At 40.6% G+C, this 949,032-nt stretch overlaps 36 protein-coding genes, 2 long non-coding RNA genes and 5 pseudogenes across 85 annotated transcripts; 20 read left to right on the top strand and 23 right to left on the bottom strand.

The window, feature by feature from the left end:
• Nucleotides 1–7,075: 7,075 nt before the first annotated feature.
• On the bottom strand, nt 7,076–20,958 carry LOC129376199 (basic helix-loop-helix ARNT-like protein 2). 2 transcript variants are annotated; one of them, XM_055055727.1, is made up of 17 exons: nt 20,749–20,958; nt 14,520–14,634; nt 14,341–14,379; nt 14,225–14,266; nt 13,903–14,060; nt 13,744–13,826; nt 12,443–12,535; nt 11,884–12,001; nt 11,649–11,798; nt 10,437–10,674; nt 9,869–9,975; nt 9,599–9,749; nt 9,462–9,517; nt 9,159–9,270; nt 8,419–8,497; nt 8,230–8,332; nt 7,076–7,833 (listed from the first exon to the last, which is right to left on the bottom strand). In XM_055055727.1, exons 1-17 carry the CDS (start codon nt 20,876–20,878, stop codon nt 7,685–7,687), a joined length of 1,923 nt encoding a protein of 640 aa, XP_054911702.1. In that variant the 5' UTR covers nt 20,879–20,958; the 3' UTR covers nt 7,076–7,684. The 2 variants fall into 2 exon arrangements, with proteins under 2 accessions (XP_054911702.1, XP_054911703.1); XM_055055728.1 differs by having other exon boundaries at nt 14,538–14,634.
• Nucleotides 20,959–25,584: 4,626 nt separating this feature from the next.
• LOC129376200 (serine/threonine-protein kinase 38-like) lies at nt 25,585–40,997 on the bottom strand. Its single transcript, XM_055055729.1, has 14 exons — nt 40,625–40,997; nt 33,557–33,696; nt 33,119–33,170; nt 32,644–32,766; nt 32,279–32,362; nt 32,082–32,205; nt 31,855–32,009; nt 31,663–31,765; nt 31,478–31,539; nt 30,741–30,858; nt 30,466–30,589; nt 30,243–30,338; nt 30,063–30,154; nt 25,585–29,780 (listed from the first exon to the last, which is right to left on the bottom strand). The coding sequence occupies exons 2-14, from the start codon at nt 33,688–33,690 to the stop codon at nt 29,656–29,658; spliced, it is 1,392 nt and encodes a 463-aa protein (XP_054911704.1). The 5' UTR covers nt 33,691–33,696; nt 40,625–40,997; the 3' UTR covers nt 25,585–29,655.
• Nucleotides 40,998–44,867: 3,870 nt separating this feature from the next.
• On the bottom strand, nt 44,868–48,592 carry med21 (mediator complex subunit 21). Its single transcript, XM_055055779.1, has 4 exons — nt 48,519–48,592; nt 48,023–48,137; nt 47,137–47,237; nt 44,868–45,617 (listed from the first exon to the last, which is right to left on the bottom strand). Exons 1-4 carry the CDS (start codon nt 48,558–48,560, stop codon nt 45,438–45,440), a joined length of 438 nt encoding a protein of 145 aa, XP_054911754.1. The 5' UTR covers nt 48,561–48,592; the 3' UTR covers nt 44,868–45,437.
• Nucleotides 48,593–48,627: 35 nt separating this feature from the next.
• On the top strand, nt 48,628–52,044 carry fgfr1op2 (FGFR1 oncogene partner 2). The gene is made up of 6 exons (XM_055055778.1): nt 48,628–48,882; nt 49,678–49,814; nt 50,619–50,736; nt 50,839–50,981; nt 51,084–51,197; nt 51,329–52,044. The coding sequence occupies exons 2-6, from the start codon at nt 49,680–49,682 to the stop codon at nt 51,464–51,466; spliced, it is 648 nt and encodes a 215-aa protein (XP_054911753.1). The 5' UTR covers nt 48,628–48,882; nt 49,678–49,679; the 3' UTR covers nt 51,467–52,044.
• Nucleotides 52,045–52,452: 408 nt separating this feature from the next.
• On the top strand, nt 52,453–62,198 carry tm7sf3 (transmembrane 7 superfamily member 3). Its single transcript, XM_055055775.1, has 12 exons — nt 52,453–52,727; nt 54,263–54,417; nt 56,136–56,286; nt 56,392–56,512; nt 57,876–58,047; nt 58,123–58,300; nt 58,380–58,466; nt 59,611–59,691; nt 59,784–59,936; nt 60,051–60,151; nt 60,711–60,873; nt 60,946–62,198. Exons 1-12 carry the CDS (start codon nt 52,661–52,663, stop codon nt 61,197–61,199), a joined length of 1,683 nt encoding a protein of 560 aa, XP_054911750.1. The 5' UTR covers nt 52,453–52,660; the 3' UTR covers nt 61,200–62,198.
• Nucleotides 62,199–63,020: 822 nt separating this feature from the next.
• Nucleotides 63,021–84,165, bottom strand: gas2l3 (growth arrest-specific 2 like 3). 3 transcript variants are annotated; one of them, XM_055055439.1, is made up of 9 exons: nt 84,067–84,165; nt 73,680–73,735; nt 69,600–69,786; nt 68,704–68,822; nt 68,484–68,625; nt 67,345–67,408; nt 67,118–67,259; nt 65,755–65,859; nt 63,021–65,420 (listed from the first exon to the last, which is right to left on the bottom strand). In XM_055055439.1, exons 2-9 carry the CDS (start codon nt 73,701–73,703, stop codon nt 64,188–64,190), a joined length of 2,016 nt encoding a protein of 671 aa, XP_054911414.1. In that variant the 5' UTR covers nt 73,704–73,735; nt 84,067–84,165; the 3' UTR covers nt 63,021–64,187. The 3 variants fall into 3 exon arrangements, with proteins under 3 accessions (XP_054911414.1, XP_054911415.1, XP_054911416.1); XM_055055440.1 differs by lacking the exon at nt 84,067–84,165 and adding an exon at nt 75,464–75,686; XM_055055441.1 differs by lacking the exons at nt 73,680–73,735; nt 84,067–84,165 and having other exon boundaries at nt 68,704–69,440; nt 69,600–69,686.
• A 5,820-nt stretch (nt 84,166–89,985) lies between these two features.
• arid2 (AT rich interactive domain 2 (ARID, RFX-like)) lies at nt 89,986–122,366 on the top strand. 2 transcript variants are annotated; one of them, XM_055055433.1, is made up of 21 exons: nt 89,986–90,501; nt 90,625–90,718; nt 91,718–91,815; nt 103,574–103,707; nt 108,069–108,287; nt 108,571–108,638; nt 109,297–109,366; nt 110,402–110,652; nt 110,861–110,957; nt 111,035–111,244; nt 111,436–111,600; nt 112,249–112,327; nt 112,435–112,569; nt 112,685–112,902; nt 113,211–115,549; nt 116,390–116,544; nt 116,642–116,780; nt 116,899–116,984; nt 117,095–117,218; nt 117,983–118,074; nt 120,662–122,366. In XM_055055433.1, exons 1-21 carry the CDS (start codon nt 90,410–90,412, stop codon nt 120,771–120,773), a joined length of 4,977 nt encoding a protein of 1,658 aa, XP_054911408.1. In that variant the 5' UTR covers nt 89,986–90,409; the 3' UTR covers nt 120,774–122,366. The 2 variants fall into 2 exon arrangements, with proteins under 2 accessions (XP_054911408.1, XP_054911409.1); XM_055055434.1 differs by lacking the exons at nt 89,986–90,501; nt 90,625–90,718 and adding an exon at nt 91,114–91,612.
• A 7,765-nt stretch (nt 122,367–130,131) lies between these two features.
• LOC129376038 (uncharacterized) lies at nt 130,132–130,939 on the top strand. Its single transcript, XR_008607704.1, has 3 exons — nt 130,132–130,221; nt 130,297–130,435; nt 130,846–130,939. It is a non-coding gene; the product is annotated as an uncharacterized LOC129376038 (long non-coding RNA).
• Nucleotides 130,940–131,093: 154 nt separating this feature from the next.
• scaf11 (SR-related CTD-associated factor 11) lies at nt 131,094–144,832 on the top strand. Of its 2 annotated transcripts, none has more exons than XM_055055435.1 (15): nt 131,094–131,154; nt 134,027–134,063; nt 134,270–134,415; nt 134,506–134,583; nt 135,211–135,290; nt 135,380–135,459; nt 135,543–135,580; nt 136,298–136,368; nt 136,452–136,577; nt 137,681–137,772; nt 138,105–140,615; nt 142,631–142,971; nt 143,060–143,233; nt 143,317–143,436; nt 143,847–144,832. In XM_055055435.1, exons 1-15 carry the CDS (start codon nt 131,152–131,154, stop codon nt 143,940–143,942), a joined length of 3,993 nt encoding a protein of 1,330 aa, XP_054911410.1. In that variant the 5' UTR covers nt 131,094–131,151; the 3' UTR covers nt 143,943–144,832. The 2 variants fall into 2 exon arrangements, with proteins under 2 accessions (XP_054911410.1, XP_054911412.1); XM_055055437.1 differs by lacking the exon at nt 131,094–131,154 and adding an exon at nt 131,482–131,671.
• A 625-nt stretch (nt 144,833–145,457) lies between these two features.
• On the bottom strand, nt 145,458–151,578 carry LOC129376037 (sodium-coupled neutral amino acid symporter 2-like). Its single transcript, XM_055055446.1, has 16 exons — nt 151,557–151,578; nt 150,829–150,954; nt 150,655–150,736; nt 150,454–150,572; nt 149,817–149,890; nt 149,636–149,728; nt 149,242–149,317; nt 147,941–148,023; nt 147,799–147,857; nt 147,503–147,655; nt 147,331–147,410; nt 147,126–147,226; nt 146,531–146,655; nt 146,298–146,442; nt 146,110–146,204; nt 145,458–145,953 (listed from the first exon to the last, which is right to left on the bottom strand). The coding sequence occupies exons 1-16, from the start codon at nt 151,568–151,570 to the stop codon at nt 145,861–145,863; spliced, it is 1,518 nt and encodes a 505-aa protein (XP_054911421.1). The 5' UTR covers nt 151,571–151,578; the 3' UTR covers nt 145,458–145,860.
• A 9,677-nt stretch (nt 151,579–161,255) lies between these two features.
• Nucleotides 161,256–204,068, bottom strand: LOC129376033 (sodium-coupled neutral amino acid symporter 2-like). Its single transcript, XM_055055438.1, is given in 23 exon segments — nt 161,256–163,167; nt 163,287–163,383; nt 163,478–163,622; nt 163,708–163,829; nt 164,298–164,398; nt 164,503–164,582; nt 164,676–164,698; nt 164,701–164,827; nt 165,571–165,629; nt 165,713–165,795; nt 166,524–166,599; nt 166,895–166,987; nt 167,087–167,160; nt 167,734–167,849; nt 167,931–168,012; nt 168,105–168,239; nt 199,946–200,021; nt 200,255–200,347; nt 200,449–200,522; nt 202,027–202,142; nt 202,221–202,302; nt 202,395–202,529; nt 203,726–204,068. Coding segments are annotated over 22 exon segments (2,085 nt in total). The 5' UTR covers nt 202,523–202,529; nt 203,726–204,068; the 3' UTR covers nt 161,256–163,064.
• LOC129376210 (uncharacterized) lies at nt 183,023–199,708 on the bottom strand. The gene is made up of 36 exons (XM_055055746.1): nt 199,698–199,708; nt 198,728–198,810; nt 198,568–198,626; nt 198,280–198,432; nt 198,108–198,187; nt 197,903–198,003; nt 196,162–196,286; nt 195,930–196,074; nt 195,783–195,839; nt 189,836–189,985; nt 189,717–189,741; nt 189,580–189,590; nt 189,314–189,401; nt 189,146–189,224; nt 188,993–189,077; nt 188,752–188,878; nt 188,634–188,658; nt 188,492–188,507; nt 188,226–188,313; nt 188,057–188,135; nt 187,926–187,983; nt 187,679–187,811; nt 187,507–187,588; nt 187,303–187,418; nt 186,667–186,740; nt 186,479–186,571; nt 186,105–186,180; nt 185,034–185,116; nt 184,893–184,951; nt 184,614–184,748; nt 184,442–184,521; nt 184,237–184,337; nt 183,650–183,774; nt 183,417–183,561; nt 183,225–183,322; nt 183,023–183,106 (listed from the first exon to the last, which is right to left on the bottom strand). The coding sequence occupies exons 1-36, from the start codon at nt 199,706–199,708 to the stop codon at nt 183,023–183,025; spliced, it is 3,129 nt and encodes a 1,042-aa protein (XP_054911721.1).
• Nucleotides 204,069–223,191: 19,123 nt separating the features above from the next.
• Nucleotides 223,192–252,947, bottom strand: slc38a4 (solute carrier family 38 member 4). 4 transcript variants are annotated; one of them, XM_055055442.1, is made up of 17 exons: nt 252,740–252,947; nt 249,964–250,050; nt 240,433–240,704; nt 239,803–239,893; nt 239,601–239,716; nt 238,625–238,698; nt 238,392–238,484; nt 237,424–237,505; nt 237,248–237,330; nt 237,054–237,112; nt 235,744–235,998; nt 234,734–234,813; nt 234,523–234,623; nt 234,158–234,282; nt 228,490–228,634; nt 227,871–227,968; nt 223,192–227,205 (listed from the first exon to the last, which is right to left on the bottom strand). In XM_055055442.1, the coding sequence occupies exons 3-17, from the start codon at nt 240,555–240,557 to the stop codon at nt 227,101–227,103; spliced, it is 1,632 nt and encodes a 543-aa protein (XP_054911417.1). In that variant the 5' UTR covers nt 240,558–240,704; nt 249,964–250,050; nt 252,740–252,947; the 3' UTR covers nt 223,192–227,100. The 4 variants fall into 4 exon arrangements, with proteins under 4 accessions (XP_054911417.1, XP_054911420.1, XP_054911418.1 ...); XM_055055445.1 differs by having other exon boundaries at nt 240,433–240,678; XM_055055443.1 differs by lacking the exon at nt 252,740–252,947 and having other exon boundaries at nt 249,964–250,142.
• Nucleotides 252,948–268,917: 15,970 nt separating this feature from the next.
• On the top strand, nt 268,918–283,137 carry LOC129376213 (amphoterin-induced protein 2-like). Of its 4 annotated transcripts, none has more exons than XR_008607723.1 (3): nt 268,918–269,310; nt 282,713–282,789; nt 282,901–283,137. XR_008607723.1 is itself a non-coding variant. In XM_055055749.1 (2 exons), exon 2 carries the CDS (start codon nt 271,006–271,008, stop codon nt 272,521–272,523), a length of 1,518 nt encoding a protein of 505 aa, XP_054911724.1. In that variant the 5' UTR covers nt 268,918–269,310; nt 270,917–271,005; the 3' UTR covers nt 272,524–275,287. The 4 variants fall into 4 exon arrangements, 1 of the variants encoding a protein (XP_054911724.1); XR_008607724.1 differs by lacking the exon at nt 268,918–269,310 and adding an exon at nt 277,035–277,101; XR_008607725.1 differs by lacking the exon at nt 282,713–282,789.
• Nucleotides 283,138–289,352: 6,215 nt separating this feature from the next.
• Nucleotides 289,353–328,430, bottom strand: LOC129376247 (anoctamin-4-like). Of its 5 annotated transcripts, XM_055055795.1 has the most exons (29): nt 328,118–328,430; nt 324,856–324,930; nt 315,273–315,497; nt 307,635–307,835; nt 307,370–307,518; nt 306,928–307,077; nt 305,640–305,740; nt 304,922–304,966; nt 304,719–304,850; nt 304,538–304,644; nt 304,293–304,348; nt 304,066–304,187; nt 303,525–303,659; nt 303,155–303,251; nt 302,170–302,230; nt 297,161–297,243; nt 296,888–297,028; nt 296,274–296,438; nt 296,110–296,146; nt 295,846–295,957; nt 295,215–295,272; nt 294,564–294,661; nt 294,113–294,255; nt 292,116–292,268; nt 291,897–292,044; nt 291,663–291,782; nt 290,940–291,045; nt 290,536–290,769; nt 289,353–289,883 (listed from the first exon to the last, which is right to left on the bottom strand). In XM_055055795.1, exons 1-28 carry the CDS (start codon nt 328,353–328,355, stop codon nt 290,578–290,580), a joined length of 3,450 nt encoding a protein of 1,149 aa, XP_054911770.1. In that variant the 5' UTR covers nt 328,356–328,430; the 3' UTR covers nt 289,353–289,883; nt 290,536–290,577. The 5 variants fall into 5 exon arrangements, with proteins under 5 accessions (XP_054911770.1, XP_054911769.1, XP_054911772.1 ...); XM_055055794.1 differs by having other exon boundaries at nt 304,066–304,348; XM_055055797.1 differs by lacking the exons at nt 315,273–315,497; nt 324,856–324,930; nt 328,118–328,430 and adding an exon at nt 312,996–313,509 and having other exon boundaries at nt 304,066–304,348.
• LOC129376248 (NXPE family member 3-like) lies at nt 323,761–335,747 on the top strand. Its single transcript, XM_055055800.1, has 8 exons — nt 323,761–323,944; nt 331,072–331,243; nt 331,846–332,247; nt 333,118–333,410; nt 334,477–334,529; nt 334,706–334,738; nt 334,863–335,087; nt 335,167–335,747. Exons 1-8 carry the CDS (start codon nt 323,910–323,912, stop codon nt 335,721–335,723), a joined length of 1,770 nt encoding a protein of 589 aa, XP_054911775.1. The 5' UTR covers nt 323,761–323,909; the 3' UTR covers nt 335,724–335,747.
• Nucleotides 335,748–340,242: 4,495 nt separating this feature from the next.
• On the top strand, nt 340,243–346,738 carry LOC129376246 (NXPE family member 3-like; annotated as a pseudogene).
• A 1,098-nt stretch (nt 346,739–347,836) lies between these two features.
• On the bottom strand, nt 347,837–367,367 carry LOC129376244 (NXPE family member 3-like; annotated as a pseudogene).
• A 2,632-nt stretch (nt 367,368–369,999) lies between these two features.
• On the top strand, nt 370,000–370,486 carry LOC129376245 (uncharacterized). The gene is made up of 3 exons (XR_008607728.1): nt 370,000–370,048; nt 370,225–370,257; nt 370,354–370,486. It is a non-coding gene; the product is annotated as an uncharacterized LOC129376245 (long non-coding RNA).
• Nucleotides 370,487–379,423: 8,937 nt separating this feature from the next.
• LOC129376235 (NXPE family member 3-like) lies at nt 379,424–386,169 on the top strand. Its single transcript, XM_055055781.1, has 8 exons — nt 379,424–379,503; nt 381,949–382,101; nt 382,447–382,902; nt 383,346–383,641; nt 383,792–383,862; nt 384,306–384,338; nt 384,454–384,642; nt 384,724–386,169. Exons 2-8 carry the CDS (start codon nt 381,967–381,969, stop codon nt 385,296–385,298), a joined length of 1,755 nt encoding a protein of 584 aa, XP_054911756.1. The 5' UTR covers nt 379,424–379,503; nt 381,949–381,966; the 3' UTR covers nt 385,299–386,169.
• An 8,651-nt stretch (nt 386,170–394,820) lies between these two features.
• LOC129376012 (NXPE family member 3-like) lies at nt 394,821–401,876 on the top strand (annotated as a pseudogene).
• A 2,329-nt stretch (nt 401,877–404,205) lies between these two features.
• On the bottom strand, nt 404,206–409,481 carry LOC129376054 (fibrinogen-like protein 1). The gene is made up of 8 exons (XM_055055484.1): nt 409,387–409,481; nt 406,252–406,388; nt 406,094–406,162; nt 405,989–406,007; nt 405,777–405,856; nt 405,124–405,241; nt 404,744–404,929; nt 404,206–404,630 (listed from the first exon to the last, which is right to left on the bottom strand). Exons 3-8 carry the CDS (start codon nt 406,154–406,156, stop codon nt 404,311–404,313), a joined length of 786 nt encoding a protein of 261 aa, XP_054911459.1. The 5' UTR covers nt 406,157–406,162; nt 406,252–406,388; nt 409,387–409,481; the 3' UTR covers nt 404,206–404,310.
• On the top strand, nt 408,230–412,235 carry LOC129376064 (NXPE family member 3-like; annotated as a pseudogene).
• A 585-nt stretch (nt 412,236–412,820) lies between these two features.
• LOC129376055 (fibrinogen-like protein 1) lies at nt 412,821–418,085 on the bottom strand. The gene is made up of 8 exons (XM_055055485.1): nt 417,991–418,085; nt 414,866–415,002; nt 414,708–414,776; nt 414,603–414,621; nt 414,392–414,471; nt 413,739–413,856; nt 413,359–413,544; nt 412,821–413,245 (listed from the first exon to the last, which is right to left on the bottom strand). The coding sequence occupies exons 3-8, from the start codon at nt 414,768–414,770 to the stop codon at nt 412,926–412,928; spliced, it is 786 nt and encodes a 261-aa protein (XP_054911460.1). The 5' UTR covers nt 414,771–414,776; nt 414,866–415,002; nt 417,991–418,085; the 3' UTR covers nt 412,821–412,925.
• On the top strand, nt 417,755–420,003 carry LOC129376052 (NXPE family member 3-like). Its single transcript, XM_055055481.1, has 3 exons — nt 417,755–417,820; nt 418,051–418,245; nt 418,321–420,003. The coding sequence occupies exons 1-3, from the start codon at nt 417,760–417,762 to the stop codon at nt 418,860–418,862; spliced, it is 798 nt and encodes a 265-aa protein (XP_054911456.1). The 5' UTR covers nt 417,755–417,759; the 3' UTR covers nt 418,863–420,003.
• Nucleotides 420,004–421,440: 1,437 nt separating this feature from the next.
• LOC129376063 (angiopoietin-related protein 7-like) lies at nt 421,441–427,658 on the bottom strand (annotated as a pseudogene).
• A 594-nt stretch (nt 427,659–428,252) lies between these two features.
• LOC129376062 (fibrinogen-like protein 1) lies at nt 428,253–431,486 on the bottom strand. Its single transcript, XM_055055491.1, has 8 exons — nt 431,411–431,486; nt 430,142–430,296; nt 429,995–430,054; nt 429,889–429,907; nt 429,660–429,745; nt 429,162–429,279; nt 428,772–428,957; nt 428,253–428,658 (listed from the first exon to the last, which is right to left on the bottom strand). Exons 1-8 carry the CDS (start codon nt 431,484–431,486, stop codon nt 428,360–428,362), a joined length of 999 nt encoding a protein of 332 aa, XP_054911466.1. The 3' UTR covers nt 428,253–428,359.
• Nucleotides 431,382–436,786, bottom strand: LOC129376050 (angiopoietin-related protein 5-like). Of its 2 annotated transcripts, XM_055055479.1 has the most exons (8): nt 436,674–436,786; nt 436,424–436,495; nt 436,323–436,350; nt 436,133–436,224; nt 434,843–434,960; nt 434,426–434,611; nt 433,908–434,196; nt 431,382–431,559 (listed from the first exon to the last, which is right to left on the bottom strand). In XM_055055479.1, exons 1-8 carry the CDS (start codon nt 436,677–436,679, stop codon nt 431,514–431,516), a joined length of 837 nt encoding a protein of 278 aa, XP_054911454.1. In that variant the 5' UTR covers nt 436,680–436,786; the 3' UTR covers nt 431,382–431,513. The 2 variants fall into 2 exon arrangements, with proteins under 2 accessions (XP_054911454.1, XP_054911455.1); XM_055055480.1 differs by lacking the exon at nt 431,382–431,559 and having other exon boundaries at nt 433,029–434,196; nt 436,674–436,785.
• Nucleotides 436,787–439,017: 2,231 nt separating this feature from the next.
• LOC129376061 (NACHT, LRR and PYD domains-containing protein 12-like) lies at nt 439,018–446,716 on the bottom strand. The gene is made up of 12 exons (XM_055055490.1): nt 446,648–446,716; nt 445,265–445,658; nt 445,163–445,186; nt 443,328–445,068; nt 442,991–443,164; nt 442,493–442,666; nt 441,795–441,968; nt 441,376–441,549; nt 441,054–441,224; nt 440,741–440,914; nt 440,345–440,391; nt 439,018–439,664 (listed from the first exon to the last, which is right to left on the bottom strand). Exons 1-12 carry the CDS (start codon nt 446,714–446,716, stop codon nt 439,129–439,131), a joined length of 3,852 nt encoding a protein of 1,283 aa, XP_054911465.1. The 3' UTR covers nt 439,018–439,128.
• On the bottom strand, nt 446,522–452,807 carry selenoo2 (selenoprotein O2). 3 transcript variants are annotated; one of them, XM_055055469.1, is made up of 10 exons: nt 452,331–452,807; nt 451,538–451,741; nt 451,261–451,438; nt 451,060–451,190; nt 450,388–450,665; nt 450,152–450,285; nt 449,922–449,953; nt 448,918–449,103; nt 448,186–448,342; nt 446,522–447,915 (listed from the first exon to the last, which is right to left on the bottom strand). In XM_055055469.1, exons 1-10 carry the CDS (start codon nt 452,762–452,764, stop codon nt 447,763–447,765), a joined length of 1,887 nt encoding a protein of 628 aa, XP_054911444.1. In that variant the 5' UTR covers nt 452,765–452,807; the 3' UTR covers nt 446,522–447,762. The 3 variants fall into 3 exon arrangements, with proteins under 3 accessions (XP_054911444.1, XP_054911445.1, XP_054911446.1); XM_055055470.1 differs by lacking the exon at nt 449,922–449,953 and having other exon boundaries at nt 450,123–450,285; XM_055055471.1 differs by lacking the exons at nt 446,522–447,915; nt 448,186–448,342; nt 448,918–449,103 and having other exon boundaries at nt 449,110–449,953; nt 450,123–450,285.
• An 889-nt stretch (nt 452,808–453,696) lies between these two features.
• Nucleotides 453,697–460,433, top strand: LOC129376041 (zinc finger protein 420-like). The gene is made up of 9 exons (XM_055055467.1): nt 453,697–453,958; nt 454,529–454,731; nt 454,841–454,927; nt 455,027–455,122; nt 456,123–456,233; nt 456,945–457,068; nt 457,196–458,126; nt 458,254–458,303; nt 458,869–460,433. The coding sequence occupies exons 1-9, from the start codon at nt 453,943–453,945 to the stop codon at nt 460,092–460,094; spliced, it is 2,844 nt and encodes a 947-aa protein (XP_054911442.1). The 5' UTR covers nt 453,697–453,942; the 3' UTR covers nt 460,095–460,433.
• Nucleotides 460,434–461,075: 642 nt separating this feature from the next.
• apex1 (APEX nuclease (multifunctional DNA repair enzyme) 1) lies at nt 461,076–463,911 on the bottom strand. 2 transcript variants are annotated; one of them, XM_055055476.1, is made up of 5 exons: nt 463,818–463,911; nt 462,618–462,749; nt 462,341–462,504; nt 462,065–462,257; nt 461,076–461,989 (listed from the first exon to the last, which is right to left on the bottom strand). In XM_055055476.1, the coding sequence occupies exons 2-5, from the start codon at nt 462,676–462,678 to the stop codon at nt 461,475–461,477; spliced, it is 933 nt and encodes a 310-aa protein (XP_054911451.1). In that variant the 5' UTR covers nt 462,679–462,749; nt 463,818–463,911; the 3' UTR covers nt 461,076–461,474. The 2 variants fall into 2 exon arrangements, with proteins under 2 accessions (XP_054911451.1, XP_054911452.1); XM_055055477.1 differs by having other exon boundaries at nt 462,618–462,741; nt 463,818–463,898.
• Nucleotides 463,912–464,139: 228 nt separating this feature from the next.
• osgep (O-sialoglycoprotein endopeptidase) lies at nt 464,140–468,087 on the top strand. Its single transcript, XM_055055475.1, has 12 exons — nt 464,140–464,242; nt 465,060–465,179; nt 465,265–465,384; nt 465,501–465,676; nt 466,041–466,136; nt 466,235–466,284; nt 466,363–466,441; nt 466,800–466,865; nt 466,991–467,081; nt 467,493–467,568; nt 467,829–467,927; nt 467,999–468,087. The coding sequence occupies exons 2-12, from the start codon at nt 465,065–465,067 to the stop codon at nt 468,036–468,038; spliced, it is 1,008 nt and encodes a 335-aa protein (XP_054911450.1). The 5' UTR covers nt 464,140–464,242; nt 465,060–465,064; the 3' UTR covers nt 468,039–468,087.
• A 100-nt stretch (nt 468,088–468,187) lies between these two features.
• On the bottom strand, nt 468,188–473,103 carry si:ch211-214j24.10 (uncharacterized protein LOC558894 homolog). The gene is made up of 4 exons (XM_055055478.1): nt 472,976–473,103; nt 469,382–470,182; nt 469,270–469,302; nt 468,188–469,037 (listed from the first exon to the last, which is right to left on the bottom strand). The coding sequence occupies exons 1-4, from the start codon at nt 472,989–472,991 to the stop codon at nt 468,988–468,990; spliced, it is 900 nt and encodes a 299-aa protein (XP_054911453.1). The 5' UTR covers nt 472,992–473,103; the 3' UTR covers nt 468,188–468,987.
• Nucleotides 473,104–479,633: 6,530 nt separating this feature from the next.
• On the bottom strand, nt 479,634–800,895 carry nav3 (neuron navigator 3). 18 transcript variants are annotated; one of them, XM_055055458.1, is made up of 42 exons: nt 800,333–800,895; nt 721,771–722,155; nt 588,333–588,450; nt 585,634–585,686; nt 569,679–569,751; nt 564,717–564,891; nt 559,611–559,679; nt 554,303–554,445; nt 549,624–550,734; nt 545,944–546,059; nt 536,738–536,849; nt 529,923–530,156; nt 528,469–528,588; nt 512,830–512,953; nt 511,207–511,516; nt 509,440–510,175; nt 507,885–508,310; nt 507,256–507,297; nt 504,181–504,338; nt 503,225–503,422; nt 503,042–503,094; nt 502,450–502,473; nt 500,913–500,936; nt 500,663–500,740; nt 497,785–497,868; nt 496,861–496,972; nt 495,661–495,785; nt 493,009–493,032; nt 492,488–492,654; nt 492,212–492,298; nt 490,848–491,001; nt 489,677–489,863; nt 488,337–488,434; nt 488,150–488,245; nt 487,312–487,480; nt 486,950–487,185; nt 486,104–486,258; nt 485,883–485,954; nt 485,296–485,492; nt 485,074–485,192; nt 483,822–484,025; nt 479,634–483,017 (listed from the first exon to the last, which is right to left on the bottom strand). In XM_055055458.1, the coding sequence occupies exons 2-42, from the start codon at nt 721,837–721,839 to the stop codon at nt 482,898–482,900; spliced, it is 6,972 nt and encodes a 2,323-aa protein (XP_054911433.1). In that variant the 5' UTR covers nt 721,840–722,155; nt 800,333–800,895; the 3' UTR covers nt 479,634–482,897. The 18 variants fall into 18 exon arrangements, with proteins under 18 accessions (XP_054911433.1, XP_054911432.1, XP_054911422.1 ...); XM_055055457.1 differs by lacking the exon at nt 800,333–800,895 and adding an exon at nt 737,440–737,767; XM_055055447.1 differs by lacking the exons at nt 721,771–722,155; nt 800,333–800,895 and adding an exon at nt 634,234–634,740.
• Nucleotides 800,896–804,969: 4,074 nt separating this feature from the next.
• LOC129376044 (fish-egg lectin-like) lies at nt 804,970–815,738 on the bottom strand. 2 transcript variants are annotated; one of them, XM_055055472.1, is made up of 9 exons: nt 811,579–811,872; nt 810,612–810,747; nt 808,401–808,536; nt 808,195–808,296; nt 807,804–807,920; nt 806,511–806,747; nt 806,211–806,419; nt 806,000–806,124; nt 804,970–805,905 (listed from the first exon to the last, which is right to left on the bottom strand). In XM_055055472.1, the coding sequence occupies exons 1-9, from the start codon at nt 811,734–811,736 to the stop codon at nt 805,764–805,766; spliced, it is 1,362 nt and encodes a 453-aa protein (XP_054911447.1). In that variant the 5' UTR covers nt 811,737–811,872; the 3' UTR covers nt 804,970–805,763. The 2 variants fall into 2 exon arrangements, with proteins under 2 accessions (XP_054911447.1, XP_054911448.1); XM_055055473.1 differs by lacking the exons at nt 810,612–810,747; nt 811,579–811,872 and adding an exon at nt 815,634–815,738.
• On the top strand, nt 814,507–821,887 carry e2f7 (E2F transcription factor 7). The gene is made up of 13 exons (XM_055055468.1): nt 814,507–814,667; nt 815,474–815,572; nt 815,651–815,956; nt 816,067–816,226; nt 816,311–816,550; nt 816,672–816,827; nt 816,914–817,057; nt 818,040–818,198; nt 818,301–818,385; nt 818,614–818,926; nt 819,276–819,441; nt 819,538–819,932; nt 820,581–821,887. Exons 2-13 carry the CDS (start codon nt 815,483–815,485, stop codon nt 820,734–820,736), a joined length of 2,370 nt encoding a protein of 789 aa, XP_054911443.1. The 5' UTR covers nt 814,507–814,667; nt 815,474–815,482; the 3' UTR covers nt 820,737–821,887.
• Nucleotides 821,888–822,097: 210 nt separating this feature from the next.
• Nucleotides 822,098–828,422, top strand: csrp2 (cysteine and glycine-rich protein 2). Of its 2 annotated transcripts, none has more exons than XM_055055483.1 (6): nt 822,098–822,230; nt 823,658–823,780; nt 825,179–825,347; nt 826,369–826,498; nt 827,531–827,624; nt 828,239–828,422. In XM_055055483.1, exons 2-6 carry the CDS (start codon nt 823,669–823,671, stop codon nt 828,313–828,315), a joined length of 582 nt encoding a protein of 193 aa, XP_054911458.1. In that variant the 5' UTR covers nt 822,098–822,230; nt 823,658–823,668; the 3' UTR covers nt 828,316–828,422. The 2 variants fall into 2 exon arrangements, with proteins under 2 accessions (XP_054911458.1, XP_054911457.1); XM_055055482.1 differs by having other exon boundaries at nt 822,144–822,278.
• Nucleotides 828,423–828,424: 2 nt separating this feature from the next.
• zdhhc17 (zinc finger DHHC-type palmitoyltransferase 17) lies at nt 828,425–846,900 on the bottom strand. Its single transcript, XM_055055474.1, has 17 exons — nt 846,811–846,900; nt 842,644–842,747; nt 841,830–841,952; nt 841,585–841,662; nt 839,456–839,600; nt 838,563–838,627; nt 838,184–838,346; nt 837,363–837,488; nt 835,705–835,847; nt 835,393–835,493; nt 833,463–833,587; nt 832,814–832,876; nt 832,636–832,729; nt 831,685–831,768; nt 831,428–831,585; nt 831,249–831,343; nt 828,425–831,067 (listed from the first exon to the last, which is right to left on the bottom strand). Exons 1-17 carry the CDS (start codon nt 846,871–846,873, stop codon nt 830,929–830,931), a joined length of 1,869 nt encoding a protein of 622 aa, XP_054911449.1. The 5' UTR covers nt 846,874–846,900; the 3' UTR covers nt 828,425–830,928.
• Nucleotides 846,901–849,710: 2,810 nt separating this feature from the next.
• osbpl8 (oxysterol binding protein-like 8) lies at nt 849,711–910,559 on the top strand. Of its 7 annotated transcripts, none has more exons than XM_055055509.1 (24): nt 849,711–850,062; nt 865,841–865,938; nt 880,253–880,289; nt 882,868–883,050; nt 894,918–894,991; nt 896,136–896,216; nt 896,442–896,543; nt 896,641–896,844; nt 897,815–897,899; nt 899,468–899,633; nt 899,847–900,072; nt 900,257–900,441; nt 900,547–900,628; nt 900,725–900,823; nt 901,147–901,243; nt 901,323–901,421; nt 901,503–901,600; nt 902,204–902,293; nt 902,860–902,996; nt 903,186–903,371; nt 904,285–904,372; nt 906,111–906,213; nt 907,027–907,132; nt 907,215–910,559. In XM_055055509.1, the coding sequence occupies exons 2-24, from the start codon at nt 865,894–865,896 to the stop codon at nt 907,342–907,344; spliced, it is 2,703 nt and encodes a 900-aa protein (XP_054911484.1). In that variant the 5' UTR covers nt 849,711–850,062; nt 865,841–865,893; the 3' UTR covers nt 907,345–910,559. The 7 variants fall into 7 exon arrangements, with proteins under 7 accessions (XP_054911484.1, XP_054911483.1, XP_054911488.1 ...); XM_055055508.1 differs by having other exon boundaries at nt 904,285–904,438; XM_055055513.1 differs by lacking the exon at nt 849,711–850,062 and having other exon boundaries at nt 865,836–865,938; nt 880,263–880,289; nt 904,285–904,438.
• A 74-nt stretch (nt 910,560–910,633) lies between these two features.
• On the bottom strand, nt 910,634–913,390 carry LOC129376077 (E3 ubiquitin-protein ligase TRIM21-like). Of its 2 annotated transcripts, none has more exons than XM_055055516.1 (2): nt 913,356–913,390; nt 910,634–913,194 (listed from the first exon to the last, which is right to left on the bottom strand). In XM_055055516.1, the coding sequence occupies exon 2, from the start codon at nt 913,183–913,185 to the stop codon at nt 911,572–911,574; it is 1,614 nt and encodes a 537-aa protein (XP_054911491.1). In that variant the 5' UTR covers nt 913,186–913,194; nt 913,356–913,390; the 3' UTR covers nt 910,634–911,571. The 2 variants fall into 2 exon arrangements, with proteins under 2 accessions (XP_054911491.1, XP_054911492.1); XM_055055517.1 differs by having other exon boundaries at nt 913,360–913,369.
• A 14,457-nt stretch (nt 913,391–927,847) lies between these two features.
• Nucleotides 927,848–942,241, top strand: nap1l1 (nucleosome assembly protein 1-like 1). 3 transcript variants are annotated; one of them, XM_055055706.1, is made up of 16 exons: nt 927,848–927,955; nt 930,905–930,931; nt 932,149–932,237; nt 932,836–932,938; nt 933,876–934,017; nt 934,656–934,748; nt 934,870–934,998; nt 935,104–935,175; nt 935,271–935,410; nt 935,494–935,639; nt 935,724–935,743; nt 935,824–935,946; nt 936,648–936,680; nt 936,761–936,811; nt 937,963–937,999; nt 940,468–942,241. In XM_055055706.1, the coding sequence occupies exons 2-15, from the start codon at nt 930,915–930,917 to the stop codon at nt 937,966–937,968; spliced, it is 1,164 nt and encodes a 387-aa protein (XP_054911681.1). In that variant the 5' UTR covers nt 927,848–927,955; nt 930,905–930,914; the 3' UTR covers nt 937,969–937,999; nt 940,468–942,241. The 3 variants fall into 3 exon arrangements, with proteins under 3 accessions (XP_054911681.1, XP_054911680.1, XP_054911679.1); XM_055055705.1 differs by lacking the exon at nt 937,963–937,999 and having other exon boundaries at nt 934,656–934,736; XM_055055704.1 differs by lacking the exon at nt 937,963–937,999.
• A 1,703-nt stretch (nt 942,242–943,944) lies between these two features.
• phlda1 (pleckstrin homology-like domain, family A, member 1) lies at nt 943,945–948,786 on the top strand. The gene is made up of 2 exons (XM_055055783.1): nt 943,945–944,716; nt 946,299–948,786. Exon 1 carries the CDS (start codon nt 943,982–943,984, stop codon nt 944,675–944,677), a length of 696 nt encoding a protein of 231 aa, XP_054911758.1. The 5' UTR covers nt 943,945–943,981; the 3' UTR covers nt 944,678–944,716; nt 946,299–948,786.
• Nucleotides 948,787–949,032: the final 246 nt, after the last annotated feature.

Below are 949,032 nucleotides of genomic sequence, written 5' to 3'. Positions count from 1 at the left end.
GTTGGCAGTGTGTTTCTCACTATATGGGCAGGAATGTGGGAATGTGAGTGGGCATTAGCTCTGCTCAATATATCGATAATATCATTTTGTTTGTCTTTACATTTGTTTGTTACGGGTTGCCCTGAACCATTGACTCAGAAAGCTCTTTTCTGCAAGTACCTCCTATGTCTATCCAGTGACATAGACCAAACGGCCAATCAACGAATGCAGTCTGCTGCCAAACGAGTCGCTTGCATTCAATACCTGGCATGACCCGGCTCATCCTGGACGGATCCCGGCTCATCCTGGACGGATCCGACCCTGACATGGATCCGTGTCTGGGGAAGAACCAGTTAAAGCCACGCCCACGGAGTAGAGACTTTGTCAATCTGACCAGAGTAACTTTGTCCATGTCTCCTGCGTCCCCCAGAAGAGCTGTGGCAATTATTTAATTCTTGTCATTCCTCCATAACAGCCTGTCTGTGCCATTTTGACTTATAATCATTCTGCTGACAGATTCTCACAGCTGACCTGTGGATGCCTGCAACTCTTCCAGATTTACCACAGGCATTTCAATAATCATGCTTCACTGCTTAATATTTTCTATGACAAAAACTCTTGAGGAGCGAATAAATTAATGAGTAATTATTGTTTTACCACTTGGTGTGCTGCATTCATAGGTCTGTGAAAAAGTGGAAATGTCCCTGGTCAGAGGATGCTCTGTTGTGTTTCCTTAATGCACTCCGCAGGGTTTTTGGCAGGAATGTGATGCCATATTCTTCTTACCCAGCCAGTCATTTTATTTGCAGTGACTAAAGAGTCAAATTTGGCACAGGTGGACTTAATTAGATAACTTCTTAAGGCGATTTTAAATTTCATAAGTGGTGTCAGAGTAAAGAGGCTCGATGCAAAAGAGAACATTTTCTCTGTAAAAATTTGGCAAAGTCTTGTATTCCTTTTCTTTCACTTTACGGTTATGCCCTACGTTGTTTTTGGTTTTCACATGAATCCTCAATGAGACATTTTAAGGTTTGCGTTTATACCGTGATGAATGTGGAAAAGCTCAAGTGGTTTAAATACGTTTCCAAAGCAATGTAGATAAACTCCATAACCTTAAGCTTTGTTTCGTCCTAGTACATGCATTTAAGTTATATTTGCATCTTTTTTCTCTTCTTTCTATTATGTTGGTAAATCTTAAAACACAAACAAACCTGCTGCTTTCAGTTCCTGACCGCTTGAGCTGGATTTCATTACGTCTTAAAAGTGAAATGCTGTGTGAGATAAACAGAGATAAATGAAACCATGTTTTGTTTAATTTCAGATGATCATGTTCACCTTATTTTTATTTTTATTTTGGACAGAAGCAAACATTGCGGTTGGTCAGGCAGTGACTGTAGCATCAAATATAAGTTGCTCTTCAAAGACAGTACCAAGTTCTGCAACGTGGCTTTATGAGAGAAAGTATTCGCCCTGTAAACCGGAGCTTCTAACGGCGTCTCCTTGCAGACATTTTTTCACAGCCATTCGCTAAAGACAAAAATCCAGTAAAGCACCACTCCTATGCTGCAATCTTTCAGAGCTCATCCACATTTACACCGACGTGACCTCCAGACTCAGCTCCCCTTCAGTACACACAACCTGCTATGTGCCATGCACCAGAAAATACAAGGTTATGATTCTATCACAATGGCTGCCCATTCATTCATCTGCTTTTAGACATCCTGTGACTTTGCTTTGGTCTCCTAGAGCGCCGCTTCAAAGTCGAAAGTTATCACCCAAAATGAAGAGCTTAGAAATATAATTCATAATCATTCATGTTTTTTCAGTTTCCCTTTTGGGATCCATAAAGCACTTTTGAATGTTCAGACATCTAAAGACAGATTCCGACCCCAATCTGCTCTCCCTCCAGCTCATATGGCAGCGCTTTGTTCCGGGAGTCATAAATCCACTTTCAAAATGCAAAAAAGTTTTGCTTATAAAACTGTGAATTCGACCCATGTGATTAAGTAACACAAGAACTGCTCAGTTTGATTGCAACAAGGCAAAAAATAAATACAAAAATCAACAGCTTTGTGACTATTGCTTTATTGATCTTTTATTGAAATAAGTCACATTTAAGCACCATTATCTGAACGTGTGTGGATGTGTCATCTTCAGACAGACAAAACAAGAAGATGATTTTTGCATTTGTGGTGGAACAAAAAATAAATAAAATCAACAGTGAACACCTGCTCATTTGTTTTGTGTCTGCTCGGATCTATTGTGTTTGTATGACAGTTTTTCAGGAGTGAGAACCGGCTGGTTAAAGATTGAGGAACATTCAAGAGGTAAGAGATCCTCTATCGGTTTGTTAAATTTTTTTACTTCATTCACTTGCAAACAAAATTAAAATTAAACATAAACTTTGTGCTAAATTAGTGTTCAATTTCACGACGGAATGTTTTCAGGTAATTTGGGTTTCAACACTGTTTTGTCAAAACGTTGCATGATCTTTATCCTGGCAATGCAAGTTGTCCCAAAGAATGAAGCACAGCCGACAGTCTGGAAATATCCTGGAAACTCAGCAGGGATGCTCAGCGTGAGCGCCGACCCGTTTCTCCTACCGCAAATACTTCTGCTAAATATTCTGTTGGTTCCCAACCTGTCAGCACCTCACATTTCTGATGCTGCAGCCAAAGATTTATGGACTTTCAGTACAAAGAGGCAATCGAGTCCAGACTCGAACATCCGCTACAATGCATGTAGCGGATGATAACATTTTTAAGGAATATTACCCTAATCCTAACCCTAACCTTATGAAAATCAATGTTGCGTGGGAAAGTAATCACTGTCAACTACTAGCAAAAGAGCAAGAAGTGACTGTTTATGGGAAAATACTAATACAGGACACCGATGGGGCAGAGGAGTGAACTATGGCAACTTCCCTTCCAAAACCGGAGACTCGACAGTCTGAATTGCAAAAGTACAAAATAAGGTTCAAGATATGGAGCAAAACCAACCCTTTGTTCGTGAACTGCCTGTAGTTCGTAGCAGCTCTTAGCAGTTTACAACTCCTAACGAGCAATGGCTTCAACAAAATGGCTTCAACAAAATGGCTTCAACAGCCTCAACAGCTGCACAACACACTGCGATGAAACGGTACATAAAATGGCAGCAGCATCTCTAAAAGAGGACAAACAGAAAGAGACGACAGAAAGCTGAAGTATCGTTGTTACTTTAGCTTCATACATGAAAAATAATACATTTCAGACATTAATTACCAAAAATCTTGACTTTTTAGCCATGCAGCCATCACTGCATGGCTGAAAAATGTCCTTCTCTTCTGTGTTTTCCCAGTCAGAGCACCACAGCATGCAGAGTACATAAGCAAGCGGTTTTGTTCAATTTCCATATTTTGCAGGTACCGCTTAAACCTGTTGTGTCCACTTTGAGGGGAGTGCTAAGTTACATCAGGCAGAATGGGAAACTGTACGTTTCTGTTGCTAGTATCTCTAATATCTAATATCTCTTTTTGATCTAACAGAGCTGCGGTTGAAGTGACTCTGCTCAATAGACTGCGACCAGATGCGTCTTCCTGACACCTTCAGCGATGACAACTCCCAACAGATTGACTATTTACACGCCATGATGGTGGACTGCAGTCGGCTGGGACTGAGTGATGTCTGGTTCGCCACTGACATCTTCATCCTGGTCGCCGGGTTGGTGGCCAACGTTGCTCTCCTTTGGCTGTTTGTTAAAGAAAGAAGAACACTCTCCACCTCGCAGATAAAAGAGATTCAACCAGTTTGCAGAGAAGTAGTTATGTGTGTTGAATTAAACCCATGTTTCAGGGAAGAAAAGGTACTGTCTGTTGACAATTTTCTGCCAGAAGATCTGAACTGAACAACTTTGCTTTCAAGGTTTTTGGCATGAATCTTGTTCATATGGATCTGCTCTTCTTCGTAATTATGCCTGTTGAGTTGCTTTTCATCCGATGGAATGATGGAACCGGCCAGCACAACTAATCGTTCAGGTGAGGGTGAGGCTAACAGGCGAGGAAATGAAGACAATGAACAAGGAAAACTTCTCTTCTCATCCACTTTTTCAGTGTCCAGCATTTCACCGTATGGAATTAAGATAACAAAAGACATCTTCAGTATGTTCAACCTGATTGGCTGTCCACTGCTGTTAGCCTGTATGTGCATTGAGCGCTACGTGGCAGTGGTCCGACCAGTGCTGTACCTGAGGCTGAGGAGATGGGAGTATCGCGTGGCCGTTTCTGGCGTGGCCTGGACGCTCACCTTGTCTTTTGGTTCGGCGATTGGTAAGTGCTGGGGTAGAGCAGAAAAACTCCAGCTGTCACATCCACCAGAGCAGGCAAAATGCCTTGTTCACGAGTCTCTCAAAGCAGGAATGAAGGAGCTGGATGCATTTGGGGATCTCAAATTTTGTCTAAAAATCTTTTCCCCCAGAAGTCTTGATCATATTGTTTTAACTTTGCATTCTTGCATTGCTCAGGTTTGATGCAAGACATGGTCAGAATGATGGTGCCTGTGTCTATCAGCATATCCTGTCTCTTCCTGGTAATGCTCGCCTGCCTCTGGGGTGTGGTCCGGTCACTATGGCTGAAAAGTCCTGCCGGAAACCAAACCCGCGGTGTGTCCTCCCTGAAGAGACGGGCAGCAGGTAACGTGCTGGCTGTGATGGTGCCTTCAGTGATGTCTTTCCTCCCAGTCCTTGTGATGTTTCCTGTTGTCCTTTATGAGTATTACCGGCAATCAACAATGAACAATGTGATGTGTATTCTCTTTGAATTGTCAAGGCTGTTCCCTAAGTTTGGCGTCATCATTGGTCCTCTGTTCTATCTGTCCAAGGCAAGACGAGCAAAAATTCCTTTTCCTACAAAGCAAAGCTTCCTACAAAGGACAATGAGATGAATAAAGGCAACTGCGCCTCAATCAATAAAATTTTCTTGATTTCTCTCTAATGTCTTAAAATAACGTTTGGTGTGAAAATAAAACTGGAGTGAATTAAATATTCTGAAACGTTCTCTTGTACTGTCAAAGTTTTCATTGCTAGACATCTGAATACAACATACCAACATCCAAACAAATGTCTTTTCATCGTCCAGCGTCCATCAGTGCCGACATACAACATGAATAGATTTTGTTTTTGAATTGATGGAGAATTTCATTTCCGTTGACTGGCAACACGAGCGAGCGACGCATCTTCAAGGCAATCGCGTCGCATTTTCAACATTTCAGGATCCAGTGTGTCGCAACTGCCGCTTGGAAAATGAAACAGATTCCATCTTGATCCCAAACGTTTGGCTTACTTGCCAACCCAGGAATCATATTTGCAAACGTGAATTCAAACGCCGCCTTATGACAGATAATAATCCGCAACACAAGGCACATGGGGGAAAAAAACTGATTTTTTTTGCACGGCAAACCAAAGGTACAAATTCTGCCTGAAAGCCAACTGGGAAGTACGAGTGAGAATAGTTCAGTGTTTTCCAAAGTATTATCTTCATGACTACGTTTCATACACACAGTTACAGCTATGTGTTTGGCTGCAGCTGGTTTCTACTTACCCTGAAGTAAGTAGAAACTGACAGAACTGTATGAATGTTTTATAGGAAGCTGGTACAACTTGGCTTTGTTACATAAATAAATGACAGGACTTTCTGTGCTGTGTTATTGTTCATAGCGTCACCAAGACTTATTGGTGAAGATGCATAAAAAAGTCAGCAAGTAAATTATTTAACAAAGTTGCATAACCTCACGAATAAAAATGTAGAATATCCCAACCTTTAATTTAGATACGTTTATTTAGTGGGGGCGGGAGGAATCCATGTCAAAAAATATAACTGTTTACATCTACTTTCCAGGCAAAGTTATTGAAATTCCTCATAATCCTCTGAAATAAATGCCACTGAAGTATTTTACATTTGATTATAACTTCTAATCAGTAAAATGTGACACTTTTTTCACCCTGTGGGTTTGAACATGATGCGACACAACAAGCTAGTTGTTGGGATGCGACTTGCACCTCAACTGGTTGTTTTGGGAGTGACGAAAGCATTCTCTGCACAACCGTCACAAATGCAAACATGTGGAGTTCGCTGAGCTTTTCTCGGCCTTGAACTGAAAGCGTGTGAAAGACAACGGCAAAGCCTTTGTTCCAAAACGAAGAGTGAATATGTGGAAGAGCGCCTGTGGCAAGGATCTGTGGGTCAGATTCTCTTCCAAAGGTCCAGGGAGCTCTGTGAAGATGCTGTCAATTATCCATTATCCAGGTATGTGTGCTGCTTCTGATGCGCTTTCATTGTGGAATAGTCCATGTTTATTGGGAGCAAGTGTGTGGCATTCAGTGGCTGCATCAAGATTGGGATGTTATTTTTTTGCCCTTATGTTATCGTCTCATTTTCAGTTCTCTTTATGTGCCCCTAAATGTTTAGACAATCATAACAAGTAAATGAATGATTAGCTGAGTCGATCAGGAAGTTGGGCATGCCGTCAGTTTCACTTTCAGTTTTAAGTATTGAGAAATCTGCATAACACAGGATGCAGTATGTAGTGGCATAAAAAGGGTTAAATCTATGGCTCACAAATCTGTTAATGTAACAGATTTGTTACATTAACCATCATTTTTGTAGCGATGGTGGACATGTAGATATATGTATATATAGGGTTTTGTGAGATGTGTCAGTAATGTGGCAAAATCTTCGGACCTGCCCAAAAAAATCCACAGTAGCCGATTTGTGTGTGTCCTAGCTGATCAGTGAGAGAGAAAAAAGTATGGAAAAGTCAATTGATAAAAAGCGGCAGAATATTTTTCTACAAGAAAAATAATCTTCACCCTAATTAATTGGGTTTGCACCCACAATTGACTGTCCTGTGTTAATAACGTCGGGTGTATAGTGATGGTTTATTGTTACTCACTTTAGAGTAACAAAGTTAGTTTCAGAATTGTTATGCATCGCTAAACACAAACCACATTCGGGCGATTGAGTTGGGCAGTTCTGGATTTTCAAGCACCAAAACCTAGAGGAGCTGGAAGGATCAATGTTCTTATTTTGACAATATCTCAACACAAGTTTGGACAAAACACCTCCTTTTAGAGAATGACCTCACTTTTACTTGACAGTTTTTGGGGTTTTTTTGCAAATAGGGCTTTAAAAATGCAAATGAAAACAACAACAAAAGAAAGACAATCATCCATGTTATGGAAAACATGAAAACATTTCACCGTGTACCGGTGGATACACGACTGTTCAAAGTTTGAGGAGTTTCTATAGCAGCACTGAATTCGTCAGGAGTCTCGTTCTTCTTCTTCCACCTTTGTAACTGATGGCAGCAGAGCAAATACTTTGTTCCTTTAGTTTTCTGCAAAAAGTGTTGGTCTCGGCCCACCTTAAGGTCCAACGGCCTCGCTGAGGAAGACTCTGACTCACCACTGGCTCCAGGGGCACTTTAACCTCAACATGCTTGAAGCAAGAGTCAAGAAACCAAAAAGACGATCAGTCACGATATTCTGACCTCAAGTAAGACATGTTGCAACCTTTAGGACAAGTCCAGTGCCTTCACTTGGTTGAGGACAGGTAAACCTTCAGAAAACAGTTTGTGTGAATGGTTCACAGGTTCGTGGCATTTGGCAAAAAAAAAACAAAAAAAAAACGAGGGCACAAGTACTTTAGAGGGGGCGCTGAGAGTCCGAACTCCCTCTAGAAAGGCCAGTGTAAATCGTCAAAGTCCCCCGATTGGCTCATATTCACGTCCGTCTCCAGCAGGCTCATGATGACCGCCATTGCTGCCTCGTCGCTGCTGAAGCTGCTGAGCCCTGGGACATCCAGGTCCAGCTGGGATGACTCATCTGGGGGACAGCGAACAGGAGAGAACTTCAGGAACTCTCATCTGAAACTTTCAGCAACGCTGAGGGATTTGTTTTCATGGCAAGTTATTGTCCCTGAATCCTGTCTTGTTTACTTGTATTGGGTTTATTTGGGTGCTGATGGTCTGAATTCTCTTTAAATCAGTACTGAACAACATCTATTGATAAAAACTTAGCAGTTGTGTCTAAATGCAAACAATGTTGAGAAATAAAATATTAGCTTGTACTACTAATTGTTGCTAGCCTGCTTACCAGACTACTTAAAATAGGTTGTTGAAACTCTTAAATACTATTTTCCTTCCAACGAAGAACCAAACATTGATTTTCACACAATTGTACTGAAGTTGTGTTTGAAAGTTGCCAACAAACTAGAATCACCTCGACTCTCAGGAGCTCCGCCGCTTTCAGCAGCTTCCTTACTGGAATCAGCCTGGGACTGGGAGGCTGAGGAGCTGCCCGCTTCCTCTTCTCTGCTGGGAGTCTGCAAGAGTCAGAGGCATCTTAAAGCTCCAAGGTCAAGCAGACCAACTGTTCATGCCAGTCTGCAGTAGCAGTGAGGCAACTTACGCTCCTGCTGGTGAGTGGACATTTCTCCTGGACAGAACCAAATGGACTCGAAGCTCCGCTCGACGGGGTCGAGTTTGCCCTGTCAAAAATAGACATGAAACTCTGGTGACATGCGCTTCGGGCATTCAAACCTTGAAGGTTGCAGCATTGAGAACGCTAGGTCTGTTTGATTGGGGACCAGAATTGTAACATTTGTTGCATTTTCAGTGCGGTTCACTTTCACACTGCAAACCAACCGAAACAGTTGAGAAACCTGTTCCCCTCCTCACCTGTGGTGGCGCTGCGCTAAAAGGGAATGACACAAATATATTTGGAACACTTTTTAGAAGTATATTTTCTCAAAATATACTTTAAGTTCTAATTAAAAATATTAGTAAAATTATACTTTGGATAATCCCTTTAAAAATACACTTTGTATGTAATTGTAAAAATGTATATATTTTTTAAATGTACATTCAAAGTGTACAAAGGATACCTTTACTTGTTCCAAAAAAAAGCATGTGATAGTTTCTCGGCAATCAGACTGAAGTTTGATTAAAGCAGACTAAACACGGCTGGTGTGAATGCACCCTACATCTGCCTTTTTCTGTCACAACAGTCTTCATGTCTTTTTACATGTCTTTTCAACACTTTGCTTGCATGACTTGTTTGGACTTTTTTAATCTTACTGTCCAATTATTCTCATGGCGGTTTTAAAAATATTTCATTAATTCTCACATGTCATACCAGATGCGTTTTACCTGTATGTGTCGCTCAGTTCGTTTGCGATCTGGGTCCCTATGCTGCCTGCGTAGATCATGGTGCCCACACCAGTGGAGAGGCCAGGAATCTCTGGGATTTGCTGTGCTTCTTCTGTTAAAGCAGAGCCTCAAAAATGAAGTATTCATTTCCCTGGATTGTTTTCACTTAATGTTATGAGGTATATCTACTCAAAGCTTCCTGCTTTTGGGAAAGGACGGAAAAACCATACATGGCTTTTTACAAGTGTGAAAGGCAATATGAAGAAAACATCGTGAGTTTACAGATTTGAATGAAAACCTCACCCTGAGTCGATTTCGAGCTTCCAGCCTCGCTTTCGTCTTTTGTGTGACCAGGCCCCCTGTTGGTGCAGAGCAGCATTGCAGCTTGCAGATATAATGCATGAAATATGAACCGAATCTGAACAGGGAAACATACTTACGAGATAACCCTGTTCGAAGAGACGATGAACTCGACTTCTTTGGTCCACGGATTGGTGAAGCTGAACCACTGGCTCTGGAGCGTAACATAGGAGCCGTGTTTCGTTTTGAACTTGTAGCACTGGGTCTCGATTTTCTCTTTGCTTCGAAGAACTGTACAAGACATTGGACTTAATCAAAGAGAACTTCTAAGGACTTCTAAATGATGTGTGAAAACCTTCTTCCAGGTGTTGAAACTTGGGGTTTTCTACGACTATAATTTGCTCCATCACCTTGCCGGTGCTTTCCAGCCATATGCTGCAGGTCGTCCTGGTGGAAGTACTCGTAACAGGAGGTGCCAAGAACTTCCTGCGGCAAATAACCAATGACTGTCGTGGCTCTGGGTAGAAAACAGAAGGGGTGGAGTTTAACTATTCATTCATTCTCCGTCTTTCCTTCCACCTCCCAACATTGTGTCCAACATGACGCATTCTAACAAAAGCTGAACAGCAGCCTCAACATTTCACACCAGAAATTGGATAAATTTGAATCACTTTACGTTATTGGTGTTGTGTAATTACTTCCCAAAAAGTGAGAAGAGATTGTCATGTGATGCCATCAAGACGCACAGCTTCTTCTGAGAAACAACGGCAAAGACAGAAAGGATTATCTCCACTGACAGAGGAATCGACGCCACAACAAGCCTCTGCCATTCCTTTCTCAGCTGAACCGTGGCTTCACAGCAAATCCGTAACTGACGGCGAGGGTGGTGGTGGTGGTGGTGAAGGGGTTTGTGGGGGTTCAGGGGGTGAGGACAAGATCAATTGTGCGGATGGATGTAGTTAGAAAGTGGAAACTCACTGTTGATCTACAAAAGTGAACTTGCCGTCGATTGCACAGCGAGTTACAAACTCGGTGGCCTTGACGTTGACGTCGTTAGGGGGCTGGTGGGAGACGTTGGGGTGGAGGCGGCACACCGTCACCAGGCAGTTCAGGCTGGGCGTCTCCCTGTCGGCGGCGTCGCCCTCCGGGTCCAGCTGGCCGCTCGGCCAGGTCCGCATGTATCCGGTGCAGTGGAGGGTGCAGTACCTGTAGGTCTCTGTGGGCAGAAACAATGCGTGAGGCGATGACGCTCGACCTGTTGTAGTGGGAGGTTATGTTTGTTTGTTGGAGACTGTTGGTGTTTAAGCACCAATAGTGAGACTGGACTGTGAGAGGAAGCTGGAGTACCTGGAGAGAACCCACGCATGCACAGAGAGAACACGTAAAACCCCTGCAGAAAGACCCCAGGCTCGGAATCGAACCCAGGACCTTGTTGCTGCAAGACAACAGTGCTACCAACTGCGCCACTTATATTTAATTTTTGTAGATCAATACCTCTGTTTGCAAGTGTGCAATGCTTGTTTTGCTTGAACTAATTGGTGAATTAAAAACAAAAATAATCCACATGTGCAAATAAGCAGCTGGAAAGGAAATAAAACGTTGTTGCATGAATATAGATGCACGCAACATTTTAAGCTGCGGTTCAAACAAAAAGTACGAAGCATCTGGAAGGTTACTAATTCCCCAATGTAGTGATCAGGTTGTACCACAAGATGGCGTCAGACTTCGGGCCATGTCCTTTCAGCAGATCCTGGACCATTTCACTTGTTTAAGTGTCCAGATCACCCAGACCTACTTTTTGTCTTTAAAATTGTCTCCTTATATTTTTAGTGAAAAGAGGCACACACAAAAAAAAATGTTTTGACTGAAGAACATTGGTTGTTTTTTTTCCCCCTCGTTTATGAACTGATGGAGCCTTTACTTTTATTTCTTTCCTCAAACTTTACTAATTCTTTCTTCTGGCAGTTTTTGAACATTTACTGCAAATAATAAATTAGTTAATAGTAGGATTGTGAAGAGCTACTACCTCTAACCTCTAACTCTGACAGAATCCAACCACATCCTTTTTTTCAGCTGTATAAACCAAGGTCTTCTGTTCCTTTTTAGACACTGACTCATCACCCAAAAGAGCAAAACGGTGCTGGCGTGCAGCCGAACGGCCATTTCAGAATCTGACAAACTGGAATTCACCTTTCTTATTAGACGCGGCGGGCAGCGAGTGCTTGCCTTCACGCTTCCCTGTGACCCGACTGTGCTTCATGCGGCAGAAGAAGGATCGCCTGGCGCCGGTGGCCAAGTGGGACGGCCTGGCGGGGGCGTCGGCCTGGACCTGAACACCCGCTGCACAGAGAAGACCACAAGTTCTGACGCAAAGCACCTGATACCTGTCTGGCTTGCTCGAGTTCGGTTTCGCCGGCAGTCTTACTGGAGGCGTCGACGAGGCGCTGCTGGGGGAGCATCTCTGAGGACGAGAGCTGCTCCTTCACCTTGTGGATGTCTTTGGGGTGGATGAAATCGAACAAACTCTGGCCGGTCAGCTCCAACTGGAAGAGAAACGCATGTACTGATGATATTTCTGACTTTAATTAATAAAACTTATGGCGCGAGTAATACGTTTAATCAGAACATATTTAAAGAAAGGCAAAGACTTTAGGCTGAGGGAGTCCAAATCCAAATCAAAGATAAATCGGGGTTCAAAACAGATCATAAAGGTTTGCTTACTCTTTGAATTTTCACACTTTTCACATTATAACTACAAACGTCAACATATTTTATTGGGAATTTGTGGGACAGAACAACATAAATTAATGTTCTAACATGGCAAAAGAAGAAAAAGTTCCTATGCTGTAAATATTTTTGCATGGTACAGCTCATCACTGCATTTTTAGGGGCTCAGTGTACATTTTAATTTCATCAAAATACTTGTTTTTATTTGATTTTTGTTTTTAGGTCAAGCATAAATGTGCAGTGTGGCCTGAACAAACCTTGCTGAAGTTAAGGATCTTGGAGACAGACTCTGAGATGAACAGGATCTTCGCCCGATCGCACCTTACGACTAACAGGAAGCCATCTGCTGCCTTGACATGAAGACACCAAATAAAATAAAAAAAAGAAAAATAAATAGCCGGTAAACGAAAAAAAAAAAAAAAAGAAAGAGGAAGTGGACATGTTGTGGGAAAGTTGAGGCTACAGTTCAGGCACGTGACCGAAGCCATAATCCCAGACTGGGAAAGACTGGCTTTAGTAAATCCAAGCTATAACATATGGGCTTCCTGTTCTGAGGAGTGTGAGAACAGATGTGTCAAGCTTTTAAAGCTCAAAGGGAATATCTGCAGACAATGGAAGGGCTATGATGCAAGTCGGGAGAACTTATGTCGTGCGGTACACGCTGCTGCACCGCCATTGGAAATATTCTGGTTATGACGAGGATTTAGGAATATGCAATACATGACTGAAAAACCAACAACTCACGTCTTGTATTAATTTAAAACAAATGCTAATTTAAAAAAATTAATTAATTAAAATCACAAGCATAAGTTTGATGAAGAATACATAACGTACTCTAATGTCAAGACACAAAAGCGTAAGCAAAGACCGCAGAGAAGCATTTGATTCATTACGTTAATGGCTTCATTTCAGCTCACGCAGATTCATGTAAGGAAATGTTACATTTTTAGCCGCTGCAGTTCACGTTCAAACTGCACCGTGTCAACCAAATTAAACCTTTTGAAAAACATGTTTACCACCTGACCTGCGGTGGCGCTGCACCAATAACCCCAGAAAAAAAGGAACACAGAAACTTCTGAAGAAGACACTAAGAGTAACTTCCTTCATCCCAAAATGCATACAAAAATGAAGTGGCGTCAGATTTTAGCTGTTGTACGATTTGTCTTTGGCATTTCTCCATCTAGTGCTGGACTCAAGAGTTTGTTTTGGTTGTGTATACCCAGAATGCCCTGCTCTTTAGGTTGTTCTCTGGCTTTGGATCGCTCTCTGGTCCGCTTGGGATTCACATATGCTCTCGAACCACACCAGACTTCACTTTCACTGAATCCAGACCTGGGTTTGCAGGCAGACAAGAGTTTGCTTGAGGTGATGTGGGTTTGTTTAAACTTAGGTACTTTACAGGCTCTAAGTCAAAAATGGACTAAGAAGTTTTCAAAAATATTCTGAAATTAAGTGTAAGGCCATCTGTCCCATTGCTTGTCATACGAGAGGCAGCTGGCACCAAGACTTTCCAGTGATGAAATCAAACTATTTATGACTTTATCTTTTAGAACCTTACTTTGAGCAGAAGGTGCCGAAGGTCATCGTGAGGCAGGATGGAAGGCTTGTGCTTGGCATCAGCAAAGGCACCGCTCGCCCCAGCTGAAAACAAACAGAATCCACTTTTTGACCATCTTCATCTACCTTTTTAACAGCAGTGCAAACGGTTATGAAGTACCTTTGAGGGCTTTCAGGTGTTGTACAGCTTTCCGTAGAACAGTGAGCTTGTCAAGTTTTCTTGCCATGGGCTGGCACGCAGGAATCATGGCGGAAAGCTCGTCAATGAGGTTGTTCATCTTGTCCCTCCGTCGTTTTTCAATCTGTCGGTGAGGCTCCCTGTAGGTACATATTTCCATCTTTAATATTTAAATTATGATGACTGTAAAATAAAGTGATAAATTTAGTGAAGAACCAATTAAGCGCAAAGAACTCATTGAAGAGCCATTGACGTCAAAAGTTTCTTAATTACTCAGATGATCCGGACATGAATGAAGATTCACCTGAAGCATTTCATCTTGACTTGCTGATCCTCTCCCTCAGATCTACAAATAAAATGATCAAAATCAAACTTGATGTGTCATCCATAATCAACATGCAAAGCCTGAAGGCTGAGTACCTGCTGAGGTCATCCTCTAAGTTGAACTTGAGGCTTTGCCTGTGAGATCAGAGACAATGTGAGTCATTTTATACTCCGCAGGGACAATTTGTCCATTGGACAGTGTCACATTTATGATACTACATAGGAGTAAAAAGATACCAAGGTTGTTTATTCCCACAGACAACACCCGCTCTTACTGTACACGGGTGTCTGACCTCTCCTCCACCTCCCCTTTCCGTTTCCTTGGCAGCTCAACAGATGGCATCGTGGATCCTGCTTGGTTTGGCCCCTCCTCCTCTTCTGCAGCTCGATCTAATACGTGAGGACAAGCAGGACAGGAATGTAGCAGACTAAGTGAACACTGCAGTCTGGAGCTCAAAAAGGGCCCAAACTGTCACATGGTATCAAGGTAACAGCAGGATGCAAAACACAAATAGAGACAGTTGGGAACTTTGGGCAGTGATCTAAAGGAAGACCTTGTGTGTTGACATTCATTGGGAAAAAAACTTTTCCGGTATCACCTATTTAAACATTGTTGTGTCCTACTAACTATAGCGGTCTCTCGTGCCAGTCGACTCGTGGATGTCAAGAAAAAATAAAGCAGAAAAATAAAGTACAGATTTTTGCCTGCTGTGACTCCTATTGACGTTTATTCCAGGGTGCTGGACAGGAAGTTAAAACTAACTGTTGAATATAAGATTCAATAGGGGGAGTCTAGTTCTCATACTGGTTATACTTACAAAGAAGGTTACAGAAGTTTGATTTTACAGCACATCCCTGCAGCCATGCTGTGGGCATTGTTAAGTAAATTGAGATGAGATGCCCATATCACTTCCAAGAGGATGCCTGGTCTCCAGTTTCCGAAACCAAAAACTGTGTGATTGTTCTGGGTACAGAGTCAAATATGTTCCTTCAACATGTTGTTCTCCACTCCACCAGGGCTGACCCTGAAACTGGCTCTATTATGGTTGATAGTAAGTGTGGAGAGGAGGTGATCTGGTTTGAGAATTTCTGAGTCTTGTCATTCAGAGGATGCAGTAGAGTTACTGTCTTCATGCAAGGGCGCCTTGCAGTGACTAATCACTTCAATTAAATAAACAACTTAACACATTGTTGTCAGGCCATTCTCCTGGCAACTGGCAAATCCAGACTTGCCCAATGAACTGCCAAACAGAGAAACATGATAAACCACTCCAGAGAACTGCTCTAGAATCCACCAGTGGTGTGCTTTGGATTACTAAATCCAATACTTTGATTTTGGAAACAACTTTTTTGGCCATAGAAACCTATACAACCAAGCTGTCCAAGGTTTACAAATCTACTCACTGCACAGTCCAGTTGTGAAATTGCGATGCTTGAGAGCGTCCCGTTCTGTCATAAACTTGTGTACAAGCAGATCGTGCCTGAGGGCTGTGAACAATACATCTGTAGCCATGGAAGTGATTGGGTGACTCATTATGTTTGCCAATTCAGGGTAAATTGTCTTCAAAAATGCTCTTATGTTTATTACCCATATCCTTCCAGCTGTATTCCACTTAAAAAAAAAAAAAAACGTAAAAAAAAAATCTAACTTCACAAGAATCCTGCCATTTTCCATCACTCTTTTACCCTTTGGCTTCCAGCCACATTCCTTTCTCAAACACTCAAACTTAACTGCTTTGTCTCAGTCTTGCTCTGGAGTCATCTGTTTCCAAGCGAACTGCGACACGCCGACTGAACGCTGCCATTCAAAACCTCGAGCTCTGCAGGTTTGGGCCGTTAAATGGCATGTGTGGGTAAATAAGGTTTGTTCTGTGTCTTGCCTAATCCTTATATAACTGCTGGAATACTGACCTACTTACAACTCTTGGGTGGACTCTTTAAATTGTGACATCCATTCAGGGGCACTGCCAGGAATCTTGGGTCCCCTAACAAAAAATAAATGGGGCCCCTCCACGCAGCTGCTGTTACAATTTTTTGAGTCTATCTGACCCATCAAAAGCAATTTTAAAGGCTTGCAACTGCCTGGCTCTCTTTGGTTCAATACTGACAACTGGCACAATATTTACTGCTCCTGAATTTTACACGTAACAGTATGCAAGTAGGTTGCTGAAATTTTTTCTATTAGTTTTAGCTTACTGAAATGTCTCTCCCCACAAGCAACATGCAAAATACACATGAAGCAATCCAGACTTCTCAAAAAATGCTATGTAGTCGCATTTTATTCAAGCTGCAGTGTGTAACTTTAATAAAAAATATGTTTTCTCCATATTTGTTGAAGCTGTCACTATGTTGTACAAGTTAAATATATGAATATGTTGGGAATTTCTTTCCTTAATTCATTAAATGCTATTACAATATGATTCATTTTGCAATTGAAAGGCACCAATTTTTTTTATTTATTTCTATGAACAAAAAATATATATATAAAATAAATTGTGGAGGGCCCCTGTTGATCAGGCCACCATAGTGTCTCTGTTGAATCACTGACTGGATTTTTTTATGGCTAATCGTTATACATTGGGTGATTTAAGTAGATTGCCGTGTTTTTGAATTTAATCCTCCAGCGAGGAAGCAAGGTGTCCTGTCAGACCGTCAGTTCCCCAAACAAACTATTCCAGAAGCAAGATCGTACGATCGACTCATTTGCGCTCTTAAGAGCACTTAAGAAATAATTTCAGATCATTCTAAAAATGTACATCAACAAAGTATCACATTAGATATATATATATATATATATATATATATATATATATATATATATATATATATATATATATATATATATATATATATATATATAAATTAAAATACTATTTGTTATAAGAAAACTTTTTTTCCTAAACAATGTTGATATTCTCTTAATTAATAATAATTGTCATAATTTGGTTCAAAGATTATAAGCAAAAGACTGGACCCACTGGACTGTAAGCCAGTAGCCACCATCAGACCGGCCTCTGGTGTTAAAAACAAACAACTTTAATTTTACAATAATCACGTTTTATGAAAATAACTAAAAGTGTTATCGGACTGAACAATACTATATACCATGTGCTCATGAAAAAACTACTTCATTAACCTACCTTTCCTCACATTTGATTGTTGTACGTAAACTTACTTGTTTTTCTTTTTTTGTTTGTTTTTTTCAGCAGCAGTCTTGCAAAATACGATCAAGCCGACTTTCTTTATTTCTTGTTATTCCCCTTAAATCACATTTTATTTTTACGACGACAATGTCACACAAAAAGGAAAAAGCAATAAAAACATACCCTCCCTGGAAATATTTCTTTTCGCACAAGTGCAAATTAGCTCATGGTACAGACCGTGCTTTCTGAACAGATTTTGCGCACACACCCACAAAACCTCGTAAAAGCGAACATGAGGTCAGTGCAACCCGATAGACATCACACAGGGTAAACAGCTTGCAGAGTCCAACTGACCCTGACTCTTAAGACCACAGGAGGGCTAAGTAATTGGTTCAGAGCATCAATCTGAATGAAAATTGCTTAATTATGAACTAAACATAAAATAAATTGCTTTGAGATGTCACAATGACGCCTCTCTGGCTCAAATGGCACCTGGGACTACTCAAGAAGATTTAAACCAGCAGTGGGGAAAAAGCTGAATTTCACTGACATATTTTTTTTAATCTTTCCGGTGCCGTTTAGTGGGTCACTGAGTGGGTCAAAAGACCTTGAAAATTTGTCCAAGCTGCTTGACACCTGGCTGCATGTGTCTTATTTATACCAATTCCCCAGCAAACTTGCATACGGTCCCCGCAGATACAGAGACCCAGCCACGGGTAGAAATAGCCTCCAGTTTAGGTCAGGGTATTCTTCAGAAAAACTCATAAAAATGAGTTTACTGCCACCGCCAGTCAAAGCTTTTCACCGCCGTCTTTCACTGCAATAACAGCTGCAAAGTCTTTGGCGATACGTCTAGCAGTTTTTCTCATCAAGACAATGAAATTTCAGCCCATTCCTCCATGTTTCTCCACTTCGCAATTTGAATTGTTTATCGTTAAAAAAACAACAAATACACCTAACTGCACGTGACCTTGGAAAGTTTCCCCTGGTTGAAGAATTTTGCTAATCATGAAACAATAAGCAGCGTTCTATCCTGGGGTGGAGGTGAATGTTGAATGTTTTCTTTCATTTATGCGTTGCTGACGTATTTACCTTTATGTTTGATTATTGGTAATTTAAGATAACCAGTACACTGATAGTCTCTCTGCGTTTAGATAACCTTTAGATAGTTGGCAGGTCAAACCAGTTTGATCAGACAGTAGCTGAGTCTGCTTTGTTTCTTAGTAATGAAGTTTTTTCTGTTTAACGATTTGTTTGAGGTCTTGTTAAGTCGTTGTTAAGGCTTAAGAAATTGCTGGGTATTTTTGGCCCTTTGCAATAAGTAAAACACATGTTCTAATTTGAAATGATCACCATTTCCTAATGCCAGACCTGTTTAATCTTTGTTATTATTCATGAATAATAAATTACCAAATGTTTGATGATATTAAGGGGTAAGGATTCCATGTAAAAAGAGTGACAAAAGAAGCCAAAGTTTCTTCTTCCAGTGCAAAAGACGTTTATTTGCTCTGTTCAGACAGAAAATGGGTGAAAAGGGAGAAAAATACACTAAATATCCCATGGTTAGGAATCAAACCCTGGACAGCTGCATTCAAGATTAGCATCTTTTACAAATTTTACAAGTTTCAAGTAATTCTTTTTTAAAACATCAAAAAATATGCCTCAAGACTGAGACTTAGCTGACTTCTACGGTCACTTCTGTTAAGAAAAACCAAGGTCTCGTGAGACGTCAGGAAGAGTTTGAGTTATTTTTAGAGCTGCTATCAATGCATGCAGGAACCGAGACAGCAATTCCAGAGCCAGGTCTGTTTTAAGGTCACTGCAGACATGCTGCGAGACTCGGATGACTCATTATTCTCCGGCCCGGTTTGAGGTCATGATTTGATAGCTGTGATGCCTGGGGCTGCTTTTGGACGACTATTACTGAAACTAACACCAGTTAACCTCATTTATGCGCAGGATACAATCAAATTATAAGTTCAGTGGGAAAAGTGCAGGGGGTGTTGAGACATTTCAATGCGTTTCGTATGTTCACAGTTTAATTTGCAGGTGAAGTTTCAACGCTTGAACAAGGACATGTAGGGGGAATGCAACTGAAAATGTTAGGTTAATTAAAATATTAAAAAACAAGTGAGTTTTAGGCATTAGATGCCTTTAGTTCACAGCAATTGGACAAGACATAAGGAGGAGAGAGAAATGGAAATTATGGAGCAAAGAGTCCATATGTATAAGAACACATGCTTGTTTTGTGCAGGACAAACAAGGGATTCGGCTTATCTCGTTATTTTTGTCTATTTAAATCTTGATTTGCAGACATTTTAAGCTGCTCTGTCATAAATACAGGGTAGGCGAAATGCTTTCAACTTACAACTGTCTATTTCTAATGTGCCTGACGTAAACAAAACTCAACTGAACTGAATTTTTGGAACTGTTCATTTGCAGGCATATTTCATTTATTGAGGAAAGGTCACCAGTGTATTTTAATGACAGGCTTCCTTTAAACGCTGAGTTTTGATGCGACTCAGGCCGAATTGAGTTGTCAGAGCGTCACGTATTAATTGATCAAAACCCATTTTAGAGGGACATTCCCACGCTTGTGAGTAGCTATTGTGGCACTTTTCCCGAGTCTTTTCGTGCTCGACATTCCTGCGCTCTTCCCCGGGCTGATTCAGCGGCTCTCGGCCGCCGCAGGAACCAGCCTGCTTGCCTCCCCCTGCTGCACGGCGAAGGCAGCGCTGCTCTACTGATCTACTGACCCACTTTCGGGGAGGAAGCCTGAAAGAGAAACAGTATCTCGTGGAAACACGTGACGCAGACGAGCTAAGCCCTCGACGGGGGGCAGTTCTTGGTGACGGTACCGAAAGGCTCACCGCTCGCTTCGAGGATAAAACTGGAAATATAACAATGATTTAAAATTGTAAGATTTGTGGGGGAGGGGGAGGACTATGTCTATGTCGTCATAGCAAAGCGGCGTTGCCTGGTGAAGAGCCAACAACTGCGCTTCGTGCGCGTGCTCGCCCGTTGCTCGGACTTAGGTTGAACTACCTACAGCGAACTACGTGGAGCGCGCGACTAGATAACTCAACGATATAGTTCAGCGGCGGCGTTAATTTCACACGGAAAACTGTCGTGGCTGAAACCTAAGACTCACTGACAAGGCAGCTTGAATTACTCTGAACGATAAAGGAGTCGAAACAGACTTTTTAAATAGTAAGAATCTAGATTTAAACATGTTTGTTGTTAGAAATGGGAAAGAAGGTAAAGCAAAAAAAAAAAACTACAACAAATAAATAAATAAATACATGAAACCGCAGCGTCAACCCAAAGTAAAGTACTGACAACCGGAGCACGAGGGGCTTACCTGCCGGTTTGTCCGCCGTGCTGTCGGAGCCCCCGGTTGACATGCCTGCGGACTGGAGCCGGTGCTTCCGGTGAAGGCTACCGAGAGCCGCCGCGCATGTTGAGACACCAGCTGTTGTGGTGTAATGCATAAAAGAGACGGTGGGAAGGAGGGAGCTTCAAATAGCCGGGGTGTTGTATAATTGACTTCATTTTTTCAGCCCCCCCACCCCTCCCCTCCATAACCCTCCTTCCTCTCCTCCTCCTCCTCTTCGCGTCGTTCTTTTTTTCTTCTTTACACAGAACGATGTCAGAGGAGTGGAGAGGGGAGGGGTGGGAGCAGAAACGTGAGGGATGTGTGAGAGAGGAACACCCTCAATAGTGGACGGGGAAAGGAGGAGAGAGAGTTCACGCCAGTCTGATCCTCCATTAGCTACCTATAGGGTTCATTCAGGTCCACAGTGGAAAAAGCTGCAACGTTCTGAGGGTATTTAAATATTTTTTTCCAAATGCAGTTTAATAGAGCCCGTCACTGACTGCCAGTAGTTATTACTGGCAGTCAGCTTACCCATACAGTAGTTATTACTGTATGGGTAAGCTGAACAAAATACAACTCTTGTCTGCAGTTTGGTGAGACAGGTAACAATCCGTTTGAAGGGCAGTTAAATGGCCGGACAGGAAGCGTGCAGCGAGCGCGCGGCGGTGCTGATAAATTCATTTTTGATTCATGCCGAACAGAGCCCAGTCATTCACTCTTCTGCTTCCCGTACACGTCGCACACGTTTCTGTGACCTCAATAAGAGCCCCGAGCGCGTCACCCATCTGACGCCGCTGCCAGCTTTCGCATTGCTCCCATCGGAGGTCTCACTCTGTTTCTTTTTCCAAATCAATTTTCATGCCCAAAAAATTATATACTATAAATCATGTTTTGTTTAGTTGTTGTTGATTGTTTAATCAAATTTAACCGTTCATATCTCGGGCCATTTAAGATTGTGAAAATATTTTTATTTTTACTGAATGGCGGTGTAATGACAGAAAGAATTTTTACATAAAAATCTGAATTCTGAAATCTGATTTTCCGTGGGCCTAATCCTCTTCCTTGATGAGGCGATGACGTGCCAGGGTATCTTCTTCTTCTTCTTCTTTTTTTTTTTTGGTTAGAAATGTGCAACACACCCTGCATAATAAAAGAAAAAAAATGCAAAGACTCTCGCCGAAGGTCTTTCATATGCTTAAAGGCCACTTGTAGAGGAAGACCTAGTTTTTTCAGAACCAACATATGAAGCTGGAGTGCACTACATTTTATTCAAGTTAAACTGTTGTGCAGATTATCCACCCAAATGTTAGGGTCCATTTGATGATCCATTGCAACAGTTTTAATTATTTAATGATGGATTATTGCACATTTTATCTAAATAGATTCTGCAATAACTTTAACATAATTGATTCAACTTTTAATTCACCATCTATATTTGCAATACTGCACTTAAGTATGTTTTCACTGCTTTTCAAACACTGACACATTATGTATTTATTTATTTATTTCACATATTTATATAAATATGTGAAATAAATGAATATTCAAATGAATGAATAAATTCATTTTTTGGATTATAATAACTTTCGCTTTCAATAGTTTCAACCTAAGACTTATTTTGAACAGATTCTAAAACAAATGCTAAACTGACTTTATGTTGACAATTCTAACAATACGAAGGAAAACGAGCAGACTGTCGTCGTGTGTTGCAGTGAAAACATTTACCTTAAGGAGTTTTGTAGGACAAAGGCTCGGGAATATATGTGAGAAGTGATAGGTCACGCTCGCATCGACGATCTTCGGCGCTCACCTACATAGCGTTATTTGAGACCTTTGCACGAGACTTTACGTAAGAAAGAAGGCTGCACGTGCCAGCGAGAAACGTGCTGACCTATATATTATATAACTCGAGGGTCACGTGGCGGCGGGAGGCTCGTTAACCCATTTAGAAAGAGTCCGTGGAGAAAGCGCGGCGATTCCACGCGCGTTTCAGAACACCGGCGTGGTCAGGTGATGCCGAAACAGACACATTACAAACATAATCTGGTGGTTCAGAGCAGCAACGCAAGGAGTCAGTGCCAGAATTTCTAATAATTTGACATATATAATAAATATTTGACTTATAATTACTATAAATCTGCCTGCCTACCTATTGAAATCATCAACATGATTTATGACTAAAGAGGGAAATGTTCTTGTATCTTTCCTCATGTCAGAGGAATGTTGCCCAGCAAATATTTCGGTGTGGTCATTTAATAACTGTTGATGATGTTTGCAACAGCAGCCAACAACTGGAAGGAAAATATAACTTCCAAGATCTGCAAAGTTCTTCACGTTTAATATTTAATGTTGCCCGGGAACAGTCAGCTGCTGTTTTGGAAAAGTTCCTTGCATGTAGAACCTTCATGGAATGTTCTCTGTGATTTACTGTGTTCCAAACTGAAAGTTACATTTAGCGACTACAATGTGACCTTTGAGGAACCTTTCAGGAATCTTCTCTCTGAAGTAACTTGAATGGAAGTTAAGCGACATTCGTGATGTTTCCCTCCAGGGAATGTTCAAAAGTTTCAGAAATAACCCTCAGGGATTAATTCCTAAATCAGAAAGGAAGTTAAGTGCAATATTCATTGTTTGATTTCCTTGTAGTCTTCAGGTAAAGTTCTTTGACAATTAGATTCAACATTTACAGGGACCTTTAGAGAACATTCCCTAGATGCCCCAAGAAGATTAGCTTCAACACGATATGACTTTCTGAGAACCTTCAGGGAACATTCCTCAAGGTTTCCAGAAGGCATTGGTAGAGTGACGCTCCCTAAAGGTTCTGTGATACCTTCAACTTTGACAGTGCAAAATCCCAAATGTGATATTTCAGGAACTTCTGAGAAACATTCCATGAAACGTTACTGAAGGTTAGTTTCAGCATTTACAATTTGACCTTTTCTAAATCTTCACAGAATATTCCCCAAAAGGTCCTTGAAACCTTGTTGCAACATTGCAGCTTGGGGATCTTTAGGCGACATTCTCCAAAGATAAATTGAGGGTAAATGTGAACTTTCACACCACACATAACCTCCATAAAGGATCTCTAAGACTCTTTAAAGATTAAGTTCCACTTTTACAACTGTATCCTTTGGGTAAATGACCTAAAGTTTCACAGAAGATTAGCTTTAAAATTCAGAGAGTTACCTTTTTACTGACTTCAAGGAATTTTAATTGGAGGCTATTGGTGATGTTCACAATGTGACACTTTGAGAACCTTCACAAAATGCTCCCTTATTGCCTCTTGAGTTCTGTGAGAACCAATGTCAAATATCATACTTTTTATGACCTTCAAAGAACCTTTACTAAAAGTTCCCTGAAGATTAACTATTCCACGATGTGGCTCTTTGGGAAACCTTGAAAAAAGTTCCTCAAAGCTTTCCTTGAATATTAAGAAAATGTTCTCTGAAGGTTCCTTGAAGTCCTGCTTTAAATATTTAGTGTTACTCTTTAGGAATTTTGCGGGGATATTTGGCTGAAGGTTCCAGAAGGCAACAATCATAGTATTGAAACCTGGAAACCTTCAGGGAAAGCTGAAAAGGCTCTATGAAGTCTGTTGTGACCTTTCATAAACTTTCATTCAAATGACCCTCAAGGAACTTTTGTTGCTTCCTGGAGATTACCTTTGATGTCCACAGTGACTCTTGGAAACCTCCAGGGATTGTTCTATAAAGGTTCTGTGAGGTCTAATGTCAACTTTTACTTCCACAAAATGACCTTCAGAAGACCTTTTATCAGTGTTCCTTAAAGGTTACTTCCATCTTTATGCATCTGATTTTCTCCACAGCTAAAATGAAAATTGGGTTCTACAGAATAAGACCATGACAACAGGGTCACGGCATGACGGCACTATCACTTCTTCCGTGAGGTAAGTTTTCGAGTGCGTAAGTAACCCGCTTGCTGTTGGCTTTCTGTTGTAACCTGATTTCTTGGTCCAAACCAGAAACCCAGTTTCCTTAATGGGGGTAAGGGATTAAGAGAAACCCGGTTAACTAGATTTGCAGGGTGGGATGGGACAGCGTGAATTCTTGGCTAATTCTTGACGTAACATATTGATGACTCACATGAAGGGGTTTTCTGAGTTTTCTTATAGCTGCCAGTTCACTACATATGGTAACCTGGGACACGGTGTCTTTTAAAGAACAAGAATTCTGTCTAGGAAAATATTTTTTATTACAACTGACTTCAAAATTCCACTATTTGTAAGATAAGTCACTTTGATTAATGATTATTCATGCTTGACTGGCATACTTTGATTTTGTAACTGAATCTCTACCATGCCTAGATTAAACTGTTTTTATCCATTCGTTAATTCAGAAGATCTTGACAAACAGAAAATGAAATAAAAGCTCGCCAAGAGCTCCCCCTAGTGGATCAACAAGGGGAAAGTAAAGAGTTTTGATTCTACATTGCCAAAACTTCATCTGCTACAGATTTAGTCTCATTTCATTTGATCTGCGCCTGTTTTCTGTTTATTATCATTGCTTAGGAGGTAGAAAAAGGTTCAAATTAAGTCTCAAGTAATTCATTTAGGACTTGAGTGTAAGAGAGGTATTTAAAGTTCGGAGAGATGACTGTAGACAAGACCAAGTTAAACCACATCACATCGTTGATCCCTGTCAACTAGAGTGAGTTTCTTTTAAGAGTTGAGAGGAAGTAGGAAAAGACTAACAACTGTATCAATTTGGACAGTGGTGTTTGTTACATGGTCTGTGGCAAACAAAAAAACAAAAACAAAAAAGGAATTTCCCAGAACAGTAAATACATCAAAAACTTCAAAAGTTTAATTATTTTAAATTTTATTATTTCTGAACAGTGTATCAACATAAAAAAAAAACAAACAAAAAAACTCAGCAACATGAGTGAATATATTAATGAGCATCTCCTTCTCTCATCTACAGACAGTATCCTTCCAAGTGCCTACTGGAGTATATACACATCATGACGCAGTTCTGAGCCGTGGAACCGGGGAATCTTCCTTCAACAGGGAGGGAAATACAAATCATTCACCTTTTCGGCCTTTATGTTGATTTTATCATATGATGTAGTTGCGTTCATTGTCTCTTGGCAAAACGAAACATACAGCATTACCCTTAATAATCTGCCAAAGACTCTTTGTTACTCGGCAGTAAACTGGTTTGGTCCATTGCAAATGAATTGTCTTGCTTGATAAATAAGAAACTTTTTCCTGAACCTTTTACTACCTCGTTGAAAAATCCCTTTAGTTAAAGTGACACCATAGTGGATTTCAAGTCAAGTGTGGCTGTATAAAGTGAAATATAGCACGTATCGCAACTATTCATCTACCTTTTATCTTCTTCATGATAAATAAAAACAAACACCGTCAACCCTAGCACAAAACAGACATTTAACACTAAACAGTGAGACACATCACCTCACAACACAAAAGGAGATCATCCACTTCATGAACAATTGTCCCTTTCCTAGTCAGTCTTCAAGTCATGTCACTATTTTTCCGGAGTTTTATGAAAGCAGTTTTTGTTTCTGAATTAGACACATCTGTCTAAAAAACTGACCAAGAGGTTTGAATTTTCTAATTTGAGATTGTTTCAGTAACGCTTAAAACCTTTTCTGTTGTTGATCAAAGGCAGTCTTGGAATTCATCACCCATTCTACTGAACAGCAACAACCCAATGTTGCTCTGGAGTCTGTAACTATGAACCAGTGACATCACTAAGCTCTGCACTGACACTTAAGTTTGAATAGAAATTCCCACAAATAGATTTTGTGGCATTTGAAAGACATGACCAGATGGAGAACACATTGGATGCCATGTCTAAGTTAATCAATTTCAACAAATAATTAGACCCCCCTGTCAGCGTACCTTCCTAGAAAACCAAAATAGTTTAAATATGTTGAGCCAATCCGTTTACGGTACTCTTGTTTCTTCACTCGTGCAGTAGTAAGAATTTGAATGGCAGGACTATTTCTTTAAACATGAAACAGAGTGGCAATGGAAGAAAAAGTCATGTTTCGAAAGGTTATGCAATGATTTTGATATCAGATCAAAGAGTTGGTTCCGTGGCACCATTGGGTGTAGGTACAAGCAGTCATCAAGTCCAAAACATGGCCAATGTCTTCACTGGCAAGTCAACCCAAGATTCAAGAGGTAAGCACTGGGTTGGACTTGATGTCCAAGGTGATCCAACACATGTCCATTTTATGGAGGCCTAGCTAGGACCTCATCATGACAGGTTTGTCAAACTCTAACCCTCTATGGCCTGATGTCCTGCAACATCTAGATGTGTCCCAGGTCCAACACAACTGAATCAAATAGCTTAATTACGTCCTCAGCATATCGTCAAGTTCTAGTGTAGAGGGTGACATCTTAGGAAAGACAAGCAGGAGAATGTTGTTCCTGTCTGGTTCCATCAAAACATTACCAGAGAAAACCTTAAGTTATGCCCTTTTGACCTCCAAACCCCACATTTATGGTGTTGTGGTCCATCTTGAATGTTTGGAACCTTAACAAAGAGTGTGGTGGCCCTTGAGTGTCCAACACTCTCAATTTAGGACTACTGTGTGGTATTGCTGGGAACATGCACATCAAAACCACCTGCTTCGAAGCAAACACCCAACGCAACCTCCAATCAATTGCCTGCACGAAGCACTCATTGTGTCTGGTGACCTTCCTCCACTGTTCTAGATTGTTGGATGCGCCAGCAACTGCCTGGTAAATAGATTCAGCTCTGTCCTGCTGAATCCACCACTCCTTACCAATCACATCATCTACATACCAATTTACGTTTTTTGTCGCTGACTAGAAAAAAAAGGGCTTGCAAACCTTATTACCCATAAGAGACGTCCATAGACGTGCATAGGATTCTGAACTTTTTTTCTGTTTGTTGTTTACATCAGTGGGAGCGATTTCACATAAAACACAGCCAATTAAAATACAGTGAATGTCTGCAAAAAGAAAAAGCCAATTTATACATAAAAAAAAACGAGCAGCATAAATAGCACAAAAATATACAGATATCTGCCTCTAAAACCCTCATCAGTCCAACGTTTTGTAGCATTTTCGAGAGAAGTCGGCCAAGGCAATTGTAGCTCAACAAATAAATTACTTACATGGAAAATATAAGAAGAGAACTACTTTTATAGCAGAGGCCTTCAGAAATAGCTAACATAGGGATTCCTGGAAATCTTCTGTACACCTCCTGATTATACATTTACTCTTAGAACTCTTAGCGGACATCTCAGAAATATCACTGTCCACACACACATTTTGCTTTAGAAGCTTAGATCTAGTAAATGGAAATGACTTCCTTTTCAAAAGTAGTTTTCTGTTAAGTGCAGAATAAGCGATGGCTACATTCGAACCACGGCATGTGATGATTAGAGTTCTTTGGTAACTCCGTAGTCTCCCCTTCTGAGACTTCATGGTTAAAGACTGACTTTACGAGGAGCGCTTTGTTCGTTTGGGTGCTTGTTAGAGGGAGCAAAAAACAAAAAGTGTTAAAACGCATCCTGCGATGGGCATAAAATTAAAAACTCCAAACCTAGAGGGATCACTCTTATGCAACTTAACCTTAACCAACTTTATTGGTTAAAGACTCTCCTGTTTTATTATTTTGTCCATAAAAACCTGCCTTTGTATTATCACAACCCTCATAAATCACCTAAAAGACACCAGCTTATATATTTTCTTTTTGTTATGCATGTAATTCAAGCTGCCCCTTTACTGTTCTCTCAAAATCAATCAGCTTTACTCTAGTCTAAGCTTAACAAATGCCTTCTAATTAATGTTTCCTAAACTACAGTGATACATCTAGCTACTTAAAAAGGCACTTTTGCATGTTTTTGTTGACTTAAGAAGCAAGAGGCTGGGCCTGCGACTCATTAAATTGACCGTTTTACATCTTGAAAGGACACAGAGCGATTTGGCAATGCCTCACACCGACAGATGCTAAGCAGAAGAATTACGAGTTCTGTCTTGTTGCTTTGCAGCGAGTTACACCTGCACTATGCCAGTGTCCCACCTTTATCAAGGAGGATTCCAGCAGGATTTTGGTGTTTGCTCATTCCTAAAATATTATACCCCGAGTGTGATGCTTGTACTTTTTTGATATCCATTCGCAGTTATTACACAACTTAAACAGTGGACGCTCAATTAAAGATAAAAAGGTGAAACTCACAATATATAGAGAACTCTAGATGTCTTCATTCTAAACCGATTGTGAGATTCTCATTAAAAACACTTTGATACCTACCGCTGCAAGAGCAGGCAGCGACAAACCGAACATCAATATCAAAATTGAAAAATGGAACTTGCTTCAGGTCGGAGCTATGAAACTCATCGGAAATCGTGCTGGAATTCTCCGTACAGCACAGCAGCATGTGTGCTTCAGTAGTTCTGATTCTCTCCGGTCAACCAGATTTTGAATACAGTGTTGAGAGCTTTTAAGCAGACATCAGTTTGCAGCTGTGTTAATGTAACCGCCAGTGTATCAACTATCAACGTGAGGATGCAGAAAGCAGGGATTCGTATTCAAGCCCCATTCCTGCTGTCAACCTTTAAGCTGAACATGCAGATATGCTTAATTAGTGCCCTAGTTAAAGAGCTGGCCCGAGAGCTATGGCTAGAGACTGCGCACGTGAAATATAAACAACCGAGGTAATGCGGCGATGCTCTGTCGTTTCCCAGCTCCTTCCAGTGGGGCGTTTTCTTGGCAGCAGAGCGGACCTAAATAACTTGTGATGATGGTTACGTTTAGGCCGAGGGGCCAACGGTGCGTCGCGGCACCGGCGTGGCCCGTCAGAACCGGCGGGGGCTCGGCGGCCCGACCCTGTGTCCGTTAAACGTCTCTGTGTTTGCTTTCCTGGAGCGTGTCAGGCCTTTCCTGCCTTCATGTACGTGGGGATGGTGCCTCGCTGAGTCAGGCCTTCGAATCGTTTGTAAGTGTAGTTCAGGAACACCCAGTCCTTTGATTTGAAGTCAGGCTCTGTTGCATTGGCTGTTCAAAACACAGAAAATTGATTCAATTGACTTAGCTAGCCTCGAGATAAAGATCTGATGTTGGAAAGAAGGAGTGATGTCTGGGTTGTATTCTGCAACTTCACCCGTAGATGTCACCAGATTTCCCACACTGTGCTTTTAAATTCACTTTGTTTTCAGTTAAATACTAGTTATATTTACAACAGAGGTGACCTCATGCATGTGTAAAGAGAGTTTTACTACAAAATAAAAAAAATAGGCTCTCATAACTGAAAAACATGAGACATTTGATATGACAAACCTGGCTGAAGGATGTCTGATTCAGGGAAGTCGTCAAAGTTTGAAGTGTCATCAATACTTTTGATTTCGATAGAAATGGCTGCCGGTCGCTCCCTGTGGACAGAGACAAAAGGTGTTATATATTCTGATGAAAGTTTAGTGTAAAGTGAGTCCGCGTTTAGAAAAGCCTGTTTGCTTGTACCTGATGTGTTCCCAGTCCACTGACTCAAAGAATGGATGACTCTTGATCTCCTCTACACTCACAGCTCCGATTCTGTTCTCCGCATCAGTGCAATACCTTCAGTAACACCCAACAGAAAGTTAAAAGTGAAAACAGAACTGAGAACTTGTAAAAAGACAGCACATCCAGTCTCGCGGTCTGATCTTCCCGTGAGATCGGAAGGTAGACAAGTCAATTTTTGAACCTTAAAATCAAGTCTTTGGCCTTCTCTGAGATGGGGACTTCAGGTGGGAAGACGAGCGTTTCCTTCCAGTTCATGACCTTCCTGTAGGTCTCCTGTGGCGTCTCCGAGCAGAAAGGCGGGTAACCTGCCAACGACCCCAATACGCAACAGACGGAAGAAACAATGGTGATGCCTCTGTACCATCTCCAGGGGTTTGAACTCCTACTTCAAGTCTTAGAGTGAGCTTAAACGTTAAACGTATCTATCCAACAACACCGAGAATGATCTGTTCTTACCGATGAGCATTTCATACATGATGACACCCAGAGACCACCAATCACAGAGCTTGTTGTACCCTGTCTGCATGAACACTTCAGGAGCGATATAGTCCGGCGTCCCCACAGTGGAATAAGCCTATAAGAGAGCAGCAACATTCAAATCTCAGCTTTCTAAATGGAAGATATGAAAATCACGTCTAAAGCAGGGAATAGATCGATCTGGTTCACTCCCTTTAAGTTTGTTGTATTGATTAAACAGACCAAACCTTTCTTGTTTAAACTTAGTCAGAATTACAAAGATTATTTTTATATGCTAAATGCCAGAAACCTCGGTGAGAATAGATTTTAGAAATGTTTTTGTAACTTTCCTCGAATTCAAAAGTTTTTTTATCATCAGTATCATTGGTATCCGTTGCTTAAAAATTTATGACTTGGGACGTTACAAAGACAAATTCTAAAAAACAGTTCTCGCCATATTTTCAGGGATCTAGGAATTAGAAAAAAATTGGTAATAAAACAAGAAAAGTTTGGTCTAACTCCAGACAATGAGAAAAAAAATGTGTCTTTTTATTCGGTGTATGTAAATATCTGGTTTGAAATGCACAGATAACATAGAAAAGTGTAGGCCATGCTCAGATGACGGCGATTTTAAATTAACTCCATCTGGAAAAGAACTGATCAAATTTGACATTTGCACATGAGTGCATGAAAAGGCCAAAACTACACCTGAGCTACAGTCTAAACAGGATCCGTACCAGCTGTCTCCTGTTCTTCTTCCAGGTTTCTGCTTTCCTCTTTGAGTTCATGTTCTGGAAAGCTGAAAAAAACACAGAACAAAGAAGAGAAGCATTGTATGAAACAAAATAGAACAATCTCAATTCCATTCTGCTGCTTTTATTGCTATTTGGTTCAATCTACTTATGACGGATATGCGGCTCACAGAAATCACTGGGTGGGTTGTGCGTCAGGTTCCTGTAAAACTCCGTGCGATGAGCCTTCTTCAGTCCGGTGCACAGCCCAAAGTCAGACAACTTCACGTGACCCTGGACGCAAATGGACATTGAGTGACACTACGAGCCTCAAACCGTACGACTCTGGAGTCATTTGAGGGTCATATGGGCTTGGTTCTGACCCTGGAGTCCAGTAGCAGGTTGTCAGGTTTGATGTCTCTGTGGATGAAGCCCAGCTGGTGGATGGAGTCGATGGCCAGGACCGTCTCAGCGATGTAGAACTGCGTGGCCTCCTCCGACAGGGTGTCCTTCTTCATGAGCAGCGTCATCATGTCGCCTGGCAACAGAAGGGCAAGAGATGTTTCTCGCTTGTCGAACATCATCGGATGCTGTGTAGGGGGGTAAGCACCTCCAGGCAGGAACTCCATGATGAGGTAGAGGTTCCTCTTGTCCTGGAAGCTGTAGAACATCTTGACCACCCAGGCGCTGTCCGCCTCCACCAGGATGTCCCTCTCCGCGCGGATATGAGCCACCTGCAGCCGACCATGAACTTGAGAACACAGCAGAGTGTAATTTTGCATTTAGAATGGCAGAACAAGGAGTCACCTGCTCTTTCTCCAGCATGTCTGCTTTCCTCAGGATCTTCATGGCATAAATGTGTCCTGTGTCCTTCTTCTGCACCAAACGGACCTAGACGAAGAGAAAGTTTTCGTTTATTTAAATGTATCAATAAGTCATTCAAGTTTATTTGTTCAAAGGGAAAAAAAAAAAAACATCAACTAGTCAATAGTTGTGACAACCAGTAGACATTATTTTTTATGTCAAGTCACTTGATCAAGTGCCATCTGGTTTCTCAATTGGTGACTGTATGATGTTTTTATGACCATTTTTGTGCTTTTATGATGGAAGGCACTTGTTGCTGAAATGTGCTATACAAATGAACTTTATGTCATTGATAGATATTGACCTACCTCTCCGAAAGCTCCCCTTCCAATAACCTTGAGAGACTCGAAGTCGTCCAAGCCGAGCCGCGTCCTCTTCAGACGCAGAAACTCTGTCTCCTTACGGGCGTGTTGCGAGCGCCGCATCACTTTCTGCAATGGAACAGAGACGCCGAGTTGCCCGACTGACTTCAAATATTACAATTATGAATTTCTTCGGTGGTTTCATGTTTGTATAGTGCCTAACTAAAGTATTCCAGCCCCTTGGTCATCTTTCCCATCTATTCAGTTAATCTACAGCTGAATTTATATAAAATGTAGGGAAGCAGTTGATTGTGCTGGATTTCATTTAGGGACATTAGATTATTAGAAGGCTGAATGTAACAGATTTGCATTTGTGGAAAATTCTGAGCTATTATAAGTTGGAATGTCACATAAAATCTCAATAAATCTATTGAAATTTGTGAATCTAATGTAAAAGAACATGAAAAAATTGGATTTGTACCTCCTCATCAGGCAAACCCTCCTCCTCCATGGCCTTCTCTAGCTTCTTCTGCCTAAAATGAGGAAGACGCCACATAAAACAGGTCATTCAAAGCATAAAGCTCACAGTAAACACGCATGATAAAACATCTCCAGTTTCTAGTTTCCTCCAAATAAGCTTGTGAGTGTAACTGTTGGAGTGGAAGCTTCCAGAGAGCGATTTATTCGACAAAGGAGGTGTAGGGTGTTGGTGTAAACAGAGACTCGTGTGTCTCCTACAGGAGTTCCCTGAGCAACAGGTCAACCCTCAGGTAACAGGAGAGTGACAGGCGTTTGTTTTGTTCACACCGTCTCGGGGACTGTTGCCTTATCTACGAGCCCAAGCGGTGAAACTCAACGCTGTAAACAACAGCTCCATCTAGGCTTGGAGACTCTCCCGTCGGCCGGTAACGGGGCTTACCTCATCTCCCGCTCCTCGTGCTGCGTGAGCAGGGTGCTGTAGAAGTTCTCCAGTGTCAGCTTGGCCACGGTCACCCTCTCCCGGGTGTGGTTGCTCATGGGAAGGGCAGCTGCCGTCCCTCCCGTCATGGCCATGCTATCCTGGTGGACAACAAAACCACAAACAGATGAGTTGAGGAGGAAGCAGGTCACCATTTGAATGGAACGGTTTTAAGTTTTGGCAGGTTATCACGAGAACAGGTTAGGGCACTTGCTTGCACGGGATTATAGCATAGAGGTGTTTAAGCTACTTTCACACAGCACGTCTTGATGCTGACTGTTCATACTGCTAGTTAAATATGCAGAAGAAGAACGGTGATGTCACACAACATTGCATTGTATACGGAAGCGATAATATATAGAACCGTTCATGGAACGATTTTAAATTTTATTCAGCAGTGGGAGCCGACAAGATTGTCCCACGATCATAACAAGATGAAGGAAGCTGACGAAAAGAAAGTAAGACTAATATCGATGCCGTTTGTGGAGAATTTACAGCAATTTCTGGAGGCTAGTCTATTGGGACGTGTATTCAGAGCCAAGAGTGGTGGGACTGTGATGTGATGCGCTTCACTGACACAGACTTCTGTCAGAATTTCATAACCATAACCTTCTGAATTATGACGTACTGTACGTCACACATTGATGACATAAAAGCCAGATAAAATGCGACATGTCCGTTCAGGCAGCACTGTTCTCCCTCCACAATAAACAGATAGGCTCCTGTCCACCCAAAATGATGTCTGCACATAAACGCCTATCTGGAGGTTTCATCATCTGCTAAAGATGTATTATTAATATTCTAATAAGAGAGTTATTTGTCAGCTACCAAAGAGGCCACCACATTAAAGCGCTAATAAGCCTATTTTGGCTGATACATGGCAGCTATGAAAGAAATTTATGATCTTGGTTCTAGGAGAAATGGACCCAGCAGAAAGAAACCATAAGCATCATAGCTCTATAGTGGCAGTATTATTATTATCATACTTCTATGTATCTATATTATGTGTATCCAACTGGTAAACTATATAAATGCTATGGGAATCGTTTTTGTTTTGTTTTTTTCAGATTCTATTTCGTATCTCGCTAAAATGTCCCAGTGAGCCACGAAATGGAAAGTCACATGCTGGACGGCTCACGGCCCGTAGGGTTTCATTTCAGGAGCGCGCATTTGAAGGTTTGAATAGAGTGGAGTCTTTCAACTTTAATGGTCTTCGTTTAAACTGGGCATGTCTAAAAATAAATATATAAATAAATGAAAAAAACGGCAACACATCTGACAGCCAAATGATTCCCATTCCCCTTCAAGTTCAGGGAAAAAGTTTTGATGATAATATCACCTGAGTATTGAGGAAAAAATGGTGAACAAACCACAAACAGACATGCTAATCAAACAGATCTTGATAAATCTATTGGGAAAACATTCAGTTGAGAGGATGGTAATATCATGATGTGGCCATCCGATACATCAGTACGGACAATATTTACACGAGAAACTGATCGTATCTTTCTTACATCAGCATCAGCAGGTGAGGCTTTTTCAAATGTCAGTGAAAAAGAAAAGTGGAATCGGTGCATCCCTGCTCTGAAAGGGTCGCGATGATGAATGGCCACAGAAATTATTGCGATAATGATATCGTTGGCTTGAGACCATTTTCAACTAATGTGTTGATAATAGCATAACGGTGCAAGTCCACCCTCTCAAAGATGAATACAGAACAGGACGACATTTGAAATACATATAAAAAAAATTGCCATAAAGAATAATTAAATAAAAATTAGCCTTAAAAATGAATAATCAGAATTTAAAATTAGCTCCTTTTTTTTGCTACAGTAAAAAAATAAACATATATATAATCATTAATAATCAGTTTTTTGCATTATTTTTGCAGCAGCATAAATAATTGCTGCGTTTCTATTTTGCATAAATTAAAAAGAAAGTCTTACCCCAACTCGAAGACTGCTTAAAAGACAAATAAGGAAATAAGTTGAATTTTCCCCCTCTTTAAGGAGCTGAATATTGATGAGAGCAGATTATGCAAACGTTACGTAAGAGAAGGAAAAAGGGACAAGGGTGGACGTGTATATCACTAAAACATTTGGCAGCCCGCCATCCGAAAGGCATGAATGGGTTAGATTAGCTCACAAAGACATTAAACAAGCCCTGCGGGACAGAGATAGGAGCCGTGTTTCGTCTATTCCCCCGGCCCTTTTCCCGTTTTGGCCCCGACGGTCCCACAACAACAGGACGCTTCCTGACTTCTGAGGGAAAAACCTCTGAATCATTGCTGTAAAGTCCCTGATTTGGAAGGGGAGGAAAAATGGGCTGAGGGTTTATTTAGGTTCGTCAACCTGGGTTACTGTAAGAAAGGAGCACAGCCCAACACTACTTCTTCCTTGTGTTAGGTTGTCAGCATACAAGAAGAATAACTAAAATCTTGCTGCTTTGATTGGATGCTGGTGACTGAGGGAGGTGAGTGGTAGAGCGCAGGCCTCAGAGGGGAGTGGAGCGATGAGGCCCACATCTAATGCACAGCAGAGGGGACAAAGCTGGCAGGAAAGGTGCAAAATGCAACCATTTAGGGTCCGACAGGGAAGCTGTGGCGTAACCGCCGATGCTTGGCTTTTCTCTGCTGTCTGGCTCAGTCAGCATCCAATTCCTTCATCCAATTCTGACACCCTTTACATTTTCTAAATATAACAAAAATGAAATATTACAAACTGCTTACTGTGCAACAAATATTGGTGTTTTTGGAACTGAATCATTTTCAGTTTGGTCAGCCGTCGCTCGAGACCGGCCGGTAAGAAACTGAAAAATCTGATACTTTGCAAATCATAACAGAGGTTTTGGTCCGAGACAATGCCTGTTTCCATCTGTCGATTGGGAATGAAGAAGGTATCTTCAACACATCAACGGGGGGTGATACGAAATACCAACAGAGAGAAGAAGCAAGATGGCGGCTGTCCTGCTTGCCTCTGCGGCCCCTGTTTGCCATCGTGATCATTTTTAATACACAACACGGGTTCAAAGTCACGTTTGGGAAGTTGGACGGGTTCTGGAGGGGTGGAAGAGTGACAATTTTTTAAGTGGTAAGATGAAGGACAGAGATGGAAGGAGCCATTTGTAAACAAATTATTTTTTCTCGGACTTGTCAAGAGAGAGCAAGACTTTAAGCAAATAACAGGAAGGCTCAACATGCTACTCTTTTTATCAGTTTGGGAGTTTTACGCAAATCTAAGTTATAGTTAGGATATTTTTTTGTGAAAACAGAAAAAAGGCTTGTAGGGAATTACATAGTTGGACTTTTGATGAACTGTACAAAATGTATTCACTGCCAAGTTGGCAGGAACCTTAGTCATTGATATTGTTTATTAAATATCAGATATTATTTTTAGCATTACATGTTATAATTACAAATATGAATATGAATAACTAGTCTTAAACAAATCAGCTTTCTTTCTGGACACAATCCAGAACTGCAGGCTGAGACTTAAAAGCCTTCAGACCAGTTAAATATTACTTTACTACTCTGCTAATATTATACTTAGAAATCAATGTGCTGAAAAAGATACTTAAAATCATCCTTGTGTGACTACAAATGTAAAGGTGGTTTGTGTACCTGGTACTGTGTATCAACTTTTGCCAAAGTTATAAAATCCCTTAAACTGGAACAAATACTGAAAGCAACTGGATCCGCCACATAAATAAATAATGTAGATATATATATATAAAAATACAGTCTGCTAAAGACTGTATTTTAGCTGGATTTCTTGGGGTATTTTTCCAAAACAAATCAGGCAGCTAGTGTTTCAATACCTCAAATTGTGAGCCCCTCTGCATCGGAAGCCATGGCAGTGGGAACATTTCACCCCAGAGCTACCCTGTTTTTCCACGAGTCCGCCTACGACACTGTGAGCTGCTCACAGTTTTTCCTCATTAAGTGCATCTTGGCCGCACGCGCCAAATAAAGGCAGCTAGCGCGAGCGCATGAAGTGACATTTGGGAAAACCTTATGGCTTCTTTCCATTGAGGAGAAGCGGGCCGAGTACGTACCTCTCCCTCATTCAGGTTAGCAGCTTGTGTTTCAGACTGACATAATGAGGAAAGTGTAACAGACTGGCTGCAGCATGACAAATTTTCCAGGCTGGGTTATGTTTTTTTTTGTTTTTGTTTTTGGAAGTAATGCACTGCGTAATGTATGCTAATTTCCTATGCAGACAGTGTGTCTCTAGAAGGAGGGCTACCGGTTTTTGCAGCCCTATGAATTCTGGTAACTCATTGCAAGAGGAAAATTCATTATTGGGATCAATATCATTCTGCTTATTAAAGAAATATAATGCTCATAGCTGCTGCTTGTTTAATTTCCTCTGTTTACTCCTGGCCTGAGCGTTGTTTGTTCGGTGAAAACACCCGTGGCTCTTACCTGCCAGCTGCAAGTACGGGTAAAACTTGATTTTTACATGAACTGTATGAGTGGAATTGCATTTAAAATAAGATGGTTATTATGGAATTTAGACCAATTGCTCCTGAAAGAATTGGTGTAACTGAGTCAAGTCCACTAGCTCAGACACATGCTTTATGGTCAGTTTGGATTTGTTTTTTAATAATAGTTTAGTTGTATTTTATTGTGACTATTTGTCTTATCTAGAAAGTTTTAATTAGTCCTTAAAGTCTGTTTGATAGTTTTTGTCAGTAAAACATTGTTTCGTTTCAGTTTAGCTTTTATTATTTATTCTTGTAGTTTGAGTTTCTTTTTATACTTCGGTTCATTTTCAGGTGCAGAATTCAAAAAGGTCGAAGCATCGTTTTGTGATCGTGTTTTGTAGTGTTCAGCTGTCGTCTTGATTTTTCCAGAAAATCTCATTTGTGAAGTGCACCAGTTCCTCCTGCACCAAAGCACAAGGTGGAAACTGGTCAGAAGGTGCTGTACGGACGACCCGGGTCCAGCAGAATGTAGAAAATGAACAGGCTGTAAGCTAGCCGCGCAGCAGCTCAGCTGCACAGCCCTTTAAGTCCATCTGAAGGGACTGAATTTGGCTTGAAGTTAACCAGATCCACCCTGTAGCTAAACAAACAAGGCTGCACCACTCAGGCAATAACAAGGAAGGCATTATGAAGGCAAGCAGCCTGTTTAGAAGCTCAAGCATGCAAGCTTGAAGCAGCCCATTAAAACTAAAAACGACAAGAGCGTCCAGTGAAGCAGGGAGGGTACGGCATTAATGCCCTGACCATTTGTTCAAGACGGCAACAAGACGTTTGTTCTGGTTACTCTGCAGAACCGCGGCAGTCCCTCAAAGATCTGCTTCAGAGGAGATTAGAAAGTATTCCCCCTTTAACGAGTGCTGACACTTGGGGAATTATCTAGAGAGCACCAGAGTTTTGACAAGGTTTTAAAAAGCTTCCTCAAAACACAGAGTTCCACCGGCTCACAGGTAGCCAGCTGAATCTAATTCACAGCAGTCGCCCTCAAGAAAACAAACAGAACAATCCTTTTCCTTCTAAACCCCGGGTTTCTCAGAATGTGTAAAATTCTCCAGTCGGACGCGCTCCACCCGTACAGCACTGTTTTCCGTCTTGAATGAGACGACTCATCTGTGACGCCACCGAGGACACACATGAGTTCACGCGTGCAAAAACTCCCAAAACACCCAAACAGGAAAATGATCATCAATCAGACCTGCTTCACGCAACCCAAGCTACTGTCGTCGTAAAAAGGAGTCCTTAATATTTTCATAAAACTTTGAAATGACCAACAGGCTCAGGAACGCCAGCTTTGTAATTCATCCAGAACGAAAGCAACAGGAAACAGGCATATTTCAGATTCTAAGCAAATTGAACAACAAACATCTCTAGTGTGTTTTGAATGCGTTGCACAGTCGCTTTAACTCAAATGATGCGCGTTTAAGTTTGCATGTTTAGATTCTGACCTGCAGAGAGAATTAAATTGGCCCACCTGATGAGGATTTGGTTTAGCAACTCTCCCAGACGATGCTCTGCTGCCATCTGTGTTCTTTACGCATTGCAGACAAAAATGCATTTGCATTACGTTTTTTTATTTTTATTTTTATTATTAGTCTTGATCTACAAGTATAAAAATATTTGTATGTGGAGTTCCTCAAGGCTTTGTTGTCGGGTCACTTTTATTTAGGCATGGGGCGGCTGCCAAAATTAAGATTTGCACAAGTAAACAAATAAAATAAAATAAAATACATTTAAAAAAAAACTGAGTCGGAAATTGGCAAAAATGTTCTGATAAATTGTTTCTGTCAGCCACAGTATATTGGCTGAAAGAAGGCAGAGTCTTTTCCCTTAAAAACAGCCATCGTTGTTATCAATAACTGTAATGATCAACATGCTGCATTATTTTAGCTGAAGTAGAACCGATTTGCTTTTCTGTTTTAAATAAAATACATCTTTTAGCTTTTACTTTGTTGTACTTCACGTTGTGTTTGCAAAGTTGTGGTGTTTTACCTGAGAGAGTGACTCAGGCCATTTTGCAACACCTTATTAAAACCATCCTGTCTGGGATACAAAGTGCATCTGGCCATTTACATCCATAAATACACATATTGATCAAAGGTCCTCAAGACTCTCGGGTCACTTTCTATTTCATATCCACAAGGTTCCTCAAACTCCATCAGATTACAGCATCTTATCCCATATGCTGATGACACAACTTTCTACTTGCCAGTGTGTCACAGTGTCTGACTTAGTGCATCTGTGATATCAGCGGGTCCATCAGGCGTAATGTTATACAGAAGTCATTGTTATTGCTTCACTAACCTAAGAGCATCTTAAAACTAGAATAAAAGGTATTCTTTTTTTTTGGGATTTTGCTAATCCCCCCCCCCTGCATTTTGAATTTTATTTTATTTTCGGGTGCATTAGAAATTGCTTTGTGCATAATTGACGTCAGAACAAACTTGCCCATATCATATACTATAGCCTCTATTACAAATAAGCACTGTTCAGACAGTATTGAAATGTTATATTTTACATTCCACATGCATTTCATTGTATTTTACCTACCTCCGTGTCTTGCTCCAGAGTCAATTATTGGCGTGCCGCCAGCACACAGCGATATAAAGGGGGAAATATGTTAAATAATCCGCTCTGTGCCTAATATTTAGGCAGTTTCAGGCTGGAGGAACCAGTTAATATTGGCTATCCGTCAGAAATAGACAGTAAACATCACCGGTATCAACGCCAAAAAACATAACAAAGCTCTTCTGTCGCTGGCAGCAACCTAGCCTAAAAATATTAGAAAATATTTAACCGTCTTTAGCTGTCTGCCCGACCCCCCCGAACCTCCCAAAAATATACCGCCCGTCTTCCCTTTTTAGTAGCTACAAAATATAAAATAAGAACCGCTGCTTCCTGAGCTCGTCTGGGCTCATCGGACGCTCTGGGCTGACATCGCAAACGCGTCGACATGGAGAAAAAAAAAACGCGAGTGACGTCCAATCAGCGGCGAGTTCTTTCCCTCGAGCCAATCACGACGCGGGCGCAACGAGGAGGAGCAGGTGCTTCCACCAATGAGAGGTGCCTCTGGCGTCACACAACGGACGCAGGTTGACTCGGCTAGCAGGCTCTCCTCTCGGCAGCTATGAAGAATATACTGTACTACCTCCGGTTGTGAGCGTTGTTACATCATTTTGGGAGCCGTGGTTTGTGCGGACCCCGGCTAAAAATAGCGAATGTGGCGTCACTGTGTTAAAGTTAAATTCGTAATGAAAAAAAAGGCTCCTTTTCCCCTCTTGCACTGCTGAAAATAAGTATTGTCCACCTAAAATATCATGTCACTGTTTGCTCTGAGGATTTCTCACATCCTCAAACTATTTGATAAACTGCCAGATAAAAATAATTCATGTAAATATATTTTTTTAAAGTTTTGAAATAATAATTTTTCAGCTATGAAGCAAAAATAATCCAATCTAATCCTATGTAAAAAAAAAAAAAAAGTAACTGTCTGCTTTGTTAAATCAGGTATTGACATTTGATTGACCTACATGTGTTTTTCGTTGACCTTTTATCAGCCATAACCTGGCCTAATTAATGCCGGATCTGCAGAATGAAGAAATTACTTAAATAGAAAATATCTGACAACTTGTGAAGCAGGCTAAGAAGGCAACACGTTTTATCTGAAGCTAAAGATCTAGACGTCTGGAAAAAGTTTCAAAGACGTTTTCTGAGGTTTGGGACTCGAGTCAACAACAGTGAGAGTCATCAACCACAAATGGGGGAAATGTGGCACGGTTGTGAACCTTCCCACCACAGACCAGCCTACCTAAATTAAAGCAAGATTGCGTCGACTACTCACCCAGTTAGTCAAAAAGACAAACAAACAAAAAAACACCTAAAGTCCCGCGGGCCTCGTTTGCTTCAGGTCACATCTGTGTTTTTTTGATTTCAACACTAAATACAAAAAGTGATTTGGAAAAAAAAATGACAGGCATGTGAGGAAAAGCAACACGCAGGCCAAGAAAATATCTGATAATTTCTTGACAAAACATCCTGTGGACTTGGTTTGGGGCTTAATAGAAAAACAAATAACAGTTTGGGTAGCTTTTTTTTCCACAAAATCAATTAAATTGCAGTTGGAAAGCTTGCTTTCTGATTCTAGAATCCGTTTGATATATGAATAAAATATGAGTATTTTTTTTTCACGGCACTGCAAATGACACAGCAAATTAAGATTAGGAATTGATTATACATGTATGACTACTACCGCCGACTGTGATGCAAAGAGTAAGGCCGTTAACACCCGATGGAGGTTTTGTGTACATTAACCTGAGCAGTAAAACCATAAACCATGATAAGAACCCAAGACTTTCATGATGAGAAAACTTTCTGAGAACTCCAACACTTCTGACTACAAACGCGTTCATTGTTTTAAACGAGGTAATAAAAATTAGGCCTTCAGTTTAAATCAAAGTGCAAAGCAGAAATCCAGAAGGAAACCAGCCTATTTCCTCTACAGGTCCAATGGGAGCGCAGCCACTGTATCAGGACTGTTTTCAATGTTTCCTTGTAACAAAAAAACCAAACAAACAAAAAAAACATGCCAAAAGTCCTTAGGACAGACGTGTACGGAGCAAAAAAAAAAAAGATGGACCTGATTACTCCTGGGAATCACAAATAAACACAGACGTATCACCGACAACCCAGTTCTGTTGACCCAAACAAAGCACACAGCAGTTAAGAGTGGACGTTAACATTTTCCTGTCATAAAGCTCCTTATTTGGACGGCTCCTCTCTGCCTTTTACCGTCAGGGCTGTGAGGTCGCCGGGCAGAGGGAAAGTGGGTGTTTCCCTGCCAGCATGTCTGGGTGTGGTGAGCGACAGACAAGGCTGTTTTTATGTTTCTCATATCAATGGGGCCCACTGAGCTGTGGCACTACACCTATATTTAGATTCGGCACTTTCTGGCCTGCAGCCCATGCTGCGTAAAGTTCAGGTTCAAACGGATTCAAGACACTGAATTAAATTAGGGTCAGACTAAAAGGTGGTCATTAAATTTGTTAGTAATTACCAATTCCCTTTGCATTTATTGATCATCTATATATATATTTATATATATATTTTTTTCTTACACATTTATTTTACCTGGAATGTCCTGCTGAGATCCACAATACCAAAGATTTGGAGGGAAAAGTTATTTTAATTCTTTAACGCTACATGCTTGAGGATGAGATGGATGGCTAATAGCATCATTCTAGCAAAGTCTTTGGCATAAACAGTCCCACTTATCTGTCTTTTTGCAAATTATAAAATACTCACCCGAAGGATTTATGCAAGGACAGATAAGGATAATCTCAGCTAATTTAAAATAACATTAAAAAAAGAGAAGTAGGAGATGGGACCAAAGACAGTTCCTTGAGGAACACCTGAAGATATTTAAAGCTTTTTGGATTCAAATAAATTGAAGCCCTGAAAAATGAAATAGTTTTGGATATAATCTCATCTGTCTACTTCTCCTTTTCTACCCTCTCAGCAGTTTGTTATTTTAACTCTGCTTTGTCCCTTAAGAATTATGAAATCTACTAAAGTAAGGGCTCACTTCCTGAAAATGATCACGCTTTCATGATGTCAGTTTTTTGTTCTACTTTTGTCTGTATGTTAAGAAACGACTTGGAAAAATGATATAAATTCAGAGGATATAAAACAAAATGTGAACCTGTTATCACTGCAGAGTTTTTGTGATATAAAAAACTACAATTTTAGGTCATTTTCCAATGTTTCCACCTCAGTAGTCTGGTTACAAGCATTTTTAAACTGAAACTTTGTTGAAGTGAATTTTGATTCAAACACAGCAGTTAGTTATTGGATGGACAATTTGTTGAATGTGACTCCTGGATTTAGGTAAATGTACCATCTCAGCAGATATAAATCTTTATTTTTTTTTTGTACATCCATCCTCTGGTGACCAAATACTTTAATTCCATTGTTTTTCATGGATTTGAATGTACAGCCCTAACCAGATATTTACTTACACTTGATAAAAAAAGATATTCAACCTTTTTATTCTTACAGTTTGTCATGAACATTTTCCTAACTTAGGTCAAAACCAAAATTCTTGTAAATGCAGTGATACTTATTTTTTTTAAAAAAAGGGCTTAAAAATGTAAAAATTAACTTTCACTCCATATTGTGATCTGGCTTTTCCGTCTCTGAGCGGCACATCTTAGTGTAGAACTAATTTCACAGTGGATTAATGACACTTCCACGAGCTTCGGCCAGGTTATTTAAACGTTTGGTTTAATTCTGGCCGCCCATCCCAAATGCAGCTTACGCTTGAACACAACGGAACAGATGAACGGAGCACCTCCAGACATTTGAAAATCAAACAAGAATGAGCCACAATAGTGGAGCTCAACAGTTCTCTTCCTGATGTCTTGATTTTTTTAAGGGAAGAAGGCGTTCCCTTAAAATATATTTACAGAAGTGCCTCCTGGTGTTCAAATGGTGCAAATTTCCCTAAACTGCTATGACTACTACAATGCATAATCTTAACTGTATTTATTTTGTGACCTCAGGCACCACAGATGATTTAAACTTAAAGGTATCACAGTAAGGTGTTGCTCACTTTCTTAAAGAAAAGCTGCATCACTAAATCCTGACATTTTCACATAGGTGTGTACGTTTATTTTGTCTTTTTTGGCCATTTCTTTATAATGAAAGATGTTAGATCTGATACTAAAGGCAAGCCGTCTCTTAAATTCAAGGTGTGTCCACGCATTGCATGCAGATTTCAACATATGAAGCCATTAAACATGCTTTCAAGCAGTGACGTTTATCGTTGCACAGAAGTGAATCCATCATTCATTTGGAAAAGACGAAAGAAAAATGTGACGCTATACAGATCTGATCCATGAAATATTCATGAGATTAAATAAAGTATTGACTTTAACGGAAATGCTGCTCTGCATTTTTAATCACATATTTACATTGTAACTTTTTTCAAAGCAGACTGAAGTATTTACATTTGTCAAAAAGCAGAATATTGTCAAACAAAACAACAAATTAGATGTACAACATAGAATCTACATGTATAACACAGCGGACGTGTTGCTGGGGTCCGAATAAACAGCTTTTTTTTTTTTATTTATGCCAGCCAAAAAAATAAATAAAAAAATGCAATTCAGAAATGACTTCAATTATTTGATTTCAAAATAATGCTTTTAACTTTAAACTATATTGGAGAATCTAGTGTTGTTCATCCCAGACACACGGTTCGGCAGTGGAGAGTTCTTTACATTTTTGAAAAAATAAACATCCGCCATGTGGGATAAAACAAAACAAAAAAAACCCCGAAAGTGTCCGTTGGTGACAGGAAGTGATGTCAGGACTCGGCCGGTGAAGGCTGGCTGAGCGCGCCGTTGCGGGTGCGCAGCTGCGACTGGGCGATGTCGGCCAGAGCATTCTGGATCTTCTCCAGCAGCATGTCGCCGCGGTACACCACCTCCTCCAGACGGGCCGCCGCGTCGTGGTTCTCCTCCTCCAGCTGACGGAGGCTGGCCGCCTGGCAACAGGTGACAGAGCTGCACAGTCAATCGCTGCATCAGATTTTAAGAGTTAAGGATCTAAACTTGTGTTTTTATGGGAGTTATGTCATAATGATGAAGTGGAAGTAGAAATGATGCATTGTTTTTTTCTTTTTTGTTTGTTTGTACTGTTATCTAATTTGTTGTTTGTAATTTTGGAGATCAATACCTCTGTTTAATAGTCTGTAATGTTTGTTTTGTATGCATTAATTGGTGAATTAATTTTTTAAAAATCTGGGAAACTTACTCCAAATTTTTGGATATGTCTGTCTTAGCTGGATTTTGACCTGGACTTTGACTGGGCCATTTCAGCACATGATGATCCAGCTCAGTCTGTCGCAGCCTTGGTTGCTCTTACAATGACAAACAGCGCTTCTTAGAGTTGGTTTTATTAAGAGCTATCTGATTAAAGGTTTTGAATAAAGATGCATGCCACACTTTTCAGATTTCTACTGGTAATAATTTTGAAATTTAAAAAATAAATAAATAAATTTACATCGTTTTCCTTCCATTTCACAATTATGCTCTTACTTTTTGTCAATTTGTGACATAAAATCGAATTATTATTTTTCGAATTATTATTCAAGGAGGCGGTTTAAAGCATTTTGGGAAACAGTCATAACATAAATCTCTATTTTACATATTAAAGCCCTTTGCTGGTGAAGGCTTCCATCAGGACACATAAGCAGAGCTCCAGCATACTTACAGCATGATCCCAACTTGATTCTTTTAGCCATCTTAGTAGTCATTCCATAAATATATCAAGCACACGCTCACATGACTTGCATTATTTTTACCCAGTGACCCCAGAAGGCTCAGGCATGAGGTTGGGTCTCATGTATCCTTGGGCTTCCAGACAAGGGAGCTACGTGCTAGCAGCAAGGCTAATTCCATCCACAAACAGCCAAAACAGAGGCTGACAAAGAGCAGCCGTACAACCAGGAAGTGGCATAGTCATATACAAATTATGCAGAGAGTGATTGTTGCACAGAGTGACCTCGTATCAAAAAGTTTACTCTGCGAGAGAAAAAAAACTAACATTTCACTGGATCCAATTCCACACGAATTCTTTTTCTCAACTGTCTGGCAACAACTTAGTGATGAAAATGTTTAGATTTCAAAAGGGAGGTAGAAAAACTCAAAGTAGCGATCAGATAAGAACAGCATAGCATCAGCGATACTCTGACGAACAACAGTCAACATGCTGAACATTGACTGCATGAATACTTCTGATGCATTTTCAAATTGAAAACATTTAGAAGAAAAACTGGTTTGTAGATGAGAACAAACTATTTCCCTCCCAGATTCTGGAAACCAAACCAGATGTCTCCCTCTGCTGGATGAAAGCTGGAAATCCCCACAAGATTTAATGGGATCCACGATTAGTTATAACTAGTTAGTTAATCCATTTCCTGGAGATACAGAGACTCGCGCTGGACAGAATGAGTAGCATGCGAAGGCCTACTTAAAGCGTTATTGTGAGCGAACTCTTCTGACCTGCAGGGCCGCCGTAGACTCCTCGCTGGGAAGAGAGTCGATCAGAACGTCCACGTCTTTGGCTGTCCTCGCTATCAGAGCTGCAAACAGTTGAGCGTATTCTGGAACAAAGAGACAGAGAGGAAAACGAGGACGTCAACTCCATTATTTTATGCTCCATTGTCAAAATAAACTATCAAAGATTTACTTTTGAACAAAACAAAAAAAGAAGTTGTGGAATGAAGAGTCTCAGTGTCTTCCAATCCAAACCAAAAAATAGAATGTGGGTGTCTTCTCACCTCACCTTCTCCCCTTCACAATAAGAGTATTTTATGAAGGGTGTGAAATTTATGCATTGTATTCGCCACAAAGTCATTTTTAAGAGATGCACCGACTGCAGTTTTCCGGACAATAGCCGATTTTTAACATTTCTGATAAGCTGTTTACAATTTTTTTTTCCATCTGAAAATTCGCCAAACATAGCGAAAAAGGGACCAAGCTAGTGGCAGCACATATACGTTAAAGATATCTGTGGGACAGAAGTATTATCCTGCGCTCAGCAGAGCCAAGCCAGCACCTTGTCATTCACAAATCCAGTCTGCAGTGAAGCAAAAAGCTGGAGAGGAAGGTTTTGGATCAAAGCGAATGGATGTGTCAGAACGGCCTAGTCAAAGTCCAAGTCAGACCTGAAAACTTGTGTTCACAGATGTCCTCAAATCAAACTGGTTGAATTTGAGCTACCAAATATGTGAATGTGGAAGAAACATGCCGCACCTTTTAGATTTGTTTATGTTGGCTTTCGTGAAGTAAAAAGTAGGAAACCTCACTTCCTTTAGCTTCATATTTAAAGCACTATTCTATGTTAGTTTATGCTTGTGGGGCTGTAATGAACATGTACTGAGCCAACCTTCAGTGGGGTTTGCAGGCTGATCCTTGTTGATGGCCGTCTGGATGTTACTGAAAGAGGCAGGTGGAGCACATTGCTGCAGAACGCCGATGGCGTTACAGAACTGATCAGCGAGCTGCAGCACAAACACAATCAATACAGAAATTGATTAGATTGTCATTCAATACGGACGCTGCAGTCCACCAACAACTCAGCGCAACCTGGCTTCAAAGGAGTCTAAGTAGAGCTTCTAACACGATATGCTATTCAAATGTGCCAAGCATGTAAAGAAGAATATATTTTTCTTAGTAAATTACGTATAAACCATAGACTCGTGCATCTAGTGGTTAGCTGTGGTAGCTAGATAGCTTGAAAAGTCATGTATACTGTAGTTTTGGAGGAATTACTATTTGCTGTTACTGCTTATTTAATCAGAGCTATTAAGTTCTCGTCACATACGCACAAAACATAATGTCCGCTTTCTATACTTTCTGTAAAAAGAGAGAGTTTTGCGAACCGAATTGACTGCGTCTTGAAGTTGCGTTAGCCGATCCGCCATCTTTTCCGTCTCTACAGGAAATCGGGTCCTCTCTCGCGAGAGCGTGAGCGCGAACTCTCGCGGAAGTCGACGGGGCTGTTTCGGAAGAGTTCAGTGTGTACCTGAAAGCGGCTTCTTGACGCGTCGCAGGACTGACAACGGAGCTAACGTGTGAATGTTTCTGTCTGCTTCCATTGTTGTACGTGTTCGACGGAAACGGACCCACAGCAGAACTTCAGCCGGCGACCAATTTTAGCGTGTAGCTAATGACAACCACCAAACGTCAACAGGAAGTAAAGAGGCTAGCTAACACTAGCGTCTACTTGCACTTTGAGCTCTTTAGGTGTGACTTTCATATTTTACATATTTCCTCTTGTTTAAAATTAGCACTGAACAGTAAAAAACAGGGGCCGCTGTCAAATATTTATTATTAATTGTTCAGTGTATCATAATCCACTGCTAGATGGTATTAGTTTAGTTAGCATACCTAGCAACTGTCAGCTAAAGTCAGAAAATGAGGAGGTAGTTAAAATAAGCTAAGAACAGCAGTTTGTGTCTTTGTGAAAATATGCTGACTTGTCTTGTGTGTTAATATAAAACAACAGGTTGATCTTTATAAATTGAAATACTACAAATAGATTCAAATTTGATCATAGAAATATTGATTTCAGTACTTCAATTCAAAAAAGTGAAACTCGTATAAACCCATTAGACACTGTAAAATTATTTCAGATTAGTTTCATGATTGTGGCTTACAGCTAGTGACAACGCAAAGTTGAGCTTGTTACAAAGTTGAAATGATCTTATGAGCTGCAACTGTTATCTCTGAGATAGATACATGAGTATATATCTGTAATATTTTCACAACATTAATTATATTTTTATGTGCTGTACCTGCACTTTTTATTGTGTTTCTAGAATCTGATGCCATCTTTCTTTATTGGATCTTATAGTTCATCAATTAGAGACAGTTTTAGTAAACAACCTATAATGTTTCTTTTCCAAGGACAGTGTGAGTTTTGAACATGTCAATTATTGTTATTTTTATCTATTGTTAATTATCCTTACTAATTAACTTTAGAGTGATCGCTTCGGATTTTCTCTGAATTTGCCCTGACTGTGACTCGTCTCTCCTCAGGTATGAACTGTTCTTTAGAGAAGGTTCTGGCAGATGCCAAGTCCTTAGTAGAAAGACTCCGTAACCACGACAACGCCGCAGAGATGCTCATCGAACAAACAACCTCCCTCAACAAGCGGGTGGAGGCCATGAAGCAGGTAAGGGATGAGTGTGTTGCTGGCTGATTGTGAACAGAGGTTATTCACGCGGTTAGCGACCGAAAGCACTTCATTCATGACAGGGTCCTGTCAGAAAGGCGGCCTAACTCCGTGACTTTTATCTAATATTCTCATAAAACAAGCTGGTCTTAAACTAGCTGCCACCGGAGGGGCAGTGTTCTCCCAGAAAGCTGGAGCATTTTTTTATGTAAACGCATTCTCCAGCACAAAATGGGTCTGTGAACATTGTTTTACATAGGAAATGCTGAAAGAGAAAGTCATGATTAAAAAAAAGACTGGAAAAGTACGGCTTAAAAGATTAATCTTCACTAATCAGTTAGGAAAATAATTGTCAACTGATTTACTAATCTAATTAAATAATTGTTAAGGTAGCTATACAAACAACAAAAAAGACTATTAGCTGAAAAAACAACATATTAAGAACTGCAATTAAGCCAAAACTGTATATGAACAGTTTTGACTTAATTTTGCAAATAAGATAAAAACCTTCATCTGTAAATATGTGTCACCCGAAACTCCTCAGTGGCATAGTTTCAGCTTCACTGTGGTGAAGTTCACTAAAGCAATGCGAAAGTATTGAATATTCTTACTTAAAAAGGAATTGAATTATCTGTTTTTTATATATATTTTAATGTATTTCCAGTATTGTGTAAAAAAATAAATAAATACTTGAGTGGTTAACTGGAAATTCTGGTGAATGTGCCATTCCCCTCCCTGCACCCACATAATGGTTAGCTGCTGCGCTGTATGAAAAGTTGATGATGTGTGATCTCCTGTTGCCAGTACCAGGAGGAGATCGATTCTCTTAATCAGGTTGCACGACATCGACCTCGCTCCAGTCTGGTCCTTGGAATCCAGCAGGAAAACCGTCAGATCAGGGAACTCCAACAGGAAAACAAAGGTAAAAACACTTCTGGATGCACGCTCCTTCGGTCCTACAGTGGCGGCTTGTTGACTCATTCCATAAGAGAAGGGACCGAGCTTGTGTCCTCTCCTCCTGCAGAGCTTCGAACGTCGTTGGAGGAGCACCAGTCTGCACTGGAGCTCATCATGACCAAATACAGGGAGCAGGTGTTCAGGCTTCTCATGGCCAGCAAGAGGGAGGACCCTGCCATCGTCACCCAGCTGAAAGAGCAGCACACCACGGTCCGCACACCCGCTTAGAGCTGAGCTGCTGATGAGAAACAGCAGCTCAGCGCAGCCATACGTAAAACGTATGGAACTTAAATGTCCTTCTGCTCTTTCCAGGAAATGCAAGCGCACATAGACAAAATAAATGAGATGGCCTCTGTGATGAGGAAGGCGATAGAGGTGGATGAGAACCGGGTTTGTGAAGATGAAGAGAGGATCAAACAGCTTGAGGTAACGCTGGACACTTTCAGAAATTCGTAGTTTTACAAAAGTTTTATTCTAGAGTTACATACGAGTATCTAAAATTAAAGCCTTAAAATGTCTTAAGTTCTGCTAATCGCAGGTCTTAAATGTTGTTGCAGCTAGAGAACAGCGGACTCCGAGAGCTGCTGGGAATCAGTCGCGAGGCTTTCCTCGTCCTAAAGAGAGACGAGGCCTCAGAGAACACGTCGCTGTCTCCGCTGTTGACCAGCACCGACGTCAGCCTTCGGAAGAGCTAGAGCCCCGTCCCTTTACGGGCTGCCGCCGATTCACCCACAGACTCCCCAAGGCGAAGACTCCTGCCGCATGTCGCCACCGGAGCCCCGTCTCTGTCTGCTGTCGCTGTAATGTTTTGCTTTCTTGTGTCAGTGTGGAGCCTGCGTCGTTTTAGAGTATGAATGATTGACAGAGTGATATAAATAAATGCACAGTGGTCAAACCTTGTGAGGCCATGTTGATTTAATGTAACATCTAAACTATCATACTACGTATTCCCATGTTTTTACTTCTGTTTTGGTTTCGGTGGTTGTGTATGTATACGCAACTTCTTACTTTCACAACTCTCCTGTTATTGTTGTCAACGGGTTTAAGTTCAGAAGTAAAACTTTATCTGCTCAAAACACTGCCGGGAGTAGGAGCAGAAGTTCTCAGGTTCTTTTATTTAAGAGGGGGAAAAAAGAACAAAAAAACTACAATGTAAATATTAGCCTTTTATAGCTACAAAATAAATTAGCCTAAAAATAAGGTGAGTTACTTGAAATATGTTTATTCACAGTACTTTACATTGTTTGTTTTACAAATAAAAATCTGAGAAGAATGGTGTGAATTTACTCTGATAACTCCGAGTGAAATTTGGTCCCTCTAGCTGGTTCCAAAATGTTGAAAGGTGTAGAGAGAATATCGGACTTGAAGTGGCACGGTTTGATCCCGTTAATTATTTTGAGTTTTTCATTTAAATTTTCGTTTTTTTACTCATTGTTTAATTATGTTTGTTTTGTTTTGTTTTTGTTTTTTATAAAAAAAAAATTTATATATATATATATATATATATATATATATATATATATATATATATATATATATATATATATATATATATATATATATATATATATATATAAAAAGAGCGTAAAAAATAGTCCTTTAATATTGAAGTTCACGTCAACTCGAAGTATCGCGGGATTAGAGACGAGATTTCCAAGTCAGAAGGAGCCCGTTGTTGAACCAGCAGAGCCGCAGGGAGCGGAGAGAGGGAAACAAATCGGGGTTTGTTGCAGGGCGCACACCTCAGCTGTCCACCATGTCACTATCGCGGTTGGTGGGACGAAAACACGGACGAGTTCGCGTTTTCCGGTGAGTTTTCAACCACCGGCAGGTCGAAGAGGTTTTTTTTTTTTTACATTATTTTTGTCGGGTTGGTAAACCGGAGGGAAATGTCTCACTGGATGTGGAGTCCGCTGCTGCTCTTCTTCGCGTGTGAAGTACAAGCTCAAGTAGAAAGTGAGTACAGTCACAGCTACGGCGTATTAGTGTGTACTTTGCTTTAAAAAAAATCTGATTGTCTGTATAAAACTGCTGAATTCATTGCGGTTTTTCCTGTTAAGCTAGCAGGACAAGTAATTCAGCTCGTGCAGAAAAGCAGCTGCACCTTAGCTAGCTAAAAAAACGACATATTTAGTCCACTAACCTCACTTATAAGAAAGAGGTCGATTCAAAGTTAATTATTAAAGTGGCACGCGCCTGATGTCAGTGGAGTAAAAATGAAGGAAAGTCAATAAAATGCACCAAACCACCGTCCTGGTAAAGTAGTTTTAAGTTCATATAATTGCACTTAAAAGGAAATTGGAGGCCACAGCAGGTGAAAACTTTACGTTTAACTTTGTTAAACTAGATGTTTTACGTAATAATGCATTTTTTAAAAGTCAAGTTACTCGATCATATAAATAAATATTGGCATTGAGATTGGCTTCCTTCAGCTCATTCCTTCCAACCAGGCTGAGGAATGAAAACATCCATAGTTAACCGATTATTCTTCCTGATTTGTGGGGGAAAAACATCTTGGGAGGTAATGGAAGTTGATGATCAGATGATGCACTTGATTAATCCTGGTGTATCTGAGGCTTGGCCTGATAAAAATATATTTGTACTCATTATTAAAGAAAATCTTTCATCAAATCTTGCCCATTAGAGAGCATTCAGGCTTGCACAGACTGAAAGGATTTTTGATTTTCTTGGAAATTGTCAAAGAGAAGAAATGTGAGCATCTTGTTGCACATGACAGCTTGAATTTCTTTGAGATAAGAAGTAATTTTGAATTAAAAACAGTTGTCTAATCCCAATCTGTGGGGATTTGTAGTTAAAAAACAAAACATTAATTGCTCTTATATAAGTTTGAGATCAGGCTGTGAATTTATGGCACATAAATGATATGGAAATATTTCATCTAAGCATTCCTGTAGTGCAGTGTTTCACATGCTGACATTGCAGTGAATAATATTAATACCTTATTGATGCGAGTATACCCAATCAAATATAAAAAAAAACTGATTCATTTCTAATTAATTTCAAAAGAACTTTTTAACATTGGAACTGGAAAACATTTCAAGCATAAAAAAGCTAACAAAACTACAATAATTAAAATGGATTATAAAGTCTTTGTAATCAAAATTGCAATAAAAACAATAATCATCTTTGACGGGGAAAACAGGCCAAAGTGGCAGGCAGGAAGTGCAAGCTAACAGTTTGAGCCATGTGTCGAAGTTTTGCAGAACTTTCAACAATATTGTGATCATTTTAATTTATCATCCCATTAATTGATTTATTGATGACTGTGACAGGCTTACTGTTTCAAAAACACTTCCTTAATCCAAGAGGGAAATGAATTGTTAACTCACACTGTTCACGTTGTTGATGTTAATGGGCCAAGAGCCATCTCCTCTAGCAGCCTGCGTCGTAGCGCAGCAGTGGAAGGCTCTGACTGAAGGCAGTGATTCCTGGACGTCCATGTGACCGTCTGTGTCGTGTTGCGTCCTCAGACCGCGTGACGTTCCTGCCGGGGGCGTTCCAGAACGTGAACGTCTCTCTGAACGAGACGGTGGAGGCCGTGGTGACCCGGATCCCTCCGGACGTGGCCTTCATCACGCTGCAGTTCCACACGTTGCACCGCAACGCCACGCTCTCCTACACCAGGGTGAGAGGAGCAGGGACTACTTTCATGCATCCACTCACTGCAGTGAAACGCGAGGAAATGTGATTTGCTTACCAGATAAATGATGGACTGTTTGTGGCAGGGGCTTTATTTCCTTTCATGTTCCTGTGATTTCAGGTGTAGATTCAGTGAAACGGCAAACAGATCAGCAAAACAAGTGCGTTGTTAATTTCTCCCGCTAATGTTCGGGGTCACGGAGTGCGCTGAAACCATTCTGCCACCACGGAATGAATGAATGAGGCTTTGTGAGGCGGGTCGGCTGACCCCCTGAGAGAAGTCCCAGTCAGCTGATGTACAGTCCTCGGGTCATGAGCAGCAGACGCAGCGTCTTGCAGGAGATGGAGGGGGGTAATCAATCTTCTGGCCGGGGTCCCAGGAGTCTCAGAGGGAGAAAATAAATAAATTCCCCGCCAGGTCAGGGTGGCACTCACAGGTCGGGGAATGTTCTCTGATTATTCTGGAAGAAAACTAATCTCTGATTAATTCTCTGCTTCAGACAGATGAAAGGCAAACAACTCCAAGTCTGCTAAACTAGTCCAAATAAAAGGGGAAGTAGAGTTTTTCAGCAACAATGCAAAGTCATTCTAAAGACTTTAACTTCCTGTTTATGAGATCTTAAATCCGTTCCCCTTTTTTTTTCTTGCTTTGATTAATTACTTCTATGATTTTTTTGGTTGTGTCTACATCTTTCATGATAACATATATTACTGGACAACTTATAATTTTAAAGTAATGTAATAATAATGGTATAATAATGCAAGAACACATTCTCAAAGGCCAACTAACTTAATATTCTAATGAATACATAACATTGAAAGTGGGACACAGTTAAAATATCCAAAATAAGTAAAGAAAACAGAAACAACAAATGAAATGAATCATGATGTCTCTGTAAACAAAATTGTTCTTCAAAGAAAGCTATAATTGAGTCCTAAGCACCAGACTGAAGACTTTAGTCATCCAGTTTTAGGCTGGTAGAGAGAAAATGGAGAAGGACAATAAATCATGCAAATAGAAATGATGAATCTCTAAAATCGTCTCCGAGTTGAATTGTGACCCTGAAAATTGGAATCTAATCCGTTGACGATGAGAGCAATCTGAAGGCGACACATAAAAACCTGATCGGTTATGGATTATTGAGTATTTCCTACAGACGGAGCCTCTGCACTGGATCCGCAGTAGACTGTTGTTGTTGCTGGAGTTACAATGAAGCTGTGATGGAGAAGAACAACAACAAGCTGGTTTTTGTTGAGTCGTAGTTCAATGTTGACTGGTTTCTTTATGGTCCGATAACACGAAGCCAGACTTGTCCCCAGTTACTGCTCTGGTGAAAATTGCAGTTTAGACATTTTCTGATTGGGGTACAGTTGTGATTGGAAAAAAAAATTCTGCAAGCTAAATAACTACCCTTTAATTAAAGTTATACTTTGATTAATGAAGAAATGACCAACACTCTTCTGTGTGGAAGTTTAAAGAAGACTCAAACTCATTTGTTTTCAGTGCCAACAAGATGGAGCTTTTTGTGTTTTTTAATGTTTTTTTTTAATACAGTGTTTTGTCTGTTTAAAACAAACTCTTGTCCATAACTTTACATTTATCTTCAGTCTAACTGCTGCTAACTCTACTTTTTTTTTTAACAAGACTGATTAGTGCGTCCAAACAAAATGGATAAACGCCTGAGCTTAACGTCTGTGTTCCAGATCCCAGATGAAGGTCTTTCCCTGACGGCCGTGGACTCTGGGCTCCTCTCGGCTCTGCAACCAGCCCAAGCCCTGCTGTTCTTGTTCCTGTCTTCTCCTGATGAGGAACCCGTCTCTGGGACCGGCGTCATCCTCTCTTACTCAAGCACTGGTGAGGAGAGCAGAAAGTTGCACACTCTCAGCCACGAAGCACGGTTTCACCAGAAACTGAGAAGCAAGCTATCTATTTAGTTTTTGCACTGGTTGTACTTTCCAGCGCCGGTCCCTGGAGGCTGCAGCATGGAGTCCAGCTTGGACGTGGATCCCAACGTCTACATCAGCTACAACCTGTATGAGACCACCGTCCACTTCGGTCCCGCTAATTTAGGATACGAGCGGTGAGCCGGAGAGAGTTTGCTTCACTTCCTGTTTAGCCACTCTGGTTGCAGGCTTCAACAACTCTGCAAACACACAAAGCAGATCTAGTTTTTTTTTTTTTTTTTTTTTTTTTTCATGAGTATTTCTGAGTATTAAACCTCGAAGACGAATTACTAGGAAACATTTCCAGTAGTTTGTGGACTGGAACGCTACATTAGACTGAAACACTGTTTTGTTTTGCTATTTCTGTCGACTTGCACTGAGGTTTACCAAGCAGCCATATTAGAAACTACTTATCTGATTAGTTTTTAGAGAAGTCAGGAAGTCAGTTGGAATCTAGATCACCATCTACACTGCAAAAAACAAAATCTTGGTCGAGTTTCTACTTCAAAAGTACAATTGAAATAAGAAAAAACTAACTCAAAAATAACTTTTCTGCAAGAAATAAAAGCTTATTTTAAATGAATAATTCCTTAGTTCCACTAGAACTATTTTACTAATAAGATGAGGAAAATTTTTTGCGATGTATTAAATAATCTATCAGTGGAACTAGTGGTCTTTTTATTTATTAATACGAAGAAAATATTTATTTAAAACAAGCTCCAATATATTGTTGAGAAGTTACTTGTAAGTTACTTTTCTCTAATTTCAAGTGCACTGAGATATTTGCACCACAAACTAGAACAAAAGCTCTTGGTAAGATTTAATGTTTCTGCGTCACAAAGATTTAAAAAGCCGCAGTTTTTTGAAACATCTGAAATGTTGTAAAACCTCCACACGTTGGTGGCAGGAGCTCGTTTTCCTGTCGGTTTGTGACTTTCAGACGTCCTACTGGTGCAGGAACCAAAGTAGAGCAGACTGATGCATACCAGCTGTTTATCAGCGCTCACATCGCGTTTGTGTCCCGCCCTGACGAGTGAAGCAAAAACGCACCAGACAGTGTCTGTTCTCTCTGCACATGATGCACCAACAATTAAACTGCACTATTTACTGTGGGTAATGAGATCCACAATCATTTTCATGTGACAGAGATGTATGTAATGTTTACTGTTTGCACATGAGGCGGCAGTCAAATCAAAATCAGTCAGTGATGTTGTTTAGAGTTTACATTTCTGGACCAAACCTGATCCAAAATGTGGTCGGTCTCAGGCTTCTCTAATACGTTTAATTAGATCAGAGAAAGCCAAGATTAACAATTAAAACACTAAAAAGTTGCACTGCTGACTCAAGTTATTCTCTAAAAAGTAAGAGTAAAATTTCACTAAATAATATGTCTATAGTTTACATTTGACTTAAACTTAGTCGGGTCAAGTTGGGTATTTTTTTTTTAAATTTTAGGTAGATATTAACTCTCTTTCTTTCTTTATTTTTTCCTTTTGTCAGAGGCCAAACCCCGGCAGCCTGTGACACGTCGACAGCAAGCGACACGCGCTGGCGCCTGGAGTACGACGTCTACCAGTACTTCCTGCCCGAGAACGACCTATCAGAGAGCAGCCTGTTCAGCGGCCTGCAGGCTGTCGCCGACGCCAGAGGCATGGCGGCGAGCGGCAGACTGGTGAGAACCAAAACATGACGAGTAAACTGCACATTTAGCGACGCATCGACGAACGACCAGCTTGTCTCCTGTAAGGTGGTGACGCTGAAGTCGACGGACAAGACAGCCATGGCGTTCAGCTCCATCCCCGGTCAGGGCGTCATCTACTCCGTCATCGTCAGAGACCCCGTGTTGAACACCTCCGCCTCCTACGTTCCTGCCCACACCTACGCCTGCAGCTTCACCTCCACTCTGGACGGCTGTCAGACGCTCGGTTAGCATTTGTCGTAGCTGCTGGTTTAAAATCAATGTTTTGAAGAATTTATTTTAAGTTAGGTGTGAATGTGTTGCAGGAAAAATATCGACAAAAGTCTTCTTCACCATCGCTGGCTTGGCAGGCTTGTTCGTCTGCTTCCTCGGCCATCGATTCTTCAAATGTGGTGAGTCGACACACAAACAGATGTTTTCTAATCTTTTGGTGATGTAGAACCTGCTTTATGATACTTAAAATGGGAATCCCTCAATAAAACTAAATTTTGAGATCTAACAAACAGGCACCTTAACCAGGGACTTATGAGCGTTCTGCTGAGTATACCTGATTACATCTCAAATTCCAACTGTATTTTTGCGGTCTTTGCAAACTTCTGGTTTGCAAAGTCTTATTCAGGGTTTGTATGGATACTTGACATCCTTCAAAATGCTTGCATTTCAATTCGGCCTCTTTAAGGTTTGGAAAGTTCTTCATTTCTGCAGAAAGTCCTTGAAAGTGCTTGATACTCAAACTGAGCAGTTTTGTAATAAATTGCAATCAGACGTTTGATTAAAACCCTACATTTGGAAAACATGTACAGCTGAAACCAAATCTATACGTTCACCAGATTAAAGACATGCAAATTTTTTTTCTCACATTTAAGTTAGATTGCAGTAAGTTTATTTTAAGGTTAGTTAGAATTACCAAAGTGATTTTATGTGACATAAAATTATATTTTAGTTTACTGTAGAATGTCGAATTCTGCCACAACACATTGTTAATAACAATAATAAATGATTTAATGTGGAAGTGATTGTAAGTGCTTGAAAAGTACTTGAATGTGTACGAACCCTGCTTATCTTAGCAAGCACTGAAGGAGTTGTGCAAAACACAATAGTGAATGGAAACAGCTAGAAGTCTTACTTCTCAGTCCATATTTTGTTTTTTGGTTTAGCAGTTAATTCTCAAGACACTTCAAACCTTTCCATCACATCCACTTCATGTTACACAGCGACTGGAAAGGAAGTGTAATTATTATGAGGGAACACAAATGTTGATTTTGTATCAACAGAGGGCTCATGCTTATAAAAAATTGCTATAAAATGAGCCATTTTTTAAAACTGAGAAACATTATGCTCACAAACAACACCTGTGGTTTCACATACTCCATCGGCATTCGTGTATGCTTCGGGAAAATAACTTCCAAGCTATGAAAAACAATAGAAAGACATGGAATATGATGAAGGTAACACGTTAGGAAGCTAATGGAGCTAATGTGAGCCAATCTACTTCCTGTATGGGTTAATTTGTCCTTCTCTCTTCCTGTGGTTCAGAGCTGTTCTGCATGGGATTCAGCTTCGCTGCGTTTTTCTTCTTCGTTCTCATCACAAGGACCACGCAGCTGGACTATGACAGTAAGACCCACCTCCCAACCTCCCAACCATCCACACAGTGTCAACAAGTGGGGATTTATTTCTCTATTTGTTGACTTTTTCTCCACTCCCAGTCCGGCTGACCGTGTCCGCTGTGGTAGGCGTGGTGGGCGGCGTCGTCCTGGTGATGAGCTGGTGGCGCTTCGGCTCCGTCATGGCCTGCGTGGTCGTGGTCGGCCTGATGCTGGGCTTCCTCGTCGCTGCCGTCGTCCTCTTCACCCCGCTGGGTACAAGCCGCCTCTCTCTCTGTCACAGCGCAGCAGTTCCTTGTTGTCCGTTTGTTTTTTTTCTCTCTCGTCTTGTTTTGATTTTTAAATCTGTGCGTTGCCGTTTGAACACAGGAGACCTCGAAGTGTTCCGGAACTCGGACGTGGTTTTCTGGGTGACGTTCTGCTGCATCATGGTCACACTTCCGCTTTTCTTCGTGCGGTGGCCCAGAGAGGTAACACATTTCACACACTGGTTCTGTGACAGGACGTTTGTCTGGTAAACTTACCACAGACACTGCGGCAAAACACCAACCTTTCATTCAGTTTTCCTGTGGCTGATGGCTGAATGTGCAAATTATGCTAGATTTTGTTTAGGAGTATCAGAGTGAAGGGGTCTTTGTCCCTTTACTAATAACTTCATTGATTAGTTTAGGAGATCAAAGTGTTTGGTTTGTTTTTAAGCCGTAAACTGCTAAACAAATTGGTACCATGCTGCCACCTGTTGGCAGCATCGGAAAAAGAGATCAGATCATGAGTATGTACCACTAGTGCCCCCTGGTGGGCAAACAATCCATCTTCATTTGGAAAAACTGTTTATGAAGTCTATTTTTGAATCTAAGTTAGATTATTTTAGTTTCTATTTATCAGTGAAGGCAACATGAGTGCAAATAGTAGCTCGTTCTTCTTCCACCCAGATAAAGACGCATAGAGGAACAGAGTGGTTCACTAACCTGATTAGATGTAAAAACGGCCGCCATGTTTGAGATTCTCTTGGCTTCCCGTTTGCTCTAGGGAAACATTGTGACGTGCAGCATCGTCGGGGCGTACGCCGTGGTGCTGGCCGTCAACGCCTACGTCTACACCAGCCTCTCCTACATCACACTCAACGTCCTGAAGCGCTTCCTCAACAACAACTTCAGCGCCGCCTTCACGGACGCGCCGTTCCAAACCATCGGTGAGTTTTCATGAACTTGTTTCAGCGCGAGCCGTGAGCAGGTTTTAATCGCCTCGCCGTGTTGTCCTGCAGACTACGCCATGATCACGGTGTGGGTGATGCTGGGCGTGTGCGGCGTGGTGCTGCAGCTGTACCGTGAGCGCTCGCGGCCCTTCTTCCCGCCCAGCCCGTACCTCATGTGGCTGCAGGAGCGCGAGCGCCGCAAGACCAACGTGCTGGACCCGAGCCACCACGTGCCCTCGCTGCCCGGGCGCCTGGTGGAGAGGGCGCGGCAGCTCATCGGACGGAGGGAGCCGGCGGGCGAGCACACGCCGCTGCTGCTGTGACGGCCGTCACTGCCATGCTGCCACCTGCTGGTACTTTTGCAGAGTCGCGGCGCAGACGGACAGGAAACCATTCGGTTACTTTTAACACTGATGACTCGCGACTGAAGATCTGCAGAAAGACCAAAAGTCCTTCAACCACTACCTTTTTTACTCGGCTCTTTTTTAAAGCGACATGGGCTTTTACCTGCACAATGAAACGTGGCAGCCGCCATCTTTCTTTCCTTCACTTCCTGTTCGATCAGGATCCAGAACTTTGGAGGCTTTCAAATGCTTCCTCCACTGAAGACTAAACATATAAACAAGTCCTCCCTCTGCAGACCTCTTCATATTTTGCACACTGGATTATATTAAATTATATGATGTTATATTGTTTATTGCTGTGATGCAGTGTTTGAAACTATCAGACAAAGATAACCTTAATCAACAAGAAGCGCTTCTCAAATCATGACTTCAATTATTTGTGGAAAAAAATGATCCGAGCCCAGCTGGCCCACAGCATCTCATTCATCAAGACTTTGACTAGGCCCTATCAAAACATTGAATTAAATAAAAAAAAATTTTACCCTTTTGGAGTAACTTTGATTGGTCAGTCACTCTCAGGAATGCTTTCCTCCTCTCTCTCCAGACTGAAGGATGCTGTCTGGTCCTGGTCGTTTCTGTCCTACTTCATGTTGCTAAGCAGGTTCTAATTAAGTTCTTATTCAACAAATCTGACGGGAAAATGTTTTTCATTAGGTCATTATGTTTGTCTGATAATAGATTAATTTGATCTGAGATGTGCGAACGTGACAACAGTTCATCACAGCACCTGGTTGCCATGGCGTTTCTCAGGGGTTTTGACGCAGCTTTTAGACTGATGACACATGGTTAGATATCTGAAGCAATTCAATATGTTTTGGGGTTTTTTGTTCAGACAAGCCAACAAGTTTATAAGATTAATCTATTTGAATTTTAATGTATTGATATTTAATAAAATGCCTTTAATGTTTTTTGGACAGATTCTGCCGTAATGATTTCACTGCCTAATAAAACTGCGGGTCGACACCAGTTGACTGTTTAGAGTAGCTCACTTTGTGTTCTGCTCCCTCACTCATGAATGTGCCTTCAACTTTTAATAAATGGGTATTTTCCCTTCAATTTTTTTTTTCATAAAATGTTTCATACTGACATGCATAGATTAACATAAATCAAATTCCCACCCATCCCTCACCCTCCCTAATCAGCACCTCATAAAGCACTTAGAAAGTCAAAACATACAATACAAGATCTTAACCGTGTTGCCAAAAGTGTCATGTGAAATCAGGATTTTAGGCTTTTTCTTTTAAGGCTGCGTTCACACTGCAGACTGAAATGACCCAATTCCGGTATTTATTTTGTCAAATTTATTTTTGCCAGGGCCATTTTACACTGCCACGCATGTTCGACCTGTATGTGTTCTGCAGTCTGAAAGGGCAAAAGACTTGAAAGTGTCCTGCATGCATGTATCAGGGTGAGATTTGTTGAGTATCAGTGACATTCAGTTCGGATGAATGTGTCTGGGATGTTTGGACGCATTTGAAAAGAATCCGACCTGTGTTGTTCAGACTGTCTGTCATGACGCAGGTCGCATTACTTAAAAGAAAAATCGGAATTTGATGTTTTTTAGTTTTACTTGCAGTTTTCTGTTATGACCACAAGAGGTCAGAAAAATGATCACCTGTAAAGGTCAAACTCCAGCTTTCTATGACCAACCTGCAGAAAGCTGAGTTTATCGTTATTCTAAATCTCGTAATGTCAAAGTTCTCAGTTTAAGAAGCGCAGAAAAAAAAAAGAAAAAGTAAATGATTTTAAACCAACATCCATTTATTAATCAGACAAAAACAAACATAAGGTTTCTATAAAGTGCCAAGAAATAAATTTTGATAAAACACCATAAAAAACTAGAATTTTAGACCACAAAAAAAATTTTGACAAAAAAATAAAATAAAAAAAAAAGTTCTACAAAGTAGATTCTGCTCTAAATGCTGTTTGCTCAGTGTTTTTGATTCAGGAGAAAAAAGGAAAGGCATCAGATCAGTAGTTTCTATCAAAAAGCAAGTCAACACAGTGTGTCCACAGTGTGTCGATGCACCACCTTGTGGCCTCATACATTCTGCAGCCACTCAGAGTCACGGGAAAGAGAAGAAATGAACGATTTCTATTTAAAGGCACAAAACAGGAAGGAATCTGGAATAACAGCCTCCATTAACAGGATCTGGTGTTCAGAACAACCAAAGTATTTACAGCCAACTTTCCACTTTATGTTGCAGCCTTGATCCAGAGTGAAGGGGGAAAAAATAAATAAGTAAAATTTTAAAAAAAGGCACCATCTGGCTAATACCTTCCCACATTGTGAAGCACGGTGGTGGCAGCTTCACTCTGTGGGAAGGTTTTTCTGTAACAGCAACTGTGCAAACAGACGAGTTAAAGTTGAAGCCGAATATGAAAAATGGTTAATTTTGCAATTAGGTTGAGACAAAATGTGGAGAAACTGAAGCGTTGATTATTTTTTAGGTGAAATTCAGTCGTTTTCACAAGCTGAAACTGGAATCTCAGAAAAATAAAAATAAAACTCAAGCATGATTTCTAGTCATTTTTTTTTCAACTTTGGTAACAGAAGTTTATGTAAAACTTATCTTAAACCAACGATATTCATCAGTTGGGTCTAAAAAGTTTCATGTTGTACGTTGACCATAATTTCCCTCTGAAACCCATTTATGATTTAAATATCAGAATTAAATGTAAACATTGTGCAAGTTTGAGTTTAATAAATTTAAATCTGATCTCTAGAAAGAGACCACAGTTAGATAAAAAAAAATTAAAGTCTATTAAATAAACATTAAAAAAAATAATCAAAAACAAAATTACAGACATGATCAGAAACAAGGATTAGAGATGAGATCAATAAAGTATAAAGTCTGAGCACCAACAAGTGCTGCTGGTTTCATGAAGCCTTAAGAGGGCGCTGTTTCAGGCTCTCTGCTTCCTCCTAGTGGTCATTTCAAAGTACGGCTTGTCACTCCTGGCCTTACTCTGTGGGATCTTCTCTGCAGCCTTCACTGGGTTTCTCTGAGAGGTTGTGGTTTGAGTTGTCGCTGCTTCAGGTTTCAGCGTCGTCTTTGTGCTGAGGTTCCCTACAGCTGCTGGTTTTCTCACAGTCCTCTGTGCTATGGGGGGGGCCTTCTGATTACCTTTAGAGGAAGAAGAGGCAATACTTGGGACCGGCCCAGGGATGGCAGAGGCCACCTTGATTTTAACCTTTGACGTGGAGCAGATAGAAGTTACTGTTACTGGGGACATAGCCTGGGAGCAGGGGGTCTGGGCACGGGAGGAGCCAGCCTGGGAGCAGGGGGTCGGGGATTGCCGGGGTTCTGCTTTTTGTACCGGCACAGTCCTTGTGGCCACCCTCGTCTTCCTGATTGTTTCCAGACGGAGGCGTGACGCCGGCGAGCCGGGGCGCCTCTGTGCAAGGCGGGAGCGCTGGCTGGCGCCCGAGGAAGGCTTAACGTCTTTGGGGGCAGATACGGTGGTGGGACGGGACATGTGCCCAGCAGTGGGGGAGGTACATGGGCTGGAAGGCTTGGGGCATTTGGAGGAAGGCTCAGGGCAGACCGGGCTCCTGGGCTGGGTGGTAGGACCATGTGGACAGGGCTTCAGCTTTGAGGTGGAGCTTGGCTCCACCGGGGTAGCTGATGGAGTCAGGGCTCTGCGCTGACTGCCCGGGCTGGGGGTCCACCTGCAGGAGCTACTCACAGGTGAGGAGGGCAGAGAAGAGAAGCCTTTGGTGGGGACGGGTAGGGGGAGTTGGGTGGGCTTCCTGGGGGAGGACGGCATCGTCTGGAGGTCCTTCTTCGGTACAGCAGCAGAACCTTTCCTCGCCAAGATGGGGGTGCAGGCAGGGGAGGGGATGTATGAGCGGCAGCTCTGTCCTGCAGGGGTTGCAGATGCTGATGAAGAGCAGGAGGAAGAGGAGGAGGCAGAGGAGGAGATGAGGCCATTAACTGCAGCAAGAGGGTCCATATGAGGTGGAGCGTTGTTGGCACGGTGACCGCCCAAACCAGGTGGGCCCTTCTGGAAGGCCAGGATCTTCTGCTCCAGTGTGGTGAACTGCAGCACCCGCAGAGGGTCGTATTTTGTCAGGAAGCCCCTCAGGGTGTCCCAGCCCCCGCCGACTCGCACCATCACGTGTTTGCCATGCAGCATCTGAGGGAACAAACATTCTCACATCATCCCAAAGTCCACACCACGAGCTGTCAGGCAAGCAGCCACTGCTTCACTTCAGCTCCCGAAATAGCGGATGCAGATTAACCCGTCTGCACTGAGGCATTGTGCCCTGAATAGCAGCAGAGTTGTGATGTAATCACCATCCGCTGCTATTGGCTAATGAGCTTCCATGCGTCCAGCCACGGCCTGCGGCGATGCGCTTGGCACCGCCGCAGCTGCCAGGACGCAACAGCTAGCGGCTAATCTCTGACACAACAACAAACATTCAGAGCCGAGTTCAAACTGACCAGGACGGACAGACGGAGGTACTCACTCTGATGAAGATGGTCTTATCGCCCAGTCTGTATCGTCCCTCTGACAGGTACTCTATGGACACCTTGTTGGAGCAGTTACAGGGTGGGTCATCCATGCCGAGCTCCTACAGGAGCAAACCAGAAGATACATTTATTATCTGTGATGTTCACAGAAACAGTTTGTCTGTATTTGAACCACTGATCCTTGAACCCTTGAGTCGACATGGATGGATGCTCAATGGTCAGTGTTGGAACAAATCTTAGGACGATAGCTGTGCTTCCGCTAACCAGAGGATTGTCCTATATGATACTTGGGTGCGTTAAAAAACCCCAACAAAAACACCTCAAACTGGTTTATTTCATAAAAATGCCATGGAAACACTTTTTTCACAAGTCACATGTTGCTGCTGGAGACAGGAAGTGGTGGGAGGATCACAGTGCAGCACACTTTTTAACTGAAGCATCATGAACAAACTTATTTTTGTGTGATTTTTATCTGTGATTTTAATTTCATGGAAACACCTCAATTGTGAAATTATTGGTTTTCCAATATTAGCAGAACATGAAAACAGTTAATGTGTATAATGTCCACTATTCTCCTCATTATGTCCCATAATGCCACCATCTTGTCAAATGTCACTGTTAGCTTAAAAAAAAATAAAAATAAAAAATTGCATTTGACTGCATCTTTTTTCACAGGTTTGCTGAATCTCTCGCTTCTAGATAACTGCCAACAAAAATGACTTGGATATAATTCTTTTTTAAACATTTCTGTATAGATGTTTTGCAGGGGCATAATGTGAATCTCTGCAGCTCCTCCAGATCCATCAGGCCACTCAGCTCCTATGAATAATCCTCTCCTTCATTGACCAATCAGCTTGGGGCATTTCTTGGGTCTTTAGCCCAGAAAATCCATTAAACTTTGAGATTGAAACCTGACAAAATGTGCAAAAGTTAATAGGAAATAAATACCTTTGGGAGAAAAAAAAAACAAAGTATGAACAGCTCAGTTAAAACCAGATGCATTTGGGAATATGACTAATCCAACTGTGCCCATTTTTAATCCAAGCCATTTCTCGCTTCACTGACTGGTTATTTTTAGAGCGGCTGTCTCCTCTGGGAAGGAAAAAAAAACCAACAACCAAAAAAAAAAACAAAAAACTATCAACCCGACTGTTGCTGCTGCGCTCTGATCCGCTGAACCAGACTAAATACGTAAACCCATCCAACCGGCTCCGCAGCCCCCCCTTCAAAAGCGTTTCAATGTCTTCGCCCGCATGTGTGTGACGACGTGGCTCTGCACGTGTGACTGAGTCAGCGCGCCGGCGGGGCGTCACGTGGGTCAGCTGCCGTCGTCCGCGGGGAAATGGGCCCTGATCTCACCTCTGGCTGGTAGAGCGCCCCGTGCTGGCAGCACACGCTGAAGGTTTTCACCGCGGCGGGAGGTTCTTCCGTCATCAGCAACGTCTCCTCCATCTCGATCTCCTTCTCCAGCTTCACCAACACGGGCGGCTCCACCCCGTATCTGGGACAGGCGGAAACGAATCAGGACTAGGTGGCGCCAAAGAGAAATAGACTCAAAGGCTCTACGTTCACAGGGGCCAACACACCTGGAGACGATCCGGCCGACCTCCAGCAGACACAGACACACCTGGCGAGGCTCCTTGTGCAGCACTGGAGCAGAGAAAACGACCGTTAGCAAGAGGCAACATTCAAAAAACATGTTAAAAATCTTTTTTTTTTTAAATGAGAAAGCCCTGATCTGATTTACAAAGTGTTTTATAAGCCTGGCCATCAGGCTTTACTCCCCCACCTGCCAGGCTAAGAATCTTTTTTTTTATTTTTAGATACACGCCAGTGACTGCATTTCCATTGACCATATAAATACATAATTTGTTTATTTTGCAAAACTGCAGTGGAAATACTTTTCCCCACATCGTACAAGTCACATGCCAGATGTCACCAGAGGCACCAACCACAAAGAAGAAGAAGACAGGAAGTAGTTGGAGGATGATTGTGTGGCGTGTTCAACAACTTATTGTGTGAACAAACTTATTCACGTGCGATTTTAATTGCTGTAATTACTGGAAACACAGAAACTGCAAAGTTGTGGGTTTTTTTCAACATTCGTAGAGTATTGACAAAGTTTGTGCACATTTGCAATGGAAACTATACACACACTTTACTTGGGGTGAAACTACTGAAGTACAAAAAGTTTATTTCAATTATATTTCTTTATGTTTGCCATTTTTAAGATTTTAAAGCTGACAGGAAATTTGAAAATATGACTGGGTGTTATTGGAACACATTGATAAAACATTGAACTCAAAACCACGGCAGGTTGTTGGCTGGCTGTCCGAATGACTCAAGCAATGGCTTTAGCAGGTTCTCTGGTGGGAAACTCCGATCAGAAAAAAATAATTACAGCAGCAGTTGTTTGGGTTTCCTACCAGACTGGCAGTCGACTGTAACCCATGTGGGATCACTTCATTAGAGTTGATCAAACTCTAGAGCGATTGCTCCCTCCATCACATCCCCTTAAGCCACTAGGAGGTCCAGCTAACCAGACACTGCAGCTCAGATCTGCTCCGTTTGATCCCATTTTTCTCCATCCGACAATAACGAGCCGCAACTTAAACGTAGCAGCCAATAAATACCGCCTTGGTCGTTTTGTTCACCAATGTTCTCTAAAAAACCTTTTGACCTGAATGCAGAAATATTTTCTGGTTGGACGTGTCCTGGTGTTTACCGAGGCCCTCCGACTCAAACAGGTAGGTGTCGTCCATGCCGACGTGCCGGCACCAGGCCAGGAAGTTGGCCGTGTTGTCCCGGGCAAAGAAGGAACCCGGGGAGGCGTCGCGCTTACAGGCCACCTTTCTGGTGGGGAAGAGCTGGACGGGAAGCGGAACGTCAAACTAATGTGGACGGGGAACGTTCCAGTAAACATTCACCGTGTTTCCACTTTGTACCTTGGGTAGCGCCGTGGGGCAGGTCTGGGCGACCTTGGTCTGCAGGGCGCCGATCAGCTGGCAGAGCTTCACGCCGTTATCCAGCTCCGCCATAAACAGTTCGGCTTTCACCTCCTCCCCTGGAAAAACCACAGAAAGGTTAAAAGGTACAAACCAGAGGAATATCTTCCTTTCTCTGCATGTTCCTGAACAGGAGGCCACATTAAACGCCGCCGTTTCCTCCTCCAAGGGGCTCAAGCGCTCCCACGCTACCTCAGCTGTAAATCAAAGCCAAGGGAATAATACGGCCGCACCAAGTGACAAAGATTGCTCTGCAAAAGTCGACTTCCACCTGACAAAGGGCTCAGCCTCAGGGCTAGAAACTTTATCCCATTGATCCCACCTGTCGTTCGCCATTTAAAACATCCAAAACCTGAAATGCAGGCCATCCTGTCCACAGGAGCACCAACTCACGTTGAGCGCCAAGTACTTGCCCACATTCCTCGTGTTAGCAGCCAAACATTGGGCTGTGAAACCCTGATTCAGCAACAATAGAGTCAGTTTCGGGTTCCTCACTGCTCCATTGTGCCACATGGACAATGGGAATCCGTATAATGGCAGCAGCGGAGAAACTGAAGGATTCTGTTCCGCTCTGCGGTTTCCCCAAGAGACGCTTGGAAATGACAGCATCGAAAACTGGTTACACACGAGAGCCACGTCAATAGTTTATCGGTACGTTCCTGGCCTCTGGGGGGGAACTGTTGGCAGACAACACACACACCGACACACACACACAGCTACTGTTGAAGGCAGATGGAAAACTGATTGGATCAACCTTGTTGTGTAAAAACAACTAAAAAAAACTAAAATTAACCGTTAGGAGTGGGAGGAGAAGCTGGTGTGGAAGTTAAACTCACCCAACATGCCGCTGAGCCAGATGGCCAGGTCCTCCTGCATGGGGACCAGCGTGGCCTCGTGGCGGACTGCCAGCCACTGGTCATACTGGAAAACGTTGGCGAGGCCGGGGCCGTGCCGCTGAGCCAACGGGCTGCGGGGGCACCTGGGACTCAGCAGGGGGGCGTTGAACTTCTCGCTGAACCAAACCTGGAGAACAGAAACAAAAATCTACTGAGCTGGGAGAAAAAAAAGAAGAAAAAAAAGGAAAAACACCTTAAATCTAAAAGAGGTCATTTTACAGACAAAACTGATTTTGGTAGAAATTCAGTTTGCATTTGTTAGTCTTACAGTGAAGCTGGCAAATACAGGAACTTGGCTTTTGTCATTTAATAAAATGACAAAAATTAAATAATTTCAGGTATGTTTTTTAATTACTTTTCTTTTCAGATGGTAACTTTTCTAACTGGTTTTGTTGGCCAATAACTTCCTACTGGAGGTCGTTAGCCTTGTTGCACAACCAGCAAATACAAGAACTTAAAACGTTGGTCTCCAAGAGATATAATAAAGTTAAAGTCAACCTTTTCTTGTGGTCCAAATTTGTCTGTGGGAACACAAATGTGACAGACAGTAGATAAAAGCAGCCAAATGTTACTTAAATGCCTCTTTCTTCCCATTAGTAATTAGCCATTTTTAACCCAACATTCTTAGAGTTATAATTTTCAGTTATTTTATGGTATTCAGGTTCCTATTGCAGCATTACAAGTAAGCATTTCTTGCACTGATCCTCATGATACTACATTTTATTTTATAAGAATTTTGATGGGATGACAAATTCACCACGGTTGGCTCAAGAATATCAAATTTGAAAATATGATTAAAAGCAGTTACTGTGTGCAGTTTTGTGATACAAGTCCCTTTACTATGCGACTTAAACGTCTCTCTTGAATAACCTTTCATTATTATCTGTGGGGTGATGATTGCTGTGTCAAGTCACAGCCATACAGTTACCTGAAAATGGAACAATTATTGGAACAGTACCACAGAATATTGCAATAAAATGTTACTTTCTGTAAGACGAAAGCACAAATGATATTCAGTTTTCTCCTCCTTGTGTGAGGAAACGCTAATGGATCATATTTAGTGAACCGTCCATGCAGAGTGAAGCCTTCGCAGTGCTGCATGTAAGTGCTACTGAAGAATCTGTGCACAAACCTGACCTAGTAACTGTGATTACGCCATCTTAAAACCACAAATTCATCTCTATCCATCTATAATCAATAAGTTTTCTGCACAGCCTCATGTTATTTTGGGTCTCATCTGAAAAAACAACAATATGTATCCAATACTGCTGTACTTTCTTAACATGTGCTTCTTTGTGCCTGAAGCCAACGTCTGATCATATCCATCCCTGCTGTCACACACTGGCTCACCCAGTCAGCATCCTCATCTGGTCACTCAAAGTCTGTCACACAGGGAAACCAAGTGTATGTGGAAGCAGTCAGGAGTTCAGTTTTATGGCTTTGAATGAAATGTAAAATAAAAATAAAAAAAGTACACTCTTAAAACTTACTCTTTCCCCCTTCCCCAGAAAATGTCTGAGCTGAATCTCAGAATTTCTAAAGTCAAATTTTTCAACTTTTGGAAATTTTCTGAGTTTCAGATTTCCATGGTTTCTCTAGAAATTGAGATTCATCTTAAAATTTTCTAGAAGAAAACAAATTCAGAATCTTAAAACTCAAGTCTTTTTCTAATGATTTTTTTGACCTCTGGAGATCAATTTTTCTTGTTTTTTTTCCCTAAAAGAAAAATATGACTTTTTCATGGAAATGTACTCTCTTCCCTTCATCTACAATGGCCCCAATACACAGTTGTAAAACTCAGACTGAGAAGCAGGGGACCTCCACATTCCCAAGCGCTGGCTGATTTTCCAGTTTCCAGGGAATCCGAAGGGGTAAACCCAAGAATCAGCTGCAGATGTCCACTCCGACATCTCCACACGTTACGTAACCAGCTGCTGATGGACCCCCCCTTAACCCTCCTCCCTCCTCTTCCTGCCATGCAGCTTGTTGACATCTGCATCGGATACGGCCTTTAATCTTGGTGTCGTTCGCATGTGATCGGGCGTTGCTGAGACACGCAGCTCAATGGTTTGTTGTGCTGCTGAACAAGGCGGTGAATTCATGGCGTCGCCCAGGCCGAAAAACAGGAAACCTTCTGGGCAGAGGAAAAGACGGGCCGTTCTACACCGACGCAGCAGATTGTTCTGTTCCAGATTGCTGGGCTGGGAGCGACTCAGGCCTCAGTGGAGCAGAACCTTGAGGTCGATATGATGATTTAACCTCAGTCTGTTCTCCACAATGACGCTAAAAAGAACTTGTTGCAACGCAAGATTACAGAGAATGCTTTCACCCTAGAAAGTAAACTTCTTTTGCTACTTTTTCAAAGCTCAAGTAGAAGCCAGTTTTTGGTATTTAGATCAGTAATCTGCAAACTTTCTGCTTTCCCTGTGGTATAAATTACAGGACAGACAGCAAAATCTTTAAGTCACTTTTAAAAATTAGAAAGATTGAATGACCCGTTTGTTTTATGCACCCTCAAAATTTCAACACACCCATTCTGGATCTAGAAAATAAGTATTAAAATCTTATCTCAAAGACCAAAATTATGGTTTGAGTGTGTCGTCACATCATTTCTAAGAAGAAAATAAAATGGAAATCCAACTTGTGACAACTGCAGATATTCACAGTGAAAGTGAAAACAGCTTAATATTGGAATCTAAATGTCAGTGGAACAGAGCCAGTCTGAGTTAATCTCACCAGGTTCAGGAATGTGGACTCATAATCCAGAACACAAACGCCCCAGATCCTGAAACATTCCCCACCTTTAATCACTAATTAAAGGTGGTTTAATCTTAAGTGGCTCAAGCTAAGTACAACAAAACTTTCTAAAAAAGATCATCATAAGCTCCTCCCCCTCCTGCATGTCTATGAATTATCTGAACAGCAGCGTCGACAACAATCAGTTACACAGTATTATTCAACGTGACAAATATTCCATCTTCTAATAATTTGCTTCAAAAGAAGAAAATTCACAGCTTTCAAGCTGGTTTCCTCCCACTTCCCATGACCTGCTAACTGACCTTTAAACTAAGCCTGATCTGTTTACTTTAGTGCTTTTCACATCACGTACTAAAATGCTCATTACAACATTTATTGTAAAGCTTTGGATTTCTTTGGGACAAATCCCTTTTCGTAGTATAATTATAAAGGTCTTAATGTTTGGAAATACCAAACGGAGCCCAAACTAAAACTTCCAGTGGATTCTGCAGCAGTTCTTCCCATTACAGATTGTAGTTTTACTTCCATGAATGCATACATGTTCAGCATGACTGAGCAGATATCTGATCTGACTGTGCTCTATATGCGCAGTGAGGCTGCAGCATCACTGCATCCTCACAGCTCACCTTCCAGACCCAGAATAACATTCAAAAAAAAAAAACATCGATTAGTAAAATCAAAGCTGCCATTTCGTCCACAGACTGTAACATGAGCTTTAGGATCCATGTGCTGCCTTTAAAGCTGCAGAACATCAGTGTTGTGCTGCAGCCCTTCCCGCCACATGTTATGCCATCAGCACTTGGGAAGCATATTTTACATTCCCACAATCCAACTGTGGTGGGAATGTGAGAGTCCTGGTTTTTCCAGAGCAGATGAGAGGAGCGCGCCGGTCGAGGAGGTGTCGAACTGGGACAAGGCTGTAACTTGATCCGCTTGTTGTTCTGGGTTTGGGAACGACTTGCGATTCATCGCTGGGAGGGGAAAGGGAAAAAGTGAGGAGCATTCCGCCCACTCCCTACAAGATGTAGAGGGGGGAAACAACTAACGGCTGGGAGCTTAGGAACGCCAGACATGCATAACAGCAGCAGCAGCATGGCATGTTGGGACACAGGTGGGTTCAAAGCAGCTGCTTAATTTGTCTGGATAACTGCAAAGATCTGAACTGAAACACCAAGATAGTTTTTGAATAAATGTATATTTTTCCCCTTACTAATGTGACAGTTTGTGGTCCTCCAGCTTAACTTTTGACGGAAACAAACTTACCTGGATGCCAGTCTGGACAGCCATGATTATGTTCACCAGAAGTTCACTTCTTCATCCTGTCGAGATGAAAACAAATCTTTAGGCCAGAGTTTTTCCCCAGAGAACCTGCTAAGCCTGGTGGTCTAAGGGCAGTTTGATGTTCACAGCAAATTTGAAGATATCGCTAGGCAATTATGCATTATTGGAAGACATTGTCAACAATACCCAACACCTCCTAAAAATGTCTCAAAGGCAAATATAAATACTAAGCCTGGTGGGCACAAGTAAAGTCTTGTGGCCCGCCAGGCTTATAATTCATTGGAAAAGCTTGTTTTCCACCAGCAGCTACAAAACATGAAGAATCAAACATTGTTTAGATCAACTGTGTCCAAACTTTTCAGCTGAAACAGTCAAGTTGAAGTTGATTGAAATTCACAAAATGTAAATAAAAAAAGGTTGTTTTTTTTTTTACAAAATGTTTCTCTTCTTGCCAGTACACAAAATATTCCAATAAAATAATTAAGTCTGATTTCTATGGAACAGGGACCTACAAATCATTGTACAACTGAAACATCTGCAAACAATATGTCCCAATTGGCCATCGTTTTCTGACAGATCTGTCTGGATTTTCTTTTTTGTGTGTATTCTCAAAGGCTAATGTTCAAACATCTTGCATTATTTAGTTCAGTCTTCCATAATGGGTGTGGCAAAATGTGCTCGAGTGAAAGTCACTGGGTGTTTGTTCTGTTTACCAAGAAAATGAATTAAAAGAAGAAAAAAATTTTTTTTGTTTTGTACCTTCCACTTTCAAAAGATTTTAAATTGTAACTTCTTTGAAAGGCAGTGAAAATTCCTCAGCAAGATAATTTGTTGTATAAAAATAAGCTTGACTTGGAAAACTGAGTTTGTGTATGTATCAATTTGCTTTTCCAATGAGGTCAAATGATATTATTGAGCCCACTTTGTTTAAATCAATGAATGACCAGGAAGGAAGTTACTTATTAAAATGAGATCCGATACATCCTGCTGTGTGTTGAAACAACAAAATATATATATCAATAAAAAAACAAAAAATAAATCAACATTTTAATTGTGAGCAGTAAGTATTCAGTAGGATGCCCATGCCAAACTCTGAAACTGCCATGTTAGTCATTCAGGAGGTTATGACCAAGCAGAGTGATCATCCCAATTTTACAGCCTTGTTGTTCTATGTAAATGTACCGATCAGACAACCGGTTTGCTCTGACACTCCTCAGGCTAGATGGTGTTGCAGAGTGTAAAACTCAGTTGCCTTCTTCTAGAATCACAAATGTTTAAAATGCTCAAAATCATCTAATTAACTCTGAATAATTAGTAACTACAATGATTAAATTAGTTTAAAACTCATGACATCAAATGGTGAAAGGAGCATCTGTTTTTACTGAACCTTCAAACTTTTCTCAAAGGAAGTGACACAGCTGGTTTCTCCAGTTTTCCCACACCAGTCTTACCCCCGACACTCCAGAGTCCCAGTGGGGAGTGTGTTTGAGTGGGTGTGGGGAAGCAATCGCGAGCACACAGATCCTAATGACAGAGCTGATTTGGTCAACACAGCTGAGACAATAGTCCCGGAATACCAACCCCCTCCCCACAATCTGCTTTCACCCCAGATTTAGGAATATCAGGAGCAAAAACTCTTGTGCTACATTCAGATATGTTTTTGACTAAAGCACAGAGCAACAGGACTGATGAAGTAAAAACCTAAACAGAGAATTATACAAGAGGAGATGCAAGAAGGTGGGAGAGTCTGACATCATCTCACTTACCGCAGAACAGAAACAACTCTTACTAAAAAAAACCTGTCCAGCGTCCAACTCCTGTCAGCCTATTGGACACATCGTGGACTAACCGAGTCGGGTCCCTGCACAGTGTTCAGATATGTTCAGCCGGAGCAGCTCCTGCCTCTGCTTCCACAACTGAGTGGAGGGAATGCCAGCGAGGGAATGACAGGACGGAGGGAGGGAGAGCAAGAGAGAGAGAGAAAAGGATGAGAGGAGGAGGTGCATGAAGGGGAACCCTAACTAATGAAGTGGCTACGCTTCACTAAATCCTGACCATCTATGTGCCCCCCACCAATCCCATCACAGCGGGACCCTTTCACAAAGCAGCCATTGTTTTCTTAACCAGTCTCATCTCCGACCCAGGAACTCCCCGATCGGGATGCAATGAAACGGAAAGAGATGGAGTAGAGGAGGTGATTTACTGCTGCTTCCTCCTAGATCCCCCCCAAACCACACATCCCGGTTTGAACTCTGTCTGGACCGAGGAGTCAAACAAAGCTGCTGCAGAACAAGCAAACTTGAGGCGCAAAGGGCAAGCGCACGTGACTTCCTACGAGTGAGTCAGGTGTTTGCTTTGCCACAGATGTTTAAATCTGCTCTAGTGACTGCAGGCTTGTTTGAGATTCACCGCTCAAATACGGTAAGCTGACTTCCAGCAGCCTTCCGTTTTCAGCCACATTAGTGGCTGAAAAACCAAAAAACCCTTTCCTTTCTAGGTCTACACCTCAGTGTTCAAACGTAGAATTTTCCTAAAATCATGAATATGTAAACTTCCACATACAAGAGGTTTGTCACTCCAATGTCTGAATGCTAGCACCATGGCTGGATGATTACAAACTCCCGTAAATGCCTACATCTCTCCCTGTCATGATTTTGAATGACATTTTGTGAACACTCATTCGGGTTTGATTTTCATTTAATTTCTCATTAAACAGAAACGCAGCAATTGCACAATTCTGTTTTCTCGACATTTGCAGAAAACGGACAAAGACTTGCACACATTTGTAATGGAAACATGGTATGATGATAATCATACCAGATAAGTCTCTGGAAACCACCTCAGGGTTTGCAGTGGTAGAAAGATCTTTAGAGTTCCAACAGAGAAGCATCCAGAAAGCTGTGTAGGCTTTCATGAGTGGTGACCGCTCAACAACGACGGAAAAGAGGACGAATCTTTGGCAAGAACTCCAGTTGTGTGCATCTGGAGCATGAAAGGGACCCACACACACGGTCAAATGTCAAGTGCAGAGGAGGGTGGGAGAACTGAAGCAAAGAGAGAAGAGGAGGAGACAAAAACAAAAGAAATGGTTTTATTATGCTGCCGAAGCTGAGAATGGTACCCCAGAAAGGGCATGGATCGACATGGAGACCTACCACGCACATTCTTCAAAGGTCATTTGACAAACATGTCCACACAGTGATAGCTTTATTCTAAGGTTCATTTCCCTTTTGACACTCAAGTGATTTCCCATGACACCCCCACCCTTTCTATTCAGCAGTTACGGCTTAAGTCGAGCACAAAAGATAACCAGTGGGGTAAGACTAAGGCTGGACTCAGATAAACGCTCAATTACCAAAAGGGTTTAAAGAGAAAGTTCTTTTTAGTTTTATACAACTCAATTTGTAACAAGTCATTTAAAATCCAGTTAATAATTTCACTTCAGAAGACAGCTCACCCTGCTTTGCTTCCCCCATGCCAGCAACAATGTTTCACAATGTGGCTGAAATGGATGATTATCCCAAACCCCGTCAATCTGGTTTCATCTGTCATCCAACAGAAAGAAACGTGAAACCAACACTCTCCCTGGCATCTCATTAAAAGGACTACATACCCAGATATCATTATGTACCTTGAGACCAGTGCTTTGTCCAGAGAATAAATTGGGAAGGAATGAAAGCAACGCTTGGGTAAGAAAGGGTCAAACTGGTAAAGAAGAAAAGTGATCAAGGACTGGCTGGAACATTCAAACCAGATCACACCACATTCCTAAAGAAGAAGGGTTTGTGGAGTGAAATAAGCAGACTAAACTGCCAGAGAACGACCAGAGTCAGGTTTTGGGGAAGGAAGCTGTAGTGAAATTACAGACATTTTCAGACTGAACAGTTCTAAGTTTACGGTAGAGTAAGCGGCACGAGCCCCGGCTTCCCCTGCAGCCTGAACTAAACTTAGATCCTGTCTGTGCTCTTTAGTATTCAGTGGGGGTGAAGACATCCGTGTGTTCCCACTTAACACGCGCATACATCTCACTGCTCTCTCGTCGTAGCCAATAATCGTTTAAGAGGATTGGGGCTATTCCAGACAGTGAAGCACATCCACGATGCTCCGTCACCAAAACACACTGCACGTGGCACAATCAGGGAGCCCGCAGCGATCTGCTGAAGCATGCAGGCGCTCGTGCAGAAACGCAGAAGAGGGGCATTACGTAATAAATGAAGGTCCAGGCGGTGATGGACTTTTGATTTGCACCTGAGGCTTTCCATCCCTCCAGGTTTCATCGGTAAACATTTGAATTATTAGTGTGTTATGTATGACATCATGCAAGTGTGAGCCTAAGGTAGGAAGCAAAAATTAGAGCAAATTTTCTTAAATTGCTTATTGTTTTAATGACAGAGTATTAGGGCCATACTAAGAATAAATAAAATTACAAGAATAAAGCCGATATGTGTAAAGTCAAATCTCGATTTATGTCCAATATCTCAAGAAAAAAGTTGAAAGAATAAGTTGCAATAATCTGAGAACTGAATACATTTTGAGAAGTCAAGGGCATGATACAAGATGTCGTAGTACAAGAAATCAATATATTGCAAATAAAGTCTTAATATAATTACGAGAAATCATAAGAGAATAAAATAGAAATAATTCAAGTGTAAAGTCATAGTACCATATGATTTTATAATATTGTGAGAAGGTAAGTCAAAAAAGTAAGAACAAAATTATAATACAATGAAGGCAATATTTCATAAATTCATGTTATGAGAAGTTGTAATACAAGCAAAAATAGTCGCAATATGCCTTTATTATCGTATTACTTTGATTTTGTTAAAATTATTTTTTTTTAAACTTCTTAGCGTGGCCCTAATAGTCCGTTGTAATTTTCCCATTAGCTTTATAGCCATACTTCCAATGTTGGATTTGATCAGGTCATTGTGATTTTCTTCTCGATTAATAACCTGTCGCTCAGTATATAAATAACTGAGCGACATCCTTGTTGAGTGGGAGTGGGCCAGTAAACCCCCTTTGTTGGAGTCCAGAGGGGTCCTGCTGGACCAAACTGGTCCCTAGAGAACAGCAGCTCCTTCTCTATTAGACTCCTTCCTGCTGAGCCCTTTGTGTCTGGACTTAATTACTCGATCAGAGCAGCAGCCGTTTAGAGCCAGGCCTGCTCCTTTTTGTTGCAGATGGGGCCTGGCTGAACTATGTCTATGAGGAAACTCATTCATTCATTCAGGAAGGAAATCATGTCCCTGAACTTAACAGCTCAGCTTCAATTACTCTAAAGTTATTAAGCCCCCAGGTGTTTCCATCTCTACTTGAAGTTTCAGAGGATTAAATCTACTGGATTCAACCTTCCTGTCCTTACTGGAGTAGCCTCTCCTTAGAGGTGGGACGTTATGAGTAAAGCCCATCTTAAAGGCTTGAATGAGTGGGCCCCACCTGCCGATCCAATTTTGATTTGACGACACTAATCCATGGCTTGCTTTACATCAGAGTCAGCTTCTGGATATTAAAATCTCTCAGTGCCAACTCAGGAACAACGAGGCCGACTCCAGACATGCTGGTGTGGAGTAAACCCACCAGAGAGCCTTGTAAACGGCATCCTGCACAAACAAGTCTGAGAATGAGTCAACGCACAAACAGATGATTGAGTCGGTAAGTGCTGCAGACATAAAAGTTGTTGGGTTTCAGACAAGGAAAAAAACAAAAAAGCACAACCCCCTCACCCCCACATTTTCTAATCGAACGACCAAACACATCTGGTAAGAACAGTTAGCTTTGTTTCAAGTAAATATCTTCCCTTTGAAACTGTTTCCAGATTGGTAGAGAATGTTCATAGAATTCAAGATCCGCTTAGACAAAACATCTCCAATCTACATTTTAAAAGACAATTTTTTTTAATAATCAAGAGCAGACGTTCTTTTTGCCCTCACAAGGTGTTACAATCCTCACTTTGAGGCCTGTAAACTGGTGAGCTCTCAACAGAACCTGGCTTTGCACATTGGGTTGTCATGGACAGCTGATTGCAAAACCTGACTTTTACGCCAAACGTTTTCCAATTCTGAAGTCCTGTCCATCCACCTTAGAGTTATGGGATGTTTCAGAGTGCGACAGGCCTCGGAAGATTTCTGCCATGAACCGTCTCTGGTCTGAAACTCCACAGAACTCCACCAGCAGGTCGGCCATTTGTAGCGTTGCAACAAATGGCTCAACAACTGCTACCGTTTACCTTTCCACTGGCATTACTTCAGCTGGTCAGTTCCGTTTGTCCAAATATATATATAGACAGAGAAACAGAGAGAGAGAGAGAGAGAGAGAGAGAAAAGTGCATCACCTTGTGTGTTATAAGAAAAACAGGAACACAAAACCAGGAACTCAAACATATCCTGGAAGGAAGCGGAAAGTTTGCAAGTCAACGCAACATTTGCCTTTCATGAACTAAAACAGTAAAAAAAAAAAAAAAAGGAAGCAATTTTATTCCTTCATGGCAGCTTCAGGTGAAGAGACGCCATGTAAATGCTGTTCAACTGGGCCAGACCTCTGCTAGTAATCAAATGTTCAAACAAATAGTCACGGTGTTGCCAAGTTACCAGCTTTATTAAGGTGAACTCAAACTACATCTAATCAAATCCCCACAGAAGTCATAGGCACTTCTTATGTAGGGAGGATTTAATCTTTACCGTAATTTGTTTTGGAAAACTGTAGGTCAGTGAGCAGAAACTGGAGTATATAAAGAAAAGCACTGTCACAGAAGAGACTGGTGGTTAAACCCAATTCTCAGTAACAGAGGAGCTCCTGAAAATAGCAGCAATATTTGAATTAAATGTTTGCATGCAGCTATCAGGAATTGGCTCAAAGTTCCAGAGTCAAACATTCAAATGACTCATTCACTGGAGAAACTGCACGCATTGTATGTCATTTAGGCGACCTGCGCAGTGCCTTCAAAAAAAAAAAAAATCCATTTTATTTATGTTTTCATTTCCCCATTTACAAGTTTTGTGTTTTATTTTGGATATTTAAAATGTCCAAGTGCAATTCTCTGTACAAAATTAAAGTTTATTAGGTTTTTCAAATGGACAACTTGCCATCATCAATACATTGAAAAATTGTTTCAAAACAATATTAACGTTTATCGCGATTATTTCTGGGGCAATTTACTGTGACAAGCCTACCGACTATGCTAGCAGAAACTGACAGCATGTGACAATAGTTGCGTTTTCGTGACAAAACGACAATTTAATCTTTACCAATATTCTGCTAATGTCAGAAGAAAAAACAATTTTACTTTTTCTTTTAAATATTAAACACAACTAAAATAAGAGAATAAGTTTGTTCACATAATAAGACAACATGCCGCTAAATGGTCCATGTCGTCTTCACCATTAACAAAATCCAGTTGTTGATTGTGTGATGCAGTATTGCAAAACAAACCAATTTTAATACAGGGAAAAAAAAAAAAAAAAAAAAAAAAAACCTCACCTCATTGTAGCCCCAAAACTTGAAATGAAAAGCAAGTTTTCAGATTTGGTGCGATTAAGCCAATTTATTTCCAAAATGCCAAATTGTACAATTAAAAGGAAAAAAATGAAAACAGAGCTGGTGAGATGGATTTGACAAGCATAAATAGTGTTCAATGGCATGATTCCAGTTTAACAAGACTGGAATATGAACCCAATTTTGCCAAATCAAATCAGATTAAAGAAAAAGCCATAGATGAATATTGGAAGTGTCGCCGAACAAATAGTTATAGATTTTCTGTCTGAAGAATCTGCGAGTCTTTGGATGATATGATTTGTACTCGAAGCTGAAAATGTTCACAGAAGCAGCACCAGATGAGACAAAGACAACTTAATGAGTTAAACATGAATACAGGGACATATGGACTGCAACAGTCAGCCAACACAATGGGATGATGATGAAATCTGGGATTACCCCTCATTAATTTGGGATTTCAGCCTCAGGAGGAGAGCGGTGGTGGGGACGTATTTAGCGATAGTGTGTGTACGTGTGTATTTTAGCTTTAGGAGGTCCTACATGTGAAGCCTGATGCCAAAGATCAAGCAGATGGCGATTATGAAGATTGATGGAAATGAGGTTCCTACTCATTTATTATGAAGAGGCAACCAGAGGCAGCTTTGTCTCAAACAGTGACTTACTGTACAGAATCTAATCTGGAGGAGGACCTCACTTGGAAATACTTAGCAAATTCTGATAAAAAATTTAATTCCAAGTCCTTTAACCAACTAAGAATGTGTTGTTCTGCCAAACACTTATCAGTTTCTACATTGCTGCTACAATAAAAACCCAGGAATAACCCAGGCCTCTCAAGGCCGTTTCCTTCAAAACTCGTCATTTCAGTTTTGATCTCCAACCAACAAGTTTCTGTCCATGTTTTATCAAAGCAATGCGTTAAAGAGAAGACAAGATGTCTGTAGTTATGCACGTAAAGTTGGCAGCGAGTACGACTGTGTTTGTGAACAGAAAATGCATCCAAATGCCTAAAATCTGTGCTTTTTGTGATCATTTGAACATCTTGGTAGCCTCATTTCAACCAGCTGACCAACAGTGTGCAGAAACAGGTGGGTACGGGGTAGTGCTGCATTACTCTATTGACATGTTTATCACATTTAAATGTACAAATTGTGTGACACATTTTGAGGTTCAAGTTGCAACTTTAAAACTGACCCATCTGAAATTGGGCTGCAATTAATCATTTTAATAAATTTAATATTCTGAACATTTATCAGATGAATAAAAATTGACATTCTGCTGATTGTCATTTAACTGCGAAAAGCATCTTTTTTGAATATCAGAAATCTATTCAGATGCAAATGTTTTATTTAATTCTTAAAGAGAAACTTCTTTTTTTTGCCTAAAATGCATTCTTGTATTGAAATAAAAAAATGTATTTCTTTATTTTGTTGTTTCATACTGCATAAGAAAATTAAAAGTATGCAGAATGTGCCTTTTTTTTTAAAATCCCACTGATCGTCAGAATAGTCTATAGAATAAGTGATAATTAATTGGTTGTGAGCTTTTTGACAAGTTCAGAAGAATGAACAAACCTGTTCCATGTGGACCCATAGAAGATTTCTATACATTTCCAGTCTCAAACTTCCATATATTTCTGTAGCTTAGAATTTAATGCTGAATCAAAGAAATACAGGAATAAGGTTTTGATTTGTGGCAGATCGTTTCCCAGTGATCAGACTTTAAATATGCAGTCTGCAAAAAGAAGGAAAAAAAACTAAAAGGAGAAAGGCTGATGGATGGACTGACAGACGAAGCACAAATGGGAGGACAGACAGGACAAGGAATAATAATCTGTTTGGATGGACGAATGAGGGACAGACGTCTGGGTGGTTCAATGACAGACAGATTAGCAAGTGAACATCAGAACAAACTTTCAGACACGTCTCGTAGGCTTAGCGTCCTGCAACTTCTAGATGTGCCCCATGTCCCTGGCCCAGCACAGCAGAATGATCAAATTCACATTCAATAAGTTACAGACATGCAGGCTGAGGCTCTGGATTATAATGCATGTCTAGCATTTCCCTGAAGACAACCTCTTTGCAGGAAGCACCTGTCGATCCTTATACTCCATCCTCTTTCCTCCAACAGGAAACCAGGATTGTCACACAACAGCATTTCATCCACTTAAAAACAGCCCATCTTCATTGTTCTGGCTCCATAAGTTCACCCAGAGGAAGAAACATACCAGCCACTGTGGACTTTGATTAAAAATAAATAAAAAATCTTACATGATTACAATTCCAGACAGGATATCATAGAACAGCTCAGCAGAGATTGGCAACAGATTAAACATGTATTAGTAAACAACTGATCCTCTTACCCATTTAGTTTTTGCTAGCTGCCATTATTGTAAATACTACAGGCTTCAGTCAGCGGCTCAGACGCAACAGATGCAAGTAAAGACGTGTCAGAACCAAACGGCGAGGCTGACGATGGATAACGGAGACGGCGGGGAAATATGGATGGAAATTAGGTTTAAGCAGAACATTCTTCATTTAAACGTCAGTCGTTTTCAGTGTTTAGTCAGTTATTTAGGAAGCTAACCCCCAGATTTATTGGAATAAAACCAGAAAGACCCCTTTCAAACGTTCCAGAACTGTACCGAACTCCTCGAATGCTCCATTTTGTGTGGACACAAAGTAACACGTAGAGACAAACGTGTTTCAATATCATGGCAAACCCAACACACACTTTAGCTTAGCTTTCAACTCTTCCTCGGTGTTCCAGATGCTAGAAGTCTCCACGAGGCTTCCTCGCGAGGAAACTTTCACACAGGCGAAAATTCCAGCATCTTCCCAACCGTGTCCTTTTCAGTCGAAAAAAGAGCAAATAAACTCACCAGCAGCGCCGTGAGTTAGCTTCGAACCTCCGCGACACAGCTGGCAGTGGATGCTTGTTTGCCTCACTGGAAGTTTTCGGTTGGAGCTTCAATTATCGAGTTACTCACATTCTCTCCTCTGTTGCTCCAGCTGTGTATTTAATGGAGAGCGCTGTTCGAAACAGCCAATCGGAGCGCAGAGGCTGGCTGTGGGCGGGACCTCTGGCCTACCTGAGCGTCGTTTTAATTGGATGATAGAAACCCATTCACGTCAATAAAATTCATTCAGCTCTTGTGCTATGCCGCAAGATCAATGTGCGACAGTTGAAGAAATAATGTAGGCCTAATTATCCAAACAAAAATATACAAAACAAGCCAGTTTTAGTTTCTTTTACACGTGACACAATCTTTTCCGGACACTTACCACGAGGTTTGTAAAGAAATAATAATAATAATAATAATAATAATAATAATAATAATAATAAAAAAAATAAATTTAGAGAAACATCTTTTTATTTGCCCTTAATTAAAAAAAAGAGGTTTCCAAAGGTATCAGAAATGGCTGTCACTCATATGAAAGCTCATGATAGTTAAACTGTTGTTATTATGTCAGTCTCTCTCTCTCACACACACACACACACACACACACACACACACACACACACACACACACACACACACCACACACACACACACACACACACACACACACACACACCCCAGACACACACTATTGTTCATTCTCTACTTGTGAGCGTTGCTTTTAGTCAAACTCTCTTTCCACACTGACAGCCTTGACTTCCAGCAGGACTCTTTGTGGCTACAGAGACACAAACTGTTCCGTGTAAAATGAACCGCCGTCCTACTTGAAGTAAACAGGCTGGTTCTATTCACATCAAACTCTTGTGTTCATGACCGTTTTGTCCTGAAGGGAAGAAGTAGGTCAGACTTGGGTTTCAGTCGCACCCTTGCTATTGTGGAGGCAGTCTATGGCAACCTGAAGCACGGTGGTGGTAGTGGGATGGTCTGGTTGTTGCTTCGCTACTTGAAGGTTTGAAAGGAACTTTTACCTATGTTTGTCCAACATGTACCTGTTCAAAAAAGGCATGATTATGTCTCAGAAAAATTTGCATTCAGAAATGACAAAGAAATTGTGATTTCGGTCTGAAAAACAGCAAGGAAGTATTAAATTAAGTAAATCTGAGTAAATCTTCCAAAAAAGTATTTTTTTTCCTCTAAAATGTTCACTAAGATGACACTTTTCAACAAAAAAATTATTTGTCCACGTTTACCAGTGTTGCCTATACATATGGAACACACTGCATGTTCAGTTCACAGGAACGTTCTTTCATAATATAGAACAGCCATGAAATGATTTATGCTGTTGTATAAAAAAACGATAATAATGTTGGAAGGTGTATTATTTTCTAACAGTTAACAGTGTGTAAATGGGAAATTAAATGTTCTCGATAAATGTGAAAAATTCAACAAAAGTGCCATCTACTGGACTAAATGGATAACTAAATAAAGTTTGTGTTCCATTTGCTGTAGGTCACAATATCAAGTTTAAGTTAGTTAAAGAAAATATCTCCAAGACAGATGTTTTTTTTCTGACTTTATTACATTAAAAAATCAACACAAAAAAGTTATGCCATTTGTTTATTTATAACACATCTATTAAAGTTGACATAAAGTCTTGATCTAAGTTCAGCGACAGAAGGCCAAACAACGAGGTCCCATCAAAACACAGAACAAAATGGAACACAATAACTTCCGTACTGCGCGCGAGAGGATCCGTCGCGGCCACCTGCTGCCTCCTCCAACCGGATTCCCAGCATGCACTTCGCTCCAGCCGTGACAGTATCAAGTTTTAAAAAATCTCCCCAACTGATCTGTCCAAGTACAGCGTGTTCCTGAGGAAATAGTCCACGACATGACGTGGAATTTGTTGGCCAGAAGATGGCGCTGTTTACCAGCAGGTAGGTGAGTGTTGACGCTCAGGAGTGAGGCTCCGGAGGTAGAAGGGGGTTGAAGGATGCAGTTAGGACCATTTGTGTCTGGGTGTTTGGGGGGCTACTAGGGCTTTCTGCCCCTTCTGTCCTGCCCCATTTGCCACCATATGACTGTCACTTCAGGTGAGAACCTCTACAGTGATGGCACAACCGTCTGAGATGCATTAAATGCTCACTGACAGAAATTGGACAGCATTTGTTGCCTCTGGAACGAAGTTCTTCTTCACACTCATTTTCTAATACCTACTATACAAATGAAGTTTAATTGTGAATATTATACTTAAATGAAAACAAATGATGATTTGTACTGCCCTTGATTAGAACTTGTTCAGTTCAAATATGTGGAAATAGATTCTAAGTTTAGCTTCACAAACAAAACTTAGAAACTATTGCTACTACTAGAGATAGTAGCATTTAGAAGCTATCTCAAAATGCTACTATCTCTAGCATTTAGAGATTATAAAGTGTCTTAAAGAATTGTTATTGGGCACAAAATCCACCACGTGAAAACTAATATTTTCCATTTTACACTTTAAAGTCCTTTAATAGAGACGGCAAAAGTGTTTATCTGTTCAGACATTTGTAATCGCATTAAAATACTTTATTATTTTTTTTGTAGTTTAAGAAACAAAACTGCAATTCAGATTAAACATGCCAAAAAGCTGCACTTTATGAGCCGGATCACATCTGAGGTGCTGTGAATGCCAAAACAAGCACTGAACTCACATTTTTGTGTTTTGGTAAGAATACTAAAGGCTTAACAAATCATGAACTGGCTTTTGAAGAATTTGGCAGCTGTTGGAAACATCTAGCTCAGAGCTGACTTCTCTGAAAGTGGCAGTTTTCTAGCAAGACCCCACCTTAGACAGTCTAAATAAAATTACACTAAAAACCATTAGTTTTACTTTAGACGCCTGCAGAGATATAATAAGCGTAGAATAATTCATTGCATGATTTATTTTTTCTAATAATTAACGACTAAGTGGTCAGGGGTCAATAATACTGGTGCACCCTTTGCAGCTTTTCGCCGATCTTTAAGTGCTGACCTGTCGATTGCGACTGTGGCTGAATTTTTTGTCTGAAAAGTCACCACCGTGGCAACAGTGGGGTGATTTACTGAAGACAAGAGCTAGGAGGTGATTGTTGAACTTTTTTTGTGTGTGTTTTTAAATATAATAAAGCCTTTGCTGATGATAAACGGTGTGTCACTAAGCAGTATAAAACTATTTTGTCAAGGTTTGACTTGCCTAAGATGGTGTAAATGCCAAATAAAGCTAAATTTCCTTGTCATGTATTTTTCACAAACAGGGAACACAATTGAAATCATAAATTGTGCTTTAAAAAAAATAGTTAGTGTAACATATTCCCAGGTTTAACCTGTCAACATATTCTAGATTTTAAACAGCTGCTGTTTTAATGTTTACTATAATTCCGTGTCAGATGCTAACATGACATATTACATACATTGCATATTGATTACTACCTATAATAATTAGCGAAACATCCAATAAGACTGTTTCCAACACAACAGTGTTATCGCTCCACAGCTGTAAACAAACCCGCAGCTAACTCGCCTGGTAGTACACACGCATACCTTGGGGGATTTCGAAATACATTTCAAACAGTTTCGCTTTTACCTTACGTATATCACATTTTAATACTAAAGCAGCTAATAAATAAAAATGTACTTCTTAGTCGCAAACCGACTTGCTCGTCAAAATCTATCAGCTAATGTTATTAGCAACCTGAGCGATGATGTTAAGGGATTGGAATTTAACACACTCGAGAGCGACGCCACTACAGCTAGCTTCCAAACGATTAACTATCGAGAACGGTTATTTCCTCAGTGTAGTGGCTGCCATTCGCTAACAATAGAAGAGAACAGAAGATATCCTTCTCCTTAGTGTGAGGTTTCAACGAGTAATTGGATTAACACGGATATATGAGGGCACTGCGGTTGTTATTTTGCTAGCTATTCGCCAGGGCTAGCTAGCTAGCGCGAGAGCGTGTCCGTTAGCCCAGAAATGGAATTGCAGAGTGGGGAGCCCAAAGAGGCGCGAGGTGAACTCCGGCGCGCCGCGGCTTAACGGCGAAAACAGCGCACTTTTAAAAACCGCACGAGGACGACAAGCACTTTTTTTTGAGTCGTACGGTGTCAATTCCTCAAAATGGGGTCTGCTAACGTGCGTCTCCGCCATTTTGTGACAGGTTTTTCATTGAGCAAAGGGGTACGTGTAATGGTTGAATGTAACCCCATCAAGAAGATATCCGCTCGCTTGGCAGTTGCTGCGAGAAAGGGACCGGGAGCAATTTCCAACCGTCCCCCCTCGTGAGATAAAGTCGTTTTGAGGTGGTCACTAAGGGATAGTGGCAGTTTACCACAACCGCTGACAAGTATGCAGCAACAGCTTTCAGAATAGAAAATAATATATTTGAGCTTGATGAACATGTATATATATATATATATATAATATATATATATATATATATATATATATATATATATATATATATATATATATATATATATATATATATATATATATATATATGCTAATAAAGCTGATAAATAATAAGAAAGCAAACATATTTGTATTGGAGACAGGGCTGTATATAAACAGGGGCAGCAGGTTGGGGCAGGCAAAGTTTTGGGGCCCCAAAAATAGCATAAACACTTCAGCTGCCCCCATCTGAATTTTTGTTAAATATTCCTAATATTCTCAACAGAAAAATAGATAAACATTCCACAAATACTTAGGCCTACAAATATACACGAGGACATTTTTAAAGAAAGGAAATCAATGCAAAAATTGTTTTTTTTTTTTAAAAAAAGAAACTTTTATGTGGGCAAGGCTTGAAGACCGTCATGTTACACAGTGTACCTCATTGGATTGTAACAAGATCTTGTGATACCGAAGCATCACAGTGTCTCGTTAAGAATCCCCAAATATGTGTTTTCTGATTGACAACCTGTTGTGCCTACGTTTGAATCTCTTGTTTTGAAGGAAGGTGGGAACTAGTTGACAACCTCGGCCACGATAGACTTCTCAGCGAGACAGCAGTTTGTCGCATGAGCGCTGAAATAGCCTTTTAAATAGTTCACACTCTGTAGAAAAGAAGAAAAAAAAATGAAACAGTGACAGACAATATGGGCATGAGTTGTAAACACTGTGTAAATACCATGACTAGCTAACCACTAGGTCAACATTCATAGCTTCTGATTTAATGAGTTTGTGTCTGTGTTTAATCTATAAAATTTGTCTATAGTTCCAAATATGAAATCTACTGCTTAAACCAGAGTTGGAATCTTTGAAAACAGCAATGTTTTTTTGTGTGTGATTTGTAAAACCTCCAATTCTAAAAACAACAACAAAAAGTAATTCTTAATATTACCCAGAATATAAAATCATATATTTATTATAAACATAATTTATTGTCTTTAAGCCAGGTGAAATGGTGCAGTCCGAGTTCCAATGTAATTATTAATCAAGTATAATTTATCTGCATAAAATAAACTTGTGTTGGTAGGGGCATCAAAACTAACAACCCCCATATTCACCTAAATTTGGCCCTGACTGGAGATAAATAGTGTCTAATAACTAGGCTGAAGATTTCAAATGAATTGTGTATCAGAATACTTTTTAAACTTGGCTTTAGTTCAACATGGAAGTTATTTTACCCCTAAAACACTAAATACCCACCATGCAGCGTCTAATTCAAATGATTACGAAGTTGTAGTAATTAAATTATTACCATCCCCAACCCCCAAACCCCCACGGGACACTTCCAAGAACCTTCTGACCCGTTTTCTAGTCGGCAGAGAGAGGAATTGTCAGACTGTCCCTAAAAAAGAAAACAGTCTCTATTGTTTCAGCAGTCACTGTGCCCGTGCATTGCAATAGTACCGCCACGGGCCACAGAGGGCGCTACGTGGCAGGCCGGGCTCCGCGGCCTTCACATCTTTTTGTCTGAGAACTGGGTCCTCTGCCGCTCTACAGTGTGTGCGATAGCCTCGGAGCTGCGTCCGTAGCACACTGTCAAACCACTCCAAACGAACACAGCCGCGACCAAAAGCACTAATTGAGCACCTTCGGCCATGGCGCTTCTAATCTACCGGTAAATCGGCCGTGTTTTGGACTGCTCGAGGGAACTTAGTCCGAGCTTGTATCGGGGTTTGCTCTCTGTGTGCATCAGTCTTTATTAGCGAGCTGCCGCTCTCCTTGCTACCAGCTATTTCTTTAACTTTTTAAACACTCGGCTCGGCGAATGACTGAGCGCCGGCGGAGTATGGGATCCTTGGTGTCTTAGGAAGCGACTGAAGTGGGGTTCGAGCGTTTTTGCGTGCAAAAACAATGGCAAATTCGACGGGGAAAAATCTCCTAGATCAGCGAAGGAAAGGACAGGCTTTCCTGGACGAGCTGCGGCAATTTCACCAAAGCAGAGGGTGAGATTGGGGCGCCTTTATTCGCCAGAAATACAACTTTCAATCCAAATTGCACAAACGTGCGAGTTGCCCAGAAGTGTTATTTGAGCATGTGTCAATTTATTTCATGTGTTATCCCAACAGATCGCCGTTCAAGAAGATTCCTATCGTGGGTGGGAAAGAGCTGGATCTGAACGCTCTCTATATCAGAGTCGTCTCTTTAGGTGGATTCGCTAAGGTGAGTGGGAACCTAAAGTGTTATTTCTCCACACTGGGCTGCTGGCTGGACCGCTTCAGAACTCCGCGCGGATAACCCGGGACAAGTGTAACCCCCCCTGCGCCCCCCCACGTACCTCCCAGAAAGACGTTAGTGGGTCGATGTTGGCCTTGTGCTAGTTTGCCCGTGTATCTCTATGCAATGTGGTGGCTTATGTTGTTGTGTGGTTTGAATCGAGGAGTCCCACTGCCCGCGGAGTCGGAGTGCAGTTGGAGCGACTCGAAATTAGCGGGCACGTTCACCATCGATTATCGGCACGGAGCCCGGCCTGGGGGTGGCGGGGAGGGTGGGGGGGAGCACCGTGCGGGGACACGGCGCGTCGCTCCGGGCTTTTACACACAGTTTACACCGGGAGGAGGAGGAGGAGGGGGGAAGCCTGAATTCTGCTTCTCGCCATAGCCATCTTTCTTCGGTTTCACGGCTGGGCTCAGACTGTAGGCCTCAGTCAGAGGGCCCCATGTCGGTGGATACAGTAAACGCTCCCGACACTTTACTCCAAAGACCAAACGACTCGCGGCGAGCGAATGCGTTAGGAACCGCACCGAGACAGCTTATTGGACAGTTTGGCCTCGAACGGTTTTAACGCAAAAATAAAATGGGGAAAGTCAAAGTTAGCTTGTTAGCAACATGGCTAACTAGCTTCAAATGTAACATTTATGTCCCAAATGGATTCAGGCGGTTTAAATGACCTATAATCCCCGAAATGTACATTTTTAGCATCACAAAACGAAAGACACTTTAGACTAAGCAACCCTCAGCTTGTTATTGGGTTTATTTACTTTTAGTTTGCTCGACGAAGTTTGAGAAAGTTATTGATAAACGATGCTGATATTGGCCGGAGCCGCTGCTCTCAGTGTAACCGCTCTTTCTTTAAGTTCTTCCTTGTTTTTTTTTCTTTTCTTCTCTAACCAGCTCCTCTTCTTTTTTTTTGTTTGTTTGTCTCCCTTCTTCAATTTTTAGGTGTCTGACAAAAACCAATGGGCAGAACTCGGAGAAGAGTTTAACTTTCCGAGGAGTTGCTCCAACGCAGCATTCGCTTTAAGACAGTACTACCTACGGTAAGCAGGACCGCCGAGCTGCTCTCTCTCCTCCCCGGGTTCAGGTTAGCATGTGCGGAATGTTTACAAATGTAAAGATGCGAGCGGCATGATGCAGCCTGCCAGCGAGCAGCACCCCAGACTCAAGAAGTTGCATTCTGACTCCTACTTTTTTGAGCATGTTTGCAGTGCATTTGTCAGATGTCACTTTGCAGTCTTCAGGCAGCTGTTAGGAGTGGAAGTGGAGCAGCTGGCATTTGTGGTTCTGTTGCAACGACTGTTCCCACCCCTGCCACCTGCCCACCAGAGATTGCACCTGTGTGGCCATTCATAATTATTGCACAGCCAAGTGGTCGTGAAAGAAAGGAGGCCCTCTCTGTTTGTGTGCTGTCAACAAGTGGCACTTAGTTGGAAGTAATTGGATTAAAGTCTGAGGTGTTTGCATAGAAGTATTCTAACTTTGTTTTTGTTTTTTTGCTGTTAGAAGATAAAACTTTTTGTTTTATTTGGAAGCTCTCCAGCATCAGTTTGCTTGTCTGCCTCTAGATCAGACCACAGTGTAAAGATTTGATGGTATTATGATACATTAGTAGTGCATTCCTCATCTGTTATTGACACTCTGTGACCTTTGGCATTTTGGGCAGAATCTCCAGTAGTGAGAAGCCATCAAACAGCATGCAAATTGTGAATTTATTACACTTAAGGCATTCTAAGCAGTCCTCATCTGTATCAAAGCTGTGATGATGATATATTTTTACAGCCCTGTGTTCAGTTTTGAAAAGAATTCACACTTTTGGCTCAGGGAAACCACAAGATGTGCATCTCATTCAGGTTTCATGTGACAGATCAACACAAAGTTTAAAGGGAAGAAAAGTAATGCATGTTGTCATGTTATGGGTGTTGACCAGGTCAGTCTAATGTGAAGTCTCACCCATGTTGCTGACAGAAGATGTAATTACCTGTTTAAAAAAAAAAAGAAAAAAAAGAAGAAGAACATGCTCATGCTGCTCGTCCATTGCAAGTGTAGTTATTCTGCCGTCTGTCTTGCGTCAGAATGGAAGTTGAGGAAGCGTTCCCACCGCTGACACAGACGGAGCGCGTTTGTTCCTGCAGAAACCTGATGTCTGCTAACATCAGGTTTAACCCCCGTCCGGTTGTGCTCAGGCAGATGACGATGAACGAAAACTGCAGTTTTTGGTTTGCCGACCGAGTAGAGGAACGACCATCTGTTGGCCAAAGATCTTCCCGTCGTGAATGAATCGGACCGTCTCCGGTCAACACTTCCCACTCAGCGGTCCGGCGTGCCAAAGCTCCCACTGCTGGTTTATTCGACATCCGAATGCAGCTCTGGAATAAGCGAGCGTTCATCACCGGGAACACTTCTTTCTTCTTTTTTTTTCCCCTCTCCGCTCACACTCGCTTTGAGTTGTTTCGACTGAGTCAAAGCCCTTGGCATCGTCCGGCCCCTTTGTAGGACTCGGTGGGGAAGGTGTGCATGAAATGCACAAAATGAGAGACGTTTCAGATGAGAGATTGAGAATGTCATTAATCTGTCAATCATGAAATTCACTGCTTTGGAAAACAACTTACCAGTTGTTGCATTTTTCCTCCCTCCTTTTATTACCCCTTCAAAGCATCAGCATCTGACCTATATTTCCTGTGTATTCCGCATTATTTAATTCTCTACGCAAGCTGTTGTTTCCTATCATTTGCACACACACACACACAAAAATGCGTCCGTTGCAGTGAGTTGTGAGAAAAGAAAGGCTCCTGGTGTTCTTGGCGTTTCCTCTGAGCTGCAGTGTTGTACCCAAGTCAGGTGACTAGAACCGCCGGTTTAACCTCCGTTTGCCCTCATGGTCTCTGAGTCAGAGACATCTAGGAAGTTTCAGTTGAGCTGCAGCTTGTTGAAGGTTCAGTCGGTGTGTTTGGTTCTATTCTGGTGCGAGTTGTGCACTTAGTCAGCCGGAGAGTGCGTTTCTTAGGATTTGAATGCTTTTGTTATTTGTGGCAAAGTTTCAGGCATCTGCCGGTGCCGGGGATTTTCAACCAACTGTGCTTTGTGGCAGTGCGTGTTCTGGCAGTTAAACTCTGCAGGATGCACCTTTTGAGATTCACATGATAGTGATAACTTTACTATTTACCCAAATAAATTGAATCAAAGATGATTTAATTCCTGTTGTTGCTGCCATCTGTAAAATAATTAAACATGCACTCAGCTGAGATGTTCTGGCTAATACTGATTTTTGGTTTTCTTTAATGCTTGGGGCTATGTTTAAGTCGAACAATGTGTTCCTTGACAAAGTAGTTTTTAAGTCCACTGCACAGGGAGGAAATTAAAGATTATTTCTATTTATGTATCAAAACACGTTTAGCATTTTTAACTTAAAAAACAAAACAAAAAATCAATCTCAGATAAGTAGATGATCCTTTCTGATGATAATAGAATAAAATCAACAAGAGTTTTAAATGTTTATATGACTAGTGGAACATATTTGACAAAATATGTTTTATTTTTTCTTAATAATTTCAAAGTAGTAGTTTGTGACGTGTACAAACTCAGAAGTATTTCAAAAACTGTATTGTTTTTTTTGAAGGTCGCCCCTTTTTTCCATTTTCTATGTCTGCGCAATGCATGCTGGGGCCGTAGATCATAGTCTACCCCAGCCTACTGAGAACGCACGAGAAGTCAAGGTCATGGAGTCTGGCGAGAGTCTGGTTGAGGGAAACTACCTCAAAGTTTTCTTCTGGCCTTATACACAATAAACCTGAAGTAAACAATCATGACGCTTGTGAGCTACTGCTAACTAGAGCAAACGATAATTAGCAGGGAGCTAGCCATCGTTAGCAGAGAGCTTCCGCCATTAGCAGGGAGTTCCCACCGTTAGCACGGAGCTGCCACAGTTGGCGGGAGGCTACCAGCTGGTAGCAGGGAGCTTCTGCTGTTAGCGGGGAGCTAATGTAAAATCAAAACAACTTGGAAGACAATGAATGAATGCTTAAAGTGACACCGAAGCATATTTAAGTCTTTGTAGTGCACTGTTCTAATAATTTGGGCAAATGTTTTGAGCTTTAAAGCTTGTTTGTTACCTTTTTTCACATCTAATCTTTTTTTTTTTTTTTTTTTTTTTTTTTTTTTTTTTTTTTGATTTGCCTATTATTGGAAAATTGGCCAATTGGTCTACATCTTAAAAATAGTGTCCAATAAAATAAAATACCATAACATTATTCATTTTTGGTGTTTAAATCTACGTCAAAATAATGACTACCAGAAGCATTTTATTTTTTTTAAGGGCCTATTGTGCAGAATATTGTTCCTTTTTCCTATTTTGTTTATAGAATAACTCACATATGAGGAGTCCATGTTGGCCTGTTAATTAGCAGGGCTCTGATATTTATCTTGCAGTTGGCTGCTTATCAAAAATTCTAAGCTTTTAGTTGTAATTCAGTTTAATAAAAAAAAAAAACAGTATTTTTCCGAAAAGAAACAAAATATCACAATGTTAATATCTCTATCTGCCCAAATATTGAAAAAACAATTCTAGTTCTGGTACTGATGACAGTACTCCCGTCCTATGAGGATGGATCAAAGTGATCTAGTTCTATGCTTTATTATTTATTGTATATTATAATTACTAATGGCACTTTGTTGCAGTTTTTTTTTATAAAGTGTCTAATCAAAATAGTTAAGTTATTGTTTTTGTGAGTTTCATTATTTTCTATTGGCTTTTGTACTCCTAACTGGACTGACTGGACAAATTGAAGTTATGTTGTTTTTCCCATGTTTGACTGAGCCTGTGATGCTACTGGTGTATTTAAGTGAGCGCTACTGGGGCAGAGTTAGCAAATAAATTTGTAGTTGAGTCCAGTTATGTCTGCATTTAAAAACCCAAAAAAAAGATGTTTCAAGTACATTCAGCTCCGTTTTTCTCCATTTGTTTGGTATCGACCAATACTAAACCTCACATTTATGTCAGAAGTGAAAAAAGTGGATCGGCGCGTCCCTAATTGAGTGGAGGAGTGTGTGAGGACCCAGAAAAGCCGGCGCTGAACTTCAACATCCTGGATGAGTTCAGTGTGTGTGGATTTTCACACGGCCTGCTGCGGTTTCCCCGCTTCTTGTTTCTGCTGCTGGACTCTCCTGCACCTCTGGAAACATCTGGAGCAGCCTTTCAACCTGCCTTCCTTCAGCTGTGGTTTTGAACTCCTAGCTAAGGCTCCAGAGGTGGCCAGTTGGTGACTAATTTTTATTGTTGTTTTTTTGTTTTGTGACAGATATGCTTCCCTTTTCCTCCTCCTCACTGACTGTAAAGCAAACTTGTTATCAGCGATAAGATCTGAAGGCTCTGGAGACTTGGTGTTTTTGGTCCGTCTGTAATTCGACCTGCCCTCTAGCAGTGTGGGGCACCACTGATAGCCTAATCTTCTTCTCTCAGCTTCCTTGCTAACAAGCAGATGGGCAGATCTACCTAATGCCTGACAGCACAGCTACAATCTGGCTCCAGCACTTTATGATATTAAGGATGTGTTCCATGTCAGTTCTAGGTGTGGATTTTGGTCGCGCGTTGCCCTTTCCCACCCTGTCTGCTCAGTATTTACACAGTAACATTATGTTGTTAAGCCTGTACGTGGTAAATATGTCCAAATGTACACCTGAGTTCACTGATCCCATCGAGGTCAGATGCTTGTTGTACCGCATAACTGTTTGTTTAGAACCAGATGGAGTAGAAATGTCAGGCCTGAAAACGAATCCCTGATGCTGGTAGTCAGCACTGATATGACTGATAATAGCAATAATAATAATAATAGGCACAATTCATGTTTCTTCCACTGCGTAGAATCGTCTTTCTCCAATGGGACAGCAGCAGAATATGACTTTTACGATTTAATTCAGAATTAATTTTTGTGTCAAAACAATTCAGATTTTCTGCTCTAATCTGCCGGTGTGCAGGGATCGCGATAATTTTTGTAATCTGTTATTCTGACCATTAAATCGGATACAAAATGTTCACATTCTGCAGATATTTCATTTGACCACTTCAGCCTCTTTTTCTACAATGTCAGAAATACTTACCAAGATGAAAATAAGCAGTTCAATTCCTTTTTAAATATGAAAATAAACCCTTTATTGGAACGCTGTAGCATTATATGGAACAGTGTAGCATTTCTGTAGCGAACATATGATCATTTTGGTGCAGAGGAGGGATCTGCAGCTACAATGAAAAGTTCCAGCATCAACATGTGAAATGCTTCTGCCTGACTTTTATTTTTTTCATCATTTGAACCTGGTGAAGCCAAAACTTAACCACTTGAGATGTTTTTGGGTAAAACATAATTACAGACATTTTTTTATCTTAAGTGTAATATATTTTATAGTTTAGGCTTAACTACTGCCGAGTGTCCTTTTTTGTAAATTGCCATTTTTGAACGCATTCTCCAGTTGACAATCGATTATTAAATTAGTTGACAATTTATTTAAAAAAACAAAACGGCAAAAGATTAATAATTTCCACAATATTTCTCTTGATCTACTCCAGCCATTAGTTAAAATGTTATCCTATGCTTTGATAGAATCACTCCCTCCATGTGCCCCGTGTGGTTTTTGTTTTTATGGAACAACCTTCCTGCAGACAGCCTCCTCCGTCGATGATGACGTTCCATTTCCATCCAGAAGTTTGTAGCCATTTGACTGTCACTATTTAGTGAAGAATCATAAAAAATGTTCTTTTCTCCTAGATATGTCAGATAAGCGCTCTTGTGTGAAAAATCGGTTAGTCTTTCACCTTGCATTCTTATGCCACTATCAATAAATTTCTTGAAAATAGTCTCAAAACGACAATGTTATCATTCATCGCAATAAATTCTGGGGCAGTTTATGATCCGGTTGAACTTACTGTCACAGGCCTACATGCCACAATAAGTTTGTCTTAAAAGAATTTTGAATCCAACAGAAATGTAAGATTATAACTGATGTACTAATTCAATAAATTAGGATATGATTGAAAAGTCCATTTATTTCAGGAACTTTGTCACAAAATTGAACACGTTTTGTAGCTGAATTATGCACAGAAGGATGTTTGAAATTCCATTTCTGTTAATTATGATGATTTCTCCACTTACAGGTAATGAAAGCAGGACATTTAAAATTAGAGCATTACCTCAGACAATTTAAAAACAACACACTTGATTCAGAGATGAGGGCTTCATGAAAAGTAGGCTTAGAACTTGCTGAAATAATACATATAATCTGGGAAACAATATGAGTGCGTCACTGGATGTCCTTTCCTTTATTTGGTCTTTACTCAGTTCTATCAATGTTGAATTCTTAAACCATGATCACCAGGTCGCATATTTCAAACTCATTTTTCCTCCCTTTATTTATTCATTTCAGTACACCATTTAAATAAATTCCACTTTATTTTCCATTCATAGATACATCAACGACCTGGATGTTCTTTAATGTACTTTTTTGTTTTGGACTGATATTAATATTGCTGTTAGGGTTGAGAGCTGATATCTAACTCTATTCATATTTATATCTATATCTCTCTGTATCTTTTTCTATTTCCATCTGTTTTTGTCTGACTCTGTGTGTCCATATCACTTTATTAGGCTAATGCTGAACTATTGTGCATTCCTTGAAAAATTGCATAATTATGGTTAATTTTGTTAGGTGTGGCTGTTTGATTTAAGCTGCAAGGTTTCGCCCCAGAAAATTTGCTCTGCCTGGTGGTCAGGCTCTAAGGCAGTCATTCTTCCACCGGTCCATTGTGTTTTTCAGTTAAAATTTTTTTAAAGTTGACAGGAAATTTGAAAATATCACTTGATAATTATGTGTTATTAAAAGATTGGATACCAACTATAAAGTACTACATTTTTAAAGAGACTTAAAAACAATAAGCAATGCTTAGCCTGGTGGAGGCACAAGTAAAGCCTGGTGGCCCACCAGGCTTATAACACACTGGGGGAAACCCTGAGCACTTCTCGTCTGCAGAAGAGAAATTATAATGTGGAAAAATGAGATTCAGCATTGGATGAATTATGCACAGAAGGATGCTCCCAGCATCAAAAATCAGCCTGCATTGTGTTTGGTGTTAAAAAGAGTGGAGGAAATGTTTAATTGTCACTCGATTTGAACCTTTTTCTACCTGAAAACATTTGTTCCTCCACAACTTCCGGCGGCGAGCAGCTCGTTTTCAGAAAATCGGTACACGTTCTGCTCTCTCCATGCTCCTTTCACTCCTCTCATCTCCTCCACGTTTCACAGCGTGCGCTGCAGATTGTCTGGAATTCTCATGGCAAGACATGAGAAAAGCACCATTGGGACGATTTGTCCGACTTTTCCTGGGAGACGAGGAAAAGTTTTGCTCTGGAAACTGTTCCCAGGTGAACGCAGAGTTCCTGTTTCATCACTTGATAAGCAACATAGTTACTCACAGCAGGACAGTTCAAATTTTCAGAGGTTTAACTTTCTTTTTGTTTTTGTTTTGGAGAATATGGATTTTTTTGAGGACTTTCTCTCCATGTTGCACTCGATTTACTCCACTCTGATTTGGAAAAGCAAATATTACGTCACAAGTACGCCTGAAAAAAAAAAGTAACAGAAAATGAAACTCCCGCATGGGATCAGTAACTTTGTTCCACTTTTTCATGTTCATTGCAGAAGTCCAAAAACATGGATGTTGTGTTGGGTGCTCATTCTAAAATCCTTTCAGGTTATTAATCCATCTCTTATTTGTGCTGTCCATAATCTGACCTTTATGGAAGCGTGGCAGCATCATAATGGCATGATAAATTGATTTGCTCACTTCAAGTTTTTTGAGTTTTTTGGAATGTTCTTCTCTTCCATGTTGTTTGACAAGTGTGTTTTCCAGCCTCTATTTGTCTGGACTTTTTGGACATATTTGTTTTTTATTGACTTACTGCCTGAGCAAACTCCGTCATGTACTTTTAATTCCTTCTTTAATGGAAACACCGCAGTTGAAATGTTTTTTTTTTTTTTTTTACGACATTAGCAGAATATTGACGTCTTTTGCACATTTGTCATGAAAATGCATCTACTGCCAAAAACAGGTGGACTACTTTGGTCAAACATCTAAAAAGTAAACTGCAGCAAACATTTCAAATGGTTCAGAAAGTGCAACGAGAAATTATGAGTACAATGTAAAATAAATTCTAAAAGCATAGAATTTACTGAATAGATCTGCTCTTATGGATCAGGCACTTTGTCACTCATAAATGATCTACAATTCTTTTCAATATCTGTACAGATATTGATAATGGATCGCTGCATCTCTGATCCAGTCTCACTCTGCGTTGTAGAGACATTAAGATGGTTCTATGAACACTTTTTCGAGCCTGCTTAAAAAAACATACACCAAGGTGTGCGTCCATGTCCAGCAGGGGGCAAACCGCTCTTTTTCTACTTCTCCATATTTCACAGTGAGGGCATCTGGGCTGTTGGCAGGAATGAAAGCCAGAGGATTCCTCTTCCTCTGCGGTCCAGATGTGTGTAAGTAACGGCCCTGACAGGCGCAGTATCGCGCTCTGCATCGGCTGGAGGGAGAGGGCAGAGAACGTCGGTACAGCTCCATCTCTGGTTCACTCTCTCCTGAACGGTTGTAGTGAAATTCATGCAAACGCTGGCGGTTTGTGCTCTCTGTCGGTTGGTAGACGTCTCTCCCGCAGGAAGAGGCTGCTGCATGTAGGGGGAGAGGAGAAAGGAGGAGAAGGGGAAGTGCCGTCACGTGCAGCTGCACTCAACAAGCCTCCCACCCCCCATCCCGTCCCCCACCCTGCTTTTATCTCAGACAGCGGTTGATGACGATGCAGTCAGCCCTAGCTCTCTCCCTCCCTCCTCTCTCTCTCTCACTCTCTTTCCAAATGATGGCAGAGTGTATTTATAGTCCAGCGTGCCGAGCGGGGGATTACCTCGGTGAACAAGCGGGGGCCTAATTCAGAGGCAGGCACCCGTTCGGTGACTCTCTGCCACACTGCCCAGGGTTTTTTTTAAATATTTTTTTTGTGTGTGTGTGTGTGTGTGTGTGTTCATCGCTACCAGGTATTTATCAAATCGCACAATGTTCTTGGAGAAACATTTTCCTTTCGCCGAGAGGGAACTCGTATTTATCTCGGGCTTTTTCAGCGTTGCGGTAACTGTGATTGTGACCGAAATGTCACAAAGATCTGCGACTTCGGTGGTTCTGTTGAAGAGAATCCCAGCTTGGCTTTAGGAGCAGCAGCTGCCTGTTAAACCAGCAGAGTGAGACCAGACTCTGCATTAAAAGCAGAGATGTGATCAGTTTGGCAGCAGCAGGGATGTGGGAATAGAACCAGATGGAGCATAAGAACACCTGGGGAAAATGAGGAGGAAACTTGTTTAGGTGGTGTTGGACAGTATGGACGACTGTTATCTTGCTTGATGTTCAGCCCGACTCTGGTCGGTGATGAAGTCACACATTAGGTTATTTGGAATCCAACTCTGGTTGTTTATTACCTGAACTAGAAAAAGTTGGTTCGGCCTCTGCTGGTTGGAGTTTGAAATGATGTCCCGGTTCTTTACATGTCGCCATGAACCGGTTTCATACATTTTAATTCCGAACCATTTCTGGAAGCTAGGGCTGAAGTTGACATGTTTTTCGGGGCACCAATTGCAGTTTCATGGCTGATCACAGATTGTTCAAAAGAACAAGTTGGCAGCAGTGACCTGGCAGGTGGGTCTGTTAATCAGCCGTCTTTCACAGCAGAGCAAAAGGAGACATTGGCTGATTTTCAAATCTTTGTAGAATAGATGAGATTGGTTTCATATTTATGTTTCAACCAAAATTAAAGAAATCGGCGCCGATTTTTGGGAGCTCTTAATCAGATCTTGAACATTGGTTCGAGATCGAAGTTAATCTAAAGTTAACTAGCTATGAAATGAAGTTAACCATTTCATCAATGGCTGTTTGTTTGGTTTTAATGCCTAGAATCTGTTTTGTCCTTCTTCTGACTGTTGTACTATTGAATTGTACTGTGAAGTCCTTACTGGCAAACATCTGAATGGACCGTCGTTTTTTTTTTTTTTTTTTTTAAACAACCTTTTTGTATTATTAAGCGTAATATTGTGTGTGACCTTAGAAAGTTAACATTTGCATTCCTTTAAAGGTGGCTTTAATTTACTCTCAATTAACTGTTAATTGAGACAGTCTTTAAGCATGTTTAGCGGCAATGTGCTTAAAGAATTTTTCTCTTCTGTCAAAACAGTCATAACATAGATGGCTACAATGTACTATATTAAAAAGATAAAAAAAATTTAACATTGTTTTGTGTCAGTTGTATTGAATCCTTACTTGAAAGTGGTGGTTTTCTGACAGTATTAAGATTAAACATGCTCATAAAACATAACAAATCACTTGTTGAATTAGAAAAAAAAAGATGTCCTCTGCTTTTCTGACATAATATCATTGCTTTTGTAGCAAATCTGTAATATTTGGTTGAGAAGCTGACACTGCTCTGCCATGCAGCACTGTTAAAGTGATAACTGAAAAGTTAATCAAGTGTTTGTTTCGAAACAGAAATGCATCAGTTGTGTTTTGCACCGGATTCTGTTTGGGCAGGTTTCTCTTTCAGGTTCCATTGTGATCTCTGGCTCTGCTTAAAGATGACCAGCGGCTGCATTACAATACCAAAAGAGGGTTTAGGCAAATGTTACTAATCAATCGGAACTCATTTTAATCTAATTAGAATTAGATTCTTGAGAAGGTAGATCAAAAACCCTCGACTGACTGCAGAAGTCCTGTCGTTTCAGAAGAAGTCCTGGAAAGTGTTTTTTTCAACAAAAAACACTTTCAGTTAAGCATTTTAAGTTGTTCTTCTTTGAATGCGAGTTGAATTGAATCTTGACAAGCTGCTTTCAGTTGCTGTCAGAACTAAAAGAGAAACGTCTTTGGGGTCCAGCAGCTACTCAGGGTTGAAACGAGAAGCATGTGAATCTGGTTCAGACGGCGCAGTGTGAAGGGAGGGACCTGCTGCTAACAATTCTTGAAGTAAGAGCTGAGCTAATGTTTCAGCAAACATTGTTAAAGGGGCAGAATCATGTAAGATTAACTTTGTTTTTTTTTTTTTACACATATGTTGTTTCCTTATAAAAATCATATCTGGAGTGTTGCCTTCACAATTTTATGCATGTTTGAGAAATCCTTTTATCTCCTATAGCAACCATTCAGCTGTGCACAACACCTGGATGCACCAAGCTCCGCCTTCGAGGTGCAGTTTCAAAGTTTCCCCTCCCCTACGACTTAACCACTCCACTCCTTCAGACTAGCCAGCAGCAATTAGCAAACACCTGTTGGAACTGTGCATCTGCTGAAGGCAATATATGAGTGCGACACTGGTGAACCCTTTGTCAAAGGGATATTAGAGGAGTCATGTTGACTTCCTGAAGGTGGAGCTTCAGAAAGAGCAGACGCTTCTTAAAGAGACAGTCACTGTTTCAAGGCGTTAAATTCCAAGTCATAATTTTCAAGTCATATTTAAGATCTCTACAATATTTTTATAGTAACTTCTGACAGTTACTTGATTGTGCTATAAAAAGGCACTATTTGGAGAGAAAACACATACTGCACCTTTAAACCAAAGCAGAGACGACCATAAAGAAACTAGGATTGACCACACATTCCTATTCTGCATATTATTACTTTTGATTCAACAGGAAGTGTTTCAATTGAAGCTGAACACTGGGAGGTTGACCGTGCTCCACTTAGCTCTCCTCTGACGGGTCTCTCTTCCTCTGGCACAGTTACCTGGAGAAGTACGAGAAGGTCCACCACTTCGGCGAGGACGATGAAGAGGCGCAGCCGGGGAATCCCAAAGCCTTCCTTCCAGTCGGTGCAATCCCCAGCTCCTACAACTACCAGCAGCACGTTGTATCAGGTAAGCAGAGCGCCCCCTGTCTGTCATTTCCTCACCGTCCTCCTGAGCCCCAGCAGCCCCAGTTTTATATCTGGGAGATTCCCATTTGCTGTAACTCTATAACTACGGCTCAGGCGCTCTCATTTCATGTCGGATTTTTAAAATTATTATCATTCATTTAATTTAGAAAACATCAAAGCTCTCTTCTCAAATCACGTGTTTCGAAATATTGTCCCCTCAGCATAAACGGTCTAAGCTTCAGTATTTTTAATCTGCTCTGAACTGATTTTTCATACACTTGCAGATCCCAAAGGAGCTTTCTTTAATTGCAGGGTGCTAATTTTTACTGTAGGAAAAGACGCATAAATGTCATTTTTGAGCTTTGAAGTGGATTTGGAAATTTGTCCAGCCCAGATTTGATTTATGGCCCCCTAGTTTTTTGTAAGTAGAATACAGAAAGACACAGATGTAAATCTGTCATTATAAAGCAAATGACCCAAATCGGTCAGCAATGACACAAAAAACTATTCCAGATTTTCAATAAATTAATTGAAAATAAAGTAAAAATAATGACAATCTTTTGTAAACTGTCCCATAGTGGCTGTGAAGTAAAGACTCATTTAATAAGACCTGATTTATTTGGAGTTTTCAAAGTGTTTGGTTCATTTGATACAGTGCAGTGAAAATGTAACGGATGTTGCAGTTTTGGTCCCAAAACAATCTTAAAATAATTTAGATTAACTTAACTCCTTGATCTTTGCCAGCATTTCCAACAACCACATCCTCCACTACCGGTGACGCAACTGAAGTCAACTCTGACTCAATCCATAAGTTGATATCTTGTGGCAAACGGCTCATTTTTAGACCTGAGAAAGTGATGAAATCGCACCGGACAGTATTGCCTGGTAACACTTTGGAGTGGCGCGTTCATGAATCTGAAATGGATCGGGTTTTTTGAATTTCTGACACGTATTAGGTTAGTTCTGCAGTCCAATGGAAGACAATAGACCGCAGAAGCTTAAGAGAGAGAAACGTGACATTGTTGAGGATTTTGATGAATTCACGCAGCTTAAAAGTTGGAGAATCCAATCATTTTAGGGGAAGATTGTCTGATTTCGGCTGCTGGTTGTTTGATTGACCAGTCGATGCCACTCAACACGTCATAACCTCGTATAAATGCACTGTAATTAGCTCTGAATCTGTTGGCTGGAACAAAAACACGCTGCTACGTCAGTACTGTTAGAATTGTCATTTAGAATAAATAAAATACTGCATTTTTGCATTAGTAGTCTGAATAACACATACAAATGTCTCTGTGGTGTCATTTTAGCAGAACACACAAACCATTTTAATTTGCCTTAGGAATGCTCTCATCATTCCAATATTGAAATTCGTTATTGTTCAGATATTTAGTCAGTACTGACATGAAGCTCAATTTCTAAGTGTGGAATCGCATTGCATTTACAGCAGAAAATAAAAGTACTTCACCATCTGTTTTAAAAACATTCTATTCTCCTGTTTGTCATTCACTTTTCCAGCACCGATTCGTTCACTTCTCTTCGCCGTACCGCTGTGTTTTCACCAAGGTTATCAGGACACCCTCTCTAACGCTCTCCCCTCACCACATGAATGCATCAAGTGTCCGTTTTCTCCAGCAAGAGTGCAGCTGTTTTTCATGAGGAAAAACCAGCTCAGAGGATTTAAAGCTGGACGTCGGTGTAGAGTCCGCTGAAGCCGGCGGTTCTGTGTTCCTTATCTGGGCTCCGGTTCTGTGAATGCGAGCTGTCCCATCGCCACACAGGGTTGTAGTGTCGGCCGGTGGGGCTGCGCTCTCAGATAATTGACTTTCCTGACAGCGGTTATTGATGAAGGGAAGAAGGACGCACTTGTTGGTTTTCTTTCCACCTCGGTTCAGATTAGTCTTCAGCCTTTTTAGTCTGAGCCTTGCTTCTTTCTTTCCTTCTTCCTTCCTGTCTTTCTTTCTGTCTTTATCTCTTTCCTTCTCTCTTTCTCTCTTTCTTTTTATTTCTCTCTCTCTTTCTCTCTTTTCTGCTTAGCTAATCGACTCCAAAACACGACCGCTGTGCGAAACGCAGTTTATTGAAAATGTAGAAACACATTCTAGTCATAGTTTTCACTATAGCACATTGTTCTAATTATTAGACCAGCAGCTTTAGTCTTTAAATCTTTAAACCAGTCAGCAGCCACACAAAGATTAATAACTGACTGATGAAAATGAAGCAAAACTTTATTCAAACTTCGTCATTGATTCATAAACGCATTCTCTTTCAACATTTACTATGCACCAGTTATAAAATATATTTTCACGGCCATATGCATTAAATTCACAATATAAGTTGCAAACAACATATTGTTTTGAATTGATTTATTTTAGACCGTTTTTTTCCCCCACTCACTCATTCAATACTGTTCCAGTTTTACTACATGCACTGAAATGCACATGTTTTTGTGCTTTTTGTTTCAATCATTTAATCAGAGAAAGAAAGAGACAAAGGAAGAAAGAAGCTGTACATGAATTCAGCGTCAGATATGTAGCAATGAATAAATAATATAGTGCGTGGGGTTTTGATAGTTCTAAAACATTTTATGTATTTTGAGCTTTCCAGTTCTTTGTGATCAGCAGCAAGCCCTAAAAATGTAACTTCATCTATTTTTTTCCATTAGATGATTATTGTTCTATACGTTTTCATCCCAGCTTATTGAAGATTCGTTGTATTTAAACTGCTCATCCAGTTTGACATGACAAACCATAGTTTCTATGATGCCTTTAAAATTGTTTCAAGAACAAATTTTTTTAGCATCTTTGGATTAATTATAACATTATATGGACTTCACAAATCTCTTTAATGTACAAGACAAAAAGTTGTGGTCCTAGCGCTGAACCTTGGAGAACTCCAGATCAGATTTTTCCTTTCCGAGCTGAACAAGTTGTTTTTGGTTTTTTTTAGAAGAAAAGTTATGATCAAACGAGGGTTGATTGCAGTCGGTACTGTCATTTAAAATAGTCAACGATTAGACTGCAAAGTTGTGTTTCACAAAATCGTCTTTATTTTTGCAGTTTGCCGATTTCATTTTGGCCATCTCTATAGCAACTGCCTCTTAATCTTGTTAGGTGCACAGTCAACAAAGTGCTGAGTCGGCGACAACATCATCATTGTCATGTGTGCATCCATTTGTAAAAAAAACAAACAAGTGATTAGTAGTAGTCTACTACCATCATCCAGTGCAGCTGGTTACCATGGAGACTGAACGCAGCCTCGTGGGTATTTTCATTCCCTTCAGATGACAACAAGTTCCCATGCTCTGCAAAGTTTGTTAGGTATTCATTTAACTGCTACAATTTGTGTAAAGACCTATTTGTAGTTTTATGTCTCCCAGGAGTTTACAGATCTTTCTGCAAACCTTGTAAATTGTGTTTGGTTCATGATGCTTGGTTCTGCAAATGCGGTCTATAAAACCTGATTGCTGTTGGAAGGTTTTCTGAGCTGAGCTGACAAAAAAAAAGCAGATTTCTTTTTTTGAAGATAAAACCCCGGAGGAAGGTTGTGTTTAGAGATAAGGCAGGAAGAGGTGTGGAAGTGATGAAATGAAGCGGTTTCTCCCAGACTGAAGTTGTGTCATATCTCTTGCTAATGTAGGAGAAACTGACCTGAACAATATCTGTGAGCACAAAACATTTTAGGGCTGGAAATACAGCAGTTAAGACCCCGCACCAAACCAAAGGAGCCGTTATCTGGGAAAACTGACAGACACACACAGAAGGGTTGAGGAAAATCGAGCAAGAATAGAGGGAAGAATCTCACATTCCTTGACAGATTGTGCTTTGTAACACTGGATCATTTCTATTTGAGATTTCTTAAATAATAACATGTGGAGGACGTCTCGCACTGTAAGAATGTCGGTTTATATTATGAGCAGCTCAGTAGATAGAACACTTTTATAACAGAGTTCCTATTGTAGATGGAAAAAGTACGGAAAAGCAAAATGGAGTGAGGACAATATGGATTTTCAGATTTTTTTCCCATTTGTATTGTCCTGACCACTGGTCAGTCTGCTGTTAATCCATCAATCCATCTATTCATCCACATTTTGTCCATCATTGCCATCAGTCCATCCATCCATTCATTCGTACAGCCATTCGTACTTCCTTCTGTCCATCCATACATCTGTCTGTTCCTTCCTCCATTCCTCCATCCCTATGTCTCTCAGTCAGTTGGTCCACCAGTCCATCCCTGTCCCCATTTATCATTTTGTGACATTTCTTGCTGTTGTGTACTTGTAGAAAACCTTGGGTGTGATCATCAGGTCTTCATAGCTCTTCCATGTAGCCTGATGCATTTCCTCCGTTCTTTTTCTTCCAGACTATCTCCGCCAAAGTTATGGGCTGTCTACGGACTTCACCCAGCCGTGCGACTACAACAAACTGGTGCTCTCGCTGCTCTCGGGCCTACCCAACGAAGTGGACTTTGCCGTCAACGTTTGCACGCTGCTCTCCAACGAGAGCAAGCACGCCATGCAGCTGGACAAGGACCCCAAGCTGGTCACGTTGCTGCTGGCCCACGCCGGCGTCTTCGACGACTGTAAGCCCCCCCACACGCAAGACTTCAACTTTCCTCCTATCATAGTAGTTTGCTTTACCGTTTGGGATTATATCAGGAAAGAAAATGACTAAATTCAATGTGTGTGTCCTGAAGGAAGACCACCCAGCTGTCTTCTTCTCCCTCGTCTTTGTTTTCCCATCACTGTTGGTCTCTTTTGAGCACCTCCCAAGTCAAGGGGGAGTTGTAGAGCCATTGAAGGGAGATAACAGCAACTAAGCTAAGCTTTGGCTCTCCCTCTAACCCTTTTTATCTCCTTTTCCAGCTCTAGGCAGCTTCTCTGCGGTGTTTGGGACAGACTGGAAGGAGAAAACCTCGAGGGACTTTGTTAGGGTAAAGTTTCCTCTCGCCTCTTTTGAGCTGGTCTTTAAGTTGGAACGTCTAATAAATAAAAATGAAATGACTCAAATTTCCATCAATAACTAAGCTAACACACTACACTAATGTTCAAAGAGTCTTCTTTTTTTATTTGAGCAGCTAACAAACATCTGGCATAAGGTGCTCTTATTGTTTAACTGAGGCATTTATCTAATATTAGGTCCTCTAAGTGAAAAGATTTATTAGGCCATTACTAAACGATGATGTGCAGGTTTTTATTGCTCCAAAAATAATTAAGTATTGATGCTGTAAAATCAGCTTATACGAGCATTCTTCTGGTTTTGATTCAGTAATCTCACCTTATTCCCACGATCTGACAAATAGTAAAAGCAAGATTCGGATGAAGTGGGAAAAATTACCTCCTACTGTGTTGTGGTGAATCTATTCCTGTCGGTTTTGATGAAGGCCTTCAGTCTGCTGCTGGTTTTAATTATGTGCCACTTTTTTAAATTATTTATTTTTTATACATATGTTGGTCAGACAGTGAGTAATGCCGACTCACTTCCCAGATCATCGTTTTGTTTGTAGTCCCACTTCGGGAGCTGATCTCACTGTGGAGTGGATCGTCGGTCCTGTTCGCTTGGTGTTTTGACTGCATGTTGTTCCTTCACAGTTCTGGAAGGAGGTGGTGGAGGACGCCGAGGTCCGAGAGCTGATCTGGGACAAGAGCAGCTCAGCACAAGGTCAAATATTTTGGAGCAGAGTTGTGTGACCAATTTCCAGTCGACTACTAAATCATAATTTATCTTTAAAAATAATGTAAATATATAATATTCTTTTAATATATGGTATAGACTACTATTTTTTGTCTCGAATGATGTTTCATAAGACGCCTCCATATAGAATATTTGTACACATCTGTGACTAGTAATAAGTGTTTTATTTTGAAAGTTAGGTACTTAAATTAGGATTTTACTAGGATTTTAAAGCAAACAGAAATTAGCAATTTACATTAGCATCATATATTAGCAATTTGCTTAGTTTGAACAGCTGGCATTGCTAAAACCACTGCCAGCTTTTATTTTCTGGAGTTCGCTGACTTTTTGTCATCAGTATCATCTCAATAAGGTTAAAACAAGACCACAACAGCAGTTGGATATATTTTTAATGAATAATTGTAAAAACATCCTTTCAAAGGATGAAAAATACCCAGGAAGTCCTCATTCAGTGAGTGAATGAATGAATAAAAATAAAGTCAGAATATCATGAGAATGAACCTGCAGGGACGAGTCGTAGTATTACGAGATGAAAGTGATACTTTCGTACAGATGAAAGTGAAATGACGATAAGTCATAGTATGAGGATGAAGTCATAGTCTTGTTTTATGACTGCTCTTTTAATTTTGATTTGATATTCTTGGCATGACCCTAATACTGTCATAAAAATGTTATAGAAAGTGAGGTGTTTTTTTTCTTGAATCTCTTTCTCTGAATTCATTTTCAATGGTGATTGGTGATGGCGAAAAATACTGAGACTTAATTCAGCAGCAACTTCCACACTGAAGAGTTTTCATTTTAGTGTGACTTAATAATTTACGAATGGTACATTCACTGAGTGTAAAAAGACTGGATTTTTTAGATTCAAACTGGTTAGGACCAGTCAAACTGAAAATCTACAACTTCTGCCAAATTTTCATAAAGTCTTGTCCTAAAACTAGAGTTTTAGTCCATCTTCTCGGCTTAGTCTGACCGACCCTTCCCTTTCTGCTCCGACCACAGATGGTACGTCCCGGGAGGACCACTGGCAGAGTCTCTTCCACCCACCGCGGAACCCAGGCACCAGTGACATAGAGGCCCAGCGGGTGCTGCAGGTCGCCGTCATCCTCCGAAACCTTTCCTTCGAGGAGGCCAACGTCAAGCTGCTGGCGGCCAACCGAACGTGCCTGCGCTTCCTTTTGCTCTGCTCCCACTGTAACCTCATCTCACTCCGACAGCTCGGACTCGACACGCTGGGCAACGTGGCTGCTGAGGTGGGTCATCAGTTTGTGTATCGACTACAGATCAACCAGATGAAATCCTCAGTTCGTGTGCTCAACGTCCATGTTTCTTTGGGACAGTTACTGGTTTTGTTCCTGCTTCACCCAGCTGGTGTATGCAATACTAATGTGGTTAGCTTAGCGCCATCAGGTTTTAATAAAATGGCTCTAAAGAATCATCTTTTTGTTTTTTATCTCTTAGCTCCAGCTGGATCCCGTCGATTTTCGGACGACGCACCTGATCTTTCACACCATCACCAAATGCTTGATGTCCAGGGACAGGTTCCTCAAAATGAGAGGTGGGTCTAGTCAAAGTGTAGGCAGGAAACGCATGTGGTTTTGAGAGTTTTTAGAAAGTTTCTGCGTTTCTGCGTAGCTATGGAGATCCTGGGTAACCTAAGCAAAGCAGATGACAACGGTGTGTTGATCTGCGAGTATGTGGACCAGGAATCGTACAGGGAGGTGATCATGCTCCTCACTCTGCCGGACCTCATGCTCCTCATGGCCTCCTTGGAGGTTCTGTACCTGCTGGCCCAACTGGGAGAGATTCCCTGCAGCAAGATCGCCTCGGTTGACCACAGCATAGGTACAAATTAACAGAACGTCTCAATTAAAGAGATTTTCCCCTAATAAAATGCTTGAAAAACAGAAGTTTTGCTTTGACTAATCTAAATATTAGTCTGAAAGATTCAATTTCTTCACATTGCTATGCTGTAGTTGTACGTTTTGGTTTAAGTTCACCGTCGAGTCTGCTTTGTCTTCCTTGTCTCGACTCAGACCTGTTGGTGCGGTTGGTGTCAGTGGACCTCCACACGTTCGGGCCCGACGCCCTGACGGCAGTGCGGTTGATCGAGCATCAGGCCAACGCCGAGCAGGCCGCCGAGGTCCGACCGCAGCTGGTGGAGCAGGTACCTGCAGCGGTGCAGGGGGCGACGGCACCGGGTAAGGGCCCCTGAGAGACGCTTCAAGCTTTTTAACTTCCTTTTACTCTGTTAGACGGTAGATGTTAGGGGGAAAAAAATCTCTGAAAGTTGGAAAAGAACGATTCCTCACCTTCCAGAAAGACAACGCCCAAAACCATAAAATCAAAGTGAAAACCAGAGCATATTCATGTGTTAGAAAGGACTCAGCCAAATGTCTGGACCTGAATCGAATTTAAATCTGTTGCAAGACTTTAAATAGAAATGCAAGCCACATTTCTTGGATTTTAAGTGTGCAAGAAATTTGAAAACTTCCACCTCAAAATTTTGCTTCACCTTGTATCAAACTATCAGGAAAATACATTGAAGTGACAGGAAAAAGTTAAAGGCATTGAAGTACTTCCTGCTCTGTACATATGTGCAAGTCACTCTTCCAAAGTTTCTTAGAACTGTCATGGTTGCATAAAAATGCTGTTGCAGTTGCTTTCCTTCAGATCAGTCAAAACCAGCCAGGTTTGAACAAAAAGGGAAGAACAATAATTAAGAGATTCCTGGCTGCTTCACATGGTTCTTTATTAGTTTGCTGACATCTAGTGGGTATCTATGTAGCACTACAGCTGAATGAAATTTGTGGCAAACAGTTTCTAATGCTTTCATAATGTCTCCTTAGTAACAAGAGTCCCTGTTCAGTCCAACGTTCCACCGCCTGGTATCGTCGAACTAGATGGGGAGAAGTTTACGCTGCAGTGGTAAGTTTTTGGCTTTTTACATCTATGTTGATCTCTGTAGGTAAAAAGACTTTTTTTTCTTAATTTCTAGTAACTTTAAAACCTGTTCATTGGTTTCTTTCTAACAGGCTGAACGCACACTTTGAAACGAACCCCGAGGGCTCGGTTTCACGATCAGAAATGTACTCTGAGTACCTGGCAACATGCAGCAAAATGGGACGCGGCAACATCTTGAACTCCACCGGCTTCCTAAAATGCCTGCGGTAGGTACAGAGCGCACACGACTCGATCGAGTTAGTTCAGCTGCTGGGCAAGATCAATAGATAAATCCAAGAAGTGGGCTTATATTTAGAATCACAATGTCTCTCTTCTGCACAGGACGGTGTTCCCCAACCACACTATGAGGCGCCAAGAAGAGGCAAAAGCCAGCAACCCGCTTCAGATCCTCCTGGTGGGAATAAGGCGAAGAGCAATCCCTCTCCCCATCCAGCTGTACTACCAGCAAACCCAGCAGCAGCACCAGAACCCGGCCGCAGCTCCTCCACCTCCAGTAGCTCGACACGAAGCACCTGGAGATCCTCAAGCTCCACCACCAGGTGCCTCTGGTTTTTGTTTTCTTAGGAGCAGGCGTCCGGTGAGATGAACAAAATGCTTTGTGTTCTTGGGAAACTGCGACTAGGAGTGCACCGATATAAAATTTGGGCTGATATCAATATTTGATATTAATATTGTTGTTGGGGCCAAAAACCGATATTTAATAATATTATACATGTTTCACTACTGGGAGAAGGAATTTTAATGGGTAGACCTCCTTTTGTAGAAGATGTGACTACTCTACACAGAGGTTTCTGAAACATTGAATCAATCTGTGTATTAATAAATATTCATGTTGATGTGTTACCAGGGTTACCGCCGGGACATCCTAATCCTGGACCACAGTTTGTGCGACCCCCGGGTGCCTCTAACAGCGCCCCAACCATGGCCTCGCCCGCACAGGAAAGTTCTTGTGTAAACCACCCAGCTGTTCCCCGTCACCCACAGGCGTCGCCACAGTTACCCCCAGCCCTGGTCCGAACAGCTCCAGGGGTTCAGATCACAACCGCCCAGAATCACAGCCCACAGAACCCGGCGCCCCCTCCTGTGCCTCAGCAGCAGCACTCCCCAATGCTGCCCACAGGGGCTCCCGTCACACTGTTTCAGCCAGTACCACAAGGCCATATCCTCACCGCCCGGGTACAAGGTGTGTGCTCCCAGGTCACCCAGCAACCACCTCTGCCTCAAACCCTCCCTGTCTCTGGGCCTCAGGGTGGAACCCCCCAGGTTGACACCCAGTGTCCTGCTACAGTTTCACTACCCCCTTCCATCCAGGTGGGAGGCAGCCAGGCCATAGGGATAACGGGTGTGGCCAACTCCCAAGGTTCTCGCGTAACATTTCAAAATATTGCTCCCAAACCAGCACCAAGCCAGTCAGGTGGGCCAACAGCCACGTTAGCCCCTCCCAACCAGCAGCCTCAGCCTCAACAGAGCGTAGTAATAGTCAGTCCTAATCCCCAGCAGAATGCAGCCTACACCCCGGCCATACACCAGATCGTTCTTGCCAACCCCTCCTCCATTCCTGGTGCTCAGACTGTCCAGATAGCGGGGCAGCCCGGAGCTGCTTCCAGTCCCTGCTCACCTGCTGCCTCTCACTCAAACACCCAGGTCCAGTCCAATCAAGCTGTCAGCCACGCACTGTCCACGTTACGGCAACAGCAGCAGCCGCCCCCACCCCCTCCTCTCCAAATTATATCCCAAGCTCCTCCCACTCAACCTACCTCCACTGAATCCAGCTTGATCAAACAGCTACTGCTTCCAAAGCGAGGGCCTTCTACCCCGGGAGGGAAGTTGATCCTGCCTGCCCCACAGGTCCCCCCTCCGAATAACACGATAGCCCCCAACCCACAGGTAATCTACCAGAACCCCTCTCCTCAGCCGGTCAGTGTCCAGCTGGTCCCTGGCCAGCTTCCTGCTGCAGGTGCCCCGCCCCTCCAGGCGGTCCAGCTGCTGCCAGGACAGCTCATCTCTACCAGTACACCGGGGGGAGCGGCCATCATCCAGGCCCCGACAGCAGCCGGACAAGTCACATTCACCGTGGTCCCTAACACTGGCTTCACCACCTCTACTGCTGCCGTCAGCCAGGGCGCTGTGGCTCCGGGTGTCCCGCCACCACCGTTTTCTACTGGAACAGTCCCCCATCACGTCTCGACAGGCGCACCGCTCCCACCGCCACTGCCGGCTCCCCTCAGAGGAGACAAGATCATTTGTCAGAAGGAGGAAGAGGCCAAGGACGCCACCGGGCTGCATATCCACGAAAGGAAGATCGAGGTGATGGAGAACTCTTCATTGGCAGAAGGAGACTCTTCGAACGGTAAAACGAGGAACGGGGACGTCGCAGCAGGTGCCAAGCTACTAAACGGTGGGAAGTGCGTGGAGCCGAATCTACCTCCATATCACTCAGGGAACAGCCAGGGAGTACTCAACGGCCCGGTAACAGAGAGCCTTTCCTCCAACGGGAAGCAGGCTCTCTCTCCAGGCCCAAACGCCCCCCTTGAGGGCAACGCCGACCCCAAAAAGACCCTGGTCAACGGGGTTTGTGACTTTGAGCGGGGCGAAGGCGGTGGCAACTTTAACAAAAACATTCCAAATCACATTGCTTCCAAACAGTACTTGGGGAACGGGGAGGTGGGCGCCTCTGAAAAGACTTCTGATCAGAGTCTGCCCAGTCCGCCCCCGCCCCAGCAGGACACTGCCAAAGCCCAGCAGGCCGAGCGCCTGGCCAATGGACCCCAGGTTGCAGCTCACCGGCCGCCCTCGGAACTAACCAACGGACCTCTGGGGCCGGCGCAGGGGCACGGCACGCCTGTGCTCAGACAGCAACTGCTCCCCAACTCCTCGCTGCCCTGCGCCATCACTTCACAGAATCCCGCCGCCTCTCCGGCGAACGGTGTGGCCTCAGAGCCCCGGGGCCTGAAGAGGCCCGCCGAGAACGAAGAGCGTGGCCCCGCGTCAATGGCGACTTCCTCTGGGATCCCCAGCAAGGTGGGAGTTCGGATCATCACCATCAGTGACCCCAACAACGCCGGCAGCAGCGCCACCATGGTGGCGGTGCCGGCAGGAACGGATCCAAGCACTGTAGCCAAAGTAGCAATAGAGAACGCCACTCAGCAGAGGAACTGCTCGCCTACACAAGCAGCTGGCGCCACGGTGAGTCACTCCAGGGTTTCCTCCACGTAAACCACATTTCTGCACATGTTCTCCTCCTAATGGGACTTGATGTTTGGTCTACCACATGATTTAGACTTTTGATGACAGTAAGTTCTGGAAAAGGAGAATCACTGACATAGATCCTGTCCGCAACATGAGTATTTAGCAGAACATGTTTTTTTTTTTTCTGAACTTAATCGTTTCAGTAAAATTCTAACTTTCTTTTGGTGGGGATTTTTTTGTTGTTGTTATATTTAGTGAAGTTTTGAGATTAATCAAAAGGTTATGTCTGCCCACTTTGCAGATGTCAAGTGTAGATGTTTTAGAAACCTGAACTATGGAGTCGTTTTTCTACTTTTTGTTGTTTTTGTTAAGAAATAAGCTCAAAGTTCCACCTGTTTTGTCACCTCCTACTGGTGTGGAAAAGGTTTTTGATTGAAATCCTATTTGAAATGTTCAAAATGTAGAAACTGTCACTTTGCAACCGTAATTAAGGTTCCAATGCCATCTATGACAATTACTATATTTAAAATTTGACTTGCTAAATTACTGGTATCTTTGGTGTAAATGTACTTTGAGTTTAGAGTATTCTCAGCGGGGCTGTTGTTGGGTAAATTCTCGAATATCTAAAAGTTTGGAGGTTAAGAAGGTGAGTCCAGTCAAGACCATGTGGTTCTCACTGATACCCACCTCCTACAGAAAAGCAGCTGAGTGAACAACTTTGGCCACGAGAAAGACCCGGGTTACATCTCAGCCAACATATTAAACCTAGTCCTGATTTCACACGTGAGTCCGATGAATCCATTCGTCCTTGTTTCTAAAACCGTGTCTCCTCTCCAGCCAACTGCCACCCCGCCCCCAGCTCCCTCCTCGCAGCCGGCAGCGGCAGGCAACCACAGTCCGCACCTCCCAGCGCAGCAGACCCCCACGTCGCCGACGGAACCGGGCAGGAAAGCAGGGCAGAACTTCAAGTGTCTGTGGCAGTCGTGTAAACGGTACAGCGCCCCCTTCTGCTTCACTATTCACCTCCTGTGTGATCATTTCAGCCACGTCTTTGTAAAAAAAAAAAATTTTTTTTGCGGTGTCTTCCAGGTGGTTCGAAACGCCGTCTCAAGTGTTTTACCACGCAGCAACGCAACACGGAGGAAAAGAAGTGTATGGAGGCCATTGTCTGTGGGAGGGATGTGAACCTTTCCCCCGACAGAGACTGTCCTTCATCACACATCTGCAGGTAAAGTCCTGTCATCGGCCAGATGAAAAGCCATTTTTATCTTCCTTGCTGTATCACTGCCTTGATATAGAAACAGTTTTTGACGTTGTTGTGTGAACCGTGTCTTCTCTGCTTCCAGGATAAACACTGTTCCAGAGAGGCTTTGCTGGCTGGACTCAAACTAGAGGAGCAGCAAGCACAAAGTCCCAATCAGACATCTTCCCAGTGCGTGCAACTTCCCGTCTGACGGACGCGACTCGTAACTTGAATCAAAACCGTCCACGTTTATTAAATATCAGCGTCGCTAACAACGGTTTTGTGTTTGCTCTGTGAAGGACTCCGCCAGCGGCAGGCAGCACTCCGGCACAACGAGCACCGAAAGCAATCGTCAATCATCCGAGCGCAGCTCTCATGGCCCTACGTAGAGGTTCTCGAAACTTGGTCTTCAGGGACTTCACAGTGAGTACAGCCAGGCTCACACACGGTTTAAAGACTATTATTATTATTATTAATATTTTTACTCATGATGGGATTTACAATGCTTTATTTTACTTTTTTTTTTTAAAGTGTCCATTTTCATGGAAATCCTTGTAAATGCTTTAAATTCAACAGGTGTTTTTAAGGTTTGGAAAGCGTTTCATATTCAAACTGCAGTTGTGTAATAAAGTCTAAATCTGGATTAAAAGAATACATTGAATTTTTTTCACTTTCTGAAGTTAAATCAGACCAAATTCCTCTTGTTTTTTTTTTGTCAGTTAGAATTACCAGAAATTCAAAATAAAAAACAAAATGAATTTTACTTTTTGGTTTACCATGTCTCTGTTGTAGAATGTAGCATACCACCACAATATATTATTAATAACAGTAATAAAAGATGTCATAAAATTGTTAATTAGATCATTTGTATTGTTTTTGATTGTTTTGTTTTTTATCTCCTACGCGTGGTGCTGGAAACGTTTCACCATTTCCCTTGAAAGTGCTTGAATTTTACTGTGGGAAAACTCAACAGACCTTTTGATAGATTATGTCCGACTTGTTGACTTTGTGGGTGTCACTTCTGCTTGTCGAAGGCAATCAGAAAACCAAAAACAAATACAATTTCAGTTGGCAGAGACATTATGGAAGATGGGAAACAAAGCACTGAATGGTGTAGTAGGCGAATGAGCTTCTCATCAAGATAACCTGCTGAGTAAAGTGATGTTTGTATTTCGTGTTTCCTGTAGGACGAGAAGGAGGGACCGGTGACCAAACACATACGACTAACTGCTGCCTTAACGTTAAAGAACATCGCCAAGCACTCTGACTGTGGTCGCATGTAAGTTTCCTGGTTAAAGAAAGTTTGAATCCACAGTGTGGCGACGTAATTAAATTAAATTAATTAAATCAAATTAAGATGATCAAATCTGCAAAATACAGTTGTGGCCACATTGTTTGGTAAAAATGAATATACAGCCTTAAAATAGCATCTATTGTTTTGTTGTTTTTCACAAGGATTAGTTATTGGTGCCTCTATCGGCCTCTGAAGAGAATGTAACTAAGCATCTTTTATTTATTACTTTTTGGAAGCTTTTTGTCAGTAATCCATGTCTTCTGAGTCCCATTGGTGTGAACATGATGTAATATCTTGATGTAATAGCTTTTGAAGGCGGGAACCCTTAATTAAGTTTCCACTACACACAGTGATCAGGGTGGTGAGGGAGAACTACCACGAATCGAGGCGTCTTGGGCTTTTACCAAGTCTCCACAACAACAAGGCTCCACCTACTTTATGTAAACAGGTGGAATTTACTAAACTACAGGGACTTTACTGGAACTCAGTATGTTGGTCTAAATCACATATGTCAAAGTCAATCCGGCCCACAAATGAATTATCTATGGATGATATTTAATTACTATTAGAACCTGCTGCTGATGTTTTGCACGCACCAACACTACATTCCCCATAATGCATCGGTAGCCCGCAAAGTCACTGAAGCGCAAGCGGCTTCATTGTTCATCAGCAATCAGAGCAGAGATCAACTTTCAGGTTCCCCCTCCTCAAAATTGGCTAAATGGTTAGTGGACGCTGAGAACAGAGGGTTCCAGGCAGAGTTCATGTTCATGGAGGTAAAAGGCAAACCTGTGTGCAGTGACGTCAGTAACGCGTTACTGACGTCGGACCACTGTTTCTCAGCAACGAGTAATGTAACCTTTCTACTTCAAATCAGGTAGTCAGACTACGGTTACTTATGGAAATCACTTTGCGTTACTATTTTCTTTTGTAATTATATTTGACTTCCTCTCTGCGGCTTGGCGAGAGTCTATGAGACAGTATCAGCAGCGACAGAAACATAAACAATGGAGGAAGAAGCGCATTTTGTTGCTGCAAAAACTGGAACTATTTTGAGTTTCGCTCACCAAGTAAGATTATTATAAGTGGCTTTGGGCTTGTTTTTTTTTTTAAGTCGCTTGTAGATTTAATGAGTCGTGGTTTTTGGACTTAATATGCAGACATAAACCCCAGAATTTGTCTGACATTTTAATTAGACTCTCTCTGTCCATCATTTCCTGGATGATCCGTCCCGCTGTGTCTTTGTTAATGTCAAGTTAATATGTCACCTCTGAATGACGTCAAGCTTCGCTTTGCGCTCCAGAAAATAGCAAACATCAAAACTAATCTGAACAGCGCAATAAACGCGAAAACAGCCACGACTGAACGAGTCCGTAAAGTTGTGCAACTGAACGCCATCATAATCACTAATATTTATTAATATTATAAGTGTCACAAGGCTGAAATGTCTGCAGCGGTTCATCTGAGTTGTGGAGTGGCAGGAGGAAATCTGTGAGCTGTGCTGTGACACCAAACGCAGGGCCGTAACCCACTACCTCGACACCGGGGCGCAGAAGGGGGCAGGAGATTTAAAATCCTATTTATCATTTTCCAGACAATAGAAACACAAAAATAAGCACAAATTACTAAAGTTTTTTTGTACTGTTGTAACCATTAAACAATCTCCCCTTCAGTTCAACCATATAAGTGGAGACACATTGTTATTGTAAAATAACTTGCTATTAAGTATTGGCAAAGATCAATAGGATGTTCACAAGTGGTGGAGCGTTGTTGTTAGCTGCTGCTGAAAGTAACTAAAATAGTTACTTTTAATATAACTTAGTTGCTTTCCTAACCAAGTTACTTTTTCTTGGAGTAATCAGTAATCTGATTAAAGTTACTTTTTTCAAAGTACTTATGCCATCACTGCCTGTGTGTCTTCTGTGTGGAGAAAGTTTGGCTGTAATGAAAGAATATATCTGAGATTGTACTGCTGTAACAGTACAATCTAATGCTGCTCTAGGAGCTTTCAGTTTATAATGCATGCACTTTTTAATTTATTTATTTTTCATTTATTTCCCTTGAGGTCAGTCATAACAAAATATTGCTTTGTTCTTTTAATGTACAGAACATGTTATTTTCTTTGAAGGAAGTTTGTTTTTGTCTGTTTGCCTGTTGAAAAATGGTTTCACTTGAAATTACTGACAGATCTATAAGAAAATATTGCTTTATTCATTTAATTATTAAATAATATACACTGTGTTAGGTCTTGGTTCAACAGGTGTTGTGCAGTCATTTCAATATATTTTAATAAACGTAGACCCAAGCCGGCCCTCGGCTTGTGGTAAATTAGTTTTTTTGGCCCTCGGTGTATTTGACTTTGGCATCCCTGGTCTAAATAGACTAAGATTGAGATTTTTGAATAGAAATACTTTAGTTGAAAAAGCCCCTCATGCCTAGTGTTCTGTATGATGGAGGAATTCTCAAGTTCTGGAACCTTTTGTTTTTTATTATTTTTTTTAGATTTTAATTATGCTGGTTTCATGTGATGTTTTTGCTGATGTTTACGGATTTTTTCTGTTTCGTCCCTCAGGTTGGTAAAAAGGCACGAGACGCACCTCTCTGTGCTTGCTTTAAGTAATATGGAGGTTTCCACCACGCTCGCCAAATGCCTTTATGAACTCACACGCTCGCTTCAGGCTTAACGCCAAAAGGACCACCACCTACCATCCTCCAGCCCTCGCTCCTCTGAAGGCGCCGGCGAGCCGTAGCCGGTCCACCACGGGGACAGGGACTCACGGGGAGCGGAGGAGAAGGGAACCAGGACGAAATTCTGCCGCTTCCACCTCCACCTCTAAAACTCCGTTTGATCCCTCACCCACTTCCTCGCTCGCCAGCCTTGGTCCAACCGTCTGCCCTCTACATCACACGCAGGAGGAAAATGAAAAGAGGGAAAAAGAAAACAAAAAAAGAAACTGCCTTTGGGGATCTTCCACCAGCTGCCCACCAGGGGGAGCTCCTTGAGACTGCTTCCCCAAGGGACTCCACTGACGCACTCCCCCCCAAACATGAGCACATCTTTGTTTCAGTGTAGTCGGGTTTTTTTTTTTCCTCCTCCTTTCTTTTTTTTGTTTTGGTGATCCCGTAAACAGGAGTGTGCTTGAGTTCTAGGGTAAAGAGTGTGAGTGGGTGGGGCCGCGGAGGGGGCGGGGCTACTGAAGGTTTCTCACAGGGTTGGAAGGACGACTCGCCCGGCGACTGGAGCAGAGAAAATGTTTCTTTAGAAACTCGGTAGCTTGGTTTTCTTACTTGAGTCAATATATTTTCACTTATTTATTATTGAAATGAATACCATTACAATTAATAAAAAGAAAAAAAAAGAATCTTGTAAATATGTTGTGAATATATATAAAGAAGATCCTTTGATGCCGATGCAGCCACTGGAGAACACGCTCTGTGGGGTAATAGAAGCATTACTTTGACAGGATTTAATAAAGTAGTACGTTTTTGTTGTTTTGGTTTTTTTTTTTATGATCCTTGGTCACTTGTATCTAATGTGATTCTATACTCAGCAGTGGATGAATGTACTTAAAAACTTGTAAATAATTCTGCAAAGGTACTGATGCTGTAAAGCTTAGGGGTGGGGTTAAAAGCAGTTTTTTGTGGAACTGTGACATTTTTTGTATTATAATACCTTGTAGAACTCATTTTGCTGGCTGAAAGAGTATGGAATAATATATCTCATGTCATTTTGTAGAAGAAAAAAAAATATTGAAGGTATTCTCTTCCCCTAATCCCCCTTCCCCCACACGTTCCTCCCCTCAACACGTGCACACATACACACACACAAGGAACATATAATCCACTGTAAGCGTTTTTTGTCATCGTACGGGCACGGTGCGCGTACCAAAAATTATTTTGTATTTGTAAATTGGTTTAAATACATGGAGTTTTTATACAGGTTTTCTCCTGTGTTCTTTGCTTTACGTGCAGGTATGATATTTTCTTCACTACTTTTTTCTATCTTAATATAGTGTGGAGTTTTATTGTACTATTTTTTCATTCTTACTACCATGCCACATTCCGGCTCACGTCCTCAGACTGTCCTCTCTACCGTGTGTTGTGTAACATTTGACTGCCTGTCGTATTAGCATCTGACCTGGGCGACCCCAACCATCTTCATTTCTGCGGTGTCAGTAGGATGTGTGACTATACATAGACCTAACAGTCTGTTAGAGATTGGCTTTATTTACTTTGGTGACTGTTTATAGTTTTTAAATAAAACACTGAACATTTTGCCTGGGGCTTTGCTCGTTTTTTTTCCTGCTTTATTTGATCTGTTTAGCAAAGGAGAGATTCTTGCACAAGAGGGTATTTTTACATACATTCAGGTTTAGCATAACTTATTTCCTTTTAATAAATGGAATAGTCTAAAAGCAGCTTTTTACATTAGGTGCCTGCCTTAAATTGTTTTATTTTTAAATAACACCACTGATAACATGTGTTCCCTTCAAGGTGTTATTCTTTTTGTGCACCTACACTTGTTACAGATTCTCACTCTACATTTGGCGCAAGCACTGATAAAGCTGCCTAAAAAGCTTTAAAGAAACGATTCCAGTTGATATTAACTCTACAAATGTACATTTAAGTGAAGGAGAAAAAGGTTTTTAATAAAATCAGACAGCACTAACTTGGTCTTATGTGACATTTCTCATTTGAGCAAGGGCTGCACGATACACCGATTTACCAATACCGATACTACTTACCAATACCTACTTACTATAAACTATATGGCTATCTCTACTGTGGAATTAAAATACTGCATTATCGTTGTCCATTGACCCAGCTACCAAATGCAAACGCTACAAAGGAGGCTGAAAATGATGTAACACTTTCGACTTGCATTATGTTTTTTTTATTTTTTATTTTTATTTAGTCAACCATCAACAACAGGACATTGAACACAGGGACAAAGCAAACATGGCATTGTTTTTCTTTTTTCTTCTTCCCTGCAGGCATTATTGTTGCTAGTTTGTCATATAAAAAATACCTTTTATGTCGGTGGGTTATTCTGACAGAATGGCCGATATCTAATATTAAATTTTCCAGCTAATATCGGCCCGTGTGGATAACATTGTGCATCCTTCATTTGAACATTAAGGGTGCTAAGAAGACTCTTGCTATCAATTAACAAAGAATAAAAATGGCACTTTTCCCAGCCATCTAGTAAACCTTGACTCATGCCTCTGAAGTCTCTTCCCTGTAGCTAAATTTCTCAACACGGAGTTGTTGCTGATCTGGAAGTTTGCTCCCTTAGGCCTGATAATCTTGGCAGAGAATTTTAGCTATGACTACATAAAGAAAGCAGTGATTTCAAGCAGTTAATGGTCATGCTGCTTATTACTCTGATGTGATAGCTTTGTCTGGTCGATCAATGGAGATTCAAGTTTGATTGCACCTCCATTCATCAACTGCTGTTCACCAGTTTCTATTGTTTTCCTTTGAAATTCCTGCAGAAATGTCTCCTTTTTTTCCAGTCATTATTTTCATTGGGATATTTTGGTCCCAACTCAAATACTCCCAGTTGCAAAGCAAATGGCTAAGAAATTTGGGGGTTGGAAATGAAAACTAATTTATCATCAGCATAACAGGAAACTGTAGGGGTGTCTTTGCTTGTTTGTTTGTTTGTTAGTATTTAGCAACTTTTGTGGTCCAGCTTCTTTCACGCACAAGCGCGTGCGTTTCGTCACTGAGCCTTCGTCAGTGAAAGTCATGGAAACTGACGTCAACGTCGGCAACCCTATAAACGACGTCCACCTTCTGAGTTCTTTCCCTTTGCTACGGGACTTTTCAAGGAGACGCCTGAAGGAGCACTGAACGCCTCGGAAGGTTTGAACTTGTTGAGAGTCTGCTTTGCAAAACTCGCCGAAGAAGCATTTGCTGAACACGCGCTCGCCGAAGAAGCCCGCCGTGGAAGAAGAACTGCCAAAGATGGATCCTGACCGGGAGCAGCACCGGCCGGAAGGTTAATATTATTCTTCTGCTATTTTAAATAAACAAAAGCAAGGTATTCCTAAGATGACAGTGAAGCGTTTGGTTTATTTTGTGTCTGCGTGTGTGTGTTTTTGGAGAAAGTCTTGACTGCTGTACAGAAAAAAAAGACAATTAGCATTCTTGCTAGCATGGATCTTTCTGAACTAATGAGCCTTTCTTGGCTGAATTTCGCTGGAAAAATGTTGAACTGTGGTGGTGATTTAAGAAACATGTGTATTTTAGTTAATTATAGTCAAATTAGTTGAATTAATGTCGAATTATGGAAAATTATCTTGTTTCGTGACCCTTATTTTTTGAAAAATGCTATGATAAACACTCAGTTTCCATGGAAACGCTACATAAAATACATTATTTAATTTTACTTTTTTTTAAATTAAAAATCAGGTATTTCCCCGTATGATAGCCAATAATTTAGTAGCTTAGTTTAACATGGCTGACCTGATCTGAAAAAACAAAAACGAGGCTTTTTGATTTAATTTGTCAAGTTTTACGACTTGATTCTCCCGTGTCCAAAATGATTAGAAATGATTTTCACGACTCATTCGAAATGTACAGCTTTAATTGGTCTAATTTGCATTTGTTTGAGTGTATGAGTTCATTGAAATTGTTCTATGATACCTTATTGTGTGTTAATGTATGTGTTACATTATTGACATTTGTGAATACATGTCTGGAATGTTAAAAATAAATGTTATGCTGGTTAAATAAATAAATAAAACAATTCAATTTTGATCCAGTTCTTGGAAAATTTGCTTTTTTGACCGTTATTTTTTGAAAAATGCCATGATAAACACTCAGTATCCATGGATACGCCGAATGAAAATAATTATTTAATATCACTTAAACATTTTTGTACATGTCATGTATTTTTTCTGACAGCGGATTTAATTGTTTAGTTGTTTTTTTTTTGTTTTTTTTTTAGCTAGAGACATGTTGACCTGTTTTTTGTTTTGTTTTTTGCATAGACTGGTACTTTAACATGTTGAAGTGATTTGAAAAAGCAAAAATGATGCTTTCTAGTCTGAGATGACTTTTGATAACTTTGGTGTCCAATACTTTGAAATTTTGATGACTTCTTTGAAATCTTGACTGTTTTTTTGTTTTGTTTCTTTTAAGTGCTGTGATAAACATTTTGTTTCCATGGCAATTACATCAGACTTAAATAGAGGTTTATTAGGACACATCACGATGATTATAAGATAATGGATTGTAGCTCTTATATGTTATAAAAGGTATATATATATATATATATATATATATATATATATATATATATATATATATATATATATATATATATATATAAATAGATTGTTATGAACCTAATTTTTGATATACGTCATGATAAATGTGTGTTTTGTATGGATGTACTGAACTGAATACAATAAATAAGCCTAAAATATAAAATATTAATTTCTCTTGAATTATGCGTGTTTGATCATTTTTCTATATGGGTGAACTGATTTGACAAGAAAAAAAAAAACATTATTTGAGCTGGTTAAATGAGCTTCAATGACTTTGGTATTCAGATTTTGGAAATTCTGAGCCTTTGAAAATATTTGCATTTTGGGATGTAACATATTTGTGAGTCGAATGAATTTGCTTTGTGATTTATATGAAAACTTGGAAAATGTCAGCAAAGCTGACTAGTTGTTTGGAACCATGAGCTTTGGAACCATGAGCTTTTTGATATAGTCTCCATGGATATGTTGACTAAATAACAACACACAACTTTATACTTATAAAAAATCTTTAAAGAACAATCAATGTGTGCCTATTAATTTTCACACAGTCACAAAATTATTTAGTGTTTTTGTAGTTACTCAAGACCAGAAACAGATTTGCTCCATTGCATTTTAGATGTATAATTTTCAGAAGGAATTTGAATGTTATCAGTGAATGTTTAAATTCATTGGAAAAACAATTATCTCAATTTGTTGTTTTTAATGATTGAAATGACTGATTGGTACCAAAGGTGAAGTTTCAAGTTTGTTTCTCTGAGTGATAATTGTCCATACGGAAGGTTATAGGTTCGATTCCAGCTTCCTCCTGCGACATGTCGATGTGCACAAATTGCATACAGGTCTGCGTATTGGTCTATGAATGTGTGTGCGTTTGTGAGTGCGAATGGGTGAATGTGACTAGTGAAAGCGCTTTGAGTGCTCAAAATGACCATATAAGTTCATTTTTCAAGCACTATATAAGTTCAGTCCATTTACATGTTTGATCATTGAGTTTTAGAGTGTGTTGTTCTTAGTTTATGTAAAAATATATTAGTTTTTTTTTTGCTGTTTGCAGTGACTTAAGGATGAGCTTCATTTATTCTATTTTCTAATTTATGTTCTTATTGTGTAATCACATCTAGTATAGCAATAACACAGTTAATTCAATCTGATAAAGAAAACTAAAGACATTCTCAAACCTGGGTTAATGTATTTTTGGTACATTAAATGTTTAGTGTTCTCTCAAGATATGTCCTTAGATTTTCGTGAAGGTCTTGATTCTGAACTATAGTTTTTTGTTTTCCTTTCCATACTGTAGCGCTCCCAGCAGATGGATCCCCAAAGTTAGGGGGACATCCAGACAATGGTAAGGATCTCAGTAAGGTGGTCAAATGTTTTTTTTTTTGCCGATGTCAGACGACATTTCACTCACTTTATATTTCACTCCCCCTCAGTCTCTGAAGACCAGGTAAACTCAAGTTGTCGTTCACCTCCAGACTGTGGACTGTATTACCAGCTCCAGTGAAGTTCAGGTTGGTAATGATTGTACTAGTAGCTCCAGAGGTAGCTGTACTACCAGCTCCAGTCTGACAGTGGACCCTGCTTGTGCTGCATCACAGCTGCTTGAGGTTCTTCCTCCAAACCTTAAATACATATGTGAAATAGGAATGCTTCAGAAGCCTCAAGAGGGCATTTCTCCCTTGAGTTCACTTGAATCCACACATGGACTTGACAAGAGGGAAGATCCCATTTCGAGTCCAAAGGATCCCAGACTGATTGGAAGAGGATCCCATCACCAGGTAGGTTTGGAAGGGGACACAGCTTCCTTGACTTCTGGCCACCGTATCGTAAGGAAAGCTGCACGGAAGGTGAATGTTGCGAAGGAGGATGACCTATCACCAAAGATTAATTTTGGTACTGTAATTCCTTCAAGCTTTAAATTTACATGTGGACTAGAAAAACAAGAAGAGCCCATTTTGCATCCAGAAGATTTCAGATCTATGGTGACCTCCCAACATTACCAGGTAGGTTTGGAAGAGGATGCGGCTCATGTGAGATGTGTGACTGGCAAAAACAGAAAGAGAGCAAAGGGCAGTGGTGCTGAAGAGGAGCCCCCCACCAAGAAGTGTAGGGACAGTGCTTCTGAAGAGGAGCCCTCTGCCAAAAGGACCAGTGAGAATCAAGCTGAAGATGACCTCCCCTCGAAGAGGACAAGGGACAGTGGTGATGAAGAGGAACTCCCTGCCAAGAAGCCTAGGGACAGCTTTGCTGAAGAGGAGTTCCCTGCCAAGAGGACCATGGACAATGGTGATGGTGAAAAGGAGCCCTCTGCTAAAAGAACCAGGGAGAATCAAGCTGAAGATGACCTCCCCTCCAAGAAGACCAGGGACAGTGGTGATGTTGAAGCAGAGATCTCTGCCAAGAGATCCAGGGACAGCAATGACGAAGATGAGCCCCCTGCCAAGAAACCCAGTTGGGAGGAGGGCCTTCAAGGGATTGGCAAATATGACAAAGAATTGGAGAACAAGCCCATTCAGTCAGCCCCTGTGTTCATTGCCTACCAAAAGACAGACCACGAAGGTCCCGTTCTGTCATCCGGTGTACTCAGTCCCTCAGGAGGGATGGTGCATGGTGATTCTTGTTGGTCATACCCTGTCTTGAGTCAGTCATCATTGGCATACTTGAAGGTTCCCATTTTGTCACCACCCTTTGGTTCTTCACCAACAACATCATGGGAGGATACCATTATGTTTTCCCCTGTCCTTAGTCCTCCTCTCTCACCATCTACATACACCAGAGATCCACTTTGGTCATCCTCTGAGGGGAGTATCTCAGGGGGTACTGAATTCTGGATGGGGTCTGACGAGGACATAGAAGAGGATCCAACACCTTCAACGACTGACGGAATTACAGGAAGAGAGCGTTCCAGACCGTTGTGGTTTAGACCTCACTACTACTTGTCTAGTGACTCTGATTAGATCGGGATCTTGAAGTCACCTGAGGACATCATCACTTCTCTATTGTTATCCATCCATTCATTTTCCGGTCACCCTTCTCTCTAACGGGGTCGGGAGGTGCTGGTGCCTATCTCCAGCTGCGTTCCAGGCGAGAGGCGGGGAACACCCTGGAGAGGTCGCCAGTCTGTCACAGGGCAACACAGAGACAAACAAGACAAACCATACACACACTCACACCTAAGGAGAATTTGGAAAGACCAATTAACCTGACAGCCGGAGAACTCGGAGAGAACCCACGCATGCACAGGAAGAACATGCAAACTCCGTGCAGAAAGACCCCGGGTCGGGAATCGAACCCAGGACCTTCTTGCTGCAAGGCAACAGTGCTACCAACTGCGCCACTGTGCAGCCCCTCTATTGTTCTATTAAAGCCAATGGCTTTCTACCAGCGCAGAGAAAGCCTCAGGTAGCGTCTTGCACTTGGACTTTCCTTTTATCCTGCTGTTAGATTTTTAATTTCAGATGTTAAGAATTCTGGCAGGAGTGGGGTGCCTTAGGTAACGTATTACACCGGGGCTTTTCTTTATCCCGCTGCTGGATTTTGTAATTTAGATGGTAAGGATTTTTGCTGTATAGGCAATTCAGATTTTTTTGTTGTTTAATCAAAGAATGACTAAGTGCTGGAGGAGACAAATTAAAATTTCTGAAGAATGAGACCACATTTCTAAACAAAAAACACTAAAAGGAGCCAGACATCGCTGGTGCGTAAATGATAAATGCTGAAAGTATCGAGACAACGCTTCAGGATTAAAACTACATCTAAAACAATCTTGTTGAGTAAAAATTAAACATCAAAAGAATTGCGACAACACTGCTGCAAATTAAACTATTTAAAACTGGATCAACGTTTCTGTCACCTAATTTTTAAGACATGAAAAAATGGATGGGGACACCATATAACTGGTTGTGCTGTGGTATTAGTGGATCGAAACATCGGTTTTAAAGTTTTAACATACCGGGCAAAAGTAAGTATCAGTCCTAGACAGAGCAGCTCGCAGGGAGACTGCTTCTTCCACGATTCTCTTTGTGGTTCTGTCTCTGTTTTGAGGACTTTGAGATCTATCTGTCACTTGAGCTTTCTGTTTCGCTTGGTGCGTTCTAATATTGTAAATTGTTCTCACCTGTTCTTCCACTAATCCAGTCTCTCAGTTTTAATCGTTCAAGTTTCAGCCATTCATCGCTGGATTCTTTCGTCACTGTCCATGTGGTTCCTGTCCTCCTGCTTCCCTTCTTGTTTTTTATACTGCTGGTAAGTTTTTACTTTCTACATACACATGACTCTTGCTTGCCTCCTGCTGGCTTTGGGGACATCAGCTTTACTAAATGAAAATAGAAATAGGAATTTACAATTCATAATTTAGAAAGCATTCCTCCATATAGAGGAATATTACTTACTTATATTAAGTAAGGAACTTTTGCCTGATTATATTTTGTATTGAGACCAAATTACAGCAATGGACCAATAAGAAAGGAGAAGACAGAGGAGAGCATAGACAGAATTTATGATTGAGCGATTTAATTAAGAGCTTTTATTCAGAGAACACGATTGGAGGTTATCTCTGATGGTTCTGATCTTCCCAGGTTGGATCTCTTCAGTCTGTAAACCTCCATCTTCAGCGCCACCAATCAAGTGGAGGAAGATAAGAGAACCCACTTGAAAAAAAAAGTAAGAGCATTTAGTTTTACACAACAAAACATTGTCAACAGGCAGGAGTTGATTTCTTTCTTTCTGCTTTACTTTCTCCTCACTGACCCTTTTGTTTTGTCTGATTTGTACCATTGAGTCTTTTCATAACAACCGGGGCCTGATGACGGAAGGAGGATCAGGAATAGAACTTGGACCTGCTGCACCTGCTGATGTAAAAGTTATATTCAGTTTTATAAGTGTTATCTGTTGTTTAGAATTATTTAGAAATTTGCATGATTCAAAAAAGACAACAGCGCTGGACCAATCAGGGGACAGAAGACACAGAGGACAGTAGAGACAAAGAAAATCCTGCTGGAAATCCAGAGAAGTTGTTTCCTGGTGGAACAGGAGGACAGGACACAGAATAAAGAGACAGATTGTGTGAAGTAGGTCCTTTGATAAAAAATCAATCATTGCCATAGAAGATTATGTTGAAAATTCACCTGTTTAAGGGTCAGACATTGAATTTTAAGGAATTTTAGAAAAAGTAAATGAACTGAAGTTATATAACACTATTCCAATCAATACTTCAAAATGATTTACACTAGAGTCACATTCACCTGTTTACGCTCACAAACGCTCACACATTTGTACACTGATGGGTAGGCAGTTTGGTAAGTTAAGTGCCTTGCCTTGGGGCACATTAACATGTGGCAGGAGGAAGCTGGAATCAAACTTACAACCTTTTGATCCCAACACAACTACACTACCCACAGAACCCTCAAAGAAAACCCGGAGCTGATTTCTGATCCCAGATTTAGACTTTGAAGATCAATAATGTCTCTGATCATCCCAGGTTGGATCTCCTGAGCCAGTAATCCTCCACCTTCAACACTAGCAGTCATGTGAAGGAAGATAAGAGAACCTAGTTGACAAAAAAAGTAAGAACATTTTTATCATTCAACATAACTAAACATTTCAGATATAGCTGCAGAGAGTTGAGCTGTAGAAACTGTTTCTTTCTGTCTATGAATATTTTACTTTTTAAAGATTGTTGTCTTTTCTCTTTATTTCATTTTGTCAACTCGCATCACATGACTTGAGTTGGCCAGCAATTAAAGCAGAAGACCGGCTAATTTACCGGATGTAACAGATTGTGGAAATGGTGAGGAGATGACGATGACTTCATCAGAAAGTTTCCTTCAGGCATCTGTTATTTAGACAGAAATGAAAGAATGTGTGTCTGTTTTGTGTGATGATTCTCCAGCAATACTGAGATAAGACAACAGGATTGGACTGAGGAGACACAGAAAATTCCGGTGCAAATCCCGAGATCCCAGGTTGTGTCTCCTCAGCCTGTAAATATTCAGATTTACAAATTATGAGACAGTTTTAGCTCCAAATGGAACTGTCCGTTGCCTCTTGTCTGTCGGCTGTTTGCGTAAACGAAACCAAATGGATAAATCCACACTGTGCTGTAATGCTCACCGCTTTCAATAGGGGGTGCCAGAAGCGCAGCTTTTGCAGCTAGACTGCAAGACATGTGGCTGAGACTTTCTGAAATCTATGCCTCATTTTTCGCTAAAAATACTTCCCGGATACCTTCATTTCCGCCGAACAACACAGCAAGGACTTAGACGCTAAAACCACAGCGTAGAATTTAGCCTCAGCTCTGTTCAAAGGTGAGTGACGATAATTTACATTAGCTAACCGAAGCTAGCTGCTTGGGAGCTACAGGCGACGTAAGCAGGTGCTGTTGTTCAAAGCCGCTAGCTAGCTGTCTTCTAGCTAGCTAGCTTGCTCCTGACCTTCATTGCAGCCGTTGTGGCTAATAATAAACAGTATTCAGGCGCTCTGGTCGCTGCACTAATAACACGGAGACAGCTTTCAGAAGACTTTGGTTGGAGCTAGCTGTAGTTGTCCTGCTATCCAATAACAACCATGTTGTTACCGTCGTGTTGGCACAAGTTGGTGCTAATTTAGTATCTCCAGACAGGAGGCCGTGCTCACCAAAACAGCTTTTAAAAGTATAAACTGCAGACCTATATCACACGCTGAGTCCCGCTGAACACATTTAGGTTTAGTTAAACATTTGAAGTGTGGTCAGAGATTCAGTAGTTAGTCGATTGTTATAAATGGCCTCTGATTAACTAAGTTGGGTTGACAGTTGAAAAACAAAGCTCAGCAGTGGTGTTGACATGATATCAGCGGAGTGGAGGAGAATGTCTTTAGGCCAGAGCATCAGACTGAGTCAGTGTGACCTTAAATGGCTCACTGGGATAGATTTTTATATGAAAATATTATACAAAAAACTAATCTGATTCAATCCCCTGAATCACACTGTGCAAGATGAGAGCGTTGACTTGCTCGGTGGCTCATTAATATTGGCTACTGATGGGCTTGTTTACGATGATTCAGACATAGTTAAGTCTGAACTCTCCAAAGGGAACTTTGAGTCGATTAGATCTTAAATCTAAGCAGTTGTTGTCCGTGTTTCAACACAAGGTGAGTGACAGAATCAAACCCTAAAATTATTTCACTTTCATTTTTATTCAACAGCCAGCCTCCAGTCTTCAAACGGAACAACCTATCTTGATACGGGAACAGTTGCAGCAACAGGATTAAAACTTGTACTAAACTGCAAATGGTTAAAAAGCTAGTGCTAGCTTATCCTGTCATATTTATTTACTGACATCTTTGGCCTTTTACTGTTTGTTTGTTGTTGGGGGATTTTTTTTTTTTTGCCTCCTTGGCAAAATACTTTGGAATAATGCTTTTGTCTTTTAGTCCAAAGAGGGTTGATCGGCTCTTCTCCGGGTCTACTTGTAATGTGGCTTTTGTTTGAGCCGTAATTGTTCCAATGAGCCTCTGCAGGAAGATGAAAATACATATTTGTATTGATCTTTGACACAAATGAGAATCTTTGACACAAATCAGAATCTTTGACAACCCTGGTTTGTAACACTTCACAGACTGACAATATTACTGGCTTTGATTCTGTTCTCATCTTACTAAATTTCTTTAGCTACAGGCAGGATGTGTTGCGTTTTGAGATATGTTGTTGTACTTCATGTTGTCAGACATTCTTTTTCAGTAATTTCTTGACTCTGCAGGTCTGGGAGTCAGTGCGCCTGGATGTTGCTGGTAAAACGACTCAGTTGCAGAAAAATGGACAGTTAGTTTATAATTGAACAAGTGGTCCATTTATTTTCTCAATTCATGAAATCATTATTTGAAAACTGTTTACTAAAATTGAAGTCTGGCAGAAAAATCAAAACAGGTCTTTATAGGGGCAAATACTTGTTTTCAATACTGTATAAATACAACATGTTCTAAATAGGTTAAGGTCATGAATTTACATAATTAAAGAAACTTGATAAATAGTTGTAAAATGCTGGTTAGCATGTTAAATGTTAAAAAGCAAAGATTATCTGGCTTTTGTTGCATGTGTTCAAGTGCAAATATGTCTATTATAATATTTCACTCAGGATGTGCAGTGTTGACAGGCAACAGTTGTTTTCATTTTCATTAATATTATAGCATTTTGATATCCTGGTTTTTAGAGATCAACAAAAATATAACAAGGTGGAATTCTTAAACAGTCAGGCTAGTTTCTCGGGTGGCTAGCCTGCAGCCACTACTATACGCATGGAAGTTTCTGCAGTTTTGAAATATTATCCGTTGTGTGTTTCAAGCCATGTGTTGTCGCCTTTTTTAGCCAGCTAACTGGCAGTGCTATGCTAAACGTTTAGTCTATTTCAAGCAGTTCAAGTAATCCCGTCTCAGCAGGATTATTGATCTGCTTCAGTGAGTTATTAAATAGACACGAAACACACTTTACGTCAGCTAGGCCTGACATTAAAAGCTTTGAGTTGTTGTTTTACTGATAAAGACAAATTGCACAACTAACTCCTTTTAAACTGAGCTGGAACCATGCAGTGGAAGTTCTCAATATTCTTTAAACCCACCTGGAAAATTAGCAGCAATTTGATGGATTTCCTGCTGAAAATGTATGTTTCTGTTGTCGTCATGTTCAGGACCACCCAGGGCCGGACATGACTGGAGCTGGAAGTGGTGAGATGTTTGGCTCTTATTTAAAAAAAAGAAAAATCAATCTATAAGTCCTTGAAGTGGATTGTTGTTATTTTTTCAAATATTTATGTAATGTGCTTTTATGTCAATTGAATAATTATATATAAATGTGTTTTTTGTGTATGTGTATTTATTTTTTTTGTGCTGAGTGATGCTTTGTTTAGCGATCTGTTGTGCTGTGTGTTCAGGGGGCCAGTCCCCGTCGGAAGGGGCTGACGGCGAGGAGCCAGAGAAGTGTCCAGTCTGCCTGGGCACGCTGGCCGGAGGAGAGCTCGCCATGCCGGACAGCTGCTGCCATGTTTTCTGCCTCAGATGCCTCCTCACATGGGCACAGGTGACGTGTGTGTAAACTAAAACACATTTTGTAATTTTTCTGTTTGAATCAGTTAGAAAAAATTCAAGTGTCTTTGCTCTACCATGGCAGATGTCTTCCTCGTGCCCGGTGGACAGAAGACCATTCACTAATGTTTACAAATGGGACGGCCACCTCGGCCTCGTGCAGGTCAGTAACCTTTTAACTGGTAACTTCATAAAACTGTAGTGAAACTGAGAGCTAGTTTCTGTTTGACCTGAGCAGATCAAGTGTCTGTGATTCAGAAAATATTTGTGGAACAAAAAGCCAGATGCTTTTAATACGATGTTGACCTTCTTTGTATCTGAACAGAATGTGTTGCTTTTTGATTTCTTCATGACTCTCTGAACAGCCCAATTGCAATCTTTTCATGCTCCCAAAAATTCTGATTTATGCCACTTCCACATGTGAAACTAAATCGAATATGTATTTGATAGTTTTCAAGGCACATGCATTATTATCCTGCCAAGCCTTTAATGTAGTAGTTTTAAATTTGTAGGTCTTTCTGTCCCAAGTTTAGTCCAACAGGTGAAATGTTCATTTTGGTTCAAATCAGCTGACTTGGCTATTAAAGGATATACCATTTTTATGTGTTAATGAACACCATATGTTTTGGGCCATTATCCATCTGTATTCCTTCCTTTGAATAAATATAAACATGATTTGAAAATGTTTTGTTTTTACTCTGCTTATCTTTGATATAAAAAGAAAAAATAATAACTCATTGTTAAGGGAGCAAATATGTTTTTTGATGCATGGAAATGTTTTTTTTCTTAGATTCCTATAAGGAGGCAAACAACTCAAATAGAATCTGACATTTGCTGCTGTCAAAAACCTGAACAGAAAGTCTGTCACAAGTGAGTTCTCCTGACACATTCTGGTATTTGACTAAAGAATGATCAGTTTCTCTTTAAACCTAAATGGTATTTATATTTTGTTCATACAGAAACAAGCCTGTTAGGAGATTACGGCAGCAGAAAATGGAGAGGAAATCTGACATCAAAACAAGAGGGCTCGTGCGGAAGTGTATGTTGTTTATGTTTTTGTTTTTTCAGAAATGTGCCCTTGACCGTCCTTACAACAACTGATTTATCAATATCTCATTTTAGGTAACAACGAGGAGCCATCTTCTCTAAACAGAAAAAAGGTGCACTTCTTCATCCATTTCAACTGGAAACAGATTTCTGCTGTAGTGGTTTGAAACTTAAAATGACTAATTTCAATCTAAATAATTTGAACTTTTGATTATCATTAATGGGTGAAATGCTTACTCCAGCAGAGTTGAATAACTGGGAAGGTTAGAAATTCTCCAACTGACGCACAAAACTATCTGACGAACCGTAATATTATTTTCGATCACACTATGGTTTTGAGGCACAAACAAAGGAGGAGTTTTGTGGGTAGCAAGAGCTTAGTGTGAGTTACAGCAAACTGAATCACACTGTTACTTGTCAATAATAAGAGACACAGATGGTTTGAGATTAAGACTCACACAGAGTCTACACACGGATCTTACCCTGAAAATACTTCAAATTATTAAACTACTAACAAGTAACTGCTTCACGAATATGTCACACAGAAATATTACTTAAAAACAGTTTTAGGTCTGCTTGTTATTTTGAACACAATTGTGTCTGAGTCTCAACCTTGTCAGTGACCTACCCCAGCAATCACAGTCCTGGATCATCCAATCAATATTAGCGACTGGCGTTGTGTGGAACATCTGTTGTTGCTTTCAGGGGTTATCCCACTGCTGGGTAAAACAAAATCCAATTTCCAGTTGGTCTTCCGGAACTTCCTTTACTCTTGTTCCAGTTTTAGCGTGTTTGTTTGATGTTGTCGGTGTTCCACATGTCTTATCCAGGTGAGGGGAACAGAGTGCTGCATGTGGTCTCCGCCCCCTTGCGACTCTATAACGACACCAACACAGGACGTGTAAGTCTCACCGCTGGCTGCCAGTTTGTAGCTTTAGCATTGTATACGTATTAGCGTTTTTTTTTGTTTTTCTTGTTCTGCAGCGCAGATCCTGTGTGGCTAGCACAGCACCTAGCATACGACACTGGAAGCACACAGTGCAAGATCGAGGCACAACGATGCCCTTGGCTCTCCTCTGCTGCTCCCATTCCTGCTGACGGGCCCCCAAGGTAATGAAACTCCAGGCTACCCCTGCTGTGAGGAAGGTTGACCTATAGTAATTCAGTTGTTCCTTAAACACCCACTGGTTCCTTAACTGCATTTGAACGCTTCAGTGAAAGTTGTATTTTTGTAGCTTAATAAATAAAACCAGCTGATGGTATTATGATGTTTGACATCTGTTTGACAAAGCACATCTCTCTAAAAACACTAACAGTAGTCCAGAGTTTCCGCACGGTAGTAAAAGGTAAAAAATTAAATGAGCTAAAAAAAAAAAGGCCAGTATAAGGCAGTAAAATTTTTATCACCCTTTAAAAATATTTTTAATTTTCCATTGATTCTCACTTATTGTTTTAAGTTTGTTTTACCAAAATTTGCATTAAAAAATTATAACTACCATACCGGCACAGATGGACTCCAAGCTGCTGTACGCATGCGTTGTGTTGGAACTGCCTAATGTGTTGAGACCAGCTAGTCATTTTGCGCTTCACCATGGGAAAATGTACGTTTTCACAACTTTGGCTTGGTAATCCGAGATTGTGAGCGAAAGGCATTTTGTAAAGTATGTAGGAAACGTACTTTCTGATGGCCTGTAGGTCAGCCCATCAGTCAAACCTCTCACTGCAGAGCAAAAGAGGAAAGTGTCAGAATTTTAGACCTTTGCTGGAGTAGAAAAGATCAAAGGATGAGATTGACTTTACGTAAATATCGACTTATCACAATCTCCCAAAATGGAGGAAATTGGCGCAGAATTGGGTCTATTTTGTGTTGGTAGTAAAAATATTGTAGAGGTAGTAAAAAGTAGTAAATTCAACTCTACAATTCCTGTATAAACCATGTAGTCTTGGAAAACGTAACCATTATGAAATATGTTTCTTAATTCAGTGACATGAATTGTGAATCTTTGTATCATTTCATATTTTCAAATCTATGGATATGTATCGAAACAGTGGAGAAAATTGTGAAAAAATAAAGCAGTACCCCACAGTCTGTTTTCAGATAACTTAATTGGAATGTATTATGATTAATCAAAATTTTTATCATATGATTGGATATTTTTCACAGTATGATGAATGCCCATTTTTAGGACTTACAGTTTTGTTGCATTGTGCAGGCGGCGTTTTCCAGGTTGGAACTCCTCATCTCCATTTGGTCTCATCTCATCTCCCTTCACCCCCAGTGCATTGTTTAACTCTAGTAATTTTGGTGAGTAACATGTGATGCTTTGGAGATAATTAAGAGCTATTTACAGTTAATTAATTATTAATTTGTTAATTACAGTTATTTACAGAAATCACAGAAATACTGATTCTTTTTTTTTTTTTTTCAAACTATCCCTAAGACATTTTTAAAGTCTTAGTTGTTGCTACTATTCCAGTTAGACTATTTCAAAGAGGGGCATGCAATCCTGCTCCTTGTGTGCAAAATGTAGTGTGCCACAGATGTAATATTCTACTAATTCCAAAAAATTGCCCATTATTTATTGTGTATGTTATGTACTGACCAATAAGGATCAACTGTTTTGTTCTGTCCTATAGGATTTCAGGGTGTTGTCTGCGCTGTCACGTGTCCTAAAGGAGGAGAGAAGCGGGGCAGCAGATCATCAACATCTAAAGCACCCACCAAAGAGCCAGAATCTCTCCCCTCCAGAAGATCCAGACGCAACACTAAAAGTCAGGAAGAGACTCCGTCAGACTCCAAATCCCCAGCACAAGCCAGTTTGTCAGACTCAGATTCATCTGCTGGCCAGTCCTCCAAGCTGACCAAACCTTCTCCAGCGCCAACAAAGAGGAAAGGGAAACGGGTGACGAACAGAAAGGCCAGTGGCAAACGGAAAGCCACAAGAAAAAACAGCAGTAGTACAGCCGTAAGTGAGGAAGAGGACGTTGGAGATGAAAACATTGAGAAGGAAGAACAAGAGAATACAACTATAGATATGAACAACTCTGACCAGCTGCAGACTGCTGAAAAAAGCATTGAAGAAGAGTCAAATGGCTGCAACTCTGCTGATGAGCAAGTAGACATAAGCTCTGCGAATGGTGTTCAGCAAAACAAAGAGGTGATGCAAGAAGAATCTTGTGAAAAACAACAAGAAGCGACAGCTGGTGAAGAAAAAAACGACTTATCCTGTTTTTCGGACTCAACTCAGAACAGTCCTGTTTCGACCTATGAGGAAAGCCACAGCCAAAAAGATGAGCCTGTCAGCCCCGTTTCCAGTGCAGACGGAGAGTTTGATGAAAGGACTTTGCAATCTCCCTCTGACTCTCAAATGACCCCGGTGGAAGACCAGGTGTCTCTTCAGAGTGACGAGAACACAGACCTGGATGATAAGATGGAAGTGTGTGAATCATTAGAGGCATCCATACCAGAAGAATCTTCTAATGAAGTAAAGGAGGAAATGTGCAGGGATTTGAAAGAGTCTGATTGCACTGCTGACAGAGAATCTGACATAAACATAGCCGATGAAGATGCAATCACATCTGAGGACAGTGTTGGAATGCCTGAATCACAGGAGTATTCAGAAGTCCAGACTTCTGTAGAACAGACAAAGGAAGATCCTACACCCAATGAAGACATTGTGGCCAAAGAGGAAATATCTACCATCCCAGAGGAGGGCATCATAAAGAAGGACTCTGGCACCTTTGAGGAGGCCATAACCAAGGAAAACTCTACGGTCATAGAGAAAACCATAGAGGAGAAAGACTCTATAACTCAAGAGGGGGCTTTAACTAAGGAGGACTTTGTGGCCCAAGTGGAGGGCACAACCAAGGAGAAATCTCCGTTCAAAGAGGAAGCCATAACAAAAGAGAATGATTCACCAAAGAATGATGTCAAGTCCAACAGTGACTCCACACAGAGTTACGATTGCACACATAAGGATGACACAAACGTTGTCCCTATGGATTGCAGCTCACCCACAAGTGAGCCTGGGAGCAGTTCCCTTCAGGAACTTGTCAGTGACAAGGATTACGATGCTGACATAGTAACTCCTGCTACTGCTCCCGAAACCCAAGTGAACAAAAATACCAGTTCCAAGGCACAAAGGGAGAGAGAAAGGAGCCAAGAGAGGAAGAATGGCAAGCAGCGGCGCTCTCGCTTCCACTCGCCATCCTCCAAATGGTCACCTCGGAGAGAGTCAAGGAGGGAATCATCAAGACGCTCACGTTCAAGAGAACGTGATGACATGTCCTCGAGTCGATCGTCCCGTGCTCGCAGCAGAGACAGAGACAGGGAACGGGATGGAGAGCGAGACTATTTCAGGAGGGATCGCAGCCGTGAAAGGAGGCGAAGACGATCCAGGAGTCGTTCTCGATCAAGGTCTAGGTCTTGGTCCAGATCTCGGTCAAGATCTCGATCAAGAACAAGGTCTTACAGGCGAGGGACTAGCCCTGAACGGGCAACATCTAGAGAGCAGTCTCCCCAGAGGAAGGAGCGTAGAGGAGGTTGGAAGTCTGGCCATAGTGGTAGCTCTGGATATGAGGGTCGAAGATATCAAGGAGGATCTGGCCGCTTTGAAAATGGTGTGTCTTTAGAAAGCTCTCATGACAGACAGACTTGGTCAGAGAATCCTGACTGGGTCACTGAAAAGACTCGGGGCGAGGCTGAAGACAAGAGCCGCAACTCAGGGTTCAGCAGTGGTTCAAAGTGGGAAGATCAGCGAAGGGGCGGCGGAAACGAGGGAGAATCACGTGGTCGTGGAGGTTTTGATCGTAGTCGAGGCACAGGACGTGGCAACCGCAGCTTCTACAGCCAACAGGATGAAACACCCGACACGCGCTGGCAGCCCAGAAACAATTTCTCAGGTACAGGCAACAATTCAGGGAATGACTCCTACAGCCGCTTCAATGAAAACCGGGGTGGCAGTCGAAAGAAGGAGCCGGAGCCAGGAGATTCCATGATCGACAGGTCGGGATGGTCCTCAGCATCCAGCTGGGCTGTGAGGAGGACGCTGCCTGCAGATGTGCAGGATTATTACTCCAAGAGGGAGAGAGGAGGAGCCGGCACATGGAACCGACAAGAGGAGGAGCAGCAGGCACCAGCACCATCAGGTTATTTATATACTTTTTGCTCTATTCTTAGAAAAGCATTCTTCTACACTGTGTGCACAATTATTTGGTTTATTTTTTATAAATGACCCCCTACATTGCTGTCAGTTACTCCAACATTTTAATAAACCCTGAAGATGAATGTTTAAGAAAGTAAAGTTAAGGTTTACTTTCTGGCTTTCTCAGGAAAATATTTAGATATGTACAGTTATTGGGCAGCTAAATGAAAAACACAATTTCCCATGTAACTTTTTTTCCTCCAACAAATTTCTTGCAACCCAGTCGACAATTATCAACAAATCATTTAATTAACTCAGCAATTTATAAGGTTCTGCATCTCTGAGACGTTTAGTCATTTTTGACTCTTCAAGTGTCAGCTAAATCTATCTTTTTGTTCATTTTGGCTAAAGGAAATTTAGTTGCCTGGTAATTATGCACACCTTGATATTAACTGTTGACCTCCTTAGGCCACACCCTCCATCATTACAAAGATACACACCACCTGCTACACATAAAGCATTCAAGTCTATCCAGCTTGGATTTGGAAAATATGCCCAAAAAATATTCACTTTCCTAATAATTGCACACACTGCATATTATATGATATATTTGAAACTTTAGTTACATAAATTCCGAGCTGAGACAATGTTCTACCATGACAAGGAGTGAAGGTAGGAACCATAAAACAGGGATTTACTTTGGAGACTGCGAGCAGAAAATGGCTGCAGATACAGAGCGTAAAAATTTTTAACCAATCAGATTTGTTTCATAATTCATGAAATGAAACTTGTATAGATTTGTTGTACATTGAAATATTTCAAGCCTTCATTTTAGTGATATTTCAGTTTATTTCTAACAGACTTGAAATTTGAAATTTAGTATCAGACAATTTGAACATGCTGGTATACAGAACGCTGAACAAGCAGCTTTTTCACCTTTAGTGTCTTCCCCTCCCTGTTTATGTTGTCCATGATTGTCCAATCAGCAGTTAGTTTTTCCATAACTGTGGGTCCCTATCTGACCCACAGAGAAATCATTTTGATGCACAGCAAACCTTAGCAGGTGTTTTGAGTAAATTAGCTGATTAGCTTGTTCAACAACAAGTTTCTGTTGTTGAACGTTGGTTATCAAAATGAAAAGAAATAAAATCTTGAAATATTTCATTGTTTGTAATAAAATCTGTAGATGTAGATGTTGACTTTCTGACATTGGTGACAAAAATGTTGAACTTTTTCCACAATACTCAAATGTTTTCGGATGTCCTTTCCATGTTACCCTAGTCTTAAACTTCCAGCAGCAGCTCAGTGTTATGATTCCCAGTGCTGAGATTGGCAACTCGGGGAGGTGAAAAAATAAGTCAGCTTAGAGATTTTGATGCAAACAAGTATGTTTGAAGAATTAATTTCTTTTAATATTAATTGTAGCTGAATATAGAATTATATTGACTAACTTATGACAGAAAGCTAGTTGGGTTCCTCTGCAGTCTGGAAAAGCTTTTTTCTTTTTTCCTCAATTACTCTTTCATTTATTTATTTCCTTCTTTTCTTTATTTTTCTTTCTCATTCTTTCTTTCATTTGTTCTCTTTTCTCCTTTTCTTGTTTTCTTTGTCGTATTTATTCTTTGCTTTTTTCTTATTCTTTTCCTTCAAATTTCTTTTCTTTCTAATTTGTTTCCTTCCATTTGTTTTTTTTCTCGTTTATGTCCTTTCTATCTGCCTTCCTTTCTATCCTCCTTTCTTCCTTTTAATTTGTTCTTTTGCTTCCTCCCTTGTTCCAGTAAATAATTCATAGAAGGAATTCGTAGTGAACTCTGGTTTACCTGTTTTAAAACGGACATAAGGAAATGTCTGTTTTAGTTCTAAAACGGGACATTTGTTGGACAGCTAAATGAAAAACAAGGAACATGTAACTTTTTTTCCTCCAATAGTAGTTCTAGTAATGTATATAAAATGTGTGGAAACTGCTAAATATTTTGATTTGCTCATATTGAAATATGTTTTTCCGTTTTGTGCTTTTAGATCCACCAAAGAGCGACCCTAATCCTCCTAACCCCCAGGTTGTCCCTGGTAACGCACCAGTGGCCGTTTTGAGCGTCCTCCCTCCCCCACCTCCTCCTCAGCTCGGCGTCCTCCACCAACCATACCCACTGCAGCGCCCCCTTCCGGTCAGCCTGCAGCCTGCTGCTCCCTACCCCATACCCCCTCAGGTGCCCATACACCTCCACCCCGCAGTGCCGCTGCTCCAGGTGCCCACCGTCGCCGCCCAGGGCCTCCCTCCTCCCCCACCGCCTCCACCGCCCATGCAGGCTGCCGGCCAGACCGTAGCAGTCACAGCTCAGCCTGACGGGCACACAGCTCAGGTACGATAACCATGGAGATGGCAGCTAACTTAAAAATACAGTAGCAAGTTGTGTCTATCTGAATGATAAAAATTTTGTACGACTCCAGATGGTGAGCACAGTCGTCGGCTACAGCAAACCAGCCCTCCTCCCCACGCCGACCAAAGTGGGCGTGGCCACAGCGTCCCAGGTCCAGTCGGCTTCCAGCCAGGCACTGCCGTCCTCCACCACCCAGACCGGCCAGCACAGCAAGGCCCAGGCTGACAGCTCTAAAAAAGAGAAGGTACCCAACAAGGTACTCTGAGCCAGTACGGACGAGTTCAGTTTCCTGTTTGCTGACCGTGTCACTTCCTGCTTGTCCTGTAGAAACAACAGATTCAAGAGAAGGCTATAAACGAAGTGAAGACGGCGATCAAACCCTTTTATCAGAGGAAGGAAATCACAAAGGAGGAGTACAAGGAGATCGTCCGCAAAGCAGTAGAGAAGGTACACACACACACACACACACACACACACACGTTTGTATTTCTAACTTTTAGGAACTTAACTAGGAATGCTCAACTACTGAAACAATTACTGGGACATATTATGGGGACATGTTGAGGGTCAAACAGTCGGCTCCAAAATGGAATCTAACTTTATTCAAGCATATTTATACAGTGTTTATTCAAACAATTCAAGTTCAACTTCAGCTTTTTTATGGGGATTTTTGTGAGTGCCAGTTGTTCCAATGGCTTCCCTGTTCCCTAAAACACTGAAGAACATATATCAACATCAATGAATACACTGTAAACCCCCTGCAACCTCCAAATAACGGCCTAAATATAGAAATTTTTATTAGCTAGAATGGGATAATTGAAAGAAATCAGATTGGATTTCTTTATTTTTCTGCTCAGGTCTGCCATAGCAAGAGTGGTGAGGTGAACTCCAGCAAAGTGGCCAACCTGGTGAAGGCCTATGTGGACAAATACAAACATGCCCGCAAGAAATGAACCTGCAGGGAGCGCCAGTTTCCCCTCCCAGACCTGTTCTGCTGATCCGATCAAGTGCAATTTCCTCCTGCTGGAATCTGGCCTTCCAAGCCGAGTGACGGTGGAGAGCCAACATTTTCCTCCTTTTTGATATATCTATCTACCTTTTATTGAATGAAGATTTGTTTTCTATAGATTTTCATATTTTGTTAGAAAATAATGACCTGATCATAAATTGTAATTGCAAGAGCCCTTTATTTTGCTTAGATCATGGGACTTTGGGGGAGCTGCTGTAGAGTGCAGAGAGATTACTAAAGATGTGGAGGAGAGCATCCTAATTTCATAGCTTGAGTAAATATCATCGTTTCTTTAAAAAAGTTCTGTAATATTTCAACTGAAAGACAAATAAGAAAAACATTGCTTTTTTTCTTTAATAGTCTCTGTAGCCCAATGAAAGGCCTGCAATCTGAGGACTTATTGTAATCAGGGAACTGATTGGATCCAAAATCAGATGCCCAATCAGTAGCGAGTGTGTCTGGAGGTGAATGTGTAATATCAGTGTGTGTGTGTGTACATGAGCTGTGCAAATTGTCTGGAAAGTAGTGACATAAACTAGATGCTTCCTGCTGTGCTATGTTGATCAGAGGGTACATATTGTAATTGCAGCTCAGAGCCAGAAGGTGGGGGTAGTGCTTCTGGATTTGTGGAAACTCTTAATGCTCATAAGAAATATTCTGTTTTGTTTTGTAGGAAAACAATTTATTAAATTTTCTGAATGGAAACCAGATTGTTGGGCAGCGACAATAAAATGAGGGGATTCCATATAACATGTTTAATTAGATCCTCATCGTTTAAACTTAGATCTTTTCTCCTTGAAGGCTAAAGATATAAATAAAGTTGATTTCACTTTATTTCTCTGCCTTGTACATTGGGTTGGTTTTAATAAAAACATTGTTTAATAAATTAGCATAAGTAGAGTAAACGATCAAAATGGTAATCAATAAGGAAGTTGTGTCAAGTCACTTGTGACCAAGTCAAGATTGTTCCAATAGGAAAATGTTATCTAAGCTTAAAAATCCAATACATGTTAAAGGTTTTGTGACATGAACATTATATGCCCGAATATTTGTCACCTTAGTTAAAAAAAACATCAAACTGAGCATAGCTTGCTCTGTTCAGGTTGAAAGTCTGTTTAACTGACGTACTTTGAACTGTCCAATGACTTCCACAGATCTTGAAACTTTAATTTCTAGATGTTTGCATAAATTGACTTGGACCAATTTGTATGACTGTTGTTTGATTCCTCTGTAGGTAATTTAAATGAATTTGAGCCACTTGAGTCCAAAATCAACTGAAAGTCTTGTAAAATTCCTTGGCATGATGATCCCTCATGAAGAAATCAATTTGGAAAGATTGAGATTGGAACTCCAACTAAATTATTAAAACTTAGGTTATGACTTGGTATTAAAGCATGTCTCTCTCATCTTTCGATCACCAAGCTACACTAACATATGTGATGAACATAGAGAATGGAGGTTACAAAGGTAGTACATCACTTTATTTACAAAAATGTTAACAGCATTTTGTAAAAAAGAAAAAAGACTATGGCATAAGACAAGTCTCAATGACAGAAAATCTAGTTTGGCCAGTTTTTCTGCAGTGGCACTACAACGATTTATGAAAAATAAAATTTGATTTACAGTTGCAATAATTTGTTATTTATAGCCTTAAAAAATGTAAATAAAATATATCCAGATGATATGGCGCACAAAGAGTGACACCTTAGAACCTATGTAAACTCACATGGGCTGAGGGTAAATATTAAATTTACCTGAAAGCTGCCTTTTAGGACATAATCAATATCTTTGTACAGTAAGGCAAAATAAACGGAAAGAAAATAAATTTCAGTTCCAGCAGAAGAGCTGGCGCTTCAGTGACCTTAGTCTTTCACAGAGTTCATGATCCAGTCGTAGATGATAAGAGTCATGCAGCCAAACATGACAACAATTCCTAATGCCAGGAACATCGCAGCCTGGTGGAAGAAATCATTTCACAGTTAATACTGTATAGTTTCAGTTTGTGAATAACCTCAAAGATGCATTCATAAAGCTTTCCTTTTAATACAACTTAAATGTTTTTGGCATCAAATGTGTAGAATAAGAGACATAAATGTTTAATAATGTCTTACCCCAATTTTCTGCCTGGATTTCATTGACTCCTTCTTAACCAGTCTGAGATAGAAAGTTGAGGGCAGGATAAAGATCAGCATTGTAGCAGAGGCACCTGGAATGAGGAAACTCGAGCTGTTAATCATAAAGGGTCAATAATACATGATTAAAAAGTTGACGATACGTATTAACATGTGCAATTACTTACCAATGAAGCCAAAAATATATTTGATGCTGGGGACAAAGATGACCAGGATGTTGGTTCCTGCTAGCAGGCTCAGGGCGATGATAATGTGACGGATCCAGCTGAAGTTCTTTCCTGGGAACAGCAGGTGGCTGACTGAGGTACGAATCTGTTCAGAACCAGACAAAGATTAGCTCAATAAACTTCATAGTCTTCGTGACTGACTGGTTAATTAACAGTAGACCTTCAATACTTACAGGGAAGAGCACCACAGGAACTGTGAGTGTGACAGCGGCCAGCACAGCCAGACGAACAACCAGCAGGAGAATATCGTACTTGTAGAACTTTGAGTAGGTGTGGAGCAGCTCAGGTTCCACATGGACTGAATAGAAATATGACAGATCACTTCAGTTACTTACTTCTAATGACTAAGAACAGTTTGACTTTATGCCAACTCAGCTGCAATTATATGTAATTAATAAACATCAACATTCTAACACATAAGACAAGGGTGTGTTGTATACCTAAACAATACCCTCAATGTTTTCTACATAGAACATTTAACTTCTGTTTAATCCAGAAAAGGAAACAGTAATAGTGAACACAACTCTCTGCAGGTTTTGTACTGCAGAGACAAAAGCTATCTGCTTGTCACTCTCCTTGCAGGAGCCTCTTATTAAATCCTGTTATTTTCCTTCTGTTTGTGGTTCTTGTAATTTTGTTTGTTCAGCTTTTTTTCATTAAAACTTCTAAATCTAATCAACGTCTCAACCTGCTGCATCTGGGTCCAACCCATCTTGACAACATCTCAATACTGCTAACACTGTAGTTTTTAAATCTTGCCCAACTCACTGTTGAAGGTGAGGTATCCAAAGAGGGCGGCCAGCAGGTACATGATGAACACGGCCAGGAAGGACACGTTGGCCACGTTCTGCATCTTTCGGCGTGATCGGCTGTTCAGGGACGGAGAGTTTTATTTAGACACCAGACCAAACTTTAAAGAAATATAGCATTGGTGTAGTTTCACTTTGAGTTAAATCCATGCAGCAGGACTTACTCTTTGAGCTCTTTATACATAGGGAGGATAGTAGGGTGGCCTACAAAGGCAAAAAAGAGGATGGGTATAGCATAGACAGTCTGGAGAGATGGAAAAATGCAAAGATTAGATGTTATTCTTTGAGTATTATTAAAATATTCAAACCTGTTTAATCTGTGAGAGATTTATTTACCTGTGAGTTGTAGACAAAGTATTTAGGCTTGCAAGTGTCATCATCTGTAGTGGGGTTGTCACTGTGGTGGGTGCTGTTCAACAAATGCATGGTTTCATTTCCATCGTCAGGAATAGGCAGAGGACAAGATATCTGGAACTTCTTTATGATCACCTGCATCAAGGTAAATATGTTTGGATTACAGTATATTTTTACAATATTAAAAAACTACATAACTAGTGATTTGAAAACATTAATGAAACAATTTACAAAATCTAACTTGCAGGAGAAATAAAAGAGGGAGGCGTCATACTGACCACAATCAGAAAGAACACGAGGCAGAGCAGAGAGAGACCACTGGTGTAACCAAGGTAACCTAGTGAGGTAGGATGAAAAAATATTTGCCGTCTTAAAGTTGGTGCTTCAACTATTATTATTACGTAGGAAATACATCCTTACCCAAGTTCCTGAGCAGTGAGAGAGGCAGGATAACAATTATTGTGACCAAAATCACCAGGTAATCTCCATTGATGTACCATTCACTGAAACACACAAATACATTTTAAATTGATAGAATAATATCTGTTACACAACCTGTTGAGAAAATGCAATTAATTAGCTTGAACACTCAGAATGGGAACTTTTTCACTTGTCTTGAGTTTTCAGCTTCAGAGGAAATCGGGTCATTCTCCAGATTGACAGAGACGTCTCCAACACAAGGAATGCTTAGGAAATGAGCCTGATCAATTTGTCAATAAAAATGAATTCCAACAGTGATCAAATGTCCTTGTTACACTGGACATGTTCACTTCTCACTTTTCACGTTCTGTCCGGAGAATCAGGGAAACTTTCTACACACAAAAAAGATGTGCATTTTTTATTATTATAATGTTTGGAATTTTACCAAATGATTAATACTGAAGAATCCTAGTTTTTTGTTATATTTTAAGAATTTTATTATTTTTTGATAAGCACTAGTACCTGTACTGTCACTTTAAGAGAGCGTCTTATAACATCAGTTGTGTTCTATCCTCAGTTGGTGCTAGGCTGCCTGAGAAGAGGTAGGAACTTTTCTTTGTTTTTGGTTAAGCTCGCGTTCTATGAAATATATAAAATAATAGTAAATACATGCAGCTGTGAATGTTTATTTGTTTTAATACATAGAGAGGAGTTTTCTTTCCAAAAAGTAAAGAACTTCTTTCTTAAATGTTAGAGCAGATATTATTAGTTTTTCACAGAGTTTCTCCATGTGTTTATCTGCTAGGGGAATTGCAGGTCTCTGCCTGAAACCTGCATTAAAGAACAACCAGGAACTCCTGTGGTCTGAGTCCCTTCTTCAAAAGAACACAACACAGAAGTAAGGAAGGTTAACCAACTGTAAAAGACTAGGTTATCAGTAAAGAACACTAATAGTATACACCGGTTACATCTGCATCCACAACATTTCCTTTTCAACAGTTTCAACTGTTTGGACATAAATAATTAAATTTCTGCCAGAAATAAAGGAATTAAAGTTTTTAAGAAGGTAAAATCTGAATATAATTAACAGAGTAATTCCAACATGCTGCCACATTGAGCAGCAGAATTATAGAATGTCACATAATTTGATTTTGTACTAGAAATTTCAGCTCTAAAATAAAAAACCTACAAAGATATTAAGTGTCAAATGGTGAAATGAACAGCAGCCATGCAATTAATAAGAACAAATTCTGCTATTTCTGTGCTTAGTTGTTAAAACAACCAAATATTTAACTACTTACCCATCATTTGCTCCAGTAAAGGACTGAATAACATTGGGGAGTTCATATTTAATGACGAAGAGGTAACTTGACATGGCTGCATAGAAGATGAAAAAGAAGAAAGAAAACAAAAGAAAATAAATAAACACAGACATTAGTGACATATAAACACAGAAGTTAGCAATATCTAGCATAAATTTTTGCTCATTAAAAAAAAGAATCATTTCTGATATTTTGAAAGATACTAAGTCATATGACACCCATAGAAATAATAATAATAATGTAAAAACTATCTAATTCTGCACTGCCAATTTGGACACAGAGAAGCAATGTTTCAGTTTAAAAGAGATGGTAGATCAATGTAAGCATCATAGTTACAATACATAGCTGTAAAGGTTAAAGGTCAGTCCCTCACCTCCAAAGTTCAGCGTGGTGATAGTGCAGGAAGCAGCCAGTTTGCCTGACATTCCAAAGGCCTTGTAACCCAGTGACTCGTAAACAAGATCCCCTGGAAAAAGAGGGAAGAAAAAGGCAAAGCTTTAAATCTTGACATTTAAATATGATCAAACAAAAAATAAGTTGGAGCTGGTGCTCACCTGCTTCATTGGCTGTCTTTAGCAACAAGTGGATAGAATACAAGGAGAAAATGGCAACGGAAAACAGGAGAATCCTGTAAACACAAAAGAAAGAAAATGTCTTCAGTTGTAGATGACCTGTGTTTATCGGCAATAAATAAATAAAATCTATTTATTTATTGGTGCCAAACGATACAAGTTGTGCAATAGGCACAGTAATGATGAAAAGGAATTCTGATTTTTTTATATTTTAAATCCAGGCTTCTGCTGAGAGAAACTTTTATAGTAACTAACAAAACATTTTCCCCAAAAACATGATATATTATACATTCATGTATTTGCAAAACAACATCCAATAACTGTATTCTAGTGAAAAATGAACTTATGCAGGAGTTGCATGTGTTCTTGGACCACATGCACACACTTTATTATTGATATTTTCCCAGTTGGTCTTTTACAGAAGCTCAGACAAGCAGGTCCAGGTTGCTGATAACATCACATCACTTCAGATGTGAGGATTTTCTTCTTAGTTTGCAAGTCAATACAAACAGAATAGTTCAAAATTTCTAGCTGATCTTAGGAATATCAAGACTTGAGACCTGAAAACCTTCGTCTGAATGCCACTCAGACAAATTAAGATGAAAAGACAAGTTCTTACACAAACTGGGCGATACCGGTGTTGGCCATAGCATAGGACAGACCCAGGATGCCGCTGCCCATGATGGCATTACCCAGGTTGAAGACGGACATGCCGAAGGAGGCAGTGCGCTGGTGCTGCTGAGGAGAAAACTGAGTTTAAAAAAACAAAAAACAACAGGAAAAAAAAAATACATTGTGGAATAAATAAACCTGAACTTACATATTCAGTTTCATACTTCTTCTTGCTTGGTTTATGATCAGAGAGGAAGTTTTGACTCTCTGGATCTTCATCTGGGTATTGCCTTAAATCGAAGAAAGAGATGTGTTCAATGAGCTGACATATCAAACTTTTTATTCGGTTTGTTTGTGAAGACATGTTAAAACCGAGCCTCACCCAGGAACCTTCCTGGGAAAGTCAGAGTTGTTGCCATTGGAGCTGCAGTTGTCGTCGTCTTGAGGAGCGTTCAGGCATTTCATCTCAGTTCTACAACCAGCCTGCTTCTCATTGGGCATTTTAGAGCTGAAAACATAGAAAGCAGAACAAAACAGGTTTTAAGTTGTTGTGTTTCAGTAAATGTTTATTTTCCCTGATGCCATATCTACCACACCTCTGCCTCTAATTGTTCGTTAATGTGTGTTACTGGTAGTGAGCCTGACAACAATAAATTATTATTGATACTTTGTGTTTTTGATGCTAAAATAGATGTAGGCTTATGCCATCCCATTGCTAAGGACGTTAATGTGTTGACATGATGTACAATTTCTGACACGTAAAATAACATTTCTGCTCTTTACTGTCATCAGAAGTAGCACTTTTGTTGTCCTCATCTTTTTGAGTCGTCTCTGAAAATTTCATCCCAGTTTTAACATCAGACTGCTTTTCACTGGACAGTGAGACTTAATGTCCTTAAATATTTTAAAATAATATTTAAATAATAATATTTAAAAATAACAAACAGTGCCATGCCGCTTCTGTAACAATAAGATGGCCCTCCAAGTATCTTTGCTAGAAAACTACTTCTCACTTAACAAAACATACTGTTGCTGAGTAAAAAAAATACAGAATGATCCGAGAGAAACAAAAACCAAAAAGTAACTGAAGTTTACCATGTTGCAACTCACATGTTCTGCGCCATGTTTCTTCTCGCTTGGTAGAGAAGAGAGTTAGTGTTTAAATGCTGCTATTATTATCTCAATCAGTGTCTGGATATCACAATTTTAGTATCAGGCTTTTAGTTGATGGATATTTTATGGATAAAAAGCACAAAAAAAAGGCAGTGGATCAATATTTTTTATACTTCCAGTTTTGTTATTGTCTATTTATTCGCTAAATGTGTATGTATAAACTCAGAATGGTTGATATAGTCTATTCTGGATTACACTTCCAAATGGATGCTTGTACCTACAGTCAAAAAGTCTAGTGTGACATCTGATTAAAAAAACAGGACTATCTTCATTGTCACAGTCTTTGTTACGGACCACTGACTTGTCTGACCTGTTTTCAAAACCTGTTTCAAGCAACAAAAAAAAAACACAGTTGAAAGTAAAACCTTGAGAACCGACAGACAGACATCGTTTTTATTTTTAAACTATACAGAACTACACATATATTCAGTTTGTATATTGCAGCACTATGATGTATTCGTTGAAAAAGGCGTCATAGCTTATATAAGATCTGAAAACGAAGAGAAACAGCATACAGTATTGTAGGCTGTCATTATGTAGAAATGCGTCTTTATGATTTGAGCCTTGTATTTTCATCTTATTCCAGAAAGTGACCAGAGTTCAGTTGGTTTTCTAAAAATGAACACTGTCAGATGTTCAGTATGAACTTTAATTACCAACAAAGTAACATGGTGATGATGCTCCACCAACAGATTGTCTGATGCAGATTAGAAATGGATTATAATGTGGAACTGTAAAAAGTTCTCAATTTATTCATTATCACCATAAAAACTAAAATCAATATAGAACAAGTTGCATAAAGTCTTATTATTTGTGGTAATATTTGACTTCTCACATATCATTGGCATATCTGTTTGTTTGACAAAACCAGATTTAGAATGAACTTGTAAAAGCTAATCCACTGAGCAGAATGGCAAAAACTTATATTCAGGTAAGAGCATCTTACTATAAACAATAATATTTACTTATTATTATTATATCTAATAATTTTTACTTAATGCTTAGGTAAAAATTAAAAGTATGGTACAGTAAATCTGCTCTAAGACTCTAAGAAGTAAATATTATCAAAAAGTTACTAAAGTACCAGAGTAAATGTTGGCTACTCACCTTCAGAGCCATGAACAAAGTGAAACTATTTAAAAGGAAGGAGACTGAACCCTTATTGCATCAGCTCTGATACTTATAGGTCAGAGTTACAGGTGAGAGGTGGAGACTGGCACACAGCGATGTGCTATTGGATCAAAAACAATCAAAGGAGGAAAAAACAACCTAATAACAACAACAACAAAAAAAAAACACTCCCTGGTGAGGTGTTACATGTCCCACCGGGAGGACATATTTCAAGACATATTTTACTTTACTTTATTTGATTTGATTTTATTCAGGTCAGACTGATCCATTATCTTCTGGCAAAGCTGTGTTTATTAGAGGGAGCCCAGCAGTCGCTGCGACTGAACATGCTTTGAGTCCTGTCATACATTAAAAACGTAACGCCTAGAAAACTTGGTGCATAATTCACCCCTTTGGCGGTTTCAGGTAAAATGGCTACAAGACCCAAATTTTGTCAGACTAATAGGGGAGAAGATAGATACTTACTTTGAATTAAATACGGATCAGACTTGTGCTTCAGTCAGATGGGAAGGATTCAAAGCATATATTCGAGGTGAAATCCTTAGCTATACAAGTACAAAAACAAACAACAGAAGGAATGGCTGGAAATCTTGGATAAACAAATAAAATCTCTCTGATGACCAAACAAAGCAGAATGAATTATGTTTGAGAACTGAATATAATAAATTATCTTATGAGGCAGCAGCAAAAAGTTTAATGTGGTTAAAATAATCCTATTATGACCAAGGAGAGAAAGCTGGAAAATTATTGGCGTGGATAATTAAGAAGATGCAAAGTGAAAGAGCAATTAATAGTATAAAGACCCCCTCTGGCAGGGTAACAGTAGATCCAGCTGAAATTAACGATAGCTTTAGGCAATTCTATGTAAAACTATATAAATCAGAGTACTACCACGCTTCAGACGAACAAGATATATTCTTAGATCAACTTCGGTTCCAGACTCTTACAGAAGAGACAAAAAAGGAATTGGATACAAATTTAACGATTGAAGAAATCTCACAGGCCATACAAAGTATCAACAGTGGTAAAGCTCCTGGGCCTGACGGTTTCACTATTGAATTTTACAAAACTTTTAAAGAAAAACTTATAATTCCGCTCTTCAATATGTATGAAGAAGCATTTAGAAGGGAAATTCTCCCACCTACTTTGAGACATGCAATGATCACACTGATGTTAAAGCCTGGTTAACATCCTGAGGAGTGTTCTTCATTTAGACCAATCAGTCTGATGGGGGTGGACACTAAAATACCTTGCAAAGCCCTAGCAAACAGATTGGACCCCTTTATCTCATATTTAGTTCATAACGATCAAAATGGTTTTATACCAAAACGTCAAGGGTTTCACAACATAAGAAGAGTCCTAAATATAATTCATGAGAAATCTGACGCTAAAGATACTGCTTTATTATGACTTGATGCTCGTCAGGCCTTTGATAGAATTGAATGGTCATATCTATTTAACGTTCTCCCGAGGTATGGATTTGGCTGCAGTTTCCTCAAATGGGTTAAACTTTTGTATGCAACTCCCGAAGCCAGTGTTTGGACAAATAATTTAGCCTCTAAACCTTTCATGTTAGAACGTTCCACTCGCCAGGGTTGCCCCTTATCTCCAATGTTATTTGTCTTAGCTATAGAATCCTTGGCAATGATGATAAGAACGCCAACGGATCTATTTGGCATTCAGCTGGGAGACCAGGAGCATAGACTGGCATTGTATGCTGATGATCTGATAATTTTTTTTGACAAATTTATCTGTTAGCATCCCAAATTTAATGCAACAAATAGAGATATTTGTTCAGTTCTCTGGCTACAAAATAAATGATTCAAAGTCCTCTATTCTATTTCTGAACAGGGATGAAAGACTGAACCCGGTTGTACAGACCCCTTTTATCAATGCAAGGGAGGGATTTGTGTACCCAGATGTTAAAATCACCTCAGACGTTGAAGCAATTGTATCAACAAACTATGATCCTCTGGTCAGTAAAATAAAGGAGTTTCTGAATAATTGGATGACATTGCCCATATCGATGATTGGCTGAATAAATATAATCAAAATGAATATATTACCAAGATTTTTGTATCTTTTTCAGACAATTTCTTTGCCTCTTCCAAAACATTTTTTTGATAGATTAAACGATATTTTCAGTAGATTTATTTGGAATAATAATAAACCTAGGTTGAGACTTCGCCTGTTGTACCTGCCATATGAGAGGGGGGGGGGGGGGGTTACAACTCCCTAATCTTAAATTGTATTATTGGTCTGCCCAGTTACACTCAGCCATGTTCTACTTTTCAACCAAAACACCCCCAGCTTGGATGAAAATTGAACAATTAACAACAAACCTTAGATTAAATCTGTATTTGTACTTCGCAAAGCCAAAGCAATTGATGAAAATGACAAGAATCCCTTTCTTAAAAACACAATTGATGTCTGGTATAGGACCCATCAATATATTGGAGATGCTCCTTCCATTTCCTCTTTCTCACCCATCTGGGGAAACAGATATTTTAAGGCAGGTTTCAAAGGCTGGGCAAATAAAGGTGTACAGAAATTGGCAGATCTTTATAAGGATGACAGGCTTCTTACATTTGAACAATTATGTCAAATGTATAACATTTCAAAGAAGCACTTTTATAAGTATTTACAAATTAAACATTTTATTATGTCTAAACATAAAAAGATTGAACCCAAACCACCCTGTCATACCTAGAGAATATTGTGCTAGAAAATCTAGAGAAGAGAGGTCATATTTCTTTATTTTATTTAGCTTTACTAAGGCATGATAAGGAATCCACTGCAGATAAACTGGATGCATGGAGAGTTGACATTCGAGAAGAGATACAAGTAGCGGACTGGAACACTGCATGCGTAAAGGCCCAAAAACAGTCAATCAATACAAGAATGAACTCCTTCAATACAAGTGGTTGATGAGAATTTACATAACTCCAGTTAAATTGAACCGCTGGGCACCTAACATCCCAGATATTTGTTGTGAATGTTTGGTTGGAAGGGGTTCTCTCTTTCACTGTGTATGGGAGTGCCCAAAGTTACAGCAATATTGGAACTTGGTTACGCAAACTTTGTCAGAGATTGTAAGAGTGAATGTACCTGATGAGGCCAAAATGTGTGTTTTGGGTATTTATCCGGAGAACTGTGTTTTTAATTCCAGACAGTTAAAATTGATTGACTTTGGAGTCCTGCAGGCCAGGAGATTAATATCTCTATACTGGACAAAAATGGACATGCCTTCAATTCACATGTGGATGAAGGAGATGATATTGTGTATGGCTCTGGAGCGACTCACTTACATTGTCAGAGGAAAAGGAGCGAAATTTGAAGAAACATGGTCACCGTTGACCAAGTTTCTGAAATACTACAAAGGACATTAAGAGAACTGTGCAGAGATTGCTGAGTTTTTTTTTTTTTTATTTTTTTATCATTGTTTATTATTGTTAATTTGTGTTTGTTTGCTTTGGGGACTAAATTACTTAATGATAATCTGTATTGAGTGTTTCACTGTCACTTGTTTTTTTTTTTTTGTCTTATTCTTTTATGTTATAAAAAAAAACGTAACGCCTCAAAAAGACCAAAGTACAGACTGAAATCATTTAACTTTAAGGTCTAAGAATGAAAAAAACATCACTTTTCAGAGAGAAAGTCAACCACTGACCACTAGAGGTCGTCATTGGAAAGAGAATAATAATAATAATAATAATAATAATAAATTGTATTTATAACAACCTTTATATCTCACATTTATTTTGCAATAGCAATGCATCTTTGCATTTAAATAATGCATGTTTTAATGAAATTGCACGTTACTCAGCCAGTCATATGAAAAGTAACTTTACCAAAATAGAAACGCATTGATAAGAACTTAAGCAGCACATCACAAAGGTCTATGCTGGCCTTTTGTTTGTATAGCCAGTTGTGTAAACCACAAATCCACCCACTTTTGGACAAATTTGATCTCAAGTGACGTTGCTGGATTTGTAATTTGACGAGACACGTATCCGGAATTACGATTTAGGATATCTTGAACGTAATTATCACTGGTCAAAATTACAATTTTAGATATCTGAATTAAGAATGACGTTGAAGCCCTTTTGTGCTGTCCAAACTGTTGCCTGTAGAATTTTATGTTTCCTGCACAAAATTGTCCGTAAATGCCACAAATTAGAAGGAATTCGGCGATGTTGGAAATGCGGAGAATGCAAAACTTCATAAACTATAAGACTGCTAATGATGTCTGCAAGAAAATAATCCTGTTTATTCATTTCCGACGAACTGAATGCACTTAAAAACAGCTTTGAAAAGCTAAAACTGCTTTGTCAATCCATTTTCAACATGACAGTTGTGCATTTTCAAACATCTTTTTTCGTTTTTTCTACTTTTTATTGTTTTATTAAACTTTCAAATTGCCATGTAAATCAATGACGTTTTGACTAGACCGAATGCTAATTCAAGATATAAAATGAACTTTTCCAAAACAACTTTAAACACTTTAAGTGATCTGAAAGAACAAGTTGCTGGTTTAAAAAGCCAATTAGCAGCAGTTATGAAACAAAAGAAACAAACATTACCTAAAAAGAACCAAACAAAACCTGACCATGCAAACCCTGAACCCAACTTACCTTCACACAGTAGTTCACGGCCCAAGCCTTGGTACTGCTTTTGCTGTGGAGAGGATGGACACATTGTTACCAACTGTGAATCTGAGCCGAACCCTGCACTTGTAGAGGCAAAACGTAAAGAACTACAACAAAAAAGACAAATATGAGATAGACAATACAGTGGTTCTGCTTCTTTAAACTAAAGTCTGCCTCTGTTGTGGGACAAACAGAGGCTACCACAGAGTCAAACCGTCCCTGTCAGGTATAAATCACAGATTAAACAAACACAGAAAAGACAAGAGAGTTAGATTCTTTCTACTCGCGAGAACAGACAGAGATGTGCTTTCAGTTACAATCTCCTACCGCTCTGAAGCACATTTGTCCGCTCCTCTCTTTTTATTGTTTTCAGGATCCCTAATAACAAGGACGCTGTAGCTCTAAAGGGAGGGGAAACCAATTCACATAACTCCAGCGCTAAATGTCATTTACTAACTAAGACACAAATTATTCTGCACTAGATAATCTCGTTCCAGGCACAAAGTTTAACAGAATATGTAGTGAATCTTCACAGTGACGGTTTTATAGCAGTCCAGCAACTCAACGAAGCAGAGCTCCTGGTCAAGAGATAAGCCTTGCAGGAAACTGCTGTCTCTACTTTCCATCAGTGAGGCCTTCTGAGAAAGGAATCAGAGTAAATCAACAATATAGAAACATTCTTAATTCTATAATGAGATTAAACAAGAAAAGCATAAAAGAAAGGTAATATTATAAGGATACATGAGAATAACGAATATTTGATTAATAATATCACAATTTCTCCAACAGTCCCTTTGAACCTCAACAAAATGTGCAGACTAAAAAACATGCCATTTTAAAGTTGCATACTAAAACCGACAGATTCAAACTGCCTCGAGGCTTAATTGGCACTAAAAGTACAGCCCAAGTAAAGATTAACGGCAATATTGTTAACATATTCTCGATTCTGGCTCTCAAGTGACCACAGTCCCACAGTTGTTTATATTATTAAATTTTACTCTTTCTTGTTGACACTTTGTGCACTTCCTTGTTGTTCACACCTAGGCTCCTGAGAATTTAGAGTCTTTTGATACGGCCCAACTTCTTTTTAAATATACTTTCATAGTATCAGTACAAGTCAGAGAAGTAAATTGAATCACCTGCCTTTTACTTTTATGAGGTGTATTTAAAGTAACTTGTGGGTTACATGTTGGTTCATTAAAAACTTAAATGAAATGACCTTTATACTGTTTGTCAATTTGTTCATTTTTTCACAAAATGACAAAAAACTGCAAGGATACAAAATGATGAAATGCCTCGCATGTTTCACAGTAGAGGACGATGCTCTGTAGCACCATCTAGAGGTCAGAAATAAAAACAGTTAACTCACAGTACTGTAAGAAAACATGACAGATAATCTTTCCAGGATTATGTTCTATGGCAAGCCGTTTTGACATAAAAGTACATAAACATAAATTCGTTTTACTGCCCTTACATTCAAGATATCTCAAATTGTTTTATGACTTGATGTTTTAAAAATGTAAGATATCTCTAATTAAATTTTGACTATCCTGTTTCAGTCCATGATATTCCTGATATTCGGTGTGGCCGTCATGTTTGTCAGCCTGAGTGATGTCATCTATGACTGGATCAGAAATCGAGTGTCGGACGAAGGCCGTCAAAGTTCCAGCTGCTGGAGGGACTAAAGCAGGGATTTTTTTTTTTCTGTGCCAAAACTGTGATTACAGCATTATTTTCTTAAAAGCACTTTTGACTATCGGTTTTTACTTAAACAGTGCCAATTAAAACTTTCTACTGTGACTTTTTCTGAGAGCCAAGAGCTCCAGAGTATCTGCCTTGAGCACTGTGTGAAACTGTTTTTACATTTTATACACTAGGGAAGCTATTGTTGTGTATAGCAGCTTGTTCTGCCTCTATGAGGATACCAAGCCTTCCAGATCAACTTCCTCCACTCCTGAAGAGGAATGAAGACTTTGGAAGGTTTTTGCTTGTTGTTTCATCTGAGAATATTTTGAACACTAACCAAGTCCAGCTTAGATCTAGTTCCAAAAGTGTTGAGAACAAGTCGTCAGATGGAGCCTTGTGATTACATTGTTGAGCTTTCAATTTCTATATATCTTAATATATTTAAGCAATATTATAATTTTATGTTGTTATTTTTTCATGTGAACTTTTTTGTTTAAAATATTGAAGACAATTTTATTGGAGCTTCATAGGAATCTTTGTTTTCTCCAAAATGCAGCTATGAATGTTACTCTTTTTAGAGATTGACTAAATCATGTTTGTTTTTTTTCCAAGTACTTTCATTTATCTTACTTTTTTAATGTTACAAATATTTACAGACTATCTCTAGAACTGAAATGGGTACTAAATCTACTGCCTGACATGTTTTCTTCATAATTCTGTCCTTGGTTGTATATTTGGGATTGTATTTGGCAAACTGTAGATTATCCAGGGAAGAAAATTTTGTGCTAAACAACACAGCAGATGTTCTCTCCATCCAAAGTTGCCCCATCAGTTCAGCTGAACAAGTGGAGATGTTGCACCAAGAAGAAATATGAACATGTACACTTGAACATCTGCATTTGATATTTATATAGAAAATGTACATATTATAATTTCCTTTGTGTAAGATTGAAAGTCCTTAATATTTGTCATGATGTCCAAATAAATTGTGCTGAAAATATTTAAAGTCTTTACTGAACTACATCAACTTCTGCTCATATGATTCTGCTTTCAGGGCTAACACAGTGCTAAATAAAATGTAACCGTGAGTATTTATAAGTCCTATAAAACTGAAATAGTTTACAAACACGCAATACTGCTGAAAGTATTATTCAAATCAACATAGCAGACAGTAACACAAGTGCATTTTTAGTTTGTATTTCTAAGCAGCTTGACAAGCTACACTAAATGTAACAAGATTAGTGTCACAAATTGGCATGTAGAATAGCAAGTGTTTGAAAAGTTTGTGGTGCTCCTCCAACTAAACCGATCCATGGTAGATCAAGCACAATGAAAAACGCAACACAAAAAAAATATGCTGCACTGTTGAAAACGGCATCAAAATGCACTGTAAGTTGAAACATATCACCGTTTGTTTTATGCTTAAGTTTTACGTGCAGCTTTAAATTCAAGTATGTGTCACTGAGTCACTCATATTTGTCAGTGAAATCAACACTTATTCATGTGCCATTTACTGCACATACTGTGACTATCTGGACCAGAACGTGATGCTGCAGTGATTTCTGGTAAATCCACATTTTGGAGGTCTAGCAAGGCTCTGGGTGGGTTGTTCTTATCTGTTGTGTGACAGACCGGTCTTCTCCCCTTTTTTCATATTTGTGTGTAATAAGGAGGGCGATTGCATATTCAGATATTTAAGAACAATAACAAATGGGTGATATAGCTCATATAATACATTACATTATTATGAGTGAGTGATCAGGATTTATTTTTGGATGTATGATTTATTATAATAATTACTACCATAGAATAAAAACATTATTGTTATCCTTTTGCAATCAGTTTCTGAAGTTACTGTGCCAATAGTGGTAGATCTGTCTGGGTTGGATCTGATGTAAGTTTGCCAAAGTTCTTTTTTCTGACAATCGGTTCAATCCACTATTTACTGACTGACAGCATCACAGTTGGGTTATTTTAGTAACATTTGAACACATTGTTACCACTAATAGCGTGATCTCAGTAAATACGTCGTGTATTAGACGGTGAGCAAACCTTTTAGTTCCATACATTGTGTTTAGTTTTAACAAAGGGTTCATTGTAAATACATGTCAACTGTGTATATTGGCACATGCTTTACATAGGATGTCAGTGTCACAAAGAACATAAGGTAGTCGTTGTTGTCCGTTTTATTGCCGAGTGCTTTTACACGGCCATGCAAATAAAATAAAAAAACAAACAAAACATTAATACTTAGTATTGCAATCTTCAATAAACAGACTTAAACATAGATTTAGGAGTTAGGCTCGACTTAACTAAACCGGTTATAAGACAAAGGTTACTCTTAGAACACTTCGTAACATAATAAACATCAGCATTCAAACATCACAGTGCAGCAAAACACAGTTAGCATTTGGCTAATTAGGTCGAACAAATACCAAGCACACGATTAAAACAGATAAGAAAAATCTAATCTCCCCACAGTTTACAGCACATGTGTCAAACTCAAGGCCCGGGGGCTAAATCTGGCCCGCCGAAGCTTTTTATGTGGCCCTATACAGTCTAGACTAAACATGTGATTAAATATTATATTATCAATCATATCAATGCCGTTTTTATCTGTTTACTGCCAATTTATATCAATCAATCCCTCCAGTTTCTTGAGAATTTAGTTGATGTATGATTATAGTCCATGATTTATACAGCTAGTAAATAAAAAGTCTCATTTATTATTAGTTCCTGAAGGGACTGAAAAGATCTTCAAAAATATTATGTAATTTTAAGAATTTATTGACATATTAACAGTTTGTGAACAGGTTTTATCAACATGTTCTGGCACAACCGGCCCTTTAAGAGCCTTCATGATCTTGATTTGGCCCAAAACGAAAATGAGTTTGACACACCTGGCTTACAGCATTAATATAATTCACCACTTTGGGAAACACTCGTGAAGGCCAGTAGAATATGATTTTGTGGTTGATACGTCTTGTTAGCTTCAGCTAACAGCAGTCTAACTTCATTGTTGGCCTGCCATAAGTTTCTTCTCCTCTTTCACTTCCCCTCCCCTACCAAAGTAAAGGAACTCCAGCGCCCCCTAGCGGAATGGGAGGAGTGAATCCAACAGTCAGTATGGATGACGCTCAAATGACATGAAGAAAAAACAAATATTATCAAAAAGTTACTAAAGTAACAGAGTAAATGTTGGCTACTCACCTTCAGAGCCTTCATACTGTGTAGCAATCCTACTGTCTTAATAATAATAATTAATTTTATTTATAACGACCTTTATATCTCAAATTGACCTCTCAGAGTGCAAGCTGATGAGGGCAAGCTACTGAATTGTTTCTACAGAGACGAAGCTGCAATTTAGTGTGACGCCGCCAGGCGAGGCGGTTGAATGGTCTATTGCCTAAACAATAAGTGCTTTTCAACATACAAAGTTGCTTCACAGACACGTTTTTGGTAAAGTTGAACAAAAACTGAAAGCAAATGTCGAAGGAAACTAAATTGTCCGTGAAGTTTCAAGTCCAGGGCCTCGTTCGAGTCTTTGGGAGATTCACGTACTTCGTTAAGCAGGATGTTCTCGCTGAGGTCAGAGTTCACAGCTACACTCTCCCACGAATAACAATGTACCTGAGAGGAAGCTGTGTTTGAAACTCTGCAAATTTTGAGTCTGTGTTGTGAGGCCTTTTTGTTTACAGCTGTACCACAATAATGAAACAGAAAGAAAGTAAAAAGCAAAAAACTATTTAAAAAGTTACGATAAAAAGAGGGAAACGCCATCTCTGTGGTCGAGAGCAGCAAAATGTACAGAGTTCAGATACGTTCTCTTGGAATGGTACGGTCCATTGCTCAGAAAGCCAGAGCCGAGAAAGTGAGTCTTTGTGGTTTGCTTTGTTCGTCACACTGTTTTTGTTGGCTGTCTGTTTGTTGCAGTCTGACTCTGAAAGCTTCCCCCTGCGCCAGCAGAAGAGCTGGAGCTTCAGTGACCTTGGTCTTTCACAGAGTTCATGATCCAGTCGTAGATGATAAGAGTCATGCAGCCAAACATGACAACAATTCCTAATGTCAGGAACATCGCAGCCAGGTGGAAGAAATCATTTCACAGTTAATTTGAAGTTGCTAGTTACACAATATTTTACAATGAATTTACTAAAAAAAATTAATGCGGTTGAAATTGTAAAATGTTTAATAATGTCTCACCCCAATTTTCTGCATGGATTTCATTGATTCCTTCTTAACCAGTCTGAGATAGAAAGCTGAGGGCAGGATAAAGATCAGCATTGCAGCAGCAGAGGCACCTGGAATGAGGAAAAAATGAGCCATTAATCATAAAGGGTCAATAATACATGGTTAAAAAGTTGATGATATGTATTAACATGTGCAATTACTTACCAATGAAGCCAAAAATATCTCTGATGCTGGGGACAAAGATGACCAGGATGTTGGTTCCTGCTAGCAGGCTCAGGGTGATGATAATGTGACGGATCCAGCTGAAGTCCTTTCCTGGGAACAGCAGGTGGCCGACTGAGGTACGAATCTGTTCAGATCAGACAAAGATTAGCTCAATAAACTTCATAGTCTTCGTGACTGACTGGTTAATTAACAGTAGATCCTCAATACTCAGGGAAGAGCACCACAGGAACTGTGAGTGTGACAGCGGCCAGCACAGCCAGAGACAACCAGCAGGGAATATCGTACTTGTAGAACTTTGAGTAGGTGTGGAGCAGCTCAGGTTCCACGTGGACTGAATAGAAATATGACAGATCACTTCAGTTACTTACTTCTAATGACTAAGAACAGTTTGACTTTATGCCAACTCAGCTGCAATTATATGTAGTTAATAAACATTAACATTCTAAAACATAAGACAAGGGTGTGTTGTATACCTAAACAATACGCTCAATGTATTCTACATAGAACATTTAACTTCTGTTTAATCCAGAAAAGGAAACAGTAATAGTGAACACAACTCTGCAGGTTTTGTACTGCAGAGACAAAAGCTATCTGCTTGTCACTCTCCTTGCAGGAGTCTCTTGTTAAATCCTGTTATTTTCCTTCTGTTTATGGATCTTGTAATTTTGTTTGTTCAGCTTTTCTTCACCAAATCTTCTAAATCTAATCAACGTCTCAACCTGCTGCATCTGGGTTCAACCCATCTTGACAACATCTCAATACTGCTAACACTGTAGTTTTTAAATCTTGCCCAACTCACTGTTGAAGGTGAGGTATCCGAAGAGGGCGGCCAGCAGGTACATGATGAACATGGCCAGGAAGGACACGTTGGCCACGTTCTGCATCTTTCGGCGTGATCGGCTGTTCAGGGACGGAGAGTTTTATTTAGACACCAGACCAAACTTTAAAGAAATATAGCATTGGTGTAGTTTCACTTTGAGTTAAATCCATGCAGCAGGACTTACTCTTTGAGCTCTTTATACATAGGGAGGATAGTAGGGTGGCACACGAAGGCAAAAGTGAGGATGGGTATAGCATAGACAGTCTGGAGAGATGGAAAAATGCAAAGATTAGATGTTATTCTTTGAGTATTATTAAAAATATTCAAACCTGTTTAATCTGTGAGAGATTTATTTACCTGTGAGTTGTAGACAAAGTATTAGGCTTGCAAGTGTCATCATCTGTAGTGGTGTTGTCGCTGTGGTGTTTGCTGTTCAACAAATGCATGGTTTCATTTCCATCGTCAGGATCAGGCAGAGGACAAGATATCTGGAACTTCTTTATGATCACCTGAAAAAGATATACACTGTAAAAAAAAACTGTCATTTTTATGGTAAAATGCTGGCAGCTGTGGTTGCCAGAATTTAACCGTAAAAATTACAGTCAGCTAATTTTTACAATTGCTGATTCTACAGTAATAAATTGTGTTTTATTTGACCTTTTACTGTAAAAATGACAGTTTTTACCATTGAAATTGAACAAGTTTTACCCTAAAATTTACATTAGAACAATATTACAAATACAGTTAAAGCCATGAAATATGAAAGTATTTTGCTGTAAAATTAAAAGTCTAAATTATTAAATATGAATATAAATTCCTGTATAATTACAGGGTTTTGTCTGTAATTTCAAAAAAAGTATACTTTTTAAATACAGAGAAAACCTGTAATTATACAGGAATTCAGTGTATTTGTAAAATTGTTTTAATGTAAATTTTAGGGTAAAACTTGATCAATTTCAATGGTAAAAACTGTCATTTTTACAGTAAAAGGTTAAATAAAACACCATTTATTACTGTAGAATCAGCAACTGTAAAAATTAGCTGACTGTAATTTTTACGGTTAAATTCTGGCAACCACAGCTGCCAGTATTTTACCATAAAAATGACAGTTTTTTTTACAGTGTATGTTTGGATTACAGTATATTTTTACAATATTAAAAAAACTAAATAACTAGTGATTTGAAAACTTTAATGAAACAATTTACAAAATCTAACTTGCAGGAGAAATAAAAGAGGGAGGCGTCATACTGACCACAATCAGAAAGATCACCATGCAGAGCAGAGAGAAACCACTGGTGTAACCAAGGTAACCTAGTGAGGTAGAATGAAAAAATATTTTCCGTCTTAAAGTTGGTGCTTCAACTATTATTATTACGTAGGAAATACATCCTTACCCAAGTTCCTGAGCAGTGAGAGAGGCAGGATAACAATTATTGTGACCAAAATCACCAGGTAATCTCCATTGATGTACCATTCACTGAAACACACAAATACATCTTTAAATTGATAGAATCATATCTGTTACACAACCTGTTGAGAAAATGTAATTAATTAGCTTGAACACTCAGAATGGGAACTTTTTCACTTGTCTTGAGTTTTCAGCTTCAGAGGAAATCGGGTCATTCTCCAGATTGGCAGAGACGTCTCCAACACAGGAAATGCTTAGGAAATGGGCCTGATCAATTTGTCAATAAAAATGAATTCCAACAATGATCAAATGTCCTTGTTATACTGGATATGTCCACTTTTCACGTTCCTGACAGTAGAATCAAGGAAAATTTCAATGACACAAAAAAAAAATTCTGGATTTTGACAGTTTTTTAGGGGATCAGTAGACACACCCTACCTAAATTGCCTCCTCTCCTCTCCTGCTCTGCATCCAACAACATTTCCTTTTCACCTGTTGTGCTTCAGTTGGGTTCAAGTTTGGTCATAAATAATTAATTTCCTTCCAGAAATAAAGGAATTAAAGTTTGTAAGAAGATCAAATCTGAATATAATTAATTTAATCATGCTGCCACATTGAGCAGCACAATTATAGAATGTCACATAATTTGATTTTGTACTAGAAATTTCAGCTCTAAAATAAAAAAAAACCTATGAAGGTATTAAGTGTCAAATGGTGAAATGAACAGCAGCCATGCAATTAATAAGAACAAATTCTGCTATTTCTGTGCTTAGTTGTTAAAATATTTAACTACTTACCCATTATTTGCTCCAGTAAAGGACTGAATAACAATGGGGAGTTCATATTTAATAATGTAGAGGTAGCTTGACATGACTGCATAAAAGATAAAAAATGAAGAAAGAAAACAAAAGAAACACAGAAGTTAGTAACATCCTGAGCATAAATTTACATATTTTTAAAAAAAGAGTAATTTCTGATATTTTGAGAGATACAAAAAAGTCAGAGGACACTCATAGAAATAATAATAATAATGTAAAAACTATTGTATTCTGCCTGTACTCTCAATTTGAAGAAGGAGAAGCAATGTTTAAGTTAAAAAAGCTGGTAGATGAATGTAGGCATCATAATTACAATACATAGCTGTAAAGGTTAAAGGTCAGTCCCTCACGTCCAAAGTTCAGCATGGTGATAGAGCAGGAAGCAGCCAGTTTGCCTGACATCCCAAAGGCCTTGTAACCCAGTGACTCGTAAACAAGAGCCCCTGGAAAAAGAGGGGGGGGAAAAACGCAAAGTTTTAAATCTTGACATTTAAATATGATCAAACATAAAAAGTTGCTGGAAAGTTGGAGCTGGTGCTCACCTGCTTCATTGGCTGTCTTTAGCAACAAGTGGACAGAATACAAGGAGAAAATGGCAACGGAAAACAGGAGAATCCTGTAAACACAAAGAAAAGGTCTTCAGTTGTAGATGACTTGTATTTATCGGCAATAAATAAATAAATAAAGACTATATGCTTGATGGGACTTTTGGTGCCAAATGATGCAAGTTGTGCAATAGGCACAGTAATGAGTAATGGGAATTCTGATATTTTCTTTAAATCCAGGCTTCTGCTGAGAGAAACCTTCATAGTAACTAACAAAACATTTTCCCAAAAAAACATGATACATTGAAGAGCCATCATGCGGTACATTTGCAAAACAACCTCCAATATCTTTCTTTTAGCAGAAAATGAATTTAAACTGGAGTTGCATGTGTTCTTGGACCACATGCACACATTTTATCATTGATATTTTTCCAGTTGGTCTTTTACAGAAGCTCAGACAAGCAGGTCCAGGTTGCTGATAACATCACATCACTTCAGATGTGAGGATTTTCTTCTTTGTTTGCAAGTCAATATGAACAGAATAGTTCAAAATTTCTTGCTGATCTTAGGAATGTTATAGCCTGAGACCTGAAAACCTTCGTCTGAATGCCACTCAGACAAATTAAGAACAGAAAGGTTCTTACACAAACAGGGCGATGCCAGTGTTGGCCATAGCATAGGACAGACCCAGGATGCCGCTGCCCATGATGGCATTACCCAGGTTGAAGACGGACATGCCGAAGGAGGCAGTGCCCTGGTGCTGCAGAGGAGAAAACGGAGTTAAAAAAAAAAAAACAACAGGAAAAAAAATACATTGTGGAATAAATAAACCTGAACTCACATATTCAGTTTCATACTTCTTCTTGCTTGGTTTATGATCAGAGAGGAAGTTTTGACTCTCTGGATCTTCATCTGGGTATTGCCTTAAATCGAAGAAAGAGATGTGTTCAATGAGCTGACATATCAAACTTTTTATTCGGTTTGTTTGTGAAGACATGTTAAAACCGAGCCTCACCCAGGAACCTTCCTGGGAAAGTCAGAGTATCCAAAGTCGTTGCTGTTGGAGCTGCAGCTGTCGTCGTCTTGAGGAGCGTTCAGGCATTTCATCTCAGTTCTACAACCAGCCTGCTTCTCATTGGGCATTTTAGAGCTGAAAACATAGAAATCAGAACAAAAAAGGTCTTTGTTATTGTGTTTCAGCATATGTTTATTTTCCCTGATGCCATATCTACCACACCTCTGCCTCTAATTGTTCGTTAATGTGTGTTACTGGTAGTGAGCCTGACAACAATAAATTATTATTGATACTTTGTGTTTTTGATGCTAAAATAAATGTAGGCTTATGCCATCCCATTGCTAAGGACGTTAATGTGTTGACAGGATGTACAATTTCTCACACGTAAAATAACGTTTCTGCTCTTTACTGTCATCAGAAGTAGCACTTTTGTTGTCCTCATCTTTTTGAGTCGTCTCTGAAAATTTTATCTCAGTTTTAACATCAGACTGCTTTTCACTGGACAGTGAGACTTAATGTCCTTAAATATTTTAAAATAATATTTAAATAATAATTTTTAAAAATGACAAACAGTGCGATGCCGCTTCTGTAACAATAAGACGGCACTCCAAGTATCTTTGCTAGAAAACTACTTCTCACTTAACAAAACATACTGTTGCTGAGTAAAAAAAATACAGAATGATTCGAGAGAAACAGAAACCAAAAGTAACTGAAGTTTACCATGTTGCAACTCACATGTTCTGCGCCATTTTTCTTCTCTCTTGGTAGAGAAGAGAGTTAGTGTTTAAATGCTGCTATTATTATCTCAATCAGTGTCTGGATATCATAATTTTAGTATCAGGCTTCTAGTTGATGGATATTTTATGGATAAAAAGCCAAAAAAAAAGGCAGTGGATCAATATTTTTTATACTTCCAGTTTTGTTACTGTCTATTTATTCTGCTAAATGTGTAAGTATAAACTCAGAATAATTGAGATAGTCTTTTCTGGATTACACTTTCAAATGGATGCTTGTACCTACAGGTCAAAAAGTCTAGTGTGACATCTGATTAAAAAAACAGGACTATCTTTATTGTCACAGTCTTTGTTACGGACCACTGACTTGTCTGACCTGTTTTCAAAACCTGTTTCAAGCGGAAAAAAAAACACAGTTGTGTCGGTTCTCCAGAGAACCGACACAAACATTGTTTCTATTTTTAAACTATACAGAACTACACATATATTCAGTTTGTATATTGCAGCAATAACATGATGTATTTGTTGAAAAAGGCGTCATAGCTTATATAAGATCTAAAAATGAAGAGAAACAGCCTGCAGTACTGTAGGCTGTTTCTCTTCAGTAGCGGCAGTTGAAAGAAATGCGTCATTCTGAGTTGAGCCTCGTATTTTCTTCTTATTCCAGAAAGTGACCAGAGTTCAGTTGGTTTTCTAAAAATGAACACTGTCAGATGTTCAGTATGAACTTTAATTACCAACAAAGTAACATGGTGATGATGCTCCACCAACAGATTGTCTGACGCAGATTAGAAATGGATTATGTGGAACTGTAAAAAGTTCTCAATTTATTCATTATCACCATAAAAACTAAAATCAATATAGAACAAGTTGCATAAAGTCTTATTATTTGTGGTAATATTTGACTTCTCATATCATTGGCATATCTGTGTTTGTTTGACAAAACCAGATTTAGAATGAACTTGTAAAAGCTAATCCACTGAGCAGAATGGCAAAAACTTATATTCAGGTAAGAGCATTTTACTATTAATAATAATATTTACTTATTATTATTATATCTAATAATTTTTACTTAATGCTTAAGTAAAATTTAAAAGTATGGTACAGTAAATCTGCTCTAAGACTCTAAGAAGTAAATAATATCAAAAAGTTACTAAAGTACCAGAGTAAATGTTGGCTACTCACCTTCAGAGCCGTGAACAAAGTGAAACTATTTAAAAGGAAGGAGACTGAACCCTTATTGCATCAGCTCTAATACTGATAGGACAGAGTCACAGGTGAGAGGTGGAGACTGGCACACAGCGATGTGCTATTGGATCAAAAACAATCAAAGGAGGAAAAATCAACCTAATAATAACAACAACAAAAAACACTCCCTGTTGAGGTGTTACATGTCCCACCGGGAGGAGGCCCCGGGGAAGACCCAGGACACGCTGGAGGGGCTACGTCTCTCGGAGGATAAAGCGGAATTAAATGGATGGATGAATGGAAACAGCAAGAGTAAGAGAAAACGACAAGGGGGAAAACATTTTTCATAATCCTGCAAGTTTACTGTAAAATCTACAATTTTATAGGTTACCTGGGTTACCACTTTATTTGGTTATTTGTGCCTGTTTATTGCCTTTAAAATCATTGTTTGATGTCATAGGACTTTTTTTAACTTTTTTTTTTTTGCTTTTGTGCAGGTCAGAACATATTTTATTTTATTCAGGTGAGACGGATCCATTGTCTTCTTGCAAAGCTGTGTTTATTAGAGGGAGCCCAGTAGTCGCTGTGACTGAACATGCTTAGAGTCCTGTCATACATTAAAAACTAACGCCTCAAAAGGACCAAAGTACAGACTGAGATTGTTAACTTTAAGGTCTAGGAATGAATAAAACATCACTTTTCAGAGAGAGAAAGTCAACCACTGACCACTAGAGGTCGTGATTGGAAAGAGAAGAGTTTACTGTGTAGCAATCCTACTGTCTTAATAATAATTAATTTTATTTATAACGACCTTTATATCTCAAATTGACCTCTCAGAGTGCAAGCTGATGAGGGCAAGCTAAAGAATTGTTGCTACAGAAGCGAAGCTGTAATTTAACGTGACGCCGCCAGGCGAGGCGGTTGAAGGGTCTATTGCCTAAACAATAAGGGCGGGTAGGCCAGGAATCGAGATGGCGATTCCCCGCAGGAAAGTAAACTCTTACCGCCATTACTACTATGACTCTTCCCGTTACTCTGCTTCTCCGTTTCAAAGTCACATAAGAAGGCTTTCACTGACGAAGCTCCTCCTAAGCTGTGTACTAAGCTAAATACTTGATACTTTAAAAATGTATATTTATTACCAAGAACAATAAAGGTAAGAGGAAATAAATTCATCTTACAACAAACAAATTTTGCTCTTACTAGCAAGAAAATCAAGGTGATGACTTCATGGGTAATTTTCTAAAAACAAACAAAAAAATTCTAATAAATAACGTTCATGACACATGGCAACATGGCAACTCTGTCATATCAAGTGCAGCTACCTTTTGGGGTAAATGAAGATCTGTATTTAGACTTTTGAAAAATATTAGGTTTACCTAAACCTTTTTCAACCTTAGACCCCATGACATTCAAACTATTACTTTAAATGTCACCGCAGTTTTACAAAGGATTATTCTTAGTGAACAGATGTAAATCAAGGCATTTAGGGGCACATTGCCACATGGCTTGAGGAAAGTGGAACTGAACCCACAACTTTTGGCTTGCAAGACAAGAACTCTCTCCACAGCAATCCATTTGCTTCTAACCCAGACAATCTGGATTATGGACAATTCTGTTTATGTTAATGACAATGAAGGCAATAGTAAATCTTCCTCAAACACCACATCTATTTATGGAGTACCACAGGGTCTGGTACTTGGGCCCATTTGGTAAATGTACTTCCACTGTAGGAAACCAATTTGTTTGGACCTGCTATTGAACAACTGAACAGTAGCTAGATTTATGAAGTTTATTCTCAAAGGATTTAGGAGCGGGTCAGATTAAGAGGCCGTCTTCTTCTTTGAGACCGAGCTTTAGCAGAGAATCACAATAGCTAATCTCCACGTAACGTATTACCTTCAAATATATTATTGTGCTCATAATGCTCAGTTATATTTATTCATACACACTTGATGAATCCAATCAGTTTGTACAGTTTTCAGTTCTGTTTAAGAGATAAAAGACTAGAATAGAACAAATGTCATGTTAAAGTGCGAACATCAAATCTAGACCAATACCAGGGCATTTGTCTCCAACTTTATCAAGATGACAACATAAAAGACAGAGAGTGAAGGTTTCAGGTCATAGTCCATTTTATTGGGACATTATTTACACCATGTACAAAGTGTTTCATTGAAACAAGAGTGTAGCACTGACAGGCAGCATCCTTTCTGTGTTTGACCAAGGAGAACGGTTTGCTGATTTGTGTCTGTCTTCAGGGGCTTAAAAAAATTTCAAAGTGGCTCCAGTTGTGACCTTTCACCACTGAATCCATCCAGCATGAATATTCAGTGTTTCTAAAGAAATGAACGGATAGCGCTCTGGTGTTCTGACCAAACGCTTCACAATATGACCTCATTTGGTTTTTGAGCTCCATGAAATTGTTCAAACAAAAATCTTTAAAAACAAAAACATATATTTATCTATATACATTCACATACATATGTACATATAACATTGTATAAATATATTAAAATAGTTTAAATTACATTTCTTTAACGGCCTTCCATAAATAGATGACGGTTCTTTTCAATGTGTTAGTGTTGGAAGCACAGTGCACTCTCTGATGAACGGTTCTTGACTCGGATGGGAATTGGATCCATGCTGGGTCTTCATTGTAAAACACTGTATTGTGCTATGACACTGAACACTGAAGAATTCAGGGTATTTTCTTGGTGTTTAGGAGTGCACCTGACTTCGTACGGCTAAAGCTGTTGCGGTTTAACAAGTGTAACAAGTATATTATTACAACCACTGTATGTGGTCAAATTCAAAGTATTCTCCCATAAAGAAAAAACATTCCAGGTTTCCCTCCGTGGCCCCCGCTCAGGAGTCGGGGGTCGGTGGATGGAAACGGAAGGCTTGGCGGCCTTCACGAAGCAGTAGTGTCGCTGCTGCACACGCCCATCAAACAAGATCTAAGACAGACCTCCCAGTGTCTGGTTCTGTTCACAGATTCGCCAGTTGACACTTTGAGCGAAATCAAGGGACCTTAGAAATACTGACCAAGGTGTCGTTTAGGTGAAAACTGACAAATGGCCTCAACTATAAGTGCTTTTCAATATACAAAGTTGCTTCACAGACACGTTTTTGGTAAAGTTGAACAAAAACTGAAAGCAAATGTCGAAGGAAACTAAATTGTCCGTGAAGTTTCAAGTCCAGTGGCCTCGTTCGAGTCTTTGGGAGATTCATGTACTTCGTTAAGCAGGATGTTCTCGTGTAACCTGGTTGAATTTGTATGTTGTTATAATTACTCAAAATGTTTTTCTTTGGTTATTTGTATGGGTTCCTACCTGACTGAAAATCTCTGTTATTGTTTTAACTGTGTTACTTTAAGAACGGAAGCCCCTCCCTTTTGTTTCTTCCTCTGTGGTATTGCCTTTAAAATGTTTGCGTCCCTTAAACCCTCCCTTTTTGTCATGTTGTCCTGTGGGAGAGGTGTGTATTATTTATTTTGTATCTAAATACATCCAGTTTATTTATAGATTTATTAAGTTAATTTCTGTTATGTACTTTTGTTTATGTAGGGCTTGCGGGCAGCCTGTAACACGGCTATTTCCTATTTGTTATTCTTGTCAGAATAAACCCTTTTAAAGGTGAACCACGGCCTGATCATTTAAAACCAGCACAACGCAAATCGGATCCGGTTACACTTGGTGCCGTTTGACCCGCTGTAACGTCGAACCTCCGCTGCTGAAGCCCTGCTACGCTGTGCCTTTTCCCGCCCTTGAGGTCTGGCTCCTGATTCGCTGCGCCGAGCGCCTTTGCCCTGCGCTTTGACTGGCAGGCGTTGGTGTGCTGTATCCTGGCAACGAAGTCACTCTTTCTGTTGGTCTGTTTTGTGTTCCACGTCTTATACGAGGAAGGAAATAAGTGAAAAACAAAATATTTTCGACTTTGTAAAAGTTTCTTATATTTGGAAAAATAAAAATACTTTTAAAACAGTACATAATAATACGAAAGAAAATAAAATTAAAGACAAGAAACCAGTCGGTTTATTATCCTTTGTCTGTAAATAAGACTGGTTGTTTATTTTGCTGACTGATTCCTGTGAGCTCTTGTGTGACAACTTTGTCTTTAGGCTGTTTGGGAATCTTCAGTCTCACTTTGTTTGCTGTCCTTTTTTTTTCATCCATTGTTCTTTTTCATGCTGTTTATCTGTTACTGTTTGATGAAATGTCTGACACTGAAGTACCTTCTAAAGGTGACGAAGTGGACCGGAAGGTCACTTTTAGTTTGGGGAGAGGCCAACATTACATGTCATTTGGAAGGGGTCGACCTATGCCTTTTAGTGCATATGAATATTCTGTTGATCAGTCTGAGATGAACCCCTCACCTGTCCCTGCCTACTTCTACACCCATCGGCAAAACACAGCCTGACCTTGGCCAACTTGTCTCTACTGAGACTCTCAGTGGGGTAATTGCTGATCTGGCTAAGCAGATTGGGGATGCCATTACGACAAACCTCAGTGGACTACACCCACCAAACCAGTCACAGTCTCAGGTTGCTGACAGCCAACCCAGCGACCAAACTGATCAGTCACAAACGAAGTTTGTTGTTCAGTCTGATATCAAAGCACCACCATATTTCAAAGGCGACCACACTGACACTTTCTCCATCCAGGAATGGGAGGGTTTGATGAAATGTTATTTGTCAAGGATAAGATGTGTGAATCCTGTAGAAATGTGTGAGATCGTCACATCCAGACTTATTGGAAAAGCCAGAGATGTGGTTCAGGTGTCACTTCGCTGCCAGCCTCAGTCATGTAGTGACAAGTTAGTTTCTACTGTTTTTGATATTTTGAGACGCAACTTTGGTGAGCTGATCTTCTCCAGTTTACCAATGAGAGACTTCTATAACATCCAGCCTGCTGATGGTGAGACTGCCATGGATTACTGGATTCGACTAAACAAGTCTATTGAAGCGGCTGATGAATGTTTGCGTAGGAGGGGAAAGAAGGTGGAGGATCCAGGAGCTGAAGTTGTTACAATGTTCATCAATCATTGTCCGGATCCTGGTCTAGCTCTTTCCTTCCAGCTGAAACCTGTTGAGGAGTGGACTGCTGCTGAGGTCCAGAGCCGCCTTGATAACCACGTTGCGAGCCTTAGGAGGCCGATGGTCACTGCAAACAGGGCTATTGCTTCATCTACAGCCCCCGTTGTTCTCTCCTGTCTTCCTCAGCTTGGTGCTCAATCACCGGGTGCTGCGTTGCCAGCTGATGTGGCACCATTTGCTGTCCATTTCCCCAAGCTGCTTCATCACGTGATCGATGTTCAGCTTCAAGGCCCTCGTATCAGCAGCCACAGGAGCAGGTTGCTTCACAACCAATACCCCTTCAGAATGCAGGTCCACTCAAGCCAATTTTTCCCTCTAGTTCAGGAGTCGAACCGACTCATCAAATGGCAGAGATGTTTGATAAAGTTCTGTCTTTGTGCACAGCCTCTCTTGCTACAAAACAACAGCATAACATCCAACGTGGTCAACATATGGGTAGTTACGCACGTGGTTCTAAACGTCCTCAGCATGGACCATGCAGGGTCTGTTGCTCGGAGGAGCATACGACACATTCACACTGCAGACTGTTCAGGCTGTGTCTCAACTGCTTTGGCTCAGGTCACATTAAGAGGGATTGTCTTCAGGCTGCTCATCACACACCGCAAACCGTCCTCCCAGTACCCTAGTTTAAACTAGAGCGCCTGTGTGATGAGAGGGGCAGCATGGGCAGTGTGGATAATACCCTCACAAATACACTGGATGCACACTCTGTTTTTACTGAGTGTTGTAATACTTCACCTGAGGACAGTGCGGTGGTTTTCTTGGGGTCACAGAAAGTTCAGAGGGCCAGTGATTTGTTTTATGCCTCAGTTTCAGTTAGTGACCGATCCACACTGAGGGGTATGTTGGACTCTGGGAGTATGTCTTGCACATTGAGCGTGGGGGCAGAGAGCAAACTAAGAGCCATGGGTGTTGATTTGATCCCTCTTGCAGTCCCAGAGAATGTGGTGCTCTCGGGTGTGGTGGTCTCCTCACGCAGCCTCGGTGCATCTATGAGTTGAACATTGAGATCTATGGCTTCAGATTTACAGTACCGACATTTTTGATACCTGGCCAACATGATGAATTCATCATTGGTAGCAATGTGCTCCGGCCCCTTATTCAGAAAATGAAAACTGATTCGAGATACTGGGAACTCATTACATCAGACACTGCAAATCCAGAGTGTGAAGAGTTTTTGCAGCTGCTGAGTTGTTTTCTCGGTGCTCAAACTCCCCTTTGCCTGACAAGATTGGAACAGTTAGGCTCAGACAGGCTGTCACCCTCCTTCCTCATCAGGAGTATGTGGTTTGGGGAAAGCTCCCGTCCACTGCACCACTGTCATTAGGGGGCACTGTGGTTGTTGAGCCGTCATCTGCTCGTTCTACTCCAAGAAACATTTTGGTGGGTCGTGTAATCACACCCATGTGGGGGGATCGATGGGTCCCAATGAAGGTTCTCAACCCGACAGATAAACCTCTGATACTGCGACGCAATGCTAAAATCGCTGATGTCTTCCCATGTATTGCTGTGGAGGACTTTGCGCTTGGCCGGGGGAAATCTGAACTGTACTGCAACCATTCTGCCGTTTCAGCAAGCTCATTGCATCGCAGTGTTGATCCAGTGCAGATGCTGAGAGACTGTGGTCTACACGACATCGACATAGAGAGCTGTGAGGTGTCAGATGAGTCGAAAAGAAGGCTGGCTGAACTTGTGGTTTCTTATCAGGATGTGTTCTCCAGGGGAAAGCTGGACTGTGGTGAGGCTAGGGATTTTGTTCATCGCATTCACTTGACTGATGACCAGCCATTTCGCTTGCCTTATCGACGCATACCACCAGCACATTATCAGCAGTTGAGGGAGGTCTTGTCTGAGATGGAGATGAAAGGCATCATACGGAAGTCCATTAGTGAATATGCCTCCCCACTCGTTATGGTGTGGAAAAAGTCTGGGGACATGAGGATATGCACTGATTTCCGCTGGCTTAATGCTAAGACCGTTAAGGATGCTCATCCATTGCCCCATCAGTCTGACTGCCTCGCTGCCCTTGGTGGGAATGCTCTTTTCAGCACCATGGACTTGACCTCTGGTTTCTACAACATCCCTCTCCATGAGTCTGACAAACATTATACAGCTTTTACCACACCGCTTGGACTTTATGAGTACAACCGCCTCCCTCAAGGTTTATGCAACAGCCCGGCTTCTTTCATGAGGATGATGCTTAACGTTTTGGTGACTTGAACTTTTCAAACCTTCTCTGCTATCTAGATGACCTGTTGGTGTTTGCACCTTCTGAGGAGGAGTCGTTAAAGAGGCTAGAGGTTGTTTTCTGTCGCCTGAGAGCTAACAACTTGAAGCTGGCCCAAAAAAGTGTCACCTCCTCAGGAGGTCTGTGAGGTTCTTGGGCCATGTTGTGGAGGCTGGTGGTGTTTCTGTTGATCAAGAGAAGGTAAGGGTCATTTCTGGTTTTGAGAGAAAGGATCTCATGAAGGAGGATGGCTGCACTCCGTGCCAGAAGAAGGTGAGGTCATTCTTGGGCATGGTGCTGTTCTATCAGCACTTTATTCCAGCATGTTCCCGCATCGCAAAGCCACTTTACGCCCTCACCGCAGGTCAGAAACGTAGGGTAAAGAGCAAAGGACACGGGAAAGCTGGAACTTTCCTTCCAGGATTGGACTCAGCCTGCCTGTTCTCAGCTGTGTAGTGCTGGTGTGCTGAGAAGCCATTTATTCTCTCAACCGATGCTTCATTGGATGGCCTCGGTGCTGTCTTGTCGCAGGTCCCAGCTGGTGAAGAGATTGCTAGACCTGTTGCTTTTGCAAGCAAGTCTCTCAGCCGAAGTCAGGCCAATTATCCTGCACATAGGCTTGAGTTCCTAGCCTTAAAGTGGGCTGTGTGCGATAAGTTCAGTCACTGGCTGAAGGGTCACAAGTTCACTGTGTGGACGGATAATAATCCCCTCACATATATCCTGAACAAGCCCAAACTGGATGCCTGTGAACAGCGCTGGGTCTCTAAGCTTGCTCCATATGCTTTTGAGATCAGGTATGTTCCAGGGAGACAGAATGTGGTGGCAGATGCTCTCAGCAGAGCCCCTTTTGTGAAACCTTTGGCCGATCGCCTTCTGTCAGAGCCTTGTCAGAAACTTTTAGAGCATGTCTGTGAGGTTCCTGATCATGCAGTGCAGGATGTTTTCCGTTTGACCTGTCAGCTTCAATCAGTGGACAGCTCTTCCCCCACTGCAGCTGACACATCCATGACCTGTGATGAGGTCTCCTCTCTTTTGTCATCTGTCTGCAAAGGAGATGCTGGTCAGGCTCAGCATGCAGCGTCGTTAGCTGATCATCTGGACATGATAATCCCACCCACCACAGGTCCATCAAAAGCTCTTCATCTAACTGACCTTGTCTCTCACCAGAGAAATGACCCTGTTGTTTCCAGAGTTGTTCTGTATGTTGAACGGGGACGCCGTCCGTCAAGGCGGGAACGCTTTGGTGAAAATCAACTGGCTTTGAAACTTCTGAAGCAATGGGATAAACTAACATTGCTGAATGGCGTTCTTTACCGTGTCATAAAAGACCCTCTGACAAAAGGTAAACGCTTCCAGTTTGTGGTCCCTGAAGCTTTGAAGTCTGTAGTTTTGACTGGTGTCCATGATAGTGCAGGTCACCAGGGCCAGCCACGAACATTCTCCTTGGCTCGTCATCGCTTCTTTTGGCATAACATGGAGAGAGATGTGCGAGATTATGTGAGGAAATGTCCCAGATGTGTCCTTAGTAAAACCCCAGAGCCTGCTGTGAGAGCCCCTCTGGAGAACATCAGGACCAGTGCTCCGATGGAGCTTGTGTGTATTGACTTCTGGTCGGCTGAGGACAGCAACAACAAGTCTGTGGATGTTCTGGTGATCACTGATCACTTCACAAAGTTAGCACATGCTTTCCCGTGTCAGGATCAAACCGCTAAACGAGTTGCAAAGAAGTTATGGGATGGGTTTTTCTGTGTTTATGGCTTCCCCCAGCGTATTCACTCGGACCAAGGCGCAAATTTTGAGAGTGAATTGCTTGCTGAGCTTTTGGAGTTGAGTGGTGTCAGCAAATCACACACCTCACCCTACCACCCAATGGGTAACGGGACTGCAGAGAGATTCAATCGCACCCTGGGCAACATGTTGAGATCTCTTCCTCCACGTTCGAAGCATAAATGGCCTCAGATGATCCAGTCTCTGACTTTTCTTTACAACTGCACAGTCCATGAGACCACTGGCTTTGCACCGTTCTATCTGATGTTTGGGAGGATTCCTAGGCTGCCTGTTGACCTCGTTTTTCGAAATGTTCTTCATGATGACACTATTTGTGACTACCACACTTATGTCAAATCACTGGTTGAAGATCTGCGCTCTGCCATGCTAATAGCTGAGAAGAGCACCAGTAAAGAGCAGAGACATCAACGTGACCAGTACAACAAGAGCCAAGGGTCACCCTCTGTCAGTTGGAGATCAGGTCTTGGTGGCAAACAAGGGAGCCAGAGGGAAGCGGAAGCTTTCTGATAAATGGGAGCCTGTGATCTACACGGTGGTTGCATCTAAACCTGCTCTCCATATCTACCATATTAGGACCGTCACGGCAATGAGCGTGTGGTGCATCGTAACCTCCTTCTTGATGTGACCTTTTTACCTGTGGGGATGACATTGGATGGAAATGTGAACCACCATACTGACAGTGTGGTTAGAGTCTCTCCAGTTCCTGATTTATACGGAACAGAATGTTCCAGTGAGGCGCCTGATGCTGGTCCTGCTGAGCCTTCCCTACCTGAATCTCTACCCTGCAGTGATGCGGATGACCGTACTGCTTCTTGGGTTCAGGATGTGTACTTGGCTCCATCAGGTGGGAATAGTGACCTGCCTCATGACCCTGAGAACTCCTCTATGGAAACTGGAGTACTGGCAACCGCTGGTTCCTTACCTCATCATCCTGATGATGTGCTGTCCTGTTCATCCTCCAGACAGTGTGGAAGGGGATTTGTTCGCCGCCTGACTTCAGCTTTGGGAGGGTTATTAAACCAGTTTGTCGACTGATAAGAGTCCTGGCTGTTATTGAGGCGCTTTATGATAAGAGTAATGTTCAAAATGTTATTGATGTGTGATTTCCAAATTTTTGCTGAATGATTCCTGGCTAGGATTGTTCTTTTCTTGGGTTGTATAAGCTTCAGTACCATCTATATGTTTACTCTGTTCGGGGGGGTGTAAAAGGCACCTCTTGTTGTCCATAGGATATTGTGAGATTTCGCTAGGCGTCAAGCGATCTCTAGTATCCTGACCCTACTGTAGGGTAGCTGTTTTGCTGATGTGTTACATTGTTGAAAAAAAGTATTTTGTCCTGGTATTGAGTTTTTTTTTTTCCACTGCTTCCATCATTTTGTGTAATTCTAGGGGGGTGAGTGTAACCTGGTTGAATTTGTATGTTGTTATAATTACTCAAAATGTTTTTCTTTGGTTATTTGTATGGGTTCCTACCTGACTGAAAATCTCTGTTATTGTTTTAACTGTGTTACTTTAAGAACGGAAGCCCCTCCCCTTTTGTTTCTTCCTCTGTGGTATTGCCTTTAAAATGTTTGCGTCCCTTAAACCCTCCCTTTTTGTCATGTTGTCCTGTGGGAGAGGTGTGTATTATTTATTTTGTATCTAAATACATCCAGTTTATTTATAGATTTATTAAGTTAATTTCTGTTATGTACTTTTGTTTTATGTAGGGCTTGGAGCGGGCAGCCTGTAACACGGCTATTTCCTATTTGTTATTCTTGTCAGAATAAACCCTTTTAAAGGTGAACCACGGCCTGATCATTTAAAACCAGCACAACGCAAATCGGATCCGGTTACACTCGCTGAGGTCAGAGTTCACAGCTACACTCTCCCACGAATAACAATGTACCTGAGGAAGCTGTGTTTGAAACTCTGCAAATTTTCAGTCTGTGTTGTGAGGCCTTTTTGTTTACAGCTGTACCACAATAATGAAACAGAAAGAAAGTAAAGCAAAAAACTATTTAAAAAGTTACGATAAAAAGAGGGAAACGCCATCTCTGTGGTCGAGAGCAGCAAAATGTACAGAGTTTCAGATACGTTCTCTTGGAATGGTACGGTCCATTGCTCAGAAAGCCAGAGCCGAGAAAGTGAGTCTTTGTGGTTTGCTTTGTTCGTCATCAATGTTCCCTCTAATTTATCATGTGTCTGGGCATACACACAAGCTTCCTGGGCACACTGAGGACCACTGTGAGCATCATCAGTGTACACGGCATGGCCACGCACAAGTATCATAAATCTGGGATCATAGAAAGTTTGCATGGCTTATTAAAAAAATCAAATTACATTACATCAGCAATTTTCATTCGTTTGCTTTTAATTTAAGTGATTTGCTCAATTAAAATAAACAAAAAGAAAACATTGCTGTTCATGAGATGCATGCTATAAGTAAGAGTCCTGCTTCAGCCAGGGTGAGAAATGAGACATTACACCTTTCAGACATAAATGTTTGTTCATATTAAAACATTCACATTTTGCACAATGAAATGTTTTCTGTAGCTTGTGATGTAGTATAAATTCTTGTAAAATATTTAATTACAGTTTTTTTCATGTCTGCCCTTCTCGCTTCTCACTTCTTCTCACTTCTTCAGAGGTTGTACACTTAGCCCAGGTTGATGGTCAGTCTGCTTCTTGCTTTATGTACTTGAATTCAGCATATTGACTGTTAATGGCCTCAATAATCTGTGGGTGGAGGAGAATGGCCTCATACTTCTTTGCCAGTGTACAAATGTCTGCATATCCATAGTAAAAAGTCTGAACTCAACATTTCAATATCAAATGCAGATCATTCCTTTCATTTGATTCCATTTGGTCTTAGAAGAAGTGCATTTCTTTTTTTTTTTACTTTGGCTTGGTGAGTGGATGTCCCACTGTCCTGGCCTCGCTAAGCACTGTGACTTTTAACAGTAACTCAGCTATACAGGTAGCTAAACACTTTCCCATCCGTCCACCAAGAAGCACTCCATTTGGTTCTTTAGCAGGGTTTAATGAGAATCGTGTAAAACTGTAACACACAAAGGTACAGAAAATGAATGCCAGTAGGCTAACGCGTCGGGCTAACACGAGTAAAAAATATATCTATCGTCACATAAAACATGTCAACGGGTTACAATTATGATTTATATGACAATCAAATTAGAACAGCACTTACAGACGATGCCGTTTCTGCACTTAGATTAAAGAAAACACAACAAGAGGGCCCCTTTCGGAGTACATGGACCAACGGCTTTCTTCCTTTCTGGTAAACAAGTCGTAATAATAAAAGTAACCACAAGAAGGCGTCAGTAAGCCAGTAATAGACAAAATTATAACATTTGCCACTAGATAGCCTCAGTAGATTAACTTAACATTGAATGACATTAAATTAAACAGGTTTCACTACACCCACGTAGACATGATAAGGCGATGGCTTTAACGTTTCTTAACTCTACCGCACTATTCTCACCTGCACGGTCATATGGCCAAGGCACGTAACCCACGTACACACAGCCAATCATGCGCTGATTGGCTGCGTAGCGAAAGTGAACCGTATCGTATCATTGGCTGGATTCCTATCACTCACTGAGTTCGATCGCAAAGTAGTACGGAAATTTTTTTTATTGGTCCATAGTCAAAACTGATGTCTGAGATCAATGTCCACTTTACGTTGGACTTTATTTTATGCGCTACATAGATTTTCTTGTGCGCTGAGAATATGTGAGCAGTGCGCGATTGCGCAGGCGCGCAGCTTAGAGGGAACATTGTTCGTCACACTGTTGTTGTTGGCTGTCTGTTTGTTGCAGTCTGACTCTGAAAGTTTCCCCTGCGCCAGCAGAAGAGCTGGAGCTTCAGTGACCTTGGTCTATCACGAGTTCCTTATCCAGTCAAAGATGATAAGAGTCATGCAGCCAAACATGACAACAATTCCTAATGTCAGGAACATCGCAGCCTGGTGGAAGAAATCATTTCACAGTTAATTTGAAGTTGCTAGTTGCATAATATTTTACATTGAATTTACTAAAAAAATTAATGCGGTTGAAATTGTAAAATGTTTAATAATGTCTTACCCCAATTTTCTGCATGGATTTCATTGATTCCTTCTTAACCAGTCTGAGATAGAAAGCTGAGGGCAGGATAAAGATCAGCATTGCAGCAGCAGAGGCACCTGGAATGAGGAAAAAATGAGCCATTAATCATAAAGGGTCAATAATACATGGTTAAAAAGTTGATGATACATATTAACATGTGCAATTACTTACCAAAGAAGCCAAAAATATATTTGATGCTGGGGACAAAGATGACCAGGATGTTGGTTCCTGCTAGCAGGCTCAGGGTGATGATAATGTGACGGATCCAGCTGAAGTCCTTTCCTGGGAACAGCAGGTGGCCGACTGAGGTACGAATCTGTTCAGAACCAGACAAAGATTAGCTCAATGGACTTCATAGTCTTCGTGACTGACTGGTTAATTAACAGTAGATCCTCAATACTCACAGGGAAGAGCACCACAGGAACTGTGAGTGTGACAGCGGCCAGCACAGCCAGACGAACAACCAGCAGGAGAATATCGTACTTGTAGAACTTTGAGTAGGTGTGGAGCAGCTCAGGTTCCACGTGGACTGAATAGAAATATGACAGATCACTTCAGTTACTTACTTCTAATGACTAAGAACAGTTTGACTTTATGCCAACTCAGCTGCAATTATATGTAATTAATAAACATTAACATTCTAACACATAAGACAAGGGTGTGTTGTATACCTAAACAATACGCTCAATGTTTTCTACATAAAACATTTAACTTCTGATTAAAGGAAACAGTAATAGTGAACACAACTCTCTGCAGGTTTTGTACTGCAGAGACAAAAGCTATCTGCTTGTCACTATCCTTGCAGGAGCCTCTTGTTAAATCCTGTTATTTTCCTTCTGTTTGTGGTTCTTGTAATTTCGTTTGTTCAGCTTTTTTTCATTAAAACTTCTAAATCTAATCAACGTCTCAACCTGCTGCATCTGGGTTCAACCCATCTTGACAACATCTCAATACTGCTAACACTGTAGTTTTTAAATCTTGCCCAACTCACTGTTGAAGGTGAGGTATCCGAAGAGGGCGGCCAGCAGGTACATGATGAACATGGCCAGGAAGGACACGTTGGCCACGTTCTGCATCTTTCGGCGTGATCGGCTGTTCAGGGACGGAGAGTTTTATTTAGACACCAGACCAAACTTTAAAGAAATGAAGCATTGGTGTAGTTTCACTTTGAGTTAAATCCATGCAGCAGGACTTACTCTTTGAGCTCTTCATACATGGGGAGGATAGTAGGGTGGCACACAAAGGCAAAAGTGAGGATGGGTATAGCATAGACAGTCTGGAGAGATGGAAAATTACAAAGATTAGATGTTATTCTTTGAGTATTATTAAAATATTCAAACCTGTTAAATCTGTTAGAGATTTATTTACCTGTGAGTTGTAGACAAAGTATTTAGGCTTGCAAGTGTCATCATCTGTAGTGGTGTCGCTGTGGTGGCTGCTGTTCAACAAATGCATGTCAAGAATAGGCAGAGGACATGGCATCTGGAACTTCTTTATGATCACCTGCATAAAGGTAAATATGTTAGGACTACAGTATATTTTTACAATATTAAAAAAACTAAATAACTAGTGATTTGAAAACTTTAATGAAACAATTTACAAAATCTAACTTGCAGGAGAAATAAAAGAGGGAGGCGTCATACTGACCACAATCAGAAAGAACACGAGGCAGAGCAGAGAGAGACCACTGGTGTAACCAAGGTAACCTAGTGAGGTAGGATGAAAAATATTTTCCGTCTTAAAGTTGGTGCTTCAACTATTATTATTACGTAGGAAATACATCCTTACCCAAGTTCCTGAGCAGTGAGAGAGGCAGGATAACAATTATTGTGACCAAAATCACCAGGTAATCTCCATTGATGTACCATTCACTGAAACACATAAATACATTTTAAATTGATAGAATCATATCTGTTACACAACCTGTTGAGAAAATGTAATTAATTAGCTTGAACACTCAGAATGGGAACTTTTTCACTTGTCTTGAGTTTCAGCTTCAGAGGAAATCGGGTCATTCTCCAGATTGACAGAGACTTCTCCAACACAAGGAATGCTTAGGAAATGAGCCTGATTAGTTTGTCAATAAAAATTAATTCCAACAGTGAGCAAATGTCCTTGTTACACTGGACATGTTCACTTCTCACTTTTCACGTTCTGACCGGAGAATCAGGGAAACTTTCTATGACACAAAATAAATTTCTGGATTTTGATAGTTTTTTAGGGGACCAGTAGACACACCCTACCTAAATTGACTGGTGCTATGCATGGAATAACAGCCTTCCTCATTCATTAGTCATTTGACGTTCTCTACAAGCTACGCTGTTTTTATTTTACTTTTATTTTATTTTATTATGAGACTGTTGCTTTTTTGTTGTTATTACATTCAATAGAATTTCAAATTTTGGTGTATTTTGTGTCCAGGTATATCTAAGCTACAGAAGAATAATTATTCTGCATCCACCAATATGAAAACTTGAGATGATGTTGATATAGAATATATTGCTGTTATGGCAGAATTTACCAATATCATAATTGAAGCAGATAACTAATATAGCCCCATAGTCCTGTACTGAATCACTTTAAGCAGATACCATTTGCTTGGTCATGTAAGAAATAAAGGCATTAAAGTTTTTAAGAAGGTAAAATCTGAATATAATTAACAGAGTAATTCCAACATGCTGCCAAGTTCAGTAGCACAATTATAGAATGTCACATAATTGATTTTGTCCTAGAAGTTTCAGCTCTAAAATAAAAAACTGAAAGGTATTAAGTGTCAAATGGTGAAATGAACAGCATGGAATCAATAAGAACAAATTCTGCTATTTGGTTGTTAAAACAACCAAATATTTAACTACTTACCCATTATTTGCTCCAGTAAAGGACTGAATAACAATGGGGAGTTCATATTTAATAATGTAGAGGGAACTTGACATGGATATGAAAAAAGAAGAAAAAAACAAAACAAAAGAAACACAGAAGTTAGTAACATCCCTAGCATAAATTTTTACTCATTAAAAAAGAAAAGAAAAAAAAAGAAGTCATTTCTGATATTTTTAGAGATATAAAAAACTCATAGGACACTCATAGAAATAATAATATTAATAATGTAAAAACTATCTAATTCTGCAATTTGGACACAAACAAGCAATGTTTCAGTTTAAAACTGATGGTAAATGAATGGAAGCATTATAGTTACAATACATAGCTGTAAAGGTTAAAGGTCAGTCCCTCACCTCCAATGTTCTGCATGGTGATAGAGCAGGAAGCAGCCAGTTTGCCTGACATCCCAAAGGCCTTGTAACCCAGTGACTCGTAAACAAGAGCCCCTGGAAAAGAGGGGGGAAAATAGCAGTTTTTAAATCTTGACATTTAAATATGATCAAACATAAAAAGTTGCTGGAAAGTTGGAGCTGTTGCTCACCTGCTTCATTGGCTGTCTTTAGCAACAAGTGGACAGAATACAAGGAGAAAATGGCAACGGAAAACAGGAGAATCCTGTAAACACAAAGAAAAGGTCTTCAGTTGTAGATGACTTGTATTCATCAATAATAAATAAATAGAATCTTTATGCTTGATGTGTCTTTTGGTGCCAAATGATACAAGTTGTGCAATAGGCACAGTAATAATGAATAGGAATTCAGATTTTTTTTTCTAATCCAGGCTTCTACTGAGAGAAACATTTTTAGGGACGAACAAAACATTTTCCCAAAAACATGATACATTGAAGAGCCACCAGGGGGAAAACTCCAATATCTTTCTTTTAGCAGAAAATGAATTTAAACTGGAGTTGCATGCATTCTTGGAACACACACACACATGCACACACTTTATTATTGATATTTTCCCAGTTGGTCTTTTACAGAAGCTCAGACAAGCAGGTTCAGGTTGCTGATAATATCACATCATTTCAGATGTGAGGATTTTCTTTGTTTCAAGTCAATATGAACAGAAAAGTTAAAAATTTCTTGCTGATCTTAGGAATATCAAGACTTGAGACCTGAAAAACCTTCGTCTGAATGCAACTCAGACAAATTAAGATGAAAAGACAAGTTCTTACACAAACAGGGCGATGCCGGTGTTGGCCATAGCGTAAGACAGACCCAGGATGCCGCTGCCCATGGTGGCATTAGCCAGGTTGAAGACGGACATGCCGAAGGAGGCAGTGCCCTGGTGCTGCAGAGGAGAAAACAGAGTTTAAAAAAAAAAAAAAAAACGGCAGGAAAAAAAAAAAACATTGTGGAATAAATAAACCTGAACTTACATATTCAGTTTCATACTTCTTCTTGCTTGGTTTATGATCAGAGAGGAAGTTTTGACTCTCTGGATCTTCATCTGGGTATTGCCTTAAATCGAAGAAAGAGATGTGTTCAATGAGCTGACATATCAAACTTTTTTCGGTTTGTTTGTGAAGACATGTTAAAACCGAGCCTCACCCAGGAACCTTCCTGGGAAAGTCAGAGTATCCAAAGTCGTTGCTGTTGGAGCTGCAGCTGTCGTCGTCTTGAGGAGCGTTCAGGCATTTAATCTCAGTTCTACAACCAGCCTGCTTGTTCCTGATCAGTGGCGCTGACAATGATAAATTATTAATGATTAAATTATCATCATTGTTTTGTGATTTCAATGCTGAAACAGAATCTGTAAGTTTCAGTCCCAATCTGATGTCCCATTGGCAAGACTAACCCAGGTTTTCACTGCCCAGGTTGATCTGATTCCTCCCACTAGATGGATCAACCTGGTACTGGAAGAGATGGGATAGTCAGGGAATTCCAGGAAAAAAGTGATAACAGGTGAAATCTAAACCACACTCTTACCTGTTCAAGTTCTTCCTCTTTTCTTGGGTTTTGGTTATGGATTGAATTTTGACTCTCTGCATCTAAATTATAGCCTTGGCTTTAATAGAAGAGAGAGTTTTATGTTAAATTGCATTATCAGGATGTTCAGTTTTGTCTCTTTGTCAGCACAGGTTAAGATGAGCCTCACCCATCCAGAGGTGGCTCTATCTTGAAATCAGGAGGGACGTCTTTGCTGTCATCAGAGCTGCAACTGCTGTTGCTGCCTTCAATCCCATCTTAAGCAGTGTGAGAATGTTTCATGTCAATTTCAGCATCAAACTGTTCATCACTGGATAGTGAGTCTAAAACTGATAAAACTCTAAATCACTTATTTTTTTGGCTATATTCAGACAGATGTGTACGAACACAAATTGGGTGATGCCATTGCTTGCCATAAACTGAAATGAAACCTACCAGTAGAAGAACTGTCCTGTTGGACAGGAAAAAAAAAAAAAAAACAACAACACCAAAAAAAAAAAAAAAAAAAAACACAAAATTGTCAGGGAACAAGAAAATAAATGACTGCAGAATTATACATAAAGATTTTGCAACTTACAGATTCGGTATTGTACTTCTCCTTGCTTGATGGGACAGAGAGCTTTGTGTTAATTGAGTTGACAATATTTAAAAGGTTTCTTTGTTGTGTTTTGAGGAGGAGTTATAATAAACCTCACCCATGAAGAAGTTTCTTAATGTAAGGGAAGTTATGACTGTTGGAGCTGCAGCTGTCGTCGTCTTGAGGAGCGTTCAGGCATTTCATCTCAGTTCTACAACCAGCCTGCTTGTTCCTGATCAGTGGTTCTGACAATGATAAATTATTAATGATTAAATTATCATCATTGTTTTGTGATTTCAATGCTGAAACAGAATCTGTAAGTTTCAGTCCCAATCTGATGTCCCATTGGCAAGACTAACCCAGGTTTTCACTGCCCATGTTTTCATTGGCCAGGTTGATCTGATTCCTCCCACTAGATGGATCAACCTGGTACTGGAAGAGAAACTATGGGATAGTCAGGGAATTCCAGGAGGAAAAGTGATAACAGGTGAAATCTAAACCACACATCTTACCTGTTCAAGTTCTTCCTCTTTTCTTGGGTTTTGGTTATGGAAGGAATTTTGACTCTCTGCATCTAAATTATAGCCTCGGCTTTAATAGAAGAGAGAGTTTTATGTAAAATTGCATTGGCAGGATGTTCAGTTTTGTCTCTTGTCAGCACAGGTTAAGATGAGCCTCACCCATCCAGAGGCGGCTCTATCTTGAAATCAGGAGGGACGTCTAAGCTGCGATCATCTCTGCAGCTGCATCTGCTTCCTTCAATCCCGTCTTAAGCAGTGTGAGAATGTTTCATGTCAATTTCAGCATCAAACTGTTCATCACTGGATAGTGAGGCTAAAACTGATGAAACTCTAAAACACTTATTTTTTTGGCTATATTCAGACAGATGTGTACGAACACAAATTGGGTGATGCCATTGCTTGCCATAAACTGAAATGAAACCTACCAGTAGAAGAACTGTCCTGTTGGTCAGGAAAAAAACAAACAACAAACAAACAACAAAAAAAAAACAACAACACAAAATCATCAGGGAACAAGAAAATAAATGACTGCAGAAATATACATAAAGATTTTGCAACTTACAGATTTGGTATTGTGCTTCTCCTTGCTTGATGGGACAGACAGCTTTGTGTTAATTGAGTTGACAATATTTAAAAAGTTTCTTTGTTGTGTTTGTGAGGAGGAGTTATAATAAACCTCACCCATGAAGACTTTCCTCAATGTAAGAGAAGTAATCACTGCCGGAGCTGCAGCTGTCATCATCTTCAGCAGTGTATGGCATTTTAGAGCTGAAAAGACAACAAGGATATGGTGGACATTAAAATAATTGTTATAAATCACTCTGGTAAATGCTCATGTATAAACTCTGTCTCTTTCCTAAAAACAAAGCCTTTCACAGTGTCCTTTCACATCCACGACTAATCTATGGTCTAGGGCAGGACTATTGCACTCTAATTTGTCTTATAATAAGAGACAATGTGGGTCATATACTAGATATATGCATGTTCTTCCGAGATACCCCGTCTGGTCCAAACCATTTCGGGCGTTGGTGTACCTTTCAGATCATCAGTTTGCATGTGTGGCGCACAAGCCATTTTCATGGAATAGTTGTAGTAAATTAATACTATTTTGGGTTTTATTGTGTGTGGTATTTACGAGTTGTGTCGCAGTTCGACGTGGTTGCGGAGGGGGCTTAATATCCTTCCGCCGTTGATAGGAGACGGCGGCCGGAACGGTTGTGGTGTGCTGTGTCTCTTGTTTTCTAACGGCTGTGTAGCGATACCGCTAACGGAGTTACTTTGTAACAAATATTAAATTAAAATGTTGCGGAATCAATCTCAAAAGCTCGTTTGATTGTTTCACCGCTACACATAACATCCTTTAAAGTTTCCTGAATCAGAAGCAGCAATCGGAAACCAACTTCAGCTTCGTGCCTAACTAAAATAGGTGTCACAGTCTGCGGATAATCAGATATAAATATATACTTCTTTGCAAGAGGAGTTAATAAACTACTCGTCGAAACAAGCTAGTTTTCTCACCTTTTAAAGATGGCCGTGAAGAGACAAAATGAAAGTGATTTGAAGTCCGACTGTAAAAAAAACTAATTAAAGCATTTCACCTCCGTTTGTGCAATAAGTAACTGTCGACCATAACTCACACCTCTCGGTATGACTCTGGTTTTGATACTAGTTAAAGATTTTTTTCTGGTAGCAAAAGGCGTTACGACAAGGAAACGGATGAAAAAATATGAAACATCCGGTGACACCCGGAGCAGAGAGGGAGAGGCCTCTCTCTGTTCTTTTCCTTTGTCTTTCTCTTTCTTTTGTGTATGTAATTTTTGAATTTCTTTCATACATTTTTTAAAATTCATTTTACTTAACAGACTTTTGCTTACATTTTTTTTCAATGCTGCATTTAATTTTTTTTCTGTCACTTTGCCGCATTTCTCAAATCATCCTCGACATTTCCAATAATTTCTTAAACATTTCTTAAAGCAATTCGGTACAAACAGCAAAAAAGTAAGTCTCTTTCTCAAAATCCGTAGTTTCATCTCTCAAATTAAATATCTAACAGCCTTGTCCCTGGTGGGGCCAGGAGGTGCTGGTGTCTATCTCAGCTAACGTTCTGGGTTAGAGGCAGGATCACCCTGGACAGGTCGCCAGTATGTCACAGGGCAACACAGAGACAGACAGGACAAACGACCATGCACACACACACTCACACCTAGGGAGACTTTAGAGAGACCAATTAACCTGACAGTCATGCTTTTGAACTGTGGGAAGAAGAAGCCGAGTTCCCAGAGAGAACCCAGCATGTACAGAGAGAACATACAAATTCCATGCAGAAATAGAACTTGGGACCTTCTTACTGCAAGGCAACAGTGCTACCAACTGCACCACTGTGCAACCCTATGTTAGTAATTTCTTTCCTTAATTCATTAAATACTAGTAAAATGGAGGAAAACAGTAATCTGTCGCCAAGCTAACTATGCTATATGGTTGATAATCTCACACAGTCTACCCATCTCTATTGGAGAAAAACTGGTTACAAATACACACTGTTGTCTTTTTCTCTCTTATCTCAATTTTTTTGTATGGAAGAGAATTAGGGCCACCGGAAAAAAATATTCTCACATTAATCTCAGAATTCTGAGATTAATGTGAGAATTACAGTAATTCTGACATTAATGTAATTCAGAATTGTGTAGTATCCAATTGTGGATATTACACTATTTTTTTAAATCCAATTGCATAGTATCCACAATTGGATACTACGACACAACACTGACCACTAGAGGTCGTTATTGAGAGAAGAATAATTTGTGTGGAAAATATTTGGCTTCTTTTTTTCTCTTCTTCTTTTCTTCACTGCTTTAAAGCCACAGAAAAGTTTGCCATTGATTAACCTCCAGTATATAGCTTTCCAAGCTATATGCCAAATAAAATGGTGTGAGAAATTTAAGAATATATCATAAGTACCAAGAACAAATGAAACAAGAGAGAATAAAATCAGATTATAACAAGCATAAGTTGTGCACATAAAATCAAGATAATTTAGGTGATTACTTCATTGGTTTCTTTATTGTAAAAGTGTAAGTATAAATAATCTTCATTGCATCCGTCAGAACATGGTAACTTGGTCTTACCAAGTGAAGTCTCTTTTAACCGGATCTGTGTTTAGATTCTGAGTTCTGACAAATATTAGCTTTATCTAAACCTTTTTCAACCTTAGACCCCATGACAGCCAATTACTTTTGTGCCACCACAGTTTTAGAAAGGATTAATTCATTCTTAGAGAACAGGCACAAATTAAGGGATTTAGGGGCACATTGCCACATGGCTTGAGGAAAGTGGAACAGAACCCACAACTTTTGGCTTGCAAGACAAGTTCTGGACAGAACTCTCTCCACAGTCGTCCATCTACGTTTAACCCAGACAATCTGGATAATGGACAAATCTGTTGATGTTAATAATGAAGGCAATAATAAATCTTCTTCAAACACCACATCTATTTATGAAGTACCATAAATAGATGGGTCTGGTACTTGGGCCCATTTGATAAATGTACTTCCACTGTAGGAAACCAATTTGTTTGGACCTACTATTGAACAACTGAACAGTAGTTAGATTTATGAAGTTTATTCTCAAAGGATTTAGGAGCGGGTCAGATTAAGAGGCCGTCTTCTTCTTTGAGACCGAGCTTTAGCAGAGAATCACAATAGCTAATCTCCACGTAACGTATTACCTTCAAATATATTATTGTGCTCATATTGCTCAGTTATTTATTCATACACACTTGATGAATCCAATCAGTTTATACAGTTTTCAGTTCTGTTTAAGACATAAAAGACTAGAATAGAACAAATGTCACATTAAAGTGCGAACATCCTCTTGTAACATAACCACTATGTTTGTTTTTCTCAGTGACTATATAAATGTTAAAAATTCCAAGCTGTCTAGTGGAACAGTTGGGGAGTTCATTATTAAAAAAAAATGTTGAAGTTTCACTGTTAAAAAAAACTGATGTTGGGTAAATCATGTTTTGGGGCCAGGTGTGGGAATTAGTGATAAAAGGGGGCGTGTGCGCCGGAAGACGCGGCGCAATCAGTAAGAAAGACGCTCATGTGTCGATCTGTGCGGGAGTTCTGGCCTTATTGTCTGTTTAAACCAAAGAAAGTAACGAAAAAGATAAAACATCGATTAAGGTTCGTCCCACCGCCGCAGATCGCGCCCGAAAGCCTGGACCGGAGTTTGCACCTAGGAAACGCCGCCCTGTGCAGAAGGAAGACGCCAGTGCATGGAGGAAGCCACCGGGGGGAAAAGGGACGCTCCCGGTGAGATCTGGACTTTATTGTCTTTTGGGGGATTTTGGGTGGTACCACTCTTCTTTTTTGTCATCTTTTTTGTTTTTTTTGACGTTTTGGATTTTTCTTTCGGGATTGAAGACGGGGATTAATACGGAGCGACGCTTATGAACAAAAATGTAAAAAAGGAACAGGACTATTGGGACTTTCTATTTTTTAAGTGTGGTCGATGAATCGGCGCGAGCAAGGCGAATCAGACCCTTGATTATTTTGGTGGGTTTTGGAGTAATGATTTAGATTTATTAAATATTCAAATTTTGGGTTTCTGAATAAATAATTTCTGGTAAAAACCTAATAATTTTGTATTGAGTGGTTGAACATTTGTTTTTATCAAATTGACCTGGTAACACTTAAACCCTGTTTACCTGAGACAAGATCCCCCTTGTGTTTTTTTGTGAGTTCCGCTTTAATCAAGCCGAATATTACAAATCTAGACCAATACCAGGGCATTTGTCTCCAACTTTATCAAGATGACAACATAAAAGACAGAGAGTGAAGGTTTCAGGTCATAGTCCATTTTATTGGGACATTATTTACACCATGTACAAAGTGTTTCATTGAAACAAGAGTGTAGCACTGACAGGCAGCATCCTTTCTGTGTTTGACCAAGGAGAACGGTTTGCTGATTTGTGTCTGTCTTCAGTGGCTTAAAATAATTTCAAAGTGGCTCCAGTTGTGACCTTCACCACTGAATCCACCCAGGATGAATATTCAGTGTTTCTAAAGAAATGAACGGATAGCGCTCTGGTGTTCTGAAAACGCTTCACAATATGACCTCATTTTGGTTTTTGAGCTCCATGAAATTGTTCAAACAAATCTTTAAAAACAAAAACATATATTTATCTATATACATTCACATACATATGTACATATAACATTGTATAAATATATTAAAATAGTTTAAATTACATTTCTTTAACGGCCTTCCATAAATAGATGACGGTTCTTTTCGATGTGTTAGTGTTGGAAGCACAGTGCACTCTCTGATGAACGGTTCTTGACTCGGATGGGAATTGGATCCATGCTGGGTCTTCATTGTAAAACACTGTATTGTGCTATGACACTGAACACTGAAGAATTCAGGGTATTTTCTTGGTGTTTAGGAGCACCTGACTTCGTACGGCTAAAGCTGTTGCGGTTTAACAAGTGTAACAAGTATATTACACCACTGTATGTGGTCAAATTCAAAGTATTCTCCCATAAAGAAAAAACATTCCAGGTTTCCCTCCGTGGCCCCCGCTCAGGAGTCGGGGGTCGGTGGATGGAAACGGAAGGCTTGGCGGCCTTCACGAAGCAGTAGTGTCGCTGCTGCACACGCCCATCAAACAAGATCTAAGACAGACCTCCCAGTGTGGTTCTGTTCACAGATTCGCCAGTGACACTTTGAGCGAAATCAAGGGACCTTAGAAATACTGACCAAGGTGTCGTTTTAGGTGAAAACTGACAAATGGCCTCAGCTATAAGTGCTTTTCAATATACAAAGTTGCTTCACAGACACGTTTTTGGTAAAGTTGAACAAAAACTGAAAGCAAATGTCGAAGGAAACTAAATTGTCCGTGAAGTTTCAAGTCCAGTGGCCTCGTTCGAGTCTTTGGGAGATTCATGTATTTTGTTAAGCAGGATGTTCTCGCTGAGGTCAGAGTTCACAGCTACACTCTCCCACGAATAACAATGTACCTGAGAGGAAGCTGTGTTTGAAACTGCAAATTTTCAGTCTGTGTTGTGAGGCCTTTTTGTTTACAGCTGTACCACAATAATGAAACAGAAAGAAAGTAAAAAGCAAAAAACTATTTAAAAAGTTACGATAAAAAGAGGGAAACGCCATCTCTGTGGTCGAGAGCAGCAAAATGTACAGAGTTCAGATACGTTCTCTTGGAATGGTACGGTCCATTTGCTCAGAAAGCCAACCGAGAAAAGTGAGTCTTTGTGGTTTGCTTTGTTCGTCACACTGTTTTTGTTGGCTGTCTGTTTTGTGCAGTCTGACTCTGAAAGCTTCCCCCTGCGCCAGCAGAAGAGCTGGAGCTTCAGTGACCTTGGTCTTTCACAGAGTTCATGATCCAGTCGTAGATGATAAGAGTCATGCAGCCAAACATGACAACAATTCCTAATGTCAGGAACATCGCAGCCTGGTGGAAGAAATCATTTCACAGTTAATTTGAAGTTGCTAATTACACAATATTTTACATTGAATTTACAAAAAAAAAATTAATGTGGTTGAAATTGTAAAATGTTTAATAATGTCTTACCCCAATTTTCTGCATGGATTTCATTGATTCCTTCTTAACCAGTCTGAGAGAAAGCTGAGGGCAGGATAAAGATCAGCATTGCAGCAGCAGAGGCACCTGGAATGAGGAAAAATGAGCCGTCAATCATAAAGGTCAATAACATGGTTAAAAAGTTGATGATATGTATTAACATGTGCAATTACTTACCAATGAAGCCAAAAATATCTCTGATGCTGGGGACAAAGATGACCAGGATGTTGGTTCCTGCTAGCAGGCTCAGGGTGATGATAATGTGACGGATCCAGCTGAAGTCCTTTCCTGGGAACAGCAGGTGGCCGACTGAGGTACGAATCTGTTCAGATCAGACAAAGATTAGCTCAATAAACTTCATAGTCTCTGTGACTGACTGGTTAATTAACAGTAGACCTTCAATACTTACAGGGAAGAGCACCACAGGAACTGTGAGTGTGACAGCGGCCAGCACAGCCAGACGAACAACCAGCAGGAGAATATCGTACTTGTAGAACTTTGAGTAGGTGTGGAGCAGCTCAGGTTCCACGTGGACTGAATAGAAATATGACAGATCACTTCAGTTAAATTCAGTTTCAACACCAATCATATCTAATTATCAAACAATAGCACGCTAACACTTATGACTTTGTCTTTTGTAGCCAGTGTTTCTAGTGTAACAGAGTTAATATTGTATATTATTCCAATTCTAGTTTGGGTTCAAGAGTTATGGTCGAAACAGCACCCCCTCCTGGTAGTTGGCAGTAATCACTAGTGAACGCAACGCCAGTTCATCAGACTCGTGCGCGAGGTAGATTCAGTTTGACACTTTTGGTAAAATGTTCCGTCAGTTTGATGTTAACACGAAATGCTATTCTTCATAAGGTGCTGCGGCTGCTGTGGTGAACCAGAGTCCTGACCAGTACAGGTAGATATTGTTTTATTTCTTTGTATTTCTGATACAAATCTATTAAAAACAGTCCATGAGAGACGTGCGCTATGATAAACCTGAGTCATGACCAGTGTATATTATGTTCCGGAGCTGAGCTAGTACCCTACTATAATTATTATTGAGATTACATTATCTATGCTAGTCTTTTAGGGCTTTTGTGTACAATTTGTTAAAAATATTTACAGGTTAATAAAATGAAGGCAAAATTGGTCGAGAATCTTTTCAGCCAAGTCGCTGTGCTCGTTAGCATGTGGAAGCTAACATTTAGGCACAGGATCAAAAATATGTTCCCTTCCCCCCCAACTTTCTAGATAGTACCAACAAAGTTTTCAAAAAATAAGATTGAATGTTATTTTGATATTTCTAAAATTCTAAAACTTAAACCATTTGTTGTTTTGCTAGCCAGCTAATAAAACATGAATGCTTGTTTTTTGTCACAACACCCATACCTTAATCCTCAAGATCAAACGTGGAAAGTTAGTAGGTTTGAAAGATGAAGACAAAGTTACAACTTATGTCAAACATAACTGCTAATTGTTAAGAGGCTTTGGGAGATCACAGATTAAGTTAGCTACCGCAAAGCTATACTACAAACTGCAAAAAATATGCTGAATTTGAATTACATCCAATGTGGTGATATATTATCAATGTGATTTGTGTTTTTCTTAATAAATACATCAAAATGTCTCCTTTTATCACCGTTGCCTGCTTTGACCGCTGTGTATAATGTCAAAGAGCGATTTTCAAGTCCTTATGTAACTGCTGCAATGTTCCAGGAACATTTTTTTTTGGTATATTTGAAGTCAAACAGGAACATGCTGGCACCAGCTGCATCAGGTGGTGTTTTCACACTGTTGTGTAACCAGCCTTGAATCAACGTATTAGGATTTTTAATTGAAGTCCTCTTCACACTACAAACCACAATTACGAAAAAAATGTCAAATTCAAGGTAAATGACCTGTGAACCCATAAAGTGAGAGTTTTACTCAAGACCAGAATGTTTTAAAGAAAACATATTGTTTTATGTATTTCTCAATGGGCAGTGTATATTAACAAACATTAATTCACAGCTCAAGTAAGCTAATTTTCAGTTGTTCGTTTGGTAGTTGTCAAAGCTTGCCTAAAAATCTATTATGTAGCTTACTTATGAAATTGATTCTTAAAAAATATATATATCTAAATCTACCACACTGTAGTTTTTAAATCTTGCCCAACTCACTGTTGAAGGTGAGGTATCCGAAGAGGGCGGCCAGCAGGTACATGATGAACATGGCCAGGAAGGACACGTTGGCCACGTTCTGCATCTTTCGGCGTGATCGGCTGTTCAGGGATGGAGAGTTTTATTTAGACACCAGACCAAACTTTAAAGAAATATAGCATTGGTGTAGTTTCACTTTGAGTTAAATCCATGCAGCAGGACTTACTCTTTGAGCTCTTCATACATGGGGAGGATAGTAGGGTGGCACACGAAGGCAAAAGTGAGGATGGGTATAGCATAGACAGTCTGGAGAGATGGAAAAATACAAAGATTAGATGTTAATCTTTGAGTATTATTAAAATATTCAAATCTGTTTAATCTGTGAGAGATTTATTTACCTGTGAGTTGTAGACAAAGTATTTAGGCTTGCAAGTGTCATCATCTGTAGTGGTGTTGTCACTGTGGTGGCTGCTGTTCAACAAATGCATGGTTTCATTTCCATCGTCAGGAATAGGCAGAGGACAAGATATCTGGAACTTCTTTATGATCACCTGCAGGAATATATAGAAAAAATATATTTTTGAATGGTGCTATATTATTACAGTGCCTCAATAAAATAAACATTACAATGGGTTGTATCTTGCTATCAAAGGAGGAGTAAGGAAACAAAGTGGGATTGTACTCACCACAATCAGAAAAAACACCATGCAGAGTAGAGACAGGCCACTGGTGTAACCAAGGTAACCTAAGGGAGACAGAAAAAATTTCATTTCTGTTTTAAAGCTGCCAATTCTACTTTCATCATTGCCTAGGAATGATATTTTATGACACACACACACTCCTTACCCAAGTTCTTGAGCAGTGAGAGAGGCAGGATCACAATAATTGAGACCAGAATCACAAGGTAATCTCCATTGATGTACCATTCACTGAAACACACATAAAAAACATCTTCAGCTTACAACTTCACTGTTGCATTGACAACATGTCAGCATCAGAAAAAGCTGACAAGAACTGGATAACAGCGTCGCTCCCAGAAATAGGCACAACAAAGCAGCACAGAGGAGCTGAAGCCACATCAATTTTTAAAAGTTGGAGCGAGGTCGCAGTGAGCTCATACTGCGCACCATCTCGATGCGGTACTAGCCCTGCCTCCTAAAAGGGGTTCTTTGAAGGGTTCGCTCTGAGTAACAGGGCGTTGGCATCCCTTCAAGATGTCCAGACGTCCCGCCTACAATGGACACAGCTGCTCACACGGACAGACAAAGACTCTGCTTCACCTACTCTGAGAGTTGGCTCTGGATAAACAACAGGCAGCCATTTTGGGTGGTGTTCCACTTTACTTTGAGTGCTTGCTGACATAACCCTGCTGCTCATTTGCAAATATGTGACCTAATCTTTTGCTGATTATTGTTTTGACAGATGTTTTTTTTTTTAAGTTAGCCTCACCTAAACAGATTGAGTTACATTTTCAAAATGAATTTCTAACATTTAAAATATTGATGAGAGTAGGGAAAGAACAAGCACATAATCCTGGAAAGATTATCCGTCATGTTTTTTTACAGAACTGTGAGTTAACTGTTTTTATTTCTGACCTCTAGACGGTGCTACAGAGCATCGTCCTTTACTGTGAAACATATGCGAGGCATTTTATCATTTTGTATCTTTGCAGTTTTTTTGGCATTTTGTGAAAAAATGAACGAATTGACAAACAGTATAAAGGTCATTTCATTTAAGTTTTTTACTTTTTCGGGTACAAAATGAAGCCATCTGATGCAGGACATTTTGTACTGACCAGGCATAAATTAATACCCACCTTGGGGACATTTTCATAATTGCTTTGACAACCAATGATTTAAAGCAATTTTCTGTATTTAGCAATAATGTGTCTCTAATAGAGAATAGCTACCAACAGGAATTTGCTTAGAGTTTTTTTTTTAAATTTTGTTAAGAAGTAACTCTAAGCACCCTTACTTTCATGTAAGGGTTCAAGTAGTCATATTTTATAAGTCAGTTGGTCCAAACAGTAATCAGAAAGAAAATAATTCAAAACAGACCACTCACCCATTATTTGCTCCGGTAAAGGACTGAATGACAATCGGGAGTTCATATTTGATGATGAAGAGGTAACTCGACATAGCTGCAAAAAAATAAAAAGAAAAGAGCAGTTAATACATTTTATTCAAACATAAACTGAGTCAAACTCCTGTAAGGCATCCAGGAACAAAGATGTTCCTAAGGAAAAAGGAGTGACTTCACCCCATTTCTACAATTTATTATTTTCCAAGATGACGGTGAGTGTAGGAAGCAGTTCAACCAAAGTTGCATGACCCAAAAAGAGCCGTTTTGCTACTGAAAGTTTCAGTCCCTCACCTCCAATGTTCTGCATGGTGATAGAGCAGGAAGCAGCCAGTTTGCCTGACATCCCAAAGGCCTTGTAACCCAGTGACTCGTAAACAAGAGCCCCTGGAAAAAGAGGGGGGGGGGGAAATAGAAAAGTTTTAAATCTTGACATTTAAATATGATCAAACATAAAAAGTTGCTGGAAAGTTGGAGCTGGTGCTCACCTGCTTCATTGGCTGTCTTTAGCAACAAGTGGACAGAATACAAGGAGAAAATGGCAACGGAAAACAGGAGAATCCTGTAAACACAAAGAAAAGGTCTTCAGTTGTCGACTCGTGACTAAGATGTAATTACAAGGAAAAAAAACGTGACTGCAATGGATAGCAGGCCCTGATCAATGCTAAAATGCTGAACATGAGACTTCAAAGGCCATCTGAAAGACAACTGTTCTTTCCTGATGGTAAACAATCACAGCCACATATAGCTAAAGTGAAGGTCAGGTGTTATTCCATGACTGCTGAGCATGTGTTACAGTCACTGACTTTCCGAAAGGCTTGCATTGTTTTTTTTTTTTTTTGCTTGTTTCGGAGACTTGACACATCACCGCTTCCCAACCTGAGCCATCAGCTTTTTAAGGAATTATCTTTGACAGCTAAGAGTCCGCACACAATCACTTAGATGTAAAAGCGATAAATTTCGATTGAAATCCGGAACGACCCCCTTCAAATGATAGACTGCAACAGCAGAGTGGGATGAGAGGTTTCCCTGCACAGGATCATCTTATTACCACCCAGTACAGTTTGTCCCAATGTATTAATAGACCAGGTAGAAATTAATCTCTCAACCATTTGAGACTCGCAATGCAAAAATTAGATCACCGTCTGCCCACTTGCTCTCATTGGACGTCCTTAGTATGTCTCTTGACAAAATTAGCTTCAACCCAGCAAATATGCCACTGTTGACGTCTGGTTGGGAGCCACTTTTTCCTACCAACATTCAGCCTCCACCACAAGAAGTAGCTACTTTGGGGTTTTTTTTAGCTCCAACTTCCTACAAATCCTGACCTAGATTAGTCGATTGCCGTCAAACTGAGATCCTCAGTGGACCATTTCATGATCCCCAGCATGTGAATGGTATCTATTTGGTTTACGTAACACCTGGCCACCAGGATTACCAGTAAGCTGCTTCTCTGGAAAGTGGCCTACAGCTTCCGACTGATGATAAGCACACTACCACAAGGCTAACTGAGAGAAAACATCTGTATTCTGCTTTATTCGGGAAATCACTCCTACTTTTTTTATAGCTTAGATGAAAAGTTAATAGAGATCTCTTCCTCCAACCAAATGCCATCCATGCATCATGCACTAGAGTAAACAAAGCCTCAGTAACATACTCTTCTTTGTTCTGTTTAAAAAAACTACAAAGAGTGATGGAACCCAGGGCGTGAATGTCACAAGAAGTCTTGAAATTGTTCACATGAACAGCCAAAAGGGGTCACCATTATCAAAACCCTACAACCACTTGCTTTTTCTTCAAGATGTCTTTTTCTCTTCAACAGCAAACATAGGTGAAGCGCGCACTAATCAGAACAACTGCAAATGTTTGACCTGGCATGTTGCCTCTCTGTTAGGGTCACACCTGTTGGTTTCAATACAATCCAAAAAGGGGTGGAGAAACCCTATCTTGCACAGTTTGGGAATACCAGGACGTAGACCTTGAACAGACACCTGCCTGAATTGGAGTTGAGAAATGTTGGAACTAAAAATGAAGTTTCAGGTTTTAGTTGATAGAAAGGTTCTTACACAAACAGGGCGATGCCAGTGTTGGCCATAGCGTAAGACAGACCCAGGATGCCGCTGCCCATGATGGCATTACCCAGGTTGAAGACGGACATGCCGAAGGAGGCAGTGCCCTGGTGCTGCAGAGGAGAAAACTGAGTTAAAAAAAAAACAGCAGGAAAAGAAATACATTGTGGAATAAATAAACCTGAACTTACATATTCAGTTTCATACTTCTTCTTGCTTGGTTTATGATCAGAGAGGAAGTTTTGACTCTCTGGATCTTCATCTGGGTATTGCCTTAAATCGAAGAAAGAGATGTGTTCAATGAGCTGACATATCAAACTTTTTATTCGGTTTGTTTGTGAAGACATGTTAAAACCGAGCCTCACCCAGGAACCTTCCTGGGAAAGTCAGAGTATCCAAAGTCGTTGCTGTTGGAGCTGCAGCTGTCGTCGTCTTGAGGAGCGTTCAGGCATTTCATCTCAGTTCTACAACCAGCCTGCTTCTCATTGGGCATTTTAGAGCTGAAAACATAGAAAGCAGAACAAAACAGGTTTTTAGTTATTGTGTTTTAGCATATGTTTATTTGAATGCCATGTCTACCAAGAGGTTCTATTTTTAATGTATGCAAAGGAAGCATGTCAGATTCCATTTTGAAATCTGGTTTCAATACAATCCAACGATTGGCATCAATGGCAATCTTTCCTTTAAGCAGTTTTTTTGGGGGGTCAAGGGATAACAGTTTTGGTAACAGTATTCGATTAGGGAGCACCGACTGACAGATAAGGCATCGATGATATCGGCATCAATATCAGACCGCGTGAGTGAGATCTTTTCAGCGACGGGAGGGGCTGAGTGATGACGCAGCGAGTGGAAAAATACCGGAGCGCGAGTCTTCACAGCATCAGCCAGACCTGACTGAAGAGGAAGGGATGCTGAAGGACAAAAAAGACCCGCAGAGGCTGATCTTTACAACGCCCCTCAAAAAAAATCTATTATTTAAATCACTTAAGAAAAAAGTCTTAAAGCAGTTTTAAAAACAACCAGCTTTTAAGAGCATAAAACAAGAGAATCGGATCAAATCGTGAGTTAAATGCGCTCCAGTCGTCATGACTTAGTAAAATCATCCCTAATATGTGTTTCTGTTATTCATTTCTCCCCACACTGAGCAACCAGATCCATTTAATGACATTATTTCCACAGCCGGCTCCAGCAGAAACAAAGACACGTGTGTTCCTTTTATGGGCAAAGCTGAACAGTTTTTTTCTTCCCCGCTGCGGCTCGCGCTCTGACTCGCCCCGAGTTATGTTTCTACATTTTTCAAAATAAATTGATTCCTCGATCTATACATTTTAATGTCAGATTTGTTTGTTTCTTTGTTTTGTTTTTTGCCTACAAATGCAACATCCAGACGTCAATATGACACGCCTTTAGACATCATTAAATTAGATTGACCATAAGGGCTTCATTTGTCCACATATGACACATGGCGCTTTTTTTTAAAGAAAAAAAAATCAAGATTTAAATATTTAAAGTGTCACATGTTTAATTCTTTGCCACAAAATAAATATGTATATTGTTTACTGAATAAATAGTCAAGTTACGGATAACAAGTCACAATAAAAGGAGTTTGATTTTCTGAGCTTCCTGCAATTTGAAAAGCTGCACTTCCTCTTGTCTGGTAATTTTCCAGTGCTTCATTCAACACCGGCATTCTTACCTTCGTATGGGGGAAAGAAACCTAGAAGAAAAATCCTTCCTGTTTTGGACAAAACAAAGAGATCTCCAGTCGATTCCTTCACAAAAAACAGCCGATCCGTAAGATTACTGACGTTATTTGTAAATGAACAGGAAATGAATGAAAAAAAAATCTAGGCAAAAAGACGATCTGATCTTTAAAATGACAACCAGAGCAATTCAAGTAATCAAAGTAAAAAATACGTGAAATGCCAAGAACCGACACGAGAAGAAGGAGAAATGTGGTTTATAAAGAAAGAGACAGAAAGCAGAGTCCCCGGTGATGCGATGCTCTCCCACAGAAGAACCAGCACTGCTGGAGGAGTGGTTGGGACTCACCCTTTATTGCATCAGCTCAGATCACCGGCAATGGAAGGGGGCGGAGCAAAGGCTGGGCTAGATTTACGCACGCTGTGACGTGCTGTTGTATACAAACAGAGCTGACCAAGAGGTCCAACCACAGGCATCCACCAATGGAGGACCTCTGAAGGAAAATCACCCTGCCTTGAATTCTACTTTATAAAATAGAAAATAACTATCAATTTCTGCAAACGGACTATTGTGGATGGGGGGGAAGAAAAATGCTTTTCAGTTCCAGCTATAGCCTATACTTGTTGAATATCCATAATGCAACATTTATGCTTATGTAATTTTAACACCAGTAATATAACTCTCTGCCTGTAAAACTCACTCATATGTCAAGTTCTTTGGGGTCTTCATTGCTGTAATGATGCCCAGTGAAAACATAAATGTCATAATGTCAAAAGGCTTGTGTGTGCGTATACAAAACAAACATAGGAGGTCAGAGGTCCTCCTACCTTTAAAAGTTGTGACCTTTTGTTTCGGGACATTATCAGCAAACGAACTGGGCCAGAATCAATGCTGATGCTGAAGCTTTCTGCTAAAATGTTAATAGAGTTCAGTTCAATTCAGTGATACTTTCTTCATCCCAAAGGAAAATTAAAAGTTGCAGTATCTGAGTGGTGATGGCTGTGGGCAGAAAGGATCTTCTGTGGCATTGTGAACTACAGTCATAGCCAAACTGGCATACTGGCTACAATGTCATGGAGTAATGAGCCGTAATTTTAGCTTTAAGCTTCAGAATTATTTATAAAACATGTAGGTTTCCCACGTTGGCAACAAACTATATTGCTGACAACCTAATATTTTAGACTAGAAAGTAATACGCTCTCAGTCAGTGTTAATCTTTAATCTTACTATTAATTTATTGCAACTGATTACAGCTGAAGAACTATCAAAAATACTAACGTAATAAGAAAGAGAAGCCAGAGAATTTTTAAAACAGTGTCACATCATCAGCATATAAGGATAATGTCTGTTCCAGCTCTGCCAGCTGTATGCTCAACAAGTCTGAATACGTTCTTATTGCCACAACATCTGAGCATCAAAAATCATTTCAAGATTATTGGTTTAGAAGCAACACGATTAGGATAGTGACAGACAGAGTTGGGTACAAAATATGAATCCCTCTGGGCAAGCTAAGAGAAGCAAGTTGACAGCTACTCAATAACAATTATATGCTAATTATTTTAGGTTCCTTTTTTAACAGCCACACTTAATAAAAAAAGGAACATATTTGGATTTTGCTGTTCATGCAGATACTGTATGTTGCTGTATCTGTATTGTTGCAGGTGGTTTATGACTTTATTGAAACGCTGATGTACAAACACACAGTCTTAACATGGATAATATAATAGGTCTGTTTTAGTGTTGATGTCTTTAGCTTGAGTTTTTATTTATGTTGTCGATTAGTCAGTATTATATGGGTTTCTTATCACTATTTTAGCAGACTAGTTAACTATTAAGATCTAGAATGCTAAATGTTTTTGGAGTTATTTGTTAATGTATTTTTAATGAATTTATTTAGGTTTACTGGATTATTTATGTTTTCAACCAACATCATTAGCTCATAGCTAGCCCGTTAATAGCTTAAGCATTCGCTTAGAGACTACTTAGCTTGTCTAGATTAGCAAGATGTATTCCATATGGCTAATTCAGTAGACATGCTAACTGTTTTTAGCATTTATTTGATACACAATGTTCTTTTATAAACCTAGTTAGTTTTACTGTATTATTTGTTTTTGAGAATTTTTACAATCAATATTCATAGCTTACAGTTAATTCGGTAGTTTGGATAATTTATTAGAGACTAGTTAGCTTGTGTTTCATTTCACATATCATATAGCTAATACATTAGACAAGATAGCTAGCAAGTATATTTGTAGCTTCAAAATTCAAATTCACTCTTCTTTGATGAATCCCACTCCCTACTCTGATCTCCACAGATCCACGGCAAAGTTTTTGAAATGACTGTGGACTGAGGTGACGGGTGTCAGTCCGGATCAGGGCATGAGCGCGGCTTCAAAGCCAGAACTCCCTGCCTGAATGAGATTACACCCAAACACCCTCATGTGAGCAGCGGTCATCCTAATCCTTACTCATCCTGCTGGCTCCTCTGGATGTGTCAGGTGTATGCACATGGAGTGTCCTATTTCCAAATGTATTAGTAATGGCAAGGATTACAAAAGGAACAGTACACTTGCTGGCAGGGACTTCATGAACCGCTTGATGCCTCTCGGTTGATGCCGCTACTATTAAAAGCGACTTCACTGTTGCACAGATGTCTATTAATAACTATGTCATTGTTTGTGTTTTTCCATCTATGACAAATTGATCAACTTCTAGCACACTTAACACCTCTCCCTGCATTGCAGGCTTCATCACATCATAGAGATAAAGATAACAATAGTTAGTCACTGTTACTACTACTGATAAAAGTTTATTTCTCCATCTGCAGCAACAGTAGTAGGGTTGGATTAATGATTAATCCAAGCCAATAATCCACCCTGCAAATCTGAGTCATACAGGAGCAGATTTCATCAGACAGGCAAGTATAGACAGGAGTTGCACACAATGCAGCGAAGTGTAAATACGACATGAAGCCACGATCATGGAACCTCTCCTTAAGGTGGACCAAATCTAAATAAAGAGATCTTTTTTGACGTGTTATGAAACATAATAATGTCTTTAAAGCCTGGACTGCTCTACGAAATGTTCACAGCCTCACATTCGTTTTTGTTGGTCATGTGAGGGGAGCTAAAAATGACACATATTCCTGATTTCCTTTATGATGTGGCAAGTTTAGGAAGGTTGGGCTGAAGGGCAGGCAAAGTGATTTATTCCATCATGTAAAAATATAAGGCAAAGGTTGAATTTGATCTGCGGGATAGTGACATAAAAGCTTATGACCATAAAAAGATGACAATGAATCATAATCTTGTATGAATAAATAGATCAATTCAAAGGAAATGTCTGATATTGAATGGGGAGCCAGTAGAACAAGTTCTACTGGACAGGTGGAAGAGGGCGGAGCCAGTCAGTTAAACCGACTGTTTTGTGTATTACTCTATTTAAGATGATTTCAGTACTTCCATTGTTGATGTGTATCAGACCGTCTCTCTCTGCTGCTACGAACCTAACAGCTGCGGTCTCCTCGAATAACGCTGACTTTGTCGCGGACTGCCTCACAAGTACCAACAAGAGCCAGTTCTGAGAAGTTTAGGGAAACAATGCTTTCACTGTTTTGGTTGCTTGGATCTAAATGACTGGGACTAAACAGCAGAAAAAGTAACTTACCTCTGCTAAGAAAGCGACTCATCAAAACCACCTGGTTGCGTATGAGCACCAGAGAAATCTTCGAGGAATTTTCGTCATGCTTACAAATAAAACTTAATTACATGTGGTGACAACAGCAGGAGCAAAGCAAGAACTTTTAGGTCCTTTGTCTCGGAGGGCCCCATTTCTCACTTGATCAGTATTTCACAATAAGAAAAGGAAAATCGACTTTCCATTATATTAAAATATTGTGTCATTTTCAGCTTTATAAAAATCAAATGTTATGATTTCACACAACGTTTTTTTTTGGGGGGGGGCTGAAAATAAATAACACCAGTGTTGTCATCTGGACATGAGGAGAGACCTGATGCTGCTGATGTCTGTTACTATTTTTTGCTTTTTGTGGTTCTGAAAGGTTAAATATGTGTTTCTCATGACATAAACAAATTTCCAAAGAGGCTTATGAGATATATTTCAAACTGTACCTCTTGTTCACTGTAAACTCTGTATAAAACAAGTGTGGGCTGGGCGCCTTTCTCATTCGGGACACTCCTTCAGAATTTATTTTTATATTTACCACATTAATTAAGTCATTAAGTAATGCTTAGAAAACCATCCTTTTTCAAGGTCGAAGGCATTAAATCTGACTCAAGCTCATTGACTTTTTGTAATATAATGTGTGTCATATAAAAAGTGGACTTAAAACGTGTTTGTCACTAATTATGGTCTTTAACTCTGTTTGTTTTGAGCAATTCTAATCCTCTGTAAATTGATGGATAATCACCTGGGATTAGCTATGAATTGTTTTTAATTTTCTTTCATTCAGTGTTTCCGGCAGCATGATTACAGTGGTATTTTATAAAACTGTGGGATTACAAAGAATTCAGTGATACTAAATTTGTCATGATTAATAATTAGTTTTTTTTTTACTACAGGATGACAGTAGTTGGCCCTGAATGAATTTATGATAGCAACTAGCCTGTCTAAGATGATCCTGCTTATTTCCAAGACTGACTATCCTATAGTGCTAATACAATACAAGCACCTTGCAGTTAAAATGTGGGTTCTTCTATTAGGAACAAGAAAACCAATATTTTTATCATCCTCTAATAAGTTTGAGACATAAGTGCAAAAGGAACTCAGCAAACACTTGTTAAGCTGATCCTTTTGTTATAGTAATTCTGAAACATATAAGTTATATTTTACCATGACAAAGAGCTAGTAAAAACCTGCCCTCCCTTTAGAGGAATGCTGCAGGCCTGCGTCAGACCAAGAACCAGGACTGGTCAGAACGCTGGTTCTTCCTTCATCAACCTGTAAAGTAAGTCTGTCATAAAAGTATTCTGTCTATTTAATGGTGAAGAGCATCTATAACAATTCCCTTAACAATACCAGCCCTTCGATTCTCGTACGTCACCACAAGCTCTGAACACGCAGAGCATTTGGTGGACTTCTCCTGCAGCCTGGAGATGTCCACCAACATTGCTCTCAGTGGACACTAGACAACCTTATTGGACATCTGCAGTACGCAAGGAAACAGGGCTGTGAGTCTGACAGGCTGGTCTGTGGTACGGCCGTCCCACAGGGACCCACTTTAATCGTCATATCAGCTGTCTACATTGTTCTGTGTTGGTTGAAGCAGACATACTCACTCCATCTTCCTCTGGTAACGCTGCCAGAGGAAGATGGCCTTGTGGGGTTTTGTAGATTAGCAAAATGAAAAAATAATTTAGATTTTTGAAATTCTTTGCTTCTCTTTTCTAAAATGAGTCAAAATCAACAATTTGGAAAGTGGTTGACCTTTTTCTGCACAGTTTGAAGCACATGTAATGCAGGATCTAATTAGCCGCGACCTTCAGCCACAGAGTGTACCCGATTACCCCGGGGCTAATCACCTCCCCGGCAGCCCTCCATGTTCTTACGCAAGTTCATCACCCACTGACCGAATGAATAGCTCCCGGCACATCACATTTAACCCTGCCAGTCTCCCGTCAAGTCCCCCCCGTCTGGGTCCAGGTTGGATCCCAAACAGCGCTCTTATCCTCTCGGGGGTTTATTTATTAACTTTTCATATTAACTCCCTTTAGTTTGGAGGATCCCTTGCTCCCTCACCCGACCACCGCTGAGTGTTCTTGGAACAATCAACCACGGAGGAGGATATTCATTACAATGTAGACAAGCATCTTTTTCTTGGCTTTTTTGTTTCGAAGAAAGAGATATCACGATGAGCCAAGTCTTATCTGGAAAACAGGTCAATGGGTTTTTGTTCTCTTGTTGGTGTGAGCCAAGGATAAAATATGAAGATCTGGCTCGGTCCATCATATGGGAGGCAACTGGGTTATTTCCATTAGAAAGAGTGCAGAAGGGGATGAGTGGAGCTTTGGATGCTGGCAAAAATATGAATTTCACATTTTGCTTGTGAAGCCAGAACCTTAGCTTTTCAGTAGCTGGGATTTTTGCTGGACATGCCTCTGCACATATGTGTACATTCCTTTTTCATGGGGCTAACGGGTGCGTCCAAATAAGTCCTTTTTGACGCTGCCAACACAAAGGGACGTTGTGGTCATCAGACTGTAAAGAAAACAATTGGCCGAAGAGGAAATGAGTTATCATTTGGGAACCTTGTAATGTCATTCAAACCCATGCACAAACGATCACACAATGGCAAAGTTTATCCTGATCGGACACGAGGACCCCGGAGGATCAGGGTCACTACGTCAACAAGAGTTAGCTAAACATGACCTGCTAACACAATGGGAAATCCTAGAGAATCCATACAGCCTTATTGTGTACAGATTGCTTTTTGTGACTTTGTCTGTCCAGGTTGGATTTCTATGTTGGAACCAGTTTTTGAACAGAATTTGACCTTTTTATTTTCAGAAACATAAAGTAATTCCAAAAAATGGGGTGGAAACACAATTAAAATGTGATTTTTAAAGTTAACCTAAATTTTTTATGTTTGGTCTTGTTCACTTCAGACTTTTATTCTTGCATTTTATGTATAAAAGCAGGACAGATTTTGAAGTACTTGGATAATTTATGTCCCAGGAAACATAAGAGTTGGAAAAACTACACAGATATTTTGGTTAGAATCCATGTTATTTTTTTTCCTTCCAGTTACTTTTTTCCTTCTGTTGGGGGAAAACAAATCTCATCATCACCTACAATACAATGATATGTGTATCACTGGTGTAATGACAATTGGATAAACAAATAGCTTAAACTGTTTTTAAGCATTGCAGTCATAGTGGATGTTGAACTCAAGAGTTTTCAGGATGACTTTTTGTTGACATTCAGACTCAGAATTCTGAAACTCCAACTGGAACCGCCAGGATGTCAAAGAGCATCATGAGTCGAGAGAATTTTGAAAAAGCTGATAGTTATCTAGATTGCCATTACCTTGATAATCACTGTTAACCATCATCTTGTAACTATCAGCCTGCTAACAAAAAGACTGTTATTAATCTTGTTTCTGAAGAACTACAATAATTACACTTCTATTTAGAAAACCAAAGACAAGAGTCAAACACGTAATTTGTACGCAGTTCCTGAGATATTTCCTTTGTCTATAGGCAAGGGTGCCATCTTTGCTGAACATCGAGGTTGAAGCAACCAGGTTGATCCACTGGACAAAGTCTCAGTGCAACTTTATTTAAGTTATTAAATTCAGCTTTGTAAAACCTAGAGGTACCAGAGCATCCCTTGATTTGGGAGCATTACCTTCGTAATCCTCTTAGTGGTGGGAAAGTGGTTTAATGCGCGCAGTCTTTATGACAGCCACACAAATGGGGGGATCACGTTAGTCTTAGGGGCCCCACAGGGGGCTGTGGGGTGGGGGCCGCCCGTCTCGCTCTCTGAAAACTTTCCACCCAGGATGGTTCTCTGGTCAGCCATGTGAACCCGTTGACTCGCTGATCAGAGACAGAGCGAGTCTATGAGGCAGAGAGTGGAAGAAGAAATGAGTCAGAGGTCGACCGTCAATTAACCTAGACACAGGTTAATTGACTGTTAGCTGACTATCACTGAATAAAAAACCCACGTTGAATGGAATGGGCTTATAAATGACGATCACTTACAATTTAGCATGTACTCTTTGGTTACTAAAGCTAAGCTGCTGTTAGCCACAGGAGTCTAATTATTTTGGTTTAGAGCTATGATTCACATCATCATTTATAGGTGCTCAATATTATAATCAACTGTAGTTGGCGAACAAATGTCAGTAAATGTCAAAAAGTTCACGTTTTAAAAATAAAAAAAATCAGTTCCAGTTTAGCCAGGAGTGTTTTTCTTACATGTAACATAATAAGACACACACATGTGCTTTCAGGTAGCAGAGACGTATAAAGTGGGAAATCACTTATCGCAGCTTTGCTGCTCACACGGCTCCTGCTGCTTGGCTTTGTGTTGCGATAAGAGTGTGTTTGTGTATCTGTCCACGATCGTGTAGTTCTTAAAACATAAAGCCAGTCTCAACATTTCACTCTTCACCAGCAGGGAAAGGACAAAGAAACAAAAAGGAGATACAAAGGTGACTTGGTTTGGTCTGCACCACGACGTCAGGGCAGTGTGTGGGCAAAGGTGACAGGTTGAGGCAATCTGCAGCGTTAAAGTCATTGGTGGCACCGTAGTTCCCCCATTCTCCCACACATGCACTAACTTTTATTTAGACAGGTTGATGAGCCTTGATACTCATGAACTACTTTTAGTGTTCATTAGTGAATCTGCTGATTGCGCGAGTGCCCTGTCTAAATTAGCAAACACCTGCAAGATCTGGAAATGACAGGGATATGCCATCTTTGATCTTATTGCACAATTCATAGTCCGAGGTTAAATTTAAGCTTTTTTTCCCCATTCTTGGCGGAGCTAGCTGATGATTTGAAAGCAATCTGGTTTCAAATCAGATTGATACAACTAGCATGGCTGCATGCTGAAACCATGTAGCAACAAGGAAGTTGTTGCGTTGAGCAGAACAGCAACAAAGTAAATTGTTTCTTGTGAAATAGTGAACAGTATCTGCTAACAAAGCATGCGATCCCTCTGACCTGAACATTTTCAGCTTGTGTTGCTAATGTCCACAGTTGCTGTATGGTTCACTAGCGTGTTAGTGATCCTGTTCTGAGGATCTACATACTGGTGATAATTAGCTATCGCCAGCTGACTTCCCTTTACTAATGTGCACAAATCTTTGTCTATGCTACGTAGACGGGGCTTTGGAGAAATTGTAGAAGAGCAACGAACTCAACACAAACTGTCATCGCCCTACAACTTCCTGCTGTCTTTTCTGTTGTTTTTGCTGGTGGTAAGAACCGTTTATTCATCAAGCTAATTTACTTTTGGAATTGCAATTTGCAATTTTATGGTAAATGGAAATACAGCTACTGATCTATCTGCTGCAGGTAAGAGAACGTAACGGATAACTTCTGGAAACAACAACCAGAAGTAGCCATTTAAGGAAACGAACCGATTGGAAGTCAGAACTTTACTCCCATGATGCTCTCCATCCATAGTCAAGTCCTGCCTCTTCCTGGCATTGTTCATGTCATTAAAATTCTTCTGCATCCTGAACCTGGATTCCATCCACATGCACAAAGACTTATGACACCTAAAATATTACATTTTCTAATATGTAGTGGCTGAATATACAAGTCTTATCAAAGCATTGCTTTGATAAATCGTCATATCTCAAATTCTCCCGTTAGCCATTCAGTTTGGACGCATGTTCTTCACACACGTCCAAATGTATGTGAACAGGGAGAAAAACAAACCCTGATCAGAGCCTTGCAGCTTCCTGTCTGTTTGCTGAGATCGACTCGGCACACGACACGCAACTCGAAATGCCTTCACCATGATGGCTTCCGGAGTTAAAAGGAAGTAAACGGTTTCCTGATGCAAGAAAGAGGTGTCTGCTGCCTGTAAATGACCCGACTGACACACACGAAGCGAGCTGTTCCAACATTTACAGGACGGCATGTTATGTTTTTAATAGGCTTTTGTAGTTTGCTCAGGAGGGCATTGCAGTACTAATTAGTTCCCACCACAAAGTAGGTCCAGAGCGGTTCTCATCACATGATTACAAATAGGATTTAGCATAATGTCCTTATTCATAATTATAAAATTGCATACCAAAGCCTCATAGAGGATTAGATGTGGACCTGGACGAATGAAAATATATTTAAGGAAGTAATTCATTTAGTGAGAATCCACCAAGCTGCAAATGGAGCGGCAGGATAAATTCAGTGTGGTGACAGAATGGGTCCAGAAGTTTTAGTGCATCAAACTTTTTATTTTCCAATTTTATTTCCGCCCCCAATAGTCCTTTCATGTTCTTCATGCGTACATGCTACTATGAATGCAGGTATTCGACAGAGCGGTGCGACAGAGCATGCGTGATGGATGGATTTTGTCGTGTGCGCGCTAACCTACGGGCCCGGCCGTGTTGGCCGAGCACACACGTGTAAAGTTTAACCAGGCTCGGAAAAATAAGTTATGCAATGCGAGAGGTTTTTCCATGTAGACACAGAAAAAGATTTTAACCCCCCCCACCAAAAAAAAAAAAAAAAAAAAAACGATACAAAAGCAAACATAAACACGGCTAAAAGAGGAAACGCTATCGCAGCTTGCATAAGCGGAGGTGGTTACTATGGCTGCAGTAACAGCGAAGGTCAGTATATTTCCTTTGATGGTCTGTCGACTGATGTGAACTGAAACCAAAATGACTGAAATGTGAGCCTACCTTACATCCCACTCCAACTCATTATATTTCCTGTTTATTTACTGAAAATATCTAACATACTATATATAGTATCACACTCTACCCAAATCCAATAGCAACCACTGCAAACTGACAGCTACAGAGAATCAGAAAAATTATTAATAACCCTTTAATCTTTTCACATTTTGTGTGAAAAGGAACCATACATGCAACCCCCATTGCCAAACATGGCGATGACAGTATCATGCTGTGGGAATGCTTTTCTTCAGTAGGCACAGTCAAATTGGATGTCATTGTTTACATACTGATGTTCTTGGTGCATGCTGCAGGGCAGAAAGACGATTCTTTCACACATCATCCACAGCTGCAGTAAAACAATTCCATTAACTAAATGAAACCTGCAGATTTAGGTTTTATTGATTTAATATGGTGAGACACTGTAAAAGGAAAACTAATGCGGAAAAAACATTGCAGAACAACTCAAAACCTTGTTTCTGTAGTGGCTGCACTGCACACAGACCAGCTGATACAGCAACTGACTAGAAATACCTTCACTATCGTATCAGGGTTCAACACCAAACAAACATGCAAACATTTCCCACATAAAAAAACAGAGCATTCTGTCCATTACAGTATTATGTTCCTTAGGCTTGATGTTTAGTTTGTGATTATTAAAAAGTGATCATCTGAATCCAGTGTGGTTGATTTACACCTGATTCACTAATGATCCGTCAGAGAGCTGGTGTGTGAGTCTGCTTTTATTTTTTAACCTGAACAGAAACGCATCAAAATTCTGCAGAACAGCTACATGTCAATGTTCTCAAAGTCAAGTTAGCCTAGCTGGAAGAAACCAGTCAGAGGCAGAGCCAAAGTCCCAAATATCCAGTTAGTTCTACAACAGATAGAGTGAGATTGTGTCAGAAGTGTTAGAATGGACTAGTCAAAGTTCAGATCAATTATAATTAAGAATATCTGGCATCCAATCTGCTTGAGTGGGGCTGTTTTTTTAAACAGAACTGAAGTGTGTTGATGCGCAAACTTTGTAGATTCATTGTCCAGACATAAGTTTGGTTTGATGGAGGCCACTTCCACTGCACTGTGTGGGAACATTCTCGTCTTTGGAAAACCATTTCCAACGCTTTCGCTCTGTTCCCCATCCTGCAGAGCTCAACAATGCCGTAACTCGGATGGACCTGCAGTAACTCCCAGAGCTCTCATGCTGTGTTTGGTTATTCTCCGTCTTGACTTGCATTATCCAATTTCTTTCAAGTCATATTTGACATATATGGCATTTTTATAACAACCAAAGTTGACACGGTCACTAGATTATGCTATAAAATGATACTTTGTGAAAACATAACATTGTGATTCACGCTATTGTTGATTGTTCCTATAAAAGTCCAACTGATGACTGGATCTCTGCTGCCATTCCTGGATGTGTGAGTCAGCGTGTTGCCAAAATAAGTCTACCCTCTCATTGTGGAACTGTTGTGAACACCGTGGCTTAGCGTAAACTTTGCACGCTTGAATCGCTGGCTTGTTCTCAGCTCAGATGTTTACCTGTAACCGAAAGCTGAACAAACGTCACGGAAACACACCTCCTGCTCTCCCATGTCACAACATACCTTTGGACCGGAGGGAAAGTTTGACCTCTACATGTTACTAAAGGACAGAAGTGCAATAAACATCCATCTAAACCTTTAGTTTGTTATTGTTGCATATAAATGTAACGGCTCCACACGCGTTGAGGAAAAACACCGAGACCAGGCGCTGCAGTTTGACCTGCTGGTGCCGAGTCACGCCAAGTTGCACACAGGTTGGATTACCTGGAGGAAGAGACGCACGCGGCTTCTGAACAGGAACTCCAGCAGAGCAAACAAGAACCCGTCCTCATGAGAACTCTTTTGGATGTGTTCCAGTCCCAGATCTTTTCTGTCCTTTCTGTTTGCTTTCATAAAGCAGACTCTCAGGCTCAGACGGTCAGAAGCCTCTGAACCACAGCAGACAATATTTCCTCCTGGCTGTTTGCGTCCCTCACAGGAAAGCAGCACATCTAAGCTCCTCAAAATGATAAATCCTGACTACATAAAAGTCTCCTTCTTGGACAGGATGGAGGCTGGCACCAGGGGCATTTAATCTAAATGCATTGTAGTCTTAGATTATAATAAACAGAGAACCAAAATTCTAATAAAAAAAACACGGATCTCCTTTTCATTTGAAAACTATGCAGTAGATTTGTTTAAGGTGGATCATTGTTTTAGACATATGATTAGCTTAGCGTAGCTTAGCTGTACACCACTCTATTTTCAGGGCCGTTATGCTAGCTCTATTCAACTTACTCATCAATTTAAAGTTGAAAATATTGAATTATTATAGACTATAAGTTGCAAAGTAACTGTTTAATTACCCCTTCATATAAAGTCTTGTATTTACATGTAAATGTTAATTCATTTGTAAAAAACTATTAAACTTGAAGCAAATAAAAAATGATTAATGGCAGTTGTAAAATAAAAGAAGCATTTCTGTCATTTACTGACAGTGTTGACAAAACGCTGATTTGAATATGACAAACTGGTTGGCAGCTCTAGTGGGCGTGGCCAGATAGGTTGGCCAATCAGATTTCAAGGGTAGCTGGAAGGTCAGACCCGCCTCAAAGTTTGTCACCCATGAACTTTATCCAAATTCTCTTTAGTTTTTAATAAAACAATAACTTAAAGGGAAACTAGAAACACCAAAATAGAAGACAAAATTTTGATAATAAATCAAACTTAGAGAAAAAGTATCAGCATCAACGATACTCGCCCTTTACTCATTTAGTGTAAGACACCAAAACATCGTCACCTTTCTAAAATAATTGGCCAACCAATTTTTTCCCAAAAGTGTTTTATTTATTTACTTTTGTTGCCTAAAAAAAATCTTTTGGCAAAAAATGACTTGGGCCGTTACATCAGAAAGGTGCAGCAATACACAACTCTAGTGACCCTCAACATACAAAACAGCTAAAAACTGATGACCAAAAAAAAGAGAACCAAGTTACAAAATGCTCTCCGGTCGCCAGCCAGCATCTGCCAGTTGTTTGTCTGAAGCAGCATTTAGAGGGAGAGTCAGAATTCGCTTTACGTTCTTGAATCTGGGTGGGATCCAACAGGTCAGAGCACTCACACACACAAATAATGACTGTGGAGGAAATAATGTCATCTTACTGAATAATTTTGTCATGTATAATTTATCACCACTGACAAAAACAACTCCACCAGTGAACTTTGACCTGAACCATGGAATCAAACAGGAATCATTTCCTGGATGAGTTGCCCAATCATTGTTTGGAGGTCAGTTCATAATGTTAACTCTCCCCATCAGCCAAACAAATGAATGATTAAAGTTTTGTTACAATAAAGATTAAACAATACAAGCCATGAGACCAGTTCCTCTGTAATCTGTATTAATAAAGGTAAAATAATAGAAATAATTCCATAATAAGTACATCATTCAAAGGAAGATGGTGTGAAGGGGACTTATGTAATTTGCAGTAAAATGTTTAAGGGAGTGTATTTTAAAGTTTGGGATCAAAAGTGAAACGTTACCTGAAACATGTTTGTCTCAAGATATTGAATGTGAAATCATAAATTCAAATTCCGTTCCTTGTGTTAGCTGCTCTAACACGAGGAGCAGCATCCTTCTTATCTCTATAAACTCAAGCAGCGCCATTTTCTCCCCGTCTCTGTTCAGTCTCCCTGGCAACCGACTCCAATCCTGGTCAATGTATGGTGCTGGTAGTCTGCAGCAGTTGTGTTACTGCATGTAGCACAGGACTGACCCGATGCTCTGTCGTCTGGATGGGAGGATGCCAGCTGCCAGGCCGCTGCGACGTCCGGCTGGATTCAGACGCAATACCACGAAGGAGAAACTCAGTAAAACTTTATTTTGGGGTGTTCATGTGGTGTGACTTCTCCCTTCCAATCATCCATCCACCCTTTGCTACTTATCGGACATCAGTTCGTGGCGGTAAGTGGTTCAGAATACCAACCCAAAACAAAAGTATCCCAAGATGTACGTTCCAGGCCTAACCAACAGACTCTATGTTGAGACTGTGGACATAGTTCTTGTTTTATTCATTTAGGGACGCAAATATAAGCCTTGTTCAGTTCCACAACACCTGGACAACTGGACAACCAAACCCCGAGGACTCATGCTGGCCATGAGTACAGAACTGACCCATGGTCAGCATGAGAAGCACACTGGCTTCCTGAGATCTGGTGTCCATAATCGGAAAACCTGGAGTGAGATACCCAGAGACTCTGAGAAGACTGATCCCTTCACATGCAGAACAGTGCTATAAATAATCTAGACACTTAGCAAATGAGCCAACATTAGCAGTCGAAAGAAGGGCTAGTTGCTTTCTGAAGTGTAGCTTGAGGCTGTGATCAGCTAAAGGTTCTGCTGCCTATCGTCAGCACGAACAACCTTTAAATATCCCATTATTTAATAATTTAACGATGGAAGATCTTTAGAACAGACTCAAAGACGGTCTTCACCACTCTATGGTAGTCCATGCAAACAAGAAATTCCCATTGGTTGGACTTGCAGTTAGTCCTGGGCAAAACAACACAAACATGCAAAGAGTTGCTAACCGCAGATAAGACGACCAATAGCCTCTAAACACAACCCTTCTTCAAAGAAAAACCAAACCCTGAATCATCCCTGAGATCACGTCTTAACCATAATGCTAACCCTGTCAATGTTTCTATTACATGTTACCATTTATGTGAAAACAGACTGAAGAGTGTGTATTCGGGACTGGATGCAGCAAACACATTTGATAACTTTCTTGGCCCGACAGTCGCTTGTGAAAGAACGTCCGCCTTGCGTCTGAACACGTCGCAAACGCCTAGAACTTTCGCTGGAAGGCTGGGATGTGTTTGGACGCAGAATGACTCAACTTTGACATAGGATTGGAATAAAATCACCTGAAAAGTTTATTGAAGAAAGACTTAAGGACCCACATCTGTTATGACGCCAAATGGAGATTATGTGAGACACACTTAAGCTGTTGAACTCTGTTGATCAAAACCGCGTGGCCCTTAAAGATCCAGGCGGGTTAGGGCTCTGATCTCGGTGTGTATGCGTCAGGATGAGTGGTTGTTCTGTTACACCTGGATGTGGTTTCTCTCACCATGTTGATTTCTGTGTGAGTCGAGTCCCGTCCAGCACCTTGCAGTTAGAGCAGATCAAAGAGCCAACTTGGACACCTGGCACTTTACAGTGTTAGAAGGAGGGCCGGTCAATCCAAAAGAACTTGGTGTCCTGCCACGTATTAAACGTTTCCCTTTCGTCATATGTGTAGATATTTAGGTCATAAAATTTGCCCGTTTTTTTTAAACATTAATTTTTATTCCTCTGGTTCCAGAGGGAATGGCTTTGGGTCACCCAATGACAAAACTGTTCCAATCTGGCTGTAAAAACAATTTGACAAGGACAAAAAAACTGATAGTTGACTGAAAATGGCAAAAGTCCTTAAGCAGAAAGCAAAACATGTTTTCTAGACAGTAGATTTTGTGTTAAAGTCATGGGAGAGTACATCATCTGTTTCCATGATGGAATATTTAAATTAAAACTGGCTTTGAAAGCAAAGTTATGTCTTTTTAACATCAAATTGACCCAGGTATCTGCGTAGGGTAGGCACGCCCAGTTTTATAGGCTGGACCTTCTGGCACTGCGTTAATTAATTTGGTCAAGATTTTACGGAGCAGACAGGGACTCATTGGCTTCATTTGGTGAATATAAATCTAGGCAAGGACAAAGCTCACATGGGATTCATCAAGGCTCCCTTCTCAGACCACTTTTGTTCAAAATCTTGCATTTTGCTGATGACACACAATTTTCCATTTTTCTATCACTACTGCATCACAGCCCCTTATGATCACTGATTTCAGGGTGTTTGTGATATTGAGTTGATAGACCAGGGTCAGCTTTAGAATAGAATAGAATTCAACTTTATTGTCATTGCACTGTCACATGTACAAGCAACGAAATGTGGTTTGCATCTTATGTTGACATCTTTGGTTTCAAAACTTACCATGGGGAAACCGTGAATAGTTCGGTCTAACATAAATGAATCTGGTCAGAAGAGCCTCAGTATGTAGACGGCTCAAACCTTGAGGAAGATTGATTGCTAGAATGAAGAACAGGTGAGTCTAATTAACAAAATGTGGTAGAGCTGTGAGGAAGAATGAGACATTAGGAGGCTAACACAGAGCTGACAGAATCTAAAACTAAACCGTCCACTGGCAACTAAAAATTATCAAGATTATTATTAAGATTGAAAGCTTCCTCTGTGACCAGTTCAGGAAAGAGTTAAAAAAGAATTGTAAGGTTCTGATCCGTCCTTTCAGCTTTTAGTGTCTCTGTTCTTGAATGGAATACAAGTCTTCTCACTTTTTAACATTATCTATCTATCTATCTATCTATCTATCTATCTATCTATCTATCTATCTATCTATCTATCTATCTATCTATCTATCTATCTATCTATCTATCTATCTATCTATCTATCTATCTATCGATAGATAAACATGTTAGTTTATATCTATCTATATTTAAACATGTTAGACCAAAAGTGGTCTAACATGTCTGCAGTTTGTAGAATTGCTGCTGCTGAGAATTTTTCCCACACAGACAGTAGGTTAGTAACGGTGACATTATTTCTGGAATTTACCCCCCGTACAGAACAGCACAGTTAATCCTAATAAAAAGAAGATTTGGGGGTTGAGGGATGAAGGGAGGAAGAGAGAAGGAGTGGTGTGTGTGTGTGTGTGTGTGGGGGGGTGTGTGTGTGTGTGTGTGTGTGTGTGTGTGTGTGTGGGTGGGGGGTGTGTGTGTGTGTGTGTGTGTGTGTGTGTGTGTGTGTGTGTGTGTATAGGTCGGAGTCAAAGAGGTCAGATGAGAAATAAAGACAGGCAACTACTGGAATCAGGAAAAGAGAACAGCGCAGATCTGCTGGTCTTTCGTCACACATACGACACCAGACAAGTCTTAGTTTGATCCAAGTGTTTTGCTAAAAACAAAGTTAAAAATCTAAACGCCACATTTTGCCTATCCATTCAATAAACAGTCATTTTCACTTCACATGGGAAACAGATTCATGGTGACAGAGCTTTGCAGTACCATTCATTCACCTTGAACTTTTCACATTTTGTCACATTCCATCCACAGACTACAATGTATTCGATTAGGATTTTGTCCGATGACCCAACAGAATGCAGGGCGTCACTGGTGTTTTTCCAAATACGTATTGTGGGTTTGTAACAGTAGTTTGGGTTCAGTTGGTTCTGATCAGGAGGAGTCAGGTTTTTTCCCTATTCATTAATGAATATTCGGGAAAAAAAGGGTGGTTAAACAATTTCCCCGATTTAACTGGGGCATTACGAGGAAGTATGAAATATCTAGAGTAGATGCAGGATGCAGACACCTGGATTTCCACTGACCATTCAACTACGCAAAATGAAATTATAAAAAAAAATAAATAAATCCACCTAATGGGAACACACCAACTCCGAAAGAAAAAAATATCTCATGTTTTTTGACTAAACGTTTTGGCCCTAGGGTTGAGGGGTTTTCTTTTTATTGGCCATGTTGAAATTAGGGAATTGCTCAAAACTGCGATGAAGTCACTTTTTCAGGTCACACCAATCACATGACCAACAACCGGATGTCACTACTGATGGGAAAGACGAAGAAGACAACAGGAAGTGGTAGGAGGATGATGACGCTGCGTTTTGAATGACTTAATGGCAAACTTACCAATGTGTGATTTCAGTTGTTTCTTATGTAACTCAAGACAATGATTAGGAATCCTCTCACAAGCAGTAAAAATAATGAGGTTCACATTCTTTCAACAAGTACAGTACTGTAAAAACTAATCCTCCTCTCAAAGATTTATTCTATTTTTTGTTGTTTCAAATAATCGAAAATCATTCACACTGGGTGAGTGAGACGCAATGCAGTCTGAGCAGGATGGTGGTAACACGTTGTGAATGCAATAATAAGATGTACCACCTTTGGTGTCTGGAATGAAGTCGATCTGTATTGAAAAAAAACAAACAAAAACAGAATAGATCTGCAAGGGAAGACACATTTCCACATTTTGCATCTACAAAACCCTTTTAAGCAAACCTACAGGCGAGCCTGGCGGTTCTCCAACTGCGGGCCGCGTTTACGCCGTTAATTTCAACAGCGGGGACAGCATCGTATCATATCTTGTCCCGTCATCTAAAGTTCAGCTGCTGGTGCAGCAGCTCCAGCTGAGACCGGATCGTCTGAGACGTTCAGCTCCATTCGCGTCGCAGAAATCTTGGCTCCAGACAAAACCCGGCGGTGACCCACTAACTGAAATAGAAATGCAGTAACTGTGTGGAGACATGAGGGTCGGGGGGGAAGAGCCGTTAAGCGGTTACCAACATGAGACAAGGCGTTTTGGCCAAAGAAAAACCCTGCACCTGTGTTTTGTTTTATGCAAAACTGAATTCAAACTCAGCTTTGCATAATTCCTTTGGGATTATCATTACCTTAAAAGACATAATTCATATTTGCAGAATTTGCTGCAAAGCTAAGCTTTGAATTAACTGCCATAAAATGAACAAACGGATCTCAGACGGACTGAAAGTGACTAGAAATCCCTGAAACTTTTACATTGGTCTCTGAAAGATAGCTGAGGTGGGATTTTTAGTTCTTTCAATCAAAGTTCCATATTTCTATAGATTTACGCAAACATAAGCTTGCATAACGTAATTGGCTTTTTGTTTACTCTGTGGAATTACAACTTCAAAGTTTTGAAAAAGGATTTCTAGAAACTTTTTAAAGAACAGCTGTTCATGTATTTGTTGACTTTGAATTGTTTTGCAAATGGAATTTATTTAGGGGTACACAGCAAGGGAGTTGAATTAAAAAAAAAAACATTACTCAGGTTTTGATACTTTTATTTGTAAAAATCTGCTGCAAACCATCTGCCAGCGTCCCTCTGATCAGGTGAAAATTTAGAAAATCTTGTAAGACCCTGTATTTATAATCTATGCTGTTATTTCTTTATATAAGCAACAACCACATAAAAAAACAAGACAATTTTATTTCTCTTTTCACATTTTATTGTTCATCGTAATGAAATAGCATCACTCATACAAAAAAAAAAACAACAATAATAATAAAACACTAAGTAAATTACAAATCTGAACGTTTAGCCTGATCCACAGGGAGTAAAGACACTGGGAACAGCAAAAACATTGAGCCAGTGCTTCTCCGTGCCTGAGGGTCCGTAGAAAACTAAGGCCGAGGCGGTTTTGTTCACCCTTCCCTCAAATCGGCTTTGCTGGTGTCTGCTTCAGAAAAAGCACAAGGAGGCCGTTTGTCTGTGCAAGTACAAAATGCGTCTGCCTGTGCAGCATAGGCTGAGGTAAAATTCTTCGACGCTGTACGCAAACGTGTGGGGGGGCAAGTGAATCCAGACCGCGACCCTGAGATACTCAGAGGGGGTCAATGTGTAGTGTGGGTAGTTATACTTCTTCGTAAGACGACCCAACCTGAGGAGGCGACGAATCTCTTACATTTAACTGAGGTCAAAACACATTTGTAAAATCAATACTGAACATTTATGGCACTTCTTCAATAAGAAAGGCATCTTAGTGCTTTATCAGGCTAAGAAATGCTTTGATTCAAGTAAAGTTATACAAAACAAAACTTCACCAAAGATGTTTCTAGGACAGCATTGATACACATTGCAAGCCTCAGTAAGATAGGCTATTCAGCTATGAACGATTGTCGCGGTACGGCGGGGAGTTGAAATATTGTTGTGCATTTTTGTCAACCTGAAGTAAGAAGAAATTATTATCTTGCTGTCATGATTTAGCGTTATTGAACCCGGAGCGAAACCGAACTGTACTGCCTAAATTTTGACGTGTTTTGAGAAAATAATGCTTTTGCGATCCAATAGATGTAAGGCGCTCTGATCCGAAAAGGTCACGCTAAAACGTGAAAATATGTATGTAAGGTCAAAACATTCGACAAATGTACAAGCACCACATAACGAGAGAAAAAAAGCGAGCAACTGTCGTACAGCAAGAGCACAAAAGAAGGCTAACACTCATCCACATTTATATATAATATATATACTAAAAACAAATGATTGTAAAAGGCTTCTCAAGTACAACCCCCCACAACCCACTCAACGGCGATGAATGTCGGTGTACCATAAAATAAGGATTATTTACACAGCATGTACAATTTTCCCAAAAAAAAAAAAAAAAAGACCACGTTTGTAATCCAAAAACATGCACATAATACACTATTTCATTTGAAATATCTATTTGCTTCACGTATCCACAAAGGATCTATAAGTGTCCACTTTGGCAGGGGTGTGTTCGCGACACGTAACGGCACAACGATTGAAGGTGGAATCAGGCGAATCGTCACCAACTACTTTACAAAAGGCACGTGTTTTAAAAATGCCAAAAATATAGAGAAATAAAAAGCATCCGAAAGGCACAATTTAGGTCTCCGTTTTAAAATGTAGGTTATAGGCATTTAAGGCGTTTGTAACAACAAATTGCTGAATGGTAACAAACTCTAGCTTAGCGACTGAACAGTGTTGTTAGCCAAATAGCGAGTGACCCAGGTACGTTTCAACACGTCACTTCTCTTGAACTATCACAGTTTACAGAACAGCCACTTTGTGTTTCAGAGAAATGCAAACTACATGTTGTTCAATTTGTAGCAAAACATTAAGGCAGAAAGACAAAAATGTCTGACATTTATGAGCTAGATATACAGCTAGCAGCCAGAGATGGTTAAGCTAGCATGGCTGAAATGGAAAAATCCTTTAGAAAAAAATGTGATATTGAGGGTTAGCAATTTGGGGGAACAGACACTGATTACTTTAGAAATGTATAACATTCATTTTAAATTTCTAACACCCTGATCCCCAAACATTTTTTGTTGTAAAAACGTACATTTGAGAGTTTGTGAAACTATGAAATAGTTTCATGTGTAAACAGCTAGTTGACTTCTGGCCAAGAATCAGTAAGTAGCTGTTAGATGAACTTCATATGTAGCATTTTCATAAAAAGCTTTTCTTAGCTACATGAATGACTTTCCAGATCTATAAAGCATAAATATAAAATCGCCTAATATTTGTTTAAGTGTATTGGCTTTAAATGTGTGCTAATAAAGAATTCAGAAACATAGCATGGATAATGTGCAGAATGCAGCTGGTGTCTATTCATGATACTATTGCTAAAATAGGAAGATGTTGTAATTTGACATTGAGACGTTGTGTTTGTCCACTTTTGTCCAAATTATTGACAAGTGGTAATTATTGGGGGTTTTAAAATTAAAAGCTTCGGGATACCTAATATTATTTGTAGCCTTTGATAATGATGAAAAAGACAATTGCAAATCAAGTTACTCCTTAAAAACCGATGTAGCACAAAACCATAACAAAGACATTTACCAAACACCTACTGATTAGCATAGCACTTACTTTGAGTATAACAGACATTATTACTGTTCAAATCCTTCACTACTTTCTCTAAAAGTTGTAGTTCATTGGCTTGACTTGGAAATAGTTCAACCTGAAATGTGAAATTTAAAAATGTAAGAAGTAATTTTTTTGGGTAACGGCTTTCATATCCATCTAATCTGCCCCCATTTGTACAGTTTTCCTCTCAGTCGAACCACAATGTTCTGTTGATGTACAGCTACCACCTCAAATCTGAGGCTAGAAAAATATGTTTCTCCAGTTCCTCCAAGTTGGAAAAAACCTTAACTGGACCACATTTTGAAACTGTAATGACATCAGTCAACACCTCATACGTATAACGGGTGTCTAGCTAAAGTAATGAGCTTCCCTCGGCTCTGACATCACTTCCGAATCCGAGCTCCAGTTTCTAGAAAAGCCAGCCGGTCTCCAGCCTCATATCAGCAGGTATCTGCAACTTGGCTACAAATGTAGCATTCACATGATAAAGGTTTGAACTGAGAGTTAAGAGCTACGATACAAATACATAACAAGAGAAGAGAGTAGATGTTACGGATATTTAGAGAAACTATTTCAGCTGTCGCTGATGAAACTCCGAGTTACCTCTGGATGTTTCAGCTGACTCTGCGTAAAAGTAACAAGTGATTCTCCATCCAGCAGTCTCGCCCTACTTTATGTGTCTGGCAGGTTGTTCCAGCAGGCCTGTTGTTTGAAATGACCATTTGTCTTCACGTTACCTGAACAACAGAGGACTCTGATAGGTCGGCTGAGATATGTACAATGCTACTTAATGCAGTAGTTGCAGCTGATTATGTGCATTTGTCTCATCCATGTTCAGAGTTCTGCATGACAATAATACTGAAAGCACCTTCTTGTGTGCAGCTGGCCAAGACAATCGTCCCTGACGAATGCAGACCTTGGCAAGGTTTCTGATTTGTCATTGTTTTTCATCAATTTAACCGTCTTTGTTTCATGGACAGTAGCTTAAAGAAATACATGTTTTGATATGTGTGCACATTTTTTTGTACGAGTGTCTACTGCATCTCCACTTAAATGAAAAGTAATCGAAGTGCTTGTTTTTCATGGGTGACGACACACTCCATTTGTAAAAGTAGCTTAATTTTAGGAAAACGGCAGGAAACGCCATCACCTTTTCCAGCCCCGCGGTCCAATCACAATGCTGTTCTTCAGGTGGAAGATTTGCTCAACATCTTCATAGCTGGAAGTACGATATCTTTATCGCGACGATGATTCCAGACTGCCTGTAAGGGCGTATTACGTCAAAGTCTGAAGTTGATACATTCTAACGTACAAAAGAAATAATAAAAAAGTCCTCCAAATGATGTTCTGAGGAAGCAGAACATCTGATACGCTGAAGATTTTCTGAATAATTCAATCGAGGGAAGTGACGAAGATTGTAGCGAGGTTGGAAAAGAATGACGGCTGCTTTCTTAAATGTAAATCCGAAAGTGAGGAGGAGGGGTCTTTAGTGGGCGTGGCTGCTGCCGGTTGGGTGATGGATCCAGTCCAGAACAATAAGCGACAAGCTGCCGATCATGAAGACCACCCCCACGGCCAGGAAGACCGCCGCCTGGAGAGACAGAGACGGGAACAGGAAGGGATTCTGGGTAAGGAGGCAATGAACTGGGGTCGCCTGGAGATGAACTCCCTGCCTTTTGGTCAACTCAAGTTTATTACTGTAGCACATTCAGCAACAAGGCAGCTGCTTCACGCCATAAAAATATCAAACAGTCATCGATCATGAAACAAGCAATAAACAATATAGTTTGTCAAATGCAACCAACAAAATCACCAAGCAAATACACATGAAACACATTGACCAAATTTCCAGTTTATTATGGATCAATAGTAACTCTAAACAGGTGGGTTATTAGTCTACATTTGGGTGATTTCAGGAGCTTTGTTCCAGATTTGTTTTGCATAGAAGCTGAAGGCTGCTTCTCCGTGTTTGGTTCTGGTTCTGGCAGCGCAGAGCAGAACCAGAACGTGAGAGGTCTTGAAGGTTGATAAAGACTTTTCTAGATCTCAGTCTTTGAAATGTTCTTCAGGTGATAGAAGGCCCAGTTTATTACTGTCTTTATGTGGCGCTGAAGGTTCAGTTTTGAATCAATCACTACTTCCAGATTTCAGGCCTGATCTCTAGTTTTTATCCGAAATAACAACTACATCAGCCTTGGTGGAGAAAGGGTTAGAGTTTGGAAGAGGAGAGTAAAACTAATGGCAGTGCACACTTACCGAAATCTTCTGCCAGGAGTTATATGGTAACGTCTTTACCAGGCGAAGGTAGAACGCAGCAGGAAGGATGAAGATGAGCATTGTAGCTGCAGAAGCACCTGCAAATAGAGGGGAAAAAGGGCTCATTAAAGCACGCAATGCCTGGTTGCCTCAACAAGTTGCAATTTACGGTAAGTGAGGACTAGAATTTTCTTCATTTTGTGTGCTGACAATAGATAGTTTACTATTTAATTGTAGGTTAGGTTGCAGTAGTTTTCCCGTTGCGTCAGCAGCTTTCTCTGGACTTCCTAACTGCTTGCCCTCCTACAGATTGTGCCCTACTGGATATTGAGTGAGCAAGCAGAAAAGCTGACGAAATGCTCTTTCTGTCAAGCTAAAAATGCACCGAGGACAGTCATGACTCGCAGAGCGAGACCCTTGACGATTTAGGTTGCGGTTCCTCCTGCTGTAAGCCAAAAAAGACAAAAAGGTAGGGCACTTCTAAACTTCTCTTTGAGTGCATGAGCTCTAAGTGACTCGGCTATTTTTAGCGTTGAGGTGTTGATCGTCTGCCATCGGTAGCTTCATGTGTCCACCCGACTGAGAAGACTAATAAAAGAAACTGTGAGTCAGGACTTACCGATGAAGCCAAAGATGTCCCTGATTGTGGGAACGAAGATGACCAGCATGTTGTTGAAGGCCAGGATGAGCGCGGCGATCACCAAGTGGCGGGTCCAGCTGAAGTCACGGCCCTTGAAGAGCAACGTGGTGATGGAGGAGCGGATCTGAGAGGGAACAAGTCGCGAGCGTTTAGGGGTTTCACTTGATTGCCACATCGAGAACTTTACAGATCCATCTGACATGAAGGAGGCTTTGCGAACACAAACGCAAATTCAACGTGTTTTAGGCTGCGTTCACACTGTAAGCCATAACGCTCGATCACAATTTATTTTTATTTTCAGAAATAAATGCCACTTGTATGAGATCTCCTGTGTGAACCTGAAACACCTTAAAGGCATCCTGCATGTGCAGCAGAGGACGCAGTAGTGTTCCACATGGCGAACGCGCTCAGTGTTTGTGAATATGGACAGTAATGGTGGACTGTATCTTGCGATTTTAACCAGTTCTCAAACCAGAAGCATCACATTAACAACTTAAATCTCATCATCTCATTATCCTCCACTGTAGCTGTTGTTTTTCTTCCTGAATGCAGAATACGCCACATTTGCGGCGTATCAGTGACATACGGGTCAGACAAATGCGACCTGTACCTACAAACACAGGGTCACATTTGAAAAGATCGGATTCGTGTCGGACTGACGACCACATATTCAAGCGAGTTGCATTTGTAAAATATTCGATATGTGTTGTTCAGGTTGTCATCAAAAGATCACATAAAGGTCACATAAGGGCAAAAGATTCCGATTTTGGTCATGTCAGGCTGCAGTGTGAACGTAGCTTGCATCCCAACTCTTCAAACTTTTTCACATTAGACCTGCAAACATTAACGTCTTTAAAGAAGGGTGTATGTGACAGACCAACAAGGTGCCTCATTGGTAGCATGCATCTATATTTAGACCCCCCCTTCTGTCAGCCTTGTGACTTTCTTCCTTCAAAATAGACATTAGAATAATGTTCCCTTTCTCAGACTTGGTGTCTCAGGGTATGTTCCTGAACTGGGTGTGTTTGTTTAAGAAAAGACGGGAGGTAAAGTAGCAGATCCCAGCTGAGACACCTTTTTGCTGGTTAAGCCTCCTCACTGGGGGAAAGGTTGTGGGGATCAGGAGAAACCCGAGGCACCGTGGATTAAAGGTAGAACGGGGTTAAAGGTAGAAAGGAAGCGCTGTTTTATCTCCCACGGCGCAATGGGACTATGAGGTTGCATCAGCCACCAGTGAGAAAAGGGCGGGCTAAGAATGCAAAGAGGGAGGGAGGGAAGGAGCTGCTGTTGGCAGCTTTCATTCTTACTCATCGTTCTGCATTACCTTTCTTACCCAACTGTGTCGCATTAAAACAACTGAGCAGTCGTGACTTGCACATCTCAAGGATGCCAGATCCTATCAAATCTTCTCCAATGTTGGCAAAGCTCAAGTTTTTTAAGTCTGGGTTAAAGTAGAAGTTTATTTATGCTTCACTGCTAGGTACAAATTCTAATTATCCTGATTTTCTGTACTGCCAGATTGAACCAAGGCGCCACTGAGATGCTTACGCCGTTGGATTCACTGCCAAGAAATCGTCTCCATTTGTTCCAAAACTCATGTCATGCCATAAATCCAAGATCTTCATCAGTCTTCTTTCCTCCCTCCTTCCCAGGGGTTTGTGCATAATTTGGTCATCCTGGAAAAGTCGAGCCTGCTTGCTGCATTTCTCTCCATGGCACCAAACCATTCAGCACAGGCCTGCTACCTGGCACGAAGCCTTTGGAGTTCACCGTGTGATATTTACACACTCTGCTCCTTAGTATTTACTTGGAGAGCCGAACTGAGCCCGATACATCTGGCTTTGGCCTGTTGGAAACAAACCAAGAACAAGGTGTCTGCTGTATGGTCCTGCCCACATGGGTCGTATTTTCACTCCACACTCAGAGTGAAACTACAAACTACACACACTGAGGTTGATGTAAGATCTGAACCATATTTCTGCTTTGTCCTTCGCTAAGGTAAACATATGGCTCGGCAAGTGAGAGCGGAAAATATCGGCAGCAATGGTAAAAAAGTCCCTCACGAGTAAAAATACTCAACAGGAAATTCACCTCAAAGGGTTTGTGGGCTAAGGAAGCACTGAAGCATCAACGGAAACTAGACACCCAAACAAGAACCTTCTGCAGAAGAGTAGTTCCCCTTTTTCAACCAAAACAAACACAGAACTCAATTGATAGAATGATGAGCCCTCTAGTGGCGACACTGGCTCACTGCAGGACCAACTGACCAAAAGAAAGGACTTCATTGTTTTCAGAATGTTTTTTTATATATAAACATTAAATTGTCAAATTGGACAGTAATGTAGTTTTTAATAAATAAATAAATAGATTTCTTAAATGTATGTTTATGTGTTATATTGCAAAGTCATTTTATTCAGTGTTATAGAAATCCAAGAACATGTTTTATTTTAATCGTCTACACAGTTTACATCTTTATTTGAGTATTAAAATTGATATTAATGTGTTTGATATCATGTTTTTCTTGCAGTTTGAGATTTATTTATAAAACTAAATGCATTTTAATGTAATTTTCTTTTATGTCATAGTTAATTTTTCAGTTTACTAGAACTGCAATCTGTAATTCTATTTTATTTGAGCTAATTGTAAATTTTTTTGGTAACTTTTACCAAGGTAGAAATTTATTTTAACCATAATTTCTTAGTTTTGACCTGATTAAATGTTTTATCTATATTGTAGATTTCTTAATAAGATGTTTTTTCTTTGTGTTATATTATATATTATGTGTTAATGTAATTTTTGTGTGTAACATTCACGTTTCGATATTTTTCTACATCTCCACCTCATGCTTCCACATTTAGATGCTACTATTTGTAGCGTAGCTGCCTCACTAAAACAACTATTTTAATGTTTATGATGGTAAGATGGCGGCGGCGCCGCCGGCCTTCACCCGTGGCCCGGTTGGCCCGAGAACTGGGACATGTCTGCCTCCACATAAAGCCCTTTCATTACGTACCAGATCCCAGGAAAAGCCCCCGTGATCCGGGAGCCATTGGCATCCACCCTTCATGTGACCGCTCACCCCCAGCACACACACGTGCTTTCAGGTTGCACTCACATCTACATGTGCTGTCTTCGCTCACGTCTACCGCGTTGCTGCGGGAGCCCGAGGACAGTCGGCAGACAAAGCTAACGTTAATCTCTCGCTGAAGGTCGTCGGCGTTTTCCTTCAAAAGCTGCCAGGTGGATTCGGGAGGCCGGACGGAAACTTGGCAGAACAACGGTGAGGCAAAGCAGCTCTTTGGGTTCGATGCTGCACATTCTTCTTTATCGGTCTCCCCGCTGTGCAGAAGCAGCGGTTAAATTCACAGAATGAATAGTTACGGTGAGCTAATGAAACATTCCTGACTCTGCACACCTGCGACTCTCCAATGAGAATGTCAAGCACCAGTGGAGTCCTGCGCTCCCTTAGCGCTAAGCTGGCTCGTTTATTCGCATGCTGACAGCGACAGGTTCTCCATTAGAGCTAATTTATGTAAAAAGCCTCTGACTCATGTCTCTTTGCAGCTGCAGTTGTATACAAGTTAAAACCAGTTTGGAAAGCAAAGAGATTTTGATGAGATTTTTCATCAAATCTGCATTTCTGCATCCCACCTGAGCCTCTTATCAAACTTTCAAATTCTTATATTTCTACACACGTACAATATAAACATAAACCTTAATGAACCTTAATGTTTAAGGTTTAATTTAACATTACATAAAACCTTCACTTGAAAGTAATTTCCAGTTTTTCTAAATAAAATAATTTAGCTGTCAAGATGAAGAAATAAGTTGTTTTCTTTCTTTTGCTAGTTTTCTACAATGAGTTTTTTAAAATGAGTATCACCTTGACCTCAATTATCCATTTTTTTGTTGAAAAGGGATAATTGATACCTTTCTTCTTTTGCATGAAAATGAAACTGATTATTTTATATATGAACGTTTTCCTTTCATCTGGGCTTCACTTTTTACAAGCACTACAAACATTTCAAAAGCCAAATATCAGCTTTAGCTGCAGGAAATTATTTTAATCAAATTTGTCCAAAAGTGGCTGGATTTGTGGTTTACACAACTGGCTATACAAACAAAAGGCCAGCATAGACCTTTGTTATTACTTATCGATGTGTTTCTGTTTTGGTAAAGTTACTTTTCATATGACTGGCTGAGTAACGTGCAAGTTCATTAAAACATGCATTATTTAAATGCAAAGATGCATTGCTATTGCAAAATATTTCCTTCTTGCCATAAAATAGAAATGTTTGTTTAAAGTAAAACACTATTAAGTTGAAAACATGTCAGATAATGGCACATTCTGTTAAACAATTTATTCGCGGCTCTCGGTTCTGTTAAAATGTGTAACATGTAGTTAAAAAGTTACATGCAGAAACCAGCTTAGCTTCAGCCAAGAGTCGCATTCCGGGGCAATTTCCTTTCACTATAAACGTGTTTCGACTAAGATGTTCTTTTAAAGCCAAAGCCCTATAAAGCATTTCGCCCAGCTCAAAGCACCCAGAGGCCCATTTCCCAACATTACTAACACATTTCGAGGAACGGACACCATAGTGCGGTGGATTGTAAGACAAGATATGTCGAGGAATGTATCGTCCTCCCCCTGCCTGCTTGTCCTCGGTTCCCTGCCTCTGATAGCTCAAAGGAGGTCAGGGTGAGGGTTTTTCCACTGCGCCGTTGTTAGGGTGGGAGACGTGGAGTTCTCCCACACCTTGCAAACAAAGCAAAAGAAAACACCCACACATCAGCCAGATTACTAGATTACCAAAGCTGATTTAGAGCTCAAATCCCACTGTTGTACTGAAATTGTGAAACTACTGCAGCTCTCTGCTGAAAAAAGTTAACTTGCTGCCCCTTTGTGGCAGCCATGTGTAAGTGCATAATGTGTCATTATCTCAAGTGTGTGTGTGTTGGTGTGTGTTCTGGACCCTAAAGGAGGCAGGAAACTTCCACTGACCAGTGGGCCCTCTTTTTTTTGTTCTCTTGGTGTCAGATAAGGGCCAGTCTAAAATTATCTTGTGACCATATATGGAGATGGAATTAAGAGGGGGGCATGTGTGAATGAATAGGAGTAAGATGATAAGGTTTGGAGGACGCACGTCACGTGACCCAATATGAGCAGATATTGAGGAAAAAAAACATTAGCCGGCGCAGAGTGCAGTGCTGAAATCTTTTATGTGACGTTAAATGTGCAATAAAGAGGTGTGGGGTTTTACAAGCACAGGCTGTGTGCTTGGGTTCCTGAATGACGACGGGAAGAGTTTCCAGCGGACAACATGTTCTACGACCCAGAGTGGCAACGGAAAAAACCCAGTCCGTCCAGAAAATGACACAAAGAAAAGAAAGAACACACACACACCGCAGCATTTAACATTTAAAAGGGCGGTGTGCGTTTACGTGTGCTTACGCACTCTGACGTAAATCAAACTGTTACCCTTTCAAATGAAAGTGGAAGTGACTGAAATCTGATGTCGTGCCTCACTGCAATAAGGGGCGGTGCTCTCATTAAAGAAGGCTCTCATTAAATATAGGCAAACAAACACAAAAACAAAGAAAGCAGAACAGCCACAGCGCCGCTGTGTTCAAAGTGTGGCTTACTCACAGGGAAAAGCACGATGGGGACGGTGAGCGTGACGGCGGTGAGAACGGCCAGGCGCACCAGCAGCAGCATGGTGTCAAACTTGTAAACTTTGGTGAAGGTGTGCAGCAACTCGGCCTCCACGAAGTCTGCAACAGACGTGTAACAAAGCAGTCGGGTCACACTTAAAGTCAGCAGTTAGCGCTAGCTGGAGGGGCTTCAATTGACCTGTTCAGAGAAAGTACTTGTAGAAAGTATTTCCTCACAGATCGTTTGTTCTCTGTCACTCACAAAAATGTCCAGTCAATTCTGAATATAATCAAACCTGCCAGTATTTATTCACCTGAAACTGTTTTTAATAGGAATATAAAACACAATGTCCATCTTACCGTAAAAGGTGAGGTAGCCAAACAGAGCCGACAGCATGTACATGATGAGCATGCCCAGGATGGACAGGTTGGAGACGCGCTGCATTTTTTTCCGACTTCGGCTGCGAAACACAGAAAACAAATGATTATCCGACACAGCTAAAATGTTTCACTTTTTCTTTTTTTCTAAAAAGCGGACGATAGCTCTCGCTGTGAAAGAAAATGCCCTCACTCTTTTAGCTCGCTGTAGATGGGCAGCACCTCTGGATGGCAGACAAATGCAAAGGCCAGGATGGGGACAGTGTATGCAGTCTGTGGGTCAAAGCAAAAACAAAAGATGAGGAAGAGATGAGCTTTACAATCACAATGCATCAGCACACGCTGACACAGAGAGTTCTCGCTTTTAAAGCACCAAAAACGTGTCCCCAAGTTCTGTACTCATGAAAAATATTAAAAATAAACGCATAGTTTGCTCCAAGAACCAAAAAAAAAAAAAAATCTATGCAGATGAATGTTTGGATTTATAACTTTGCTTCGTTAGTCCTGGCCAGCCTGCCTGAATCATAGTCCAATGGTCTAGTCTAAATCCAGACCTATTTCCAATGGAGAATCTGTAGTAAAACGTAAACAGTATTCTCTCCATCTAATCTGAGTGAGCTTGAGTCACGGTTTGTCGGGACACAAATTCAAAAGTGTATGAATTGTGATTGTTGCATTAAAATATCCAGTAAAGTGCAGCCAAATCCATTTTATTTTGCAAAACGTGGAAAATGCACCAAAACAGATAAACCCCACTCAGTGCTTCCTAAGTCATGTCGGTTCCCTGCACAAAGAGTGGAGACAGCTCTGTCTTTTTTTGGCTGGCCCAGTTCTGGTCGGATGCCATGTGAGCTATTCGTTCAGGTCAAAGGTGAAAAACGCTGCTTCTTCTAAGAAGCTTATAAAAAAAATCTAGGATTTCTACTTGTGTAGGAACCCGGAGAGTAAAAACCGCAAACCTTTGTGAATCAGAGGTGGCTCACCTTAAGTCCACATGGGAATATAAGCACATAAGGCCAAACTCTTATCATGATTTATGATTATTGAAGCCCTGGCATGAATCCATAACCACAGAATGGTTCAAGACACGCCTCAAACAAACCCACCTTTTCCAAACATGTCTCGGCAAACACCTGGAATCCAACCTTTACTTGAAGTAGACCCAGCTGAGAAGAAGACCTCTGGCAGTCCTTCGTCCCCTACCTGAGAGTTGAAGACGAGGTATTTGGGCCTGCACATCTCCTTGTCGTCGGGGTGAGGCTCGAAGCTTGCGCCCGTGGTGTGGTGGTCGCCCTGGCCGGTGGTGACCACCGGGGAGACATCGGCGCGCGAGAAGTCCATCTGCGACGTGTTGTGTTGCAGCGCGTACAGCCTGGAAATGTCGCTGGCGTTCGTGCTGAGGTTGGACGAGTACATGAAAGGGAGAGGGCAGGGCAGCTGCGTCTTCTTGTATATAATCTAGGAGACGCAAAAGAAAAGTAAAAAAGACATTATCAACCAAACAACTTTGGTAGGTCTTACTAAGCTAAAAACAGCTCAGTTTGATTCAAGTCAAGACCGTAAAAAAAAATAAAAAAAATACTGCAAATAAAAACTTTGTTTCAACTGTATAGACACATTATTTCTAATATTTATCTGTTCATATCATAAAGAAAAACGGTTAAAAACATGTATTACTGTGTAACACTAATTCACAAGCCAACCACGTTGTTCACTAAGTTAGCAATGTGTATTGGCAACTTGAGGGCACATGAAACAAATAATGAAACAATCAGGAGCAGCTGCAAGCTAACATGCCAGAAAATGTACATTTCCAACAGTTAAAATGACTTTTTTGTTCTTTCTTCATGTTATATAATAGCAAACTTTGGCTCTTTGTGGGAAATGAAGGGCTAAATGAAAACAAACTGCTTGTTAGTACGTGAAGATAGCACCTAGCTTATGTTAGCTGAACCGTTAGCTTCATTTTCAAAGCAAAATTAAACTCCATAGTCAGAGTTTTAAAAAAAATATTTTTATGAACTTCAATTATTTCTCATTGACAATATTTTTTTTTTCAATTTATTCCAGATTACGGCTATAAAGTGGGGAGTTACTGACTCTTACTGTGATGCTTTTCATTCATTTGCAGATTCCTGGGGTTTTAACAAACCCCAACATGTTCAAACAGGCTGGTAAAACTTATTTTCCATGTTGCCTAGCAACCTTTTAGGAAAGCTGTACGTCTGAGTAGAGAGAAGGAAGTTGAAGTCGATGCAGTGAAAGCGCTGTAATAAAAACGAGTTAAAGGAAAACGCTTGTAGACATGGAATGTTGCCATAACTTGGCAACAAGTAACCAACTCTAGACTGTCTTCTACTTTTAGGTTTTAATTGCGTCAAACATTGTTTGAGTCATTATTCACAGTACTTAGTTCACGCTTATGAAGCATTAAAGATACGTTAAAAGAAAGTCTCATCTTTTCCAAAAATAGAAACGAATCTAACAGCAAATTACGAACAGGCTCAACTTACCACAGCCAGGAAGAAGACCATACAAGACAATGAAAAACCACTGGTGTAGCCCAGGTAACCTAGAGAGAGAAAAAAATTATTACGTTTTAGATTATAACCCATTTATATTGTTTATGTAATTACTAAAGCCTGTTTTTCCTCTCGTTTCAGTGAGAACCTCGCTGAACGGACAGTGAAACAGGATTTGTCCTTACCCAAATTTTTCAGGAGGGACAACGGCAAAATAATTCCGATGGACACGAATACCACCAGGTAGTTGCCGTTCAGGTACCATTCCCTGCAAACGGAACTCAAGTTTGAGACCGCAAGAACAAGGAATGCTTAAAAAGATAACGTAAAAATGCTCAAAATCCCAGAGGGGAGACCTCACCCTGAATTCTCCTCTAAGCGTAAGAAGGTTCGGATGACTTCAGGGAGCTCGTACTTCACGATGAAGAGGTAGCTGGACATGGCTGCAAGAGGACAAGCATGTCGATAGGTAACGCTTTGGATCTGCATAAATTCATCCTGAGTCATTAACATATTTAGAGCACTTAGTATCTTGAATTTATCAAAGGAGCTTCCAAGAGGCTGACTGTAACTAAATAGGACTCTAAAGATCTGTTCTTTATTAATGGAATTTCAAATTTCCTTTTGAAATTCCGTTTCTCCTGTTCTCCTTTTAGTGAAGTATCAGTATCCGTTTTCTATTTCTTATCTTTCTTTTTTTTTGAGGACCAAACTCCAAATCCAGTGTACTTTACTGTGTGTCGTGCATCATTGTGGCGTATCGTGTTAAAGTTTTCGATCTATGCATTTATGCACTTCTCAAGAAGTGCCTCTTCTCAAGAATTTCTAAAGGAAATTCTCGAGAAGTGCCACACAGGTCACTACAAGCGAATGCTAGCAAGACGCTAGGTGGGGTTAAATCTGGTGGTGGCAGCATCATGGTGATGGGACACATGCATTGTGTTAACACAGAGGGGCTGAATACAAATCTAAACCAACATATTCACTTTAGAATATTAACTTCTTTTTTTTTTTTAAACAAAAAGATGCATCTTTCCCTTCAGCTTCACCGTTAAAAGCATTATTGTGTGTTGATCTTTCACCCATAATCCAGTGTTTTTATTTTAACTGTGAAATGTGCCAATCACATTATCCTCTACTCTGATTAAATTACATCTCTAAATATAAATTTCTAAACTCGATATGGATAGATTAAAGCTCTCATAGGGACGTGGCTGGAAGCAGGCCAACACATTCCTGAAAGGCTCCAATTATGACAAATTTGACCCAAGACAAACTTTAACACCAGGTCCAGACAGATTCTCACACGCGCTACGGATTCACATTTACCTCCGATGTTCTGCATGATTATCGATATGAAGGCAGCCATCTTTCCCGGCCAACCGAACGCTTTGTGCCCCAGCGTCTCGTAGATCAGAGATCCTGCCCGAGCAGACAAGCGGAAACATGAAGACATTCAAGTGTATGCTGTTTTTCTCCCCACCACTTCCCAAAAAACTGCTAAAATAAAGCAGGCGAACATGTCCGCATTCTCAAGACGCATGTCAAGTGTTAACACCAACCTCCTTCTTTTGCCGTCATGAGGAGAAGATGAACAGAGTATAAGGAGAGAGTGGCCACAGCGACCAGGAGGATTCTGCACACAAAGACAGACAGAGAGTGAAAGTGAAGCACGTTCTCATGCTTTTTCAGTTAAATACGACAGAAAAGTCTCTCTGGGATGTGTGTCATTTGGTCCCTTATGGGACACGGTGTCCTGTCAACTTTAGCCTGGTTCTTGGATGACCTTTGTAGGGTCATGTCGGAGCAACTTGGCGTTTGGCTGCTAAAAATAGGGGACAGAGCATTTACAGCTGGAGCCGCCTCCAGCAGCAGATTCTATCCAACTCGCTGGGACTTGAAGGTAGAGCTTTGTCTCATAGCTGATCCTGCTAATAATGTTTGAGGACAGATGCTGCCAGTCTCAGTGAGGACGGCCTGCCCATTGTTGGACCAATCGACAACAAGACGACACATGATCGAATGTTATTGGCCATGGACTACTCCATGACTGGCCATGACGGACATCAAAACTACCAGGTGGTAACCTAATATTGCTTTGATTTAGTTGATTGATCAATGGCCATAGGTGCTGAGCGGTTGGAAAAAAATTCTTGAATGACTTGTAATGAGGACAGCTAAAGCTTTTGTTTGCTGAATTCAGGCAAAGTTGACAATTTGATCAAATCATTAAATACACGAGAAGGAAGAAGGTTATTTCCAATTTTTGTAGATATCGTCACCCTAACTCGACTTGAACTAGTAGAAGCTAATTCTATTCAGGAAAAGACATCAACCTCAGTTGCTCTGTCCAACACTGCCATCCCTCACTTCTGATGTCCGTCACGGCACCTCATGACTGAGTGACGCAGTAGCAAAGGGTCAATGCATGAACACATTAACAATATCCCTGTGAGCAACACCACTTCCCAATGTGAGTCATGCACACATAAATGTCACAACGCTCTTTATGCAACGAGAAGGCGTCTCTGGACTTACGTAAAGAGAACGATGCCGGTGTTGGCCATGGCGTAGGACAGGCCCAGGATGCCGCTGCCCATGATGGCGTTGCTCAGGTTGAAGACCGACATGCCGAAGGAGGCGTGGCCCGGATGCTGGCCGAGAGAAAAGTTGGAGAGTTTACAGCTTCGTTATTTTAATGTTGGTCAACTTGCTTGTAGAGACGGATGAGTTCTCTTACATATTCTTCCTCATATTTCTTCTTCTTCATCAGCCCGTTTGATAAGAACCTCTCTTCTTCCTCATCGTTGTTTTCGTCCAAATATTGCCTGCTGGAAAACCAAGAAAACGAGTCTTTAGGATACACTGGAATCTTACAGGGAGTATTAGAGGCCTTTCACAGGGTTTGAAGCGACAGAACCATTAATTTTGCTCTCTACTGGAAACCTACCCTTATTTAGCAAAACACTGAACTAAAGCACACCAACAAGTGTAGCTCTGAGTGGCAGCCTCCTCCATCGGCCCCGAAACGGCAAATTAAAGGTTTTGGTGTGACACAGTCAAAGCCTGGACTTCCATTTAGTTGAATTCAAACAAATTCAGTTGAGCAAAAATCCTCCAGAAATAACAAACACTTAATGACAGCATTAGATTTAGTGAGCAATTATTATTATTTTTTTTGCATAGGATTGGGTTGGTCTGGATAGATTTCTTCCCTTCAATATTTAAATGATTTTCATTTGAATAAATGCTTTCTGTTTTTGCTCGGACAAATTGTGTGATATTTCCATTTCTTTGGTGATCTGAAACATCTAGAGTAACTAAAGGTACCTCCTGTTGCCTATTGGGATGGGTTTTTTGTTTTGCTGACCTGGCGATGGTGGACTTCTCCACATCAGTGGTGCTTGTGAAATGCTCGTCCAAGCTGGCGGTGCTGTCATCATCACCCTGCGTGGGGACCCTCCTCAGCTCCATGAGTTCCCTAACTCCAGGCATTATGACGGAGTCGGCGGGACGAGAGGCGAAGATCCTTTGTTTCGGTCGATCGTTCGGCGCGCAGTCGTCACGGAGTTTACACAAAATGTTTCTTCTTCAAGCTTGACTGAAAGTTGACACCCTAGAAATTTAAAAAAAAAAAACAACCTAAAAATAAAACAGAGAAAAGAACAAGTGTAAGTCTGAGCTATTTAGATTTCTGTTCAGACCTGCTGAGCTCTTCACCCGAATGTGTTTTTCTCCAAAAGGGCTAAAAACGAAAAGTTGACAAAAAGGAGTGGCAATATGCAGCTGATTGCAGACCTGAACTGCGGTATGTTGGCCATCTTATCAGCCTCCCCCAGAGCCTTTTGGCCTCGATGAAGAAGACAAGAGAAACAGAAAAAAAGTCCAACATCTCCAAGGTGACGTTGAAATGAAGACGTTGCCGTACCAAAGTTTAGGACACGACAGCGTTCAAAGTGCATGTTGACTTTCACTTGTTTAATTCAAATTTAACAACAGAAAACAGGAGGCGCCGAACCGAGGACTTGCTTTCTGTGTTCTGTCTGTGCTGCTGATCAATATGTTGTGTAATCAAGAGGTCAAAGCCGGGGAATTAAACAGGCATGATTCTAATGCAGCTACCGCTAAAATGATTTACAGTGTTGTTTGTCTTTCACACAAAGAACCCTTTGACTCAATCCGAGGAAAAAGATCCACGACGGGAACACGCCGACCAAAGAAGAAACAAACAACCGAGTAAGTCCGAGCTATGGGTATAACTACACCGACTGTGAAGACTTGTCAGTTTTTTCTTCCCTACAAAGAGTGACTTCACGTGTTTCATGCGTGTTGCTATTACTACATGTCTGGATATAACCAACAACTCAGAACCCATGTTCGGCGACCGGATAATTTCAATAAACAAACAACTTCAGCAGTTGCAATAAACATACGGTACGCTTGGTCCACTCTCCCTTAATGACACCAATAAGTGGCACATCTACGCACGCCACAAAAATTTTTTAAAAATAAATGGAAACAAATTTATTCCACCAGGCAAAAATTAAAAGGTTCCTTCTTGTCCTAACATTTCTTACCTCACAAGAAAACTCCAGTTCAGAACTCCTGGAAAATCCTCATAGTAGTAAATATCAGTTAAGTGGCTTTTTCCTCTCATGTTTTTCACCAATCAAATGTTTTGCTACGGTGATCAATCAAGAAGAAGCTATAAGAATATTCTATTTCATTGTAGCCGAGTATCTGGATCGTTTATTTGTTTTTTTTGCGGTCAAATTATTTTCAAAATCCTAAATTTGTCTTTATTTTAGGCGTGGAAAATATTTCCTTTGAGACAGCTGACCAGCAATGTTCAGCAACGGATGGGGGAGGGGCAAGCACTAGCTCACATTGCAAGAGAATGTATCAAGCACAAAAAACTGGCAATTCCTCTGACATCTCATTAGGACTTTGAACCACTGGAGGTCAGTGACAAAAATCTTTTGTAGAATCCAATATGACTGCCATACACGTAAAAACTTCAACAGCTTTGGTAATTTGTACTTTTGATGCGTTAAATCACAATAACTCATAAAGAAAATCATTGTACGACCAAACCTTCGATTGAAAGCTTGTTGCTGAAGAGTCTGAAAGAAACTGATAGCATTCGGAGCTATAAGCCAACATGATGGCATTACTAGCTTTTTATCAGAATTACAAGCTGATAGCATTGCTAGCTATGCAATGATGAGAGAAATTACTAACAATTAGCCAATCTGACTGCTTTTCTAACCTGAGTCGAACTGTAAACTATTCCCTTAATATAAAACATATTTAAGTCCATATTTAAGTGTTTTTATGCTCTTTTAAACTCAAATAAAAGTCAAAGATTAATACAATAAATCTTTTAACATCAAATATCCAATTGTATATACAAGTTAAATATCATTCAGCAGTACCAGCTCCTTTCCACAAGTTATTTAAGCTTAAAAAGAATTTGAAAAAAATAGCACAAGGTTTTTGAATCAACAGTTTTAAGAAGGAAGTGTTTGGGCAAGAGGCTATTTGCATCATATTGCATTACTAATATGCAATATGATGCAATAGAGTCAAGTGGATACCAGCACAAAGATTTTTATTTAGCAACAGGATCATTATCCAAACAAAAGTAGCCACATGTGAGTCCGCCTCCACCAGGTTGGCCCACAGCATGACACTTTCCTGCAGATGATGTCGGCGTCGCTGGCCGACTGTCACTCTTCCTGTTTTCATAGCTCTGTCACAATAAAACCCTTGGAATCCTTTTTATCTAAAGGAGATTTAGAGGCTCCATTACCACAACGATCACACACCCGGGTTCTCCAACAATCACCGCTTTTTGCGCCAGTTGCTGCCAGAAGGGGATCAACCTGTCTCACCGGGTTAATTTCACATGACAAGAAGAATGCTGAGGAACATACTTTAAAATAAGTCTTGTATGCAGCAAGGGAGACGGAAACTAAAACAGATTGCAGAAGTCACTTCACAAAGCGATCCGAGTTGAAAATCTGTCAAAGTCTCATTTGTGATTATGGTTCCTGTTTTACAGCTGAAACTGTGAGTTAATGCGCACTATCAACACTTCATGTATGGCACCTTCACATGATTAAACAGTTGCATTTATCTTCTTCAATTAATGCTGATGATTCAGAAAAAATAAAATAAAACTGCATTGTTTAAACGAGGCGTCACAGATTTCTCATGCAAATGAATTCATGCTTGTGTGCACATAGAAAGTAAACTCACATGCACAAATATTCTCAGTAGACAAAGACGGATCTAGTGGCTGCAATTCATTACGTCTCATTTAGGTTTACAGCATATATTGATGTGATTTCTGCATATGTTTCATCCAAACGCGTGTTTGGATAAAACTCTTGTCTGTTCTCCACCCAAAGCAAACTCCTGCATCAACCGTCTGCAAAATACTCTCAGGCATTGCATGGGTCAGACTTTTGAAAGAGCTCCATTTTTGTTGTTGACCTCCCACAAAATAAAGCAAAAACACATGCAAGCAAACGCAATCATTTTCCAGAGAAAACATGAAAATTAAACACTCAGCCATGCTGCTAGGTTTTTTTTTTGTCTGTTTTTTTTAAATCTTCACCTAAAATCCCTCTGCATAATATTTAACACAGTGAACATTTAGGCTCACTTACTGAGATGGTTCTGAAAGAGGGTCCGATCCGCCCGGCGCCGTGCTTTTCTCTTTTGAAACAGTTTATTTAAAGCCAAAAGACAGAAGACGGATGAGCGACTGAAACGAGGAGGGGCGGCTCTTTGGTGAAACTCAGGTAAGGTGTCGGCGTTTTAAAGGGGAAGAGGGAGGGCCGCGCTCAGCCTATGAGGGCGATCCCACTTTGCGTGGGCCCCTCCTTTGTGGAAGGCAGAAAAAAAACCCAGATACAAACAGATGTATGGGTTGACAAACTGACAGACAGGGTACTGACACCACATCCGCCACCATCAGACTGAAGTCATCGGGTCTACCAGTTTAAATACCCTCAATGCCCTCAAGATACGGTCATGTGACACACCACATGACCTGTTCATCGGTTTTATTCTCTAGAAAACGTAGTCCGGTCAAACACTCTGGAACCGATCTGAGACCACTTACTGATAATGGTCGACCCATTACACACACATACAGAGAAGTCATCCACACACACTCAGTATGTGTGTGTGTGGGGGTTTGGTAGGGTTTGGTAGGGTAGGCCGTGCCGCTGCCTGACCAATCGGAGGGAAGAGCTGCAGGGATGTTGCTCTCGCCAAGGTCATGTTCGCGTCAATGCGGGGGTTCTTTATCTCTGTCGTAACGCCGGAGAACACGCACGCCAAAGGATCGCACCGCCGGACCGACTCATACCTGAAAAACAGCTGGGAGGAGCTGGATGACTGCTGAGTGCTTCAATTTCTTTTCCAACTTCTAGAGAATCAAAATGAAAATTTGATCCCATGTTTCGACCTAAACCATCAACCTGTGGAATGTAGATGAAGTGGTATTTCATTAAGGCTTGGAAATGCAAGTCCGAAAAATCTGCTGGAATATTTCCTGAAGGTAGAATCGTAAAGCCTAAAGGCTTCAGGTTCACGTGTTAATCCAATATGGCAGCTGGAATGTTGCTATAGTTACAGTACAGTGGCACTGTATGATTTCAGTTAATTAGTTTGTAATTAAAAAAAAATATGGAAAATGTTAGATTTGCTACCGCATGCATAAAAATGAAGTTTCGTCCAAACATTAGAGGAGGGAGTTTATAACAATTTTCGATGAGTTAATGTTGGCGTCCGTAGGTTTATCAAAATTTGAATTCAAAACTATACAACAACAAAATAAGCACACTCCGTTTCTCTGTATCGTCTTCTAAGGTTCCTTTAAATAAGAAGCAAAACACAAATTCCTATAAATAGATAAACTCCCAACCATGACTTGCGGAGCGGCTGCAGGGTGCATTCCATAGACGGCTCTGCTGTCCTTTAAGTGTATGGGGGGTCTTCACATGGGTATTTAGCCAATCACCTGCGACCAGAATGTGTCAATGAGCTGGCGTCACCCCAACAGGAGGTGGAGGGTGGCGATGTTTGAGGACAGATATAGCAGATGTTGCACACCTAAAAATATCAATGTTTCTCTGGGCCGACAACATGGATCCATCTCTACATTCAAGCTGGAAGAAAAGAATTTCAACACTGGGAGCAATCTGTGACAAACACTTCCAATGGAGTATTATTTTGTCTCAGCTTAACAACCAACTCCCGATACATTTTTCCACTTTAGACAGCATCGGTGCTTCTGATGTAATGCTTTCCACTTCCCTCTGCATCTCTCTTGAGAAGTCTCCCTGTCCAACCTCTTCAGTCACTTCTTGAAACCAACAGTGCTGCAGTCACCTCTACTTATAAGCGAGATCTGCTTTGCATACGGGGAACTGGACAGAAAAAAAAAAAAGAAAAAAAAGCCAGTCCTGGCTTTCATTCCGCTGTTAACATCCACGAGCGCCTTTGCGTGTGTGTGTGGACATTCAAAACAAAGGTTGACACTTTCTGACGCAGATGATCAGCAACTGTTATGATCTTGCTGGCTGTATTTGTCCACTTGAGTTGGGTCAGTGCCTAAAGAAATAACAACTGCTTGGAAATTTGATTACAGACTTTGAGGAGAATTGAAATCCTTCAAGTTGTCAAGTTAGATGGCGACGGCACCGAGACATACGTAAAGGCTAGTCGGCTTTGGGACTCAAAGGTTGGATGTACCAATAACAAATGGGTCAACGACCATGTGACAACACCCATGTTGTCGTGGTGCAACACGCCTTGTACAGTCCACCGGGACGGAAGAGATCAGGGGACGTTTAGTCATCATGTGACGCGTTTTGCGATAGACGTTTCAAAACGGCTCAGAGATTTCTGACACAAAGAAACCGTCTGAATGGAAAGTTTTATGACCTCAGAGATTAGTCTGAAATAAATCAAAAACCTCTGACTTTAGTCTCTTTATGTGACGTTCAAGGCTATCTGGCTTTAAAGCAAACATCATCCTGCCCTTTTGTACATAATCCCAGTTTGCTCTGGTCCACAATGAACTCGACAGACCACCTCTGTCGATCTTATCAGTGGCTATCGATCTCTCCTTGTGTAAATGACGCCACCATCTTGTTTTCTTTTTTTTTTTTTCTTACACAGCTGATGCTAGCAACCTTGAGTTTAGTATACATATATAACTGAACACCGGAGTCATTAGAAGGAAAAAAAAACATTATTTCTTAATTAGGTATTTTCCAGCTTCACCAAAGTTAATTTTAAAGCTTTTGTACAACCTCAGGAGAAAGCGCATCTCATAGTTAGCATGAGAGAATTAGTACTTTCCAAAATGTGACCCGTTTTGGCTTCTCTACAGAAGAGAGCTCTCTATTTGGGAGTATACAAGTGACCAATTACTCCAATAGTCACAAATACATCTTGGTATGTTTGTATTTGTGTTTTAACATAAATTTCTGGATGAAAAACATGCAAAGAAAAAAATTTAGTAAAAAAAAAAAATCTGGGATTTTCAGTGGTCTACCATTATGACTGAACCACTGAGGACAAGACAGTTTAATACTCAAGAAATTAACAAAAGCAATAAACCTTAAAAGCCATCATACTTTTACATTGATCTGATCATAACCTCTGTTTCTCTCCACGTCTCAACTCACCGAAAGACTTTTTTTTTTTTTTTGTACCAGATTTTAACAGAACGTGACGACAGCTTCCTGACAAACCGCCAAACGCCGCTCGGAACCCTTTGTGCTATTGATATTCGCTCCCTTGAAACTGAATCCACATCTGGCTTGCAGCTCTTTTGGCCATTTGCAGTCCAGGTTACATCAGTTCAGCCTCGGCCGGCAGCCGCACGGCAGGCTCTGACCGACATTTCAGAGCCAAATAGAAGCACAGATCCATGGCGAGCCTCCAGCATTTATAGAACAGGTGCTCCCGTCTGTGCTGGTATTCCAGTCTCTATTGGTGATTCAGGCTGGACTGCTACTGGAATCTTTGTGGTGCGTTTTACATGCAGAATATCTGAATAAACAAAGTTAAAATCTTTTTCTAATCTGGTCTCTTGAAATTATGTCTTAAGGGACCAGATTAGAAAGGTTTATGCATTTTTACCATAGACTCCACTGAGTCTTCGAACCGTCTATGTTCTACAGCTGCAACTTTGGTGCTTTACAAGGTAGTGGAAAAACAATTGGCATTCTCTTGCCATGCTTTTGTCCTTCGGGCCTCTTTCATACAGCTCTCTTGACCTCTGTAAAAACGATTTAGGGAATGACGCTTTATAAAGAACACCCAGCAGGTGACTGGACAAAGCCTCTGTCTATCAAAGTCAGAGTGAAGCCTGCAGGTTGACCCTAAATTTGCGAGAGAGATTATGATTTGTATTCTGACCTTCGAGATCTCCTATGTTATGCTATTTGTGGTGAGGATGCAAACAGAGGAAAGGCCTTGCTGAGGAAATGGCTGCCCTACATACTCTAGGTATGTCGTGAGGCCCCTAGTTCCCATTTCTCTCAAGAAGTTGAAAGAACCTTCTGTTCCGGAAGCTCTTTCTGTCTGCTTTATGGTCTGTTTGTCGAGCATTTTGTGTCACAAATTGTGCCTCTTGCTTATTAGTCAATTGAAAATATCAATGTGAAAAAGCAAAAACAACCATCAAGCCACAACAACAAACCTCATCAGATTTGATAAATTGATAAGAGTCACCTCTGCTTAGGGAAGTACCCTTGGCTCAAGACCAGTCATCTGTTCCGTCTTGGCACACTTTGCTGCAATGCCTGACTCAGTCCACCTCGAAGGCTACAAACTGTTCTTGCCTTAAACCCATTGGCCAGCTGGTCGCATCATTCACGGCAACATCAACATAAGTTGACTTCAACCACATTGACTCCACATTGTCTCTGTCCTTTTAAAAAACACCCAGAGGCCGTGAGCGGACGTCTACTATGCAGTATTCAGTTGGTCGCAGAAGCCGGACCTTGGAAGGATGCGACACCCGAGTTGAGCGTGTTCAAGCTGAGGGAGGATGAGAGGGACTTCCTTGTGGTTGTGCTAAAAACATTAGCAATGGAAGGCTGGCATTTGTTCAAACACCAAAAGAACATGATTACAAATCGTGGTTGCGCAGTATTATGCCTGTCAGACATACAATCTGCCAGAGATGCTAAATGACTGGCACCGTTCACTGGGTTCTATGTCCGGTGGCCACACCGAAGACCATATTTTCAGTTGTTGAGCAACTGAAAATATGGTTGCTCAACACCTATACTTTGTTGAGCAACAAAATATGGTCGATTTATGACTTTAGACATAGAAAGTTTGACTTCTGAGAATTAGGAGAATGAAAAAAAAAGACTTCCTCCAAGGTAAACACTCCAATGGCTTGGGGTGTTTTGTGAAAGACGCTGAAGAAAGTTCTACCTAAAAGGAAGTCTTGTTTTGAGGGGGGGTCCTTCATTGATTTCATTTCCTAGAGCTAAACCCTTGTCAATCATTGGTGCTTCCTAAATAAAAAAAAAACAATCAGGAAAAGATCATACTGATTCTGAGTACACAAAGTTTTTGCAAAACCTCCCAGGAGGTTTTAGGCTACAGCGGTGATGTAGCTCGCCGCTGTAGCTCAACAGCGGCGAGCTACATCACCGCTGCTGCCACAAATCCCACCCACTTGGCTTCTCTTACACCTCAGACTAGAACAATCTAGAGTGTTGTGGGTGGAGCTTCGTTTAGGGAAACTTCAATGCTATTATGTAAGTAATAAAAAGAAGAGAAAAAAAAACTCAAACTGGCTTGAAACTGAGAAGAAACTGTGTGGAAACGAGGTATATTTAGCTTCCAGAATGCTACTGGCAGGACCCAAAGTCACCACAAAATACATTCATACAGCCAGACTGGTACCTTGGTTCCCAGCTCTCTGTAGTAAAATGTTCAATTTGAAGATTACAGAAAGAGCTCTTGCTTGATTAAAACTCCTGGTAAACAACCGAGAAGGAAGCATGCAAAGCATCCGAGCAATCTGCTCATGTTTCCGCTCTAGAGGGTCCTAAATCACCCGGGACAGCATCAAAACCCATCCTTGTTGTTTTATTGTGGACATCAGAGGCAGCCGGGGCCTTCAGAGGAACTTCAGCACTTCTATTGAAAATCAAATTAAAGGTATGCTCATGCAAACACGTTGCGTAACACAAAGCATGACAGTGAAGCCTGTGACTGGAGTCACAGCACAGCTATTAGTCCCTGGTTACTTTCTTTCTCTTGATTACATAAATTTGAATTCCTGTTTATCTTGATCAGATGAGTGTGTATGATTTGTTTTTGTTTTTTTTTTGTGCAGCAGACACAAAGAAGCCTCCAGCTGCTGCTCTTTTCCAGAGAAGAGAAAGCAAAACTCAGTAGAAGCGTGCAAGGATTGGTTCTGGTGCAGAAAATCACCTGGTTGCTTTAAGGAAAAAAGAAAAAAAACAAAACAAAATATCAACACAAGCACGATGTGTTGCTTTTACTAAATAATGAGCGATGCATCGTTGCTGAGCTCAACAGCGAAACCACAACGTGAAAAGGAAGCTTAGATTTAGCCGATAAAAACACTGAGGTAGGGTAAATTTTTGCAGTTCTTTTCAAACCGAAAAAACAAACAAACAAAAGAAGTTACAAAAAATACATTTCTGATCAGATCTGCAGCGTTGCGCACGGAGCGGCGGTCCTGCATCAAACGACCCGCTTCCACAGCGTCAAAATATGGTGTCCGGATAATCGCCCCCCAAAAGGGCGCTGGGGGAGGAAGAAGAGAGGCAGAAAAGAGCCCCGGACCAAAGTAAAGAAGTGGCGGTCAGTGCTCGGGGCTTACCTTATATGACGGTGGCGGCGGAGCGCAGCTGCGGCGGCCAGATGGAGAGCAGGACCTCTGAGACCAGGACTCCCAGCTCCTCAGCGTCTAGCAGAATGGAAATTTCCAACCATGTGAGTCAGTGGAGAAGCAGCAGCAGCAGTAGCTTCGTGTTACAGCAGCGCGTTCTGACGATGAGGTGGAGGGAGGGAGGAAAGGAGGGAGGGGTGAAGGCTCCTTATGTTCCCCCCTTTGGTTGTCGCTATTGGAAACATCAACTTCTCAGATGATTATTTGTTGTTGCGTTTCTTTTCCTTGCCTTTCAGCCCCCTCATCTCTAAACATGGTGCAAGAATCGTTGACGCACCTAAAGTTGCAAAGGCAGCGTCGCTTCACGTTCCTCTCACAAAAAGCGATTTTTAAAACCATGCTGCTTTGCTTTATGGATAACCCGCGACTCTTGTTACGTTTGGCGCAAAGTCTGCGCCAGAAATGAGGAGTTTTTGAAAGCGAACGACGGTCAGAGCACGGGCGTAAAAAAACACTCCGTCTCCCAGGGCGTGCGCGCGCACCGGGGCAGCATGGTGTTACAATACTTTGTTGTTTTTATTTTCATCACAATTATTATTATATTTTTTGTTTTGTTTTTTGTAACAGCCTTGTCATGAAACTTATCTTATTCAAGCAGAAGATTGATGTTGACTGTTTTCGAATGCTAAAAATAAATAAATAAAGGTGAACAAAATTTATGTGCATACTATCACATTTTACTGTCCCTTTGTTGTCAGCAATATAAGGTTCATTTACAATTTCTCTTTTATTTATTTATTTTTTTGTTTTGACATATAAAGAGCTAAGATGGAACAGTTGGATTCATTTTAAAGAAATACAAATTTAGAATTCGTTAGGATAATTAGTAAACTACATAGTTTTAATGTTTGTTTTCTTCTTTTAAAGTGCTTCGACAATTAATTATCTGTCTCATACTGTAATATTCTACCGAGTTTGATACGTTTTGCTTTGCAAAAGAAATTTGATAGAATTGTGTCAATTAGCTCTAGCTTTGATCATTCAAAATTCTTACAATTTAAAATCCTAATTTGGAACATAAATAATCTTAAACTTGTGGTTTTCTGTATATTTGAAAGTCCAACATTTGTCTCTGTGTTTTAAGTCTTTCCCATCATATTCTTTTACATCGGAATTTTATAACTAGTTGCATATTTATGTTTTGTTTTTTTTCATTTCATTCTTCAAGTATTAGTTTGACTCTGAATCTACTTATGGTGAAATTCCTAATATTTTCTAGCCTCGTCTTTTGAGAGAGGAACAGAATCTTCACCTCGCACGGTTCAGAATGGACAAACAGTTTTCTCTTGGCCGAGTTGCTGAACCAAGAAAAACCATATGTGCAAAAGAATCAGCGTTTTTGTTTATTTTGGAGCCAAAGTGGGGAGAAAATAGTGGCAAGCATGATGAGATATTTACATATTTGCACTGCACTGCTGGACGGATTCAGTTCATTTTGGTGAAAGTAAAGCTGCCAGCGGTTTTTACAATTTCCATACGCTTATACGACGACAGAGAGGGTCTGACTGAACGACTGGTTTTACAGACGTATGGCGGCGCAGACAGAATACACCTGAGGCAGATAAGGAGCAGAGTTGAATATAGAGCTTCTGCACCTGCAGGGTTTTTTAAAACTACTTTAACTTTTCAAGTTTATCCGCTTGGGATGGGAAACTGAGAAACGGTTTTGCATCCAAAACTGGTTGCAGCAAAAAAAAAAAAAAACAACCCAACCAACAAACAAACAAACAACAACAAAAAAAGTCCAAATACTGAATCCAGGGAAGCTGGTACACGTCTTAAGATTCTTATTTGAAAACCCAGTGCATGTTTTCTTCTACATACACTCACCCTCCTGCCGTATTTTACTAAATCCTGAGAAGTCTTTCTGACGTTTGTGGTTGTAACAGCTGGCTGAGGCGTTCAGCTGCGTTCGCCTTGCAGAAATCTTGGCTCCGCACGAGGCCTGGTGACCTACTAACTGAAATAGAAATGCACTTCATTTATGGAGTTTGGGATTGGGGGGGGGAGGAGCGCAGAATGGCCAACATGGTGCACCTGGTGATATGAGTTTCATGAAGAACCTGCATTCGTTACTTCTTCTACCAAAACTTTCACCAACCCTATCTAAACAGTTTAGATTTGAAATGATCAGTGAGCTGAAATGCTAATTAAAGTCTAATCAGTTATTTTTGGAGTGAATCACGTCTCACTCAGTGGCACTTGACCAGGGTGGCAACAGAAAAAGTCAGGTGCTCTAGAACTGAAAAATAAAATCTATTTTATCTGTCAGTGTGGTGCATCTCTTACTTGATGGTGAGTACCAGGGAACTGGGTTACTACGTTCTGCTCAAATAAATAAAAAAAAAAACAACTCAATCCTCATGGAAGTTTTCACACCTGATAGTCGGGCAGACTCGGTTCGATCGGGAACCAAAATTGCAACTTTTGTTAATTTTTGAGCTCCTGTGGATCGATTTCACAACAATCCAAACCTTTTGAAAAACCCTCCTCTTCCCCCCCTCGCATATGGGGGCGCCGCACCGACGTTCTCTGAAGGAAATGACATGGAAAACCTGAGAAGAAAACCTGAGTGCAGCTTCCTCTTTTGTGAAATGTAAATAACAACAGAGTAGCGTCAGAATGTTTCTTCTGTCTTTGGCAGAAGACCATAAGCCATTTCTTATGCTCATGCTCGACTCTTGCGTTTGTTTTTGGTTGTATTTACCCAGAATGCCCTGCGCTGTAGTCCGCTTCCTGCTTCCTGCTTTTGGGGCGGTGTCCCATCACAAATGTGTTCAAAACACACCAGAGTTTCCATTCTACCACAGATGTAATTGGATGCTCTTCTTCCAGACCATAACATTTTTATCTCATCTGTCTACTACAGAATACTTTCCCATGACTCATCAAGATGTTCCTCGACCATTGAGAAGATGATCTTTGTGTTCTGTTGGGCCTAGAACTCTCCACTGGAAGCCATTTAAAAAAAAATATTTTGGTTCAGAAGCTGTTTCTCCTTAAATATAATCTCAAATGATATTCTGTTTTCACTCTCTTTATCTTTGAGATTTCAGTTAGTTTTGATGATTCAAAACATGAACTTTTGACAGAGACAAAGCAAAAAGTAGAAATGTGTAAAAGGGTAAATACTAGTTCACAGCAGTGTCTGCTGCTGATGCTCCGGTGAACAAATAATACCACACGGTTCCTCACTTTCTTATTTCATCTGTTTTCACCAGAAGATGCTTTAAATGGTGCAAAACTTTCAAAAACAAATCAAATTTGAAGTTTGGAATCACAAGTAATCATGTGAGACATTGACAGCAGTTCAAAATTGGGAATGTTTTGCTAATGCAGGCGGCTTATGAGAACAAACCACAAAGTATTTAGAGGAAAATTTATCAGCAGGACAGGCTTTCTGTTGAAACAAGAGGTAGTTTTCAAAACCTCCTCTCCCTCTGGCCTTCATATCCTTCTAGAGATAAGGAAGTCAGCACCCACCCATTCTTGTAACTTTCCAAATTGACCAATACAATGTTAACAACTTGTGCAACTTGAGCCACAGATAGTGCTAATATCACCTGAAATTTCTTCCTTCACCCTTAATATTGGATCATATCATCAAAACACGTCAACAGTTTTTTTCCAGGTTCAACTCTATCCCTGTAAATAAAATAATTATGTGCTTTCTCTCTGTTATGAGAGGCTTTAAGCTACTTATTTCAGTTTTTGTCGAATCCTTAATTATACCATAAAATGGGGCTCTATAACTTCTACAGCCTAAAGAACTATTATTGTCCTCCAACTTATTAAAACTTGAGAGTTGAAAATGTTACATAACCTTTTGGAAAAAGGTTGCCAGCATAAGTAAACAGAAAGCTTCCATCCTACACTTAAAAAATTGATCACAATAAATGATAACTGCTACGATACGATACGTCACGACACGATACATGCCCAGCCCTAAACTGCTGTATTGCGGCTGTTGCTCTGTTCTGTCACGGTGACCCAAAAACCAAAGCTCTCAGGTTATCAGGCCATCTACATCCAGATCCCGCGCCTATGGTACTGAGAAACGGACAACGACCACAAGAACTTCACGGACTCAGTCCCTCTGTAAGGCAGCGGGGTTCAACCTTTCAGGCACATGGTGGCCATTTCTTGACGCATATTAAACTAAGACACATCGAATCTGAACGTTCAAGCTAAAAAAATACAAGGCAGCACATAAAAAGGGAAACTTAGAATTGGTGGTCAAGTAACGAGATGAAGCAACAGTTAGACCAGTGTGTGTCTCTATTTCACTGTAAGGTTTCTAGTAGGCGGCTCTGTGGAAGTCTGCATGTTTTCCAGATGATAGAGGGGTGGTCTCTGACCCTGTGAGGCACTGGTCACATTTCAACGGTGGACTCATCGACCAATGAGGACAGACACTGGCCCGTCTGCAATGTTGCAAGGATTAATCTGGTGGAGATAAGGAATGAATTGTTGCTACTTTACCTTCAGGGTCACGGTCAGTTCCATCATCAGATGGTGAGGGTGGATAGGACTCTTGGTTTTTTTCCATCTCTCTAAACGTTTGAAGTGAATTACTTTGAGGGTTTATGAGTTTGTAGCGAAAACCAGGGTTTCTCCCGTGTAATTCTATACTGAGCGCAAATCATAGAAGAGACAAATGTTTAGAAAAAAGAAAGAGGGAAAATGAATCATGGGAAAGAAAACGTAGCAGTAGAGATAAGGGAGATTAAGGAGATGATCTAGTTTGACTGCAAATGTTAACTTCACACAAAATAGTGAATTTGTTTATTTTTTTTTATCTCCCAGGAGAAACACTTTAGAATCAGAGACGTGCTAATTGAGGAGGCTCTGCCTCACCTGCCTCCAAATGAATAATGTCCACATGTCCAAGTTTGACTGAGTTGATGGAGTTATCCTACGCTGGCAGCGCGGCGATCTGTTACATGTAAAAGAATAGTCTTTTTGCCCTCTGGCGTTGTCCGCATGCATAAAATTTCCTTATGTAAACAATACCATGCAGGGGATCTATATTTGGAAATATGGTTATGATTAACTCAGTGCCTCACCAGCTATGAATCTCACCGCGCGCCACTCTTGAGAACGTGAAACACACGTTCCGTTCTCGTCTTTTGATTATCCGACACCAATATGGAATTCCGACATTCCGTACAAAGCCATTTTACTCCTCAGTGGAATCAGGTGACCACTGGTTTATTTGGAAGGTTTTCAAGGGAGCTGAGTCAAGAAGGACTCTGTAAGTTAGAACATTTTGATGTTTTTATTCAGAGGATGGCACAAAGTTCTATTTATGTTATTAAAACATACCGCATAGAACTTATGTAATGACTCCTTGAGGTTAAAAACCCCATTAATGAGGCAATAACAGAGAGCATACAATGAGCAGCTTTTATTGAGGTGTTGCCAGGAGGCTATAAATAGTCGCAGTTACCAGTTGTAAATATTTAAAGAAATAAATTACGTGTGGTGTGGGTAACTATTAATTAAGAAGCAATCCGTGTAACTGAAAAGCCCCACAACACTTTTACATGTCTGCTTTGCTCATTATAGGCTATATAAGAACGTGTACTTTTTTTTTTGCATTTGCATAGTTACTCGCAAATTCTGTGTATTGCTGTTTATACAAATTGTGTATAAAAAGACAAGGTTGATGGAAACATAAAAACTCAAAATAACTTCCTCAATTTCGCAGAAAGGTTTTGAGCGCCTGCTTGATGTGGTTTTGGCTTTTCCAATAAAGGGTTCATTTGCTCAAAGAGAAGATGGAGATGCCTCTGGTGCCTTACTAGAGGCGCAAAACATCGAACTGTTCTGTGATGCGCGGCCCGTTTCCACTCCCTATTTATTACAACCATCCACAGTGTCGACATCTGACGAAATTGCTATTATATAGCTTGACTGATTTGCTCCAAGCCAGGAGAAGGAAACACGACTCAGTAGCTTTTTTTGGGGGACATTTTAAAATTTTTGTCAAAATCTGTGTGATAACTGGATGGAAACATAGCTACTATGGACCACAATCTCTGAAAGATTCTTCAGTAAGAATATAGGGACATTATCCTTGGAGGCGCACACAGAAACTTGTTCTAAAGCTTCTTCTGATTAGACTGGCCTTGACTCTCTGGAGCTGGTGCTAATGTTTCAACGCCTTTGTTGAAGAAGAGCGGCATAGTTATGTTGGAAACATGAATGTAAGTATGTGTGTATGTGAAATGAAAGTTCTTTCCAGGCCAGGCTGTTTCATGCCCCACATGAACAGAAAAGCATTGGAGTTTCTGATCGGTCAAACTAAATTTGTTGGACATAATACAGCAAAAAGAACAAAAAAGCAACGCAAAAGAGCATTCCTTATGGCTTCATCTTGATTAATTTTTAACCCCTGAATTAGTAAGTAACAATTATAGTAGCAGCAAGAAAAATCCATTTTGTGGAGGTATATGTGTAATTTCGTTGTTGAGTTCAGAGTTGAAGGCTTTTCCGGCTTCAGTGAGTAAACAGAAAAACCCTGGAGTATGAACCACAGCTTCCTAGAAACCCAGTTGTTAAACGTTATCCTCGCTAATCTCACACAATAAAGATAACATAATTAAAACCCTGATGAACTCCCGACTTCAATCACGTTTGACCCACTTCATTACAGAAGCCATAAACGTAGTTGTAGCTGGAAGATAGGCTCTATTGTTTCCTGTGTCTTTATTTACATTTCTCAATATGTTTTGCTTCTAGTTAAAAATTAAAAACGTTTATTGTCCCTTTTTCTAAAATTTTTTTTTAATTACATCGATTGATCAGTTGGTTTGAAAAGTTGTCACACCTGTTTCACATTTTACTCCATTACAATCACAAACTATGAATGTGTTTTACTGGGATTTTACAATCGGGCAGCACAGAGTGGTGGATGACTGGAAGGTAGAATTTAAAGTTTTAAATTTTTCCCCCGCTGAGCTGATCTGATGTGGATCAGCAGCGCTTGCCGACAACCGATGACGTCATTTAGAATGTTACTGTAAAATATCATCTCTTCCGCCTGGCCATCAAGTTGTTAGCATGTTATGAGTCATTTAGGACATGTGTGAATTGAAAGAACAAGAGAATCTCAGTCTATACGGCTTATATTGCTGTATAGACACTTGTTATTTTCATTGTATGTATGTAATCTTCACTGTAGTTTGTTTCGATTGTAAAATTTCAAAAGATTGTGGCATTTTTAGGAATCTTTTCATTGTAGATTTATAAACTAGTGTGATCTAAATCACAGAAAACAGGCAGTTTTCTGCAACACTAGTTTGCACAAATGTCGCTCTTATTTGTCAAATTTGCATGGGAACACGCAGATAAGCCAGTCGCAGCGATTCACTGAACTCAGCTGAACAGAAGGGGTTGAAATTTGAGCTCGAAATTGACCAATAGCACCTTAAACAAATTTCAAACAGGATGGTACTTGTTTCTGGGGGTTCACTCCCAGTGTGTAAACAAGCCAAACAGAAAAGCTGTGGTTATGTAACCCTGCACAGTGATGAAACAAATGCACAAAGAAAACTTTCTGATCCATCCAGCCATCCATTTTCTAACACCCAATAGGGGCACCCCTCCCTTGCCCCTGTTGGGGTCGGAAGGGGTGCTGGTGCCTAACGTTTTGAGCGAGAGGCAGGGTTCCCCCTGGACAGGTCACTAGTCTGTCGCAGGGCAACTTTCAGAGTCAGCTGCACCTTAACGTCCAGCGGCACGGAGGAGATATATATTGTGCAATGTTCCTGCTTTGGCCACATCTGTGTTTTTCTGTGCTTAAATCTCTTGCCTTTTAAACAGCGTAGGAGGATAGGTTGTGTTATTGTCCAGTCCAACAGCTGTCTGCTGAATTTAGCACAGAAAACAAAGTACTCATGTCCAAGGGAGGGAACCCAGCCCCAAACGAAGACCTCTCACCTAATGGATGTTTGTTCAGATGGACGTTATTTTGACCAAACTGTCTGTGGATATATGTCTGTTCCACAACACATACATAAGACAGACCAACGTCGGCTGCAGTTTGGCTAAGAAGTCAATTAAAGTTCATATTTTTCATCCAGAGGTCAATTACAGTTGGAACAAGATGGAAAAATACTGATTCATCTGATTTTATTCTGGCTCAGCAAACCTCCCTCTAGCATCTATGGCTGAACATAGAATTGAAACAGATTCATTTATTGAATGTTTTAACTCCTGACATACAAGGATACATATTTGCAACCTTATTTTTATAACACAAACAAAGGGAGTACAGGGATGCTAACCCCGAACCCTAATCATCCAGAAGAGAGTGGCGAGAGTTGGTTAGCCATTCTAGCTAACAGAATGTTTTATCTGCAAAAATTGTTCCGATATAACTTTTTCACTTCCAGTATCAATACTGCAGCTTTGAGTATCGGCGGACATTGATATCGACCCAATACGATATCAGCACGAATCATACATATTTTTATTACTTAAAACTTCTTACTATTTTCAGGGTATACACTTATATAGCAGTTGCCAACATGGCCAACGTTCAGACATTATAAATTGTGCAGATTCATTCCTGACTAGACATTAAAAAAAAACATTTTTTGTTACATTTTGAAAGATTGTTTTGGTTTTATTTAATGAAATTTGAGTCATGTTCATCTGAAACATTCCCTGTCTATACGACCGGTCAGCACATTTCTGTGATGCTTTTTGTAGATTTATCCAAAAAATGGCTACCCATTCTCAAATGTGCTCCATCAGCCCAAATGTTAATCTTCAGATAGATGGATGAAAAATGCCACTGGGATTTGGTGCAACAACTACATTGACACAACGGTCTACCTTTGTTATCTGTAACACCAATCCTGCCATCGTAGAACACGAACGTCTTTTGGGCGATGAAAACCAAGAACCTGATAGGTTGATTTCACAAACACTGTAGGCAGACTTGATTTAATCTATGATCTGCTTACATAGCTACATACCATAAAGTTGGAGCTTTCTAGGAGCAGGTATTGCAATCACATCAGCTTCCACTGTTCTCTTCTGAGGGACCCCTTGTTTTAACCCCCCCAAATGGGTATGATGGCGATTTTCCCAATTTTTGACTTTGTTCATTACCGGTAAATGTTTTTGTTGAAACATTTTTGCTAGGTTTTCCCAACCACCGGGCACTGCTTTATGAATCATCCACACCCGCCGTTGTGCCCCTCATACCGGAGGTAGGACACAATGCAACAAAGCCCCGCATAATTTCCCGATTCTTCCGCTTCTCCACTCCAACTATTAATTTCTAAGCCTCGTTATGTAAGTCATTATGCAACGGGTTTTCGTTGTGTTATTTCAGGCCCCCTATTGGTTAGTGGTTCCGGGTGAAGGTTTTTGGCGGTTGAAGCTGATGTTGACATTCACATGCTCCAGGATCTGGCCCCGTTGAACCCACCCGACTGGGTCGACAGAGACCTTTGTGACCCAACACGTGTCCCAAAAAGTTTAGACCAAACAGGGAACACGTGCAGACTGTAACTGAAAGGCCATTTGGTGGGGTATATCTTTAGTCTGTTTTCTCATTGTTTGTTTAATCCGTGTTAAGCAGCTGTGGTCGGATGTCACCATGACTCCCGTGTAAAACAGATTTGGGGAAATAAAAGCCAAGTTTTCCTCGCTGATTAGGAAACTTTAAGTCTAATATCATTGGGAATACTTTCATTTTGAAACGTTTACTCTCATAAGCTTCTCAGTATCACCGAAGTTTTCCAAAAACATTGTGGCGAAAGCATTAAATCTTGTTGTTACATGTGACTTGGTCTGGTGTTTGGCCAGAGGCGTATCATAGTTCTCAAACTCTTAAGAATTGTTTATCTTGACAAAACCCCAATAAATGACTACGCCTCACCTGATACAGGCCGATGAGTTTGTTCACACCGAGTGCTTATGTCGAACTGGATTTCTTTTGTTCTTTGAAGAAGTTTCATCTCCCATCCAAAAGGCTTGTTCAGTTCAAGAACATAAGGTTTTTGACTTTTACATGAAGGCCCGTTTAAATACCAAAATATTTGAAGCCCCCTAAAAATTGGAACCCTGGGCATGAACCACGGTTTTTTGGCTGTCCATAGAGTCAAAATGGATTTCATCTTTGGAAATAAACCCTGGCCTCCTTTTCCAGCTGGTAATTAATGATGTGATGCTTTTATTTTTTCCCTCTCCTTAAGAGGCCATTTCAGCTGGCTGAAAGGCCAGTGTCATATATCAAAAATCTTGGTAGGCTGAACTTGTTTGTTTACTTCACATGCAAACTTAGCAACTGTTGTGAGGTTGTAACTTCTTACCTCACCTGCAATTCAATGCCTTCTATTTCTGGTTTTACTATTGAATTATATTTACATACACCCTATATTTCTTAAACACCCTTCCTTGCATTCTAACATCACACCTAAGACTATACTTAATGAAGGCTGCGGTCAGTATCCATAGCATGACGTCTAAATTAAACCATTCCCATAAAAACATTATTGCTACCTGGCAGGGCTAGCATGGTGCAGGGCAAGCCTCTGACTCGCAAGCTAACAGGCCGCTTTCAACACCAGGAATATCCATCAGCTATATTTGTCACCATGTGACTGACAAAAATGATCTCTTGTTACCGTCATTTATTGCGTGAACTAACCGGTCTTACAGTATGGCAGGCCATTTTTCAGACAAAACTGGTTTCATTCCAGCTACCTAAGTGAGCTTTGACTAGATACGACTGGATTCGAACTGTCCCGAATGGAAATCTAAGATGCATGAATTCAAGATGTCTTTGATTACATTTTGACGATTACAGATTGCCTTTCAAGATATCTCAAATTAAACCATGACTAGTCAGTAATTCAGTAATTTCAAGATTCAAGATATCTGAAATACAAATTCTATCTATTTTTTTATTCAAGATAACTCTGATTTATTTAGATATCTGAAAATAAATTTTGACTTGTCAAAGCTAGACTTCTAGATATCTCTAAGTTAGTTATGCGTAGCCATTATTCGTTTTCAAGATATGTAGAATTAAATTTCCGCTAGTTGAATCTTATATCTCCCATCTAAAAATATATTTAAGATATCATTGTATCATTTAAGATTTAATAGAATTATATTTAAAAAAGTTAGATTTCTTAAACGTACTTGAAGATTAGGCATAATGTAATTATGAAATATATGTTTCAGGTAGTCAGTAGTCATAAGATATATGCTTAACGTGTATTTTGTCAAGTTAAAATATAGTTAGTATGGCAGCAGTGTTGTAGTAAAGGTTACTTAACACAAGAGCCAGTTCTTAAACCGGTCATGAGCACGGAAACACCATGTAGGATTGTCCAACCAGGGCTTTATCAACTCCTTGATACATAAGGGCTTTCCCTTATGTATCCCTTAGTGGAATGCAATTGTTCAACTGAGCTAAAAATAGGAGTTTGTGCTGGTTGGCCTGCATGGACACAAAGAGGCACGATAAGCTCTTAGAAGAAAGTTCTAGATCTTAAAACATCAATCACTATAATTTTCTTCCTAAGAGAAGAGAAGTTTCGTTTGGGTGTATATATGATGGATCTATAGTTGTTTAAATGGTCATCAAATCCTGTCCTTCACCAGATGCTGAACCAAAGTAAAGGCAGACGTTTATGTAAGACAAGAACTCCCAAACTAATCTGTTGATGTTTCAGTTGGAGGCAGCATGACTCATTAAATTAAATGATATGTGATATGCCATTCTAATTAGGTAGGTACTGTGTAGGTCACAAACAATCATAGTACAAGTGTCCTTGATGTCCTAATTCAAACCTCACTCAACAGAACCTGTGTCCTGTAAAGTATTCCACATCTTGGCATGTTTTTCCCGCTGTGTCATGGCGGGAAGCTCTCCCTTGTGAAAAGTGTTTTCATAAACAGAGATTTGTCTCATGGAACGTCATGCGCCACTTGTTTTCACAAATTGAGTTGCGGTAATTGTACAAACAGAGCTGCGGCTCAGGAGAATTGGATGCCATGCTGTCATACAGGAAAGCAGCTGGGTGGCAGTCCAGAGCCCTGTACTTTTCCATCAGGCAGCTGAACAAATGGCAGGAGCTTCTGGAACTTTTCTCAACAGTCATTCCTTATCAAAGGAGGAATCAGCATCAACACCACTCAGCTACAAACACATAAACACACCTTGAATTTCATTCCAGGGGGATGGACAGATGCAACTTTCTAAAGATGTACATGCTGCTCAGCAAAGGAAAAACTGTAGGAATTTGACTGACTACTTTGACAGACAAAATGTGGGTGTTGCATGAGGAAGGACAACATAAGGGTTCAAGGATATATCTCTGGTATATATGCCTGATATACCTACTGGTATCTCTCAGTGTGACTTCTATATGTCTGAGCCTCATGCACCTTCACCCAGTCATGAAGAGGGGTAAGTATGTGTATATGTTGTGGAGGGTTGACTGCACACACAACAATGACAGTGCGATTTATGACATGTGCAGATGCCTTTACCACATCTGCACATGGAGCAGTATCATTCAGTTCACTGGCTGTCATGCTAATGCTTTGAATAAGTCAATAGGGGATTAGTTACTGACTTTCCTTAGATCATAATCACACAAATAAGAGTTCATTGTACACATATAAAACGATTGGCGGATTCAGTTGAGTTGCTTTTCACAACCAATGTTTGTTCCTTTTAATAAATCTTTAAAAATATTCTTTCTGGAACACCATGTTAAACCCTAAATAGCACTATTATCAGTTTTAACAGACATTTTCTCTGAGGAAACGTTGATGTGACGCGTTAAGATCCAACACATTCCAAACTATGGATAAAATGGCAGATCTAATGTTTTGAAACTTTGCTATATTGCTAGCTGTAGGAATGCCTGGTAATGGGAAATTGCCAAGAGTCTTCGCTCAACTGCCTTCAAATGCTTGAGTAGTGTCCCATAATCTATTGGGTGTGGCACAATATCCGCCTACCCTCAACAGTTTGCAACAACTTCAACTGTTCTGGACTCAAGAGTGTGTTTACGAGAGTTTTTGACTCACAGCTTCTCCCAAAAATTTTCTCTTGGGTCGAGGTCAAGATTCTGTGCAGGCTTCCAACCCATCTTGCTTGGTTGGTTGACCCAACCCACATGGCCATATCTTTCTTGGCCTTTCCTTGTGCACTGAAGCACGAAGCAAAGTCCTGTTGGAACAGGAAGGGATAATTCCCAAACTTCTCCCATAAAGACAGGAGCATGAATTTGTCCAAAATATCTTGAGCAGAGCCAGATGCTTGTGAAACAGCCACCACACCACAATCCCCTCTACACTGTGTTGTTTCAATGGCTTTTCTAGACAAAGAGGAGAGTTTATATTTATAATAAGAAAAAAAATGTAAAACGTCAAAGGGTGTGCATATATTTGCAAGGGACTCTAGAGCTGTCAAGGAATGCCTCTGTAGTATTTAAACTCGTGATAGCATAATGACATACATAATAATCTCTCTCCTTCTGACTCGTACACCAAAAATGCTCCTGGGTGGAACTCAGGAAATGCTTCCATCTCAGCCACCGTATCACATCTGTCACCATGTGCTGACAGGACCACCTGAGATGGACAGCTGTTTTCTGTACAGTAAGCCATCTGATAAAGATCAGAACATAAACATGTATCACAGGTTCACAGATCTTTACCGGCGGAACGTAGCCCTTTGGTTAAACTCTCCTGTTTCTGAAACTGAGCTTTGACCCAGAAGCAGAAACATACACATTTAGTGCAAAACAATATCATCTCAGTTTGTCCTAACAAGACAAAATGTGAATTTAAAAATATGTCATGAAAGATATTCAGATAATGAGCACTTAGTGAATTGTCATTTACAGGGCCGCAAGAAGTACAACTATCTCATTCGTCCACAGGAGGGCACTGTTTCCTCAATAATATCTGAAGATCAGCCCTGTGTCTTTAAATACAAGAAAGCAACAAGTATGTATGCAGACCAAAAAGAGACCATAACATTTCTCCAGAGCTGTAAGTTTGCAGTCACCCAGGACACAGACTCTCCACCCTGCTGCCCTCCGGGGGGCGCTACAGGAGCCTCCAGACTAAGACCACCAGGTACCAGTACAGTTTATTCCCCACAGCTCTCTCCCTCCTGAACTCGGCCTCCAGACATCTACGACACCAACTGCACTGCTGTATCCTCATATACACAACAACACATGGACTGAAACTTACCTGCACTTTTATCTGTCAGAGTCTGCAACTTATATATTCAGAAAGAACAACTGAAAGGTGTAGCTGCAGGAAGGAACGACAGACTATTTCATTTTTGTATAATTTTATTTTATTTTTTATGAATTACTGGACGGTATTTTACAAGGTGAGCTGCTACCGAAATAATTCTAACTCTGGCAGCAGCTGATGTTCATCTAATTATACCTCTGGGGGTTTTACAAGCACACATATTTTGTCCCACTGCCTTTTTTAAGCTGTGTCAAAACTGACCTGTGTTGAAGCTGAAACATCTGCAGTCATGAAACACAGGCCTAGCCAAAGCAGTTCATGGCCATGAACCATAAAACAAACAAACAAAAAATTGCAATGAAGTAATAAAAGAAAAGATCAAGAGAAAAGAGAAAAGGACAACCTGAAGCAAACTTTAATTGGCCCATTTTGACCACAAATGGACCTTATCTGTTAAACACAAGAAACACCCGCGGTCATCTTCACCGTGTGCTCAGAGGCAGGAATTGAAAGACGTCATTGTGAAGCCAAAGAATGCCTCGCCATGAATCGGCGTACTTCAATTGGCAGGCACAGCAGGGTGTGTGTGAAAGTGTTGACACACACACTTTGTCAACCTTTGAAAAAAAAAGAAGAAGAAAAAATAAAGGAGCAATTTCTCTTTCAGCAACAAAACAGACCCAGACACAAAAAAGCTTTCACCAGTGACACAAAGTGAAGGTTTTTTGTTGTTTTTTTTTCCCCTTTAAAACTGTCATTGGTGGGAGTGAGAAAAAAAAAAATCACCAGGATTTTACCAGCTGAAAGGGAGACAGGAGGAAAATGCCTCCCACAGCAGCAGCAGGTCTGAAGGTCAGTAAAAGCGAAAAGAAAAGCTTTCATTGTGTCAAGATTCAAAAGCAACATTTGATCATACTCAGTGTCCAATCCGCGCAGTGACAAAAATCCTGTTTCAGCTGCATTTAGATGCTTTGTCACGTTACGCAACGTTCGCCTGCCAGCAGGACAGCAAACACTCAGCCAGCACTACAACGAGATGCTTTAGACCAAACCCGTTCTTGTTTATGAATGGCATAGTCAAAGCCCAGAGAAAAAATGTCAATAAGATTCTGTGGACAGAAGCTCTCTGTCCAATTTAACTCAAAGTAAGTTACTTTGTAAGTAATTGGCGTATAGACGCTCAAAGAGTTGCAGAGGAAAAAAACAATCGTTTTCATGTCAAGAATGTTTATTGATTGAATGTGAAGCATTGATCAGATTAAAATCAGTCACTGGTGTGTATTAGAGTTGTGTTTTTTTGTCTAAATCAGAGGTGCAGAAAAACAAAAAACATTATGATCCACCCTCCACAGTTATAAACGACTTTACATCTGCTATTGTTTGCAGATGTAAAGGAATTAAATATGAAAAAAGAAATCATGGGTTGAAATTACTTAAAAGCAGTTTTTTATGTCCGAAGGATGCAGAAAGGTTCTGTGTCAATTTTAAAAGGCAGCACATTACCTCACATTACCTTAACATAACTGAGAGGAGACGGTTTGGGACCTGTGGTGGTCTCAGCACCAGTGTTTCCAGTTCAACACTGGAGCGTTTGGAGAATGAGCTCATAGACAGCAGAGATAGTCCGCAGTCACAGCAGCCGAGAGTGGAAACACGTTGAGCGTTTAGAACGGAAACGTTCTCCTGCCAAGTGGAACGTTTCTCTTTCAAGTTCTGCTAAAAAGGTCTGCGTACCTCTGCACGTCCAGCAGCACGTGGTGCGTTGATGGCTTCCATCTTCGGCTGGTGAGTTGACCCTCGGGGTGGAATCTCTGTTCGTGTCCACGCTTCCTGAGGTGGACTAGGGCTGAGAGGAGGGGGGACACTCTGTGTCTATCGATGGGATTCATGGAGTCTGTGTGGAATAAAAGCAGAGATCTGAGACAATCCAGACTACGTTTGGTGGGAATGAAAACTACTTCCATCAATATTCTAATCATAGACAATGTGGACGCCGTGTTTGATGCGAGCGACGTTTCTCGCCATTCAAAAACTCTCGAAAAGTGTTCAAGTCAAGTCAGTTGCTTCCACATTGGTTTTCTGTTGCTTTCTTGCACGTCCAACTCTCCCATACTTTGTGTTCACACACAGACACAGGTGGAGCAGCTGAAGCCTTTCCTACATCTCCCACAATGCTGAGCATGATCTTTCTGTCCTCGGAATTAGAATCCTAAGTGAAGAACCGGACAAAGGCTAGTCTTTATTCTATGTTGCATGACTTTGAGTTTTTGATGTAAAACACTTTGAAATGCCTTGTTGCTGAAATGTGCTATACAAATAAAATTTGTTTGATTGAATGCTGTGTGGTTCTGCATATATACATGTCTAATTTTCAAAACAAAAACAGACGTAGTTATGAATTTAACCACCAGCTGAGACAGAGGTGCTGCAGATGTAAGTGGATGCTGATTTGCATCTGGATGAAGAACTGGATGCAGTGTGTTCCTGTGTTGGGTTGTGCTAATGCTGTTCAGGAAACAAATAGCACAAAGCGTTAGCCCCCTCAGTACTATGCACTGAAGCCCACCTCACCGAGCGATCCTGCGGAGGAGACTGACGCTGTGGAGAATCCACGCAGACCTTTCCCTTTGATGGCTGGCGCTACGGAGACGTTCAGTTTGTCACCATGTCCCCTGTGGGCCGCTCGTAATTACCGCAGCCTCGTGATGGGCCTGGAGTCGGGGGGGCCGGCTTTTAAGCCGTCGTTCTCGTTTCGCTTCTCAGATAATGGAATTGACTCGCTTTCGGAGGTGGGAATTTTATTGATCTTGTCCTCCTTTCATTTTGTCAGCGAGTGCCTCTGCTCGGGTCTGGGAGATTAAATAAGAAATGAAACCAAAACAAAAACAGTTGATGCCTGTTAAGAGTTGATATAGAGGTGTTCTGTGTTGCGCTCAAGAAAAAAAAAAAAAAAAAGAGAGAGGAGACTTTAAAACATGCACTTAATTTGTTACATGTAATCAAATTAAGTTTAACGTGAAAACTTAATGTATGTACTTGTAAACAGTGAAGTATTATTTTGAATAAAACAAAACGAGAGGAAATACTGAGAAAAAATTTTTTATTTTGTTTTTTACAAAACTGTAGCTGGTATGTTTGATGACCCTAAAGGAAAGCTTTCATTTGGTGCAAAAAACCCCCAAACCCTCAAATACTCAGATAAGTGAAGCAGCTGCCTACAACAACATGGTTTATCCTTTACGGCGCTCCACGGATCAACATTATTTCAGGAAACACGAGGATTACATAAACTGCACCCACAGCTTAGTGCCATCTGAAATATTCTGCCCCAATGAGCAAATCCTAAAAATGCTGCTCCTAGGTTGGCGCCACAAAACAACGCCAAAGGGTGTAACTGCAGCTGACTGTTCACTTCCTTCCACGACTCGGCGCGCCTGGTGTGTTTTATAGACTTCTTCACGGTAGGGTGAAGCCAAACAGCGATTCGCACTGCACCCTGTGGCCGGGAGATGACAAAGATGCCCTCAAAGTCACAGATGCTTAATTACAGGGATGTTATCGTTAATGAACCGAATCGTCCTTGCGAAGGGCTCGATTAGAGGCGACGGGGTTATTATCTCAGGACACGCTCAGAAATCCCAGCAGACTTTATGATACTCTGGTTTCCAATTACATTTGAATGCTTCGAACACAGAGGATCAGGCTGCTTATGGCAGAGTGTGGCACTCTGAGGCCATTTCATGGGTTATAGCTCAACCATGATGAAGGTTTTTTTGGGGGGGTGTCAAAAGTGAGCGAAGAGACACAGCAGGCTGTGCAAGAGGGGCTGGCAATCTGCTGCCCAGTCCTAACCCAGGCGACCCCCCCACTCCAACACCAAACACAGAGCCACCCACATGCAAGAGTCTGCCCTGGAACAACGCCAACCCCAGTGATGAATTCGTTCAACTCTTCCCAAATCGTTTTATGCTATAACCCCACAAACAGCATTCGCTTCTGTTCAAGGCCCCAGATAGCAAACCCACAAACAAAATATGAAAGAAGCCATTGACTTTTTCAATGTTTTTGTCCCATTTTTTTCTTCACTATTTAACAATCATTCGCTTAATAAGAGGACGATTCCTTCAGTCTTTTTCCTGTCAGGCATGTGTCCACTGCTAATGCTTGACGAACTTGAGAGGCAGCCAATCAGCAAGACGAGGATCACGAGTAACGTTTCAGTTTCCACTAACATTTTCTAATATGAGCCAATCACAAACAGATTAGGTTATACGATTAAAACATTTCAATTCAGTCAATTTCTTTTTTAAATTTTGCATTGCCCTCCACCCTCATCTTCTCAGAGGAGCTCCCAGCACAAATATACAGAAATATACGCCACTCAGTCAGGAACAGCCAATCAGAGCCAGGAGGAGGGTCTTAGCGCTGCCGCAGCCAATCACTACTGTGCTCACTGAACGACAGCCTGTTTCGCCACAAGTTAGCCGGATACAAACGCTAAGGCGAGTTAGCATAACAACAATCGGAGCGCATGAGGTTTTGTTCGATATACGTGCAATTTTTTTTAAATTATTAATACAGAAACCATACACACTTTTGTAAGAGTTAATGAAATTATTGACACACCTGAATTATTTGGATACTTAATACGGACATGGCAAATATTCCCTCCACGTGCTCAGCTTTGTGACGCTGATGTTGCTCCGCCCTCACCTTCTTCCTCTCCTCCTCCTCCTCTTCTTCCTCCTCTCTCGGGTCTCCAGTTGCTGTGTGAGCTCCGTGTTTACTCTCAGGACAGGACCGCCCCTCCCCTCGGCCTCTGCTCCCCCCCTCGCCCCTCCCGCACCGACATGCCGCCCGACACGCAGGTGAGCCGCTTCCCTCTCAGACTCGTCGCGGATCATCTCGAGCGGCTGGAAGCGGCGCGCGGCGCTCCAAGTTCCCTGCACGATCGTAAGGATTCGGGAACCGCCGAGCGTCGGAGCAGGAGGGCGGGCTGGAAAAGGCGACAGTGTGGACGGGAAGGTGAAATGTTTTTTTTTTTTTTTTAATGTGACGTTTTTTGGTTTAGGAAGCTGGAAACTGGGGGAGGGAAAAAAAGCTCTTTCATGTCATTTCCCGCAGAGGAATAGAGAGAACAAGAAGGCAGAGGGTTAATTAATCCCAACATAAATTGGATAAAAAAACAAATTATATGAATCAATTACTTGTCTTTTGGGGTAGACTTCCTGCTCTGCCCAGTGCAAAATGTAAAGTTTAGAACAACACAAGGTTAATTATGCACCCATTACACTGTAAAAAGGGTTTCTTTTAAATGTTAGTCATTAAAATCTAATCCAGCTACTTAGTCTGTTGTGATTCAGGTGTGGCCATTTTCTACCAGTGTTTACAGTTTTTGTTCTACCTACACATATTCTCAGTAAAGTTAAACCTGTTGCCTTTTGGCCTCTTTCATCTGTTTGGCATGCCTAATTATAAATGGCGTTTATAGGCTACAGGTTGTATTATCAATAAATCGATCAGCTTCATAAAATACAGAGACCATCACAAGACTGGTAGCTACCAGAGTTGGGGTCTGAGTGAGACTTAAATTTGGTTCATTTAGGCGAATGCTAATGCTAATGTCAAACATGCTAACAAACCGAGCTTTGACTCATACCTCTCGAAGTAGTTATTTTTAAAATTAGGTTGGAACTGAACTGTTTACTTTGTTATGAAACTTATACAATTGCTATTCAAATAGACAGCATTTGATTGGTCTACACCAGTTTAATTAAATCAACTACTCTATTTTGGTAACAGATCTATCTGAAGATTTCCATTAAAATTCACCTGCTTAATATTCAACAAATTTGCTTTTGAAAATTGGTTTGGAATTTGAAATTATATATGTATTTTTTGCTGATAAACCATATTTGATAAACTTGCTTTTAAATGTGTAAAGCAAATGGGACAAGATTGTCCCTATTGGCAACTTAATTGCTGACTGTTTAGTTTATGGCTACTGTAATGCTGTAATATTGCACTCTAAACAAAGTGAAAATAAAACTGCATTATTATTATTATTATTATTATTATTATTATTATTATAAGGTTCTTGAGCTTCAGCGACCTAAGGTTGTGAGGCAGAATCTCAATCAGTAAACCAGTAAATTTGAACTCCGCTTTGTAAATAAGAAAATGTGTGAAACATATAAAGTTTATTATTTTACAAAGCAGTTACTTTTTCACATAGGGCCATTTGTTTTAAATAACTGTCATCTTCATGGTTTCATAATTCGTTATGAAACCATGAAGTAAGGGAATGAAGAATGCATAGGTGGAAAACTGGTGATGTGGATTATAAACATGGATCAGATTACACTTGTTCCAGCAGGTACCACCAGTTGTCAAGTGTTGGTGATGCCAGCCACCATCAGAGCTGCGGGTTAGGCTTTTGTGTATTTTTAGTATCATGTGCCTTATGGCTTACACAGTCCTATCGTGTTTTTGTTATTATGTCTTTTTTTTATTACTACGTCCTGCATTGAAACAGGACTTAAAGATAGTACTCATTAGATTAAACACAATTACATAACAGGGAGAAGACAATCCCTCTGATTCTTCTGTCTTTTTTTTCCTTGTTTCTCAGGTGTGCAGTGTGTTATCGGAGACTTGTATACTTGACATGTGTTTACCGAGTGAGACGGTAACCTGAGTCCTGTCACAGGGGTGTCCAGTATGCACGCTGTTGCATCACAGCTTTTAGGCAAGACTGATGTTAGAGGCAGCTGTTGCCACCCTGCTGTTGCAGCCATGCTGCTCCTGCTGTGTCTTGGCTTTATTCCCACAGTGGCCCCTTGCCCAAAACACTGCCTTTGTGCCAGTGATATCATTTCCTGCAGTGGGAGCAATCTGTCCGCGTTACCCTTTGGTCTTCCAAGCTATGCCACGAGGCTGGATCTGAGCCACAACGCCCTGAGAACCGTGCAGGTGGACTGGGTTTCCCAACCGTTTCAGCGGCTCACCACGCTGGTTCTCAGCTGGAATGCCATAAGTCAAATCGAGATGAAAGCCTTCACTGCGACACCACGTCTCCTCCTTTTGGACCTTTCATCAAACCAGTTGAGAGTTCTGAACTCATCTGTCTTCAGCGGGCTGACAGAACTTAAAGAGCTGCTCCTGATCGGAAACCAGATTGCCCAAATAATGCCGGGGGCCTTTAGTGATGTCAACAGTCTGCAGAGACTTTACCTCTCCGCAAACAGACTAACATCCTTCCCCCTGAGACTTTTTGAGGACCCTAGAGGACCACGTAACCTGACCTTCCTGGATCTGTCATACAACAGGCTGTCCAAGTTACCTGTCCAGAGCCTGCTGTCTCTTAGCCGCCATGCTGGAATATATTTGCAGGAAAATCCTTTGCTGTGCGACTGTGCATTGATTGCTTTGCTTGAATACTTGCTTTGGAAACAGTATCGCCCACTGGTGGATTTCCAAGTTGGATACCAATGTAGAGGCACTGCAGTTCAAGAGGTTAATTGTACACATCAGGATTTGTCAGACATACACCTGGAGGCACAAAGCTATCGCGTAGAACCTGGCGATTGGCTAAGAGTACCATGTCCTGGATTAGGTCTTCCTGTCCAGCAAGGGTTGATTGTCTTCTGGGTTACCCCAAGAACAGCACTGAATTCCTCAGCAAGTGATCTGAGTTCTCATCTATCGGTTTTTCCCAACGGCACGCTTGAAATCCAAGGAGTGCGAATGGAAGACTCTGGCATATACGAGTGTGTGGTTGCTCGGGGACGCTCCTACGATTCAGGTGAATCTCCAGAAGTCAGGATCATGGTCGGTAACTCAAGTGTCTCCTCCACCACGGGCTTAGCTCGTCGCAGCAGCAGTGAACATTTCAACACGGCGTTCACCACCCTTGCTTCCTGTGTGATCAGCATCATACTGGTCCTGCTCTACCTCTACCTCACTCCCTGCCAATGTCGGGAAAGTCGGGGTGGTGGCTCCAGGGGCTGTGGCGCACGGGCCATCATTCTCTGTTCTGACCCCAGAGAGGTAGAATCAGGACAAAGGCGTGCCAACGGAAAGAGGGTAGCGTTCTTAGAGCCTCAGGCAGAGGACTCGGATATTAGTGTCCCAAAAACACCGGTGATGACATTGGATCACATTTCCACTGAGGGAATTCTCAAAAATGGAAGTAGGACAGTGGGACACACCCTCACAGACCCTGCTCATGAGGTATAGTGAGGGAAAAGCACCTTCTTAACAACATTGTACTGTTGAAAGTCTTATTTTGTGTATTTGAAGTGGAAGAAAAAAAAAACATATGTAAAATGTGAGTTATGTGAAGTAGCTGTTCATTCTGGGTTGGGGAATTTGTCTCAAATGCAGTCCTTTAACAAAGTAGAATTTAAATTATGTCTATTCTCTGTGTGGTGTCTGTTTTATATTCAGAGTTCATATGGAAATGTCCCAGTTATCTCTGAGAATTGTTCATGCATGGATCACAGAGATCATAGAAACGTGGGAGGGCTCTTTAAATTGGGCCAGTAGGGATATTTTCACACCTGACTGATGAGTGGAGTTGGAGGACTTTATCTGTCTAGCATGTGTTCTGGATAAAATTATAGTTTGTCCTTTTTTGTTAACTTTGTTTTTGATAACTTTGTTGTCTCATAAAACTTGTCATTTTAAAATATTCCTTTTTGGTTCAGCTGTAAATGTATAAATGTTTCAAATCATCAGTCAAATTTTAATATTAAACACATCCCATAAATTAACACATACTGTAGTTTTGAAATGGCCATTATTTAAATAAAAATCTATCGGAACCAGCCAGACCACAACCCTAAAGGTGAAAAAATAAATATCCCCTTTACCTAATAACTGTTGTTATTAGGCAATCAATAATTTGCATTAATCTGAAATGAGTCTTTTACAAATAAACATTGAATTGTTTTATTCTGCCATATTGGAAGGTTCTTGAGCGACCTAAGGTTGTGATGCAGAATCTCAATCAGTAAACCAGTAAATTTGAACTCCGCTTTGTAAATAAGAAAATGTGTTAAACATATAAAGTTTATTATTTTACAAAGCATGCAGTTACTTTTTCACATAGGGCCATTTGTTTTAAATAACTGTCATCTTTTAATAAAACGAACTCATCTGTGGGAAACTGACTTTGCATGCAACAAAATGATCTTTGATATTGGAATTAGCTTGATGATCTGAAACACTCTTGGGTGGCGAAAAAAGCAAAGACTGAAATGGGCAAATATTTTTCCACAGCACTGTTTTTACATGCAGTTGTTTTAACTGGAAACCTCATCTGTTATGCTTTTTATTAGCTCTTTCCATTTAACTAAACTGGAATTCAGCATGGGCTCAGAATTACATACAAGATATGTGTATTATTTTCACATAAAAGTGGGCCCAGTGACTCTCAAATGACAAGGTCAGTGAAAATTGCTGCTTGCAAATTTTCATAGTAATGTGGGACTGTGGTGCTCGATTTGCAGAGAAACAGACACAACGCTAAAACATGTAGGAGTAATTTTTTGCACATTGGTGTGAATATGATCATGAAGAGTGCCTTTTATGAGAAGCTCAGATTTGGTTTCAGTGAAGTGTAGTTTAGTGGGAACTTGTCCGGAAAAATGATGCAGCTGTGTTTAAACAACAGATGAACGGCTTCCTCACAGACAAAGTCTGTATTTCCACCACTCAACGTTTTCATTGTTCAACTGCAGGGCTTTCCACTGGCCTAGACTGTTGATCACTCTTTGGCTAAGAGTTTTACAAGCCAAATCAATAGATCACATTTCGAACTCACTTGCAAGAAAAACAACAGAAATGCACTTTTGCCCGTACCGTAGAGAAAATGATTATTTGTGAGGAGTTTGAGGAGGCAACACTGAAGGAGCAACAGTGCCAAAGGCAGTAGCTAGGACGTCAAAAGTCACCAGACAGCGTTTGCCACCAATATTTTTGTCTTTAATATTTCTGCTAAACCCCCATTGTTTTCAAGAAACAAGAAACCAGCTTATGAATACCTTTGGAGCCCATCTGGGTATGAAATTTTGTGAAAAACGGGTGGTAAATTGTACTGAGAAGTTTTTGAATGGTACTCTGATTTTTATATAGGTTTGATGAAGGGAAAATCTATGGATGTTGCGCTCTTGTGGTTAGCTAAATTGGTGTTGAGTTATTTTCGGTGTTGAGTCCCAGACTTATGGCCTTTTGTTTTTTGTTTCTTTATCTTGTGTCTTCCTCCTCATTTCACTTCATATAGACGCTAGCATGTTGCGTGACCTCAAAAACTGTTTACATGAACATGTTACAGGAATCCTCATAGCAAAGTCCAAGGCTTTGCTTTGGTGATTTTTAGCAATTGAGCTGGAGTCATTGGGTGATTCTTTACAACACATCCTACCAACATTTAGTTTGTTGATTGGGGATTTTTTGCTTTTAACATTTCATTTATTTACCTACATTGTCTTTGGCAGTCATTGTGCAGTATACTTCCAGTTTCAACATCACCGCTGAAATGATGCATGGAGAAAAAGAAGTGAAGTTAAATTTTTTGTTTTGAAGCTGTCAAAATAACCCAATGTAATTTTAGAAGGCAGGCGTTTAAGATTAGTGATAAAAATCTAAATCTGTGTTTTGTGTCAATACATTAGAGTTTACAGACTGTTTTTATAAGTGTAGAATGTCAACAATTGTAAATGTCATTGATTAGTCCTTAACAACTAACTGACTGTGTCCTGTTTGTACATTAAATGTTGAAGACGTCTCACGCTAGAAATGACACCTTTGACATTACCACGATTTATCAGAACCATTTGACTGAATACTAACAGGACATGTTTAAATCAGTTAAGAGGTACAACAGGGTTTTCTGTTTCCACTGTCCTATGTGCACAACGTATATCTGCTTGCCATTAGTTGCGCTTTCATTGACGATATAATTGTGCAGGATGACATTTCAAAAATAAATTTTCTTAATGGAAACATGGCAATTTCTTGTTTTTTGATAATGTTTTGGTGTCAGACTGAGATGTTTTATGTGTCACACATACACACAAGTCTCATGACCAACAAGCGGATGTTGCCACTGGTGCAACCCACAAAGAAGAGGACGACAGGAAGTGCGAGGAGGACAATAGAGCAACGTGTTTTTTAATGACTTATTACATGAACAAATTTATTCGCGTGTGATTTCAATTACATTTCATATTGAATTGAAACATCATAATTGCAAAACTGCGTTTTTTTGTGGATATTTGTTAAGGAAACTCAGCTATTGACTCCAAGCTTCAGGTTCTTCCAGCAGGGCAATAATCTAGTAATAATGAGTGTTGCAACTCAGATACACGAAAAGTTTTGACAAGGATTCAGAGTAAATGGCACTAAATTATTCCAGGTTTCCTAATATTATGCAGATAGCTTTTACACCAGTTACTAGCCATACTGGGTTATCTAAAAACATGACTTATGAGGATCTCAACCAGAAGAATATAAGCCGAGTTAAGTGTGTTTAAAGAAAGAGTGTATTTAATGTACACTTTGCCAGCATCTCAAGACCTAATAAATTATTTATCCATGAAGTCTATCTTTCAAGTAAGGAGATCTTTTGCTTCCTGCCTGTGATTCAGAAGGCTTCTTCAGTTCTGAACATGTTTGTAAGTAAGAGGCTCATAAGTTCTAGTCAGAACAATTACTCTAATCGGACCATTAAGGGCACTAATGGGACAATTAGGATGTATGAGTCATTGGCCATGGCTTGGATCATTGTTTCAATGCACAATATCATATAATATCAATATGTGTTAAATGACAGTCGGTTTTTTTAAAGTCATATTTGATATTTGTAACATTGTATAACTCAAGGTAACAGTTACTTGATTATGCTACAAAATTGCACTATGTGGCTGGAAAACACATAATATTGCCCCTTTATATATAGGGGGGAATAAACGCACAAGTACGTAACATCACAGGTAAAGTACATAGCTAGCCAGTTGAACACTGTCAACTACACACACTTGATCCCAATTTACATGTACTATTCAAACCTAGCGGGAGATAATATTCCAAGATATTTCCTGTATTTCCTCACGTAGCATGCATCCTTCATTATGCAAATCTTCAGATGCAACTGCAATGCAAGGTGAAATACTTTCCATTTGCAAACGCCATGCTCAAAGGTACTTATCCACTGTGAGTTTTTGGGCAGACCTCCAACCTGCAGAAGATAGAATTTTATAGCTTTGGAGGATAAATCATGATATGAATTCTGTTTACTCTACTCTTCCTTAAAGGGCCATTGAAGTTCAGGTCCAAATATTCGGATGTGTTTTGCAGCTACAGCAGCAAGGCAAACACTTGACAATTTGATCTTTATGGATGTTGCGGAAAATGCATTTGCCTACATCCCGACCACCTTGTCACCCACACGGCTGGACAGATTCCCTTGAAGATCGATCTGTATCTGCTAGGACAGAAGGAGTGTCTGGGCTTGGCCCGGAGGCTTCAGTCAGCCCAGATCACTATCACACAAATCAAAGCGACGTTTGCTTGAATGCCCTAGAGCTCACTGTGACCCACATTTCTCCACCTTTCCTTTGTCTGATCTCCGAACGTGTGGGATCATTTGCAACATATCACCACATCTGCTAATGTGATGATATGCGTTAGTCCATGCTGGCTGACGCTCTCCTAACCAGGGTTTCTTTTTTGTCTTATGGTCAAGAAGAAAGTAGCCAAGGTGACATTTCGTCACAATGAGTGAAAGTAGAATAGAACGTCTGAGTGCTGGAGGTGAGTTGGGTAGTATATCCAAGAACGACACATTTTGTCCTGTCATGTTTGGCTTCTGTGTTTTCCCTCGTGTGTTTTTGGTATTAGTGGGATATAAATCAAAAAGAGCGATTTGGATGAACCTCCCCCACCCCACACAAAAACAAAAAGTCATGTTACATCAGAAGGATTTAATAACGACAAACAACCTTTTAGTTAACAAATCGCCTTTCCAGAAATCCTCTTACAGGCTTCTGCCGATGCTACCACAAAACACTGATCCTTTTACAGCAGCTCTCCAGAGCCTACACTCCCCTGTTGAACGGTTCGCTTTTTGTGATTGAAAAGCATAAGACCATTATAAATCACTTTGGCTCTTGACACCAACATCGCAAAGTTTAAAAACATAAAATAATCAGTTCACATAAATTTATTTATGTTTGTTTAAGCTTTAACTATTAGTCCACTATCTGGCAAAAGTCATCCAAATCTATCGGATTGTGAGGTCATTTCGTGTCCCTGGTAACTGCATAGATTTAGTTCCTCACTTTGAATAGGACATAAATGTCCTCCCCTGCAGTCATCTGTGTTGATTTGGATGCATGAAAAATCAAATCTCATTTCGTCCTCAACCGTCTTGCATGTTTTTCAGTCCAGGCTGGTGACTTTGTGGACATATTCATAACTCTGGCAAAACCTTATTTTTGTCACCGGCACAAGTATTAATTTAACAAGGTGCACCCATATGCATGCCATCTTTTCCATTTTATATTTTCTCCCAAAGATAATGTTTTTTTTTTCTTTTAGGGGACGAATGAAAGTGGAATAAAATGTCTGGAGGGAATTTGTCACAATATGTGGAAAAAGTTTTTTTTTTAAACAATTTATTATGAGCATTTGGTCTACCAATATTTGTAGATGCTAATATTAAAGACAACAAATTTAGTGTTGGAATGTCAGAAAAGAAATTTTGCGAATGCCATGAGCCTCACAGGAAGCAGGTGCTGAAGGTATTCCTTTTCACTTTGTCGTGACATGTAGCTTTTCACAGGTCTGCAGCGTGACCTTCTCAATGTGCTGCTGGTGTCAGTCCTGTATAAAAGCCTGGAACACATTTTTCACTGCTGTTCAGCAGATAAAAATCTATGTTGTTACAGAGAGAGGGGTTTATGGTCCGCTGCTATCAGTTAGGCGACTTATTTTTCATGGACGAGAATGAAAGAAAACAGCAAATCTAAGGAGTTTTGTTTTCATTTTTTTAGGCAGTAAATGGCTAACTTGTTTATATGGAAGTAGATATAAGAAAAAAATGACAACAGCACAAAAACTGATTTCAGTGATTTGTAGGCAGTGTGAAGATACCATGATTCGCTAACCATTAGCTGCTAATGGCTGTGAAGTCTGTCTCTGCTTTGAAGGGCTACTTAACAGTTTGTTGGAAAGTGAAAATACTGAGATTGAATAATTCAATAACGTCTGAAAGTCTTAAAATAAATCTTTACAATGCCTTTCCAGGTCTACTATAGACTCTTGTAGGACACGAAAAGAAAATACATGTGTAGTTTAGTGAATCCAGGATTGTTTCCTACAGATTCTGCAAAACAAGCGTAATTTTAACATTTATTTTAGAACAACAAAAAAAGGGCACTCTTTCCCCCTAGCCTGGTAAAATAAAAATAAAAACATTGCTAAAACTGCAGGGAGATTACAAATCTAAAACAGCGCAAAAAAAAAAAAAAAAAATTGACATTATTGTTCAAAACTTCTCTATTTCTCTGATTGGCTGAGAAGATTTTTTTTTGGAGGAATCCAAGTGAATGGGAGAAAGTCCAGACTATGCTCTGAAGCGAGAATTGAGTCGAGCAAAATTGTAGTAAACATGCAAAATTTGTCTTTTTCAACAGATTACTGTACAATCAGTAATAATAATCCAACAGAGTACTTTGCAACAATGTCAATAATAGCCTCCTATTATCTTTACGACAAAGAGTTTTGTGTTCAGTTAATTACTATTGTCATAATTGTGGTAAGGCCTAATATAATATGCTGTTCAAAGTTATGTATTAATCACAGATCCTATTAAATATGCAGTAATTGCATGTGGAAGCACTACCCAGCACTACAGAATCATTTACTCTATGAGTCTAATGTAAATGCAGTCGATACCTGACTATTCATAATTCACCTGCACAGAATGGAAGTGTGGGCTGGAACTAAAATAGGAACAGTAATGAAAAACAAAAAAAGACAATGGATCCATTTAGCAAATTGTTCCCATTGTTTTAATTAACCTCAAATCATTAGCCTTGGGTTCTTACTCGTGTTGTTAATGGATCTGGACAGCACACTTTAAGGCAGTCCTGTACTGAAAAGAGCTCGAGTTTCTAATGTGCAAACGACTTTTAAGACGCAAATTTCGTCCAAAATCCAAATAACCTGCATATATTGATATTGTTTGGCTCGGATCCAGTCTTTTTTACCGCACATGCTTATTTTGAAGTCGCATTGGCAAAATACAGCAACAAATCGCAACAAAGATATGAATTTAAGGATTCAGCGAAGGAAGGGCAGAAAGGGACGGACAGACGGGGAGATTGGCCATTTGAGAATTGGACGACGGCTCAGCGGAGGGCTGCGTTCTCCGATTTCAAAGGTTCAGACTTTCTTTCTGAGTTCTGTGTTCCCTCAGAAATTAGCGTCTTTCCTCAAGACACAAAATTCACAGAAAGAGAGAAAGAAAAAGGAAAGGAGGTGGAGAAAATGAAGTAAGGGGAAGCAGCTGCCTATTAGTTTCTTTGAGAAGAGAGGTGAGCAGCACCGCTGAGCCGTTTTGAGTCCGTCTCAGAGGGAAGGCGCTGGCAGCACGTTAGCTCTTTTTAATGGCTCCAGTTGAACTAATTTACTACCATCGTCTGCAAATCTGAACGCAAGATGGATAAAATGAAAATCTGGAATGTTAATATCCAGCCAGCAATACTTTTTAATAAAACAGAGGAGGCCAATATCCTAACAGTAGTGAATGATGAATAATGCAGAGACAAATTATTACATGTCCTGTTGGTCCAATGGAGTCAGATTTAATAGACTATAAGAACTACTTTCAGCTCTGATTACTACTTGGTGCTTACTAGCGCTACATTAGTTAGCTTGTATTTGCCTGGCAATATTTAAAGGGCAGTATTATGTATTTCAATAGCAAAATCAAGTAACCACATTACCTTCAACTGTTATAAACATGCTCCATATATATCAAACATGGCTTAAAAATAACTTGACATCGGGATCTAACACTTTGAAATTGGGCCTCTGTCTCTTTAAGAAGCTCCTGCTCTTTTTGAAACTCCGCCTTCAGAAGTAATTACAACATGGCTCCTCTATTAAATTTTTAACGTTTATACCAGTCTTGCTCTGAGAAATATCTTGTATTTCAAAGAACTGAGCTGCCGTGCTCAATGTTAGCTTGATGTGACGGTTTGGGCTCTGGGTTTTGCGGACACGTGGGCGTCTTCGCTTGCAGTCACTGGTCGATCCAAACGGCCCGATCCACGGCCATCCTCATAATGGGACAATCAAAACAGAAAATTGAAGGCAATGCTTGACACACTGCGCAGGCAACAAGACTCCAGCTCACCACGAGTAGAAATCAGCGTGCTTGAACTTGTTCTTGGAAGCTTAGAACGATAAAGTGCTTCAGCCGAAAACAAGAGAGGGCTTAGTGGAGAGAATGGCTGTTTCATCTGGTAAAAAGCCTCGGTTTAAGGTGCACATCAGAGGCAGCGGAGGAGGCAGACATGGGAGGGAACGTGATTCAGAGCGCAGAGACTGATGGCAGCTATTTATTGAAGGGGTGAGTGTTTAGCGCCGTAATATTATGACTGTGGATCCGAGTGAAACTTAACTTTTGTATTAAAGACATGGAGGGGAAAAATAAAAATGTGAAGGACATGCTTTTTTTTTTTTTTAAAGGGAATTTTACAGGTTCGAAAACATTGTGAAGCTTTAATTTCACGTGGGCTTTCAGCTGTAGGCAATGTGAGGTGATTCATTTGGGGTTACATTGTAAATTGTACTGTACCAAGCAGTGAACAAGTTTCTTTTTTTATTAAGTGGGAAAAAAATACTTTTAAACATTTATGCAATAGAAGTGCACAAAAAAAACAGGTTTTATATAATAAAACCTGAAAAATTTGGTTTCTGGATCAAAAATGATTTCAGAAACAGTTGAATGACTTGCAATGTATCCATATGATTAGCATTTTCAAATATGGCTCTATTCTTGGGAACCATTGTTTGAGGGGTCCAACACTAGAAAAATTCTTTATGCCTGATATATATGTCCAACTACTTCTGGTTCTGATTGGTTGTTTCGGAGAGAAAGCATAGGTTATCCATCTCACACTAAACTGTCATGACATAGTGACATTACCAACAAAAATGTAAGAAAATATATATATAATTTTAAAGTTACACACTGCAGTTTTAAAGCAGTTTTTGTTGACTCTACCAAATACAACTTGTGTCCAGTGCTGTCCCTGCTGCTGACCCAGATTCCATAGAAACAGGGTGAAAAGGAGAGAGAGCCTTATCTGTGAAGTAATTTCCTCTGTCTCTGAGGCAGGCGATGACAGCGCTGCCCTTTACGGTCACATCCAATATTTCAGCGTGGAAACAGGCTCGCAGTGCCTGGCCTTCCCCATGTCTTTGAAGGTTTTAATATCGGCGGGATGTGAAGCGTTTACAGCGAGCCGGGACGGCGAAAACACGGAACCCGTCAAGTCCAGCAGAAAACAACAACTGCTTTCAGTTACGTTCAACATGAATGTTTTTCAAAATACCACTTTTCTAGTTTGGATTTTATTTTGGAATTGACATCAAGAATAAATTACGTAAAAAAAAACTGCTACTTTACCCTGCTAATTCTGATGCTAATTTGGCTCAATAATTGTTAGATTACTTTGTATAAAATACATTTTCCTGAACGTCGATCTGTTTTCTTAAATGCAATGGAACACCTTGTAATTTGCCGAGTACCTAATAGAAGATCTTTCAGGGTTTTCTCCCACCAGTTTTGCACTTCTAAAGTCTGACCTTTTTGCTCCTTCCTCTTCACAAAAGAGGTCAAGGTCAGTGAGACTGAATGGAAATCAAATGTGATCAATTTTCAAACTTGCCACAGACACACTGTTACAGTAGCTGATTTTTCTAGCAACACGACGAGCTTAGCGTGGCATAACTGTGTACAACTTCATTTTTAGCGCTGTCATGCTAACTCTGAAGGTCAATTATTGAACCGTTATCGACTACCCGGAAAGAACTTTTCAACTTTCCCCTTTCTACTTCACAAAGAGCTTTTACTTGTGCAGTCGTCTGGGGACGATATTATCATTCAACGTAAGATACATCAACCTGCCAACCGGCTTTTATTAAGCAAATTTATTGCCGAAAAGTCAAACTGCACAATTACATGTGTAGAAGTCACAGGAGTTGAACAGATTAACCAAAGAGACGACAAAATTACTAACCTGAAGTTTTACTCCCAACAGAAAATACAGTCTAACTTTATAAACACAAAATATAAAAGTATACTCCACATAGTAATGGAGAATCTGTTTCCATTGTTTACTTCCAACAGCGACTGTGTAAAGAAGGGACGGAGGAAACGACGCTGAAAGGAAGACAGAGGAGAGAGGAAAAAGATGAATGGAAATGGTGATTGATTTGTCAGCTGCGTTGCCCCAGCAACCGAAACCCAAATCACAGCAGGAGATTTCTGATTCTTTTTTTTTTATCCCCTTCGTTCCCTTCCCCCCCCCCCCTCAGGTGTTTGCAGTGACGATGCAGGATGAGACGTGGGGAGACAAGCTGCAGTCCTAATGCGTAAGGCTGGACAGCAGAAACAACAGAGGTCAGAGACGAGACGTGCGATTCGCTACAGCGTTGATTACTCATCACTTAACATAAGCACATAAGTTTCCATGGGGTAAAAATGTGCCAGTTAAAGTTTGTTTACTCTCCATTACTTTATATTATACAGAATAAATCATAACACTATGTGAAATAAAGCAGAATGAAATAAAGACGTTTTTTTAAAGTCTGAGTCGGGCATTTGTATTCTTGATGAAAGTCCCGATGGAGACATTCTTAGCAGCATGACGTAATCTAATGAAAGCACGTCTTCTATGACTGCTGTATCCTTAGTATTGAAGACAGATCTTTTTGAACCAAGCCGGCGCTTTCAGATCAGATCAGACGAGCACACGCCCCAGTTTCCTTAGGCGGGTTTCTTTAATGAGACAGTAGCTGCGTTTCCATTACAAACATGCCCAAAAACTCGGTCAACATTCCACCAAACGTGGACAAACACGGCAGCTCTGCAGGTGCCTTTTTTACGCGAGATGGGAGTCGAAAAACCTTTACTGCAGTTTTTACTAAATTCTTTAAGTGTTAAAGTGGACTTAGCATCTGTGAAGATATATATTTCTAGAATTTTTTATTTTTTTTAACTGGATTTGGACTTTGACTGGGCCAGTCGAACACATGGCTGAGCCTACCCGGTTTCTCTAGCTTTCCATCAACTCTGACCTGCTTCTTTGTCTCTTTCCTGAAAAAAAAAAAAAAAAATCATTCACACAGCATGATGCTGCCATCACCGTGGTAGTTCTCTTAAGCGTTTCTCTGATTAATTATCTTGCTGACAGGACCTGTCGCCTTTTTTTGCCACACAGCCACTGTTTCGCCATACCTCATTAAGCTACACCAATTCCACATAGTGGGAGCTGCCAAAATGCAGGATGTGAGGAAATGTCAGATATTATCCTCTGGCAGCCTCATGTAACCCCTGAGCGTATGTCAAAGATAATCCTCTTATAGGGGAGAGGAGTTGCACCAATAGAGAAAAAAAAAAAACAGTGTGCCTCTTCTGTCCCCTGCTTTTACTAATGAAAATTGAGGATTTTTTTTTTTTTTTTTTTTTTTGCAGGAGCGCTGCTGCTTCTGCTGAGTAATCCATGTTGGGAAGACAAGCCTCTGATCTCTAATCTATGATTACTTTGACGTTCACAACGATATCCTGTCGGATAAACACGTGCTCGGGAAATAAAACGGGCCCACAGGAATGTCCTCAGGCACGTTGCAGGTCACAATGAGAGTGGTGAGAGAAAAAGCAGCCAGTCAAAATGTTCCTGCAGCACGGAGTGGGGATATGAGCTGGTTAAAATCCATGAGGAAGCTCAACACGTCTCGCGATTCCCCTCTTCTCACTTTAACACCAACATAAGCTGCCGCAATGTGCTGCTTAGGTACAGTTATTAACTTTACATACAATTAATTCACCTTAATCCATGTATATATATATATATATCTATATATATCTATCTATCTATATATATATATATATATATAGATAGATAGATATATATAGATATAGATATAGATATATCTATATCTATCTATAAAAAAAATTCCCTTCTCACCCACCGCGGGTGGTTCTTATCCTCTGAGCTCGGGTCCTCTACCAGAGGCCTGGGAGCTTGAGGGTTCTGCGCAGTATCTTGGCTGTGCCAAGGACTGCACATTTCTGGACTGAGATGTCTGATGTTGTTCCTGGGATCTGTTGTAGCCACTGCTCCAGTTTGGGGGTTACTGCCCCGAGGGCCCCGATGACCACAGGTACCACTGTGGTCTTCACCTTCCAGGCCCTCTCCAGTTCTTCCCTGAGGCCCTGGTATTTCTCTAGTTTCTCGTGCTCCTTTTTCCTGATGTTGCAATCACTTGGTATTGCTACATCTACCACAACGGCTTTCCTCTGATGTTTATCCACTACGACAATGTCTGGTTGGTTCCCATTACCATTTTGTCTGTCTGGATCTGGAAGTCCCACAGGATCTTAGCTCTGGCATTCTCCACCACCTTTGGGGGTGTTTCCCACTTTGATCTTGGGTTTCCAGTCCATATTCTGCACAGATGTTTCTGTACACTATGCCTGCCACTTGGTTATGTCGCTCCATGTACGCTTTCCCTGCCAGTATCTTGCACCCTGCTGTGATGTGCTGGACTGTCTCAGGGGCCTCCTTGCACAACCTACACCTTGGGTCTTGTCTGGTGTGGTAGATCTGGGCCTCTATTGCTCTGGTGTTTAGGGCCTGTTCCTGGGCGGCCAGGATGAGGGCCTCTGTGCTGTCCTTGAGTCCAGCTTTTTCCAGCCATTGGTAGGATTTACTGATATCAGCCACTTGGGTTATTTGCTGGTGGTACATCCCATGTAGGGGTTTGTCCTCCCATGATGGTATCTCTGGCACCTCAACCTCCGTTCCCTGTTGTCTGAGACATTCACTGAGCACATTGTCTGTTGAGGCTTTGTCCCTGATGTATTTATGGATCTTAGTTGTTTCGTCCTGGACAGTGGTTCTCACACTCACTAGTCCTCTGCCTCCTTCCTTGCGGCTCGTGTACAGTCTCAGGGTGCTGGATTTGGGATGGAACCCTCCATGCATTGTTAGTAGCTTTTCTGGTCTTAATATCTGTGGTTTTTATCTCCTCCTTTGGCCAGCTAATTATTCCAGGGTCTGATTACTGGGCAAGGCATAGCTGTTTATCGCACGGATTTTGTTCTTGCCATTGAGCTGGCTTCTCAGGACTTGCCTTATTCGTTGGAGGTATTTAGCTGTGGCTCCTTTCCTTGTGGCCTCATCGAGGTTGCCATTTGCTTGTGGTATACCTAGGTACTTGTAACTGTCCTCTATGTCTGCTATTGTTCCTTCTGGGAGTGAGACCCCTTCTGTGTGGATGACCTTCCCCCTCTTTGTGACCAGCCGACCACACTTCTCTAGTCCGAATGACATCCCAATGTCAGTGCTGTAGATCCTGGTGGTGTGGATCAGTGAGTCGATGTCTCGCTCACACTTGGCGTACAGCTTGATGTCATCCATGTAGAGTAGGTGACTGATATTGGCCCCATTTTTGAGTCTGTATCCGTAGCCAGTCTTGTTGATAACTTGGCTGAGGGGGTTCAGGCCTATGCAGAACAGTAGCGGGGACAGAGCATCTCCTTGGTATATGCCACATTTGATGGACACTTGTGCAAGTGGTTTGCAGTTGGCTTCAAGGGTGGTTTTCCACAGCCTCATCGAGTTTGCAATGAAGGCTCTCAGAGTCCTGTTGATGTTATACATCTCTAAGCATTCAATGATCCAAGTATGCGGCATTGAGTCATAGGCTTTCTTGTAATCAATCCAAGCCATGCACAGGTTGGTGTGTCGGGTTTTTGCAGTCTCGGGCAACTGTGCGGTCTACGAGGAGTTGGTGTTTGGCTCCTCTGGTATTTACACCGATACCCTTCTGTGCCGTGCTCATGTGTTTATCCATGTGTTTGCTTATCTTGGCCGCTATGATGCCTGACATGAGCTTCCAGGTTGTGGAGAGGCAGGTTATTGGTCGGTAGTTGGGTGGGACTGGACCCTTTGATGGATCCTTCTGGATTAGGATTGTCCGCCCTTCAGTTAACCATTCAGGGTGAGTCCCACTTTGTAGCAGCTGGTTCATTTGGGCTGCCATTCGCTCATGGAGAGCAGTGAGTTTCTTTAGCCAGTAGGCATGGGTCATGTCAGGCCCTGGTGCTGTCGAGTTTTTTCATACCTGAGACTCTTTCTTGGACATCTGTCACAGTGATGGTTACCGGGGCTTGCTCAGGGAGGTTGCTGTGGTCCTCTCGTAGAGAGATCAGCCACTGTGCATTGCTGTTGTGGGACGCCTCCCTTTCCCATATGCCTTTCCAGTATTGTTCCGTCTCCAGCCTTGGTGGGTCTGCTCTGTTGTTTTGTTACCCTGCCATTGAGAGTACACCTTAGCTGGTTGAGTGGAGAAGAGCCGTTAATCCTTCTGGATTCATTCTCCCTTGTGTATCTCTTTAGGCGGCTGGACAAGGCTTGGAGCCTCTGTTTGCAGTCTCGAGTGCTTCAGGTATGGGCATCTGCCTGTACTTTCTGGGTACTGGTCTTTTCATTGCACCCTTGTGGAGCTCTGACAGTTGGCTCACTTCCCTCCTTGTTACCTGATTTTAGCCTCTAACCGTTTTTCCATGGTGGGTATTGGGTCTCATGGTTGCTCTTATAGCCAAGTATCTCAAGGATCACTGATGCTGATTTGTAGATCAGCTCATTGGTTTCTGTTATGGTGTTGGTAGGGATCGTTCTCAATGCTGCATTCACATTCTCAATGAGACTTTCAGATGGTACTTCACTCAGCCGTTGTAATTGGCGCCGGGGAGGCCTGGTTGTCATTCGGGTCATGATTCTCTCTCTCAGGTCAGCAGCTGTCTCGTTCAGCTCTGTTTCGCTCATTGGGGCCGTGTATCCCCTCACTGGGTGGGGACTTGTAGTTAAGTCCCCACAGTCCTGACATCCGGGTTCCTCCCTTTTGCCGTAGCATTTGTGTTGTATCTCGTCAATCTCAAGTTGTGATAGCAGTTGCCGTTTGCGGATGTTGGAACACTGAGCTACTAGTTTGTTTAGCGCTTAGTTGACTGGGGATGTCGAAGTAACCATTCCTTCCCCAGTCTTTGCATGTAACCTCTCTCACTAGGGTTTACTTGAGTAGTAGCATTCCAACAGATCCACATTTTCATCTCTCGCCCATTTCCGTCTTGTTCCAGTAGCCCATTTGTCATCAAGGTGCTCTGGTTCCCCAACACCTGACGCAGACCTTGTTTGGCCGGGCGACTTCTGAGCCGGCATGTTATGCAACTTAGTATCTCTCATGGTATGAGGTAGGCAGTAGCTTGAAGGGTCTTGCCTAAGGACCCAGACTGGATTCGAACCCTGCCCTCTCGGGTGATATACTGATGCCTTATGTATTGAGCTATCCAGTCAGCTCTATATATATATATATATATATATATGTATATATATGTATATATATATATATATATATATATATATATATAATATATATATATATATATATATATCGGGCAGTAACCCCAAACTGGAGCAGTGGCTACAACAGATCCCAGGAACAACATCAGACATCTCAGTCCAGAAATGTGCAGTCCTTGGCACAGCAAGATACTGCGCAGAACCCTCAAGCTCCCAGGCCTCTGGTAGAGGACCTGAGCTCAGAGGATAAGAACCACCCGCGGTGGGTGAGAAGGGAATTTTTATATATATATATATATATATATATATATATATATATATATATATATATATATATATGTATATAATGTATATAAATGTATATAAAATATATGTATATATGTATATATGTATATAAAATACATAGTCTGACTTATGAACTTTTTAAAATGACTTGTTTTGCAATTGCTTTGACCCATATTGTTCTCTAATAGCAATACAATCAATTTTAACATTCAATAACAAATAAACAGAGCTGCCATAATTAAACTGGAAACGAGCTCTGGCCCCATCTGGTGGTGAAAACGAAAACAGCAGGTTTTTCAACATTTCGTGCTCTGAATTGATATACCGGTAGTTACTTTTAATTCTTTATTTTGTTTCATTCATTTAATAGTTTGTAATTTTTTTAGTTTTAAATTAAAATCTTATTCATTTTTTGTCAGTACCGCGTGCCGTGCCCGACTTAGCTAAAGTTAAGCTAAGTTTCATGGCTGGTTGTTAAAATGAACACAAAAATGGACAAATTTGATCACAAACTACACTGACAAAGCAACAATAGTGAAGGACATAAACACAATATTTCAGCAGAGGAGTAAAAGTGGTGGTTCAAAAGTTTAGAAGGGAAGTCTTACCTGGCGTAAACTCTGGCGTCTTGGTTGAGCCGGTTCCTGGGTCACAGTCGACGAAGCTACCGGCTAATCGAGGAAGGCTCAGAACCGACATGGATTTACGATGTCTAAGAACAACTCAGTCACAAAAAACACCAACAGTTTGTGCCAAAGCCATTGTATTGTTAAAACATTAAATTGTCGCCTCGTTTATTTTACAAAAAAAAAAAAAAAACCCGAAGAGAGGAGAACGTGCGCTATATAATGATTCCTCTTGGATGTTATGGAACTTCTTGAAATATTTCCTGAGGCTTCAAAATTATTTTGATAATTTTTTTGGGAAAAAATGAAAGCTGACTCATGCGAAAGCATCAAAATTAAGTGCTAGAGATAAATTATTTAAAATAATAGTTTGACTTATGAAATTGACTACTTTTTAGAATGACTTGTTTTGTAATTGTCCTGATACTACTCTAATAACATTAGCAGCAATTTTAACATTTCATGAAAAAAATAACAAAAACAAAGGGACTCAAAATAAATGACGTTTATTACTCCAGGTACTAATCTGAGCCTCTGTTTTTATAGCAAACTGTAGAAAGTACCACAGCAGCATCAATAGAAGGAACCTCAACTATGTGACTTTTATTGTGATTGAACTACACTACAGCAGAGTGCACGGCCTGACATTCATTCATTTCAACATTTTATTTACAATAAAGCAAAAATAAAAATAAACTCCTAAAACGAGGAGAAATGTAAACAAGGTTTATCATTCGTTAAACTCCGCAGAGCAGCTCCGGTCGCCTACAAAGGAATAAAGTTTTATTCTTGCTTGTAATCTACATTCAGGAGCTGAAGCCAAATGCTGCTAAAAGTCTGAACAAGAGAGAAGAAAGTTGCAAAATTGGCTGCTAAAAGTCCCGTGTGCTGAGGAGTTCTGGACACAGAGGCTCCAGGGTGGCTCTGTGTTGGATGCAGTTCTGTAATTGTCCAACAGGAGGTGCTGGTCTAACATGGCAGGAGGAAGATTTGATGATCCAGTACATGCAGAACTCCTCCACTGTAAAAAAAAAAAAAAAAAAACAACAAAAAAACAAAACAAATTGAAAGCCTGGAAATGAGAAAAAAGTTTATTTTAAAGCGTCTCCTATGGAGCTAAATTGGGGCCATAAATTTGTTGAAAAGAAAAGAAAAAAATCAAAATGAAAAAGAAATTTGAAACTGAAATGTTCAAAATTACATATCAGATTCAAGATTTTTTTTTTTCAGATTCAGTTTTTTTTTTTTGAAGAAGCTTTATAGCCCTGATTAAGATCTATATAATGGAAAGAAAATTAAATGTTGGTCTGAAATAGACTTCATATGTTTTACTTCTATTTTCCTTTAATTCAGCTGCAAATATATTTTTTTCAGTTTTAGCATTAGATTCAAATATTAATTGAATTATTTCAAAGAAAAAATACCAATCATCACTTCAGGAATGGAAAATATGTGGCGGTTGAGTGTATTTATGTCTTTCATCTGGAAAAATGCCATAAAAATGCCAAAAATTACTTTTGTATTTCATTTTTACCTTAAAAGTGTTAAAAGGAAGTATCCTGACCCCACATAAAAAAAATGGAGGGAAAAATATTGAATATATAATTGACTTAGTTTTAAAAACAAACAAAAAATCAACAGAACACTAATGATCTTACAAAGAAGATAATTACTTTCTTGTACAACCAATCCAAAAATGTAGCAGACAGTTGTATTCAAGGCCATTCCTTATGGTGGGTCCTGTCTTTCTTCTTCTTCTCATTTTTCTCCTTCTGCAATCTCTCCAACTCGGCCTCATACATCATCTCCTGGATCAGGTACTTCTCGCGGCGCATCCGGTCCCGCAGGTCCTTGGGTAGGTCCGGGATTAGGTATGCAATCAGGGTCTTTATGGCAAAGACCATGTGCTGTGGAAACCGAATCAGAAATCAGAGAGCCAGATCTCTATGATGTAAATTAAACCCCATTTTCAGTGAAATGTGTCAGTTATTCCAAAATAAAGATAAAGGTGAATTTTTTTCCGACATTTGTTTGCAACAAGAACAAAATAACACAATCAGCATCAACACAAACAGACCTCAAAAACAATGATGAACGCCAGCCGGGCTGCCAGGACGTGCCAGAACTGCAGAGTGTAAGTGTATGGCTCAGTTGAGTCCGGAGGCTCCCTGTAGTCCCGATACCTGTTGGGTAAGGTAAAACAAAAACAAAAAAATAATAATCTTTGAGGTCACACAAAAAACACTTTCATTTGTCTGCTTTCTTCTACTATTTGGAAAGACATATTCTGTATTTGTATTTGGAAATACAAAATAGTAAGAGATGCACCAAAAAATTAGCTACAGAGTTGAAAACCCAATCCTTTCCCGATCATTAAAACACACCATACCAACTAATTTGTGCCAACCGTAACACTCTTCAGTGAGAATATTGTCAATGAGGGAAGAAGATTTGATATTAGTGATTTTCAGCATCAGTGAGGGGTGAGAGGACGCTTAAATTAATTATTAATTTTAAAATGTTGGTAGCATTTTTGATATCTTAGAGTTTAGGACAAGACTGATAGAACGACAAAATGACTGATGCTTACAATCAGTCAAGCTCACTTTGTTGGTTTTGCTAGTTAAGAAAAAAATTGCTGAAGACAGGTTAAAATGTCAACTTCAATTGACAATGTGTTGTATTCAAAATGCCAAACATCAGAAGTCGCCACAGAACTCTAATGGTTGAATCTATAAAACATGTTTTTTCGGGTGTTTCTGACACACCCACACAAATTACATAGTCCTTTCAACTTCACCTGCAATACTTCACAGCTTCTTCAAAAAGTTCAGAGCCATTGGTTCTTGGCTGGGATCTCTTCTCAAAGTCAGAAACTCGGAAGACAGACAGACTGGCATTTACATAACCCATCATACACCTGGGGAAAAGAAAAGAAATAGCATTAAACACATACATTGAAACTGACATCATACACCATCCAGCATGAAAGGAAGAGAACAAACGAACTCTTATGAGGTAGCATAACTCTTACCCCTCCCCGGCTCGATCCTGACCGGCACACGGTCCGTACTTGTAGGCATAAACGAGACGAGGGATGAAGTCCGAGGTGACGGCGATGACAAAGGCGTTGGTGATGACGGACAAGATGCCGATACCCTCCAGAATGCCATACCAGATTCCTGAGTCACAGAATAGTTAGACACCAAAATAAAGCGTCTTTTCACAGAACTATTTATAGCCTTTTCCTTACCAATGTCTTTAGCTTGTGATGGAAGAGGTCGCCGCCACTGGGTGACGAACTTGTAGGCGTCTAAACGTATCTCGATGATGTTGTTGATCAGCGCTAAGAGAGGAGCCAAAGGAAACGCGGCCACGAAGATGGTGGTGAAGCCGAACTGCAAAACTGACACAAAGACAGCACGTCTTCGTTGAACGGTTGAACGGTGCAGTGGGTGTAATGTAGGCGCCGAGATCTTCCATCATCCATCATTTACTTACAGGTCGACTTCACCGTGACAACTAATCTAAATAACCATGTCAACCAAAAAAAAAAAACTTTCCAAACCGTCCCCTTCAAACAATGCTACGATTTTCCTTCATTCACGACTCTAACCAGTCTCTTCATTGTTTGATTTACAATCAAATTGTTCCATTCTAAGACTACATAACTGCTTCTAGTCCTGCTCAGTCAATTCCCCCAAGTAATCTTCCAGAGTGATTGATGTGTGCACTTGCTTACTATCTCTTCCAGGCTTTCTCTGAGAGTCAATTATAATCTCTGAACATCAATCATTTTCACATACAAACATTCAGCTTCAAAGAGGCATATTTAAATATGGTGGCATATTTTAAGAAGGAGGAACACCTTGGAATGGTGCAGATGAGTTCGGAGAGACATGGAGAAACATGGTTATAGACTGCCTTTGAAGAGAATTCAGTACGGAGTAAGAGGCCAGGAGTGGGTTCTGGAGATTTAGGTTCTTTTGGGTCTCTTCTTTTGAGAGAGCGAGACCCAAAAGAAGAGTTACAATAAGCAATGCAGAAGACCGGCATTAAGTAAATGAGTACACTGGGATGGACAGAGATGGTTTCTGTGATGTATCAGTGTGAGGTGGATGGAGTTAGTGGCCAGACCTTTAACCTCAAGTCAAAGGGAAATGGTAGCAATGATTGTGTAAAAAAAAAAAAGGTTTTAGAGAGAGCTAACCTTGTTCCAATCTGGAGAGTTTTGTCATTGTTTAATTTGAAGAGGTTTGTGTTGGGCTGATCTTTCATCTCAGATGGTGACACAGGGAGTTTAAAGAAGATATCGCAAAGGGTCGCGTAATATCGAATGTACAAAATGGGGCCAAAGACCCCGAGGAACACAATTTAGACTTTTTAATTATTGTCCGACTGTAGATATGGACAAGCCTATACATTAAGCCTCTTCTTCTTGTCTGACTCACAAAGATCAACAAACTTTTGTCTCACTTGAATGGCTTCATTTTACCTCTGAAAAAAAAACAACAGGAACAAAAAAAAAAAACTATGTCACAGCACAAATAGATTTCAGTTTTAATCTTGACTTAGGACTTGATTTTCTTAGAAACTTTAAGGAATTCAACAAACAATATTTTAGAGATAAAAATAGTTTTCATAGATGTTATTAGTATTATGATTGTTACTCAAACAGCCAGATGGACGTTTCCCATTAACTTAAAAGCTTATGTAGTATTTAATTGGAAGTATTCTTGATGCAGTTAGTCTCACAATATATAAACTGTTTATTAAAAGGAATATATTTTGATTTGCTCACAAGGCATTTCATAAAATCCTTGTGCATAAAAACAACTGGAATAGTTTTAAATACCACTTTACATACCCAAATACTCCACAGTATGGCGCTCTTCCTCTACAGAGTTTTATTATAAAATCCCATTCTATCATTTCCATAACGCTTGTTAATTAATTCGCGCTAAAACTTATTCCACGCTGACACAAACGTGAAAGAAGAGAGTTTATGCGTCCCGTGAAGAGAAAGGAAAGCGGCAGCGAAAACCGGAGCAGATGGATGTCACAATTACATAACGTGTACAGCAGATCAGCTCCATAATGACAAAATGTTTTGTTTGAATATTTTCATGATACTTAAAGAGATTAAACAGTGGAACGCCTATGAGGTCACCTCAAAGCCCAGCCCCGCCATGAAATATTTTTCTGCGGAGACTGAATGAAGAACAGAAACCGAATAGAGGGCCGACTCACTCATCTTCAGGTACTCGTCAAACAGTCCGTACGCGTTCATTGACTGCAGGTTGTAGTCCCGCTCCCACTGGGGCAGGCTGGCCTTGGGGATGTGGCCGTGCTCTCTCTTTAACCTCTGTCGAGTCCACCAGTTCTGGATGAGCCTGGAAGCACAATGCAAGGCGACCCAACAGACATGTCACTCCTAAAGTAGAGTGTTCTGTGTTGATTTAGCTTTGTGTCCATTAAAAACAGTTATAAACCAATCACGGCTTATCTAGACAATAGGATGTCTGGACCTTTTTTTTAATGGATGGGCACATTTTATTCTTTAACTGCTGCTGAACTATTTTGTTCCCCCTCAACCAATAGTCACATGCACAATGTGGAGGTGAAAATGTTTAGGACCGTCCACAGGGCAATGACAAAACTGAGCAAAAAAAAAAAAAACCCGAAAAGGAGCTGAACCTACGGGTAGCCGAACTCCATGAAGTTGTTCCAGGTCTGTTTCAGTACCATAATGATGCCCATCTGCATGCAGAGGTCGATCAGGCAGCCACTGGGATGGCACTGCAGCAGCAACAAAAACATATTAGATCAGTAATCAAAAAAAAAAAAACCCTGAACACTAATAAGAGTTATCATTAGTCTATTTGGTTTTGTTGGTAACAGTTACTTGGGAACATGAAGCAATTCCAGTATGCTGGAACCTCATGCATCTTTGCCAAACATTTGTTTGGCAAAAATGTCATCGACTGAACAAAATGTATCTTTTGATTGTCAAGGAAATGTACGGCGTGAACCAGTGAGCACAGTCATGGTTCTGCACGGCTACAAAAGGCCGACATGAACTGTCCTCATCCCATTAGAGGAGTTTTCCATTTCTGCAGCTGCAGAAGCACAACAGGGAGCACATTAGCTCAGCGGCAAAAAGTGTCCGCTCAGGTCTTCTGTCCTGGTGGACTTCCTCCGTGCTTTATTTTCCTCGCATGTTCCCAGAAGTAGCATTTACTAGAGATGAGGGTTAAATGCTTGGTGAGTGGGTTTACAGTAATAGCCCAGTTTCTAATTTCTACCTCCAGGAATCCACAATTCTTGGCTATGCCGTCATGGAAAAACTCACTTCCTCCAGCTTCCAGCGATTGATGAGGCGTAGATATGCGCCCGGCCGACCGGTGAATCTGTTAATAAAACAACATCATTGATGATCACAGTCAAACATTTGTACAGTAAGTGATCAGCAAAGGGCTGGAAAGTTGAGTCTGATACAGAGAAACTCTCTTATTTAACATCAGAGGAGCATCACTAAAGGAGAGGTTTTTTTTAATTAGCTCATTAGCAAATAGCCAACATCAAATTACTGAAAAATAAGTAACTGTTTCTTTCACAAGAACAAGCAATGTGTTGAAATCGATTGTTAAATAAAGTTGAGAGCTCCCTCAGCTACCAAAACAGGGCTGTGGCCTATTACAAACATTTATTTCAAAAACAAATGGCAATGGGTGTTTTGCTGTACAACTGAGATTACATATTGTTAGCTACCCAGATTTGTTACAAAAGTAGCATTGGTCTTTTGTAACATCAATAATACTTCCTATTTCAACTTGATTTTTTTTAGCATTTACAAACAATTTTCTCATTTTTTTGGACTCTTATCCCCGTTTATAAGTTTGCTTTGTATTCCTTTTTTTTTTTTTTTTTACATTTGCTTCCGTCACGTTGCACGTAAGGAGCGGAACGCTAAACCTCCCCACCTTCCCAAAAAGAAGGCGATGTAGAAAGTTGAGCTGTTGAGATTGACGAACTGAAAAAGGAACATCTTGAAGGTGAAGCTGTTCTCCCACTCTGACTCCGTCCTTGGCTGCTCTGTAGCCGCACGGGGGAAGAAATAAAGTGCAGTTGATTTATGTTCCTGGTTTCAGGAACGCCGACGACTCATGGACAAGTTTACAGACCCAGACACTCAACTGTGCATTCGAAAAGTACAGAAAAAGTTTTAAGACTTAAACGTGTCTTACCTAAATTTGTGAGGAAAAGGGCGACTCTTTCATAAAGCTGTGAAAAAAAAATAGGAACTCAGTACATCAGTCTGTGTACCACCTAACATATGTGACAGAAAATGTGAACAGATGACTGGCTGTGAATGCTTTTGCAGCAGGTGGGCGGTGAGCGGCCGACTCACCACGTTGAGGAGCATGATGACGCAGAAGTTGATGCAGACTGCGGTGCCCGTCGTCGCCACCTGAGAGTTGTTCCTGATGAGCGCCCAGCCGAAGGCGGCGAAGGTGCTGACGGTGATCACGCGGTAGATCACGATGCCGAACACGGCTGCGATCACCACCAGGATCTGGGAGGTCAGAGTGACAGAGGAACGTGCTGTGCGAGAGAAGAACTGCTGCGTTTCACTAAGCGACAGCAAAACAGAACGGATTTTGGATGCTAAACGTTTGGCTGCTTCAAGGGCGCCAACCTTTTCATTTGGAACTCCAGCTAAATACTAAAAATACAACCTCTGAAAGGAAAGAGAGCGAATGTTAGCGCCATTTAGCCACAGGGGACAGCGGCTGTATGAGCTGGAGGCTCCTAAACTGCAGGAGCCTCGTCTCGGAGGCGGAGCTATGTCCACCCAGGCGTTTTGCTCAGCGGAATGGCTGCCATAGCAGATGAGAGGATTTTTGTCAAACATACATGGAAGAATTAATATATACATATAAATACACAATTAGGTGATGGAGAGCCTGTGTCTGAAACATTTAAATAATAAATTAAGATTTTATTTATGTTTTATAGACCCACCATGAAGAATATTCCAGACGATGAGACGAGAAGGCGGCTGTACTTGTCGGTGAAGGCCTGGTGGGGCTCCGGCTTTCCAGATATGGGGTTCATCCGCTCCTTCTTGGAGTATTTGGCCTCAAACTGGGGCCTGATTTCATCCTGGATGACCAGAAACAGGGGAGTTTGTGCACCACTTCACGCACAAGAGAGCGCAGAAACCGCATAACGAGAGTTCTTAATCATAGCAGCAAATCCACCCGGAGGACGAAGGCGGGAGTGAAATCCTTTTACCTCTTCCTCCTCCCAGTCGATGAGGTCCCAGTCGTACGCCAAGACAGCCCTTCGTCTTTTCCAGAACTCCAGGAAGACTGTTGCTGGAGGAAGGAAAAACTGAAATTCATTATTCTCATCGCATGCTTTTCTTCCAATGAGAATGAAGGTAAATTTACTGAATTGCCTACTCTTTTTAAAGTGAGAATCGATGTATTTGTGGAGATTACTGCGATTCTGGTCGTCTCTTCTGCATTTTTTCCCCTGTCATTTCATTTTTGTCTCTTAATTATTGTTGCACCTCATCTGCTTTAAAAACAGAACCTCATGCGATTTGCACTTCTAATTCTGCTGTAGCAAAGCGACCCATCAACAAAAAGTAAGCAAATATCCTACAACCATCTTTATTTCTTTATAGGTGGCAAATGTTTGCTTAGTAAAAGTGTTCTACTTGTATGTATAGCTTTTGTTGTATGCGCTGGTAAATGTTTGGGCAACTGAAATGGAAACAAAAGCGACTAATGAAACTGTCTTGTGATTCAATATTAATACTAAATATTAATATTCAGTATTAATATTACTATTATTAATATTCAGTCAGACTGAATATTAATATTCAGTATTAATATTAATACTGAATATTAATTTAGTCTTTATTTCCTATTTCAGGAAATCTTCTGCTGCCGTTTCACATCAACTGCTTTCCCAATATGTTTCTTCAGAGTGAGGGACATGTCGGCCGTTTCAGGTCCAGACTTTGAACGGACTTGAACAGGCGTGGCGGTTTTCTGACCTCACGGACTCGGAGGTCGTCTGCGAAGCGTCTGTCGCACAGAGGAAACGTTTTCTGGACTTTTCAGCCAGGCTGTTAAATGTTTCCAGGCCAAACGTTCAAAACAGGACCTGGAATTTCCCATTCCATGTCAAGTTTTAGCTGGATCTGGGTTCACTCACTTTGCCTTAAAGCAAGCCTGAAGAACATGATTAGGTTTGCATTTAAAAAGCCTGATTGGATCATTTAAGCTATAAAGTGGAGGTTATTCCCAGAGAGAGTCCTGAGGCAGAGGTTGGCTGGTTCGTCTCTGATCAAAGTCCTGCGGATAGCTTACTCATTGCACATGTTTACTTGCCCCTCTGCTCTAATCACTGCCCTTTATTCTCACAGTCTCTACCCTCCACTTGTCTGCGCTCTGTCCCTCTGCTACGTCCAGGTCCGCCATTAGCCCTCAGAGAAGTGGGATGTTTTGAAAGCGAAAGGCTTTCAGCTGTTTGGGAAGGGCCCAGCTTTCCGCTGGGAGCCGGCAGGGAGCCCATGCCGGAGGGCCATAATGAAGGGATTTGAGCGCATTCTCCGTTGCCAGTGAACCCAAACTGTATTCGTCGGGGCAGCAGAAGAGCTGCGAGGTCGGCGCGCTTTTCCGTCTGCTGCAAAACGTCTCTCATCTCGGTTTTGAGTCTACGCAAAATATCTGTGAGTTGCAGTTTTTTTATTTTTTTTTATTTTCCTTCAATTTAACTATAGCTCATGAAGGGTCATGCAGGCTTTTATGGCTCTAGACAAATTTGATGTATCATGAATAAGAGTAAAAGTGACTGTACAGTTTTCTGACCTCTGACCTCGCAACTCATAATATTGCATAACTTAACAGGTTTGCTATTGATGAATATTTCTGGTATTTCTGGTAAACAAAATAAACTTTTAGCGATGTAAACATAATTTTTTTTGTTTTTGGCGTTAGCTTGGCCATTGCAGGCAGAAGACGGGAAGCGGCGGGATGGGAGTCATTCAGAACCAGAACCTGACGCTGGCCGTCGTACAGACAGACATCGCTGTCAGGGAAGTCGCTGCATCATCAGTCGGTACTGGAACATTTCCAAAGTCCCCTAAAAGCTGAATATCAGTTTTACTGTGGTTTGACTAGCGTAGCAATCAAACCTAGAACTCGATGGGATTAAAATACAATGTTTTGACATGTCGACTCTTCGGCTAATGTAAGTGTGTGTTATTTTGAAGGCACCAGAATTTGATGGTGACCTCCATCTATATTTGACTCTTGTTTTTCAGGCAGAGGGTCGTAGTAGTTTATGAGCTGTTCTGTTTATTTCGATGGTCACAGTTGTGGTGACCACAGAAAAAGAGGAATGTACAAGGTTATGATCGTTTCTAAGCTCTGTGAGAACTCCAGGACTGGTAAACTGTTAGCCACTAACGCTAATGCTGGACCTAGTTGGGGCTCCAGGGCTATTTTATACCTTATAATGAGATGGTCGGGTATGATGAGTGTCATATTCTGCAGACCTCAACATGTGGTGTTGCCTTCAGGTTAGCTCAAGAACAGCAGGCAGAGAGGAGCTTCATGGAATGGGTTTCCATGGCCCAGCACCCGACTCCAAACCTTTAAATCTCTGATTCTCATGCAAAGCGTCTGACGCTGTGACCCAAAGAGCAGAGACGTGTTCGACGTCTTTGTCAGGCCGTTGCCAGGAGAACAGCACTTGTCTCCCTGCATTGTCACTGAGGTGCTCGGCTGTTTTTCAGGAGTCGGGTTCACTTTGGTGATGCCAGTGTTCCAACATGGCCGTGCAGTAAAGCACAAGGTAGACAGAGACATGGATTTACGAGTTTGGTGTGGGAAAGTCCAGATTTTACCTCCACAGAACAGCTTTGGGATGAATGAGACGAGGACAATGTTAGGACACAGTTGCTGCAGCAACCTGTCACTTGTATTTTCCCGAAAACACTGAAAATGGTGCGCAGCGTAAATCCATCTGCATGTTCTCTGTTCCTCCCCCTCAACAGGCACCAGCGCCGTCATAGCGCTGGGCGTGTTGACCTTTGCCCTGCAGCTGTGCTTCGTCCTGCTCTTCATGCTGAGATGTTGGAGGCTCGAGCGAAGAGTTCAAGAGGCTCTCCAACAACCGGACTCTGTTCACAAGCTCAGCGGTGAGTGATTCTGCTGTGACTCAACATGCACACAGAAGGGCAGCAGACACGCCAGACGGCCATCCAGAATGAGTAGAAACCAACCCACCACATTTTGTTGGGATTGTTTTGTGTGACAGACTTAACTGTGATACATAATTGCTTCAAATATAGAAATCTAGCATTTATTTGTACTCAGTCACTCTTATTCTGAAGCCTACTATTTTCAAACAAAAAAAACTTCATTAAAGCATATAAAATTTTTTGTGTATAACCATATGCTGACTTATAATTGGTGTCATTTCGTGTTTTCTTTAATTATTCAGCAGTTCTTAGAGGATAGAAATCCTGTATTTGTTCGTCCGCAGCCTTCATTTTGCACTTTTCCAGGATATACAATTGACTTTTTTCTTATTTGTGTCCCTTTAGAGCTCCCATACTATTACATGAAACAGAACTCCTATTTAGTCTACAGTGATTCTTCCGATGGTGCGTCACATCCCACAACCTGCGCAACAGGAAACTACAAAGATCCAGAGGGTTTTATTCACTCGCCATCTATACCCTGGGACCTTGTACAGCATTTATGAAATAATAACTTTTTTTGTTGTTCTTTTTTTACATCTGAATCTGCTGTGATTCAGTCATTCTGTCTTCTTTTGATATGCCACTGATGCAAATATGCACTATTGAAAAATTCAAGTAACACAAAGTGGCATTTCAAGCAACAAACAAGTTTTTTTAAAGAGAGTTAAACATGATATAAGCTAAAAACGATTAAAATTAAAACACTACATTTTTCGAGTGAAATAAGTGGTAGAAATTGTTATATTCCTTTTAATTGTGAAGTGATTCATCTTAGTTTAGGGCTCTTATTTTGAAGAGCTTCTTAGTTGGAAGAATTGGCTAATAAAAATGTTTTTGGCTAATTGTGAAAAGGTGGTTTCATCGATTTTGTGCCCAGCAGAAATAAAAAAAAAAAAAAAACAGTGACGGAATTGATATAAATGACTTTCAATCACTGTGAACGTAACCGTTAGCCAAAGCTAGCTTCTAGCATCGCCAAATTTCACAAACTGAAATACAGACAAGGTCTTAGAAGTATTATTTAAATAATGAAAAGAAAAGACATGAACTGGTTACGTCAGGTATTATACATGAATCAATCTTATCCATTTGTACTTTTCTGCAATTTTGCTCATAAATATGTGTCCGTGTTCTTATTTTACATTCAACAGATGGGATTTGTTGAGGTATTTTATTTCATTGATGACCAGTGAATAACTGAGAAAAAAAAAGTATGGATGGATGAAATAGGGATTTAAACTGCATGTTTCCTGTCCTGCAATCTACAGGATTTTTTTTTCACAGGAAACACAAAAAGGAAACAGACTAAAATGAACAGTTATTGAGATCTGTTTTTCTATTTCAATTGCAATTTTTTTTTCATCAGTTTTCATAATCTTTTCCGTCTGCTGCTTAATATTCATTTTTTGCCACTGAAAACCAACATTTTGATTTAATCTCACATCATGTTGATCCCAGTCTCTGTCCAACTGTCTCCTCGGTGAGTGAATCAATATCCTCGTTCGAAACCTTGCTGTGTTTCACATTCCAGCAGTGATCAAGATTTAAAAAAAACAACAACAAAAAATCAACAACTTCTGATTGGGCAGAGGAGATACAGGACTGGACTCTCGACCAATGAGGAACCTCACGTGTGATTTGAGGTAAACAGCGTCTGGTGTGAGCTGCGGCTTAAGCATATAATCCTGACCTTAAAATGGATTTGCACTGACATCGTATCACACATCAATTTAAGACGGGACAGCCGCGACCTGTCACGTTTCGGGGGCGGCGGCGATGAAATTGTTTCCGCCTCGGTTTCACGGAAACACAAAGCTCCTGTTGCAGATTTTGCCTTCGTTTCCTAAACGAATTAAACAATGTTATTGAGAAAAACAGCTCAGTGTATTCGCTTTGTCTGAAGTTCAGTTGAAGTTCATTTTCAACTGAGCCGTCGGCGTGATGGTGACGCTGAATTCGGGTGACAAGACGGGAACACAAGACACTGGGAATGTTGGGGAGCAGGTTAGCAGGGACTCACCCCACACTGCCATGAACACGGCGAAGAAAACAGTTGCTCCATTGTCAAAGAGATGGGTGACCTAAAAATACAGACAGGCCTTTGTTTTACTGTCAAACAAATGCATGAATGATCAGTTCTTCCCGAAGCATTCGAAAGCTGAACGGATGGAATCACACTTTGCACCAATCTGACGGCTGAATAACCTGAATAATTGATTAAAAACAATAAATATCTTTGTTGTGGAGCCCATATGCCTATTTACTCATTAAACAAACTAACTTAAGCATATTCTAACTGCCTGAAGAAAAAACTAAATTGAGAGAATTTGTGATTTGCAAAATTCAACATAAATTGGCTCCAACATATATATAAGAAACGTTCTTAGAATTTGTTATTTTTATTGTTCAAATTTAATAGAAAAACAATTTGACAGGAAGAAGCGTAGAGAGAAAACAATTAGCTTCTATGCCTGCAGAAAGAGAGAAACCAAGAAACAATAGCAAGAAGCCACACATGCACATATAACAATAACAACTACAACATATCTGAAAAGTACAAACGTTTAGTTAAGATTAGGCCTGTCACAATAACAGATTTTTACAGGACGGGATAAGTTCTCAGAGAATTCGGTGTAATAAATGATGATGTTGTTCCATTTTCAAGTGACATAACGGTAATGACACAATGAGGGCAAGAACACGCGCTCAAATATCAATAATCATTTAACACTGGAGCTGGAAGACATTTTAAACATCCAAAATAAACAAAAAGAAATACAAAAAAATGAATAAATAAATAAACGAATGATGACGTCAAAGCGCCCGGCTGAAAAACTTCAGTCATCCGGTATTTGGTAGAAATTGTGCAAATGACTGAGTTCATTTCAACTTCTCATGTGATTAACTGGTTCGCTGCTTATTGCGACAGGCCTAGTCAAAGCACCACATTTATTCCTCTGGTTGTTGTGCGGGTTGCTGCAGGAAGCGCTCTGCGGCGGGCGTACCTTTGCGTAGATGCAGCTGTCTGACAGCCTCAGGTAGGGGCAGTACTGGTCGCATATGGGACACATGATGGTGTCGGTGGCCTGGCAGATTTCTTTACTGGAGAAAAGCAAACACCAAATTAACCAGCATAAAATACAACCTCGGCCTTTACAATGGAGGCTTCATGTCTTAGAACACATGGGGCTAAAAATGTACTTAAAAACTAAACGTACAGCTGGAAGAGTCCATGCTTTTGAGGTTCTATTTGCATGAAAATGTTAAAAAATAGGTTTTCCATGAAGAGTTACTTCGTCTCGGTCTACCAACAAAAATGTGAACAACTTACAAGGCATTATTTGTGGAAAGAAAGAGCAGCATTTGCGTGTTTACCTGACCGGGCAGTGCTCCAGTGTGAAAACCCCGTAGAGGAACACAAAGAGCCCGACCACGGCCGCAGGGAACAGCATCCCCGTGTACCAGCCGAGCCAAGCGAAGTACAGACCGATCTTCTCGCCAAAATACCTCCTGAAACGACAGCAGAGGAAGTCGGGGAGTACGGCGGCGCGTCAGGGCCGCAGCAGGTCAGGTAGAAAGAACAAGAGGGAAAATTTCTGCCTACAATCTCAGGAGTTGTGAAACAGCGAGACATTTTCTGAGTTTGAAAAGTTGAAAATTTGCTACAAACCCCTCTCCCCCCCCCCACCAAAAAAAAACTCTGAAATTTTCTAGAAAATACATTGATTTTTTTTCTCCTTTTTTGAGTTTTAAAAGTAAAAGAAATAAAGAAAATAAATTTATTGTAATCCAGAAAACACAAAATTTGAAAATGTTCGACTTTTGAACTTTTCAAGTTTTTTCTAAAAAATTTCCAAGAATTTCAAATTTCTGAAGTTTTTTTTTTTTTTTTTTTTTTTTTTTTTCATCTACTGACCTGATGAGGTCCAGCGGCTGGTACTTGTACCAGACCCCCCACCAGGCCCAGCACTCATAGAGGAGGTGCCGATGGTTCTCTGCTCCGTGGGTCCGGATGGAGTTTTTGCTGTGGTAGCTGCCCTGATGCGGTTCAACCACAAGAAAACCCTGAACACGCTGAACGGAGCGAGCGGCGAAGAGGAGAGAGCGACAACGTGAGCCGCAAAGGGAGGCGGATGTGATTACCTCATGAAGAGGGAACGCCGCCTCGTACGAGTTGTTGGTTAGAAGACGATTCAGTCCTGCAACGAGAGAGAAAACAGTATTTAGTATCCACGGAAATGTGTGATGAACAAATTCCCACCTAAAAAAAAAAAATAGAGAAAAAATTTCTAAGTTTCAAAAGTGGAAAATTTTCAACTTTGGAAAATTTTCCGAGTTTTAAAAGTAGTAAAGAAATTCTGACATTTGAATGTCCAGAGAAAACTCACCCATCTTGTTTTTCCCCTCCTCATATTTGACCCGCTGGAGGATGTGGTGGACGATCCGGCTTCTGGTGGCGTTGTTGAAAAACGTGTCTTTGTTGTGGATGATGAAACTGAAAGGGAAGGGGGAGTGAGGCACACATGTCAAAGATTTCAAAACCACAAGATTAAAATGAAAAAATCTCACTGATGGATCCTCGATCGGCTGAAGGGAGCCGTGAAGCTTTCGTTCTCCTCCAAGTAGGGCAGAGTGTCGTTGTCAAACTTCATGGGCTTGCGGGGGAGCCATCCCCGAAACTTGTTGATGCGCTTCTCCATCCTGGAAGAGAAGTTTCGTTTCAAACTACCAGAATTATTGAGTGGGACGTTTCTGAAAACTTCCACACTAACCTGCTCAAAAACTTGTGTCGTCTGTGCATGTAAAAGATCTTCCTCCTGGCAAAGATTGACGATCAAAGGTTTAGAAAATGTTGAGCGCAAGAATGAAATGGCGTTAAGTTCTGTAATTACGGACACATACCGCTACAATATGTGACTGATGATGTGTGTGAAAAAGCATACAACCTCTTTTTTTTCCTTACTGAGATTGAATAATACTAAAAATGCTGTCAATAAATGGAAGAAGCTAGCAAGAACAATAAGATGCTAGCAAAAAATGAGGAAGCTATCCAGCTTGAGTGCTGGAGGAGTGGCAGTATTATGTTGTCTGGGTGTTTTGCTGGACCATCCAATTCGACACTAAGTGGCTTAAGGACAGCAAGATCAAATTTTGGAGCCACCATCAGCCCAAATATAAGGCTAATAGGACGTGAAAACATGTGAAAAAGGAGGCCTAAAAACCTGACTCAGAATGTTTTGTAACCAGAGAAATCAACTTGAACAAGAAGAGTTCTAAGTTCTGTTAAACTCCCAAAAACAAGATTTTGAGCCCAAACATTTAGATTTGCAATCACTGTGAAAAAAATTACAAAAACAAACAAACAAACAAAAAATCAATATCAAAAAGCAGCTTTAGTTTACCACATCAATATGGACGCCCCAGTGAAGACGTAAGCCATGTCCAAATGCTGCTTTTTTTCACAGATGAATGAAGTCTGAAAAATCTCACCTAAACGGCATGCGGATGTTCATGAGCTCCGCATAGCGGCAGAGAACATCCCACGGCGCATGCAGCTTCAGGAAGATCACATCACTGTTTGTTAAAGAGGCCTGCGCAGAACAGCAAACACACACACACACGCACGCACACACACACACACACACACACACACACACACACACACACACACACACACACACACACACACACACACACACACACCGAAACAGTTTCAGTAACTTTCCCCCAGGCCGCTCGGTATCAGTTCCCTTACATCGTCGTACGTTCCAGCAGCGTGGGTGAATCGTTTAAAGCGTGACTATCTGCAAACGACTAGTAGGAGAGCTAAAAATAACCCAATGACTCTGTGAAAGAAACACCCACGGCCGAGAGCTGAAAGAGTTTCATTGATCGTTCTCCAGACGCTCCGATCACGACGCGGGCCCTGCTACGTCGTTAAGTTGTAGCAGGAGATGACCCTTTCGGATCATCTCTGAAAGGCCAGAGATGATCCAGAAGTTTCACAATTCCAAGAGACGATTTCAAAACAGCATCATCGAATCTCTTGATTTCGAGGTGGGAGCAGAGTCCTTATGCCACGATTTCAACGCTGGCACTAAAGCGCTGAGCGTTTTAAGTTTTACTTTGGTAAGACTGAATGTGTTCTAAAACCAAATTAAGGCAAAACACAATTTTATAGACCTTAATAAGATTCTGGGTGTGTAGGCGGAGATGATTTAGCATGATCAGCATGATAAGTAAGTCATTAATTCTGTAATATTGATGAAAAAGTGCTAGTTATAAGTAAAATATTCTCCCACCAGATATTTTAACTTCTAATATTTGAAAACATTTCTTGAATTAAAACAAACTCCTATGTCTCGGTATAGGACCTTGTGAGTCTATTAAGGTTTTTGAGGGCTGGACAATGAATCAATACCAATATATATATCGCGATGAGACACGTGATCAATATCGATAAAGTACATGTCTGATAATATTCAATATTCACAGCATTTTTACCCTCCGACAGTGAGCTAAGCTAGGTTGGTGGCGTCTGGTAACTAACTCACTCTTTGGTTACCGAACTTGCACAGCAACAGTTTCATGTTTCACGTTTTCCGGGCTATCCTTTCACCGAATTATTGTCACAGCCTACATCAGTAATGGTGAACAAAGGTTTTATAAATCTCACACTAGGACCATAACCACATCCTTAATACCTATTAGCAAGTTAAATATCTATGAAAAAGACACAACTCGTGAAGCTCTAGTCACATTTAATTTTTTTCCTTACCTCCTTTTCCATGCGTAGCCCCTCGGCGCGGATGTTCCTCTCAAACATCTCCCTCTTCTCGGACTGGGAGCTGGACTTCCTGTAAACCAGGATGTAGTCTATGAGACTTTTTCCGTCACCAAAGCAAAGACCAGTCGATTTGTTCCTCCTCTGTGGAGAGAAGATCAGAAAACAATGCGCCTCAGTTACATCAAACTATTTACCTCACACCTGGACCTCTTAGATATTCAGAATGGTCTTAATTGGTTAAAAACCTTAAAGAGGCAGTTTTATGTACGTCCCAGGCACAAAGTGTCATTTTGTAGCACAATCAAGTAAATAGTAAGTACTTTTCTTTAACAGATGGCCAGGCTGGTTTGGACAGTATTTTTCTCTTATAAAATGAAATAATCATTTGGAACTTCTTTTTGTGTTCTCTCGGTTTATCTTTCTCCTAGTCTACCTCGGGGACGGCTGACTGCGACTTGCTGCTGTCATCCAGGATGCTGCTGTGAGTCCCCGGGTTCTGGAGGGTGGAGTCGTCGTCTCTGGACGGGGTGCTGATGCCGTCCGACCTTTCTTTCTGCAGCACCACCTGGACGTCCTTCACGGCTAAACGCAAAGACGGGTGAGAAAACAAACTAAATTATCTGGAGAGAGAGAAAGAGAGAGAGGGAGAGAAAAAATGTAAATAAAAATAAAACTCTGTAGGTCTTCAGAAGCCTCACCCAGTGGAGGCACGTCGCCCTGCGTGCTGGAGTCCAGGGTTTCGGCCGACGACTCCTCCATGGCGCCGTCCCTCTCTAGGTACAGGAAAGCGAGGGGTCTGTCGGCCAGCTGGTAGCCAGAGGCCGAGGGCCGCTGCGGCTCTCGGTGTCGGTGCGGGCTCTGCTGCTTGGGCTCAAATCCATGTAGAGATAAACTCACATCTGCGGAAAGGCAGGGAAACTCACTCGTGTCTTGTGTCTTTGCACACTTTGCAGTACCAAACTGAAAAGGCCTTTTTAAAATTTTTTATTTTAGAGGGTTATGTGCCTCCTCTGTTGATGTAAAGAGTTATTTCAACAGTCCAGGTTTCAGAATCCCCTAAGATTTTCCGTGATATAATTCCACAAACACTGGCTGCACTTCCATTGACCATGAAATGTTGCAAATTGGAATTGCAAAAAAAACACAACAACAACCGGATGTTACTACAGACGAAAATGACAAAGTCAACAAGAAGTGTCAGGACAATGATGGTAGTAGATACATACCATCATTCTCCTATGAACTATCACATGGACAATGTTAGTCGTGTGATTTTAATTGTATTTCTTAGTTAATGGAAACACCACAATTACAAAATTATGATTTCTTTTTTTTTTTTTTTACGTGACTGGAATATTGTTATAGTTTTGTGCACATTAGTAATGAAAACACAGCTAGCGTTGGGATGAGGCGTCTCAGAACATTATGCATGACTGCCGGTCCTGATCTGTTTGTCACCATAATTTGCAAAAAAAAAAGCAAATAAATAAATAAAATGGAAACAGGAGGCATTGCATCATCATAAGAATTAACACAGAAAAAAAACATTCAAATCTGCACCAGTCAATAAAACCACATGATAACTGAGAATTTTTCTCAACTAGACTGACTCCCAGATTGTTAAAATATTCTCAGTTTAGCCAAAAAAGATGAATTAAACTCAATCTAGCTACCTATTTATCTTTTTTTAACCTTCAGTCCTAAATGACTGCCTTTGTTTGTGACAGTAAATGTGACTCAGCTGAATTTTTCTGCTGAGGGATAGAAAGAAAGAGAGAGAGAGACAGAAGTGGGGGGGAAGAAGCTTTTAATCAGCTGCTGATGCTGTGGAACAGCGGAGCCTCTGGATGCAGAGAGCGGTAAGCGATCCAACTCCCAACAAGCAAAATTACTGCTCCAAGGGTCCGTAAATGTTCCTCTGTACTGGGTTTAAGTTAATAAAATGGAAGCAAACTGAAGCTGCTGTCATACTAGCCGCATTTCCATTACAAATGTGTGAAAAGAAATTATTTATATTCCACTGATATAAAAAAAAAAATAAATAATTATCAACTGCTGCATTTCCATTGATGAAAAAGTCATTGATGAAAATATGTCGCATCGTCACTTCTCTCACCACTTCCTGTTGACTTCTGTGTCTTTTTCGTCGGCAGCGACATCCGGTTGTTGGTCGTGTGATGCAAAAAAAACAGCGAACATACAAAAAAACGGTGTTTCCACCGAAGTACCCTACTGTCGAATCGACTTTTTCTTCTTTTTTTGGGCTCTGTTGTCTTAATTGGTTCTTTTGTTTTGTCTTTTAGCCACAATTGTTGATTTTGTGTGCAATTCTCCAAATATGACATAGAAATATCAGGAGCGCTCCACCGTTTTAGCTTTTTGACTTCACTTTCAGTATTTGATGCATTAGCGGCCCAATTTCCTTACAGAACGTCAACCCTGCTCTCATTAGTGGAGATTAGAATTGCTTACTATAAATGTTAGCTGCCTGGGGACTAGGATGTCACAGATTAGCTTACGTCGGGGGTGCCCAAAGTCTGTCCTGGAGGGCCGGCATCCTGCACATTTTAGTTCTCTCTCACTTGGTAGTGACAACCTTTTCAGCATGTCAGTGTTCTTCTTAGTCCTTCCAACGAGACATCATTGGATCCAGGTGGGTTAAACCAGGCAGAGAACTAAGACATGCAGGATTCCGGCCCTCGAGGACCGACCCTGGCTAATGTCAGGCTGCTGCGCCGACGGGTCACGCTGTGACGGGTCAAACAATGCATCCATGCAACATTAACGGCCCGGCGGGGTGTGTGTAACGCAAGCTACATCTGAGATCGCATGGTGAACTGATGGGAGCGCACATAAAAGGAAAGAGAAGCCGACCTCATCGTCAGATCTCCGTTTCATCAGATACCCTTTCATCTGGCGATTGCTTTCACTCTTTTATATCTCCGAAGCATTCCGACCGATCAAAATGCATTCATTCACACAAGGCTGAAATATTTAAACTGCAGGTGAGAGTCTTTGACAGACAGGCACCAGAGAAGCAACAAAACGAGCGTCGGTTGCTTTCACCAATCCCACTCAATCAATTCCCAAATGATGAATGTCTTTCAGGGTGAAGACAGAAAATAACAACCATAAAGCAATGTTTTAACACTGTTGTGCCGAAATAATTGCTGGTTCTTGGATTATTTTTTTAAATATACTCTCAGAATAAATTTCAAAACGTATTGATTGTCATATGCCAGGGTTGAAACCTAATAGGGAAAAGCATAGGTAGTTCAAACACATTTTGATCGCAGGATCAACGATCAAAACTCATAAAAGAGAAGTGAAAATGAGAATGTTTTATAGATCTACAGTATATTCCTGAAACCGAACGGTTACTTTTTGGGAATGCAGGAGTTGTTTCCTTCCCAGAAAGAGGTTGTTGGGTCCTGTGAATCTGGTGAATTAATTTATTCTTCCTCCTGTTTTGGAGTTTGATGGAAAGGCGTTCTTGTGCCTTTTTCTTCTGAAACAAGGCACCCTGAATCGCCTCCCAAAGGGCAGAAGTACAAATTTACTGCCCAACACATGAGCTGAGTCCATAGAGATTCTATCTGCCAGTCCTAAAGCCTGTGCTGGGCATTAGCTAACTGTGGTAGCGTGAATCATAGCGAAAATCACTACTTTGGCCTCATCTGTCCAGAATACATTTTTCCACAAGTCTTGGGTTTCACCCAGATGCATCTCTGTAAACCTTTTTCTTGGCAACGACTCCACATGAGCAATCGTTCAGTTTTGTTTTTGCTAACATTTCTGGTATCAACATCAGCATTTCTCAGGCTAACAGAGGCTGTTAAAGTCTAAGGTGTGGCTCTTGGGATACGTCCAACTGACATACAGTACCTTGTAAGTTGAAGAATAGATTTTTATTTGACATGGCAAATGCATTCTGTCTGAAGACTAAATTCGAAGATAAATTGACACCAACAAGCCACAAGACAACCTTTAGATACTTGGGGTCCTCCTGACACATGGATGTGGGCTGCGGTATCTGTCTTCAGCATGTTAGCAGCAGACTCTGAACAGCAGAACATTGCAAAGTGGTATCTACATGGTATCTACTTCTTTGCCACAGAGGCCATATCCAGGAATTTGGGAGGCCAGCCCGCATCCAAAAACTCAAGTTCTCAGTGTTCTCAGTGAAAAAGTGAAACATATGGCTGAAAGAAGCTTTAACCCTATAGGGAACAATTTTTCCATGACAGTGGACACACGGTGTGCTAGATAGAGAGGTGTCAAAGTAGCGTCCCAAGAAATGGAGGGACCCATAGTCTCTCAACAGAAGTTTACCAGAAGCCTCTGTGGGCTTGCCTTCTTCAAACAACGCGTACACCATCAGGCCTTAACATACAAGAGACTTCATAAGAAAACTTGCTTCATCAGATCAGTCCACCATGGCTCTTGCTCAACCATGACCATGTTACCAGTTCACCGTTGCTAATTCCTTAGAATATCTCTGATCGATACTGACCAATTCAAAACCAAAACTTTAGTTTTCGAGACACTAGGATCAAGAAATAGTCAAAGTGATATTTTATGGTGCTTTTCCAGTTTTGAGGCTGTGCCAGTGTTTCTGCCCTCGCAGGCAATATCAGATATTAGTGCTCATAAACATTCCTGTGTGGGAGTTCGGCAGCTCAAGACGCCTCATTGATGCTACATCTAACACAATTTGTCTTTTGTTTCAGATTGAAAAGACATTGCAGATATTTTCTTTTATTTACAGATAAAACTTTAAGACAGTAGTTCTGCCTAAATATTAGTGAGAAAAATAGGCAAAAACGGTCCAAATATTCAATAAAGATGAAAATATCCACCCAAATAAATCAATCATTTAGTGTAATAATGAGGAATGAAATATACTATACATTTTAAAAACTTCACAAAAAAGGAGGCGAAGTACGCATAAAGCCAAGAAAAGAGCTATTAGAAATATCAGTGAGTGGTTTCAATTCCATTTCACACTGCATGTTTAGAGGAATAGTTGCACTGCACAGCACCCCAAACACAACATACCAGCAGTGTGTTTTGGAGGAAGGAACATCGTGATATGAGGACACTAGCAAATATTAGTGCAGAATTCCATAAGTTAGAAACCAAATGGACACACACACTAAAACATGATGGGAATATGGATTTTTATGAAGAGACCAGCTGACCAAACGTGTTGGAACTCTGCTTGGTGGCTAGGTGATGGGCTGGGTGAGGGGTGGTGCCTTTTGATTTGATTTGTTGAGGTTTTTGAAAGGGCACATTTTCCAGACACCAAAAAAACATTGACATATTGTCCAAAAAAATCTTTTTGAAATTTTTTAAAGCATTTTGACAGTTTTTTAGAAGTAACGGTAACCCAAATGGAAGTACATGAAAGTGCAAATTATGAACTTTGTGTTACATGTAGAACATTAAACAAAACACAAAAAAAGAAGATATGTGTGGCATTTTTATTCAAAGAACAGTATATTTTTGGAGAAAATGGTAGCATCCGTTCTACGGCCGTTTTTAGATCTTCTATGTCACAGAGGAGAAGAGAACAGAAGACGATGGCGTGCATGTGTGCGTGCATGTGTGCGTGCATGTGTGCGTGCGTGTGTGCGGTTCGCAGATCAGTGTCAGGAAAAGCGTTCCCTCCATCTGGATGCGCCCATCGTCGTCCTTGGATGTGTCTTTTATTCCCCGTCAGGGAATGATGGAGTATCCATCGCTGCACATCCAGCAGGACGCTCGCTCACACTCTCCGGCGTCAATGACACGACCTTTCTGAGTGTGTTCGGAGCAATGCATCATGCACGATGGAGAAGTGTATGGGAAAGAAAAAAAAAAGAGTTCACCGCCACAGCGACTGAAGGTCATATGCTTGCATGGTCACGGTGGGGGGGGGGGGTAGCCGAGTGTGAGGAATGAGCCGGGGGTAAAGGTGAGTGAGAGGAGGAGGACATGGCAACACATGAAGTAGAGCACTGCAGCACTCTGAAGAACAAGCTGCCTTCGCTTCAAGACAACTTGACAACACTCACCGTGTGGAGGTGGGCAGAGACAGAGGCAGCTTCACCCCTCAGAGCGGAGGAGAGAGGGGACAGAGGGACTGGGGATTGAAGGGGGGAGCTTCCCAGCTGAGCTGAAGCAAAAGTCAAAACAGCCAGAAGGACTCCTCTACATACAAACATGCAAACATGCACGCCTGCACACACACTCGGTCAGCCCGCGTTTTCCCTCCGGTGCCAGCGAACGGCCTCGCCGAGGGACACCAGCAAACAAACACGGCGTCCCACGAGGGAAAGCAGCATCTCCCCTCCCTCCTACACACTTTTTACCCCATCACCGTAGCGACCAAGTCAACATCCCAGACGCGCAGGGACGCACGCGCGCGCTCCGGACTGGAGAGGCTGGCATTCAAGAGATCCTCAAAGAAAGGAGAAGGAACACGCAAGCATGAGCAAGATGTTTACAGTGTCAGGGAGAGAGAGGAGGAGATGGAGCGAGGGTGTGTGTGTGTGTGTGTGTGTGTGTGTGTGTGTGTGTGTGTGTGTGTGTGTGGTGCTCATCGGCTTCTTCAACGCCAGCCAATCAGACGTCAGGCTTGCTCTGACAGCGGGCCAATCGGAAGAGAGTGCTGGCTGTGGCAGCGTTGCGGCAGCACAGCACAATGACAGTTGGCACCGATTACAGTGTCAGCAGGTAGCTGCCATGGAGACTCAAGGGCACACATCGCCACGGGAACTAGGGGCCGGGTCAATTTTAAAAATGTTAATAAAAATTGAAAGAGGAGACAAAGTCATTGCCGTATTACTGCTAATTTCTTCTGCTTTTCCTATCCGCCCCCATCACATTACATAAATTTACATCTTACACAAGGAGTTTTCATTATTTCCAGATCTGTAGTTATTATGAAGGGTTAAGGTTTGGACTTGTAGCTTCAGTTATTTTTTGTCTGGATCGTTTCTTTATAGTTTGTTTCTTTACATTTTTCCCATTTTTTTTTTATTTCTTGTGTGAGTCCAATGAGTCCCATTATTTGTGTTCTGGATTTGTGTCCTTACATTAGTATTTCAGTTTACTGCTTTATTAGTTTCAGGTTTCTTTCCCCCTTCTGATTCTTTTAGCTTTGATTACTTTCTACCTCACCATCAGCCTACCTGCTCCATTCCCCAGCTGCATCCACTCACCTGTAATTAGCTCCTCTGTCATTTCCACTCCCGTCTGGCCTTCTCGGTATATTTAAGCTTTCCAATTACATTGTTCTTCACTTCCATTACAACCCACCACACTACCTGCACTCCAGTTATTGCTCCAGTTTTTGTCTCCTGTTAGCTTTTGCTGTTAGTTGCTTTGATTATTATTTTCATCATACTTCCAGCTCTGCAAATTTCTCAGCACCTGGGTCTCCCTTATGCCTCTTTAGGACAGAACTATCACAAAATCCCTAATGGACGACCTGCTATAGACATGAAGTAGACCAGACGCTCTCAAAAAGCAATGACACGGTTACCTACCAAAGTGACTTTGTTGTCTTCGAAGGTAATTCTGCCCTAACCCTAACTCTAAGTAATGGAGTCTCAAAAATAAGTTGGGTCATTACTTTGAGAGTAATTCAGGATGCGTCAAGGATTGATCCATGAGGTCTCAAAGAACCCAAAGCAACATCTAAAGCCCTGTAGAGCACAGGTAAGGTAAAGTGGCTTCCATAGGAGCGTTCCAATGAGAAAACCTATTCTGACCAAATACAACTCAAAAGCCAGTATGTCATTTGCCCCCCAAAAATACCTTCATGATCCGAAATAATTTCTGGAAAAGGATTGATGAGACAAAAATTTAATATTTCTGAATATTTTTGTCTCATAACACTTGGCGCATCATGAACACAAGACAGGGTCAAAGATGGTGGTGGTAGTACGGCGGACTTAAGCTGCTTTGTTGCTTCATGATAAATTTGCTTCCAATAAGCAAATTTATTTTCAAAATGCCAAATTGCGCAATTGTATGGTCAATGGAAACGCATCTACTCTGGTTGTGTGAAGAACAATATGAATAAATGATTGATAAACAATTGCCCAGAACTTGGCTCCTTCCATTTTTCTCTAATCTGAGAAGCGTTCTTGTCTGAACTGAAAAAAATCCCCACAGTGTCATTCAACTGCGACCAAATGTTAAGATAGTGAAGGGATATTAATTTCTGGTCTTCCATAAAACCAGCTCTCTGAAATTTACAGCCTGTTGGCTAAGGTCGAGATGGCGATTTCGGACTCAACTAGACTGGATTTTAGGCGTCTCATCCACCACGCCGTCTAACCTACTTGTGCTGCTGTCGCACAGTGTCTCCTGACTGGCGCTGCAGGTGGGCAGCGGGTTGATGGAGAGCGACGCCGGACAGGACACCGGCTCAGCATGCTCGCCGATGGGTGGGGCCGCCGAAGCCTCCGAGCGAACACCATCCGGACTGTGAAGATTCCGGCTGCTTGATTGGACGGGACTCTTCCAGTGGGAAAAGCCAATCGCCACTTGACCCCCGAGGTCAAACCCTGTCAAAAAACAACAACAACAACAACAAAAAAACAGCAAACAAAAAAACAATCAGCACAGAATGAGAACATCTGTGAAGAGGGTTTTAGTTAGACAACACTGCCATCTAGTGGTGACAGAAAGTAACGTGCCCATCGGAGCTTTGTCTTTTTCTGCTTCAATGTCAAGTTACACACTCCTAAGCAAAAATGAAGAAGTAAGACCATTTTTTTCTAAGTACAGATATGTGGAAATAATTATTTTAACTGCATTCTGAATGACTAATCATTAACAGCAGATGGTCCAGTGCTGGTTCATCAGAGTGAAAGGCTGGAATCCTCTGCCAGCCAGCCTTTTTATCTGCCTCCCTCTCCGCTTTGTGAAGACATGCAGACTGCTGATCCAGCTCGGCTCGCCTCTGGCCTTCGATTTTCTCTCCGCAGGCTTTTCCTTCACTTTTACAAGGTCTCTAAGACTGGTGACCTAGAGCAGCTGGGCTTTCTGCTGCCAGCCACTTCAGATCCGTCTTTTAGAGGTGGAAGGGTCCAACATGAACCTTTCGCCCTTTTATGACACAAAAACATAAGCAGACAGCCGAAACAGAGAGGTATCTGCTGCTAAAAGTATTTTAGCATAACAGAACAATAAAGTGGACATCCAGAGTAATTGCCCATTAGAGTGATTGCAACAGTGAACTACTGCATTTGCTGTGCATTTACCCGTTTTATGCAGGAGGAGAGGAGATGGACTAAAATTCACTCTAAACAAGAAACACTGACAGGACCTTTTCTTAGCTATACACTTCCTGTTTAATTTCCAGCATTATTTATTTTTGCTATGATTTGTGACTACTTTCTTTAAATTCAAAAGTTTTCATATAAAGCAATTACTGTGTCTCTAAACATTTTCAGAACAACTACATTTTGGTTTTGAAAGCCAAATATATTAGCTAGTTACTGCTCCATTTTGAGTCATATATATATACATATATAAGAATGCATATTAAACCCTTAAAGACGCAGTACATAACTTTTACAAAAGTATGTGTTCTTCATAACTGTCACCATGTCATGACAGTCTTGGATAAGACAGTTAATCCGTGAAAAAAGATCTGACTAGTATTAGGATTTGTCACAGGCTATGTTCTGGTGAACCAGTTATAGTTTGGTTTACATCCCAACAATGTAAATGACTCCAGCAAGATAGTAACAAACAGGCTTGAGGACAACAAAGCCAATTGCTATCCTTAAGAAATTCCATGAAGGAAATGTATGCAAACCTCTGAATTTAATTCAAAATATTCTTACTGTGTCAATATGTTAACCCATTTTCTGACCATGGGTTATTCTGGTCATCCTAAGAGACCAACAACAGAATAAGTTTATCATAACTTAATTTCTGATTGTGAGAAAAATATGTTATGTGTCTTTTCATCCATCCCATGACAGATGTAATTGTTTTGAGTAATATGAGAATAATAATCTTGTTGTCTTGGTAACTTATCTCTAAGGACACAGTTCCTTCTATTACACTGAATCTGCACTATATTTTGCATCATCGATGTTCTACCGCAGCTCTGAAAGAACAAATCAAATACCAGATCTAACGGTAATGCGGAGTTAATGAGTGCAATTTCAAACTGCACACTATACATGGTGCTAAATCTTGTAAATTGCTTATATATCCCTGGAAGACTTGGATATAAAGAAAAGTTGAATCTTTTAGATGGGTTTGTAGCAGCACTTTGGAGATGAAAATATGTTCTCAGATTTTTGTCTTGCTTTGTTTCTGTAAGATTTTATGAAAGTGTTGTATTAAATATAAAATTGTTTAGAATTTTGGATTAGCACTGGATGGATGGATGGATGGATGGATGGATGGATGGATGGATGGATGGATGGATGGATGGATGGATGGATGGATGGATGGATGGATGGATGGATGGATGTGCGGACAGCCAGATACTTGTTCACACCTGTAGACACTTGAATCAGATTGCAGAATGTTCCATTGTTTAAAGCTAGCTGGTTCAATCTGAACTCAGCTACATTTTCACACATAATAACCAACATATTTTACTAAATGGTAAGCCATTCACAGAACAGCAGAACCTCAGACTCTGTATCAGTAACTGATTCAGCTGTACATCTGAGGCCAGGGTATCATTTATCCAGCATATCCTTGCTCGTTGCCTCTCCTGTCCACAGAGGGCAGTAATACGAGCTGTGGATGAAAATTGCCTTTTTATCTGTACATTTTGAACTCTAGAACTGCAGAGTAAGCAGAAAGGGGCCTCCTTGCACAACCTACACCTTGGGTCTTGTCTGGTGTGGTAGATCTGGGCCTCTATTGCTCTGGTGTTTAGGGCCTGTTCCTGGGCGGCCAGGATGAGGGCCTCTGTGCTGTCCTTGAGTCCAGCTTTTTCCAGCCATTGGTAGAATTTACTGATATCAGCCACTTTGGTTATTTGCTGGTGGTACATCCCATGTAGGGGCTTGTCCTCCCATGATGGTATCTCTGGCACCTCAACCTCCGTTCCCTGTTGTCTGAGACATTCACTGAGCATATTGTCTGTTGAGGCTTTGTCCCTGATGTATCTATGGATCTTGGATGTTTCGTCCTGGACAGTGGTTCTCACACTCACTAGTCCTCTGCCTCCTTCCTTGTGGCTCGTGTACAGTCTCAGGGTGCTGGATTTTGGGTGGAACCCTCCATGCATGGTTAGTAATTTTTGAGTCTTAATATCTGTGGCTTTTATCTCCTCCTTTGGCCAGCTAATTATTCCAGCAGGGTATCTGATTACTGGCAAGGCATAGCTGTTTATTGCACGGATTTTGTTCTTGCCATTGAGCTGGCTTCTCAGGACTTGCCTTATTCGTTGGAGGTATTTAGCTGAGGCTTCCTTCCTTGTGTCCTCATTGAGGTTGCCATTAGCTTGTGGTATACCTAGGTACTTGTAACTGTCCTCTATGTCTGCTATTGTTCCTTGTGGGAGTGAGACTCCTTCTGTGCAGATGACCTTCCCCCTCTTTGCGACCAGCCAACCACACTTCTCTAGTCCGAATGACATCCCCGTGTCCATGCTGTAGATCCTGGTGGTGTGGATCAGTGAGTCAATGTCTCGCTCACTCTTGGCATACAGCTTGATGTCATCCATGTAGAGAAGGTGACTGATGTTGGCCCCATTTTTGAGTCTGTATCCGTTACAAGTGTTGTTGATAATTTGGCTGAGGGGGTTCAGAACTATGCAGAACAGGGAGCTTGCTGTGGTCCTCTCGTAGAGAGATCAGCCACTGTGCATTGCTGTTGTGGGACACCTCCCTTTCCCATATGCCTTTCCAGTATTGCTGTTGTTATTACCCTGCCTTAGCTGGAGAGCCAGTTAATCCTTGGGCATCTGATAGTTGCCCATACCAAACCGTCTTTTCCATGGTGGGTATTGGGTCTCATGGTTGCTCTTATAGCATTCTGATTCATTCATCGGGGCCGCATATCCCCTCTCTGGGTGGGAACTTGTAGTTAAGTCCCCACAGTTCTGACATCCAGGTTCCTCCTTTTTGCCGTAGCATTTGTGTTGTACCTCATCAATCTCAAGTTGTGACAGCAATTGTCGTTTGTGGATGTTGGAACACTGAGCTACTAGTTGTTTAGCACTTAGTGTTAACCATTCCTTCCCCAGTCTTTGCATGTAATATCTCTGATTAGGGTTATTTGAGTAGTAGCATTCCAACAGATCCACGTTTTCACCTCTCGCGCATTTCCGTCTTGTTCCAGTAGCCCACTTGTCATCAAGGTGCTCTAGTTCCCCAGCACCTGACGCAGACCTTGTTTGGCCGGGCGACGTCTGACCCGGCATGTTACTCATCTTAGTATCTTAGTATACATTTTGAACTCTAGAACTGCAGAGTAAGCAGAAACAGAAGGTTTCATTGTGCTATTTTTAACTTACTGAATTTATTGGCACCTCTGGCATGATGATTTGTAAAAAGCCTTGAAATAAATCCAGCTTTTATTGCATCTACATATGACGCAAAAAATAAGTTCAAATCCATCCTAATTTGATTATCTGTATTATGCTTGGCAATATTTTATATGCCATAAAATATCTTTTTAAATGAAATCAGCCTTGATGTTAGTACTTCTCATAATCTCTGTTTGCCCCAACTGGACAGCACTAAGTGCTGTCCTGTTTCACGAGGTTGGAATATCTAGAAAGACAGATCTTTGATCTTTTTTCTTTGTTCAATACATATTAGGACTGTGGGGTTTCCTGATAAACTATCAGAATAAGAACTTCTACAATCCAAAAAGCCAAGTCAACACAGATGAAGTGATGTGATTCACTCAAAAGATGCTTCAACAATAAAAGGGTGTGCAAACAACTACTTTATTGCACATAGTGCGTTGTCATACATTCCATGGTGGCATATTATTACTATTGTAGACAGAAAAAAAAATCTGACCCCAAAAAAAAAAAACAGAGATATTGAAATTAAGCTCAGAACTTTTCAAGAAAAAGCTTTTTCTTGTGGTCTTTATAAATTTCTTTGTGTTTTCTAGAAAATTTCTGAGATTAAGCTCAAAATTTCAGAGTTTTTGCATGGAAATGTACTCCTTTTTTATATATCTGCAATCTCCATAATACACTACTGTTAAGTCCTTCTATCTGCCTGATTGTTTTTCACTTAAATTGTTCAGATTGTACTGTGTGGTTCATTAAATGTCATTTATTGTGTTCAGAGGGGCTATGAAGACCTTTGAGAGCTGCTGGGTTTGACCCACATGTCCGTCCTTGGAATAAATCCCTGTGGTAAACATAGAGCCAAGTTGTGATCTAAGAGGCTCAGGGACTACCAGGCATCCCACTCCTCTATTGATTAGGAAATGTGCAGTTGTTCCAAAATCTGCTGGGCTTTCTGTTTTGTATAAACACACATATACACTCTGTGTGTGTGCGTGGGTGTGTGTGTGTACTTGCAATCACATTTACCAACCTCCTGAAGACCGATGGACCTTATGGGGACCAAAGCCTGAACGTTATACAGTGGACCCCCTTGTTTAGGGTCAGGGGTCAGCTTTGGAGGTAAAGTGTGAATTAAGTTTAGAGTAAGGTTAGAAATATACTAGTCATGGTTAGCATTAAGGGTTACAAGTAGGTGTGGGTGATATGGACTCTATCACAATATTGCTATAACAATAATACCTCAAAGTGGTGTTAAATGTAGTTCTCATCTGTCTGTCCGTCCGTCCGTCCGTCCGTCCATCCATCCATCCATCCATCCATCCATCCGTTTAGCCATCAATTCATCCGGTTATCTGTTTATTCATGATATGACATGGATAAACAGATAACTGTCTTTTCCTATTCTATAATCACATTGCAGTCTTAAAATGTTACAAACTATCCAAAAATGATTGTGAACTCTAGAAAACTAAAATTGGAGAAGCATGTGATTCCGGCAGAGACAACCCTTTGGTTTCAGTCCAGCTTCGAAGCAACTGGTGGTGCATTCACTGCAAAACTGTAAAGAGAAAAGTCTGAAACGTAGTTATTATTTTCTATTTCACCAAACACTCTCTCCCATAGGACAGTTGCAACAATGTGGCCTGTGCATTCTGTGACGTAACTATAAAACAGCCGTTTATTCAATTAAGATCAGATTTTTCAATGTCATTAATGAGCAGTGTGAGCTGCTGATTCGAAAGAAAAAAAAAAATCTACCATAGTCACTGGACACAGCAGTGAGGGAGGAGGCATGGCTGTAACCTACACCTGGCATGTATCCCAACGACCTCCAAAACTTGCAAAGCGTGGACGTAGTGTGTCCTAAGCAATATCTGTGTTGCAGTCATCAGGAAACAAACATAAAAAAAAGTGCCCTCTTGGCTCTAAGAGGAGAGCGAGGCCCAGATACGTTCCTCACATCCTCAGAGCTAAACGCAGCAAACACACCAAACACAGGTGCAGGTATGTGGGGCGCCAGTAACAGGTCTGGGCTGGAGAGAACTGCTGAGGGGAACGTCTGTAGATCAATACTATAATAAGGTCTTGGACATAAAAAAAACAAACCCTGTGCTTTGCATAATTATTTCTATCACTTTTTTCATGGGTTGCATTTGTACTCAGAGCCCCAAAAGTGTGGAGAAACAAGTTTAGCCTTGTGCCTCAACCAACTGTAATCTTGTAAGTGACAAACTAACTCAGATTAGATAAAGTACATCTGTCAACATCTGGTTTTAAACTTTCGGTCACTAGTGTCCAAACGTTTTGCAGCAAAGACGGCTAATTTCAACTGCAAAATTTGCACCACAAAATTCCTTAAATGAAAAATGCAAAAATCTGTTTGTCTTTTTCTTTTTTAAACCTGCTCAAATTTATTTTATCTTTTTATGAAATCTGCTCATTATGACCTCTTTCAAAAAGTTGCAGTCAAAGTTTCAAAGCCTTTGATTATGCAAAAAAAGTTGAAATTGCTGCACACAACCTTTGCAATAAGGATACAGTTAATACGTAAAGTGCAAATAACATTTTCAAGTGAATTCCTGAATATCACCCTTAATAATTATAATAATAAGAGTAAATCATGTCCTAAAGTGTTTTCAAAGTCCAAAATAATTTCATATTGGTCCATCAAGCTAACATGAACTTCTTAAATAGTGGAAATAAATTCTACGGGACATCTCACAATAGTTTTTGCAAAAATAAAAAATCTAAAAATAAAAGCAAATGTTACTGTTTTACAGTTTCAAACATGCTTTCAAGATCCAGGTTTGGCTTTCAAGAGACAAACAGGAAGTTAAATTTGAGGTGGAGACAAAGGGATTGGCCAGAATTCAGCGGTGGCACACTGATTTGTCACCGAAGAAGGACTTTTTCTTTTTAATCGATATTTATTCAGACCTGTTTTGATAAAACAAAGAAAGCAAAATTCCAAACAGCAACAACTTTGACTCAAGTAAGCTAATAAAATATGAGCTCAAAAAGTGTTCAGGTCATTGGTCAGGTTTGCAGAACAGTAGCGATAACTGGTGAAAATTGTAAATTTAGGTATGATGAGTGAATTCGCATTAATGGTTGGCAACGCAACTTCCTGGAGTGAATGATTAATTTTTAACAAACCTCTGCTGCCTTTGCAGAGCGGCTCGGCTTATTACACATGGAATGATTGGAGCATATTTACCAGTAAAGTGAAAGGAAGTAGCCGTCCTGGAATTCGTTGGGGAAAAAGTGATTCATTTAAGTTTTTTCTTTTCTTTTTTTGTTTTTCCAACAAAGAAAAACATCAGTCCCCTTCTTGCACCCCGTCCAAAGATCAATCTAAACTGAAGTCCGTTTGAGTTGCTGTAAAGTACTGCCAATTTGTCAGCAACGTAATGTAAATCATTTTTATATCATCCTTCACCAAATCTTTGCCCAAAGGGGAACACTGACTGTGAGCTGCAGGACTGCAGTAAATCCCAACGACAATAAAGAACCCGGAGGATTAGAATCGATTGGAACTTTGAAGAACCTACAGTGATGCTGACTGGTTCTTTTCTTTAAGACAAAAGCAGAGGCTCTGAAATAACAGCCGCCTCTAATTAATGTCAGGGAGCAGGCCGTAGATCGTTGTCTTTGAAAAACCCAACAGAGTGTAGCTCAACACTCCACAGCTCTCAGTCGGCGCTTCATTAGACTTTAAAGAAGAAAGGAAGAACGGTTGACTGTAAGAAAATGGCAGCAGTACATACAGACAAGAAGACTCCACAGAGATTTCTCCTGCTTTGTTCTTTTACCAAATTTTGTTGTTTCAGAAGTAATTAGAAAAAAATTAAAATGCAATTTCAAAAAGCATGTGTTTAACAATTATATATATATATATATATATATATATATATATATATTATATATATATATATATATATATATGTGTGTGTGTGTGTGTGTAATTTTTTTATTATTCTTATTTCTTTTACTAAAGGGAGAGAGAAAGAACAACTATTCCAATAAATCTGGCCCCATTGTTAAACCCATGGGGACAGGAAATCGGCTTCCCTATGTTTTATTTTCTAGAAAAATTCAGAGAAATTGTTTTTCTAGCCTTTTTTTTTTAGCTTTTCAAACTCAGAAATTTCCACGTTTTCTAGCAAGTTTCTTAGGTCAACTAAACCATTTCTGACATTTTTGGCGAAAATGTTTTTTATATAATGGTCTTAATACGCCTCTTATGGTCACAAGAGGGTTAATCTTTCAGGACGCGATGACGTCACCTGCTTCCAGAACTTCCGTGTTGACGCGTCGGAGCGGCTGGAGCCAAAGAGCGGACGTGTTTTACTCTATTGGATTTTTATTTTACTATTATCTTTTTTTTTTTCCTTTTTAATCGGTCTCACAAAAGATGTAGCTACAGTAGCAGAGGTCCGCCAAGGAAGCACAAGGAGTTCCAGCTGCTATGTCTCGGAGGGAGACCGCCATCTTTACAAACAGGTGGGTGAGCCCAGGCGTAATGAGGGCAGGTATGGCAGGCCGTCTTAACATAAAATCGGTTTCACGAGGGACGTCTTGCTTTTGGTTCTGATTTGCCACAATGTATTTTAAGACAGTTAAATAGATTTGATTGGTCTGGTGCAAGTTGAATTGTCTCGACAGCAAATAATGAATCAAAATTCAACTGGACATAATTGGAGTTATAATTTTGACCAGTCAAAATGAGGGGCTTTGGGAATGGGTTGGCAGTAGAACTTTCAGAGTTTCAGAGCCATTTTTAGGTGAAAAACTTTCAGATTTCTGAAGCAGTCTTCAAGTTGATTAAATTGAGCATTTTCTTAATAGGCCACACTCTTTTGACTTTGTGAGATTTTCTGACAACTTTGTGCTGGGGAACCTAAAATTCTGTTTGGACACTCAGTGAGAGCACATGTCTTCTAGACACCGAAAAAAGTCATTTTGACATTTGAGTGGTCATAAATTGTAATTGGATGTGCCGCCCATCAACTGCAGATCTGGTGACCTCATTTGAGATGTCTTGAAGGGGATTTTGATTTGTCAAAATGTAACTGAAGATATCTTGAATTATTACTCCTACTATTAAAAATGTAAATGCAGATACCTTTCCGGATAGTCCAAAAAAGGTTTCGTCTAATCAAATGGATTTTTAGATATAACGATAGATTGTTCTTGCTCTTGTTCCATTAGGCTAAAACAACCTCAGTCCTATTGAAAATCTATCTGAAATTGACCTTTTGTGTGAGGCGATGACCACTGCTGTGGAGCCCTTTTGGTTTTGGAAGCTTGAAAAGTGTTCCCCGCAATACTTAATACCACCATGCAGCAAAACCATCCTGTGCACATGAACGCCCCCCCCCTCTCACCAATAATTGAGTTCCTGTGAGACTTACCGATGGTGATCTGACTGACGCAGCTGTAAAATGTTCCTGAAGAGACGTTGTAGCTGCTGCTGCTGGGTTCACGGTCTGTGAGACGCATAAATAAGGCAGTGTTATCCAAAGTAACTTGCAGTGGAGGGGGAAGAAAAAAAGGATATTGATTTTCTCAATGCAAAGCAAGCATTGGTTGGGTTTTTACAATCGATGCTTTTGCAATTAAAAGTTTCTGTAGTCCAAAGGTAAGGGGAAATATTTCTGTCTCGCAGGTCCAAGTATGTCAAGCAGCCCCTGGGTGTTGTGTTGCTCCGGCGGGGGAGATTGAGAAAATTCCTGAACCTGCAAGGTTACTAGAATGAAACTCTAATCCTGCAGCGTTAGCACCCCGAACAAAGTCAGGCTACACTGAGAGGAGCAATTCTTAACCTTGGAGGCGATGGAGGAACAGAGATTAGTGCTTACATAGTCCTAGGGATAACATCTGAAAACAGAAGCCGCTTGTGCTGCTGTCCTATTCAAATAATTTTTCAAACTATGTTGGCTATCAAACTATTTTTAACAGTTTCAACAATACTAAAGAGAGAGACAGGGGAATAAGAAATTAGTGTGGAAAAAAAGTATTTTTTAAAATTATTTTTATTATTTTTGATCCAATGTTGCCTTTCTAACTTCCTATGGCAGAGGGCTGTGCCACACCAGCTTTTTCACAAACATTACATGAGGATTTGGTGGATTGTTTTCATCGTCTATATATTTGTGCTGCGTTTAGCGACATGTTTCGGTAGCATCACCACAATGTGCAGTTTGTTTTTTGTGCGTCATATTTAAGGGTGAAGCTCCTATCGGGGTGTTATATCTCAAAGCCACCACAAGGAGGGTGTCAAGTTCAACTGCCACTATTTTCTAAAACTAATTATTAACCAACTTCTGAAAGCTGACAACACTGAGTAAACAGTAAATAAAAGAAATTAAAATACTTCGATATTTTTCTTAGGACATCAGGCTAATTATTTAATCTTCAGTTTCTAGTTGCTCATTAAGTTTCAAATATACTTGCTTTTTCTCTTCGTTTTTTCTCTGCAGCGTAGTTACTTTTTGAAAAATACTACTTTTTGAAAAATACTACTTTTTTGCGGTCTTTTATTTCACTTTTTTTTTTAGCCCCCGGTATAGTTTCTCTGCTACTGCTTTGAGTCATTTATAGATTCTGAAAGAAAAGTGTGGATTCAAAGCTTTCCAATCTTGTCAAACACACAGAAATAATAAAAAACAGAAGCTGTTCTTTACTACAAATGTTTTGCGCCTTAATAATATCTTTGGACTATTTGTGATTTAAAAGATTAATGAAGGAAAAAATAGACTTGGGTTGCTTTTGCAGAAACAAACGTTTTCTATCCCAATGAAAGCTCGACTCTGAACTCAATATCTTGGATCACCTTGGGAGTTTGAAATTCCCGTACACGCCTAGTTACAACGTCAGTCATTGTAATGGACAACATCTAAATGATTCCTTTTTATGTTGTGGACTTACAGGAATGAATCGAACGATTCCATAATTCATTTTTCCTACGGTCAACAAACAAAATTTCCTCCACACTGAAAAACTACAGCCCTACTGTGGAACACCGGCTCTGAAGGGAGACTGCAGTGATCATTAATCTGTCTCAGCGCAAGAAAAACCAAATCGCAAACCTACTGGATTAGTTCCCTCAACCCAGATGTCTGCTTGGACAGATGTCTTCAGCAAAGATAAGGTCAAAAATAGGAGGGGAGAAATCGAACAGGTAATTTAAATTCGATAGCAGAGATATTTTTCTTCACTGCCCTGATTCTCATCCTGATTCGTGCGTCGACCTTTATCAGCCTACCATCTCATCTCATTCGTCTTCATTATGTTTATGTCAATAAACTGTTCCCTTAAAAAGACACCGAGGCTGAATTCATTCTGGAAATTCAAGACTACTAAGTTTATAGAGATTAGTAATTGTCTAAACTGTGCCAAACTTTTCAATACAAAACAATGTGTGTTTCTGAAATGAATGCTGCTTTTTTGTTTCCCATCATTCATAGGGGCGCCTTATGTGACAACAGCGTGTTATGACCGTCGCAGATTTTAAGATTAATCTCGTGAATTTTCTAAAAAAAAAAAAAACCCAACAACAAAAAAACACACAATAGAAAATTTCTGAGATTAAGACGCTGAAAACGTGCAAGAAAAACAAACAGAAATTTTGTGATCAATCACAAAATTTTTTCAGTTTTTTCTGGAAAAATGTTAGAATTTTAGAGTTTCAAAAGCCAAAAAAAAAAAAAGACAGAAAATTTTTAAGATCAATCTAGGAAATTTTCTATTTAAAAAACTTGAGAATTTGTGTTTCAACATTTGAACATTTTCTGAAAAAAAAAAACTTTTTTGATGCATCTCAAAAATTTTCTAGAAAGAAACAAGTAATTTTCTGAGTTTTTAAGCTTTTCAAACTTAGGAAATTTCCAGAAATAAAACTGTTTTTTTTTTGTTTGTTATTTTCATCTTTTGAGAAAATTTTTAGTAAATTTCTTAAATCAATCAAGGTTTTTCTGGGTTTTTGAAGGAAACTTGCACATTATTTTCATCTACAATGGCCAATGAATTCGTGACAGCCCAAAAATAGGCTAAATATCACTCAATCAATAGTCCAATAAAAAAAAATGAGGTTACATCTACCCTTAGGCGGGTTGGTCGATTTATGTTTCCTGGAATAACCAATAAAAATAAATCAAATTAGTTTGTTCTTTACAAATATTTCAGATGCTTCCTTTACATTTCTGCTTGGGACAGAGTAACCAACAGATGTTTCTGATTATTAAAAAAATAAATAAAAAGTTCCTTTCCATATCACTTCCTGTTCCAATTCTCTAATCTTACACCAGACAGAACAGCAGCAGCACAGAGGCTGTTTATCACTGACTGGCTTTTAGCAATTACAATTGACTCCACTTTTACAGAGACCTGCAGACATTTTGTTTCAAAAGCTGTTGGAGGTCAGCAGCTCCATCATCCAAAATCCATCACATAATGCATGACCAACATTCTCATGCTCAGTGAGAACAGCCAAACTCTAGATTACTTTTTGGACATTAGAGTGAATCTGTAGCTGCGTATAAACCTGAGTTGGACTAAAGTGTCCCACTACTTTTAAACCTATGCTTTAGATTTTCAGTGAAGGTAGAAATTGTAAAACATTACATCAAAGTCTGGATGCAGCACAGGATGCTTTTTTTTAAATTTTTTTTATACCTGCGGAACCGGAGGAGAGGCGCGTGGTGAAGGCGCGGCGCGGGCTGCGCGGGCTGCCCGGGCAGACCCGCACCACCTCATCCTGGCATTGCAAGCACACGACCTGGCCGTCCTGGCCGTCTCCGACCTTGCTGCAACCGACATGCTCGCCGCCGCCCGCGCCGCCGCCCTGGATCTTCATGCTCGCGCCGATCTGCTGGACCAGCCGCATGTCGGCCGCCGCTTCATGATCCAGCATCCTGCCCCGCGGAGCCCGCACAGCATTACGCGCGGCTTCGCCGGGCGAGGCGCCGCTCCCGCACCGCCTTTCCGCTTTGAACCCCTCCCCACTGCGGACAGCTCGCGGGACACGCGCTCACCTCTCCACCTCCCATCCGAGCTCGCGCTCTTTCCACGCGGTGGACTACAGAGCAGGTCTTTGCGCGTGACCGCAGGCATGGCTGCTCCACGCAGTTCTTGGTAATGTCGCAGTGAACACACTGGGATTTGTTTCCAGTTTGTTGGGAATCACATTTGAAACTCTTAAGCAACACAGACGTTCTGAGTCACTATGTCTCTATTTTCTGAAACAATAACAAAGATTTTGGTCCTTATAATAATGATGAAATTAAAAAGGGAAGCCAGTTTGTTTGTTTGGGTAAATTAAAGTCTCTTACTCACTTTGAGAGTGATTCTCTTTGAGTTTTAAATTCGTAAATCAACAAGAGTAAATTTTCAATATTATTTTCAGAATAACTCTTTTAACGACAAAGTTTTCAGTGTGACCGGATCATTCTTGAGTTGCAGTCACAGGAGACACAAAATCATCCCACAGTGTTTGTCACCCTCAGGGCCACTTCTGAAGTTACTGAAAGGTAAAACAGAAACATCCATAAAAAGATGCCCATTGAATGGTTTGTGAGTGATCAATTCAACATATTAAAATCAGATTGGCTAAACTTGAAAGCTTTAAAGAACTGAAAACTAATGCATGACAAATCTCATCCAAAGTAATTCTTAGAATGACTAATCCATGATTTCCCTTTAGCAGTAGTCTAATCCCAATTGATGTCTTAACGTTGTGTAATTATTTTAGTTATTTACAATACATTTGTTAAAGTGTTGAGTCATAAATAATAAAAAAAAGGTGATGTGATAATTCTTTCTTTTATGTCATGATGAGGCACCTACATTCCAACCCCCTCCTCACAGTTCCAAGGTCAAACTAAAACAAGAAGACCAATCCTCGATGAAAGCAGAATATAATCTCTGCCTTGAGCTCTAGTGGAGGAAAACTCTTCACCTTGAGGAAGAACCTCCAGCTCAGGGGAAATAACCCAGATCTGCTGGATAATAAGTCAACAGCTGCAGCCATCCTTTATAATGCTCCACATTTCGAGGCACTGCATGGTCCAGCCTCATGTCAGGGTGCTGGCTGTGCTGTGTTTGGCTGTTCCATCATTTCAGGCTGCATGTTTAATGTTTTAAGAATCTCAAACTATTTTCTGATGTTTTTTGATTCAGTAATGTAGAGATTCAGTAGCGATGAACAACTGCAAGAAAAGATGATTCTCCATGTTCAGTTATATCATTCAGTTAGAATAAGTTTTTCCAAATTTTTGTTGTTTTTCTACGAACATATTTGTTCAAACATTTATCATGTTGCGACAGTATGAGATAAGATAGTCCATCCATCCATCCATCCATCCATCCATCCATCCATCCATCCATCATCCATCCATCCATCCATCCATCCATCCATCCATCCATCCATCCATCCATCCATCCATCCATCCATCCATCCATCCATCCATCCATCCATCCATCCATCCATCCATCCATCCATCCATCCTCTTCCTTTTTATCTGGGATCAGGTTGCGGGGGTAGCAGCTTCAGAAGGGAGGCCCAGACCTCCCGCTTTTCCAGCTCTTCGGGGGGAATCCCAATTCACATTAGGACAGATTAATGATGTTAAAACATAAGGTCACCTTGGGTTTCTTTTTACTATTGAGCCAATTTAAGGTGAAACAGGCTGGAATTCTTCACCAATCAGATTAATTGTAGTTAAAAAAAAACAAACTTCAGCTACGTCATTCCCCAAACCACGGTAGAGAGGGTCAATGAGGTCTTTTGTAACCTCCTTGTGGGGCCCATCCATAGCCACTGACCAAAAAAATGTGCAAATTGAAACTACGAAATAAATGTGCTTCATGGAATAAACTCGTTTTTTGATGTAAAGCTTTTGCGCTAGCATGAGATGGTGAGATGGTCTGTTGTGTGTATCAATATTCTTACACAAACCGAGGTAATAAATGCACTGCAGGCTATGCTGGAGGAAAAACAGCAAACTCTCAGTGAGGAACTTTTTGAAATCATAACTTTCAGTGATTGCAAAATTTTTCATCCACTTACCATTTGCAACCCTCCAGTTTGGAAAATGTCAGAAGCAAAAACTTTTTAAAAAAATGTTTTATTGGCTTTAGTGCCCTTCATTTGATAATTAATTGACAGGAAAGTCGGTAATGAGAGAAGGGGAAGACATGCGGCAAAGGTCACAAGGCCGGGAATCAAACCTGCTACAGCCACGTTGAGGACCAAGGCCTCCATATGTAGGTTATGCTTAACCCCTGCACCACCACAGCACATCACCAAAGACATTCTTTTTAAATTATCTACAGTGCCCCCTGCTGGTCTCAGTAAAAAATAAAGGACTCATTTCTGACTGATATCAGACTAATTTAATAGAGAACTTAAATTGTCTGGACACTAATTGGTTAGAGGTCAAACTCAACACATCTAAGGAAAATAAGAAAAATCACAAAATGTTATGCTTGAAGTCAGCACTATTATAAATAAACATTTAAGTTTTTTACACAAAATGTAAAATAATAAAATAAAACAATTTTTTTTTGTATAGCAATAACAGATAAAGAAAGAATGATTCTTAATAATACATTTGCTTTTTTCCCCCCAGCTTTTACATTTTAACCTTGGATCGAACAAAGACATCACTGATGATGAGACCACAAGCATGGAGAGCATTTTGCTGTCTGAAGTTCAGAGTCATCTACCTCCTCTTGACTTTGAATGTCATTATTCTGCTGCTTTTCGGAGACAATTATTTAAGAACATGTGAAGTGACCAAGGTGAGTTTGTGAGTCTTATGATGGATTTGATTTGTAGAGATTAGGTGTACATAACATGAAGGTGTATTAAAGGTTTTTGCCAAGATCTGTCGTGTCTCCAGACTTATAGGGGAAAATTTTTCAGACTGAGAAAATTATTTCTTGACCAAGAAAAGAGAAAATGCCTGTTGCACATCTCAATTTGTTATCAGTAACAAGTTTGTAAATCCTAAAATCTGATCCCTGTGCAGAAGAATGGAAAAAAAACCCTCAAAGTTCTCCTTTTTGTGTTTGCGCCTATGTATGTGGAGGCTTTAACGTACTTGAGTTCAAGTATGTCTGTGTTTGAGGATATATACAAAAGTAACACCAGGAGTTGTTGGGTGCAAAGTTTTTCTTGATGTGACAAAGGGGTGAGAAGCTTGAAAACCACATGGTGATTTAAGGCATGGATACAGACTCTCAGGTGTAGAAACTCATTTCTGTACATAAGTCTTAGAGAAGCTGCAGCTGAACAATTAGCCTAGAAACTGAAATCTTCACACCGCAAAACAAATTACTGATAGATTTTAGATCTGTGTGACTATGGCAGTTGATTTGTATTGGTGTTTTGTTTTTTTCAGGTAAAACTCACCAACAGTATTGCTCAAACCAGCTGCTCCTTCCATTCACTATCACCAAAGGAGGCGCAAGTGGCAAATTTTCTGAAACACTCAATTGCCTGGCCCGAAACGCTTTCTTTGCCACCTCACCTCTCTTTGAATGACACCAGTGATCCCGCTCACAGTACCTTCACCATTCTCCCAAACAAACAGGGAAGTTGGTTTATAGGGGGTCAGCTGGAGGTTCTGATAAAAATGTCTGACTTCCATGGTCGGCCCAAAACATCAGGCGGAGACTTCCTACTTGCTCGGCTGCACAACCCTACTCTTAACGCAGGTGTGGTGGGGCGAGTTTTCGATCATCGCAATGGCTCCTACACTGCCGTATTCCCTTTACTCTGGGAAGGAAGCGCACACGTTGAGGTGAGACCAGGTTGTATGGTAAACCGTCGTTTAACACAAATGTATTTTAATAATGTAGGAACACTTCTCTTTTACTGTTTTCCTACAGGGAAATGCGATTCATCTGTCTCCATGTAGTCTTATCTCACACCAACTAACTTCATGTCTTCTTTTGCTACATCCATAAATATCCCTTTGGTCTTCCTGCCCTGTGGTTCCAACGTCAGCATCTGTCTACCCGTATGATCATTGACTCTTTTCTAAGCAAGTCCAAACCATCTAAATAAATTGCACTCCTTTCATCCCCCGCCACAAAAAATGTTGATCCATCACGATGGGAGACTCAGAAGCTTCAAAGACTTGACTAGAGTTAATGTTACAAAAAATATAAATAATTTCCTCATGTTCAGATGCACACAGCATGTTTTATTTTTTATTATGGAAGTATAGAGTTATCTCCTAAATTACTCCTGCTAAAGAGCATAGCATATAATATAGAGCTTAAAAATGGTTAGAATCTAGTTTGTTTGGACACAAGATTTTTCAACATAAAAAACTTATGTTGTGCTACTGTTATAACAGGAATAGCTTAACAAACTAGGAATCGTGCTTTCATATAGTGCTTTAATCCTCCAAAGCAGCTGTTAGTGTAGACAGTATATGTGCTAAGCAGGTTTTAAAAACACTCTACAAGCTCATTTTTTATGTCAAATTTGAAAGAAGACATCGAAAACTTACTGCTTTCTTTGTATGAAACTAAGCAATTGTGTTGACCTGTACTTTAATGTGTGCAAATGTTTTAAGTATTCTGGAATTGAATCAGTATGTTTTTTTTCCTGATAAATAACCCCTAAAACTTTTGGTAATGTTTCTTCTTCTCATTTCTGCAAGGTGACTTTGGTCCACCCAAGTGAGGGAGTCGCCGTGCTGGAAAAACTGACCCGAGAGCAACCTGACAGAATTTATTTCCGCAGTTTTTTCCGCCTGGGTTCAGTGCATCAAATCACAACCTGCAACATATGCCTCAATTCAAGTCGGAGGCTGTGCAACTACACTGATCTCAGCACAGGTGAGCCCTGGTTCTGCTACAAGCCAAAGAATTTGAGCTGTGATACCAGGATCACCCACGCCAAAGGAGGATTCAGAGTATATCTAAGCCCAGTAGAGGAAAAGCTCTTTCAAAGGTAAACGAAATGTTAAATTTATACATAACGCTCCAGATATACACACATAAACATAAATGACAAAATGCAGAAATTTAGTTCTTGTTTTTTATTTTAATATTATTTTTGTTATTTTATGTATGTTGAGTCATGATCTGCATGACTACATACGTCCAGAGACAACTGATTACGACCTCTATTAAGAGCAATGCAATGAGCTCACAAATTGCCATTGTCATCTAATAATACATAATTTTACAGGTTATAGGTGCATTTCCATTATATTTGCACAATTTGACATTTCGAAGAGAAATTTGCTTAATGAAGGCACAGCTATTTTGAACTTGTTCTTTGATAAAACCCGTTGTCGCTACGATTAGATGTGTGTTTTGTTTTTTTCTGGATGCACCAAAAAGTGACGTGATATTGGCACTGGCAGAAGCCACAAAAAAGAAGCGGTACGAGACGGTGGCGTGCGCATTTCTACACCGCAATTGTAAAATTGGGAGTTTTTTTATTTTTTCCAACATTAGTGGAATATTGGGGAAGTTTAGAGTCCAGTTGTAATGGAAATGCATTTAGTCTGGCATAATTTATGCCATAAAATGTGGGTTTAAAACTGGACCGAAATGCAAACAACTTCAGTGGGCTGACAAGCTTTACCGAAAAATATAAAGAACAAAAATCCAACTTACAAAACAGGAACAGGACATGAAGCTGAGATTGAGGACTAGGTGACCAACTAGTAACTAGACGTGTCCAATGAAAACCAATCTTCTTCTTCTTCCATACCATTTTATTGGAAGCTTACAAGCTTTGTGTATACTATTTGTATTCACCAATACAAACGTATTAATGAATCTACACACATTAAGATTGATTAATAATAATATATCCAACACAAGCATAAATAACATGGAAGTGATCAAAGCTCAAAATTGTCCTGGGTCTTAATGTCCCAGGACAATTTGCCAATATGGGCAACTGCCGTCCAGTTCAGTCTGACTCATACGAACAAACTTTTAGTAAACTTTGTTTTGACTTTTCTATTTCTCTGAACGTGACAAGTGTTTCATCTTTGTGTTAGTGGTGTCAACTTGAAGGTCTCCATTCCAGCCTCAGGACCTGCACACATCCAAGGTATAACATTTTTACCGCCACCTTCGTAATGTCTGTACTGCTGAATACATGACAAGCATGGCATGAGGAAAAAAGTTAGGTGAACTTGTCTGTATGCAGATTGTCCATGATGAGTATTAATCTGCAGACAAAAGCTAATCAATCTACCTACTTCCAATTCTTTTTTCTTCTTCCAGTTCTGAGTCAATTTGAATACGTTTACAGATCCGGTAAGGTTATAAAAAGTAATGCTTGCAAACATCCAGTCTTCTAACAATTTGACAATATGTAAGATTTTTTAAGATCATGTTTAGAATTATTCTTTTTTTTATTTTTTGCCTTCTATTTATTTAGATTTCAACTTCCCTTGGGACTTTCCTAGTGGAGTAAAAAAAACTATGCAGTCTCGCCCCTCTGGTTATTACTACCAAGGTGCTTGGCGGTCACTAGATGGCACCATAGTTCACCAGTTTAACACCATCTCAGCAATCAGCCAGTGTCTGAAAAACAAAGCACTCCACCTGTATGGAGACTCCACCATTAGACAATGGTTTGAATATTTAAACCAATCGCTACCAGGTATGTGTCCATTAGAAATGTCTGAAATCAGGGTTTAAATTGGTTCACATTGCTGCCTCTTCTGTTCTCTTTGCCTTAGATCTAAAGGAGTTTGACCTGCGGAGTTCCAATCAAACCGGACCGTTCCTGGCTTTGGATTACGCAAAAAACATTTTATTGACGTTCCGCAGCCACGGCCCTCCTATCCGTTTTCGCATCATCCCTATCAGTGATCTCCATTATATTGCCAACGAACTGGATCGTGTGGTTGGGGGAACCAATACAGTTGTAATTATTGGCATCTGGTCTCACTTCAGCACTTTCCCCATTGAGGTCTACATCCGACGTCTGCTGAACATTCGGAAAGCGGTGGTGCGGCTGTTGAGGAGGTCTCCAGATACTATTGTCATTATCAGGACCGCAAACCCCAAAGCGTTGACACTGTATGAGACACTGACCAACAGCGACTGGTATTCGCTACAGCGTGATCAGGTCCTCAGGGCAATATTTAAAAGAGTAAAAGTCAAACTAGTGGACGCCTGGGAGATGTCTGTAGCCCACCATCTGCCACACAACCTCCACCCACAACCACCCATAGTTAAGAACATGATAGATGTTGTTTTATCTTACATATGCCCCAAAACAAAGAATTTATAAAGAACTAAGGGAGTTTGGACTTTCTTGAATGTGTTTTCTATTGACTTCTCTGGTGAACATTGTCTGTGAATGGATACAGTCCAATGACAAAACATTTCCCAAGTGGACTAATAAAATCTAACTTATGTCAGTACAAACGATATTGGCTTAAATTGAGGTTACACTGAAGTAATGGTGATTAAAATGTACATCACGATCAGAAATCTTTTGAATTTCTACATTTAATTTTACTTAAGTTATTGACACTGAAGCAATAAGTTAAAGGGTTGAATTTAAAATTCTAGAAAATTTCACACCTACAGTTTTGTTGATAAATTTATAGGCATTCAATATCAGTACAAAACCCACATTAATATGAGACATTTTATAATTTGAATCAAGTTTTTTGGGGGGTGTAACAATTACACAACTGTTATTATTTTTCACAAGGACTGCTTGCACAATTTTGAACAATTTGTAGATTTCTTTTCTAATCTGGCCTGCAAAGTGATAGTTTTTAGCCCTGTTGCCTCACAGCAAGAAGCACTTTAATAATTCTGGCCTGCGGTTTATTTAGAGGGTCTGCATGTTCTCACCATGCGTCGAGGGTACTCGACTTCCTCACACAGTAAGAAGTGTATAAAAATAATGCTAGGTCTTTGAGTTGTTCTGTGATTGCTTGATGACTTGTCCAGGGTGGACATTGCCTGATGGCTGCAAAAGAAAGGTACCAGCAACCGTTTTGGGATGAGGCAGTTTTGACAGGTGGAAGGAATTTGTTCGTTGTTAAAATTACATACAAATATATACATAAATGCAGACTGAAATTTGGTCAAATGCCAGCAACTTCTAAGTTGACAGTCTGTTTTTGTTACCATCAAGAGTCTGTTGGTATTATTTTGGCTGGATAGCTGACAATTCTTCAAATATGGTATTCTGCTTTATCCGTTCCAACACCAGTTTTGATGTTTGCTGGGGATTATTGTCAATGCTGGAACAATAAGGCAAGGTAATTTTATCTATATAGCATCTTTTCAGCATCAAGGCAATACAAAGTGCTTTACATGAATTAAAAGAAAATACAAACAAAATAAACCATAGGCAAGAGCAAAAGAAAGAAAATAATCTAATGTTTATCTAAAGTATGTAAGCTCGGTGCTCCTGGTGTAACTGACGTGCTTATAGATCAGCCTATGTCTCTCGCAGACTCTTTTCCCAAATTAAGTCTCTGATAAAGATGAAATAATCAAGAGCGAGTCCTTGAGAGATCAGGGTGACTTCAGGAGGGTGAGGAGATGAGAAGGAGTAGTTTGTTTACATGAACTCCAGGAGATTTGAGATGGCCAGAAGGTGTCAGGGAGACAAGATTCAGAATAATAAATTCTCTCTAGATCAGGCAGAGATCTACAGAGAAATTTCTGTCAGTCCTAGAATCTTTAACCGATATGTCTCTTATAGTTCATCCCAATCATCCAAATTGATGGGGCTGTTCCAATGACCCGAAGCCAGTGACCAAGACCCATTCCATCCCACTAGTGGGTTTTGAGTCCTCACCTTGACAAATGTCAATGTGACTGAATAAATTGGTATGAATTTATGTCGGGAAATGTATGAATTCCTAATCTTCAGCTCGAAACTTTGTACACTATGTAATTATTGGGCCAGAAAAGTTACTTGAATTTCAGTAACTACCATTTTATCAATCGGGAACACAGTCCACTTATTCACAATAAGGTCAACAGACTAGATTAACACTCTCACGGTCTTAAGAGATGGGGTTGCACTGATCCTGCATGTGCTTTTGTGTGTGGTTTAGGAAACTGACGGTCTGATGGGACATCTCCTGGACTCCTGAACTGCCCTTCCAGGCACTGGAAGGGCAGTTGTTTTACCACTAGAAAACTACACCCCTTTAAAACAAATAGCTCTTTCAGCTTCAGAAAGACTTGATATTTTAAATTATCAATACAGAAAATTAGCATCATTAACAAAAAAAGCAAACAAGCCCATGAGATGCCAGCATGTTTCCTTCCACAATAAGGAAACATGTTGATTTATCATCCATCCTTGCAGATGACAAACAGCTGTTGAGCACACAATGACACCGGGGAGAGATTATTACATAAAACACCTGGGAATAAAAGACATGGAAAGAGAGAGAAATAAGAACCTTACTACTGTGTTGATTTTGGTTGCCAGGGAGTGTAGCACATCCAACCACATATACTTGCTTAAGTCTCCGTGCTACCGATCATGAGAAAATGGTATTCTACTTATCTTGTTAGCAACCAGTGGTTGTTTGAGCTACTGCTGCCAAACCAGGCTGCAAACAAGGCCATCAACAACCATGCCAAATTGAAAGCCACCTAAATCCCCTGTCAGTGTTTATGGCAGATCTTTTTCACACAGGCACACCTCACAGTGTACTGCAAAAAAGACAGTATTTTAATATCACATTGTAATAGTCTAAGTTTGATAGAAATTCCATTATATGAGGTTTAATGATTGATTGCTGCGCCAACCAAAACAAATAGGTGGAACGATAAAGTGGAATAGTTCGACCCGATGTACTAAACAACTAAAAACAATCCTGAGGATTAACTCATAATAGCTGACCTTTGGGCAACACAAAAGCATGTGGACAATTGGAAATCAAGAATTTCTTCTGCTCCGACACAACAAATAATGAATTTCTTCATAGATTGGCATGTCTTATCAGTCACACAAAATTAGTAGCAGAATATCAAGGGGAAAAAACCCTATGTACTATTGTATTTCTGTTGCTCTTACGAGGGATACGACATGGACAGAATTGTATTTGAAACGTAATATGTAACAATGTATTGTTTATTCTATGTTGCATGACTTAATGTTTTTGTGTTTATGGTGTAAAGCACTTTGAAATGCCTTGCTGCTGAAATGTGCTATACAAATAAAGGAGACGAAACATTTCCTGCGATGGCCGCCTGTAAGTGATACAAAGTACTGCAAAAATATTGGGTGAACAAAAAAAAAAAAAACAACAAAAAAAGACATTTATCATTTTCTGGCCAGAATTAGTTTTTAAACTCACCTTAAGATGTAGAATTTGTCTTTTGTCCTGGGTGATGAAATCAACAAGGGTGTCAGTAGTCACTTTCCTTTGTGGTTGTTTTTGATTGGCAGAAGGGAAACAATTAAATCAATCAATCAAATTTTATTTGGATAGCACATTTCAGCAGCAAGGCATTTCAAAGTGCTTTACACCATAAACACAAAAACATGAAGTCATGCAACATAGAATAAACAATACATTGTTACATATTACGTTTCAAATACAATTCTAAACAGGTGCGTTTTTAGTTGAGATTTAAAGGAGTTTCTGTTGTTTCACAGTTTTCTGGAAGTTTCTTCCAAACTTACATGTTTACATGTTTGTTGCAAACATGTAAGGCATGAAATTGAGAAACATTGTTATAAACCAAGGTGTTTCTCTGCTTATGCCATAACATACACCTGGATACTTGTTATTTTCAGGTATGTTCACCAAGTACACACATGACATTCGTGCCTAATCTAGGCAGGCATGAACTTAACCCTACTTTAAATGCATGCAATAAGGTAGGCTACTGAAGCAATTTCTTTTGAAATGTGCATTTAAACAGCATAACTTTTCCAAAATCTGTTAATGGCCAAGTTACACTTTTTTATTGTTCCCTCTCCTTTTGCTTTACCCAGACCAGCCATAATCAAACACCTAACAAACTCAAATTAAATTTATCCCATAGACTATTGAACTTTGGCAGTAGGTAGTGTCCTCATATGGAGGAGACTAAGCTTTATATTAACGTGATTTGTTTTAGTACATTTTCTGCCATTTTCAGTGTGCTTTAAAATATGTTTTTATAATAACAATGTTAAGATTTCTGCGAATAGTATGGCAATTTAAAGAAAAAAACACACACACACACCTGGCAGCTTCACGTCTTCCAAAACTTTATCCAAAGTTTAAAAAAAAAAAGTCATGTTAGCATTTAAAACGATGTGCTGACGTCCAACCTCACCCGCCATCTTTCTTCTGTTCTGCTCAATCGGTTTATGTTCCTGGGTGTGTTGTCCAATCCAAATTTGACATGGATCCGGGAGGCGATTAAAGGATTTCTCAAATATGCAGTGAAGATTACGGCAACAACTCCAGGTGTGTTTTTGATTTTACAAAATACTCCCTCTATTATTGTAAAATGAAAAAAAAAGTATTTGTCTGAACTGAGATCATGCCGACTTAATCTTACAGCACAACAATCTTTTTTTTTCTTACCACCCTCTGAAAAAGACAATATCCCTCACAGTACAAGGAGTACAATACAAGGCACAAAAATGTGCCACTTAATTTGAATGATGTGTTGTTTCGACATGATTAAAGTGGTACAACATCTGTGCCAGGCGTTGATCATTTTTAGTTGTTGATCCAATTGAGTCAAAGTCCATGGTTCTATTTTTATAGCTCCAGTCCTATTCCAGTTACACCCTGTGAGAACAGAGAGGCAGAAAAACACACAAAGACACACACATCTCCACACAGCTCTCCGGATTTCACAAAGCGAGGACGACGATAGAGAAAAATACAAAGGTAAATGAAAAAAAACAGATGAGAAAAGTTATTATTCTGTGCTGGTGGTTTTCTTCTGCTCTTTGGATACACATCAACCATCTAAAATTTAAAAATTTTTTAATTTGTCTAGTTAAATTTTTCAGTTTATAGCACTTGTGGTACAAAAAGGCTGCATTTGTTTAGCACAAAATACCTCTGAAATTTATTATCTTTAAGAATTGACATATTTAAATATTGACATATTGGCTACAATGAGAATACAACAAGAAGAAATATTTTTAAACGTGGTTGTCGGTGAAACAACCACGTTGTAGGACAAGGTTATTCTAATTTATTCATTTTAGTGAATAAATATCTGCATGTTTGAAACACAGCTGTGTGAATATGTGAATGAGAGATGTGTGCAGTTTGTTTCATACTACAAGGTGTGTACTGCAAGACTTTTACAGAAGTGCGTGGCATTTATATCCCTATTATATGGCCATAACTATGTGTGTTTGTCCAACGCCCTGTTGTAGGGGAACCCTTATATTTTACTCAAGGCCTCATAAAATCTTGCAGCAGTCCTGGTCACATTCAAAGTTTTTTTTTTTTTAATGGCCTAAACCGGACAATGATAAGAACCTGCTTGCTTAATTATATATTATTTCTGGAGAAAACATGTCTCATGTGTATCTTGTACAATATTTTGGATTAAGTTTTACCACCAAGGCAATGCCAATTCATTTTTACGAAGCTACAAGCGAAGGCCAGGCACGCTGACGTCCATTTCGAAAAGCAAATTTACAGTTTTGCTTCTGAAGATAATTACAAGACCCTCAGCACGTCTAAAAACACGACTGTGAACGAAATCATTTTTTGCGCCTCGCATTGAGCTCGCAGGTGTCGAGTGAACCGTGTGGCCTCCCGGAGGATTCATACATACCAGAAGCTGCCGGAAGAGAAAGTTCCAGGTCCTCCAGTTCGAGTGGAAGGCGGCGCGCGAGATGCTAAAACTCAAGAGATGAAGGTTGGACACCGCGCGTCAGAGCTCGCGCGAGGCTCGGACGGTGGCCTTAGTGCGCGCGGCAGGTGTTATGCCGGGAAACACCGTTTTTTTTACAGCTTGCTTGAGACATGTGTCGAAGGTTTTTTTCTTTTAACACCATAACAGCTTAAAGCATCACAAAACAGAGGGCCGTTATAGAGAACATTTTATATTTTAACTGTCTAGTCTATTAATGTAGGGGGGGGGGGATGCATTTTAATTTCTGAGCTTACTAATATTTTCATCCACTGTCTATAGTCCTGTTGATATGAAACTTGCAGCAGTAACTCAGAGAAGAGGCGTCATTACGTAGAAAAGGTAAAATCCCTCTGAACTCTTCTTCAAGTTCGAGATGCACGTCGCCTAGTTAAAACCTCCCTGTTTCTACCGAAGTTATCAAATTTGGAGCAAACAGAAACTGTAACAAGAGTCTCCATTTTCTAGAACGATGCCGAAACTACTTCTGCCAAGTAATTTTATTAAAACATCTCGACCATTTTTACAGTATCCATCATTTCTGTCAAACTATCTTTTCTAGTATTTTTTTATTTTTTTTTTTTGCTAGCTAAATATATGAAAAACAACAAACAAACAGTTAACGTTGAATGTCCTTATTGGTAGAAAAATGCAAGAAAAATGCAGAAAACAATCAAAAGGAGTTTAATATTTAGGATGAGATGATCAAACTGATGGGGAAAAAAGCTTATTTTATGATGCTCATAAAATAAGATGAACTTTGTTCTCCCAAAGGAAACCTGTCTTGCGTACAAACGTTGTCTGTCATATTACATTTATATTTAAAACCATGTCTGTACAGATCCATTAGCAGAAATAAATAAATAGTTCCTAAAATGTATATAAAGTCTTAAAATTCACGAGTCAGACTGTTCAGCAGTTGACCAGCTACTTTAAAAAAAAATTTTTTTTTTTAATGGCATTAGTACAACTGCTTTGTGCAGGTCAGACACAATTCAATTACGTCATCGTTTGATTTTGCAAAGTGGATTTGTTTTCTACAGGTATTACCATAAATGAGACGATAAGGTACACTCACAGTAATCCACTTTAAACCATCAGTTACTACACTTATCACATAAAACTGCCTAAACTGAATCTTTTAGTCTTTCAGATGTATAATTGGGATTAACTGACGATTACGCAAGTTATACATTTGTAAGAGCTTGGTTAATTAGCTCATAAATAGCACAGAAGTTCACTATTGATTTTATCTGAACTTTTTGATGTACAGCAGTGTGACTAAAAACCCCATCCACCCCCCTTCCATCCTCTGAAAACGACATTCCCTACGTGGTTAAAACTGATACAACAAAAACTAAACGAAAAAAAAATTCTCAGTCGGTTGTTTTGGTCTTTAATTCAACTGAATATAATTTCATACTTGCAGTTCGAGGCAACTGGAAAGGATAACGGTAAATATCCCCAAAAAGGTTCTTTCATTTATTCTCCAATCATTTAATGAAAAAATTCAGATTTAATCAGAAACCTGAGTTGTTGTTTTCATTTTGTCTTTCAGCACAAGTCGTCATTTGTCATGGAAGGCCAGGCGTTCAGAAAACGTTTTCCTCTGAAGTACAGTTGGATCTTCCTGTTCTTGGCCTGCCTTGTTTTATGGGTCATGTTTTACAGTGAAAACATCACTGATCACATAACCTGCCGGTTGTCAGAGGTGAGTTTGTCATCTTTAAAATACTTACTCCAACTGCTTAAGGATAGTACGCCGATAAAAAATACAACTTTTCATACAATGATAAGGTCGTATGAACAAGTGAAGATGGAGCCAACAAACCATCATCTCTGATTATACACTGTTAAAAAAGTCTTTAATCTACAGTAAAATACAGGCAGCAATTTTACTATGTAAATACGGATTTTACTGTATTTTTAAAATAAAATTCTGGCAGACACAGCTGCCAGTGTTGTACTCAAAAAGTGAATCACTCTAAAATAAGTCAGGGGTTTTCTTCATTACTCTTGATAGATTTTTGATCTCTAAACTTTTCTCTATTTAAAGATGAGCGTCCCCACAACAAAGGCTCCAACACTCAGCACCACAAGGTTCAAACGTCCCACTGAGCCTCCTGAGCCAGCCAGCGTCTGCTCCTACCACTCTGTGTTACCAGAGGACGCTCTCGAGGTAGAACTGTTGAAGGAGTCCATCGCCTGGCCTGAAACACCTTCTCTACCGCCTGACTTCTCTCTGAATGACACCAGTGATCCGGCTCACAGCACCTTCACCATTCTGCCAAGAAACGGCGGTGGAAGTTGGCGAGTAGGGGATCAGCTGGAGGCTCTGATACAAATCACCGACTTCCAGGGCCGCCCCAAGTCATCAGGGGGAGATGTTCTGCTTGCTCGACTGCACAACCCGACTCTTTTTGCAGGTGTCGCAGGGCGAGTGTTGGATCATCACAATGGCTCTTACACTGCTGTGTTCTCTTTACTCTGGGAAGGAAGTGCACATGTTGAGGTACGACTAAAACATTTCTTGATGAGCGCATCAGTAATGGGTCCTAACTACCTGTGCCTCTACTGTCAACTAAATGAACCTTTTTAATGATTTGTGAAAAAAGGAAACAGGTAATCTCGTGTTTGGGTGACTTTATATCCAACCTACAACATGTTAGGATCAGAGGGAATGACATAAACATAGGAAGAGATGGCATAAACCACAGAGAAGCACCTGAGGATGAAAAACGTATCTCTCCATCATATAAAGCAGACTATACTTGGGGGGCTATGTGCTATTCTCCATTCTCCAGCGGCCATTGGGCGAGAGCTGGGGTGTCTGTCCCTGTGACAGACCACAGGGACGATTCTATGTATCTAAACCAAAAACACTAGATTGTACTTGCAACCATTGGAGATACCTCATTTTATTTCATAGGGCTTTTTTCTGGTTCTTTTCAAAAAGGTGACTCTGGTCCATCCCAGCGAGGCGGTCACTGTGCTGGAAAGAATCACCCAGCAGAACCCTGACAGAGTTTCTTTAAAAAGCATCTTCCGCTTTGGCTCTGTCACTGAAGCTACTGCTTGCAACGTGTGCCTCAAGGCGCCCCCTGAAAAGCTGTGCAACTTCACCGACATCCGCACCGGTGAGCCCTGGTTCTGCTACAAGCCAAAGAAACTCAAATGTGAACACAGGATCATTCACTCATTTGGAGGATTCGGTCTGAAACTAAAGCCGATGGAGGAAAAGCTATTTCAAGGGTAAGCTTAATACAATGCAACTGTTTTAACTTTGACATGCAAAACTAATAGGTCAGCAAATATGGTAATTGCATCATGAGAGATGTAGGAATGCTGGTACACTTTAATAAACTGATGGCTTTGAATCCTCCAGAGGTTTTCTTCCTCTCACATCATGCTTCAAACATGCTCAGATTAAAATACATCATATTCAGTTCAGGAATCCATCGGATGTGAGCCATATATTTAGCTTTGTTTGTGTCGCCTACAATACAAGCCATCAAAGGTCCAGTCCCAAAACTGGAACCAATCAAAATTCTTTTGTAAATTTGTTCACATCAGATTCACATTCTCAAACAAATCATCAAATGTACTTAGAATAAAAAAGAAACCAGAGTAAATGAAAAAATTATACTCACTTGGACTTCATTTAGTTGAATATTTCAAGAAGATGTTTAATATATTTTCTGTGCTGTCTTATAGGGGTGTAAACATGAAAGTCTTCATTAGAGCATCAGGGCCTTCCAACATTACGATTTCACCCAAACTAAAAGGTAACGTTTCTGAATTTTTCAGTCTTAATGGATATGCAAGTTTGATGAGGTAGTTTGGTGCCCAGCCTCATTCCTTCTCCACCAGTGCAGCGGCACAAAGTGGCAGTCTGGCTGCTGTGCGTCCTTTTGACAGTTTGCACCAACTTTCAACATTATCAGGCCCAATGTTTCACACAAGGCAGCTTACTGTGCGACAAAAAGTTTTACATATGTGGCTGTAAAAATGTAGCTCCAACGGACGTCCAGTTCGCTTCCAGAACTTGAGTAGAGGGAAGTACAGAACATGGGGGTACATAGACTGTACATAAACCGAGAACATCTTTTATTTACTTAGTGAGTTATGCATATTTTCTTAATTACACATAAAGATGGATTTACCATAAGTACTGTCGTATAGTTGAATGAAAATCCCTACCATCACTATAATGAAGTCACTAAACTTTCAAAGTTATTTTCTTCCAGTTCTGAATGAAACGGTTCCCACAAACACATCAGGTAAATTTGATCTTATTGTGTAAAAATACAATAACACAATCAGTCTTTAAAAATATTGTTTTTGGCCTTGATTTTCTTCTTGACTAATTTTTTTAACCTTCTTTCTGACTTTAGGGGGAAGTGTGAACATTCAACCTGCTGGTTATTATTACCAGGGAATTTGGCGAGCACTAGATGGCGCCACGGTTCACCAGCTGACTAACAACTCTGCAATTAGCCAGTGTTTGAGTGGCCAGGTGCTCCACCTGTATGGAGACTCCACCATCAGGCAGTGGTTTGAATATTTGATCTCAGCAGCACCAGGTAGATGCCCAGTAGAAATGTCTAGTAACAACTGAAATTTCTTCATGCTCTAGTCTAATCTGCTCTTTTTCACGGTTTCAGATCTCAAGAAGTTTGACCTGAAAAGTCTACAGCAGACAGGACCTTTTATGGCCTTGAACTACGCAAAGAACACCTTGGTGACGTTCCGCTGCCACGCTCCTCCCATTCGTTTCGGTCACTTGCCGATCAGTCAGACACGATACATTGCCAACGAACTGGATGGTGTGGCTGGAGGTGAAAAGACGACTATCGTCATTGGAGTTTGGTCGCACTTCAGCACTTTCCCCGTTGAGGTCTACATCCGGCGCCTGCTGAGCATACGGAGGGCAGTGGGGCGGCTGTTGACCAGAGCTCCAGGTACACTGGTCATCATCAGGACCGCGAACCCAAAGCGCTGACCCTCTACGAGACTCTGACCAACAGCGACTGGTTTTCAATTCAACGTGACAAAATACTCAGGACAATATTTAAAGGGATGAATGTCCGATTTGTGGACGCCTGGGAGATGACCTTGGCCCACCACCTGCCACACAACCTCCACCCACAGCGTCCCATAATAAGTAACATGCTAAATGTTGTTTTATCCCACATATGTTCTCCATCAGGGAACTTTAAAAAAGCAACAAAGTTGTAGAATAGGACCTGTAACTGGGTAACCACTGGTGATTGGTAAAACTTTATCTGTATCACTTTAAAGACGTGTCAACCAGCAGAAACAAAGATGGAATCAAAATTAGTAACACAGAAGCAGGTAAAGGAAATTTGGTGCTGGGATAAAATGGCTCCAAAAAGGCTTTGAAGAAAGCCTTCTTTCATGTTTGACAAGTCTATATTTATATTGAAGTTAGGTGTAAATAAAACCATATTATTTTTTAAAAAAATGTGTAAGTTTAATCTTTTCAGCCACTCTTGTCTCATTTTCTGTCAGAAATGTAGTAATAAAATAAACTTGCTAAAAGTAATTGTACTGGTTACATTAAGTGTTAGCTGGCAGACAACTTTTCCCCCTTGTGTTATGGAAAAAGCTAAAGAATAAAACATCGGTTCCCCTTCCCCTACTTCTCATTAGTCCATTGCATTATGCCTCAATCTGGAGACTCACAAAAACCTATGAATGAACATGGTGTCAAAAAGGTCAGGTGCTTGAAAGAGAGAGGAAAAAAGAGAGAGTGACATGATGAGTTTCTGTGACTTGCACTCTGTACCTTTTCTGTCCACTGCACCTCCGACTTTCTGCAGTAGATCAAGTAGAAACTGAATGGAACCGGATGAAACAACAACAAAGTTATTGTTTCAACCTTATTTTCTGATGTAAGATGAAAATGGTACCGAACTACAAAACCGACAGAGGCATAGGCCTGAGAGACCTGGTTTCCAAATATGGCGGTTTTGTCGTATTTGAAGTAGTATTTCAGATTCTCTGCCAGGTAGCGCACCATCACAACATATGGGGCATCAGCACAAGAATAAATAATAGGCCTACAAATCAAGTGTTCTGAAGATCTGTGATACCTTGGTACTTTGTCTTAATGGGCCACTTCTTTCGGTAATGAGTAATCTATTGCTTTACTATTTGAAATCTAGTAATCAGATTAAAGTTATTTATTCAAATCACTGTGCATAATTATTTTTCTTTTGTGATGTAATTTTATTTCTTCTACACGTCTCGGGGAGCGACCTCCGTTTCTATGCAACAGATGTCAGCAGCGACAGAAACCTAAACAATGGAGGGAGGAGAGAAATGCAGGTAGAAAGCTTAAGTTATTGTATTCAAACTTATAATTTTGCATATATTTAGGGAGATATTCAATAATAATAATAATAGTAATATTAATATTTTCCTGTAAGTATAAACAATAAACACAACAGGAAGACAACAATAACAAAAATAAAGAAATAAATCAACTCTGATAACACCCAGGAGTTTTTCCCCCTCTTATTCAAGTCCATTCTTTTATTTGCAGGGTGATTAATGGTCTATCAATCAATAATCTGACTGTTTTTAGCCCATGATCTAAGGCAATAGGTCCAGAAAAGCTGCGGTGACCCGGTAGACATACTGGGTTGAACCAGGAGGTGGGACAAAAAAACCTGACCTAAATAAGGTCATAAATAAAAACAAAAATTACCATTTAAAAAAGGTTAAACTGCTATCCAAAACAACTAAACATTTATTAAATATATATATATATTCCATAAAGAATTTCTCAGGAATTGTTCAAATGAATTTCAAGTTATAGATCAAAGTAAAGATGCAGATCAAAGGCCAATACAGGCAAATAAAGGCTCTTTATTTGCTTATTTGCTTTAGTCTACCAAGTGCAGCGGTTATGCACAAGCCTTTTTTTCTTTTTATTGTTATTACATGGCAAGACAAATAGTGGCATAAAGGAGCTTGTTTGTGTAGAAAACGGGTGGTGCAGGTTTATTTTAATTCACAGCCTAATAGTTTCGATTGACTTAGGAAATTTGTCTCGTGATGACACCAGACTGGCCGCCTCGGCCTCTGCAGGAATCCTTTCAGTGACAGAAGCTCCATTGTTTGTAGATCACTGTTGCGACCAGCTCCACTGCACGGCGCCGCGCGCCGCGCTAGCTAACTGCATCTGGTTGCTTTACACAAGATACAAACAGGAGGCCATGAAAAAGGAAGCAAGAAAAACATGCAAGAAGCTGAACACAGTCAAAACTCTGCAGCCTGGGTTTCACTTGAGAGAGCATCATGCCAAAGAACAACAAAAAATGTAAAAAAAAAAAAACTATTCAGTTTAGACTTGAGAAAAAGAATCGCTGACGCTCCAGTTTGAAATTAGAACATGTTGCAGATTGTCTTGGTGTGATTTTCAGTATTTTGTCGTACTTCATTCCTTAGTCTACGTTGGTTCCTGTGTTATTATCCAATATGTTCTTTTGTATTATAAAAAAGCAAGTCATTTACATAACAATTCATCGGTAAAGTTGAACTAGTTTAATAAATTTCCAGTTTGGTGTCCCGATTCAACTGAACCATATCAGTTTTATTAATAGTTTCATAACAAGTTATTAATTGGAAGTATTAATAATTACATAAGCCAAACATTGGCATTCCCTAAAGTAATTTCTAGTTAATTTTGGACATTTCTTTCTCTTATCCATATCTCGTTCAGTTCTTTTTCAGTCAAATGGGTCACTGATGGTTTAAAATGTCAGTTGTTTGTGTTGATTTGGATGTCTTTACTTGAGCAATGAACCAGCATAAACCCTTCCATCTCATGTGTTCTTGTTTTTATGTGGGTTGAAATGACACAAAGTAATTTCCAGCTTTACCACATTCCTTCTTTATCTTGCAGACATTCTGACGATCAGGATGTTCACAAAGAGATCGCAATCTGTGAATGTAAATATTACAATCGGTTTGGTTTTAGTGCTCCAGTGACAATCAAAGACAAAGACGTTTCATCATACCAGCATCGTTCATAAAAGGAAGGCAGTTCAAATACTGGAACTCTTTACCTAAAGGCATTTAGTACCAGTAAACTTCCTCACTGGACCTGAGTTTACATTCTGGTCCACGGTCGCTGTGAGTCGTCCCCCCAGATCGCCTGATTCAAATGACAGCATGACTCCCTCTGTGTGACATCAATCAGCATTGCTGCGTCTCTCCAGCTACAGTTGATAATCTTCACATTGAAGGTGTAAACCACAAAGTTATAGCTTCTGACAACATATCTAATAATCAGATTCCTTATCAGCATTTTTTTATCCTCAAAGTGAAAAAAAAGGGGAAGAAAAAGAGCAACTGGAAAGCCTTCAAGTCTACTCGTTCTCTCCTAATTGCATGTTTATGGAGCTGCTTCCAACCGATTGTCAGTGAGTCAGAGAGTTTCGTCTCTGCAACATTCAACGTGCAGGAAAACATCCGAACGCCAAGCAGCAAGACCCCATGCAGAGGCCTGAACCCAGAACTGATAAGATGGGAGGATTTAGGGCTGGAACAAAAATGCAAAGTAGAAAACTGAGTTTGAGTTTAGTTTATATTTAATGAAAAAAGGGGGTGGTTGGGGTAGAGGGAGGCTGGGGGGAAGTTGCTGTAGGAACAATTGGCAGCTGGGGAGGGAAGCAAATGGAAGGCCGAGCATAGAGGAAATCCAACAACATACAGAAATAAATAGCAAATCTTTAAAACAAATCCAATATTTCAACAAGAAATCACTGAACTTACAGACAGAATAAGGTGAAAATAAAGGAAATAATCAAACTGAGAAATCAAAACCCAGAGCAAGTGAACAGCTTGGTGCAAAGCAGCAGAGCTGCCAGCTTTCACTACATGCAGAACATTCAATTAAATCAAGGAATAAAATTGTTTCTTGTGGAACAGGAAACGTTTTAAACCTCTTCAGGTTGTCAGTGAATCTTTAGAATAAATAAATGGTGGTTTATGGAATATGAACCTTCACCTTAAAAAGAAACTAAACCTTAATTAAACTCAAGTTTTTACATCTGAATACCCCAATAATCAGAATGGGTTCTTATATAATGCTTACATAGGAAGACATAAGGTTGTACAAAACTACTTTGTAGCTGCTTAACTTCATAAAACATGTTAGTGCTCTCTACAGTTTGTTTTATCTCCCTGGTTCTCTCAATCTTGCTGCTCACACAGTTTCACGCAGAAAAGGTTAAATCAGTTAAAAACTGGTCTTACTGAGGGAGCTTTGAACAAGAAATTCAAAAGAACTGGGGACATGTAGGCAACAGCTGCCCTGTAGCACATAACTGACCAGCAGGGGGCGTATATACACAAGTGACACTGTTGGCCAACAAGTGATAAGTGCAAATTGATATTTATCCTGAGAAATGTAACTAAGTGCAGAAATGTTCTGGTCAATCCCGACTCTTTGAAGAAATCTCCAAAAAGCTCCTTGGTAACAGACTGTTACGATCATTAGTTTGCAAAACTGACTTAATCTATTTCTGTTCTACATTGATATTTTACTCACTTCTTTTGTACAAGACGTCACAAGGTGTGAGTCGAGTAGCGACCTTTGTCTTTCAGTCCCATTTGCCACTTCAATGTTTTCCTGACTGCTGTGACTTCCCACCAAGGGGACAAGTGTGGGACAGAACAACATCGATCATATTCTTTATTATGGGAGTCTGCGGGTGGAGGCTGTGTGGCAGGTGGTGGGCCAAGCACATCTCCCAGGCGTCCAGTACCTGGACGTTCACCCCTTTGAATATTTCCCTGAGGACCTTATAACACTGGAGGGCGTACCAGTCACTGCTGGTCCATATCTCATTGAGAACTGACCCTTTGGGATTGGAAGTCCTGATGATGACCAGCGTGTCTGGAGCTCTGGTCAGCAGCTGCACCCTGCCCTCTTTATGTTGAGCAGACGTCGGATGTAGACCTCCATGGGGAAAGAGGTGAAGTGTGCCCAGACGCTAATCACTACGACGGTGTCCGGGCCTCCGGCCACAGTTCTCAACTCGGTGGCAATGTGGCGCGTCTCAATGGCCAGCATGGGGGTGTAAAGGATGGGGGTGCCGTGGCATCGGTACGTCAGTAAGATGTTGTTTTTGTAATCCAAGGCCATGTATGGTCCTGCCTTCCCAGGACTTTTCAGGTCAAAGATCTTGAGATCTGAAATTATAGGAAAAGAACAGATTAGACTGCGGCGTGACGCGGCCTCAGCCGTCGGCGGACATTTCTGCCACGTGTCTACCTGGGGTTGTTGCAGTTAAAAATTCAAAAAATTGCCTGACGGTGGAGTCTCCATAGAGGTGGACTACTTTCCCTTTCAGACACTGGGTTCTCGCCGAGGCGTTGTTAAACTGACGGACTGTGGTGCCGTCTAATGCTCGCCACGCTCCCTGGTAGTAATAACCAGCAGGTTCAGCCTTCACAACTTCACTGGTCCCATCTGGAAGGTAAACGGGGAGGTTAAAACTTTCTTTCGTCTCTGATTGTAACTATTCACCTTTAACCTTCGCAAACATTGGCTTTCACCAGTAACTTCTTTACCGTGGCTTCTGTTACTGATTGATCTTCTGTTAGCATCGTAGCTTCATGCAACGGCTTAGCACCACAATGCATTAAAGATCTGCTGCTGTTGTATCAACCAGAAGACCTCTGAGGTCCTCTGGTTCTGGTTCTGCTCTGCATCCCCAGAACCAGAACCAAGGGAGGAGAAGCAGCGTTCAGCATCTATGCACCACAAATCTGGAACAAACTACCAGAAAACTGTAAAACAGCTGAAACACTGACTTCCTTTAAATCTCAACTGAAAGCCCACATGTTTAGAGTTATATTGGAATATAAGCAATTATGAATGTAATGATGGATCTTGACTTAAATGTCATTGTTGAGTCTATGTTGGATGACTTTGTGTTTCGGTGTTTATGGCGTGACGCACTTTGAAATGCCTTGCTGCTGAAATGTGCAACACAAATAAAATGGGATTGATTAATTGATGCTAAGATTCAAGAGATTGCTTCACCTGGATAAATAATGTCATTTGAAAATGACATTAGTAGTGTAGTGTTTCCAGTTATGTTTATTTCTTCGTTATTTTATCTCCCTACGTTTAGGTCCGTTTCTTTCGTGGTTCCAGTTAAGTTACTAAGTCCTTCTAGCTTGCCCCCACAGTGTTCCTAGCTTTTCCTATCTGGTTACTTTAGGTTGAGTTCTGTTACATCTGCATCCATGAGATGTAACAGAACAAGACTGAAACAAGAGAAAAAAGGATGTTTTGATGACGACAGATGGACGTAAAGTGACATTTACCTTTAAGTTTGGGTAAAATGTTGATGCCGAAAGGCCCCGATGACGGAATGGAGACTTTCATGTTGACGCCACTGCAGCAAAGATGAGCAAATGGTAAAAGTGTCATGGGATGTGATGCTGTGTCGCAATCCTAGTACCTGCCTTTTCTTTGTCCCGTTGTTGCTACAACCTGCATGTTTCTTATTCCAACTGGGCCTCCATTTTCAAATTACACTCAGCAACTGAAGTCAGTCGAAGATGAATTTACAAAACCTCAGAAAGAAACCAATATGCCTCTCTTATGATGAAGTCTATTGGCGCTAAAAGACCATTTGTATCCAGCATCATGTCTCGCGACTGACGTGCAGAGATGGTATCTTCTTTTCTTTGTCTGCTTTTGGCATTTTTTTCTCACACACCAATCTTTCAGGTTTGTCAAACATCCATTCGTGCCTGAGGTCTTTCAGACCCAAAGTCATTCTCTTTTTAGTAAGGAATGTTTTGTTGTAATACTAAACTGAAAACTTAAAACTTATCTGACGAGACATTCTCCGTTTGGCTGGGGTCATTTTGTACAAGATAAAATGAAAATGAACAGCAAAAAGTTCCACTTTGTCTTGTCAGACTTCTTGCAAAAGGATTTGAGCCCACACTTTAAGTAGGCCAAACTAAAACCGTGATTATGGAGATTTATTTTTGAGCCACTTAGGGTTGGGCTGCCTTTCCCTACTGCATTACCCACATAGGGTTGGGTATTTAGCATTCCCAATAATGATCCAGTACTCTGACAAGAAGGGCGGTGCACAAACAAACATTACGTTATAAACTCCAATCCAACTTCCCTTTGAGGCAGGCCAGACCGTTACGCAACACCTCTAAAACTCAAACTGCAACACAAATCATCATAATGGATTGTAGGACTTCATTATGATGAAGGGAAGTGGGATGTGTTTGCCAAGCTGATGAGGATTCTGCAGAGCCAGAGTGGTTGAGTCCAAATGTAACGTCGCACTCACCGCTGAAAGAGCTGACTTTCGTTGGATTCTGGTTTGAAATGGAATCCTCCTTTGGAGTGGGTGATCCTGTTGTCACAGCTCAGTTTCTGTGGCTTGTAGCAGAACCAGGGCTCGCCCGTGTGCAGGTCAGTGTAGTTGCACAGCTTCTCTTTGGGACCCTTGAGGCACACGTTGCACATAACCGTCTCTGCGACGGCGCCTGAGCGAAAGACGCTAAGAAAATGTGCTCTGTCTGGATAGTCGTGGGTCACTTTTGCCAAGACTGTGATCGCCTCACTGGGGTGAACCAAGGACACCTTTTCAGAGCAAAGACAGAACAAAAAACAGAGTTATTAAACCAAACATTATTACAAATTACATTATTGTATGTTCAGGGGTGTGAAAAAGTTTTTCGCCTCCTTATTCCCCATTTATGGATCGTTATTCGTTTATGAGAGTTGCATAAACGGAAACTGTATTTAAGGGAGAACACACAAAAACAAATGTATTTCTGACTGGAAAGCCAGCTTCAAATGTTCACATTCATTTCTATTTCTTATTCAGAGCTTTTTACTGTGCTGCCTGTGGAAAAGCGAAACCAAGGTGATCCACATCCACATCACTGCAACCCGTGTTGTAAAAGCTTTTGAGTCTCACCTCAACTTCTGCGCTTCCTTCCCAGAGCAAAGCGAACACGGCGGTGTAGGAGCCGTTGCGGTGATCCAACACTTTCCCCACCACGCCTGCCAACGCGGCACGGTTCTGCAGCCGGGCGTAGAGCAAGTCTCCTCCAGACTTCCTGGGGCGACCGCGGAAGTCGGAGACTTTTACCAGAACCTCCAGCTGATCCCCGACGTGCCAACTTCCCCCTCCTCTCCGCGGCAGAATGGTGAAGGAGCTGCGAGCCGGATCGCTGGTGTCGTCCAGGGAAAAGTCAGGCGGCACAGGCGGCGTTTCGGGCCAGGCGATGGCCTCCTTCAACATGTTGACCTCTGTGGCGTTTTCAGGTGACGCCGAGTGGAAGGAGCAGACGCTGGCTGGCTCAGTGGGATGTGACGGAGTGATGGTTTCGGGTACCGGCGGCATTGTGTCAGTCGTCTGAGGCAAAAAGACAAATTTTGTCTTAAACTAGAAGAAAATTTACAGCTTGTACACATAAAGTGCCCTGCAATGACAGTTTCACTTCAAAAATACTGATTACTTTAGGAAGTTGAAGTCTCCATGTGAGAATGAAACACGCAGCACTTTTCATGTGGCATTTCCTGTCCTATTGTTATGGTGACAAGACTGTTCAGTTTCTCTAAATGCTTTTCATAAAGATGTTCCAATCCTCTCTGTCTTAAAGTCAAGAATAAATATCTTTGTGTTAGAATAATTATGTTTTGTTATCATTCTTACATTGGTAGTTGTAATAGATTTAGTATTCACATCCCTGAGAAAAGCTCTCATACTTGTTAGCTACAGCTGTGTACAGACCTTGAAGCTGTAACCACTTGTATCTTCGGGATTCTCCTATCTGCCTCCCTCCACATTCCTTTTCTACTTTCTACTTTGTAATAAAAGAGAAAGCCCTAACAAAGGGTCTTCAGAGCGCTCAGTGAACGGCTGGAAGCAGCAGTTTGCTGGGTTCTCTCCTTTTGCAAAAACTTTCATAAAATTCACTTGCGTTGTCCGTTTGTTCTTTTATTTAGATTCACAAATACCTATCATTTTGCTTTATTGTTTTGTCTTTATACATTTTAGAAATTCTGAGTAAATTTAGAAAAATATTCTGATCCACTCTCAAACAGATTTAGACATATAAACCCTCCTGATTCTTTGTAATCTCACTGAAAGCTCTGGCTATAGCTAAATGATGCTAACATGAAAAAGCTCAGATATTCCAAATAGGACGACAGGTTCCTGAGTTTTTTTGTTTCGTCTCTTTCTTTGTTCTGCCCTGGCTCCCTGTGGTCTGTTTTTTTTTTATGTTTTTTTTTATTAGTATTATTTGTCCATTGACAAATTGCAGGTGGAGCTGATTAAAACAACTTCCTGTGGAAAATAAAAGAATAACAAAGAAAAAAAATCAAGGTGATTTTGAGCTGAGATTTTAAACAAATTTGAATCAGGAACACGGTTCTGAAAAATATTATGTTTAAGCTGATAAATTTAGCTTTACCTGTTTTTTGGAAAGTGAAAATAATTTTTTCTTTTGGTCACTGTTTGATCCTTTTTCAACTGATGATATGAGCATTTTCTTTTGAACTTAAGATAAGGTAGACATGTTGATTAAAAAAAAAAAAGAAGCAAAATGGATGGAGCATGTACATACCTTTCTGAAAATGCAGAGTTTCTGTGAAAGCAAAAGACAACGCATGAGTCCAAATACATCCCATGAACAATTTATGAATGTGAAAGCTGCAACAGGTTAGGTGAACAAAAAAATTTTACACACCCTCAATCCAAAGCCCAGTCTTGGATGTGGAAGTGCAGAAGAACAAAGTAAAGAAATCTCAGTCTTGACAGAAGGGTGGGACAGTAAAACCAGAAGATTTGCTGCCAGCGGGCAAAAGGGATCTCAAGATATTGGCACAAACAAGATGGCAGCAAGAGGGTTGGAAAATGAGAGTTAAGATTTTCACCAAATTACCAAGAGAAGTTAGTAAGAGACAGTTAGAAAGACAAGGATGAGATGATGAAAATATGGGTTTTCGAATTGGCAAACCTCAACTGACAGAACCACTTCTTTGTTCTCATCACAAAGGGCAAGTGGAGCCCAACTTCCTGACAGAATGACAATAAACAAATTTCTCTCAGGTCGTTGTGGGCGGCACCGTGACGTGGGCATAGTGATCACGTGTGTTTCTGAGGCTGTTAATATCGACGCAGTTTTACTTATCGAACGGTTAAAAATGACCGAGAACAGCGTGAAGGATTTCGTTGAAGTGTTTCAGAATCGGTGCAAACGTTTCCCTTTTTGCCTAAATCGGAACACGGTCACCCTAAGACAGCGGTTTGGAGCAGAAGCAGGAGAAAGTCAAATGGTGCTTATGAAATTAGAGCAAATGAACAAAACATGCCAAGCGCTCACCCCGTCGAGTATGCAGCTGCTCTGATCGCTGACGTCCATGTAGTACAGCATGAACGACACCACGGATAAAGCCATGAAGAGAAGGACGGAGCTGCACTTCACGAGGCAACGGTTTCTGGAAGCTTGGCCTTCGTTTAGCAGGGGTGTCTTGATTTCACTCTGCATTAAAAGACAAACGCATAAAAACACAAAAAACATTCCCTTGTACATTTCCAGTCTGTTGGCGTGAGGAATGCATGTGTTGAGGGGATTTGACAAACGGATCATAAAGAAACAAAGGTACTGTGTTCGAGCCAAGCCATGTTAGTTAGTTAAACAAATGCTGCCATTACAATGCATTTTATAAGATGCACAAAAATTTTTCTTCCATCCTTTCACTGCCCTTAAGACTCCCTTCAAAAGAAAAGCATCACAACTCAAACAGGAACACCATTTGAACACTGCAGTCAACATTTTGTCCACATACTCATACCAGTCAAAGTTTGGACTGTAGAGTATGGGAAATGTCGCCATCTGGTTAGTTGGGGGAGACTACGATAAAAGCCTGGGAATAGTACAGGAGCACAGAAGGAAAAAACGGTAAGTTCCCGGCCAAAACGGGAGACTCGACACGTCTGCGTGTGTCGAGTCTGCAAATAGGTTCTTGTATTTAATCTTAACCTGGTATCATGTTTGTTCAATATAATATGGAGACGATCTGGCTCAAACAAAGAGTCAGATTCACATGTTATAATGTCGACTTTAACTCTTCATTTAGTAGTTGTTTCTTTGAGCCATGACTGGTGTGATTAGGACATATTTTTAACTTAAGAATGTTTTAAAATGTATAGATTGTGCTAATTACACACTCAGATGGTCTGCTATAGCAGTGGTCCCCAACCTCGGGGTGCGGACCGGTACCGGTCCGAGGACCAATTGGTTCCGGGCTGGACAAGAACTAAGAACTCCGTTTTATGTATTATTTGAGCCTGGAGGAGCTTTTGTTTTGAAAATCCTTCAAGTGGATTCTCTGGGTTATGTCATGTGCGCCAACATTGAGCCACCAGCAGCGAAATGAGTCAGAAACAGATCAGATTCTTTGCAAAGTTTCTTTGCAAAGGGAAAAGAGACAGGAGGATGGATTCATCCCGGTAGGCTGCTCCCACAGTCCAAGCTGCTCTGCAGGATAAGGTGACCAATTCGCTAATGAGGCAATGAAGCGTTAAACTGCTTCGCCACAGAGAGACCATAAATACCTTGTGCATTCTTGGTCTGATCAAATGACCAATCTATAAAAATATTAATGACTGAGAGATCTTTGTTTGCTTCGGGATGCATGTTTCTTTCATTTCTGGAGGAGCAGGAAGCGCAACAAATTGACAACAAACAGAGTTTGTCTGTCCCTGGTAAAACATCAAAGGCTGAGTTTAGAGTTTATGACCCAAAGACACAGGATCTTGAGAACTACGCCTGAGGACAACAGCTGCACAGAGATAGGAGAACTACAACCCTCCAATCACACGTCATACGTCCTGAAAGCCTATTCTTCTACCTAGACTGTAAAGTTTTCAGTATGAAACTATATGTAGGTCAAGTTTATAGAATGTTTCAGAACTGCGATTGAAAGATGATAGTTTCTCAGTCACAATGCCACAGCTCGGTTGATGTCCACATCAAAGTGTTTCGACGTGAAACCGTTTCATTTAGACACACGTCGCCATGACGAGTCAGGAGGCGGAATAGCAAGTGTGGCAACCAGCACTGACCAATGACGTTTCTGAGCATCCCACACATATGCTACAAAGCGCCACCTATTTACCCAAAGCTCTGCTGTGGGGCTTTTGATGCACAGCTCTACAGAACCAGGTGACTCTGAACCCATCCAGGTCCTGAATGAACACTTAGAACAGATGAACGCGTGGATGTGCCACAGCTTTCTCCAGCTGAACTGAAACAAAACAAAAGTTATTGTCTTTGGAGCAAAAGAGGAACAATCTGGAGTCAACGAACATCTTCAGCTGCCGATCGGTCCAGAAAATTGGGTGTAGTGAACCAGATGACTCTGAACCTTCAGAGTAACATAAAGACAGTTACAAAGTTGGCCTTCTATCACCTGAACAACATGTCCAGGATTAAAGGACTAACGTCTAGGCAAGACCCATCTTCGTTGCATCCGTTAGTGGAACAGTGTCCTCAAAGGCATGCCTAATAAAACTTATCTGATCTGGAACGCTGCTGCTCGCATCCTCACTAAAACCAGGAACATAGACCGAATAACACCAGTTCAAAAGTCCTTCAACTGGCTCCTTGAAGCTCACAGAAAAGGCTTTAAAGTACTTTTGTTAGTTTATAAATCACTGAGCGGCTTAGCACCACAATACATTAAAGATCTGCTGTTGTTGCATCAACCTTCTAGACCCCTCTGGTCTTCTGGTTCTGGTTCTGCTCTGAGTCCCCAGAACCAAACCCAGAGAAGTAGCATTCAGCTTCTATGCACCACAAGTCTAGAACAAACTTCCAGGAAACTGCAAAACAGCTGAAACACGGAGTTCCTTTAAATCTAGACTAAAAACCTTGCTGCTTAGAGACGCTTTTGAAACATAATGAGCAACATATTCGATGTGCATTATTTTGACGATGCCACCCGTGTTTCAGCACAAAGATGGCACAGACAAAAAGTGACTCTTAAAGCCGTCTAGTGTGTTGTGCAGTATGTTTGCAAATCTACTTTCAGCAATCGTTGAATAAAGGAGTCTTATAACCAGTCAACATCTGTGCTGTTGCTGTAATTTGATGGTTGTACTGTAATGAGTCGAGATAAAAGTATTGTAAAAAGTATTGTAAAAGTTGTGGAAGACCATACCTTTACTGGTCAACCAGATGAACCAGATAACCTTTAAAGCCCTACCTGCAGGTTGGGCTTTAAAGGTTAAACCCCAACCTTTATAGCCCTATATACAGGTCGACAGCATAACACAGTTGTGATGTAGACTGTATAATAGATCCCTTTATTCAGTCTAAAAAAATCAGGTGATTGCATGGGATATACCGGACTATAGTCAAGTATGTGCTGTAGAGGGAGTGCGTAACTGAAGTTAGGCGGAAAAAATCTGAACAATCTCAAGAAGTTACCACCTCAAAACCCTTTAAGTTTCAGATGAAAAAAAAGAGAGAGAGAGAGAGAGACAAATGAAGCAATTTTTGGGTCTTTTTTTTAATTTACCTTTGCTTTGGTTCCCATCGCCGTCCTCACTTTGTCACGTCCACAGAGCTGTATGCGGATCGGTGCGTGCGTCTCTGTCTGCCCCTCCCTCTTTCCTATCAGGGTGTAACCAGCTCTTACAGCCTGTGGGTGTATCAGGCAGAGCTTCAGCACAAGACTTTCTGCTGCAAGAGCTGCCAGATTGGTTTTGCCTTCTCGTTTGCATTCCTGGAGTTCCTGAAACTTATCCCCCCCGCTCATTCCTTGGACTTTGGTAACCTGCTTCTGCCATCCAACCATCTTGTGGTGAGACCTTCCTCTTTGAATCTCCTCACCACTTCCCTGCTCAACTTCCTGAAACTTTTTACCCAAACACTTTCTTTACAACTCGCTGCTCAATTACGTGCAGCCCTTCAACGTCTAAGCACATTTGTTTCATCATCGTGATAATTCAACAGCACAGGCAAGTACAGAGAAATGCTTTCCATATATGGTAACTCCAACAGCTTAGCTTTACACAGGATGTTACTATTTTTGAACACAGCTGCAAAAGCGTCTGCACATTGTTACATCCACCAGGCTCGTTTTGTGGGGTAACATTAAAGGAGACCACATGAGGATTACCAAATTAAGTAAAAATGTAATTTATTAAAGTATACTAAAAAAAATAACACCTGACAAAAATACCTGAAATGAGAAACCAAAATAAGTTAGTGAAAAAAAGCTGTAACTAATCAGAAATAAGCAATTGCAAGACAAAACCCAATAAAACCTGATCATAAGATACAAAGCCAAACCAAATGGAGTTCTGAGGGGAGAGATTCAGCTTGAACAGGGTTAACTATTTAAATTTAAAAAAATTAAGAGTGCTTTTTTGACACTGGATTATACCAAGTCACAAATCACATTAGAGTGATAGTGGTACCATATTGTTTTCTTTATTTTATTTTTATTTTTTTATGCCAAGTCGAACATAACCTCTGTGCTTTTTTGCAGTGGTGTTAACATGAAGGTGTACATTACAGCTTGTGGAGCTGCCAACACTACAGTTTCAGCAAAACAAAACACCCTTTAGACACCCTTTAACGCTGATGCCATATTGAATTCTTAAATTAGTATAATTTTGTCTGCACAACATTTATTTAGAGAGAAATGCACCATCAGTTTGCCGTTTTATTTAGTAAATAAAACCAATATTTTAGATACAGCAGTTCCAAAAGCTTTGCTGCAAGAACATTTCCAAGCAGATGGATTTGTTTTTTTATTATTGTTTTTAGTTTCCTTAGTCCTCTCACTCTTTTTTTGTTGTTGTTGTTTTTTTTTAAAAAAAACTGTGCTTCAAATAATCAAGAGGAAGTTGCAAATGTTCTGATGACTGAACCCTCTGGTTACTTCTACAACGGTGTCTGGCGATCACTTGACACACAGGCTGTCAGTTTGACACCTCCGCCAAAATGAGCCGCTGCCTGAAAGGCAAGGTGCAAATATCGGAAAATCTGGAAGGTGTTTCGGCCCTTGTCAGGCTGCTGATGATGCTGAAGACAGTGGAAATTAGGTAAAATTGCTCTTTTGCTACTTTCCGAATCGGAAGCAGCAATCAGAAGCCGCTCGAGGACAGGACCGGCGTTTCCTTCTGTGCAGTCCCATTCTGTTTGGGATCCTTCTCAGAGTGTGCAGATTATGACTGGTTTCAAGCACAATGCGAAGGAGAATCATTATAATACCCTTTCACAAATATATATACAGTAAATTATAACGAACAGCATTTTATAAAACCAAAGGGTCTTTCTTGGAGCATTTATATGTCTTCGTCCATTAGGTTAGCCATTTTGAACTTCATAGAAATGTTTGTTTTTTTCATTGCTGTCAATAATGTCACATGAGATCAGTTTTTTGCAACCACTTCATTTGCATCCAGCGATGCAAAGTCCAGCTTGTCAATAGTCATTTTATCTACAGCCTGAAACGTTTACATCTCCCAGGATACAGAAATAGTTTGAGGGTTTATATCACATTCAAAGTGTATGATTTGTCAAAGTTCTTACAGTTTACCAAGGCAATTAGAATGAAAATCATTAACTCTTAAAACAGAATGATTGAATCATTTACCGATGCGGAAGTGGAAATTAAATCTTATCAGTCAAGAATGAGTGTCATGGTTAGCACGCACTATTGCTTTACAAGGAAAGAGGGTGGGCAAAATAAACAAGAGAGAGGAACAGCAGAGACGTGTGGCCGACGATGCAGAAAAACGCCAAGGTAAATTAGAAAGATTGACTAACATTTCTCTCATCTTTTGAAAGAATCAATGCCACTTATTGTAGATTTAAAGAATACTGAGCTGTTATTCATTCTGTCGGGAGAAGAGGATTTACCAGTTCTTATTTGGAATGATAGTCGCTCTTGAATTTGAAAAAAATGTAGGTTGTCAAACAAGATTGTTTCTCCATCTTCTGGCTTGCGATGTATTTAATGAAATAAATAATGTGTTTTTAGCCAACCTCAGGAAGAAAGCTTGTTGCTTTCAGAATTTCGCCAGCAGAAGTGTCCCACTTGTGGTTTCCAATATTGAAAACCACAAGTGGGACTTGTGATAAAAGTTTCATGAATCCCAAACAATGCTTTAAATAGTCTGCTGTTAGTTGGTAATAATTCAGTCCAGGTTTGACGGGTAGAGGTGCTGTACAGTTATAACTAGAGTAGATAAAAAATTATGAAGCTGGTGAAAAAATTAGGCGACATTGACCTTTAAGGAAGTTTCAAAAATCAGATGAAGGCTTCATAAATCACAAAGTTGGTTTTAAATCTTCTGCTATTAGAGCAGAATAATCCAGTCCAGGGTTGAAGAGTCTAGATGTTGTAGTTTTATTTTTTGTTTTGTTTTGTTTTTTAACTACAATAGATTAAAGATGCAGAAGGCAGGGAGAAATTAGAAATTCCTCGCCAGCTTTTTAATGATTCGGAAACCAACTTCAGCTTCGTTGCGCGAGAGCCTTCAAGCCTGGAGTGACGCAGAAGAAACTGCGTGTTAGTTCAATGTGACGAGGCTCCAAGCCACAAACGTAACCCTAACCCTCTTTTGGAGAAAGCCATAACAATGATATTTACACTAAAAAGAAAACGCAAACATTTAACATGGTGTCAATAGCTGTTTTCTAGCTGCGCAATTTGTTGTCATTTCAATTGAAATTCACAATTATTCGTCTTACTAACAAAACGTCTTCATTATTAATTCCACGGACCGTCACATCATTCCTGTGTTATCCCCACACCTGTCAAGTCTCGCGTTTTTTCCGGGAATCTAGTGTATTTCACCTCCGTCTCCCACTGTGCTCCGTATTAGGATTTTCTCGGAAGAAACGTTACTGACGTTACTGGCGTTACCTCCCCTCTTACGTCAGTAATACCCACGGTGACGTTACCGTGTGGTAATTAACATATCGGTTAGTTTGACACATTTCTTTTGAATGGGCTTACACGCTTTTTTTTTTTTTTTTTTTTTTTACCTATTTGTTGTCATAGTTTTCCTGACCTGCCTCGTCTCGTATCGCTCACTTTTCTCGGACTCCAGTTAGCTAAAATGGCGCTGTTTATACCCTCAGTGATGAGGGGCGGGCCAAGGAGGACTGAAGAATTTTATTGGATAACCCCAATGTCCTTCAAAGACATCAACCAATGGGCTTTCGCCCATCTATATATAAAAAAAAATTCCCTTCTCACCCACCGCGGGTGGTTCTTATCCTCTGAGCTCGGGTCCTCTACCAGAGGCCTGGGAGCTTGAGGGTTCTGCGCAGTATCTTGGCTGTGCCAAGGACTGCACATTTCTGGACTGAGATGTCTGATGTTGTTCCTGGGATCTGTTGTAGCCACTGCTCCAGTTTGGGGGTTACTGCCCGAGGGCCCCGATGACCACAGGCACCACTGTGGTCTTCACCTTCCAGGCCCTCTCCAGTTCTTCCCTGAGGCCCTGGTATTTCTCCAGTTTCTCGTGCTCCTTTTTCCTTGTTGCAATCACTTGGTATTGCTACATCTACCACAACGGCTTTCCTCTGTTGTTTATCCACTACGACAATGTCTGGTTGGTTCCATTACCATTTTGTCTGTCTGGATCTGGAAGTCCCACAGGATCTTAGCTCTGGCGTTCTCCACCACCTTTGGGGGTGTTTCCCACTTTGATCTCGGGGTTTCCAGTCCATATTCTGCACAGATGTTTCTGTACACTATGCCTGCCACTTGGTTATGTCGCTCCATGTACGCTTTCCCTGCCAGTATCTTGCACCCTGCTGTGATGTGCTGGACTGTCTCAGGGGCCTCCTTGCACAACCTACACCTTGGGTCTTGTCTGGTGTGGTAGATCTGGGCCTCTATTGCTCTGGTGTTTAGGGCCTGTTCCTGGCGGCCAGGATGAGGGCCTCTGTGCTGTCCTTGAGTCCAGCTTTTTCCAACCATTGGTAGGATTTACTGATATCAGCCACTTGGGTTATTTGCTGGTGGTACATCCCATGTAGGGGCTTGTCCTCCCATGATGGTATCTCTGGCACCCAACCTCCGTTCCCTGTTGTCTGAGACATTCACTGAGCACATTGTCTGTTGAGGCTTTGTCCCTGAGTATTTATGGATCTTAGTTGTTTCGTCCTGGACAGTGGTTCTCACACTAACTAGTCCTCTGCCTCCTTCCTTGCGGCTCGTGTACAGTCTCAGGGTGCTGGATTTGGGATGGAACCCTCCATGCATGGTTAGTAGCTTTCTAGTCTTAATATCTGTGGCTTTTATCTCCTCCTTTGGCCAGCTAATTATTCCAGCAGGGTATCTGATTACTGCAGGGCATAGCTGTTTATCGCACGGATTTTGTTCTTGCCATTGAGCTGGTTCTCAGGACTTGCCTTATTCGTTGGAGGTATTTAGCTGTGGCTCCTTTCCTTGTGGCTTCATCAAGGTTGCCATTTGCTTGTGGTATACCTAGGTACTTGTAACTGTCCTCTATGTCTGCTATTGTTCCTTGTGGGAGTGAGACTCCTGTGCGGATCACCTTCCCCCTCTTTGTGATCAGCCGACCACACTTCTCTATCGAATGACATCCCAATGTCAGTGCTGTAGATCCTGGGTGGTGTGGATCAGTGAGTCGATGTCTCGCTCACTCTTGGCATACAGCTTGATTCATCCATGTAGAGGAGGTGACTGATGTTGGCCCCATTTTTGAGTCGGTATCCGTAGCCAGTCTTGTTGATAATTTGGTGAGGGGGTTCAGGCCTATGCAGAACAGTAGCGGGGACAGAGCATCTCCTTGGTATATGCCACATTGATGGACACTTGTGCAAGTGGTTGCAGTTGGCTTCAAGGGTGGTTTTCCACAGCTTCATCGAGTTTGCAATGAAGGCTCTCAGAATCCTGTTGATGTATACATCTCTAGGCATTCAATGATCCAAGTATGCGGCATTGAGTCATAGGCTTTCTTGTAATCGATCCAAGCCATGCACAGGTTGGTGTGTCGGGTTTTGCAGTCTCGGGCAACTTGTGCGGTCTACGAGGAGTTGGTGTTTGGCTCCTCTGGTGTTACACCGATACCCTTCTGTGCCGTGCTCATGTGTTTATTCATGTGTTTGCTTATCTTGGCCGCTATGATGCCTGACATGAGCTTCCAGGTTGTGGAGAGGCAGGTTATTGGTCGGTAGTTGGGGGGACTGGATCTTTGATGGATCTTCTGGATTAGGATTGTCCGCCCTTCAGTTAAACCATTCAGGGTGAGTCCCACTTTGTAGCAGCTGGTTCATTTGGGCTGCCAGTTGCTCATGGAGAGCAGTGAGTTTCTTTAGCCAGTAGGCATGGATCATGTCAGGCCTGGTGCTGTCCAATTTTTCATGCCTGAAAGTCTTTCTTGAACATCTTCACAGTGATGGTTACGGGGCTTGCTCAGGGAGGTTGCTGTGGTCTTCTCGTAGAGATCAGCCACTGTGCATTGCTGTTGTGGGACGCCTCCCTTTCCCATATGCCTTTCCAGTATTGTTCAGTCTCCAGCCTTGGTGGGTCTGCTCTGTTGTTATTACCCTGCCATTGAGAGACACCTTAGCTGGTTGAGTGGAGAAGAGCCGGTTAATCCTTCTGGATTCATTCTCCCTTGTGTATCTCTTTAGGCGGCTGGCCAAGGTTGGAGCCTCTGTTGGCAGTTTCAAGTGCTTCAGGTATGGGCATCTGCCTGTACTTTCTGGGTACTGGTCTTTTCATTGTACCCTTGTGGAGCTCTGACAGTTGGCTCACTTCCCTCCTTGTTAGCTTGATTTTAGCCTCTAACCGTCTTTTCCATGGTGGGTATTGGGTCTCATGGTTGCTCTTATAGCCAAGTATCTCAAGGATCACTGATGCTGAGTTGTAGATCAGCTCATTGGTTTCTGTTATGTGTTGGTAGGGATCGTTCTCAATGCTGCATTCACATTCTCAATGAGACTTTCTGATGGTACTTCACTCAGCCGTTGTAATTGGCGCCGGGGAGGCCTGGTTGTCATGATTGTCATTCGGGTCATGATTCTCTCTCTCAGTGTGTCTTGTTCAGCTCTGTTTCGCTCATTGGGGCCGTGTATCCCCTCACTGGGTGGGGACTTAACAAGTCCCCACCCTGACATCCGGGTTCCTCCCTTTTGCCGTAGCATTTGTGTTGTATCTCGTCAATCTCAAGTTGTGATAGCAGTTGCCGTTTGCGGATGTTGGAACACTGAGCTACTAGTTGTTTAGCGCTTAGTGTTGACTGGGGATGTCGAAGTAACCATTCCTTCCCCAGTCTTTGCATGTAACCCCTCTGACTAGGGTTACTTGAGTAGTAGCATCCAACAGATCCACATTTTCATCTCTCGCCCATTTCCGTCTTGTTCCAGTAGCCCATTTGTCATCAAGGTGCTCTGGTTCCCCAACACCTGACGCAGACCTGTTTGGCCGGGCGAAGTCTGAGCCGGCATGTACGCAACTTAGTATCTCTCATGGTATGAGGTAGGCAGTAGCTTGAAGGGTCTTTGCCTAAGGACCTAGACTGGATTCAAACCCTGCCCTTCTCGGGTGATATACTGATGCCTTATGTATTGAGCTATCCAGTCATATATATATATATATATATATATATATAATATATATATATATATATATATATATATTCCTGCCCTGGACAGAAGTTCAAACTGAATGCAGCTTTTTTTTTTTTCTGTTCAAATTGTCAACCCGCTACACTGGCTCCAATTTACCATTGGAGCAGCCACTGGCCTGATTTCCATTCCTGTTTGTTGCGATATGAGCCATTGTTCAATAATTGGTCCTATTTCTCCCTTTGTGTCATACTTTCAGAAATTACACCGCAAATTTAAAATGACAGGTGAGCAAAGAAAAAATAAACTTAAAGAATCTCGAATTATAAAAAGCAAAGTCAGACGGACCAATGAACTTACTATGGTGGCGGCAGCCATTGTTGTTGTGGGTAGCAGCTGGTCTCTCACTGTAAAATTTTAAATCTCTTCTTTTGGAGGGGAGCCTTTCCTGACAACAATGAGACATCAGATCTATTTCCTCGTTCCGAAGGAGCCATCAACTCAGAGGAGGAGCTGAACCGACGAATGGTGGAGACCAGTTGACCTCAAAGCGTCCTCATCTTTTGGACAATGTTGTTCCTTCTCTTCAGCCCGGCTTCCAAGCCTGTGAGCATATTTTATAAAAAGTTGGCAAACAGATTGCAACACAGCAGACAAAAACCCAACCTTGCCTTGCCTTATCGCCTCGGGAAGGCCGGGAAAACTGTTGGGCAAAACCACCCAGTATGGAAAGCTGGAAATCACAAAAAAAAACAACCAAAAAACAACAAGAAAAATTTTTTTTTTCTTTTTTTTAAAAAACCGATTTCATGTAGTTTCAGAAGAGAAACAAAATATATATTTTGGTGTTTTTATGAAACCAAACATCAACACAAATCAACTCTTGAACTGAATTACACCTTTTGGGATGACTATAATAAAAAGTTGTTGTTTTTCTTTTTAATTTAAAAGAAATAAACAATGCTTGAGAAAAGTATCATCTTGCTCCGTTGGGTGTAGACTTAAACCTCAACATTGGGACTTCAGATAGAAATAGAAAGCGATATTATTGTTAATATGCAATAAGCATTTCGGCGTGTAAGTTAAATTTAACTTCTGAAATAATCCTCTTTTAAAGATTACGATTTATCAAGATGCTCCAGCACATTTTACATATTTATGTATTTAGTTTTTTTTCCAATTTCAGCCTCCTCTGGACACCCGCTATAGTTTGATTGAATTGTAATGTAAAAAATATTTCAACATTTCATAAAACGTGTGCTTTTTTTTGTTTTTGTTTTCTTCTTGCATTAGTGTGACATGTTGTTTCTGACACTAGAACAAAACACTTCACTATTCTTTACTTTTTCAGTTCCAAACTGGGGGAATAAAAAAAAGAAAACTTAACTCTCTTGTTGTAAGTTTTGTCTTCTCTGAGCAGCCAAAAGGAGAAGTTCTGCAGTCAAACGCCGACTGTTGGTTGATGCGGTCCGGTCTGCACCAACTGTGTATACTCCCTGCGTTTCCTTCCTCTGTGGAAGTTTGTCTTTGTTCTTTTTATGAGTGCTCTTGTTTTTCTGCTGTAGTCAGTGTTCTCACGTCACACTGCAGGATCACAGCAGGGCTTTTGGGCAAAGAGTTGCAAAGCATGAAGCGGAAAGATGAACAAAAGGAGTTGGCTCCTTGTTGGAAACTACGATGAAACGAAAAGTCAAGATTTAACGCCAAGTATCTCTGCCTTGTTTTCAGCCGTGAGCTCACACAGTTAGAACAATCACTGATGGGGAATGGACACTTTTTCTTATTCATTTACTGATGTGTCTGCTGTTTTCATACTGGTTTTCTGTTAAAGAAGTTTCCTGACAATATGCAGACGCTTTCACAGCTGTCTGCAAAGATAGGTGACGTCCCGTATAAATGTCAAACGCAGCTTTCTTGGCTAAACACTGTTGTACCTTTCTATTTTGCTAAAACGGTAATGTCGGCTGGTCCGGAAGCCGGAATGCACACCTTATGTTAACACCATTGCAGAAAAGACAATTTGAATGACGTCCTGTCGCTTTCTGTGATTTGGTTTGACACAATTTCTTTCTGTCCACTCAGTGATACAGTAAAGCACATTGCTGTTTCCAGCCTCGTCAATTACTTTCTTCTTTTGACAAGTGTAAAATATTTGCAAAAAAAAAAAAAAAAAAAAATCATAAAAGTCACTGAAATGATACCAAAGTAAAATAATACATAATTTTACAGGTTATAGGTGCATTTCCATTATAATTGCACAATTTGAAATTTGCTTAATGAAGGCACAGCTATTTTGAACTTGTTCTTTGATAAAACCCGTTGTCGCTGTGATTAGATGTGTTTGTTTTTTTCTGGATGCACCAAAAAGTGACGTGATATTGGCACTGGCAGAAGCCACAAAAAAGAAGCGGTACGAGACGGTGGCGTGCGCATTTCTACACCGCAATTGTAAAATTGGGAGTTTTTTTATTTTTTCCAACATTAGCGGAATATTGGGGAAATTTAGAGTCCAGTTGTAATGGAAATGCATTTAGTCTGGCATAATTTATGCCATAAGATGTGGGTTTAAAATTGGACCGAAATGCAAACAACCTCAGTAGGCTGACAAGCTTTACCAAAAAATATAAAGAACAAAAATCCAACTTACAGAACAGGACATGCAGCTGAGATTGAGGACTAGGTGACCAACTAGTAACTAGACGTGTCCAATGAAAACCAATCTTCTTCTTCTTCCATACCATTTTATTGGATGCTTACAAGCTTTGTGTATACTATTTGTATTCACCAATACAAACGTATTAATGAATCTACACACATTAAGATTGATTAATAATAATATATCCAACACAAGCATAAATAACATGGAAGTGATCAAAGCTCAAAATTGTCCTGGGTCTTAATGTCCCAGGACAATTTTGCCAATTTGGGCAACTGCCATCTAGTTCAGTCTGACTCATACAAACAAACTTTTAGTAAACTTTGTTTTGACTTTTCTATTTCTCTGAACGTGACAAGTGTTTCATCTTTGTGTTAGTGGTGTCAACTTGAAGGTCTCCATTCCAGCCTCAGGACCTGCACACATCCAAGGTATAACATTTTTACCGCCACCTTCGTAATGTCTGTACTGCTGAATACATGACAAGCATGGCATGAGGAAAAAAGTTAGGTTAACTTGTCTGTATGCAGATTGTCCATGATGAGTATTAATCTGCAGACAAAAGCAAATGAATCTACCTACTTCCAATTCTTTTTTCTTCTTCCAGTTCTGAGTCAATTTGAATACGTTTACAGATCCGGTAGGGTTATAAAAAGTAATTTGACAATATGTAGAATTTTTTTTAAGATCATGTTTAGAATTATTCTTTTTTTATTTTTTGCCTTCTATTTAATAGATTTCAACTTCCCTTGGGACTTTCCTAGTGGAGTAAAAAAAACTATGCAGTCTCGCCCCTCTGGTTATTACTACCAAGGTGCTTGGCGGTCACTAGATGGCACCATAGTTCACCAGTTTAACACCATCTCAGCAATCAGCCAGTGTCTGAAAACAAAGCACTCCACCTGTATGGAGACTCCACCATTAGACAATGGTTTGAATATTTAAACCAATCGCTACCAGGTATGTGTCCATTAGAAATGTCTGAAATCAGGGTTTAAACTGGTTCACATTGCTGCCTGATAGGGTTAAACACCTTTAAAACACAATTAACAAAGACAGAAAAGACAAGAGTCAGTATTCTTGCTGCTCGCGAGGAGAACAGACAGAGATGTGCTTCAGTTACAATCTCCTACCGCTCTGAAGCATATTTGTCCGCTCCTCTCTATTTATTGTTTTCAGGATCCATAATCACAAGGACGCTGTAGCTCTAAAGGGAGGGGAAACCAATTCATCACACAGCTACAGCGCTAGTTATTTACTAACTAAGAAACAAATTATCTTGCACTAGATAATCTCGTTCCAGACACAAAGTCTAACAGAATATGTAGTAAATCTTCACAGTGGCAGTTTTATAGCAGTCCAGCAACTCAACGAAGCAGAGCTCTTTCACCAAGAGATAACACTTCAGGAAAACACTGTCTCTGCTTTCCATCAGTGAGGCCTTCTGAGAAAGGAATCAGAGCAAATCAACAATATAGAAACATTTTTTATTTTTTTGAATTTTTATAACATACAAGAATAAGACAAAAAAAAAAAAAACAAGTGACAGTGAAACACTCAATACAGATTATCATTAAGTAATTTAATCCCCAAAGCAAACAAACACAAATTAACAATAATAAAAATAAATAAAAAAAATTAAAAAAACTCAGCAATCTCTGCACAGTTCTCTTAATGTCCTTTGTAGTGTTTCAGAAACTTGGTCAACGGTGACCATGTTTCTTCAAATTTCGCTCCTTTTCCTCTGACAATGTAAGTGAGTCGCTCCAGAGCCATACACAATGTCATCTCCTTCATCCACATGTGAATTGAAGGCATGTCCATTTTTTGTCCAGTATAGAGATATTAATCTCCTGGCCTGCAGGAGTCCAAAGTCAATCAATTTTAACTGTCTGGAATTAAAAACACAGTTCTCCGGATAAATACCCAAAACACACATTTTGGCCTCATCAGGTACATTCACTCTTACAATCTCTGACAAAGTTTGCGTAATCAAGTTCCAATATTGCTGTAACTTTGGGCACTCCCATACACAGTGAAAGAGAGAACCCCTTCCAACCAAACATTCACAACAAATATCTGGGATGTTAGGTGCCCAGCGGTTCAATTTAACTGGAGTTATGTAAATTCTCATCAACCACTTGTATTGAAGGAGTTTCATTCTTGTATTGATTGACTGTTTTTGGGCCTTTACGCATGCAGTGTTCCAGTCCGCTACTTGTATCTCTTCTCGAATGTCAACTCTCCATGCATCCAGTTTATCTTATCATGCCTTAGTAAAGCTAAATAAAATAAAGAAATATGACCTCTCTTCTCTAGATTTTCTAGCACAATATTCTCTAGGTATGACAGTGGTGGTTTGGGTTCAATCTTTTTATGTTTAGACATAATAAAATGTTTAATTTGTAAATACTTATAAAAGTGCTTCTTTGAAATGTTATACATTTGACATAATTGTTCAAATGTAAGAAGCCTGTCATCCTTATAAAGATCTGCCAATTTCTGTATACCTTTATTTGCCCAGCCTTTGAAACCTGCCTTAAAATATCTGTTTCCCCAGATGGGTGAGAAAGAGGAAATGGAAGGAGCATCTCCAATATATTGATGGGTCCTATACCAGACATCAATTGTGTTTTTAAGAAAGGGATTCTTGTCATTTTCATCAATTGCTTTGGCTTTGCGAAGTACAAATACAGATTTAATCTAAGGTTTGTTGTTAATTGTTCAATTTTCATCCAAGCTGGGGGTGTTTTGGTTGAAAAGTAGAACATGGCTGAGTGTAACTGGGCAGACCAATAATACAATTTAAGATTAGGGAGTTGTAACCCCCCTCCCCCCCTCTCATATGGCAGGTACAACAGGCGAAGTCTCAACCTAGGTTTATTATTATTCCAAATAAATCTACTGAAAATATCGTTTAATCTATCAAAAAAATGTTTTGGAAGAGGCAAAGAAATTGTCTGAAAAAGATACAAAAATCTTGGTAATATATTCATTTTGTTTATATTTATTCAGCCAATCATCGATATGGGCAATGTCATCCAATTATTCAGAAACTCCTTTACTTCACTGACCAGAGGATCATAGTTTGTTGATACAATTGCTTCAACGTCTGAGGTGATTTTAACACCTGGGTACACAAATCCCTCCCTTGCATTGATAAAAGGGGTCTGTACAACCGGGTTCAGTCTTTCATCCCTGTTCAGAAATAGAATAGAGGACTTTGAATCATTTATTTTGTAGCCAGAGAACTGACCAGATATCTCTATTTGTTGCATTAAATTTGGGATGCTAACAGATAAATTTGTCAAAAAAAATATCAGATCATCAGCATACAATGCCAGTCTATGCTCCTGGTCTCCCAGCTGAATGCCAAATAGATCCGTTGGCGTTCTTATCATCATTGCCAAGGATTCTATAGCTAAGACAAATAACATTGGAGATAACGGGCAACCCTGGCGAGTGGAACGTTCTAACATGAAAGGTTTAGAGGCTAAATTATTTGTCCAAACACTGGCTTCGGGAGTTGCATACAAAAAACCAATTAATCGGTTTTTATACTATTAATTGCTCTTTCACTTTGCATCTTCTTAATTCTCCACGCCAATAATTTTCCAGCTTTCTCTCCTTGGTCATAATAGGATTGTTTTAACCACATTAAACTTTTTGCTGCTGCCTCATAAGATAATTTATTATATTCAGTTCTCAAACATAACAATTCATTCTGCTTTGTTTGGTCATCATTGGTATTCAAGTCCAATTCCAGAGATTTTATTTGTTTATCCAAGATTTCCAGCCATTCCTTCTGTTGTTTGTTTTTGTACTTGTATAGCTAAGGATTTCACCTCGAATATATGCTTTGAATCCTTCCCATCTCACTGAAGCGCAAGTCTGATCCGTATTTAATTCAAAGTAAGTATCTATCTTCTCCCCTATTAGTCTGACAAAATTTGGATCTTGTAGCCATTTTACTTGAAACCGCCAACGGGGTGAATTATGCACCAAGTTTTCTATGTAAATATTCAGTGAGATAGGTGCATGATCACTGATCACTACGCTGTCATACTGACATTGTTTGATCATTGATAAAAGTTCTCTTGAAACAAGGAAATAATCTATACGTGAGCGGGATTTATGTATACTCGAGTGACAAGAGAATTCTATTTTTATCAGGATTTTGTTCTCTCCACACTTCCACCAAGTTAATATCCAATATATATTGACTTATTAATTTTAGAATCAGAATCAGAATACACATCAAAAGATTCCTCATCAGAGCTTTCTCTGTCAGACTCAGGATCTTTCGTCAGTAAAGGATACATCGGCGTCATCTGGTCCCCCACGGGCGAAATTGCTGTAGTGATGAGATGATTAAGCAAAGAACGCAGGCAAGGAATACAATAACATCCACACAAGGTTAGAATGGCAGCAAAGACAGTCATCGACACTAAAGCAGAGGACACAAGGGCTCGGTTCTTTCCAAAAACATTCATCCAGTCATCCCACCTGGAAGTATTCACTCCAGAGAACTCCCTCATCTTACCATTAAGGGTACGGAGCCCCTCAATGGCTTTCGTCAGGCTGCCATCAGCCGCTGTGTTGTTGGGTATAAAAGTGCAGCATCTTTCACCAAAGATTGCACACACTCCCCCTCGTTCAGCCAGCACCATGTCAAGTGCAATGCGGTTCTGGAAAGCCATCAGTGATGTAACGGCCAGCTGCTCGTGCACCGCCTCGAAGCCTGCCTGTGTCCCGTTGCCCAGTTTTTGTACATTGAAACGGATGTAGTTTGATTCTGTCTACGTTTTTGTTTAACGTGCATCACCAAACAAATTGTGGATTCAAACCTGCTGCACTTTGGTCGGCCAATTTATATTCGTCAGGTTGTAACGCTTGGGTTGTGTTTAAGAGTAACGAGGAGACGGCAGATTCTTCAGGACGGTTAAACACACAACCACACTGGTACTGGGAATTCCACAGTGTTGTTCTTTAATAAACTCTCTTCACCAACCTTACAAAGCCCGGTTGAACAGCTGCTATGTTATCAAACATAAAAAGGAGCAGGGTTCTCACAACCAGTAGCGTCACTAAGAGTTAGGAAGCTAACATGTCTCGCTGCTGTAGCATGTCCTTCCCTCGTTCCCTACAGAGAAACTGAGTCGCATACTTGTGACATCATCAGCAATACTACAGTATCTTAAAGAGACACTACACAATTACGGCTGTTACAAGGTACACCACGGGGAACACCAATGGCATCGATGTATGTAGGATCATTATTCCTCCAGGTCAGGTCTAGTTTCTGCAACTGATGCCACTGCTTAGGCACAACATCAGTTAAAGCTTGAATTAAATGATCAGCACTCATAGAATAAACAGAAACAGGATATAATAAAGAAATTAATGCACACATCCCTGTTACCTTCCTAGGTAATCTATTAAAAATTTTGTCACCACCGCACCACCACCAGACATCTGCATGAAAGACAGGGTTAAAATCATTGTTTACAGAGAGAACAGTCCGGAGTTAAAAACATCATTTGTCATATATCAAGTTTAATCTCTGTAGTTTGCTGACGTCATACTTGCCCAGGAGACTATACCTATCCTCATTCTGTAAGTAGTGCTACAAGAATACATTTTCATTTATGACATGAATTGTTCCCAAACGAATACACAAAATAAAAAAAGAAATGTTTGTTAGTCATTTTCATTAATGTGCAAGTCCGTTCTGCTCCTAAAGATACTACAAGGTTGTGGACGATCTTCACCAGTTTTGAGACGGAAAAACTATTTGGTTTAACCCCCTTTGTAACCTGGACTTTGCCCTGTAGGTCAGTGAGCGTCCCGAGCTTGCTTCCCAATTACTTTTTTTAAATGAAATGACCTTTTTGCAGTGTGTTAAATGTATCCAAGTTGGCTTTTCCGCTGCATCTGGGTTTTTAGTGGAAAAAGTTCAATCCATTCGAAGAAAGTATCAATTATTACTAAACAGTACTTTTTTCTTCACTTTTATTTAATTCTATGAAGTCCATGTGTATACTTGAAAAGGATGTTGCGGATTAGGAAACTTTCCTCTACGCGGTCTTGGATTGCCCTGAGAGTTATGTGTAGCACATATCAAACAGGCCCTACAGAAATTTTTTGAATAAGAAATAAATCCATAAGTAGTGTAATGTTGATGTATCCTATCATCCCCCCTGTTGAGACATGCGAAACGCCATGGTTCAATATTGCAGCCCATTTATACAGAATTTTTTGCTAAAATAGGTTTAGTTGCAGATCATTTATAGATTTCATCTTCCAGTTTTGCTCCATTTTTCATCCATAAATCCTTTTCATCTTGAGGACTTCATTGTTACATGTCTCTTAAAGTTTCTTTTTATAAGTTTGATTTTTTATCTAAATGTAATACATTCATCTCTCCCTCAGCTGCTTTTTTTTTGGTTTTGTTTTTTTTTTTTTTAATTTTCTCTGCAAAAGCATTCCCTAGGGACGCCTTATCTGTCTCTGCAGTGTACGCCGCACATTTACAAATTGCTAGTCGTTTTGGTAGATGCACAGCTTGTAGTAGTTCTTTTAATAATTCTGCATGTGTTAGTGGTTTTCCTGTCGATGTTATCATACCCCTGTTCTGCCAGTACTGTGCAAAGGCGTGAACTGTTGCAAACGCGTATTGACTGTTGGTGTAAATAGTCACTTCTCTGTCTTTCATTAATTTACAAGCAGTGGTTAGTGCTATCTACTCTGCAGCCTGTGCTGAGTAATGTAAGGGGAGTCTTTCAGCTTTTAGCACTTCTTTGTCGGTTACCACTGCACACCCAGTTTCAGTCTTTCCCTGTTCATTTTTTTTCCTTAAGAGCCATCTACATAAAGTATTTCACCTCTATCTAATGGTAGGTCTTTTAAATCATTTCTACTTTTAGCTATTTGTTCTGCTAATTTCTGACAATCATGCTTTGTACCGTCATCTAGGACAGGTAGGGGTGTTGCAGGATTTAAAACTGTGCATCTTTCAATAGTCAGATGGGGTTGCGATAAAAGAGTGGACATGCATGAAAAATATCTAGCAGGTGATAAGAATGTCATATTTGTCTGCAATAACAGTGCCGACACCGCATGCGGTACTTTTGATGTTAACGGGTGAAACAGAACTATAGGAGCTCTAACTTCTACTGCCATAGAAGCAGCAACTACAGCTCTCACACAATGTGGTAAGACACACGCCACACTATCAAGTCTGGAAGAAAAATATGCTATCGGTCTCATTTTATCACCATGCTGTTGGACTAGCACCAAAGTCATGAAATGACCTTTGCAATCCACCATCTGAACAAAAGGTCTTTTATAATCTGGTAACGCTAACGCAGCGTTTGACACGAGCGCTTGTTTTAGTTTGCAAAGTGCCTCTTCTGCGTCATCTGTCCACAACAAAGAAGACATTTTAAGATCTTTTTCATACATTAATTTTTTCAAAGGTGCCACTATTTCTGCATAATTAGGCACCCAGTTTTGACAATAGTTAGTGAACCCCAAAAAGGACATCATCTGTTTTTTGTTTGTGGCTTGTGAGCTTGGAGAATTGTTGTTTTTCTATCCTCCACTATGGTTTGTCCTCCTTCACTCAAGTTATGACCCAAATACTTAACTTGTCGTTTACACAGTTGAAGTTTATTTTTGTTAACCTTATGACCTTAAAGGTAAATGTTATAAAAGCGCTAAAGTGTCTTGCTTACAGGTTTCCCTGTCTGGAGATGCTACCAAAACATCATCTATGTACAACAAGACTTGGCTCTAAGTTTAATAGAAATTACATTATATGAGGTTTGATGATTGATTGCTGCGCACATCAAAACAAATAGGTGGAACAATAAAGTGGAATGGTTCAACCTGATAAATTAAACAACTAAAAACAATCCTGAGGATTAACTCATAATAGCTGACCTTTGGGCAACACAAAAGCGTGTGGACAATTGGAGATCAAGAATTTCTTCTGCTCCGACACAACAAATAATAAATTTCTTCATAGATCGGCATGTGTTATCAGTCACACAAAATTAGTCGCAGAATATCAAGGGGAAAAAACCCTATGTACTATTGTATTTCTGTTGCTCTTACGAGGGATACGACATGGACAGCAGCGAGGCTGTGGCATGTGTCAGGAGATCTAAAGGGCATTCTTCATTTGGACATTATACTCCAAATGAAGGATCATGGTTGTAAACTAACAATGATTCAGACGATGGTAACGAGACAAAATATGTCAGAAAAAGGTGTCGTGATTTACTTCTGGCAGAAGGACATCCATAACAAGTTTCCCCGTAACGTCTCAACTGCAACCAGCTGTGTCTGGACACCAGCTGCTCATCGTCTTCCATGAAGATGTCGACCCCTGCCCTTTGATGCTACCCTAGAGTTTATGTTCCTGGGTGTGTTGTCCAATCCAAATTTGACATGGATCAGGGAGGCGATTAAAGGTGTAACATAACCAATATGTTTGCTTTTCTCAGTGACTATATTAAATGTTAAAAATTCCAAGCTGTCTAGTGGAACAGTTGGGGAGTTCATTATTAAAAGAAAAAATGTCGAAGTTCCACTGTTAAAAAAGCTGATGTTGGGTAAATCATGTTTTGGGGCCAGGTGTGTGGGAATTAGTGATAAAAAGGGGGCGTGTGCGCCGGAAGACGCGGCGCAATCAGTAAAAAAGACGTTCATGTGTCGATCTGTGCAGCGGGAGTTCTGGCCTTATTGTCTGTTTAAACCAAAGAAAAGTAACGAAAAAGATAAAACATCGATTAAGGTTCGTCCCAGCGCCGCAGATCGCGCCCGAAAGCCTGGACCGGAGTTTGCACCTAGGAGACGCCGCCCTGTGCAGAAGGAGACGCCAGTGCATGGAGGAAGCCACCGGGGGGGAAAAGGGACGCTCCCGCTGAGATCTGGACTTTATTATCTTTTGGGGGGTTTTGGGTGGTACCACTCTTCTTTTTTCTCATCTTTTTTGGGGTTTCTGAAGTTATGGATTTTTTCTTTCGGGATTGAAGACGGGGATTAATACGGAGCGACGCTTCCAGGACGTTGTTTGATTTGGAATTTATGGGACTCTTTTATGGACAAAAAATGTAAAAAAGGAACAGGACTATTGGGACTTTCTATTTTTTTTTTTTTAAGTGTGCTTGATGAATCAGCCCGAAAAAGGCGAATCAGACCCTTCATTATTTTGGTGGGTTTTGGAGTAATGACGTAGGTTTATTAACTATTCAAATTTCGAGTTTCTGAATAAATTATTTTTTGGTAAAAACCTAATAATTTTGTATTGAGTGGTTGAACATTTGTTGTATTTCAAATTAACCCGGTAACATACCCTATTTACCTGGAACAAGAGCCCCCTTGTGTGTTTTTTTGTGAGTTCCGCTTTAATCAAGCTGAATATTACAAAGGATTTCTCAAATATGCATTTAAGAAGAACAAAAACAGGTGTGTTTTTTATTTTACAAAATACTCCCCTATTATTGTAAAATGAAACAAAAAAATATTTGTCTGAACTTACAGCACAACAATCTTTTTTTTTTCTTACCACCCTCTGAAAAAGACAATATCCCTCACAGTACAAGGAGTACAATACAAGGCACAAAAATGTGCCGCTTAATTTGAATGATGTGTTGTTTCGACATGATTAAAGTGGTACAACATCTGTGCCAGGCGTTGATCATTTTTAGTTGTTGGTCCAATTGAGTCAAAGTCCATGGTTCTATTTTTATAGCTCCAGTCCTATTCCAGTTACACCCTGTGAGAACAGAGAGGCAGAAAAACACACAAAGACACACACATCTCCACACAGCTCTCCGGATTTCACAAAGCGAGGACGACAATAGAAAAACATACAAAGGTAAAGAAAAAAACAGACGAGAAAAGTTATTATTCTTCGCTGGTGGTTTTCTTCTGCTCTTTGGATACACATCAACCATCTAAAATTTCAAGTTTTAAAAATTTGTCTAGTTAAATTTGTCAGTTTATAGCACTTGTGGTACAAAAAGGCTGCATTTGTTTAGCACAAAATATCTCTGAAATTTATTATTTTTAAGAGTTGACATATTTAAATATTGACATATTGGGTACAATGAGAATACAACAAGAAGAAATATTTTTAAACGTGGTTGTCGGTGAAACAACCACGTTGTAGGACAAAGGTCAGAATAACCTTTTGATTTATTCATTTTAGTGAATATCTGCGTGTTTGAAACATAGTTGTGTGAATATGTGAATGAGAGATGTGTGCAGTTTGTGTCATACTACAAGGTGTGTACTGCAAGACTTTTACAGAAGTGTGTGGCATTTATATCCCTATTATATGGCCATAGCTATGTGTGTCCACTGGAAGCCAGTGAGGAGTTGTGTGACACGACTGTAGCACAACAACATGGTTTTAATTAGGACAAGTTCAAACTGAGCGTTTTTTGAAAAACTTTAACTATTTTCACATTTTACAACTTATTTAACAACTCTGGCCCTGTGACAGACTGGCCACCTGTCCAGGATGTACCCCGACTCTCACCCGGAATGCAGCTGGAGATAGGCACCAGCAACTCCCAACCTGTTAGGGAGAAAGGTGATCAGAAAATGGCAATATTTTGATGGCACTAAATTTTTCTGAATTTATTGTAGAGCGATCCAACGCCCTTATATTTTACTCAAGACCTCATAAAATCTTGCAGCAGCCCTGGTCACATTTAAAGGTTTTTTTTTAATGGCCTAAACCAGACAATGACAAGAACCTTCTTGCTTAATTATATATTATTTTTGTAGAAAACATGTCTCGTGTGTATCTTGTACAATATTTTGGATTAAGTTTTACCACCAAGGCAATGCTGACTCATTATGTCAGCATTGACATAATGAGTGTTAATTTTTCTTTTATGGTGTTATGGTGTTAATTTTTCTTTTAACACCATGACAGCTTAAAGCATCACAAAACAGAGGCCCGTTATATCGAACATTTTATATTTTAACTGTCTAGTCTATTGATGGGGGATGCATTTTAATTTCTGAGCTTGCTAATATTTTCATCCACTGTCTATAGTCCTGTTGATATGAAACTTGCAGCAGTAACTCAGAGAAGAGGCGTCATTACGTATAAAAGGTAAAATCCCTCTGAACTCTTCTTCAAGTTCGAGATGCACGTCGCCTAGTTAAAACCTCCCTGTTTCTACCGAAGTTATCCATTTATCAAATTTGGAGCAAACAGGAACTGTAACAAGAGTCTCCATTTTCTAGAAGGATGTAAAAACTATTTCTGCCAAGTAATTTTATTAAAACATCTTGACCATTTTTACAGTATTCATTTCTGTCAAACTATCTTTTCTAGTATTTTTTTTTTTTTTTTGCTAGCTAAATATATGGAAAACAAACAAACGGTCAACTTTGTATGTCCTTATTGGTAGAAAAATGCAAGGAAAATGCAGAAAACAATCAAAATGAGTTTAATATTTAGGATGAGATGATCAAACTGATGGGGAAAAAAGCTTATTTTATGATGCTCATAAAATAAGATGAACTTTGTTCTCCCAAAGGAAACCTGTCTTGCGTACAAACATTGTCTGTCATTTTACATTTATCCTTAAAATCATTTCTGTACAGATCCATTAGCAGAAATAGTTAATAAAAGTTATCTTAAAAAACACGAGTCAGACTGTTGAGCAGTTGACCAGCTACTTTTTTTTTTTAATGGCATTAGTACAACTGCTTTGTGCAGGTCAGACTCAATTCAATTACGTCATTGTTTGATTTTTCAAAGTGGATTTGTTTTCTGCAGGTATTACCATAAATGAGACGATATGGTACACTCACAGTAATCCACTTTAAACCGTCAGTTACTACACTTATCACATAAAACTGCCTAAACTGAATCTTTTAGTCTTTCAGATGTATAAATAGGATTAACTGAGGATTATGCAAGTTATAGATTTGTAAGAACTTGGTTAATTAGCTCATAAATAGCACAGAAGTTCACATGAAAAACATCACTATTGATTTTATCTGAACTTTTTGATGTACAGCAGTGTGATGAAAATCTCATCCACAGAAAATGACATTTCCTACGTGGTTATTAAAACTGATACAACAAAAGCTAAATGAAATTAAAAATTTTCTCAGTCGGTTGTTTTGGTCTTTAATTCAACTGAATGTAATTTCATACTAGTTGTTTGAGGCAACTGGAAAGGATAACGGTAAATATCATCCCCAAAAAGGTTCTTTCATTTATTCTCCAATCATTTAATGAAAAAATTCAGACTTAATCAGAAACCTGAGTTGTTGTTTTCATTTTGTCTTTCAGCACAAGTCGTCATTTGTCATGGAAGGCCAGGCGTTCAGAAAACGTTTTCCTCTGAAGTACAGTTGGATCTTCTTGTTCTTGGCCTGCCTTGTTTTATGGGTCATGTTTTACAGTGAAAGCATCACTGATCACATAACCTGTAGGTTGTCAGAGGTGAGTTTGTCATCTTTAAAATACTAACTCCAAATGCTTAAGGATAGTACGCCGATAAAAAATACAACTTTTCATACCATGAAAAGGTCGTACGAACAAGTGAAGATGGAGCCAACAAACCATCATCTCTGATTATACACTGTTAAAAAAGTCTTTAATCTACAGTAAAATACAGGCAGCAATTTTACTATGTAAATATGAATTTTACTGTATTTTTAAAATAAAATTCTGGCAGACACAGCTGCCAGTGTTGTACTCAAAAAGTGAATCACCCTAAAATAAGTCAAGGGTTTTCTTCATTACTCTTGATAGATTTTTGATCTCTAAACTTTTCTCTATTTAAAGATGAGCGTCCCCACAACAAAGGCCCCAACACTCAGCACCACAAGGTTCAAACGTCCCACTGAGCCTCCTGAGCCAGCCAGCGTCTGCTCCTACCACTCTGTGTTACCAGAGGACGCTCTCGAGGTAGAACTGTTGAAGGAGTCCATCGCCTGGCCTGAAACACCTTCTCTACCGTCTGACTTCTCTCTGAATGACACCAGTGATCCGGCTCACAGCACCTTCACCATTCTGCCAAGAAACGGCGGTGGAAGTTGGCGAGTAGGGGATCAGCTGGAGGTTCTGATACAAATCACCGACTTCCAGGGCCGCCCCAAGTCATCAGGGGGAGATGTTCTGCTTGCTCGACTGCACAACTCGACTCTTTTTGCAGGTGTCGCAGGGCGAGTGTTGGATCATCACAATGGCTCTTACACTGCTGTGTTCGCTTTACTCTGGGAAGGAAGTGCGCATGTTGAGGTACGACTAAAACATTTCTTGATGAGCGCATCAGTAATGGGTCCTAACTACCTGTGCCTCTACTGTCAACTAAATGAACCTTTTTAATGATTTGTGAAAAAAGGAAACAGGTAATCTCGTGTTTGGGTGACTTTATATCCAACCTACAACATGTTAGGATCAGAGGGAATAACATAAACGTAGGAAGAGATGGCATAAACCACAGAGAAGCACCTGAGGAGGAAAAACCTATCTCTCCATCATATAAAGCAGACTATACTTGGGGGCTATGTGATATTTTTCATTCTCCAGCGGCCATTGGGCGAGAGCTGGGGTGTCTGTCCCTGTGACAGACCACAGGGACGATTCTACGTACCTAAACCAAAAACACTAGATTATACTTGCAACCATTGGAGATACCTCATTTTATTTCATAGGGCTTTTTTCCTGTTCTTTTCAAAAAGGTGACTCTGGTCCATCCCAGCGAGGCGGTCACTGTGCTGGAAAGAATCACCCAGCAGAACCCTGACAGAGTTTCTTTCAAAAGCATCTTCCGCTTTGGCTCTGTCACCGAAGCTACTGCTTGCAACATGTGCCTCAAGGCGCCCCCTGAAAAGCTGTGCAACTTCACCGACATCCGCACCGGTGAGCCCTGGTTCTGCTACAAGCCAAAGAAACTCAAATGTGAACACAGGATCATTCACTCATTTGGAGGATTCGGTCTGAAACTAAAGCCGATGGAGGAAAAGCTCTTTCAAAGGTAATGTTAGTACCGGGTTTTGACTCATCTATTTGCAAAATATTAATTTTTATTATTTTATAAATTAACTGGCGGTAATAGTAGATATTCTATAATTAAATACATGATGTATATGATGTTGCTCAACACATTTTCTGTTGTGTGCTGTAGGGATGTCAACTTGAAAGTCTTAATTCAATCATCAGGGACTTCAAACATCACTATTTTACCCAAACTAAAAGGTAAAGGTTTACAACAAGGCAGTGGATTGCTTGACAAATTACAGGACGGGAAATACAAATTAATTACATTGATGCATTATTCTGGCTTTCTCATAGCACCTTATATAATATGTTTTTTATCGTTTACATATAAAGTAGAGATTAGAGATGTAATTGTCTCCACTTGGAATCGGCTCTATGGTTGACTGTGCTTGATCAATTTAGATTGGAGTTTGACCTGTTGACCCTGTTGCAAGATGTTTTTAGATATCTTTAGTCGGGACTGAAGGCTCCCACTTGAGTCTCAACCTGCGTCTCAATGAACTTGTTCTGTCTGTAATTATTAGTGTTTTTCCTAATTTTCCATAAACATGTATTTATTATGAGCATAACAGCTAAATAGTTTTAAGCTGTAATAATAATAATAGTTTAGTCACTAAACTTTCAAAGTTATTTTCTTCCAGTTCTGAATGAAATGGTTCCCACAAACACATCAGGTAAATTTGATCTAATTGTGTAAAAATACAATAACACAATCAGTCTTTAAAAATATTGTTTTTGGCCTTGATTTTCTTCTTGACTAATTTTTTTTAACCTTCTTTCTGACTTTAGGGGGAAGTGTGAACATTCAACCTGCTGGTTATTATTACCAGGGAATTTGGCGAGCACTAGATGGCGCCACGGTTCACCAGCTGACTAACAACTCTGCAATTAGCCAGTGTTTGAGTGGCCAGGTGCTCCACCTGTATGGAGACTCCACCATCAGGCAGTGGTTTGAATATTTGATCTCAGCAGCACCAGGTAGATGCCCAATAGAAATGTCTAGTAACAACTGAAATTTCTTCATGCTCTAGTCTAATCTGCTCTTTTTCACGGTTTCAGATCTCAAGAAGTTTGACCTGAAAAGTCTACAGCAGACAGGACCTTTTATGGCCTTGAACTATGCAAAGAACACCTTGGTGACGTTCCGCTGCCACGCTCCTCCCATTCGTTTCGGTAACTTGCCGATCAGTCAGACACGATACATTGCCAACGAACTGGATGGTGTGGCTGGAGGTGAAAAGACGACTATCGTCATTGGAGTTTGGTCGCACTTCAGCACTTTCCCCGTTGAGGTCTACATCCGGCGCCTGCTGAGCATACGGAGGGCAGTGGGGCGGCTGTTGACCAGAGCTCCAGGTACACTGGTCATCATCAGGACCGCGAACCCCAAAGCGCTGACCCTCTACGAGACTCTGACCAACAGCGACTGGTTTTCAATTCAACGTGACAAAATACTCAGGACAATATTTAAAGGGATGAATGTCCGATTTGTGGACGCCTGGGAGATGACCTTGGCCCACCACCTGCCACACAACCTCCACCCACAGCATCCCATAATAAGTAACATGCTAAATGTTGTTTTATCCCACATATGTTCTCCAGCAGGGAACTTTGAAAAAGCAACAAAGTTGTAGAATAGGACCTGTAACTGCCCTGCGACAGACTGGCGGCCTGTCCAGGGTGTATCCCGCCTCTCGCCTGGAACGCAGCTGGAGATACGCACCAGCACCTCCCAACACCGTTAGGGAGAAGGGTGACCAGAAAACGGATGGATGGACCTGTAACTGGGTCACCACTGGTGATTGGTAAAACTTCATCTATATCACGTTAAAGACGTGTCAACCAGCAGAAACAGATGGAATCAAAATTAGCAACACAGAAGCAGGTAAAGGAAATTTGGTGCGGGGATGAAATGGCTCCAAAAAGGCTTTGAAGAAAAACAGATTTTTAAGAAGTCTGTCATGAGTTGTGGTTAGTGGTGGTGAAGTAGACGCAGTGGACCCAGGTATGTAGAATGAATTATGATTTTAATGAATGAACTCAGAAAACCACATGAACCAAGAGACAAGGAACTCAACACTGGTGGCACTGGTAGCACTGGTAGCACTGGCAACAAGGACAAACGACAGCACAGTCAGTCACATGTGACACGACTGCAAAGACACGACCAGGATCCAGGTGGGATTAAATAAACAAGGGATGATCAAGGAACACGAGACACAGCCGGGAACAATCAGGGGCATACCGATAAAACACAAGAACTGAACTGACACAGAAAAATCAAATCCTCACAAAGTCTGTATTCCTATTGAAATTTAAATGTTAATAAAATGTATTTTTTAAAAATGTGTTAAACTTTTTTTTAGAGACCACCCTAACCCAATAATGTAAATCTGCCCGAAGTAAGAGTTCATCATTACATTGTGTTTGTTGGTAACCAACTGGGTTTCCCCCCCTGTGGAACAGCAAAAAAGATGAAGAATAAATGTTGGTTTCCCCTCCTCACTTCCCAGCAGTCCTTTCCATTATGCCTCAGTCTGAAGGAGAACAACCGTGTGCCTGTTATAAAGTGCCTGTTCAATGCACAGTGCTAAAGAACAAACAAATAAATTATATTACATAGACAAACTGGTTACAAATTAACTCATAATTATAACTGCCGGCAGTCAGTCTGGAAAACTTGTTCCTGTTCAACAAAACAAAGGGAACATTTTGCATTCATGGCAACTGGGTCCAAACATATAAAAAAAAAACCCTGCAGTTTTAATTATAATAAAAGTGCAATATAATAATTACATTAATTAAATCATTCATTATTTAATTATTAAGGTTTCTCTTAATAATTAAACCTTAACCCTCCTGTAAAATGGAAATTATTCACACGAGCTTTTAAAACTCCCGGATGTTTTACTGCTGCACTCAAGTTCAACTAACAAACGGAAGAGTGAATTTGGTAATTTGGTAGGAAAATAACCAAATTATTGGCTGTCATCATGTAGTTAGGGCTCATTAGTGACAACGTGCAACTTCTCTGAAGTCTACTTTGTTCAGGAATTCAGGGCATGGAGACAAGACCTGTTCTCCGGCTTCATAAATAAATGAAGGCTGTCGTTATTTGTAATTTTTTGCTTTTGGTTGAAAGCCATGATGCCTCTCTTTTCCTCTTTTGGTTCTTGGTCATTATTTCCCCAGGTACACCGCAGAGGTCATTGTTTGGCCCAAAATCATTTCACTTACATATTTCAACAACACATGTATACCAAAGAGGTCCTTGTTTCCAGAAGACAGTTACATTTGTAAAGAATTACAATGAGGCTTAAAACATTGAAGTTGTGCTTTAAATTAAACAAAGTGTCTGGAAATCTGAATGAAAACAAATATACTATGTTCTTCCGGACACCTCAGCTTTCTTAAATACTTTTATTTGTTCATCATAAACATAAAAAAGTAAAGGATAACATTTCTGAGTGTAATACTTGACAAAAAAAAAAAAAGAGAGTCTGTAGAAAACAGGGAGATGTAAAGATGACCCTAGCCTAAACCTGCACCAAGGTGTGGGGCCTCACACACCACACCCACTTGAAATTGATGCATTGGTGTTTTAAAAATGGTCTTGTATATGAAAAGATCATTCTGTTTTTGTTGATTTTTTGGCCGAATTGAAAATATGTCCTCAAAGTATTAAATAAGCCCTTTGAATTTTGTAACTTTGTTCTTTAAGTACACTTTTAGTTACTTTTTATTGATTTTGTTGACGGCCCATAGAAATCTGGAATTGGTTCATTTCTTTGGAGCTGCGCAACAAAGCAAAAAAAAAAAAAAACCCAAACAATTAATTGATTATTGAAACAGTACTTAAGTCAACTTGAAAGTGCACTTCACTTTGATCTGTAACTTGAAATTCATTTGATCAATTCCTAAGAAATTCTTTATGGAATATATATTTTTTTTAAAGAAATGTTTAGTTGTTTTGGATAGCAGTTTAACCCTTTTTAAATGCTAATTTTTGTTTTTATTTATGACCTTATTGAGGTCAGGTTTTTTTGTCCCACCTCCTGGTTCAACCCAGTATGTCGACTGGATCACCGCAGCTTTGCTGCAGGACTTAATTGAACCAAATTACTTCTTTCATGTTTGAGAAGTCTATATTTATATTGAAATTTAGATGTAAATAAAACCATATAAATTTTTTTTAAATGTGTATGTTTAATCTTTTCAGCCACTCTTGTCTCATTTTCTATCAGAAATGTAGTAATAAAAATAAACCTGCTAAAAGTAATTATACTGGTTACATTAAGTGCTGGCTGGCAGACAACTTTTCCCCCTTGTGTTATGGAAAAAGCTAAAGAATAAAACATTGGTTCCCCTTCCCTTCCTTCTCATTAGTCCATTGCATTATGCCTCAATCTGGAGACTCGCAAAAACCTATGAATGAACATGGCGTCCAAAAGGTCAGGTGCTTGAAAGAGAGAGGAAAAAAGAGAGAGTGACATGATGAGTTTCTGTGACTTGCACTCTGTACCTTTTCTGTCCACTGCACCTCCGACTTTCTGCAGTAGATCAAGTAGAAACTGAATAGAACTGAATGGAACAAAAACAAAGTTATTGTTTCAACCTTATTTTCTGATGTAAGACAAAAATGGTACCGAACTACAAAACATTTAATTTGCCTAGAGGCTGCTCCATAGTTGACGTTGTACCGTCAACGATCAAGAATCCTTTTGGCAAATGGATCTCGTTGATGGATTTGCTTCCTTATAAACACAGTTTGGCCCTCCACTGTCATTTCGAAACAGTTCCTGTATCTGTCATGTGACTTGCTGAAAGCAATAAGTGCACCGACACGGAGTTTTGTCTAAGGTCTTAACGCGTGTATCGACTCATTGGTGTTGCCGCACCCATCACTAGTTATTGGCGTTTCATTCTGTTGCGAAAGGCAGTTTCTTTCTTTGCTGGGAGGATCCGTAAGTGGTTCTTGTCTGAAACAAATAATGCATGATAATTGTACAAACTGAAATGGAGCTGAGGAAACTGATTGCTCGAGTCCAAAGATTAAGTTCGACGCAAAAGGTTTCTGTCAAAGAGAGAGAACATTTACATTTCAACAAATACCGGTACCGACAGGGCCGTTTCGATGCTGAATCTGCGTGTCGCCTGTGTCAAGCCAAATCTGACACAGGCGTCTCGATGCCGGGATCGACAGACAGAGGCGTCCCGATGCCGAATCTGGCGCAGGTGTCTCAATGCCGGCACCAACAGAGGCATAGGCCTGAGAGACCTGGTTTCCAAATATGGCGCTTTTTTGTCGTATTTGAAGTAGTATTTCAGATTCTCTGCCAAGTAGCGCACCATCACAACATATGGCGCATCAGCACAAGAATAAATGCAGCTCTATAACGTAATAGGCCTACAAATCAAGTGTTCTGAAGATCTGTGATACCTTGGTACTTTGTCTTAATGGGCCACTTCTTTCGGTAATGAGTAATCCTATTGTGTTACTATTTCAAATCCAGTAATCAGATTAAAGTTATTTATCCAAATCACTGTGCATAATTATTTTTCTTTTGTGATGTCATTTTATTTCTTCTACGCGTCTCGGGGAGCGACCGCCGTTTCTATGCAACAGTTGTCAGCAGCGACAGAAACCTAAACAATGGAGGGAGGAGAGAAATGCAGGTAGAAAGCTTAAGTTATTGTATTCTAACTTAATGTGTGAACTCAGGACACGGTTCACTCACTACATGGGACTATTTTATTGGGAGGAAGCAGTCACGCATGCACTCACCAGCCAATACAACCGGGGCCTGACTAACTGACATAACCAGGGCAGAAATAATTTAAGTTCTTTCACTGCAATAGGTGGAATATAAAAGTGCCGTCACATGAAGACTTAAAGATTTTTGAGTCTGTTTAATTTCTCGGGTCCAGTCACTTCATTTGGTTGTTTTTCCTATTTCACAGTGGATAATAAATCACAGATGTTTTGCACTTTAATTTTAACTATAATGTCCTAAAACCCTTCAAATTTAGAAAATTGAGTGTGTTCAGTGTTGCGTTGACGTTGATGTTCAACAGGCCTCCAGGTGAACATATTGAATACTCATTGGGCAAATGAGTATTTTTATTCTTCCTTAAGTGAATGCTTTGTTAAACTTTTAGATTTATGGATCAATTCTTTCCTGTTTTCAGAAAAACAACCACTGGCGCAGATCATCTTAATTCAGTTTTAAGGAACTTTTTCAACCACACAATAATCACACAAGCACAAAAACAATTTGAAAAAAAAATATAAGAAGAAGAGTGAGTTTATTCACAACCCTGCAGGGAAGTTTGTGCTGTGCAGCAGGTACAGTATATTGTCCTGGGCTAGCCTCAGTTGCTTTAATGCAACTTTGCCTTAAAAGTGTCATAATTTACCGAATGATGCTTCATGACGACAGACATAAACATTCATAAAAACTCCTTCATGTTCATAACAGGCATTATGTCACATTTATGACAGTGTCATGTCAGTCTTATGAACACCACTTCAAATAAAGTGTTACCAATTATTTTTACTCAGCTGAACTTGCAGGAAGAAAATGGACAATGAAAGAGACAAAATGTCCACGGATGGTTTTCAGCAGCACAGTTGCAAATGTGCACTTGAGGACGCAGGTGGAAACGAAAATGAACATAGTTTATTTAGAGAAGCGATGTAATGACAATCTGTCACATTTCACCAAGGGAATCGTCATTAAGCTGGCCGGTTCTCCAACCAGAAACCCTAATAACGGGGAATTTATTAAAAAAAAAAGCAAAACGCAGAAGCAGAAAAGTTTTCTAATCTAATCTTCCTTAATGCCTTTGCGCAACGTCGCAAAGAGCGTGGGAGGGATAATCACACAGCAGCATCGGTTCAGTTTAAAGAGAGGAAGAGCAGAGGATGGCGATGGAGATGAACAGAAAGCTAAATTAACAAACTAAACCAACTTTCCCCTCTAATTATGAAGCAGACTGCCAGTTAGGATAAGTTTATCATTTTTTAGTAATGGCAACTGCAAATCCCAAAGCGCTGTCCTTCTATGACAGGGGTCCCCAAATCAAATGATGGCTCGTTAGAGGCCTTAGAAGAATATTGACATGCTGAAAAGCTTGTCACTACCACCAAGGAGAGAACTAAAACATGCAGGATGCCGGCCCTCGAGGAACAACTTTCGGGACCCCTGCTCTACGAGACTCTGGCCAACAGTGACTGGCATTCCTTACAGCATTGATAAGGTCCTGAGGGCAATATTCAAAAGAGTGGAGCTCTTACTGGTTGATGCCTGGGAGATGACCGTAGCCCACCATCTCCCACACAATCTTCACCAGCAAAGTGGTTTTAGTGCTTCCCAGTTTCATTCAGTGTACAAAATGACATTCTGTACATTGACGTTGGTGCGCTAACTGACGTAAGACGTTGTTTTTTATCTTTAAGGCCTTTTTTCAAGTGTCTTAAAGTGCAATGAAAATATTTCAAAATAAGATGAAGTAGCTTAGTTTTCCCATGGGTCCAATAGAAGTGGGATTCTGTATGTTGTGGATTCTTGATGACTAAAACAAAACTAAATGAAACATACTAAAGGAAAGGAAATGTGCAAAATAGTTATGGTGAAACCCAACTGTGTAAAACATGCTGAATGACCTGTGTCAAGTGCATTGACTATAGTTTTACAAAACAAAATCATAAAAGCAATGATAACAAATTCCAGATGTGGTGACTCTTTAAGAAAGCTGCGTTTGACATTTACACAGGACGTCACCTATCTTTGCAGACAGCTGTGAAAGCGTCTGCATATTGTCAGGAAACTTCTTTCACAGAAAACCAGTATGAAAACAGCAGACACATCAGTAAATGAATAAGAAAAAGTGTCCATTCCCCATCAGTGATGTTCTAACTGTGTGAGCTCACGGCTGAAAACAAGGCAGAGATACTTGGCGTTAAATCTTGACTTTTCGTTTCATCGTAGTTTCCAACAAGGAGCCAACTCCTTTTGTTCATCTTTCCGCTTCATGCTTTGCAACTCTTTGCCCAAAAGCCCTGCTGTGATCCTGCAGTGTGACGTGAACACTGACTACAGCAGAAAAACAAGGAGCACTCATAAAAAGAACAAAGACAAACTTCCACAGAGGAAACGCAGGGAGTATACACAGTTGCAGACCGGACCGCATCAACCAACAGTCGGCGTTTGACTGCAGAACTTCTCCTTTTGGCTGCTCAGAGGAGACAAAACTTACAACAAAGAGTTAAGTTTTCTTTTTTTATTCCCCCAGTTGGAACTGAAAAGTAAAGAATAGTGAAGTGTTTTGTTCTAGTGTCAGAAACAACATGTCACACTAATGCAAGAAAAACAAACAAACAAAAAAGTTTATGAAATGTTGAAATATTTTTTTACATTACAATTCAATCAAACTATAGCGGGTCTGTCCAGAGGAGGCTGAAATTGGAAAAAACTAAAATACATAAATATATAAAATGTGCTGGAGCATCTTGATAATCGTAATCTTTAAAGAGGATTATTTCAGAAGTTAAATTTAACTTACACGCCGAAATGCTTATTGCATATTAACAATAATATCGCTTTCTATTTCTATCCGAAGTCCCAATGTTGAGGTTTAAGTCTACACCCAACGGAGCAAGATGTTGATACTTTTCTCAAGCATTGTTTATTTCTTTTAAATTAAAAAGAAAAACAACAACTTTTTATTATAGTCATCCCAAAAGGTGTAATTCAGTTCAAGAGTTGATTTGTGTTGATGTTTGGTTTCATAAAAACACCAAAATATATATTTTGTTTCTCTTCTGAAACTACATGAAATCGTTTTTTTAAAAAAAAGAATAAAAAATTTTTTCTTGTTGTTTTTTGGGTTGTTTTTTTTTGTGATTTCCAGCTTTCCATACTGGGTGGTTTTGCCCGACAGTTTTCCCCGGCCTTCCCGAGGCGATAAGGCAAGGCAAAGGTTGGGTTTGTCTGCTGTGTTGCAATCTGTTTGCCAACTTTTTATAAAATATGCTCACAGGCTTGGAAGCCGGGCTGAAGAGAAAGGAACAACATTGTCCAAAAGATGAGGACGCTTTGAGGTCAACTGGTCTCCACCATTCGTCGGTTCAGCTCCTCCTCTGAGTTGATGGCTCCTTCGGAACGAAGAAATAGATCTGATGTCTCATTGTTGTCAGGAAAGGCTCCCCTCCAAAAGAAGAGATTTAAAAATTTTACAGTGAGAGACCAGCTGCTACCCACAACAACAATGGCTGCCCACCATGGTAAGTTCATTGGTCCGTCTGACTTTGCTTTTTATAATTCGAGATTCTTTAAGTTTATTTTTTCTTTGCTCACCTGTCATTTTAAATTTGTGGTGTAATTTCTGAAAGTATGACACAAAGGGAAAAATAGGACCAATTATTGAACAATGGCTCATATCGCAACAATTACAGGTATGTGAAACAGGAATGGAAATAAGGCCAATGGCTGCTCCAATGGTAAGTTGGAGCCAGTGTGGCAGGTTGACAATTTGAAAAAAAAAAAAAGAAAAGAAAAAATATATATAGCTGCATTCCGTTTGAACTTCTATCCAGGGCAGGTATATATATATATATATATATATATATATATATATATATTATATATATATATATATATATATATATATATAGATATAGATATATATATATAAATTACAATTATTTCCCATTATATATATATATATATATATATATATATATATATATATATATATATATATATATATATATATATATATATATATATATATATATATATATATATATATGGGCGACAGCCCATTGGTTGATGTCTTTGAAGGACATTGGAGTTATCCAATGAAATTCTTCAGTCCTCCTTGGCCAGCCCCTCATCACTGAGGGTATAAATAGCGCCATTTTAGCTAACTGGAGCCCGAGAAAAGTGAGCGAATACGAAACGAGGCAGGTCAGGAAAACTATGACAACAAATAGCTAAAAAGAAAAAGAAAAAGAAAAAAAGCGTGTAAGCCCATTCAAAAGAAATGTGTCAAACTAACCGATATGTTAATTACCACACGGAACGTCACCGTGGGTATTACTGACGTGAGAGGAGAGGTAACGCCAGTAACGTGGCGGGAGCAGAGTGAGAGACGGAGGTGAAATACCGCGAGACTTGACAGGTGTGGGGATAACACAGGAATGATGTGACGGTCCGTGGAATTAATAATGAAGACGTTTTGTTAGTAAGACGAATAATTGTGAATTTCAATTGAAAGAGGGTTAGGGTTACGTTTGTGGCTTGGAGCCTCGTCACATTGAATGAACACGCAGTTTCTTCTGCGTCACTCCAGGCTTGAAGGCTCTCGCGCAACGAAGCTGAAGTTGGTTTCCGATTCATTAAAAAGCTGGCGAGGAATTTCTAATTTCTCCCTGCCTTCTGCATCTTTAATCTATTGTAGTTAAAAAAAAAAAAAAAAAACTACAACACCTAGACTCTTCAAACCTGGACTGGATTATTCTGCTCTAATAGCAGAAGATTTAAAACCAACTTTGTGATTTGTGAAGCCTTCATCTGATTTGTGAAACTTCCTTAAAGGTCAATATCGCCTAATTTTTTCACCAGCTTCATAATGTTGTATCTACTCTAGTTATAACTGTACAGCACCTCTACCCGTCAAACCTGGACTGAATTATTACCAACTAACAGCAGACTATTTAAAGCATTGTTTGGGATTCATGAAACTTTTATCACAAGTCCCACTCGTGATTTTCAATATTCTGGTGTTGGTGGAGAATCACTCAACCAAGATTTGAAGCGTCTTGGTGTTGCAGCAGTGGAGGTGTTGCAAGATCTGATGTGGTCTGCGTGCAAAAACAAGATGAAATCAACCTTCATTGAAGCTTCGCCGATTGTAAATATTAAATATCCTGCTGTGAGAGCAGAATATTTAAAACCAACTTTGTGTTATTAGAGCAGAATAGTCCAGTTCAAGAGGTTAGATGGCATGGTTTTTTTTTGTTTGTTTTTTTTGTTTGTTTTTTTTTTTTAACTACAATAGATCAAAATTGTGGAAGGAAGTGACAAAATCTGTTGAAGTTCCCCTTCAGCCTCTTCCTGAATAAACCAGAAACCAACTTGAGCATCGCTCACGGACAGAGCAACACTTTTTTCTTTCTCTCATTTCTTCCCCCATGACATGAGAGAAACAGATGCTCCTGAGGACTAGAGCATGATTGTTGTTGAGATGAAACTGGATTCAAATTTCAGTGGGTGGTCTGCCAGACACCCAAAGTGACATTTCTGCCTGTGGTGCTTGCAATCTCTAACTAAAACGTGTTCCAGCATTGCTGTTGCAGCCTGAGGGTGAGTGAAATAGTTCAAGCCTTGTGATTTTGATCATCGTGACTTCCAGATGATCAAATTAACCAAGTAAACGTGTTTATTTATTTTATTTTATTTTTAATACATTTAGACTACACAGTCTTAGTTGCTGAGGAAACTGATATTCATGGAGTTTGGCATAAACTGAGCTTCATAAATGCAATTGTAAATATACTCCTCTTTAAATATTTCAGTTACGTGTTTAATTAGTTACTTAGATCTATGTTAGTAAGCTACTTAGAATGCCTAAGTAACTTTACTTTGATTTTATTGCAACCGTTAGAGCAGGGGTGTCAACATCCAGTTCTCGAGGGCCGGTGTCCTGCAACTTTTAGATGTGCCTCTGCTGCACCACACCTGAATGTAATAATTGGGTCATTAGCAAGGCTTTGGAGAACTTATTTACACAAGGAGGAGGTAATTAAGCCATTTCATTCCTGCGTTTTGTAGCTGTGGCACATCGAAAATCTGCAGGACAGTGGCCGTCGAAGGACTGGAGTTTGACCCCCCTGCGTTAGAGGAAGCTGCCTGTTCCAGAGGAAGTCCACGACCGTTTAGAAGTAGTTGAGACCAATCAGAGTCAAAAATAAGAGTTTTTTTAATAACGGCTTTGAATTGGGGACTAAATTCAGTTGAGCTTAACTCTTTCACAAAATATTCTGCTGCATGTGGTCTTTGTTCTCAAAGTCTGAATCTTTTGGTTGTTCCACGAACACGGTGATAAACTAAAGGGCCCCGGGCCTGGGAGCCTGGGGGCCACCAGGCTCCCCTTCAAAAAGATTGAAGTCAATACGGCACTGTTTATCTGTATGGAATTGGTATAGGCCAATTCTAACAATAAGGTATCGGTAGAGAAATAAGGTAGATCGGTGCGTCCTTATTATCTAGTATATACTCTGGCAATCTGAAGGAGACTGAAATATGGCTCTTGTTTATCTCAAGGCTTTGATACAGGCATTGTAAAATTACAGAAATTTTAGCACAACACTCTCGACCATGAAGGTTTTCAAATATCAGCTCTATTGAGGTCTTGGCTTTAACTATGGCATTGGAACAACGTTTTTTTGCGGTTTTATTTTGAAGTTTGCTGTTCTATGACCTCATTGTCATCCTCTTGAGATCTTTCATGTGACACTAGAATACTGCGGTATGAAGAGCATACCATTGTAGATTTGATTACTGCATGTTGCCAGGATGCTGTCGTTGTAAAACAGCCTGGGAGCCCCCAGGCTGTGGGACAGTTCGCCCTTGTGGCTCCGTTTTGCTGACTCTCTGGAGGGTTTTTAAAAAGCAACTAAAAACATCTATATTTTCCCAGGCTGTTATTTCTCATTTTTGTTGTGTTTCTAATGTTGGTTTTGTGTTTTATGGTTTTTAAGGTTGATGGGTTTTTTTTTATTGTACAGCGCTTTGTGATTTAATGTCTGTGAAAAGTACTTTATAAGTAAACTTTACTTACTTACCTACTTTTTAAATTATTATCATTTCAGCACCAGGAAATGTGGTCCCTAAGGAGAGGAGGGATTTCTGGACGTTTCAGGTCTTTGAAGTTCATCTCCGTCACCCTGTTCACGCTTTGCACCGTCTTACTGATGCTGCTGTATAAAGGGGACGTTGACTGGATGTCTTTCAAACCTATGGTGAGCACTCTTTTGATGGAAGCTAAGGTAGCACCTTTTGGGTGTTTAACTTTGGACATTATTGTTCTGTAATGACATAACTGAAGCAGCTTTTTGCATTCACAGTGCGATTAACCAGACGAGGTCGCTTTCCTCTTTCTCCTTGCTCTTATTCTGAAGCTTCATAGAATCAGACCAACCACTTGTTTTTCCTAAAATGTCAGTTTTTGTCATCATTAGTTCCCAATTGAACTGACTGAACAAATTAAAGTTTTTATGTATTACTTTTTTTTACATGTTTGACCAAGATTGAGATGCTATGGCTGTTTTTGAGTGTGCTGCACTGGTGCAGAGTTATCAAATAAATTTGTAATTACGTACAAAAAAAAAGATTGAAGTCAATTCGGCACTGTTTTTGTGTATGGAATTGGTATAGGCCAATTTTAACAATAAGGTATCGTTTTGAGAAATAAGGTAGATTGGTGCGTCCTTACTGTCTAGTACAGGTGTCAAACTCATTTTCGTTTTGGGCCAAATCAAGATCATGAAGGCTCTTAAAGGGCCGGTTGTGCCAGAACATGTTGATAAAACCTATTCACAAACTGTTAATATGTCAATAAATTCTTAAAATTACATAATATTTTTGAACATCTTTTCAGTCTCTTCAGGAACTAATAATAAATGAGACTTTTTATTTACTCGCTGTATAAATCATGGACTATAATCATACATCAACTAAATTCTCAAGAAACTGGAGGGATTGATTGATATAAATTGGCAGTAAACAAATAAAAACTGTATTGATATAATTGATAATCTAATATTTAATCACACTTAGTGTTTAGTCCAGTCTGTGGAGGACCACATAAAAAGCGACGGCGGGCCAGATTTGGCCCCCGGGCCTTGAGTTTGACACATGTGATCTAGTATATACTCTGGCAATCTGAAGGAGACTGAAATATAGCTCTTGTCTATCTCAAGGCTTTGATACAGGCATTGTAAAGTTGCACAAATTTTAGCACAACTCTCTCGACCATGAAGATTTTCAAATATCAGCTCTATTGAGGTCTTGGCTTTAACTATGGCATTGGAACAACGTTTTCTTGCGGTTTTATTTTGAAGTTTGCTGTTCTATGACCTCATTGTCATTCTGTTGAGGTCTTTCATGTGACACTAGAATACTGCGGTATGAAGAGCATACCATTGTAGATTTGATTACTGTCGTTGTAAAACCAACCCTTTACCACCATGCTGGTGGTAAACCCAGATGAGCTGGGCATGCTGATTTCCCAATTGCTTTTCTTTTTTTGTCAAGCATTAGCAAATCTAAGAACTGTTGTCATACTCTTGTACAGATGGAGTTTTTGTCCTGTGTCAGATTAGCAATTCTTGTTGATTTTTGTAATTATGCAGGTAACGTTTATGCTGCTGATTAAGGCTAGCATATTCTAGAAAGCTTCTCTTTCAGCTATTTCTTTAAGAGATGAATGAGATGGATTCAACTCAATATCCCAATATTTAAAAAAAAATGTGTGTAAGATTTCAACTGAGTCTTTTAAATGAAACATTTCAAAAAGGATAACTTTTAGAAATTTGAGAAGCCAGCTGAAGTGCTAGCAACATCCAAGAGTGATTGGTGTAACTTTAAATTAGATTGGTCAAAAATATGAAGGTCTATCTATTTGTTTTACATATAAACTGTAAAACTTTTTCCTTCCAGAATAAAATAATTTGGACTGGTACGGTGAAGCCTTCCGCCCAGCTGGTCAGCACCTGCTCCGTCGATTCTCTCGCACCTGAGGACCTTCTGGTCTTTGACTCACTAAACGACGTCATTTTTTGGCCTGAAACGCCGTCCTTAAAGTCGAACTCTTTCCTGAATGACACCAGTGATCCCAGGCACAGCAGCTTCACCATTCTCCCAAGGAGCGGAGGGGGAAGCTGGCGAGTGGGGGATCAGCTGCAGGTCTCCATAAGAGTCAGAGACTTCCACGGCCGTCCTAAGAAGTCTGGAGGAGACGTTCTACTGGCTCGGCTTCACAACCGTACTTTTCACGCTGGGGTGGCGGGCATGTGGCGGACCATCGCAACGGCTCCTACTCTGCCTTTTTTCCATTGCTCTGGGAAGGACAAGCACAAGTGGAGGTAATTCAGGCTTCAGACTGGCTTCCTAACTTTTAGGGGTAAATAAATAGATTTGGTGAAAGCTTCATAAGCTGTTTTCATTTGCCATGCATACAGAAGGGTGGAAGAAGATGGTTTATAATACTAGATCCAAGAGACTGCGACAAAGTTAGTCAATTTCCATAACCGTCCATGTTCACAAATACACATTTGATGGTATATACTGTATGTCTTCGTAATGCTGCTGGAATCTTGTTGCCAAATGGCTTTAAAAATGGAAAATTTTGAGTTTTTCCATGTAAAATGATAATTTTTTATCAACATCCAGGGTATTTGTTCAGCAAAGATTCATCCTGTATTTGTTCAGCAAATATTCATCCTGTACAGGTTTAATTAAAGGGTTTTGGACTGTAGACTAAAACAGGCTTTAGCATCATTAGCATTGATGAGACGTTCTGAAGAAGATGCTAATGTAACCGCATCCTTTCCGCGTTGTGCTGGTTTTATTGACTAATCAGGCCGTGACACGGTTTGTCTTTAACAAAAGGATGGTTTCTTGACTTATTCTGACGAGAACAATCAGAAAACAAACGCGTTACAGGACGCACGCGCCACGGCTCACACAAAACAAGATTACATAACAGAAATGAACTTTAAATTAGAGGTGCTCCAGTCAGGTAAGAAACAATACAAGTAGCCCCCCAAACAAAGACATTTTGTGTAAATATAACAAAAGAGAAATACAACCGGATTACACTAACTTCAGCTGCATTAGCAGCTGGATCAAACTGTTGTTGTACTCTCATGTAGGGCCTGTCATCTCTTTCTCATGCAGCCAGATGAACAATTTCAAAGATTCACTGAAACTGCACTGCACTGACCAAATATCGTGATTGTTAATCGGCTAACTTCATAAATCTGACCTGGTTACAACTCAGAATACTTCAAACTATATATATAATGACAATTTGTTTCGTCAAACACCAGTGAACTGTCAGCTAACTGTTATAACTTGTACCTTTTGTAGGATTGTTGGGTCATGAGATTATTTCAAAGTTCTAAAATCATTTTTGACATTTTTTATTTTTTTGTATTCCTCTGTGTGTGAAAGTTTCTGTTCCCCCACCCCAACAGGTACTCCTCGTTCATCCCAGCGAGGCAGTCACTGTGCTGCAAAAACTGACCAAGGAGCAGCCTGACAGGATCTATTTTAAAAGTCTGTTTCAGTCGGGCTCGGTCAGCGAAACCACCACTTGTAACATGTGCCTTACCAGAACCCAGCAGGACGTCTGCAACTACACTGACCTCAGGACAGGTGAGACGTGGTTCTGCTACAAGCCACACAAATTGGATTGTGATGCCAGGATCAACCACGCCAAAGGAGGATTCAGACAAACCCTGAAGCCCACAGAGGAGAAGCTCTTTCAGTGGTACGGTGTTTCAGTAATTTGCTGCAAAAATGTTCAATGTAAATGCAAAGTTGACACCTAAATTACTGTACGGTTACTCAAGTAGAGCAAGTTTTACAACACAAATAAGAAAAATATGTCAATAAAAAACCCACACAGGACAGAAAGCCTGAATAACAATAGATTTTTAAACAAAGTTGAAGTTAACAAAACATCAATAAATCAGAATGGAAATGATCAAGCTCACTTTCATTTACATGCAACTAATTGATCTCTTACTGTTGCTGCTTGCTGTTTTGTTTTTAGTGGCGTCAATATGAAAGTCTACATTCCAGCTTCAGGACCTGAAAACATCGACATTTTACCAAATCCAAAAGGTAAACCCCAGGGTTGGGCTGTTTGTCTTCTTCTTCTTTTTTAAATCTTTTGTTCCATTTTTCTCCTAGTTGAGAAGATCAACATCTCTATTTACAGACATAAGTGACTGATTTTATTAAGCTCTCCTTGTAATCAATTTAACACGGATTGGAACATTTCACAACTTACCTGTTGAGTGAATCCATGTGATTAAGATTTTAAATAGAGCATACTGTTTGAATCCTCCAGATGAAAACGGAATGAGTTTCAAGACCCGCCCCTCTGGTTATTACTACAAGAACTCATGGCAAGCACTAGGTGGCGCCAGAGTACATCAGTTTAACTCCAGTGCAATCAGCCAGTGTCTGAAAGGCAAAGCTGTTCACATCTATGGAGACTCCACTGTGAGGCAGTGGTATGAATATTTAACCGACTCGCTACCAGGTATCTCCCCGGCGAGATTTCTCAGTGGTTAAAACCGGCTCATGTTGCAGTCTAACATGTTGTGTCTTTTCTAAGATCTCAAGAAGTTTGACCTTCGCACCCCAAAGCAAAGTGGACCTTTAATGGCGCTGGATTACGTGAACAACATTTTCGTGACATTCCGCAGCCACGGCCCTCCCCTCCGTTTTAGCAGCTCGCCCGTCAGCCAGCTGCATTACGTCGCCAATGAACTGGACAGAGTGATCGGAGGCACCGACACCGTTGTGGTCATCGGTGTCTGGTCTCACTTCAGCACTTTCCCTTTCGAGGCCTACGTCAGGCGTCTGCTGAGCATTCGGAAAGCGGTGGCAAGACTTTTGAGCAGAGCTCCGGGTACCACTGTCGTCGTCCGGACCGCGAACCCAAAAGAGATGACGCTTTTTGAGAGTTTGACTAACAGCGACTGGTTTTCGCTGCAACAGGATAAGATACTGAGGGAAATATTCAGAGGAATGAATGTCCAACTGGTAGATGCTTGGGAGATGGTCCTGGCCCATCACCTTCCGCACAAACTCCATCCGGAGTCGGACATACTCAAGAATATGGTTGATGTTCTTTTATCTTTTGTATGCCCTTAAGCTGACATACCGCTAGAGGACTTTCCTTCCGTTTCTACTTCTCCTTAAGATCCTAGAGAAAAGTAGAAATGGATTTTAGGCGATTGAGATTGGAATTGGGGAAAATATTGGCGCCATATTGTTACAATTGTTTCATTCGGTTGTTCTGAAACAACCGAATGGTCTGTTACTGATATGTTAGCGTCTTACAAAAGCATCTTCAGTGATTCCTGTCGCGTTTCAAAGACTTTTTCAGGCTGAGGACCACCTGACCCTTTTGACGCAACAGTTATTCTTTTTTTGTTTGGAAATAATCCCACCAGATTTGATTCTGATGCATCTAGCATCCTCTGCTGAAGCAACATTAGCGCATTAGCATATGTTGGCTGAGAAATGACTGAACAGTGGTCTCTTACGACACCGCGGAGGTCAACGTGACTGAATTTGCACTCGTGTCGCACAGAAATGACCAGTTTCAGTTTCAATAAAGTGCTACTATCAGAAGCTGAGAGTATTTTGACTAGCCTTCAGCCCTCCACTGCTGTCATGATTTCTCGATTCTCACGTGTCTACAGGTTAACACAAGTATTACAGGTATCTGCAAAATCTTAGTCAAGAGATTTCTACCTCATGATACGATAGTACTGAAAGTGACATATTCTTAATCTCCAACGCATTTTGAATTCTCCTCCTATCAATATATATATATATTGCATTCCGACCTGCCAAGCTTAAAATGAATTATTTTCCTCTTGAAAAAACAGTTAGCAGGAATATTGTTACCACAGTTTAAGGTGGCCAAGAAGTTTTCTTTACAATTTAAAGGTCTTTTGATGTACATTTAACATGGATAACAGTTTTTTTTTTCATATAAAGGTACAGATTTTTGTGTCATGAAGTAAATATTTGAAGGCAATTTTAGAAGTCAGAGCTATACAACAAATGACATTTCAAACTGAATGAATCACAAAATGTTTCACTTTTCTGAAAAACCATTTCTTTCTTTTTTTTATTTTTATTTAAAGAATGTAAACGGTGGTTGCTTTTAAACAGTTCGGTGAACTGAAATCAATCTTTCTTGCAAAGAAAATGACATTATCACAAAAGGCCAACTGCTGTGTTCAAGTTCCCTCTTGAAAAAAAAAAAACACTTCAGTCGTTTGTTTTTTTTTTTCTTCTTAAACCTTGCTTAAATAGCCTACTGCTCTTTCTGCTGACTGAGCGGTTCGATGGCAGCGTTAATATGATGCAACAGCATGCAAACAAACTCTTCGTCACCTAAAGTGGAAGTGACAATGTGGAAGCAACCAAACAAGCACAACGTGGTAATGAAGTCCGTCAATGGTTACCACTGTCTTTAAACATCAGGCCTGCATGTTGGCTGAACGTAAATAGGTGGTCCTACGTAAGCAATCAGAATATACCAACTATAGTCTGGTTTATAAAAGAACTGCTGGATTCATGGCACACAGTTCCCCAGTATTGAATGGAAGTGACTCCCTTGATGGCTTGTCTATAATGCAGAGAGTAATAAGATAAAAACCTGCTTGGACCTGGACAAGTTGCTCAGACACATTAGATTTTTGTGCGTCTTTCTAGTTAATTTACTTCCTGTGTCGTCTTGTTTAGAGCGAATGGATGCATCCAAATGTTCTGCACAAGACACCAGCAACTTTCTTAGATGAGGTTAAAGCAATCTCATATGTTCTACTTTGGTGTGATTAGACAACACCAAAGTTGTGTAACGTTGGTGTTGTCTTTTATACTGTCACATGCTGGGATCTTAAACGTGGCAGACAAATTCAAATCACCCAGAGGTCAGATATCTGTGTGTTTCTATAGACATTAATGTCCAAGTTGAGGTCAATGTTGAACTATAAAATGTACCGTCTGCTATATTTTCATGAATGTATCTGCATCGATACTGTTGGCACAAAAGATGTCTAATAGAAAAATAAAGTAATATTTACGTCACTACTGATAACTGGTATCAAAAATTACATCCTCTTGCTTCTCACTGACCATTTCAACCCAACTTCTTGGTAACTATCCCTTTCCATTTTTATTCACATAAATATATTTTTTATCTATTAAACTTGTGTTGATTTTGATTATTAGACAGTAATTATTCAGTTTTTTTTTTACCAAACCATTTCATACAACTGGGGTATTAGGACCACTGTAGATTTGGAAAAGGTAAGAGAAATAAATCCCCCGCCCAACAAACTCATACATTTTTAGATTTCTTTCAAATTGTTTTCTTTTTTTTTTCTTTTTTTAAAGCGAAAGTTTTACAAAACGCAAATATTGAGATTAATGTCATAAGGTTTTTCATTTTATGTCAAAAAGAAAATTTTTCAGCTTTCGAAACTCAGAAATTTCCATTTTTTTTCTGGAAAATGTCTGAGATCTCCAAATTCTTGAGTTTGTTTTTTGGGAAATGTTTGACTTTTCAAACTCGAGAATTTCTTTGTTTTTTCTTGGACGTTTTTGAGAGTGTTTGGCAGAAATGTAGTTGAGTTTTCTTCTTCTACCTCCAATATCCCTAATGTACAATCGTGATTTCAGAAGTGACGCTGCAACGCAGCAAAAACGCACTTGCCGGTCTATTTATTAATTTATTTTGCATTCCACACGTTACATGTTCTTTTCATAACCTTTAAAACCAATAGACGATTGAATTCAGAACATGGACGTAAAGCAGAGATCATCAGTCAGCCCTGATCGACATCATGCTGTACCTCGCCGAATAAGGCATCGGCCTCCAGGTGAGCCAGTGGAGGCCTGTAATCGAGACCTTGGCGTCTTCTTCACGGTGCCAAAAGCCATTCAGGTTAGTGGTGAGGCAGTCGCAGCAGACGCGGTTGTGCCACCAGCCGCCGATGTTGGTACAGCATGTGGAGATACAAAAGCGCACTATCCTGCCTTCGTGATAGCACGGGGTGGAGCACTTGTCGTTGGGGCGGTCGAGGGTACTGAACTTGGCGCCGTTTTGGTCGCCGCCCGGTTTGGAAAAGCGGATGGCGTCACCTGGGTGAAGAGACGGAAGCTTTACCATCAGACGACAGGGATCGTTTTTGATTCTGTGTTTGAAAACTCCACAGAACCCATCAACTACACAAAGCGATTCATCCTCTTCTTACCTGCAGTCCCGTTGTACGCCCCAACATGCAGTCGATATGCCGTTCCCTCGTCTCCGATTCTGAAGTCTCGGTACTCGGCATACGCCGTTTTGCGATTATGATCCCACAGGTCCACCCTCAAAGTCCAGACTTTGCTTGTGTCATTGGTCAGTATGTGCACCTTCTCTAGTCCAAGCCAATGGTCGTCTGAGGAATCGGAGGAGCAAACAAAGACAAACATCCAAATTTAGCTCCAATATCTTTGCCAACGAACAAAGTACTTGATGGATGCTTGATTTCCTTTCAACATTCAACAATGCTTGTCGAGCTTTAAAAACGTTTTTTACATTTTTCAAAAGTCACATTTGGCACACAAGGTCGCGAGAAGACGAGTCACGTACAAGTCATGTATCCAAACCCGTTTTTGTACTCTTCCCATGTTCTGCCAAAGTAAGTCGCTGCTCCAGTTCGTCTCTGGATCACGAGCCAGCCGACCCCCCTACGGTTATGACAGAACACCTGAGGAAGGAAGTCCAGCAGAGAGTAAAACACAGCATCGTGTTTCAGTGTTTCTTTGAAAGGCTCAGATGGTTTCTCTTGAAAAGCAAATCGATTCGACCAGAAAAAGACCGGGACAGTTACATCTGAAAAATGCATTTTCTAGACAGACGTAAAGTAGAAAACCTTCATGTTCGTTCAGACTTACTAAAACTGAGGAGTATCAGGGGTGTCCAAACATTTTGCAATTCTTGAAACAAACAAAATAGCACAGAAGTGTTTATCTGTTTTTTTTTTATACAATGGATTATTAGGGTCTTTGTAGATAAAAGAAAAAAAGGTTTATGTTTCTACCAAAAAGCTCAGAAATTCTGAAATTAATCTCAGATATTTTCGAGAAGTACCCTGGAAACTCTAATAGTAGAATATTTGTGAGGAGGGAAAAAAAAAAAAGAAATTTTCGGAGTAGTTTTACCGGGTCCCTATCATCCCTGTTAACGTCTAAAGGATGGGGGTCAGGGGTCAAACACATTTTATGTTCAGTTCTGATAGCTACCTCGAAGCGAGTTTGGCTTCCTGTTGGCTGGATGAGGTAAATACTGGGTCTCAACGACGGAGGCCTCAACTTTGAGCAGTCTTTTTCCCCCCCAAACGTTTTCAAGAGAAAAAAAACAAAACAAGCAATTAACAGGATATGAAATCGAGTCTTTAAATAAATAAATTCTACATAAACGAAATATACATCATTAGTAAAGGAAAGCTGCTTACCTGAAGGCAAATCTGCTGCCTGTATGGCAACAAAAATGAAATGGTTATCATGCAGGACGTAAGAAATTGTTCAGGTCAGGATATTTTCAGAGGTCCAGTCGTTACCTGGTCGGAGCGGCTCAATGCAGCCGTCAACACCAACCCGAGGAAGCCGAACAGAGCCTTCATTGTGACCTGATTAAAGGGCAAACACATTAAAATGAGCTTTTAAAAGAAAGGAAAGCAAAAATAAAATAAACATGCATCTTTCCTCAGATACGTACCGTTTTGCCGGGTGAAGATTGAATCTGAGCGTCCTGAGAGGAATCGGTTTCCTTTAAATGCTGAGACGTTACACCACACCTCCAACTCTTTGTGAGATATCGGCTGAATCGCTTGTCTTCGTTCAGGACAAACAGTCCTGAAAGTAGAAACATTTGAACTCGTCATGTAATTGGGCCAAGATTTAAAAAAAGATATTGATAAGACGAGGCATATGTGGCGTTCAGATTCAGATTATCTTTACTGTCGCTCAGTGTAACGTCAAAGATACGCTGCAGAAGGAAGTTACGGTGAATGTCAGGTCACTAACAGAAACCAGTCAGATGAACTAGAATAATATAAAAAGAAGAAGAAGATAGAATGAAAACCAGATGAAAAACAGGCCAGGCCCTGCAAATATAAGTGCAGGCCTTCGCAACTTCTACTGCGCTTTGGGGCTGCATGCAAATTGAAATGCATCAAGTGAAGAGGGAATGTGCTCTTTGACCAACCTTTCAAAAGCATTTCATGATTTTGGATGTAAACGCTAATGGCTTTGTGGTTAAAATAAAGCAGAAGCTTAGAATCTACCACCTATAAGCACAGGACTTGTGGACTTTCCTGTCGGGTTGGACTCTGCAAGACAGACATCTGCAATTTGGACCTGCAGAAACGGGTTCTACCGGTATGTCCGGTGTCCAGGCTAGAAACACCCAAAAGCTACATTCCTGGCTGACCCTGTACAGAACGTCCAGGCCTTGTTCTCAACGTCCCCCTGCGTTGCTAATGAAACATTTCCTTTAGTTGGCTTCAACTGTTGCTTCTATGGTGCCTGCTTGGGATTTCCTGTTGCACAAAGAAGAAATTCCAGCAACTTTGAGATATTTTCTGCATCAGTAGATGCAGAAAATATCTACAGTGTATCTTCTTAAACTGCATCATGTCACACAGACGCGGTGCCTGGTAAACACACATAAAAAAAAAAAGAAAAAGTTTTTTTTTGTATTTTGAATGCTTCTTTTCAGCACTTTGAACACAGAAAAACTCCCTATCTATCTTTGTCAAACAATAAAACATAGAGCTCTGCTGCATACTAATAAATTCATTGATTAGTTGGGTTTTTTAAATTATTATTATTATTATTGTTGTAACCAATTTTGATTGAAAATCCAACACATCCTAAGGGGTCTTGTTAACTGTTAATACTTGTATTTGTCACACAATGCAGCTACAGAAACAATATGTTGCTTAAAGTTAGTTTTTTTTTAAGACCCACAAGTAAATAAGTGAGCATGTAATTCTGCTGTAAATATAACTGAATACTAAAAAATGTTCCCAGTACAATGGCTGCTGAAAATCCTAAATTGGCACAGAAGCCAAAAATACAAGAACGTTCACATCCTGCTGGGAAAAAAAAAAAAAAAGATTGAAATTGAATTTTAGTAATTATTTTTGATAATCCACCCTAAGAGAACAACGGCAGAAAGAAATTCAGAGACAGATTTGGGACTAAGTGAAGTATCAAGCGGGTTCCTCTGGATCATCTGGATCACAAAGTCCGAGAAGGAATGTTGCCTCAGGGCATTCATTTTTACTTATTAATTTTTTTTATGACAGTAATTTTGAAAATGAAACGCTCAACTCAAATAACAGTAATGCCAATCTGAACCCATTTGTGTGATTTCTTCAGCTCAACAGAACGACAGATAGTCGACCTTCATTCCACCCTGAGTTTAAAAATGATGGATTCACAAAAATGTTCTGAAAAATTTCGATGTAAAATATTGTTATTTAGTCAATAACTTTAAAAAGCAAAACAAAAGTCGGCATTTAGAAGACAACAACTCAGGATAGGGTGTCGTTTGTAAAGTTGCATAAAATTGAGTGTTCATTTTTCAAAGTCATATTTTCACTGTCAGCCATACAGTCATACTTTAAAAATGATGTAGCTTTATGTTATTAAAGCTAAAGTTTAATCAGTAATACTTTTACAACCACTTTATGTCAGATTATGATTTCTTGGTTAATGTTAGTGATCCCAGGCACAGCAGCTTCACCATTCTCCCAAGGAGCGGAGGGGGAAGCTGGCGAGTGGGGGATCAGCTGCAGGTCTCCATAAGAGTCAGAGACTTCCACGGCCGTCCTAAGAAGTCTGGAGGAGACGTTCTACTGGCTCGGCTTCACAACCGTACTTTCACGCTGGGGTGGCGGGGCATGTGGCGGACCATCGCAACGGCTCCTACTCTGCCTTTTTTCCATTGCTCTGGGAAGGACAAGCACAAGTTGAGGTAATTCAGGCTTCAGACTGGCTTCCTAACTTTTAGGGGTAAATAAAAAGATTTGGTGAAAGCTTCATAAGCTGTTTTCATTTGCCATGCATACAGAAGGGTGAAAGAAGATGGTTTATAATACTAGATCCAAGAGACTGCGACAAAGTTAATCAATTTCCATAACCGTCCATGTTCACAAATACACATTTGATGGTATATACTGTATGTCTTCGTAATGCTGCTGGAATCTTGTTGCCAAATGGCTTTAAAAATGGAAAATTTTGAGTTTTTCCATGTAAAATGATAATTTTTTATCAACATCCAGGGTATTTGTTCAGCAAATATTCATCCTGTACAGGTTTAATTAAAGGGTTTTGGACTGTAGACTAAAACAGGCTTTAGCATCATTAGCATTGATGAGACGTTCTGAAGAAGATGCTAATGTAACCGCATCCTTTCTGCGTTGTGCTGAAAAATATGTCAATAAAAAACCCACACAGGACAGAAAGCCTGAATAATAATAGATTTTTAAACAAAGTTGACGTTAACAAAACATCAATAAATCAGAATGGAAATGATCAAGCTCACTTTCATTTACATGCAACTAATTGATATCTTACTGTTGCTGCTTGCTGTTTTGTTTTTAGTGGCGTCAATATGAAAGTCTACATTCCAGCTTCAGGACCTGAAAACATCGACATTTTACCAAATCCAAAAGGTAAACCCCAGGGTTGGGCTGTTTGTCTTCTTCTTCTTTTTTTAAATCTTTTGTTCCATTTTTCTCCTAGTTGAGAAGATCAACATCTCTATTTACAGACATAAGTGACTGATTTTATTAAGCTCTCCTTGTAATCAATTTAACACGGATTGGAACATTTCACAACTTACCTGTTGAGTAAATCCATGTGATTAAGATTTTAAATAGAGCATTCTGTTTGAATCCTCCAGATGAAAACGGAATGAGTTTCAAGACCCGCCCCTCTGGTTATTACTACAAGAACTCATGGCAAGCACTAGGTGGCGCCAGAGTACATCAGTTTAACTCCAGTGCAATCAGCCAGTGTCTGAAAGGCAAAGCTGTTCACATCTATGGAGACTCCACTGTGAGGCAGTGGTATGAATATTTAACCGACTCGCTACCAGGTATCTCCCCGGCGAGATTTCTCAGTGGAAAACCGGCTCATGTTGCAGTCTAACATGTTGTGTCTTTTCTAAGATCTCAAGAAGTTTGACCTTCGCACCCCAAAGCAAAGTGGACCTTTAATGGCGCTGGATTACGTGAACAACATTTTCGTGACATTCCGCAGCCACGGCCCTCCCCTCCGTTTTAGCAGCTCGCCCGTCAGCCAGCTGCATTACGTCGCCAATGAACTGGACAGAGTGATCGGAGGCACCGACACCGTTGTGGTCATCGGTGTCTGGTCTCACTTCAGCACTTTCCCTTTCGAGGCCTACGTCAGGCGTCTGCTGAGCATTCGGAAAGCGGTGGCAAGACTTTTGAGCAGAGCTCCGGGTACCACTGTCGTCGTCCGGACCGCGAACCCAAAAGAGATGACGCTTTTTGAGAGTTTGACTAACAGCGACTGGTTTTCGCTGCAACAGGATAAGATACTGAGGGAAATATTCAGAGGAATGAATGTCCAATGGTAGATGCTTGGGAGATGGTCCTGGCCCATCACCTTCCGCACAAACTCCATCCGGAGTCGGACATACTCAAGAATATGGTTGATGTTCTTTTATCTTTTGTATGCCCTTAAGCTGACATACCGCTAGAGGACTTTCCTTCCGTTTCTACTTCTCCTTAAGATCCTAGAGAAAAGTAGAAATGGATTTTAGGCGATTGAGATTGGAATTGGGGAAAATATTGGCGCCATATTGTTACAATTGTTTCATTCGGTTGTTCTGAAACAACCGAATGGTCTGTTACTGATATGTTAGCGTCTTACAAAAGCATCTTCAGTGATTCCTGTCGCGTTTCAAAGACTTTTTCAGGCTGAGGACCACCTGACCCTTTTGACGCAACAGTTATTCTTTTGTTTTTGTTTGGAAATAATCCCACCAGATTTGATTCTGATGCATCTAGCATCCTCTGCTGAAGCAACATTAGCGCATTAGCATATGTTGGCTGAGAAAATGACTGAACAGTGGTCTCTTACGACACCGCGGAGGTCAACGTGACTGAATTTGCACTCGTGTCGCACAGAAATGACCAGTTTCAGTTTCAATAAAGTGCTACTATCAGAAGCTGAGAGTATTTTGACTAGCCTTCAGCCCTCCACTGCTGTCATGATTTCTCGATTTCTCACGTGTCTACAGGTTAACACAGTATTACAGGTATCTGCAAAATCTTAGTCAAGAGATTTCTACCTCATGATACGATAGTACTGAAGTGACATATTCTTAATCTCCAACGCATTTTGAATTCTCCTCCTATCAATATATATATATTGCATTCCGACCTGCCAAGCTTAAAATGAATTATTTTCCTCTTGAAAAAACAGTTAGCAGGAATATTGTTACCACAGTTTAAGGTGGCCAAAGAAGTTTTCTTTACAATTTAAAGGTCTTTTGATGTACATTTAACATGGATAACAGTTTTTTTTTTTCATATAAAGGTACAGATTTTTGTGTCATGAAGTAAATATTTGAAGGCAATTTTAGAAGTCAGAGCTATACAACAAATGACATTTCAAACTGAATGAATCACAAAATGTTTCACTTTTCTGAAAAACCATTTCTTTCTTTTTTTTATTTTTATTTAAAGAATGTAAACGGTGGTTGCTTTTAAACAGTTCGGCGAACTGAAATCAATCTTTCTTGCAAAGAAAATGACAATTATCACAAAAGGCCAACTGCTGTGTTCAAGTTCCCTCTTGAAAAGAAAAAAAACACTTCAGTCGTTTTTTTTTTTTTTTCTTCTTAAACCTTGCTTAAATAGCCTACTGCTTTCTGCTGACTGAGCGGTTCGATGGCAGCGTTAATATGATGCAACAGCATGCAAACAAACTCTTCGTCACCTAAAGTGGAAGTGACAATGTGGAAGCAACCAAACAAGCACAACGTGGTAATGAAGTCCGTCAATGGTTACCACTGTCTTTAAACATCAGGCCTGCATGTTGGCTGAACGTAAATAGGTGGTCCTACGTAAGCAATCAGAATATACCAACTATAGTCTGGTTTATAAAAGAACTGCTGGATTCATGGCACACAGTTCCCCAGTATTGAATGGAAGTGACTCCCTTGATGGCTTGTCTATAATGCAGAGAGTAATAAGATAAAAACCTGCTTGGACCTGGACAAGTTGCTCAGACACATTAGATTTTTGTGCGTCTTTCTAGTTAATTTACTTCCTGTGTCGTCTTGTTTAGAGCGAATGGATGCATCCAAATGTTCTGCACAAGACACCAGCAACTTTCTTAGATGAGGTTAAAGCAATCTCATATGTTCTACTTTGGTGTGATTAGACAACACCAAAGTTGTGTAACTTTGGTGTTGTCTTTTATACTGTCACATGCTGGGGATCTTAAACGTGGCAGACAAATTCAAATCACCCAGAGGTCAGATATCTGTGTGTTTCTATAGACATTAATGTCCAAGTTGAGGTCAATGTTGAACTATAAAATGTACCGTCTGCTATATTTTCATGAATGTATCTGCATCGATACTGTTGGCACAAAAGATGTCTAATAGAAAAATAAAGTAATATTTACGTCACTACTGATAACTGGTATCAAAAATTCCATTTCAACCCAACTTCTTGGTAACTATCCCTTTCCATTTTTATTCACATAAATATATTTTTTATCTATTAAACTTGTGTTGATTTTGATTATTAGACAGTAATTATTCAGTTTTTTTTTTTACCAAACCATTTCATACAACTGGGGTATTAGGACCACTGTAGATTTGGAAAAGGTAAGAGAAATAAATCCCCCCGCCCAACAAACTCATACATTTTTAGATTTCTTTCAAATTGTTTTCTTTTTTTCTTTTTTTAAAGCGAAAGTTTTACAAAACGCAAATATTGAGATTAATGTCATAAGGTTTTTCATTTTATGTCAAAAAGAAAATTTTTCAGCTTTCGAAACTCAGAAATTTCCATTTTTTTTCTGGAAAATGTCTGAGATCTCCAAATTCTTGAGTTTGTTTTTTGGGAAATGTTTGACTTTTCAAACTCGAGAATTTCTTTGTTTTTTCTTGGACGTTTTTGAGAGTGTTTGGCAGAAATGTAGTTGAGTTTTCTTCTTCTACCTCCAATATCCCTAATGTACAATCGTGATTTCAGAAGTGACGCTGCAACGCAGCAAAAACGCACTTGCCGGTCTATTTATTAATTTATTTTGCATTCCACACGTTACATGTTCTTTTCATAACCTTTAAAACCAATAGACGATTGAATTCAGAACATGGACGTAAAGCAGAGATCATCAGTCAGCCCTGATCGACATCATGCTGTACCTCGCCGAATAAGGCATCGGCCTCCAGGTGAGCCAGTGGAGGCCTGTAATCGAGACCTTGGCGTCTTCTTCACGGTGCCAAAAGCCATTCAGGTTAGTGGTGAGGCAGTCGCAGCAGACGCGGTTGTGCCACCAGCCGCCGATGTTGGTACAGCATGTGGAGATACAAAAGCGCACTATCCTGCCTTCGTGATAGCACGGGGTGGAGCACTTGTCGTTGGGGCGGTCGAGGGTACTGAACTTGGCGCCGTTTTGGTCGCCGCCCGGTTTGGAAAAGCGGATGGCGTCACCTGGGTGAAGAGACGGAAGCTTTACCATCAGACGACAGGGATCGTTTTTGATTCTGTGTTTGAAAACTCCACAGAACCCATCAACTACACAAAGCGATTCATCCTCTTCTTACCTGCAGTCCCGTTGTACGCCCCAACATGCAGTCGATATGCCGTTCCCTCGTCTCCGATTCTGAAGTCTCGGTACTCGGCATACGCCGTTTTGCGATTATGATCCCACAGGTCCACCCTCAAAGTCCAGACTTTGCTTGTGTCATTGGTCAGTATGTGCACCTTCTCTAGTCCAAGCCAATGGTCGTCTGAGGAATCGGAGGAGCAAACAAAGACAAACATCCAAATTTAGCTCCAATATCTTTGCCAACGAACAAAGTACTTGATGGATGCTTGATTTCCTTTCAACATTCAACAATGCTTGTCGAGCTTTAAAAACGTTTTTTACATTTTTCAAAAGTCACATTTGGCACACAAGGTCGCGAGAAGACGAGTCACGTACAAGTCATGTATCCAAACCCGTTTTTGTACTCTTCCCATGTTCTGCCAAAGTAAGTCGCTGCTCCAGTTCGTCTCTGGATCACGAGCCAGCCGACCCCCCTACGGTTATGACAGAACACCTGAGGAAGGAAGTCCAGCAGAGAGTAAAACACAGCATCATGTTTCAGTATTTCTTTGAAAGGCTCAGATGGTTTCTCTTGAAAAGCAAATCGATTCGACCAGAAAAAGACCGGGACAGTTACATCTGAAAAATGCATTTTCTAGACAGACGTAAAGTAGAAAACCTTCATGTTCGTTCAGACTTACTAAAACTGAGGAGTATCAGGGGTGTCCAAACATTTTGCAATTCTTGAAACAAACAAAATAGCACAGAAGTGTTTATCTGTTTTTTTTTTATACAATGGATTATTAGGGTCTTGTAGATAAAAGAAAAAAAGGTTTATGTTTCTACCAAAAAGCTCAGAAATTCTGAAATTAATCTCAGATATTTTCGAGAAGTACCCTGGAAACTCTAATAGTAGAATATTTGTGAGGAGGGAAAAAAAAAAAAAGAAATTTTCGGAGTAGTTTTACCGGGTCCCTATCATCCCTGTTAACGTCTAAAGGATGGGGGTCAGGGGTCAAACACATTTTATGTTCAGTTCTGATAGCTACCTCGAAGCGAGTTTGGCTTCCTGTTGGCTGGATGAGGTAAATACTGGGTCTCAACGACGGAGGCCTCAACTTTGAGCAGTCTTTTTCCCCCCAAACGTTTTCAAGAGAAAAAAAACAAAACAAGCAATTAACAGGATATGAAATCGAGTCTTTAAATAAATAAATTCTACATAAACGAAATATACATCATTAGTAAAGGAAAGCTGCTTACCTGAAGGCAAATCTGCTGCCTGTATGGCAACAAAAATGAAATGGTTATCATGCAGGACGTAAGAAATTGTTCAGGTCAGGATATTTTCAGAGGTCCAGTCGTTACCTGGTCGGAGCGGCTCAATGCAGCCGTCAACACCAACCCGAGGAAGCCGAACAGAGCCTTCATTGTGACCTGATTAAAGGGCAAACACATTAAAATGAGCTTTTAAAAGAAAGGAAAGCAAAAATAAAATAAACATGCATCTTTCCTCAGATACGTACCGTTTTGCCGGGTGAAGATTGAATCTGAGCGTCCTGAGAGGAATCGGTTTCCTTTAAATGCTGAGACGTTACACCACACCTCCAACTCTTTGTGAGATATCGGCTGAATCGCTTGTCTTCGTTCAGGACAAACAGTCCTGAAAGTAGAAACATTTGAACTCGTCATGTAATTGGGCCAAGATTTAAAAAAGATATTGATAAGACGAGGCATATGTGGCGTTCAGATTCAGATTATCTTTACTGTCGCTCAGTGTAACGTCAAAGATACGCTGCAGAAGGAAGTTACGGTGAATGTCAGGTCACTAACAGAAACCAGTCAGATGAACTAGAATAATATAAAAAGAAGAAGAAGATAGAATGAAAACCAGATGAAAAACAGGCCAGGCCCTGCAAATATAAGTGCAGGCCTTCGCAACTTCTACTGCGCTTTGGGGCTGCATGCAAATTGAAATGCATCAAGTGAAGAGGGGATGTGACCTTTGACCAACCTTTCAAAAGCATTTCATGATTTTGGATGTAAACGCTAATGGCTTTGTGGTTAAAATAAAGCAGAAGCTTAGAATCTACCACCTATAAGCACAGGACTTGTGGACTTTCCTGTCGGGTTGGACTCTGCAAGACAGACATCTGCAATTTGGACCTGCAGAAACGGGTTCTACCGGTATGTCCGGTGTCCAGGCTAGAAACACCCAAAAGCTACATTCCTGGCTGACCCTGTACAGAACGTCCAGGCCTTGTTCTCAACGTCCCCCTGCGTTGCTAATGAAACATTTCCTTTAGTTGGCTTCAACTGTTGCTTCTATGGTGCCTGCTTGGGATTTCCTGTTGCACAAAGAAGAAATTCCAGCAACTTTGAGATATTTTCTGCATCAGTAGATGCAGAAAATATCTACAGTGTATCTTCTTAAACTGCATCATGTCACACAGACGCGGTGCCTGGTAAACACACATAAAAAAAAAAAAGAAAAAGTTTTTTTTGTATTTTGAATGCTTCTTTTCAGCACTTTGAACACAGAAAAACTCCCTATCTATCTTTGTCAAACAATAAAACATAGAGCTCTGCTGCATACTAATAAATTCATTGATTAGTTGGGTTTTTTAAATTATTATTATTATTATTGTTGTAACCAATTTTGATTGAAAATCCAACACATCCTAAGGGGTCTTGTTAACTGTTAATACTTGTATTTGTCACACAATGCAGCTACAGAAACAATATGTTGCTTAAAGTTAGTTTTTTTTTAAGACCCACAAGTAAATAAGTGAGCATGTAATTCTGCTGTAAATATAACTGAATACTAAAAAATGTTCCCAGTACAATGGCTGCTGAAAATCCTAAATTGGCACAGAAGCCAAAAATACAAGAACGTTCACATCCTGCTGGGATAAAAAAAAAAAAAAAAGATTGAAATTGAATTTTAGTAATTATTTTTGATAATCCACCCTAAGAGAACAACGGCAGAAAGAAATTCAGAGACAGATTTGGGACTAAGTGAAGTATCAAGCGGGTTCCTCTGGATCATCTGGATCACAAAGTCCGAGAAGGAATGTTGCCTCAGGGCATTCATTTTTACTTATTAATTTTTTTTATGACAGTAATTTTGAAAATGAAACGCTCAACTCAAATAACAGTAATGCCAATCTGAACCCATTTGTGTGATTTCTTCAGCTCAACAGAACGACAGATAGTCGACCTTCATTCCACCCTGAGTTTAAAAATGATGGATTCACAAAAATGTTCTGAAAAATTTCGATGTAAAATAGTCAATAACTTTAAAAAGCAAAACAAAAGTCGGCATTTAGAAGACAACAACTCAGGATAGGGTGTCGTTTGTAAAGTTGCATAAAATTGAGTGTTCATTTTTCAAAGTCATATTTTCACTGTCAGCCATACAGTCATACTTTAAAAATGATGTAGCTTTATGTTATTAAAGCTAAAGTTTAATCAGTAATACTTTTACAACCACTTTATGTCAGATTATGATTTCTTGGTTAATGTTAGTGATCCCAGGCACAGCAGCTTCACCATTCTCCCAAGGAGCGGAGGGGGAAGCTGGCGAGTGGGGATCAGCTGCAGGTCTCCATAAGAGTCAGAGACTTCCACGGCCGTCCTAAGAAGTCTGGAGGAGACGTTCTACTGGCTCGGCTTCACAACCGTACTTTTCACGCTGGGGTGGCGGGGCATGTGGCGGACCATCGCAACGGCTCCTACTCTGCCTTTTTTCCATTGCTCTGGGAAGGACAAGCACAAGTTGAGGTAATTCAGGCTTCAGACTGGCTTCCTAACTTTTAGGGGTAAAAAAAGATTTGGTGAAAGCTTCATAAGCTGTTTTCATTTGCCATGCATACAGAAGGGTGAAAGAAGATGGTTTATAATACTAGATCCAAGAGACTGCGACAAAGTTAATCAATTTCCATAACCGTCCATGTTCACAAATACACATTTGATGGTATATACTGTATGTCTTCGTAATGCTGCTGGAATCTTGTTGCCAAATGGCTTTAAAAATGGAAAATTTTGAGTTTTTCCATGTAAAATGATAATTTTTTATCAACATCCAGGGTATTTGTTCAGCAAATATTCATCCTGTACAGGTTTAATTAAAGGGTTTTGGACTGTAGACTAAAACAGGCTTTAGCATCATTAGCATTGATGAGACGTTCTGAAGAAGATGCTAATGTAACCGCATCCTTTCTGCGTTGTGCTGAAAAATATGTCAATAAAAAACCCACACAGGACAGAAAGCCTGAATAATAATAGATTTTTAAACAAAGTTGACGTTAACAAAACATCAATAAATCAGAATGGAAATGATCAAGCTCACTTTCATTTACATGCAACTAATTGATATCTTACTGTTGCTGCTTGCTGTTTTGTTTTTAGTGGCGTCAATATGAAAGTCTACATTCCAGCTTCAGGACCTGAAAACATCGACATTTTACCAAATCCAAAAGGTAAATCCCAGGGTTGGGCTGTTTGTCTTCTTCTTCTTTTTTTAAATCTTTTGTTCCATTTTTCTCCTAGTTGAGAAGATCAACATCTCTATTTACAGACATAAGTGACTGATTTTATTAAGCTCTCCTTGTAATCAATTTAACACGGATTGGAACATTTCACAACTTACCTGTTGAGTAAATCCATGTGATTAAGATTTTAAATAGAGCATTCTGTTTGAATCCTCCAGATGAAAACGGAATGAGTTTCAAGACCCGCCCCTCTGGTTATTACTACAAGAACTCATGGCAAGCACTAGGTGGCGCCAGAGTACATCAGTTTAACTCCAGTGCAATCAGCCAGTGTCTGAAAGGCAAAGCTGTTCACATCTATGGAGACTCCACTGTGAGGCAGTGGTATGAATATTTAACCGACTCGCTACCAGGTATCTCCCCGGCGAGATTTCTCAGTGGTTAAAACCGGCTCATGTTGCAGTCTAACATGTTGTGTCTTTTCTAAGATCTCAAGAAGTTTGACCTTCGCACCCCAAAGCAAAGTGGACCTTTAATGGCGCTGGATTACGTGAACAACATTTTCGTGACATTCCGCAGCCACGGCCCTCCCCTCCGTTTTAGCAGCTCGCCCGTCAGCCAGCTGCATTACGTCGCCAATGAACTGGACAGAGTGATCGGAGGCACCGACACCGTTGTGGTCATCGGTGTCTGGTCTCACTTCAGCACTTTCCCTTTCGAGGCCTACGTCAGGCGTCTGCTGAGCATTCGGAAAGCGGTGGCAAGACTTTTGAGCAGAGCTCCGGGTACCACTGTCGTCGTCCGGACCGCGAACCCAAAAGAGATGACGCTTTTTGAGAGTTTGACTAACAGCGACTGGTTTTCGCTGCAACAGGATAAGATACTGAGGGAAATATTCAGAGGAATGAATGTCCAACTGGTAGATGCTTGGGAGATGGTCCTGGCCCATCACCTTCCGCACAAACTCCATCCGGAGTCGGACATACTCAAGAATATGGTTGATGTTCTTTTATCTTTTGTATGCCCTTAAGCTGACATACCGCTAGAGGACTTTCCTTCCGTTTCTACTTCTCCTTAAGATCCTAGAGAAAAGTAGAAATGGATTTTAGGCGATTGAGATTGGAATTGGGGAAAATATTGGCGCCATATTGTTACAATTGTTTCATTCGGTTGTTCTGAAACAACCGAATGGTCTGTTACTGATATGTTAGCGTCTTACAAAAGCATCTTCAGTGATTCCTGTCGCGTTTCAAAGACTTTTTCAGGCTGAGGACCACCTGACCCTTTTGACGCAACAGTTATTCTTTTGTTTTTGTTTGGAAATAATCCCACCAGATTTGATTCTGATGCATCTAGCATCCTCTGCTGAAGCAACATTAGCGCATTAGCATATGTTGGCTGAGAAAATGACTGAACAGTGGTCTCTTACGACACCGCGGAGGTCAACGTGACTGAATTTGCACTCGTGTCGCACAGAAATGACCAGTTTCAGTTTCAATAAAGTGCTACTATCAGAAGCTGAGAGTATTTTGACTAGCCTTCAGCCCTCCACTGCTGTCATGATTTCTCGATTTCTCACGTGTCTACAGGTTAACACAGTATTACAGGTATCTGCAAAATCTTAGTCAAGAGATTTCTACCTCATGATACGATAGTACTGAAGTGACATATTCTTAATCTCCAACGCATTTTGAATTCTCCTCCTATCAATATATATATATATATTGCATTCCGACATGCCAAGCTGAAAATGAATTATTTTCCTCTTGAAAAAACAGTTAGCAGGAATATTGTTACCACAGTTTAAGGTGGCCAAAGAAGTTTTCTTTACAATTTAAAGGTCTTTTGATGTACATTTAACATGGATAACAGTTTTTTTTTTCATATAAAGGTACAGATTTTTGTGTCATGAAGTAAATATTTGAAGGCAATTTTAGAAGTCAGAGCTATACAACAAATGACATTTCAAACTGAATGAATCACAAAATGTTTCACTTTTCTGAAAAACCATTTCTTTCTTTTTTTTATTTTTATTTAAAGAATGTAAACGGTGGTTGCTTTTAAACAGTTCGGTGAACTGAAATCAATCTTTCTTGCAAAGAAAAAGACAATTATCACAAAAGGCCAACTGCTGTGTTCAAGTTCCCTCTTGAAATTAAAAAAACACTTCAGTCGTTTGTTTTTTTTTTTTTCTTCTTAAACCTTGCTTAAATAGCCTACTGCTCTTTCTGCTGACTGAGCGGTTCGATGGCAGCGTTAATATGATGCAACAGCATGCAAACAAACTCTTCGTCACCTAAAGTGGAAGTGACAATGTGGAAGCAACCAAACAAGCACAACGTGGTAATGAAGTCCGTCAATGGTTACCACTGTCTTTAAACATCAGGCCTGCATGTTGGCTGAACGTAAATAGGTGGTCCTACGTAAGCAATCAGAATATACCAACTATAGTCTGGTTTATAAAAGAACTGCTGGATTCATGGCACACAGTTCCCCAGTATTGAATGGAAGTGACTCCCTTGATGGCTTGTCTATAATGCAGAGAGTAATAAGATAAAAACCTGCTTGGACCTGGACAAGTTGCTCAGACACATTAGATTTTTGTGCGTCTTTCTAGTTAATTTACTTCCTGTGTCTTCTTGTTTAGAGCGAATAAACGCATCCAAATGTTCTGCACAACTTTCTTAGATGAGGTTAAAGCAATCTCATATGTTCTACTTTGGTGTGATTAGACAACACCAAAGTTGTGTAACTTTGGTGTTGTCTTTTATACTGTCACATGCTGGGGATCTTAAACGTGGCAGACAAATTCAAATCACCCAGAGGTCAGATATCTGTGTGTTTTCTATAGACATTAATGTCCAAGTTGAGGTCAATGTTGAACTATAAAATGTACCGTCTGCTATATTTTCATGAATGTATCTGCATCGATACTGTTGGCACAAAAGATGTCTAATAGAGAAATAAAGTAATATTTACGTCACTAAATTATCCTCTTCAACCCAACTTCTTGGTAACTATCCCTTTCCATTTTTATTCACATAAATATATTTTTTATCTATTAAACTTCTGTTGATTTTGATTATTAGACAGTAATTATTCAGTTTTTTTTTTTTTACCAAACCATTTCATACAAATGGGGTATTAGGACCACTGTAGATTGGAAAAGGTAAGAGAAATAAATCCCCCCGCCCAACAAACTCATACATTTTTAGATATCTCTCAAATTGTTTTCTTTCTTTCTTTTTTTTTTTTTAAAGCGAAAGTTTTACAAAACGCAAATATTGAGATTAATGTCATAAGGTTTTTCATTTTATGTCAAAAAGAAAATCTTTCAGCTTTCGAAACTCAGAAATTTCCATTTTTTTTTCTGGAAAATTTCTGAGATCTCCAAATTTCTTGAGTTTGTTTTTTGGTAAATGTTTGACTTTTCAAACTCGAGAATTTCTTTGTTTTTTCTCGGACGTTTTTGAGAGTGTTTGGCAGAAATGTAGTTGAGTTTTCTTCTTCTACCTACAATATCCCTAATGTACAATCGTGATTTCAGAAGTGACGCAGCAAAAACGCAGCAAAAACGCAGCAAAAACGCAGCAAAAACACACTTGCCAGTCTATTTATTAATTTATTTGCATTTCACACGTTACATCTTCTTATTATAACCTTTAAAACCAATAGACGATTGAATTCAGAACATGGACGTAAAGCAGAGATCATGAGTCAGCCCTGATCGACATCATGCTGTACTTCGCCGAATTATGGATAGGCTCCAGTGAGCCAGTGGACGCCTGAAACCCAGCCAAATTCGTTTCTTGCACGGTACGAAAGGCCATTCAGGCCAGTGGACCTGCAGCTGCAGCAGACGCGGTTGTACCACCAGCCGCCGGTGTTGGTACAGCAGGTGTTGTTACAAATGTGCACTATCTTGCCTCGGTAATAGCACGGGGTGGAGCACTTGTCGTTGGGGCGGTCGAAGGTACTGAACTTGGCGCCGTTTTGGTCGCGCCTGTTGGGTACCGCGGATGGCGTCACCTGGGTGAAGAGACGGAAGCTTTACCATCAGACGACAGGGATCGTTTTTGATTCTGTGTTTGAAAACTCCACAGAACCCATCAACTACACAAAGCGATTCATCCTTTTCTTACCTGCAGTCCCGCTGTACGCCCCAACGTGCAGCGATATGCCGTTCCCTCGTCTCCGATTCTGAAGTCTCGGTACTCGGCATACGCCACTCTGTGATCATGATCCCACAGGTCCACCTCAAAGTCCAGACTTTGCTTGTGTCATTGGTCAGTATGTGCACCTTTTCTATTCAAAGCCAATGGTTGTCTGAGGAATCGGATGAGTAAACATAGATAAATATCCAAATTTACCTCCAATATCTTTGCCATCGAACAAAGTAATCGATGGATGCTTGATTTCCTTTCAACGCTCAACAATGCTTGTCGAGCTTTAAAAACGTTTTTTGCATTTTTCAAAAGTCACATTTGGCACACAAGGTCGCGAGAAGACGAGTCACGTACAAGTCAAGGATCCAAAACCCGTTTTGTACTTCCCATGTTCTGTCAAAGTGACTCACTGGCATAGTTCGTCTGGATCACGAGCCAGCCGACCCCACTACGGTATGACAGTACACCTGAGGAAGGAAGTCCAGCAGAGAGTAAAACACAGCATCATGTTTCAGTGTTTCTTTGAAAGGCTCAATGGTTTCTGTTGAAAAGCAAATCGATTCCAGCCGACCTGAAAAAGACCGGGACAGTTACATCTGAAAAATGCATTTTCTAGACAGACGTAAAGTAGAAAACCTTCATGTTCGTTCAAACTTACTAAAACTGAGAAGTATCAGGGGTGTCCAAACATTTTGCAATTCTTGAAACAAACAAAATAGCACAGAAGTGTTTATCTGTTTTTTTATATATATATATAATGGATTATTAGGGTCTTTGTAGATAAAAGAAAAAAGTTTATGTTTCTGCCAAAAAGCTCAGAAATTCTGAAATTAATCTCAGATATTTTTGAGAAGTACCTTGGAAACTCTAATAGTGGACTATTTGCAAGGAGGGGAAAAAAAATCAGAAATTTTCGGAGTAGTTTTACCGGGTCCCTATCACCCCTGTTAACATCTAAAGGATGGGGGTCAGGGGTCAAACACATTTTATGTTCAGTCTGATAGCTACCTCGAAGCGAGTTTGGTTTCCTGTTGGCTGGATGAGGTAAACACTGGGTCTCGCCGAAAAGGGCCTCAACTTTGAGCAGTCTTTATCCCCCCAAACATTTTCAAGAGAAAAAACAAAACAAGCAATTAACAGGATATGAAATCGAGTCTTTAAATAAATAAATTCTAACATAAACTAAATATACATCGTTAGTAAAGGAAAGCTGCTACCTGAAGGCAAATCTGCTGCCTGTATGGCAACAAAAATGAAATGGTTATCATGCAGGACGTAAGAAATTGTTCAGGTCAGGATATTTTCAGAGGTCCAGTCGTTACCTGGTCGGAGCGGCTCAATGCAGCCGTCAGCACCAACCCGAGGAAGCCGAACAGAGCCTTCATTGTGACCTGATTAAAGGGCAAACACATTAAAATGAGCTTTTAAAAAGAAAGGAAAGCAAAAATAAAATAAACATGCATCTTTCCTCAGATACGTACCGTTTTGCCAGGTGAAGATTGAATCTGAGCGTCCTGAGAGGAATCGGTTTCCTTTAAATGCTGAGACGTTACACCACACCTCCAACTCTTTGTGAGATATCGGCTGAATCGCTTGTCTTCGTTCAGGACAAACAGTCCTGAAAGTAGAAACATTTGAACTCGTCATGTAATTGGGCCAAGATTTAAAAAAAGATATTGATAAGACGAGGCATATGTGGCGTTCAGATTCAGATTATCTTTACTGTCGCTCAGTGTAACGTCAAAGATACGCTGCAGAAGGAAGTTACGGTGAATGTCAGGTCACTAACAGAAACCAGTCAGATGAACTAGAATAATATAAAAAGAAGAAGAAGATAGAATGAAAACCAGATGAAAAACAGGCCAGGCCCTGCAAATATAAGTGCAGGCCTTCGCAACTTCTACTGCGCTTTGGGGCTGCATGCAAATTGAAATGCATCAAGTGAAGAGGGAATGTGCTCTTTGACCAACCTTACAAAAGCATTTCATGATTTTGGATGTAAACGCTATGGCTTTGTGGTTAAAATAAAGCAGAAGCTTAGAATCTACCACCTATAAGCACAGGACTTGAGGACTTTCCTGTCGGGTTGGACTCTGCAAGACAGACATCTGCATTTGGACCTGCAGAAACGGGTTCTACCGGTGTGTCCAGTGTCCAGGCTAGAAACACCCAAAAGCTACATTCCTGGCTGACCCTGTACAGAACGTCCAGGCCTTGTTCTCAACGTCCCCCTGCGTTGCTAATGAAACATTTCCTTTAGTTGGCTTCAACTGTTGCTTCTATGGTGCCTGCTTGGGATTTCCTGTTGCACAAAGAAGAAATTCCAGCAACTTTGAGATATTTTCTGCATCAGTAGATGCAGAAAATATCTACAGTGTATCTTCTTAAACTGCATCATGTCACACAGACGCGGTGCCTGGTAAACACACATAAAAAAAAAAAAAGAAAAAGTTTTTTTTTGTATTTTGAATGCTTCTTTTCAGCACTTTGAACACAGAAAAACTCCCTATCTATCTTTGTCAAAACAATAAAACATAGAGCTCTGCTGCATACTAATAAATTCATTGATTAGTTGGGTTTTTTAAATTATTATTATTATTATTGTTGTAACCAATTTTGATTGAAAATCCAACACATCCTCAGGGGTCTTGTTAACTGTTAATACTTGTATTTGTCACACAATGCAGCTACAGAAACAATATGTGCTTAAAGTTAGTTTTTTTTTAAGACCCACAAGTAAATAAGTGAGCATGTAATTCTGCTGTAAATATACTAAAAAATACTAAAAATACTAAAATACTAAAAATACTATACTAAAAATGTTCCCAGTACAATGGCTGCTGAAAATCCTAAATTGGCACAGAAGCCAAAAATACAAGAACGTTCACATCCTGCTGGGATAAAAAAAAAAAAAAAAAGATTGAAATTGAATTTTAGTAATTATTTTTGATAATCCACCCTAAGAGAACAACGGCAGAAAGAAATTCAGAGACAGATTTGGGACTAAGTGAAGTATCAGCGGGTTCCTCTGGATCATCTGGATCACAAAGTCCGAGAAGGAATGTTGCCTCAGGGCATTCATTTTTACTTATTAATTTTTTTTTATGACAGTAATTTTGAAAATGAAACGCTCAACTCAAATAACAGTAATGCCAATCTGAACCCATTTGTGTGATTTCTTCAGCTCAACAGAACGACAGATAGTCGACCTTCATTCCACCCTGAGTTTAAAAATGATGGATTCACAAAAATGTTCTGAAAAATTTCGATGTAAAATAGTCATAACTTTTAAAAAGCAAAACAAAAGACGGCATTTAGAAGACAACAACTCAGGATAGGGTGTCGTTTGTAAAGTTGCATAAAATTGAGTGTTCATTTTTCAAAGTCATATTTTCACTGTCAGCCATACAGTCATACTTTAAAAATGATGTAGCTTTATGTTATTAAAGCTAAAGTTTAATCAGTAATACTTTTACAACCACTTATGTCAGATTATGATTTCTTGGTTAATGTTAGTGATCCCAGGCACAGCAGCTTCACCATTCTCCCAAGGAGCGGAGGGGGAAGCTGGCGAGTGGGGGATCAGCTGCAGGTCTCATAAGAGTCAGAGACTTCCACGGCCGTCCTAAGAAGTCTGGAGGAGACGTTCTACTGGCTCGGCTTCACAACCGTTCTTTTCACGCTGGGGTGGCGGGGCATGTGGCGGACCATCGCAACGGCTCCTACTCTGCCTTTTTTCCATTGCTCTGGGAAGGACAAGCACAAGTTGAGGTAATTCAGGCTTCAGACTGGCTTCCTAACTTTTAGGGGTAAATAAAAAGATTTGGTGAAAGCTTCATAAGCTGTTTTCATTTGCCATGCATACAGAAGGATGAAAGAAGATGGTTTATAATACTAGATCCAAGAGACTGCGACAAAGTTAATCAATTTCCATAACCGTCCCATGTTCACAAATACACATTTGATGGTATATACTGTATGTCTTCGTAATGCTGCTGGAATCTTGTTGCCAAATGGCTTTAAAAATGGAAAATTTTGAGTTTTTCCATGTAAAATGATAATTTTTTATCAACATCCAGGGTATTTGTTCAGCAAATATTCATCCTGTACAGGTTTAATTAAAGGGTTTTGGACTGTAGACTAAAACAGGCTTTAGCATCATTAGCATGATGAGACGTTCTGAAGAAGATGCTAATGTAACCGCATCCTTTCTGCGTTGTGCTGGTTTTATTGACTAATCAGGTGAGACGTGGTTCTGCCACAAGCTACACAAATTGGATTGTGATGCCAGGATCAACCACGCCAAAGGAGGATTCAGACAAACCCTGAAGCCCACAGAGGAGAAGCTCTTTCAGTGGTACGGTGTTTCAGTAATTCGCTGCAAAAATGTTCAATGTAAATGCAAAGTTGACACCTAAATTACTGTACGGTTACTCAAGTAGAGCAAAAGTTTTGCAACTGTTTGCCGTACTCTGCTCCACCCGCGGCTTTCACCCAATTTCAATGACTTCCTGTCACAATCACAAATGTTGCTGGGCGATAAATTCCCCCAGAAATGTTTGCAATAAACTACCACTGTTTTGAGGCAATTTTCAAGTAATATATTGATGATGTTTTCCCACTCAAAGACAAAGACTTCACTTTTGTACAGAACATTCCTCGGGGGAACTGAAAGACATTTTAAATATCCAAAAATAAACATCCAGACACAAATAAGAAAAATATTGTCAATAAAAAACCACACAGGACAGAAAGCCTGAATAATAATAGATTTTTAAACAAAGTTGAGTTAACAAAACATCAATAAATCAGAATGGAAATGATCAAGCTCACTTTCATTTACATGCAACTAATTGATCTCTTACTGTTGCTGCTTGCTGTTTTGTTTTTAGTGGCGTCAATATGAAAGTCTACATTCCAGCTTCAGGACCTGAAAACATCGACATTTTACCAAATCCAAAAGGTAAACCCCAGGGTTGGGCTGTTTGTCTTCTTCTTCTTTTTTTAAATCTTTTGTTCCATTTTTCTCCTAGTTGAGAAGATCAACATCTCTATTTACAGACATAAGTGACTGATTTATTAAGCTCTCCTTGTAATCAATTTAACACGGATTGGGACATTTCACAACTTACCTGTTGAGTAAATCCATGTGATTAAGATTTTAAATAGAGCATTCTGTTTGAATCCTCCAGATGAAAACGGAATGAGTTTCAAGACCCGCCCTCTGGTTATTACTACAAGAACTCATGGCAAGCACTAGGTGGCGCCAGAGTACATCAGTTTAACTCCAGTGCAATCAGCCAGTGTCTGAAAGGCAAAGCTGTTCAATCTATGGAGACTCCACTGTGAGGCAGTGGTATGAATATTTAACCGACTCGCTACCAGGTATCTCCCCGGCGAGATTTCTCAGTGGTTAAAACCGGCTCATGTTGCAGTCTAACATGTTGTGTCTTTTCTAAGATCTCAAGAAGTTTGACCTTTGCACCCCAAAGTTGAGGTCAGTGTTGAACAATAAAATGTACCGTCTGCTATATTTTCATGAATGTATCTGCATCGATACTGTTGGCACAAAAGATGTCTAATAGAAAAATAAAGTAATATTTACGTCACTACTGATAACTGGTATCAAAAATTACATCCTCTTGCTTCTCACTGACCATTTCAACCCAACTTCTTGGTAACTATCCCTTTCCATTTTTATTCACATAAATATATTTTTTATCTATTAAACTTGTGTTGATTTTGATTATTAGACAGTAATTATTCAGTTGTATTTTTTTATCCAAACCATTTCGTACAACTGGGGTATTAGGACCACTGTAGATTTGGAAAAGGTAAGAGAAATAAATCCCCCCGCCCAACAAACTCATACATTTTTAGATTTCTTTCAAATTGTTTTCTTTTTTTTTTTCTTTTTTTAAAGCGAAAGTTTTACAAAATGCAAATATTGAGATTAATGTCATAAAGTTTTTCATTTTATGTCAAAAAGAAACTCTTTCAGCTATCAAAACTCAGAAATTTCCATTTTTTTCTGGAAAATTTCTGAGATCTCCAAATTCTTGAGTTTGTTTTTTGGGAAATGTTTGACTTTTCAAACTTGAGAATTTCTTTGTTTTTTCTCGGACGTTTTTGAGAGTGTTTGGCAGAAATGTAGTTGAGTTTTCTTCTTCTACCTACAATATCCCTAATGTACAATCGTGATTTCAGAAGTGACGCTGCAACGCAGCAAAAAACGCAGCAAAAACGCACTTGCTAGTCTATTTATTAATTTTTTTTGCATTCCACACGTTACATGTTCTTTTCATAACTTTTAAAACCAATAGACGATGGAATTCAGAACATGGACGTAAAGCAGAGATCATCAGTCAGACTTGATCATCATCCTGGTGATCATCGCCGAATAAGGCATCGGCTTCCAGGTGAGCCAGTGGAGACCTGAACTCCAGCCAATGGGGTCGTTTCCATAGTGCCATTCGCCGTTCAGTGCAGCGGAGCCGCAGTTGCTGTACCACCAGCCGCCGCCGCTGTTGTTGACAGTACAGCTGTTGAAGGCCACATCTCCGTGAATGCACGGGGAGCACTTGTCGTTGTCGCGGTCTACGGTACTGAAGCCTGCGCCGTTTTGGTCGGCGCACGGTTTGGAAAAGCGGATGGCGTCACCTGGGTGAAAAGACGGAAGCTTTACCATCAGACGACAGGGATTGTTTTGGATTCTGTGTTTGAAAACTCCACAGAACCCATCAACTACACAAAGCGATTCATCCTCTTCTTACCTGCAGTCCCGTTGTACGTCCCAACATGCAGTCGATAAGACGTTCCCTCGTCTCCGATTCTGAAGTCTCGGTACTCGGCAAACGCGCGGCCGCCTTCATGATCCCACAGGTCCACCCTCAAAGTCCAGACTTTGTTTGTGTCCTTGGTCAGTATGTGCACCTTCTCTAGTCCAAGCCAATGGTCGTCTGAGGAATCGGAGGAGCAAACAAAGACAAACATCCAAATTTAGCTCCAATATCTTTGCCAACAAACAAAGTACTTGATGGATGCTTGATTTTCTTTCACATTCAACAATGCTTGTCGAGCTTTAAAAACGTTTTTTTTTTTTTTTTTTACATTTTCCAAAAGTCACATTGGCAGACAAGGTCACGAGAAGACGAGTCACATACAAGTCAAGGATCCAAACCCGTTTCTGTACTCAGCCCATGTTCTGTCAAAGGACACCAATGGTCCAGTTCGTCTCTGGATCACAATCCAGCCGTCCGTTTGACGCATCTCACAGAACACCTGAGGAAGGAAGTCCAGCAGAGAGTAAAACACAGCATCATGTTTCAGTATTTCTTTGAAAGGCTCAGATGGTTTCTCTTGAAAAGCAATCGATTCGACCAGAAAAAGACCGGGACAGTTACATCTGAAAAATGCATTTTCTAGACAGACGTAAAGTAGAAACCTTCATGTTCGTTCAAACTTACTAAAACTGAGGAGTATCAGGGGTGTCCAAACATTTTGCAATTCTTGAAACAAACAAAATAGCACAGAAGTGATTCTGTTTTTTTTTTTAATACAATGGAGTATTAAGGTCTTTGTAGATAGAAGAAAAAAAGGTTAACGTCTAAAGGATGGGGGTCAGGGGTCAAACACATTTTATGTTCGGTTCTGATAGCTACCCTGAAGCGAGTTTGGCTTCCTGTTGGCTGGATGAGGTAAACCCCGCTGGGTGCGCGCGGCGACTGAGGCCTGATCTTTGAGCAGTCTTTATCCCCCCCAAACGTTTTCAGCAGAAAAAAACAAACAAAAAACAAGCAATTAACAGGATATGAAATCGAGTCTTTAAATATGCAAAATAAATTCTAACATAAACTAAATATACATCATTAGTAAAGGAAAGCTGCTTACCTGAAGGAAAATCTGCTGCCTGTATGGCAACAAAAATGAAATGGTTATCATGCAGGACGTAAGAAATTGTTTCAGGTCAGGATATTTTCAGAGGTCCAGTCGTTACCTGGTCGGAGCGGCTCAATGCAGCCGTCAAACAACCCAGGAAGCCGAACAGAGCCTCATTGTGACCTGATTAAAGGGCAAACACATTAAAATGAGCTTTTAAAAGAAAGGAAAGCAAAAATAAAATAAACATGCATCTTCCTCAGATACGTACCGTTTTGCTGGGGGAAGATTGAATCTGAGCGTCCTGAGAGGAATCGGTTTCCTTTAAATGCTGAAACGTTACACCACACCTCCCACTCTTAGTGATAACTTCGATCTTGTTTATGAAAGTCACTTGATTTGCGAGGAGCAGTGACCTTCCTCAAAGTCATGTCAGACAGGACTCTGAGACTCTGATAAGTGCGGCAGGATTAAAAACATGACGTCTTACAACAAACATGGACGATAAACAGATTGCATATTGCGGAAAAATATATTATTTCTGCGTTGAATTAAGTTTAAGGTTGTGTTATGTGTTTAAGATATAAAATGGTATAAATAAAGCACTAAAGAACTACATATATATATTTTTGTGGTTTCTGTCAAACAGCTTAATAGCAAGAGCTCACAAGCTTTTTAACAATATTGGAATAACTTTGTTTGCTTTGTGATGAATGTATTTGTCTTTTCCATTGCATTTCTAATTTTCTAATGAATTGAGCTGCTCTTAGTGTAGAAGTCGAAGTCTTCTGTCGAGTTTTCAGATTTTTCTCTGAGGTACAAAAAGGAAAACGCGGAGAGTTTTGAGCCAATCGTGTTCGACTAAACAACATAAGATTCAGCAAACGTACTCAGGTTAAAAATTATATATATATATATATATATATATATATATATATATATATATATATATATATATATATATATATATATATATATATATAGATATATATATATATATATATATATATATATATATATATATATATATATAGGGCAAAACACATTAAAATGAGCTTTAAAAGAAAGGAAAGCAAAAATAAAATAAAACATGCATCTTTCCTCAGATACGTACCGTTTTGCTGGGTGAAGATTGAATCTGTTCTTCTTAGGCTTCCAAATACTGGAAAACTATACAGATAAAAAAAAAAAAAAAAAAAAAAATTTTTTGTGTGTGTTTAAGATATAAAATGGTATAAATAAAGCACTAAAGAACTAAAGAACTACATATATATATTTATATATTTTTTTTTATATATTTATATATATATATATTATTTTTATATATATTTAAAAAAAAAAAAAAAAAAATATATATATATATATATATATATATATATATATATTATATATATATATATATATATATATATATATATATATATATATATATATATATTATATATATATATATATTTTTTTTTTATCTGTATAGTTTCCAGTATTTGGAAGCCTAAGAAGAACAAAACCCAAACATGAGTAATTGTGTTTTTGCCTCTGAAACCATTCAGGTTTGTGGATGTGACGGCTTCCATGTCTTTGGTGACGCAGACGTCTCGGATGTTTTCCATCGTTTTTGCCTTCGGTTATCTTCTCTGTTAAGATATCGGCTGAGTCGCTTGTCTCCGTTCAGGACAAACAGTCCTGGAAGTAGAAACATTTGAACTCGTCATGTAATTTGGCCAAGATATAAAAAAATAAAAGTAAAAAAAGAGCATACACCCGTTGGATATTGAGAAGACGAGGCATATGTGGCGTTCAGATTCAGATTATCTTTACTGTCGCTCAGTGTAACGTCAAAGATACGCTGCAGAAGGAAGTTACGGTGAATGTCAGGTCACTAACAGAAACTAACCAGATGAACTAGAATAATATAAAAAGAAGAAGAAAATAGAATGAAAACCAGATGAAAAACAGGCCAGGCCGTGCAAATATAAGTGCAGGCCTTCGCAACTTCTACTGCACTTTGGGGCTGCATGAAAATTGAAATGCATCAAGTGAAGAGGGAATGTGCTCTTTGACCAACCTTACAAAAGCATTTCATGATTTTGGCTGAAAGCTTTACTTTGTGATTAAAATAAAGCAGATGCTTAGAATCTACCACCTATAAGCACAGGACTTGAGGACTTTCCTGTCGGGTCGGACTCTGCAGGAGAGACATCTGAACAGCAGGACAGAAATTTAGACCTGCAGAAACGGGTTTTATGTCAAACAATAAAACATAGAGCTCTGCTGCATACTAATAAGTAGAATATTATTTAGTCAAAAACTTATAAAAAAAAAAAGAAAAAAAATCATATTTTCACTATGTCAGCCAAACATTCATACTTTAAAAATGATGTATCTTTATGTAATTAAAGCTAAAGTTTAATCAGTAATACTTTTATAACAAATTTATGTCAGATCATAATTTCTTGGTTAATGTCAAGTTGTCATAACAGCGACATTTTGAATAATGTCAGCTTTGCATTAAAAGTGTCATAATTTACCGAATGACACTTTGTGACAACAGTCATAAATATTCATGAAGACTCTCTCATGTTATGTCATGTTTATGACGGTGTCATGACAGTCTTATCCACGACCCGTCAAATAAAGTGTTACCAAAAAAGCTTAAATAAAAAAAAAATGCTTGAAGATTTCAACTAAATTGTAATGGTTTTTTTAAACTGGGCTGTTGTCTGATTCACAGTAGAAATGCTGTTAAACTAGTTGACTTTTAGCACTTTTTTCTTTTCAATCAGATATAACCCAACAATGGCACAACAAGTCATTAGCTTGTAACTCATAGTTTGTTTGGATAATTTTCTATGATCATTTTCAATCTGCATTTCACATTTTGTAATTACTTGGGTGATCTTGTTCATGACATTGAGATCTGCTCGATCTGAAATATTCATATCTTATTAACCCAAAGCGAAACATCAAGGCAATTTGTAGGGGAACAAAGATGCTCATAAGACTGTAAGTTTAATCACCGCCCTGCTCTGGTTACTGTATTAAATTTGATTTGCCGAATGTGTCCAGTAAAGATAGGACATTATTTTCAAAGTTTTGTGTTTCTTGCATCATCCTTCATAGAGTGCACTCATTTTATCACAGATTTTTATTAAAAAAATTTTTTGATACCTGCTTAGTACTTTCAAGTGTGCTCACCAACACAGACACACGCATATACACACACACACACACACACACCCGAAGGAAACTCAGACGGACCATTTATGATAATAACATGCATGTATTTGGACTGTGCACAGAAAAACATACAAACTCAGGGCCTGAACCCATCAAAACATGGAAAAGGTTTTACACAAATTTGTAACTATGAAATTAGCACTGAACCATTTACACCCAGACATGTGTATGTTTTCGTACATGACATTTAGTTCCATAAAAAGACAAAATAATTATTTTTTTATTTCTTACTGCCTGATATTAAACCAGAATAAACTTTTTCCTGTTCTAGGTCAGTTGAGACTACTAAGATATTTTCTGTTTGCTGAAGTCCAGACCGCGAAACCTTTAAACCCAGATGGTGGCGCTATGACTTTGTAACCTTGGCCGTCATTGTTGAGGTGACTCCTGAAGACGCCAAGAAGCCCGGGGCCAAGAAATGTCCTAGTAGTGAAGTTGGACGTCTCATGTGGTGAGGTCACTTTGCTACAAAAGTGACTTGGACCCACAAAATATATAAAATGTTGAAACAACATATTGAGACATCAGCCAGGGAGTTAAAGCCTCCAATTGTCCGTTTGGAAGACACAAAAGGCCATCGTGCCAATTGGGGAAATAATTGAAAACTTTAAACACACTTCAAAATCTGTCTTATTTAACAAATTAAAACAACTTCAGTAATCCCAACTGACCTAAAAAAAAGTTTTGTCTGGGCAGACAGTAAGGAGCAACAAAAAGGTCATGTCTTTTTATGCAGTGCGTGTAAACAACTGGTTTGAACTAGGCTGGGAGCCGACATTCTCCCTCACACCCACTTGATCATCATTCTTGTGGCTTTGGCTGAATACGGGGTGGGCTGTTTCCAGGTGAGCCAGTGGAGACCAGAAGCCCAGCCGGTGTGTTCCCCAGAAGGGTGCCAGTGACCGTTGAGACTGGCGGAGCCGCACCGGCTGTACCACCAACCGCCTCCTTCCGAAACAGAGCACTTTTGTTCCGCGATGCCTCCGAAGAAGCACGGGGAGCAGCCGTCATTGTCGCGGTCGATGGTGCTGAAGCCGAAGCCGTTCTGGTCGATGCCCGGATAGGCTCCACGGATGGCGTCACCTTTTGGGTTGGATAGAGAAGAGTCTTTCTTAGGAAAGTATCTTTCAAAGGGCGTCTGTAGGACACACTGAACTCTTGCTTTCTCTGCAAGCTTTCAATCGGAGAAAATTGAAGAAAAGGAATTTTTAGGATCGTTGAGGTTCTTTGAATTGCTGTGTTTGTCTCAAAGGCCAAACAGAGATAAATTAAGCATAGCCGTATGCAGATGGTAGATGGAATATTCGCGTACCTGCATTTCCTTTGTATTTCCCGACGTGGAGATTGAAAGCTTTTTTCTTATTTTCCAGTTTGAAGTTCTGGTACTCGGCAAAAGCAGTGCCGCCTTCGTGGTCCCACAGGTCCACCCGCAAGATCCACTTCTTGGTTGGGCTCTTTGTCAATGCGAAAACCTTCCTCAGACCCAGCCAGTGATCCTCTGAGGGGTTAAGTGCAGCACAAATACCAAAATGCTTGAGGGTTTTTTGTTTTAGTTTCTCACAAGTTTGACCCCAGTTTTGCAAAGCTGAACCTCCTACTAAAAATCCAAAAACCTATTCAAAGCATAATGTGCCGGGTTTAACTTTTACATCTGTTTTCAAGTCGCCCCCACCCTCGCGCACCGCCCCAAATTTTAACCGAATCCCCAAATGGCATGCAGTTCACATACGTGTCAGGTTTCCAAATCCATTCTTATAAGCTGCCCATTTTCTGTCGAAAGACACAGAGCCTCCGCTGCGCCTCTGAAACACCGTCCAGCCCCCATCTGAGTTCATCTCACAGTACACCTGGATGGGAAAAGCAGCAGTCAGTACATTAGCTCCCCACAGTGTCCACAGTGTCCTCTGATAAAATGTGAGCTTTGATATGATAATATAACACCATTTTTATTCAACCTGGTTACAATCTGGTTGCACCTCTGAGGCTGCTCAACTAGTTCTGTGGTTGCGGTTTGTTTTTAGGCAACCCAAACGGGTTTCTTAGTACCAATCCAGCCTGAAAAAATCATAAAGGGCCCAAACACAACATGGAGCCACTATACTAGATACACGTACTAAAAACTGAATATTAATTAAAAAAAACCTTCCTGGCTTTATAACTGTCTTTTGATTCAGCAAAGTGTCCAGAACATTCCTCAGAAACACAGACGCCTGCTGACATGTTAGCATCACGCAGGCGGTTTGGACCGCTCAGCCGCACATTCGTGACGTGAATCCCTAATTGTATCCTTCAGAGCACAGTGACCCAACTCACTGTTACGTTCAAGAAACCAAACTGAGGTGATTGGAACTTTGTGAAATTCTAATTATCGTGCCAGTAAGTCCCCATTAGAAAATGTCATCTGAAACGGTGCCGCCACAAGACTGAACTGTTGGTACAAGTCAGGATGGATTCGTTGTTTTATGCCGTTTGTGTCAAAATTCTGACCCTGAACATCTCAATGTTAGGAAACTGAAATCGAGGCTCTGAAGAGGACTTTGCCATTTACTGAGGTATTCGATTTTCCAAATACCTCGATTGTAACTGACAGTTCTTTAAAACAACTGCCACCTTTCCTCACCAACCAATATTGGATTTTTTTTTTTTTAATCTTTTTTTCCATCAACTGCAGAAATGACTAGCAGCTCAGTGGTTTTGAAGACACAGAGACCAGCCATCTTTCTTCCCCATTCTGAAGGTTTGGTGTAACAGCATCTCGCCCGTCCCTCTTCCCTGCCCTGTCCTAGACGTTTACACGGAGGAAGTCTCCTCCCTTTTGACTGGACTCTACCTGCGTTGAACAGTTCAACTGGTGCACCTCACCGTTCTGTCGCCTGCTTTATGCCAATTGGAAGCATTCTGGGAAAACTTACTACAGACAGATTTTTTTTGTGTCTTTTCTATGTTAAAACCTTACAATTGCAAGCAATCTGTTTCAGATCATTTACAATTAAAAGCAGAAATGTCTTCAGTCAGTCACCTTGAAGCGGGTATTGATTCTCCTGGGCTGGATTACATAGACTCCACTGGGGGCATTTGGAAACAGACTCCTGATCTGTGTGCAGTCTCTACCTGAAGTTCACAGAGTGAAAGTTAAAGATGAGCAAAACAACAACAACAACAAATGTTCTGTCTTTGTATGTCATGATAAACTTGTTTGTTTGTTTTACCAGGAGATTTGCTGGCTTTCTGTTTTTTCTGCAGGGATGACAAACAGGTTCAGTCATTTGAATAGAGATAAGTGCAAGTTGTAAAGTTGAGTCATATTTACCACAGCCTGGACTGAGCAGCTCAACAGCAGAGCGAATATAAGCGCGCAACAACCAAGGCTCCTCATTCTGACCTGCGTTTAAAAGCGACATTTTATTTTCCTTTTTAAATCAGCAGTTTTAATCTGTTTTTTTTTTCTTTTTCTTCTTCTTTTTTAAGAAACAAGCATTTTCCATTGACAAACGCCTAAAAGCTCAGATGTCCAAACTACCTTAGTGCTGCGGCCTGACTGTGCCTGGTGTAATACATACCTGCATGTTGGTTGGACCTTGGACCCTCAGCTCACCCTGCACAACAGAACCAGCTCTTTTATACAACAGACTACACTGCCACACCTCCTTCCCCACTTCCCATAAGTGTAATTTTTTTTCTCTCTCTCTCTCTCTTTCTGTCTGAGGTCAGACTTAGTGGGAGGATGTGAGAGCAGCAGGTTGGCCGGAGGAAAACAACCCTCATCCTCCGCCCTCTCCAACTACGTTCCGCAAATTCTCAACAAGGACCGGTCAGTATTTCTGCCTGGCAGCATTTCCACGCTCATTTCTCTTTCCCGGCTGGCCGAGCGACGCCTCTCAAAGAAAACAACCCCGTGTATGCAGAGCTCCACCTGTTTCCCAACTGAGTGTTTTTCTTCAAAACCTAAAAGTCTCTGTGTGTGATGTCACTCCCTTGCGTCCCCTTGGACATTTTTTCCAATGTATTACATACATGTTCTGCTTTTATAATTTGATTTGATGTATTTAGTCTTTTTGTAGTTTTGACTTGATTTCTGTCCAGGGAGTGTTGGGGAAAAGCGCCACACAAATAAAACTTATTGTCATCGTTATACTGTAAATGTGGAACACAATCGAACAGAGAACTACAACACAGTAAGGGCCACTACACGTTGCGTCATGGTGACTCACGACTTTCTGTTTCTGTCATCGCATGATTATGGGCCATTACTGTATTTAAGTCAGTTTGTCCACAATTCACATCAGTGGATGACTCAGAATTTCCTCCAACTTACAGTAGCCGTGTGTACTTTTATAAAAATTTCTTCTTTTTTTTTACACAATATTTTTGTTAATACTGTCCCTATGTTGTGGCTCTACAACATGAAACAGATAAACCGTGGAAAAAATAAAAATAAATAAGTAAATCACACTCCTCTGCCTCCACCTTGTGGTCACGCAGCGATCTGCAGAAAGACGTGTTCTGTCAGACACAATCGATCTGGGCCCGGAGGACGGGCTCAGTGATGGCAATCATCCTCACGTACATGCCGCTCACACCCTCCTCCTAGCTCTCTGCTACGCTATAGCTGGTTCACCACAGTCATATTGCTGGTATATCCACCATGATGACGAATAAACAATTTTCCTCCACCGCTAGCGTATTTAACATCGCGTACACAAGGTTGATTGACAGTGCTAAGACTCTCCTCCTGGCTCTGGTTGTTTCTGACCAGTGAAGTATTTGACATGACACAGGAAGGAGGCAGAGGAGCTACTTTTTTTTTCACATTGACCTGTCTCATGACACGGTGACAATTTTAACAAATATGTTACGGAGTCATATTTTTGTAAAGGTGAAATACTGCAGGTTTGATATGGAATGGAGGCCGTTAAATTCGGCCCCAAAAACAAAGGTTTGGATAGGAACCACAGAGCATGCAATGAATCAAGGCGTCATTATGAAGTCAGATCTAAAGCCAGGATAAATGTTACTGGTCAGTTACACACTGACTGATCTTTACCCTTGGGTCATCAGTGACCTGCTTCTTTTAAATTATATCTCTAAAGGTTACATTTATTGCAGCTTCCCATTAACAGGCATGTTCATTTCATCAGTTAATTTCCATCATTTCTTAATGACACATTTCTTGTGATTCTTACATTTTACTCTTATTCTTGAAGTGTATTTCTTGTTTTCATGACATTTTCCGTTTCTCCTGTAAAGAACTCTGGGCTAGGTTTAGTATGAGTGGCGCAGTAGACTTGCTTGACCTGATAAGACAAAAAAAAAAAAAAAAAAAAAGCAACAAAAACAATCCATATCAGAGCAAAAAGCAGACAGTCGCAGGCTCTGGACATGACCAAGTTTGGTTGTAATGAACCCATATTTCTTTGTTCAATTTTTTTTTTGCCTTTAGTTTTTGCCGTTTTCTTTCCAGGTCTTTGGTTTGTGGCATAAGAAACCAAAACTGGAATAGGAACCAAAAAAAAGTTGTATTCATAGTAAAAATGGATTTTATTAATGAATTGTACCTTTCAGCCATAAACTGAGTCTCTAATACAAATGTGTGCAAAACTTTGTTGATATTCCACTAAAGTTGACGCAACACCATTTTGCAGTTGCGGTACTTCCGTTAAAAACAGCAACGCAATTTAAATCCCATGTGAATAACTTTGCTCACGTAAAGTCATTAAAATCAGACCATCATCCTTTACCAACCACTTCCTGTCGTCTTCTTCGTCATCTCTGGCAGTAGCAGCATCTTATTGTTGTTCACGTGAGTTGTGTGACGCACAAAAGTGTTTCCATTGCAATTTCAATACACCCAAAATTTAAAAAACCCACCTCATCAGCTAAACTTTTATATCGACAAAGGTTTTTCTAAATTGACAGGTTTTTATAAAGTGAAAATGTTTTTGAAATGTCAAATTGTGCAACTTTAAGGTAAATGGAAATGCATCTACAGTTTCCTCAATCACCTTCCTCCGAATCCTAATTGGAACAAATAATGACAGAGCAGTCGTCCTCTTCCATCCCAAACCCCGGGTAGAGCGGCTCGCTGAAGTTACTGTAGAACGTGTGAAGATGTCTGAGGCTCCCAGAGGACACCCTGTAGAAGGACAGGGTGCCACCGGGCCAGTCCAGATAGACCGCCACCTTGCGAGAGCGAGACGCGGGTACGGGTATCTCCTCGCGCTCGCCGTCGTGCTCGGCGCTGTAGTGATCTTCGGAGCAGAACAGACACCAGGACTGGTTGGTTTTGCCGAACGCAGACACGTGGCTGCTCCCTCTGCGAGTGATCCCCCTCATGGCGACGGCGACGTCCACCCAGCATCCTCGCCACTCCACCTCCCAGTAGTGGCGCTGGGTGAGGCCTTGATGACACAGGACCTGGTAGACGCTCTCGAACCTCTCGGGGTGTTTCGGGTACGGCTGTGACTCCCTGACCCACGTCACCTGTTTACCTCCGTCGTATAGAAAGAGAGACGTAGAGGCCGTGTTTGGGTCCAAGGTCAGGATGCAGGAGTCTGTAGAAAGGAGGCAAGTTTTACTTTTTTCATTCACTTAAAGTATTTTCCATTGCTTTGACCTCCTCAGGTAATTCATTATCTCTCTATCCTGTTGCAGCCGAGTAGGAAAAACTTACTGTCCTTTTGTACTTTTTTTAAACTTTCATTTTAGAGCCATGTCTCCTGGCACAACCTTCAGACATAGCCAATGCTTTTTGTACAATTTGGTAGACAATTTGTACAAAAATATAACAGTCAAATCTATATATATTTTTTGCCTCTAGTGGCCTTTATTTCATATTAGATTGACAGGAAAGCAAGTTGAAGTGTGGAGAAAACATTTGGGGAACTGTCCAAAACTTGTAAATGTGCCACATCAGCTCAAAACAAGAGTAAAAACTAATATTTATGAATTTATTTTGAACATGATAGTAGAAGGAAAAAGTAGGCATAGTAACATTGTAGATCTTTATACGGTTTTTCGGATGCCGACTGGACGACCTTGTACAATCTTTACAAGTTGTCGGGAGCTAATCAGGCTTTTCCAATGCTGTGAAACACAAATTGGTAATATTGAACGCGGAACATAACAAACTTCAGGAAAGTTTCCAAACTTGCTGAGGATTTTAAGTGGCCACAACAGCTAAACAAAAAAAAATCTCTGAAGAAACAAATGGAAAGAAATATTTATGACTTACAGTTTTTTAGCGTTGATTTCAGGTAGCATTCCTCATTATGATCCACACTGTAGAAAGAAGTATTTAAGATGTTAGAAGAAACTCAAATCCTTAATCAATGTCAACCATAGAGTAGAGAACCATTGGGACACTTTTTCTGTGTGGCGAACATTTTCTGCCCTTCAAAGAAAGCAGCAAAACAGAAATCGATCATTTTCTATGCATTTGGCTCCTTGATATGTTATGAAAGCACATATTGAGGAGTGAAATACAATAGGATGGAAGTAGGAAGGTAGTAGTGAAAGTCCAAACAATTACAGACAATATAACTGAGCTTTTGCATGACAGTCAAAAGCTTTTGAGGAAATGCTTTGAATTTCTTTACCTAGATTTTTGCAATCCCTACAGTTGATTTACCTCAGATGTTCGAGCTTACAAAGTGGATCGTCGCGCTGAGCCGAGATCAGATCCACCCCGGAGTCCTGGAGATAGTTGTAGCTGAGGTCCAGCCGGCTCAGGTGGGAAGGGTTGGCGCTCAGCGCCGAGGCCAGATGAGCGCAGCCTTTCACAGTGACTCCACAAAACGACAGGCTGCGAGACAGGGGTCATGGCAAGACGCTTTTTATACACCAAAGTCACAGCTTCCGACTCGCCTTCATTCTTTCGTTGATTTGTTTAAACATTTTACGGTTTATCGTGATTATTTTGGGAGCAGAAAAGGACGTCTTACCTCAAGGTCTCCAAGACACAGTTTGGGTTTGCTATTCCGTTAGAGAGCAACTCCACCTCCAGGTCCTCCAGGTCATTCTCACTCAGGTCAAGCTCCTTCATGTGGGAGTTGTTGGTGCTCAGGACTAGTGCCATGTCCGCGCAGCATTTCTGAAGACTGCACTCTTTTAATCTGCAGGCAGTTCATAGAAAGTCGCATTGAGGATCACGAGGACGGATCTACTTCAAGGTGTCTTGATCGGAAAGAAGTCAAACGAACAAAATTTACGTCGTGCCACCCCTGGCATGACTCATGCTGTTTGAGTCCAGCTGCGCAGACTTACATTAAAGTCTCCAGTCTGCAGTGCTGACTTTTGAGGCCGGAGCAGAGTGTCCCAAAACCTGGACCCTGGAGGCCGTTCCCACTCAGGTCCAGATGTTTGAGTTTGCCGGAGTCCGTGCTGAGAGCTGAGCTGAGGGAGCTACAGGATTTCTGTGTCAGGCCACAGCAGCTGAGTCTGACCAAAAGCAAATAAAAAGAAAAATGAAAACAATTCAGCAATAGCTTATATTTGAGTAATAATGGCATAAACCCAATAAACAGCACAAGCTAACATTTTAAAAAAAGAATGATTTTGCATTAAAATAGGCTTTTGTAAGTTTCAGCTGCATTTATAAGTGATTATTATTTCAAGACAAAAGCATTTTCTATCCCCGTTTAGAAAAATTATACTTTGGAACTGATTAATTGATCTCAACTGACCTCAGAACTTCTAGTTTACAACTTGGACTTGTTAGTCCAGCAGCGAGCAGGGAAACCCCGGCGTCCTTCAGGTTGTTGTTGCTCAAATCAAGAGATTTCAGCCGAGAAGAGCCCGAGTTGAAGATGGCAGCCAAACCTCCGCAGGAGCCCTCTCCCAGTTTGCACTGACTTAAACTGTAGAGAAAAGTTGGGAAAACCAAATGTTTTTATGACAAGCCAAGCAATTCACACAGATACAGAAATCATAAAGAGTAGCACAAAAAATAAGTCAGAAATGTGCACAAACATGGAAACGTTTCGGTTTTGTTTTCTGTCTCCAAAGTCGATTGCAAATTTTCCGGAGCTCAGTTGGACATGTGGGTGGGCACGCTGCCGCTAATGTCAAAACGTCATTGAAAGAATTACAATCAACACAAAACAGCAGGCGTTGATGAAAGTGCTTGTTGGTTAGTACAGCTGACGTTTTAGCTGGCTGTTGTCCAGGTTAAAATTTCAGCCTAGTTAAAGTTTTCAAACTAATCAAAAGTTTCCCAGAAAATTTCTCAATTCATTGTTGCTCTAATTATATAAAAGCAATGCCACATTATTATGTGGTAGTCTGACTGAGTTCCCCCAACTGGAGTCACGTGAATAACGTTGTTAATTTACTGAAACAACGTGGACGTGTTCGGCCCCTGACACAAAGACGCAGATCAAACCTCAATGTCTCAACTTTGCAGTGACGGCTGCTCAGTCCCAAACTCAGGGCCGTCACCCCACTGCGCTGGAGCTCATTGGCGCTCAGGTCCAGCGCTCTCAGTTGGGTTGACTCTGTGTTAAGAGCAGCAGCCAAGGCCTCACAGCAGCCACCCTCCACCTTACATTCACGCAACCTAAAAACAAGGAAGTGCAGAGTTCTGTTTCAAAAACAAACTGCTGACAGTCGCTACAGCCGGTTTATGAAGGACAAAGTGAAGGGCAATACATATTCTGCAAGAACAGAGAAATGTGCTTTATCTCCCAGGGAAACAAGAAGAAAATCGTGTCTCTCTGTTCTGGCAGCCATGTTTTTGGAGTTCATGAAGCTTTTTTCTTGAGCCACATTCAGGACAGTACGTTTTCAGACAGAAGGTCCCTACAAGGTGGTCACAATGATCATTGTTCTTGTCTGAGCTTCTCTGTTTTTGCAGAAATCCTGTGTTAAAATCTTACAGCACCTTAAACTCCTGAGCTTGCATTGTGGACTCAGTAGACCATCAGAAAGCAGTTGCACTCCCGCATCCTTCAGTCTGTTGTTACTCAAGTCTAAATCTGTCAGATGAGAGGACGTCGAGCTCAAGGCAGAGGCCAGCAATGGACAGCAGTTTTCAGTGAGGTTGCAATAATCCAGGCTTCAAAGGAACAGAAAGGCAGCAGTTAGCAGGGGTTACTTTTTGTTTGACTGTGGATAAAAAGTGCTCGACTCAAAGCATTATATCTAAGTGCTACTTGTTTTTGAATTTGAGACTTTGCAACCAAGGGACAAAAGGAAGATCATGTTATTGGTAAACTTACAGGGCATGTGTGGAGGAAGTTAGAACAACCAGCAGCTTTTCTAGCCCTTCTTCTGATCTTGAGTACTTCTTTAGGTCAAACGTTTCCTCCAGAGTATCCGATGTCATCAGCTCAAAAGTGAGAGCGGACCACTGAGCCGAAGATAACTGTGTGCTTGCAAGCCTCCCGGAACTTACAAAGCTCTGAATCTCCTGCACCAGAGATTCATCTCTGAGCTCCCCGAGACAGTGGAACAAGTTAAGCTTTGATTCGGGTTCTTCATTGATCGTTTCTTTGATGAACTGTATGGTTTTCGCCACATCTTCTTCTCCTTGTGCTTCCAAATGCAGCACACTGCGGAGAAGCTCCTGGTTTGACTTCAACGAAAGGCCCAGAAGGAAGCGAAGGAAGAGATCCCAGTGGCCGTCTGGACTTTTCAAAGCCTTTTCAATGGCAGATTTATGAAAGCCTAAAACAGACTTTCTACACAGCTTTGAGTAAAACCTTCCCAGACTTCCCAGAAGAACATTTTCATTGTTATGCATGTATGAATAATGGGCAAACACAGCTGCCAGAAATTCCTGGATACTCAAATGCACAAAGTCAAAAACTTTTTCTCCCCTTCCTGCCTCCATGTGAAACATCTCTGTGCAAACACCCGAATACGTGGTTGCCTCATTGACATCCAGGTGGCACTCTTTCAGGTCAGCCTCGTAGAAGATCTGTTTGCGCTGTTCAAGCTGACGGAACGCTAGCTCTGCAAGCTTCAAGCAAACGTTGTCACCGCTCATGGGGTAGTGCCTTTCAGCCATCCGTTCGGTTTGGCAGAGAAGAAGATACACGTACATCTCAGTCAGGGTGTTAGGCAATCTTCCGGTCACATCGTCGCGCAGCATTCTCTTAATCAAAGTGACGGTGATCCAGCAGAAAATTGGTATTTGACACATTACATAGAGGCTTTTCGATGACTTCACATGGTCTATGATGCGAAGGGAGAGGGCATTGTCACTCACGCACTTCTTAAAGTATTCTTGCCATCGGTCTTCAGTGAAGCCCTTGATTTCAGTCCACTGGTCAATGAACTTTCGAGGAATTTTGCCCGTCGCCGCAGGCCTACATGTGATCCAGACGAATGCGTTGCAGAGCAGATCCCCTGTGATGAGGTTCGTGATCAGCACATCAAGCGGGGCCGGCTCCGTCTCGTCTCTCAAAACCTTGTTGTATTTGAAATCTAATGGGAGAAGACTCTCATCAAGGCCATCGAAAATGAAGAGGACTTTCAAGTCCGATAGCTTCTCGATGGGTTTTATCTGAGGGAAAAACCAATGGAGTAGGCCCATCAATGAAGAGTTTCCCTCGCCCATGAAGGAATTCAGCTCCCTGAAAGGGAGTGGAAAGACAAAGGTGATGTCCTGATGTTCTTCTCCTTCTGCCCAGCTCAGAGCAAACTTCTGTGCACAGACTGTTTTACCCATTCCAGGTATACCCTGAGTGAGCACAGTCCTTATCCGCCTTTCTTGGTCGGGCTTGAAAAGATCTCGGACTTTAATTGTTTCTTCCGGTGCCATTTGCTTGGACGTTTGCTGTCTGAACTCACGCTCGTCACTTAAGCCTCCCCAGGCTCCTGCTATCACATGCAGCTCTGTGTAGATTTCTTTCAGGTGAATACGTTGTCCTTCACCTGCATTGCCCTCGTAAACTTTCAGACACTGTTCCTTCAATGTACATTTCAGTCTCTCTTGGATTGCGAGGAGGTCACGTTCTGTTGAAAGAATAATTTTGTACTTAAGTACAAACATAGATGAACAAAGAGTTCAATTGGGTGAAAAGAGTTCAAAGAGTTGCTAGCATCTTACCTTGGCTTGTCTCATTTCTTTTACCTGATAAAAACACATGAGAATACAGATTTCACTGACCAACACTTTTTAGCAAACACATTCACCAAGATACTTGCTTACCGTTGCTGCACAATGTTTTTAGTCTATCAGCTAAAAGTTTTTGTTTCATTTTCTCCAGTACGATCACAGTTACGGTAACAGCACCATCATAACCATATGTTTGCGCCACAAGATCCACGGTACGCAGCCTGTCCAAGCCGTCAACTTTACACTTTGGTATATGTCCAAATCCATCAAGGTCGCTGCTGTAAAGATACCACTGAAAAGTCCGAAGATCTTCATCAAGAAGTTCCAGGAAAATATCCAACAGTTGTTCTTTTACGTTGGCCATGTCTGTGTTCTGAGCCAGTCGTGGGATCAGCTTGTCTTTTGTTCTTGTCTGTTCATCCTCAGAACGACGCAGCTGCTTAAATGCAGCAGTACTTTCAGTTTTTAGATGACATGAGTCGTGTGTCTATCATCATCTTTCATTTCCTGCTGAACTGACGCAGACATGTGATCAGATAAAAAGGACTGTTTAAGGGAAACAAGCGCCTCCCCCCTGTGCTCTACCCCTATAAACGCAGTGATGTGTGACTGAGAATGACATAAAACCGTGGCTGAACATTGTTTTCGTGACTTGTTTGCTTTACAGAATTAAGAGACAAACCTATAAAACCCAGATGATGTGCATTAAAGTGAGTGTCATGTTTCATTACAACACAATGACTTGTTCAGCCTTGACAATTGAAGGCTATTCTCAAGGCCTATAGAAGCTGTTCCCGGGATCATAAAGTAAAGACCAAAAGTACTATTTATAAGTTCACTCTTTGCCCTACAGGTTTTCAGTTTATTGTAAACTGCTGTTTGAAGAATGATTAGATAAGAGTAACGAATAGTTTTAGCTGCGGTAGCCTTTGTTAAGGCACAGGCAGTTCTCAGAGGAATGGCACTCTGGACGAAACCCGTCTTTCTCTTCCCTCCTCCTCAATTAAAAATAAGACATTATGTTGATATAAAATGTATGACACAGACCCACAGAAAACAGGTGAGTTGATGTTATTCTGAGCTGCATACAGGGGAAGCCTACCCAACACGTGGAAATATCAACTTCTTATTGACTGCGCATGCATAAAGGCAGCATAAAACTTTTTTGGGTTGCAATTGAAAGATAAGTTAAGTTTCTTTTTCTGTTTTTTTTTTCTTATTTGGTGTTGGTCACTGCCGTCTTGTATTAGGAAACCATGTTGAAAACTTCCACTGTGCAAAATCTTTTTACAAGTAATGTACGCCTCACAGGAAGTCCAAGCTACACACAATATTTACAAACCAGTCAGCTCCAGTTCAGACAGACCAGCCACTACAGCTGCTTTTATTGAAGACCGCTCCAGTCATGTCATGTGACACAAGTTAGCAATTTACAGGCTAAAACTCAGTCCAGTGATGGTTTTTGTGTAGGTGTACGTTTCTGGTGTGTTCCTGTAACTTCAGGCTCAGACAGGTCACGATGTGACTGGTCATCTGAGCCGTCATTCTTCATCCGTATTAGAATCATTATGAAGTTGTGCGTTTGTCAGTATGAGCTTTGATGCAGTGCAAGTCCACCTGATTCCATTCAGTCTATAAAAAAACAGTATTTGAAGTATAATGCTAAATTGACAATGCTCCACGTACCTACTGGCATCCTTGGTGTAGAAGTTATGTATTTTTTATGATATGGTGATTGTATGGCATATGAACAATTTCTTTGTTAGTACCATTGCTGAAATACTCCTGGTATTAAAGGAGTTATCCACCCCAACAGGGTTTCCAAAATGCTTGGTGGCCAAGCAGGCCCACAGCATCATAGTTCCTCCACCATACAAGGTTTTTTTTTCCACATAAATCATTTTCTTCCAAAACCATTGTGTAATGTTTGCCTTTTCTCTGAAAGTCTATATGACATTAGGCAAGTTTCTGGTATTTTGACTAAGGACATAATTTATTAAATAATAAAGTTTTGGTATGGAAGCCTGACCTGGTTTCTATAGATCTAGTATTTGTCCACTAGACTTTTTAGCTGTAGTTTTCTATGATGAACATTTGATGAAAAACTCAATCTGGTGGATTTTATTGTCTTTTTTTCAGATTTTATGGTTTCTTTTTGAAGTATTGCCAAACTGATTAAAATAATAGTTTTTCTCAGTTTGTTGGTGTAATATCAGGCTTCTGAAATTAAATATGACTTTGTTTAAAGACTTTTTACACATGAATACAGGGGTGCCAGTAGTTTTGAAGATTTTTTTTCTGATATAAACTTTAATATAAATATGTTTTTTTTTACATATAAAACTACCTTGCAATGTGACCAAATTTAATTCTGTGCAAAAATGAATGGCGGAACACACCAGAACATAACATCCTCCCTTTACGCAACAGAAGAGAGAGTCTGAGAGAAAGTAACTGGGTGACTGATGTAAACGTTTCTCTCCTGTCTATGTCATGTTTAAGATGTAACAGAAACATATGACAAATAATCTGTTTGCTGCAGTGAAAACAGACGTCTCTCTCAGCAGCAGCATAGGGAGGCCCTACGTGGATCAAGTGATGCAGATTTTTTGAGCCCAAGCAGGAGGCATGGCATCGTAGCCATCAGCATACAGCTTCTCCTTTTCGCCACACGTTCCATCCTGCTGGCGCAAAGGCTCAGGGTCTGTGTACGGTTCCTCCAGAACTTTGAGAATTCTGTTGACCTGGCAAACAAGACGCAAGAAAGATAAACAACAGAAAAAACAGAACTTCTTTTCCGAGGCACTGGATATGTTTCTTGTCACGTGCCACCTTTGTTTCCACTATCTCCTTAAAAGTGCAGATTTCAGAAATACATATGAATATATATGTGTTGCCACTGGCTTCTGTTGTTTTATAGTAGTTAGCCTGATCACTGGGCGTCTCAGTTAGTACATCCCACTGCTCCTGGTTACCATTTGGGAGATTTGGGGGTTTTCCAGCTTTGGTCTCACCTCAGAGAAGTCTCCTTTTTCTGCTGCTTGAATAGCATCCTGTGCAATATAGTTGCGAAGAACCACACGGGGATTGCTGCTGTTCATCTCTCTCAGCCTCTCCTTTTCAACAAGGTGCAAGTCACTTGCGCCATCAAACTCCCGCGCTAAGCGCCTCCTGGTGCAGCAGCAGCGAAAGAAAAACAACTCTTTAAAGGAATTGCGTCATGGTTCTAAACTCAAAAAATAAAAGCCAATATTTTTTATACTCTACAGCACATGTGTCAAACTCAAGGCCCGGGGGCCAAATCCGGCCCGCCGTAGCTTTTTATGTGGCCCTCTACAGTCTAGACTAAACACTAAGTGTGATTAAATATTATATAATCTATCATATCAATGCAGTTTTTATCTGTTTACTGCCAATTTATATCAATCAATCCCTCCAGTTTCTTGAGAATTTAGTTGATGTATGATTATAGTTCATGATTTATACAGCCAGTAAATAAACAGTCGCATTTATTATTAGTTCCTGAAGGGACTGAAAAGATCTTCAATAATATTATGTAATTTTAAGAATTCATTGACATATTAACAGTTTGTGAACAGGTTTTATCAACATGTTCTAGCACAACCAGCCCTTAAAGAGCCTTCATGATCTTGATTCGGCCCAAAACGAAAAGGAGTTTGACACACCAGCTCTACAGTGTGTAGAGTGTAAAAATGACCCTGCTTTTCAGGGTTATTTTTCCTGACCTGTATCTGCAAACCCAGCGGATCCATTCGTCGCGCTGTTTTTCTTTCAGCTCGTCTTGATCCGTCTCCAGGAGCTCTTTCAGCCGGCCCATGAGTTCCAGCTGCCGGGCCACGTCTGGCCTGTCTGCTACCATTCCGAACATGACCGGGTTGGTCTGCGCCATGGACAGAATCATTGCTAGTTCACTGAGAAGCAACAACACAGGAAAGTCAGAAGTTGTTTAAAAAAAGGGAAGAAACTATAAATATAGTTTCTTTGCGTGAGTCACCCAAACGTCATTGCCTAAGGCTAATAAAACCTCTTGCTTTACTTGCTTTGTACAGCGGGTCAGGACTCTCAACTACTGAGAAACAATTTCTTGCTGAATGCATGGTCTCTGTCGAAGTTTCAAACGCTTGGATCTAATTTTACCCAGTCGCTAACAATTGGCAGGGGCTCAATGAAACTTACTGGAAACTGCATGCGGCATAAACAGCCCCATAGCAATGAAGTGTCAAAGACATTCTGATTGTTCCGACTTAATTTGCTCCGTTTTTGGAAGCATGGGCAACACGAACTGCACTCCAGCATTGTCAAACTACAGTCTTTTATAGGCGGACTACAATTCTAAAACAATCAATGTTGTCCTCTTTCTGTTCGCTGATTGGCCCAATTGAAATTCTATCGTAGAGATCAAGCTCAGTGGGGAAAACTCCAGACGGAGCACTGAAGGGAGATGAGAATCAAGTGGAATTGCATAGGAAAGGAAAAATCCAGGCATGAAGTTTCCTTGGAACTAAATATGCCACAGTCTTCTGCTTGAGGAAGCAATAGAGAATGAGGGAAACTGAGCAACATGACAGTAGGCTTTGTAAAAACCATAGAGCAGGTTCAGTAGAGCCGCTAACAAGTGTCATGAAGAAAAGAAAATCTCTGTGCTTCACGTCACCCATTAATGGTCTTTGTGTTCTGCCTAATTGGTGTTTTCTAGTGTGGCCAGTTTCAGATCGCGTCTTCAACTTACACGTTATCTTGGTGAGACTGTTTTCCAAAATGCTGGCATTAAAGAAAACAAAAAGAGGTCAGTTAACAAAAAGGACTTGATTTGAAAAGGTTCAGTGGTGAAACACTCAATGAGAGCATACGGTGGGGCTGGTGCACACTTTGGTATCAGTTTATTGTGTTGTACAAGTAGAAGTAAACTCATCCACCATACACCTCTCACCGGTCCTCCATCGTAGGCTTATTAGCCACCTTTAACTCCTCAATGGAGGCACACTGCTTTAGAATGAGGTCCACCACTGGCCCCACTGTGGCCTTCTCGTCCTCTTCTCCCTCAGGCCAAGGTACCCGGCTGAGAAGGCGAAAAGTGTTGGTGAAATCAGCCCCTGCATTTAAAAAAACAAACAATTAAGAGTACATTTATTTCCAAATAAACCATAATAAAATTATGTCTAGAGCAGTTATTTGTATTTATTTATTTTTTTTACCCGTGTTGTGCATGACCCGCAATAGGCCTGACACGAGGTCTCTGTCCTCTGCCTCTTCTTTTCTCACGAGTCCCAACTTTTTTCTCATGCCACGCAGGTAGAAAGCCTCGTAAGTGGGCATGAAGTCATCCAGCACCGCTCCCGCGTCCGCTGCCTTCAGCTCAGAGCCCAGCGCCTCGGCCAGACGAGCCAGGTTCCAGCGGCACACGGAGGGCTGCGCCTGGTACGAATAGCGCCCCCTTTTGTCTGAAGCATTGCAGACAAAATCTGGATCAAATCTGTCAGACAAATGTGGGTGGATGTGCAAAATCAAAATCCCAATAGAATTGAACCGTGTGGATCATTTTGCAAGTTTTCTTTATTCACATTTAACCCAATGTGTCTTTATACTCAACTTAAAAGACATATTTCTTGAAGAAACGTATCTATTGAATCATTGTCCATACCTGCTTGTCGTTACAGGGACAAGCAGGTATTTCTCTGCATGTCGCTGCGCTGGACATTGAGGGGGCTAACCCAAATGTCAAAAAAAGCATCATTGCAGGTGATCACTCCGATAATTTGCCTTTTGGTCTAACGAAGTTGGAAAAATTGCTGCAGTGAGTCATTACGTTCTCATTCCTTACATCACATACTGTAAATCTGGCATAGATAGACTCATGTAAATGGTACCTGTCCATGAAACCAAAGGGCCCGTAGTCCAGAGTCAGACCCAGGATGCTCATGTTGTCTGTGTTGAGGACACCATGGCAAAACCCAACACACTGCCACTGGGCCACCAGCTTCGCAGTCCGCATCATCACCTGCCGGATGAATCAAAAGCGGTGAGATGAAGATGAGGCAGCCTGGGGGAAGAATGCAATGAGGTCCTACCTCTCTGAAAAAAGAGAGATTTCTTTCCTTCCTGTTGCTGTGAGCCTGCTGAATGCGTGGATAGAAGCTCTCAATCACATAATCCAGCAGCCGGGCACGGATGTCGTGGCGCCCCGCACTGGGACCCTGCAGGCCGGAGAACTCATCCTGGCCCAGGAAGATCTCAAAGGAGCCAAATCTGTTGGTTTACGAAGAGAGAAACGACACAGACAGAATTCAAGTCCGCTTCTTGTGAAGGTAAGATTCTGCTTGTTATCCACACACAAAGTCGAACGACCTGATGAAAGAAGGGGCGAGACGCATGACAACTGAGCAACGCTCCGGAATCCGTTCACCGTTGTTGAGAGGATCTCTGCCGACGAGGAGGTCAGAGGTGACGAGGGAGGCTGCTCGGGTGGTGGAGATCCCCAGGGCAAACATGGCTTCGCTGCATAGGAACTCTCTGATGCTGGAGCGAAGCACCTTCCTGCCGTCACCGTCTCTGAAGGGAACACAACACAGGTTGGTTTACAGGTCAGGAGGGATTTTTGCCCCTTGAAGTATTCCGCATTTTGTCACGCTCCATCCTCAATCTTCTCACAGTTTTATGAAAGTTGACATGTCATGAAAATCCATTTCACGTTTTAGCTAAACACTTCAAAAAAATAAAATAAAAAAGTATTCTTTTATTTTCCCACTTCACAATTACACACTGCTTTGTGCTGGTCTGCCACGGAAAATCCCACTAAAATACAAGGAGGTCAGTGGATGTGGCAGAAATGCTAAAGGTTTTAACAGATGCAAATAGATTCGCAACTTGCTGTAACACTCCAAAGCAGAAAAAGGTGTGAAGTTTGTAGATAAATGAGCTAAAAAAAACAACAAAAAAACATTGTTACTTCCTGTTTGAAATTAGCTGTTAATCAATGAGGAATGAATCAGGTGAGCACCAAGCAGTTCTAAGCTCTTAATCAGCTCTCCCTCACATTCATGCAAGACTTAGAAAGGTCACAAAGGTCACATTCCACCTCACTGTTCTACCAGCTAACATAAAAGAACAAAACATACATATAATGATAATAATAAAGTACCTGGAGTAAGGTGTGACTCCAGCACCTTTCACCTGTATCTCCCAACGTCCTTGGGTTTCAGACTCCACCTCCCCCAGGTACATGACCGCTCCATCACCCAGCTGACCCGCGAACAGCCCGAACTGATGCCCGCAGTAGCAGTGCGCAGCCGGCTCGGAACCGGGCAGAGCTCTGGAGCCGCTCAGATACTCCGGGGCCAGAGGGTCGTCCTGCACGGCTTGCACAGTCAGGCCCAATAGAGAGAGAGCGGGCTGGGACAGCGCCACGAGTCTGGGCCGGAGCAGCGGGTGAAGGGAGCCGACACGGGAGAAGCACGCTGCCGGGACAGTCCTGGAGCCGGGCCCGGCGGAGACATCGACCGGGAGTCGTTTCAGCACCGTGTTGTTGAAGGCGAGTCGTTCCAGAGCGGAGGAGGCAGTTTGAGAGGACTCCATGGAGCAGAGAGGGGATTAGAATAACAGGGCAGCGATAATCTGGGCCGCGAGGACAGGCCGGCCCCCTGCAGAGCAGAGCAGACAGGCTTGAAAGAATAACATCAACAAATCATAATAGAGTCATTTTGTCATTGTGACTTTTTGATCTCATATTCGGGACAGATTTTTAAATTCGCCATTTTATATTTCAGACTTGTAAACTTTAAAATATAAAATGATTATGTTGAAATGTTCAACTTCAATTGTTTTTATTTTATATTTGTCAGTTTGAAACATATAACTTGTAAATTTTTATTTGCATAATTAAATAATATGTGTTCACAATGCTCTGCATCCCCAGAACCAGAACCAAGAGAGGAGAAGCAGCTTTCAGCATCTATGCACCAAAAATTTGGAACAAACTTTCAGAAAACTGTAAAACAGCAGAAACCCTGACTTCTTTTAAATCGCAATTAAAAACACACCTGTTTAGAATTGTATTTGAAATGTAATATGTAACAATGTATTGTTTATTCCATGATGCATGACTTTGTGTTCTTGTGTTTATGATGTAAAGGACTTTGAAATGCCTTGCTGAAATGTGCTATACAAATAAAATTTGATTGATTGATTGAATTATTTTTTTATATATATTTTTTGCTGTTCTGCATTACATTGGAATTCAAAATAATTACAAAAATAATAATTCTGACGTTCAGACTCATAACTTAAACTTAAAACCAACAAATTGAAAACAAAGTGAATCTTACACCTATTCCTGTTAATGTCATGTTTAGTGTTTTTCTTAGCTTGACATTTTTCATTCATTCTTAGAAATACATTTTTTAAACTAAAAACGCGAGGGGCCTTTATGAGTAGAGGGTTCATATGCGATTCACCGCGTTTCCAGCAGATGGCAGCAGCAACCTGGAAAATGTCAGAATGAGCCAACGACTAAAGCAAAGAAGAATTTTCCCACTACTTCTACCTGGGATTAAATTAACGTTTCTTTTATTGCACACAACTTTATTTGACTATCTTTGAGTCTAGCTCGAAACTTCGGCAGTCGGAAGTTGAACTAAAAGCTGTGTTGTCCAGAGTCTGTCAAAAATAAACCACGTATTGCACGGTAGCTGGTTAGCCGGCTAGCTGGAAGGCTAACCAAAGCTACTGAAACTTTTCAACCCCAGCAGAAGGAAATGGACGTCCCCAGAGGTTGGTCTGTTTAATGTGGATGAAAACTAATTTGTTGGAAACGGACAGTTAATGGCGGCGAGGATAAACACAACTTTCCTTGAGCCATTAGCTCATTTCCACAGCTTCTCTTTGACAATACATCGGTATGTTCGCGTTGTTTGGGTCGAGCGCGTGACGAGACACGCTGTCTCTGGATATTTAGTCTCCACCAACAGATGCAGCTGCTCGTGTCTTGGCAGTGTGCCGAGTTTGGCTTCAAAAATGCGGCGTCGGTGCTACTAACAGCATTTTTAACAACGCTGTTGTTGAACACACCTTCATGGGAGGCATTCAGAACAACCATCTGTAACGAACGTTTTCGAATACAGCTTTTAAACACAACAAACATAATTGTGTATGGGCAGAAGGGGAAGATAAGAATCCTTCATTTCAAAATCCAAATTCTGACTTTTTCTGAATTCACAGGTCACAGTGAAAATACTGTCCCTTTCTGGACACTGCAGAAAGACAGTTCGATGTAGTTTCTTGTGAGACAGACAACTTATGTTTTTAATTAACCACAGAATAAATTTGGCTGCCTGCTTTTAGATGACCCGTTGCCCTTGGCATCGCTGCGCCTGCTGGTGCCCCCTCTGCAGCTCATGGCAGCCTCTATGTGGCAGGTGTTGAGGAAACGAGACGTCATGAGCTACTGGAAGGTGTCAGACTTTGTGTCCCTGGTGGTGGACATGGTCCCAGAGCTCCTGATGGACAAACACAGGACTCAGCTGAATTTAGGGTTAAGAGCTCGGGTGAGTATGGGTAGAGTACCTATCCAAACATTTAGAAACAATTTCATGTTTTGGTCGTCTTTGACGCTACAAGTGGCAGGAAGTGACAGAGTTTTTCCCTCCACTGCAGTATATAATTGAGTTATGCCGTGATGAGCATTCCAGTGAGATGGTTCTGTCTTACCTGGAGAAGATGACGTCACCACATCTCACACTGGTGAAAGCTTCTACTTGCCCTTTACTGTTGCCATTTTTCCTTTTTAACGCGGTTTTATGAACTTGTGTTAAATTTAAGGTTATGTTCTCCGTGTTTCAGATGAGAGAATCAGACGACGAGTCGGTAAAAATGAATTTTCTTGAGCTGATTCAAATTCTTCTCAAAGATCCGGAAGAAAGAAAGCACTTTTTTATGGTAAGACTTTACACTTGTTCCTCTATGAAGTCACACAATGCGGCAACTTTGTGTGACAAATGTTTCACACAAAATTCTAGATTGTAGAATCTAGCTGTCTTCAAGCTCCTGTTTTTAGTTTTTGTAGTTATAAAGATATATAATTAACAGTTATTTATTAGACAGCCTTAAATGTTGCTTTTATGATCTTATATGTCACCTTCTTGATCTTTCTGGAAATCAAGTGGCTGCTTTCTGGAACTTACAGGTAATTTTCAGAACTTTCACGTAATTTAGTTCTGGAACATAACAGGGTATTTGGGCAAACCTTTAAGACATTTTTACTGGCTGCTTTCCCAGAACTTGTGGTTCACTGTCTTGGCCTGTGGAGTTTCCCAGAACTTGTGATTGTGTTCCCAGAACGCACCAGACACTTTCTTTGTTACTTCTCAGAATTCACTGGATGCCCTCAGGAATCTAGCTATACTATGAAGAGACTTAGTATTGACTAAGTTTAATGAAAGGTACAGAAAAACATTTATGGTTTGCTTTGTCCTTTCACATCATTGCAACAGATCAGCTGAGATCCTGGGCATTCGGAAAACATGAAGTTGGGATTATGTAACCAAAGGGTTGTGGCTTCCAGCATATAATATAAAGATATGTGTCAGGACCCGAGCAAGAAACCGTGTCGTTCACCAATCTCAACATGTTATTATCTGAATCAGCATCCGGTTGTTCTGCTCTCCGTCTTTGGACTTGTGCCGCTGTTTTACCGCATCACTGCGTCACTCCCGTTCTGTAATTCCAAATTACCCCTTACACGTTCTAGTGATTACCGGTCTGAGACTGTCCGTCCAGGGGAGTCGAGGCAGAAAATAATTCCTATGTTTCATGACAGTATAGGCTGTTGTATGCGGTGCCACCAAATATTGTAATACTTTCGAAAAAGCGGAAAAGCTCTGAAAATGTCTTTTTCTTTTTTTGTATTGTTTTTCACCATAATTTCTTTGCTTTAAAGGACACCTTTCCTATAGAGTATGGCCCTCAGTACGACAGTGACTTGCAGACACTCTTTGCAGAGTTTCTCTGCCGACTGTTTCAGCTGGTTCCGGTCCCTGACCTGGAGCAGGTGAGCCCAAGTCCGAATTGCACCGGCAATTATCAAACTGCAACAGAGAACTGTAGAACATGGAAAGCATGATTCCAATTCAAGAAATTGAATTCTGCAAGATATGTATCATGACACTGGCATAAATCTGTCAATAGAAGGTGGACGAAACTAACAGCATCACTGCAATAAATATATTTGATATGCCATGCTCAGTGCAAGAATATTATTAAAGGGGCTTTATTATTTATTTTTCAGGCACATAGTGCCCTTTTATACCACAATAAAATAACTATATACATAGATCAAAAATGACTTTAAAAACATTTACTTTATTTAATGTCTTTTTTGAAACTGAGTTTTCAGGAAGTCATCCACAACATCGCTGCTCTATTAACCCTTTAACAACCTGCACCAGTAGAAACGCAGAAGTGTCGTCTCAAAGGCAGCGCTGAGTCCGACCAGACATTTTAAAGGATTTCTCAAACATGAACGAAAGATTCAAGGCAACAATCTATGTATGTTTCTGATGAGGGAATAACATTATAATGTTATATAAAGCTCAAAGAAGTTGTTTTTGCATAATACTGCCCCTTTAATATGCCATGGAATGAGATTATTTCTTCTGCCTTCCTCTTTGACAAGGTGGCATACTGCAACATAGAGGGCTCTTGGAAAATGAGACCTTTCAAGTGAAATAGTGTGAATATTGATGTCGGACGTTTTTCTCAGACTGTGTCCTGGCTTGGAGCGGAGAGCTCTCTGTTGGAAGACTGCTTGCAGATCGTCTCTGAACCCACAAACCTGACAAATCTACTGCAGCACCACAAGAACCTTGGGCATCTGGACCAACATGGTAGGTTGCTTCTTTTGAGAGCGTCTTCGTAAACCGTATTAGCAATCGGTTTAGCAGCAGAAGAAGATTTTTGGGAGCCGCTGGTATTGGCTAAACTTATGGTTCTGCTTCACTTCTTTTCATGCAGTTCCGCCTGCTAGCATGGGCGACAACATCTCTTCCTCACTTTCTGCCCTTCCCCCGAGGAGACTGGAGGAAACCAGCGAACAACAACCTGGCCAGTCGGACCCACTTCCAGACCTCCACGTCGAACCACAACTTGCACCAGAAATTGTGGAAATAGTTACAGTTTCTGATTACTCTGAGGTCGAAATAGACGCGAGCTCCAATGTTGAAGTGGTGACCGAAGAAAACTGCTTTGAAGGAAGAGAAGACACAGCAGGGGAACGTTCTGTGGTTGTGTATTTGGAGAACACAAGCGAAGAAGAGCCAAAAAGAGAAGCGACCGAACTTCCATCGTCTTCTCAACACAAAGCTGCCTCAGGCCCCCATGACTGCCCCCACTGTGAGAAGAAATTTAAGTTTGCCTCCTCTTTGCTGGCACACAGCGTCATCCACACTGGAGAACGCCCCCATCGCTGCACTGACTGCGGCCACTGCTTCTCCTTTAGGCAGTCCCTCGACAGACACAGACGCACACACAGAAAGAGACGCGCGTATGTGCGCGTGGACACGGCCTGCATGCCGCACACGGAACACGGCGTGCACTCGTGCCGTCTCTGCAACGTGGAATTCAGCTGTAAGCTGGCCCTCGCAAGTCACTTAGAGACTCACTCTGAGGACGGCAACTCAGACGAGCTCAAAGAATCCTCAGAGGGGGGGCCAGAAACGGAGAAGGCCGCGGATGTCAACGAAGCGAATGCTGAACACACAGATCCAGACTGTCCGGCGGAATCCATACGAGACAACGGTGTCAAACCACAGAATGTCCGCACAAGTGGACGCAAACGTCGACCCACAATGAAGGCGATACATTTACAGAAGCTCATGTCCACTAATCAAAGGAGCAAGTGCAGCAGGTTGAGTCCCTCAGCACTGAGACCTTTACCTATCATCAGGTGAACTCACCTCTCCTCTGTGTTGGTCTTTGATGTCCTTCATTTTAGATTTTGTCACATAGACACTTTTTAAAGTCCAATTAACTGTAGACTTTGAAAATGAATGATCGTTATTCTCCTGTTTCAGTTCGGAGCACTCCTATGGCTCGCCTGTGGTCTCGAAGCAAGATGGTGAAAGTAAGCGATTTTAAGAAATGCTATTCTGGATTTCTTTTTTTCTTCATAACTGACATAATCATTGAAAGTGAAAGTTTACAGAAGGTTTATGAAATTTGGCTTCTGTAACTTCCAATAGTCACTTAGACAATGGGGAATACCAGATACCTGACAAGATCTAATGTTCCAACTTGCTTTTACAGTCACACTACCAGTTTTATTGCTACGCTTTGCTAATCACTGAAGTGTTTCATTAGATGGAAAGTAGAATTAAATGAAGAGTGCTGGCGAAGTGTTGTAGATGTAGAACATCCACAAGGTGTTAAACACAAGATTGGTATTTGATACCTGAAAACAACTCAGCCTGCTAAAGGAAAATCTTTTCTCCAGACAGAAACTGGAATGTAAATCAGTCCTAAATTTAAGTTCAGATTGGTTTAATCTTGCTGTGTACTTAACTTGGTGCTTGTTTAGGCTCTTGAGAACCTGTAATAGCTACCTGTGACTGCAAGTTCTTGTCTGTAGTGAATACTGGAAAGTATTTGCTTGTGTTCCTATGTAAACTCGTTGCTTTTTGTACCACCAGGTTCTCCAGCGGATGCCTCAGTAGTTGCTTTCTCCTGTCCTCAATGCTCCTTCCAGGACTCTGAGGAAGGGCAGGTCCTGCAGCACATCAATAAGGTACACCCCACTGATGCTGCAGATCAACACGGACATTTAAGCTGTGCGGACTGTGGGAAGGTCTTCAGGTTCCACTCCTTGCTCAAAGCCCACCAGCGCGTGCACACAGGCGAGCAGCCATTTTCATGCTCCCAGTGTGGACGGCAGTTCTCCTTCAAACAGTCGCTGGAGCGGCACAAGCAGACACACTCGTCTGGAAACAAGCTGTCGTGTCTGATCTGCGGGGAGCTCTTCAAGTCAGCAACGGAACAAGCGAGGCACAGCAACGGCCACTTGGAGGACGGGAACTACGAGTGTTCAGAGTGCGGTCAGGCGTTCAGCTGGAAGACTGCATATGTGAAGCACCTCAAGACCCACGGAGTGGATGCTGGCGAAGTGGGCGACTCGTTTAAGTGCTCTCACTGCAACCTGGGCTTTAGCTGTGAAAGACACCTGAACAAGCACATCCTTATCCACAAAGAGGAGAAACCTCACAGCTGCAACTGTGGAAAGAGTTTTCCGTACCGGGCGGCTCTCACCGCTCACCAACGGACACATCGAGAGCGGCCGCACATATGCACGCAGTGTGGGAAGGGCTTCCTCTATAAGGGCGGCTTGTTGAGCCACATGAAGATCCACTCTGAAGAAATGCCCTTCATGTGCTCGTTCTGCGGCAAGAGCTTCAAGAGGGAGCGCAACATGAAGAAGCATGAGCGCTGCCACACCAGGGAAAACGTCTTCCGCTGCTCGCAGTGCGACAAGAGCTTTGTGTACAAGGCCACCTTGATCAGACATGAGCTGACGCATTCGGGCGAGAGGCCGTACCTTTGCTCCGACTGCGGCAAGGGTTTCTTCTCACACGCAGAGCTCTTGAAGCACGAGCGCTTCCACACAGGCCACAAGCCATTCCTGTGTCCTCACTGTGGCAAGAAATTCACCCAGTCCTGCTACCTGACCATCCATCTGCGCTACCACACCGGGGCCCGGCCATACTCCTGCTCTGAATGCGACAAGAGCTTTCTGAGTGCCAACCGGCTAAAGAGACACCAGCGGACGCACTCTGGAGAAAAACCGTATCTGTGTTTAGAGTGTGGGAAAGGTTTCAGGCAGTCTTATCATCTTAAGACCCATCTGAGGACACACCTGTCATAAATACACCTACAGACTTATTGGTATCACTTGTAAATGGGTGAGAAAGGTGTTAAATATGTATATCAATTGCAGTACAGTAACACTACTCATGACAAATTTCACTGAGTTTGTTCAGTGAAGTTTTAAGTCATTAATGCCCCATGTTTGTACCTCAAAGCAGGACAACCATTTTTGTGAGTAGGGAGGTCGTTAGTCATTCCTTTAACATTTGACAAGGTTTAGATATATTTCTTTGCACAATTTCTCTAAAGCCTAGGTTCTCACACTGTGGTCTTCTGATTTGGTTTACAACAGAGCTAATTGTCTGTGTTGCAGAGCTAATAAAACTTAGCTAAAAACCCGAGTTGTTCTGGCACAAATGCTTTCAACAGAATCTGCTTAAAGTGTAGTTGAGTATGTTTGATGAAATCTAAGTTGTAACTTCACTACACAAAATCAATCCCTGTACAAGGATGGGTCATTTAGCTACCTCTGCATAGAAATCTTGGAAGAGTGTAAAAGCCCCACCCAACCTTACTCCTGTTTCAGATTGAATAAGTTGGTGCAAAATCTTTTCACTTTTCCATCAGGGCATCAGGCTTTGGGGGAACGGTCTGCCTTGTGTGTCAGGTCTTGAAACCTTACGAGCAAGTCCTTAGCGACTCGGGGTGCACTGATTAATCAGCCAGCTTATTAATTGGCGCCAATTTCCTTAATTTCAGGAGATTGGTGAAGCCAAACTTATCCCTTCATGTTATCTACCATAACAAAGTTCTAAAAATCACCCCTGTCCTCTTTATCCTGTGAAAGATGTTTTACTGACAGTCCAGCCACCAAAGCTGGTAACAAGTCACCCCACTGCTGTCAACTCAGCTATTTGCTATATTTAGCGGCATTTAAGACGAAAATAATCGGTAACGGCGATTGGCCGGAATACTGCAATCGCTGCACCACTATAAGTTACCAATGAAACCATCGAGCTAAGAAATGTGCAGCTCAAAATCTGGAAATAAAAAGTTTTTATTTGAGAGTAAGCAAGTTTCACATAAAAAAATATAACAAGGTACAAGGAAGGTAAACCATGTTAGGTTTCCTTTTACAGCAGTGCATCAATTTCAGTCGGTAACAGAAACATCATGAAAATTAGCTTAAATGTGTGTTTAGTGTTGCACGTGTGCAGACCTTGGCTGTATGTCACGGATTTGATGAAAGCAGTTTGGGTAATCGGACATGATCGATGTTGTGGAACATTTAAAGAAAACCACTAAGCTACAGGGCAACTCTACTAACAGTGATGCGACGCTGGGAACCACTCTAGACTTCCACACTCTAGCTGATACAGTTGAGACAAGTTGGAACAAAAAAAACAAAGACAGAGTAAAACTTGGATCATCATCAGATTCACACAGCTATGTGGAGAGTGATGGGGCAGTGGTCGCTCCCCATTGCCTTGTTACGGATCTTACTATCGCACAGGCCTGGCAGCAGGGAAGACGAGAGCAGGAAATAGTCGAGTCGCCAGCCCACGTTCTTGGAGCGGGCGTTCATCATGTAGGTCCAGAAGGTGTAGGCGTTGGCCTGCTCCGGGTAGAGCTCACGGAAGCTGTCCACGAAGCCGGCCGCCAGCAGCTGGCTGAACCCTTCGCGCTCCTCCGGGGTGAAGCCCGCGTTCTTCTTGTTGCCCTTTGGGTTCTTCAAGTCGATCTCCTGGTGCGCGACGTTGAGATCGCCGCACAGCACCAGGGGCTTCTGGATGTCGAGCTCGCTCAGGTACGCTTGGAAGTCTACGTCCCAGGTTTTGCGGTAATCTAGGCGGACGAGGCCTCTGCTGGCGTTCGGGACGTAAGCCGTCACAAGGTAGAAGTTTGGGAACTCGGCTGTGATGACGCGTCCCTCCTTATCATGCTCCTCTTTGCCTGGAGAATTACATTTTTTTTTTCCAGAGAACCACATGTCTAAACCAAGTATCAACAGAGCAACCCATTACTCACCAATTCCATAAGTGACTTTGAGAGGTTCAGTCTTGCACAGCATGGCTACACCACTGTAGCCCTCCTTTTCATTGGACACAGCCCAGTATTTGTGGGGGTACTCCGGCATGGATGTGATCTCGGCAGGAAGGGCTTTCTCTGAACACTTTGTCTCTTGGAGGCACAGAACATCTGGCGCCTCCTCACGCACCCACTGGGAACAACAAGCATGGCAATTAGCTTTTATTTAGTTCTTTTTTTTGATAAGACTGAGTGAACTTTTTACTGCAAACTCACATCCAGTCCGTTCTTTTTCACCCACGCCCTGAGCCCGTCTACGTTCCAGGAGGTGATCTTCATGTTAGCACTTCGGCCATCTTTGCTCGTCATTTTGTCAGGGGGGTCTTCGTACAGTACTGGGGCTTCTGGTTCCTTGGATTTCTTTGCTTTTTTTGCAGAAGCTGAAGGGAGATCATAAAGGGATAAATATTGGATGGTGCATTTAGTGTTCCCTCTCCCCCCTCCGTTCATGAAATCGTCATTAGGAACCGCAATTTTGTTTGTGTTTTAGTACCAGAGCCTGTATCGTTCTCCCCATCAGCAGACGTATCATCTGTCTTCTTGCCTCTCTTCATGTTGGAACTGGTCCTACAAGCAAACACACCTGGCACACACACAGCACGCACACACAGCAGCACCTGCAACGCTGGAGGGGGAAAAAAAACCCCCGGAATATTAGAAATGTTAAAAAGCAAGACAACTCTAAAATTCATCAACTTTCTTGCAGAGTGTAGAATCACTGCAGCCGGTCAACGCTTCGCAAAACTTGGATCAGAAACCAGCCACAATCTTCCAACCAGTCCATCTCCCAATTATGAATCCTATTACTAAAGCTAACATTTCTTGAGCAATTTGAGTGAATTTAAATTGTTCCAACTGGAGGTGCACCAATGAGGTTTTTCCTGGCCAGATTTTCTCTCAGGTGTTGACAGGCTGACTGATTCTTTCCCACAGAAAAAAAAAAAGATTATCAAACTGCGTGTATGCTAGGAAATGATCATCTCTGCAATTTCAATCAGTGTAACATATAGCTCACAAGGGATTGCTCCAGTGTAATATTTAGCAAGCAGTAATAACTCAGGGTCCACACTAAAATCGATTTGGGCATCTATACATTAAACACACACATTTGTAAATGGAGTGTAACTATTCACTTCCGACAAATGAAAAAAAAAAAAAACTTTTACTGATTTTATTTTTGTATAAACATCCATCATCATTGTGCTCTCCAGACCATATTTGTGCAGTTTGACCATCATAAAATCTGCGCATGCTCAGTCGGTAAAGTACCTGTGGCGTGTGTGAGGATTTGAGAAACACGAAACGTGGCTTGAAACAGATTAAGCCCAAAACTACAAAACCGGAAACTCGTGTTTGTGTGTAGTTTGACTGTGATGAAGGTTAGAGTCTGTGCAAATATCATGCCCGGTTAAAGATAAGGCAGTAAAAAATAAAAATAACAGAAAGACGAAGTGGGCTATTAGGCCATTTCTCCGTGATAATTTGGTTCAGCTATTCCCAACATGTGCTAAAGCTAGCCGCGGCTCTAACAAAGAAGCAGCAGCAGCAGCAGGCGGCCTGCGCGAGCTGTGAATGACAGAGGGATGACCCGCGAGTAATCGATCATTTCCTCAACAAATGCAAATGCGGCGACTGCAAAAGTGCGTCTTCTTTTGGCGCGTTGTAGGAAAAGGACATGCAAATGTAATCTTACTCGCACAACAGGATGCAGAGCTCAGACGAGCCGCAGTTCCCAGTCAGCCTCAGTCACTCCCCCCCACAAATACAACAGCGCTCAACGTGACCACGCTGCTTGGACTAACTGTCTTCACATGTGCCTGAAAAGACACCGGAAAGAAAATAAATGAAACACATCATTACGTATTAATGATGATGTTAACAAAGAAAATCGAATACTTTCTAGTAATTTAAAGTATTCTGCCATGTTTTGTTGTTAAAGCGGTGGTTCAGACTAAGCCTTTTTTTTTCTTTCTTTCTTTTTGATCAGGCGAGTGAACGGCTCCTTTAGTTTGGGTCCTTAGATATGTGTACGGAGTAGGGCTCGGATGCAGGGGTTCAGAACTACTACTGAGAACATTAATGTGGCCTGAGAGGAAGAAAAATACACCTATATACTCGGTAAAACATTTTTTGTTGTTGTGGATACTATAAGAATATAAAACAGTATTCGAGCGCCTCTTCAAGCTGGAGCAAGAGGAGGCGCTAACAACACAGTTGTTGCTAATATTCCGTTAAATCTGCTATTCTGGTACAAACTCACAAATGTGCTAAAAATATATTTGTCATGGAAGTATATTTTGACTGAAAGTCTAATATGTAACTATTAAGCTGTAAATGATAAAACCGAGTTGTTTTAGATTGAACTTCTTGCTTCCATCTACAGTTCAGACTGTTTTAATGTGTTTTATATGGCTGCAGGTACAGATGGAGTCATAAGATAATATGAGCTGCATAATAATATCTAAAAAATCTGTCCTGGCAATTGTTGACACTTAGATGTCTCAGATTGATATCACATCACTTGAAGTTTTTAAACAGCTTTGTAATACATTTTTTTTTTAGGTAAATGGCGCATCAACCAATGAGAAAAAAATGCTTTATAAGGACATGCATGACTAATTTAAATAGGCTAAAAGATCATCAGAGTGAAAACCTTGCAGGATTTCACTCTGCCAAAATTGATTTTCATCCAAAATTCATCCAGGAGGTTCCAAAATAACCAGGAACATCTCAAACAGTGAGGGTCAGAGGTTCTGATTCAACAATGAGAAAGAGAAGTTATGTGAGATTTCAGAGGTCAAAACAAGATGGACGCTCAGACGACCTCCAAAGAACTGCAAACCTTTAATGAGGCAATGAGCACTGACTTGTTTTGTAGACGTTAAAATATTTAATATCATCATTCTTTCCTTCTTTTATTTTATGATTTTGTTAGCTGCCATGACTGTTGTCATTGGATTCGAAGGAAGCGCCAACAAGATTGGCATCGGCATCATCAGGGACGGTGAAGTGCTGTCTAACCCCAGACGGACGTACATCACACCGCCGGGCCAAGGCGAGCTCCGTCAACGCCTCTGACAAACCACCCTGAACCGATTCTTCTTTCTGTTTTTTTTTAAACTTTTTATTCTTCACCTCAGGGTTCATGCCCAGTGACACGGCCAGGCATCATCGCGCAGTCATACTGACTGTCCTGAAGGAGGCGCTGGAGCAAGCGGGCCTGAAGCCGGCAGACATCGACTGCGTGGCGTACACTAAAGGTGGCGGACATGATTTGGTAGCCTGGTCACAGTGGGAAAAACAACAAGCTGAAGCTACATAAATGTGTATTTGTTTAACTCTCATCAGCCCCTCCCTCTCTCTCCTTGTCCCTCAGGCCCGGGGATGGGAGCCCCTCTGGTCACGGTGGCCCTCGTAGCGCGCACTGTGGCCCAGCTGTGGGGGAAGCCCCTGCTGGGGGTCAACCACTGCATCGGACACATCGAGATGGGCCGACTCATAACCCAGGCCAACAACCCCACCGTGCTGTACGTCAGCGGGGGAAACACCCAGGTGGGGTTCCAGCCTCATCGCTCCGGTGTTTCATAGCCGGTGTTCAGAATCAGCTGGTAACCAATCAGTTCAGGATGATCCTCGCTGAGAGCTGATGTCTGGAGACTGATTACAGTGTTTTCAAGGGCTGGAGAGTTTAGAAGTATTAGTATTTCCAGACTACATCCTGTTGATTAAATGTTGGATTCCTTCATCCATCCATCTTTTTTTTTGTTGTCCTTTCTCATGTTCTCCTTTTGTCTCATGTTTTTCCTTCCTTCATCTTTGTTTCACTCCCTCCCTTACTTGTTTTTGCCTTCCTTTATTCTGTCTTTTCTTCATTTTCCCTCCCTCATGTTCTTCTGCTCCTGCTTTTCCCTTGCAGGTTATCGCTTACTTGGAGCGGCGCTACAGAATATTTGGGGAGACCATCGACATTGCGGTCGGCAATTGTTTGGACAGATTCGCCAGAGTTATCAAGGTGTGTGTCGGCGACATCGACCCGTGTCCCCTCCAACCCCCCCACCCCTTACTGTGAACCATGTGAAGGTTGACGCTCCTTCATGGAACTCTTCCCAGATTTCCAACGACCCCAGTCCAGGATACAACATAGAGCAGATGGCCAAAAAGTGAGTAGAACCCTGAAGAACGTTCACCACAGAGAGCCAGAAAGGAAACACTGTGTTGTTCTCGTGCGTTTGCTACAGAGGAAGTCGATACGTGGAGCTGCCGTACACAGTGAAGGGGATGGACGTGTCTTTTTCTGGGATTCTGTCCTTCATCGAGGTGAGTGCAGCACTTACGCTTTTTCACTTTTTGTTCAATTTTACCCTCAAATTAGAGCATTTATTGGGTTTTAATGTAATAATTCTGAAGGCACTATTCAGGTCTAGTCTTCAAAGATGAATGGAAATGACTGCAGAGAATGTTCAAGTTTTCAAATGACCCAGATAGTCTTGAAATCTCTCAAAGTCCAGTTTGAACTCAGTGGAGTTAACCAGAAAGCAAGGAGAAAACTCAAAAATAACCCCAGAAGGAATTAAAAGAAAACAGTGAAGAGGAAGGGAGGGAGCATGAGTCAGAAAGAACAGAAGAAAAAATGTAAACTCATTTCTCAGTTCTAATCATTATTTTTTGCTGACAGGATGCTGCTAATAAAATGCTGAGCTCTGGTCAGTGCACAGCAGAGGACCTGTGCTTCTCTCTTCAGGTACTCTGAACCACTTGATTCAAATGAATAGATGGTAGAGTGTTTCCATTTGGGATGAAATGTCAGGAATATTTGACATAAATAGAAAATGAGTGACGTGCAGCACCTTCCCGTTACCCCTGCAGGAGACGGTGTTCGCCATGCTGGTGGAGATCACAGAGAGGGCCATGGCTCACTGCGGCTCACAGGAGGTGCTGATTGTCGGAGGAGTGGGCTGTAAGTTAATCAGTTCAGGAGCTTCGTTTCCAGAGGCTGTTGCCTCATCATATTAATGGAAAGTCGAGTGGAAGAAAAAAACCGACAAATGTACAGTAAAAGAGGCACTTTGGGAGCATGGGCTATAGACGATCACGGGTAAAAATGACTCATAGAACACCAAACAACCACAACTAAGCAAGTTAAGCTGAGAAAACTAAATGAGCAGTGATGCTACCGTCACGTTCGTCCTGTAAAGAACAGAATTCAGACGAGGTATTTCATGAAATACGTCTGTCAACGAGGGCTAAAACAAAGTTGTTTAAAACATACAACTTTCTGTTAGTGAGTAACTGCTGCCTTCAAGTATTTGTGTAAATTTGAGCTTCTTTTCCTATAAAACCTGAAGGAAGCAACATGTTTCCTCCTCAGGTAACCTGCGTCTGCAGGAGATGATGGGGGTGATGTGCAAGGAGCGAGGAGCCAAGCTGTTTGCTACAGACGAGCGGTAAACAGCCCCATCCACCATGAGACAGCCGTTTCCATTTGCAGCTGACTGTGTGGTAGTGACACAGGAACTGAAATGGTAGAAATGCTGAAAGTTGAGCATTTCCAGATAGCAAACACTAACTAAAGAATGTAGAAATGTTGATTGCTTTACATTCAGTCTTTGCAGATATGAACCAGTTGGATTAAACAGGATCTTACTTTTCATCCCCATGAAGTTGAAAAGTATCAGGTTGTTTGGGTTTGTTTGCTCTGACCCAGATTCTGCATAGACAACGGAGCGATGATCGCTCAGGCGGGTTGGGAGATGTTCCGAAGCGGCTACGTCACAGAGCTCCAAGACTCTTTCATCACACAAAGGTAACAGCAGCAACTACAGTCCCAGGATTTGTCAGTTTCTATGGATGACCGATGGTTGATCTCTGCTGCAGGTACAGGACTGATGAAGTCGAGGTGACGTGGAGAGACTGAGGAGCAGCCTGGCTCAGAAATGCAAATAAAGTATTTTTTTATACATTTACTCCTGTTTCAAAAGTTGGTTTTTGTAAGTTTAAAGCCACAAAGCGCTAAATATGAGGGGCAGTTTTACAGCAGGCAGCAAATAAAATGTAGTCAAACCCTCCAAGTTTATTCTTTTTTTTTATTAAGCAATACTTTCTTACGTCCCTCCTCCTTCTCCAGTGTAATTTTTGCTTTAATTCAAATAAATTTTCAAAAGCTACCACACAGAACATTGCGACATCCCTTATGGATTCAAACATTCACCCGATAGGAACCAAATAAAAAAAATAATCATGAGAACACAGCATTAAGATCTGTAGGGTGAACTGTACTGTGCCTTTAACTACACCCGTCTGTAAACTGAAGACATGAAACTGACAACCCTTGCATTCATAAACAATAAAACTCAAGTAGGTACAGGACATTCTTCTGGTTTCCAATTCAAAATGGGGGAGAAGAAAAACTTGTGAGGGCTTCTCACACACGCACTGGTCAGTTTTAAACAAAGTGCTTGATTGACCACTCGCTTTGCAGAGGACAGCATTGAATAAAACTGTGACTTTCAAAAAAAAGGGAGAAAATTAATTAAATTAGACTCCTTGGAGATTTAAAGAAAATAAACTGTAGGAGGGGGAGGAAAAAAAAGGCCAGCTTTACAGGAAGAAGCTAAAATGGGAATGAGGTGATCATTTAAGGCAGGCTTTTTGTAAGGCGTTAAAAAAAGTCCATTGCTGTAAGATCTCAAAAGAGTTAGTCCAAAGTGTCTCAGTGTGGCTTTATGTGAAGACATCATCCTGAGTGCAGCTTGTGAGAATGGGACTCAAATTTGTCCGTCTTCCTTGAGTATAGATGTGCGTGAAGTTGTGTGTGTGTGCGTGTGTATTCTGTAGGCGGTCAATGCTGTGTGTCGGTCACACTGCTAGGCCGGGCGCTCCTGGGTCTCCTTGTACCACACCACTCTTTTTGGACCTGGAACAATAAAAGCAGATCAGATTCAACTCGACAAAAATTGATCAATACATTTGGTTTCATTTCAATGTTTAAATACCAATAAAATGTCTCAAAGAAGAAAAAGCGGTCTGTTTTTCTTTCACATTTGTAATTCTACTGCACACAGCCTGGAAAAGGTGCCGTTTGACTCCTCAATAAATAAAGTTACATACAATACTCCATAAAATGTAAAATAGTTCAGACAACTCACCTTTCTTCTGTCTGTTACAGATTATATTCCATTCTAAAAGGGGGGAGAAAACCAAAAATTACCAACTGGTCTCTATTGTAACTTAAAGCCAGTGTGCAGCTGAAGCTCCTACCTCTATTGTGATAGTTCAAAGCCTCCACTAGATGGCGACAGCTGAGCAGGAGGTCCCCGTTGGCCTGCTGCGCTTCGGCCTCAGAAGCAGGAACAGGAGTTTCCTCCTGGAGCTGAACTGTGAGAGCTGCGTCATGCTGTAGGTCCGCTGGGTGTTTGCTCTCTGTGTCCACTAGAGGGCTAGCAGCAGGGTGAAGGAGGGGCCCCTCTGTGATTGGCTTAGCTTCACTAATAAAACTCAGACCCCACTGGTTCTGCAGCAGGTCCCCGATGGCAGGCCGCTCCTCCAGCGTTCCGCTCGTTGCTCCGGCCTTCACCTTGGAGGCGTAGCTCACGGCCGGCTGCAGCTTGGCAGGACTGTCCTGCACCGGGAAAGCGGGCGGAGGCTTGAGCAGCGACAGGCTGTCCTCCACCCACTTCTCCTTCTGATTGGCCTTTAGTGGGCGCTCTCCGGCTCGCAGCGCCCCCTTCTGGCTCTCCCTTCGGACGGAGCGGCCCTTGTGAGGCTGGTTCTTGCGCTCCTTCTCTCTGCGGAAGCTGGGGCCGTGGGCGTGGCTGGGGCCGTGGGCGTGGCTGGGGCCGTGGGCGTGGCTGGGGCCGTTAGGCTCGCTCTGGGGGGACCGTTGTCGTGGAGACTGGGCGTTTCCGGAGATGCAGCCGCCTCCTCCTCCTCCGCAGTTTCCCGAACCAGGAGACAGGCGGCGGTTACGGATCTGGGGCTCAGACTTGGTTGCCGATACGAGGACTGCTTGGTCACACAGGGTTTCGGACTCACACACAGTGTTGCTTGCTTCCCATGTACCTGGAAGGAAAACGTACACAAGTCGGTGAAAACGTCATTCTGCATTAGGGTTGAACCGATTAAACAGATTCATCGCGATTTAACAACTTTTGAAATCAACTAGTTTAGTAATGGTGGAGTACAAACTTAATAAAGGCCTTTTGCTAAAACCATCAAACGTAATTAAGCCAAAACTGTACAAAAAACATTTACAATTTGTATTTTATATGAAAAGCCTTTGTACACATGTTCAGAACTTCTGAAGTGGCAACCAGTTCAAATTCTGTAAAAATAAATACATAAATAAATAATAGTAATTCAAATAAATCTAGCAAAACGCATTTAATAGTTGTTTTTTTGAGAATTTGAACCAACTGAACCTTTAATTACAGAACTTGTTGCTGTCCAGTCATTAGTATTCAATGTTTTCAGCTCCAGATTCATTCTTTCCTTGTAAAAAGTATCAAAGTTGAATTAATTGAATCTTTTAATGCGTTTCAAATGTCTAAGACTTCAGTGGTTAAATGAAAAATCAGAACAATGACATTTGTTTTATCCGACGAACGGTCAGAATAATCAGTAGAATAACTGATAGCTGCTTTCTGCTTTAATGCTAGTTTGATCCCATGTGGCTACGACACAAACCTTCACCTCTCATCCACTAAAGCTTCGACTTTCTGTCTTTTAAAAACGGTCCAACCAAGGTCTGAGTTTGCAAATTAGATTATCATATGTCAATTCATACCCACATCAACCAACTAATTGATGGATCTTTTTTTAACTGTTTTGGCCCAAGATCAGAAGCAATTTTTATTTGTTTTGTACCCCATTTGTCTACCCCAACATCAACATTTCCACCATTCAGACGCATCAACCAACACCAGGTACTGTGCTTTCATTTATTTTACATGGAGTTTAAAGGATGATGCTGTAGCTCCTTTGTTTTCTGGTGGATCAAGAGAAAATAATTACTAAGCATCGTAGTCCCAAGGAGAAAACAAATCAAGCCCCGAAACAAGGATCAAACTGAGCTGTTAGTTGAATCAGAACAAAAATAAATGGACATAATAATATATTTTCTGAATGCCCATATTTTATTAAAATGCCTGATTAAAAGGAAAATAAAACTGATGGGTAAAGATTATTTACAAAATCAGTGATGAATGAACTGATGATGGGAAGCAAACTGATACAGCAAACTGGGTTTTAGAAACAACTTGGGTAACAGGATCAAATCACATTTTCTATAAAGTGCACAAGACCATGAAGACATAAAGGCAAATTTATCCATCAGCTTGGAATATTTTGGTATGTGTAGTTTATGTACATAAATACAATTTAAAAAATTTTTTATCTGGAAGTGGAGCTGATATTCACTAATTTGGTTGTGCAGCTTCACATTCTCTTCACATTCGGTGCACAAGTCGGCCAGTAACAATTTAAAGAAATGATCTAGAAAATTTGATAAAGAAATGAGGCAAAGCAGCTCCACCCGCAGTGTGGATGGAGGGAGAAAAGGGAATCTAATTATTCAAAAGAATCAAAGATTTTTATGCATACGATTCTCTGCAAAGACAACCGGATGCATGTCCACAGGCGTGACCTGGAAATCGGTACAAAAATAAAAGCACACGGGTATGAAATGGGGACGCTAACAGGCAAAGGGGAACATTTATTCGCTTCCATGATTGTGTAAACACAGACTGGGGTGAATAACACGTTTTCATGTGACTTTCCTGTGGAAGTGGAGCTCAAAACTCAACAGCAGCTCCCTGTTGTCTCCGCTTTCACCATGTGCAGGAGGGAACAAATTGTACCGGACTGAAGGACAGTCAATTCATAAAATCCAGATGCGAAGTTAGAATATCAGCAGGGATGAAACATCAAACATGGCTGGTTTATTATAGACTTTTTTAAAAATCAAAACTCCCATTCACATTTATTTTTATTAAACTAAAATTACTTTTAAATGAATTTAAACTTTATACAAAACAATCTTATGCTGCAAATTGGGTCACAGTCTCCATCTTGATCAGGAATGGAAAAAGATGAATCACAGGATATAACGCGTCTACTGGAAAAAGTTGGTTCTTTTTTTATTATTATTTTTATTGTCGAGCAGCCACCTTCGACCCACATGACTCAAAAAGATGCTGACGTAATTACTGGCTATTTTCGTCGGCAAATCATGCGAAACGTAAATACATATTACCTAAGCTGAGGAAGGAATAGAAATGTGGGACATGTTGGGTCCGACCACACTCAACGACCCCCCACCGTTTATAGGAGTCCATCGACGCGGTTTAACACGTCGCAGCAGAAATTTCGGGAAGCTAGCTGGTTTCCAGGAACAGCAGCCTGGACATGCCGCCTTTAGAAGACCGTTTTCCACACACACACAACGCCACGTTGTGAGCTATTAGCTACGCAGCTCACTTGTAACAGAACAGCGAGCGCTACTAGCTAGCACCGGCGTTAGCAAATTAGTTAGTAGCGCCCAAATGCTGCGAACTCAACTCGACGGACCACCTCGTGTTGTTGATTTTTTTTAATGAATTCAATTTAATGGTGATAAGTCACACAGTCGGGGTTATAACTTAGATACTGAAAACCCTTTAACAGTTAACAGCTAATAGCCGCGCAAAGCGAAGTCAAAGTTTCGTAACCCCCACCCCCTCCCTCCATTCAAAGCGGTGACCAGGCTGCCTTCGGTATCGCTAGCCCAGATGCTAATGCCGCGGCGAGACAACTTGCAAAGCTCGGAAAGTGAACAAAACACCAGCGAGTGTAAACCGAACGGCGGCTCAAACTCACCAGTTTTGATATGCATGTCTTTCCGCCTTCGCGTATCGCTGAAGTCAACCCGTTGAGCAACTTTTGTTTACAAGGTTGATTGTAACGACGGCTCAGCTCGTCTGAATGTAACCACCACCCGGAAAACGACAGGGGATATGTAAACTGCGAACGGAAGTCCCTGCAAGTAAAGCGGTCCGACTGGAAACTTGGAGGGAAATTTTGAAATTTTCAAACTGAAAAAACGCCACCCTGTGTGACGAACACATGATGCAAGGGAGAGCGCTGCTGTCTGTAGATATAGCGTAAAAGAACCCAATATATTAGATTTACTGTAATAAATAAAACCCCAATTACTCTTGATGTGTCTATTTCTTCATGAAACTATTTCTAACAAACTTGCCAGCTTTTGAGATGAACTTGGAGTGAGACATGGGTTGTGTACAGTCACTGTTTTTAAAGTGGCATGCATGAATTAATATTTGAGGAATAAGTGGAAGCTAAGTTTTGATGTTAATACTTTTGTCGTGAAAATAGTTGGTATAAAGTCTGTGTTTTGTGATGATGTGGTTGTCAGGTGATGTTTCAGGAGCAGCCTCTGCAAATGTTTGAAACACCGCAGCCTTATGCAAGGAGAGTTCTCCAACTACCTGAATGTCTACAAAACCACATGCAGCACCGAGGAAAAAAGTGTTTCACTTTCAGTGTCGACTCTTTCCTTATTTGTAGAGAGATCTATCTGGACAGGATGACAAAGAGAGGGTTGACCGCTGATCCAAACAAAATTCCAGTGAGCAAAGATTCCTTCAACCGTGAATGAAAATAACTAATGATTTCAAATCTTTTATTCCCTTGGTACCAAACCCTTTTTGAGGTTTCTCCAGATTTCGATGGAAAAGAAGTGCCAAACAGAAGTTGCTCTTTATTTCTACTGGTATCACCAAACACTGATATATTTTTAAGTAGTGCAGTTCTGAAGACCTGGGTGGAGATCTCAACTGGTACAACAATTTCAGCTTGTCATTAGATTTTGGTAAATAGTACTTTAACAAAACTAGGTTCTTGCCAATAGGAGAAGTTTTGTTTTATATCACATTTTTCCTCCAATGTGTCCAGTTTCCTATAATATTCTACAAATACTGTTTCACAAATACCAGCTTTAGCTTTGTATACTGTGTTGCTTTAAATTGTCATCAAAATGATCAAATGCAAAATAATTCATTACAAAGACATGTTTTTCCAGGCTGCACCAAGTGACATTTTATGGCCAACTGCAGATCTTTAAAAATGTCTGACTTGCCAATTCCAATAACTATTCTGGCCGATACATGTTATTTATTTTTTGTTTGAAAAGCCACTAAATATATTGACAAAATCTAAGTTGCCAACTTAGATTTTGTCAATATATTGTCCCCTTTTATTCTTTCACAGCAGAGTAAAAGAGGTATGAGGCTATGGGCCATTCTCTGATCTCCCAAAATTAAGGAAATCAAAGCCAATTTATTGGTGCACCCCTTTATTTATAATCTTAGAAAGTTCTAAGAAAAAGACATAAAATGTTTAATCTGAAAGCTCATCTTGTTTGCAAACCTGCAGCCTTGGTACCTCCTTACAGGGTCAAAAGTAAATAGGTATTCAGGAATATCAGCCTGAATAATGATATAGCCAATGTCGCTGCAAGCTCATTATCACTCAAGAAGAGCAAATACTTTACAGATCCGTGTTTTTCTGTCTGTTTTTCATTACAATACGTTTTTGTACCCTTTAAAAAAGTTTGACAAATTGCGGAAGCTTAGCATTCCATTTCAAAACAACTTTGCCTGAACCGGAAACGTTAAGTTCTTCCGTTTCAAAGTAAAACCCCGACTGTGCTTAAGCTTCTCTTACCGCCATCTACCGGACAAAGTGTGGATGTTAATGACAGCCAGATAATTTACCCATACAAATACTGTATATCCCTCCGTATGGATACACTATTTAAACAGTTAAATAGCCCCGTAATTATAAAAAATAAAATAAATTGTATTGATGTTTAATACTTTTATATGCCTTCCGATACGTTAAATTAAGAACTTTCTTCTCAGAACTGAAGTCTGTAGCAAATTTGAGGCAAGTATTTTATATACGTATTTTTTAAGCTCCCACCAATAAAGTATAAAAAACAAACCAAAAATTTTTTTTTAAAAATTATAAAAGTCCAGACTGGTAGCAGGCTAGTAAACTTAATAACCATCATTCATTTTAGGGCAAAGCTATTTAGCTTAGCATGTTTGTTAAGTGGAAGACTACAGACTTGCTCCAGGAGCAGACGACCCAACTAATTAACAAATATAAAAATACTTAAGTTATGCAATAAAGATATATTTGAAAATAGTCTGGTCACCCCTACATTAATGATATTAAAATAAGAGTAAATTATTGTTTTAAATTATAATGCATTTTGGTAATACAACAGGTGAATTATTAGAGATGTTTGCATAAACACCAACTGTGTGGGACAGAAACTCGAACTGAAACGAGTTTTAGTTCGTTGGAAGAACATTTTATTCGTTCATGAGTTGTCTGTGTGCAAATTGCCAAGACTTTGCTCAGAGTTTCCTCCGCATCGACATAGTTTTCAATAAATAAAATGTTTTTGTTCTCGTATCAACGTTGGTCCCAAGACATAGCGTCCGATGACAAAAATCACACATTTCCTGAAAGTTACCTGTTCTTTCCGGAGGGGGGAAGACACAATATTAGAGATGATATGACATTTACAGTGATACCAGAAGTATCTTAAGTCATTTGGAGACACGTTTGCACAAAAAAAATGTACTTCAAGCTATCATCTGCCAGAAACGTCAGGGAATCCATCCGATTAGTTATTGAAGAGCTTGTTGCTGAAGTCTGCGTCCGTGAAACGTGACAATCTTTGGACGGAGCTGAGGAAAGCTGCTGCGTGGTTACGTTCAGTCAGTTAGAGCTGGGTTCGCCTCCTCACGGCAGCAGGGTATGAGCAGCCGGTCACACTGGTCCTGGAACAAGAATATTCACAAATATTCACTGATTCACAAAAGAACCCCTTAAAGAAAATACATAGGTGGAGTTACTCGACTGACCTTCACAAGGTACTAAATTACACAAAACGGCACAAAAAAAACATGGCACACACTAAGTATTTATTGAACAAAGATAAAGTTAAAATACAAAAACTGCATGTGGAATCAGTATGTATAGCCTTGCAGCTTCCACAGGACTTAAGAGGGAAGACTGCTGTAAAATACATAAATTATTTTTATTGTAAATTGGCATCAAACGAGGCGTGACAACCTTTCGTTGTGGCTTTAAGGTTTTGGAACGCGTCGTATATTTTTTATATACTTCCAATAACATTTTATGCCTTTTTAACAGCATGATAAAACCTAAATCTTTACCATGTGCTGACGCGTAAAACCCTAAAACTCGTCGTGGGATGTATGATTGACGTGACGTCACCTCAGAGCCGTGATTCGCTGCTCGCGAGCAATGGCCGACTGACACGAGCACTGGACACAAGCTAAAGCATACAAATGCTTCAAAAGCAAAAAAAAAAAAAAAAAAAAAAAAACAAACTATACCACAAATTTTCACAGCAGAGAGAAATTACAAATGTGACTCTGTACTACCGCCGGTCTCCTTGCGTCACACTAGCTTCTATTCAGTGTCGTCACTTCCGCCCTGTTAGCTAGAAACTTCTTCTCCCTCCTGCCTACCTTTTTTACGGGACGACGAAATATACGACGAGAAACAAAGCGATGTCAAAAAGCAGGAACACCCACAAATCCACCCAGTAGGAGTGCTTCGGTAAGTTAACGAGGTCTCCCTTGGAGTTAAACGTTTTATCCTCTCCTGAGGAAGCCGCGGGAGTCACACCGGGTCCCATCTTTCCAACGGCTGCAGTTGGGCGTTACCCGGAAGAGGAGAAGGATATCCTTCCTTCAAAATAAAAGGCCCTTTAACAAATAGTGATTTTCATATTTCTGTCACGTTAGAAATAAATAAATAAATAAAATAAAATACATTTTATACAGCAATCTGGACAAAAGACTACTTTTGTCTTTCCCTTAAGGTGCTTTTCCATCAAAACTAGTTTAGCTTTGTAAAACTCAATTGTATTTTAGATTTTTGAACTGTGGCTACAACTCCACTTGTCCACATAGACTTGAATCTATGTACTGTTAATTTCTAATTTGAAGAATTCTACCATTTTTTTATTTTTATTTTTTTTGACAAAAAGTAACCAAACAGCCAACCAGAATGTAATAAGCTACAAAAAGTTACAGCAGGTGCAAATTCACAAGGAACATTTAACCCAGCATTAGTGGGTGGGCAAGTGTATTTGATCATGAAAGATCATTTATGTGGAAATGATTCTTGTTTTAGAAAAAGCAGATGCTGCTCTGGCAACTGTCGTTTCAACTGAACAAAAACTCAAACAAATTGCTTGAGTGACACCAAATACCATTTATTAGGGCTTTACAAAGACTACAAAATCCTCCAGATGACTTAAATCACTGCCTCTGTATATTTACATAATATGTTACATACAAATGTACAAAATATAAAACATTTAAGGACAAATGTTTCACCCGGAAAGAAACAAGAACTTTCTCTCAAACCAGAGTAAATGCTATGGTCTCCAACTGAGATGCAACTCGAAAGTGTAAGTGGAAAAATGACCAGTTAATTTTCAACACAATGGCATGCACTGTTAATGATGTCAAAGTGCTGTTATCCTGGGAACTAACGGCCTATAACAGGAGTGTACATAGGTTTTGATACATGGGTGTAGGTCTCGGTATAGAGCAGTGCTTCTCAAATAGTGGGGCGGGCCCCCTTTGGGGGCGCGGTGCGATACCTAGGGGGCGCGTGTGATCCTGGGGAACAGCCTTTTTTTGGCCGTACTAGTATAAAGTGTAATTGCGCACAGTAGGCGGCAGTGGCGCTCTCATTGTTACTTCTGTCACGTTTGCGACAGTGCAACATTTTACGACTTACAAGACAACAGGTTTGCCTTGGTTAGCAGTGTTAAGTCAACAAAAAGCTCCGACTGCGTTCTGTCTATGGCCTCCGTTATTCAACAACCCCCAACATGAAAAAGTTTTTAACAGGGATGAAAAGAAAAGCGGAGAGAGACAAAGATAATGAGACAACAGAAAGTCAACCGAAAGCTAAGAAGAGGAAATACGACGAAGCGTATTTAACGCTTGGCTTCACTGTGACTACAGTTGGAGAAGAGGAAAGACCGGTTTGTTTGCTGTGTCTAAAAATGCTCGCAGCGGACAGCATGAAGCCAAATAAATTAGCGCGTCACTTAAATACGTTACATCCCAATCACGCCGATAAGCCGCTAGAGTTTTTTCAGCGAAAAAAATGTTAATAAGGAAAAAATGTTATGCAGAGATGGATAGTCACGGTGGGGAATGGGGGGGCGCGAATAGTTTTCTTCTTGCTAGGGGGGCGTAACGGAAAATAATTGAGAAGCACTGGTATAGAGCAACCTGTAAACACTGGATTTATCACCCTTGGCATGCAACTACACCACCTGGTTAGCAACCATCAAAGGCTGGGCTGCAGAGACATGTGAAGCTGAGTACAGGTAGGATTGTAGAGGTTTGTCCTGAGGTTGTGACAACAAGACTTCTTGGTCTCTGGTGGGCCTCTTACTGACCAGTAGCACCTGTTTGATGTCGTGTACAGTACAGCGTCGACTCAACTTCAGCGCCTCAGACAGCTAGGAAGCCTAAGGTGGTGGTAAGTTAGGGTTAAAATCACCAGAGAGGAAGTGTTTTTTTTTTTAAATAGCTCAGGATTTTGTAAGTGAAGGTCTGCAGTAGATGACTATGTTTGGTATCCTCATTCAGCATAAATCCAGGTTAGTCATTTCCAAAGGCAAGCAATTAGTGCAAAACCAAAGTGGACCTCTACTATCTTAACTGAAATCTCAGAAATGTCATAATGGTTTGAACAAAAGTTGCATTTTGAGCCTTGAAGCCATTGCCATGTAGGCAGTAGGTGGTTATTTACCCAGAGGCTTCTCTCTGTTTGCAAGGGAAGTTTAGGTTGGAGGCAATGTGTCACCAATAATCTTCCAGTGTGAAACAAACACCGAGTACGGAACATAGTGTTTCCAGTGAAGGCGTTTACATTCCCTACAAGAACTTTTTCTCCATTAACCATAGTCACTTCAAGCGACTGACCAACCACGCAGTACTTGGTGAAGGGAAAGTTGATGTGTTGAGAACAAACTCAAAGAACTCCCAAGAGTTAAAATAATGGTCAAATTGTTTGGCTTTTGCGGGGTATGTGTCAAAGTAGCTGTTTCATATAAAAGTAAATCATTTTTCCCTTGGGTACTTCGAGGCAAATCACCTTCCAGAGCAAATATGAGGATGGCTTCACAAAAGGCCACGGGTCAGTCTGTACTCCCGTTCCACTTTGTTCCAACATTATTACTTCGAATGACAATCTATGGTGGTAAAATGTGGTTGTCAAATTAGGTATAAAAGATTCCCTGCAGGATATAAATTGACACACTTTTAGTATCTTGAGGTGAGAAACAAATGAACTAAAAATGTACAAACTGACCAGCAGCCTTAGAATAAACCACAATGACGTTTCTTGAGTTGCTTTGAGGCAATGAAAGTATTCGCTCCTCTCAAACTGCCTACAACATTTTTTATTTAAATTTTTTAACAAAACCTCACTTATAAAATCCTGAGCCATCCATTTGAGGAACAACAGGCATTCCTAAAGACAGGGAGGATCCAGAGTATTTTGTGGTGGAGTAAGGAGCTTTGGACAGGTGCCTACATGTTTTGTTTTTTTTCTTTCTTCAGTTTAGTTAGTTCAAATGGTATTTCTGTACAGTTAATGCCTCCTGCATAGGCAAAACATCAAATCACCACAAGACACACACACCTGTTTCTGACAGCGGGTTGAGTTTTTGCATCTTTTTCTTCTCCATTTTCCATACGTACGACGATATCTTCAGCGGGTTTTGCATTTTGTAACACCGACAGGCCAGAATGGATCTTTGATTCACTGTGCAAGAATTCTGGAAGTATTTACAGCCCACCCCGACCCTCAAACGTGTGCAAAATTGACCCACTTAAACAAAGAAAGAACAATCAAAATTCTAAATGGCTTCTTCCGTCCAGTACACACATACAAACAGGTAAAGTTCTCTTCTCAGTGCACCCTCCCACCCCACCCCCACTCCTATTTATTAATTTTTTTTAAAAAAAGCTTCAAAACATGCTCATCAGGCTTAATAAAAAGAAACAAAAAACAAAACAGTTTGGTTGTGCTCCTGGTAATTCAAGTGAGCCCAGCTCAACTGGGCGCAAAACAACAACTAAAAAAATACCCAACCCCCCTTTTTTGTGTTTCTTTATACAATATTGATTGGTCTGTTTTTTGAACTGAAATACAGCGTTACATCTTTTAACTTCTTACTGTCAGAAAGAAGCAAGGATGCCTCATAAGAAGAAGATGGGACCACAAGCAGTAATGCCTACATCTCATACTAGAAGCGGCATCTTTGACGCCGACGGTTAGCATGATCCGACAGTGAAATGCACCCCTCTTCCAATAACAGCCAGAGAAAGCGGAGGAACGTTTAAGGCAGTTAGAAAGCACCAACATTATTGTTCCCTTTTACGGCTCTTGGCTGATCCACTCAAACTGTAAAAGACGGCGGCTTGACTGGTTTTTGGATACCTCCAGGACAAAGATGGACGCAGGGTATTGAACAGGTGAAAGTTTGGGTTATGTGGGTTTGGACGATTTGGTATTTGGATCACTTCTAACCCCGGAGAACTTCTACAACCATGGTGGGCTTTTGCTTTTTGATCGCAAGTCTTTACGGCGTGAACATTTGGCAGTTGGATCAAAGGGAATCATTGGCACTTTTCCATGTCGCCTTCACAGTAACAGGACGACTGGGCGACACACAGATCTCACACTTTCATTGTGCTTGGTGTTGGCATTTGGAACAGCTTGGCAGTGGCTGACCCTGATAAGGTTCGGGCCAGGGGGCCCAGCACCACGAGGCTTAAGCAAATGTCCGCCAATTTGTTCAGAGCTGACCCAAGGCATACGTGGGAAAAGGGGCTGCTTAGGGTCCGCCACTGGCTTGGAGACCCCAGGAGCTCCCCAAAATTTAGAATGACAGGTTCAAAATGTGCTAGGTATAAATGTAGATCGTTTTAGTGGTTCAGAAAACAGATTTATCAAAAAAAACAGCTAAGAAATTTATAACATTTTAGATGGGAGAGGTTGGCTTTGCACCTGACCCAAGTCTAGATAGTTGCTTACTTCAGCCTCATCAAAACCAAACCAGTTTATCCAAAGTAAAAGCATCAAAAGTGTTTCGCGCCACACGTAAAATATTAACTGCTCATCACGAGGCGTGATGAGCAGCTGGTTACTGGTGCCACGTTTTTAAAAGGCTTTGGTCTCAAAACTGCCAGAATTTCCCAATCATGGTTGAAAGTCCGAAGTTGCGATGTCACTCCATGGAACATTAAACAATGCAATGCTGCTACTGCCCCCACCTGGACAAAAGGACGCAAATACAACTTTCCCTGGCTTTTTTTAAAAAATAATAATAATTTGGCTGTTTGGAGTTACAATGTGGAAAACTAATGGAGCGCCACATATCACTTTTATTAAAATAATGCATTTTTAGAACTACAGTTGGCAAGATATGAATGGTAAGCTGCCTAGAGGTCCCAATTAACCAACTAATCTCTACTTAGAGACTGTAGGTTTAATTGTGTACAAACAAATCTTCTGTAAGGTAACTGAACATGATCAATGGATGACAATATAGATGTGACATTAGTCCTGCTGTGGCGGCTTATGAGCTTGTTAGAAAACAAATGGGTCGGCTCTGGGTCTTTAATAAATAATTGTAATAATATATAATATCTATCGCAGATGACTTCCGGTCCTAGTTGAACTGCAAGGGCTCAAAGTTGTCCTACATCGCTAACTGCTAACAGTTTCCACCAGTTGTTGTGCAAAGCGTCAGCCTTGGCCAACGAAAAGACATTAAAAACTACACCTGCTTTGCTTTTCACGCCCCGCTGTTAAAGCTGACAGTGAAGACAGAGCGCCCTGCCCAAGGACACTCTGGCATTCTTGATGATGTTCAAAGAAGGGACTTGAACCGATAAACGGTTCCGATCCGAGGGGATTTCCTCCCTGCTGCCTCTGTGTGTACATACATGTGTGTGTCTGTAAGAAGCACCTCTGTAAACAAGGAAAGACGTAACAGAACCAGCCATACCAATGTAAACATGTGTAGATATAACTGGGTAAAAAAAATAAAAAAAAACAAAACAGTAATATAAAAAAACAATATTCAGTTTTGTTGTTTCTGGGACGCTCTGGAAACCAACGTCTGAAAGTAAACCGAAGGAAAAGTATCTCATTGTTGGGAACACTTTTGGAAAAAGCCAACCAGAGCTTATGGGTATTTCTCATCACAAACACGCGGACATTTTTATAAAAATGTCACAAAAACGAACAGGACAGTACGGTTTGTTGGACGTAATGTAGACAGTCTTCAACCTGTGGTTTGGTTCGACATTGTGACCACTAAGGACCAAGTTGGTAAAGCCTCTGACAGCATAAAACATTCGGATTTCATATTGCACCATTAAAATATAGGCATTTTCTTTCAATTTGAGAGTATATTTTGAGTATTAAAACTTTTCATATATTATATATCTGTAGTGCGGGCCCTGTGGTGGACCAGCAGCCTGACCAGGTTGCACCCCGCAGCAGCAGGACTGGATAATGATGGATAAATCCATTTTGTTGTTTCTGGGGGGGTGGGGAGAGGTGTATGTTCTTTGGGGTTCCAAGGTTTTGCCCACAACTTCAGAGGTTTAAAATGAGCTGGTTCTTGGGCTCATAGGGCCGACTCCAAGGAGGAGTCCAGCTGGTCATCGTGGTGACTGGTGCTGTCGCTGTCGCAGCTCTGGGTGCTGGAGTAGTTAGCTGCTTCCTGCAGCCGTAGCAGCATGTTCATCTGTGGAACACAAAACACGGACATGTAGAAGTGTTTGTCAAAACCGAAACATGGTTCGGATGAAGGTTGAGAGAGTTGACAAAATACAAAGAGAGAGAAGACGACTGCAGGAAGTCGTTGGAGGATCGTTCAACATTGGGGTTGGTGGGAAACCTTTGAGATTTCATATCAGAATATTAACCTCACCAGGCTTGCTCAGTTGAATCCTCTGCATTTGGTCAGTACAAATAGAAGGCACCATCACTTACATTTTGAAGAATGAAACTTCACAAGTTGTGCTTTGTGCCCTTTCTAACTGTTGCAGTCAATCAGCGCCATAAACCCGCCGAACTCTTCATCCCTGCTGCAGAGCTAATGATCTAAATAATGCAGAAGTGCTGCTGCATCTGGTGAATTGCTTCCAGTGTTCCTAAAACGGCTTTTGGCACCGCCGCATAATGACTGCACGCGCAGTGGCGCACGTACACACACATGCGCGCGTGTGCAAAATGCACAAACACTCTAGTTAAATCAAGCCAGCTGGGTTTTTTTCTTTTTGGATGGCTAGCTTTTAATTTCTCCTGGGCTGGAATAACCCGCCAAGCAGGAATGAATTGTCTCTCCACTCATTTACTTTCTACTCTCACTGTCCTGAATAGTTCATTTGCAACTTTGACAGTTTTGCTTTAAAGGGGCAGTGTTATGCGCTTTCCAGCTACATTGTATCACTTTGGAGCACAATCAGGCATAATTCAGCTGTTAAAAAATGAGGTGTATGTCCAAATGTGTCCGCATGAAACCGTATTAAGTCAGATCTGTCCTCACCAGCGGGTCTCCCTCGGTGTCGCTCTGAGACACCTGCTTGGACGACGTCCCCTCCTTGGACGAGCTGTAGCCGTCGTATCCCACGTCTTCCGGCCTCAGCTGGAGCAGCGACTGGCCCTCTTGCTGCAGCGAGGCGGCGTTCCACGGATACGTGTCATTCACCCACTTGGACGGATCCTCCCACACGGCTCGCTTACCGTACAGCTGAGGACGGGAACAAAAGATATGCAGGGAAGGAGGAGTGAAAAAAAACTTATCCTTTTCGTTTTTGATGGCTTACCTGGTAAAGCCCAAATCTCTCTTTGATGAGTTGGATTCAAGAGATGCAATGCTCCCCCAGCACTTGTATTCTAACTTTTAGACTAAAAATACAACCTTCAAGATGAAAGTTATGCTTAAATGTTTTATGCATTAAATCCCAGCAGTTTTGTTTGCATAAAACCAGAGTATATCAAGGTGCAAAGATGTTTAACATTTAATTTCAAGATGTTCAGAGACAGCTACCTGTTAATATTTTAACAGTTTGTTATTAGGTTGTTAAATAAACACATTCTGTCACAATGGGCCATTTGAGAACATTCTCTTTTGGCCCGAAATGAATGTGCAAAACCACAAGAAGTTTGCAGTGAATATTGTAGCTATAAACAAACGCAAGCCACACTCTTCAGATTTCCATCAGTGAAAACTTTGAAAAACTGCTGCGTTATTTTCCTTCTGCCTCACATTTACGCACTTTGTGTTGGTCTGTACCGTGCAATGTTACGTTTATTGTTATAATGTGAAAAACTGAGAAAGATGCTTCAAAAGTACTAAACCTCACCAGGTATCTTTGGTTTAGTTTATAGTGCAAACGTTATTGAAATAAGAAAACTGACTTACAAATAACTTTCAGCTTTGTTTTAATAAATGTGTCGGTAGAATCATCACTATATCATCAATATTGAGGAACTAATGACATAAAATAAACTGAAAAGTTACTTTTAGACAGTTTTGCCTTATTTCAAGTGCACTTGAAATAAGACAGAGACTTGCACTAAAAACCAGACCAAAAATGCTTGATAAGATTTTGTGTTTTTGCAGCGTAAGGCCATGTAAATCAATAAGATAAAAGATTTACCAACCAACAGCTTTCCAGTGTCATTTCTCTCGTGCACCATCTTGAGAGGGGCGCACTTGCTCAATTTGAAATAAATGTAGCTGCACTATATGTGTATGATCCAGGAAAATACATAGATAGATATGAATTAGGTACCTGTAGTCCTTCCCTGACAGCCTCCAGCAGGTAGGGGACCAGGGAATAGTTCCACAGGTCTGTGAACCAAACCCGGGAACCTTCTACCTCCATGGGACAGGACAAGAAGAGACGAGGCCCTACGGTGAACAGAGAGGAACACATTACACACGGAGGAACGTTCAAATGTCTGCCTGCTGCTAACTCTGCAGAGGCTAATGTGTGTGTGTGTCCTGAAGTGACCTATGGTGACGTCAGAGGAGCTGTGTGCCTCCAGGAACCCGTTGAGATGCTGCCAGGTCTTGGGGATCCAGTCGATGATCTTGATCAGGTCATTGCTGCGCGTGTTCTTATCAATCTCTGTCTCGATGAGCTTCCGGCGCAGGAAGCGACCCAGGAAGCCTTTGACCGGCTCCGTGTGGTTGGTGCACAGCACCCACCTACACCCGGGCAAGACATCGGCTCATCAGTGCAAAGATGATGACATTTCATCCATTTGTGTAAAAGGTTCGTTTAACTCTCTACCTGAGGGATTTTAAATGAATATTGCCACAAAGAGAAAGTATTCTGTGTTTTCCAGGCACATAGTGCCATTTTATGCCACAACCAAGTAACCGTTACATTCAATTGGTATAAAAATGCTGCAAATATAAACTGTGGCTTAAAAGAAGTTGGACTTTGTAATTTAACACCTTGATGTTGGGCCTCTGTCTTTTTAAGAATTTTTGCATTATTTTTGTAATTTTCCTCCTCCCGTAGAACTAGATAAATCGGGGCTCAGTGTTGGTTGCCTTTGCTGGGCTTGAATTGAGCACAATATGGCGTCAGACCTGAAGTTGTGGTGGAGCTCCAGGTTGGGAGAGGAGGAGACTCCCTGGCTCATGGTCCCGATGACGTACGGGCTGCCCAGGGAAGAGAGACAAAACATGGTTACTTCAACCATGACAAAAGTTCCTCAATTAGCTGACTGTGTGCGAAGGAAGCTGATGGGACGCGGAGTCGACTTGGCGGAAGGCGTGATGCACCGCGCGGCGTTTGGAGTCCTCCTCACCATTTGTGGTACTTGCAGTTGAGGAAGCCGTTGAATATGTCGCTGAGCGAGCCGATGTGGTGCAGGTTGTCCAGGATGACCACATGGGGGAGCTCTGCGTCTGTCCTCTCAGAGTTACAGCGCTCCGCCAGGCTGGACAGGTACTGACGCAGGTCCTGTGGGGAGGAAGCAGTCGTTGACTTTGAGCAATCAAGTCCAAACTGAAGTCAAATTATATCTGCAACAACAGAAAATACCGTATTTGTAAATGTATTCATGCTCCTTAAACGTATTTACTCCTTGTCTATAAGCTACTCTAAATACTTTGGGGGATTTTAAGTGCGCAGCATAGAAGGAAAGAAGTCCAAAAACAATGAATGGATCAAGGTATAAGAGAAAGACAGAAGAACGGACAGAAAGGAATTAAAGAAGGTTGAAAAGAAAAGTGATGTAAGGACAGAAAGGAAGGATGCAAGGCAGAAATCAAAGGATGCAATGAAGGACAACATTTAGACAATAGGAGGTAAACTACAAATATTTTCACATAAATAATTTTTCTGTAAAAAACAACTTTCCACAATGAAATCCTCCACACTGATGAATATTCCTGCATTAGAAGTTAAGGTTGATGGAAATCCCTGACAATTGATACCGAGACATTCACAGGTTAAGCTATTTTAAAGCCTGGAACTATCACTACATGGCACACTTTTGAGAATTACATCAGTAAAACACGTGGAAAATCATGACTGCGTTTCCCTTTCACTTTCCAGTTGTGCTCCTCTTTGTGCTACGTCACAGAAAATCTACTGATGTTTCTGGAAGAAGATCAAACATGAGAACAGACGAGCTGTGGGTTTCTGATACCTTGCTGGAATTGTGGTCCACATTGAAGCTGGCCACGTTGTGCTCAGTCACCTCCTGCCCCATCTGGCTGATGATGTACTCGGCCAGCTTGGCAGCCAGGAAGGACTTTCCTGTGCCGCTGGGCCCTGAGAGGATGATCCGCCGATGCTCCATCAACAGGTTGAGGTACCGCTGGATTATGGGCTTTGGAATGAGGGTGTCAAACACCAGGCTGTCTATGCTGTTCTCCTTCACACCTACGATCAGGACGGATGGAAAGGTGAACGGCCCACGAGATAACAGTCTGAGTTTAGCCATCGGGATGCTTAATGGCAGCAAGAAATCCACAGGAAATCCTGACAGAGATTCTTTCATCAGCCTACCTTTGAGGTGAACCTTGATTATGTTGTTGTCGCCCACCAGGTAGCCGCAGGGCAACAGCTCAGGCACTTCGGAGGCATGGCAGCGGATCACTTCCCCCATCCTGTAGCCCACAATGCTGTCAGAGCTAAGACCCAGGCTGGTCCCAGGATCCACCCGGAACACGTACTCCTGCAGCAGGAGGGAGGCAGGGGAAGCTTAGCGCCAGGGCTAGCGATGGCTACATTCACACTGCAGGCCTTTAGGCACAATTCTCATTTTGCTGTGAGTTGTCGTTCACATTTTCAACTTGCATGTGATCTCCTGCGTGAACCGTGAGTGACCTACAAGCATCCCATGTGCACAAGACAGGACGACGTAAACATGGACAGTGATGGTGGAGTGTATCTTGCAATTTTCCCAAATCTGAGCTTTTCACCCCTCAAAGAAAAAAAAAATTGATTTGTGCCACTTCTATATGTGGCACAAATTCTGATACATATCCAGCTGCTTTCTAAGCATCTGCAGTTTGAACGGTTGTCTTATCTGACTTTTACATCATTGATGTGAGAAATAAATCACAATTCTGCGCCAGAAGAAGCTGGATGCGAAAAATCTGGATGAAACCAATGGCTGAAAATCAAAATGATCAACTTATGAAATAAGTGCTTGTCACTGAAGCACATCACAATCTGATTACTCATCCAAGCAGATTTCCCAACAGAAATTATATTCAATACATCACAAAATCAACCACATAGCCTTAATGTCCTACCTCAGTAAACAGTTCATCATTCAAATCCTGACGTCGCCTCTGACCTCTAAGAACTCAAGACAGACAAATTCTGTCGATCTGCTTACTTTAAAGAGCCGCCGGATGACCCCGTCCAGGACGTCCCACTTGGTCTTCCCGCTAACACCTATAGACCCGATCAAGTACTCGTGGCTTTGTGGAACCTGAAGAGTCGGCAGAACAGTTCAACCGAAAATCAGGAACAATACGGACAAATTTTCGTGATCCAAGCAGGATGAACGGTCGTCTACAAACCTTGGTGCTTTTTGGCCCACTGCTGATGGTGACCACTATCCGCACACTCCGACTTTCCTTACGGAGATTTCCCTCGTAGCTGTCGTCCAGGAGAATATCTGAAAGGAAGATGTTCTGTCAACACATCGACTGCCTGCAAACAAACTGGTCACTGAAGTTTATTCTGAAAAATGTGCTGCTCAGTCGCTCAAGATGGACAAGCAGCACATTTATGCCAAACACCAGCAGACTCTATAAAAGTGACGATGAGTTCTCCTGAGTTGTGGATCCGATGGGCGAGTCTGAGTGTGATGGTCGCTAAAAGAACTGACTGCATTGTGCCAAGGAATGACCTGGTACAGTTAGTGGCTTACCTAACGTGACATAATCCAACCAGATGTTTTCATCCAACATCAGTGTCTGACCTCACCTTTCAGGAAGAAAGGTCACAGATTCCCATGAATACAATCTTAAACCTTGTGGAACACCTCAGCAGGAGAGTTGAATCTGTTAAATGCTCTTAGTCATTTCTGCTTTTGTCAAAAGTGATTTCTGCAAAGACAAATCACCACCTCTTCCTTTCCAAAAGATGTTTTAGAAAAGAAAAAAAAACACTTTTGGTAAAAAAAATTGTCCGAGGCTGTCAGTTTAAAAAGATGATGATATTAGATCCTTTTGATTAACACTGTACTGTGAGTTATTTATTTCTCAATATGTTCATATTGCCGTTCTTCTTTTCCCAGAATCAAACCTACATGTCAGCCGATGACCCTGAGGCTTTTCTGCGTTTTATTGCAAAAAAATAAAAAATAAAAAATGGCTATGGTTTTCCAACAAACAAAGAATCTTACATCACACTTAGCCGATGTCAGTTTACATAACGTCACACTTCAACACTGAATGCATTTCTCTCTGCACCATATTCTAGAGTGAGGACGGGGCCACTTGGTATTCAGCCGGCCTCCTGCTTGCTGCATGTGCTGCGTTGAGGTGATAACAGCCGCTTCTTCCCTTCGTCCACGCGCCATCGCTCTTTGCTAATTTCGCCATCAGTTAACGAGCCTTTCCTGTTAATTGCTGAACGAGCGGACGGACTTCTTCTGAAACGGACCGAGCCGGGAGATATTCTGCACTTCGTTGCCGAACGGGGTTCTGTCCTGCTGCAGGTCGTCAGAGGGGAAAGTTTTATTGCTGAATTAAGCCTTTTCAATCAGATTCCTCTGCAGTTCTCCGGTATTTACAGGTGAATGTAGAGAGACGTTTTAAACCGACAAGGTAGAAAATTAGTTTGAGCAATCTCTAGAGTTCAGAGCCGACATCATTTGTCACTGAAGACCGATTGGGATTGACACTGCACTCACCTGACATGATGGTGTCAGTGATGTTGAGGTTATTGAGCGACAGCCCCAGCGACTGCCGCGAGGAGGACGAGGACGTGCTGGAGGCCTCGGAGGGCGGGCGGGCCGTCTTGACGGGCGTCGCCGTGGGCGTGGCGTTCCCGCTCGACTTGAGCCGATCGTTCTCCGCTTTCAGCGTCTCGATCTCGTTCTGCGGGTCGGAGGAATAAAATGACGGCAGCTATTTATTTATTCTGAATGCGTAGCGCTGGAATTATGGTGCTGCCAGGGCTTGGTTTTTTTGATCTTCACGGCCTCCTTTGTGTTGAAGTTAAGTCTCAGATAAAGAGTTTAAAGCGACCACTGAGATCTGAGCGCAGACCGAAAGGCTTCTACAAACCGGATAATCCAGATGTACAAAGATCCAATTAAGTGAGGCGTTGGTGTTCATTTGGCATGTTCTCTCACCGAGCGCTTTGCTTTTTAAAGATGGAGTCGCAGTGAAACATGACTGAAAAATAAGCGAGTGATTTGTTGACACGGCTGCAATGGAGTTGAAATAAGAAAATACTAACATATTATGTATTAAGAGGGTTCTTGGAGGATTCAGTAAGTACAATCTGACACCTTCTAAAGACTTTTTAAGACTGTTAAGACCAACATCACCGGAAACTTTCAAAATAGCATTTTTAACAAAGACACCATTTTTTGTCATCAAAGAAGATTCAAGTTTCTTCATCAAAAAGACGAAATTATATCTGTTTTAAAAAAAAATCAGCAGTAATCTCAAAGCTGCAGTATAAAACAGTTTAAAAAAAATTGTGTTTTTTCCACATATTTTCTAAAACCGTGACAGTATAATTATCTCCTTCCTAAACTATTATAGACGTCTTAAGAAATGCATTTTAAGTCAATTAGTGTCAGGAGGCGGGTCTTTGCGCTGTCGATCGACCTCATGCATTCGCTGCTAAATGTGCTAATGGCGGAAAAATAACTTAAAATAAGGCTGCTTATTTACCCTCATTGGTGGCCATGCTAACTAGCCCAGTATTTTTTTTTTTACGTTTTCATACTTTTTAAAACCCTGTTATAAGCTTTTGCGTTAATACTCAGTAAAGGAAACAAAGCTACTGAAGCCAAGCTGGTGTTGTGTGTCTCTGCCGATGATTTTCCGGGTTTCCGGTTCCGGCCTCACCTGCATGCGGTTCATGGCCTCCCGGATCTGGTCCAGGTGGTGGGCCGAGCTGAGAGCCTCCAGCCGGATGTCGGTCAGCTTCAGCTCCTTCTCCCGGAGCTCGTTCTTCAGCTGCAGGATGGTCTCGGCCTCGGCCTCCGTGCATTCGCACAGCCTGAAGCGGTGATTAAGAAAACGGGGAGGGAGGAGCGGCGGGAGGGCAAAGGGAAGGGAAGGGTCACCTTCTGGGGTTACACCAAACTAACTCGCACGGCACACACGCAATCTGGAGAAGAATATGCTTGAAAGGAGACAGGGAAACGCGAGTTCTGCGGGGAGGTCGGCGGTGACGGCCGTCAGCGAGGCGAGACGGGGAAGTGGAGCGTTTGGAACAGCGAATCTATCCTATTCAAGGCGCTTTGGTTCAGGTTTTTACAAGAGAAAATTTGGTTTGTTGGAGAGGGAAAGATTTGTCTTTTTTCAGAAACACCCCCGCCCCCAAAACCCCCCCCAAAAACCATGCGTTTATGTGTGAAAATCTTCCACATGCCAGAAGAAAACTATGCCTGACATGTCAAAGTGGAACAATCTCACCAGCTGCCTCACAGCAGCAGCTGCATGCTGACTGTGTGCAACGTTTCTAAAATGTTCATACTCCTCGAACTTTTCCGGTATTTCACACGATAGACCATCAAAAATTAGAGCAGACGGTCATTAAAAAGCCGACATAAAGGTTTTAGAACTAAAAATCGGAACATTTGATTCCAACTCCAGTCCTTTGCAGCTTTCAACATGCAGATTTCCCCCCCACCCCGGTTCAAAGCAAAAAGAGAAATCTTCCTTGAAACTTGCTCGGGAGTTTAGCTCATATTTTATTATCCGTTTCTGTTCAATCAAATTTCTTAATTGCTCGTTTTGTTGCTGTGTTTGTTCCTCTTCTAAATGAGAGCTTGGGTCGCAATGAGACCAACTGCATAAAAATAAATAAATAAATAAAAAATATAGTATACAAATAGAATCAGCTCAAGTGATCCGATACAAATATCTGTATCAGTGTTGAAAAAAAATTCTAGATAGGATATCGGTGACAATGTGCCTGAACCGGAAAGGCTGATCTAGTCATTCTAATTCTATCATTTGTGCTCTGAGTGAATAAATTCAAGTTGGAAAATCATGTCTGAACTAACCCTAACCCACAGTGACGGTCAATCATGCCCTTCGTCTCTCTTAATCTTTCATTTGTAAAGTCAAAGAAATTGGGAAAATATCTCTGTGGATGACTTTTGAGTTCCTCATCAGGATTTAAAGGTGCTCAACAGGAAAAGAGAAAAAGTCACACCAACACAATCCAGTGCACACACACTCCCGGGGAGCAGGCCCGTTACCGAGATCTGTGTTTGTAGACCACATGACCGTTATGCTTTTTCTTTGGCGTCCACACTGGGGAGGACTTGCTGTCACAAATGCACTTGCTATGGCAGATTGAGAAACATTTCAGAGAAGTGTGGAGAGAGAGAGAGAAAGAGAAAGTGTTTGGAGGGGAGAGTGAGGTGACGATTTTAGTGTAAAGGAAACAAAGGAAAACGAAATTAACTCAAAGGAGAAAAAGGAACCAAAGAGGCGACTGCGTGTTTCGGTGTCGGCGGGCGTGGCGGACTCACTCCGTGGTGGAGGGGGAGGAGCGCAGCGTGGCGATGCTGCCCTGCCTGTTGTCGTGCTGCAGCTTGGGCGAGGAGGGCACCGAGTCGCTCATCTCCTCCATCTCGTCGTGGGCCGACTGCGACTTGCTTTTCTTCTTGCTGAACGCCTGCTTGAAAGAGCTGCGCAGCTGCAACGCACAAAAACAGGAGAGCGTGCGTTAGTTCCTGACGGGGTTGCCGCCGCCACGTCGCGTCGCGTCAGATGAGGGCGCCACTCGTTTCCAAGCAATGGCCGCCGTCTGTTTTAGGCAGAGAGGCAGAAAAGCGAGGCTGTAAGTAGAAATGACAACGAGGAGCTGGGTGGGAGGGGATGAATCAGGCAATCGAGATGAACAAACAAACGGGAGAAACGGAGAAGCAGGGTTGCTGTATCCATGCCGATGTTCCAAAGAAAGACACAAAGGATTAAGGATGAAGGCGGGCCGTGATTAGGACAGGACTAGTGGAAAACTGAAACGGAAGACACTCTGGAAACCACTGACCTGAGCTGGGATGGAATCAGCCACCTGAAGATGCAGAACACACCCAACGTTAATGCACGCAAGCGCACACACACACAGACACACATGCTCAATACACACCCATCTAAAGCAGACTGTATTCACTCAGAGTAACAGCGGAGAGTGGCTGTGTTCTACAAAGCACGGCAGAGAAAGTACAGTTACTACAGCTGGAAGAGGGATGAACAATGACAGCGGTTTATATGACTGGGAAAGTTGACTTTGTCTGAACGGGAACCATCTCTGCAAAATCCATCCGGAACCTGTTTGATCTGGAGTGCGGGGTTAGCAGCCCTGCAAGGATGAGGGGGTTCAGACGATGGATGGATGGAGGACACACATCCAGACTAAAGAAGCTGCAGCAACCGGACAAAACATTTCAGTTTTATCCTCCTACAATCTGAAACCGTCTCTCTGAAGAAGCGAGTCGGGCCTTCGTTCTGACAGTGTTTAAAATCCAGGCTGAAAACAATTTTTTTTTTTTTTTTTGGCTGGGCATGCGACAGCGAAAAATATTTTCATCAACTTTTTCTTACATTGAATTAGTCAGTGATTCTCTCCTTGTGTTTAGTTTGTTGTAGTTTGTTTAATTCAGGCCTATGGTTTTGAACTCTTACTCTTGAGTTTTCTGCAAACAACATGAATTGTCTTGTACAAAACTGTGCTTACAAATGCATCTAAGTTTAGTTATCGGCTGTTAAGTAGTTAAGAAGCAGCCAGACGCTCTTATTCTGAAGTGTGGGGAGAGCGTTTACCCAGCAGTTCTGTTTCCTCTTCCCAGGTTTTCCACCCAGGACTTGGTGCAGTAAGTGACGTTTACTCTCTACCCAGAATGCATCAGTGAATAGTTTAAAATCTGCTGACGTCCTGTGTGCTTTCTGATTGAAGCCCTAACGTGGTCAAATTTAGCAAAGAATTCAGCAGAATTTCCCCAAGAATCACTTCCTGAAGTGTGAACATCTAGGTATGTGTGTAATGACAAATCTGACCCTGTTGAGGGCGATATACTATGTTGTGTCATTAAAACGTAGTTTAATTTAGTGCATTAGCATTAGCTCCAGCTAAATACCACGCTGGGATAGAGTCTCAGCATTAGCACAAAGTTTATAAACGGTGCTTCAGGGTTAGCGCGATTAACTTTTTAGCTAGCTGTTCTAACTAGCAGTTAGCTGTGCTGTGTACTTTAGCACCTTTCTCTTTGAACCACAGATAATTTGAGCAATTTCTGCTGCAGTGGCAGCATCTGTTGAATCAAGGCTGTTAGCTCACATTTCCTTTTATGGGGAACCATTTATTTTCTTCAAGTTGCATTTTCTGCAACAGAGATCGAGACACAACTTCCAATATGTCGACCGACTCGGGGGGAGCTGCAGCAAATAAAGACTGCCGAGCTGCTGCAGAAGGGAAAGAAGTAAAACCAGAAAGAATGAAGGAAGGTTTGAATTCTGACCGGATTTGTTTTGAGGTCAGTTGTTTGATAATGAAAAGTCAAATGCGAGGGCAGCAGGAAGACATGTAGAACGGTAAATGTTGAAGGCACTTCAAAGACCAGAGACAATAATGAGACATTCATAAAATACTGAATCATTAAGTGGCACTGATGAAAAAGGCGATTTTTGGTGAGGAATAAATCAGGACACCCTTCCACTTAACATGGTTAAACCCACACAAATGAATATCACATCAGTTCCAAATGGCGGGGAAATCATTATTCTGGCTGTGGAAATGATAGTGAACACCAAGATGAGATCTAAAAAGAAACTAGGCTTTAGTGACTTATGAGGCCAATGAGAGACTCAAAAGACTCTGTCCAGAAAACCACCTGCAAGTGGAGGATGCTGAAAACCATCGTCATGATGCTGAGATCTGGCCGTCCGTCCACTCAAGGTTATGCTGAAAGCAGACCGCAAGGTGCTAAAAGAAATCTCCAAAAACTATCAGATGTCATCCCTACGTCTTACTGCAGGGTCTTGTTGTGTTTGATATGAAGTTGGACATCTGCAGTTCAAAGGTTTCAGGGATTTTGCAGACTTTACTTTTCAACTGCAGTCATAAAAGAAACGAGAGCTGTGTGTGTGTGTGTGTGTGTGTGTGTGTGTGTGTGTGTGTGTGTGTGTGTGTGTGTGTGTGTGGGGTGTGTGTGTGTGTGTGTGGGTGTGTGTATGTGTCGATATGGTCTTGGTCGATAAGAAATTCCCCGGCATGAGACGAACTCAAGTGTCAGATATGAGACCGACGGTCTGACAGGTGAAGTTTGAGCCAAAGTGGGACAGTGACCCCAAACCCAGCAGTAATCCTGGAGCCACAGGACTGAAATATAAATGAATCAAGGCTTTGGGATGACCATGTCAAAGTCCAGAGCTCAACCTGATCGAAACGCAAAGGCAGCAACTTCATAGAGACGCCAGCGGTAATGAACTCCATTAGCCCTATGAAAAGTGGGCAAATATGTCAGCACAATTATGTCAGACTTAAAAAAAAATCATATAGAAAATGAGTTGATTCCGCCAGCTACTGAATCCCTGGGAGCACTCAGCTCTTCCTGTGACTTCACTTACAGCGGTGGAAGCTTTCTTTATCCCCTGCCTGTGTAATTCTCATGCTAATTTCTCTCTTCTTCTTCTTTCCACTTACCCAGCTCTTCTTCTTCTTCTTTTTATCCTCGGCGTCCTTGCCCAAGCTGCCCATGCTGGCGTGACTGGCAGCGCTGTTGATGCTGGACATGCTTTCCGACGAGTGCTGCCGCCTAATCCGAAGGTCTGAAGGAGACAGACAAAGCAATCCTCAGTGCGAAAAACACTGAGCTGGAGAGCGGCTGAAAACGTGACAGTCGGTGTGGGGCTTTGTAACGCTACACTGAGGCTGTTTTATGACTGGAGAAGGTCACAGATTGCTTCCATTTTGTTTTTGTTTTTTTTTAGTTAAATGTTTCAAGTCAAATTCGTTTTACAATTAGGCAAAAATTAGGTATTGAAATTATTTCATCTTTTCCATTCCAAAGTCTTCCTTTTGTTTGCTTGTAATGTCTGGTTGCAAAAGCCATGAAAGTTGAATCTTTCGGTCGCACACTAATATCTGAGTGTTCTCCTTAAAGGGGCAGTATCAGGTTCATAGTGTAATTTTATAGCACAATGAAGTTGTGGGGTTTTCATTGTTTTGAAAACCCCAGATGCTCGGTTCTTGAAGGCGGCGCTCGGTTCCCTCAAGCGTTTTGCACAGCCCAATGGTTCCCTCTGGAGATGTAAGCATATTTCCAAAGCAACACTCCAGGGATGTTTTTTATGACGTCATAATATGACGAAAAGCTCGGAAAAGGTGATTTTACACAATACCGCCCCTTTAAGGGGTTTCTGCTAGAAAACAGAATTCATGGCGAGCCTTCCTGTTCCTAACATTGGCTTTACAGCATATTTAAAAGGACACATGCCTTCCAGAATGATCCACTTTTGACTCATCACCCAATAGAGTGTTTTTCCAAACGTCTTGAGGATCATCTAGATTTTTGGGTTTCTTTTTGGTCTTGGAACTCAATTACAGATGCCATTTTTAGCTGAGATGTTGTCCGATTGGATGCGTCTATATAATGAGTGTAATGACTCCTACTGTGGTTCTCTGGAGTCCCAAAGCTTCAGAGAGGAGCCATCATTTCAAAACTGCTTTTGTGTCAGGTCTGGCTATCTTCATCTAAAATGTACATTTATGTGATGATCTGAAACATTTCAGAAAACAAGCCAACTGCAGTAAAAGGAATCGCAGTGTGAAAAAGATCAACGGCGCACAAACACCTCAGCTGCAGGTCGCAGCTTAGGGAGCACACCCTGCTGGTTTTGCTACCTTTGTGTAGGTGGTCCGGGCCATTGAGCGCCACCTGGATTGCCGTTTGAGCGTCGGTGTTCTGGGTCTTCAGCGTCTCTATGGTTTCTCTCAACTCGGCCAACTCGGACTCCTGCAGCGGCAAAACCAGGACGAGAACAGGAAGTTCTCTTTTTAGCATCACAGAAACACGACTAAAGAGAGGATGAGATCTTTGTAGCCTGGAAGAAAACACATATAGCAACAACATGTGCCCAGACTAGAGCAGTTTTGGAAGTTTTATTTGTGTGAAATCAGCAAACAGGCTGCTTTGATGTGAACAAGTTCTACAAGTTTGGCTTAGACAATGGTTTTAATAAAGCATAAAGGGAGGAGGAAAAGTTTTCCCATTAGATGTCGGAGCCAGCGCCCCCTGCTCTGAGGAGGGGGGAAAAAAAACAGACTGCACTCTTTGTTGAGCTGACTTCATAGAGAGGGAACCTCCTTTTTTTTCCCTTTCCACCGCAGCCCACTGAGAGCTGCAGATAGGGTTGCTGCTTTAATTAAAAGTTAGAGCCGTGTTGCCTGACAAAGGCCTCCATCGAGTCTGCGCTCGTGCCTGGAGGATTAAAAAGCCACCGGGTTCCTGTCAGCCCGCTGAGCTAAAGACACTGATGCTGATGCAGCGGCCAGTGGGAAGCTCTTGTTGAGCTCTTCTGAAGGACAGACAGTTCAGGCAGTGCTGAACTTTGACTTAAGTGAGGCAAATCTTGAGATAACAGGAAACTACGACATTAGCAAGACTCAAAACTTGAGTCTTGAAGGTAACAGGAAATAACCCAGTGATTCTCCGCCGCGTTCTACCTTTCCAGAAAGGGTTCAATGAAACGGCGCGGCTTGCTTTCCCTCATTATTTCTCCTCCTTTGAACGCCGTTTCCCTTAGCCTGTTGTTGAGTGAGGCGTACCTTTTGCTCGGCGGTCATGGTGAGGCTCTGCAGGCGGCAGGTCATGTTGCTGAGGCTCTTCTCGAAGGCGGCCACCAGGTGAGCCTGCACACACGCCGAGACGTCTGCGTTAGGACGCTCTGATCTCATTTCAGAATAACTGGGTTTAACTGGATAAGACATGTTTAGCCGACTTCGCTCGTTACATACAGGCGCAAACGCCAATGTGTTTTGTTGGGAGTTGGTGTGACAAGGTAGCAGATTCGTGCCTGCTGGGGAAGCAGAAGGAAAATGGTTTCGGTTTTTGAATTTGCACAATTAAAATCTTATGAAGCCATTTGCTTTCAGGAGTTAGCTGACTGCACCGCTAAGATGACAAAGCCACAGCTACACTGGAACTGCACTGTTACAGTCTTATCACGTGTTAGAATGGCCAAGTCAAAGTCCTGATCTGAGCCCAATTGGGAATCAGTGGCAACACCAACAGAGTTTGAGATATTTTGCTCAAAAGAACAGACAAAATACTAATGTCAGAAAGCGGTTCTACAAAGCATTGACTATATTTTGCAAAATAAATATAAATGAATATCATATATATTTCCCCAATTACTCAATTTGTTGCATTTTTCTTTTGTTCATCAAATTCAATTAACACATTATTTGCGGTTCTAATCTGAGAAAATGTAAGAGAGAATATGAAAACAACAATAATTCTGGTAAGAACTGTGTCTCGAAACCAGAACCATTCAAAGACGCCAGGCGTTTCTCCATAAATTTAATACTATTCTGAAAGTTTGGCGAGAAGAAAACATAACTTGTGTGTTTAAAAGCGCCATTAATACCTATTGCTGCTGAAGGCAACAGAACTTAACTAGGCTGCATGTGGAGATGTGTTTTTTCCTGGTGCTGGGACTTAAACCGTCCTGGAGGACATGTTGCATCTCACCACATCAGATTAATACTCATGGATTTCTCCGCGCTCTGTGCCTCTCTGGACTATCGCAGAATAAAATGTGTGGCACACACATCAGAGAAGGGTTTTTTTCTCCATGACTCAATCCGTCACCTGGGGATGCAGCAGCAACACGATGAAGGATGGCAGCAGGTTCAGGAAATCGTACCATCTGTCCTGGTGAATCTGTCGGTTTAGGACTGCGCCGCTCTGGAATTGGGCTTGCCTTAGAAATCGTGGCTCTGTGTTTATGAATGACTGCTCTACCTGTCATCCTTAGCCAGACACTGTGAGACAGCTGTCAGGCCGGGCGTGTCACAGGACGCTGGGCAGCAAGCCCAGACAAGTCAAAAGAACGTCAGAATCACGCAAATTCGCACACAGTCATGCTTTTTTTTAATTATTATTATTAAGCCTTCAGTCTGGATAAAACTGTCCTCAGAAAGAAGAATTTCTTCTGTAGCTGTGAGGAACTGCGAGTCCGAAAACAAAACACAGACAGGGACACCCAACAATGCCAACTCCACTCAGTTTCCAGGGATGAATTTGTAGCGGTGTTGACCTTTAGAAATGCCAACTTCTCGTACCCCTCCCACTAACTCTGCATCTTCTTCCAGCTCCACCTGTGAGCTTTGAGCTGACTCCTCCCCCCCACAGACAAGGCAGGTGACGATCAGCCTCGCATCCCGGAGAAGAACAAGCTACCAAACTCCTTGGACATGATGCCCATTGGATCTGCACGTAATTTTTCTTTTTTTTTTTCAACAAACTTCTTGAGGTCAGTGGTAGAAGGTTAATGTCACTCAAAATAAAATAACTACATAGCGAGAAGTCTTCCCTTTCAGGGCCGCCTGACGTCTCCGACGAAGAGAAAAACGCGAGGATATCACAATGTCTCCAATAAAGAGACACTCTCCTCAAGGTTGTCCAACTGACCTAATCTAGAGTGTTATGATCCTTAAACTGAAGGACGTTACAATGTCTCCAAAAAAAGAAGCACTCTTCTCTAGTGTTCCAAAGCCAATAATGAGATAAACTCCTCCTGGACGTTGTGATGTCCACAATAAGAGACAGAGTGTTTCAATGCCTCCAATAAAGAGACACATTACTCAAAGGTGTCATAATGTCTCAAATTGGTAGACATCATTTAGAAAAGGCATTCAACTCTACTCTTAAAGCACCACGAAGGGGAAAAAGACAATCTTGTTCCTCTTTGACAATAATCTGATCTTGTCCTTTCAGATTATGCACTGTTAAGTTGTTCTGACGTGGAGCGTTCTCCTGAAAATGGCAAACATTGTTAAAAAGGTTTTCAGCTAAACCAAAAGGCAAAGCTATTGTTTACCAACGCTGAGCAAAGTTCTGTCAATCCCTCCTAAATGGATCTTCTTTTGTCCTCCAGGTTTCTCCACTGTCCAGACTCCAGCACTGATTTTGCTTTATTTTATGGTCAAAGCCTCAGGCTGCAAGAAGAGACAAACTCCGCTTCCACACTTGGAACAAGCACTTAGAAACTGCAGGAGGAGGATGACGCACGTTCCAGCGCTTGAGACTGTCAATCTAGCAGCAGGACGACTTTGTTAGGCATTTAGAGAGTTTCGCCTACAAACTGATGTTCTCTGCTCCTATTTTCACTCTTATCTCTGTGATTTCTGTTTTGGCAAAAAAAAAAAAAAAAAAAAAAAAAAAAAAAAACCTAAATAAAAAAAAAAAAAATCAATGGGTAAGACAAATGCAAAGAGACGATGTGAACAGCTTGATCACAATAAGCAAATATCCCATCTGCGAACAAAATACTGTCACAAAACACAAATCTGATGGCTGACAGCAGAAAGCAAGACCAGCTTTTTACTCCCTCCACAGCTGAAACAAACTGCTCTCCGAAAGGAGGCCATTATGGAAATGAGCCGGCTGTTTAACGGAATCCTGTGAAAGAAACAAACTCACGTTGGCAGCCAGCTGAGACGTGAGGGTCGCCACCTTCTCCTGAGAAGCGTCCAGCTCCCGCCGCAGCTTCCTGATTTGCTGGTTTCGGGCGAGAGGGCAGACGTGAATGCGCGCCATGCAGACAGACTTCAAAACGTTTTGCAATCGTGCGGATGGGCATCAATGAGGAAAGAAAAGTGCAGTTGCACAGTAACGTGTGTCAGAAACATTGGAGTGAAGTGTAAAGAAACATAAAGTGAGGGGGGATTACCGTGGAATTTTGGACTGTTTGGCCCTTGATTGAAAAGAAAAGAGGCACAATTAACACTATGTTGCATGCTTGGTTCAAAAAGAACCGGGGCGGTCTGGACGGATGCCACCTGACAGACCACACCCAGTCAGAGGTTAGCCTTGAGCGGCAAAGCAAGAGAGGCATGGACTTAAAACCTGGTTCAACAGTGGCTGCAAAAACTTGAGAATATCCCTAACAATGTAAATGTCTGAAAAAGACGATTAAAAATCAAACCAAAATCAGATTTACTGTATTTTGTCATCCACAGAAATGCCTTGCAAAAGCATTGATAACTCTTGAGTTTTGTTTTTTTGCCCACATGTTAAACACAGCCAAAATGTGGAAAATCAACGTGTTTGTCGAAGCGTCAAAAGATATGAATGCTCTTGAAAGCGGCATGCGTTTCGGCTTGTTATTAGTGGAAATAAGGATGTTTACTCATCTAAATGTAATTTAATTGAAAATTAGATTAGTTTTTAATTTCAGTGGAAATATCACACACGCGTCACTAGCACTGAGTTCCCAGTGATTTGTGAAACCTTCGTCTCAGAGAGCGTTTGCTGCTACTCTTTGAACCAAACTTGGGCTAAAACACATGAATGAAACGACGTAACTAAAAGACATACAAACTCGAGACAAAGAAGAGGAGAAGGAGCTAAATTAGATGAAGTCAGGGTGCAGCAGATGCATGTTGTGTTAGTTTTTGTAACCAAGAAAAGAAAAATGTCGACTCCATTCGAAAACTAAATCACCGAAAGACCATGAAAAGCAATGCAACATAGAGTTAAACTGTTTTGTCGTTAAACTGAACACAGCCACAGCTCAAATTTTGGTGTTGGTTCTTCCCAATGTTACCAGAGACAAACAGGAATTTTTTTTTGTCCTTGCTGGACTACGTCTGAGACGGAAACCTGCACAGCAGAACATGCAAGACGTTCAAACACAAGGAAACAGCCGGAGGAGATCCAAAAACAGGAGAGGAACATGCCGGGTTGGACAAACACTGGGCGAAAACAAAGCAGCAAACAACTTACGCTCCAATAAGAAAAGCATTCGCCCTTAACAGATTTTCATTGATTAAGACAGCTTTTTTGTTTTTCCTTGAATGAATGAAATGATTTAAAGACTACATGTCATATTAACTTGTGTTTATTCTCCTTTCAATGTCTCAAAAAACTGAAGAAATCTGTTGGTGGGCAGAGACTTTCTAGCACTTGAAACCAGAAGTTGGACTTCAGCCGACGGATTGATGTCGCACCGAATCGTACAGTTTCAGTTGCAAGTTTGAAACCCATCAGGTCTGACTGTTCTGCTCGGTGGCTAGGCTAGCTGTTGTTTAGCAATCCAAGCCAGTGCGCACTGGCTTGGATTGGACTGGTACAACCAGAAGGTTGGACGTTTGAACTTCTGATGACAAATGCAACGCAGCACGAGTAATTGCAACCACAGTTTAGCGCAACACGGCAGGAAGGCAGCATGCAGGCAGAGGCATGCTTGTCCTGTCCCTCAGTTTTACCTCAGAGTGGGCTTTTTCCTCAGTCTGTAAGAGACAAGCAAACTCCAATTAGAACCATAAATTTACTGCCTCCCAGAGATGCTGTTTCCCTTCTGATGTGACGAATCAGGAAAAGATTAAATGGCAAACATGGGAGATAATCTTACTTGACTTAAAAGATCTAAAAGACAATATCACTGACGATTAAACTGATAAAAAAAAAAATCCGCCAGAAAACAAAACGAGAATTATTTTTTGTTTATTAGGAAACGAAGTGATTCGTTCGATGGGTTCAAAAACCTTAGCGACTTGAAAGCTGCAGCAATGAGACAGAAGTGTACGGTCATCAGTTCTGCTCGCAAAAACTAATCAGCTATGTGCCTGATTGTGGCGTCTGAGTCACAGCTATTAGAAAAAGCTAACAGTATTCCTGTTACTTAAGCCTGCTTTACATATTTCCAATATAACCTCAATAAAAAAATACAGAACTGACCTACAAGGTAAAAGAGGTACAGATTTAGATGAATTTCATTTCACTTCAAAACAAGAAAACAGAACATTACATGTTGTGTTTCATTTTGATTTCTTAGGCCTGTCCCGTTGAGCGACCTACCGCAGAGTAAAGTGAGGATGTGCTGGAGACCAGAGACAAGGACGAGCCATGGACTGTGAGACAGAGACACAGTGCAGACAACTCAGATGACACTTCAAAGTAAAACATGAACTATTTTAACCTCAAACACATTTCTTTCTGTTCTCATGGTATTTTCAGGTTCGTAGCTCGGCGCCGCTTTACCTTCGTCAGTGCTGTCTCTGAAGGAACCTGAGCGACTGATGGCCCGGGGTCGGTCCTCCAGGGAGGTCGCGCTGCCCCCTAGTGGGTGGCCCTCTCCGTACAGGTCAAACGAGTCCTGAGCGGGGATGCTGTTGGAGCGGCTCATGCTGCCGCTGTTGCCTGGTGGCAGGTTGTACTGGTTGATGTTGGTCGGACTTACTGCGCAGAACAGACATGCAGACAATGTAGCGGTATTAGTCACTTTATGGATATACGTTATCACACATCTTTCAGCTAACTTTTTAAAGAAGTTTCTCAAATTTGCTACAGCTAATTTGATTAGTTTTGCTCGAGACGTTAATTCTGATTTGAATAATTCTGAAATTGAGAGTTATAGCTTCAACATTTGAGGTGATCGCATTTTGCGTAGCCTGGTTGATTTACAAACCAGTCGATTGGAAACATGTCAAATTCACATTTCCTTTTTTGCAAAATTTTTAAAGTTTGCTCAACATTTACATGACGGTTGGGTGGAAACAAAGCGATTTAAGACTTTTGAAGACTCTGATGTGAAAACATGCATTTTTATTCCCAACAAGAAGCAGATGGCATGTTTTAGTTGTTTCTGCTAAGTAGACCATATGGTTAAGGTACAATGAAAAGATGGATATGGTATTTTCTAATCTATTTTTGTCACACCATTCTGCTTTCTAACATCTGTTACAGAGATGTGTGCATAACGCACATGGTGAGTTATGCAAATTAGGTCATCATTTTCACCAAATCTTAACTGGATGATATTAGACTAAACATGGACCTTTTAAAATACAGTTTGAAATTCATGAAACCTTGTATAAACTCAAAATAGAGCACTTCTCATGTTTGCCGGAATTAAAATTAATAGTGAAAAACACAAATACAATTGGGATTTTCATAGACTGTAACATAATAAAATTTGAATATTTTTAAAGACTAACAGAGGTTGGAGTAGTGATATTTTCCAGTGTTGATGCAAGCCGCTCCGGGAGGAGAAAGCGGGGACTGGCTGCCCGTGTCCTGCAGGCCGCCGGTCGAATGCGACCTCAGCCACTCCTTTCCTTCTTCGTGGGACGTCTGCCGAGACGACGGCGGGTACCTGAAACCACAAAACCACTATGAACGTAAGACAGGAGGACATTCTCAGAAGTTTATTTCTGCAGCAGCAAAGCTACGCAGCGAATGCACAAGAGCAGCGGGCAAATAAACATGCACCACTATGCAATCAGCAACATGCAAAAACAAACAAACAAAAAAATCTGAAAATTGGAATCTTTCCTTCAGTCACCAGATGTGTATGAAACTTTAAAAAAAACATTCATATATATATGAATGTGTGACCAAAGCTGCCTGTAGCCTTCAAACAATCCTTCACTTCTATTCACACTGAGCCATAACCATAACAAATAACTTGGGAGTCTTTATAGTATCAGATAGGCTATAGGTTAGGGTAAACTTTCCCCTTCGCTCAATCATATCCCCAACTTGTCCATCCACACTGCTACCATTTGATATTAGTTGCCCACTAATACTCCTAATCCTCTATACAACATGCTAATCTGACAGAACATTTCTGGTTGAAAAAGTAATTATTCATCTTTAGCATTAGAGAATGTGAAACACTGACCAAGTTAAACTTGCCAAAGATGTAGTTTGAAAACCGACTCAAGACCAAAGTGTGACTTCAAGACCAAGGTTCAATCCATGACGGCGAACAGGAACTTCAAAACCCGGACTAGGATCAAACAGGAATTTAAAACTGAGGCGAGGATCAAACCGCGATACGGAACGGAGACTTTTAAAACTGAACAAATCGGCAGAGCAGTACTTCAAAAGTGAGGTAAGTAGCATGTCAAGACTTAGAGGCCAAGTCAAGACTTAAGGCTCACACCATGATGAGGAATAGAGGCTTCAAAACTGAGGTAAGGATGAACTGGAAACTATAAGTTCCAGTTTGGGACCAAACCATGACTAACCTTAGTTTTGAATGTTTCAGTTGGGACTTCAAAAGTGAGACAAGCACCAAACCATGGCTTCTGTACCTGAGTTAGATACTAAACCATGATTTTTATGCAATCATAATGCACAAAAATGGCTGGGGTTGGAAAATATTAATGACTACTCAAATCTGCATCAGTTGAGGTTCCTCAAAAGTCACCATGAACAATGGTGCCACAAATCCACATAGACTTTAAAATGGTCCGAAGCATTGGGTTTAGTTTTCGGCGCATTGCACTGGCTGAACAGTTGCTACGTCAGTTCATCCTTCAATCATGTAACGATTTACAGGAAAATGGACTGCAGTTGTCCAAGCTTTTGCATGTGAATGAATGAAACGCACACACACACACACTCTCTACCATTCAACTCTCCTCTCCCTATCTCCAGCTCAACACCTCCCACATGACAATCGACCATATTTAATCCTCTGGGATTTATAATTGAGTTTGCACTCCTTCCTTCTCAGCAGCATTACCAGGGTTGTCACATCTGACCCATGCTTTCATTACTGCCCTGTACATCCTTTTTATTTCACCCAGCAATGGGCGAATAACACTCAACTTGCTGGTGTGACATTGCATTTTCCATCGCTGACATTGTAACTGACTGAGGTATACAAGCCGTTTGTCTTTCCCCCAACAAAATCGTCACCAACAGGACCTCGGTGCTTATTTTCTGAATATCAGGGTAGAAAGAAATCTGAGTTTCCATCGCCAGTAACCAAAAGCTAGGGTATAGCAGGTTGTTCCTGAAATGTGAACAGCCATTTGAGCTTAGAGGGAGCTTATACAAAACATCATCACGTCTAACATTGTGACATGCTAGTGCGATTACAAACATGACACATCAATATCTGTATGTTCAATTCCAGCTTCCTCCTGTCACATGTCGATGTGCCTCTGGACAAGGCACTTAACCCCAAGTTGCCCATCGATCTTCGATTGGGTGAATGTCACTCTAGTGTAAGGTACTTTGGTCAAAATGACTGAAAACGTCCTACATAAATTCAGTCCATTTACCATTTAATGTAGTTAAAACGTGAATACTGAAAACTGTCCTCAGAGATGATCTTCCTTGAGTTACAATGGTTTTGTTTAGCCTAAATTCAGCCCAAATTTAAGCACATTCCAAGCTCAACTGAAAGAAAAACCCGAAAGAACCCGAAAGAAAAAAAATATATCCCAAAACACTATTCTGAGTGTTGGAACGGAGGCTTGAACCGATCATTGGACCTCTGAGTCTGAAGAAGCAGATGTCGATCTTCCTTGCTGAATTGCTGAGGAGTGTATGAGCGTTTGGTTTCCAGACTATATGGGTTCAGTGAATCTGGAAAAGTTTACTTTCCCAAAGTTTTTTGCAAGGGATGCTGCAGGAGTACAGTGCAGAGTACCTGCACTCTGCCTGGGTTGCACTTGATGCTGTTGTTGTCCTCGGACAGGAGCATAAGGCGGATTATGGAGAGGATGGTTTCTAGATTGGTAGGGTCTCATAGTTCCTTTTTTCAGGCCATCACCTCCAGTCGGGCAGCTAAATGTGAAGTGACTACCTCCTCTAAGTCTGACCTCAACCAGAAAAAGGTGGACTGACACCTACAGTTTGGACGGACTGTCTCTACCTTGGTGTATTGTTCAAAAGTGACAGCAGGATGTAAATGCAGATGGAAAGACGACTTAGAGTGATGTGAATGGATTAGGCGCCAAAATCTGGTGCCGATTACTTTATTTAAAAATTTGGACTGTTGTTCCTCCAGTAAATTGAAGGTTGGATTTTTTTTTTTCCAAAATCAAGTGACTACAAAACAAAATGAATCTAAAATATGAGTTTTGACACATAGTAAGGGACACAGTAAATGTTGAGGTGACTATATTTAATGTAAATATGCTAAATCATGCAGTCCTCCATCTTTTTGAAAGTTTACATCAATACCTACAGGACATATCTGCTTAACATGCGCTGGTGATCCATGCGAGTGCAAACAGACAACAGAGATAACTACGGATGCAGATGTGCTGTACCTCAGTCCCTTTTTGGGGAGCGTGTTTCTGTCAAGGGTCATGCTGTTGAAACAGAGGAACGGGCCAATCAGATGAACACTCAAATCATTTAGATTTCGTGACACATGAAAAAGAAGCCGAACGTTCACAGAGAGACGGACAGAACGGACAGAACATCTACGTAGAACCACAAAAACTGAAAGCACACACACAGACACCGTGTTTAAAGTCGATTGTTTCATTTTTGAGACATTCATCTGTAATACTGAGGGACTACAAAAGTGTGCCGTGAGACTATGTTCTGCGTTGTACTCCATGCACTGCGTATGGACCAAACAATGAACACACTGATACAGACTTCTTATGAGCATGTCTGAAATGATCTGAATTTATAGTGACCGTTTTCTGCCATGGTTTGGATTTGGATTACTCTAACTCGCAACAGTGATCAGCTGTTACTTTTGCAAAACCAGAGCAGAAAAATGTGTTGTCTACTGGATGAGTTCAAGTTTATCACTGGTGTTATTCACTGTGATACCATCTGTCTTCTTATTCCTAGATCCTAAGGTAACAAGACTACACTTTTTGTCTCAGTTGTCAAATGAAACAATGAATACGATTCGTCCCAATCGTATTCTCTTCTTACTCACCCCTCAGACAGGGTGGACTTGATACTGCCGGTTCGCGTAACCTTAGGCCCGTGATGACCCAGCGGCATGTCAATGGACTCAGAGCTGGTGTGCAGACTGGTCATACTCTGGCAGCTCAGCGTGTCCTTGCTGCCGGCTGATGAGCTACAGGCAGGCCAGGGGCGAGCGTTGGAGGGCAGGGAGAGGCCAGAGGCTGGGCTGGAGGCCAGCGAGTCGGTACACAGGTCGGGGGTTTTACCGTACAGCGGGCTGCTGCCGCCGCTCAGGCCGCCGGCGCTGCCCAGGCTCCCCGTGCCAGAAGAAGGCGAGTCCAGGCTGGCCTGCCTGGCCAGCGTGCCGTGGGGGCTGCCCAGTATTGATGGGCACTTGCCAGAGTCAGGCGTGCCTGGAGAGCTGGCCTTGCTGCTGGCTTTGGTGCCAAACAATCTAGGGTGGGGGGAGGATGGGGTAGAGAGGTGGGTGCAGTCATTTAGAAGTGGTCAAATAAGCGATTGCAAGCTCCATACTGGAAAAGTACTGGACTTATAAAACTTAATACAACTGAAAATGTACAAGTTAAACAGCCAAGTTAATTATCGCTGCAAAATTGGGAAAATGATTTAGGGGTGACTAAGTGTGCAAAATATTTTCAAAGTTAGCATAAGTGCTAAATAAAAAATTAGCTAATAGCACTTCAACCGAAATGTGCCTACCACTGAGTATTACCTTGTGTTGATCTATGACATAAAAACCCACATTTTCTACAAAACTACTACTTATTTATGCATGGCACTGTATATGTAACAACAAAGCAGCTTTATGGCAGGAAAAACCCTTCCAAACACTTTCATCACCTGGTGCAACTGTAGCCATTTCAACCATATAAAAAATTCTGGTAGCACCTTCAACCCTGCTACCTTTCAGTCACAGCAATATTTACTATAAAAAGCACAAAGACATTTCTCTGGTGAGGAAAAAGAAGCTTGCAGACATGCAGATGGAACCAGCTGGTACGGCAGGACTGTTTCCAAACACGCACTAACCTACAGCTTGAAAACAAAGACTGGGTGTGAAGAAACTTCCTGTTAACTTGATCTCTGATCTAGACGTCTGAACAGGATTTGGTGAAACTGAACAAAGCTTTAGCTGCAGTTGTTTAACACAGACACTAGAGGGCAGTGTATGAAGAAACATCCCTTGGCTTACTGGTTTATATTTATTCTGTGCACCTTGATAAAAATTGATGGAGACGTCAGAGGATGTTTAACCTCCTGGGGGAGCAGCCGTGTTTCAGCTGTCCTCTCTTTGAGTCTTGGGAACAGGGAAAAAAAAAATCTGAGCTCTACATTTATCACTCAAGAAAAACCACCCTGAAGCTCAGACTGATTTACTGAATGAACCCGATGAACTCTTCAAGAGACCTGAGCCTGTTCCTGAACACCTACCATACCATGAAAGTTTTTCAAAAACGTAACTAAAAGAAACTATGCGGTGAAATGGTTGATTCACGCAAAACCCAACAAGAAGACATGGCACCAAGACAGATGGGAGCAGAAGGAAAGTGTTCTGGTCTGACCTGCGGAAGGTAGGCGAAGCGATGTCTGGGTATTTGGACCCCGGCTGCCTGAGGCCTGTCTGGCCCGCTGAGCTGGAGGTGGGGCTGGATTTGGGAGAGGTGGACAGCCCTGCTGGGGGGTCCTGTTCCGACACCCCCACTTTCTCTTTATCCGTCTGGTTGACGGTGATGGGACTGGAGCGGTCCGAGCCCACCTTCCCCTCCCTCCGTTTGGCACCTGCTTGTGTTGCTGCCCCGACCACTGCCTTGCCGCTGACGTTTGATTCGATGCTGCTGGAGCTGGAGCGGTGTCCGCAGCGCCCGGCCACTGCTGCCGCTGCCCCACTAGAGGATTTGGCGGGTCTGGGGAGGGAGCGGTACTGCAGGGTGACCTTGGAGCCGCTGCAGCTGAGGAGAATGCCGTCGTCTTGGGGCTGCGAGCCGTCCAGACTGGTTTTACGGACGCCGCCGATGCTTGTCCCTTTGCTGAGGGCAGCCGACGATTTGGGTGCCTTGCCCAGTGTGGCTGAGCCGCTGGTGAGGGCTGCACCGCTTGAGGTAATTAGAGTGCTGGCAGGGCCAGGGATCTTCTTGTATCCAAAGGAACTGGTAGCAGGGGGGCGAGCAATTCCAGAGGGAGGCTTCTTGCCTTCATCCCCGCTACTTCTCCCAGCATCTGACGGGGAGCGCTGTATCCCAGAAGAGCTTTTGGAGGGTACTTTGCCCTTTTCTGAGGCCTTGGCATCGTCTGTTTTACCTGCCAAACACACAATAAAAGCCACAGATTTGGCATCCTGCCATCTTTTTATGCTTTTATGCTATCTGACAGCATCCTGCAGTTAAATTAATACCTAGACACATACATTTCAAGGGATTTTCATAGGAATTTTATCAGAATGATCAAGACAATAACCCTTCAAACTGCAAACTACACTTGCTTCCTCATTTTATAGCTGGTGAAAAACTACCAAAACAACACTAAGAGGCAATATTATAGTACACTGGGCCATTTTATACTACAATCAAGCAATTGTTTGACTTGCTTGACTAAGAAAATTAACTCCTAGAAATTGGACCTCTGTCTCTTTAAGAAACATCTGCTCTTTTCTGACCTTCAGGAAGTCATCACAACATACCTCCTCTATTAGCTCTTTAGCAATGTTTTTACCAGCGTTGTATAATAAGCTCAGCTGTTTGCTAATTGATGCTGGCTAGTCTTGAGGAGCAGAGTGGAGGAGCCACAGAAGACGGATGCTCTACGAAGAGGAAGCTAAGAAACTGCAGATACGAGAAGAAGCTTCGTTCTCGAAGCTTCTTCTTTGCACAGCTGAATGGTTCCCGTGGGAGATTAGATGATTTCTCAAACATGAATGAAATAATCAAGGCAACACTCAACATATGTCTCTGATAAGGAAATGACATAATATGACGTAAAGCTCTAAAATGTCAATTTTACATAATACTGCCCCTTTCAGACCAGCTTTGTAGAGTGTACAACCAACAGCCGATCAACAGGTTCTTACACCTGAGCAGTAGATCTCTGCAGTTCCTCCAGAGATACCTTGGACCTCTTAGCTGCCTCTCTGATCAATGCTTTCCTGGTCAGTTTGAAAGTTCATGCACTACTCTGTAATCAAATCAAATTTGGATATAATGCTTTGAGTTTTGGGGTTGTAATTGTGAAAATGTTTCAGGAATTGCAGCTGCCAAAGGCAGCCAAACAATAACAAGGATTTCTTTTACTATGCACCATGTTTTTTTTAATGCAGTCAAGGTCGCTTCTCTCACCTGGTGTTTTGAGCGAAGCGGATGCCCCCTTGGTTCTGGGTGGGGTAATCCCCACCTGGGCCGTCATGCCCCTCCTCCACGAGCCCGTCTGGGACATCTGGGGTAGCCCCGCTGCCTTCTGACCCGTGTCCTCATACTGACCCTGGGTTTGGGGCGAACAGGCGGACGAGGAGGGCTTCCAGCGGGAGGGGCTGCCGTTGGGGTCCATGCTCGTGTCCAGATCCTCCTCTACTTTTTTCAGATCTTCGGCTCCAGCCCAACTGCTGCTCACCTCCGGCTCGGCATGCTTGGACCTGCTTCCTTTCTGGGACTGCAGAGGGGGGATTGGAGAGGTTGTTGGGATTAAAGAAAGCACAGATTAGTCATGTTTCTACAGGACAACACAACTGGAGAAAGACCTTCTCTCTGCCGCACGGAGAAAGTTCCTATAAAATTTGTCTATTCACTGGAGGATTTATTGAAATCAGCTTACATCTTGGGAATACAAGCTAAATCATCAACCTGCTTCTTTTTTAAATAACTACTAAGCACATTCTAACGCACGTTGTGAGTCACCAGAAGGACGGTGAGCGCCCGCTCGAGCAGCGGGGTGTGTGAGTGTGTGTGAAGTCGCAGCTATCTTTGGAATCTCCGATGTACAGATCTCCAGTTTTGGGACGCTTACAGACGCTCCCACACAAACGCACAGAAAAGTGACAAGCGGCCCTACCTTAACAGATGGTCAGTCTCCCTAGCAACGCCAGAGTCTCTGAAGAGGACAGTCTGTTGAGTATTTCATGAGGAGCCAAGGATACTTGGCAGAATAAAGCAAAGGCCCCTCAGAGGAGAGCTGAATGCCGCTCTTACTGCTCCCACCGTCAGCTGTGATTTCAGAGCTGAAGCACTGGTTGGCCTTCGCTTCAGGCCAAATAAAGATGTTAGACCAGGCAGTTTTATTTTTTACATGAAAACATAAGCATATGTAAAAACCTCATGAGGTTTCTGGCTTCGAACGATTACGTCTTAAAAGTCTGGTATGCATGTACAGTACATCCAGCCCCCTTTATTCTGACCCCTATGAATAATATCTTTGTAGATCGGAGGAAGAATAAACCTACAAATTGAATTACTGTCTACCTAAACAGGGTCAGTTTATGTTGTCTCTACATCCTGTAATGACACGAGTTAGGGACCACACCCTACCGCAAACAAATACTTGAGATTTCCTCAAAAATGCTTATTTTAATAGTTCAACCACCAAATATACCTTAATATGCATGAAAATTAACAACGGAAACCATCTTAGCACAACCACAGATGCAAATCTCCACTGTCGGGGGTACAGCCAATTAACACCAAGGAAAATAAATGGCGCTTCAGGATTGGCTGCTTTGGAAAAATTCAAAAACAGGTAAATTTCTGGCAAGAATCAAAAGAAATGAATAGATGAACACGCATTTATTCATTCCATTAAATCTCATTATTAGGTCGACTGAAGTGATATGAAAAATTTCAATGGGTGGAAATGCTTCTGAAAGCCAGTGGATCTATATTTCTCTGTGCCCATCGAATGTGTGTTTGAATTTCTTCCACATGCAGAAACGTCACCCTGATGTCGGACAGAATCCACTGCACGCGGCCCACCTGTGCTCCCTTGCTTTTGCGTGACGAGCTCGTGGCGGAGTACGCCAGCGTGTTCAGGTCGTCGGTGCTGAAGTTGTCCAAGGTGTCGCTGAGGCCGCTGCTCACCGAGCTGCTGTCGTCCCAACTGCAGAGGAAGAAGAGACCAAAAGGAGAAACAGATCGGGTGAGAGTCGATATTCACAAGTATCCGAGTCGCTTCGCAGATCGGTGAGCACCGTTTTACGAGCATCCAGGATTCAAAGTCATCTGCTGCCGCCATAACTAAACTCTTCTTTGAATGCAGTGAAGATTTGTAGATGAACATCTCTCATCCACATAAAACAGCTGAGCTCTGTCTTCTTTACAGTTGATTCATTGTTTGTGACTGACTAAGCAGATTCATATTACTGTTGTCATGATTTATCCTCATTTGAAAGGCAAACAAACAAAGGCTCCTAAACAAGGAGCAGATGGATCAAACAAGCGAATCATTACTGCACTACTTCATTTGTTGCTGTTCAAACTCGCAAAATATGGTTCTTTAAACTCCAAGCAGACTTTCTGCCATCGGATTCGGTAAACAAGCCCGGAGGAAAAGTTCACCGGGTTTCCTGGGGCTTATTTTGTCCTCTGGCTCACACACGTCTACACACTCAGTGACAAACTGAGCTGCTGAGACATGAAAAAGAAAGAAAGAAAAAAAAAACTAAACAGAGTCTTTGTAGAGACGACTCGGTTTCCATGCCAACCTGTCTAGTCTCATCTGCATCTGGCTTTGCCTTTGTGCTCCTGCTTGTGATTGTGAAAGACCACCCCACTCTTATGCCTGATAAATCTGATCAAATCAATCTGATCACTTGTAGCTTCTACAGCTAAAAAAAAAAACCCAAAGTGAAAAAACCCAAAGAGGAAACACCTTCGTCACAACAGAAGAGACCCAAACTCAATATATCCGTCACCCTGGGCAAGACAACAAGACGTTTAAGGCCTCATCAAGGACGTGCGGAAGTCAAACTGTTGACACGCGGACACATAGTTGCACGACGTTCATCTTCGTACGCACAATACAAAATGTGAGGGTGCCTTAGTCTGCTTCCCTACTTTTGGAGCGGTCTCCGGTCCACTTGTTGTTCACATGTGCACTGGAACAGCACCAGATTTCACTTCGACTAAACCGAAGCCGAGGTTTTTAGGTGGAACAGAACTTCTTTTCTTTTGGTCCATGTCAGAGTTCGATTGCACGTTCACACCTCCACCAACGAGCCGCAGTTCGATTAAGGCGGACCGAGCTATAAAGACACACGGAGCCAACCGTCTGTGAAGCCCTTCCCCCTGCCAGCAAACATTGCAGAGAAACGACTACTCACAATTTGCCTTTCAGAAAACGGATGAAGAGGAGCTTAAAATAAATGACCAAGTAAAAATAATGTGCAAAAAATTCTGTTGTTTTAAAAGCATGGCACACGGTGAAAGTGGGGAAAGAAATGCTTTAACGTAAGCATCAGGGACACACAGAGGTACATTTTGATGATGTATGCACCTGCCACCTGCAGACACCAAGCAACCCAGATGTCCACTGGTGCAGTGCAAAATTGATTTCTTACCATCCAACGGGCAGCATTTATCTTCACAGCAATAATTTAACCAGGTATGAAGAAAAAAAAAATTACTCTAGAAAGCTTCATTTCCTTTTCATTACATCTGTACCACATCAAACGGTTCCAGTTGTTTTATGAGACTTAGTTATTTTTACCATCCAAACCTCTCCTCCTACATTTCTCCTTCAATTCAAAGCCTTTATTGATTAAGAATCTTGGCGACAGACTGAAGCAAAGGACAAGTTTTGTTTGCACAAAAAATGAATCATCAGTCAGTGTAAATTTGCAGCTTTTTAAGAGTTATTCGTCATGCTATAAAATGCAGGTGTTAAAGCTTTCTAAGTAGGGTTCAACTTGCTCAAATTAGAGTTCATTTTTCGCTGCCCTTTCCTGGTTGACAGGCAAAGAATAATCATTGAAATGACTTTCTATAAACCATTTCTCTCTAAAACCGCAAGTCACTGTATGCAGATGACTGATTCACTTATATTAATGTTCATCAACGGCAGCCGGTTTGCATCTGCAGAGGAGCCTGCGCGGATATTTATTTTTCTTGCAGCGGCATCACTTCTCCAATCTGACTTCAAGTTCCTTCCTCTGCTCCGAGGTGCTTACATCAGAGACCTCGGCGGCGGCAGGGGAGCGTGTGAGCGCTCTGCTGCATCCTGCGAGACACTCCCTCCTGTGCGCGGCAACAGCAGAGAGGCGGAGGCACTTTCAGCGCTCCAACCAAAAGAGACTTGGCTCTCCTCTGAAAGACAAGTGGTGTGCAGATGCACAGGATGTCGCTCTGCATACGTCGCCAAACGCAGGACGGCGGTCTAGGAACTTTAAAAGTGGCAGAATTCTTTTTCGCACGTGCAACTCAAACGTTTCGACGAACGCATTTTGCTTTAGAAGCCTAAATGCAGACAATGTCCATTGTTTCAGCCTCTCTCATGAAGGAACAAATGAGCTTTTTTAAACGTATATCCCCTCATTTCCTTTCTACTTGATGCAAATTGCTCTGGACGATTCCCATTTGCCACAGAAAAGGGGGAATGGTGAAAGAGCTTGGCAGCATGGGCAGCCAGCGTCGAGGTCTGTCGGCGAATCATGTGATGCGGAGGCAGATGGCTTGTGTAGGAGCTCCATGACTTCCAATTCCTATCTAAACATTGGAATATTTTCGCTGGCAGCTGCGAGCTAGCGCTTTTATCCAACCGCAGCCTCTCTAATGACATGCTGAAATCTTCCGTCTAATGAGTCGGTTTGAAATGCAGAGCAGATGATTAGAGCAGCTTCTGTGTGATCTCTTGCTCAATTAACGCACTAAGTTAAACTGAGTGGTAACGGCACACAGTGAAGAGCTCCCATGGCTTATTTGATCAAGTTCTTTTTTCTTTTTTTTTTTAGAAACGAGAAATGAAGCAAGTGAGTAAAGCCAAGGCCAGAGTTGTTCATGGAAGTGGAATTGGTGAACAGATGGGGGTGGGAACTCAGGTTCTTAAAAGTCAAGGTAGACTGTAGTAGTAAGCTTCCAGAAACAGTTTTAAATGTCATCTTTATGCATTATGACCCTCACAGTTTAAAATACTTCAAACTAAGGCTGGCAAGCAATAAGCGGCATGACTATAAAGAATCTGGCTGCAGGGTAGCTACATTAGTTTGTCACTTATTTTAACAAATTAAAGAGGAAATAACCTTTACAAGCAAAGGAAAAATGACCCCTGAGTGAAGGATGGTGCCTATTAAATTCTTTGTGACACATTCAACCATCTTTAAGATGCTTCCTGACTTTGCGTTGAAGTTAGAATATTCCTTCCTTATGTCCACAACTGGCGCTCTGTGGTTAAGTCACCAGAAAACCTGAACGTTTCTTAACTTGCTAATCTGGAAACAAACTGGTGGGTCTTCATTATGTGCAGGTCTTGCATTGGTTTGGTGTGGAGTGACACACCAAAGCAAGATGAATGTGAGTACTACAATGGTTTGGGATAAATACATTTACCAATAAACAGCGTCTATCTGTAGAGTTACGTAAGTAAATCTAGAAGACACTGTTTTATGATGTGAATAATGTCCTTATAAGGAACTGCTAGACTATTGTACTGTTTTCTGTCTAATAAACAGGTATTTTCCTAAACAATACTATAGACTTATATTGAAATATATATGGTGGGCACAGTGTTCTGCTGCATCATGTCCAGGTACGTCATTGTTTTTCTTTGTATTTTTATTTTAAAAGGATCAACTCACCTCATGAAGTGAGTAGACGAGGCTAAAAGAATAAGTTTTTAAATCGCACAGCGATTTTACCAGATGAGTTATTTGCAATAAACAAGGGGAAAATCTTTAACTCTTCTGCTGCTTGTGCTTCGCGTGTGTGAACTCTGACGGGAACATTTTCTCCGGATGCAGAACGAGCTCAGATTTCTCCGGCTGAAGGCTTGGTGAAACAAACAAAAGGTGTTGCTCTATAAAAAGACCACCCTAACTGTAACGGTGTGAATATTTCATCAGGCAGCCTCCCAGGACTAGCAACGATTCCTGTTGCAGAGACGGGGGCTAAGCGAGCTCCTCCTCTGAGACCAACACGCCGTTGCGTCATCCGAAACTCGAACAAACTCAGTAACCCTACAGACGAGGCAGGCAGGTCGGACATTTGTGTCATAACTTCCTAAATTAAGCATGAGTGCTGAATATTCAGGCGTGGACCATTCAGAACGGAGTCGGCTTCAGCTCTACATTTTGACGAAGGGAAATGTGCGAAAGCCGCTAAATGAGTCATTTTGTTCATGAGTCTCGTTTGTAACTGCTGGATAAAGCTGTGATGTCTTAACTGTGACCTCCTTGGTTACCTCGCTTCAAGTAGATTACAAAATAAAATGCTTCTCTCTCATGTCAAATGCTGTTTCAGTTTGCAACACATGTGCTAACGCAAATAATGTCTTAGAGCAGGTGCTTACGAGACAATAACAGCTCCCTGATGGGAGACTTTCTTTTATTTTTCTTGTTATTGCACAATCTTTTGCTATCGATTTGAACCGGCTGCATCACCGGTACGAACAGGCTGCTGTGGTTCTGTCAGCCGTGCAGGAATGAGCTCATACAATATTCAATGCACTCTTTCAACGGCTCTAAAAAAGAAATGATACCAGAGTGAAGAGGCGGTGTTTGAGACGGCCTGATTGTGAAGTGGCAAATTACTCCCTGCTGACAGGATCAATAAATAGCCGCTGGAGGGAAACGGCAAGAAACAGCCAACGTTCAAACTTTACTGTGCAAAATGAAACTAAAATCGGTGCTACTAAAAGAGAGAGATGAGTTTTTGTTAATATGAGTCAAATTTAACAAAACTGTTCCCTTTTCCTTCCAACCAACCAATAAGCAACAGCCAGCCAATGACCCAGCCAAAATATTAGCCAATAAACCAATAAAGCCCCTCAATTCCATCCATCCATCCATCCATCCATCCATCCATCCATCCATCCATCCATCCATCCATCCATCCATCCATCCATTCCATCCATCCATCCATCCATCCATCCATCCATCCATCCATTCCTTCCTTCCTTCCTTCCTTCCTTCCTTCCTTCCTTCCATCCATTCCTTCCTCCTTCCTCCTTCCATTCCATTCCTTCCTTCCTTCCTCCTTCCATTCCTTCCTTCCTTCCATTCCATTCCATTCCATTCCTTCCTTCCTTCCTTCCTTCCTTCCTTCCTTACTACAAATGTCACCCGGTGACAATGTTAGATTTTTTCACCACATCCACAATGTAGTAATGACATTTAGAGTCAAACTCATTCAAACAGTACACAGTCTCCTCATATAAGTTAAGTCAGAAGTAAATCATCAATTCTGTTCATGAAGTTCTGTGTCTTAATTAAATGCTTGTAGCTTGTAATAATAATAATGATAAAAAAAAAACTTAGATTTGAAAAAGATATATATATATATATATATATATATATATATATATATATATATATATATATATATATATCAATATATATATCAATATCCATTATATATATAATATATATATATATATATATATATATATATATATATATATAAAGTTTGAAAAAGTGAGTAGAAAGAACTATTTTTGAACCACTGTAAAAAGGTAAAGACAAAATGATCACAACATAGTTTAAGAAAACAAACCAAAAAATCCTTTCAATGTAAAACGTAGCAATAAGTTTTCTCATCCCCAAAGATGAGAAATAAACTGTCATAATTTGACTTCATTCAAACACACAAAACTGTTGTCTATTGTCTCAGATTTCTACAGAGGATAGTTCAAGTTCTGCCATCACCTTACCTCCTGTGGGACAGATGCTTCCTATTGGCTCACCATTGTAGAGTCTTGAGGTGAAGCTTCACCTGACAGAAAACATGGAAGCTGCCGCGGCTCGGCCGACTTGTCGAAAGAGGAAATGGAGACGCGAAAGAAAGACAGGAAGAAAGGACTCCTCAGCGTTCCACTTCTACCTACTGCGACTGCCAGCTCCCGCTCCCTTCTGCTCGCCTCACCCCTCCCCTCCCTCTCCTCCTGACCAGGATGGGCCCGAGAAGTCCTTGGAGAGACATGTTGTCGGCGGCGGGTTTCACTGGGTTAATTAAAGGAGGATGACAATGCAGAACGGAGCCAAATCAAAGAGGAAGTACTTACCGAATGAGAACTCTGTTTGTTTGATGACGAGCGGAGACCGGAGGAAATCTCATGCATAATATGAGATGCAAAGAAATGTCAGTCCATCTGCTGTTGCATATTCACCTATTCATCTCTCCTTATTTCCAGGAGATGGCTAATAGCAGCTTCTGCGTCTGCAGATCACAAGTCGACTAAACACAATCTTTTGCCTGAAAAGGACAGCAACGGTTGATTTGATTTCAAAGGAAGAAGAATGCAGTATAAACGCAAAAGCCACAACGCAACAGCGAAGACCACAACATGGAGCAACAGAAGACAATGGAACAATTGTAACAAAAGTGACTATAAAAAAGGCTAAAAGTTTTATTTTTTAGCATAACTTCCATTGTGGCTTTGGATGTGTTATGATTTTTGCATTTGTTTTGTTGTAATTGTGTAACTACAACATGTATTTACAGTTTTGTCAGTGATGAATGCACATTACCTTGGCGTAATAATATTGATGTTGAGTTGACATTAATATTAAGTGAATAATTTTTTTTTTTTTTTTAAACTTTGTAGCTCATGGAGCAAAACAAATTGTCACATATTCAAGATAGAAAAGTCTTGGCCTATTATTTTTCGTCTCTAATTGGACGCTTGTTACCAAGGACAAGTAGACATGTGCATTGTTACAGTGTGGCATCTAACTCAATTCGTTTCAACCCAACTCAATTAAAGGAAAGAAATAAGTGACCTTGGCGCAGACAACGGGAAACGTGTCCATTGCCAAGCAGTGACAGACAGCAAGACGTCAGCGGAGACGGACCGCGCTGGGCAAGACATCCGGGCTCCCTGCTGCAATGCAGGCAAACACGACAACAGCCGCTCGCCAGTGTGGGGGTTTATATAGAAGGCCCGATTTTCCCCAGCGGAGATCGTTCAACTCTTCGACAAAACCGCTGGCAAACGGACAAGAAAGCGGCTCACGAGCCAGAGCCCAAAAATGCACGCCAGACTGTCCATAAGGGACGGAGTCAAGCTCATTGCAAAATGTTTTTCTGCAAAAAGTTAGTCAGCAATTCTATTCTTACAGAGAAACTAAATAAGTGATTTTACCATATTAATAACCTAACATTCCGGTCTGAACCCGTCAAATGACAGTCAGTCGTACCAGGAATAGTAGATTGTCTGTTTTATAAGTTGGCAAATAGGATTTTTGGATTTGGATGTAAAAGCAAAAGACAACTGGAATGCTTATTATTATTACTATTATTATTAGCATTATTATTATTATTTTCAGACCATATTAGCTCTGTGTTTTATGAGAACTAAAGAAGCCCCACATGTCAGTCATATTAACGTAGTGATGTGTTAAACTCAATCTGGTTGGCAAGATGTTTCTACTGAAAGCAATTAAACATTAGACATTGCTGTTTTAAATGTTGGCGTCCATACTGCCGCATATTCAACTCAAGGTCATTACATCTTGAGAAACCTTTGAAACAATTTTTAAGGTAAATGATTTTAACTTGGCATTAGACGTTGAGTTTTATAGAGTTTAATTATCTCAGGTGGTTGGATAAAAATGCAGCTCAGGTCATCGTTCTATAAGCTTAAAGTGAGTCATTATGATACCATCACTGTTTCACATAAAACATGGAGTCAGGCAATTAGGATGAACTGAATGTAATAAAATACATACTGCTGTTGTGCAGGAAATGCTAATTACCCAAACTCTGCATATGTTAATGTTAGCGATGATAAAGGCTGCCTGAATAATTCCCTCCAGCCTTGAAATGGAGGAAAAGATAATTTTTAGCATTTAAAGTGAGTCGGGCGTCGGATAAATCATGTTTTTGTCCTTTTTGCTTAAATGCGAATACAGCAGGTTATCAAGGCTTAGACAAACTGCGGAGGCCAGCTGAAAACGTGGGCATATGGGGTTTGTCATCACTCAGGAAAACAGACAGGCAGCTCTGACCTCACTCAGCATTATTCCTCTGGCCTTGTCACCCAGGGATCCATCCTCCTGGGGTCAGGCGGGCAGGTCAACCACTGAACCAGTGACAAGTTGAAGAATACAAGCTGTTCCCGGAGTACGTCTCCAAGGCAAAAACGACCGACGGCCAGCCGGTCGATGCTGAAGGTATGCCATGTGTAAAACAACTTTCTGACATGTTTCACGTGTTGAAACACCTTCTAGTCAGATGGAAAACAAGTGTTTTAGATTTTGAAATTCTTGGAAAGCACTTCACATGTGGTTTCATTTGCAGAAATTATGCACATGTCCAACATGCGAGTGCTTTTTACGCAACTTGATGTTCACTAGCAAGGTGCTTAATGACTAAATTCACAACAGCTGTTTGATTTGAGCAGTAAAATTCTTGGTTCAATCAAAACTTATTATAACACTCCTCTGCATCTTGCCTTTCACGTTTTGACATTAACAGATCAAGATGATTCATAGCAGCTGATCAATAAGACCATTGTGAGACAGAATTGGCCATTGAACTTTGAGGGTTACAGAGCATTAAGAGGTGAAGAGTCACAGAGAGACATCTCGGTGTTCATCCTTTGGCCACATTCCACAGGTATGACCCCTTCATTGTGACCAGTTTCCACCTACATGACAACACTAGACAAGAGACCAGTAGGCTTCAGTGCAATACACTGACAGCGGCAAGCCAATACCACAACGCCACTAATCAAGTCTTTGTGCCCCAGAATGAGCAACACAGGCCTAATTTCATTCTCGTGAAATTCCTTAATGTCGGATCATTAAGGAGACTGGGGAACCTCGAATGGAGTGGCCTGCATTTTCTCCAGATCTGAGTCACACAGAAAACTCGGTCGCCATGTAGAGGCTCGTAACTCTTGACTCAATGACCTGAGGACTGCCTGTCGTTAAAAGTGGGACGCCACGTCTCAACAGACAATGACTCGACTGGAGTACAGCATGAGATGTCATTGTCAAGGTGGGATTGATGGTCAAGAACACATGACATGTCACTGAGACATTGGGATATTTTTGTTGAAAGGAAAAAATCAATTTTGGATGATCTCCTCATTCAAAATTACACCTTACACTTTCATTGTAAGGTGGATTCCCTACGTTTTAGTGACTATTGTAGATATTCAAGTTTGATTTCTATGTATATAGGATACTCTTTTGGGACACGTGTTCTCCTTTTCAAGAGTGACCCCATTTTACACAGACATGCAAGACAACAACATGTGAAAGCAGACTGTAGAGTTCACGCAGCGACTGCATGCATATTAGCTGAATATACCTAGACACTTGAATCAGGGATTTAACCTCACACTAGACCCGGTAAAAGACAAAAGTCTGAGGAATGTGAAAACTGAAAGAGAGAACTCCAGAAAGCGTAGACAGCGGAAATGTTGAAGTGTCGCACTTTCAGGTGCAACGCCGGAGGATATTTGCTTCCTGAGCAGCGCCAGCGGCAGAGATAAATGACACACCACAAACTTAGATAACGACTGGCTTTGTCAGAGACAGCGAGAACCTCTTTCCCTCCAAGTCTCCTCACTGCTTACTGCAGCACTTGACAAGCGGAGCAGCTTCGCCACGACTGCCACGGACTGACAGCCCGGATCCTGCTGCTTGGCAACATGTGCGCACATCTGCAGACTCAAACTCAAACGTGGACGAAGACGGGCTCTCTCTTGTGGGGAGTGGACAACAAAACTGAAGCAGGCGTTTCAACATGGTTGCCTCCAATCCCCCAACAGCTTCAAATCAAAAACGAAACAAAAAAAAAAAACAAAAAATGAAGAAGTGCAGAGCCAGATGCCACAGACCAGTCAACAGAGGCGGATAGACGGCAGTGCACACTCATGACACTGGGACACTAAAAGCAAAGGCCTGTTACTTATTCATGTCTCTGCAGAGAAATGGGAGCCTGGTGCTGTCAAAACATTCTCCATAGGCATCTGTGCTTGACAGCACAGCCATGGGCACATGCTCATCTATGTTGCATGGCACAGGGATATTTTTAGAGATGAAAAGGGATTTTAGGAAAAAAGCTGGGGTCTCCATTGTTTTCAAACTTACTAACCATCTGAGGGACCCGGCCATCTCCAGATGTGCTCTTTTCAGAGCCGACAATGAGATTCTCTGTCAGATCAATCACGGTGCTTTGCGTCTGTACTCCAGATTTCCAAATTTGGGGTGAAAGAATTTCACTGAAACCTACCAAAGAAGTTGGACATTCCTCACCAGAATGTGAAATATGGTGGCTCTACAGTACTACAGTACAGTACTAGCATGCTTTGTATTCCATATTGGGTACAAGTATTACTGTATTATGTGAATGTATAAACTCTTAAGTAATGCATACCACCATAGTTGTTCATGTTTACAGGAAAAATGTAAAACTAATACCAAAAATATAGAGGTTTCCCAATAAATTATTTGTATAGTAATTATTACTAAATCAATATCAGAGTACTTAAATCAATATTGAATTGTGTCAATAGCAAATCGAATTGTGTTTTAAAATTGCATAAGGTATCTGGTTAATGGGATTTTAAAAATATGATTGCATTTTATTATGGATTGTGGAAAATGTTTTTGTTCCTTTTTATTATTTGATGTCTTCTAGTTTTTAGTTTTAGCACGGGATGGAGAGCCTGGGAGTCATTTTGACTCTTTGTATTCTAGTACATATGTTGAACTGACAATAAGATAGACTTTGACAAAAAAATCTAAACTGAATTGAGTTTCTTAACGATACCCATAGCATTTGATAAAACATGGTAATGGAAAGGAAATTCAAAAACATTTACGACAGTACACCAGCTCACCTGGCATTGACGATAAAAAATAATTATAATAATCAAATGTATCAATTTCAGCTAGTTCGACATGTTGCACGTCCCTGTGTTTAATCATAAAGTCATCAGTTCAAACCCCGCCTCTCTGGCCTGCTCCCTGCAGCTCCCAGAGCTGTTAAACTGTGACTGAATGTGTGTTGATTTGGGCCTTGTTCTTGGTGACATGATGAGTCATTTAGATGCGTTTCTGCTGGGATTTTGTCGGTTTGGAAGAAAGCCGGTAGCGCTCAGCCTGCGAAAAGCACGAAAGCGTAACGAGCCTCCTGGGAGCTCAGTTTGTGTACACTGATCAGCTCGCACTTTCTGAAAACCCCGTCTGTAGATGCGAGTGAGCCTGGAGAACTGGGGAGGGAGCACAACGGGCTCGGTGCTCTCGTGACACCGGGGGCGATCCAATGAGGGCCGTCTTTCTGAGGCCCTTTAAAATTGATCGCTCAGAATAACGACCAGATTAAATTTTAATAAGCAGTTATTGGCTGTTTTATAGTTCTGATTGGTGGGAAAGCAATTTGTCCCAAACCACATATTCTGTCCTGCTTACGTCTACAGTTCTGCTGTAAGAACCACTAACCTGGTTTGTGCCGTAAACATGCATTTAATCGGCAGCAAGTTGAATTATTTACGGCATAAAATAAGCAACTTCCTATTAATCATAGTGGAAGGAATAAGTCAGACTGACTAACATATTTCATCCTAAGTCAGTCAAAGCAGCTAACAGTGAAATATATATGTCTGTCAGTCTGGATTTTCTCCTGAAGAATGAAGCTAAATGCTTCTCTTGTACTTTTCTGATTGGCAGCATGCACATTTCCAGTGCTGGAAATTCTCCAACGGTAAGGCAGTAAACAGATTGTCTGAACCCGCGACTTATCCAGTACTCATTTCCCTTCCAGCCCGGGGCTTTGAGGAAAAGCAGGCTTTGGGATAAAAGACGAAATAGAGTCGTGGAAGGCAGGCCTTGTCCTGCGGAGGTAAAGCCAGGCTGAGGTGTGAAATCTGGTGAGCAATTGCTTCGGATATAAATTTCCCCCTGAGCTCTGGTGTTTGTCAGCGAGAAAGTGACAGCTCAGCCGCCGACAATCACTCGTCACAGCGGCGCTGGGGGAAGCGTCGGGTATTTTTATCTCCGTTTATATAGTTTTCTGGGGGAAAATGGAAAGGAAGAAACAAAAGGAAACAAGGTTTCATAGTTCAAACTCTGATCCTGTGGGGAGACTGTTGCCTCTAGGAAACCAACGGGAAGGCAGACATCAATATTGTTTTCCCTCAGGCACGGTGTGCTAAGATAGAAAAGCTGGGTTTTTTTTGTTGTTTTTTTTTTTAAACCAAAGGAAAGTGGAAAAACTTTTGCGAAATATTCAGATATTGAGAAAGTTCAACAGATTCATTTTTATTCTCATCATATCCTGAGGTTAAAGCCAGACAGGAAGATCACTTCAAGACTGAAAAGTATTCAATCTCAGAGTGTTTTGACGAGTCATACATAACTGCCTCCAAGGAAAAATGACTCAACTAGTCATTGTGGAGAGACAAATATATTTTGTTTTCACCAAAAACCTTGGCTGGATGAACACAGATGATTAAAAATACTAAGAAATGCCAACGTTAGCATTACAGCTAAATAAATAAATACAGAGATCTAATAAAACCATAACTGCTTAAAATAATAATAATAATAAACCCACCTGTTTGGTAGTATTTCAGGCAACTAAAACAAAAACTAATGAATAATTACCGATATTGACTGATAAAAATTGCTTATATCGTGATATTCAGCGATATCATCAGCGCTTTTTCTAACTGCATGTAATTCCTCTATACTCTTTAAGGTATGCTGACTAGTTTTATCATTTTTTTTTTAGTTCTGTGTTATTTTACTTTAATAATTATTAAACTAGTCCACGTCACACATGTAGTGGTGGCATAACTTTGAGTTTAAATCCATGGCCTACATACAGCATCTGGTTTTACAGCCAAGGTCACACAGGTAATCAATACCAAAAAATAACAAATTCTAATGTACAGCCTTGCAAAAGTGACATACGAACAACTGCAAGCCGCAGCAACAGGGTTATAATGGTTTGGCAAACATGAAGACGCAGGCATCAATCACCAGTCGGTTTTAATTACATCATCACTCCGCTTCCACATCGTGTTCACCGGATAATACAGCTTGACACCCATTGTCTAGGAAATACTGCAACATGTCGCCAGGTTTGCTGAAGTGTTCAAACAGAGCTGCTCTAATTGAAAGCAAAAAGAAGAAAAGACGTCAAAATCTTGACACACGTCTGATTGTTTGCTTTCTTTTTTTTTTTTTTTTTTTGCTTTTCCACCTCACGCTGTTCTGGCTGTTGTTGAAGTCTCAGTGCAAGTAAGAGCAGGACAATGTCACCGCATCCGTCGACTTCCTCCAACCTCTCTCGATGTCGGTCCTTACAATCTTTTTTGACAGTTTTAAATCAGCATCGCAGCTGCTCAACAATCTGGAGGCAGGAGGTTTCGCAGCTCTAATAACAAAATTGCACTTTGTCATATCTGCCTTGCACTTCAATTTTATAGTCAAAGTCAGTTCCGAATGCTCCAACAATGGCTTTACACCCTGGGTTAACTAAGGTTTGACTTATTAAGCCTGAACCGAAACTGCTGCTCTTCGTTTTGTAGCACGATGGAAGAAAAACTAGAGTGGAAAAAACCCAGCAGCGTTTCCTGCGCAGCAACCATGTCTTTAGTTAAGAGACGTGGCTCAGCTGGAGAGTTTACGGCTTATTCCCCGACTCGGGCCACATAAAGCCAGAGCGCCAGTCGGCTGATTTACAGAAAAAAACAACCTCCAAATGTAGATCACTTTGTTCTGGGATGAAACAAAAACAGACGCTAATAACACTATGTAGTGCAAAACCTCGTAACACCCAAGATTACATGCAATTTTATCTCACTGTAATGTAATTGTTTGTGCAACTGGGGCCAAAATTGTCACGTTGAAAATACCAGCGGGCCACAAAGGATATTTTTGTCACTTGAAAGCACACACACAAACACAAAAAATACATTGTGACGTATTTGGTTTCTGCTCAACAATAAACTGAACTAAAAAATCGTTGGCAGGCTTTTTTTTTTAACAAAACTTAAGATCTGACACATAAAAAGGTGTTTCCTGTTCTTTTAGTCTGGAAATTAGTTTCATCTCTATTCTCACTAACAGGAGAGAATAGAGTCCTTTTTTTTTGGAAACAGCCACATTTAATTAATTCTCCTTTTGTGTAAAAGTCACTAGATGTTTATAATGGTATCAACTGTTGAATTAAAATAGAACCAAACAAACTTACTCAGCAGTAAAATAAAAATGCTTCGGCATCCACTCCTTGTGCTAGGACTCTAAACTTGTAATGTTGTGAAATAATAGTCACAGGCCTCATAAACTCAATGAGGTTAAATAGCCCATAAGTCACACTTTGAAACTTATAAAATAAAATCACAAGTTTGTCTACAGAGTTGTAAATGAAGGAAGTCCTTAAAAATGTCAAAATAAAACTCCAGAGCCTGCTACATCACAATCATGTGCCACAAGTAAAGAATTTTTTTTACACAAGGGTTGCTCATACGTCACAGCAACGAGCCAACTATATAGTTTTCCAATCTCATGCTCAACTACGCAGACACTTTTTCTGCGCTGATGAAGGTTTATTGGCATCTCTGAGTTTTAAATCACCAGTTGGTCCTCAAGTATATTAAAACAAGATACTGCAATCACAAAAAAAGCAGCAACAAAGCTGATGTTTTCACACCGTCTTCATGTTTAGAGATATGTAAAACATTTTGTGACACGGTAACGTTGACACGGCAGCACAGGAACCAGAAAGGCAGCAGCTTAAGTTTCCTCTCGTTTCCCATGTCCTTATACCATCACTAACCTCTGCCTTCAGTAAGCTCATGCTCTCTGAATCCTCAATTTTTCCAATTTACTGTGCAAAATACAGACAACATACACTTAAAAGGGTACGTTAAAACACATAGGCAACAGAAGGATGACAGTAAGTAGGCGACTCGTTCACCGAGTACGATAAAGCAAAATTTGAAGTTTTACACTCCAGTTTTAACAACATTAATAATTTAACAGTACAGTAAGTAGTCGCTTGATGTGACCAAAACACTCACAGATCTCTCTCCAAACATGAAAGGATAAAAGACTCTCATATTAGTTTGATCAGCTCACTTTTACTACCTTGTATATATATATTATATATATATATATATATATATATATATATATATATATATATATATATATATATATATATATATATATATATTTTTTTTTTTTTTTAGGCATCAGCATCATTAGAAGTATATCACAGAACACTCTGGGGTGTTTGCTCTTAAACTTGTGCTGCTGATTGAAGCTGATAGTGAAAAGCAACTAGAAAAGTTAATGAAGAAACATGAGAAGGAGACAATCTTAGTACACATTGCCATGATTGATGGGACATTTTTTTGCCTCCTGTTCTTGGTTTATTCCACCTGCAGACCATCATGACACAGAGACCAGCAGCCACAGCAACACTGATCGACTCTGTCCTTACCTGTCAATGTCGCCCTGCATCTCTTTGCTCCCTCTCTGGGCAATCTCCCGAGGAGGAGCCACGTCCGAGGATCGGCCTGCCGTCCGGCCATACAGGGGGAGGCCACTGTCGATTAGGTATCTGTGAATGGACAACTCTTTAGTCAATGAAATATTAAAACCAAAACAATGGCTCAAGTCGTTCGATATCGTGTTTTATCAAGATATAGGATGGCGTTCCAGTGCTTTTCTGTTTGAAATCAGTTTTGATGTGTGTTTGGGTTCATTGATCTGTCGGAAAACCCACATATTTGGCTCTTAAAATGGAAAACTTGACTTCTTCAAGCGTACGTTTAAATACTGAGGTCAGTCAGTCTTTCTTCAGAAGGAGGTTGGATTCTCCAAATAATGCATTTTACTTGTGGCGCTGGAGGACATCAAAGCTTGTAAGGTGTTTCTTTAAAGGTGGACTCCCTCTTTAAGAATTTACAATTTACAATACAGTGATTTCCAGTCTCACACAGAGTGAGGTTTTTCTGACTTTTGGGTTAGCAACCATCACAGAATCTCTCATCATCATAAAGACGATGACTTGGGGTCAAAAGTTAAAAACCATTTTGATCAAAGTGATCAAAACCATTTTGTAGTAGATAATCTTCTTGAATTAGTTTTCTTCATGATTATTCCACCCTGAAAAAATGTTCAAATTAATCCGACTACATGGTGATAAGGCATCATGTCCCTGATGTGTTAGATGTCAGCTTCTGACCTCAGCTTACTATTATATTTAACGGTCATTCTTTAAATGTCTGGAACATCTTCTGTCTGTGGAGTGTGTGGCTATGTGGAAGAAAGTAAATGTGGAACAGGAATAGGTTTCACACATCTCGACTTTTTTACAACATATAGTAATCAATGAAGGTCAACAAAATTTGTCTCTTTTCTAATTGAGGTAATCTGTCAGCTTATCGAGAGCCAGCATCGTCTGCAGAAATGCATCATCTGAATATTCCCGCTGAAGTCTTGAGAAACCAAAGGCAGCCTTGGTGGATGACAGCAGCCTATTTGTATCGATGCAGAGAGAGAGAAAAGCGAGGCCTTGGCTTGCCGTTTAAATAGCCAGCTAAACATGAATTCCTGAGTGCTTTTAGGACAAAGGCAATATGGAAAAAGGATGAACGAAAATGAGTCATGCCACTTGTCAAAAAGACCTTGAAAGCGGTGCTAAACGACATAGAGATTCTGCCCCGCCCGCTCCCAAATATCTGTAGCTACCAGCTTTGCGGGTTTACAGACCGAAAAGTTTCCGACTTCTCTCCACGCTTCTTTCCGTTCTTTTTCATCTCCTTGTCTGTCACATTTCAAATTGACCCAAAGCAATTTCTAATGAAGTTTTATAAGTCTCTGCAAAAGACAAAAAAAAAAAAAAAAAAAGAATATTACAAATTTATGAGTTTTTTGAGCTGAGTAGCACACCTGGAGGGGTCAGAGTGGCCGCTGTAACGGCCCGTGTTGGGGGCGGCGCCCGCCGTGCTGGACCTGGGCGCAGGATATCCGCTGGGCATGGAGGGGGCTTCCCCTGCCTGGAGCCGCGGGGTCTGAGACTGGCCTAGACGCCAGGCCATGGGGGAGGAGCGAGCGGCGAGGGCGGGGAGGCCACGCCCGTTTACCTCGGTCGTCACTGTGGTGTCGAAGGTCGTTTCTAACGTGCTGCGCAAAGAGAAGGGTGGAAAAAAAAGAACAAAATATAAACTTATTGCAGAAAACTGTAACTCATTCATCAACTAATACTTAAACATTGACATGTAAAGGGCTGATCAAATGTTCAACAGCAGAATCTCAGTTGCTTTCAGTGCTGTTAGGGTTTATATCAGGCAATTGTAATTTGTTTTTTTTCTCCTATTTTTAAAATTCACTGAGAAATGAATAATGATTAAAGCACCTTATTATAGAAAACACACAACCAACCTGACTGAGCTTGAGCTATTTCACAAAAAAAAAAAAAAAAAATTGCCAAGAAAGTTAGTCCCTGTAGAAAGACTGGCACACGTGTCTCTAAAGACTTATACTTTAAATGAAAACATTGACAGAGTTCTACAATTTCCATAAACAGGCGCCAAACAAAGACGAATTATTGCAAGTCCACAGGGAAAGCTATTCCCCCTGCAGCTGCACATGCCTCTTTTCACAGACACCAAAGGTTGCCGGTTGTGGTACCTTGTTGGAGCGCTCTCTGCTGGAAAAAAGAGGGCACTGCAGTCTTTTGATGAAAAAGAATCCACAGAGACGCACTGATTTGAATCTTCGGAAGAGAGCTGCTATTTTTCTAGTCAAATCACAAAGACTTATGCAAATCTGTTGTGTCAGATAAAAACATATTCCTACAGAAACAGAACATTATTGTGGTTTTGATTGTGATTTTCACTCGTTTTCAGCAAGAAGCCACCTCAAAAAAGACCTGAGTCCAGAAACATTCTTTCATAGTGACTTAGCATTTCCTGCAGTATTTTCATATCTTAAGATTGTTTGGACGATTCGTCTCTGTGAGTGGGAGGAAAAGCCTATTTGAAATCCTGCTTTGGTAGACTGACCGACATCATGTGGCAAAAACGAATGCCGTCTCCCCGCGTCTCAAAGGTAGCAGGGAGAGGTGTGAGAACAGCTCTGCGTGAGCGTGAGTGTGAGTGCATGTGTGTGTGTGTGTGTGTGTGTTGGCAAGAAAGGAGAGAACACTGCACCACACAGCAATGCCAAGAGCCAACATGAGAAGGGCAGCAATGCTAGCCATGTTCATGACTAATCTCTATCAACACCCTCTGAGGCTGCTGCACACACAATGACACAGGGATTCAATTCCGGGCATTTGCAGAGTTTCAGCAATCAATTAGCCAATTAGTGATTCTGATCTCAATCAGAATCACTTAGCTGTTGATAACGCAGGTTGCTAAATCAGCTCATCTGCATCCGAGACAACGGCGGCAGAGACAACGATCAGAATGATGAACGGGATGAAGGAGAGCAAAAAGAAACAATTCCTGAACTTCTGAGCAAAGTGACAGACAAAATAATTATGTTGTTTTTCTTTTTGTTTAAGTTATGCAAAACTGGCCTCTTATGTAAAACCAAAGTTAATGAATGTCTAAACGTAATTAAAACGTGTTTTATGTTGACGTAATGGGTTTAATTTAACCTGACTGGCAAATACTTCACTGTCCATGAAGTGTCTTTTTATGAATTAAAAAATGTTAATTTATACGCAACCAACCAATTATTTTAAGCATAAACGCTTCTGAATTCTGAGGAACTAAAATTCAGTAGAGGGACAAATTATTTTGTTTAATGAAAGCCAAACCGGATAGGGACGTACGGACTGCGGTGAACCTGAAGGCTGATGCCAGGCAGCAGAAAGCTCAGCAAGAAACATTTTTAGCTTGCTTTATGTTTGATGGCTGTACAGTCTACGTGAAACAGACTTTCGGAATCAGACTGACAACCTTCACAGCAACTATGCTCCTGCGTTTCATGCCCATTCTGGCCCACATTCTGCTGGACTCTAGGGGGCAGTGTAAGTGCTTTGAAAATGGCACCGACCCTTCCAGCTGCTAATGTTTAAGCTTAGGAATAAAGGGATTGATTTACAGTTACAGCATGAACACACACACACACATAGGATGTGCTGCTGTGGTTTTGTTTTTGACCGGCTTTGACGGGTTCCAGCCAACGTGCGCTGGTCCGGACGACAAGAGGGTGTGGTCTGCTGTGTAGCTCCAGCCCTCGTGCCGTAGTGTTCATACAAGTCAAAACCAAACACCGGAACGAAAGCATTTAAGAATACTTAAATCCTTTGGCTGGTGAAGCTGTTGGTTATCATGGAGACTGAATGCATTGACCGGGACAGAAATCGCTAACCAAGAGGTCACTGATTTCACAGGTAACTTCCTGTGATGGTTTGGTGTCAAGAGGTTTGATCAAGTGCTACTTCGCTCCCTAAGGCTGTTCTGACATCTGAAGGAAGTCTTACCTTCCTCAACGTCCTCTGGAGAAGAAAAACTCAGTTTTACCTCATTGCATATTTTGATGCATTTATCAAATGACGATATGCCTCTACTAAAAGGTCTATAGTAACCTTAAACCACTCTAAATCAAAATCACACTTTTCTTTCTAACTCTGCTTCACCCATACTTTGGGTGTCACACACAACAATAAGTAAAAGAGATAAACCTCAGTGGGGATTATTTTGTGTTTTGCCATGAGCTTAGTTGGAGGAGAATGCCTGTTGACAGCAGGGGGAAGTGTATTGCTGAGCAATTCTAAATATAAATACACCGTCTCCTACCGCTGCTAATGAGCGCTCGATATACCAGTCAGTTCTTGGACGGGTTCATTCAATTCACGGGCATTGCTTGGAGATTCTATCTCCAGAGGAATTTGTCACATGTATTGAGCGAATGCTATGTTCGATATTAGCCGCAGTGGCAGCTCTAAACTGCAAATATCTGTTGGTGAAACATTCAGTACAATGTGGGGAGCATAAAAACACCAGGTTTGGCCTTTTTACCTGAACTGACGGTTGTTTATCAGGTCACTTCGAAATGTTCTCAAGTCTAGCCAATCATTCTTTATGATTAGCATCCTGCTGTCTACAAAATATGAACGTTTCAAGACGAACGTTTACTAAATGCCTGACAATGTTCGTTTAACAGCTTTTTAATGAAAATGTCTAATACATAAAACGGTTCAGATCCATTTTTGGTTGTCTGTTCAAATATGAATTGTGTTAAACCCCGAGAGTCATTGACGTTTACGTGAGTTCTGCTTTTTAAGAGGTAAAGAGATTGATTGCTTTTTAATTCATTACAAGACTAACTTGTTTCTGAACTTTTGCACTTTGCTGTAGCATGATCATGCAATATATAACTGAGACAGACTTTGTTTTCTCAGATTTTAGAGGCTCCACGGTCAGTTTCCCATACATGCACACACGCAGTGTCAGAACAGTCAAGTCACTTTCCATCTACCATTACAGACTGAAAACTCATCTTCTCCAGAGGTGGCTCTGATTGCCTTCATCATATTGAATCATACCACTTTACCTCTCAGAATGGCAATTCTGACGAGAACATTGTGAAACGCTGAGAAGTGCCGATGACTCTGACCCATTATTACTGCTGGGCACATGTCATTTGGTAGTTTCAGGGCCACCGTGATCGCAGATTGCTTTGTGTGGCGGATAAGGTTCTGTAAAAATTTCATGCATGTACTCCAACTGCAACAAACAGCCGTCTCGTCAATTCCGGAGCCGTGCGTCTGCTCCCCCGGTGTAAACACGAAGCAAACCCGACCCAGTAAAGCTATTATGTTCAGAACACCCTGCAGCGTCTGCTGAACCCTCGAAGGAGTCGGGACACGGATAGCTTTGTTGTTATGCTGGGTTCACTGTCGAGGAACAGTCCGTCTTCAATCACTTCTTCCTCCCGGTGTCCACCAGCAGCAATTTATATATATATATATATATATATATATATATATATATATATATATATATATATATATATATATATATATATATATATGAAACATTTCTATTTCTATTGATTTGTCATTTTGTTTGCGTTAGCTTACCAAATGATTTTCGAAATGATGGAAAAATTAGCTATTTTTAAAAGTTAGGACATTACCTTATCCTACATTTCTTGCGAATTCAAGATGAAAAACTTATTTAAAAAAAATCCTAATAGAACCATACGGCAAATTACAGCACATATAAAACAACACTGGCAAAAAAAATAAAGTTGGATGAATAATCCTACAGCTAACTGGTTTTCACCTCCCACTCCAAATAATCTCAAGATGACTGCAGTAGTTTCAATCAACCATAAATCAAAACCGAAGCATTTCCTTTCATTCTTCTTGGAAGGAGGCGTTATCCAACAACACTTGCTGCTAACCCGGTCGCATGGCTGTGAGCAAACATTTCTGCAGCCCACATGCTGAACTGCTTAGCCGCGGGGCTGCAGGCCACCCCACACAGGAGGAGTTCACATGCCATCCTTAGCTGTTGCTCTGCTACCCAGGCAGCCGTGTGTGAGGTCATCGCCTTGTTGCTGTGATACGCCACACCGAGGCTCTGTTGTTGTGCCTGTTGTGCACTCTTGGGACTTTGAAAGTATAAGAGGGCTGTATTAATATAAGCTTGCTTTATTTTGGTGTGGCACTGAACTGGATGTAAAAATATACATGGATGGTTGATCAACGGAAAAATGACCTTTGGACGTTTTTAACTGCTGTACTTTTACTTCAGTGATTTTGTTATGAAGTATTGTTACTTTTACTTGAGTGAAATTTCTGGACACTGTAGCCACTGTGAATAAAGTCACTGAATGTAAAAAAAATAAAATAAAAATTGATGAAACTAAATATTCACCAGACGCACACCTTCAACTTCGTTAAAGTTTCATGAGTTTTGCATTGAAATAAACAGTTTGGCTTCACTCTAATTTGGCAATCATGTTATTTGTATGAATTATTTTCACTTTGGTCTTTAAAATACCAACATTTCCACCAATTCTTTTGCATTTTGGTGGTGATGTAATCTTGAAATATTAGATGATTGAGAATCTGCTTTGATCAGTTACTCAGTACTTCAGCAGCATTTCGGCCAAATAGTTTTTCACTCTTTCTTGGACGGCTACTTTTGGCTTTTTTTGATGACGGCCATTTTTAATCCTGGGCAGCGATTAACATGGCCTGACCAGCCTTTTTTCACAAACTGAGCTCTTTCCTTACTAAGGTCAGAAAGCTGGCTGAAGCAGCTAATAATCGTTGGCCAGATACTTCATGCACACTGCTCTGGTGGCACTGATGCATATAAATGAGAAGTCCCTCCTAAGGCTTTTCAAACACTTCACACCCCAAGCCTCCAGGTCCCATTAAACACAGAGGTAATACAATGGAAGTATATATATTGATCTTTCTCTGGCTGAGACTCCGCGGTGTGGAAGACCCAACACACACTCGTGTGCACGCGCAGCCACAGACGACCATCTGTCATGGCTGTCGGCAGCCCGGCCACCATCTTCCTCTCCAAATGGGGCAAAAACACACAAAATAATGGACTGAGGGAGGAGAGGAGTGAGACGGGGAGCGAACCATTGATCAGGAGGCTGACAAATACTAATGGTTATCATTTGGTCTTTTCCCAAGATGCAATCTTTGCACCTTGTGTTAGATTCTCCACGAGGCCAAAGGCTCAGTTTTTGTAGATGATATCAGGTCTTAGGTCAGAAAGAAGAGACCCGGTTTTATTCTCGTCTTTAAACTCGGAACAGAGTTTGGCACGGCGAGCTGAAGACAGGTCTGCGTCCGACGAGCAGACGACTTGCTATTTGAGGAATTTTGCTGTTTTTAACACTATTTTTGTTCCACTCAAGTACAACAAACATTTCTTGTCTGCCGGACATACATAGAGGTATGCCGGGCATATTGCCGGGCATATTGCTTTAAACATTCAGTCATTAAGGGCCCATATTTGTCCCTTCCTTGCAGATCTCACTCATGTTTAGCATTTACAAAAGATCAGATGTGTTTAAGTGGCTGGCTGCAGCTGACAGCTGCTTTCAGCGGGAAACGTCTAAAAACTCAGTGCAGGCTTTCGACTGCTAACCAAAGAAGAGGCGTGCAAAGTGAGGAGGAATTAAGATGTTTATGTCAACCCCTCTAAACGTGAGTCACTAAATCTAAAATAAGAGTATGACTCTAGAAAATGTTTGTACAACACAGGCCTAAAAGTTCAGGGATGCAGCTGCAGAACCAGTTGCTGTTGCTTTTTGTTTACAACAAACAGAGAACAAGAAAACAATTAATATGAGGAAAACAATGAATCGTGGATAATGAAATGCTCTTTAGCTTGAAATATTTATGGCATGGTATTTAATAATAAAAAATTATATTTTCATTTTATTCTGGGATTCCTTAGTGGTTCATTCACCTGTTAGAGGTTGAGGTCAGCCTAGGGTTAGGGTTGTGTTACAGTAGGGTAATTTGGCAGTAGTCAAGGTAAATACTGGTAAGTAACATGTAGAAGATAAATTAGAGATTTACTCTTCAGTTGAAAGGCAAAACAAAAAGAGACTAAAATACAGCTATTTGCAGAAAACAGAAAAAATCTGTTATTGATTTAATCTGTCATTTTGACACATCCCTGTTTCTACGTTTCTTGCACATATACCAACCAGAGCCAAGTCATCCGATACGACCTTTGAGGAATGGAAAACACCATCAGCTGGCCCACCTGTGGCTGATCTGTGTCCCCCGCAGGCTGGACATGGTCTCTTCCAGGTTCTGCCGCAGGTCAGCGATGTTCTTCACCGTCCTCATGCGCCTCGTCTCGGGGTCCTCTCCTGCTGAGACACAATGAAAGTTCGACTCACTCAGATGCTTGGACCTGCGCCCGCACACTCGACTACACACAACCGTCTTCCGTGTTCCAGCCACACAAGCGCTGAGGACGTCTGACAGAGCGTTTCATCGCTTGTCCCTGAACATCTCAGACGGGGGGAACGGAATGGTGACCAATCGCGGTGGCAGCAAGCCTTTTGCTGACAGTTGTGAGCCTATACTGTAAACAGCCTGTCAGGCTGCACTACATGCACTTCTTTCACTTTATCGTTTTATCCACCACTTCCCCTCCAGGCTGAAGCAAAAAATGTCATGGGATGACACCACAAGATCCGTCAGTCAGTTCAGGACTGCCTTGGTTGGGAAAGCAAGCTCTGTCACTTCTTTGTCAAGAACGGTGGGACACCCTGCGGCCTACAACCGCAAACTGGACTTAAAAAAAGACATCATTGTGTTTTCTAGCCTTCTTAGTGTCTGCTTTACAAATGGACCAATTGCTGAATGGAGGTAACAGAAGTGTTCTTCAGGAGAGAGGATAACATTTAACTCTGGGCGATGTTTCACAGCAAGGAGCAGAGGGGGTTCACCAAAATATCTGCTTGTCTGATCCAATTAAGGCTCCCTGTTAACTTGAGATGGCCTGTATCTCCGGGCAGCGGCAACAGAACGGGTAATTAACAAGTGGAATGAGACGCGGAGCGGATGGGCAGTCACTCTCTGCTTTCTAGGGTTGAAGGTGCTTCGAAACGAAAACTGCCTTGGTGATGAAACGGCTTCACTGATAAATTACTCAACATGGGTTTGAACCGGGCTAAGAAGCTGACTCATTCAGTGAGGATGCAAGTGGACTCTGCAGACGTCAGTGACCCTGATAGGATACAAAGGCCGCCACGCATGGCACCGGCCAACAGCGAGGCAAGAGTGACAACTCCATTTTACATTTTGTTGGAGATTGACACCATTGCAAGACTTTCACCTGACCTTTCATTTAATTTCCGTCACTTCCTCCAGCTGCTATTCTGCCTGCAGCGGAGGACAACAGTGCCTGGCTCAAGGACACAAAAGTTTGCTGCAGTGCTGATTTTCAAACCTACAAGATTTCTTGCAACGTTGCAACCACACTCGGATTAATAAAGGCTTTCATTTTCACAAGGTATTCACAGTGAAACAACAACGCAGCACACAATCAATGCAGAATGGAACTTTGTTTTCAGGCTTTCTGCTGCAACCCTGTAAAAGACCTCCCAGCTTTGAGGAATTCTTTGTGACAGCGCTCTGTTTGCTTGCCCGGATGCATTGATTTTAAAAGTTCTGGCAGCTTAAAGAAAGAAAGACTGAAAGAGAAAAGAAATCAGAGGAAAAGTGGAAAAATACTGTCACGTCACAACTTTATTTCCAATTCTTTAAACACCAATGAGAGACTTAAATATGGGAGCCTTTCCAGCAACTGTTGCGTTGGGGATTAGATTTTCAGCTACACTGCCAACAATTATGGGATTATTATGGTCTGTCATGCCTGTAGGACTTCAAGACACGCAGCAGTCTGCAGTGTAGCATCAACTATTCTCAAGTCAAACGTTGACCTCAATTATGATCCCACAAAGTGCAAAGCAGTGTTAAGTAATTGAGGTCATAGATTATCTGTCCAATGCTGACCTCTGACTCGACAGCTAATGTCTACTTTATAGCTGCCTAACGAGAATCAGAGTAAATAGAAATATAACATGAAGTGGCCCGATTCCTGTGATGGCAGTAAAAGCTTCTCTGTCCTGAATTTGGTTTTGTCCGGATGCAAGAGTTAAAGAACGCCCTTCGGCACCACACACCTAACGCAGAACTACTCTCCCTTTGTAATTCTCCCTCTTTTCCTCCCGTCTCTCCATCAACTCACTGGCCCCTTTGAGAAATATCCAATTACAATCCCATTACAAAGTGACACGGCGAAATCTGGCCCAGTATTCTCTGTCGTGAGCGGACGCTTCATGCGGCATGGAGGCGTGCCTGTGCATTTATGAGAAATTATTTGCAGACTAGTTGCAGAGATCTCACCTGTGCGGCAGGACGCCCCGGTCTTCCGAATGTCTTCCTTAGGAAAGACAGTAGAAAATGTGCAGACCGTAGAATGTGTGCAAGAGAACAACAGAAGTCCTTCTTCTGAAGTGTGGTTATGTTATGAACACAAACGGCAATGTATTAAATGAGATTTTATGTGATAGACTGGGTCTCAGCTGGGTTAGAGAAGATGCAGCATAGTAGTCTGGGGTTTATTCAACCACCCTTTGGGATGCATCCCCACCTGTTTTTCGCATCCGGACACTGAAGTTTATGTATGTTCCCTGCGCTTCATCATGATGTTGTTTGTTCACTTATGATCTATAAGAAACTCCTCATAGAATACTTGAATATTGAGGTCCAGTCATACACAGATGAATTCTTAAGCCAACTAGGTGAATTTTCCGTGTAATTCATTGAAGTAAATTTAATTTTATAGTACCAGACTATTTAAACCAACAGTCAAACTGTCCTGATTTCTATTCATAAAATATGAAAAGACAAAATGTAATTTACTAACTCAGGAATCTCTTTGGCAATTGTTTGAACTGGATTGAATTTAGGGGTATACAAGTAAAAGGGGTCTTAAATACAAATCCAGGCCCCCAACTTTCAGATTCTGTGTAAATGATATGCTTTTTCTTTCATTTTTCTCAGTTGTTTGCTAATTTGTTGGGAATTAACCATATAATTTCACAATAAAAGACAAAGTTTGTGGTTTTGAGGAAACACAATGTGAAAAATGTCAGAGTACGCATGCTTTCACAAGCTGTTAAAAATGTATAGTTTGCACAAAGACCTTTAACACTTTGTTTAAGCGGATGAAACAATATACAGTAGACCCTCAACTATCTCTTGATTATTATTCCATGGTTCACCTATTTGCAGAAGTTTTTTCTGTTTAATGTAACTCCAAAGTATATGCAGAACATTTGCTTGTGTATTTATCTCCTAAAATAAAAAAAAAAAGAAAGAAATGAAGCTTGGGAAGCTGATGGACCAGATGCTACTTCACACACTATTTTAATCCACTGGCATTTGTTGGCGTTTGCAGAGCAGCAAACGCCAACAAATGCCAGTGGATGGCATTCATTGTTCTCAGTGCTGACTGGCTGTATCCTCAAATGCGGAGATGACAAAGACGGTAGGGCCTGCAATAATTTTAACATGGTTCTCAAAAATCATATTAATGCATTTAAGCTAAAGTTTTTGGTTCAACTATTAAATGGGTATTCATAAGAGTTTTAGGAGGGCGTCCCAAGTATTTGTGGATTGTTGCCGACTCCAAATGACGCGATTACAGCGGTCCACTGTACTGGAATCATTTCATACTGGCGAGGATGGAAGGATTCTCCTGTAAGCCACACTGACGAAGCTTCCAAGAGTCAATAAGCTATTTAATCCGAATACATACTAGTGTGTACATACTGAGGTGAGCATGCATAAAAAAACGGAAAAAAACCCAAAACAATGCAAGACATTGAAAAGCCTACACGTTCAAAAACAGCAATAATGAAATATTGATCAGAGTGGCTGTGTGATTCACAGCCTGCGAGGGTGAGGCGGAGCTTTTTCTGGATAGGTGGAATCGGTTTCCCACCATCAGAGGTATTTTTGGGTTTTAATGCTGAATCATTCTTCCACTTGCCAAAAAAGTCAGCAATAATCTCCTCAAAGCTAAAGCTCCCATTGAATCTGCCTTATCAATACTTTCACAACGGCTTAAAAACACAGAAAAGTGCTTCACATAGATTTTAACAAGAGACTTCCAAAAGAATATGGTATATAGATCGACTTTCTGAGCAACAATGCAGCCTATTCAGACATTGCTGGGGTTACACCGGGGCGAAGGGTTGTGTAGCTGGTGATAAAATATGAGGTAATAAATGAGGATTTTGTTGGGGATCTGGTTGTAACATCTGTGACTGAGCATGTGTGAGCATAAACTAAGCTGGCTGATGTCTCATTCCACAGCCACGTCTCAAAAACATTTAAATACTGTCTTCAACTGCCAACAGGGTCCTGTGAGAAAGTATGGTTCATCCAACAGAGGATTAAGAAAATATCCAGCTTATAGTAGGCCTTTCAGCTCTGCTGTTAAGATGGCTTCTTTAAGAACTTTGATTTAGCGTTCACATATTTCTGACTCCGTGCATTAAGCTTCACGACAATCCTCCAACACTGGATGAATCCCAACCGCCGCAGCAGAAAAGAAGGGTTGACTTACGTGGGTGAGGTTGGGGTGAGGTGTGTAGGACCTGCTCCAGGTCCCCCAGCATGGTGAGGATCACCTCCTTATCCAACTGAGCCGTTCCCTCTCGAGGACCTCCCTCTGAAGCCTCCTCCTCTGCCCAGTACCCGTCTTTTTCCCTGCCGCCCTGCTTCCCGCCACCCCCTTCTGCTGCCGCTTCAGCGTTAGAACATCCATTCCTGCCTTCCCCGTCTGCTCCTGGCCCCTCCCTAGACCTCCGCTGTGACTCGGTTCTTGGGTGGCCGCTGTACGACGCCCGTTGTGGACGCCCACCTGCCACCGTGCGTCGCCAAGGGACGGGGATGAGGGAATGCTCTGACTGCGAGAGGACCTTAGTGAGGGAAAGTGACAGAGATCGAGCTCTGGTGCCCCGGACACCTGTGCTCCTGGTGCCGCCCTCCTTCCTGGGGCTGCCCTGCAGACTGCCCCCTGCCCTCTGCGAAGACGACGAGAAAGGTGAAGAGCTCAGAGGTTGGGAGAGACGAGACGGCGGATCGGTGAGTTCAAAGGAATAGACCCGCTGCTCGCCATCGCTGAGCAGGGTCAGGTTGGTGAGGGAGCGCTGCTTGATCCGCAGGTTGAGGTTGTCGGGGAGAGGCTGGGGGGGCCGCCGAGCCGGGCTGCCCCCCTGATACACAGAGAACTCTGCTCCTCTCTTCATCTCCTACCTCTTCTCTGCCGGCGGCTCAGGAATAGGTACAATACGTGTGAGTGGTTCCACCTGTGCGCGGCTCTCCCCTTCACATCTTGGTCGTACCTTCGCCGAGAAAGCAGATGGACGGAGGGAGGAACCGGAGAACAGAGGACGCAAACAGATAGGTCCCCACGTCCCACGCCTCCCTCACTGTGGTCCAGGATTCAGTGGGCTGGAGGGAAAGCAAGTGGCGGGTGAAGAGTGGGGAGAAAACCACTCTGGAAGGTGTGCAGGTGAAATCCCAATCCATCCCTGAGCCAGCCCATACTTGTGGTCGTCCTCCGAGCCACACCAAATCACTTCATCCTTCCACTCCATCCGCATGCTGTCTCTCTGCCTCACCACTGTCAGGGGCGTGGATGCACAAGCCGCTCCATCTCCAGCGGCTCACTCTCTGCTCCTCCTGTTCTCGCTCCCTCTGTCTTTCCCCCTATTTAATGACAGTCTCTCTTCACTCACTCTTATCTTTTCCCCATCCACCTTCTGTCCCTCCTTTAATTACCAGCTCACTGCCACACTTCTGCTGCCTCCCTCGCTGACACACTGACTGTTCCCCTCTCTCCACAGCGGAGAATAAATGGCTGGTGAAGCCCGGCTCACACACATTCCAGCATGCAGCCTGCAGCCTTCCCTCCTCCTCTCGCGCTCAGCCCCGCTCAGTGTTTATCAGCACTTCTTTCTCTTAATCCTCTTTCATTCTCTTCCTCAGTTTACTTCTCACCCGTGGCTTTCCTCCCACTCCAACACAGTGGGACAGCGAGTTGTTTGGACAGCGCACCTGTAAGCTTGCAAGCTCCCACTGCACCAATCTACCCAGCCGACTTAATTAAATGCCGTCGTCGGGAGCTAAAACACTGAGCCCTGCGGCTTATCGTGGATCAACCATGAGCCGACGTATTCATATCAGACAGTGCATACGCTGTCAGCCCCGTTTGGTTCATACCTGCTTTCAACACATGGAAGCCTCCAAAAGAAGTGGCATCAGAAGCCAAAATTCAGGTCTATTTATAGATTTGATAGAGATTCGGTACCTACTTCAGGGCTCCTTTTTTAATTTTTGTGACAAAAAAAACCAAACTAGATTTAGACAATGCGGTGGACCAGCTGTACTTGAATGCACCGTTACAAAAGAGCTGATGTCATGTATGTTGTCATCAGAGGGACAACATAGCATTATCATGTTTGATGCAAGCGCGTCCTGAAACAGGGGGGCTACGCCAAATGTTTGTGGCATGAACACAACTTCTGTATTCAGCTCAGCAGGCGCACAGAAGCTAATTCCTGCTTCCGGAGAGAGGCGTTGTGGGGGGAGGTGTGGTCTTTTGCTCAGCAAGAGAACAGAACTCCAAGGAGGAGCTTTGTGGAAACAGGCGGGGCTTTGTGAGAACTAGTATTTAAAGCATGCCTGAATGGTTGCCAAAATTGAATTTTCTGAGTTTTATATTATGTTATAATGTTATCCCCTTATGAAAAAAACATACCTGAAGTTAAATAATTATTACATGTGCTATTTATGGTCATTTGACAATCTTTAAAAAAAAAAAAAAAGTCAAAGCAACACTTCAGGTATGTTTTTTTCATAAGGGGATAACATTATAACATAATATAAAACTCAGAAAAGTCAATTTTACAAAATACTCCCCATTTAAAGTCTACAACAGGGTTATTTCCAGAATTGACTGAGGGTAACTGGTTTCCCTTGATTTTATTAAAGGGCGTACAAATAAAGGGGCGATATGAATGTATGGAAGCCTTTCAAACACTACAACCATAAAATCCCAGTGCATGTTCGTGATGTGCCAAAATGTGATAATGTTCAAGCAGTGTGAATATTTTGCAAGGCTCGGTCAGTACAAATGCAGATATTCATGAGCCCCAATCTTTCTTCTCATCTCTGCAAAATCTGAAACACCACAATAGATTTTCAACAGTTGTCCTGCTTTGATGTCTGAAAGCCGACACCCCTGACATGGGCTGTGCGTCTGTATGCAGTAGGAGCAGGCTTGTCATGTGGTATCTGTGGTGTGCCGACTCTTGGACCGCCCTGTCAGAAACTCCATCCCTCTCCTCTGCAGAGGAAGAACCAAAAGGGCGAAGGGTACGAAGCGGCTACGAAACGTGTGACTGCAAAAAAAAAAAAAAAAAGAAAAGGCGAGTGTACCTAGTGGAGTCTATACAAAGAGAACGGTCGGTGCTGTTGTCTAATTTTGTCCTGCAAATGACGGGCTTTGGAAAAGCCAGGACCGTAGCTAAATGTCTGGAATGTTGCTGCCCACTTGACATCCTTAAACCTATAATCACACGGTGTTGTTTGCGCAAGCTCCGCTTTGTGGAGTTCTTCTGGCTTTTGGCTTGACGTCCTCCTTCTCCCAACTTAAGTCTGGCTTGCTTTGATTTTCGACCCAGGCTGAGCTCTGTTTTATGTTTTATGATGAGTGAGGAATTTGTTTTCAAATGAAAGCATTTCCGACTTACTTCAAACGAACTGTTGCTTTAAGATGTGAAGCTCCAAATTTCCCCACAGAGACAAACAGTTGGTTAAAGTAAGACAAACTTTAAGAAAAAATTTAAATAAAAAGGATTCAGACCTTAGGAAGCACCTCTGATGGATATGTTTGAAGGCTGCAGCAGGAGTCATTTGAAACTGGATAATAGAAGAGTAACAGTAGTTTGCTGTAAGTCAGCTTTTTGTTTTCAGTGCTGGGATGTTGGTCAAATTTCTCTTCCAGCTCTCTGTCATATATTTTCAACTAGCAAAATGCACCTAACCTTGAGTTTAAAATGTTCCTGCAGCACCTAAGTGGAATATAATTTGAGAAGAAACTAAACTTAAACTAATGGAACCAGAAGGAAAATTGGAGAGTGTAACCAGAATCAGTCCTTTACCTATTTCAATGCCAAAATCCAAAGTTAGCAGTGGAGATTGTTTATCTCAGCCTGGTTTCCTGGGATCAACTTTGGTTTTGAGAATAGTTCACAAACTTTTACCTGAGCTTTCCAGATGTTCATGCCTTGCGTCTATCCAGAAATCGGTTTTGATGGGGTGTCGTTGGGCCCCATTCATAGAGGATACAGACAAAAACAAAAAGCTGAAGCTCTCTAGGGTCCTAAAATCCGACTGCTATATGAATTGATCTCTATAAATTCTCCTTCGGTGTGTGTGTAGATGGATGGATGTGGACTCAAACACATCCTGTCTAACTGCATGGAGAAGAGAAATACAGCTTGTTTTGTGATCTATGCAACAAAATAGCAGACAAGGAACTGAGGAAGGTTAGAATTTGCTGGACTTTTCGCAAGAGAGATAAAGAGATAACTTTATCTCTTTGTAGACATTTCCCACAAAAAAAAAAAATGCTAATTGGAAACATTTTTTGTAAGAAAACAAAACAAAAAAAATTGAATTGCGTAACATGGGCATGGGCATTCGCAGAACGTTTGGACCTCATTTGCTTTTGTTGCGTTCACTCTGAATGAAGGACTTCAGGTTATGAATGCGAGATGCTTCGTCTTAAAAAACATTCTAAGTGAATCTCATATTGTTAAAGCTGTTCCGCGGCGTTGATGAGGGCAGTGAAGTGCTTTTTATCCACTTTATGTTTCTGTTTGACTCATTTGCATCTTTACGTTGCATTTATTAATGGTCAAGTACCGCTATTAGATAACTTCCCGCTTCTAACAGCCGTGATGTTCCAGCTCGTCAGTGTGAGAGTGACAGGTAACGGTGGTGTGAATCCACACCGCCGATTCCCTCCGACAGCGCTGACCTTTTCCCTTCTATTCATTAAACAGGAACGAAACGTGGCTCCCACCGGTAAACACAGCTAGTTTCATGCTGTAGAACGGGCTCACTGACAATCTAACTGCAGCTTCTTTTTATTTTTATTTTTTAATTTCCCCTCTTCTTGCATAAGAAGAGGGGATCTTGGTGAACTGCAGCAGCTTTAATGTCAGATTTGAATAAATATAGAGGCTAACCGGCAGAGAGAGGTTAAATTCCTAATACGACCAATGTACTTTTATAAATACATATGCTTATTTACACACCCACTCAGAAGACGGCGATCCGCACAGAAGCCCACAGCGTGTGTGTGTGTCGTACCTGATATCTCCTCCAGGCACTGCTTGGCTGTTTTGCTGTAGACCAGCTCTCCCTTGGTGGGACTGAGGCAGGGGTCGGCTGGGGCCACCATGGTGCAGTCGTTTTCAGAGAACGTCCTGGAGGCAAAACGATAAAGATATATATAAATATATATAAAAATATACATAATAAGCCTGGTCACTTGCAGATATGAGCAGATTTAGCTGCATTCAGACAGCTTGCCTGAATCTGTTTTCAGGTTCAAAGTGAGAAGCTCCATGTACCGACCAGGGAAGCGGCGATCCACTTTTCTCATTTCCGATACAGATATCGGAGGTTCAGTGTCAGTCCAATAACAATCCGATGCGGAAAAATAGTACTGAATTGACTTAAAATGTTTGCTTTTTTAAAAACACCGACATAAACTTACCGAATTACAAATGAATTTGACAACTCTGCACCAGTTCAAAACGCTTAAATACACCAATCGCTTCACAAGCTTGGTCAAATATGCAAAACAACATAACTTTTATTTGCTCAGTAAACTGTAACGAGGAGTATAAAGGCCAATATAAATTAAAAAAAGAGAAATAAATAGAAAAACAACTTGCAACAAACCTCCTTTCATATGGGCCACAAAATGAAATTAGGAATGCTAAATATAATGTAAAATAAAGAATAAAACATGACTTTGAAAGAGCAAAAGTATAGATATTGATATCATTTCTAGTATCTACCAGTGTCACTGAGAATACAGCAGCATGTTTAATCTGAATGGGTCTGCTATGTTTTATTTTCCTCTATGAAACATGTCGCTGGGTTAAATCTGTCTCTGTAGCTCTGCCTCTTGTCCTCCAGTCTGACGGGCATCACGCTTCAACGTTTGCTGATCTAAGGAAACAAAGACATTCCTACACACTTCCCAAGATGCATCCCTCACACACACACACAGAGACACAGACACACAAGCTGTGCGCGAGTAATGCTGTCAAAAACAGATGACAAGGAAGAAAACTGCTTTCAGTAGCAAAACACACCCAGCAGAATGCATGTAAACATTTCACCGTCTTTATGTTGAAAACCATCCGGAAAAAAAATCCACGACAACAGTTGCAGACCTGAGCAGACAGGGCTGGAACAAGCTCACACACACGCACAGATCTAAGCAAAGGCCACATAGTGTCACATACTCACTCCTTCACATACACACACACACACACACAGACACACACACACACACACACACACCCCCACACACACGACACACACACACACACACACACACACACACACACACACACACACACCCCCACACACACACACACGCACGCACACGCACACACACACACACACACACACACACACACACACACACACACACACACACACACACCCGCACGCACACACACACACACACACACACACACACACGCACACATACGCGCACACACACCAGGGATCACCGTCTCCACCTGCAGCACTGCAGATAAGAACTGGCTTCCAGTTGCGTGAGCGACTTCAGCTCAGGCGAATTATTTCTCCTCACTGCCGCCTTCCTTTATTTCAGCTGCACAGATATTCTGTACCGAAGCTGCGTGGAACAATAGCGATGTGAAATAAAATGGAGGACTTAATATGTGAGACAGCCACACCGAAAGCACAGACAGAAGCGACATGGGGCTTTTTTTTTTTTACGTTAATTTAGTCTATTTGGAAAGACAATGATGCAAAGATAAAAATATGATAATCGTGTTTTTTACAACCAGAGGATTCCTATGCACATCAAGATTATATTCAGTTTCTTCCAGATGGATAGATGGTGAAAAAAAGGACGGACAATGAAAAAGGGAAGAATGGATGATGAAAAGGGGATTGAAAACATGGATGAGAGAATAGATGAATGATGAAAATTTATGTACGTATGGATGGATAAAAGGATGTATCGATGATAAAGAAAAATGTATGTATGCATACATTTTGTTGCTTTGTACATGTGACAGTGCAATGACAATAAAGTCGAATTCTATTCTATTCTATTCTATTATATATGTACGTATGGATGATAAACAAACGGATGGAGGAATCAGTCAGTTCTCAAAGCACCAGAATCCTTTACGTTTCAGTCCTTTCCCAGGTTCAGCACACCTGAATCAAACAGTGGTTCTGTAGCAGACTCTGCAGAACATCAGAACATTCTCAGGATGTAGTTGGACCATTTGAATCAGCAACATGGGAGCAGAAACTCCTGTAACCCTGGGGGACCGGAGCCCGACACCCAAAATAAAAATTCTCTGTTTTTTTTTTTTTTTTTTTGGCCATACTTATCCAGACCTGAAAAACACTGAAACTGATCGGAGAGCGTTTGTGTTGGAAGGAATCGGTACGAAATCTAAAAGGAACTGAAGGCGGCAGTTCGTTACACTAGAGTGATGCAACAACTACAACCCTAACAAGGTCGAGATGCCTGGAGGAGGGAGAATGATGGAGAAGCTGCACAGCCAGAACCTTCACACAGCCAGCCTGACGCCTGCTGAGAGCCTCTAGTGAACATTCATGTCATGACATCAACAGACGCCCCACAAAGAGAACATCTTAGAAAACAACAAAAAGGTACTAAAAACACGAAATGCCTAAAACATCAAAACAACGGGAAAAGCTTCAGTGATGAGCCAGGAACCCCTGTTCCTGGTAAAAGTATTTAAATAATCTAATTACACCTTTACAGATTAGTATCTGTATTTAGAGGTACTAATTATCAATTGCTGTGGCGTCTAATAAGGTAAATCTATTACATGGTATAAACAAGTTCACTTTCCTGCTGCTCCACCATCACGCTCCACATTGTGTCGGTCTGTCCGAGAGTCTCCAGGTAATACAGTGTAGGTTTGTGGCTGCAACATAAATACTCTGTCTGTAGCGATGACTTTGACCAAAGACGTCAAATCTCCAAAGTTAAAAGTAATCAATGATTTCGTTCGATGTCTGCTTTCTGGAGTGGCAGACACAAAAAAAGAACTGGAGCACTCAGAATCGTCGGTCTTGTTTTGGTGACACATTCAGAAAGCCACAGAAATATGACTGAAAACTGATATGACACAGACAGGAAAGAGTCCAAGTTTCAAGAAGCTCATTCAGTAGACAGTGGAATACTTTACGGATGGCTGACCCACTTAATATCACTAATGGACCTAGTCCAAGGGGAAATGAATTTAATTGGGTTCTTTGCTTCCGTTCTCTTGTGGTACACCACCTATAGAGAATTGGATATCCCGGGGGTCTACACAGTCTATATTCTGCACCTGATCACCGTCAGGGTGCAACATAACAGCTGTATGCATCAAACCAACATAGTCAGGGATAAAAGAGACGGTAAATTGATTCCTAAATCCCGCCAATGTCTGAAATTTCCCATTGAGGATAAAACACAAACAGCCAAATAATGGGTTTTGGCAAGCAGATAGCAGAGGATGTTAATTTGTTCTGTAATGACTGTGAAGCGACGTGGAGGCGAGAGCATGATGCACAGTGGGGAGCGCCAGCTGATCACTGGGAGAACTCCAAGACTTCCTAGGATATGGTGTGTGTGTGTGTGTGTGTGTGTGTGTGTGTGTGTGTGTGTGTGTGTGTGTGTGCGTGCATGGTTCTGTAGTTCTGTGGAACTTAAAGGGGAATTGGTGTGGAACCAAGTCCGAATGACTCACCTGTACATGAAGGGCGCCACTGTGGCAGTGTTGGGGTGGTTGTGTTGCTGCTGCTGAGGAAGCTGAACCACTCCGTTGCCTCCGAGTGCCCCACCTCCTCCTACGAGGATCCCACTGGATCCAGACAGAGCCGAGGTACTGGTGGATGAGGTCATGCTGGTCCGTTTGCCCTCTGGACCGCCGGCGGAGCGCTGGATATAAAAACTCCCGCCTTGTCCTCCTTTGGTCAGCTTGGCTCGCTCTCCTTCACCTGCCCGCATGTTGCCACTGCTGTTTAAGGCAGCTTGGTTCTGGTTCTGGTTTTGGGACTGGCTCTGAGGTTTGGCCGACGTCGTGGATGGAGCTTTGAGTCCTGGTTTCGGGATGCCACTGGAAGCTGAGGAGGAGCCGCCATCTTTCTTCCCTGATGATGACTTTCCTCCCTTGGGGATGAGGCTGGCTATCTTGGAGGTCTTCTTTGTGGAGTCGGCCACATTCTCGCGCTCCTCTTTTAGAGGAGAGCTGTCCTTTGAAGACTTCCCTGACTTGCTTTTGTCCTCTTTGCATGGGGCCAAGGACCTGCTGCCACTGGCAGACGCTTTCAACGACGATGAAGACGAGGTTTTGCTAGATGCAGAAAGGGATGATGCTGGCGTCTTTGTTGAAATTTGTTTGGCGTTAACGCTGCTACTGCCGCTGCTGCACACTGACCCCGTTGGGGTCTGCCCATCGTCTCCGTACTCTGATAGGTCGTCTTCCTCTTGTAGTGTCATTTCTGCCATGGATGGTGACGCTCTTGAGGCTGAACGAGGGTTAATAAGTCGAAATTTCTCGAGCATTGACCTCTGCGGAGGCACGGCTCCCGATCCGACTTTGGTCGCCTCGCTTCCGTGAGTCTGGAGGCCTTCCAGGGCCTGTGGTGAAGGGGTGGTGGAAGGTGAGTGTGTGGGGCTTGCCAGCATGGAGGAAGTGGCGCTGTGCTTGAGGTTCATGGACTTGCTGCGCCAGGACTTCCCAGCGGTGGGTGAGGGGATGGCAGAGGCCAGCTGCTGCCCACTGAGGCTGGTGGGAACCATCCCACCAATACCACTCCCATTCATCCCACTGGGTACTGGGATGCCCCTCACCGACTCTGAACAGAAAGAAAAAGAAGACGGTAGATTAGGTTTTTCATCCCAGATGGATGGTATCTCTGTAGATGCTCGTCTAACATCTGGAGTTAATAATTTGCTTCTAAGGAAGCAAATTACTTATTAAAAGGGCTGGAAAACAAACTTGCACCAATTTCCTTCAAGGTTTTAGCAAAAAAATTTGAAATATTTACATTCTTACAGTAGAGTGTAAAATGAAAACTACCAACGAGAAAGATTGTGTGTTTGTATAAATATTCTGTATTTTGCAACATATGTGATGTCAACACTTTTGGAATAGTCTAACACAAAAGCAGATTCAGAGGGAACAGTGTCGTGTGATTTTGGTTCCAGACAGATTTATCTTCCAATGATGTTGCACATTTTCACAAGTTAAGGCTGCAGGTTGATTTTGTTTTGGGGCATCAGAGTAAAGGAGAAATGGGTACTGGTTTTTATCCAAAGTCAGCAGAACTACCTCTAACAAGACCTATGAGATTCCTCAAATTTTCCATGTTGCATAATCGTACAAACTTCCTTTCAATCAAGCGTTGAGAAATTGTCAACTTTCTGCAGCGATAGGTAAGAAAAAAAGTAAATTACATCAAAATGATGCCTTTTACGCCTACTTAGACAGTATTTAATCAACACACATAGGCTCAATGTTAGTTTGGTCAAAGAAGAGCAACTTTTTCAAATGTAACTAACACACCATCAACACCAGAGCCCAAAGCCCAGAAGATGAAGTTGTCAAAAAGTATGGACTTACTCTCTGGGAAGGAGAAATAAATTGAGGGAAAGGAAGCATTATGAAGCAAAAGGAGAGGAGAGACGACAGAGTGACATGAAGTTATGCACCAATGGACTGAGTGTCTGTCTGGCTGTCAGTCAGCGCAGTGAGCTGGGCTCAGCTGACTCTCAGTCACCTCCAGTCGACTCCTTAATGTCACTTCAGGCAGGCAGGGCTTTGATTCAGCTGCTTGGGGCTGAGACACAACATGTTTGCTCAAACCTTAAAGAAGAACTAAAAAAGCTCCAGTGTCACATATTGCTCTGACACCTGGGGATTAAAATAATGGAGGCTTAAAAGCTGTATGTGTCTTGGGTGGGTGAACATTTTAGAGGCTTTAGTGTGCGCACAACAGAGCCTGTAGAGTTGTACTAAAAAGAAAATACACCCTTTTTCAACTTTTAATACGAATTACAACATTTAATTTCACTCTGGTTCTAACAAACCAATAGGTTCTAATACATGGGTGAAGGAAATTTGGGTCTTTCCACTTTCCGGTGTTGGTTTTGTTTCATACATTGTGCAGATATTTGCTTTTATGCAATTTTTTTAAAGGTTTTCATGCACTATTTTCACCTGACTCAGGTTGACTGCTTGGGTGATCGTAATGGCTTCAAATATACAATTTGTGCAAGAATTCTATCGTACATGTTCCTTGCAATAACTTTAATCATAATTCACTGAGAAGAAATTGAAGAGAAAGATAGCTACCTAGCTCGCTAAATAGTGTTTCTATCTAGCTAGATAGCTAGAATCAGTAATAGATGGCCTGGTGAAACCAGTTAAAATGAAGTTGTTCCTTTTAACTGTTGCCACATGCTTGCTTGAGTGGAAATATTGCTGCTTTTTAATTTTTATTTGCCTTTTTCCATCTTTTACTTATTAGCTGCAGATATTAACTGCATACCAACAGGAAATACGTGAGTGACTGACATTGGCTGTACAGTGCAATACCTTGAGTTGACGTTTGTTCTGACTTTATTCTGCATTTTAAAAGCTAAACTTCCAGGTTCCTCCTTTTTAGTATGCACCTGTAACGTCAGAGCAAATGCGCCGATTGTTTTTCCAAGTGCGTCTTTGCTATTATTATTATTCCCCAATCATTCACCATAATCCAGTGGCCCCTTCAGGTCCTTCCTGGATGTTAACGAAGGAGACTGGGAGCATTAATGTGATGAAGTGCGTGGGTCCACTCAATTAACCCCACCTTTAGAGTTCCTCCATCCCCACTCTAGAGGCCATTTCACAGGACTACCACACTTTCGCTGCTCTGTGATTTAAGAGTCGTCATGGAAACCAGCCTCTTTTCTTTTCTTTTCCTTTTTTTTTTTTGCTTCAGCTAACAGGGAATAAAATGCCACTTCCTCTACAGTGTGTCAGACTTTCTGGCAGAAATTTTTCAAAGAAGCTCGGGTTTGTAATCTAGCATCCGCCTGGTTAAATAGTGCCTGCTGGTTAACTCCCACCAGCGCCATGTTCATCTACTTCCTCCGCTAGGTTGCTCTCTACGTCACATAGACATCAGATGGTAAATTCAGTTTTTGTTGAAAGGATCCAGCAGTTAGTCACCCATTCTGACAGACCCATGTCAAACCCACTGAGACATTGTACAATCTCAGTTTAGTTACATACACGCACAATTACTAGAGCCACTTGATAAAGATGCCTAAAATCTTCATCAATCTATATCATTTATTGCTGATCAATACAGAACATTTCTCAAAAGTCTATTTTTATTTGGAGAATAATATATATATATATATATATATATATATATATATATATATATATATATATATATATATATATATATATATATATATATATATATATATGTGGGCTTGAAAGGAGGCAAAGTCTTCTGAGAAATGTGTGAAACAGCTCGTGGCAGAGACTTCCTGTATCTACCTCTCTGTGTTCTGTTTTGCCCAGAAGGTCGAAGCTGTGTTGCTGACATTTCCCAGCAATTGATTTCTGCTCTCTCCCTTTGTTAGAGCTTTTCTCTCTTTTTCCTTTCAAACAAACTTCAGTTTCATCTCCCCGGAGTGAAACGTTAGCTCTTAACGCCTTTTCTTGACACACAGAGTTAGATTTACGCAATGACAGAGATGCTCTGTGAGCAAAGAGAGTGAAATTGTTGTATCTGTTGCTCCCATTCAGAAAGAAACATTATCAAAGGGGTTGAAAATAAGAATGTGATGCCCTAAGTAGCTATACTGACTCTCGCTGGTTACAGAAGTTGTTTTTTTTTTTTTTTTTAATCTTATTTAAAAGCTGATATTATTTTTGACAGGGCAGTTCCTTTCATGTGTCATCTCATCCTAATGCCGTCGTCAGAACTCAGCTGGAGCGCCGAGGCGGGGATGATTCAGCAGACTGAGGCGGGGAACCGGGCTGCTCTGTTGTGCCAGCGCTGCCATCAAGTGGCGGGTCCGGAGAATGTAAATTGGGTGGTTCTTAAATGCAGCCATGAGGAAAACGAAAGCACACATTTCAGCAGTGGGAGTGTCTGGATGCAATGACAATGACTTTACTGGCTTCCATCGAATTCTCATGTGAATAAAAACACATGATCTGTTAAACAATGAAGCAAAAAAATACAGAAAACTATTTTCTGTCGACTCTTCTTGATCCTGCTTCAGTTTAGAGGTTTTTGTTCTGTTCACCTCTGTTAGCTCTCTTAAAGTCACAACACTGCATTTTGATGAAGTAAAGATCTAATACTTGATCTCTACTTCCTCTCTACTGATGAACTTGTTGGAGTGTTGAGTTCTGCTCACCTCTGTCGTTACCGCTTGCATACTGAAGAGGCTTGCTCTTGTCGATGCTGTTGAAGCTCTGGCTCCGGCGGTTGAGGTTGGATGAGCCTGGGCTTCTGGAGGCCCCACTGCCTGCAGCAGGGACTCTGGCCGGCCCTGGTAACCTGGGGAAACCACAGCAGAAAAGAGCATTTTAGTGTTAAAGGGGCAGTGTTGTACGTTGTCCGGCCACAGTGTCGCAGTCAAGTAACTGTTCACTTCAGTTGTTATAAAAATGCCGCGCATATCAAATATGACTTGAAAGAAATTTGGCTTTGAAACTTAACGCCTTGAAATCGGGCCTCTGTCTCCTTAAGAAGCTCTTGCTCTGTCAGGAAGTCATCACAACATGGCTCCTCTATTAACCCTTTGACAAAGATTTTACCAGAGTTGCACTGAGAAGTAGCTCCTATCAAGAGCTCAGCAGATGCACATTTCCAACAGGTGTTTGCTAATTGCTCCTGGCTAGTCTGAAGGAGCTGACTGCAGCTCTGAAGAAGAGCTTTGTCCTTGAAGGCGGTGCTTGGTCCCATCAAACATTTTGCACAGCTAAATGGTTGCCAGGGGAGTTTAGATTTCTCAAACATGCAGGAAAGAATCAAGGCAACACTCCAGTTATGGTTTTGATGAGGGAATAACATTATAAAATGATGTAAAGCTAGAGAAAAAGTCAATTTTACATTAGACGTTCAAATACATTAAAAACCACAACAACTAAGTCTCTATTGATACTAAACTCCAGAAAAACAAATTTGTTTTCATTCTGTTACGTGACAAGACAACATCAGTCAGTAAGAGGTGGGATTCTTATTACTGTTTCAGTAAGAAGACTTCAAAAAGTGTTCATGTCAAAATTTTCAGATTAATAATAAGAAAAAAAAAATGTGTCAAATTCCTGGCTCCCTCACATTAAAGGGTGATACTGACAGCAATTTTCGAGCCAATCACTGATCTCTAAAAAAACACAGACCTGCCGATTCCAATTTTGGCAGAGGGTGATCTTTCGCATGTGACAAATTGCTAAATATAGCAGCAAAGTTGCTGAGCTGGAATACAAAAGAACCCAAAAGAGATTCTAGTTTCATTGGATTCTGGAGGGAATGAGCAACTCTTCACATTCCTATAGATGCTGTAGGAGAGTCATCACAAGACGCAGGCCGAACTGCAGGCGCAGGCAAAACTGAAGCAACAAAACCAGACTGATGGATGAAAGTGACCGAATGGAGAAACGATGCCATTCAAAGTTATGGAGAAAAGTGGAGGGTGTGCTACATAAGAGAGCGGGCTCATCACACTCCGAAAGACCTCCAGCATTTTAAATTATGTCCAAAATGGCTTTGTCAGAAAGATGTAAAAGAAAAACCTGCATCGCTCTCCTTCTGTCCCAGTCACATAAAATCCCCATAAAACACAATGAGGTTTGAGGTCATTATGTGACAAGATGTTAAGAGGTTTAGGGAGAGTGAAGACCGACATGATCCGAGCTCCCAACTGTTATGTGTGGAGGCATAAACCCTTGGTTTTTGTTGCGATAGTTCAACGGAAAGCATATTTGAGAAATAAGAGAAAATGGAAAATACTTCTACTACTACTGTTGTCTCTTACCAAAACGTTTATTGAGATTTTTGCGACTGCTGCAGCAAATAGCATTGCTGATTTGCAACAGTGTCTATAGAATCTGCATCGTCCAAAATTGGAATCGTCATCAGGCTTCAAATGATGACCCCTTGGATGTTTTACACTTTTATTGGACATGCAAATCGATCATGATCAGCAGAAATTTGGCTAATTTGGGGTTTAACTGTACAAAATGTTCAAAGTGTACTGTGTTTTTGTTTCCAGTTGTGTTTCTCTTTGTCTGGTGCAAATATAGCTTAAGCATTTGCACACAAATAATGCTAATGCCAAAGATTATTTAGTGCACCTAAGTAAGGAGGAGTAAAGAAAAAAAAAATATATATATATATATATATATATATATATATATATATATATATATATAAACCGAATTTTAGTAAAAAAAACTTCTGTGCAGTCATGAAATTTCAAAGTATGATAAATTTGTAAGTTATTAATACTTTGCTAATTTATCTTTTCTTTGCTAAGCAAAGAAAAGATCAAATAGTGATTTTTTTTCCTCCCAGTTGTTCGTCATAAGTTCCATCAGTTTGTCAACTCTTGATAGAGTCAATGCTGCCAGCGTCACATGTTGTTCTCATACCTCTCCTAAAGCAGAATTACACAAATAATCAAATTAAACTGTTGGTGTTATACAACAGCTTGATGCAGCATTCTGCACTTCATTAGGTGGTTTCCTGCTTTTCTGTTTTAATGAGAACCACCAGCATTTTCTGAAATCACTAAACTTTATTTTTCAGCAAGTTGGACGACAGGACGTCAGGGTGAAGTTTGGGTGTCTAATTTTGTTGTTATTTTTTATTCACAACCTGAGTTTCCTTCAAATTCTCGGGGCGGAACTGAAAACAAGATTTTCCATTGCTGGTGATTTGCTGCTGGAAAGATACGGCGATGCCTCAGAGAGATAATCGATCCATTATGCCGCAAATGTCACCCGCGTGTGCGCCGCAGCTGGGGGACGAGATGTAGGAGGAGAAAGCTGCAAAACTCCCAAACAGAAAACAGATTCTAATTTTGTCACGTTAGGACGCAGTTAGCCAACAATCACGGCGTTCCATGTGAAGGAACAGCTGCAGTTGGTCAGAATACGCCCAACGCTTGGTTGGGTGACAGGAAAAATTCTATATGCTGTCAGATTCAGATGCACGGAGAATGTATTGGACTCAAAAATATATTGAAGACAAATTCATGTAGGCAAAACGAACAAGTCAACGTTTTTGTTGCCAACAATCCAATGTGTCCTGATCTGTGCCATCTTGGAGGCGTCATTTCTTATTTGGCTGGAAGTATTCAGGTCCCTCAAACTAAACTGATGAAGATATCGGAGTTCACCTGCACTGACAAGCTTGGCAGGAAAAACTATAGTCAGAGAAGCAAACAAAGAGGACTATGGTGACTCTGGAGGAGCTGTAGTGATCTCTGGGAGAGTGGCAGGAAGGAAGGATTATGTGATCCCATTTGGAGCTCAACACAAACCTTGCAAGAGACACAAGCAACGTGGACTTTCAATCCTGAAGGAAATCCAGACCTCAGCTAGAGATTCTTTTTATTTAGTCCAGTGAAAATCATACAAAACTAAAGGTTACTTTCACATCTCCCTCTGAAGAGCAGCATGAGAATCAAACCCCTGCACAGCAGGAAGTGGGAGCAACCACACAGATTTATCCTGCACAGATAAATTTAAACCTTGCCTGGATGCAAATACATAAGAAGAAGTCGGTCTGTGAGTTTGAGTCATATGAAGTAATACTCAAGTAAAAAAAAAAAAAAAAGGGATTCATGAATCTAATATGTCTACGTTTGGATCATTATCAGTCTGCAAGAAAAAGAACAAAAGGTAGTGGTTCATAAAATTAAAAGGATCCACACAAAGAGGAGCAGAAGAAGAAAAAACAGGAAACAAAAGCAAATGGTTGAGTTAGTGGAGGATAATGCTGCACACAGCGACAGGGGAAAATAAGAATGAGGGAAGAGGAGAGACAAAGCGAAGCAATTCAGCTGGGAATCAGAAGAAATCCCTTTCATCATTAGACGCTTTCATCTTCCAAACTACAGGGGTTGATGATGCCTCGGCGAAAGGGACCTGGAAGGAAGAAGGTAATCTAATTTCTTCGCTGTGGGTTCTGCCGACGGATGTGAGGTGAAATACTGAGGCCTGTCAGTCACCAGTTAAATGCAGATGTTTCAGAAGAGAGCCTGGGATGCAAACCAAAGCAAAACTCTCTTCTTTTTCCACCCCGATGAGGGTCTGGAACATCTGGCGGCGACACCGGCAGTCAGAGCCGAAGTTGTCAGAGTGAGAGCAGCAGAGGGCCAACAAACTGTCAAACACCCCCCCCTGCTGCTTGGATGGCAAACTTTATGGCCCTGTGCTAAACTACTAAACACTTGCATCAAAGCGAAGATTCAGATTTTACTGGGATGGAGTACAAATCCCAAAATACAGTGTGAAAACTGATGACTGTTGATTAAAACAATAATGTCAAAGCACATCAGAGTTGATGGGAAGACGGAAGGAGCTAAACAAGAAAACCTGGTAGTCCTCCAAAGCTAGAAAGCAATAGTTCAGATAAAAAGGTCTGAGTTCTATGAGGCTAACGTGAAAGAACTGCGAAGCTGATGCCACGAGGGTGAACCTATAAGTCTATTTGTCACACTCTATCAACAGCAGCAATAGGTACAGAACTTTCCTAAATCTGTCTGCTGCTTACAGCCTGCAGCTTCCTTTGTTGTGTCTGATGTCCTAATTTTAACTTCATTGCACAGATGTTGAAAACTTTCCAAGGGACAAAATGTGATTAGCAATGAAACTAAACTGTGTTTGTGGCATGGAAATTCTTTGACACCTTGAAATTGGGCCACTGTCTCTTAAAGAAGCTCCTGCTCTTTTAGGCTCTCCACCTTGAGCATGTTATCAAACATCGCTCCTCCATGAAGCCATTTAGCACCCTTCTTATGAGTGTTGCACTGAGTTCATAGAATGAGATTAGCAGATTTGCCGTTCCACCAGCTGTTTGCTAAATGCTGCTGTCGCTAGTCTGCAGGAGTTGAGGAGGCGAGGGTAGAGGCGCTCGGTGAGAACAAGCGTTTATGCACCCCCGGAGGGTTGCCACCGAAGTAAAAAGGATTCCTCAAACATGTATGTATGTATGTAAGAATCAAGACAACATTCCAGGTACGTTTTTGAAGAGGGAATAACATTATAATATCATGTAGAGCTCAAAAAAGTCAATTTTACACAGAACTGATACTTTACACATCAGCATCTAGACTTTCTAATACATGTCTAGATCTAGATCTTTTGTTAAAAAGATTTCACATAAGATCTCATGAATTCTTCATGGGAAGATGAACGATATAATAAAGGTCTAATTTAGCCTAAATAGCCAGGAAAGTGTCATTATTGATATATATATATATACTGTATATATATAGTGTAGTAAGTGGCAGTATTTCACTCAGAAACATTGATCCAAGCTGCCACTCCCAGCTCAAGAATCTCCTTGCGAAATGCTTAATCTCTGACCCTGACTGTTGACCTTTGACCTTTGGTAGAGTCACAAAAACATAAAAAGTGCAAACTAGAGAGAGAGAGAGAGAAAAAAAAGAAGGCTTCAAAACACAAAACTGCTTGCCAACAAAAGAAACGTACCTTGTGTTTTTCTTCTGAGACGACCCTATTCCACTGTGGCCTGGAGGACTTGCATATCGTGCTGTGAGACTGCAAACAAACCAGAGAAAAAGACAAATTTACCATTAAACACAGTTAGATGGAGAGCGAGAGCAGTGCCTGGTAAAAGTTCTCCCAATCCATGTCTAAATGTAATAAAATTAAAGGGAGCAGATCCTTAAGACGGAGGCAGAGAGACGGAGCCGGAGCCAGGTGAAGGAAAACACGAAGCACGTGGTGGACGCTGTTAGCATGCCAGGGAACATTTCTTTGATTTTTCACATGATGGCTCACACATGTTGGTAACCACAAGCGTATGACTAAGCCAATAACATCCCTCAGTCCATTTATAAAGCGGCCAGAGAAACTTTCCCAAACAGGTTTGCGGTGGCATCCTTTGAAGAAAACCCCAAATCACACAGCACAGAAGGCAGGGGTGAAGGAAATGCACACAGCATCAGTCACAGTTAGTCACTCGGAGAGATGGGAGTTACTGCAATTATGCATGTTTCAGGCACGCCGCCTTGTTCGTGTTTGACAGGAATTGGCTTGGCTACATGCAGAGTTGTTTTTCAGTTAAAACTAATGACATCCTGTAAACATTAAAGCGGCAAGCTGAACTAAATTCTTTTGAAAATTAGCCTCACAACGGCGTTCATTGACACATTTCCCTGCTCTCGGCAACAAGATGCAAGACTAACTCACTGACTAACTGACAGCACACGCACAAAAGCAATAGAAAACCTGCTGAGGCCAGAACTGATCCCTTGTATTTTTTACGTTTACTGCTGAATTCAAGATGAAGCCATTGGGTGCTTTGTAAGAACTGTGTCAAAGTCTTCCCAAGGGAGGTTTAAATGTCAGACAGCTCCTTGTCCTCTGTTTGTAAGACTGAATGTGTGTTTGCTATGATGAGAAGAACCTAAAAGTCCTCCTTCCACCACCTGCCTGCATATGTGAGGTCAACAAAACTCTGTCCTTTCTATTAACAGTATTGATAAAGCTCCACTCCCCTTTGATTGAGACACCTAACATTTTGTCAGAACTGCTTTGAACTGCGAACGTCTCGCTACTGAGGATTACAGAATTTTAGCTACAACAGATAGGGTTGTAGCTAAACTACTCGATATTTGCAGTATACTTAAGATTGTCAGAACAAGGACATTGGGAGAAAAATTGGCAAAAAAATCTGTGCGTGAAGTCGGCTCAAGCTTGTACAACTCCTTCAGACTGAAACAGTTTTATCTAAATTTCAGGGAGAGGTCTGGTTTTTAAGAGGGGAAAAAAAAACAGACTATAGATCACATGATATTAGTTAAAAATTGTAAATTGTTGGTTATATCAGTCTGCCAGAAGACCCAATGTTAGTCTCTCTTCTTACATTAAACCTGAAATTTAACTCTGTCAGCAGGCTCTTTTTACTGTGGAAGTAGAAACCACTTATCATATATTTAAAGAGTTGACATAAGAGTGTTGACAGCAGAAAATTCATGTCTCCACAGATCAAATAAAACATCTATCAACATTTGTCTGTGCAATGCTCCAAACACTGCACACACACACACGCAAACCCACACGTCTACACACACGCTATATTCAATACTATCACTATCCAATCAAAGCTTCAGCTTGAACACACCATGAATTCATTCTCGTGGTCTAGCACTCACACATGCAGGATATAGAATGTGCATTGGTTTTCACCTAATTAGTTCAGTCTATCACCATTGTAGGACAGCAGTAGGTAGAATGCAATACTTAAATGTATGAAAGACAATGACTAACTCTGTGTTGGTAAGTGAGTGAAGGTTGGTCACCACATTTCTCCCAAGGATAGACCCTGTTACATTGCTACAGGCTGTCCTCAATGTGTTTAATTCACCAAATTATATCTTCTAGATCAGGAGCATCCAGTTCTGAGTAGAGAACATTAGAATGGGGGCTTGTCCAGGATACATATTGGAAAGTCCATAGAGGAGAGACATTGTTTTCGGCTATAATTTAACTTTCACATGTGAGTTGAAGAGATGCAAGATTTTTTTGTTTTGTCTTTCGTATTGAACTCGAAAAGTTTCAAAAAACACAGTTAAAATATAAGCAGAAAAAAGGGTCAGTTACAATACAAGTTTTCCATGTATTCAAAGAAAATTTGGATTTTACTACAAAGAAGCAACTTCATCAAATGAGTTTTGGGCAATAGCTTATACATTTCACTAAGTTGCTCAAATTTATAAGACAACAGGTAAAAATTTGATTAAAAAAAGACTATTTACCAGTTCATGATGCCAGTCACTAATTCAGTCTCCTGAGTTTACCCCGTGATTTCCAAAAATCCACACTCTGGATGCTCCCGACACACATGCAAGCAGCTCAAGCCGTAACTACCTATGAGAAGGCTCAGTCTGGACCAGGCTATTTGCCCTCCCATAGGGCAAACTGCTCTTCCTGTCGCGAGAAACAGCGGTGGGTAGGCGTGAGGAGCGGCGTACCCGGGGGTCAACTTGTTCACCCCACGACATAATGAATTAACAAGGGTGGGTGTGCTGTGCCCTTCCAGGCCTGGTCCCCTCTGACTTCTAGAGCTCCGAAAGCCTTTTGTGGCTCAGAGCTGTCCAATGGGGAGTTCCCCTTTGACACACACATACATACACACACATATCTCATCCTCTTCCCCGGAGACACCAGTAGAGCCAGCAGGTGCCGTCTATAGAAAGCTTGCCATACCGCAACTGTCAATGAGAAGTATGCCAACTATGACTCTGTGAATCTGCTGATGAAAGTCTTCAAACAAGTTTTTATCTCAAACAAGAATTTTTCTGCTCAATCATGACTTAATGCAGCTATGAAGAAGTAAATTCAGAAGTTGATTTTAGTCTGTAGTAGGGGAGCCCAAACGTTTTGAGACCAAGATGTACTTTTTCTGAGATCTACCTCATGACACAAAGACATAAAAATAGTAAATTAAAGCCTATTGACTTATTTTATATGCAAATATACATCAGTTATATCAGAAATAATAAAGTTTTATAAAACCTAATGCTGTTTCTTCCTCAGTGAGATTCTGACACTGGGAGTAACACACTTTCTCAGCCAGAAGCTGGTTGCAAACCTGAGGCCAGCAGGTGTCAGTCAGTTCTGGTAGATCTGAAATTCACCGGCTATCAGTTCTTGATGTAGCTTGATGTAGCCCTTATGGCTATTGCTGCATGCTCTAGCCCCATCTCTCTCCCTCCCAATTCCTGCCTTATTAATGTCCACAAAAGCCACAAGCCCTATGCATTTAAAAAAAGTGAAACTATTGTACATAGGTTTTTAAAGATCACATTACTCATTAACATACTCTCTTAGAATAAAGGTCAAAGAGCCCTCTGCTCCCAAAAAATTCACAGATTATCAGCTTAGTTAACAGGAGACAGATATAATTGTTCTCCTGACCTTTGCTATGACGTCTAGAGTTAATAGTAGAGGGGTGGAGACAAAGAAAGCATCAAGCATATATGGAAATGAAGTCTGCTGCACAAAGGCTTGCTCTGAATTTATCTATGCCACTTTATTCAACATGCATCAGACCAGAATGCATCGTTTATGACACAACCCTAACCCATAGGACACACCGTATACAGCAGAGTATCTGTAACTTTTCCAACTAAGCCGATACAGTGGTAGTAGTGCATATCTCATCGTAGTGATGTGTGTGAAAACCATTTCCACCTGTTATGGGTGAGATGAGGTGTGGGCTGCTAGTACAAGGCAGCTGTGGCCCTGGTGAACTCCGACACTCAAATGCATGACACTGACCCAAGCTTTGCCTCCCTTTTTACCAAACCAAACACAGCAAAGCTAAAGATGTTGACAAGATCAACTTCCTGACCAGCTTCTCCTCGAACGCTGAGACTAACTGATCTTACGAAGTGGATTTGACACACAGGGGAGGGCAGATTACAACCAGAGGAACATGATTCGGTGAGGGGAATGCTGCTTATGTGTGGCATCTCAGACCTTCCTTCAGATCGTCCTCTAAGGCTCGCTGTGTCTATTTACATCACACTAGGCCAGGACCTCTTTCCTATTACTGCTGAAGTGATTTTCTGATGAAAGATTCGCTGTAAAGTTGAACCAACAAAGTAACAGAAGTAAGGACTTCTGATTCCAACTATCTCTGACTTAAGTCTCAAGCACTGCTGCTACATCAGTAATGGGCATAGAAATCATTTGACATCTACAACAACCCAATACAATAGTAGTTTAGCGCAATGTGCTACAGAAAGTTACAAGAACGTCTTAAAGTCAGTTAAAACTAGAGAATCATGACGCCTTGGGACCAACATTGGCATGTCTTTTTTTATACACACTGGTATTAATTAAAACTGGGCTGATGTTTGTTTCTGTCTTGTCAACATTTGTGTTTGTGTTTCAGGAAGTTGAGGGAGTTGGACATGTTGTAGTTTTCAAGTCTTGTGACAGCAATATGGATGCAGCAAAGTATTATGGGCGTTTTTCTGAAGCAGAATGTAGGCGCTGTTGTCGTCTGGCCTACGACATCAGCATCTTGGACGTTCATCGACTGAGATTGCCAGAAGTAACCTCATTATCTGCCGATGTTACTAAAGTGAGATTCTGCTTCAGAGGTTTTCAAGAAAGGAGCTTTTTGAAAATTAATCTTGTATCCAAGAAAACACAAAGTGTATTTTCAGTTCTGTTATGACTTTTTCGGTATAAGGACAATGTCAGAATTACACAAGCATTGAAACGGCAATATATCGACTAGTCAACAATGATATAGATTATTCTACAATGATGGCCAATTCTTTTTAAAAAAATCATTAAACATTGTCTTTTTGTCAAAAATGCTGCTAAAATCTCATCTCCTCTTGTTCCTGTGGATCCAGGATTATTTCACATGGTAAGCCAGACACACACTTACACTGCCAGTACATTGGAAACAGGTTGCATTGAAAACGCCTTTTCATTTTTATCATCATTAAACGGTGACTATTCTCTATAGTAAAGCCTCCACTTTAAGTCAACAAGCATTTCTAGCCCAAACCGCGTTGGCACAATTGGAAAATGAAGAGCGGAGAACCCCACCTGGACTGCATCTCTTGTGTTTTGAGGCTGCTGGTGGACGGTGCAGTGCTGCTGGTCTGCTGGCTGAGCTCCACCAGGGACTGGTAGTACTGCTGCTGCTGCTGCTGCTGCTGCTTGTAGCGTGACAGGATGAAGAAGAGGCCGAGGATGCTCTTCAGGTTGCCATTCCTGATCTCTGGAGGGACAAAGCGGACGGAGGCCGTGAGTCGCCGGGACCCTTACTTCCCGAGCGCCTCGGCTAGTGAGCGCGTCGCGGGCGTCACGCGCCGCTGCGAGGGCGAAGCGATTTACGGCCGAGCACAGTCAGAGCATGTTCAATGAATTAGACACAATCTGCAAGTGAAAGTGCTGCGGCCGTTTGTTTGTCATTCGCCTATAACTGTAGTGGTGTCTTGTGACACTTAAGATAAATATTTTCCATCCTCTGTATTGTGTCTTTCAAACACTTGGAAATGAGCATGTGGTGACTTTTGAAAAAGCCCTCTTGGGGACGGAGCTTGAGAGCAGCTGTTGCGCAGCTAGTGCAGGAATGAGCTGCAGAAGAACCGTTACCCACAAGCATTATCTGCTGGAGATCACAGCGACGATGAGAATCCAGCTCATAATTTGGTTAATTATGAAATGATAAAGCTTCTCTTTGATGAGTTTAAATGCTGGGTGAAAGTATTCCAGTTTCACATTTTTTCTGTGTTGAATTCACAAACTTGAAATTTTTTTTTGGTTTGTCTTTACAGGCAATTCATTTGTAGCAAAAAAATAAAAAATTCAAAGAGCTTAAAAGTCATAAAAACACCATACAGTCACCTTTTGCGAAAACAAGCAATAAATGTCACATTTTGTCAAATGCTATTTTCAAAAACATCAAAGCATGTCAAATATGTGGAGCAGAGAAACACCGTGTTTCTGCAGTTTTGCAGTTTTCTGGAAGTTTGGTCCAGATTTGTGGAGCATAGAAGCTGAATGCTGCTTCTGTTTGTTTGGTTCTGGGGTATGTTTGGACCAGAACCAGAAGACCTGAGAGGTCTGGAAGGTTGAGGCAATGACAAGTCTTTAATATGTTGTGATGCTTCCAGGGAACCAGTGGAATTAGATTAGAACTAACTTTCTGGTTGCGGTAAGAACTGGAAAAGCATTGCCACTACTTCCCACGAATATGGTCTGGTTGATTTTGGGAAAAGTGAACTCCAATGATGTGCAATAAGCCAAGCAATTTTGGCCATTCTTGGGTAATTGTGATCCCAAACCATCCGCTGAATGTTGAAGGTCTAATATCATAAAATCTGGAAAAAAAATCATGGATTATTTTACACTATCTTGTTTTAGTCGTGTTACTCTTGTGAGAAACAAGTTCAGAGATATTTTTCAGTCGCATCAAGGTAGACGCTGCACTTTGGTTAAATTAAGAAATCGCCTCTTGATAAGGACATGCACAATGACAAGAAGAGACATTCTGATTCAGAATTATGCATTTCTCTCCGGAGGAAAACAACCACTGGTAACTTTGGCTCTGGCACTCATTGTTAAACGCGGTGAGAGATGGCGCACTGAGGCGGGGCGTAAAGGGCAGCGAATGGCGCAGGGCCCTTTATCCTCTTGTTTAATCTGCCGAGGCACACACACACAGTACTCAGCCATGTATGGCTTGGACTGTTGAGACCGTGAAAGTAAGAGAAGATTAATCTCCCGGGGATTGTTTTTCATTTTATAACAGCCAGAGGCAATAATTCATACTGGGCCTTTGAGAGAATCTCAACAGAGGGCTTTGTTTTCCCAGAGCTTTAGAGAAAGCCAGTGTTACAGATTTGGTAATAGAAACTTTTGGAAACTGATAAATAACTCCCTTTGATAAGTGATGGAGATGGAGGGGAAAGAAAAAAAAATCACCATGCTACGAGAAGCAGCTCATGTGATAGTTGTACTGATGCTCCAATGTGCAACACACTTTGGCTGCAATAAGGCTTTATTGCACAGTCTCTCCTTCATTCCTACTTTTATATTAGGAATAATAAACAAGAGCAAATACTGGATATATAGCTGTAATAAAATCTGGATTCTGTATTATGTTCTGTTATTTCAATAGAAATGTATGGTTGTGAATAGATTGTGTGTATTTATTTCATTACTTTTAAACAAGAAAATGTTCACTGAATTATTTGTTTATTTGCATTTTTCACGTATTTCTAATATTGCGTAACAAAAGGCTTTTAAGAGGTTAAAAGAACAATCTGCAGAATGTGCCAATTTTTGTAACGTCATTGAATTAATTGTCAGAATCATCGATTACTAAAACAATCGGTCGCGGACTTAATCTACAGCCTCACAAATAAAAAAAGCTAAGATGTTTGGTCCGACGTCTGACTTCTCTTACCCGATTCAATCTTGCTTCAAAGTTAGTCTCAACTCTATCTTTTAAAGTCTTGCTCCATACAACTTTTTAAAAGCCAATTAAGGACGTTCTGTGGGCAAACGGGTGTCCTACGCAGGACTAGGTGTACCTAATAAAGTGGCCGGTGAGCTCCAGTTGACCCTTCATTCTTCCTCTTACCTCTACGTCTTTGTAATTTGGCGATCCGACACAGAGGAGGACTTAAGGTGGCAAATGAAAAGCAAACTCGCCCGCAGAGACCCAGCAGGAGGGACCTTACAGTGGCAACAACTGAAACTACTGGGAGCCTGTTCTGCTAACATCACAGCTGCTGAGACCGTGCAATATATAAATTAAAAAAAAAAAAAAAAAACATTAAAGATCTACAGTTAACATCCCAGCGTTTTCCTCATTACGAACACTTAGCCGTAAAGTTTGAGTGGGGACTTTACACCTGTGTTTAAGGCCAGAAATGGATGAATGAACTTCCTGCACATAATTATCACATTTCAGGTAGTAAAAGGTTTTATTAAGTCACTTTGATATTTTTGGTGTGCAAAGTGTCAAAGTTGGTTTTAAGGGGAGTCGTTTCGTGCGTAGGACAGGCTGTAAAGGCGGAACATTTCACGGTTAGTCATTCGATATGTGATGAAAGTGCAGAATAATAAAAGGAGAAAAACAGAAACAGTCAAAATGTCAAAACCATTCATGTCACTGAAAGCAAGAAATATTAATTTGAGGTACTTTTTTGATTTATTTATTTTTTATATAGCAGCCTCAAATAGTCGCAAGCTCAGCAGACCAAATAAACTCTGCTCTTGCATGACAAAAAGGCTTTGATTTGATTTTTATTATAGACTATAACCTCCCTGATTTTCAACGTCTGTTAGGGAACCAAAACATGCTCCGGCGAGATTACTTTTTTTTTTTTTTGCCGGAACTTTGGTTTACAGCCTCCGAGTGAAAAACGCAGCCAGGCTTTCTGAAGACATTATTGCAATAATGTCTTCAAAGTTCTGGGTTCCTGTGTGCACATCAAACGCCCCGTTCTGTTTAATTCCCGTGCCTTGTAAAAAAAAAAAAAAACATAGAGAACGCATGTGCAAGGAAGGCCCCGGCGGATTCAATTAAGACTCTAGAGGACGGGCACGGCCGCGCCCCGCAAACGGAGCGGAGCGTGTGCTGTGAGCTTGATGGAGTCGCTCGTGAAATGCGGCGGCAGCGGCAGAGAACGCCGTAACCCAATAGCCCATATATCCACAGAGCCACTTTGGAGTTCCAGGCTTAACGAGTCACTTTGCTGTTTTTAGAGCTGGAGTTGGAGGGAGGGAGGTTACAGCATTTAGAGCTGCTGGTCAGTGTGTCAGTCAGACTATTTCTGCTGCTCCTGGGGTCAAGGCCACGTTCATGCCTTCGGTGTTTATAGAAGACAGTTCGCTGGAATAGTTGAACAGTCATTTCCCAATTAAGAGACATGGAAGTTCTTTTGACCATTTTACAGTAACACAGTAATTCCAGCTATGTAGTTACATTAGAAATGCATCATTTCTAACATTTTGTTGCATAGTTGTAACAATTTTATGACAACAAATCACACATCAATAAGCTTGTTCGTAAGATAAGTCATTAATAAAGCATCATCATCATGCCGCTCTCTATCATCTTCGTTTTTTTGGCTGCTGATCACTTGTGACTTGTGTGAATCAAAAAAAAAAAAACAATAAAAAATAATTTAAAAAAGAGTAAATAATTCATAAATGCGAGGAATGATTGTGAGCCCCAAATGTGAAGAAAGGTGCTACAAACTTATTTAAAAAATATTTGAGACTTAGTAAGAAAAGAAGTGTTTTTTAGGGGTTAGCTAAAAAAAAAAAAGTGGTTACAGAAGTGTTCAAAAAAAACTCACTCCTTTAAAATAATTAAAATAAAAAAGTGACATAAGAGTGACATGTTAGCAATAGCCTCCTAAAACAGAGAGAATCTTGCGACTGGCTAAACGTTAGCATGGCCAAAACGCTTCCTGCGTGTCGCTTTTATCACTAATTCAATGAAACAATCCAGACTTCCTTTCGGCATTACACGAGCTAAAGTTTGTTCTTGACGCTTGATTCCCAGACTTCAAATCGTCTGAGTGAAATCTTGTGTTTTTCCAACTCTTAAGTGTTTGTTTTTCGAACTTCAGAGCAGCTTTTCTTACAAAACGCTCCGGAGACGGTCTTATTTTATATCCTAATCACTTTAAATCAACTCTGTGCAACAGGTGTAACGTGGCCCATGTTACATCCTGGGATGCTTGGTACCCTAAAGAGACCTTACACAGAAAGCCTGGTGACTTTTACTTGGATTGTACACGAAGCCCAAAAGGACTTAACTCCATTGGCATGTTTCCTTTCTATTATTGTTAGGTTCTGCATTGTATGGAAACTGATGGCAACCAGGTTTCTGGAAATGCAGGTACTTTGGACAATGGATCACAAATAACTGGGTTGGTCAATCTGAATGCCTAACCACAAGTACAGCACTGCACACTTTGTTTCTAATGTTTTCATTCAATTAAGACATTAGAAAGGCCTTAAATGTTGAGTCGTTCGGCTTACCTTCTGCTGAGAGCCCTTGGACATTCACTCCTCTGGCATCCAAGAAACTGAGACAGGCGTCCACATTCTCGATCTAGGCAGAAGACGGCAGACAGTCATCATGAGGGACGGGAAGCAGTGAGAATGCGATGACACTTAACATTCATTGAGCCGAAATGTCTCGAGGCACGGGGCTCGGAGGAAGGGGTAGATCAGCAATATTACCCATAAAGAACATCATTGTGTGGCTCCTACAGACCCCCGCATGACCCACTGACCCGGCTGCATGACATACTGACCGCAGTGTGCTACCACCTCCACAACCACATGCTGCCCGTGTACGCACCAAGCTAAACGCACGCAGATATCCACGCAAAAATCTATCGATATTTAAAAAGTGGTTAAAGCCTGTGGCCTATCTGAGACTTTGCACAACCTTACGCAAAACATGGCTCTGCTTTCTGAAGGCTCAGTATAGGCGCCCTGCGGTGACGGATATTAGGGGGGATTTTTGCCTCGGCCGACAGCGACTAGCAGGCGGCTTCATTAGCATTGCAACCGGCAGCCAGCGTCGACCCACAGGAGGTCTTTTATGACGAGGTTGAAGGTCACGGCGCTCTGTTTCAGCGCAGCGTGTCAGGGACACAACACAGACCGGGCTGGGCGACTCAGCGAGACGTCCAGAAGGCAATGATGATTCATGAGTCTCAACTCCCCCACTTACTCCCTCTCTGCTTTGTGTTGCCCGCTCAGCGCCCAAATCTATCTTTAATAATCAGATTGAGTCTCAGTAATGCAGAGACAACGAGTTGTATCTGACTGCAGACCGCTTGTCTCTCGCTGAAGGTTCAATTCCATCCTCTATTGGGACCGAATGGTATATTTTTCTGCTATAAACAGACCGTTCTATAAAAGAGTGTGCTTCAAATACATTCAAAAATATTTTTTCTGGTTCAATTTTACAAGATACACAAAAGCCTGATTACTGCCTGGCTTGTTGAATTGAGAAACTACTTTAATAAAACAGCATAAATACAGAATGTATATTTCTGTGTGTGAGTATGAAAAGACGGTGACATCAGAGCAGAAGTGACCATCCAGACAGTTGGACACTTTAAATTCCACACTCTTCATCCAAACATCACACCCTATTTAAATCAGGAGCACATTACAAGTGGGAAACATATTTCTTTTTTCTTTCCTCGACACACATTTTAAATACACGACAGGACTTGAACTCCTGAAATTCCGCTATGGGTTCTTATTCCAAATGGTAACTTGAGAAATTATAATAATAAACCTCTTGGTGAGCTTAATGTAGATTAAAGAACAATACTTTAAATGATTGCTTGCTGACATGGGTATAAAACAAATTTGGTTAGGATTAAGGCTAACCCTAACCTAACTGTTGTCAGGCTAACCGAAACAACAAAACTATGAAATAGCAATGAAATGACCCATTTCCCACTAAATGCTGGTCTGAGCCGGCTACATCGACGAGTCGACAACAACTCAGGCATCCACACACACAGACCTTCTCCATCTGCCCAACAAAATCAGCAGCTCGCCGCACATTTTTTTCTCCTCACCGTCAGGCACCAAACAACCTTATATGTGGGTTCCCCTAGTCGCTGCCCACACACCACACACACGGTCTGACACATGTGTACCCTGGTGTCTTCCTGTTTGATTAACCCACACGCTCGCTCTGAAGTTTTGCATGTGGAAAGACATGTGCCGAGCAGCGATTGGGACCGCTTCGTTAATGCAGGTTTAATTAGATTCAGCGAGAACGGCGAGTCTGGTGCTGGCGTTCGCAAAACCCAACAGCCACAATTTGGCGGAAAAGGTGTTTAATGAGAAACCCTTCAATCAAAGTCGGCATTATTATAAACACCTTCGACAGGGCAAAGTTACCCAAGAGCGCACAAACAAAGAGCAGAAGCGCCTCATGCCTCCTCCTCATGCCAGTGTGTGTTTGAAGCTTGATTTAATTGCTGATTAAGACGCGCATAAAGGGCTGAACTCATAAACACGCAATAAATCGCTCCAGCCAAAGCTGTCAGGCTTTTGAAGACAACCTACATCACTGAACAAACATGCACCGTCTTCCACCGCTGCAGACGCTTCAATGTGGTCTTCACATAAAACCACTGTTTGTTTTCGAGCCGCATCAATTCTATGATGATGAAATACCGTCTGAAGGCGTCAATCATGGTTAGGTCATTAATGTTCTGCAGGATTTTGGGTGGCGTTTAAACGGCGGGGCTTTGCGGCCTCCTTTTACAGAAACCATTTAGTCGTTTAGTTTTCCGACGCGGGCCGGCATCAAATGCATCCACAAATGTCATCACTGGCAAATCTGGAGAAAGGACAGATGTCAAACGCTGAGGAAAAGAAGCATCAGAGACATGTCGGATGTTTGTATAAATGTGTCAAAGAAACAAACAAAAAAGACATATTTCAGAATGCATGAATGAAGCAGCTATTGAAGAAATACAATTAGGACATTCATTTGAGAAGGGAGAAAAAAAATTGTTAAACTCTGACATCATAAAATGTAGGGTTAGTAGCATAACAAGGAAGGAAAACATATTTTCCATTGGTAAAGTTGGTGTGGGATGAAATCTATCAATATTAAAACGCTGCAATATTTCTCACCAAAGTGTCGTCTGTCCCGTCAGAATTTGGTTTTGTATGTGGAAGCCGTAATTGTGAAAGCTGAATGTGTTTTTTAAGGCTTTCATGAATTTGTGTTTGACATATGGAGCTAAATTAGTCCCTAAAATATTCAAAACTATAAGATTTGTACATGCACAATAAGATCCACGAGAGTTCAAGAACTGTAATTGTACAACATAATTCACAAATCGCTACCTTCCTGAAATAATCATAATTTTTTGCAAAAAGTGACGCCCCCCCAAACCCCAAATCAGTTTTTTTTTTTTTTTTCTCCAAAAGATACTTTGTGTGGCAGCTTGAAATGCGTACATTTGAGGAACTGTTTCCACATATGTCAAGGTTCAGGTAGGTTGTTTTCAATTCTGTAAAACTGTTAAAAGTTAAAAGTGGAGAATCTAATCCAGGCAAGGTAATGTTATGCTAGAAAAACCTGTCAGAAAAAGGTTGGATTTTGCTAACTGTAAACTGCACAGCTAAACATCGGTCTCACCAATCATTACCAGGTTAAATAACCATCTCATGTACCATTTGGGTTCAAATGGGATTTCAACCCTCTGCTCTCTCTTTCCACTTCAGTAAGAGTTGCCAAACGACAAAATGAGGCTCCAGATCCATCTGCTTAATACCATCCTTGTGTTTAAAAAAAAAAGAAAACAAGAAGAAGCGGTGCTGCGGTCGGTCGGGCCTCCCTAAAGATATCGAGTGACATGTGTAAGATGAATGGAACTGGAATGGGTTATCCCTAAGATGCAGCTGTCAGAAACAAATAGGCCAACACCTCAATTACCACTAAATATGGAGGGGAAAACAAGCCACTTGAAGACGGGGCTGGAAAAACCAAAGAATGATGCTGAATAATTGAAGGGTTGTACTCAAAACGCTGCATAGTCACTGGAAAATACGTGCCACCTTAAATCCATAATTCACTCTTCCAAAATCCCGCACGACTCAATGTTTCACGAGCGCGACTATTCAGCGAGAAAGTCTCCGGGTGTTTTTCCTCCCTCTGACTTTAGAGATTATTTTCATATTTACTGTCAGGATGATTGAATCGGTTTTCAAACATGCGAACAGAGCATAAATCTTCTCCTGACTGGAGCCTGAGTCATCAGTGAATCTGAGGTCTGTCACAAAAGAGTTTATTTTTTTTGCACGGGAGCCACACCAGCAAAGAGCTTATTGGCTTTTGCAGCAACTCTTTACAGTGAGAGTGAACTTTTATTTAGCTGGAGGTGGAAGTCAAAGTCAGGCGATGAGTCAGGCAAAATAAATCCTGCACATACAAACCAGTGAATCTTCCGAAGCATCCCTTTGCAAAGAAAAAAATCAATACAGACCAAAGATACAAAACACAAGCTGTTGCTGCAGAAATCGATGTATCAAAATGCCATTTTGTCCTGCAGTCAGTGTGAGCTGAAGAATGTTGGTACAAATGTACATTTTCAATCAAATAATTCCACAAAATCACATTTAAAACATGCATTAGTACCAAACATCAAGGGGAAAACGGGCAGCAATGACCACCAAGAACTGTCCGAACCACAAACCGTAGTGTTCTTCATTCATATTTGATCAGAAAATTAAATCAAAGCTGCAAATAATTATGAAATTATGTCCACATCTAAAAAGTGAGTGTGGTGTGAAGTTGTTTTCAGCCCAATGTACTCAGACACATCTAAATTAAGCACTGATGTCAATTGCTTTGAGGTGGAGGTTCACAACAGCCAGTAGTTTATACTTAAAGGTATTCATGTGTTAAAGTGGTGTAGTCAAAGTCTAGATATTTCACCATTTGAGATTCTAAGGCAAGAGTTAAAAACTGCTAAAAGAAGACTTTGTTTGAGGTATTTTGGAAGAAAAAATTTCAAGAGTTGTACTCCTGAATGCTTGACGATGTAACGGCATTGAAAGTGGTTCTGGACAGTATCGACTCAGAGGGGTTGAACACTGACATACACTAACCTTTTACCGATTCTGCTAGTGTAAATATGTTCAAAATGATTGTTTTGGACATATTAATAGTAAAAAAGTCGGTGTAATAAAACACAGCTGCTAGGAAACCTCCACAGTGGATCGTTTATGCAGATGTAAATAAAGAATCTGCTGTCTGAACCCGGTGAAATGACTAAAAACACAACGAGGGGAAAAACTGCCTCTGTCCACATAAATAAACGAGACCTGAAGGTTACAGCAACTTTGAGTGATTTCCACTGCGACACGATTTAAAGCCGCTTCGCCGTCCTGCTGCCTCCCAGACAGCGGCGCTCTCTCTCGTCGTCCGTGACCTCTCCATCAACCCTTCTCTTCGGATCGGGCTGCTGACGCGTGCGCCTCCCTCGGTCTTGTCCTAAGCAGTCCACTGACTCCTCTTCCCCCTCACCGCCGCCGCTGGTGCCTGCGAAACGGGCCGATCTTGATGGCTGATGAATCAAAACGGATCAAGCGGCTCAGAGGTTCAGAGCGACCAACGGGCGGAGACCTGTTCACAGATTCCGTCTCATAATCCGGGCACCGTTGCTCATCATGTCAACATTTTGCCCAAAGAGTCTTTTTCTCTCTCTTCCGTCTGACACCGTCATTTATCATTGATCCGGGTGACGGTCCAGAACGGACTGTCATGGCTGCTGGCTGCATTCATCAGACCAATTGTTTCCTTATAAAGGCTAATCTTGCGTTCATGCTGCTGTGTCACCATAAAACTTTTATTTCATGCAGGAACTCCAAACTGAAATGATTTCGTTCCAGTAGCAAACATCATATACACAAAATGAGGTCCTTGATGGTTTTATTCTTAAGTGTAAAGCATTTGGATTGCCTCCAATATGACATCTGCTACACAGACGGGGTGTGTGTATGTGTGTGTTTATGTGTGAGTAAAGTTTAGTGTGAAAAAGCGGCGCAGGCCAGGCCAAACAGAGATGTTTCATGTGCGACAGCTCAGCCGTCGCAGATTTCATCTCTTTAGCTGACTTTTCACAGTCTGAGTCAAATCTTATTAGCACTCCCGATGATGATGATGATGATGACGATGCAGTAATAAAAATGGCTGGATGATGCAATGAACTGTAAAAGCTGATACTCATTCTTTATCTCTCACTTTTTATTTCATGCTATGCGTCCTTATGCAACTAATCTTTACAATCAATAATGATAAAAATCTATCTCTTGCAGTGCGAATGCAACTATGGTTACATCATGGAACTTGTCAAGTACAACTTTAAAGAGTAAAGAACACAATTTGCCCATTTGGAGCATTATCAGAGATCACTGAAACACCAGTGGATCAAACTAGCACTTAGCTCATGTCAACAACTGAGATGGAAGTGAGATTGTTGCGCAACATGAATAATCACCCGGCCAGAACACTGTGCGTTAAATAATAAAATGCAATTTGACGAAGGCACAATTTCGAGGCAGATAATTTTTCTCGAGGTATTTTATTGATGAAGGTACTCAAATCATTCGAGGAATCGTTACAGCTCTACTTTCCAGTTCCGAAAAGCACGGATCGTCATTGCGCAGAAACTTCTAGGAGGTTAAAGTTGTTTTAAAGATGCGAGCGGAATGTGTGTTATGCAACCAGAAAATATGATCTTTCTTTACTTGCACTGTTACGTAACAAAGAAGAGAACTAAACAAAAAATCCGCTATAGATGATGATTTTATGTTACATTCAGTTGTTTGAACCCTTTTGGTGTTACAGAAGTTGGGATAATCAATGAATTATTTGAAGCAGAACAACTGGGACCTTTGAAACAGATCGTTAAAATGCACCTCAATTAAGACCCGCTGGTCTTGGAAAACTAGCACAGTGTTAGTTTTTGGAGTAGGTAACAGTAAGTAAAGCCCAGCAGGCAATGTTTAGAATGAGTCAACAGATTTTAAGTGGACACCAGCTGTCGTAGAGGTGCTTCACCAGTTTTTGTCTCCGTCGCTTTTACAGTGTAAACATTCCCAATCCTACTGATTGACCATAATACAATACGGGCATGTCTACCACTATGTCCACGCTACCAAAATCCAACAAAATTGACATAAATTAATTGTGCTATGGTTATGTGAATGTCTGTACAACAGTTGACAATGGTAGCATATTTGCTTAATTTTGTCGTGTGGCACAAACAAACAAAATGTGCAGCGCCAACATGAAACCAATTTAGTTTAATTTGAAGAAGTTTATGAATGAAGGTACTCATCTCTGTTTCTGTCTCAACTCAGTCTGAATCTTCAGAGAAGTTCTGTCATGGGAGCTTTTTATTCTGTTGACACGAAACTGATGTCCGGTTGGAAATAAACAAAACGAACCCCCACAAAAACCATTGACTCCTTGCTAGAGGGATGATGCAGAGAGCAGTTAAACACACAAAGTTGCTGGACATTTAAAATAAGAAACACCTGGATGGATTTCTAAGATGGCAGAAACTGTGAGGAATTTTCAGTATGTGACCTTACCTCAGTTGCTCCCTTCTTACCTTGCATGGCTCTCGGTGTCGGATCAAACACACACCGGCTATTCCTAGACGGTGTGTATCAGGTGCTACTTCCTCTGCAGCTCCAATATTTGAACTTAAAGCATCAATGTACTGTTCTACTAAAATATACCCTCAAGTAAAATCCAATACATCCGGTAGCTTTTACTGAGTGGTGGACAATTGTTTCACCAGTAGAATCAATATTGGATGCAATACTGCTGATGTTCTGGAAAGACCTCAGATGTTTGTTAGAGAACATTGGAGATTAAAAGAAAAAAAATGTCACATTTTCAGATTATTTGCAAAAAAAACCCTAAAAAACAAAAAAGAAAACCATCAATCACGTTCCTTCCATTATTATGGATAACTTCTTATTCTTTTATTGGATGGAATTACACTAAAATACATTGAAGTGTGCGGTTTTAAAGTGACAAAATGCGAAAAAGTGAATCGCTGCGCTTCATTTGCCTCCACAAACGCTAACGTAATCCCTGTTGGTACCTTCCTTGTTTTCTTTATCCCCCTCTGCTAGAAGCCGTTATGGCAGGAAAGGGTCATCTTCGGCCTATTTTTGGAAAGCAGTAGTAAATTTCGACTGTGAAACTCTTCCCATAAATGTTGCCTTTTCCTTCTGTTCAGCAGAGCGAGCTACAAGCCTCTCTCAGAGGAGCAACAGCGAGGTCTCGGAGATAAACCGAAGACGAGACATGTGTAATGTCATGCTGCTGGTAGCTGAATATGATGCCAGGCACGCCGAGTTCACTGAGGGCGAGGAGATGGGATAGCAACCTAAAGGAAGCTCTTCAGCTTTCCGCGTGTCCTTGTAGAAAAACTTTGCAACGTCACAAAAAAAAAAAGAACAACAACTTGGGAGACAAAGGATACATGCATCACATTGCTAATTTATGATTTATATTCTATCCTTTAATTGCCAAATTCTTGCTAAATCAGGAACGGGTCAGGAAACGGAGTCGGTGCAGCTGGATTTAGTGGCTGAAGAAGCCAGTCTGGACGAAGGGTTAACAGTCTGTCGCTCTGCCCATTTAACACGCCAGCATTCATCTCTCTTAACCGAGCATCTGTCCATGTCATTCACTTCGAATAAGTGATTAAAAGCTTCCAGTTGGGCAACAAGCGAGCCTGTAATGAGTCCCTGGGCGCTCAGTTTAGGGCCGGAAACATTTGAGAAGGGTCAACATGTGCAAGAGGTGCCCAAAGGAGTCAAAGCTGGAGAGCAGTTGGCACGGTTACAACGGAGTATCACTGTCGTACCTTTTAAAATGAACAGTAAAGTCAAAAAAACGCTTTGATTTTTGTCCAGTTACGTAAGAAAATGTACAGAAAACAAAGAAAGATTCCCAGAAGGTTACTTCTAGCACAACCAGCTCTAAAGTGATTGATCCACCAAACCAAGAGTTAGCTAGTTGCTTCATCCTGCCAGGAAGAGGAAGGTGATCAATTCAAAGCAAAGATTAACAGTGAGAGGCAAGACGGTGGTGCATCAGTGGAAGCTTGGCTCCTGCTGCTTCTTTCTCTCATCTGGATGCTGTGCAGGGAACCTACAGATGGGGCCCAGATGAAACTGGTGGCCTTTAATGCTTTCTGAAAACCCCCTAAACTCAAACAGGTCTCCACACCCGCTCCAGTCCCGGTTCTGAGGCCAAAATTCCAGAACAGTTTGCCTTAAATAACGCAGGAGGAATCACTTGTGCCGAGTGGACGAGGTCATGAGTTCACGTTCACTGTACGCAAAAGATTTATAGACGCCGGCGGCGCAGGATTTAGCCAAATCATCACTATTGCTTCTGCGAGGCATTTTAATGGTAATCTCTTAGATTAAATGCAGGTTAATTTACGTTGTGATGGTGACTAACAGTTCTTTAAGCTATCCAAGTTTGTTCTCAGGGACTTTTCTGCACCGAATTTATAGAAGGCTAACTTCACACCAACTTAAGTGAAAAGAAAATTTGGAGAGATTTGGAGGCAGGACCTTCTTCTATCAACTGTGCAACAGTGCAGTCAATTTGAAGTAATCAGATGAATATCTTAGTCAAAAGCGGTAATCATTTTCAAACAAGTGACAATATGCCTGGGTTCTTATTGCTATTTAAGAACTACAAAAATAGAAAAGATTACCCTCTAAAACACTCCACACCAAAGCAACGCAAGAATGACTGATGATGACATGCAGTTGCTTAAAGACCCGCCTCGTCGTTATCACTAAACAATATGAAGAAGCGCCAGAATCCATGTGAATAGCAGAGGGGGATAAAGAAAACAAGGCAGGTACCAAACCAGGACCCTAAAACCAACCTGTGCACGCAACCAAAACCAGAACATGAACGTTCTCTGAGGTGAACTGACTGTCATGCAATCTTTCTGCTCTCCATCACCACAAAAATCTTTACCTTTCCACATTTCCTATGCATTTGCTGCCCTGTGACTTATTTCAGTGCACTGCCACAATATGCGTTCATAACGCATTTTGAAGTAGGTCAAGCAATAAAAAAAATAAAAATACGATATCATACAAAACAATAAAAAACAGCAAAAGGATGTGATGTAACTTGTGTTAGAGGCATGTCTGACTATTATCACCAGTAAGACAGAGTTGATTCCCCTGCTGTATCGCCTTCTGCTGACAGTTGTAATATTTCTGCTCTGTACAAAATACCTAAGTGTTTTTTTTTAACCTTCCATCTTTTGCTGAGATCGCCAAAAGCTTAAAAAGACACACACATACATAAACCAAGAGAGTCAAACTGCACTGTCATCCGTACAGCGAGGAAGAGCTGTGCGGTTTGCTAATGATGTCTGTCTATAATGAGGAGGATTAGAGTTGCGAGGTTTAATATTTTCTGCTGAGTGGGTCTCTTGAGACATTTCTGTCTGCCATTTTTGTGTTCGAGTGGAACACTTGTACGAAGAAAGGCTCCTTCCTCTTGCTTGTTTAAAAGCCCAGAATGAACTGCATGCAGATCAGTCTGGATGGTTACTGATAGGATCCAAAACAGACAGAAAACAGTTAGAAATTGTTACAATATGCAAGATACTGACCCGGTTTATGATGTTGGTGCTTCCCTTCTATCATTACTTCATGGAGATATTTAGTTATTACCATATGTCAGGACAAGTAGGGAAAACATGATAGGATCAGCCTTTGCTTTGCATTTCTAAAACAAATACTTATTGGTTTTATTCTTAAGTGTAAAGAATAAAACCAACAAATTACTTCTTTTGAAATTTGGATCTAATTTATAGAAAGTTTTACATGATTTTATTCTGTATTTAATCTTTCTTTGGGTGATATTGTGAAGCAACATTGTTGTTTCAAATGTGCGACGTATGAATGAATTTGACAAGTTCCATGCATTAATACTCTGAATGTTAGCAAATTTAGTCGGTGAATTATTTATAATTTATTATCGGCTGAAATGCTAACATTCACAGAAATAATGGAGAAATTTCAAAGATGGAAAAGAAAGGAAAAGAGGAAGCACGTAATCTCTAATGTCACTGTAATATTAAGCTTCTGATGGTAATAACATTTGCTGTGGCAAGAATTAGTACAGAGGAGTCCAGTTAACAGAGTTTTGTTAATATTTTGTTTTATGTGAAAAAAAAGGAAACTACAGGAAACAAACAAAAGACTGACTGCTGCAGAAACAGGCACAACCCAACAATCAGATGTTTGACATGGAACATTTAACATTAAGGTAAATATCGGCGACGCTCGTCTTTTCAGTGCATTATAAGGCTGATTGTTTGGAAAGCGTGGAGAGACTGTTGACACAGTGCTGGTGTAAGCTCAACAGCTTCCAGCAGCTGCTGTCGTTGGCCCCGATCCATTCACTGGACCGGCAGCGACCGTTACATGCCTGTAGGTCCGGTACCATCATCAAGACCCAATCTACCGCTCAGAGGCAGCTGTTGCTACTGTGATACCTCTGCCGTTGGCTCCTAATCTCTTGGTGCTGGGTTACTAATGGCGCGTTTCCAGAACGCACTGCAGCAATGTTTCTTTCTCAGTACTGGGTAGACAAGAAATGGCGAGCATATATAATGCTTTTTGGGTTTTTTTGTTCAGTTGAAAGACTAAACATAAAAAATAAACTGGTCCGGATCACATTTGGACTGTTTTTTACAGACAGAAACAAGAAATGTCGGTGTATGGAAGGCCACTAACGACAAAATTAATGAATAAAGTCACAATGTCATGGCTGATTTCTGACCTTAGATGTCATTGTTAATTAAATAGTTAGATTTACATTTTAGACAAGTTATTAACGTTCATCTTTTTTCTCATGTACACGCATCTTTGGTACTTTTATATACTTATTTTTGATCGATTAATGTAATTATTTGAAACACTTACACACAAGTATAAATAAAGAAACTTGTTAATATTCATTTAAATACTAATCTGTTTTTTTTATTGAACTGAGGCACTTTCAGTTCTCCATACAGACATCGTCATAGTGACGATGAGAAAGAAAAACTCTGATCAAGCGTCTGCTAAATTTGTGATTAAGAGATATGTTTTCATTTTGAATTGATATGTTTGTTTCCCCCACAACCTGGCCTCTTCAGTTTACACTTGTCTCAACTACAGGACACTGTCCCCCAAAATAGGGGGACTGAATTCACCCGCCGCATCACTGCAAGTGACGTAAATGGCTGATTTGATGTTTGTGGGAGTGTGAGCCGCTGTAGGCGATGTAATGTCTGCTCTCTCATATGGTAATATTGTATTTCAAGTGTCAGCCGGAATCCAGACTATAAAGAGAAGGCTGGGAAGAGGACTGATGTGCTCTGGTGTTGCATTTTGACCAAAAAAAGTCAGAAGAAGAAAAAAAAAAAACTATTAAAATGATATGTGATGTCAGAAATTGTAAATGAAGACACATCAAAGCCAGAAAATTATTATTCTAACAAGTTATTTCAAATCCTACCATCAGTTGTCTTTAGATTTTGGTGATTGCTTCTCCTCTCAACAGAATGATTTTATTATGACAGCATGGTGAACATATTTATAGTCTGTTAAAGCAGGTTAAACCACTGCAAAAACTTCTTTTTTTTTCCATTTAGTTCTTTTGTCAGTTTCGACTGACAACTGACACATTTCTAGTGTTTGTCAGAAATGCAAAAATGGGATGAAGCTTGCAGACCAACAAGGAGAGACTTCGTTTTCCATCATGATTTCTTTCTAACCAGAACATTTTGTTGTTTTTTTGCTCCACATACAAAGACACAGGACGGTTTGTTGAGGGTGATTTTTGGTTTTAGCTTATCCTGTCATACTCTCTATTAACATGAAGGTCAAAAACATGAACTGCCATTTGCTCAAATCCTCTCCCACATGTCTGCCATGTCCCAAACATGTGAAAACTGCACAGCGACGTTTTCCTGTCAACAGATTCTCCCACCAGAGCTGTGGGTTACTGCACACTTTGCAGATTTACACGTATTCAAATTTGTCAGGACTCTGAGATTAAAGTTAGAATTTTGAGGAAAAAAAGCAAAGCAAAATTTGGAAGAAAAAAACAAAATTGGTTCTGAGGTTAAAGTCAGAATTCCAAGAATAACATCTGGATTATTGTTTTTCCAGTGGCCCTAATCCTGTCCCATATTCTGTTTTGTATCCGAATATCAAAAAATCTCAACAAAATACACCAAATGTAGTGCTGATAAAAGTACAAAGTGGGAAAAGGTACCATGACGGCTTTTTCTGCAGCTTCTCCAGCCCCTCACTCCAGAACGAACATCATTTAACATCCAGAAAACAAGCCGCAGACGGTTAAAGTTCCTGCCACAATAATGAGACACATGCTCACAGTACATCAGGTGTTTCCTTTCCTCTACTCCCACACTGCAAGCAACCATGCTTTTCCCAAAGTTGATTTTCCCATGCTGGCAGGACCCTCGGAGCTCAGAGCAGGTGGCGGATCAATAGGCTTAGCAAGAGAATGAGACAAAGACCACACTGCGCACAAATGCACACAGTCGCATGGTGAGGCCGCCCGGCGCGGCGGAGCTGCAGCGGTCAGGCGGTCTGGTTCCAGCTGTTTCCAAACAGCACCATCACTTTATGTGATGGTGGCGGAGATGGATCCACCAGCAGAACCAAACAACCGTAAGGTCTTCCTTCTCCCGGTTTTTAAATGCAGTCGTCAAGCTACGCTTCCTCTACAGCTGGAGGAAAGCAAGCAACCAGCTGGAAACTGCTCGCTGTGTGAACTCGGGTCATAAAATAGACGTAAACACTTTCCAGCGGTGGGTTTTCACCAGCCTTTTATGTCACCTTGTTTAGAGGTAAATGATATTTGAGCGGGAATCGGCCGTTGACCCCTGGAGGACGCACGCTGCCAGAGTTGAACTCCACCGCGTCCCATTGAGGACGGCAGTTAGAGTCCTTTCAGTGGGAGATGCCAGAGCAAACCGCTTAGCTATATAAACACTTAGTCAACCCTGGTTAAAGTGAGGGGCAATTATCTCGCAGTGACGACAATCAGCGGTTATAGAGCTCGTCATCCTGTTAAAAGGAGAAGGAATCTGTCACCCGGCCACTAGCGTGGAAGATTTCCTGTTTGGAAATGGTGTAAAAGCTACTAGAAGTTGTTGCTGAACTGACAGGATGTGGCTGGGTCACTCACCGCCAGCTCTCTGAGTCGCTCAGGCATTGCTCAAGTATTCGTACTCATCAAGCTTTTATCACTGCAGCTACAGCTGCAAGCCTGTCAAAGGAATGCTCTTCCAGTCTACATCAAGAGGTTTTAATAAGGTAAAAATGTGGTGGAAAATGTTTGACGTTTTTGGCCAACGTGCTAAATGCTAACTGTGGTAGCCAACGGCTAACGTGACGGTGGCTGCATCATGCTGTGGTCTTGTTGTTCTACTAGGAACGAGGACATTGGTCAGGGTTGATAGGAAAACAGGTCGAATTTAATACAGAAGAATCAAGGAAAAACAAACTGTTCGGCTAAAAGGGAATCATGCTAACGCTGCAGTGGACTGGTTTAAATCAGGCATCAGGATATAATAGCAGGCAGCGCTAACGTCTAACGTTAGCTCATTTATTAAATCGGTTTTGTTGAGCATTCGCCTCCATTCGTTTAGTCACTCACTTTTTCTCTGCAATTGGAATGAGAAAATGAAAATATTTTCAATGTAGAAGTACTTTATGTAGTGATTTCTAGCATGTTTCCTTTCAATCACAGTTTTTTTGAATGCCTTAATGTATCACCTCAACAGGGATTTTATGTTATAGATCAACAAAAATTAAAGATTCAATGTGAAGTAGAAGGAAACAAGAGTTTTCACAACTTTTTTTTCAAATATGATCCTGAAAAATATGGCGTTCATATCTATTTAGCCCAGATTGATTCCAACTGACTGACTTTAGAAACCCTGGATATCACACAGAGACAACCTCTGTGTGATCTGATCTTTGCATGAATGCAGCTGAAGGATTGGTGGAGAACATTAGAGAACAGCAGGATGTTGCGGCGATGTCTAGGTAAAAACAAAAAGGATTTCATTTTGGACATATCATGGAGAGCTGTTGAAAATGAAATGGGCATGGTGCGACTGAAAAGCTACCAAAACATGGCTGTCCATCTGAAGAGAGGAGGAGAGAATTTATCGAAGAAGCAGCCAATAGGTTCTGAGTTACCGTGGAGGAGATGAGGAGATTAATACCTCGGGTGGGATAATTTGCAGGTGGGATCATTACCAGTTTTTGACTCCAAATATGTCTTTCATAGAAAAGTAGCAGAGAGACATTTCTGAACTCTCACTGCCAGTGAATGTGGTCTGTTCACACGTGATCAAAACATATCCTTCTGGCCGACGTGCAGCAAGGTGGCAGCAACCTGCCGAGAGACGGGCTTTTCTTCCACCCAGGCAGGGAAGCTGGTCAGAGGTCAAAGGAAGATGAATGGAGGAAAGCCTGTTTCGGGCTGCAAAAGGCTTAAAGTGGGGCACAGGTTCACCTTCCTGCAGGACAGGAGCTCTTAACATCCAGCCGGCGCTTAGCAAAAATAAAAAAATAAAAACTAGGGAGAGAATTGTGGCCTGAAGAGCCTCGCAGCTGTAACTGCGGCAGAAAGTAGCTGTACTACGCTGCAAAGCAAGCATTTATTTATTTTTTTATCAAGTTACACACTTGCAATAAAACTAAACTAACATAAGTGAAAAAATCAGGCAATGGAAATATTTTTGTAAATCAAATATCAGCGATTATTGACTCAAAACAAGCTGCTTTATCTCACTGAAAAGTTACTTGAAAGTTACTTGAAACTTTCAAGTACCTTTACTTAAGGTATCTGAGCACACCTTAAGTAAAATTAAGGTGTCCTGAGATATTTGCACTAGAAACTTGACAACAATACTTGATTTTATTTATAAAAGAAAATTGGAAATATACTATTTTAAACCTAAATGTATACCACATTCTGCTTGTTTACCTAAAACAATTTCAAACAAGATTCATTAAATGTAACTCTCGTTACAAAATGAGAAAAACTTTAAATTGTTGGCATACTTTTACAAGCCATTGGAGAGAATCAACCAAAGTATAGCGGTCAAAACAAAATACAGTAATTACGGGTGGGAAAATGTACATTTCTACATAATTTTCGTTGTCAAAATGAAAAATAATAATAACAATCATATGTTTGAGACCTGATATGGACTGTCGGGCTGCTGAGCGTCACCTGTGCTACCTGCTTCTAGAGATCGGAGATCAGACACACAACCCCAGCAGTGAAGATCCCTCACATGATCTCAATTAACACAATTCTTCAACATAATAGTCGACTCACCATTTGCGACTGGCTCCTGGGGCTACCGTTGATGTCCTCCACCTTCTCATTCGCTGCGTGAGAAACAGAACGAAGACGTTAGAGTCCATCCTGAGCCGCGACGTTCTAACGGTCTAGAGCATGTGTGGAGGTGAGCGAGTGTGGAGCAACGTCTGGGAGGCAAGGAAGCCTAATTCTTCAGCTGCTGTGCAGAGTTACTGACAGGCCTGCTTGGCCTCATTGTCTGGTTGGGGTGAGCAGGGGAGGGTAAAGTTTCAATCCAAGCAGAGGGAGAGAGAGAGAGAGAGACAGAGACGGAGCGAGAGAAAGAAGTGAGAGAATGTGAGAGACAGACGGCATGAGAAAGAAAAGCTTCATGCATAATAGACAGGAAAATATGCTTGTGGGTCTGAGAAACAAAGGAGGAAGTCCAAAGAGCAAACAAACAAAAAAAATGTTTTCAAAGGTGAGGGTGATGCAGGGAAAAAAAAAAAAAAAAATTAGAGCAAAAAAGAAAAAAAAATAAATAAATGAGTGGGAGAAACCGTTGTAAACGATGCTGAGAAAGAGATTATGTAAGAGCTACGGCAGTGAGGACGCAGACTAGTTACACATCATTTATCACTGTGAGGACTTTCACAGCTCATTCAGACTAACAAACAACAGGTTTGTGCGACCGCCTGCGATGCGGCCACAGGCACACTCCATTCATGACAAAGTTGATTCATTTAACCGAAACCACCTGTAAGGCTGCGGTTTCCATTTGCCAAACAAAAAAAAACCCGTTCGTAAAATTTATACTGTTGTAAATCATCACGCCTCTTCATCCAGTCGCGATGCCTCACAACGTCGCCTCTGAAGAGCTTTTCCTTGAGGAAAACATTGGAGCGAGCAACTTGGAAGGCAAGAGCTAAACCTCAGCGTTACAATCAGGCTCTAGGGGCAATGCATGAGAAAACATCAACAGGAATGGAGCTGGAAATTTGTGTGAGACAGAACAATGTCAGTCAGATATAGAGGTGTTCGCCTTCAGCACACAGTTTGGGCTCTCGAGACTATCTTACTTTGGAGTACCCCTGGAAGAGAGAAGTCAGGCAGGTGTGGGAATCCTCAGAAGCCGTTGTTAAAAAAAGTATTGCGTCATTGCAGCTTTCAGTTGCAAGAGAGAAAGATCTGAGTGTTGTTATCCACTGAACATTAGCTCAGGTTATATGGCCTTGTTGAAGTCAAAGGATGGTGTCCTACAATGACCGCCCTCTTGGCAGGAGGAATACCAATCCGCCAGTCCCAAGCAGTCCTCCAGGAGCCACCTATTGAGCTGTATCTCAGGAAAACAGTATTTTTGATTTGGATGCAACCATTTCTCAGTGGTACTCCATGTCCATAGTGTTCATCAAGTTTGCCTATTAGGCCACTTGGTACCAGGCCAATGGTGGGTAAATCCAGGTCTTGCATGCCGGTGTCCTGCAACTTTTAGTTGTGTCTCTGCTTCGACACATTTGAATCAATTAATAAGGTCATTAGCAGGACTCTGGAGAACTTAACTATCTACTGAGGAGGTACATTAGCCATTACATTGAATTGTGTTGGATCATGGACACATCTAAACGTTGCAGGACACCAGCCCCAGAGGACTGGAGTTGCTCACCCCTGTACCAGGCAATCTGAGGCCAATGATCAGTGTTGGACTTGTTTTATGAGACCTGAAGTATTGTGTCTTTAACAGTCAGATAAACCTGAAAGTTTATCAGCACCTGGTAGACACATCTGCATGACCTAAGACTGTTTGCCAGAAAACCAGCATTTGGAGGACATTGAATTTGCAAGTTGGAAATCTCATGTTCCAGCGTAGGTCACATTCAGGGCCTGTTTTGCATCTGTGGCTTGCAAATTCTTTACTCCTGTCACGGAAGCAAGTCACCAGCAGGGACAGAAGCTGTCACACTCAAAAATAAGGTCCTTACGGCTTGGTCACCACTAGGGACTCCTGGTAGGTGTGACACTATGAAAAGGATGTACAACACAAACTCTCTGCAACGCTTTTCATGTAACGCTAATTATCTTTTGCATAGAGGTTTCTATAGCACTCATCTGTGGAAGACCTCGTCCCCTATAACGTGAGATGAAGCGATGAAAAAGCTGTGACGTGGTTTCACTGAGACAAATGACTGAAACAAGATTACAGCTCTGTAACTGTAATCTCTTTAACCAGTCTTTCCCAGAGGTAATCCTATTACAGTGAGACATTGTGGGATGAGTACTGGTAAGTTGTTCCAGAGGAAGGAATAAAAAGGGTTTCGTGATAAAGTTGGACAAAAACGTGGAGACCTAGAAAGAAACTGATATAGTAAGCAAAAAAAAAAAAAAAAGCCAGAGAAAGTAAAAGGACAGAGAGAGAAGCAGGAAGAGGAGGATGAGCAGAGGCTCTGAGCTACAATGGGGGACACATGCATTAACTGAAGGGGTGTCAGAGCCATAGATCTCTGCTGCTGCAGCTCCTCCAGCACCCAAGACAAAGGACAACTGCTGTGTTTTGGCCCCGATATCTGACTGTTACACCAGCAAACTACAACAGAGCCCGAGCTCAGTGTGTGTGAAACAGAGAGTGGGTGGTCGCTCTATTTGCCACAGAGAATTAAACTATAGTGTCTTCAAAGTATGTCCTCATTTCAATTAGTTGTATTTATCTGTTAAGTGGCACATTTTACACGGTCACTTACCTATGATCTGGATGATCTGAGCCAGCAAGACTCCATCGGTGACGTCCTGGCTCAGGTCTTTGATGAGGCGTGGACAGCCAGACCTGGCCAAGTAGTGGTTGGCCCAGTCTGTGTATATCTGCAACAACAGGACAAAACACACTGTTAGTATATTTGGAGCTGTCAAGCACTCACTGCAGGGCTGGCGAGTTCTGAGAATGGTTTGAACAGAAGTTGGACCAAGATTTACTGGGATTGGGAGCAAAAGAAAGATCTGTACAAGAAAGCTAGAGTCACCTGTCATTTCTTTCAAAGAACAACTATCAATCCTGATACAATCAGTAATGGCTCCAAAACCCCTGATTTCTCTGCACCTCACATTTCACTAACAATAGGGGCGTGTTGAACATCAAATGAATTTAAAAATGTTAATCTCTTTTCAAAAACCATGACCAATTAAATGTTGTAGTGTAGACCACCCTGCATCAAAATGGCTCAAATGCATCATTAAAAGCCCAACACTGAAATGAAATTCATGCCCCTTCATGCGTGAATGCAAACCTCTCAAAAAGTGCTTGATGCGAATAAAAGTGAAAAAACAAATGTCTGGTTTGAGCACAAATAATTTGAACGCACCACAAAGCTCAGAATAAATAAAGGAAAATGTCGAGAGAGGAGAAACACATGCTTCTGGATTTATTCCTCAAGCCTCTATTATCCTCAGAGATATCAGCAAACAACATTTTATCCGTGCCATTGGAACCAACAGCGTCCTGCTCTCTCCATCCATCCATCTCTCAGGTATTCTGGTAGATGCCATGCCAGACAGCGCTGTCCAAACAGGTCCTGCACTTCCTCACAACTCAAACACAAATATTTGACCAACCTTTGATTCTCCAGACTGCACCGAGATCTGCGCTGGTTCTGATCATTATCATAGGAATGAGCACGAGTTCATTAAGCTTTAGATGTTATATACATGCGAACAGGTCGACCTGCACGGACTGCAAATATACAGCGCTTTTCGGACGTCCACACTTGTTGGCGCAGACGTAAAAAAAAAAGGCTAAAATAAAATATTTGATTGCAGCAGAATATTCCTGCACACAAAAAATGTTTAGATATTTATGGAAGGGAGCATAGATCCACCCCTAACTTGAGATAAATACGATTTAAGCTTTTTTACTTTATATTATATACTTTCAGTTTAGAGGCTCGCATAAGCTCAGTTAATTTAGTACATTTAGTCCAGTATCAAAGGTAAATTGTGATCAAAATCATGTTAGCCTCCCAGAGTTTGATCTGCATGCAAAAGCTTAAGAAGTCTTTTTAGTGCCCAAAAACTCTTGACCGCTTTATTCACTTTTCCATAACAACCCCGATTAAAGCAAATTTTGCCAAATGTGCAATGAGACCATGAAAATCTCGACAAGCTCCATAAAAAACCCCAGAAGAATGTCTGTCCACTGAAGGCTTAAACTGCCATGTCTGGATGAACTCGTGTTATTTTCATTCGTTTAGCTACACTAAGTTTGTTTCACAACTGAAACATAAACTTCGACTATCAAGCAACCTTCTGCGCGGCTCGACTAGGTTCTCCTCAACTTCTCCGTTATAACCGAGAAGCAGCTCTGTGTTGTCGGGGTCGTCATAGCAGGTCAGTCCTACAGTCCAGGAAGTAATGTGACGTGATTTCACATTACCTGGTCGCCAGACCACATTGTCGTTTTCGCTGTCGCCAGTCAGGCCGTACCGCGGGGTTACTAATGTAAAAGGGCGAATTGTTTATTCTAGCTTTTTGAAGTCGCTATGGATGGTCAATAGGAAGCACCAATGATCAATGATCAACTCAACGATCAACTTATCCTTCTAGTTCACGTGGCTGTGCTAGTTTTTTTCCGGAGCGTGTCCTTGTATTTCCTTCTCCACATCCTTAATGACGTGTCTGAAAAATATACTTTACAAGGAATCAGAGGATAAATGTCTTTTACCCCCTGTGAGACGCGAGGGCTTTTTCCTGCTACACCAGCCCAAATGGTTGAGATTTTCAGAGAAACTGCCACATAAAACCCAACCACTTCTCATGATGAAATAATCTTTTCCCCTCCTCATAAACCACACACACTGCTCTCAATTAAAAACACTTCTGTCCCGCTCTTTTCTGCTTTCTTGGAAGCAGGAAGTCAGCTCATTTAAAGCTGCCCTTCTGCAGGATTTTCAATCTGATGTGGTTTGGTTCAGGGAATTTCTTTACGATAAGTCGTAAAGTGTAGGCGTGACAAAACAAAAAAAAAAAAAAGAAAAAAGAATTAACAGGTGGGAGTCACATTTCAACTTACAGCAAGGGAAATAAACAGCAAGTGATTTATAGAGAAATACAGATATAAGGGAGGTGCTGATTATTGGGTCAGAGGTCAGAATCTGACAATTTTCTCCTCAGCAACCTGGGATGTGATTGACTGATCAAATTATAAAATAAATCACATTTTCTGCATTTTTTTGGTCAGTAAAAATCTGACCAAAAAAATCAGTAAAAATCTAATAGAGAAACATGCTAAAGTGGTTAATGTAGAATAATTAATACTCTGTTTTTCTGTTCGATCAATAATTTCTTTGTCAAGAAAGCTGCAAAACTTTGTGACTAATGTTCATATTTTGCAACACCGTCAATTGAAATGAAGCTAAATAAGTCTGCTGAAGCTGAAAGTCCTGTAAGTAAATCTGTAATGACTGGTCGTGACCATGAATGTGCTTCTTTGGTCTTCTTATCTTACAGTTCCAACAAAAACTGGAACTGGCTAAAATCGATATCAAGAGGAAACAGACACAATCGTAATTGGGGTAAAAAAAGGTTTGGATCAGATCAAACACCTCAGTGTGAAGAACTAGAAAAACAATCCTAACAAGTTTCTTTGTAACAAACTTGTTTTTGCAGCAAATTTTCTTACATTTTGTCAGCTGTTCTCTTCTTCTGCAAAGCAGAAAAGCTTAGTAAGAGCATGTAATAGAAGCCAGTTTCTCAGTGATGCTGAGCAGTGCCTCGTAGACTCACTGACCTCATGGGAGCAGTTCATACATTACTTTATTTGCTTTTCTTAAATCTACATGACAGAACATTTCACCTGATTATAAAGAAACACAAACGTGTTTCTGTAAAAACACTGAAAAAGGGCTAAAAGAGCAGTTTGTCATACCACAAAAATCACAGATTCAGCAATTTTTCCAAATCTACAGTGTGTCTCGGCATTTACTCCCTCCGCTCCACAAGCAAAAAAGCAGAATCTAAACTTCTGTTGCATGCATTTCCACAGTCAAACATGCAGAAGCTTCCTCGTCAGCCCTGTGCTGAGACCTTTAGAACCCGCCACCTCCTACTGTCCCCCCCATACCGGCTCACTGAGTCACTCGCGTCATGGACCCTCTGCACTCATTAACCTATCCTGTCAGGATCCCGATCGCTTTGGGAAGCAGAAGCTGGCGCTGTGACTCAGGCGAAACATCAGCACCAGCAGATGCAGCTTCAGAGATGCTGACTGGGAGAACTGACATCATATACAAACACACTCCACACAAAAACACAAGCTGCAAAAGCATCCCCCACAGCTGCTCTGACACAAGTTAAAATTCTCTCTCTCCCTCCCCTTGGCCAGTCTTTCCTCCTTTCTTTCTTTCTTTCGGCAGCCAGAATCAATCAGCAGAAGTCCAGTGTCTCTCCCCGCCGGTGTTTTTCTCCCTGATGCAGCATGGAGTACCTCTCCTCTTTGACTCTACCTGCTCTGCAGACCCGTCCCCCTCAGCCAGGGATCCCAAACGCTGGCAAGCAGCCGCCTCTTGCCCCGGAGCAAATAAACTGCCTCCAACCGTCCTGATCACAATGCAGTGACTACAGCTACGCAGGTATTATTGGCAGAGATCTGTAGTGGCACTCCTTGGCCTCTGGAGGGAGCCAGGTAAAAGGAGGAACAGACCACTGGAATAAGAGGAGCAGAGACTGGAAAAAGAGATGAAGCCACTTCAGCCAGCTGGACTTATTAATGCGCGTCTTCTGAATGATTGTTAATGCATGGGCTCTTTAATCAGGGCATCCTTCCAGTGCGAGCTGATACATTAGGAGTTAAACTCTGTTTCAGGAGTTGGAGCATAAATACGATGGCTGAGATGACATTTAGCTGTTTAATACCGTTTGAACGAAGACGAGTCTTCTGCGGCCGAGCTGGCTCGAAAACGTCCGCTTGGCAACGGGGTTGCTCCCACATGGGCACTAAATGTAATTAAAGACAACATGGAGCTGCATTAACCAAATGAGCAATGAGCCAAGTGAATCAATAGGACCGCAATGTGATGGAGCTTCCTCTGCAAAGTCTTCCACTTTGCAAAAGCGTAACTAATTGAAGGATGGGAAGAGCCGGCCCGGATCCGATGGCTACGTCGCTGTCAGCTCAGTTTATGGAGGGCGGGGGCAAACAAGGTAGCCGCAGGAGTTCATCTGACAGATGGAATCCATCTGGGACAGTTTGAGTATGTGTAGATTTCAGCTGCAGATTTGGCAGGGTAACATATTTACACTATATGGCTCCGAAAGCGATGAAAAGAAATTTGCTTCTGACATGTTTCCACAAGTCAAACTCTCTGATGATCAAAGTAAAGAGATCCGAAGGGATCCTCAGAGGTTCCCAAGTCCTCCGCTTCGTTTTGGGTCTCCCCCATGATGCCAGCCCTGTGGGACATGTCAAAAAACCTTCAATAGGAAGGTATCTAGGAAACCTTTTTACCAATTCCCCGAACTGCCTGCTTAAAGATAATTTTTAGATGACAGAGTAGCAACTCTTTCATGATAGAGCTTCTCTTTCCATCTCTAAAGTTGATTTTAGTCCGCTCTTGGACGAAGTTCTTGAAAGCACCTTGTGTCCATGATTTGGGGCATAATGCATATAAGGCAAGTCTTGATTCTTGAGAATCCGATGTCATTTTTAATAGTCGTTCATTCTACCAATTAAATGTGACTGGAATAAAACTTCTGTGAACAGCTTCCAACCTCAAAGCGACTCAAAGAAGAATCACGAAGACGAGGTGGTTTTTCGGATGTTGTTTACATTGGTTTATTAAACAAAACTGCAATGGAAACACGTTTTTTCGCATCACACGAGATGCATGATCAACATAGCATAAATGGGATTTCTGTTTCTTTTTTTTTTTCCCCACATGGTCATGAGACAAGGTGGAAATTTGCAGGAAACGTTTGAGTTAATCAGAAATTATTTGGAGGGGATTCCTAAGTGACATGACCACATCGTATTTGTTTAAACACAAATATGTCTGATTCTAGTGTTAACATTCTCCAGAGCTGTCTAAGTATGCTGAAATCCAAAGGTCACATATGGCATAAGCAGGGAGAAGTTCTTTGTTTTTGGGCCAGCTGTCAATCACAGCCCAACCTGGAGAGTTTGCTAAACACATCTGGAATGAAACATTTATATTCATAAGACCAATAGAATCATTTCATGCACTTTTGAGACATTGCTAACTAAATTAAAGTGAAGACAAAAACATTTCAAGTCAGCAAAGAGTGGGAATGGTCGCTTTTATATGAACAGAATCAAAGACGCAGCTCCAGAAAACATGAAATGACTGAGCTGAGACAGATGCAACATTTCCTCAGGCCCAACTGAATGTCAGCGAACCTTTTGCAAGGAAAAGCGATTTGCCATGCATGTCTGTTTTGAGATCCTACTGCACATTTGAGCAAAAGCCTTCACTTAAGCCACTTATACATTCATTGCGCTTGCACAATGCCAGAATTTGGACAGCCGTTATGTTTGGCTACAACCACAAGAGCAGCTGATGCTGAAGCAAAGACAAATCTGTCCTTTCTGTCAGGGCTGCTGCCGACCAAACGACTACAGTCAAAAGATAATGCAGGGTGGCGGACATGCTGCTATAAGCTGATGTGTTGCTTTATCACGCCACGATCTGCCAACATGCTCTGTCAACAAAAGGACATAACTTCCTGGATGTGAGAAGTTTAAGCACACAGTCTGTGTTGGACGTGTTTTCATTGTGTCTCTCAGCTCTGATCTTCTGCGGCGCAGCAGGAACAGAAGGCCAAAGAGCGCAGAGGTGGAGAAAAGCTGGTTACAAAAAAAGAATTCAACTGAGAGGACATAAACAGCTTGAAGACAGATGAGCACAAACGCAATTTAGAAACAAACAGCAGAAAAGCAGACAGGAATATTGATAGGGAATCTGTCAGTGAGTAATATGGACAAATCCCAAGCATTTTCCCAGACAGCTAATTTATAACCATTGTACCTACTGGTTTCCATCGTCTCTTGCCAGGAAAATTGCTGTATGACGTCTCACCATTCTGTTCCACGGTGCCAGCCTGGTTAGAACGTCAGAACTACTGAAGGACAACGTAAACCAACACAAGTTACACTTCAAACTGTCTGGTTTCCACCTGGACTACAGAACTAGTTTTTCTTTATATCAATTAAAAACAGTTGTTTTTGTAACTAAAAGACAAAAACAACTTATAACTCATAGCACACTACTCTACCTGGCAGAGTAGTGTGCAAATCAAGTATTAATAGAGCAAACAACCAAAAGATCAGCTTTTATAGATGATTGTGTGATATGAAACTATTACCCGTGATGCTACCACAAAGCTTCATTTAAAAAAAATCTTCAAACTCCAGCAGCAGTTTGAGCTGCAGTAGCTCTTCTATATAATTGGACCACTTGGGGCGACTATTGCTGCCCTCCGATTCATCACGGCTCCTTCCTCTAACCCCTTCTCGATAAACACCCCACAAGATGTGGACATTGTCTGACCCAGTTGTCTTGTCATTGCATGTTAACCTTTGGTCAACCCCGTTCAAATTCTGCCCCAGTTTTCTGCTTCAAACACATCCGCACTGAGGGCAGAATGTTCATATCCCACCCACTACTAACAAGTTCCTTAAAGAAGGTGCTTTTGCAGAAAAGAAATAAATCAACCACAATGTTTATTGCAATAAACACACAATCAATATCAATAGATAATATGTCCTACAGAATTTTCAATCGCTTTCACTGAAATACAGGGGATGCAGGCAGAGGAAAGGCTTTAGACACGTGACCTTTCACCTCTCATCCACTGATATGAACAAGGTTGGTGGCATTAACAAACACACTCGCTCTTTGGTTACCTAGCAACAACCTGTTGAGTAACCTGCGCAGCAGCAGTTTCAGGTTTTGCCAGTGTGCCTCATAGGCTCTCGATGACAAAAAGAAAAGTTTGGTTTGACAGGAGAAAAGGAGACAAGTTTGAGAGGAAATTGTGATCATGCCACAAGTATTTCAGATATTTAAATGAAGAAACAAATCAATTATTTATATCCACTGATATGAAACCTTTATGACATGTTTTTCAGCCATATAGTCCAGCCCTAGATAATTGGTATTTCAGCTATCAGCAGTCATAATGCCTGATCAATGCTGAAGTTTGGGGGCGGGGTGATGATCATCTGTTACTGACACGAACAACATGCCATTTTACCCTGGTAACGCAGTGTGTCTGGCTTTGGGCCTGTCATTCAGAAACAGCAACCATAAGCTGCATGTCTGCGTCCTCTCTCTGACTGAGTGCTTCATAAACCCCTTCATCCTTAAGCAAAAAGAGCAAAAGGAAAGTGCTCATCATCCCCAATCCGATTTGGCTCTGACCAGCAGAGAAGATAGCATGCAGCCCTGGCCAGCTGTCACGACCAGGCAGCAGGTATTCCACAGACGTTACACATAAAGGGAGGCATGCAGAGAGGCCGTCGTTAATTACCTGTTCGGCTGCTCGCTCACAAGACGAGCTGCTTAGATCACCAGCCGACCTCACTCTGCCGGTTTACAGCCATAATTGATGGGTCCGTGTCGGATGTTCTTGTTCGGGGGCCCCGACGAGCACGCGGAGGCTTCCGGTTGACACCCGTCTATTCCGGGATGCCACTGGGGCCCAATTTCAGACCTCTCAGATCTCCTCCCACTCAGACGCACGCAGATAAATCACAAGAGGCAAACAAGCTACATTGTCATTTTGTATTTCAATGGCTGCGCCGTGTCAGTCTACGGGTTTAAGCACGGCCGCAGACGCCTGTAAACAGAAAACGACCTGGGCGTTACATCCGTCAAGTGGCTTCCACCTCCGGACAGATTCCGACAAAAACTAAATCATCCGGGCATGATGCTCGCCTGCATGACTCACTGCTGGTCTGCTCAGATTAGTCACACTTCCTTACAACATCTGACTGGATTACTGTCCATTAGATCAAGATGACTAAGATTAAAAGAGCTGGGTTGAAAACACCAAAAGAGATTCAGTGGGATCTAACCAAGAAGAGGTTTGATCTTTGAAAAATCTTGTATTGGTTTTGAATAAAGGCAGTAAAAAGCGATTTCTCCATGCGTGGTATCAGGACTGTACAGATGGATTGCCTGAAAGGCTGTAGGAGCAGCTCTTTGCCACCGTGCCATAGAAGAGCCAGGTATTAGTCGCCCTGAACATAAATTCTCTCCAGTATGGCGCCCATTTACTAGTCCATTTGTATGCAGCACATAACACGTGTCTATTTGGTTTCTGTCCTGACAGCCATCTGTTTGTTAAGAAACTAATGACTGTGGATCACAGGATTAATGGCTTTGTGATTGGGGGACGGTCAGGCTGCCAGGAGCAGCGGCCTGTTTTTATTAACTGGCCTTTCGGAGGACGTGGCCGAGGCACAGCCGCTCCGCCTGGACAGCTAGTATAAAACCATTCTGACTGCAAAACAAATGAGTGTTTGATGGACTGAGAATATGAGCAAACAGGAACAAAATGTGTCTGCTGACCTGTTTGACATTGGGTAAAAACCTGAAGCTGAAACATGGCAAATAGAAATTGAGGAACTAAAGTTTTTTGGGTTTTTTGACTGGGCTCTTCTAATACAAATATTCTCCAATCTAATTCTCTTAAAGCTCTTAACGGTTCATCTGGAAGGTGAAGTCCATCCATCCTCCTTTCAACTCTGACCAATTTCCCAGTTTCTCCTGAAGGAAATGACCCGACTGTTTGATTCTACCCTTAACATGGAAATTTGCCTACAGGCCACAAAGTCCAGTTCAAGTCTCATTTGGTCAGACCACCTTATTCCTCTGGCTTGCCGTTTCCCCTTCATTCGAAATGTTGAGGACTATGAATTGGTTCGTTCTTACTAACTGCTTCAGATGTCACCCCATTAAGGAAGAGTTGTCCTCCTTAATGGGGTTAAAAGGGATATTTCTGAGGACAGGTGGCTCCACTCGCTACAATGTTTCAATGTAAAGGAGACAGATGCAAACTAATTCCACATTTTGTACATTTCTATCTGCAAAACATGTTCAAAACCATTTACCATTTTTTAATTATGCATGACTTTATATTGATATATCATACATACACCAAATGCTGCAATAAAATTTGGGGCTCTGAGGCAACAAAATACAAAAAAAGCTTATGGGATTGCATTTATGTAGTGGCAAGGTTTTCTTCTCTTCAGCGAAGTAGAACAAATATTTTTTTCTGATGTTTTTTTTTGTGATCAAAATGTATAAAACTTTTAAATAGTAAAGAAAAAAGGTTTCGATAAACTATATATATTCCTCTTCAAGAGAACAGCCAAACCTATGAAAGATTCTTCCAATATCACCACTGCACACTTCACAGTTTCCTCCAGCAGAGGGCTCCAAAACACCAACCGACATCCAGAAGGCGAGTCGACACATTCCGTCTTCTGTGGTGGTGCCGGATGCTGAAAAGCAGCTGAGGGTCGCACGACTGAACTTAATGAGTCACTCAAGAATCATCTGTGAATTATGGCTTGAGAGCGAAAACCAGAACTGCCTGCCACTTTAAAAGCCTACTGGCTTTGGCTCTTTGGTTAGTAATGAGGCATATTTCCCAGAGTTCACAGCAGCCAGAGTATATAAACCAGATTTCCCATCCTGAAGTTAAAGGGAACATATCAATGAAATCCAAATGAATATCTAGGGTGTGCATTTATAGCATGTCAAATAAAGGTTTTTACAGCATCAATCCTAGAAGATGCTGCCACACTTGGATATCAGATTAGACATAATATCTATTATAAGTATTAGTGAGATGGAGTAAATAGTACGGCACAGAATCAAACAGAACTGCTGTACCTGAACTCATTTAACATCACTATTAGTTTAGCCTCTGGGGGCTATGATTCAGTTTGCGACATATAATGAACAGGTTGTGGCCAATGAGGCGAGCACGGAATTTAAATTGCCATACAGCGCAGTCAATCCATTTTTAACCGTCTTAATCACGTCTTGCAAAGTAAGTGGATCAACGGTTTCCTGGAGCTTCGTTTTCTCTTATGCCCCGGTGAGTTACAACTGGCATGCGAGCACTGACAGCGGAACACAGAGAGAGGTTTGTCGTGGCAGTACCTAACCCAACATGTGGCATTTATTTCTAGCGAGTTAGGAAATGAGGAAAAGCGTATAATTAAATTTAAGGGTGACACCACAGTAGTTGGGCTCATTCAGAGGAATGATGACTCAGTGCTAAAGGAGGAAGTCAAACAGCTAGAGGGCCTCTGCAGAGACAACAACATGGTGCGCAACAGGAAAAAAAAACGAAGGGTATCATTATTGACTTTACACCCCTCAGCATCAGAAACAATGTTGAATATTTTAGTTGCAATACAGCCACAGGAAAGTCCTGCAGAGAACAGAAATGAGAGCTGAAAAGGTAATTGAAGCGTCCCTACTCTGTTTTTGTAGCTGCTGCAGGAACAGGGGTATAAACGTTGTTAGAGATTCTTCACACCCTCTCCATGAATATCTTGACCTGCTGCCATCAAACAGCGTTTCAGCATCAAATTCAGAACCGTCAATCTTATTTCTGACACAAACACTCCAGTCTATTTTCACTTGTTACATTCATTGAGAGCTATGTAGTATACTATGAAATCTGACAAACTGATTTGGTAGATTTGGATAATTTTAAATGGTTGGCTGGTAAATTTTAGTGGTTGGTTGACTGAAAGACTGGTTTGGTTGGTTGGTTAACTGGTTTGAATGTTGTCTGATTAGCTGGTTGATTTGAAGAATTAACTGACCTAAATCATTGGTTGGTTGGTTCGTTGACTGGTTGACTTAAAGAGGTGGTTTAATTAGATGTTTTGTTTGACTAATACATGTTATGTTATCAAATGATAGAAGTCCTGTCCTTCTATAGTCCTTTATCTTGTCCAGAGGACTCCCAAGTGCTTCATCCTACTTGTATGAAAGAACACAAAGTATTTTCTTGATCAACTAAATTTTCAATTACAGTCGTATTGCAGATTAAGATAAGTAGTTCTACAATATGGTTAGGAAAGATTATTCACATCCCACTCAGGCTTCCATATGTAGAGCAGTTTGAGAAAATCTAATTCCACGTTTGTACTTAACTACGAGTTTCTGTCCAGGTGAAATCTGATAGGGTTAACAGGTGTTGGTGTGACATCAGATAAACTGGGGTGAGATTCTGATTCTGGGTTTAGAAAAAGAACAGCCTGATGGAAAAGGACCTGCAGGTGAGGGGACAAAGAAAAGATGTCGGTCATTAATTCACTTAATGTGGAAACCGAGTCATTAATCCCTCAGTGTGGTCAGCGTGGCTCCACCACTTCAAGCCGAACCCGAGCAATCCATGTTCAGCCACATCAGTTATCAACCACTGAGCATTACAGCAAGAGAATTAACACATAATGACTCACTAATGGAGACATTAGAAGAATCATTCATATGATACTTCACACTGTCCTGTGTGTGATGTTGTCCAGGAGGCAATTTTGGAGTTTATTTTCGAGATTCAACCCTCTCTACTGGGTTTCAGAGGATTCTACCTCAGCTGTCTCCTCTCTATGTGGATGATTATGGGTTGAACTTACCCCACTAACTGTAGGCTCCCATTCTTTACAGACTTACGGATATATCAGAGCTCTTGGCTTTTAGTTATTTTAGCACTTTTGACAGCTGCAGATTGCACATAGTCACAGAGTAAATATGCGGGACAAAACATAGATGTGGCCAGCTTGGCTAGTTGTATTCACTGGCTCTGAAATTTACCATAAGGGAAGTGTTGATGTGTGAAACATCTGGGGCCAGCGCTCCATGACTGTGCCCTGAATCACAGGTGACTGCTGCTGAGTCACTGAGTAGTTTTCAGTCATCCCTGCTGGAAGGAGCTTCGTCTTTCACCGAGTTCAAGGGTTGTTATTCCTGCTGAGTGTTTCATCACTGCCTTTTGTTTTGCTCCACTTTTTATGTCTTTATGCACTTAGTAGGGTTTTTTATTAGGGGTTTATATGAAACACAACCACCATCCTGTGAACCTGAAGAGACTTTCAATTAAAACACTACAGAATAATCTCTTTTCCAGCAAGTAAGTTATTCCGGTTAGACTAAAACGGACTTGTGGTTGCATTTGTAAGAATGTTTATTAGACAATAATAAACATTCAGCTAGGAAAACAGTCCAGACAAGGGAAGACTGAGTATTTTTATGTCGATTTTTGTATTTCTCACTTCATAAGAACTATTTTTCTACGAATGGCCACCTACTCTTATGAAGAAGAAATACTCTTTCTACATGTCTTTTTTGGGGGTAAACTTTATCCCTTCCTCTTCTTGGTTTTGCTTATTTCCCTTGTTAATGCAATGCAAACAGAAGAGGGTTATCAATTGGACTAGAAAACTACCCATTTCTGCAAAATTGATTGAGTGCTTGGCTTTTCCAGGTCTATTAGTTTGGAAATCAGCCATTAACTTTTAGTCACAATCCGTAGAGAAATCTATGCGTACAGAAACACTATTTCTTTAGCAATGTGTCCAATTAGTCAGTTTGTCACTGTTGAGGATTTCTTAGCTTTTCTGCTCTGGTAATGGGGACAATGACTAACTTTAATGTGATTGTCACTTTAAAGAATACAATTGGAGCTTTTTAGAATCTGGAAGGCCAACACCCATTGGACCAAAAGCAACCCATTGAGAACTTTGAGTTAAAAATTGTCTCAGACTTCCTCGTTCACCAGGTTTTTGCTCTTTGCACCTCACAAAGAGCTTTAGCGGCGGTATGATGCAGCCTTCCCCGCGGGACGTTTGGGCTCACTAGTCACGGCGAAGCCGAGGCAAGCCCGACCACTTTGTTCCCATGCAACTTCAAGTGCAACCAGCTAAGCGTGTGAGATTTGGCTTCATACCCTGGAAGAAGAAGAGCTGTCTGAACCGAGACTTGTCAAGATCAGTGAAGGGACAGAGGCGTGTTTGATCTCTCCCCCTGTCACGGCCCTTTCCTGTAGGCGAATTCATTTGAGATGATGTGTTGAAAGGTGTGAGGAAGGGATCATTTCTGAAGATCAGATTTTGCTTGAAAACTTTCATCAAAGCGCATGCAAAAAAAAGGTGCTTTTAATGCGAGCGTTAACAGCACCCGTCCCCCGTCGCTGCAGTCCTGTTTGAGCGAGGCGCCTGTTAGCATCTCTTTTCGTTCAAGATTTTCCAACAGGGAGAAGAAGAGATCTGCAGACCTAGAGGCAAGAGACTCTGTGATCAAGTTACACCAAACCAGCGCCTGACAACATTATTAATGTCCCAGTCTTAACAGATTCAGAATGACAGTGGTTGCAGTTCACTAACGGGGTTAAAGGCAGGGACAACAGGCCTCTAAAGCCCACAAGGGTGATGGACAGCTTCGCCATCGACCTTGCCATCTTTCAGGAGCAGGGAGAGATGATGGGTGGAGTGTGCCGAGAATCTAAAAAAGAAGCAGACAAGAAGGAAAACGGGTGGGGGCGGGGTGGGCGTGAGGGGGCTTTCTGCTTTCTCAGGATTGAGACTGATGGAGGGAGAAGTGTCTGGGACGAGACAGCGAGCGTTTTCCAGTCTGTTTGTCCTGTGTCTAGACCCAGAGTCACTGGGACAGGACTAATAAAATGGCTGGATATTACACCATAGCGACTGGGTCATGCTGAGTTGAAATGCTCACTGATGGTAGGTTGCACTGTGGAACAGCTGAGGACACTGAACCAAGGCCACTAATAACCAGAATGAAAACTTTTACAGCTATAGTTGTATACCATTAATAACACTGGTATCAATGGTATACCGGTGAAATGGAAAATTTATTTTTAATGGTAAGAGTTGGTGCAATTCTGTACTGCAAGGTGTTCCATATGAAGTGAAATCAGAATCAACGTCTTGCTTTTTGAGGTGAACAGCAGGAGCAAACATTTTTCTCTAGCCTCTATTAACAACTCAGACCACACAGGAAAGAAGCTACATTAGTTTCCTGAATTCTTTCTAATGGATAAACATAAATTAAACATCAAACGTGCAGCTGGTGAAAGTATACTGTAAAAAGTGTTTTGATGAAGACTGTGCATTCTGATGACTGATTAATGTATGTGAAGTATTTTTGGCCTGTTTTTTATTTTTTATAAGCCAGATCAAAAGGGAGAACCCAGCTGTAGTTTTCTGCCCCGGGTAAAGAGCGTGGCTTCGGTTTCTTTACAGAGACGGCAGAATTAAATCCCCCATTGGCTGAGTAAACAAAAACTCAAAAGATTTGGAAGGACAAACTTCTTTTTTTTTTTTTTGCTTCAGATAAAATACCTGCTTTCAGTGGTTAGACTCTGAAAAAGCACTGTCATCAAGGTTTGGAAAGGAAAACATGTGTAAGGCTGCCTCAGGACTCCCCTGGGGGAGGCCTACTCTGACATCAGCACAGCTGGATGCAGCTCCTGGACTCCACACAGATTGATTTGTTTCCCTTTATTTAGCTGGCAGAAGAGAATTGTGACCAGACATGTTCTAAAAAAATACAATAAAATAATAATAATGAAAATCTCATTTCGGGGTCTAAGCATGGAGTGTGAAGGATGAATATCTGCACTATTGGAGCCAGAGTGTTTCCATGAACGCAAATGGAAAATAAGTGCAACATTTACATTGCATGTATCAAAAAAAAAAAAAGTCTGGTTTTAACAAATGAGATGTCCTCATTTATTTAAAAAAAAAAAAAAACTTCTGTAGAGATGTTTAAGCATCAGCATGCATTGTAAATCTCCTATTAAACAAATCAACGGAGGATTAAAAAAAAAAAAAATCCATTTCCATTCCAGGAAAGTCATGAAAGCCTTTAAAGTCATGCAAATGAAGTCAGCACTTCTAACAGAGTTTTAATCTTCTGTTAACACAGCTGTAGTTCTGAAACAACACATTTCAAACAGAAACCACAAAGATGAAATGAAAAAGCAACAAGGACATGGTGGATTATAAGGGAAGTATACCAGACTTTCATTCTGTCCGTGTTATTAGTTTTGAGAGGTTAACAATGCTATTGATTATTGGCACAAACCAAGGGTGTAACTTTGTGTTGCAGGTCGGTGGGGGAGGAAGTGATGATGCACCCACAGTTACTGGAAGGCCTTTTCTTTTTCAGTACTAAGAATGATGGCAAAATATGTGAATGCCATACAGTCTTATTCAATAAATTAGGAAATAGGTCCTGATCAGGCTTGTCAGATTAATTCGAAAATAATCTTTTAACAGGTATTAAACATACTACAAAATATAAACATGTTAAAACATCTAATGAATCTATATAATGTCTTCCACTTGGTCATATTCTAATTTATGGAATCAGCCTGTATTTGCTGAATGCTTGCTTATAATTTAGTAATATCTTTGGTGAAGAATTATCACATAGTTGCCTTTTATTGTCTGATTTTATCAAGACCTAAAAACATCAACAGCATGAGATTCTGAAGCAATCAAAATGCTATTAAACATTTCAAAAACAGAATAAGTGATTTCTGCGTGAACCAAATGAATCCTTGTCAGTGCAAACTTTGTACTTTTCAATTATGCGATTCTGAAAAAAAAATACTGAATGGAAAATCTGTTCTCCAATCAGTGCATTTGCAGATTTGTGGAAACATGTCTATCACTGGTAGCTAGAATGCCATTAGTAAATTTAGCAGCAGGAGTCCATGGCAACGTCGTAACATCCATAAAATTCAGCCTAATTTCGGTAAAAGTTGGTGAGTTTTCAAGCACACACACATTACATGTGTTAAACATATGTAGTCTGCAAACACGTAAAAACGAGACGCAGCGTACGTTTTGTTTTATTCCAGATGCAAGCTCAGCAACGAAGAAACCGCCTACTTTATCAATTATAATCTCATTATGGCCCACACAAGTACAGCTGAGGAAATGAACATGCACAGTGGCTGGAGGGCAGTGTGCAGCAGAGGAAGCAATGAATCCTCTATCCTGAGCTCTTATCTCCAGCCAGAGGTGAGGAGAGAACACTAGGAGAGCTCAGCTGCCTGAAGAGAATAACAATCAGATGATGCAGCCTCATCTGCAGTGCAACGGAGAAAGAATAATGTCGAAACATCCGTTAAAAGCCTGTTCTCAAGTGATAATTTGTCTCGTAAAGTAGACCACAGCTGGAGTGTTGTATTCAGGGGTGCTTCAGTAGCAAGAAAATCAATTTTTTTCAAGTTCATTATAGAGTAAAGTGATGAATGAGAGAGAGTGTTTGACATCATTATGTCCACTATGAAGAGAAGATACTTATTGGTGCTGTGGAAGGTTACATTAAGTAGAGGACAGAACCGGAGGAAGAGATTTACCAACCAGATGGGCAGTGGAGGAACAAAATCACTCTGCTTTGATTTGAAGACCGGCCTTTTCGCAGTAACATCATGCTCTGTCAGCTGAAAGACTCCAGGAAATACCTTACAATGTCCTCTCAAGGCTGAAGAAGAGTGGGCACTGACCACTGAAAGGCTGAGCAAATATCTTCAAGCGGGACATCTCGCTCAGTAAACTCCTGGCACAGACCTTTCTGTTCTCCAGTCAAAGTTTCAGTGGTTTTGTCTGAAACTTGGATGGAAATGATGGTTCAGTTCCAAGAACTGGTCTCCGTACTTTGCAGGTAGAGGTCCGCATTTGCCAACAGGTAGCTTGTTCCACTCTTCCGCAGGAAACAGCTCAGTCGGTCTTAGACCTCTGAAGGGTGCCATTTCCACGACACAATTTGCTGGTCCTTCGCTGACGTTAAGGAAGATTACAATCTGTGCCAAAGGAGAGGATCACGTGCCATTTGAGGACAAACCAATGTTTTGCATTATATTTGTTTTAGCTGCCTCTTTTGCTTGGTTTTACGGTTGAGCTGCGATTGAGTCTCAAAGACTGAGACTGGGAGTAAGGCTGACCTTCTGCCAGGACAATGACGCCAACATTAATCCAACAACAATAGTTTATTGAAGCAGGAACAGAATAATGTGCTTCTTTTACAGCAGTTTCATTCTAGCAAATGCTGCTCTGCACAAGAGTTCATCTCCCCTCACATCGTCGACTAGTACCAGATAATAATCCCTCTCCCTCTTCTTCCACTCAGTTCTCTGTCTCCATCAGTTCTATCAGGACTTTATCATTTTCTCCGACCCCTTCAGATTTTCTCCCCCCATTCATATTTTGCTTGGACTGCGTCTGGATTTTTTTTTTCCTTTTTCTTTTCTCATTTTACGGCTCCTACTCATCTTTCCACAGGCCAGCCAACCTTTCCCAAGTGTGTCGATCCTTAAGCAACGGATATACCTTAGGATCTAACAGGAGGGAGGAGGAGAAGTCTAGCCTAGTCGATGAGACGGATGAAGATGATGAGATAATCAGGTGCTTTCTTTAGATGATATAACATTCTGTCTTTAAGTGTCTTTTTTTCCCCCTCCTGCTTTATTCATTTGAGAATTCAGATATATCTTAACTATTGCCCTTTCTCAATTTCTCCGCCTGTTCTCTCGCCAACTTTCTTCCTTCATAAATTACTTCTGGCTAATGTGAAGGAATAACAAATGACCATGGCTAGGCTTGACCCCATCCATTGAACGCCAAACAGTTGAGTGAGGAGCAACAGAGGACATCCCAGGGTGTGTTTCTGATTTACTTCTTCAGTAAAATGTGGCCACCCTGGAGGCCGGCAAAGCAACACTTGTAGAAAGAGTCTGAAAATCATTTCACTCATGGACAGATTCTCAATGAGACCCTGGGCTCCTTCTGATGCAGCTGTAGAATTGACATATAAATATATAGAATAAGCTATGCCATTTCATAGGCTTTTCAGCGTGAAGGCCGGGGAATCCGAAGGGAGTCAATCCGTTGGCTCTCTAAATCACCAAGTGGTTCAGGTTTCTTTGAGCGAAAAGCATCTTACCCACAAGACCCAGATCTCCTCAGTTTGTTTTAAAGGCCAAAACAATACAGACGAGGGGATACAAGACTGAAATAGCATCAAACACTTGATATAATGAGGTCACCCAGCGCAAGGTTGCACCTTTGCCGGTGTGGTACAGAGGTACAATTAAGTGATGGGACTGATTACGCCTGATGATGATTTGCTGATTTTTTTTTAAATTTTTTTTTTTGTTCTGGTGATTAAAGCCTATCTTGTATTCATCAGAGATGCAAGCCTTTGCAAAACTGTCCTTGTTCCTTTAACTTTTCCCATTTGGTCACAGCATCTGTGAACATAAATAATGTTCACAGATGCAACTGCAGTAGTAGTTTTTATGAGATGCATAACTAGTGCTACTCATCACCCTAAACATCCCACAGTGAAGCATGACGGCGGCATTATTATGACGTGGTTTGAGTTCTTTTTAGGAAAGATATGGAACCTGATTATTGAGATTTCTAGTAGAAATACAGTGGTGACAAATTTGACAAGTCACCTATAGCAGATATAAATGAGCAAAAATACCTTTTTTAAAAATGTCATGCATCATTTGCAATTTCAAAGAGGTTTTAGTTGGACTGCAGGTAAAATTAGATTGTGATATGTTCAAAATGTCATTCTCTAGTGAGCTGTCATCGTTTATATTAGGAGATTTTGGTAACACTTTATTTGAAGTGTTAGCAAACACTTCAAATAAAGTGACTGACATGACACACTCATAAACATGACATAACACCATAACACTCTTTATTAATGTCTGACTGTTGTCATTAATAAAGACACTTTTAGGGCAAAGTTTCCAAATGTTAGGCCACCTTATTGCATAAAGTCTCCTTCATGTTCATAATAGGTGTCATGTCATATCATGTTAGTCTTATGCACACACCTTCAATATTTTTAATGACTCTTCTTGTATTATAAAAGTTCAAAGTTTGCTAGATCTGCACAAATACAATATAAACATGACAATATGCCCAAAAGGCAAGTAAAAATTGATATTATTGCATAAATCCAAAGCAGAAAGTGAGTTGAGCAGCACCCACTGAGGTCCCGCTCTCTATTGTCACACCATGACTCACCGTGCCGCAATTTTTTTTCAGCTGCTCCGCACCGCGTTTGTCCTTCCCACAACGTAATTACGACTCACTCATGCTGAAAATGGCTATCTTTGAGTCATCAGAGCATCAAATCATTAAGCTTCAAACCAGCTGGTCGAGCAGAAAATCAGCTGATGCCAATTAGGATCTGATTTCTTTGTATGACTCTTGAAAAGTCGCCATGCCAGTCAACTCGAATTTGCCATTAAATATTTTGATGTTAAATCTTCAGTCTGGGCTTGCCATCAAACCAACCATTGAATATTTCCAATTTCCTTACGATTTATTGGCAAAAGGATTTGATTGATTCTCCTGTTTTGTTTGTTGGCGAAAGTCTCAAGCCAAATAATCCATTTGCTGTCTCTGCCTCTGGAGCAGTATTTTTATGGGTGCCGCTGTTTTGTTTACGACTCTGCAAAGGAGAGGGCATTGATTTATTCATCATGTTAAATATACTTCTATGAAGTGCAAAGTACATTTTCTTGATGCTTCTAAAATTGTTTGATCTTTGAAGTAAGCGGATCTCTTCAGCCAGGCGTATTCCCAAAGAACTGACATATTCAGCTGAGTGACAGTCAGTGTGTAGGTGGAAACTCTGAGGTCAACGATCCAGAAGTGGAAGAAACCATATGTAACACACACTGCTGACAGCATTAATATCCACACACCCTAAATAGGTCACCAAGCAGTTTAAAGTATTGTTAACTTCAATATCTTGTAATGCTACTTCTGATTTTGCCATTGCAAGGCTGATGAAATAAAGTTGCTATACTGTCGGAATAAATTAACAGGCAAATCCTTTCGAAATTACTTCAAAATTAGAGAGTGTTGGAGAAATAGAAGACAGCCTTCTACCTTTTGATTTAACGCGGGGGCTAGAGAGCAAGTGCTTCATGCGGTTTATGTCAAAACGATGACTCGTTTTCCATTAATTCAGCAATAAATTGCTAAAGGGAACCAAAATCTGTCACAAGTTTTCCAAAGTTGTGACACAAAGTTATTACAAATTAAACTTTTTCCTTTATAGACAAAGTTTTGAGTATCGTCAGCAAAAGTGTAAATTTGCGTCAGTCTTGGTTCAATCTCCATGTTAGATCAACTTTCGTCCGTCCATCCCCGATTATATTCAATCACAACATTATGTTTTGAAACTGATGTACAAAAAGTAACCCAAGTTAGAGGAAAGTTCACCTGGTAGCTTTAACCACATTACATAACTGAGAAACATTAACTTGCTTTATTCATCTTAGGTTGATGAATTTTTTTGACTCTTTTATACCTGTTACCAGCAACAGGAATCTGTTTTTCAACAAGTTATAAGCAGTGCTTCAATTTCTGGTTTCTACCACACACTTTGCCTCTGTGTTGTTTTACCTGGTGAGCCATTTTACAGAACAGATACGTTCAAATTTTAGCAACAGTGTGTGGCAATTATCACTCACACAGGTTGCAACAGCACTGTCATCATAGTGGGGAAGTACAAAAAGTATTGAAATGATGTGGGGCTGGTGGAAGCCATGAATTCTAAAATAGGGTTTGTATCTGAGTGGACAGCAGGAAGAGTGGGGACCGCAGGGTAAAACCAATATAAGCACATATCACTTCCAGGGTGAATTCAATCCTACTTCCGTCTAAGCAACTGGCCTGACTGGAAATTACAAGAGATCCCCCTTTCTCTGCTGTGACTGGATGTGTTCATGTGCACCAGGCAGCATGTGCTCTTTCTTTGTCCCCAAGATGGATCTTGGAGCAAACTCTGTCGGATTTAATATAATTCACTTCAGCCTCTATCTGCTCAGTCCCCCCCCCCACTGCCCCATCCCTGCTCTGGAAAATCCTCAGGATATTGGGGTAAGATGAGGTTGGTGGTGATGGGGGCAATTCCCCCATGGCTGCGAAATATCACTTTCTCTCTGTGGGGGGTGTGGGGAAGGGAGAGGAATTACTGACACACACCACAAAATCCAAGTGGCCAGGGGTCTAAAGTTTCAGGGGGCCTGCATATTGTAAACCCCCTATTTGAGAGGATCATATCGTTTACAAAGCTTTCCTCGGGATAGAAGTTTTTATTGGTGAAAGTGACTCACTGTTTTTTTTTTTATTATTATTATTCGGTCTCACTGCAAGGAAAGTTGTCTCAGCGTCATTGAGCCTCAAAGCCTTGTGGAACATTGTGGGTTGAGGTGATAATTAGGGGTTTGTTCACTTTTCTAGAAAAAGAGAAGAGGAAAAATCCACTCTGTTTCACTTAAACAGGTTTTCTTCCCCTTTACGTGCCCACCCGAGCAAGCCCTTTCTTTTTTCTTTTTCTTTTTCTAACAGTGCCAAGAATATTTCGTTTTAAAGGCAGAGGCAGCTTTACTGGATGATGGATGGCATGGAGAGACAGATGGGGACGAGGCATTGATGAAAAATAAGTTATTTCAGAAAGTTCACAACGTCTTTATGAAGATTTGCTTTGTGTCACTTTGCTTTATAGTTTGTTAAACTGGCTCCACCATATAATAATATGTGGTAATAAAAAAGGTGATTAAAATACTGTGAAATGATCTTGAATAGAAATAATTTAGTCAATGTCCCTGTAGCTAAACTTGGTGAATCCTGTTGGAATGAATTTCGAGTGACAGGACACACACTAAAGCTGTTAGGGTTAAGTGCTGTTAATGTGTTCACAAGATGTTCATTTCGACTCATATTTGTTAAGAAAAACACATAACAGTAACATCTGAGATTAGTAGTAAAAGAAAAAGCAATCTCTTTAGTGCAGCAGCTTATATAAGGTCTTGCTGAATTGGTCGTCCCCTTACGTTACAGCCATGATCTTTGATGTGTTTTATTTAGAGACGCCCCGATACGATATTGATATCAGCATCGGCCCTGATATTGAAATACAATTCTACATCGGATGTGCGTGACGATGTTTATTTTTTTTTTACGTTTGACCCAGGTAGTCAACCTACTGTTTTCGCCAGTTTTCAGTTTCTTTTTTTTTTTTTTTACATTAGTTGTTATACTGCTAACAGCACTGACTGAACAAATTCAAGTTACATTGATTTTACCCAACCTTGTGAAGCTTTTTGTTCTTTAGTGTGCTGTACTGGTGCAGAGTTTTCAAACAAATTTGGATACATTAGTGTCTGTTTTTAAAAAAGAAACATTTTTAGTCAATTCAGCACTGTCTTTCTTTCTACATTGGATCGATATCGCCCAATACTAAGCCTGAGGTATGAGTGTCTGAATCGGAGAGAAATGGATTGGTGCACCCGTACTTTTAGTTTGTGGTTTTCTCAACAAGATTTAGGCGTAAAATTTGCCTCGTAAGAAATATTCTCCATTTACTATGAAGCAGACTAGAATTTTGTGGTTGGTGCATCTCCTCAGCTTAACAGTAAAAATGTATCGCCTGAATGCTGACAAACAAATCAACTGTCAGTTTTCTGGGGATTAAACTCTCTGACCATCATTCTGACACGGTGAAGGTCGGGGTTCGAGGTTAACAGAAAGTCTGTCAAGGGAGGTCCGTTGAACTGCCCAGGCATGCAGCCTTCAGGGGTAACCTTTGCCTCACGCCATTTCTCAAACAAACGAGAAGGAAAGCATTTCTGGGAATGAACTGGTGCCTCACAGGGCTTTGAAGGAATGCGACAACCAGCATGCTGGAATGTTGCGCAACAGCGAAGCACATCTAAAGATTATATGGTCAATTATTCTGTAAAGTTCCAAAAACCCGAGGTGAAAGTAGGAATGTTAGTTCTTGCTATAGGGGCTCGGTAAAATGTTTAACAGCCTCTATCCCCTTGTGTTGGATACAACATCAGACAGAGGGAGAAAAAAAACTGTGAGAATGGGAGATTTTGATGGATGACTACTACTTTCAGCTGCAGCGATTCTGTTGTTGGATAGAAAGTTTAATCAAATAGCAAAAACAACCTTAAAGAAACTACGATCACATATTAATAAACCATTATTTTTCCAGAGTAGAAGGTGAAAAGGTGTGAAAATAAAAATAAAACCCAATTATTTGTCTCTCATACAATAAGGGACAAATTTTGAATCCTCAGTCTGGATGGGAAGTGTTGAGAGCAGCGTCCACCAATGTATTCTTATGACACCATAATTGAGATGAAATCAACAAAAAAAGGTAGTTCTTTTTTCACAAAGGGCCATACTGAGAGGAGAATATATGTCATATATATTTAGTTTGTCTGCTTAGCAGTTTCAATCATTTGAAATGAATTTGGATCCATTGTTTTGTGTTGCTTTGTTCTCCATCAGAGGAGAATTCAGATGTTATTTCACACTTTGACGAAATAACAAGGCCCAGACCCGTATCTCTCCCAGCAAACCATCAAAAGAACTTTGAATTATAAATCTGGCTTTGTTATACCTTATCTAGGTCATTGGAGCTGTAACCTGGACTGGAACCTGAACTTTCAGGATGGAGTTTGAAGGTTCTCCCTCTGCCCATTTGCTGGGTTCTGCCAAACTGCAAATTTCCAATTGACCCAAATTACTGGGAAATTGCCAATAAATCCAGTTTATAATGAAGCCACACAAACTCATACTTCTGGGAATAAGTATGCATACTTTTATGTATGCGTGCATGTGCGTGTGTGTGCGAGTGTGTGTGTGTGTGTGTGTGTGTGCGTGTGTGTGTGGGGTGCGTGTGTGTGTGTGTGTGTGTGTGTGTGTGTGTGCATGTGTGTTCTTCATTCTATATGTCTTTGTGTTGCCACTGACTGTTGGAGATAGGAGCAAACTTCCTGTGACCCCAAAGGATAAGCAGGTAAAAGCATTGGGATGGATTTAGGTAATCGCATCAAAACATTCTTGCTACATTACCTAATCTTGCATACACATAATTTTTTAGAAATCATGTCCTATGAAGGCCTTAAATGAGACATTTAGCAAGACAATAAACTGTCGTTTTGAAACTAAGGTTGGGTGATATGGACTTGAAATTGACTTCTTTAGTTTAGGTAACTGCATGACTGTGACTACATGGCACAGCATTGATGGTGCCTGAAACTCAAATGATGTCACATTGGAAGCAGGCTTCTTCAGGATGGTCCTTCCATAAAGAAATGAGATTCATTAATGTTCTTATGGGAAAAACAGTGTAGGAAGTAGCAAACATATTTGAAATGACACTGTCACTTTTGTTTATTTGAAATTAATTGGAATTAATCAAATATAAAGTTCTTATCATAAGACATTTTTCATGGTAGTTGACAAACGATTCAATAAATGCCAACCCCCATTTCAGACCATTTTCAAGAAATATAATAATGGCACAATAATTTCATGTTTGCCATCTGAAAGACTGGTAAACTTTACATTTTAAATTCCAAAACCAAAACCAATAAATGCAAAAAAAATAACAACCACACACAAACAAAAAACGTAAAGCCATACGTGTAGAAGTGTCTAAACAAAATATTATTCATCAGAATTGAAATTCTCGAGCTCATTTTAATCTATCATGCAATGAATTGATAGTTCATTGCGACCGATGTAGTTCTAAATTTAAAAAGACCCTGAAACATCTCAACTCACTGAAACCTGCTCTGTCCAACAAATGTCACTTGACAAAAACAGTCCCATCAAACAAAGTGTGCTTTGACAGCTCTAATCTCCTTTTCCTTTTCCTCTTTGCATATTGAACCAAACAGAAACAGGGCTAAGCCTGTTTGTTACACATCATTAACTGCTACATCATGTTACATTACCCCTAATGCGCTGAGACAAATCGCTTTCCCCCCCATGTCACTGACAAGCACCCTCTATCTTTTGGTTTTACTCTTAAGCAAAATCAAACATATGCCTTCGATCCGCTCTCATTAGGATATCAAAGCCTGTTTATCTCCTCCCAGCCAGGCCCAGCTAATTGAATCCAGAGCTTGATAGCAATCTTGTAAGTGTGTCAGTGGATTAGTCGGGCCTATCACCAAAGTAACCAGGAGGAGAGCTGAAGTTGCTTCCTGGGGTTTTTGTTGTGTCCAAATGATTCGACGGAACATCCTCACTTGATATCCGCCTGATAAGATTTCCTTCCTGAGGCGAATGAGTCTTCGCCGCGATCTCCCATCTCTATCTGTGTCCAACAGGAAATTAGACAAGATGTAAAGCATAGCAGCTCACTGACCCCCCAAGACCAGTTCACTCTAAGGCTTTTGTCTCCCTGAGGACCATTTCTGAAAATCCCAATATTTATCTTTTACCTGAACACATTATGTCTGATATGTTTTGAATTTTTTCTATTTTTCTCATTTCATTAATGTCCTAAATCACAACAAGGGATGAAATTGTAAAGCTTTTAATTTCTTTAGGGCCCAGTTGACCTGAGACCTTGACAAATTGTGATTCTACACTATGAAACAAACGGTGTGATCAGCTTTAGGGATAGGGATAATTTGTCAGAGACGCACTGACAAATTATTGAATGACGTTAGCTTGACAGCCACTGACCAGTGGACCAGCCAGGCGGAAATCCAAAATTCAGCACTTCTGACATTTATAAGTCAGATGAATAATATTTATTGCCACTTATTAGCTAATGTGGTAATAGGTGTTTGCCTTACTCTTTACCCGTTCAAGTGAAAACTACCCTACTTTTTGCGAGGCTTTTGGCGGCATCAGTTACAGTGAGGGTTTACTTTTTCTTAGGTATGCAAACAGACTGTAGTTTTAGTGAATCTACCCAAAATAACCATGTGAATAATTGATTCACAATTAGATTCTGAAGACAGATTAAAATGTCTGCTCTGCAATCATTTTGCCTCTGTCTTACAATAGCTGCTCGTGCTCTCACTCACACCGTGTGACATCACCTCTACTTCCAGTACAATTACTTTACCTTCTTATTTTAGGACTCCTCAAGAAAAAATGGAATTGGATGAGAATAGTATTGGTAAATCAAGGCTTCACCAAGAATTGGTCAATTGCAAGAAAGGTCAGTGCAAAGTTTGAACTAAGAAAACAATCAGAAGTATTTAGTCAGTGCAAATCATTCCAAAATATTTCAACATTCACACTTATTTTGATTCTGGAATATTGCTTGTTTCAATCCTTTTCTGTCTCTCAAAACCATTTCCATTCTCATAAACTTCCCCAGAGTCGACTCTTTCTTCTCCTCGAGGCCCCTCTCTCCTTTTCCTCCTCCTCCTCGTCTTTTGTTTTGTGAGAAATAAGCTTCTGCATGCTCCAAAGTTGCAACACAGGAAGTCCTGCTGGCCAAGGCAATCCCTCCTGGGTTTGATCTAAGTGCTAGCAAGAGCTTAACTGTGAAAGTGCATCCTGGGAATGTGGTTAAGCCTCGAGTTGGAGGCCCAGAAGGGTATTGTGAGATGACTGATGGCAATTTCTAGAAAACATGGTCAGAAAACTTAAGTCTGTCTTTGATTATTTCCTCACTATTTGTATTCATCAAGCTGACACTAAATATGGAACTTTTCAACTTAAAAAAAAAACAAACACCAACAATAACAAAAAAACACATAACTCTTAAACAAAAACCTATTATATGGTTAACAGGTGGGAAATTATTAAGTTAACGATGCTTTGCAAGCATACTGCCAATCAAACCCTGTTGGGTTAGATGTTTCTGCCAAGATGTGTTGTTGCTGCGGCGTTAAGTTACCATGGGAGAAAGTTTCTAGCATTAACTAGGATATAATGGAGAATAGAGTGAGCTGGATAGCAGGCTGTAAAATACATGAAAATGCTACAGCGCAAAGTGGATTTTAAATAAAGCTGAGGGAACCTGGAGGAGTTCCAAACAGGTGTTGGCGAGCCACTGTACTACCAGCAGCTACTGAAGAAGAAATGTGCGTGTGTGTGTGTGGAAAGGAGTGGAAGGTGGCTATGCTATCTTCTAGAAAAGCAGTTCTGATCTTCTGCTTCCTGAATTAAAGGAAGTGATGAAACAGTTTTAGGAGATAATAAAATCTGGACACAACTTTTCTATGAGTCTGAATCCAAACATTAGCCAAGAAGGTCTACACTGATGTGATGTCTGACATGTTGGCATGTGGAATTGAAAATAATGTCATTACGAGGTTCTTACGACATTTCGCGACTCATCGACCGAAGACCACAAACATTTTATGACTTGTCATAGGGAATTAAACAGCAATACGATGCATCGAGAATTTCCATGGCGAGTCACATAAGGAGTGGATGCGTACATATATACATGGGCTGGTTGGAGATACTAAGTCTGTTAAAATCTTGTGGGAAAAAACACCATCTTTTCAAGGTATAAACTCTAATATCAAATCAGTACTTAAAAGAGGCTGGTAATGGTGTCCTAATTTTTTTCCATGGCTCTAGATGTGGAAACTAGAGCAGGATTTTCATAATTTTCTTTACATTTTATGGTAGTTTTCTGATGTTTAAAGTACAGTTTGATTCTGGAAGAAGCTTCTTCCAAAAAAAAAAAAAAAGGACATAAAAGGTGTTAAAGCATCTGCAGCATTAGCTTCCGTATACATCTCAACATAAAATCCACTGGTCTGAAACTTCAAAGCTGAGAAGAGAAGCTGCGCGGCCAGGCTGGGCTGCAGAACCCTGACAAGTAGAGATGGGCCAGTTACTGTCAGGAGACAGCCAGGGTTCTGAGGAACCAGAGCCGACCACTGATGGGAGACTTCAGAGAAAGAAGCTCCGAGGTGAAATTTCAACATCGCCAACTTGCAGCAAGAACACACACGTCTTTACACGCGCTCCACCATCACACACGCTCACACGTGAAAACTGCAAATGTTCTGCTTGCCTTTGAGGTTTAACTGGGTTCTTTTGCTGCCAGCACACTTCACGCTAGCGCCGACTCCGAGCACTATCCGAGGTAGATCTTTCTTCTGCTTGCACACACAGACATAAGTGCAATAAATCCAAGTGACATGGTTGTCTTTGTGGAATATCTTATTTCACCTGTTAGTGCCCAAATACATTCAAGTGCTCGGTTTGCCCTTGTGGCGTATCTTTTTTCATCTCTCGCGCGCACGAGTGTGTGCAGCCCAGTTACCTGCGACCACATTCATAAGGCGTCTTAAGGCTGTCTTCTAGATTCTTATTTGGAAAAAAAAAAGAGTCTGTGCTTAGACTCTGTGCTTAAACCCAGGTGGCATCATTGTGAGACTTCAAACAAACAGCAGATGTTTCGCCGTCAGACAGAACAAAAGATGTTCACAATGAAGCTCCAAAGGAGAGGCACTGGTGACAGCACAATGCACAGGGTGTACCTCCATATATGAATCAGGAGGCATATGATGCATGCAGGAGCTTCGCCTGAGACTATACTGTTGAAAAGCAAAATGTATAGTGCCTTGAAAGAGATTACCGAGGAGTTCATTGACATCATAAAATTCTCAGAGTCTGCTAAACAGAAGAACAGACTTTAAGACTGAATCATTTCTGAAACAAGAAGGTTGGACATGACATCAGTTTTTATGGCATTGTTGCTTTTGGATTTATCATTTATTCAAAGCAGTATTTTCTTGCTTCAGTAGAGAGTCACTGCACGTAAAATTATAATTTACTATGAGTTTTTTTCAGTCTACAACAGCAAAATAATCTCCATGATTCGTCTTATGTCTTTGCCTCCCAACCAGTGCATAAGTGGTACTTACAGTTTCTCCGACAGCACAAAAAATTGTGCTGAGTAAGAAAGAGCTGAAGAGAGAGAGAAAAAAAGAGCACCAAATAGTCAAACTTGGTGGTGGAAGAATTATGTTGTGTTCAATCATTAAATGCAGGGCAATCCTGAAGCAAAACCCTTTAAAAACCTACAAAACAAGTGATACTGGGGCAACCCCTCCAGAACAAGGACACCTCACATAACCAACAAGGGCTTTATGTGAGCCAGCTGTCTTTTTTCTGTTATCCCAGGCAGATATTGACTGGCTAGACAGGGGTCGTCATAAGTTACTCCTTTTGCTTCCTGCTGGGATGGGCCTCCTCTTCCAGTCATCAAAGTAGACCCAGGCTTCTTCACCCATGTGGGAAAAGCAACTGAAGCAAACTCACCCGTTCCCAGACACACACACACACACACACACACACACACACACACACACACACACACACACACACACACACACACACACACACACACACACGCACACACACACACTCACAATAAAGTTTAGGTACAGAGTGATACTGAATTGTGCACACAACTACCTTTGTTTTGCCAGCATATTTTTGTTGTTGAGTGGAGTTGGGAGCAGATGAAGGCAGTGGGAGTCACGCTCGTTTTCACTGGATGATAAAAGCTGTACTTTCAGCAGCAGTGACCTGACAAGTTCTACTGTACAGTTAAGAGACTGTTCAGCACCATGGCTTGATTTCACAGGAGAAAGTGTTTAAGTGTGCTGCCACCATGTCTGGAGTAGGAAGGTATTACTCTCAAACTTGGATGGAATTGTCTGATAAGAGTCAATCTGGCTCTGATCTAATGCAAATTTTAGTTATTTGTTTGTCTGTTTGTGGTTTTTCTGCATTAAGAAATCACAGTTAAAGTGCATTTATGGTGACCATCCCAAAAGGCTAAACAAGTTAGCAACAACATTATAAACGCTTAGCATTTAAAATAGGGACGTCCTGATCTCAGGCCAAGTAGCGGCTTGGGGCCCAAACTAAGTATTTCAAAAGTTTCCAAGCTGGAGACTTTTTCTAAATAGTTTTTTTGGCCGGTCTCATAGCAAATCTGTTTATCCTAACAATCAAAGTGTTTTTCACCCTCGCAATGGGTGTGGTTAAAAAGTCTGTATTAGCTGGTGTGACTTTCTGTCTTTGTAGCTGCATTTTTATCACAAAACTTTGGTGGTGTTATTGCAAGTGTATAAAAAAAACACAATTTCACAATTACGGTGTTTCTGTTAGTAAGAAACACAATTAAAACCGCATGTGAATAAGCTTGTTCACGCAATAAGTTATTAAAGAACAAGCAGCGCCATGGTCCTCCTACCACTTCCTGTCATCTTCTTCATCATTTCAGCCAGTAGTAACATCCGGTTGTTGATCACATGACTGGTGTGATGCAAAAAAGTTTTTCTATTGCAGTTTGTCAAATGGGCACTATTTTTACACTTTAAAGCTGCAAGGTTTTCAAGAATATAGCATTTATAATGAATTAATAAAGTATGAACAGAGACTCAGGACTGGCAAATGCCTCAAAAGTTGACACAGTGATGAGAAATAAAATAATCAGAAGATTCTTCTGCCATCAAAATGAGGTCACAAAAACTCCACAAATGATTGATAACTCTATATTTACGACAACAAATAACTGGAACAACTGATCTAAAACGATATCAAATCAATTCATAGCAAAGAAAAACTGAACTCTGAACTTACCCTTTGCAGCCATAGCTATCCGCTTCGGAGTTTATTCCTCTCCACATTCCCACTATAAAAACTGACCACGAAAGCAATTATGACTGTGGCTGAATTAACTCCACTGCTCTGCAGAGCTGTGGTCTACATTTCTTTACTGTTTAATGATAGTTTTAAACAGCTCCAGGCGCTCCATGACAAATAAACAACTACCCGGCAAAGGTCACTTTCTTTGACCCCGTTATTTCACATTCATCATATTTAGTAGAGAACTAGTGCTTAGATCGGTCTAACTAAATGATTGCTAGGGTTTCAATCTGTAGACAACTGGCTAACAAAACCACAACCGCTCTTTCCTTAAGTTTCTGATCTGAACAAAATCCACACAAAGGTTCTAGTTATGAACTGGTAAAGCTGAAAACATTCTCCCCTTTGCCTCCCACTGTGTCTCAAAGTGGGAGGCAACAAGATCTGGGGCAGATGCTTCTCCATTAACTGCAGTCAGTGTTGTGGAAAACCAGTGAGATAAGCATTGTTTATAGGGGGCAGAGCGCCTGAGCCCCGAGGCGCTCAGCAGCTGACCGTGTAAACAGTCCCCCATCAGCTGACCCTCAGCGGCCACCTCTGAGGGTTTTTTTTTTTTTAACGATACTTGGAATATTCTGAGTCTCAAGATGTTTGCAGAAACCCACAGTTGTGTTTTTACATCTAAGACAATGGGTTTTCCTTGGACACTTTGGCTTCTTCATAATTTTCCAAAACATACAGGATGACAAGGTTACTCAGTGTTGACTCATGACAATCTTTACAAAGTAAAAAAAAAAAAAAATTAAGTTAAAAAAGAACATTTTGAATCACGATAAGAAAAATATGTAAATCGGAAGCGTGTTTTGAATGGAAGATTTTGTTGTTGGTTGTGATCAAGGCATCTTTCATGCGGAAATGTAAAATCTTTGTTGCGATCCAGCCGATCGTGTACATGATTCCACCAGCAGTGGTGGAAGTACTTCACACCCCCTGAGGAGGTGTGAAGTACTCCGCAGAGGTGAAAGTGAACATTTGCAGGATGCATGGTGACTGAGTTTGTACTATAAATGCACGGGCAGATAACTTTCAGGAATATGTATGTGTTACATTTAGAGACAGGTAATGGTTTTTGAACTGCTAGTGGGGTGCAAGCTTAGGGTCAAAAGTGTTCAAGTGTTTGGATGACGTGGTGAGATCACAGTGACACATAGTGGTTTGGCATGGCATAACAGTGTCTTTGGAGTATTGTCTAAATGTGGAACTTCTTTCCAAACAACTTTAAAAAATATCCAGCAGTTTCTAGACAATGTAGAGACATGGCCTAAAGAAGGAAGTATATTTATTTCAGTAATTCAGTTCAATGGCTTAAATAGCATTAAAACTAGAATATAACAGTTGACAATTCCCCCAGGAATTTGTGATTGATTTTGTGGTGCTACCTTGGAAATCTCAAAATTTCAGCCAAAGTCACAATTGCATTTTACTTGGAAGTGAAGTTTGGTGAAAGATTGGTTTGGAGATAAAGGAGATCCAGGCTAGATTCCACAGTCAGTCACCTGCTGGATTCAATTCACATTGTTTCATCAAGTCAAAGCCAGTCAACATTTCACTGGAATTACTGATGTAAATTAACTTTTCGGTTTAATTCTACAATACTTTTAATCAGAGTAATTTCCACGGATAACAATGTTAAAAATAGATCAGTCTTTCATATTATTTGCTTTTCTTTCTTTTCTTTTTTTAACATACAGGCGACTACGAGGAGCAGTTCTGCTGGAACAGTGAATCTTATCACAGCCTGCAATGATACCAGAAAAATTTGCAGTTGGGGCTTCCATGCATATTTTCCAGTGAGGTATTACTGGGATGCCTGTGCAGGCTTGAATGCAAGGAGTGCATAATTCCTTATGTCACCAAGCATCAATAAATATGTTCAAATATTTACACAGATCGCCCTAATTACAGCCCTCCTGACCTCTCGATGTTACGTCGCTCCAAGGCCGACCACTTCGGCCGCGTGTTGAAACAACCACAAATATAATTCCTCAAGTAAAGTCTCCCAGGTTTTTCCACCGCCTGTATTCTGCTGGTACCACTGGACGTGGATGGCAGCGCATTAGAGCTCAGCACCTACTTCCAACGTAAACATATTTGCACCCAGTGCGGCTAATTCTCCAACCCAAACCGTTAGGTGAAGTGTTTAATGCTGAAGACAGACAGAGAGCAGCCACTAAATAAGCCAGATCCCGTCTCAGCTCGGTTGCATGGGCTTGGCAGCTTTAAGGACAGTGGTGGAAAATGTACCCAAAATCGCCTTATAATATTCCCCCAACCTCTTAATACACAGAGTCTGTGCTGACAAAGTGACACCCTAGAAAGGATAAAGTGTCTCACTCTACTGTTTGGTTTATTATACTGACAAGAACTGCTGATGGACAGTAAAATTAAAAAATACTTACACAGAGAGAAGCAGCTGTTCCTTAAGGAAAATGACTGAACAGTTGCTTCTTACTGTACTATAATGAGAGTTCTTGTGAGATTCTCTATCTTAAAGCAGGGTTAAGTTATAAAACAATATTCTGAGCTACGCAATAACCCAAAAAGTCAATGTTAACTCTGGAGGAGCTGCAGAAATCGACAGAATTACCACCGGCCGTGCACACTAGGGCCAAAACAAGTCCAATTTAAACTTTGCAACAAAGCATGTGAAAAACAGCAAATGTTTTTTGGCCACAGATACAATGATATGATTTAGTTCAAAGAGTATTGATGAGATGGAATGGCCTAGTCCCAGTCCAGATCTAAAACCATTTTAGGAATCTATGTCAAGGGGAAATAAAGAAGGAAAATGGTAAATACTGACACACTCCATCTAATCTAAATGGTCTTTTGGTATTTAAAAAAATAGAGTCAACCTTACGATGTGTGACGCTGGTAGAGTCATACCCTGAGTACCTTGCAGATGTAATTTCAGTTTTGCAAGCTACTGACTCAAAAATGCAGAGAAATTTTGATTTAAAACTATGTTCATAATTATGCACTACATTGTTTTGGTCTATTATCTAAAAGGTCCAAGAAAAGACATTGATGTTTGTGATGTGACATAAAACAAGAAAGATTTTATGGGGTATAAATACTTTTGCAAGATAATGCATAAGTTAAAACTTATACAATACAGTCAAAGTCAACTTTCTGATACTTCTATCAAAAGCAGAGAGCCAAAAATAGCAAGACCCAACACCTGAACCGAGAAACACACACATGAAACGTTAAGCACAGAAGTGTCAGAAGCACATTTCACACAGACTTTAACAAAAAAATCTAAATCATATCTTATGGTATTTGCGAGTTCTGCTTTCCTCAACGTTTGATTGCATAATCTGGATTTATTAGAAAAGCACACACGTTTGAAGCGTTTGGCCATGGAATCTGTTATCAAGATGGTGTTGAGCAGAGTGAGTTGTAAAAACGTCTGCAAGCTGCCGCGCCAAGGCCCGAGGAGTCCTCCCAAAACCTCCTGAATTGCGCTGATTTAAAGAGTAAACAACTCTGCGATTAAAGAGTTACAGTCCGGGATTCTCGCGCCAAGTGCTACTCTTAGACGCAGACCTGGGAAAATTAGGCTGCTCTTGCACAATGCTGCACGCTTTGCCTTCAGGAACAGAAAAACCGCCAAAGGTATTTACCTGCGCAAATGCGGATAGAATTTTCACACAGATGCAAACACACGATACATGTTGTATATATGTAGGGTAATTGGTTAAAAATATCTGACAACCCACAGGGCTTACCATCCAAGAAGCCTTTCAAACAAATATTTATGCTTTTGCATAAAGAGGCCTTAATGATTCACATAAATATGCCAGGCAATTTTACCAGTGCAATGTAACACAGCCAGCCTCACCATATTTTTATGAAAGATCACCTCAAATCTATGAATTCAGATGTGCTTAGGTCTGACTGCAAGACTATCAAGTTTCACTTTTTCAACTAAGCATAGACAGGTCAAGAGATTTCAAGATACCTTTATTTTGAAGAGTGGAGGCAGATGTACTGTGATAAATCAAGATGAGAGTTTGATTATAGTCAGGTTAAAGTTCAACTGACAGAGTTTGTCTGTTCTTTTAATTTTCTTCTTCTAATATTCAAATTGTGTAGTGATATTGTGGTGTTGACAATGATTAAAAGTTGCGTGCCATGAATCCAACCAGTCTAAATTTAGAAAAGTGATCAACTATTCTGCAAGGTTACTGGCAACAGAAAGTGTTTGGTTTCTCAGCAACTTGATAAGAGACATTAATCCTCATGTCAGTTCTGTAAATCACAGACTAGTGATTTCAATCAAAAGGCTTCATTTCTTCCCCAACTGCATCTGAGGCTTGTATATGTAATTAGGTTCCCTCCTGCCCCACCGATCATAAAACCCCTCATCTGCATAAGACTAGGTGCTCAATCAGACTCCTGTTATGTTTTCAGACCTCCAGCCCACATCCACTTCCTCTCCTGCTTCAATTCTATTCCATAATGTGTGGCCTCGAGCCAGCTGGAAAGTACAAGGTAATATTCATTTTGTTTAAATCGCCGCTTACTGCAGGTTCTTGCCATATCAGCAACTGTTCTTTCTGTTTTCAAAGTCGCACTCGTTTCCTCTCAACCGTCGAGATTTTCTTCTGAGAGCTCAGAATCATTAAGTGTCTCCACGTTCTCGAAACCACAACGCTGAAAAACGATAGTTTCACACTTATATGAGGCATTGACATCTGTCGTCAGTCCAGGAGTTCGTATTTCTCAAGGTTTATCTCCATTCTAGGAAAAGCTCATGCTCCACACATCTCACCAAAGACCTTATTTCCAAAGTTTAGGTGATTCCCTATGTGAGTTGGACATTTTCTGTGTCTACATCTAGAATAAGATGTTCCGACATCCAGGAGCTCAAATGTACGGATCTTATGAATCTTTTTTGTATCCCATGCAGGTATCAGTAATGAGCTGCATAAAAGATTTGTGTCTGTTCTTTCCCTAATGGCGAAGTGATTTTAAGTGTCTGGTCTGCCATCAGATACGGTTTGGTGTCAGTCACAAGGAACCTATTGTCCTGTCATTTCAAAGTCAATTGCCAACTACATTCTGGTATTAAGGAGAAATGTCACATAAAATTAGCCCCTTCAGCACTTAATCATTACAGAATCTAATAGAATATTAATGTTTGCTCAATTACTGAAAGATTGTGGATAGAGAAAACTGTTCCCTAGAGACCAATTGGATCCTAACAGGTAACCTACAAATCCATCACTGATATACTATCTAAAAATGATCCAAGTATCCAGTTTACATTTTCTTCCTCTTCCCAGAAAGTAACTGGTCCTGTTATTCTTCTCATTAAAAAAGACAGACTATGGATAGGTTCCGTTGGTTAGATTCCTGTACTTTGTACAAATGAAATTCAACAAGCCCACTGCCTGACAAAACAACCAAGGCCAAAACGCTGTGAGAGGAAATGAACTCTAAAACAGAAACCTCTAAGGACGGATAAACAAAAAGTTGTTAAAGTTCAATACAAGCCCACAGGTGGGAGTAAAAACTGCATTCACTGAATAAAACGAGACCCCAATGTGCGTCACGAGACACTTTGCGATCGATCTGTTTGGTCCAAACTGGGAAGCTTTATGGACCAAACTGAGACCAATATAGAGACAAAAGGAAAAGGGGTAGGTGGGTTTTATTTTAGCCCTCATGACACAATCGAGAGTCAATTATTTGAAATTGCACAAATTAATGAACAGGTAACACATCTGTAGGCAACTATGAGACAAGGCAATGTTGCACAAAATGATCAAGGAAGGAAGGATGTGAGTTTCAAGGAAAGTAGAAAGAAATATTAACAGATGCTGGTTGTGGGTAATGTGAGTAAAAGCAGGATGGTTAGCTACTCCAAAAAATATGTGTTCATCTTGTTAAGTGTCCCATAACAGCTTTTGCCAGTAGAACAGCAAACCAGGTAAAGCAGCAAACCACTATCTATAACCCCACTAGGAAAAGTTTTGGGTAGTGTTTTCTAGTTAACAGCAGCCGCTTTTGAACAATCAAACTTGCTATGTAAGCAAATAAGGAGCATCACATCCTGTCATTATATTATAATACCTTCCAAATGCATCTCATAGCCCTTTAGTGATGACTGCCTGCCCATCATTCTGGGAAGGGTTCAAAAGCTTTTTCCAAACAATTGGCATTTATTTTATTACTCTGCAGTTAAGAAAAAATGTTCATCAAAAGGGCGGGTGGAATGGTAAGATATCAGCACATGACTTTCCAGAAGTAGAAAGTCAAATATGAGACCATACAAAGCACTGAGGAACTGCAAAAAATAAAAAAATGAAAAGAAAGAAAGAAAGAATGGAAGAAGAAATGAAAGAAAGAGAGAAAAAAAGTAACATTCAAAAGTTACATTTTGAATGTTAGAGTTCATGAGAGTACTGTTTCATGCAAGAAATACAGTGCTAAAAACTTAGGCTGAAATAAGATCTTCCCAGTGATTTAGCAATGTCAGAAAAAGAAGTGGAAATTTCTGAGGTTTCATTTACACTTGAGGTTAGATATGAATGATTTTATAAACCAATAAAGATCAGTGCATTGTAATTATCTATAGACTATAAAAATCTGCATTCCTCAACCAAATCAGTCACCACTAGAGGGGCCTGACTTCTTTTCACCCTACCCTTTTCTATGTACTGCTTCCCTTTCCTATGTATTTCATTCAGGACATGCATGAATTATCTTTACAGTTTTATTTGTCCCTCACTGCTGCGTATTCGACATCGTCTTCCGTCCAACGGGACTCGGAAATGCAAAGAATCCTTGTAAATCTGTTCAAAGTTGCTCTAGTGCTGAGTAAGTCATGAGTCACTATAACGGACACAACTCACAACATCAGTCTCTGCATTGCTTGGAGCAACCCAAACGCAGACCTGGCTCTTGTTAGCATGTGTTACTAGAAGTGTTAACACGTTTACTCTCACTCCATACATGGTTGGATGTTTCTGACACCAGCTGACATAGATGTTTGCCTCCAGCTGCCTGACTCGGGACTTGATGTACTGGAGACACATTGGTTTGGAATAAGGAAAAAAAAAATCATATGTAAAAAAAAAAAAAAAAAAGGAGTGATCAAAAGGAAATTTTATTTGTGAAAGCTGGAGAAACGGGACTGAACCAGGTGTGCGTTAAATCTCCCGTTCTGGTTTTGTCATCAAGTGTTTCACGGAAATAAAAAGATTAATTGAAAAAAGGGCGATCAAGAAAAAAAAAAGAGGGGGAGAAGAAGAGAAAAGGTCAAAGGAAAATAACAGTAAGTAAGTTGAATGGGGGACAGAATATAAGAAAAGCTCCAGTAAAAGAAGGGGAAAAAAGGACTAACATAGGAATGCTGGGAATGGGAAAGAGCAGAGAGACAGTGACAGAAAACTGAGTGGAAAACAGAAGAGCTGGAAAAGGAGTCCCGGAAAGAGAATGAAAAGAAAACAGAACCTACTGAAAAACTGACATCTAAAGAGAGACAAATGGGAAAAACCTGCGGTGAAGGGAAAGATGGATAACAATCGCCACACACTCAAAGCAGCTTGCATGGGTGTGTGTAGCATGTCTTGACTGAGTTAGTGCAAAGTTCCAACCTGTAGGTATCAAGTGTGTTGAGATGGAGTCCTTGAGAGTCTGTTATGGGTTTACAAAACGTTGGACAAGAAGATCAACACTGCACATTTAAAGGCGGTACTTGTAACAGGTCACGGCATGCTACCTCACACAGGAAAGGATCAGGTCGGACTTTCAAAAGAAAGTTATTGCAATGATGAAAAATCATTGCAATAACTTGCCTCCCACGATAGGAGCGCTACTTCCACAGACAAATTAGCTCGACTTGAACAAGTAGAAGCGACGGCTACCTTAGCATAAGCAACCTAGTAAAACAAATGCGGTCGATTTGTTTAATACTCCCGTCCCTCACTTCCAACGCCCAACATGGTCAGTAGTCATAATGTGACATGCTCCATAGCTGTGTTCATGGACAGGACGCCTGAATTTCTAACTTTGGAACTTCTGCTTTAATGCAGATGATGTGGCTTTGCTTCTTTTTGTCTTTAAGCTTTTCCCTTCAACATGCATGAGAGACTCTCAGTCAAGTGTGAAGAAGTTACAGTAAGTGGACTACTTTCTCTTGATTAGGTGTGAGGCTGTGTGCCAAGCCAGAGAGCAGATCTAGCATGTTGCAGCCTTTTTAAGACTATTGGATGATGTTATCTGCTATGAGTGGTGTGTTGCTTGGATTTTGATAGTGATGAAGGAGCAGAGCTGAAACTATGTGCTTGAAAATGTATGTTGTAACCAAAATTGATCCCCATGACCAAGAAATCATGACAAGAAGATTCTGGGTATACAAGGTGGAATAAGTTTCGCCTGAAAGGAGGCTAAACTAAGCTTTGCAAGGAGCTCTGTAATCAGGAGTGAACTTTGCAGAAGATGCGTGAATTAGTGTAGGCCTCACTTTGGAGGGCTTCCAGGCATGTTTTACAGGAACTAGATTCCAGGTGAAAGCCAGAATGAACTGAGGGGACGCGCACTTTTCTGCCCTGGGAATACCGTGGGACCTTGCATAATTGCTGGAGAATATTACTGTGGGAGAGAGTCGATGGGTAACTACTTTCCCACAACAAAGACTTAAGGATGCAATTAATTCCCACTGCAATACATGCATTAGACTGGTGCATACACAACACTGAAGTTATAAAAAAATCATTTAATATCTATAGTTTTGGATTTTGCATGTGCATTTTGCCATAAATTTTGGTATTTCAGTCACCATCTAAGTCGACCTGAACAATGAAATTCTTTGTAAATGCATTGCTCCTGAAATTCTGCATATGAAAATGCTTTACGACAAGTCTAATTTGTCTTGAAGTTTCAGAATGAACACTGTGCCTGTACTTCCAGAGGAGAGTATTTTTAACCGGTGTGGCTGTACTGTAAACACCGGCCGCTCTGTGTGTTCTCACTCCAAGATTTAAACGCTGCGGCCAACTGCAGGCTCCCTGTGGGATGGAAGGCAATGATATAGTGCGTGTCAGACAGGGAACACTGAAAGAAGTAGGGAAAAGAACGCAGTGGAATGGATAATATTGTCTCCTTTTTTTCAATTTTTACCCAGTGATCATTAGGAAATCTCCGATGAAATGAACCAGCGCAAAGAAATATAAGTAAATCAAATCTGCGGTGGCTAAAGCATATGTTATGGTAATCTGATTTTTTTTTCTGTATGTTTGATTTGATAATCTCATGGTTCAGTATGATGTGCTAGAACAAAAATGACTGCCATGTTTCCAGCTTGGATCAGGGAACGTGAACTGGGGTGCTTTCTTCTGTTAACACATTAGTTCTAATTGGCTGAACAGACCACAGCCTGTTTGACCTTGTACTGCCACAATGCCACAACTGCAGGAACAAACTTTTGCTGCTCAGGATAAAGTGCGTCAAAATGATACAAAAAGGTGCAGAGACAAAGCGGCAGCTTTTCTTTTTCTATGTAGGCAGTTGCCATTTTTCATTTTTCGGCTCATGGTTGTGAGTTGTATTTATTTCTGTATCCTACGTCGAGAAACACGCCAGTCAAGACAAGAAGGCAGCAAAAAAATTACAAATAAATGGTGATATTATGCAACTCTGAAGACGAATGTGAGTTTATACGCAGCAACTTGTGTAAGGAGGATGTGGAAGCTAAGGACAAATCTTTAATAAAGAGTAGGTTTAAGATCTAACAAACCAGCACCCTATAGAGTCAACAGAAATAACCTTTGGAGTTGTAGTTGAAATGGTGTGGCTCTGAACACAACATTGAGACAAGCCTATGTGAATTGGAAAAGTCAAAAATATCAAAAAGACTCTTGGAACCCATAAAACAGTTGATGCAAAGTGAAAACCATGCAGACAAAGAGACAGAAAGCTAAAGAGAGAAAATACACACAGTGAGGGCCACCCAGAGAACGAACAACCACTGCTTACATTCTAGTCACTCAAGCCACTGGACTACTGACACTTCACGCAACTACACCTACTTTGAACGTGTCCATGGTGCTGTCTAGACGTTTATCCGGACAGAGCAGAAGACGACCCAAACAGGAAAATAGACAAGAGATCTGGATTGTTCTCTGCAGTCAGTCGAGCATCGTCTGCGCAGACGGACGCACGCAGGGTCAACAGGATGTTTTTTGTTCTGAAAGTGGACAAGCGTGTCTGGCACTCGTCTGCACCTCCGGTAAATACTCACATACTCTGCAGGATAACATTTCCCGAATATCAAAGGGTTGCAAAAATGGGGTGTATCGGTCACGAGTTGGGCGAAAGGAATTTTTGATAGTGGCCAGGTTTACCCTGCGGAAATAATTTTCTTCACTCGGGTAAGGCAGATTAACAGCAGAATGTGGACCCCTTGAAATAAAAGTCCACAAACATCGTGGATTGTGACTGAGATTTTTTTTTCTTCTTTATTTTCATGTCAAATATTTGATAAAAGACCTTTATGAAGAGTTCAGTTCTTTCAAAAACACTAAATTACCTCCGGCGGTGTGACTTGGACCGCAGCCAAAAGTCATGAGGGACAAACTAATTCCATATCAGCACTTTGTTGAAGGCTGGTCCATTCCTGTGAATGCTTCTTCATAGCCTATCATCCTGCAGTGCCACTGGCAAAAACTGATGTGAACTGTCAGCATACAGAACGACAAGGAGAGTAAAACGTCTAACCATGTTCTCATCTCCATCAAGGATGGTAAAATGGCATCTCTGACAGCTCCAAATCATGGAAAAATTGAGACGAAGCCTTTGATAAGCGCAGGTGTTCCCCAGTACTACCAAAGACATGCAAAGCTGTGGCTGCTTATATAAATAGGAGGTCCTATTTATCAAAACAAAGATCGCTTTGAGTTTGCCTAGCAGACACAGGAGTAAAAAAACAACAACAACAACACTGCTCTTAAAAGAAGTGTTGGAAACAGGAACAAGCAATTACATTTTCACAAAAACTATCAAAGCGATCTTTGTTTTGATAAATATTATAAAGGCCTGAAAAGTCTTTGCAGTTTAATCCCAATAGGAAACTTTCAAGCAGCTGCTGCTCTTTAGCGTGGCCACTATGAAATTCCACTCGATTCTCATCTCCCTTCAGTGCTCTATTTGAGATTTCTCCCAGTTAGCTTGATTTCTAATGATGAATTTCAACTGGGCGATCGACAAACAGAAGAGTTGGGAACGAGGCCGTTGAGTTTCTGCAACACTAGATAGGGTTGCAGTTTGGCAATGGCATTGAGAAATGTTTCAGACATTTTATTACTGGCAGAGATGTTGTGGCCCAACTCTCTTCTTGCTGTTTACAGTGTATGCAATCCAAGTGAAGCTGGCACATTACATACATCATGGCCAAACATTAGCGACAGGGTAAAAACTGGACAGCAATTCTTGAGACAGACTTGAGAAACATTGTGTTTTAATTTGGCAGGATCTCATTACACCCATGATCAATCATCATTTAGGATTTTTAGGCACTCAACTAAATGTATTATACAGAAATTACATGGAATTCAGTTTTAAACATTAGCAGCACCAACATAATCTACATATGTGAGACTGAAAAATGTGTTATGCCTAATGCTGCTCATTTGAATCATACCTAAATTCATATCTATGGTGTATACTGTATGTTAACATATTCAAATTAATAATGGTTACCTAATTTAAAACTTGTATCACTGGATAAATGCAAGCAATTTCTTTTTTTTTATATACAATTGTGATGAAATTGAAATGGGAAGAAGTTAATCTAGGAACAATATACCATATTACAATTGAAAGCAATAATGTTGTCAGAGAGCAGGTTAGCTAGTATTAGCAATACAAGCATATAACAATGGATTTGTCAGCCTTTAATCCACTCGAGCACTGTAGCAATATACTTTTTTGTATTTAAATGACACTTAGCATAAATGCCTTTAGCCACGTTTTACTTCAGCTGCAAAAGGAAAATAACACACAGCCCAAAACACGTTTCAAGTTCCATTCAATACAAACCTGGTCTAAGAAGGATAATTGTGTCCTTTCCACACACCATTACCCTCTAAGCCAGCCAGGGAGCGGCAGTCGTTCAGTAAAAAGTGACCTTGTTCTCACCCTTACATTACATTACATGTGATAATATTAAACTGTTCAACCCGAGCAGAGGAAAGGGATTGGAGTTGTAACAAAGGTATTTGTGGGAAGATTAACTTTGGCAGCTCTTTGGAAAGTCTTCTTGCAGGCTTAATGCTTTAAAATGTGCAACACCCAAATTTGGTCATCCTGCTGCAGTTGCTACATCTGTTGCCATGTGTCTCTGCTGGTGAAGCGTTCGTTTACTTCTGCTTATAATAAAATAGATTAAGGAGCTTTTGCCTCCACTCATCACAAGGTGGGTCTCCGTTACGGGTCAAATCCGATTGTTGTAACCAGGAAGGTGGAAATTTCCAGCAGAGCCTCCAGAAATGCTTAAAACCTCGGAAAATACAACCAAAGTAAGGATGTGCTGAACTCCAGGCAAACAAGCCAACACTTGCTGGCACTATCGGCCACAAAGAGGTGGGGGTTGCATTTGCACAAACAAGCAGGAACTCTCACTCTGCACCCCTATACACACACACACGCACGCACACACCCACACACACACACGCACACCTACACTTGATCCTGAGTGATAATAGAGAACAAACAAACAAGGAGTGTTGGTGTATGTAAACAGAGCAATGAAATGGATTTCACCCTTTTTTCCTCTGAAATGCAGGGGAGTTCTTAGGCTCTTAAAGGACTACACAACACAATTAGACAGACTAATTACTCCTCCATACCACCCATTCCTTAACCACACCGACAGGCCGGGGCAAGTCGGAGACTTCTTCCCCCCAACGGTACACTGATTTCCTTTCCGACGCAATTTAGGTGATGCTCAGTCAATGAGGAGTTTAAGATCTGTAAACTGCCAGGAATATTAAGTGCAGGTATCAGAAGGATGTGCTTGCAGAAAGTGTCAAACTGTCAAGTCGGCTTAATGGCGATGATGCCCCTGAGGGATCTCCGCAAAGTAGGGGGGAAGCAATGGGACATGCTCAGCTTCAAAATCCCCAAACAAAGCACTGGCTTTCAAGGAATAGTTACAAGTTTTTGAAATGAAGGTTTGTTGAGGTATTCTAAGTAATAGTAATCTTTCTACTACTTACAATGAATCTTGTAAGTAGTAGAAAGATGTCTTGTTACAGTGAGTTGTAAAATAGTACAGGGATCACCTACTTTAAAGTTAAAGTTACCAACTATTAGTTTGAGTTTAAAGTTACCAACTATTAGTTCAACTATTTTTTCACACTCACAAGTATGAAAATTGTGGGACACAACTCCACTTGATCAAATATTGAGCAGACTTTTTTTAAAACAGTCAAATTCTGCTGTTTACATGAAGCAAAGTGCTTCATAAATGCTACAACGCGCTTCAAAGAGAAAACAAAGGGGAAAGAAATCATATAATCAATGGACAGCACTACCAAAAAATACTGAACTAAATAATTCTATATAAAAAACTCCCCACCCCCACAAAAAAAAACCAAACAAACAAAATGACTGTGATAAATAGAACAGAATGTAGAACTAAGAAAACACAATGTTACTTGTAATAGACAAAAGAGGTGGTTCAAAAACAGATCGTAGACAGATTACTTATTTTCTCCACTTAATATCCGCTTGACTCAGCCGACTATTGTGATTTTCAAACCTTTAACCATAGTTGTTGGCCGTACACAAGCGAAACGTTCCTTTAGCCCTGGAGCACTTAGAACGGACTGATCACACGCATGAAGTGACTGGTGCAGCTGAAAGTCAACTGTCTGAGCAGCTATTAAAAGTCCAGCATGGTATCCCATGGCTGTGAACTTTTCTGCTTTACTTCCCCTGCTCTGAGGATTCCCAACAAGTCCAGTCAATCTCTCACTAACTCTCCGGCTCACTTAAAGTAAACAAAAGTAAACAGCAGCATGCTGTGCAACCACAACAACTGTCCCTGAAACATGTGACTGTGAGAAAAAAAAAAGACAAAGCAGTTTGGCAGCTGATCAATGAACAGACTTTTGCCTCAACAAGTTTTTTTTTTTTTTTTTAACTGAATCATTTGCATCATTTGAGGAATTGCTTCAGGCTTATGAAGGACTGAGAATATCTAGACAGAGCCTCAATTTAATGCACCAAACTGATGAAAAACACTCAAAGAAAAGTCACGGCAGGTTAATGCTGAACTCCCACCTCCCCCCTTCAGTCAGGACGCAAAGTGGACTCGGTCAAAGACACGCTGGGAGGATTCACTAGCAGCAGAGCATGGACTCATAATTGTGTATTCTCTCGCCCGGGAGAAAAAAAACTAACAAATCCACCGCTTTGTTGATCACCAAAAACATGAAATGCAGATTGAAAAGGTACATTTGGGCTTCTTTCTAGTTTATTTGTGTGTAAACAGAAAGAAGCGATGGCTGGTGGGCAGGTGGAGGGAAAACAAACAGGAAAGCTTCAGTTTGTACTCTACAGCTCGGTAAGTGGGACGGGCCAGTGGGTTGCTGGAGGCATTTGGCGGGGAGGTTTGAATTCTACTCCCTCCACTCTGTAGACCAACTTAACTCCTCAGCTGCAGTCTTCGAAAGTCAGCCAAGTACATTGGAAAAGGGAAGAAAGTCCGTTAATCTGGAACACACAATGTAGTAAAAACTTGCTTTGGAAATGTTTGGAAATCTATAAAAACTGTCCTGGCACTGTAGATAGAAAGGTCTTTAGAGTTTCCTTCATAAAAAAAAGGAGTTTAACTTCCATTCTACCCCGTAAACAACGCAGACAGGGCAAAGAGAGAGTCAGGACACGGTCAGTGATTCATCACTCATCTACTTTCCCCTCTGAGTTGATGATGTGACAACATTCCAGTGCAGCACAAATGACTCACCGCTGTGCAAAAAAAAGAGATTTGCTACAGAGGAAGACAGACACCTGCTGCAGCCCAGAGGGAGCTGACAGCCTGACACCTGCGCTGCCGGCCGATGCACAAGCCCTCCACTTACCTTGCAGATCTTGCTCTCCTCGCTCTCTGCTCTGGCCCTTCCTCCCGCCGGCCTCCTCTCCTGCTGGCACTCGGACCTGACCGACAGCTGGCAGTTGAGTGGCGGGGTGCCGTCGCCCGGGCCGAGGTCCCGCTGCCGGGCCATGAAGCCCTGCGAGGCTCCCGCTCGGACGGCGCTGGGGATGGGGAGGGCAGTGTGCACCGGCTTGGAGCCCACCACAGATGGTTGCCTCAGCTTGGAAGCCACACCAACTACAGGCATTGTACTTCCAGGCCAATAAAATTAAGAGCGGTGGTGATGGGAGAAAGGAAGTTAAAAAAAAAAAAAAAAATCAGAGAAAATCTGAGGGAGCCAGAGCTACAGAAAACCTGCAGTTGCCTGTTGGAGTGAGAGGAAAGCAACTGCTCTCATTCTGTGGCCTTCAGCGAGCACAACTCCCAGAAACTGAAAGGGCTTCTCCTTCCTCCTGCGCTCTTCCTCCTCCCTCTCCTCCCACATGCAGCAGAGCTCCCTCCCCTTCCCTCCTCGCCCTGTCAGAAGTGCACCACCAAGTCAGAGACAGCAGAGCGAGGAGGGCAGGGAGGGTGCATCAAGGGGCTAAACTCCTCTGAAAGGTACAACAGCCACTATCTGGAGAAACGGATCACACAGTGTGTGTGTGAACTCTATTCTACAAAAAAAAAAAAAAAAGGTGGGAGAGTAACAGAAAGAATGACAAGAATGTGTATGTATGCCTTATATTGTCGGAAGTATTTATGTCTGTTGAACTGTTTTGCATTTTTCATGCTACAACCACCAACTTTTGTGGCTTTTGATGGAAGTTTATGTGATAAGCCAACGCAAAGTACTGCAAGGTTTTAATCTGCTTCACACAAAAAGCCAAACAGCGCAGCATGCATTTGTGTCTGGTTCCTTTAACCATGCTACGGTGCTCTGACATTCAGGAGCCAGCTAATTAGTTGAGCAAAGTTTGCAGTAGGGGTGGAAGAAGGTGGTTTGATGCGATCAGAGCAGATTAGGCTTCTTAAGTCTACAAACAAAATGCTGAAAGTGGCTGAAAACTAAGATCTCACACATCAACAATGCAGTGAAAACGAGGTGGGGGCCGCGTCATGTCGTTGGAGAGCTTCGTTAAAGTAAAGCTTTTCAGATCTGGGTGCTAGAATAAAAACGTTCAGGTAAAAAATGATGCGAGGTGTGACGCGTCAGTTATAGAAAATATTTCTGCTCATTTTGAAAACGCCAAAGTAAAGTTTTTTTCTGCATAAAAAGTTTGAAATTTTGGTCAACGGTTAAAAATCCTTCAACTAGTTATATGTCTATAGTCATGCTCTTATTTTGAAGTGTGTCCTCTGCTCAGGTTGTCTTTTTTTCCCAGTAACATTAGTTCATACAACAAACACAGGAACAATATTAAAAGATACCATCTAAAACCTAGAGACGTCATAGAACTTGTAACTCACGATGTCAAAATAATTGATGCTGTCAGGTTGAATTTTTTCAAAGGCAGATTTGATGTGAATTTAAGTTAGCATGCTAGCATTAGGTCCTGCTAAATGTTGCAAAGTACTTTAGCAATAGCAGAACTAATGTTCATGATTAACTTTAATGCCTAAACTATTTTTATGTGGGGAGTAAAAGACAGAATTGGCAGAGTTCGCTCTGATGTCAAGCTAAGTATATATCTTTATGTAATAAAAAATTTAAAAAAAAAGAAGAAGATGGGTTTCAAATGATTCACCAAACCTGCATTTTTAATCAGCACAAGTTCCAAAACGTATGATTTTAAAATGCGTAGTTTGGAGGTGAAGATAGAGACTGAGGTGGGTCGCCTATAATTAGGTGGGGAAGTTGAGAATAATGAGGATGAAGTAGCTTAGCTGAAAACTTTGCACCATCACAATCATGACAGAAAGTGTAAGATTCTGAAAACGAACTCCTAAATTAAGTTTTCTTTTACGTTTAATAATGATTTTTTTTCTCTTTCAACCATTTTTCTCATAAGACGAAAAGATTAGAGTGGATTCCCTTCAAATATACGTCTGAAAAGACCACAACCATATGGCCTGTGTATGGCCCATTTGGACTCTATTAAAACCATGGAATATGACATGCATCTTGTTTTTGCTTATTTTTTTCTTTCCTAAGGAATCCCTCATAAGTAGAGTTTTATATGGAAAGGTTGCATCTGGTTCCGGTTAGAGAAGCTGAGGGAAGTCCAGGAATCAGAGGGGCACAGTGTGGAGTCATGGCAACTGGAACGTTTAAAGATGGGATTGTCCAATAAAAGGAGCATTAAAAAAAAAAAAAAAAAAAAAAGGAAAAGAATATGCAGGCCCAATATTTCCCTAAAACTCACAACACTGGAACTTTTCCTCAACAAACCCACGCCTTATACATTGCCTTCTCATTTCTGAAGCAAGGCCTACACTTAACCCACGCAAATAGAACGATCAAATATTGGGATGAAACGTTCCTCTCAGGGAACCTGTTAAGAATGGCCTCATTACATATTTCATTTGGCCGCTTCCTCTGCCGCTCTGCTTCATGGGGGCTCAGTGTTTTGCCAGGGCCTCGGCCTCCCTCCGCCCAGAATAGAACCGGCAAGTTCGACATGTTTTCAATCACGCACCAGGGGCTATCGTGACAGGTCTAAAACAACAGAACACCACGCGAAAGACTGGCACGAGTCCAGTCTGGGCTCCTGCTCAGTTGCAGGAACAGGAGCCTATTTGGGCAGACTCCAGCTTTCCCAGCACAGCCTGGAACTGTTGGGACACCTGTGTCTTATAAGGTTCTGGTTAAATGAGCTGAAACAAACTTACACCTAAACTCTAGTGAGGCTTTGAAAGCTCGGAAGGCGCCCAATTTTTCACCGGGGTGTAGAGGAAATGTCTTTGTGTTGGACGGACGTGAGGGTAAAGGAACTTCTGGTGTAATACAGTTGTGCAAGCTCCTCATTTAACAGCAGCAAAGGTTCCAAAGTCAATATTCAATCCCAGGTTACCTTTTATCCACACGAACCGAGCCAAGCAGGTCGGCAACCTCACGTTTGGCTACAAGGGCAAACCACTTCTCTTAAAGTAGTGCCAGAGCCAATTGGGTCATGGCTGAATTAGGAAGGGAAACATTGATGATGAAAGGAAATGAAACATATATATTTTGATGGGAATTACTCAGCACTTGTCAAGTCAAAACAATGAGACAAACTATGCTCATGTTGGGTCAGTCTTAACAAAACCTACATGTTTTTTTTTTTTTTCCTGGACTTCCTTGTTCCATTGAGCAGATTTGAGTTTCGGGGCCTAAAGTTACAACAATGACGCGACCAGTGAAGCATAAAAACTGATATTTCAGATCGCGCTACAGCTCAAACCTGATAGTTTTCTTTAAAGATTTTGCTTAATTTTTCTTTATAAGAATAACACAGACACTCAACTCAAATGTAAGAATGAGGAAAATTGTAAAATCTTAAAAAAAAAAAAGAAGTGGGAAACAAACTGGCATGCAAGGCACATACTGAAAGTACAATGTCACTCAACCAGTTTTCAGTACAAAAAAAGAGAAACTTTTCAGCTTGTGATTACGACACTTCTAATGCCCAGTTATTTACTTTGTTGCTCTTCCTCCTTTTTGACAGCTTATATGAAACATGAATGTTTTATATTAGGATCAAATAGAAGTCTTAAATGGAGTTATTCCTCTCCACTGTCCCCCAGTTCTTGCTCAAAATAAGGGATTAAGTTGAAGTGGTGTTCCGACATGGATATTTTACGGAAATTATTAGGAATTTGATTCAATCTGTCTACTGGATCAACTTGTTCTAAAACGAGCTGGTCTGAAATGAATGACGCTGGATCCCACTAGCATAATATAGAGAGAGACTTTAGTTAAAGCTGCAAACTTTGCTTAGATGGGATGTGTTGTAAACTTGCACTATTAAAAAAAAATACTGGAATAATTACTGGAAATGTGTGTGCATGCACCCTGCATGTGTGTGCATGCACATAAAACGTGCGAATGGTTCAGATGGTTTTCTTTCGCCTCCTTGCATCACTTTGTTGCTTATGAGTTTCTGGTTACATATTCATAGCTCACTAATTAAACATGGGAATTTTCTACATTAGGCAATAGCAATATTAAGCAAAAGAATACTGATAGCAATTAAAGCTTAAGGGTGTCTGCCAGCTTCGTTCAGAGCAGTGATGTGTGGCGAGGTTCACGACTGGTGAAGCACTTAGTCCTCTGGATTCAGACGTAAAAAATATAGAAAACCCCAAATAGAAGCTAACAATTCAATTTTTACCTAAATTGAAACATTTAGTTGGTTTAAAAGCTTCTAATTATACTTTAACAAATTACAATAATCTCAATCTGCATGCTTCAACTGGTTGAAGACGTGTGTATGCTTTCAGCTCATTGGCCAGTCGATGGAGCCATCACTGACTGGTTCCAGTGACAAATACGTTGAACATTTTTCGACTTTCTTGTGTCATGTTGACAAGAATAAGAGCAAAATTTGCTCGAATATTGCCGGTCACCTAATTGTTACCTAATTGAGCAATGTCCATAGGAAATGAATTGAGAGGGAGCGATGTTGTCTCTTTTGTGTGTTAAGTCCATAAGAATAATAACAGCCTATTGCTTGCTTTTCAAAACAAACCACCTTTGACCTGAATTAGAGGACAATACTAAGTGTACAAACCTTATTTATTAAGGTTATACACTCATTCAAGTGTATAAATTTACCAAATAATGCAAAGTTGGCACTTTTAATGAACTTTTAAGGCAACTTTTAAAGCAACGTTGCCTTAGAAGTGTCATTATTTGCCAAATGACACTTTGAAGGTTTATGATGCCTGCATCATAATATGATTTCTGCATCATAAACCTTCATAAAGACTTGTTCATGTTCATATGAGGAGTTATGTCACATTTATGACAGTGTCATATTAGTCGTATGAACACCCTTTCAAATAAAGTGTTTTTAAATTTCTTAACATTGCCTGACTTTGAAATTCTTGTTTTGTATGAAACTGAAGACAAATGTATCTTTGATCTGCTTTACTGAACAACAGTTGACTAACCAATGGCTTTTTTTTTTACATTTGTTGTTTGATGAAGTTGTTGATGATGAGAAATAAGTCCTGTGGTATTAAATTCATTTAGAGAGGCAGCAGCATTAGTATTGCCATGTGTTTATTATCTGCCGCAGTGGAAGGGGTGTATGATTTGGAAACCGGCACTGGCTGATGATGAATGTGTTTGTGCTTCATATAAAAGACACTGCCTGGGGTCACATGACGTCAGCCTGATGCTATACTGTGACTGTGAAAACAAACACGTTGGGGTGTTGGGAGATAAGGAGGGTCGAACCCCAAATACGACTCCCACCGTCCACACAAACACACACACAGACACACACCCAACACACGCAGCCGTAACCCGCCCTCCCGGGAGGCCCACGCACCTGGCTCTGCCATAATGTTATCAGTCGGCCACATGTCGAGCGACGTGGAAAATAAAACAAGCGGGCACACGCACAACAGAAAGGCGCCTCGACATAAAGAGGGCCGAACGCATGAGGAGCGCAGCCGTGTACAACCGGAGCACATCAGGCGCCAGTTTAGTCCACAGCATCTAGTCACTTTTTAATGGCTTTATGTGTGTATTCACATGCTATTTCATATTGAACTGAAACACTGCAGTCACTAAATTGTGGGTTGTTTTTTTTAACATTAGTAGAACATAAAAAAACAACTTTTGTTTGCATTTGTAAAGGAAACAGCTGGTGTCTCAAGTCATGCTGGTCTAAGCATGTTACCCCTGGTGTCTTCATGTCAGACTATTCTTAGTTTAATGCATGATGAATGTACCCAGTGTCTACTCTAAGCACATACTGAATCATTCATTTCATTTTGCAGCAACCTAAACTGTTCTTTGGAGTCGTTTTTTTTTTTTCTTTCTTTCTTTTTTTTTGAGATTTCCGACAGGGAGTCAGCACATTTGTGGGGAAGTGGAATTTGAAAAATGCCCTGCTTCCTGGCTGTAGTTATAAACAAGACATTAAGTGGAACTTTGGCTAATTAAAAATAAGCAAGGCATCCAGGATCCCTCTCTAAGCCGTGCTGTAGCCAGCTAACAGCTAACAATGAATCAAAGGAGGTATGTGGTTCAACTGAGGCGGCAGGATTTCCCCAGTGCTCGACTGGGACAATTCAAGCTCTTCCTGTTCCACCAGTTCAAGAAGATTTGGAGTCCAGCATGGCTTGCGCACAATTCACTCGCTTTCTACTCAACGTTTCACTCCTGGTGGTTAATTTTATCCAGCGTGGCCCACAGTCTTCAAACGCATTCATCCAATGAGGCTTTTTAATCGTGCATGTTTTATTGGGTTTAATATCGGACGGCTCTAATGTGCATTCACATTCTGTCTCACTCATTCTCTTGCTCTTTTATATTATTTCTATTCTCTCTGTGCTGCTTTATTCTCCTCTTAAGTTATACTATTGAAATCCCCTCACTCATGTCACCTGATGGAGTGAACCAATCCTGTAACATCATGTGGGTGAGAGGTCAGAGGTTAGATCTAAATTTAAAGTCAGTGGCTCAGCGCTCATCAGCTGAAGTTTGAATTTTTATTCTTTTTTTTTTGTAGTAGTAGTTCAAAGACAAAATATAACTTAAAATGGATTAATACACACAATGGAAAGTGTATTAGCTCTTCCTCAGAGTGCAGCCAATCAGCAGCAAGGAAATGAAAGCAGCTCCTGGATTGGCTGCTTTGCAAATGCCAGCCAATACCGTGCTAAGTAGAATTGTGCTTTGATATTTCAGCTTCTTAAGTAAAATTTTTTTAAAAGTATTTTAGATATTCTTGGCATAAAATAAACAATAAAAAAGAGATTAATACAATATAAAAAAAATGTTCTTGGTCCACAGAAGAATCTGCAAATACTGAGCAGAGAATGTGTGTGTGCTACATGCAAATTAGCAGTATCTATTTACTTAACCATCTGCGTGATGGCAAAAACAAATAAATATGTATCCAGAGTAATAAATTCAGGCAGATAAAACAACCACAAATCTCATACTGGTGCACATTTATATAAGAGACAAACACTCAGCAGACGACCAGTATTAAAGAGCTTAAACTATTGGAAATATAGGACCTCACTCATGCACGTGCCAAAACACACAAAAAAAGACAAATGACTCCATGTAACTGAGTTTGTACAAATCATTCCCATCAACAACCATCACACCCCGTTCCCTGGTGATTTGCTCCAGTCGTCCAATAACCATCCTAAAATTTAACATTTTATCCACCCGTGAAAAACAGAGTCCTCTCTGAGACTCGGATTTCACAGCTGGAAATAATAAAAAGCTGGATATATCTCTTCCCTCAAAAAAAAAAAAAAAACAATAAACAACAGAGGGGTCGTGGAAATGCACTAAATTCGGAGCGAGACCGCAGTTGTGTGGGAGGGATGTAGGAAAACGGCGAGACCAGAGATGGCGAGCTCAAACGTGGAGTGGCGGATGAGAGTTAAGCTCCGGTGATAACAGGGACCAGTTCATGTATTATGCTGCGCAAGCGATCATGCCGGTGTTGTGTCTGAGTGGCAGCCATGGTTGCTTTCAACAATCAGGCATGTCTGAGTCAGATCACGTACCACACAAGTCACTTTCAGTCATGTTATGTCAAAGCTGCGGTTGCGTCCAGAAGCAAGCGAGGCATTTCTTATCCCAAAGAAATGGCATTCATAATTCTGAAAAGACAAGAGGACGGCAACCGCAAATTCAATTGCAACATAACAGCAAGTCTTTCCAAAAGGAAACACAGAGCCAATGGAAATTCAATTAAATCACCAAACAAAGCCCGGAGAGGGAAAGTGGCACAGCCTTTGCTGAAAGCAAGATATTAGCAGAATGCCAGAACAATAGCTCCAAATACATACATGCCTGTAATTACAGGTTTCACACAAAGCTCCTTGTACAAAATAACAAAAAGTAACTGTTTGAGGTGGTGAAAAGTGAAAACTAAATGTGCCTATTTACTGTTGAAAGAAGTATTTCATAATTTAATGGTAAAGCCAGGGATGTTTCACGACACCATTGAGCTGGTAAGAAAATACAACTTGATATTAAATTTCTGTTTTTAGAAACATACCTTAAAAGTCTTGCCTCTTCCCTCAAAAGAGGTGCAGATTAACAGAGCAGACAGTTGTGCAGGAATTGCAGCAAAAGGTGGTGCAATTCGTTACTCTACTTAAGTACAATTTTTGTGTATCTGTACTTTACATAAGTAGATTTAATAATGGATACTTTCGACTTTTACTCCACGACATTTTATAGTAAGTATCTGCACTTTCTACTTCACAACATTTCTACAAAACCGCCGCGTTACTCGTTACACCCAAGTCGCATTGTGCTTTTTTTCCAGTTAAAATGTGAAGTGCTTCATCAGCATGCTTTATTCATGGTATTGTTCATTAAAATGGCACATTTCTTATGTATTCAAATTAAATATATTGTATTAGCGATTAGGTAATGCATTCTGCAAATACCTTTACTTTTAATACTTAAGTATTTTTGAAAGCCAGTACTTTTTTACTTTTACTCACGTAAAAATGTTAATGTGGTACTTTTACTAGAGTACGTTTTTGTCTGTGTATTTGTACTTTTACTTAAGTACATTTTTTGAGTACTTTCTCCACCACTGGCTCCTGTACGGATACTTCAGTCTGACAGTCAGCGGAGAGGCAGAGCAGCATGGAGCCAGCACTCCAACCCCTAACAGGACTATTTACATTGCCTCACCACAAGTCAGATTATCTCTCCAGCTTGTGTACACGCAAACACTTCTGAGTTCGACATACAATCAACATTTCAAATGTTGCTGCACATTTGAACAATTATCCAACTAAACGAGGTAAGATGTTGGAAAGAATCTTTATCAGTTTAAGTTTAGGGACAAGAGTTGCTTTTCATGAGACAATGTCTAAGCTCTAATGTCTGTGCTTTCCAAATATGACTCCTGATATCCTAACGTGTCACTAATACTTTAATAATGATCTCCATGAAAGTTCTGAGTAGACTCTGAGCGGAATTATTATGGCTTTTTTTGTAAATCATTTCATGCTTCATTTGTAACACCGTTCCAAGACGATTTAAAACAGCTTCTAAAAAGTAGATTTTTAAAAATTCCACTGGAGGAAATGCCAAGCGAATGAGAGATCAGGAGATAATCAGTACTAATAATGTACAGGCCAATTACACAGATACCTTCGATGTTCTTATTTTGAAGTTTTGTATCATTCATAACAAAAGTGTGTGTAGAAGTGTTCTTTCTATCCATCCATGTTTTTACAAGATCGGATCATAAATACTGGAACACCCAAAGGGAAATTAATGGAGCCCTCACTGAAGAGACTCCTTCCAGGTGTTTCCCCAAGTCCACAAACTCTGGGATCACCTTACAAGTCCAGCGAGTTCTGGGTCTCCAACCAAATGTCCAGGCCTAAAAAACCTGCTCACGGTATGAGTCTAGGAGGCTGAACAGATAACCAAACCATCAGAGCTCACTAGCCTCAGTGTGGAACATCTCACGAGCACATCACAAAACATGAGTCAAGCCAAAATATAGAGAAAGATTATCTTAATGTTTCCTCCTTTCAGCTGGTGGGCCCGCCCTGAAGGGGGCTCAATTTTGCTCTGTGAGGTTCTCTGAGGGAGATTCAGTGGGTAAGGCTCCACCAGGTCCATCCACCTGAACCTGTTCCCAGAACATGCCTGTCTCCCTAATCTAAGTGTTAAATCTGTCCATCAATCCTCCACACACACTTAATTATTGAAGGATTACAAGGTTGAAGATGCCTACTATGCTGCCCTCACTATGTGTCACTGATACAAAGCTAGACAGCTAGCTTACACTTAAAAGGTCGTTGAGTCGAAAATAATCCAGTCCTTGTTTTATTTTGCAACTCTGCTTTGTTTTATTTTTTCTCTCCTTTTTTCTTTTTGTAAAACTGTAACAAAACACAAAAGTTCACATCAATCGCAGACAAGATACAAAAAACAACCAGACCACAACAAACAAATGACTTCCAAACAGCTCACAACACAGCGCCAACCGCTAATGAAATATAACACAATATTGTTATGACAAAAAATGAAAAACTGACAGACAAATGGTGTCCAAGGGACAAACGTGTCTGAGCAGTCGGTAACACTGTGCGTATCACTGGATGAGCTCTACTCAACTGACAAAACAAACCATACAAACGATGTCCACTAGGTGGCAACAAGGCTTCGCAACCACACCTACAATATAAAATTGGAAACTTAAACAAAACATAATGGAGTCAGCACACCTACTCCTAGTGGTCAATGGGCAATCTTGTGGGGTACATCCTGGACAGGTCACCAATGAAGGTGAGTACGAGAAAGACACCAAAGCTCATAAAATCAACTGAAGTCACATGTCTTAACTTTTTATCTTTAGCCCAAGGGAAAAAAGGTCTGCATCCACCGAGTAAGTAGTGACTTAAGTACTTAATTTTAGGGTAAATCAAAAAAAGGGTGTTGTTTTCTCATCTGACAAACACATACTGGTGTCATCTGTGGCTGTTCTGAGGTTGTGTTGTCTGGCCCTCAGCATTGAGGCTCATATAATGGTTCCTTTTATGTCGTCTGAGAACGGCGCCTGATTAAAGAAGAAGAAAATAAAGAGCTAGCATTCTGCCTTCAGCTATACCTCTGGAAGGTGGCACGCTGCCAGCACAACCAGATGGGAAACTGCTACTATAAATAAAAGACTGTAAACTTGCATACATACAGTACACACTCAAGCCAACATAAGTAGTGCCTCTAAACTGCACTAGAACACAATGTAAACATAAACCGCCGCTGGCTAAACTAACTGTACATCTGTGTGTTTAACGCCTATCCAACAGTACAAGCTTGTTAAGGATGCCTTCACCGTCTTGTAAACTATAGAGTCAACAAACATTTTCAAAGCAAACAGGTGAGGAAAAAAGGAAGCAGCATGGAGTCATTTGAAGAGTCTGACCCACAATGCAGCTTCATTATGGCTGCGTTGGAGTGAACTCCATGCCCACAATCTTGTTTGTGCGTGACTAGAAGGTGTTGGCAGAAGGAGTTTCTGTCTTTTGACACAAATCTTTTGACTTGGCGTTCTGTTGACTCAAGTTGAAACAGCCAAATGCCTCCTAAGACATGACTGATGCTCCTTTTGTCTGTCTAATCTGGGATTTGTGAAGACAACGGCAATATTAGACATTTCTCCACAGCTCATGACTGTCAAAAAAGCAATGGCGATCCATCAAAAAAAGAAAGAAAATTACTTTACATAAGAATTCCTAAAATGTAAGCAAGCTTTTCATTAGCAGGTAAGTGTAAAACCTCATTTAGACAGCCGTGGTGAAAGGACAGGACCATGATCTATTCATCTAAATAAGAGTCTATGAGTGTCTTAGGCTTCTGTTTTTTATTGTCTTCTGCTCACTCAGCCAGATTCCATCACGATACTGGAGGAACAAGTGTGGAATTTATCTGTATGCGCCACACACGCAGAGAATAATAGAGGAAACAAACAGCACAAAGCAGAGGATGTTGCTTCCCTGAGATTGGAAAAGTTTCTAATTTCAACACTAAAGAGCTTATGAGTTTGTCACACGTAATAATGATGAGGGCAAAGTGAGATTGGGCGGTTTATGTGTGTTGTCCTCCAGTTGAAATGTTGTAGGTTTGAATCCAGCTTCTTCTCGTCATATGTCAATGTTCCTTTGGCCACTGGGCCCCAAGTTGCCAAGCAATATTTGTATCTGTGTATAGATATATGTGTTCTCCAGGTCAGTGAAGGGGATCCAAAAGTGTTTCTCGGGCAGAAGGTATAAATAAATCCTCCAGGGATTTCTCTTGTCTTCACTTGGCTCTTCTACTTGTGGGATTTGCCAAGAAAACCTGCACAGAGAACGGTGCTCAAGAGACTGTTGAAACATCCTCTGACGACGTTCAATGCAGAGGAGCGCCACAACTCTACAGAGGAAGATCCTTGAATCTGGAATCTTAATTCTTTGGGTCGGACCTCCAACTTACATGAAGTTCAACATTTTTCCTACCAAAAAACTCAGGTCAAGGATTAAACCTCATGCAATCCTAACATTCTGTTTACTGCCCTTGTCTTAGGGGTCAAAAATGAGCCGCCCTAACAAAAGTCCCGAAATAAAGCTGATTCATTTAATTTTAAATCCAAAATCTATTTTGCATGATGAAACAATCTAATATTTATCAATTAAACTCAATTTAATTCATTTTTTATTTAATTTTTTAACATCAGTTCTAATGTTGATGTTGAATTGTTCAACATCAACATCTCATAATTATAAGGGATGTTCAACACAAGATGAAGAACATCCCCATGAGATTAAGATGTTGCAGGTGTGTGTGGGGGGTGTGTATGTGTGTATGTGTTAGGGAAAGTTTGTGTGTGGCCTTTGAACTCTATTTTTCTGATGTTTAAATACTTTTACTTTTAACGGTTCCAAAATGACCCATAAGACATTTTAGGGTGTACAGCCCACATGGAAATATAAAGAAAAACAAAGTATCACTTTTTCTAATGACGGGGTCAATTTAGGAAAAGTAATAAAATTTCAAGTCGGAAAAAGATGGTTTGGGGTATTTTTTCTCCAGCTAAACATGCTGGTGGGTCACTTTTGACCAGCAAGACAACACAAGGATTAAGAGAAATGGTTCCACTGTACAGTGGATTACATCATTTTATGAACACGCTTAAATGATTTAAATATCCAAGCTATTTTGAGTTGGTAAAAAAATGAATGGAAAACATGTTTCATTTGTGACAGAGAAAGAGTATTTGACATATTAGAACGCTTTACTTGTAACAATAGCGGCAATATGTCAGAATGTCTAAGCACGTTCTTAAAGCTAAATGTCTTATGTGGCCAGTTTTAATTTTGACTAAATATTTTTTGCACAGTGTAGCGTAACTGTACTGAATCACAGCTTTGTTAAATGAATGACCTTTGGATTTTCTTGTTACAGTCCTGATTACACAGTATACCCTCATATTGTACGGTAATTAGCGGTTCTACTCAGTGATTTTCTGTATGGTAAACTCGAGCTGAGAGATTTATGGATTGCTATAAGAACTGTTTCAGAGCTCCATCTGGATACTTAATAGTTCTTTGAGAGTGTTTGTAGTGTTGTTATAAGCAGCTGTTGACAGTCTCAGAGATTTACTGTCAGCTGTCAGATTTATGTTTCTCATGGAATTGCTTTCACTGAGGAGCATGTCTGCACATTAATTAGCCTTTTTGCGAGCTTTGTAATTATTGGTATAAAGCTGAGGGCCATGCCCTGATAAATAAATGACACCAATGGTGCAGTGTTACAGAAATGTACTGATTAGATGTGTGCAACTGTGGTAATAGCAAATTGGTGGAAACACGTACAGGTAATACACTATACACTCAGGACACAACACATTGTTAAGCAGTCCCACTTTTTACTCCACACTAAACCATAAAGGTAGACCAAACATAGCTACAGTTTGAACACCATACAGCAATCTGCAGGTTTTGGATCCACAAAACTTGAGATCGATTGTGTAAAATATATCAGCCAAGTTGAAAACCGCATGTTATGTTATGTTTCATTAACCGCTCTGGGCTGGGACATTACCTTTAGCATGCACTCAGTGCAAGAACAAACTGTTCTACTATTATCTGTCATCATAAAAAAAACTCCAGTTAGCTATGCAGATCATCAGTGCCTTACTTATTTCAATTGATAATTCCTTGACGTGCATTGAATGGGAAACAGAATGGAGCCTATCATCAATCGGCATTAGCACTAGCAATAGATTTACTGTTACCTAAAAGAATACAAATAAAGTCAGGTATGCCTGATATATTCCCAGAGTGGTGTTGGAGGTAGGGTAGGTTATTGCACTGACTCAGCCATGTGTATATTGGGGTCAACAGTGCAAGAGACATTTTCTTTGCATACAGCACTATTTCAAAAACACAGCTGCTGTTTGCTTTCAGACTGCTTCCTGTACTGTCCAAGCAAGCCTCTGAATATCTTTTACATGTCTCACAATAATGACTTTGTTGCTTGTGTAGCAAAACCCAAAATGACAATGTTTCTCTTAAATTAGCTAGTGGAAGCCAGTAATTAGTCTCAAGCAAGCAATTTTAGTGGCATAAAATTGTTGTCTGAACTCTGTGGTGGGGTGGCAGTGGAGCAGCAGTGGAAAAGCAAAGTAGAAAAAAAGATGAGGTATAAGGTATGCAGCGACTAAGCTGATGGGTGTGCAATTTGTACAGCATTTGCCCTCAAATGAGTACTTTTACATTTCTTTACATAAGATGTGAAGGCTCTTGTATGCTGAAGTCCTGCTCTGTCACTGATACAATATTATGGATCAAACACCCCACTGCCGCACACTTTCCTTTCCTTGCAGCAGTGGTAGAATGCCAGACTGAGGAGGAAAGAGTGAGCTGCAGAGTTGCCAAAAACGTCTAATTCCTTCCTACTTCCCTTATTGGCTCCATGCCTTAGGACAAACAGAAATTGTAGAAACAGAAGTCGCCAGATCCAACGGTTTGGCTCAGAGTCTAGAGCTTGATTATGTTTTTTTGTTGTTTTGTGTTTTTCCTTCCAGGGAAGACATACCCGAGTGTTCCATGAACTGGCCTGAATCCAGGGTCAAGTTCCGATTAGCCCAAAGCAGCTAAGTGAAAGCAAATGGACTTCTATTCCCAGTCATCAGCAAAGAAACACACGCCGCCTTGTAATCCAGCTAAAGAAGGAGGAGAAAACTAATGATTCATACAAAGTGGTTGCACCAAAGAACCATACTTGCCGTAGAACATACGGCAAGTATGGATTCTGGGAAACTACTATTACATCAGACACAGACAAGGAAAAAATTGCAAAGACAAACCCCAGCTTGCCAAGAGACATAGGCTTTTTGGTGAATCAAACGTGAACAGTTAAAGTTTGACTGGAAATGTACATCTTTGCCTAGCCACTTTTCACACTGCACTTTGTCTTTTTCTTTTGTTCCAACTCCCATTTTGTACTTGTAAAAACGATTAATTTTACATTTCATTTACCTGACTTGGATAAATGCTGAAATTTATGTGTATTTGTTGAATCCTTTATATTACCACCCGTGACTGGCTTTCTGTTTGAATCACTGTTAAAGCTGTTGATTTATGGAATATGACAGCCCTGATCAAAATAACTCTGAAGGACCTAATGATAGATGTAATTTATTGGCGTCAAATTAAAGTAAATTACAGACAATTACATTAAATACTCAGTTGTCAAAGCAGATAAAAAAATGTCTCTAAACTAAAGCAGGTATGAATATATTGCCATTATTAAATGGTTGTTAAAAGACTGCTCCTTTATGGCATAACATTTATAATACAAAAGTACAAATGGCTATTGACTAACCACCAAAACTGTACATAATCACTACCTTTATAAAGTTGCTATTCAAACAGGCTTTTCTGCGTACACACGCCACGCTGTTAAGATTATACCATAAGAGGGACCTTGTGCTGATGTGTGGCTCAGTGCCAAACAAAAGTAGATTCTGGCAGCTGAGGAAGACAGAGGTGTACCTATCTACTACCCCCTAAACTAAGACATGCCCAGAGACAGTTCCTGAGAAGACTGGCTTAAAAGAAAAAAATATATAAAACAGAACAAATAAAGGCTAACCTTGAAAGAGCAATCAACAAAGTTTGTGAAAGTTGAACAGCAATACTAGACAAAGACATATCCTTTGACCAACCAAGAACTCTAAAGGATTATCTGTGATCAGAACTGTGATGTTGATAATAATAATAGTAATGGAGGAATAATAATAATAATGGAGGAACTGGGTTCCGGTCTAAGAACGGAATTCTCTTGTCAAGCTGGGGTTTGTCTTTGCATTTTTTCCCTTGTCTGTGTCTGATGTAATAGTTTTCACCTGTATAAAGATAGGCCTCTTGTAATGACCGTGTTAACAAGCTTTTGAAAATGTTTGGACTCCCGACCTATTTTCCCAAGCTAAAATTGCACTGATAAAGGCCAAAGAAGGGCTAGGAGAGGCTAATGGCCAGCCAGACAGATACCCTTCACTACTCACACTCACCACCACAAGCACATTGTCCAATTAAGGTTATTCAACTCTCTGCTCTCTAGAGTCTTACAAGGCCTAGAAAGTCTGATCAGAGAAGGAAATGGTGATCTGTCACACAACGGCATTGGATTCTGTCACTTAATTATCAGCGCACAGGCACAAAAGCACAGAACTATAAAAGGCAGAGTGGTTAGATCTATACCATCTACTCCGTTAACATGGCATTTGGACTAACAGAGTTAGAAGAGAGTGATGGGAGGTGTGCGTGTGTGTAGTGGTGCAGAGTGTCTCGACGTTACACTTGCAGCAGCACTGTGAGCTCAGTTATAACACAGCAGCCTTTTACCACTGAACCATAACTCTGACCTACAACTTCCTGGTAATGGAATGTTGCTCTGGCATGAAAATGGCTATTAGGGCTAACAGGGTCGTAATTTCACGTTTGCATAATGTATCTTGGGTATGGGTATATTCTATCAAATTAGCTTAACATGACATTTTCTCATTCAGCAGATCCTGGTATCGGCGAGTTACAAGCTACTCGTCAATAATTGCAGGTAAGTTCTGCACAAATACAGAATGATAATAAGTGCATTGCATTCACCATTGAGCAGTGACAATGCTCAATGGTCAGAGCTTTTTGGTTCTGTAGGTTTGCATGCTGTCTTCCAGTGGGTGGAACAACACTGCAGTAGTAGAAAACAAATTACAACTTTTTTCTTTTTTTTTTTATCCAAGTTACGTGTGGCTGCAAACCCACACTGCAGTTTACCCAATGTGAAACATGATGGTGGTGGAATCACGCACAGGGGATTCTTCTTTTCAGCAATACGATGGACCAGGAAGTACTTGACCCCAGTATCAAGTCTTTTGCTGCGTCCAACCACTTTTCTTGGTAAAAGATTCACCTTCTTCAAGGCCAACACTAGGTATGCAGCAAGTACTACAATAGAGGGGTTTAGTTCAAACCAATGAAAAAATGAATCAAACTATTTTTAAAAAAAAGACATACTCTTTTTCCCTTTGGTTGTGATGTGAGAAAATGTCCAACTTAACAAGGTATGGCCGTGTTTACAACTTAAAGGTAGTTTTGTTAATAGTGGCCAAGGGACAGTAAGAGTCCACAGACCTTGCATAACTTGAATGGAAAATAAATTAATCTAAAGATCTCAACCTTTACCAGGACAGAAGTCATGTTACTCTAGGAATACTCAGAAATTCTACATATAGTCTTTATCAGGTGTAGTCAGAAAGACAGATGTTCTGTCTTTGAACATAGATGGTCTATATAATGACTTGTACAAGTCTGAACAAATTACTATTTGTTCAGAGTTTTATTCTGAGGTTGAACCACACCACAGACTTTTGATGGGATAAAGAAGAAAACCTGCTATAAGCTAGGCAAACACACCAAACATCTCTGTGTTTTTCATTTTGTTGCAGGAAATCCCTGGGAGGGTGTTGGATATAACTTTGATCTCCACATTTTTTTTTTGGTTCACAGAGTTTACTAAAAATGTTCTTAGAAAGCAGAAAAGTACAGGAGCTTGATGTCTAAGAGTGGCCTGAAGCAGAAACAGGGGATGAAAGGGAGCCAAATCCCCGCAACACTCACTCTCCACTCAAACCTGTCTTCCTATACTTATTAGGTAAAATCAGGACTCTAGTGCTTTCCCCATGTGACACTTGTTAGTGCTTAGTCACAAGTTTCCTAATGTCACAAGTGTTATGTATATCTCTTATAGCTCTGTACATTTCTTAAAGTCATTATGGACAGCCATAATCGATAAAATGCTTGAGACTGATTGACTTTTGTTTAGTAAATCTGATTAGACAGGTGGGTTATGAAAGTTATTAGTGAGGAATGTCAAACTTGAGTGGAGGTTACTTGGTTACAAGAATGAGCAGAAGTGGAACTAATTTGTGTCAGCTAGTACACAGCGATCCATTGCTTGGGTGCCGAGGCTCATTTTTCCACCCAAACAAACAATGTCAGAGCTGAGAGAGCAGCGTGGCCTAATGGAGTACAGCACTGTACAAGTGAGCTGCGCTGATTCATAAAGGAGAAATGGAAAGAGCCAGTGGTGCAGAAAGACATGATTTCATTGGTCGAACAGCTCTGTTACATTTAGGGTTATCTGGATCCGGGCTTTTATAAAGGATTGGGATCGGTCACTTAGACTGAAATCCTGACACCAGTTGCTGGTGTACTTCCACATCCCCAGGAGGCTGTGTATGTGTTGCACAGCCAGTTTTTTTGACAGTCACAACCTATTTCCATGTCCAGAGCATAATGAACTCTAAGGCTTACTCCTCCTCTCAAGTACTTTGGAATTTTGACATTTAAATGTTTTGTAACCCTTTGCAATGATGTTCACAGTGAAAGATGCATTGCTGGCTGCTGTAAAATCTTCAGACCTTCTCTGTGTCATAATTTACTTTGTCGGATGAATTATTTGATAAAAGCTAATGCTGTATTATATTTGTCTATTTGGACAGCAATAAAGCAAAAACATAGCGTGCCAATAAAGTCTTTGACTTGAGTATAGGCAATATTTGCCAAAGTTTGCAATTATCACTTTGACTAGTCATTAAGTTATTTCCATAGCATTACTAAATCCTTTGAAAATGAAACAGTTGAGAACCCAGAGCAGCTAAAACACATCAAATTTGAAGATGTTTTCAGAAAAACAAAGTTAATGAAGCAGATAGTTTATTTTTTTATGATTAACTAGAACGACACTGAAGTAGTTTGCGAGCCAAACTATCAATAACTATCAATCCTAGCATTGTAGCTTCTTTTCCAAGACTACAGCTGTATATGTGGAATCGCATATAGGTCTAAAAATAAATAATACATTTTTAGGTAATGTGTTATCCGTTGAACTAATCATCACAACTGATTGAGACTAAATGAGCGCCATTGCTAAATGAGTTAAGTGCAACACTGACTAAATAGTTAAATACTGGACTTCTAAACCAAAATGTTTTCAGATGCACTAATTGCATTGATTTTAAGAACTTTATTGTTAACAGGGAATAGCATAAGTTTTCTGCCCTGAAGCCTTTCTACACATGACAAATTATGCAGGATAAAGACAGGAAACATAAGAGCTTTTGGACATTTATTTAAAAATGGGCAGATGACAACTGGAAGAATGAAAAAATGAGAAAATAATCAGAAAAAGTGCAAAATAAATAAAAAAAAACTAAAAGAAATTATACTAGTAATGCGCATTGCATCAAGACAATCTAAACTGGTGAGGTGGTGCTCCTTACACTAGAGTGTTTTCTGCTGTGGGAGATATTGCATCTCTCAGCAAATAAAGCCAAAGTACCTTGGAGCTGACTCATGGTTTGGCTCGAGTTATTCTTCAGTGATGTGTAAAAATGTGCATTTGAAAAGACTGAAATGATTGCTGCATGGGAATACCTCTTACAACCGCGCCTTCTCCGGTCTCTCTATGTTTTATTCAATATGTTTATAGGCCAGAGTGGAATGCAGAGTAAACATCCTGCAACGGATCTTTGTCAAATTCACTGCAATCTGTCCTCGGTATGAATAACGGGCTGGATTTTTCAAAGCACATTTGTTGAAGAAAAAACAAGCTCATTGAACAGTGAATGAACAGAGGGCAAGTGTTATTTTCCTTCAGAAGTAGGGCTTGTTATGAGATCTCGTGGCATGGGCCAACATAAATTTTCTCACCGAAGGGAAGTCTGACGCTACTGTTACAATCTCACAATGTAATGAGATGTCTTTTGAGCTCAAAGCTCCTTATGTAGGTTTCAGGCTCTAATGTTAAATGAAGAAAGAGAGTAGCTCTTGAGCTAACCCGGCCCGTCTGCAGAGGCATCAAAGAACCTCCCCACACCCCAACCAAGTTTAAACCGTTTTTGTGGCTGCCTTTTGGCAACGTTGTAGAAAAACAGTGGTTAACACGATACAAATAACTTCTAAAAGCCGTGAGAATACCATGGCTGGCTAACCGGGAGCTAATGACGCTGAAGTGAACTTCTGCTTCTGAGCTTCCCATCATTGCTAAACCAGAATGGTTGTTAAAAGGTTTAACGAGTGTAAAGTGTGTTTATTCATCTCCAGGGCAAGTTCAAAAATATTTGAACCGATCAAACCTGAATTGGTTTGAGTAAAAATTGTTAAAAGTACACTTTGATATTCTTGAAACATCTGTTTTCTTTGTATAAATGAAACAGAAAGATTTTCTTCTTTTTTGGATTCAGAGTGAACTTAGAAATAAAGAAGCAAACAAATGATTTGCTTGAATGTATTTTGGGATCTGGATTTCGAAGGATCGAAGGATTTCTAAGAACATTGTAACTATGTATTTGTTTGCTGCTAATGGTGCTAAAGTTAATATCATAGGGAGAATGTTCAATGTTTTGGGGTTTAGGGTCACTTTTCAATCAGGCGTGCATACAAGAGCAGAAACTATGGGTCAGAAATTCCCCTGTTTCACTGAGGGTGGATGGTTGACATGCATTTACTGAAGCCACAACTGAAGCTTTGTCACAAGTGCGACTGTGAATAGCACAAGATGTGGTTAAATCCTGCAAATACCTGATTATCAAAAGGGACAAAAAAGAATAATTTGCTAACCTGTACAACCTGTTAAAAAATTGAAGCTCAATAGCTTAAAAAAAAACAAATCCATTTCACTTCATCGCCAAATAACTTCTCTAGAAAGTTGAAATCAGCTCAATCAGTCCTAAAGGAACACTGCAAGAAGTAAACTGGATATGTCCAGCATCCTTTAGAGGTAAAAAAAAAAAGAGGATGAAACTGTCGACTCAACTGCAAAAAATAAAAATAAATGAATCGGAAAACTAGCCAGAAATATTTTGTTCTCAGATGTGCTTCTACATTTTGAAGAAAAAAGAAAAAGGTTGAATTTTGATTTAAAGTAAATCAAAATTCTGCAAAGGGTTGCAAAAATATTATGTAAAGAATTCAGACCAATTAGAAAACAACAGGTGTTTCTTGAAAAGCAGCCTGACAAGGTATGAGGAAGCTGGATAGACTCTGAACCCGTCACTCAGAATTAAACAGCGGGCAATAAATAATACACACTCTATAATCCAGTTTGTCATTAAGCTCAGATTTGTGGAGCAAACTTTGGGCCAATGGATGTTTCAAACTTACAAACCAACTGTGTTTAAATGAAAAAAAAATTTTAATTCCTCTTCTGGGGTTTTCAGGCAGTTGTTGTTTCTTCCAGCTCTTAGACATATTCTTTGCATGCCCACTTTAGCTTTTGGTCATGCGGTGTTTGGCTGAGTGTTCACTGTGGGGAAAGTGGGAAACCATTTCTCCACTTATAACTAATACCCACTGGAGCCTCTAGATGCGGCCACGGCAGAATGGGCCTAATATCCCTGATGAGAGAGGAGGTGGGAGGGTGTGTGTGTGTGTGTGTGTGTGTGCGTGTGTGTGTGCGTGTGTGGAGAAGAATAACGGAGGGTCTTGGCCTGCAGATTCAAGTGATAGGCTACTGAATATTTTCAAAAATGAGTCGGCGTTCACCTAGTCATTATGGTAATGATCATCTCTTAAAGTCTGAGGTACGGACAAATGGCTGTGGTTAAGCAGCGCTGGGAGGGATGAAGGTCACCGAGTACGTCCACAGTATCAAGAAATCTTCTGCATGTCCTACAGTGACTTTGCTCTTGAGATGTTTTTGATTTTTCCTCTCATTTTCTTCCACTTCACTAGTTTAGTAACAATTCTGCAAACCACCCAGTTAGACCAGATTACATCCCCACTAAATTTGTTTAGTTAAAGGGGTTTACATGGGGGGACTACACCCAAAATCATATTCCCCTTGAAAAGGCATCTTCTTAAAATTTTTCTACCAATTTAAGGTATTTTGGTAAAAAAGGAAAGATGACGTTTAGGAATGTTTGCGAAAAAGATCCATACACTCTGACAACCCCAGAAAAAATCCGGTGCAACTAATTTGAAGTGTGTTGGAGACCATTGGTGAACAGACACCATCTTGAATATGAAGTACGCAGCAAAGAAGTCAGGGAGAAAGCTGTGGAGAAGTTTAAAGTAGGGTTGAGTCATGAGATAATATTTAGGGGTGCAACTTTAATGTTTTAATTTTGATTAATTACATAGAGTTTAATACGTACAATACTTACACAAGTTCAGAGGTGGAACTTTAGTTGCAGGTTTCTGGTATGCCCATAAATTTGACATACAAGATACATGTTCAAACAATGGACGACAAATCTGCTTCTCTTGGCCCTCTACCTGTACAGGGCCAAGTTTTTGGGGGGGTTTTGCCTTTAAAAAAAACCTCAAAAACAATCTGATTGGATTCTGAAAAAGATAATTGTGTTCAAATTGTGTTTAAAGGAGTTAGTCTAACAACTAAGCTACTCAAACTTAAAGCAGCATCTCAGCTAGCACCGACATCCTCAATGGGCTCCTTCCATGTTCGGCCCTGACGTCACATCTGCATGAGCGAAATGCAGTTTTTTTTGATTCCACTTTAAGTTACCGTTACAGCTACAATAGACAACGTCGTATTTCAAACGCAAATAAAGCAATCCCATGAACATTGTTGTCTTCCAAACATAATGGGATTTTAAGTTTTTATGGATTTCCAAGTGATCCTGAAGTACGAAGACTGGTTGTAAATTTTCGTCGCTTCCAGTCAAAGCTGACGCCGCACAGCAAAGTTGCAGCCTTCACTTCAGACCGGCTTCTTCAGCCTAAAACTATAGATAGGAGAAGGGTGATAAACAAAGAAGCCTGTGTTATTTCCATGAAATCACTTCTGTATTCGGCCTGAAAGAGCGAGTGTATGGGAACGAATGGCCGATTCCTGCAAGCATCTAGTGTGAAACGTCATTTTCAATAGACCGGAAACGGCAGCGTCGTTTCTCCCCAAACACAGAAGCTGACGCGCAAAGAGCCCATATTTGATGTTGAGCTCATGTGTCTATTTAATAATATCAGCACAAGGGATTTTGAATTATGTCTGTCATTGATAAACATAATTCAGTGACAAAATATATTCAACTTGAAACCCAAACACAGCCATTTATCGAAACATTTCTGCATTAGAATGGCTCAGTCAAAGTCCAGACCAAACTGACATTAAGTTGTGGCGACACCTGAAAAGTAATGTCCACAGAGACACTCCATCCAACCTGACCGAGAGCAAGACATCTCAAAAAAAAAAGAATGTGGAAAGTCTCAGTCTGTGAAAAAAAAAATTGGGAAAGTAATATCTTACAAAATCCTTATAAAACTGATTGAATTTGCTTGTTGTAACCCGAGAAAATGTGAAAAAGTTGAAAGTATGCAGGGTTTATGTTGGGAACTGTAGTTTTAAGTCATGTCAGTTCGATCATATGGCTGTGTGACAAAAAAAAAAAAAAGTTTCTCCCTACACCTCTGGAACTGTGGAATAAGGAAGAAATTTCCCAGACAAAAAACTGAAAACGTACACCACCTGGGACTCTTCCAGAAGTTACAAGCGAGGCACAAGCCCTGATGATAAAACATAACTGTCAGTGCTGCAGCAGCTCTCCTGGGCCTCTGTTAACGGCCGACGGAGGTGGAACAGAAAAGTGAGAGTTACTGCTCTGGGGCCAATCCTGCGGGGCCAAAAAAACAAATCTGCACATCAAAGTTGTGCTGTCATATTCTGCTGTGGATCAGTGTAGAGCTGCATGCAGGATTCCTCTGGTCTCAGCTGGGCGGTTAGTTTGTGAACAAATAGTAAAAAGAAGACGATACTGTGAGGGTTCTTATGTATTTATGTACATCTTAAGTCACCATCACTTTCTATGTTTGAGATTTTGCAAAAAATTTAAATAAAGATAAAATATTGCTTTGGGTGCACATCATAGCAACTGTCCAAAAGTAAAAAAAGTAAGAACAAAAATGCTACCATGAAATGACTGTCCAAAGAAGTAGTACCTCAACCAAAGAACATCATAAGCAAAGGTCTACAAAAAACTTTAAAAAAAAAATAAAGGTCAAAATAATAAAATCCCCTCAACTAATAATTCTAAAGAAACTGACTTAAAAATGCTGAAAAACTTAACTTTAATTATCAGAAACTTGTAAAAACATGAGCTATTTGTCAGAGGTTGAACTACATCTCACAAGCAGATCTCTGATTCTTAACTTTCATTTTTCTTTTCCTGTAGCAGACCCTTTATTATATGTGCTTGAATGGATTTATGACACTTCTGTTAAGACAATTGTACAGACGAAAAGGTAGACATCATTTTTATTTTACCAGTTGATTTTTATATTTATTAAACTTCTGTTTTTTACTTTCTTTTTTCTACTTTGAAGATTGAAAAATCCAAGCATCACCATTGTCAATGTCTGGTTATTCTTTCTATTACTTTTTTAAAAATAATATTGTCATATTTGTTTTTGGGTTAAAAAATTCTCTATGCATGGCAATGTTGTTTATCTGAAATAAGGTTAAAAGGATGTACAAATCGAACCAATCAGAGCAAACATAATACTCCAACACTCTAGAGGAAGAGTAGGGCTGGAAAGACGTGTGACGACATGATGGTAATTATTGGTAAGCTTTTGTTTGAAACATATGAAATTGTAGTTGGTGAGGATGAACCGGAGGACTCGGGTGGTTGAGTAGTGATGAGGATTTAATGAAAAAACACAAAAATCCAGGCAGGAAAGAAGCAGTGGCAAAAAACTCAGAGTCTGCCCTCTAATGACAAGCGAGGGCAGACGGCCGACAGGCATGAGAAGACAAGGACCTGACAGAAAACAAGAAACACAGATGGGTATAAATACACTAGAAACAGCTGGGATCAGTCAAGGGTAGACAGTGCAACACCGAAACTCAAGTGACACAGAAACCTAAATAAACACACAGAAAAACTCAAATCCTTACAGAAATCCTGTGACTTTTTCTGTTTGATCAGCAATTTTCACTCCTTGTTGTCTTTTCATTTTTACGTAGTTATAAGGCAGAGCGGTGAAACCTGAAACTGCTGCTTTAGAAATTACTCAACAGGTTGTTGCTAGGTAAACAGAGAGCGAGGTCGTTGGCGAATCCCACCAAATTTGCTTAGCTCTCCATGAGCGATTCTTCTGCTTCCATCCCCCAGAATGTTGTGCGGTTCCGAATTGGAGTTCAGTGAAAATATTGAATATTGTATCAGACACATCGTCTGTTGATATTGATCATATTCCTGTCGCAATATGTGTTGTTATTGATTCATTATATAGCCCTGAGAAAGATGAACTAAATCTTTTAGAAAAGCAAATATCAACAAATATAAATGCACACAATTCCATTTATCAACAATGAAAACTAAAAAAACAATTTCATTCTCCTCATTAGGCAAGACTGGTGCAGCTGTAACAGTCTGTCTCACGGATGAGGATGGAGTAAATGGATTAGTCGCAACTGGATGATTCGGAATCAGCGTGAAGTTTATTATAATGGGATCTCGTCTCATTTAGGGAGAAAGACATCCTTCAATTCATTGATGCTGCAGCGTTTCTACCAATGATTACAACCCAGACTGTGCTTCACTGGATACAAACTTATTTCTCATTTACACTGGAAAAAAAAAAAGATGTTTCAGTTGGTGATCAAAAGCTATGCTGTGGCAATTTCATCCACTCTCATTCTTCATTTATATTTCTATCAGTTACCAAAAAATTGCTTATTTTTCTCCTTTCAAAGAGATGGAATTATAAATAACTGGAAGGAGTCGGTGGATCAGAGCTTGGCAGCATCTCACCATGTTCTCCGTCGATTATCTTACTGTGGGCAGTTAGAGACGACGCAACATTTTGATCACAGAACTCGCTCAGCCATAAATCTCATTAGCCTAATGCATGCATGATCAATGTGGTTTGGCTCCGACGTTGGATTCCTTCCAAAAGATTGGAAAATGTTTTTCGATGGGAAAATTACTGGTCACGTCTGATAAGACAGAGTTGGATGTTGGATCTTATTTTTCCACTTCTTTTACCAAACAGAATCAGCTATAAATAATGGTGATTCTTAACCGGATCTCAACCGAGGTTCATCCAAAAAAAAACTTCATCGGCACACAAACGCTTGACGCTACAATAAAATCTACTAATTGAATGATAAATTAAAACAAGCTGAATAATTTCAATTGACATAATTTATTATTTTTCTCTTTCCCCTCTCTATCAAAAACTGGACAACAAAAGTCTTGAATTTGGTGGTTTGGTCTCAGCTGGATGTTTTTTTTGTTGTTGTTGTTGTTGTTGTTGTTCCCAAAGAATTTTCTGTACAAAGACTTCATAACTCATCCATCCATCCATCCATTTTTTGTAGCCTGCATCAGGTTTTCTTCCAGCATCGCCCTATATTCTTCAATCAACTTTCCCTGCAATCTCAGGTATTAATGATGCCGTTTCCACAGTAATGGATGATGTAGGCAGGATTATGTTGTCGGGACAAAAACCTAAACCTACAAACTTTTTAGGCTTCCATACCAGTGGTTTTTCTGTGTCCCCTGCCACAACACAGCTGAACGTATATAGATTCGGATTTTAAAAACAGAACGATTAAAAGTACAGTTTGTACTTGGGAAGAAAAAGAAAAAAACCTTAAGTATTTCTAAATGACAGACAACTCATTTTGTCACTTCTGTTTACTTCAGCAAATTTGTCAGAGGCGAATGAAGCTTTCTGTGATGTGTTTCATTTTTTTGGCCGCATGTGGGATGCTTAACTTTAAGTACCTTATAATGATGGGCTGTCTAACTTGTGTATGATTTTGTTTTGGACATCACTGTGTTCAGCTGCTCTTTCAAGCCAAAGTACTTAGATAATGTCCACTGTGGATGAATAAATCAGCATGAGAAAGCTCCGCATCAGAGAAAGACGAGAAACGGTGTTTCTCCAACCTCAGAGAGCTTTTCGTAAAGTGACATTTAAAAAATTGCTGTAGCTATGTTGTGTGAAAAGAGAACACGTTATCCTATATGAAACATCTATGTTGACATTATGTTGGTAAAGAATTTGCTAAAAGAGTAAAATAAGAGCGGTCTCATCCAGGGTCTTGGCATATATCTTTAAAACAGCTGGTAGCTGACAGCTACCCAAGATAACAAATTCAGGGCCGACTCATTCCTTTCTCCTTGCCACTTAATGAAGAGGAAGCAAAAGCAGCAGCTGTTCTTGTAAAGCTAACAGCTTGCACCATTTTAATACACCCATGAAAGCTACTTATTCCAGTGGACAAAAGCAATCTGGGCCAATGATACATGATTACATAAGTCTGTGAAGAGGAAGAAGAAAGCATGCATAATGTGAAAGCCCAGGCTGGTACAGATTCTTCTGGTGGGATGTTGAAAAGATGTGCTGTGTGACTGCAGCACACCGTACCCAGCCAGCACTGCTTGGAAAGTTACACAGCGGAAATTCCATCAACAATGTTTCAAGATCACAGGCCGTGCGGTGAAAACACATGGGCTGTAGGACACAGATGGCTGACTCAGCAGGGCCTGTCTTTTGAGTAGATATTTGGCCACTTGAGGGGAGACCATGGCTTGTTTATAGAGCTGTGGCTTTGACATTTTCACAGAACATGTCTCTCTGCGTTGAGCTTGCATGTTGGGTTCCCTCTGGGTACTCCGGCATTTCCCTACAGCCCAAAAACCGGATAGGCTAGTTGGCATCTCCAAATTGGGTATTTGAAGGGGTGTGCATAACATGACAGTGTCATAAATATGGCATAACATCTGTTATGAACATGTAGGGGTCTTTATGGATGTTTATGATTGTTGTCAACAAATCAAACACTCACAATTATTTACTGACAAAAGTTCACATAGGGAAGCACTCGTATCTATTTTGCAGTACAAAGATTTATAGGATACTATCAATCAATCAATCCAACAATATGGCAAGGTAGAAACAAGCATAGGTTGAACATTGAAACTCAGCTACAAATTTGATGCCCCAAGGCAAATAGAATATATTTTTTCTAGATAAAAAGGAGAAGTTAACCAGAGGCTAGCAAGAAGAGTCAGGATTCTAAAGACAGACAAAAATTCTTTAGTCTGGTACACCCAGCAAAATGAGATATCCCCTTAGGGGAAGATAGAAAAACTTTAGGTTGTTCCTGCCTCAACCACCTTAAAAGATGGAATAAAAAGTCGATTTTTCCTCTATTGCCATGAAGTTCCCCACTGGTATTATGCGTGTTTTAGTTGTGTGTGTGTGCTTGAAGTGTGGAGTAGTAGCACCAGCATTACCAATTAGCACTGAGGATGACATGCTATGAGATCAGGCTAAACAGCCATCCACACTCGACAGCCACGCTCACACAACTGCAGCTTTAAGAAAAATGAACATTTTGTAATACAGGATATGAATGAATAATTTCTCATTTATATTTTTAGAATACAATAAAAAGTATCCAGTAATATAGATATACAAAAACTACTTGGATGTGAGTTTAGTTTGAAACTATGGGCCAATTTGTTTAGCAACGTTTTGGACAGCGTGGTAAAAAGTTTTCATCTTTTGAAGCCAGGCTGCAGATTTCCAATCTTATTTTCAGACGGACAATTCTTCAGAAACTCCCCAATAGATATATATAGATGTCGATTTTTTTATGGCCACCCAGGCTGGCAATTGTTCTATTTTGCCACCTAAACTCACTAATAGACATCATGCCTAATAGGCTTAAACATCTGGCTGATGTTTCTGGCTCTGGACTGGTTTCAGAATTGGTGTTTCTCTGTTTAAGCTTATTAGTGGTTTTCTCTGAAAGATTTCTATTCTTGGGGTTCCCCTAAGCCCAATATTTAGTTCATTATTATTTTCACTTGATATCCTTTCCATTGCATGACATCTGCTATTTAGCACTGATATTCAGCTGTATGTGACTTTTAAAGCACCAGTTCAGTAAAATAAGATCAGATAAATAATAAATGATCCTATAGGGAATGTCCCTTCTTTTACGTCTTTATGTTATGTAGCTTTTATGCATGTTTTTATGTTTATGTGCTGCTGTGAGCTTTATATAGTGTTTGTATTTTACCCTGAGCAGCAGTGTATATCAGTACAACATGCTTTAAAGGTTCCATAGATCTTAACGTTTAAGGTAGTGTAAAGTATTTTCATTCCATTTCAGCAGCCCTCCTGACTGATCTTTGAGAAACGAGAGGAATTCAGATAAAATGTTGTCGCAAGCAAGATTTACGTAGGCATGCTGAGAGCTTTATGCCCTGATAAAACAAAAGCCTCCCTCCCAGGCTCACAGCTGTTAGGAACTCTTCCTCTCTTATCTGCCAGTGACCTGATAAAGAAATCAAAGGGGAACTCAAGGTCGAGTGTTGATTCCTCTCCTCCCTCGCTTTGACCAAAACCTGGGGATCTGGCTCGGCCTCTGACTGTTTAAGTTGTGTTTAATTTTTAACTGCAACAGAGCGGTGCTTTTGCCTTGTGGGGGTGTTTCCTCCCTGGCTCTCATTACAGAATGTCCAGAGTTCTGTCTCTTCAAACCAACCTAACCAACCTCTCAAATTTTTGTATACTTTTCTTTCACATTCGGTGTTGATTACTAGCTGATTTTCTTGTGCTGAGCAATCACACCTCCATCGTCTCCATGCTGCACTATTCTCGAACAAACACTCCAAACCTCCAACATCATCTTGTCCATTTTGGCCCACCTTTATCTCTCCTGTTTGTTCTTTCTTTCAACATTTGTAACTTTTAAAAACCTGCAACCGAACTCAGAGACAAGATGATTAGGGTGAAACCTTCTCATCAATCAGCAACACTTGGCCTGAGACATTCCTGCTGTACATTCTGAGTGATTCAGTGTTACTCTGGGGCCATTATCTGCTATTAGGTTGGAAAGGAACACACAGATTGTGACTAAGAGGGCTAAAACTCTGTCTGAATGTAAGATGAGAAAGTAATGATTCCAGTACTTTGTCTGCACATTTGCCGTGCATGTGAGGGCAGCTGACCGCAAAACCCACATCATGATGAAAAGGCACATGTAGCAGTAAAACTCATTAGAGTCCAATTTGTATTTTCAGCTGCTATGTCCTTATAGCATCCACAGATGCTAAAATCATAACAGATGAGGTGACATTCTTCTTTACATAAAGTCCACACTTTCTTAAGAGTCAACAACTCTGACTTCTCAGCTTCTCATTTCTAAATAGATGATATTGAGTCTAATGGGCTCCACATGCAGGGAGTGACGAACAAAAGCATAAGGCGACACATTTTTGCCACTGTGAAGAACAACTCCTGACTTTCAACCACAATGAACAGCGTAAACATACAGACGTTTTTTTTAAGCTCTTTCGCCGAGATTGTGTTTTATCAAAGGACCAGTGTGACTGGATGATTTAGTTCAGCTCTCCCTTATCACGCCTCTTACACCGTCGGGGATTTTAGAAACGTGAGAGAGCTTCACGGGTCAAAGGAGTGATGTCATGGCATTTGATGGTTTGTGCAGTAAGCTAGTCAATACACCGTGTTCCGAATTATTATGCAAGTGATATTTTCTCACTTTTTCCTAAATGGTCAATGCAAATGATGGTCAGTATCATTTTCAAGTCATGAACTATTTACAGTATTAATCAAATTTTACTGAACAAAGTAAAATTTTGTATTGCATGAAACCTGTGGCCTGCTTAATAATGTGGAACATCCTTCTTAAGTGGATTTCCTTCAATTGAGCTCACCAGACAAAACTAAGCACTCTGAAATTATAGTGATTCAAAGAGCCCTGACACACAATACCATCTATTAATAAATTTAATAGCACAACAAAACATTTTATCTTTATGACACTGAAATCCAATTTGCATAATCATTTGGACACGGTGTAGGTTTAAAAGGATACATGGCAGCGCAACAGGTCAGAGAAAAACATTTAAATTTGAAATGTTCTTGGACGTCAGCAGGATGACTAAATTCAGGCTGTCTATCCACCATCATCTTTTTGGTACTGGGAGACGTTTCTGTTGATTGCAGGCTTCAACATACAAGTACCGTCACCCTACATTTGTCATCACGGGTTTGAATTTTATTTCAGTTTAATCATATTTAATAATGATGAGAGCTATGAATTGAAGAACAATGATCGATCGCACTGACTCAAGATGTGTTTTTAAAATGATTTCAAGATGTTAAACCAGGTACTTACTTTTTATTGTTTAATGTTTTGACTTTAAAGTATTCTTTTGTTCTGCAGTTCAATTTTGAAGGACACAAAAATGGAAAAAAAAAGTTTTGCAATAATATTTTATTGTCTTGATCTTGAAAGCATCTATGTCTTTGCCTTTTTTCCTAATTAAACTGTAAAATATTCCACAACAAATAAAACTAATAGCCTTGGTATCAGAAGAGGATCAGCTGTATAATCCGCCAGTATTTGCAGGATCAGTTCAGCATCGGGTCAGAGTGAAGGATTAATACTACTACTACTGCAGTCTTGATGATCTGGGTTACAGAGTTACAGCAGATTTACTTGAAAATATATTTCAGCCTACCTATGAGCAAAACCAGAAACATGCAGAACATATTATTCTTAGTTTTGGGACAGTATTGTGAACCATTTTTTCCACAACACAAAGCATCTACAGGGATCTAATTACAGTGAATTTAAACCAAAACAAAGGAAGAAGAGAATCCAACTAAAACAAACATCCTCCCATGTAGTCTAAATCACAGTGATTTATTGCAGGCCGCATTCATAAGGTACGCATTAAAATGATTCGAATATGTACAGATACTACTCTAAACATGCCCAAATTATTAATAATCACCAACATAAAAGAGGAAAAAGAAAAACTTCCTGCAAGATGCATAAAAATCAACATTTGGCTGTCAAACACGACCCTGAAACCTCAAATTAAACAAACAAGTAATGTATATCATTAATTCAATTAAATCTACACAAAGAAATATAATACCCAGCCCAAAATGATGGATTATAGTCTTCAGCTGCAGGGTTACCTGTTTGGCATGTAGATCAGTCTTGGAGGGTAGACTAGGGCTGGCAGCTGGGCTTACGGGGGCACTGCGGCTCCCCCCGGCCAGCATCGTCCGCACAGATGCAAACCACTTCATGATTTGAGCGAAGCAGGGATTTCACTCCAATGTGTCAAGAAAAGGGGAGAAACAAGTCCAAAGGGAAGTAGACTTCAAAAAACTTCCTGCAGGTGGGTGAGCGCAACTCGTGGGGAGAGGTACAGCTGGTTTGGTTGGATTTACCCGACAGCATCAGAGTTCGTTGAGGGGTGCACAACGGCGTGACACAGATTCAGCAGGAAAATACTCTTACGGTGCATGCAACTGTATAACACACACATATGCATGCATCCCCCATTATCCCAGTGACACACAATCCTTCCCCCATCAACGTATCACCATCTGTCACTTTCTCTATACCCCCTCCACCTCTCCTGCAGGCATATTACTTTAGCTTAGCATGCTACCCACCTGCCACACATGCTAAAACAAACACACATATCTCCAGCTGTGACATAATGCATGTCAATTTGTGATGGAATGAGAAACGAAAAGATTTGAAGGTTGTACCCAAAGAAGTACCGCTTATCAAATTATGGAGGATGGAGGGGATTTACTGAGCATGGTCCTAAACGAAACCCATTAGAGTGAGAGCTAAACAGATTTCTAAAATCCTGAATAAAAAGTCTTATATCTGACCCACAGAGGGAATTTTGATTGACTGGAATGAGGCAATGAAAAAATTAACTGAAAAATTCACAGCAGAATATACAGTACATAGACGACATAAAAACTTTCAGACTTTTGTCATGTTAAAACTGCAAACTTTAATGTATTTCTTTAGGGTTGCATGTCATAGACCAGCACGTTGTGAAGTAGAAAGACAATTATACACATTTTAAATGGATATTTCCTGGTGAAATGTGCAGTGAGTTAGTATAAAACCCCCAGGTGGTCTGTGTAATGTATGAAAGGTATGTACAAATACAAATATCCCACAACCACCCGACCACGTACCGACAGTTTGTCTCGAGAAAAAATATGGGAGGCTCTTTAGTGTAAAGTGAAGGGGTCTCTCATGGAGTAAAACCATGAGAATCTTCACACAGTCTCAAATCTTCTGCTTCCTTTTTCTGGGTTTTCTTCCAGGACGTCATTGTATTTAGCTCCATTTATCATTCCATCAACTCTCAACAAACAATTGTTGCCAATGCATAACGCTACAATACTGCGTTTTAACAAAGAGATGGTGCGTTTGGGGTGGTGTGCAGTTTGTATTTCACCAAACATATTGGTTCCCAGACCCCTAAAACTTTCACTCTGCTCTCAACTGAGCAGATCACCTCCTTCCACATGCTTGCTGCGTCACCTGCAAGGCTTGTGGGAATGAAGGACACCAGCTCATCTGGAGATTGTATCACAGTATAATTTTTAGTCAAAGCCTTTGAATAATATAAATACAGTAATGCTGCATTTCCAGGCTTTGTGTGAGTAAATAATGTTCGGACAGAAGGAAATGTGAAAAACTCTGGTTTACATACGGAGTCAATGAATCGGTGGAATAATAAATAGAAACTGACTGGATGCTTCGCAAATTGATACAGCTGTGTACTTTAAGTCCATATGACTGGTCTTCTAAAAACCACATTCTGATCAAACAGGCTTGTGTTTGTAATATCCCAGCTGTACAGATCAAAAACAAGAAACACATGGTCACAAATGTCAGTGTTGTACATTTCCAAAGAAGATAATCCCCTGCAGAGCTTTACAAGGAGATGGCTCTTATTATTAATGGTCAGAAGACACCCCACAGACAAAACGCAGAGTGGAAAAGTGTGTGGCTTTGTGTGACTAAGTGTGTATGTGTGTGGCCTGGCTGGGAGAGACATGGCCATATGTGGAGGCCAGGCTTCGTCACAGTGAGTGCATGTGTGATACTGGAGAGGATATGGGCGAACCTCAGCTTAATTCATCTCTTAATCCTCTGTCCCAGCATGCCATTGCATATGGCACAGTGTGGCTGGGTGTGACGGTGGCTCTGCAAGCGACTGCACCTTTAATCTTAACTGTCGCTTAGACAAAAAAAAAAGAAGCAACAATTGTGCGGGAGGACGTAGAATTAATCCATCTGAGCAGACAGTGAGATGGCAAGTGACAAGCATAGCCTACTTTCGAAGGCTTGCGAAACTTGACGGATAAAGGATGCGTGTCTGAATGTGTTTACGCGTGTGAGCGTGTCTATCTCCAAACAAGGAGCAGGCCTTGGGGAGACATCAGCTCTGTCTAATCTCCGACTGCGAGACATTGTCACTAACAAACACTGAATCATACAAAACATGTCACTGAGCCAGGGGTGCGGGCAGGCTCATCTGCAGTGTGTTGCACTCTCATGCTTTGATTGAGAATGAAAGTTCCCTCTTAATGTAATGGGCTCAACATTGCACTGGGAAGGATGCAATTAGGCTTCAGACGCAGCAAAGACCAAACAGCTCTGACACAAACAAAGACAACAAGTGGTCGGATGGAGAGGAAATAAAACTAGTGCCAGTTTGAATTTGTTTATGAAGATGTTTCATCAATTGATGCTGTAGTGAAAAAGCACATGTACAATACTTAATGTACAAGTGCCTTTAGGTACCATCTTTTACTACTTTCTCTTGTTTAAACACTTTAAATTGTGAATAGAGACTCAACTTGCCTGGGCTTTGACTTTTATGTCATGAGTTCAAGTAATTTTTAGTGTCTCTTGGTACTGGAACAAATGGCAAAGCATTGCATGTACTGTGGAGAGCACAGTTCTCGAACACAAGTCTTTTAGAGGTACTACCTCTCAAAGGTACAACCACTGCTTCAACACGCCTCACTCAAATGACTCAAAAGAGTTAATTCAGTCATTTGACTCAGCTGTGCGGAGCTGGAATGTAGGGAAAAAGTTGCAGGCCTGAAGGATTTGAGGACTGGGATTGGAGGGCCCCAGTCTGGAATGATCCCAGAGAAAATGGTGGCACCAAAAGTGGAGCAGCTGTGTAAAAAAGTATTTTACGCAGCTCAGAAGACGAGTCGGTACTGAGCATTGGATCTGTGAATCGTTTTGAAATCGTTTCGGAAATATAGAGTATCCAAACTTTTTGATCCAAATTTAAAGCATAGTGTTCTCAGTTGGCTTGACGTGAAGTCTTTATCAGAGTAACTCAAGAAACATTTCTTCTTCTACTTTAAAATAGGCATATCAAACACAGACACAGCACAGTGTCAGGTTTAAAACACTTACTACCTGAGCTTACAAGAATAGTTCACACTCACTTTAAATAAAACATGAAATACAGACAAAAACCGGATGGCATTTTGCAAGACAGACTTCACTTTGAAATATTGTGACATTTGCCTAGACGAGACCCCGTTATGCTCCTGTGCATTAGACAGCGTTACCAATACTGTGTGAGAATGCTGCAATCTCATGAAACTACTGGGCCTCAAGCAACCCAAAACACCCAGTCAAACTCTGTCAAGTGTTGGAGCTGGAGGAGTCAGTCTGCTTCTGAACTCACGAACTCTCTGCCTCCCAAGTTCATGAACTAAAGGGAATCCACGTTCAGATGAGAGGTTTTACCAGTCTTATCGATCTTTCTTATTTGGATTACGGGAGCAGGACTCCTGACATGGCACTTGTGAAAGAGATTTGAGAGGCTAAGTTGAACAGAGACCGCAAGGATGAGAAAAGTAACGAGAATATCTTCATCCCGGGTGAAAAGTTCAACGTGAACAGTTCAGACGTAGTATTTGACTTCTCCTAACAAGTGAAGACAAGAGCACCATTGTCTTTTATTTTAAAAGACAATGATGCTCTTCAGAAGACCCCAGCTTTAAGCTAAATCCCATCTACATCAAACCAAAGGCTGCAGTTCCACTCTGTCACAATCAGAGGTCAAACAGATGACAGATGGGGGGGAAGCAGTGCTAGAGTGGCAAACTCTCCAGTGGTTTCGCAAAAGCTATTTTTCATCTTAATGCTTTTCCAGTCCATTAATGTAGTACCCATAAAGCTAATTTAAGTGAAAATGAGAGACTGAAACAAAAAGAGAAGAAGGTGGGGAAAAGGTATCGCTATGCCTTTCCCTCCCGATGGACGATGTTTAACTCTCAGAGTTAGTCTGGAAACAACTAGGACTTCTCTACATTCCTTTAGCGCTCATGTTGAAATACCTCAGCGGATAAAACTACTTTCATCCAGCTCGAAAAGAGCCGTATGAAAATCAAAAGGGCTGTAAATGTTTTGGCATCAGGACGGCATTTAAACTTAGCATCTCAGGACAGAAAAACTTGTTAACCAATCTGAACTCTCGTACAGAAACTCCTAAATAAACGATATGCAGAGCAATGTAAATCTTTCACAGTTCAGACTCCAAGTGCGTGTGACGCAAATATCCATCAGATGACAAGATGTAAATTTAAAAACAAGTGCATCCTCACTTTTACACCACCTGTGAATAACCAAATTAAATAAACATTGGTTATCCAACTATCCAACTATTGGTTGGATAACCAATGTTTATTTTATTTGGTCCTCCAATTACACCTAGAAGCATAAAAATGCTTAAGTAATGCTGAAACTCTTCAAAATTAAACAGTAAACTTCTCAGGCTGCAAGCCAAACAGTTTTTCAGCTATAATGGATGAGGCCAGATGCAGACTGCTTCCATTAAAACTTGTCAGACACTTAATAATTCACAGAGAGCGAAAGAAAAACCAACATTTACATAAAGTAAGGACAGGCCACAGGGTGTAGTGATGTGAAATGTGTAACTTGGATAAAAGCCCAATTTCTGTTTGAATCAGGAAACACATCTTGGAGATTCATTTGTTCTGCTTCTATTCCACCGTGTTAAAATCAAAACAGCCATTCTGGAACTATCCATCCTTAAATAATACAATGATATTACACATGTGGAATATTTCGTTTAAGTCAGAAAGCATTTTTGCACGATTCTTTATACTGGACAAATTTGAGCACATAAATGGTTGCTAACTGGTGTTGACCAGGAAGGTTTTGTCCTCTCAGAGTTACTCTGTATTTATCTCCATCCATCTCCCACCTGCTTCCCTGTCCCTCCTGAAGAAAAGCATTCCCACAGCATGACACCACCACCACAATGCTACACCCAGAGGATGATGTGTTCAGGGTACGCCAAAAAAGTTTGACTTAAAAGTGCACCTTCCTACACATTACATGCCAGGATAAGGTTTACTCACGGAAAAAAAAAGCTCTGCTCTGAGCAGAGTATGACTGAAGATAGCTTCTGTTCAGATGTAATCATTTCTGATGTTTTGTCATTTTCAAGGGAACATTCTGTATCTGGCTCTAGCAGAGCTTCTCTTCTCTCTTCCATCAGTAGTTCATAAATCAGCCACGTCACCCAAAGTCAAAAAGCAAACAGCTCTCACCTTCCACATGTTCCAGCAGGCGTGCTTTTCTGTATATTTATGGCTGATAAACAACCAACAGCATGACTGGGTGACGTTGAAGCTGCACAGGTAGGATTTAATGGTAGAGGGCAGAACGCAGGGTCAGATCAGGTCGCTTGCTTTGCGCCACATAAATATTTATCAAAATGAAAAGTGACCTTGATGATTTCGCTTCAATTTGAGCAAGAGGACGGGTGTAGCTGCCGAACAGCTTGGCTGCAGTGTGGGACGGCCTCTCTTATCCACTGCCAACGGATCCGGAGGCCGGAGGGGACTTGAGACGCTTTTGGAGGACTTTTTTTTCCCCCAGCAGCAGCTTTTTTGGAAAGAGGCAGATGTAAACAATTACTGAGCAAAACAGCCATGATGGGAAAGAAAAAAAAATGGAGGGGGATTAACAGAGTTTCTTCTTCTGTGTTCCAGAACCATGGAAACATGAAATTATTGGCAATTACTTTGTTTTGTATGAGAACTTTCATCTTGACGAAAGCGATTGCTCTCACTCATTCACTGTTTCGCATGTCAACAAAACGGTGTTGCTCTTTTTGTCACAGAGTTTCAAACATAAAGGATGGAAAACAATCTGACTTTACTGAAAAATAAACAGCTCCAGCTCAAGGATGAGCTGACAACTTAAAAAATATATAATATATGTCTATAAAATCTAGACCTGGGTGAAGTTGGTCTAGATTCTTCAAATCCGACAAAATTGATGTCAAACATTTGTGCGGCAAAATCTTTTTTTGTCTGTGCTGCTGGCATTTTAAAGGCATTGAGAAATGTTTCCAGAGGTCATGCAAGGTCAACCAGTCAAGTTCTCCAGAGTCCTGCTATAGACCTCATTATTTGACTCAGGTGTGTTGAAGTACAGATACATCTAAAAGTTGCAGGAGACGGGTCTCTCGCGGCCTGGAGTTGCTCACCCCAGTCCTATGGGGATATTCTTCTTCAGCGAGGATGCTACAAACCAGTTACAATGACTGGCCTTGAAAATTGCTGCTTACAGATGCTTTATGTCTAATCTGCCAAAGCTCGAGTTATTTTATGAAGATAAAAAAAGAAAGGCCAAAAGTCATTTGGCTGTAAAGCTGGCAGAAACATAATCGAAAGATTTGCCGCTGGAATTGCAGTGAAAGTTGTTTCAGCATCTACTTTGTCTTCACTCGTTGTGCATGATTTATCGCCCACCTCACAATTACTCACTACTTCGTGTTGGATCATCATAAAAATCCAACATACACATGGAATTTTGTAGTTGTAAAGAGACAGAAGGTGAAAAAAGGCGAAGGAGTGAGAATAATTTAGCACCTCACAGGACACCTGTAGATGTGACGCCATGTTTCGGTAGTTTTTGATCTCCAAAGTCAATCCATTCTGGTTGTATAAGTTAGCATCGCAGGCCAGGACGAATATATACACACGCGCGTGGCCAACTGCTTGAAAGGTAATCAGCTCAACACTATAGCTGTTAAACTGAAGTATTTGCCTTTTCTAAGCTCTACACACATACTCAACGTTCCTTAAATAGACTGAAGTTGTAAAATCCTTAAAAAAAAAAAAAGAGATTTCTTCTTCCTTGAACAACACGCTACTAGAATAATACGACTGACGCTGCTGTCCTACTTTCCTCAGCAGCAGCAGGGTGGGAAGTTTCTGCTAAGAATACAATCTCTAGTAAACACCAACTCTTTCATATGTGCATATTTAAAGAAATGCGAATAGGGGCAGATTTATAGGGTACAAATGTTTCCTGGCATTTTGGCAGCCCCGAGTCTGGATAATGTGAAAATACGGAAACCAAGCCAAAAAGGGGTGGAGGGGCGTGGGGAGTCAAATTGCTACTGGAAATGTGCTTCTAAAGTCAAGCTTCCCAGAAGGCAATCTGCTTGACCCAACATCAACCAAAAGCAGAAAAACGCCCAGGTGAAACTTGGAGTATCAACAGAAAGAGTTGCTGTGTCACAACAGAAGATGGAGAAGACTGCAGCTTTGTTTCAGTGCCAATCTGGACGAGAGCCAAGCATGTTTCTTAAAAACCTTGTGATGATGTGACAGGAACCTCGTCTGACAAGTCTTAAGACTCCAAACAATCTAGTCTTGTAAACTAACAGCAATTTGACACTACATTCAAGGATTAAACTACTTCCTCTGAGAGTGGGCAAGCGGCCAAGTTTCAGGTTTCAAGGTTTGCACGGCGTAAGGTATGTGGTTTGGTTGGTCTAAACCAATTGTTCTGCAAGTGTGGCACTTCACCTATTTGCACTTGAAGTTTCTGTTTTTATGAAGTGTTAATGTGGTTTCTTAGTGTGATTTCCTAAGCTGCAAATCTTAAAAAGTGCAGACAAACAGTTTTTAGAGCCGATATCACTGATCTGATCTGGCAGCCGTTTGAAAACCTTCAGTTTCATCACCTGAGACTACATCATTTATCACTTCTGTTCATTCTATAATTTGACATTTGGAAATGTACAACTTTCCAGGAGGAATGACTCAATGATGATGCTATTGTGGTGTTGTTTTGAAATCTATGCGAATGTGGTGGCAGCAGGAAAACTTTATATTTACTTGATTGAGGCCAAAACTGACAAGATGGACCACCTGGAGGAAATTCTAAAGTTTATTTCAGGGAATTCACTTCAACCTGCTGACCAGATCCAACATGTTTTCGGTTGAAAGTAGCAGCTTTCAAATGATGAGAAGCAATTGGGAAAAAATGTCAACAAAGTCAAAATTCTCGTCTAAATCTTGATTAAATTACCTTTACTACATTCCTGATGTTTAGTAACAGATTATTTTTTTAGCATGTGAACTTGATGTGGATGCACAGTCACAAATGTTTTAAACATATTTCTGGTTTCCATCGTCAGAATCTCAGGTTTTTCTTGATTTTTTTTCCCTCTGTCATTGAGTTGTATCATGGAGAATGTGTCTAGTAGTAAACTGAAAATAGGTCAAACTTGGGTCCATTGGCAGGATAAACATAAAATAAACATGACAACTGTTCACAGACAGAAAATCAATCCATTTCTTTACCCCTCTCCAAAACAGTTTAAGGACAGAAGGACGTTCCAAACAGTTTTTATGGCTAACCAATGATCTCTGATCACATGTGCTGTCTTTAGTAAAATCATGTCCACTGGACTCCTACTTGCAGCGTAAATTGCTTTTTTGTTTTTTTCCAGAGGAAAACAGGCACTGATATAACTCCCTGACACAGGCTTGTGTGGTCTGAGGAGAACTGCCTTCGGTGGTTGACGAAAAGCAGAAATCCGCAAAACTGAATGGGTTTCTAAGTAGTTCAGGTAATTATGTGGGAATACAAGCGAAAGAGCTCAACCCATAACCTTAAGCCTAAGCCTGAACTTTTCAGGAAGACAGGAGACAGATGAATTTTGTTTTGCATGCGAGTCTCAAATGAATGTGCAGATTTGCATTATTTGAGTCTCTGCACAAACCAAAGACTTAATGCAGTCATTGTTCAGGAATCTACAAGCGAGGCTTTCTGCTGTTATTACACAGAACCCAGAAATATATTAGAATTTTAACCATAATTGTTTTCTTCTCTTCGCTGACATGAGAAAATCTTCTCAATTTATGTAATCGGAGCGAGCCTTCACTCGAGCGTCCGTGTTTCTGAAATGTTCAAGCAGCTCGCAGCGCCGGGCAGTTGCCAATTGGTAATGAAGAACAAAAGCAGCACATCTGCTGTGGCTTTGGTGAAGGAGCACCAAGAAATCCTCAAAGCAAACTCCGACCTTTTATAGTAGCCATAAAAAGACCGCACTCGGTGCTGGGATAAAAAACAAGACGGGGGTGGGGGGTTTGGGGAAGAGAAAAAAAGTCATAATAATAACATGGGTAAACAAAATTTGCTGGCTGTACAGAAATGCACTCAAATAAAAGTTTGTGCTCTGAAATAATAAGAGGACAGCGGAGTGGAACTAATTCACAGGAACCTCTAGCTGATTTATCAGAGACAGTATATATTATATATTATTATACGTTCTTGACAGGAGAAAAACATGGAAACGAGCAAAAAGTCTTGGCATTACAAAGCACCAAAATGTCAGCTCTGAAATGATGAGCCGGTTCTCAGAACATAGAATACATTCATGGACATGCGACTCTGTACTGCCAGGGAAGTCAAAGAGCTACGAAGAAAATAGTGATTAAATAACACAAACTCAAAAGATGAGACAAATAGACTTTGAGATGAAAAAGGATTATCTCTGTAAGTTACGCCTATGGTAGTAGAACTAAGTGGTAGAGAAAGTCTTATTTAACAAGACGGAACAACCTCTATGAAAAACTCTTGATATTTCTGATTGGATAAAGACACGTAATGGTCTTGACAGAATCTTCTGTCAAGAACAGTAATAGTAAGACAGTAGGTTCTCTGAGACGTGACAGGATCGTAAGAGTTTCTGAAGGGTTTTGAGAATCCACAACAACGGAGGTGGGTTTATCATCAACGAGGCAGATTATCTGCTGCCTGGCTGGAGTTAGCCAATTAGAAATTTAATAAAACCAGATCCACCTGAACTATTGCCAGTATTTTGTCAAACAGTGATGATTTGCCAAACATAATTAAACCACTCTGCTTTAGTGACTAGCCTAGCCAACTCACCATTGACTGCAGCACATAAAGGTAGGTGCGACCATAAATAGGTTGACCACAGCCAATGAGAGAGGTGTACCAATTAGTCTAGAGTACAATATGGGCCTAATGTGACTTTCAAGGCTGCTGAGACTTTTTTCTTCCATTGAGTGGTCATGATCTCCCATTTTGTAGATGCAACCTGGTCTGTGCTGAGGTATCTTTTATATGGACATATATGACAAGGTAGTCCTAACCCAATAAACATGTCCTTATGAGTTTTGTGTGGAACAAGGTCAGCAGGTCAAACCCTCACTCAACCCAGGAATAATTCAATTAGGCCTTCTAGAGGCCTAATTGAGAGGCCTTGATTCAGTAGAGTTGTTTTAACAGAGTAATTAGTATAATTAAAAGTAATTTCACTAATTTGGATATATATATCTATTCTGTGGCTTATCACTTGGCTTTACCCAATTCCTCAATGTAGGCCATGTGTGTGTTACATTAATTCCTTCTCTTTTTTGTTTACAATCAGAAAATGGCAGCTAACTGAAACATTGTGCTCACACCTAGACATACCCCATATATTAGGACTACCGTGGGCAACTGTCTGTTTTGTCCAAGCAACCTCTTCTTGGGTAAATGTTTGCAGGAAAAGAAGAAGAACATGCTGTCCTCATATTTAAAAATATTTCAATTTTCAATGTTCTCGTAGGTTGTGAGGGTTGTGCAGTGTTGTCTTAACACTTAAATGGAGCAATGTGATTAAGCCAGAACTGTTCAGAATCTATAGGGAAAGCAAATAACTGTGTGGTGAAGATACAAGTTAAACGCAATTGTTTAAGGCTGCTGGTTGGAACACAATTAAAGAACCGTTTGAAGGTTTGTCTGGGAAACAGATGAGTCTCTTCAATGAAAACCCAATGAAGATGTTTACAGGCAAACATGTGGTCAATCTTTACTGTCAGTAGTCATTTACTCCCACAATATGCACCAAACTCCTCCAGACGTCTGTTTTCTTCAACGTCTAAGATGAAACGTTGAAGCAGATCTGCTCTATCGATAGGGTGTCAAACATTCCTCTTCACAGAGAAAGAATAGCTTGATAAACCCAGAAAGTCAGGCTGCACTAACTATGCAACACAATGCACCGCGCGCCGTGGTTTTCCCAGCATGGAGCCGTACTGGGAAAAAGACCACCAGCTGATCAGGCCTCGTTGATGGGACAGGGCATGACTTGAAAGGCTTTTGGTTTAGCAGGGAAGCACACAAATCAATAGAGTGTCAAACATTCATCTTCATAGAAAAAGAATAATTTGATAAACCCAGAAAAAGCATTGTGTTGCGCACAATGCAAACATCACAGTAGAAATCGCATTTTACAGTATGTAAGACTTTGTTAAAACTTGCAGCCCTGTGCAACCCAAATGATTGTGTGAATGAGAAAAAAGGCACAACTAATTCATCTGCTTAGAAATTACCAGGACATTTAGAACAAATCTGTGATCAGGCCGGTTGGTTGAGAATCACTGGTGTATAAAACAAATACACTCAAGCAATTAGGGGTGACCAAAGAATTTGCTGTGTCATATAAAATTAGGCCTTAGTGACTTGCCAAACAACCATTGTTGGCAGCTGGGAGAAGCACGGAGCCGTACTGGGAAAACCACCACCAGCTAAACAGGCCTTGTTGATAGGACAGGGCATGACTTGAAAGGCTTTTGGTTTGGCAGGGAAGCACACAAAGTTGAGAGTTGGAAAGCAGAAATGAATCCCGGCACGCCGCTGCCTCCAACCTCACGCTGCATTAGGGGAACAAGGGGCCTCTAGCAGTAAATCTTATCCCGGAGCAGGCCCGTGTCTCCATTCCTCATCCCTGCTTAGTCCGTTCCCTAGCAGAACGGCGTGCCTTTGGTGTTATATGGTGTCCCTAACACGAAGTTATGCCTCTGTATGCAACGTGTGAGGTCAGCCTCTGCAGAGCAGCGGATGCAGAACGAACTGCAAAAGGTATCATTTTGTGTGTCTTTGAGCTATTCCAGCTGTCATGTCCCGGCACTTCCATTTTCTCACGCTGTCACAATTCACATCCATTCACAATTTTGTTTTCACAGCTTTGGCCCCATAATTCTTCAAAATTGCTAGTTGGATCTGTCTTTCTGCTGTCTTATGAAACTCTCTGCCAACTCTGTCACCAACGTCGAGGCTCCAGGGCCCTGTCCTAGTTTCCACCGTCATTCACAACGCTGCTTTTCCAAGATGCTTTATTGTCCCATTTGTGCACTGACAAGGAGTACTGTTTACCCTTAATTTATCTCTCCTTTTAAAATTAATGTTCACTTGTCACTAGCTTTCGCACTCCTTAAACACTTTCACCATTTGTCAGATTAAACCCTCAAACTCCGACGTGATGGACCATAGCAAAGTAGAAGTAGAAGCTAAACTTTGGTTTTTCCAAGCTTGCTTATGATCAGTCAAATTAATGGACAGCATAAACAAACAAATCTTGACACACATCTGGGCAAAGTTTAGGCCTGAAATTGGACTAGGCCATTCCAGCACGTTTATGTTTCATGTTTTCTGTTAATTCTCTGGGGTCTTCGCTGAACACCTGGATTTAGACCCAATGGGAGCTACATTTGATGACTTCTGAAAATAACTGGCAGAACTTGGTGATTGTATTTAGAAGCAGCAGAGTGGGAGGGGCTCGAAATCAATGCTTGAGTTGCACAGCCAAAGTTAACACAAAAAAAAAACTGTTCTGAATAATTTAACTAAACAACTTGTTCTTTTGAATTGTGTGAAAGGCAAAAGATTGTCATTTGGCTTGTGCGGACTCATTGCAAGCGAACACTACTAGCTTTGCTATAAATTTTAACAAGTGTGGGAATTACGTTCCAACCTGCCAACTCCACACTGGAGCAAAGCAGAGTAACTGTCCCATTTCTTGGAACATGTCACTGCATGTGTGTTGCAGTTTTCTCACACTTACGTAACAATAATCTTCTGAGGAACTATTCTGTATTTAGACTGACATGCACAAAGGAGTTCTGCCTTTTCATTAAATAAAACCGCAAATCTCTATTCAAAGGGCAGTTGAATTCAACGTTTAACAGAAAACATTTAAAACAGTGAAAAAAAAACATTTTTTAGGTTTTTGCACGAAGCAAATTCAGCCTGAATAAAAAGGAGTCAGAAGTCTTTTCATTTGGGTTTGTCTTTATCTTTATCTTTCTTCTACTTTAAAACTTCCCTGTTCACATCAAATTTAAAATATATTATAACTATAAAGTCTACCAGGATAGACGGTCTTTGTAGGGTCATGGAAACGTGCAGTGGAAGGTTATGGTCAGGGTAACGGGTTCAGTATCGCCGAGGCTTCATCAGACAATTTAAAACAAACCTAAAACCATGTTTTGTTCCTTTGTGCATAAGAATATGTACATTCTTCACCTTGATCCCACCCCACTGCAGTCCAGCCTGCCGATGCACAAGACAGAGGCACTTAGTGCCAAGCTAAGTCAAAACCAATGGCAAGTGTACAGCAAGTTGTTTTACTTGTCTATTTTCATTTTGCTGAAAAGGAAAAGATAAAACGCAGTTTCTTCAGCATTCACTCTGTAATTAACGGCGGAGGCTCAGAAACCTCTCATGTAAAAACATGAAGACAAACACACACACAAAATAAAAAAAACAGTACAGACTTGAATTTCATGATCAATTAGGCAAGAATCATTTAAAAAGGAGGTTCGTAGAGTTGCAAATATTGCAAAATGACAATTATTTACACTTTTTTCGCATCATGTTAGTTTGCAATGCAAACATGATGCAATAAAATCAGACTTGTGGGTCAAATTTTTGTCCCACCACCGTAAATAAGACGAGAAATACGATCTATACTTCTAATAATACATATCAAGAAATATTACCTGTTGAAGTGAAAGTGCTGATCAGAATAATTACTACCTAACTAACTTACCTGAGTTCTGAAAAAAATGTGTCATCTTCTTAATAACTAGATCATTTAAAAAAAATCATTTAAAATTGGGTTGAGCACTAATTAAGATTAAATTAAACATCTTTTAGCAGCCTAACACATTTCCTACTGAAATATAGTCGTTAAAATGCATGAAGCTGAAATGTTGGGAAACTGTTTCATTTAACATTCAAATTGTGTTTCGTTATTACACTAGGACTCAGCTGCCTTCAATGTAAAGGAGGTTTTCCAGATGTGCTGCCATGTTTGAAAGGTTGTGCAGATCATGGAGAATGTAGGGCGGTCCTGATCTGCTTACAGACTGTTCAACATCAGTCACACAGGGGGCTTTGATGGCCGCTACTATAAGTGATAACCTTTTATTTGAACAACGTTGCTAGCAGTCAAAGGGTTAATGTTGTAATTGCATTTTGTGGCGTTGTAAAGAAGCAGGAAGTCCCCGACTGAGGGAGAAAGAGAACTACTCAAGGAAATGAGGAAGCTTTTTGAGCAAATGGAAGAAATCAGAGAGAGGATTCTGCTGCTGGAGGATGATTGATAACAAAGAGATAAATTGAAATTGGATTCCACAACTAACACCTTTTGTTTTTGTAATATTTGTTTTTATTTATGAACTGATAAATTCCTTAAAAGAGGTCAAATTCAGAGTAAAAGGACAGTCTTCTTATCCTAGTTCCTTCTGCTAAAGATGAACTGGCCCCAGTATCTGTCACGCACACAACCCTTCCATCACCACTTACTTTCCTCACCTATAATGGCTCTGGCCTGCCAGGCAGAGCTTATTGGTCGGTGAAACGACTCCCAACTCCGCTGAGATGATTGAACTGCTCTACGGTAAGTCTGGTCCACAGCCTGTGACACTTCTGTAGCCCGGGGTTGAGCCTTTAATCCCCCCTGAAGCCACACACAGGAAAATGGTTATCAAATCTTTTCTACTGCTGCCTTTTAAATCTATCTGGATTTCACTAATTACAATTAGCCCCTCGTCTGTCGCTTCAATTAGCAGGTCTGCTTCTCAGAAAGCAGGTTGAGGCCTGCTCAAACCGAGCTCTGCGCTCCTGCAGGCAGCGTCGCATTCACAAGTCCAGAACAATTCAATAACTTTGCTCGGCGAAGAGGAACGGCGAAGTAAATTGACTTCAGGCAGAGAACGTGTCAAAACCGAATTTATGTTGCACCCCAAAGCCTAAAGGTGAGCTAAAAGAAGGAGCGAGTGTGAAGTTGGACAGGAAAAGAAAAGTCACGGCAACAGGTGGGGTTGATGTACTAGAAGTAGAGTCGAGGGTTGAGGCCAACTAGTTTCAAAAGTTAGATTTTCTGCATTCTGTTCCTGATTTTGAACATTCTTTTAATTCATTTACCAATGATTTGATTATTATATCTATAAAAGCAGAATATATTCGCTCTTGTCAAACCAAGACTGAATTATTCTACACCGATTATGTATTCGTTAAAACAATTACTGAAATGTTTATTTGTGAAATTACAAGAGTAAAAGAAAAAAAAACAGATTCTTAGTCATCTCTAAAATATTACTGAGCTTTTTTTGTTCATCTTTCTAATAAGTTCCACACGACAAAAAAATAAAAAATAAAAAATTGATAGCTTTTGGTATTCAAGCAAAATCTGCTACTGGGGATTCATTCAAACTAGTTGTACAAGAAAAAAAAATACTTTGCTTCCCCCTCAGTCATAGATAAGATTTAGTATTTCTTGTATTACAATAATAATTATATGAGCCTAGAAATGTGTTCCAGGATGGTGATAATGAGATCTTGTTTTTCTCACGGCTTACGCTGCCAAAACCAGCGAGCGTAACAAGTGTGGGCATGGAGATAATCCTGTGTTCTCCGGGGTTCCAGCGCTGCTGAGGACACGGATCGCTGCTTTATGACTGGTATGTATGAGGTGAGAGAGTTAATCTGATTGGGGATAGGGGGTTTTGACCAATACAAGCCCCTCTTCCCTAACCCGCCGAAATGCAATGTGCAAATAGTTGTAGAAGGTTTATCTTCTAGTGGCATTGTTCTAGCACACGTCCCTTAATTGACTCGCAGTTCAGAGCTCATCCAGTCCCTCTGGAGATCATCAACACTGATTCTCCAGTTTAATTTTCCAGTTATCTTTGTCTTTTGTTCTGTGCTCCCCCGTGCAATTCTCTCTCTTCTTTCTGCTTGCCAATCCAATTAGCTATCCCAAAGTTCAAGCACTGAATAGTGATAAATGGCACAAAAAACCCTCCCCAAAAAAACAACAAATGCGATTGCGATCAAACACAAACAAGCTTTTTGATGGAGCCAAGCTCATCATTTTTCACTGTGCGTTCCAAGCGGGCCAGACTGGGTTGGTGTGTGTTTGTGGTGCAGTTATTATGTTATCTCATCAGTTCAAACAGGCTGAACGCTGCTCGTTTCTCATTTCGACATGGAGCTGATAGAGATCAGCGCATTGGTGGCGTGTAGTTTCTCGCCGCTCCGACCGCACAGGCTGAACGTGCACACGAGCCACGAGCAGCCGGGGAAAAGGCAAGGCGCAAATTCACAACTTTGAGAATTCATTTTCTCATATTACCATTTCGCTAAATGTATTTTACTGGGATTTTAAGAGATTGCAACTCGCTTTCCTGAACTCTAATTCACATCAGTCAAAAAAATGTGTTGTGAAGAGGAAAAATTGCACAAAACTGTATGTTGAATTTATTTAGAAAATGTCAAACATGAGGGGGTCCTCGTCCATATTGCTGAAATTGAATCTGATAACACATGTTCACTTATCTGCTTTTCAATGAATTCACAGAAACTGTTGACACTAGCTTCTAAGACTGCTGGTATGTATTTTAATTTTTTTTTAAAGGTTTTTTGTTGACTCTAGTGGCCTTTATTTGAAAGTAGCTAGACAGGAAAGAGGAAAGAGAGAGGGGGAAGACATGCGGCAAATGTCACCTGGCCAGGAATTGAACCTGCGACCACCACAAGGATTATGGCAGACTGCTGATGGTTTCTGACACAGAAGTCAGTGCTGAGAGGGTTCATTCAAAACACCCCTGTTTATTCCACTTTAGTCAAACTTTTGTCTGTTTGCTTAGAAAATCTGGTTAGTTTAGGGAAACTCTAATGAAGACCAAAAAAAAGCAAACTCTGGTCCACCTGGTTGTGAATCAAGCCAGGTTGGATAATTCTGTAAGTTTGGGGTTGCTTCTGCCTCTGCTTTAGTCTCCAGTCTTTTTGGGCCTCAGAAGTTTATTGCTCTATCTCCCAGCCAATCAACTCCAACCATCTCCCTGTTCCTGCTGAAGAAAACCATGAACCTGTATTGAAATGGTGGACGGGGTGTTCAAGGTGATGCGCAAAGTTGGCTGCAAAAGATTTATGTTTTACGTCATCTGACCAGATTAGCTTCTTCCAGATGCTTCCCTTACATGATTCATCGCAAATTGCCAATAGGACTTTTTACAGCTTCTTTCAACAATAGTTTTTCCCTTACATCCCACTATACAGGCCATATTTATGTGCAGTATGACTAAGAGGTGTCTTGTCAGATTCCCCCTCTCCACCCCACAGGCATCATTTACCCCCTGGCTTATTTTTCCTTGCCCATTTTACTTCTACTTCACAGTTATGCATTGCTATGTTGGTCTCTCATCTAAAATCCCAATAAAATACATGAGGATTTGCGGGTTATGATGTTACAAAACGTCTACAAATGCAAGGTATGAATACTTTTGCAAGACTCCATAGAACCACATGCCTAAAAGCAGCTGCATTTATCAGAGTGTGAGCAAAATGAGTCACTGTCAGGATCGTAACACAACAAAAAGGGAAAAAAAGAAAAAAAAACGCCATCAATTATTTGTGTTTTCATCTCAGTGCAGAGCCCTGACAGCAGGCCCGGCCTCCTAATTCCACGTTTCAGCCGTCTAATGCATGTGTTCAGCAATATGACAGATTGACCTTGATTCACAATACCAAAAAGGTAGCAATTATGCAAGGAGCAAAAACCACGATAGCGCGCACTTCGCTTCCAACTCTTTCCTTGATTAATAGCGTCCTTGTTTGGCTACGCTCTGCTCTGATCGGATTTACAACGGTGTGTAATTGATGGGTGAAGGTCTACTGTGAAACAAACCTCGGGACAGGATTTCCTCCCGAGCTGCTGGCGCAAACAGAAGCAGAGAGGTTTCGAGTGGAGTGAAAGCCAAACCATCTGCTGGTGAAATGAGCAGAAGATTTGTGGAGATTTCGCGAGAGGTGAATCTCAGGTCCTTCGCCTTTTAAGCAGCTCTGAGATTGGGAGACAGATCGAAGTCGGAGTTGAGGAAGAGAAAGCGGTGAGCTAAGTGTATTTATCGGAGGACAATGGCTCCATAGAGTGCGAACAAAGACTCTTTCACACACCTGAATGTGTGCCTTGGGTTGAGATTAGATCATAAATTAGGAGATAGAGCAGAAGTGAGGTGAAGACTGAGGGAGCAGGGGCAGGGATGAGGGGACAAAGAGGTCTACAAGGCGCTGATAGAGAGAATGTTTTTGCAGAGGGCTTGACACTCTTTGAAAACAGCAGGCAGGGCAACTTGTGAAGACAAGAAACACCCTGAGGGTCAGACATGTGTTCCTGCTGAGAACATTGTGCCACGATTGGGGGGGGGAAAAAAACAAAAACAGAAGCACAGTAAAAAAAAATAATAATAAAAAAAACCCCACAAAGATAAACAGATAGTTTGTATTATCTTTGTGAAGGGCGTTGGCCTTCAGGTTTAAATAATAAATGCGGCGCTGAGGTGATTTATGGCTGAAATCTAAGTGCTGCGGTTTGTGTGAAGTCACTTTTTATTGCTTCCACTCGGCTACTGCACAAAGCCATCATTGCGCAAGATTTCTCAACATAGATGATTAAAAACTTTATGAACGTCTGACAAAAAATGTAGAAGTTTAGTTCGGCTCCGAAACCTTTGCTCACCCATCAGTCCAGAATCAGAACATTTGTCCTGGTTCTTTGGGATTGGGCGTCTGCGACCTGCATCGCCAAAGCCACAAGTGGCTCTTCGAAAGTTTCAACATGTTCTTTTAAGGGCTTTGGCCAAAAATAAATCAGAACCAATCCATGTCTTCAACTATTAATATAACAGTAAATGCAGCTGACTTTGACTCTTGGTTTTGTAAAATTAAATGTGGTTAACATTCAGCATCTGTAATAAAGTTTCAGTTATTAATTTAAGTTATTAGACGTTTACATTCTTGCTCCTATTTTGTTTTGACATTTTTTCTACTGCACTTTATCTAGGTGAAACAAAGGTCAAAGTGTGTTAACTGCTAAGATTTAAGGTAAGAGACAAGACTGACCCACAGTCGCTCACTTGATTCCCATCTCTTCTCGACTATTACCAAAGCCACACAACTCTAGAATCTCGTCAGTTCATATAAACACATGACACTTTCTATTCCGATCTCCACTGTGATTTAGGGGCCTAAAATCCACAGACGGCTGCACAAAAACCTACAAGCAGGGAGGTCATGGCCACCGGATCAAAAGACTGAATTGTATTCTTCTGCTGACACCGCTGAAGAGCAACGAGTTTTAGGAACTTGAGTAGAATAATAAAAGTCAGGCCCCTCCAGAGCATTATTCCTCTAACCCTGGCATGAAAAATGTCCCGACTATTTGCACTGCGGTGGAGTCTGAGTGCAACCGGATCGGCAGCTGAAGCGGCAGCTCAGCAGGGAGCAATGTGTGTGTTCGGAGGACTGCTCCATAACGAGGTGCGAGACTGATCGACTCAGCACTGACCAAGCTGATACGCCCGGCAGGCCAACCTCAGTGTGGCCTGAGCTTCATCCAGGACAAACCACGAGCGACTTTGAAACGGAAGAAGCTGCTCGCAAACCCATTATCAGTCCAGAATCAGAACATTTGTCTGATGTTGGAGCCCTTTAATGAACGTCTCATTTAAGGGTGAAATCTTTTCCATTCATGGAAAGGATTTCACTCAAGCCTATTCACAGAAATGTTCTGAGGTCTTCAAAAAAGAGCAAAGCACAGTAATAAATCCACGACTTTGTCCAACAACCTACTGTTACTGTTAGAAGATAAACGTTTTTTTTGAGAAAGGACAAAGTTCACCATCTTTTATCTCTAGAGTACAAGAAACATGAGATCCCACAACAGCAAACTTTAAGCAAAGGTTAAAAAAAGATGAGAGCTGGGATGGAAAGGATTACATTACATTTGATTTTATGGTCTTTTACACCTTTTACTAAGCCTTATTATGTTTGCTTGTAGTTTTTTTATGGGTTTTTTTGTAACACCAATGTGCCATTGCGACTGGAAATGATAATTAGTCATTTAGGTGTAGTCTCATGTATTAACATGCTAATATTTACTAATAAGCATCGTCCCATTTTTTAAAAAAATATTTCTTTCATACTTCTCTAGTCCTTGGCTGTACTCTAGTCTTTCACTTCACTTTTGAAGGGGTTTTATCTTTGATATATTAATGTGATATTACAGTACACAAGTAATATAACAAATTAAAGTGACAATTTTTAATTATTCATTGACACCAATGCTGTAAAAGAAGATTGGACGTGATCTATCAGACTTATTGTGCAAGAGACGCAGCACTGACATAAAATGCAAAAATCTTATTTAGATTCTTCTTTTTTTTTTTTTTTTTTGAAAAAGGTGTTTTTAACTTAAATACAAAATGTATATATTCCTGTTTGGTTTGCACTGCTCTGAAGATGTTAATTTTCTTTTTCAACAAATGACATTTCATTTGAGTCTGTATACTCCAGTTAGTAATCGATTGCCACATTAGTTGCATATTATTCCAATAATTGATCAGTCCAATTAATTGTTTGAGCCTTGGTCTCAGCACTTAAAACTTTACTAACTTTCAAATTTCTACTTTTAAAGATTTAGAAAATTAAAAAAAAAACTCAACGTGAAATCTTGTTGCATATATTTAAATACTGATTTTTTTTAAAAAAAATCTGTTATTGTGGAAGCAAACTCCTTCGACACAGTTCACTATCATTCTCTCACAGCCTCAACATCAGCTGGGTTTTACGCGCAAACAGCCCGGACATGCAATCAACACACCCGTCAACAGATGGCAGTGTTCTGTCTGTAATGGTGAGGGGAGGAGAGGCTCCTGTAACGACGGCTCTAACCTTGATAGAAGACTGCTGGGCTCCAAATGAGCAGCCGTCAGTGCTGCGAGACAGAGACTGGGCGGAGCAGAGCCGTCTCCCTGAAGAACTAAAGATTAACATCATTTTACATTTAGATTACAGGACTTTAGCAGCTGCTTTTATCCACTGTGACAACTGTAGTGGGCCAGTCTGCTGGTTAACCAGCTGAGTGGAAAGTGGAAGGAATATCAAGCTGTGGTGAACGGCTCGCTGGTGATTTTTAAGACTTTTCATCAGGGGAGGCATGAATTTGCTAACATTTCTGAACGTTGTTGTTGGATGAAGGAGATCTGAAAGGAAAGGTGGAGGGACAGGGGGATTATTAGGGAAGAGTTGGGGGAGTAATGTGGGGGGAAAAAGGGCCATAAAAAGAAAAAGGAACATGAAGAAAGCAAGGCTGATGGTGAAGACAGGCCTAGCGATAGAAAAGGTCATCTGCCTGTTCAGCACTCCTCCTTTGACAAAGTGAGGGAAACGGTGACCTGGATAAATCCTCCTTTGTCTTTATTTACCGAGACATGGGGCATTTTATCACTTGGTCTCTAAATGGGCTCCAGTGGTGCAGAAACAATGAGGTTGAACTGTGGATGGCCAGGAAACTCTGCAGAGAATGGATGCACAGTGCAAGTTCTTCGATTGCAGAGCACTGTATTCGGTGTAGACCGGCTGAGGAGAAAAGATTTAGCCACAACTGGCATAAAAGGGCCAACAGGGTCCTATAAAAATGCTTCTTGTGTTCACATAGGAGCACGAGGGATGCATTTTTAGTCTGCCAGGTACAAATCAATGTTTGTCGAGGTCAATGCTCCCAGCACATCCCTATTATTAAATATGTTGGGCTTAACGTACAGAGCCCATCTGTTAAGTTCAACAGCAATTATTTACATTTTGCCATTTTAGGATTTTGTATTATACACCAGCATAAATTAACGTGTATCTGTATCATGCAAACGTACCAGTTTCCCTGACACAATACTTAATATGACCAACCATTGTCTTTGAGGTATATTTCTACCAGCTCCACATATCCAGTCACGTTTTATTTTATTATTTTATTTTTTTATTGACATTTTGTTAAAAAAAAACAACAAAGCTCTAGTTGAACGGAGAGCATTATGCCAAATGTGTAAAATTTAGGCAACTGATGAATGTATGCAGAGTTCTCAACGCACTGCCAACTACAACAACACAACGTTCTGATCAAGAATATCTTGACGTTTGGAATCACATTTTGGAAACGGGAGCAAAGTGTAGTTTTGCATCTTTGTGTAATATTGGGTCCTTTACTGCAGAGCTGAGAGTGTTTCAGCCACCCAATGTCTACTCAGACTGAAACTAGAATAAGCAGCAGCCAGGCGAGCTGTCAAGAGCTTAGATCCAAGACATGTTTTTTTTTCTCTCTCTCTCTTTTACAGCATAAATAGTGAATCAAACGAGAACAGCATGGGTGACTTGAGAAGGAATATTTTGACTCATAATTTTCTGAAGACTTTCTCTCCAGTTTTCAGTGAAATTGCTATTAGGTTGCATGTATTTTAGATGTAAGGCTTATTAAGGTTAATCAGCCTGCGACCTCTGTGATTAAAAGGAGAACACTGTCATATAGAATATTATTAGCAGTTTACATCACGTATTAAAATTTCTAATGTTTGACTTCCTAGCTATACTGTACAATCTTAACTTCCTTTACAACTCCCATGGTCATTTTTGGCTAATCAATATGAGCTATAAACTGGTGTAAACCTATACAAAAAAAAAAATAGGCATTGTTGTAACATTTGTGTTTACTAAAGTCAGACAAGGGACAGGAAAATATGCTCTATTTGATCTGTCAAGTTTACACAAGTAAACCAGATCAGGGTGCTACTTATTTAAACTCTTCGAGGACAAAGTGAAGCTGCATAGAACATCTTCACTAAGAAAAAACTGCCGAGCTTTAAACTACCTCCAAATGAACAAACAGTTTTTTCCATTCATGGTATCTCTTCCACTTCAGTGTGTGTGTGTGTGTGTGTGCGTGTGTGTGTGTGTGTGTGTGTGTGTGTGTGTGTGTGTGTGTGTGTGTGTGTGTGTGTGTGTGTGTGTGTGTGTGTGTGTTTGTGTGTGCGTGGGTTCTTGTGGGAGGGCAGATATTGACCCCTGCTGTGACCATGACACCATCCCCAAACATTCATCTCTTTGCATTACATCTGGTTTAAATGAAACAGACGAGTACGTTGCCAGTGCCAGTGCACACACACATCTAATAAATAAAGCCTCTGCACAGAGTGTCATAAATACATAAATATTGCTTTTATGTAACCAATCCCTTTGCATGAGCAGGTGTAATAGCATTGTCCATGTATGACTCATGTCGCTATGAAAGGTTTAACTGATCTGCAGCAACCAGGTCACAGGCAGGTGACCTCACTGTCATCAAGCAGATGCTCAAGATTTGGAATGAAACACGTTAAGAACCTCGCTAACACACGGTTATTCCTCTTAACAGATGGTACGAAACGATGCAACAACATTCAGACCCCTTGAACTTCAGTTTGCATGTTCCGACCTATATACACTATAAAGCAGTCGACTGATGTAGGCGCCTCAAAGGATAATTCAAAGTGGTGCATAAATGAAAAATGGAAGGAAAACAATACATGGCTGTCTTGACAGCGCATAAGTCTTGAACCTGTCAAGACTTCTGGAGCCCTTTGTGGGTTTTCTTCCAAGATTGTCCTGCAATTGCAATTAGTTCCATCCAGTGCATCTTCAACTCTCAGCAGTTTTCCTGTCCTAAGTAAAGACAAGCAGTCCTGAAGACTTGATGCTTACATTACTGTACATTACCATGGAGTGACGCGCTTTCTAACCAATACTGGTCAACTGTGTGACCTATAGCCTGGTACAAATCAGTCATTTATTCTACATTTTGCATCATACAGAGGGTCACAACACAATCCTGCTAGAAGCATGGATTGTGTTCAAATTTGAAATGATTGGATTTGTCGCTAATATTTATGTATGCGCCTGTTTGATGAAGGTTACCGGAAATTGCGTGTGATGTTATCCTGGTGGGGTTGAGGAGCACAATATATGTGTTTGCTGGCAATAAAAGGTCTTAAACGTTTCTCTTTCTCCAACTTGAATCGCTCAATATTTGGATGTGTGGGCAAAACAGACTGAATGGCTTCGTTCACTTCCTCCGCTGCCTCTACAACACTTTATAGGCAGAATACAATTATAAAATAGCACCAACAATCAACATCCATTACAACTCCTTCTTTTCTCTGATTGGCTCAGGAGAAATTCAAAAGGAGAAGTCCAGCTCAGTCCCAGACGGAGCACTGAAGGGAGATGAGAATCAAGTGGAATTGCATAGAGGAAGACAATGGCCTGGCTTCGTGACTTGTGGAAAGCAGCGCTTTTTTTTCCCCACCAAACATGCAGTAGTTGCTGGTTTGACAGCGTCTCAGACCTTAACTGTGGATGTCTGCGTCTCCTCCAGAATTACCATTGGCTGCTTCTTGCCTGGTCTGTCAGTTTCGATGGAAAGTCGTGTTGGTAAATGTCTACAGCTTGGGATATTGTTTCAGAACTGCAATGAGAAGCCTTTGAGAAACTCTAGAGACTAACAAAAGACATTAGGAAAGGTTGTGGCCTGAAACAGAAGAATTCAAATGGCTGTGAGAATAACCCTAACCCTGGCTTAAACGTCTATATTAACCTTCTCCTTGACCTGTCTGCTGTGACCCTTGCTCTTCATGATGATGGTTGTTTACTAATATTTTTGCATTTTCTAAACTACATTTACTACTCAGGTGATTCAAGACGAGTTGTTGTTGGATTTTATTTAAGTGTGCCAGAGTTAAATGGCTTTGGATTTTTATTCATAAAGGATACCAAAAACCAAATTTCACTTTTTCTCCATTTCGCAGTGATACTTGAAACTTCTTGTTACTTAAAACTTCTTGTTTTAAGTATAAGATGCTCAGGGATGATTTCTACTGCAAAGGGGCTGTCGTCATAGTAATGCCTCGTTAGAGGTCAGCGGGTTCAATGATGACGATTTCAGACCATCTTCTTCCTAAGAATAATTTTCCCTGTTAGTTTAAAAAAAAGGGAGAGAGGGAAAGAAGGAGTTTTCCAGCCCACTCACTGTGATCCTGCGGTTGCACCGCCGCTGCTCCTCCTCTGGGTGCTGCGGTCAGATGCTATTAAGGAGCCATAAGAGAGACGGATGGCTGCTGACAGGCTGAAGAAAGACCCAAGCATATTTATCTGGGCTTCCTTGACTTCTTAGTGTTTTAGGAAGGCAGCGGTGGAGGGGTTGCATAAGTTTTGCCAAAGCTTCGGCTCACAACCTCCTTCCCCTCGTCAACGAGCGGGTCCTTTTGTTACATCTAATTTGACAGGCCTAAGGTTTCCCCACTCTGCTTTGGCTCTACTAGATTTTTTTTATTTGTGTTCTCTTGTTGCTTCAGCACTTTTATTACAATAAAAAACAACCTATACTTAACATGTCACAGTTCTGAGGCTTTCACAGCAACTTTAGTGGGGAGGGGGGAGGCAGAAATTTGTGAAAAGAGCCGTTTTATTAAGAGCTTGCCTGGTATGAGAGAGAAGAAATTCAGTATGTGTAATTTATAGCAGCTCCGTGCCACTGGGAGAAAACTCTCAAACAGCATACCAATTAAGTTATTTTCTCTGGTTTTTGGAGGGCTGGTAATTATTTGGGATGGGGGGGGGGATGCAGGGATGCCTGTTGTGGTTTGGGCTGAAGGTCCACATTTGGCCCAAAGCCTGAAGATTCCTCTCTTTTGGTCCTCATGACCAGTGATGTCTCAGGTTACTTCGCATGCGGCCGTCTTCCTTCCTGGGCCGCGTATTCTGGGACTCAATATGCCCGCTGTTTGTTTATGTTTCTGGGAGTATGGACGCTGCAGTTTGCCCATGGAGCATGTGCAACATATTGAGGTGGACCAGGATTCTTCTGTTTGACCACAGCTGCGCAACAAGTGTCAATCAGTTGAAAAAGGGTGTGAGAAAAAGTCTGGATGGATCAGTTTAGGATCAGTCCACAGAATCTCTTTTGGCTTCAAGTCCAGACCCTGAACTCCAAATTTTTGTGTGTTTTCTGAGCCATTCAGAGGTGAACTTGATGGTGTAACATGGATCATTGTCTTGTTGCATAGCCAAAGAGATTTTAAGTTTAATGGCACAAACTGATAGGCTGAATATTGTCCTTCATAATTTCCTGCTAGAGAGCAGAATTTATGGTTCTATCATTTACAGAAAGTCATCCAGGTCCTGAAACAGCAAAGCAAGACCAGACCATCACACCACTATCATTTTGAGAAACTCCTTGTATGATGTTTTACTTCTAAAATGGAAATTTTTATGTTTTTTTCAGACTGCAAAACATTTTCCCAAAAGCCTTTATCATTGAACCCTGACCTTTGCTGAGGGAAGTGAGGCCTGCAGAGATTTAGATGTTCCGAATTCTTTTGTGATGTCCTGGATAAGTTGTTGCTGGCGTTTTAGAAGGCCAGCCATTCCTTGGGAGGATCTCAAATATTTGATGTTTTCTCCATTTAGAAGTCATTATGTGTTATTATTTGAAAACAGTTTTTTGTATTTATTCAAGTTATCTTTGACATTAAATTAGTTTGATGATCTAAAACCTTTGTGATAAATTTTTAATGCCTTTATTTGGAACACAACAAACAATCATGCAAGACAACCTCTGAAAATGAGTCAACCATAGCAAGCTTTATGCATTCCTGAAATCTGATTTTGATGGTGATCATTAAGCTCAACCTTGTGAACTACAAATAATCAGAAGACAAACATGTTGTTCCATACCGAAACAATGTTCATATGGAACGCCAGGCTTTCAGTCAAACACCAACCTGCTCTTTTTCCATTTTCACGGCTAGAAAAAAATAAAAAGTGCCTCAGGGGTAAGTGACAGACCGCCACCCCGCATGACGCATGGCAGCACCATTTGGCGGCTGGCACAGCCAATCTGGGAGCTGTCATAGAGACCCACCTTGAGAAAGAAGTCACCCACAGTGTGACACAGATGGGATGCAACTGAGCTGGCACGCCGCTTCAGCTCATTGATTCATACTGACCTACTGATATTTTGACAAAATCGCAGGAATTAAACTATAACAACTCATGCATGAAAAATGTACAGAAAATTGGATTTTGCAGTTGATTTTGCAGTTGCGTTTTTCTCCCCACCTTTGATTTCCTTTTTCTTTTCTTCTTCTTCTTCTTCTTCTTCTTCTTATTATTATTATTATTCAAAGGAAAATATGAGTAAGAATTTCATCATACATGAAATTATTCCATTAATATTCGATTTATTATTATTAAAAGGCAATATATTGTATATTTTAATTACAACTATTAGGTAGAAACTTTTTGTTTGATGTTCCTGACTTTTCTGAATCGTTTAAACATACAAACACAGAATGAATTTGATATTCGGCATGCTTTTGCGAGTGAACGAAATAGAAATTAAATACCAGTAGCAGCTTATCAAAACCATGCATTTTGAATGAAAGTTATTGGCACATTTCTTGGCTAAACTCCTTTGTGTAGCTTTAAATATTATCAGAAAGACTTGAAGAAGAAAAAATAATCGAAATCCACCTGAACATACACAAACCGGGCAAATTTGACACAATTTGCATCAGCACAACGAAAGTTACGTAAAAACAAACAAACACCTCAGTTTGAAATTGAGCTTGTAATAATTTGTTGAAGAGTAAATATTTGTTCTCTTGCTGGTCATTGTTTTGTGTCCTAACATATTTGTAATATAATCACTACTGGGTCAGCTAGGAGTGAATTGGGCCGTTTTGCTGTGACAATCAAAATTTGAAAAAGGCCGTCTAATAAAGACCATTTCTGGTCAGGGCTCTGCTGCGTACACACTGGTACAATTTGTGTGTGCCGCAGGGCCACACACTTTCAGACAGGGCCGTATATCATCTAATTGGGATTCAATGGTCCTTTTCAGTCCAGTCAAGAGGTATGTAAACCACCGCCACAGGTACGCTGCAGGCGACAGGAGGAGACGGCGATAAATAACGCCACAGTGTTTAATGAAACAATAAGAAAATATTATTTTAACAGCCCTTCACTCTGAAGAAGCAGATAAATCAGGAGGTCAACAGAGCTGCACTCACATGTTTCCTCCAGCCGCCCTCTTTTTGCGTCCTTTCCACCGCACTGTTAAATGATCCCTAATCATCTGTACTCGGCTCAGCCATGGTTTTTTTTGTTTTGTTTTCTTCTTCCAGTACAAACAGTGCCTTGCAACATCATTCCAACCGCCTGAGCTTTTCCATATTTTGCCACATCACAACCACAAACTTCTATGTATTTACTGCAGAGTTATGTGGTAATGACCAATTTAAATTGTAATGAAAATTATTCATGGTTTTCAAACTAATTGACAAACATCACATCTGAAATGTGTGGTGTTCGTTTATGTTTAGCTCACTTTTTCCACACCGTCATAAAACCGAGCAGAAAGGTTAGGGAGTCTGGAGTTTATGAAAGAGCTGCGTTGCAAAGAAGAATCACCAAAAATCACACTGATGCACAAAAACTTTTCTCCCAGAGAGACTCAGTGCAATAGAATCCCCATTTTTCGGATTTCCATTTGTAAAAATAACAACAGAACAACTTTAAATCCTTTTATAAAGCCTCTAAATCCTCTACATTTTTCCTTGCATTTGCTGCACGGTGTATCTCTTTGGAATGATCTCTGTCCAACAGTCCCAATATGACTTTATCTCTAGTTTTTCTGATTTCTCCTGCAGCTTGCCATTTTTAAGCCCGCTGTCATTTCACTTTAAGGAACAAAGATAGATGCTGCAGCTACATTTAAATTTCACTTTGATTTAATATTCAGCTAGTCCCTTCGCGGAACGGGCTGTCTCTTCAGCAAAAACAGGAAGTATTTACCAAATTAAACTTAAATTGATTAAGAATCCTTGAAGTATTTGCATGCATTCAGTTGTTCAACAGAGACAGAAACACCATTACATGACTCAAAGGATTTATTCCTAAAATAATGAATCCAAAGATGGTTTGTTTCTTTACAAATGAATTATTATTTGTAATTATTATGAATTATTATTTAATTCATAATAAGTGTTTGTTCAGAGATTTTTTTTTTTTTTTTTTGTGGTAGAAAGTTCAATCTGAGTACATTATTGAGTTTCCAAAATGATCACTGTTACATTTATTATTAGGTTTGGTGAAATAGAGATTCTTCATCCTATTTGGGATCTTCTGTTGAGACCCAGTTTGACTAATCATTAGCTAAACTAATCATTCAGGTCTTAAATTAAACTCTGATGACATAACAAAAGTAATTGTCAGCAGTATCAGTCTGCGCTTGCAGACTTTTGGCAGAACCTGTAACTAACATGTCGTTCCTAAGACCTTGGACTGAATCCCAACGCATAGAGCCTTGGAGCGATTCAAATAAAATTACAAGGCGTACAAACTTGTGATATTTCATAACATGTCTGGTTTGGACTGACGTCTGAACGTTGAAAAATGAAAATATGGCTACTTCTGAAATGTTCAGGAGAATGAACATTGAAAACACGTGTGAACCCACTGTGGATCAGGCTTCCACCCGTGGCACAGAAAGCACCATTCAGTGAGTTTTAAAGGGAAGAAAGAGCCAACGACACTCTCTTTAAAACGGACGAGCAGAGAGAGTGAAAAATGGAGTGTGCAGAAAACGTCCCTGTTGTGAAAGGACTCGTATCTGTCAGCCCAGCTGAACCAACAGGACTGTTTGCTGCTGTTCTGATCAGACAGCTACAGCAGAGGAAGACAGGAAAAATAAATAAATAAATAAATATATATATATATGCAACTCTTCATATCAGGGTCTTACAACTGACAAATGTAACAGAGGAAATCCAAGAGGCTTTCAAGAGCTCATATCAGATCAAAGACCGGAGAGCCAAAGGAAACTGGAGATACTTTCTCATTAGAAAGCGAGGAAGGGAGAGATGATAAGAAAACGGGAGAGGAGAAGAAAAATGCAGGGTAAGAGACACTGGACAGGAACCAAATACTAAAAAAAGTGACAAACAGTAAATCATTTGTAATAAAAATTTTAATTAAATGTGTTTTTTGTTTTTTTTTTAAGTGTAATGCCGTACACAAATCTCCACTTTCTTACTTCTGTTTCTCTGGAGGTTGGCTACGGATGTTATTTTAAACATTTTTTTATTTTCAAAATCAGTTAAACTCATGATAAATGAAAATAAACCCTTTTTCATTTGATTATTTTATTGTTTTTCTCTTTTCCTGATCTTTTCATCAAAAACTGAATGAAAAGTTTTCAGTCTGGTTCTTTAGCCACAACAATCCCTTTTTTTTATTTTAAAGATCGTGTTGTTTACAGAGACTTCATAATCCATTTTGCCGTTTGTCTTTTTTCATTTTGAATATTTGAAATGTCTTCCAGTTCCGGTGTTTAAATGTTCATTGGAATTTAAAGTTGATTGATCTTTGAGAACGTGTTCTTGAAATTATTATTATTATATTATTTGAAAATGGTATTCTGAGACGATAGCTGATGTAATAACCAGCAAATGGTTTGCTTCTGAGTTTATTGTATGCTGTGTTACTCAAATAATATCACATCACCAAAAAGTTTAGTATTCTATGCACTGAACACTTGAAAACAAATTCTGAATTTAGCCCTTTAGTCGTCCTAGACCGGCAGCTTTATTCATTTAGTTTTGTTAAGCTTCTGGTGTCGTATTTAATAAAATGACTCATGATATCAAGTGTCTAGATTAAATACACAGATGGGTTGTCACAATCAGGACTATGGCTTGATATTATTTCCCACAAGGAACATGTATGACAGTGCAGGACACATACATAGCATTAGCCTCTGTTCTCTACGATTCTCCTGTTTTGATACAGATTGTCTGTATGCATGACATGTGAACAAAGGTGATGTGCACATGGCTTTATGTCAAAATGTCAGCTGAAGAAAGCCATCAGAAACAGGGGCAGCTTGACTCATGCCGTCAACATTCGACACACTCCGCTGAACCACACTCCGTTTTCCTCCCGTTTGCTTTCCTCAAGTATAGTTGGTTGAAAAAAAGGTAAAATTTACCAAGAATATTTCATATATTATTTTTCACATACCTGGTATCTACTTGTATTGATTAGCTTTGTGACATGAGCACAGGGATGTAACTAATCGATTAAGTTAGGTAATTTTTTTTTGCCCAAGTATGTTATCTTCAGCAACTGCCATTTTACTTGTTTGTCCTCATTGGTATTTGTAGTCTTGTTTTGCTTTTTGTTACATTGAACTGTTTCAAATTATTTCATTTGCTGCGCAAAGGACAAACCTAGAACTATGTATGTTAAAAAAAAAAGATTATTAACCTACTTACTGAACAACCAGACCTGATTCTAGTCCTGTAAAATAAAATAAAAAATTTTTAAAAATCACTGGAAAAGAATCTGTAAGAAAATATTCTAAAAACTAAAAAGATTTATTTTTTAATGTTTTTGAGATCATGCATCGCATTACCTATGGTAGAACCATGAATCCCACTTAAAAAAAGAAAAGAAAAGAAAGACTTTAGAGTGGCCTAATCAAAGTCCAGACTTGAATTTGACAAGAATCTCCTGTGGAGAATTAAAAGAACTATGCCAAAATACCTGCATATTTATTGACATTTTTTACCAGGGGCACGTCGACGTGCGACAGGAAGCAGCTGAAATCGCATCCACGACTTTAGAACTGCAGGAAAACCACTCAACACCGGAGCACAGTCACACCAACAATGTGTAAAACACCATGCATATATTTTGATTCAGTCACGGTGACATTTATTGACGTTTTAAGTTGTTTTCTGGTGAAAGATGTCAAAACATTTTCCACTTTAAAGCTAGTCACAATTCTCCACCGCTTCATCCACCTCCTTCCTCTCCATCATGAATTTTAATCGCCTTACAAGCGTGACATTAACCTTTCCATCCAATAAGCAGCCGTCACATCCTCTCATGTGTGTCCTGTGATCTTTGGTGCTGGTGGTTAATTTGGCCGTAGCCGGGGGAGTTCCCCCAGTAGGCGGAGTTGGAATGGAACAACAAGGCCCGGGACACGTTGCTTGGTGCACACCTGGAGATTTGTGCTGAACTGAAGCTAATATGCTTGAAATGACATGACCCGTGTAAGCTTCAAACACCTGGGTCACCGGTGCAAAGCTGTTGGCCGCGGAGTCGTGCCGAACCAGCTTCAATACACTTTTGAAGCTAAAAAACTTATGTTTTATGGTTTTTCATCCCTTTTTCAATGCCTGTATTTTCCCATCCTGATAACGGTTTCACCGTCAGCAAAGCCTGAATATAGATCGCACACTCGTGCAGTTCATCTCAGTTCTTGCTAAATATTTTCCTTAGACATTTGTCTCTCCTTGTCAAACATTTTTGGGGAAAATTTGTGTTTATTTCTGATTTTGGTCAAGAAATACTTTGATTTACTTTTGAGAAACAGAAATGAACATTTTAAAATGAACTGGAACAGGGATGGCACCACTAAACAAAAATGTTAAGCTTGAACAGTTTGTTCAGTCATGCACCTGCATTGGAAACTATGAAGTTCTGTTTATTCGCAAGCTAATTGTTTCATTGACAAACAAGAACCATCTCAAAATGCCCCCTTCCCACTGAAAAGTCTACCCACATGTACCCAAATTTAACAACACAGTGGAAAAAAGAGTCAGCAACAAGATCACAAAGGCAACCATGCGTGTCGTTTGTTAGCATAAAGTTTCTCAGGTAAGAAAATTACATTGTTAGGTTTTTACTGATCCTTTATTTCAATGATGTGGGTTTATTAAAGACAAAAAACAACTCTAAAATTACATTAAAATCATCGTAAATTACATTATTTCATTATAATTACCATTAACTTTTTTTTATCTCACTCTTTTCTTTTCAGAAAAAAATAAATAATTAAGTGAAAATGTATTTTAAACTAATTGAGGGAATTTTAGTTTCACAAATAGCTATTTTGTTGTGAGTTGTCATCAAATACTAAACTTTTTAGGCTTTACAGTGGAACATCAGTTTGTGAGATTTCCATATGATTTCTCTTAGACAACATTTCTAATAACTTCCCTCTAAAGTGACAAATCACCATTTAATATTATATTTATGACTCAAATTGGACATGGACCGCTAGAATTGCAACTTAATTCAGAATAGCGCTTTAAGGATGTTTTATACATAATGTCTTCACCCTTTGGCAACTCTACGCTTTGCTCTGGCCTGCCTTATGTTCACTTTATTTTCCCCCCCTATAAAAAAACCTTTCCAGCAAACTTATGGCCTTGTCCTTTTTAGATTAGTGGGAATTTAGCAAATTATCCGGTAGCTATAAATTTAAATAGGTTTGTACATAAAATTATGTATTTTAAACTACCAGTATTCAATTAGTTTAGCTGCAAAGCTATTTGTTTAAAAAAATATGCAGAACCACATTTCTTTATCAGGTTTTGTCTCAAAATTTCAAAATAATCTCATTGGGCAAGATTTTTGCAGTCACTATTTTGTGAAGAAATTTTTACATTTCTAAAGTTTAAATAAATAAAAAGTAAAAATTATTATTATTTGATCGATTTAGAAGCATTTGTTATCCAGATTATTTTTGTCACAACTACCAGCTGCTTTTCTCTATTTGTTATTTAAAAAAAGCCTGATCGCATCAATGCTCCAACAGAGCTCTCATTACTTCTATTAGGTGACAGAATGCAGTTTTACAAACAGAAGAATCAATACACTGTTGCACAAGAGGGGAAAAAAACCAATACACACACAGGAAAACAAAATCCAATAAAGACATGTGCTTTCAGCAGGATACCACAAACACTTCAAGATAAGTTCATGTTTCTAACTCTGAACCCTGCGGTGCTTCGCTATAACTGTAAAAACGGCGATCAACAGCTGCTGAATTTGTTGTTCATTTTCAGAAACACCATCAAATTATGTTGACAGGTATAACTGAGGACAGCAGGGCAACATGTCTCTAGAGTACATTTCATCTGATTGCATTAGTTAATGGTTTCTATCCTCACCCTCCACTCCTCCAGTCTCACTGCTATTTGTGGAAAAAAAAAAAAAAAACACTACAAACACTAGTGTGGAGAACTGCAACACAAACACTACAAAAAGCAAAAAAAGAAAGGTTGTCACAGCCCAAAAACCAATTGTGTTTGATACCTCAAATTATAATTACCTTAGTTAAATGAGAATTGAAAAATAGCAACATTACATCTAACATGATGTATCTCGTTTGCTACGCTGTCTGCCTCTCATTTTCATTTTTCCTTCAATCATAATCTTTTATTAGGAATCTTAAAATGCCATTCATCTGTGAGACAGAAAATGGTTTGTTGGGGCACATTGGAAATGATCAACTCTGTACTTTTCTACAAGGATGGATTCATCCCTTTAAACTGGAACAACTTTTACAACCACGTGTTACTGTGATGCTGCCTCCACCATGATAATGTTATTTTCAGAGTGATTTGTACAGTGCTGATATTCTGCCATGTTTACTAGTTCTGGTTTAATATGAACAAGGCGTCTCTGCTGCTGCCTATCCTTGTGTTATTTGTCAAAACATGTACATATCAGTTGCTTTACATAGAATCTGTGCTGGTCAATCACATAAAATCTCACCAATCACTTCTTTTTGTTCATATCATGTATCTTTTTGTCTTCTATTGCAAGAAAACAAGGTTTTCTTCTCTACTTCCTGCACTAGGTTAGCGCCACAGTGTTTGGAGGGTTAAATAATAAACTGTTAGCCTTTAGCCTGGAGGGATGAAAGTTTTAACTGTCTTCTCACATCTGACAGCCAACCAGATGATTGGCTATCAATTATCTGACAGAATGATGATTGACAGAATGATGCTGCGTCGGCCACAATGGTGATTCTTCAGATTCATTTCTACTTATTATTATTGTGGATACACACAATGTGTTGCAATCTGCAACACAATTTAAATGTTCTCAAATGTTCTCAAATTTAAATGTTCCCACTCCATTGTCACATTTTTTGGGACACCCAACCTCAACTTGATTCTTCAAAAAAAAAGGGAAAAAAAGTTACTATAAATATTCAGTTGACGTTCCATCTGACTCGCTACGAAGCTATTCAATCACCGTTTTTTTGTCTTCTGCGCTACAGATAATTGCTCCAATTAAACTCACACCATCATAGCGCATATTTTATTAATTAAAGACAACTGATTTGCAGTCACATCTCCTGTCGTTTAATTGGTGGGTAGGTATAGTGAAAGAAGCTCCTGTGTTTCTCCAGGACAGTACAGAAAAAGAAATGCTGAGGCAGTTTAGAGAGGCAGCGCTGTCATGCCCCAACGATCAGCAGCAGTAGATGATAATTGGACCAAGCAAATGTCAAACTGGATTTTAACAGGAGATCAAGACAGGCCCAGTAAACCAATTCTCGAGCTCCAGGTCAGTAAGGAAAAAAAAAAATAGACTGTCAGCTCATCTGCTGATTTATCTGCATGTGAACGAGGCTGTGAGTGACGGATAGTTAAATGAAAACAGGGAGTTCTCCTGTTTGGGTTTAGACTCACTCTTTAAGCTGTCTGCGTGTGTTCAGATATAAAACAACGCCGTGTCATATATTGAAATGACACGGCTCAAATAGATTCAGCCGGAAAAACTGCACCGCTCCATAGGTAACAAAAACTCGTCTTTTTAGTACACTTCAAAATACACTAAACAACTCCAAACGTTCCTGTATTAGCGTTAAAAAATGTCCGTTTGCTGTAAGATTTTGGAATATCACAAGCTTAGAAGCATTTATTATTTTATAGGGCGGGTTTACATAAACAAAAGTCCAACTTGAAGTTGATTGTTGCTTTTTATGTCTTTTGCTGCTAAAAAAAAAACAAAAATAGAACTTCTCTTATTTCCTCACTGTGACTTTAATTGCCTTTTTGTTTGAAAATCATTAACATGAGATCCAGCAAGTCAAGCTGAATCATGAGTGTTTTCCCAGTTGGAGCAGCAGAGGCTCTAAGTGTCTTCACAATAATTAGGAGGAAGCCAGCCTTATCACAACTGTTTATCTTTGGTAAACAAGTCTGATTGACTAACAAGGCGACCAATTCTAGTAAAGAACAAACCAATTATTTGCTGAAATAAAGCGTCAAAATGAAGGATCTTTGCCGTGTCTACAAACAAGGTACTGCAAAAAAAAAAAAAGAATAAATAAATAAAAGATTAAGCTTTAAATGTTGCAGTTTTCCATCCTTAGAGGTACAAAAATGTGGTATATGTTTGGTGAAACCAGGAGAAAGTATTTAGCTCACCAGCCGCAGTCGGTTACAGGTTAGCATGGATGGTTTAATGCAGATAGCATGGCGCTACTAGACATGATGGACATGGTGACAATGTGAGGTGCAGCCTCAGGCACTGTGAGCATGTAGCACCTACATGAGCTTCAAAGATATGGACGAGTGGTCTGTTCGTGTACGCCCATAAAATATTAATCAGCAAATGTAGCTTTGCACGTTATATGTCTGCATTAGAGTAGCATTTATTAGAAGACATGAGCTTAGGCAAAGATGGAGTGAGCCGCAGAAAAAGATTCCATTCCCAGAGAAATGTTTCACGTTTGAGTATAACCGAAAATTCAAACGTGACACAACAGAATAGTAGTGCAAAATCAAATCTTTCACCGATCCTTGGATTGTATCTCTGACTCCAACAACTTTGTCTGGATGTGGTTGGTGAATGAATGAGTTTCAAATCTCTAATGAATCAACAAACTCAGATACATCAAGTTTTTCTTATGTCTCTGCTGGATGTCACAGTAAAGCAACTCTTTCAGCTGCCAGCAAATGAAAGCTTTTAATTTAGTTCTTTTAAGATGCTTCAGATCACAATAAAGAGTTGCGACATGAGTCGATAAGGAGTCAAAAGTTATTTTTCCTCTTCAAACAGCTTCTCCTACAAATCAATAGAAAAAAAAATTAACTAAAGAAACACTTGTCCTGCCATCAAGTCGTCTTGTTTTTCTGTCTTTGCTTCATTCCACCTCAGGGAAAAATGGGGAGTCACTGTAAAATTGATTACAGATGGAAAATAATTAAGTGAAAATTGAATTATAATTATGACTCTTATCTAACAGTCATTTTTTGGAACCGAGGAAGTTGAAAGGGGAAAAACTCATTGTGAGAGACGTCCATGATGTACAGTGCCATGGGCTGCAGGGAGACAGGCTGAGTGAGGATCTTTAAAATTAATTACCCCTCCATGTAGGGGGGGGGGCAGCTTTATCTCAGAGATGGAGCCAGATGACAGCAGTTTTTAAACATGTCGCTGTAACAAATGGATTTAAATTTGGGCTAATTGCAGGCTGAAATCTTTCTAATGACTTTAAATGTCTATAATCCTTCACTAGTTAAACATTTGCCTCAAACACTAATACGGCTGTTGAAATTTCTACAGCTTACCACAAATATATCAAAGCAATTAAACCAAAGTTAAAGAATATCCCAAAAGTTTTTTTTAGTAGGCATACAGGCACGTCAGAAATTTTGGATATAGGAAAATGATTTAAATCAAGCAATCAGCTTCTCCATGGAATACCTGCAATGCCAAAAAAGGACAAAAACGCTTTATTTTTTCAAACCGAAGTCAACTTTCAAATTTCTAATTCCAGAAATGATTGTCTTTTCACTGAACACCAGTCATCTACCTACTCTGTCATCAATTTTTGTAGGTTGTCAATATAATTCATTGGAAGACGAGATATCTTCCAATAATAATACATAATTGTCAAGCGATATTTTCAATTTTAATGTCAACTTTAAACCTTGTTCAACTCAAAAACATGGTGGGCCGCTGGATGAATGACTGCCAAGCGCCACAAACGCTTAGCAAGTTTTCTGGGGGAAACTTTAACAGTTATTAATCAAAAAAAAAAAAAAAAAGAAGTTGTAATTTAAATATGCAATTGTGTTCTATGAAAAACACTACAAATAGATTAAAACACCAGCGATGACACATTTCTTTTCAAATCAGATAGCGAGAGCTTTTATTTTAAAAGCTTTACTACAATAAAGTAGTTTGTACTTTTTGTCCACTTCTTTACATTTAAATGCATTTAATTGTAAACCTTTTTTGAAAACTTTGTCTCCTTAACCCAAGGCAAAGCTAATCCTCCAGATGATGTCAGATCTGCAGCTCACAGAAAAACTATGAGATGACAGAAAAGATACCGGCTTGCTTCTCAACCTAAACTAGAAAAGAGGTTTTTATGGCCTTTAAGCTTCACTGTGACCTTGACATCTCGGGGCAGCAGTAATCCCCGGTGATCTGAAATGGCATTTAAGAGCCGTTCTGTGGAGGGCAGCTTCACAGCCGATACTGAAGCTGTCCAATTAGACTGCAGACAGAAAGTGTCAGGGTGAAGGTGGAGCTTTTTTCCTGGACAAATAAACTCTTTATCGAAGGATACATGAGGACATTGCCTCTGATTGGAGAGGATTTCCTTATAATTCAGGGTAGCTGTGGCTACAATATAGCTAATCACTATCAGTGTGTCGATGTGTGTATGAATGATTTATGGATGCACAGATTGCAGCTTTCTGGACGATTACGATTTTTAAAAAGTCTGACCTGCAAACGATAATATTGTTGTCTCGAGAGCGTTTTCAAGTAAAACGATGCCATGATTACGCAAGAAAACATTTTCAAAGATTGGTAAACTTACAAGTCTAGCGAACATTGAACTGGGAGGTATTTTAAATACAAAAAAAATTCAGAAACAAATAAAATGACTTATGAAAGTCTATGTAAACAAAAAAAGTCCTTAAAAATGGATATTTTCTGCCAATGGTTTGTAGAAAGAAAGAGAAAAGAGAAAAACAATAAATGTTTTAATTTATCATGCGATTCATTGATTGCTTATTGCGACAGAGTTAATCAGAGTTAAGGGGCGTCAAATTTGAGTTAAAAAAATTATAAAACCATCTGCCTTTTTGCATGTCTGTAATCTTCATTTTCATTAAAATTGTGGCAATAGCTGCATGTCAGATTGACTTGTTATTAAGCATAAATATAAATGTGACCTGAAGTAAACAAAAAACAGCAGAAGATTTCTGCGAAGGTTGGAGAAACATCAGTAATCGCCAGTACTCTGGTAACGTCACATTGTTCTTCTCCTGAGCCTCCCGACCTGTTGACAAGATGCCAAACCCCAGATCCATATCCTCATGTTGACAAATGTCAACTTTCCTTCTTCGCCATATCAGTCACCAAGCAGAACACAAGAAGAAAAAGAAACGTTGCTACATGGCAGCACTTGTTAGAAAATAACTCCCTCAGCAACCAATTCCTAAAGCAAACAGGATGGGTTTTTTTTCCCGGTATGAATTGTTAAAAGGTGTTTTGTTCCATTAAAGAACAAAACACAGAGCCATCACACCCTTCATATACACCACAGCTATGTTTAAAACTTTTACAGGGAAAGATTTCACTCAGCTCTATTGCTCAATTGCAATAAAAAAGAAAATATGTGTGTATCACTGCAGGGAGCTTTTCCTCTTCGCTGAATCTTGAGCAACTTCCATGAAATTAGTTTAAAGACTTTTTTGTCTGTAAGATAAACAAAAAATACAAACAGCTAAAATACACTTGCCGCTTTTCCAATGTTTTGTTTTCTGTGTTTGTGAAACGGCCTCTAACCACACGCAGTCAGTCAAAAGTTCTGACTCTGACGAGTTTCGGTTCCAATCGATTGAGAACTTTATCCTATGTTGTCTTCGCTAAAATATTCATGATTCTGCAGCACAACTAGCAGGATGCTTCACAAGAGGCACACATTTTGAGACAACTCATAGCTGCCAAAGTTTTGTTTATATAATCCTAAATCTTTCCTTCAGGTTTGACCTTGAAAGAACTCACATATTTTAACGAGATTCACAAATTATTATATATATATATATATTTTTTTTTTTTAAAAAAAAGGCTATCTTAGTGTCAACTCAGTGGAAATTCTAATGGTCCAGAACGCACTCACATGAGATGAAGCAATGGCTTGACCTAAACTAGGGTGCCCATTTTGGAATCTGAATAAGACTGCCTTGTTTTAATTGGCTGAACACACTGTTCCAGAGCACATCAGTGGCCCCGTTACATGTAATTAAACTCCAGATTTCCTCAATTATCTGCAGTGGGGAGAAATGAAAGGTTGAAAAGTGAGGAAGAGGATGAGCACAGATGGAGGATCATTTTCTGAAGCACGTCACGCAAAAGGTACAAGAGCGTTTAGATGCGTGTGTGGGTGTGTGTGTGTGTGCGTGTGCGTGTGCGTGTGCGTGTTTGTGTGTGTGTGTGTGTGTGTGTGTGTGTGTGTGTGTGTGTGTGTGTGTGTGTGTGTGTGTGTGTGTGTGTGTGTCCAGACATCTCAGGTGTCCACACTGTGATGATAGAGGATTAATATCTCTGGTGTTAAGGGATCAGAGTGAAATAATCGGGAGTCCCTGTGATTTTCACAGCTTCTGAGCCAATTCCTCTGGAGAGTAAGACGTTACCCAGATACCCGGCTTCTTCTATTTTTTTTTTTTTTGTTCCTCCGCTTTACTTGATGGATTTAGTCTAGCTAGTGCACTGACCTTCAAAAATATTATCAAAAGAAGAAAAAAATCTCCTCGCATGACATTTTTATGTTCCAAAATAGAATTTTACTTGGTTATTTCAAGACAAACAAGCTTTAATACACATTAAAAAAATGTTTAGTGTGCTTCAAATAAGTTTGCTATAATTTTTCAGCATTATATTTTATCTTTATAGATGCTCTGACCAGCATCCAGTCAGTTCTGCTTTTACTCACTTTTTTATACATTCTTTTCGAACAAAACAAAAAAGTAACAAATAAACTAATGGTGCCTTTTGAATTAGTGTGCAAATAGTTAAGACCACCCCTCTAAAAACAATTATAATTGCCTATTGCTGCTGTTCAAACACTAAGCATACCTCAATATCATTACACTCTGTAGAAACTCTTTCGACACTACTGCAAAAGACAACATCCATGGTTTCTCTCATGGAAAATCAATGACGCTCCTGGATTGGCTGCTTCGCATAATGCCAGCCAATAGTGTGTCAAGTAGCATTGTGTCCAAGTATTTCAGCTTTCTAAGTTCCTTTTTTTTTAACCAATATTATAGGTATGCTTAATGAAAGGAATCTGTTTGATCCTCACAGCATTTTTGCAAATAATGTGGAGTCACATTCCACAGACTTTGTGAAGCCGTGAATAGACGGGGGTCTACCGCACAGGGAAATGCCATGATAGCTAAAAAAAATGTTTTTGACATAAATCTTGTTCTGCATAATGTTCTCATCTTGCTGATCATACGTTTACAGATGTTGGCAGTGAGAAAGCATTTAGTCCTGAAGTGTATGCTATAAGTGAGAAAATCACTCGCATCCTGTTAGGTGTGAACTTTACACACAACTCATCAGAAATGATGATTTTATTAGCACGATTGGGAAAAGTAATAAACCACAAAAAAAAAAAAAATGTTTCATGAATAAACTTTGAAGACAATCCATAATCAGTTCAGAATAATCCATTGCAGGTTTGTCTAATCCAAATACTAAAGTTGTTATGCTTCCCTATTTCTAATAACTCTTACTGCCAAAGATGCACTGAAAATCCTCTATTATGATTGAATTCAGGTTCGATCACAGTAAATACTTTAGATTGGACCAACATATGATCAGAAAAAAGGTGAAATCACCCTTTAAAGCAGCGTAGAAAGCAGGTGCTCAGTTAAAGTTCATTATTGGCTCCCAGCCACCATCCAAAATAATTTCTACCCTGTCTAGCAGACTGTTCTACTTAGCAGCCAATTAATTCAGAAGAGACGAGGCTTTCTGAAAGCACTCACCTTAAAACCTGGAGCTGACAGCAGCTAGAGAGCACTTCACTTTGACCAGAAATACCACGAGGTCTCATTACACCACCACTCATAGAAGACCACCAATGCAGAAACAAAGAATCTGCTTTTGGAACAAACCAAAAAAAACAAAGAAATAAGTATTTACAAGTGTGGTGCAGCTTGCTGTAACTTTCCCTTCTTCATGTTTGTCCTTTTTGAAGTCAAGTGGCTCTTTGTGTTTCTGCCTAATCTCAGATGACGGGGCGGACACCTGGAGGAGAACGTCAACCAGGCGCCCTGCCAGGTCACAACCTGCCTCCTCATCTGGCCTCTTCTCTTCACCAGGACTCTACTGAGATGATGAAGGGCCACCTCGCATATGCCCTCATGCATACGTTACAGCAAGCAGAAAATTCAACTACAAAAGTTGAGAAATGCTTTCTTTTATGCTACTCAAAATGAAAAATGGCAGAGAAAATAGACGTTGTGCTACATAAGCGACTATATGAAGAGTAAAAGTAAAGGAAGCCTCAGCATCAGCATTCTGTAAAACCCACGGCTGGCGTTCTGTCCCTTATTGTCAGATCTGTTCATTCACAAAGTCTCTGTCCTGTTTTCTTATGCTTGGCATGTTTGGATGAGTAATTGCCTGAGACCATATGGGATCTGCTTTCAGTCTGCCTTGTTCTGCTGTTCTTTCTTTGACTAATAACCTCTATTGTTCATAAACAGAACTTGCGTCCCTGTTCAGAGAACACAGGACAGCGTTTAGTTAAGTTTAGTTCTGCCTCCCTTTTAGTCTGCCTTGTCAAAGTTTAGATACAGAGTTGTCATGAGGTGTGAGGGGCATTGAGACTTACCTCCAACTCCAGCACTATGCCAGAACTTGAAACCTTCCGTCAGTGTCTTCCTAGTCATTATCTGAGGATTATCTTTTCAGTCTCTTTGCCAGACAACATAAGCCTCTTTTTTCTTTTTTCTTTTTGCTCCTTTCAGAAGTGTCTTGAACCCGGTGTTTACCTGTTTCCGACTCACATCGACCCAACAGGAATTGTCTGACCTTGGAATGGTCTGTAAGGTTGGACTGAGCCCCCTTTCTGCACTAAGGTAAATCCTGAGTCCCACCTGAACTTCCAGAGGATGATTTGATGAAGTAGAATGGTGGTGTTTTAATTATTGCCATTGCACTGTCACTGATGTAACAGGTATTATGTACAATACATTTCTACATGCTTTGCATCTGATAGCTTGCATCCCAAAAAGGTAACTTTTTGTCCATGGAGGGATTGACACGTGACATGAGAAGCTGAAATTGAACCTATAACTTCCCAGTTGTAGGAAAACCTACTCAACTAAATTCATGGGGGTGGGGGAACCTACGATAAAAGTTCTGCAACAGGTTCTTGGTATTGGTGTTTGTGTCCATCCTGGCAGCAGGTGAGAAATATTCACTCTTCCAGCTGAATGTGGAGCTGTAATTCACCACAGGAGTGCATACTGCTAAGTGGGTCACAATCAGCACAGTCTGTCTCCCACACATATGCTGAAGCAGCACACGTCTAACCCCAGGTAATGTATAATAAAGAACAAAAACAGACAGTGTCATAACCAGACAATTTACTGACATCACATGCAACTCTCAACCACTGATATTTTTTGTTTCTTTGTTAATGTTTCCACTCACAACTGAGTGGAAACATTAACAAAAGAGAAGCTGCTGAGCTCAGCCAGCTAGATAACAGCTCCTCAGTAAAGTCAATACTGATGTGATGAATTGAGACAGAGGAGCTGTAATGGAAACAATCAGGCTAGTTTTCACGCTGAGGAAAAAGTATTAGAGGGGGAAAAAAGAAAAAAAGAAACCCTCGCTCTGCAGGAAAGCCTTATTTCTCAACAAGGTCACAGAGCAAGCGGGCCAGATTAAAGTGACAGTTTGGTACTGCTGTGCTGAAGGCCAGCGACACCTACCTCACTTCACACTTTCACTAAGCACTCACAATTAAAAGAGCAGCTTAAAAGCAGCTAAACAGCACACCCTGTTGTACGTGGGACTAGTTGTTCCCTTACTTCTGACAAAACTGTAGAAGAACCACCGACTTCTTCGACGACACAAGATTAAAAGACACTTTTACAGTGCAACTGTCATGCAACAACAAGTAGATGTAATAAGGTAGCAAATAAATTTCACTGAAAATATTTAATTCTTATTGTTCCATGTAAAGGGAAAACACAGTCAGAAGCAGGTTGTCTATAATAACTTGATGAAACACAATAATTTTTTTGTTTTCCTTTTTATGTTTTCACCACATCTTACATCTTGCTTTGAAAAAGCAGAATCTTTTTCTTGCTCTGTGCCCAATGTGGCTTGTAGCAGCCGCCGACAGGATCTTTTGGGACTTTTCTGTGACAAGGTGTTTCGTTTTTCTACTCTTTCATAAAGGCCAGATGTGTGAGAGCTTTCCTGTCGATTGATTTTTACAGGAGCTTTCTGCTGTGTCCTTCATGATGCCGTTTGTTCACTAATGTGAAATCCAACAAACCTCTGAGGTCTTCAAAAAGTGAACTACTCACGTTAATAAGGTGGCTCCTGTTGCCGATTTGTTGCACGGAGTCCCCATTTCTCTTGATTTAAAACATCAAGAATCAAATTTTAGCATAGAAAGTGCTAACAATTCCCAGTGGGAGTTACTTAGTAAATTGTGAAGCTTAGCAGTTATTAAAAGCAAGCAAACCATAGAACACTGGACTGAAAAAAAAAAAAAAACAAGACGACAGAAGATACCAGCATGAGTTCATCAGATTTGACAGCGGTGAACCTGATTAACTGCTTCTAAAGTTGAGGCTGTAGGTTTAATCTACAGGCTGTCTCCATACAAGGAAGTAATGACAATGAGACTTGGGCAACACAGTGCAAAGGCTAAATTAAAAAGTCCCACCTAATTAACACTTCCAACAGAATCATTAGTTTCCCCTGAGCATCAGAGCCATGTCATCAGATGGGCTCGATCAGCATATAGAGCAAACAGGAAACAGTGCAGACGATGTGCACACATTTAGTCCAGTCATATGTTTTTCTTAAGTTTATTTATAATTTGGTGTAGCCATTTACCATGGGATGGAACAATTTGTCTGGCTCAGACAATAGTGGGTCCACAAGAATGAAAGATTTTAACAATGTTTTAGGGAAAACCACGGTTTCAGAAATCAAACTGTAAAATATTTCAGGCCATGCTTATTAAGTCCTTGCTGTTTCAATCCATCTGTCAATCTATGGTTTATTTCAAATAGATGAGTCATAAATATTTAGTTGTGTTTTAAAATAAAACGGTCAGGTCTGGCTTACATGTTGCAGTACTTTCTTATTACTTGATTATTTCTTTAATCCTCCTAGCTTTCCCTGAAGTGTTGCTAATTCTTATTTTGTCTCTTTAGATTCAGTTAGTCTTTCTTAAGTAATTCTAGTTAGGTTATTTTTTTGGTTAGCTCTTCTAGTTTCTCTAGCTCTATGTTGAGATCAGCCTTGTTTCTAGTTATGTTCGCTTATGTTTTCCCTTATATCTTTCTCTCTTAGTTCATCAGTATTTTTCAGTTCCCTGTTTCCTTGGACATTGGAATTTTTGTTGGTTAGTCTTTTTCATTAAAACATCCACTTAGATCTACGTCTACTGCCTGCTGCACACCACAACAGGACACAAAGCTGATGTCCACCAGACAAATTCGCGCAAACACGTACTCGCCATTGCAAAGTAAACCATCACATTGAGCCGTGTTGTATGCGACACTGAGCTGATAAGGTTGAGAGTAGGTGCATCCAATCACAAGCACATGCAGCAGCTACACTGCCACAATGCACAGCAACCAGACAGTCACTTTGTGCAGAACTTCCAGTTGCGCAGTGGCTGCCCAGGTGGAGAAGAAACTGGGTTTGTGGCCCAACTTGTTAGCATCCGAGTTTGAATGACAAATTCACCCATTGTGAAAAAGGAAGGATTTTTTTGATGAGAAATGTAAGCACTATGAAATCTCAACTGAGAACTGAGTCAGTGCGGCTCACAGAATACACCAGCGTATGTGGGAGCCTCCAGTTTTCTTTCAACAGAAGAAGACAACAAACGTTTCCTCTTATGCTTCAAAATAAGTCATTAAAAGATAAATAGTGAAACGTAAAGAACTCACCCTCATTTTCTGGGCTCATAATAGCTAAATTGCACAAAAAGATAGAAAGTCTTTACTTTCATAGGAAAGCTTGAGACATACTGTTATAAACTTTCAGCTCATACATTAAAGCTTTCTTTTCAGGAGGAAGTTCTGGCCATAAATCAGACATGGTTTTCTCTTCACTGAGACTTGCTAAAACTGGTAAACGTAAGACTCAAGAATTAAACCTTTCCCATCAAACTACATTATTGTTTAAAAAAATTTTAAGACACATCTTGACAAAGATGCTGCTTTGCATGCCGAGTCGGCACAAAAACTAATATTTCAAGGCATTTCCCAAAGATATCTGACCTTTTCAATGCAAATAGACAAAAAAAGGGGTTTTCTAAAGTATAGAAGAGTAGACAAATCATGGCATGTACAAGAACCACAAACTAAAGCAAGAGCTTTTCAAATTGTCCATCAGGAACTGCTTTCTAAATAAGCAGGTTTAAAAACCTAGACGGGGCCAGAAAATTGCACACTGGAAGAGGTTTTCCATTACATTCTGAGCTAATTATACATCACCTCAGATCTTTGTTTTCTGGTCATTACCCGCTGAGATTGAATCTAAATAGCACAACATGACCTAAGCTGTTGCAGCCAACACCAAGTGGCGAAGAGAAAACCACGTTTCCACTTGCCAACTTTGGGTTCCCACAGAAATGATACCTGCTGTGTGATCTGTGGTGCTCAAAAAACACAAAACAAGTGATGACATTTGAGTATTAAATTAATATCTGTGTAAATGTAGCGCCGATAACAGGGAGAGGGGGAAAAAATCAATGGAAGGAAATGGTGTCTTTGCAGTAAATACACAATTCTGATGAATAGGATTTGAGTACAATGGGTTAGTCAGTGTTCTTTCTAATTGGAGAAAAAAAAAATTTCTTAAAATCCATAAAATAAGTTGTGTTTTCTTTGGTCCTTTTCAATGCAGAGCTGCCACTTTGAAAACGATGGCCAAGACAGAAACACACCCGAAATTAGAGATAAAAAAAGAGTTTTTCTTCCAGACTGCATGTTTATCTGAAGGGGGTGAGAGGGTGTTTTTATCCAAGGCCAAAGTCTGGTCTCTGTGATCAGTTGGCCATGTTGCGGAGGAAATGCTTATTATGTGGTTGTCCACGGGTCTTGTTTGTTATGACCTTGAAGGCTCTTCTCATAGCACAATGTGGATGTAAAAAATATCAAAGGAGAGACCACAGGAACCTTGTTGGGAAAGAAAAACATTGACTCAACCACTACATTTTCCCTCTTTTCCAGCTTTTAACAACCGCTTTCTCACTGTCACTGAGTTGTAACACACTGTAATGTTTTTGCTTGTGTTTTCTTAATTGCAAACAGGTGACCAAAGTGAGGACAGAAAGGTCACTTCAGTGAAATTAGAAAATAAACTAGTTTCTGACATCTGTGGCTCCAGAATAAATTTGGGGATTTTGCTTTATTACACCAGATTCCTTCATGTCTATGGAAACATGTCTTCCATATACAATGGAACCAATAATGCTGGCCAAATTTAATTACATTTGATGCACATGGTGGCGTCAGTCACCCCAGTCACTGGCAGCATCTGGTGTGCTTCTGACATTCCACAGCACGAAACCCAGTGATCATTTTCACACTGACATTTCTATCTAAACTATCCGAGGCTGGAGTCCAGTTACTTGTTCTGCCTCATGTGTCGTCTTTGGTATGACACATGTAAATTGTGGAAATTAGTTACTTTACAAGATGTCCTGATAGGGACGCATTTAACCCATTTTTTCACTTTCGATACAGATACGGATTGGTATCGACCGATACCAATCCGATACAGAAAAACAGTGCCGAATTGATTTGAAACGATTATTTTCTTTAAATAAACAAAAACGGACTGAATTACAAAATCTATTTGATAACTGTGAACCAGTACAGCACAATTTGATACACCAATGGCTTCACATGTTTGGTCAAGTATGCAGAAACAGCTCAACTTTAATTTCTTCAGTCAATGTAATTAGAACAACAGCCAATGTACAATAAATACACCGTGGTTAAACTTACTGGGATTCTCCCAGTGTATTATGAGCCTGGCGGGCTGCTAAGCTTTACTTCCCTACCCCCGCCAGTCTTAGCATTGGTTGGTTTTATTTCAAATAGGTTTTGAAATTACCCCAACCTGCCCGCATCTTTGCTGCATTCTGCTGCACACTTTAGTGTAGCGGAATTATCCCTGAAAGATGAGTTTATAGATGATTCATTGAACAGGGCGATGCTGGGGGAGCCTACCAATCACATAGTCACCGCCTCACACACTGCCGCGGCTGCATCTCTTTAGTTTACCTCTGTGCCGCTCACATGCGCCATCTTCCACTCAAACTAGACAATCTGAAAGGTGTTCTTGCAGAGCAGGTTCACCTGTGTCCGCATTTACGTCAACCCCATGTGATGACTTACTTTTTCTGCAGACAATACAAAATCGAGTTTAAAAGCCACACCGCCTGCTCTGCTCACGCAAGTCAACACGAACTGCAAGTATAACCTATAATCGTGCTTTTTGAGGTTTAGAGGTTTATGTGGTGCGTGCTGTGCAGCGAGAATGATACATAGTTGTGAACAAATAATTTTGCGGCATGTATGTTCACATCTCACACACTGCCCCGGTGCATAGTTTTGTGTCTGTGTTGCAGCTTGATAATGTTCCTGGGTTTTGTGGTGGTTCAGCCCAACTGTTGCGCTCACCCCATTGTCATGCAGTCCACTGTTTTGTGGTACCAATCTGCCTCAAGCTGCACTATATAAAAATCGTTCTCTTCCTCTGCTCCATCCCAGTCAGTGTCACTCCAGTCTCAGTGTGGACCTTTGACATGTTAACAAGCACTAAGGGGCCAGCCATGGAGGAGCGGCGATCAGGAAAAACTTGTCTCATAAAACAAACAGTCTCTGTGATGCTTATTACAAACTCAGTCACGAAACGGAAAAGCCTCGCGTCTACTAGCGCCACATAAAATAAATCTCCCAGTTTGTTCCTCACATCCAGCAGAAAGACGTGCAGCGCAGCAGCTCCAGCTCGTCTCGCAGGGCTGACCAAAGGTTGCATGAGGCCTTCAAAAGAATTTGATTTAGGGTTTCCTTTTCCTCCTAAGAACATCAGCACCATAAACAGCTTTTCGATCAAATTTTTGTGGAATCTGGTAGCTAAAATCCCTCAACCCTATTCATACTTTGAATCAACTCCACATCGTTGTTCTTATCAGCATGAGTACAAGGCAAATACATTAACTTCAGTGGAGATAAATTGGTTGTAGCCATCTGCCCTTAGATGTTTTCACCATGAGGATGCAGATTAATGCACAAGGGCAAATAGGACAAATACACTGGCGATACAACGCTCAATGAATGGCAGGAAGCATTCATTGAGCATTCATGCATCAGACACCTCTTTAGCATCTATAGTCACCTTTGAATCCCTGTTAAGATAATCCTATTAACACATATGGAAGGTGAAATGGAGGAAAGGGTCAAAAATTAACTCAAGCTAATGCCCATCTGGCATGTCTACAAGCTGCCACATAATATTACTGAGAGCTTAGTACGTCATATTTTACTTTAAAAGGTCAGTGGTACGTAGACATAAACAGCCTTTAACATGGTAGTACTAGAATCATCTAGTACTACCATCAAAAGGAAAAAATAAAATCTGCCAAGTAGATGTGCAAACAATTAGGAAATGAATACATTGGGGCAAAGTTAAGCAAACTCTGTAGAAATATGTGGTTCAAAGGTCTTTAATGAGCAAAGTTTTCTAAGGTTGTAGGGAACATAGAATAGAAAAGCGTTCTCCATCCTCCTCCATCTGTCCCTGAAAGCAGTCTGTACTTTTCCTTTGCTTATCAGGACAAATTCAGTTGAATGGAAATGTCCCTTTTAACAACAATCAAGTCTGATAGGCAATCAACTGCAGTCCCAGTCCCAGAGCAGGTGGTCTTCCTAATGGCAACTGACTTGTAATAATGTAAGAAGAGCAACAGAGCAAAAGTGAACATGTTCTGCTCTAAAAAAGTCTGCTTACTCAAAATTTACTACTTAACAGTTCTTAGGTAGTAGGGATTGTATCCAAATGAACATTCCATTCTGTATTTCACTGAGATACCATAAACACAGGATATAGATGACTGTGCTCTACCAATATGTTGCGCCGGACACAACATATTGAAGACATTTTGAAAGAACCACCAAATAGGCAGTGTGTTTGTGGATGAGCACTGCAAGTTCTTTTTATTTCACCAACATAAAACCAAATGACTCATCTTTCTGTGACGCTGCTCGACTCACTTGAAAAACAACAGATGTTTCAAAATGAAGCATTCATTTTTTCCAAAATGCAGAACAAAGATGGACCACACAAACCAGCCAATTGAACAAACATCGATTTTCTCCAAGTTTTCGACCCTTTTATAAATGGCAGCACGCTATCTTCTGCAATCAAACTATGCTTTTGGGGGTCTTTATTACTTAATTGGCATACTGAGATGTACAAAGCATTTTCCACCCACAGTGTAGAAAAGATAACAGATGGTCAGGAACCATTTTGTAAGGCTAAATTAATTTCTAGATGTTTTATGTAACAATACAGTATCAATTATATGCTTTTAAAAATGTGTCAAATGCACAACATAATCATTTAGTTTCCTCACTATGTAGGCCATCTGAATAAAACCATGCAAAACAAATTATGCTCTGAAGCACATTTTCACCAGCTGCCATATTATCCTTTATTATGCCACCATCATACGGATCAAATACCATTTGTAAAACCCAGTGCGCTGCTGAATTATTTACTCATCTTTGACTAGCCAGCTTTATGCAGCTGGAGTAGTCATAATGAGAGAAGAAGAAGGGGTCTTACTCAACAGCAGAGAGCAAATGAGAAGGCAAAGGTGACTGAAGGGAAGTTTGATGTCTTATGTCGCCACTTTTTAGAGGGAGAAAATATGAAAAGACTTTGAAGTTCGTACAGAAGCAATTGAAAACATTCTTTCCGTTATTTTTCGAAGTAGAAAAGTAATTTCTTTATTTTCTGGTCACAAAACTATGTGTTACTGGGAGACATTATTAACAATACAATGGCAAAAATGGCTCCTTTATGGAACATGATGAAGAAAAGTGCTATAAATAAAAAACGAGATTATATTCCAGATAAAAATTAGGATTTTAACCAGAATACGTCAAATATATGTGCAGCCAGTCAAGGAAAATCCACTACCTGCATATAGCCAGTGGCTGAAATTAGATAAGTTTCCATTTTAAAACTGATTTATAGATTTTTATCATTGTTTGTTTGATTTTTTCTTTTATAAGTAAATCTTGTAACATTTACTAGCACTCAATGTTCTTGTGCTTCAACACATTTTAAAAATGCTTAAATAAATTCAACCAAACCCACTTGTGATAGGAGGAAAAAAAACGAAACAAAAACACAGACCCTGGCAGAAAACGAAGTAGCCTGCTGTTAAATTGTCAGGTTTTTACAAGCACCAGCTGTCCCTTAAACCTTCAGATACAGCTGTGAGATGATTTTATAGTTCTAATGATCAAGGTGTAATCCGCAGTGTTTACAGTTATGAGCGGCGCTAAAAGGGTGAAAACAATGAAGCAATGTTTCCTTTTTGTCATTCCCATCCACACAGCCCACGTGGATCCACGGTGCACATCTGTGTGGCCGTGTCCTAATAGCAGAATGCTTCTAAGCCCTTGACATTATTGGCAAATATTGGCAAATTTATGTAATAGGAGAAACAAACAACTCCTCTGACAGCACAGATGGTGCATCTTCACTAGGCTACTGATGTCTGGAAGCAATAATAACAGCAATGTATATGAAAAAAAAAAGGCAGTCAATATTTTTGTGATTTTCTAAGAGCTGAACATTAATGCTTTTCTGCCTCACTGAACTCAGGTCAAATATAGTACATATGCTAATTTCATAAAGATGGCTCACTATGACTAATATTGATCCACTTGGCTCCATTTAGCATAATATATATATTTTTTAAACTCACAACCATCTTCAACAGCTTGCAAAGTTTAACTTCAAAGTGTTACAATAATGTTCACAGTGAAAGTGAAAACTTTCTGACTGTGACAGACGACCGTTTCTGCACTATTTTCTACACAGACACATTGTGTCGGAACAATGTGTCTGGTGTAATAGCGTTTAGATGGTATGACATTCAAAGTGCTAGGTTTATCAAGCATTGGAGAAACCAATTTTCTGCAAGTTTCACCTGCAAATTGAACTAGAGCGTCACTAAAATATGCAAAGGGTCAAATTTATCAATGAGTCTCCTCCAAACAATAAGCCAGCATCAGCCTTGCACTTCGGCTAACTGCTCAGGACAAAAACGAAAAAAGACTTAAATAAGAATAAACATATTACTAATGTAAACCAACACTCATTCAAAACAACTTTTCACCTGCAGTTATTTATCTGCATGAAGGACAGAGGCATAAAAATGAGCAATATCCGATATCAATATTGCTGTTATGTCTGGTGACAAATATTCTGAATATTTTGCTATTATTTTGACACCACAACAAAAAAAGATTCACCAAGTGACATTGATTCTGCGCACCACAATCACTGTTACATGCCCAGATAAATAACTGTTATTCAGTCCCCTGCTGAATAATATACAAAAATATCAATTTGCAAATAAGCTTTGGTTATTATTATTATTAAGCCACTTTTACTGATGGGAAACATACTGATATGTTGAATAATAGATGGTACTGTAGTAAAATATTCTTAAATTACATTAATCTAATCAGTGACAAATCTTGTCTGAAACATCCCTAACTAAAGATTTTGCCCAAACAATGGTGCCCAAAACCATCTAAATGATTATATGTATTCTATTTCCTGAAGGTGAAGAAAGGGAATGTCAAGTAATAAAGAAACGGATTACAGGATTTGCTATGCTGGAATAGAAAATGCTTAAAGAGAAAAAAAAAACTCAATGCTGGCAGTGAGGTCTAAAAGGAGAAAAGAATACTAAAGCACCATAATGTGTTTTATGAGATCCTAATAGTGCTACAAATGTCAAGGCTGATGTATTACTGCACATTTGCTATGCTCAGACGTTTCCTGGGCCTCGCCACAACGCTCATTAGGCTTATCAAAAGCACCTTATTAGAAGAATCAGGTCAGACGTAGAGAGAATGGAGGGGGAAGAGTTTCTCTGCTGGTTTGTGTTCTGGTCCTGGAATTATTCACAGAGCCGCGTTTTGCCTCGGTGCGTTCTAAGGTGACCAGGCGCATACAGAAACGCCTTTGTTTTCCAGAAATACTTCTGAATTTATTCATGCTATCGTGTCAAGCTGCATATTACAGATCATACAAAGTGTATGTTTAGAGATTTTGTTTAATTGCTAATATACTAATCTGATGGAAATGTGAAAAAACTAAAAAAAAAAAGCTTAAAAAAAACAAAAAAAGATCCTTTTAAGCTGAAAAAAACTGTTGCCACATTTTATTCATTGTAAAAACAGAGGAAAAAATGTACTTAAAAACACATCGGATTTTGTGAATGCCAATAAAGTCAGCAGTGAAATTTAGCTTCTTGTTCTGGTTCAGGCTTAGAAGAAAATAAATGTAAAACTGGATGTGGTCGGTGCTGCACAGAGCAGTAAATCAGAGCGGTTTTACTGATAAAGAGCACACATTACATCCCATTAAAGATTTTTATGTGAAATTACTTGTTTTGCATGAGATTGTAAAACTCAGCACTTTAAAAAGAACAAATCATCACAGATGTTTTGGATTCAGGCCTATTACAGAAAGTGAATTCATAATAACTAGACGGACACATTTCTTTCTCAGAATCCATCAGAAGACATTTACAATAGAGGCTAGATGGTCAATAAAATGACATTATCATCCAGAAGTTCTGGTTTAATCCGTCTCTGCTCTTTATTACATTTCCATGGCACAAGGGTTTAAAGCCCAGATATCACGTATAAACATTTGTGAATCTTCAGAGTAGTTTACCTATTATTGGATGAACAAAAACTAATATTTAGCTACAATAAGCCATCCGCAGACCGCTCCAAAAGCAAAACCCAAACTACAGAACAGGGCACTCCGGGTAAATAGAACCAAAACAAAGGTGTGTGTCTAGAACCTCTCTAGAGAGAAATGGCTTGTGAATTTGTGATTTTATCATGCAGGTTTTTGGGTGGTTTCCTTTGGTGCAGCAACTGACTAAACCAAAGCGAACCACAGCAGCTGAAAATGTGAAATTTTCCCATTCTGGTTCCCAACAGAGGAGAGTCTACCGGACTATCAGGTGTGAAGACACCATATATTTTTACTGAGCAGGCTGTGGCTTAAACTGTCATTCTTAAGCCAACATTCAGACAAGAGTGAAGTCATAAAGTGCAACTCCTCGCCCCATCCACTCACCCATCCAGACCACAGAGAATCAAATAGTGCTCGGCAAGATTCAAAGTTTGCCTCCACTAACCCATTATTCATTCAAAGTTGGCCATCCGCATCTTACCAATGGGAAGCTTAGCAGGGAATATACCACAAACTCCAGAAGTGAGATCATAAAAAGCATCTCAAACAGAGACGAATATGTAATCCCAGGAGAAGAGTTAAAGCTGGATCTGCCCACCGAGCCACATGAGCTCAAATGAAAGGCAGAAGGCTCTGAGGGGCAGCACAGACTCCACCTCTTTCAATCTTATCTTTAGAAATAGCTGCTGTAAAAGTGAAGCAAGGAAGCTCCTGGGAACAGAGATCGGAACATCTGATTTATTTTCTTTTGTTCATAAAGAGGGATAAAACTTCCCTCTCGCAGCTTCATAATCGTAAAAACTGGATAAGATGATTAGCTAAGTGCTTGCCTACCTTTTTCTGGTCTTCAAGTTTTTGACATGTGGACTTCTTGCCATGCTTGCTCGACTCTGGTACGTCCATTCCTGTTCCAAATGAAGAATAACTCCAGGGTGAGATCACGTTGATAAAATCCACAGCGCTACAGTTTGCCCACGAGGGCCTGTGTCCAGCTCACACCTTCACCTGGACACAGGTGATCCATTGCAGGAGTTTGTTCGTACGGTTGGAGAATAAAATAAAAAAAAGGTCTGAGCAGCAGGACGAAGACCAAGCAGGTGAAAGTTACCGAAACAGCACCATGGTGATTCCAGAGAGGATGTTGAGAGTGGAAGCTGAGCAGATACTCTGAAGCGTCTCCATCAAAGCGCGGCGTCCGAGCTCAGTTCTCTCCCTGCATCTGTGGAATGAAGGGATGAGACAGCGTTTAGATGCAAGGCGAAAATGAGCAGCACTGTTTTAGGCTCTCTATTAATGCAAAAGATCTGCCCCTCCAAAAAGTCAATATTCCCCCTTGGTGCTGCACTGTACAAATGGCAAGAGGATCTGCATATCAAAGTGAATGTTGCCATGGAGCTCCGAGAGCAAGAGAGGAGAGTATTCTGCAGCATGCTTTCCTTTTTGAACTGGTTTTGATTATTGTGTGTGTGAGCGTGTGTGTTTTTGTTGTTTTCTTTTAAACCAAAGACCGAATCAGTCAGGAAGAAATGAGTTGAAGTAAAGATGGATAACCACAAATTTTAAATGAATTCATTTACTATTTGAGAAAATCTATGCAAAGGAATCCAGTCCTTTTAGAAATGTAGTTATGATGAATTAAAAGTCTTTTTTTTTTTTTTTTGGAAAGTGAGTCTAATTTAACTGTCAACATCCAGTCGTGGTTGCTGCTAGAAATTAAATAAACCTTGTTAAACATAGGAAAAAACATTTTCGAAGCAACACATCCTGTCAAAGCTTAAAGGAAATCAAGAACAAATTAGAAAGCAGGTTTGGAAACGTAGTTATTGATATTTATTACTATGGAAAGACAAATCCAGTGAACATCAGTGGGAGGAGCTGCTAAACCTTCAATGTAGTGCTGAGAGAAAACCTATGACTCATTCATAAGATCACCAAAGATCAAATGGTGTGGATGAGACACCAGGATAGAGGGTCAGCGCTACTTTGTGCTGCACCAACAGATGTGTGATGGCTCCTGGTGGAGAAAAACCAGGACCAGATCCCCAAACAGTTCAAACTTTCTAGTCTCCATTTGGATAGTGGGAAATGAGGAAATTTGTCACAAGAAATGCAGGCAATCAATACTCGGATGGTCGAAATCTCACATGATATCCACACTTCGGCCAAATATGTGGGAACCTTTGATGTTTGATGTCAAACACATCCCAAACCGTGACTATTCTGATAGGTTACAATAGAAAACGTGAGCTGTGTGAGCAACAACACAGCTCACACTAAACAGACAGGAGTCAATAACCTTTATGCAACTAGAATTGGTTCATATCTCTCTCATTAAACTTTACTTTGAACCAGAAACAAAAAGAGGAATAAAGCTTATAAGAATTTGAAGGTGTCATCCATATTTTGAATTCAACTTGTTCCAAATTACATTTATTTGGTGCAGTTCTCTTTGCAGGTCTGAAGTCTTGGTTTGTTTTTAAGCCACAAAATATAAACTGTAAATTTCAGGGGCAACTATAAATTATTTGATATACCTAATGATTTCAATACCTTGCAGACATTTAACTTCAAAGATAAACTCTGACTAGGAGAATGTGTAAGTAATAAAAATAAAAAAGACACACAGAACATGTACTGAACGCTGGTTCCCTGTAGGGAAACATGTTGGTGCTGTCAAATCCACTTTTTTTTTTTTAACTGCAATGAAGTGCATCAATGCATCTACACATGAGGCCGGCAAGGCAAATGCTCCAATAATCTGTGAGGGTAGCATCCAAATGACAAGTAGCCAGTCTCACAGCAACACTGCCATGACACTGAGTCACCCTTCATCACCTCTAACACGATCCTCATCTCAGCATGTTTTCTGAGCCGCTACACACTTTCCCCCCCTCACTGCTTCCCATGCCATGTATCACTGCGACCCCGTCACTTACTTAAGGCCAGTCATGCCAAGTGCTGCCAGCTCACGACTGGTTCTTCTGGGACATGAGGAACACAGAGCTGTGGAGCCCCACAAAACACCCAGAGGCCTTGCTGTTGGCAACATGTTGGAAAAGCAGGCTTTTCGTGGCAAAGAAAGACTGCCGTTACGTTAGGCTGCTAACGACAAAGAAATGCACAATACAAAGTATTTGTAGCCATAGGTGATGAAGGAAATAAAAAGGCAGGAAAACAATAGGGATAAGCAGTGACTTACAGAAATGCTAAACTTGCTAAAAACACAGCTGGACTGCTTCAAGTCTTCTTTTCTCTCAGCTGTGGAATTACATGGGGGGGCTTTCGAAACTCATCCATGATGCATGAGTACTAATTTACCCCTTTTTCTTCCTGAATATCACAAGAAACAATATGATCTCATGGGGAAAGCATGCCACACTTTGTCTTTGCAGCACAAGAAAGAAAACCTACCAGGCAATGGCTATCTAAATGTAGGCAGAAAACAACCTATGAAAACCACAGGAGTCATAAGGCAACAACCCCTCTCATCCCAAAAGATGGACTGAAGAAGAAACTTGTCCAGCTTTTAACTAGTCATATTACAAAATAGGAGAATTCAATTATAAAACAATAAATTCCATTTAATAAATCACAAAATATAAAACCTAAGGTCAGCATATTGATTTCTGCTGGGTCAATGCCTTACTGCCTTATTGTCAGTAATAACCTTTAAGTATGCACAAGTCCAATTACCGTCCCTTTTTTCACAAGTCCCATAAAGGGATTTCATGGAAAGAGCATCAATTATGTTAGTTAATCTGCTATTAAATGTTGTATTTAAAAAATAAGAGAGAGAGAAAAACTAAACCATAAATCTGACATTTATGAATATCACCTGCTGACATATGCAGAAGAACAAATGCTAGCACAGCAACATTTCACTACATTTTCAGCGGTTCCACAGTTTATTGGTAGTAAAGATGCTATTTCAGGATTGTTGCTTCTATTATTCCACAACGTGGTTGTGCAGAAGCACCTCAAATGTGTCTGGAATTAGACCAAAGACAAATGGTGAAAACCTCAGTGATGGGTACTTTCAGTACTCTTGAGGTTCAAAAGAAGAAAACCATTTTGCTTTATTGCTATGAGCTTATTGCATAATGGTGGTCAGTATTAGATATTAAATTGTTAATTTACAGACCTAATCCTTGACTTCTTATCCATAAAGCCATTCTAAAGTCATGTACTAAAACAATGGCCTATTATATTAATTATAGAGTTAGCTGTTTGATGAAATATGGAGACTCCTGAACCAAATACAACACAAAAGGAAATTATAGCAATTTGGTCAATCTATCCACCAAATTGCTATAATTTCCTTTTGTGTTGTATTTATATTCTTTGTTTTGTATTTAATTTGTATTTTTTTGTATTCTTTTATGTATGCTTACTGTGTGCCACATTTTTGCCTGTGAGCTGCTGGTAACTATAATTTCCTGAGGGAGTCTTCCCAAGGGATCAATAAAGTCAAGTCTAAGTCTCTCTAAGTCTAACCAACTTCTTATAGGAAGCTATTTATTAGCAAAACTTAACCACATTTCAATGGTAAAGACCATGAATCAATAATAAAGGCTTACTTTGAATTATAATTTGACCAATTTTTTCATGAATTATTTCTAAATAAGGCATTACTGATTGTAAGACTCCTTGTCAGGTTTTTCCAAAATATCAACACTTCAGTCAATATCTTTTATAACCCATGACATACCCTTGATTTTAAAGACCAAAAATATATTTTTTTTAATAGTGAAAGAAAAGTGAACCCCAAAAATAGCCTTTCTAAAATGTTGCCACTTTAAAATCTTCTCCCCCAACAAAATATCAACTTGGTAGCAAGATAGTTTAGCTATCTGTTTAATGATTAACAAGATGAAAAAAATAAAATAAAATATAATTAGTTTTTTTAAAGTCTTCAAAACAAATTAGCATTTAAGCTAAACTCTTCTCCATTACACAGTTAGACCACAGCTAAATGCTAATTAACTGTGCAGAAACTTGCCTAAATTAGACACACCTGGTCCTGCTAATTAGAGGCTGAGGCCTGTGAGAATGAAAGAAAGTTCTTCTCTGATTTTACTGTGACAGAATTTAGTGTGCATTACCGCCACCTACTGTGTGAACCGGAATCAAAACACAAATTTACTACTGTGGAGTTCTGACTTTACAAAAAACACACACGCACACACATATATGTACCGTTTAATGTGTACCGTTTATATTACATAATTAGCATCAACAAGTTAATTGAGACCTATAGATTTTGCAAAAATATAGACTAATCACTTGCTTAAATGGCTATAGTTCAAATGCTTATGCAGAATGTTATCCCTGCTTACATTTAGCTCTTCGTGGAGAATCTCAACAAGTTATGTTGGCTAACAAATAAGTGAGGCTATCTGCTCCAGCTTAGCCTGATGTTAGCACTCTACAAAGTCCTTTTTCTTCGTTCTACCAAAGTAAAACATCGGAACTAAAGCAGAGGCAAAGCAGAATATCCGATTCATTTTCTGTGAATGAAAAGATCCCTGGGCTACAAAACACTTCCCAAATTCATCACAAATGGCATAAAGCTTGATTTTATTTTGGCAAATAGGTTCTTATATTTATTGTTTAAGGGAATATCAATGTGCGCTTCAATCCCCCCGGTTGTAAAGAATCTCACTGGGAGCGGAACGTAAATATTTATGAGCAGCAGCTGCAGCAGTTCCATCACGGTCTGCTCGGTTATCCCGCCTTCAATCACTACGCCTCGAAGACGTTTCCCTCCTCACCCCCCGCCCCCGCCGCCCCGCAGCCTTTTCACCGGCACTTTGCATTCAACGGGTGTCCGTAACTCTCCAAGTGGTCAATAAAGTTTGATTCATGAGGCCTGGGGCCATAACTACACACTGCTGCTTTAATTCGAGGAGATGTAAATGATAGCCGTAGATCCAGCCTGATTTCCTCGGGGAGAGCTCAAGAGGGTGGGAGAGCATACGCCGTAAATTATCACCTCGGCGAGCCAGAGGTCAAACATTAAGAATGGACTGCCATCCCATTAAAGTGCAATAATGTGCTATTAGTGTTCTTTAAGTGGTTTTTTTTCCCCACCTTTATTTTAAATTAAAGAAAATCAAAACAGCAATTATGCCCCAATAAGGTGATTTAATATTTCCACCAACCTGCAGCAGATTTTTGTTTCATCAAAAGACTTAAAATAAACACTGAAATAATTAGCTACGATTTCAACATATCTAATGATTTTCACGTTTAATTGCGTATTCAATACATTTTTGCAATTTTAGCAATCATGGTGTTTTTTTAATTTCACATATTTATAACAGCTGTTGTAAACTATCACATATATAAATATCTTCTTTTTGTCCATAAAAGGAAAATCTGTGCTTAGAGTTTCTTTACGACCTTTCATTTAATCCAAACGGCCATTTTTGTAGTTTGCTTATGCCGGTTTTTTCACTCGGACAGAAAAGACTTTTGGGCTGGCCAAAACGTTTTGCACAGTACTGCTATGATCGCCATATTGAGATGTTATGTATTTATGTATATACAACCTAATGAAACATTTGTTAGTAGATGGATTTTCCAAGGGACTTTTTCTATTTTCACCACCAACAGGTGTTTAACAACCAAAATAAATTCCTTCTAATTGTCTAAATGTGTAGTGGCACAAAATAAGCACCAGGTGCCGCTTTTAACTCTGTATATTAGGCTTAGATTGCCCCAGAAAGCAAATTATAAATGGAAAGTTGTTTTCCATGAGAGCTCAGCAACAATAAAACACACCAGCAGGTGTTTAACAACCGTCGAAACATGCTACTTAACCATTATTGCGTTTTTAACCAGCGCCACCTGGTGCTTAGTCTGCATCACACCAGCAAACTTAGCCCAGCCAACATTTGAGGGTCATTTAGCCATTTTAGTACCCAACTATCAAACTTTCTATGTCATTCAACACAGTGAAGCAGAAATGTATCATAACTTAAGAAATCAGATTAAATGGATTTTCATAGCCATTCTTTCTCTCTTTTTTTACAGCATCATAACTGTAAAAACAAAAATGATTTAAAAAAAAAAAAAAAAAAAAAAAGCACCAGGGCATGTTGCTCCAAACCACATAAATTCGAAACATACGGAAGAACAAAGGAACCAGATGCTTCGGTAAATATTAATGATGTGCAAATCGTGCAGTGGTGTTGTATTAACATAAACAAGCCTGCAAAGGCCATATGTACTGTAAGCATGTATAGCATGTGTGTGGGTTTGTGTGGAGCCCTGCGGCGGCATAAATGCACAACAGATACGAGGAACTGCAACATTTCCTACGTTGTAAATATCCAAACCTTCCACGAGAAAAGCATCAGCCTCCAGAAACATGCTTTGAATACAAAAAACTGTTGCACTGAGTTTTTCTTTACAGCGTATGCATGTGGAGTTGACAGGTTCTTGTATATATATATATATAAAAAATAATCATATGTTCGGTATATTTCCTTGATTGTTCATATTGAAACTTGAAATAAAAATCTAATTCTGGTTTCCATTTGATGTCAAAGCCATGATAAAAGGAGAGAGAAAGAACAGAGGGCAAGACGAGAAGATTGGAAGAAAAGAAATGTGACAGACCCGGGAGCTAAACTGCCACAAGACAACAGCAGGCAGACAACAAAAAGCTCCTCAAAATGGATTATTTTCTCCCAGATTTTAAATCCCAAAGACCAACTGTGTAGGGGGGGCGAGTTTACAAGCAGAAGCCTATAAAATGTTTAATTGGTATTAAAGTAACAATCTACACCACATTTAGAAATGGTTCCCGCACCCCCTGCTGTCGTCGCAAGTGGAGAAAAAGAGCTGTCGTTGGAAAGTCTCTTCAAGCACCTGATGTGCATGTGGTAGCAGGTATCCTGGCTGCTTGTACCAGGGTAATCACTGTAGTGAAAGTGAAAACTGACACGAGAAGCAGCAGCTCATTAGCCCGAGGAATGCATGTTGCAGTGTCAGTTTTGCGATGCTTGTTTTGTTCCGACACACTTGCCCGCGAATGACATTTTCTTGGCACCTGGCTGTTTATTATTTGCAGCGATGACAGGGTGCGTGTGTGTGTGCCTGTGTGCGTGTATTTTTGTGAGAAGGGGAGAGAAAGCGCTCCGAGAACGATATCTGATAAGCTCAGACGGTTTGTTTTAGCTGAGTCCCGCGTCTGTCACTCAGCCAATCAGATCGATAAACCACAACAAACAGGACCAACCGCAAAAGCTAAATACAGACCAAACAAGAAAGCATGTTTCATGACATGCAGCGATAATGCGTCTCTCTAAGCAACAAAAATTCAAAAAAAGAAACATAATGCATGAAGTGAGCAGACTTTCCATTGCTCACTTTGCACATTGCAATCTTAAAATTGCGATGTACAAGTTAAAAGCAATTACCTCCATGACTTCCCACTTTAAATGAAAGTCAGTACCAGAGTATCATGACTAACATGGCTTACTTGAGTTTCGTCATCCACTCTTGTTCAACCATTCAACAAGTCTCTTAAATATTATCAGACTGGTGGACAGATACGTTCTTCCTGGAAACCCTTGAGTATTTTACTTCTTTCCAGAGAAAAATAATTTCTCTGGATATTCTTTTCTTTTCTTTGTAAAAGTATTATAACTGGATCAGTAGTAAAAGGAAGAAACTCTCCTTTATTTTGATACATTACCTATTAGACTGACTAGAAAGTCAGATCAACACAAACACCTGAATGCATCATTTCAAATTTTTTTTCTAAATTTTCACACCTTCACTGCCACATTGGGAAGTGCCTAGATCTGGAAAGTCAAAATAAATTCTACATTCTCACACACAGATATGATTTGTTTAATTAAGCCTTTACAAAACAGTGCTGGTTCGAAACAGTGTGAATACCTGCTAGGATTAATTTAAGGTCTGATAACCACAAATAATGACTATCATATCCAATTGCTATAAGAGGATTCCAGGTTCCATCGCTAAACCCGGGCCAACGCTTGCATGGCGCCATCTGGTACTTTTTCCTCCTCGGAATCATCCACTGTTCCATGAAAGCAACGGGCTGCGGTTCAGCACCAGTTAGAGAATATCATGGAAATCAACGACTAATTAGAAGATAAAAACTTTGGAGTGGCATGGTAATTCTGGCAGGAAATAACTCGACATTAATAAGAATTGACAGTTCTTGTCAAAGTGAAGTCAGTAACGTAAAGAACCAGTTGTTGTCATAGTGGATCAGATCCGCGGATCTGAACCGGTAGTCTACTCCTCGGTTACTGACCTAAAGATGTTGGATTATGAATATAAAGTCCTGACTCTTTCTGCTGAGCTCATTATACCAGCTACTTCCCAGTGAAACACTGGTAAACACATTGCTAAAGGGTTAATAGAAGAGCAACGTTGTGACGACCTCCTCAAGGCGGAGTTTCAGAAAGAGCGGGAGCTTCTTAAAGAGACAGAGGCCCAATTTCAAGGCATTAAATCACAAAGTCAAATTTATTTTAGACCTTTATACTCCAAGTTACATCAATAAGTTCCTTCAGTTGTTCACAAATCTGCAAAATTCACGCAAAATCAACAGATTCCTACATTTTATTTCTTATTTTGCTGCAATTCTTCTCAAAATTGGCCAAAAACGTTTGGGTTAGTGACTGCTGTCTCAGCCTTACTTGATGTTGAGTATGGCGATAAAAAAAAAGAGTCACATTTAACATCACATATTAGCACAAATATAAAAACCACAACAACCTGGATGGACTGACCAGTGTGAAAAGATGTTTAATTTTATTTCAGTTTAAGAAACAATTATTTAATGCAGAAACAAATAGATGTTTATTGATATTTGAACAGTTTAATTGATCTTATCAATAGATTCTGGAACAACTGGCCCTTTAAGGACAATCAGATTTTTAATATGGAGCCAAATGAAAATTAGTTTGAAGTCCCTGTTCTAATAATCAATTATGAAAAGGTGGTCCAGTTTGGTTTTTAACTCTTGGTCATTTAGTGACAATATCGTCACTTTGTTCAGTCTCTCGCTCTCTTATAGTCTTCCCTTTATTGCCAAATCTGGTCGAGAGACGTCACCCCCGGCAACGCTGCTCCTTAATTAACTTGTGCAAGAGCAAGTTTCAACGAAAAAAGAAAGAAAGAAAGAAACTTCTTCTCACGGCTTTACTGCTCTACATACATGTTGCATTACAGCACAATTACATGTAGATTACATTAACGTGCTTTCACCAGCCAAATCTGTCCTCTACGTGCCAAATCCATTCTACATTATTTGCTATGCTTTTGTGGAGCTTCAGAGCAGAGCGCACGCTGTAATCTTGCGTTATTGTGTCGGGATTAACATCAAATCTCATTACAGCTGCGGTGGATCGCTGGAGAGGCAGGATTGAGGAGGGGAAGCTGGGAGAGAGGCGGAGAAGCGGGGGGGGGAGGTTATCTTTATTTTTTTATTAGGTTTTAAAAGCTAAATGTGAAAAAGAGAAAATGAAGATATGAGGGGGGTTGAAATCTCGATTTCACACGTTATCCACGTCTGCCGGGAGGTGGTTGAGTGTGAGTCGCAGTCGACAGAGACAGAACAAGCAGAGGTCAAGGGGTCAGGACGGGATGTGTCGAAGGACAGCGAAGTGAAATATGCCACAAACCTAACAACTGTACCCCCCTCCTTCGCCACGCCCCCCTGAATTCTGGCACGCTCACGCTTCATAAACCTGGCTTTTATTACCAATAGATCTGTGAGGGTTGTAATTGCCTGACTGATATACAACCGGCAGAGGGAAAGAGGCTCGGGTTCTCTCACTTTTAAAGAGCTGCTCGGCGTTGAGAGGCACGGGGACACGCCTCGGTTCGTCCAATAAAGCACACCGTTGTGCTTGTATATGCAATATATCGATAGGGACTTGCTCCGTGACAGATTGCACACTGAGAGATTTAACATAGACATGAAGAAAGCAAAAAATATCTCCAAATGTATGCATTCTAGCTCGAGTTGAAACAACAAGTGTTAAAATCTATCAGCCGTAAAATGGTCACAAAGGCTTTTATTTGGGGGGAGAGGAAGAAGGAACATTTTAAAAAACTTTCATGCTTTATCCGATTTTAGGTTGATTTTTTTTTCTCTTTTTTAAGAAAGAAATTACGAATGACAGAAAACATTCTTAAAAAGTGAGTTTTATTTCAAGCACTCCTTCTGTGAGTTATTACAATGGTGTATCAGCCATGCTAGAGAAACTGTTTTCTTAATTATGTGAACACAGTAGTAATAATAGGAGAATAAGTCTTAAATTTACAAGAAAAGCCTTGTTTTATTAAGAAAAAAATCTTTTATTGGATCTTTTATTTATTGTTTTTGGTGTTGGAGTTCTCATAAAATTATTTTCTGTTCTCCTTTTACTATTATTCCTGTAATATTGCAACTTTATTGTCAAAATTAAAAAAATAGACCTTAGCCTGACCCCTTTATTTTATTGTAAAGTTGACTTGAGTTAAAAACCCACATAAATTGAAGCTTTAAAACTCCAGAGTCAAACAAGATGACTGGGTGTGTATTAATCAATCCATTCATTATCTGTAAACCATAATTATCAAAGCATATTTATATCCATTATTAATTGTTGTAACCTTTCCTCTTAATTTCCTGGTTTTTCATTCCTTATTTCATTTGGAAATACCATTTCCCTTCTTTTGTAGACAAGGCAACCAGACTCACCACACTGTTTCACTCAGCTGCAAGGATAAGACGCGTAAAACAAGTTGAATCAGATCACAATTTACACAAATAATCCCAAAGCTAACAACAGTAAGCAGCGTGCACGTTTCAGCACTTTTCAAAAACCTGACGCAATTCAAATTCCCTGACTCCGCACTCCAAACATTTTAAAAACACAAATACTCGCTTTGTATCGGAGCAAACGCAAACTCCTGACACCCACCCCTCCCCCGCAGCGGAGCGCCATGCTTGTAAGTGAAACCCCAGAGGCCCACCAAAACGCATTCAGGCCCCATTAGAAGCAAGAAATATCAGCACAGCAACACCGCAGCCACTGATTCTCGGAGAAAGGGTGCTCTTTTTTTTTTTTCCTTCTTTTTTTTTTAATTCACGACTGGGTGGAGGGTGTCGGGAGTCGACAGCTCATCAGCAGCTGCACAGTGAGAACTCGTTGTAAGTGGAGGAACGGCGGAGGAAAATAAAGCTCATCAAACGCGCCGATTGTTACTGGGGTTTGTCAACAGCGCCGAGGAAAAGGGGCAGAAATTAATCAGATCAAACTGAGAAATTTGGGGATATTTTGAAGGAACAACAATTCCATGGAAAGAGCATCTATAACACTTATTTGTTGTAGATAAAAGCTTAATCTGTATCCTCATTATACGTAATATTTCAGCTTATTTACTTTCAGAAGATCTAAAGTCATAAGAATGGTAGTCATGAACCAGAAAAATCAGAAACTTGATGGAGTGATGGAGTCTGTCCTCTGAGGCTCCTTCAGGCTCCTGCAGACATTTACATATATACAGAGTTACAGTTTTGGTTATGCTAAGTTGTGCTAAACATGGACATATCTGCAATGCATATGAGCTTAAATAAAATGAAGTAGCTTTATTAGCAAAACAATAAAAAAGGTATGCAAGTATTTAGTCAAAAAGCATGTTTCAAAAACAAAAATGAGCTCAATACATGTTTTAAAAAAAGACTGAGGCTTGGAAAAAATAATTATTCACCACTTCCAGATTTCACAACCTAAGATGTATTTTACTGGGATTATATGACAGAGAAACATAAAAATTATGAACACGATTCAGAAAGTGATCCTCCTACAAAAGACTCATTACACATTGTGAAACACCTTTGTTTCTTGTAATTAACTTACAGATCATGAAAGCTCACAATTTAGTGTCTCAGAAAATTCAAGTATTATGTCAAGGTGATAGCATGTTGATAGAAAGTTGAGTGGAAGGTAAATATGTGACATCAAAATATATAGATATAAAAAGCAAAAAAAAATTGTTTCACGGATTTGTGGATTCATTTAATTTGAACGCTGTTCATAGCTTGTACTTTGTAGTTCTAAAACATCTTTGCCTTAATAAGGGTGTTGGATTGGAGACCTTTCAGTTTCCACTCCACGAATGTCCATGTGTTTTTGTGACCAGAAATGTTTCGACGCAGATGTGTTTTCCTTTATTGCAACTCTTGGGAAATGTTTAAATATTCTTTTAGGAGTTTGACGGGAAGTGTGCAGCAGAAGGTGTGTGAGGCGTAGGGTTCTACTACTTTCTGATCCATACAGTTGGAGGATCTGCATGGAACTCTCTCTGCCATCTCACTGAAATAATTTCACATTGTAGGAATGCTAAGACAAAACATTTTAGTAGCTTTGAAACCATCCATCCATTGCCAAGACCTGCTTTTCTTCGGAGGGTTGGCGCCTACCTCCAGAGGTCATTGGGCGAGAGGCAGGGTACACCCCGAAGAGGTCACTACTCCATGACAGACTAACGAACCAATGAATCAAAGAGTCATGTTTTTGTACAGTATGAAAACCCAAGACAGTATCCTTCATGCATACCATTACATAAGCCACCATGCAGCTCAGACTTCAAACCATAACTTCTTAATACCCTGATATGTCTCAACACCAGTAACTATTTGCTCAGACACCATATGGAACGGAGGAAAATGAAGCTACCGTAATTATCGCAAAGGGGAAATTGCCTGTACTTGTATAGTGCTTATCAAGACATTCAGGCATTCACCCATTCACAAGCAAATGGTGGTCAGCTATACTACACAGCAGCCACAGCTGCCCTGGACAGACCACCAGTGGGCAAGGGGAGTGACATGTCTTGCTCAAGGACACAACAACAGAGGAAGGCCAATCAGGGATCAAACCAGCAACAAATCGACTGTCGGATCCTTCCACTGCTGTCCCAATGAGCCCTTATCCAAATACATCTGTGTTGGGATGGGTTTTCAGTCCAAATAAAAGTAATAAGTCTTAAGGTTTTAAATTCACCTTGCAGGCAGTACAAAGATTTTATGTCCACATGTATAAATGCAGTGCCTGTGTGTTTCAGACCAAAAACACACTCCCCTCCTACAGCACGATGTGAAGGGAGGGCTAAAAGAATTACCAGCGAGAACCCTTCAAGTCCCCGCCATTCCATTAGCCAAGCCAGTGATGTACTGCCATACCACCTAGCTTCTTTCTCCCTCACACAATCGGGAGCGCAGAGAGAGGGAACCAGCAACGCCGCCTCCACCCAACACCCTCCCCACCCCTCCTTCACACACATCTCACAACCTCCATCACTCACCATCCATCAGAAGACCTCCACAGATGGGCTTGCACATAACACATGCAAAGAGGTTCAAGACTCACCAGTCATTGCATTGAAGTCCAGGCACACACACATTCACACACTCAAGTCCATGCATGCACACACACCCCAACACACACACACACACACACACAGCACTCTTGCTTAACACAGTCTTTTTTTGTCCACCCAGACGTACACTCCTTTCCGTTTCACACACAAATTGCACAAAGTCTTTCATCTGTGGCTCAGAAACAGAGGCTGAGTGGGAAACACAATTAGGACCCAATTAGCACCATCAGATCTACCTGAGCTGGCCCACGCTGGCAAAATACAGCAGCGGACAGACAGTGGGGGCACAACGAGATGTTGAGTTTAAAATGCCAGAATATTTCTCGTCAAATGGAAGCTGATCCTGTGAAACGCTGCAGTTGCTGTTAGCGCTCTGAATCAGTGTTTCAGACTTTTAATTTGAAGCAGAAATGGAAGGAGTTCTTGAGTCGTCCTGTTGTGTTGACGACACTATTGGAAAGGCACTGAGGAAGCCTTGAGCCCTCCTGTGGGCTTTTGGGTAGGAAGTAGGAAAAAGAAATGGAGACAGAGGAAATATCCACAATTTGTAAGTACCGCACCTAGCTAACCATCAGAGGCTAATGACGCCAAACCTCACACCTGTTTCATGGCTTCAAATCTTCACTGGATGGAAATGTTTTCTCATGATTTGTTAATAAGCTTTTATTGCATTTGACTGGTTGAAATCAGAAATATTTCGACGGACATAAAACGCCGGCTGCTAGAGATTTCAGGAGAATGTTTCGCGTATGTAAGCTATGCTAGATTCTACCAAAATCTTTGTAACAGTACAGCTCACTGCTTTAGCAATGCTTCAGATCTCCTAATTCAGACTTTTAATGGAAAAGTCTGACTTTTTTAAATACGGGAACAGACATCCAGAGTTGGGAAATTTGGCTTTGAACCAACCAACACATATGACAAAAAACTAAGTTTGAGAGTAATGACCATTTTGATCAACTTTAAATGTACTAAAGTACATCCAGTATTGAAATGGCCATCACTGCTGTTAAAAAATTGTACCTAGCAATTTTTCGGGTTTTTGGGTAGAAAGACACAATTTACTGACATGACAGAAACAACCTGAAAACTCTTTAGGAACACAGTGAGTCAGTGTAGCGTGTGGAGTAGCAGCCGAGCAGGGAAGCAAATTGTCCACATGCGCGGTTTCATTCCCGACTCTGGGACCTTGAATCTGCGTGTCTTCCCCTGCTGCAAGTAAAAGTCATTTGATTCCATCAAAAATAAAAAAATTAAAAAGTAAATTTTTAAGAGTTGCATTAGAAAAGGTTGATGTAAAGAGCAAAATTTCAAATAACTTTCGCAAAATTGTTTTTACGCTCGATTGAGGAGGCTTGTGTCTTTTTGGAAAAAGAGTTAATGCGCTGCGGTGGAGACGGAGACACAAATAGACACAAAAAACAGCTAATGCACATTTTCTTTTTAAGCAAACTTTAAAAAGTTTGCTTAAAATTTGCACTATAATTACATGGAAGCACAGGCTTCTGACTGGATAACAGTAAGGTGCTAACAATGCTAAAGTTCTGCTTTGTACTTCATTTTGCTGCTAATCTAAAGTGTTAGCTTTGAGGGTTTTTATTCTACAGGGCAAGTGCTACAACTAACTGAATCTGAGCTGGATAAGTTTAGGCTGCACAGAAAGTCTTTAAAAGACAATTTGTGTTTTATGAAACTTATATTTTATTTGAAAAATACAGAACTAAATGCTTTCTGGCATTAGCAAAGAATTAGCAAAGTCTAAAACTCAAACCAGAATTGGAATATTTTACATTATTCATAGTTTTCCCTAAAAACCTTTATTTCCTCTCATTCTTTGAAGCCTATAATGCATTTTATTATATCCCTAACAGATCACAATGGTGAAGAGGGCGTGTGAGGAGGAAATCCACCTCTCATCTATTTCAAGCTTTCACTAACTTCTTCTGTGTTATAAATAAAAAAATAATAATTATGTCAGCACTTAAAGTTTAAAAAGTTGTGGACAGACAAAACACATCAACCGCGTGGTTTCTTTCAAGCATCATCAACAGGTGACCTGCTTTATAAAAAAAATACAATTCTCACCTTTAACTTCCATGGACTCATTTAAAAAACAATATTCCACTCAGACAATATTCCACTCATCCTCAGTCTCAATATATTCCAGCGTGTCGGTACCAGGAGGGAGGGGGGGGAGAAAGAAAGAAAAATAAAAAGCGTCTTGTTAACACTCAGCTCCTCATCATCGTAAACGGTGAGGAGAGCCTCCTTCGGAGACGTGTGAGAGCCAGGAAGAAGGAGGAGCGGCGGGAGCGGAACGAGGGATGCTGGCGGAATCCGACGATCTGCGAGCTCTCGGCGAGGGGATCGAGCCACCGGAGACGAGGGGTGATGAAGAAGAAGAGGCGGAGGAGGCGGAGGAGGAGGAGGAGAGAGGCATGAAGGCAGGCAGCGGTGAATGAGTGGAGGATGCGATTGCCCTCCCCTCACACCACCGAGTCGCTCTCTCTCTTGCTCTCACTCCTGCTCTCACTCCTGCACAGACACAGTGGAAAGCCCACTCCTACCCCCCGCCCTGCCACAGATTGCATTGCACTGATGAAATTTTAATGGTTCTTTTAGGAAGAATAATGAACATGCGAGTCCCCGGAGTTGCTCATGAGAGCAGAGGTTCTGCACTGCACACACCTACAGAGGTATGCAACAGACCTACAGATGGCACCGGGTCTCATCTCCCCTCACACACCCCAAACTCCAACACGCCCGTCTTTCTTTTCTTCCTTCATCAACATGCGACTTACCAAAACACACACATATATATATGTATATATATAATATGCAATATCAGCTCACACTGAGCAACATCAAACACTGCTCCTGACAGATACACACACACTCCACGCTCCCATCGTAAAGGGAAGACGGGGTGGGGGAGTAGACCGAGAGATCCAACCCATCCTCAAAATGCTCTCTTGGAATGCATTCCCATCCACACGCACACACACACACAGGCACACGCCCACACACACACAGGCACACACCCAAAGGAAGAGGAACAAAGAGCGCCGTGGCAGCATGTGGAGACACCAGTAGGAACATCAAGATGGGAGGGTAAATCTGAAGAGAATGCAAGAAGAAGAAAATAAGATGCTGCTTTTAAAGTATGTGTGGTTCACAAGTACTTAGGCAAGTGATGCAAAACTTAAGATAAAAAGATGCATGTCAGTGTTGTTTTTCACTGCACTCCTTTAATTCAAAAGCAAGCGGATAAAGGCCAAAAGTAGTGAAATGTATCCAAGTCTTTGTAGTGGACTTCTGCCTCTTCGTGCTTCAGTGTTTTCAGATTCTGTGATTTTTTTTTTTGTTTGTTTGTTTGTTAAGCTTATCTAAATGTTCTAAAGAAATTGCAGTTTAGAAAGTTAATATTCATAAGTTTAGGTGAATCTATCCAAAAGATTGATCAAATCAATACCAGTCAGTATCTGTTCCATACTACGATGGTAAGATTGGAACTTTAGTTTCAGATTCCCTTCTCAAATTCTTTTTCTGTGTTGTCGTTTCTCAACTCTGCCTAAAACAATATATTTCAGTTTGTTCTCAAATTATATTTTTTACACACAAATCGTGTAAATCTATTGTCCAAATGATCTGCAGGCACGTATAAACTTTGTCCAAATTCTGTCCAAAGTTTCAACAAAATTAGTCACAAAAAACGTCAAAAGGACTAAAGTTTGACGGGGTGAGGAATTAGTACTGGATCGATACCGACACCTGAGTGATACAAAGCAAAACACGAGGATCCTGGTGACTGCGCCAGCTAATACTGGAAGAAAACTAAAGCAGAAAAAAAAATAGGTTTGCTGCACTACATGCAATTCTGCATTTTTGTTCCCTGGTTTCTTTCTTAGGCTCTTCAGATCAATTTAGATATGAATTTTGAGAACATGAGGGAATATCTATTCATATTTACCACAGAAGAACAGATGAAGGCATCCTGCACTTCAGGACACTCGAGCTTTAATTCTGCAGCTGCCTCCTGCTGTTGAAATGGGTCCCCCTCTTATTAACCGACAGCAGAGCCGTACCATCCAACGCAAAACAGAGACATTAAAGTAAACATGAACACGACAGCAGTTTTTGGGAAGTTTCTGAAAACATCCAATAAACTCCCAGCGAACTCTCCCTTGGATGTAGAAATGACTCCCAGCTGCCGTATTTCCCATCAAAAAAGATGCTGGGCGTAGCAAGTTTTTCTTTAAAATCCACCTGTGAACAGGTAAAAATAAAATATAAAAAGAAAAACAGACGGACAAAAATCTCATTCAGTTCTCTACAATTAGCTGCACTGTTACACACTTCTGACACTTGAATTCCCCACAGACCAAAGCCAAGTTTGCACATGATGTCAAGAGGACACATTGTTCAGAATGTGCAGCTTGGTCTTCCAGGCACGCAGAACCACTTAAAAGTCATTTTGTCATCTCCTCTTCTCTTTCTCTCTCGCCGGAAACAAAAACGACACTGGAGAATCGGCGAGACGACAAGCCTGCCGAGTCTTTTCGGAAGACGATTGAGCTCTGTCAAAGACGACGAAAACCCCAGACAGAGGCAGCATTGAAAGCACTTGCGAGACGAGCAGGGGTTTGGCGATGGCTGTGATGTGCCAAGTGCGAGTTGGTAATTGTCCTGGGGAACAACAACACGGCGAAGCTCGCAAGGTTAAAGCAGTCTGGAGACACAGCGCGCCTCTGCCTACTTGGAAAATCACCATGTTCACAAAGAAAATAACACCTGCACTGAACATGTCATGTTATGAGTAACATTTTGCTGCTTTTGAGGTTGATTTAGGGGACAGGTTTCAGATTAGCTGCATGACACATGGAGAATGCATATCTGGAAAAGACAACGACTGTCTGGAGGTAAACGTATAACCGTCTACAGATCTATTTACTGCAGATGCAACGCAGTAAATAGCTTGTAACCTTATATTCAGGTTCTTTTTTCCATCTTCATGGTTAGATTGAGGATTGTAAAAGCTCTTATGTCCTGTTTGAGCTCCATTCATCTCAACACCAACTACACCAACTTCCCTTCCCCAACAAAAGGAAAACATGAATCTGCCATGCCACCTACTTTCGGTAAGAAAGGAGGGAAGGGTTACAGTTTCAGAAGATGAGCTTGATTCCATGTGCTGCTCCTGAGGGAAACAAAGTAGCCAATCAGAAATTTGTCTATATTGCCACATGAAGGTCAGTTGAAGAAAGAACTGCTTTCTTTAGACAACAGAAAATGATGGACGATTTAATTAATATACATATTTAGTGGAGCGTCATGGTGAGAGCCGTAATGCTCTGCTTGCGAAAGTAAATCTGTTTGGCCTCGCCTTGACAGTAAGAAAAAGTCAGAAAGAAAAGAACTTTTTAATTAAGAAATATTTCATTGTTATCAATGACATCATCTGCCAGTGAAACTAGTAACTTTTTAAGTAAAAACTAACAAATCATTCACCTAAAACAAGCTCCTATATCTCACTGAAAAGCTACTTGTAAGTTAGTTTTGTCTTATGAAATATCAGCACTAGAAACTAGACCAAAAATATGTTTATTTTGCGTTTTTCTGGGGTTTAAAATGTGAAATATGAAGTGTCTCAAACATCATAAATATACATACGGTATTTACCCAAGGGGGTCCTCACAAGGCTGAGTCCATTTGCATATAGCATAAAAAAGGGAGCATCATAACTCTGGGCGATTGAACACGGTATAGTAGATAAACAGTACAGTATACTGCCTGGGAAACGACAGGCACTGGCATCTTTACAGCTCACCATTAGCTCTCATCTGCCTGGAAAAGCTGCTAACGACAGATTTCATCCACCAGCAGTTACCGTGTTCACACCCAGTCTCAACACATTACCAGAGCCCAGGTCACCCGCCTCAGAACGATCAAGAACATATGACACAAATACACTCAACGAGCTCTAAAGAAGGATGGGATCTTCAAAATGCAGAGTCTTAGGAACCCTACAGGTTGCTAATCTTCTGTTGGGAAAAAAAAATAGAAGGTAGCTGGGCCATGACAGACATGTAATGCTGTTAATTAACCATCCTTTTCATGCTCCGCCATGGCCCAAGCTGTTTGGGGAAAAGAACAAGCATCTAGAACGGCTCTCTGGGGACGATCAAACTGAACGCGGCAGCTTGCCTCAACATTATGGCTGGCAAACTGGAGGTCCAGTCTATACAGAGATATTCAGATATGGCGAGCCTTTTAATATACATGTGGAAAATTGTTTTCGAAACTTTTGTTTGGTCACGATTTCTGTTTCTCTGAGGTGTAAAAAAGATTTGTCACATAAAGCACATTGAGCAGCATGAGAAGGAAGGTAAATGTTAGACGACTGCAACAATGAGTTGCAATATCTACAGAAATACACTGCTCAGTCAGGAACAACCAATCGGAGGCAGGAGGGTCTTAGCGGGGGCGACTGTGGCAGTGTGGGTAGAGTAGTTGTCTTGCAATTAGTTGTAGGTTTGATTCCACATGTTGATGCGCCCAAATTGCCTACCGATCTGCGTATTTGTGTGCGAATGGGTCTAAAGTGCTTTGAGTGGTCAAAAATGACTGGAAAAGCACCTTATAAGTTCAATGCATTTACCATTTTAGCGCTGTCAATCATTCTAGTGACTTCTACGCTAGAGCTGCTTCCCCACAGCAAAGTCTGTCATGAATGCTAACGCTAGTTAACATAAGCACCAATGAGAGCGGATAAACAATTTTTCTGTAACAATAAGTTCTCTGCCAGCCCATTTAGCAGCGCATACATGAGCTTGATCAACATGTATTGAACAAAATTACTTGCCTCTGATTGGTCATTTCTGGCTGGGTGCATTTCTGCAGAAGGCAGTAGGACTACAGGGAGAAGGCAAAGGAGCTAGATTTGTTCACAGATTATCTGTCTCATACTCCATTGTCACAAACCAGTGACAGTTTTAATTATATGCTAAACAAATTTTTCTAAAAGTTACACACCTGAGCTTTAAAATGAGACTACATTCATGCAGGATGGACATGAATTCATTTAAAGACAATTCTTTAGCAGGAGTTGTGATAAATGTACTTTTATTTGTTTTAATTTAATGTAGTTAGTTTATTTATTTTAATGTAGTTGTTTTATTTTAAAATAAAACAACGGCTCAATCTTCTGCTTAAAGTGTGACTTCAGCCGAGTTAAGCAGAAGCCGTACAAAAGGACAACAGAAAAATCAGGTGCTAGTTTAACCGTGCAGATTAACAACCTCATCATGTAGAAACAGGGTTGACTGATGAAAGCCAGCCACCCTGTTAATGAGCAGAGACCAGCAGCCTGCTCGGAGGGGAGGGGGCCGACAAGAGAGACCCCACCCAGTCCTTCTGCCGTCCCCAACTCGTACCCATCCCTCCCCGTTGCGCTGTTACATCTCATTTTCCCTCGATCAATCTCCGTGCCACCGGTGAGCCTGCATTCAGGTTGGGGTCAGGGCCGCTTGATGGAATTAGCGTCTTGGGGACGATGGATTACTCCGCTTCCAGCCACCAGGACTGTTTCGCGGGTTATTTGCTCCCACAATGGCTGATCCCATTAAATAAATCAAGATTGTTGGTTTGTTTATATGGCACATAATGTGTAAAATTAGATCCTCTATGAAAAGCTCCATCACTCAGGATAGAAGATGGGTGTGTTGCATAAATATCTATAAACGTGCTTTATTTGTTCCTTCAACGAGCCTCTTCCTCCAGTGATGCACTAATAATGAAGACAGGCACAAAGTAAACACACTTATCTGCAAAAAATATTCACACCAGTTACAGGCGGTTGCATTCTGTTATATTAAAACCCAACATTAACACAATTTTTTATAATTATGTAAAAAAATAAAAAAAATTAAAAAAATGATTGACGAGTGAAAATATTTTTAAAAAGTAACTTTTGAAGAATAAGGAGAATTTGTATTCAGACCCCTTTACTCTGATGCCTCGAGATAAAATCCAGTGCAACCAGTAACTGGACATCCGCAATGGGTCGACAATTTACTGTCGGAAAACAAAACTACGGCCCCTCGTTGTTGTTCATCTGTGCTGTCATCTTCTTTACTAGAAACTAGAGCAAAATTACTTGGAAATATTTTGTATTTTTGCAGCGCATTTACCTTTTGAAAGCCACTCCAAAACCCCTGCTTACAGTTTGAAAACAACAGTTCAAAGAATCATTGCTTAACCCTGTACGAAGTTCCTGACAAACATGTAGAAGAAAAATACAAATAAAATCACTCAATCCAGACAAACCTAACAAACACCATGCAACACCCAGCAGACTACTTCTACTTGAGCTTTAGCTGCTGGAATGGTGAGCTAATTCTAATTTATTTGCATGTTTAAATCACAATAAGAATTGATAATTAAACAAAAAGTGAACGACAAGAGGTCCCTTAATGCACATTTACACCTGTGCTTGGCAGCTACATGGGCGACTCTGAGGGTTTTTGCTTCTGGCAGAATTTTTGGATGCAGAGAAAGAGATGAAGCTGCTAGGCAACAGAGTTGGCTTTTATACGCGTCTCTGCTGTCAAAGGGCTACACAGGAACACAACATGCATTAAACTGGTTTGCGTTTTGGTCACTATGCACTTGAGTCACTGCAACACACATATTGCACTGAATCAATATATCCTTCGAAATCCAGTCTCACGGATAAAATTTCAGAGGAATCCAGTTCATTTGCATATGATTCTGGACGCCAACAAGGTTTCAATTGCCCTTCAAAGACAAAGAGACCCACAGCATCATAAATCCTACTGTAACTATGGTCTCATCAAAGCAAAGTTAAAGTCTCAGAACAGTTTAGCAAATTTTACTTTGAAACCAGATATTTCTACATCATTTCTTCCTAGTGAAAAGTAATGTTTGGAATGTGCAAAATGGGATTCTTTTCTTATCAATAAAAAGAACAATTTAGGTATTTCACACTTTTTTAAAATATCTTTACCCTCCTCACTTTTAATACTTAAAAGTACTTTATAATGCACTTAAAAATACTTTAAAATACTTTCGTTTGACTAATTTAGCAGTCCAAACACCAAAAATACCTGAATATGTGTTTAATATGCACAGTAGAACCTATCCTAGCGCTATCACAGAAGCTAACATCTCCGCTCTTGGTGGAACAGCCAATCAACAGCAGGGAAAATAAATGGCTCTCCTGGATTGGCTGCTTTGCAAACACCAGCCAATAGCACACCAGACAGCATTACCTCCAGATATTTTCTTTTGAATATTTTAGATACGCTCTATGAATAAATGAAAACCCAAACAAGTTAATTTGTGAACACTGAACCACAACAAGGGGTTTACACCAGCCACTGTCCACAAATACAAATACTTTTTTACTAAAATATGCTTTATGGATGACTGAAATTGAAATCTTACAAATTGAAACTCTCATTCCAGATCAAAAAGAACTTAGATTAAGTTGCATTGTTTTAATTAAGTTTAAAAATGTCTTTAGTGATAATTGCACTCAGTAATTTTATTAAAACCAAATATTGTATAAAATTGACTTTTTCTCTCTCTCAGAAAATTGAATTTTTTCCTCTCACTTTTTTCGGAATGTGACTCACTACTGTAATAAAAGAGGAATTTATTTTTAGGGTTTTTATGCATTTTTCATCGAAGGTTTCCCCAAATGTGCAAAGAAACATCAAGGCTGCAAAGAGATGGGAGTATTAGATGCTGCACGGTAAAAGCATCCATTTTTCTTCTCCCATTCTTCTTGAAAACAATAGCCTAATAGAGGACATACAGGATGATTCATGGGGGATATTTAGTAGCCAGGAGACCAACTACAACATACCAAGTCGTTGATCAGCTAATCTTCAGGACGCATCCTGTTCCTTTCTCTTCCTGAACACCTCCAGGCAATCTGGCAGTCGACCATTCCTACTAACAAATGCATCATCCTGAGGTAAACAGCATCCGTCACTGATCGGCTGATTGGCTCAGGGCAAAGAAGACTGGTGGTCGACAGTGAGGCAGCTCCCACAGTTCCTACAGCAGCCTTGGTAGAGATGCTAAATTACGAGCCAAATTATGCATTCTCTTCACTTAATGGAGAAAAAAAAGAAAGAAAAGGGAACTGCCTGCACGTTTTTACAGTTAGCTGATAATGAGAGCAGAGCGGCGTTACGTACACGGTTAGTGGGCTAACAAGTGTAGTTTATCGAAGGAATTAACCGAGTGATTTAAGTAAAAAACATGCCTGACATGAATCAAACAGCACACTAATTAGTTTTGTGATTAATCAAGAATTTAAGAAAAATAATTCATGAGAGAAAATGAAAGTAAAATAGAGAGCAGTGGTTTAATATTTTAAGGCGCACCTGACTTACCTCTCGGTAAGGAGGAGGCAATCTTAGTGATTCAGCTCTCTGAGAACAGGCATCATCATTACGGTTAATTTGCTTCGATGCATTTGCAAAGTTATTATGAAGAGACGAATTAAGATGTGTAATTAAACTAATTTCTCAAGTCTTACAACTCATTTGCGGTGTTTGTGCCGGAGTCGGTAAATGGCTTCTTTCGTTTTATACGATTCTGGTTGGGAATGCAGGAGCAGTTCTACTACCAAAGCCCCAGCCGTATCTCCCCCAAACAACCAGGTGACTACGAAGAGGACGTTCCCTCAAATTTCTCACTTGGTGAAGACACAGAGGATTTAACAGCCCAGTTGGATTGATGGCAACCGGTCATAAGTTGAGATGTGGGAGGAATCGCTGTGCATCCCATTCAGGTAAACTTTCTCTTATGACTGCAAGCAACTGATCATACCGAAACCTTTTGAAAATGTAAAACATTGGTGCTAATGTGCTCCCCCTTTTATTGCCACTTTGGGCAACCGCCCAAGAGGGCTTACCAAAAATAACCAGAATCTTATTGGTGGGAGTCCAAGAAAAGTGTAAACTGTCAAAATCGTCCTGAAGAGTATTTGTCTGCAAACATAAAAGCTCCCTCAGTGAGACTGTTGACCATGCTGCTTACCACTGTTATCAGTAAGTGTGTGACTGCGCGTGGGCGTGTATGTGTGTGTGCGCGCATGGGCGTGTGTGTGTGTGGGGGGGTCCTGCAAGCCGCCAGCGCATTAACTGTGAAGTTGCATCAATTGCATTACTTTCAACATGCAGCATAGACACAGATCCATTTCAATTTGGACCCCCAAGGTCTTTCAACACCGTTAGTCATCATCACAGAGAAGCACTTGTCGTTATTGATCGATTATGAGGCGTTATCGCGTTTGTTGTCGAGATGCAACAGCTAATCAATGGAAGGGAGCGGGGCGGCTGTGTTGTCTGTGTTCCTGGGCAACAAGGCAGCACAAAAGAAAAATAAAGTTTTCATTTGTTACCAGAAACATGAAACATGTAACGTTTACATGATTCAATTCAACTCATGACAAGCTAAGTTTAAAACTGGCTGGTTTTCATCCACCAGGTGTTTGTTTTTATGAGTAATGAACAGTCATAACAGTTATTCAGTATATTTTTTTCAAAATCACATGTAGTAAAATTGACAAAAACAAAACAAATTGATCTTTGTAAGTGCAGAAGTCAAGACAGACCTGAACATAGTGAATGGATGAAAACTGATTGAAATTGCATCTTTTGAATTACTGATAGTCAAATTACATGGCTGGCTGACAGTAGTGATTAAGTTTTGTTTTTCATAAAGTTGTAGTTTTTTACAATTATTCATCTTCTGTTGTGAATGTGTGATGTGTATCTAATAAAATGTTATTCAGGGTGTTTTAATGCCCTTTAAAAATCCAATAAACATTTCAATAACAACAGAAATGCAGAGGCACAATTTTTCTATTGTAAATTCTTTAAATTGATACCAATAATCATAACTACCAAGATATGAGCTAAAAAAACAATAGAAATTTGTTGGATTGTAGTAGAATTGTAGATTTGGCAAAACTGCAATATTTAACAATCATCAAATGAGCTTGTTGAAGCAATAAAAGTATAAAATATAAATCTCAGAGTAATTCTATCCTGCTGGTTATTGAGATTTAGAGTTCAGTTTTACAATCACAACTGGATGAATAAATGTTTAACTTTGGTGTTCAGTTGTTGATGATTTCTAAATAATTAGTATTGTCCCACTATTGGCTGCAGCTAATCCAGGAGAGCCATTGAGTTTCCTTGATACTGATTGGCTGTAATCCCAAGAGAGAAGAAAAGGAAAAGTGTAGATGTTAGCTTCTGCGGTAGCGTTAAGACGATTTCCACTAGTATATTTGGCGCTTGAACTACTCAAAATAAACTGTTATAAATGGTTTTCAGGGAGAATCTAAAGTAATCGTTTGTTATAACTCCGTACACCGTTTTAATTCATTAAACTACGCTTTAATGCACAACGTCCAAACCTGGTGATGTGAGGGAAAACAGATTCTGATGTTTTACATGTTCTACAAAATCTGCAAATCAAACAGTGGAAACTGAGGCCAGACCTACCAGAGAGAAATCAATATTGCAAAGAACAACGTCTCTGGCTCCCGTGGGGACTTGATCAATGAGCCGCAAATATCTGCAGATGAAACGAAATAAGCACTTATTCTGTGTCGGATTAGAGCTCCTTTAGCCCGGGTTGGTATCGTCAAAACTAGAACCAACAGCGGCTTGTGCTGGGTCGCCATGAAAAGGCAGGACATGTTGACAGTGAATGAAACGAACACGGTGAAAAAAAAGAGACAGGAAACAAACAACAACAAAAAAAATGCTTATTATCAGACATGCCTTTCTCTATTACACCAAGCAGTGTTTGTCAGCTGCCTGTCATGCAAAATGAACAGCCCAAGGGATGTTTGGTGCAAATTAAATTCCAGTGAGGGGTGAATTCGCTTTTTTTTTCTTAAATGCGATCTAATTAAATTGCTATGCACGGTCATGTAGCTTAAATTACACGGCGGCACCGTGCAAATGCAAAATAACTAACACCACACGAATGACGTGTCTCATGGGGAGAAGTATGTTTTGGGGGAAAAAATATCATAATACAACTGTATGTAGATCCATATTAAAGCAAAAAAAAAAAATCTATAAAAAATAGATTTATGATTACTTTTCTATTATTGCTACTTTGTACCAAACAGAAAGATTTGTTTTTAAGTCTAATATTATGCTTCATTTTAGAAGTATGACGCCTCCCTTATTAATTTTGTAATACTTTCTTGTTACTATGTAATTTAATTTATTTGATTTTTTTTTTGTTTTACCACTGTAGGACTAACAAGAAGCTCTGTGACAATACCAAACCTCCTACCAGTCCACTCTGCAATAAAACAAAACTATTGCAACTCCAGGAGGCAGATTGTCGCTGTGTTGTTACAGCTTTTCTCCTTAGCCCACTTCTGTTACTTCACAATCATCCCAAATCTTTGCTGAAACAGAAACTTTATTGGATGTGATCTGTCTCAACACAGCACAGGACTGGTTTGGTTTCCAGAACTCTCCTGCACAAGGCAGCAGACTCAACAGTTCAGGTTTCTGCCAAAGTGCAGGCAGCAACAAGCATTCAGAACAGAACGTATTAGTACGGCATTATTGTTCTGTAGTCTTGAGACAGTGCTAAAGCCAGCAGGCTGTTCACTGGCATTGGCGAAACGAAACAGAAACAGAGAAGCAACTAAAACACGACTGCCAACATAATTCTCAGCAGTCATGTTTGCATTAGCTGCAGTGCAAAGAAAATCATGGAAGAAAAAGTCTGTATCTGAAACTGCAGAGAACGTCTGAATCTTTAGGCAGGTTACATTTCAAGATGGAAGTCAAAGTCTGGAATGAGTAAGATCACTTTGATAGATTGGTTCCAATCACTTCCTCTCCGTCGCTGTGCAATGTTCGGAGCCACATAAAGATTTTACACTTTTGCCAGACAGTCTCATGTTATGTTAACTGTTCTACCAGCACAATGAAAGCCAGTTATTTATTTTTTTGTTCTCACAACGCTCAAAGTCTCAAAACACCCGACAGACAACATGCGTGCTGCATGCTAAAAACCCTTTTCAATATTCATGAATAGTTGGTTTTCCAGAGTGAGCGTAGTAAGACTCCCTGCTGTGTGCAGCAGGGTGGGGCTGAGGTTCACAGCATCTGTGACTGTAGAAGGGTGGGGGGCGATGGGGGGGGGTTTGCGTGCACTTGACTGACTCGAATGACGGCATGTTTAAAAATAGTTGCATGCCGTCATGTGGAGCTGCGCCTCTGGAGGATCCAAGGAGGTGAACGGAGCGGCGCGTGGCACGCTCTTCCCTGTCTCCCTCGCTCATGTTGTAGATCAAGGCACCAGTGCTCCCACTAAAGAGTGAGATAACGAACTGGTGGGGGAGCTGTCAAAACTTCTCACTGTATAGCATGTCGCTACTTCTTCGGTGGTCTGTGAGAGGCTACGATCCGAAGCCTTTTGCTGTGGCGTCGCTGAAGAGGTTCGACCAAATGGGAAAATGCGTTCCGAACACTTGAATGATGCCTAGGCAAACACATCAACACAAAAACAAAAACATGCGAAATAAAAACTCTGCAAAGAAAAAGAAATCCTGCAATCACAGAAAATAGAAGCAAAGTCCTACCATCAACAACTGCAAACAGGAACTGCTGCAACAGAAGACAAATTCTGCCACCCCAGGAACTTGGATCAAAGGGGGGAAATGCTGCAATTATTGCAAAAATAGTAGGAGGTATGAAATGCTGCAAACTCAGTCCAGAAAACAGAAGTTCTCCACACCACTAGGGGGAGCCAACCAACAAATCGTATGAGACCAGACTTCCAGTGAACACACAAGGTGCTTTATACTTTATTTTTCTCAAACACACGGTACAATATAAAACAGAATATTTACGAAGATAAAATGACCAACTCCAGACTCCCTCTAGCGTTCTGGAAGATTTCTATTTTATTTAGCAAACTTTATTGCAGCTTATTTTTGTTGTTGGTTTTTGCGTGAATTTCCTGTTGTTGGAACATTTTGTTTGAGATCGAAGCAATTTTTGCTTGAATTCAGTTTGTTCATCGCAGGCTTTTGCTTGTACTTTTTTTGTAATTGTAGCATTAATTTCGCATGCTTTAAAAAAAATAAATAAATAAAAAATAAGAGTCCATTTCCAGAGTAACAGGAAGTGGTGAGCGTTCTGAAAACATGACCCAGAAACCTCATCTGCTGCATCTCTACAAACAGTAGTAACCCTCTCAACTCATCCTATAATGATACAGATGGAGTTCTTACATATTGGACTCGCTTTTCCGTTTGCTAATAGCGAAGACGCCAGCGCCGCTGATGTGCGGCAGGGCCTCACCGTGGTAACGGGGGCGGGGGGCCTTGCTGGAGATCGTTATCCTCACCATTAACATCTCAATTACACACCTTGGCTCACATTAGAGGCAGGCAGAGAGGTGAGGTGACCTTTGTAGAAGACATTACTCCGAGATCTGTAATTCACTACCGCTGCTTCTACTTTGTGCTTTGTAAAGGTCCTGTTAAATCCCTGCTTGATGTCTGCAACTGGGCCGATCGTCATAAGCAGAGTGATAATTCAATTTGCGGGCTGCAGGGACGACACGCTCCGCGTCACGTGAAGCTATAGAGACGAGGCACAAAGGTTTCATGCCTACGGATCTGTTTATAAAGCCTTAAAGCTTGACACTTCTGTTAAAAAGAACTTTTTAAGACATAGTCCTGGTAATATTACTTGGGAACCAAACAGGAAGAGGGAAGGTGTAGGAGTGTGTTTCGAGTCATTCTTGCAGAGAAGCAACTGTTGGACGACCACGCAGAGCTCACCGCTGCTGCTTTGATTCAGCCAAAGAAGAGCTATCAAGAGTAATCATTAAATTTCATACTCGCATTTGAAATACAGGAGTTGAAATTATGAAAACGATGATGAAACGAGTTGCTCCAGGCAATTTTACATGGAATTAAATGCAGTAGTCAGGAATTTTAATTATCTGGCAAAGTATAACAGTAAGCTCTCAAAAAACCTTAACCATCTCGCCAAACATTTTCACCTTCAGAGAATAGACTTTAAAATACTGTTGCTAGTTTGTAAATCACTGAATGGCTGAGTACTAAAATATGTAAAAGATTTGCTGTGTTGTTGCATCAACCTTCCAAACCTCTCAGGTGTTCTGGTTCTGCTCTGCATCCCCACAACCAGAACCAAACATAGAGAAGCAACATTCAGTTTGAATTCTCCACTAAAGTGGAACATTCGTCCAGAAAACTGCAAGACTGCTGAAACCTTGATTCCTGAGTGCTATAATGTTGTTTTTCAGCATCTAAAGCACTTTGAATTGCCCTTGCTGCTGAAATGTTTGACATCAATAAACCTAACTGAATTCATGGTCATCGCCCAGTATGCTAGAATAGATCTAGTTCTGCACTTTTCATATTTTATTTTAAAAACATTTTTCAATTTTTAATATTTTACTTCTACTTTGTGGTTGCAAAGTCTAAACTTACATTGGTTTCCCACTGAGTGCACATTCTGTCTTACACTCTGTAGGCAAGGTGTGACCCATGTAAAGCGTTTAACCTCTGTTGTTTGCAGGACACGGCAGCAAAAAGGTAAAAATAAATAAATAAATAATAATAGCTGTCACCTGCAAATGGACAGAGATGTCACTTAAGCAGGATATGGGAAGTGAACATTCTCCATCTGCCAGCAAAGCAGACACTCCTTGTCCCCAGCATCCTCCACTCATCTTCCCATATGACTCCCCTTTTCTTCTTTGGCCCCTCCTCCTCATCAAAAAGTCAATGTATGAGGTGCAGACAGCGGAGCTCTGATGAAAGCCGCAGAAATACACGGCAGAGGGACACGGCCCTCAAGCACACACCTATGGCACCTCTGGGATCGTACCCATAATTCACCGCCACACCCAGCCGGCAGTTTGCCGCCCCTCCCGCCTATATCCCTTCCAACATGGCGCGTTAGCTGTGATGCATGGACGATACAAGGAGATGGTTTATTTCGTGTGTCATTTCAAGCTACACAGCAGTAATGAGAAACAACATTAACATTTTGCTGACAAGTGTTTCCCCCACCCTGCCCTTCTCCTGCCTCTTGCAGGGCATTAGACTCCAGCGTGTGGCTTAGAGACGCCTGCTGTATTTCATTCATGCTTGCCAGCTTTGCAAAGTGTGCATCAACTTCTTAAAGAGAACATCCCAATAGTTATTTATATCTGAACATCCTTCATTTGGATTTGAGTTTCTAGATGCTTTCTAATGATACAAATACATTTTGCTCTTGGCAGCATCCTGACTGGCTGGTGTATTAAAATAATGGGTTTGATTATACAGAGGATGCTAGGGGAGAGACCATATCGACAAAAGAAGATGAGGTCATGACCTTACAAGAGAACCTAACATAAAAGCTAATATTTTAAGTATTTAGAGTAAAAAAAAAAAGTTAACATTTTGCTTTATATAGGTTAAACCAAAATGCCATTTTTGAGTTGGAATTTTGAGTTTGGGAGACTTAATTTGAGAGTAATGTAGATATTTAAATGTTATGCAATTGCACTGCATATTATGTGGGTTACCAATATTCGGTTTAAAAGTGAAGACTGTCTAGACAGGCTACCTTGTTAACTGTTGTCAGCACTGGGTTTTGCAAGACCAAAATACTCTTTATTATTACAAGCTCCATAAAACGAGACGCTGTTTATAGAGAGCAAGAACGCCTCAGACTAGGATGATCTCAGCAAGGATGAGGCGAAGTCATCGTCAGTCTGAGGCAAGCCCTCCGTCCCATTCCTCCCATAAAAAATAGATGAAACCAGTCAATCTTTGAAAAGTAATTGGTTCCCATGTGGCTGTCTCGCACGGCAAAAAAAAAAAAAAAAAAAGAAGAAGTTTCCCCTGAAAAGAAGCCAGACAGCCACCGAGAAAGACTAATAGGCAACAGAGAGGATGCTGGACATGAGGACGCTTCCTGCTCTCAAAATGAGAGACGGCAGAGATGAAAGACTCTCCTTTAGGTGGTTGATGATTGAGCTTTAAACTCTTTTTTTTTTTCCCCATACGTTCCTACAGCTCCTCTTGTCTCTCTATAAAATTTCCACCATTACTCAGCTCGGCAGATAGCAATGTGACGCCCTCCCCCTTCCCACTTCACAGGTCAGCTCCCTCGTGTTTGCGTGTTGACCGCTTTGGGTAAGCATCACTGATGTCACGGCCAATTCCAGTTGATCAACTTTCACGAATGTCGGAGGTTAAAGAAATCAATCATGCGCCCCGGCTCGTCTTGTGATTTAATTAGTCCGTCGGACGGCGGAGCAAATCGGCGGCGCCCTCATTAAAATGCACAAGGCTGCGTTCAGGCAAATGGCAAACCAACGTAATTGCCTGCAAATGAGTGAGTTAATAGTCTTTGAGCCTCAATGGGCGGTGTTGAGGAAACGCCATAGTTCACAGGCTAAATATGAATGCATTTTGTTTGTTGGGATTCTTCAAAAGAAAGTGGTGTCTATACAGTGATGGTACCAGGGAAACAAAGTATATTCATTTATCTCATTTAGGAATAATGGTTCTTAATAATCCAATCTTTCATTGATGGGTAATTAAGTGTCACAGAGCTGGAATAGGTTTGTCATTCGACTTCTTTACAGAAAACAAGTTCAGCTCCCGTTTGATGCTCATGATTTCTTCGTAGACATATTTAAACCAACAGGTCTGCTAAGAGGCTGCAGATAATTAGCTCCAGGGCCGTTTCTCCTGATGGATCTCACCGTCGGGCTGTTTAATCAGACAAATCCATAAACACAAAAACCTGTAGCCCAGGTAATAGAAAACATCAAGCTAAGTTAAAAGAGTTTACAAAAATTCAAGAAAGACTGCATTGGCTGTAGAGTTGGGCTAATAAATCAATATTATATTTTGGGAAAGACACATGATCAATATCAATAGATAATACGTCTGATACGATAGTCAATAATTGCACTGAACTCTGGTCCAGAATCGTAGAGCATTCTGAGGAAAGACTTTAGCGGCTCAAGCTCTCACAGTCAGCCAACCAAGATGGGCGTCTTCAACTAACTTAGTCTTTTGTTACCTACTGTAGCAACAACCTGTTGAGTAACTCGCACAAGAGCAGTTTTGAGTTTCATATTGTGCCTCAAAACTGTTTAGAAATAACTTTAAAAAATAAAAAATTGTGGCGTGTAAACTGTTGATAAAACAGGGAAGGTCACACACCGAGTTTGGCAGTATTTCAAATATTTAAAAAAAAAAACAAGCAAACAAAAAAAGCTAATCAATAATTACTGATATTGATTCATATGAAATACTAATATCGTGATACATCCAGCCTTGGTTAGTTGCAATAGCTCCTTTGTGTAAAGCCCAAAACACACCACTGTGTCATGTTTAAATCAAGTGATCTTCAAAAATAATGTTGTTTTTCTCTCCAGCATTTAGAATTATATCCATCTGAACATGGTTAGTTTCAATGTTGTATTTTATATGACCATAAACAAGGTTCTGTTTTATTGATTTTGGATTAGAATAGAAACATTGTATTAAAGAATCACTTTTGTATCACATTTTGGATAATTGTGGGGGAAAAAAATGTAGAATCTCAACACGTTATAGGAGAAATTGTTAAAATAACTGGCTGCTTGTGTAGAGCGTTGGTTGTTGAAATTTCATTCCACAAAAACGTCAGAAACTAAAGACTCCAGAGAAGATGCATCCCTCTTTTATAAACTATACATTAGCTTAAAATTGTACACCTGTAAACACTGATACCATGCTGCCTCAAACCACCAACGGTGCAACCCAGTCCTGGTTTCTACTCCTTATTTTCCTGCTTGATTTGCAGCAATCCTAATTCCCACATCAATGACAGACATTGCTACAAAAACTAATTTTTCCCCTGAGCCTGTAGCAAGGCTTGAATCAATCAGAAAGTGCCTTCAGTAAGACAATATACAACTGAGCATTCCTGCTGAGGCGGTGAGGGAATTACAACAGGAGCAACAGCCGGCCTGATCCCAGTCCCGTTAGGAAGTAGCAAGGGAACAAAAACCAGGTGTAGAAAGGTGTCTCGCTTCATTTTATTCTTGAAAAGACTTGAAATATAGCAGAGCTGAAAAGGCGTGAGCCGCGTAAACCGATGTGTAATGATTCTGTCCTCCTCCATTTCCATCCAGCCTGAGCGGGCAGCCAACGTCCCGGTGAGGCACCGACAAGTCCCCCGACTGAATGCGGAGACACTCAGGTCTGTTTTTTACTGTTGGAATCGTCAAGGAGCATTTTTCTGGTTTTCCCAAACGCAAACAACTCGGCTTCAAGCTATTTTCCGGAAGGTCAGAGACGGCAATCCCTGCTCAGGACAGAGGTTTGCAGAGTAAGCAGAAGCGTGTGGACCCTGGCTGCAGCGGGCAGTGCTTAATCAGGGGAATGTGCCAGATTTCCAACACTACTCATGTATCTTCTGCAAAATTACAAAAAAAAAACTCCAGTGAGGCACCCTTCTTTCTTAGAACACAGTTTTAAGAGGCCACTCTGGCACAGTTGAACTACTAAAGATAAATTCACAATTGTTACAGGAAAATTGGTTTAACTTAGAATTGAACAACCAGTACGAGAAGATAACTTGCAAACTTTAACGTATTTAACTGGCATGTTATGAGATAGGTTTTTCCTACTTAATTTATTAAATTGGTTTAACTTGGCAAATTTAAGTCAGTCTTACTCAAATCATTTAGTTTACCTAAAACAAAGAAGTAAACTAGGAAAGGGTCTGTTTTTTAAAAGTTTTTTTTCGGCTCACACAGCTTTTATTTGAGAGTAGTTAGACAGGAAATCTTGTGTCCATGCAGCTCTTTGTCACTGTGACATGACACGCTTAGACTGGTCTGACGTTTGCAAGTCAAAGTATTTGTGGAACCATCTTTTGCAGCAGTTGCAGAAAAGTTTTATGGGGTGTTTTCTACCGGCTATTTTCTATGCAAAGTAACTCAAGTGTTGGAATTTATTTAGGAATCTTTGAGTAAAAAAAAACAAAAAAAGGTTAATCTTCACTAGAAACCAATTTTCACAATCATAGGACAAAAGAGAATAGAACATAGAACATTTTAAATCCTAAAAAGATATGTTTTTTTTTAACAATTTAAATTGAGAATTTGACAAAAGGGGAAAAGCAACAGGAGGTGTTCATGTCAGTTGCTTACTTTCCATCTTTAGTTTTATTCATCGTTCAAATAAAAGACAAACATGTCCTTGTTGGTGCTGTACACACACAAACCAATCCATGCAGGGATTCTGATTAAAAGCTGCATGCGGTTAATGTTTATGCACTAGATGTAAGGGGTTCCATATTCTGGGAAGACTTCCAGAAACATTGAGATTAAAGGTTGTTATCTGACAAGGTTTAAATATATACCTTCTCCAGACTGGATGGACTGCTTCCAGTGTCTGTAACTCTGATTTAATGTAAACTCTGACATAACACAGCCTTACTACACCGTTTTAAAGCTGCTAGGCCGTAAAATACGTCACTAAATGGTTCAGATTTGCGGAACAATCGACTCAGAGGAGATTTTACCAACCTCTTCGCCTCAATATTCATCCATATTGCACTTTAAATTGAGGTTTATCCACTTCCTTAAAAATGGGAAGCCCAAACTATTGTCTGTTTCACACTTACTGACTTCGCCTTACTTCCAGCTGGGCCCTTTCTAAACACCGGGGAGAGGCTCTTCTCAAAGCTTTGTTTCACCATCGGAAAAGCATAAAATGTTGCCACAGCAACATGTCAGCCTATAAAAAATAATAATTAAATAGAAAACAAAACAAAAAAAAAAAAACAGTGAACCAAGTTCAACTCAGTTTGTATGTTCTGGTAAAAAAATAATAATAATGATGATAATACAAGCAAGGAATCAGTCAAGATGTTTCTCCACAGATCTGTTTTCCTGTGTTGCTCTTCTGTTCCATTCATTATTTAGCAACAGCGTGACTCAAAGCATTACTGAGACAAGTGTAATGATTGACAGCTGCTGACTTTACTGTTGCCAAGAGACACCAAAGAGATGCTCTCTGTGTTTCATTTGCACCGCTTCAGATGCTTTTTAATTGGCATAAATGTAAAAAACAAAAAAAAGAAAGAAATTAGCAGGTTGACGTCAGAAATGTCCGAATGTTGTAGAATTAGAAACCGTGGCAGGGTAAGGTTGCGGTGAAGAAGCGTAATAATTTACCGTTTGCCCTTCTCCCCCTGTTACCAGGCAGGTAATTAATAGCATGTAGCCAAGGTTGCGTGAACTGTGATGTGAATGAGAACATTTCTAAATAGTGGGACGTACCCGTGGGGGTACGATAGGGAGCACAGAAATATCAGAACTGCTTCAGTTTGGATGCAAAATAAACAGCAGCTTATTCAGAAGCAGTGGTCACACTCTGACTGAAGTTTTAACTTTTAACAGAGATTTAGTTTGAACTTTTTTGTATTTTAACCTGGCCATGTTGTCACAAAACCCTATCAAAATCAAATTTTAAAAAACACCTCTGTAGATACCTTGAAGATATAAGTGTTTGGTACATTTATTTGCAGCCCTCAAGATATTAAATAAACCTAATTGTTAATTGTACAATAGCTTAAGATTAGTCAAGCTGGCTGAAGAATAATTGAACATCACTTTTCAGTTGATTCTTAATTGGAATTAAGTCTCAACTTTGACTAGATAAATTACACACCGATTGGCTGTTTGATGAAGTTGCACTGCGTGCGTTTTAGGAACGGGGTATGAAAGCTGGCTGAATAGATTTTTATTTGCAGAAACATTCATTTCAATATTTGTGGAGATAAATGACAAAAAAAACAACTTTGACATTGTTTTAGCCTGATCTTAACATTAACTTCATTTTGTTCTATTTTTGATTTATTTTATATAATTTACTTAATTGCCATTTCTTCTCCCATTTTTTATTGTTATTGTTAAGAAGATATTTCAGCATTTTTTCCCCACACTTTTAACATTATTTTAGATTTCATCATAAATGAATGCAATTTGTGCCACACTTTTGTTTGCTACAGAATTTTGTTGTTGTTTTGACATTGCTTCTGTCTGTTTCTTATGTTTATTATTAATTTGGTCATTTCTGATTTTAATTTTGCCTTTTTGAAGTGAAACAATGTCGTAAGTATAACTGCACTTGTTAAGGCACTGATGGTTGAAAGGACAAAAAAAAAATGAAGTTCATATTCATTTTGAGTAACCATTTAACATTCAAAACATTCACTCACAAGCCGTTTTGAAGTGCTTTAAAGTGTTTCATGACCCACAGAGATCGTTCTGTACCTCTGGTCTTTGCACGACTCACATCTCCTGAAAGTGTTCAGTCCTCTGCTGATTCCTGTCACCTGCTCTTTCGGGTAATCAACTCCAAAGTCCCCAAGCAGACGTCCTTTGGCATCAACACACCTGCAGCAATCTGTTGACTCTCGGAGCCATGTTTTACCTGTCAGCCGCCAACGAGAGAGACAGAGAGAGCGAGTGGGAGAGAGAGAGGTGTGAATACGGCCCGCTTTGCAAATGTACCTGTTCTGCTTGACTGGCTGTCCCTGCGTGTAATAACACAAACAGCCTGTGTTTGTGGACAGCTTGGAGAGCCATCGCTCTCACACAGCTGATCAATTTTGGGATTTAGCTCTGCCTCTGCTCGTCACGCCGCGACCCGCATAGTTATCTGTCAGAATGATTTAATGCAGCAATATCTTCACACCTGAAAAGGCGAGCGTTTTACTTAGCAAAACAAATAAATAAACCTTCACTTTTTCGAAAAACAAACTGATGCAGTTACTGCAGCTGAACCTCGGGTTTGAGTTTACAGTGGGCCGTGAAAGAAAAATATTTGCCGCTTTTAGCTATTTCACGTTCCAATCTGTTGAATTTATCTAAATATAGATCAGAAAATATATCCTGAGTTGTTATTTTTCCAGGAATGACTTGGGAGCCTAAATTATTATAAGCGACAAAAAAAAATGATGATGGGTGTCTAAAGAAGTATCAATTACTGAAGGGCACTGAGAAACTAAGCCTTTATAAATCATTGTCAGTCGATAAAAATAACCATTTCAATTAGCTGTTCAGTTTATTGCGATTCCATTGACTATATTATTGGGCAATTTGACATTTCGAAAATAAATTAGCCTAATTGAAATAAGCCGTTTTTTTTTTTTTTTTTTTTTTTTGACAGATTAAATATTGATGACCTTTTGCACACATTTTAATGGAAATACAACTAGTGTTCCTTTCAACAGTTTTGTTCTGAAACATGTAGTGAATTGGTGCTACATACTGAAATAAACCGAATTCAGTTTTAGCCATAAAGTCTGACCACTTTCCGCTTTTCCTGCGTCCGATGTAGTTTGTTTAGCTCTGTAGATTGTTAGCTCATGGTGATGGTACATGACTTGCTCCAAACTTTATGCAATGGCTGTCTTTGTGACACTCTTCTTAACTGCTGGAATTGGTTTTACCACATAGAATTCATATAAAATACATTGTAGTTTGTGGCTGCATTGTGACAAAATCCGATGATGTTCAAGATGTATTAAAACTTCTGCACTGTAAGCAATGGCATCATTGCATGCTTATTCAAACTTCAGATTTGGCAAATTTGTTTTAGAAATAGATATTTCTAAAACCAACCAATTTGAAAGACATAACAGAATGAATGAAAGAAAAAAAAATGTTATAGAATTATAAATATCTGTCATCATATATTTAAAAATATTAGACAAAACTGCAGCATGTATGGAGAACTCTTGCAATGTCTCTCTTTATGGAAATATGAATTCCAATTCCATGAAGGCTGTGCACCATTACCTTCGACTGCAGAGCAAATGCAATATCTAGATATACATGTTGTCCTTAAGCTACAATCTCTAACCATCCTTAAAGTGAACTGTTTCTCCTATGAGTAGCAGCTATAGCAACTATGTGAACTAACATCATCTGATTGCAGTGGCACAAAGCAACATTCCATTGGTAATCAATGTAGGCTTAGAGGCAATTACTGATCAGTGTGGAGAACCTTTGATCACAGGGTGATGGGGATTTAAGGCCAACAGTTGGCTGATCAATGGCTGTCAGACCCACGTTGACCCACTGCACTCTGGTTCACTACTACAGACTTCAGGAGGACCAAAAACATTAGCTGAACGCTAGAATGTTAGCCCGCCTGGCTATGTGGAGGATCATTGGCCAGTCAGTTTATAAAATTTCTCTAGATCCTCCATTGATCTGGATCTTTGTTTTTTCACTTGCAGTCACTTGCACACATCCACTTTCTTAACCGATATATTTTCTGTCCCAAGTACTATCTATCAAATTCTGAAAGCTTAAATCTGTGACAGTAGGACAGAGGACCCTTTTTTGTGATCAAGACCAAATATGCTGGCATGTAGGTGGCATGTAAAACTTAGTATGGAGAATTTCAACCCACTGCAAAGTCGTTTTCTAAACAGTGAGCTCTGGAGAAACCTATGGATCACTACATAAACGTTGCTGATCCAGGTGTGGACAATTTGGGTCGTTGAGGTCAGATGTCCTGCACCCTATATTTGTTGTTTCCCTTGATACAATGAAGTTCAACCCAACTCAATCCTATTGTGATCTGCTCTTCTAGTGAGAAAATATTTCTGAAAGCCTAACACTAAGAAAAACAAAGGGTACTATTTTGTTGAGTATTTCAAAATTTAAAAAAACCAGAAGGTTTGCATTAATTCCCGATGCTTTGTTTCTCTTCACTCGTCTGCCACAACTTCATTTCCAACTTAATTAAACCAAGAATGAGAGCTCAAGCTTCTCTTCCACACACACAGGACCTGAGTCCTGTGCCACCATCAGATTTCTCGGTAGACGTATGAAGAAGGATGAATGAGAAAGAGTCGAGGACCCTTAAGGGGTGTGATTTTCTATTAGTGAGGCTGTGATGTACTGCTGGTGCTCTTCAACACTCACAAGAAAATTTTCTGCCAGTTCAAATGTTCTCTTCCTTTGTTTGCTATGAACGTCAATGGTAAGCACATCTTTGCTCTTAAATCCAAACACCTCGCTTCAACTATTTGCGATAATAGGCAATGGCACTTTTGCAATTCAGTTTGAGCATAAACAATCCATTTATGGTCAGTACCAAAGCCTCTATTTGTAATGATTGGGGACTCAACCAGTCCACAGAATACCTCCTGAAAGTCAAGATCTTTTTTGGCAAATTTGTATTTTTTTCTCTGAAATTTCCCCCCAAAAATGTCAATGTAGCCAGGTCTCTTTCTTGTTGAATCATAAGAACTCCCTTTTGCTGAGTCAACTTTCAAATGTATTTTTTTTGTGTTCTATTGTGGCCTCCTGGATGAGTGGTCAAAAGTGCTTGGGAGTAATTTTGGGAGTTCAGCCACTCCTGGGAAGATTCACGACAGTCTCATGTTTTCTCCATTTGTTTTCTCACTGTGGTTTCTTGCACTCCCAAAGCTTTAAAAATCACTTGGTAAACCACTTCCAGACTGTTCCATGTCGACATGCTTCATCTATTTTTTAATTTCTTCAGCTAGGACATGATGTGTTCCTTTTTGAGATTTTTCGATCTACTTTCTGTTGTCAGACAAGTTCTCCTGAGGTAACCTCTCAGTTGTGGCTGGTTATGACACCCAATGTAACTTTGATTGGTTTGGATAAGTTTGATAACTGAAATTAAATTATAAAAACTGTTGTTTGCATTTCCTCTCATCTTTTATCAAACAGGTTTGATAAACTAAACCATTTGTTTTTCCATTACATAAAAATCCCCCGATGAAACATCCTTCAGCTTCTGGCTAAAAAGTAAAAAAACATGTGAAAGACATCAAGGTACATCAATATTTTTGTAAGGCACTGAGTGTTCTAGCCCTTTGGGAAAATAAACAAGCAAGGTTCATTAACAGCATTTTCGCTCTATTTATTTTTCTGAAATTCGGCACTGAAATGGGATATTTCAATTCTAGCCCATCAAAGCTTTTTACTCATCCCTTTTACACTGTTATGTTCACATCGCGGGGTTGTCCTTGAGACGAAGGTCTTTCACGAGCAACAAATAACCAAAGGACGGCCCCTGGAACACTTTCTATTTAGGAGACAGGGGAAAAAAATCTCTCGAAAAACACAAACACCTATTCCATTGTTCTCCAAGGACAGGCAAAGAGGGAGATTATCTTTGTTGATGCCAGGCGTCTCGTGGCTCACTGGCTACAGCTGGAGATGTCGCAGACACTGCTGTCTTTATGCTACATGATTTTGGGCCGGAGGGAACGAATCAACAAGAGAAAGAGAGAGAGGAGGAAGGAGAAAGCTGATGTACGGGTAATAAAGGAAATGGATCAACAGGGAGTGTGTGACAGGAATGGAGTGAATGTGGGATAAAAAGTAACAAGGCTGAGGAAGAGAAAGTGGAGGAGAGACGGCGTACATGTTTCTACAGCTCATCAACGAGGGACTGCAGGAAAAACCTATAGGCTCGAAAGAGAATCTGACATTCTCTGCTGAAAGCAGCACTTTGACAGGTAATTGAGGATGAAAAATACCGGCTTCTTTCAACAGTTAAGCATAGATTAAAATATGCACCAATCGGGTAATCGTGCCCAATTTCAAATTTTTGCTAATCTTGTCACCATCCGTTGAAACAATTATAATTTTCTGTGAGGACGACACATAAAAGGTTTCTTTCTAGACTTTGTTCTGTAAATAAAAAAGGTTTTTGTTTGGTTCCTGGTTAGCTTTGTTTGAACTTTGATGAAACGTCGTGCTGCCGAATTTTGTGGGAAAATTAAAGGACTATGTGTTTATACCAGCCAGTACTTTAACATCTTGATCATTTCCCTGAGGGAAAGTCCCAGAGGGATTAATAAAAAACTTCCATCCATCTGTTGGTTCTCACTGAAGCCCAGATATGTGTCAGAAATCCATATTAAATCAGCATAATGTCTTAGATTCAGTGGTAGACCTAAGTCTAAAACCAAATACGGAGGTTACAGTCCTCGATGCAGCTGCACCAGGTAAGATTCCCTGCCTAGAACCTTTCACTTCATGTTTACCCTTTCTGTTTCCTACCTAGCAATGAGTAAAAGTCAATAGTACCAATAAAACATTTTATTTTTTAAGAACACCACATTGTCAACAACGGACATTAATTAGGATGGGACAAAGTGGCATGTTGACAAAGTCGCGAGACCAACGTTATCTGTATCGTTACATCCCTTAGACTATGTTTAAATCTGATTTAGGATGCCAAAAGTTTATCAGTGACAAAAGCATGCATAGCCAAAGCCTATTTCGTCATGAGTAAGAAGTTGAATGTGTTATTAATTACTACTTTGTAAAGTAACATTACATTCCTGCAACTTATCAACAGACTTTACAAGTCATTTTTGAATCCTAGAAAACCTTTCAGCTTTGATGATTTAATGATGCACTGCAGAGCATGATCAAATACAAGCGAATCATGTATCTTTACTTTGTTCTCTCAAATAAACAGATACATTGGAAAATCTTGGTTTTAGAGGAAGTAGTTGAATCTGCAGGCCTTGTAAAGAAAATGGAGGCTGGAGAATGGAGGCCAGACTAAAAGAAAAACAAAGCCAATTAAAACGGATGTTTTTAGAGATGGGACGAGATAAGGGAGGGAAGATTATTGGACCAGATGCAGGAGGGAAAGAGTCCAGCAGTAAAAAAATACAGGGAAGAGAGAGGAGAATGGATATGTACAATGACAGAGGGAAGACAGGGTGACAAAGTAAAATAACAGGATATGTACGAGAAGATACATGGATGAAAGAACACCACTGACAGAGAGTTGAGAGTGGCACTCAATGGGGAGCGATGTGCCTAACCAGTCACCGACTTAAAAGCAGTGACACTTACATTCACCATCTTCCTGTGGAGATTTACAAGACAAACTGAATTGGATTAGAAAGGCTTTCTTGTAGAATGAAAAACTAACTTTAATTCAAAGAATCTCAGGGTAGGGACATCAATCCAGAAGATGATGCCAAAACGAGGGCCGGGGAGGCTGATAAAACAGGCAGCCAGAGCGAGCCAGATGCAGCCGGAGAGGTGACAGCTGACTGCTTCCAGCTCACATCCGCGCAATCCGAACTGGTTCCAGCTTGGAAAGGATCCAAGAGGAAGCTTTGGTGATAATGAGACACTCCTCATCTCCTCTGTCCAGACTGACCAGACAGAAAAGAAGGCTGCGGGGTCATAATGACCAGCCAGCATTCAAACGAGCGTCAGGCAGAGGGGATGATTGGAACCTCCTGCAGCCAGGGATTCAGCAGCAGATTGGATTATATTCACTACAACAGCGGTTTTTAACCTTTTTTGAGGTACCGAACCCACCAGTTTCTTATGTGCATTCACTGAACTCTTCTTTAGTGATAAATACAATGTTTGTTTTTTTTTCCAAATTCAAGACATAGGTATATGCTTTTTTTTTACTGGTGCACAAAATGAGCCATGCATGAACATCACCTTGCTAAAAGAACAAAACCAACACAGTGCATGAACTCAACAAATTATGGTATTACTTTATTCTGGCCGCAAAAAAATATTTTGCCCCCATAAAAAAATTTCAGCCCTAAAAAAATATATGTATATATTTTTTTAGCTATTTTGTCTAATTAAAAATCAATTAAAATTTAACATTTTTTAATAACTTAATTTTCTTTTTACATTTGAAATTTGATTTGTTTTTGTCGTTTTGAATCCACAAAATACTTTTTTTACTTTTTCCTGACTCCATGCAGCTTCAAGAAGCGTTCCTTTAGTTTTGCCGGTGCGAGACAAGAGTCGTTCAACTTGGCATTGCATGACATGCAGATGGGACGCTGACTCCCATCCCGTCCCATGAAACACGTGAATCCATCTTGTCAGTTGCGCCATGTCAGCTGTTGTTTGTTTGGGATTCCCCTCTGTGCTTACGTCACCGCGCTTTCTGATTGGCTGACTGTCTCTACCTAACATGTGAAATATACCACCAAGATTACAGCAAAACAAAATCAAGGTGCCACTAGTACTATCTTCATCGAACATCAGTGTCCTCTTCCTATAAGAAACAGGTGAATCATTGTTCTTATTGGATGTGAGAGTGCGGTCCTCCCTCCTGAGGATTAGGACAGAACGGTGGACAGAGCAGAGGGAGAATCGGCTGCTTGGTTATTAACTCGCCGCTCAGATAAGCAGTGATTACTCTAGCTGCCAGCGCCACTCGGAACAACACCAACACCTTGCCAGCTAGATAAGAGGATCAGACGGTACAGAGGCTATTGTGTTCGTCCAGTAGGCCGGCAGAGGCATACTGGAGATAAATGTGTGTCCTACTCAACTTGCAAAGTTTCACCACCATACCCAGGTGTAAAATGGACAGCAATGGACAGAACTCAAATGTGTTTTTTATTTAAAAAAAAGAAACTGTATTGGTCCCTACAGAGTGTAACCAGCCACACCTCTCTACTCTCACAGCATTATGAATCTGGAGAGCTGGATTATGGTCACCTCTAAGTGTAGATAAGTGCAGCTAGATGCCCGTCTTAATTGGACAGGGGGATTAAAAAGAGATGGGAGACAAGAGTGCAGCGGTATTGACCTGAAGTGGACTCGAGGGTTTTGACGAAAATTATGCTTTTTAATATTTCTTGAGAATTTTCCCATTTCTGCCTTGAGGGGTTTATGCATATAGCCCGTCCTCTGAGCAAACACCTTCTGACCTCTCTCTTTTTTAAATTCACCAGTTGGTCTGGATGAAGGATCCAGTTAGTCACTGTAAAACATTAAAAAATCTTATTTAAACAAGATATTACTCAAGTCAAGTTTATTTACATACCACATTTCAGCAATAAGGCAGTTTGAATCATCTAGCAAATACACAAATAGGTTAATCAAATATGTTTCACTTACTATTAAGTAAAGGCATCTCTAAACAGCTGGGGATTTTAGTCTTGATTTAAAAGGAACTCAGTGCTTCTGCACTTTGTAAAGCATTGAAGCTGAATGCTGATTTCTGCTTGTTTGGTTCGAGGGATGCAGAGCAAACTAGAAAGAGAAGACCTGATTGGTCTGGAAGGTTCATACAAAACCAGCAGATCTTTAATGTATTTTGATACTAAGACCTTCAGTGAAGTATTTTAAAGTCTATTCTCTGAGCTACAAGGATCCAGTGGACGGACTTTAGAACTGGAGTTATGTTCTCCGTCTTTCTGGATCTTGTGAGAATGTGACTTGAATCATAGCAGGGTTTCCCCCGGTGGTTTGGGCTCCCAGGCAGTCATTCATTCTGGTTTTTTTTTTGTTTTTTTTTGAGTTAAGAAATATTTAAAATTGACAAGAAATTTGAAAATTATGTGTTTTTGTAAGATTGGAAAATTGATATCTGAACACCAACTATAAAGTTTTTAAAAACTTATTTAAGCAGCGCTTAGCCTTGAGGGGGCTCAAGTAAAGCTTGGTAGCCTGCCAGGCTTATAAAAGACGTAATTCATTAAAGTACATTAAAATAAAATAAAATCAAGAGGGAAAATTTGACTAGATTGAAGACCAGGACAAAAACAACTTAGGCCTGTTACTTAGGCTCTGTCTATTATTTTTGGTGACTCAATTTCTTTTTTCTGGAATTGTGATCCAAACCTCACATGGTGATAATGCAAGAGAGACAATATCGACAGAGTCGGATGAAGCATTATTGGTATGAACTGGAAAATGTTCAAAGCAGAGCACAAGATTTATTAAACAAGAGAACAAGTGAGTTTTGTTCGCACACCATTAACTGGATTTATGTTGAAATATGTTACGAGCCAACATATTAATGATTCATATCAGAGGACAAACATGCTGTTGTTCTGTTGACCTTCAGCAAGATGCGACATAAAAATATCGTCAGCTCATTTTAACTCTGCGAGTTAAGATTCATTTAAAACTATAAGATTGGAAAGGAAATGGAAGAAGAAGAAACAAAAACACATGCCAGATTCACAATGCCACTGTCATGGTACAGTATTAATTTATATTTCCTACAATTGTTCTAACTGATGCTACATTTCCTCTCATTGTGGCCCATCCCCTCGTTGTATGTTACCAAAGTCACACAGTTTGCCCTAAAGGATCAATAAATTTTATCTTATCACACTGTGTGAAATTTCTCATTTCACAAGCATTGCTCTCGAACCAGAAATAGCCCCAGGGCCCTCAGGTGGAGTTATCACTTACCAGTCATTTCCACAGCAGGAGAGCACCCTGTGTCCCTCCATATTTCTCATTCCCCCCCATCAGAAGCACAAGGCGGTGTTTCTTGACCTCAACACCTGCCTGGAGGGCAATCCTTGCCTGATTTGTTGAGGAGAGGGTGATATTCTAGATTCCCTCAAGCAGACAAAGCAATACATGGGCGGACCGAGCACACCAACAGCTGTGGCTTGATGTATGGAGGCCAGATGGATCAAAAGGAAATAACTGGAAGTTTGGACCATCGAGAAATGTGTCCCATAAAGACATGTCTCCAAGACGTTCATATATTTCTATGGAGGCTTCATTTAAGATTAAAGGGACTTTGTTCTACCAGGAGCACTGGATGTAAAGAAGATCAACGACATGGTAAGATTGCATCATCTACAAAACCCATATAGGACAAAAATAATAATTAGTTAATATTACTAAACTCACAACAAGAAGCCAAAGATTTTTCTGAATGGAAAACATGAGTCTGATAAGACCTTTGGTTAGCTGACTAGCTAGATAACTTGCTCCAATTCATTTTTCATGAGATAGTTTTCATGTGCTAGTAGCTAAATTTGAGAAAGCCAGATAGCCTGCTAACTAGATAAATTGCTTGACAATTGAATTACTATCGATCTAGTTAACTATTAAATTATCCCAGTAAAATGAAAAGGCATGTTAAGATATCAAATATTGATTTGATTTTGTTTGAGATATTTATTTCCAAAAAAGACCTTATCCCTATATTGTGCATCTTTAAACTAATACATACAGTTAGAAGATATGTCAGAAATCCTTAAAATGTCCGTGAAGTAATAATTAAACATCAAGCAGATTTCAAGAATGACTAACTGGTGATCCCCATGATTTTGTCCAATCAGCAGGTGATGAGGAAGTGCATCCTGTAGCAATGGGTGGTCTGCCAAGTGCTAAGCACCCCACTAACTGTCTACCTGAGCATTTATGTTCAAATTGCATGGCTCTAATGTATCATGCATATTGCATGGACCAGTGTCAGCCTTTTTCTGCCTGGCTGCTTGTTATTTGCCATAAAGAAAAGCCTCATGAGAAGCACCTAGAGAGAAACATTCCTGTGTGGACAAAAAAATAATAGTGTGGACACCGAGTGTGAATCAGGTTCAGTCGTCAATTGGTTTAATCAAAGATATGCACTGAGGAGACGACTTCTCGATTTGTAAACACAGCCGAGTCTTTGGGACGACAGTCCAAGAGAATTACGGAAAGTCTGTAAAGGTTTGAGATAAGACAGGACGTAAAGGTGTGTGTGAGAAAGTTAGGAAACAACTTTCTGACTTAAGAGGCCCAACTGGGACAGAGTCGCCAGGACTTAGAAAAACACTACAGAAATGAGAATCAGTTTCAAATGAATTCATATCAGATTAGGAACAAAACATCTGAAAAAGATACTCAGTCATAGTTATAGATAGGTTCATCTAGCTCTCTGGGTTTGAGTCCAAGTCTTTTGTTGTACCTAAACCATGTGAGGATTCAACATGTCTAAATAGAAATTCTACAGATCCCACATAAAATTGTAACAAATGGTCACTGGGCTTACCTTTTATTTTCCCTATCTCTTTAAACCCAGTATCAGACTTCATTTCCATAATAGAGTCAAGTGCATTTGAAAAAAAAGAAACGATACTGGAACAATAGTTGGTTCTTCTGCGATTGAGATGAAGGTCAAATATATAAGTGTGATTGGGATATAATAACGGTTGAAATTTGACAGCATTTCACCGTTCACTGCCCGTCTTGGCAACACTGCCCCATGTTTCCTGGCTTACAAGGCAATAAATGTTTCAAAGTGTTTGAGTCATAAGGAACATGATGTATTTACTACACATTTCACAGCACACTGAAAAAGGAAGTTAGCTATTACAGATAAACTGCTTGACTGAAGGAGCTGAAATTTGCACGCTACTTTTTGCCAATAGCCCTGCAAATCAATCCCACAGAGTTAGAAACTTAAAGTCTTATTCTAAGAATGGTCATGAGAAGTGCTGCTGAAACTGCCATTTTGCCTGCTGGATGATTTCTGGTTTGCTTGCTTAAAATGAGACCACAGCGCAATTTAAAGGGTGTTTAGGAGAAGCGAAGAAGAAAAGAAATGCAAAGAAATACAGATGCAATGATTTGTGTTGCTTCTCAGAGTTGACCACATGAAGTCATGATGGAGCATGCCAGATGATGAAATTAGTTGTTCTGCTAGAGTGGCAGTAAAAAAAAAAAAAGAAGAAGACCAATTAGAGGGCAGTGAGGCGTCTCCACTTTGGCCTGTGGTGAATCACTTGGAGGAAAGGGCAAGAATCTTGCAGCTTTGACAGAGTGGTGGTGAGAAACTGCTGCACTAACTGGTTGGCCTTGCAACGTTTCCATTGCTGCTAGCAACAAAACGTACTCTAAATTCAGCCCAGTTATTACAGGTAGTTTTTTTCAGTTTCCTCCCACAGGAACCAGACCAGACATCCTATCACTTCTGACTGTGCAGTGCATCATAATGTCAGGAGAAACATTTAAATCTAACAGTAGGAACGTGTGAGTTTTGATCTCCAAAAACTCACACATTCCTTTTTTTAGTAAAAAAAAATCTAAAAACCAATGATTCATTGCTGGTCAGCAATTTTTTTTTTAAACCTTGTTGCTTCAAAACATTTACTATTCTTCATAAAGCTATAACCAAATCAATCCAATTTAAAATCGTGCAGAAAGATTCAGATACATCCATCCCATTTGTTTAATAAAGGCAGTCAATTTCAGGTAAATGACTATGAAACGAAGCAAAGACAATGATATCGAGTGTTCTTTACATCACTTCCTGCAACTGAGCACGCATGAGGAGTCAGAGGATGGTGGACTATGTTTTGTAGTTAACTCTATGGATTTGGACAGTCATGTCACCAACTAAACATATCCTTAGTTTTTAATACATGGTAGAGTTTAATGTCACCCAGTTCTAACATTCCAAGCTCACCACCAGGTGAAAACATGTCATGTTTCTGCACAAAAAATTACCGCTCAAATTTATGGCAATCGGTGTGAATGTGGTGTGCTGAAGCACTGAAGTTTCTGAAAGACAGAGGACAGTGTGCCCATCATCGCATTATAAAAATGTAGGTCTGTTGTTATTCATTATCGTTCTACACAATCACCTGTCGGAACAAAACAACAACCAGTGTTGTCAATCATCTCCAAGGCCTTTTTGTCTTCAAAGCAATCTCTTCAGAGCAATCACCTTGGCGTGGGAGTAAGAGATCCGTGATAAATGAGCCTCTGTTGCGGTCAGAATTAAAGCCTATGTTTTCCCCAACGGGGAGTCTAAGAGCTTCAAAGATTTAAATTTGGCAGAGATTGGCAGTATATGATTACAGTATACATATTCTTTTTGGGGAGCTTGGATGTCAGTTTTTAAGACAATTGGAGGCTCTAAGTATTTTTGTGCGGCCCACGTTCTCCTCAGGTCATCCCGCCTGTACTGTTTGTCTTTGGGGTGCCAGACAAACTGTTGAAGGGTGACGAATTAAAATGGTAATTTCATCTAAATGAAATAGTGGGCCACAAATTGAATAAAAAACTTTTTATTTACCTAAACAAAAACACATGGATCGGCATAGCATGCAAAAACTGTGCAGAAGATTTGTTTCTGACAATGGCTAATTTTTATAGTCACGTGATTAGCGTATTTATCTCAGTGTAGCTTAAATCTATACGACTTTATCTTTAGCACAGCTATGCTAACTCTGTGCAATTTAACTTCAAGTTGAATTGACTGAACCATTATGCACTCCCAGTGTTTAATTACCCCCATGGCTCCTTTACGAAGAGTTTTATTTGTGCAGAAGTTTGAGGCTAATTCTGTCTCATTATTATTAAACATATAAATCAACTTGTCACCTAAAGATAGAAATAGGCCACGTATTTGCATTTGAATGTTATTTAATATGCAAAGTTTAATAAAAAATATTTGAAAAAAAAAATGTTGAAACAATCAACAACAAAAGGACCATTTCTGTCATTTACTGACAGAAATGTTAAAAAATGGCTTCACAAAGAATTGACTCACGAAGACTGAATCATTTTTTTTTCTTTTATATAAAAAATGTTTTATTTCACTTCCGCTTCACAATTATGAACTTTGTGTTTGTCTGTCACAGAAATACCCAGAAAGGCATTGAAGTTGGCAGTTGCAACATAAGAAGATCTGGAAACATTACACAGATCTCCAAATAGTTTTTTTTTTTTTAATGCCTTCTTACAACAACGACTTCCTCCCAGTAGGCTTGCTGTACCATAACAACCACAACGTCCAGAGTTGCTGCCCCGAATATGCACAAATACAATAAAAGACCTCTCTGACATCTGGCTTTCATTATTAAAAATTTTCATTGTTCCTTGTTGCCTTCTTATTGCTGCGCTTTTATTTACTCTGAGAGCTAATGTTGCTTTTATTACAATGTGTAAATGAGAGTTACGAATTCCCACCGGACCGTCCAGCATAAACAAGAGCTAATAGAGGAATCGAATGAATGCAGACGACCTCAGCTCACTCATCAAACCCTCATCAACCCCCCACTACAGGTAGGCCACGGCCCGGTGGACCACCACTGAGTAATCACCTTCGCCGAGTGGAAATCTCTGTTACTATGGAAACATCATTTAGGAATACTATGATCCAAAGTGCACATCTTGCCTTCTGACTAATTTACCAAAATCCATTCATAAGATGGGTCCATCATGCTGTAGTAGGAAAAAAAAAAATATCAACACAGATAAAATCATGTGGTTTTGCTGCAGCTTACAAAAGTACATTCTATTAGTGGAAGTGGCGTGTATTTGAGTCTGTATGCAATGTGTGGAGAAAATCCACAATACATTCGCATATGCAAGTTCCAGTTCTGGTTTTTAGTAACCATTGGAATTGTGTACTTCATAGTTTCTCCATTCTGTAAAAAGAGCAGTTCAAATGCTGGGGATAAACCAGTGGTTTGCCAAGTGGTTGGTCTCTTGTTTGACTATGAAATATTTCTCCAGAGGGTATTTTCCATAATGGAAGCTAAAATTTTCAGTCAAGCTCAAAATCTTTGACGTTGGAGCAGGGGCTTGTGTGGTCCTCGGGTCATGTTGACCGAGGACAAGTACTTAAAAAACTTTTTTTTTAATTGCAGCTGCATACAGCAACTTTAAATCTAGCAGTCCTGCATCAGAACTACGGTGTTCACAACTCAGATGGAATTTTATGCTGAAGCAATTTAAATATGAACTCGACGAAAAAAATAAAATAACCAAAACCAGGCCTCGGGTCAAAATGACCTGAAGACAACATGCAAAACTTTAAAATGTAGTTCTTCGTGTGAAGCTTCAGATAAAGAATCCTAATATTTTATTGAATGACTCTCACTCACAGTCATAGCTGTGATCAGTTTCAGCCAACCACAACCCTGAGCAGGACAAAGCAGGGATGGAAAACAGACAAGAGGGAGGTAAATACAATTTACTGCACACAGCCTCTCATCAGGTCTGCAGAGAAAGCACCAGGGGCCAAAATGTTTGCTTCTGTGCCACTTAATGGGACCTGCTCTCAATGAATCCCAACAGTTCCTGCAATCGGATATTTCCTCCTGATCGTGCCTCCGTTTTCTGCTACTGTTGCATAAACCCCATCTGCGTGTGGAGAGAGATCACATGCTGGACACGTTAATGTATCATCAATCCAATAGCTGTGTTAGCCAGTGAACTCGCCGCCTTCCTTTAAGGTCGCCTGAGGACACGGTTGACAAAGCAGAATGGCTTTTTATCCAGGCCCCTCTCTGGATGAGTCCTAGCTTTGCTCAATAGATAGCTATTGTGTCCTGCAGTCTGTAAACAATTATCTTGCCCTATGATTGCTGCAGCGCTGGCAGCAACATGCAAATGCAGATTAGAGAGAGGAAGAGAACACAAAGGCTAAGCTAATTGCTGATAACACTGGTTTGTGTTGCAAACATTTAGCTCATTAGCCTCCTGGATATACAATATAGTGGCATTTTCAAGTGTAGGACTGCATAACATTATGTAAAGTCAACTTTTTTGACCTTCACATAATGTTATAATGTACCGAAATGTAATCAAAAACATACCTGGAGTGTTGTTTGGTTATTTCATGCAAGTTTGAGAAATCCTTTAATCTCTCATGGCAACCATTCAGCAGGGCAAAAAACCTGAGTGGACTTAGCACCGTCTTTTAAGACACAGCTACTCCTCCGATGTGGAGTTTCCAAGCTTCTGAATTACAGAGCACTCTTCCTCTACAACTCCCCCACTCAGCTCCTTCAGACTAGCCAGCAGCAATTAGCAAACACCTGGTGGAGCTTTGCATCTGCTGAGCTCATTACAAAAGCTATTTCTCAGTCCAACATTGGTGGAAACATTGTTGAAAGATTAATAGAAGGAAGATGTGAGGTTCAGAAGTTTAATACAGGGAAGGAGCTTCTTAAAGAGACAAGGCTCAAATTCAAGGCTGTAAATTAGAAAGTCAAATTTCTTTTAAGTTATATTTGATATGTGTAGAATTTTTATAACAACTGAAGATAACAGTTACTTGATTATGTTATATAACGGCTGGAAAATACATAATACTTTCTCTTTAACAGTTGGCTGAGGCTAATAGCTAAAACAAGTGCAGCAGACTGAAAGAAAAGAAAGAGAGAATGTTTCAAGAAACTGAACAAAAAGCCCTGTGCTCTGGGATCATGTCATCCAAGGACAGCGTTGGTGCTTGGGGGGGGGTAAGAAAAAAAATCGAGTCGCTTCCACAGATTCCCGCAGCGCAGAGCGCAGCATGGCAGTTTCCATTTAAGCCGAGTCAAAATATCATAAATGTATAAGCAAAATTAGGCTTCCGCACAGAGGGGAGGCGCAATGGTGTGGAGGGTGGAGTGAAACCGTTTACATCCCAAACTCATGCATTATGAACGAGGTAATCACGACAGAGGCAATTTCAAAGTGGAGGCTTTTCAGAACAGCGGGCGAGGAGAGCATTAGCTGTTCATTAGCAGGCAGGCAGGAAGCCGCGAGCACATTGATTGGGCCTGCGTGCAGCGCCACGGCCGGCGTCTATGGCTTGTGGGCGGGAGAGAACCGCCGTCTTGCCTACAACAAACTGCCAATACAGTATGCTCACCTGATTTATTTCTTAAGAGGCGCAGACTGCTCAGATATGTATAATGCATTAATGCTTGCCTGTCACAATTTGACCGTCTCTGTCTAAAACGACACACTTCCTCCTTCCAGTGTCTTGCAAAAGCCTTTGGACGCTAAACCCTGGCATATTTTATCAGAACTGGACAACAAAATTTTGAAGACTTTGGCAAAGATCGACCTTCCATCATGACAACAACCTTAAACATAAAACCAGAGTCTCAATTGAATGGGTTTGGAAGGCGTCCTAATAGTGTCATCCACATCGGCATTGAGTAAATTTCCCCAAGCTGATTTGTCAAAATGTAAATTACTGAACAGCATTGTGTCTGCATGCTAACCTAACTTGTTGGTCCTCAGAGTCCTAAACACAAAACGCAAATTGCCTGCAAAACAAATTATAGTTTTATAGTTACATGCTTAAACTCAATCTTTTCAAACAGTCTTCCATTATGCCCTTGGCAAGCTTTCTAAAAAGTAGCTGAAACACTGTGGACTGAAATAATGAAAGAAACTTTGCATCCATTCTTGAAACTTGTTTTATGACTCATAGTCCAAGCAACAAACAATTTAAAAGAGTGCAAAATAGTAAGTCTAACGAAATTGAGACATTAGATCTTTTGGCATTCTGTATCCCGTATTCTCTGTCAACCAGAAATTAGGGATCAAACAACCTTTTTCTGGTATTTTTCACAGTGTTGTTCAGCTTTAGAACCATGTAGCTCCGATCCAGGTTCCTCCTCCCTAATGTGGCCTAATCGTCTTGCACTCAAAGCAGACATTGCCCTGTTAGATAGCAGCTCCTGCAGAGAGGTAAACACAATACCCCCCATCTCTAACGGTACTCCAAACTTCAAAATCATTCCATTCTCATGATGCCGACACACCGTGAGCCTCCCCTGGCAGTCGCTGTCAGGTCTGGCTTGCCATGACTCCCTTCAGTGACATAGGATGAGATTCGATTCAGTTATCTTCGCTGTAACGCTTTGTCCTCCCACCTACAGGGCTGCTGAAGCCCAGGAGGGAACTCAATGATACTCTTAAGGTAAGATCACTGTATGACATGGGAATTATATCAGAGAGTAGAAACATAATCTTATTCCATATATCTTGGTTATCATCCTCCAACTAGGTATTTACAAAGATGGAATCTTTTCACTTCCTCTCTCTTTAATGGAGAGTTTACTTGAGAACAATCTTTGTCCCCTGTGGACACATCTAATGGCAACATTGCCTCCTCCCATTGCCTTTCCTTTCATTGCTGACCTTCCCCTCTGAGACAGAAGGGCAGTGGTGGGGATTATACGGCCCTCCAGGCAGCTGTAAAAGATGACTTATGGCTCTGTGCCGTTCAGGACGCAACAGTAGTTTCCTCAGATACTGTAAAGCAGAACGTTCCGTCGGTGTGAGGGGATTGATCCGTTAGAGACTGGAGAGAGAGAAATCAACCGCAGGAGGCATGGCAGATTTCTTTTCATGTTCTGCAGAGGAGATTAAAGCTTTAGCTCAGACAAGTCGCATGGAAAAAAAATAAATCTCACTGGGCAAAGGAGGGGATTGAGGAGGGGAAAGAAAAGAGAGTCAAACAAGGCCGCTGCATGAAGTCTTTTTTTTTTTTGTCTTGCTCACTTGGATTCCCATGTGTGAAAATATGACAATCCAATTAGTATGTAGTTTTAGCCCAATCCACAGCTCAGTGTCAAACATGAAGGAAGGTAGGACAGGGGCTGAGATAGAGCCTTGATATTTCAGGTGAAGGCTCTCATGCTAGGCATCAATTATGTATCTTTCAATATATCATTTTTAGAATTATATTCTTGGCCCCTTTTTTGGATTCAAAACTGCCTGCTTTTTTTGTGTCAAAGTATATATTCAACAATTCATCAAGAAACATCCTTCAGGGATTTTAGTTGTGACATGACAGCTTTACTTGGTTGCTGCAGATTTTTTTAACTGTGTAACCACGATGCAAATCTTTTCCACAACTTTCCAAAGGGTTTCTGTTGGATAGGGATCTAGTGATTGTGGAAGCAAAAAGAAGTACAGTTAACTCATTGCTATGTTCTGGGAGCCAGCTAGAGATGATCTGAGCTTTGTGGCATCACAAAGCACTGCTGGACGTAGCCATCAGAAAATGTGTAGTCATAAAGGACAAGGTCAAAGATGACTGCCAATGGTTTTTGTAGTGAACACAGTTTGAATTAAAAGGGTGTTGGTGGTCTGCAACAAGCCTTAGTTAGGTGGTATTTGCCAAAGTAGCACCTATGAAAGGGCTGAACGGCCCCCAGCAGAGTATTGCTCAAACCGTCACAATGATACAGTTGTACATGTGGTCCACAGGTAAGTAATTGGGAACGGACTCATTGAATGGCTTGTGACCCCATGGTTTCCTTGTTTCCTACAGACCATGAACACCCCTTAAGAGCTGCAGTTTATGGAGATGTTCAGAGCAAATGGTCAGAAATTTTTCTTTCTCAAACTCAAAGCCTTTTGCCTGCTCCTTTTTCCTGTTTCCAGCACGGCAACTTCAAGGCCAAAATGTTCACTTGCAAAAGATTACATTCAACAACTGCAAATAAGGAAGAAAAAGATCTATTTTTCCAGTAAGCAAAACTGGCAGTGATTTCTCCCCAGAGACCAGCTGTCCTGGGGAGATAATCAGTCTTAGTGAATTGGCCAAATCCCCAAAAATTACTTTCCTGACGCACAATCAATTTACTTTGTTGCTCTGGCTCCTACCAAACAGATTTATTTTCCTTTTGGACAACCATTGTGCAAAGATGTAGGAGTGTGATGAGGACCAAGCTACTATATAATTTTTGTTCTGGAGAGTCTTAGAGTAACAAGGCCAATCTAGGAAGGCGTTAAGTGTAGTTTTTTTCTTGAAATGGCTCCAATGCCATTGCAAGTGATTTGAAAGAAACTTATTCGCAAATATCTTGGGCAGGAGTCAAGACAACAGACTGTGTGGGGTTTGTGAAGGTAAGGAGGAATTGCATAACAAAAAAACCCTGCTTTGACTGCCTCCAATAACAAAAAAAAATAAAAGCTGTGAAATGGTCTTTAACAGTCTTTCATAAGCAACACAGTTAGCATGTTAAAAGCCAGAAATCCCTTTCTAATACATACAAAGTATGGATACAGAAACATAATATAAATAAGCACTTCTTTGAGTATGAAGAAACCAAAAGTAACCCTGCATCCTCTAAAACCATCCCAGTAGACCATAAATACATGCATCCACACGAGCAAGTCAGATCAATGCTTATTCCAGCTGCACTCTCAGCAGGAATCCATCTGATGCTCCGACACTGATGGCGGGGGGAGGATGACGCAGTCACCCTGCCACTTCACCCATGAGATTGATGACCTCTGACCTTGCGAGTGGTAACCTGATTGACGGAACAGAGATGCGCATCCAACAGAGCGACAGAAGCAGAGTGTTTACTGGTCGGAGGTCAAGACAGGCTGCAGTCTGAGGACGGAGAGTACCTTCTGAAAATTGTGAAAATCAGAGTAGAAGGGCGTCTTGGTCATCGCTCTTTATGTCCATCGAGTAGAAGTGCAGGTTGAAGCAACATGGCAGTTTAGTTTTTAGTTTTATAACTACCGAGCCTTGAAAAAGCATTCGCCCTTCCAAAACTTCAACAGCATTACGATTGTAAGAGATAGAAGACAACAAACTGTGGCTTTAGAAGTGCAAAGCTGGTCAACACATCAACTAGCTGTGTCGTTTGGGTTGACCTCTACATGCTGCCGATAGTAGAGGTGCTGTGTGTTGACTCAGGAGGGCAAGCCACACTTCTCAGATTTTTTTGGGTAAAACAATATAAAATAATTTAATGTTTTCTTTTTGTTTTTTTTACTAAAAAATTGTCTTTTTCTATTACATGAAACCTCACATATCTCAATAAATATGAGATCTTAAATAAAAGTAATAAAACAAGTATAAAATAAGTAATAAAAGTCTTCAACAGGTATGAAGACTTTTGAAAGGCACCAAAGTTGAACCCAGATTCTCTCTTAAAGACTCTTCAACGAGTCGACACCAAAGCAAATTTCCACATGCTATGATCTCTGATCACAGAGAAAAATACTGTCTGATTAAACTCAGAAAAATTATGTTGCATAAATCCAAAAGGAATTTTATTGGTTTTGACTACTTGATCCAGTACCACATAGGATCAGATAAAATATTTAATGTCCTATTTTTATATCTGTAACCTGATTTTTAGAAGAGAAAGTATTGTGTGTGAATATATTGGTAATTTTCAGCTCCTGCTGTCCTTTAGGGTATTTGTAGTGATGCAAACTGCATGTGACAAGTGGAGGTCCACCTAAACGGATTACTTCAACACGCTCCAACAACTGCATCATCACCAATTCCTCCATCTCGCGCACGGCTCAACATCTCCCATGCTGTTTTCCAATCTAATCACAGATATTGCAAAAGCCTAACCAGCGCTGAGCTGGAGGAAACCGCTGAAATGACAGGTCTCCTTCAAAGTCCAGCCTTTTCTTTGCTTCAGCTGCAAAAGCCAATCTGCACACACGACCCCCAACTCGTGCTCGAAATCACAGTCATGGGCTCTGAAAGACAATTCCTCCGCCGCCCCACACCCAGCGCCGATCCGTTAACAGCCACCTCTACCGTTCGTCTTGCGTGACACGTTTGGCAGTAATGCGGCTATCCGTCAGCGGCAGTATGCCTCGGCGTAAATCATTCGCGGCGCTCGATGAGCCCCAGACATCTGGGGGAGAGAACGAGAGAGTGGAAGGAAAGAAAAGAAAATCACTTATCTACTTAATATTTCTAACAAACTCCATCCATTGATTTATTTTCTTAAGCAAAGTACTGGGTCACATTTCAGCATTAGGTTTTAGACTTGAGATGAAAAGTGCTGCACTTACAAAACAAACTGCCAGGAGATAAAATTTAAAATGTATGAAATAATATGATTTACCTTCATACATATACAATGAAATTAATTAAAATGAACTACATACGGAACATTTCCAACAAAGGACGAAAGTATAGATGATATTTCTTGTCAAACTGAGGACGGTCTTCATAAATACCATCTAGTTAGTTAGTTATTAGTTATATTTCCATGTAATTTTCATGGGAATTTAAGGCAAGTTTTTAAAATGTTACAATAAAATATGAATTTTGCATGTTTCCATCAATTGGTTTGAAACAAATAAATCAGAAAGAAAGGCAATGCTAATGATCCTGAGTCATGCAAAGTAAATCTTCACTACAGCAGAACTTATTAGGTTAATAGGTTTTAATCTCCACTTTATCGCATTAACTATTTTGTGGGGAAAAAAACAAAACGAAACAAAACAAAATCCATCTTAAGCAAGTATAGACAGTTTGTGAAATTGAGGAAGTTTGTTTGAATTATGCTGTTTATCAGATTTTTATCATGCGATGCTTCAAAATGGGCATTACAAAATACTTTGTTGAAAACCCAATTTCTCTCAGCAAAAAAAAAAAAAAAAAAAACTATCAGGTTTGTTTAAGTTAATGGATGAAACTCAACTAACTCTTTTTAACCCAATATATTTTATCTCACCTCATGAGCTGTAAGAATATGTATAGCTATACTTCTAACTTCAAAGTGAAGAAATATCAAAATGTCACTATTACTCCATAGAGGATTTGATCTCATTGCTCGTACTTGACATTATAGAAATAACTTTTTTCAGGAGTCTTATCATGGGGAGAGATTTCTCCAAAAAGTTCATTTCAACTCTGGCATTTCATAAAGGAACCTGCTGATTTGAAGCTATGCTCAGTAGAGCAGATAATAAGGAGAGAAAAAAACGTGCTCATGGCTTTCTGCATTCAACACTGAATGTTAAGGAAACTATTAGTGTAAGTGCCCTGATCTCTCAAAGTAAACCGCTTTATTAAATCGTCTCACAAACCAACAAAAGAATCACTTGCTTTCGAAAGGAGATCATTTTGATGCAGAAATGACTCTGTCAGGTTCAGCAGTTCCACACTCTATTCACTGTCCATGCTTGGTTGGTTTGTTTTAATAGGTCATTATAAAGAGAGGGCTCCCTTTCTGCAAAGAGGTCTTTTATAAGATTTACTTCGAAAGAATAAAGTGGCTAAAGAAAAGAGAGGCTCACATGGATTAACTCCCAAAGCAGAAGAAAAAAAATTGCTCAAAAACAAGCATGAGAACAATTATTTTGTTTTGCTAAACATAGCAGTGCCTAACCGTGTATCTGAGGCAATGTCTGCCCTAATTTCTTCCACATTGGCCCTCAAGTTGAGTGGATAAATGTGTGTCACTTTAATGGTGGTTCTCCAGTGGGCCCAGTTGCTATGTGTATGCGTCGACACTACAAATAAGCATATCAGCTCACTGCGGGCACGTCTGCCTGTCGGTCCACTATAGTAGAGCATGGGTTATGATGAATGAGCTTGCTCAGTTGACAGGAAAGCGCCCTTGCTCAAAGTCACAGCTCTGAGCGAGTTATCGTACTTTGGGGAGCTGCCCTATGCTTCCTGAAGCAGGACAGGGCAAACCTGTTCAAGCACCTTTACGTGAGTAGGCTTAGATATCACCAAGCTGTCCTTATCGAGATATTTACATCTATAGACACAAACACACAGAACCCTGGCATCAACCACAGGCAATGACTGTCAAGAAAGTCAAGAAGTCCACCAACATAAAAGACGGAGTTTCTCTTGAAATAGGCAACTAAATTGTGCTAAACATGGAAAAGAGCTTAACAAAACCAACATTGCACATGATTTCTTTGGTTGTATGACATTTACCCAATAGGAAATCCCGTCATAGCACCATCAGCTCCTCCTCATTTAATTTCAAGATCTTTTGAGAAGATGGGTTTGTGAAACATCTAGATAGACCAGCCAATCTTCGAGTTGCATTCCTAAGATCTTCCAATGATGGCACATGAACAAAGGAAAAGAAGAAAAGTGGATCGTTTTGAGCATGGCGTACATTCTGTTAACAGACAAACCTTTGTCAGCCGGAGTGACCGTGTGGTGACAGAAGGTTTTGGAAGAGCGCTTGAAGAGTTTGGAGCAGTTCCATTAATCATGGTGACTTGAATATGAAGCAGGCAGCAGCCAATGGATCTCAACAAACAGAAGGGTGATGCATGCTCTCTAGGCTGTCTGAAAATCAGATGTGTCCTGCATGTTTGACCATCTCCAGGGGTTTCACAGCACAGCCAGGGAGACATGAGAGGAGGGTGTTTCAGTATTCAAGACGGGATGGTATGGCCTGGTTGAATGAAACAAATATTTTGGCAATGACCGATTACAATGCCGCGAATCTGACTGTGTACACTGGTCAAAATTCGCTACTTCTGCATAGCATCAAACACTTGCCCCACTTCTACACAGCACAGTAGAGTTAACAAACCCCATAAAAAGACATGACAATCTGAAATATGGAACTTGATTGGAAATCACTGAAAGGAAAGAAAGAATGGAACATATAAATAATAGGTCTCAGTTAAAAATGTATCTCAGTTAAGAGGATGTCTTTAATCATTATATAAGGTTTCAGAGTAAAGGCTCTCAAGCATCACTAATAACCCACAAGTTTCCAATCTCAGAGACATCCATTAAAAGCCTGTCTGTGGTTAAGACAGTAATGTGTTTACTGTAAAGCTCACCACCGACTGCAATTGCCTTGATGTAAAACAATAAGTTGAAGAAGATAACTTTGAAAGATAGCTTGTCATATATCATTGTGAATCTTTGCCACAGAAGGGCAAAATGTGCTAATCATAGGAAATGCTTATTCAGTCTTGGATATAGTAAACTCACTAAACTGGCAGTGATGACGCAAGTCAGACTGACATAAAAAAAAAAAAAAAGATTCGAGTTGGAGTTTTCTATAATCAGAGTAAGTGAGACTGTGGTAATTAGGTAGCCTGGTCTGAAGAAAAAAAAATTTCCCATAGGAAAAGACGACAAGTCTGTCAGTTTATCAGAGTTAAAGACAAACTAAACTAATTGCAATGCCCCAAATAAGTCCCCAAACACTTGACACAAATTGCTTCTTTTGCTCTCATACCAACAAAGATGTTGTTCTTAACGTGTGTGCAACACTGTGAAATACAAGTTCCGTTCTTCATAATGATATAATCCCATCAGTGGTTTAGGTGGATTTCCCACGGGCCTCCAGAGGAAACCGGGTAACTGCGGCTGCGAGTATAAAATGGCATAAAGTCTGAAAATTCAAACGGAACTAAACTTTATACAGAGATTGAATGCAAGTGTTGTTTTGAAATGAATCCAATCCTTTTCTAGAATAGAATAGAATAGAATAGCATTTATTGTCATTGAACAGGATTCAACGAAATTTCTATTGCAACTCCCGTGCAAAAAGTCAAATGATGCAAAACAGATTTGATACAGTTAATGCTTGCTACTTGAGCGCTGGCACAGAGTTATATTGGTAAGCGATTCACATCCTTTGTAATCGCATGAAATGTCTGGAGTATGACAGTGTACCAGGCTCTGTGATGTCATGAGGCTCAAAAGTGTGCTCAAGTATTTTTGTTTTTTTTTTTTTTCATCAAGAGAAAGTACTATCAGTCCAAGACAGATCATCCTCTTCAGTCTTGTTATGAACGAAAAAAGTGCAATTTAATAGCTTTTAATCTGATCTCATTTATTTCTGAAAGTTTGAAATTGCTCATGTATGACAACATGCCATCAAGTGATAAAAAAAAAAAACAGCAATACGTAATTTTGGATTGTTCCATTATGAAACTGGTACCTTAGATAAGTTGAGATTTGGGAAGAATTTCTCTGAGTTACATTGAGATCAAAAAGTAGGGCTGCTGGTTTTAATATGCTTCAAAGCAAACTCCACCGGTAAACAAAGGAAATTGTTTTCCTTTATGATGGCGTGACTTCATAGTGACTGCATGTTTTTTCCTGCTTTAAAAAGCGTGTCTCAATACACCTCTGAGCAATGGTCAAGCTTTTCACAGCAAGCTGGTTCTATTACCTGAGGAGTGCTGCATGTACACAGGTACTTTCTTGAATTTTACTTTTAAATTAATTATATTCCAAAGAATAAGACGGAGGTGTGTTTTGATTTAGCAGCTCCTGTGTGCACTAATTTGAGAACTCTTAACTATCAAACAGTGAACTCAGGAGGAGTCTGAGAGGATTAAGTTTTGGGGTCTCACTTGCAAACACTCAAAATGGGGTATCAAACTTGCTTATGTCACTTTCCACAAAAAGGTTCTGACTTTTTTTTTATCTTGTGCACAAATGTTTAGGCATAGCTTTGATTTATAAAAATAGCTTGTTGGTGTGTGTGGTTTTGTAAATCATCCATATTTGGTGTATGCCATTTTAAGTTTGTGTCCTAGACAGTAGTTTGTAAATGAGACTGATGGCTCACAGTTTCATAACCAGACTTGTTGAGGGTCATGCAAGCGTCCTGTCCAAGTGGGATCTGACAAAAATGTCACTCCTTATTGCCTGAGTTTATTTACAATTATAAGAAAGCTAAAATGTGATTTTGCTGGCGAGATAACAGACATACCTTTGCTTTTATTCAAGACAACTACAAAGTATAGGGATCTCAGATTTTAAATCTATCAAAAAAGTTGTGTACCATCTTTATCTTAGGTACCAGGATTCTTGCAGGTTTTGAAGGTTCAGATGTGGGCTAGCTTTATCTCTGTGGGATTCTATTTTCTAAAAAAAAATTTAAAAATCAAGGTTATCAGAAATTATGGGTTTGATCTCAATTTTCAGCATGAAATGCTGAGTTCTACTTCAAGGTTTGCTCTCTTCTGGGATTCTCTAAAAGACACTTAGTCAAGGAGAATTGACCATGTGCTTCTCTGGAAATAAAACTCACAGCAAAAACATGCAGTCGGCCCTATTACAACAGATAACATCTGTTTGCTTCAGGTTGACGCAACCGAAAGGACTCTGCACTACTACAACAAAGTTTGAGTGGTAGGCAAACTACTACTGTATGCCGGAGGTCACGACAAATTGAACATTTGTCATAGCCAGACAAGGAGCAAATCATCTTGCTTTCTCACAGGAGAATTTACTTTGATTCTATTGCCATCAGAGATTCTTCATTAACTTACAAAGAAATTATTGCAAATAACTAAGTTGTGACAACTTGGATGTGTCTTGAAGCAACAATTTGAGTTCCAAAGAAATCATAACTCTCTCAATCACAGCACTCATATGCAGTTTCTCCTCTCCTCATCTCTTGACTCAGATTAAATCAGTGCTCACCTTCTCAGCTGCCAATTTAAAAATAAAGCACTACCTGACTGCATAACCTGGGTATCCAACACACTTCTCAAGTGTTGGATATAAAGCACAACCAGAGTTTTTCCATGGGAGACCTGTTCTCTACCTTCTTAGAACAGAAATGAATGAATTTGTGAAATGAGGCAGGCATAATTCCATTAAACCCACAATAATACTGTTTCTACCCATTCTGCTGCCAAAAAAGCCCTCCTCTATTGAAGCACGGACTCTGCTGGACCGCTGTAGATGTGGTGTGGTATCTGGAAAAAAGTCCTTAACAGTAGATCCTTTAAGTCTTATCATAGCTTGTTCACATGACAATATTTTATGACGATTTTTGTCACGATTTCTCTCTGACGATAATCTTAAGGGTGTCCCGATTATCGGGACAGCTCTTAAAATAATCTCAAAAGATTTTCCTGCCATGTATTGTGTTTTAAGAGTAGATGTGCACCACTTGCAGGTTTTATGTCCGATGTTATTGCAGACAATGGGAGGTATTCATGGCTCCAGCCCTCCGATTTTCAGTGTTCAAAGAAGGCTCTGGATTCACGAGTTCAACCACATTTCCTGTCGCATATGGCACCCGTCTAAACATGCCAACACACACTGTGGCTGGGCAAACATGACTGTATGCCGGAGGTCACGACAAATTGAACATTTGTCATAGCCAGACAAGGAGCAAAAATGAAAACAAAATAAGTATCTTAGAAAAGATTTCAAAAGGTGGATAAAATCAGGAATTTCAGAAAGCAAAACTAGAGCCTGAATATTGTTGCACAGAGTAGACTTTACTGTGCTTGTCTCAAAGATTTTACTTTCAAGACCAGGTAATACTAATAACTCAGTCATCTAGATGAGGCCTGGAGCAGAATTAATAATCCTTCACATTGAAATGAGTGAGTTAAGAGATTTGGGCATCCCAGAATGCCTCCTGGACACATTTGAGCACATAAGTTTTATGATATCTCTACTGTAATGTAATGGTGACCCTTTGTTAGAGGCCAGAACTCACTAAATAGGCAATATATCCCTTCTGGACTGGAACATGCAGGATGCCGGACCAACTTTGAGGAAGAGTGAAAGGACTTTAAGATACCCAAGTTGTAATCAAATCTACTGAATTAGATATACTTTCAAAATGTAACATTCATGACTGTGAAATTTTCAGCTGTCATATTAAGAAATTGCTCCAAAGCCTCTGTTAAATGTTAAACAGTTAAATGTAATGCTTCTATGTTGACACTTCAATGCAAACATTCTGGGTAGTTTTCAAAAGACATTTACCAGACTGAAAAGTAATCCAACTAAAATCTTAAATAAAATTCAATTTGTGGCTGAAGCAAATTCAAATGATATCTCTTTAAACCAGATTATTAGTATATTTTATTATGGTAAAGAGAAACAATGTGTACAACGAGGTTTTCTGTCCATTAACCAGTAGCTCCACAGGTTTTTGTTTCAGCATCAGGAATCCCACACTTCTTTTGATTTAATGTCAAAATCACAAATTAAACACAACTTCAGGTACAATGTATTCAGCCTCCCAAGTAATCATTAACCACAAAGTAGCAGATTATTTCTATTGCTTTGCGATACCCTAATTTTCTCCAAATCTACACTATGATACCAACTTTTAGATTTTCTTTCTATTTGTCTCTTTTAAGTCAAACAACTGTGCTTGCAGATCATATGACAAATTTTAATCTAGGTAACCTGACCTAGATAACCTGAGTAAATACAAAAAGCAGTTTTTAAATGGTTTCCTTATTGAGGTGGAAAAAACCTTTCCAAACCAACGTAGGGCTGTGTGAAAAACGATTTGCTCCATTGGTATTTTACCAAATACTTTTTAGAATGCGAGTTCAGCTTTACTAGTAGCATGAAGTCAGAATTATTGCTTTGTTTTATAGAATCGAGAAATCAACAGCAATTATTCGAGAAAACTTGAGATACAAAGTAACTGGAATCTATCATTCTTGAAACTGTCACCAAAACATTTTTAAGACTTTAGGATTCAAGCAAACCTCAACAAGAGATATAATCCATAAACAAAGAAAATATGGAAGAGTGGTGAGGTTTCCCAGGTTCCGCTAGACTTCCAGTATTACAGAGCACATCAACACTTAATCCAGTTAGGGTTAATGCTAATAATCTGACATCAAAATAACAATACTCTTCAAAAATGATCGTCTGTTTCACATTTGCAAACATCCAACCATAATGGTGGTAGAGTTCTGGTCAGGGGCTGTTAGGGGCCAACTTGGAACCATCAATTTTGGTGTTTAGCAGAAATCTCTCCGCATGATAAGTCAACCTATCACTTTGTGACCTTAATCTCAAGCAATTTCACTCCTCAATGCCAAACAAATGAAAGATTTTAAGTGGCAACGTCTGGTGTTAAATCATTTTGAGATGCCATGGCAAGACTCTAAAGAAGCTAATCATTACATTTTATATGGCTAAAGTGAAACAAAAACAGGAATATAGGGACGGCCAAAATTCCTCCACAGTGAGATAAAATGATTATTACCAGTTATCCTAAATGCCTGATGCCAGATGTGGCTGCCAACGGTGGATCAAGCTGTTTGGGTTTGGCCAGTTACTCATTAGTCTGAGATTGGTATAGATGGCTATTTTCCCCATAATGAGTGGAGTCTTACTTTCAAAGCTGTTTTGTATTTACTATGGTTATCTGCCGAAACATTTAAATGGCCAAAAAGGAAATCTGCCAGTAAGCTCCACAAAAAGGTCACAAATCTGACCACCATAGCCGACTGTAACCAGGCCTGCCATAAATAAGTGATGAGAGCGCGGTCAGTACAGACAATTCTGATAAGAGCAAGAGTAAAATAGCACAAATGATGAAATTTTTAAAAAAGGATGAAAGGTTGACAAGACTTCTGACAAGCTCATGGCAAGCCACTTTGACTTTGATACATTATGCATCAAAGAGGAGTCAAGAGCGTACGGCGCTGCTTTTTGTTCCGCGTTCGATTGGAGTTAAAGGAACAACTTCTGGCAAGGCCTGTAGGGTCACTGAACAAAATCTTTGCGATATGTTGGAGAACACCGGTTTAAGATCCGTCATCGAACAAGAACTCAGGCTTCTGGTGTTTCCTTACAAAATGTTACATCCCTTGACGTTTACGGCAGAATAGGAGTAGGAATATTCCTACGCCTAAGCCCAAAGTCAAGATTACCAAAGTAATATTTTTATTGCAAACATGAACAATAAGCAGCTTATCTCTATTTTTTTTTTTATTAAATGGGTGAAATACAAAAGTGCATTTTTCTAAAGAAGCGCAATTATTCTGCATTTCCAAGTTGGTTAATAAAATACTGTGATCTTTAAAAAACTTTTATGTCATATGTTTTCTTAACTGTTCCTGCTTTATAAATTTTAAAGTTTCCTTGTGATTCAATTACATATTTTCAAGGGCAATGTTGCTTTAAAACATTTCAAAATAGTTTTCATTTTCCATATCAAAACAATTTTGAAAACTGTGTTTTTGTGGCACGATTGTTCGACCCCTCTAAATGAAAGAGGGAAAAATGCTGCAAGGATCACAAATCAAATGTTAGAAATCTCAACATTTATAACATGTTGAGACAGAAAAACATATATTAATAAATATTATAAAAGATATTTATGAACATTTCTTCCAACTATGATGCCATGCAGAAGTTTCCATTCTTCTGCTTTTTCAAATCAAGTGGAAATGTTTAAATATTTTAATTACATGATGTGTGACAGACCAATAAAAAGTAGAATAAATAAAACACATTAAATTCTAAACAGTGTGGAATTTATTCAGTGACATTTTGTTTGCACACATTGTACTGGTACCGGTATTATTATTGAACGAGGACATTCTTGATCAAAATCTAAAGAGGAAATCAGGGGTTGTGAAGAATAATGGAAGCCATATACTAAAGGGTAACAGTATGCAGCAAAGAATAATAAAATTATCGCATCAAATAAACATGGGGGTGAAATGATTTTGGCATTGCGGCTCTTCAACCTGATCAGAACTGAAATGTTTTGTCCTCTTGAGGTAAAAGTGACAGACAGACATAGAGGAAGTGTTGCAGGGAAAAGGTAAATGTACAGTCATCCTTTGGGAGTATTGTGTTGCTAGGGAAACCAACACATACTGTTTGACATGGGTCATGAAACCACAAAGGACCAATCAGGATGGCACAATTGATGAAGGAGGAATGGCAAAGAACCAATCAAATGTAATGCCAAGTCATAATGTCACATATTGTGCTGTGTTCCTCTTGGCCAAGCTGGTTTTTCTTAGCGCAACTTTTACCGAACTTGATTTTGAGTTTTAAAAGTGTCCTTGAACATTGCGTTGCTCCACACACACACACACACACAAAAAAAAACTCAACCGCTTCAGAGAAAGAAAATAACGCTGCTAGAAAGGCGTGGTCAATCACTGGCCTACAACTGCAGCTATGGAAAGAACTGAAGATCAGAGTGCAAAAATAAAGAATGCAAACGCATCAAATATTAAGACAGTTTCTGCCCAAGTTTTCAATACCAAAAGGCTTTGAGTATTTATTACATTGCAGAATGTTTGAGCAATACTCACTCTCCAGCTCACTCTCTTTTGAAGCTTTTGATACATAGAATTTATGGACTAATTTGTTTTGATGTAATTGCTTGAGTGGATTACTTTGTGGACTGTTACCCACATCTGGTGTAAATTTCATTTCAGTAGGATCATCATCTACTGAGGGAAACTGCCTATTTTCCACCCCCGGGCGCAACAACTCAGGGGCTAAGATGATAACCTGCAATTTCTCGCACTTTTGTTGACATCATCGGCATTTCATTTGGCCCAGTTGTAAACCCTCATTCCTACAAGGCAGAAGGTTCTCTAAAAGGGACTGGATAGCCACATGTGACCATAACTATTCTTCTCCCATCCTCCTCAAGTCTACTTCGAAGTCTCTGTGGTCGCAATCTGTTCTGAGCACTTTCACAGCCGAGTGACTTTCCTGAATGTACAAGTCAATCGATTACACGCGCTACTTAGACCCAGCTACAAGAACCTAATATTAGACATTTTTTGCTGTGACACTTTATGCATCTAACAGTAGAGAGTGTGACTGACCCCCAAGAAACTGTTGAATTGCATCAAGCTGAAAGTCCTGCCCACTCTGTAAATAGAAAAATGCATAAAAAAAATACATAAACAAAAGAAAACGCTTGCAGTTGTTGATGTCATCTCATTGCTTCTGCTGCTACAGACTCTGTGGTTCAGTTAATGTGGGAATTGGTAGTAATTTGCCATGTCGGCCTCTTTTTCTACTGCTGGTGTCTTGCCCAACTTGGATTCTTTCAGTTAGATTATCCTGTTCCCCAACAAAAACTCTAAATGTCTCTAACTGGGATATTAAGTGACAGTTTTGGAATTTTAGCATCTCAGCCTATAAAGATATACATACCATCAAGCATTGCCATTAGGACAGTTAAAGCCAATTCAGTGTAAAGGCCTGATACTTGAAACATAGGGTCCTGTCAAATACCAACTTGGGAAGTTGAAATAACTTGGTCCAATGCTACTTGGCTCCTATATTGGCTGGTACTTGTGAAGCAGTGATGATTGGCTGAGGCCTTAAGAGCGATAAGAAAGTCCGTAGATATTAATTTCTGCGGCAGTGCAGAAGCTAAGGCAGTTTCCACTGTGTGTATTAATGCATAATTAGTTAGAATTTAGATTTTTGCAGAAAACCAGAGGTATTCCGATTGTGAAACATGATGGTGCCATCATCACGCTTTTTAGGGTGCTTCCCTTCAGCATTTGCTTAACATCTTTTGTTGCTTGTTATAACTGCAGGGTGAGTCAAGATTAAATTGTCTGGGATTTGTGATTGATAGGAGAGGAGCTTGGTGGCTGCATGCACATTTATTGTGGAGTCGGTTATGCTTGTTACGATCTACTGAACTTCTGCACCTTACTTTACTTCCTCAACAAGGTAAACTACCTACTCCTCTATTTAGACTATGAGCAGATAAACACAACCTTATTTCCTCCATTTATGTATCTTTTAACAAAACTAGAACACTGTTGTTCACAGACACTCTCTACTTCATATGAATGATCTGATTGCAGACCAACCATTGTAAACAAAGCAATAGAAAAAAAAACTCTTAGATGATTATGATGATAATAATGTCTGGGGGGAGAAAAACAATCTAATCATTGATTCTTGAGAATCAAATTCTGCAGTTTGAGGAGACGCTTTGCTGTCGAGTATCTAAGCAAGCAGCCATCCACAAACATCGCTCTGAATGTGTTTGTGTGCCACCAGTGACAAAAGGGTTTGCAGTGTCATTCCAGCTCAGAGGATATTACCAGAACGCCAGAGAAATGAGAGAGGAAATGATACGCAAACCAAGGTTCATTGGGTATGCATGAGTTCCCGCCCTGGGGCCTCGTAGCGTTAGCATGCTGTATTTGCACTATTTTAACATTGTTTGAGCAAATGCAGCTTGATTTCTCAATTGGTGGGTCATAAAACTCAATAACTCTCTGTGAAACAAACGTCAGTAAAATCGAAAAAGAGATGCAAGACGCCCTAACTGGTAGAGATGGAAACAGCCATGGCAGAATGGGATTTGGAAAAAAATTATCCAGGAATAATTCTATTACCAACACTGTCGGAGGAGAAAAAAAATGATGTGACGTTTTTGAAAAGCAATTTTATACGTCGTCTACATTCATTACATTTTTCTCAATACTTTTTCCTTATGCTGTCGCTGTAGTCATGTCTGACCTTCATTTACATCGAGCAAAAAATAAAGTGCTCATCAGGAGAAGGGGTAAACTTATCTAAATCTGTGACACGGGCATTAAATTCAAAAACACTTTTATAGATGACTGACGGCAATTACCAAAGGAATAAGCAGGTCTACCTGTTGGCTCTGTGGCATAATTTCAGTGCGGCTTACACTCATGAGTGAGTAGCTCACAAACAAGAGAGAGAGAGATCATTTCTCTATCAGTTTATTTTATAATTAATCAACGAGGAGTGGAAAAAAAAAAGAAAAATAAACTGTCATCAGCTAATTAATCAAGAGGTGTGTTCCCAAAGCTTGTCAGGAGGTCATACTGGTAGGTTTAAACACCAAAGGAAAACATTTTAAAAGATTCTTTAGAAAGCATCTGAAATGTTTTGCAGCTATTCATTTTATCGCAGTTTTTTTTCTAACCTTTTGCTGTAACAGCCAACAGCACAGCAGGAAATAAAGTGTACAGAAACAACTCAGTTTGCGTAAATGTAGACAGAGGTAAGCTAAACAAAATCTGACTGTCTAAATAGAAACATGCTCTGAGGATAGAGAAATGGTGAACTCTCACCCTAACTGTTCTGGTTTTTAATGGACAGAGTCATTTCCCAACAGCTGAATTTGTGTTCTTTAAGCCACCTGACAGGCAGTGCTCAGCAGAAGGTTGAAAGAGGTGCAGTGTTGTGCCTCCCTTCCCCTTGCTGCACACTGCTGGTCAGCTGGTTGAAAACAAGAGGCAATTCCACTTTTTCTTGCTTACAACAATGAAAAAAATTTGCCAATCCGGAACTATTTCAGGAACAAAAAAGCAGTCGTGGTGGAGAAACAAAACTAAAGCCAGCCGAACCTTTTCCTAACACCGTTTCAAAACTACAGGTGTAAAGACTGCAGTTTTCTGGCCGATCACTGGTCTTTGAAAAGGCTGATCCATTTTGTTCAGGACCAACGTTTTGTCTGAAAAGTGATCAAATTGTTGATTTTCAGTGTCAGCAGAAATCAGGCTCGGTATTTCAGCGACTGTCACTCAAAACTTCAGTCGTGTAAATGTAGTACAGCACGTTGAGCTACACTGAATTTTTCAGTTGTTTGATGTTTTTTGAACAGAAATACAACATGAAGCATTTGGTTATTTAAATTAGCAAGCACATTTCTCACTTTTCTGTTTAAAACACACTGAATCGTATTTACTCAAATACTTTAATTTCAAATTATGTGAAGTCAACTCGTGTTGCTCAAGGTTATCACACAGTACACTGAACCACATGCCTAGTTCAAGTAGAAGGAAAAAAGTGGTTTCCTGATCTGGACTCTTGCCAAACCTTCCTAGTAGCACACAAAAAGAATAAGAAACTACAAACACATCAACACACCGTGCTACTGCAACTGAAGACAACCACGTCGTTTTGTCTCAACACATGACCTTGAACGCACCACGAAAGCTTCATCACAAAAGGACTGCTCTGAGACTGGATCCTCTCGTAATGACAAGTTGCCTCACATTGCCAGCACATGCACCTCGAGCAGATTGGATTTACTAGTTTTCCATTCACCAAACAACAGATGGCAGGAGAAGGGAGCTAGGTTTAAAGGCTGCCGGACTCATAATGGGTCCACATGCACTACTGTGTGCAAGACAAAAGCAGGAAGCCATTAAGAAGCGACAAAAAAAAAAAAAAAAAAAGATTTCCCAGCCAAATTACCAAAATGTAGCCAGATGCAACTTTTACAATAAAGCCATAATGTGGAGATGGAATTTGTGAATATGTATCCGGTATCTGTTTAGACTACTCCGTATCTGAGGTTTATGTTTGCAATGAACTGAAAGGAGAAGGACATCAACATTGTTTGGTCAAAGATTTCTTGATCCAGCTCAAGTCATCATCACCATCATCATCATCACCAGCAATATTCCCATATCACAGGTTTTCCTTACACTGAACTGCCCTGGACTGTGTGTATCCAAAAAGCAAACATGACAAATCTTAAGAGTCCCAGAAGATGCATTGGACTGACAGTCATGGCAATAAAAGTATATTTGGCCCCCAAAATGTTGGAAAATCTTGCGACAGCGATAATTCTGGTAAATATTGGAACACAAATTTCTTTTTCTTCCCCTCTCTCTCTGGTGCTTCCGTCACTCCGTTATCTTTAGCATTTTGGCCAATGTTATTTGTGACCATTGTGAGACTCCAACTGGCTAAATATCCCATTAACGTGCATAACATTTGGAAGATATTAAACCACAATTATTGCTGGTCAGGCAAAAATGCACAACACCATCCAAAGACAACATTAGAGTACCAGCACTTTATACCAACTGTCAAATATGGTGGTGGGCTGATGTTACTTTGGGATTAATTTACAGGAACTCAGTCCAGCAAAGGCATTGAACTGACTTGTGTCCAAGAATTCTTGTGTCAAATACGCCCAACAGCTAAAGGACGACCAAAACTGGGTCAACAACAGCACAATGATCCCAACCACAGCAGCAGAATGGCAGAAGGAAGAAAACAATCAAGGTGTTAACGGTCCAGTTAAAGCCCAGACATCACAGGACCTTACCACGGTACATGTTTATGATTTTAAAAAAAGACATATATTAGACTTGTCCCTTGCATGTCCTTTTCACTCGACAGCCCAGTCCTTTAATTGAGGAACAGGATTTTTATGAGACTGCCTTACGCAGTCGCCAAAAGTCTACCCTCATTTCTCTGCCGTTAGCGTATAATGTGCCTGCTTCAGCACTTGCATTTCCACTACAAGATCATTAAAGCGCCATGTCATCCATCATGTCTCCTTCGCTCTTAAGGAGGAGGGGTGGAAAAGTGATACAAGTTCGAGTTTGCTTTCTCCTTGCTTAATACAGAGCCATTTCAATGTCAGCCTCCGCTGAAAGTATGAGGGGAGATGAATGAGTCTGATGTAAATAAGAAACAACTCTGGATAGCTCTCCTTAGCCTGAGCTCGCGGTGCCAAACTCCGGCATCTGGGCTATCAATCTTTAAGCAAACAACATAAACATGCAGATTCCTGCCATTTGTAAAGGGCGCAGTGGTTGGTTTCTGTTCACACTTTAGTATTATTCATAGCTGAAAGAGGTCCCCTCTAGTCCATGATGTGCTTTATGTCAAGAGAGCAAATGTAGGTTGTATTTCCCCTTGTATTTTACAACTTGAGATTTACAACTAGATCATTTCTACTCTTTCTCAGGCATTTCTGGCCATCAATATGAAGGGTATATTGTCACTACTATCAGGAATAGGGGTACACTGATAGGGGTCCATCAATTTCTTTAATTTTATATGATTGGTGTTTGGCCAATACTTACAGGCAAAACCGATCTTTTCTATCTTGAAAAAGGCCTGAAAATCATCCTGGCTCCTTTTATTATGCCATGATAGATTCTGACTTGTACACCAGCTCACGTCTTCATGCCAGCTAAGCAGCTTTGATGCTGTATTAGTGCGTTTTCAGACCCAAAATATGTATCAGTATTGGCCAAAATCGTCAGAGGTAAGAGACATGTTAACAGTTACTGCAGGCACTTAACTTTACATGATGTTGGTTTCCACGGATTTTTATGCACGAAATGATTGGTTGAAAACTGCTTTTTAGTTGCAAGACGTTATCTTTTATATTACCATTTGTCTGATGAGATTTAAGTGTAAAAGAAAAAAAGGAAAAAAGGCTAAAAGAGAGTAAATGTGGAGGCAGTTGCATATTTTATTAGCACTGCACAGATGTTGGATAAAAAGGGACAGGGCTCGAGTGATGCTTAAGACAGAGTTGGCTAATTAAGTCAGATCTCGGTCTCTGAATACCACATGAAGTACTGTTAACGTTGCAATTGTGACATGGAAAGAGTGCGTCACAACTGCCACCACAACTTAGTCGGAAACTTTACGTTAGTTTCCGACTAAGGAGACGTGAGTCGGCCAATCGCAGAAAAGCAGAGCAGGTGGTACAGGCTCTGTTAAGGGCCAGTCCCATTAAGAAAAAAAAATTAAATGCAAATTAATTTCTTAAAAATCTTACTAAGTGACTTTCTGGATTTTTGTTTTGGTTTCTGGCACTCACAGTTGAGCACCTATGATAAAAACCTAAGACTTGCACATGCTTTTCAAAATCAGCAGTGTGTCATGTACTTGCTCTCCCCACTGAGACTCAAGCTGAGAATGTTAAGTTTCACAGAAACTCTCTTGACAATCTGAGCTTGAGACATTTCACAAAGAATTGGCAGGTTTTATTTTTATATCTGCAGATGGGGTGGACAAACTCTAAAAAGGTTACAGTGTCTCTAGCTGTAGTCGGTAGAGATGCACCAATCCGATGTTAATATCTGTGTCAATATTGAAAAAGAAAATCTATATTGGGTATCATTACAGTTTGCCTGATCCTTAAGGGCAGATCTAGTCATTCTGATTCTATGCTTTGTGCTCTGAGTGACATCAAGCTCTCTCATTTATTTTACATTATATTAAGAAGGCTTGTTGTAGTTTATTTAACATGTTTGACAAGAAAGTCAACCTATTGATTTTGTCAATTTACCATTTATTTTACATTGACTCCTGGACTCCTAATGGCAGAACAAATTAAGCAACCATCTGCTGTTTTTACATGTTTGACCAAGCTTCTGAAGCTATTTCAATGTGCTGTACTGGTGCAGAGTTATCAAATAAATTTGTAATTCGGTATTTGTATGTTTGTGTTTAAAAAAAAAAGAAGAAACATTTTATTCAATTCAGCTCTATTTTTCTGTATTGGAAAGGTTGCGGACGAAACTCAAAGTCAAATTTTGAAGTGAAAAAGGGGATCGGTGCATCCCTAGTAACTGCAGTAATCAGTGGTTCACCAAAGTCAACAAACTGCTATTCCTATCTTACTCTACAATTATGCACAAAGTTAAGCATGTTTACAGTAAATAACAGAAAAAAAAAACAAAGCATGACTGCATTTTGCTCCGTTGCTTGATGGATGATTAGCTTTCCTTAATTTGAAGGGAACTACATCATTCCCCCCCTGCTCCCAACACCACCTTCCAATCTTTCACTTGCAGCAGAATATCTTCACGGCTCCCAGCTGCTGATGGATGCAGAGCGAACCGTCACGGAGAAGAGAATAGCTCCACGGGCCATCAGTGTCATGAAGAGCTCAGCCTCCAAATGCTCGCTGGTGACACGTAATCCCTCTCCTTGTCCTCTCTTTGCATCTCTCGTTGTTCCTTTTTTCTGTCTACAAGCACAGCGAGCCGTTCCCCACTGCGGAGATGAGCAGAAAGCCGACTTTGTTTCCGACTGTTCCGTCTGCGACTGGATCTCGTGCGGCTTATGACTTCTATCCTTCTTTTGCATGCTGTTTATTCCTTGAGTCTTTTCTTCATGATGAAATATCTCTCCACCCCGCCCAGTTGTTTTACTAAAAGTGAAACGTATTTGCCTCGCAAGGTAGCAGAAAATCGGAGACAAGACAAAAGTACAAATTATTAATCTATGAAAGTATCTGATGGCATCGCTCCAGGTAAAACTTTATGCCCAATTAATCTAGAGTCTCTCTCCCGCAATGACAAGGCAGCTAATCTATGCTGATGGGAGAGCTTGTCCCTGCTCTACATCAAGGCCGTTAAAGTCTCATCTGACGCCGTTTGCCCTAATTCAGTCTGACACTCCCAGTGAAATATCTTAAACCGTCATTGATCTTGAGGAAAACGCCACCCTCATCATCCGACGCGCAGACAACCCAAGGGCACGGGAAGAAGTTGTAAGAACGTGACGTAGGAGAAGAACAGAATGGGAGCAGTTCGGCGGTTATTACAATGCAGCAGATCCAATGGTGTGGTAGTGGGGGAAAAAAAAGTGAGCTGAACGGAGCAACGCCAGCTGAAGTTGAGGTTCCACTCCCTCACCGTTTGTCATGCTCAGAGTTGCCTCTACTGTCCTCCATTTCAAGATGAACCCTTTTAATCTCCAGAGGCTCCAGAGGAGTCTCCAGAACAGAACCAGCCATAATATTTTGACGTAAACTTTGCCAAAACTTTTTTAGCCTGACTAAAACAGAAAACAAACTCATTTGAATGAAAATCGTTATATTATTTTGCACATTTCTGCATTAAGACGCAAAGGCTAAGAGGAAGAGTGAATGCAGACTGTTCTGTTTATCATTGGGTTACTTAGTGTAATAAAAATACATGAAAATGTTCTTATCAAAAATCTTATCTTAAATTATTTCTGATGTGATCTGACATAGAAGAAATGGTGGGATGATGGCGTTGCAAGGACAGAGTCCCCCTCAATAGAAAAGTCAATCTTTAAAGGCAGATACTTTCTTCAACATTCATCAATCCAACTATGTGTCAAGGGAATGGGATCTTAAGAGTTTTTCTATGTAGGAAGGTGACTTTTTTTTTAATACCTCAATGAAGAGTTGAATTCTCTTCAACCTTTTGTGTTTACACTAATTAAGACAACAAATATTGTGATGCTACATATATTTTCCCCCTGGAAAGAACAAGAGCAGACATCTGGTTAGGATGAGTCCTGGACGGCTCCCTGGTGAGGTGCTTCGGACACGTCCCCCCAGGAGGAAACCTAGAGGATATGCCGGACAGATTATCTTTCTGGGACGGCCTGGGAATGTCTTGGGATTCCCCCGGAGGAGGAGGCGGCTCATGTGGCTCGGGAGAGAGAAGTCTGAAAACTGCTAGCTTCATGACCTGACCCATGGATTCAGGGAAAGATAAGGGATGTATGGATGGACGGACTACAAAGAACCTTTGCAGTCATAAACAAAAGAAGAAGAAAACCTTGGCAAACCATTCTAAGCAGGGTTCACTGAAGGTGGGAAACTCTGTTTAGCCATGTCAAACTCAAACCACCTCCACCATAGCTGCTGAGTCTTGGTACAACTGTCACCAGAGCCGACAGTGATCAAGGTTTAGGCAAATCTCTTTGGTAAGGGCAATGAGTCCCCATGAGGATGGTGGCCTCAAGTCCTTTCAACTCTGTACCTTCTGGTTGTATTCTTTGATGGGTTCAACACCGTCAGTGAGCTCCAGCCAGCTCTGGCAGCGCTCCGTTCCCTTGGGACCGGCGGACCAGATGCCACAGCAGCATCTCACTGGTTACACGATCAGGGAAATTATGAGGGAACTTTAACGTGGGCGTGTAATTTGATTTGGGGTAATAAGAAGCCTCCAATAAAGCGTTTATTTGAATAAACGCATTATATGAGCAGATTGGGAGATTATTTTAAAAAACTAATAGCATCAAAACCATTTTAAGAATACAAAAAAAAAAATCTTTGACATCTTTTAGTGAAACAAGATGTCCTCAGGTCCTTTAGGTTCTCATCCGGACAAATCGATGCTGCAAACTGGCGAATCTCTTTTGTCATCCATTATTAAAAAATCTTCCAGGCATTCATGATTCCAGGCTGAGAGCTATGCTAAATAGATTAGGATGAGTCCAGGGGATTAGGAATCAAAAGCAGATCCTACACGACGGCTTTGCCAAGGTAATTTTTCTACATTAAATAGATCTGGAGCTGCAAGCACATGATGAAATTATTAAAGAAGCAATGGGGAGAATGAATCTAAACCATTTTCTTGTAGTTCCAGCTGAATGTTTAGAGTCCATTTTCCTGTTTGATGGTGAAATTCTACCTCAGTCTCTAGTCTTTTGTAGCCTCCAACAGCTTTTCTTCCAGAATTGACCTGTATTTAGTTCCATCATTCATCCCACTAATTAGGCTAAAGACACTATTGGACCTGGTAATCTGGTAACCTCTGAGAGAAGTTGCTTCAAATAAGAGGTTTTTTTTTCAGTTCCTTTTACTCAGTCACCCCTAAAAACAAAGTCCAGTGCAACCTACCTAAAAAGACTTCCAAACCATGTACTACTTTCTGTCAATCTGTCACATAAAACAGCAATAATTTACAGCAAAGTCTGTGTTTGTGGCAAACTGTGTAAAAAAAAAAAAAAAGTGGCAAAAATTGTTGCAAGTTGCTTTAAACGCACATCTTACTGAGATCAAAGTTGTAAAACAAGAAGTGTTCAAATTTTTAAGGAGCACAAAGTGGGGAATCCTTCATTTTTGTTAGAAGACAACAATCCCAACGTGTTTTCCTTAAGATTATAGACACATTAAAGCATGGCCTTTATTAATATTCACCTGGTTTATATGTCAGAACCCTGGAAGAGTGAAATTAACTGGCTTATGCTCATTTAGAGCAGGTGCAGCCTGCCTGCTGCCACCCATGCAGAGCATCAGCTTTGCTTTTTTCCTACCCAAAAAGCCCGTGACAACTAGAAACTCCTCACTTGCTGCAAACAGATGGCAAATTGTCTTACCTGGTTTCTGCCGTCGTCACAGAAGAAGAACAGAGGAGAGGAGGGGGGGGGGTCTCCCTCTATCGCGGGTCTTTCTTCCCCGCTGCCAGTTGAGAGCAGCTGTAGGAGCAGCAGCAGCGGTGCAGCAGCGAGCTGCTTTGCATCTTCCGAAAGAGGTGTTCCCGGAGAGGAGGAGACGGCCGGAGCTCCCCTCAGCTGTCTGCGGGAGAGGAGGCTCTGCTCCTGCTGAGGCGGCGGGGGAGAGGGAGCGGGATGCGCAGCCAGGAGCGCCGAGCACCGTCACAGCGCTAGCGCTCTGCCGGGGCACTGCAGCTGCCTGGGCGGACACGAGGGGGCGCTGATGTGCGAAATGCCGTCCCACAACGCTGTGCCCGTTCACGCTGGCAAGGGAGTGTCCCAGGAAGATGAGACGAAATTGCAAGGTTAAAACTGGGATATTACACAGCACCGGGAAAACAGTCTCCTTCCAATACAGTTATCCAATTCAAGCCATTTCAACTTTAGTGGTTAGGATAAAATGCCCAAATGTTTTATTTTGAAACAGAAATGTGTTCATACATTTTTTTTTTTACTTTTGGTGGTGGTGGTTTTTGAAAGAGTCAATTTATTGATCTATTACTCTCCTTGATGTTTTTTCTTTTTTTTTTTTTTTTTTTTTTTTTTTTTTTTTTTACATCAATAAAGATTTGGAGAAGGGGTCTGTCATTAAGTGGGGATGCATCCATGCACTGAACCCATCAAACATCATGCAGGACCAAGAACACAAAGTTTTGGGTCTATAAAGTGAACATTTATAAAAGCTCTAAATATACATATATATATATATTTTTCGCAAAGTACCGTAAATTATGCAGCATTGAAAAGAGGTCATATTTTGTGGTGTCCAAGCTTTAGTGGGATCAAAATTAATCTCAAGAAGCCAAGTCTTACATACTGTTGTTAAAAATTTTGAGTAAAAGGATAAACATGGCATCTTGGACAGTTGACAGAATGATCTGAACTCAAGAGCTGTTTTGACGGTGCATTTGTTTTTGGCATTTCTGATGTACTCTAATCTGACATTGACAGAACTGAACCTCTGGCTTTTATTGGTCTCAAGGCTGTTGCAACTGCCATCCTTGAACCTGTCACAGAGCGCTACACTGGTCTATCGCTTTAGAATCATGAGGAAAGACATTCCTGTACGTTGCAATAAGAACAGTGGTTTTACTAGAGGTCTTTGTGACAAAATAGCCTTGTTATGACATCTTGCAGTCATGGTTCTTATTTCCTTTGCTCACACTACATTTTGTTGCAGGGATATAAAATAAACAGATTTGCAGAAACAATTTCATGGAACAACAGCATCTGAACAGATCATCAGTTCATGTCAGCAAGGATTAAGACATAAGACATTCGGATCAAAGTCAGAGGGTAAAAAATCTCTGAAATTTGTGTTCTGAAAGGCAAAAATCCAAAACTGTAGTTTTTATGAGCAATTTCTTTGGAATGGATTGCAGGCATCACTTGCATTCTGTACGGATACCCTCAAAAATCCTTGCAATAAATTGGAAAAGAGAAATATCCACAGTTTTAATAAAGGTTAACTGGGTTCAGCTTTGCCTTTTACCTTCATTCGGACTGAACTGCTTCTGTTCAAGTGGGACATCTTGTGGCTCTTTTAAAACATTACATCCACTGAACCAGGGGAGTCAAACTCCAGTCCTCGAGGTTGAATGTCCTGCAATGCTCAGGTCTTCAACGCACCTGATTCAAATGGATAGATTACAGCAGAGACACGTCTGAAAGTTGCAGGAAACCTATGTTTTAAATCAATTACACCATCAAAGGTTCTCTCAAAACTGCTTAAACTAGCATTTTGTATCTTGAATTGGAGGTGGAGGGAAGCCTTTGTCCATCAGTGCATTCAGGACTTTCACCTCTAATTAATACAGAACCACCAGCCAACAGGTAGAACCTGCCTCTTTATGAATCTGACTTGTTTGTCCAGTACGACCCGCAGAAGCTTGAGTAGATTCCATCAATGCACCCAAATTTCGGACCTTGTCACTAGTTTCTAGCTGTAATAACTGCAGCTGCGTGCCTGATTCCAGATCGTTCCTCTTCAGATCCAAAGATAACTTCAGTTTTGTTCCTGTTCAGGTGAAGAAAATCATGGCACCTCCATGCATTGATTTGTTCTCATTTTTTTCAGCGCTCAGATGAGTACAAAGTCAATTGGTGACATTCTAATGTAGAGTTGTGTATTATCTGCATAGTTATGGTAACTAATCTTATTACTTCTTGTGATCTGAGCTAGCGGAAGCATCTATGCATTAAACAGAAGGGGCCGCATGATTTGAAATTTGAGGTACTCTTTATGTGAAGTCTGCTCCAATGAGAAGACACAAAGAAGTCCCTGGTCTTTATGTAAGATTGCTGTACCTGAGAGTCCAGTCATTTTAAAATGTCATATTCAAAAGTGTCAAAAGCTGCACTGTTTTTTCACAGTCTGTATTAAAATGGATGCCACTGAACAATGTGAAGTCTCAGCACTGTGGTGAGAACGAAAACCAGGCTGAAAGACATCAAAGCAGCTGGTCATCATAAGAAACTCACTGTTCAAACAGTTTTTTCAATCATTTTCCTGAGTTAGTTTAGATAAATCTTACAGGGAGCAACTACCACAGCAGGTAGACTAACATGTCAGCACTAGCAAGAAGATTGTGGGAAATTTGCAGTTTCTTGCTGTGTGTTGATGAGCAACTCCAAATGTACAGCCAACAATAACTTTGCTGTCGGCCTTTAGTTAAACACAGGTTTGCTCATATGACTTTTATGGTGCAAACTAATAGGTATGACCTATGAGACTTGAATGGTTTTACAAGTATTTTGGGGAAAGTGAGTGATGAGAACATTATGGCCTGTGGCGTTTGGGAGGAAGATAAAGCAAATTACTAAGCATATCTATGTCAAGTAGAACATCTGACTTTTGTATAGCAAACCAAACAATCTTTTTGTCACCATAAAAAGTATATTCAAGAATCATCTACTTTGGAACTATGTGTATAAATCCCAATAGTATTGTGTTTCATTCAGCTAAAAAAAAACAACAAAAAAAATCTAGCCTGACAGATCTAGTATTATTCACAAGTAACTGACAAACACATTCAGTTGAAGAATGAAAGAGTCCATAGTTAAACTCTTGTTTTGAAATTTCACCTTTTAAAAACTTGGTGCGCTCCAAGACGACATCATCTTCAGTCAAAAGTCTTTGATGGCCCATTAAGCGCAGGTAGCTTATGTGCTTAATGGGCAGGCAAAATTCTATTTGACTCCAACCTGTGCCCAGTGCAACTTTATTCAGAAGTGCCATAGATGCTTCCATGACTTCCAACGTCGACACATGGACGACTGGATCGTTCTATTCAGTCGTGCTGCAGGAGTTTGGTGAGGCTTTCTGTTGAAGAAAGCAAAGATGCTGAAAAGCTGACCATCGACACTCACATTAGGAGCTACAACATAAGCTTTTATCGTGAAGTATTTCTAGTGATGTGTGTTTACCCTCCAGCATGCAGTTAGACCTCAGCTGAAATACATCAGCTCCCCCTGCCGGGTGTTCCAGTTCAAGACAACCGCCTCCTTGATGGATGAGGATTCGCTGGCATTCAGGCAGTAGAACCTGTAGGTGTTTGTAACTCCCACTACTTGATATTCTCCTCCAGCGTCAACCAGATTTAAATCTTGTTCTGAAGAGACAAAGAAGAGTGTCACGAAACAATTGAAAAAATTGAAACGGGCTCGTAAAACTTGTTTTTATTTCTCACCAATACTAGGAAAGGAATTCCCAGCTGCAAATTTGTAGAGTTTGTCATTTTGGTCCACTCCCCAGATCCTTGCCTGTCAACTGGTTCTGGAAGTGTTTCAGGGGGATTTAATGGAAGGATGATGATTTTTCCTTTTCTGATACTTTAATAAGGTCTTGTTGTTTTAATGGCAGCACTTAATTATTCCGTTACAAAAATGCTTCTTGGTCGACTGGCACACAGTGTTCCTGATCTAGCATTGTTTCCCAATATCATAATTTTTGCGTCATTCCACAAGTACCTCTCGTTCTTGGGAATTTTTCTCCGGACCTTTTTCTCAACAATAATTTCACTTTCATAACCACAAAACGTCCCAGAGTTCCTGGTGACCCAGTAGGTGTTTACATTTGGGATCGCCTGCTGTTTTGGCTCAAGTGTGACTTGTTGAGTGCCTTGGTGTTGGTGTGGGGTACAATTTGTTGTTCTGTCTGTCAAGTTAGAGCTGCTTCCAGCTGGTCCTTCTTCGTTGGGGCTCCTCAACTTCTTCGGTCAGTGACTTTAGTGTCAGGTCTAGGTGTTGGGATGTGAGGGTTTGGTTGATTCTTCTGCGCAGTGGAGAGTTGGAGCGCTGGTCATCAGCTTCTGCTGGTGAGCCTTATCTATGAGGACCTTTCAAATAAAGAGAACCCTATAAGCCAACTTACATCTCAAAGTCTGCGACCATCATATTTCACTCTACGACCCAATGGTTGATAGTAAATCGGAAGAGACAACTCCCATCAAATTAAATACTAATGCACTAATAGCAAAGTTTACAGAGTTGTCATGGGAAAAGAGATACTCAAACAAGAATCTGGATCAGAAGACGTAACAAATTTATTAAAACTGTAAAGTGAGAAGAAAAGTACAGATTCAAAGGAGTCTGTGAAGTCTGCTGTCCATTCTGGCTGTCTTATATTGTCTCTATTTGTGGACCTTTCCCAGCAAATGGAAGAGAAGCTTTATTGAACTACAAGTGTGATGTGCATTTTTATACAAGGACTTTGCGGAGCTCATAAGAGAAGGCTTTGGTATTTACCTTTTGGTAAAACCCCCCCCAAAAAACAACAAAAAGTAGATGTTGTGTTTGATGTTAAAAAACAGCTTTTATATTTTTCAGATTGGGAAAGTAACACGAAGATTAGTCCCAAGAATCAAACACCCATACTGTTTTATGACGCTGTAAATGTTTCAAAGTTTCAAAAATTCAAATACATAGGCAATGCAATTCGGCTATTATTATTAAAAGAATGTTGAGACGAATACAAGGTTTGTGGAACGTTATTGCAAAACGTACCACATTATCACATTATCATTTTTAAAAAAAAGTGGCCTCCACATTTTGCAATCATGCATGATGCAACAGAAACTATTACAATACATGTTCAAAGATTTGACTACATTTTGCATGATGTCGGTTCTAAATATGCTTCATCACGTATTGAAGCTCAACATTATTACATATTAAGGCATTATAAAGCAGCATTACAAACCTCTTACTATGATTCAACAAGAGGCCCAGGCTGTTCTAGAGCGGATAATAAAGCACACATAGGACTGAACCACAGAAGGCATGAAAAGAGGTTTAAGTGAGAACTTCCACCTGGTTATTTTGTGCATTTCAGAATGAAACCTGTATCAGTCACAAGCCACAGATACCCCAGGTCGTAGCTGGCATGTTTGATCTTCACAGGCATTTCAATTTTCTTCCAATCTGAGCCCTGTGGAACACTGCCAGAGATGCCAGCTCTGGAAAGTAGAAGGTGTTGTTTAGTGGCTGTTTTAAAGTAAATCATCTCTGTACTTTCCACATTTGGAACCAAAATGTATCGGAGGGTTTCACCTTTCGTAGAGCACTCCATTTTGATTTACAAGAAAGGTATTTTCGTCACTCCCAACTTCAACATTGACTGCCTCTCCAGCGATGCGGTTCCAGCCTCCAGACATGTCGCAGGAGTTTGAGATTTTCTTTCAAAGTAAACAAAGATGGAAACAAGCCCATTAGTGAATATTATAACACAAGTTACAGCAAGAGCTCGAAGACACAACTTTACTGTGAAGTAGATCCATTGTTCTGCGTTCACACCCCAGCATCCAGTTGGAGCGCAGCTGAAATAAATCAGCGTACCACTGACGGTGCTCCAGTTCTCGAGCTCCTTTATGGATGAGGCTCTGTTGGCATTCAGGCAGTAGATGTTGTCATTGCTAGCAACTCCCACTACCTGACCATGTCCTCCTGCATCTACCTGCTTTAAATCCAGACCTGAAGACACAAAGAACAGCATCACACAAAAAAAATTAAAATGAGAACGAGGCCCAACCTGTAAACTCTGGCTCTGAAAAATAAAACTCACCACGAGTGGGAACAAAATCGCTGGCAACAAATTTATAGACTTTATTCTGCTGGTTGACTCCCCAGATCCCTGGAGGCCCCACTGAGACATGCTTAAGAGGCACAGAGCCCAGTTTGGACCAACTTGATCCATTCAAGAAGAAGGTGTTGGAGTTTCTGTCCGTCATCACAACCATCCCCTGGCCGGCATCGATCTGGGCTGCAGGAAACTGCTGCGGAGCAGCGCTGCAGTTCCAACCTGTAGAGAGGAACCAAATCATAAAATAAATGCATAAAACACACTTTTGTGCATAAATTTAATGTAATTTTCTGTCAATACTTCACAAGGTCATCACCTCCTGATAGCACTATTTGAACAAGGCAGGCCTTTGGCTTCACTCCATGGTCCCTAAGGCTGGACACAGCCAGGCAGCACTGAACTAACCTGAGGTTTATTGGACAAAATAGGCAAGTGGTCGATCACTGTAGAGTTTTAACTGACTCTACAGTCAGTTTATTCTGATTTTATAACTAGATAATAATCTAATAATAATCTATTAGGTCCACCAAGGGATTTTGCAGATAAAAACGATTTTACAGTTTTCTAACAATTGACACTGATGACTCCTAAGCCAGTCTCTAGTCCTGCTTACTGTGTGTGATGGCAAGATAACTCTAGGTCCTCTTGGTGGTAAGTTGTTAGAAATAGCAGACATGTCATGTCATGCTTTTACCCCAGACCAATGGAAAGTCATGCTGACTTTGTCAAAACTAATTTCTCAACCTTGAATTTTTTTTTTTTCACCACTGAATAAATGTGCCCAGATGAAATATTACATTGTCCTGTCTAATAACATGAGCACAATGATGCATTTTAATGCACAATCAAGTTACTGTTACCTTCTGTTGGTAGAAAAATACTGAATATATCAAACATGACTTAACACAAATCTTACTGGAAAATGTCATGCCTTGAAATCGGGCCTCTCTCTTTTTTTCCTTCACCTGCCTGTCTGCTTTGGTATTAAGTATTTCAAATATTATCATTGTGATTATAATCAAAATGCTCATTGCCAAGCAATACAGCTGCAGTCAAGTTAGTATTACGACATTTGAAGTAGATATCACATTGTTTGACCGTGGCAGCTCCACCATACCTTTTGATACGAGTGGAAAAAAAGAGACACAACAGAGTTCATAGTTTTTTGTATTCTGTTGCACTGGGGACCCACGCCAACAAAACCCAAAGCTGTCCAACAATCTAAAATATAATTTTTTTGTGATTTCAGTACAATGCTTTGCTATTTTGACAAACCTCTTGACAATTGTAGATTTCCAACCATTTCGGAGAGGTTAGCTTTGAGAGTGGTGGACAGCTTGTCCTCGGTCGGGTTGTCCTTGATGTCGGAAAGACTTGCTGCCAGGTAACGAGCTGAAATATGCCAACAGACATGTTCGTGAAAAGAAGACTCGTTTTGAAAGCATGCAGCTTTAAAAACACAAGCAGCACGTCAACTCAAACGGAGGCAAACGAAGAAGTGGTGCTGAAAACCAGTCAAACACATGTAATACTTACTTTCAGTAAGCTTTGTCCTTTAAAACCCTGATATTTAGTTCGTTTGATTTCAGAAGGGGCTGATGACATCAGTTATTACTGCAGCATAGTTTACTCTTCTCATATTGAAGATGAGTAGAAGAAGACTCACAGTGTATGCCGAGGGCGATGAGTCCAACCAGCAGCACAACATTCAGGATTCCCAAAAATATAATAACTTCTAGGTGAAGTCTCTTCTTGGAGCTGCTTGAGCCTTAGCAAGCAAAATGAATGTTTTTAATAATAACTTAAAAAATATAATAATATTAATAATAATGACAAAACACATAAAGCGTTTCTCTGTCATTTCATTCTTACCGCTGTCGTTACGAGTTCGGCAAGCGGGTTCATCAGAATCTAAATTCCCATAAGTGTTTTCCATTGCTTGATCCTCAGCGCCGGCCGTCTCGCACTGACCATAAAAATCTGCTGCAGTCCTTAAGTTAAGTGAAAACTGCAGAAAAGAGCCATGTCACCTTCTAGGAAGTACCATGATTGGAGATAATGGCAGAATAAAGAAACTCGTGACCACAGTTTCAACATAAACTTCCTGAAAGTGCCATCGGTTTCATAAGTGCAGATTTGCTGACTTTGCTCTGAGTTTCCTTAGTTTTGAGTAAAATTGTTTTATATTGATCAGCTCTTGAACTAAAGACATCTCTACCTTGATCCTTTTCTTTGCCACTTCCCTCTTGCTACGTTTGCTCCCTTCACACTGTCTGAAAAGTAGGTCCCAAATATTCTTACTTTTTAATCGTTTCTATAAGACATTTGGTTTTAAAAGAATCAACAACTCACCGTGTTTCGTTTAGTTTGTACTTTTAAAGCAAGTATCTATATGGTGAGGTTGTGTCGACTGGTTTTGGAAGAATATCAGGAGATTTAAGGAGGGGAAAGTTTGCTCCTTTAGCAGGGTGTCATTGCCATACTTATTGCACTTAATTATTCCTTTACAGTGTGATGTAAAGGAATCTCCTCCTGTCGTTCTAAAATCCCGATGTGACGCTTTCAACCAAGAAACGCATGAACAACACGGTTTATGAACAAGGGGGGACAAAAATGCTCAAGGTTGACTGGGGCACCAGGCACGGCCCTTGGCACTTTTTCTGTGAGCTAAAAATGAATGAGCTCCTCCTGTCGTTCTAAAATCCCGATGTGACGCTTTCAACCAAGAAACGCATGAACAACACGGTTCCTTTTCAAATCTACTTGAAGTAAATGCATTTGAATTGACTCTCTGGACTCCAATCACTCAGCATTCATTCATCTGTCCATCCATCTATCTCTAGCAGGAACAGGTCATTTGGTTATGTAGTGTGAAAATAGAGGGAACAGAGAATTTATACTGCAATGCAGTGGTTCAAGGAAGAAGTGACGTTGTATAAAATATTTTAGAAAACAATATATTAGAAGCTTTTCCCGTCCATGGTCATAGTCCAAGTGCTGGAATATGGCGCATCAAGTGGATATTATGCAAACTATAAAATGTGATAAAATGATGTTGATCAAATAATCTGTTTTATTTGTGCAGCCTGAGGCAACTGCCATATTTCTTCACTTGTCTTTTATCTATTGTACTTTCTTTTTTTTGTGATTTCCTATGTTACTATGGAGATTGCCTCGCTCCATCAGTAGTTAGCTACTGTTCAATACATGCATGTTCTGATGGCTGAACACAAGTAAGCAGCAAGACAGCTTTGTTTAATCTGTCTCAACTAAAAAGAATACAATATACTGCACATTAAGAACTCCAGTTATTGTGTCCTGTGAGGCTAAGTATTTCCTGGGCTACATAAATATAAATATCTACTCATTTTACCTGAGTAAATATTTAGCGTTGCGCTCCAGAAAACTGCAAACATCGAGACCAATATGAGCAGCGCAATAAGCAGAAAAGCAGCCATGAAGCAGCTTGTCCGTAAAGCTGCACAACTCAACGCCATTATAATCTGTAAGATTAAGATAAGTGTCACAAATCTGTGCAGCAATTTGAGTTGTGGAGCTGCTGTGCGCTGCGCTCTGACAGCAAACCCAGGGTCGTCTACGTGCTGGTCGTCGCTGACTTCTTTTATTTCCCCCATGCAGATAAAAGAAGATGATGACTTTTTTATTATTTCATAATAAAAATGTAATTTTTTGTCTGCCATCTCCCTCTGTGTTAAATTGGAAGTCGAAGGGACATATTCCAATTTTTAAAAATCTAGATCATTTTGTATAATACATTTTTATTCGTAGAGGGGTCACAAGTGGTGCTGGTGCTTAACAGTCATCTTTTTAAACTGGGAGGAAGCCGGAGTACCCGGAGAGAACCCACCACGCACAGGGAGATGATGAAAACTCCATACAGAAAGACCCCAGGCCGAGAATTGGACCTTCTTGCTGCAAGGCGACAATGCTATCAACTGTGCATCCATTTTTAAGGAACATTTAAAGATAAAGTTCAATATGATTGAAAATAATTGCTGTGGCAATTATTTAGTTCAAGGTAAAAAACCTAAACATGGCAGAGTAATCAAGGGACCTTGTTACCAGAATCAGGCGTGGAGGCTTCTTGGGGTCGGGTCCGATGAGGGCATGGAGAGCTGTCACGGGGGAGAGATCGACGGGGGAACTGGGTGTCATCACTATACCAGGACGATGGAGGAACAGAGAGGCGACTTGATACCTGGAACAACCGAGGAGCAGAGAGGCAGAGGCACAGGGGGGCGTCATGGAGCCGAGATCGACAGTCGCATAACATCTTTAAAAGGTATGTCACTTTGTGACATACCTTTTAAAGATGTTATGTGCACCAGAAAAAAGTCTCGTGAAAAAGCCGGCTCTTTTTTTCTGGTGCTTCTCCAATTCGCTCAAAAGGCAGTGGACGATTATATCGTCAACGACCTCGTGCTCCATGAAGCCCAGAGCCCATCCGGCAGAACATTCACAGGTAGTCCTGAGGTCCCTAAAAACCTTTTTTGTGAGTCTAGGGACCCAGTCCACCTGGATTTCTACCGGATGGCCCTCGATGGCAGCATAGATGTTATTAACCATTCGCTCCTGTACCTCCATCAGGGAATCAAAACACCTCCGTGTCTTGGACTCCCTGATGCCTAGACACAGCAACGACTTAACAAAAAGTCGCACTGTGTCCTTGCTCTGCTCCTCTAAGGACGCCCTCAGTCCCTTGGCGCGTCTTGCTGTCACCAGTTCGTGGACGATACTGATGACAGCTCGCACCAAGGAACTGAGACCTAAGCCCGGCCGAAGAAGAGACACAGGGTCTTCTTCATCCACCGGAGAGTGTGCTGCAGTGATGAGATGCTTCAAGAAAAGCATGTCGATCACTGCAGCACACTCTCCGTGGATGACCGTGTCGTCTCCCATCGCCCGGGCAAAGGCCTGAGAGACCTGGCTACCAAACATAACTTTTAGATCACCATATTCGTAGCCCAGGTTCTCAGAAACGTCCTTTACCAAGTTGGAGAAAACGTCTGTCAAATATCGGACCAGGTACCTTGTCCTCTCTGTCACTCCCTCGTCCTGGTACAAATGGTCCAGGTCTAACCAGGCCTCTTCTTGAATTTGACAAATATATTCTTCAATTGCCGGGATAGTGTTCACATTGATTAAAAATCGCATTTCTCTTCTCAGATCCATTGTTGCTGAACTCATCTTCACTCTTCTACAACTGTCTTGAACCAACTGGAGTTATTTATACCCAGTGTTACACAACAAAGCATGTGACATCACAACCTATGATGTCTCAGCACAAGAATACAGGCAGCGCTGTGACGTAATGGGCCAACAAATCAAGTGTTCTGACGATCTGTGCGACCTCGGCACTTTGTCTTAACGGACCTCTTCTTTCAGTAACGAGTAATCTAATGCGTTACTATTTCAAATGCAGTAATCAGATTAAAGTTACTTATCCAAATCACTGTTCATCACTATTTTCTTTTGTAATGTAATGTTATTTCCTCTATGCGTCTTGGGGAGCGACCACCGTTTCTATGCAACAGTTGTCAGCAGCAACAGAAACGTAAACAATGGAGGGAGGAGAGAAATGCGCATTTTGTTGCTGGACAGTCAGGAACTCTTTTGAGTTTCTGTCAAGTCCGGTTGTTCTGAGTGATTTTAGGCTTATTTATTTATTTAAATCTCGGGTTGTGCATTTTCTCGGTTGTTTCTAAACACGAAGTTGCACATTTGGGCCTGGAAATAAGCAGAGACACATAATGAGACCAGGATGTTGTCTGACGTCCAGGAAGTTTTACTTCACCATTTCTCGGGTGAACAGGGAAATGTTCATCGGTCTCTCCTTGTTAATGTAAAGCAGTGGCGTATCTTGCCCATCCCTAAAACTGTACGTCAGCACCCCTGAATAGCCACCCATCCTGTAAAATACAGCGTCGTCCCGTATTTGGCCGTTAAATGTGCGTCCCGTATTGAACCGACACATAACTGTCCGATAGACACGCCTATAATAAAAATAAACACTAAGTTTGAAAATAATGGCCAAAATAAAACACAGGCAATATTACGGTCAGCTACACTGTCGTGGCGGGAGCTGAAGGACCCCTGAACGCCACGGACCGACGCTGAACGTCACGGTTGCCTAGAGACGGACACTGCGCAGCCGCAGTGAGCTATCAACCTGCGTCTTTTTAAAATGTCCTCTGCCTGATTCCATATCCGTAGAAGAAAAAACGCTGTAAAATACAGACGTGAGTGAAAAGACGCGCATTATCAGCTGAACCATTCAGTGAGGATGGATGCTGTGTAAATATAAAGACAAAACAAAGTGTCCGTCATGGCGCAGTTGGCTGCTGTGTAACAGACAGAATGGATCAGGAGAAGAACCGCAGACCCGTCAGAACCTAAAGAATCAGAAATCAGCATCTCTTCATCCTCTGATATGGCACAGAACATTTTGATTCAGTATCTTATTGTGATTTTAGTTTGATTATTATTATTAGGATGCTGAGTTTGGATATTTAATAAATAGCATTAGCCAAAAATAAGTGCCCAGTTAAAGAACAAATCATACTAACAGATTAACACTAAATACATAAATATTTTCTACATGACATTAATTTCTGTGTGTTTAGCAGTTTCCAATCAATTAAGAAAAAAACATACTAAGCAAAAGAGCACCAGAGCCAGACCTGCGGGCCAGTGGCGGTTCTAGACGGCCACTGACGGTTTCTGAAGAAATTACACTAAATAAATGTATTTTTAAAATATTTAGTGGTTGATTTTTTAAAAAACCTTCACAATTTTATTTTAACAATGAATTAAAATTACAGTGCTGCACTTTTAGCAGCTGTATTGAGGTAGGATCATCTAAAACACCTCTACTTTCTAAAGCTCTAGGGGTTCTCTCCCACGTTTATTTGCATGTAGAGCGGGACATGCAGTTTCTCTCCCGCTGCAACGTTTCGCGCTATAGTTTAGGTGTTGGCAGCGCCATTCGTCTAACCCCCCCCACCTGGCAGCTCTCGCTTCCATCTGTCTTTCAGTTTCAGACATTAATTACATCCCTCTGCAGAGACAAACGCCTCGTTGACGAGTTAAAGGCGTTATCAGCGGCTTTTGTAGACTGTGCGTCTCTGTGGGAGTTGGAAAGAAGCAGCAGTGCAGCCCAAAACTATCTGCAGAAGAGCAAAGATTGTTGCTAAGGACGACGAGTTACTCGTTTCAAAATCCCTGGCGTCCAAATTGTGTGTCTGTGTACAAAATAGTTATTTTTGTCGGACAAATGTCCCCTAATTAATAAAGGTAATAACCATGAAGAATGGATTTAATACAACGACATGATTTGGAGTATTGCTAGTGTTTTTGTTCCCATCTCAACGAAAGAATTAAGCATTACTGACGGTTTCTAACAGTGATTTACTGATACATGTTGTAATACTTTTTTGTTCCCAATATTTCTGATGCGTTTTATATCTCTTCATAAACAAGATTATAAATACTATGTGAAGCAACTTTGCGTGTTTTTTTTCTGGAGATTGCGGTGTGTTCGATATTGCTGAATATTATTATTATTATTAATATCCACTTTCCACACAAAAAACACATCTGTCATATGGCCATAGGGCTAGTCGACAGATGCGTGTTTTGTATAAATGGGATTTTCGACATCCTAAGTTAGGAAGCAGGGTGCGAAAACACGTGCAGAGTGAGACCTCTTTTTTTCTTCAAACCCTATCTTGAAATGAGCGCGCCGGCTACCCCGCCACCAAAATCAAAGGCGTGGCCGTTCAGCCTCTCATTCCCTAAGAAGCTCAGAGCGCAGTGCTGTTGATTGGCTGGAGCTCGGCGACGTCACCGGCCAACGCGGTTTCCTATTGGCCGGAGCAATCCAGCTGCTTCAGAGCGCCAGAAAACAAGCTTGAGCGGGTGTTGCTGTTCAAGCGGTGCAGTAGTACACAGCGTCCGCTCTCTGTATGACACGCCGGACACACATAAGCGGTTAGGAGTTGCCCGCTAATTTTAAAGAGGGAAAGAAGCGGCGATGTTTGGCTGAAGCGACTAACGCAGTGACAAGACTGTGGCCCACATAGGAATTCATCATTTATTTCAACGGTCACAAAAAAAAAGGTGAATAATTGTGCATTTCTTCCAGTTGTTTCCTGTTATCTGTGTCAAGGTATGTTGCTCCACTGACCTAATACCTTCAGCTAAGTAGACAATTAAAGTTATGTTTGACCTTTTTTACTATGTGTAAGTCACAAATAAAGTATTTTTAGTTCATTAGTAGCGCATGCAGTGTAAGTAATTAGGATTAATTTAGCCGAACTGGCCCTTTTCTAGTTGATATCGTTAGCGGGATAAGTTGCGTTTCAGATCAGATTATACTTTGATTTTTTGCAGTGTAATAACACATTAAAGCCTCGCTCATACGGCACGGGTTATAACCCAGCAGGTTAAGCTTAAAACGTGTCAATAAGGGGGCGAATTAGCTTGCTGTTAGCCCGCTAGTCACCAGATGTTTGCGCCAAATTCTCCTGAACGTCTCGCCTGACATTAAAGCTACCGTGCTCTTCCGCGGTGTGTCTCTTTATTACTAGCCAGCGTACAACGACGGTAAGAACAGATGGGTAACGAAGGATGGATCACATTTAGAGGATCTGCTAAAAGTAAAAGTTTTCAAAAGCATGCAAAAGTGGTACTTCTGGTTTACATTCAGTTGGGTCGATGACATCACAAGAGGGAGGGTCAATAGTCTGGATTTTTGATCAACTTGGGGGATTTATTCTCAGAGCTGAGATCTGTGCATTAAATCACATCTGAGTATTTTTGAGTTTGAAAGGGGAAAAAAGGCTGTTGCATAGGTAATAAACTGCAACTAAATGTCGTTTTGTGAATTCAAGCCTGAGCACTGTTCCTTTTTTTTTTTTTGGCAGGTTTTCCAAATGGAGGTGGAATGCCTGGCACTGAAAGACCTCACAAGTGTGGGGAAAAGTTTCTCTGTTCCTAAAGAAGATGGGAGCCAAGGTGAAAAGGTGGGATTTCCAACTTTGAGTTCACCTAAAACGCACAAGTACAAGCATTCCTGATTCTTACCAAACCCTCTCTTGCAGGAAAATGTGTGTTTAGAGAGGAGGAGGTCCACTCCGCTGAAACCGTCGGAGTCCAGCGTTCCCGTTTTCCTGGTGAGCCGGAAGGCGTCGACCTCCGACCTGGCCCACATCACTCCCATTAAGTGTGCGGGCCTGGCCGAGCCGTGGTCGCCCACTGCCAACCTGAAGGTGCTCATCAGCGCCGCCAGCCCGGACATCAGAGACAGGGAAATGAAGAAGGTTCTGTTCAGACCTATAGAGAACGACAAGGATCAGGAAGACTCACAACCAGCGGTGGAGGATGCAGAGGTAGAAGACCCAACTCAGGTATTTGGAAAGATTGGTACCAAGCTAAAACTTGATAAACATGATGTATTAAGGGATGGAAAACAATTGTGGAGTCTTCTTATATTTATTTTTTGTACTTTTTTTTTTAGTTTGAAGGGGCTTTTGAGGAAGATGATGCAGAGAAGAAGCCGAGCAGGAAGGAGAAGAGCCTGGGTCTGCTTTGCCAGAAGTTCCTGGCTCTTTACCCCGATGACCCACCAGCCCACAGCCCCATATGGATCTCACTGGATGAGGTCGCAACCAATCTGGGTAAGTGCAAGAAAGCGATCGGAAGAGCAGCTTTACCTTTTCTCAACCCGGGGACGATTTCATAAATTCCGCTACGGCTGCCAGGAGTGGAGCGCCGACGGATCTACGACATCGTCAACGTGCTGGAGTCGCTGACCATCGTGGGCCGGATGGCCAAGAACAGCTACACCTGGTATGGCCGACAGCGGCTGTGGAGCACGCTGGAGATGCTGCAGCAGAGGGGCCGGGAGCAAGGCTACCACCTGCAGATGGACCTTCCTGCCGAGGCCAGGAGGTCCGGACTGAGCCGGGAGGAAGATGGAGGAGATGGAGACGCGGGAAATGGTAAAAGAAAAAAGACAATCAGAGAAATACCAATGTTTTAGGCATTTGTTGATCAATTTGAATTTCCTCTCCTCAAATAGTGAAGAGGAAAGTGTGAACTTAAATCTGCTTCGTTCTGCAGGCGGGGGTAACAGAAAGGACAAATCTCTGCGCATCATGAGTCAGAAGTTTGTCATGCTCTTCCTGGTGTCCAAAACTCAAACTGTTACCCTGGACGCGGCGGCAAAGGTCCTCATTGAGGAGAGCCAGGACTCCTCGAGCCACAGCAAGTACAAAAGTAAGAAAGAATCACAACGCGTCGCACTGTTTTGGTCCAAAATCGAAATGCGGCCCAGAAATGTTTCATTTTCGTTACCCGTTTAGCCAAGGTGCGGCGTCTGTATGATATCGCCAATGTGCTGACCAGCCTGGAGCTCATCAGGAAGGTTCATGTCAGAGAGGAAAGAGCCAGGAAGCCGGCCTTCAAGTGGCTGGGGCCCGTGAAATTCAGCAGCTCTGGAAAAATGGGTAAGAGTTAAAGAGAAGCTCAGACACAAAGCTCAAAGACAGCCAGAAGATATCTGATCACCTGGATTTTACAGATGGAAAAGTGGAAGGACAGATCTGCTGAATGGAATCAGCTTATTTTAAGTGGTTTTGAAATGAAAAAGCTAATCAAACCTGGCAGCATTAAGAACAACTTATGTCACTAAGTGAAGAGCACTCAAAATGAGCTACTTTTAGAGATAAAGGCATGTAGCAAACCAAACTATTTCCTGTGACATTTTCAAGCATGTCTGCGGTTCATACAAGTCGTGAAGGAGAGCAAAACTAACAGATAAGAGGAAGCAGGGGTGCACCGATTGCAGTTTTATGGCTTATCACCGACCGTTAAAAAGATCTGTGATCAGACAATTGTTTTTGCCTGAAAAGTTGCTAAATGCAACTAAATATGGGTGATATAACAAAGACCCTAAGTTGGTGATTACAGTGGGGTTTTACAGCCGTCCGTGTGCAGATGTGACCTTGTGGGTGGGTTTGTCAAGTTGATTTTAAGACTTTTGCTGAGATCAGTTAGATAAGCAAGAGCTGATCTCCCAAAGTTGAGGTTATTGGGCCAATTTATCAGTTTACCTCTGACAGGAAGGCTAAACATAATACAGCAAAGTAGATCTTTTTATGACGAAACACAAAATGCAGAATTAAGAATTTACCGTCTCCAAAGAATTCACATAGTTTCAGTAATGCTAACTATGCCATTATAACTAACATAAGACACTGAAGCTATCATGAAATATTAAGCCTATAATTACTTAGCTTTTATTTTAGAATAGTACAACTACTTTTCAGCTTTTACTCAAACATAGCTCTTCAAGGTAAATCAGAACCAAGCTTAAAAATATGAAAAAACAATCAGAAGCCGAAGCCGATCATAATAGCTGCATCAGACATGCATGTCCAAAGCTTTTCTAAATTCTGGTACCGTTGCATGTTTTTTTTCTGTTAACAGGAAACTCCTTGGATATTGCACAGAGCGACGTCGCGGCGAACGAAGACTACAGGAAAGCAAAGATGGCACGTCACTCCTCCTTCAATGTCACACCTGCTGCGGCCGGCGTGCGGCGGCAGGTCAGCTCCGCCCCCAGCAGCCCGCGCCACCACCTGCCAGGTACCAATCACATGAGGACGCTGGCTTTGACTGTTTTGTTTGTCGTTGTTTTGTGGCTCAGAACATGCAATTATAATGACAATGATACTCTGCACACTCCAGGTATCCAGAATCAATCTTTGGATTACTCAAGAAAGACCATGATCAACGGCCATGTGCGCCAGCAGCAGTGTGGAGGCAGCACAGAGTGAGTTCATACTACAACATTCTTAAACTTTTTAAGTGCACCTTGCAAAAGAATTTGTATATTTTCAATTTTTGTCACGTTTTGTTCCGTTACAACCAGAATTCAATGCTTTCTATTGAGACTTTATGAGACGAACCAACAAGAAAAGTAATTTAAACTCTGCCTCGTTGGTTTGATTGGACTTTGACGAGGCCATTTTAAACATACAGTCTCGTTTCTGTCCAACAGTTGCCTAAGCATGCCGCTGTACGCCCAGGTCACACACACCTCCGCTCACCCCGCTGTTGTGGCCACGCAGCCCTGCCCCGAGCACCTCCTCGCCACCCCCCCACACTGCCTGGCCTACCTGCCCAGCCTCTCACACCCCTCTGTCGTCATGCTCTACAAGCCGCCGGAGCAGCAAGAATGGGCGCCTGAAGGTCAGAGGTCAGCAAAGACAGACTCTCAGGATGAGAGGAAGAGGAGGAGAGAGTCAGGTGAAAGTGTAGAGGAGGCGGTATTGAAAAAGAAGAGCAGATCTGGTTCAGAGACGTCTGAAAAGGTGAGGGGTCAGTTTGTTTTGGTTTTGGTTAAATCCTGTAGAGGTCTCTGGTCCGCACATCCTTACAAAGTCGATATTCTATGTAGTCTTTTTTTTCTCTTGTGACTTTTCTCAGGCAGTTGAAGTGACTGATAAAGTTGCTGCCACTTTACCTTTCCTAGGTATTAGCAGGAACCTTTGCTTAGGGTCCATTTCTTTTGTAAATTTCTGACGTAATACGGGTCTTAAATTTCATTCCTAATGATTTTACAAACGTTTATAAAAGTCTTTATTTTGAATTGGTGAGTCCTGCAGAAATTCCCCGTTTAAGAAAGTGTGATCCTAAATCCCTGTTTTTGTTTCTGCGCAGACCGGAGCTCAGTCTCAAAGAGAAGCAGCAATGTTCTCAGAGACCCACAACACATCTGCTGTATCGTGCCCCTCTGGCCAGCAGAGGGCCACAGAGAGATGTGCTGGCAACAGCATTGGGGAGAACACACAACCATCACACTACCTCTACGTCCCCAACAGTGCAGGTAAAACATACCACACTGAGAAAGCAGGCATTAAAAATACAAACTTTTAAAAATAAAAAATTACAGGCTCCCTTCTTCTCTGTGTCTCTTATTCAGGATTAAACAACTTCAACTTCTTTATCCCCGCTGGCCAGCCTGCAGCCAACCTGTCTCTCCATCCCAGCAGTGTGCCCACCATGGCTCTGCCGTACGTCCTGGTGCCTTCTGCCGCGCTCTCTCACTACCCCCTTGTGGCTGCCGGCGTACAGCAGAAGCAAACGTCCGATAATCCCAGCGGTCTGCGTTTCGGTCTGCCTGCCATGATGTCTCCCGCCGCCTTCATGGTGGGGACAGCGCCTAATAGCATAATGGAGGCATCAGAAGTCAGCGTGCAGCATCTTCCGTCGCCGGTCACTCCGGAACAGGGCAGACGTCACGTGTCAGCAGCGGGGACGCCGCGCTCTCCCGCAGGGCCCAGACAGAACGTCGGCTTCAGCGCACCAGAACCTTCGGTACGGACCGGCTGTGGCCCTCTGTCTTTTTCTTTTTCCTGCTTCTGTCTTCAAATTCACTCGTACCAAATTACGGTGCTGCCACAACCGTGCTTCATGTTTCTGCTGCATGTTACATTTTGTTTGTTGGTCAAAAAGTTCTGTTTGGGCCTGGTCCAAACAGACCACTTTCTTCCAATTGCTCAAGTGAACTAAACTATTGCTTGATGTGCGCACCATCATTAAGGGTTCTATTTGAAAAGTTACACAGTCAAAAATAATTTGGATTATTTGGTCAGAGGAAAAATAAAATTGAAGTTAATTTCTTAAAGTAATATTTTCATCATGTTATTCATATTTTAGTACATGTGAAAGCTCTAAGTATCTAATTAGCAAGATATGCATTTTGCTAACTAAATTCTTGGAGGTAAGTTTTTACCTTACTAATGAAAGATTTTTGATACGGAGCTAAACTTTTAGCTAAATTTTTAGTTTGCTCAGTTTGTTTTTGGTTTCAAAATAAATATTTAGTTTGCTAATTTAGTTTGAAACCGTAACATTTCTTAATTTAATAACAGGCCAAATCATCGCTAGTATTTTTTGACTGTTTAACTTAATAAATAACACTCATACCTCCTTTCACATCTCTCTTCTGGTCTCTTTTCACAGACTCCACATACCCCCAAGGAAATCACAGCTTCCTCTTCCAAAGCGTTCTTCCAGACCCCAGGAACTCTGGGAAGTGTAGTGAGTGCCGTGCCAGCCGCTCGGAAAAGAGGCTCCGCACAGAGGAGACTGGACGTCGGCCATGCCGCGGCGCCATGAAGGGATGAGACTTTGCGTTTAGGCAGCCACTTTGAAGTGGGGAAACATTAACAAACGCTTCTGGTGCTCAGGTTTCCTGGATACAAAAGGGAGAAGAAATGTTTTAGCAAAAAGACTGATGTTTTTTTTTTGTTTGTTTGTTTTTTTACTATGTATCACTCTGAAGATATTAGCAGATCAAATATGACTCGAGGTTAGATTCCAGGACATTTCATGGTAAATTAGTCAAGCTGTATTGCCAAGCTACTGCCCTCTCATGGTGGGGGTTGGTAACTGCTGTCTTTTTTTTTTTAATTCAGCGTTAATATTCCCTCCCATACATGATCAAGCTACCTAATTCTTCCTGTTTTATGTATTAAAGCCCAACTAGTATTTATACTTTATCTAATATATGTTAATTACAGAAGCTGTAATGGGACACTTAGCTTTCTTTTAGCACTAAACATTTATATGTAATATGCATCTAATTTTAAAGAGATCTTTAGCTGGCCCCCACTGTCTTGTGTCACATGAAGAAGGTGTAATAGGAAATCTGCTCTCGGTTAGTGGTAGGAACGACCTCGTTTTAGACATTTCTGTAAAAATCACTAAAGCCTTAAATGTTTACAGCCTTTCAAGTTGATATTCCACTTCAGGAGGATGTTACTTATTGTATTTGCGCGAATACTAAACGAAATGTGACGATGCTCTCAGGTACTTGAATACTGGTACTGAATTAAATGTATTTATATCAGAGTACTGTAACAGACGTACAGGGGAATCCATCTGACGTGCTTTTAATCTTTGTTCTCACATATCCAGCAGACGCCTGTGTTGGATGTTGACAGCTGAGATGAGAATGTTGTCTTTAACCACTGTTTCTCTGGTTGGGCCTGCTTTCAGGCAGCCCAACACAAACCCTGGTGCTTATTCAGGACGCACCCATTGGTCAGAGTCACACCCACTCTAACCAATGGGTGTTTGGGTCTCCATTTCACAGGTAAACGTCAGTTATTAATATTCCTACATAGCCAGTGTTTATGAGCAGAATGTGGGTTTCGGCGTTGCTCTCTCACTGTAGCCGCTCTCTATAGTTCCGGGAGTGTAGCGGTTTTTCTTCGATGCATTTCACAAGCTTCATTTTAATAAAAATGTGATTTTTTTTTTAAAAACAACAACTTTTTTTAAGCTTTGTGTTACATGTGTGTTTTCATTCTAACACTCCATTCAGCCAACAGGCAGCAGACGCTTTTTTTTTTTTAAATCAGATATAAACATATTAACTTCTCGCCGGTATTATTGTCGTGTCAGTTTGTACGCCTCTGACCGTTATATCACTCCGCCTGTGGTGATGAAGCTGCCCAGGTCAGGTGCGCTCCGCCCTCTACGTCAGAGCTGAGCTCACTCCGCCGTGAAGCTCCGCCCCCCGGTGAAACAGTAGAAATGGGGAATTATGTGGCATTTCGGCGTCGCTGTTAACAGTCTGGAACCTCCGTGGAAGCGTCTGCATTCAAGGTAAACGAAGCTTTCCCAACCTCCAGAACCAGGACTGCCTTTTAAGTAGTAAGTGCAGCTTAATTTTAGTTTCCTATCAACTAGAACACTTCATTATAAAGTTAGTATGCTTGTGTTTGTAGTATTGAAGGTAATATTTAGCTAGGTGCGGCGCTGCTTTCCAGCTGCATTTGCCAAGTGACGCAATGTTCATTATAGTGGATATAACTCGGTTAGTTGTTGTTTTTACGCTCAGCCTAAATATAAGGCAAATAATACATCTATTAAAGCTCAGTTGCAGTGCTTAAATTAACATTTCACCCTTATTTAACCCCCAAAAATGAAATATTTACCTTTCCCATGACGTGTTCTGCGCGTGCTCTCATTTTTACCTTACGAGAATATTAGTGTTGGTTCTGAAAATCATCTTTAACATCCACTAATTGTCCCCAGGCTGTTTCATGTCCCCTTCTTGGGACTAACTGGTGAAAGCTGGATCAACTTTCCCACTTTAAAACCTAAATACAAACCAATAACCAGATCTTTCTTCCTATTGGTCCATTTTTCAGTGAACGTGCACTTTACGCAGACCTGGTCAAGTATTTAAAAAGGAAACGGGGAAAATGTATTTCATCAGTTTTTAAGAAAACACAAGGGATTATGGGAGAATGCTTCATTTTTTCATTCTATAACAGATGTTTTCATCTGGCTATCTTCTATTCATTTGTGTGGGAACCCCTCCTCAAAGAATAGAGATGTATTCATATTTCAATATTAAATTACTTATCCCATTCTTTAAAAAGTCATATCCATCCTCTAATCTCTTCCAAGGGGAAAGGAGGGGAGCATAGGCATAATCTACATTTCAGAATATATTCACTTTCTTCCTTTTAAATTGCTCTTCTATCCATCCATGTTTGCAGCTTCCATGTTGAAATATTGCAAACGAAGTCTGATAAAGAAAATGCTGCCAAAATAAAAAAGAAAGTGTCAGAAAAAAATGTGGACACCCTGTAATCACTGATCGCTTTCCTACTCGCTGCGGTTACTTTTTCGCAGGTCAGAGTTCACATAACTTTCATGTTTTCATCTGTCGAACAGGAGTGAGTCTACAAAGCCTGAAAAGAGCGTAGCTTCTCGCTCAGACGCCGTCATGCGCTGATCCCAGGGCCGCTGCAGCCTGAGGCATGGCGCCTTGCGAACATTCCTCTGGGTATTAGTCTGCCCTCTTGTTTGGGCTGACCTTGTTTGCACAGCTTTTGTTTTTATTTTCCTCCCTGTGGCAGGCGCTGCCATGATTTGGGGTTGATGCCTCAAATTATGGACCGTTAGCGCAGTAACCACAGGCTTTTGTGGAGGGGGGCGAGTACAGTGTCAGAATGCAGAGCGGCCTTTTGTTGCAGGGCATGTCAAAGCAGGACGATCATAATCTCACCATCTTTCCACAGAGAGACGCACAATGCCCAACTGGGGAGGAGGCAACAAGTGCTCGGCGTGCCACGGAACGGTTTACCATGCCGAGGAGGTGCAGTGTGACGGGAAGAGCTTCCATAAATGCTGCTTTCTCTGCAGTAAGTACATCTGGGAAACACAATGGGAGAGGGAGGTTTTATTTCGAGCTCCGCTCAGCGTTCATGCAAATAGAAAAAGAAAAAAAAAAGATTAGTAAACCTGAAGCAAAGTCTTCTGACTTTTCGAACGCTGAGAATTTGAGATTAATGTCAGAAATCTTATGGAAAAAACAATTTTTTAAAATTATTTTTAGTTTTATATCTTCGGTGGCCCGTAGATAAAAAAGTTCAAAAACTAAACAGACTGGCTAAATTAAGTTTCAGCTTTTTTTTTTCATGTTTTCTTGTTTGTCATAGTGAATTCACACAGTTAACATCCTTATCTTAAATAGTCATCTATGACCCTGTAGCTGCTGTAGAGTCACTTTTGTTACAATGATGGGAAATAACAAAATTTGCACTCTTACTCTTTCAAATTTTATGTTTCAACATAGGAAAGTCCACAAGACTGTATACTTTAATTATTCAGCTGCTTATGGAGACTCAGAAAACTACCAAAAAGTCCAGATCTTCATCAGAGGATTGTCACCGTTAGAAGAAGTGAATACGTTAAAGTTAAGAAGTTGTGTCTCAGCACATGGCACCATCTGATGGGGTGTTATTAAGCTGTTAGTTATGGAAATTTGCTGCATTCATTTGTTTATCTGGAATATGGGGAGATGTGTGTTGGTTTCACCGCCATGAATGGTCATGGTAGCTGAACTCTGTCTCACCTCTTCGTCAACAGGATTTTTAAAATAGTTTTTGCTCAGGTCATTGAGTTCACGTTTTCTTCTTGTGGAACGGGTGAAAGATTTCATCCCTGTCTTGAAGGAACCCTGATTAAGAGGATTACACGTATCTGTAGACAAGAACAAAATGATCAAAGCTGCAGAAAAGGTTTATTTTTCACTTGGGTTAGAGAGCTTTTTTTTAAGTACTTGTGTAGGGGTCTTTTTAGTCCTTCCATTTGTTTCTCTTGCACCATGAAAGACATCTTTATCTGCACACTGTAGAAAGAGGGGGCCTCATATGACTCTCTGTACTTATTGTCCATTTGCTCACAGCCTCTGACTATAAAATTGATGATGTAACTGTACAGTCGCGAGGAGGAACAGTAAACATTTGATTCTCCAATTAGAGCAAAGATAAACAAGACGGAGGGCTTGGACGAGCTTTCACCATAGAAACGATGCTCACCAGAAAAGGAGTCCTCCGGCCATTCAGTGAAAATCTTTGTCAAATGTTGGTCTGACTTTGATGTTGCTTATCTACAAATGAAGGGAAACGGAATTGTTTTCCGAAGGAAAAAAACATGTAAACCTTAAATGACCAGTCTGTTTTAGTTTTTGAACCGTTTTCACGATCCAATCAGAAATGTTTCCGCTCATGTCCCCGCTTCTTTGTGCGTGTCCCCAGTGGTCTGCAGGAAGGGTCTAGACAGCACCACGGTGTCCATCCACGACCAGGAGATCTACTGCAAGTCGTGCTACGGGAAGAAATACGGACCGAAAGGCTACGGCTATGGTCAGGGAGCGGGGACGCTCAACATGGACCGAGGCGAGCGGCTGGGAATCAAACCTGAACAGTAAGTTGGTCCATCGGTGCAGGATGATTACAGAATTCTAGGTTGTTCGTTTTCGTTACTAGGCCTCCTTTTGTCATTCTAGTTCAGTCCAGTTTTCAACTCCAACCTGACTCTTTGCAGTTTTCCACGTCGTTTCCAAGTTTTTGTATTTGAGCGTTCTAGGACCTAAGTGGAGCAGCAAGGTCGATGAGTTCTGTGGTCGTTATGTGGAACGACGCTTGTTAGATGTGGCTGCTGACTGAGACATGTCCTCATGCCAGCCGACTGGACGTTCTGCTCAAAAGCTAACCAAGCTCTCATGGAATCGGTCATTACGGCATTTCAAGCATATGTATCATTTTTTTTATGTAAACATCAGCCTCATACGCACCAATATGCCAGGTGATTAGTTACGAAAGAGTTGATTATGTAACCCAAAGAATCCTGTTCTCACTCTGCTCTCTGTCCTTCACAACAAAGACCCTCATTCAGTAATCTCTCAAACATTGGATCACGGTCCAAGAGTGGGGGAGGAGTCAGGTTTATGCTTTCATCTTAAAAAGAACAAACCAAAAAACATGTTTATTTCTCATTTTTGTCACAATCAGGGTGTCTGCATGTTCAAAGTCTTGTATAGACTTCATGTATCTAAAACAAGACCTTAAAATTTCTTAAATTCATTTTAAAAAAACAAGTTGGCCTTTAATAGATGGATCGCAGGTCTTACATTTAGTGTTGGCAGGTTTATTGAATCTTGTATTTTTATTTTATTTTTTCTTGCCGAGTGGCATTCAAACCCATTTGTGTTCTTGGCGTTTACTGTCCTTGTTAGCTAGCTAGCATTTTTTGCACTGATGGCTAAATGTAAAAATAGCGCTTAAAAAAAACAATCCTAAATTTGAGGTGGTGAAACCTCAAAATTGAGTAGAAACTAACAATTTCTCATCATCGGATTCTTAATGTTGAAAGCTTAACAGGGGAAAGAACCTGTTGACTGGGATTTCTTATTTCAATATGGGCCTTTTTTTTTTTCCTCCTGTAGGACTCAGACTCACAAACCTACAACCAACCCCAACCCGTCCAAATTTGCCCAGAAGTTCGGCGGGTCGGATAAGTGTGCGCGGTGCGGAGACTCGGTCTATGCAGCTGAGAAGATCATGGGGGCAGGCAAGGTGAGGCCACAGCAACCGCTAGCATCAGCTTTGCATGAACGATTCCATCTAATCTTTTCAAATCAAAATCCAATCTTACCAGTTGCATTGTGATTGCATCCAGTCCTTGAACTTTTTGACACCATCTGTATTTATTTGTAAAAAAAAAAAAGTGAACAATCTCAGAAGCTTGTCGCTGTGATGTACAGAAGTCTGAACTTCATGCAACAAAAATGAAGGTCTTGAAATATCTTACATTTTTAAATAAATTTTAGTTTTAAATATGTTAATCATAGATCACAGGAGGGCTCTGCTGACTTACAACAGATGAGGTCATGTTACTCATTAGAAAATTAATGAACCATATAAACAAATCCTCAGATAATAATTGTTTGCAGAGGGTGTTTTTTTGTTATTTAGAGGCAGACCAAAGTATTTCCTCTAGCTGATGGGCTGTGGCTTCACTAAAGAGCTGATTTATGGGCCATAATGTAACCAGAAGCAGAGTCGTTAATGGTTTTCCAGATGAGAGCAAAGCCTTCAGTTGGTGCTGAAACCCTAACCTGTAATTTCCAAAGTAATGAAGACACTGAGAGGAGCCCCAGGCTGCTGGGAAACTTTCCTTTATGGCTTTTAATGGAAGAATTTAGAGGTTTCAACCTACATCTGGAATCTGTTAATCACTTCTGTCTTACAAATCTATAAGGAGTTTTAAAGTTTTTTGTGTGTGTGTGTGTATGTGGACATTTTACACAAACCTCAATGAACTTTATTGTGAATCTGAAAGAAGAAAAAATGCAAATAATCTGAAAACTGAGGCAATCTAGCGTAAAGAAAATTAGAAAGTAGCGAGTGTCATATTAAAGTTTAACTCCATGTCGATTTACTTTTGCCAGTATCAGTAACAAATAGCTGTATCTGAATGTGTTTTAATCAAACTGGCAAGTTCAACTAATTGTACCATGTGCTGGACAGCATAATCATACTTTCCTCTGTAAATGTAAATGAAATTGAGCAGAAATTGAACTAAACTGTCACTTTCTCTCTATGTAGCCGTGGCACAAGAACTGTTTCCGTTGTGCAAAATGCGGCAAAAGCCTGGAGTCCACTACTCAGACTGAAAAAGACGGAGAAATTTACTGCAAAGGTAAGACGAAAATAAATGTGATGTCAGTCACTCATGTCGCTTTGCTTTTTTCTTATTTGAAAAATCTACTGTGATAATCTCATCCTTATGTAATAACCAGATGTCTCCAGAAGACAATTTTTTTGTAGTAGTATCAGAGTAGGTTTACCCTAATGCTTAATATAACTTTACTCGTAAAAACATAAAATGCTGCAGGCAGAATTAGCAACCTGCACATCCATCGTCAGTAAGATAAGACTACAGCTGGTTCTGGTTCTGTTCGTCACGTTCCTCTACTGATATCAGCCTTAGTTTTGTCGGTTTGGCTGGATTACATCAGCTTGGTCCTCATCCAGTCAGTGTTGTAGAAACAGCCATTATATTCGCTCTCCCTCACCACAATGACTCACAATGGTTTAGTTAAGCAGACGACACGCACAGGCGTCAGCGGATGGATGTTTGCTCCGTGTCAAAATGACGCCTGGCACCGATCAGCAGTGTCAGGCTCAAAGAGATGCAGCGATATCTACCATCTCCTAAAGAGAGCAGAAAAGTCTCATCTGGCACAATGCCGTCGAGATTTAAAGCAGGGTTTGGTTCGGAAACATGTCAACATTTCTTACCGTCTTCTGCAGCTTGCTACGCCAAGAACTTTGGCCCCAAAGGGTTCGGCTACGGCCAAGGAGCCGGCGCTCTGGTCCACGCTCAGTGATGCCACTCCCCTCCATCTCCAACTTGAATACTTTCTGACTGCTTAGTTTCCTGATGTCTTGTTGTGCTAAAAAAGATGTGCCATTCTAAATAAACACGTAAACCAAATCTTCACGTTTGACTGTATTTTATTATTAAAGCCATTAAAACTGAACCATGCCCATATGTTTACATCTGAAGCGGAGTTACAGTGGTATCTGAAGGTGGGCAGAGAGGCACTGGAGATGATTATGTGCTTTTTTTTTTCTTTTCTTCTTCTATTATCCCACATGGTGAGGTGAATGATCTGGGGTGGGCAGTAGAGTAGATAGACATTTGCAGCTGCTGGAAGATCTAGTGTAATATAAGATAGGTTTTGAGATCACAATGAACCTGAACGTGGTGAACCAATCAACCAGCATTCACTGCTGCCCACTTTAAAAAGAAAAAAAAAAAAAGGCATTGTATGATATGAGTCACATGTGAGGCATCCGTAGTGACATCGGTGATTAGCAACGGGCGTAGCTCTTCTTCTGCTGATGCGAAAGCCGCTTCGTCGAATATAACCTCTCTCTATCCTTTAAAACTATTGCATGAACACATCTCCGCTTTAGAAAAAAAAAAAAAAAAAATTGTATTTTCGCTTTACAAGTTTTACATCCAGTGGTATAACAAAAAGCCAGCAATGCTATGACAATAAAACAAAACAAAAACTGGAGTATGAAACATTCAAATATATTACACACCTGTTTGGGATGGCCCACCTGGGAGTCTGGCAACCTCCACTTACAACACACTGGATCTGAAGAATGACTCGAAAACCCCTCCCGAAAAACCGGATGAACATAATGCAGAAACATACTTGCAAATACTTTAACATTCACTATATACAGACAAACGTGGCTTTTGCTGGGCCGTCACCACGGTGACCATGATAAGGGGGGGTGGAGGGGGGTCCGTTGCGGGAGCCCAGCTGTCCTGTACATGCAGTGGAGAGGTTCCAGGTACTTAAAGGGGAACGGGGCGGGCTCAAATGCCTATAGACAGCAGCGTCGGACATCACTAAAAGCTACAGTCATACAACATGGATTATAGTAATTTGACCGTCTCCATTTTATGTTTAGGTCAACAAAAGGACAATAAAATCAAATCCCCAGGAGCACCTTCAACTAACACTGACAAAGGAGAAAACTGTTTATATACAAATGCACATTCTTTACAGCTCAGTCCCTCCTGCTGCTGCAGCAGGATCCTCTCTCATACACACACACGTACACACACACACGTACACACACACACGCAGGGGTTTCTGGGAAGAGAGGACCTTCCCTCCCCCCCAAGTTTCCCCTCTCTGCTAACAATGGAAGTGTTGGCGTGAAACTGCTGGACCTCCTGTTCAGTAACGGCCAAAAAAAAAAAAAAAAAAATTATATATTCATCGAACTAAAATAAAAATAATCAGTGCAACATCGTAGGCAGACAAAAAGACACAACAAATAAGACTTTATAGCTTTAAAACGAGAAATGTCTGGAATGAGGCTGTTCTGTAAACTTCTTACTTCCTCTTCTGTTTCTATGAATAAATACACTCACCGTACCTGGTTTGTTTTCTAGTTAACCTCTTTCATATCAGCTATACCTCTTTAAAATGCTCTCTTTCATATTGGAAAAAAAAAAAAGACAAAAATCCTACACAGCTAAATTGAAATGTAAAACCGATGGCGCTAGAACATAGTTACTTTCTCTATAAATAGCTTTTAAATAAATAGACCTGTATCACATTGTCTGGAGGATATCTGTGATGTTCAGCATGGTCGCTGCTGAGGGAGTCCCGGTTCTGCTTGGCCGCTGCACCGTTTCCAGGTTATGACAGTGGATGCAGCTTTATTTTAGCAGAAAGCGGTCGGGGTGGGCAGGGGAAAAAAAAACAAAAAACGATGGGATTCCTCCAACAGTTCCCTCCTGAAATCCCAACACATTTCATCTGATAAGTGCTGCAAGTCCTCGTCGGCTCTGTTCGTGATTCGGCACGGTGCAAAAATCAAGACCTTTAAAAAGACATTCCCTTATTCCTATCAAACCGAGAGTCCATTCACGTTTCCTTTCCCTAAAAAAATCGCTCCTTTAGGTTTTCCTGCCACACCGAAACATTCCCGATCCGATCATCATTCACAACATCAAAGACACACAACGAAAACAAGATATGAAGTACGGGGAGGGCAGACGGGAGTTTGAAGGGAGAATGCTGCCTCATCACCGAGTTTCACGTTTCCTGGACAGACAGACGAGCTTTTATTTTTGAACTCTCCCCGCTCTGTTTGTGTTTGGCAGCAACACACCGTCCAAAAGGCCCAGGAGAGAAGGTGGGGTTGGGGGGGAAAGTAGTAGCAGTAGTGAAAAAGGGCAGGAGTGATGACGATGCCCCGTAACTGCATGCTTGTCTTGTCTAATTCTCCAGTCTTAAATTAGCAAAGGAGAGGTGGTCCGCAAAAACAAGAGAAAACCGAAATGAACCGCATCGCTCAAAATTCCAGCGCCAAAGGGGGAGGGGATCAATACTTCCAAAAAGCTTCGTTTTCCACTCTTAGCTTCCCTCCCAGCCCCTCCGTTTTGTCTTCGTCCGCCACTTCCTTCTCTACACCAGCTGGTAGCCTGAGCCAGACGTCTGGTCGTAGTCTATTGTGTACTGAGTGGTCCAGTCCACAGTCACGGGCCGGATCAGGCCACAGCAGCGGATCTCGAAGAAATCTATGAGATTTCTGAAGCAGCCGTGGCTAGAGGGGGTCACAAAGAGAATGTCGCAATGGCCTAGTTAGCTTAAGATAGAACAGAATAATCAGCATGCAGCTGGAAAATAGTATTAGAGCACTTGCTTAAAACTAAAAGAAAGTGGCCCAACAACTGAACCCTGTGGCACACCTCCCCAGATGATATAAAAGAAAGAACATGACTTACTTGAATGGGCTCTCGATGGACGTGGCCGTAACCTTAAAGTGCTTGTATCTGCGAGCGTTCATCCGCTCGTTTGTGGTGATTCCAAGAGCCGCGATCTGCAGTCCACAGAGAGACATGGTCAGCTGACATTTCAGAGAAACACCAAACCCGTGTCCACTTCCATCGAGATGAAGCTGTACCTGGTAGAGCTGACACATGATCAGCACAGCCACCCACATGAAGTGGAAGACGCTGTTGAGGAACATCCAGAAGATCCAAGGCGAGCAAGAGGCAATCTGGGTCAGGTAGAGCCAGAAGCCATCCTTGGCATAACTGGTGGCGCAGTGCACCTTCCAGTCTGGTGGACGGGATCAGAAAGACAGGAGATAGAAGGACGTTTGAAATTAGGCATCCTGGGGATTTTATGCAGATAAAACAAAAAGTGTGCAGAGCTTACAGGAGATGCAGCCATATATCATCCAGCAGATCATACAAAGCAGAAAGAAGAGATAGCCCATGAAGTAGCGGTGATTCCCACTTCCTGTAAAGCACAAAACATTTGTCTTCATTTGTCTATATGTTTATTGATTGTTTATTCCTCCTACGGTACAAGTCGGTGCGGTTTGGTATGGTATGTTGTCCATGTTCTTAACAGAAGTGGCCAATTATACCACACCATTTCTGGTCCACCTTTAGTTGTAGGTCAATAGGACAATGGTTAGGAAAGGTTAGACTGGAACTACTGGCATCACTCAACACTGTCCATTGATTGAGAGACCAAATGTTTACAGAAACACTAAAGAAATCAAAGATAATTTCACAGATAAAGATATGGTTAAAGAATTTGAATGACAGGAAGTAATAATACTACCAATAGAACAGGATTGTTTCTGATCACTGTCAATATCATTGTTCCAAAATTGCAAGCAACTACCAAAACCACAATTATTTTTAATAATATTCAATGATCCCATAAGGTGAGGCGAGTGTAACACATGATGCTGCGTTATATCTCTGAAGAAGTTTTTAAAACAGGTTCTGATTACACAGATGGACCTGCTGTTGGTTCAGACAGTTTCCTCACTTTTAAACTATCATCCTGACCACAAGGTTAGAAAAAGGAAGTGTTCAAAGCCCCTCCTGCATAACTTCCTTTCACTATGGTCTCCAATTTGTTTTACAGACAACAATGACTCAGGTTTGCTTGTTTTTCCCTCCATTCTTTACATTGTTGGGTTTCTGTGGTCAATTGTAGCCAGTTTTCCCTTTTCCAGGATGTTTGCTTTAAGCCACCAGGGCCTGATGGAATACCACGAATGTTCAGATGCATGCTGGCTCTTAAAGAGTTAAGATGCTTACATCAGCTTCTCAATCTTGGATGTGGAACAAATCCTTGTAGCCGACTTACCCACACAGTTCCCCACCCAGGGACAGTGGTGGTCAAACTTGGCGATGCAGCGGTTGCACACGGCACAGTGTTTGGACCGGATGGGCTTCCGTATCTGAAAAAAAAAACACAACCAGATGAGATCTGCTTTCTTTTCTTAAGACCTGCAGGACAGAACAGCTTTCAAGGAGGAGCTTACCAAGCAGGTGCTGCAGAATATGCTTAGATCCAAGTTGCCTGTCTCAGCTAACTCCACAATTGTCTGAAGAAGAAGAAGAAAAGCTGAAAAGAAAATATTTACTCTATGGTCTACACTATACATTAGCAAGGATCACATTACGGTCTTGGACAAGGAAGAGGCACAAATCAGAATATTGTGGGCAATTTCTTCATCATCTTACATAAGCAATTAGCAATTTGTGCATCTACAAGAATTTAAAGCCTCGTTTCAATTCTGGATTGTCAAATGATCATGTTCCATGACAATCACAGGCAGAAAGCCACACAAGGCAAAACAATACAAGATTGCCATACTTCATTTAGACTTCCTGTTATCTAGTGAGAGTTTTGGCCTTTCTTATAGCCTACATGAACTGCGCAGTTCAAACTAGGCTATATTTTGCTTTCCTCATTCACAGGTTGTAGAATCTGGGGCCTGGTAAGAGACAGAGACCCTTCTCTCCTCTAATGCTTTGTGATAATGAGGGACAAAGAGGCCTAAAGCAGCAGGGCAGAAAATCTGAAACGTTATGCAACACTGCATTGCAACACGGAGAAAAATTCAAACTATAGCAGAGAGATTGGTGTTATATAATCACAGTGATTATGAAGCTGGAAGGGTGAGATACCTTTTTCTTCTGCTCCTCTGATGCCTTAATGATTCCAGGATCAGACTTCCAGGATTTGCCAAAGTTGTAGAACAAAGCCAGGGTGTTGACCAGGAACGGCATATGGACCGTGGCAAATGGAAGGTGTGCAGAGGGGTCAAGGCAGATATTGACAATATGGCTTTATTTGTTTTTTTTTTAATTCTCTATGATTTTTACAGTGAACTGACTCATGAGAACACCGAACTACTAATGTAAAATTGACTCAGTCGGTTTTACAATGGCCACGATTTATTCGTTTCTCTTGACTGAACCTATACGGTATTGTGACTTTAAAACGTACTTTTGCCACCAAAAATGGCCTTTAGCTATTGTCAAAGGCTTATTTTAACAATTAAAAAGTAATGATGCTAATGAAAATGCAGTTAACTGTTTCTCAATGACATGCTGAACTGTGTGAGGATGTTCAGTGAATACTAGAGGTGCACTGATAAATCAATGCCAACTTCAGTCTGGACATGTGCAGTCAACAACAGTCCCCCCCCCCAACTGCTCACGATGCTCAGATGGAGACACTCGGGTCTCCTCTCTCACAAACATTCCCAGTTAAACTGGAGGCACTGATGTATCCTGCACCAGCTCGCCCCAACTCCCCTGCCGAGAATTCATTTAGAAGCTATAAATTATGACTCATCCCACTACGGGAAAGAAACTTCTCCAGCTCCGTCAACAACTGGGATTTGTTTGCACAAGCTAGGATATGGAGTGAACGATGCCTGGACGTAGAAAGCCTGCGTCTGACGCTGTCAAGGCAGCCAGTCACTGACGTTACTCTAACCGAGGCGAAGGATGATGATCAGTTACTGCACTGTCAGCTATAACTGACTTGACGGTGAGTCAGCTGGATCCCACAGGAAAGCAGCCGGTAGACACTCAGGACAACGCCTTTGTGTGACAGACTTCTAAAGAAACATGCAGATGCGCAAACTGAATCACAATTATGAATCAACGATTCATATAAAACCAAAAGATTTCTGTGACGCTGCAGACATGAAAGGAAAACAGGAGCTTGATGTTATGAGGATGTGTCACCGTCTACCTGCTGTGTGAAAGAAGGCCCGAACTCGTCACCTTCAGATTGAAACATCCAGTTTAAGCAGAATTTGATTAGCCAAAGACTTTCTGGAGGGAAGTTTTTTCACCCGTTGAGATAAAAATCAAAGGTAAATATTGCTAATTGAAAATCGCATTTGATTAACTAAACAGCAGATATTTTTCTGGCATCTGGATGACTACTTCCTGTTGGACCATATGGCACTTTAAGGGGGACAACTACTAGATTAACGCCTGCTGGAGCTCACATGGCTATTTCTAATTACGTCTAAACTCTAGTTAAATGTTGACAAAATGATCTAGAACTTGGTGTATGCATCAGCCAGTTTCTTCATGTGACTGAACAGAACAGAGTAATATGCTAAGTGCTAATCTCTCAGTGAGGAGCTGTAAGCTAACACTGAAGCCAGCAAGAACCAACGGAACTGAAAGTCTGGGCTTAATAGGAACTCATTTCCACATGAGTAATGATCCGTGTGCAAGCGCTACGCCATGACCGACTTTCTCTCTTTACTGTCGACTGCACGTGTGCAAACATGTCTGCTCGAGAGCGTTTAAGCAACTCTAATAGATGTAATGTTAACGCACCGTTGACATGGCAAACATTCGCTTGTCTTCTTAGATCAGCTCAGGTCAACAGAGCAGTCGGCTCCCTCCCATGTTAAAGAAGCAATGAGGTGTAAAGAGAATGTTTCCCACAGCATTGATTCCCTTATCTCACCTGGTGTAATTAGAAGCTAGTGAACAGAAAGGCTAAAACTCGAGTACTGATCTGCTGTGGCCCGTTGCTGTGAGAACCGAACCCATGCTGCGCTCGGAGCACCGGTGTCAAGGATATCATTCCAGAACCAGTAAAACCAGGTGGAGTACATCCAGAACTTGGTCGCCAGGTAGATTCCCAGAGGCAGAGCGCTGTGCATGGAGTGGTCAAAGAAAGCCCTGCAGGGGGGAAAAATGGTTGGCCGTTAGCAGCAGCTTAGCTCTGATTGGACCAGAGCATGTTGGAGTTTTCTAAGTTTTTCACTTCCAAGTAAGTGCGTGCATGCGATAAGGATGATAAAAGAGGTTCCTTTATGCTCCTAAAAAGTTAACTTTAAACTAAAGTGTGGAATTTATTTTAATTTTACATTTTTTTTAAGCTGGGACATACTTGGAGAGGAACTGCACGGCGACCCAGACGCCAGCGTACATGATGCCCTTGATCAGCCAAGAGTCGACGTCCAGGTCAGCGATGAAACCCACCAGCCAGATGACGACGAATGGAGTTCCCAGCATCACTTTCTGCCTGAACTCCTGATTTACAAAGGAAAACACAAACATTTTAAACAAACCAAACCAAGTTGTAAAGTAAAAGTATCAACATTAATGGAAATGAGTTTGTTTCCAGCCTGACAGCAACGTCCAGCAATGTTGACCACAAATGAGCTGAGACACATGTCCAGATTGTACCATATAAATATGAGCTGAAGGCAACTAAACTTAGTGACAGAAAGACTCTTTCAAAGATAAAAATCTGCTTTAAACAGCAAAGTCAGCATATAGTCTTGTTATTTATTGCATGAGTACAGAGTGAGTCTAGATTTTAGCGAAACTAAATGCAGTAAACGGAAAAAATTGGGAGATATTTGCAGCGCTTCTACCTGTCCTCTGTGACGACTCGACAACAACACTGGTTTCTCCAACTGTGGGTGACTGGCTGATATTTGAGTGTGAAATCGAACTCATCTACTTCTGCAAAGGTCTGAAAATCTATCACTCTGACAAAAACCAGAGAAAAGTCCTCAGTTTTTAAATATATTTTCAAAAAAATCTGTTTTTGGCCCCAATAAATTACAGGATCAGAGATCCGCTCATGAACTAGGATAAAACTGAAAGTTTTCTGTATCTTTTTTCTGTTAATTTAATATGTTAATAAAAACTTCAGTCTGTAGAAACATCATTTAATTCCTTGTAGTTTGATGCAATCTTTTTAGTTTAATTCAATAAAAAAAGAAAAAAAGCAGTTAGGCTGTTAAAAAATTAGTCCAAAACACAAACTCTTTTTAATCAGACTTTTTGAGTTTTCATTATTATCAATAACATACCACAGAAGCCATTTCTCTAGAATACACAGAAGTTGCTGTTCTACAATAATACACTGCTCTATCACAACTAAATATGACAGGAACATTCAGCAGTCTCAACCTGGAATCATTTATTAAGACATAAAAGAAATTTAATGAATCAGTTCTGGGACTACTGTAGTTATCACATTACTGATAACTACCGTAATGTGAATGTAGCTAAAAGCCAGGCGCGTTGCAGGAATCTAAAACTACTAAAGCAAATTTATGCGGATAATGGAAAGCGAGCTAATTTACCTTCATGAGCTAACATTCCAACAGGTAAGCAGGGAGACAAATCATTTCAGGAGAATTAATAAAGATAATAGTTGAAGCTTTGAGAGACAGTCTGGGGTGTGTTCTAGGCTCGTCCGTCCATTCATGTTAAGTTTAATGATCAAACATCAAATTCAGGCATGTTTAAGCGCTGCTATAGGATTTGCTCCGTAATAAAACAAATGGAAGGAACCACCCAAGGTGATCCGAACAAAGACAACAGACTGGGACACTCCTGGCTGTTCTGTTCTGACTTCCTTTAGAAGCCTTTCTGAAAGGAGATGTTTCTGGACAACAGGAAGCAGCTGTCTGACCAGCCTGGGATGACGGTAAATATCTCTGAATATTGTCATCCCAGCGGCCGTGTTCACTCTTAATCAGAGATTATTGAGGCTTCTGATAAACGGAACAGCTACAATAAAATGTGTACCTTGTCCATCTTCAGTCTTTTCAGATATGACGGGCTGTCGTAACCTTTGGCCTGCCGCGCTTCCTGTAAGTGATTGATCATCCAGACATTCTTCCTTTGCTTGGCGAGGTCCAGAGGTGTTTCGCCCTGAAGGTGGGAGAAAGAGCAGTCAGTACAGAACATGGTTCTGGTTCAGGGCTGAATGGTCCAGGAAGAGTCATTATTCTGTCAAGTAAAGTATTTTGCTCACAGGAATATGTTATTACCTAAATATTGGGGGCAGGAGGAGAATTGTGGCGTTTAAATAACCTAAAATTATTAAAAAATGTAATTTAAGTCCATGATTAGATATCCAAACTTTCCATTCCACACAGAGGAATATATTACAAGCACTTATTTCTGATTATTTTGACTATTAAGCTAATCGAAAACACCTAATTTTGTTTCTTAAAAAATGTAAACTTCGCGTTTAAAAAAACAGTCTATGTAGGGTGGGCTTAACCAAAGTCTACGCCTCAAGAATTCTCTCCTAGTTCCTGAATGACCTTCTGAGTCAGCGGCTATCTTGTTGTTTTTCACCGCACTTTTTCCTTCCACTAAACATCTAATTGAAAATGCATGGAATCCAACATTTTAACAACCTGTAGTCAATTTCTGCATAAAATATATATTTTTTTTTCTTCCAAATTAGTCTTACACTGTTATTTTCTCAGAAAGTTAGGGTTCATATTAGCTGAAATAAATCAGAATGTAATGACTTTTGTCCATTTAATTCCTGAACTGAATGAATTTCTTGATAAATTTTACACTGACAGCTGTGTAAACGAAGGGGAACGCATCACCTTGATGTTCTGCGCGTCGACGTTGGCGTTGGCGTCCAGCAGCAGGCTGATGACGGTGGTGTTGCCGGCCAGCACGGCCCAGTGCAGCGCCGTATTCTTGTGATACTTGTCGCCCAGATTGACCGACACGTTAAAGGTCAGCAGCAGCCGGGTGGGATCGACGCTGGAACGAAGGGAAGAGAATAGGGTCAATAATAGAAGAAATCCTACCTGGTAAAGATGGTCATCTATGTAGTGTTTTCTGAAAACTACAAGTGTTGTAGCTTAGCTGGGCTTTTACGTGCCGAATTGTATTGTTTTTTTACGTTCCGAATGGTTTTCCCACTGTGATAATGTACAGTAATGTCACAAAAACACGCCACTGTACAAACATACACACCTGTGTGTCCTGTAAGCTGCCCACATGAGAGGAGTCATGCCGTTCTGATCCATCATATCCACATCCTGCCACAAAAAAAATAGAATCACTGGAAGAGGATGCAGAATAACAGGCTGAAAAGTGAAGCAATGGGCGCCCCCTGATGGAGAACACTGGTAAAAAAATTATTTAAAGAAATACTTTTTTTTTTCCTTTCCTGAAAAAAAATATGCATCATATTTTATACAAGATTATTTCAAATAACGTCTGTGTCTGCCTTCACATTTATTGTTAAACCACTGATTCATTTGTTATAAAGATGCAGCACCTTGTTGTTTTCCATCATCCTTTATTTGCAGTTGCACAGGAGACGACGTCACACTGTGTGTATTAAGAGGTTTATATTTTTCATGCTCTGATGTAAAAACAGATTTCAGCTATTACTTTTCAAAAAAGGAAAACACAATTACAGAGTTGATATTTTAAACCAGGGTTTAAAATGGGCTTTTTAATGGCTAATATTAGCATCAGAATTGCTAGCACAGTTAGCACTATTAGCAGCAGGTTCTGCATGTTTTTGCAGCTACATTTCCTACTTCAGAATGTTTCAAGTTGCCTGTTATTTACTGCACTCTGAATGATCACGTTTGTAGATAATATTTTTCCTTTGAATAGACCAAAAATGTATAAGAAGATAAATCTGCACGCATTTTTATTAGTTTACACTAAACTGAACCATTTTTGAGTCTTCTTTTCTCAGTAGCAGGAGTGTTCTTGCCAAAGGCATCTAGCAGTACTTATGTATGGTGCAACTGCTAATTGGACCACAGTTATTTTTAAGAGTTTGTGATGGGTCAATCACTGATCATGAAGTCAGTCAGATTGGTAAGTAGTTGTTTCTTTGTTCTTCCTACCTGTCCTTTGGCGATGAGGTATGCCACAATAGAAGTGTGGCCGAACTGGGCGGCCAGATGAACACAACTGCAACCTTCCCCGTCGATCAAAGACGGGTCTGCACCATACTTCATGAGCTGCACCACCATGGACAGATGGCCTTGTCTGTAGGACAAAGAAATGTACAAGACTTTAAAACGCATGCAGATAATTCTTCTACACAATCCACTGATAGGAGGGCAGAAAAATGTCACATACTTGTGACCAGCATGTGACAAACTAATGTATCAGTTGTGGCATTAGGATGATGCAACGTTAGGAGTTTGGGTTTAAACCTGTCTGCCCAGTGAGAGTCCAACTGGTGTTGGAAATGCTCTATCATACACCAGACCATAAAATAGTGCACAACTATTGTGCTGTATCACTCAGTGGAGACAAAGGATCATGACAGAGACGTAAAACAGAAACCTGAACAAAACTGAAATTCTTAGGGTACTTTTGTGGCTCCTGGCAGCAGTTGTGTGCTTCTTGCATAGCGTATGTCTTTCTAGCTAGATAGCAAGCAGCTTGTTGCCTGATTGAAAAGTCCCACAAGAAAAAAAAAAAAACATACAGAACATATGAGATGAAATAGTGGTGACATGACAAAAATTCAAGACCTGTGATTAGTGTATTTAAGGCCAACTTGCATTTTCTTTAATGCATTCAAGACATTCTAAGGCCTTAATTTTAAATTAATTAATTTAAGACTTTAAAAAAAAAAAAAAAAAAACGTTCCCGAACAGTTGTTAGGGGCTTTTGAAAGGTCACTGGCAGCTGGTGTTGGTGGCAAGGGGGTGAAACCGGACCCTTCGGTGTCTAAAGCTGTGATAGTGCAGATGTCTGGTGTTGAATGGATACATCAATAATTCAGGAAGAGGGAATGCAATGCCACCTGTGTGCTTTGGGTGCAACGCGTGTGACCTTCCACACAATGAGGACTCGGTGGATATTACAGAAAGAAACAAGGAAGGAAGTGATTTTAGTGCATGAAGACATGATTTTATAGTCCTAATAGCGACGAAAATAAGTAAAAAATTTATGATTTAGAAACTGGCATCAGTTTCTAAATCCTTACCTTTTTATATAAGATAATTAAGTTTTGGACATATTTTAATATTTCAACTTCATTCCTTAAAATGTATGAATTTACAACATACATACCTGAAAAGGGAAATATAACAAACAGAAAGACTTCTGACACCAACTTTTATTTCTATGTGTTGGAAAACATTAACCTTAAAGGGCAGCACTGGTTAGCAGTGTTGAGGTATTCCAAGGTTTTAACTGTCCTTTTTCCATAACCAATAAAATTTCCCGTCAAACCTTTATTGCAGTATAAAGTCCTTTTAACAGGATGCCAGAGGATATGCTGCGGTGACCACACTATTGTCAAAGCATCCAGAAACAAAGTGCTGGCCCTTCCCTTACATCAGGCGTCGGCAACCTTTTCAGTTCAAAGATACCTTTTATGCTAGCACAATAAAATACAATATGTCTAGAACCACAAAATCATCTTAACCCTCTAGAAACAGTCCTAGAAAACAGAGTGGAGAACCTCAAGCTGCCTGTTTGATTGGGCTGACCTCATCAATTTGACAATCTAGAAACTACTTCTACAAATGAGGTAGACGTAGGAAGTACCTATGAGTCCTGCCATGGGAACATTTATTAAAGTCTAATTTACTTTTTATAGTGAATTTAAGGAATTGTAAGGCCTTAATTTTATATATTTTTAAGTATCCTTTTAACTCATTAGTAATCAATGTGTGTCATCCCGTCTCCAGGTTATTTATCTCTAGAATATCCAAACTAACCGGAGTTACAAAATAGGTGGAATAATGGCGTTAAATAATAAATTGTTTTGTTTTGTTCCTCTTTGAGAATTATCTCAACCTCAGTCAAACTGGATGGGATTTGTCAAGTACAGGAGACTCAACCACAAGAAGTAAATTTCAGTTTTAAGACGTGTGAATCACAGGACAATTCTTTGGTTCTTAAATATCCATGTTCTTGTCCTGCTACAGTAAAAATAAAATCCAGTGTGTTTAAACTCAATCATACGAAGTGATTTAATGTAGACAGGTTAGATCAGGGAGATGTGTGTCACCTTGTGGCCCAGTGCAAAGGTGTAGAGTTGAGGTCTCCACCCAGCTGGTCAACTATGGCCCCCTTTGATATATAGTACCTGCACACAAACACAACACACTGTGTGAAATATGCCACTTTGTCTATTTTCTCATCTTACCAGTGTTTCAACTCTATAAACAGAGAAAACAACAAGTGTAGCTTATTCCTCTCACAGGAAATTACACCTAAGCTATTGCATGCACAAGATGTTCTGCTCCGACTTACTTCACCAAGTCTATCCTGTTGTTGATGGCGGCCCAGTGGAGGAGCGTTACGTTTTCTTTGTCTGGCTGCCGAACGTCAAAGCCCGCCTCCACCAGCTCTCTGCAGCGCTCGAAGATGCCGTACCTGCAGCACAAGCGGGAGCACAATCAGACACTAGTTGGGTTTCTATTGACTATAGAATTGCGCAATTTGACATTTCGAAAACAAATTTGCTTCATGAAAACACGGCAATTTGACATTAAAAACCCCCTCATTTTTCAATAAAATGTTTTGGCGCTGGGATGAGGTGGTTTGTTTGGCCGTATCCAAACTGGTTTACTTCACAAAAATGGAATGGAAATACTTCTTACGCATCACACAAGTCACATGATCGACAACGGGAAGCTACTACCGACGTAAACTCCAAAGAAAAAGACAACAAGAACTAGCTGCAGGATCATGGACTAGCATGTTTTATAACGTGAACAAAGTTATTCACATGTGATTTTATCTGCGTTTCTTTTTTTAATGGAAACACCACAATCTCAACACTATTGGGCTTTTTTTTTCCACCACTCGTGGACTATTGACAAAGTTTTGTGCACCTTTGTAATATGATCAGGTTTAAACGACTCAAATTCATTCATGTGGATAAACCCCACAAGACATTCTGGAAAGTGGTTCCTTACATTAAGAACAAAACAGTTTGTCATTTTCCTCATAATTTCTCATACAAACAAAGTTCCGTCAGTAACGACTACCCTCATTAAGCCACTTGTCAGTGAGAAAGGAGCGGCAGTCAATTTCCCCTGACACAGACAAATCTTGAGCTCACTGTGTGGCTTTGACGATATCCCAGGTGCTGTAGTCATCCACATGGTTTTTCCGGCTGACGTTCTCGCTGTAACCATGGCTGTAGTGACTCTGGGGTTTGATTTCCTGGGAGATCAGAGGAAAAGAGAGAAAAGGGGAAAAAAAGCCATGTTAGGTTGAGAGAGAATCATGGAGGAGACTGTTGAGTGGACCGTGTGTTCAGAAGAAGAGAAGTCAAAAAATGTCATCGCTAAAGATGCTGACTGTTCACAGAGTGGTGTATTAAAGCATATTCAAAGAAAGTTGAGCGGAAGGAAAATCTGCACCATCAACGGGGATAAACACAGTCTTGAGAATTTTACTAAATTATAAATTAACAGTAATTACTGAGACGAACAATAATATTGTTGTTTTTGAGAACATTTTCAAGAAACATATTGATAATAACATAATAATCCGAGTTTGCTCTCTCAAAAGAATTTTCTTTTTTTTTGTAAAGAACATTCAATACTGGAACTGGAAAAAATAGCCAATATAAAAACACAAATTCAAAAACAATGAATAAAATGGAAAGAAAAACCACAACTGAAGCAATAAATAAAACAAATAATCATCTCTCTGAAAACAAAACTGCTTTTCAAAAAATATTAATCATGAGAATGGAAATGGTCAAGCACATTTTAATTTATAACATGACTAATTGCTCATTGTGAAAGGCTTATTCTAGAACTGCAGAAAAAAAAGGCTTGAATGAAAACTTTTTAAACGCAAAATGAGGAATGAGCCAGTTTTTTAAATCCAATTTATCTTCAGAATAATCTATAGATTAATCGATAACTAAAATGATGTTCAGTTGCAGCATACTTTTAAGCGCGACTCTGGTTTTATTTGCAGGGGACGTCTGCGACTGTAAGCCTTCCAACTCATCTGGAGACTCAGTTAAGGGGAACAAATGTCTTTCTGCTTCCTCTGAGCTTCTAGAGCAGAAAGAATCTGTTTTTGCTTTAGCGATTATTATTCAGCCGCTTTCTCAGTTCCTTCCTTCCTGTAGAGAGAAACTCTGAGCTCTTTTTTGATCCACCTTCTGCCCTCCGCCACCTGAAGAGCTGAGGATTGCATTTGTCGCCATGGTGATGTCACCTGGGGGCATTTCTTTTCTTTTCTTTTTTACTTATTTTGATGGTGTTACTTTACGTTACGTTCAGGTTGGAGCATCGTCTTCAAGCTGGGCCTCGGCAGAGAGGCTCGGTGAGGCGTGAGGCTGCTGTTCCCCAGGAGTCCCGGCTCACGTGTTTATGACTAAATACGATTCCTACAACTGTATATCACACTCAGAGTTACTGTAGTCGGGAGAATCAGCATCGGCTGAAGATTCTCACTGAACTTGGCTGCCTCCCGGCCATTGTTTAGCTGCTGCCGGCTGTGGCCATGGCTCACAATCCAATTCAGCCTGAAATTAGTGTCATTTCAGGAGGCTAATTCAATACTGAAGAGCAGCTACAGCGCAGTGATTGGAGGGAGAGAGGGAGAGCGGATGATGAGGATGATTCACAGTAGAAGAATCAAGTGACTGAGCACCGGTCTGCCTTTGTTTTCATTTTATAACCAAGCGGGCTAAACGCTTTCTCGCTCACGTTTAAATTCTTTCTACAGTCACAGAAAGAATTGTTGGAGTGGCTGTTACACTGCAGCAAAAGCAAATGAGGTGGATTAGCACTGGTTGCCAACAATGAATGGTTTCATTCAGGGTGTGGTGCTGTGGACGATCAGCGCAGCAGGATCGTCTCTGCTGCGCTGAAGTTTAGCTGTTAGCATGCTATCAGTCTTCAATCAGAGGCCTCTGCAAATTAGTCACCACACTGACTGCTACTGGCCCATAGCATCATCGTCCACAACGGCTTTTTGTGTGATATGAGTTATGACGACATGTCCTGTCTGGGTAACTGAAATTGATAAAGAATATGTTAGGTTGTTATGGTTCCTTTTCATTTTTCATATGAGAATTAAACACCTTCTCAGAATCCAATTTTCTGAATTCTCCATCCGTTTTTTGTTTTGGTTTTTTTTGCATATTTCCAAACTACAAAAATAAGTATTGACAAGTAGTTTAACATCACTTTTTCTATCGAGATCTGGACTTTAATATGAAATCTTCTATTGGTTTTGAGATGCTATGCAGATTAAAATACGCAACCAAAACATACAGGCATTTACAGTTTAGTTTTCAGTTATTCTGATAAATTTCTTATACAATGAATTCTGGGTTGATAGTTTTACAGTTTTCTCCACTGTTTGTTCAATCAATACCAATAAATTTAAAATAAATCTTTTAACAAATTACTTTGTGAAAACATTACACCATAAAAGCTGACACGGTTTTCTAACAGTGCAAGATAGGAAATAACTCCCAACATCCTGTTGTGCTCTTCCAAAAACAAGAAACATTGGTATCAACAACAGAAAGCATGATCAGAGCATCTGCAACCTATACAGAAAATCTATAGATATTCATAGACATTCACCAGACCTATTACTAATATACAGCTCTAAAATTCAGAAAAACTAACTGGAGCACAGCTACGAATAGTTTATGAAATTGTGTTAAATTACAAATAGAAGCCATAACTAAAATACATCCAGGTATCCAGTTTGTACAAAATGCCAGAAATCATCCATCTGAAGCCATCTTTACTGAGTAAATTAACCCATATGGCAGCATATGGCATGAACGACAAAATGCCACCATGAATCATTTCCAGTGCTCGCTGTCGAAGGCGATACCAGGATCTAAACCGGGCCGCTCGGCCTGCTGGCCACAAACCAAGTAGTGAAACAGGACTGCTGCTAGAAGGGCATGCCAACTACCGCTGAAGGAAACTACAAACAGACACGCTGTGACTGAAATCCCTGCCAAGCAAAAAGAGCAAATAATAAGCAGTGTACAGACAAAGTGATAAAACAGCATCGAGATTTGAGAATTAATACCCATCTGAGGTCAAATATATAAATAACCACCGAAATGTTGTAAGGAGCGAGATTGAAAATAGTTTGAATTTACAACAATTTGTCTTTTTCCAATATGTGCGATATTCGATAAGGGGCTTTGACCGTAAATGATATGAATAAAGTAATAAATTAATCTTTCTGTTGATCACTGGGTTTGTTCAGAACAATCAGAACATTGTACTTGTTGTCAGGTTAAAATATATATGCATGAAATAAATAAAATCAGAAATGGTCAAAATTATATCAGTCACAACATTGTCGCTAATCACATTCACTCTTTCACCAGATCAGTGTTCTCTGCTGACCAGGGCTTCTTCTCAGCAGCACGACAAAGCAAAAACTCTTTTAACAATGCTGCATGTTCTACAGATTTCACTTCACCTTGGCATCCCTGGATCGTGATGGAAAACCAAGGAAGATCCAAGGAGGCCAAACCTCAGAGCTTAACGCCAAACCTCCATAGCTTCACATGGTCTTTGGCAGAGAAGGGAATGTTAAACAGGTGGCCACAATAATGCAAAGCCTCATTATATGCACGCATTTATTTGTGCACTGCGAATTGGAGCTCGCGCGACAGAATCAGACATATTTACAACAGTGTTATCCAAAAGAATAAGTGCTAGTTTTGAGAAATATTAAAACGTATAAATTGTTGCCTAGTAAGTCATTTTGTCTTCCCTTTCCAGCGTGTTTAGTATATCATGGTTTTGCCTAGTCGCTTTGTAGACTACTGTTCATTTGACTGTCATTTCTACATCCCAACCAGCGGTAAAAGCAGCAGCCAGGACTGTCACTTTAGCCACAGAGCTAACCTCCTATGACAAGAAGGATTAACCCTTAACGTTTTCCGTCGCTTCCTTTATTGTTCAGCTTAGCTCGGGGTCACACAAACACACACTTCCCCTCGTAACAACATTTCTCAACGTTAACATCCACACCAACATCTGCCCAGCGGTTGCTGGCTGGGCAGCAAGAGAAGGGGGGCTAGCGTTAGCGATTAGCATCGCTAGGCTAGCTGACACCACCCCCCCCTCACCCGCCTCCATCGGTGGTAATGCAGGGGGCATTCGGAGTTTCCAACAAAGGCGCAGAAAAACAGCGAGCGGCACCGGGACAAACCGGTAGAACCCGTTTTGGGTGTGTTCATAGCACCGTGCGAAGGCGTAGAGCTCCCGGAGCTTACCTCGGGATGGAGAATAGGGACGCAGCCAGCTTCTTTCTCATATTCCTCCATAGCGTCGGCCATCTTGGTGGTGACAGTCGCGGAGCATTGTGGGAAACAAGAAGCGGTTTCGGGGGGGAAAACAAACACGGGGGCAAAGGGGGCTGTCAAAAACAAATTAGATCAGGGCTGCGCCTTGGCAGAGCAGCACTGATTATAACTCTGAATGTGATGCACCCCCTTCCACCTCAGTTTAAGTTAAAGGGAAAGTTTTTATATTTTAAAAGGAGATTGTGTTAAAAAATAATATCAGCAATGGTTCTTTTACCTGTGGCCGAGAGATGTAGATGTCACACTGGGTTTTTACAAGCTTTAATAAATCATTGGATGCTAAGAGCTAGTCACACCCTTTCTGTTTTAGATGTTTTGTTTTAAAATTTGAGGCAAACATTTTTGAAAATTTTAATTTTTCTGTGATGAGGCACCCTGGATGTCATAGAGGAAATAAAAATATCCAGAAACTGCTACTGATGCAGCACTGCAAAGTGCATTTTTGTCGTTAATTTCCATGTTGGATTTGAATACAGGGCTTGGGTCTCTCCACATAGTTATGTCCACGGGATAAAACACAGCCCCTTTGCATTTATCTCCATCTAGCAATTGTGCGTCCCCTTTAAGATGCCACCCTGGGCCACTGCCTACATGGCCCTTATCAAAAACCGCTACTGCATTGCCAACAAAATATACTTTGTAAAAAGACATTAGAACAGCACCTGGGTTTTTATTTTCAACTTTGGAGTTCTAGCAGCTTATACCTGATTAAATCCTTAACAAACGTACAACTATACATCTATGAATATCTTAATTGAAAGTGACTTTTCACCCATTTTGATCTTTTTTTGATCAATATAAAATTGACAGTGACACGTCATTCTATGGGTAGCAAACTGTAGCCAAATTGAGTTGGTTTTACTATTAGCTTTTGTGTTTTTTTTTAATAAAATATCATTTTCTAAAGAGTGATTTAATCAGATTTATGTCTGAGCATACAGATGCCAGCGTATTTGCAAGTGTTTGATACAGGCTGGAAACCAATCCGAACACAAATAAACTGATAAACTTGGTCAAACAAAAAAATATTACAAGTCTCATAGCATAGCTAGATTGTTTCAGCTTCTCTGCGCTCTGAGGCATCTGGGATAGATTGTATTATGGAGGAATCAGTATTTCTTATGTTTTCTGGAAGAAACATGCACTGTATGCTGTTGATGGAAGCCAGTGGGATCATCCAGGCCGTTGGCAACAACTAATTTAAAAACTTAGCTCCTGGATGGTATGAAATTGACTATTTATAGTTCTTATAATACATATGATGAGATATGTGTACAACTTGTGCTGCCTCCATAACTTTTACAGGAGTGACATAATATACAATCAGAGATATTAAGCTTTACAAAAACAGACCTGAGAACAAAGATGACCTCTGCACTGCTCTGTCTTTAGAAACTGGATTTGACCGCATGTATTTGGACTACGATTGCTTGTTTTGTAAAGTGCCTTAACATTGGTGGTTGTTGTGAATTGCCAAATATGAATAAACTAGATCAGTGTAACCTGTTTTCAGTGCGTCGTAAAAATATTTAGATGAGTAAAACAACAGGCATGTATAGAAAATAATTTTTAAAAATCGTGCAAGACATCCTTATGTATTTCTAATGTCTAGATAATGGCTGCAGTTTCATATTTCTGCCCCTAGGTGGCCACCACGAACAGGGTTAAGCAGTGAGAAGGCAATACCTGCAGCGGCCGCGAGATGTCCTCATTTACTAAATTATGAGCAGCACCTCTACCCTGAGGTGGTTGGGCATATTAAAAATGTCTGATCTTACTTTATTTTATAAGTAAAAGGAAAAAAACAACGACGATTTCTAAGATGATACCCGAAAATTCATGTGATTTAATTAATCTGAACCTGAATGAACCACAATTATCATGCAGTGATCGTTTATTTCCCCAAACCTATACAAACAGCCAAATATCAATGTGACCAAGTTGTTGTTTGTATCTTTTTTTATTTAAATAAAAAAAATTACTTACATATTTGACGTATTTATTTAGAGTAAGGCAATTATTATCTGCTGACAATTAAAAAACAAACAAACTATCTTAACGGTGTCCAGGCTGACATGAACGGTCACGTGCGTGGCTTGTGCTGCCAGGAAAATCAGACGATCGCCGAGTAAGAAGAACAAGGGATATTCCGCCTTGCTCTGCTAAATTTCAACATAAATGACACGCGCGGAAGGGTGTGAACCCTTCAAAATAAAGTCCGTCTGAAAAGAATGCAGCGTTTACAATTTACACAGTTTAACGAGGATTCATTCGGCCTTTGAGATAATCAAATGCTGGAGCGTCTTCCTGTCGACAGCATCACTCGCAACCTTTTGGATGTGACTCTGAGTGACACCTGGATGACGTCACATTTATTTTCTCCTTTAAAATAAAAGTTTTGTTTTTCTTTTATTGGACGGAATTTGAATTGAAGGGTCTCACGTCCTTAAATTGACCGTTTTCAATTGAAAAAACAAGATGGTTACACAAACAAAACTAGCATCAGACTGTCTGGTGTTAGTCTAATGCATTTTTAGACTAACACAATTCAACTTAATTCAAACCAGATAGAAAAATGTAATTGTATTTTAAGTAGTTTTAGTGTGAAGTATCAGAATTATGAATATATTACAGTATGTAAAAATTATTCATAAAAACGAGCCGGGATTTCCCGTTTCCAACCACTCTTACGCCGCTTTCCAAAGTCAACTTGACACTCACAACATGGCGGTTCACTGGCGTATCCTTCCCCTCGTTCAATGTGTGGTTTTAAAGTGAAATTTTAGCCGGAAGTGACGTACCCTTCAACAGCTTGACTGCCCCAGCCGTTGACAGAACAATTCCGATTGTCTGGTTGCTTTCAACGACACCGAATTGGTTGAGAAATGGACAGCAAGGAACTGGGGAGGAGAGAAATCGTGAAATTCAATTTGAACTTTTGCTAACTTTAATCTTTTAGTGAAGCGTCGTCGTCACGCCGAAGGACGGCGCGTATAACATCCTCGCGCCAACCACTGAATGCCAAGGGACATTAATAAACATTAAGCGTCGTGAGCTAACAGTTAGCAGGCAGAAACACGACGGAGAGGACTGCGTTACTGTTTACCTCCTCCCAGCCGGTCACGCAGCCATAAAGGAGAACCCCCAAAGCCTGAAGCAGAGGTGAGTGCCATGTAAACAAATAGGCAGAAAAAAACAACAACCATCCCCCCCAGCATTTATTTCTATTTTAATCTTTTTTCTACCCCTGCTTGTTGTTTAGCGCGACTTCCCTAATTGCTAATTCTCTGTGTGTCTGCGGGGGTGACAGACGGACGCCGCAGTCGAGCAATGCGTATTATTATGTAATAAATCAGGATTAGCGGGTCTGGGGTGAGCTCGGAGCGGCAGGTTCATCCCCGTGCGCTTCCCGTTGCTTTTGTCTCCCGAGTCTGTCCCACGGTGAGTTCGGAGGTGAACAGTTCGAATTGCTTCTGCTTCTGTGCTTCACGTCCCTCCCTCCCTTCCAGTCTCATTGTCTCCCTACAGCCTCCCCAGTCCCAGTGTGCAGCTACCACTTTCACCCGGAGTACAAATCTGAGACTGATGGGGGGAGACCGCTTCCTGTTGCCTACCTGGTATCAGGTGGCAAATTGCTGCCTGACACCAGCCTGTGGTGAAACCTAGCTTCAGCCTTACCACACTGTTCCCCTTTAACTTGTCTGCATTTTATTACCTGTCAGGCACACATTTTAATGGGTTAAGTTGTGGTGAAGGATTATGTTTTATTTGATTCAATTTATCTAGGGCAACTAAATGCCTTCTGAAGTTACGTAAATTTAAATCTTGATGATGAAACAAAATGAATAAAGGTCAGTACTCCGAGAAATTAGTTGTTAGAGGCTGAAAAAGACTTGACACCGCGGTACAAAAACAATCTAAAACAGCCTGAGGTGGATCTCGGCAGTATGGCTTAATAAATAAAATTTCAGATATTTTTTTTAAACCAGATCCAATTTTTTTTCTCTTTTTATTTAATTTTTTTTTTAAATAAATGATAGAAAATATACAAAAAATGGCTCTTATTTTTGTCATTCCTTCTGTGATTTCACCAAAATTCAAAGTATAAAAAAAAAAGCACAACAAAAACTTTTGTACAAGATGGTCCCTTGTGAAAAAAAAAAAATCCAGATTATCCTCAAAACCGGAAAATTTTTATTTATTGTTATAATCAATTTATCACCCTGCCGTAGTCTATGATAAAATCATTTAGCTCAGAACATCTTCATGGCCTAGTCAAAGTCCAGGTAAATTTAACATTGAGACAGTTCAATCTGAATCAGGCTGAGCTAACTTGCTGAAAATGAATCAAATCCATCAACGTAAAAATTTTCCTTGTGGGAAAAAAGGAAATGTCACGGTAATTTAGATAAGAAGTTTCCACTGTTTTGCCCGTGCCCGACTCTTGTCTTTTGAAATCTTGTCGAACATTTCCATATTTACATTAGCTGCTTGTTTGCGCATGTAAAACCAAAACGGGTCATCCCAGAATGAACTTCTGTTTGTTGGCAGAGAGCAACAGAAGGGCACAAGAGCCCTTTTGCTCATTTGCAAGTTAAATGCATTTTCCACTCAGCCCTCGTCAGAGCCGCGGCGCCGCCCCGCTGCCGCACACTTAGCTTCGAATTTGAATCGAGTCTGCATTTTGGAGCAGCAGAGAAGCTGATGTTCGAAGAAAATGTTTCGCTGTGGTGTGAGTAAAAATGGGCTAACTAGAGAGGAAAGACAGCAGACGTGCTCACTTCCTTGAAGTGTTTCACCTTTTGAGGTCAGATGATGTCAAGTCATGAAGGAAGTTGGTTTTAGGAGTCTGGTTGCCATGGAAAATAGGTCTTCAGTGGAGTATTTACCTCTGGATGTGAACTTGCGTAACCGGAGCTGATTAATTATGCCGAGTGCCTGGCTTCCAGCCTCTTTTAAAGAGGCTGGAAAAGATGACGTGTGCAGAAATTTCACATAAGTAATTCTTTGCTGAATCAGTTGAATGTGCATGAATTTCATTTTTTTAGTAATGTCGTCCAAAAACTGGACGACAAAAGTTACATAATTTTATTGCAATAACTTCTGGGAGAATTTATCAGATACATTTGTTATTGTAACAGGGCCAGGTTGTCATGCTTGTATAAATAATCTCTTTTAGTATTTATTTATTAATAAGACCCGTTACTTGATTGCTGAGCTACAAGCCTCATGTGTGACTTGTGTGGACCTTTTTGTTCTTCCACAGAGGTCATCTGTTTGTGTAGCATCAGAAGGTGTGTTTACATGAACATCAATATTCAGATATGATCCAGATTAAGAGCTTACTCAAAATGACATGCAGTCAGGCGAAACAAGCATTTGCTGATCACCTTTGCCTGAAGGTCACATTCAGATCTTAGTGTCACGCTGTGTAGGGGGAATGCTATTATAAACCGTAAAGCAAAAATAAACTTGTTTTGGTTCAAAAGTTGCAACGCAACAACATTACATTATGCGTAACAGATTCACTAAATTAAATTACAATACCTTGCATGGAGTTCATGGAACTAGGGAAGCTAGGATCTCTGGACGCTGTCATTGTTTTGTAGAATGTAATGATCCTTTGCATTTGGTTGGCTGCCAAAATGTGGGACAGTCTGTTATCACATCAGATATAGATTTAGTGACCGAGACGCTTAAACACCCAGTAAGTGATAAGGAAAGTGATAAGGAAACAGAAGAATGAGATTAATGGGCCTCAGGAGCAAATCTCTGCTTTGTTGTGTTGTTGATGTGTCAACCCACATTTACCTATAACTGTACCTTTGTAATATTTCTCCTAATGTTTGAATACTTTATGCCAAAAATGACATTTTTGCTCGTGGTTAATTTCTTGACAGTTGAGAAATTAAAGTGCTGTCAGTTTTTACCATGATCAAACCAGTTTCTGTTGCAAATGTGTTATTCAAATGTTATTTCAGTGACTTTTTCTGTAAATTGACCTGAATGTAAAGTCAGGAAGACAAACAGAAACTGTAAAGCAATCTCACCAAACAAGCTAGTTCTTCTTGGGTGAGCTAGCTAGCTAACTGAAGAATTAGCTAGCTGGTTATTGGAGACGTAAAATTCCTGTGACATAATAGACTTTGAATGTGTTGTAGTAGATAAATTCTTGGTTAATTATGCTAGATAGAGAGATGTACTGTTATTTGAAATGTTTGTCCTAATATTCACACCTGATTCAAATGCAAAGAAGCTTTTTTCAGGATTTACTCAGGAGATAATTCAGTCATGTGACGCATAACGTGTGGGAGTAGTTTAAGAGCCAACAGGATCCAACGAGAAAACATCAGGGAAACGTTTTTGTCCTCAATCTTATATTTATGTTAAAAAAATATCTCCATCGGAGAAGAAGAAAACAACCCCTCAACAACAGACCTCGACTCCTCTGTCTCCATTTTTGCGTGGGTCGTAACTAAATCTTTGAGCTTATGAGGTTATCAAAATGCCAAGGCTGATGCGGCGGTCGAGGATAATCTCTCCTGCTGGGACGCTCAAGCCGCTGGCTTGTGTTTGGCTGATTGGATCCATTTGTCCTGGCAAATGCCAGATGTGCTCGAGGAGTTACTGCCTCGCGCTCCACGTCAACGTTGATTTCCCAGACAGCAGCACCCAAACCAGAGCACAGTTCAGCCTGTCTTTCCCCCAGTGACCACCTTTATTAGCCTCTCCACGCCCCGACCCCCTCTGAAAGGTTAGCGCAGCCACGCTGATGTAAACAGCTGCTTCAATCCCAATAAAACCAACCTTTCATCCCAGCGTCTCTTTGCTTTCAGCGGTTTTCATATGTCCAATGACGCTGAACAAACGGAGTGTTAATTAGCTCGGTTTCTAACGTACACCGTCTCACAGGGTGAAAGTAGAGGGGGTTTTTTTGGGCAGGTTAAAAAGCGTGGGCACTTAAAGTACCAGCGCATTAACTGGACTGTCCATCCTCGTTAGACTCTCAAAGCATTTCTGTGGCCAAATTTGAACCCCATGTTTCACTTGAACTGCTGTGGAGAAATGAAACCATCACATTCATTTCATTTTTGATAGAATATACAAATTGCTCCATAAAAATAGTAGCACACATATATTATCATTTCGAAATTATATTAATAAGATTCATTGAATTGATTTAATCTTTTTTGTGTGTGTGCAATATTTTCTTTGTGTGATATGCATTTGTTTTTCTTCGTTTTATTTCAGTGAACTTTTCTGTAAATTTTCTCTCTTTTTCTAAGTCCATATAGGCATGGGGAAATGTTTGGGCATCACCAGGAAATATTACTCAAAATCTCTCCAGCTGCTGCATTTTTACTGTTGCAGCAGCATAATTGTCCTCTCAAAGAACATAATTTTGTATCTTACGAAGCATTTCCTCATTGGTTTGACAAAATGCTTGAGATCAATATCTTTCTCAAACCCCCAGTTTCACTCTTAATTTACTATTTTCACTCCACAAGAGTTTTTATTATAACATTTAAAAGAGGTTTCTGTAACAAGATTCCTCTGGTCTTTAGTTGAGAAAGTGGCCCACAGCATCACAGGGTCTCCACCGTAGTTAACAGTAGTGAGGTGGTTTTCAATGGTATTCTTAAGGGTTGGGGACAAAACGACTGTGAAATCGCTAAAATCTGCCAAAACCTTTGACCCCTTCTAAAAACACTTGTAATTTCCTGTTTTAATAGTTCAAACAGATAAAGTACTTTAATATACACTAATACACACAATGGAAAATGTCTTGGCACAAACACAGAAGCTAAATTCTATAGTCTTTGCTCTTGGGGCCAAAGCCAATCAGTGGCAAAGAAAAAGAATGAATGGTGCTCTGGTATTGGCTGCTTTGTTTTAAGCAGTACTGAATCAAGAAGTTTCAGCTTCTTAAGTTGTGTTTACTTATGTATTTATTTCAAACAAAGCTGAAAATAGGTGGATGTGCTACAGATAATTTGGATTACAAAATCTGCAAATATGTAAATCTGAGAAAAGGTCGAAGGTCTGCTATATTAATCCTTTCTTCCAAGTCTACCCGGACTGGGGCCCCAAACTAGACTCATCTTCTAGTACAAAGATCCGGTTAAGTCGTAGCTTAGTTTAACTTACTTCATATCACAATTCTTAAAACTAAGCAATGTGGCAAAACCCCTTGTCCACTCTAAGGCAAAGTATAATGTAAAAAAAGAATTTCTTATGTTTTTCTTTTTTTTTCTTTTAATGTAGCATAATGCTGTTGTAAGAAAAGATGAATTTATCTGAAGGCTTCACTATGGGTGGCCAACAGATTTGTTTGCTTTATGTCATTAGCATTTCCTGCTTCCGTCCTTTCTTTTTTAAGAAGCATGTTTATTGTATTTTTGTTTCCTCGTTGCATTCCTCTGATCACTCTTTCACGTTCCCATTGACTTAAAGCTTCAATATGGAAATGAGGGAGGCCTTCTTTCAGAACCTATGATGGAATTCATGCAAAACATTGCGACAGAGACTGCATTGATTGCATTAAGGCTGCGAGAACTGCTTCAAAGCCACTTCTTTGCTTGTTGTTCTAGCTTTATTAAAAACCCAAAAGATTGCTCCATTTCACAGATTAAGAGATTGTGAGAACGGAAGTGGTCCCAGTGAAAATGAGAAGTTGCACTTTCAAGATTAGTTTTTCTTTATAGTGCTTATTTGCGAGGGGTTTGTGCATTGTGACTTAAGAAAAAAAAAATCATCTGTTGAGGCACTTTAACAGCGTCCCTTATTTGCATAATAAAAAAGGAAATGCCCGTGGGGACGTGAGAACGCATCTGAGGAACGCGAAAGAGACGCACAGAAATGAACATGCCTGAGTAAAGAAAGACGAGGGGAAATTGCAAGAAGGAAATTCAACACACAATCCACACATGCACTTTCATTAGCAAGAAGCCAGCACCAAAGGGCATTTATTGTGGCTTCATGAATGCACCGCTGCCAGATGGCGTCCGGTAGCCAATCACAACACTGACCAGATGTCAATAAACAAAGGCATTAGCTGACCTTTGCTGACTTAGAAAAAGGTCAAATTCATGGGTTTTCATGTCTTGAAAGTGGTCATTATGTTGGGCACACTCACAGTGAGGGGTGACGGGATGCCGTCGCGTATCCACTAGTTCCCTCTAGAGAATAGAGAAGTGTGCTGATGAACCTTGTCGCCGTAAGTCATTCAAAAACATGCCGCGTCACCATCCTCCCGCTAGTTCATGTCGTCATCTTCTTATGTGTGGCTGGAGCAACATGGACCCTGTCACTGAGTGAAGAAGACTCAAAGCAGCCATTTTCACCGTCACATAGGGGTTTGAATTGAAAGGAGAACATGTCAGGACATGTCTATTTGTGAGGCTCTTGTTAAATTTGCTCTTGTTGAGCTTTCCACCTCTCTGCCTGTCATTCAACGTGTTAGATTTGTGAATGTTGGCAGACTTAAGGGCAGGGTCTACATTCTTTAGGGAAGGCAGCTTTGTCTTTAGTCAACTATACATTTATTGTTTTATGTGGGAGAAAGTCCTTAGATGAAATGAGTTACAACCACATTTGATTTCTTCTTGGAATACATAAAGTATTGTTGAATTAAATTTAGTTTGACAGCTTTTCAAATATTTTTGAATGCGATGACAATATCTTATAAGCTTTTTAAGAGGGATGAGAATCTAGAATTTGTGTCCATTTTGGTATGCAAAATCTGTGCCTAATCGCCAATCCTTGATGGCTAGGCAAGGTTTGATGTTGTGTATTATTGTTATTATTATTATTATTATTATATTTTTAACTTTGAGCAGTTTGAGCACTTTATCCACTCTACGGCAAAGTATACACTGCTGCTCCTAACTCAGCTATTTAATATTATCAGATCAAACCAAGGGCAAGAACACAAAGGGTGGAGGCCCATTCATTGCTTAAAAGCTTCAAGGCTAAATCTCTGACTCACTTAGAAATGCAAAAAAAAATGACAGATTGACTCCCTATTTACCATTAGATTTTCAAACGAGAACGTTTTTTGCAGACGATATTTAATAAATTGGCGATGCACCGTACCAGCATCTGCTGCGAGTTCGGAGACCTGGTCGATTAAATGTTTTAGAGAACCTTGAACTCTGGTATATAGTTCAGGCTAAACAGGTTGCTCTTGTGTGTGTAGTCTCTAGGTAAGAAAAAAAAAGAAAAGAAAGCAAATTCTGCCTCTCAGAAGGATCCGGAACTACATTTGGAAAATCAAAGGCTGAAGAACGAAGAAGAGAAAAGCTTCTTAACAATTATTTATACAAGTTAAATTATTATAGCAGTGAGTCAGAGCCCAGCCTCACCTCTCCCAATGAAATCCTGTTTTGCAACATAGCTGTTTCATTGCTGCCAATGAAAACCACACTTTCACTCTACAGCTGTCCAATCTTAGTACATCGCAGATAAAATAGTTTAAAATAGTTTAATAGACAGTTTATTGTAAATAAGAAGTTGCAAGTGTAATATTTGGATGTGTTATGGGAGTATTTTGGTTTGTTCTGAATTGAAATTGTGGGAAAACAAACGACCCACCCAAATAAAGTTTCTGTGGGAAACGTAGGCAGGTGTGCCAAGCGCGGAATAATCCCACCCCACCTTCATACTGTGGACGTGTCAGACATTACACAAAGCTGTTTCCAAAAGGCAAATAAAACCAACAGGGGTGAATAAAAGCTGGATGGTGTTGTTTGAAATGGATCATAGCAATCCACTGGAGGAGCTATCTGAAAGAGAATGAGTTTCACTGAATCTAATGGCAGCAGTATCTTATTGTGTTATTCAGATATATGTTGGCACAAGTGCTTCTGTCAATAAAATCAGAGCCAGCTACTGTATTCAAACGTGGACACAGTAGTGCATGATTGTGTAGTGGAAGGAAAATGGCGCATCGTTTGAAACGGATTTTACAAATCAGTATCTGAAAAATGTTTTGGTGCGGCTTTGGGGTGAACAAATGTCCTTAGACTGACATTTGTTCCCATTCCACCTTCGATAATTGCTCTCTCTCATTCATAGATTTTTAATCGGTTTGAGGTTTGGACTTTGATTGAGCCATTCAAACATTTTGATCTAAACCAGAGCATCTCCAGCTGTATCTTTAGTGTTGTTGTCCTCTACGTTGCAGCATGGATGCAAACACACTGTGTTCCTATGACTCAGAAGTTGACTTAAGCAAACAGCCTTCTTTCAATAATGGCTTTCATCTTGGTAGGTTTTAGGTTAAGTGTCACGAGTGCTGATACAGTTTGAGTTCATAGCTGACTCATTGATTTTTATATATATATATATATATATTATATATATATATATATATATATATATAGATATATATCTCTCTCTCTCTCTATATATATATATATATATATAATATATATAGATAGATATATATATATATATATATATATATCTATATATATATATATATATATATATATATAGATATATATATCTCTCTCTCTATATATATATATATATATATATATATATATATATAGATATATATCTCTCTCTCTCTATATATATATATTTTTTTTTTGAAACCTCAGGAACTCTAGGTTCTGTTGGTGTTCTGCTGTGTTGCGTACTTATTGTCTCAGTCAGGCACCAGAGCGCTGTGCACAGCTGCAGCTCCTTTAGGATTGCACAATGCGTTGCTTTTGAAGAGTCTATTTGATACTGTGCGATAGCAAAGTGTTGTTTTGCTGGGCTCTTGTTCTGACACAGTTTGTGGTGTTTAGCAAGAGTTCATTTTGCAAGATGCTAGCACACGGTATCATGATGACTAAAGCCAGCGTGTGCTCAGCTTCTCCTTTGTCTGGTTGAACTCATCCCTTTGTTGTTTGGAGGATTTGATCATTGGAAATCAACCATAGTCACAGAGTGAGGTGTATTTTTCCAGGAAAATGTCCAAATACAGGTTATTAACAGTACCGTGCAAATGTAATGTATTTTGTAGAATAGTCATTTAAGAAGGTTGTGAAATAACTGTGTTTAACTCCATTTTTTATGGTTTACCACAAAGATCTATTTTGGTTTTCAACTTAATTGATTCCTTTATATTGAGACATGTTGTTGAAGGCAGCAAAAGAGGTGAACTTTCGCATGTAGTGACTCAAAACTGACATATCAATACATACACTTTTCAGCTTTTGATTTAGTAAATTTCAAGCCAAATTACATAATTTTACCTCCTTCAGAATTGTGCAGCATGTTACGTTTATCTGTTTCGAACTCCCATTGTGATATAAAGAAAAAACAAAACTTAAGAACATGTTTTGAGTCATCTCACTCAAAAACAGGTAAGATAAACATTTAATAACTGATATAAAACTGAACATTTACCACCAGGTTTACAACAGTAGATTGCCATTTTTACAACACTGGTGAAGTATGTACTGACTTAAACCCTTAGGCTACATTTGCTTCATCTCCACACCCGGCTGACTCACTGATTCATTCCTAAGTGGAGCATCAAATTAAATCTGTGTTTTAAGAGATAAAATTACATTACGATTAAGCTGTTGCGAAAGAATAGAATCAAATACGTCTTTTCTAAATTAAATTCGTAAGAGAGTTCTTTTGGCTGAATTTCTATCGTAGTCAGAATTACATTTTGAAAAGAAACTTGGTGAAATATTTATTTTTTTCAAATCCAGTTGATACTAGTTCAAAGCTTAGAAGCCATACGACATAAATTCTAGTTTATGTTGTGCAGTGCATTTGCAATATTTGTCTAATTAGTAGGTTTTTATGTGTTTTTCATCTTTTAAGCCTTACACTGCTGTATTTAGCTGTATTTGTCCAGTTCATTTTCCAACTGTGAAAATGAACTGGACAGCCGTAGACGTGTTTTGTCTGGTTGACTGGCCACATGCCTGAGTGTCCTTTTAAAGGGAAACCTGGTGTCTGTTTCCGTCATAATTTACCCTAATGGATCAGCTTAGCAGACGTAGTAAGCAAACAGCGTCTACTGTTCACATTTCATATGGTGACCTGGTAAGGGGAGGCGAAGCAAGTTTATTTGTGCCGCAGCCTTCATACACAATTATTTAAATTGCTTGACAGAAAAATAAAGGAACCGGGTTTAAAAGACAAATATTAAAATAATGATAATATTTTGGCATCACAAAATATAATATGTAAAAAAATATATATATATCTAAAATGTGATCAAAATAAATAGATCTATGACCCTTACAGGAAAGCAGTGGGAAACAGCAATGTTTTCAGCCCGGATTTAAAGGAGGCAACCGTTTCTGCAAATTTCAGGTTTAGGTGATTTTCTCCAAGAACTGAAAAAAAATTTTAGTCTGTGAACTGCAGTTATCAGTTAATCAACAACTATTTTAATAACCAGTTAATCGAGAGTGATTGTTTCAGTTCAAAGATGGTCCAAAGGCCCACACCGTGTCCTTCCGACTTTTCAAACCCCACCTGACCACTCTCATTAGTCCACATGTGGCATTTTCAACGAGTCGTAACAACACTTTTGCTATGCCTGTTGCTTTAATAAGAAGTGCAGCTGAGGTTTTACATGTGGGACACTCACACACACGCACACACACACACACACTTAGAGAGGGAGCTTTGCCTGCTGCTGCTCCTCCGCTGACACCGGCAGCCTTGCAGCAATTGCCTACATATCAGAGGAGGGTGAAAAACATGATGTCATCTCGAGGTTCCTCTACTTCCTCTGTTCGTGTGACTCCGGACATAATGGTGCTTTCCGCGGTCCGTGCTGTGTAAGGTAGGACCCCCCCACAGACCTCTCCCCTGTTGTTCTTTTCCACACGTGCTAGCTGCGCCGAACAGCCTCTGTTTTTATGTGCTCCGCTTTCTCATTAGAATTCCCTGTGTCTGCCTGGCATTGGCTCTCCGGTAGGTGATATCACAGTGTGTCTGTGACAGAACAAAAGATTGTCAAGCAGGGAAGTCGCATCCTGCTGTGGGATAGATGCTCTGCATGTCTCTGAATGGTGTGTGTTCGAGGGGCTGTCGTCCCGCTCTGCTTTAAGGTCATTCTCAGGTTACAGATAGATCACTGGTGACCTTTGTGTCTGTGCAACTCCTTCTGACGTCCTCAAACCCATCAGACGTTATCTTGGAAATGACTGCATAGTTGAGCTCAAATCCGTAGCCTCGTATCTCCCGTTTTTTTTTTCTTCCTGTTTTGCGAAAGGTATGGCAACACAAACACACATCTTGTATTCCACTGGAGCTGCATGCGTCATCCACATTTTCATTTTGCAGCGCTGTAGTTGAGCTGTCGTCTTGTTTGCTTTGTGATGTTCCCTTCGCTCTCTGTTCTGCGTGTTATCAGCCAACAGTCAGTTCAAATCTGAAGGACAGCCATTCTTTCTCTCATCACAGGAATGAACAGTGTGAGGTGTCCTTGACATCCTGTGAGCCCAGCGTTCTCCACCTGATCAGCATTTGCGTCCACAGATGTCTGAATCACATGATTTTTAAAGCATTTTTAATATGCAGGCTCATACTTATAGTCTTTTTATGTGGATGTCTAACAATAAATAATATGAACTTCACATTAGGGCTGGACAATAAATCAGTTACAATAAACACACGATCAATATCAATAGATAATACACGTGTTACAATATTCATGGAATATTCACTGAAGTCCGATCCAGCATTTTGGGAGATGTAGGCAGAGGAAAGGGTTTCTGTTCTCAACCTCTCACAGTGAGCTAAGCAAGGTTAGTGGCATCAACCAACTCGCTCTTTGGTTACCTAGCAACAATTTGTCGAGTGACTTGCGCAGCAGCAGTTTAAGGTTTCGCCACACCGTATCTCATGTTGAAAAGTGATTAAAACAGGGAAGGTCACACTGCCACTTTGGCATTATTTCAGATACATACTTCAAACCAAAGAAACTAATCAACAAATATCGATTTTGACTGGTATGAAACGCTTGTATCTTCACAAGTTTTTCAACCACATCGTCCAGCCAGATTTCACACACACAAAAAGAAAGACTTGATATCATCAATTATTCCTTCATTGAAAACAAAAATCTTGGTGATGAACCTTATGTCTTTGGAGAGCCTGAGTTTGATTCTTTAGTGTCATTTATTAGAGTACACACGTTTTGGAGAAATAGCATTGGCAAATACAAAGAATTTTAACACATTATTGGTGACACCTCATTCTCCAGCGTGGTCACACACTGCTGTGGGAAGGCCTAATCCGTTGTTGGACTGTGGTCTCTATGGTTACGTCTTTATGCGCAATTCATACATTTTTGCTGAAATCTTTTTGTTCTGGATGTTCAAACTGTTAATTTCATTATCAATTGAAATGAGCTCAATAATATAAATTCTGGTGATTAATATTTTTTGAAGGGCAATTTTGCTAAGAAAGACCACATAATCCATATTCAGCTTGGTTTCAGTTGTGTGTGGTTTATATTAACCTTTTTATTCATTGGTTTTGGTTGTCTTGTTTTATTTTGGACATTTAAAATGTTTTTCAGTCCATTGTGGAGTAGCCCTTCAGAATTAGTTGGAGTTTATAGATCTTTGAGAGAGCAAACTTGCATTATTATACCATGATCATTGTAGTACTCGATGTAATTCCTTTTGTCAATGAGGATTTAAAGAATCTAGTCGTCAGTAGGCCTTCTGCTACATAAAGATCTTATTAAAACATGCTCTGTTAATGTAGAGATAGCAAAGACTGGCTTTGTAAATTTGTTTTGGAATTATAATACAAAGCTTTTCTAAATTAGATTCAACCTTTTAAGCCAGGGGTATGTGTTGTTTTAATATTGTATCCCTAAAATGAATCCCCCTTTCTCTCTATTTTGGCTTCCTTTATGCAGAGTCAGAGTTTGTTCATTTAAAACCCCACTCGGGAATAAAGAGCAAACCTTATTCTTGTGGATATTCTTGAATCCTCTTTGCACTTGAAAGGCAGTCGTCTGTCCCTCAGGCTCGGTTGATTAATATTCCACTCTCTCTGACCTACATGGCTAAATTTTTCTTTAAAGATGTCTTTCCCCTGAGTACATCATCAAACTGGGACACTCAGAAGATTACATTGGACCAGCTCTTTTTCTAATCTTTGTCTTTTCATTACAGGACATTCATTGAAGCATTTACTCCTCAATTCTGACGAGATGAAATTTGTCATGAAGTTGCATATTTGCAACCATGAAAAGCATAACGTGCAGGTTGATAAAACCATAATGTTTAAGAGTAGGCCTCTATCATTTTGTTTTGATGTTTATTTTATTTCGATATGTAGAAGGAAACTTGGATAAAGTTTCATTTTCTGTGATGTTTCAGTTTTTCTAATCTTTGCAGGGTGTTTAAAACTTGACAGTCATAAGTTGATGTTAGTGAGACCCTAATTAGAAAAGGATGCTTTCCTTAATTGGACCATAATTCTGATCGTAATTAGGCCTTCCTTTGTGGTGTAATTGCTCTACAATGGTTGAGCTTAAAAACGCTCTCAACATTTTGGAAGCAGCTCTGTCACATCTGCCTCAAAGGAGAAACCCACCAGCCAACTGTTCTGTCTAAGTGGTTGACTCTCTGCTGGTTTCTACGGATTCCCTCAGTTTTCGTGTCCAACAGTGAGTCAGAGCTGTTGGCTCACTGAAGTCTGTGGGACAATTGAAACAAACTGATTGGTGCCAGCTTGTAGGCAGAAACGGACCAAGTGAACTTTTTGGAAGGGAGTCAGCACAGCAGATGTTAAGGAGAATTGATTGCTGCTGGTTCAGCCACCGCTTCCAGAGTGGTAAAAATTTAAACTGTTGTTCAGATCCGCAATGACGGCCAGTAACGATTATAATTCAAACCTCCAATAAAGCAGGAGTCACACTTCAACACGAACAACGCCACAAACCAAAAAGCCCAGCATGTTCCTCTAGCATGACTTCCTAAAAGAATATTTATTGCAGCGAATGTGGCGAATATATGCCTCCAAGTGGTTTTTATTAGGACACAGTGGATTACTAAAACCGTAGTGTTGCAAACAGCTACATTAAACAGATGTTGCGTGATTCAGGTAGAACAGCAGGGAAGTTATATGCTGATCATAGCGGTCGATTATTGCTCACATTTCGGAGCTATTTTGAAGCTCTGCACCTTCCAAAATGTACATCACAAGCACTTATAGAGGGCTGAAAACTGCAATTTTTTTCATTTGTCAGAAAAAAACACATGAAATAAAAAGATTTTTCTATTTGTGTATTTATTTGAAATTTGGGATCAGGGGTTTTTGATGCAGCAGATGCTTCTTTCAGACTTAAGCATTGGCCAATGGCATGTATATCTCAATTGTTTTAAATGGTGAATATATTTTTAGCAATCTGAGTCATGTGGGTATGTTTTGTAGACCCTTACTCATTGTTATATATTTACTTTGTGTGTCCAGCCAGCTAGCTATTCCACAGTGACCCAAATCTTCTTAGTGATTTTTAAAATTCATACACATTTGTATATGCAATATAAATGAATACAACGTTTAGGAGGATTTAACCTTCTAAACTTGAGAGTGTACTCTAAAGGCTTTAATTTGGACTTAAAACTAGATAGACATTTGTTTTATTGGATATGGTATCATTTTAACATCTTTACTCATTTTAATAAACTGTCTTGATGCTTGAAAATAACTAACCGAATTTTAGCTTCACAAAAAGGATGGAAAGTAATATAATGAATGGTAAGGCAGATTCCCAGGCTTTTGTTGAGGATAAGAGAGGATAAGAGAGCCTCATCTTTCAAATGCTGCTTTTCAGTACCTCCTTGTGATGTACAATCAGTGAGATATGACCTGAATTGCTGGGACAATTATGCTTTAATGCGGTTGAATGACTTTAAGGACATTCAGAGTTAATTGACAAATACATCAACTTTATGCAAACATTTTGCAGCGTTGACCTTTTCTTGTTTATACTGTCTGTAATTCTGGGTATCAATTTATTGGCCAAATTGTAACTGATGGTGACTAATTCTTTTCTATTTAGTGGTTTTAAGTTGATCACAGTTTCAAGAGCTGATCTTTGAGTTTGATGCTTGGGTTGTTGGAAGAAACGTGTCTTGACGGAGTGCGTCTTTCGACATGAATCTTCAAGTTTTCCCTGCAGATTGGCAACTAGATTTCTGTCTGGACTGAAAATGCTATTCTACGATCTAAAAATATTTTTTGACCTAATCTGTCGCATTGCCTGTATTTCCATCTACCTTATAACTGTACAGAATTGCAAATATGAAAATAGATTTGCTTAATGGAAACACACTAATAATACAAGTCATGCGATCAACTGGCGAAAAAAACAGAAGATAGTGCTGTATGTTTTTTAACGGCTTGTCACGTGAATGAACTTATTCACATGTGATTTTTATTGCATTAAAATCAGAAGTAATTTCTTAAAATGGTTCCTTGGACTGTTTAATTGCCTTGCCATTCATTACATCAGCCCTCTATACACAGTATGTAAAAATTGTCTGAAATTATGAGTGATTTTGGAGTTTTGTACAACTTTCTACATTTGCTTGGATTCGAGCGGTTAAAACGACAAGTCGTCATAAAGTTGAAGTTAATAAAGGTTAAAAGGTGTTATGCTCCAATGATTCTACTGGGAAGAAAGGTGAAAACAATGGGAAAAGATGCATTTGAGAGCATAAATTTTCCAGGACACACTGGGGAAGGCAGCTGGCAGTGATTCAGATCCTCCTCAGTGTGCTGTCGAAACAGGTCATTTATTAACGGGCTCCTAAAAGTTTGGCGCAAGCAAACTTTTAGGAGCGTGGAGAGCAGCTGTTTTACAAAGAACTAAAATCTTGACTATTTTTAAAAGCTCACTTTATTACAGGTATACCATGTAGTAAGACATACTTCTTCATCTCCACAGAGATGCAGTCATCAGCGCAGCACAGGCAGACTTGACTCTGGTTACAGACAAGCATGGAGTCCTCTTCTGAGTCCCAACTGGAGCCTGAGACAACTTTGGTAAGTCGCTCCACAATTTCATGGGAATACACCGTTAGACAGAGAAATATTTCGAGTTGTTTGGTAACTTTATGAAGAATCCACATCAACCTTTTGTTCTATAACTGACATGATCAAATAACGTTTGCTGTTCAGTGTCGGAAGGAGATGTCGAAATGTTGGACATCTTGCTTGTTGAACACCACATACAAAGTTTCTTGGGAAAAGAGAAAAACAGCATTAGTTGCTAATTAAAAATAAATAAATAAACAGCTGCTTAAATGTGTAAGTTGTGTTTGAGCTATGTTTAAGTATTAAAATCCAGTATGATCAAAAGCTTAAGAGGGTAAAACATAAGTATACTGAAGTACTGCGCGCTCTCACAGCCTGAAAAAATTGCAGATATATCGCAATGTATCTTACATAGCTTCTTCAAGATTTGTCATTGTCATTATGAAATTTTTTACTGATATGTTTAAAAGCCGATTTGAGTTAATACAGTCTGTAACACCACTCACAGCAGAGGCAATAGTTAGCATCACCTGTTAGCATTTCACATTCACCTTGCAGAGTTTGGTTCTGACTTGGCTGGAGTGAATGCAACCGATTTGAAAGTTATCCATTGCCACAAACCCATTTGCAAACACTTATGTGTTACTGAGATCAATAGTGCGTGATAATTTAACAAACTCTGGATTTTCTCTCTCTCTTTCACAGATAGTATCTCTGTTTAATGTTTTGGGTTCGCATCAGTGGCTTTCCAATGTTAATGCCACATTTGGAGTCAGCTTTGTCTTTAAGCCCATATTTACTTTGCAGTAGAGTGTAACCTTTCTGTATTTTGGTGGACAGAACAGACAATAAATTCCTATTTAAATTATGAGCCAACACTCCTCCCTCCCTGCGTTATTTACTTCTACACATTGATAGTGGTCTTTACTCAATCCCCTTGCTCTAGTGCTAAATTGGAGAAGCTTCCTGTTTCCTGCTGGTATCTGACATACTATCTTCTACTAGAGTGTGCCCTCTGAAAACTTAATAACTTGGCTAAGGTACAAATACTCTCAGTTTGCCACTGGCTTGTCTGGCTGACTGTGACAGACACATAGTTACACTTGTCTCAGAGCTTGTGTGGTGGAGGATGGCCTCTTTGCGTACAGATGATTAAAAGTCAGCCATGTCTGTTCAACATCCTCTTTCCAAAGAACAGAGATGGTGAATAAGCTGGAGACTAAAAATAAAAAAGGACATAGCAATCCACACTTTCTTGTTCTGCTCTTTGATGGAAAGTTAACACTTCCTGGTATTACTGCGCTCACAATACAAGCTGCAAAAGCTTGTATTGCCTATCTTTGAAAGGAAAACAATCATTCATTTCTTAATTTGTATGTCAATATTTTTCTTCTTTTTTTAGTCATTTATCTTTCTGGAGGCTTAATTAAATTTAGAGTTTTATTTTTTGCAAAGCATTGTATTTTCTAAAAGTACATGTGATCGTTTTAGATCTTGTTAACAAACTTACCAAACGTGGGGCAAGTTGTGAGAACATGTAAGCCCATATTTACATGTTCTGAATATAGAACATTTGTGTAGTTTTCATGAATTTCTTCCAAATTTCTTTTAACTAGAAAGCATTTGGATTTCATTCACTTCTTATCCAAAAGACTTATTGGGTTCTGCTCATGGGTTGAACACATCAGCCTTAAAAGTCAATGTCAGAACAAACTATTGGGGCTTTTAAGGTCAATAAAAATAAGGTCATTGTTACAAACATTGTTAGCAGACGATCCAAGATGATTTCATCATCTCGGATGTTGCTGTCTTCATCAGTGCCTTTGTGCGTGAGATGGAGATGAGCCGCTGAGTTCTCATCCATTGAATTAAGCCGTTGAGCCAGTTGAAAGTTGTTGTTAGGAGGATTTTCATCCAGTGTGACTTGGATTTAAAAAAGAAGGTAAGAATTCAGTCTCAGTTTCTCACTGGAATAATAAAGTTTTCTTGTACAATTTCACACCATTTCAATAAAACAGAAAAACTGAACTCATTTTTCTTCTAGTTTAAATGTATTATGTTGGCCTTAGATGCAATGCCTGTAAAACACATTTAAAGTTTGTAACATCCCAAAATGTTAAACATATTTTAAAATATACCTTTTTAAACTTCCCAATGTATCTGAATCATCATCCTAAGCAGCAGCATTTCCAGGAATAACGGGAACGTATGCTGACAGATAAATTAGCTGATATTAGTCCTGAATCCGTCTCCCACAGTCTTTTCTGTTCAGTCAACCACAATGAGGCTGAGTGGGAGCAGAGCTCAGCACTTTCCCCTCTTTGACACTGGCTGAAAGTGGGTGTGAGTTTTCATAATGCTTTTTTTTTTCTTCTTTTTTTTCTGTGTTAATATTGCAAGCTCATTTCCCTCCACCCTCCCTCTTCCGCGCCCCACCTACATCCCTCCCTAATTTAGTCAGTGGATAATTAATCTGCCGATGATGGTTAATTAAATTGGTTTGAAAGCTATGTGGATAGATTTACTTTTGAATACATGTTTAATTGACTTCCTGGGCTGTATGTATGTGGGGATTCTATCACTTGGGGTCCACCTTAATAAGAGCTCGTGCAAATCAGTGCGCCAATCAGAACCCTTTGAAAACATCCACACAATCAAAACCAAGTTCATATTTCTGCCAGTGCCTAGTGGGGGGGAATGAATAATCTTCTGTACTCAGAAGCTGTGATTATGATCACATGGTTGTTCTTTTGTGAGTTCTGGCTCAGCATCTACCTTTTTTTTTTTTTTTAGACCCGGAACATTCTGTGAAAATCTGCCAGCTAGCAATGGCAAAGGAAGAGGAAGTTTGTGGTTTTGAGATGTTTTTTAGTGGTTCCAATGAATATAGTCGCGCTTTGACTGCTGTACATGTCAGCTAATTGTCTAAGTACGGTGTGTTCAAGCCCTCTGTGTCTGTGGTAGATTTGCCGTATTTGAAGTGACATTTAAAACTGCTGGCCATTTCAATGAGAAAGGACAACTAATGGGTTTTAATGAAAAACAGCATAAGTTGGAAACTTTCTCAATAAAACCTTGATGCAGAGCGAGATATCTCAAATTGTATTTTTTCCATTAGGGACTGGAATGGACCCCTGGCTATTTACAGATTCACCGATTGGTACATTGGTAGTTTATTTTCCTTGGTGCTGATTGGCTGGACCTCCAAGAGCAGAGATAAGAAAGCCTGTAGGTTTTAGCTTCTGTGGTAGTGCTAAAACGGTTTCCACTGTGCTTATTAATGCATATTAAGATATATATGGTGTTATGAAGTCATAGACAGATGAGTATCCAAGAGTAGCTGTGATCCCTAACCTCCACTTATACAGTTATGAAGCCAAAAGAAACAAATGAATTAACACATTTTATTTATTAGTTTGTAGTTTTCACAGCATTCACCAATGTTTTTCCACATCAAATTTTCCCAATATTGTGACAAGACTTTTCCATTGTCATTTTATGGGTCAGAAGTAGAGCTGCACTGTGTATTCAATTAAAGACTCATTCTTTCGTAGCAACACCGACTTGAAACTAAGCTGCCCTTTTCATAGCCTGATCTGCAGGGGGAACTGGAATAGAGTACAGGAGGCTAATGGAGCCAGATGTAAAAATTGACTTGAGGCTTCTGTTACACAGCGAGACACCAAGTCTGAGTCAGCCTCAGTGGTTGGGGGAATGGTAATGTCCAACAGTACATATGGCAGCGATGCCGCGGACAAAAAGTTAGAAAAATATGCAGCCACTTAGTACGAAATTGATGGAGTGAAATTCAGATGATGAAGGCGCAGTTGCATTTTTTGACATTCAATATTTAACAAAGTGCAGACTGGATGTTCAGAAAATTCCTTTCTAGGCTGATAAATCAGCTTGTTGGGCCAGAATGGTTTGTGGAGGACAGGCAAGAGAGAAAACTGAGTGGATGAAAAAACTGTTTTGCAGAAACATGTGAATAGATGTTTGATGAAGTGTTTTCTAACTCTACAACCTCAATATAATTATTCCTTTGAAATTAAATTCCTAATTAATAATTAGTTGGGGTTTTTAGCTAATCTTTCACTATTGACAATATTGTAAATCTGTTAACACCTTCTACAGGATGTGAAGTCGAATTTGCATCCAAGCAAAGATAAGAAATTGTTGTAGGTAACCAGTGTGGTGGTATGTGACTCAAGTTTTCTATTCTATAACAGGGGAAGGTATGACTCATAACTTCATTCTGACCTGCTTTTAAAGTTTGTTTAAACTTTTTTGTCCTTTAATTTGCACTGTTCTTTTGTTTTTTTACAGAAATAGTAAAAGACTGAAAGTCACTCATCAAGGGGTTTCCTTCCTGCAGCTAAAGACTGCAGTCTAATTCTAAAGGCTGGTGTTCGACTGCAAACGGGCTTTGCAAATATAAGAATAACTAGGTTTTTTAGGGTATTTTGAGTGGAAGAAGCAGGATTTATTTTTATTTTTTTGTCATTCCAGAAATAATGAGTCTCATGATGTGAATCACAGACCGCTCTGTCAGCAGACTGGAGGACGTTTGACATATTACAATTATTGCTTTGTGAGTGTGAATAAAAAATGCAATCAATGTCTATGGTGTGACTCAAAGGGAGAGTGGGATGCAAAAGAAATAAGGGGGAATGTTTATTAGACATAATTGATAGAAAAATTAGCCTTTGCTGTGCCTTGAAGAACTATTTATGCCATTTGAGCCTTTTTTATGACTTCTTTCCACTGAGCAGTGCTATTCGTTACACTATTTTATGATCCAGTGTATTTAGGTTTTCACCACCAGTTGGACTCTCGTTGGTCAGGAGGTGTTAAACATCGTGTCATACAAGAAAAACAATAAACTTGATGCAATGTCTTGTTTGTTACAAGCAAGTTTTTCTTTCCCCCAAATTAATGGACTGCTGTATAGCTTCATCATAGCCATAGCAATGGACCTACTACTGACGGAAGCCTTCGAATGGTGTGGTACGGTACTGTTGTGTGGGCCGCTTTTACAATGGAAACACAAAATAGTGTACCAAACCACACCAACCAGTGGCAAACCACTCTGTGAAAACGAAACATTATGTCTTTCTAAATGGAACTATGAAAGGGTTTCAGGGTGGTTGGGGGTAAGTGAGCCATCCTCAGAGTTGATTTTCCATTGTGACCTATGGAGATTATCCTGGTCACTACTTTATTGATGCAGTGGCGCTTCAGTCAACAAGTTCCCAGGAAGGAGTAGTGTGGTTACAGTAATGGAGCCGGATGGTGCACACAAATCCCCATCTTTGACAGCCAACCCCCCCATGCTTGGCTTACATTTTGCTTCCTTATAAACAATTAATGGCATACTTCATTGGTCTTATCTTACTGTGGTTCCTTTAAGTTTTGCATTCACAGTTGAATTGCGTCTGAATAAGACCAGTTCTCAAAGCAACAAGCAATGGGGTGGATTGATGAAGAGAAAGGAAGGGGGAAATCACAAGGGCTTCAGAGAATGGATGAAAGCTGAGTAAGAGTACTCAATGGCAGTGATGTAACAACCGCTGAGAAAGTAAACAAGTAAATTACTGAAGGCTTGGTGTGTGGGGGGGGGAATGTCGAGGAAGAAGAAGAAAGCAAAGAGAGGAGAGATCTCTCATCAGAAAGAGAGAGAAAAGAGGAGGCTCAAATTCTCTTGCATGTGTGTTCTCTCTCCATCTTGTCCCCTCCTTTCCTTTCGCTGTGTGTGTGTTGGAGCTCAGTGGCATGTCACACCACTTTTAGTCTGAACAAGAAAACGGTAGCAGCGACAAACTCCTCTCCCTCGATTGACTGCAGTTCCCGTGTGCTGTAAGTGAACCTTAAACTGTTAGACTCATAGCAGGAAGCAAGAGTGGGTAGACTAGACTGAGGAGAGTTTGGGTAATGCTCCGCTACTCTTGAGGTATGTTGCTCTATAATTTACTAGAAAGTCATTTGCAACCATTGCTTATCAACTTTCTGTGTAGCTTTGTGTTTTCTTCAGTTACACAGGTAAAGAATCACAAGTGTTCAATTGTTGCATATCGATAAATTATAAAGAAAATTTTTAGATTGTTTTTTTTTTCTTAGAAAATCTTGTGTTGTACTTACTTCCATTGACTTTTTCTGATTCTTGTTGGACCAGTTATTTCTATTAAATCAGACAAATTTGGACCCTTCAACCAAACCAAAATTCCCCCAACAGCATTGTTGTTCTAGGTATTTATTGGCCAGATAGCAACACGGTCTTTAAAATTTCTGGAAAAGTTTATTTTAGTATGTTGCATGTCTGGATTAGTATGGAAGAGAAAATCAAAATATAGAAAAATTATTGTAATTCCTAGATTTTTATCCCCCAAATGTTTGTTGTTTAGTTTGTTTTTTGTTTCATTCTTTCGTTTTTGATTTTCTTCGTTTGTTCATTCCTTCATTCGTTCATTTGATACTTCATTCATTTCTTCGTTCGTTCCTGGTTCCTGTGTTCGTTCTTTGTTCGTTCCCGCGTTAGTTACTGCGTTCACTCCTGTGCACCTTCTTTCCTTCATTCTCCTATTTTATCTGGCATAGCTAGTTTTTCTGTTTTATCTTTTTAAATGAACAAGAAGGACCAAGAACTCTTGAAAGTGGGAACCCCACTTTGATTAGGTATAGAAAATTACTTTAAGTTGTCTTCATTGCAAGTATCAATGTTTGTTGCTTTGATTGTCTTCCGGTTATTCTTCAGAAATGAGTGAGGAAGTCCTCTACGCTAGGTGCTGAACTATTGTCCAAACAACAGGAGGTGCAAATGGCTACCGATTGAGACACGAATTACTGAAGCATTACTCCTTAATCAGCAAACCCTTTCCAGTCCACCTATGTGCCTACTCTGGAGTTACCTCCGATCTGTAAATGCTGCTGAAATATCCAACCATCCAACCATACTACTTAGACGGGAGCAAATTAACTTGATCTGTTTCTAGGGTTCTGCTTTGTATCATCAGTATTCCAGGAACAGTTGTGTTTTTGTTCTTATTTATTTTCCTCACAATAGAGGCTCTGCGGGAGTGTTGGCTGTGTTCAATAGGTGCAGGCAGACAGGTTAGTGCTGAGAGTAATCAGCCTGACGGCACTAGACAAGGTCTGTTCTTGTTCATTCTGAACAGCAGCTGGACTGTGAAATCTACCTTCATAACGCTTCCCCTCGACACGACAGACTCAGCTTTTAACCTAATAGATGCTCGCCAATCACTGCTTTGTGGCTCATTTACTGCATCTGCCCTTGTAGTTTAATTTTGAACTAGTTTGATGTAGTTTAAGACATAAACTGTATTCAGAGGTCGTCTAACCTCAACCTGGATAAGACTAAAATTTAGCTTTGTCTCAATAAATTTTAGCTAAACTCAGTTTAGCTAAGATTGTATGTAAAAATTATAAATAAACCCCCGGAACATAATTAGATGCATTGTTTATTTTTTGTTCTTCAAAGTATGTTCTGAGCTTGTTTTATTTCTGGCTACGCATCAGTTCTGGATAAAAGCTATTTTCCAACTAGATGCCAAAAAATACTAATAAATGTTCCTCCTTGTTCATAGTATGTACACAAGATCTTAATTGGTGCTCTCTTCCCAAAACTCTCCTAATGAAAACCTCATGCAGACTGTTTACCCACGTCACGCTGTCATCCTTGAGCCAACCCTCCATGTCACTTCTTGGTTAAAAATCTTACATTGCTGATTCTTTTCCATCTGAAAATTTGACTAAAACAGTCTACCATTCTGGTTGTTGTACTATCTATTATTACATATTTTCTTTTTAAGTGGGTTCCTGCTTCTAAATACTGTGTGCAGTGTATGAAAGAGCTAGGCTCCTAAACACTGCTTTCATCCTTGTTCTTGAGAACTTTCACCACCTCACCTCTGCGCTTTTCCTGAGCCTCCTGTCTCCTGCTGTGATGAAACTGAGACACCACTTAGTGTGAGGCCCATTTAACCACCAGGCTATCTTCAAACTTGATCTTTTTGGATCATGTTGAAACACTGCTGTCTAATGGGACGCTGCAGACAGTCTATCACCATTGCCCCTACCAATGCCACACAAAAGAATGTGGTTGCATTCACACCAGCCCTGTTTAGTCCATTTTAATTGAACTTTTGTCTGCTTGTCTAGATAGTCTGGTTTGTCAATGGACAATCAAGCTCTTATGTGGACTGAAATAGCAAACGTTTGTCCAAATACGACCAAAACAAACATGGTAGTCTGGCGCTGGCCGGATATGTGGCTCTTGCCAAACACGATAGAGAAATTTTTACAACAGCTAAAATCTGATGTTATGCCATTTTTGTCTGTATGTTGTGAAGAAGGGAATTGCGCTTGTGTCTTCTTCTGAGGTTTGTGTCGTTTCCTTCAGTGGTTCTTAGTGCAGCGCCACCACAAGCCAGGAGGGGAGATGGTTTTTCAATTAATTTGGATCATTTGGTAAAGCAGAGTTTGTAAATTAACCACACCAGCTAAAAATGTTGCAATTTTGGTTCCCAATCAATCCGAGTCTACCGGACTGTCAAGTGTGAAAACACCCTTAGAAATACCCTTTTTTCTTAATCACTTACTTGCTTGATGCCTTTGAGAGGTATAGATTGTATTTAGTATTTTGGAAAAATAATGAAATAGGGCCACTCTGTTTAGAAAAGGGTTGAAATTAGCTTTCTTTCAGATCATTGTCTCATTTGGATTGTCGTTTTGTCGTTATTTATATCAATAGTAATGTAGATGTGGATCTAAATGAAAAATGGTTAAACTAATAGAGGTTTATTCATACACCAGAAAAGTGCAAGACTTGCTATAATTTTGGGAAAGCTTGCTCAAACTCTTTCCACAAATGGAGTAATCCAAACTGTTATCCACTTGAATAACTCGGCCAATCCTTGTAGTTTTTCTGCTTCTGTAATTATAAAAGGGCCCTAGTGTCAATAATGCATTGAAAAAAGCTCCTTGTCTGGGGACTTTATACTTTGATTTCTTTCAAATTACAGCTAGGGTCAGAATTTCTAGGCTCCCTGATGAAATCAAACAAGACTAATCCACTATGTGTTGTTCTTAATATCTCTACAGAAATGACCACAGTGAAACCTGGTAGTACTTGTATTGCTCCCAAAAGAACAAAGAGAACATTTCCACAAAGTCAGATCAGTCTATTTTATCCAAGTGCCAAATTGTAACCTAAACACTGAAATTTATGGTGTGATTTCATCAACCAAACATGAAATCACATGTTGGGCTAATGATTCTGACTGTCTGATAACACAGAGGCTGAATTGTATCATATTTTCAGATTTGTCTGTAGAAAAAGAGTGTATCGTAATTATTTTTACTTCCACATCACAATACTACACTTCACACTATTCCATGACATAAAGTCCTAATAGAAAACACTTAAATTTTGTTGGCATGAAAAGGATTTTAAGCAATTTATTTAGTAACTGGTTACGATTACTGGTCAGTTTTAGTTTGTCATGATGTGATGAAGATGGCTAACATACAGTAATGGTTAGCCACTCTCCTCGCTCGTCACAACTCTTTATCTACTTTGGATCATAGTAATGAGGTCAAACACATTGTATCGCCTCTGTTATTGCCACATATATTTTCAGATTGGAATTGTGAGTCTCCTCATAATGGACAGCCGCAACTTCTGTCAGTCTTGACTCAGGCATTTCTTCAGATCATATCTTCTGCAGTCTATAAACCAATATGTTCAAGCAACATTATTTATGGTTTCTCTTCTAGCTCCTTCTGGCCATTTGGACATATTCCAGGTTTTCCATCTCATACGGTAGCTCTCTGCCTGCCTGGGTCCAGGCTGAACTCACCACTTTACTGACAGACCTGTCAGTTCCTTAATAATGGATTTAGCTGTTCTGACGTCAAACACAGGCTGAAATGATCTATGTGATTTCACAGCATGGCCATTCTGCAGTGGAATGTGGACGTAGAGAAGAATTGGAATTTGGAGTTTTCTAGTTGATCAAAGTAAAAATTTACTTTTAACCTGTAAGGCTTCTGGTATCCACTGTTAGCTTATTGGTGATTTATATCACCAGCTATTCTAAATGTCTATGTTCATTCTAAATCTTACTTTTTTCATTCTCGGGAGAAGATTAGATCAGTTTTACCCCCATAACATGTTTGAATTTCAACCTGCCCTTTAGATATAGTACAAAGTAACCTGTTGTTGTTTTTTTTCCTCCTCCTCCTCTCTCTGTTGCTGAAAAGGAAACTGGGTCAGAAATGTGCTGCAAGTGATGTTCAGACATTATGTAATATGTCACAGCGCTTTATCCCCCGTTAGCAGTCCCCATCTTTTTATAGGAAGAAAGAGCAGCCTGTGTTTTTAGGCTGTTCATTCTGCAGACGGTTCAAGGCTTCCAGGGAAATAGGATGTGGTACAATAGAAGATTATGTCCTATTTTTGTTCATGACCCTTATTGTTGTTTATATAGTTTTCTATTTATGTTGTCTTTTTTAAAAAATAGGAATTAATTAAATTTTACTAAATCATTTGGACCAGAAAGAATAATTTCTGTCCTACCTGCATTAAAGTGGTGGAAAATCAGACCCGTCTAATTATTGTTTTTGGACACACTGACTGAGTGGAGCAACTATTGTAATGTGTTCACAGTTGTAAGAAGTTGTTCTCAGCACGTGCATGTTGAAAGTATGTGGCAGTGTTCTGTTGTCTGAGTTAGGGTGATTATATTGCTGTTAAAGAAAAGGGGCCCGGAAATAGAACCCTGAGGGACCCCATATTTAGTTTTTATTTCAAGTAAAGACTGCAGTGTTCTGAATATCAAGTGAGTAAAGTTGAACAAAGTTGCAAGACCATGTGCAACTTTGATGAACTGTATTGAAACAACAACGCAGTATTTGCAAATGTCAGTTTTTGAATGGACATCTGGGACAAACAATCCCAGTTGTAACATCAGTCATTTAAACCTTTTAACTGATTGAACAAACAAAACATTGTTATGCGCCATTGTCCTTCCCTCTTTTTCTTATTTCTGTGTCCAAGCAGATATGGACATTTTAGGTTGAGCAGTCAGGCTTACGGTCATTGTTCATTACTGATCAACACAGCAGGGCTGCTGTTTTATGTCTGAAACCAATAAAAAGATAATAGAACCGATTCCCTCAGAAAAATGTCCACTTTCATATTTATAATTTTCCTGATGCAGAACTGCTCACAGTCAAACCGCATCTTGATCAAAGCACTCATTCTTAAACCGTGGGCTTACGAAGGCGGGCGCATTTCACCAAGAGCGATTCTACCAAGTAAAACTTTTGTTGACTGATTTAAATGCATTTTCTTTCATGGCTTCAAGTGCTACATGCATTGTGTTTTAAAGGCAAACTGTAGTTCCTTTGCACAGACCTGGCTTCTCCTCACACTGATCAAACACACCAAGGCCATCTGTTTTCAGCTGCTGTCTGGAAAGTACTACAAGCTCATGTGCGCTCATGTTAACCGACAACTTTGAATGCTTCACTCACAGGCCTTATCTTAGATGTGCTGTTTCACATCCTAAGCTGTAAAGGAAAAACTGCATGCATGAAAATGTTGTGTGTATCGGCAAGTAGTGCGAAGGTGGTCACGTTTACTTTCATTAATCTGTTTGTTTTTTGACTTGTAATTTTTTAAATGGCCACTAAAATGTTTAGGATGTATGTTAAACAGCTTAACACACATTATATTAACCTCATTTAATCTCATTATTAAGGACAGTCATAATACTGTATAATATCCAAAAGCAGGCTGTAAATGTAATTCTAAGGTCTGTCATAAAATGCTTCTGATTGGAGATTCACCACTGAATGCCACTTGTTGCTTGTCAGTATTTTGATAATAAAAGCTCTAATATTATCTCACCAAAAGCTGTAATCCAACAATACATTCTTTTTCCATTGAGCCAGTATTTTCCAGCTCTATCATTACATTTTTTTTCACCAAACCTTTGTCACCTCAGCTTCCTCATCTGCATATGTAGAAATCAGCTCTGACAACTAACACTTTTTTTTTTCCTTTCAGCCCGGGCCTTTAGTCAATCAAGTAAAGAAACTGAGGTTATTTGAAGTTGACATCCTATTGAACCAACTTAGAGAAATTGACTGAGTAAGAATAGTTTTATTATAGGATTAGACTCCGGCTGTGATCACGGAAAGCCGCAGTATTATTCAGACTGCAACAGCTGAAGATTTTTTTGCCTTCGACTATGTACCCAGAACTACCCAGGAATTTCAGACACAAGTAATGGTACTTTCTCAGGATTGGAAGGGAATGTTTTGGAAGGCAGAAACAGTGTCCAGGTATAACTGTACTTTCCAACCGCATGACGATCAGATGAGCTGAGATTAAGGTTTGTTAATCGACCTCTGACGTTCAGTGACTGTTTGCTAATCCCGTCCTCTTATTGTTGCAAGCAGCTCTTAGTGTTGTCTCTCTTTTATGTTTCTTCCTCAGCTAGAATCTGTCAGGGTTCCAAATCAACAGCTTTTTGCAATTTTGTTTCTTCTTTCTTGGAACAAACATGGGTGCCATTGTTTTCTATGGCTTCTACCGTACTGAGCTACTTATGTTAGCGTCTTTCATCACAACAGTGAAAGGAACACAAATGAGATAAACAGCCAACTCTGACTGCACCATATTGTACAATAATAGACCTCCTCTTGAACCTTACAAGAAATGTTGACATTGTTGAATATTATTATCCTGATATCAACTGCGCTTGACACACAATTTTGATGCCACTTTAACTTATGCATCTAGGTCACTTCGATCTTCATGAGGTGCTGGCGTGAATCAGAGTTCGAATTTCTGAAATGCAGTAGTATAGAGGATCTCCCTGGAACACAACCACTCTAGAACCCTGCAAATACTAAAACCAAATATACATTAATGTGCATTATTAAGCTCAGGGGAAACCATCTTATCCCTATCACAGAAACTAGCTTCCACAGACTGTTTTATCTCCACTCTTGAAGGGACCGGCCAATCAGCCGCAAGGAAAATGAACAGTGCTCCTGGATTGGCTGCTTTGCAATCGCCAATCCAACTAGCATTATGTCTCGTTGTTTCAGATTCCCAGACTGCTTTTTTAAATATTTTAGAAAGAAATTGCACATAAGCAAGTTTTCCACAAACAACTTGATCCACTGAAATAATCATGACTAGGTAAATCCATAAATGCTGAACTGCAGACAGTTCAGCATTGAGATATTTCAGTCTGAGATCAGGTTTTGATTCATTCCTTAAATCTTCACTATGCAAACCACACATCTAGAAGTTTTAATTCCTAAATTTTCTTTTATTTACCTCAACTTTTTTGCTTATTATGTACCAGTAAAAAAATGCTAAATTTCTCACATAATTATCATAATGCTAGTTCTATTTATTCGTGGGGGTGGCTGTACTATTTGATGTGTTAATATTAACTCCCATCTCTCTGTTTGCTAAAATGCTGTGTCGTCTTCTTCACTGCTTTGCAGCAAACAACTTTGTACAACACTGCCTCCTTGTGGTAATAGAAACTAAATTCATTGTCAGGATTGAACATGCTTTACAGAAGGTGACTGATCGAAGCTGGTAACAATAACAGGTTCTAATATTTTAAGACGAAGTAATTGATATGTATAACCATAAAAACATATGTCATGTCATCATTGACAAATCTAACTATATTTTTTTTACTTTTGAGCTGGTCAAATAATGAAAAAGTATTTTCTTATTTTATATATTTGATCAAATCATGTTGGGCCTGTCAGGGTGGTAAATCGAAATAAAAGGTCATTCTTAGCAGCTACTGAATTTACGTCTTTTTTGTCTTGTTCTGTTAACTTCATCTTTTATTTTTTTAACATAATCCACCGTTGTGCCATTATTTATTTCAAAGTTCTGCTTCTGTTCTTTTAAGTTGTCTCATAGACATTGTAGTCCAACTAATGTCTGTTTTTCATTTGTTTTTTTGTCTCTGTCTTCTTTTTTGGGGGGATTAATGTCACTTGTTGTCGTCCCATGTGGCTGCATCCTCACTTGCTGTTGCTGATGCTGCCCACTGTCGCCAACCCCGCTGCACGCAAACCTGCCAACATCTGGCCAACAACGCATGGTGGACACACACCCATCTCCGCCCTCTCCCCTCCTTTATTCTTCATCTACAACCCCCCAACCCCCACGCCACTTTTCCAATCCCTGCAACTCTTTCCTGCCCTTTCTCCTCTTTTACTTTTCTTGTTCTGTCTCCACCTCTTTTTTCCCCCTCCCCAGCACCATGCAGAGTTGAGAGAGCATCATGCCACCTCTGGTAAGCCAGCGACCTTTTAGGGGAAGGGCTTTGGGCAGTTTACACAGACACCAGGCAGTCCAGGGCTGATATTTAGAGTCAAATAGAAGAGAGGGAAATGTCCAATTTTAGCGAAGAGAGTTCTAAAGTAATTCATTAATTTTTCAAACTTTTTCTGTGAAAAAATGTTGTTGTTGTTTATGCTTTTCCTTTGCTGCTATTGAGTTCAGCTTGCACAAATCTGTTTGGCTGTTTTTTGTAAGAAAATACGTAGTTTTTTTTACTCTTTTACATTTCTTCATGCACAATTCGTTTATTGAAAGGAAGCATTGAACGTTATTATTACTTGCACCTCTTATTCAAATATCCTGTGAAATTTTGTTTTAGATGAAGTTGGGATTTTTAATGGGTCGATAGAAGATTCTTATTTTTATTTGAATCGTCATTAAAATTCCTTCACATTCACCGTGTAAAGGTGAATGTTTTTTGCACAAAATTTTAAAACAGAATCATATAATCTATTTATGAGAAGCATAAGAAGCTATTTTTGGCTAGTTAATTAGTCTGTATTGGGTAACTAGCCTGCATTCTGCTACTTTACACACAAGCTATTAATTAGTTTGCCTACTGTACTTAAAGGGTATTCTATGCTCGATATGTTTGGTCCACATTGTTTAGACAAGTATGAATTGAACTTTGGTCAAGTATGAATTGAACTTTGGTCAAAAGTAAATCAAGGCATATCAGGAAGTGGAAATTTTCATCATTCTCTGCCCAATTAAACAGAGTCCTCAGGACTAATGAAAATGTGTTCCCTCCATTACAGTGACAGATGTTTCCCTTTTAGATTCCACACTGTGACCTTTAGGGGGTTGAGTACAACTTGATACATTTCCAAGAACTTAATTCTTCCGTGTTAGCAAGGAAACTTAGGCTTCATACCATTTTTCTTTCATCCACCTACAACGCAAAACTGAAAGGGCCAGTATTATGTAGAAATGGACTTTTTGAGCTTCACATCATGTCATAATGTTATTCCCTCATCAAAAACATACCTTGAGTGTTGCCTTGATTCTTTCATGTATGTCTCAGAAATCCTTCAATCTCCATGGCAACCATTTAGCTTTGCATATTGCCTGCTGGGACTGAAGAGCTTTGAGACGAAGCTCTTCCTCGGAGCTGCAGTTTCTAAGCCTCACAGAGCAGCCCTCCCCAGAGACTCCCCCACTCAGCTCCTTCAGACTAGTCAGCAGCAATTAGCAAACACCTTTTGGAACTGAGGATCTGCTGCGCTCATTTTAGAAACTACTTCTCAGTGAAACGCTGGTAAAAACATTGCTAAAGGCTTAATCGAGGAGCCATGTAGTGATGATTTCCTGGAGGTTTAGTTTCAGAAAGAGCAGGAGTTTTTAAAGAGACTCAATTTCAAGGTGTTAAATTATAAAGTAGTTTTCTTTAAGTCAAATTTGATATATATAATTATAGTTAACTACTTGATAAAATAAATATAAAATGGCAGTATGTGGCTGGAAAACACATAATACTGCCCCTTTAAGTACCCTGTCACTATGTTTTTAAAACAACTTTTATAATAGTTTAATTCTGTCTTCCATAGGAAGAATGAGGTATACTTGTGAACAGATTTATGGTTCACTAAAAACGTCTGGTTCAGTTTGGATATTCCGGGTCATCAGTGTAATAAAATATTCCTTCGATATTTAGTGAAACACCGATTCAATCAGAGGAATGCGCATTTGCGTCCAGATATGTTATTTTAGAATAATTAAATATCCTCAGAGATCAGGCTAGAAATGAAAGTAGAGAACGAAGAAAAGGGAAGAAGCGAAACTTAACACATACAAGTTTCTTTAATATCTTCTTCAGTCACGTACATGGCACCTCCCACCCCTCTCTCTCCTGCAAGACTTTTCTCTCAGTACTTCTGTCCCTAAATCAAACCCGGTTCAAAAAAATTTTGGTGGAAAGGAGAAGAAAAACACCTCCTCTGAAACCTTCGTTATCAGCTCAGTCTTCCCAGTAAATAAGCCAAAGTTTCTATTTTGTCACTACATCTGATAACCCTGATATAAAATGGTCTTGTGCTTGGAACCTTCAAAGTGATTTGTTTCTAACACATTTTGTATTTTAGAAGAAATACATGCAACTATCTGATTAATTGAGCGCTTAGCCCATGACACTAGTACACAAGTAATCTGGATCTGTTTTAAAGTTCATCATCTTTACCAGTTAACTGCCAGACACCTTAATCTGGCAGTGCAACACTATTGCAGGTGCTCGCCTTAAAATGTTTTCCCTTTTCCTAAGCAATAACATGCATGCTGGTTTCATTGGTCTCAGGTAAACATGGTGGAGTGATAAGGGACAGGCTCATATATGCAGCTTATCAGCTCCTGTGAAACATATTTCCAGTCATAAGGCGTAGATAAAATTGAATGTTATGTAAGTTATCAAAAAGGGGTTATGAAACGGGAGGGATGCACCGGACTGGTGCTCCACAAGAGGGCCCTTAGAGATCCTCTCTGAAGCAAGAGATGGTCTAATGTCCTGTTTTCACCTCATTTCCTGTTTCCATCTGTAGGTGCTATAACGTCCAGCGATGACCCCATCCTTCTGACCCCAGGCAGGATGAGCCAACGCCAGGCGAAGGAGCGGGACAAGGACAAGGAGAGGGAGAAAGAGAAGGAGGCGGGCCTTCAAACGCCCAACAGGGAGCACATAGCCACGCCCTCTAACCTCAGCCCTGGGGTCAGCTACACCCATGGTAAGATCCACTGGCACGCTGTTTGCTCTGCAGCTGTGCAGAACATGGAGGTTCATTCACTTTTTTCTGTTGTGACGAATACACACTGTATTCAGATTATTGCTTTGTGGCAAACTATGCGTTGTACCTTTGGTTCAGTTGAACCGGCTTGTTTGAGTGTGGGATATACGCTTCAACACTCCAAAGCCAAACAAAACAAGGTGACGATGAATAACACAGGGTTCTCATAAGGAGTAATTCCAGTATGTGAAGTTTTTTTTCTGTAAAACTATTTTTCTTTTTTTCCATCTTGGGCACGACTCCGCCTACTTTGTCGACCTTAACCTGTGTAGGAAAAGAATGTTCATGCTTGAACCTGGATTTGAAAGCCATCTTTAGTCTTGAAATTGCAGTGCCTTGCTAAAGGCATTATTTACCTTTTAAATTTAAAAACATTCAAAGTATGAATACTTTTGTACATACATAAAATGTTGTTGTTTTAACATAAGGCAGCATTAAACAATTTATCGCTTTCTGCTGAGCCCTGTTTGTGCCAGTTTGTTTACAGTTGTTGTAGCAACTGTTGCTGAGACCTTCATTCTGAAGCTTGTGTCTCGAATATTGATTATGTATTTTTTAATAGAGTAGAATAGAAAGTCATTAGCTACAGCGAATTAAAGATAAATTGAAGAACAATGTAGAAATAAAAATAAGACTATAGAGTAAAAGCAGATAAGGAAAAGCTGTATCGGCCACAGCAGCAGCAGCATAAAACTGCTCAACTTCCGCAGCCTTCCTCCTGATTAAAGCAGTAAACATTTATCATTTGCAGAATAATCAGATTAGCTGTCTTAGTCTGGATTGAGCAGCAGCAGTGTGGCTCACAGAGCTACTGAGTTTATGAGGAGATAAAAACCTTGTCTGTTCCTCACTGTATTTTCAGCACTTACATGCAGGAATTTAGTTTTTTTTTTAAATCTTGCTCTTTTTTTTGTTCTAAATTTGTTGCTTTACTTTGAGAATCATGTTTCTACATATTGAAATCGATTCAAAGGAATGAAGATATAACGATCTGGGTGCATAATCACAGTCATCATTTAAAAACCTGTAGGAATGAATTCATTTAAGGCCTTTTAAGCAGGATGGGGTGAATTATAGCGCCTTATCCACTAGCACTGACGCTACTCTAAAAAGTAGAAATGTATCTTTTTTCATTAGATTAGTGTGGTTCTGTATTTTTTCCTCACACCAGATAAAAGTCTTTCTGTGGAACAAAACAGAGTAGATTTCACTAAAGTCTTACATAACCACTCATTTGTCTCATTGCAGTGTCAGTGCGCCCTCTTGTGGCTTTCTAAAGAATACGCATTCAAGATTCATACAGGTCTTATTGATGAAATTGGAGATTCTGTTAATCACTGGTAGGATTGTGGATTGAAGAGCTTCCTGAGGGTGGTTGCTTGGTTACCTTAAAGCTACATTACAGTGTATCATCTTGACAAAACTGTATTGATTTCTCTTTCTTTTGATCAGTTCTTCATTGTCGTAGTAATGAAGTCTCTCCTGGTCACGGAGGCAGGAAAGAACGGTTGTCCAACTTAGTGATTCGATGTCGATTAGTGAGGTGTAAAATGTTAGAGCTTCATTTAATTTGTTAGTGGTTTTAGAAAACGTGTATTTTTAAAGGCGTGATCATACCACAAGAGGGAGCTAGAATGACACAAATCTAAATCTGCATTCAGTCACCTTGAATTTTTTTTTATTTATTTATTTTTTAAATTAGTGACTCAAATTGTGCATAATTCAGAATTGGAAGAAAAATTCCACTAACATCAAACATTTTGAAACATTCTCAACATTCTTTTATGAGAAGAGGAAATGGAACAAAGTAATCTCTGTGTTGTGAAGTTATTATTTTAAAACCTTAAAGTTGGTTGTTTCTGGTTTTAACTTGGCAATCATAACTTTGATGTCCAGCGTATTGTTATCAGTTATGATCCAGATTTAAAACAGCATTTGAATGTTTTCCTAAGGATACACCTTAATATGCAGCAGCATCATCCAAACTGCCTTTGTTTGTTTTCACAATGACTTGCGAAAACCTTTTCTGACCCTCGACTCCTTCAAGACCAAAATAGGTATCCATGGCAACTGATTTTCAGCCCAGACAATACTAATGTGAGAGCCACTAATGCCACTGGTCTAAATATGTCGGAGAAAAGTCAAGAGCTGCGGTCCAGAACAGCCGTCTCGATGACAGCTTGAGCTTTGGTTTGTTTTGCTCAAGTTAAAAAATAAAAAAAAGCATATTTTTTATTTTTCCCTACTCTCCCATAATTCCTCTGTCACAATCCTTTACAGTTTGTCTGTACAGCGAGACGCATCGCGGTGACGTAAGATTACTCAAATCCAGCCGGAGCTGTGAGGGAACATTCACAGCTGAGGTGTGAAGATGAGTGGTTGTTTCAGCAGTGTCAAGTACAAGTACCAAGGTTTAGCATATTAAATACACGGAGTCATCTCCAGACATTGAAGCTCCACTTATTCTCATATTTATATGCATTTCTTCCATATTTTAACTTGTTTGCCTTTGTAAAAATCCCTCCGTGACTCTTTCTCACCAAGATCTCTGACTTCTGGAATCCTCTCTGAAGAATTTATTCATTAATCTCAGTGTTTAAATATTTAAAGATGCTACTGCTTTCATGGTGCGTCGGCTTCATCTCAGTGATTTCCTATCGCACTTGCACAGAAACGACGTTGCCTCTGCCTTATGACTCGGTGAGAAGCCGTTTCGACAGGAACGCCTCAGCCGTGGGCGCCGACTCTTTGAGGATCAACAGTCTGGAGTTCAGAAAACAACCGACTCCAGTTCTTGCGTATTTATTGCACATTGAACGTTTTCTCATTTCCTCTCGTTATAGCCACAAGTCATAGGAGGCTTAATCCGGATTTGATGTGGAACGACAATCTGGAAAGTGTGGCGTGGGGTTGATTGTGTACTTTGCGGAAGCACCTTTCACTGCAGAGACTTATTATTAAATTTACAGCCTTTGACTAGGTCATTTTACACATGAATGTGAACTGATCTAAACCATTCAGTTCAATAATACCGTATTTCTACCAAAATAAAACAAAAATCAGCTTCTATCATCCCCACTACCTTTGAAGAGTTGTCCTAGGTGAAGATGCAGCGGACAGAAGGATTGCCGCCTGTCATGAAAACGAATTTAGTTTGACAGTATACTGTAAACCATTTATAACTAACAACATGCGTAACAATGCAAATACATGCTTTCAAAGATTCTTACTGGAACAGGAAGAATCTTGTCTGGTATCTTGTCTGGTAAAAAGAGAGGCAAGGAAAAAAGTAAACAAGCAAGAAAATGAAAATTAGAGTAAGTGTTCCTGTATTTCTCCAGGGCAATTTTGTTGACAGAAATGTAATAATCCATTATATGCATGGTTTCAATTGTAAGTAATTTTTATCCACCCCTTTTTTTTTAGGTTGTTGTGTTTTATTTTGGATTTTTAAAGACAATCTTCCAGGTCCAGCATCTGGTGTTCTTTACAAAATTCAAGTTTATTGGTCTTTTAGATGTTCAACTTATTGTAAATTGGATCAAAACGACAATATCATCATTCACTGATGATAATCTGTCAAAATTTCTTATGATGACGGGCCTCGTCATAATGTGGCAAAACGCAGAAAACTTCAGTCTGCTTAACGCTTTTGTGTGCGCGTTTCCACTTAAAAGAAAGCAAAACAGGCGGCGGAGGGAGATGAAAAGCGAAGGGAACAGGTGGGGTCAGTTTGGATTTAGGATCAACTGCGGGGATTAGGCGCTGTCAGACCGGGTTAACCACACGGAGGGGGCCGCTGTGATCTGCAGCCTTCCCGCCTTCCTCCAGCGAGCTACTCGAACGCCTTCCCGACTGGGTCGGGAAGACACGATGGACGACATCTCCGTCTGGGTTTCTGAGCACGGCTCGGACAGCTGGAGCACTCGGAGCGACCATAGCGCAACATGGGAGGTTAAGCTGCTGTCTGCTCCTCTGCTTTGGACTCTTTTGAGTTTCTCTTGATTGTTACCCAGAAGAAACCCGAGGTACAGTACGGTAGAGTAGTACTTGTTTTTCCTTCTATTTTCCTGAAAATTGCTCCAGATTTCAAAAGTTAGTAATGTTGCTGCATTGACTCAAAGACAGTAGACGGAGTCGATAGAGCAATGATTTAAATAGCCTTTTTGTTGTAGAGGTAATCCCAGGCTTACATGGTGTCTCCTTTAAGGCTTTGGTTGTTTTTTCTGCAACTGAGAGACTGACTCTGATGTACATGTCACTGTTGCTGCTAAAATACTCAGTCCTTTCAAAACTGTTTCATTATATTTTCTTCAGTTAGACGTGCACCCAGTTTGAAAAAAAAAAAAAAGACCCAAATGCAGACTAATTTTAGGTGCAGCAGCGATGGACGCTTCCTCTCCTCGGAGGTTAATTAGCTGTGGGAAATGATTCACTTGTTCCCAACATCCAATTACCCGTTTTAATTAAAGCACGTTTGAATCAGACGGCCATTGCTGTGCACTTCTCAGGCGCGGAACTGCCGGTTGCCACAGAAGTTTTAGAAGAAATTACGCTTGTTTAAACTCCTGCAGTCTGTCTCTGATGAACAGTCTCCACGGACGGAGACTTGACAAAGGGCCAGTGGGACGCCCGGAGCTTTCAGATGGGTTGAAGTCACAACAATAAACAGGGCAGGTCAGCTGATTGGAAAGAAGATGGCGGCGTTGTAGATGTTCTTCCTTACACATCGGGTTTTGAAGATCAGGCTTTTCTGATCCCAGATAAAGGCAAATAGTTTGTCTTCCTTCTGTCTTTAACAGAGCTTTGTGCTTGTTTTGTGATGCCTGATGACCCCTGACCTCACAGCAGGTTCAGGCCCTTAGGATTACAGAATGATACACCCCTCATTAGGGACATTTCACTGCTATTTATCAGGATAATAGTGCCACAAAACTACATGTACAGCAAGATACTTGTTAATTCTGTGCGTTCTTGGCCATTTTTAACCCATGTCATCAAAGTCTGGATAATTATGAATATGACAAAATTAAGTTTCGAAAGGAAAAAATCTAAATGAGGGTATAAATTTGTACGTTTTCAGAAAGTAGCTTTTTGGAAATTCCTTTACTGATGCTGAAGTCCAAATTAAACAGGATTAACTGTAGAGTTTTTTTTTGTTGTTTTTACAAATTCAACTAAATATCAAGTTGTGTATTTGTGACATAGATACAAAGTGAATTCTTTGCCATAAAATCTGTGCAGCCACAGCTAGAAATGCACCGATCCAACATTAACATCTGTGTTGGTCCAGATATTTAAAAAGCTTCTAGATCAGGTATCAGTGACAATATTCTGACCCATAAGAGCAGATCTATTCTGTCTAATTCTATGTTCTGTGCTTTGATATAAAACGCCCAACTAACTAGTAACCAGAAAGAAACAACAACAAAAAACATCTCATCAACAGATTACAAGTAGCTCTACATCCGTGGAAGGAAAGAAAAGAGAAATAGGGGATTGTTTTCTGTTCATATAGGTATGAATAAAATCGGGCAGTTTTGAGTTTGTGATTAAATCTGGGAATGTGTGAGAGCAGTGGGAGCTTTGGGGAACCCAAGCTGTCATGATGCTTTTGATTCTGCCTCATTTTCATCATCCTCCGTCGTCTTCGCTTCGTTTTCCAAAGATAAAAAGCAGGACAGAACGTCACGGATATGAATCCACGATATCCGTGATGCGAGTGATTACTATTACAATAAAAAAGATGCTCTATTGGGGAAAAAAAACAACAACAAAAAGAAAATACGCGTCTTAGTTCAATGTTTGGCGAAGATGAATCACCTGGGAAAGCAGTGAAGTGTTCCTTTATGTCTAAAGGGGCTGATTAGAAACTCATGAGAAGAAATGCAGCAGCAGAGGAAGACGAGAGGAAGACATCGAGTCAGGATGCGGCTCCCCTCCCATCCGGAACACAGGGAGTAGGCGGGGCTCGGCTTATTCCTTATTAAGTACTTACAGCCTCTCCCCTCTCATAGCAGGGAGAGGGAGTGTGTGTGTGTGTGTGACGGAGAGGGGGCCAGTCGGCTGCACTGATTCAAAGGCTGCATGTGTTTTTGTGTTGTGCTCCTCCACCGCTTCACTCGCACACTAGAGGGAATTGGATTCCCGATCACCCTCCGACCCGCCCCCTGCTCCTTTCCCTCGCTCCCCCTTGTGTCTTCCTCCCCCCACTGGCGAGGGAGCTCCGTGCCGGCCCCATGATGAAGGAGGAGGGCCTGCTGAACCGCCGGCGGTTCTCCACGTGTGGCGGGACGGCGTCGCTTCGACCTCCGCACCCGGACGGACGCAAACTCATCCGCAACGCCTCCTTCGGGGGCTATAACGAACTGTCGCCCATCTCGCTTCCAGGTGGGTGTGCTGTCCGGGTGGCGGGGCGCTGCAGAGTCTTTTAGTCATTCAGCTTGTGGCCGCGACTGATTTCTTCTACAGGATTTACTCTACGGTGGGGAGTTTTCTCAGAACGTTGTGTTTTACTACTTTGTTGGCGTCAAGACAAGTCCAACAATCGTCCCAGATCTATAATCTACTAATAATGTTTATGAATCTGTAGTAAAGCTGATAACAAAACTCGTCTTTGCCATCTGAAGCAACATACTGAAAAGTGACATACCTTGCTGCTGAATAGGGGAAAAACTTTAGGAATTGAGGCAGTTTATCAATATGTTTTCATATCCCTCATGATGCGGCCACTCATACTGAATTTAAAGTTGTTGTGATTTTAAGTATGAAGTTGGGAAAATCAGCTTAAATTACATATTCTCATCGGTGTCTGTGGAGAAATTGGTCTCTCTCAAAAACTCTTGTAGTTTGTCAACTGTAAGACTTTTAAGTTGTTCAAAGGATTAATTTACTGATTTTATTTTTTCTTTAATTTATCTGGGATTTTAACTAAACCCAGTTCATATTTGTTCAATAATTAAATCTCGCAAACATTGACTTTCGTAGCAATGAATACATGTTTGTACCTCTGTTTTATGATTAAAAAAAAGAGCTAAACATTGTCAAGAATAGTTCAAAACGATGTTCACTTGAATGTGTCTACTGAATTGGAAAAAGTGGGAATTTTCCATTTTGCTGAACATTCTCTTCATAGTTTTGAATTTGAGTTAAATAAGCTTGTGCAAGCCGGTAATGGACAACTCGTCTTCTTCGGTTGGGCTTTACATCGTGTTCCAGCCATTCCTCAACGAAAGTGCTGTGTTGATCCTCGTTTTTTTTTTTTTTTAAGTGCATTTAATCCGACGGTAAACGAAGGATTAAATCAGCCTACCATTCATTTGCAAAATGGCTTTCAGCGATCTTTGCTTTTGTTCATCCTGGTGAAAAAGAGCACAGAGCCGGACAGCTGGCAACCGCACAGCGCTCCCAAAGAGGGAACGCGTCCCCTGTTCCACCTTTCCCCACGACTATTTTTAACTTTAGTGAAACCTTGTATAGGCTGACTGTGCACAAACCTTGTTGTGTAGCGACGGACGGATGCAGTATTTATGACTCTCCTGCATGACCTGGTAACTCTGTTGTTTGCCGTTTTGAGGCTCAGAGCTTAAGGCCAACTCGGTTGCAGGCGTTGAAAGCGTTTTCCATGGCTGGAGATTTACTCTGGCGACCCTTTTGGCCAAAAGCCGGCTTCTTTCCTCCCCTAAAGTAGCTTCTCCAGCTATATAAATCTCTCAGACTTCAAGACAGCATCTCTGAGTCATAGTATTTCTTCTCCTGCAGCCCCAGCTCCATTTATCTTAATTTTTGACATTCAGCTACCAGACGGCAGTGCCAAGAGCCTCTAAAGGAGATAACTGGAGCAGGCAGGTTGGGCTAACCCACTTGTGTGCTTATTGTTTTTGATTTGTCTTTTGAGGTCCGCGACTGGTTTTTTTGTTTTTTTTTTTTGTGTTTTACTCCCACATCTCTCCTCATCTGCAGCTCATAGAAGCTTGTTGGCGTCTGAAAAAAAAAATCACTTGTCTTATATTCTCCTCTCTTCTGCTTACGCCTACAGGTTTCCTAAAGAGTTTAGACTGAATTGCCAATTTCAGTTTGATTCTGGGGAGTCATTTCTAAGATGACTTTGCCACATTGTGTAGATCGTTCTTCCGGTGTTCTGGACCCAAACACATTCATCTGTAGGTCACAGAACCAGCCTCTTGCGTGTTACGATGGTCGGACATTCCCATCATGTCTATTCTTGTGTGTAATTGATCCTTTTTCTGATACATTGGCTTATTTCTTTTGACTTTCCCAATGTACCAAATAAAATAAAAAAAACAGTATTACATCTAAGTTAACTTCAAACAGTGATAAAATGTCTTGTTTTTTTTATGCTGTGTATGTAAACATCTGGTTTCAATCGTAGTTGTCCTGCTGTTCGCGTTTTTTTTAGATTGTCTTGTTTTAATTTACTATCCAGAACCATATGTTGAAGATGTTTGGTAAGACGAGGACATCTTGTTGGACCCATGAGAAATCAGGCTGAGCTGTATTACCCCTGCTTTGACTATTTACTTAAGAGGCACAACAGCGCAACAGAGACTGTTTTCATCTCCAAAAATATATTAAGAATAGAAGTGTGTAATCAGAAAGGGCTACTAAGATGCAGCATTCGGAACATGACTTATAATATGCTGTTGAGCAACATATAATCAACATCAGTCCTCAGCATCGTTGAATTCAGTTGTCCAACCCCTTCCATGACTACAGGTGTATAAAACTGAACACCTAAAGCATGTAGTTATGCAAGCATTTATGAATTTGTCTCTCACAAGATTTAATTGACATTTCTTTGAGATTGATGATCCCAAAAGTGTAAACATATTTCATTTTTGTACTAGTTAACTGCAACTTTCAGCTGTGTCAATGTCTACATACCTCCATACCTCAGGTGTGCTGTAGATTCAACAGACGAGTTTTGGTTTTGGTTGTTGCCCAGGGAAAACGGCACTTGTGTTTCTGAGGGCGTTATATTATGGGGCTATTTTTCATGAATTGTGACACTTTTATCTTTCCTACTTTGTTGAACTGTTTGGGAATGCCTCTTTTTGTTCCAAAATGGCTACCTATTGTCACCAAAAGCAAGTCACCATAACAACATGAGTGGTTGAGTTTGGGGAGGAAGAACAGAGTCCTGATCTCACCTCGTTACAACATTTTTAGGATGAATAGGGCACACGCTAAGGAATTCTCATCTAACATCATTAGCTGTGTTTCCATTAGAAATATCAATTACTCTGTAAAAGTTTAAATAAAACTAGAGCTGCCGGCAGTTACCACAGGGGTCCAAGTACTACCTAGCAGAAAATGACCTTCCCTACGACCCTGACAATGCACTTTCCTTATCATTACCCCTCAAAAATTAGACTTGCTAGAAAATAATACATATATAAAACATGTTCATTTTTTTACTAGTTTACAAAATATCTTGGTGAAACTTCACTGCATACTTCCTGGTAGGGCAAATTATATCCGACACACGGAAAGAACTCAATGCAGAGAGAATGAACATTAAAATGCAATTAGTACATTTTTGAAGACATTTAAAAGGGGCCTACCAACATGTGTGTGTCTGAAATCCAGCATTCTGCTGCTGAAATGAGCAACAATGCTTACGTGAATTGAAATGTAGTAGTTAGCATCTGGGGAATCAATAGCATACTGACTAACACTGACTTACTTCATTTGCTATACAAGATGTACATGAGCTAAAATGACCTAAGATGCTAAGCGTAGTTTGAGGCCTGATAAGACCCAAACTGGGGGTTCTGATGCTGAAATTAGCAACAATGCTAAGGTTAGTTTCAATAGTGTCAATGGCATGTGGATTATCATAACCACATGCTTCTGTGGGATATCATACTCCACTGTGTATGCTAAATGTGGCCGATATGTCAAATGAGACAAATAACATTTGAATATGTGTAAATATTTAACATGCATTCCTTTACGTTTGCTGTCTTGTGCCATATTTGCTCTCCAGCAAGGCACATGGACTGGGTTCTGACCTTATGATGCCAGTAATGGATGTGGAAAGCATCCAGGCTAGCAGCGTGGTGCGCTCCCTGCTGCTCCTGTACCGTTGCTTTCCATTTGGTCTCCCTTCTCCCCTAACATCTGATCTGTCACGGAGGTTCTTGTTGTTCCTCTTTTCTTAAAGAGATATGCGCTCCAGTCGTGATGCGGTGCCGCGTGACTCATCCACGACTGAAGGCTTGCGGATAAACATTCATCCCTTTTCACTTTCTATGTGAACGTTCAATCAATGGGATGTGGTGCTCACTACGAAATAAAATATAAATATCTATTAAGATTTACTAACACCAAGATAAAGGACTATTTCGGTTTTATTTTGCCTTTATAACGAGACTTTATTAAATTTGACCATCTCCATTTCATTATTTTACATATTTAAGCTCTGACTGGCAAATTCCATACTGAACAAAAATTAATAATAAAATAATTTGAAATTTATTAAACTTGTATTTTGTTTTTCGAATTAAGTGAATTTGTAGATTATCTGATAAAAATACTCCATGGTGTTTTTATCCAGACACATCAAATATGCAGCTTTGGATAGAAAGGACTGTTTATGCTGAAAATATTTGCTGCTGAAGCTAAGATGAAAATGCCAATCGGTATGTTGAAGGTCATGCTCAGTTTTTTGTTGATTTGGCATTGATGTGCAGGGAAAAAAAAAAAGGTACAAAGTATTGATTTTGGAGAAAGAGGCTGTGAAGGCAGCATTTCGCTCTCTGACTGGGAGAATCTGCCCTTAGGAAGTCCTTGCAGCAGCCTTCTCAGCTGGAGTATTTCTCACAAGTCAGAGGACTTGGTCAAATAGAAAGTAAAAACCAAGAAATGTGTTTTCATTGACTTACTACTTTTTAATTTGTATGAGATTTTCTCATACTTCCTCAAAGTGTCACTTAGCCTTGGATACTGAGGCAAGGTAATATTTGTTACTCCTAATAAGATCCAAAAGGTCAGGAGAGTGATTCTGGTGGGCTAATTAGTTTAAAATTTCATATCAGAGCTGCTGTCTGAGAAAATCTAACCCAATAAAGCTATTAAAAGTTTATTACCAGTTAAAAAGCAATAAAGTCTTCATGTTATGTGTTGTCGTGGAAGCATAATGTGGTTAACAGTAAAGGTTGCCTCTTTAGGCGTCTTGGGTTGAATTTGGTTGTTGGGTTACATGTAATATTTTTGTTTTCTACTTAAAACATCAAGTCAGTTTAGCCAGCTGATAGGGTAAATTGTCTAATTCAGATGACTTATTGGTGGATTGGCCTTCAACCAAGATGGCAACTTTCCCCACATCATCTGGTGACTTTACTGAAAACAAATGTATTCTCCAGTGATTTGTGTCCTGAATCATTTTCTGCGCATCACTCCTCCTCTGGGCTCTGTTACATTTCGCAAACTTGACATTTGAAAATGAGCCTCTACAGGGCTTCCTCTGCGCTCGCAGCAGAGTGCCGGAGTCCCAGGGTTATGGGAAAGAAACCATGAAATATTTACAGGCCCAGGCGTCCCCGTCGCCGGCCGCTGAGCTCTCAGCGGGAGAGGCGTTGTTTGGTTTTGGAAATTGGTTAGAAACTCACTAATTGGAAGGAGAATTCGCCGAAGCGAAAGTCAAGTTTCCCTCAGGACACGGTTCTGCCGACGCTGTTTGACATTTCTAGAAACGCAAAATGAGTTCGAGTCTTCCGATGAATTTTGACGAGTTGCAGCAAACTCAGGGTCAACATTTTCTTTGTTCTTTACTTTCTTTTCAGGTTTCGAGAGAGTTAAGGAGGACCTTCTTCCTCTGCCTTTGAAAGAGGATTCGAATTCCATATCCAAGAGCAAGGTAAGAAGACAAAAACTCATGTTATGAAGCATGATGGCTCATAGCACTAAACTGTGCTCTTTACTGTTGTTGTCATGAGAATCATTAAATATGAGGAAGGATTACTTTGTTGTTTTTCTATTTTACTTTCCCGGTCTTGCATCAGCAGCGTTAAGCCCAGCTGAGATGACTCATGCATCACACACCGACACCGTTGAGCAGCTTTAGTGCGTCTGCTTTTACGTGGAGAATGAAATATTTACCAATGTTCAGATAAAACGTGGCTGTCTGTCAGTAGTAATAATAATAATGACTCCTTTTAAATGTAGAGCTTGATCCAGTTCACTAAGAACTGTACAGGTAATTTTTCAGCAACACGTAGGAGCTTGTTTTAAGTGAATATTGATGAAAAAGTATTAGATTCTTTAGCTTATTAGATGAGGAAAATGACTTGTGGAATTATTCCTTGAAAACAAGCTGCTAAGTTACTGGTTTTGTCTCATTTCAAATGCACAGAGATATTTGCACTAGAAACTAGACCTGAAATACTCAAAGATTTTGTTCATGCAGTGTTGTGATTTCAAAATCCAGTGAACATTTTGGTGAAGTTCACCCAAACATATCTGATAACGTGTTTTTATTCCACGTCTGTGAACATAAAGTTCAGACACAGGTCTGGACTTTGACTGGACCATTTTAAGCCTTTTTTCACTGTAGTCCTGGCTGTATATTTAGGCTAACAGGAAAGTAAATGTCTCACCCCAATCTCATGTCTGAAATGGGATTTAAACCTCATTTTATTTGAGGTTGCCAGTCATTTTACACAATTTTATTGTCACATGTATTTTGATTTTAGGATATAGTGAAGATTAGTATAAACAGTAAACTTCTTTTAACTCCTTTTCAAACAAGTATGTCTGCGAAAATGATTCTTATGATGTTGTTTTTTTTCATTTGTGTTCATGTGTTCTTTTTACAAATGATTTTGTTCTAAAATAAAGATAGCATTTAGAGTTTTACTGTAGAAAAATATAAAAACATGCATCATTTTCAGAACAGTTAACAGGAACCAACCAATTTTCTATGGAGTTGTAGAAACTGTACAGAGGAAGATGGGATTTCTTCTGAGATAAACATGTCATGTTTTCTTCTCTCCCCCCCCAAGTCTGAAACCAAGCTGTACAATGGCTCAGATAAGGATGTGCCAGCGTCTGGCGGAAAGCTCACCAAGAAGGAGTCCCTCAAGGTGAGAATGCTCCAAAGCAGCTTAAGTCCCACATATCCGGATCCTAATTCTCAGAGGCTGCCTGTAAAAGTCGGCTTTCATTCAGGGTGTGTCTTGTATAATCAGGGATCGTTTGTTCTCATTTCACATTCGACACTCGTTCTCACGAGTTCAGATTGCGCCACGGTGTAATAATGTGTGAAACAAATACATCACATTTAATGCGTTCTTCCTTTTTCTCTGCAGGTGCAAAAGAAGAACTACAGAGAAGAAAAGAAGAGGGCGACCAAGGAGCTGCTTAGCACCATCACAGACCCTTCTGTTATCGTCATGGCCGACTGGCTGAAGGTGGGGGCCGCCTCACCTTCCCCCCTCGCCCTCCGCCATCTTTCCATCGAAGCGAAATAGGCTTTTAGGTTTCAGGTTGACACGTTTCCGTCTGCAGATCCGAGGCACGCTGAAGAGCTGGACCAAGCTGTGGTGCGTCCTGAAGCCGGGCGTCCTCCTCATATACAAGACTCACAAAAACGGCCAGTGGGTGGGAACGGTGCTGCTGAACGCCTGCGAGCTCATCGAGAGGCCGTCCAAGAAGGACGGCTTCTGCTTCAAGCTCTTTCACCCGCTGGAGCAGTCCATCTGGGCGGTGAAGGTCAGAACATCCGGCAAATATATATATATATATAACTTCTGGTAGATTCAAACTATTTTTTATACTGAGAAAATATTTTATTTCAAAGAGTTAAAGGGGCAGTATTGTGTAAAATCACCTTTTTTGAAGCTTTATGTCATGTTTTAGTTTTAGTTGCCCCTTTGATGTTGCCGCTTTAGCAATCAGGTTCTTATGAAACAGGCCCACAGCATGATACTTCCTCCATCTTACTAACCACTTATGAGATGCTATTCTATGTATTCACAATTTTATTCACTGGAAGCGTTTGTTGCAGACAATTCTAAGAGATGGCAGAAAGTTTTCAAGAGGAAAAACTGAATAAAATGAGAGCAGTTGCTTTTTTAAAATATCTTCCTGTTAGTCCACCTCCAAAGGAAAAAAAAAGACAACAGAAAGAAACCAGGTTGTGATTTGAAACCCAGATGTGGATATTAAGTCATAATTATGAGATCGTCCTGCTGTAATTTAGGACAGACAAAAGAAAATGATTTGTCCAGGAAGCCATTTTCATATTTGGCAGCCCAGGCGCTCCGTTTGTTCCTCAGTCCCTGCTCTCAATGGGGCTACTCCAGCTGTAATTACTTATTCATCATTGACCATGAAAGCTCTCCAGCATTTTTTTTTTTGTTGTTGTTGTTTTGTTTTGTTGCGGGGGGTTTTCTCGGTCTGAAAAGAGCTGCCCTGCTCCGCTGTTCATTAGCCGCATCACTAAATTTAGCTTCTCACTCATCCTGCATCTGCCCACTCTGAGCCCTCTCGTTTGCATAATGACACATTCACTGTGGTTTGTATTTAGGATCGAATTAACCAAATGGAAAGTGGCGTAAACATATTAACTGAAATGAGAATCTGTCAGAGTCAGCGCCCGGATCTCAGAAGTGACGTGATCCGTCACGTCAGCCTGAAGCTCTGTCGTTGTTTTCAGCACGCTGTCCGTTTCTGTCCTCAGGGTCCCAAAGGAGAGGCAGTGGGCTCCATCACACAGCCATTACCCAGCAGCCACCTCATCTTCCGCGCCGCATCGGAGTCTGATGGTGAGAGACGGTTTGTCAGTCACACCTCAATCTCTGACTCTGTTGCTAACGCAAGCTAACCGACCTAAACCCGTGCTGTCTTCAGCAAGCCTGTAGCATGAAGAAATGAATCAATTAATCGCGTGATGAATTAAAATGAGCTGAATAATTACCTTTCTGAGGATTTCATCATTTTTGAAGAACAATTCTGTTTTCAGCAATTTTGCTTCCAGTGGCAGTGGAACACAAATATTAAAATGTATTTATATTGGTAGAAAAAGCGGTAACGCGGTAAAACTCTAAAAATGATGTAGCTTTCTGTTATTAAAGCTAAAGTTTAATCAGTAATACTTTTATAACAAATTTATGTCAGATCATGATTTCCTGGTTAATGTCAAGTTATCATAACAACGACATTTTGAATAATGTCAGCTTTGTATTAAAGTGTCATAATTTACCGAATGACACTTTATGACAACATTCATAAATATCCATGAAGAGTCACTCATGTTCATGCAGGTGTTATGACAGTCTTACCCGTCAAATAAAGTGTTACCAAAAAAAAGCTCTCAAAACTGTAGGATTATTGTTTATCGCAATAATTTCAGGGAACAATTATTGTCCCTGAAATTCCTGCATAATTTATTGTGACAAGCCAAGCATAGAGTAAATAACCTACAAATAACCAGAACCTCAAACTCCAGTGTTTAAGTGGGACTTTTATGTGAGTGAAAACAGATGCTATGAAAACTTCACAAAATGCAAGAAAATGTAATCTTGCAGACTACGCTAAATTTACCCAAAATATATTATTTTTCACCTACATTTAGTGTTACTTCAGTGCAGTCCCTCTATGGTTTAGAGAAGACAGGAGAAATTGTGGCATTTATTACGCTGTCCATGGTGCTGAAACATGGAGAGCCGTTCCGTCTTGCTCCACAGAGACTCTCTCCATGGTGCTGGAATGAGTCAAATCGGAACATTATTTCAACCAGTAAGGTTCATTCGGTCTACTTTTTGAACACATGCAAGAAAACAGATTTAAGTTGATTGTCACCAAACAGATTCTGACCTTTCTTAATTTTTAACTGATTTAGGTTACTTTTCAAGAAATCCAAATTGTATTTCTTGGTTTATAAATCAACAAATACTTTAATTCTACTTTTTGGCTCACATAAAACGTTTGACTGTACTTACATAAAATGCTTAATAGAAAACAATATCATGAATTTGTCCAAAAAAAGTGAAAAGTTTCGCCTTTTCTGCATCGCCATGAATCTATAAATACAGTAAGAACTGTAATCTATGACTTTAATATTTTATTCTAAAAGGTTCTATGAAAGTTATGTCCATCGTGGAATTGTATTCGTCTGATTCTGAAGATCAACTAATTCCTCTGGTCACACAACTCTATTTTGCATTAAATCATTTACATTCCACTTCAAAAACTGTTCCAGGAAGGGATATAAAACATATTTATTCGAGTTACAATAATCCAAAATTAAGGTTTTTTTGTTGTTGTTGAGTGTAGCACCTTGTGCGGTTTTGTTCCTTACGTGTGGGTGTGTAATTGGGATGGCTTCACTCAGGTCGATGCTGGATGGACGCCTTGGAGCTGGCCCTGAAGTGCTCCAGCCTGCTGAAGAGGACCATGATCCGGGAGGGGAAGGAGGACATGAGCACAGTGTCTGCCGGTGGAGAGCACTCCATCAATTTCTACAGCCTCCTCAGAGCCCACAACATGCACGGCTTCCAGTGAGCAGCACCAGTTAACGCACACGACTTACAATACTGGACAGGGAAGCGCATATAGAGTTGACTTCACAACAAACACCAGTTTTAGTCTGCAATTATGTACTGGCAAAACAGTTTGAAAACCATTTATCCTTGACAGGTAGTTATGAAAGAATCCAGGGGATGCACTTATTGATTATTGTTTCCCTTCACACCCAAACCGCCTCGTTTCAGGTTCAGCGACGGCGACCACCTAAAAGACCCGGACCTGTACTCGGACAAGTCGGACCGGGAGGGCGAACAGGACCACGAGGAGTCGGACCCCGAGGGCCTGGAGAAGAGCGAGGAGAGCGACAGCGACACGTCAGAGCGCCAGGACGACTCGTACATTGACCTGGACCCCAACGAGCATCTGCGGGAAACCCCGTACATGGAGCAGTCGCACGAAGAGCTGGGGGAGGTAAGGCTTTACATTTAACTCTCGTTTCCATTCCGTGAGTCTGTCAGCGTACAAATGAAACACTTGGTGTAAGCTTAATGAAACCTTCACATTGACAAGAGTGGGATTGAGTGTTGGCACACTGCAGTTAGTCAGTTTTGGTTTTGGATGTTTTAGCTAACATCGTGGACTTGCTCCGTTTCAGGCCGGCGAGGCTGCACAGACGGAGACCGTGTCCGAGGAGAATAAGTCTCTGATCTGGACTCTGCTGAAGCAGGTGCGGCCAGGCATGGATCTGTCCAAGGTCGTCCTCCCCACCTTCATCCTGGAGCCGAGGTCCTTCCTGGACAAGCTGTCCGACTACTACTACCACGCAGATTTCCTGTCCGAGTAAGAGCTTCCTGTATTTTCTGTTCAATAAATGCACTGTCAGTGGAGAAGATGCTGTGGTTACGACAACATGGCTCAGGTAGAAGTTGATGTTTCTCGTTCCAGAGCTGCAGTTGAAGAGAATGCCTACAACCGGATGAAGAAGGTGGTGAAATGGTACATCTCTGGATTTTACAAAAAGCCAAAGGTCAATTTGACTCACTTCACGTTGAGTTATGTGCATTTTTTATATTTATTATATTTATTTTGCTCTGCTGAATCATGTTTTTGCTTTAATCCATAGGGGTTAAAGAAGCCGTACAACCCCATCATCGGAGAGACGTACCGGTGCATGTGGCTCCATCAGAAGACCAACAGCAAGACTTTTTACATCGCAGAACAGGTATCACCACCAGCAGCAGCAGCTTGCATTCAGTGCTGATGAGAGGTTCACATTGAAATGATTCCTTTTTAACTTCCATAAATTAGACTTGTCCAGGTTTCAGTCTTCTGCAGCCATTATTTTAGGAAGGTAACTATGTCTGAAAAACGTTATATCTATGGGTAGGTCCGAAGTTTTTCAATAGATTACATGCAGTAAAAGTTGAAAACAAATGTTGGATTTTCATGACTCTTTTATAAGATGCATCATTTTGTGGATCCTAAAGGAAGAAAGTGTAAAGCCAAATCAAAGTTGCCTTGTGGGTAAAAACCTTCTCTTCCCAGGTCTCTCATCATCCACCAGTGTCAGCCTTCTACGTCAGCAACAGGAAAGACGGCTTCTGCCTCAGCGGCAGCATCCTCGCCAAGTCCAAGTTCTACGGTACAAACAACCTCAGCCGTCTTAATTCTCACCTCATTAACATTCACAGAGCACTGATGAGCTTCCACTCCCATTCCAGGAAACTCCTTGTCAGCCATTTTAGATGGAGAGGCTCGGCTCACCTTCCTCAACCGAGGGGAGGACTACGTTATGAACATGCCCTACGCTCACTGTAAAGGTCAGAGCGCACACCACAAACCTTTGTTTAACGGCGCATCTAGCTGATCTATATTGACTGGAACATGTTTTTATATGAAAGGCATACTGTACGGCACCATGACCTTGGAGCTGGGAGGTCAGATCACCATTGCGTGTGAGAAAACGGGCTACAGCGCTCAGCTGGAGTTCAAACTGAAGGTACGTTTGCAAGACTCGTGGCGGTCATCGTAGCCTGGGAGATGGTCAGTGTCAAAAGGAGCAGAAATGTTTCTTACGCGATGTCTCTGATTGTCTCGCTCCTCCGTCGACATTTCCACCTGTCCCACCTCTTTACGCAACCCTACCACCCAACTCCAACCCCAACATTACCAACTGCTTTACCCTGTCATGAATCAGCGGCAGGTAGGTGCAGGACAGGATAGGTGACTTTAGTACAAGCGGTTTATTCCCATCACTCATTTTCAAAACAGTTAGTCTGACCTAACGGCCTCAGTAGAAGAAAAAACATTTTAAAAAATCGAATTAACTATAAATGAAGTTAACAGGGCAGTTCAGTGGGATTTATTGTCAGACGATGAGTGTCTTTTCAAGCAGTATTGGTAAATATTTAAAGAAATTTTATTTAAAAGAAAAATAGAACATTATAAAATGCTCCTTCAAAGTAACAACAGTAAGTCCATTTCTTCTCTCTGGTTTTACTGTCCTGTGCTTGTGCTCCATTTTGTGTCCTGTCCTCCCTCATCCTCGATTCCTCTTGCATCCCCTTCGCCTCTTGTCCCTCGTCTTGCTTGTCTTTTTTAGCCGTTCCTGGGCAGCAGCGATTGTGTCAATCAGATCTCCGGGAAGATCAAGCTGGGAAAGGAGGTCCTGGCTACTCTAGAGGGACACTGGGTATGACTCCACATATTGTTCTAAATAACACCAAGTATGCTTTTTCTTGCTTGTAATATTTGTTTTGTTTTAGTAGCTTGAATGTATTTATTTAGATTTCTGTTGTTTTGTAAGGTTGTAGTCAAAGATTTGAGAGGAAATGGTGAGCAAATTATATAAAGTTATTCAGTTATTCTGTCTCTATAAAATCTTGGTTTTAAGTAGCTAGTTGGAATGGAAAGTACCTTCATAAGCTAACTTTGTCAATATTTCACTAATGTTGGGGAAAAAAACCCACAATTTTGCAATTGCGTTGTTTCCGTTAAATAAGACACACAAAATCACACGTGAATAAGTTTGTTCACAGGCTAAGTTATTAAAAAACATCCTTCTAGCACTTTTTGTCGTCTTGTTTGTCGTTTCCGCCTGCAGTAACATCCAGTTCAGTCAACTAACTTGTGAGATGTGAAAAAAGTGTTACCAAAAAACTTATTTTTCTACATTGCTGTATTAAGCAAAATAATTTTTTGTAATTTCAATTTGAATGGAAACGCAGCAAATGATTGTGTTTGATTGTCCTCTCACAGGACAGCGAGATCTTCGTCAACGACAAGAAAACGGGGACGATGGATACTTTCTGGGACCCGACGCCGGAGCTGAGGCAGAACAGGCTGACGCGCTACACCGTCCCACCTGAAGAGCAGGGGGACTTCGAGTCAGAAAGGTGCACTTTGTTTTATTTAATGAACATAAATAAGAATTCATAATAAGAAGAATTTGTCCTCCGTTGACCTTGGATAATCCTAATCCCTTTCGCTTTAGAATTTTGTTTTTACCATTTCCAGACTATTTGAATGAAAGGACAAACTTGAGGAATATCCAAACAGGTTTTAATGTTTTTATGACCATCCAGATTGTGGCAGCACGTGACTCGAGCGATCAACAACAAAGACCAGACGGAGGCCACCAACGAGAAGTTCATCCTGGAGGAAGCTCAGAGGAAGGCGGCCCGGGAGCGCAAAGCCAAATGCGAGGAGTGGATCCCCGCCCTGTTCGAGCAGGACCCCGTCACCGGAGAGTGGCATTACAGATATGCCGAGTGAGTGGCTCCTCTCTTGCCCCGCACACCAGCCGGTGCACCCAAGTTCACCTCTGCAAAGGCAAAAAATAATGTCTCTAGACTTTGACTTTTAGCATATAAGTGTTTTGCAGTTATGAGGCATTTTGAATGTAGCTATAAAAATAGTTACAAAAAAAAAAGACATCAAACCTTAATGGACTTCTCTTTAGAATTATTCCCATTGGCTTTTTTGTTTTTTCTTAGCAACGTGTAAGGGGGCCACCTTCTGGTGGCTACTGTAACTGCAGAGTTATCATGATCAAAGAAAGATTGTATTTTTTTATTATTATTATTTTAACTCACCTTCAATTTGCATGTCTCTTTTAATTATTGTTCACTGCCTTAGTTTAACATTTACATTGAACTACAAAAGCAATATATAAAATGCCAAAATTATTTAGAAGACAGTTTTTTCAGAGTATTAAGCTTTAATGTACTCTGAAGTATATGTCATGACAAAGTCGTAAACTAATAACACAATTCTGCCAGATTCCAAAAAACACAACTGGGTGTCAACCCGTTCGTCCAGCCAAACATACAAATATTCTCTCTCTGTAAGGTCGGGTAGAAATAGGATCCCCATAGAAGTACTGGAGTCATTTCTGGAAAACACAAAGTTATTTTTATTCATAATAAGAACCAACAGCACTTGAAAGCCTGTTATAAACTTGGAAATGGGCCACATCATATTGAATAAGCCAAGTGTGTAAAGTTTATCTGCATAAAAGTGGACTTTAGCTGTTGGCATAATCTTCTAATTTTGCGAATAAATATGGACAATGGAAGGAATCCTAAAGTCAAGCCTTGCGGTACTCCAGTTTAGAAACTAAAAGAACCGATTCTGTCCCTCTTCTTTTGCCTTCTCATTTCTCCTGCTTGTGTGTTTCTTCAGCACCAGGCCGTGGGATCCGCTCAACGACCTGATTCAGTTTGAGAAAGACGGCTGCATCCAGACCAAGGTCCGACACCGCACCCCTATGGTACGTTCTGGCAGTCTTATTAGTCTGAGTAACCAGGGGCCGCGGAGGGACAATTGCAAGTGTCAGGTATGTTGTCCCGGTGACGAAGCATGCCACCGCCTCATCCGTCCTTCTCGCATCAGCCGGCGCACCGCCTCCATTGTCGCTTCATCTCTCTGTGCCACCACCTCCCCGCTGCCGCCATCATAGCCTGGACTCTGTGTGCCTTTGTTTTTTTTTTTTTATCCATTATCTAAAACTTTTTCTCTCTGTCATCCTCATTGTTTCATTGTTGTGTCTGCATGACTCATCAAACACAAACCCTCAAAGTAGTTTAAATTCATTTTAGAAGTCAGAAAAATGTTCAGTGTTTCGTAATAATTTTCCAGATGCAACAACCAGCATCAGCCAGTGTTGCAGACACGTTAACTGCTATTGTTTACATTCAAAAGTTTCACACGTGAGCTGGAGGGGAAAACGACAATCCTTTTATTCGCTGCTGTGGTAGAGCAGTTCTGTTAACAAAATGAAACTGGAGATCCACGTGTTATTAATTCAGCGCAGTGCGCCATGGCAAAGGGAAAATAACGCTGAAGAATAAACCATTCGTCTTCTGCTTCCTTCTCGCTCTCTGTCGGCTTCACGCTACACGCAGACCCATTGCCACAGCAACTGACAGAGCTGAGATTATATATAAATGTTTCAGGATTCAACACCAAAAACATTCCCCTCTGGAAGAGCGGAACATTCAGTTCGTTATGGCTTTACGTTTTCAGGTTCGATGTTTATTTAGCAATTATTAATCAGTGATCGACTGAACCCAGCGGTGATTGATCAGCTAATTTAAACACTTGCTCTATTGATGATCTGTCAGAGAGTTGGTGTGTGGGTTGCCTTTTTTTCTTTTTTTTTACTGAACTGACACGCAAGAAATTCTGCAGCACATATACATATTGACATCAAAGTCAAGCTGGCATAACTGATCTACTTCTTTTTCTCCCCCTAGTTTTTTCTTCTTCTTTTCATTAAAACTTTTTACTGACCTGCAAAATGTGAAACCCTTGGACCTCATCTAGCTATCGGTGTTGACAATTAATAGCAAAACGTTGCGTCCCTTTTGTTTTATACCTCGCTTATAGTTTAGCAACAACATGACAGCTGAAACCAACATTATTCACCGTTGGCCAAAAGTTTTTTGCCCTCCAAAAAAACTGCAGGAGGGCAAAAAAAATAGTGTGTATAGATATTAATTTTATCATCTTAAATAGAGCTGCTCCCCTCTAAATGGGAAAGACAAATAAACATGATTTGTTTGGTGTACTCAGTTCATTATATTTGATCATTTTTTTCAATTATGTGCCTAATATTGTTGTTTTTTAGTAAAATTGTGTATTTATTCTTAAAAGAAACTTAAAATAAGCAGTTCCTGATCAGATTTTAACTAAAATGTTGAATCCAAGCTGTTTGCCCTCATTACAGCAAACAGATTCTGTGTCCCAACTCTCTGCTGGTTATTTCTTTACTTTTGAATGCTACCTGCGCGTTGCTATGATTGCACTAATACAACAGCATGTGTCACATAGCCGCCGTTATCCGCCACCGGTGGAGTTTCCTGCACGAGAATCCTGACTTTAACGCCGTTTATTCTCTTTCCTTTGCCCTTTTATTTGTGCCATTTATCTGCTTTTTGCTGGCTCATAACGTTCCAACTGTTTATCACATATGTTTGTGTGTGTCCCATCTGCGAATGGCTAATCAGGTAACGGTGCCAAAGAGAAAACACAAGAGCGACAAGCCCAAGAGCCCGGAGAGCGGCTGCTCCTCGCCAGAACCTGATCGCCATGACTCATCGGGGAGCGAACGTGAGTCAGCCTCACCAAGCATGTCGATATGCGAACACAGCTCGATGGACGGGACGGAATAACACCGCTCAGTGGACTTCTTTTAGAATTTCTGTGGCGTTTTGAAGCATTTTCTGACACTGTAAACTTCATGTAATAGAAATTACATGAAGTTTGCATAATGGGCAGCACTGAAAAAGTTTCACATCATAGAACAGATTGAAACATGTCCCACAATGGTCAAATTCATGGTTATCACCAGTGAAGTAAAGGGCGCACAGATACAATAAAACAGAATTAAGATAAGACAAAGAATAAATTGTGGACTAAAGCAAAAGTTTATGAAGAATGTTGAAAATACTCCAAAACATTCACATGTTTTAAACACACCCAAGAAGACCACAGGCTGTTTGCCACAAAGGCGCTTCAACAGAGCGTAGAATAAAAGCTCTGAATACTTAATTTTTTTCTGTATGTCTTGTCTCTTAATTTGAAAAAAATAGCAAAAATGTGATGTTTTATTGCGTTTTGTGTCAAATTTTAAGAAAAAAGTGGATTTAATGCATCTTAAAATAAGGACAAAAACAAAATGGCTTAACGGCATCATCAACAGCTTTATTTAAAACATAAATAGGTCTATATGGAAAAAACTATTAAAATACAAATAAATAACACTTTGAATACTGCAGGTGTGTTTTCCATCAATAGGACTGGTGATTAACATCATGGTGACGTTCTAGTTTTTGGTTTTTAAAGCAGTGGGAGCTCTAGAAATGTATGGAATATTAGTCGGTGCCCTGTTAATGACAAAAACGCCGATTTATTTTGTTGCAGGACACAAAAGCAAGCATAACAGTCGGCTGAGGAAAAAGGGTGCAGACCTCAGTGAACTTCAAAGTGCCATCGACTCCATAAAGCAGACGCAGGAGGACATTAACAGGTGAGGAAGAACCCGACTTGTCCCGTGACACAAACGTGTCCCGGTGCCGTGTGCGCTAAAGGTTCCTATCTTTGTTGTGCAGGTGCGTCGCGGCGCTGCGGATGCGTTCCGCAGGCCGGGCGGAGAACACTTCCTTCCTCCAGCAGCGGGACTACGTCGTCATCGCCTGCCTCGTCATCCTTCAGGTTCTCATCAACTACATTTTCAAGTAGCGGCCACAAGGCCTCACCCTAAACTCTCTCTCACATGCACACATACTGGAGATTTTTAGACGAGCGGACTCCAGCTCACTCCTTCTCTCCGCTTAACAAGCCCATATCTTTGTGTCCTGGAAAAGCAGAAGAACTCGGAAAGAGACCGTTTTTCACGTATTTATTCGCAACCATCATCATTCCAAATCTCCGTGGAGATACACGGATTTCAAAGAGAGGAGCAGCGGTGAGGGAATTTCACATGGAAAAAAAGGCTCGACTGCCTTTTGGGATTTCATTTTCTTTCTGTTTTTGATTAACTTGCCTTGATGTCAAAGGCAAAGACGGCAGCCATTTTTTATTAGTTGTTTCTTTATTCTTGCTTTTTTTTTTTTTTTTTTCTTAATGGAGTGATGCTACTCTGATGTTTCACATTTCACCTTGAACGACAGGGAAGCTTTTAACACAAAAACAAGATTGTAACACATGCACATAAGATCCCTTTAATTTTAATGCTTTTTTTTTTCTATTTCTCTTTTCTGCTTTCCGATCTCATCTTGTGTTTAACCTAAGCCTGCTCAGACCAGGAAACAAACCAACGCGATGAAACAAAGGGAAAGAAAAACCGAGTGGTCCAATGTGTGCAACTTTTATTTTTGTATGATCAGATCCTCTTTTATTCACCCTCGATTCCACATCTGGAAATAGAAGACAGTGAGAATAACACAAGGGACAAAAGGAACAGAAGCTATAGAATTCCACTTTTTGCATACAAAGTTGTTGTTTAGAGGGAGAGAAAAAAAAAATAGATCACATATGACACATCCTATGTGTATATTGTAAGTAGCGAACTTTAACCCTTTGGAGACCATTTTTGTCTTATGGCACAAATGCACTGGAAATGTGGGACATTCACTTTGGTATCGCCTCAGCATTGAGACAGACTGATGCTCTAATCAAGAAAATAAAATATATATATCTATATTTGAAGTCTTTTTAAAACATCCCAGTGAACACTGCCCTTTTACTGTTCTAATTTAAACTAGCCGACCTTCTGGTTGATATTAATAATAAACAATTTTAGAGCGGCGCTCTGTCTTAAGCCTAATTTCGTAGTACTCGTACTTTCTTCAAGCTTAGAGTGAGAACAAATGATTTTTTTTATGCTCACTATTTTAACATCACTTTAACAACTCAAGTAAAAAAACCTCACATCTAAGTTTTAGAGGCTGCCATTTATTATTACTTTTATCAATAATAAATGTAATAATAAAAACAACGTTTCTACCAATCCGGTTCTAGTGTTGAACTACGTCTGGCGCTGCAGCCGGTTTTCAACTGGCTCTAGAGAAAATCCAACGAAAACGAGCTGACGCACGTCATTCGTCTTGTTATTGTCAACCAGGTGTCCTAATATAATTGGTTGCTCATCCAATTCATTTAAATGTGGTCTTCCTGATTTCATCATTTGTTTCTAAATGCACATCTGAATGTTCTGGTAATAATTTTTATGTGCAGACTGATCAGTTTTAACATGGTAAACTGATGTTACTCATTTCAGTTTGGTTCCAGTTAATTCTATGCTGTTAGAGATGATAGAAAATGAATGATAAATCTGTGTTTACCACAGAGTGTAAAGTCTGCATGCAGAGTCGACACCTTTGTTTTGATTGTTGCCTTCCTGATTGGAAGCAAAAGTTGATATCAGTCTGGAGTTGAGAACCCTTCCACTTTTAGTTTGTAAGTAATCCTATCAGCAGTTTTTTGCTGGTGTCCTCTAGTAAATAACCAAAATATAACTAATTTATTTTTGTGGTGCTTCAGTTAAAAACAAGTGCCAAGAAAGCACCAGCAGCAGTTTAACATGTGACCTGGATTGTTGAGAAACTAGTGTTTACTGTAGAAAAGGAAGCATACGGCAAAAATATGCTCAGAGTAGACAAAATCAAAGTTCAACACTTTGTTCGAACTTCACTGCCTGACTGCAGCAGCTCCGCTGCACGTCCAATAAAGAGCATCAGTCACTTCCTCCAGCGCATTTGAGCCTCGAAGTTTCAATATGTAACCTAGAATAGACTCCGTTCCTCGTCGGAGCGCGTAGACTTGTAGACGTTTTCTAACCGTCGCCATGTCAAGAGCATTCCAAATGTACAAAAACTTGCAGCCAAACTCTCTGTGTGTTAGAGTAGAAGTCGGTTGGAGTCACTGTGTAAATAACCCGGGTGGGCGACGGCGCCTCCGGAGCGCCACGCGGACACTCTCACTGTGTGCACGAACCGGTTTCCTCCTCCTGTTGGAGTTTTACTAGAACATCCTGGTAAGTTTAGCAGCACTGTTTTCATGTGTTTTTATTTATGTCTTCGCCTGTTATGATGTTAGCCTTGTCGACGTTTACATATATCCGATTGCCTCCGCCGTCAGCAGACTGTTTCGCGATGGAAGCTTCGGGTCACAGAGACCGGTAGCGTTCGTAGGAGCCAGCTGTACCCCTGGAAGTTACCCGGCTGGCCCGAGAGTATGTGTGTTTGATTTTTTTTCCCCGTGCGTCCTCATTGCCTGAGATGGTGGAATGTGTGGAAATAAGTACATACCAGTGCCTTTTAGAGTCAGACATGGGGTGAAGTTGTAGCTTAAAGGAGGTGGTGTGGGCAGGGTGCAACAGAAGGTATAGTTTGAATTCAGACTTGGATTGTGGTCGCGTTTACTGTAGAGTTGTAGTGTGGACGGTGCCATATGAAGTCTGACTCCACAGGTAGACACCCGCCGCCCGTAGATACCCAAAGGCCGATCCCCTGCCACAGGAGGAAGAGTGCAGTTTTCCTTCCCGTCTCCCTTGCTCCCTTGTCTTCAACACACAAAACGTGGAGGGAAGCGGCCATCTTTACTGTACGTCGTCGTTACCATGTCCGTGAAAGATCGTTTTATTTATTCCTCTTTTGTATGTGGGTTTATGCTGTTTTTCAGCTCAAAGTTTTAGGTCACTGTTCTTTTATCTTATTTAATGTTTGTTTTATTTTTCCAAATGCACACGCTCGTTTTTAATCCACGTCACGTTAATACCAGACACACTGGACCGTCCAAACTGGGGCGCCTCACTTCCACACACACACATGTGTTTACACACATTTTCTTCCTATTCAAGTAATTGAATATATTTACTGTATCTCCATGGAAACTGTAACTTCTCTGAAGTTTATGGTCACATGTAACACAATAAAAATAAATGACATACTCAATTCTGTTGTGTGAGTGTTTAGTAGTTTCAGTCAATGTTGTTAAAAATGCAGAATTACGAAATCTAATCAAGATGTTCCCAGATTTATTTCTTATGTGAACAAAATTGAGGCAAATCTGTTATTCTATGGCCTGATCCTTTAGTATCTTTAAAATCATATAGACGTGGTCCTATCATTGGCCAAGTGAAAACTTGCACCGATGGTACAAAACAAAAAAAGACATTCTTAAAATGTTCATGTTCGTTTCGAGCTGGCCTGGCATTGGCCAACCGACAACATCCAGGCATAACGAGGTTTTAAATCGTTACATCTTCACAACTGCTAGTGTTAGGTTTTGTTAATAAATCTAAACCACCACCAGAGGGCACCAGAGATCCTTTCTTCAGTGACTCTTGATCTTTCCAGTCATGTTCGAGCTGCCGATATTCACATTCTGATCTATCGCTGTACTTTGATGTTCCACATTTATTAAAAGTCTCACAAAGAAATGATTGTGTTTACACATTTCATATGCCTCTGGAACATTTTGTGTTATTTGGAATGAGAAATAATCTGAAACAATTTCAAACGTACTCAAGAAATCTCCAGTAATATCTGGAATTATTGGATTAGATTAGGTGTATACAGTTGAATCTCACTAGTTTACCTCAACTGATTGTCTCCATCGGCCAGCTGTCCCTGTTGTCAGTTCTCCACCCAAGGACGTTGACAAAGGTTGTTAAAGCAGAGCTGGCCTTTCTGTACCTCTCAGATAACAGTTAAACATTTGATATCAGTTCATACTCTGTCTGGAGGAGGGCGGAGGACTAACATCTTGTTCTACCAACAAAGGATAGAACAAGATGTAGAAAATCATTAGAAATGAAATTCTCTCTCTCTTCTCCCTCTTTCAGGTTTGTTCAGTTGTTTGCTTTTTATTTAAATCTTAAATATCTCAGATCAATACATTTTTACATCAAATATAACTTGAGTAAATCAAAAAGGTTTTCTTAAAGCGATACATGACTGCACTTCAATTTAATGTGTGGCTGATGCTGGAAATGATCAGAGGGGCTGAGTTTTTGCCACCGTCACTTGGACAGGGACCGAAGTACGGATAGAGTTTCTCACTGAAGGTGCAGAAAGTAAAGGAGAAGATGAGATGTGCTGCCTCAGCGTCATAAAAAGAAACTAGACCCTCGTTGTAATCCACAAAAACCCCCACCTTCTGGGGCTCAGACACCAAAACCAGAGGCACAGAGGGCCCGGTAAGAGCTCTGTAATGGCTGTTTCTTCGCCAAACAGCCCAGTAGCCATTTTCAGGGCAAATGGCGTTCTCACCCTTCCTGTCGACAGACTCTCGGACCACTCCTAATTCCCATTTAGTTTTCCCTTTAACTTCAACTTCATAGTAAAATCGTCCTGAGGAGAAACTTTGCTTTCCCAAGACTCCAAAGGCTGAGAGTCTCTCTGGCTTGTCTGGGAGAACCTGCGTCACATCACTGCATCGTACAGTTTTCCCATCGTCAGACATCACCAGATAGGGGTTCGCAGTATCTGGATCCAGAGTCACGTCCACTTCATACAGCCGGACTCTTGCGAGTTCAATGCGCGCGCAGAGCTTCTTCATCTCTGTTCTGATCGCCTCCAGTTGAGCTGCAGCCGTCCTCACCGTTGCACCGCAGGAGGACTGGAATCTGACCTTGTTCCAGTCCTTGGCGGTTACCGTCATCGTCGGGGTGTTTTGGAGTAGATGGAAGTGGTCTTCGATTTGCGACAGCTGCATCAGCTCAGATCTTTTCTTCATTAGCGTGGAGATTTCCCCTTCCAGCTCTTTTATGAAACCTTCTGCCTGTTCTTCTGCTGCTTTCTGCTTCTGTACAATCACGTCGAGGAAATGACCCAGACTTTTTCTTGCAGAATTGACGAGGTCCGAACAGTCCTCCACCACAGCTGCTGTCACTTCCTCTGCATCCCGCTTGCTGAGCTTCACCGACTGCTTAAACTGCTCCATCTTTAGTAATCTCTCCTGAATCATCTGCTCAACACAAACTCTGGTCTTCTCCAGCTCTTTCTTCTTTTCTTCACACTCTCCCGTCAGAGCGACGACCCGATGCTTCTTGTGGTCGGACGCAGCACAGCTTGGACAAACACACCTCTGATCGGTCTTGCAGAACAGCTCCAGAGGCCTCTCATGCTTCCCACACATCATGGTGTCCGGTTTCATGACTGGATTGATCAATTTATGTCTCTTCAGCACTGTGATTCTCATATGAGGCTCCAGGTGAGTACGGCAATAGGCAGTAGCACATACCAGGCAGGACTTAAAGGCTTTCTGTTTGGGTTTGGCGCACACGTCACACAGAATCCCTCCTGAGCCGGGAGACACTTGTCCTGACAAGCTCCTGGCATTCCTGAAGTGAGAAGCCATCTCGGATATGAAGGTGTTGATCCGCAGGGCCGGTCTGGGATCAAAATGCTCCTTACACAGCGGGCACTGCTGGAGGCGGCTGATGTTCCAGTGCTTTGCGATGCACGTCTTACAGAAGTTGTGTCCGCACGGTATGGTGACCGGATCTGCGAACACATCCAGACAGATGGAGCACAGAAACTGTTCTTCGGAGAGAAAACTGGAAGCAGTCGCCATGTCCACTGACTGGAATCAAAAGGGTGTGGGAGGACAGTAAAAATCAGCAGGAACACTTTACAAGATTGTAACATTACCTCAAAATCCATCAAAACGAATTGGTAAAGACATTTTGTTGTATAGGCGGTTATAAGAATCTTGTTGAAGGGCATTTTAGTGGCTTTACTCACCTACGTTTTGTCGAAGAACACTTCCTCGAGTGAGTGAGTCACTTATTTTTCTTTTAACATCCCAGTTGCTCCTTTAAAACTCCACCTCCTCTTTCATCTCCTCCCTCAAACGGGATTTTGGTGTCTTATTGCAGAGTTTATGTAAGACAGAACAATGAACCCCCCATGTCAATGCTGGAGTGAAGAGGACGCCAACATTTTTGCTAAGATCGTGCTCCTCTGCATCTAGTCATGACTTAACAGTTTTGGTGTTGATGCAAATGTTTTTATGTTTTTATGATGTGGTGAAGACAGAGTAAAGACATTTTGTATATGTCAAGAGCTTTTTGTTAGCAAATATGTCAGTGTTTCCAGTTCTTCATAGCTCCTGTCGTTGTCTCTGGAAGTTGATGTTGGATGTTAGTTCTGGGCCAAATCCTGACTGGTGGTGACCCATTAATATTTTAGATAGTTGGTTTCTATTTATCCACCTTTATTTTAAGAATCACAGATTCTCAGTGGGGTAAAGACAGGAGTTTTTTGTATCTGGACACTTCTCGGTTGACAACACGCCAAACTCGTGGTAGCTCTCACCTTTTACTTCTCTGGACAAACGATTTTCCAGACGTACCAAACAATCAAGATGCTTCATAAGATAAAACAAACTAACCTTTAACATAATTCATAAGGAGGCAGTCCTGGTGTTTACTTTCAGTACCTCCTTGTTTTTCCGAAACTCCATCAAGTTAAATGTAAGGGAAGCATGAATGATCACCTTTTTGAATATATGTTGAAAGGCAAGTTCCAGATCATAATCTGTCCAACATGATTACAAGAAATAGTCTATTGGAAAGTTCGTCTGATGCTTTTCTAATGTCTTGTAGCAGATAGCTGTGCAGCAATCCTAATGTCAGTTTATTTAGTTTCTGTCATGATTTGCGTGTTCCATTGAAACAGAGGGGTGGTTTTAGTGTATATTTATCTTCCTGGTTCAGTTTTGCATTTTAAGTTCAATCACATTTAATACATGTCACAGTTTGTCCCAACCAAGTATTTTGTAGTCCTTTCTGTACAGAGCAGATTTAAGCGACCCTTCATAAGTTCAACACATTTCACCTCAGGACGTTTTTAAGCTTAACCTTGTTAGTGTCGTAATACCTCCAGCGTTTGTTTCATCCTCTTCCGCCAAAGCATTTTATTAGAAATCCCTTTTCTTCCCAAATATTACATTTGATTCATCCCTCTGCCGAATAAGTTGGATATTACTGTTGCTAGGATACGTCACCCTGAGGATTTTTCAGCTCTTCTTCAAAGCTTAGAAAGAAAGAGAGAGCACAGACGCTGGCTGAAAGGAAAAGCAAAGCCAAATGTTAGGATGGAAGGGGGGGGAAAAATGAAAGACAGGTTGGTCTTCATGACAAAAAGGGAAGCAAAAATAACAACCTGACAAATAACAAACATAAGCAAGACTCAAAATGATGGGGTGGTGACAGTGGTTTACAGTGGAAATGATAGTAAAGGGGAAGGTGATAAATATATGGAATAACAATGGAAACATTGTGGGTATAAAATATAATATAATCCGCTTTCCGTTTGGCGTTGTCCTGTCAGTGTCCTGTCAAACTGATGTTGCTGGGTGTGTTTTAATGACCCTGTGAGCCATTTTGATAAAGTAGGTCAGTTAAAATTGCATACACACACACACACACACACATGCGCACACAGGTTACATTTGAAGTCCATTGTCCTGAGAATCTGCCAAACATCACCAAGTGCTTCTGGCACAAGAGTCTGACATTAGCCTTAGCAATAATTCCTTTTAGGCATAACACAGGTGAATTCCTGTTAGCAGGAATGTCTAATTTATTTTAATCTAGAGGTGGTGCACAATTTAATGTCTTTTTTTTTTCTTTTTAAAAAAAAAAAAAGGGTGTTGCAACCAGCGAAGTTCGCTATCACCTCGCTGCAATTCAAACAAATGAAACCGTCAATAGTTTATTAGAAACGTAGATTGTGTGAAGGGGTTGAAGCCGTCGGACGGAACGACGTGTCATCCCAAATTTCTCTGGCCACCTTTGCAGCTGTGTTCGTGGCGAGGCTTAAACGGGTTAACAGACATATAATGAGGTAATCCGCAGTGTTTGCAGTGTTGGTGAGGTTGCGCTGGATGCTGGCTCAGCATTTATCCCCTTGTGGCATCGACAGAGCATAAAGGAACTGCTGCAGCAAGCCGCTCTCATTCACTGCCGGATTAGTGCAACATGCAGTGTCTTTTTATTAGGATCTTTCCTCTTCTATTTTCTTTCTTCTTCTTTTTTTTTTCTTTTAAACCTGGCTGACCCAAAACAAGAGAGTTTAAGCTGACCTTCAGGGCAGTGCTGTTCATTGAACCTTCTTTTTTTTTTTTTTTTTTTTTTTTTCCATTTTTAGTTAAATGATTGCAACAAAAAGCAGCAAAGATCTCAGCTCAGTGTCTTGCTGCTCATTCGCTTGAATGAATGAGAATGAATCATGCCTACAACTTTGTCCATCTGGCCCAGACTTGAGCAATCTATTTTCAGCATGACCAATTGCTGTGGGGAACCCCTAGAAGTGCAGCTGCCTCCTCTCCTCTCCTCTCCTCTCCTCTCCTCTCCTCTCCTCTCCTCTCCTCTCCTCTCCTCTCCTCTCCTCTCCTCTCCTCTCCTCTCCTCTCCTCTCCTCTCCTCTCCTCTCCTCTCCTTTCCTCTCCTCTCCTCTCCTCTCCTCTCCTCTCCTCTCCTCTCCTCTCCTCTCCTCTCCTCTCCTCTCCTCTCTTTTCCTCTCCTTTCTTCTCCCTGAATGCAAACATTTAGCTGCAGTCCAGCAGCTTAATAATTAATAAACTCCCCGCTCCTGTCTCAGGTGTCCCTCATTTAGCTGTGCGTTGCCATAAAATCAAAAGCTGATCCAACGTTGGCGTGGCCGACGGGATCGTCAACAAAGCCCGGCTCTGCTCAGATTTCACCACCAAAGCTCTTTATCGGAGCGAGATGTGCACCGGCGCTCCTAAGGATGGCTTTAGAAGGACTTTCTGCTGGAGCTGCTATTGATTAGTCATTGGATTCAACCAGTCTGCCTTCACTTTGTGCTTCTTCAACTGCCTCACAGTTGGGAGCAAGTTGGAGAAGCACTCCTTTACTTGAGCTAAGACACATCTACCAGTTCCATTTGCACGTCAAGTATTTTGATCCCACTCAGAGTTCGAAAGTAATTCCCCCTGCCCCAACTCAGTTATTTTATAGTGCCGCAAATTTGGGCCTTATTTAGAAAATGCAATGTTTTATATGCTTAAATTGTGTGTCAGCAGCTGTTTAATAACAAATGATCCAGTGTAAGTAAGTTTCTTTCAACTGGATGTTAATTTCTTGGAAAATGTCAAATGTTCAGTGAATAAGATTTGGTTTGAGATTGGTCTGAAAGTGTTTGACACAATTATAATGTTATCTTCCTCCAATTCCTTTCATTTGTTCACAAAGTTTGGCAACTTTTCTTCCCAAGCAGCTGAAGCTGAAAATTGCATATCAATTGTTTTCATTGTTTTTATTACTGTTAAATGTGTCCAGTTGCCTTTTAATGTTTTTTTTTTATATATAAATGATTTACCTACAGTGTGGTGTCTTATGGCAGAGCTAGCATGCTGGCTCCCTGCGTTTTGCGTAAAGGTAGGTTGGTTCTTCTTACCTCGCAATATATTCAAACCAGGACAATTGCATCGTTGCAGAAATACTTCACTGTCTTTCCAAACAACAAATGCCAAGCTTAGTGTTATTCGGGAAAGTTTGAATATTAGATATTCACTGAGTAGATTAGTGACTGTATGATAGGTCGCTTTAAAACAACAGCTAGAACTGTAAAGTCTTTGAACTGCTGTTAATTAAGCAATAAGAACAAACTCATGCTTTCCTGTGCAGACTCTCTGTCTGCACCAATGAACATTCTCTGACCTCAGGATAAAGACGGCTTAAAGAGGCTCGACATTACATTGCTGTTATGTGAACAAGTGGGGAAACAAAATGTACTTCATTTATCCTACACAGAGAAAACACAACCCAGGACATGTTTTGGCTTTTGTTCTAGTTTTTATATTACAGAGTCAAATATTAAATATTATATTACATTTATATTATATTAATTAATTAAATTATCTCGTTTTAGCAGCTTGTCAGAGTCTAACTCTGATCTGTTCTTGTTTGGTGAATTGAAGCTGAAGCCTGACGGGCCCATATCTGATCGACTGTTTCTGATGTGACACTGAAGCTTATTGGACTGAACAGTCTCAGTTCATTTTTTAATTCAGAGTCTTTCTCCAGGCTGCATCAAGCTGCTATAAATAGATAACTTTAACGGCGCTGCCGGATTCTGGGTTGATTGTCTTTGCCGTATCTTGTCAGTTTGCAGTCTGAGATGTTTGATGGAACAGTTTCATATCCCGAAACTCTGAATATCTGTGTTTTCACACATGACTTTTTGTTCCCCCCCCCGTATAAAACCGCAGATATGAAGGTCAGAACCCCATTTGCTTCTGCGTTTATTTATTTATTTTTTTTCTTCCAGCTTCCATTGAGCTTTTACAGTCACCTGAGGGTAACCACAGCAGCCACAGGTTCCTCTGTTAGCTCTGTTTGCACGCGCCGTCACGGAGACGGGTGGCTGAAACAACGAGCGAAACAAATGAAGTTGGAGCTTCTGTGGGAAGGTGGTTGGGTGGGTGGGGGGACGTTTGGAGGGGCGGATGCTGCAGTTGAAGGAAGGCGAGCGATGACTCAGAGATTCGGAGGCTGGGTCTGGTTCCCTGTCTGCGCTGCGGAGAGTGTGCCCACTGCCGTATCAGGCAGATTTATCAAATGATACAGCATTCACATCGCTTAGATTTCACCTACAATTTATGTTTCTGAAGCAAAGTTGTGTAAATTTTACTGAGAATACTGAGACTATAATTTGTACTCTATGCTTTTATTGCTCTGCCAACTTTGGACAATCTTCCAGCTTTCTCATTCAAGACATTCTTTGTAAAATATCTCACAATACATCTCAGTCAGATTAGACGGAGAGTGTCTGTAAACGTCAGTTTTACAGTATTGCAACAGATTGCTCAGTTATTTTTTTTGACTGAACCAGTTTAGCGCTTGAATAGGCTGGTATCTAAATTATTTGCTGCAAGCTTCCCATAGATATTAGCTGATGTGGATCACACTCTCACCTCCAACATAACTGCTGCTTTATATCTGCTGTACTAGCAAATCCAGCGTCACTGAGAAGCGAGCTGCATGTTTCTAGCTACTCATCCCTCAGAGTGTTATCACTGTCTGTGGGAAACCAGTAATTATACAGATGACAGTGATGGATGTCCTCTTGTTATTAATGTTATTCAGCGATGACTGATGTTTTTCATAAAATAAAAAGGCCTTGATTGGCTGCTCTGCCGTCCAGGGGGAAAGAACTGACTTCCCATTTGGCGTCGGATCTGTATGAAAACTGTGCCAGGCACCAGCAGCCGCTCGCAGGTTCGTCCAGAGCTGTTGGACGAGAATCCTCCAGAGGTCCGACCCGGCTGCCCACGAGCCTGCTGATGGTCACTTACAATGTCCAAAACAGCAAAGGTGGCGCTTTTCATTGAGCCAGAGGATTATTTGGAGGCCATGTTAGCTCTTTTTGTGCTTAACACAACATCATTTGAGAAGTTCTTTGTCATGGGAACAATGTCTGATGCTCTGTCCTGTAGGTTAAACACAAACTGCAGGACAGGTTAGATCCGTGAGCCAACTGGTCAAGAGTCATTTCTCTGCGCTGAATGAATGGTGATCTACATTCTTTCAGAGCATTTCATTTCACAGCACAGTTGTTTACAGCACAGGTAATTTCTGGTGAGCTTCATGACCTCAAACTGCCGCATTACATACGTCACAGCCAAACGTCAGCGATTGGGTAAAATTTAAGACCTCAACAGAGCTTACAGGAAACAATCATCTCTAAACAACTGATGGTCCAGACAGTCTGTACGAAGCAAAGGTTTTACCAGAGACGTAACTGGAACCTTTAAGCAAAGTGTTAGCATCAGCATTAGCATATAAACACCATTATTTCCAAATACTGAGAGAGAAGTGAAACCCAAATTTGATCAGGTTTGTAGTGAACATTATTGCATAACATAGTTTAGTGTACGTTGAACCAAGTGCAGCCATTTCTAGAGATTTTTCTCTCTTTTTTTTGCACTTTTCCCTCATCAATTGAGAGAATGTTTCCCAAACGTTTTGGGGGTCAAAGTAACGTTCAATTATTTCTGCACATGTGATTTTTTATCTTCCCTAGTCTTGCTCAGACTTTGTAATATATTTTTTTTAATTGCTTTGGGAGATTTTTTTTTTCATTGCCTGCTTCATGTTGTCAAACAGCTGTCTGTCGGAAAAATATCATCAACTTATGATTTCGCTTAGGAGAAAAAAAAGCTTTCCAAACCAACCTGGTCCTCTGTGAAAACAGAACCATGAATCATGGATTAACCAATCATGAATTAACTGGGATTAACCCCGTTTTTGCTTCGACTTCTCCAGCCTCAGGCCTGATTACTTTTAGACCAAGAAGAATCAAGAAATAAAGTCTGTTATGAAGAAAATATGGTTAAAACACAAGAGAAATCCACAGGGAAGTAAATGCGTTTCTACAGCACTTTAATTAAATATTTTTACTGGAGAAATTGATAAAAAGCTGACTGTAAGTAAATGCAACTCACAAAAATCAGTAAGCAATTTTAATGTCCTCAAAGCTTTTCTGTACTCCTGTAAACCAAGAATATTAGCATATTATCTGAACTCCTCAAAGATGGCTACAGTTTGCACATTTGGCAGAAATCCTATAAAGAAGCATCAAAAACAGTAAAAAGAGAACAAAACCTTGAAGGTTTTCCTCCAGCTTTCCTCCCCAAAAATACCAAGATTTCAGCAAAAACCTCCTACAAGTCGGAAGCCATTTTTGAACTTGCCTCGATACATTATTCATGGCCTGGCTGCTGCCGTTGGCCCGCTCGTGTGCCATGGCCTATTTACTGAAGTGCTCATGAATCCATTAGCCGTGAACAGCAGAATCTAAGGCTCATCCATAAGCGGCTTCACAGCCACATGAATCATTTCATAATATCTCAGACAATGAGAGGGAATAAACAGCAGCTGGACTGTGGCTAATTCATCAATCGAGAAGGCAGGGGGATGAGGGGAGCATTTCTGTCCATAACAACACGAGAAAACACCAGCCAAAAACCGGAGAGTAAATCCTCACAAAGTCAAGAACGCAGTCATTAAAAAACAAACTACTTCATCAAATATGTTTTTGCGTCAAATACCACTCTTTGTTGATGATTCATACTTTGCAAAAGTATCCGTGCCTCTTGAAGACATTTTGTCATGTCGCAGCTACAAACGTCAAAGGGTTTCATCGATCAGTCGACTCCATCTGAAACTAAATGTTGGGTCATTCAGGGGAAGGCTTAACCCTCCCAGGGTTTTAGAGCAAAGAGTAAAACAAGAATGGAGTCCAAGCTAGTTTCCCAAGCTTTTTGAACCCGCAATTTCTTTTCCCGATTCAATCTTCTAGTTTTTCTTTTTTCGTCTTGGAACGAAATGAGAAGTCTTCCCAATGCGAAAATGAAAGCTACTATAAAACTGAGTCTAATCTTCCTCTGCATCTGCTAGGTTTTCACCCAGAAGAAAAGAAAAAAAACAACAACATTGTTTCAGTCGCGCCGCATAAGCCGTGTTTCCATTGCGCAAAGTGAAATTGCAGAAATGAAGCTGCAACCAGATGTTACTACTGACTGGACAGATTTAGAAAACTACAGGAAGTGGTAAGAGGACAATGTGGCATGTTTATTTAATGAATTGTAACATGCGATTTTTATTGCATTTTCTTATTTAATACTAAAGCCACAATTACAAAATTGTGGGGTTTTGTTTTTTCAACAATAGCCGGACGTCGACAAGGTTTTGTAATACAAAGGGAGCTGCAGAGAACAGATGAATGCGTGGGCAAAAGAGTGAGCCCCTTATGCCTGCATAATTTTTATTTTCTGGAGATGTAAGGGTTTTTTTTTTGTTGTTTTTTTCACATCATTGTGTGTTATTTGTTTGCTGGGAAAGTGCCACATCATGTCAGACCAGACACATCACTGCAGAACGAGACGCAGGAATTCACAGCTGGCAGATTCACTCAGAGGGGAGGAGAGGATGTGGGAGTCTCACCGATGCACTCTCCGCTTTATTCCCCCTGCCCTCCTCTGCTGGCATCCTTTGGTACCGTTTGTGCCATGCTAATTAAGTATTTATTACATCAGGTGGAGCTGGCAGACAGCTGCCATTTGCCTCCCTCTGTTCTCCTCTCTCTCTCTCCTGCCAGGCTTGATCTATTTTTCCACTGACGAACCGATCCCCAGATGTCCTGATCGGTCTTTCAATCAGCCTGCCGCGTGCGCTGCCCCACGTGCGACGCCACGGACGTGACATTGTGTTCCCGTGCTTGATTCTGATGCAGCACTGTAACCTAACCTGTTGTTTTTCTTCAAGGGGTGCACCGCGTTCCTTATTGTGGGAGCGCAGAATCCAGCCGTGCGTCACCTCAAGACGAGCAGAGGCTGAGACAGGAAATCAAACCCCGTCGCCAGTGGTGACGGGTTTCGCAACCGCAGCTCGGATCGAGCCGACATTCCCATTGTGCTTCAAAGAGGTAGATAGAGAGCGTGGGCTGGCATTCGGTCTGTCAGGAGAGCAGGGGATTACATCTGTAGCAGCCTTTCCAGTGAAGCCATTTGCAGGAGGGCAGAATGGTGTGTGAAAAGGTCAACGCTTTTGGCAGGAATCCCCGGTGTCCTCGCTGCAAGCAGCAATGAGAAATGTCCAAAAGGCAAAGCTATGTGAAAATCATCACAAACTAGAGAATGATCGCCTGTATCTTCACTCTTAACTCACCAGGGTTACTAATAACTACATATTTGTTCAATCAAGAAGTGAAATTGAAAGGGAAAACGGTTAGCTTATGTTTTATCTGAACCACGTCAAGCCAAAGGAAACCTGCTACGAAGCCAAGGCTTCTCATTTCCAATGACACAATATCAAATAAGACTCCCACAACTTCTCATCCAGAGAAACCGCTGTTTGGTTTTGGAGATTCGGTTCTAATGAAGTTCTGGCCAAGTAACGAGTGATTTCCAGGAAAATACCTCATACCTCTAATGAAAGTTCTAAGAAATTAAGTTTGATGAATGTTGTGGTATTGTGCTTTGTAAGTTCCAGAAAGTATCTGGTAAATACCTTAAGAGCGCAGGGTAAGTTCAACAAGATCTCCTGGATCCAGAAGATCACCCGGACAGATCCGGTGGAGCTCATGAAAATCACCAGATAAGTTCCACAAAAAAAAACAAGTAAGTTTGTGCAAAGCCTGGAAAGAACCCAGAAAGTATCCAACGGAATCACAAGGAGAGGTTTGCTGAAGTTCATGAAAACCACTCAGAGTTCTATCCAAAGAAAGAATGTAGAAAATTCAGCAAATGTATCCAAAACAGAGCAATAGAAATAGATTCACACAGTTCTACCAGGTGTCCATCAATTCTTTCTTTCATCTGTGGTATCTCACCTTGCTTATTTCTTCCGTCTAAGTCTAACAGCTTTGTCAAGTTGCACGTTTACTCCTACTGTTTTCACAGAATTGACACCTCTTATCATTGTGCAGCAACAATAGTCTGCACTTCCCGCAAGCGTTCACCCTGAGCCAAGTGTTACGTCTACTTCTTGAATGGAAAATTGCAGAGGTGGAATATTCACCCACACACGCGCCGGAGACAAATGCCTAGCCGGGGCTCTTGAGAGTCACAACTAAACTCCCATTTGCATTTGATGGTCTCGTTAAACAGCCCATTAGGGAGCCTCGCCGTGCGGTGGGGAGGATTTCTGCTGTAATTTGCAGTCTGATGGCCACAGCCATGCTTTTCTGCACCGCTCTACCAGGTGCCCTTGGAAAGCAAGCCGGCGTTTGTTCTGATGAGGTTCCACAGTGTGTGTGTTTCTGAGTATTGAATGGAGAGGGTCGCTATCGTTGAGCTCTGGTGGTGACACAATTGCTGATTCAGTCTAAAACTAGCGAATCCAACTGACCCGACAGTGAGCAGCATCATTTGAACGCTCGTTTGCTAGTTTCTCCTCGTGTCGTACTTGTCCTTCTTGCACAGTTTTCTTTCCAAAGACCAACATTTAGTTTTCTCTAATAATTACATGAGCTAATCAAGATGGAATTTGTCATGACTTTGTTTGGTTGGCGTTCAATCATGGTATCATAAAAGCTTATGGGACCAGTCTTTATACCCTGATGCTTAATTTTACACACCTGTGTTCATTTGAATTCATTGATTTAGAGTGCAACACTCAGTCTGTACATAGGACCAGCATTTGGGCCTCAACACCCAAAGGTTTGTCTGATGAGTGGACAACACTGAACATCCCAGAGTGAGAGGTGGTGGTGGCACCATCATGGTCTGGAATTATGTTTGCTCTGACGTTATCAAGGAAGTTATCATCTGTCTGGTCAATAACATTATGAGCACTTTGAAATGCCAGTTAGCTGGAACCCAAAACTCGCAAAAGTAGAGACATTTTAGGACGGTCTACCCAGTCCAGAACCAAGAGAACCCGCTGTAGGTGCCAGTCTACCAGTCAAACAAGCACTTTTTCATAAATATTCAGGAATTATTTTTAAAACAAGCTGCTATATCTTGCTGAAAAGTTTTGTGTAAGTTAGTTTTGTCTTATTTCAAATGTTCTAAGATATTTGCACTAGGCGCTAGACCAAAAATACTTGGTAAGATTAGTTGGTTTTTCACACTATCTGTTTATTGGACTCTCAGTTCCTCTCCATATAACACCATCAGCATTTGGTTTGTAGATCCAGGTGCTTCACATTTGGAGGAAAGCTTTTCATTAAGCCTTCAAAGCCAAAGCGGTGACCAGCAAGTGCGTTGGGAGTCGTGCTGGCGAAGCAGGACAAAACTTTACAAAAGAATGTGTCGGGTGTTTTCAGAACGGCCGCACTCTTACGGCGACGAAGAAATAAATTAGAATCTGCCAAGCTAGAATAAAAACACACACTTGCTTCTGTTAATTAGTCGGGTCGGTAAATGTTAGAAGAATGTCACTGCTCTCCCTGAGCTGTACCTCTGTCTTTCTCTCTCCCCAGGATCCACTGTCACCCTTTTAATGGCAGTTCACTAGAGCTCTCAAGTCGTGGTATATAAATAACTCTCCTATTGTTTGCACACATAAGAGGCGAAGGCCTGGCTGTTCGTGAAGGGGAGCGCGCATATCGGATAGTTACCTCGAATGCATTCAGGTTGAAAATTAAAGTTTTACAATCTCTCTGCATTATTGATGATGGAGGGAGATCTGCAACTTTGAACATTTTTAACTGCGAGGTTTTTTTTGGGGGGGGGTTTTGCTTTACCTAATGATGCATTAAATAAGAACTAATGCACTGTCCGGTGTCGAGATTAAAGAGCGGAAGCGTCCTTAAAATGACACTTTCATTACGATTGTGTTAAATTCACATGAAGACTGACGGTTGGATGCTTTTTGATAAAAACTACCCTGGCCGATATCTAACACTTTTTCACTACCAACAATACATTGGATACGCAAAGAGACGCACATTTTGCAAAAACTCACAATGTTTTGAGTTTTCCTCATATTTTTAACAAATAGGCTTTACACATCAAAAAGGTCAATTTCTATTGCACAATTACTCAGATCATATTTCATAGTTTTATACACTTATCTCATTATTACTGGTCCTGATGCACAAATGTTTTAATTTCTGTTTAGTTTTTTTAAAAATAGAAAACTCTTATCACTATTATTGAAAGAGACAAAGGCCCAAAGTCATACTAGAGCTATAGAACATTTTTATTATAAGTGAAGGCAATAAATGGTTTTGTGATTGTGCTACAAAATGTGTCTGCTTCTTTATAATTATTCTAAGTTGTGATGTCAGAGGTGAATTGGACTTGACGACTTTCCTGAAGCAAAGTTTCAGTGTAACTAAGTGTGATGTTAAAATGGGGAAAGTGGTTTTGTATGTTGAAACATATTTTGGCTTCCTTTGCACATCTCCATGCTGTACCCTCACATTTCTTGCTGGTGATTTTACCCGGCAGTCGTCTTACGGAGCCCAAGACGATTGGCGCCCCGATGCAGAGCCGGTCCTCTTGGGGTTTTGGCCCACCGACCGCCGTCTCCTCCGGAGCTCAGCTGATGATGAGTCACGGAGATCTGCGGTCTGACACAGATAGATCGTGGGAAGTGTTTCTCCTGAGCAAAAGCGACCTAAAAACGGAGCGTCGGGCTCGTGCCAGATATTGCTCAGAGGAAGACTGTGGATGAATCACTCACAAATTCTCACAGTCTTGCCTTCTGGCTGTGTTCGGCTAAATCTCAGGTTAAGAGTCGTTTGGCGTAAACAGTGAACAGACTGCAAGTTGGTACGTTAATTACATTATAAACACAAAGCCTTAAACGGCTTCAATGCATTCTATAAAAAATGGATGGCAAACTAGACATGCACCGATCCGATATTATTGTCTGTGTCGGTCCCGATAATGAACAAATTCTAGATCGGGTATCGGTGAGGATGTGTAAGTCAGATCTATTCAGTGAAATTCTTGGTTCTCTGAGTCGTGTTGTTTTTACAGGTTTCACCAAGCAAACAACCCGCTGGAGCACTACAGATGAAAAGTAGCCTTTTTGGCCAAATCTGGCATATTTACGTGATGTATACATGTTGATTGGTATGCATGGAAAGAAATAGATAAAAGTCCCACATTTTAATCGCAAACAAGATGGAAGCGGTGTCAGAGCATGTCGAAAAATCTGGAAAAAAGAATTTTAACAGGGCGACTGCTTGGGTCAGTTCATAAAAACTAACACAATGAGTTTATCCCAGTATGATCAAATCAGATTTTAGATTTGCTCATTTTATCATCTGGGAGCAACAGAAGTCGCCACGGTGATGGAAGGTCAGTCAACTGTGAAAGAATGACGACAGAAATATTTCCTCATCAAGATGAACTTAGAGAGACGAAAAGTGACACAACTGTAATCCTTGCTAGGAATATAGTTTAAATACTGAGTTAATTTAAAAAGCTGAAGAAGACAGAAAACTATTTGGAATATTAGGGGAAAAAAATGTAACGCGTTAAAAATGTTTTGACTTTCGTCTTTAGCCGTGTAAAGATGTTTGACGTTGATAAGGTGTCATACAAGAAACAAGAATCTGCTGAATGATGCATTGACCAGAAACTCTCATTGAGTTGCACCACAGTTTTGGTTTTTAAAAAAAAAACTTTTTTCAAACGGAAACCAGATGAGAATCTAAATTGAAAATAACCACTAAGTGAAATATTGCGGTTATTTTGAATGAATTCTCAGACTGCGAGTGGCTGAATATGCTTCCTGTGCGCAGGGCTTGTGGCAGATTAAACAGTCCTGTCATTTCCTGTTTTGAAAAGTTCATCTACATAAAAGTAGTTTATGCTGAAACTAAATTATTGGTGGTGATTCTACTGGAAAGTATGACTCTTAATAAACAGAAGTTTTTCTACCAGTGTTTCTTTACATTTTTTTTTTTTTTGCAGACTATCTTCCCATCAGTTCGGAGCAGGATCTCAGCCTACCCCACAGCATAATGCCGCCGCCACCGTATTTCTTTGTAGGATTCAATTTTATCTCAGGAAAACACATTTTTATATGCTTGCAACATCCTCTATATGACTAAGACTATAAAACTAAATATAATGCTTTGTATGGTGTTTTTTTTTTGGGTACCTTTCCCACCTCCACCACATAAAGCCCAGATTTGTGGACAGATAGTTATTTTGTTGAAATAAATCAACCGATGCTGGGTTGTGACTGATTCGCTCTGCAGGTCAGGTTCCAGAACAGCATGGGCAGCGAGCCATAAATACCTTAAATCATAACTTCCTGCATGAGATATAGGTTGGAATATTTTTTGCCACCACCAGCGGTGCTTCTTCTCTAACAACAAACCTTTGAGGCCTTCATACAACAGCTGGATATATGGTCCAAACAGGTGGAGCCCATCAGTCAATCAGAGGAATCCTGAAGGGGATTGGTTGCACCGTGATCATATGGTTCAGTGCATTGGAGTATGTGCTTAAAACATGACAAAATATGAAAAAGATTGAAGGGATGTGGACACTTCCGGTCCGCACAATCACGTTCTGATGTATTGATGGAAAAAGAAATGCTGAAATAAATAATAATAAAAAAAACGCTGAAGAAGAGCAATAAGCAAGGTTTTGTGTTTTCACATCAGCATCATTAATATGTCGATATGGAGGATGCTGGTTTTTGACGACGAATCTTCAGCCTCGGCCCTCCCATGAGCAGCGTTGCCTCGGCGACAGCGGGTTTACGTGATGACGTCGGATGTATATGAGCGCGGGCGGCGGGATCTCTCTCCCTTTTACCGCCATCGGAGCGGAGTCTCTTTCTTCAGACTACCTAACTGCGCAGCGCCGCTCGACCCGTTCATCCTCCGGCCGCAGAGCGAAGGTAAGCGACAGCGCCTGGGAAGGGCTCGGACGCCGACGCCCCAAACTTTCGCGTTGCCTGCAGAGTTCGGTTTTCAGTCAGCTGGCGAAAACGACGCCAGGGAGACGTTTACCGCTTTGCTAATGCTAGTCAGGACGAGATAGCGGCAGCAGCCATTGAGACAGGCGCCTCCATGATGCGATAACGTTATACGCCAGTAGAGGAATAAAACAACGGTTCTCCGTCTCTCTTTGTTTCACCGGAATGCTTTAACCAGTTGTTCCTCAACAAGACAACACGTTTGGGTGACTGCTGTAAGCTTCGACGTTTATAGCGTTTGTTGACACGTGTTTAGGGTTCTTGTGTTTTCGGAGTTAACGTTATGTTTTGGGTCTGTGATACTCCGGGTGGGTCGCGAGGAACTGAGCGCACGCGACGGCCGCCGGGAGTCTTGCGTAAGACAAAGGGGGTTAAAACGTGATATAGAGGACGCTTAGTAACTGGACCACATTATGTAGCCGGGACAGCCTGCCTGCCCGTCTGACTGAGATGTTCCTCCCACTTGTTTCGGGCTGAGTGGTCCGCATCAAGCTAGCAGCATAGAAGCTAGCTTAACTAGCCTGAATTAGTGGAGCTGCTCGGCGGCAGAAGCGGGAGGCCCGGCTGAAGTTCCACCGGGTAACACACCGGAGCTAAACACCGACCTGCATTTATAGGGTGACTCGTGCGTTTTTGGAGGATTTTTTTTTCATTTTATTCCCTTTAAGTCTAAATGTTGACACGCGCAGCCTCCCATCCGGGCTCAGACTTATGGTCTGGCAGACCTCAGCGTGCAACACGTGGTCGTGGCCGGGATTAGGAGGAGAACGGCTCTCCACAAAAGAAAAGTTGGGCCCAGCAATCCGCTGCTGCGGTTCTGTCCCTGAACATCTTTCTGGCGCACCGGGGTTCCACGGGAGGAGCTGGGCCAGGAGGGCCTCTGCTGCCTCGGAGACCCGATCCCTGGATTAACCGGATGATGATAGATTGATGGATCTTTCTAACCAAACATTTAAATTTTTTAGTTTTTGATTAGATTTGTTCAATTTTGAAATGCTAAACCACTGTGGCTCGTTCTGACATAATGTTGACATAATTCTTTAAAAAAACCCTACTTTTTAATATAGCACTTGGGCACATGTCACATTACATACACGTATACATGGAAGGGTACATTTAAAGTACATTAGGATGATTTTGGCTTACCGTGAATGAAAAGTCAAGATGAAGAGTGTCTGGGGGGGATCTGATTGCTCACATCTAGTTTTTTTTAATTTTTCAAATAAATGTCATTATACTGTCCAGGAATTTACTGTTCATTTATTTACAGGACAAAAAAACAAAACATGTGGACACCAGCAGATGACATGGCTGCCAGATTAATCAGTGGAGATACTTAAAATTATTCTTCAAATCACTGGTTCTGTGCCTCTCCCTGCATCTTGCTGCCCTAATGAAAGGCCACATTTAACTCACCCTGAGTGAACCACTGAGCAATAAATGTCAGTTTTTCTCCATGAGATGGTTAAATTGGTATTTGGTGGGATTTCAAGTCTTGATAATCTTATATGGGATTGACAGTCCTTTTGAGGATGCTTGTGAGACCTTTTGTTTTCTACTTTACTTCTTCCTTCCACTCAACTTTCTTTTTTTACACGCTCAAACCCACACACTTGGGGACCAAGTGCATCTTTAAAATAAAAACCTGTGACTGCATCTTGCTTCAGCTGCAGGTCTTGGGATGTGGACTCTGAAATCAGGCTTGTGACATTTCATTTACAGATTTGGTCAAACCCAGAACGTGGTTTGCTTGTTGTGGTAAGAGCATTGTTGTAGCAACTGTTTTTTTTAAATTATTTTTTAATCCTGAAGGCTAAAACAGCTTAATCAAAACAAAGATGTCCTCCATGTGATGGAAGAAGGCCAAACCGTGCCATCTCTGTCTGTATGGTAATCTATTCTTCCCAGCTCAAGTGGGAAACGAGTAAATGTGTAATGCTGTAAATGAAAGCTAATGCTAGTCGTGGATCTTATACTGACATGAGCATTAGCTACAAATGGAGACTTATGCAGAATTTTCTGGTTACATGGGCTCATACTGATGGTTCTCAGGATCTGTGTTGAGTGGGAAGGAACTTGACTGTTTACACTTTTTTTTTTTTTTGCCCTCCGGGCTAAAATATAATTTAGAATTAAAGTGAGCATTCTTGAGTATTTCTCCAGCATCCATACAGACTCCAGATATTTCCAGGCAGGTTTTCTCTGAACAGAAAGAAAAGACTTTGATCTCTTCATTGCATGCAACCTGTCTGTGGGAAGCACTGCGACTCCTGCCTCCATTTAATCCTCCTGAACGAGGCTTCTTCTTCTTCATGCTCGCTGATTGTCATGCAGATATTCTTTAACAACATATTTCTGCAGCGACTGTCATCTGACGGTGAAGTCTGTACATCCGCCAATCGTTTGCGTGCATCTAATAAGAGTTGAATAGAGATGTGCACCGATAAGGTTTTTCGTGAAGACACCAATTTTGTATTTATTTATTTTTTAAAACTACATGTACGACTTTGTAAGTATAGCCCCAAGAACAAGTGTTATAGTTCTCGTAAAGCATTCCCATTTGCTTGGTTCGGACATTGGTCACAAAATAAAGTTATGCATAATTAAAATACACACATTTAATCATACTTTAAAATTTATTGACCTCATTGATCAAACGAGAAAAAACAAACAAACAATAAAATGAATAATTGCAGCAGTACAGTGTTGGAGGTTCTTTAGTGGCACTGACTGGAATTTAACATGAGAAATGGTAAATCATAATTCTTATAAGGAATTTTCCATAGTAAATGATGCAACAAATAGCCGTCCTCATCACGCATAAAATGTTTTAGCAAAACACTTGACATTGTTTTTCTTTTCCCTCTGCAGTATCGTCAAGATGGCAGACATCGACAAGTGAGTGTTGATCATCGTTTGACCCTCTTTGCTTTTTAATCCATTATTTTTCAGAAGGTTCTTTTGGCTTATTTTGTTATAAATTAAAAGAAGCAAACATGCATCACCTCAAACAAAAAAGTATGAAAATGTAGCACAACCATATAATGACTAATGACCAATTCTGCTATATTTGAAGTTAATTTGAAAGTGTTTGCATATGAATGGGAAATCATTTGTTTATGAAATCTCCCTAATATTCGCACTAGATTAACTGTAGCTCTGAGTTTTCTTGCCAAATTCGAGCTTGACTATAGCATCTTTTGGCCTGAATGAGTTTAGTTTTATCCTTGACAAATTTCTCCCAAAATGTCCCCCCTGATTTATTTGGGGTCATTTAACACCTGCTGACATTAGATTCCGGTGTGGTCTGCATAACTTCACCTCTAGAGGGCAGTGTTGCCAACCAGTTCTGCTGGCTATCACCACACATAAGGGTTTTATTTTTTTTCTAACATTTGAGCGACGGTGACTGTGATCTGTCAAGAGCCGAGAGCTGTTCGGCGAATGTCAGCCGTCACCGTTGGGACATATCCGTCTCCCTGACACCAGGGATTGATTATTTCTCACCCCAGGCTGCAGAGGGGCTAAGCCGTTTTGAAGCAAAGTGTTGGAGCTCAAAACATGCTGCCCTCTGCAGGATAAGCAACAGAATTATCACTCATTTTTAGAATCGTTTCCGCTCGGGCTGAAACGATTAATCGTCTAATCGATTGAAGCAACTACAGTTATTCTAAAATACTTTCTGAAAGGGCCGAAAAGATTAATCGATTGAAATAACTACTATCAACACAAATATGAAATCGTTTTTTTTTTTTTTTTTTTGGGGGGGGGCTGAAATGATTGTGATTGGAATAATCAAAAAATTTTGTAATTATTAATTGTTGATATACAAAGGCAAAGGCCATTTGGTGGAGGACAAAAAAAGATTTTAATTATTTGTTTGCATGTTTTAATCCATGTCTAATATATAAAAAATTTGTTTGAAAATGAAGGATCTGTAGAATTATTAAAATAAAAATTAGAATAATCAATTAATCAGCCTTTAAAATAATCGCTAGTTTCTGCACGTGATGACGCTGCACTGTCAGTTTACCTGCTGAAATGTGTTCTGTGGAGTGGAGGATTGTGAAGTGTGTGTGTTTTGGCTGACCGCCGTCTCTCTCCCCCCGGAGCAGCAAAGACCAGGCTGAGATGGACCCAGCAGACATGGAGGACGTAGAGGATGTGGAGGAGGAGGAGACCGGAGAGGACGAGAACAGCAAAGGTTGGCTTTCAACCGCAACAACCTACTTCTCGTGTTGGGAGTGAATTACTGCCATGTTAAAAAAAAAAAAAAATGCCAGCGTAGCAGTCGTGTACTTCTGTTTAAACCTAGCATGACGCGCTAATCCTCTTTATTTTGGATGTTGCCGATGTTCATACATTTCCTTTGATGCCCCCAACGCGCTGCTTCCTGTGGAGAGAAACGCTGCTTCTGCCTCGTCCAGTTCAGACTGCTTCTGCGTGTAATCTGCAAGCTTAGAATGCTCTCCCTCTTATACACACACACACACACACACACACACACACACACACACACACACACAATCCAGAGTCCCTCTTTCAGGTTGTTGGAGCAGTGAGGTGATGGGAACTTAACCAGCAGCTTTGTTTTCTAGTCTATGCCAGTTGTGTTGACGAACAGTTTCATCATCTCCCAAACAGCAGTTTGTTTTTTGTTTTGATCTCGTTTGGTTCCCTAAACCTGTCAAAAACGTCATGCTCTGAGTGAACTCAAAATGGCAACAGCAGGCAGTGCTCCTGAAAACAACAGAGTAGATGCATGTATAATTTTTTTTCTTTTTAAATCTGTTTGCTTGCAGCTCGCCAACTCACTGTGCAGATGATGCAGAACCCACAGATCCTGGCTGCGCTGCAGGAAAGGCTGGACGGCCTCAACGGCTCCCCGTCAGGATACATGGAAAGGTGGGAGACTCTGCTTTTCCCAGTGGTGAACGCTGTGAAATATGTAGAGCACTCTCGCATTTATAATAATTAGATGATGATGCACACTGAGGCAGTCGCCAAAACACAGAAGACACACTAATCAGAACCAGAGTTATGTTGCTCTGATTTGTTATCAGCAGATTGGATGCAAACCCTTTTTTCTGTTCAAAATGTTACTCCTGATGGGAAATACAAAGAAGACAGCTCAGCTTCGGTTCTCCTCACCTAATAAGTTTTCCTAAAGCAGAACTGACCCCAAGTCTAATAGAACCCAGCTGTTTGGTTCTGTGGGAAAACATCTCTCTCTCTGTGCCGCCTCCTGCTCCCCTCCTCAGCTGAACCCCCAGCCAGCAGCTCTTTGATCAGCATGTCGAGTGTTTGGCAGTGGCCAGTGAACTCACCAGTTCCATCCCTGTACTGAGGAACCAAACACACTTCCTCGCCAGCATCGGGCCGGCATTTTAATTTGCTGCACAGCACAGAAGGCCCCTTCTGTACCGACTCTTTCCAGCTTTCAACTGAGTGGGCGGAGCTTCAGGAGCTTTAGATGGTGACATGAAGTAGATGGAGCAGCTGGTTGTAGCCCCCCCCTCCCTGGTTCTTTTCATGTTCCAGCCACAAAGTGGATTTGATGGAACAGCAGCTGTAATTACAGTAAATGTTTCTGCAGGTTGTTTCATAAAAACCAAAAGGTGACAATGTTATGTTGTAAATGTTAGCAACACATTAGCATATTGTTTGTGGAGTGACCTGCTTTGTTCCAGATGGCTGAATTTATTAAAAAAAAAAATATATATATTTTATTAAATCTGTAGAATTTCACCAGAAAATAGTTGGTAGTAAGGTAACAAAAGTTCTTTAAATGATTCAATAAAATAAATGCTGACTTCTCACACCACCTTTCTGCTCCCCACAGCTTACCGAAGGTCGTAAAGAGACGTGTGAATGCTTTGAAGAACCTGCAGGTCAAATGTGCCCACATCGAAGCCAAGTTCTATGAAGAAGTTCATGAACTGGAGAGAAAGTACGCAGCGCTCTACCAGCCCCTCTTTGACAAAGTAAGTTGGTTTCTCTCTTCACATGTGGCGTTGCTGAACCCATAGCTTTGTGTTCAGCGGGTCTGGAGACTCGGTTTGATTGGAAACCAAAGTTGCAACATTTGTTCCATTTTCATCTGCTGCGGTTCACCTTCACTTTGCACTGTCAAACAAGCCAAACCCTTTGAGAAATCTGTTCAACCCCTCGCCTGTGAGTGGCGCTGCACCAAGAACTCCTGAAATCACATGAAAAGCATCAGCTTCAAATGCTGAGGAATTTTCATTCTTCCTTGACAATAAATGCCTCCAACTCGATCCATTTTTTATTTATAAATAAGCCAAAACATTTTTTTTGTTTTGTTTTGCACCGTTTTGAGCTAAATGTAAGAAGCTTTCATGTAAAAGTAAAAATGAGTATTATTCAAAAAGTTCTACCTCTGTGCTTTAGTCAACAGGAAAAACACCACGTTGATTTGAAATATTCAGATTTTCTCAAAGAAAATTAGAATATTTAATCGACCAGTAAATCCTGACCAAATTCAACAATCAGGCCTGAAGTCACAAGTTTCCTCCTAAACAGGAAACAAGTTTACTTGAAACTACAACTAGTTATGCTCCCAACACCTGCTAACGTCTTCTTCCTGGCTTTTGTTTTGCAGAGAAGCGAGATAGTGACAGCAGCTTACGAGCCCACAGACGAAGAATGTGAGTGGAAGACCGATGAAGAGGAAGAGCTGACAGTAAGTAAGCAGGTACAGGTGACGTATACAGCCGCATGCTTCCTGTCTCCCTTCAATCCAGTCACAAATCAATGAAGACGAGAGGCTTGTCAATGCTTTGTTCTGTCGTGTTTTTTTTTCCTCTCTGGTTCAGGATGAGATGAAGGAGAAGGCCAAGTTGGAGGAAGAGAAGAAGGATGAAGAGAAGGAAAATCCCAAAGGCATCCCAGAGTTCTGGTTAACAGTATTCAAAAACGTGGACCTGCTCAGCGACATGCTGCAGGTACAGACAGGAAAATGGGTCACAAACCGTGCAAATATGATGGTTTTCTGCCACCTGCTGGCAGAGACTTGATGGTCCACTAAACTGCATCATTTCCTCTTTCAGGAGCACGACGAGCCCGTTCTAAAACATTTACAAGATATTAAAGTAAAGTTCTCCGATCCGGGACAGCCAATGGTGAGTAATCTTTATTTAGACAGTTAAAACCAGGAAGTGAAATGCTATGTTTTTTTTTGTTTGTTTATATCTGTGGTCTCTGTCTCTCTCTTCAGAGCTTCACATTAGAGTTCCACTTCGAACCCAACGAGTTCTTCACAAACACAGTGCTATCAAAAACCTACAAGATGAGGTCGGAACCGGATGAGAGTGACCCGTTCTCCTTCGACGGGCCGGAGATCATGAGCTGCGTCGGGTGAGCAGTCGCTCCTACTTTTGATTCTTGCAAAGAATGCTTTGTGTTTTACTGTTTAGGGTTTTTGTTTTTTCTTCCAACAGATGCACGATCGACTGGACAAAGGGAAAGAACGTCACGTTGAAAACAATCAAGAAGAAGCAGAAGCACAAGGGCCGCGGCACGGTGAGGACTGTCACCAAGACCGTCCCCAACGACTCCTTCTTCAACTTCTTCACCCCGCCTGAAGGTCAGAGGCGGCTTTTAAATTCGCTCATGGTTTTTTTGCTTCTGGTGGCTTCACACATCGCCTTTTTATTTTGTTTATATGCAGTTCCAGAAAACGGAGAGCTGGTAAGTGTTGCAGCGCGTCGTCTATCCAGCATCGGTGATGCTATTGTTTGGAGTGCGAGACATTGAGCGCTTGTCTTCAGGACGAGGACTCCGAGGCGATCCTGGCAGCAGACTTCGAGATCGGCCACTTCATTCGGGAGCGCATCGTACCGCGCGCCGTGCTCTACTTCACCGGCGAGGCCATAGAGGACGACGACGATGACGTGAGTGTTCTCTCCATCAGGACTGGGCCAAAAGACTTAAAAATAAAACCTCGCACTTTTGTTTCTTTTCATATTACATCAGACGTACATAATAGTTTTGGTTGCTTTCTTTTCTTAACAAGAAATGACAGAAAATATTTCCAAAAAGTGGCTTTTATTTCATTCATGTGTTCTGTGAGTTGGTCGACGGAGTATCAGGGCCAGGCTGTAAGAATTTTTAAAGACAAGAATTAAAATTTATACCAAAGTACAACTTGACAAGATGCTCAATATTCCTCATTTTAATTTTTTATTTTATTTTAACTTTTGGGCTTTTCATAAAATTACAATTTTTATTATGCTTTTATTGAGACTTTATTCTTTTATTTTGACTTTATTGTTGCATGACTTTTCTTTTGTAATTAAAAATAAAGACAAAGCCTTTCTCTAATACTTTCATCATTGGCCTGAAATCAAAAACACAAGATGGCCGCCCTGGCTGCACTCATCACTCTGAATTATAGAAAACCCCACAAGTGAATTGGTAGTGGGGGGGGGGAAAAGAAAGGGAAAAAAAATCTAAATTTTCCAAAATATTTGATCAATTGATAAAATCAATTTATCACCCAACCTTTACCCTTTAACACGGTAAAAGATTTTTGGTTTTATTGTAGCTGCACGGCTCTGAATCTAAAGCATTTCTTCTTCTTCTCCCGTTCCAGTACGATGAAGAGGGTGAAGAAGCAGATGATGAGGTAAACATGGTGTTAAAGAGCTGAAATGAGGCGAGTTCTGAAGCAGAGTTGCTCACGTAAAGCTGCTTCTCTCCAATCAGGAAGGCGAGGAGGAGGCCGACGAGGAGAACGACCCCGACTACGACCCCAAGGTAAGCTCGCGAGAGCACGCCGTGATGACTTCCTCTAAAGAGTTCTGGTGTCCTGAGAAAAGACCTTGCTCAGCAGTTCCCTGCTGTCGGCTCAGGACGCTCCAGGCAGAAGGCTAGCCGCAGCTAGCGCTGCACCCGATCTCGCTGCAGTGCACTTTTCACATTCCTCAGGGGTCCTGAGCCGCAGCAGGAGAACAGCTGTCCTCCCAACACTTTTCAGATCTCAGCATACAGAATACACTGTCAAATTCAGCTGATTCACAACCACTTTATCTGTGGTTTCCCTCTGAAAGACATGAATATAAAAGCTTTTTTTTTTCTTTCCTCCTCTGCATTTCATCTTTTTAAGAGTCGCTTAAAACTGAATGCTGCATGCCAAAACTAAAATGATAAAAATAACATGACTAGTATCCTTTTAAATAGGAAGTGTAAGGCTTAAGTCATCCTAGTTGGTGTATTTTAAGTGGTTAGTTCTGTAAGTGCTAAAGTTGATTTTTTTTTTAATATATATATATATATTTCCTTTGCATAATGTTGAACAATTACAATTTAGCACTATTTTCATATCCAAAATCCTTAAAATTAATTTTTAATGTCCATGTTGTCTGATTTAGGAAGTGCTGTCTTGTTTCCATAATTATTTTGATTTTATGTCATTTTGAGATTTTTTTTTTATAATTCTGATGATCGTAGCTCACAGCTAATGAAACCCCAAAATTCAGTTTGTTAGAAAATTAGAATCTCAAAAAAATTGTCAATTGTCCTTGAGATCCAGTGCCTGGGGAAAAATTCTAACGTTCATCCTTTCCTCACATTTTCTACCACACTTTTTCCTTCCACTCATTTTTCCATCAAAATTAAGCAGTGATGTGAACTGCTTATTTTTCTAAGAAACTGAATTCTGGGTTTTATATTTTAATGGTTGAAACAAACCAATGGCTGGTGTAGCTCTGTACAGAGCAGGCAGTTTGCAGGGATGCTTCACGGCTCTGATCCGTTTTCTGTAGCTCTTATCTCTGCTTGCTCCTGAGCTCCAAGGTCTTTTGTATTCTGCTGGTTGTGCTTTAGATTTGTTTCCTGTTCATTAATGTTTTTTCATCTTCAGTTACTTGCATCTTTTGTCAGCTACTCTTTAAATTTTTCCTCACTAGGTTTAAATGGTGACTATAGACAAATAACCCTATCCTGGTAGGTACAGCTTGCGATTTGTCAGCTTACTACCATCAACCCCCCCCAAACCCCCCTTCCCTGCCCACCACCCTGCCACTTTATTAATTAATTTATTTTTGTTTTAAATATGGCTTTCCTCCTTTTGGTTTCCATCCGCCGTCTCTTTGCACTCCCCTCCCGCTCCTCCGCCGCCGTCCTGCACTTGACCAAAAGTACTAATCCACCAGTTTGTTGTTGGATTTAATTTTTATTTTTAATTTTTATTTTTTTGTTTGTTTAACCCATGAGATCAGCATTTACACCTGTACCATTTCTGTGTGTTGAATCTTGTCCAGCCCTCTCCTCTCCTGTTTGCTTATTTTTGTTTTTGCTGTGGTGAAATTCTGGTTTCCACAAACACCCAGAAAGGTTGTAGGTGACCACCAATTCCATTTTGTTGGTGCCCATGAAAGATGTGCAGCAAAAACAAACCTGGAAGTTAATGTTTTATTGCAATAGCGTCATCTCACTGAAAAAAAAAATGTAGAAAACTGGCTTTAGAAAACGAGGCTGCCCAACACTTTGTGCAATCTGTCACTTTTTAAATTTTCATTTTGTGATTTGTCCTTTTTAACCTTATTAGACTGCTTGGCGTCATGAACTAGTCAAAATATGAGTAAATAAAAATCTGGTGGCCTCTGACCGCAAACGCGCACTAATGGATCACCGCTGGGTCTTTTGTACCAGGATCATGATCAAACCAACACAAAATGGACTGACCATGACTCTTGTCCACAAACCAAGCATCCAGTAAAAATCTAATTTTCCTAAGTTGGAGAAGGTGTCCATAGACCCTAAGACTTGGTCTTTAAAAACATGCAGACCTCTTCATTCTGTAATGAGGTGGATGAAGTTCTAAGTATCTGCTATCATACCTTTGCTAACTAGCTAGCTTTTTTTCCCGTCTATTATTGGTAAATCCAAATTTATCAGCAGCTGACTGACGGTTTTTGTCACTGGTTTGCTTTTGTTCCCAGCCTCAGTGCAATAGACAAGGATCTGCTAACCATCTCCTATGTTGTAGTTTTGATCTCGAGTTTTATTCAACGTCGTATTAAAGTCTCAAATTTGACTTGATGAAACCTGCACAGTGAGATGGTGCTTCTGCTACTGAAGTTTAATCTGAATGCTGTATACACATCTTAACCAGGGGTGCCAATAAATGTGACAAAGTATTTGGTGTCTGACTGCCCATTAACATGTCATTTGTTGTCTTACGCTACATGCTAATCTGCTTTAATGTCACACATGACGGCTAAATTATTTCAGGTCACCTTAAGATGTTAACCTGAGAATTAGACGTTAGTCAGCAGTAATCATGTGCTTTCCATAATGAGATTTTAAAAAAGTAATTACATTGCTGTCAGAGCTGATTGCACAGATACCCAAACCAAAGTGTTATGGGACATTAGTTCTGTTTGGGAATTCTTGGTTTCTGTATCCTGAGATGTGAAAAGGATTTCAAGTTTAGTTTCTGCTGCTGCGTCACATTGACCAAATAAGCTACAAGCAGAATTGGAGGATTGTTTTTGACCTCGATTGTAGTTTTATCTGAGTAAAAACATAGATTTTCTGTATTTTTATGAGAAATCAGAAAATTTTGATTTGTCAGCTTTTAAATGTACCCAGTTATAAAAAAAAATTAATGCAGAGATTCTGCACTTTTCTGTCGACAGTCATGGTGAAAATTTTAATAAAAATGAAGCCCATCAAAGGAATTTTGGGGGCTTTAAATTGTTTGTAAAACAGGCAGGCTGCTTCTTTTAACACCATTATACAGAATGAGGAAGAGGCCAAGTGACCAGGGTCCAAACCAGACACTGCATGTTAGTGGCATCATACCAGATCATCACTCGTCACAGTGGTGACGAGTGATGATCGGGACTTGTTTTGCCTCCAAAGGATTTAGGATGCTAGAAGTCCTGACCTGATGCTCCTCAGCCACCAGGCCAGACATGAATGCCTCTCTAGCGTTAGAGATGCTAAACACAGCAGAATGACTGAAAAGAATAAAGTAACGCAGTGGCCCAGTTAAAGTCCAGACTTGAATCTTATTGAGGACCTTGCAAGATGGGACATGGTATGGTTTATGTTTAGAACCTTGTAAAGAGCAATCTTGTATTGATGCCCAACCACTTGCATAAAAAGAATCAAAACTTTGTGATGTAGTAGCAGAAAAAAAATCCATTGAATACGTTTCCATTGAAGGACTTTAGTTGCCGATATAGTTCTTTCACTGAGTGTCCTCATCGGTCTGAAAAGCCCCGAATCAGAACACCAAGTTCTTACAAGCCAAATAGACGCTGCTCACCATGACCGTCCTTCAGGCAGTGTGACCTCTACAGCTTCCAGCTGCTTGTTGACCATGGCTTCATGTGTAGGCTGTCTTACTGTCCCATGTACAGAGGCGTGGTCTTGACACCCCACCCTGTTGTGATTTGTTACAGAAGGATGGAACCCCCCCAGCTGAGTGCAGGCAACAGTGAGTCCTTGCCTGGCTGCGATGAGGATCAACTGCACTGTACTTGCTTCTCAAATAAAAAAGAAAAAAGGAAGAAAAAAAAACAAAACAAAAACATACAAATTTAAAAAAATAGTTACTTATCGCCTTATAATGTTTTGTATTTTTCTTGGTAGGGAATTTGAAGAAAAAGTTTCCAGATTTTTGTTACGAAACCAGTGGTAATATACTGCGAGCTGTTTGGCTCAATATACATGATATTTTACTAGACCTGTTTCCTCCTCGTCCTTCTCTGTACAATAGCTAGACGACAGGAAACTGTCGCCCTCAAACAGCATGACCTTGTTTCTTCACCGCTAAACTAGTTTGGGTTCTTGTGAAGTTTTTTGGATGTGTTTGCTCTTAGACAACAGCTGTGGTTTAGACTGCAACGTAGTGGCATCAATTCACACCACACCCATCCCCTTCCTGTTGTCCCCCCCTTTCCACCAATGTCCAGGTTAGTTGGTTCTGGCTGTCCCAGGTGTTTTTTTTTTCTTATTATTAATGACGCCTTGAACGCACTTGAACTAGCACTGTAGCATTGCCAACATCAAACACAGGACCTGCAACTTGGGTGTTCATTCTCGTTTGCCCAACTTTTACTATTTCTCCCCAAAACGGACGCCAAAGTTGTCTGCCTACCAGAAGCGGCTCATCCTCAAGGTTTTCCCTCTCGATACATTCCAGTAAGCAGACTGGCTCAACGACGAACCTCTTGGTCTGGCGCTGTTCGACTGGACGGACTGTTAAAATAGATAAACCCCCATTGCTTGTGTTGACCTCCTTGCTCCTAGGGCTCGGCACAAGCCCAGTTGAATCTCTCGAACATTCCAGGGATTTCTTTTGAGTAAGGACTTGGCAACCTGTCCCATAACCTTGTGATACAGCTTTTCTTAGGCTCGCTGTGGCGTGGCTGTCGTCTATTATATTGCACTTTGTACTAGTGTGTGGTGTGCCAGTGGTGTCGCGTCATCAGTTAGCAGAGTATTCCTTGTAAGCAGCACTTTGTCACTCTGTCTAAAAGGACCAGAGGGGAAGATGGGCAGGTAATGACGCTCTGGAGAGCAGAAGTTGTTGCTCTGTGGATTTTTTTAGTGCATTTCCTTTCCTACAGAAAGAGGCACATTTTCAGAAGCTTTATCAAATCTTTGGGCAGATGTAGCACAGGGGATGAGCAAAGTGTTGGAGTCACCTACCCTTGCTACTATCCCCTGTTCATCACCCTGACCTCTTGTGTCGCCAACTTGTCCAGACTAAAGCCCAGCGGTTGAAGTCCTTTGTACATTTATTTAATTCACTGTGAAAGGGGGGAATTCACCCGGCCATCGTTTTGGCCAATGACCTTCCTCCGTCCCTGCTTCCACCTTCTTCCTTTTTTTTTTTTTTTTTTATTTTCTCCTACCAAGAATGCCACAGAAAGTATGTCAGAGCAATACTTAAAGCCAAGAAGGGACTATGAAGAGAAATCCTAGCCTGCCACCATCCTGGTGTCTTCAGATGTTGGTTGTGTTGGACCTTACCGTGTCCTCTGTGGAAAGCTGGGGGTATCTCTTATTCTGCAGGGAGCATTCACATCATATTCATTGAGAGAAGATACGACTGGGCCAATGTACGGTCACTCCTGAGCAGCTGTTGTCAAGGCGAAATGCTATGCTATAAAAATACTAATGTACTCAATACCTGTACGTGTATGTTCCTGAATAAATTGGTTAAACATGTCTCTTGTTTTTTTTTGTTTTTTGTTTTTTTCTTTGGAGATCCATTTGTTGGCATCATGAATGACAAAGGGAATATTTAGAGATAAATTGATTTCTTGTTGATTTTGAAATGCTGAAGCATACAAACTGAGTCTTTTCTGTAGGTTCAACAAAAACAAACAATAACTTTTTAGCATGATGCTAAGGAAGACCATAGAAGATGTCATGGTCGGACAAGGTGGAAACAAGGGTGGGTTGTCCCGTCAGACTCTGTAAAGGTGTTCGGGGTGACCCTACTGAACCACACACAGGGATCCATTTGATCCCATCTCTTAAGGCCCTTCTGCTCATCCAGCCTTCCCATATGGTAAAGCAGAAAAACGACATTTTTTGAACTGCTTTACTCATATCTGTATCAGAGTTACACCGTTAGTTTTATGGCCGATCTTTTAAAAGCATGACCTGCCGATTCCGATTTGGGTCGATGCGGAGGTAGATGAGATTGATTTAACAATCAAATCAATCAGCGGTCGCCCACAATTAAGGAAATGGGGAAGTGGATGGAGCAGGTTGTTTCTCACAGGAAGATCTAGAATGTTTGCTGCCTCCATTTCTCCTGGGACAAATTAGCTGCTTTAAGCTCTGGGTCAGGTCAAGAATCCACAACTTTTTGGCAAATTATAAAAAGTTATTTTAAACCATGAAATGAACACACCTTGATCCATGGTGAATGTGAATCGTCTATTGCTGAACTTATTTGGGGACGAAATGGTGACGCCTTCTACAGGACGTTTTGTACCATTCATGGAAAGATTTGATGACCGCTGATTAAAGTTAACATTCCAACATCTATCCTGTCTCATGGAAGAAAATTTGATTACTGCTATTAATCTGGTGCCACCTTTTATACCAAGGAGACGATGTAATGCAACATTTTTTGGAGCAGAAAAAATACTTGGTGCTTAACGGCTCAGGAAAATGAACAGACATTTTCATCGGAATGTCAGAAAAAATGCAATTGAATTGCTGTCTGAAATTAGTCTCGATAGTGAAATGAATGAAAAATGTTCTGACAGACACCTATTTCTCAGATGTTTATTTGAAAATCTTCAGTTTTCAACAATGATAGAGAAATTTCTTAATAGAGTAAGTTGATTCACTGAAAAACATTTTCGTCCCCAATTTGGCCACATTTATTTACCTTTGCATAAAGTTTACTGTGGGAATATTTAGTACAGAAACTAGAGATGTGGAAGCTGTAAAGATCAGTACCAATATATTAAAAGAACAAAATCTTTAAGGAAAGCTGCTCTAAATCAGTTGTCAAATTTGAGTGAAATCGCTGTAAGTATATATATCAAAAACAACAGTAAGAAAAATCTTGAGCCCCTGTATTTATTTTTCGCGCTACATCCCGCCAGAGGGCGCTGCGGTGCTGTATTTCAAACACATGGGCACTTCATGAACTCTTGAGAGGTTTGCACTGGAAATGGAACATGACCAATAACAGCAACCAGAAAATATACCGTCAGAAAAGGCAGCAGTGATGCAATAAACTCGACATGGTGGAAGTGAGGTAGATTAGAACTACTAGTGATGGATGGATGGAAAACATCCTCGAGGATTCAAAATTGTAGTAAAAAAAAAAAGTCAATTTTCTCCTGCAAACTTTAAAAAGACAAGCAAAAAACAAATCTCAGGGGAGTGAAGATGGAGGTCTCGCTGTGCGGTATAAAGGGGAGTCTTGATGACCGGGCTTCCATGGTCTCGGGGGGCTTCACTCTACTCAGAGGGGCGGTGCACTTCTCCAGACCCCTCCCGCCCCCAAAAGCCGCTCCGCAAACAGTGACCGGCAGGCAGACTGCGAGTCAGGCGCTCCTTCCACATCCAGCAGCCGCAGCTGCATCCCATGCCCGCAGCCTCTCCGGGATAGAGCGCCGTCGATCAAGCAGCGTCCGTGAGTCCGTCAGGCTGGAGGTCCGCAGCGGTCGGCCGAACATGCTGGAGAACGGGAGGAAGGTGTACAAGGAGGGTCTGCTGGAGAAGCGGAGCGACGGGCTGCTGCAGCTCTGGAAGAAGAAGCACTGCGTCCTGACCGAGGAAGGCGTGCTGCTGCTGCCGCCCAAGCAGCACGATCACCCGCAGCAGCAGCACGGCGGCGGCGGCGGCGACACGGGCAGAGTCAAGGAGCTCCACTTCGCCAACATGAAGACGGTGGACTGCGTGGAGCGGAAAGGCAAGTACGTCTACTTCACCGTTGTCATGACGGAGGGGAAGGAGATCGACTTCAGGTGCCCGCAGGACGAGGGCTGGAACGCGGAGATCACCTTGCAGATGGTCCAGTACAAGAACCGCCAGGCGATCCTGGCCGTCAAGTCCACTCGGCAGAAGCAGCAGCTGCTCGTCGTGCAGATGCCCGGGCAGAAGACCGTCCGCAGTGCCCCGAGCGTGGCGTGACCCGCGGGGGGAAACCCACGCACCGGCGCGCCTTCAGCGGTAAGATACCGGGAGGAAGCGGAACTAAACAAGAAGCAGGCATGCCATACTATAAATGACAAGAAAGGCTTTTTTTGGCTCAATTTAATACTTGTTCAAAAAAAAAAAAGTCTAAAAGATATTTATTGAAACGGCTTACAAATGAAAAGTGCTGGAGGCCAAGTTAGTGACTGAAACCGCAGGAGCTCCTGAGGTGTTGCTGCGGAGAATAACTTCCAAATTTGCACCATGATGTAGTGCAGCTCTGGCTGCTCCACTCAGATTTCCACACACGTGGCTTTTCTGTGGCAGCAGCTGATTTGTGAGCTTCTAACACGACTTCAGTGGCGGTGTGTAGCAGTAAAAATAGAAATCAGTTGTGTTGAATGTTTTTTTTTAAACAGGAAGTCTGTTCAAGCGCCACATCGGCCCAATTTTGTTTTTCAAATAGGGCCGACCTTAAAGTTAAAGGGGGGCCCTGGGCTGGATTTGATTCAAGGCCCCACCAGCTAGCACAGCACAAGCTGTTTTTAGCTGACTCTAATGACATCACTATAAAATTATTTTCCCCTTTACTTATGGGATAATTTGATGTTCATACATTTTTTATTGTTCTCCATAAAGTACAATTGACAACAAAACAAGGTGTTTGTCTGTTGGAGCTTAAGGGCTCTTGGATCCCCCTGCTGGCTTGGGGGACCCTGAGCAGCTGCTTATTTGCTTATGTCTAATTTTCATCTTTACAAAAGTTTTCTGCTTAGTGAATATTTTCACTAAGCAATCTCATTCTTATCAGAGACATAACGTTTTAAAAATCTTGAAATATGTTCTAAAAAAAATTCAGAAAGTTAATCAATTCAGTGAAAGTTCAATTAGTCTAAATATGTTAGTTGTTAGTGTTAGCTGAACTAGAGCTGTTAGATGCAACTCATCCTTCCTAAAAACTGTACTCACCACAAGGGGGCGCCAATTCTCACTGACTAGAAAGGCTAACGCACAAAGTGATAGTTTAGAGTTTTAGAAGTAAAGCTCCACAATGTTATGTTTCCTTATCTCTTGACAGATGGCATTGCTCTTTTTTTAAAATTATTTTTTTAGAAACATGAATAAGTACTAAGTGCGGTGGAATGCCAGTTAGCAGCTAATCAGATGGGCACAATATTTCTGTGTATTTCCACTATTTAAAGCAAAAAAGGTGTCAGATCTTCACATTCCTATGAGACACATTGCTAGGCGTCATTGTGGTTGTTTCCCTGCTGACCTGTGGGCATGACCCCTGCTGGAGACATCAACCTTCCTGAAAGAGGTGTGACTCCTTGCTCAAACCACCTAGAGTTGAGGTGGTTGTTTTTTTATGTAGAAAACCATATCAGACACAACTATTGCCAATAAGTTTTGTAGTTTCACAATAGCCTTTGTCTGCTCTGCTCTACTGAGATCAGCAGTTTAATCTATGGTCATTAGGTCTATGGATTTTGTAATTACGCCTACCTTTGCTCTGTAACTGTAAAAGCGGTTCTATTGTTGTGCCCAGAGTGGGGTTTTCCCTTTCCTCTGCCTCTCTCTGCAAACCACAGTCAGTCTAATTGATTCTTATCTGCAGGTGAATTTGACACTCAGCCGAGGAAGACAATGAACCCAGGCTTCATCTCCCCCTGCTGCTGCCTCACCAAGCTCCATTGTCCAGGAGAACTGAACACCCCACACCCCAAGTCATGATGTGGTCTCCACACACCAGCCCTCCTTGACCCCCCACTCCTCTTTTCAGTACAGAGACTTGCTTCACAAAAGACTGATGGACAAAAAGCATGTGAGAAAACATCTGTATTCTACCGTGCAATGGGTTTCGTCCCTTATTTATTAGATGTGTATATATATTTTTTTATACATATATATCTATATATATATAAAAGAAAAAAAAAAGTCTGAATGTCAAGTGTGAGAGTCACTGGAGGTGAGCATTCGGTCGACTTGGACTATCTAACAGACTGGAACCTCGAGGGAACGTTTGGTGACGTTCCCTAAAGGTTACGAAGCCTGAAACTTTCAAGAGACGATGATGAGGGAAGTCTGGCCCGGCGACACGCCGCTCCTTCCTGTGGCTTTTAGGGAGCGTTCTCTCAACGTTCCCCAGGGTGGATGCTGTGTGTTAGTTGAACCAGCTCCTTATGGATAAGACGTGTCAATGCTTCTGGTTTTATTTTCTAACAGAGCCAAAGACTCATTTGATACATTTCTCTTGTTGCACAGTGTTTCCTCTCACTTCACTAAACATGTACAGATCGAGAAAATGATCGCGCTCAGCGGATTGATGGTTGTTTTTATATGCTTGATTTCGATGGTGTATTTTAGTGTTTCCATTGTGTGCTTCGATGGCTTTCCGCAACTTTATTTCGCTACATTTGTAAATTGAAGGGAAAGCTGTTGCTATGTTCTTAAGTGATGGGTGTACTCTGGCTTTTTAACCATGGACAATAGAGTTAAGGTGAACATTTTAAAAACTGAGCTGCTTCAGAGACCATTTCAATGCTTGGATTAAATCTTAGTGGAAACATAACATCAAATTAAATGCAGTTAGACCTCGACTGATCAGAACTACACCAGAATTGTCACAATCAGCAAAATAGTTGTCATGTCATGAGGCTTGTTGTTCCTCTGATTGGGAGATTTGGCCAAAGCTCGTTTTCTCAGCTATAGAAACTAGGAATTTATTGAAATAAGTTAGCGTCTGAGCGATGCGTTCGGGTTGTAGGCTGAAGTTGGAATTTTGACTTGGTAAATCAAAGGTTTCCAATTAGCTTGTTCTTGGCTATCTCATAGTATTAATTAAAAAAATGAATTGTTCAAACACAAGAGTGTGATTAGGTCCGACATGAAAGAGTAAAACTTCAAAATAGTGGTGCATGAATACACAATAGGGTAAGAATTGGCAATTGAGCAAAGTTTGCTATTTATGAAACTGTCACTTTTTGTTTTTCTTTCAGAACGTAGCTGTGCAGCCAGCTAATCTAACATCCTAGCTGTTTGATTTGGTAGCTTACCAGTAAATGTCTGTCAACAATCTGAGTGACAATCTGTATTGTCCAACAAGCTGTTTTTTGACAGTGTTGCTGTTGGTTGTTTGGCCAAATACTACGCTAAAAGCTATTAGCTTGGACTGCAATTTTCTATCCAGCAATGCCATTAGCCTTAACAACAAACACAGCGATGGGCAAATTTCACTTGGTTTTGAACGGATTGCATTTGTAGAACCATTTTGCTATAAAGCAAATTGCTGCCTAGCCAGCCAACATTTAGCTTGCCAACTATTTGGTGCCGGTTCCTCAAATCGGTGTGCTAACTCTGCTTCATAGCACTCCTGGTGTGACAGGATCCTAAATAACAGCATCATAATACAAGATGACAAAATCATTCTATAATATTGCTTTTTTGATCGGTTACAACAGGAAGAAGTTTTCCTGCTCTCTATAATTTAACCTCTTTACACCATCTTTCAAGTTGCCTCATGCTGATAAGTAGCAATATACTGATTACTCATAATTTGATCCAGATGGCTTTTGAATGACTCAAATAACAGAACAGCGACCATCGAATAAAAATGTAAGATTTGAGTGATTGCGAAAAGAAGGACACAACTATCCAAATTAGTCTCTGTTACAGCTCAGTTTTTGAATGTTTGGAAAGACTTCTGTGCTTAACAGACTGAAGGCACGGGAGAGTTTCTATGAGTACGAAAACGTACTGACGCATGTTAAGGTGGCGGTGCAGAGCAACAGTCAGAGCCACGTCTCAATCAGAGGCTTCAGAAATGTCCTGTGCTTCCAGCAGGACGTATTTTATCTCGCTGTGGCTCGTGACGTTTCCTCTTTCCTGGGCGGGTCTCCCACCGCTCACCAGCGTACCACAGTTAATCCGGCACATGCCTCTGTGTTGCTGTCATCCTCCACACAGGGCCAGAGCCGTGCCCTTTATCTGACGCGGCCCGACATGCCTTCCCGTTTTCATCATTCCGCACTGTTAGGAACCACTGTCCAATTTCTTATTTCCACGGAGATTTATTTTCATACCTCGAAAAGATACATTCCATTAAAAAAAAAAAGAAAAACTAAACCCGCCCAGCGTCTTGTGTGGTTTCTGTTTTTCTCCCGCAGCAGCAGATGAATGGCAGGACCCTGTGGCTCAATGGGGTCACGATAATGACCTGTTTAAGTGGCTCCCACTCAGTCAGTCTCCAGCCTTTCAATCCTTTACAGCCGCTGAACCGCTCACCCCGTGTTTCCTGGTCTAAATGTAGCCGCCACACAGAGAGTTGGATTTCACTGCCGCTCAGACAAACT

This window comes from Poeciliopsis prolifica, unplaced genomic scaffold, assembly GCF_027474105.1.
Source record: "Poeciliopsis prolifica strain line A6 unplaced genomic scaffold, Auburn_PproV2 SCAFFOLD042, whole genome shotgun sequence".
Classification (NCBI taxonomy): Eukaryota; Metazoa; Chordata; class Actinopteri; order Cyprinodontiformes; family Poeciliidae; genus Poeciliopsis; species Poeciliopsis prolifica.
This window is presented reverse-complemented; position numbering and strand designations above follow the sequence as displayed.

Bases quoted from the DNA above. Each gene is read 5' to 3' on its own strand.
- slc38a4 (XM_055055442.1), bottom strand. From the start codon at position 240,557: ATGCCTGGAGTTAGGGAACTCATGGAGCTGAGGAGGGTCCCCACGCAG. The intron at 238,485-238,624 runs GTTGGTGTTAAC...CTGCTCGGGCAG, and splicing joins CATGACGGCAAAAGAAGGAG to GATCTCTGATCTACGAGACG. The intron at 227,969-228,489 runs GTAAGTCCTGAC...CTCTATTTGCAG, and splicing joins GGACATCTTTGGCTTCATCG to GTGCTTCTGCAGCTACAATG.
- LOC129376062 (XM_055055491.1), bottom strand. From the start codon at position 431,486: ATGGAAAACATCCGAGACGTCTGCGTCACCAAAGACATGGAAGCCGTC. The intron at 430,297-431,410 runs GCAAAAACACAA...CATGACTTTGAG, and splicing joins AAACCTGAATGGTTTCAGAG to GAAGGTCACTGCTCCTCGCA. The intron at 428,958-429,161 runs GTATGTGACTCG...CCGATTCCTCAG, and splicing joins CGGGTTTGGATCCTTGACTT to ACGACCATTGGCTTGGACTA.
- LOC129376055 (XM_055055485.1), bottom strand. From the start codon at position 414,770: ATGAAGGCTCTGTTCGGCTTCCTCGGGTTGGTGTTGACGGCTGCATTG. The intron at 413,857-414,391 runs GTAGCTATCAGA...TTCCTTCCTCAG, and splicing joins GAAGCCAAACTCGCTTCGAG to GTGTTCTGTCATAACCGTAG. The intron at 413,545-413,738 runs GTACGTGACTCG...CCGATTCCTCAG, and splicing joins CGGGTTTGGATACATGACTT to ACGACCATTGGCTTGGACTA.
- tm7sf3 (XM_055055775.1), top strand. From the start codon at position 52,661: ATGTCTCACTGGATGTGGAGTCCGCTGCTGCTCTTCTTCGCGTGTGAA. The intron at 54,418-56,135 runs GTGAGAGGAGCA...TCTGTGTTCCAG, and splicing joins CCACGCTCTCCTACACCAGG to ATCCCAGATGAAGGTCTTTC. The intron at 58,301-58,379 runs GTTAGCATTTGT...AATGTGTTGCAG, and splicing joins GGACGGCTGTCAGACGCTCG to GAAAAATATCGACAAAAGTC.
- LOC129376061 (XM_055055490.1), bottom strand. From the start codon at position 446,716: ATGACGGCTCAGATGACCAGTCACATCGTGACCTGTCTGAGCCTGAAG. The intron at 441,969-442,492 runs GTTTGATCTGCG...TTTTCTCTACAG, and splicing joins TGCAAAGTTGAGACATTGAG to TTTAAGTCAGTGCAAACTGG. The intron at 441,550-441,794 runs GTCAGTTGAGAT...GCTTTTGGTCAG, and splicing joins TGTAAACTAGAAGTTCTGAG to ACTCAGCTGCTGTGGCCTGA.
- med21 (XM_055055779.1), bottom strand. From the start codon at position 48,560: ATGGCGGATCGGCTAACGCAACTTCAAGACGCAGTCAATTCG. The intron at 48,138-48,518 runs GTTCGCAAAACT...TTTGTGCTGCAG, and splicing joins TTCAAGACGCAGTCAATTCG to CTCGCTGATCAGTTCTGTAA. The intron at 45,618-47,136 runs GTCAGAAGAGTT...ACCTGTTGCCAG, and splicing joins AGTCTACGGCGGCCCTGCAG to GCGGCCAGCCTCCGTCAGCT.
- LOC129376037 (XM_055055446.1), bottom strand. The intron at 148,024-149,241 runs GTAAGTAGTTAA...TGTGTGTTTCAG, and splicing joins TTTACTGGAGCAAATGATGG to TGAATGGTACATCAATGGAG. The intron at 146,656-147,125 runs GTGAGTTGGGCA...ATTTCTATTCAG, and splicing joins TGGATACCTCACCTTCAACA to TCCATGTGGAACCTGAGCTG.
- selenoo2 (XM_055055469.1), bottom strand. From the start codon at position 452,764: ATGGAGTCCTCTCAAACTGCCTCCTCCGCTCTGGAACGACTCGCCTTC. The intron at 450,666-451,059 runs GTACCATTTACA...TTTGTCTGACAG, and splicing joins CCCTTTGGTTTCATGGACAG to ATTTGATCCAGATTTTGTCT. The intron at 449,104-449,921 runs GTAAGTTGAAGA...GTTGCTTCTCAG, and splicing joins CAGTCTCACCAAGATAACGT to TGAACTAGCAATGATTCTGT.
- LOC129376044 (XM_055055472.1), bottom strand. From the start codon at position 811,736: ATGAGTTCAGCAACAATGGATCTGAGAAGAGAAATGCGATTTTTAATC. The intron at 806,748-807,803 runs GTTTGTCAAAAT...TCCTCTCTACAG, and splicing joins AAATCTACAATTGTCAAGAG to GTTGGAACTGCAGCGCTGCT. The intron at 806,125-806,210 runs GTAAAGTTGTGT...TTACTTTGAAAG, and splicing joins AACAATGGATCTACTTCACA to AAAATCTCAAACTCCTGCGA.
- csrp2 (XM_055055483.1), top strand. From the start codon at position 823,669: ATGCCCAACTGGGGAGGAGGCAACAAGTGCTCGGCGTGCCACGGAACG. The intron at 825,348-826,368 runs GTAAGTTGGTCC...TTCCTCCTGTAG, and splicing joins CTGGGAATCAAACCTGAACA to GACTCAGACTCACAAACCTA. The intron at 827,625-828,238 runs GTAAGACGAAAA...CGTCTTCTGCAG, and splicing joins CGGAGAAATTTACTGCAAAG to CTTGCTACGCCAAGAACTTT.
- nav3 (XM_055055447.1), bottom strand. From the start codon at position 634,494: ATGCCTGTAGTTGGTGTGGCTTCCAAGCTGAGGCAACCATCTGTGGTG. The intron at 559,680-564,716 runs GTGGGGTTCTCC...GTTTGTTTGCAG, and splicing joins ACACAAGAGATGCAGTCCAG to TCTCACAGCACGATATGCAA. The intron at 511,517-512,829 runs GTGGGCCGCGTG...CCCCCTCTGCAG, and splicing joins GCAAAAGCAAGGGAGCACAG to TCCCAGAAAGGAAGCAGGTC.
- arid2 (XM_055055433.1), top strand. From the start codon at position 90,410: ATGGCAAATTCGACGGGGAAAAATCTCCTAGATCAGCGAAGGAAAGGA. The intron at 110,653-110,860 runs GTGGGTCATCAG...TTTATCTCTTAG, and splicing joins TGGGCAACGTGGCTGCTGAG to CTCCAGCTGGATCCCGTCGA. The intron at 115,550-116,389 runs GTGAGTCACTCC...TCTCCTCTCCAG, and splicing joins CACAAGCAGCTGGCGCCACG to CCAACTGCCACCCCGCCCCC.
- LOC129376054 (XM_055055484.1), bottom strand. From the start codon at position 406,156: ATGAAGGCTCTGTTCGGCTTCCTCGGGTTGGTGTTGACGGCTGCATTG. The intron at 405,242-405,776 runs GTAGCTATCAGA...TTCCTTCCTCAG, and splicing joins GAAGCCAAACTCGCTTCGAG to GTGTTCTGTCATAACCGTAG. The intron at 404,930-405,123 runs GTACGTGACTCG...CCGATTCCTCAG, and splicing joins CGGGTTTGGATACATGACTT to ACGACCATTGGCTTGGACTA.
- LOC129376247 (XM_055055794.1), bottom strand. From the start codon at position 328,355: ATGCTGGATCATGAAGCGGCGGCCGACATGCGGCTGGTCCAGCAGATC. The intron at 303,252-303,524 runs GTAAACACGCAA...GCTTTTCTCCAG, and splicing joins CTGGAGCACTGCCCGGTCAG to TAAAGAAATCTGCCAGGCCA. The intron at 291,046-291,662 runs GTGAAGTTGAAA...CTTACCCAACAG, and splicing joins GAAGCTGTGAAGTATTGCAG to GTATCGGGACTACAGGGAGC.
- LOC129376050 (XM_055055479.1), bottom strand. The intron at 436,225-436,322 runs GTAAAACAAACA...TGTGAACTTCAG, and splicing joins GAAAGCCAGCAAATCTCCTG to GTAGAGACTGCACACAGATC. The intron at 434,961-436,132 runs GTGACTGACTGA...TTTCCCATCCAG, and splicing joins GAATCAATACCCGCTTCAAG to GTGTACTGTGAGATGAACTC.
- LOC129376077 (XM_055055516.1), bottom strand. From the start codon at position 913,185: ATGGCGACTGCTTCCAGTTTTCTCTCCGAAGAACAGTTTCTGTGCTCC.
- scaf11 (XM_055055435.1), top strand. The intron at 137,773-138,104 runs GTGAGTAACATG...TCTGTCCTATAG, and splicing joins GTTTAACTCTAGTAATTTTG to GATTTCAGGGTGTTGTCTGC. The intron at 142,972-143,059 runs GTACGATAACCA...GTACGACTCCAG, and splicing joins CTGACGGGCACACAGCTCAG to ATGGTGAGCACAGTCGTCGG.
- fgfr1op2 (XM_055055778.1), top strand. From the start codon at position 49,680: ATGAACTGTTCTTTAGAGAAGGTTCTGGCAGATGCCAAGTCCTTAGTA. The intron at 50,737-50,838 runs GTAAAAACACTT...CTCCTCCTGCAG, and splicing joins ACTCCAACAGGAAAACAAAG to AGCTTCGAACGTCGTTGGAG. The intron at 50,982-51,083 runs GTCCGCACACCC...TGCTCTTTCCAG, and splicing joins TGAAAGAGCAGCACACCACG to GAAATGCAAGCGCACATAGA.
- osgep (XM_055055475.1), top strand. From the start codon at position 465,065: ATGACTGTTGTCATTGGATTCGAAGGAAGCGCCAACAAGATTGGCATC. The intron at 467,569-467,828 runs GTAAACAGCCCC...GCTCTGACCCAG, and splicing joins CTGTTTGCTACAGACGAGCG to ATTCTGCATAGACAACGGAG. The intron at 467,928-467,998 runs GTAACAGCAGCA...TCTCTGCTGCAG, and splicing joins GACTCTTTCATCACACAAAG to GTACAGGACTGATGAAGTCG.
- LOC129376248 (XM_055055800.1), top strand. From the start codon at position 323,910: ATGTCTCGGAGGGAGACCGCCATCTTTACAAACAG. The intron at 332,248-333,117 runs GTGAGACCAGGT...CATTTCTGCAAG, and splicing joins AAGGAAGCGCACACGTTGAG to GTGACTTTGGTCCACCCAAG. The intron at 334,739-334,862 runs GTAAGGTTATAA...CTATTTATTTAG, and splicing joins TGAATACGTTTACAGATCCG to ATTTCAACTTCCCTTGGGAC.
- gas2l3 (XM_055055439.1), bottom strand. From the start codon at position 73,703: ATGGCTGTCCAGACTGGCATCCAG. The intron at 69,787-73,679 runs GTAAGTTTGTTT...TCTGTTCTCCAG, and splicing joins CTGTCCAGACTGGCATCCAG to GTTTGGTTCAGCGAGAAGTT. The intron at 67,409-68,483 runs GTAAACACCAGG...TCTCTGCTCCAG, and splicing joins GTTTGAGTCGGAGGGCCTCG to TGCTGCACAAGGAGCCTCGC.
- LOC129376041 (XM_055055467.1), top strand. The intron at 454,732-454,840 runs GTGAGTATGGGT...CCTCCACTGCAG, and splicing joins ATTTAGGGTTAAGAGCTCGG to TATATAATTGAGTTATGCCG. The intron at 455,123-456,122 runs GTAAGACTTTAC...TTTGCTTTAAAG, and splicing joins AAAGAAAGCACTTTTTTATG to GACACCTTTCCTATAGAGTA.
- e2f7 (XM_055055468.1), top strand. From the start codon at position 815,483: ATGGAGGTGGAATGCCTGGCACTGAAAGACCTCACAAGTGTGGGGAAA. The intron at 815,957-816,066 runs GTATTTGGAAAG...TTTTTTTTTTAG, and splicing joins AGGTAGAAGACCCAACTCAG to TTTGAAGGGGCTTTTGAGGA. The intron at 816,227-816,310 runs GTAAGTGCAAGA...TACGGCTGCCAG, and splicing joins TGAGGTCGCAACCAATCTGG to GAGTGGAGCGCCGACGGATC.
- LOC129376200 (XM_055055729.1), bottom strand. From the start codon at position 33,690: ATGGCCATGACGGGAGGGACGGCAGCTGCCCTTCCCATGAGCAACCAC. The intron at 32,206-32,278 runs GTGACTCCTTGT...GGTCGGCTGCAG, and splicing joins ACATGCTGGAGAAAGAGCAG to GTGGCTCATATCCGCGCGGA. The intron at 30,590-30,740 runs GTAAGAACAGAT...GGTCGTTGGCAG, and splicing joins CATGTATGAAATGCTCATCG to GTTACCCGCCTTTCTGCTCG.
- nap1l1 (XM_055055704.1), top strand. The intron at 935,176-935,270 runs GTGAGTAATCTT...CTCTCTCTTCAG, and splicing joins CCGATCCGGGACAGCCAATG to AGCTTCACATTAGAGTTCCA. The intron at 935,744-935,823 runs GTAAGTGTTGCA...GCTTGTCTTCAG, and splicing joins TTCCAGAAAACGGAGAGCTG to GACGAGGACTCCGAGGCGAT.
- LOC129376213 (XM_055055749.1), top strand. From the start codon at position 271,006: ATGCACGCTGTTGCATCACAGCTTTTAGGCAAGACTGATGTTAGAGGC.
- LOC129376235 (XM_055055781.1), top strand. From the start codon at position 381,967: ATGGAAGGCCAGGCGTTCAGAAAACGTTTTCCTCTGAAGTACAGTTGG. The intron at 382,903-383,345 runs GTACGACTAAAA...CTTTTCAAAAAG, and splicing joins AAGGAAGTGCGCATGTTGAG to GTGACTCTGGTCCATCCCAG. The intron at 383,642-383,791 runs GTAATGTTAGTA...TGTGTGCTGTAG, and splicing joins GAGGAAAAGCTCTTTCAAAG to GGATGTCAACTTGAAAGTCT.
- phlda1 (XM_055055783.1), top strand. From the start codon at position 943,982: ATGGTCTCGGGGGGCTTCACTCTACTCAGAGGGGCGGTGCACTTCTCC.
- LOC129376210 (XM_055055746.1), bottom strand. The intron at 196,075-196,161 runs GTAAGTATTGAA...TGATCTGAACAG, and splicing joins TTCCTGTGGTGCTCTTCCCT to ATTCGTACCTCAGTCGGCCA. The intron at 184,952-185,033 runs GTAAGGATGTAT...CTACCTCACTAG, and splicing joins CTCACTGCTCAGGAACTTGG to GTTACCTTGGTTACACCAGT.
- zdhhc17 (XM_055055474.1), bottom strand. From the start codon at position 846,873: ATGGCCGACGCTATGGAGGAATATGAGAAAGAAGCTGGCTGCGTCCCT. The intron at 839,601-841,584 runs GTGACACACATC...TTTGTCCTACAG, and splicing joins CCTTTGCACTGGGCCACAAG to ACAAGGCCATCTGTCCATGG. The intron at 837,489-838,183 runs GTGATGCGTTCC...TCCCACCTTCAG, and splicing joins TCGACGCGCAGAACATCAAG to GGCGAAACACCTCTGGACCT.
- si:ch211-214j24.10 (XM_055055478.1), bottom strand. The intron at 469,303-469,381 runs GTAGGAGCTTCA...CCCCCCTTTTAG, and splicing joins TTTGAACTATCACAATAGAG to AATGGAATATAATCTGTAAC. The intron at 469,038-469,269 runs GTGAGTTGTCTG...TTATTGTTCCAG, and splicing joins CTGTAACAGACAGAAGAAAG to GTCCAAAAAGAGTGGTGTGG.
- apex1 (XM_055055476.1), bottom strand. From the start codon at position 462,678: ATGAAGAGAGGCAAGAAGACAGATGATACGTCTGCTGATGGGGAGAAC. The intron at 462,258-462,340 runs GTGAGTTTGCAG...TGTTGTTCCCAG, and splicing joins TGAAAAAGAACGGACTGGAT to TGGGTGCGTGAGGAGGCGCC. The intron at 461,990-462,064 runs GTGAGTAATGGG...GTAATTCTCCAG, and splicing joins CAAAGTCACTTATGGAATTG to GCAAAGAGGAGCATGATAAG.
- osbpl8 (XM_055055508.1), top strand. From the start codon at position 865,894: ATGGAGTCCTCTTCTGAGTCCCAACTGGAGCCTGAGACAACTTTG. The intron at 901,601-902,203 runs GTACGTTTGCAA...TGTCTTTTTTAG, and splicing joins AGCTGGAGTTCAAACTGAAG to CCGTTCCTGGGCAGCAGCGA. The intron at 904,439-906,110 runs GTATGTTGTCCC...ATGGCTAATCAG, and splicing joins GGGACAATTGCAAGTGTCAG to GTAACGGTGCCAAAGAGAAA.
- LOC129376052 (XM_055055481.1), top strand. From the start codon at position 417,760: ATGAAAGTCTACATTCCAGCTTCAGGACCTGAAAACATCGACATTTTA. The intron at 417,821-418,050 runs GTAAATCCCAGG...TGAATCCTCCAG, and splicing joins CATTTTACCAAATCCAAAAG to ATGAAAACGGAATGAGTTTC. The intron at 418,246-418,320 runs GTATCTCCCCGG...GTCTTTTCTAAG, and splicing joins TTTAACCGACTCGCTACCAG to ATCTCAAGAAGTTTGACCTT.
- LOC129376199 (XM_055055727.1), bottom strand. From the start codon at position 20,878: ATGCATTACACCACAACAGCTGGTGTCTCAACATGCGCGGCGGCTCTC. The intron at 13,827-13,902 runs GTACTTCATAAC...GTTTGTTTTCAG, and splicing joins ACACCTGAAAGCCCTCAAAG to CTGGGGCGAGCGGTGCCTTT. The intron at 8,498-9,158 runs GTAAAACGCATC...TATTTTTGACAG, and splicing joins GAACTGAGCGACACATACAG to GGCAAACTCGACCCCGTCGA.